The sequence below is a fragment of the Mesoplodon densirostris genome, chromosome 1, assembly GCF_025265405.1.
Source record: "Mesoplodon densirostris isolate mMesDen1 chromosome 1, mMesDen1 primary haplotype, whole genome shotgun sequence".
In the NCBI taxonomy this organism is placed as follows: domain Eukaryota; kingdom Metazoa; phylum Chordata; class Mammalia; order Artiodactyla; family Ziphiidae; genus Mesoplodon; species Mesoplodon densirostris.
Genome location: NC_082661.1, coordinates 199,368,249 through 200,521,681, shown reverse-complemented (window position 1 = coordinate 200,521,681; position 1,153,433 = coordinate 199,368,249). Strand labels below are relative to the sequence as shown.

At 36.9% G+C, this 1,153,433-nt stretch overlaps 2 protein-coding genes and 7 pseudogenes across 13 annotated transcripts; 2 read left to right on the top strand and 7 right to left on the bottom strand.

Moving 5' to 3' along the window:
* The first annotated feature begins 26,727 nt into the window (after window positions 1-26,727).
* MAPK10 (mitogen-activated protein kinase 10) lies at window positions 26,728-216,299 on the top strand. 3 transcript variants are annotated; one of them, XM_060093479.1, is made up of 13 exons: window positions 26,728-26,790; window positions 41,855-41,926; window positions 67,197-67,366; window positions 128,255-128,384; window positions 132,502-132,560; window positions 133,632-133,770; window positions 134,471-134,636; window positions 147,680-147,751; window positions 166,007-166,189; window positions 172,335-172,459; window positions 201,952-202,015; window positions 203,722-203,799; window positions 216,157-216,299. In XM_060093479.1, exons 2-13 carry the CDS (start codon window positions 41,861-41,863, stop codon window positions 216,297-216,299), a joined length of 1,395 nt encoding a protein of 464 aa, XP_059949462.1. In that variant the 5' UTR covers window positions 26,728-26,790; window positions 41,855-41,860. The 3 variants fall into 3 exon arrangements, with proteins under 3 accessions (XP_059949462.1, XP_059949444.1, XP_059949453.1); XM_060093461.1 differs by lacking the exons at window positions 26,728-26,790; window positions 147,680-147,751 and adding an exon at window positions 137,075-137,146 and having other exon boundaries at window positions 41,861-41,926; XM_060093470.1 differs by lacking the exons at window positions 26,728-26,790; window positions 41,855-41,926; window positions 147,680-147,751 and having other exon boundaries at window positions 67,245-67,366; window positions 166,163-166,189.
* On the bottom strand, window positions 110,695-111,468 carry LOC132499649 (cytochrome c oxidase subunit 3-like; annotated as a pseudogene).
* Window positions 111,468-112,178, bottom strand: LOC132499665 (ATP synthase subunit a-like; annotated as a pseudogene).
* On the bottom strand, window positions 112,378-113,061 carry LOC132499633 (cytochrome c oxidase subunit 2-like; annotated as a pseudogene).
* Window positions 216,300-231,058: 14,759 nt separating the features above from the next.
* On the bottom strand, window positions 231,059-724,027 carry ARHGAP24 (Rho GTPase activating protein 24). 10 transcript variants are annotated; one of them, XM_060114272.1, is made up of 11 exons: window positions 723,638-723,734; window positions 637,780-637,979; window positions 499,502-499,589; window positions 302,130-302,252; window positions 283,049-283,256; window positions 254,437-254,569; window positions 253,756-253,829; window positions 253,029-253,145; window positions 250,640-250,761; window positions 237,401-238,475; window positions 231,059-232,546 (listed from the first exon to the last, which is right to left on the bottom strand). In XM_060114272.1, exons 2-11 carry the CDS (start codon window positions 637,957-637,959, stop codon window positions 232,303-232,305), a joined length of 2,364 nt encoding a protein of 787 aa, XP_059970255.1. In that variant the 5' UTR covers window positions 637,960-637,979; window positions 723,638-723,734; the 3' UTR covers window positions 231,059-232,302. The 10 variants fall into 10 exon arrangements, with proteins under 10 accessions (XP_059970255.1, XP_059970196.1, XP_059970208.1 ...); XM_060114213.1 differs by lacking the exon at window positions 637,780-637,979 and having other exon boundaries at window positions 723,638-724,027; XM_060114225.1 differs by lacking the exon at window positions 253,029-253,145 and having other exon boundaries at window positions 723,638-723,720.
* Window positions 367,706-368,297, bottom strand: LOC132499617 (large ribosomal subunit protein eL22-like; annotated as a pseudogene).
* Window positions 645,913-646,004, bottom strand: LOC132501553 (U6 spliceosomal RNA; annotated as a pseudogene).
* Window positions 724,028-1,126,054: 402,027 nt separating the features above from the next.
* LOC132488893 (large ribosomal subunit protein mL49-like) lies at window positions 1,126,055-1,126,511 on the bottom strand (annotated as a pseudogene).
* A 58-nt stretch (window positions 1,126,512-1,126,569) lies between these two features.
* On the top strand, window positions 1,126,570-1,139,065 carry LOC132488890 (tumor suppressor candidate 2-like; annotated as a pseudogene).
* The last annotated feature ends 14,368 nt before the right edge of the window (window positions 1,139,066-1,153,433 follow it).

The window sequence follows — 1,153,433 nt, the reverse complement described above, 5'->3', positions numbered from 1 at the left end:
AATTTAGTTAAATTTTCAATTTTTGCTTTCTCTCAAAAAGCAAATTTAGAGATCTTGTAGAGCTATAATAGAATGTTACTATGTTTAGAACTATGGATAGTCTTGTTTCTTAATAAAATGAGTATAGTTGAAACATGGACTTAGCCTGTACTATGTAGTCATTGTTATTCATGAAGGACTCAAATTAAGACATAAAGCTAGGTTGACTGAAACCATACCTTATCTGGGAGTCGGTATTCATTCATTCAGCAGATATCTATTGTATGCCTACCATTGTGGCTGGTACTGTGTAAGTGCTGGGGATATAAACATGAGTAAGAGGTATTCCCTTCTTCAATAACTCCATTGTTACAGTGGGTAACAGGCGTTTGTAATTGTAAGGTAAAGAGAGTGGCAGAAATATGCCTATAGTATCTTGGGAGCATACTGGAGCAGCAGTTTTCCTAGTCTGGATCTGGCAGGAGTGGTCTGATGAGGCTTCTAAGATGAATTTATATCTTAAGTGAAACAAAGCATTAATATAAAAATAGGTTAAAAAGTAGAAGTATCTGGGAAAAGGATTTTAGGTAGAAGAAATTGCATGAGGAAAGGAGAAGGGAGAGAGAACATAGTATTGTGGGATATCATAAGCAATTTAAGATTGTTAAAACAAAATGTGAGGTAAGGATGGGAAGGCAGTAAGGCTAGAGAGGCAGACAGCAGTCAGATGAGGGTCAGAGATGCTTGCTCTTAGGTAAGGTGGGAAGATCCATATCAATATTGTTTTATGCTTCTTTTTTTTCCCCTCCTGTGTGAGAATAACATTCTTTGAGAATCCCTGAAGATTTTTAGTCTAGCCATACACAATCTCCAAAGCTGTTCTAAATGTCTTTTAGGGCAAACCTTACCTTGTAATTAATTTTGCTGACAGATGGGAAAATAATTTTAAAGACCTGAGAATAATACTATCTATATAACTTTTTAAAAAAGTTTTTAATATTATGCAAAGAAGATATTTACATTTTGCCACCCCCAGGAGAAATAATATGTGAGGAACAGTGTGATAAAGCCTCCTTCTCATTTCTGGTTCATCGTGGGTTTTATGTTATCACGACTGATAAGACAAATTGTGACATTCACAATGTGTTAATATTGGACATAAAATGCTTTTTTCAAAAATCAGGTAAAGTAATCCATCAAATCCATCGAAAACATGCTACCAAGTAAAGCCAGGTAAATTGGATTTACCATGCCTTGCCTTGGGAGTGTATATTTCTCACATGCAGGACCTATAATAATTTGACATGATATTGGTAAATGTTCAGGGACAGCCATATCAGACTCTTAAGGAATTCATTCTCACTATGGAAATGGTCTTCAGTTATACTCATAATACAGAATACAGAATTCTTCAGTATGCTGTCCTAACATGGAATGGAAAATTAAACTCCCGACACATCTGTCATTTCTTATTTTCTGGAACTACCTTTGAAATTCTTGAGGAGAAATTAAAGTGATGGTTTCCTCCTGGATTCTTATAAGGCAGCTCATTTAGAAACTGACTGAAATAATGTGCAATTCCCAGTGTTGAATTAAAATCTTAGAAGGAAAATGTGTTCAAGATTTGATGCTCTTTTCTAACTTGGGTCCTATAAAGAAATTTCAAAATATCTTAAAATTCTGGCATAATGTATTATAATGATAGGCACTGAAACAGAAAACTACTAGAGCTAATCAATGAATTTGGTAAAGGAGCAGGATATAAAATTAATGCACAGAAATCTCTGACATTCCTATACACTAATAATGAGAAATCTGAAATTAAGAAAACACTCCCATTTACCATTGCAACAAAAGGAATAAAATATCTAGGAATAAACCTGCCTAAGGAGGCAAAATACTTGTACTCAGAAAATTATAAGACACTGATGAAAGAAATTAAAGATGATACAAATATATGGAGAGATATACCACGTTCTTGGATTGGAAGAATCAACATTGTGAAAATGACTCTACTACCCAAAGCAATCTACAGGTTCAATGCAATCCCTATCAAACTACCACTGGCCTTTTTCACAGAACTAGAACAAAAATTTTCACAATTTATATGGAAACACAAAAGACCCCAAATAGCCAAAACAATCTTGAGAATGAAAAATGGAGCTGGAGGAATCAGGCTCCCTGTCTTCAGACTATACTACAAAGCTGCAGTAATCAAGACAGTATGGTACTGGCATAAACAGAAATATAGATCAATGGAACAGGATAAAAAGCCCAGAGATAACCCCACGCACATATGGTCACCTTATCTTTGATAAAAGAGGCAAGAATATATCAGTGGAGAAAAGACAGCCTCTTCAATAAGTGGTGCTGGGAAAACTGGACAGGGACATGTAAAAGTATGAGATTAGAACACTCCCTAACACCATACACAAAAATAAGCTCAAAATGGATTAAAGATCTAAATGTAAGACCAGAAACTATCAAACTCTTAGAGGAAAACATAGGCAGAACACTCTATGACATGAAACACAGCAAGATCCTTTTTGACCCACCTCCTAGAGAAATGGAAATAAAAACAAAAATAAACAAATGGGACTTAATGAAACTTCAAAGCTTTTGCACAGCAAAGGAAACCATAAACAAGATGAAAAGACAACCCTCAGAATGGGAGAAAGTATTCGCAAATGAAACAACTGACAAAGGATTAATCTCCAAAATTTATAAGCAGCTCATGCAGCTCAATAACAAAAAAAAAAACAAAAAACCAATCCAAAAATGGGCAGAAGACCTAAATAGACATTTCTCCAAAGAAGATATACAGATTGCCAACAAACACATGAAAGAATGCTCAACATCATTAATAATTAGAGAAATGCAAATCAAAACTACAAGGAGATATCATCTCACACCAGTCAGAATGGCCATCATCCAAAAATCTAGAAAGAATAAATGCTGGAGAGGGTGTGGAGAAAAGGGAACCCTCTTGCACTGTTGGTAGGAATGTAAATTGGTACAGCCACTATGGAAAACAGTATGGAAGTTCCTTAAAAAACTACAAATAGAACTACCATATGACCTAGCAATCCCACTACTGGGCATATACCCTGAGAAAACCATAATTCAAAAAGAGTCATGTACCAAAATGTTCATTGCAGCTCTATTTACAATATCCAGGAGTTGGAAGCAACCTAAGTGTCCATCAACAGATGGATGGATAAAGAAGATGTGGCCCATATATACAATGGAATATTACTCAGCCATGAAAAGAAATGAAATTGAGTTATTTGCAGTGAGGTGGATGGACCTAGAGTCTGTCATACAGAGTGAAGTAAGTCAGAAAGAGAAAAACAAATACCGTATGCTAACACATATATATGGAATCTAAGGGAAAAAAAAAAGGTCATGAAGAACCTAGGGGTAAGATGGAAATAAGACACCGACCTACTAGAGAATGGACTTGAGGATATGGGGAGGGGAAAGGGTAAGCTGTGACAAAGTGAGAGAGTGGCATGGACATATATACACTAACAAACGTAAGGTAGATAGCTAGTGGGAAGCAGCTGCATAGCACAGGGAGATCAGCTTGGTGCTCTGTGAACACCTAGAGGGAGTGGGATAGGGAGGGTGGGAGGGAGAGAGATGCAAGAGGGAAGCGATATGGGAACATATGTATATGTATAACTGATTCACTTTGTTATAAAGCAGAAACTAACACACCATTGTAAAGCAATTATACTCCAATAAAGATGTTAAAAAAATCTTAAAATTCTAGCATAATGGATTATAATGATAGGCACTGAAACAATAATCTTTTTTAAATTTTATTTATTTATTTGTTTGTTTTTGGCTGTGTTGGGTCTTCGTTTCTGTGCGAGGGCTTTCTCTAGCTGCGGGAAGTGGGGGGCACTCTTCATCGCGTTGCGTGGGCCTCTCACTATCGCAGCCTCTCTTGTTGCGGAGCACAGGCTCCAGATGCGCAGGCTCAGTAGTTGTGGCTCACGGGCCTATTTGCTCCACGGCATGTGTGATCCTCCCAGACCAGGGCTCGAACCCGTGTCCCCTGCATTGGCAGGCAGACTCTCAACCACTGCGACACCAGGGAAGCTCATGAAACAATAATCTTTTAACCCTTTGCTAATAATATGTTGCTTTTCTTCTATTTTAAGAGTTAATTACATTTCTCCCCATTATATGTAGCACCATCTAAGGATTCTAAAATGCACTATGATCTTGAAATATAACTGCTCACGCAAGTCTGGTAGAGTCTGGCTTTAAATGGAGAGTAAACATTGAATAAGACATGCAAGTGATAATTTCAGAAACTTGCCTGCTAGGTATCGTGTGAACCCTTACAGACTTAGATTCTTTTTTTCATAAAACCATGCCTGCCAAACTCATCTCAATGAGAATCAAATGTGTGAGCACATGCTGGAAGCCAGAAAGCCCTATGTAATGAGAAATATTTTTGTTTTAAAAAATAAAATTCCGTATTTAATTAGTGTGTACAAGGACCACTTGCATTATGCTGTCATAATCAAAAAGTTTTTCTTGCTCTACTGTCAGAGAAATCTGCTGTTAGAACTCTGTCTGTATTCCTTCTCTTTTGAAATGTATATGCATATGTATGTCTATGTCCCATCTAGATTTATATTTGTGTGTATCTATATCTATATCTATATGTATCTATCTATCTATATATAACAGGGTGTATATACTTGGAAAAATTTATAGAGAATATATAGGAGAAAAACTTAGCAATGAAGCTTGAATCAGTGGGCACCAGGAATACAATATCTTCTGGAAACATTCCTTAATTACTTTTAAATATGACTAGGCAAATGATATGTGTTAATATTTTATTAATAATTATTAAGTATAAGAATTTAAAAATAGGAATAAATGATATATTCATTATTTCCTATTATTTTACTGATAAAATATGAAAAGCATGTCAGGGTCACCAAGACTATCGCCAGGTTTGGAGATTGACTAGGAAGACTCACAGGACTCAGAATACAGTCATACTCACAGCTAGGAGTTATTACAGTGAAAGGATGCAAAGCACAGTCAGCAAAGGAGCAGGCACATGGGGTGAAGTCTGAAGGGAATCAGACCCAAGCTTCTTGGAGTCTTCTCCCAGCGAAGTCTCAGAGGACATGCCTAATTCCTCCAGCAGCAAATTGTGACAACATGGCTACTGGGGAAGCTTGCTGGAGACTCATTGCCCAAGATTTTTTTTGGAGTCTCATATAGTGATGCCTGCCTGGCATGTACCAAAATTTGAGAGTCTCAGAAGGAAAGCAGGTGTTCAGCATAAACCACATAGTTTGTGCAAACAGTTCTGGAGGTCTTATCGATTTTGGCAATGATGCGAACATGCCTCAAATCCAAGTATCCATACTCCAGCCAATGGCCAAACTTTCAAGCAGGGCTTTTTTTTTTTTTTTTTTTTTTTTTTGCAGTACGCGGGTCTCTCACTGTTGTGGCCTCTCCCGTTGTGGAGCATAGGCTCCAGACGCTCAGGCTCAGCGGCCATGGCTCACAGGCCCAGCCGCTCCACAGCACGTGGGATCCTCCCGGACCTGGGCACGAACCTGCGTCCCCTGCATCAGCAGGCAGACTCTCAACCACTGCACCACCAGGGAAGCCCCAAGCAGGGCTTTTTAAGGATAGCAGTCTCAGGCCTGCTATTGACTCTTTTCTGCACAGAAACCAAATATATTAAACTATTCAGATTCTTGTGTGAGTATTGAAATTTTTTCCCCCTTCTAGGGTATTAATATACTTTAGCAGTTGAATTTCCAAACTAATTGGGAACAGTCAAGTTCAAGGTTTCTTTAGACCAACTAAACATCTGCTGTCTATAAATTTTCGATTACTGCAAAATAAATGAGGTTTAATTTTCATTGCAGTAAAGAATTGTACTTAAGGTATCATTTCTATAAATGGTGAATCTCGTTAATTTTGAGTAATTTTTTTTAACTTCCATTTCAGAAGATGAGGTTCTCTGAACTTATTTCCTAAACCTGGGAGAAAACACAAACTGAGGTATATACAGTCCTATGAAGTGACTATGTCTTCCTAAATTTGGAGGGTAAAGAAAGGGAAGAAATACATATGTTCATAATTTTAATCAATAGTCCTGATATTTGGTTATTGACACTTGATCTTCAACCACTCAACCTTCTTCAATTCATATTGACCCAGAGAGATCATTTTAAAACATAAATCTGCTAATGTCACGCTTACCCTGAAACCCTTCGATGGTATTGATTGCTCTGACTTTTCAGTCCCTCACATTTCTGTTGCTCCTTCTGTCCTATGTTAGTCCTTCCTGGAATTTTCTTCGCTTCCCTTTCTATCGAGTTCACTTCTACTCATTCTTCAGCTTTCAGCTCAGATATTGATTCCTTAATCTTCCTCACTGTCTAGGATGTGTCTAGGTCCACACAACATAATAGACTTTTCTTCCCTGGAACTTGTTACAGTTGAAAATTGGCACTTCCTGAAATGGTTTTGATAAATATCTGTCTTTCCTGTTAGATTGGAAGCTCCACTGTGTCCTTGGTGTGTAGCAGAATTCCAGACCTATAGTATGTATTCAACAAATGTTTGTTACGTGAACACTTTGGAAAAGTGTCATTTGTGTATGTTCTCAGATCATCAGAACTGAGGTAGGGCTCTAACTCCTGCATATGGAATTTTGGGTATTACAAAATGGTAACTAAACCATAGCTCAAAAACGATTTAAAATAAAAACTGTGGCGTGTTTAACTCATTAATGTAGAGGGGTGTTGTGCTTAGCTTGCAGAGGGAAGATGGACACCCACCCCAAATGTGGTTTGTATGTTGAGACTAATGATGCCACTCATGCACCAAGAGGGTATGAAAAGGCTTATTGCTCATATAATGGAGATTTCTGGGGGAGAGCAGGACATGTTCCTAAGCAGGTCCAAAATTGGCATGAGAAAGCAGGGAAGAGAGACTGGCTTAGGCTTTTATTATGGTTAGGGGGTAAGGCTGGGGTGAGAATTTCTATCTGCATGGTCCAGAGCTTGTGTGATTTGAATGTCCTGCTGGTGCCAAATCAGAGAGCGTCTGGGGCTTTCTTATCAGCTTACCTAGAAGCAGGGAAGAAGTGGAAATGGGGTGAGGTTGAAATAGGGGAGGCCACTTCCTCCTGCAGATAGGATTTGCCAGGGGCCGGGGTCTGACTCTGTTCTGTAGCAAGGAGGCCTCAGTGGCCGTGCTGATTTTGCAGGGTGTGTTTACATGACCCAAGGCAGCTGAGTGTGGAGGATCTTGGACTCAGGTCCTGTGAGAGCTTCTCTTTTCAGGAGAGCACAGAATATATCCAGAAAATGCCATTCTGATGGAATGTAACTGAGTAGGGCAGTTTCTTGCACCACAGTCCATGGGTAATTTATGTCCATAATGGGTGGTCCAGAGATTCCAGGAAACATGAGAGAAAGTTTTTGAAGTCTTTACAGTGAAGAAGTCTCAGGAAAGCAGGGGGCAGTAGTAGAAGTGCCTTCTGTATTGCATTTTGGACAGATTCTAGAGCTTTCTGTTGTAGGAGTTTCCATTTATGATCGGCTGAATTGTAAGTAACAGTGTAAATGGGCTTTAGTAAAATTTGTGAGGAATATGGTGCCTCCTGCATCCAGAAAGGCATAAAATACGTTGGGCTTATTTTAACACTGAGTGTTGAGGGTTAACAACTGTTTCTTGACAGTGTCGGGGATGGAGTGACTCTTGGCTTACCGAATAATTTTCAGGAATTTGACTGAGGTGGTGGGGCCTTGTACTATGTGTGGGGCAATGCCCATCCCTTTTTTGTGAACTCATTTGTGAATGTTTGTATATCTTGACTAAGAGTGTAAACTGAATCTCCTTGGAGGAGCATGTCAGTGTGATGTAATAGTTGCTCCTAGAGAAAGTTGGATGAAGTTTAGATCTTGCTGCAAAGATTGTGTGTCATGGCAGGGTTGTTGAATTACTCAACCATGGGTAGCCAGGTAAGGGTATATAGTGTCCCTTCAAAGGTGAAGACAAACTGTAAACTGTGACTGAGAGGCTGTTGAAATAGGCACTGAAGAGAACATATTGACCAAATCTATAAAAGCAAAATATACACCAATGGCTGATTAGATGGAATCAATAATTTTAATGATATTGGGTGTGGGGACCTTAATGGGTGAGACCAAAATGTTAAGGTTACAGTAATCCACTGTGAAGTGCCATTCATTCTTCTAGGCTTTGAAAAAGGCCAAATTTGGCTGTTGATGGAGGAACAATGGCCATTATCACCCTTTTTCTAAATTGGTCTTATAATTGGTCCTTGAAGGGGAAGGAGTCTATGGAGTTCCTTTCTATCAAGCCAATTGCAAGTGCCAAAGACTTAATTTAATTTTAATTTATTACTTTTTGGGTCAGAGTATCCACGACCACTATAAGGTATTATGGGCAATGGACATCATGGCTATGGGAAATTTAGGCAAGGCAATAGTTCTGGTGGTTAAGGTGAGGCATAGATATTTACCTCTATTTTATATTTTGTAACTCTCCTATGACTATAGAAAGTACTTTGTTTAAATTTAGTAGGATCCCCTAGTTTAACTGTAATTTGAGTCCCCAAATTGACTGAGGTCATGAAAGTCTGGCAATTGGTGCATTTCAATATATGTTAAAGTTGATTCAGAACCTACATTGTAGAGGCATAAAAACCAATCAGTTCTCTTTTATTTCTTTGTTGTATAAATTCTTTTAGTAAAATTTGAATTTCAAATTAGTCAAAGTGTGTACCTCTGTTTCAGTTTTTTTGTTTCCATCTCCTGTATCAGTTTTCAGTTTGTTTTTGTTACCCTTGGGTATACCTCAGTGGGAAGGAGGTCTTCTGTGTGTTGCTCATATTTATGTTTCTTCTTTCAGAAGCCTCAAATCAGTTTCTTAAAGATTAGGGTTCTCTTCCATGTCAGTGGTTGCTTTATAGAATTTAAGGAACCCAGGTTTATGTTGGGTTTGGATTAACCCCTTGGCTGTGTCATGGGGGGGCCATGGGTGTTTTTCTCTATAATCCTAAGGGTAAAGAGCTTGTTGTTGACAGAGGTATAGGCAGCAGCTTTAGCAAAGGCAGTTGATAGTGTCCTAGTTTCAGCCATCTACTTTTAGGAGTGTGACCTCAGCATGCCACATAGTAACTGCTTTTTCTCCACACAAGAGATCACCCAGTGGGCTCGCCTGTTGTACAAGATATTGGTCTTTCTCCTGAGGACTCTATAGAAAGGGCCAATTCCTCATTGAAACACACACCCTGAGCTTAGTGTCTGACTGTATGTGCTGGAATCAAGATACATGACTCACAGCTATGCCCAGGTCAAGACATGTGATCCACAGCCACTTTAAGGAAGGCCCCAATTCCATACTCCTGTCCTAAATGCCAAATAGTGAAACTTCTGATGTAGGTCAGTTGAATCCATAGCAGAAGCTTGAGAGAGGACCCAGCAAATGCAGCCCAAAAAGTAGCACAACTCAAAGTACAAGATAGTCAGCAGGCAGCAGAGCTGGTTAGCAAGCCAAAGCAAGAGAAGAAAGACCCCTCCCCCCACCCCCACCAGCGGTACTGTTTATCATCTAGACATGCTTGCTGTGTCAATTGTTATGGTCATCCTGAAGAGGAGAGATGGAAACCCCACCCAAAATTTACTTCAGATGTCAAGATGGTATCATACTTCCTCCAAAAAGGTATGAAAAGGCTTATCACTCAAATAAAGTGGCTATCTGGGGGGAGCAGATAGGTTCCTAAGCAGGTCCAAAAATGGGTTGAGAGAGCAGGGAAAGGAGACTGGGTTGGGGTTTTATTGTGGTTAGGAGTCGGGCTGGGATGAGAGATCCTGTGTGTATGGGTCAGGGCTTGAGTGTTTTGAACTTCCTGACGTCACCAAGAGAGGGAGCATCTAAGCTTCCTTATCAGTTTTCCCAGATGTGGGGCAGGAGGGGAGGGGGAAAGGGGAAAACTGGAAAAGTGTCAGCAATCAAGCATGGAAAATGGAATCAGACTCTGTGTTACAATGGTGGGAAAGAGCTACATGTATAGGGTGGCCTATTTTGGTATTTGAGGTATATCTGTTTATAAGGAAATGTTGGGTGTCTCATTTTTATGTAAATGCTACTTTTACTTGTGTTAAAAACCATGCAGAGATAACCTTTCTTGCTCTTTTTTAATCCTCAAATTTTGTATTATCTGATATAGAAATTTAATAATACTGATTTACTAGGTCTATTACTAGCATTGGCAGACTTTAATTGCTATTCTATAAGTCCAGCTTAAAATCATGAATTCCATCTGAATTTTATTATGTTCTCATACAGAATTCATCTGGGAAATCAGTCAACTAGAATGGGCATAAGCAAATAAGCTTCTCATTTTGGATAATCGTTATAATTTATGACTTATCTGTGACCACAACATGTAAATAGTTCTTTAAAAGTTCAAATGTAAAACTCAACCAGTGGGCCCATTTAGTGAGAGTTCTCATAAGTGTTTTCTTTCGTGATTATGTGGATGAACTTGGTCAGCTCTGGCCTTGCAGTTTGAATTTGTGGTTTGGCATCATTCGCCTAGAAGCTGCCTATTGGCATGGGTCTCGTACTATACCACATTTAATTTATTTTTTTATATTGTACAAATAGAATATAAATTCAATGAAGGCAGGAATTCCTTTTTTTTTTTTTTGGTTCATTGCTATATCCTCAGTGCCTAGAGCAGTGCAATAATAGCTACTAAAAAAAATTTGTAATTGAGTTCCTTGGCAAGTACTTTTTACCTCTTTGATAATTAAAAACAGTTAATTGTAATTTTGATAATTATAAGCCTAATTTCAAGTTAAAAATCATGGTGTCCCTCAAACAAAGAGTAATGTGGTGACTTTTTTAAAACAATAACTTATGGAAAGTACTTTTTTTCTTTTGTGATTCTTTAAATTTGAATATATTAAGACAGGTTAGAAGGAATCATAGGTAAAGCAATTTGTTAAGCATATAGAAGTGCACATATTAATTATGTTTATTTGACACATTTGATTTTAAGAATATGGAAATTTTATATGAGCCCAAGGATAGGATGTATATTGTAGTCAGTCTTCAGGGGAACTAGATATATAAGATTCTTACTTTAGATTCTCTTTCTTTTTCAGCAAAGGACATGATCTTCTTTTCTTATGGTTTCTTAGTTTCCATTTTCTCATATCACTGGAAGTATTGTACTGTGGATAAGAATAAGGAATATGGATTCAAATTGTCAGAGGTTGAATTCTGGATTTACACAAATATTTGACTTTGGACAAGTTACTTACCTTCTCTGTGACTCAGTTTCCTAATCTGTAAAATGTGGCTAAAAAGAGTATGTATCTCATAAGGTTATTTTAAAGATTAAATGAGATCAGGCATGTAAAGTATTTAGCATAGTTTTGGGCACATAGCATAAGCACTCAATAAGTTTGATCAATTACTAAATTTTAATGATAACTGAAATGTATTGTTATAGTAGCATGTGCTTTCTTTTTACACTTCCATAGCCTCATTTTAAAACACAACTTATTCCTTCATTTAACTTACACAGTCTCTTAATTTTCCAATTCCAAATTTTCAAGAAAAACTGTGGTTGACCCAGATTACAATTTTGAGCCAGAACACAAGAGACTTTTTGTAGCTCTCTGTCCTAGGTCAGCCCAGTCCAATCAGCTGTGATGGTGGGGAGTGGCTCACAAAGTACAAAATATAGCTGCTTAGACAGTAGGGGCTATGGACCTAAGGACCAACATCTGCAGTTTAGTAACACATATGCAATTATACAGATCTACAAATACTCAGGTATATATACTGCTTGTTTATAAATAATTGCCTGGATCTACAATCAAATACTACATAATATCAATTAAACCATTCTGTTAACGAAAACTATCTTATGATCAGTCAATGATGTAAAATCTATTTATATAATTGGTTTACTTAAAGAATTATATTTTTCCCACATTTGGGAATACTTAATCCATTTGATTTTTAAAGTATTTCAAAATTGAGATAATATTTATACTAGTAGAGGTTATTTGAAACTTAATTGGAAATATTTTTATTTTACAGAACAGATTCATTGACATCCAGATTTTAACAAATAAAAAGCAAAATTGAAAAGGGATTAAATGTGCCTTAAGATAAAAAGGCTGTGAATATATTAGATTTGCTTTGCTAAGTCAGGCTAGTATTGTCTTTAACTCTTGGGTCTGTGATGAAATGCATTTCTAGGGCAGTTTTATTCTCTTTGCACTTTGCAGCTGAATATTTCCATGTATTTGTAGCTTAGTCTAATAGTCCTGAGTACCAGGACTATCTACTTTGTATTGAATTAAAATTTTCTCAGGGCAAGTAAAGAATATCTTCTCTTGTACTTTTCTAGTTTTATTTATCTGGACAACAAATTATTGATTTTAATTATCCAATCCAGATATCTATATGTGAAAAAAAAAACTAGAAGTCTTTAACTCAGGATGTTATGAAAATGATGACAAAATTTGTCAAGTGTCAAACTAATTTTCCTAATGAGATCAACATACAATTGAATATGGAAGTAATGTGTTCCATAAATAATCTCCAGTTACTCCCCATTAAAGAGTTAGTGATAATCTTTAACCATTGACTGAAGAAAGCCTTTGTATTGCATCTAATTTCACCTTTCCTGGGCACCATGTAGCTTTTGTTCTGTAAAATCTCTCCTCTGCAAAGATCTGTCTTTCTTGCTCTTGTTAGGTTAGGCAGAAAGGAATTTAGTAAAAGGTCATTAGGTGGCTCATAAATCTTCTGGATGACTGGAGGATCAACGGTGATGAGCATAGACAAAAACCCAAAGAAAGAAATGATTCTGGACTCTGGTGTTTCTGGACACCTGCTACCACTGCCCACTCCCGTTATCCAATGCTGCCAAGCGATATTCTCCATCTGACCTACAGCTTTGAATTACTTCCTCAAGATGAAGAAATTTTGGGCAGTCACTTCTGACTGTGCTTAGGTCATTGACCACATTATGTCCTAAAGGAGGCAGGGAAAAGAAATATTTTTCCACTTTCCACTTCAGTAGGAAAAGGCTGGACCCTGATTCCCACCTATTTTGGGATTCCTCACAAAGTGAAGGGTTTTTCTTACTGGTCTGCCAAAGCTACAAATGTGAGCTGTACCATATTATGAAGCCTTAGTCTTTGCTTAGGTAGCAGGCAAAGGCAGATACTTTGCTTGATTAAAGCATGGGGTTTTTGTTTGTTTGATTTTTAACATCTTTATTGGAGTATAATTGCTTTACAATGGTGTGTTAGTTTCTGCTTTATAACAAACTAAATCAATTATACATATACATATGTTCCCATATCTCTTCCCTCTGCATCTCCCTCCCTCCCACCCTCCCTATCCCACCCCTCTAGGTGGTCACAAACCACCGAGCTAATCTCCCTGTGCTATGCGGTTGCTTCCCACTAGCTATCTATTTTATGTTTGGTAGTGTATATATGTCCATGCCACTCTTTCACTTTGTCACAGTAAAGCATGGTTTTTGAGTGCTGAATTTTCCTTGTTAATTCACCCTTGTAATGGCTTTTTAATCCTGTAGTTAAACCCATTAAACCTGGAAGTTGTATTTGGTCTTTTAAGAACAGTGATGAAGAATATCTTTGGTGGGAAAAACATTCTTTCTCCTTGGAATGTACATAAAAATCATGGAAACTGATTTTAAATAGAGTAAAAATAAACTCACGCATTTATATACTATATATTTTTGCATTTCTTGGTGTGAGGAATCAATGGCAAATTGAATCTTACTGAAGAAGAGCCATCCTTCAACTTACAGAATTCAAGAACTGAAAACTGATAAGAAGTTAAGTTAAAGTACTTTTTAGAGGGTATTGCAACCATAAAATCATTATATCTTTATTTTTCCTTAAAAGTAGTTTCATTAATAAGGTAGATTCTTAAAGATTGGCTTGCATTAGGCCTAGAACTCTACGAAGTACACAGTCATGTTAGACTTGATTAACTGCTCATCCTCAGTGCCCAGCACAAGGTTTGGCACAGAGATAGTGCCCAATAAATATTTGTTGATTGAATAGTGAATGAAAATTTCCAATACACAAATTGCCATATGAATATTAAACTGAGCTACTGAAATACAGCTTTCTAGAAAAAACAATACAAGCATTCATATGGAAACACAAAGACTGGATAGATAACGCAATCTAGAGAAAGAACAACAAAGCTGGAGGCATCATACTTACTGATTTCAAACTATATTATAAACTTATTGTAATCAAAAAAGTATTATTATGGCATAAAAGTTGACACATAGACCAATGGAACAGAATCAAGAGCTCAGAAATAAACTTGTACATATACAGTCAACTAATATTTGACAAGAAAGCCAAGAGCATTCAATGGGGAAAAGACAGTCTCTTTAATAAATAGCTCTGGGAAAACAATAATCACATGCAAAAGAATGAAATTGGACTTCTATGTTATGCCACTCACAAAAATTTACTCGAAATGGATTAAAGATTTAAACAGAAGACCTGAAACTATAAAACTTCTAGAAGAAAATATAGGGAAAAAGCTCCTTGACATTTGTCTTGGTGGTGATATTTTACATATGACAAGCAACAGAAGCAAAAGCAACAAAATCCCAGCAAAAGAAAAATCACAAGCAACAAATCATAATCAAAATCATAAAGCAACAAAAGCAAATATAAACAATTGGGACTATATTAAATTAAACAGCTTCTGTACAGCAAAAGAAATGATCAAGCAAATGAAAAGGTCACCTATGGAATGGGAGAAAATATTTGCAAACCATATATCAGATTAATATCCAAAATATATAAAGAATTCATACAACTTGATAGTATAAACTCCACATAATCTGATTAAAAAATGGAAAAAGGACCTGAATAGAAATGTTTCCAAAGAAGATACACAAATGGTCAACAGATGCATGAAAAGGTGCTCAACATCTCTAATCATCAGGAAAATGCAAATCAAACCACAATGAGCTATCACCTCACACCTGTTAGAATGGCTATTATCGAAGTATAAGAGATAACAAGTGCTGGTGAGGATGCAAAGAAAAGGGAACACTTGCATACTGTTGGTGGGAATGTAAATTGGTGCAGTCATTATGGAAAACATTATGGATGTTCCGCAAAAAATTAAAAATAGAACTACCATATGATCCAGCAATCCCATTTCTGGATATACATCCAAAGGAAATCAAATTACTATCTCAAAGAGATATATGTACCCCCATGTTTATTGAAGCCTTATTTAAAATAGCCAAGACATGTAAACAGCCTAGGTGTCCATCAACAGATAAATGGATAAAGAAGACATGGTATATATGTATAATAATATTCTATTGCTTATACACAATGGAATATTACTCAGCCATAAAAGAAGGAAATCCTGGCATTTGTGACAACATGGATGAATACTGAAGGTATTATGTTAAGTGAAATGTCAGACAGAAAGGCAAACACTATATGATCAAATCACACAGTATTTTGTGTAGAATCAAAGAAAACCAAACAGGTAGAAATAGAGTACAATGATGGTTGCTAGGGGCTGGGTGTGGGGGAAATGGGTTATGGTGATCAAAGGGTACAAACTTCCAGTTCTCAGCTGAATAAGTTCTGGAGATCTAATGTACAGCACAGTGACTATAGTTAAGAATATACTTGAAAACTGATGAGAAAGTAGATCTCAAATGTTCTCCCCATGCACAAAAAAGGTAACTATATAAGGTGGTAGATGTGTTAACTAAACTTATAGTGGTAATCATTTATATATTTCCATATATATATATATATATATAGTTATATGACACAATGTTATATGACAATTATATCTCAATAAAGCTGGAAAAAAGAGATGGAATGGAATGCACATTTCTTCATTCTGTTTGTGCACAAGACATTAGATTAAGTATCCTAAATCATGTTTTACAGAATGTAAATTGACTAGTATTTCTCAAACCAGGATCTCTGAAAATCTAGAGGTTTGCAAGTATATGTATTTTTGTGATCTGAAAGTTCCCTCTTAGTAAAACAGAAGTTATAGATAGAAATTTCCTTCTGAAAATTTCTTCATAATGTAGTACAACCTTCATTCTTTAACATAGTCTTGCATTTTTCTAAGATGTCAGCAAAGCAAGCAGAAAAAAAGGCTTTCAATAAAAGCCTTCAATGACGTGAAAATTATTGAACTGATACCCTCTCTTGCTCTTCATTTTTTTGCAATAACCAACTTCATGAACTCAGAGAAGCAAGTATATTAAGATGCTCCCAGCATTTTAGACTTAGGTAATGACCATCATTATTTTTCCTTCCATTGTTTTTGAACCTAAAGGGAGTTCTCATTTTTGTGGTTCTCTGTTTAACTAGTGATTGTAAAAATTGGAACTATCTTAATCTTAAAGAATGGGACCTGAGGAACTCTTATTGCCTCTTATTCTTCTGGTCTGTTCTCAAGAAACGTAACCAATCAAATTCATTCATTCAAAAATAATTACATATGATGTGCTAACTATCCTTCTAGATGCTGGGGATACTTCCTGGTGGTAAGGCAATGAATAATTAAACAAATTAATAATATAATCTCATTTAGCTATTAGCACAAGAACGTATATAAGGGTTAGGTGGAAGTGAGTTTTGGGGGGTGGAGTTGGGTCTTCTTGAAGCAAAGATCTGAATAATGAGAAAGAGGGAATTATATGAAGACCTATAGGAAGAGAGTTCCGGGAAGAGGGAAGAGCAAGTGCAAAAAGTTAAATGATAGGGGAGATTTTTCTCATGGCTCATCTCTTGTCATGCCACTTTTTTTTTTTTTACAACTTTATTGGAGTATAATTGCTTTACAATGGTGTGTTAGTTTCTGCTTTATAACAAAGTGAATCAGTTATACATATACATATGTTCCCATATCTCTTCCCTCTTGCATATCCCTCCCTCCCACACTCCCTATCCCACCCCTCTAGGTAGTCGCAAAGCACCGAGCTGATCTCCCTGTGCCATGCAGCTACTTCCCACTAGCTATCTATTTTACATTTGGTAGTGTATATATGTAAGTGCTACTCTCTCACTTCGTCCCAGCTTACGCTTCCCCCTCCCCATGTCCACGGGGACATCTGCATCTTTATTCCTGTCCTGTCCCTAGGTTCTTCATAACCATTTTTTTTTTTAGATTCCATATATATGTGTTAGCCTAAGGTATTTGTTTTTCTCTTTCTGACTTACTTCACTCTGTATGTCTTGTCAGGTCACTTTTGAAGGAAATTCTTTGTAACTGATTAACAGGGTGACACTACATCAGCTTCATTGGCTATTTTGGTTATTAAGACCCCTGATCCTAATGGATAATATTAGGGAGGCATATTAGTTTAGAAATCCCAGTTCTGAAAAGTGTAAATCTTATGCTAAAGTTTACAGATAAGCATAAGTGAACAGAGTATCAGGTTTTTACTTGTAATACCCAAATTTTCTGAATGGGTGTGGTTAAGACAAGCCTTGAAGTATGTCCCATTGAGTTATTTACAAGCACAGACTCACATAGTTGAATTTGGACTGGTATATTATGTGGTAAGAAACTTGGCAAGTCAATTTGTCTAAATTCCTCTACTAATTTTTTCTACCCTGTCTTGGCTCATGGGATAGTTCAGATAAAGTGACTATCTACAAATTCTTTAAATTTATCTGAAATAAATGCAAATCCTTTGTGAGAAACAATAGTGTCTCATTAGCCACTTGTAAGAATGGACTGTCATCAATGTTCTAGACTTTTCCTTGGAGTTTGAACCCTGACTCTTGTAGCCAGTTAGCATTTCCTAATCCCCTTTTTCTCAGTGGTCTCTATTGCAGCTGAGCTAGCCAAAGTCTGTTTTTAAAACAGGGAAAGGGAGAACTTCCCCAAACATGTTCATTGGAGAGGAAAGTGATACAAAAAATAAAAGTGCTAATCCTCAGGCATACTCAAGTTGTTCCTTTAAAATTCCCTTATGCTGTGAGAAATTTAAGACACAACTGAATCTACTGAAAATATTTAAAGGTTATAGAGAGCCTAGAGATTGAGACAGAAATAAATTAGGTAAAGTAAACAAAAAGAGAGATCTTTACCCTGAACATAAAAATGCTAGATAGAAATGTCATAACAAATACAGTATAATACAGTACTCCTTTGTACTGAAAACGTTACTAGAAGAAACATAAAATATTGTTTATTATTAAGAAATAGTTGTACATTTTTGAACTTGCTTTTCTAACTCTAAACGCAGATGGAGTTCAATATATACACATACATTTCCTTCTAACTACCAGCCAGTTAATTATATGATTGATGTATGTAAGGGAAGAAAAGAAAATATTCCTCTGTCACTTTTCATATGTTAATACTGAATGGAAGTTAAGGAAGACTCGTGACATCACTGCTTCTTCTTTCCTACCTCCACTAAGTCCACTTATCAAGATGTAAAATCTTTGTTATTATTTTCTAAAAGAGAGTGGACATGGGCTTCCCTGGTGGTGCAGTGGTTGAGAGTCCGCCTGCCCATGCAGGGGACACGGGTTCGTGCTCCCATCCGGGAAGTCCCACATGCCGTGGAGTGGCTGGGCCCGTGGGCCATGGCCGCTGAGCCTGCACATCTGGAGCCTGTGGTCCACAACGGGAGAGGCCACAACAGTGAGAGGCCCGTGTACCACAAAAAAAAAAAAAAAAAAAAGAGTGGACATGATTCATGATTCTTATATTCTTTTGAAATCATATTACTCCTATAATGACCTTATATTTTTCCACATTACCCATTATTCAATTAAAAAACATAGAGGTTCAAAATGTTAGTATATTGTTGACCTTGGCTTTTTGTTCTTTTTTTTTTTTTTAATGGTGAATGAAGCATTTGGCATTAGTAACTCTTATAAGTGATGGCTAAATACAGGTCAGCTTTCTAATAGCTTTTTTTGAACTTTATTTTTTGTTGTTGTGACATTTCAACTAATCATGAAATATCATAGATGAAATTAAACCAAACTAAATTTATATGGCATAAAATTTTATTTTGTCATGAGTCATATTAAAATGGCTTTTGATTTGATTACACATTTTTTAAAGTAATTTTGTTGACATTTATGTAGCACATATTTGAAAACAGTTTTTTTAATGCCACTTAGTATATCATAATTTACTCAGATTGGATACAATTTCTAAACATATGCTTTGCAAAAGTGTGTGCAGTTTTATGTTGTAGGATTAGGTGATATATTGTTATTCATATATATATATTTCTGAAAAAATATTAAAGCAATTAATTTATTATAAAAAACACTTAAGAGAGAGACTTGTCTACAGATAACTTTCAATAGATGTTTGTTCCCTTCTCTTTATTTCATTTCATAATCTTTAATTTGCTTTGGTTTACACCTGCAGGTAATTAATACAGTTTGAATGCAAGAGTATTAATATTCTACTTGAAGAATATAAAAGATTTTTTCTGTAAAATAATTACCTAAAGATAAAAACCTTCAGATTGTCTACTAATTTAGTTATTATTAAAGAAAAGACCTTCCTCTAAAAGGTTAAGGTTACTAACCAAGGTAACCTTTGTTAAACTTGCTGCAATATTTTTAATAACCACAAAATGATAATACTGTATATTTCTATATTTCCTAAAATAATAGACATATTCTTATAAGAAATATTCTTTTGAAATATCCACTGCAACTAGGCTAAAGAATATGGGGAGGGGGAAGGGTAAGCTGTGACAAAGCGAGAGAGAGACATGGACATATATACACTACCAAACGTAAGGTAGATAGATAGTGGGAAGCAACCGCATAGCATAGGGAGATCAGATCGGTGCTTTGTGACTGCCTGGAGGGGTGGGATAGGGAGGGTGGGAGGGAAGGAGATGCAAGAGGGAAGAGATATGGGAACATATGTATATGTATAACTGATTCACTTTGTTATAAAGTAGAAACTAACACACCATTGTAAAGCAATTATACTCCAATTAAGATGTAAAAAAAAAAATTAACTAGACTTAAAAGTGATTTGTGCACTACCATTACAGTATTGGATTTTTTTTTTTTTTTTTTTTTTTTGCATTACGCGGGCCTCTCACTGTTGTGGCCTCTCCCGCTGCAGAGCACAGGCTCTGGACGCACAGGCTCAGTGACCATGGCTCACGGGCCCAGCCGCTCCGCGGCATGTGGTATCTTCCCAGACTGGGGCACGAACCTGCATCCCCTGCATCGGCAGGCAGACTCTCAACCACTGCGCCACCAGGGAAGCCCTTGGATTGATTTTTATTTGTCTATATACTTACCAGTAAAAATTATACTTTCTTAAAAAAAAAAAAAGAAGGAATAAATTGAGGGAACGTTTGACCTTATGTGAATTTATGGTTCATTCTGCTGGAAGCATTGGATTGTGATACGAGTTTGTGTTGGCAATATCCCAAATATCCTCCTTTTCTTTCTTCACTCTATGAAGTGTTGATTATACAAAGAAACCTTAACGTCACTAAATGAAATGAGTACCTGTTTACATTTTTGATTCCTTAAGTTTGTGCTTTACATTAGAATTTTAAAAGATTTGGCTGTGCAAAATAGGATGTGTGCTAATTATGCATGCAGTAAGGGGCTAGTCAGAGAAATCTGTCTTGCAAAGCAGGAGATGGAAAGAAGCTGTGAAGAAGACAATGAGAACGGCTCTGGTTTTGCATGTGTTCTTATGAAATACAGCAGCAGGAAGATGAAAGTGGAGGGGACAGATTTGCATGGATAAAAAGAAAGGGTGGTAAAACTTGTATCTGGGCTTTTGGATGGTGATAAATATGTTCCTACAAGAAGAGTTGGCTTGAAGCCTTGGAAAAGCTGCTTCCATTTCCGTCCTCCTTTGTACTTATCTCTACTTCAGAGTTTATGGTTAATTATTTTTACAAATCATTTCCCTCTTGCCCTCCTCACTCCAATTCAGTTGCTAAGTGACTGGAAGATAAAGTGACCTCTGAATTTATTCTTCTCATTATATTGTTAGATTTTTCTGCATCACTCAAGGGATGGATTTGTTTGTTGTAAGTTCAACACCTCTCCAGCATTCAAGTTGACATTTTACTAATTAATAGCCCCTATTGGCCTAGTTATTTTGGGGATGCATAATTAAGGTAATAATGCTACTTGTTCAGTGGGATTAAGATTTCATTTTGCCTTTTAAATTAATTGCCCAAAGGTTTATTGCTTTTTCTGGCTATAGGCATATTATTATGCCCATCTGTGTTAAAATAAGCATATTTTTAAAGTCCACCCTTAGAAAAATTAAACAGTTACTGTAGGGCTTCCCTGGTGGCACAGTGGTTGAGAGTCCGCCTGCCGATGCAGAGGACACGGGTTCGTGCCCCAGTCCGGGTGGATCCCACATGCTGCAGAGCGGCTGGGCCCGTGAGTCATGGCCGCTGAGCCTGTGCATCCGGAGCCTGTGCTCCGCAACGGGAGAGGCCACAACAGTGAGAGGCCCACGTACCGCAAAAAAAAAAAAAAAAAAAAAAAAAAAAAAAAAAAAAAAAAAAAAGTTACTGTAATAGAAAATTTTGAACTTTGAGGATTTAAAAATAAACCCATATATATGTACAGTATTTTAATTTACTTAAAATTAAAAGGGAATTCCTTAAAGGCACTAATTTTGACCTTTTATCTTTGAATTGTTCACTTTTGTACTTGGAGTCCCCTCTATAACACCTGACGCAGAATGGATACTGGATATATACATACATTTTTCACTGACTTCATGTGATGGGAATTTGAATTTTCTTTTTAAAATGAAGTTAATATAAAAATGGTTATACATAAGTAATTCTGAGTAAAAATCAACACAAATACAAACACTATTTCTATTTTTACTCTTTGGCACTTGTAGTCTGAATGTATTTATTTTCTGTGATGTGAAATGTTAATGACTTATCTATCAAATTGTATACATGAAAACACATAGCACTTACTATATAAAAGGCACTATACTCTATGCTTTACAAAGATTATTAATATGGAATCACTAAGGGAAAAAATAGCATACTTTCCCTCAGGTAACTATTTAGAAAAAAAGACCACGTGTAATTCACATGTGTACACACACAAACCTAGAAATGCTCGCAGGTGTGGAGCACGCAGATGTTAGGTTCTGAGTGTTCTGTGTATAGAATGATGGCTGTGGTGGTGGGAGATACATTGGGTTTCCTACAGTAACTGAGGAGCTGAGTTTTATACCTTTTGATATTTAGATGGAAAAATGTCATGACAAATGTTGAAGAAAAATATATAACCAGGCAAAAAAATAGTGGTTTAGATCCCTCACCTGGGCAAAATACCTTTTGTGATAGATAATGAGATTTGAACTGGTGGTGTCTGTTAAACCCACTAGAACCAATTCAAGAAATATTTTATTTGTTTTATAAACTATAAGGATGATGAAAAAATCCTGTTTCTCTATGTTAATGTAATTGTATACAGGCTACTTTAGAAAAATAAGTAAAACACTTGTGTCTAGGTGCAGGCCCCATATACATGAATTTTAGGAGAATTTAGAAGAGAAAAAAATCAGTTCCCGGGAGGCCACTGATAATATATTTAACATGTTTGCTGGCCAAGATTTTGAGAAATCTAATCTGTGTTTACTGCATAGCATTTTGGACATTTGGATTACAGTCCTATTGCCTCGCTGATGAGATATGTGAATTTGGAAGATTTCCTAACTATTTACCATTAGGCCTCAAGTTTCTCATCTGTGAAATGAAGTTGCTTAGATGCTTGCTATGTTTTCTTTCAGTTCAAAAGCTTTGCATCTGTTATCTTACCATATGCCGTAATAACATTTTTCCTTATTAAAAGATGTAGTCTTCATTGTAAAAAGTAGAAAATATGTAAAAGCACAAAGTGATAAATATGGACACAGTTCTATCTCTGTAAAACTATTTTCATATCTACTCAGTTTTTAAAAGATTGGGGACATATTGTGGTATTTTTAAAATGTTTTTCCACTTTACAGTATATTGTGAATGTTTATCCATCTTATGATTTTTAAATGCTTAAATGGAATTATGTTATATGCTTTTATGATAATTATTTTATTAATCCATTTTTATGGAGCATTTAGTTTTCCAATTATTTTACTATAAATAATGCTGTGGTGAACATTTTTATAGATTAATCTTTGTACAGATACTTGATTATATATCTTTAGCATAAATTCTTAGGTATGGAATTATTTGTCTTAAATACATTTTTAAGCAATTGAATACATTGTTGTCAAGCTACCCCCAGTACTGAACGGATATTTATTTGCAACATCTATTGATTCATTCAATAAATATTTATTTAGTGCTTATTTTATATTGTGTAAACATGAATGAATTATTGAGAGAAATGGATGTCTGGGAGGAGGAGAACAGGTAGGTCTGTTTCTCTGCATTGAATATATTAATTATCAAAAAACTTCCACAATTTGATGAGTAAAATACTGTCTTATTTTTTATTTCTTTGCTATTAAGATAAAACCCTTTTAAAAAATTACTTTGATAGCCATTTTGTATTGGGACTATTTTGTTGTACTGACTATCTTGCTTGGTGTCTGTGTCTCTCTTTGGTGAAGGAGGAAGGTGACCTCTAATGTTAATTAGTTCTCTTTCAACTGGTTGCCAATTGTACTATGTTTTTGTCATCAAAATTAGAATTTTTCTTATCAAAATTAGAGCACTTTACTTTCCATTATATGTTGGTGATAAAATGACCTTTTTTTGTTTGTATGTTCCATTGTTCTCATTATATTGGTTCTATACTGTGTTTTAAATTGACTTATTTCTAAAGCACCGTTTTTTCTACCTTAATACTTTATTGTATGCCCATCAGTTTTCCTTCAGTCCAATTATTCTTTTCTGAGGATTCTGACTCCTATCTCTAGTTATTTTTAAGATTTTATCACTGTTTGGCTCTTCTATAGTTACTTGTAATATTTCTAGGCATGGATTTATTCTTATCTATCCTGCTAAGGACTTCATTATGTTTTTCAGCTTTTTAGGAGAATTAACGGTCATTATTACTTCAGATATTGTTCCTTGCCCTTTCTATTTATTTGCTTTGTTCCTTCTGGAACTCCAATTATATTTATTTTGGACCTTGTTAATGTATATGTCTCTCAGTCTTTCATATTTTCCATCTCTTTATTATTCTATCATAAATTCCTGTGAATTACCTTCCAGTTCATTAGCTCAACTGTTTCCATTTAATCTGTTTAATCTATTAGACTTTTAATTTAAAAGCTACTTTTCCCACAACTTCTATTTAATTCATTTTCAAATCTATCCATTTTTCCTCTAATCATAGTGATATCTTATTTCTTATGGCATTTATTCTGACTCTTTAATTATTTTATTCATTCCTATATATGGTCTTTCCAATTGTTTTTCATCATGTCTAAAGTTCTTGTGGTGGTAATACTTCTTTTATAGTATCTGATAATGCTCACTTGTGGTGTTTGGTTTCCTTGTGATACTTATGGAAAATATGTGATTCATCTTTCAGTGTTTTTTTTTTCTTCTTCTTCATTTCTTGTACCTGGTAACTTCCAGTGGTTTGTTAGTAAATGTTTAATTATTAGTTCTCTGAGAAAAAGTGCTCGGGTTTGTAGCATATCCCCAGCACAGCCAATTTTAAACTACTGAAGTGGTGTCATCAAGCATGGAGGTGGGAAGGGATGTGCACACCAGGTTTTGTAAGCTGGTTGTAGGAGCCAACTTCAGAACACCACTGGCAATTTTCCTTTTATAATACAAATTCAGCTGTGTTAATTTTTGTTATAGTTTACCCAGTGCATGTAGAGTTTTGTGACATGAGTTTCCATTAGCTAACTCTTCCAGGACCAGAAGCAATGCTATATGTTCAAAATTAAGAAAGCTTAAAAATGTTTGTATGGTATAATTCTTGGATTGGTGAATCTCACCATTTCTACATCTTTTATATGTCCTATCTCTTAATACTCCACACTTTTTCTTGTGCATTTGCCTCATTCTGCCATCTCTTACATTCTGGTCTCTATTGCTTTACTCCTGCTAAATAAGCTTATCAAAGGATTTCTGTGGAAGGAATCATCTTGTTACATAAACACTATTTTAAGAGATATTTAGCTTTTAGATGTAGACAAGCACAGACTCCTTAGAAGGAGCTAGCATATCTCCTGAAGCTAATGATGTACTCCTAGATATTTGTGGGTAGAGTGTGCTAAATCAGAGGCAAACTTTTTCTGTAAATGGTGAGATAGTAAATAATTTAGACTTTGCAGGCCATACAGTCCCTCTCCCAAATACTCAACTCTGCCATTATAGTGTGAAAGCAGCCATAGATAATATGTAAACTAATAGATGGCTGTGTTCCAATAAAACTTTATTTATAAGAAGGTAATGAGTTGAATTTGGTGCATGGGCTACAGCTTACTGAGCCCTGCTCTAAATGATAGTCCATGGATGTAAAGATTTAATAATATTTTAAAGTGAGCATATGCACAATTGTTAATAGAAAATTAAATTTAATTTCATTTTCTATATCAGCACTTGAAAAGATAATTACTAGTTTTTAGATATAATTACTTTTTTTTGCACATGGTTAGGAGAACCATTTTGGGCATAGAAGAGACAGTGTTTTTTGTAATTAACAGTGACTGTGTATTTTAATATTGTATATGTGTTTGCAGGCTAGTAAGAGAGTCATTTATACTAAATCTGGTATGTGTTAAATACAAAAATTATTTATAGACAATGTGTTTGTGGTATACAAACTCAACTTGGAAACTGCTGGACCTTAGACTGTTGTTTGGAATCAGTAGTTCATTTGGTTTGCCCGTGTGTATATTGCATTTCAGTGACAAACCATGGGAGCCTGTAGCTGCCCAGAACAATTTGATTTTTTCATCTGTGAAGATTCTCAAACCTCCTGTGGTTTAGTTGGCACATCTCACATGCAAAAGAATTTAAGTATTGATCTAAGCTATTAAAACACATCATAGTTACATTCTTTTATAGCAACTGCTGTGCACCAGTTCAACCTAATGAATTCTCAAGTGTATCTCATTTTTACAACTTGGCCTACTGCTTTGCTCAGAGTAGCCATTAACTCCTATAGGCATGTAATGAGGAGAAACTCAGTAGAGTACATAGCAGGAAATGAACATATGAGGGTTTTCCCAAAAGACCAACCAGTAATTGAAAGCACTAAACTCCCCAAATTATCATCCCCTCCCTTTTCAAGCTACTTATAGGTCCCATATTGTACCAAAATGTTGTCACGAATTCCACTTTAGCCTAATATGAAGATAGTGCCCTGGCCATTTGTGTTGTTCCTATGCAGTGGTGCCAAATGTTCTCTGCCAGGCTACTAGGAAATATAATTACCAAACTAGGTTTCTGTAATTCACTAAGATTATCATACTGAACATTCTCTTTCCTTTAATGTCCCTTTGAGGAACAAGAAGATTCTGCCTTGACTTAGTGACTTAGTCATAGAGCTACATTTGGAATCTTTATAATTCAAACCAGTAAAGGTCAAGATGCTTGCTTTTCATAGCAAGATTATTCATTCATTAAAAATTAAAATACATTGTTCATTTCAAGTGGGGGGCTGGATCTTATTATTTCCCACATGCCCAGTTCAGCAGTACAGAACGAAAACTGCCCTGCATGGTAACATTTTTGCAGGTATCTTTGCTGGACTCTTTCATACTTTCACTACTTCAAACGTCTCATTCCTAATTTGTTCTCATCAAATTTATTGAAAATTCATAGGTCTCAATATGAAAAGATAATGAAAATAGTTAGATTTGTGGTAGAGAAGGAAAGAAGCTTTTTTCCTTTGATTCACTTTTTATTCAATAAATATTTACTCAACATTAGCTCTACACTAAGAAGAGCGCTGGCCCTGGGGTTGTGAACATGAATAAAACATAATCACTTTCCCCAAGAAGGTCATAATGTAGTATGGAACAGACATATGAACAAACAGTTACAATATTATAAGATACTCATAATAAAACTATGAACAAAATGCTGTGAGAAAACTAAGGAAAGTCTGAAGAGTGGCTGGGAGAACATTTCTCCATTTAACATGTGCTACAACATAGTGAAACAACAATGGAACCACGTATTTTAAATGCTGGAAATGAGAATTTGGAAAATGGAAATAAAATAAAAATGCCATTTATAATATGAAAACATAAATGCTTAAGAATAAACTTAAATGTATGAAAGGACTGTACACATAAAATACATGATTAAATATAAAATACTTTTCTTTGTAAATTCTTAAAATCTTAAAATAGAATGGCTTATGAAAAGAAAAAAATCATGGCAATATGTTGTAGAGTTTATAAAATATGTATAATTAAAATATATGACAACAATAGCTCAAAGGAAAATTGAAGCATACTATTGTAAGTTTCTTAAGCTATATGTGTGAAGTAGGATACTATTATTTGAACCTAGTTTACTAAAAATAAATGCATGTTGCACACTCTAGAACAACCATTAAAAAAAGAAAAAGAAATATAACAATTTATTGCATAAAATAAAATGGGAAACAAAAAGATACACAGTTCTTCCAAAAAAAGCTCAGAAGGAAGAAAAATGCAATAAAGAATAGAGGGATAGAGGAGCTTCAAGATGGAGGAAGAGTAAGACGTGGAGATCACCTTCCTCCCCACAAATACATAAGAAATACATCTACATGTGGAACAGCTCCTACAGAACACCTACTGAACGCTGGCAGAAGACCTCAGACCTCTCAAAAGGCAAGAAACTCCCCAAGTACTTGGGTAGGGCAAAAGAAAAAAGAAAAAACAGAGACAAAATAAGGACGGGACCTGCACCAGTGGGAGGGAGCTGTGAAGGAGGAAAAGTTTCCACACACTAGAAGCCCCTTTGTGGGCGGAGACTGCGGGTGGCAGAAGGGGGAAGCTTTGGAGCCGCAGAGGAGAGCGCAGCCACCGGGGTGCAGAGGGCAAAGTGGAGAGATTCCCGCACAGAGGATCGGTGCCGACCGGCACTCACCAGCCCGAGAGGCTTTTCTGCTCACCCGCACGGGCGGATGGGGGCTGGGAGCTGAGGCTCGGGCTTCGGTCGGATTCAATTGCAGGTAGAGAACTGGCGGCGAGAACGCAGCCTGAAGGGGTTAGTGCGCCACAGCTAGCCGGGAGGGAGTCCGGGAAAAATTCTGGAGCTGCCGAAGAAAAGAGACTTTTTCTTGCCTCTTTGTTTTCTGGTGCGCGAGGAGAGGGGATTAAGAGCGCTGCTTAAAGGAGCTCCAGGGACGGGCTCAAGCCGCGGCTATCAGCGCGGACCCCAGAGATGGGCATGAGATGCTAAGGCTGCTGCTGCCGCCACCAAGAAGCCTGTGTGCAAGCACAGGTCACTATCCACACCTTCCTTCCCGGGGGCCTGTGCAGCCCGCCACTGCCAGGGTCCCGTGATCCAGGGGAAACTTCCCAGGGAGAATACACAGCACGCCTCAGGCTGGTGCAACATCATGCTGGCCTCTGCTGCCGCAGGCTCGCCCCGCACTTCGTACCCCTCCCTCCCCCCGGCCGGAGTGAGCCAGAGCCTCCGAATCAGTTGCTTTCTTTAACCCCGTACTGTCTGAGCGAAGAACAAGTGCCCTCAGGTGACCTACACAAAGAGACGGGTCCAAATCCAAAGCTGAACCCTGGGAGTTGTGCGAAGAAAGAAGAGAAAGGGAAATTTCTCCCAGCAGCCCCAGGAGCAGTGGATTAAATTTCCACAATCAACTTGATGTACCTGCATCCCTGCATCTGTGGAATACCTGAATGGACAATGAATCATCCCAAATTGAGGAGGTGGACTTTGGGAGCAACGATACATTTTTTCCCCCTTTATCTCTTTTTCTGAGTGTTTATGTGTATGCTTCTGTGTGTGATTTTGTCTGTATAGCTTTGATTTTACCATTTGCCCTAGGGTTCTGTTTGTCCATTTTGTTTTGTTTTGTTTTCTTATTACAAACATTTTTTTTCTTAATAATTATTTTTTATTTTAATAACTTTATTTTATTTTATCTTCTTCTTTCTTTCTTTCTTTTCTCCCTTTTATTCTGAGCTGTGTGGAGGACAGGCTCTTGGTGCTCCAGACAGGCGTCGGGGCTGTACCACTGAGGTGGGAGAGTCAAGTTCAGGACACTGGTCCACAAGAGATCTCCCAGCTCCAGGTAATATCAAATGGTGAAAATCTCCCAGAGATCTCCATCTCAACACCAACACCCAGCTTCACTCAACAACCAGCAAGCTACAGTGTAGGACACCCTATGTCAAACAACTAGCAAGACAGGAACACAACTCCATCCATTAGCACAGAGGTTGCCTAAAATCATAATAAGGCTACAGACACCTCAAAACACACCACCATCCATGGACCTGACCATCAGAAAGACAAGATCTAGCTGCATCCACCAGAACACAGGCACTAGTCCCCTCCAACAGGAACCCTACACAACCCATTGAACTAACCTTAGCCACTGGAGACAAACACCAGAAACTACGAACCTGCAGCCTGCAAAAAGGAGACACAAAACACAGTAAGTTAAGCAAAATGAGAAGACAGAGAAACACACAGGAGATGGAGGGGCAAGGCAAAACCCCACCAGACCTAACAAATGAAGAGGAAATAAGCAGTCTACCAGAAAAAGAATTCAGAATAATGATAGTAAAGATGACCCAAAATCTTGGAAGTAGAATGGAGAAAATACAAGAAACATTTAACAAGGACCTAGAAGAAGTAAAGAGCAAACAAACAGAGATGAACAACACAATAAATGAAATTAAAAATTCTCTAGAAGGGATTGGACTTCCCTGGTGGTGCAGTGGTTGAGAGTCTGCCTGCCGATTCAGGGGACATGGGTTCATGCCCCAGTCTGGGAAGATCTCACATGCCACGGAGTGGCTGAGCCCGTGAGCCATGGCTGCTGAGCCTGCGCATCTGGAGCTCTGCAACGGAAGAGGCCACAACAGTGAGAGGACTGCAAAAATTCTCTAGAAGGGATCAATAGCAGAATAATGGAAACAGAAGAACGGATAAGTGACCTGGAAGATAAAATAGTGGAAATAACTACTGCAGAGATGAATAAAGAAAAAAGAATGTAAAAAATTGAGGAGAGACTCAGAGAACTCTGGGACAACATTAAACGCACCAGCATTGGAATTATAGGGGTCCCAGAAGAAGAAGAGAAAAAGAAAGGGACTGAGAAAATATTTGAAGAGATTATAGTTGAAAACTTCCTTAATATGGGAAAGGAAATAGTTATTCAAGTCCAGGAAGCACAGAGAGTCCCATATAGGATAAATCCAAGGAGAAACATGCCAAGACACATATTAATCAAACTATCAAAAATTAAATACAAAGAACAAATATTAAAAGCAGCAAGGGAAAAACAACAAGTAACAAATAAGGGAATCCCCATAAGGTTAACAGCTGATCTTTCAGCAGAAACTCTGCAAGCCAGAAGGCAGTGGCAGGACATATTTAAAGTGATGAAAGAGAAAAACCTACAACCAAGATTACTCTACCCAGCAAAGATCTCATTCAGATTTGATGGATAAATTAAAAGCTTTACAGACAAGAAAAGATAAGACAACTGAGCACCACCAAACCAGTTTTACAACAAATGCTAAAGGAACTTCTCTGGGCAGGAAACACAAGAGAAGGAAAACACCTACAATAATAAAGCCAAAACAATTAAGAAAATGGTAATAGGAACATACATATTAATAATTACCTTAAATGTAAATGAATTAAATGCTCCCACCAAAAGACATAGACTGGCTGAATGGATACAAAAACAAGACCCATATATATGCTGTCTAAAAGAGACCCACTTCAGACCTAGGTACACATACAGACTGAATGTGAAGGGATGGAAAAAATATCCCATGCAAATGGAAATCAAAAGAAAGCTGTAGTAGCAATTCTCATATCAGACAAAATAGACTTTAAAACAAAGATTATCAGAAGAGACAAAGAAGTACACTACATAATGATCAACGGATTGATCCAAGAAGAAGATATAACAATTGTAAATATTTATACACCCAACCTAGGAGCACCTCAATACATAAGGCAAATACTAACAGCCATAAAAGGGGAATTAGACATTAACACAATCATAGTAGGGGACTTTAACACCCCACTTTCACCAATGGACAGATCATCCAAAATGAAAATAAATAAGGAAACACAAGCTTTAAATGATACATTAAACAAGATGGACTTAATTGATATTTATAGGACATTCCATTCTAAAACAACAGAATACACATTCTTCTCAAGTGCTCATGGAACATTCTCCAGGATAGATCATATCTTGGGTCACAAATCAAGCCTTGAAAATTTAAGAAAATTGAAATCGTATCAAGTATCTTTTCCAACCACAATGCTATGAGACTAGACATCAATTACAGGAAAAAATCTGTAAGAAATACAAACACATGGAGGCTAAACAATACATTACTTAATAACCAAGAGATCACTGAAGAAATCAAAGAGGAAATGAAAAAATACCTAGAAACAAATGACAGTGAAAACACAACAACCCAAAACCTGTGGGATGCAGCAAAAGTAGTTCTAAGAGGGAAGATTATAGCTATACAAGCCAACCTTAAGAAACAAGAAACATCTCAAATAAACAAAGTAAACTTACACCTAAAGCAATTAGAGAAAGAACAAAATAACGCCAAAGTTAGCAGAAGGAAAGAAATCATAAAGATCAGATCAGAAATAAATGAAAAAGAAATGAAGGAAACGATAGCAAAGATCAATAAAATTAAAGCTGATTCTTTGAGAAGATAAACAAAATTGATAAACCATTAGTCAGACACATCAAGAAAAAAAGGGAGAAGACTCAAATCAATAGAATTAGAAATGAAAAAGGAGAGGTAACAACTGATACTGCAGCAATACAAAGGATCATGAGAGATTACTAGAAGCAACTATATGCCAATGAAATGGACAACCTGGAAGAAATGTTCAAATTCTTAGAAATGTACAACCTGCCGAGACTTAACCAGGAAGAAATAGAAAATATAAACAGACCAATCACAAGCACTGAAAATGAAACTGTGATTAAAAATCTTCCAACAAACAAAAGCCCAGGACCAGATGGCTTCACAGGCGAATTCTATCAAACATTTAGAGAAGAGCTAACACCTATCCTTCTCAAACTCTTCCAAAATATAGCAGAGGGAGGAACACTCCCAAACTCATTCAACGAGGCCACCATCACTCTGATACCAAAACCAGACAAGGATGTCACAAAGAAAGAAAACTACAGGCCAATATCACTGAAGAACATATATGCAAAAATCCTTAACAAAATACTAGCAAACAGAATCCAACAGCACATTAAAAGGAACATACACCATGATCAAGTGGTGTTTATCCCAGGAATGCAAGGATTCTTCAATATAAGCAAATCATTCAACGTGATACACCATATTAACAAATTGAAGGAGAAAAACCATATGATCATCTCAATAGATGCAAAGGAAACTTTCGACAAACTTCAACACACATTTATTACAAAAACCCTCCAGAAAGTAGGCATAGAGGGAACTTTCCTCAACATAATAACAGCCATATATGACTAGCTCACAGCCGACATCGTCCTCAATGGTGAAAACCTGAAACCATTTCCACTAAGATCAGGAACAAGACAAGGTTGCCCACTCTCACCACTATTATTTAACATAGTTTTGGAAGTTTTAGCCACAGCAATCAGAGAAGAAAAGGAAATAAAAGGAATCCAAATTGGAAAAGAAGAAGTAAAGCTGTCACTGTTTGCAGGTGACATGATACTATACATAAAGAATTCTAAGATGCTACCAGAAAAATTATTAGAGCTAATCGATGAATCTGGTAAAGTAGCAGGATACAAAATTAAAGCACAGAAATCTCTTGCAATCCTATACACTAATGATGAAATATCTGAAAGTGAAATTAAGAAAACACTCCCATTTACCAATGCAATAAAAAGAATAAAATATCTAGGTATAAATCTACCTAAAGTGATAAAAAACCTGTATGCAGATAATTATAAGACACTGATGAAAGAAATTAAAGATACTACAAATATATGAAGAGATATACTATGTTCTTGGATTGGAAGAATCAACATTGTGAAAATGACTCTACTACCCAAAGCAATCTACAGACTCAAAGCAATCCCTATCAAACTACCACTGGCATTTTTCACAGAAGTAGAACAAAGAATTTCACTCTTTGTATGGAAAGACAAAAGACCCCAAGTAGCCAAAGCAATCTTGAGAACGAAAAATGGAGCTTGAGGAATCAGGCTCCCTGACTTCAGACAATGCTACAAAGCTACAGTAATCAAGACAGTATGGTACTGGCACAAAAACAGAAATATAGATCAATGGAACAGGATAGAAAGCCCAGAGATAAACGCACACACATATGGTCACCTTACCTTTGATAAAGGAGGCAAGAATATACAGTGGAGAAAAGAAAGCCTCTTCAATAAGTGGTGCTGGCAAAACTGGACATATAAAGACATATAAAAGAATGAAATTAGAACACTCCCTAACACCATACACAAAAATAAACTCAAAATGGATTAAAGACCTAAATGTAAGTCCAGACACCATCAAACTCTTAGAGGAAAGCATAGGCAGAACACTCTATGACATAAATCACAGCAAGATCCTTTTTGACCCACCTCCTAGAGAAATGGAAATAAAAACAAAAATAAACACATGGGACCTAATGAAACTTAAAACTTTTGCACAGCAAAGGAAACCATAAACAAGACAGAAAGACAACCCTCAGAATGCGAGAAAATATTTGCAAATGAAGCAACTGGCAAAGTATTAATCTCCAAAACATACAAGCAACTCATGCAGCTCAATATTAAAAAACAAACAACCCAATCCAAAAATGGGCAGAAGACCTAAATAGACCTTTCTCCAATGAAGATATACAGATTGCCAACAAACACATGAAAGAATGCTCAATCTCGTTAACCATTAGAGAAATGCAAATCAAAACTACAATGAGATATCATCTCACACTGGTCAGAATGGCCATCATCAAAAAATTACAAATAATAAATGCTGGAAAGTGTGTGGAAAAAAGTGAACCCTCTTGCACTGTTGGAGGGAATATAAATTGATACAGCCACTATGGAGAAGAGTATAGAGATTCCTTAAAAAACTAAAAATAGAATTACCATATGACCGAGCAATCCCACTACTAGGCATATACCCTGAGAAAACCATAATTTTAAAATAGTCATGTACCAAAATGTTCATTGCAGCTCTATTTACAATAGCCAGGCCATGGAAGCAACCTAAGTGTCCATCAACAGATGAATGGATAAAGAAGATGTGGCACATATATACAATGGAATATTACTCAGCCATAAAAAGAAGCAAAACTGAGTTATTTGTAGTGAGGTGGAGACTGTCATACAGAGTGAAGTAAGTCAGAACGAGAAAAACAAATACCATATGCTAACACACATATATGGAATCTAAAAAAGAAAAAAAAAGAAAAATGGTCAGAAGAATCTAGGGACAAGACAGGAATAAAGATGCAGACCTACTAGAGAATGGACTTGAGGATACGGGGAGGGGGAAGGATAAGCTGGGACAAAGTGAGAGAGTGGCATGGACATATATACACTACCAAACGTAAGGTAGATAGCTAGTGGGGAGTAGCAGCATAGCACAGGGAGATCAGCTCGGGGCTTTGTGACCACCTAGAGTGCTGGGATAGGGATGGTGGGAGGGAGGGAGATGCAAGAGGGAAGAGATATGGGGACATATGTATATGTATAACTGATTCACTTTGTTATAAAGCAGAAATGGACACACCATTGTAAAGCAATTATACTCTAATATAGATGTTAAAAAAAAGAAATTGAAAATATAACTACCATAAGATCCAGAAATGCCATTTTTGGATATATATCCAAGGAAAATAAACCATTATCTCAGAGAGATATCTGTACTCCCATGTTCACTGCAGCATTATTCACAGTAGCCAAGGTATAGAAACCAGAGAGTAGATAAGTGATTGCCATTGGCTTGGTGTGGTTGGAGGAATAGGGTAGGGAGAGGTTGGTAATAAGGCACAGACTATCATTATAAGTTGAGTAAGATCCATAAGAGGATCTAATGTATAACATGGTGACTATAGTTCATAGCACTGTATTATATAATCAAAACTTCCTAGAGAGTAGAACTTAAATGTTCTCGCCAATAAAGGGGGCAGGGAATATGTGGGGTGATTGATGTGTGAATTAACTAGATGGGGGAAGTCCTTTCAAAACGTATGCATATATCACGTCATCATATTGAATACTTTAAATGTCTTAAGCAATTTATTTGTCAGTTATACTTCAATAAAGCTAAAAAAAGAAAAAAAGAATATAGGGATAAAATACAAAACTAATTGTATGATGGTAGACTTAAACTCAATAACATCCATAATTACTTTAAATGAAAATGGATCAGTGTATCCGTTAAAAGGCAGAGATGGGCTTCCGTGGTGGCACAGTGGTTAAGAATACACCTGCCGATGCAGGGGACACGGGTTCGTGCCCCACTCCCGGAAGATCCCACATGCCGTGCAGCGGCTGGTCCCATGAGCCATGGCCACTAAGCCTGCGCGTCCGGAGCCTGTGCTCCGCAACAGGAGAGGCCTTAGCAGTGAGAGGCCCTCATACCGCAAAAAAAAAAAAAAAAAAAAAAAAGGCAGAGATTATCGACAAGTCATCACTCCTCTTCAATATTGTACTGGAGGCAGGACAATTAGGCAAGAAAAGTCAGATTGGAAAGGAAGAAGCAAAAACTGTCTTCACTTGCAGATGACATTTCTGTGTATAAAGAAAATCCTAAACCATCAACAAAATATTTACTAGATTAAATAAGTGAATTTAATAGAGTTTTAGATACAAGGTCACTTACAAAAATCAACTTTATTTTTAGAAATAAGCATTTAGGAAATGGAAATGAAAACATGCCATTTACAATAGCATCAAAAAATATAAATGCTAAAGAATAAACTTAAAAAATATAAGGTCTATCTATGTACTGTAAACTACAAAAGATTCCTGAGATAAATTAGAACTGAAGTAAATGGACAAATATACTATGATTGTGGATAAAACACCCGATATTAAGATATCTATTCTTTCCCAGGTGATCTATAGTTCTGATGCAATCCCAATCAAAATTCTAGAAGGATTTAAAAAAATTTTGAAATGTTAGGCTGATTTTAAAATTAATGTGGAAATGCAGAGGCCTAGAATAATCCCAAAAATAAAATAAAAGAAAAATCTGGGGACTTCCCTAATTTTAAGACTATTATAAAGCTACAGTTATCAAGACAAGATGGTATTAGGGTGAAGATATACAACAGATAAATGGAATAGAATAGAATCCTGAAATAGACTTGCATTGGTACAATCAACTGATTTTTTAACCAAGGCAGCAAGGCAACTCAATATGGAAAGGAAAGTCTTTTCACTAAGAATGCTTGAACAACTGTGTATCATTAAGAAATAAATGTGAACCTCAGCTTATACATCACACCATGAATTAAAATTAATTGGAGAAGTATCATAGACCTAAAAGTAAAATCAACAATGTAAAATTTCATGAAGAAAATGTGGAAGAATATCCTCATGAACTTGGATTGGGAAAGGTCCCTTGAGAAAATGAAGAAAGCACTAATAATAAAAGGAAAATAAATCATAAAATATATTTCATAAAAATTAAATATTACTCACTAAAAGAAAGCATCAATAAGCTGAGTATGCAAGCTACAGACTGAAAGAAAATATTCATAATACATGTAACTGACAGTAAACTTTAATCTGAAATAGAGAATTTCTATAAAAAGACAAATAACTCGCTTCTGCCACCCACAGCCCCACCAAATGGGCAAAGTATTATACTTGAAAAGTCACTCTACCGAGTAAGATAAATAAATGGCCAATAAACTCATGAGAAACATTGTCAACACTATTAGTCATCAGGGAAATAAAAAATAAAACCATAATGAAATACTACTAAACACTCACTAGAATGATTAAAATTTAGAAAACTGATAACACAAAATGTTGGCAAGGATGTGAAGCAACTGAATTTTTATGCATTGCTACAGGGGATAGACAATTTTTAATAAGTTAAATATATTCCTATCCCACGGTCCAACAATTCCTTCTTTAGGTACTTTTCCCAAAAGAAATGAAAACATATTTGTGCAAAAATACATGTATATAAATGTTCGTGCCGCATTATTGATATCCAAAAAATAGAAACACCTAAAATATCTAAAAGCAGAATAGAGAATAGATAAACTGATACACCTTACTCAGCAAAAAAAAAAAAAAGAACAACTACTGATACTTTTGCCAACATGGATGAATTCTAAAAGAAGCCCAATGAAAAAGAATATATACTGTATGATTTCATTTATATGCGTTCTAGGACAAGAAAAACTAATCTATATAGAGAAAGAAGTTAGAACATTGTTGCATGGGGGGTGGGGACTATTGTCAAGAAAAAGGTACAGGGATTTTCAGACTTTACCTTTATCACAATGTGAGTTACATGGATATAGGCATTTGTCAAAACTCATCAATCTGCACATTTTAGAACTGTTCATTTTGCTGTGTGTAAATTATACCTGGGCAAACTAAATTTTTAAAAAATTAAAAATAAGAAATGGAGGTAGCTATCTGGCAAAAATTATACATGAATCTCATGGAAATGTAATAAAATAATCTCACAGATTGAAATTTGAGGAGTAACTTGTTTCTTTTGTTGTTTTGTTTTACTTTTTACTTATTTTATGACTGTATTTTAGTAGTTTTTTTCCTGTAACGGATTTAGTTTCTCATATAACAGAAAATCTAGAATTAGAAAAATCCAGAATTTCTTTCTTTTTTTTTTTTTTTCTTTTTGCGGTATGTGGGCCTCTCACTGTTGTGGCCTCTCCCGTTGCGGAGCACAGGCTCCGGATGCGCAGGCCCAGTGGCCATGGCTCACGGGCCCAGCCACTCCGCGGCATATGGGATCCTCCCAGACCGGGGCACGAACCCGTATCCCCTGCATCGGCAGGCGGACTCTTAACCACTGCGCCACCAGGGAGGCCCCAGAATTTCTTAATTCAGTAGTTTAATGATATCATCAAGCACAGAGTTCTTTCTATTGTTCTGCTTTACACTGTTCAACATTTCTTCTCAAGATCATTTCCTATTAGTGGCTTTACAAGAGTTTTGGTTCCAGACATCCATGAAGAGATAACAATGCCTAGCAAGAGAATGAAGGACCTTGTTCCTTGTGTCACTTGAACCTTTTTCTATTATAAAATATCAGACATATCAAATAGCATACATTTTATACCTGTAGGGTTTAAAGAATAATAATGAAATAATGTTGCATGACATCACTACTCAGCTCAAAGTAGTCATAATGAAAACCCCTGCATGCCCCTCTCTAGGGGTGTTCTTCCCCTCCCTAGGAGATAGCCAATCTCTTGAATTTTGCATTTTTTATTCTTTTGCTTTTCTTTATAGTTTTATCATAGTAAAAAAATATTCTTAAATAATATATTGTTTAGTTGTGTATATTTTGTAACGTTCGTAAGTGAAGTTACCCATAACTTCTTTTCATTCATTTACCATGTTTATATTTGGCATGTTGATATTTGTTTCTTTATACAACCATTTCACTACCATATGGTGTTCAACTAAATGAATGTACCATAGTTTACTTATTCATTGGTCTTTCTGCGATTATTTTTTTCCAGTATTAATTTTTATTATTTATTTATTTTGCTATTACAAAAGTATTCTAATGAACTGCCTTTTATATATATCTTTGTAGCAAAACACAAGAGTTTCCTCTGGAAATATGTGTAGAAGTAGAATTGGTGGGTGTTAGGCTATGCAGAAATTTACTGTATAATGCTATTTTCCCCCTAAATTTGGTTGTTCCAACTGCCAAAATTATCAACAGTGTATAAATATTCCCATCTGATCAAGCGCTTTGCAAAAACAATATTATCATACTTTTCAGTTTTTATTAATATGATAGGTACAAAATAGTATCTCAATGTGGCTTTAAATTACATATATATTTATGAGCCTTTTTGTATTTTTTTTTTATAAAATGTATTCCATATTGTTTGCCCATTCTTCTGTTGGGTTCTTTGTCTTTTTCCTCTTATATTTTAGGAGCTGTCTATAGATTCTGGATAAATCTTCCTCTGGTTATATGTGTTTTAAATATTTTTTCTAAATTTATGGTCTACTTCTTTATCACATTTTTTCATAAACAGAAATGATTCATTTTAAATAGTCTATTTTATCAGTAGTTTCCTTTTTAACTTAGCATATTTACATATTATTTATGATGTATTCCTCAGACATTCAACTACATTTCCTTCTATATTATTTAAACTTCGGCCTTTCCTGAAAATTTTAATCCATCTGCAATTGTGTTTTGTATGCAACATGAGGTAGGGGTTGTCAAGACCTTTGAAGAGTTTTAGATGTTACCCTATCAGCAAGCTAACAAGGTAGCTTGCCACAGTTTCATGAATGCTGGCTAAGATAAGCGATTCCTGGGTCAGATCAAAGTTCTTTACTACTCATGTTAATAACAGGAGCTAGAGTGTCAGAATCCATGCCAATTTCTTAGGCTCATTTCCCACAGGGTGACTCAAAGAAGGTCAGGTGATTACTGCACATACAGTGAGTGGTGTTATTGAAGAGGAACCCCAAGCTTAGGGAACCCAAATCTCTTAAGGTGGGTGGTTAGCATGCCTGACTTTTGCCCCAGAGGGACACCTTATCTGTATTATACTGGAGAACAATCAAACCTGCCTTATGCTCCAGAGGGAGATACGTTTGCTCTATAACCATCCTTGAGAAGATAGTCTGGAATAAAGGCAGCCAGTGCCTCTGCCTGTAAGACATGCAGAAGTATGAGAAGCCCATAGAGAATTGTCTTTAACAAGGAAACTTCCTCCCTCCCCTTGCCCCAATATTTATGACCAATTGTCTCAGCTTGGTTTAACGCATAGTCTCTCCTTTCCCCAGATATCTTTAATATAGTCAGGTTTAAATGTCTATATTAACATAATTTAGCATAACCAGTTTCCATATACGTACGTGTCTGTTTCTGGGCTCTCTATTGTATTAATCAGTAGTCTTATCTCTGTATCCACCTTGCATACCTTACTTACTACAACTTTAAAATAAATCCTGATCTCTGGTAGAGAAACTCCCTCCCCAACCTCCACCAATAGCCACCTTATTCTTCTTCAGAAATGTCTCATATATTCTAGTCCTTTCATTCTTCCTTGTATTTAAAAAATCTACACAGGTTCCAATGTAACATATTTTTTCTTGCAATTCAGACCTTCCTTCTGGGATTGTTTTGCTTGCTCCAGAATTTTGTTTGAAACTTTCTATAGTAAACTTTATGCAGGTGTCTCCATTGTAACTTCCCACCGTAGATAGCTTCCAAGCTTTGGTTCCTGTACTCTGCATGCTGCCCTTTAAAAGCTAAATTTCTGATCTTCAGACATCAGCAGATGGTCTGAGGACAAGTGACAGTTTCAGCTCATTTACTTCTATGCATGGATCCTTTCACATTGTTTTCAGCCTCTCAGAATTTTTATTGCCTTTTTTTGGGCAGCCCAGCTATTCATTTTAAAAGATTATTTTGTCTATTTCACCTAACCTTTCTGGAAGTTTTGCACTGAAAGTGTTTTTCAGGATATCTAATCATTCATATTGCCAGAAACAGAAGTCTTGTGTCAATAGTGGTTTTAAAATTGTTTAACCTCACAGAATTGTATCTTGCACACAATACATATTCAACAAAGTGTGTTTAATTGAACTGAATAAGATTTTGGTTGAGTTTTTCTGATGCTGCCTCATCATTCCCAAATAACCCAGTACCTAATTTGGCATTTCCACTGTTAGATTATTATCCTCTCCTTAAAACTTTACACCATTAAAAAATATTTTAAACATACAGAAAGCAATGTACTTGAAATCTTTGTACTTACCACCAAGATTAAATACATGTTAATATAGTGTCCTATTTTCTTTAATCTATGGTTATATGGTTAGATAACAAAGCAATGTATATTATTTTGTGTACTTTAAAATTTTACATTAATAATACAGTGATATTCAGACTTTTTTGAAAGCTGCTTTTCCCCCCACTCATCATGTTTGAAATATTTTACATGCGATACCCTAAGCTTTGATTCAATTATTCCAAGTCCTGTCTGTAATTTTATTATAAATTAAATTTTATTTAATAGTCCCTTTATTCTACAACAAATATTCTTATTATATATATATCCTCTTGAGCATGTATTTGAGAATTTTTAAAAATTAGTTGCCTAGAACTGAAAGTGCTCTATAATAGGATGTACTTAACTTTAACATATTAGGTATATCCAGTTTCTTATATCTGGTCTTTATGATTGTGATGACATTGATCATTATAGAAGATAGGACATTTTTTAACCTTATTTTATTATTTAATATTTACAATTTGTGAAAAGTACCTAGTACTGGTCTGGACAAGTATTATGCTGAATATATGCAGTGCCTGAAACATTGTGTATAATTCAAATTATACTAAAGTTTATACTATTCAATAATGAATAATTAGGTGATTTGGAAATTCATGCCCCCATTTTTTTCTATAGGTATTTATGAGCCTCCATTTATTGTACTACTGCAGTGAACCAACCTTGGATGTGAAACTTGCCTTTTGTCAGGTGTGTGTTCCTTACAGGTAAAACAAGGTACAGTATATTCGCTTGTATTTCCATTTTGCCATCCCATCTAGCAAATGTTTCACACTAAAGTTAATGTTTATGTAATGTTAAAAGTAGCTTAGGAAGTAGAAGCTGGTACCTAGATGCTTTTTTCCCCCCAGTTCATTTATGTTAGAATAGGAATGAAGAGAATTCTTTTTAATGTTTATAAATATAGTACTTGATCACTGTATAAAGTTATTTCTTACTAGATTTAACATCATTCATATGTCTTTTTCAAATCCTTAAATGTGGTTTTATTCTCAAACTAGCTAAAGTCTATGATATTATTTTTCATCTAAGAACTGATGAGCCCCAAGTAGAGTATCTCTAGTACTGAAATATAATAATATGTAAGTAGTGCTCAGTTTGTTTTCTGATGTTCAGTTCTAACCAGTAGTTGATAACAAATATAAAACAAAAATAATGACTAATAAATGTATCTTTAACCTACAGTGAACACTAGTGAGAAGGTGTTGTGCATGGACCAGATAAGAATCTGCACTTCTGTGTTCATACAAGTGATATTCTTAAGAAAGAGCCCAGCTGGGGCACCTGTACCTACTCTAAGTATGTTTAGGTAGTTCTAACTTAAGCCTGTTGTCATGACATAATTAATAGTGCTAAGTTTTACTCTCAGGAATTTTTATATGGCCCGTAAAATTCATGGTAACTCTATTCATACCCCAAGCAGAGAGCGTTTCTGTTTTTTTTCTGTAATGATTTTCATTGCATGTTCTCATCAAGATGGGCTGTAAACAGAGAATGACATGCATCCCTTGAAACGAGGTTTAAAGAAAAACTCTGCAGCCTCTATTATTTTAGTACAATATTTTCTGATTCTAGAAGTAACATGTACTGATTATAGAAAATATATAAAAATACAAAGGGAAACAAAACATTGGTAAATCTATTCTCCCTGAGCGTAGTTAGAATTTCTATGGAAAAGTAAAATTTGTCACGTGCCATGAATGGGATTTACTGTCTGTTTCATCTCCCTGACCTGTAAATTCTTGCAGTGCCAAAAGCCTTAGACTTTCAGATAACTTCTCTTCTCTAACTAGAACTCTGGATCTGGACAGCTTGGTTTAGAAATTCCAAATCTGTCACTGATTAGCCATTTACTTGTGAGCTTGGGCAAGTTAGTTAACCTTGCTGTGCTTCGGTTTATTTGTAAAGAGGGAAAAAAGTAATAGTACCTACTTTCTAGGTTTATGAGAATTAAGTGAGCTAATACTTGCCTAGCACTGAGTACAGTGCTGGAAGATATTTTTGTTAAATAGCTAACTAAATCTTAAATAAATTTAGATTCACTCTTCTGGTTCTTCCATTGAGTCCTAGTGTTTTAAATATTATCAGTATCTTGAATACTCCCCAGTTATATCTCCAACACAAACCTCTCCCTGAAACCAGACTCATAAACCCAATTGCTTGTTCTATATTCAGCTCAGATGGCTAATAGGCATAGCAAATGATAATATACCAAACCAAACCCTTGAGCTTTCCTCCAAAATTGCTCTGCTCTAATTCAGTAAATGCTAAATCCATCTTTCCAATTGCTTAGAGCAAAATCTTCAGAATCATCTTTTGGACAATAATTTGCATCCAGTCTGTCAGCAATTTCTGTTGGCTCTACTTTAAAAATATATCTGGAATCTCACTACTTCTCACCGTTTTCTCCACCACCATTCTGATCCAAACCTGGATTATTTCAAGAGCTTCCACTTTTGCTCACCCCCAAATGGTTTATTCTCAAAACATCAGCAAGAGTGACATTTGAAAAATATAAGTGAGATCATGTCACTCCTTGGTTAAAAACAAAAAAAAAGCAAAACAAAAAAACCTTCCAGTCAAGTGAGATGTCGTCCCATCTCACTTATGGTAAAAATTCTTAAAATAAATACACAAGCCTTTGCCATGTAGCCACCGAGACACCCCTCCTTCAAATGCTCTTCCTTTATTATCCACTTGGCTCACGCCTTCACCACCTTCAGGACTTGGCTCAAATGTCATTTTTAAGGGAGTCTTTCCTGCCTATCCTATTTAAAATTGCCCCTTCCTAATCTACACTGCCTACCCCACACCGACTACCCAACTTCCCTGTCTTTCTATTTTTTTCCCTCCATAACACTTTTTGGTATCTGATACACTATATATGTAACTAGCACGTTGCTTCTCTCTCTCTGCTAGAATGCATTTTTCAGTTGGGCAGGTACTCTTTTTCAGTGGTGTGCTGTGAGCTCACATAGGCTCACAAGAGTTGATTGTGCACATCCCTTCTCAGCTTTAAGTTCAATGATGTCAAGTTGGTAGATTGAACTTTGTCATGATAGGAATATGTACATTGTGTAAATAAACAATTACAGCAGATAAGTTCTCTCCTCTCTCTCACCCAAAGCCATTTGTTGAACAATTAACAACACATCGTTGGGATTTTGTCTCTTTTGCACACTGCTGTACTGTAGCACTAAGAATAGTATCTGGCAGAGTGTGGGCTCGCACCAAATATTTGCTTAATGAATGAATGATATCTGTTTGGTTAATGCAATCAATTGCAACTGTGATAGAACCCTGGTGAAAAATGAGCAGACCTGAATTTCTGGTTAAAATATCTGGGCCTACCGTTTGCAAGCTGTATGACTGTGAGCCATTTCCTTATTGTCCATGATCCTCGACATTTACCATGGGCATTAGTACTTAAGAAGCAAACCACAAACAAACAAAAAACTTTATTTTTTACATATTTCAAGATTAAGTTTGAATTTCAAAAATGATCAATAAAAAGTCTTAAAACTTCAGCTATTACTTTTAATCCAAACAGTTTTTATGTAGGTTGAAGTTATTTTTAAATCAGCTCCCAAAATTTGGGTACAGATGCAGAATGTCTATTTCTAGGAAGAGTTCTTTTAAAGCAAAGGAATAAAGAGAAGTGAAGTCATTTCTTAATGACTCTGATTTTTTTGCTTACTATGAGCATTTGATATCTAGAAAATATACATGCATATTCTATAACTTAAAAACATCATAGCAAGCAGAATATTTCTAGTTGTGACTCAGAGTGCTTTATTTACTTTCCGGGTAGATTTTTTTTTTTTTTTTTTTTTTTTCGGTACGCGGATCTCTCACTGTTGTGGCCTCTCCCGTTGTGGAGCACAGGCTCCGGACGCACAGGCTCAGCGGCCATGGCTCACGGGCCCAGCCGCTCCGCGGCATGTGGGATCTTCCCGGACCGGGGCACAAACCCGCGTCCCTTGCATTGGCAGGTAGACTCCCAACCACTGCGCCACCAGGGAAGCCCAGGGTAGAATTTTTATTTGATGATAATGTTTATTTTTTTCTTTCCTGTAGCTGTGAGCCTCATTTAGTATTCTAGAAATTTAAAGAAAATACTGTATTTATTTTTAGAGGCAGGATTATCTACTTGGGTTTACTTTCAAGCTATGTGCTTTGGAAGCTTCTCATTTCATGAGTTATCTCATGGATTCTTGGTATGCAGTGGTGTTTAACACCATCTCCAGCAGGGTTAGGTTGCTCCCAACTTCTTGCCACACAGACAATACGCAAAGACCTTTAAGTAACTTGTCAACACTTAGTGATCAAGTGTATCCAGAATTCAGGTCTCTTGAGTCTTAATCTGTGGCTTTAAAAAATTATATCATATTTATAATTTTTTCACTGTTATCAGTAAGAAATCTCAGAAAATATAGAAAATAAAATTGCCTGGGTAGTTATTTATCAACAGTAAATATGTACATTATCTGTAGTAGTATTAACTTTTTTTCTTAGTTGAATTATTTGAAGAACATGAGATTCATTGAGCTATTCCTATTAATTTCGTTGCTTTTTTCTTTAAAAAACATCAAGCAGCTTTTGCAGGCAAGAGGTTTCTTGTAATATTCTGGAGAGAAATTTGTCTTAGATGATGAAAAAATAATCTTTAGTTTGCACTTGTATGAATCCTTTACAAAAATATAGACTGACAGGGAATTGAAAGTGCAAAAGCTCTTGATCCTCCTGAGAAATAGGTAAGCCTTCTTAGCCTGCTTTTCTCAATTAAATAAAGAAGGACAGAACTATTAAATTTCACTCTATGATTTTTTAAAAGAATCTGTGAAAAGTGCTATTTTTGGAACTCTGCTGTACTGAATAGTACAGGGCTTTATACACATGAAATATAAGAAATATATACACAGAGAGATAATGTGTGTTGGGAAACCTAATGCACACCCACTGGTGTCTACAGCATTTACCACATCCTGATTTGTGTTATCATTGGTTGTACAGGTTTGTGTTTTCCCCACTCAATGGTGGCTGCCTCTGGGGCAGGGCCAGGGCATCTTCATCCTTGTCTTTCAAGCCTGGAATTCTATCTTAATTCAGTAAATGTTCAACAAATGCTTTTGGGTAAAAGAGGGTAAATAAAAACTCAGAAAAACACTGTGTTCTGAGTGGAAATTTGCTTGCCTTTCAAAATCAAGTCAACTTCTCAACATCTTACAATCTTGTAAGTGTATATTAATATATTTAATTGCATTTTGGTTAATTTGCTAATCATAAATCAGTGTTAGTCTAACATTTATCTGTAAAGTTATTAACTTATTGTCCTCTCTATATGTTTACTGATGCATGAGTTGGTTATGAATCATTTAAAATAATTTCTTGATTTTCAGAAAGCCTGAAGGATAGAAGGTTCAAATCAGTGAATCAACAATTATGAGTCTAAGTAACACTACAAATAAAGGGACTGAGCTCAGTGGGCTTCTTTCTGTTAGGACACAGAAACTCTTCATGCCTTCTTACATTGTCTATGCAAGGAGACATCTACACATCGACTGATTATTGATTGGTTCCATCATTCATTTATTCAACACATCTTTACTCAGTGCCTATAACATGTATCTGTAACTTGTAGAAATTAAGGATACAGGGTGAGTATGGTTACTCTCCTCAAAGAACACACTGTCTAGTCTAAAGCACAGTAGAGAGTGGCTAGGCTTATAAACATAAAGAAAACCTATTCCGCTTTGAGTTAAAAACCTCAGTTGTAATTATGGGCTAAACAATAATGAATGAGAAAAGAAAACACCCCAATACTTACCAAATGCTTACTATGTATGATGACTTCACTAAGATTTTATTTCATTTAATCTTTAGAGTGCCATCAATTACCAAGATAGAATTCAATTATGTTTTATTCTGGGATTGGAAACCTCAGCCATTATACTAGAAGGTCTTTCTCTAGTCCCATTATGAACTTTTTGAAATCTTCTATCGGTTATACAGTGTTTTGACTGAAGTGAGTAGCAACAAAATATAACTAAGAAAAAAATACTATGATTAAATGCAAAGAAGATTATGATTCTATTGGTCACCAGTAGGAAAAAAAGAAGACTTTTATATATATTCCAAAGGACAGTTGTGATATATAAGGTCTAAAATATTACCGGGGATATGACAGAAATAGCAGTCTCTTTGTAGAGTTCTTACTAACAAAATTGTTCTTCAGTGTCTTTTGAGGTCTTAGTGTTTTTTGGTATAGCACCTTGTTAGATATGATAGCCAAGACTGAGCATGTTGAATATTTTCTAGTTAAAGCAATGCTTTTCTTATAATAGATATAAAATATTACTAGATGAGTTAACTAGTTAACTAAATGTTATTTTGCTACTCTAATGTCTGGATAACAAAAGCACTATGTGTGTATATGTAATAATTTTCCTAGCCACAGATGATGGCTGTTCTAAATAAATAAAAACTTAACTCTTCAGCAAATTTCAAAAGAGTAAATTTAGTGTTACATTTGTGTCTTCTACCTTGGGCAGTTTTTTTCTTAAGATTTATTATCTTATTCCAGTTAATAAGTAGATTCAGTTATGTTACTAAATCTATCTAACAAAAAATGTACAGGTCCTACTTAAGATTCGGTTCTGTACCGATGAACTTCTCTGTATTAGTTTATGTGAGTATGTGTTTGGTTTGCTTGAAGCACATAAAGTTCGGACTTGACTTCTTGAATGATCTTGACTTGAATGTAAATATAGCTTAATACTATGAGTTTAATTATGGTTGAGGTAGTAATCAGTTTAAATGAAGTTATTGCTTATATCTGTCAAAATAGTTATGCTGTAAAATATCCCAGAATTATCTGTGGTTTTTCAGTGTATAGTTAATAATGCTCTGTCAGAAAAGCACCAAATTGTGGATTTCATTTTAATCTATATAAGTGTTCCTAAGAAATCAACTAATTCCTTAAATACACTACTTTAATTTATTACCCTTTGGATGTTAAGACTTTAGAAAATATATTAAGTGATGATTTTGCTTTTCTGCACAGGTATTTTCTGAGGTTGTGGTGTGTGATAAGCAAAGGCTGAATTTTTCAGTAGGTTAAGAAAAATAATGTCCACTTTTGTTCTGAGTTCTAAAACCAGTACTAATCAGGAATGTGTCATTCAACTCTTCTATTGTTCACCTCTCTAAAGGTGAATATTTATTTGGCTGTTTACTAGATACATCTCTAGCTCATTCTAAAAAAAGGCAAGGTAGTTACAAAATACATATTTAAGAGAAGAAAACCAAGATGTTGGAGAATGTGTAATTACTAAAATTAGGTATAAATTAGATCTTTTTATAATTGTGCAATGAGAGAACAAAAATAATATCATATAGGATTTAAGAATAATATTCTTTATTGTATAAATGAAAATAAGACTTTAATGTTCTATATTTTTCTAAAAGAATGTATATTTTAGTTCCACTTTGATTCAGAGATTTTTTTTTTAACATCTTTACTGGAGTATAATTGCTTTACAATGTTGTGTTAGTTTCTGCTGTATAACAAAGTGAATCAGCTATATGTATACATATATCCCCATATCCCCTCCCTCTTGTACCTCCCTCCCGCCCTCCCATCCCACTCCTCTAGGTGGTCACAAAGCACCGAGCTGATCTCCTGTGCTATGCAGCTGCTTCCCACTAAGTATCTATTTAACATTTGGTAGTGTATATATAACAATGCTACTCTTTCACCCTGTCCCAGCTTACCCTTCCCCCACCCCGTGTCCACAAGTCCATTCACTACCTCTGTGTCTTTAATCCTGCCCTGCCCCTAGGTTCATCAAAACCTTTTTTTTTTTTTTTTTTAGAGTCCATATATATGTGTTAGCATACGGTATTTGTTTTTCTCTTTCTGAATTACTACACTCTGTATGACAGTCTCTATGTCCATCCACCTCATTTCAAATAACTCAGTTTTGTTCCTTTTAATGGCTGAGTAATATCCATTCATCTGTTGATAGACACTTAGATTGCTTCCATGTCCTGGCTATTGGAAACAGAGCTTCAGTGAACATTTTGGTACATGACTCTTTTTGAATTATGGTTTTCTCAGGGTATATGCCCAGTAGTGGGATTGCTGGGTCGTATGGTAGTTTTATTTTTAGTTTTTTAAGGAACCTCCATACTGTTCTCCATAGTGGCTGTACCAATTTACATTCCCACCAACAATGCAAGAGGGTTCCCTTTTTTCCACACCCTCTCCAGCATTTATTGTTTGTAGATTTTTTGTTGATGGTCATTCACAGTGGTGTAAGGTGATACCAAAATGTGGTTTTGATTTGCATTTCTCTAATGATTAGTGATGCTGAGCATCTTTTCATGTCTTTATTGCCAATCTGTATATCTTCTTTGGAAAAATGTCCATTGAGATCTTCCACCCATTTTTGGATTAGGTTGTTTGTTTCTTTGATATTGAGCTGCATGAGCTGCTTGTAAATTTTGGAGATTAATCCTATGTCAGTTGCTTCATTTGCAAATATTTTCTCCCATACTGAGGGCTGTCTTTTCGTTTTGTTTATGGTTTCCTTTGCTGTGCAAAAGCTTTTAAGTTTCAGTAGGTCCCATTTGTTTATTTTTGTTTTTATTTCCATTTCTTAAGAAGTGGGTCAAAAAGGATCTTGCTGTGATTTATGTCATAGAGTGTTCTGCCTATGTTTTCCTCTAAGAGTTTGATAGTGTCTGGGCTTACATTGAGGTCTTTAATCCATTTTGAGTTTCTTTTTGTCTATGGAGTTAGGGAGTGTTCTAATTTCATTCTTTTATATATAGCTGTCCAGTTTTCCCAGCACCACTTATTGAAAAGGCTGTCTTTTCTCCATTGTATATTCTTGCCTCCTTTATCAAAAATAAGGCGACCATATGTACATGGGTTTTCTCTGGGATTTCTTTCCTGTTCCATTGATCTATATTTCTGTTTTTGTACCAATACCATACTGTCTTGATTACTGTAGCTTTGTAGTATACTCTGGAGTCAGGGAGCCTGATTCCTCCCACCCTGTTTTCCTTTCTCAAGATTGCTTTGTCTATTTGGGGTCTTTTGTGTTTCCATACAAATTGTGAAAGTTTTTGTTCTAGTTCTGTGAAAAATGCCAGTGGGAGTTTGATAGGGATTGCACTGAATCTGTAGATTGCTTTGGGTAGTAGAGTATTTTCACAATGTGGATCCTTCCAAGCCAAGATCATGGTATATCTCTCCATCTTTTTGTATCATCTTTAATTTCTTTCATCAGTGTCTTATAGTTTTCTGCATACAGGTATTTTGTCTCCCTAGGTAGGTTTATTCCTAGGTATTTTATTCTTTTTCTTGCAATGATAAATGGCAGTGTTCCCTTAATTTCACTTTCAGATATTTCATCATTCGTGTTTAGGAATGCAAGGGATTTCTGTTCATTAATTTTGTATCTTACAACTTTATGAAATTCATTGATTAGCTCTATTAGATTTCTGGTGGCATTTTTAGGATTCTCTATGTATAGTATCATGTCATCTGCAAACAGTGACAGCTTTACTTCTTCTTTTCTGGTTTGCATTCCTTTTATTTTGTTTTCTTCTCTGATTGCTGTGGCTAAAACTTCCAAAACTATGTTGAATAATAGTGGTGAGAGTGGGCAACCTTGCCTTGTTCCTGATCTTAGTGGAAATGGTTTCAGTTTTTCACCATTGAGGACGATGTTGGCTCCGGGTCTGTCATATATGGCCTTTATTATGTTGAGGTAAGTTCCCTCTGTGCCTACTTTCTGGAGGGTTTTTTATCATAAATCAGTGTTGATTTTTGTCAAAAGTTTTTTCTGCATCGATTGAAATGATCATATGGTTTTTATTCTTCAATTTGTTACTATGGTGTATCACACTGATTGATTTGAGTATATTGAAGAATCCTTGCATCCCTGGAATAAACCCCACTTGATCATGGTGTATGATCCTTTCAATGTACTGTTGGATTCTGTTTGCTAGTATTTTATTGAGGATTTTTGCGTATATGTTCATCAGTGTTATTGGCCTGTAGTTTTCTTTCTTTGTGACATCTTTGTCTGGTTTTGGTATCAGGGTGATGGTGGCCTTGTAGATTGAATTTTGGAGTGTTCTTCCCTCTGCTATATTTTGGAAGAGTTTGAGAAGGATAGGTGTTAGCTCTTCTCTAAATGTTTGATAGAATTCGCCTGTGAAGCCATCTGGTCCTGGGCTTTTTTTTATTGGAAGGTTTTTAATCACAGTTTCAATTGTAATGCTTGTGGTTGGCCTGTTTATATGTTCTATTTCTTCCTGGTTCAATCACAGAAGGTTGTGCTTTTCTAAGAATTTTTCCATTTCTTTGTCCATTTTATTGGCATATAGTTGCTTGTAGTAATCTCTCATGATCCTTTGTATTTCTGCAGTGTCAGTTTTTTCTTCTCCTTTTTCATGTGTAATCTATTGATTTGAGTCTTCTCCCTTTTTTTCTTGATGTGTCTGGCTAATGGTTTATCAATTTTCTTTATCTTCTCAATGAACCAGCTTTTAGTTTTATTGATCTTTGCTATTGTTTCCTTCATTTCTTTTTCATTTATTTCTGATCTGATTTTTATGATTTCTTTCCTTCTGCTAGCTTTTTTTTCCTTCTCTCTCTTATTGTTTTAGGTGTAAAGTTAGGTTGTTTATTTGAGATTTTTCTTGTTTATTGAGGTAAGATTGTATTGCTGTAAACTTCCCTCTTAGAGCTGCTTTTGCTGCATCCCATAGGTTTTGGCTTGCCGTGTTTTCATTGTCATTTTTTTCTAGGCATTTTTTGATTTCCTCTTAAATTTCTTCAGTGATCTTTTGGTTATTTATTAGCATATTGTTTAGCCTCCATGTTTCTGTGCTTTTTACAGATTTTTTCCTGTAATTGACATCCAGCCTCATAGCTTTGTGGTCAGAAAAGATATTTGATATGATTTCAATTTTCTTAAATTTACCAAGGCTTGATTTATGACCAAAGATATGATCTATCCTGGAGAAGGTTCCACAAGCACTTGAGAAGAAAGTGTATTCTGTTGTTTTTGGATGGAATGTCCTACAAATATCAATTAAGTCTGTGTGTTCTAATGTGTCTTTTAAGACTTGTGTTTCCTTATGTATTTTCATTTTGGATGATCTGTCTTTGGTGAAAGTGGGGTGTTAAAATCCTCTACTATGATTGTGTTACTGTCGATTTCCCCTTTTATGGCTGTTAGCAGTGGCCTTGTGTATTGAGGTGCTCCTTTGTTGGGTGCATAAATATTTACAATTGTTATATCTTCTTCTTGGATTGATCCCTTGATCATTATGTAGTGTCCTTCTTTGTCTCTTGTAATAGTCTTTATTTTAAAGTGTATTTTATCTGATTTCAGAATTGCTACTCCAGCTTTTTTTTTATTTCCATTTGCATGGAATATCTTTTTCCATCCCCTCACTTTCAGTCTGTATGTGTTCCTAGGTCTGAAGTGGGTCTCTTGTAGACAGCATATATATGGGTCTTGTTTTTGTATCCATTCAGCCATTCTATGTCTTTTGTTTGGAGCATTTAATTCATTTACATTTAAGGTAATTATCAATATGTATGTTCCTATTACCCTTTTCTTAATTGTTATGGGTTTGCTATGGTAGGTCTTTTCCTTCGCTTGTGTTTCCTGCCTAGAGAAATACCTTTAGGATTTGTTGTAAAGCTGGTTTCGTGGTGCTGAATTCTCTTAACTTTTTTTGTTTGTAAAGATTTTAATTTCTCTGTTGAATCTTAGTGAGATCCTTTCTGGTTAGAGTAATCTTGGTTGTAGGTTTTTCTCTTTCATCACTTTAAATATGTCCTGCCACTCCTTTCTTGCTTGTAGAGTTTCTGCTGAAAGATCAGCTGTTAACCTTATGGAGATTCCCTTGTATAGTATTTGTTGCTCTTCCCTTGCTGCTTTTAATATTTTTTTGTATTTAAGTTTTGATAGTTTGATTAATATGTGTCTTGGTGTTTTTTTCCTTGAATTTATCCTTTATGGGACTCTCTGAGCTTCCTGCACTTGATTGACTATTTCCTTTTCCATGTTAGGGATGTTTTCAACTATAATTTCTTCAAATATTTTCTCAGACCCTTTCTTTTTCTCTTCTTCTTCTGGGACCCCTATACTTCAAATGTTGGCGCATTTAATGTTGTCCCAGATGTCTCTGAGACTGTCTTCAATTCTTTTCATTCTTTTTACTTTATTCTGCTCTCTGGCAGTTATTTCCAGTATTTTATCTTCCAGGTCACTTATCCGTTCTTCTACTCAGTTATTCTGCTATGGATTCCTTCTAGAGTATTCTTAATTTCATTTATTGTGTTGTTCATCACTTTTTGTTTGCTGTTTAGTTCTTCTAGATTCTTGTTAAATGTTTCTTGTATTTTCTCCATTCTATTTCTGAGATTTTGAATCATCTTTACTATCATTACTCTGAATTCTTTTTCATGTAGACTGCCTATTTCTTCTTCATTTGTTTGGTCTGGTGGGTTTTTACCTTGCTCCTCATCCCCTGCATATTTCTCTGGTTTCTCATTCTTTTTAACTTACTGTGTTTGTGGGCTCCATTTCACAGGCTGCAGCTTTGTAGTTTCCATTGTTTTTGGTGTCTGCCCCCAGTGGATGATGTTGGTTAAGTGGGTTATGTAGGCTTCCTGGTGGGGGGTACTGGTGCCTGTGTTCTGGTGGGTGGGGTGTATCTTGTCCTTCTGGTGGGCATGGCTGCATCCGGTGGTGTGTTTTGCAGTGTCTGGGAACTTAGTATGACTTTAGGCAGCCTCTCTGCTAATGGTTGGGGTTGTGTTCCTATCTTACTAGTTGTTTGACATGAGGCATTGAACACTGGAGCTTGCTGGCCATTGGATGGAGCTGGTTCTTCGTGCTGAGAAGATCTCTGAGAGCTCTGAGAGCTCTTTCCAATTGATGTTATGTGGGGCCGGGAATTTTCTTGTGGTCTAATGTCCTGGACTTGGCCTTCCCACCTCAAAGACTCAGGCCTGACCCCTGGCTGGAGCCCTGGCTGCCAGCCACATGGCTCAGAAGAAAAGGAAGAGAGGAAAACAAAGAAACAAAACAGACAGAACCATAGTATAATTGGTAAAAGCAAACCAGTACAGACAAAATCACACAAAGAAGCATACACATACACAATCAGAAAAAGAGAAAAAGGAAAAATATATATATATTATAAAAAAGGAAGAGAGCAATGAAACCAATAAGCAAATCCACCAATGATAATAAACACTAAATACTATACTAAGATAAAAATAAAACCAGAAACAAATTAGATGCAGTATGCAAACCCCAAGTCTACAGGTGCTCCCAAAGTCCACTGCCTCAATTTTGCAAACATTCATTGTCTATTCAGGTATTCTTCAGTTTCAGGGTTTATCAAGTTGACTGTGGGTATTTAATTTGTTGCTCCTAAGGCTGCTGGGAGAAATATCCCTTTCTCTTCTTTGTTTGCACAGCTCCTGGGGTTCAGCTTTGGTTTTGGCCCCACCTCTGCAAGTAGGTCTCCCTCAGGTGTCTGTTCCCTGCCCAGACAGGAGGGCGTTAAAGCAGCAGCTGATTAGGGATCTCTTGCTCACTCAGGCTGAGGGGAGGGAGGAGTATGGTAGTCATAATTGGAATGTGGGGTGAGCCTGTGGCAGCAGAGGCCGGCATGATGTTGCAACAACCTGAGGTGCACCATGTGTTCTTCCAGGGAAGTTGTCCCTGGATCTTTTGACCCTTGCAGTGGTGTGCTGCAAATGCTCCAGGGTGGTATGGATAGTGACCTGCTCTTGCACACAGGACTCTTGCTGGCAGCAGCCACAGTGTTAGCAGTTCATGCCCATCTCTGCGGTCTGAACTGATAGCTGCAGCTCACGCCTGTCTCTGGAGCCTGCTTAGGCAGTGCTCTGCTTTCTGTGGGCACACTGGGAAGGAATCCCCTCTCCTCACACACTCCAAAACAAAGGTCTCTTGCCTCTCTGACAGGTACAGACTTTTCCTGGACTCTTTCCCAGCTAGCTGAGGTGCTCTATCTCCCTTCACTCTGTCTTCATACAGACAACTCCAGTCCTCTCCCTGGGGTCTGACTTCTAAAGCCTGAGCCTCAGCTCCCAGCCCCAACCTGCCCTGGTGGGTGAGCAGACAAGCATCTCAGGCTGGTAAGTGCTGGTCACCACCGATCTTCTTTGTGGGAATCTCTCTGCTTTGCCCTCTGCACCCCTGTTGCTGCACTCTCCTCCATGGCTTCAAAACTTCCCCCACACACACCCACCATCTCTGCCAGTGAAAGGCCTTCCTAATGTATGGAAACTTTTCCCCCTTCACAGCTCCCACCCAGAGGTACAGGTCCTATCCCTATTCTTTTGTCTCTCTCTTTTCTTTTGCCCTACCCAGGTACATGGAGATTTTCTTGCCTTTTGGGAAGTCTGAGATCTTATGCCAGCATTCAGTAGGTGTTCTGTAGGAGTTGTTCCACATGTAGATGTATTTTTGATGTATTCGTAGGGAGGAAGGTGATATCCACGTCTTACTCCACCACCATCTTGAAGGTCCGATGTTCCATATTCTTAAATGTAGCATTTCAATTTTCCCTTCCAAAAAAACAAAAGCATATTTTAGAGATAAGTCAGTGAAATCCAGATAACTCACTTTAAACATTTTGATTCTTAAATGAATTTTTATTCTCCTTATGATGAAACAACCTTTTCCTCCTACCCTGAGAAAGTATTTTTAAAAAATTAACCATTGGGCTTCCCTGGTGGCGCAGTGGTTAAGAGTCTGCCTGCCGATGCAGGGGACGCGGGTTCATGCCCCGGTCCGGGGGGATCTCGCGTGCCGCGGAGCAGCTGGTCCCTTGAGCCATGGTGGCTGGGCCCATGAGCCATGGCCTCTGGGCCTGTGCGTCCAGAGCCTGTGCTCCGCAACGGGAGAGGCCACAGCAGTGAGAGGCCCGTGTACTGAAAAAATAAATAAATAAATAAAATTGACCATTATTTATTAACCTTGAAATTTTGTCCCATCTTGATTATATAATACCTCTTATTATTGCCTATTTTATACTTCATTTTTTTTATTAAAGACAAATTGCAGATATGCAGATCAAAAGTGTACATAGAATTCAAGGTGATTAACTTAGTAGTTAGATCATTGTGATAATGAAGCCAGCATTCTACTTTGATCCTGTAAGGGACAATTTAGTATTAAGCTCCATGAGGACAGAAGCTTTATGTTCTCAGTGCTTAGAACATTGCTTGGCACCTTGTAAGGCCAAAAATATATTTATTGAGTGAAAAACATACTGCAATAGTGGATAGACCTCAAATCTCAGTAACTTATTAAGACAAAAGTTTATTTCCTGTTATACAAAGTCTAGAACAGGTTGGTAAGGACCCTCCTCTATCTGGTGACTTAGGAGTTTTGTCTTCTATCATCTTGTGACTCAGGAACTGCCATCTTGTGATGTCCAGTTAAGGCATCACAGTGTGGAAAGACGTGGATTGTAGAGGCACACCTCTTAAATGCCTCTGCATTTAGATGATACCTGCCACTTCTTCTTGTAGTCCACTGGCCAGATACAGCAACTTGGCCCCAACAGAACTGCAAGGGAGCTGGGAAATGTAGTAGAGCATGTGGGTAACCACAAAGCAACTGTCTTCACCACAAATGAAAACACAGAAAAGTAATTTATTACCTGACCATTCTAAACCCTGTTGGTTATACATTGATTTTATAGTAGTATCATAGTGCCTTGGGATGGCACTATGTTATCTAACTTCTCAAAAATAATGATAACTGTAGTAGTAGTATTAGTAATAATAATAACAACAAACAACTTTAAAAAAAATAAATTTATTTTATTTATTTATTTTTGTCTGCGTTGGGTCTTCATTGTTGTGCGCGGGCTTTCTCTAGTTGAGGTGAACAGGGGCTACTCTTTGTTGTAGTGCATGAGCTTCTCATTGCTGTGGCTTCTCTTGTTGGGGATCACAAGCTCTAGGCACGCGGGCTTCAGTAGTTGTGGCTCATGGGCTCTAGAGTGCAGGCTCAGTAGTTGTGGCACACAGGCTTAGTTGCTCCACAGCATGTGGGATCTTCCTGGATCAGGGCTCGAACCCATGTCCCCTGCATTGTTAGGTGGATTCTTAACCACTGTGCCACCAGGGAAGCCCAACAACAAACAGCTTTGTTGAGAGTTTCCTATAAGCTTATACCATGCTAAGAGCTTTACATAGATTATCATATTTAACTTTCCCACTAATCAAAAGAAATAGATTACAGGCATACCTTGTTGCATTGTGCTTCACTTTATAGTACTTCACAGGTACTATTTTTTTACAAATTGAAGTTTTGTGGCCACCCTGCATTGAGCAACTCTATTAGTGCCATTTTTCTAACAGCATTTGCTCACTTTGAGTCTCCGTGTCACATTTTGGTAATTCCCACAGTATTTCAAACTTTTAAACTATTATTATATTTGTTATTATATTCTGTGATGGTGATATTTGATATTACTATTGTAATTATTTTGGGGGGCACAATGAACTGGGCCCATTTAAAATGAGGACCTTAATTGATAAATGTTGTGTGTTCTGACTGCTCCACCAGCAGGCTGTTCTCCTGTCTCTCTCCCTCTCCTTGTGCCTCCCTATTCCCTGAGACACAAGAATATTGAAATTAGACCAATTAATAATCTTACAATGCCTTCTAAGGATTCAAGTGAAAGGAAGTGTTGTATATCTCTCACTTTGAATTGAAAGCTAGAAATGATTAAGCTTAGTGAGGAAGGCATTGAAAGCTGATATAGGCCAAAACCTAGGCCTCTTGTGCCAAATAGTTAGCCAAGTTTTGAATACAAAGGAAAAGTTCTTGAAGGAAATTAAAATCACTACTCCAGTGAACACACAAATGATAAGAAAATGAAACATCCTTATTGCTGATATGGAGAAAGTTTTAGTGGTCTAGACAGAAGATCAAACCAGTTACAACATTCCCTTAAGCCAAAACCTAATCCAGAGAAAGGCCCTAACTCCCTTCAATTCTATGAAGGCTGAGAGAAATGAGGAAGCTACAGGAGAAAAGTTTGAAGCTAGCAGAGGTTGGTTCATGAGATTTACGAAAAGAAGATATCTTCTTAACATAAAAGTGCAAGGTGAAGCAGCAAGTGCTGATGTAGAAGCTGCAGCAAGTTATCCAGAAGATCTAGCTAAGATAATTAATGAAGGTGGTGATACTGAACAACAGATTGTCAACATAGACAAAACAGCCGTCTATTAGAAGAGGATGCCATTTAGGACTTTCATAGCTATAGAGGAGAAGTCAATGCCTGACTTCAAAACTTCAAAGGACAGGCTGACTTTCTTGTTAGGGGTTAATATACCTGGTAACTTTAAGTTGAAGCCAATGCTCATTTGCCACTGAAAAAGTTCTAGGGCCCTTAAGAATGATGCTAAATCTACTCTACTTGTGCTCTAAAATGGAACAAGCCCTAGATAACAGCACATCTGTTTACAATATGGTTTACTGAATAATTTAATCCCACAGTTGAGACCTACTGTTCAGAAAAAAGATTCCTTTTGAAATATTACTGCTCATTGACAATGCACCTGGTCACCCAAGAGCTCTGATGGAGATGAAATTAATGTTGTTTTCATGCCTGTTAACACAACATCCATTCTGTAGTCCATGGATCAAGGAATAATATCCAGTTTCAAGTCTTATTATTTAAGACATATTGTAAGGACATAGCTGCCATAGACAGTGATTCCTTGATGGATCTGGGCAAAGTAGATTGAAAACCTTCTGGAAAGGATTCACCATTCTAGATGTCATTAAGAATACTTGTGATTCAAGGGAAGAAGTCAAAATATCAATTTAACAGGAGTTTAGAAGAAGTTGATTTTAACCCTCATGGATAACTTTGAAGGGTTCAAGACTTCAGTTGAGGAAGTAACTGCAGATATGGTGGAAATAGCAAGAGAACTAGAATTAGAAGTGGAGCTTGAAGATGTGATTGAATTGCTGCAGTCTCATGATAAAACTTTAACAGATAGGGAGCTGCTTCTTATGGACGAACAAAGAAAGTAGTTTCTTGAGAAGGAAACTACTCCTGGTGATTATGCTGTGAAGATTGTTGAAATGGCAACAAAGGATTTAGAATATAACATAAACTTAGTTGATAAAGCAGCAGCAAGATTTGAGAGGATTGACTCCAACTTTGAAAGAAGTTTTACTGTGGGTAAAATGCCATCAAACTGCTTTGCATGCTACAGAAAAATCATTCATAAAAGGAAGTCAATCGATGTGGCAAACTTTACTGTTATCTTATTTTGAGAAATTTCCACAGCCTCACCAGGCTTCAGCAACCACCACCCTATCAGTCAGCAGCATCAACATTGAGGCAAGAGCTTCCACCAGCTAAAACATTATGACTCGCTGAAGGCTCATTATGGTTAGCATTTTTCAGCAATAAAATATTTAAAAGTTAAGGTATGTATTTTTTTATACTTAACAGACAACAGTATAGTGTAAACCTAACTTTATTTTATTTTATTTTATTTATTTATTTTTGTGGTATGCGGGCCTCTCACTGCTGCGGCCTCTCCCATCGCGGAGCACAGGCTCCGGATGTGCAGGCTCAGCGGCCATGGCCCACAGGCCCAGCCGCTCCGCGGCATGTGGGATCCTCCCGGACCGGGGCACGAACCCGTGTCCCCTGCATCAGCAGGCGGACTCTCAACCACTGTGCCACCAGGGAAGCCCTGAAGCCTAACTTGTATATGCCCTGGGAAACCAAAAAATTCGTGTGACTCACTTTATTGTGGTGATCTGGAACAAAACTCACAATTTCTCCAAGATATGCATGTACTGCCCTCATTCCGTAAATAAGGACACTAGGGCTAAGATTGTGAAAAGCTTGCCCAGGCCCTCACACTAAGGATTCTTAGATAAAAGCTGAATTTTTACCCTTTGCTGAAATCCTTACTCTAGGATTTCTCAAGTGCAAAATGAAAATACTAAATCTTACATGAAATGATTTATTAGATACTTAGCACAGCATCTGGTCCTAATACTAGCTTGGTGCTTAGTAGATATTCAAACAGTACTAGCTGTCTTCCTTTATATATAAAGAACAGGCAGGCAGAAGCCATGCCTGCCTGCTCTACTATTGATTATTCTTATGTGCTTTTTCACATAATTGAAAATTGTGATTAAACATAATGTAAGTCTTAGAGTTTTTACTGCATTACTGATTTATAATAAGCCATTGATTCCACAGAGTAACCATCTCTGGGCCAATCAACATAACAGTGATGTAGATTCCACACTGTAATCCTCCTTGAAGAGTAACACTTCAAGAAGTTGAATGGGGAAAATATACTCAGGACAAAACAAAATCTAATCCTTAATGTCTTTAAGGATTGTCTCAAATATCCCTCTTTAAAACTAATATGTAGATAATTTGATTCGGATTTTAAATGGATTGAACACATGCCTTTCTGCCATAACAAACAGAGTAGCAGGCATTGTTTCTGCTGACTTTATATAACAATCTTGGAGGGGCAAGAGCAACTCAACATGCTGGCCATAACTGTAAGACTGAAGAGCTCAATATCATTTGTGTCAAAAGCAGAATCACCACTTTTGTCAGATACTTTTCAGTATCCAAACGACAAAATAATACCCAACAGATTGACCAGTTCATTTTCTGGAGAGGCATTTTGTAGCGAATTCGTGTTGGCTATCCTGTTGAGCTAGATCAATGTTACATCCAGAGCTAGATCAATGTTACATCCATAGCATCTTCAATAGTCCCTGGCATATAGTAGGTGCTCAATAGACATTTAACAAATTCTAGGCAGCTCTGAAAATCCAGCTTTCCATCAACAACACAAGATTGTCCACTTCAACCCTGAATTGTTTAGTGTTATGTTCAAACTCCAGGCTGGGACAATTGATAAATGAAAGAGAAGGATATGTTATTCACTCATCTCTCTCAAGCTCTATTCCTACAGCTCACCTTATCATAAGAAAACCACATCACTGTTCTAAGTTATTTTAGCTGAACTAGTGAATGGTTTAGTAAAAGAAGAACACATGTTTTGGAGTTGGACAAACTTTAATTCATATTAATTGGTGCCACTAATCAATGGTTCCAAGACTTTGAGCCAATTAACAGCTCTGTATGCCACTTTCCTCATCTGCTGTTAGTGTTAAATATAGTATTTAACAGAATACAAAGTTCACCTTTACTAGGTAAGTGACTAATGCTGGTTCACCTTTCTTTCTCCCCTTGTCTTATTGAGAGTTGATATCATATAAGTCATATGAAGCATATTTCTATGTCTTTGATGAAAAAATACTGTATCTACTGCCTGTTGTTTGATTCCAGGGTTATTATATAAAGAACTACTGAATATTTTTTCCCGGGGTTGAGCGCTAGAGAAATTTTACCTTTCCTATGAACTACTGTATGGTATACTTTATGAAATTAATGAATCAAAACTTGCCACTCACTGTGGTCTTGTTGTTGTCATGTTTTTCCTTTGGCTTGCTGGAAGCATGACACTAACGTTTGTGCTCAAGACAGTAGATGTTCAAAACTTAAGTCTTCTGGTAAAACAGTCATCTCTCAGCCTGCTTTATTTGACATTTATTCTTAAAACTGGATTTAATGGTTTTGTTGTTTCTATATCTTTTATGGTGAGCTGCACAAATCCTTTTTGTAACCACACAGAATACAAATAATAAATGAATGAAGGAATAAAATGACTTGGTTTCATAGGTGTTAAGTGCAGAACTAATCCAGACTTGGTGCTCTTTTCAGCTGAAACTGAAAGTTTTATTCAAGAGAAACTAAGGAAACTTAACATCTAAAAATTCTTAAACCTTAATGTTTCCTGCTCAGGAACTGACTAGCAGTAACACAGGCCAGTCATGCACAGGTGAAAATGGGGAGGGAGTGAAATACAGGTTATTATGTCCGAGAAAAATGCAATCAAAGCTTTGGACACCTGCAGGATAAGATCAGTAATGTGGGACATTTTTCTTTTCAAACTCCATAGCTATGGGCTAGCACCTGAACTGATGATAGGAATCATGACACAAGCCCTTTCTTATAGGTCTGTGTAATATGCTGTCTTTTCACAGAACAGATTATATTCAGATTTCCTCTCTGCCTATCAAACTGCCAGCAGCAATAAAGTCTTCTTTGAATTTAGCTTAAAATTTTTGGGGGAGATGAGGGGCAGGGAGGAAATGAGTTTGCTTTGAATGTTTTCAAAGAAAATTTTATTATGTCAATATAAAATAAATCATTGAGTCATTTAAATATAAGATTAATATTCAGTGGGGGAATGAGTTACTTTTAAAATTAATTTGAATCAATGGTAGAGTAGACTATTCTAAATCTGTAGTTATTTTGAGCCGTATTGATCTCCAAAAGTCACCACTGTGATGTTTTTCATTTTTAATATAACATTTCTGATTTATAATTAATTTAATCAACATCTTAATTTTTTCTCTGGAAAAACACTTTTCATTTTGACGAGCATTTATGAATACTTGTGAGTTTCATACATTCCTCCCATATGTTTTAGTATAAATTTAATATAACTAGATGATGGAATGTTTATTTTCATGAGATAATTGAGAGAAAATTGACTGGACACTTTATTGTAATTGTGAGATAGGAAAACACATCCCAGGGAAAATGACATCTGGGCCTGCTTATAGAGGTGCTGATACTAAGGAAAGTCATCATGGCACTATTTTTAACTTCCACATCCTTTGTTTACTTGGTTTGACCTGCATTTCCTCCAGTTTTTGCCTCTCCAACTAGCCTTTTTTGAATGGTGACATCTCTTGCATCTACTGTTCTTTAAAATAGTGGTTCTTGAAGTGTGGAACTTGTTAGAAATACAAACTCTTGGCCTTATCTTAGTCCCACTGAATCAGAAACTTTTCAGTGGGACTCAACAATCTATGTTTTACAAGCTCCTCAGGTAGTTCTGAATCATATTAAAACTTCAGAATCCCTGCCTTAAACTATTGTCCAGTCATGCCTTCCCAATACGAATTTCTGATCCTTCCTGTCTTGGGTTCAAATCATCAGTTCTGTGATCTGAATAGGAATATACTAAAACATATAACGGGTGAAAAATCTCTTCAGCATTGATAATATTTTTCCATAGTGTGCTTAATGGCATATTTTCATAGGCTTATTTTTAGAGAAAAGTTTATATTTGAACTTTATAATCATGATAAGACTGCATGGAAATTGAGGAAGGAAATTTGTGGTGTGTGTGTGTGTGTGTGAATTCACAGATTTTACAATGATGATTTTTAATCTTATTCTGAGAAATTATATGCTTTCAAATGGATAAAAAAATCACTGAGTAGCTTTTATTTTAGAAAATGTGTCAGGGCATTAGATAATTCATTTGAATAGCTTTTATTTGTTTCTTTTTGACTGGGAATACTTTTGTAGCTAAAATTTTGCTCTTGGTCTAAGCTCTATGACTGTTTTAACCATTTTACCAAACTACCACCAAGTCTGTATATAACTTCCCCATTACATGAAAAGTCCTGCTCCAGGTATGCACTGGGAAAAATTACAGGGTACTTCTCAGGTGTGTGAACAATTGCTGTGATGAAATGATATACTCCATTATAGCACTTGGCCAGCTGGTGACCTGTCCTGAGTACCAAGACTTCGTTAGTTCTTGAGTCTGGAGCAGCAGATGTCTTTCAAATACTTGAATCTGAGATGTAGAGTAATCCTTGTCCTAACTAGGACTCTGGTTTCCAGTTTGTGTTTGCCATGAACAATGGAATTTGGCAATACGTAAAGACACCAAGTGTGTGTTCCCTGATGCAGAAGCAGAAATATTATTTCTGCTTCATAATAAGTGTTTTACTTTCCAAATATCTCAGGCAGAGATATGTGATCTGTTTCACAGGCTTCAGGCGGTCCTTCCACTCCAGTGTGTTACTCTCAATATGCATCAGAATACTTCGAAGCCTTATTAAAACAGAATGTTGGACCCGAGTTCCTGATTTAATAGGTGTCGGGTGGGAGTGAGCAGCCTCATTTCTAACAAGTCTACAGGTGATGCTGATACTGATGCTCCAGGGAGCACACTGTGAGAATGATTTTCTAATGCTGCCTTTCTCAAAGTCAGATCCTCAGATCCTCAAATCAGAATCACCTGGACTGCCTAGTAATCTCCAGATCCTCAGGACCTATGCTGAAGACCTGAATCCAAATCTCCAAGGTTTTGTCAGTGATTTGTATTTTATCAAGCTCCCCATGTAGTTCAAATGTGCACTCACATCTGAGAACAAGTTAGAGGGGAGGACTGGGCATATGGTTAGCCAGAGAAAACACAAATCAAGTCTCTTTCCAACATTACCAATTTTATACCATGACTTGGCATTCATGGTTGTTTTATACATAGTAGTTGGATGCATTAATGATAATGAATGACTGCAGGCAATTAGTTGCTACTCCCTGTTTGCTCCTAGCATCTTTTCTTTATTCTGTTATAAAATATATTTTCCATATTTTAACTACTTGCTTATTTTACTGCCTCCATCTAGATGGGGGAACTTATCTTTTTTTGTATCTCCAGTGCCAGAAGTCTAGAACATCAAGGTCATTACATATGATTACTACATACATGCAAAGCAGTTGGAATAGCAACATTTCAGAGGTGAAGAGAATATGTGGGGAAAGGGAAATAGATTACTTAGGTTCGATGAGACTAGTGTGTGCTAAGAATTTTGTGGGTGGTCAGAAACTAGAGTAGTACAGGATGTGAAGGGTCAGAACATGACAAATGGCAAGTCGGGCACTTTGTACCAAATTAACCTTGACAGATGAAGTTCCTTTTTTAGTCTAGCTCCAGTTGCTTTTTTACCTTTCCTTGCCAAGGGAAAAAAATGACTTTAGTAGGGTTAGTTTACTGATACATTCAAAAAGTCTAGCTTAGAAATGGACAATGGTGTAGAGGACAGTTCCTGATACTGTAGTTGAAATAAAGGATCGTTATAATGTTCTTGTTTCTGCTATTGTCCACACCCATTGTCTAAATTCTAAACCCTGTTTAGTCTCCATGAATGGGCTCACAATGCCTTGATTCTTAATAGCGTTGTTTAATTTCCTATTCTGTACTTTATAGGCTGCCTCCTGGAGTTCAGACCTCTCATGATTGTATTTGTGAATTACCTGAATTTTCAGTCTCTGTCCAAACAACCTAGATTCCTAATTTATAGTCCACTCTGTTCTTTGAGGTCTGTGTGCATTTGTACTGGATTGTTGCTAGCATATGTCTCCTAGTCATAGGCTGGTGCCTGTCACGACTGTTCTGCTCTCAAGCCCATCTGGGGTCTTAAGGTTCTTGTACTAGATTTGTAGGTTTTGCCACCCTTGTCCACAAAGTCCCCATTGTATTCTCCTCATTACTAATGCTGCCTGTCCCTCATCCAAGAGCATACAGGGCAAATTAGTTTGTACTCCCATTTCAATTTTTAAATTAGAAATGAAATGCCGAAAATGTCTAAGGAAATGGCTTTATTACCAACTACAGGTCCAGAGCCTAATGAGGTTTAAATCTTCTTTCAGATTATGTGAGAATTAGATTTTCAGAGGTCAGTATATATTAAAACCATACAAAGACCTTTAGTTTAGATTCTGGGCTCAGAACATTAAAGCCAGTTTTGTTTTGTTTTTTACTAATTAAAGCTTTGACCTACTCAAAAGATGTAAGTATGTAATTATTCATTGTGGGACTTCATTGGGGAATGTCCCACTCATTGCAGGACAACCAGCATTGGTTGATAAGCCACATCTTCTATTATTGTGGCACACCAAAACATGCCCACAGATCTCCCAAATGCCTGCTAAGGGTTAGTGTCACCTCTAAAGAGGACCACTGGTTTAGACTATTCAATTTTCAAGTGCTGGAACTGGGAAAGAACCCACAGAGCATGTGAGTGCTCAAAACCTGAACAAAATCAGCAAGAAAGAGATGAATGACTATTGGGTAAACATCTGCCAGTGTGTGCCACAAGGAAAAGGCTAGATAGTATTCTGTAAGGTTCCTTCTCACTACAGAATCCAAACTATTTAATGTCATAAAAAGCAATGTAAGATCATTTATGGGTAAATAATCATCATGGATAATGGATATTTACATTATATATATTCATAAATCATGATTCAAAATAGCAATTTCTTCAATTGCTAAATATAATTAATAGAACTTCTCTTATTGATAAACAAAAGATATAGCAATTGAGATACTTAAAATCTAAGCTGGAAATAAATAAAAAAGCTGTCATGTGGCATTTTAGAACAGTGTTAGTGACTAAAATTTTTCAATGTTTAATGCAGTAGCATTTTTGGTATCATTGAGAGCAAATGAAGTCAACACTATTTAATTCAAATTTGCCTAATTAAAACTATGCATTATTTTATATTTCAGTTCTTTCTGAGAAAAGGGTGTAGATACATTCTTTCATTCTTCCTCATATGGCTTTTATAACAGATGATCAGGGATCACCTCTGAAGTACCTAACATAGTCTCTGGGACCAGTATATGTTCAGTAGGTGTTTGCTGCATAAATAAATGGTTTTAATGAAACATTTCAGAAAAGACAATGCAGATCTAAGAATATTTTTATCATAAATAGTTTTAATATTGAAAACAAATTTTTCTTTGCTGTTTTTCTGAGATATTTTACTCCAGGTTATCTTACATGGACTAATATATATATTTTTTCTGTGTTAAATGCAGGTTTATATAATGATTACAGATGACAAAGTATTAGTAATCATTGAAAGAACAGGCTTTTCTGTATCTCATTGTCATCCTGGTTTTTCTCTTATCTCAAGTTGTTGTTGTTCTTTTTCACAGGGATTCGATAAACAAGTGGATGTGTCATATATTGCCAAACATTACAACATGAGCAAAAGCAAAGTTGACAACCAGTTCTACAGCGTGGAAGTGGGAGACTCAACTTTCACAGTTCTCAAGCGTTACCAGAATCTAAAGCCCATTGGCTCTGGGGCTCAGGGAATAGTTTGGTAAGTGGGATGGATTTAACTTCTATTTTTAGAAGGAACATGCTGTATGTGTTGACTACATACACAACACAAATACACAAACACAAATAAATAGCATGACTTGAGGGGGAAAAATCCATTCTACCAAAGAAAAATAAATCTATGAGCCTTATTAGCAATTTACTACCCATTGGCTAACAATATGTACATCTTTGCTTGTGACTAGTTTTTCTAGTCACAGAAAAATCCATTATGCAACAACCATAGAGAAACCAAGAAAACCAGAGGTTTTCTAGCTGTTGCTAAAGCATTTAGAAAATTTTATTTGGATGTTTTCACAGCAAGAAATGAGGAAATATGTGTTCAGATAACCAGCAAGTAAAATTCCCTACAGTCTGAAGAAGTATAAATGAGATCTCAAATGTTCCAGTGACTTTTAAAGTTCAGTGTTTAAAATTCAGTTGCCTATTAGAAAAAGTGGCATTTAAAAAAAAAGTTTGTTGAATATTTCCAAAATGGAAAGATTTTGAGCTCCTTAGTAACTACTCTTTTATGACATTTTGAGTGGCAAATTGAAATGATGAAAAATCAGGATATGACTTACCTGTTATAAAACTCTTGCAAAAGTGATGATAGATTGATAAGGATTTTTTTTAGGTAGTTTTAACTTGCAGTTTAGCAACCAAATGTATTTAGTATGAACTTATTAGTATAATAATTTACAGTTTGGTGGCTCACAACTATAAGTAAAAATTTAGGGCATGAACTATAAATATACATGTATATTTATATTTATTTATAAAGGATATTTACTTATAACAATATATTATGTGAATTACTATTAAATTAATAATATCCATTTAAAAACAAAAACATCCCTTTTAAGAGAGGAGATGAAGTTGAAATAAACATTATTTTTAAATAGATTTTGTTTTAAAACTCCCTTTTTCCACTCATTTGATTTTTCTTTCTTTTTTTTAGTGAAAGAAATCTAACAGGGTACAATTATTTTTCAAACCTTCATTTTATATTTCATAAGATGATTCTAAAATCTGGTTCACTTCATTTTTAAACATTTTTTTTGTTTTCTTAAGACTAGTTTTTAGAGCAGTTTTAGGATCACAGCAAATGGATAGGAAGGTACAGAGATTTCCCATATATCCCCTGCCCACCCACATACATAGTCTCCCCCAGTATCAACATCCCCCACAAGAGTGGTACATTTATTACAACTGATGAACCTACACTCACACATCATAATCAACAGAACCCATAGTTTACATTAGGGTTCACTCTTGGTGTTTTACATTCTATAGGTTTGGACAAATGTAGAGTGACATGTATCCATTATTATGGTATCATACAGAGTATTTCCACTGCCCTAAAAATCCTATATACTCCACCTATTCATCCTTCTCCCTACCCCCAACCCCTGGCAACCATTGATCTTTTTACTGTTTCCATAGTTTGCCTTTTTCAGAATGCTGTGTAGTTGGAATCAAACAGAATATAGTCTTTTCAGATTGGCTTCTTTCACTTAGTAATATGCACTTAAGTTCCCTTCATATCTTTTCATGGATTAAAAGTTCACTGAGGGCTTCCCTGGTGGCACAGTGGTTGAGAGTCCGCCTGCCGATGCAGGGGACACGGGTTTGTGCCCCGGTCTGGAAAGATCCCACATGCCGCAGAGCGGCTAGGCCCGTAAGCCATGGCCGCTGAGTCTGCACGTCTGGAGCCTGTGGTCCACAACAGGAGAGGCCACGGCAGTGAGAGGCCCGCGTACCACACACACAAAAAAAAGTTCACTGAATAATATTCCATTTTCTGGGTGTACCTTAGTTTATTTATCCATTCATCTACTTAGGACATCTTGGTTGCTTCTGAGTTTTGGCAATTATAAGCAAAGCTGCTTTAAACATTTGTGTGCAGATTTCATGTGGACATAAATTTTAACGATTCACTTCATATTGACAACTCATTTTAAGTTCACTCTCAGTGCTTAGTCAGTGCAAATGGCAGAAGTGCCTGGTTGGTGCACTACTAAATAATTTACTAGCACTTAAACCTCATTTATCAAATATACCAATGCTTTTATTGAAATTCACCGAGTAAATTCCAATCTTTCCTAATGTCAATCAGTAGTTGTTTCTGCAATTTGAAGATGGAACATTTTAATATTTTAGAATAATGGGCCAAGCCTTTTATTTTGTAGATAAACAGCTAAGTAAATTTTTATTTTCAATGTTTATTTATTTATTATGGTGCAAGGATGCAGGTGAACCTCTTTGTGACACAAAATAATTTCAAGGTGTGGTAGGCAAAATAATGGTCCCTCAAAGATGCCCAGACCATAATTTCCAGAATTCTTGATATGTTATCTTATATGGCAAAACTTTTGACATATAACTTTAAGATTAAAGGCCTTAAAATGGGGCAATTATCCTGGAATATCCAGGTGGGACCTATCTAAACATATGAGTTCTTAAAAGTGGGAAGAAAGACAGAAGAATGGGTCAGAGAGATGCAATGAGAGAGAAGGAATAAGAGATTCAAAACATGAGAGGGACTTGCCTTATTGTTGCTGGTTTTGAAGATAGAGGAAAAGTGTCATGAGACAAGGAATGGGGTGGCTTCTAGAAGCTGGGAATGGCCCTCAGCTGCCAATTAGCAAGCAAATGGAGACCACAGTCATACAACCATGAGGAATTGAAATTTGCCAGCAAACCCAAATGAGCAAGGAAACATATTTTCCTCTAGCACCTCCAGAAGGAACTCAGCCTGCTGATATCTTGACTTTAGCCCCGTGAGACTCATGTAGGACTTCTGACCTAAAGAGCTGCAAGATAATAAATTTATGTTGTTTGAGCAGCTAAGCTTGTGGTGATTTGTTGTGGCATTAATACTAATACACATAGTATAGTAAAGATTCTACTATTAAGATGATTGCTATTCTTCAAAAAGCTGGCACACTGAACTATAGTGTTGTCAAAGGAAGGAGTTCAAGGTGCCTCTGTCAACCCTCCCCAAACTGTGAAATTCCCTTTTTCCTTCCAAGTTGCATCTTTTACCCTAGGTTATATGTGACCAATGCTAGGAGGACAAAGTGTGTTTGGGAGAGACCAATAATAATTATTAGTAAGGTTCAATTTATTTTCTAGATTACAAGATATGTTTATATTTTCTTCTGCATTCTACTGGATGGCTTGGATGCCACTTAGAGAGTGGGAACCCTGTTTAAGAGGTCACTGCATTCATGAAGAACTTTCAAAGAGAAATAGAAGATAAAACAAACCCAAAAATTCTTATGAAGGAGGAGAGATAGGAGATGGAGAAAACAGTGATTCCTAGCTACCTTTTTTAAATGGAAAATTGTAGAACATGAGAAAGTTTTTCTAAGATCCTCAGTTTGGATGCTCAAATATTCATTGGAATTGTTTCATTTTCTTTCAAATAAAACTGCCACGAAAATGAGAACTACTAATAAAAGGAAGATTTATTTAATGATTCAAAAATAAGCCCAAAGCAACATTTTGCTTAAAAAGTTAACAGATTGTCCTGGAAAGATTTGAAAATCTACTAGTACTAATAATTTTGTATGTTTTATAGGGCATATTGGGCTTCTATTTCTCCTTGTACAGGATGGATATCTCATACAAGGTCTTAGGTATAATAACTGAAATAAACTCCAGTAAATAAAATGTCCTTGAGCAAAATTTTACTCCAGGCTTACAATAAATTTATCAGCAAATTTGTCAGTAAAAGGACACCTGAATTCCAAAATGTTAGCCTTGGAGTTTCCTGAGATTATTATTAATCTTTTAGTCAGTAGCTGAAGGAAATAAAACTAGCAAAGATGAAGTTGAAGGGGCAGAAATGGGATGGCATGTTCCTCAACCTCATCTTCAGTCTGCCACTCTACCATGGGCACAGATGCCACAATTCCAGCACATTCCTTTCTGGACATGAATATAGTTGTCTCTTCCTCAACCTAACTTTGAGTTATCTTTGTTTACTTATTATAACCTGGGTTTGTAATGTACTATTTTTCTTGAAGATCTATTTTTGTAGTAATTTGTCCTCTCTATCAACCTGCCTTATATTTAATTTCCTTCCTATTGTCTTTTGTCAATGGGGAGTTCATCCATTTCTCTCACACTGAACACGCATCCATCCCCCAGCATGCTTGTAAAATCCACACCTTTCCTCTGTTCATGAAAACTCAGATTTGCATATTTTGAACGTCCCACACAACCCTGAGTATAGTAATTGGGAGAAATGGAAACTCAGTATCTGGGGCACTCAGAAGGAGGTGGAGGGCAGACAGTGTGAAACAGATGATTTATTTATTTTACTTTATTTTCTTTAGAGCAGGAATAAGACATGGACGAAGCAAATCCAAAAGAGATGCTCATCAGCAATTCTTTTATTTTGGCGTATATTACTATAAAATTCTGTGTGTGTGTATTAGAAGGATTTTTACTTTCAGGTATAATTGTTGATATATTGGTACTTATGTCACAGAATCTCCATCCTCCTAACTTGTTTGAAATGGATTCTCATTTCTCCTGCTCCAGTTGCCTTAAACTTGTTATTGGTTTCTTACACTTTGTCTCCTCTCTTTGGATGACTTCACTGCTTACTGTTTATCACGAAAGCAAATAGGCAGTACTAAAATATCTTCAAAAAGAATTCACCATTATCAAGCTATTTTTTCATTCACCATGGATGATAGACCAACTATATCAGTATTAAGAATCATTAAATAAAATCTAATATGAAATCTTTTGGAATAAGTAAAAAATTTATTTCTACCACGAAGGAAAAAATGAACGTTATCTATTGAAACAAAAAGAAACAATGATTATTCTCCTTCTCCATGTGAGCAAAGAAGTCCTCTATAGTTTCCTAGGTGGGGAATTGTAAAGTGATCTAAAAAATGTGTTTTTAACAACAGTAGTCAGGAGCCAGATGAACAAATCATTTCAGAGCATTTTTCTTTCTGATCATCAAAAGAGGATTGCATTAGCATTGTTTCTACTACAAGCTCCAGAACAAAAAAAGAATGTAGGAAGGAATCAACAGCAGGGAGTTCATTATCTTCTCTTACTTCTGTCCTGCTGCTGCTTGCCAAGCCAAGAAACATTTCTATTTTCTCAATTCTTTCTCCAAAGATGATTTAAACTGACAGTGAAAGTGGCGGCAAAATTCAACGACCAACTATAGCATAGAAAACTTGCAAAATTTGGTCTGCCCCTTAACTGAAAAGAGCTGATTGCACAGTTTTAAATGACAAGACGTAAAACCATATTCTTTCTTTCTTGGGCTTGTTCTCTTTGTCATCTACATGTAATTAACTTGTAAGCAGTCCCAGTCCAATTTTGCAAGGTGATCTTTTACAAGATATTTATGTCAAAGATGTAAGCTTAATACTGAAAAAGCATAGATTTATAGTGGCTTATTGTAAAAAATCTGTACCTCGAAAATTAAGTATTTAGAAACAAATGCTATATACTGTATATTAACTAAACTTTCCTAAAATTCCAGTTAGAGCAGGATGATATAGAATAGAAATAATTGTAGTCATAAGATGCCCTGGAAATAATGCAGTGGATTGATCTATCTTAAATTATATATATATTCATATGTTTATATACAAAATGAATATATAACAAATACATAATTTATAATATATTACATATGTATATATAATTTATATACATACTAACCCAATGAATTAGTTTATCTTAATTGAATTTATATGCTATATATTTTACACACATGTATTTTATGTATATAGGATATGAATTATTTTGTTTTTCACAAAAATTAAAAAAAATCATTTCCAGTGAATGTCCTTCAGCCAGTGGTCTGTAGCAACAAGCTCCTATGCAGATAAACAATCTAAGATTTAAATTGCCAGTCATGTTCAGCAGAACCTTGGGTGTTCACATATTCTTATTCCATCACCCTCCTTTGATAAGTGGATATTGGTGAGTATGGTGAGCCTGCCTAGCAAAGTCCTATCAGCCCAGTCAAGTTAAGTGTTAGATAGACTGAAGAGAAGTCTTGAGTTCCTGTACCTGTGGCTTTTTTTTTTTTTCTATTTACTATGGGTGTGATCTACCTTGAAGGAGGACAGGGATAGAAAACATTCTGTAAGAAACATTGTGATCCAGGAAACTTAGTTACAGCATTTTATCTAGTGGGCCCTCCTTGGCTCAGCATCTGAAACTGCAGCTATATTATCTTTGTACATATGTATACACATGTGTTTGAATCTTGTTTACTCCCAAATAGGATTTAAAGTGATGGAAAAAGATAGATGTGACTTAGTATCCACCTAACATAAGGGATTTGAGGGAAGATGGTAACCCTATCCCTCGGAGTAGAGTCTCCTTAAGGGTAATGATATGTGATAAGGAATATAGTCTAAGTTGTTGACTGAGGGGGTAGAAGGAAAGGGGTTTTCTTTGTGGTTTGTTTTGCTTTTGTTTTTTAAAATGTGGAACATAGTTTGAATATTTGCCTTCCTATTTCCACATAGTACTAGTAAGTAGAAATACTCTGGGTGAGGCAGAGTGCTCATCAAAAACCAAACCAAACACAACAATCTAACAGAACCAAGACCCAACCCCCCAAAATCTCTGAATTTGTTCAAATACTCAAAATAATTACTGATAATAGTGCCAAGTCAAGAGACGTTAGTAGAACAATCACCATCCGTGGAATCTTCTTCAAATAATAGCTTCTATATGCTTTAAAAAATGGTTTATGGAAAGTCCCTCTTTTTTAATGTGCTCATTTTCATTAAAAAAAAGACATTATTGACTCATTGATGCTTTTAGCAGCTTTTCTCATCTTGGTGATGAGCTGGAGCTATTCTATCTAGACTCTGATTTAATCACCCTTGAAATAATGGCACACATTTACAAAATGACTGACAAAGGTTAGGAGATATCTGTAGATATACACCAAAACAAAAGAGTTTGAACCTTGACCATGTTAGGGTATATGATGGAAAGCTAGTCAATATCTATTTATTGCTGATTAAGATTGGGAGGGAAATTAATTAAGTAAATTATCTGAATTCTGTAAAATATTTGCACATTTAAATATTGATTCAATTACAGATACTTGAAGATACCTTATATTATCATGTTCAGTCATTATATTTATAGATATACTTACACCTTAGAATAATTGAATTTCCCATTGTGCTTTATCAATGATAGTATTTAACATTCAGTCTTTCAGAACCTTGGTTTACTCATCTGTAAAATGGAGATATCAGTATCTTGCAGTACTCAAAAAGTATAAAACAAACTAGATATATGAAATGCCTTATAAATCTGGTATTGTCATGAATTTTAGTAGATTCAAGGAAGGTAGATTTAATGTTACTCTTTTATATCAATGGAAAATTGCAAAAGGTCAACATGTGTAACCCAAGAAGATGACTGATTGTAACAGTTGCTTAATCTTCAGACTGTGCATATTGTTTGCATATTGTAGTTGAGAATATGAGTTTTAAAAAATGACTTACCTAATGCTCCATGATTGAGTCAAGAAAAGAAGCATCTGAACCTTTTCATTCCTATCTTTCAGTCTGAGTTTCAGTTAAACTAGGATATTTATAATATTTATACAAGTTTTAAATATTAGTTTTTAAATTTGCAACATGGCTACACACACACAACTAACTATCTTTAAGCACAGAATTTGGATAGAAGAGTTTTATGGTAATGAGTTTAATGGTACAAAGAGAGATGGTGAAATCATCCAGAGGGTGATCAGACTTCCTGAATAACACAAGAGACCTGATCAGTGGGTCCTGAGTGATGATTTTATTTTGTTTCTGGAAACTGCCATGACCCTGTGGTGCATTTCTCTTCTTAGAGTTCCTAACGAGCCATTACGCTAAATGATGCAGCTTTACTCACACGTTTCCATTTAGCCTCTGACCAGGGGCCATGATTACCATCTGATCCACATCTGGAATATCAGCACATTTTGTATCCTTGTTATTTTCCATTAATTTTATAATTTAGACCCTTTATTACAAACGTATTTTTTATTTTTTTAATTAAAAAATTTTCAATTATGGTTTACTACAAGATATTGAATATAGTTCCTTGTGTGTGTATGTTTTTAATTGGAACCTTCTTGATATAGGGAGCGTTGGGCTTTAAGTATTGCCTTTTGTATTGGTAAGACAGTTGAGGCTGTAATGGTCCAATGTAATAGGACAGAATAAGACACTGTATTCTCCTTCCATATTTCACTGTTATTCTTGGCCCTGTTGCATAGCACAAGCCCCAGATATTTACTTACTGTATTGCTTGATTGGTGATTAAGACTTGTAAATATCACCTTTTTTCCTTCACAGAGAAAATGTGGCTCTGAGTAACCATGGGCAGGATTTAGCAGCAGTATGTTTACAGGGAAAAAATTATATAAATTCCATACTTCTGTTTGTTAACCATAAAGTATGTATGTTCTCATCAGTGCAATAACTGATGCTGAAAGTGTTGGTCGTATATAATATTAAAAACTATATTTGGTTTTGCAGTGTATTATGGACATTTATTCTGAATTCTGTCTTTCATAAATTTGTAATCAATTTATATCATTGTAGTTAAAATTGACAGCAAGAGTTTGTAACCCAGAAGCATTTTTGTTGGCAGAAGGGAAAAATAGTCATTTAAATTCCATAGATAATTATTCACTTATAGATGACTGAGTCTTCTCTGTAAATCACTTATTGATATAAATGCTAATGTCCTTATCAGGAGAAATAATTAGTAAATCAATTCCATTTTTTCAGTTTCTACTTCAACCCCAAAGATAAAAAGTTTGTGACACTAATTCTTATTTCTTGTAGGACCTGTCTTCTAGGGAAGCGGTCCCCAACCATTTTGGCACCAGGGACCGGTTTCCTGGAAGACAGTTTTTCCACGGACAGTGTCGGGGTGGGGGCGTCGGGGGAGAGGGCGTGGTTCCGGAGTTAATGCCAGCGACGGGGAGCAGCAGATGACGTTTCGCTCGCTCGCTGGCCGCTCACCTCTTGCTGTGCAGCCCAGTTCCTAACAGGCCTCGGACTGGTACTTGGACCCCTGTTCTAGGGCATCAATAGGTAGTTTAATTGCAAAAATAAAATTAGTTTATGCTTCATGAACTCTTTTGCCAGATGCATACATTCTGATTGTTAGGATTAAAGTACATTCATGGTTATAATTTTTTAAAGAAACCTGAAACCCAAGCATGAATACCTAAAGGCTTAATCCTGCACTATCCTGCATTTTGGGAAATATAGCATTCCTCACAGAAAGGAGGCAATGTCTTCAGTTAAATTAAATTATGCTAAATAACAGATGGCAATTGCTGCTCCTCGGATTCCAGAAATCATTCTCATTTACTACTCTGGGACCTGTCCATTCTATCTGTAGATTAAGAGGATTTTTAAAAAAATAAACAAAAGGAGAGGAGGTAGGTGTTATGAATAGTGTAACTAAAAATACTAAGGCTTTCAGGAGCTTTTTATAAAGCTCAGAGGAAAGGTACTTGGTCCCTCTCTTCTACAGAGTCGTGCTTCTGGCCCGTTACAGCATCATGTTCTGTTTATAGAGTCTGAGCTGTCTTGCTAATCATGGATTTGAACATAGAAGCTGAGGACAAAGGAAGACATCTTTTAGAAGTTGGAGTGACAGCCCTATCATCCTCTGGTTCTGCTCTTTATTCCTGGATTTGTTAAATTTATTTAAAATATTTGACCTTGTCAAGTGAATTTCACTTTACATGTCCAACGTTCTGAATCCAGCATTGAACCATTGCATTTAAGCTTTTTTGTATGATGGGGTTGTCAATCACCAACAGAGAGGGAATTTAGCCACTTCGTTTAACATGGGGTTTCTTTTCTTTAAAGACATGAACTTAAGAGACCTCTTAGCTGTGCTCTTCTTCATCTATATTCACCTTTATTTTTTATCATTAAAAATGTTTTCCACAGAAGATTTTAATATATCTATTCATAAAGTCAAGATTTTATTTCCAATCCAGGGACATACAATGCCAAATATATTTAAAAATTTTTTCTTTGGGCTCATCTGGGACCAGAAAATATGGCTGGGGAAGGTGTGCCCTGCACCAGGACACATGGATGGGGGAGTGTGTAGGGGCTGAAACCCACCTGCCCTTCACCTGCACAGCAGCGTGCCTGGGTCGGGGTGTTCCCTTTATCCTGAGGAGGTACGTTTTCCTAATTCACACATCACACCTGAGCTGCTATTGAATGAATGAACTTTAGATTTCAGGTGACCGAGGAGAGAAACTCAATTTATCTAGCAAAAATACTAGTTGGAGAGTAACTAGTATGCAGTGGAAATCTAATAAGTTTAGGATGTTAAATAATTCACTGCCACGGGAGTGTAAGAAAATGGAAGGGAATAGGGAGCAGAGGAAAATTAAAAGCCAAATTGTCACACATTAACGCTGTTCCTTCTCTCACCTCCTTTCTGTCCCTGTATCTCCTTAAAGATGTCAGTCTTTCAAGGCATCCCTATTCTCTGAGTCTGTCATTCTCCTGCAGGATCAACATATTTCCTATTTAGCCTAAAACCATGAAAATAATTTCACAGTCTCAGAGGCTTTCTATTTTCTTACCACTCTATCTTCTGCAGCTCTCTGTTTTTTCCAAACCTTCATCCAGGGCAGCCCAACTGGTTGTTTTCTCTGCTCCTGCTGGAGCCTGAGCCCAGCTGGAGAAATCACATAATTATGCTGACTTCCTCCATTATAAGTTTATGAGCTTCATCCTCAGCCGGGCCCTTGTTCCTGCTTAGCAATCCTTTTACTTATGTGTCTCATCAGCCCCCTACCTCATTTCCCATGATAGCTGTTACAATCCTTTTATAACTTTAATAGCAAGCTCCCAGTTCCACTTCACCCACCCTCTTCTTTGTGGAAAGCTTGCTTCCTACTTCCTGGAGAAAACAGGTGGCCTCAGTCAGGCATGTGAGCTCTCAATTTCCTCTTCCACCTCCTAACTCTGTCTGCAGTCTTCCCTACCTGGTTAGCTCCTCCACGAGGGGCTCTGGAGGCGGGCACCCACCAGTGTTCTTAATTCCATCCCCTGCCCCTGGGGTCTGTCAGTAGTTCTCTGTCTCACTTCAACTGTCTCTTCTCCAGTAGCTTCTTCTGCCCTGCTGGTAGAAGATCTTCCACCCAATTCTTATGTAAAAAAAAGTTACTTAGCATGTGCTTGCCCCTCAAGTTTACCCCTCTTTGACTCTCTTTCCTTCATCATCAAACTTCTGGATAAAGTAGTCTGAATTTACTGCTTCTGCATACTATTTAAATTCTCATTTCACAGACAGTCCCAGTTCTATTACCATCATCCCTCTGATGGAGTAGGTTGCTATGGAGAAGGCTATCATTGACCCCTAAATGGCTAATAATCGACTGACTTCTTTTTCAGCTACCATTTATTTACTTTTCTGTAATGTTTGGGAATATTAAGTATTCATTGACTTCTCGAATGTCATCTTCCTTTGATTTTCAAGCTAGGAATTTTCAAAATCTGTCCTTTGTTTGGAATTGGATGAATTGGCCAGCACATGAAGGGCAGCATAACATAGTGGTTCAGAATGCAGACTCTGGAGCCAGACTACCAGGTTAGGATCTTGGCTTACTCTTACCTGTGAGTGTCCTCAGTTACTTCATCTGAAGATGGGGCTAATAGAGATATGTATGTATAGAATTGTTGTTAAAACAAACTAAATTAGTAATACAGTGCTTAGCTTTAGTAAGTAGCCAATACATGTTAGTTTTCATTAGTGTTAGCTGGCCTGGGTCATGGCCATTTTCTGAGATTGGCTAGATAGAGAACTGTCTTTGATAGTTCAATACTCAGCAAGATAATAAAAGAATTCAAAGCTCCTGAAGGCAAGATTGGAATCAGGAGCCAGAGCAAAAATGAGCTAGGAAGGTGAGTACTAATTCTAACTCCTAACGAGAGGGAGATTCTAAATGAGAGATGGAGGCAAACGCCAAGTACCAGTAGAGAACTAGATCAAAGTGGGAGAAATTTGGGAACAATGGAATGAAACTAGGACAAGTGTCATGAATATTATTGGCTGGTGGGTGAGTGGTAGTGATGTTAAACTGGGTTGAAGCCGGCTGTTTCCTGGTTCCTTCCTACTTCTATAACCAAGAATTATCTGTCTCTTTTATTGGTCATCTTTCTCTACTCTTCAAATATTTGTATGTTTTAAACGTTCTTCCGCCTTTGGCTTTTCATTTCCCTTCACAGTTCAACGCCTAATGTCTTCCACGTTTATATCACTCTGGCTTCACCTTATCTCTTTTATTTTTATTGACATAATGGATATTTCAATGATCCACTTCAAGTATATGTTTTTATTGAGGTATAATTGCCATATAGCAGTATATTAGTTTCAGGTGTACAGCATAGTGATTCTATATTTGTGTATATTGTGAAATGATCGTCACAGTAAGTCTAGTTAACATCTGTCACCATACATAGTTACAAAAATTTTTTTTCTTGCAAGGTGAATTTTAAGATCTACTCTCTTAACAACTTTCAAATATGCAATACAGTATTATTAACTATGGTTACAAATGTAGGTCATCTATTCAGCGATCTGAGGAGCCAGGCTGATGAAGGCTCTGCCATATTCACCTTGTGGCATCTAAGGTCTCCAAACAGCAGAAGGGGGTAAAATCAGGGAGGAACTCTTCTTGGACAGACCCAGAAGCGGTGTGCTTTCCTCTGTTTACAGTCCACTGGCCAGAGCTGTTACACGGCCACCCCTAACTGTTGAAGAGGCTGGAAATGTCATCTAGTTGAGTGCCCAAGAAGAGGAAGGGGACTAGGATTTGCAGTCCCTATTTTAAATGTCTATCACCCCTCTGAATCCAATGTCAGTACCTCTCTGATATGCTTCCACATCACCCTGTATTTTCTTTATCAGCCATCATCACACTATTTTTATATTGTTTCTTTATAGTATCTCATTTCCCACTAGACTATAAGCTCTTACAGGCAGAGACTGCCAAGCTTGCTCCCAATTGTGTCTCTAAAGCTTAGCACAGTGCTGGCTTAGAGCAGGCACTTAATAAGTATTTTCTTCTGTTAAACTTCCTGTTTTCTCTTCTTCATCTCCTTTTCACTCCCCAGCTCACTGGAGTCCGCTTCTGTGCACCCTGCTCGGTGGAAACTGCTTTCACTAAGTTCCCAGTAACCAATTTCAAAGACATCAAGCACCCTTGAATCTCAGTCCTCTTCGGTTTGGCACTTGCCACTTCATTTTAGTACTCTCCTCTTGAAGGTTTACCTCTGAGTTTTTCAACTCTACCTTCTCAAATCTTATGTGGACTCCTTTTCCCTAAAATTGGCTTGCATGGGTGGCTCTTAAGTGTTATGGGTCTGCGACCTTACAAATAAAGGAAAGAGTATATTTTCAAAAACAGGAAAGTCCGTGTACCCCATCAGAGAGGAAAGGCTGGATGCTGGAGGTTGGGTGTGCGGAGAGGAAGAGTGAGAGAGAGAGAAAGAGGTCTAGAGAAGCAAGAGAAGAGGATAGAGACAGAGATGTAGAAACAGAAATAGTGAGGGAGAAATGGGTGACAGATGCACAAAAGGAAGGGGAAGAGTGGAGATGGAGAGACATAGGGACACAAAGAGGCCATTGAGAGACACCCAGAGAAGGACAGAGACAGAGAGACTGAAGATACCAGAAAATGAAAGCATATTTGTTAGAGAAAAATTTCTGAGGAAGCAGGAAGATACTAATGGGATTAGCTTTAAACAGAGGCAATAATTCTTCATGAAAGAGCAAAATTGAGAAAAATGCTTTTTCTTTCTTTTGTTTACAGAGAACTGTGTTTGATATATTGTGTAACATTTCTTCACTAACGTTGCTTTACTCTCAAATAGAGGTAGAGATTTGAATGGACAAAGAAGTCTTTTGACCATGCAGCTACATATGAAAAGGCAATTGAAAGGAAAAGTAGGACAAAAGAGAATACCATTAGTCACAGAGCAATTCTTATAAAATTGACACTTCACTGTTTCTTTGCACTTTGAGGAGGATGAAACTTATTGGTTGAAGTGCCTTATTATTAATACCTTCTCTTTTGGTAATAGGTAGGGAATAGAAACATAGAGTCAGCTACCATGTCCATAGCAGACAACTTATCTAATGGTGTTCATAGATCTCTGCTGCTTTTATAGCTCATTATAAGTTTTTAACATCTATATTACTTGTTTTGTCCTGAAAGCAAACATGAAGTTTCTAGATCAGAGGCAGAGTATTGTTACTTACAACAACAACTGCATCAGTTACCTGTGTCCCCTTCTCCCCTTTCAGGGCTATGCTATAAAAGCCAAATGTTATCCTGTACATGCAAAGGGGTTTTTATACTACCAAGAAGAAGAAATTATGAACCTCAGAGTTTGTATAGGAAATGTTACACAACTGCAGTCTCCTCCTTCTGAGAAGGAGGGAGGGAGGGAGGGGGAGAGAGAGAGAGAGATCTAATATCCCCTGAAGCAACAAATTTTCTCCAGGAACAAAAAGGAAAAGTCCCTATTTTACAGTCCATTGGAATGTAAAAGGATGGCTCTGGGTTTCACTTGCTTTGAAATATAAACATATTTTTCTCTGGAGGTCTCTATTTATTCACTCTAATTTCCAGAATTTGTGCTTTAACCAGGTTCCAGTTTTCTTTGCTCAGAAAGCCCTAATAATGCAGAAACATTAAAATACCTCTATGAAGTACATACTATTATTTACATTGATAATATGAAAGTCCAGCCTTATAAAGAAATAACATTTCTGGAATCAAATAACTTTGTAAAATGGCTATTTAAAAATAAGTGTTTTGTCATTAAAAAGATGCTTGTTTTAAACAATCCTCATTTAACTAGAATGCAAGATATTTTACTACTTTAATTAAATTAATTTATAAATGCACATGATGTGGCTATATATATAAACTTATTGTTTTGTGTGCATAAATAAAAATAACCCCTTTAAACACACCAGAAGAAAAGAGACCAGTGATTTGGTCCCTCTTTACAGGTATATTGCTAACTCCTGTCATATGAACTCAAAAATATTTATTAGTGATTTAGTTTGGGACACAATAATAGCACAAACCATGCAGTTGAGATTCAAAGTTATTTTCATCCAATTTAACATGCTTAGCACCTGATAACTCTTTTCCTTGGTTATCAAAAAGCATGTCAGAGGAGCTTAAACTTTTGCCAATATAAGAATTTTTAAAATATGAAATATACCTTTGAGAATTGGAAGAATGTGCATTAATATGATTGAAAGGGAAAGCAATTCTTTACTTTTGTTTCCATGTCTATTTCCTCATAGTGTGATGATTTGCCTCAACGTCAGGCCCCTCATGTATTTCATTGAATTCACTTATTTATTTATCACTATTATGTTCCAGGCACCATGCTACATGCTGGGCCCACTGTCATAAGGAAAAGTGGGTATTTCCAAATTGTTGTCTAGTACATAGGATCCAGTTCTATATATCTGTGTTAGATAGGATATACCTAAAGATATCCTAACAAAGATACATTAAGTATAGTGGCTTAAACACTGCTTTCTTCCATAAAAGTCTGAGCTGCTAAATGGTTCCAGGGGGTAGGGCAATTCTGTATCACAAGGTGATCCTGAGATCCTGATGAATCTTAACAATGTTGTTCTTGCCCACATGGCCAAAGCCACTAGGGTCACATTCCAGTTTGTGGGAAGAGATGAAAAGCAAGTGGAAAGCAAGCGACCGATGTACAAGGATACAACCCAGAAATTGTGTTTCACTCTGTTCCCATCCATCATCCTAATCACAAGTTACATCTGGCTGCAAGGGAAGCTGGAAAGTATGTTTTTTGCTGAATACCATGTGCTTATCTAAAGTAGGGAGGTTCTTATAACTATGAGAGGAAAAGGATGGATTTTAGGAGAACATTACTCTCTGAAATAATCAGTCTTCAGTTTCCGGATCTGATGACTGATATCCAGTTCCTCTTCTTGTTCATCTGACTTTGACTTGTGGGCCCTGCTTCAAATCAGTGTGGGTTTTAGTTCTTGATCCCTCTAAGCTGTGTTCTAGCCAGCTGTATTATATGGATTAGGGCCAACTGATTCTCAAGGATGCCACAACGTAACATAAATTACATGATAAATAAATGGATTGGTATCCCGCTAGTCTGATGCAATCACCCTGTCTCTTTCACCCTGTTTTCCTAAAATCTTCCACACTGCTTGGAACACAAGAGGCACTGAATGAATAAAGAACAAATAAATGGCATGTAGTATAGTAGTGGCTCAACTTATGGTCCTATTATTTCTTATTTTATTTTTGTTCAACTCTGTGAATCACATTATTGGGGACAGGAAGAGAACCAGACATAGGGCTTTGAATGTTTAGGGTAAGAGTTATTGCTTGTATTTTTTTAAAGCTTCTGTTCTATATTAAGTATCCAAGATATTTGAGGACAATCATATACTTAAAACATGTGAAATTATAGAAAAGAAACATATCATCTAACTGCCTATTTTACAGATAGAAAGCTGGGGCCTAGATAGAGAAATATTTGCCAGTTGTCATATGTTATTCATATTAGAGCCTTTTGACTTTCAATTCCTTGTTTTTAATATCACATCGATCCATTGATTCTGAACTTTTAAGTGCCTGATAACTGGCAGGCACACAAAGGCTCATACTCTGAGGCTCATACTCAAATCAGCTGCCTCTAAACCAAGTGCACCTTCTTCGTCCTTAGCAGTTCTCAAAGTGTGGTCCCTTGGCCTGCAATATCAGCATCCAACCTCCTGGGAACTTGTTTGAAATGCAAATTCTTGTGTTTCACCCCAGACCCAGGAACTCAGAAACTCTGAGACCCCAGCCCAGCAAAGTGAGTTTTAACAAGCCCTCCAGGTGATTCTGATGATCACTCAAGTTTCAGAGCCACTATCCTGCTATGACAGGACAGCACACAGCATATATTAAGACGTTATATGGTATAGACACCCAACACCAAAACTACCAATTATTGAGTGCCTATGACATGCCATTCTCTGTGTAGATACTCTATGTATCTAGTCTCATTTAATCGTCACAATAGACTGGCAAAATTGTTAATATCATCAGTATTTCATAAATGAGGAACTAAGGCTTAGTGAGGTTAAGTTGCCTCCTAAACCACACACCCAAAATCAGACAGTGGAAGGGATTTCTTTTTTTTGTTTTTTTCCACATAATTTTATTTTTTTGGACAAGTTTTTTTCTTTTTTTAAACATTTATTTATTTTTGGCTGCTTTGGGTCTTTGTTGCTGTACGCAGGCTTTCTCTAGTAGTGGTGAGCTCTTATTGTCTAACTCCAACGACCATGTGTCTTCTAAAGCACTGTTTTAAAATATATATATATATATATATATATATATATATATATATATATGAATAATTTACTCATTGTACATTATGGAAAATAAGAATATTTGATATTTGAAACACCAAGTTTTCAGGACCATGAACTGCTTTCAAGTTTCCTCTAGTTATAATGTGTTCTTTAAGATGATGCTTCGAATTTTAACAGCCTTCTTTTGGTATTGCTGGTATATGCAAAATAATATTTTGCCACAAAAAATTGTCAGCTTAAGCAATTTGTCTCCTCTGTTTTTGCTGTTTGTAGAACTTGGTGAGTGGTCTGGTAGAGACAGGTGTGGAACCTTCACAGTTGATGTTTCTCCCAGAAGGCACTGCTTGAGAATTGCCTCATGACACTTAAGAAATGGGCTTCATCCTGAGTATGTTCAAGAGTCTACATGGCCAGAAATATCCTAGTTTGTCCAAATAAAGGGAGACTTGACTCTGAAATAAATTAAATACTCTTTATCCTGTAGTTCATCATCCCCAAATGACTGGGGGACCAATTGACCGGTCTCTTCTCAAACAGTTATTGATACACAGAGATACCTGAGTGTGTACAGTATAGATGGTGAAACCTTAATACACTTTCTTACTTGACTTTTTACTTTTGGAGAGAGTGAGTCCTGAATAAACATCACCCCTTAATAATTTGCCTAAAGTGAGTGGCTCTGGTTAGTACTAAGAGGAAACTCTGGAGACTGTTTTTGTAGAGAAGTAGGATTTTTCCAGAGAAGCAGGATATATGTATATCTGCTACACCTATATATACATGTATGTATATATATATTAGAGTGTGTCTGAAATTTTGTAACTAATTCTATTCTTTTAACATTGTGTAGGCAAAAACCTATATTTTGGGGCTGGTTATATTCATTACATGTTTACTTTGCATTTTTTGTAAACTTTTGGTGGTGAACATTTAAAAAAATCATTCCCCTCAGTATTACATATTTCTTTAGCATCACAATTTGGGTTAATTTTATCACCCACCTGAAGTTCCCTTCTTTTTGAATGGCAGTTTGTAGATTTAAAAAAAAAAACTTAAAAAAACAAACACCAGGGCTTCCCTGGTGGCGCAGTGGTTGAGAGTCCGTCTGCCGATGCAGGGGACATGGGTTCATGCGTGCCCCGGTCCGGGAAGATCCCACATGCCATGGAGTGGCTGGGCCCGTGAGCCATGGGCACTGAGGCTGTGTGTCTGGAGCCTGTGCTCCGTAACGGGAGAGGCCACAACAGTGAGAGGCCCGCATACTGCAAAAAAAAACAAAACAAACAAAACAAAACAAAACAAAAAAACACCAAATGGATCTGGATTTAAAATGTTTGGGTTTGCACAATGCCATTACCATGTATATTAGCTGAGTGACATAGGTAGGTTACTTACAATCTCTGATCCTCATTTTCGATGTCCCTAAGGGAGCATAAAAGCCCAGCACAGTCTTTGGATATATAGTAGATATTTAATTCCCATAATTCCCTCCTTCACTATGGCAGAAAATTATGACAAAGAAAATGGATTTCCTCCAGAAAACTAAAGGAACTAGCAATATTTTCATTTTTTTCTCCCAGAAAAATAAAAATCCTACAGATAGTTTTGAGGAAACAATGCTATTCAATGAAATAACTATAAAAATAATAACACATATGTCATTTATTATGTTAATTGATCTTTGCGGTTGGAATCTTTAACATTTTTGTTAACTGAAATGGAAGGAGAAATAAAACTTCCCATAGTATATTTTAGGATTGACCTATCCTTGGGCTCCAAAAGGGCAGGATTGGATACAGACTCTCTGTAAGCAACTGAATTGCTAAATTTGGGCAGTTTGTATTGATATTTGGGTCCACCTATTGATGCTTCAAAATAGTGACTTAATTGGGAGTCCTAAAACAAAGGAGCAAAGCAGATAATCTAGCTAAATTATCTGGGTCATCAAAAGGATGAAATTCGTATTACTTTCTTGGTAGTTTGCTTGTAATCCCTTCATAACTGAGTTTTGTTTTTTCCCATGGGACAATTAAAATCGAGATGGTTAGCTTCCCTTTGTCCTTGTTCCATGTCACAAATTCCAATTGATTTAGACTGAAGTAAAAACTCGTCGATGAGCAAGGAGACCTGGATGACTAAATTCACTGCTAAAACTTTTTGACTGAGTCTGTCTTGGTCAACTGAGGCTGCTGTAACAAAATACCATAAACTGAGTGGCTTATAAACAACAGAATTTTATTTCTCATAGTTCTGGAGGCTAGAAGTCCAAGATCAAGTTGTCTGAGTTGGTCAGGGTTCAGAGTCTTGTGAAAGCCTGTTTCCTAGTTCATAGATGGCTGTCTGCTCACTGTGTTATCACATGGTGAAGGAGGAAGCAAGCTCCCTCAGGACTCTTGTAAGGACACTAATCCCGTTTATGAGGGCTCTATCCTTGTGATCTCATCTAACCCTCATTACCTCCCAAAGATCCCACTTCTTAATACCATCATGTTAGGGGGTAGGGTTTCAACTTTAATTTGGGAGGGGGTACATAAACATTCAGTCCATAGCAGGTCTGTGGTGGATACACACTAAGGTAACCCCCAATGAGTCAAACCCTTGTATAGCCCCTCCTTTTGGGTGCAGATGGAACCTGTGTCTTACCTCTAGTCAGTAAGTATGGAACAGGTGATCAGAAGGGTAATCACTTCCTTGATTAGGTTATAAGACTCCATCTTATGAGACTGAGTGAGAGATTCTGCTGCCGGCTTTGAAGGAGTGAGCCCATGTGGTAAGTGGGCCATGAGCTGATGACCTGGAGGTGGCCTTCAAAAGCTGATAGGAGCCTCGCACTGATGGCTAGCAAGAAAATACAGCCCTCCATCATACACCCACAAGGGACTGAATTCTTCCAAAAACTATGTAAACTCAGAAAAGAATCTTGAGCTCCAGAAATCTTGAGCTCTTTAGCTTGCAGACACCTTGACTGCACCTTGATTGTGAGACCCTGAGCAAAGGATCCAGCAAGGCTATGCATGCATGGACTTTGGACCCACAAAAACCCTGAGATAATAAATGTTTGTTATTTTAAACCATTAAGTTTGGGATAATTTGTTATGCAGCCTGGAAAACGAATGCAAGGTCATCTCATTTTCCCTCTCAGGCTTCTTCAGATAATCCTCATAAGTAGATGAGATTCTTGGAAGGATGGTGCTTTGGAAATGTGTCAAACATACCTACATTCCCATGTCTGGAGGATTTTAGACAAGTTTATGTTTAATGGCTATTGAGTCATTAACTTGTTAGCACTAGAAGTAGGTTTTGCATTGTTAAACTTTGCTGCAATCAAGGAATTCAACACCTATTTTACTTAAATATACACCTTATGAGTTAAGGGAGGGGGGTCACTCCTTAACACAGAGCATGCTGAAACACAAATAAGCCTTCTCAGACAGAGTTTTTCAAAGAATACTGTGTACCTGTTTTTGTCCTTCCTCTAACTACCAGGAAGTTCTGCTCAGTGAAGATATTTAGAGGTAACTGTATCTGGACAGTTTGATGGGGGAGTACTCTGATGATTGTATAGAATTAAATGAGAATGACTGAATCCATACTGTGAAAAAATAAAAAGATAAATACTTCAGAATATAATTAAGTGACAAATCATAATGAATACACAATGAGGCTTTGACCAAACATCATGTTTCTCCTCATCCGTTGAATTATCATAGACTTTAACATTCAACATACATAGATTTCAGCCTAGCCTCTGCCATTTATTAGCAATATGACCTAAAGCCCCTAGAGCTTTTCTCCTTATTTGCAAAATGAGTATAATAATACCTACACCATAGGATTATGTGAGGTTGTGTAAGGATTAAATTTTATAATATAAGTAAAATACAACATGCAGTGTGTGACACATATTAGATGCTCAACAAATTCTGGTTCTGTCTCTTCACCCCTAGGCACAAAACACACACACACATGTACACACACTCACAAATATGTGTGCATACCCACACCCACAGACACATAAAAGAACTCGTGAAAATTCTTTGGTCTGGATTAAAGATTATTTTCTATTCTGATCTGGTCTTGATATTTCTTTTTGTCTTACTAAATGTGAGTTATGCTTGTCTTTTTTATTGCATCAATATTATATCAAAAGATTATTTTCTTTAGGGTTATCCTATTACATTGCTCAAAGTGCATTTAAAAAAGTCTAATCTGTATTGGTAAATTCTACAAAGCTTTGTTTTGTTTATATTGAGCACAGGATCCTCCCTCCCCCTTACCCCCAACAAAGATATGGACCTCATGTTGCAATTTCCTCAGTTCAGGGATTGATTTCTCCTTTGTCACTACAGCTGAGGCGTATACTGTACCTTTTAGTATCTTGTTCAGTGGTCAAGTATCTCATATTCACCAAGGAATTATAATTTTTTATAAGATACTCGTATCATTTTTTGTAAACAATATCCTTTTTGTAAGATAGTTTCATGATTCCTTCATATAAATCTTGGTCATTAACCATGCTGAGCTTGACCTGTATGTTATAGTACAGCTGAACTCTAGAACATAGGACAGTCTTGTAAAACCTGGGTCTCAAATAAGCTATATGGCTTTGGGTAAGTCAGTAGTCTTCCTTAGCCTCAATTTCCTCTTGTATAACTAAAATTAACATATTGGTTCAATGATTAGAAGTCTTTCTAGCTAAAAATTCAGAGTCTTGATATGTAGCTCATTTGCTATTTATGGAAATGCACAATATGCTTTTTCTTTTTTGAAAATTACTGCTGACAAGCACAGTACTTTCAGCACTTAACAAAGCATTTATTGCACATCTGTTAGGAAGCATGGCTTGGGAGCCTGGGAAGTAATTACCAAGTCTCAAGTCTCTGCAGCCAATAGTTTGTGTGTCTGTGAGGGTTTGTATGTGAGTGTATACCTTTCTGCTCACAAGCATTCCCACATGTATGTTTAAATTGCAGCCAGTTGCAAACTGAATTTGTACATACATTTTTTTTTCATTTGAATGATGAGGAGAATATATAATGTGTACTTCCAAAGGTAATACGTTTTCCATTTTCCTGGCTTCTGTTTCTTTGGAAAATCTGAAACACCTGATGTTATTATCAGTTTACAGATCAAATAGAAGTAATAGACTGGAAAAAGTGTGTGTGTGTGTGTGTGTGTGTGGTGGCAATGGGATAGAGGGAATGGAGTGGACTAATGTTGTTTTGCAAGATTGAATTATTAATTACTGTTAACTAAAGTTTAAGTTTGAGTTACCTCAAACTTTAAAATTTATCTGACAATAGACCTTTTCCTTTCAGTGGCATGAATATATGACTCTGTAGCTAGATAAATTAGTGGTCTATGAATTCACAATTATACTTGACAATATTCATAGGAAGGGGATGGTTATTGAATCTAGAGCTAGAGATACTTAATTTGGAGAGCAGTTGACTTTTCAGGGAGATGGAAGATATCTTCAAATATCTGAAGACACCTGTGTCGATAAATGAGTAAACTTACTCAATTTGGCTCCAGAGGGCATACATAGGATTAATAGGAGTTGGATTTGGTTTGATTTAAGAGAGAACTTTATCAGAGTCAGAGCTATTCATCAATGAGTTGTCTTCCCTGTGAAGCTGTGAGCAATTGATTACTGAAAGTTTTTAAGCAAAAGCTGGCAGGATGAATCTCTCTCTTTTTTTGAAGTATAGTTAATTTATAATATTATATTAGTTTCAGGTGTACAATATAGTGATTCAATAGTTTTATAGATTATACTTCATTTAAAGTTATTATAAAATAATGGGTATATTTCCCTGTGATGTACAATACATCCTTGTAGCTTATTTATTTTATACATAGTAGTTTGTGTCTCTTAATCCCATACCACTGTCTCACCCCTCCCTGCCTCCCCTTTCCCTACTGGTAACCACTGGTTTGTTCTACATATCTGTAAGTCTGCTTCTTTTTTGTTACATTCACTAGTTTTTGTATTCTTTAGATTCCACATATAAAATGCTATCATACAGTATTTGTCTTTCTCTGTCTGACTTATTTCACTAAGCATAATACTCTCTAAGTCTGTCCATGTTGTTGCAAATGGCAAAATTTCATTATTTTTTAGCTGAGTAGTATTCCATTTTATATATGTACCACATCTTCTTTATCCATTCATCTGTTGATGTGCACTTAGGTTGATTCCATATCTTGGCTATTGTAAATAACACTGCCATGTGCATTGGGGTGCATGTTTCTTCTGAGTTACTGTTTTCACTTTCTTCTGATATATACCCAGCAGTGGAATTGCTGGATCATATGATAGTTCTAGTTTTAGTTTTCTGAGAAACACCCATTCTGTTTTCCATAGTGGCTATACCAGTTTACATTTCCAACAACAATGTACCTAGGGTTCCCCTTTCTCCACATCCTCACCAACACTTGTTTCTTTTTCTTTTTTTTTTTATAATAGCTATTCTGACAAGTGTGAGGTGATAGCTCATTTTGATTTTGATTTGCATTTCTCTGATGATTAATTATGTTGAACATTTTTTCATGTGCCTGTTGGCCATCTGTATGTCTTTTTTTGGAAAAATGTATATTCAGGTCTTCTGCCCATTTTTAATTGGGTTGTTTGTTTTTTTGATATTGAGTTATATGATGTTTATATATTTGGGGTATTAACCCCTTATAGGTCATATCATTTGCAAATATTTTATCCCATTCAGTAGTTTGTCTTTTTGCTTTGTCAATGGTGTCCTTTGCTGTGCAAAAGTTTTTAAGTTTAATTAGGTCCCATTTGCTTATTTTTGCCTTTACTTCTTTTGCCTTAGGAGACAGATTAAAAAAATTGCTACGACTTATGTTAAAGAGTGCTCTGCCTATGTTCTCTTCTAGGAGTTTTATGGTTTCAGGCTTACAGTTGGTCTTTAATCCATTTTGAATTCATTTTTGTATATGGTGTGAAGAAATGTTCTAATCTTATTCTTTTACATGTAGTTGTCCAATTTTCCCAGCACCACTTATTGAAGAGATTGTCTTTTCTCCACTGTATATTCTTGCCTCCTTTGTTGTAGATTAATTGACCATAAGTGCCCGGTTTCATTTCAGGGCTCTCTATTCTGTTCTTGATCTATGTGTCTGTTTTTGTGCCAGTACCATGCCGCTTGTATGAATATCTCTTAATAATATTATATTCTACATAGAATTTCTTCTTTTGGTGGAATATTGGATTAAATGAACTAGTTGGATTACATGGATTAGTTTTTCTCCCCATTCTAAGTTTTTTGCTACCATAGAGACATTATTTGTAAGTTATCAGTGCGTTTAAGCAGATAATCTACTGCTAGAAGGTGGTTAACGTTGTGTTATGTTTAGATTTGGAATGGGATATCAATATTACATTGTTAGTCATGTCTAAATGTTAGATTGAGTCACAGTGAAGATATCTGACTCTACACCCAAAGTCGGAACCTAAAATTCTGTCTAGTTATGGTAGATTCATATGTGCTAACATCCACAAAAAGAGTTTTTTAAAATTCAGACTTTTCTCTAAACACAAAACTATAGACACATGTTTTAGTCTGTTCCAGCTGGTATAACAAAATACCATAAACTCGGTGGCTTATAAACAACAGAAATTTATTTCTCACAGTTCTGGGAAGTTCAAAATTAAGGTGTCAGAAGATTTGGTGTCTGGTGAGGGTCTGCTTTCTGGTTCATAAAATGGTGCCTTCTAGCTACAACCTCACATGGCAGAAAGGCAAAGGGATCTCTCTGAGGCCACCAATCCAATGTATGATGCTCTGCCTTCAGGACCTGATCACCTCCCAAAGGCCATCCAAATATCATCATATTGGGCATTAAGACCTCAACATATGAATTTTGGGGGGACATAAACATTCAGATCATAGGAACACATTTATTTGAGAAAGGTGAAATAATTTGTTCTAGCTATTGGTTGTACCTGTAGACTAGTTTAGCTATGGGTATATGAAATTTTATATTATAAACAGGGCACACCTAGGATTTGCTGGGCCTTAAGCTTATAAAATTTTGAGGTGAGCTTCTCTAAGAAAAACCACAAACACAAAATTAAGAATGAAAGCAAATTATTTATTTAGAATAAAAATAAAAGGATGAATAGGTGGAGCACAGAAGATTTTTAGGACAGTGAAACTGTTCTGTATGGTACCACATGATAGACACATGTCATCATATATTTGTCCAAACCCATAGAATGTACAAACAATGGAATGTAATATAAACTATGAATTTTAGGAGAAAATGATGTGTCAATATAGTATCAATTGTAACAAATATACCACTCTAGTGGAGGATGCTGATAATGAGGGAGGCTATGTATGTGTGGGGACAGGGTGTATATGAGAAATCTCTATTACTGCTCCTCAATTTAGCTGTGAACCTAAAGCTTCTCTAAGAAGGTAAAATTTTAAGAAAAAGTAAATAAGTCAATTTTTTAAAAAATTACAAAAAAATGCTAATTAGAGAAAAACTGACAAATACCACAGAATCATAAATTAGAAAAGTAATATTTTTATTAATTAACTGATATAATGCACTTTTAATATATTTTTGGATGCATATTCTTTGTACATGTCTTCATATGACAATAATTTTTAAAGTATTATTACCTATAGAGAAGATAGAAAGAAAATTCAGTTTCTCTCCTATCATGGTTGGTCAAAACTTATCTTTATTTCCCCCAAGATTCTAATTTTAATTAATTAATTAATTAAATTTTAATTAAAGTATAATTGACTAACAATGTTATATTAGTTTCAGGTGTACAACATAGTGATTAGATATTCTTATACACTACAAAATAATCATCAAGATAAGTCTAGTAGTTACCCACTGTCACCACACAAAGTTATTACAATATTATAGACTATATGTCCTATGCTGTATATTACATCCCTGGGACTTCTTTATTTTATAAATGAAAGTTTGAACCTCTTAATCTCTGTCACCTATTTCACTCATCCCCCCAATCTCCCTCTCCTCTGGCAACCATTAGTTTTTTTCTCTGTATTTATGAGTCTGGTTTCTGTTTTCTTATGTTTGTTTGTTTGTTTTTTTAAGATTCCACATATAAATGAAATCATATGGTATTTGTCTTTCTCTGTCTGACTTAGTTCACTTAGCATACTACCCTCTAGGTCTATCCATGTTGTCACAATTTACAAGATTTAATTCTTTTTTTATGGCTGAGTAATCTTCTGTTGTACATATATACCACATCTTCTTTATTCAGCCATCTATCGATGTACACTTAGGTTGCTTCCATATCTTGGCTACTGTGAATAATGCCCTGATGAACATAGGGGTGCATATATCTTTTTGAATTAGTGCTTTTTTTTGTTTTCTTTGGGAAAATATCCAGAAGTGGAATTGCTAGATCCTATGGTAGTTCTATTTTTAATTTTTTGAGGAACATCCATACTGTTTTCCATACTTGCTGCACCAATTTACATTCTCATCAGCAGTGCACGAATGTTCCCTTTTCTCCACATCCTCACCAACACTTGTTATTTGTTGTCTTTTTTTGTAATAGTTATTTTGATAGGTGTGAGTTGATATCTCCTTGCGGTTGGGTTTTTTTTTTTTGATTTTTTAAAAGCATCTTTATTGGAGTAAAATTGCTTTACAATGGTGTGTCAGTTTATGCTTTAAAACAAAGTGAATCAGTTATACATATACATATGTTCCCATACCTCTTCCTTCTCGCATGTCCCTCCCTCCCACCCTCCCTATCCCACCCCTCTAGGTGGTCACAAAGCACCGAGCTGATCTCCCTGTGCTATGCAGCTGCTTCCCACTAGCTATCTATTTTACGTTTGGTAGTGTATATATGTCCATTCCAATCTCTCACTTTGTCCCAGCTTACCCTTCCACCTCCCATATCCTCAAGTCCATTCTCTAGTAGGTCTGTGTCTTTATTCCCATCTTGCCCCTAAGTTCTTCATGACCATTTTTTTTCTTAGATTCCATATATATGTATTAGCATCTGGTATTTGTTTTTCTCTTTCGAACTTCACTCTGTACGACAGACTCTAGGTCCATCCACCAAACTACAAAGAAATCAGTTTCATTTTGTTTTATGGCTGAGTAATATTCCATTGTATATACGTGCCACATCTTCTTTATCCATTCATCTCTTGATGGACACTTAGTTTGCTTCCATGTCCTGGCTATTGTAAATAGAGCTGCAATGAACATTGTGATACATGACTCTTTTTGAATTATGGTTTTCTCAGGGTATGTGCCCAGTACTGAGATTTCTGGATCGTATGGTAGTTCTATTTTTAGATTTTTTAGGAAACTCCATACTGTTCTCTATAGTGGCTGTATCAATTTACATTCCCACCAACATTGCAAGAGAGTTCCCTTTTCTCCACACTCTTTCCAGCATTTATTGTTTGTAGATTTTGTGATTATAGCCATTCTGACCAGAGTGAGATGAAATCTCACTGTAGTTTTGATTTGCATTTCTCAAATGATTAATGATGTTGACCATTCGTTCATGTGTTTGTGGGCAATCTGTATATCTTCTTTAGAGAAATGTATATTTATATCTTCTGCCCATTTTTGGATTGGGTTATTTTCTTTCTTGATATTGAGCTGCATGAGCTGATTGTAAGGAGGTTAATCCTTTGTCAGTTGCTTCATTTACAAATATTTTCTCCCATTCTGAGAGTTTGTTTGTTTATGGTTTCCTTTGCTGTTCAAAAGCTTTTAAGTTTCATTAGGTCCCATTTGTTTATTTTTGTTTTTATTTCCATTTCTCTAGGAGGTGGGTCAAAAAGGATCTTGCTGTGATTTATGGCATAGAGTGTTCTGCCTATGTTTCCCTCTAAGAGTTTGATAGTGTCTGGCCTTACATTGAGGTGTTTAATCCATTTTGAGTTTATTTTTGTGTGTGGTGTTATGGAGTGTTCTAATTTCATACTTTTACATGTATCTGTCAAGTTTTCCCAGCACCACTTACTGAAGAGGCTGTCTTTTCTCCACTGTATATTCTTGCTTCTTTTATCAAAGATAAGGTGACCATATGTGCATGGGTTTATTTCTGGGCTTTCTATCCTGTTCCATTGATCTATATTTCTGTTTTTGTGCCAGTACCATACTGTCTTGATTACTGTAGCTTTGTAGTATAGTCTGAAGTCAGGAAGCCTGATTCCTCTCGTTTGGTCTCCATACAAATTGTGAAATTTTTTGTTCTAGTTTGGTGAAAAATGCAAGTGGTAGTTTGAGAGGAATTGCATTGAATCTGTAGATTGCTTTGGGTAGTAGAGTCATTTTCAAAATGTTGATTCTTCCAATCCAAGAACATGTTATATCTCACCATCTATTTGTGTCATCTTTAATTTCTTTCATCAGTGTCTTATAATTTTCTGCATACAGGTCTTTTGTCTCCTTAGGTAGGTTTATTCCTAGATATTTTATTCTTTTTGTTGAAATCGTAAATGGGAGTGTTTTCTTAATTTCACTTTCAGATTTTTCATCATTAGTGTATAGGAATGCTAGAGATTTCTGTTCATTAATTTTGTATCCTGCTACTTTACCACATTCATTGATTAGCTCTAGTAGTTTTCTGGTAGCATCTTTAGGATTCTCTATGTATAGTATCATGTCATCTGCAAACAGTGACAGCTTCACTTCTTCTTTTCTGATTTGGATTCGTTTTATTTCTTTTTCTTCTCTGATTGGCTGTGGCTAAAACTTCCAAAACAATGTTGAATAATAATGGTGAGAGTGGGCAACCTTGTCTTGTTCCTGATCTTAGTGGAAATGGTTTCAGTTTTTCACCATTGAGGATCATGTTGGCTGTGGGTTTGTCATATATGGCCTTTATTATGTTGAGGTAAGTTCCCTGTGTGCCTACTTTCTGGAAGGTTTTTATCATAAATGAGTGTTGAATTTTGTCAAAAGCTTTTTCTGCATCAATTGAAATGATCATAGGGTTTTTATTCTTCAGTTTGTTAATATGGTGTAACACATTGATTGATTTGAGTATATTGAAGAATCCTTGCATCTCTGGGGTAAACCTCACTTGATCATGGTGTATGATCCTTTTAATGTGTTGATGGATTCTGTTTGCTAGTATTTTGTTGAGGATTTTTGCATCTATGTTCATCAGTGATATTGGCCTAGAGTTTTCTTTATTCGTGGCATCTTTGTCTGGTTTTGGTATCAGGGTGATGGTGGCCTCATAAAATGAGTTTGGGAGTGTTCCTTCCACTGTTATATTTTGTAAGAGTTTGAGAAGGATAGGTGTTAGCTCTTCTCTAAATGTTTGATAGAATTTGCCTGTGAAGCCATCTGGTCCTGGGCTTTTGTTTGTTGGAAGATTTTTAATCACAGTTTCAATTTCAGTGCTTGTGATTGGTCTGTTCAGATTTTCTATTTCTTCCTGGTTCAGTCTCCGAAGGTTGTGCATTTCTAAGAATTTGTCCATTTCTTCCAGGTCGTCCATTATACTGGCATAGAGTTGCTTGTAGTAATCTCTCACGATCCTTTGTGTTTCTGCAGTGTCAGTTATTACTTCTCCTTTTTCATTTCTAATTCTATTGATTTGAGTTTTCTCTCTTTTTTTTCTTGATGAGTCTGGCTAATGGTTTATCAATTTTGTTTATTTTCTCAAAGAACAAGCTTTCAGTTTTATTTGCTATCATTTCCTTCATTTCTTTTTCATTTATTTGTGATCTGATCTTTATGATTTCTGTCCTTCTGTTAACTTTAGGGTTTTATTTTTCTTCTTTCTCTAATCGCTTTAGGTGTAAGGTTATGTGTTTATTTGAAATGTTTCTTGTTTCTGAAGGTAGGATTGTATTGCTATAACCTTCTCTATTTGAAATGTTTTTGCTGCATCCCATAGGTTTTGGGTCATCATGTTTTCATTGTCATTTGTTTCTAGATGTTTTTTGATTTCCTCTTTGATTTCTTCAGTGATCTCTTGGTTATTAAGTAATGTATTGTTTAGCCTCCATGTGTTTCTCTTTTTTACAGATTTTTTCCTGTAATTGGTATGTAATCTCATAGCATTGTGGTTGGAAAAGATACTTGATATGATTTCAATTTTCTTAAGTTTACCAAGGCTTGATTTGTGACCCAAGATATGATCTATCCTGGAGAATGTTCCATCAGCACTTGAGAAGAATGTGTATTCTGTTGTTTTGGGATGGAATGTACTATAAATATCAATTAAGTCCATCTTGTTTAATGTATCATTTAAAGTTTGTGTTTCCTTATTTATTTTCATTTTGGATGACCTGTCCATTGGTGAAAGTGAGGTGTTAAAGCCTCCTACTATGATTGTGTTACTGTCAATTTCTCCTTTTATGGCTGTTAGTATTTGCCTTATGTATTGAGGTACCCCTATGTTGGGTGCAAAAGTATTTACAATTGTTATATCTTCTTCTTGGATTGATCCCTTGATCATTATGTAGTGTCCTTCTTTGTCTCTTGTAATAGTCTTTGTTTTAAAGTCTATTTTGTCAGCTATGAGAATTGCTACTCCAGCTTTCTTTTGATTTCCATTGGCATGGAATATCTTTTCCCATCCCCTCAGTTTCAGTCTGTATGTGTCCCTAGGTCTGAAGTGGTCTCTTGTAGATTGCATATATATGGGTCTTGTTTTTGTATCCATTCAGCCATTCTATGTCTTTTGGTTTGAGCATTTAATCCATTTATATTTAAGGTAATTATCGATATGTATGTTCCTATTACCATTTTCTTAATTGTTTTGGGTTTGTTATTGTAGGTCTTTTCCTTCTCTTGTGTTTCCTGCCTAGAGAAGTTCCTTTAGCATTTTTTGTAAAGCTGGTTTGGTGGTGCTGAATTCTCTTAGCTTTTGCTTGTCTTTAAAGGTTTTAATTTCTCCATCAAATCTGAGTAAGATCCTTGCTGGGTAGAGTAATATTGTTTGTAGGTTTTTCTCCTTCATCACTTTAAATATATCCTGCCACTCCCTTCTGGCTTGCAGAGTTTCTGTTGAAAGTTCAGCTGTTAACCTTATGGGGATTCCCTTGTGTGTTATTTGTCATTCTTCCCTTGTTGCTTTTAATATTTTTTCTTTGTATTTAATTTTTGAGTTTGATTAATATGTGTCTTGGAATGTTTCTCCTTGCATTTATCCTGTATGGGTCTCTCTGTGCTTCCTGTCCTTGATAAACTATTTCCTTTCCCATAGTAGGAAAGTTTTCAACTATAATTTCCTCAAATATTTTCTCATTCCCTTTCTTTTTCTCTTCTTCTTCTGGGACCCCTATAATTCGAATGTTGTTGCATTTAGTGTTGTCCCAGAGGTCTCTGAGACTGTCCTCAGTTCTTTTCATTCTTTTTTTTTCTTTATTCGGCTCTGCAGTAGTTATTTCTACTATTTTATCTTCCAGTTCACTTATCCTTTCTTCTGCCTCAGTTATTCTTCTATTGATCTCTTCTAGAGAATATTTAACTTCATTTATTGTGTTGTTTATCATTGCTTGTTTGCTCTTTAGTTCTTATAGGTCCTTGTTAAATTTTTTTGTAATTTATTATATTTCCAAGATTTTGCATCATCTTTATTATCATTTTTCTGAATTCTTTTTTAAGTAGACTGCATATTTCCTCTTCATTTGTTAGGTCTGGTGGGTTTTTGCCTTGCTCCTTCATCTGCTGTGTGTTTTTCTGTCTTCTCATTTTGCTTAACTTACTATGTTTGGGGTCTCCTTTTTGCAGACTGCAGGTTTGTATTTCCCATTGCTTTTGGTGTCTGTCCCCAGTGGCTAAGGTTGCTTTAGTGGGTTGTGTAGGCTTCCTGGTGGAGGGGACTAATGCCTGTGTTCTGGTGGATGAGGCTGGATCTTGTCTTTCTGGTGGGCAGGTCCACGTTTGGTGGTGTGTTTTGGGGTGTCTGTGACTTTATTATGATTTTAGGCAGCCTCTCTGCTAATGGGTGGGGTTGTGTTCCTGTTTTGCTAGTTGTCTGGCATAGTTTGTCCAGCACTGTAACTTACTGGTTGTTGAGTGAAGCTGGGTCTTGGCACTGAGACTGAGATCTCTGGGAGATTTTCGCCGTTTGATATTACGTGGAACTGGGAGGTCTCTGGTGGACCAGTGTCCTGAACTTGGCTCTCCCATCTCAGAGGCACTGCCCTGATGCCTAGCTGGAGCACCAAGAGCCTTTCATCCACATGGCTCAGAATAAAAGGGGGAAAAAATGGAAAGAAAGAAAGAAAGAAGATAAAGTACAATAAAATAAAATAAAAAAGTTATTAAAATAAAAAAAATAATTTGAAGAAAAAAATTTAAAAATTAAAATAAAACAGGATAGAAAAAAACCTAGGACAAATGGTAAAAGCAAAGCTCAAAGCTATACAGACAAAATCACAGACAGAAGCATACACATACACACTCACAGAAAAGATAAAAGGGGGAAATATATATATATATATATATATATATATATATATATATATATATATATATATATAATTTCTTTGCTCCCAAAGTCCACCTCCTCAACTTGGGATGATTTGTTGTCTATTCAGGTATTCCACAGATGCAGGGTACATCAACTTGATTGTGGAGATTTAATCCGCTGTTTCTGAGGCTGCTGGGAGAGATTTCCCTTTCTCTTCTTTGTTCCCACAGCTCCCGGAGTTCAGCTTTGGATTTGGCCCCGCCTCTGCATGTAGGTCGCCTGAGGGCGTCTGTTTTTCGCTCATTTAGGATGGAGTTAAAGGAGCAGCTGATTCGGGGGCTCTGGCTCCCTCAGGCCGCGGGGAGGGAGGGGTACAGATGCGGGGCGAGCCTGCGGAGGCAGAGGTCAGCGTGATATTGCACCAGATATAGGCGCGCTGTGCGTTCTTCCGGGGAAGTTGTCCCTGGATCCAGGGACCCTGGCAGTGGCGGGCTGCACAGGCTCCCGGGAGGGGAGGTGTGGAGAGTGACCTGTGCTTGCACACCGGCTTCTTGGTGGCGGCAGCAGCAGCCTTATCATATCATGCCCGTCTCTCTGGTCCACGCTGGTAACCGCGGCTCGCGCCCGTCTCTGAAGCTCCTTTAAGCAGCGCTCTTAATCCCCTCTCTTTGCGCACCAGGAAACAAAGAGGGGAGAAAAAGTCTCTTGCCTCTTTGGCAGGTCCAGACTTTTTCCCAGACTCCCCCCTGGCCAGCCGTGGTGCACTAACCCCTTCAGGCTGTGTTCACACCGCCAACACCAGTCCTCTCCCTGGGATCTGACCTCCGAAGCCCGAGCCTCACCTCCCAGCCTGGCCCGCCCCGGCAGGTGAGCAGACAAGCCTCTTGGGCTGGTGAGTGCTGGTCGGCACCAGTACTCTGTGCGGGAATCTCTCCGCTTTGCCCTCCGCACCCCTGTTGCTGCGCTGTCCTCCGTGGCTCCAAAGCTTCCCCCTCCGCCACCCGCAGTCTCCGTCCACGAAGGGGCTTCTAGTGTGTGGAAACATTTCCTCCTTCACAGCTCCCTCCCACTGGTGCAGGTCCCGTCCCTATTCTTTTGTATCTGTTTCTTCTTTTTCCTTTTGCCCTACCCAGGTACGTGGGGGAGTTTCTTGCCTTTTGGGAGGTCTGAGGTCTTCTGCCAGCGTTCAGTAGGTGTTCTGTAGGAGTTGTTCCACTTGTAGATGTATTTCTGATGTATCTGTGGGGAGGAAGGTGATCTCCGTGTCTTACTCTTCCACCATCTTGAAGATCCTCCTCATCATTGTGGTTTTGACTTGCTTTCCCTGATGATTAGTGATGTTGAACATCTTCCATGTGTCTGTTTCCCATCTGTACGCCTTCTTTGGAAAAATGTGTATTCAGGTTCTCTGCCCACTTTTTTTTTTTTTTTTTTTTCCCTGCGGTACACGGGCCTCTCACTGTTGTGGCCTCTCCCGTTGCAGAGCACAGGTTCCGGATGCGCAGGCTTAGCGGCCATGGCTCACGGGCCCAACCGCTCCGCGGCATGTGGGATCCTCCCGGACCGGGGCACGAACCCGTGTCCCCTGCATCGGCAGGCGGACTCTCAACCACTGTGCCACCAGGGAAGCCCTCTGCCCATCTTTTAATCGAGTTGTTTGTGGTATTTTTTGGTTTTGTTTGTTTTTTTGTTTTTGATGTTGAGTTGTATGGATTCTTTGTATATTTTGAATATGAACCTTTTATCAGATATATCATTTCAAATTTCTTCAAAACTTTCCTTTCAATATTGGGAGTTTAGAAAGTGTTTTTCAGCTTCACAATTCATATACATGTTTAGAATTGTCAAGTTTGGGAAGAACTCTAGTTTCTTTTACATATGGGCTGTAATGGTTAAAAAATTTGTTTACCGACTATCTTCTGGCTTCATATATTTCAAATATTGTTTCTCCACCACCATCTACATACCTGCATACTTCCAGTGTCAGGCAGTATTCATGTTGTGATATAATTTCTGGTCCTGCCACTTCCTGTTACAACATTGGGCACCAGGTGAATGTGCCCAGAGGTTGCAATATTCTTAGCATACATATCTAATCCCTGAAAATTGCAATAATTTAAATATATAAATGACTGTGAAGCCTATAGTAACCCACTGAACCAAAATAAATTTATTCTTAACTTAATTTCCCCTTAGTCAGGTCCCCAAAATGTCTGCAGCCACTCTGATTCTACCTTTTACAAGGGGAAGCTGATGGAAGAGAAGGTGGAGAAAAAAGAGACAGTAGTCTTAACTCTTGAAAATTTAAGTATAAAAAGCATGTGACTTGCTCTTTTAAAACATAATATTTGTAAGTTAAAGGAACTGGAGTTGAGATTGAGATCAGAAATATTAGAAGCAAATTTTTGTTGAACTATATGACAAAATTTATCAGGTTGACTTCATAGTCTTGAACATGTATTTTTTATGACTATCACAGTCAATCTATAGTTTCAAAAGTCATGTTAGCTGTGAATCTTCAGTAAGATAAATATGTTTGCCTAGATGCATTTCCCAATACAAAAAATGTGTTCTGTTTGAGTTTTCTTTTCAACAGTCAACAAAGGGCAATATAAAATCATTGCAAGAATAACTTCTATACTATTCAATACTTTAACTCAACATGCAATGGCAATAAAATTACAGAAGAACTGTATCCAAGTTTTATCTAAGTATGAAGGATTAAATAAATTGCTTATTAACTCATTATTGAGACCTATGGATTAGAACAGTATCTTATCATCTGACTAAAGGCAGAACAAAAATGAGGTGACCACTGGAATTAAGTTCTAGGTTGGTATTTCATTGAGTTCATATTTGGTAACCCCTTTCTAATCTGGTACACTTCAGTTTATTTCACTACTCTTATTAAATATTGTTGACTGTGTTTTCCAAGTCAGTATTTCAAATTCCTATTTTACAATTTAAATATGGTATTTTGATAGTCAATGTCAGCATTCATGTAAAATGCTATTTGCATTGTCTCATAAATAACACGATTTAAAAATATTTTGTGGCAAACAGAACATTTTTTAACATTAACATTTTACAGCAGTTACTGACTTATAAACAGGGTTTACGCTGAAACAATTGACTCATTGCATTTCTGGCACAACATGCTGCCAGTAATCTGATCATAAACTCGTGGGACCTCTTTTTTATTTTTTTTCCTTTCTCATTTCTACCTTGAAACCACAATACAGCTATAGTTTATGATATAAACTGGGGGAAATTATAGTTCCTGTTTTAAAAATACAACAATTAGTACAGATGCTAAGTCCCTAGCTAAGTACGTATTTCCCTAACTGTCCTTTTCAAAACTGATATATTAGTTTTGACATGCAATTTGGGTTTTATTAAATCCTCAAATTCAATGCCACATTCTGCAGTGATAATTCTCCATGTTTATTTTTTTCTATATTTCTCCTTGACTTTTAAACTTTCTGTATGCCTGTTAGCTAGATAATAAAAACAAAACAAGCAAAACTACCCACAAGATCTAGTTTCTATGTGTTTTCAATGATCATAATGAAGCTAAATTAACTACCTCAACTGAAATTTTTGTTTCTAGAATGAGTGATACATTTGATACTAGCACCCTCTTTCCAATTCCACAAGGACCTACAATCTACAATCTATCATTTCTCTGTTCTTGACCACCCTCATGTACTCATTTTCCTCCTTACACAGCCTAGATTTTGTGTCTCTTATTATAATCTATCCCATACATAAACTCTCAGCTATCTTCTCCTCTCTTTCTGCCTGGCAAAACTCAAATGCTGGTTAAATCTAACTCCTCTCCTCTAAGACAGATGAACGTGGCTGGAGAAAAACACTTAGTCATGTTGACTGTGTGCTCCTAAATTCAAGACCAAAAGACTAAGTGGGCCTTTATTACTGCCCAGAAACTCTAGTCCCTTACATTTCTACTATCCTTGGTGACAATCTTATCCCTTCACTCTGCCCTCAAAACTCTAAAAGCGGGCCTCCCTGGTGGCGCAGTGGTTGAGAGTCCACCTGCCGATGCAGGGGACACGGGTTCGTGCCCCGATCCCGGAGGATCCCACGTGCCGCGGAGCGGCTGGGCCCGCGAGCCATGGCCGCGGGGCCTGTGTGTCCGGAGCCTGTGCTCCGCAACGGGAGAGGCCACAGCAGTGAGAGGCCCGCGTACAGCAAAAAAAAAAAAAAACAAAAAAAAAAACTCTAAAAGCCTTTCCCCCATCCTTTCTCTCAGCTGATGATCTTGCTTCCCATTTCACTGCAAAACTAAAAGCCAACAGAAATGAACAAATTCTTCACCACCACCATCTCTACCTATGTACTGGCATCTGAACCCATTTAGACTACTTTTCTGGCTGATGTTGTGCAGTGTTTTATCCTGTATAAACTGATCCCTACACTTGCAACTATATCCCACACTATTTTATCATGTCTAGCAATTATCCTCTTTGCCATCCTCAATATTTCCTTAAAACTAGACTTTTCCATTAGTGTCTAGTATTCCCTTTCTCTTTTTTGAGCTAATATTTTCAGTTCATATTTTATTCCTGTATTAGGTAGTCCTCCAGTATGTCACAGGTCTTTGAGTACAAGAAACTAAACTTGTTCTTTTTTGTATATATCACAATACATATTAGCAAGTTTTTGCTTAATTATGTGACATGATCTAGTAAAATTTAACCTTCTTCTATGAAGTTTTTTACTTTACCCAAATAAATATATTCAGTAAGTAAAAATAGAGACATGATAAAAGACCAGTGAGTTTTTGTTTAGTGAAAAAAGAGATAGCCATGAAACAGTCTTAAATGAACTTGATTTTCAGAACTGAGTATTAGTTCAAATTAAAAAGAAATGTTAAAATGGAATTCCATTTCCTTATAGTGTTTAGCCAAAGGACAAAGAGAGGGAATATTTTTTATCCTAGAGGACATAGAATTTGTGTTCACATGGTTTCATCTATATATTAATTATGGTGCCCCAGAATAGATGATTAATAAAAATACGTATGCATGTGTGCGTTTGTGCATACACACATATGCACACATGCATACATACATACACAATGCTTAAATCTTTACCAGTGACACAGAAAGAACCTTTGTGAGAAGAGAATTTTTGTTATTATTGTTATTTTGTTTTGTTATTGAATTTTTGTTATTGAGTCTTGTGCATTCTGACCTTTCTCTAAACTCAGACTGAATCACAGAAGAGTACATAAATAAATCTCTTTTCCATTTTGGTGCTTATGAGTGTTGGGTGCCTTGAGTTCCTAAATTGAGCACACATAAAACCACAAAAGCAGGATGCAGTGGAAGGGCTGTTAATACCAGCTTGTCAGGAAACTCATTTGGGGGTCAGTAAACAGGTTGTTAATGATACCAACAAACAGGGAGAAGGTGGAGAGCACAAAAGGCAGGCATGCATTTAGGAGTAAAATCAATACTTGTATTTGATAGGTGTGGTTCTTTTTAGGTAGTTGTGCAAAGAAATTCCAATGTATAGTCTCAAAATGCCAATTTTCTATCACTGTTTAAAATTCTTAGGGAGACAGCTTTTGTGAGAAGGATACTATATAGACTAAACCTTTGCTGAACAATCATCATGTTAGTTTAAAACAAACAAAAAACACCTAACACCTGCAGAATTTACCAGCCATTTATCTGGTTTTACCATGTTTCTCAAAGAAATTATCTAACAAAAAAAATTTGTGATTTTTTTTAATGCTTTAATCTATTTCCTGGAAGCTCAATTTTTGTTTCTTTTATAAATACAAGGAGTAAAACTTTAACTGGAGAGCATTCTATCTCCAGATCACTCATGTACTAATTGTCTCATGAGCAAGTTATTTAACCACTCTGCGCCTCAGTTTTCCTTAGCTCTACTAGTTCGCCAATTTTCTGTAAAAATACAACGAGATAGCTAATATCTGTCCAGACAATAAGTGCAAAATTTAGTTATTATCATGAAGTGATTTTTCTATTTTCAGTTCTTTCAATTTTGTAAATAAATATTATTTAACTATTTGTTGAATGTATAAGTGAATGAAGAAGAATTAACTGTGAAATAAGAATCAGAAAGCTGCCATCTTAGCGGAATGGCTTGCAAATATTTGTAGTTTTGTATTTAATAATAGGAATAATAAAGAAAATGTAAACAATTCTAAGAATAAAAACTGGAGGAAAATTAGGAGATTTCACACTGTCCCAGTCATATGATATCAGTTACATTTTAATTTTTCAGGTGTGTGCTATACTCCTATATATTTATAATAAAGATGTCAAACTTTTATTTTGAAATAATTTTAAACTTGTGGAAAAGTTGCAAGAATAGTAAAAATAACTATAACAAGATCATAATGATACTTATTTCATATGATTTTAGTGAGGATCAAATGAATTAGTATATGGAAAGTATTAAGAACTTTAGAAGCAAATGAATTCGGAGAAAAAAACTGCTGGAGATAATAAATACTGGTTATTATTAAGCTTCAGTTTTTTTTTTTTAGCATCTTTATTGGAGTATAATTGCTCTACATTGGTGTGTTAGCCTCTGCTTTATAACAAAGTGAATCAGTTATACACATACATATATCCCCATATCCCCTCCCTCTTGTGTCTCCCTCCCACCCTCCCTATCCCACCCGTCTAGGTGGTCACAGAGCACTGAGCTTATCTCCCTATGCTATGCGGCTGCTTCCCACTAGCTATCTATTTTACGTTTGGTAGTGTATATTTGTCCATGCCACTCTCTCACTTTGTCACATAAGCTTCAGTTTTGTCACCTGAACAATGATGTTACTAAGAATGCCTATCTTATAAGATTATTGCATGCATAAAACTTAGCAACCCGGGGATTTTCCTGCCTAAGTTAATGACAACCTGTGCTATACAAATCATAAAACTTGTTGGAAGAAAACCAATCCCAGTTTCTATGATTACTTGAATAATACTACAATAAAATCAAAATTGCCTATGCATAATCTTTTTTTTGACTTAGAGTTAACAATTATATCAAGTCTTCACATTTTGGGTTTACCTAGGCTTCACATCAGTAGCTATCAATATGAGGATGAATCTAGCTGATCTTTCCTAAAGCGAATCTGGTAAATTATTTGCTATTAGGAAAATATTTACTGGTGGATGAAGCTACAGTCATATTATTGTTGTCTAGATATGCTAATAAAATTTTGGTGAAAAGAAAACAGCCTATTTGTTATCTCCCACTTTTCAAACTGGAGGCTTTGTGCCTCAGGGTAAGGGCGGGGCAGGGAAGAGTGCTGGTGCAGCATGCCAGGGACACTCAAAGCCCCATGATAAATATGGCAGGTGTGCCTGGAACTCAAATTTCGTGTGAAGACTGAAGTATTGATGGGGAAATGAAATTTTATATTAAAACAAATATAGATATATATGGGATTAAAATAAAAATTTTACATGAATTTTAAAGGTAAAGCATATGACTTCAACAATATGCGATTTGACTCATGTTTGTACAAATCTTAGACCTATAATTCACTTTGATCTACCATTAGGAGTATTACGATCACTGATTAGTTTACTTATTTAAAAAATACTTATTTAGGGTCAACCATACGCCAGACACTGTACTACACTCTCAATGTAAGCAAAGGTGAGTGAGTCTCATTGCAGCATTATTTACAACAGCTAAGACATGAAGACAACCTCAGTGCCCATCGATTTTATAAAATATTCCATTTTATATAATGGAATTTTATTCAGCACTAAAAAAGAAGGGAATCCTGCCATTTGTGTCAAGATGTATGGACCTTGAGGGCATTATGTTAAATGAAATAAGTCAGAGAAAGACAAATACTGTATAATCACACTTATACGTGAAATCTAAAAAAAACATTGAATTCATAAATACAGAAACAGATTGGTGATTGCCAGAGATGGGGCTAGGAGTGGGAGGAGGGATAGGTGAAGGTGGTCAAAAGGTATAAACTTCCAGTCATAAGATAAATAAGTCCTGGGGATGTGATGCACAGCATGGTGACTATAGATAACAATACTGTGTTGTATATTTGAAAGTTGCTAAAAGAACTTCTCATTATAAGAAAAATTTGTAACTAAGTGAAGTGATGAAATGAATGTTAGCTAAACTTGTTGTGGTAATGATTTTGCAATATATACATATATCATATAATTTTGTTGTGCACTTTAGACTAATACAATGTTATATGTCAGTTATATCTCAATAAAACTGGGGGAACAATGGTGATCAGGACTCAGGCGGCTTCTGCCCTCATTGAACTTACAATCAAGCAGTGTGGCAGGTTTTTTTAAGTTAAGCTAACTTAATTTTTGTAACAATTTACGAGGTTCTATTAGTTATTTTATTAACACTGTGTTACTTCAAGACATTTTCTTGATAGGTGCTTAAAATGAGCAGCATTCTCAGACACAAAATAATGTGCCAAGGATAGCCCAATTTAGATATAATTAGACTCTATGAGGATGGTGAGGTGCAGATTGTCGAGAAGCAAGAGTTAATGTTAGGAGGCCATTTAAGGAAGAGTCTCTGCAGTACCTGTAGCTTATGGTAGTGGAAATGGAGTTAGAGTTAAGTGGATTAATTTGAAAATTTACATGGGAAGTAAATGCAGACCTTCACGAATTGGATATGGGGAGGAGATGAAAAGAGAAGATCAAGATGACTTCTATACCTGAGCAAATGATGTTTAAGAGAGAAACAGGTTGAGAGAGAAATCAGAGGTTTATTCAGTTATGGACATATTAATTTTCAGATAATTCTGAGACAGCCAATTAGGGGTGGTCAGTAGATAGCTGTATATGTGAGTCAGGAGCTTTGAGAAAGACATCTTAGCCAGATAATATCTTGGCATCTCGAGGAACACAGCATTAAGTTAAAATATGCTGCTTCGTTTATTCGAATTTTGTCCTTAACTTATATAATGCCATTTTCCTAACATATTTAAAGCTCTGGACATAAACATCAAGCAATAGCAAATATAATTCCATGCAACAAACATGTAGGGGATACAGAGCTAAATCCTTCAGGATTTTGACCATTAAGGATCACATCAACTTTGAAGATAGCAAAAAAGGTAATAAAATACAATACATAATAAGTATACCATAATGATCGTATGAATAAACTATTGCAGGTATAGAATTAAATTTCAAAAATATCAGCCCAAATATCAGAGTAAGGGAAGTGAATTTAAAAAAAAAAGATAAATAGTAGACAAAGAGGAACATAGCAGTAACAAAGGAAAGAAGCCCAGGGACTGTAAATAATAGCTAATACACATTTTCAGAGGCAAGAGACATTGGGGGCCATCCATTGTTAGCAGTGCTTCCCCAGTTGTCAGACTAAGGGAGGGCAATCATAAATCCAGAAATGCTGTGCTGGGGCAGGAGCGGAGGAAGAGAGAGCAGGCCCATGGGCTGGGAAATGAAGCTTATTCCTGTCATAATTATATGTCCTGTGTGCAGGAACCATTTGAGATTCCTGTGCGTCACTTAATGGATCTCATTAATTTGGCAGGTGTCAAGAAACAGTACCAACCTCTGAGCCAAAGGAACATCTTACTGTCTTTAGTTCCATTAATTTTTGACATAGCACATTTTTACTACATGGCCAATTTGAGAGTTGTCATTTCAGAGTAGAGTTACTTGTACTTGTACAAACAAAGATGATGTGCTCAATAAACTTCCACTCCATAGCTAAGTCTGACATCATCCAGGTTCTGATACTCACCTAACCTATATGCAGATTTATTAGGAAAATTGTAATAAGATGAAACTATTAAATAGAAATCAGACTTTGAATTTTTTGCCAGGAAATGACCAAAGGTAAGAAAGTAGCAATAACCCTGGAAGAGCAGTTCCTTGCTTCTGACTCTTCCATCTTGTGGAAACAATGTGCAAAAACCTCTTGAACAAGTAAAGCACAGTGACATCAGTAGCAGGGGACCATATCATTTTTCTCTAAGTTGGGAAAATTTGACAGTGAAAGGGCACACTAAAATACAATGGTGGATGTCAAAATAGTGCTATTGAAATTTGATTAAATTAATTAAAAGAATACAAATACAAGTAAAATTTTTAAATGTATTTATATAGATTACCTAAATATTAAAAATATAACATGAGACAAATGACTATTCTTCATATATCTTCATGTATTTTAATCAACTGAAACTTCCTTGTCCTATCTGTTTGTAATACAATTTCACTGGTATTTTTCTGAAGAAGACTTTTTTCAACATGATTTTATTGTTTGATTTGTTCAGTTCCTTTCTTGCTTCACAAATATAGCTAGGGCTATATTTGTTAATAGTGTTAGTAGAAGGTTTATTGTTCTTTTTCGGGGTATACCGAAACTAACTGATTGGAAGTCAGTTGTACTTGTTAATACTAAAAGGACTATGAACCTCATCAATAGATAGATACGTAGAGAAATAGTCATACGACATCTATGAAATGTCAGTATCAGGCAGCGGCTTCAAAGCCGAAATGATGACTTGATGTAAAGTGGAATTTTATTTGGCGTAGGAAGCAGACAATAAGGAAAGTAGACCCAATAATAACATGTAGTCCGTGAAAGCCGGTAGCTACAAAGAATGTGGATCCATAGATTCCATCTGAGATTGTAAAGGGGGCTTCGTAATATTCTGATGCTTGCAGTAGGGTGAAATAGATGCCAAGTATAATTGTAATGAAGAGGGCTTGGAGTATGTGTTTACGGTTTCCTTCTATGAGGCTATGATGAGTTCAAGTGATAGATACGCCGGAGGCTAGTAGGACAGAAGTATTGAGGAGGGAGACTTCTAAGGGGTTTAGGGGGTAGATTCCTGTTGGAGGCCAACATCCGCCTAGTTCAGGGGTAGGGGCGAGGCTTGAGTGGTAGAAGGCTCAGAAAAAGCCTGTAAAGAATAGAACTTCAGATAGGATGAATAGGATCATGCCATATCGAAGTCCTTTTTGGACTGTTGGTGTATGATGGCCTTGAAAGGTGCTTTCTCGGATAACATCTCATCATCATTGGGAGACTGTTAAGATAATTGTTAGTAGGCCTAAAGCAAGTAGGAGAATTGAGTTAAAGTGGAATCATATGATTAGTCCTGATGTTATTAGAAGTGCTGAGAGAGCTCCTGTAAGGGGTCAAGGGCTAGGGTTTACTATATGGTAAGAGTGAGTTTGGTGGGTCATTATGTATTGTCGTGCAAGTATAGGCTTACTAGGAGAGTAAATACATAAGCTTGGATTAAAGCGACAGCGAACTCAAGAATAGTTAGTAGGACGAGGATTGTAAATGTAATGAAGGCTACAGATAGGTTAATGCTTATTAGAACAAGGGTTGTTTTTCCAATTAGATGTATTAATAGGTGTCCTGCTGTGATGTTGGCGGTTAGTCGTACGGCTAGTGCTACTGGCTGGATGAATAGGCTGATAGTTTCGATAATTACTAGCATAGGAATAAGGAAAGTAGGTGTGCCTTGTGGTAGGAGATGGGCTAAGGATATTTTTGTTTTGTTGCGGAAACCTGTAATGACTGTGCCAGCTCATAGGGGAATAGCTATTCCAATATTTATTGAGAGTTGTGTAGTGGGTGTAAATGAGTGGGGTAATATTCCAAGAAGGTTTGTAGAGGCAATAAATAAGAGAAGTGAAATGAGTATTAGGGATCAAGTTTGGCCTTTAGGGCTGTGTGTATTTATTAATTGTTTTGATGTGAGTTTAGTTAATCATTGTTGGAGGGAAATTGTGCGGTTATTAACTAGTCGGTTTGGTGTAGGGAATAGAATAGTGGGAAATATAATGATTAAAGTGACGATAGGGATACCTAATATTATTGGGACTGTGAAAGGGGCAAATAGATTTTCGTTCATGTAGTATTTCAAGGGGTTTGTTGGTTTTGTGATTTAGTGGTTGTCTTAGGGTTAGGGTAATAAAAGTGTTTTGAGATTTTTAGTTGAAGTAGTGTGAAGAGGGCTAGGAGTATTGATAAGATAACGAGAAGTCATGTTGATGTATCTAGTTGTGGCATACCATTAAGGAAAGTTTAGGCTTTCAATCTTTAACTTAAAAGGTTAATGCTGGTTTAGCTTCTTAATGAAATTATAGTATAGATGTAGACCATTTTTCAAAGTTTTCTAAGGGTACTATTTCGAGGACAATTGGTATGAAACTGTGGTTGGAACCACAGATTTCCGAACATTGTCCGTAGAATAGACCTGGTCGTGTTGATATTAGAGTTGTTTGGTTTAGGCGTCCAGGGATAGCGTCCGTTTTTAATCCTAGAGAGGGTACGGCTCATGAGTGTAGTACATCTTCGGAAGATACTAGTACTCGGATTGTTATTTCTATAGGTAATACTATTCGGTTATCTACTTCTAGTAGTCGTAGATCTCCGGGTTTTAGATCTGATGTTGGAATCATATATGAATCGAAGTTTAGGTCTTCATAATCGGTATATTCGTAGCTTCAGTACCATTGGTGACCTATAGTTTTAACTGTGAGGGAGGGGTTATTGATCTCATCTATTATGTAGAGAATTCGTAGTGAAGGGAGGGCGATTATGATTAGAATAATAGCTGGGAGAATAGTTCAAATGGTCTCTACTTCTTGGGCGTCTATTGTGCTAGTATGTGTTAGTTTGGTTGTGAGTATTAGGGTAATAATATATAGAACTAAAGAGCTAATTAGGAAGACAATTATTAGTGTATGGTCATGGAAATGTAAGAGTTCTTCTATGATGGGTGATGTTGTGTCTTGGAAGCCTAGTTGGAGAGGATATGCCATAGAGATATACAGGATTTTCACTTGTGACTTAACTTTGACAAAGTTATGTAAGACTTTACTAATATCTCATTTATAAAGAAAGACATAATGGTTATGGTGTTGGCTTGAAACCGATTATAGGGGGTTCGATTCCTTCCTTTCTTGATCATTTTGGATTAACGAATGCTGGTTCTTCAAATGTGTGGTATGGTAGAGGACACCCATTTAGTCATTCAAGGTTAGTAGAGGTCAGGCCTACTGTTAGTACTTCTCGTTTGGATGCGAATGCTTCTCAGATGATAAAAATTATTAGCCTAACTGCTGTTAGTGAGATGAATGAGCCTATTGATGAGATAGTATTTCATGTTGTGTAAGCATCTGGGTAATCTGAGTATCGTCGGGGTATACCGGATAAGCCTAGGAAGTGTTGGGGGAAAAATGTTAGGTTTACGCCCACAAATATAATTACGAAATGAATTTTTGCTCATGTTGAGTTAAGTGTATACCCTGAGAATAGGGGGAATCAGTGGACGAATCCTCCTATGATGGCAAAGACAGCCCCTATTGAGAGTACATAGTGGAAGTGAGCAACTACGTAATAAGTATCATGGAGTACGATGTCTAAAGATGAGTTGGCCAGGACAATACCGGTCAGGCCGCCTACAGTAAAGAGGAAAATAAAGCCCAGGGCTCATATTAAAGTGGGAGATCATTTAATGTTTCCTCCATGAAGCGTTGCCAGTCAGCTGAAAACTTTGACTCCTGTAGGAATAGCAATAATTATAGTGGCTGATGTAAAATGTGCTCGTGTGTCGACGTCTATTCCGACTGTGACTATATGGTGGGCCCATACGATAAAGCCTAGGAATCCAATAGAAACTATAGCTCAAACTATCCCTATATACCCGAAAGGCTCTTTTTTTCCTGAGTAGTAGGTTACGATATGTGAGATTATTCCGAAGCCGGGTAGAATTAGAATATATACTTCGGGATGGCCAAAGAATCAGAAAAGATGTTGATATAAGATTGGGTCTCCTCCTCCTGCAGGGTCAAAGAAGGTTGTGTTTAGATTTCGGTCTGTTAATAGTATAGTAATTCCAGCTGCTAGAACAGGTAGTGATAGTAGAAGTAGCACTGCTGTGACTAGGACTGATCATACGAATAAAGGTGTTTGGTATTGAGTTATAGCAGGAGGTTTTATGTTAATAATAGTTGTAATAAAGTTGATAGCCCCTAGGATTGAGGATGTACCTGCTAAGTGTAAGGAAAAAATGGTAAGATCGACGGAGGCTCCTGCATGTGCTAGGTTTCCAGCTAAAGGGGAATATACAGTTCAGCCTGTGCCTGCGCCAGCTTCAATTATTGAGGATGCTATTAGTAGTAGGAAGGAGGGGGGAAGTAGTCAGAAGCTTATGTTGTTTATACGAGGGAAGGCTATATCGGGTGATCCAATTATTAAAGGAACTAATCAGTTTCCAAATCCGCCAATTATGATGGGCATAACTATGAAAAAGATTATTACGAAGGCGTGGGCTGTTACTAGTACATTATAAACTTGGTCGTCTCCGATTAGTGTGCCAGGTTGACCTAGTTCAGCACGAATTAATAAGCTTAGGCCAGTGCCCACTATTCCTGCTCAGGCACCAAACAGTAGATATAAAGTGCCAATGTCTTTGTGGTTAGTTGAGAATAGTCAGCGATTTATGAACATAGGTAAAATGGCCGAGTAGGCATTAGACTGTAAATCTAAAGACAGAGGTAGAGTCCTCTTTTTGCCAAGTCCTGTAGTGAATAGTCATTTTGAATTGCAAATTCAAAGAAGCAGCTTCAATCCTGCCGGGACTTCTCCCGCCTTTTTTTTCTCGCGGCGGGAGAAGTAGATTGAAGCCAGTTGACTAGGGTATTTAGCTGTTAACTAAAAATTCGTGGGAAATGTATCCCTCCAATCTAGTGAGGACTTAGCTTAATGAAAGTGTTTGATTTGCGTTCAATTGATGTGAGATATGATCTTGCAGTCCTTATGGGCAGAAGTTAAGTGGATTATACTTACTTAGGGCTTTGAAGGCCCTTGGTCTGATTTAACCTAAACTTCTATAGTAGGATGGAGATTATTGGTGTGAGGGGTAGGAGTATTGTAGATATTACAATTGCTGTTGGTAGAAGAGTTATTCGCTTTGTGGAGTGGAATTGTCATTTTATTTTTATGTTGTTTATGGAGGGGAATTGGGTTAGTGCTGTGGAATAGGTGAGGCATATGTAGAAATATAAATTGAGTAGTGCTGTGATGGCTATAAGTGTTGCTAGGATAAGAGTATCGTTTTTTGTTAGTTCTTGGATGATTATTCATTTGGGTATAAATCCTGAGAGTGGAGGGAGTCCTCCTATTGAGAGTAGGGTAAGTATGGTAAGGGTTGTGGTGACAGGTATTTTGTTTCATTTTTGGGATAATGATAGTGTGGTGGTGGTAGAGTTTTGTATGAGTAATATAAATATTGTGAAGGTTATTATAATATAGATTAATAGGTTTAGTAGGGTTAGAGTTGGATTATATAGTAAAATAGTTGTTATTCATCCTATGTGGGCGACTGATGAATAAGCTATGATTTTTCGGAGTTGTGTTTGATTTAGTCCGCCTCAGCCTCCGATTAGGATGGAGAGTATGGATATGGTTAATATTAAGTTTAAGTTAATTGATGGTGAAATTTGGTAAAGGATTGATAGTGGTGCGAGTTTTTGTCATGTGAGTAGGATTAGACCTGTGGCTAGGGGAATGCCTTGTGTTACTTCGGGTACTCAGAAGTGGAATGGGGATAGTCCTAGTTTGATGGCTAGGGCTATTGTTATTAGTATTGATGCTGTTGGATTAAACAGGTTTGTAATAGTTCATTGACCGGAGTATATTGAGTTAATAATGACGGCTATTATAAGTAGTGTGGATGCAGTGGCTTGTGTTAGAAAATACTTAGTGGAGGCTTCTGTAGCTCGGGGGTTAGGGTTTTTTATTATAATGGGGATGATAGCTATTATATTTATTTCAAATCCGATTCAGGTGAATAGTCAGTGGGAGCTAGTTATTACGATTGTTGTGCCTAGAATAAGGGTTGCTAGGATAATGATGGAGATGAGTGGGTTTATTAGTATGGGAAGGATATAAACCAACATTTTCGGGGTATGGGCCCAATAGCTTATTTAGCTGACCTTACTATAGATTGTAGTATAACATGGTAGCACGGAGAACTTTGAATTCTTAAGAGTAGGTTCGATTCCTATTATTCTAGAAATAAGAGGGCTTAAACCTCTATTATTTACTCTATCAAAGTAATTCTTTTGTCAGACATATTTCTTTTACTGTATTTGGGGAGGAATGCTCGCTGTTATAATGGGTAATGATACGTGTCATATACAGAGGGCTAGTGTTAGGGGAAGAAAATTTTTTCAGAGTAAGTGCATTAATTGGTCGTATCGGAAGCGTGGATAAGATGCTCGGATTCATAGGAATGATATTGTGAGTAGCAGTGTTTTAAGGATGAGGTTTGTTGTGTATAGTTCTGGTGTGTAAGGGTCGTGGAATGCCCCTAAGAAGAGGATAGTTGTAAATATATTTATTATGATAATGTTGGCATATTCTGCTAAGAAGAATAGAGCGAAAGGTCCTGCTGCATATTCTACATTAAAGCCAGATACGAGTTCTGATTCTCCTTCTGTTAGGTCAAAAGGAGCTCGGTTAGTTTCTGCTAGTGTAGAGATAAATCATATTATGGCTAATGGTCAAGAAGGGAATAGTAATCATAGTCGTTCTTGTGTTGTAGTTAGTGTAGATAGAGTGAAGGAGCCGTTTATTAAAAGTACTGATAGGAGGATAATGGCTAGTGTTACTTCATATGAAATTGTTTGTGCTACTGCTCGGAGGGCCCCGATTAGTGCGTATTTTGAATTGGAAGCTCAGCCTGATCATAGGATAGAGTAGACGGCTAGGCTGGATATTGCTAGTATAAATAGTACCCCTAGGTTTATGTTGATGAGGGGATGTGGTATGGGTAGGGGACATCATATTGTGAGGGCTAGGGTTAGAGCAAGAATTGGTGCAATGATGAATATAGTGGTAGAGGATGTAGCTGGTCGTAGGGGTTCTTTGGTGAATAGTTTAATTGCATCAGCAAAGGGTTGAAGTAGGCCATGTGGGCCTACGATGTTTGGTCCTTTCCGGAGTTGTATATAACCTAGGATTTTACGTTCTACTAATGTTAAGAATGCTACGGCTAGGAGAATAGGGAGTATGAGTATTAGGATATTAATTATAAACATTTTGTTGAGGAGAGGATTTGAACCTCTGGGCGTAAAAGTTTAAGTTTTATGCAATTGCCGGACTCTGCCACCTCAACAAAGCCCTGGTCTTGGGCAGATGTAGTTTACGCTTATTTATTAAGTTGAGATTAAATCATTAATTATTTGAAGGCGCTTTTTTAAAGTTGGCCTTATTTCTCTTGTCCTTTCGTACTGGGAGAAATGCGTAATAGATAGAAACCGACCTGGATTACTCCGGTCTGAACTCAGATCACGTAGGACTTTAATCGTTGAACAAACAAACCCTTAATAGCGGCTACACCATTAGGATGTCCTGATCCAACATCGAGGTCGTAAACCCTATTGTCGATATGGACTCTAGAATAGGATTGCGCTGTTATCCCTAGGGTAACTTGTTCCGTTGATCAAAAAATTTTGGATCAATAAGTGATGTAACACTTTGGCTGGTAGGCCTAGGTTTTAATCACTCGGAGGTTTTTTTGTACTCCGAGGTCACCCCAACCGAAATTGTCAACCCATATAAAGTTTTGTTATTCCTTGGTGGTTAGGATTTATGATTTTTTGGGTTGGTTAATTAAAGCTCCATAGGGTCTTCTCATCTTATTTTATTATCCCCGCCTTTTCACGGGGAGGTCAATTTCACTGATTAAAAGTAAGAGACAGTAAAACCCTCGTGTGGCCATTCATACAAGTCCTTATTTAAAGAACAAATGATTATGCTACCTTTGCACGGTCAGGATACCGCGGCCGTTTAACGATTGTCACTGGGCAGGCAGTGCCTCTAATACTGGTTATGCTAGAGGTGATGTTTTTGGTAAACAGGCGGGGTTTATGTTTGCCGAGTTCCTTTTACTTTTTAAAATCTTTCCTTAATGCACACCTGTGTTGGGTTAACAGTACTTTTAATAAATAATTTAGTATTGGGTTTTATTTATTAGTTGTTAACTATCAGTATACTATCAGTCACTGATATAAGCTTGTGCGAGGAGAAAAATTTCTTGTTACTCATATTAACAGTATTGCTTCTATGTTTATATAGATTAGTCCAATAGTCAAGCTAGGAGTTAATTTATTTATTATTGGGGTTAAACATTATTTTAGTGTTGAGCTTGAACGCTTTCTTAATTGGTGGCTGCTTTTAGGCCAACTATGGTTATAATGTTTATTTTACTCTCTAGTCAAGGTTGTATCCATTTCTAAAAAGCTGTACCTTTTTAGACTAACAATTAAATATACGTTAAGACTTAGGGTGTTTGTTAGTATTATTTAATGTTGAACTGAAATTCCTTTCTTGGACAACCAGCTATTACCAGGCTCGTTAGGCTTTTCACCTCTACTCATAGATCTTCCCACTATTTTGCCACATAGATGGGTTTGTTCTATTTACTGTCCATAAGTAGCTCGTCTGGTTTCGGGTAGTTTAACTTAAGGTCTCTTTGCTAAGTTATTACTAGTTAAATCATTATGCAAAAGGTACAAGGGGTAAGCTTTGCTTTTTTTTACTTTTAATACATTCTTTCATCTTTCCCTTATGGTACTTTCTCTATAGCGCCAATAGTAGGTTAAATTTCTATCTCCTATACTTTAGATGTATGGTGAATGTTTTATTTAGTTGAAATTTGATAATATTAAGGTGGGTTAAGTTGGGCTAGAATTGGTTCAAGATATACACGGACTGTGGAATCTTCTAGGTGTAAACTAGATGCTTTATTTAAGCTATATCTTGTTTTGTCCAAGCACACCTTCCAGTATGCTTACCTTGTTACGACTTATCTCCTCTCACAAAGTTACTTGGCATGTGTTAGCTAGCTGAGCTTAGTGATAATGCTTGAGGAGGGTGACGGGCGGTGTGTGCGTACTTCATGGCCTTATTCAACTAAGCACTCTATTCTTAGTTTACTGCTAAATCCTCCTTTAGTTTTTAGGTTTCATAAAAACCTTCGTATAAAGTGTAAGGATGTTCTTAATATAGAAAATGTAGCCCATTTCTTCCCACCCCATAGGTTACACCTTGACCTAACGTTTTTATGTAAGATAGTTATGCTTACTCTCATTCCCTTTTAGGGTTTGCTGAAGATGGCGGTATATAGACTGGAGTAGCAAGGGTTGGTGAGGTTGATCGGGGTTTATCGATTACAGAACAGGCTCCTCTAGAGGGATGTGAAGCATCGCCAAGTCCCTTGAGTTTTAGGCTATTGCTAGTAGTACTCTGGCGAATAGTCTTGTTTTGAGACTATTTAGGTTTACGACTAAGCATAGTGGGGTATCTAATCCCAGTTTGGATCTTAGTTATCGTGTAGTCAGATTGTATTAAAGTCACTTTCGTGGTTTAGTTTAGTTTTAATTATGGCTTTCTACAGCTTAATTAAGGTTTAACTTTATTTTATGCCATTCTTTAACACTCTTTACGCCGTATTTCTATTAATTTGGGTCAATCGTATGACTGCGGTGGCTGGCACGAAGTTTACCAACCCTAGTTAACATGACTTAGTCAAACTTTCGTTCATTGCTTAATTTTTATCACTGCTGTATCCCGTGGGGGTGTGGCTGAGCAAGGTGTTATGAGCTGCTGATATAGTGTGCTTGATACCTGCTCCTTTTAATCTTTGTGATTTAGAGGGCATTTTCACTGGGATGTGGATGCTTGCATGTGTAAGTCTGTTAAGGACTAATAGAAAGGCTGGGACCAAACCTTTATGTTGATGGGGTGGTGTGTGCCCATCTAGACATTTTCAGTGTCTTGCTTTAGTAAAAATTTAAGCTACATTAACCCGTGGAGTACAAAAATATTCATATAAATATATTATGGGGCTTGTGTCAGATTTAGTATTGATTTATGAAAAATTTGGCCTTTAAATCTAGGGGGCAAGATGTCAAGGGGTGTGGTGAATATCTAAGCAGAAGGTTAGTTTTGTAAGTGGTAAGGGGGGTTTGGACCCCTATGGGATACAGTTTTTTGACTCCGGGGGGAATAGTGGAGTACTATGTCCTGTGACCATTAATTTAACTGCACATGTTGGTTGTGCTAGTCCAATCAAAAATACACACAGGTCCAGCTACAATTTGCTTGACTGTGACAGGGCCTTCCTAAGGCCATAGCTGAGTCGGTGCAGGCCCACATTTCAGTGTGCATTTATTTGCAAGTATTATTTGTTTATAATAATAGCTATTCCCTAAAATTTCAACAGTTGAAATATTGGGATGCTCCACTTACTGAATACTATGGTTAAAGATTTCTAAGTGATTTTGGGGGAAAAAAAGCATCTGAAATTTAGGACTTATTTATAAAAAGTTATTCCTCAATCAGAATTATAAGGGGTGCCAAGAAGTGTTAACTGCCTTGCTGAAGCATCTTTATTTTTTGATTCAGCATAAGCTTTGTCTCCAAAATTTTGTGATAAAATTATTCCAACCATGTATATATTCTATTTGAAAATCTTGGCACATACACATTCTATTTTGATTTGTAGAATATTGCAGTTTGCTTGGTCTCAGTGTGAATTATTTTTGCATCACAACCACTATACTATAGAAAATCAAACTATACTATAGTTTAGTATAGTTTCTACTATACTACAGAAAATCAAACTTTTACTGAAAAGTTCTGATTTTATATTTGAAGCATTTGATATAAAGCAGGTAAAATGATTTGGTAAAATGATATAAAGCAGACATAATTTAAATGCTTTCAAAATTATTTTTCTGCTAATGGAGGCAACACATTAACAAGCTGTTGCTTAACTTTTTGTGCATATCCAAAAAAAAAAAAAACCCTTGGGACAGAAAATAAGCAAAATTAATTTAGAAGAACAGTCATTTGTTCTAAATGAAAAGTCATGGTTTAAATGCATTTTTTGTAGGTTCATGTGTTAAATTATCGTCCTTGGAAACAGTTTTCTTAAAATAATTACTAATTTTGAAATAGATACTGATGTTCCTTTAGGAGAATTATTTTCTGGTTTTCATTAGTCATGCCCAAGAAAACATGAGAAATAGTATAGCACACTATTACTATTATATATATCCTATATATACCATATTACTATAGTATACTATACTATATATACTATATATACACTATATTACTATATATATACTATATCTATATAACATATAGTATTTTAATTAAATATGCAGTCTCAATTTTATTTATTTTTGTCAAAAGGGTTTATTGCAAAGTTAAAAAAAAACTTTAATAAACACTAAAAAGTAAATAATTATAGATTTATGCCACACAAATGGCAAAATCAGTGTAGCAAGAATATTCTGACTACTCTCTATATCCTCACTATATGCTTTATAGCGGGCTGACCAGCCTCTGTACCCTCACATATTTCATATCAAGCTAAACTCTAATTTCCCAAGTTTACTACTTAGCCTATCAAATAGCAGCCTGGGAGCTTTGTGGATTTTGTAGTTTAAATCATGAGCTGGGTCATACATGGGTGGTGCTCTGAATGGTCACTAAGGGCAGCAGGGTGACCATGAGACAACTTGTCACAAAGATAAAAGAAGATCAAGAGAGGCAGCACTTGCATGTCCCCTATCACTCCATCTCACTGAGATGAAGAAGTACCTCTTTGGGAGACTTCAATTCTTCACTAATGCCATCAATCTGATTTCCAAGAATATGGTTGCCTTATGCTTAGGGTAACTATCTTCTTTACTTTCATCTATTTTCTGTGGTGATGAGTTTGTTTAACTAGTCCCACATTCATTATCCACGTGGTAAACCTTTGTGTGATCTCCCCCGTCACTAGTTTGCTGAAGGGCTGTAAAGTGCTAATTCAATTTCTAGTATTTGGAAGAGCTGCTGCTTTTGGTGCTATCTTTCAGGGCTTTGCTCCTGAGCCCCTTGCTACCCCTGCTTCAACTCTGTTGTCCATAAAGTGCGAAGTGGTGTTGATTAGAATCTATATAACTAGGCTTGGTCATCTAGCTTAGTTTGTTGCATAGGTGAAATGGCTTTCTTGGTGTTGAGCTCTGAGCCCAGCCACCTTCGTCCACAATGGGACCCTGCCTTTTGCTTAGAAAAAGATTCAGGTGGACTCCACAGCTTATTGCTGTATTTGGTCATGAGTTACTGCTTGTCAAATATTGCATTCCCCAGAAAATACACTTTGAGATGGTATCGTATGCAGATTTATTAGGGAGTGTTTGGGGGTTTACAGCTGTGGAAAGGAAGCAAAGTCAGAAGTTCAGCTGCAATGAAATCTCAGTGGATGGCTCAGCTGGCCCTTTTGGGAGTTTTGAAGAGAGAATGAGCCTTCCTAGCTGTCCTGAGTTGGGGTGAGGTGGCCAGACTTTCACAATCCCAGATTTCTTAGTCGCTGATTGAAGGCTGCCCAAGAAGAGAGTGTAACTTCAGTTAGGCAGCTCTTTTCAGCTAAGGTTATAACCATAGGGGACTAAGAGCTGAGAGGCTGTGTGCCAGCAGCATTCCCAGCAGATGGGATAAAAAGTCCTTTATTCCTGAAGGGGAATCTTAGCAGTGCATCACAGCACCTACACTTCTCTTTGATGCACTAATGGATTTCTGTTATTGGCTGTTTTTTCAACATGCTTAGAAACAATTTGCAGAAAATCGGAAGCCAAAAGTGCCTAGGGCCCATGAGAGTTATAACGTATTCCTGAAACTGGGATATGCCTACTTCTAGACTTTCCATTGTATGATATAATGAAGATCTTTAATAGTTAAGCCACTATTAGTCATAATTCTATTACTTGTAATCAAAAGTATCTCTAACAAAATATAACCAAATTGATATAGCCAAGCAATTCAATGACAAATTAGTCAAAAAAATCAGCTGTTGACTTTTGATATGGGGATTAGGGAAGGCCTCTACTGAGGAGATGATATTTAGGCTGAAACCTGAATTACAAGATGGAGTCAGGCAAGTGAGGACGTGGGAAGAGCATTCCTGGCAGAAGGAACAATGCAAAAGCCTTGAGGCAGAGGTGATTTTGCGGGTTGGCCAACATGTTTCTCTGTGGTGGAATCAGTGTCTTGATAGCATGTCTAGGGACTATAATGTTTGGGCATGAAAGTGAGATATTTGAGGGCATGAGGTAGAGATTTTTTGATAGTTTTCAATTAAAGTCCAGGCCTTTGGTAAAGGTCAAAGTGAGAATATGGAAACATGGGAAAAGAACAGTGAAGGGTGCAGCGTATATTCCAGGACAGAATTTGGCTTGCCCAGCTATGGCTTAAGATGTTTAAGATGCTCCAATGATAAGGTTTTCTAATTTTTATTTTTTAAGACATAAAGTTCTTCTCACAATGCCTAGGGATTTTTTAGTTAATTTTTAAATTTTTTGCCCACAAACATGTTAATATTGATCAAGAACATTTTAAATGTGATAGGGAAGGGGAACAAGAGAAATTATCAAATAACTAATTATGACTTAGGAAGAAGAAAACTTTGCAACAGGTTGTCTGCAATTTCCAGAAGGAAAAAACAATCAAAACAACTGATTTTATGTTGAGAGTAAGACTTGCCTACAGGGATGTGTGTGTGTGTGTGTTTATATAAATACATTCAAGGAGGTAAACATAGCTTTATTGCATCATAAAACTGGATTAAATGACAGGAGCATAACAAAAGAAGGCTGTATCTTTCTTTCATGAATAAACCTGGTAGACGTGGAAGTGAGTATATTAAGAAACTGCTAGAAAATTTTCAGCAGAATTGCTGGAAAGTTGCTAGAAGTTGCTGAAAAACCTTCATAAAGATTTATCTCTTTTTTTACCAGCATGAAGGGAAAAAAAAGAAAAGCCACTGAAAGAAATAAAGTAAAATTCTATAGTCCAAGATTCAAAGAAAGAAGGACTTCAGAGTAACAAAAAACTTTCAGACATTAATTTGTGACTATGCAGCAACCAGTGATTCCAATTTGCAGATGTATTTGCTAAACTGCTGCCAGTAATCACTGAGGAATTACAGAAAATGGGAAAGATTGTAGTGTCAGCCAGGGTTCATGGCAGGAGGCAGAAACATTGTAAGTAGGCAAAGATTTAATACAGTAAATTGGGTGCTTACAAATCACTGGAAGGCCTGGAGAAGTGAACTCTAGTCTGGGCTTCCTGGAAGGACTCCCAGACATGAGAGAGATGAATCACCATGGGAGCCCCAACCTCTGAGAGTATCCTAAAAAAAGTGAACTTCTGGAATACATGATTGTAACCGAGATTTGAAAATCACAGAGCTGGAACTGTGCACTCATTATTACCGTCATCACTACTCCATCATGCTGGTGACTGGGCTCTGGAGACCACTGTTGCCTCTGCTTCAAACCATCTTCTCTCCCAGGATTCTGGAAAATGACATGAATCACTGCTTCAGAAGAAAATTTCACATCTTCCTGAGACTGTGCTTGCTAACTAAGAAATGTTAGAAGATGACCACCCTCACTTTTGCCTTGCAAATCTCCCACGGTTGCATCTGCTTGGCAGGACCATATTGGAATCCAGAGTACTAGCTGAAAAAGCATCTAGGAATTGCATGTGTGTCTCTCAAGTCTCTTCAGTACAGGAAGGCGTGATACAAGGGAGTAAATGGAAGTTCAATGGGCCAAACCACCATATTCCATACAACTGTAGATAGGTGAACGTTATTTCTTTAGAAGGAAGAAGGAGGTTATAAGAGACACCTACTGAACTTGATATTGGTCTTAGTATTGGTTAGAAAAAATACCCTGAGAGTCATTAAGAAAGGATGTAGTGATGACTGGGAATAGGGGTTTCATTAAAAACAAATCACACCAAGTAGCTTATTAAAGTGGTAGGTAATAGAACTGTGTGGCTCTATGTGTCTGGATTTTAACAAGGCTTTTGTCCCAGACTTTTATAACATAGGATAAACTTGTGAAATATGCTCAGGACAGTGGTATAGTTGAATGGATCTGTAATTAGTAGAAAGATTTAAAACTGCTGATTAGTAGATACATGTCCAATTATAGCAGATAAATATCAAAAAATTATATATATATCTTATCCTGCCCTGCATTACACAATGACTCCAGCAAGGACATTGACTTTAAAAATAGTAATAGTCATTATTTATTGAGTGCACACTCTAGGCAAGGGGCTGTAGATACATTACTACCTCATTTACTTCTTATAACAATCTGGTCAGGTTGTTATTACCTCCATTTTTAAGCATGTGGAAACTGATTCCAGAAAGTGTAAGTGGCTTGCTCATAGCTTCACATCTAGTAAGCAGTAGTGTTGAGATTCAGGCCTAGAATTTCTTTAAGAAAGAGGTACCAGAGGGAGAAAGAACATCACAAAATTTCTAGGAGAGACTGGCCAGAACCTGCCAAGATCCCCAGAGGGCAGCATTTTCTCAGTCATCCCACATGGGCCTACTGTCTCCAGGATCTGTTCAGTATTTCAGGGACTCAAACTCACATCGACAAGCCTCACTGAAAGCTCACACACGAAACCAGATTCCGATTTATTAAATTATGAGACATGCAGTAGTCAAGCTAACCAAATATGGGCATAATTCTTATATGCAGCATTCTGAAGGAGAGCCTCATGAGTAGAATTTTGACTGCAGAGGATAGAATCAGACTAAAGAGACACAGATCAGATTGCTAACTGGCTGTAGCCTCTGACAGTCACAGTAGGGATGTCCACCTGGCTGACTGGATCCCTGGACCTACCTGAGAGCACACTTTCTTATTTCACCAGGCAGTACCAGAATTTACCTCTCTGACTCCTTCCTAGGCCCACATGACTAATTGCTATTCTTTCTTTAGATATTTTAATGACTTCACCTAAGTTGTTTTGGCTTAAAATTTAGTCTTCCTCTTTAAGGTGACTGTTCTGAGCACTTTCCTGCTGACACAATTTCTCAGCTTTCAGAAAGCAAGTTTAATTCCTGTATTTCCAAATTCACTGTTGCCCTTGTACACTACCTATAAGATGTATGCCCATTTGACTCTTTACTTGTGCTGACATTGATAACAAGAACAGAACAAACAAAAGAAAAGAAGTACCAGTGCTAAAATACAGAGTTGAATAGCAGCACAAGTTTTTAAAAAGACAGTATTTCTAATTAGCTTAGGTTCACTGTGAATCAATAGTGTGTGATGCATTTATCAAGGAAACCAGGACAGACTTAGCTGTATTAACTGTGTCAACAGAATGAATAAATGAAGCAAGTGAATAAATGAAGGAGTTGGTAGCCTTTCCCTAGTCTTCACTGACACTCCATGCTTAGAGTAACAATAGCATTTTCAGAGGACATCAACAGACTGTAATATATTCAGAGGAAGCTGACAAGGTGGTACTAGGACTTGAAATCGCACTCTGACAAATGGTAGTAGGACCATTTAGCTTAAGAAAGAAAAGACCTAGAGGGGGAATAAGAAAAGCGAAGAGTTATTGAGTGCTTACTGAGTGCTTATAGAGTAGGCCAGACGTTGTGCAAGGTCCTTTAATAGATTTCAAACATTATGGGCTTGTCATGATGTAAAGGGAATACTTTATTTTGAGTTGCCCTGGAAGGCAGGGCTGACAGTAGTTAGTAGAAATCACAGAGAGACAACTCTGTTGATTAGAATGATGACATTTCTAACTCTAAGAGCTTTCCAAAAACAGAATGAGCTGCCTTTATGTAAAGGGATCCATGTTTTTGAAGATACTCAAGCAGAAACTGGTCAAAATTTGATGGAGGTGTTTTGGAGAGGAATAAGTATTAAATGCAGGCATGGACCAGATGAACTCTAAGACTTTGTCCAAACTTCTCTTGTGAGTCTATTTGCAATACAGCAAACCTCTTATTTATCTTTTACTTTAGTGGCATGAGCTCTAAATGGTTAATGTCACTTCCAATTCAACAGATCAATAGGATATTGGTTGCTCCCTTCTTTCCTAGCAACGAAGACAAAGTCCAGGACAACCCAAATTTGCGGAGATGGACAAAACTTTGTGAGAGGGTTCATTAGGTATAATATTTAGCAAAAAGAGATTCACTTCCTCATTTGATCCCTAAACCCATGTATTCTGAGTATGGCAGAAACATAAAGCATAGTAAATTCTTCTCAAATGGCTTGAAAGCTTCAAATGTTAGTAGCATTCATTTCTGTCTTTGTATTTAAATGTAATGATTTATGCTTCTGAAACCCTCTCTGACTGCCTTCCTTATTCCAAGGTTTGTTATTGTTAATGAGTGCACTTTGAGCATCAGCCCACCTGTGCATTCATGGCAATTAATGTCACACCTTAAAAACTGGTCCTGTGGGGGCTTCCCTGGTGGTGCAGTGGTTGAGAGTCCGCCTGCCGATGCAGGGGACGCGGGTTCATGCCCCGGTCCGGGAGGATCCCACATGCCGCGGAGCGGCTAGGCCCGTGAGCCATGGCCACTGAGCCTGTGCGTCCGGAGCCTGTGCTCCGCAGCGGGAGAGGCCACAACAGTGAGAGCCCGCGTACCACAAAACAACAACAACAACAACAACAACAACAACAAAAACAAAAACTGGTCCTGTGAGTGGGGAAAGAATGAATGTCCACTGAAAACGATCAAAGAACAATAAAGTTTTACAGCTAAATATCACATGTTAGTGAATGAGAAATTCAAGCCCAGAGAGATTAAATGACTTGCCACAGTCGCATGGTCAGTGGGAAAGTTGAGCACTTTTCTTTCTTTTGTCCCCGACTCACTGATGCAATTACATGCTGTTTTCTGGGCAAGATACTCTTTTTCTTTTCCTAGCAAGTAGAATGTTTCTATACTAGTCACTCTTACGTCTTTATTTACAGCCTGATTGACATGTGGCTTGAGAAGCAGGTATTTGAGTAGTATTCCAAACGTATTTTCCTTATCTGTATCTTTAGTTTGGTAGGCGGGAATTCTAAGGGCTCCTTTGTTCTTAATTCTGGATTGGTCTTGGGTCTCTGCAGTGCTGCGTATGATGCTGTTCTTGACAGAAATGTGGCCATTAAGAAGCTCAGCAGACCCTTTCAGAACCAAACGCATGCCAAGAGAGCTTACCGGGAGCTGGTCCTCATGAAGTGTGTGAACCATAAAAACGTGAGTGCTTATTTTAAAGCTCTGTGGTAGGAGGTGGTGAGATTGGGAAAAAAAGATCAGTATGCCAACTTGAGTAGGAAAAGCTTTCTTTACTTTGCAATTTTTGCCCCTTAAGATTGTTTATCCTGCCCATATGCTACATTTGCTTTCATTGTGCTCATGGTAGCTTTCTTCTTAAAAATCATCTGAAAATCATATGGCATGGAGGGGCTGAATCTGATAGATATTTCCCTGTTAAGAAATTAACCGTATTTGGTTATCCTGCTCCAAATTAACCAGAGAACTTCATACATTTCCAAAATAAATTAAAAAAATACCCACCCAAACAAACCAAAACCAAACCAAAAATATCTTAAAGAACAATATGCTACGTTTCTTTATAAAAAATTTAAATTTAATTATTAACAGGTGAAGATTTTTATCTCCTTTTACTTTTAGCTATAGTCTGGCAGTGTCCTCCAACTCTTCAGTGTACACACTGTGCTTTGGCATCTTGCTTTTTGTAGGGTTGGGCAAACATGCAGGGACCTATCTGTAGTGTACTTCAGAACAGGCTTGTCAAGAACATTTCACATTGGAACTAAGTAGGGAACACCATTACAGGGCTTTCTTCACTCCAGAGTGTAATCTTCAAACACCGGCAAAGGCCTCTAGAATTCTTTCTGTGCTCCTGTTCTTCTTAGTAAGGATAAATGGGAGATAATTCTTATTTTAATAAAGACAATTAATAAATAAATTCTAATAAATATTTTATATATAATTTATTACATATAAACATATAATAAAAATAAATTATTATAAAACTATAATAATAACTCATAAAGTTTTTCTTGAGTATGAAAATCACAGAATACATGAAATTATCAGTGCAGTTTTATAAACAGCTGAATTTGTCATAAGGTACTAAGTAGAAGCAAATGTATGAGTGTTTAGTTGAAAGATATTTAAAATACAAATATGTGGATTTAGGCCCAATGACAGTGTTTCTTTTTCCCCCGATTACTCTACTCCAATGACTTTTTAGTTCAGTCATTTGACAGTTAAATGAATACAGTGTTCCAGGTATAGATCTAGATGCTCTAGATGCTAAACATACAGCAGTGAAGACAAGAGAGACAAATCCCTGCCCATGCAATGCTCATGTTCTACTGGGAAGAGAAAGGCAGTCTACAAAATAGGTAGGTCAATGTTTAGAATGTCAGATAGTAATAAGTGCTACCAAGGAAAACAAAACCAAGAAGAAAGATAAAAAAATACTGGTCAGTGCAGAGTGGGTAGGGTTACTCTTTTAAATAGGTTTAGCAGGAAAGGCCTCACTCAGAAAGAGAAATTTTATGAAGAATGTACCCATGTCTGATTTGGCCAGGCAAGGAACATGATACTTCTAGAAAGGAATCTAGAAATGTTAGAAATGATGATTACTAAGAAAGATCATCTGCTAAAGCAATTTGTTCTTTCAGTATGTGAAATAAAGGCAGGAACAAGATTAACCACATGAGCAATGCAATCTATTTTTATGATAGCAAAGAGGATGAGAAGTACCACAGGCAATGGAAGATGGATGGACACAAGCAATGAAACAACTGCATGGGAAGTTTCAATAGTTTTTTGTTTTCATATATTGAATATTTATATTTCCCTAATCCTCCCTCCAGTCCCTATAATGCAATAAATACATTGCGGAAAAATTCCTACTTACTTTGCCAATTTGAGGGAATCCTACTCCCCATTCTTGACTGGGATATGGGGGTTCACATTTATGTTACCTAAAAAGGATTTCCAAATTGAAATAATAATTTGTAAATGGCATCCTACCTGCTATGTGTGTATGTGCATATGTTTGTGTATGTACATATATTTGTATGCATGTATGTATATAAATCTAGGGAAATAAATTTCTGGAACTTGTTAACAGAAAGGAAGTTCACTGACAACCAAATGCAAATTCCACATTATTGCTTGTAATACTAACTACAAGTAGTCAGAATGAAGAACGCTGGAAATGCTGAGGAAAATAATGTAAAATAGTGAAGCAACCCCAATTAAGTTTTCAATAATAAAGAAGACAATCCATTTAGAAAATGAACACAATTCTAGGAAGTGATAGCTGGTATGATTGTGGGGCCATGACAGACGTTGATTCACATCTGTGCATTTTAATGTGTTGGAATAAAAAAAGGAACTGCATCAGATTCCTGCCTGAAAACGTTTGAACTAAATGGAAATACCTGTGATGGTCTGTTTCTAAAGATAAGATTTTTAATTGGTTATTAATAGGAGTTAGGATTTATAAGGGATCAAAGAAAGAACAGAGGAGGAATACTCAGAGGAAAATCAAAGACAATGAAGGTGTTAAAACAAGAGCATAGAAAAGGGGAATACAAGAATATATAGTGGGGAATTTACCTTTTAAAATAATAAACCTTGATTTATTTAACATTGTAATGCTATTTTCTAGATTAATTTAGATTACCTAGATTATTTATTCACCAGATAATATGGATTAGCATTTTTTCATCTTTAAGGGTTGTTTGTACGTGTTGTGTGTGTGTGTCCCACACACAGTCTCTGATGTTTTTGTTTGAACAAATATCAAAATGAATTACTTTCTAAGATTAAGTACTATAAACACAGGCTCACAGTTCCAACGAGAGCTGTAGACATTTTTCAATACACACCATAACTAAGTATACAGAATAGCAAAGCACTTTAATCACAAGTTTTAAAAATATTTTGAGGGAATTCCCTGGTTGTCCAGTGGTTAAGGCTCCATGCTCCCCGAGTAGGGAGCCTGGGTTTGATCCCTTGTCAGGGAACTAGATCCCACATGCTGCAACTAAGACCTGGCACAGCCAAATAAGTAAATAAATATTTTTTAAAAATATTTTGAAACAGTTTTATTTCCATATGCATATTCCATGCTGCAAGGTTGCTTCAGAAGAGATAATCTTGCGTTTTTTGATATGTTATAACGATTACCCTGTATATATATATATATATATATATATATATATATATATATGAAAGTATTGGATGGGTGTTGTGATTTTTTTCTCAGTAATTCCTCAATAATTGAAAACTACTGAAGGCCTAAAGCATTCCTTAGATTGACTGCATTTCTCCGATGTTGAAAATCATTTTGTTTTGTTTATTACTTTGTGTTTCTATACCACTTATGAACCCTATTGAAATTCATTACTTCATGTTTTAAAGATGTGCAAATCTTAAATTTGTTTTTGTGAAATGGTTGCATCCATCCTATGAGTAGAGGTCTGTTATCTATATTTTTTATTTTTATTTCCCACTGGCACTTTAGTACAGAATATTTAGCTGAAAGACAATTTTGAGTTATTTATGTATGTAATCTATTTGCATAAAACAAAGTTTTTTTTCCTTTTAACATTTACTTATGCTAGAAGGTAAACTTCTTTACTACCTAATATATAAAATAACTAAAGCAGGAAACAAAAAATTTAAAAAATCATTTTTATAACTTAAAATACATTTGTCATTAAATTCATCATTGATATCATCCAGGATATACCTTTCCCCACACATACCATTGGAGCATTAGTTTAAATAATATTTGAGTGTGAAATAGAAGCAAAAAAACTAAAGTAACAACACAAAAAACTCTTGACTTATAATACCTCCTTAACGTAGAACATCTCCTTGACTTAAACACCACCTTTTCATTTAGAGGAAGACATAGCCTTGCTAAGTCTTGCTGGTTATTTCACTGCTGCCTTACTTTTCTTACATGGCTTTTCCTCTTTTTTGTTTAGTTACATTACAACCCTATATTTACTAAGGAGAATCACACTCTAAAGCAATATCACAGTCATATATCTTCTATGACTATTTTCTCTGCCTAAGAATTTGAGCTTTTTAATTGCATTTTAACCTGAAGACAGATTACATGTCCTTTCTGAATACGTTTTTGAATGTTCTGTGAGACAGTTCTAGAAAATTTTGCCGACTTTTCTATATCCACCATAGCACTAATATGTGACTTTGAGTTGGAATAAGTGCTTGTTCAAATATGCTTTTTAAATAATTCATTTTCTCCCCTTTTCTTTCTCTCCTTCTTCTCTCCCTTCCACTGTCTCTTCTCCAGATTATTAGTTTATTAAATGTCTTCACACCCCAGAAAACGCTGGAGGAGTTCCAAGATGTGTAAGTAACAAAACTCATGAAGGAAGGGGGAGCATAACATTCAAATAACTCAAGTGATATTGACAAAAATCAGATGAGTGAAATCCCTTGTAGAGATCAAAGGGAGGTAAGAACTGGCGGCAAATGAAAGGGATCCAGTGACAGGAGAGAAGGTTCTGTTTCTGCCGCTTCTTCCTGGAAAGACACTTCTGCTACTTTCTGGCCTTATGGCTCTTTGTGATTTGTTGCCCCATATTCTTAGTTCACTCAGAATCAGGGAAGCCTTACTATTTATTCTATATTTTTACTTTATTTATTTATCTATTTATTTTTTTGCGGTACGCGGGCCTCTCATTGTTGTGGCCTCTCCCGTTGCGGAGCACAGGCTCCGGACGTGCAGGCTCAGTAGCCACGGCTCACGGGCCCAGCTGCTCCGCGGCATGTGGGATCTTCCCGGACTGGGGCACGAACCCAGGTCCCCTGCATCGGCAGGCGGTCTCTCAGCCACTGCGCCACCAGGGAAGCCCTATTTTCACTTATTTTTAATTTATTCTGTGAACTTTCTAGAATGAGTCAATTCACTTTGAGAAATATTAATGACGGACACGATAAAAAATCATCCTTAATCTTTCTTTCTATTTTTGTGGTGCCTTTGATTTTGTGTAAAAAAACCTTCCAGATGTATAATGACAATAAGCAGAGGAGAGGAAGTGAATCCTAGCACGTTGTCTTATTTAACACAGATACCTTGCATTTAATGGAAGATGCTATTCTGAATTTTTTTTCTTATTTGTAATCATAATACACGGGAAAGAGTTCAGGGAATTCAGGGTAAAATGAGAACAAGATGAAGGTACAAAATATATGGACAGGAACCACACACTAATAAATGTTATTTCTATTAACATCTTTGTGGTAGAGTTACCATAGCTAACGTACATGCAATACTTGGAGGTTTTTCATATACTTAATCCAGTCAAAATTTGAGCTGGGAAGTTCAGAAACTTATAGATTTAGGAGAGAATCCTGACTTTTTTGAAGGACTTCACATGTCTTGTGATTTGGAACTTACAATGTGGACTTACCTTGCAGTTACTTAGTAATGGAACTGATGGATGCCAACTTGTGTCAGGTGATTCAGATGGAGTTAGACCATGAGCGAATGTCTTACCTGCTATACCAAATGTTGTGTGGCATCAAGCACCTTCACTCTGCTGGAATTATTCACAGGGTAAGAATACTTAGTCCAGAATTATAATGAAGATGCTTGTGGAGAAGAGAAAGAGCAACTGTAGATTATTTTCTTTATGTAGGGGAGCTTGGTTAAATATAATGTACTTCATTTATTTTACTATAGACTTAGCACATAGTTCACTAATGTGTAGGAAGAGACTTTAGCACACTGTAGTTGGTTTTGTTTAACATTTTGTTTCAGCTCATTGAGAGTCAGCTTCCAAGGCTTCTCAGAAATTCTGATTGGCAGAGTCATATGTGCAGCTGAAACAAGACAGTTCATTTCCACTGTTTCTGGTCACATAAAGACAGCAGCCCTGATCTGCTCTTCTGTCTGGCCTAGAAATGAAGTATAAACTAAAAGGTTTATGTTGCCATAAGGAGAAACCTAACAGATGACAATAAATGATGTTTTTTTTTCTAAAACCCTCTTCCCAAGATGAGCCTAAATTATAAAAATGATACAATTCTCTTCTGGGTTTAAAGAAGTTTCTGAGGATGTTAAAACAAAGAAATCCCAAAACTAATTGTAAATTTCTTTTGGGAAGTACTCTTTTGCTTTACATAGGGCTCTATAGTCAATGGCAGGCAGGCACCCATCAGTGCTATTGCAAGACTGCCATGTTGATTGAGTAGATGGAAATCACATGTTCCATTCGATGCTAGCTTTTAATATCTTCTCTTGTTCCTATTGTCAGGACTTGAAACCAAGTAACATTGTAGTCAAGTCTGATTGTACATTGAAAATCCTAGACTTTGGACTGGCCAGGACAGCAGGCACAAGCTTCATGATGACTCCTTATGTGGTGACACGTTATTACAGGGCCCCCGAGGTTATTCTGGGAATGGGCTACAAGGAGAACGGTAAGGATGCTTCTGAGTACCAGCCAAAGAAACTGTGAAGAAAATGAGTACGTGTTTTAGAGAGCCAATAATAATGTTCTCTCTCATGTATATGAACTTTTAAAGAATAAGGCTGCCAGCTTTCACATTCAGAGGTTTTTAAAAAAATGTTACTATGAAGAATCACTCATTAAACATGTAAAGGATGTTTCTGAGAAGTAAGCTTGGTTAGAAGAACACTGAAATATCATAGCTAAAAAGAATTGTAAATGGAGTCTGATTAAACAGTCAAGTGGATACTGATTAACATACATGCTATAGATATTGAGAAAAATTACTATTTAGGTGGCAGCTCAGCTCAAAGTGAGTATAAACAGGAAGAAATCTATCTACTGCATTTAGCCATTTGGCTTTATGTCACTTCTTAAATTGATGGCTCTAGTCTTAGGAAAAGACAAACAAAAAGATACCACAAATCCTTGGAGCAAGAATATTCACAAATGCTCAATGCACAGTCAATTTAGAATAATCCAAATTGTTCAAGTTGGATAAGAATTTCTTTAATACTTTAAAGTGTTCCATAAGTAATAGTTAAGGTAGCAATTGCCTAGTAAGTTTTTATAAATTCTAAAACCATAGAGAGAGAAAAGTATTAAATTTTATGCTATTGATTTTATGAAGAAAATCTGGTACTCATTAACACTTTAAAAGAAAAGGTAGAAAGAATCTTCAAAATGTATTTCAATTTGATTTTATTAAAATGAAGCATTTATAAAAATACTTATTAGAAAGCATTGCAATATATTATTTTGAAAAGAATATCTCTAATAAGTAATGAGGTGTATTAAGAAACACATCCACTATATTTAGGAATTAAACTTGTCTTAAATTAGAATTGTATATATGCACTCAGTGTACCTTTCATACTCATTTTGATATTCTATTCTATTTAGTTCCTGGCAATCTATAAGTTTTATAGAAATAATTATCATTGTATTTTTATGTGTAGGTGCTACAGAGTACTTTTATGAAAATTCCCTGACCACCAAAGTTTTAAAAAATTTCTTTGTGCCCTTCCAGATTAGAAGAGAGCCAATACTTTTGTGCATTTGTGCAGAGGAAGGGAAAAAGTTCTTAGGAAGGTCAAGTTTACTTTGTTGGTCAATGGCAGAATTCTAATCCATTTTGACTTGGAAGAGGAAAATCTAGTCCTCTTCCCAAGGCAATACCACACCTAACTTATTTGGAAAAGAAGATAGTTGTATACATTCTTCATAAGTTATTTTTAAAAAATCAAAATGGGAACAAATTAAAAAATTCAAGAAATCAGGAATCTACAAGAATCTGGGGGGAGGGTGTTCTGAATTTGCTATTATGGATTTTCAGACCTTTGCTGTACAGATGGCATGTGATCTCATCCCTTGTTCTTCCCTCATTAGAAAGGATTGCAAGTTGCTGCCTTAGTTTTTTGGCTTCTCCTGATCCATGCAGAAAGCACACCTAGCACCCTTGTGCTGCTCTCACCTCCATATGGGATAAAGGTTATCATGCAGAAAAACCTGCTTGCTCTGACAACAGGCATGCCCAGCTACCCTGTGCACCGAACCCTGCCTTCCTTCCCCAAGGAACATTTTAGCCTAATGTTTCTGCCCCAGAGTTCCCTTTGTCCTTACTAAAAAGCAAGTTGGAAGAGGGTAAAGATTAGTAAGAGAAGGTGAAGCCTGTTTTGTTAACAAGTATGACAATTGAGGAACATATGTGTGTAACAACTTTTTAACACCTTTAATACTTTATTTATGTCATGATTCCTTTATACATGTGCAAATTATTTATGCATCTTTTTTCTTGAAATATTTCAAACAGAAACAAAAACTGGTATTTATTTACAAGAATAACTTCTGAAGGAAAAACTAAGTCTTGAATACCAGGGATTCCAATATTTCTGCCTAAACCATGGTTCCAGCCATTTCCTAGTTTCTTGGATTTGGTTGCATGCACCTTATTTTGGACCAAGAAAAAGGAGGTCTCTAGTTGCCCTATTCCGTGTAATTGAATAGAATAGAAAATGGAAACAGCCGCCCCTAAGGGTCTATTCAGATTACTTTCTCTGCATCCAGCAAATGACATCGAAAACCCTTTGGTGGCTTTTAGCTGTCACGTGGCATGGAGATAGTTTTGGTTAAACTGCTGCTTTTCCATGCTACTATTTTATGGCACTAAAGGGCAATCTAAAGCACTCATAAAGTAACTTTAAAAAATTAATTTGAGTTCTTATACTAGATATTGTTTATGTGATATTATATTGTTGGTTTTAACTCACCTTTTAGGCCAACTTTTGGTGGGAGACAAAATTTGTACCTTCTAATCAAACTGTTCTTTTTCCTCCTCCTTCAGAGATCAATTATCTTAGTTAACTTTACTTTCCTCCCTTTTCTTCACTTCCCTCTCTCTTATTCTAGTGGATATATGGTCTGTGGGATGCATTATGGGAGAAATGGTTCGCCACAAAATCCTCTTTCCAGGAAGGGACTGTATCCTTGTACCTTTTTGCTGCAGCCTTACCTGTTTTGTTCTCTCTCCCTTTAAACACATAATGATTTTGCCAGGAGAGTAAAGATAGAAGCAAAGAGTTGGGTAAGTGGTATAACTGTGACTAAAAAAAAAGTGATTATTTCTCTAATCTGACCAGTACTGAAGACTACGTACCTCAATGGTTTGTTTTAATTAAATTTTCAATGGGTTTTTTTCTTCTTAAATTTTCTTATCTGTAACTCAAAATAGCAGTAACTATTTGCAAATATTATCCATCTCCCTTCTAAAACCATTTTATGCTGCAACAAATTTAGGCATAATTATTTCTCTACTTGCTGACATCTTAAGCTTCTGTCCACGCCTTTATTAATTTGAATTACCCTTGACACTATATCCAGTCTTAAATAATTTAATATAGCACATCTTCCTTCAAACAAGAACTTCCACATTTAAAGATCATAATTATTATTCAAATTGCTGGAGGTCAGGTGGGTTTAAAATAGGCTTTCCTCATCTGACTTGGAGATGTGACTTAGACATGCTTTTCCAATGGAATTTAGAATTAAAGAAATGAAATATACAATGTGAGGAGTATAGTCAATTAAAAAAAAAAAGCAGAGTTGATTTGTGTTCTACCACTTAGTCTTCTACTAGATTCCATCAGAAATTTCTGAACAGGTATCTCTGATTTGGAATTGTTAAAAGAGCTGGTATATTTCTGAAAGGATCAAAAGTTCACTCTTTAACGAAGGCACATATATGTGTTTGTAATATATCAATAAGAAAGCTTACATATTAATAGAAAATATATTTTTATAAATACAGAAATAGCCTGTTAACAAACAATTGTGCAAATCTAAGTACAACAACTGAGAACTTTAACAACAATAATGCAAGAGTGAGTTCAATATATTTTGGAAATTTTTTATTGGAAGTGTTTTAGAAATCGGCAGTAAACATGTGATCCATAACTGTTAAGTATTGTATTTGATTAATAAGAAAGCTCTATTAAGAACTCTTATAATGTAAGAAAGATTATTATTATTATTTAGTAGGAATAGAAGAAAAGGCCAATGATAAAAAAAATCTGACAATAAAAAGTTGATGCCACAATGACCATGCATTTAATGTAGGCATTTATTTATTCTACTGTATATTAATAAGATATTCTCTAAATTCCAATAGTAATATAATAGTAATGACATTTTCTACAACTATACTATCCAATAGGTAGCCACTAGCCACATTAGCTCTTGAAATATGGTTAGTCTGAATTCAGAGGTGTTAGATGTGCAAAATGCCTACTGGGTTTTGAAGATATAAAAAGAAAACATGTAAAATATCTCAATTTTTATTTTGATTATATAGTTAAATGATAATATTTCATTTTACTTTAAATTAGTTATTGAATTTATTTTGAGGATCAATTTCATACAAATCATGTAGTTGGTTTGGACAATATTGTAATTCACATTCATATGTATTGATTTCATACAAAAGTAGGAATTTGTGTGTGTGTGTGTGCGTGTGTGTGTGATTTTATCTTTGGGGTACAGTACATTTCAGATTGAAGAAACCCAGAACTTCTCAATCAATTCCCAAAGACAAAATGTTACAAAATATCTCATTCCCGTGTGACATTGTTGTTACAGTCGCTTGATTCCCATGTAGCATGGTTCTCTGAGATCTAATTTAGCAATTCAGGCATTTATCAGGGTTCTTTTTCTCTTATTTTAGCAGTATTAAATTTAAAAGCCAATAAAATTAGGAAAAATTAAAACAGTTTTGAACCCAAAATACCCTACAGATAAACAAGCAAAGATAATAGCACCATACTGATAATTCTACATTCTTCCAGAAATTGTTCTCTTGGAGGTCAGTTTTTCCTTTTATCCTAGTTTATTTTTTAGAAAAATGTTTAGAACTGTAAGTAAATTGTGCAAATATCAATACATAAAATATATATCCTTGATAAATATGGTCCTAGAAATTAAATAAACACCAATACACAAAATGTAGATTGTGATAAGGGTTTGTATTCTGTATTCATTTATCTCCTGTGATGATTATATAAAATACTGGTATCCGATAGCCTAGTGCCATATATTGCTGGCCTATAAGTCAGTGGGGAAGTTACATAAAGTCATTATAGTGGAAAATATCTTGCTTAAGTTAATTTTACTTAAATATGGGTAAATAACTTTCAGATGAAATGCATTGGAATTCATTTTGCCTACAATTAAAATTATAATTTAATGTCTTAGTCATGACTATATTTAAAAATTAAACTAAACCATAGAAATCCCTATTAAACAATGGATCACATGTACTATATGTTTTTGAGTGGAATTGTTTCATTAATTTTTATATGAAGTTATTATCGTTTTGTGATTAGAGCTTACTACCAATAATAAAGGGATCAGAGCACTGAAGTGACTTCACTAGGCCATGATGATCAGACACAAGTCTGATGGAGCTAATTTATAGGGAGAAGAATCATACAAATATTTTAACATATTGAAATGATTCCAGCATTTACTGGAAGTAATATCAAATTTTAGTATATGCTAATTTATACCTTGACTACTTCCAAGATTCTTCAGACTTAAAAAATCAAAGTGAATAATTCACTTAGAATTATTCAGAGTAATTTCTGTTGAATTTCTCTGAGGCTGAAAAATGATGTTATAATACTCTATCATCATAATCAACATTATTCCTCTCTCTGAACAGAACTTTTTAGTGCTCCTTTTAAAAAATCTTGACCCTAAGTAAAAGTAGTAAAACACCTTGAAAAATGGGGAAAATCTTATGAAATTATCATTGACGACCGAAGTTTTAGCTATTTTCCTCTGTTAAAATTGTATTAAACATTTTGCATTTTGAGAAACATTGTGTGGGGTTCTTGACTATTGATACGATCCAGATGGTATCACAAGGTAGTATCTTGATGACTAAAAGTGTTGGCAACTTACATACATACATATTTACTTTTCGATTTATTAGTTTGCTAGCTTTTTTAATATCCAAAGGAACATTTATAAAGTGTTTGTTTTTCTTGTGTAAAGAGTTTCTTAATTATATAAACATACACTATTATACACTCAATTTTCATTATGGTTTTATGATTAAAACCTATTTCATAGCATATATGCTGACAAAATATATAGTATCACTAGTAATTCTTGGTCCCATGATGAATTTCAAGCCAGAGAACAATAAATATGCCAGGTCCATTATTTTATTTACATAGTCCAATGATCATATAAGAGGCATCAGTGACTTTATATTTCATTAAGATTTTGGTTTTTTTAATAATAACTTATAGTAAAGCAGTTTTATGATACTTCCTTAGAAGTTTTTTTGTTTTTTGTTTTTTTAAAGGACTATCTAGTTCCTGACTCCTTCCATCTACCCCACAACCCAACCAGGGCATGCTGTTTTCTTGATTACTGAAGTCTCATTATAATACCAGTATAGTTTTCATATAATACCAGTTCTTTCCCTAATCCTGCTTCTTTTAAATATATTTTTCTACCTTATGTTTTCCATTCTACTTCAAATGGTAGCACCTTTTTTGAGCAATGTCTGTGATATTCCTTCATTTTGAGTTCTGGCCAAAGTTCTCTGGACCTGGGAAATGTTAAAAATAGGCACACCATATTCATTTGAAACTTCTGGACCTCAAGCATATTATCTCCAATTAAAACTGACAGATTGCTAAAACACTGCCTCTTGCCTTTCCCTCTGAGGACATGAGAAATTTCAGTTAGAAAGAAAAGGATGTACATATAACCTTTCCAAGAAGCCAGGTTATTAAGGAACAGAGAATGATTTGCCAAAAATATATTTGCAGAAATGAAGAAAACATCCTCAGATTAACTATCATATCTTTTCTAAACTTGAACAAATGAAAATTGGGAATAATCAAAGTAAGGTGAACAAAAATTGGAGGTTGTGGATTATTATATCCATCTAGTCCAGATAGATATTCTTAATCCTTCTTCCCTCTTTGAAATAACTCTGCTTACTTCCTAATAAACTTTTGCAACTAATACATTGCTATATTCTGCATCTTCTATCTAATATTATGGTAGTACAACATTAACTCAAATAATACATAATTTATGACTTTAAATAAAATTGGGATGTAAAAATTAGTCATTCTTTCACACCCATAAACAAATTGCCAATAATCACAAATGTTTGAAAAAATAAGACTTAATTATTTTTCTTTGTATTTGCTTAAAAGAATATGTTTTCACCATGAATTTGTGAATACTCTTCTCTATGATTATTACTTTGAGAAAATTAGAGTAAGGCGGGAATCACTAGAATGGGAGCTGGAGATTCTGAGGTGATCTGAACAGATGGGAGGAGGACAGCGTTATAAGAGCAAAATCCCTCTCCCAAGAAATTTAGAGTAGGCCAGAATGTAACAGAGGGCAGGATAAGGCATGAAGGTGATAAAAGGAGTTGAGAGAGATACACAGAAAGGGGGCAGAAAGTGAGGGAAGACACAGAGAACAGACTTTGGGGGTGGAACAGAAGGAAGAAATTGAGGAGATGGACCTTGACTCCTTGATGCCTTGGAGAGGAGCTATTAAGTGACCATGGTCAAAGCTCCACTAGGACTGCTGGGTCCCCCAGGAGTCCCCTGTCTCCCGGGAATGGATATAGAAAGGTTTAAAAGCATATTATTTTTCCTTATCCCTCTACAGTTCTGTAGGCAGAGTACTGAAAGATCTTCAAAAATAAAGTGAACTACTTGAGGGGGTAAAACTGCAAACAACAAAACACATTCCTTAATCACTAGTTGTTCTATTCCATTTAAACTGCCCTTGGCCTGAATGGCCCTTAGGACAAAGTTTGTGAACAGTGATACCTATTATGGGACTCTTTCTCCCTTCAGCAGTCAAATGAGTCTCCAGAGCATAAGGGCTCCAAGAACTTACTCTGGTCCTCTTAGCTTTAGTTATGTGACATCTCCGACCAACTTCAATTTACTTTATAAAATACCTCCTTTGCCTGCCTTACAGGATTGCTGTGATGATATCATTTAATATATATAAAACATTAGATGTTTACAAACATACACATACCTGTAAATACCTTTAAAAGATAAGGAACTGGGCTTCCCTGGTGGCGCAGTGGTTGAGAGTCCGCCTGCCGATGCAGGGGACACGGATTCGTGCCCTGGTCCGGGAAGATCCTACATGCCGCGGAGAGGCTGGGCCTGTGAGCCATGGCCGCTGAGCCTGCGCGTCCGGAGCCTGTGCTCCACAACGGGAGAGGCCACAACAGTGAGAGGCCCGCGTACCGCAAAGGAAAAAAAAAAGATGAGGAACTTCAGTTTTTATGGTATGAAGTTAGTTTGGAGGCACTCTGGCCCAAATAACCTTCAAATTGAATTAGGTAAACCATAAAAAATAGAAATAACAAAAAGACCACCTAGAATAAAAAAATTCTTAAGTGATGAGAAACCAAAATTATCCGTGAATTCGACAGTGAAAGGAAAGAAAATGAATAGTTTGTCACTTACTAAAGCACTTCTTCAAGTTGATGTGCAGAATGAAGTGAGGATAATTACTCAAATCTTCAGGGAGCTTGTAATTAATTTGGTGATAATGTGAGACATTCAGAGCCAGTATTTACTATTTGTTCATCAGAACATGAAAAGTTTAAAGAAAAAAAATTTTTTTTCAACATCAGGATTTCTTTAAATTCCTTATTTGTGTATACTGCAGAATTACACGATTTTAAAGATGACAATTTAAAATATTTTGTTGCAGTAAAAAATTGTTTGTCTTTTTTTTTTTTTTTTTCTTTTGCGGTACGAGGGCCTCTCACTGTTGTGGCCTCTCCCGCTGCGGAGCACAGGCTCCGGACGCGCAGGCTCAGCGGCCACGGCTCACGGGCCCAGCCGCTCTGCGGCATGTGCGATCTTCCCAGACCGGGGCACGAACCCGTGTCCCTTGCATCAGCAGGCGGACTCTCAACCATTGTGCCACCAGGGAAGCCCTGTTTGTCTTTTTATGAAAGAATATTTTGAAAATTCAATAGTCTACAGTTTTATTTATAATTTAACATAAAGCTAAAGATTTTCTCCTCTGTTGTAAGTTTAAATGGATTTTCTTCTGTTTTGTTAAAAAAGCAAATCAATGATATGACATTTATAAAATAAAGGTTAGCCATTAATATGATGCCATAGAAGTCATAAAGAAGGAAAAGCAAGTTAAACAGGTAGTCTCAAGGAGAAAATCTTCCTCTGTTTCCTGGAATTAGAATATTTAGCATTGTGTTCTGTGAATTTTTTTTTTATTATTATTTTTTTACTGAGACTCACAAGTGCAAAGTAGGTACATTCACTGTTTATTTATACATATCAGTAGCCTTTTATAATTCCATCTTTGCGCTGAAGTTTAAAACAATGTGCTTTTGTAAAATATCTAATTAAATATTAACTTTTAAAACAAACTTTTCAAAGAAATGATGTTCAGATTTTAGAAAACCATATTAAATCTTCTTCCTATTGTACTTTGAAGTATTCGTTGAAAGAAAATTTATCAAAGCCCATTGTCTGAATCCTATGCTAAATAAAGATATAATTAAGTTAAGGAGAAAAGCAGTGTAGTCTCACAATTGCGTTACCAGAGCTGCATAATCTCCTAGATAGGAAACATCTGCCAGGTTGCTGGTTAGAAGCTCACATCGTCCAAAAAGTATTCCATCATAGATCACAGTCCAAGCCACTGGGGTGTGGAAGTAGCAATAAAGTGCGTTCTTTATTTAGATGTAAACTGCCACGACCTATATTATATCATTTCTATCACTTGGCTAGAGTAGAAAAAAGATAATTTAGTATAGTCTAATGCCTGACAAATAATACACTTGAGATTTTCTCACCTAGAAAACTTATAACCATATTTTAGTAACACCAAAACTTACTTAACATTCCTTCTAAGGAAAGTGACTCAGTTTCTGCCTGTCACAGTTGCAAATGAATCTGCTCTCTGCCTCTGGGAATACTGATGATGAGAGGGGAAATGTAATGAATCAGAACCATAAAAGCAACCAGAATTCTACCTCGACAGCATTAGTGTACAAAACTCTTATGGAGACCCAAATACCACATCAGACTGTCTCAGAAAGCATCAAAATCCAGTTTCCAACTGTGATTGAATTTGCCAATTTCTTCTAAGGTCTATTCACAGTCAGTATTCATTGGAATATCTTGAAATTTTCATAGAATAATCCAGTTTCACCCTGATAAGCAGATATGCATATTAGATGAGGGAAGGCTTACTACTACCCCTGGTCCCAACAAGATTTAGTATCAAATTCTTTTATTGCCTATTTCCTGTTTTAGTTGTGATGACTAATTAATAAAATTTGGTGCAATGACTTTCGCTTGAGAAATCATCCTGTCTTGAGTAATAAAAATCTATATAAATTCACGTGCATATACTCTACTTTTGTAATTTATAATAATAGAGCTTATCATTTCCAGGCACAAGACTTAGCATTTCCATGGCATAAGCATGGATAGTCTGTAGGAATAGTGAATCGTGAGGGAAGTTAAATGGAATTTGGAAATTGGAGAGATTTCCAGGGCATTATTACTCAGAAAAGATACATTAAATAAAGAAAACGGAATTCAATATATTCATCAGTAGTTCACATCTTGAGTTTATATCTCTCTGCATTATTTTTATGTGAAAGCTTTGTGATCTATTGTCTATTTTAGCTTCTGACATGAAGATAAATTTCCAAAACTGTTCTCCTTTTACTTTGAAATATCTGTATCCAGCAGAGCCACACAAATGAGAACTGGGAGATATAGCAGTTATTAAACCAACAACAGTCTAGAGCCAACTGAGATTGAAGCAATACCAGGACTGAGGTTCCATGTAGATCATCTGTTGTTATTGTTGTTGCTGTTGTTTAAAGGCATAGGTGAGGGAGAGTGAAAATCAAGGGATTTTAGTCTGAAAGATGAAAATTTTCCAGTTTTAGAAGAGTGGTTGGAGATCATAGATTATATTCACATATTTTAAGATTATTATTTGGATTAGGGAACAGAGTAATTCCTGTTTAGATAATGGAGAGAAGTTCCAGAGAGTCAGCTGTGATGTGGAATGCCTTTCTAAGTGGTTTCAGCAGTGAAAAGGATTGCCCAGTGAGTAAGCTTCCCTCATTGGAAAAAATTTCTTAATTATATATATAAATACAAGATACAATATAATATTATGTAAATATAAAAAAAGAGCTTTCCCTATATATATTTAATTCCAATATATAATTTATATATGCATATATGTATATAATTTATATATGTATATATTTATACACATACTTATATATGTATATGAATATAATTTATATATGTATATACATATATAATACATGATGATACATAACTAACATTTATTGAGAACTTACTATGTACCAGGCAATGTGGAAGGCTCTTTACCAGGCCTAATCCTTTTACATCTTAAAAAAATTTTACATGATAAATACTGTCTATCATCCACATTTTAGAGGATGAAAAGAAAGATGGAGTAACTTGGCCAAGGTTATACAATTAGAAAGCAATGGAGTTGGTTCTGTAGCAGAAAAAAATGAGTTTCTGGACTTCCCTGGTGGCGCAGGTTGAGAGTCCACCTGCCGATGCAGGGGACCCGGGTTCGTGCCCCTGTCCAGGAAGATCCCACATGCCGCAGAGCGGCTGGGCCCGTGAGCCATGGCCACTGTGCCTGCGTGTCCGGAGCCTGTGCTCCGCAACGGGAGAGGCCACAACAGTGAGAAGCCCTCGTACCTCAAAAAAAAAAAAAAAAAAAAAAAAAAAAAAAAGAGTTTCTGCCAGAGATAACATAGAAGAGATTTTTTTTTGCATTAAATAAAAAATAGAAATAGAAGTTTTCTAACTAGCAGATAGGTTTGTGGCAGAAATAGCCTTTTCCAAATGTTTGAATGGATGCAGGCAAGAGAAAACTTGCTTACTGAGTTTATAGCTGTATAGTTTTTACCTATCTCTCCCACAATATCTATAAAAAATAGATACATGGTAAATAACAACTTAGACTGGCCACTTTGGTCAGTATGATAAGAATATTTGCAATTCAAAAGCAAATACCATTTCAGAGATTTTTTCCCCCCTTTAATCAAGTTACTCACAATACCAACCTCCTGTGAAACAGATATTATCTGGAATTACAAATGCATTAATAATAAAGGGATGCACAACTGTTTGCTCTATCTTTCCCTGATATTTTTGCATGTCACTTGCTTTCCTAAAATGGAAGCAAAACTAATTTGCTTCTCTGGGTATGCTATCACGTTCAAAGCTGTAACCATTTCTTTGCAGTGATCACTCTGTTTAGATGTTAATTCAAACTTTGGAAACTTTGAGTTTAACCTGACTGAGATTTTCACACTGGAAAGAATCTTATGAGGAATTCTGTAAGGTTACTGCCAAATTACAAGATGTAATTTGAAGAGTAACTGGAGCAAAATTATAGTGTGCTGCTGCTATCCTAATGCCTTTCCCTATTTGTTCCCCGTCAACTTCCCTTATTCTTCTAGGTTATTTTCCCCCATAAGAATGACCTATGTTTCTTTCTGAGTTTTAATAGGAACACGTGAGTAACCGAGTATAGTTAAAGAGAGATTTCACTTTCTTGCTTCCCCATTTTGCCCCTCCCTGAGTATCCTCTGCCCTAGCTTCCTGGTTTTAAGTTCTGGATCATAACTGGCAATAGCAGAGAGACCACTGTAATTGCACCTTGAATTCCAGGTTTCTTTTGATTCACAGTCTCAGAAGAAGTGTCACCTCTTTAAGTCATATTGTTCATTTCATGTCAAACCACCTTGTTTTGAAAGCCAGCATTTCTTACCATTATAAAGCAACTGCACTTATGAGGATAAGACAAGGTTTCCAGTTTAGAAGCATGCTCCTTTGATGGGAGTCAATGAAAGTGAACCAGCATATTCCAAACACTCATTCTTGGACTGGCATTTCACTTCTGGAAATTTATTCATATTTATAAATAAGAGTGAGTGTGTTTTATAAAAGAAACCCTTTCTTCTGAGGCTGCTGGCAGCTCAGCTTTTCTTGTTTTTTCTCCAAGTATAGTATACAAAAGAATGAAAGAAAAGCCAATTTGCATGTTTCCCATATTAACACAATCTAAAATAATTTACAATACAAATCAGTAGGATTCTAGCAGATGAATGCAAATGAGACCTTTTAAATCAGAAACTAAATTAATCATTGAATTATAATTGCAAAATAATATTATCATACATTAGGTGGTATTGAGTGGCATTGTTAGTTCAGTTACATAGCAGAGAGGGTCCTGACATTCTTGTGTTCTTCCCATCCACTGTTTTAAAGCACTGTAAGACTGGCCTCTTCTCCCGTCAGCAAAAGGTCAGAGTGTTGCTCCATGGCATGGGTAGGCAAGTATTTTCGTTTATTTGCTGTTCTATTCCTGTCGTCTTGTTTATCTTCATTTCATTTTTGTTTTCAGTTGACATGTGGTCAGTAGGGTGCATCATGGGAGAAATGATAAAAGGTGCAGTGCTGTTTCCTGGCACTGATCGTATCCTTCTTAGCAGCCAGTGGTCTCTATGGGTATCATTCTCAATCAATTCATTTTGGTGTCCAATACAATACGATGATGGTATATTCTCACTGCCCTTAGAGGGGTTCTGGAGACTCCAACGTCAAATGTTTACCAGCTGGCATTATGGTAGGATAACCTTGTCTCCTAGCAAGATCTTATGTGGATAATACAGTATCAAATATGGAACATTCAACATGCTATCAAAAGGTCTGCCTTAATTCAGTCCTATGAAATTAATGACAGTGATATACTCTTTACTTTTTATTGTAGATTTTTAAAAATTAAGTTATATTCATAGCTAGATAATAAATGACAAAATCTTTTAGTTTAAGACTAAATATTTATGCTTTTATATCATAAGAATATTCACTTGGCATGGAAATCTTTTATCAGTTAGAGTTATGTGTACTCACAAATGTAATAGGTTTATTATTAACACATAATCAGAGAGCATTCATATGAATTTCATTTTTAAATTGATCTTCTAAAATTATTTTTCTCATTTACTTAATTTCTAGGAATCATAGCTCCATTCCTGCTCTTATTTTCTCCACATTATTAACAAGTACAATAATTAAAACCTCATTAATAGTAATGATTATATGAAATATCTGAAGAGACCAAATTTACATCACTTGAATAAGTAAAAGTGATCCTCTCTTAAGCAGCTAATAATTAACAATTAAAGATTCTAGAGGTTCTGCAGTATTAAAAAGATATGGATAATGTGATTTAGTATACGGGTTTATAATAACTTATTTTCTTTAGTTAGTTAAATATCCTCCTACATGTAGTCATTTATGAAAATATTATATCCTCACCATACTAAAGATAAAATGATCATTACTTAAATGATAATTCAAAAACAAAATCAAGCATATAGTAATGGTGTTTTAAAGTATAATTAAAGTAAATCTAATTACTAATATTATAGCCTAATCATATTATAATTAGCCATTTGCTCTGAGGATTAATATATCACATATATATAGTTGCATACATATATTCTCTGTATGTATTAAAGGACCAGTTTACAAAATGACCAAGTTAGGCACTCAGTTTTTGTAGAATAAAAAACTTAACCTGAAATGTTTTGTTTAGTTAAAAATAAAGCTGCACTACTTTTAATTCTATTCTTACTAAAAACTTTTGTCTAGTTTTATATATGACACACATTTATTTCTAAAAAAAATATGTCTATATTGCAGTATTGTCTCCTACATATGCATTTTACTAAGTAGCATCTATAAATTTGCCACATTCATGTTTATGTTAATGCTCTTTAAAAGTATGTTGGTGTGAAAAAAACTAAATTCCTTCAGATTTTAAACAAACAGGATTTCTTTGATTCCCAACGAATTATAAACTTGAGTTTGGCCTTTGAACATGAACATGAAACAGTTATTAAGTTTTGGCTAATATTAGACATTTGATAAAAATAGACTCAATCTGTTAACTCTGTACTCTTTGATTTTTCAGAAGTTCATTGTGCTTGAATAATTGATGACTGAAATGAATTATTTGCCACCTGTAAATTAAAATGATTGATTTTCATTATTTTTCCTAAATTTTCTATTAAAGAAAATCAAATCAGATTTCCACAACTGAGTTACTAAGTGTGGATTAACATTTCTTAGAATCCATTTTTTGGAAGCAGTTGCTTGGTTATCATTTCTTAACTTGGGTGTCAAAATCCCTTATAAGTAAGGCTTTGGGTTGCTGCTAACGTTAAAAAGTCTCATATTAGATGTCTTTTCAATACTTGAGCTTGATATTTTTATATTGGGTCATTTCTGGAGCATTTGTGTAAGGATACATTTGTAAATTTTTTGAAGGGCAAATGGGAATTATTTTCGAAAGCATCTTCTCTCATTGTAAGATGTGGTCTTTTCACGATTTCAAACATGTAGGTAAGTTTAAATCAGTACTTTTCAAGCAAACAAATTATGAACACTGAGTATCATAACATTAAGCTTTTAAAATGAACGACATTACTTATTTTTTTTTAAATTCCCTATTATTAAATATGACTTTTCTGGAAGTGGCAATAAAATCATATCTATATCTATTAGATATATAATATGTATAGTATACATCTATACAATATACCATAGGGGGTCATATTATTTTTAATCAACATATCCTTATTTATATGAAGACATTCCCAAAGTAAATGATTGATAAAAGTCCTTGCAATATGAGCTATGCATATATTCTTAATATATAAAATAACTCAACAGCAAAGCTTAAAATATTAATAAGGTCTTATGCCCTTTATCTTTTATGCCTAAACAAAGTCAACACAGTATTTTTAGCATTGAGAAATTGATACCCCAAAACATTTCATTTATATGCTACTTTATTAATAGATGTATTTTAAGATACATACTAATTGAATTTTATTCAAATTAAATGTGCTTAACTTTCTGCAGAAGAGTCAGAATTCAACTATTGAGATACTTTTCTATTGGGGTATCTCCTAATGAATTTCACCCTGGCAGACAATTTTACTTTAAAAATTACAAAATATTTTATATTACACAAGTGAATTAATGTTAAATTCACAGCTTTTGAAGAAGATCAATAAAATGAACGAACATATACTACCACTCAGGTTAAAAAGTAGAACATTACCAATACCTTTGAATTTTTTTGTGTGCTCCTCCTCAATTATATCCTTTCTCTTCCTCAGAGGACACCACAGTCCTAAAGATATGTTTTTACAATCTCCTTGACTTTCCTTACATTTTTACCACATTCATACTTAACCCTAAGCAACATATTATTTAGTTTTATCTGTTTTACATATTGTACTATCATTATTTTGTGACTTGCTTTTTTTGTTAATATTATATTTTTAAGATTTATCCATGTTGATGAATCAGAAATAGTTCATTCATTTTCATTACTGTATACTATTCCAGTCTATGAGTATTCTACAATAAATCCATTCTCCTATAAATAGACTTTGGAATAGATTGAGTTTTTGTTTTTGCTTTCATAAACAATGAATATATGTCTCCTGGAGCACATGGACAATGTTCTTTATGATAAATGCATGGCCTCATAGGTGTGCACATATTAAACTTGACTATGTAACATCAGATTGATTTCTAGAGTAAAAGTATATAAATGTAAGTGTCTACTCAACATCCTCACCAACTCTTGATATTGTCAGATTTGTTTTTAAATTTGTTAGCAATCTCTTGGATATAAAATCCTATTTCATTGGATCTTTTATTTACATTCACTTTACAAGCATCTTGTCCTGTTTATTGGCCATTAGTATTTCCCCCTTGGTAATATGTTTAAAAGTTTTTTTTAAACAATTTTTTTCTATTGTATTTTAAAAAACAGATTAGTAGGAGTTCTTTATTTATTCCAGTACCTAATCTTTGTCCATTTTATGTGTTGCAAATATCTTCTCCCTATATTTAGATTATTTTCCCATTTTATTGTATAGTGATTTTAGAATTTGGCAAACTGTTTTTATTTTATTTTTTATATTTCATGTATTTTTATGTCTTGTTTAAGAATTCTTTGATGCCTTTATATTCTCTTGTAATTCTGCTGTGAATGTTTTAAAGTTTAATCTCTTATATTTAAGCCTTTAGTTCACTTGGAAATGATTTTTGTGTATGATGTGAAAGAGGGATGTCAGTTCCATTTACTGACTAACTTATTATTTCTTCATTGACCTATAAGTTTTCACATTTAGCGGGAAAGAGTATTAGATTCTGGGCTCTATATTCTGTTCCACTGGCTTGTATGTCTATCTCTATACCACGACTACCCTTTCTTTTTTTTTTTTTTTCCAACGTCTTTATTGGAGTATAATTGCTTTACAGTAGTGTGATAGTTTCTGCTTTATAACAAAGTGAATCAGTTATACATATACATATGTCCCCATATCTTTTCCCTCTTGCATCTCCCTCTCTCCCACCCTCCCTATCCTACCCCTCTAGGTAATCACAAAGCACCAAGCTGATCTCCCTGTGCTATGCAGCTGCTTCCCACTAGCTATCTATTTTACATTTGGTAGTGTATATATGTCCATGCTGCTCTCTCACTTTGTCCCAGCTTAACCTTCCTCCTCCCCATATCCTCAAGTCCATTTTCAAGTAGGTCTGTGTCTTTATTCCAGTCTTGCCCCTAGGTTCTTCATGACCATTTTTTTTTTAGATTCCATATATGTGTGTTAGCATACAGTATTTATTTTTCTCTATCTGACTTACTTCACTCTGTATGACAGTCTATTGGTCCATCCGCCTCACTACAAATAACTCAAATTTCATTTCCTTTTATGGCTGAGTAATATTCAATTATATGGGTCAATATATGGGCCACATCTTCTTTATCCATTCATCTGATGATGGACACTTAGGTTGCTTCCATGTCCTGGCTACTGCAAATAGAGCTGCAAAGAACATTGTGATACATGACTCTTTTTGAATTATGGTTTTCTCAGGGTATATGCCCAGTAGTGGGATTGCTGGGTCGTATGGTAGTTCTATTTTTAGTTTTTTAAGGAACCTCCATACTGTTCTCCATAGCGGCTGTATCAATTTACATTTCCACCAACAGTGCAAAAGGGTTCCCTTTTCTCCACACCCTCTCCATCATTTATGGTTTGTGGATTTTTTGATGATGGCCATTCTGACTGGTGTGAGATGGTATCTCATTGTAGTTTTGATTTGCATTTCTCTAATGATTAATGATGTTAGGCATCCTTTCATGTGTTTGTTGGCAATATGTATATCTTTGGAGAAATGTCTATTTAGGTCCTCTGCATATTTTTGGATTGGGTTTTTGTTTTTTTTGACAGTGAGCTGCATGAGCTGCTTGTAAATTTTGGAGATTAATCCTTTGTCAGTTGCTTCATTTGCAAATATTTTCTCACATTCTGAGGGTTGTCTTTTCATCTTGTTTATGGTTTCCTTGGCTGTGCAAAAGCGTTGAAGTTTCATTAGGTCCCATTTGTTTATTTTTGTTTTTATTTCCATTTCTCTAGGAGGTGGGTCAAAAAGGATCTTGCTGTGATTTATGTCATAGAGTGTTCTGCCTATGTTTTCCTCCAGGAGTTTGATAGTTTCTGGTCTGACATTTAGGTCTTTAATCCATATTGAGTTTATTTTTTTCTATGGAGTTAGGTAATGTTGTAGTTTCATTCTTTTACATGTAGCTGTCCAGTTTTCCCAGCACCACTTATTGAAAAGGCTGTCCTTTCTCCACTGCATATTCTTGCCTCCTTTATCAAACATAAGGTGACCATATGTGCATGGGTTTCTCTCCAGGTTTTCTACCCTATTCCATTGATCTATATTTCTGTTTTTGTGCCAGTACCAGGCTGTCTTGATAACTGTAGCTTTGTAGTATAGTCTGAAGTAAGGGAGCCTGATTCCTCCCACTCTGTTTTTCTTTCTCAAGATTGCATTCTCTATTTGGAGTCTTTTGTGTTTCCTTTCAAATTGTGAAATCTTTTGTTCTAGTTCTGTGAAAACTGCCAGTGGTAGTTTGACAGGGATTGCATTGAACCTGTAGATTGCTTTGGGTAGTATAGTCATTTTCACAATGTTGATTCTTCCAATCCAAAAACATGGTATATCTCTCCATATATTTGTAGTATCTTTAATTTCTTTCATCAGTGTCTTATAATTTCTGCATACAGTTCTTTTGTCTCCTTAGGTAAGTTTATTCTTAGATATTTTAATCTTTTTGTTGCAGTGGTAAATGGGAGTGTTTTCTTAAATCTCACTCTCAGATTTTCCATTGTTAGTGTATAGGAATGCGAGAGATTCCTGTGCATTAATTTTGTATCCTGCTACTTTACCAAATTCATTGATTAGCTCTCTTAGTTTTCTGGTAGCATCTTTAGAATTCTCTATGTATATCACCATGTCATCTGCAAAGAGTGACAGCTTTACTTCTTCTTTTCCAATCTGGATTCCTTTTATTTCTTTTTCTTCTCTGATTGCCTTGGCTAAAACTTCCAAATCCATGTTGAATAATAGTGGTGAGAGTGGGCCACCTTGTTTTGTTCCTGATCTTAGTGGAAATGGTTTCAGTTTTTTGCCATTGAGGATGATGTTGGCTGTGAGTTTGTAATATGTGGCCTTTATTGTATTGAGGAAAGTTCCCTCTGTGCCTACTTTCTGGTGGTTTTTTTTTTTTTTTTTTTTTTTTTTTTTTGCTGTACGCGGGCCTCTCACTGCTGCGGCCTCTCCCGTTGAGGAGCACAGGCTCTGGACACACAGGGTCCGCGGCCATGGCTCGTGGGCCCAGCCGCTCCGCGGCATGTGGGATCCTCCGGGATCGGGGCACGAACCCGTGTCCCCTGCATCGGCAGGTGGACTCTCAACCACTGCGCCACCAGGGAAGCCCGTGGTTTTTTATCTTAAATGGGTGTTGAATTTTGTCAAAAGCTTTCTCTGCATCTATTGAGATGATCATGAGGTTTTTCTCCTTCGATTTGTTAATATGGTGTATCACATTGATTGATTTGCGTATATTGAAGAATCCTTGCATTCCCAGGATAAACCCCACTTGATCATGGTGTATGATCCTTTTAATGTGCTGTTGGATTCTATTTGCTAGTATTTTGTTGAGGATTTTTGCATCTATGTTCATCACTGATATTGGCCTGTAGTTTTCTTTTTTTGTGGCATCTTTGTCTGATTTTGGTATCAGGGTGATGGTGGCCTCATAGAATGTGTTTGGGAGTGTTCCTCCCTCTTCTATATTTTGTAAGAGTTTGAGAAGGATAGGTGTTAGCTCTTCTCTAAATGTTTGATAGAATTTGCCTGTGAAGCCATCTGGTCCTGAGCTTTTGTTTGTTGGCAGATTTTTAATCACAGTTTCAATTTCAGTGCTTGTGATTGGTCTGTTCAGATTTTCTATTTCTTCCTGGTTCAGTCTCAGAAGTTTGTGCTTTTCTAAGAATTTGTCCATTTCTTCCAAGTTGTCCATTTTATTGGCCTAGGGTTGCTTGTAGGAATCTCTCATGATCCTTTGTATTTCTGCAGTGTCAGTTGTTACTTCTTTTTCATTTCTAATTCTATTGATTTGAGTCTTCTCCCTTTTCTTCTTGATGAGTCTGACTAATGGTTTATCAATTTTGTTTATTTTCTCAAAGGACCAGCTTTTAATATTATTGATCTTTGCTATCATTTCCTCCATTTCCTTTTCATTTACTTCTGATCTTATCTTTATTATTTCTTTCCTTCTGCTAACTTTGGGGTTTTTTGGTTCTTCTTTCTCTAATTGCTTTAGGTATAAGATTATGTCGTTTATTTGAGATGTTTTTTCCTAAGGTAGGATTGTATTGCTATAAACTTCCCTCTCAAAACTGCTTTTGCTGCATCCCACAGGTTTTGGGTCATCATGTTTTCATTGTCCTTTTTCTAGGTATTTTTTGAGTCCCTCTTTGATTTCTTCAGTGATCTCTTGGTTATAAAGTAGTGTATGGTTTAGCCTCCATGTGTTTGTATTTTTACAGATTTTTTCCTGTAATTGATATCTAGTCTCATAGCATAGCTTTCAGAAAAGATACTTGATATGATTTCAATTTTCTTAAATTTACCAAGGCTTGATTTGTGACCCAAGATATTATCTATCCTGGAGACTATTCCATGAGCACTTGAGAAAAATGTGTATTCTGTTGTTTTAGGATAGAATGTCCTATAAATATCCATTAGGTCCTTTTTGTTTAATTTATCATTTAAACTTTGTGTTTCCTTATTTATTTTCATTTTGGATGACCTGTCCTTTGGTGAAAGTGGGGTGTTACTATGATTGTGTTACTGTTGATTTCCCCTTTTATGGCTGTTAGCATTTGTCGTATGTATTGAGGTACTCCTCTGTTGGGTTCATAAATATTTACAACTGTTATATCTTCTTCTTGGATTGATTCCTTGATCATTATGTAGTGTCCTATCTTTGTCTCTTGTAATAATCTTTGTTTAAAGTCTATTTTGTCTCATATGAGAATTGCTACTCCAGCTTTCTTTTGATTTCCATTTGCAAAGAATATCTTTTTCCATCTCCTTTCAGTCTGTATGTGTTCCTAGGTCTGAAGTGGGTCTCTTGTAGACAGCCTATGTACAGGTCTTGTTTTTATATCCATTCAGCTAGTCTATATTTAATCCATTTATATTTTAAGTAATTATCGATATGTACATACCTATTACCATTTTCTTAATTGTTTTGTGTTTGTTATTGTAGGTCTTTTCCTTCTCTTGTGTTTCCTGCCTAGAGAAGTTCCTTTAGCATTTGTTGTAAAGCTGGTTTGCTGGTGCTGAATTCTCTCAGCTTTTGCTTATCTGTAAAGGTTTTAATTTCTCCATCAAATCTGAATGAGATCCTTGCTGGGTAGAGTAATCTTGGTTATAGGTTTTTCTCCTTCATCACTTTAAATATGTCCTGCAACTCCCTTCTGGCTTGCAGAATTTCTGCAGAAAGATCAGCTGTTAACCTGATGGGGATTCCCTTGTGTGTTATTTGTTGTTTTTCCCTTTCTGCTTTTAATATTTGTTCTTTGGATTGAATTTTTGATAGTTTGATTAATATGTGTCTTGGCATGTTTCTCCTTGGATTTATCCTATATGGGACTCTCTGTGCTTCCTGGACTTGATTAACTATTTCCTTTCCCATAGTAGGGAAGTTTTCAACTATAATCTCTTCAAATATTTTCTCAGTCCCTTTCTTTTTCTCTTCTTCTTCTGGGACCCCTATAATTCTAATGTTGGTGTGTTTAATGTTGTCCCAGAGGTCTCTGAGACTGTCCTCAATTCTTTTCATTCTTTTTTCTTTATTCTTCTCTGCAGTAGTTATTTGCACTATTTTATCTTCTAGGTCACTTATCCATTCTTCTGTTATTGATCCCTTCTAGAGAATTTTAAATTTCATTTATTTTGTTGTTCATCACTGCTTGTTTGCTCTTTGGTTCTTCTTGGTCCTTGTTAAATGTTTCTTGTATTTTCTCCATTCTATTTCTAAGATTTTGGATCATCTTTACTATCATTATTTTGAATTCTTTTTCAGGTAGACTGCCTATTTCCTCCTCATTTGTTAGGTCTGGTGGGGTTTTGCCTTGCTCCTTCATCTGCTGTGTGTTTTTTTGTCTTCTCATTTTGCTTAACTTACTGTGTTTTGGGTCTCCTTTTCATAGGTTGCAGGTTCGTAGTTCCCATTGTTTTTGGTGTCTGTCTGCAGTGGCTAAGGTTGGTTCAGTGGGTTGTGTAGGCTTCCTTGTGGAGGGGACAAGTGCCTGTTTTCTGGTGGATGAATCTCGATCTTGTCTCTCTGGTGGGCAGGTCCACATCTGGTAGTGTGTTTTGGGTTGTCTGTGGCCTTCTTATGATTTTAGGCAGCCTCTCTCCTAATGGATGGGGTTGTGTTCCTGTCTTGCTAGTTGTGTGGCATAGGGTGTCCAGCAGTGTAGCTTGCTGGTCGTTGAGTGGAGCTGTGTCTTTGCGTTGAGATGGAGATCTCTGGGAGAATTTGCTGTTTGATATTACGTGGAGCTGGGATGTCTCTTGTGGACCAGTGTCCTGAACTTGGCTCTCCCACCTCAGAGGCAGAGCCCTGACACCTGGCTGGAGCACCAAGAGCCTGTCATCCATGCGGATCAGAATAAATGGGAGAAAAAAAAAGAAAGAAGGGAAGAAGAAGATAAAATAAAATAGTTATTAAAATAAAAGAGAATTATTTAAAAAAATTTAAGTAATTAAAAAAAGAAGAAAGAAAGAAGAGAGCAACCAAACTAAAAAACAAATCCACCAAAGATAACAAGTGCTAAAAATTATACTAAAAAAAAAAAAACTGATGACAGAACCCTAGGACAAATGGTAAAAGCAAAACTATACAGACAAAATCACACACAGAAGCATACACATACACACTCACAAAAAGGGAAAAAGGGAAAAAAATATATATATATCATTGCTTCCAAAGTCCACCTCCTAAACTTAGGATGATACATTGTCTATTCAGGTATTCCACAGATGCAAGGCACATCAACTTGATTGTGGAGATTTAATCCGCTGCTCCTGAGGCTGCTGGGAGAAATTTCCCTTTCTCTTCTTTGTTTGCACAACTCCTGGGGTTCAGCTTTGGATTTGGACCTGCCTCTGCCTGTAGGTCGCCTGAGGGCTTCTCTTCTCTGCTCAGACAAGACGGGGTTAAAGGAGCAGCTGATTTGGGGTCTCTGGTTCACTCAGGCCTGGAGGGAGGGAGGGTTACAGATGTGGGGCGAGCCTGCAGCGGCAGAGCCTTGGGTGATGTTGCACCAGCCTGAGGCGCGCTGTGCATTCTCCCGGGGAAGTTGTCTCTGGATCCTGGGACCCTGGCAGTGGCGGGCTGCACAGGCTCCCCAGAAGGGAGGTGTGGAGAGTGACCTGTGCTCGCACACAGGCTTCTTATTGGCAGCAGCAGCAGCCTTAGTGTCTCATGCTCGTCTCTGTGGTCCACGCTGATAGCCGCCCCTCGCGCCCTTCTCTGGAGCTCCTTTAAGCAGCGCTCTTAATCCCCTCTCCTCGCGCACCAGGAAACAAAGAGGGAAGAAAAAGTCTCTTGCCTCTTCGGCAGCTCCAGACTTTTCCCCGGACTCCCTCCTGGCTAGCCGTGGTGCACTAACCCCTGCAGGCTGTGTTCACGCCGCCAACACCAGTCCTCTCCCTGCGCTCCGACGGAAGCCCGAGCCTCAGTTCCCAGCCCCACCCGCCCTGGCGGGCGAGCAGACAAACCTCTCGGGCTGGTGAGTGCCGGTCGGCACCGATCCTCTGTGCGGGAATCTCTCCACTTTGCCCTCCGCACCCCTGTTGCTGCGCTGTCCTCCGTGGCTCCGAAGCTTCCCCCCTCCGCCACCTGCAGTCTCTGCCCACGAAGGGGCTTCTAGTGTGTGGAAACCTTTCCTCCTTCACAGCTCCCTCCCACTGGTGCAGGTCCCGTCCCTATTCTTTTGTCTCTGTTTATTCTTTTTTCTTTTGCCCTACTCAGGTACGTGGGGAGTTTCTTGCCTTTTGGGAGGTCTGAGGTCTTCTGTCAGCGTTCAGTAGGTGTTCTGTAGGAGCTGTTCCACATGTAGATGTATTTCTGATGTATTTGTGGAGAGGAATGTGATCTCCGCGTCTTACTCTTCCGCCATCTTGAAGCTCCTCCTACCCTTTCTTAATGAATACAGATGTACACTATACACGTATAAGGTAGGGTAAATATCCAACTTCTTTGTTATCTTCAGAAGTAGCTTAGTGTTTAATGAACTGTTTCTCTTCCTCAAATATTTTAGATTGGCTTGCTAACTTCTGTAAAATGATCCCTATTGGTATTTATATTGGAATTGTATTGAACGTGTAGTTCAATTTGTGGAGAATTGCTGTTTTAATTCAGACAATTTTTATCCTTCTCCTGAATGCAGAAGAATCTTAGCACATGTTCATAATTTAGATCATTACTATACCAATTTACATATACTCTCTATGCCCAGTATTTTAATTCTCTTCTTTTAGCCTCATAAATTGACAATATTATCATTGGATTGCATACAGGTAGAGTTTCTTTAGATTAATCCTTCTGATTATCATTTTCTTGGTTTATCATTATTTCTTGCAATTTGGTCCTTTACTTTGAGATTATTTTCTTTCCTTCTGAAGTACATCCTTTAATGGGAGTCTTTGACAATAAAACTCTGTTTTTTGATTAGTGTTCCCTTACTTGAAAGAGAGCTTTGTTGAATTTTAGATTGACAGCTATTTCTTTCAGCATTTTAGAAGTGTTATTCCACTGGCTTTTTGTTTTCAATATTACTGGTGAATAATTAACTGTCAGTGTGATAGTCATCTTTGGGCATAGTCTGTCCTTTTTCTTGGTCTTTGGTTATCTGCTGTTTCTCTCCTATGTGACTAGGTTTGTATTCCTTTTTATTTATCTCTTGGGATTCACTGTGTTGCCTGAATTCCAGCCTATCTCCAATTCCTGGAATTTCTCAGCTTTTATTTCTTTGAATACCTTCTCTCCACTATTCTTCACATTATCTCCATGAAAAAACTGTAATTGGACATAAAGTAGACATTCAATTATTCATCAAATATTTTTGAGCACTTACTATGTGCTTATATCTACAGATATGTAAGTAAACAAACTGATGAAAATCCTTGTCATCATGAAATTTAAAATAGAAGCACAATATATTAGAAGGTGATAACAGCTAAAGGATAAGAGGGATCAAAGTGCTAGGATGGGGAGGGGTTGGGGTTGTCTTCTTCCTTTTTGAGTTGAAACATAAAAAATTTTATCAAGTATGCCTCATATAGCATTTTCTTTTTACCTCATATAAACTTCATTGTCCCTTCTTAACTTTTTCTTATACAGTGTTATACCCAGAAATGGATGTAATCTTTTAGGAAGGGTCTCATAGAGCAGAGTACAGAGTCACCAAAACTCCTGTTAAATAGCATTCTGTATTTCTTTTAGTGTTTGGAGCTGTTTGTATGAGCTCTTTTGTTTAAAGTCATTTTACATACCAATTTTAAAAGACCTTGACATTTTTCAGCTACAAAATACAGAGGTCAGTTTAAATGATCTCCAAGACCTCTTCCAGTTTCAAAATACAGGTAGAGTCAGATCTAGCTTTTGTGAGGCCAGAATATCATGCAGTTGGAGGTGGATGTTATGTAAAAAAAAAATTAATATTACAAATACAAAACTAGGCACATAGTTTTGCAAGGGACCTGTACAAATGAGTGGCCCCAAAGATTAACCTTCAATAGCTTAATGAAAATTCTACATTGTGACACATATTAATGTATATTAGATTTGCTTATATGTGAAATATCTCTCCATTTTTTGCTTTTAAGTAAATATAGATTACAATAATAAATAGATTTATAAGATGAAATAGGTTATACTGAGATGCATATACATCATGCTTCAAATATCAGCCTTTGGATATTTCATGTCCCACAGTACTCCATGAGCAATCTGCTGCCAGTGAACAAAAGCCTTTAACTCAAATTGTCAACTTTGAGTTTTTCAATGTGTTTTGGCTTGTAATATTTCCTCTTCCTGTGCTCATTTATAATGAAAACAGACATTAGTTACAATTGTGCATTAAGTTATCTATTCATATTTCATATTACTAGAATTTGAGGGAGACTTTTGAGAGGAAAATGACATTTTCAAATGAAAAAAGAGTAAAAATATTTTTAAAGTAACAAAACAACTCAAGACATAACCATGAAAATCTGAATCCAGACCTATGTCTTATGAATATATATATATTTCTATCCTGATTTTTACAATGTCCTCGGAATTGAGAGTTCTTTTGAGAACAAAGTTTATTATAGAGCAATATGGAGTAACTACTGGAAAATAAATTGGCAAATATTTTGAACTTTATATTGAATAGCTTTTATACTTCACATGAGTAGTACCCCATATAATATGATATTATATCACCCCATATACATCTATGATAGCAACATATAAATTTGATCTTTCCCTAGATGTTTATGGGTAGAACTCCTCTTTCTCTGCATGGAGCCTACTTGTCATAATTTCCCATGGTCTTTTCAGGAAAGTGACGTGGGGAAAAGGAACATATATTAGGATTTTTCTTTCCCTGAAATATTTCCAAGTTGACAACCCCTAAGTTTTCCATAGCAAATAGGTCTGGAATAATCTTTTGGTGAAATTGACCCTATTCTAATTTGTGCCATAAAACTGAAACAGGTTAGTACTTTATTCTTAAATCTGGGCTTAGTAATTCACAAGAGATTGTTAGTATTTCTCAAATAGAGTCCAGGGGCCATCTGGATTGCAATTACTATTGGTGTTTCTTAATGATATCATCTCAGGTGTATACACTCAGAATCTTGTAGATCAGTGGGTAGAGGAGAGTGATCTGTATTTTTATAAGTTCCCTATGTTATGAATATTCAGTTTGGGAACCACAGTTTTATATCATTATGCCTAACACATGACATGCATACCTCCACTTCCTTATTGCAGACATAAGTGCAGGGCTAACATAAAGCCACACAATAATACACAATGCAGTGCCAAAGGCAGCAGTTTGGCTTGCAAAATTAAGTAGCCTCTCCTGGAAATTTTCTATACAGACAATGCTCTTAAACAATATTATCTTTAAAAACATAGTTAAGAATTGGGGGCCAAACACTGATATTCTTTAAGTTGCAAATAGATGTCAGAAAATTTTTGCATAGAATATTGAATATAAGACTTAGGGCAGAGTAGACAGCAAGTCTGAATTCATGATGCTGTCAACTCTGGAAACCATATTCACCATAACAAAAAGTAATCAATGAAGAAAAAAACATGAAAAGAAGATACAGTAATTCAAAGGGCATAGTAGAATGAGGTCATTAAACAACACTTTATGATTCCACTTAGTAGCTTCTGAAAGCTTAATGTGCATTGTGTAAATTATGATCCCCAATACCCAGAAAATAATAAGAAAATAATGTATGAGTAATTTCATACATTAGGTTCAAGGCAGTTTGTTACATATTTTAGAAATTTCCTCAACCAAGGAAGTTAACGTAAAAGGAGGACATTAAATGTAAATTCTTGGCTAACTGAAAAGAATTAGCTGGAATAATTTTTATTAAATTTTATTTATTTTTAAATTTATTTTATTTTTGGCTGCATTGGGTCTTCGTTGCTGTGCATGGGCCCTTCTCTGGCTGCGGTGAGCAAGGCCCACTGCAGTGCGTGGGCCTCCACTGAGGTGGCCTCTCCCATTGCGGAGCACGGGCCCCAGTAGTTGTGACACGCAGGCTCAGCAGCTGCGGCTGGCAGGCTCCAGAGCACAGGCTCAGCAGCTGTGGCACACGGGCCCAGTTTCTCCGTGGCATGTGGAATCTTCCCAGACCAGGGCTCAAACCCATGTCCCTTGCACTGACAGGCAGACTCCCAACCACTGCACCACCAGGGAAGTCCTGGAATAATTTTTAATCTTAGCATTTCATATAATCATTTTTACAATCCATACTTATTTTGATTCGTTCTTCTATTACAATACTATTTATTGAAGACATTAATAATAGACAATATTTGCACATTATCTTATCATTATACTCTATAAAATCAAACTTTTTATAATATGACTATTTTTTATGTAGTGAATTTAGAACTAGAGGAAATTGTCAAATGATTCCTATTAAATGACATTTTTCAATTTTTATTAAATACCTTTGATAATTAAGTTGTATGATAATTTCCAAAATAGTAGATCAAAATATTTAAAAATATATTAAAGTATATTAAAATGTATATTTATTGCTTTTTTGATAACTGCACAGGCTGGAATCTATAAGGAATCACATCCTTACTCATATAATAGAAAAATGATGACTTATTAGTGTTCTAAAACAAATAAATCCTTTTGCAAAAATAATTTTGGCCATTCTTTTAAAAAAATTTACTATGCTAACATTAGCACATAATCATAAAAATCTAGTTAATATTTTATGTATTTTTAAAAATAAAATCATTGTGGAAATCTGATGATTAAAAATTTCTTTCAAAAATGCATCACCTTATTTTCTATTTAAATATTAATAAAATGAATTGTTTTATGTGGATATGTTGACCTAATAGACTAGGTAAGCAGTTTCAGAGGCATTCTTTAAGAGGAATTGCCTGTGACAAACATACCATCAATTTTATGGCCAGATTAAAGCAATTTTTAACACATCAGTTCCAAACTTGTTCTTTTTCTTACTGGAATCCTTGGAACAAGCACTGGATTTGGAGCCAGGAGACATTACTTCCAGTCATGGCTTATATTTGGTTAATTATGATTATAAAGGAAAATCATGTGGTTAACTAAAGATAGTGGGCGAAGTTGTTTGCAATCCTGAGAACATCTGGAAAACAAATACTTACTACCTAAGTATACTAGTCATGTTTGTGGGAAGAAAGAACCTGAAATGGATTGGTTAAAATAGAGGCACACAATTTTAAAGATGACTCTAACACATATTTTCAGTTAGAACATTCCGTTATTTCATTGTCAGTAATAAAGATTCTCCCCTCCCTTCTTTTTTGTAAACCATTACATCAAGGACCACATAGTGTTTCATCTAAAAAACAATTTAAGGTAGGAAAATGTGCTGAGTGCTTCTATAGACTTTAATTATAACTTGTAATAAGAAACATTTTAATAGTTCTTGTTTAATTAATTCCAGAATATTTGAGTCTCCTTAAACTTTACTGTAAAAATAACATGTAATTGTTTTGGGAATGTTACTTTAAAAGCAATCACTTTTTAACTAAATAACTGTATACTGCTAGTTAAATGTCACTATAGTAGTGTGTTGGGAGTATTTTGCCACCTTTGTTAAAAGACTCCTTTACAGAAAATCTGACAGCTTCTTTGCCCTTATTTTTATTTTGACATCAAATCTTCAGAATCCTAAAGAAGCTTGACCAATGATTAAATGATGGCTTGTTAGGACATGATAATTGAACTGTATTAAAGAGTAGATCTCTTTTCATAATTTACAATGTAAGCACTGAGATTTATTTAACTGTATTAATGTTTTCTATTTAAATATATCTAAGTCATTCTAGCTTACCTATATCCATAGTACTAACGTAAGTTTTTGTCTAAGAGTAACTTTTAACTCTAATCTTTTGTAAGTTTTTAAGTTTATTTCTAATGATTTGAACTTACTACTATATTCTCAGGCACATGGTAATTTAGATTAAGTTTTATTGAAATATATTCTTGTTTAATTATTCCTATCATCTTGTAAAGGAATATTCTTCAGTTTTTCCCACTTTTACTTCATTTCTTGATATTACACAATCATGTATTTTTTTCATCACCATACTTGAGAGACTATGTAATAATTTAAACTTTATTCAGCTAGATTATAAGGGAAATAGAAGAGAATTTGCAAATCAGCTTGATTTTATCTTTGTTCAATCACCTATCTACATTGTTTGCATTATATATTTATTTTGGCTGAATATAGTTAATTTTGTCTTCTGTCAGGACTGCCCATCTTTTTTAGTCCAACCCTATAGAATAGCTGGGGTAAAGATTTTATGAATCTCAATTAAGTAATATTATGGTAAAGTTACCTGAACTGTCACAAATTACATTAGCAAAAATGAATTAATTAACTTTACACTAAAGATAGAGTAGTAGAATAAACAACATAGGAGAGTACACTGCCTGGGGTATTGGATTTAAGAATTTCTAAAGCCTCCATCATTCACTGACACATGGCAAGGAAATCTGTTTGAAATCAACTTCTTCCAGTTGGCTCTTCAGAGTTTTCATAGGTATTTATCATTCTCAAGGCTCTGACATATCAAATATCAATGATAGATGAAAAAGAAAATCCCAATCAGTGGGTATGTCGGTGAGAGACACCCCAGTTTTGTAAAGTATTAACTTTCATAGAGAGGTAATATTTATTTTTCTTGCAGTATTCCCTATGTTTAACATACTTTTGAAACACATGCACTTGGTTGAAATCTGTTTTAAATTGAACATCCTATGTTTACCCTCATATCTCCAATATTCAGGGATACAGGGCACTATCATCAGAAGTAAGAAAATAGGTATGAAACTGTGACTACTTTGATAAAGAGAATTTTATTTAAGTCTTTGGTGAAGAATTAGTGAGTTACTATCAAAAATTAGATTGATCCTATTTGTAATGCATATGAGTGGAAAACATTAACAGATAATGAAATTTCCCATTTGATAGAGAACAGAAGAAAAAAACCTTAAAAAGGACTTAAGAAAAATATAAACAAATCTTATAAAATATTTGTGCATTTGTCATTTTTAGAAAATAAATGATTGAAGTAATTTCATGATAATATTATTATATGTCTTTATATTTTTTTTCTCTTCCAAATCACATGGTTATACAGAAGTTTAGCTCAAGAGGAGAAATTCTTCTTGTGTTATTTAAATACCTTTTCATCTTTATAACCCAAAGACTATTTCATGATATCCTATTTTAAGTAATGCTAATTCCCCAAAAGTGTATATGTTCCAAAAGTGAATTTAAAATTCCAAGGGGATTCACTGCCTGACAATCTGATTTTATATTTCTGTCCTTTATTGTTTATTAAAACTCCATTTGTGTTGATGACTGCTTGGGATTCTGAGAAGCAGTTAGTCTCCCAACTAGGGAAAGGCAGGCGCTAGTGGCCTACACTTGTTTTTGCCCTTAACTATTCAATTCTCAGATATTGACCAGTGGAACAAGGTAATTGAGCAACTAGGAACACCATGCCCAGAATTCATGAAGAAACTGCAACCCACAGTAAGAAACTATGTGGAGAATCGGCCCAAGTATGCAGGACTCACCTTCCCCAAGCTCTTTCCAGATTCCCTCTTCCCAGCGGACTCCGAGCACAATAAACTCAAAGGTAAGCCCTTCAGAGACAATTTCAGAACCACTATGTGGGTGATGGGCAAGCTATAGAGACATCTTTCTTTAACTTGAAATACCTCAATTTAAAGAGAGGTATTTTTAAAAGATTTTCTTTACAAAGGGGGAGAAGCCAAGGATTTTAAAATTGCCTGGATATTCAGAGAGAAGGTTAGTAATAAAGTGTGTAACAGTGGTGTGGGTTAAACTATTTCATGGGGCTTATTTAGAACCTTAAAATTATTTTGCAGTGCTAACTCTAAAAGACCAATGTAGTATACATTGAAATAATTGTTTCAGTTCTTTTTATTACCTGGAAACACTTTCAACACAAGTTTTTAGTTGCCAAATCTTAGAGCTATAGATGTTTGAGTTTTCTTTGCATTTTATGGAATGCTTAACCACCATTTTTTCATTTTAGAGTGATAAATGAGGTTTTTTACCTACACATTTTGTATTCAGTGTAAACACTTTCATTAATAAGTAATTTTTCTACTACTATGTCTGCAGTTATGAACTTTAGTAACAAATATTAATTTCTTCACCAACAAAACTGGGATTATAATGCTTGGTTATAGGACTGAATAAACTTGGTAATGTATAAAGTGTAATATAAATAATATTCTAATTCTTACTTTAACTTAGGACATTTCAGAGAATGTGATTTTGAAGCAAATTTGATTTTTTCCCCTGCCGGAGCTGAAATCCTACCCCTTAAAATCTGTGTGAATTTAGGCCAGTTATCTCATCTTTCTGTACCTCCTTTAACAAATGAAAGTAGAAAGTGCTTACAGGGTCATTGGGAAGATTAGCTGACTAATTTGTCAAGCACTTAGAACAGTGCCTGGCTCACAGTAAGTGCCCAGTAACTATTAGATATAAAAATACTAATAAATATTTATTAAAAATAAAATAATTATTATTTTAGGTGGATCTATACATTATCCTGGAAAAAGACACATGCTTGTGAAATTTTACACCAAATGTTCAGTGGACAATTAATTAGCTACAGATTTAAATTTCAGACTTAATTTATAGCTAATATAGACATAAATGAGATGGAGAAACTGAAATGCGGTGCTATGACTTCCCAGGGTCTTATTATTTCCTCCAGACTTTTATCTGACGGGTTTTAAGTTCACAGCGTTGTTTCTGTGTTTGTGACACTTTTGTTGCACAGTTGGGTTTCTTCTTTTAACTACCTCTACCGGCTCTCTGAATGACAACAGACTAAATTATTACTAAATCTACTGCCTTTTTTTTTTTTTAGCATCTTTATTGGAGTATAATTGCTTTACAATGGTGTGTTAGTTTCTGCTTTATAACAAAGTGAATCAGTTATACATATACATATGTCCCCATATCTCTTCCCTCTTGAAACTCCCTCCCTCCCACCCTCCCTATCCCACCCTGCTAGGTGGTCACAAACCACCGAACTGATCTCCCTGTGCTATGCAGCTGCTTTCCACTAGCTATCTAATTTACTTTTAGTAGTGTATATCTGTCCATGCCACTCTCTCACTTTGTCACAGCTATCCTTTCCCTTTCCCCATATCCTCAAGTCAATTCTCTAGTAAGTCTGTGTCTTTATTCCTGTCTTACCCCTGCGTTCTTCATGACCTTTTTCTTTTCTTTTTTTTTTTTAGATTCCATATATATGTGTTAGCATATGGTATTTGTTTTTCTCTAACTTACTTCACTCTGTATGACAGACTCTAAGTCCATCCACCTCACTACAAATAACTCAATTTCATTTCTTTTTATAGCTGAGTAATATTCCATTGTATATATGTGCCACATCTTCTTTATCCATTCATCTGTTGATGGACACTTAGGTTGCTTCCATGTCCTGGCTATTGTAAATAGAGCTGCAATGAACATTTTGGTACCTGACTCTTTGAATTATTGTTTTCTCAGGGTATATGCCCAGTAGTGGGATTGCTGGGTCGTATGGTAATTCTATTTTTAGTTTTTTAAGGAACCTCCATACTGTTCTCCATAGTAGCTGTATCAATTAACATTCCCACCAACAGTGCAAGAGGGTTCCCTTTTCTCCACACCCTCTCCATCATTTATTGTTTGTGGATTTTTTGATGATGGCCACTCTGACCGGTGTGAGATGATATCTCATTGTAGTTTTGATTTGCATTTCTCTAATGATTAATGATGTTGAGCATTCTTTCATGTGTTTGTTGGCAATCTGTATATCTTCTTTGGAGAAATATCTATTTAGGTCTTCTGCCCATTTTTTGGATTGGGTTGTTTGTTTTTTTGATATTGAGCTGCATGAGCTGCTTGTAAATTTTGGAGATTAATCCTTTGTCAGTTGCTTCATTTGCAAATGTTTTCTCCCATTCTGAAGGTTGTCTTTTCATCTTGTTTATGGTTTCCTTTGCTGTGCAAAAGCGTTGAAGTTTCATTAGGTCCCATTTGTTTATTTTTGTTTTTATTTCCATTTCTCTAGGAGGTGGGTCAAAAAGGATCTTGCTGTGATTTATGTCATAGAGTGTTCTGCCTATGTTTTCCTCCAAGAGTTTGATAGTGTCTGGCCTTACATTTAAGTCTTTAATCCATTTTGAGTTTATCTTTGTGTATGGTGTTAGGGAGTGTTCTAATTTCATACTTTTACATGTAGCTGTCCAGTTTTCCCAGCACCACTTATTGAAGAGGCTGTCTTTTCTCCACTGTATATTCTTGCCTCCTTTATCAAAGATAAGGTGACCATATGTGTATGGGTTTATCTCTGGGCTTTCTATCCTGTTCCATTTATCTATATTTCTGTTTTTGTGCCAGTACCATACTGTCTTGATAAATCTACTGCTTTTAAGAGCAACATCAACTATACGTAGAATGAAGAAGTGCTAATACCCCAGGTAGAGATTTTGAAGAATGTATGTCTTTATGATGCTAATTGACATGTCAGGCAAAAGTAATCCCTTCCTATTAAGTCACTTATAGTATAACAATACAGACGCCACAAAACCTTGATTAAAGATATAATGCAAGCACTTGGAGAGAAACTATTCAGTAAAATGCCATGCTTCATGATATAATTCCAACCTCCTTGAGTTTATTTTTTGGCTTTTTAATTCAGTTTGAACCACTACAATTATATTACTTTTGCAAATAATAAACTAGAAGATGTGATACACACACACACGCACATACACACACAATAGAATACTACTCAGCCATAAAAAAGAATGAAATTTTGCCATTTGCAGCAACATGGATGGACTTGGAGAACATTATGCTAAGTGAAATAAGTCAGACAGAGAAAGGCAGATACTGTATGATATCACTTAAAAGTGGAATCTAAAAAAATACAACAAACTAGTGAATATAACAAAAAAGAAGCAGACTTACAGCTATAGAGAAGAAACTAGTGGTTACCAGTGACGGGTGTGTGTGTGTGTGTGTGTGTGTGGAAATATAGGGGAGGAAGTGGGAGGTACAAACTATTGGGTGTAAGATAGGCTGAAGGATGTATTGTACAACATGGGGAATATAGCCAATATTTTGTAATAACTATAAATGGAAAGTAACTTTTAAAAATTGTAAAAAAAGTTTAAAAACATTAAAAAAACTAGTTTACATATTTATAATTATTAAATTATAATTGTAATATAAATCAGCAAGTTATAAAGAATTACACAAAGAATCAAAGGGATGAATTTATTCTACTGTTATTAAAGAGTGTAAGACATTTACTTGCAAATGAAAGAATGAAAGATGAAGAATTAAATGCTTTTCTTCTTCCCCATTTTGTTCCCTACAAGAGTATTGATCCTTGTTTCTTAGTAAGATGATTTGGTATTACTGTCATTCATGTCTCTATTGATTAGGAGACCACCCCAACCCCCCTGTCCCTTTCTAAGAGCAGAAACATAGGTGGGTTTGATGGGAGAACTTGTGGGACTGTGTGAGTCTGGGTATAAAATCAGTTACAAATCAAAGAGATCTTTGAACCAATGACAAAAACCAATACAGCCCCGTTAGATCATGACAGGGTTATTAACAATGAGAAAGATTAATTATTGAAAATTAAAGTATATTTCTGTACTTTTGTTACTCTTGTGAACTTCACAGTATCAGTTTGGAATTAGCAGAAATTAAATTTTTAGAATTGAGATCCCCAGAAAAATGACTAGTAGAAATAAAAAAAATCTTCCAGTCTAATTTAACTAGCGATTTTTATAAATATGTAATTAGTATAAATAAATATATAAAAAGTATGTTATCGGGGCTTCCCTGGTGGCGCAGTGGTTGAGAATCTGCCTGCTAATGCAAGGGACTCAAGTTCGAGCCCTGGTCTGGGAAGATCCCACATGCCGTGGAGCAACTAGGCCCATGAGACACAACTACTGAGCCTGCGCGTCTGGAGCCTGTGCTCCGCAACAAGAGAGGCCGCGATAGTGAGAGGCCCGTGCACCGCGATGAAGAGTGGCCCCCGCTTGCCACGACTAGAGAAAGCCCTCACACAGAAATGAAGACCCAACGCAGCAAAAATAAATAAATTAATTAATAAACTCCTACCCCCAACATCTTCTTTAAAAAGAAAAAAAGTATGTTATTAAAATGTAACAACACCAGAGATACTAATGTCATAGATTGCTACATTTTAACTGTAGTACAATCAAAGTTATGAAAAAACACGTAAAACTAGAAGAGAATACATTAATAATGAGAGTGATTGCCTGTGGGGAAGGTGGGTTTTTCTGGATTTTATGTTTTATGTGATTTCCGAATTTTTTATAATTAACCCATATTTCCTTAATAATCAGAAAAAATTGATAATTAAAAGTTGATACATATTAATGGATTCACACACATTGCCTTTTTCCTAATTTAGCAAACCAATTTAGATTTTGCTTTCTTTAATTTGAAGTTTTACCATATGTTTGGAATAAACTGAATATTTTCACCATAAAAACTTCCAAACCAGTTTGTATCTGTATTTTCTTGAAAATTTTATGTATTTTCAGAGATTTTTAAAGTGTCCTTAGCTATGTTATTAAATAAATGCATTTAATGATTATCACCATGTAATTTTTTATATCTCTAGCATCTCACACTGTACCTGGCACACAGTGGACAATATGTATTTTATAAACTGAACATCTCCCACATCAATTTGGTTACTAAGTCTTGTGGATTTTTTTCTCTCAAATCTGTCCCCTCCTCTCAATTCTTGAAGCTTCTGGTCCTGTTAAAGTCCTCATCATTTCTCCCATTTTCAAAAAGTCACCCCTGACCTCCTTGTCTCCCTCTAGACAGTGCTTTATCCTTTTTCACAGCTCAGAAAAGTTTTAAAATGAGCGGTGTACACTCACTTTGTTTCCATTTTTAAAACTTCATTCTTTTGAATTTATTTTTAACTATGCAAGCAATACATGTATATATTTTCTTCTCCTCAGAGTTAAGTATGATTTTCAGTTTGTTGATTATCCCCACAGACCTTTCTATGCATTTATATACATAAATAGAGAGAGAGGGAAGTGTTTGTTGTGTTATTGGGAAGGGACAGATTTATACAATGGCATCAGGATCTATGGTTCATCCTGCAAATTTTTTTTTCACTTAAGACTATGTCCATGTGAGTCCATATAGATCCACCTTATTCTTTTAAACTGCCAAATATAATTGGTACAGTTGTACCATAGCTCATTTAGTTGCTCTATAGGTGGACATTTAGATTGTTTAAAATGTTTGAATCTTTGACCAGTGCTGCAGTGAACATCCTTTCTATATGCTTTTCATGAACATGTTAATTGTTTCTCTAGACTGTATACCTAAAAGTGGAACTGTTGGGCTATAAGGTATTCACATTTAAAATTTTAATAGGTACTGCCAAAATTGCCCTCTAAAAAATGTTTATCAATTAACACTGCCACCAACATGAATGAAATGACCTGGAGTTAGTGGATATTATGCCATCTCTTGTTTCTGCAAATTTGATGGATAAAAAAATATTTTCATTGTTTCATTTTGCATTTCCCTAATCACTTGGTGAACTTACCTGACATTTCGATGGAAGGTGCTAATTGATCTTTGTTTTTTGTTTTTAAAATTTTTTCTCCCTCCAAAAAATTTCCTTGCCAAAATCAAAACATTACTATTTTTCTTCTCATTCATCGTTTCAGCCAGCCAAGCCAGGGACTTGTTGTCAAAGATGCTAGTGATTGACCCAGCAAAAAGGATATCAGTGGACGATGCCTTACAGCATCCATACATCAATGTGTGGTATGATCCTGCCGAAGTGGAGGCGGTAAGTCTTCAGCTTATTTTATTTTCTTTCTGCAAACAAATCATAGTAACTGGGTGCTCCATGGTGTGAACTGAAGGAGAATTAGAATCCAAAACAATACTCAAAGGACCTTCATAAAATTCTTAAGTCACAAAGCTATTACCTTCCCTTCTAAAAGTTATTTTCTTCAGCCTGTGTTTTGAGTTGTGTTTCTTTTTCAGGATTTCCTATGAGAGATGGTGATTTAGTCCAATAAACCTCGGCTGTCCATGAAACACTTCCATTAGTTTTTGTTAAATTGTTAACACCACTGGTGTTTCCTCCTTTATGTTTAATTATCAGCCTCTCTTATTGCAAACTAAGTAACAGAAAACGTAAATAAGTCTCTTTGCCTCTATTACGATAAGATGCCTGTCTTTAGTAAAGTGTGGTACTAAGAACATTTAGATTATAAAGCCTTTACTAGGCCGTTGGTGCCTTTGTGAAGCCTTGCATAAATCAGATGGGAAAAATCGGGTATTCCAATAAGGACACTATTTCAGGTTGGTTCTAAATTACAGGTTGGTTCTTACAATAGTCAGATATATCTCCATATTTTCAATCCAGATATAGTTTAAGAATCTTCTCAGAAGCATAAGTCTTTTCAATTTTTAAATTATTTTTCCATCATTTACTGTCTTCTCTTCAATCACTTTCTTATCTCTCTGCCTTTCTCCTTTTCTCTGTATGGAGCCAGGGCTGCTCAGGGCACAGGGCTATTGTTTTGCCCATGTGTGTCCTGTAGGACTCCCAACAGGAATGTCCTCTTGTCCTTCTTTTTGTTTGTTTGTTTTCTTGTGAACTTCTTTGTACCCCAAGATATTCTTGGCCTGGACAATTTTTGCATTGTTTTGACTTCTTTTCCTCTGCTTCATTGTGTGCTTGCTCATGTTAGAGATGCTAAATTCAAGGCTGACATTAATTCTCATCCTTTCACCCTCCACTGGATAAGTGAGAGCTGACAGATGGGAGTGAGGATCAGGTAGAATCAAACTTTATAGACATAATATTCAAAAAGCGACCTTTCGTAGTAACCAGCTCTTAAACATTCAAAAATTTCAGAGAAAACACTTCAGTGATAAATGACTCTTCCTGCATGGAAACTGAGGTATAACAGTCTCTTATAACATTTTCTTAAGATCTGTTCTCTCAAGCAGTTTTACAATGATGCTGAAATTTTAATTTGATTTAAATGAATTTTTAGTCGCTTAATTTGATTTTTACAAAATAAAATCCCCCAAATTATTTGAGTTTACTTCTAATGCTCTTAAAACTAAAAATACTAATGTTCTTACAGCTAAAAACTAGAATCTCTTCCAGTCTCTCATTCTTGGGAAATAATTCAAAGAGGTTCCTGGGGTAGAATGAAATAATGAAATAAGTAAGAGAAAGTATGATGTATATGTATGAAAAAAATAAGCATAAGAATTTTTTCTCTGATGATTTTTGAGGTTATGCTGATAAAAATTTTAGGCAAACATAAATTATTTGAAATTATTGCTCTTCACTTATTTTGATAGTTTGAATCATGTGGCATATGTATTTTTCCTCACATCTAATGTAATGTGTATAATCTGTTTTTAATGGATAGTGACCTAGAGTTTAATTGGAGTCATAATGTCTGCATTTGTAATTCACTTGTAATCATATTGCCTGGAAAAAAAAACAATTGCTTAGAATCTGTATCAATATATTAATGAGTAGTATCAATGGATTTTTAACTTAATTTTAACTTTTTATGAAAAATTCCTTTGAAGGATAGAAAGATAAAACTTAGAGTACCTTACATGGCTAGAATCTTTTTGTCAGCCATTTCAATATTGTCAAAATAAGTTTCTTTGGAAGAAAATAGAGTCAAGTAGAGTGATAAAGGAAAAACTGCAAGAGAATGTGATGTCTTCAGAAAAAAATAAAGAATAGAGAAATGCTATGTGTCTTAATCTGTTAACCATACTACAAGCTATCTTATCACATGTATCCAAAAGTGCCAAAGTACCAAAATGAAAAGAGGAGAGCATATGAATGCTGTCATAACTGTAAGAGAGAAAATTATTCATGGAACAATGAAGTTGAAAATGTCAAAAGTTGAATGTCAAGGTTAATATTCATCTATTTGTGTAATATTACATCAATTCTGAAGTTAGAACTGCTCAAATTATTAGCAAGTTCTTATTCAGATAATGTTCAGAGCAACAGAAGTATGTACCCTGAACACAAAGGCCACATTTCATGTCAATGCTTTTTCATAAAACAATTGGGAGGTATTCTAATTCTGTTTCAGTATTCATCAGGGGGAGTACAATAGCATACACAAATGCAATTTATTGAGTTGCATGCAATGCCGCAGATATGGAAAGACGGGTTAGGTTAAAATTTCTGTTCTTCCACTTACTAGCTGACCTAGGTCAAGTTTCTTAACCTTCCCTCACTCAGTTTTCTTAACTAAGAATAGGAAACAATCATACATAGTACATAGTGTTCTGAGAATTTAAAGAGGTAATGTACATAAAGTACTTCATACAGTACTTGACAGCCAGTAGAAATCATAAATTACTATTCTCATAATCATTACTATTACTGTTATGACTTTTACTTGCAAGCCTTTACTACCCTTTGATGTTAGGAAAGATAGATATATTTGGTGAAAAAGGACCAGCTGGCCAAGAAACTATAGAAATACTCATATTTTAAAAAATCACTAAAATTTATCTAGTTTCTTCAAGATTTTAAGATGTTCTTTTTTGGCTGATGTATACCCACAACTACCTTGCCAAGTATAAAAGAATCCAGTGCCATTAATTTAAACCAAAATAAAGACAAATTACATTGTTCACAAATTCTCATTATAATTTATCTTTATTAAACTAGGGTATAGTCAGGGCTATTTGAGAGAATAAACTTGAACATATTCTCTGTGCTCTGTTGGAGGAAAATACAGAAACAGTGAGGATCAGTTGCCTTGTTTCTTACCAGATTCTTGAGTTTAGAGACACTGCTAGGATACAGGGTGGCTATCACCCTGCAAACCCTGAGAATAGGGATATGAACACACTTTAGGAGGACTTTTGTGAACTGCAAGCTAAGGAGGAGTTGATTAACTATGTTTCAGGGAATATAAAACAGGAACTTAAGGAGAATATGAAATATGACCACTTTTTAAAACATAGTTTTATGTTTTTCAAAAACTTCTGAGCACTCTATGAAAGCTCCTGAGTGCAGGAGCCTTACTAAGGGCTTCTGTAGTTGTTCTGCATTGCTAGGGGTGGGAGAGCACTATGGAGAGGGAGGGAGAGAGGAGGGGGAGGAGATGTGCTCAATCACCAAACCAAAGATATCAAAACTCAAAGTAATCATCATAAGGAAGCCAACTGAAAACCTACGGGGTTAGAGAAGGACATATCTTTACTTCTCAATTCATGATAAGAAGGAAGGCTCCAGACCTGACACTGGAACCATTGTCTAAGGTGGGACTGGTGCTGGGGTCCTGGCTCATGGCCAGTAGTGATCAGGTCCACTGTTGGAAGGCTCTGTCTCAGAGAGGCCCAGATCCAGTCCTAAATGATCAAAACATTACTCTGGGAATCTGGACAAAGGAGCAGGTTGAACCAGTCAGGCAGCTGCTATCTGAGAATTCTGTCCTCCAGTTGGCAAACCCCAGGTATAATACTTGAGAGTGCAGAGGAGGGGTGGCAGGCAACTTACGACCTTCTGTATAGTGACTGAGTCAAAGTCACAGGAAGAATGCTAGAAGAGAGGCTTGGAACATGGGCCATAGCTGAGGATGAACTGGAGAGAGAGGCTGGGAATGTTCTGTTAGGAATACAAGCACACATGCCATCCACATAGAGACCAAGGGGAAATGGTATGACTAACCAAGTCAGTTTGGGTGGAGTGCGATGAGGGAAGCAAGGCCAGTGCTGAGTTTGTTTATTATTTCTTACCCAATTCAAGATTAATTTGGGAATTGGGACAAGGCTGGGTGGGAATTTAATCTACCCATATAGACCTCGAGTTAAACAATCTGGTCTTTAGCTCCACAGTGAGAGAATAACCTGGGAAACAGAATAACACTTACATGTATTAGTGCTGAAGTTCAATTAAAATAAGCACTTAGAAAATGTAAGCCAAGAATAGTCAGTACTGTTACACATTTACTGTCTGTTTACAACATAAGATAATTAATAGAGCCTTAAATGTTTTATTGTTATTAATATATACTATTTCATTGCTTTAGGGATTATGTTATTTTTTGCTGACAGTGAAATAATTTATAGAAAAAAGCTAAGCTGACTATTATAAGCTCTTTTATTGCAAGGCCATCATAGATTTTATGCCCTTTGAGCAGAGTTACCCTCTGACATTATTTTAGTTACCTTTTTGTCTGCCTTTGTATCTTATTGGTCATTACCAAAGTGAGCACATGGAAGGGAAGACCAACCATCCAGGAAATATGCACTATTTTCAATTTTCTTGTGACATAGATATGTAAATTTTACTGTTGTGTATGTCTGGAAATATGTTCAAGGTAAATCTTAAATGAGAGCTTAAAGATCATTGTAGAATGGTTTCGTGCTACAGTTCAGCCAATATCAACATTCAGAATATAAGCTCTACAACTGTGAACAGTGACAGGGACACAGGTTCATAAGCTATGATGAGGAGAGTAGAATAGGGCTAGGCATGGGATCAGAAAGCATTGAGACGAGAATCAGAAGTCTGTGGTCAAAGTAGCAAATGTTCCAGAGCTTGGCCTGAGCAATCCAGAGTGAGGGCTGGCTCTGTGAGATGTGGACAAATTACATAGGGCAGGCAGATAAGACCAGTTCAGGAGAGACATGTAGTCTAAAGTCTGAGGTCTGAGCAGATACCACCCTAGACGGCATTTAAACAGTGGCAAAGCTAAGAATATTTTCTGATTTCAATGCAAAAGTCAAGAGCAGATACTCTTGGAACAACCCAGAGATTAGCGACAGTAGGAAGCCTAAGAGAGGAGATGGTTTATTGGAGCCCAGGGCTGGGTAGTGATGGCCTGTCCAGTGGGAGCTGGGTAATAGACACAGAGGAGAGGCAGGTGTGTCTGGCAAGAGAAATGGGGAGAAATGGCCTGGCTTCTCCCCACTGCCCCCATCTTCTAGTGGTGTCTCCCTTTTCTTGGCTGAGACCAGCCCTAAACCAGCCAATAGGTGAGCCTTGGAAATGCAGCCTGCAGGGGCCAGCCTCTGAGACACAGAGCAAATAAAGGAAAGGTGAAGACTGTATCTGTGGGCAAATAGGCCCAAGGCAGGCACTCACCTATTCATTCTTTCCTCATTTGCAGCTCTAAAACCCCTAAGTAAAATTAAAGTAACCGATGGTTAGGCTCACTTAATCTGGAGAGAAGAAGACTGGAGGTTGGAAGAGGTAGGTGCTCAGGGGCCACACTGGGTAATAGTGAAGTAAACATTATCCCCTTAGAAACTCCTAATATTTCATTTCCTCAAGTATCTTGTAGAAATCACAAGTACTATGCCAACCCGATAATCTGGGCATGAGAGCATTTCTCATTGGGTTTGCAATTGAATGTGTGTAGTTCTCCTTTTGTATGTTGGTGTCACTTTTTCAGTTGTTTGTTATGCTGTTGATGATGGCCTGTGGAGCCAATGCTGGACAACATGTGCATGGGGGAATGAGAGATTCAGCGATCTGTTTTCCTTTAGGTTGCTTTCATTCCACTCTTCTGCTGCCAAGTAGGTAAAACACACCAAAAAAGACCTCTGACATTCTTTCTTCTCACTCACCTCTTTGTTATTTCTTCCTTCTTTGTCTTTCTTTCTCTCGTTAGCCCTTTTTCTTTATCCAGCTCCTACAGAGCTAGTCACATATGTTTCGATTATTTATTAACGGTTTGGTGTTTTTCACTCTGTAAATATTTTATTAAACCCAAACTGTGTGTCCCACACTGACCTAGGTGATGGTGATTCAGCAGTGAATTTAAAACAATAAACAAGGTTCCTGCTTTTACTGATCTTCTAATTCTCTTGAATATATTTATTCAGTTAATAGCCAATGGAAATTTTTATTGATTGGGAATTTTATAGCTTATTATCTCTGGACATAAATTCCTACAAATGTGGGTTATCTATCTTACTTGACAATTTAACCTGTTTAGTATATAGGATTCTGAACGTAAGAAAAATCTGTAATAATTGTCCCTCTTAAGGTTAATCAGTTATAAATTGCAATGACTGTTTCCTAATCCTTATCCAGATTGCATCAATAGCTTTGAATTATATTTAACAAATTATGATAATCTATCTCTAGCTATGATATTTTAAAAAAACTAGTCAGCTTTGAATATAAATAATTGTCCTGACCACATTTTAGTAACTGAAATGCGTAGATTATTATTGAATAATCAAAGAATCCTGAAGTTGGCATACTAAGACTTTGTATGTAGTTTAAAGATTCATCTATAAGTATTGACTATCTGGGGCCTTCAAACAAAATTCAAGTGATTGAGGGTGATGGTGGGAAATTATTCTCATTTTCTACTTCTAATTCTCCTGAATATATTTTTTATAGTGAAAGCTAATATTATTTGATTATGATTATCATGTGTTAACTTACTCTGTTATCTACTTCATGAGTGAGTTATTGTTTGTATTATCTTTATCTTCACTAACTATGGTTTAACCAATTATCTTCTACTGAATTCTCTTAAGTCCATAAGTTCCTAAAACAATGTGGTAAAGAATAGGCTTATAAATATATTAAATTATAAATGTATTAAGTACATTCTGCTATACTCAGAATGAATATAAATTTAGGAATGAGAAAAAATACGAGCCGCCATGAATATGAACTTGATGCATCTAATGCTCAATCAGTCCCTCAGTAGTTTTATGTTTTTATGATAAACCACTGAATAAAAGGTATATGTGCTTGCTTCAAATATTTTATAATCTCTTTATTAAGTCAGTGAGTCTAACACCATTAAACATGAATTATCTAGAAGAAATGATTTAAATGAGTTATAAAAGAAAACAACTCTCTGTATAGGCTATATCTCTCCCATTGAGAGAAAAGGGGATTAAAGTCTTTGTAATTGACATTTCCCTTTGGTGAGTAATATTAAAAGGTTAGGCCATGTCCTCAAGATAACTTCTGAATAAGTAATCAATCTGAAATTCAGAAACTTCTGTTTTTGTTCCCTGATTTCCCCCAGGGGATATAGACACATGCTTAAAGGGCTAATAGATGTTATTTTTGTTTGCCTTTAGTGAGCCTGAGAAGGAAGCCAGTTTGGAAATGAAGTTTATTAAATAAAATTTAATAGAAATTCTCAAACTGTAAAAAAAAGACCTTTTAAATATTTTTTAAAACATAACCTGCAACATTTACATTATTTAAGAATTTTTTTTGGAGTAATCTAAAAGTTTTATTGGGGAAGAAAAAGTCTATCTCACCAAAATAATAAGAAAACTAGTTTCTCTTAACATTTAATGGGTAAAAAGCCTCCATTGCTTTTCATTAAAGCCAAAAAGACTGCATGGTGCTATGTCTCTGAGTATGACCTGGGATTTTACTAGGGATTGTATTACTAGTTCGGTACTAGTAATAAGATGCTTATTGATGTTAAGTACACTCACTTTCAGTAAGAAAAAAAAAACTCCATTTACTTTTCTTTAGATCATTTCAATGATGCTTTTTTCCCTTCGATTAAAATTTGGAAAACTTATAAAGGGTTTTTTCTTTTCATATTTACAACTAGATATATCACTATATGTGATAAAACACATAAATTGAATTTTTCTGAAAGTCCTATATGGAGCTTGTATAAAGGAAATTATTCTCAAAAAATATTTCTCAGATTATGTCTAGCATTTTAAGAGTATCAAAAATTATAAGTAAGTTCTCTTAAATATTTTCACAAATAGGACAAGCTATCCCATTTCAGAGCAAGGAAAAGAATAATTAACAATGGTACCTCAAATATTTAATATCATGGATTTCACTTCCACAGTATGTTATAGTATTCATTAAGTGTTTTAAATTTGACAATCAGTCTAAATGTTTCCCAAGTGTTCATCACTAGCTTGGTCTATAATTGGGGTGCTGGTCACTGGTGACCTTTTTCTATTGGGGTTGGAAAGTCTAAGAGGTTACTGAGTGATGTTTTAAGGTGAAACATTATTATTCTACTCTCTCCATTCTAAAATTGCCATCATTTAAATTCCTTTTCAGACTAAGTGTTCCTCTGAATTCTTTCAACTATGATTTATTCTACTCACAGGGAGTTAATAAATTGGCTGAATCCCTCTCTCAGCTGTTCTCTCCATCTGTCCTGACACACGGACTACCTCTTTGAGTCTTATGATTTCTTATTATTGCAGCATGCATCATGCTGAGAAAAAGCTAGTGCGACTCCCTGGCAGGCTTAATTTGAGAAATAGTTTAGTGCCATCTATCTGTCACAGAAGACCCATTTAGTGCGGAGTTGAACTCTAAGTAGGTTTATTATACTCAGAATGTGTATAAATTTAGAAATAAGTAGAAAGAAACATGAGCTACAATGGATATGAATTTGATGCACTCCAATTATGTGTTTAATTATAGAAAGAGAAATTTGTATTTTTTGATTCTCATTTGCTTGCTTAAAGTTAAATCGATGTCTCTAATTCCTAATATCTGCTGTTTGTGGAATTCTAAATTTCCATCTGTTTGTACTGATGTATCCTTTTCAGCAGCAAAATGTGAGCAGTTTACTAACTGCCTTCTAGAGAAAAATATAACTTACATTACAGTTCATATGCCCAGTACCTCAACTGTTAAAGTGAAAATATCTTCTGAATCACATTGGGATTGTTTTGATGCCATGTTGTTGTGAGCTTGTCAAAATGCTTGTTATAGATGGCTTTAGCCACCTGCTTTTAGTGGTCCCTCTCGTTACATGACTTACAAGAAGAACATATACTTTGCTCAAACATTAATTCATTTGTCTTTAATTTTAGCAAATTGTTCTACTGAAGAAAAACCTCCTTGCTTTCAAATCATTGGGATGTTCAGAATTCACAGAACACCTATGGTTCTCAAGTATCAAAACTGGAGTAGTTGAATAGTTCATTCTCAGGAGGTACCTGGTTTGCTGACTGGTAGAGCCTATGATCAGGTTTTTCTTTTCATATATTACCTTGAGCCCTTTAAGCAGTGAATATTGTTAATTTCTTGAATAGAGCACTGAAGGAGAATTCTTTTACGTGGGAAGGGATCATAAATTGTTTTTTTAGAACATTCCACAGCTGGTGATCTCTGAAATCCGGAGTTATAATGTCCTGTCAGGTTCTCCCAAATCTATGATTTTTTTTTCTTTTTTCCTAGATGACTTCTAGTTATTATGAGATCCACCCACTTAAGTCAAGGGAGCAGGTATTTGTGAGAGTGTGTTTTATTTTCTTAATATTTTCATCATGGAAAGAAAGAGATTACTCATTGTGGCATCTGTCTAAGGTGCCACAAAGTACTATAATCCACAAACTGTAAGAGAAAAAAAAAAGAAAACAAGTAATGTTTTTCCCTGTCAGAGCCACTCCTAAGAGATAAGCAAAGAAGTCAATATCAGAACTTGTAAGGTTTTCTGTCAATGAAAACTTATCAAATTTTATAGTAAGAGGAAGACTAAAGAGGAGGAAAGAAAGGTCGGACAGAAGAGAGAATCTGTGTTGGACAGCTTTGCCTTGAGATAAGTAGAAGTCATAAAAATGGCTAATCTCTAGGAAACATAACTTACTTGGTAATTTGTGTTCCTGCCTTGTTTGTCTAAATGTTGCTAAATATTTCCTGCAATGTTGCTAAAATAATCAAACTAGACTGTTCCTTCTCCACAATTTTTTGTCTGTCCTAAAAGAATCTCCTCTAAAGTACTGTGTATATAAGTTCAAGTGTAGTTCTAAGGCATTCCTGTCCACCCTTGTATCCTTATGAGTGTTTTCAATATAGAACCTTTATTGATAAAGAAACTGATACTGCTCTGCAGAGGTGGTGATATTTTCTGAAAGGCCCATATGTTGTTATATATAAACTTTGTAATTTAAAGGCCACCTCTGTTCTATTCCCAGCAGTAATGTTTATTTGGTGGGTAGCCCTGTTCAAGTTTCTAAATCTGCTCTGGTTTGCTACTTAAAATGTTTTTCTGTCCCATCTTTACCAGATTCAATGAGGTTTAACTGTGTGATGAGCTTTTAAAAAGTACATTCTCCTTTTTAAAAAATCCCCCAATGGGCCTCCCTGGTGGCGCAGGTGGTTGAGAGTCCGCCTGCCGATGCAGGGGATACGGGTTCGTGACCCGGTCTGGGAGGATCCCATATGCCGCGGAGCGGCTGGGCCCGTGAGCCATGGCCGCTGAGCCTGCGCGTCCGGAGCCTGCGCGTCCGGAGCCTGTGCTCCGCAACGGGGGAGGCCACAGCAGTGAGAGGCCCGCATACCGCAAAAAAAAAAAAAAAAAAAAAAAATCCCCCAATACACACATGCCCATCATGCACAGTTCAACATAACAAATTCTTATTTTTTTCGTGTGATATGTTGAGCACTGTTCCAGAGTTAAAGATGCACAAATGAGGGAAACACTTCCCTACCCTGCTGAGCTCACGATCTAGCACTAAGCTTTCTTATTCTGTCATTCATTTACCCTAGAGGTTCCTTGGATGGGACCCTGAGGGCTGGTGAAAAACATACTGAAATTATATGCCTATAATTATGTGTGTATATCTTTCTAGGGATATAGTTCATGGGCTTTATGAGATTTTTAGAGTTTTTACCTCCAATTTTAATTCTTAATATTTTAAAAAACGCTAGTCTGATACAGAAAGTTTTGGATGAGGGAGCTACAAAAATATGTATAATTGACGGTTAGAGTTGGCTATCAGTCATAGACATAACCAAAAGACTTAATGCACTTCTTAGAAAATCTCAGGTTATTCCCTTGAGGTAATTTTTTATTTGTATAGAAAGACCCTTTCATTTATAAAGGTTCTCCTTTTTTTAGGTAAGGGATATAAGGAGAAGGGACAGGTAAATACCAAGCACTATGCTTCCAATTTTCATTACGATTTTTAAAATTTATTGAAAATATGAAAAAGTTTTCTGTGATTCTAGGCAAGTTAAAATGGCATTTCTTCAAGCAACAGAAATTAATACCAGTGTCTACTTTTCAAGTAGCTAGCTCTTTTCTTGTGCTATGAAACTTTCAAGTCTTTAGTTGGCAGGCGGCTTTATAGCTTTATGATGACATTGTTTTGCATGAAGATCAGACTTCATGAGAATGACAGGTCCAACTTTCCTCATATCTTGCTTCCATTTTGTTTCTCTTAGTTAAGGACTTACTTCCTTTGCACTACCCATTTTACTCTGCTGTATTTGTCTCCAAAGATTTTTGTTTCTTTATCTGTTGTTTATTGCAACATAAAAATGAAACAAACAAATGAACAGCAAAAACACATAAAAAGTCCTAATTTTTTCGCTATGCAGGGGGGATCATAGGGTCAAGTTAATCAACCATCTTGTTTCAGAAGTCATGCTTAGAGTTGGTTATGCTATCAAGGTTAGGAGGTAAATTGAGAAATTTCACATTCTAGGATAGAAGGGAAATAATAAGAAATTACAATCCTTAATGATGCTGAAAATGAATGTGTGGTCATGTGAAAACAAACAGTTATTAAACCTGAAAGATGTTTATTTTGACTTTTAAATTAAAACTATAGACATGAAATCAGCATGTCATCAGAACTGTCCTAAGATCAAAAATCTATGGACTGGACGTTTGAGGAGCTGCAGAATCAGAAAAAATAGAAGCCAGGAAGTGTTCTTGAGTGCTAAATCATGGTAACCTTCAGATTCAGGGAAAAGGTTGGATGTGAACATTTTCTTCCCAAGTGTGGAACCATTGCTTAGGCCCTGGGGCATCCATTATGTGTGAGGAGAGGGCAGAATGGATTCATGCAATGATGAGACAGAATATTGAAAAGGTTACACTCCCTTTTTATAAGTCTATTAAAAGTTTATGGTCTTTCACAGAGTATATGCTGTAATAAAATTATTATGTTCTTTTGAATGGCAGGACAGTTGTAAGAATGATAAAAACCACTTCTATAACTTGCTACAGGTTTAATTTGGGACTCACAGGGTCATTTGTGGAATATTGGCCCACAATATCTTGTGAAAGAATGGAATTTGTTGCTTATGAAAAATGCTTTTAATTGATAACCAAAAGAAATTCCCCAAAGTTTCTAATTCCAGGGAGGATCTGATTTCCATCTTTATGTGCTTTTCAAAAAATGAATTCTTTTCATGTTCCTCTGAAAGAAGAGAGGGTTAAAATAGCTATGCTTCAGGCACTTTTAATGAAAATTTCTTATCTAAGATGTTTGTCATTTTGGACTAAGTCCAGCAGAAAGCATTTTTGGTGACTTCGTTTCATGACATATACACCAGAATGCTGTCATCATGGTACAGCAATCTGTCACCACTTCTTTTTCTGAAGTAGGCTTGCTCACATTCTCTGTTCCATTGCCTTGTGAATCCCATTTAATCACAAAGAAAAGTTTATTCCTAGCCAGAATTCTTGCACATACACTCACAGAGAAGTTCTTAAGTAATGAGTAGCTCCCCCATGAATAGAAGGCTTAGCAACAAAGAAAATATTTGACTTACAATGAGTTAATTTATAATATTGTGGCAAACACCCTAGCTTCCTCAGACCAAGGGGTTCTAGGCAATGGGTGAAGACAAAGAGCTACAGAGTGTGGAGACCAAAATCGTCATATAGGGGTACAGTAGAGCACAATGGAAACCACTCAGGATCCACAATTAGACAGGGACTCAAGGCCTCATCCTACCTTGGATGGGTTCACTTCTTTCATTCCCTAAATTTTTATTGAGCTTCAATTACATATAGCCATTGAGGATTCATTAATTATAATAAGAAAAGACCTAGTTCCTATTATTTAGTTGCTTATAATATAGTAAGTTTGATAGACAAGTAAATGAGAAGTTTTAACCACTCTGGTAAATTCTATGAAAAGGAGGCACAAGGTACTATAGATGCCAAAAGAATAACGCATTACCCATCTTTTAGTAGACAAATGAGACTTTCAGGAGGAAGAAAAGTATTAACTGGGATGAAAAGGATGGGCAAGAGTTAGCCAAATGAAATGGGGGTTGCAGAGTAGGATCTTCTGAACAAAGGAGGCAACGTGTTCCAAGGCCAGGAGAGAAGAGACATCTTCTTGCAGTTAATATGAGGAACTGTGTGAGGTAATTCAACATGACCAAGGAAGAGACCAGGTCAGGAAGCACAGAGGAGTGACTGTAGGAATATTAACCAAAGATGTCTGTTTTAGGTAGACCACTCTTTCTGACTGGTTGGGGTGATGACAGAAGAAAGACCAGTTAAGAAGCTGGTGAAGTAGTTGAGATAAAAGATGATAAAATGAATTTCAATGGCAGTGAAGATGAAAAAAAGAATGACAGATTCCAAGATGTTTTTGGTGGTATAGTTGTCACAAGTAATCTTCATCTATGAAATGCCCTAACAGGGTTTTAAGAGATAGGATATTATATGTGAAAATGCTCAAATAAACTTTAAAAACACATCATGTTACTAAAGAGGGACTTTTTAGTTTGTGAGTATAATTGAAATAGGTTCGACCTAATGGTTGTAATCTATATGACATAAAAGATTCTCTTTCTTTTTTTAAATTTAATTTTCATTTTATATTATAGTTGATTTACAATGTTGTATTAGTTTCAGATGTACAACAAAATGATTCAGTTATACATATACATATATCCATTCTTTTTCAGATTCTTTCCCATATAGGTTATTACAGAATATTGAGTTCCCTGTGCTGTGCATTAGATCCTCGTTGATTATCTATTTTACATATAGTAGTGAGTATATGTTAATCCCAAACTCCTAATTTATCCCTCCCCCCACTTTTCCCCTTTGGTAACCATAAATTTGTTTTTGAAGTCTGCGAGTCTGTTTCATAAGAGATGATTCTTAATGGGATTTGTGGGATATGTTAGAATCTTGTGAGCAAATTATTAATTAGAAATAAACTTTCATCCTCAGGTGATTCTGTTCCTTACACAATCACTGTCCCACCCCCTCAGCAGTCTGTCCCCACCACAGATAACCTTAGAAATTATTACTCTAAGAACAACTTGAGGACGAGGGTTTTGTCTCATTCATCTGCATCATCTGTGTAACTACTTGTTCCTAGCACACTGCAGGTTTTCAAAAGAATTAATTGAATTAAGGAAATGTTTTAATCACCTTTGTATTGACTATTTTATTTAACCTTCCCATCCATGTTCCTATTCTGCATTACCCCAGCCAAAAGAACCCCTACCACTACTTCGGGGTACTGTTATTCCTATTGTACAAAATTTTAAAGTGACTTTTTCACTGTCCAGAGCCAAAATCTTTGGTTCTAAGCCAGTGCTCATTGAACTATGTCTCAGTAACCTTTAAAAAGTTCTATTATTCTTTACAAAGGGGGTCTTTTAATAATTTATGTAATCATGATTTTTAGAATAGAAATGAATTTACAATAATATTTGCTACTTTTTTTTTTCTGGTTAACATCTTGTGTATAAAAGTGGTACATAGGGCTTCCCTGGTGGCACAGTGGCTGCGAGTCCGCCTGCCGATGCAGGGGACACGGGTTCATGCCCTGGTCCAGGAAGATCCCACATGCCACGGAGCGGCTGGGCCCGTGAGCCATGGCCGCTAAGCCTGTGTGTCCAGAGCCTGTGCTCCGCAACGGGAGAGGCCACAACAGTGAGAGGCCCGCATACCACACACACACAAAAAAGGGGTACATGAACATTTACTTATATAATGTGCCAAGCGTATGGAATGTAGGTAGGTAGAAGGGGCAGTAATTACTAGATTAGCAGAGCACTTTATACCTGATTGAAAAATTGCATTGATCCAAAGTCTTTATGTCATGTTCTAAGATTTTCAGAGAGATCAGTGCTAGGAGAGAAAAAAAGTAGAAACTCTTAATTTAAAAAGTGTATATTTTTACACTAATGATGAAAATTCTGAAAGAGAAATTAAGGAAACACTCCCATTTACCATTGCAACAAAAAGAATAAAATACCTAGGAATAAACCTACCTAGGGAGATGAAAGAACTGTATGCAGAAACTATAAGACACTGATGAAAGAAATTAAAGGTGATACAAACAGTTGGAGAGATATGTACAATGTTCTTGGATTGGAAGAATCAACATTGTGAAAATGACTATACTACCCAAAGCAATCTACAGATTCAATGCAATCCCTGTCAAGTTTTTTTACAGAACTAGAACAAAAAATCTTAAAATTTGTGTGGAGACACAAAAGACCCCGAAGAGCCAAACCCTCTTTCACTGTTGGTGGGAATGTAAAATGATACAGCCACTATAGAGAACAGTACAGAGGTTCCCTAAAAATCTAAAAATAGAATTACCATATGACCCAGCAATCCCACTACTGGGCATATACCCAGAGAAAACCATAATTCAAAAAGACACATGCACCCCAATGTTCATTGCAGCACTATTTACAATAGCCAGGACATGGAAGCAACCTAAATGCCCATTGACAGACAAATGGATAAAGAAGATGTGGTACATGTATACAATGGAATATTACTCAGCCATAAAAAGAAAGGAAATTGGGCTTCCCTGGTGGCGCAGTGGTTGAGAGTCCACCTGCCGATGCAGGGCACACGAGTTCATGCCCCGGTCTGGGAAGATCCCACATGCTGTGGAGAGGCTAGGCCTGTGAGCCATGGCCACTGAGCCTGTGCATCCGGAGCCTGTACTCTGCAACGGGAGAGGCCACAATAGTGAGAGGTCCACGTATCACAAAAAAAAAAAAAAAAAAGAAGGAAATTGGGTCATTTGTAGAGACGTGGATGGATCTAGAGACTGTCATACAGAGTGAAGTAAGTCAGAAAGAGAAAAACAAATATCGTATATTAACGCATATATGTGGAGCCTAGAAAAATGGTACAGATGAACTGGTTTGCAGGGCAGAAATAGAGACACAGAGAACAAATGTATGGACACCAAGGGGGGAAAGTGGTGGGGGTGTGTGTGTGTGTGATGAATTGGGAGATTGGGATTGACATGTATATGTTAATATATATATAATGGATGAGTAATAAGAACCTGCTGTATACAAAAATAAATAAAATGTAATTCAAAAATTCAAAAAAATGTATATTTTTAAATAAAATATTTTGGACTAGAAAAAATACTAAATTTTATGTTAAAATACAATAGTATTCCTATAATGGCAGTAAAGAATAGGTAAATCAGTTTTCCTTGGTAGAGTTTCTAATTCTGTAACTATGTTTCTTTATTCATTGTGGATTCTTATCCTGGGGCTACTCTACTCATTTACATTAACAAGAGGAGTATGATCTCCTCTGGTTAATGTCTCTAGGGTGAATTGTTATTGAGTCATGTAATTGATATAGGAGTGCTGAAGGTCTTTTTATACCCCTGCTCCTTTTGCTTCAGCTTTGTGACTGTAGGGCAGAGGTGCAAATGGCACATGGTCTTAACAGGCTGACTCAGCAATATTTGTGTTAGCTGTGTTGACTTTTCACTCAGAACGTTTTTCTAGCTCTTTTATAGCTTATTTTTGTCCTATAATGTATGACTGAGGCTAATATGGCCTTTTGCCATGGAAAGTCTTGCAGTAAAATCTGTTGCTTCTCAGAGTTTTAGGTTAACATTTTTTCTTTAGAACCTTCCACATGCCATCATCATATCACACATTATGCTGAAATAATCCATTTTTAGCTCTATCTCCCTGACTCCACTGCTCTAATGTACCTTGAGAGCAGAAATTCCGCTTTACCTACTGAGTGCATCTGTTTGGTATCTTTGTCGTAAACTAATTGATCGCAAGTCAACTTTGCCGCAAAAGATAAAATAAGTGGTTGACAGTTTGGTTGAGAATTTGGTTTCAATGCCAGTAACAGATAATATAAAATAGGTGGCTAGTAATTCACAACAGTCTTAGAGAGCATTAATTACTGATTCTTTAAGTAATTCAAATAAAACAACTTGTTCTCTAACGCTATCTTTACCAAATTTATTGCACAATATTTGAAGTTGGAAGCAAAAGAAGAATCAAGATCCTTCCATCTCCCTCCAACCCAAAATGGTTACCTGATTCATGATGATTATGTTTCCTAAAATGGTGAAATTTTGTTGTTGTTTGATAGTGGAGAATGAGATGTAGACAGAATTTTGGTATTTGACACAGAATCTGACTTAGATGATTTGGTGAAATATAAGTACTGGGTATGTAACGGAACATTTAAATTGTAGTCCAGATGTGTACTACCAGTTATACATGTATTGATAAGAAATAGCAGCATCCCTTGTCTGTTTGTTTTATTTCCAGGGAAATCTGAAGAGACTTACAGCAGATTTTTTTTTAAATCATAAAGATATAAATCCACATTGTTCCCTCCTTTATTTCATTTAAGTCTTTGTTCAGATGTTATCTTCTCAAAGAAGGCTTGTTGAATATTTATTGTATGCTATGTACAGTGCTAGGCTCTGGTGAATGAAGATACAATCTTTGTCCTCAAGACTTTGTCCCCACAATCTTGTGAGAAGTAAAACCAGTAAATGTTGAGTGAAAGTCGTCCAAATTTTAAGCTTATTGATGCACATAGAGAAAACTCAACTCAGTAATGTTAATTAGAGAAGGCCCCTTGGAGGGATTAATATCTAAAAAGAAACATGAAGGATACAGCAGGAATTATCCAAATGAAGAAAAGAAGGCAGAAGAAAGGGTTGTGCAAAAAACTCAGAGTTGGGCTTCCTGGTGGCACAGTGGTTAAGGATCCACCTGCCAATGCAGGGGACACAGATTCGAGGCCTGGTCCGGGAGATCCCACATGCCATGGAACAACTAAGCCCGTGAGCCACAACTACTGAGCCTGCACTCTAGAGCCTGCGAGCCACAACTCCTGAAGCCCGGGTGTCTAGAGCCCATGCTCTGCAACAGGAGAAGCCACTGCAATGAGAAGCCCGCAACGAAGAGTAGCCCCCACTCACCGCAAATAGAGAAAGCCCACGTGCAACAACAAAGACCCAATGCAACCAAAAATAAATAAGTAAAATAAATTTTTTAAAAAAGAGAGAGAGCTAAAAAACTCAGAGTCAAGAGAAGGTTGGGAGAGCTGCAGATCTTTGGGGGTTACTCAATGGAGAAGGGTTAAGGAGAAATTGGGACTGGCAAACAGGGACCAGGTAAGGAAGGAAAACATGATGGAGCATGCACTCTATCCTAAAGGTGAAAGGAAGCCATTCAAAACTACTATATATACAATAAATAATATAAGGATATATTGTACAGCACAGGGAATATAGCCAATATTTTATAATAACTCTAAATGAAGTATAATCTATAAAAATTATGAATCACTATGTTGTACACCTGAAACTAATATCATATTGTAAATCAACTATACTTCAATTAAAAATTAAAAAAACTTAACAAGCAGAACAACAGCATTATCTGATTTGAATTTCTGAAAGATCACTCTATATGCAAAGTGAGACTGGAGTACAGAAAAGGAAGATGGAAGTCAGGGGGATAAATCTGTAGTAACATAGGTTAGAACTGATGGTGGCCTGAGAATAGACATGGGCAAAAGATTTAAGAGACTTTTAGAAGCTAGCAATCAACATGACTAATAAATGATCAGATTTAAAGTGTAGGGTGGTAGGATTCAAGGATTACATAGCATATAGTAGTTGGTTAATAAATATATGTTAAATAAATGAATAAAATAAAGATTTATGACTTGGACACTGGGTGATTGATGGTGCAATTACTCAGCCTTTTCAACTAAAGAACCATAGAAAAATTTAACTTCCAAAGAACAGTAAAGAGAATTTGCATTTTCAAGATATGATTAAACTTTTTGATAGCATAAAGCTAATAAATTTGTGACCTAATATCTGAGAAAGCTGTAGAATAGAAGAGAAAAATAGAGAATTTAACTTCCTTGTTAAGCTATTGGAACATTATTAAATTAAGTTTTTAAATTACATTCAGTTCACATTATAATTACAATTTGCATTACTAGCTTTTAAAATTTCCTCTGGTCACTTAGTTCTGTGGTGTCTCCAAACAACATTAGTGCTTTCCAAATGTAACAAAGTATAGTACAATGTTTTGCACATTGCAAGTTCTCAAGAGAGGTGTGTTGAATTACCTGTTGTACATTTGAAATTAGTTTCCTCTGGAATAAAGCAGCATATGAAACTTTTTCCATATAATTAAGACTCATTGCAAATTAAGTGACTTGCCCAAGGTCACTTGTCTTCCTAGTATCAGAGTCAAGGGTGCTTTGAGTTTTGTGCTCTTTCCATTGTTCCTGTAAGGAGTTCTGTGACTTATTCAAGAAACTCCGAGTTCTCCTCTCTTTTGACAAAGGCTGAATCTGATTAAGAGATACAAATCTGGTGTCCACTTTGATTATAATCCACAAATCTCTCTGTTCCTGTTCTTCAAAACCATAGCACATGATGATTTCTGTTCACAAAACATTTTTTTTTCTCCCAAGAAGTAGATATCATTGAAGACTGAGAGGAAATCATTTACTTTCTCTTGAATATTTTCTCTTTCATCTATACACATGAAGTATACTTAGGCAAATGACAAAACTTGCTTTGATTACTGTATAGGAGTTAGAACAGAGGTCTTAATCTTGGCTGCACATTAGAATTCCCTGGGGAGTTTTAAAATATCCTGATGCCCAGATCTCACTCCAGGCCGAGTAAATAAAAATCTCTGGGGTTGGGATTCAGGCATCAGCATTTTTAAAACTTCCAGATGATTTCAACATGCAACCAAAGTAGAGAAACCGTGAGTGAGAGCAATTTGATTTAAATGATAAACTCATACTTAATGTTTGTTTTTTTCCAACCACAAGGTGGCAGCATCACAATACAGTGCACACACTGGCCCTTCTATTGAGTGGACTTTGAAATTTATATCCGTAATACTAATTAATAGCATTGTGAGGGTTCCTCCAGCTAGAGGCAGCATTGACTTTTTTCCCTGTTGTTCTCTGTTGCTTTGGTTGGTTAAGAAGACTTTTAAATGTACTTATTTCAACAGGTTAAATTACCATGAACTATATTATAAGCTATAGTTGGGTAGAAAAATGCAAAAAACATGGATTTTACATTCAGATAGATTTGGGTTTAAATGTTGTCTGTGCCACTTACTGATAGGTTGTTTCATTTCTTTGTACTTTAGTTGTATGCCTAGAAGAGGAGGGTTGTTATATGGACTAAATTAGATAATATATGAAAATCAACTTTGTATGTATGGTACTAAGATGTTGAAGACGTCGAGGATGAAAGTGATAAAGCTGTAATAGAGTCAGTTACACAAAGTCCAGAAAAACCCAGGATACAGTTGCTTTTCACATATGGTCTTTCTTTTCTGCGTGTGGGTCTCTTTTTTTCCTGTGTGTGTCCTATCTTTTGGTTTCCACTGGTGATTATACAGATAAACATGCTCTAGCTGCCTTCATTTTAAAGAAGAATCAAAGTCATTATTTTTTTTAATACATTATTAGCAGTGGAAGTACCTTCCACCTTTATAGCCAGATTTCTGTAAAGAATTAGACTTTGTTTACTCACAATTACTCTAGTTCATTTCTCAAACCTTGAAATTGCTTTCTCTAAGATCACCAGTGCCCTCCTAAGGCCCAGTCCAAAGAATATTGGCATCTTGTGCATCTTTGCCATTTGAATAGGCTGAAAATGTCCTCCTTTCTGATACATTCCCCATTGATTACTGTGGTGACAACATTCCTATTCTCCAGTCACCATTGCTGTTTGAGTTGTTTTCTCCTCCCTTAGAATCGGGGATCCCAAGAGTCCTCTCCTATAGCCCTATTTTCTTTTTTCCATGGGAATTTTTGGTATCTTTGACCAACCCTTAATTTTAATTACTACAAATGACTTTCAGATCGATGCATTGTTACATATGGCCGTCCTGAGTTCCAGATCTATAAATCTAACAATAACTAGCATTTAGATTGGTATCTCAAAATTAACATGTTGAATTTTGAACTGGACACATATCCCCTGTCACCCAAAACCGACTTCTTCTCCTCCCCCCATCACACTTTTTTTTTTTTTTTTGCGGTATGTGGGCCTCTCACTGTTGTGACCTCTCCCGTTGCGGAGCACAGGCTCCGGACGCTCAGACTCAGCGGCCATGGCTCACGGGCCCAGCTGCTCCACGGCATGTGGGATCTTCCCGGACCCGGGCATGAACCCATGTCCCCTGCATTGGCAGGCGGGCTCTCAACCACTGCGCCACCAGGGAAGACCCTATCCCAACACACCTTTGAATACATGGCATTACTTTCCACCCAGGTGATTGAAACAAATCCCTAGGAGTCATTCTACGTGCCTCCCTCAGTCCCCTTCAAATCCAAATTGCCAAAGCTTCTCAGTTCTTCACCACCCCCTGAAAAATACTTCTCAGTGGTGTTACCCAGTCTCATAAGTAGTCCTAAGTCTCATAAGTTGTCATTAAGTCATATTTCTTACCTCACACTTCCTCTTTCACACAGATCAGTCTGACTTCTGCACCGAAACAGTTCTCGTTAAGGTCATTAATTGTAGTGTCATTCATGTTTCCCTGTCCGTCCTCCTTCCCTCGCTTACAGGATGCCCCCAAGAGCACTTCTTCGAATGATCACCTGCACATGAATCCCCTTCTTGGGCCCTCCTTGGGGACCCAATGCAAGATAACTTAAGAAAAGAAGAAGAATTAATCAGATTAGTTTCCAGAGACAGATTTTATTAACCTTTTATCCCCCTATTGTGGAGTACTTTCAACTCATCAGACTTTTAAAGGGCATTTGCTTCATCTGTAGTATTAGGTAGTTTAATTTCTATTCAAGAGCACAGACATACTTCCTAAAACCTGTGTAAGCAATTTTTAAAAATCAACTGATGTGTATTACAATTTTCTCTTTGTCTACTTTTAGAGGAAATTAAATTTTTGGTGATTGGAAACCAAGTCATTGTTGACTGCATAGTAAGGTCACAAAATAGAGAAACATTGTAACTCTGAAAAATAACTATTTTTAGTCAATTATTTTGATGATTGTGTGTATTGCTATTATACTTTTATTAACTTGGGAGATTGTTGGTAAGACTGTTAAGTGAACATTGAACCTCATTGTGGATAACGAACTGTTCTTGGTACTACAGAGAATATAAAGTTTTAGAAAAAAATAGAATGTACTAAATGGTGTCATTAGCCAAATAAAGAGAGAAAGAAAGAAAGAGGCAAACAAACATATTTAGTGTTATATAAAAAATTATTCTATATAAATGTTTATTTTCCAATCAGGAGGTTAAAATTTTAAGACGTTCTATTCATCAGAAATTTTAAATACCTTTGGAAAACTTATTCTATATATGTAGGGTCAGGGAAATTTAAAATTGAATTTTGCACGTTTCCTTAAACAGATTTTGTGATTTAACTTCGTACTAAAATTCAGTCTTCTCACTTGAAGCCTTGGTTGAATCACGCATCTTTTGGCAATCCTCAAATTGCAAAGGTTAATAAGAAAAAACAAAGCGTGTTTCAATAAGACATAGTATCATTTTCTTTGATCCAGCTGCTGAATTAATAGAGAATGTACAAACAGAAAGACAATGCTATTTAAAGCTTTCATTGGCATTTTCAACAAGACTGCAAACACACACAGAGAAAAAGTAGAACAAAACCATATTGTATACTTAATTAGGATAAAAGAAGCAGAAAACAAAGACCAACATCTTGATGATTATCATATGGTCAGAACATGACTGATATGGAAAAAATGTTAATTCAGGGCTCAAAGATGAATAAAAGGAACAACTATGTACAATTTAGATTTTTCATATCTGGTTCTCATCTCTTTCATATGGGTAGAGGTCCTGATGTTGTCCAAGGTACTTTAACAAAAAGCATTTCAGAATATGTGTTGACTGCTTGGATGATAATTGCCAAGTCTAGCTACATGTGTAGACTGACAGAAAATTGGAGCAGAAATCAGAGTGGTAGGCTCAAATTTGTCATTAATGAAAATCTTTTGTGAGTGTTGAACTATTCAGTTTAGCACGTCTTTAACCCTAAGAATTCCTTCATTCCATCGTTTCTTATAAGAAATCATACATTTTATCCCTAAGTCTGCCACTAATTAACTCTATGACCATGGACAAATCACTTATGATCTCTGAGTTTTCATATTCTCATTTGCAAATTGAACAAGGGTGGCACTAGATAATTTCTCAACTCTTTTCCACCACTAACATTCTATGATGCTGTTGAAAACAGGATTATCTTGAAGATTAAGGAAAGAATAAATTCATACATTTTACTGAGTAAAGAAGTATCACTTAAATATATGATATAAAATGATATCACAAGAGAGAGCAACTTCCACCTTGGGAGAATCCATTAGGAATTTGAATAGATACTGATTAAAAAGATCTTTTCATCAAGAAATCAAGTCCAGCAGTAAGAACTCAAGAGAATACCCCCCAAATCCATATTCCTCAATCCCAATTTTCTTATGTAGAACTGTACTCTTTTTTTTTTTTTTTTCTTTTTGCGGTATGTGGGCCTCTCACTGTTGTGGCCTCTCCCGTTGCGAAGCACAGGCTCCGGATGCGCAGGCCCAGCAGCCATGGCTCACGGGCCCAGCCGCTCCGCGGCATATGGGATCCTCCCAGACCGGGGCACGAACCCGTATCCCCTGCATCGGTAGGCGGACTCTTAACCACTGCGCCACCAGGGAGGCCCAGAACTGTACTCTTTTATGTATTTTTTGGCAAGAGCCATATTTTTTATCTGAGTTTTACATTCCTAAAAGTGGAGAAAATGGAAGTAAATGCTAACATGATGTCTTAGAGCAGGAAAGGATACAGCTGCAATTATTGAGACTTCAGTGGTAGAAAAATGCTGCAATTCAGGTGTTTTCTCCATCCTCCCATTGCCCTATAACTTAGATCCCTAATATGCATGTTTCAACATTACCATATAGGATGCTCACATAATTATCATCCCAACACTTATAAGAGTGAAGGAGTTGAGGGCTATTAATAACTGCAAGGACAGCAAGTACAAACTGGGACTGTTTTGGGCAAATTTAGACATACAGTCACCCTATTTGCTTATTTTTCTATTTCTTGTTTTATAAAGATTTTGATTTAAATATTGTTTAGATACTGTTTCATTATCCCTTACTTTAGATTCAACTCAATTACTATTTGCTCTGAATTATTCTTTAAATTCTTTAAATTAAATTAAACTTTTAGTCAAATTTCTATCATTAATTAGCTATGTGACTTCAAGATATATTTTTTTTTAATTTCTTTGAATCTTAGTTTCCTGACCTGAGGATTATAAGGATATATATAAAGAGCCTAGCGTATAGTATCTTCTCTAAAAAATAGTGGGCTTGGGCTTCCCGGTGGCACAGTGGTTGAGAATCTGCCTGCCAATGCAGGGGACATGAGTTCGAGCCCTGGTCTGGGAAGATCCCACATGCCGTGGAGCAACTGGGCCCATGAGCCACAACTACTGAGCCTGCGCATCTGGAGCCTGTGCTCCTCAACAAGAGAGGCCGTGACAGTGAGAGGCCCGCGCACCGCGATGAAGAGTGACCCCCCGCTTGCCACAACTAGAGAAAGCCCTCACACAGAAATGAAGACCCAACACAGCAATAAATAAATAAATTTATTTAAAAAAAAATAGTGGGCTCCCTTAATTGGAGAAGAGTTTTCTTCATTTATCAAGCCTTCAAAGATAGTTGGGAGAGCAGATCTAAGAGCATATAACTACCTTTCTTTCATTTTTTTCAGTGTCACAATCTGTCTTGCAGTTCCTTTTTGTTTATTTTTTTATTCATATCCCATATCCATGTTAGCATTGAAGATATTTCTTCTATATTGTTCCAGTGTTTTAGGTGCTAGCTCATATTGATGTTCCCGACCAAAAGCCGACCTGGATCTTTCTGAGTGTGGTGGCAATTCTGAGGTTTGGAAACCTTTGTGGATTTCAGAAGCATGTTTTCTATCATGCCTTTCTGGTGTCTTGAAAGCCAAAAGCTTTATTTCTTTCAGTTCCAAGAAATTTCCAGTTCCTCTTTTTGAAACTCTCTGATCACTTCTATAACATTGTAATATTCTCATTCTCCATGATTTCTATAAATGTTCCTTTCTCCACCCCCTCATCCTCCTTCTTTGACTTATCTTCCTCTGGTCAACCTTTAAACTCTGGTGTCTGTTAGGGGTTCACTTCGGCCCTATACTCTTCCTACCTGCATACTCTCCATGGGTGACTTCATCCACTGCCATGATTTCAGCAAACACCTCTTGCTGATAGTCTCAAATCTATACATCTCTAGCCAACATCATTCCTGTGAACATCAGATCATATATTTGATTATCAAATAGACATCTCTGCCAACATAGCACTTAGGCTCATTTCCCTTTTTTCCATTCTATATTTTTAGTTGGCTCCACTAGTATTGCCATTGTCCAGCTATTCAGCTTAGAAATCTGGGAGTCATTCTTATTTCCCATGATCACATTCAATCAAAAACAAAATTCTACCAATTTTATTTATTAATATTTATTAAGTATTCTTGAATCCATATTTTCTACCCATTTTTACCTTCCTTACCCCAGTCAGACCTTTTCAATTTTTTTCTATATCATCCGGCAGCTCCCTGACTCTTCTTTCTGAATTCAGTTTGTGTTTTTCTTCAATCCGGCTGTAAATTTGGCTATACCATTCTATTGCATTCTTCAGTGGTTTCTCCCCCATTAGGAAGAAGTCTTCATTCCAATCATGATAACCAAATCCATCCTTGATCCAGCCTTTCCCTGACCCATCTACTTCTCTATTCACGGCTCTTATCTTTTGTCACTTCTGACCACATAAGATATTTCATAATAACAGAACTGCTTCCAGTTCTCTTTGCATGCACATGCACTGGAGCAGAGAAGCACACCTCCCACCAATACCACCACCAACCTCACCACCACCACAACTACTACCACCACCACCATTCTGTTCTCTAGCTTCTGTGGTCTAGAGTCATCTTTTTCTCTTTCGCTTTTTATCTCATCAATATCCAAGACATCTTTTGCTCACTGAACTAGTACAGGTGTCACCTACTCCTAAAAGAAAAAGGTTTTGCTACAGTTTTGTTACAGTTTCTTCACTCTGCTCCCATATACCACCTACATATTTCTTTTATTTATCATGTTGTATATTAATTATCTGTTTTGCATAAGTCTTACCCCACTAAATTGTGAGCTCCTTGAGGTCAGCAGTCACATTATTCAGTTTTGAAATCTCAATTTCTAATATAGCTTAGCATATACTAGGTGCCCCAAACCTTAATTGAATGAATGAATTTAATAAGTAAATAAATTAATTCTAATATTTACTAACTCATAGTGACTCATATTTGGCCATGTGTTTATCTTATTTAATTGAAACAAATAGTATATGTATATATAGTGCCATCAATATAAAGCACATCTAATCCATTATTGTTTATGCAATCCATATAAATTCCTCTAAGAATTTAAATCAGGGAAGTAGAGCCCAAATCTTCCAAAATAGTAGAAAGGGAATCTCCAGTCTCGAAGAATATTCAAAAGCATGCAAATCATAAGCTCTAATAACTCTCCATAAATTATTCTTAATTTCTTCTCACCCTTAATTTTCTCACATCTCAAATTGTTCTAATCTACTAAACTCTCCTAAAATACTCTCTGGGGTCCTTCTCATGATACCTACTCCTCATTTCTTTTTTATTTAGACTGTTACCTAGGAAGAGAGAATCCTTCCTGTTTAATAAAGTGGGGAAAAGGAACAACAGAGCAGTAGACCACTAGCTTCTCTTTAGCAGGGAGGGGCAGAGAGTGTTATAGACCACAGCACGCTGACAATTGCTGTCTGAGCACATATATATATGTGTTTGAATATGACATTACTCTTTGGCTTATTGGTCAATTACTATTTTATATTGTTATGTAGAAGACATCTTTATGTGAAGTACTCTTCCACCGCAGGTGATTGAATCCTCTCTTAAAACAAAAACAAAAACAAAAACAAACCCTGAACATGTAGCCCTTTCAACCATAACTATAATGCAAGTGTGTTTAAAGCAGCCCATTGGTTTATTGAAAGGAGAAATCTTGGACTCAGTACTCTGCTTTCTTTCTTTGTAGCTTGTGGTTAGAGTCTATTACTTCGTGCTTTCTACATCAGCAACAGCTGTATGCTGAAGCTCTCTCTCAAATAGTTCTGTTGCAAAGAGAAAATAACATTTACAAACTTTGACAGGAAATATACCCTTGAGCCATGTTTAATTTTGAAACTTGAATGGAAAAGTCCACTGCATGGAGAAGCCAGCCACACAGGATCCTGAGCTGAGTCTATTGTTAGAAGAGGCACTAACAATGCACAGAGCTCTGGGTGGGGCATGAGCTCTGAGAGCTGTACACACTGGCCTGCGGGGGACCTGGACAAGGCCCACTTAGACGACGACCTCACCACAGATTTATACAAGCTCAGGAAGAGGCAAAGCAGAAAACCTACCACTTGGTGAAGCATCTTTACATAACCAGAGTTTGGCTTTGCATTAGCTTACTTAGATGACAGTTTCACAGATTTTCAAAAATAACTTCATTTTAGTCATTCACTCATTAAATCATCATATTCCTATAATTGGGAAGTTCTTCATAGTTTGGGATAGAAAGTCCTCTCTCAGTCAGGTCCCGGGGGCAGTGCCTGATCATCCCAGTGCCCTTAACTTTACATAATCAGTGTTTCTGTGTCCTCACTAGTGTCATGGGGGTAGGGTGAGGTCTTGTTTTGTTTAGCTCTTTCAGTAAAGGCTACACAGTCAGCCACATCTGAATGCCAGTAGCTGGTTTAAAGCCTTCTGTCCCAGTAGTGATCACAGATTTTAAAGGAATGTCTGGCCTCATCAGTAGATGTTTCTCAGTAACTCAGTATTGTGTTAAATTGCCCTACCACGACTAATCAAAGTCTTATTTTCATGTCCAACTACTTCTGTAGTTTGTGAGGTTGCCCCAGCATATTAGGGCTAGGATGAGTATTCATGTCTGTTGTGATTCAGGCTACCAGAGATTCTGCATTCAGTAAAGAACAACAATTATGGTATTAGGGTACTGCTCCCAGGCCAAAGAACTTCCCACAGAAGTCAGAAGCTGTCTCTGAAGATATTGTTCGAAGTGTTCCTAGGACAGCCATTTTTGAGGGATTCTGTCCTAATAGGCCTGAGTCACTTTATTGAGTAACTGTTAGTTTCTTACAAAAAATGGCTGCTTTTGGAGTGTTGGACAGCATGAATTTTGGGACCCCATCTCATGACACCAGACATTTTGTAGCTCTTCTTTGCCCTGAAGCCATTATTAGCCAATATACCTCCTCAACTTCTTCTCTCTCACCTCTATTTTTCCAAGAGATTTTTTTCTTTCCATGTTACTTGAGCTGAGTTAGAGCTACGCTATGTCACCGTGATAGATTTCCCTAGGTCCAAACATTGGGAGGAAGAGGTAAGGGAATCTATCTGAGACCTTCCTTCCTGGAAGGCACCTAGATTTGTGAAAATTTCTCTTTTTCCACATCCAAATTCCTCATAGCAAGAGGAATGCTGATTCAATGTTAGACTAAAGGTCCTGTCACATCATTTCTCCTAGAGAGGGTTAACTCAGGGGCCACTCAGGGGTTCAAGGTGACCCATCTCTCTAGACAGCTGGCAGCTGCTTCTGTCTGAGGGGGGAAAATATCTTAAACCATTTAAATATATGGCACACAGCTATGTATAAAGATGTTTTATGATGCTCCACACACAAAAAAATTGATTAGATCTAAATATTTCTTTACGCTGGGGACTAGTACTACGATCTGTTGAGAGGTATTAAAGAGTCTTTTTCACAGGGGTCTAAAATGGAACAAAATCTTATCAGTCTGGGATAGTTTTAGTAGGGTTCTATTATAGGGCTAGTGAATGGAGGAAATAGCCTCTGGGTCCTTGTAATCAAGTGTCTTGTTTGCTTTTTAAAGACTGAATATTAATTGCTTACACTTGAATTCTAAATCAGAAGGTTTTGGGAAGTGAGCTCTCAGGATTTGGATTCTGTTGGCTTATTTGGCGTATAAATGAATCCTTCATACGTTTGTGGGGAAATTTTAACTTCTGTACCACTGTAATTACTCCACAATTTATATGAGATCCTGATCACCACTAAAATCAATGAATAGCAAAATATTCTCATGCCTAATAAGAGTTTAGTTATTTTTAGTTTATTATGGAAGGTTTATTGTCTGTTTTTATTCTGCAGCCCCCACCCCAGATATACGACAAACAGCTGGATGAAAGAGAACACACCATTGAAGAATGGAAAGGTGACCCTACTGCTTAAATAAGTGTACCTTTTGCTTTATTGAAACTCAGAAAACATCTTTAAGGCTTTTCCTTTTAAAACAATTTAGTAACAGATGATTTTCTAAGTGCTATCCTCTTAGACCATTTTCAAAGCTCCTAAAACTTCATCTGTCTTTTCATACTAATAACAGTATTGCACTTACTCAAGAATGAAAGGAATTAATTACTGACACTTTATAAAAAATAGTACTGATTGTCAAAATATTTGTCATGGTGGAGGACAAACTTTAATTCAAAATTTTAGAATTAAACATTCCATGTTTGTACATAAAATTATCACATAAAATGGATAAAATTATGCCTGAGATGGTTTTAGTCATCATAGAATAAAAGATAGTGAATATATGAATTCATTCACTTGATTTATAGGACTTGAGAATTTAAATGAAAATTCATGTATCTGAGTGGCTTATTATCCTTTAAAGTAAGAAAAGAGTGAATGAATACATTAATTAACTTTTGTTTCAAGAAAACTTTTTCAAACACATACTGCATGATCAAGGTCATAGTCAGGGTAAGACAAGGTAGAGAAGAATTGTTCCACTAACAAGTGACCACAGAGTAGAATAAATATGATAAAGCCAAATGCAGATTATAACACATGATTAGGTCATTATGAGGAGGAACATAAAGGGGAGATCTGAAGGGAAGAACATTTGAGCTACTTGAAAGAATTAATAATTATAAGTTTGGAAAAGAAAAAAAAATTGAGGAAAATACCAGAATGAAGATACAAGAGGAAACCAAAGGGTAAGAATGAGCAAAAAGTGTTATAAAGTTAGTAAAGAGAATCCCCTGTTCAAGAGATCATGTTGGAGAGTATGGAAAAATAAGCACATATAAACAGTAGATCAAGTAAAAAAAAAAAAAAGATGAGGATGATAGACAGAAAAAGACTTGATTTGATCTAAATAAGGACCAGAAGGCACTCAGGGGTTCATGATTAGGTGAGTGATAGGGTATAAATATCACTTGAGGAGGATGGACACAGACTAAATTCTGAAAAACTGAAGAAATACCTGTAAAGGATGATGATTATATAAATTGTAAACCATTGCAAAGCACGAATGAATGGCACAGAATAATTTGTAGCTAAAAGCTATAAAGTAAAAAGTAATGAAGATATACATATTTTTAATTCTAGTAATGAAAAAGCCAGAAATGAATGCAAGTTTGGGAATAAATATAATAATTTTTTAATGTTGGATTTTATGCAAGTTTAGTTTTACAAATCCAAGATTTGAATCTAACAAAAAGATGAATAAGAGTTGGAAAACTGATAGAAAGTAACAATTTAAAGCCACAAGAAGTATATGTGTATCTCTTAGGAAGTGAACATAAAAGAAAAATGGAGGTTCAAAACTGAGCCATTAAAATCCATAAGAGATAAAATTAGAATGCATCAGAAATCTCCCAAAGAATTCAGAAAACAAGTAATGTGTACTCTTCATACATTTTCTTGGTTAAATGCTTTATTGAGCACCTACTTTTGCCAGGCTCTGTGTTATTTCAAGAAAATGTAGAAATAGAAGAGTAAAGAAATTCCACTTGGTTTGTAATTTACTCAGCCCCATCAACATGTTATTACTTGTCATTAACTAATGAATTTCCTCTTTGGGTTAAGGAGAAAATTGATTTTTATAACACTGATAACTGTTTCTTACAGAACTTATTTACAAGGAAGTCATGAATTCGGAAGAAAAGACTAAGAATGGAGTTGTGAAAGGACAGCCTTCTCCTTCAGGTACCCACTCTCAGTGAATAACCAATAAACCAACACTTGTGTATTTTTCTTGGCCTTAAGGAGAGATTGCAGTCAATAACATTGCCAATAGAGCACATGAACTAATATCACATGACTGTTTTTCCCTCAAATGATTTTAGTTTTATTCCTTTTGATATTTAGTGTGGCATTCATTCTGATTATTCTGATTATAATGACCTAGCACAAGAGTTCTTTCAGAACTTATTTTAAGATAATAAGGAATCTTAAAGAAATGTTAACATGGGCTAGTTAAAGGGTAACTGTGCCTCATCAAAATTCAGAACCATAATGCCCTCTTGACCACCGAGTCAATGTAGAGTTCAGGAATCCCTCCAGCCAAAACCTTTTCCTTCATTCACTCTAATGTTTGCACTCTTCGCAAGGTTGATGTAACCGTAGTTGAAGCCTTAACCAAGATGAGATTCAATTAAAGTCAGCATAGAAAATCTTTCAGTTTGCAATCTACAGAATCTAACACACGTTTGTACATATACATATTTTACTGATCTTACTAATGTGCTTTAGAATTATTTGAGGTAATTTACTTACACTTATTAATGCTAGTATATTTTTCCTAAGACTTATGCTTTGAATAGAAAGAGAATCTCTTTAGATTTAAACAACACTCAGATCATGCTGGCAAAAATGTAGGCTGCAAATTATTAGTTTAGAGGAAAGTAGACCTGGTGTAGACCTTTGATGTATAATTTTTTTCCCATGCACTTTATTTTTTCATTTCCATCTTTATTTATTTTTTAATACTTTTTATTGGAGTATAGTTGATTTACAATGTTGTGTTAGTTTCAGGTGCATAGCAAAGTGAATCAGTTATACATATACATATATCCATCCTTTTTAAGATTCTTTTCCCATATTGGTTATTATAGAGGTTTGAGTAGAGTTCCCTGTGTTATACAGTAGGTCCTTGTTAGTTATCCATTTTACGTACAGTAGTGTGTATATATATCAATCCCAATCTCCCAATTTATCCCTCCCTTCCCTTTCCCTCCTGGTAACCATAAGTTTGTTTTCTACATTTGTGACTCTATTTCTGTTTTGTAAATAAGTTCATTTGCACCATTTTTTTTAGATTCCACATATAAGTGATATCATGTGATATTTGTCTTTCTCTGACTGACTTCACTCAGTATGACAATCTCTAGGTGCATGTTGCTGCAGATGGCATTATTTTGTTCCTTTTTATGGCTGAGTAATATTCCATTGTATATATGTACTACATCTTCTTTATTCATTCATCTGTCAATGGGCATTTAGCTTGCTTCCCTGTCCTGGCTATTGTGAATAGTGCTGCAATGAACATTGGGGTGCATGTGCCTTTTTGAATTATGGTTTTCTCAGGGTCTATGCCCAGGAGTGGGATTGCTGGGTCATATGGTAGTTCCATATTTAGTTTTTTAGGGAACTTCCATAGTCTTCTCCATAGTGGTATGGAGGTTCCCATGCACTTTAACTTGTTTCAGGAAACAGGTAGGATGAATTAATCAGTTCTTCACACTGATAACTGCTCTTTAGTTTGTACCCACAGCCACTCTGATGCCCAAACAGATGCAATTCTCGTATGACCTGCGTTTCTCACCTCTAGATTTGAAGAAATGTCAATTCAATCTCAAGTCTTCCCTTTCCTCAAAGAGGGTTAAGGGAATCATTGGGGTTGGTAGTCTACCCACCCTATTTATTCAGCCTAGCATCCATATCGATACAGGTCTGTAGAAGCTGCTTCTAACTTACCTGCATGTTCCAACTGCTGCTGATTAAAAACCCAAAGCCTGAATCCTACAGCCTCAAGATACCACCTGCTAAAGCAGAAAGACTCCTTACCTTAAGAATTCCCATAATGGCCAGAACATATTTTCTTATAATCATTAAGAAGACGAAATACCAGGATCCAGTGAAGGGTGACCTAGAATCTCAGGCTGGGACTGGACAAGTTTAGCAGACTGTCATCTTTATTTCAAATTATCATGAATTCATCTTTTTTTCCTTTTTACAAAGAGCTCAGAATCATGCCACCCACTCCAGAACACCCTATCTTCTGCTCGTCTCCTCCTCCACTTTCCCCTTGGCCCCAACCAGGTCTCCACAGAAACTAATCTGTGATGACATAAAAATTCATAATTCTCTTTTCAATACTTTCACAACACTTCTACAAAAGTCTTCTTATTCCCATGATTCATTTCATGCAAACTGTACAGCTCAGAGTGGGAAAAATGGGATTAGAAATGGCACAAGTGAGATCAATTAATCATTAATTAATGAATGGTCTGCCATATGAAGAAATGTTTAAGTATTTGGTAAAGGAACAAAGTTTGTATGTTATTAAGGCCAAATTCTTTAATCATTAAAACCATAATTCTTATGCAAAAATAAAGTGATTGCATGAAGAAGTTTCTTTTAACTCATTAATGAGGGAAATGGCAGAATAACAGTTCCATGAAGATATGAGAAATTAGGATTTACATAGTCTTTGGAAAAAAGAACACTGAAATAAGATTACTAAATTAAATCAAAACTTGTAAATGTCCTACAGGGCAACCAGACCTATCTTTGTGGTTATCTTTTCTACCAAGCAGAAAGATAAAACAGAGTTTCACTTTATCAGCTTTCTACGAGTTTACGGTGTTGTAAAACGTCTGGCCCCTAATCAATTGAGAATATTAAGTCCAAAAAGTTATGTTCCACAAAACAGTCAGATGACCCTTAGGAGGGCTTGTTAAAAAATGCTCAAGTATGATATTAAAAAGTTACATGCTCATTTTTTGCACTAATCCCAAGTGTTGGATAATTTTCCTTAACAGTGTCTAAGGCTATTGACATAAATAATTTCTACATGCTCTGAATAGATGAACCTGAGTCCTGACCGAGTAAATCCTTTTTAAGTTTGCAAGAAATACATTTAAGGTGAATAAAGCGGACGACTAGTTTACAGAGCAGTTTGTTATTTCTGGAATGACTGGAAAATAAATGCATTCCACTATAATATTTAATGATGAATATAACTAGTCATAGAGAAATTAAAATATTGGCCAGAATGCATGAGATTGCTGCCAATTCAGATTCAATTTGTTTAAAATCAAACATATCCTCTCTATTTAGATTCACCCACTCAGCAGTAAATTTTTTCTCAACTTTCCCATTTCTATTAATGGCAGCTCTATCTTCTTAGCCTCCCAGCCTGAAACCCCTGATTGATCTTTTACTCCATACTCACCTTATGACTGAGTCATTTTCTACATCCTAAAAATTTTGTTTGCTGGATGTCTTACATCTAATTACCATGCCTTTCCTTTAACAGCATTATGATTGAAGTTTTCCTGAAATAATTTTCCAAACTTCAGTCTCTACCTAAGTTGATCTTTCAAAACTATAGGTTTGAGCAATAATTCCACTGATTAATGCCTCCAGTGGCTTTGCATCACTTATAATTTAAACCTAGTAACCTCTCCCTGACATGGATAGCTCTCTGTAATCCACGTTTTTCCACCTTTCATACTACACCAATTCTAGGGTCCTGTATTGCCATTGTCTTACTTGACTGGATCCCTACCTTTTGGAATGCTGCCCATTCATAAGTATTCTCTTATTGAATACCACCTTATTCCAAAATATTTTTTATATCTGTTCCAAAAGACTTTTCATATCTTCCCAAAGAATAGGATCTTTTCTTCATATGGGTCCTACTAGTACCTGTATTTTAAACATAGTCTTATTACCCTTATTGACTGAAATTCACTGAGAAGAAAGATGGTATGTATTCACCTTTGTGTATCATGCAGTGCCTGAGTGTTGTGCCTTGCACATAATACTAGCTTGATAAATATTTGAAAATTGCTGCTTAGGTTCTCCCTCAGCATGTTTCTTGGTGCTATTCCAAAGACAGAATTCAGGACAGGATTATAACTTTAATATAGTATGCAATTCAGTATGTTCCTATGCCAGTAAATATTTATTCACCCTATTAGTCACCATGAAGATAAATGAACCAAATATCAGTACATAAATTGTTGCTGTTGGCATTTGCTCATGCTTCATATATAAAGGTTTGTGGCTTTCAGGTGGTTGTTTGATTTATTCATTTTTAGAAATGCATATTCCTGAATTTCTTTTGCACGCCTGTTTAGTTTAATATGTTAATGATTAATTATAAAATATGCCACATAGGCTCTATGTGCATGTGAGAAGACCAAACTATTTTTTAACCATTCCAACTACCTGTAACAATACTAAATTATCTACCTTCTACACATGCTCTTAACTATAGTTGACTGGCTTAAACAATTTATAGTTAAAATGATTATGGATTCAGTCTTTCATGACATGATTTTAAAGGAAAATATTCCTGGCTTAATTTTGAGAAATCATATGTATAATATATATTATATGACATATTTGTGTCTGATGTATTTGTGTGCATCATGTGGAGACATAGAATAGTCATGTGCTGGAGTTGACTCTTGCAGCTCATGAGAGGCACTTGTATACATCCAACTATGGTTTTTTTGACCTCATAGTGTAGCTTGAAATCTACCATGTAGGATTTAAGACATAGAAATTGGCCAACTCTACAAATCAATTCATTCCTCCCCCCGGAGAACCAATTGTTAAATTTTTATTGGAACACTAGTGTGTGTGTGTGTGTGTGTGTGTGTACATGGTGTATGTATGTGTGTGTATATATATATATATATATATATATATATATATATATATATATATATATATATACACACACATATGCAGTAACCTAGGCTGGGAAGAAAAAGCAATTATCAAGAAAATTTGTGAAAAGTCAGCTTTTTTTGCATTCTTCATTATATTCACCTTTTCTCATTAATGTTGCATATCACATTTTATTTTGTAAATAGTTAGGATGAAGTAATATTACAACATTAAGACTTTATTACAACATTGTTGTAATAATGTTGTAATATTACAACATTAATATTACAACATTAAGACTCCCTTAATATTCAGTCACAGCAATGCTGGGAGCCCCACAGCAAGGGAATAAGTTAATGCAGTTTCTCAGTGACAAAATTGTTCTAATACCCAAACTCATGTTTTAGTGATGCTTTTTAAAAATGTAAATAAAAAGTTAAATGCACATTTGCCTAATAATACACAGGTTTGAAATTTATTGATGGAATTGTATATCAATAAGAAATAAATCTAAACCTCAGATACATTTCTAAATAAATAATTGTACTCCCTTCTGCTATCTGATTTCACTTGAATAGTGATTTATTTTCAAGAATAACATGGCTTCTTGCTTTCTGAATTGATTTGTAAAGATTGCTGAGGGAATAGCACTCCGTGAATATAAATAAATTTTCATCTGAAAGTATTTGTTATAGAATGTTAGAGCTAGAACAGACTAGGAGGTCATCTAACTCTCAGTCTGTTCACCACCTCATTGTGCCTGAGAAGTAAACCTCCCACAAGTAACAATGACTCACCAAGATAGGGATGCTTAACATCAGGATGGGTAGAGATTTTTTTAGAAACTCTACACGGAAGATAAAGCTTTTCAGGTGATTTTAACATATAGCCCTTCCCCCTCCATATTCTGCACCCCATGGGAGTGTGTCCCTCCCAATTAATCACAGATCTAGTCCAGTAATTTTTTAACTTAAAAACCTCAGCCCCGGGCTTCCCTGGTGGCGCAGTGGTTGAGAGCCCGCCTGCCGATGCAGGGGACATGGGTTCGTGCCCTGGTCCGGGAAGATCCCACATGCTGTGGAGCAGCTGGGCCCGTGAGCCATGGTCTCTAGGCCTGCACTTCCGGAGCCTGTGCTCTGCAACGGGAGAGGCCACAGCAGTGAGAGGCCCGCGTACCGCAAAAAAGAAAAAACAAAAAAACAGACTTGAGAGGATCATCCAGTAAAGCCAGAGGTGGCTACAGTCAAGAGGCATATATTATGGTGCAATAGAAAAAGTAATACAGAAGTAAAAGTTTTTTTTATATTATAGTGGGAGGCAATTTTTAACAACCATCTCTTTTTTTAAAAAACGAATGATTATAGCATTTACTAATTTCTATGCTGTAAATATTCTCACTATGATCAATTTCAAGATACTGGTGTGACGTCAATGAGGGCAGAGTTGGAAAGAAATGCTAATAACTGACTCTCAAAAGCCTCTAATAGCCACTCTAGCACACCACTAGATAATACACATGATTCTCCCACCATAGCACTGTGTAAAGAGGAATGCTTCTCATACAACCCTTCTCATGGGAATGAAATGGGGATTTTATAGAGGAAGCATTAGAAGAGAGGATGAGAACCTCTTTTAATGCATTTGTGCTATAAGAAATCAGGAACAATAATCTACGGAACCCTAGAAATACAGCTGATAAAGATTCTGAACTTTGAGTAATTGAATACCAACTATAATTTGCATTCAACTTTGATAAAATAGATGGCAGGGCCATTCCAACACAGAAGATAGAAATTACAGAAAGCCAGCTGACGAACAAAAGGAGAAGAAAGACAACTGCAACAAAGTGATTTCCCTTAGCCAAAACTAGGTCAGCAGTTTCATCCATTTCATAGCAGGGAGAAATTTGCTTTCCCTCACAGAATCTCTCTAGAAGAGTACACACAAAAGATACTCAGCGTTTTGTTAAACTGAGTACTTATTCTGTGCTCAAGAGTTGGGATAGAGGAAGATAGAAGAAATTAAGAAATATAATGAAAGAAATCAAAAGAAGCAAGGGAAACATAAACATGAAGTAATCATGTGACAAAACTATATATAATGGGCTGACCCATATAGTATAACACTTAGAATGGTAAGTACATTGAAAATATGCTGATTATAAAATAGGTGCAGTAGGAATGTGATCCCCTGTATATGAAGAATTTATTTTATTTTGTTTTTTTAAAGAAGATGTTGGGGGTAGGAGTTTATTAATTAATTTATTTATTTTTGCTGTGTCGGGTCCTCGCTTCTGTGCGAGGGCTTCCCCCAGTTGTGGCAAGCGGGGACCACTCTTCATCGTGGCACGTGGGCCTCCCACCATTGAGGCCCCTCTTGTTGCGGAGCACAAGCTACAGACGTGCAGGCTCAGTAGTTGTGGCCCATGGGCCTAGTTGCTCCGTGACATGTGGGATCCTCCCAGACCAGGGCTCGAACCCACGTCTCCTGCATTGGCAGGCAGATTCTCAATCACTGCACCACCAGGGAAGCTCTGAAGAATTTATTAAAAGCTGCCCTGACTTTTGTTGCCTTCATTCAGAATTATTTATAGATAAAAATTTGTGTTTTACTGGGGAAATTTCCTCAATATTTTTGTATAATTTCTCTAGCTGCCATTGTTGTGGGTTTGTGTTTATTTGTAAATATCAGTCTTATAAGGGAGCCTAATCTCAGCTAAGTCTTATCTCACCCTGCTTGAATCAGTACTCAGCTTTAACTGTGACCTTTGGAACATGTCCACATAATCAATTTCAACCAGGAAAGGAGAAAAAGCTTATCTCAAAAGGATACCAGGTCTATTTTGTTGAGATACTTTAAAATACTTTTTGGTTTGCATTAAGCCAAGGGACACAGAATAGCTAAAACAATCTTGAAAAAGAACACAGTTGGAGGATTCACACTTCCTTATTTCAAAACTTACCATAAACCTGTAATAGTCAAGACAGTGTGGTATTTGCATGAATATACACATACAGATCATTGAAATGAAATTGAGAGTGCAGAAATAAAGCCTCATATTTATGGTCAATTGATTTTTAACAAGGATTTCAAGACAATTCCATGGGCAAAGAATAGTCTTTTCAGTAACTGGAGCTGGGATAAATAGATCTCCACATGCAAAAGAATGAAGGTGAATCTCTACCTCATCATATGCAAAAATGAAACACAAAATGGATCATAGTCTTAAATGTAAGAGGTAAAATTATAAAACTTAGGAGTAAATCTTCATGATCTTTGGTTAGGAAATGATTTCTTAGATATGATACTAAAAGCACAAATGACAAAAAACATAGTTAAATCCAACTTAATATTAAAGAAGTGTGCTTCAAAAGACACCATCAAGAAAGTGAAAAGAGGGCTTCCCTGGTGGCGCAGTGGTTGAGAGTCTGCCTGCCGATGCAGGGGACGTGGGTTCGTGCCCCAGTCCGGGAAGATACCACATGCTGCAGAGTGGCTAGGCCCGTGAACCATGGCCGCTGAGCCTAGGTGTCCGGAGCCTGTGCTCCGCAATGGAAGAGGCCACAACAGTGAGAGGCCCGTGTACTGCAAAAAAAAGAAAAAAGAAAAGAAAGTGAAAAGACAATCCATAGAATAGGAGAAAAACATCAGCAAATCTTACATGATAAGGGACTTGTATCCATAATATATAAAGAACACTTACAATCCACTAATAAAAAGAACATAACACAATTTAAAAAATAGCCAAAGTATCTGAACAGACATTTCTCCAAAGAAGATATACAAGCGTTTAACAAGCACATGAAAAGATGCTCAACATAATTAGCCATCAGGAAAATGCAAATAAATCACAATGAGATACCATTTCACATATATTAGGATGGCTATCATCAAAAAGATAGATAATAAGTGTTGGAGAGGATAGGGAAAATTGGAGCCCTCATACACTGCTGGTAGGAATGTAAACTGATGCAGCCACTTTGAAAAACAGTTTGGCTGTTCCTCAAATATTAAACATAGAGTTATTCTATGACCCAGCAATTCTCCTCTTAAGTATTTACCCAAGAGAAATAAAACCTTGTACATTAATGCTCATAACAACATTATTTATAATAGCCAAAAAGTAGAAACAACCTAAATGTCCATCAAATGACCAGTGACTAATAAATAGTTAAACAAAAGTGATGTATTCATACAGTAGAATGTTATTCAGCCATAAAAAGGAATGAAGTAGTAATTTAAATGAACCTTGAAAATATTATGCTGTGTGAAAGAAACCAGTCACAAAAGATCACATATTGTGATTTAACATATTCCATTTAACTGATATGTCCAGAATAGACAATTTTATAGAGACAGAAAGTAAGTTAGTCATTGCCTCGGGTTGGTAAGAAACAGAGTGTAGGGTTTCCTTTTGGGGTGATGAAAACACTATAAAATTGATTCTTTTGGTGGTTGCACAACTTTGTGACTATCCTAAAAAAAACATTGAATTGTACAAATTAGATTTGTGAATTTTGTCTCAATGAAGCTGTTTTAAAAAGTTACATGGGCAATATTTTTTATTTCAAGTCAAAACTAAATCTAAACTCTAGTACTGTGATTTGAAAGCCATCTGTAATATAGGGATATATCATCTAGGAGATAAATGGACAGTAATCTCACTCTGTTGGCCCACAATTGATCAAGTCTTTATTAGAATCCTATAGCTAGTTTTAATCACTACCCTTTAATAATGATGTGGAAAAACTGAATATGATTCTGAGAAGCCCATCACAGTGATGCTCAATTATTACAGGCAAAAGCTGATAAAAGAACATGAGGATGTTGGTATAATTTAATCTAGAATCAAGGAGAAAAAGCAGAGCTGGGTATTTGGGCTATGTAATCAAGGGTTGTTTGCTGCCATAGGAAATCTACTAGTATATGTCACGAGAGGAAATGAACTAGCTCTGCACCATATCTATAAAGGATATAATTAAGTAAAGTTGGAATAAATTGAAACCAGATAACTTCACATTATATATTTTTCTGATAATGGGAGTAAAATTATTTACAGGAAGATGTTAACAAGACAGAATTAAAAATCTAGAGACACTTAAGATTAGGAAGTACAGATACTTTTAAGAGTTTAAAGAACATGAAAAATGTATAAGCCTTTGTGTATGAAAATACAGGATACAAATGGTTATATTAAATGATTACAGTTAAAGAAACTTCCTAGCAAAAAGACTAGAAAGAAATATACCAGAAGTTTAACCATTCTTATCATTAATTTGAGGATGAGTGCATATTGTTACCTTTTTTCCTATATTTTTTATATTTCTCATAATTTACATAAATATATTTATAATCAACAAACAAAAATTTAAAAAGCATATAGGGTACATATAATCTGTTTTAGTTTATGTGTGTGCGTCCTCTCCATATACTGTCTCATTTAAAAAAAAAAAAATTTGTTGGGCTTCCCTGGTGGCGCGGTGGCTGAGAGTCCGCCTGCCGATGCAGGGGACGCAGGTTCGTGTCCCAGTCCGGGAGGATCGCACATGCCGCGGAGCGGCTGGGCCCGTGAGCCGTGGCCACTGGGCCTGCATGTCCAGAGTCTGTGCTCCGCAACGGGAGAGGCCACAACAGTGAGAGGTCCGCGTACCACAAAAAAAAAAAAAAAAAAAAAAAAAAATTATGTATGTATGTATGTATGTATGTATTTATGGCTGCATTGGGTCTCTGTTGCTGCACACGGGCTTTCTCTAGTTGTGGTGAGCGGGGGCTACTCTTCGTTGCGGTGCACAGTCTTCTCATTGCGGTGTCTTCTCTTGTTGTGGAGCATGGGCTTTAGGTGCATGGGCTTCAGTAGTCGTGGCATGCGGGCTCAGTAGTTGTGGCTCATGGGCTCTGGAGCTAAGGCTGAGTAGTTGTGGTGCACGAGCTCAGTTGCTCCCTGCATGTGGAATCTTCCTGGATCAGGGCTGGAACCCGTGTCCCCTGCATTGGCAGGTGGATTCTTAACCACTGCGCCACCAGGGAAGTCCAATTGTCACATTTTAATCACATTCTTTCCTCAAGCAAGAAATGTCTACACCAGGAACAAAGAGATTGTGTTAACCTCTCCACTTCATTAGATTTTTTTTCTGAATTATTAGATCTATCTGATAACACTATCTTATTTGGGATTTATGATTTTCACCAAATATATCTTATACACTATATTTGCTCAAATAAAATACAATGTAGCGAGAATTCCTCATCTCTTATTTTATATGCTTATACTTTAGATATTTTTAATAGCGAACTATTTCACAAAACATACATTTTACCACCCATATTGCTTGAGTATAAAGAATCTATAAAGAGAAAAAGTAATTGGACTCTTTCCAGCGTGCTCTGGTTTAATTCGATTTTACAATGCCACTGGCTCATCTTTCCTTTGTGGTTCTCAAAGCTGTTGTAGCTCAGCAAGTATTTACTGAGTGATTACCATGAGAAAGTTTCTTCTCAGAGTTTCAAAATCTTTATATTCCCACATAGCAGATAAATTTTTAAAATTTTGCAAATTAATCTAAGTTAGTAATTCAGAGTTCTTATTTGGAGATTCCCAGGTAAGCAAGCCTGCTGGAAACTAAACACACAATCAACAGGTGTGCTCCAGCTTCTATTCTTTTTTTGGTCTATGGTAACTTTCATCCACAGTCCTAGTTGGCTTTTCTATATGAACCTTTAAGTTTGATGTCAAATTAATGACTACATAATCATATTTACTTAATATACGTTCATTTCTCTAGAGCTGTAGCCTCCAAGTAATTCTGATTTCTGGGCTTCCCCTCAGCCCATATTTCTGGGGTAGGCATCTTATGTGTATTTGTTTTAGTAGCTCACTGAATTTGAAAGCATCCAGGCTCAGATGATTACATTAAAGGATTTTGCTCATTTGCCTTCTCCATAGAACAGTGGTCTTCAGCCCTTGACACCACAGTCTCTGGGGAGCTTTTTTTTGTTGTTGTTGTTTCTTCATTCTTTTTTTTTTATTTTACAAATTTAATCAGTTATACATATACATATGTTCCCATATCCCCTCCCTTTTGCGTCTCCCTCCCACCCTCCCTATCCCACCCCTCCAGGCAGTCACAAAGAACCGGGCTGATCTCCCTGTGCTATGCGGCTGCTTCCCACTAGCTATCTACCTTACGTTTGGTAGTGTATATATGTCCATGCCGCTCTTTCACTTTGTCACAGCTTACCCTTCCCCCTCCCCATATCCTCAAGTCCATGCTCTTTTAAAACATGCAAATGCCTTGACTTCACCCAAGGCCAACTGTATTACAATATTGGAGGTACAAGGGGTGATTGGGGTTTTTAGTGGTGTTTTTTTGTTTATTTTTTGTTTTCCTTTAAGAGCATTACAGGTGATTTCTAAGGTAGAGTGAGATTTGACAATTACTGCATTAGCCTGTGAATAACTTGTGACCAGGGATGCTGTGTTGTTATCTTGATTTTCACCATCTAATACAGTGCTCAGTATTCGTTGTTCTATGAAAGTTTGTCAAATGAGTGATGGACCAGACATCCCCTATCATATTTGCCCGTGCCTGCAACCTGAGTGACATTCAGCTAAGTCCAGTTCCAGGTTTAGTCATGTTGGTCTTCATTTTCTTAGCACAGGTGCAGCAGTGAACAGCAGTGAGAGTCTCCCTCCATCCTCGTCTGTCAACGATATCTCCTCCATGTCCACCGACCAGACCCTGGCATCTGACACTGACAGCAGCCTGGAAGCCTCGGCAGGACCCCTGGGTTGTTGCAGGTGACTAGCCGCCTGCCTGCGAAACCCAGCGTTCTTCAGGAGATGATCTGATGGAACACACACACGCAGACACTCACGCACACACACAAACACAGACACGCAACGACAAGAAAACAGCAAGGGAGAGAATCCGAGCCTAAAATTGAAACAAATCTTTCAGCCTGCTTCTTCTCCAGAGTTCTGTATTGCAGCTAAGCCAAATGTATATTTAACTTCTAGTTGCTCTTGCTTTGGTCTTCTTCTAACGATGCTTACTACAGAAAGCAAATCAAACACAATTAGAGAAGCCTTTTCCATAAAGTGTAATTTTAATGGCTGCAGAACCAGCGACCTGTAACTGCCCTTTCAAATGGCATGACAAGGTGTGCAGTGGCCCCATCCAGCATGTGTGTGTCTCTATCTTGCATCTACCTGCTCCTTTTGGCCTAGTCAGATGGATGTAGATACAGATCCGCATGTGTCTGTATTCAAACAGCATACTTACTTAGAGATGCTACTGTCAGTGTCCTCAGGGCTCTACCAAGACATCACGCACTGGGGTACCACATGGTCCATTTCATGTGATTTATTACTCTGACATAAACCCATCTGTAATATATTGCCAGTATATAAGCTATTTAGTTTGTTAATTGATTAAGCTGTATGTCTTACAAGAAAACATGTAAAGGGGGGAACATGGGGGAAGTGAGCTCTCTTGGACCCTTGAGGATGTAGCTTCCAAATTTGAACTGATTAAATGGCACCTGTATACCAATTTCTAGAAAGAACATATGTGATGCTTATGTACAGTGTGGGGTGGGAGGGGGTAACAGTTTCCAGGTGCTAAATGTGTTTTGACCTTTAGATGGAAGGCAGGAATAAAGGCTGAGGGTCTTTTCTCTGATAGAGAGTGGTGGGGCAGTGCGGAGGAAGGCCTGAAGGAGATTATTAGCCGGATATTAGGAGACACCGACATTCATATGTTAGAAAGGAGACCCCATTTGCTGTTTACAAATTATGTGTCACAACTGGCCGGTGAAGAGGCAGGGTTAGTGTGTACATATATGATGGTAAGACCCCCTCCCTGAAACAGAGTGGAATTGCTTCCATATGGTATCCCTAACAGAAAATGAGCCTACCTAGGCTATTTTCAGATTGTAGCTTGTGTTTTCCATGAGTGTGCTACTTTCCAGGTTTATACCTTGCCAAGGTCTTATTCAGAGAAGAAATATTACTGCCCTCTTCTAGAATTAAAAAAAAGAAATTACTTAAAAAATACCCAAAGCCCAGGGGGATCCTCAGGTTAGCCTTTGAAAACATTTCCACAGACATTCCTCAGGGGTTTCCGCGACTCCTTAATATGGCTGATGTTTCATGTTTATTTGTTTATTTCATACATTTCAACAATCCAAGAAGGGCTGATCATCTGAGTTTTGTACCGCAGGTGACGTGACAGCAATAACTCTGCCCATAAGTTACTGCTGCTAAATAGCTTTAGCAATAGAGTGTCTTAAAAGCCATGAAGCATTTATGTCAATGTTTAGCAAAATCTCCTGAATTTAGCTCAAATTAAATGAAAGTGCTTTCCTGGGCACTTAAGGAGGCACTGTGAAACATCCTGGTTCTATAACAAGGCGATACCAGGGTGACTTCTCAGCAATAATAGGGACCAGGTCGAGGCTTCTCTTCTTATTCACCTTGGTGAAGTATTCATCACAGCTCTTTGCACTCTGACCATTTTGGTGCTCACCAGTGCGGTGGTATTTCACCTGAAGAAGAAGTGAAACGCATGGGATGGGTGGTTGATATGTGTGAGATGACTGGCAAATGGAATCCCTTTGAAAACAGAGCAGACAAGAATGCCAGTGCTCTGAACACTGCCTTAAACACAACAGTAGGAAAGCTGTGTCTCTTTTCCAGCAATAGAGTGAACCCTGACCATTGCCGTGGGAGCAATGCTGCCATTTATGGTATTGCTTCACACAATAGGATTCATGACAAGAGACCACTTATTTCAAATGGAGAGAAAAAATGTTAGACTGTGCTGCTTGTCTTCTGGAATAGCATGGGCCCAGTTTCTCTATCTCGCTGCCAGAGTTTTTGGTTAATATTGCAGACAGCCTGATTTTAAAAATGCTTCCCCAATCACATGAGTTTTCTCACTTTTCTTTCTGTCACACTCCCCCAACCCCCTCCCCCTTTTGTTAAGCTTCTCTTCTCTGTATTCCTTTTTCTTTGCTTATCTTCTTTCTCCATGCTCTTCTCTTGCTATACCTGTGGCCTTTCCACTCCCGGCTCTTTAACCACACAGGATTGAGTGCAGAGAGCAGGCAGCTGTTGAAAGAGAGTCACAAGGGAAATTTCATCAGCCACAAAGTGACATCAGAAGACAGAAGAAAATCTCCAGCTAGCATCTTAGAACTGCTTGACAGTTAGACTCTCTTTCATGTCTGCGGAAATGATTTTTTTTTTCAATCAGATGAAACCAGGCAAGAACTAGCCAATACCCCTCCCCTGCTATTGCCACCTTCCCTAAACTCTACTAGTCTGATCTCTCCTGTTGTATGGCTCTTGGGGGCTGATTCCCTTTAGCCAGGCCTCCCTACAGACAAGAAAAAAATGAAACAAATCCTTCATAGTGAAATACCATGTACAAATAGAGCTAAGGGTTAGCTTCTTGACTGCTTATAGAATTAATTTTCCTAGGTTGTCAAAGCAAGACAGGTGATGGGCCAACAAAGAGAATAATCATTTCAAAAGCCCTCTGGTCCTTCACAATCTTGGGTCCATTTTATTATAGTATCTTCAGGAGGTGATTATGTTATTACCAAATTCACAGAATATACTATATTCTGCACTGGGTCTTCTTTTCTTAAAAAACCAAATGTTTCCTGTATAGTCACCTGTTACTTCCAAAGGACCCTCTTGCTTTTCAGGCAGGGAAGTGTCAAGTCACCTGTTCTTATTCTCGGAAAAAGTGAAGGTACTGCCTGTAGTTGGGGGCTTCGTTTCAGAATGTGAAGTTGGCACTCTGAGAGGGCTAACCTATCACTTCCTATAGGGCAAGTAGCTTCACAGCAATCCTTAAAGAAGTGTTTTATAGTATTTTGTAGGAGGGATGGCTGTATGCCTATGTGCAGGAGGAACTAGATTGTTGAGAGATCTTGGCAAACCACCACTACCACTTTGATATTTTTATATGTATTTTGTGGGCCAATGTGTAAAAAAGAGATGATACATTGACCTTACAACCAAATTTCTTCTTGTGGATTAAAAACTGATAATAATCTTGCATCTTCAAGAATCTGATGACTGAGCTTTGAGGGAATGTACCCCACAGGTGGACCAGAGTCTGGTCAGTTCCCTCCAATTGGAGTAAACTATTTAATTGAGGGCCAAGGAGCTGGATAGTTTTTTCTCAATCTTTTATCATTATCAGAAAATTATTACCTGTGGATACTGATAGCAGCTGACTGATAAATCTGAAAATAGGCCTTGACAAATGGAATAAGTAGAATAGGTGAGATTACATAAATCCTTTTATGACCTGCCAGGGGGAAAAAAAAAAAACAATAAGCAAAACAGACTTTTAAATTTTAACTAGTCACTGCAAAATCTAAATTCTGCAAAGTTTATTTCTATTTGATTCTCTTAACACATGACAATCTAAATCTTAAAAGCATTATGCTCTGCACAGAACGCGATCATCAGCTTTGCTGAAAAAGTTATCTTCTATAGCTCAGAGAAAGGGATCAAGTTGCCCCAGGAATCTTTGAGCCCACCCACCTTGGGAGTGAGGAGGAATCCTACCCCCACCCTACTCACAACACCCCACATGCATTTTAATTGTGAAAGACAGACATTTTCCACAGATACCATTGAACCAAGAATGGAAACTCTTTTCTCTAAGAACAACAATCAAGTTATAATGTAAATAGTTATATTAATTATTTTCCATGCGATTAAAATATAAGATTTTATTTCTTTTAGCACTTGGGCAGTTTTTTCACTGTCTGTAATGGCTCACATTGACCCATTTCCTTGGTCAGCAAGCTGAAATGGAAGGCCTCTGTATATGGACTCCTGTACATCTAACTTTTGATTATGTGGGACCAATGGCCAGTATATTCTAATGGACACAGATCTCCCACCCCTAGTTAGCATTAAGCTGTTCACCTTGCCATGTCTATCTTGCAACAAGACCTGACTTGAACCTGCCTGTTATTCTGCATGATTGGACTCCAAAGACTACTACAAATGATGAGAATTGTCCTGTGTCCGTGTTCATAAAACGGACTTAAAACCCACACCCATGTTCATACACATCTCACCTCTACAGTTCTAGATCAATCCTGGAAGGCAAAACTATGTAAATCCAGTTTCTCTGCAAGGTCTTAGTGGTAAGAACTGAAAGTCAGCCTGATGGATCAAATGCACTTCAGTGATGTTTAATAAGGATTTGAAATTATTTAAATCATTTCTGTGTTCTTTCTCTCTTTTTAAATTTTTTTTCCTTTATTTTCAAAATGTTAGTGGAACAAGAGGGCGAACGAGGGGAGAACTTTGGCTTTTTTGAACTCTTTGTAGGTGGATACTATGTCAATACATTATGATTTCTGTTTCTTATGAACTATTAAAAACTAGAGCAAATCTGCTTCCAGTAACATAAAACCAAATCCAAATCCAGACTTTGTTGGAGTTTGCCTTGTTGCCAGTGGTTGTTGTCCTGCTCACTGTCTTGGGTTTCATGTCCTGACAGTAACTCTGAAGCATCTCACATGATTTCATCATGTGGTCTGATTGTGCCAGGGAATAAATAAGAAATGAGGAATGACCTACTTTTTCACGGTAGGTAATGAGTGTGTAATATGTATGTGACCATGCAGAAGGCTGTGCTTTCATTTGAGATTGGTTTCTTCTAAAAATGACCTTCTTTTCTGTCTAGGGATATTGGTTGTACATCTGTAATTCAGTAAGTTTCCTTTAAAGTATAAGATTGATGGAGAGGAAAAAATAATTTTCTGGAAGTATTAGGTGACTAAAACAGGGTTAAATATCTTAGGTTAATGTATTAGAATTTCTAATCAGTTTAATTATTACTCGAGAGAGGGTAAAAGATTTTTTTTTGTCTACATGGTAGCCAACCCTAATATCTCAAACTCCTTGGTGAATTTTTTAAAATATGATTTTGTGTCTTGATAAGGTCACCAAACCCATGTTAATTAAGCTGGAAATGTCTGACAGTGTTGAGGAATGACCCTTCTATTTCTGTAACTAAAACATTTTGTTTAACCAGTTAACTATTAGAAGAAAATCTGGAAGATAAACATACCTATTCTTTTGCGTTAACACAATTTATCCTTTTATTTATAAGAAAAATAGAAACCCAAAGCCTTTTGTTATCTCTGGCATAGATTTTATTCTAATTTAAACCACAGATCTTTACTCTCTTAGTAAAATAATTTAAAAGTGACCAAATATAGGTACCTGAAAATACCCACAATATTAAGATGAGAAGTTAAATTCCACAAGATTGCTTATGGAGAGTAAGGGTCAGAAGGAATTATTGATGCATACCAGGTACCATAAAATGTTACCAAATATTTGGGTGTTTGTTTGACCCAGTTTGCAGTAAAAAGAAAGGTGTCTTGAAAACTACCTTTCTGGCAGCTACTTATGCAGCAACCACTCTAGAAGGAGGATTCTGTTTGCTCAATAGTTGAAGTGGGTTTTACCCAAGATAGAGATTTTTTGACCTTACTGATTTATCAGAATGGTATTTTTTACTTGTTGCGTGCCTTTCTTCCCAGCTTTTTGAAAGGCCTGCCTGGAAGACATTTGCAACTAGTGAAACACACTGAAAATCCCACTGTCTCAGATCAGTTCATGTCAGGGACCAGTGAACGTGGCAAGTCATGTCCCTCAGGTCCAGATTGAATTCCATCTGCTCATCCTTTTAGATCAGTGTGTTCTGTTTTAGTTACTGAAACAAGCTGTAGAAATGCACAGTTCTTGAGCACATGAAATGTGATGGCACATACAAAAATAAGAGTTAAATGCCCCTTTGAAATTTCCCATCCTCTCTATGTCACATATTTCTTGCTTTAAAGATATGCTTATCCTAGTATAGAACCCAATGTAAAATAAGTCTGAAATGCAATTTAGAGGATTTAAGCTTTACTCCATGGAGTGAGTGACTTCACTTCCTTGTCACTGAACTTCTGATACTGTCTTTCCCTGAATTCTTGTCTGGAATCCTGTTTACCCAGCAGTCCACATTGTCTGCAACTCAAAAGCAGGTGCAAAATGTTATTCATCTTAAAAACTCTTCCACACTCTGCCTAGAAAAGTGTATCACTCATAGTTTGCCTTCCATTGACACTTTTATATTCACATTTGTGAAAATATTGTCTGTGAACAGTTATACACAAAATCAATTTTTATAACCCAAATAATATTTTACATGGACTAAGGAAATTAGTAATTTTAAAGTACTTCTTTTATGAAAGGAAGACTTTCAAAAAGCAATTGCTTCTTCCTTAATGTTAACATTTTGCAAACTTGGATTTGGTGAAAATCAAGCTTTAAGAAGATCACTCTAAATTTCTAGTTTAATTTCTGAGGTACGTTCTTAAGTGGTACATTCATTCACTCCAAAAACATTTATTGAACATCTATTTATGTGTCCTAGGTAGGAGACAAATACAGCATAGTCCTTATCCTCACAACTTCAGAGTAAATTAATCTTTCAGTTTAAAAATAAGTGGTTAGGGCTTCCCTGGTGGCGCAGTGGTTGAGAGTCTGTCTGCCGATGCAGGGGACACGGGTTCATGCCCCGGTCTGGGAAGATCCCATGTGCCGCGGAGTGGTTGGGCCCGGGAGCCATGGCCACTGAGCCTGTGCGTCCGGAGCCTGTGCTCCGCAACAGGAGAGGCCACAACAGTGAGAGGCCCACGTACTGCAAAAAAAATAAAAATAAAAATAAAAAAATAAGTGGTTAAAACAAAAAAATATTTAACCCATTTATTTACTTTCTTTTAAAATAATAATATATTGAAATTAGTGGTGTGACTTGAATGATTCAATTTTTATTATTCTCTTAAAGCAATGAAACAAGAAATCTGCTTCTTTCAATATAATCATTTTGTCTAATTGCATGTAAGTACACTTAATGAATCAGCATAAGAAAACTTTGGATATTTTCCATGACATTATAGGAGATGAAAACATTTTTTTACAATTTATTTAAAAAATAGCATAGAGATGAAAGATACAAGTAAGCCTGCACTAACTCAAAGAGGAAATATATGTATCTTTACTCTCACTCTTTTAATCAAAAGATTTACTGCTATCTTTTGGTAGGTCTTAAACAAATTGTCAGTCACCAGATAAAGGGAGAAATATGATGACATTTTGAGATGTTGTCAATAACTTATGATATTTGTATCATGGAAAAAATAGATTAAAATTTCAGAGGTTAAAAAACAACAACAAAATAGAATGGATGCTTTTTTCTACATTATATAAAGTTATTTTGATACACGTTTCCTCTGAGAGCTATTAGGCCTGGATGCTGAGCTTGAGGCTCATATTTCTGGCATCAAAATCTCCAGATCAGCAAATGATATCACAACGTGTACTGGAGTCTCTCTGCAGTGATGCTCTCATACGAAGCCAAATCTCTGAAATTTGTTAGTCTGTAAGTGATGAATGGAGCCCTAAAATAACTTAGGGTAGAATTTAGTCATTTAATATTTTTTATTAGAAACTCCAACTCAGAACATCCCTGAATATATGAACCAGAAATTTGGCATTGAACTCTGAATATTCACTCATTAACTCATGCCACAAATATTGCTTGATCACTTCAGTTTTCCGAGGACTATTTTATGTACACATAGTTGTGATCAGTTCAGGCAACCTTTCTGCCTTCATGTAGTCTACATTCTAATGGAGAAGTAAGGTCGTGGCTAGCACTAAGAAGACAGACAAAGCAGGATAAAAGAATAAGGAATGAAAAAGGGTGCCATTTAGAGGAGGTGGTCAGGGCAGGTCTCTCAGAGAGGTGATATTTGAGCAGAGACCTGAATAAAGTGAGGGAATGAGCCATATCAGTATCTGAGGAAAAAGCAAGTGTAAAGGACCTGGAGTAAGAGCTTGCTTGTATATATAAGGAGTGGCAAAGAGTCTTGTGGATGAAACAGAATGGACAAGATTAGTGTGATAATAAATGAAATTGGAGAGGTAAGCAGGGTTAGAGCATAGCAAGATCTTGGGATTTTATTCTAAACATGGGAAGATGATGGATAGATCTAAGCATGGAAATAATATAATCTAATTTTTCTTTTTGAAAGGATCCCTCTGGCTGAGTAGAGAGAGGAGGTTAAGAAGAAAGAGAAGAAAGAGAAGAATGGAAATGAAGAGTCCATTGTAGGGTGTAACAGTAGTCCAGAAAGACATGATGGGGCTTGAACTAGAAAGTGCTGATGCTGAGAAGAGGTTGGATTCAGGATCTAATTAAGGATACATTGTGAAGGTGGAGTTGACAAGATTTGCTGATGGATTGATATGTGATATGAAAGAAAGAGATCAAGGAATGACTCTGGATTTTTAAGAAATCTAAACCACAAGGTAAATGATAGTGCAGTTGACTGTGAATGATGGGTTAGGAGCATATTTGGGAAGAAAATCATATTTGTTGTTGGAAATGTCAGTTGATGATTAGATATTCAAGTGAAGTAGCTGGAGTATCTACGAGGCTGGAGTTAAGGGAAGAAATTGAACTGAAACATAAATCTGAGAGTAGTCAGCTTATAAGTGTTCATTGAAACCAGATTATATGAGACCATTAAGAAACTGAGTATAGATAAAGAAGAAGAAGAGTCTAAAGATGGACGCACCTCTTATTCCAACATATAGAACTCAGGAACAGGAGAGTATTTTAAGGAATGTTCAGTGAAGTAGAGGGAAAACCAGGAGCTGGCGCTGTCCTGGAAGCCAAATACAGGTGTTTCAAAAATGAGGGAGTGGGCACCAGGGACAATGCCACTGAGTGGCTGAGTAAGATGGGGACTGAAGATTGACAATTGGACTTGATTTTGTGAAGGTCATGGCTGACCTTAACTACAGTGGTTTCTCTGCAATTTTGAGCAAGAAAGCACGACTCCCGTGAATTTAAGAGAACATTGAAGGTGAGAAGTTAGGAACAAGTATAGAAAATTGAAGAATTTTTTTCTAAAAGGTTAAGTAGAAGAATGATATAGAAATTAGTCATACATAGGATATGAGGAGAGGATTTTTAAAAAGTTATTACAGCATAGGTATATGTTGGTGGGACTAACATTTAAGAGCAAAATGTGTAATGCAAGAGAGAAAGAGTATTTATCTGAAGGAGCAATGCTCTTGAAAAGGCCAAAGGGGTGGGTGCTCCAAGAGGAACGGTCGGCCTGGTTGGAGCAGACAGCACAGTCATTAGAGCAGGAACTAAAGTGATGTATACAGGACAGGTGTAGGTTGTTTGCTAGATATGATGATGAAACATAAAAACATAGACTTCTGATTTCTTTTCTCAGTAAAAACAGGAAATCAGTAGGTAAGCTTATATAAGTAAGGTTGTCAGCTGAAAATGAGTATGGGAAGAGTTCATGGAGGCTTAAGAAGTATGAGATAGACCTTAGAAAGTATGAAGATAAGTTACTGAACAATGATGAGGTCCATGTGAGCCATATTTATATAAATATAAGATAGACAAGTCAATTGGTGGTCTTCTGCTCTTCAGTCATGTTTAGTTTCTTAGGTGCAGGTTAGGAGGAAGCAGAAATTGGATTTAGCCAAAGTTGGGGTTTTTTTTTTGTTTTTATTTTATTTTTTTGTTTTTCTTTCTTCTCAGATGAGTGGTGTGGTGGAAGAGAAGATGAAGGGATTTGAGAATGGAGACAAGAGAATAAATATGATGAGGAACCACAGAAGCCAAGTTGGTCAAGGAGGGAAGCAATGACATGAGAGGATGATGGTCTTTGAAAATTTTAGGAAGTCTGTGGCTCAGAGATACTCTGGGAGTAGGCAAGCATTGTTGGAGTGATGGTGCCAGTGTTTCAGTGACCTAGAAAGAGAAGAGGTGATGATCAGAGAGTAGAGGCTTGGAATGGATATTTTGGTGATGGTGCAGGTGTTGGTAACGACACAGTGTGAGATCAACCTTGGGCACAGGTGGCTGATGTTCAGGCAAAGGGAGAACAAGATTTTTCAGAAGTGAGCAGGTCAAGGAGCTGTATGGCCAGGTTGGTGGATGGCACATGAGTACGGGTGGGGGAAAAACAGTTGATTAGGTGCTGAAATATTCTTTCATGTGACATGTGCTTCCAAGGAGGTTCTTAGGGAGGACAGAGGAACAAAGCTCTGAAAGTAGCAGCAAAGAGGCAAGCAAGACCTACCTTTGCTTCAGCCTAATGATACGTTGGTTGTGGGAAGGAAAAATAGCCATCCCTGAGAGGGCTGCTGGGGAGCTGTGTCTTCAGGAGGTAGCTATTCTTCAGAGATGTAAGGGAGGTTCCTGATAGCTTTTAGATGTAGAAGGTGTAATGGAAAGTTTGGGGAAGGGGAGGGGGGATCAGAGTTTGAAGCAAATGGGGGAAAGTGCTGAGCAATGTGGCGATGAGCTCACAGGGGGAGGCAAGTGACATGGAGTGTGAAATACTTTGGTGAAAAATAATGGAGGGTGAGGTGTGATGGCCCAACCCTGGGATGACTTTTGTGTGGGGTACATAATCAATTCTAATGAATCATAAGGAGGCGGGGAACGTGTGTGTTGGGAGGAGAGGGCTGAGATGGACATGGTGTTTTCACCAATTCTTTCACCAGTTCCCTCAGAGCTAAGAGACAACTTTGCTCAAAGCAGGTAGTCCAATCTGACTCATCATTCAAACAATTCAGTAATATCCTGTTATCCATACTGTCTACTTAAGAAAGGGACCCCTACCTGTGTGGGCTGGTCTCACCTGGGCTTGGCCCTGGAGGGGCCATAATGGTAGCAGCTACATGTAGTCCAGAAATAAAGTGTTGTTCAGCCCTGGACCTGAGCCACAAGCTGTGAGTTAAAAAACACACTTTTCATCAGCTAAACTTTCTATTTGAAGCTCTACAGTAGGTTCAGTAAATTTCAGCTGCCTGGGGAACTGTTAGTGTTCCAAGTCACTTTGCAAAAGAGGCCCTTCAGCTGGGCAGTGCTAACGTTCAGCTCATTCCTCACTGGTGTTGTTAAGAAGACTATAAAGAGAATAATGAAATAGAACTTTGGGAGCCACAAATCCAGCACTCTTTCCCTGTAGTTTATGAATTCAAATAAGGTAAAATTGTCCAGCTCTGGCTGTTTTCTTGGAATAAAGAGTGGAAGGCACCCGGGTCCTAAGTGTGTTTTCAGGTCTTGCAGGGTGTGGGTAGGATGTTACACACAAGGCCACCTCAACGGCACAGGCTGGGTAGGTCTTTTTATATCATTGAAAAGACTCCCTAGACTCTGCACCACAGGCACCTTTGCATGTGCTGTTCCACACATGCTCCAGAGAGGTCTCTGCCCCAAACCACCTCCCTGTCTGCTAACTTATGACTCATCCTTCAGGGCTTACATCATAGTCATGGCTCGTGCCCAGCCTCACCTCTGTGAACCCTTATGTCCACAGTACATCATCTCATGTGGTAATTATTGTGAACTAGGTATCCCTGGGCACCTAGCACAGTGCTGGCCTGGCTTGTGGAGGCCTTCAATAAATACTCGCTAACGGTGATGCTGATGTAAGTGTAGGTATGTTCACTGGCCCATATCCTTAGGCACTTTCATTGTATTTTACCCAATACCTTTAATGTCCAATGTCTTCCTCAGTGTCCACATAGACAGAGTTGATACAAGACAGTTACAGGTGGTTCTTTAGACATTATTCCCAGATCACAGATGTAATTGTATTAACTCAGAATAGAAAGGATGCTTTGGGTTGCCTCTTCCTTGTCATCAGTCCCTGGCAGAATATCTGAGAAAAGATGAAATTAGAGTACTTGGGAAGGGGACACAATTATATCCTCTGCTGCTGTGCATGCTAGTGTTTCATTGCCGGCCTGTTTCCTGAGGTCAGAATCTTGTTATGTTCTCTAGAAGCTGTGGCACCCTTTCAATAGAAGTAATCTGAGGGCTGACAACTACTATTTATTGAGCACTTACTATACTCCAGGTACTGTGCTAATCATTTAACTTAATCATTTCTTGAAAAAGTTTAGTGAGGAAGAGGTACTATTATTATCCTTATTTGATAGAAAGGCAAATTTAGGCTTACAAACATTATGTAACTTTTCTTAAGTTTGTGCATCTAACAAATGGCAGAGTTGGGATTTTGATCCAGGTCCCTGAATCCAAAAGTTCATGCGTATTCTTTTCTAGGATGTTACTCTAAGCAGAACACAGATCTGCAATGTAAGGAACACTGGGGTTTGTGGTTGGCTTCCCAGTCTTTAATCCTCTCCTGAATCTCCAAGGGGAGATAATTATATATCAGTGATTTAAACTATCCTACCTGGGAATAACCTACTTTTTTTTAAAAGGAGCCCTCCTCAGCTTGTGAATAAATAGGAACAACATTATTTAAATTCCACTTGGAGTTTTTCATCAGTTCATAATAAAGTTACATGTAAAATCTACATTTCAGTTGGCTTCATGTCCTAGGCACTTCTATTTTAAATGTTCTCTAAAGGATACCCAGCCATATAGTTTGATGAGTAAAACCAATACTATAGACTCAAGCAAAGATTTGGAAGCAAATCTTTTCTCCTGAGCTCATAATTTAAGAATCATTGTAATTGCCTAAAGAGTTTTAAAGAAGTGTATACAGGATGTGGCAAATGAACCCTTGATACTACCTACTTATTTCCAACTTATTCTTATGTCAATTTGCAGTTGATTATTTTCTAGGCTTTCAGGAGAATTAATATAAGAACAAGTAGAAACCCAGATGGACAAGCTGTTCATAGTATCCACTGATTGGAGATTATCATCACTGAGATTTATAGCTAAAATTAATCACAATATCCCTCATAAATCAAAGGCCAAATTTATTGCTAACTCTCCATGTTGGCACTCTGTGGCATAATAATGCTGGAGGTGGAGAGATTTAAGATCAATGAGATATTATTCTCATGCCTTAAGAAGCTCCATTTATCAATACAGCTATCAATGGAGCTAAGTGGCAGGCACTGAGATAAGCACAGTACATATCACCTTTAAGTATTACAACATCCTTGCTTTGTAGGAGTTATCTCCACTTTACAGATGAAAAAAACTGAGGTTCAGAGAGGTTAAGTGACTTATTGCCTTGCATCTTGCCTAAGGCGTGTTGAGATGCATATCTTAGTCTGTCTGGCTCTCAGTTTCCTGCAATTATCGTTCATTCCCCCTTGATGCTTCTTAACTTGGTGAAGAAAATAATCAGACATGGGAAAGGCTAAAAGAGATATATCCAAATTGTGAGCACAAAAGGTAACTCACTCTGCATTGAGATCCTAGGAAGCGTCATAGAGGAGCTAACATTTTATTTGGCAAAAAATAAAAAATAAAAAAAAATGGTAGGACTGTGCTAGATAGAAGGAAGACAGTCAAGATGGGCACAACAATAGGAGGTAGAAAGTTCCAGAGGCATGAAATAGCATGGCAGGTGTGGGGGGAAGTGGTAGGAGGTGAGAATGAAACTCAGGTTAGAGTCGTATACACTGTGTGAAGGGCATTTGAATGTTATTAGCAAGGCTACGATACGATCAGAAGAGTGACTTAGAAAGGGCAGTCTGCAAATGAAAGTAGAGGAGAGATATTGGAACACAAGTGGCTGGGTGCGATGCTTTCTTTGAGAGATGGGGAGAAACTGATCAAAGAGAGGAGATGAAAAAGATGAGGATGGGTGGACTAAACAGTACTTCGTGAGTGAATTTGAAAGTGAAGAAGAGGGCAGAGTAGAGAAAAATCAGAGTTAACATTTATGGAGTCCATCCTGTATACCAGGTGCCGTTCTCGGCCTAATACAAGCTACCTCATTGAAACCACATAACAAGTCTGTGAGAGCAGTACTTTTATTATTCCCATTCTACAGATGTAAGAAAGGATGCATCAAAAATTCAGCAACAGCTGGCAAATTGGAGAAAATGTGAACACAGGCAGTTTGACTGCATAGCCTTTGATTTTTACTATTGTATCTTACAGCTCCCTGGATGAGTCTGAGGTTTTTGTCAACTAAGACAGGGACTGGGAAAAGATGAAAAGGTAGAGAGAGCTATTGAGATCATTTTTACACATTTTGAGCTTGAATTTCCTTTAGGATATCCAGGTGGGAGTATCTTGTTAAAGAATTGGAAAGAGAGAGAAAAGGGAACTAAAGATAAAGAAGGTATTGCTACATAGACAGTGGTTGATACCAAAGGACCACGTAAGCTTGCTCTGTGTAAGGATATAAACAAAAGCAGCACAGTTACAAGAATGAACTCTGTAAGTCTACTGTCCCCTTGAAAATAAATACAAACATAGAACCTTCAAACAACATGAATCCCATAAACTCAAGTAGTATTTATTTCCAATTTTACCTTTTGTGACTTTTTGTTCTAGCGTGAGAAAGATTTATTTCAATCATTGCCTCATCAAACTGTGAATTGTTCTCAGTCTCTGGCAGATTATCTGAGAAAAGATGAAATTAGAAGCCTTGGGATTCTCCGGAAAGTTATCATTACTGATGTTCACAAATTTATCAAAACTGGACCTTTAAAGATTCACATTTTAAATTTATTGTGAATAAATGTTTTTGACAGGGGAGAATACTGTACAAATTAGAAGCAAAATAGTTAGTTTCTTCCAATCTTGTCTCCTCCTCCTTCTGGTCCCCTTCCCCTGCATCAGCTCCCACTTGCTGCAAACTGCCTTTACCCTCTGTTGTGCAGAAAGAATCCTAGACGACAACAGAGCAGCAGGCCTGAGTGAAAGCAGAATATATGGCACACACTCTAGCAGTTTAACTGAGAGAGACACGGTAATACTATTTCACTGTTTGCGTTGTGGGTGGGGAAGTGAGGGGTGCGGGGTTGGAATAGAGGACATGTGCTCAATGTAGGCACTGGTTAGCCAGCATTGTTCTTCAACTTCCCAATGGCAGGAAGAATCTCCCTCATAACCATCCAGTAGAAGGACAGAGTAATTCAAGGCATGACTGCTTAAATGCTCTTTTAAAAAATAACCATACTTCTCATCTAAGGTGCATCCTGCATAGGGGACATACATCTGTGGAATGGGCAAGGCAGACCAGGGGGCTTGAGAAGGGGACTTTTTTACTGGTCCAAAATCTCCTGTGTCAAAACATCTCACCAAGAAAATTGAGCAGTGTCAAGGGCAGAATTTACAGAGTAATTCAAAGGTTCCTGGTGATTCTACCGTATTTTATAAAATTATTTACATTTCTCTTTTTGGTCATGGCAAAGTCCATTGGCACAAACAGCACAGCCACAAAGTATTCTTTTTGATTTTAATAACTCATCTTATATATATTTATATATATTTATATATCTGCTTATTTTCATTTCCTCAGCAAAAGGGGAAATAAAAATATTGATCTATAAAATAAGCTGATGATAACACAATGCCAAAAATAGCTTAAGTGCAAGGGGTGAAGCTTGAAAGCAAGCTAAACTGCAATGACATACTGATTTAACATTTTAAATACAAGACTTGCAATAAAATAATTATTGAGATATGTTTTTCATTTTTAGTTTACTTTTTAAAAACTACTCTATATACACATATCCAGTTGTAACACTTGACAGTAGCATTATGGGGCATGATACAACTTTGGTACACACTGCAGATATGGATGGGCAATGTCTGTAAATGATATGTCTTCCCCAGTTAGAGCTCTGTACAGCCAGGTGACCAGCCACCTGATCCTATATAATATTCCCACGAGAACCCCCAGAGTCTTCCCCAGAGCCACTGGAGACAGTGGGAGAAATCAGCCTCACTGGATCCATATTGTGTTTCCTCTCTCGGTTCTCCTGGGTTCCACTGTCAGCTCCCCAAATGTGGAAAAAAACTGCTCCATTTCTTTCTGAAGCATGTCATTTCTCTTCTCTGCATCTTCTTTTGCTCGCTCGGCATTTCGCATTTTGATTTCTATCATTGTGAACTTTTTCCTTTCTTGATCCAGTTCATCGTGGAGGCTCATCATTTCTGTTTCCAAAGTCAAGTTTCGCTGTTCTAAGCTACAAAGGGTGGGGGAAGGAATAAAAGATAAAGCAATTTTATTAATTTGAAATGCAAAAGGGCTAAAAAATATTTCCTAAACTGTCTCTGCAATGTTTAGGAAATTGGATTGAGCCTTTCAAATCAATGAAGAAAGGTCCACAGATTAAAAGGTGTATATATATATTCTTTTTTAAATTAATTCCTAAGATGATTTACTATCATTTTGCTGAGACCCCAAAAACTCTCTTGGATGCACTTCATTGTCATTTGATAGCAAATTAATGAATTTCGGCAAAAAGAAGTCAGAGACCAATGTCATGGAGCACAGAATGGCAGAAGTAGGAGGCAACCTAAACCACAAACCTTCCTGAATCATTATGTAAATCTGGGTTTACTAAAAGAAAGCGGGGGGGAGTCTGATAAAGTTGGAGGAAAAACAGAACAATTATTTTTGCTTTCTATGAAAAAGAATGATGGTGAAAATGTCATTGTTAGAAAGATTAAGTCGACTGCTAAGAATCTACTTCTCTGGGACATATAGAGTCCCATCATATAAAAGTGGTATTAAGAGCAGTCACCTTATAGTAACAAGAGAGGATGCCTCATGTAATGAAATGTAATCTAGAGATTACATTTGTTGAATAAGTAATTCATCTGACATTCTGTGACAATGGAGTCCACCTAAGTAGCCTACTATCTAAAATTCTCACTGCCTTCCAAGTTAATATATCTTAAGATCTCTAGAGTTATATCTTTATAGGTTGATAGCTATATTCTTTTGGATAACTGTATAATTTTAGATAATTTCCTATAAACAGAGTTTTTCCAATAATCACTAAGTTCCAAAACATAATTTATTATTGCTGTTGTTCAAGGAGGAATAGTAAGCACTTGATTATTAGATGATGTGTCTCGGTAATGGCTGACATTTTAATTTCTTCTATTCTGAGCTAAAGTCCCAGGAGTATGTTTGAATTTGACATACTACTGAAATATGAAAGGCTAATGCACAGGTAGCTCTCAGAAATCTGATTATTTTAATAATTTTCAAATTAAAATCTCAATAATTTTTCTGTTTTGAAATAATGAGTCCCATATGTTGATATTTCATCCAGATAATCATAAGAACACTTAAAGATGAATCTGCTCTCCCTTTGTAAGAAACTAGAATCTTTTTTAAAAAGTCACATTCTATAATCAGTTTAGAAGGCCATTTTGACCACATGATCACAGTTTTTACATAAAAACCTGGTAGTGTGCTGGTTGTCACCCAGAATTATTTTACAATATATTCTCTTTTCTTTCTAAAGCTGTTTATCTTAGAACTAAAAAAGTTGGAAGAAACTCAAGCTTAAATACCAAGGAAGACACCCTTTAAAAAATATACTAATGCATTTGTACATAACAGGCACTCATATGAAACTTCCAGGAACCTAATAGACTGAGTTGAAAACAGAAGAAACCCCTTCCACTGTAAGCACAGATCAATGCTGGAAAAATATATAAGAAAAATATTTTTAAAATACATAGCAAGGTTAAAAGAAATAAAAGAGCATCTTCAGGTTATCAGAACCAAGGAAAAAACTCAAATTTAGAACAGTAAATGGAAGCACATGAGGGGTTGTTCCTGGATAGAAGCCCTGGAATCTGTGAGTAGGTTTCTATTTTTCTCATGGCGAGGAGGAGATCTCCAGTATAAGAGAGGCAGAAGGCTGAAAGTGATTCAACTGAGAGCTTGGAACATCAATTGTCTTTATGCCAAAGAGACTACAAAAACTCTACTCATGGGCTGAGTGAAGTGACAGAATTAATCAGAAGAGAAAATAAATAAATGAGAAAACAGCTCTGAGGAAAAATTACCCAGAATGCCTCACATAATGAAAAAAGATGAAAATGTACTATAAGAAAGAGAAGCTAACAGAGATGGAGAATGGATTAAGAAGGTCCAACATACTCTAATAAGGTTTGGAGAGACAGAAAATTGAGAAAATGGGGAGATGAAATAAACAAAAATGGTGATGGATAAAAATACTCCAGAATTGAAAAAATATGTCTTCAAATAATGAAACATAAAGTTTGAAAGTTAATGGAAGTATATAGCAGGGCATTATTAATCAAAATAAAAATTATATAGCAATATTAATATGAGAAAAATATTTTTGGGTAAAATGCATTATTACCATTACTTTATGATAAAATGATCAATTCATCAGGGAGGTATAAACAATTCTGAACTTTTATTCATCTAGTTGTATAGCCTCAAGTTATTCAATATAAAATATAACAAAATTATAGATAGATAAATCCACAAAAATTAGGAAATTTTAAGATAACTTTCTTAGAAATTATAGCTCTATCTGATGAAAATCAGAAGAAATGTAAAAGATTTGAACAGCTTGATTAACAGATTTGATCTATTGGTCATATATACAATCCCAAACCAATAATAAGTTAATAAATACTTCTTACAAGACCAAATAATTGATATCATACAAATGAATTTTTCTGACCACAATATGATAAAGGGAGAAGGTGAGGGGGTGGAATAACATCAAACTCACATGTTTAAAAACTAAAAATCATACATATCAATGATAGATAAAGTATGGTATGTATTTCTCTATCATCTGTCTATCTATCTAGGGATGTATGTATGTATGTGTGTATGTATGTATGTATCTATCACCTATCTGTATCATCTATCTATCTATCTATCATCTATCATCTATCTATCTATCTATCTATCATCTATCATCTATCCTTAATACTTGTAGGGTAGAGTTAAAAAGGAATCGAAAGACAAATGTATAATTCTAGACAGGAATGATCAAGAATTAACTAGAACAGTTACTTCTTATATTTCTGTGGCTTGGTCATGTGGCAGCTCCTCTGCCCTCCCTTTGCTTGTCACATGGGTAAAAATACTACAGTGAAAGAGGCCAATGAATGACATTCTGTTGGAACCTTCTATTATTTTATCAATGTCTCTAAAATGCACCATAGACTCAGAACATAAATGTATCACCAATGTTCTCATAAATGAACGTGTACATCTACAACCAATCAGAATAATGTATTCCTATCCTAAGGCAAGTCTCAGGTGTTACCTCTTGCTTCCCAGTGCTAAGTGCTAATTTAGCATCATGCCTTGGCAGCAATTCAGAGATTTGGTAGCCCGTGGTTCCAAACACTACATTCAGAATGAAGAGTAGCCTTATAAGATGATGACTCAATTTTTCTTCTTATTTAAACCTCCTGTCACTTAGCATTATATAGGAAAATTCAAACCAAGTTTCTGTTTCCAAGAAAGTAATTTTTTCAATCTAATATATAAGAAGTATTTTTTAAATATTTACTTTACCATAGCTCTTAAAAATACGTATCTTTTGGCTTGATAATTGATAAATGGATGGGAAACATTAAAATACATTAAGGTCAACTTTATATATAAAAAAGAAACCACATGGGGTTTGGAGCCATAGAAGCAGTTGAAGCAGGACAAGACTGAGGTTCACAAACTATGAGGACCCTAAACAGGAAGGGGTCTACCAAGGCACAGTCTGGGACTGAGACTGAGGCCACTAGAGGGGCTACATCAGGCTAAACTGAGCCTCAGGCCTTCTCTTGAGAGTGCAGTGTCCTTCCCTTATACTACACTGAAAGGAGAACATAAAAACAATCAGCTTTGTAATTCTGTGACCCTGGTAAAATCATGGGATGTGGTGATGTTCAGGTTTCCAGCACAAGGTTGTATTTGTGAATCCTGGGCTCCATTCTCTGTATTCCTGCCTTTCAAGATGATGGAGCATCTGGCAGTCAGGGGTACTGTCAACACAGGATACTCAGCCAATACCCCATGTCTTGCCCAGGTTGCTTTCCTGAAGTTGCTAAGCCATCGCTACCTTGGTCAACTTATGAGAAGATGTCAACTGCTATCAATTAGGTTTCAGCACAACTGCTTCCTTATAATTCATATTTTTTGCTCCCCACTTAGGCTACAATTTCCATTGTCCATATGAATACACTTCATGCCATCACTTTTCTCAGAAACCTCCCTGGATTCCAATCCCAGAGTAAAAGCCAAAGACTTAAGATGATCCTGAAGGCTCTAAGGTACCTCTCTGAGCTCCTCACTGATTCCAGCTCATGGCATTTCCACTCCTCCCGGGCATCTTCATTGCTGCCTCTTTTACCTCCTATAAGGCCCTACACTTAGAATTACTCCTCACCAACACTTCTTACCCCTCTTCCCTGCTTTAGTCTTCTACTTAGCACGAGACCTATTTTACTTATTTATCTGTCTCCTCCAGTGGAATGGAAGCATGCTCCAAGAGGGCTGAGTTTTTGTCTGTCTTATCCACTGCTGAATCCTCGGGGTCTGGGTCTGAGCTTGGGAGAGAACAGACACTCTCCCAGCATTCAGCAATGGAAAAAATGAACAATAAAGATCTGTTTACTTCTCCAACTTCTCTTTATCCTCATTTCATCCTCTTCCTGTGAGAACAGACTCCTTGTTCTGCATTCATCCCCTTTCACTCCTCTCCCCAGCCCTTGAACACAAATCCACACATTTATTAACAAGAGATAGTATTACTGAGCAACTGCTCTGTGCCAGGGACAATGTGCAATGATTTCTTACATGCTTTTGCAGTAGATACTGCTAGAATTTAAAATGTTCACATTAGGGAGCTGAGATTCACAGAGATAAAGTGAGCTTTCCCAAAGTCCCACAGCTTACAAATGGTGAAACTAGGACTTGAACCCAGGTCTCTGACTTTGGAGTCAGCATATTTACCCTCTTGGTGAGCCTGTCTCATATTAGGAGGCTATTGCACCCTCTCTGGTCAATTGGGGATCCAGAGTTTCCTCACCTCTTTATCCTGGACTCATACTCTATCTTCTGTTTGGTCATTTCCTGCTTCAGGCTGGACACTAAACTATGCAGTGCGCTGTGGTTGCTGGTCTGGCCAACAAAGGTCTCACTGTTGTCGCTGCTGCTGGTGGCACGACTACTTCGACCGCCCACACTCCTCCGGTCACTTTTGTTTTCATAGTCCCCAGGGTGGGAAAGGTCATCCTGCGGGGGCCCATCCAAAACGGGGTCCTCAAAGTTCCCACCGTAAAAGTCTTGTTCCGGGCAGGTGGTGGTGGAGGAGCGGCAGGAGTTGGAGTTCTCAGGGAGGGAGATTTCACAGGAGGAAGTGGACCAGGTGGCACTGTCGATGCTCTGCTTGTCATCAAGGCTCATCACAGAGAACTGTTGGTGGACGTTGTCATAGGTGGAGAGTCTGTTGTGCTGGCCCGACTCTCCAGCTTGCTCTTTCTGTTTGTTATCCCTCAGGGTCACGTAGCCATTGGGCAGCCAGCTCATGCTGCGACCATTCACGGGGTTCCCGAGGGTATCTGAGTTCAAAATGCCCATCCGCACCGTTCCATTCTGTACACTGTGGGTGCCCATTTTGGTACCAGACCCCTTCAGGGAAGAGGTCCTTCTGGCCTGTAAGCTCCCATTGGGAGTGGTTTGGGCTTTCTCAAGTCCTTCTGCATTACTGCTGCTGAAGGACCCATTGGTGACTATCCCACTGCCCTTATTGAAGGCGGGATTCTTTTTGACCATGAGAGGGGGGCTCCTAGAGACATCCAGCTTGTGAACGCTGTTCCTTGGGCTGTTGGTTTTGCTGCCTGATAGAGCTGTGGGGGATCCGTTATCCATGCTGCTTCTCTGGGGAGACTCAGACTTGTCCCAAGAGCACCGCCTTCCAGGACTGTCCTTGGTATTATTGTTCTCCTTGTTCTGTAACTGACCCACGGTGGCTTTCTTCTGAAGGTCGCTGTTGTTGTTGCTCACTCCATCCTGGGGCTTGCTTTGCAACTCTGCATCTTTGGGGAAGAGGCGATCGTGTTTGCTAATCATCATTGACATCAACTGTTGGACCACCACAGTGCCTGGAATTGCATAGAAAACAAAATAGTATGAGTGAAACAGTTTTATTTCTTATTTTGAATGTGACTCTTAAAGAAAGAGTTCAGGTGAACATTCAGCATTATTACTAGCAGTGCCAAACTATATTCTTAATGATGATAATAGCAATATTATCTATAGCAATATTAACTGCTAAAATTTCTTGAGCATTTAACATGAACTATACCAAGCACTTTACTTTTGTTAGTGTAGTTGGATTAAAAAAAATCTATGAATAGATACTGTTCTATCTAACTATCACTGTCTTATGAAAGTTAAGTAACTTAATCAGCATCCCAAGGCTATTAAGGAGAAAATGCAGGGCTTGAACCCAGAATTAATTAGTTCCAAAGACCAGCCTCTTCATTGTCACACATTTCTTGCATGTTTGACATTTAATTATGAAAAATCTTTCTTTGAGGAAGTCACTGTTATCTCTCATCTGACAATTGCCTCAAACTATCAAGACATTTGTAGTGGAATCTCAAAGTGGAACTCTATAAAATCTCTAGTGGATATATGATCTGTCTTTATAATATAGCAAGACAATGAAGTTCCATACAACTTTTGCTCAGCATTCAAAACCTTCAGGGCATTTTAAGTGACATTAGCCAAAATGGTGTAATAAAGACCTACAAGAATCCTCTCCTCCATAAAAGCAAATGATAAAAATATTCTGAATCATCATTTTCAGAACTTTGGAAATTAAATAAAGGCTTGTTGTAATCTGGAGAGTGTTTATTAAAAAAAAAAATCATTGAATCTCGGTAAAGAACAGCAAGCACTGTGGTATTTTAACTCATCCTTTTCCTATCCTCCTCTCTGCAGTGGCCTTGAAAACCAACTGCCCACAATCACAGTGGGAACAAGCAGTCTGACAGCCACTGGAATGGGAAAAGCAGGGTTGGAAATCCTTCAAAGTCCCATTCCCAAAGAATTGTCATTATTTTACTTGTTTGGTGGTTCCCTGGAAGACATCACTCAAGAGGCTTGTCTTCATTTTATCTAACTAAGAATTTGACCAGAGTAAGCAACACTTTTCTCAAGGCCATTTGTCAAAAACAATTAGGGGCTCTTTCATTTAAAATCATGTTTTGCCTGAAGCATGTGGACAACAGTTGAAGACAAACAATAGGCTAAACAAAAAGCTTAGAAGGAAAATCTGAGGAAAGAGATTTCCATAGGAGGTGTTGAAAAGCTCTGCTTTATTCCTGAGAATTTAGAAGATTACATGCATGCTTAGGGTTCTGTGCATGCCTAGGGCTATATGAATGCTCAGGAAAGAACTGAGAAGTCCCCAAGCTCTCACCTCTGACTGATCTTGAGGCTCCGCACAAAAAGGATCTGAATGCTAAAGCAGAGCCTGGCTGAGTGTTGAAAGTTTGCCCCAACATGCACACAGAGTGTCTTGGTAAAGACTTGGAGACTTATTAGCTATAGTTTTTTAATCTTTGTTCAATCTTTAGCTGACAACTAAGTAAGCCAAGCAGAGACTTCAGTGGCCAAGGATGACAAATAATATAAACTTTAGAGAATTAGTTCAGAAAACTCACTAAAAAACCAAACAACAAACAGCAACAACAACAAAGGGAGGGTAAGAATCTGATATCCAGATTTCCCATATTATTATATTATTTAAAAAATGTACAGTTTTCAAAAAAAATAATGCTACATGCAAAAAATAAACAAAGCATGGCCCATATACAAGGAAAAAAAAAAAAACAGACTCTGAGGAAACACAGACACTGTACTCACTGGTCAAAGACTTTAAATTTGCTATTTTAAATGTTTTCTAATAAATGAAGGAACCAAAGGAAAGTGAGAATAATGTTTCACCAAATATCAATAAAGAGCTTGAAAGTATAGGAAAGAATCAAATAGATATTCTGGAGTTGAACGGTACAATAACTGAAATGAAAAGAATCAGTAGAGGGGATCAACAGCAGACTTGAACAGGCAGAAGAAAGAATCAGCATACCTGAAGACAACTGTGGTTACCCAGTCTTAGGAACAGAAGGAAGAGAAATAAAGACAAATGAGCAGAGTCTCAGAGACCTGTGGGACACCATCAAGCATACCAGCATAGGCATAATGGTATCCCAGGAGGAGAGTAGAAAGTGCAGAAAGAACATTTGAAGAAATAGTTGCTGGAATTTGATGAAATTTGATGAAAAATATGAGTCTACACATTCAAGAAGCTCATCAAATTCCAAGCAAGCTAAATGCAAAAGGATCCAGACCTAGACCCATCATATCTTAAACCAAAGACAAAGAGAGAAGCTTGAGAACAGCAAGAGATAACCAACTCATGTATAATGGATTCTCAATAAGATTATCAGCTGATTTTTCATCATTCTCATTGCCAGAATTATATTATCCAGCAAACAAATGTTTCAAAAATGAGGGACAAATAAGACATTCCTAGCTAAACAAAAACTGAAAGAATTTGCCATTAGCAAATCTGCTCTACAAGAAATATCAACGCTTCAGGGCATTTTAAACAAAGAGACCTTCAAGAAAGAAAATAATTCTCTTACACAAATGAAAATGCTAAGGTTCTCATTTGATCCTCATATTTCTATTATTCACTATAAAGTATGATTAGAAATACCTTACAAGTTTCAGATAGTAAAAACAACTCAGACAACAGTGGATAGAAAGGCTAATCTATCATAAAAAGCAGTAATATTCTTTTTAAAAATTGGTGGATTTATCAGGTTTTATGGCATATTAGCTGAAATCTCAAAATATATTTTCACATATTCCTCACTGACTTACATGCTGGGCTGCTCCCACCCCTTAAAATAGGCCACAACCACTAACTAGGCTTCTAAATTAGTTTCACAACTTTAGGTGTCCCAACCCCTAAGAAATCTTTGTAAAAATTTTATTCATATACCCACAATGAAGCAGTGCAGGCTAATGAAAGCATTAATCATCTTTGCTTTGGCTGGAACTATATTATTGTAGTGTGTTAATTGTGTTTCTTTTATCATGTTGATAAAAGCTCCTAAGAGTAGTCTCTGATAAATAAATACAGGGAAACAAATTTTAGTTAGTAAAGGTAATATTATTTAAAATACTTAAATAAATTCGGTGAAGAAAATGATAAGTGCTTTTGACAATGAAGATATCTACTGAAATAGCTGCTAGTAGCTGTCAGAGAGTAGAAGCCTGACTTGGGATGAGGCCACTCATTAGCTTAAAGCAACACCTGGGCAAGATTTGGCTCTGAATATAATTCAAAGTCAAATTCTGAATAGGAAAATATGTGTTATATTCATCTATATCCTGCACACTTCTGTAATGATTCAAAACTTCTAACATATTTAGATTAGGAATCTGCAGTGTGTTAGGTCTCATGCTGGCCAGTGCTGCTCAAACATTAATGTTCATACAAAATTATCTGGAGATTCCGTTAAAATGTAAATACTGAGTGGGGCATGAGATTTTACATTTCTAACCAGCCCCCAGATGACACCAACAATAACAGAATAGTAACACTGGCAGAGCATAGAGGACCCACCACAGACAGACGTTCTGAATCAGAATTTCAGCAATATTCCCAGATGATTCCTGTGTGTGTTAGAGTTTGTGAAACTGTGTTAGGTGGAAATGTTTCACTTACATCTTCTAAATTTTCTCAGAAGGCTGTGAGATAGGACTTAACATTTTTCAGATGAGAAAATTGAGATTCAGAGAGGTTACAGTTCTGCCCAGGGTCACACAGATGATAAGTGACCAGGGTGAAATATGATACTTCATCTTCTCACTCCAAATCATGTACTTGTCCAACTATATTTCAGCTGTTGGATTTATTTAATTACTTATTTATTTATTTACTTATTTATTTATTATTGGAGTAAAATTGCTTTACAATGTTGTTAGTTCCTGCCGTACAATGAAGAGAATCAGCTATATGTATACCCTCCCTTTTAGACCTCCCCCCCACTCCCACCATTCCACCCATCTAGGTCATCACAGAGCACCAAACTGAGCTCCCTGTGCTATACAGCAGGTTCCCACTAGCTATTTATTTTATGTAGTGTATTTATCTCAAACCTAATTTCCCAATTCGTCCCACCCTCCCCTTCCCCCCTGTGTCCATATGTCCATTCTCTATGTCTGTGTCTCTATTCTTGCCCTACAAATAGGTTCATCTGTACCATTTTTCTAGATTCCACATATATGCATTAATATATGATTTTCGTTTTTCTCTTTCTGGCTTACTTCACTCTGTATGACAGACTTTAGGTCCATCCACAGCTCTCCAAATGACCCAATTTCGTTACTTTTTATGGCTGAGTAATATTCCATTGTTTATATGTACCACATTTTCTTTTTCCATTCATCTACTGTTGGATATTTAGGTTGTTTCCATGTCCTGGCTACTGTAAATAGTGCTGCAGTGAACACTGAGGTAAATGTGTCCTTTTGAATTATGGTTTTCTCACAGTATATACCCAGTAGTGGGATTGCTGGGTCACATGCTAGCTCTCTTTTTAGTTTTTTAAGGAACCTCCATACTGTTCTCCAAATTTGCTCTATCAATTTACATTCCCACCAACAGTGCAAAAGGGTTCCCTTTTCTCCACACCTTCTCCAGCATTTATTGTTTGTAGATTTTTGGATGATGGCCATTCTGACCAGTGTGAGGTGATACCTCATGGTAGTTTTTATTTGCTGCACTAATAATTATTTGCATCACTAATAATTAGTGATGTTGAGCAGCTTTTCATGTGCCTCTTGGCCATCTGTATGTCTTCTTTGATGAAATGTCTATTTAGGTCTTCTGCCCCTTTTTTAATTGGGTTTTTTGTTTTTCTGATATTGAGCTCCATGAACTGTTTATATATTTTGGAGATTAATCCTTTGTCCATTGCTTCATTTGCAAATATTTTCTCCCATTCTGAGGGTTATCTTTTCATCTTGTTTATGGTTTTCTTTGCTGTGCTAAAACTTTTAAGTTTAATTAGGTCCTATTTGTTAATTTTTGTATTTATTTTCATTACTCTAGGAGTTGGGTCAAAAAAGATGTTGCTGTGGTTTATTTCAAAGAGTGCTTTTCTTATGTTTTCCTCTAAGTGTTATAGTGTCCATCTTAAATTTAGGTCTGTAATCCATTTGGAGTTTATTTTTATGTATGATGTTAGATATCACAAAAACAGAAAATTACAGATCAATATAACTGATGAAAATAGATGCAAAAATCCTCAACAAAAAACCAGCAAACAGAGTCCAACAACAAATTAAAAGGATCATACACCATGATCAAATGGAATTTACACCAGGAGTGCAAGGATTCTTCAATATATGCAAAGCAATCAATGTGATACACCATATTAACAAATTAGGGAATAAAAACCATATGATCATCTCAATAGATGCATAAAAAGATTTTGACAAAATTCAACACCCAAAAGCACAGGGAGGTCAACTTGATGCTTTGTGACCACCAAGAGGGGAGGTTGAGAGGAAGACACAAGAGGGAGGGTATATGGGGATATATGTATATATATAGCTGATTCACTTTGTTATACAGCAGAAACTAACACAATATTGTAAAGCAATTATACTCCAATAAAGATGTTTAAAAAACAGACTCCACAGAAAATGAGCATAGAGGGAACTTACCTCTACATAATAAAAGCCATATATGACAAACCCAGAGCAAATACTCAATGGTGAAAAATGAAAGCATTTCCACTAAGATCATGAACAAGACAAGGATGTCCACTCTCACCCCTCTTATTCAACATAGTTTTGGAAGTCCTAGCCATGGCAATCAGAGAAGAAAAAGAAATAAAAGGGAATTCAGCACCACCGAACCAGCTTTACAACAAATGCTAAAGGAACTTTTCTAGGCAGGAAACACAAGAGAAGGAAAAGAACTATAATAACAAGCACAAAACCAATAAGAAAATGGTAATAGGAACATACATATTGATAATTACCTTAAATGTAAATGGATTAAATGCCCCAACCAAAAGACATAGAATGGCTGAATGGATACACAACCAAGACCTGTATATATGCTGTCTACAAGAGATCACTTCAGACTTAGGGACACATACAGACTGAAAGTGAGGGGATGGAAAGAGATATTCCATGCAAATGGAAATCAAAAGAAAGCTGGAGTAGCAATTCTCATATCAGACAAAATAGACTTTAAAATAAAGGCTATTAAAAGAGATAAAGAAGGACACTAAATAATGATCAAGGGATCAATGCAAGAAGAAGATATAACAATTGTAAATATTTATGCACCCAACAGAGGAGCACCTCAATACATAAGGCAAATACTAACAGCCATAAAAGAGGAAATTGACAGTAACACAGTCACAGAAGGGGACATTAACACCCCACTTTAACCAAAGGACAGATCATCCAAAATGAAAATAAATAAGGAAACACAAGCTTTAAATGATACATTAAACAAGATGGACTTAATTGATATTTATAGGACATTCCATCCAAAAACAACAGAATAAACTTTCTTCTCAAGTGCTCATGGAACATTCTCCAGGATAGATCATATCTTGGTTCACAAATCAAGCCTTGGTAAATTTAAGAAAATTGAAATCATATCAAGTATCTTTTCCAACCACAGTGCTATGAGAGTAGATATCAATTACAGGAAAAAGTCTGTAAAAAATACAGACACATGGAGGCTAAACAATACATTACTTAATAACCAAGAAATCACTGAAGAAATCAAAGAGAAAATCAAAAAATACCTAGAAACAAATGACAATGGAGACATGATGACCCAAAACCTATGGGATGCAGCAAAAGCATTTCTAAGAGGGAAGTTTATAGCAATAAAATCCTACCTTCAGAAACAGGAAACATCTCAAATAAACAACCTAACCTTGCACCTAAAGTAATTAGAGAAAGAAGAAGTAGAACAACAACAAAAAACCCCAAAGATAGCAGAAGGAAAGAAATCATAAAGATCAGATCAAAAATAAATGAAAAAGAAATGAAGGAAATGATAGCAAAGATCAATAAAACTAAAAGCTGGTTCATTGAGAAGATAAACAAAATTGATGAACCATTAGCCAGACTCATCAAGAAAAAAAGGGAGAAGACTCAAATCAATAGAATTAGAAATGAAAAAGGAGAAGTAACAACTGACACTGCAGAAATACAAAGGATCATGAGAGATTACTACAAGCAACTCTATGCCAATAAAATGGACAACTTGGAAGAAATGGACAAATTCTTATAAATGCTCAACCTGCTGAGAGTGAACCAGGAGAAATAGAAAATCTGAACAGACCAATCAGAAGCACTGAAATTGAAACTATTAAAAATCTTCCAACAAACAAAAGCCCAGAACCAGATGGCTTCACAGGCGAATTCTATCAAACATTTAGAGAAGAGCTAACACCTATCCTTCTCAAACTCTTTCAAAATATAGCAGAGGGAGGAACACTCCCTAACTCATTCTATGAGGCCACCATCACCCTGATACCAAAACCAACAAAGATGTCACAAAGAAAGAAAACTACAGGCCAATATCACTGATGAACATAGATGCAAAAATCCTCAACTCAGTATTAGCAAATGGAATCCAACAGCACATTAAAAGGATCATACATCATGATCAAGTGGGGTTAATCCCAAGAATGCAAGGATTCTTCAATATATGCAAATCAATCAATGTGATACACCATATTAACAAATTGAAGGAGAAAAACCATATGATCACCTCAATCGATGCAGAGAAAGCTTTCGACAAAATTCAACACCCATTTATGATAAAAAGCCTCCAGAAAGTATGCATAGAGGAAATTTTCCTCAACATAATAAAGGCCATATATGACAAACCCCACAGCCAACATGGTCCTCAATGGTGAAAAACTGAAACCATTTCCACTAAGATCAGGAACAAGACAAGGTTGCCCACTCTCACCACTCTTATTCAACCTAGTTTTGGAAGTTTTAGCCACAGCAATCAGAGAAGAAAAAGAAATAAAAGGAATCCAAATAGGAAAAGAAGAAGTAAAGCTGTCACTGTTTGCAGATGACATGATACTATACATAGAGAATCCTAAAGATGCTACCAGAAAACTGCTAGAGCTAATCAATGAATTTGGTAAAGTAGCAGGATACAAAATTAATGCACAGAAATCTCTGGCATTCCTATACACTAATGATGAAAAATCTGAAAGAGAAATTAAGGAAACACTCCCATTTACAACTGCAGCAAAAAAGAATAAAATACCTAGGAATAAACCTACCTAACGAGACAAAAGACCTGTATGCAGAAAACTATAAGATACTGATGAAAGAAATTAAAGATGATACAAACTGATAGAGAGATATACCATGTTCTTGGATTGGAAGAATCAACATTGTGAAAATGATTATACTACCTACAGCAATCTACAGATTCCATGAAATCCCTATCAAACTACCTCTGGCATTCTTCACAGAATTAGAACAAAAAAATTTACAATTTGTATGGAAACATAAAAGGCCCCGAGGAGCCAAAGCAATCTTGAGAAAGAAAAATAGAGCTGGAGGAATCAGGCTACCTGACTTCAAGCTATACTATGGTATAGTTTGGTATCTGTATAAAAACAGGAATATAGATCAATGGTATGGGATAGAAAGCCTAGAGATAAACTCACACACACGTCGTCACCTAATTTATGACAAAGGAGCCAAGAATATACAATGGAGAGAGAGACAGCCTCTTCAATAAATGGTGCTGGGATAACTGGCCAGCTACATGTAAAAGAATGAAATTAGAACAGCTGCTGGATTTAAGACTTTAGTAATAATAAGAAAGTCGGTGTTGTTCTAAATAAGAAACTAAATAAAAGACAGCTCTCTACTGAATCATCAATTATGATGGAGTTGTCGAAGAAAAAAGACTGAATGAAATTAATGGTATTATATATCTATCTTTTCTCTTTTAGTAACTTCTGAATTTGTCATCCTATTTTTAATGTATGTAGCAGTGAATCTGAAGAAGACATTTTAGCATCTTTAAAATGACTGTCAACACTGACACCATCATGTACTGTGTTTGAAGACGACTGTTTCACTATTTGCCCATATGACAGATATACTTTCAAACGTTAGCAGCCTCTGTTATATACGGCTCTGTCTAGTATTTTGGGGAAATAGAGCTTTCCCCATCACTGGAATATTAACATTTGAAATATCACTGCTTTTTTTTTACATATTAATATAAACAATGTATTTATTTTTTAAACAATCAAAGTAGGGAGAAGAGGTGCACTGTTCACATTTTTGCAAATACTTTTAATATTTTTAAGACTGACTTATGGAAGATAACTGGATTTAATATTTTTAAGACTGGCTTGTAGAAGATAACTGGATTCTCATATCAGTTATGTAGCAATTTAGAAACATCACAGCTTTTTATCACAGTTGTGAACTGTGTGGGGCATTTAATTAATTGAAGGGCTTCCCTGGTGGCGCAGAGGTTGAGAGTCCGCCTGCCGATGCAGGGGACACAGGTTCGTGCCCCGGTCCGGGAAGATCCCACGTGCTGCGAAGTTGGGCCTGTGAACCATGGCCGCTGAGCTTGCGCGTCCGGAGCCTGTGGTCCGCAACGGGAGAGGCCACAACAGTGAGAGGCCCACGTACCAGGAAAAAAAAAAATGGCAGCATTTTTCAGCTCAGGTACTCTAAGGCTCCGAGCAACACCAGGGAGATGCTGTACTTTAATTAATTGAAAAGAGATATCCTCAAGGTCTCCATGATGAAATATGTGAACAACTATGCCAGTGCATACCTGCCATGATTATAGAGTGAGTGTCAGATCCCTAGAGATGTAGAAATATATTTCTATTACCTTGGAAGGCTTTGCTTTCATCTAGTTTCCAGAATAGTAAATGGCAATCATTTCTTGCAAAGTGACTTCCTTTCAATTTTTATAACCATTTAGGACAGACTGGCCTGGTGGTAATAATGATGTATGTGTCATCTTATGCACTATCTTTTTTTCCTTTTTATTCTACCCTCTCTGTCATTCTCTTCCTTAGAATGCTAATAAAAAATATGAAGCCTAAATAAATGAGGTCAGAGTAGTTATAATCACCTGTCCATTCTGAAGAGTCCAAGCAGATTTGGGAGTCCCACTGGACTACATGTTCCAACAATTCCCCAGGCTCATATAATTTTATACAGGTTGAATTTAAATACCATATTATGGGGCACTTTTTTTCATAAGTACTGGATAAGAATTCAATTTTCCTTTGAAGGTGCCTAGGCACTTTAAAATACATATGTATGGCAGCATTCTATTGAAATGTAGATTCAGTTTGTATTTTTTGCAATACATTACCTTGTACATGTCTCATTTTGCACATGTACAAGATATCTGTGAGGTATATGATAAATTTGGACAAATGACAGTCCTTTAATCACCACCTAATCATTATATAGATAATTCCCTTGTGCCCCTTTGTAGCCAATCCCCTATCCATGGCAACCACTCATTTGCTTTCTGTCACTACAGTTTTTTCTTTTCTAGAATTTCATATAAATGTAATTATACAGTATGAAGTCTTTTGTGTCTAGGCATTATTCACTTAGCATAATGCTTTTGTCATTTATCCATATTGTTATCCATATATCAGTAGTTCATTCTTTTTATTGCTGAGTAGAATTCCATTTCATGGATGTATCAAAACTTGTTTATCTATTCAGTAATTGAAGGACAATTGATCAGTCTTTAGATTGGAGTTATTATGAATAAAGTTGACATAAACATTGACTATAAGTCTTAGGGGAACATATGTTTTCTTTTTTATCACACTGCTTTATTTAATTTGGAAAAAAATATCTTTAAATTGTGTTGGACTTTTTTTGCTATACAGTTAGGGGTTTGAAGATAAGTTGGATTTTTTTTACACTTATAGGCTTTATTTTGATCCATGTCCTTTTGAATTGCATAGTTTCTAATGCGAAACCTTTAGAGCAGTTTTAGGTTTTTAACAGTTTTAGATTCCATTGATGAACCAATATTGACACATTATTATTATTAACTAAAGTCCACAGTTTATATTAGAAATCACTCGTTGTGAGATCTGGGTTTTGACAAATGCATAATATCATGTATCCACCATTACAGTATCATATAGAATAATGTTTCATGGCCCTAAAAATCCTTTGTGCTCCAACTATTCCTCCTTCTTTTCTTCCCCAAACCTCTATTGAATCATTAGGATTTCTTTTAAATACTTTATATAGAGATTGTAACTTTTAACATTATCACCAAAGTAATACCTTTCTGAGGGCTCGATACAATGTCTCAATGTCAGGGTTTTCTACTCTGGTTGTGGGAAACACAATTATTTCAAGCTTGGTGTAAGGCCCAGGAATGGCTCAGAGTACTGATTTCTGGTACTCTCCCCCAGAAAGTAGCGTAGAGTCCTCTCGTGCAAGCATAAATCAATTCTTAGGCAATGACTTGAGGGATACCCTCTGCAGATCTCTGAACAATCTCTATGTCTAGTTCTCTCTTTTCTGCTGCTTAATGAGTTTTCCATCCTCTAATCTCACTCTTTTAGCTCAACAAGACCTGCACATCAACAGTACTATTGATGGCCACAGGTAAGAAAAGTACTCAAGGAGTGAGGCCTGCTGGAAATAAACAGAAGTAACAGTTCATTGTGGAAAAGAATTTGAGGCATTTTGTAATACAGAAAACAAGAATTTCTTCATGTTTCAACCCAAGGTAAATAAGCAGTATTATCTTACAGAGGCCCATATTTTCTGCCTCTTGAAATTCATCAAATAAAACCAGAATTAATAAAAATACATTAACTTAAAATAGTAACTATTTGAATTTTCTGAAAATTGCATTGGACTCAAAAAGTGAATTAGAATTTTTTCCCATTTTTATGTGATACTTTGCAGATGACTTATGGAAGTTCCATTTATTCTTATAAAACTCCTAAGGATTCATTTGGTAAGTTATGCTTAGTAAACTCCAGATAAAATGCCTGACTCCCAAAGAGGAGTTTTTGTATTTGAAGAACTTGAGTCCATGAATGGAGTTACCATGGATTCACTTATTTCCCAGTTTCCTCACAGGAGAATAGGTTCAGGACAACAAAGGGACAGTTCTATTGATGAGGGTGTAAGATAATAATTTACTTACCCTCCATAATGGTCAAAGGATCTTCCACTTTGGGGCGCAGGATATTAGGGCCAAAGACAGTGGCCAAGTTCTGCACACTCATTTTGTTAATTCCTGAATAGGACTGTACTTCATCCAAGAACCTGTTGGGTGCAAGAGTATGAACAAAACACAATGGGATCAAACTTGTTAGTGGAAGAAAATGGGTTATCAGGAAATTTATGAAGTGGAGTACATTCAAAGATGATTATGGACACAAAATTCTTTAGGAATTCAAACATCTTTCTTTCAAATGTGCAGAATGTAGATTGCAAATTATTAAGGATCAAACTCATAAAGGATCATATCAAATATCTGCTCTGGCCTGGCTTGGCTTGGTTTCCCTGTCAGTCACAGGAATAAAAGAGTGTTTGGATAATGCTAATGTGGACTTGAGATTCAAGAATATGAATTTTTTTCCAATCCTTAAATAAAATATTAAATATATATACATATATTTAATTTAAGAACTATAAATAAGATTGTCTGGTACAATCTCTTATTTCAGAGAGGAGGAATCAACTCTCTTTGTGGAGTAATTTGTGAGCTTCAAATTTATAGTCTATTAAAAAATTAGATCAAACATGGTTTAAAATAAAACCTCAGTTCTATTGATATGGAAAATTGCAAGCAAAAATTGTTTTAACTTGTTACATGCTAAAGAATTAGAGGCATGAAATAGCCCTTTTCCCAAATGATTTTTTTAAACATCTTTATTGGAGTATAATTGCTTTACAATGGTGTGTTAGTTTCTGCTTTATAACAACGTGAATCAGTTACACATATACATATATCCCCATATCTCTTCCTTCTTGTCTCTCTCCCTTCCACCCTCCCTATCCCACCCCTCTAGGTGGTCACATAGCACTGAGCTGATCTCCCTGTGCTATGTGGCTGCTTCCCTCTATCCTCAAATGATTTTAATAGCAGAGATTGTTTTTGTAATTTTTCAGCTTTTCTTCATTTCCCATCCCCTCTTTGTTTCTACAAGAACTTCTATTAATTCATGGCTTACTAATTGTACTAATGAGATAAAGAAGTGATGAAAAAAATTTAACCTATTCTATGTGTTATTTAAAATAATATATTTTATTATGTGTCAGTCGTGCTAACTTATTAAACTCTCAAAGCATCTCTGTGAGGTAAATACCATTATCTCCGTTTTACAGGTTAGACACATGAGGCACCAGAGAGGTAAGAATCTTCTCCAAGGACACAGAGTTTGCAGAGCTGAGATCTGAATCCAGGTGATCTGACGCTAGAGTCTGAAATCTTGATTACTATACCATGAGTTTTAAAAAAGGTGCCGTTTGGGAATTCCTTGGTGGTCCAGTTGTTAGGACTCCATGCTTTCACTGCCGTTAAGATACCACAAGCGTGGCCAAAAATAAAAATAAAAAAGTGCCTATTTCCACATGTTCACTACTGTTATACAGTCTAATTATAGCAAAACTGAAGGGCAAAAAGTCAAACTACTATTTCTTATTTGAAATAGCTGAAATTAAAAGTCTGCTTTAAATGTGTTAAGAGAAGTTAAGGTTTTCTATTGTGGAGATAAAGACTTGCAATACTGTTCTCCAAAAAGCCTTTCTTTCCCTTTTACGTAAGAGACTGTCACCCTTTTTTCATCCACTACAATAGCTTGAATTAGTTCAAAAACTTGGGATGGGACCCTTCTATGTTAATGTCTATCTTATCAGTGAAACTATTTCTTGCTTTTTCAAACTCTGAAAACTAAGGTCTTGTTTGTTTCCTGAATGCTAAACATCACCAGAAAAATTATGGCAGGAGGTTCTGGAATTCCTACTCAATTACAGCTGACAATGAACTCCACAGTGTTTGGCATTAGTCTTAAACTCCATAATTCCCAGTCAGCTGTACATTTATCTAATCATGATGCAAAAAACACATGTAAATGATGCACTGTACTGAATTAAAAATTTTAATTTTATTTAAAAATGGACTGGGAAACTATCGTTTATAATACTTTACAATGACCTGTAGTGCCAATCATTAATCTCTTTATTTAAATTTAATATGTTTCATTTAAATCAACTATACTCCAATAAAATTAAAAAAGATAAATTTAATATGTTTCAATAGTACATACTTGATTTCTTAAATAGGGGCACAGACATGGTACATAGCATCCCTGACATTAAACATGGTCATTGAGAGAGAGCTTTATGAAGCACAATTATTGTTCTAGCAGAATTGAGTTACAATGCTTTTTTCAATAAGTCTTGAGAGAAATGGAAAAAATTAATATTAACATTCACTATATGTATAAATGTATAGGTATATAAAATTTAAAATATACTTTAATTTTTAAAACAGCTGTGTGAAATATGTGTTTTCACTACCCTTTTACCTATTAGGATCTTTAGTCTCAAAGAGGATAAGAAAATTGCATAAAGACACGTAAGTAGTCAGTGGTAGAATCTGGACTCCCGGGCAGATCTTTCTCATGCCAGGATACATGCTCCTTCTGTTAAACAATGGTACATGGTACATGTATAAACAACCTTGATGGAAGTTCAAAGCAACATATCTTTAATATGTAGAGGTCAGAGAGACTTCAGAAACAGCAAATTACAAAATCAAACAATTTTAGTGCTCAGAGAAACTTTTGAAAACACCTTGTCAAGGGCGTCCCTGGTGACGCAGTGGTTAAGAATCCCCCTGCCAATGCGGGGGACACGGGTTCAAGCCCTGGTCTGGGAAGGTCCCACATGCCACGGAGCAACTAAGCCCATGTGCCACAACTACTGAAGCCTGTGCACCCTAGATCCCGTGCTCCACAAAAAGAGAAGCCACCTTGATGAGAAGCCTACGCACCACAACGAAGAGTAGCCCCCACTAGCCTCAGCTAGAGAAAGGCCATAGCAGCAACGAAGACCCAACGCAGCCAAAAATAAATAATAAATAAATAAATTTATTTAAAAAAAAAGAAATCACCTTGTCAAACCTCAGTTTTATAGAGGCCAACACTGGAGCTCAGAGCAGTTAAGTGATTTTTATTCACTGTCAAAAGTAAATTAGTGTCAGGCTAAATACAGTCTTCTTAAATTTAGTTTTGTCGTTAGGACAATTCTTACCTGCAAATATACTTGAGAAGGTTGTAATTGACCACTGGCAAACTCTTCACCTGCTTTGCTAATCCTTTAACACCCTGAATATAAAGAAGAGAATAAATGTTATCTAAGTGTTGGCCTTGGAATTAAAGCACATGGAAAATAGGCATACAGCCTTTTTTTTTTAGTTAGTTTCACATATTACTAGTGAAGGATACTGTCTTGAAAACTTGCCACTATCACAGAAAACATTTCAGAAATATTTTCAAAAGATGTGAAAGCATTTCAAATATCTCTGTAAGCACTATTTGTGGAGAAACATGTTTAAGTGAAGCTCTTTTAACATTTTTAACATTTGTTCACAATTGACTGAAAAGGGAAGATTGCCTTATTTGTAATAAGGTTGTTTGAGGGAAAAAGTAGCTTTAATATAGTGAGAGTCCTTCCGACTTTTAGCATTTGGGGGCAAAGTGGCAAAGAGTGCTGATTTCACTTATTCATCTGTACTTTTCTTTTTGATCAGAGAGATGATTAAAAATGGGACCTGCGTTGTGTGTGTAAAATCTAAATATGTGTGATGTCAATACTTAGAATAGTGGAAAACAATCCAAGCATGGGGCAAAGGAAACTTTACAGATTAAAGACTAAGAACACTGACCAAAAACCCAAACAAAAGCTTTTTAAGAAATAAATGCATGGACTTACAGCTTCCTCTTCCTTGCTGAGCAGTTTGGCACAAGACAAAAAATCCTCATACTGGGCATAAGGAATAACCGGTTCTGGGAGTTCTCGGAGATACAGTTTAAGAAGTGATGCCACTGTGTGTACATCTGTGTTGCTGTGGAGGTAGAAGTGTAAAGAGTTTCTACGGAGTGAACTTCATCCCGTTAGGTTAATTTTTTCATCAAGTATACATCTAAGAGTCAGACTTCTAAATGAGTTGACAATTGAATTAGTCAATCCAGCTTTCAAGAAACACATGCTTGGGTAACACCTATTAGACGCTACCACAGGTGGAAAAGAGAGGGACCCAGAGAGACACTTGGAATCCTCAGTGTGGTTTGAAAATATTCAAAAGTGCAAGCATTTTTCTTTTGTGTGTATTTGATGTTAAGCAAAAGTGTTACTTTTCTAAAACAATGAGAATATATATACCAGATTTAAAATAAAATATAATACAATGCACCAAAAAACACCCAATCTACATATGTGTGTCTCTATGTATTTAATGTCAAACTTAATTACTTATAGATCCTAACTTCATTTCTTATTCTTTAGAAGACATTGGTGATTGGTTATAGACACCTGAAGTTTAGTATGTTTTAACTGTTTAAGAAAAACTCACTTTGAAGATGATTGATCTCAGAATGATTGCTTGTCTGATATTCTAAGATAGTTGGTGACCCTTCGAGTCTTCTAGAAAGAAAAGGGAAGTGCTACAAAAATAAACACTGAAAACTTAACGTGCCCTTTGTGTAAAATTTATTTTTATTCTCTGCTGAATACCAGAGTGATAGGATAATTTACTGAAATATTAATTTATATTTTGTTCTCTGTATCTCTCTGTTAATCCATGAAGATGGCTGACAGTAGAGGCAGGAGGAGGCAGTTGGTTTGGGTTTGTTCTGTTTTCCTTTGCTTTGTTTTTGGGGTGAGGAACAAGAGCGTGGGAAGGAGAGTGGTGGTCAGGGAGTGAAAGGTCAATTGATTCCCAAGAAGTGGGAAGAGTTGTGGTGAGCAAAGTCAGGGATTCTGTAAGTGGTGGGAACAAACACTCCAATCCCAGACTCTGCTGCAGGAAGTGACAAGTCGTTGAGGGGTATTCCTTCAGAAGCTGGGATACAGGCACCAGGATTTCCTGCCTCAGTGACAATTCTCTTGCCCCAAGGGTGACATAAAAGCAGAGCTGACTTCACAAATCTACATGGGCTGGGACAATGGGCATCTCAGTTCTCAATTTTGGACTCTTAGGTTGATTTCCTCAACTGTCTCCTACATAACCTCTCTGTAACAGGCCTTATAGAAAACACAGTGGCTAGGACCCTAAGGGGTTATAAAAAGGAATATTCTAGGCTGCTCATAATTTATAATCTAGTGGGAGTAGGAGACAGAAAGTAGATAATAGCACAAATATATAATTACAAAGTGTGGTGAGTAGTAATAAGGAAATATTTGGGGTGTCATCTAAAAACAAGAAAGGACTAATCCAGGGGTTGGAGGGCTTCTCTGAAGAAATGATGTTCAGGGTAAGATCTGAGGGGGTGTATGAATGAACTAAATGAGAGCCAAGAATAAAAGAAGTCATTCCGATTAAAGCAAGGCACGTAAACAGAGCCCAAAGTGGGAGGGAGTGTCCTGTCCTTGAGGAGCTGACAAAAGGCTAAGGGAGAAAGAGCTCAGAGGATGAGGTCTGAGCAGATGGGAGCATCCTCATGGACCATAGGACTTCATCTACCTTGGAATCAGGGCAAGGGCTGAGGTTTTCCATTTTAACATCAGAGTCAGTCAGAGCTGGTATATTGTCCACCCTTTTTTAGATGCTAAAATGATGGAGGTGATTTGATAGGGCCTGTCTCTAATCAATTTTATTCTTTTCATAATTACAGAAATAAATTTTTTTCTCTTAAATTTCTGAACTGATAGACAACACAGAGGCCATCTTAAAGGCTAGTAAAGAACATAAAAATCATGTCTCTGGGACATCTTGAAAACTATTCAAGTTCATTCATTCCTAAAAATACTTTCCTAAATTCTTTTTAAAGATATATAAAATAATCTCAATGGTAAAGAAAAAAAGACCCTAGTTTTTTTCTTTTATTGTAAATTGCTATATTTCATGCAATCCAAAACCCTTCTGTGTTTCTCTTGGTATGTCATGAAGCACCTGACCCTTGAAGGCACAGTCATCAGCAGTAGCAAAACCACAACCTGAGGCAGGATATGCAATGCAATCAAATATTACAATAAACGATTTCCATCTTTTTATTCCACTCTATCCAATCCACTCTAATCAAACCCAATCCATGACTGGGTCGTTGGGTTGTGTTGCCTTCAAATTCAATGACTATTTTGTTAAAGTTATAGAAAGACACAGAAAGGAATACAAAAATAAAATATAAAATAAGTAGAATTTCAATATATGGTGTATGTTATGTATAATTTGTATGACTATATAAATAGAATATACAAAAATATTTATGAATTAAATGCAATAAATTAATGAAACAATAATGATAAAAAAGAAATATTTATTTAACAAGAAATCTGTTTTAGTGTCTCAATGCTGGACTATTCATTACAATGCCTGTCCCCAAGCACAGTGTTTTTCATGTAACTTGCCTGATACTGTATTATTTTGCTTCTAATGAAGTTGAGCTGTAGTACTGAGGACGTTTGAGCACTAGATGGCATGATTGCAAAGTAAAACTAATTGAGATGGTGTGAAAATTGTGAAGGATGAAAGGCTGCAGAATCATTTTTCATCCACAGCAATTTTCTTAGCACCAAAGCTGCAGTAATGCTCCAAGAATAGATATATTTGCGCTATGAATCAAGGTAAGAGATGTGGACTATGATGATTATTTTATTCCTTCTCTAAAGTGATACATTACATTAGTTTCTAACATTATAAGTATATACCCATACACTGTTGGTTATATAAAAATGGTAAGGAAAAAATAACCGAATATATTTTCTTTTTTATTTCAATTAACAAAGGTTATTACATTTTTGGCTTAAAGGTAACAACTTAAAATTTTTTGACTGTTTCTGAGGGGCTTTACTAAACTTAGGTTATTTTGTAAAAATGGAGACTTTTCCATTTTCCTAGCGTTCTCATTTTTGGCTTTGTCCTTTCCCACCGAATGGAAGAAATCAATCATTTCTGGGAAGACTTGAACACATTTGCCAGTTCCAGTTCACCTCAAGAGGCTCACAGTCCATCCGCCCCAATTGCCAGCATGCTACTCACTGAAAGGGGAAATCTGATGTTTCTCTGAAAATTTTCTTTGTATATCTATTCTACAAAATAACAACCTTCTGCATCTACCTCTGCAGACTTGTATCTCTTACTGAAAACCCACTACTTTGCCTGATTAATATTTGCTTTAGTATGTACAGCCAGTTAAGTAGATATCAATGTGATGTGTTAATTGCCCAAAGTACCTAGTGGGATGTGCTGTCTTCGCCTCAGAGAAATACATCATGTTCTTCAGCAAAGTGAAGTGAAGTGACTATATTGTAGCAAAAGTTGATGCACAATGGAGAATTAAAATCCCTAAACTGGTTAATAATAATAATAATAATGACAACAACAGTAGCAGCAGCACACATCTACACACATCTCTCCTTGTCTCAGGCCCTCACAGCTGTCCAGTGAGTAGGTCCTGTTATTAACTCCATTTAGGTACACGAACAGGAAACTGCACTGACAGAACATGCCTTGGGGCTAATTGCTGAGATATGAGAGGTTTTAAAGTCACACTAGTTTGGGGCTTCCCTGGTGGCGCATTGGTTGAGAATCCGCCTGCCAATCCAGGGGACACAGGTTCGTGCCCCAGCCTGGGAGGATCCTGCATGCCGCAGAGCGGCTGGGCCCATGAGCCATGGCCACTGAGCCTGCACGCCCGGAGCCTGTGCTCCGCAACGGGAGAGGCCACAACAGTGAGAGGCCCGCGTACCGCAAAAAAAAAAAAAAAAAAAAAGTCACACTCATTTGGTAGAAATTCAAAACTACTTGCTAATATAAATTCATTATCTAGACCTCAGGTCTCCTTCACCCACCTGGTGGTAGAATCTGTTTTCAGAAATTAAGATATATAATCATGCACATCCTATCCAATGATAGCAAAGAGGCAGAGACAGGCCCAGGAATCCTGAGTAAAAGAGCTATCAGGCCAGAAGATATTCTGTAGTATATGTCCCTTAATTGATCAACATATAGGGTTTGTTTTCACCTTAAATTTGTACTTGGACTTTACTTCTGGATCCTGTAGTGCTTTTTAATCAAACGTGAATTCCATGAGACTTTCTATAATTGACTTAGTTTTATATTCTTGAGGGTCTTCCTTTGGTCATTCTTGGATTGTTCTATCATTCACTCACCAAATAGTTGCCGAACACCTACAGTGTTACCACCTCATGCCACATGCTAAGTGAGACAGAGACGAACAACATAGATCTTTTTTGTCCCCCTTGGGCTTATATCTCTAACCCATCACCATCAACACGTTTCCATCCCATGCCTCATTTGTTTTACTCCTTAAACATTTTCTGTATTTTTTATCTGCTAAGTCCCTGACAGGTGTGAGATCTTAAGAATCTTTTTATACTTCTCAGAAATTGCTTGCCTATTTATAATCTATGTACAATATTGGCCCCTTACTAATCCTAACAGGGATAAAAGAGTGTGACAACAATCTTGCTCATCCTCTAACCCCACCCCTGCCTTCCCTGATAAACAGACTCACACACACAGATAAGTAGAATGCCACAGTAATTCCAAGTATAATACTACACAGACAAAAAACTTAGAACTTTTAAGCCTCAAAATTAGAAATGGGGGACTTCCCTGGTGGCACAGCAGTTGAGAATCCGCCTGCCAATGCAGGGTACATGGGTTCAATCCCTGGTCCGGGAAGATCCCACATGCCACGGAGCAAATGAGCCCGTGTGCTACAACTACTGAGCCTGCGCTGTAGAGCCCACATGCCACAATTACTGAAGCCCGCGTGCCTAGAGCCTGCGCACCACAGCAAAGAGTAGCCCCACTGACAGCAACTAGAGAGAGCCCAACGAAGCCAAAAACAAATAAATAAATAAATAAAAATTAAAAAAAATTAGAAATGGGAATTTTTCACTCTGGATACTCTGCACAGGACACAACATAATCCATTGATTGAAGTGAATAGAATGAATTTCCAAGCACCCCAAAGGGAGTTATTAAAGATATTGTGAAGTTCTTTGAAACACACACAATGAGATGACCTAAAATTTGCTTGGAACTAAGAAAAAATAATGTCATATCTGTCAAACTCCGGGAAGAACATATATGAGACTGAAAACATTCAGCAGCATTACCAAGATGAAGCCTGCCACCAAACTGTCTTAAACAACATGCAGTTCTGTGCACCAAATTCACCAAGACATAGAAAAGCAAATCCAAAGGCAGTAGGCAGTTCCAAACTAAACTAAACATTTACAAGAAAAGTCTGGTTCTGTTCTAACTTATTTTTTATATATCTGTCAAAAATGGTACACTTTTTGGCAGTAAAATTTGAATCTGGTTAAACTGTCATGGCTCACTGTAGTTATGTAAGTGTCACTGCTGAATTATATACAACACAAAAGGGCAGTTTTATCTGTCTGGACTACACTGAATTAGTGCTTGTCTCAAAGAAACCTCCTGGTTTAAAAGCAATGATGGCAGAGAGCAGCAAGACAACCCTTACTATGGAATGAATTGTTGTCTCCCCCAAATTCGTATGTTGAAGGCTCAGCCTCTGATGTGATGTGATGGTATTTGGAGATGAAACCTTTGGGAGGTAATTAGGGTTAGATGAAGTCATCAGGGTGGGACTCTGGTTTGATGGGATTAGTGTCCTTACAATAAAAGACGCCAGTAAGCTTGCTCCCTACCGCCTTACTCCCATGCACATGCAGGAGGAAAGGCCATGTGAGCACAGGGTAAGAAGGCAGCCATCTACAAGTCAAGAAGAGAGCCTTTACCAGAACCCAACCATGCTGGCACGCTGGTGTCAGGCTTTCAGCGTCCAGAGCTGTGAGAAAAGTAAATTTCTGTTGTTTAAGCCACCCAGTCTGTGGTGTTTTGTTATAGCAGATGCACCAAATCTGCATCTTGTGAACTTACCTATAAAACCATGCCAGAGTACTAGGTAATGAGATGTCATCAGAAAGATAGAAATATGCTTTCAGATAATGTAGATTTGTGGAAATATTGTCAGATTGACCAATGTGACATAGAAGAAATTGATTCTCAACCTTGGTTGCACACAGGAGTCACCTGGAAAGTTTTTCAAAATACTGATGATTGGGTCCTGTATATTCTGATATAATTGGTCTGGGTGAAGCCTGGACATTGAGATTTTTAAAAGCTCCTCAGTTTTCATATGTTGCCAAGGTCAAGGGATATTAACATAGAACATGTATTTGAGGTTGAAAACTTCCAAATAAGGAGGCACTTCTAATGTGTCATGGTCACAAGTTTAAATCTGGCTACTCCATTGGCACTGACTAGTTACATACTTATCTCTCCAGTGTTCATGATGGAAGAGGTGGGAGGAATGCTGGTGGGGAGATGTTGTTCATGCTTAAACCAAACTGTTACATTGACATTTTCTTTCCTACTTCTAGGATTACTTGTATGTATGTAATTACTTATGTGTATATAGACTCCCCCTTTAAAATGCTAGCTAATCACATAAAAAGAATATTTGACAGTTTTATATACAATATAACATACCATACACACACACATACCCCTATACGCATATAAGATACTCAAAGTAACAAATAAATTGCCCTGTTGTGTAGCTGAAGGAAGAAATTCCTGTGAGCAGTCTGACTTTGGTGATTCTACATCATAGATCCCTCAAATAGAAAGTAACTACAGCCCCAAACTGAAAAAAAAATTCATGGATATTCATCCATTTGCTATTTCTGACAAATATTTCCCCCAGGCAAGTCTCTCATTTCATTGTTTTTTTGTCACCTCACTCACCTTCTCCTAGTCAGCTCCCAAGCTTTTCTTCCTCTGCTGGCCTCTAAGTATTATTCTCCTTGACTCTGTGTACATACCCTGGCTAAATCCCTAAGTTCGACAATCACTTTTCTACAATGACTACAAAGTATACATCTCCAAACCAGACCTTTCCACTGAATTCTTAGACGTTCCATACACACTCTGAACTCCATATAAACAACGCTGGACAACAACAAAAACCTTGCAATAAAATTATTCCTCCTTTACCATTTTCTCAACCATGAATGGCATCACCATTTACAGAAACAAACAAGAAACTTAGAAGTAAACCTAAATTTTTCTTTTTCTGAGATTCTAAATCTAACAGTGACTAGTGATTCTCAGACTAAGCTGCACATTGGAATCACCTGGAAAGTTTGTAAAATACAAATGACTGGATCCTATATATTCTAATGTTATACCTCATGAATCTGTTCCCTCCTCAGCAGTCTCGTTGACACTGCTCAAGTTCAAGTTATCACTTATCTCCATTAATATAACAGCATATTCATTGGTCTTTCTGCTACAAGCCTGTCTTCCCACCCTAGACCCCTGAACATACACATCCAAGTGGTAATCACTTGTACCAAATAAATATAAATGACAAGTAAAATGCCTTGTATAGCTTTTGAATACTACATATGAATACAAAAGGCAAATGTTTAAGCATATACAGATAAATATACATTACAAAGAAACATATATACTTATTGTATAGATTAGTCATTAGAGGTGACGTCATTTAGTTAGTTTGGATTAGTGTTTGAGAGCATTGATTCACTTTATAAATAGCCACACTCTAATATCTCTAAGTAAATTAAAAATGTAGGGCTTCCCTGGTGGCACAGTGGTTGAGAATCTGCCTGCTAATGCAAGGGACACGGGTTCGAGCTCTAGTCTGGGAAGATCCCACATGCTGCAGAGTAACTAGGCCCGGGAGCTACAACTACTGAGCCTGAACGTCTGGAGTTTGTGCTGCGTAACAAGAGAGGCTGTGACAGTGAGAGGCCCGCGCACCACAATGAAGAGTGGCCCCCGCTCACCGCAACTAGAGAAAGCCCTCACACAGAAACAAAGACCCAACACAGCCAAAAATTAATTAATTAATTAATTTAAAAAATTTAGACTGAAGAATAAAAATAAAATCTGACTTTTTCCATCATAGAACCAAGGTGAGTTCACCGGAGTGGAAAGGCTAATGCGATTGAGGTGTTTAAAAGGCTTGAAGTAAAACATTCAGACAAGTTTCCTTACAGTAACATTACATCAGTATAACTATTTTAACAGACTGCCTTGTACATACATAAGCATTCAATTCCAACGACAACAACACAAAAAACCTAACTAAAACCTTTAGATGCAAATAGTAGATAAGTTCTGGAGATCTAACACACAGCATAGTGAATACAGTCAACAATACTGTATTATAAATGTCAAATTTGCTAAGAGACTAGACCTTAATTGTTCTCACTACAGAAAAGAAATTATAATTATGTGACCTGATAGAGGTGCTAGGCAACATGCCAATCATATTGCAACATATAAACGTATTGAACCAACACACTGTACACCTTAAACTTACACAGTGTTATATGTCAATTATATCTCAAAAAGTTAAATTAATTAATTACAGAAATATGTTGTCAGTTACAAAGTGAATGAACATGACTATTAAAATGAGTTCACAATAGCCCTGGTGACTTGATATTCAAGGTTCAATGTTATATCCAAATTCAACTTAGAAGTAACATTCAAACACACATGTTGCATTCTTCTACTATAAATGACATTAATACTGTCCAAGCTCCTAAGACCCATGTTATGAAAAAAATTTTTTCACATAGAAAATAAATCTGAGGTCAAGGAGCCACAAAGATTTTCTTATTAAACTAAGACCCTATTCATATCGATAATGTATATAATTGCTTAGAATATGTATTGATCTAAGGAATTACTTGAAAGTCACGAATGATAAAGAGGTTAGAGATAGCCTGTTTGCAAACTGGAGAGACTCTATTATAAGTGTGCTTGTATCCACATACTATATATACATATATACACATACTACACACACACAGACACACACAGGTACTACACACACACACACACACACACACACACACACACACACACACACACATATATATATATATATATATATATATAATTCTTTGTAGAATTTTTGTAAACATATCCAGTTGGTTTCATGGTATGAAGAAAAAGAATCAAGCCTCTCCTTGATTGACTGTGCATGTTGGACTTTGTTCTCTCTCAGTGCCAGTAGAACTTTACTGAATTTATTCATAATTGTCTCAAGAGAAAGCTCAAGCCTTTGAGATTCCAGAGAGTATCTATAGCTGTTAATGGAAGAAGTAGTTAATTTGCTCATGATTTTTAAAAAACATAGGCATTCCTAATCTAGGTTGGGAGTCACGATGGAATAATATCCATTGCATTAACACTTTCTCTGGCTGTTCTGTGAAACATAATTTCCTAAATTCCCGAAGTGTAAAATATATGCCAGGAATTGTATAAATGATTAAAAAACTTAGAAGATTGTTGTCAATTCAGGTGACCTATTTTCAGGTGGATATAAAGAAACTACTCATAGTAAGAGACACAAGAAAACTCATTTACAGAAAATTTTAAGTTACAGTGAACAAATAGCACTTACTATTCATTACATTATGTGACTCTAGTTTGAGAGAGGTGGATTAGGACACTTCTTGCCCATCTCACGTTTCCCCCAGAAATGTCTCAGAAATAAAGACAACTGGAAGGAATAATATACATTCTCTAAGTATACTGTGATTATGCAATTATCTAATGAAATGTAAATGGTGATCTTCCACATTTCTTGCTTAAATGGGATATGCTATCTTTCCTAATATTTTACTCCTGATGTACAGATGCAAAGGATTCTTTCACAGAGAAACCTCTGTGGCTCTATTAGTTTTCATGTCTTTACATTGGTAATTGTATGTACCAGAGACTTTATCACATAACCCTTGCTTGTTTCAATTGTACCCTGAACTTAAAACGTTATGGGTTGTAATTTCAGTTTCATATGATCTTCAAAATCTTGGCAAACAATGAAATTGGCTTAGCTAAAATAGAGAAGTTACAGCTGTATTCAGTTACTTTACAATTTTATGTTGTCTGCCTACATATTTTTCCTTTTACTAAACTCTGCAGATGGATTTTCAGGAGAAACAAAGGAAATGTCATCATCATAATACATTCAACAATTAATTTTTTTTCCTGAGAGATTTCAGATTATGCAACCAAGAATGTCCCAGAGAACCATTACTGATGTTCTGATGCTGACAGGGTATATTTATGGAAAAAATATATTTTAAAATTTCCCCAACAGCATTTAAAATCCATGAACATAATTTAATATTTCCATTTTTAAATAAAAATAAAACAGAGCTAAATATCACCAGTAATTTTTCTAGTTAATGAAAACTAAATAGCAAAATTTCCTTAATCTAACTTTTTTTTCTTATTAATGTGTCTTTAACGCTGACTCTTTTGCATGTTGTTTATTTCCTTTTGTAACCATCACAAGACTGGAAAATTTTGATTATCTGATTCTAGGATAAACAATAAAGGATGCAAACAGTCTTTTCCAGAATACTTATTTTCTTCTAATAAAGTCAATAAGGTAGGAAACGAAACCTTTGTGCCTTATAAAGCAGCGGTCCCTAACTTTTTTGGCACCAGGGACCCGTTTTGCGGAAGACAATTTTTCCACGGACGGGGGCGGGGGCGGGGGAATGGTTCAAGCGGTAATGCAAGGCTCTAGGGAGCAATGGGGGGGGGCAGCAGATGAAGCTTCGCTCTGCCGCTGCTCACCTCCTGCTGTGCGGCCCGGTTCCTAACAGGCTGCGGACCCGTACAGGTCCACGGCCCGGGAGCTGGGGACCCCTGTTATAAAGGAGATGAATAAAGAAATGCCTAATTTTACACTGTTGAATCTGTAACTCATGGTGTTAGAGGGAACTTAAAAGGGTTTTCTGGCATATCCAGGTGAATATACAAAATCAACACCCAAACTGTTCAAGTCCACGCAGAACATGTTACTACTCTGAACACTTCAATAGTCTTTTATTACAACACAAAAGCATTCTCCACATAAGAGCTAAAATGATACCTTTCCAGTTTATTAATTTGTGTGTATATATACGTATTGGGGGAAAGACTAAAAAGCTTTAAAAGGATCCAATTATGTATTTATTGTGACTCTCCTAATAAATGCTGTCATGCTCTTTGTTGGAAAGGATACTTTGCTACCACATATACAGATATGTATTATATTAGTGCTGTTATCTACTAGGACTATATTTAAGAGAGGTCAGTGTAAGCGGGAAGAAGAGAGACAAACAAATTGTATTGAGCAGAAGTTAGGGGGTTTGTTTTTATTTTTTCGTTGTTGTTTTGTTATAAATCAAAATCTAGTTCCCTTTGGAAGTATAATGCATCCATATTCATGGAGCATTTCTGGAATACAAAACAAACAAAGGTACTGGTTTTAATTTAGATCTGTGGCTTTTATGAAATTGTGTTCCCATTCATAAGATTATGACTCCACATTAACATCGGCAGGCATTTTGCTTGAGTTGACAAAAATGAGATTTTAACAGAATTTTAGAAGTTGTTTTGAAACATGACAATTTTCAAATTTCCTGAATTCTAATCTATGAAAATAAGAACATGAGTTGTCTACTTATTGAGATATCAGAAATATTTGCACTCTTTTACCCAACAAATATATTCAAAATATACTCCTTGCATCCATTTATTCAGCAAAGGTTTATTGAATGCCTACATTGTGTGAGACACTGTTCTAGGTGCTAGGGATAAAAAAGGTGATCACGAGTCAAAATCCTCTACTTTCTTTGAGTTCATATTATAGTCATACATGTAGAATTTTACTTTATAAATACAGAGTTTTCAATGAATATCCACAGTGAGATCCTCATGAGTATGCATAGGCATACTCTCATGATATCACAGATGTTTATCTCAATTCCCAGAACACTATTTTGATTGTTTAGCAATTTTTCAACCATTTCCTTATAATAAATTATCAAGATAACCAGAAAAATCAAACATTTAAAAACCATATACCTTCTAAAGTGTATGCATGAATGGCTCATAAGCACATAAAAAAATACACAACATCAGTAGTCATTAAGGAAATGCAAACTAAAACAACAATGAGATACCATTTCACATTCACCAGAATGGCTAGGATAAAAAATTGGAACACTCAGACACTGCTGGTTGAATATAAAATGTTGCAGCCACTTTGGGAAACAGTTTGGCAATTCCCCAAATGTTAAATGTAGATCTAGCAATTCTACTTCTAGGTATACACCCAAGAGAAATGAAAACATGTCCACACAAAAACTTGTACATGCATGTTCACAGCAGCATTCTTCATAAAAGCCACAAAACAGAAACTAGTGAAATATCGACCAACTGATGAATGAATAAACAAACTGTAGTATATCTACAAAATAAAATTCTATTAATCGGGGCTTCCCTGGTGGCACAGTTGTTGAGAATCTGCCTGCTTCCCTGGTCTGGGAAGATACCACATGCCACGGAGCAACTAGGCCCGTGAGCCACAACTACTGAGCCTGTGCGTCTGGAGCCTGTTCTCCACAACAAGAGAGGCCACGATAGTGAGAGGCCCGCACACCGCGATGAAGAGTGGGCTCCACTCGCCGCAACTAGAGAAAGCCCTCACACAGAAACGAAGACCCAACACAGCCAAAAAAAAAAAAAAATTATATTCATCAATGCAAAGCAACAAACTATTGATACATGCTATAACATGGACAAATATCAAAAGCATTATGCTAAGAGAAAAAAGCTGGATGCAAAAGACCATGTATTGAATAATTCTATTTATACAAAATGTCCAGAAAAGGGAAAATCTATAGTGACAGGAAGTAAGTACATTAGTGGTTGCCTGGGGAGGAAGTGCTGCTGGGAATAACAGTAAATGGTATAAAAGGCGCTATTTGGGTGATGAAAATGTGCTAAACCCAATATATGGTAATGGTTGCATAACTAGGTAAATTTGTTAAAAATCATTGAATTGTATCCTTGAAATTGGTGAATTGCATGATATGTAAAATATGACTCAATAAATTTATTTCAGAAAATATATACCTTTAAGGGATGTACTTTCACCAAACTCATACAAGAATATTTACAATCTGACTTACAAGATACACAAAAACACACTTTCAGAACATAAAATATTATAGGTATCTTATTTCTTTCAGTAGGAATTGCTATGGAGATTTCAAAACAGAAATGAAGATATTCTGGATTAAAAACACTTAAGAGTTTATGGTTAAGCAATGGTTTATGTATTTATGGGTTCAGGATATTACTTTTCCTTGTCATACAAAATGTTAAAACCATCATCACCAACATCATGATACTTACAATGACAATAAATGTGCTAAGTGTCTTCTTCACACTGTACCACTTACTCCTGGTGTTTTTGTTCTATTTTGTTTTATTTTTAAATTCATGAATACAACAATTCTGAGGGGGTTAAGTGTTATTTCTATTTTACATATGAGGAAACTGGGAATTTGGAGAAGTTAAGTAACTAGTCTCAGATTGTTAACATAGGTAGTAAATGGTACCTGCTTCTCATCAAAGCCTGAACTCTTATTCCTACACTGCTTCCTTGCAAATAAGTACACAAATGCCAATTGATAGATACGCCAAATACTGGGAAACTTCTTGGTTAATTGGTTATTTTTCTTCATCACTCAATCAGGTTTCATTGGAAGTGAACTTAAATTTATTCAAAGCTAAATTGAAAGGAAGGTGTAATTCAGTTCCCCCACTTCACGTGTACTAGCTTTTTAGATACATCCTTAACAGAGTAAGCACAATGGAACATGACAGATTTCTAGCTAACAACCTGTCTTATGTAAAATATTTAGTAAGTATCCATTCGGGTGAGTATTTTCCACATATGGAATATTTTCCCTTAAAGCTCAGTAATTTTTCAGACCTTGGTATGTTTACAAGGGGGTTTCATGGAACCCTTACAAGTTACACCCATGGTTCAAATTAGATAAGAAGCCAAGAATTCAGGGAAGTCAGCCTGTCAGTGCTAGCAAAGAGCAATCTGACTGTACTTCCCAAAGCGCGGGCTATTCCAAGTCAGGTGCCACACGGACAGGACACTAAGATACATTAAATTACACAGTAGGAACATTAGCCCATTCTCGATTGCCTTTCAGTTCTCCTGATTATAACAAGTAGGAAGTATCAGTTGGGGATGAGAGACGTGTTCAAGTGGTCCTAGCATGTGCCAATCTCCACTTTCATCAAATAAACAGAGGTCCAAAGGGTCAGAGTCTTCCCAAAGCATCTGTATTCAGATGGCATTTAATATCCTCTTTGTGGCTATTGCATTTGTGCTATATTAAACTTTTATTTATAGCAAGTGCTGATTTTCAACTAAAAAATGATATCAAGTTCCTTTTACAACAAAATTGATTTAAAAAACAGTGAATAAACTTAAAGAAAAAGTTCAGTAACCAAGTACAGGTGTTATATGAATATGGCTAAAGTCAGGATGGTCCTATGTGAATGACAGACATTTGAGAAGTACTCTAAGACAATGGTTATCAATCTTGTCAAGCCATCATAATATCTAAGAACTGCATTGAAATATAGAAACATTAGGAGTTACCACAGCTAAACAGATGCCTAGGACTTTGGAGGGCTGGTCTTTTTCTGAACTTTGGAGAATCATTTTGGTTGCTGAAAACAGGTAGCCAGTTTGCCATCTACAAGTTCAGGGCTTGCCTTAGGCAAACTCCTGGGAGCCTGTTCTTTGCTTTTCCAACCCTTTACCTATCCACATGTCCTCAAGCTAGTATTTTCTTTCTTCACTTTCTTCCATCAGACCTAACCAGTAGATCTTTATTCACACTATGATACAAAGGCTCTATACCTGTAGTGCATTACCGAACTCCCCAGTGTTTGAGTTTTCACATGGATCAAAGCATAGGTGCAAGGATGTACTTTTCAGGCTGTTCTAAACTTTCAGACCTATTTTAGCAGATAGGAAATTTTATATTTTACACATAAACTGTACACCCCAGAAAGTAATTCATCTTTCAAAGTAGGGTAAGACTTGCTTAGCTTAGTCAGAAATAATATGTTGCTTTCATTAGTGCCATGAGGTTAAACTTTTTTCTCAATTTCATATATGAGAAAACTGAGGCACATCACTTCAAATGATCAGTTTCACTTTAACCTACACTCTTGCAGCCCATAGTCTGGCTACTATTTCACAAGTTGTGGTTAGAGTACCATGTATATAAGAATTACCTAAGGTCAGAGAGCCTCATACCCCAGAGGGCAGACAGTAGAAGCAAGAAGAAATACAATCCTGCAGCCTGTGGAATGAAAACCACATTCACAGAAAGATAAACAAAATGAAAAGGCAGAGGACTATGTACCAGATGAAGGAACAGGATAAAACCCCAGAAAAACAACTAAATGAAGTGGAAATAGGCAACCTTCCAGAAAAAGAATTCAGAATAATGATAGTGAAGATAATCCAGGACCTCAGGAAAAGAATGGAGGCAAAGATCCAGAAGATGCAAGAAATGTTTAACAAAGACCTAGAAGAATTAAAAAACAAACAACTAGAAGAATTAAAGACAAACAAACAGAGTGAACAACATAATAACTGAAATGAAAAATACACTAGAAGGAATCAAGCAGACTAACTGAGGCAGAAGAACGGATAAGTGACCTAGAAGACAGAATGGTGGAATTCACTGCCATGGAAAAGAATAAAGAAAAAAGAATGAAAAGAATTGAAGACAGCCTAAGAGACTTCTGGGACAACATTAAATGTACCAACATTTGAATTACAGGGGTTCCAGAAGGAGAGAGAGAATGGACCCAAGATAATATTTGAAGAGATTATAGTCGAATAATTCCCTAACATGGGAAAGGAAATAACCACCTAAGTCCAGGAAGTGCAGAGAGTCCCAGGCGGGATAAACCCAAGGAGAGACACACAAAGACACATCACTGAGACACATAATAATCAAACTGACAAAAATTAAAGGCAAAGAAAAATTATTAAAGGCAACAAGGGAAAAATGACAAATAACATACAAGGGAACTCCCATAAGGTTAACAGCTGATTTCTCAGCAGAAGTTCTACAAGCCAGAAGCGAGTGGCACGATATATTTAAAGTGATGAAAGGGAAGAACCTACAACCAAGATTACTCTACCCAGCAAGGATCTCATTCAGATTCGAAAGAGATATCAAAAGCTTTACAGACAAGAAAAAGCTAAGAGAATTCAGCACCACCAGCTGTACAACAAAAGGAACTTCTCTAAGTGGGAACCACAAGAGAAGAAAAAGACCTACAAAAACAAACCGATAACAATTAAGAATATGGTAATAGGAACATATATGCTGATAATTACCTTAAACATGAATGGATTAAATGCTCCAACCAAAAGACACAAGCTTGCTGAATGGTTACAAAAACAAGACCCATATATGTGTTGTCTACAAGAAACTCACTTCAGACTTAGGGACACATACAAACTGAAAGTGAGGGGATGGAAAAAAAATATTCCATGCAAATGGAAATCAAAAGAAAGCTAGAGTAACAACACTCATATGAGATAAATTAGACTTTAAAATAAAGACTGTTACAAGAGACAAGGAAGGACACTACATAATGATAAAGGGATCAATCCAAGAAGAAGATATAATGTTATAAATATATATGCACCCAACATAGGAGCACCTTAGTACATAAGGCAACTGCTAACTACTATAAAAGAGAAAACTGACAGCAACACAATAACAGTGGGAGACTTTAACACCTCATTATACCAATGGACAGATCATATAGACAGAAAATTAATAAGGAAACACAAGCTTCAAGTGACACAATAGATGAGAGAGATTTAATTGATATTTATAGGACATTCCATCTGAAAACAGCAGATTACACTTTCTTCTCAAGTGCACATGTAATATTCTCCAGGATAGATCACATCTTGGGTCACAAATCAAACCTTGGTAAATTTAACAAAATTGAAATCATATCAAGCATCTTTTCTGATGGCAATGTTATGAGATTAGAAATCAATTACAGGGAAAAAAACAGTAAAAAGCACAAACACGTGGAGGCTAAATAATACATTACTAAATAACAAAGAGATCACTGAAGAAATCAATGAGGAAATCAAAAAGTACCTAGAGACAAATGACAACAAAAGCACAATGACCCAAAAGCTATGGGATGCAGCAAAAGCAGTTCTAACAGGGAAGTTTATAACAATACAATCCTACCTCAAAAAACAAGAAAAATCTCAAATAAACAATCTAACCTTACACCTAAAGGAACCAGAGAAAGAACAAACAAAACCCAAAGGTAGTAGAGGGAAAGAGTCATAAAGATCAGAGCAGAAATAAATGAAATAGAAACAAAGAAAACAAGAGCAAAGATCAATAGAACTAAAAGCTGGTTCTTTGAGAAGATAAACAAAATCAATAAACCATTAGCCAGACTCATCAAGAAAAAGAGGGAGAGGACTCAAATCAATAAGATTAGAAAAGAAAAAGAAGTTACAACAGACACCGCAGAAATACAAGTATCATAAGAGACTACTACAGCAACTCTATGCCATTAATATGGACAACCTGGAAGTAATGGACAAATTCTTAGAAAGATATAACTTTCCAAAACTGAAACAGAAAGAAATAGAAAGTATGAACAGACCAATCACGAGCACTGAAATGGAAACTGTGATTAAAATATTTCAACAAACAAAAACCCAGGACCAGATGGCTTCACAGGTGAATTCTACCAAACATTTAGAGAAGAGCTAACACCCATCCTTCTCAACATCTTCCAAAAAATTGCAGAGGAAGAAACACTCCCAAACTCATTCTACAAGGCCACTATCACCCTGATACCAAAACCAGACAAAGATACTACAAAAAAAGAAAATTACAGACCAATATCACTGATGAATATAGATGCAAAAATCCTCAACAAAATACTAGCAAACAGAATCCAACAACACATTAAAAGGATCATACATGATGACAAGTGGGATTTATCCCAGGGATGCAAGGATTCTCCAATATATGCAAATTGATCAATGTGATACACCATATTAACAAATTAAGGAATAAAATCCATATGATCATCTCAGTAGATGCAGAAAAGCTTTTGACAAAATTCAACACCCACTTATCATAAAAGATCTCCAGAAAGTAGGCATAGAGGGAACTACCTCAACATAATAAAGGCCATGTATGACAAACCCACATCAAACATCATTCTCAATGGTGAAAAACTGAAAGCATCTCCTCTAAGTTCAGGAACAAGACAAGGATGTCCACTCTCACCACTGTTATTCAACATAGCTTTTGAAGTCCTAGCCATGGCAATCAGAGAAGAAAAAGAAATAAAAGGAATACAAATTTGAAAAGAAAAGGCAAAACTCTCCCTGTTTTCAGATGACATGATACTCTACATAGAGAATCCTAAAGATGCTACCAGAAAACTACTAGAACTAATAAATGAATTTGGTAAAATTGCAGGATACAAAATTAATGCACAGAAATCTCTTGCATTCCTATATACTAACAATGAAAGATCAGAAAGAGAAATTAAGGAAACAATCCCATTCACCATTGCAATGAAAAGAATAAAATACCTAGGAATAAACCTACCTAAGGAGGTAAAAAACCTGTACTCAGAAAACTATAAGACACTGATGAAAGAAATCAAAGATGACACAAACATACGGAGAGATAGACCATGTTATTGGATTGGAAGAATCAACATTATGAAAATGACTGGCTATACTACCCAGAGCAATCTACAGATTCAATGCAATCCCTATCAAATTACCAATGGCATTTTTCACAGAACTAGAACAAAAAATCTTAAAATTTTTATGGAGACACAAAAGACCCCGAATAGCCAAAGCATTCTTGAGGGAAAAAAACAGAGCTGGAGGAATCAGACTCCCTGACTTCAGACTATACTACAAAGCTACAGTAATCAAGACAGTATGGTACTGGCACAAAAACAGAAATACAGATCAATGGAAGAAGAAAGAAAGCCCAGAGATAAACCCACGCACCTATGGTCACCTTATTTTTGATAAAGGAGGCAAGAATATACAATGGAGAAAAGACAGCCTCTTCAATAAGTGGTGCTGGGAAAACTGGACAGCTACATGTAAAAGAATGAAGTTAGAACACCCCCTAACACCATACACAAAAATAAAGTCAAAATGGATTAAAGACCTAAATGTAAGACCTATAAAACTTAATACTATAGTTTTAAGTTTAAGACACTATAAAACTCTTAGAGGAAAACATAAGAAAAACACTATTTGACATAAATCACAGCAAGATCTTTTCTGACCCACCTCTTAGAGTAATGAAAATAAAAACAAAAATAAACAAATGGGACCTAATGAAACTTCAAAGCTGTTGCACAGGAAAGGAAACCATAAACAAGATGAAAAGACTACCCTCAGAATGGGACAAAATATTTGCAAATTAATCATTGGACAAAGGATTAATCTCCAAAATATATAAACAGCTCATGCAGCTCAATATTAAAAATACAACCCAATCAAAAAATGGACAGAAGACTTAAGTAGATATTTCTCCCCAAAAGACATACAGGTAGTCAAGAGGCACCTGAAAAGCTGCTCAACATCACTAATTATTAGAGAAATGCAAATCAAAACTACAATGAGGTATCACCTCACACCAGTTAGATTGGGCACCATCAAAAAATCTACAAACAACAAATGCTGGAGAGGGTGTGGAGAAAAGGGAACATTCTTGCACTGTTGGTGGGAATGTAAATTGATACAGCCACTATGGAGAACAGTATGGAGGTTCCTTAAAATACTAAAAATAAAATTACCATATGATCCAACAATCCCACTACTGGGCATATACCCAGAGAAAACCATAGTTCAAAAAGACACATGCACCCCAATGTTCATTGCAGCACTATTTACAATACAATAGCCAGGTCATGGAAGCAACCTAAATGCCCTTGGACAGATGAGTGGATAAAGAAGATGTGGTACATATATACAATGGAATAGTACCCAGCCATAAAAGAGAATGAAATTGGGTCTTTTGTAGAGACGTGGAATGGACCTAAAGACAGTCATACAAAGTGAAGTAAGTCAGAAAGAGAAAAACGAATATCATATATTAATGCATATATGTGGAATCTAGAAAAATGGTGCAAGGCAGAAATAGAGACACAGGTGTAAAGAACAATAATATGGACACCAAAGGGGGAAAGTGGGGGGTTGGGAGGCGTGGCAGCAGTGGTGGAGGTGGTTGTGGTGGGATGAATTGGGAGATTGGGATTGACATATATACACTAATATGTATAAAATAGATTAATAAGAACCTGCGACATAAAAAAATAATAAAATAATTTATATAACTAATTACCTGGGGCTTTGTTTGAAATGAAGATTCCTAGGTATCCTCAAACCTTTTAACTCAGAATGAGAGCCAGTGGGGTCTGGGCATCTGAATCTTGAGTTCTCTCTCTTGGTCATTCTTATACAAAATAATGTTTGAGGATCTCTTCTGTGTCTATAGTGCTCTCCCTTTCAAGTTCACTTTTTATAACTCAGGTCAGTAATGCTCAAAGCTATATTGCTACCCAGAGGATAAAATTAAAATGTGTCTGGGTTTTCTGCCTCTAAATTTTAGGCTTTTTTTTTCATCTTATCTCTGTAGACTTGCAGTTTGTTTTGTAATCCTGTCAGTCACCAAAACAAACAAAAAATAAACACAGGAGAAGAGGAGGAGGGACAAGGACAGAATGAGCTCAGTGTAAGGGAGGGCAGCTGGGGTACCTCGGACAGCAGCTGTTTTATGGGATTCTTGGACAGTGTGTAAAATCACTGGCTTCTCCAGGCTTCTGTCCTTGCTCTTGAATGCTTTGTTGTAAGTGCATAGTTATTTTGTTGCTGAGCAGTTAATGCTACGATGGTGACACCCACATGGCCATTTTTGACCCTACCTTCCCAGCTCTTCGAAACTGTGTATTCTTTAACAGCTGATACCATCCGGAGAGCTTTGGAAATGAAAAAAACACTTTGCTTCTAATCTGATTTTGCACATTCTGCATTTCATTTTTGTCCCTTCAAAGTGGGGAAGTTTAATATAAAATGTTATACTTTAATTTTTTTCACTTCTAAACGGAAATAATGAAGAAAAGAAAGTTTAGGAACTCCAACATCTGTTGTTTTTTACAGTTGACATAAACTGATTAAATATAAATTCTTTCAGGTCAATGAGAGTGTCCTTTGTCTCAGAATTCACTTTGGTCAAGGAGTCTATGGGAATACATCATCTAACTGGTAAGTTATGCATACATAAAAGTCTCAAACTTGAACCTCAGAACTGGGAAAATAGCATTTGATATAATTAAAGAAGATCAGAAAGTGCATGGTTTCATAAAAACTGGCACATGCACTTGCAATCTCCCTAAGTTCAAGTAGTGTATGTTTTAATTTCTTTTTCTCAAACCATCTTTCTCTTCTCCCATAACACAAACCAATATAATGATATGATGAATTACTATACTGTCCCTGAAATCATGTTTGTGAAAAATACTTAGTGACATGAAAGTTGTTTATGATAACAAGAAAAGCAAGATGTAAAAACTGTGTGATTCCAGTAATTGTGTGTGTGTGTGTGTGTGTGTGTGTGTGTGTGTGTGTATATATATATATCTGTATTTAGATATATCTCTATATTTAAGTCTCTATATCTACTTATTTATATATATAGCAAGAGCTCTCTGGGTTGTTTAATTTTGAAATAGTCATCTTTCTTTCCTATATTCTTCTATATTCTAAATTGTATACAAAATGTTATAATTTAAAATATGATTTTAATAATATTTACATTAAATTTTAATAACACTATACTTTTATAATTTTAAAATGGTATTTAAAAAGTTTGTTTTAAAATTCAAATTTTAGAGCTTAATGTTAAAGCTACAATAATAATAGGCCTTAATATTAAAATTAGAGATCATCTTTGCAGAATTCCTGTGGGAATTTCTTTCCAGGTTTTAATAAATGTAAACATGAAAACTAAATCCAGTTGACCCTTTAGTGAGATATAAGCTTTATTAGAATAAGAGAAAATACTTATTCATTGTCATTTTTAACATATTTCACAAAGAAAAATTTCTGTACTTTGCTTTATATACTAATAACTACTCAAAACATTATGCACAATCTGCATTTTTTAACTTACAGTCTTTTTTAGATCATTTTGATGGTGAATACTGGTGAGTTTAACCTGAACTAGAAAATGTTCCCAGGCAGTTTGTCTTCACATCCCCAAAACTGAAACCTGAACTGGGACTTGGTCATGAGAAATTTTAAACTCAGTCAAGTAACTAAAAAAGCAGATGGGGCAGAATACTCGGACACATTTCCAAAAATAATATACTCTCCTTGGGAAATTATGGATTATTTATTCCCTAAGAATGTAGTTTACAATTACATTTGGCCACAAATACGTTACTCTTTTCTTTTTATTTCACTGTCCATGGATCTGGAAATCCTTTTTTGAAAATCAGCAGAATCCAGTAATTTGTATTTCTGCCTCCCTACTACTGAAAAACTCGAGCTTAACAATTTATTTGTCAAAACAAGCATATTCAGATTGCCAGAGTGTGATGCCATGATATATTTTGGTTTTCATCCCTAGCTCCTGGTCAGAGCTCCTAAAACTCTTGTAATTTCCTAAATTATAAGAGTAATAGAAGCGTCTTTTGTTATAATATTTGTTTTTTATCTCCAGTTCCTAAACTAATTCTGGAGTGAAGAAGGTGAAAGGAAAGTCTTTGTTATTCATACCAAGCCCTTTTCAACCATGCCTGAATTTATGTTAAGGCATCCTTGAGAAAGCCTATAAGGATGATGGAGGGTGGGGTGAGTGAAGGGTGGTTGCCAGAGAAACCAATCAGGTAATTAGAAGGTTGGAACTTTAGCCCAAGGGTTTAATCAATCATGCCTATATAATGAAGCCTTCATAAAAATATCCTCACTGAAGAGGTTTGGAAAGCTTCTAGGTTAGTGAACACATCGTAGTGCCAGGAGGGTGGTACGTCTGGCGAGGGCATGGAAGCTCTGAGCCCCTACCCCATTCCTCCCTATGCATCTCTTTCATCTGTGTTCCTCAGTTGTATCCTTTCATAATAAATCAGTAATCTAGTAACTGAACTGTTTTCCTGAGTTCTGTGAGCTATTATAGCAAATGATTGATCTTGAGGAACCTCAGGTTTATGGCTAGTTGGTCAGAAGAATAGGTGGCAACCTGGGACTTGTAATTGGTCCCTGAAGTAGGAGGGGGGGCAGACTTGTGGAAATGAGCCCTTAACCTGTGGGGTCTGCACTAACTCTGGGCAGTTAGTGCCAGAATTGATTAAATCGTAGGACACTCAGTGGGTGTCTACCAAGAATTGGAGAATTGCTTCTTATGGAAAACCCACACATTTGGTGTCAGAAGTGTTCTGTGGGTGGAGTAGTAGAAAATATTAGTTTTTCCTCAGAGAGTGACCTTTTCTTTTTAACATGTAAATAAAATTATTCCATTTGCTTGTTAAATATCTTTCAATGGATTTCCATATCTCTTTGAATAAAAACTAAATTTCTTATTATAACCTACTGGGCTATTCAGGATCAACCTCTTTCACCTCACCTCCAAGCATGTCACTGGTAAATTTTACTCAAGATTTATGGAGGAAATAATACAAATTACATACAATTTTTCTGAAAATAGAGGTTGAGGGAATGTTTTCTGGCTTACTTTTGAGGCCAGAATTTCTTTCATAACAAAACTAGTCAAATGCATTCCAAGAAAAGAAATTGCTAGGTCAAAAGCCCTGATGAATACAGGTCCAAAAATCCTCAACAAGTTATTTCCAAGTCAGATACGTCAATATATTAAAAGAGTAATACAGGGCTTCCCTGGTGGCGCAGTGGTTGAGAGTCCGCCTGCCGATGCCGGGGACACGAGTTCGTGCCCCGGTCTGGGAAGATCCCACATGCCGCGGAGCGGCTAAGCCCGTGAGCCATGACCACTGAGCCTGCGCGTCCGGAGCCTGTGCTCCGCAACGGGAGAGGCCACAACAGTGAGAGGCCCGCGTAACACACACACACACACACACAAAAGAGTAATACATAACAACCAAAAGTGGTTTATCCTAGGAATGCAAAGTTGGTTTAATATTTGAAATTCACCTCATTAACATAATAAAACAGACAAACCAGATAATTTCTGCAATTAATGCAGAAAAAGTGGATTTGATCAAATTCAATTGTCTGTCATTATTAAAATTGTCAGCAAACTAGAAATATAAGAACATTTTCAGGGCCTCCCTGGTGGCGCAAGTGGTTGAGAGTCCGCCTGCCGATGCAGGGGATACGGGTTCGTGCCCCGGTCTGGGAGGATCCCATATGCCGCGGAGCGGCTGGGCCCGTGAGCCATGGCCGCTGAGCCTGCGCGTCCGGAGCCTGCGCGTCCGGAGCCTGTGCTCCGCAACGGGGGAGGCCACAACAGTGAGAGGCCCGCATACCGCAAAAAAAAAAAAAAAAAAAAAAAAGAACATTTTCAAACTTGATAAAGGGCATCTACACAAAACTTATAGCTACCACCATGAGTAATAGCAAAAGACTAAAAACTTCCCTCTACATATACAAAAAGTATATCCACTCACTACTATTGTAGAATAGTTCTTAGCAAATACAGAAAGTCAAGAAGGAGGAATGCAAAGCTTATTGAAAAGGAAGAAATAATGCTCTCATTATATACAGTCAACAAGATCATGCATAGAGAAAATCCTAAGGGATCTAGAAGGACCCTCTAGCATTTATAAATAAATTTGCCAAGTTTATAGGAAAAATCTCTCTATAAAAAATCATATAAAAATCATAATCTAGCAGTAAGCAATTAGAAAATTAAACATAAAAAACAATAGTATTTACAGGTGCATTTATAAACATTAAATAGATAAGGATAAATTTAACAAAATGGAGAAAGATCTTACAATGAAAATTACAATACAATTTTGTATTGCTGAAATACAAAAAGTCCTAATGACATGTAGAGATGGGCTATGTTCAAGGATTAGAAGATTTCATATTTTTAAGTTGTCACTTTTCTAGATCGATAGATTTCTAGATTCAATGAAGTTTCTATCAAAACCATAATAGGATTTTTTGTAGAAACTGACAAACTTATACTAAATTTTTTACAGATATGCAAATGACCTAGAATATACAAAATAATCTTGAAAAAGAACAAAGCTAGGGAATTTATTCTACTTGATTTCTAGTCTTTAAAGCTATAGTGATTTTCTCCTAAAATAGACTTTAAAGCTATAGTGATTTTCTCCTAAAATAGTGTCTCACAAATTTTTCCTTCTCTGTATGTGCTTGCCACTTCTTTCCATTAAGTTCTGGAGTTTATTTCCTTTCCCCCAAATCTAGGCTGGCCCTATTTTGTGACTTGCTTTGAGCAATGCAATGCTTACAAGCTTCCAGCTTTACTCTCTTAGAACGCTGAGCCTTAATGTTGCTTGATCTGACTAATCTGCTAGAGATAAAAGTTGCATGAAGAGACACACTATTGGATGTGAGACTACAGAGAGAGAGACAGAGACAGACAGACAGAGAGAGACAGAGAGAGAGAGAGAGAGGGATGTAAAGGACCATGCAGTCTTCAGCTACCTTAGTCACCTCGGACAATGCTATGGACATGTGAGTGAAGCCATATCTTAGATCCTTCAGACCTAACTGATCTACATGAACCAACACTATGTATTGGAGAAATGAGCACATCCTTGCAAGGTCTGCCTAAATTGCTGATTTATAAACAAATGATTGGTTGTTATTGCTTATGCCACACAGTTTTGGGGTGGTTTAATATACACCAGTGTAGAAACCTGAACCAGTGAATGACTGAGGAAACGAATGACACATCTTTTTCTCAAAGCATACTAGCAATATTACCATATTGTTGATGCTGAAATACTCTCTGTAACTCTCTTTTACAGATTTTCTAGTAAATGGGGAGTTTCTGTAGTTACACTTCAGAAATTATCAAAAGATAAGAAATTTTTGTGCAGCATGAAATTAATTAAAGATCTTTCTGATTAAATTTCTGATTATAAAAGTAACGTATAGTTACTGAATTTACAGTATAAAAAAGGGGAGAAGGTCATTCATTATTCCACAAAATTAATGTTTATCTTTTGTTATATTTTCTTTAGTCTCTATGAACTGATACATTTTTATACAAAAAAATACATTTTTCTTAACTGGGATCACATTTTATATAAAGTTCATTGTCGGCCTATAGTTACAGAGAAATAATTTTGCTTACAGGGCACATCTTTTACAAGTATCCTTAAATATATAAAGTATCCCCCTAAAGTGCACATATTAGCAAAGAGCTGTTAAAAGAACCAGATTTTAAATGCCTGTGTCAAAAGAATTTTTAATAGATAAACTTTGCTATTAAGGTCATCTGCATATATTTAGGCCATACATAATGTAAAGAAAAAGACAGCTGAATTTTATCAATGTCACATGAGTTCATTGTATAAGATGTTGTTTATCCCATAATCTGATATTTTATTTTGAGGATCCCACTGACAAACTTTTTTCTAATTTTGGAACAAAAAATTACATTTCTCCTAGATAAACCATTGTTTATATCTTGCAGACAGGCCTGAACTATGGAGCTGCTGATCTTTTTTTTTTTTTTTTTCAAAGTATAGAATAAGACATGTGACTCCCCCACCAAAAATATATCTGCATTTTTGAAATCTGTTCTCTGACCCTAGTTTTGAATTCATTTCTTTACCACCACATTTAATTTTTCTCTCTCAGAGGGAATTTATGAATCTTTATAAACTGTGACACTTTTTGTAAAAAAGTGGCATTTTGATCAATTAATTTATCTTGTCTAATTTTTCCACTTATTATGTAAGCAGCAGTTTCCCAAAATTTTAATAAGTAAATAACATTTTATTATATTATATTAACCACAGTCTATTGCTAGAGATAATAGATTGGAGTTCATTCTTCACTATTATGGAAATTGTAATAAACAACTTTGTGCTTCAGTTTTTTCCACATATCTGATTGTTTTCTAGGACTGGGCTTTCCTGCTTAAAGGGTCTTGAAATACATTACCAAATTTCTTTAGAAAGACTATGATGATCTGTACTCTCACCATCAGGGCACCTACCTCAACACACCTTGCCAGCATGATTGTATCACTGTTTGGGGTTTTGTTAATGTGACCAGTAAAAGGGCATCAAATGAGTTACCATGAATTTTTTGGATTGGAACAAGCCCATGCTCTCATGATGCTTCCTTTATCTTATATCATGTATTCAAGAGTCTTTTTGTCTATCTGTCCTGTAGATCTGTCTATCCACACGATAATTCTATACTTTCAAAGAGAAATACTACTTAAGTAGGCAATTTTCAAGTATCAAAACTATTCTTATCACAAGTCCAATGCTGAGAATCTCTCCTGAAAAAAATAATCCAAAAATAGAAAATATTTATATCAATGTGTACTCACTACAACATTACTTGTAATAGTAATAAAGTCACGACTTAAATATCCAAATTTATTGAAGCAATTATGAACAATATACCTATAGAGTGAAATAGTTATTAAAAATTATGGTTACAGAGGTTGCCAATGATCAGATGTTAAGTTAGAATATGCTGGAATTAAAGGCCATGTTTCAACTCTTGATATGAAAAAAACTGTGCCACAAATGTTGAGTTAATAATATTAGGATAAATGACTATTTTTTTCTACTGAATTAAAAAAATTGAACCGGAGGAGGTAATTTACAAAATATTATCGGTGTTCAACTCAGTTAGTGGAGTTATGGATGTTTTATGCATTCTTCTCTGCAACTTCCATTATTTCCTGAATTTCACCATACTATATACTTCTCCTTGTTTCCTTGCAAATCTATTTTAGATTAAGATGGAGCTATAACTTTAAAAATATAATGCTTTTAATTATATTTCCAATATCCCAATCTCTGTTTATCAACACTTTTAATATCCCTTAGCTGAAAGAATTCAAAGAAACATCAAACAAGAGAAGACTCCTATTCTGAAAATTTACTTTTCCGATGTGAAAGTCTAATACAGTTTTAATTTAGGGCCAAAGGAAAAGAATAAATAATAATGTTTTAAGGTGGTGGGGGGAGTATTGCAGAGAAAGACATCTAAAATATCAAATTTTTGACTCTAACTTAAAAACAATCCATCTTTGTGAGGCCATATAATCCATCTTCTAAACTGTTACAACATCAATTAAGATTATGTCCTCTCAGTTTACTGCAACCTTTTGGTTGAGTTTGAGTGTCTCAGTGAAGGATGGTTAGTGAAAACTTGAAATCTACCTGTCAAAGGATGGCTTCTCTCCACAGTCAAAGGCATCCTGCAGTTCCTTGACAAGGTTAGCCTGGCCTGGCAGTCGGAAGAGACCCTCTTCCTTCAGCCCCCTTTGTCGGATAAAGTCCACACACTGCTCCACCAACATTGGAGCCAGACGGTGTCCGTATCTCTTCTCATAACGGACAGTATCTTCCAGTTTCTGTCCAAAAATGCCTGGAGAAATAAAGGATCACAATGAATTTGAGAAATTCATCTTTTCTCACTTTTTTTGCTTTCTTTTAAAACTCAATGTAAAGGAAAAACAAAGATTGGAATGCTAGCAAGCATTTCATATCTGGTACTTAACATTATTACAGAATTAAATTCATTATGTACAATTCTTCAAATGAAAAGGGTTTACCTTGTGCTGCCCTTTCCCCCTGTATTCCATATTTAGCCCAAAACTGAAATGGAAATATGGAGTTTGAGATATCCACTTTGAAATAAGAAATATTGCAATAAACATAATTTCAGTTTGGGGTTTTCTTTTATGTTTTCCTTTTGGGAAAAAAAACGTATTCAAAAACTTAAAAACAGAAATATTCTGTAGATAATAGTCAAATTCTACTACTGTTACAAGTGTAACTTTATGTCCAATTTTCATTTAGTTTAAATAATATTCATATCTCTGTTCACCTTTTGTTTTCAACCAAGAGATGATGCTATGATTATAATCAAAGGGATAAAACCATGAAAAGAAATGCAGAATTCTCATCCGTATAAAATATTTCAGACAGTGTTGGCTATTTAAAATCTTAAACTATTAATTTATTGGAAAAAGAAGTATTTGAAATTCGAAGCAGTGCATACTAAAAGTGAGGAGACAGGGTCATGGTGGTTTGTCCTAACAGGGAGGCATAAATGATTACACATTGCCTAGAATTGTCAGCACATGGGGTAATAAAAATCAAAACAATTTTGACCAGTTTTATCAATGTTTTTTTTTTTTTTTTTTTTTTTTGCGGTACGCGGGCCTCTCACTGTTGTGGCCTCTCCCGTTGCGGACCACAGGCTCTGGACGCGCAGGCTCAGCAGCCATGTCTCACGGGCCCAGCTGCTCCGTGGCCTGTGGGATCTTCCCAGAGTGGGGCACGAACCTGTGTCCCCTGCATGGGCAGGCGGACTCTCAACCACTGCGCCACGAGAGAAGCCCCATCAATGATTTTTAATGATTTTTAATTACCTACAAATGATGCATTTCTTGGTGCATGCATTTGGTACCCCACTGATTAAGAAACAATGCCTCGGGGCTTCCCTGGTGGCGCAGTGGTTGAGAGTCCACCTGCCCATGCAGGGAACACGGGTTCGTGCCCTAGTCCGGGAAGATCCCACATGCCGCAGAGCGGCTAGACCCGTGAGCCATGGCCGCTGAGCCTGCACGTCTGGAGCCTGTGGTCCGCAACGGGAGAGGCCACAACAGTGAGAGGCCCGTGTACCGCAAAAAAAAAAAAAAAAAGAAAAAAAAAGAAAAAGAAAAAGAAAAAGAAACAATGCCTCTAAAATATATCATTATCAGTTGGTAGTTTGGAAAAATGATCAACCAATAAGAAAAGAGGGAGAAAAAGAGCCAAAGCAAATGTGATTCCACTGTTTCCAGATGGGATGGCTTTAATGATCTAATGATTTTCATAAAAGGGGAAGAAAAATGAGTGTCGCATGCTGAAACTATGTAAGATTCCAGAATGTTTGGGGAATATTTCAAAAACATCAGGTTCAGATCTTAACAGTAAGAACATATGCTTTACCTCCCTATCTGTAAAATAACTTATGTATGGATTCAGTAATGCAAAACCATCACATTCCAAGCAATAAACACTTGCTACCAAAGAGAATATTCTTAGCCTATGTAGAAACAATAACACAACAACAAACAAAACTATTGTACACCTGGTATCAAATCTGGCACTAATGGTATCCATATATTCCTTCTAGGAAAAAAGATGGAGTTACCTGTTATTAATATTCAAATGCATATAAAACAGAATTAGAAATTAGCTTAGTTTGTAGACTTTGGAACAAGCAGTTTCTCGATAATGGTGTGTTAAACATTTTCCCCTAACTCAACAGATATTCACACCCCTATTTTCTCTTGTTATTTTTATTTTCATGGCTGGAAAATTAAATACTTCTCTCACTTCCCAAGAGTCTTCTGGAGTCTCTAGGAAGACTTGTTTATATTGATGAAAGAGAAAGATATAGCTGGAATTGCCAATCATGACTTTTTCTATCTTGAACTTGGACATGCTACCTGTGACTAAAAGTCATTTTTTGACCATTAGGCAACAGCCACGAGGGAAAGGCTGAAAGATTCACAGAGACAACGGGGCTGAAATCACTGAACCACTGACCCAATACCAGCAGCAACTCCTTGGAGATTTTTTTTCAATGTGAGAAAAATAAACCCCTGTATAAATCACCATTCACTGGGTTTTCTGTTATTTGCAACGATGCTCATTTCTGTATGAAGTGGTGATAATGATTTTGAAGCTTTTCTAGTATTTTAATAACAAAACTTGAAAATTGGTTATGAATGAAGAATACCATATCTTTTTCCCTGGAGTTCTTTGATGCTTATTTGCCTGGGATGTTTGGTTCTATCCTGCCAAAATTGAGGCTATAGCCTTTCAGAGGCAGTTATAAATTATATTAAAACATAATGTTGGGCTTCCCTGGTGGCGCAGTGGTTGAGAGTCCGCCTGCCGATGCAGGGGACACGGGTTCGTGCTCCGATCCGAGAAGATCCCACATGCCTTGGAGCGGCTGGGCCCGTGAGCCATGGCCGCTGAGCCTGCACGTCTAGAGTCTGTGCTCCACAACGGGAGAGGCCACAACAGTGAGGCTCGCGTACCGCAAAAAAAAAAAAAAAAAAAAAAAACAAAAAACAAAAAAACCCCATAATGTTAACATTTGGGAATAAATCTTACATATCTGATTTTTCACTTATTGTTTTGGACTGATACATTACATAAGGTTTCTCCTTAAATCCAGCAGAAAATCTACTAAAGATGTTCCAGTTCAACCTCTATGAGCGCTACAAATGAGAACCAAACTTCCAAGATTTGGTTTTATGCAGTAATGAAAAACAAACATTCTTTTCTTAAAACTCTCAGGATTTCTTTATTCCCCAAAACTCAGGGATGTGATACAGGACACAGTAATTTTTGCTTTAGATGGGCACTCCGTTTTTTTTTTTTCCTCCCCTTGTTACATATATGCTTGCCTATATGATAAAAAATTTCTTAAGAGGTATAGTAAGAAACTAAAAGCCAAAAGCCCTAACATCCTTTCATGTATTAGGTACCTAATATGCACTAAGTCCTTGACATATATTCTCGTTTCCATAATAAATATACAAGGTAGCTATTTTATACCTTAGGAAATTGGGCTCAGAGATATTAAATAAATCACTTAAGGTTAGTTACACAGCACCAAGTGGCAGAATGGAAGTCCATATCCAGATTTAGTCAGGCTTAAAAATCTTTGCTTGTTCCTGAATACCTGTCCTCTTCCACTTTATTTAATCCCAATTATTATGTGTCCTCGTTTCTTAGTAATTTAAAATATTAATACATTCTAAAAGTGAAGAACATTGCATATCTTTTCTGTGCTCTAAAAAATGGTAATAACTATGCTGTATTTATGTACGCCAGGCATGAGTACTAGAAGTTTACCTTCATTTCTCTCATTTAAAACTCTCAACATTCTATGAGGTGGGTACCACCATTTTACTGAGGACGAGATGGAAGCATAGAGCGATTAAGTAACTTGCTGAATGTCACAGGGATGGTAAAAGATGTTGCCAGGATTTGATCAAGGCTGTTGGATTTCAGAGTCTCTGCTTGTGTATTACACAATACTGCCTAGTGGGTATAATGGTTGAAAATTGAGTTACAGAGGAAGAAACATGTCTCTTACTAGTTTTCTGGCCTCAATTCCTGTCATCACACTAGGAGTGGTGATTTCTGTTGAGAAAGTGGCAAATTTGGAGGGAAGTCGGGAAAAAAAAGGAGAAGGAAAAAACTCAGCATCTTGTGCAACAAAATGATTTCCTTGATATAAAGAGCTATGCTTATTTAGCAACGGAATATGTAAAAGAGTTTTAAAAAATGTAGACAGCATGTACACATACTTAGAACTTCCTTTGGGAAAAATAGTAATTTTCTGCTGTTTATCTGGTCTTGCAAAGAATTAGGTAATGATTAGATGTATACTGCTCATTCTGTAGCATTGGAAATAGAATGTCCCAAACATCTCTGACTTACAAAGGTAGATGGTGAGTTAACTTCCTGTGTGAGAATGTTTTTTTGTACAGAAAGGTAGGGGGGAATTCTTTTTTAAAAGCTGCTTTAGTTAGAATTTTCTTTGAGGGAGCAGTGAAACTTCAAATTTTAAAATTAACTAAAAAGCACAAGGTCATGATCTATCCCCAGCTAGCAGCATGGAGAAAAGGACACGTTGATTAGTAGATTATTAACAAGAATATTCCCTGTGGTGTGAGTCTTGTAAACAGTTCCAGCTATGTCCATTTAAATTCTCAGAGAGGTTTCACATTCCCTAACAAAACCATCCTTGGAATTTCTGCATATTTCCCCTGGAAGTACATTGATGGTGTCATGAAGCATCACTCAGGACATGACTTTCCACTAGGCTGAGAAAGTAAATCACACAGGTAATTTTATTATATCTCTGGGAGGCTGTTTCAACTGGAGGGAGAGACAGGAGAGAGAAAAAAATATAAAGAAAATTTAAATATCTTCATGATTTGTGAGGTTTCTCCTTTATGTGTGATTTATATACTAAATAGCTAGAGGCAGCCTGTGACGTTATTGAGTGTGATCTAAAAAATATACTCAAATTCTACCCATCCTAAAAGATACATAAATACAAACTAAACATCTTTGGACTCTCTGTGCCTTGTATTTATTCACTCTGCTCCTTGATTCCCAGCTAAGTATAACTCTGGCTCCATTTCATCACTTTCTATCTTCTTGTCAACCTGTTACAATGTGGCCTCTGACATCGTCATTCCACTAAAAGAGCTTTTTCTATAATTACCAATAACTACCTAGTTGCCAAATCATTGACAGCCAAATTTATTTTTTGCCTCACTTTATGGCTCACTCCCTTTAAAACTATCAATCTCACTCTTCTTCCTGACACTTCTCATAGCTTACATAATTCTTTCCTTCAAGAATACTCTTTTCAATCTCGATCCTCAATATTTCTTAAGTGACTTTTATAGAGCTGGGTTCCCAAACCAAGCAAGTACTGCCACAGTGATCTTCATAATATTTAAATCAGATTATGCCTCTCTTTTGCTTCATTTCTTCCCATGGTGCCCCCTGGCCAACCAAACTCCTTTTCATGAAATACAAAGTCTCCACAATCTGATCTCTGCCTCTTCATCCACTATTCAAAGTACAAATGTTTAGGTACCACCCTTTCTATGCCCGGCACTGTGCCATACCCATGCTCATTACTGCTGCTTCCTCGCAAACAACATACTCAACAACTATACTGAACTATTTGTTGTTTCCTATATGTATTATGACTTATTACATCTTCACGTCTCCTTCTAGAAGGTACGTCCTGCTGTCATGAGCCAGCCTAGGAAAACTTATCTTGCAAGATTCATCTCACATCATCTCCTGTGTTAAGTCCTTACTAACATTCCCTCACCCCCATCCCAGACACAAAACTTGCTATTTTCTTCTTTGCTTTCTTAACATATTGCTTTGTAATTGTTTATTTAGATGCCTACCCATACTAGACTAGTCCCTCACCAGTCAAAAGAAGATTGTACTTTCACAATTATTATAATCAAATGATTATTTTACACTTATTATTATTGTTATAAATGATATTGGATAACAGTTTATACTATATATTTATCCTATAAACTTAAAGGAGGTTTAGGTAAATTTCTGAAAGTACTGCAGACATAAGGACCGAACTGGGAACATGAAAGACTCCAAGGCTCATACTCCGTCTACCATAGTGTCACGGTCTGAATGTTTGTGTCCTTTTCAAACTCCTATGTTGAAAATCTAATGCCTATGGTAATGGTTTTAGGAGATAGGGACTTTGAGAGGTGATTAGGTCATGAGGGCAGGGCCCTCATGAGTGGGATTAGTATCTTCATAAAAGGGACCCCAGAGAGCTCTCTCATTCCTTCCCTTTCAGCCTCTTGGGAATACAACAAGAAGTAGACAGTCTGTAACCCAGAAGAGGGCTTTCATCAGATCCCAACCATGCTGGCCTGATCTCAGTCTTTCAACCTCCAGAACCATGAGAAATAAATTCCTGTTGTTTAGAAGCTACTGAGTCTGTGGCATTTTGTTATAGCAGCCTGAATGGATTAAGACACATAGGTAAACTCTCTTGCTCCCTGGAACTTAACACCAAAGTTGGGTAAGGATTGAGTGTTCCATAAACATTTGTAGAATTAATGCATGCATTAAAATAAAATACTTCACCTCCTCAATTAGAGGAAATAAATGACTAACTCCAAGGTAAAATGAAACTTATCAAGACTTCTCAGGTTGTGGCCCTGATTCCTATAAAAATGTGAAAACAAAAAAGTCTTTGATTTGTTGATGAAAAAGGCAGAAGTTAGATAACTTCTCGGTTACTACTTAAATTTTCTATTATCAGTTATTTTTCAGAGTTCCCTGTCCCTTCCGTGCCATAGATTACATGCTAAGTCATATAGAGAATTTGCTTTTACTTATCCTTCTGCTTACTACAACCCTGCTAACAGAATAAGTCACGGTGTCACCAGGACTGTAATAATATTCAATTAAAAATGAACATTTGCCCAAGGTAAATGGACAAATAAAAATAAAAGACATCCAATTTAGTACGGAACTAAGAAACAAAGGCAGACAAAGCTTACTTCATTCTGTTACTAGCACTTTTTAAGCAGCCAACAAATCTTCTATGGATAGAAAACTTAATTCAAGAAGCTCAGAATCTATAATAACCAATGAATATATGGTAAAATTTTGACTCTTCTTGTAGTCAGACTGGGGAAGAATAAAGTCAGACTGGAGAAAAATAAAGGCTTGAAAAAAATAAGCAAGTGTAATAATGTGATAATAGTGACCCAATAGCATTGGTCTTAGACCAGCAGAGTAATTATACTCACCATTTACATCCAGGCACCAAGCCATGCAATTTACATGTATTTTCTTATTTGACACTCACAAATATTCTGCAAGGACATCTCCCTTCTACAAATAGACTCAGAGATGCTAGGTGACTTGAAGTCACATATCTAGAAAGTGGTAGATCTGGGGTATAAACACAGGTCTATATGACTCTAAAAGCCTTCCTTTTCCACTATGTTAAATTAATTCAATTCAGACATTTTTTTCCCATAGGGATGCTGACTACTCTTTTAGGATCATGTAAGAGAAAACGTCTTTCCATAAACTTCCAAAGACTAAATCTGATTTCATGTAGTTCAGATGAATCACTGCCTTTCCATGGTGAGTCTCTTATTCATAAACTCCTCAGACTTCATATATAATTTGTTGTAGTGCTTATTACAGATTAAGTAATTACTTATATTTTATATGTTTCTTTATCCTCAAGGAATCTGTGAACTCATAGATTCCAGGAAACTTGTTTTGTTTGCCTTCTCACCCCCAAAATCACTTGGTAGATGTTCTGTAAAACTTTGACATGTGAATTAATGAGCTACTCATTTATAGCACCATTTAAAATTATATGGATTTGGATAGTAGCATTCTGTTGGACAAATCAATTTTGATAAGTGTGACAACAACATATACAACATTAACTTTTTTATGCTTTAAGGTTAACCATCACTTAATGTATTAACATTTTTCACTTATAAACATACCATCTGCATATACAGGGAAAAATAGGTTCTGAGGATAGATCAGAATACTTTAAATTAACTTTAAAGAAAATGCTGGTGTTATCCACCACCTCTGTAAAGATATTCTATTTTAATTCACTACTGTCTATGAACTAGCAGAAAAAGATAGGTAATAATACTATACTTCCCCAGCCTGCAATAGATCTTGAATCCTGGATTGAATAGACCTATTGCCATTCTTAACTATGAGAAGAAATAAACAAATATAAATATATATTTCTTATCACAAGTGTGCATAAAAACACTTGAAAATAGCTATGAAGATAAGGTGGCCAGGTGGCAGCATATAAGAAATATAGGGGCTATAGAGTAAAGAGTATAACAGGTGAACAGAGAAGGCTTGATGAAGAAGTGAGAGCCAACAATGACAATGACAGTGTAGAGTGTGGACAGACTGCAGAGGAGAGAGAGCAGAGGGGGCACTGAACAGAGCAAAGAGGTGTTACAGGAGATGGGTTCAAGGGGGAAGAGGGGATAGTCTGGGGAATTGGAAATAGTTGGAATTACTTAGAAGCCCTTGACAGTTGCATGAAATGGGACATCCTCCTGGGAGCAATAGGGACTCACGAAAAATGTCTAAGCCGTGGAACATTGCTTGTTAGTACTGTTTCAGGAATACCAACTGGACGACACTTTACAAATGAACTGTGCTGCAGGAATTTGTGAATAATGTTGGGGGTGAAAAGAGGTGAGGATAAATGCTGTCTTGAAGAGCCACTTCTAAGGTCAAAGTACCTTGTGTTCATGAAGCCATAAAGGCACAGACAACTAAGGTGATGGAAATAGAAATGGAGCTGAAAGTATATAAAGAAGGAAGAAGCAATGGGGCATGACCACTAAGTTACTGTCTAGGGGGAAATAAAAAGCACTGGGGAATTAATGATGCTTTATCTCCAAGAAGAGCATGACTCAGGAAAGACAAGATAAAGTTAGGGTTTAAAATTTTACTTTAGTATGTTCTGTGATCACAACAATCTTAAACCATCCAGACCATTCTGACTAGAAATTAACACTGACATCAGGACCCAAAGTGTTCCAAGTAATCAAAAGTTTGGTTAGGCTCTGTATATTACATATTAGTCTTATGGAGGTAAAAAAATATATAGTTTCAAAATCAAAAGGGTAAAGAACACATTGTAATCTTTATCTCACCAGAACATAAATCCAAAGCACCACTCTCCCCAGCGTCCTGCCTAATAGATGGTTCACAGTGCCTAGATTTTTAAAACCGCTGAGAAAACATGTCTGGAGACCTTTATTAGTAGCTAAACAAAGAAACAGAGGGCAGTAAAGGACAGAAGAGGTCTGTAAGAGAAAGGAACTCAGAGCAGTGAGCTCCAACAGGCACAGCATGCAAGCTGCAATACCACCAGGTCTCTGGAAACTTTAACTGAGCTCCCCTCTTCATTCTGAGGGCCATTCTCAAGTGCTGAGCTGCCTCTTCTGTCAGCCGACCCATAACAGTAGTAAAAAATGTTTTAAATGTGGATCAGGAAAAGCAGACGCATTACCATTTTTCATTTCTGGGTGCTTTTCCATGCTTCCTGCACCCTCCCTTTTACTTTCATTGAAAGGACTTCAGTGGATGCTCTCCAACAGGCTTGGGAGAGGAACTCAGAAACCCCTGTCCACTTCTGGAACTCCTGGAGCACCCAGGGGATTAAACAAAGCACAAAACGACACTCTCTTCTTAAAGTAGCATGGTTTGAGAACCCGGGATTAAAAGAAAAGTTCATTCTTTTCAGTGCAGGACCTTGAATAAAGATCTAACACCCTGGGCTTCACACCACCACTGAAAAGAGCAGCTAGTGTGGCACAGAAACAGCCTCGCAGCCCAGCCTCAGCCCGGCGCCTTCCTTCCCAGAGCCTCACTGCCTAACTGTGGTTGAGCAGGGAGAGGGAACTTAACACAGCTGAATGCTCCCTGCACCTCCTCTCCTTTACGGTTCTGACAGTAACCAGAATGCAACTTTGTAAAATAAAAATCTGTTAATCCTTGACTCAAATGCTGAACATTCTTCAGATTACTAAGACTTTGCAGAGGCAAGGACAATACTTTAAAAATAGCCCACAGGAGATGATAGATGGAAGCTGTTCTCCACTCTCTGGTTGCCATTTGCCAGCCCATGGGAATTTTCTTCTTCTTTTTTTTTTTTTTTTTTTTTTTTTGCAGCACTGCCTTCTCTCATTGATACTTAAAGAGAGCGGGAAGCAGTGTTAGCCAGGGTTCTCGAAGACATGCTGTATTCCAATATGGGAGGAGAGAAGGTGGAAAACGTAAAAAACACTTTGGAAGCAGTGTTAGCCAGGGTTCTCGAAGACATGCTGTATTCCAATATGGGAGGAGAGAAGGTGGAAAACGTAAAAAACACTTTGCTCTGCATTTTGAAGATAAATTAATTGTCCCCAGAACATTTCATGTTATGAATGAGCAGTAATAACCTAGAAAAGTAGACCTTCTCTACATGTTTGGATAAACCCAATTTAGTTGCTGAGTGGTGGGAGAACCAGAAGAGGGGATGTCCTTTAAGCAATTAATCCCTAGCCTTTTTCAGTTTCTCTCATTGCCAATTTCTCTATCAATGATGCAATCTTACAGTAACCATGAAATCTCTAAAGATCTATAAAATATGAGACACGAAACTCCCATTTAATTATCTTTGTGGATGAGAGAGGAATATAAATTAACACCCGAATTCCTTGCTTATAATATATGATAATTCCTTGCTTATAATATATGATAACGATCATACCAGATATTAACTGCTCAAAGGAAAAGACTCAGAAAGAGCAAGGTTTAGTTTTAAAAAGTTCCCACTATATCTTGTTTTAAGTATACGGTTTTTCTTCTCTTCTATTTTTTGTTGATTACTAGATAGAGAATGCTGATTAATAGGTGGCAAATTAAAGAAAAAAGGGAGAAAGAACAACCTTAGATGGGACTCAAGTCAGCTCCTAATTAAATTATTAGGTTACAGTACGTGACTTTAAGATTATAATTACCTAGTTCCAATTTAAATAATCATTTGATTTAATTATTCCCATTTTAAAACAAAAGGCCATTTTAAAATATGTTGATACAGAAACATTTTATAGAAATATTTCATTTTACCTGTGTTGTACCCTTTAACTCCCCCTACACAAATCAATTCTGAAATACTTAGTTTCTTTTTCTTTTTTTTTTTTTTTTTTTTTTTTTTTTTTGCGGTACGCGGGCCTCTCACTGTTGTGGCCTCTCCCGTTGCGGACCACGGGCTCCGGATGCGCAGGCTCAGCGGCCATGGCTCACGGGCCCAGCCGCTCCACGGCATGTGGGATCTTCCTGGACCAGGGCACGAACCCGTGTCCCCTGCATCGGCAGGCGAACTCTCAAACCACAGCTCCACCAGGGAAGCCCTGAAATACTTAGTTTCTTTTATTGATCCTAAGCTTATATTTTCCCACCCCTTGTTCCTGATCCTTCATATCTTTGGCCTCTCCCAGTGCCACCTTATGATAATTTGGAAAGTCAAGGTGACTCCTATTTCTTATCAGTGTTAATCAATATGGTTCAAAGCCTCCTGAAAAGGGACCACTACAAATAATCCGATTATTACAATTTTCTCAGTAGGGGAGGGGAGGCAAGCGCAGGCAGCCAGAACCAAACCTATGTGATGGGAGCACAGAACGGGGACTTGAGAGGGACTCCGTTCAAGGCGGGAACAGCATGGCTGCTTGATTTGAGTCTGGGAACAGCCCAAGGTAGTCTCGGCCCCTCCCCTCGGCATGGTCCGGCCAGCTTGTTTGTTCTCCAGCAGTCAAGGTGATCCCTTTAGGACCACCGTTCTTTAAGCCCCGCCCCCCTGGCACATTCACAGACAGTAATAAACAGATCAATAGGAACCTCGAGAAATAAGTATAGACAAGCAAAACCACACATAAACCATTCTTGTACAGTTTTAAGCTCTTGGCTTCCAAACTCCCACTTTCTCTGAGCGTAAACTGACCTTAAAGCATCAGAAAGATATTTTAAAAGGACATGAACATATTATGTACCTACCTTTCCGAAAACTAAAACACCGTTTAATTCTTCTGTATGTAGTTTTAGGAATGAAAGGAGTAGACGCCAAGGCACCTGAGGGGCGCCCCCCAGTACTTCGGTCTTCAGGCATCATACAGCCCCCAAATTCTGAACGAGTTTCTGGCTCCCTTTAAAACCTGTCTCTGTGTGATATCGGGATCCCACAGCTACTCCTTCTCATGTTTGTTTATTTGTTGAAGTGCTGTTTCCTAGAACTTGAAGATTTTGATCATCCAGGTCCTGGATCAGGGATAAGTTACCATCTCTCATTTACTTCTTTTTGGCAAAAAAAGTTCCTTTTCTCTTGCCTAATCCCGGGAGTTTTTGAGGTTTTTTTAATTATTATTTTTTTTGTTTGTTTCTGCAGACATTCCAAAATGTCACAGCAAAAAGAACCACTGCAAGCAAGCGGCACCTCCCATTCCAACAGCAGACTTTTCTTTTTTACTTTTCTTTTTTTTTTTTTTTTTTTTTATTAGGAACTGTCTTCTCAGCTGGAACGGGGGGGACTGAGATTCTCTGGAAAGGTCAGCAAATAGCCGTGAGCAGGGGAAAGAGGAACAATGACCAAAAGGCCCCTGAGGGATATTTCAGTACTGTCCTTGCTGGCTCCTTTTATCTGAGCAAAAGGGGAGGCAGATAATGGCACCTTCTCCAGAAAGCATTTCGGTGCATGACAGATTCTTTTCAAAGAACTCCCCTGTTCCTTTTATAGCACCCCTCAGCCTTTGATGCTCTCTGCGGGCTTCTCCCTTCGGTCTTCAAACTCCCGGGGCTCCCGAGGGAATCGCCACGTCAGAACAGTGCAGTGCCCGTTCCCGGGAGAGGCTCCTCCTCGGATCCGTGTAGGAAGCAGCTCTGCAGGGAGCTTCTCCCCCGCTAGTCCTGTTCCTGCTCCCCTTTTCTCAAAGAGAGCTGGGCGGGAGCTGGCAGGGCTGCAGCTGCCTCGTCACCACGCTGTGGCTGTGGCTGCCTTCAGTGCCCGCCGGTCACATGCAGCAGGTGCAGTCACAACAGTGTGAGGGGAGCAGAGAGAGTGCCCCGCGGCCGCCTGAACCCCTTGTTTCTTCCTTTGCCTTTGCAGTGACTCCCCTGCCGGCTCTGGTCTTGTACATACCTTTACAGCTGGCTGCCTCAGTCCCTCCAGAAACCAAACAGCCCCAAACCAGCCCCGAGGGGGTCAACTTTTTGCCCCTTCCTTTCTGCATTTATTTTCTTCCTATACAAGATTATTTTTTCAGATACTTTGCAACTGAGTCTATTTGTGAGTGCTGATGTAAATGTGCATATCGTTAAAACATATGTGTGTGAAATAGAAAACTGTTCAAAATTTAGCAGCAAAGATTCTGCAGGTATAACCACAAAACAAGTTAACTCATATGTGTGTGTGTGTTTATACATTTTTATACGTATGTATTTGTCTGGCTATGGTTTTCAAACCAATCCTGCTTTCATCTTCTCCCCTGATCGTGCATGCACCCGCTGCACCCCAGCCCCTAAGTCTACCAACCCCCTTGGTCCCAGTCACTGAACAATTTACTCACTGGGTTAATCATTCATCCACCTGGCTGTTCCATGAGCACATTTGGAATGCTAGTGCTTTAACCCCAACTGACCCTTAAGGCTTCTGAGTACCTTCCTAGCTATTTAGCAGGAGCATTAAAAAAGCTGTGAAGTGTATTAAAAAGATACTCCCTTTAGAAACGTCATTACTCTGACTAGCATGGCCAGATAGGTAAAATTTTGTCACTGAGGGAATCATTATTATTTCTGCCCCATGGGTCGACCATTGTTTTTGCCTTCTGTGTCACAGCAGGCTGCTAGGAAAATAAGGAACTGTGAGGTATAACTCAGTCCCACCAAGACAGTGGCAGGGCTGGACGAGAGGCACCTTGGCCCACTGAAAACATCACTTCTCTGAACACTGGTATGGAGGGAACACATGTGATTGCAGGACTTTGGAGTTGGAATGAATCTTAGTTAAAAGAGTTTTGCCCAACGTTATTTCACAAGTGAGGAACCTAAAGGTGAGGGGGTAATATCACTTACCACAGATCACACAGTGGTCTGTGTCAGAGGCAAGACCACATAGCTTCTTAATTAACCACTGCTTGCCCATGTGCTAATTACTCATCATGAGGATTATTCACATTCAGTATTTTTGCTGCCTTGGTAAGTCTCTGACTCAACTCTTTTCATAAGAAGACAGAAATATACAGGAAGGACCTGATTTTGTTAGTAGCTAAAGTTAGGCTATGCCCTCAGATCTAATGAACAATTAATGAATTTTCACCCTCCCCAGATCCCAGGCTGGGTACTTCCATATACATTGCCTCAAAAACAATCGAACAGAAGCCCAGTGAAAAAGACAAGAATAACCAAAACCAAAAAAAAAAAAAAAACCAGAACCCTAAACTTTTCCAAAGTTAAATACATGTTTTGACATCCCAGCTTCTGGATTTGACTTTAAAGCAGAAACCATGTGCTTCTCAGCATCATTAATAGGGAAGCATCTGTTTACAGGGGGGTTAATCAGATAAAAGAAGGTTGAGGTATCTAGATTCAATACTGAACTAAGTTATCAGGCTTGGCTGTTAAGAGAGGGTGTCTGCATTTTGCATTTCCCCTGGTTCCCCTCCTTCATCTGAGTATTTGTAGTAACTTTGTTTTTTTTCATAAAAAGAAATATCAAAGCCTTATATTTTATGATTTCACTTAACAGTTTTTAATTTCTAAATATTGAAAAACTAAGCAAACTCCTCAGGTGTCACCTATGTTTTAATCAAATGTCTAATATTGAAATGGTAAAGAGGGAATATTTTACATGTATAAACAACCTGAATAAGCTTCAGTGCCTCCTGAAAAACTTTAACTATTTAGAAACACAGGTTGCAGAACTGCAGTATAGACAATGAAATGCCCTCTCTACAATAAACACATTTAAAATGTATCTGGAGGTGGTATACAGAACTTGATAAATCAGGATGAAAAGTCACCTTCTACATGTCTTTACAGATGCCATTTCATCAACAACCACAACAATCTTTGAGCAGTGGAAAGGAGGTTGGAAGCCAATAGGTTTTTATTTAGGATTAACTGCCTTGGATTCTATGACTAAGATAGGAAGGGGAAATGTATTCTCTAATGAAAAGCAATTATGACAATTCAGGAGTTTTTTAGCAGCTTTACTGAGATATAATTCACATACCATAGAATTCTCCTGTTTAAAGTGTACAATTCAGTAGTTTTTAATACACTCAGATATATGCAATGGTCATCACAGTTAATTTTAGAACACTTTATCACCTAAAAAAAGATCTCATATGTTTTGGCTACCAACCCACGGCAAACTCCTTATTTCCCCATCCCAGCCCTAAGCAATCACAAATCTACTTTCTGTCTCTATGGATTTCTCTGTTCTGTACTTTCTTATAAATAGAAAATTATATATATATATATGGTCTTTTCTGACGGGCTTCTTCCATCTAGCACAATGTTTTGAACGTTCATTCATGTTGTAGCATGCATCAATACCTCATTCTTTTTATGGCTGAACAATCCATTGTATGACTATACCACTTTCTGTGTATCTATTTGTCCTTTGAGGGACATTTGGGTGTTTCTACTTATTGGCATTTAAGAATAATGTTGCTATAAATATTGATGTGCAAGTTTCTGTGTGGACATACATTTTTCATTTCTCTTGAGTATATACCTAAAAGTGCAAATGTTGGGTCATATGGTAGCTCTATGTTTACTCATCTGAGGAACTGTCAGACTGTTTTCTAAAACAGCTACATTTTAAATTCCCATTAACAATACAGGGGGGGTTTCAATTTCTCCACATCCTTGCCAATACTTGTTATTATGGAACTTTTTGATTCTAGCAATCCTAGTGTGTCCGAAAGAAATGGTATCTCACTGTGCTTTTGATTTGTATTTCCCTGATGGCTAATAACACTGAGCATCTTTACATGTGGTTATTGGCCATTTGTATATTTTCCTTACAGAAATGTATATTCAGATTCTTTGCCCATTTTAAAATTGATTCTAATTGGGTCAAAATTTTGATTTGTCTTTATTTTTGAATTGTTAGAGTTATTTACATATTCTGGGTAGAAGTCCAAAATCAGACATATGATCTGGACATAACTTCCTCCCATTCTATGGGTTGTCTTTTCACTTTCTTGATGGTATTAATTCAGATATTTTTGAAGGACTCAACTATATTCATCCTACTTATCAACTTTTAAACACTTTTGTTTTTCATATACTGAAGAATATACTATCAATAAGGCATGGACTTGTAATTGTGGGTTTTTCACTACCACAGTAGAAGTAATAGATTAGCTATTGTGCAATAAAGCAGGAAGAAGCTCACAGTGAAAACACACGAGTTTTCTTCCTACTTATGTTACTCACAGTATGACACTTGGCAAGTCATTCATTCTCTCTGGGTCTTAATGACCTAATCTACAAAATGTGAGTCTGAACTAATAGAGTGGTTTTAAAATATTCTTGGGGAGGGCGAAGGGTAAGCTGGGACAAAGTGAGAGAGTGGCATGGACATATATACACTACCAAATGTAAAATCGATAGCTAGTGGGAAGCAGCCGCATAGCAGAGGGAGATCAGATCAGTGCTTTGTGCCCACCTAGAGAGGTGGGATAGGGAGGGTGGGAGAGAGGGAGTCGCAAGAGGGAGGAGATATGGAGATGTATGTATATGTATAACTGATTCACTTTGTTATACAGCAGAAACTAACACACCATTGTAAAGCAATGATACTCCAATAAAGATGTTAAAAAATCAATAAATAAAAATAAAGTAAAATATTCTTAAGTGGTGAAAAACTTATTTTCAATGAAATACTAAGTGGAACCCCAATACATAAGATAAATAAAATGTTTCTCAGTCATATAAATTTATTGTTTACAACTCAAATTTGTAACATTTCTTTAAAATTCAATCAGTAAGTATAGAGGGGCTATATTAATACAAACATTTGAAACATGAGATTGTGGGTGACGTTTGCAATTTCTGTCAGGGTCAGCATTCGGTTTGGTTGTGTATTCTCTAACAACTTTAGGAAATTCCGATGTTCAGATGAATCACAAAAGATTTCTTGCAAATTGAATGAGTACTTTAAGAGCTTGCCTTACAATCTCATTAACACTCTTCAATTAAAACAAAGAGGGAAGGAGAAGATTTATTCTTCAGAGTATTGTTTTTGTTGTAAGTGCTCTATGCTAAAATATATCTCTTTAAAAGTAAATTTGAACCAGGCATTTGCAAAATCCCTGAAGCACATTCTGCAGGATAAAGTATACAAACCAATCAGCTACTAGAGTATTCCTTCCAGGTTCATAAATTTGAAGATTAACACATAGATCTCACTAAGATCACTTGTGATACTCCTGGGCGGATAGGACCTCCTGTGGCCACTGATTTGGTGAAGTAAACTGGATCTCATTCATTTTTCTTGAGAAAAGGACAGATGGAAGAGGAGGAATGGGAGAAAATAATCCTTGATAGAAATAATCCTTCAACAAAAGTACCACTTTCAGCAGATATTAAGAATCTTCCTGAACTCAGGAGCCTCAGAAACCTGATAATGGAGGGGAAACAGGAAATTTGAAAAGACATATCCTTAGGCTTCCCCAGAAATCCTTGACCCTGAGAGTAGCAGAAGACGTCTCGCAGCTGAGTATGTATCTCTCATAAATAGTCATGAAGACCCCTCTGCTAAGGCACTGGGATGGGATCTCAGCCCACCGGCCTCTTCAAACATTTTAAAGTCACTTACTAGCCATTTTAGTATATGAATAGGGTGACCATACAAGTTGTCACCCAAAATAGAACACCGTGAGAGTGAGAGATAGCACTGTCAATAATTAGCCTGGGACAACAGTAGTAAATTACACTGTTACCAGGCAAACTGGGATGAATGGTCACCCTGGTTAGGAACCTGCCCCTCCCCCAAGAGGAGATCCTGATAAAGGACAGACAGTTTGCAGACGTGTACCACTACTCTTGTAAAATATCAACATGTCTTCCATGAATCTTTACTATTTTAAGTTTAACTTAACTTTTCAACTTTTTAAACTAAGCTTTTGAAGTTATTCTAAAATGTAAAGAGGTCAGTCAGCTTAAGAAGCATCTTATATGTTAAGGGAAAAAAAATCACTTCTGAATTCAAGGGGCTGACAATACACAAAAGAGAATATAAAATAAATATGAAAGTTCTAATTGCTTTAATAGATATGAATTTGATTTATATCATTTATTTTAACTACATCAACATAAAATAACTAGGCTTTACTTTCTTAGAAATACATGTTCGTTATAGATGAATATTGTGGGGTCCTTATCTATTTGGTTCCATTTATTGGACTTTTTCTTTAAATATGTTTTCTGTTTATATCACTCTATATTACTTGATAGAAAAGATCACATCTTTTATCCTTCCTTCTTCCTTTTAGCTCTATTCATAGCACCATGTAGCTTATTCTTCACATGATATGTTCTCTACACTGTATTAGCTTAGAATTTTAAAAGAAACTTATTATCAAATCCACAAATACTTTCCTGATTGCAAAGTTGCAAAGTTTTTTTTTTTTTTTTTTTTTTGTCCCTCTGATTACCAGCATATTTTCATCCAATGTTTTGCCACTCCTCTTTGATACCACTGAGCATCTGAGGGCTGAAATCTCTCCCAAAACTAATAGTCAAAATGTTTTTTTGCCCTGTATCTACAGGTTATTAACTAATCTACATTTATGATATGAGGCTCATAAGTATGTATTATTAGTAAAATGGAACATCCAAGATAAAAGAAAAATATTATCCCTTTTTATAATTCAAAATATTTGTGGAAGAAGGTTGGTTATTAATGATATTTGATCTAAATTGAACTTCTAGGAGTTACTTAGATATGTGTCTACAAATAAATTAGTAGTTTACTATTTACTTTAATATTCATCCATTTGAAAGTAGGTGCTGATAGTGACACAGGCTGGGGGAAAGGATGAACAGTTTTGGCCTACCTTTCTGTTTTTCCATGATTTTAAAATACACTCACCTCCTCCAAACGGTCCCCATATGACTCGGCGGATGGACTTGACCCAGTCTTCCATATCATTCTGGGTGCTCGCCATAAGGAGGTAGCTCTCATGATTTGCTGTCATCCGATCTCGATCGCCTCCTGTAAGAAGACAGGAACATTAACACATGAGTGTGTGCTCAAAAGAGGATTACCCATCAACAGCCTCCTAGTGAATCCCTGAAATATAAACTGTACCTAATGCAGCTAGCACTAGGTTCTACCCAATGAATCAGAAATATTTTACCATGGTTTCATCATGGGAAAAAAAAAATCTGCTTAGAAGGGAAAGGCTCTTATGTTTCCAAGAGAAAGCCAGCAAACAAATGTCATTCCCCAAACAAAGCCTAGCTTTTTGTCCTAGCAACAACCCATAGGCCTGTATTAGCTCATAATCCAATCTATTCACACCATACTGCTGAATAGGGAAAAATAGCAAAAGCAAAATGAAAGATGGAGAAGTGGTCCGCAGAGCCCGTGTTTTCATTCCAAGCAAGCACAGAACAGTCTGAGTCTGCTCAGCGCACACAGTGAGGCCACCGGGCACATCATGGTTGAGTATGAGTCCCAGGAAAGGGAAAAGAGCCACATGTGAGAATCTGTCCCAGAGTTCTTCCTCTGTGCTCTGTCCTGGAAGGGGAGCCTCTTCCCCCAAATCATACCTTCAAGGGGACACACAGAAGAAGACACAAGCCTGGCCAGTCTCAATGGCCAAACTAACATCCCAGATGGCCCTGCCACCTAAGGGTTAGCTTTAGGAAACCCCAGCAGTACCTCCTTGCTTGCTGGTTTCTCTTATCCGCCCCCTTCCCCGCCCCCCCCACTGGCCGAAAACAACTCGTACACTTTAAAACCTTTATAATCTCTAAAATCAACTTTGAAATGCTGGAGATCTATAAAGCATTTTTATACTTAAAGGAGCATTTCTGAAAACAAGTATCAGTGACTGCACTGCTTCATTCTCTTTGAAAAAACTAGTGTGGTTCACAGAAGGAATAATTAAGAAAATGGACCATTAAGTATTATTTAACTGAATTCTGATAATATTTCAGCATTAGACTGACTGCTAAGGTGCTCAAATAATCTATGAACAATTTAATTTTCACTAAGTGCTGTAAACTTGCAGCCTTGGGTTGGATTAATTCATATCTAAGTATTTTGTTTGTTTAAGACATTGTCATTGTTTGTTTTTAAGTGGATCAGAACAGATGCCAACTGTTCTAATTCACAACGCTTTAGTTCTGAGAGCCAGGTACAGCATGTTGCAACTGAAGGGGTTCAAAAACAATCTCCTTTGTGAGGAGTGTGCAGCCTCCAACAGGCCCCGCAATTCCTATTCTTTCACATCCAATTTCATTCACAAAGCTCTGAAAACTCCAGGCATTTGAGTTTGTGATCTCTGAATTTTATACAAATGTCCTAGGTTGAGAAATACAACTCTTCTAGCATTGATGCAAATTAACAGAACAGGTGCGGGGTCAGAGAAGTGAAATAACTTTAAGCCAACCAGCTGAACAGCCAGCATTGGTGTTTTACATTTCAATACAACTGAATTTGGGGGCGGCGTGGGTGAGGGATGCCATCAAATCAGTTCCCTAATGTTTACAGATCTCTTGAATAAACAAGATGAGCCTTCTCACTTTAAAGAGAACATATCACTATTTGGGAAACAATGACCTTCTTACACCTCTAGGTCTAGCCTAGGTCAATCATCACTTTAAGCAATTTATGTCTGAAAAAGCATAAGCTCAGGAAATCAGAGAAAACCCTGCTGAAATCGCAATTCTATATTATATTAGCTGTTTAACTTCTGGGAAAGCACATAACTTCTGGAAACTCAGTATCTTTAGTCATGCTTTAGAAATAATAATCCCTATCTAGTAAATTTTTGTGAGAATTAAATGAAATGAACTTAATATACTAGCACTATGTTAGGCTAAAAGAGAAATTCTGTAAATATTAATGCAGTCTCATTTAACTGCCTCCCATATCTACAAATGCAAAAAGGACATATCACATTTAATTTGACTTCAGAGACATACAATTAGTGTAGTATGCTAGTGAGTGCTTGAGAACAATTATTCAATAATACACATACACAGGAGTTTTTATAGAAGGCTGTCTTTCTTTGCTACATAACAATGCACATTAAAGTTGTATACTGTGCATGTAGGAAAATTTGTCACACATTAACATGCATATGCATGGCTGTATGACATATAAGTCACAGAAAGAAATAAACGACAAAAGAAAAAGATACTTTGCTTGGCATGGCACAGTACTAAAATTTATTCTGTTTTCTGATCCACCCGTAAAAAATTACAATTTTGAAATCAGAACATTTTAATTATTGTCTTTGCCTGGAGGATGCTTAGCAATTCAAACAGTTATATCCTGCTGTGTCACTCCCAGCCCCAGCAGAAACAGTCCTAGTAATGAGAGTGAGTGACAGCCCCTGGAATGTGTTTCTGCCTGAAAGCAGGGAAAAAAGAGAATTATAAGCACAACTGGCCATTATCCCCTTACTTTTCAGTTGATTCCCTATCTCTGCCAATGATGCTGTTTGTCTGACCCCTGGATCTCACTTCGACTGCTAATCACAGATATGAAATTCTCATCTGTGAATTTCATCCATGGATATAGATCTTGATTCCTCAGTGAATTAGCAAAAGACAGGGAGAAGATTTAGAAAAAATTTTTTCTATGAGTCTCAGTGGAAATAATAGACTCATCGCTAAGAATGTGATTAAAAAAATTGGAGACATTTATATAGATTGAACTAAATTCTCCGTACTAAGGTTACATGATTTCTAACTAGAGAAGCCATTTGTTCTAATTCATAATCCTTCAGTTCTGAGAGTCTGGTATTGAGCCTTGCAATTGAAGGGGCTCAAAAGCAATTTATTAAATGTATAATTTGATAAATGAATAAACTCAATATTGACTTTCAGCCACGTGGATCAAGTTTCACTCTGTTTGTTAATCCTTTACGGGGCTTAATGTTCCATTTACCTATTTGTGAATCTAAAATCCTTTCCAAAGGTGAAATTTAAAAAAGCAACCTTAAGATGTAATTATCACTGGAGTGAAAGTATCATAGTCATCTTCAATCCATATATATGTGTATATAAGTATGTATATATTCTAACCACTATACATTTTCCATTCTTAATTTCTGCTTGAACATAAATATCTATGCAGTGTTATTTTTAGTTTTTAATACTACTCTAGATGATGGTGGATTTGCATACATTTTAAAAGACACAATGTATCAGTAAATTGTATACACCTTCTAGATGTTAGCTCAGATTGGTAGCAATGCTTTGGTGCTAGGGTTAACACTTCAAGCGTCTGTGATTTTAAGTTAACCAAGTAGGTCACATCATTCAATTTTATTTGTTTATATGTAATTGAAAGTATTGTTATATGTATTGAAAGTGTACATTTCATTAGGATCTTCTATATATTTGCATTTGATATGAATTTTTTTCTTCCCAGAAATAAAATAAATTCTCTGAAATAAAATACCTGGCATGATTAACTTTTGCAAAAATTAAAAAGTAGATTAAGAAAAGCCTAGTGAACTTAATAAATTAAGAAAAAGTTTAATGTAAAATTAAGAATGGGTTAAAGAAATCTACATTAAAGTAGATGCACAGTTAATTCAAAAAAGAAATACAAATATTTAGCATATAAAAATTTCAACTCCTCTTGTAATTACAAAATAATAATTAAAAGATAATCATATTTTTGATGAAAAGCTTTGCAAAGATTTTTAAATATTTAGGAGAAATATTGGTAGTGGTATGCTAAGATATACATGCTCATTGCCTATAGGAGTATGGATAATATTCCTTATGATACAATCACTACAATAGGATTTTGAAGAATATTTATTAGTATGAGCTTTTATTATACACAAGGAAATATACAAATTTAATATATATGGTATCTCTATTTTCATATAGGTAAAAAGTCAGATAAATAAGATACTAGGTTGAAAAACACAATAATTTTAACAATGATTACTGTGAATGCTAGGATTGGAAATTATTTTGCTCTCCTTTGGTACTTTTCTGTATTTTCCAGATGTTCAACCATGTGTTGTTTTATAATGCATGCATTATTCCAGATGTTCTAACATGTGTTATTTTATCAGCAAAAAAAAAATTATTGAAAAGAACAAATGATAAGAACTGTATGGTCATGAAAGCACTAATCAATAAAAAGCCAAGGTGAGCTGGAAGATAATTATTGCTAACTCCACTCAGTGTTGCTTAAAATTGTTTGGTTTTGGATTCTCACTAATTTACCTACAACCTCTTCTCCCTCTTTCTCCAAATACATCTCTGAGTACATTCCCAAGGGAAGATTTGGGACAGGAGACCAGCGTTGCTCAAAGTACAGACTACGTCACGTAACTAGGACTTTCTCAGTGAAATAGACTGCTATTTTTCTTAACGAATGTATTTTTTAAAATATTTTACTGAATTTCTTGTGTGGAAATTTCTGAAAATAGTTACCTAAGTAGATTTTTTTCCTTGGAAAAAAATAATTGTAAATTGTCAAAATTATGAACTAAAAAGCAAAACAATTAATCAGAAGTGAAGTATTATATGTGTATCATATAAAGATGTGTATCATATTTTAAAGCTATACAGTGAATTACTTGTTTGTGCTAAACTTTAAAACAAGTTGCTCAAAGAAAACTGTGGTCACCGAAATTTAGGTTCAGTTTCCAAGCAAAATTCATGGTACAGACCTGAGGATATTTCAGTGAACACCTCTGATACTGTTAATAAATTCAAGGGCAAAATGTTTCCTTATTTCCAATTACAAATCAGGTCAAAACTAGCCCTAGTGTACTACCTATTTAATTAGAGCTTACAGAAAAATATTTAAATGTTCTCAGTAAGGTTATCAATTTTTACTCATACCATTGCAAGGTCTTAATTTTTTAAGCATTATTTCCTTCAAAACAGTTTGAGTCTTCATTAATAGTAGAGCTCTAATGATAAATTGAAAGATATAAAGTAAATTCTGAAGCATATCTGTGGAAAATTACTGAGATAGAAAAATATTTTTTCTCTTTTATGGAGAATGATACTTGGAAAACAACCAGTGTTATGTGAAGTACAAGCAAAAAAATTGTAGGTTTCTATGGATACTATCACCTCTTAATAAACAACAACAATAATAAAACAGCATATAATTTACAAAATAAAGCCAGAGAACAAATTGGCCTCACATTCAACATCGTATTTAATTTTTTCATATTGTCTTGTGCATTATAGAGACATTGTTCTCTGAAAATTAAGGGTTTGGCGATGCTCTGCTAATCAAATTTTTTCCAAGTATTTCTTCCTCAAAGATTAATTTCAAAAATATTAGAGTGGCAAAATTTCAATGCATTTTGTCAACAGAAAATTTGCATTAATCTTTAATGAGATTTTGAAAGTTTTAAAACCCTTAAACCAGAAAATGAGAATTAATTAAGGCCAGTGGCTGTAATCGTCATTCTGTTTGTAGTTTGCAGTCAGTACACAACAAACACATTACTAAACGTTGTCTTACATTATAATAAAATTAACGTTACATTTTAATTTCATGAATACTTTATAATACTGTTTTACATACTTCCTATACTCTTTTCTAGGTTATAATCTCTTTTTAAGAAGGAATCATCCAACAACATATAGCTACATTATGTTTAAGTTGAAAGTAACTATAAATGTACATTTATCAACCGATTATAGATTGATTGATATTTATTAATTATGGTAGATTTCTTTTTCCTTTTTTTAAATTAATTAATTTTTGGCTGCATTGGGTCTTTGTTGCTGCACGTGGGCTTTCCCTAGTTTCAGTGAGCAGGGACCACTCTTCATTGCAGTGCACAGGCTTCTCATTGTGGTGGTTTCTCTTGTTGCAGAGCATGGGCACTAGGAACATGGGCTTCAGTGGTTGCAGCACACGGACTCAATAGTTGTGGTGTGTGGGCTCTGGGGCATGTGGGATCCATAGTTGTGGCACACAGGCTTAGCTCCTCCACAGTATGTGGGACCTTCCTGGACCAGGGATTGAACCCATGTCCCCTGTGTTGGCAGGCATTCTTAACCATTGCACCACCAGGGAAGTCCCAATTATGGTAGATTTCTAATAATTAAATTTAGAAATGATTTATTGTGAGTCTGTCTACTTGGCTACAGATGTAGAAAGCACTGACCTAAAAATTCTATACCGTACAAATTATTTCTGATTGCCTTTCTACAAACTTCACTATAAGAAATGTCCAAATATGTGAATATTAGAGCAAAAGTGCTGCCTGGATCAAATTGCAAAACAAATACATGCTTATAAAGAAGTACTGAAAAATGGTTAAGAGTTAGGACAGTGAAAGCAGACTCCTCAAGTTCAAATTACTCATTGACTAGCTGGGAGATCCCTCAGCTTTAACTGAGGGTGATGAGTGCCTGCTTCACAGTATTATTGTGAATTAGTCTGATGAATAATACCATAAAATATCTTGTATAGTGCTTGGGACATACAATGCTCTGCTGTCGTTGTTATTGCCATGTATAATAATTTTGATCCTAAATATTTGGATAAATTAAATATTTATAATTTGAATCTTTGAAAATGCAGGAAAGTAGTTTACTTTTGGAAATATATATATTCTGACTATATTTGTCAAGAAAAGTCCTTTCTTAGGAAAGTAACAATTTATCTTTCAAGTAAATATTGATTTTCATATTGGTCATGTTTTAAAAGTACAATTGTGATACATTTAAATGATTAATGAAAAATGTAAAACCTTAAATAAGCATAGTTTATATTTCCACTAATTTTTCACATTTCTTGGACTCATTCTATCAAAAAACCTACTATTTGTGCTGAGTACATTAACTATAAAAATGATACAATTTATTACATTTTAGGCAGTTGTTTCCCAGATTGTACTGAGCAGTAAATAGGATCTCTGTTTAAATCCAACAATATATTTTGACTTTCAATTATGTCAGAGTCTCAGAATATAGTTACTTTCTTCTCAGCATCTAATTAAATTCTTCTGATCAAAGCTTCTGAGAAATAAAAGTAGAACATTTCCTTGAAAGAGCCCGAGTATCTAGAATTAAGTCTTCTAATTTAGGTTGGCTTTTTAGGGAAACCAATGAATTCAAAATTTTATCTGATTGATATAGAAGACAGGCAGCTAGAATAAATGACGTGTATATTCAGATCAATGCTACTCCAACAGTGATGACAGAGATGGAAGTCACAAATGAAAGGAAGTCTTAATGAAATAATCTACAACTTGTAGCAAATGGAATGCCATTCAGAGTTAAAGAAGGAAGGCAGAGAGTTTGTTGCCTTGAATGAATCTAAAATTGAAAGTTTTTCAATAAGGAGATCCCTTAATAGTATAAATGATGACTTTAATATTGGGGAATATTGGAAAATTTTGGAGAAATGTTTTGGAGCTATACTGAACTTTATATTTCACGTGAACATAGCAATAAACCTTTTATTGCAGTGTTTCTCAAAGTGTAATGAAATCTCATCTATGTCCAAGAAGATAGGAAGCAACTGAGAACTTGTTAGAAATGCGCATGCTTGGGGCCAAGCCCAACTGAATCAGAAACTGTGATGGTGGGACCCAGTAATCTGTGCTTTAAGATGCCTGCCAGAAGATTCTGATGCACCATAAAGTTTAAGACTCAATACTCTTGTAGAAGAATTTGCTATAACAGACAGAGGCTATAATTTTAGAATTGGTGTATTTCAACCATACTCATCCTATTAGCTTGTATCCATGTCTTATTCTGTCATTGACAGCCATTCAACTGGAAAGTATTAAGCTTTAAAACTATGAATCATATAACTTATCTAATTGCTTATTTACATTGTAAATGATTAACACTCTGCAACTAGTTTTGCAAGGACATGTCATTCAAGTTGGGATTACTGACTAGCAAATTTGTGGGCCTCATGATTTAAAGACACCATACTTTTATCAGAGTAAACATTAGAGCATTTATTTTGGGCCTCCCTGGTGGCGCAAGTGGTTGAGAGTCCGCCTGCCGATGCAGGGGATACGGGTTCGTGCCCCGGTCTGGGAGGATCCCATATGCCGCGGAGCGGCTGGGCCCGTGAGCCACGGCCGCTGAGCCTGCGCGTCCGGAGCCTGCGCGTCCGGAGCCTGTGCTCCGCGACGGGGGAGGCCACAACAGTGAGAGGCCCGCATACCGCAAAAAAAAAAAAATAATAAAAATAAAAATAAAAATAGAGCATTTATTTTTACACTTGAATACAGATTCATTATACCTCTTTCCTTGGTGTTCAGAGTTTGACGAATGAAAGAGAACATTGAATTTGAGGAGACATGCCATTTTCTTTTTTTCTTTTCTTTTTTTTTTTTTTTTTTTTGCAGTACGCGGGCCTCTCCCTGTTGCGGTCTCTCCCGTTGCAGAGCACAGGCTCCGGACGTGCAGGTTCAGCGGTCATGGCTCTCGGGCCCAGCCGCTCCGCGGCACGTGGGATCTTCCCGGACCGGGGCACGAACCCGTGTCCCCTGCATCGGCAGGCGGACTCTCAACCACTGCGCCACCAGGGAAGCCTGAGACATGCCATTTTTGACGATCTAGATTAGAATGTTGAAATACGTTTAAAAAATCCTCTCATTCAAAATGATAAATCATTTTTGAATGGTGAAAAACTGCAGGATGAATAATAATATCAGTTGCCAATTGCAGGGTGAATTACTTTCATATCTCTTGATTTATTTGGTTTCTACAACACCCCTGGGAGGCAAAGCAGAACATTCATTCATTTATTCAATAAATATTGATTGAGCACCAGTATTGTTCCAGTCACTCTACCAAGTTCTGAGGATACAGCAGGGAACAGAACAAAGGTCTGGACTCACCCCTGAGCTAGATATAGATTTGGAAGTCATCAGTGTGATAGTATAAAAAGACAGAACTGGATGAGGTCCCCAGGGAATACTGTAGCTAGAATAGAGCAAAAGGAGTTCAAGTGAGTGCCAGCTTTTAGAGACTGAGAGAAGGAAGAGGAATCAGCAAAGAAGACTGAGAAGGTAGGAAGAGAAACAAGAGATGTTAAGTAAAGAAAGTGATCAGGTGAGTCAAATGCTGTTGAGGGGGTTAAAGAAAATGAGGACTAAGTACAGACCACTAAATTAGAGGAAGCATGGATCAGGGATTAGACAATATAGATATTACTGGTAACCTTGAAAGATCAACCAGGCCAGCACAAATAAAATCATCATTGGAATGTGTTCATAAGATTATGGAAGAGATTGACATGTACAAACTGCTATATTTAAAATAAATAACCAGGGAATTCCCTGGTGCTCCAGTGGTTAGGACTCCATGCTTTCACTGCCGAGGGCGCAGGTTCAATTCCTGGTCAGGGAAGTAAGATCCCAGAAGCCTCACAGGGCAGCCAAAAATAAATAAATAAATAAAAATAAAATAAAATAGAAAACCAACAAGGACCTACTGTACAGCAGCACAGGGAACTCTGCTCAATATTCTGTAATAACCTAAATGGGAAAATAATCTGAAAAAGAATAGATACATGTATATGTATAACTGAATCACTCTGCTGTACACCTGAAACTAATACAACATTGTTAATCAACTATACTCCAATATAAAATAAAAATAAAAAGATTATGGAAGAGAGAAACAGCCAGTATAAACAAGTCTTCTAGGCACTTTAATGTATAGATGAGCAGAGAAATAGGGGCAGTGATGGGTGGGTAGGGAAGTTGTGAGGACAAAGGGATTTAAGATGAGAAACATTACAAAATGTTATATTCTTATGGGAATTATTCACTGGAGAGGGAAAAATTGATGATGTATCAGAGAAGAGGTTTAAAGACTCATCCATATTTCTTTAAAGCTGTGCTCAAAATTTCTCACTCTCCTTAGAATCTTTAATAAGGTCTGACAAATAATATAATTGATTTTCCCTCAAATTTTATTACTCTCAAAATATGTAGAACATGTAGAAGAGAATCATTGAAAGAAAAAATTCATATAGAGCAGCTGTTTCTTCACAGCTCTGCCTGGGGGCGACGTAAGGAGGGACTAAGGTTAAATTGATAAATCATTTTTTAAAGTTAAATTTTACTATTTTTATTTGAACACAATTTTTAGTTATTTGCTCAATAGGAAATTTCTGGCAACTTAATTGGGACAATTTTCTTTATACCTGATTAATTTTAACTGCCACAGTTACTAATTAACCAATTTTACATAGCAGCAGTTACATAAAATGTATTTTGGTATATAAAAAGAATTGATATTTTAAAATAAAATGCTATGATACATAGCTCAAAATTAAATTATTCCTCTCAACAAATGGCAACTAATAATCATTGTGATAGTATAAAATTAAGAATAACTCTTTGATTTAGGTTTAAATTCTGTTCTCTTAAGCAGCTCAAATTAACTTTGCAATCAGAACAGCTCAACTGTACACTGTGCTTTGTCTCCCATAGTTTATGAATTTTCTGAGTTTCATGAGCTTTCATGTATATATGTTTGGGAGGGTAAGGTGTAAAATTTGTCTTAAGGATCTGGAATTTGAACCTAGCCTTTCAGGTAAAGGCACACTACTTCACAGAGCACACATTTATATAATACGTCAAAAACCTAAACTGACAAGATCATTGGTATTTCAGAACTATTATCATTTCCACTGATAAGGATACTTGGGAATATTTTCCTAACTTGCTTGATAGAAATATATTACACATTAACTCTATGATTTCCTTAAGTTTAACCTGTTTCCACAATGAATGTTGAAAAGAGTCTCTACGTTCACTCAGTTAATTCCTCACCTTATGTCTGGGGTTAGGAGTGTCACGTAATTGTCCCATTCTAATTATATATAATTCCAAGACCCTACAGAAGGAGTAGGCTCAGGAGGGCACATGTTGCTCCCAAATTGACTACAGACATAGAAGTTCGTATAAGGAATACTATTCCATATCTACTTCTTAATCCAAATTTAGAATGGTTAACACTGCTAGAAGGGCTACAAAACACAGATTTTCTCTTTTTAGTTCTCATATTGGTGATATGAACACATTTTAGGATGATTTCTTTTAAAATAAACACATATGAATACACATACATAACTGCACTGAGGTTGATTATAGATCATTTGATCTATTCCTTAAAACATGACTCCTTGTAGGCAAGACTTCTTAATTCAGTCTCACACATTTCAAAAAGCTGAATTTCCTTTCAAAGTCTCTGGAATTAAAAATTTTCACTACTTATGATAGGTTAATCCATCATTTGTCAATACCATCAATATAATGACCATACACTCAGGATTAATAAGTCAGATAGGAAATTTTATTATTAAAGGAAGGTGTAGGATCACTTCAAAGTAAATCAGTTGATGAAGAGATGGTTTAAAACCAAGTAACATATGTATTGGCAGAATTCAACTAATACAAGTGAATATTTGAATTTTTGAAAGAAAAATATTTATGGAACCTAAATGCTTGAACATAATAGGTTGGCAAGTATTCATTACCTACTTGGAAAGATATTGGTAGATCTCTATGTCTGCCTTGGAAGGTGTCAGAAATACTTATGAGAATTAAATATACTGTATAGTTTAAGGTGATTCCGTGATTTCAATTAGTGTATAGACAGTGTTTAAATATTTAGAGAAATCTAGTTTGTCAAATTCATGTTTATTGAGCTTTAACCAAAAACAAATAAAAGTTATATTTAAATCATAACATACAATTTATTAGATTTATATGTAAAATAAGAAAAACTGGAACTATGATTGAAGGCTCGGAAAACTCTAGGGTTCTACATCTTTAATTAATGGAATGTTAATTTAAATACAAGTAGTATTGAAGAATATTTGCCTAACAAAAGGCACCCCTCTTAAACAATTTTTTAAAAAATCCTTGATGGACACAAATTAATTTTAATGCTCAGAAATATATCAAATGCATCTTACTAAAAGACTAAACTTCTTTCTTTTTACTCCAAATTGGATTCAATCTGGCTAATTATATCAGAATTATTATAGAAAGATTTTTCTTGGGCTTTTTAAAAAGTTAATTTTATAATTTTAGGTAATATTAAGTAAGCAAATGGATGAAAATCTGAAATTCTACCTTAAAACTCCATAACCATTTGCAGGCAGAAAACATAAATATGGAATCATGTCTAAAAATCACTTATAACAAATGAGAACCATATTAAGAGAACCATAATAAAGCGAAAAAAAGCTTAGAATATTTCAAGAATTCCTTCCTACTTCTCAAAATAATCTGCAACTACTTCCAAAACCTTATAAAATAGTGATTGTCCTTAGCAAAGAGAAGTATAATGTCCACTCAGGACAACAGAATGTTTCAAGTTCTCATAATTATCCACTTATCCACAAAAATGTTATAAATTTAAAAAGCCACCTAGCTTTTATATGAATTTGGATAACTCCAAATGAGAACTTAAAGAGTAACAGAGGCAAGGAAAAACCCCTAGAAAATGCTCTCAGGCCTTTCACATTGTTTCCGTTTTTCTGTTATGTATTATCTTTCATATCTAGTACAAATATCTACTTCTTTGAATTCCTAAAGCTCTACAATTTTCTAGACACATGCAATAAATCAAAATTTGATCCTGCCTGCTGATAGATTGATGCTGTGCATCTCATAATTTTAAATTGAAGAGCAATCAGCCAGAATCCACAAGTCAATTCAACTCAGCACACCGTTATTAATTAACATTTAATGAATACCTACGGGTGTCCGCAGTAGCATTAGAAGTCAGTAAACCACTTGCTGTTTGGGGGCATGTAGTCTAATTCATATATAATTACCAATCTAAATCTGACTAAACTCTGAATACAGATTGGCAGATCAATGGACATATTGTTAAGCTAGAGGCAAGATTCCTAAAAAAAAAAAAAAAAAAAAAAACCTAATGAGAAACAATAGAATACTTTTTCAAATATAATGGAAGAAAGTCACCAAACAGGTAGTAGATATATGTATGTTATCTTTCCTGATCTTTGTGTGGTGGGTGGGACATGGGGTCAAGGGCATAAAATGAATGGATTGACACACATATGTTTATATATATATCAAGATAGAAAAAGAAAAGGGATATAAAGTCAGTTATTTACTGAAGAAGAATGTTTTATAGTAGAAAGCAAGATTAAATCAAGGTCACTGAGTTTCTCTTCAGTAGAGTCCAAAAACATCTCAAAGTTAGCAAACTCAATATTTTAGATAATGGAAAAACCTGACCCTTTTCAGAAGATGTGAAGAAAGCAAGCCTGAACTAGCTGTGATAGCTGTTGTAAGATCTTTCTTGAATAACTTAATAGAGGATTAAAGGATTATATGACTCCATTCACTGAACATTATTATGTATTGCTCTTTAATATGCATACAAGTTTGACCTCAAGCATATTGAAACCCATGAGGAAGACCTCTTGATGGTTTACAACATATTAAAAAGAAAGAAGTGAGCAAAAACAGGGAAAACATTCAGTACCAAAACTAGATGCCAGCAGTGAACAACCGTAAATGGGAAATAGTGGGATTGCTTACCAACTATTACAAGTCTTCCACCACCCAAGACAAAAGTTACCATATGAATCCAAGTTAGAAACTTAATTTGTTAATGATTTGTTTGTTTGCCCTTTTAAAAATATTGAACTGGTTGATTTACAATATTGTGTTAGTTTCAGGTGTACAGATTCTGATTCTTTTCCATTATAGTTTATTTTAAGATATTGAATATAGTTCTCTGTGCTATACAGTAAACTCTTGTTGTTTATCTGATTGTTTGCCTTTTAATCTATAGTTTCTCAGCCTAATAACAGGTTATTATTTTGTAATCTAGAATAAGAATTTGGAAATAATAGTCTCTGTGTCTAAAGAAAGTACTTGTAAGAACTGGACATAATTATTGGTACTTTTTATACATTGTCTCATTTAATCAATAAAAGTAACCTGTGAGGTAAGAATTACTGTGCCTGTTTTACAGATGATAAAACTGAGCATTAGGCCCACGTAACACAAAACAAACAAACAAACAAAAACAGCATCAGAGAAGTTTTGTTCATTTCTCAACATCACAGAGTTAATACGTGGAAGAGCTGGTGTTTGAACAGGTTTCAATTTGACCCCAAAGGCCAATTTTCTTTTCCCATCATTATTGGTTTCTTCAGAATATGCTTGCTCTATGCCGTTTGCTCTTTCAGGAATCACCCTGTGCTCTCTGTATAGCATTTCCTTCTTCCTTTCTTCATTAGAACCTTTAGAGATCTCACCCCAGGGAGAAACCCTGCTGACTTTCCAAGTAAAATTGGTCCCTCCCTCCCTGACTTCCATAGCATTTTGCATGTATCTCTGGGATAGCACATGTAACATTACTTGGTAATTAAAGTGGAGTGGCATCATATAGGCATTTGACTTACTGAATTCAAAAATCTGTGTTCATTATAAATTTTTAATTTTTAATTTTTTTAATTTTTTATTTTTTTGCGGTACGTGGGCCTCTCACTGCCGTGGCCTCTCCCGTTGCGGAGCACAGGCTCTGGACGCGCAGGCTCAGCGGCCATGGCTCACGGGCCCAGCCGCTCCGCGGCATGTGGGATCCTCCCGGACCAGGGCACGAAGCATAGGCAGGCGGACTCCCAACCACTGCACCACCAGGGAAGCCCCATTATTAATTTTTTAAAAGAAAGTACTACCCTTAGTGGTATAAATTTCCAAGTATCAGGGCAGGCTCCATTAAGAGAGAATGTGCCAGATATCTTCCATGTGCCCCTTCAAATACACGCGGCACTTTTCCACCCAGCTTCCTCCCAGGGAGACTTACTTGTATGGATGATACTACTGGATTCCCATCCTTATAGCTTTCCACTGTTTTGGGCCAATAGGCAGCCATGGCAGGGATAGGAGGGAGGAAGTAGTGTGAGATCAGGGTATTTATTTCCCTGGCTCCCTAGCTCTGAGGTTACCTTGAGTCAGCTCTGTATTCTGACCAAAAATCACTACTGGACCCTAGAAGACTTTACTATGGCACTCTTTTTCAGAGTTCCACTAAGACCTCTCTGCCATTGCCCCTTAGACAGCAGACTGGAAAAGCTCCTTCACTCTTATCAGACCCAGGTTATTTCATTATTATTTATAATCCCGCACAGCCTATCCACACATTTTAAGTAATACCTTTGTATAGAAACCTTCTTCAAATTATGCTAATTTGAGCTTGTTACCTTTTTCAATTGGGACTCTGATTAAAACAGTTAAGTTTAAGTAAGTGATGCATTTTGCATCTTTTAAATCACAACATTCTCCTCATTTCTAAAGCCTAGATATGTAGCAACTTCAGTGCAAAGAAAAAATGATAAACTTACAATTAATTTAATGCCACACCTATTTAAATTTTATATACTTTCGGGATTGTCAAGACACCATGAGGAGTACAGAACGCATTTATGATATGCTCTCTCCACCAGGACATTATAATCTTATTAAGGAGACAATGCATGACACGGAAGAAAATTATAAAGAAAGCATGAATTGAACATAGTCAGATGCAATCATTTATGATACAGAGAATAAGAGGTATCATTTGTTAAGAAAGTAAGAAATAAATGCTGATTTATGTAATCAGGAAGGATGTTCTGAAAGCAGGGGAACTTGAAAAGTGTTTTGATAAACAATCTCAATGTCCAGGGGGTGCTGTAGTCGGGGAGGGAATGTAAGTGCATGTAGGGCTCGGCAGGTTTGAAGACCTGGCTCAGATGTCCCTTCTGCAGTAAAGGTGCTTCAGACTGAGTTGGCTTTCCCATGCTCTGGACTTCTTCCAGCTTTTGCCTAAGCTCTGAGAGGCTCTGCAGCCCCCACAAGAGGCTTCTCTTTGGTCCTGTGTCCCCTGAGTCTTCCTTAGTTCTTCCTGTATATTGCCATCTTTTTCCAGGCTCACTGTTTGCAAATAACTGCTTCATTATGAGAAGATTCCTGAGACAGAGAGAGTAGCAACAAGGCATCACTTTCTGGATGAGTTCATCCTCAGCAACAGGACATGACAGGTACCAAACTAATGAAGAACTATTGATACAAAGATGATTAAGTCACAATTCTTGTTCATAAGTAGTGTGCCATCTAGTAGAGGAAATTAAGAAGTATATGAATCTCCACTTTCTATCCCCAATAAAAGCAGGGGCATCGTGGGCAAAGGCAGTGGTTACACATATACAAATGTATACATACACTCATATATACACTTGCTCACACACAACACTTTTGCTGGGAACGAGGTATCAGACAGAAATTCATTTGCACATAAGCTAATAAAAAAGAGAATATATAATGTTGAAATTATTCATGAAGTCAATTTCAAAGAGTTTGAAGTGCAAGATTCTTGATAAATATCAAGATAATGCTTCTTTGAATTGAATTCGTCGTGATGGATCTACTTAGGTTTCATAAAGGGATTCAGGTGAGAAAAATATATTGAACATTTAAATACATGTATAATTGTAAATAAAATAAACCAGATTTGTTTTGCTATCCATTTTTAAGTTGGCAGCTATAGGAATACCAAATGATAAGTTAGCCACAGGGGAGCTTTCTTTTTTTCTTAGAACCTGGGAACATGTTAACACTAAGAATATATTAACAACTACAAAGAAACAATGTGGTAATTTGAAAATTCAATACAGGGGCTCAGGGTTTGGTCAAGGCTGAGCTATTATTCCACAGTAAGATGTCTGAGCTAGCAAGATTTCTCACAAATCATAGTTAATTTTCTTTTCATTTTTCATCTACAATGAAAATTTAAAAAAAATTAATCAGTTCCTTGAATATTCAGTCTCCCTTTTCACCAATACGTGCTCTCTTGCCAGGAAGTTAACCTTCTCCTTCATTTAAAATATAAATAATAGGGCTTCCCTGGTGGTGTAGTTGTTGAGAGTCCGCTTGCCGATGCAGGGGACACGGGTTTGTGCCCCAGTCCCGGAAGATCCCACATGCCGCGGAGCGGCTGGGCCCGTGAGCCATGGCCACTGAGCCTGTGCGTCTAGAGCCTGTGCTCCGCAACGGGAGAGACTGCAACAGTGAGAGGCCCGTGTAACGCAATAAATAAATAAATAAATAAATAAATAAATAAATAATAAAAATATCTCTCTGATTCATAAGGAATAGTGTGGACTGGTGGGTGAGGGGAACCTGCCTTGACTAAGACCCCTGTTTAAATACAGGAGATCACAAATTTTGTGTAGCTCAGCCACATCTCCTTTATCCCATTCCTCATGAAATTTTGGCTGTGAATCAACCTATCATTGACTTTCAACAATGCTGGAAACTTTACTGTTCAATATTATGCACTAAAAAATCTCAAACGCTAATAATGATGAAACTTTGATATCTATTATTTACTATATGAAATATGGGGTCAGTATGATGATTTTTTTCCTATGATTTTCCATAAACCTTTTGAGTTTTCAGCTTATTTTAGTTTGTAGAACAAAGATTAGAATGGTACAAAATTTAAGGAGCACCAAAATACTTAGTAATCAAGATAAATGATATTCTAATAACATATTTAACTGAAACAAATTAACATAAAAAGTCCAACATGGGGGTTTCCCTGGTGGCGCAGTGGTTGAGAGTCCACCTGCAGATGCAGGGGACACGGGTTCATGCCCTGGTCCAGGAAGATCCCACATGCCGTGGAGTGGCTGGGCCCGTGAACCATGGCCGCTGAGCCTGTGCGTCCGGAGCCTGTGCTCCACAACGGGAGAGGCCACAACAGTGAGAGGCCCGCGTACCACAAAAAAAAAAAAAAAAAAAAAAAAGTCCATCATGAACAAAATATCAAAATAAAGGCAAGATCACTATTTCTGATTCTTCCTTTTGCCTTAGGTTCCAATATCACTATTACTGATCCTGTCCCTGTTAGTTTGAATATTATCAACCCCAAGTAGTACCTTCTTTCTAAACCCCCTTTTCTGCCAAGTGAGGATACTCCCTGTCTTCCCAATGATATGGTCGTCACCATTTATTTGACTCTGAGAAACAGCAGAGAGTGATACAAGCAACTTCCTCACATAAATGATGGGTTTTAGTATGCTGGAAAAATCTATAATGTACACTTTGTATGCTGGTAGTGGTTACCATAATTCTGAAATGTTTGTGATGGGTTTTCACTATCTTTCTTTTGTGAGAAGACTGAAGAAGAAGAACAGTGCCTGCACAGTCTCTCTTTATTTTAAAGCTCCTGCATATAATACAGCTCCTGGACTAAACAATGTGTCTGGCCTCTAGCACCAGGTTAAATACAGCTTAGCAGTGACCTTGTGCCAAGATGAAATGAGCCGATGACCTTATTTCAGGCTCCTTCTTGGCAGATGTCCAGTGTACTAATTGGCACTGAGGTGACAGCATCATGAAACCAACCAAGGTGAATTAAATGTGAAAAGTAACCCATGGACACAATTTCAGATAATCTATGTACTTGAAACCAGGCATATGAAGTTTTATTTTTCTTTGCTTCACTAAATGTGAGGGGGAAATTAACTGCTTTTGACAGTCCTGCTATCATTATAAAGTAGAATGTTCTTTATATGTATTTAAGAATGAGGTACAACAATGAGCTTATATTCCAGGTAAGACTGATGTTCAATGGAAACCAAACACAAGGGAAGCTTCTCCTCATACAAAACTCATGGAAGCAGGGATCTTCGGCTACTTGCTTAACATTTTCAATTAAATTCACTGGGTAAAAAGCACAGAGTCATTTTCTAAAAGGGAAGAAAGAATTGGAATAACAGATGATGGGGCAGATGAAGGAAGAATGGAAAAAGGAAGTGTACAGTGTGAATATAGATACAGTACGTAAGTCCATTACCACAACTTGTTTTTAAAACTCTAAACAACAGATTATGTTTTCTGAAGATATAAGAGGATTAAAAAAAAATTTCTTCTACTTAAATGAGATAATGTACACAATGTGCTTAGCTTAATGACTGGCCCATGTGACCTGAAGAGATGCTGATTAACAAATCACCCTCTTTTCTCCCCTTTTCTGGAGAGTAAAACTAATGATTCATTGTCCTCCTTGTTTGATAACATCTTTCAATGTTATGGAAATGCTTCCTTTCTTAGAATTGTGACTGTATCTATACCTCCAAACCCAAAACTTCTTTAATACTTTTTCCTAATGGAAGACAAGCACACATTAAATATAATTCAAACTTCTTCTGAGCATATTACACTAAATTAAAATACTCAAGTAACTAATTTTGACAAATTCTCTGTCACCTGAGCCCTGACCATAATTTTAGATCTGATCCTCCAATTAAAACCAAGAGTTAAGCATTTGTAATTTGTTTTTTAATAGTCTATTTGTAAAGTCTTGTGATGTGACAAGGAGCACTCACCAACAGCATGTGTTTGCTTCCAAACTTCAGTTCAGCAGATATTTAATAATATGGTGACAAGAGCACTTTTTTAGTAGTTTAGCTTCACAGAACCATTATTCTGTTCAAGGGATGGCCACCTAAGCCACTGAAACAAACCACTTATATGTACTTATTTATTTATTTGCTTTCTTTTTGATCATTTCATGCAATCAGAAAATAAATCATACAAAAATAGAGTGACTCTTTAGTATTTAATTTTTAGATGTCATTTAGGCAATAGAAACATTCCATTCATAGGTCTAAACAACGGTAAAATAATTCTCAATAGCTTTGAATATTGCACACTCAAAGACATCATAATCATATTGCATTAAAAGGCAGTACTGATGTAAATAACAATTTGGATCTTGTCAAATTTTACTTAGTAGCATTTCTCAAAGGACATTCTGGAGAAAATAGGTTTAACCATTTAGCTCTATACTCAATATTTTGTAATAACCTATAAGGGAAAAGAATCTTAAAAAATATATATGTATATATTTATAACTGCATCACTTTGCTGTACACCTGAAACTAACACAACATTGTAAATCAACTATACTTTAATTAAAAAAATAAAATAAAAACACCACTGACGGAAAAAATAAGTTATCCAGGATCAAATCCATCTGAGAAGCTACAGATTACACTAAATTAAATAGATTTAATTTCTGCAGAACTTTTCAGTCTCAATATTTTAAAAAGGTCTACAAAAACTCCAAGAAAGGATAATATGCAGGGGATCCCTTACATACTTGCCTATAGAAATTTTTCTTTGCAAGTCATCTCAAGGTATTTGTGTTTTATGGCATATACCTTAGAAAACATTGCTTTTTATGGAGTCATTATACTGTACTGATGACTAGAGTACATATAAAAATCATCTGGGGAGGGTTTCAAACAACCGGGGTAACTGGGTCTAATCCAGATCAAGTGAATCAGAATCTTTGAGGATGAGACCAGAAATTTGTATTTTTAAAAAAGCTCCCAGGGTAGTTTTGATGTTTTAAACACCCTGGGTTTTTTGTTTGTTTGTTTGTTTTGGTTTGGTTTGGGTTTGGTTTTTAAAGAATGCTTCAAACTGTAAGCAGTTTTAAATCTTGAAGTTGTACATTGCAGTAGCTTCACATTACTAACAGTGGAAGTTTTCAAATATATCTCTTTATAGAGTTAACTTAATAAAATTTTTATACTTACTGTACTATATTCTGAAAAGAATACACCAAAATATTATGGCTATACAATATGAGTCCTAAGGTGAACAAATTACAAGATTTTTAATAAGAACAAAAACTAAAAGCTCACTTTTAAGTTACAATAACCTGACTGCAGTAAAATCAAATGTAGTATATACCAGTGCTCTTAGCATTACCATAGGTCCAGCATATATCAGAAGATTTTTAGATTTTAGATGCTTTTGACCAAAGATCAAAATGTTCAGTTAATTAGAAAAATTCTTTGACCTTGTTCCCCTCTATCACATGGAGTGTAGAAGTATACAAATTTCTCATTTAAGAAAAAGTTAAACAGTGTTTTTGATCTTTTCAATAAATCAGAAGAACTATTTCCCAATAAACCCTCTGTTACATCCTCAGATGATTATTCTTAAAGCATGCATGAAAATAATCTACTTACTAGAGAAAAAATCAACAAACTGAGATATGGCACAGAACAATTAAACCTTTCACCAAAGCCCAGGCCAATTTCAACTAGAAAATATTAAGTTTTCATCAAATTATAAAACTCTGGTCACATCTGATTGACATTCTGTTCCAGAGAGTACTGATTGGCTTTTTAAAGCAAATTTGTGACTCAGCCCAAAGGGAACATGTTACAAATAAGGGCCACCCATGATTATCAGACAGTGGAGGTTTTATTTTCTTCTGTCAGTCAACCTTATAAATGAGTAGCTAGTTAAAAGCTGGAAGGTTATTTGAGACAGGGAACTACGATGTTGTATCAGCCTACATTGGAAGGTACAAGTGTAAAGGCACTAGATCCACTCAGTGGATCTTCTTCCTGGGAAAGAAAATATCATAATCTCTAAATTAGACCAGTAGGCTTCAGTTGTTATCTGTGTGTGCTGTCTGAGTTGATAGAGACTTGAAATCAGGAGTCTCTACCACGATGGAAGTACTATATATTAAATACACCCTGAAGAGTAGGATTCAGTCAGTATAACCCAAATGCCATTTATAGTTTGGTAAATCTGTGGCCAACAGAATGAACCATCTCTTCTGGTCCGTAAGGCTACAATGAATATTTACTTTCTGTTTGGCAAACAAATGACTCCTTGGCTGCAAGCTGGACTTCTTGAAGGAGCAGTAGTATAACAAAGTTGTTAAAGCAACTGGTAGGTTATTTGGCTTAATTACTTTCCCATGTATCTTTTCAACTTCCTTGCTGAGTAAATAAAATGCACCTTTCAAGAAGTCAAACTATCACTTAACAAACATGATTGATCCTATAATATAACATATTACATTATGGTTAGGATTCTAAAACACCAAGTTAAAATCTGTTCACCCATTAAATGGTCTACCATGTCTACTATGTCTAGTCTACTATGAGACAGGTAGTTGAAATGTAAGGAAGGAGAGTTCTTACAGTTTCAAGGTTCTTGTCAGTTATTTTTTTGCTCCTTGGTTTCCCATAATGGATCCTGACAAGAAACAAATCACTATAACTTTCTTACTACTCCTTTGTCAATATGAAGGAGTAAAGTTAAAATGAAGCAGATCTCCACAACATAAATAACTGCCTTTGATTGATGTGCAACTCAGATTGGTAAATCATTTATTTTTCTTACTTTTTTATGATATATTTCTAGTACCAAAAACAAATTAGAAAGTATGACTGCCCTAGAAGAAGTTAAGTAATTGTCCCTGAAAAGATTTCTTTTACCAGAAGAAAACAAGGCGACTGCACTTAGTGAGTTAAGAGAGTGTAAATATTAAAAGGTTAACTTTGCCTTTAAGAATGCAGGCCACTGTTGGAACTGTGAGGGCATACGGTAAATGTAAACAAAAGAGAAAAGTAATATTTACCGTATGCCTACTATATGCCTGCCAAGCACTATGCTTGGCATTTTCACACATTTTACTTTATTCAATTCTCAGAATAATCCTACAGTGGAGGTTTTATAGTGTCTATTATACAGATGAGATAACCGAGGAGTAGAAACATTGAATACTTCTTTGACATCCAAGAGTCACTTGTTCCTGGGCAAAGTACTGATATTCACTGGGCTCCTTTTTGTCCATGACTGAGAATTAGACTATTCTTCATGCCTACCTTGTTTTAAATTAAGTGGCAAGTTTTATGGAGAGGTCCACATAATCTTGGTTTTGTTCATAGTCATGGTAATAATTAATAAGAACACATTTCAAAGAAGGTAGCAGCAACTTAATTTTGTTCAGACCCAATTTTCCTTTGGTTTCTCCAACTCAAACATTCTGAATACCATAAAGTCTTCCCTTACAACTTTTGCCCCATTCTTGACTTTTCCTTCTTCCTTCTCTCTAGCAAAAGTATAATTTGATGCCAGTTCAGGCACTTCCACTCATAACTGCTCTCTCCTTAGCCAGTTGCTTGGATGCTTTAAATTTTTCTTATTCCTAAAAATGTAGTAGGTAATCCAGGAAAAAAAAAGAGTTGAAGATAAAGTAAATTTGGGAAATGTATAACACCATACTGACCATAAGAGATGCTCAATGTATATCAGCATATTAAAATCTCTGAAAAGTAATTCACTCAACCAACTTGAATACCTTGGTATACGCTAGCATTTTCTAAACTTAATTGATCTAAAAACATTTGCTCCCCTTTAAACATGGACAAATGATCTGAGGAACTCAGTTTTATAAATTAATATTTTGTATTGTACACATATAAAGAGTTCAAATCTGCTGACACAAAATAGTCTTATCTAACAGTCAGACCATAATATACACTTGCTTAAATGTCAACACCAAAACTATCCTTAGATGACTTGGTAAGGAGGTGCGTGTTTAAGTAATTCATTTATCATATTTCTGTATCAGCATAACATGCTGCTGTGTAGAAAGCTGAGAATAATGTAGGAACTACCCTTGCTCTTCTTGGGAGCTAAATTTACTGTATTTTCTCTAGAAGATTAGCAACATCTTTACCCTGAGTACTCCCAAGAAGATAAACAACATCTCTAAGGCCAGAAGGCTTAATCATGAAAATTAAAAATGTAGTTATAGACAAAGCTTTGCCAAATGTGGTGAAAAAAAGAATAAAAGAGAAAGAAAAGAAACAGAAAAATAGAGAGAGATAAAAGAGACAGATGGGACCTTGAGGAAGGTTGTATGTCATCCAGGAAAGAGTGATTCTGGAGTATTTACTCTGCAGTTTATGGATGGGGACAATTATATATACTTCAACACATATACCTATAGGACACAATTTTTTCAGGCTTGACATAGTTAAAACTAATATATAAGAGAGTTTCTTCACTAGCTTTTATCTCCTCAGTGCCTTCGGTAACTAGTGTTTTCCATTTCCCTCTATAAAACAGGTTTGTTTGTTACTCACAGGACCCTAAGTTTTGTGGCTAGTTCCTTTTTTGTATGCCTGCTTATTTCTGCTCCCACCAGCTGGGTAAATTGTGTTTGTTGCCAAACGTAGTATGTTAAGTCAGACTTCTTGCAAATGCCATGAAAAAGTTATTCAGTCAAGAAACTTGCATAACTTACTATACACTAGCATTTCCTAAACTTATTTGATCTGAAAACATTTACTCCACTCCAATACCTATAGACAAATGGTCTGAGGAACTCAGTTTCATAAATATTATTTTGTAGTGTATATAATACGAAGTGTTCAAATATGGAGGCAAAAAACAAAGAGAGGTGTTCTATGAAAACTAGTTTAAGGATTTGCTGTACAGGACGGACATAAAATAACGTTACTATTAAATTAGATGTGAGCAAGACCAAAGAAATTATTGGTTTTAAAAAACTCATACCTCAGTATACTTATGTGACTTTAAAAACAAATCATAGGAATCTGGAAAGGTTCTGAGCTCACATTACTTTTCAAATGTATTTGTAAAGAAACTGAATATGAAAATTACAAGTGATAAAATTATAGGAGCAACTTCTGCAAAAAAGACAAGAAGAAAACCAATCATTAGACTCCTACTCAAAGAAAAGAGTTTGGCCTCATATCAAAATTGACAAATGCATATACATTTAAATGTTTTAAATTGGGACAGTTCCCTGCTTTAACCAAAACTTTTAGTGGAGTAGTTAATTGAACATCTGGTAGTCCAAATGTGGTGGTGAAGACAGTTTCATATGTATGGCCATGATACTATGCAAAAGTATCTTATGGGTACCTACTCTTCTTTCTAAGAGGAGCTGTCATTTTCTGCTATTGCAAGAGGAAAAATCAACAGGGTAGAGTTCAAACATGAGTGGAATTTGGAAGACTAATTTTGTTCAATACAAAGGCATCAGGTCTGGAAGCCCTGGCTCAGCATTTCTGGGCCCTAGGAGAATCTCATGACTTTGCAGAGCCAGGAACACTCTTTCTTCTGTATGAAGAAATTTTGGTATTAAAAATGATCTTCAGGACAAAACAACTTTAAATTCCTCACATTACTTAGTTTTGCATGTAAATGAATGTTAATTGTGCTTGCTGCATACTCTATTCCTTCTCAAACTCAGTCAAAATGATCAGCCAATCCATCCTGAATAGTTAAGAGAAGAAAAAATACTGGTAGAAAGGAAGATATTTGATATTAAGAATACGTAAATATATAGATGAGCAGGTGGACATTGTCAAACAGCTGTTATAGACCACTAGAGTAAGTTCTCTATTCAGTAATTTCTGTGGCTTTGCACCACAGGTTGGAAGCATAAGCATTTTAATGCACACATCTTTTTTGTTCTTCTGACTTCTTTGTTATGTTAGCCATTTTAATGTTGCAGAACTTGGTAGATATTGCTGCATTAATATTTATTGTTATTACCTTAATTATTCTGTGAATATCTTTATCATGTGAGGCTCGTCACATTTTAAAAATATTATCTTGCTTGATATGGATTACTTTAAATAGTATTATATATTACAGATGGAGATAATGAAGTTCAAAGATATTTTGGGATTTTGGAGAGTATAGGAAAGAAGTTAGACTTTTAATTTACTGTTTTGTTTAAATTTAATTTTACCTGGGAGTTGAGTAGATGATATCTCAAAGTATATTTTGTTTCCAGAACTTAAATGATTTTTTCCACATAATATCAGCCTTATTTCTTTATCACTGGATACTATCTTACTACCTTTTCACCTTTAAAGAATAATTTCTCCGTCTTCTTTTTCCTTGTTGACTCTATTTCTACATAATGGAAATGGTCAAACAAAAAGTAAAGAAATAGTGAGCTCTGAAAGTGTGCAGATGAAGTGAAGATAGGAACTGAAATGTGCTACTGAACAGCACTTGTAACACAGCCAAAGTCATTTACTGATTAACTGACTTTGTTCCAAATGCAAGGGAGGAAAAATTCTATTTTGGTTACCAATATAGTTTTGTTCTCTTCTTATTTGCATTTGATAAATAAATTTCAAGCAATCTATCTAGTATGAAAATTTTTATTCCCTCCAAAGATTTTTTTCTTCACAATATAGGGATTTCCCAAAATGAAGCAAAGAGTACTTTTAACTTTAAACACATTTACTAATAAGCCAGTGCTTTAAAAATTTCCAGAAAAGTTATCTGATTACTTTGTTTTTAATGCAGGATTCAACACAGTTATACCTTAAGCCATTAAAAAACTTATAGACATATTAAATCCCTATAAGACTGATTGGAATAACTCTTTTACATCTTTCTGGATATTTGTATTTTCTTAAGAAAAGTAGTGAACCAACAAGAACCAAATTCTGCTAGCTGGTCAACTATCCTGGTTCGATGTTTTTGAAAATGCATCAGTCTTTATGCAAGTTCACATCCTGACATTCTTCTTTTTAAATGATTTACCAAGTGCATTTTTTGATCTTACATGTATCCTAGACCAACTCTACTCAGAAAGGTATCTCATCAGCTTCAGCCTGAGGCAGTCATCTTGTTCTTTAATCAATGAAAAGGGTGCGACCATGTGGATACAAATACATACCTAAGAGGGTATGTGTATGCATGTTTAGGCAAGGAGCTGCCAGTGATCTATGCAAAGAGCCTAGGAATAAAACACTATTGTCAATTCAAGCAAATCATGCTGAAGTTTTATCAGATAGTCCTGTGTCCAGCAGTCAGGTACTACTGGGGAAGTTGCTGAAACTCTTTGAGCCTACCTTCTTCATGTGTAAGATGGAGATGACTTTTGTCTATTGACAGTTCTTCAAACAAGAGTATAATAATTGGCTTAATAATAAGAACAACAATGACAATAATAATAATAGTTAAAAAGAAGGCATTTCAAGATAGAGACAAACAGTTCACTATTTTGGGACCCAATTTCATTTGGAGACCTTTCTTAAAACCAAAACAAACAAAGCAAAAAAAACCCCAACCCTTCCCACTAAAAAAATCCCCCAAACAACAAACCAAAAACCTAACCAAAAAAAAAAAAAAAAAAAAGAGAGAGCAGTAAATTGCTACATGGGAAAAATGTTGTATACCTGCTCCATCTTCGCCCCTGCCTCAACCCACAGTGGACACACATACACACACACAAAACTTTATCTTCCCCCTGCTCCGAGCATTTCTTTCCCTCCATCACTTGTCTCACTCTGCCTGTCAGTTTGACTGCTCTTCAAGTTGCAAAAAGAAAGGAAGAAAACTGGAAAGCCATCGAAAGAAGAATAAATGATGAGAAAATATCGTAAATAAAGAATGAAGAAGATAAATGAGAAAGAACAAATATAAGAATGGTGGGAGGAAGCTAAAGGAATAAGAAAGGTAGTAAGATGAGAGCCACAAGGAGAGAGAAGTGGAAAGCTGTTATCTTCACTGTTAATACTGATGATAACATTATTTTGTGTATTGGGACACCAAATGGAGGTCTCTCCAGGGGCCTGGCCCAGGTCACAAACCAAAATGAAGTCAGCCTGCACTTATGAGAAATACCTCACTGTCACAGAAATCTAACACCAATCACAATCATCCAACTCAGCTTACCCTAGAAAACAGGGCCTGCCAGTTTATAAGGAAATCCTTGACCTCCTAGCCAAACATGCCCTGCTTCAGCACTGCAGTTTCTCCAGCTCTATAAACACACAACTAAATAAGCAAAAAAAAAAAAAAAAAAAATCTACTTACATTAAGTGTATAGAATGGTTTCCCTCACACCTGTCTTTTGAATGAATATTGACTTGAAGTGGGTGGTGCTTTTGCTTGAAAACTGATCAGTGTTCTCACTAGCATTCACACTGAGAGTATGATGGAGTGGGGATTGACTTGGTGTGTCGCTTTGGATCCTTTCAAGAAAGAACTCAACCTGTGGGAAGAAGGATTGAGACCTCCACATCTGTCCCATGATAGTGGGTAACTGCTGAAGAGGAGAAAGGATCATGTGATGTAGTGCCCAGTGCCTGTTAATCATATCATCCTCAGTATGGTACATAAGCAATGTCTAAGGTGGAAGGGTTTCAATAAAGACAATAAAATCTACAAGAGGTGTTTAAACCAAACCCCATGAAAGATTTTGAGAGTTCAAAGAAGTGTACTTTATAGTGCTTTATAGAAGAACATCCAGCACTTTATACCCCATAAGCACTCATAGGGTATGAAGTATTCACTTCAATATTGGAACGTGATAGGTCATGCAGAGAAGATAATGTCTTGAGTAGCAATCCAGAAAATTCTATATTTGAATAGAGGACCGAGATAGTACATTGCAATTAAGTGACATTCAAAAGAGATACCCAGAGCAGGAGCAGACAATGACAGTTGCAACATTGGGATCTGAAAGGACAATTGAGAGAGCAAGCATGAAACACTGCCAAGGCCTCTGAGCATATGTAGAATAAGGAGATAGTAAGGGGCAAAATATATTGGGATAGAGGAACTTTAACTCCATGACCCCCCAATAAAAAAACAAACAAATAAATAAACACACTGTGCTTGCTATGCAAATGAAACTTCAAGAAGAGGAATCTGTCACCCACTTCTAAACACATTCTAGCCATGAGCCACTTCTACAAAGAAATTCTAGTGGGGAGAACGCTAGTGGGGAGACTTCAGGAGGCTAGAATTCCCAGCATGGGGTTGGGAAAGAAGGGTTCAAACAAGAGAAATATTGTTTTCTTGGTAGAAGATGACCACAAGAGAAATAGATGGATGTTTCTTTGAGATTGGGGGAGAAAATTCTTTTAAAGAGAACAATAATAAGAAAGTGATTAAGAACTGGTAGGAAATCTAAAAGAAAGGTAATATTAACCTGACAATTGCCAAATGATGTTGATTACCTAATGTCAATAAAATAAACTACAGCAAATATTCCTGTTACATTTCTGTCACTTCATTAAAACATAGAAATTTGGTTTAACTATCCCACCAAATATTCTATTTATTTAGCTATACCTGATTTCAAGGGGCACATGCTTACTTAGGAGTGGTAGCTCTTTGTGTTCTTATGTTTTTGTTTCAATAAGGTAATTATTCTTATGAATTTAGTCACAGAAGCCATTAATTTTACATTAAAGTACTCTCTACCATGGAATTAAGGTAATTGATCACTATAGACCATGATGTGAGATCTATATACAACCACTAGAAGAGAGAAATGACCTATAAATCTTTCAGACAGGTTTTGGGAACTATCATTAAATTTCCATATTATCAGGCAGGCAGCCTAGAAACAATATCAAAATACTAAGAAATAAGATGTGAATGATCTAGCACTTAAGTTTTTTAAAGCTTGTTTGTTGATCATTCGTCCTCCATAAGCCTGTTAAGCAAAATTCCCATATAATACTCTTCATTCATACATTGTATCATTTGTCTTGACTTCAAAAATTGAACAGACAGAAGTCAGGCTGGATACATATTAAGGAATTAGGAATTAAAAATATGAATTCTGCCATAAAATATCGATGCAGAACATCCCATATCAATAGTTGCAAAAACTAAAAAAAAAAAAAAGATCTCCCCTGCAAAGAGTTTTTCTCAGGAAACAAACACAAAAGATGGAAAGCCCAGATGCTCAGAGGGCATGGGACAAATTCCATGTCACTTATATGTGTGCCTTTCATGAGTGTCTTGCTGGCTGGATCCCAGTTGACCTTCTTTGTGACGAATGCCTTTAACATGAGAAACTGGTCATAGCACAGACAAATTTCCACAGGCTGTGCCAGTCCTGGTTCTAAGCTCACTGGTGTAAACTTCTCCATGGCAAGCTACAGAAGCTGGCATCAGTAAATAAGTAGATTATATCTTTCATTTTGATTCCTTTACCAGTGCTCTGTTTTGTCTCCTGCCTGTTAAATACTGTAAAGAATAACGTGGGGTTTAGTCATCCACTGTCATTAAATTCCTAAGTTATTCAACTTTGCCTAGAGTTGACAAAGGAAGATGAACAAAATTTCCGCCACCAATCATGTTGTCTGATGTGGAAGTGAAACACAGCAGGGCCCTATGGTCCTTGCCCCCCATGTCCTCAGCCTGCCTTTTGCCTGTGGAAAAAATTTAGCCAAAGAATAATTTTAATCAGAGAAGTGAGAAAATGCAAAGAAAGGAAAACAGTCCAACAAGACTAAATAATGATAGTTTAGTCATTAAGCATAGTCAACGACATTCAGTTCCTCTTCAAGGGCTATAGATAATATTCTGAGCCATATCTTTTTAGCTGTATATAGAGCTAAATATAGAGACCACAACTCCCATTAGGTGGAAGAAGTTTACGTGACAACCAGATCATAGCCATGATGTAAGGTGCCACATTTCCAAGAACTGGTGTCAAAGAAATGGGAACAAACAGACCCTGAAACTGAAGATTAACTGTACTTAAAACAATCAAGATGATGCTGATCAGACCACTGCATGACCAATTTCAAGATGATTGTCAGAGCTGACCGTGCTGTTTCTGCATGTAGCCCCCTCCCTTAACCTATGAAAACTCTTGCCCACTGATTGTTGGGGCGGTGGGGGAGTAGGCCTTTGGACAGGAGTCTGCCCTCCTCCACCCACGTTGCTGGCCTTGGAAATAAAACTATCCTTTCCACCAACCTTGCCTCTTTATTGGCTTACCAGACCCCCACTTTCAGTAACAGATGAGCCTATTGTGTCTTCAAAGACCACCAGAAGAATGTTAGTCATAGAGGAGGAGAAGAGGAGAGAGTGGACTATCTGCACTTTTCTTGGAACCTCTCCCTTACATTTCTGGTTGTTTCTCCTCCTCCTCTCCTTTTGGATAACTTTATCTTCCCCATAAATAGTGACCTTCTGGTGTGAGGTTCTTTCTGAGGAGTCTCATTTGCTTCCGCAAGCTTGGCTATTAACCCTGATGTGATGGCTCTTAATTTTACATCTCCATCTCTTATGTAGATGAAAAATGTACTATCCTGAGTTCAAACATAAAGTATCCCCAAATAAGAATCATCAATGTCACCCCCAAATCTGCATTTTCTCTTGCCTTTCTTATCTTGTTTGGAAGTTACTCTAGTCCTACTGTACAACTCTTTAGTCTCCCCATGGTTGTCCCAGACCTTATCATTCTCTTAGCCTTGTCAATACCACTTCCAAAGTCGTTGCACCTCTCCAGTTTACACCTCTCACCAACTGACGCCCCCTTCCCTAGTTCAGGTTGTCATTATCTCTCACCTAAACTACTACACTGTCTCCTCACTGTACCCCTATCTCTGATGCCTTCCATTAGCAATTCCACTGCTACATTGACCCCATGCAACCTTTAGGATAGACATTTGTTAAGTGTGTACTTACTGATGCCTGCCGACTCTGTTCAGGGATTTAGAAATGTTTGAAACAAAGTTCCTGTCCTAATGGATTTTGCATGCTACTGTCATAGATTTAATTTGATGATTCCTCTGATTCAAAATCTTTGATAGCAATCCATCATCAGAGAACAAGGTCTCCAGTTCTAGAGGCACACAAAGCCCTTAACAATCTTGCTTCAAAAATATTTCCAGTCCTCTTTTCAATTGCAATCTTACTCTTCTCACTTTTTTTAATTTTTTGTTTATTCTAGCTTCCATTGCCTGGACATGTTTTTATTTATGTATTCCCCCCCTCTCTCTTTATTTATTTGCAAAATTTCTATTAAAGACCTAGCTAGAAAATTTCACTTTCAGTGAAGTTATCCTCTCTATTCCAGCCAAACTTAATTGGTGCCTCCTTTGTGTCTGTTTGTTCATGCCTCTACCACTGCCTGTATTCATAGAACATTACAATTCTGTGCTTGCATCTGTGTCTCCCCCACCAGGCTATCAGTTCCTTAATTGCAAAAGTGATGTAGTCATCTTTGAATCTTGAGTCCCTAGCAAAGCAAAACTTCTGCCATGATAAGAACTCAGTAAGGATTTGTCTAATGACCAAAAACAAAACAGGGGACAAAAAGGAAGGGGAAAAGAGTGAACAGAAAGTTGGGGGCAGGGAAGTCTTCAGGGATGAAAGTATTGGTAATAAAATTGTTAATGACCTTTATTTTACACTCAGTAAATGCTAAGGATTAGGTGTCATTGTTAACTGACAGCTAAGAGGAAAAACTCTGTCCCCAACAGAACTTTCATCAGTCTAATGATTCATTTGCTTCAGTTAGCTTTTCATAACAGGGAAGCTTTGTTTTCCTACAACACTGACACAGTAATGGGGAAGAAACTATATAGACATCATTCACAAGAAAATGAAAATTATAACCCCCTTTTCAGCTCATAGATTCAAGAAATAAAAAAAGAAGAAGAAGAAAGAAGAGACAATCAAAAAATGAATGAAACAGCAATAAAAGTTTTGGAGGGTCAATACAAGATTCTGCCAGGACTCAGATGATTTATGTATGGTTGAGACATTTGGGGGGATTAAGGAATATTGTGCTGAGGCTGCTCTTGCTACTATAAGCTGTAAATGATAGAAATACTGGGAAGTATGGCATTATTTATAGAAGAGGCCATTTCAATTGCTGTGTAAACTTCGGGAGATTGAATGTGCACTACCTTAACCAATCAGATACTTGGTGTTTTCTCTTGCCTTTCCAATCATTTTGCTCTGTAAACACCAGTAGACAAGCAGCCAAACAGTCACTGAAAAAAGATGTGTGGTTATCAAAGTTCTCTGACATTTCAACTACAGAACTACCTTGTACACTATTTTAATATGCAACTAAGCCTAGCAGACAACAGAATAAACTGTGTTTTATTTTCATTCTAATTTCATGAGGTTTTATAGTGAAAAGGAAACAATGACCCCTGGTATTTATTGAGATTTCTCCCTAAGTATTTATTTTATCTAGAAATGCTAACATTAATTACAATTTTGCTAAGTAGGAAGGCTTATAAATATGTAGTTTATCTGCATTTAGCACAAACAGGTGACACATTCAATAAATGTGAGAATTCTGCCTCTCTTTCCACCTTGCAGGTGACTACCAGTGTAAACAGTTTCTCAGTAGGAATGAGAAACTAAGCTCCTGTTACAGTATTACTCTATGTCCAGATAGGATTTACATTTTGTTTAATTAAAACTCTGCCATCTTCTGGAAGAATTGTATAGTATATCCATCTTCTTGAAAAAGTTACCTAATACAGTTTAACAGAGCTTTAATTTTTTTGACTGCTGTAACAATTGCTGTTCAGAACAAATAATGCAATAAAAATACATCTGAAGCTATAAACATCACTAGTAAATAGTAAAAATAGAACTTTCTTAAATCCAGATCACTGAAACATACCAAAATTTTCAAATGAGGGCCTCAGAAGTAAAAGATCACAAAAGGGTGAGATTTGTTTTATTATATTCAGGGAGATTAATTTTTAAAAATACAGTATATGCCTTTTTTTTTTTTTTCTGTACGCGGGCCTCTCACTGCTGTGGCCTCTCCCATTGCAGAGCGCAGGCTCAGCAACTATGGCTCACGGGACCAGCCACTCCATGGCATGTGGGATCCTCCCAGACTGGGGCATGAACCCACGTCCCCTGCATCCGCAGGCGGACTCCCAACCACTGCGCCACCAGGGAAGCCCCTATATGCCAATTTTTAAATGAAAAATGAGATACATAGTTTTTCAAAAAATATATGAAACAATAAAACACAGACTATCTTGTGCCCATATAAAGAGGGGAAGGGAAGGTGAAAATTAAGGAGAAAGAAGATAGAGAACAGAAAAAAAAGCAGTTGGTTTACATGAAGAAAGCTGGGGGGATAGTACTTCCTCTAGGTCCCAGATAAAACTGACTGTAGAAAAAGAGACAATATTTATCATAGAGCACCATTCAGGCTTGTCAATATCAATATGTATTTTGTGATGCAAGGAAAATTATTATTCATATATGATCCAGGATGTTCTCTAGTTGCAAGAGAAAAGGTCAGCAGCTTATATATAGTAAAACCTGTTATTGTCTCTGTGATGACCATTAATAAACTCTATGCATACAATAGATATACAGCCCATGAGTCACCCTTGTTTAACATTATCTTATATCAAAACACGTATCAACTATTGTCTTCGTATCTGAGTGTATGGGGTTAATTTCACCCATTTTATTTATATTTTTTAGGGAAAAATGCATGTGATCTAGCCTCAACATTTCGGCTGCTTTATGACATGATTTCAACTTATAATGTATTAGTCTATTTGGAAGCAGAAAAGCTATTCCATTAATACTTTCAATGCTCTATGAATACATATCAATTTTAAAAAGCTATTCAGAAAATAAACATCAAATGATTGTTTATCATTCCTTCTCTCTCAATCAGTTTGAGTAGCATATACTCAAGACTCTATTTTAGCAGTGACTTTAGAAGAGACACACAATCTTGGTCTATGATGATAAGGCTTAATACTTGCAGGACCATCTTCAGGTGCAATGATTGTTCATCTATAAAGTGTTCACATTTACACCTCATGAGAATGTTGATCTTGAGTCAGGATGAAAACTAAAAATGGAAAATATACTCTGTCCATGGTGCACTTCACTGTTGTATATGAATCTTTTTAAGCAACTCAAGCTATAATTTCTATTTCACTTAGTAAATATGTTTTATGATTGTTCTGTGAAGTTTAGCATATTATAATAAGTAAATCATGTTGTCAGATAATGGGCATTGACAATCTTTAAACTTTTGCTAAAAACATGGTTTGCTAAAGTGTATCTTCGGCCCTCAAACAATGAATGACTTCTGAGTCCAGCCACTGCTAAATTAAAGATAAATCTGAATATAACCCCCAAAAGTGTTTTGAAATAGCATAAGATGGTTCAAAATTCTCTACAGAACTAGAATAGTGATAGTGTGACTGTGATTAATATTTATCTTTAATTTATTGAACAAGTCCAACAATGAAATTGATTATGACACTCCATTTCAAATTTCTCTAAGTGAGGGATTCTAATTCTAGGCAGTGCTTTAATTATCCAGAATTTTGCCCTCTGAGACATAAAAGACAATCGATGAAATATCAACCAACATAATTTACCCTCTCTAACTCTAGCTTTAGACAATTAAGGAGTGCAGATGTTAAGAGAAATGACACCTCTACTAACCATAACAACCCACTGTTTTAATTTGCCATATGGTTTCACACATGAGAGATTATCAAATGTTTGGAAGCATATGGAAGACCTAAGAAGAACTACTGTCGCTCTACTTTATTAGAGAAAACTCAAAAAGATGTTAATAGGTATTAAAAATTTATAGTATTGCCTATTATTTTATAATTTAAACCATATAGTGCATGATCAAACAGTGCTTTTGTTATATTAAAAGTTCTTCTATTTCAGAGACACTGAATAACTGTCCCAAAAAACCTTGAAAATTCTAAAAATGCATTATTGAATTCTCTGAGAAAGCTAATACAACCCTCAAACTGGGTAGGAGTAATTAGTTATTTACAGATTTCTATAGAAGATGTACTATGAATTATGAATTTGTAAAAATGGTCTTTACTTGAAGAGCCCATTTAAAAAGGAGTACAAATAAAAACATGTACTTAAAAATCTATACATAGACACTAAGTTTCCGGAGAAAATATAAGCCTAAATTAGGCTATCCGTGTGGATTGCAAAACTAAAAGCCTAGGAGAGTTACATAACCCTTAAAACACTATAATCAAGGCCACATACAAAAACATTAAACTCTACAAAAGGAATCATAATGAATCTAATATGTACTATAAAGACACCAAATCCTAAAAATGCATTGGTTAATAATGAATAAATCTGAAGAAAGTCTATTTGCCTTAAGTAAGAAAAATACTCTTAAGCCTCACTTTTTTCCCTGTTTGTTTCTACCTGGTGACTTCTGGCCACTCTTAAAGTTTCTTTGAATTTCCTGACAGACATAAAGAACCTATGGAATTAAAAAATTTCCGAGCCCATTTTCACATAGAAAGTAGGAAATTGAGATTATATTTATACACACAATTTATATGTGAAGGCAACAGATAATAAACTGAAATAATAAACCTTTAAAATAACAATTTTAGTTGACACAATGATGTCTCTCTTGCCCTCAGAACCCCCCACCTCCACCCTCAAGATTTCTTTATCATAGCTTCCAAATATTTCTAAAAAAGAAAAAAAAAAACAATGATTTTACCTTCCATATTTTCTAGAAGAAAGTCCAACATTCCATAACTTGACAGTTTCAAATTCAATCTTCCTTCATGTGGAAAGTGGGTTCATTTCTAGACTTCCAGAGGAAAGCTAACCCAGACTGGAGGTTTGCTGACTTGACACTCATCTCTCCTTTTATCAGCTAAGGGTGAGAGACCAGTGACCACATATAATACTTCTGTAACTCCCCCTTAACAAATGTTTACAAAGCTTGTCTTGACAGAAACTGATTACAGGGATAAAAATCACACCCCCTCGTCCCCTCACAACAAAGAGCTCAACAATGAGAAGATTAAAAGACAGGCTTTGAAGTGGCTTACTGTCCCCGTGGTCTTTAAAGTCAAAACAGGCACGAAGTTTTTCCCCTCATTAACTTTTCAGCATCTTCTGATTTGAATGAACTGAAACCTTCTAAGATCAGATAGTACCTAAAAGGGAATTGCTTGAGAAAGCTTGAGCAAAACGTCTTTGAAAAATAGGTTATAGAAAACAAATTGGAATTTCCAATTCCCTAAGTAATGATTAGGTAAGTTGAGAGTGTTAAAGAAATGAATACTAAGTTGTGTATTATTATTGATTACAACTTAACCTACAGGCTCTTGCTCAAGATTTAACCACTTTTTGGGTGTTTTTCACTAAACATGCATGAAAAACTATAGCTCAACATGCAATAAAACTGTAACAAGCACTTTTAGTGACCTTAGTAATCATATAAGACCAAAATGCAGGAAAACTAGATTGCATGCATTCTCAATTTGTGTTACATTTTCCTGACTTCTGTCTATTTGTGTGTTTGGATTTTCATGACATAGCCATATTTCTCCAAAAACTCTCACCATTCTTGGCTCCCAGAACTTGTACACTCTTGGTCCCTTCATTTCTCCTAGTTTAGCTAATTTCTCAAGGTTTTGTCATTGGCCCGCTTTGTTTGTGTAATTGTATTATTTTCCTCCCCCCAGTGAAACACCCCAGCACATGCCACTGAAACTAGATGACTCTGGTCCCCAAATAAGCTCTGTTCTTTGTCTTTGGGTCTTTGCTCGTGGCATTCCCACTAGTTGGAACAGTCTCCTATCACAGTGTTTCTTCAGCCTTGGATGCATATTAGAATCACCAAGAAAGGGGAGGAACCATACCATATTTACAGGCCAATCCAGGTGATCCAGCTGATTCCAATAGTCAGCCAAGGTTGAAAACCACAAAAACCTATCAAAATTCTCCCCATCTCTTCAAACCTTGCTTATAAACCTTACAGCCACATGCGTACCTTCCATCTTTTGAAGTCCCTTTTCTTGCAAATTTCCAATGATCCTTGCCAAATTCTTCTTTGTATGCAGACTTCTCTGAGCCCTCCTACTCAGTGATAAGCTTAGGAAGGGGACAAGTGACAGTACCCCTCACTGCTCCATCGTTTCATCCCTTTGTTCCCTAGAAGTGTTCCTGCTGATTTGCTTGAACCAGACCATTCAAACACAGGGAAGGGAGTATTTAAATATCCTCAATATCTTTCCTCACCAGTCTAGGTCAGTCCAGCAAGGTCTTTCTTCATCTCCCAGATGGCAGCTGCAGTGCAGGGCATTCTGTGCTGTGGAGTCCTGAGTTGTGTTTTGCCCAGCACTCTGGTCTCCTGTCTGCTCTGAGCAAATCCTGCTTTGGTTCCTGTTTGACTCTCATTGGAGACTCTAGTTTTACTCCAGGACCTCATTCCAGTCACTGGGGTTTGGATAATCATACGCTAATTCTGGCCTGCATTGTCCCTTTACATTCTCTGTAGCTACATTCTAGCCATCTATTAGGAACCCCTTATATCCTCTCAGAAAACCTTTGCAGAATGCTTCCTGAAGCCCTTGGCCATATAGACACTGCACCTTGATTGACTCACTAAGTTGGTGGTCAGCTGGACCTGCCTTGTGTGGGTCCAACTATAGGAATTATGTCAGGTCCCAGATCTGTCTTCACCTATCCAATGTGTTTTTGACTCTTAGAAACTGTCAGGCATTACACTTGAGCCCTCGTGTAGATAAGAGCTGTGTCTTACTTATCTTTGCTGTTACATTTCACAAAGTGCCTGGCTCACACCAAGTGCTCAAACTGTTTTGAACATAAGCTTAATTTTTAAAAAAATAAATTTTACTTACTTAAATTTTCTATCCTTCTCATCTTTGCTCATTTCACTCAAATATTTCAACATATAGAATTAAAAAAAATAGAATTCAGAAGAACCACAAAGATTACTGTGTTCATATTTTTCACTTTACAGATCAGAAACAGGGAAACAAAAGGGCTTTATGAATAGAACAAGGTCGTGCAACTAGTTAGTAGCAGAGTGGGAGTTAGATTTCCTAACTTCTAATGATGTCTTCTTAATTATCAGGAGGGTCTAAAGATGAACATAGAGTCATGGAATAAAAAATGGGAGAAAAAGACTACTGATTAAGCACTTACTAGAGACTAAATCTTTGTCCTCTAATTCTCACAATAACCCTATGATGCTGATAATATTTGCACACTTTAAAGAAGAGGAAACTGAGATTCAACAAACTTAAAATTTTTCCTAGACTCATACAACTAACAAATGTTAGACACAGATCTGGAATCCAAATCTATCTAGCTCCAGAGCCTATGATTTTTCCATTGCTAATCTGACCAGAAGGTTGGAAAGACAATCTAATATAAATTCTTGATTTAAGAAATTCATTGAATAAAATCCCTAAAATGTGATTTTCTGATTTTTAAATCTCCCATCAAATTACAAAATAAAAAGTATTTCTTAAGGCATTTCCCATTACCGAGGGATCAACATGACTAAGGAATATAAAAATACAACAAACGTAGGTAATAATATCACTAGGTGAGTCTCTGGGAGCCATTGTCTATGTTAATTACTCTCTGTGCATAGCATCCAACTTATTTTATTCAAAGCACAGTCAATAATTGTTATTTAAGCATTAGTAATTACATTTCTGTTTCCCTTCTTAGACTATAAAATCCATCAGAGCAAGGACCAAGTTTTTTTTGTTCATGACTATAATCCCTGTATTCATAGTAGATTCTTAGGTTATATTTGTTGAATAAGTGAATAAATCAGTTTATTAATTGCCACAATGGTATAATGCAGAATTTTTGAAAATGTATGCCTACATCTTCATCAAACACATTGGCCCATGGTTATATTTTGTTAACGCCTCTTTCAATCCTTATGTAATTGTCCAGAGTTTCTATATTTTATTGTCTTTCTAAGATTCCTTACCTTCACTTTTATCAACCTAGGTCATTAATTTTGAGTCATGAATTTTCCTTCTTTTGTAGTTCCCATTTCAACGTAGTTCAAACTCATACTTCCCCCTTATTCACAGTATCCAGTGGTGACTTCAAGAACCAAGGAAAACTTCCAAGATAATTTAGAGCTCATTAGGAAGTGTGCACTGGGAATCATCATTTCAACTTTTCATCAAACTTTTATATATCTTTAGAAAATTAGCAAAGTAAATTTTCATTTACATATCATTTAGATCATCACTTACATACTACTCAGAAGCTATATGATATCTTGAAGGACTTAAAGTTTTTACATAAATATAATTGTATAATTCCTTTGATTTAGGCCTAAAAGCTAAACTAAAATTGCCAAAATTAACCATTCTGAATTATGTTTAAGGGGAAAGAAGTGAGCACTAAATTTTGTAACAATTTATTCAACACTACAGGCCTTAAAACATGTAGCCTTGTTTATTCATCCAAGTCTACAATCTTTCATGTTTTCTATGACTGAAAATTCACCAAAGTGTTTATGATGTTGATTATATTTAGCAGAATTTAATTCCCCACTCATGACATTAATGTGTGCTTTGGAGGCAGGTGATCACTGTTGCAGAAGACCACTACATTTATGTGTTTTGTGCTGTTTCCCACCAGCGAGGTCTGATTCTCACAGAATTAAACTGCTCAGAAAATCAGTTACATAGGAGAGATTAATTTAGCAGAATGTATTGTACATGGTCATAGACAGTTAAAAAGAAACTATCTTGTCAACAAGTCCTCCTTGGTAAAAATATAGTGTTTTGGTGAGTGATGTTGGTGATGTAAGCTATGCTATGCTATGGGAGGAGCAAATGGGAATCTCCACCTTCATCTTAAGTTTTTTTGTAAATCTAAAACTACTCTAAAAAATAAAGTCTTAAAAAATATATATTTATTGACACGTAGAAAAAAAGAAAGCAAACAACCAGAAATTGGAGAAATGAATCCTCTATACCAGCTTATCACATACTGTGCTATACAGTGATCACAATCCTGACAGTGCAGCTTCTAGTAGAGAAATGGAATCCAGAGCTGGCAGAGAAGCTCAGGGCACTTAGGACTTTGAGAACTGTGGGTTTGTTTTCCCAGGTAGTAAATATACGCTCAGCGAGTTGAAGGTACAACAAGCATCACTGATTTGCATGGTTAGATCTGACCAAATAGACAATTCTTTGAAATCACAATCTGACTGCGAAATAATGTAGACTTGAGGGGATGAAAGAAAAATTACCCCAGAGATCAGCATAAATCATGTAAAAAACCCTGGACAAGCTGTTCTTCCTCTACTTGTTTTTAAAAAATGAACACAGAGCATGGCAAGGTTAACAATTACAAAATAAATAAAACATACAAAACTGCTGCCCTCCCAAATCATTTAATTTTATCACGTTCTTTTGCTAATTTGGTTACTATCCTTACCACAAATACTATTTATGTTATTTTTTCAATTTTTATTATAATAGTAATTAATATTCATATTTTAAAAACATGTTCTTTTTATTTTCGATGGCTCATAGCTTCACTAGATGGAAAACATAATTTAATCTAAGGAATGACACTAACATCTTTAAGAGGATAAAAGCAAACCAAAAAAATTACTGAGCTGTTTATATTTTATTTTTGCTATTGGAACTAAATGATAATTTCCCTACTTATCTGTAAATTTACATTTTTCTCAGTCACTATCATTCTTTGCATTTATATAACTATATAACAGCTAAATAGTGATCATAGCAAATCTCCACAACACATAAATGTAGGCAATGTGTTGGTCAGAAATAAATTGTATCTTATTGCAATGCAAAAAAAGAAATTTCTGAAGCGTAATTTTCAGAATAAACATAATACAACTGATATGTACATGGAACACAATTTTACTGATTGTGTTGTCTTAGAGAAAATGCATAGAATAAGATCATGATGTTGACATTTATGAAAAAAAGCCAAATAAAATACTTTCCTCATTACTAGACATAGTTACTATGTTCCTATAAAATATATGCAAGTGTTCTATTTCTTAGGGTTTTAAAGATAAAATTCCATTGTCTTTATTCAGCAGCTAGCATTTGTAATATTTCACAAGCACTGAAACATTTGGTACTGTACTCGGTTGAATTGCTTAGCGGAGATTGAGTGCCTAGTCAATTTTTCATTCCAAGTTTTTACACAGTTTCTTCAATGCTTTCATAAAGGTGATATCTTGTATCATAAAGCTTGGCGAAAAGAGAAAAATGCAAGGTTGTAGAGAAAATGGGCATAATGTAAGAGCAATGTTATACTGGAGATAAGGGGGAAAAACTTAAAAAATTGCTTTTTTATTAACCTCTTAAGGGATATAACTGGAGGAGTCTTAACATAGTAAGAAGTTCTGTGATAACAAATGCTTTGGACTTTTACAATGAAACAATTGGATTATGCAAGATCAAAAATGACAAGGCTTGCAATATTTTATTCCAGGATAAGGTGTAAAAAACATGAATATAGGATTTTTAAAATATGTATATACAGTTAAATGCCGCTTCAAAATTGACTGAAAATATCATCTGGGTCTGGCTTAACTTGCATCTATTAGTGAACATTGATTACTATTGTTTATTAATAGGGGTCTTAATGTAGATTTTTTCTCCTCAATCTTAAAAGATGAGGGAACCAAGAGCAATTTATATTAATTGTAACTTTAAAAAATTAACTATCTCTTCTATAGTATACATAGATGTGGGCTATACAATTGTTGTTGCTTCCTGTTTTTAAATAACTGAACACTTAGTCTTCCTGAAATCTTTATCAAGGGGTTATTTCATCCTTATTGCACACTGCATTCCACTTTCAACTAACAAAGGTGCACGTTGGTCTTTTTAAAGAATTTACAGCATCAAAAGCACATATGTACACATATCTGTCTATATATGTCCATGCTTGAAAATTAAAGGGATAAGATAAGCTCTTTTGAGTACTTGCCATCAATTGAAATAACAGGCTTGATAGATACAGGAATAAATTAGCTAGATATTGCAAAGATATTTTCTCTTTCATGTATTCCATTTTCCATTTTAATTAGCTACAAAAAATAGGGTTACTTCCTATAAGCATTTTAACATCAAATAAAGAGTATAAAACTCTGAGGTGTGCATGAAGCTAATATTTAATTAAATAACTATCAATTACTATAACTGTATATTCTATATATTAGCTTGTTTTCACAATCATGGACCAAACTTTTCTTTCACTAGTAAACATAAATGCATTCAGCTGGGCACATTTAATAAGTTTTGCATAAATGCATATTGTTTGGGCACATTTAATAAGTTTTCTTAAATAATTTATGAAACACCTAATTAAGTCTTTATCAAACATAAAACATTTTGAATAGTTTGCCCCTACTTAATTTCATTATATTTTAGATAGGATAAAATGTGTCCTTTGTTCTTAAATTTTTATTTCAAAACAGATATCTACACTCATTACTCATTTTTGCTTTTTCTATACCACTTTGTGTTAAATAATAAATACACATGGGAATGAAACATACAAAACAACAACAAGAATCTACCTCAGACTAACAGACTACAAATATTTAAAACATTTTTTTAATGAGCTACCATATTTTGTAACAGTCATGAGAAAACAAAAAGAGATGATAGATAAATATAGAGAGATAGAGCTGGAATAGAGAAATAACATCTTAACCAAAGATTTACATGAAAACTGAATCTAATAATAATGTAGTAGTTAACAAAGTACATCAAATTCAAACTCAGGCAACCTTACTTAGTCTGTAATCTTTTTATAGAGAAAAGTTCAATGAAGAATGGTAGAATTAGACTGACTGCAAACTAACAAAGAATCTCCTTTTTGACCAAACTTTAGTCAGCCTCCTCTGAGCTCTCTTTTCAAATACATCCTGACTTTTGAATTTCTGTGTTTGTCTCTGCATTGTCCAATTTTTGCAGGAATCCTGCTAAGTCAGTTTAGCCAGAATTTTCACCCTTGATATCTGATGGGGTTCTTCATTCTCCACTATCCCCCATGATGTCTGATCACCCTGGCCTGCCTTTAGCAAGAATCCTGTTAGGTCGGTTTAGCCGCAATTCCCCCTCACCCCGATGTTTCCTCTTAGTAATTTTCTATTCACCGACCCCCTCACCCTCTTTCTTGACTATAAATTCCCACTTTTCCTTGTTGTATTCAGAGTTGAGTCCAATCTCTCTCCTCCACTTGCAAAACTCCACTGAAGTGGTCCCTATATCTATTGAGACAGTCTCCCAGAATAAAATCTGCCTTACTAGTCTTTAACACATTATCGTGAATAATATTTTTAACAAAAAAGCACACAGCTATTGTCCTAAGTAATGCCAGAAGAACTTCTCTAACCCATGTGTATCATGCAATGGTAAAACAAGGACACTAATTGGGAGGCTTTACAGGATGGTCAAGTACCTGTGAGGTTATATACGCTCCATCATGCTTAGAGTTGATGGTCAGAGGGGCTGAGCATGCTAATCCACTGGGTGCTGGAAGAAAATCTTACAACTTGATTTTATATTATTTTCATAGAAGAAAATAAAGAGATCCAATATTAGTAATATTTAACATGTGATTGAGACTTTCACTTAGGTCACTTTCACTTAGGTCAGAGGGTCAGTTTGCTTACTGAAGAAGGAGACTCTCGAGGGAAGAGGAGGAGTTTCACAAGGCAAAGGAATGGAGAGCAGAAATCTTACAATTGTATTTGAGCTTTGAGGTTATTGAATATATTGTAGTTTACAGGCATGTGGTTCAGTGAAGTAATGGATTACAGCACCAATTTTAAGAAACTAGTCCTCATGAAATGAACATATGGCTTAAAAAGATTCTTTCCAAGAAACCAAGGATTAAAGACAATGCCGATAATTCAAGCACAAGCCAATTCTATCAGGTAAATTACAAGAGGAGACAATCTAATTGAGTCTGACGAGCAGCAGTCCAAAAGCTGTGAAAAATAACATGATTATTTCAAACACATGTATACCTGCTATTTTTGTTGAAAGACCTTGCCCTGGGTGTATGCTGATTGTGCAGCATGTATATTCTGCTTTTGTGAGATAATTTATCTCAGTTATAATGGTTAGCAAAATGATTGCTTTTATAAAGATTGAGAAAAATGCCATATATTAAAGGTATCTTTCATATAAATTAAAGATATTTTTGTATTACTCATAAAGTTATTATTTTTAAAATACAATCTCTTCTGCTCTATGTTTCTTTGATATGAACTTCCTCACATGTGATTGTAAAGAAAGGAGGGATATCAGTAGGATACAATAATAGTTTTGGTTCATACATGACTTTTTACTAGAATGTTAATGTGTTGAAGAAATCAGGTACAAGCTTTCTCACAATCAAAGAGAGAGCCTTAGCAATATTTGAAAACCTTAAGGATGGAGCTGAAAATTTTACAGAGGGACGTTCCTCCAATAGTGGCTTATTTAGGAATTTTAAGAACTTCTCAGATTTTCAATAGGTTAAGATGCAAGTGCAGTTGTAGGAACTGCCCAAGACATATCCCCTCACTTAAAACAGTGGATTAATGAGAAAGCCCACACCTGGGATAAGATTTTCTATTTTGATGAAAATGTTCTCTATTAGAAGCAAGTACCCTTCCATACCTACATCTTAAAGGAATAAGTCAAGCCCAGGATTCCAGACTGCAAAGCCTTAACTGACAGTGAAGTTAGGTGCCAAGTTCTATGGAGATTTCACGGTACTAATATTTGTATGAAGATATTTCTCATTCTTATTTGTGCTCTGTTTTCAAATTGCTCTAGGTTTCGAGTGATCTCTTCCTAATTCTATGGAATAACTCAAGCCTTAACATTTTGATTAAGCAATTTTGCAAGACAGAATTTTTTATGAACTCATATGGAGCTTAACAGCAGAGTGCCTAATTTAATCATCCAAGTTTTTTCTGCATGTTTTATAAATTAAAAATACATTAATAAAAATGTATAACATATAAGCAAATAAATACCATATTTACATTGGACTGAATGTTCTATTTATTTATTTTTTAATTGAGAGAGCACAGTCAAAAATGTTTTGAGGGTACTAGTCCAATTTTTATTACCCTGCATGGAAAAAAGTAGATAAAAGCAGACATCAGCTTCAGTGTGGAGAATGGAAGTGATGAACTCTTAATGAATGGGTCAGGTAACAGAAACACAAGACGGATATACTGAAATAGAAAGGCATGAAACGATGTCGCATGAAATGAATGCTTAGAAATAAAAGCAATACAGAGCTTGGTCATACAGCAGACAAGAATGGGATCTCTCATTCAGAACATTCTGAACACTCCGTGGCAACATTTATCACATTACACTCTGGTTAGCTTTTACTGTCCCCACTCCTTCATGAACTCCTGGGACAGGGCACCATGTCTTATTCAGTTTTGCAAGCCCTCTGCACCTGGCAAAAGCCCTTGTATATAGTAGATGATCTCAATCATTTGCTAAGTGAACAAAGTGATTTACAAATAAAGATGTGTGTTCACTTGGAGAGGAAATAGGGTGAAAAGCAAGAAAAGGAAGAAGAGAATTAACATTTATCAAGTGGCCATATGTGTCAGAAGGAGAGTCAGGTACTTTATTACCCTAAATTATTCTTACAGCTCACCTATTCCCATTTACAGAGTGGAAGCTGAAGATCAGAAACTAATTTGTTTGCCCAATATTGACATAGCTAGTTAATAGCTGGGCCAGGGTCTGAAATATGATCTGACCTGGAAGTTGATACTCTGGGCTTCCTTATGCTGCCAGTAAGGGGTAGGGTCTCTGTTGAAGGTAGCTACCATCATAAACCACAGCTTTTTTATGCATAAGTAACACCAATACCGGCCTCAGGATTCTTTAAAGTCCAGAGTATCAGCAATATTATAGCTAACTATGACTTCTCAGCCAGGGAAGAAAAATCGGCCATTAATAATTTAGCCTTTCTTTATAGTTCAATTCCAATGGGATTTGTTTTTGTTTGTCTAAGATATGTCTTAAGATGTAGAGTGATTTCTATATTAATGTGTTGATTATGTCTCCTAATGTAAAATATAAGGCTTAGGAAATTCAAATGTTCTTGTGAAAGGTAAATGCTTCCTAAGTTCAAGGTCACCAGTCTATAATCAAAACATAACCTATTAGATAAAAACAAACACTCATTCGGCCTGTTTGAAGTATGTGAGTAAATAATTCATGTATATTTTCACAGTTCTTCCTGGGAGTACATTGGTAATTTAGACTTAATATGTGGTGCATACTAGACCTTGGTTAAATGTCTAGTTCAAAGAGCAAATAAACTTTTAAAACTAGTGGCTATAATCATTTTTTTTAATGAAAACAATTTCTTCTTACCCTTATCTTAACATAATAATATCATCCAATAATTAGGAGTCTTCAAGAGAGTAAACCACATGAATAATATAATGCATCTCTTTGTTGGTGAAAGGAAGGGTCAATTTGCTCTCACTACTTCATCCCTCAAGAAGAGGGGAATTAATTATGGAACAAGTGAAGCTTAAGATTCAAGGCTCTTCAACTGCACAGCCCTCTTCCAAGGTCCTGCAGGGGCTTTGTCAATGTGCTCACATGGTCATATATTTTTATATATATTTTTATAAAATTCACAAAATTAAGATGCTTTAGCCACAGTCTAGTAAAGCCCCTCTTTCCATTTCAATTTACCAACCATCATACTTTCTCTTGGATCAGTTAACACTGGAGTGGCCACCAGCAATTTTGGTATCCAGGTAAGGAGATGTACTGGGGATACATTTAGCTTAGGTTTAGTGGAATATATGCATGTGGTTCAAGGAAAGGTTGAATTATCTTTTCACTCTTTCTGTAGAAAGTGATATTACAAAATAGTTGTCAAAAGGTAATCAAAGAGTACTCCGTCAATTAAGGTAGGGTAGAATGTACATTCGGCATTTTGTAAGTAACAATCCTGTTATTTTTCTGGATTTGTGGTGCTTGTGGGTATTTGTCGGCCGTCATAAATTTGGAATTTCTTGTGAATTCTTTTCCTTTCTAAAACAATAGTTGATTTCTTATTCATAATTTTGTATTATTTCTCCTAAATACGACTCCCAGATGGTATAAGCTTTAGATCCCTCAAAAATTACCTTGGAGAGTAATCTGAAACATTTATGGAGACATTTATACACTTTATACACATTTATACACTTCATAGACTTCCTTTGGAATAGATGAGAAAGTCAATACCTTTCTTCCAACCAGGAATTATTTAGGAGGTCTTTATTCAAAAGAAAGAATAAATGGGAATAAAAGTCTAGTCTCATATCTACTTTATAATTCCTCCCCTTATTTCAACATTACCATGGTGAGCAAATAGAAATACAATCATACCATTTAGTAGGTACTATTCAGTACAAAGAAACTTGAAGTAAACTCATGAAACAGTAAACAATAAAACAGAGTAAACTGCCGCCTTTAAAACAAAGGAGATATTATTCCTTCCTTGCCTCCCCCAATCTCTGTTTTTGATACGTCTGAAAAATGTTTCCTCTATAAACACTTACTATCAAAGGAAAGGGCCCTAAAACCCTCATTAAATAATTAAATGTTATTATACAATGTAAGTGGCTTTTTTTTTTTTTTTTTTTTTTTTTGCAGTACACGGGCCTCTCACTGTTGTGGCCTCTCCCGTTGCAGAGCACAGGCTCCGGACGCGCAGGCTCAGCGGCCATGGCTCACGGGCCCAGCCGCTCCACGGCATGTGGGATCTTCCTGGGCCGGGGCACGAACCCATGTCCCCTGCATCAGCAGGAGGACTCTCAACCACTGCGCCTCCAGGGAAGCCCTGTAAGTGGCTTTTAAGTGTGCAGAGCACAAAGTAAACCCATGGAGACATCTGTCCCAATGCACAAAACACCTGCAATCTCCAAGAACCCCTATGTTCATATCACCCATAAATATGTGAGTTCATGAAAAAGGAAAGTCTCTAATAATTAGTGGACTTTACTTCTAAAAAAGTTAACCCATAAGTATTGGGGCAATATGGATAATAAGCTACCATACACAGACAGAGAAGGTCAGCAAAGTACACTCGGTTTACATTACTTCCTGAAAAGCAAAAGCGACAATTGAGGTCAATCTTCTTTATAGCCATATCTAATGAATGAGTTCTATTGTTTAAATTTCATCTTTGATAGAAATTATAGACATATACATATAAAATCCTTAACAATACAGGGAGGATGTAGTTTCATATTTCTAGACATAGTTGGTTGCTAACATTTAAGGCTGGGGAAAGAGAGAAAAAAGCTCAATTATGTATAGTATATGATACTATAAATAATGAAGGCACTTTTATTGCTCTCCTGTAATACTGACATTACTGATAATGATAATAATAACAGCTAACATTTATTAAGTGCCAGGCACTGTTGTAAGAGCTCCACATGCATTAACTCAATTAATCCACACAGCATTTCAGGTAGATACTATTATTATCATTCCCATTTTTCAGATGATTAAATTAAGGTGCAAAAATATTGAGACACTAGTCAAAGGCACAAAGCCATAGTACTGGCAGAGCAGGGATTCAAATCTAGGCAGTGTGGATGCATAGCCGAAGCTTTTCACTTTTATGTCATATGTATAATCAGCTGACCTCCAGCTCTCTTCTGAAGAATTCTAATTTCAAATATTCTATGCTGAATCCTTAATAAAATTCTCCTGTTTCTCTGGTATATGCCTCAACTTCAGTTTCAGAAAACAGTTCCCACAAATTCAATATAATCAGCTCCTTTAACAAGATGCTTCTGTTAATCAATAAAAGAAAAACCAAATTGATTATGGAAATGTATGGAAAAAGAAAAGCTTTTCCTTTTCTACAAGTTGCTGTAATAAAATGTGCTCCCTTACTCTGTTCACCAAATAGGTGTCAAACTGGTGAGCTGAAAGTTTCTAAGCTTTGTGTTTTGTTTTGTTTTGTTTCCCCCAGAGCAGGACTATAACAACTAGAGTTAGATGATCATAGAAGGCACCAGTCAAATGCAGTTGGAAGCATCATCTCATAACAATGCCTGGGAATTGGAGGTAATGCAAGTTAAATACCAGAGTCCCCTGCAAGGAATGATAGAAATAGAAGAGAAGCATGATCTTTTTGGAACAACAGACACTGAGGACTGGATGTATCAACAACCATTCCCAACCCCTGACTTCCTTGTTGAGTTTTTGGACAGACTGAAATTCAATCATTTATTTGTAATATGTAATAACTCATTTATTTTATTTGGATTACAATCCAATAATTAATTAATTTATTTATTTATTTATTTATTTATTTATTTATTTATTTATTTTTGGCTGTGTTGGGTCTTCATTTCTGTGCGAGGGCTTTCTCTAGTTGTGGCGAGCAGGGGCCACTCTTCATCGCGGTGCGCGGGCCTCTCACTGACGCGGCCTCTCTTGTTGCGGAGCACAAGCTCCAGAAGCGCAGGCTCTGTAGTTATGGCTCATGGTCCTAGTTGCTCCGCAGCATGTGGGATCCTCCCAGCCTCCCAGGGCTCAAACCCCTGTCCCCTGCATTGGCTGCAGACTCTCAACCACTGCGCCACCAGGGAAGCCCTACAATCCAATATTTTATTTTGTTACATTGTTCCAGTTTTATCTACTGGGAGCTCTTTCAGTTGGTTATTTTGTCCCTTTGATATATCCCTATAATCATGTCTTTGTTTTTAAATAGCACATCCTTATCTTCTGGCACTACAAAATGCTGCAGGCTCATCTTGTGTATTTCATATCCCAGTCCTAGAATCAGACATTTTTCCAAGGAGCCCTCGTTCTTTGTTGGAGAATAGCCTTAGAAACCAAGATCTGGGTGCTGGGTATATGATTGACTTTTAAAAAAATATTAGGTAGAATTTTTCATTAAATTTCTTAAAATTAAATGTGAGTGTTATTCAGTTTTGCACAGTTCATATCCTTCCCCTATATCTTACTCCCTTTCCTTCTTCCTTAATATCCATCCCAGTTTCACAATATTCCTATATGGCCACTGTATTCTTCCTTCACCATAGTCAAAGGGGGAAATGTAGATGCCCTACAGTTCAAGTTTTCCAATTACAGGGCTAGCAAGATTAAAACAAAATCACAACATAAAGAAAATTTCATCCTACCCATCTGAATGTTAATCACCATTTCCATGCTCATGTTCAGTAAGTGTATGCTCTTGGTTGACTATGACCTCTGGAGAGGGGTTATCTTTTGCTGCTATATATCATAATATCAGCTATCTATAGCTCTTAAGGAATTAAATATAGAACTTTTAGATCACCTAGATCACTATTGCCTGATAATAATAGCACTGAGGGTTAAGAACTGAATATAAAAATAGGATTCTAAGAAAAGAGAGAGCTGAAACTTCCAGGCACTGCTATGTTTTCATTTTTTTCCCCTCAAAATGAAAGCACAGAGTAATTTATTGGGTAAGCTAAATGATCTGTGCTATTTTGAGGAAAAGAGGATGCCCCAGCAAAAAATAAAAATAAAAAAGGAAATCATATGTTTGTTATTGCTTATTCCCCCATCAACTATAGTTCTGTCACCATCTCCCATCCCTGGCTAGCTGGAAAGCCAAATATTTTCAACCTTAGCAGTTTGGTTAATGAACATAGGTCTGATGTTCTTTTAATTCTCACATCAGTTGTAAATTCAGTAGAATCCATGACAATGAGGCCCAAATTATACTTAGATGTGTTAAAGACTGAGCACACAGCATATAAATAGCCATGACATTTTAGAAGAAAATAGAGCACTTCAATCAGCATTACAATTTTTTTTTTAAATGAAAATGACTGCTATGGGCCAGGTGCTTTACATAAACATAAATTATTTCATTTAGTCCTCCGGTTTAGTCCTCCTGAATCAAGGGCTTTAAATTTCATTTAAAAAATAAAGGTTAAGTGATTTGTCCAAACATCCATGAAGCATGCAGAAGAGTACAGATTGGAAGACATTTTTTTCTGACTAAAATTCACATAGTGTAGAGAGCCACTCACATGCTGTGTCTATCAGGATTCCAGCAGGAAACAGCCCAGACAGATTAAGGTAATCCATGGAGGGATTAATAAAAAGACTATTACCAAAGGCATAGGCAGGAAATAAGGAAACCACAAAAGGAATCCCCCAGGCTGGGCACTGTAGAGTTGTACCATCCCCTAGGATACAGCCAGTCAGAGGCAACCCACAGTGCTGGAGTCAGGGAAACAGACACTGTCCTTATTCTCCTCCCTCCACCCGATGCCTTTATTGGGTCCTCTGTAGGCCAACTGCAACTGAAAGGCATAGGACAAGGGAGGGATGGGGTGGCCCTCATCATTCTGTCTACTAGAACAGAGAGCAGTATGGGAGTGGCAGGCCATGCCTGAGGAGAGGCAAGCAGAAGAGCACAGCAAATGGTGACATTTCTCTAACCATTGGCTTGAGCATAGAAACAACATGGGATTCACATTCATTTAAATATGCTAAGTATTTATTCCCTTGAAAATAAACTTGAGGGGCTTCTCTGGTGGCACAGTGGTTAAGAATCTGCCTGCCAATGCAGGGGACGCAGGTTTGAGCCCTGGTCTGGGAAGGTCACACATGCCATGGAGCAACTAAACCTGTGCACCACAACTACAGAGCCTGCGCTCTAGAGCCCGTGTACCACATCTATTGAAGCCCACACACCTAGAGTCCGTGCTCTGCAACAAGAGAAGCCATGACAATGAGAAGCTCCTGCACTGCAACGAAGAGTAGTCCCCCTCACCACAACTAGAGAAAACCCGCGTACAGCAATGAAGACCCAATGCAGCCAAAAATATAAATAAATAAAATAAATAAATTTAAAAAAAAAAGAAAGAAAAGAAACTTGAAAACCAGCAACAAAACACCTCTGCATTGACTCTATCTAAACGTATAAGAATCACAGGCGAGTTTGTTCAAGTGAGAAAAAATAATCCATAGAAAAACCATAGAAACCATGGCAAAGGCTCAAGTAAAGACTTTGCTGGTTGACAAGGAAAGCCAAAGCAATGCCCTGAAGCCTTTAAGTTTTGTTTTGTTTTGTTTTGAAGTCAGAACTCTCCAGGCATCCTTTATTGCTTGGTGAAGCAATTCTGAATCATGAGAAGTTGTTCCAGAAGTTATTACTGAAGAACTGTGGCTCTAGCTCTGTCATCGAGTGGTTGAATGTGCTTAGAGAAGTGATTTCATAGCATTGTTGTGCCTCAGTTACTTTTTCTATCTTTACTACAATACCTAATACCTACCGTTATATATGTAATTATTTACCAAATTAATATTGCATCAGGTCACCATAGAGTGAAGCACATTGCAAAAGATGTTTCCAGCAACTAAATCCATTTCTCTGCTCATTTTAACTGATTTTTGTTGTTTTTCTTTTCATTGTCTTGTTTTCCAGTCTAACTTGTCTAAAATATTTAGAAATATACAAGGAATAGCTTCTCAATAAATAAAAATAATAAAGATTTAAGCTAACTTTTAAAATTCACTAACCCAATAATTTTTTGAATGTATTACAGATGTCTTTTATAGAAGAACCCAGTTGGAATTCTTTTTGCATATGTTATCTTAATTGAAATGAATAATCCCTCTTATTTGTATATTTTGATTTCAATATTCCAGACTTACTTCTAAAATAAATTACACAATCAGTTCTGAAAAACAGAAATAAAATATAATATGTTCCCTGATCAGAGCTGGTGATTTATTTAAAGTGAATAAGTGATTTCACCTCATCGACCGACCCGTGAAATTTTAAGATTTAATTTGGCTACAGTAATTATTAACCTGGAAAATCAAGAAGTAGCTTAAAAAGCTTCTTATTCACAAAATGAAGTTGAATAGCACTGCAAATAAGAATTCTGAAACTCATCAACAGGAAAGCCTACAAGGAAAATTGTTCTCTAAGAGGACCCAGCAAAACTTATCTAGTCATTTCTTTGTCTACAGCCCAGGAAATCTGACTTGCCTCTTACTGAGGCAAGTGGACGGGAAATTGGAGCCACAACACCGCATGAAGGAAGGAGATGGATGTAGCACATGGAATTTATTCTTTCAGAGTGACAGAGTTTATTCATTTCAAATGTATGCACATTCTCAAGATGCTATTATAAATGATTTATTTTGAAGACATTTGAGTAAAAAACTTCAGCCAGAGCTCCTCTATTCCTCTAACACACATAAAAAGAAAAATCAAACAAAGGAGAAATTGCAAGTTCCCCCTACCTAAATGGTGTACATTTCTGTGCACTTCTTACTGCTCTTATTCATTGACAGTGGGCCTGACTCATGGGGGCACCTCTGAAGGACTCTTCCTTCCTTCTCATCCTAACATTTACATTTATGCCCCCCACCCAAGCTTATATTTGGGGTCTGTTCAACAACAACAACAAAACCCCCTAATTTTCTTCCTTTTCAGAAAATTACCTATCATAAGTTTAGTCACAAGGTTTTTGTATAGATGTTTTGCCAAGCCAGAGGAGAATAATTTTGTTTTTCTTAGGATATACTGAATTCAAGATAAATCTGTATCAAACTTTACATGGGTAATTCAAGCCTCTTACACGACTGTACTGTTTTCTTTGGCAGGGCTCTCCTAAAAGTCACACTCAAAGTTCCCTAACGTCATTCAGATTTTTATTCAAGGAGTAACGAGCTGATTCCTAACAAATGTACCCTCCCACCACACCCCGTACACTTAATTTGACATTTCAAACTTCCTATTTCATAAACATTAACAATTAAAATTTTATTGAAGTCCAGGTACATGTAGGGTACTTTTTTAGACACTGGGGAAGTAAACATTATAAGGAAAATCCTGCAACGATTATAAGTAATAGCACTAAGGAGTGGAAAACAACCTGTGCCCAAAAAGTAGTGTTCTTTCATTTAACTAATGCTTACTGAACATCTATCGTTGCTAGGCACAGTGGTAAGTGTTAGAAATACAAAGATAAACAAGCAGACCTAGTCCTTGACTTCATTGAGCTTACTTGCATTCCAGTGTTGGTGAGACATGATTTTTTTAAAAAGGCTGCAATATCAAGTAAATAAATAAATGTCTAAATAAGTAGAGATTGTAGTAAGTGCTACGAAGAAAGCAAATAGTGTTTTGTGATAGAAAATAATGGGGTGGTAGCCTATACTATTTAGGGTGGGTAATAAATGCCTCTTTGAAGTTTAAGCTGAGACCTGAAAGAGCAGCCAGCCAGCCAAGGGAAACAGGCCTCTGGAAGGAAAGGTGGATCTAAGTATAGGGCACCTACATTTTAAAAAACCCTGGTGGTGTATGTAGAAGTCACTGGGAGGCCAAAGTGGCTAGAACATATGTCATGGGGACAGTGGCCCAAGATGAGGTTAGAGATGGACCTTGTCATGTTGAGTCTACAGGTCATGGTAGGGAATGTGGACCATTCCAAGCAGGGGAGGGACAGGATCTGTTCCCAGCAGGAATCTCTGTTGGATACTTGTTCTAAGCAGGGAAGAGGGACCAAACAGTATCTGTCTGTTTAAACAACAGTTTTGTGGAGAATGTGTTTGAGTGGAAAAGAGATATTTTAGGAGACCCTTGCAGTACTTCAAGTGATGGTGGCTTGTGCCATAGTGAGAGCAATAAACATAAAGATAGGTCAAAAGATGTGAAACGTATTTTAGGAGTAGAACTTATGATAAGACTGCACATGAATTGAATGTGAAAAATGAGGAAAATTATAGACAAATATTAGATGAATGGTGTTGCCACTTACTGAGCTAGGAAAGGATAAAAAAGGAAGTGGTGGTGGCAGAGGAGTGCATATAGAGTTGCATTTTGGAGAGTTTAAGTCTGAGACACATAGTAACCATGAGTAGGTTATCTGAGTCCATATATCAAGGGAGAGGGCTGGGGCAGGAATTCAGAAGAGGTTAGCCCTGGTGGAAGAGCTGAAACTCTAGCTGGGAATTTAAGGAGCAGTTGGACTTCGAGAATTAATAAAGAGGAAGCCAAAGGTACTTAGAACTACGTGTTGGTCTAATTGTGGAATAATAAAATGCTGAGCTGCAGTAGAGATTTCTTGTAAGAACGTACTGAAAGAAAAAAATGTTGGAGAAATAAGTAGGAGCCAGATTAAGAGACCTTTTAAATTCAAGCTATGATTTTTTTTTTTTTTTGCCTAATTTTACGGAGCCATCAAGGGTAACTGAGATGTGGAGTGGGAGGTGTTGTGTGAGTGAAGGTTATCATTAAAACAACGATGATTATTCGCGTATAATTTGGGGAGTAGAGGAAACCTCAGGCTGATGTGGAGATCTCTCGGGACAGCATTTCAATAATTGTAGTGTTAATGGATGAATGTGTGGGCTAAGTTGATGGGCACAGAACCAGAAAGGAAGAGAAGGGTAAAGTAACATAAAAAAATATTTGGTGCCTGAAACATCGGGGCGGGGGAGGGTAAATAGAGGAAATAATCTGGTAAATACCATTCATGCTTTCTTCCTTCCTTAACTAACCAGTATACATTGGCAATGTGCCTAAGCTGTGCACACCACATATGCCTTGCTTCACACTTAGCTTCCTCTGGAATGGCTGGCACGGATCTACAAAGCAAGAGTGGGAGACATCAGGACAAAACTGGTGATTGCTGGGCCAGAGAAGTTCCAGTATAGAAATAAGGAATGCTGAAGGATAAGAGTAACATCTTCAAAATCTCTATCTTGAGTAAAGAAACTTGCACAATGATGTGGGTTATATAGCCCCAACAGCATAGCATCTAATCTTTTCCTGTCCTACTTCACATAAGACCTTTTCTTTTACGGGGAAGGGGATAATCACCAAAATGTAAATCTTGCAAAAGTACACCAAATAAATGATGGGAAAAATATTGTCACCAGCAGAATGACAAGACAGATTCATGGTCGTTTTTATGTTTAATTTTGACATTTTTATTTTTGTTAGGTTGTTAAAACAGTATCTGGCCCGAGGCAATTCTTTCCCTTTTTGTGCTCTGGGTTTACCATCTACAAAAGGAAATCACCTAATCTAGTGAAGTGGGAAAGAGTTGTGTTTGAGTGCATGTGTGCACATGCAGAATGACATGTATTCTTATTGGACCTAGGGTACAATATTAAATCCACTCCTAATGATTAATCACTTTATGGTTGTCCAGTCCTCAGGAACTCCAGTTATGTTTGATGTTTACTTTCCTATAGTAACTGGTGCTTCCTTCAAAGTGAAGTCATCTGTTCTAAGCCAGCCTTGGGTTTTGCAGAGACACATGAAATAAAAGCCCCCAGGGCTTCCCTGGTGGCGCAGTGGTTGAGAACCTGCCTGCTAATGCAGAGGACACGGGTTTGAGCCCTGGTGTGGGAAGATCCCACATGCCGCGGAGCACCTAGGCCCGTGAGCCACAACTACTGAGCCTGCGCTCTGCAACAAGAGAGGTCGCGATAGTGAGAGGCCTGTGCACTGCAATGAAGAGTGGTCCCTGCTCGCCGCAACTAGAGAAAGCCCTCACATGGAAACAAAGACCCAACACAGCCATAAATAAATAAATAAATTTATAAAAGCCTCCAGTCCATTCAGACTATTATGCTGGTGATTCAACCATAATGGATCCTGCAATAAATGGTTGAAGAGCCGTCCCTGGCTAAGGGGGCTGACAAGTTTAACATTAAACCATAATGAAGAGATGTCACAAAAATATCATGTGTACTTAATAGCTGGTTTTTGGAGAGACCATCTCTGTAAATTGCAGTTCCCTTATGGCATCTTCCATGTTTTCTCTGGATCATATGTCAATGTGCCCTAACAGGGCACCATATTTCAACAAGTCACCCTGCTTCCCCCTACCTCTCTACACACTTGCTTTTTTTTTTTTTAATTTTATTTATTTATTTATGGCTGTGTTGGCTCTTTGTTTCTGTGCAAGGGCTTTCTCTAGTTGCGGCAACTGGGGGCCACTCTTCATTGCGGTGTGCGGACCTCTCACTATCGCAGCTTCTCTTGTTGTGGAGCACAAGCACCAGATGCGCAGGCTCTGTAATTGTGGCTCATGGGGCTAGTTGCTCCGCGGCATGTGGGATCTTCCCAGACCAGGGCTCGAACCCGTGTGCCCTGCATTGGCAGGCGGATTCTCAACCACTGCGCCACCAGGGAAGCCCAACACTTGCTTTTTATATTCTCCCAAATTAGCACCTTGTCCTGTAATTCATCTTCCACGCCTCATTCATTCTAAATCTCGACTTCTTGGCCCTGTTTCTGCCATATTAAAATACTTCCCATGGCAAGCTCATGTTTAAAAAGAAAATCAATTGTTCTGATTCATCTGACATGAGCTTCTGGGTGTTTTTATAATTTATTGTTTACTCTCAGGTCAATACCTCTATGATACCATCATTGAATATTAAAGGCTGCTTAAGGGCACTATGCTTATCAGAAAGCTTTGCCCAGTTAATATCAGGCAGAATGACACTCTCCCTCTAGGGAGAATGCTTGAATTTTTTAAAACCGCAAGCTCTGAAACTTGGGTTTACCACTTTGATATGGTGGTAAAGAGGCTAAAAGGTAACTAGGGGAGTTCAAAAGGAGGGCTGTCCTCCTTGCTCCCTCTTTCTGTCTGCTGCAAAAATGGCCTCGTTAGTAAGCCAAGACTCTTAAATGAAATGGAAAGCTAGAACTCCAGGGTACAGTAAGCTGGGAGAATGTCAGTTAAAATAGTCCATGTATCAATTTATATGAACCTGCCTGCCTTCTGTAATGGTTAGACATATGTAGTGCTGGCCCAGAAACTTCACTCACCACAACGCTAGCTCTTAGCATGGGTCTGTGGAGAATGCTAAGACCTAAATCTCACATTAAATATCTGGAGAGAAAAAATCCACATGGAACTACACTTCCTAGCTATAAAGAGAGAATATTTCAGCAGTTAGACTGTAAAGTTCATCATGAATTTAAACAATTTACTCTTATTTCTAAAATATCCTGGCACTTATCAAGGACTTTTTATCTGCCAAGATTATCTATTGTTCTATGACCATTTTCCATCTCTGTCCCTAAGTGAACATTCTTTAAGTAAATCTCTTTAAGGTTCTGATGTCAAAAGTTTATGAAATAACTCTCAAGGGATGTCTGAGGGAATGTCCAGTCTTTCAGAGCTCATGGCTGAGGAACTGACCAAAGACCAAGACCAAGCTGTTCTCAATTAGAGCATAAAGCACAAGGGGATCATGTGTGAGTGCATGTGTATGCATGTGTGCATGTGTGTATGTGTGTGTGTGTGTTTGCAAGTGCACGATGAGGTAGGTGTCAGATCTCCACCCCTGATTTTTTTTCCCAATGGCAGGAGGTCAAACTATGTTTTCATGACCACAAAGGCCTGCAGTAACATATGAAAGAAAGAAAAAGCTTTCCCTAAGACCTCAAAGTGAGTGGTAGCTGAGGCTATGAATTTATGGATTGCTTGTATGACTTGAGACTCATTCTTTTTGGTGTGAAAGACTCTTTAATATCTGGTATCTATACATTTCTCTAGATTCATTCATTTTTTATTTTCACCAGCTGCACCCCTTTCACTCTCTCCAGGTAAAAGAAACTCTTCCAGGTCCCTTCAGACCTGCAAGGCACTATGCCAACTACTGTTTCTACAAAAGTCTCCCTTCTGCCTAGAATGCCGGCTTTTCCCATTCCTGGTTAATTCCTTCTTTTCCATGACATTGTTTCTTGGAATCACCCTGTCTACAGAGGCAAAACCAACCGGGGATCCGTAACAGACCAGATATCATTTTACTTTCATGCTTTTGCATGAATTGCTCTGTGTTAAGTTTTTGAACTCCCTCTTCATGAACACTGCTTAGCTGCACAAAGCATTTACTCATTTTCAGGCAAATGCTACTGCAGCAAAGGGTCAGAAGAAGAAAATATTGATCTGATTACCACCAGGCACCATTTACTGGTATCCTGGTATTGAAAAAGTGAGGAATTTCAAAACGAAGTGGTAGAAAACATCATTATGAATAATAAACTGGCTTAAATAAATAGTAAAGGAATATCAATTGAGTAAAATACCATATGCAGGCATTGGTCATCTAATATGAGTTCAGGGGTCTGAAGACCAACTAATGTACCCCTGTTGCCTTGCTCTTGTTTCATAAACGTTAGAGTTGTCTCTCTTGCTCCCCAAAGCTTAGTCAGTGCTTTGTGCATCAGGCATTTAATAATATTTCTTGAATGTTATATGAATGAATGTCTAATTGAAGAGGGACATGTTTCTATGTGTCTGTTCTGTTTATTCTATATTTCTCACAACTCTTGTTGTAAGGAGGAACTTATTTTGTGGTAGGTGCTGAATAAAAAGTTAAAAAGTAATATTGGTTCCACTTAAAGCTCTTAATTTCAAGCAAAGGAGATTTTTTAAAATGACTAATTTAATCCAAAGGATAATTATTAGAATATGTTATGAGCTCAGAATCAAAGGGAGGCTAAGGATCAGGCTTCAGAGCTTCAGAGGGCTAGAAAATTAATTAAATAAAAATAAAAAGCAGAGATCCAGAGTCATAGTACTCAGCATACCACAGTAGCCAACTTCTATGGCGTCCTCTGCAATCACTGTTCAAATGCGAACTTTCCAACTGTTTCTCTCTATCCTGTGTATCTTACAACTGAGAGAAAGCACCAAAATAAATAAATAATATGGTCAAAAGAAATCTATGTGCCTACTCTCTGTCTCTACTGGACTGAGGCAATAAGGATCTAATGCCTTTTGCTTCTTTAAGGAAAGGTGTAGGGCTTCCCTGGTGGTGCAGTGGTTGAGAGTCTGCCTGCCGATGCAGGGGACACGGGTTCGTGCCCCGGTCTGGGAGGATCACAGCTGGGCCCATGAGGCATGGCCGCTGAGCCTGCGCGTCCAGAGCCTGTGCTCTGCAACGGGAGAGGCCATAACAGTGAGAGGCCCGCGTAACGCAAAAAAAAAAAAAAAAAAAAAAGTGTAAACCTAAAATTTTCCTACCACTAAAACTGCACAGAGGTAATTCCTGAATAGGAAATGAGGCATTACGAGGGAGAGTAAATGGATTCTAGGAAATATATATACATATATAATAACATATATATGTAATAACTGATCATGATGATAAATTTGAATTTATAACCCATACTTTTCTTATTCTTAAATGAACATACAGTGAGAAATGGAGTACATTCAATGCATTCCAATGTTTCCAGAGAGGGAGTATTCTATTCCAATACTCATTCTGGTAATCTCACTTGTTACATTATGCATTTACTTTGTATTCATGACAGGCTTTTTTTTTTTTTCTTGTAGTTTGTGAAATGGAAGTAAATATTTATGAAATCACCTTTTTTCTGCTTTCCTCACAGCCTTGAAATATCAAGGAAGTTTGTTCTTGCTAATGGCTTTTGCTCATTACCCTGTACTAGTAAATTCCTGAAGAGCAGAAAGTTTGCTCTGCTCACTACTACATCCTCAGTGTCTAGAACAGAGACCAGCACAAATGCTCAATAAATACCTGTTGAATGCTGATTTCTTAAACATGTTCATTCCAGAATGTTAATTGAGCCATTGCTTATAATAGCACAACAGAAATGGGAACAATCTATGTATCCAGCAAAGGGGGAATAATAAACAGTTTTTAATGTATCTAAATCTATGAGATGTGCATGAAATGTTAAATTTTAAAAAGTAAATTGCCAAAAAATGTACAGTATAATCATATTTTTTGAAAATTATGAGTATACATAAAAGCAGTCCTAGAAAAATGTACTAAAATGTTAAGAGAGCTTAGTATTAAGAGAAGGTTTGGAAGGGAAGAACGAGAAAGATACTTTCACTTCTTATTTTACATAATTTCTTAAAAAAAACCTTTTATTATTACAAAAGCAGGACACATGCATTGTAAAAAGTAAGTGCTGATAAGCAAGACTAACAAAATTAAAACATCAGATCTTTATCTCTGTATATCTATCTATATCTATCTACATAAGGTTGTTTTTTTAACCAAAATGAGATCATTCTATATGTACGGCTTTTCTAGTAAATAATACCTTTATTTTCATTTCAGTAAATTTTCTAATACATAGACATATTTGTAAATTAGAACTCATCAAAATTAAACTTGTTCTTAGAAAGACATGGTTAAGTAAACAAAAAGGCAGGCTCCATATTGAGAGAAAATATTCACAATACATACATCTATCTGAAAAAAGACTTTCCATAATATATAAAGAATTTGTACAACACATTAATGAGGAGATAATAAGCTCCTTCAAATAAATTAGGAAAATATGTGAACAGTAAACAAAAGAAGATATGTGAAAGGCCAGAAAGTTCATAAACAGACACTTAATGTTATTAGTCATCAGAGAAAATCAGATTAAAACCACAATGAGATTCCATTAAGTACCCACTAGAATAACCAAAATTTTTTTTAAAAAACTGACATTACCAAGTGGTAGCAAAGATGTGAAGCAACTGGAACTCTCATATATACTAGTGAGAATATAAAATGGTGCAAATCATTTGGAAAACAGTTGCTCAATTTCTCACACAGTTAAAAATACACTTTGCAAATTACTCAGCCATTCCACTCCTAGGTTTCACTCAAGACAAACCTAAACACATGTCCACAAGAGAATTGTGCATGAATAGCACATCACTTCTAGAGGCCAACTTCAAAGCCCGACTGAGGGAATGAGGAACTTCTCAGCATCCTACTTTTCTACACAGAGTGTAAATATCATGTGAATCTCAGATTCTTCATGTAGGCTATTAGACTCTGTCTAATTAACCTGATCCTATATTTGATCGCTCTCACTCAAATATAGGATCAGTATGTCTAGGCTTAATTTCACAGAGCCTTTTTCCTGTGTACCCTAGTCAAGTTTGGTTCCAACATTTCAGGTTTAGATTTTCTGTGGTTTAGAGAAGAGCAGATTTAGAGTCTGAAGAACTTAGTTGGTCTTTGGCTCAGCCTCTCACTTTCTTACATACACACATGTATACACACATAATGTTTGATCACATTGGGCTTATAATTTAATACAAACAAACTCACAGAGCTACTATGAATATTACATGAGATGGAACATAGAAAATTGTTTCAAAATGGAAAGAGGTCCACCAATATTAGATATTAGTTGCAATCCTCAGAAGTGATAGTGGTGGGCTTCACACAAAGGAGATGACACCTGGTCATCTGGTACTACTGTTATAAGAACAAAACAAAGTTAACATAAAGCTAGGACCTTGAAAAGCATAATGTCCAGTAAATAGTCTCTTGTTCTTAGGGCAACCCCAGAGGTTTAAAGGTACGAAGTGTTGTTGTTGTTTTTCTCTTAGAAATGCTGCCTGTTAGGTTCTGGATCTAATGATGAGCATGGCTGAGTATCTGTTTCCTATATTGTGAAGTCATCCCTGAAAATACCATTTCAAGTGGCAGAACTCCAGGGACCAAGTGCATATGAGATGTCTGAGCTCACTCACTGGCTCAGCATAAACACCAGTTCCACTTTGGATCTGGTGGAAGAAACCCGGTCACTGAACTACAAGTCTTCTGGGCTTTGTAGGCTAAAGGAAAAGAGAGAAATAAAGGAGCAAGAAATGAATGGATTTATGTAATTTTGGAACTTTCCACAGGGAACCTTGAAGACTTAGAGATAATGTTTTATAACACCTTCATTTTATAAGTAAAGTGGGAAAGTTGGGAAAATGGAAGAAATAATTTCCCCAAGACAAAGCTGACCAATATGTTACTCTTAGAACTTTCCTCCTTATCATAATTTTTTTTTTTTTGCTGAATTTACACCAGCTAACAACACACCAGAGCCATTATCTACAAAGGCCCTTGAGTTTAAATAGTGTTTATAAGTCTTTAGTCCATAGGAATGTAATTTTTTAGTTTTTCAATTTTGTAAATTCAAAATGCCATTTGTCAAGTGTGTTGAAAATGCTGACCATTATATGTTGCCTGTGAGATTTCAGTTCATGTACACAGGATTTCTGTAGCAGTCATCATTTCATGTCATTGTCTTCCTGTATATAAATATACAATTTGGATATTTTATATCTCATATGAACAAACTGACAAATGGGAGACATTTCATTGGTCAGCCCACGTTTTTCTGATTTGGGGTACAGAACTGGACATAGCGGATTTGCCTCACTGCAGAGACAGTGTGGTGAACTGGGAGAAAAGTTATAGAACATAGATGAGGCTACCAGCTCTGCCATTTATTATGTAATCATGTATAACATACCTAGATTCACTTATTGTGAGATGTCTTCATCTGAAAAAAAAAACATAATTCTTCTGCAGCATTGAGATACATTAAACTACTAAACCTGAAACTTGAGGGATGGGTGATTGGGTCCTTGGCAGTGTGACCCACCAAATGCCACCATATCCTGAACCCTAAGCTCTAATGCTGTGAATAAACAGATCATCACTTCCTTAGCCAATGAGGACGCTACGTGTGCCCTAATCTTTGACCTCATCTGCCCCCTAAACAGGTTTCCTTGCAGTTCCTCCAACAGGCCAAGTACAGTCTCACATCTGAACTTATCCATCTGCCATTTCCTCTGTTTGGACAGCTCATTACACAGCAACCTCCCTTAGGCTTTGGCTCAGAGAGGTGTATCGTGATAAGGCATCAGGGTCTCTTCTCAAAGTCACTCTTGAAATTCTGTCAACAACAATCACATTTTACAATCTCATTGATGACCTTTCACAGATCTCTAGCCTCTACACATATGGCAGCAGAACCCCCAATATCGTGGGAACCCCTTTCAGATTGGCCCTGCTTAACGTGTCAGTTTGTAGAATGGCTTTTAAGCCCAGCCGTGGCCTAAATGGTGTGAAAGAGACTACTCCCTGGGCATCTCAACACTTCTCTTCAGCCTGAGCTGTCACCCAGGCCCCTCTCCTTCACACCTGCCCCCGTGGTAAGACTCCAGAACTCTGGGATTCTGATCCTGACCCCAGGGAACCTCACCGACACCCACCTTTGGAAGCTCCACTATTCCTCATCTCCAGCTCCCCCTGGTGGGGTTCAAAGTGACAGTTTGGTGCAAAGACTTGTAGAAACAATGATTGTTTACAAATTCATATTTTGTAGACCTTTCCTTAATTGAACACCTGTGACTTTTACAGTCGCTCTCCAGACCCTTTCCTGAGGGGTAGTAGAATAGGCAGTGACACAAAAGTACCACGTTTTATTTCTACAGGAAGAAAAAGGATTAACATACATAGTAAATGTGTACATCAAGAGTAATTTGTAATCAGAAACTGAAAAGACAAATGCCCCAGTAGCCTGCATTTTATCGACATTGCCACTTTCCCAAAAAGAAACCGCATAAACAAGTCACTGGATCTGCTTTCAGTGAATTAGGTGTTCCCACATTTGTATTCCTCAATCTTTGAGAAAAGTATCAGATGAAACTGACTCACTCCATTTTGTGTAAAATAGTGACTGAACTCACATCTCCACACCCTCATCCACCTTCTCAATGTCAAACAGTAGTCAGTTCCCTTGAAGGAGTCTTATCCTTCTATTTTCGTATTTCTACCACAAGAAATGAAATTTTCAAGCAGAAAAAAGTTTAATTACAAATAAGTGAGTGGCAGCCCAAGTGAAGCCCTTTCACTGTGATTTCCAATTTTCTGTTCAATCCACACTGCAGAGATACAAGGAAAACCACCATTTTGTTTGCTAAATTTTATTTAAGAATTCATACAGGGCTTCCCTGGTGGCGCAGTGGTTGAGAGTACACCTGCCGATGCAGGGGACACAGGTTCGTGCCCCAGTCCGGGAAGATCCCACATGCCGCGGAGTGGCTGGGCCCGTGAGCCATGGCCACTGAGCCTGCGCGTCCGGAGCCTGTGCTCCACAACGGGAGAGGCCACAACAGTGAGAGGCCCATGTAATAATAATAAAAAAAAAAGAATTCATACAAAATACTCCAGATAACTGATTTTCAATCCTCATCTTCTTCCTCTTCTTCATCTTGATTAATCTGGAAGTAACGTAATTCGTAACTTTCTTTGCTGTTAGCAACTACGTGTAACCAATCACGGATATTATTCTTCTTCAAATATTTTTTGTGAGATATTTCAAATACCTTTTGGCAAAAGGCACCTCGGAAGTTACAGTGATCTTGCTTCTGCTTCTTTCAGTTGTTACAACACCTCCTCCGAGATTCCCAGCTTTTCCATTCACTTTGATTCTTTCCTTAAGAAAATGCTCAAAATTGGCAGCATCCATGATTCCATCTACTACAGGATGGATAGAGTCAAGAGTAAACTTCATGGGCTTCCCTGGTGGCGTAGTGGTTGAGAGTCTGCCTGCCGATGCAGGGAGCACGGGTTCGTGCCCCGGTCCAGCAAGATCCCACATGCCGTGGAGCGGCTGGGCCCATGAGCCATGGCTGTTGAGCCTACACGTCTGGAGCCTGCGCTCCGCAACGGGAGAGGCCACAACAGTGAAAGGCCTGCGTACCACAAAGTAAGCTTCACGACCTGCTTCTTTTTTTTGCCCCCCTTCACCACAAGCTTTTTCACTGGTGCCATTGCCGCCCTTTGGTTTAAATTTGATTATTTTATTAGCTAAGAAATTGCAAGTTATTCAGAGAATGATTAAAAACCACCATCTGCCTTCTGATATACAATGGATGAGTAAAAAGACTTCAAGTCCAAATTTATGAATCTACTATCAAATTTTTCTTATCATGAGTCCCCTTTGGATCTTCTGTTATTTGCATCTTGAATTTGGATATTAGCTCTGCCACTTACTAGCTATGTAACTTTTCCTTACCTATAAATCACAGATAATAATAGAACGTAGAACTAGAATGCAGGTTTCCTGACAAATGATGCAGTTTTAATTCTGTTCATCTTCTTTTATGTTACGAGACAGACAGAGAAAATAAAAGAGCTATCTAACTAATCTAGCATTTTAATGGCAGTATTAACCTAAATAGAAAATTTTACTGTACCATCAATCTAATATTCTAAAAACTTAATGGGAGTCACAAAAATCCTAATAGTAACTTGCATATTTGACTCAATAATGACAAATTTATCACTTTGTCCATGAATTGATTTCTTATGGATACTTACAAGAAAAAAGTCTAGTATACTTTTAACCCTATGTATTTTAATTTTTTCACACATTTAAAATTTCTTACTTTGGTACATAATATTCAGCCCTTCCACAATTTTCCATTTTTATCTTAGTAATAAGGAAGAAATATGAAAAATTATAAAGGACAAGAACAAAAAGGGAAATGAAAGACATCAGAAGCTTTTGAGTCAATTATGGATGAGGAAAAAATAGAGGTCATTTATAAATAAATATTTGTTGATTATACAATTTTGAAATATCTTAATGTGAAATGTGGTATTTCTTAATGTGAATTTTTTTTTATTTTTACTGCTAACTCCAATTGGTCAACAATGAGTATATTTAGCATTATCAAGAGCAGTCAATGGCCACAGAAAACAAATTTACGGTTACCAAAGGGGAAAGAAGGGAGAAGGGATAAATTAGTAGATTGGGATTAGCAGATACAAACTACTACATATAAAATAGATAAACAACAAGGTCCTACTGTTTAGCACAGGGAACTATAGTCAATAACTTGTAATATGGGGCTTCCCTGGTGGCACAGTGGTTGAGAGTCCACCTGCCGATGCAGGGGACACAGGTTCGTGCCCCGGTCCGGGAGGATCCCACATGACGCGGAGCGGCTGGACCCGTGGGCCATGGCCGCTGAGCCTGTGCGTCCAGAGCCTGTGCTCCGCAGTGGGAGAGGCCACAACAGTGAGAAGCCCGAGTACCGCAAAAAAAAAAAAAAAAAAAACTTGTAATAAATCATAATGGAAATAACATGAAAAAGAGTATATATGTATAACAATCACTTTTCTGTACACCAGAAACTAACACAACATTGTAAATCAACTATACCTCAATTAAAAAAAAAAAAGTACTCAGTGGCATGACCTGACTAAATTTGGAGTTAGAATCCCATTTACTACCTGTAGGTTTTTGGCTGGGTTATTTGACCTCCCTAAGTCTGTATTTCATGTGTACATCAGGGGTATTGATACCACCCTACCAACGAGCTGTGAGGACCAAATGAGACAAGTTACACAATACACTTGGCACAGACACTCGCTCAATCAACATGAGCTCCCTTCCTCTTCCCCTAATGCCAGCTGGCTGGCAGACCACATTAAACAAAAAAGGAAGCTATGTTCTCCTTTTTCCAGACAGCTGGTAATCCAGACATCACAGGCCTTTTACAAACAATGTTGACTTATTTTTGCCACAGCTGATGTGTATATAACGTGCCTTGCCAGTTCTCCTCATGAGTTGAATTCATGACCGTGGAATAATTGACTTGGTTTTCTTTATTGCTTCTCATTTTATGGGACCCGATTGAGGTAAAGTGGCAGGTTCATTATGTTTTGTACATTTCAAAGACCAGGAGGACTTATTCATTGTCTTGTAATAACCACATAAAAATGTTTTACATTGTTTACCATAGCCCTCTGATGTATCTAATGTTAATCCTTCCAATGTGTAGATGCAGGCAGTGAGAAAAACAGGTTAAGTAACTTGCCTAGCATCACCTGGGTAACAGGGACAGAGTCAGGATTTGAAAAGAGAGGTCCTGACTCCAGAGCCTACGCTCTAAACTCATAGAAATTAGAGAGCTTGAAGCACACATAGAGTGAACACAGGCCTTAAAACTCCCATCTATTTTCCACTGCACTCAACTGTGGGGTCAGGGTTGGGGGACAAAACACATCACAGAATACCTGAATGATGTTAATTATGCATTTATTGCAAAAGAGAAACTCTGAAATTCCTCTTGAGGGGTACATATGCATCTTCTCTTAATCACTCAAGTACAGGACCTATGGGACATACGTTCAACAGGTAACACATTTTTTATTATGCCTAAAATATTCAGTAGTTTCAGAGACATATTCCTGCTCTCTCTGGTCTCTTTTACCTATGGGGAAAGGGCCACATAAACAGGCTTGGTGTAAATGCTTAGAATAGTGCCTGGTACACAGTGAGAATATATGTTATTATTATTATTTACAATCCAGAGGCTGCATAGCATAGTGTTTAAGAGCCCAGATTTGGGAGGCAGACTGCCTGAGTTCTGATTCCAAATGCACTCTTTACTAGCCAAGACCTTGGAGAAGTCATTATTTAACCTCTTTAGTTTCCTCATCTATGAAATGAGAATAATAGAACTTATCTTATTGGGTAACAATAAGAATTACCTGGAATAGTTTCTGGCTTATATAAGCCCCATACAGGTATTACATTTTACTACTGTTATCACCATGAATTTTATTTTACTATAGCAAAAGTTTTATTTGTTCATTTTTGTTTGTTTTTATTAGAATTTTTTTTCTTCTAGTGAAACTGGACACAAAAGTCCAGTATACATACAGCAGATTTTATATTGTATGGCAATATACATAAAGCCAACATTGGTTAAATGGTGTTGAGCATTTCTTCCTCTGGCCTCACCCTAGCACACCTATGTATAAAACACATTCAGGGAACATATTTCATTCAGCAGTGTTAAACAGGCCTAGGCACCAGCAGGACGCCCCTTGGCAGGCTATAAAATTGAATTGAGGAGGGTTGATTAAGCAAGAACTTAAGAGCTCCTGGCCTCTTTTGGTCTCAAGGCCAATTGAGTTTGGACCCAGACTCTGCTATTTGATAGTTGGGGAAGTAATTCAATCCCTCTAACACTCAGTTGTTTCCTTTGCTGTGAGAAGGAAATGACACTATGACCACTTCATGGGGTTGTATTTGGGTAAATAAAAGTCTAGTGTAATTATTTTTATCATCTCAATGACGCACAAGCCCCAAATTATTGGTGTTCAAAGAATCTAAAGAGAGAAGTCTTCCATCACCACTTTCTCCTTGAAAAACTTGTCTTGAAAAATGTGAAATTATATGAAATGATTGTTAAAGATAAAAATAACATCCTCTACTTTTATACCCATCTGGAGAAATAGGAAAGTTTGTAATGAAGTATATTTGTTTAAAATAGGATGCATCAGTAGTTGAGTTCAGAGTTTAAAAATCTACCCATACTTCCCATTTTAGTAAATGACATAATTTGGATATGTCAAAATTTGTACTGAAAAGCACACAGGCATGCATTTTGAAATCTACAAATTTTAACCAAATTTATACCAATGTTGAAAAACATGTGTACTTATTCCAACAGAGCTTAAAATGAGAATTTTTAAATATTTAAAATTGTTTCCCATTCATATTAACCAAATATCAGTTGTCTTAAAGCTGACATGAAATTAAATAGACAGTTTTGCAATACATTTTCTCTCAAGAATATGAAGCAATATGAAATAAAAAGACATGTGCTAGAATGACTGAATTCACTAGGAAAAAGAAGGGCATTGCAAGATCCCTTCTTCCTGTCACATTTGAAAATCATTTTAGTAACATTTTATAAGTTGAAAAGAAAGTTCCTCTTCACACATTTCATACGACAACTTTCAATCACTAGCCTTGATATATAAACTTGAATTAGAATAGAATAATGAATGAAAGCTTTCTTGCCTGACAATTTGACCTGAAAGTCTGCCCAATAAGTAAACAAAATATAAGAATAAAAAGAGACTAAGGAAAAGTATCAGTGTGGCCAATACAAACAAAGAGCTGCAACCTAAGTGTCCATCATCGGATGAATGGATAAAGAAGATGTGGCACATATATACAATGGAATATTACTCAGCCATAAAAAGAAACGAAATTGAGATATTTGTAGTGAGGTGGATGGACCTAGAGTCTGTCATACAGAGTGAAGTAAGTCAGAAAGAGAAAAACAAATACCGTGTGCTAACACATATATATGGAATCTAAGAAAAAAAAAAAAAAAGGTCATGAAGAACCTAGGGGTAAGACAGGAACAAAGACACAGACCTACTAGAGAATGGACTTGAGGATATGGGGAGAGGGAAGGGTAAGCTGTGACAAAGTGAGAGAGTGGCATGGACATATATACACTACCAAACGTAAAATAGATAGCTAATGGGAAGCAGCTGCATAGCACAAGGAGATCAGCTTGGTGGTTTGTGACCACCTAGAGGGGTGGGATAGGGAGGGTGGGAGGGAGGGAGACACAAGAGGGAAGAGATATGGGAACATATGTATATGTATAACTGATTCACGTTGTTATAAAGCAGAAACTAACACACCACTGTAAACCAATTATACTCCAATAAAGATGTTAAAAAAAAAAGAGTTGTGCCAAGTTATATAGCTCCATCCTATTCGATGTTCAGTGACTCTTTTCTCACTGTTTAAAAAAAAAGAAAAAAGAAAAAGAAAAAACCGCAGAGGATCTGCCCTCTCTGTTAGAAGCTGTATTAATAGAGACTCAACCTAACCCATTTCAAGAGTAAGGATTTATGAGTTGCAGGAAACTACAGTGTACTTTGTTTCTCTTTTTTTCAATTACTAGAAACATCATTTGTGGGAGAAGTTTCCTCTTTTCTCTGGTCTTTGACCACAAATTATCTGCTAAAAATGTGCAAATATGTAGACATTCAAATGAATTGATAGAGACTATTATTCTACAGCCACAGTGTCAGGAGAATGTTTTCATCAAGAAACATTGTAAATTTTTAATAGACAGACTCTACTGAACATACAGGAATATGCTCTATTGAATGAAGATATTCTACTGAACAATCATTCTAGATTACATTTGAAAACTAGTAACAGGTAAGTCTAAAATGGAACTTTGGTGAATAAAACAAAACAACATCCTCTGGGATTCTCTATAGATGTTAAGGTAGCTACTTTAATGTCTTCATTTAGAACATCTTTGTAATATTTGAGAGACCAAATCCAAAAAAAGAAGAGACAAAAATCAAATAAGGCACCTAAAATGATCAGCAGTTTCATGTTGGATAAATTGATATATGTTGTCTAATTACATAATTAATGTATCTCTCTGTCTACTTCTACCCTTAATTTATGGGACTTTGTAATATGGGTAATCTCCTTTTGATCAAGTGACATGACGGCTTTAAGACTGGTAAGGGCCATTACCAACAAACTGTGTCTCAATACAAAATCAAATTAATACCTGAACTTTCATTTATAGAGGCTGTATTTCAATAATATTGGTCCATCACAGGTAGGATGTTTATCTCTTAAAAATGTCACACTTTATGGGCTTCTTTTCAATTTGCAAAGCCAAAGTCATAGCCATCAGGTACAATCCTGCTAAATATTCAAAGCCTTGTATACACAACAGTTATGAATGAGAAGCAAATCATATGATATATAATACAGGATGAGTCTTGGCACCTGTGGAGCAGGACAGGCCAATTACAATGCTTTGTACATGGGGCCACTCTGTTCATCACAACTTGCATAACTGCTGGGCCCTGTGTCCACTCTGAAACTTATCTTTTCTTCATGGCTTTCAATTACACAAGCTCACTGCTTAAAGGCAAGACTTAAAATACAATTCAGGAAAAAATAATTCTCATCTACCTTAAGTAATTCTGAACTTGGCCCTAGTTTTCTTTTTTTATCAAAGTTTACTTAAGTTTATTCTGTCATGTGTTTTTTGTTTTGTTCTGTTTTCTCCAGCCAGATACAGGTCACTGAGTTTCTTAAGAAGGGTACTTTATACCTTTTAACTTAACTCCAGTTAAAATTAGCATTTATTTTGCATCTACTTGGTCAACAGAGTGAAATTATTTTATTCTCAAAAATGTTGGAATTATAATCAGGCAAATGCAGGTTGAATGTTTTATCTGCAGTGATAAAGAAGTTCTATGTGAACATAAACACTGTTATCAGGGATTCAAATTTGAGTAAATAATATTGATAAAAGGTATGGACCACTAGAAAGTCTCTATCCTCTGATATCCAAACTCTAATCAATATAGACACATTCCTCTTTGAGAAAGGTACTTGGAAGCAAGGACTATGTCAAATAATACATTTATAAATTGCTGTTTTTCATATTTAAAGACAATCTGTGCAATTATTTCTACTGGGTCTATCCTGTTTCATTATGATTTCCCAGAGCAATGGGAGTAGCTACCATTTTTAGTTCATTGCTATTGCTGTGTTTCCCCTTCCCTCTGGAATTAAGCATGCATCAAACATTTATTATATATCATCTAAGGTAATTAGTTGTTCATGAGAATGCCATGGACAATGCCCATGTTGTGGCAACTGACCTATGCTTTTTATTAGAACTGCATATAGACCAGAACAACAGCAATAAATAAAAGTGAGGAACTCAGTTCAGCCAGAGGCAGAAGCAAGGAGAGGAAAAGCAGAAACATCCAAAGTGCATCCTCCTGTGAATAAAGAAGACAACAGGTACACAGAGACAGCAGGTAAAGGGAGGGGGTGTGGAGTTAGTGATGTAGGGTGGGTATGAAAAGCATTTTATTTGGTGTATAGTTGAAAGGAAATGTGCCTAAAATAGATCACTTGAGGAAGGACACAATCCCCCCACCCAAAGAGAGGGCACATCTGCAGTAATAATTGCCTGTGCAATAAAAGAGATTTTAAAAACACATTTTAAAGTAGTTATTTTGTCACTTTAATGAGACATTCAGAATAATTACTTGTCTCTCTTGAGAGGCAGTATCCACAGTGGTTATGCACATGGGATCTGGCATCAGATCTGGAATTCTGACTCTGACACTAATTGACATGGCCACTTATTTAACCTCTTTCTGCCTCAATTTCCTTATCTACACAGTTTTCCTCATCTGCACAATTTTCTCATCTGTAATTTATGACATCGTTGTAAGAATTACAAGTGTTTAAGTATATAAAGCACTTAGGAAAGTGGCTGGCACATAGTAGCAATACATGTTCACCATTCTTTCTTGACATTTTTCAAATCCAATAAAGAATGTTAACAGAAAAGATGATGAAGACAATTAAATGATGCCACTAGCACATTCTCGAAGTATGGTTTTACTACTTAATATATAGATAAAGCTAACAGATTCAAAATATTAACACTTATCTAGGGACCTAAGCCAAATATAAATCTCAAGAGAAGATGGTACAAATGTTATCAAGAGTTGTCTAATTTCCAGTTAAAAAGGTTGATCCCCATGTAGGGAAATTTACCAGCAATATTATCCCCAGCATGGCAGTTTCAATGGAATCAGAATATGGTTCATGTTGCATACTTGATGACATCCTGGATTTTAGGGGAGCAGATTCCACCTGAGCATATTTTAATCCTGCAGACAATCATATTTCACTTAAAGTACCCAACTCCATGAGAACCGTGCCCTCAGAGTTCATCTCAGAAAGCTGTGTTTGTTCCCCTGCTGTTATAAGCATTTGCCTAAGCTGACTCCATGACAAGTTTAATTATGCCTCTTTTATTTTCAAGTTTTATGTTTCTATTTGTCTTCATGTAACATAGACACAACTTCTGGGTGAATTACATTTTTAGGGGAGCACAAAGACTATGGGACAGAAAAGGCAGAAGTAAGCGAACAAGAGCTCACATGCTTTTAATCACTTAGAAGACGGTGTTATAAACTCAAGTGCCTTTTCCCCTATACTAGGGGACATTTTTTTTTCCCCTCAACGGACCTTATTTCAGGATTAAGTTCTATGACTCAGCTAGCTGAGTCAACTAAAATTGTAGGCCAGGTTGGCAGAAAAGAAGCAATTTACACAAGCAAAGTAAGTGTAGGAGAAATAATTTGAGCATTCTCTATATATGATGATCTTCTGAGTTCACTCCCAAGGGATAATCTATAATAAAGGAAATTAATGATAATTGAAACTTAACTCCTAAAATTATTTCCAGAGATCAATATTCCCTTTATAGATAACTGTGCCATAGCTGTGCTGGAATAATGGCCTATACTTGCTAAGTGCACATATTAATGAGGCCTCTGCATATAAACACTGTTTGTTTTTATTCTCCTTCTTGGTATTTGAGAATGGGGCTTTTATTCTATGAGCTAGAATAGCTCTTCTCAAACCTTAATGTATAAATGAAACATCTGGGGATCTAGGTAAATATGCAGATTCTGATTCCATAGGCCTAGGACAGGGATGGATGATCTGCATTCCTAACCAGCTCTGAGGTGATACTGATACTGCTGATCCACTGACCACACCTTGAATAGTGTGAAGGTAATAAGACAGCCAGTCCTGTACTCTGAATTTTCCTTATCATCACCTTACCTGATCCAAAGTTATGGGTTGAATTGTGTCCCCCCGCTAAAAGATGTGATGAAGTTCTAACCCCCTGTACCTCACAATGTAAACTTATTTGGAAATAGAAAGGGTCTTTACAGAGATAATTAAGTTAAAGTCAATAGGGTAGGCCATAATCTAATATGACTCGTAATCCTTATAAAAAGGGGAAATTTGGACACAGAGACAACCATTCACAGAAGGAAGATGATGTAAAGACACGGCTATGTACAAGCTAAGGAGAGAGGCCTGGAACAAATCCGTTCCCAGGCCTTCAAAGGAAACATAGACCTGCCAACACCTTGATTTTAGACTTCTGGCCTCCAGAATTGTGAGGCAGTACATTTCTGTGGTTTAAGCCATCCAGTTTGTCGAATTCTGTTACAGAAGCCTTAGAAAAGAAATACAGATATAGTATTAACAACTCTTCCCTGACACCTCTTCTTTCTTCTCCTCTCTGACATATACGGAACATTTCAGCGCACCACTAAACTTAGTACAATGTGAAGAATGTGAGGGCGACATTCCACACACAGATAAGGTAACACAAAGGGGTAGGTCATGTTTCTCAGGTTTGCCTAAGACAAAAGCTTGGATTGGTCCTACAGTCATTGCAGGTGTTAATCATGAAACAGGTTAAATCTACTGTAGATTTAGTTGTTGTTCTGTTGTTAGTTCCCCTTAGGAATCAACAAACTTGATGCTTAACACTCAAAGGACATATGCCCAGATTTTTGTGAAACTCTATATTCCCAAATGTTTCTATAGCATATAATTTCCTTCAGAAAATGAAAACTTGGAGTGGCCCCTTAATAATCCTATAAACATAGACCTAAAATAAATTATAAAGGTATTAAAACAATTTCACAAATCACTTTTTTTGTTGTTGTTGCTGTTGCTTTATAGCACATTTGGTGGACTCATTTTGACATAGATCATCAGTACTGCCAAATTTGAATTTCATAATTTATTCAAAACTGCTTTTGTCTATGAATTCCCATTTATTTCTACCTCTTCACATCCTTTGTGCTTCATTAGAAGCCCTGCAAATAGCTTTTCTTTTTCTACAATGAAACAAAGCTGTTCTGTTTTTGTTTTTAAATCACATTATGAGAGTTATTAAGTTTCCAATGAATACAAGTAGAAAAAACAACCCACATAGATTTTTAGAAGATGTAGAAAAGAATGAAGTAAACTAGCTAAATGACGGGTCCATACAAATCAGTCTCACTCTAAACATTCCTCAGCAAAATGACAAATTACTCAAGACTTTTGCTTTCATTTTAAGAGCGTTAAAACACAAGCTTCCAAGATCCATGAAAGTCAAGGGTGTGAAGCTCTTCATTATGATACTTAGCCTTTACACTTCTGAATATAGTTCATCCTATTTTTTATACTCTCCATCAGGGTGGTACCACTCCCTGGAGGGATGTTTGGAAAAGCATAGGAGTGTTTGAGTTTTCACAATAAATGAATGGAGTTATTGGCATTTAATGGGCAAGGCATTGGGAAACTAAATAAAGCAAAGCAAGAGATGATAAATCTTTGCCTCTCAACAAATGCCAACAGCTCCTCTATGTTGAGGGCCTCCTCCCATTTTGACATTTCTTTAAGATTAATGGTCTTTCCAGTTTAGGCTCTGGGTTCACCTCTTGACTTCTACCAGAAACCATGCTGACTTCATATGTCTCTCTCTCTCTCTCTCTCTGATTTAACAGGTGTGTCATTCCCTTTCTGTGTTCAAAGATCACTGGTTTCGTTTCTCACCCCCTCCACTTTATGGACTGTGATAAAAACATACCATGTAATTAACATATCTGTTCTTCTTGATTTGTTGTTTTATTTTTTTATCATTGTAGATAAATCTAACACAGTGTACTTCAGATAGGACATCCTGGAGATTCTTTTGTACAACCATCCAGTTCCCTCCACCATTATGGTTATGGTCTCACTCCTTCCTTTTCTTTATTCATTCTTCAAACATAAATAAGCACCTGCTATAAGATATGGTGTTAAGCCTCATGGAAGGAGGGTACGTACAATGATGATCAGATCTCTCTTCTGGGATAGTCAGATTTACCTTCTTTCCTTTCTCATTATTTTCTTCCTTCTGCTCCCTGATAACTTTTCCCAACTTTGAGCTTTTGCCAGATCTAGAAAAAACTCACTCCTCCACAAAATTGTGACAATTCTATTTGCTAAACTACCTCCCTACACATCTATGTTGATTAGCTTTTTGATTATTCCTTATACTAAAACCAGGTCCACATACATATTTTATCATTTTAACCTTAATATATGTGATTTATGCTAATATTAGAGATTTACAAACTGAAGGTTAAATAACTTTTGCACAAACAACTTGTTCATGGATTTTAAAACAGGTCTAGCTGACCCTAGTGCCTGAGTTCTTAATGAATATAAAGTATTCCTGATAATTAGAATCACCTTCCTGTGACCGCCAGTGAACTTTATATGCCCTACTTTTAAATCTTAGCATAGATACAGTTGGCCTTCCTTCTCAGTGCCATGATTAAATTCATCACGACTGTTTTAGAAACCTGGTTATACCTTCCAAGTTTCCATTGAAAATAAATCAAAAAAAGTTTAAAAACTTTTCTGGGTTTCTTAGCTAATACAAATCCACAAAGTAGAAGTTCCAAATATAACTAGGTAGTCCTCTGTTATTTTTCAATGCCTGCAGGCTTTTAAAGTGCTGTGAATGTGCCTTAATCTGTTGCTAGGAACACTGCACATTGCTCCAAACAGCCTGCCAGTCTGAGAAATCTAGCGTGAATGACATGTGTTTCTTTCATCCAAGTCAGAGGATGGCGTGCAGCAGTATGGGAGGTGATGGGAGGGGAGGAATTCAGGATAAAGAAATTAACTAGGGGCTTCCCTGGTGGCGCAGTGGTTGAGAATCTGCCTGCCAATGCAGGGGACACGGGTTCGAGCCCTGGTCTGGGAAGATCCCACATGCCGCGGAGCAACTGGGCCCGTGAGCCACAGCTACTGAGCCTGCGCGTCTGGAGCGTGTGCTCCACAACGAGAGGCCACGATAGTGAGAAGTCCGCGCACCGCAATGAAGAGTGGCCCCCGCTTGCCTCAAGTAGACAAAGCCCTCGCACAGAAATGAAGACCCAACACAGCCAAAAATAAATAAATAAATTATTTTTTTAAAAAAGAAATTAACTAGAGGAAAAGGAAGTGACAAAGAAGAAAGAACCCACAGACCCTAAAGGAAAAACTTTCCATCTGAAGCTCCCCTGCTCCCCACCAAGCACACATCCTTTGAGAGCTTTTGGAATTGGTTCAGTCTAGTCTGACAACAACTCAGAAGGGTGAGGGCACAGCTGAGAGTGTCTCATTCCCTTGTCACACCAATGGAAGTCACAGATCTGAAACCTGCAGATACCAGAGACAGTGAGGCCACTTTGAAACCTCAATCCCGTTTCAGATTTGGGAATCAGGAGAGTTAAGAGCAAGAAATCAGTCTGTAATCTTTTCCCGATACTTGTCTGGCCCCAGGGTAAAATATAAAGCACCAGCTTTAGAATTAAAAAAGAAATTAGTGATTTACATTTATACCTTCTTTGCTTTCCTTCATCTCAGAAGCTTTGGTGCCTGAAAAGCATAGAGCACGATGGGGCAGATGGTGCAGAGGAAGGATTTCTTTTGACACCTCCCTTCTGCTATAACTGCAGCAATTTCCACAAAGCCTAGGCACCTCTCAAGCAGCAGGACATCATTTCTACCCCTGTTTGTGGCTGCTTAGTGACACAGTGGATGAAGCATCTCCTCTGTTCAAGTCAGTACACCAAAGCTTTCTTCTAGCATGCATGTAGCTTTATATTTTACATCTAAATCTTTGACTCATCTAGAATTTATTTTGGTGTAGAGGATAAACCTTTTTTTTTTTTCCCAAATGGCTATCTAAATGTACCAATACCTGTTGTCCACTCAATCATCCTTCCCCCACTATTTTGAAGTCCCACATTTATTACACAATAAATTCCTGTGGGAAATTCCAGTAACTGGAATGGGGAAACTAAACATGGACAGTAAGAAAATTCCATTTCCACTGAAACACCATATGCATGATTTCTCCTTTCCTTAATGTTTAAAAATGAAAAGGAGAAATATTACAAGGGAAAGATGCCACATTTCTAAGGTGTCGCTTTCCTTGATTACAGGTTATTTTTAGCACATGTTGATCTATTCTAATTTGATAAGTTAATGATCCTATTCATCTGCTAAATGTTCTTTGATCCCTCTGTGCATTGCTGCTGACTCAAGGAGTAGGACATTATGAAGGCCAGTTTTGCCAGTTCAGCTGAAACTGAATTGTTATGCAATTTATATATGTTCCTTGCCACATTTTATGTGTGCTTCTAAGGGCATGTCTGGTTATGGCTATTTTTAAGTGACAGGAGATTTAGCTTTTGTTTGAGCAAAATAATCAACATATTTTACTCCTCTGAATTTCCTTATTCTGAAAATCATATTGAAACCAGTGTAAAAGGCTCTTAGGGAAACTGAAGAAAATTCTGCCAACGAGTTCAGGTGACTTAATCATTTATTTATTCATTTAACAATTATTTCTTAACTTTTGTATGTCAGAAGATGATTCCAACCAAAGGTGGATGGTGAATGTACAAAGTTAAAATTTCTTTAATAATTCTAGCCTAATTAAGGATTCTATCAGAACCCTAATGTGGACACATTTATTGTTAGACTCTAAATCAAATAATATATAGCTGTGTAGGACAAGTAAAATATACTTAGTCATTCGGTAGAAGGGATTCAGTTATTTTCAACCCTTTTGCTGTTTTAAAGTATTGAATTTAAAAAACAAAAACAAATGGAAAAAAACCTTTCTGGAGTTTGCTGGCAGAAGTCCTGGAATTGATGGAAAGGTACATTTCATGTCAAGAGATTGTTGTTCATAGTGGACTAACCATGTGAACACCAAATTTAGCAAAATGATAATAAGTAATCTGTCTATTCCTGATTGGGTGTATTAGTTTGTATTAGTCATGCCTTTTAATTTTCTGTATTTCTAATGCTTTGGCATCTCGGCTTTGCTGACCCTGAAGAGACTGCCCCTTCCAGGGCCAGCCAATTCCTAGAGATAGGAAAGACTAACCCTGAGCATGCCTTTCTTATGCAAATAAACCAATCCTGAGCCCAAACCCCAACCAGATCCTCACAAGGCTCTCACATCCTGGGTCACTATCTATCTGCCCTAAACACCTCAGGGCCAGGTACCCAGACAACTAGAGTCAGTCTCTATGCCCCAGAGCCAGCTGAAATTATTCAAACTAGCCAGTCCAAAACTTACATACCCTACTTTGCATGTTCTTTCCCAAGGAAACCACAATAAAGCCTCTTGCCCATGTTCCTCCCTTTCTCTCTCTGCCTCCTGACCAACCCAGGTGCTTCTCTATGTGGTCCTTCAAGGCATGATGTGTCCCTCCTTTTGAAACTGAGTAGCAAACTATCTTTTCAATGGCAATCATCTCCTGATCTGTTGTTCCCACTATACCTAAATAATAATAAAACCTACATTTTAAAGCAGAGTTCTTAACTTATAAAGAAAAGGAGATACTTCTTTGTAGCTACAAAATAATTCCTTTTAACACAATGATGTGTTCTGATAAGAGTTATCAGTCAAGTGAAACTCCATGCTATAAGAGGACAGGAGTGAGAGAAGGGAAAGCCTCCAGTGTGTTTTATACTTTATCATCAAAATATTCAAAAACAGGCTGATCTTGAAAATATTCTATCAGAAAAGAGCATACAGAAGTCTGTTTTTATTGATTTTGATATGTTGCATTAAATTCTTGAACATTCCCTTAAGATCCAATATGCCTGTAACAGGAAACTTTGCCATCATTTTCTGTTGATGGCTTCTTGGTCATTAGAAATATTTGGAAGTTGCAATTGCCTTCTCTTGAAGTGATTACTCGAATTATACATTGATGAAAATTGTTTGGCTACTAAAATGTAAAGAGGTTAATTGGCTATTAGTATTTCTTGAAAATTATTTGTTTTGTGTGGTAGAGGATGGCTGTTAGAGGGAACTGGATTGACACTGGGATCAGGTTTGAAGCCTGCCCTAGTAAAAATAATTTAAAAGTTTAAAAAACAGAACTTGTATTGCTTGTAAAAAATATGTAGAATATGGAGATGCACTTCCTTGGAGGTCTGTCACAATCTGGGTGCAACTTCTAGCAACCAGACTCTACCCGTCCTGTTTCCTTAGAAGACACACTGGATTCAAGACAAATGAGGCCGGCCTCTTGAGTAGACTTGTAGAAAAGGATTTTCATCTCTGTCTCCAAAGAAGAAGTGCCTGCTGCCACCTGCTCTTATTCAAGCTGCCAAATTCTTGCAGCCCAGCGGTCCACTAAGGAGCCCAGAGATTGTCTGGACACTCTGTAGCCTCAGAGGGACATCTAGCAGAAAAAAACACTCATATCATACAAACTGCCTTCCATGTTTCTTGTCCACAAACCATCCAGGCCTACTTTAGGGAATCTGGAAGTAATAGTTAAAAGTTGTGTGAAGGGTAAGATGGCGGAAGAGTAAGACGCGGAGATCACCTTCCTCCCCACAGATACACCAGAAATACAGCTACACGTGGAACAACTCCTACAGAACACCTACTGAACGCTGGCAGAAGACCCCAGACCTCCCAAAAGGCAAGAAACTCCCCACATACCTGGGTAGGGCAAAGCAGAGAGATTCCCGCACGGAGGAGCGGTGCCGAGCGGCACTCACCAGCCCGAGAGGCTTGTCTGCTCCCCCGCCGGGGCGGGCGGCGCTGGAGCTGAGGCTCGGGCTTCGGTCAGAGCGCAGGGAGAGGACTGGGGCTGGCGGCGAGAACTCAGCCTGAAGGGGGCTAATGTGCCACAGCTAGCCGGGAGGGAGTCCGGGAAAACTCTGGAGCTGCCAAAGAGGCAGGAGACATTTTCTTCCCTCTTGGTTTCCTGGTGCGCGAGGAGAGGGGATTAAGAGCGCCGCGTAAAGCAGCTCCAGAGACGGGCGCGAGTCGCGGCTGAAAGCGCGGAGCCCAGAGATGGGCGTGGGACGCTGGGGCTGCTGCTGCCTCCGCCAAGAAGCCTGTGTGTGAGCGCAGGTCACTGCCCACACCGCCCTTCCGGGAGCCTGTGCAGCCCGCAACTGCCGGGGTCCCGGGATACAGGGGCGGCTTCCCTGGGAGAACGCACGGCGCGCCTCGGGCTGGTGCAACGTCACGCCGACCTCTGCCGCTGCAGGCTCGCCCCGCACTCCGTGCCCCTCCCTCCCGCCCGGCCTGAGTGAGCCAGAGTCCCCGAAGAGGCTGCTCCTTTAACCCTGTCCTGTCTGAGCGAAGAACAGACGCCCTCCGGCGACCTACACGCAGAGGCGGGGCCAAATCCAAAGCTGAGACCCAGGAGCTGTGAGAACAAAGAAGAGAAAGGGAAACCTCTCCCAGCAGCCTCAGAAGCAGCGGATTAAAGCTCCACAATCAACTTGATGTACCCTGCATCTGTGGAATACATGAATAGACAACAAATCATCCCAAATTGAGGAGCCAGGAGTCAGTGCTGTGCCTCTGAGGTGGGAGAGCCAACTTCAGGACACTGGTCCACAAGAGACCTCCCAGCTCCACATAATATCAAACGGCGAAAATCTTCCAGAGATCTCCATCTCAACACCAGCACCCAGCTTCACTCAACGACCAGCAAGCTACAGTGCTGGACACCCTATGCCAAACAACTAGCAAGACAGGAACACAACGCCACCCATTAGCAGAGAGGCTGCCTCAAATCATAAAAAGTCCGCAAACACCCCAAAACACACCACCAGACGTGGACCTGCCCACCAGAAAGACAAGATCCAGCCTCATCCACCAGAACACAGGCAGTAGTCCCCTCCACCAAGAAGCCTACACAACCCACTAAACCAACCTTAGCCACTGGGGACAGACACCAAAAACAACGGGAACTACGAACCTGCAGCCTGCAAAAAGGAGACCCCAAAAACAGTAACATAAGCAAAATGAGAAGACAGAAAAACACACAGCAGGAGAAGGAGCAAGATAAAAACCCACCAGACCTAACAAATGAAGAGGTAATAGGCAGTCTATCTGAAAAAGAATTCAGAATAATGATGGTAAAGATGATCCAAAATCTTGGAAATAGAATAGACAAAATGCAAGAAACAGTTAACAAGGACCTAGAAGAACTAAAGACGAATCAAGCATCGATTAAAAACACAATAAATGAAATAAAAAATACTCTAGATGGGATCAATAGCAGAATAACTGAGGCAGAAGAACGGATAAGTGAGGTGGAAGATAAAATAGTGGAAATAACTGCTGCACAGCAAAATAAAGAAAAAAGAATGAAAAGAACAGAGGACAGTCTCAGAGACCTCTGGGACAACATTAAACGCACCAACATTCGAATTATAGGGGTTCCAGAAGAAGAAGAGAAAAAGAAAGGGACTGAGAAAATATTTGAAGAGATTATAGTTGAAAACTTCCCTAATATGGGAACGGAAATAGTTAATCAAGTCCAGGAGGCACAGAGAGTCCCATACAGAATAAATCCAAGGAGAAATACACCAAGACACATATTAATCAAACTGTCAAAAATTAAACACAAAGAAATCATATTAAAAGCAGCAAGGCAAAAACAACAAATAACACACAAGGGAATCCCCATCAGGATAACAGCTGATCTCTCAGCAGAAACTCTACAAGCCAGAAGGGAGTGGCAGGACATAATTAAAGTGATGAAGGAGAAAAACCTGCAACCAAGATTACTCTACCCAGCAAGGATCTCATTCAGATTTGATGGAGAAATTAAAACGTTTACAGACAAGCAAAAGCTGAGAGAGTTCAGCACCACCAAACCAGCTTTACAACAAATGCTAAAGGAACTTCTCTAGGCAAGAAACACAACAGAAGGAAAAGAACTACAATAACGAACCCAAAACAATTAAGAAAATGGGAATAGGAACATACATATCAATAATTACCTTAAATGTAAATGGACTAAATGCTCCCACCAAAAGACACAGATTGGCTGAATGGATACAAAAACAAGACCCATATATATGCTGTCTACAAGAGACCCACTTCAGACCTAGAGACACATACAGACTGAAAGTAAGGGGATGGAAAAAGATATTCCATGCAAATGGAAACCAAAAGAAAGCTGGAGTAGCAATTCTCATATCAGACAAAATAGACTTTAAAATAAAGACTACTAGAAGAGACAAAGAAGGACACTACATAATGATCAAGGGATCAATCCAAGAAGAAGATATAACAATTGTAAATATTTATGCACCAAACATAGGAGCACCTCAATACATAAGGGAAATATTAACAGCCATAAAAGGAGAAATCTACAGTAACACAATCATAGTAGGGGACTTTAACACCCCACTTTCACCAATGGACAGGTCATCCAAAATGAAAATAAATAAGGAAACACAAGCTTTAAATGATACATTAAGCAAGATGGACTTAATTGATATTTATAGGACATTCCATCCAAAAACAACAGAATACACATTTTTCTCAAGTGCTCATGGAACATTCTCCAGGATAGATCATATCTTGGGTCACAAATCAAGCCTTGGTAAATTTAAAAAAATTGAAATTGTATCAAGTATCTTTTCCGACCACAATGCTATGAGACTAGATATCAATTACAGGAAAAGAGCTGTAAAAAATACAAACACATGGAGGCTAAACAATACACTACTTAATAACGAAGTGATCACTGAAGAAATCAAAGAGGAAATTAAAAAATACCTAGAAACAAATGACAATGGAGACACGATGACCCAAAACCTATGGGATGCAGCAAAAGCAGTTCTAAGAGGGAAGTTTATGGCAATACAATCCCACCTTAAGAAACAGGAAATATCTCGAATAAACAACCTAACCTTGCACCTAAAGCAATTAGAGAAAGAAGAACAAAAACATCCCAAAGTTAGCAGAAAGAAAGAAATCATAAAAATCAGATCAGAAATAAATGAAAAAGAAATGAAGGAAACGATAGCAAAGATCAATAAAACTAAAAGCTGGTTCTTTGAGAAGATAAACAAAATTGATAAACCAAGAGCCAGACTCATCAAGAAAAAAAGGGAGAAGACTCAAATCAATAGAATTAGAAATGAAAAAGGAGAAGTAACAACTGACACTGCAGAAATACAAAAGATCATGAGAGATTACTATAAGCAACTCTATGCCAATAAAATGGACAACCTGGAAGAAATGGACAAATTCTTAGAAATGCACAACCTGCCAAGACTGAATCAGGAAGAAATAGAAAATATGAACAGACCAATCACAAGCACTGAAATTGAAACTGTGATTAAAAATCTTCCAACAAACAAAAGCCCAGGACCAGATGGCTTCACAGGCGAATTCTATCAAGCATTTAGAGAAGAGCTAACACCTATCCTTCTCAAACTCTTCCAAAATATAGCACAGGGAGGAACACTCCCAAACTCATTCTACGAGGCCACCATCACCTTGATACCAAAACCAGACAAGGATGTCACAAAGAAAGAAAACTACAGGCCAATATCACTGATGAACATAGATGCAAAAATCCTCAACAAAATACTAGCAAACAGAATCCAACAGCACATTAAAAGGATCATACACCATGATCAAGTGGGGTTTATTCCAGGAATGCAAGGATTCTTCAATATATGCAAATCAATCAATGTGATACACCATATTAACAAACTGAAGGAGAAAAACCATATGATCATCTCAATAGATGCAGAGAAAGCTTTTGACAAAATTCAACACCCATTTATGATAAAAACCCTGCAGAAAGTAGGCATAGAGGGAACTTTCCTCAACATAATAAAGGCCATATATGACAAACCCACAGCCAGCATCGTCCTCAATGGTGAAAAACTGAAACCATTTCCACTAAGATCAGGAACAAGACAAGGTTGCCCACTCTCACCACTCTTATTCAACATAGTTTTGGAAGTTTTAGCCACAGCAATCAGAGAAGAAAAGGAAATAAAAGGAATCCAAATGGGAAAAGAAGAAGTAAAGCTGTCACTGTTTGCAGATGACATGATACTATACATAGAGAATCCTAAAAATGCTACCAGAAAACTACTAGAGCTAATCAATGAATTTGGTAAAGTTACAGGATACAAAATTAATGCACAGAAATCTCTGGCATTCCTATATACTAATGATGAAAAATCTGAAAGTGAAATCAAGGAAACACTCCCATTTACCACTGCAACAAAAAGAATAAAATATCTAGGAATAAACCTACCTAAGGAGACAAAAGACCTGTATGCAGAAAATTATAAGACACTGATGAAAGAAATTAAAGATGATACAAATAGATGGAGAGATGTACCATGTTCTTGGATTGGAAGAATCAACATTGGGAAAATGACTCTACTACCCAAAGCAATCTACAGATTCAATGCAATACCTATCAAACTACCAATGGCATTTTTCACAGAACTAGAACAAAAAATTTCACAATTTGTATGGAAATACAAAAGACCCCGAATAGCCAAAGCAATCTTGAGAACGAAAAACGGAGCTGGAGGAATCAGGCTCCCTGACTTCAGACTATACTACAAAGCTACAGTAATCAAGACAGTATGGTACTGGCACAAAAACAGAAAGATAGATCAATGGAACAGGATAGAAAGCCCAGAGATAAACCCACGGACATATGGTCACCTTATCTTTGATAAAGGAGGCAGGAATGTACAGTGGAGAAAGCACAGTCTCTTCAATAAATGGTGCTGGGAAAACTGGACAGGGACATGTAAAAGTATGAGATTAGATCACTCCCTAACACCATACACAAAAATTAGCTCAAAATGGATTAAAGACCTAAATGTAAGGCCAGACACTATCAAACTCTTAGAGGAAAACATAGGCAGAACACTCTATGACATAAATCACAGCAAGATCCTTTTTGACACACCTCCTAGAGAAATGGAAATAAAGACAAAAATAAACACATGGGACCTAATGAAACTTCAAAGCTTTTGCACAGCAAAGGAAACCATAAACAAGACGAAAAGACAACCCTCAGAATGGGAGAAAATATTTGCAAATGAAGCAACTGACAAAGGATTAATCTCCAAAATTTATAAGCAGCTCATGCAGCTCAATAGCAAAAAAACAAACAACCCAATCCAAAAATGGGCAGAAGACCTAAATAGACATTTCTCCACAGAAGATATACAGACAGCCAAGAAACACATGAAAGGATGCTCAACATCTTTACTCATTAGAGAAATGCAAATCAAAACTACAATGAGATATCATCTCACACCAGTCAGAATGGCCATCATCAAAAAATCTAGAAACAATAAATGCTGGAGAGGGTGTGGAAAAAAGGGAACACTCTTGCACTGCTGGTGGGAATGTGAATTGGTACAGCCACTATGGAGAACGGTATGGAGGTTCCTTAAAAAACTACAAATAGAACTACCATATGACCCAGCAATCCCACTACTGGGCATATACCCTGAGAAAACCATAATTCAAAAAGAGACATGCACCAAAATGTTCATAGCAGCCCTATTTACAATAGCCCAGAGATGGAAACAACCTAAGTGTCCATCATCGGATGAATGGATAAAGAAGATGTGGCACATATATACAATGGAATATTACTCAGCCATAAAAAGAAATGAAATTGAGCTATTTGTAATGAGGTGGATGGACCTAGAGTCTGTCATACAGAGTGAAGTAAGTCAGAAAGAGAAAGACAAATACTGTATGCTGACACATATATATGGAATTTAAGAAAAAAATGTCATCAAGAACATAGGGGTAAGACAGGAATAAAGACACAGACCTACTAGAGCATGGACTTGAGGATATGGGGAGGGGGAAGGGTAAGCTGTGACAAAGTGAAAGAGTGGCATGGACATATATACACTACCAAACGTAAGGTAGATAGCTAGTGGGAAGCAGCCGCATAGCACAGGGAGATCAGCTTGGTTCTTTGTGACCGCCTGGAGGGGTGGGATAGGGAGGGTGGGAGGGAGACGCAAAAGGGAGGGGATATGGGAACATATGTATATGTATAACTGATTAAATTTGTAAAAAAAAAAAAAAAAAAAAAAAAAAGTTGTGTGAATATTCAGTACTTCACCTGAATCTGCATTACTTCAGGAGGAGTCATTAGGCAAAATAGAACTTAATTACCTTAATGCTAAGGTAAAAAGACATTAAAAACTATGGATACCACTTTAAGCCAAATCCATACACTACAAATCATATATAATCTCAATTTACCTAAAGTCTTTGTGAAAGTGTAACTATGTTGCTATGTGCAAACATTTCTTGATAAAGGTTTCCAAGCCTAGTAACAGACTAGATGGATAAGAGAGCATGAATAGCAGAAACGCTGGGCAAGATAGACGCAGTCATTGCCTTCCTGGTAGCTATTTATCAATCCATTCTTTCCCACTAATCACACCCCATTTCCTGCTCACAGAGTGGGCAGTGATCTCTTGATCTCAGGGGAGGTGGGTCTTCCCCTAGCCCCAGGAGATAAATCATAATTGCTTTCTTACCCAAGAATAAGAGATTGAGTGTAGGTCAAAGGAAATCAGGTTCGGTAAATTAAGGATTTAGCAAGTTTAAAGTCTAGGGTAAAGTATAAAGCTGAAAGAAGAGAGGGAGCGAGAACACAATGTGCTTAAGAAACAAGCTTTTTTAAAAAGTAAGAGAAACTTATCAAATATATAAATGAAGCCTAATCATTTCCTTTAACCAGGAGCCCTTAATTGCACAGAAGTAAATGTGTTTGCACATACTGGCCTGTGCTTTGAGGTCAGTACCTATAATCTCTAAACCCTTTTAAACCTCTTTGTATGCCACAGTAAGCTAGTTATCTAAAGAATAAATGAGGACACTATTCAAGGCTTTTCTTGGCTGTTACACTGATTGTGGTTCATCAAAGTTTCTAGTCTTTCTGCATGGAAAGTGACCATGGGTACAGATGGACACACCACATTTGAACACATTGGACTGCACTCATCATAGAGACAGGGATACTCTTGTGTTTATAAAACACTGATAAGAGGCCCTCCACCACCTCTTTTCAGTCCTGGTGATAAAGTCACATTACACCCTTTTAAAGAAGCAGCCAAATTTTAGATCAAGGCAGCAGAAAAGCCAAGGTAGTACAGGTTCCTATAGGGAAAGGCCAACAAATCATGAATTCTTTGTACACCTCAAGTTCCATATCTGTCGAATGAAACTATTTCTGTACTAAACTCACATAGAAAGCATGACAATGTAAGAGTTAAGTGTTTTCTGCTCACCGTTCCACAGTGCTGTAACATAGTCTGAAAGCAAGAAACCATGAAGACTGTATCCGGACCTTAGCAGCCCAAGCGTATGTAGCAACAGTTGACATTCTACTTTAGAGGATTGGACTCTTTCTAAACTGACATAATTCAAAAGTGGGACAAAGTTTTCATATCGTATGTTACTTGTTAAGTGTTTGAATAATTTTAATGTTCATTACATTTTAATACATCTTATGTTTATTAGTTTTCAAAGTCTACCCAAATGAAGACCAATTTTAAATAAAATTTTAAAATTTATATTTAAAAGAAATTCTAATTTATCTATCTAGGCAACAGAACTCAAGACAAATAAGTACATTCCACAGGTTGAAAACATGTTTTATTAAGCATTTTTGCTCTTGGCTTCATTTCTGCAGACGCTGAATTTCCTTAAATATTCTATTGTTCTTTCATTAGACTTAAAAATTTGAGCAGTTGAAGTACTTTTCATATTCCATCTCAATTATTCCTCATTTTAACGTATTGTTTTTCCCCTCGTAAAATTTGACAGCTTTTCAAAATTTTGCTCATCCTATTTTTACAGTATGAAATTCCCACGTTTTCCTTTTTTAGAGCATGTATTTCATGAATACAAATCTCTAGTGTATTTATTTAGATATAATAATACACTGTATCTCCTTTATATTTTGAATAGTTTCATTAAGTAGCTAACATACAAAACTGGTGCAGTATTAAGGCCTGTCAGCTTAACCAAGAACACATTTTGGATTCCTGTTTTATTCCTAGTAAGCACATACTACATGTCCCCACATGCCTTCACAAGTGCACACTGTAGTTGTATTGTCCTTGTGTACACAAAATGAGAAGTTCCAAAACTCAAATATGCTGGTAACAAAAGCTTTAGGAGTTGATTAAATTAATGATAAGTATATCAAAATATAGCAAAGTATTATTTGCTTTTCTTTTGTTCCTCAGTTTTTTTAAACACACACACACACACACACACACACACACACACACCCCACTCACCAAGCATAAGTTTTCATTTTGACAAGCAAAAACACGGAAAACTCCCATGTTACTTTTATCACCAGATTAGGCCCTAAGGCACTCTGCTCTCTCCAAAGTTTCAACCACTAAAATATGTGAAGCAAAGAGAGAAGCAAAGAATACACCACAGCAAGTACTCCAAAAAATAGCTATTCAGATTTATATCTGAAGCTGTTTTCACATGCTTTCAAATCAGCACTGGAATCCTTTATATGAACAGCTCCATCATTTGGCAGCAGCAATCAATGAAAGAATCCAAGAAAATTATACCAAACTGATCACATTTCAGTGTAAGAACAGCAGTACATCTAATCTGTTGCCATAATTTGGACACCGTGCAGCGCTGAATAATGGATCATGACAAAAAACAAGGGTATAAATAAAACCACACACTGTCTAGGTCCTGAATTTGTGGTGATATAAACACCCCCAAATTATCAAAAACAATCAACAGCAATACCTGGTAATTTGTCTCCAAATTAACAAAAAAGTACCCAGCTCTCACCTTGCACAAACACACACTTCAGTGGTCAGTGAGAAATGTAGGCTGCACTTGCAGGCTGGGAGAGCGAGCAGCTGCTCTGTCCTGAGCCGCTTAAAGCACAGTCCAGCCTGGCTCACCCGCTCAGGTCCTACTCTCGGTTCGCTGCGGTTTCTCCCATGACTCCATCACCCAGGAATGGAAACTGCTGCCCTCGTCCCAGCACTAGTGGGCTCCCGGCTACTGAGCTCAGGTAAAAATGCTGAGTCCTGCAAGGTCACTACAAGGTGAACAGCAGCAAAAGGAGTGAATGGGGAAGAGGAGGGGCCATCAAGGGAAGGCTCTAAACTTCAGACACCTTGCCTTTCACAAGATTCTGAAATCCATAAATCAGAGCTGCAGCAATAGTCAGAGAAGCAGTAAATCTGAGAATCCTCAAATGGCTCGGAGCCAACCTGCTAACCCAGAGGCCCTCTTGAAGCAATAATCTCTCTCTCTCTCTCTCTTTTTCTTTCTCTCTCTCTCTCTCTCTCTTTCTCATACACACACACACACACACATACACACAGGCACAAACAGACTTCAGTGTGGCTATTCTAATTGCTCAGACCTCCTTTTCAAGCCAAAAAGTTTCTGAAAACCCTTTCCAGGTAACACTGCTTAGAGAAAGCTCTTAGAAAATTAAAGTATTTGCCAAAATCAAATAATTCTTTTAAGAATAAAATCATTTCTGCTCCATAAACTAATTCATATTAATGAAGTCTTGCTTTTTGGGCACATACTTCAATTATGCAACCCCCCCATATTAAAAAGACAGTAAAGATGTATTTATTTCAGAGACGACTGGCAAAATCAATTAAGATTTCTCATAAAAATTCCTACCGTCTTTTTCAAGATTAGTCTTGACTGATGCATATTTTAATTTGGAGAGGTTTCAAGAAGGCCTTTCTTGTCTAAAATATAATCATTCTGCATGTAGATGTTCTAGACAGATACAAACATGTTTATAAATGTTTCCCTGTAAAGTCTCTCTAGGTTTTTGTTTCTCATATTTTGGTTTTCCTATCAGAAGTGGAGAAGAAACAATGCTTAAGCTTACCAGAACATTATGAAACATTATTTCTCTTTGTTGTGTATTTTTTTCTTACAGGTAAATAATTATGCCCTGAAGTTTAGATTGATTGCATTAACAGGAAATTATTCTTACTCTTTAGCCACTTTCCTTTCCCCTCCTTCTCCAACCATGTAAAATGAGCAACTTATCTAACCTCCTAGGCATCAGTTTTGTAATCTATAAAATGGGGATTTGTTGCCAACATCTGCTTTGGGGCTCCTTCCTGGGTCCATATGAGGATGAAATGGGACAATGTGTAGCAGCAGATGCTTTGTAAACTATAGAGGGCTGGAAAAAAAATGTACTTACTGCATTTTCCGCCCTTCGATTGCCCTAGTTTGGTGCTGGGACTAGTGAATTACTTTCTGTGTTCTCAAGGAGGACTCCTCAGGTTTCATGGGAGAGTGTTTCAAGTGGGCTATAAATAGAGTTCAAGATTTTATTGAACTGCTGTCCTCCTGGTGGCAGATCTTGATGGCAGCGACCACATGGCCAGAGTCAGTTAATTGTGAAAAACATAAGCTCTGTCTGGTCTTTGAGGCAGAACAAAACCAGCTGAAAGCCTGGTAGAAGATGCTCACGTGCCTGGCTGGTTTCACAGTTCCTGGTGTCCTGGGTGTACTCCTGTGTTGGAGGGGTTGCCCAAGGGGATTAATGAAGGGGAAAGGTTTGGGATGGAATGCCAAGTTCACCGCTGAGTTAATTCAGTAACAAATGCATTAAGGCATTCATGCTAATGTTCGTACCATTATGTATGCATTATTTAGAGATTAGGTTGAGGGAGTGTAAGGAAGGATACCAGCGGGGAACAGGAAAGGAACTAAGTATATGAACACCTGTCTTGTGAGACACAGGGCTGGGAGCTTCATGAATGTTATCTCAGTTAATCCTCATAGTAACGCTATGAGGTAGTTGTTGTTTTTCCCATTTATCAATGAGACTAATTTGCCTGCGCACTGTTACTGGTGAGTGGTGGAACTGGAATTACAATCAAGGTCTGCATGGCCTAGAGACCCGTATTTGGAGGAAATCTGTTGATTTATAACTTTCTCAGAAGAAGAAAAGAAAGTTTGGTTTTTCAATAGCAGGGGTAGGGAAGGTAAGAATGCAAATTACCACAAAACCTTGAGAGTACTTGCTAGGCAAGTTAACTTTTATAAAGAGCAGAGAAATGTTTAGAAAAACAAGTTTTGATTTTTTTTAACAATGAAGTCATTGTAGAATACAGAGAAAAAATACAATTTGTGTTAATATGTGCCTATAATTCCTTTTTCTTAATTGTGTCTTGCCTGTCTTTAAGCTGAAGATGTGAATTTAGAGGTCTTTCTGTAGAGTAGAATACCACTTGATTTTATTTTATTTTTTGAATTTTATTTATTTTTTATACAGCAGGTTCTTACTAGTTATCTATTTTATACATATTAGTGTATATATGTCAATCCCAATCTCCCAATTCATCCAACCCACCCCTACCCCGCCACTCTCCCCGCTTGGTGTCCATATGTTTGTTCTCTACATCTGTGTCTCAATTTCTGCCCTGCAAACCGCTTCATCTGTATCGTTTTAATTTGCTTAAATTAACAGATCCTTAGGAATGCCCACAAGGAAGCAAGGCGATCTCTTACTATTAAATGCAGAAAAGCCATTTTTTTTCAACTACAGTTTGGAGTACTGTAGTGGAGTCATAATTTTCAGTTCCCTGAGTCTGAGGATGTTAATAAAATGCCAGGTCCTTTCTACGAGTTTTACTGGAAAGCTAGAAGCAGAGTTTAAACTGCAGCCCTACATGGTATATGTTTCTGTTCTCCCCTCTTTAAGTGGCATTGCCCACTAAATGAGAAACCTTGAAATTGTATCTGTGAGCCAGCAGGGCAATTCATACCAAATCCTTCATGTAGGGTTATTGTTCCTGCCTTCAATCTCCCTTTTCCATATTTTTACAATCTTCTCTGAGAATGCCTCTGGCTGATTATACCTCGACTCTGCTTTTAGCACTCCCATCTGCAAAGTGCACCATCCAAAAGCACTTCATAAAACGAGCCTTCTCATCCTCCCTAAATTTAGCCTTAAAAAGAAAACTATAAATTTCAAAGTCTTGCAGCTAGAATCACTTTGTTTCAGATATTTTCATTAGAGAGAGAACTATAACTGGGCCACTGACTAAATGAGTAATAAGTCAAAATAAATAGCAGAGAAAAAGAATAAAAGCTGGAACTTTAAGCACAATTTTTCAAGTTAAATTCCGAATAAAAAACAAAAGCACTAATATCATCCTAAACAGCCAATCAACCCACATAAAAGAAGGTAAGGGGCCTTCAGCTACTGAGCATTCATTTCATTGCTACCTTTGCTTAGAATATGCATTTTGACACTCACTACAACACCCTTGTTCTATGGCATCATATTTAACTAAAGAGCAAGTATAAAAAAAAAAAAGAGTTACTCTATTGGGAAGCCTATGATGTCAGATGTAACATATAGCAAAGTGAAAAGCTGTTTTTTCTCATTCCCAAACCCATTTTATTTCTGAAGAAAGGATGAAAACACAATCACAGACAGAATTACTATTATTTTTTTAAATTTAGAAACTATTGTAGTGATCTTTCAACGAAACAAAAATCTACTGACAAAGTTTTCAATTATCTTTCAAGTCAAAAATAATGATAAAGAAAACATAGTTTTGGGCACTTTCTTCCAATTGTTATACTGTCCCATTAAAGCATTTTGTTTTTCAAACACTTCAGCTAGTATTTGCCTGAGTGTAATGCCACAGCAGAAAAACATATTGCATTCTCCCTTTCTTTGTCTCGGAAACTTCATTTTGAGATCCTGATTTCAAATCATGTATTGAAAAGAAATCTGTATTAAAGTTTAAATGTATGAGGAAAGCATTTCGAAGCATGGGCCAATATTTGCAATGGTTGAAGAAAGGAAATAAGATGGTCTGGTTTTCTATTTGGTTCTTGCTCCGTTGCCCAATGACGATATCTTCCTGATGTGTCCTAGTGGCAGTGTTTAACTTTACACAGATATGGGTCTGGCCTGAAAACCTTAGAATCTCCATTTAGGGTGGAACCGGGCTCATAGATGTGTAGGATGGAGTCGTTTCTAGTTTTTAATATAATGAGAAAAAATATTTTTCTAACACATTTTCCCCTGCTGCTCCCTTCGATTTACTTCTTTTTCTTAGGCCTTAGAAAGAACTCCACATATTAATAACTATTAGCCACGGAGAGCAAATACTGTTAAAATATTGAAGGTCATTTAGGGAAACATGTAAAGTAATCTGAAATGTGTGAGCTTTTAGCATTTCAATTATTTTGTGTGGATGCTGAAAGATATGTATGTCAAGTCTCTTAATCTGTATACAATCAAACACATGAAATCGAACACTTCCTGAGCAGTAAAAATTTACTGTATTTTAATTTATTTTTATTTTTTTGCTGTACACGGGCCTCTCACTGTTGTGGCCTCTCCCGTTGCGGAGCACAGGCTCCGGACACGCAGGCTCAGCGGACATGGCTCTCGAGCCCAGCTGCTCTGCGGCATGTGGGATCTTCCCGGACCGGGGCACGAACCTGTGTCCCCTGCATCGGCAGGCGGACTCTCAACCACTGCGCCACCAGGGAAGCCCTACTGTATTTTTAAATATAATTTTGTTTTGTACTGAATGACAATTTTTTTCCCTGGAGGCAAAAGGATGTTGTTATTAATGCCTTTTCTACCCTATGATGTGAAAAACCACTGTCCTGACTTTACTGAAAGCTTTCTTAAATACATTCAAGTGGATTTAGAAAGAAAAAAAAAAATACTTAGGAGTATGAATAAAGAGGGAAAAATTCTGAAGATTATCCTTTTGTGAACACAGGGAAAATAATTTCTGGGCATTTAAAGTCACTTTAAAATGTACCATCAGGATCATTGGAGGCATCTGGAATTTTTGTAAAAAATACAGTCTTGCAGTATAATCGTCACCCCCTTACAGTGTGACAGGACATTATAGTCAGGTAGTCTGAGGAAGAGCTTTCAGCCACCTGGCAGGCTGGGCTGGTGATTACAGCCTCAGCTGCTGTTCCACCAGAGTCCTTCAGTAAGGGCTCTTCTTGCAAGCCTGGGACCCTCTGGAACACGGGCGCTCGTGTTTCCCACCAGTGGGTTCTTGACGGTAAAACCTTCAAAACATCAGTGTCAATGCCTCTTAATGTATCTTAAGTAAATTAAGAAACATTAATATGCCATGGTACAATAATGACTGAAATTCAGAACACTAGGTTAGAATTTTTAAGATATTACTTTATGATACATTTATAGAGTAAAGCATATTAGAAAATAGTGTGTGCAAAGTCATCTGAATTTGTAATAAATATTTAATATTATAGAAAATCTGAAAAATATGCATTACTATTTAATAGTTTTTATCTCTTGGTATCATAAAAATTTTATTTTTGATAGTTTTTCTATTTTCTAAATATTCTGCAATGGCCATTACTACCATGTAGTAAAAAGAAAGAAAGGAAGAAGGAAAAAAGAAAAAAAAGAAACCAGTAACTCTAGTTCTTAATGTTTGGGAATCATTTTTAAAAAAAACATTTCAAAACTAACTCACCCATGCTTATAACCTCTGCAAGTGGAAACATTCAGTCTTTAGAGCTGTTGTTACCATTTCTCTCACCATCTGCATTAAAAATCTTCATGGGTATAGATAAAAAAAAGTAGATGCTGCACTACTATAATATATGGAAAATATAGAGTTGTTGGTTTCACTGGTTTTTAGAATAGAAAAAAGGGAGATAGAAAAATGCCAGATGTTTATCTGTGTGTACATACTGAGAGAATGGACATGGTACAAATCTAAGTACCATGATATACACTCATGAATACATGATAATAGTTTTGGAATCACTACTTATTCCTAAAAGGGGAATGATGAACTAACAGTATATACAATCAAGAAAATCTACTGTCTTCTAAAAAATGATCTTGCTTTAGGGCATATTTACAGAGATCTCTACTATAAGGGCAATACAAATTTCTTTGTGGGTAAGCAGGATCCATAGGGAAGAGACTGCATTGCAGAAGTTACTTGGGCCTTACTTGCACTTTTGTTTGTGTTCTGTATATCTTTCTGATCTAACTAGGAATCAGCTGGTAGAGAACTCAGGTTTACAAGAAAATAAACAAACATCAGTCTGTTCATTAAATGGCAGACTCGGGTCCTCAATGTATGTACTTCTTGGGAACAGCAGTGTTGAGAACAAAGGTCTTGAGGCCAGTCAGGAATATTTGGGCTCAGGCTAAGATTCATTCACCTACTAATGTTGTATTTGTTTGCTGAAGTAACATTTCAGGAACTGGACAAATAGCAAGACCAAATTCACGTACATTGCGTATTTTCCTTTTCAGCGGTTAAGTCATAGCCATATGTTTCCCTGTTTAAATTGAAATAAAAATTTCTAACATGCTCATGAGGAGAAACAGGTTCAGCTGAGCAGGGCTATATTTCAAGGGGATGGGTTTTGCTCTTTAAATAAAAAGTCAACACAAATAAAATTGGTAGCACACTAAGCTCTTCAGATATTACTGAGCTAGAGGCTCAAAAATATAAAAGTGTGATATTTTCAAAACAACAATCCCCAATAGACTTTAAGGAAAACAGTAAATTCTTTTACTTATTTATATCTTTGTTTGGACTGTCAGTAAACAAATGTATGTGTTTGCATTATTCCTACTCTTTACTCAGGCTACTATTAGAATTCCAGGGTTATTTTTGGAAGCTGAGTAAAGTTTGAATACACTTAAATTATGTATTTATGGAATGAACTAATATCATGGACTAAATTTCATCTTGGTTGAGTAAAATATTGAAAAACTCATAATTTATGCATTCATATGGAAATTATAGTCAAAGATCTGTTTCATGGATTCTATTCTATCATGAAAAAAGACAATATTCTTTATTTTAATCTATTCAAGAGGAATAATCACATCTTGTCTTCTGTTTAAAATTTAGGACAAGTTTTTGTTTAAATTAAATATCTTAATATTAAAGAAAATGATATCTACAGCCCCCTCAACTATATACTGTATGTGTGCATCTATCTATCTATTATCTATCTACATACATGTACACAGGTATATATGTATTCCACTCTTTATCCATCTGTAGAGTTTTATGTGGTTGTCATAGTTTATATATAATTTTTTAAATTTATTATTTCACTTTGAATATTTTATAAGCATTTTCCTTATATCAAGAATCACCAAATAAGATACTGTAAAAACAAAGCGAAACACTTTTTAAATTGTAAAATATATAAATAAAATCACTATTTTATCTGTTATTTTCAATGTTTGAATAATATTCTTTTTAATGGTATGATCTAACTTCTTTGTATATTACTCTATTTGGGGGGACAAACTTGGTTTTCAGGGATTTTTTAGTAAATTATACTACTCTATTAGTAGGAATATTTTTGTTTTTCTGTAGATTTCTTTTTTCAGTCAGAACAAATTTGTAGAAAAAAGGATCACTATGTCAAAAAGTCTACTCTGATTGGGAGGTTTTTTTGGTGGCAAAAAACTAATGTATATTAATTTTAAAGCACTTCTTTTTTTGGGATGGCAGGTGAGTGAATAAATGCATTTACAAGTATTTGTAATAAGTTATTTTGGATACTTTAATCCAGATACCAATTTTCTGTGTTCTTTTGGTTCAAGTTGTTTGTGCAAATTTTGTAGCCATGCTTATTTTTATCCCTAGAATAAGGACAAACATTTACCCCAATAAAACATTAGATATAAGTTGATGTTGATCTCCTAAGTTTCATTTATACATAATAAGTTCTAAGTGACTTCTTACACATTCTGTTTACCATATATCTACGTCACCCAAAGACCCCAATGTAATTTTTATTTGATAAATTCCATGTGTGGATTCTTTGAAGGTTTCAAAGCACATTGTGTAACATGAAAAAAAATCATTAAAACAAATGATGGAAGAGAACATCCATTGTTTCCATGTTGCAGTTCATAAATCACTTATTCACTGCAAGAGGCATGTTTAAATTTATTCACATTTTACATTTTATCATTTTAACAGTTACTTTAAAATTGGTATTTTGGGGACTTAGCTGGTGGCACAGTGGTTAAGAATCCTCCTGCCAATGCAGGGTACACGGGTTCGACCCCTGGTCCGGGAAGATCCCACGTGCTGTGGAGCAACTAAGCCCGTGCACCACAACTACTGAAGCCCGGGTGCCTAGAGCCCGTGCTCCACAACAGGAGAAGCCACCGCAGTGAGAAGCCTGAGCGCCGCAACGAAGAGTAGCCCCCGCTCGCCGCAACTAGAGAAAGCCCACACGCAGCAATGAAGGCCCAACACAGCCTAAATAAATAAAAATAAACTACTCATGTTTCTTTTAAAAAAAAATTGGTATTTTGATACTCATTCAATATGTTCACTTAATTTCCACATTATTTAATCTAGAAAAAATAGAGTGCATTATAACAGTGAAAACAAATTTGTCAGTCATATGTAAACTTGCTTTCTTAAATTGAGCTTATTCAGCTATGTCAACAGAGCACTTTTAAGGAATTATACTTAAACTTGAGGCTGGCTTTTCATTCTATAAGTCTACAATAAAACATATCAGAAGGGGCTTCCCTGGTGGTGCAGTGGTTGAGAGTCTGCCTGCCGATGCAGGGGATGTGGTTTCGTGCCCCGGTCCGGGAAGAACCCACATGCCACAGAGCGGCTAGGCCCGTGAGCCATGGCTGCTGAGCCTGCGCATCCGGAGCCTGTGCTCCGCAACAGGAGAGGCCATAACAGTGAGAGGCCTGCATACCGCAAAACAAAAAACATATCAGAAGGATATAAAATCTGCATATGCAGAATAATTAACACTGGCATAATTTTGCATTAATATATTTTTCTTATTCACTTTTCTTTTCTCCACCATTGCAAATTTTGACAAGCGAAACTAGAGGAATAAGAAAAATCTTAGCAGCACCAAGAATCAGCAGCAAATGGAGAGGTATCCTTGTCTGGTTCAAGGAAAACTAGAACAGGAGGCAGGGGTAATTTGCCACTTGTTGATGGACAACTTGGATACCTCACTTTCCCTCCCCAGGTCTCAGTTTCCTTACTTGTCAAATGACATTCCAATCAGATATTAGATGCTGAGATGACATGTAAACTGCGAATCTAAGGAGTTGTCATTAGATGATAATCTGCACTTAATTTTATGAATTTGGTGTTGATTTTTGTTGATTTTCAAATGAGCTCCATGGTTTTTTCTGCTAGGCAAGTATAAATAATAACACAATATAAAGGCCTATTACCATCGGCTCATACCAATAATTATTCATAAAGCAAAAGATAAAGGAATGGTGCAGATAAACTGAATTCATAAGCCTTTCCATTCAGCTTTTCAAACTGACTAAATAGTGGTTGTCAAAATATTTCTTCTGGTAACTACTTCCCTCCACAAGTCCCATGACATTTCGCACTAAAACAACAACAACAGGGCTTCCCCGGTGGCGCAGTGGTTGAGAGTCCGCCTGCCGATGCAGAGGACATGGGTTCGTGCCTCAGTCTGGGAAGATCCCACATGCCTCGGAGCGGCCGGGCCCGTGAGCCATGGCCGCTGAACCTGCGCGTCCGGAGCCTGTGCTCCGCAACGGGAGAGGCCACAACAGTGAGAGGCCACAAAACCACAAAACAAAGAAACAGAAACAACAACAACAACAAATCTCTATAGTGGCATACAATCTGTCGTGAAGAGGGCCATTGTGACATCTTGAGAGAGAGGAGAAGACTAGGATGAACAAGTGGGCACAGGCAAGAGTAGAGGTAATAAACATCTCTGCCTCAACAGGGGATCAATAAATGTTTTTAACTTGCTGGAGAGAAGAAAACAACCAGAAGAAAGATTTCACTGAGGAGGAAGAGGACCCACTGTAGGGAAAGAAAGCTAAAAGGGGAGTCCTATTTCTCTCTAATGAAAAGTTATATTACCTAAAACTAGGTTTCGCTTTCTCACTAAAGTTTCAAATGTTATGGTCAGTAATATTAGAAGGAGGGAGGGATCTGCTGACACCTAATTGAGGCCCTTTTGATGACAAAACCAATCACCCCCTGATGTGGTCTTGAATGTTTCTTTCCTGATTTACATAGCCCCAAATTAGGCTAAAATGACAAGAGAATGAAAAGAGCCCATGTGACACCAGAAGTTTATGCTTTGCCTCCTTCACCGTGTTTCTGAGAAAAAAGAAACTAATTATGGAGCAATGACTTAATGAGTGTAATCATTTTCATTTTACAGATAAGGAAAATTCAGTTTAGGAAATCAATACCACTCTATCATAATATCAATATCATTCAGTAAGTGGTCAATAATTCAACATGTTCTTAGATCTGATTCAAGGAGGAATAGGCACATGGATTTTAATAGCCAAGATAATGGGAATATCAGACTCAGATCATACTAAGAATTTAATTAAAACAAGGTAATTAGCCAGCTGGGACAGATCTCAACCCAGAACCAGGATCTGGGGTACAGAGCCATGATTCTATATTAAATACCTCAGAAAAGTCTTTACATTAAAAGGATTATCTTCGCTGTACTATTTATACTTGGTTTTAATCATACAATAGTATATGAAACTCCTAATCCTAATAAAGTGAATTATGTGGGAAAACTGTCACTTTTTACCTATGATTTATCAAATAGATGATTCAATAAATTTTAAGACTTACATTTTATGATGTCTTATAATTTGAATCCACCTCCTTTTCACTTAAGGATATAATGGACACCTATCAAGCAAAATTTGTTTAATTATTTAGGTACCTTTCACTTTAAAGAATTAGACCATCAATCATAGATATGAAAAAGACTATAGGAATTTTACAACTGAGGACACTGACACCCTCAGAGTTAAAAAATCCTTGCTCAAAGTCACACAGATATTGAGCATTTGACTCTGGCGTAGAAAACAATGGGATTCTTCATTTGGTTGTTATTTCTACTTTACTACAACGTTTTGTCTCATGATTTCTACTCAGGTAGTTAGGTCACTTTTCCCTATTGCTATAGATCCATTGCTCCCTGTGGTCAAAGCAAGGCAGTTTATGGAGAAATCCAAACAAACAGCTTCCCTGTTTGCTCCTGTGCTCACCTCCTATGTGAATGTTGGGTTCACCGAGGTGTACTGAGGTGATTACTATTCTGTCATAACCTTTTCAATAGAGAGAGTGACTATTTCCGATTTAGTTCATTCTGGAATGAGGTAGTTGTATTAAAAAGAAAATAAACCCAGTGGAAGGCTCTCTAGGAGTAGAAGAAGAAGCTAGTTTCTGGCTATCGACTTAGGTCTAAGCTGTGAGGAACACGGATGTCTCGGAAGTCAGCTGAGTGACAGGTCGTAGGATGGAGCCACCTACTTTGAGGCAGATAAGGGGCCATGATGCAACTGAAGCCTGCAGAACACGTGGTGTTTCATGGCACAGTGGTTTAGTTGCTAGTTATTTTCCTTTGTTTTCCCTGGGACCTTTATGAGAATCCAGCCTTGCATCAGGTGTTCTATTGGCTATAATAGTGCAGGCTGTATTGATAAATTATGAAAGCAAGAGGCCTTACGAGGTCATCATGGGATGACTGCAAAGCTAATGGAAACGTATCTCCTGAAGGGAAGAAAACATTCAAGGAACTCAGGGAACGAGAATAGGAGTTATGCGTCCCCATGTGAGACTCTCTTTGATAACTTAGAGATTGTGGGTTATTATTGCTAGGTCTGGGAGTAGATTTCTTAAAGCAAGGGAAGACTTTTTTTGTTGGGGGAAATAGTCAGTTTCAAGTTCCAGATTTTCCGTTAGATTTATCTAGATTCTGAAGGGAGTATCAGTTAGTTTTTTAGGAATTAAATTGATATTATAAAAAATAATCTTAAACTCAAGATATTGCTTTCAAACTTAAAACCCCCATGAACCTACATTTGATAGAAACAGCCAAGTTTATTTTAATTAGCTATTATTATCCAATAATTATGTCATGAAGAAGCACAAAAATGATTTTTTGGAAAGGTGAAAATTCTCACTTACTTGGAGCTCGATCCTTATTACTGAAAAATACATTTACTATAAAAAAATACTAATTATGTCACCAGCTTTTATTTCTCTCTACATATATATTTTGCTCAGAAGTGATATGAACATATTTGAAAAAGATGCTAAAATCAATTTTGCATGTAATACATGTATTGATTTTTCTCTAGATATTCCTAATGATTTTGAACTTATCCACATGATAATAAAATGTGAAGTTTTTTTTTTTTATCTTGCTCTTAAACTGGGGTTAAATCCTCATCATTAAATTTTTCTATTTTTACTATAATTATCAGTGGGATAAAATGATAAATGTTTAGGGAATGGCATAAGAAAAGCAAAATTTTAGGGTAAAACCAACCTAGAAATTTTTTTGTGTAGGTCAAGTAGCATGAATATAAGAGGGAGTGGAGATGGTAGGTAATAGTGTGCCCTCCTTGCTTGCCAGGTCTCTCTGGACTGGGAATTTCATTGCCTTTGACTAGGACTCTGTATGCATCATCCACATGCACCAGCATCCAGATCTCACATTCTGGGGTGAACTCACTCCTAGGATGAGGAATAACGGGGAAACATCTGCTAAAGGAAAGGGAACTTTGAAAATTTACATAATTTTAAAAGTTTTGTTAAAAATATTTTATAGCATTTACAATTCAGCATTTTGAGACAAAGTCTTTTTAATCCATACTAGTTACATCTCTAGACATCATTTCAAGTGCTGCCATTTTTAATAACCAATAAAGTTTCAAGGAACACATAAATATCATAGGACCTCAGTATTAGAAAAGATGTCAGTGGCCCTGTAGTTCAAATTCCTATCTTCCTGTTAAGTTTAAAATATGGGTTGAGGGACTTTCCTGGCAGTCCAGTGGTTAAGACTTTGCCTTCCAATGCAGGGGGTGCGGGTTCGATCCCTGGTCAGGGAGCTAAGATCCCACATGCCTTGTGGCCAAAAAACCAAAACATAAAGCAGAAGCAATATTGTAACAAATTCAATAAAGACTTAAAAATATATATATGGATTGAATGATATTTTTCCTGTTCACTATAACAGACCCTTAATACTAGAAATGTTCTAAACCCTTCATGAATATGGAAATGTTTATAAGGTACTGTATGTCATGAACCTTCAGATTCACTCATGAAAAGTAAAACCCACCAAGTAAATATTGAGGAGGTATGGATTAATAAATATAGTACCTTCATAATCTCTTCCCTGTGTTAATAATTTTAATAATATTTAATTTCTTTTGACAATATCTCAAATTTGTAGTGAATATTTGTTATAATTTTATAGCTCTATAACTAAAAGAGATATGACTTTCTAGAAACATTTTTGTTTGATTGGGGTGAGTGAATGAAGTGTTGGTGTTTTGCCAGCTTGTGGTAAAACAATGTAATATTTTCATTGGAACTATTTATTACATTTGGAAAGCAGAGCACCACTAGGATAGGTGAGGTAATAGAGGTTTGAGGACAAAAGATTTTCTCTGTATCATGGGAAGATTAAGTTGTGCAAAGAAAGCCCAAAAAAAGAAGAAATGGAGGCATAAAACAGCTACCTGACTTGCCCAAGACATTCAGGTACATTACAAGGAGGAACCATGAGTAGTAACGCAGGTCATGTGACACTACAGTCCATACTGCTGATGCCAGAGCTGAATTGCATTATGCATTTTGCAACATATTGATGCATATGCCTCTACTTTGCTTTAATTATGATCAAGAACAAAACGGATAGCAGGCTATTAGCACCATGGCTTTGCAGAACTTGAACATTACTCAGGATATTATCCCTGTTATTTCATGTGTGAAGAAACTGAATCATACAAAGGTTAAGGACATTTCTCAAAGTCACAAAGCTATTTTGTGCTGAAAGTTAAAGATGAAGAAGATATTGTCTAACAAAGTTGGTAATTTACTTATATGAAAGGGAAGGCTGAAATTTTAAAAGACTACGTTTCAGCCATAATGTCTGCCATTTACTGAGGGTTGGTTATGTTCCAAGGACTCTACATACATTTTTATTATCTTCCCAGCAACCCTGAAAGGTAGACTCTCATTTTATTTCATCATATAATCCTCGTGTTACAGATGAGGATATTGAGTCCCAAAAATTTAAGTAGCTTGACCCAACTTATGTACCTAGTGGGTGATGAATCAGGATTTGACTCTGAAGACCACACACTTTCAAATATACCTTTGGGGGACCCCAGTTGATATTTCAACACTGGGGGTTGACTACAGAAAGAAATCCCATAGCTGGGCACACCCATTCCTTACCATCTGTCTCCCCTCACCTCATTTTGCTGAGCCTGTTCTACCACTCATCACTCCTATGGTCTGGAAAACCCCATCCTTGCCATTCCACTAAAAGCTTCCTTTATATTCTAAACTTGCCTCATCAGACTATTCTGTGGGCCAGAAACTTTACACGGCAATAAAGGATGTTAGAACTAAGTCCTGAGGGTGCTGAAGTAGATTCTACACCTGAAGAAAAAGGGAGGGGTGTTAAAGAAAGTTAAATAAACTTTTGCACGTATAAATATATTCAGTTGCATTGTAACATTTTGGAAATGACTAAGCCTTGAATGGAATAAGGTAATTCTAGGTCTTACCTGGGATACTTATCGGATGAATCATATGAATAACTCATTTATTGGCTCTGTCGCTAATACTTTGATATGAATCTCTCTATAACTAGCTAGATATGATTGTTTCTTTTCTCTTTACTCTCACCTCTATTCAAATGGAAAGGCTTACTTGTTTTTTCCTTTCATTACCTAATAGTGAAACCCCCAAATTGTTAATGATGTTGACAGTGGTGGCTAGATATATGTCAAGAAATGTTTATAGGGATGACCAAAGAAACTGTCTTTGATCCTGTTTGTAAAGATATTATGGAATGTCCTTCTGTCCTTAACCAGTTAACCCTGGGGCTGTCATTCCCCATTGTGTACCCAAAACTTCCAACAAGGTGTCAGTAATGATTTTCTACCCAAGGCTCATGACAGCTACTCACCTTAAATCTGATAAAAGGCAGGAAGAGTTGTGTGAATAATTCTGCAATCACCCTTTCTATGATTTCCAGGAAAACATAGCCTTCACTTCATATGTAACAAAGTGCTTGTTTTCTGTCCATAGATTAATCTTCCAAATCACCTATCTTGTCTCCTCATAGAAATATATATATTTGCTTTACTTAACTGCTTTTTCTTTTGGGTCTTTTTCTCTCATAATTAAAGCAGATAATTACTACCTCATGGACATTTAGATTGCAGAACAGGAATGAAAACTATCATTCAAAATCTCAAAACAAGACTGAGAAAGAGCTGCTACCTGAGGGCCAACTTTCATTCTAGACTTAAAGTTCACACTCTCTAGATGATTTCTCTTGAGCTTCCTCCACTCTGATGACTTTTAGGAATGAAATATGAACAGAGGCAGAGGGGAGTTGGAATGGAGGTAATACCTTAGAATGTCTAGAAATCTAGTTTCAGACCACCCCTCCCTGGAGCAGGCTAAGAAATGCTGGCTACCAACAACATAATTATTTTTTACCTGAAGAAACTCAAACAAAATATCCACCTGAGGCAACTGAAGGAGCATCACAGAGAAAAAGGTGTAGGTGACTGATGGGTTCACATTAAACCAAAAAAGGTTGATGGGGAAGAGCAGTTAAAACAGCTGAAAGGAAGCTGACTTTTACAGAGTAATGCTGCTCGGTGGTGAAGACTCTTTGCCTGCCTAGATACCGCCTTAGAATGGCAGGGTCTGAAAATGCCCACAGTCATCCCTAGGACTTAACAGTGAGAATCTTGCTTTATATTGATGCCTGCCAAATAATTTTCCCAAAAAGAGCACACTGAAATAAAAAGCATAATTTTGGAACTGTGGGAAAAAATACAAGAATGCTGGCACATCCGGTAGCTTTCATTATAAGAAGAAACAAACAGCTATATAACACTGTCAACAATTAAATAAAAATATATATTAGGGTTGGTTAGGAAAAACTCTTCTGCTCCAAAGAAGGATCAACATTGTGTTTATAAAGGCCCATGGAGGGGAAAATTGTTTGGGGCACAGAGAGGGGAAGAGGGGAAGGGGTGGTATGGAGAGACATAGAGATAAAGAGAAGGGCTTAGAGGCATAGAGACCAAAGTGGCTGACCTCAGGGTAAGGAAAAGTCGCTGGAATAGTGGGGTTTGAAATGCCCCAGGGCAATAACAGGACCAGGAGGAGAATGGCGATATGGCACAGCTCTGGCTCCCAGGCTGGACAAAGGCTCAAAGCCACCAGTGATGTTGGCACAGAAGCAACAGAACCATCCATTATCAGGAGATTATGTGGCTTGGGCATTGATCATTTCAGCCTGGTGTGGGTTAAAGACCTGACAGTACTTTCTATGAAATTTTAACACAGCCCCTATTTGGGGGGGGGGGGGTGAGAAAGATGAGATAAGGAGGGACAATAATGGCTAAGATTGAATTTTTATTTCTTCACTATCCTGGTGACTTGAATTTCAGAGTTTGATTTAAGATGGTTAGAAAAACAATGAACTGTTTGGCACTGAATCAGTAGTGGTGTAAAAATTATACTATGACAAGTATTTATACAATTTTACAAAATACAAAAGCCTTTCTAGGTTGAAGATACTGGCGTTAGTTGGAAAAATCTTTCTGACGCTGGGACTCTTTGATTTGGTTAAAAACGTAAATATAGCTGTTCTAGAACAGGATAATATAGGTCTTTTGTTAAATTAAAAAGTGTATCACATATGTTTTTCTCTACCACCTGAAAAATGCTTTATTCAGATTGATGTAAAGATAATTAGAATTGGGAAAAGCCACATGTAGCAAAAGCTACTTATTTTGAGATAGTCATAAGCTTTCTCTTAATTACCTAATTCTTGAATTACATTGTATTCCCATTTTACAGATGGAAAATTACAACTAAAGATTATCCAAGTAAATTTATGAAAATAATGATAATTTAATGAGATAGCTGGTGAAAAATCTTTATTTCTTAACTCCTATTTTTGTGCCTGTCTTATCAGATCTCAAGGTGTTATGTAGCAACCTTCTTTGAATTCTGATCAGCCCCCAATTTAAAAAGTTACTTCCATAGGGAACAGGTGTTAGAAAATTGAGTACGCCATTTGCCTTGGGCATGTTAGGATTATTTCCTAAAGCCTTCTTTCAAATGTACTGAGAAGCAGAATGCAAAATTTTAGACCATGCATTTCATGATTGTCTAACGCTACTGGCAAATACAAAATGTTTTCAATAATGACCCTGCTATACAAACTAAGCTGCAATGAACTTTAACTTTATTGGCAGAAAGCATTGCTTGTTGAGAAGCAAGTGATAGCTACAGGTAAAAGAATGAAATTAGAACACTCGCTAATACCATACACAAAAATAAACTCAAAATGGATTAAAGACCTAAATGTAAGGCAGGACATTATAAAACTCTTAGAGGAAAATCTAGGCAGAATACTCTTTGACATAAATCACAGCAAGATCTTTTTTGATCCACCTCCTAGAGTAATGAAAATAAAAACAAAAATAAACAAATGGGACCTAATGAAACTTAAAAGCTTTTGCAGAACAAAGAAAACTGTAAACAAAACAAAAAGACAACCCTCAGAATAGGAGAAAATATTTGCAAACAAAGCAACTGACAAGGGATTAATCTCCAAAACATACAAATAGCTCATGGAGCTCAATATCAAAAAGAAAACAAGGGCTTCCCTGGTGGCGCAGTGGTTGAGAGTCTGCCTGCCATTGCAGGGGATGAGGGTTCGTGCCCTGGTCCGGGAAGATCCCACATGCCGTGGAGCGGCTGGGTCCGTGAGCCATGGCCGCTGAGCCTGCGCGACTGGAGCCTGTGCTCCGCAATGGGAGAGGCCACAACAGTGAGAGGCCCGCGTACCACAAAATAAACAAAACAAAACAAACAAAAAAGAAAACAAATAACCCAATCAAAAACTGGGGGGGGGGGAATACCTAAATAGACATTTCTCCAAAGAAGACATACAGATGGCCAACAAACCCATGAAAATATGCTCAACATCACTAATTATTAGAGAAATATAAATCAAAACTACAGTGAGGTATCACCTCACACCGGTTAGAATGGCCATCAGGAAAAAATCTACAAACAATAAATGCAGGAGAGGGTGTGGAGAAAAGGGAACCCTCTTGTACTGTTGGTGGGAATGTAAGTTGATACTGCCACTATGGAGAACAGTATGGAGGTTCCTTAAAAAACTAAAAATAGAACTACCATACAACCCAGCAATCCCACTACTGGACATATACCCTGAGAAAACCATAATTCCAAAAGAGTCACGTATCACAATGTTCATTGCAGCTCTATTTACAATAGCCAGGACATGGAAGCAACCTAAGTGTCCATCAACAGATGAATGGATAAAGAAGATGTGGTCCATATATACAATGGAATATCACTCAGCCATAAAAAGGAACAAAATAGTTCCACTTGCAGAGACATGGATGGACTTAGAGATTGTCATACAGAGTGTAAGACAGAAAGAGAAAAACAAATATCGTATAATGCCGGTTATATGTGGAATCTAGAAATATGGTACAGATGAACTTATTGGCAAAGCAGAAATAGAGTCACAGATGTAGAGAACAAAATTATGGTTACCCAGGGAGGAATTGGGGGGGGGCGTGGATGAACTGGGAGATTGGGATTGACATATATACACTACTATACATAAAATAGGTAGCTGATGAGAACCTACTGTTTAACACAGGGAACCCTACTCACCACAGTGATCTGTGGTGACCTAAATGGGAAGGAAATATAAAACAAGAGTGGATATATGTACACATATAGTAACTGATTCACTTTGCTATACAGTAGAAACTAACACAACATTGTAAAGCAACTATACTCCAATAAAAATTAATTTAAAAACAAAAACAAACAAAAAAGAAGCAAGTGACAAGAGTCCCCGAGATGTATCTTTTCTTCGAATCTACTTCAAGCTTTTCCCAGACTCCCCACCTTAGATCTGTGGAAGCCAAGACTAATGTCTTGCAACTGAATCTAATTTATCATTTTTTCCAGTCAGTAGTGAAACTTATTCAGTTGGGAGCCATTAAACTGAACCAAATTGGAACCAGTTTAATTTCTATTTTATTTTATTGCCACACTTCATGGCTTGTGGGATCTTAGTTCCCTGACCAGGGATGGAACACGGGCCCCCTGCAGTGGAAGCACGGAGTCCTAACCACTGGAACGTCAGGGAATTCCCTGGAACCAGTTTAGTTTCTAAATCCAAAGTTCATGTTTGCTGTAGAACCTTAAAAATCTGGTCAAATAAAGCAGTTAAATGAGGTAGGCAGCTGGAATGAAATGGATGCAATGTTGCATGTACAAGAGACGGTAAGAGTGTGTCTGATGAACAGATATATAATCTGGGATCCACGGATTTAGTATGAATGACCTTCAAAGAGTCTACGATGTCTCCCCTGAAATCGTATCCAAAGGTCTATGATTATGTGCATAAGTTAATTTTTCTAGGGAGATTATCCTGACTTTAAATTTTCAGATAAGTTTGTTAAGAACAGCTGTCAAGGGTTTGACACTGCTGGTTCTGGCTGACCTCTTCTTGAAGCTCAAAGTTGATCAACCTGATTCCTTGTGGAGTGTGCAAAATTAAAGAGTACTAATGGGGCATTAACAAAAGGCCAAAGGAAAAATCTCAAACTCAGTAAATTTACATTTTAATGCTGTGGCATACCTGAGCAAAGTATCTCAAATCATAAAGTCTTTGCCATTAACCCTACACAGCAGGGGAATCATTTGTGATCAAGACAAATTTTAATATAATACCTAATCAACACAGCAGCAGAGAGAATTTTACATCTCTCTATACCAGATGGTGCCATCTTATCAGAGTTTCACTCCTTGGTATGCTCAGTTAATTAAAGTCCTCACTATTTGTTAATGGCAGATTTGTGCAGCAAAAATGACTCTGGAACAGATGTCGGTAAATTTGTCAAAGTGGCTGGATAATTATGCTGACTGCTCTGAAGGATTATTCCATTTCACCCACGCTGAGCTCTTGCAGGAGCCAAATTTCACCTTTGTCTTTACTGCTTTTAAAAGGGAGGCAATGGGACTTCCCTGGTGGTCCAGTGGTTAAGATTTGCCTTCCAATGCAGGGAGCGTGGTTCGATCTCTGGTCACGGAACTAAGATCCCACATATCTCATGGTCAAAAAGCCAAAACATAAAACAGAAGCAATATTGTAACAAATTCAATAGTTTAAAAAAATACATTAAAAAAAAAAGGGAGGCAAGGGGAAGGGGTGGAGGTGGGAAGGGTAAGAACAACAGCCAGATCCTTGGTCAGTTCACTTTGCAAGGAATAATCAGTAACAAAGGCATTCCAGTAGACAGTTTCAAATGCAATAGTATCAAGATGATATATTTTTATGAGACTCTGCCTATAAGCCTCACCACAGGCTCCCTAATCAACTTGCATTCATGCTTGCTATAAACTTGCAGCTCAAATAAACTTTTATCTCATATCTTTGTTCTTGTTTGGTCAGCATATGTCTGCAACTAAAATGGCAGCCTATTATAACCAGAGATTAAAGGAAAAGGAAATAATGAGAAGCCATTTATTAACACAAAAAGCAACCAAAGCTATGACCCGAAACTTGTCTCACATCCAAAGCTCTATGGATCTTTGAACTCAAAATTGCAGAAAGGAGAGTTTTGAATATTGGCTGTGTTTTGGCAATTTCAGAGCATTGTATATAGTGAATACCTTCAATAGGAAAACCCAAGAAAGGGTTATAATAGAGAGCTTTCATTAGAATAAGATACAACATATATATATAAAGCCCTGTACAGATGTCACATATTTTAAAAAAATTAATTAATTTTGGTCTCTCTGAAATCCATCAATTTGTAATATAATATATAATGAAGAAAAAAATCTTTATCTGGCCTAGTAATTTGATTTGTATTTCTGAGCTGCCTACCCCAAGTGCACTCTCATGTGTGTGCATGTGTGTGTGTGTTTTAAACAAATCGAATTCACTTATGTACTGTTTGGTAGTATTACCTAGGTTTTTTTTTTAAAGAAAAGACAAACTATCTCCTTTTTGTTAAATTATAATATGTTTTTGGTGATCCATAAAAATCTTGTTTTACACAGAATTTTATATCTAAATTTTGCATAGAATATTGTATTTCAGTATATATTTATTGCAGTTACTGATGGAAGTACAGGAAGGATGTAATAGGATAAGACCTATTGTAAAGATGAGGAAGAGCTGCTGTAAAGAAACACTAAATCACTTGTCAAAGCTATTGGGGCTGAACAAAAACCAGGGCTTGAGTGGCCTCCATATCAAGCTTTTTTTTTTTTTTTCCAGTACGTGGGCCTCTCACTGCTGTGGCTTCTCCGGTTGCGGAGCACAGGCTCCGGATGTGCAGGCTCAGGGGCCATGGCTCACGGGCCCAGCCGCTCCGCAGCATGTGGGATCTTCCCAGACCGGGGCACAAACCCATGTCCCCTGCATTGGCAGGCGGACTCTCAACCACTGCGCCACCAGGGAAGCCCCATATCAAGCTTTTTTAATTTATAAAGCTCATCATAACAAACTCTACAAAACTTTAAAGATTTTCCTAAATCTAATAGTATATGTAGTCCCATTCCATAAAATCCTATTTAAGGAATTTGTCTACTTATAAAATTAGTTTCTTCCTGGGATTGGAGGTAGAGCATTTACACTGATTATAAATGAAAATGTATGGAACCAGTAGGAGCCTCTTACTCCAGTAAAAACATGCAAAGAGCCATGGCACACTGTTTTCAAAGTCACTTTATGGGACCCTCTCAGTAGGAGGCACAGTATATCACACAGAAAAGAGGTGTGAGCTGCCTTTTAAATAACCAGCCTGGGCAAATGGCACAGAGATATTATGGCTGTAAATTTTAGAAACAGAAGAATCTCTTAACATTTAAAAAGGTTTGGGGACAAATTAAGCTTCAAGCCCATGAAACATAAGTAAATGTATGCAAACACAAAGAGTAAAAGGGAAAAAGGCAAATTGAGCATCGTAAAAAGATATACAAATTGTTCCAAGGCGTAGGTGTGAAAGTGGTAGCCTAGTTCCTTGGAGATCTAGTGAAAATTTCCTTCCTTTCTTCCTCTTCACGCCAACAATGTGGAGGAGGCCCTGGAAGGGATCCATCATAGACAGCAAACAAACTAAGTCTATCTGAGTTAGGAAAATATTACTAGCAGTTAAGCACACTTTTCTATAGCTCTAGTATTTTCTAGTATTTAGAAAACTCTGCTCATGGAACGCTCAGTCAGTAGAAAAGTTGATCATCGATATCCATGGATATAAGCCTCAGTCAAGCACAGACACCAGACACAGACGTTTCATCTTAGTATTCTGAAGTTTACATGAACATACCTACAAAGTGCAGTGCTAAGGACTGCATGTTCCCACTGGGCAGCAGTTTGCTCACCTTAACATATTATTTGTTTTTATCTTCACCAAGTAATTTTTATAATTATTGCTGTTTTGCCAATGTAGAAGTAGAAATTCATGAGTGTTAAGTAACTTCCAGGAGCTGTGCTAAAGAGTTGGGAATTCTAAAGCAAGTCAGTCAAACTCAGACTCCCTGATCTTTTTCATTTCAATGTGCTGCCTATTGAAACTATCTTGATTTGCCATAAAAATTATTTTTCAAATTGGACATTAGTTACTTTAAATCTGATTGTCTTGGTTTTTTCCATTTAAAACTAATATGTTGTTATTCTTTATGCACCATTTATAAATAAGTCAAGAATCATGAAGTTTGACTGTTTCTCTGGATATTTGCATGTTCAACTCTTAAACTGAACTCTTAAGTTTTCTGTTGCTTGGAGATAAGTAACTGAAAAGTCATTCCTAACTTGAAAACTCTTTCTAGCTTTAAAATTGATATAGGCAGTGGACTAAGGGGAAACTATCTTCTTTGAGAAGCTTTTACATAGGTGGTACGTATTAATATTACTTAATTGCTCTTTACAACAACCTTTAAGAAAAAGTATTAGGAGGTTCTGAGAAGTTAAGTAATTTGTTTAGGTAGCTACTGGTGAAAACCCTTGGAAGCCATGAAGCCAATGCTATCAGTTCTCATCTAAACACTGTCTGCTGAGTTTCCCTGGTGGCACAGTGGTTGGGAGCCCGTCTGCCAATGCAGGAGACGCGGGTTCGAGCCCTGGTCTGGGACGATCCCACATGCCGCAGAGCAGCTAAGCCCGTGCGCCACCGCTGCTGAGCTTGCGCTCTAGAGCCCGCAAACCACGGCTACTGAAGCCCGTGCGCCTGGAACTGGTGCTGTACTCCGCGGAGAGGGAGGCCACCACAATGAGAAGCCCGTGCACCGCAGGGAGGAGTGGCCCCCGCTCTCCGCAGCTGGAGAGAGCCGCGCGCAACGGCAGCAAGGACCCAGCGCAGACAAAAATAAAATAAATTAATTAATTAAAAAACAAAACAAAACATTGTTCATGAAAAGGCCCTAGTTAATGGATTTAATTTATTTCAATCTACCACCAAGTTCATCCCTATTGTGAATGGCTTAGTTTAATTATTAGACTTGTTACACAGAATGCCCATTCTTCAGATTTCAAGCCCACTTAGTCACCTTCCAAAAGTCACCTAGCTTTCTCATATATCTTAATTGAATGGAACAAAGACAATGATTCTACTGATGAGAGGAATCCAGCTCAACTAAAAGTGGGGTTGGAGTTCTGGTCTTCTCTATCATTCTCTTGAGCTTGGTTAATGTGAATAATCTATGATACATAAATACACTAATAACGAACTCCCAGAATCTGTCTAATGTATTGCTAAGGTAAGGAATACCTTCTTGAGATAGGTGGCTCATTTCTAGCTGTTGCCTATGCAAGCACATGGTTTATTCCACAGGGAACAATTATATAATTTTCAAAGGATTTCTAAAAGGTTACTCCTATTTTATTTAGAAGATTTCACAAGATACCATCTTTTCATATGCTTGAAGGAAGACGCTGTAAATATATTTCAATTTTTACCTGGAAACAAAATCCTTACAGCAGAACAACTCATTTTTCACATGGAAGAGAAGCCTTACATCATATTTTAACTATATGGAAAATCTTATATAATGTTTAATTAATTACAGCTAGACTTGATAACTTTTCCCAGGCTTTTACTTAGTGTACAATTAGACCAAACTCAAAATATAGTGACCAAAATAAAAGAATATTTCTGGGGCACAGACTCTCTTACTAATCAGGAGGGAATATAATAGGAATATATGAGTAGAGAGTAGAATACAGGATTAGAAATTTATCACTCAATTAGATTGTTACTTTTATGCATTTTAAATTTGCTGTCCTTGAAGAACAAAAAAAAAGAAAGAAGAAAAGTGGAAGCCTATAAAACTGTGGATAGTTGAAAATGACTGACCAGCAATGACTGAGACATAACCATCCTTACTTCATCAGTCCTTAACTATGTTCATCTTAAAGCTGTATGTCCTTTAGAAAGTTATGTGTTATTTATGAATTTAACAAAGAAAAAAGGATACTTGATTTGAATAATTTCTTAATGTGAATTGCCTTTATTACTTACTGAAAATTTTCAGTTGGAAATATTAAGCAAACTGGATATATTCACCTTGTGAATGTCTAGGGAATAATCTACCTGTGCTATAGTTTTCTTGAATAATATAAGGCAAACTTTAAAATTCTTTTTAATTCCTAACATTGAGAGAAATTAAGAGGACCACATGGTTATAAGCATTGTTCCCATAGAGCCTGGTTCAGTTGCTATGCACTGATAATTGTTCCAACCTTTTGATGTTGTTTCATAAAATAAATAAAATTTATATTCTAACAGCTAAGCTTCATCATTCAAACACAGTTTCTGTTTGAGCATTTTTTTTCTTCTTTTTCTCCTCTTCCTCCTTCTCCTTCTTCTGATTCAAACCTTTGTCCTACAGTGGTTTGGGATGTTATTATTTTACCATTTGGAGCCTACTTCAGCCTGGGATCCATCTTCTGCTTGCCTCTACCTGAGCAAATCTACTCTCCTCCAAGAGCAAAGAGCTAGTAGGAACTCAGTCATCAGTCACTAGCACAGTACTAATCCAGTACCTTAGAGTTCATTCTAACTTTCCTTTTTCCTCATTTGTATGTTTTGAAATTGTTTTTGTTGCTTTTTCCCCTGATATTATTAAAATGTTTGTGATTTTTGGAATAAATAATATAAGCACCCATTTGTGTTTTTTTCTTATGTATCCAAATGAATTATTAATAATTAATTTTGTTCACTGTGAAGATATAAAAAATTGAAAGAGAACTGATTTTCAATTTCCTGATTCACTATCAGAAATCCAGCCTCAATTTACTGTTACTTTTAACCATTATTTTGAAAGAATTTTACCCTTGTGTTGGAAGTTGCAAAAAATCATGGAAATTTCCCATGTACTCTCTACCCAGCTTCCTCTAAAGATAAACATCTTTGAAAACCATAGTACAGTGATCAAAACCAGAAAATTAACACTTGTACAATACCATTAATAAAAATACAGATCTTATTCGTGGTTTGCCAGTTTTTGCATGCATTCATTTTTGTGCATGTGTGTGGGGGGGTGGTGTTGGTATAGTATAGTTAGTTCCATGAAATTTATCCCATGTATTGATTTGTTGAACCACCTTGGTAATCAGGATACAGAACTGTCCAATCACCCAAAAGAAACTCCTTCATGCTACCCCTTTATAGTCAACCCTTTATAGTCAACCCTCTCTCAAACTTCAAGTGCTGGCAATCACATCTCAGTTCTCTGTCAGTATAATTTTGTGACACATTTCAATAATATTTTATAAAATTGAATCACATTGTAGGCAGCCTTTTGAAATTGGTTTTTTTCAGCATAATGCCTTTAAAATCCACCCCAATTTTTGTGTATATCAGTAGTTCCTTCCTTTTTTTTGCTGAGATGTATTAGATGGCACATATGCACTGCTATTGTTGCGATAATGTTTAGTTAAGTAAATACATCCTCTCGTCTTTGAAAAAAAGTTACATTTAAGTTTTTTATTCTGTTTTAAGAAAAATCCTGGATTCAAGACTTAATTCAGACACTAGTATTTTGTCTTTGTAGTTTTTCTTCTTGGTGTAAACTCAAGGGACTTGATTAAGCTAGATGGTCTTAATTTTACTCAAGCTCTAGAATCTTATAAAAATGATTTAAGAAAATGAAGAAGCTCAAAAGGGCATAAGGTACATCTTTAAGGCATGCAAGAAATTCTGAAGTTTTACTCTTCAGCTAGTGCCCCTATTTATCCAAAATTGTTTTGGCCTACCCAGTACAACCTGCCTTGGTCTGGTAACATCAGTCTGATGAGGGTAAGGTTAAAGGAAGCAGAAACATAATGCCAGATGAGGGAAAACCACACACACACACACACACACACACACACACACACACACACACACAACCCAGCCACACTGATTTGGGGATGGCATGTGGATAAAGTCAGACAAATCTGAATCAACAATAATAATAGGATTTTTGATACAACTGCTTTGATACAACTTAGCTGCTAAGTTCCTGAATTCATCGTACCACAATATGGAGGCAGCCAGCCTAGAATGAAGCCACCCAGAGGAAAGAAAGACTAAGAAACAGTATTTAGCAAATCCTGCTGACATCATTTGAGTCTTGGGATCTCACCACGTTTGCTCTAAATCCATCCTTTCTGAATGCTCTGTGAAAATAGATATGTCCCTCTGAAAATGTTTCCTTTGCCAGTTGGCACCATGTTAAAATTCTGTCAGTAGAGGGCGTGAGAGAGACAGTGCAGAAGAAAGCGGGTGTTGCTTCCTGTTTCCTAAGTGTTGGCTCTGCAGGTTCCTACAGCACTTGCCCCTCCTCCAGCTCCCAGCCCTTCCAGTGTACAAAGGCCTCAGTGCCCAGCAACTGCATCTCTGGCAGCTTCTTCTGCATCAAACACAAGCAGTACACACCAGCCCTAATATTCAGTGGCCAGCAGTTTTCCCCATACCTCCTCTGGCCCTTTTGTAGCAGAGTACCTCCAGTGAGACACCTCTCCATGGATTTTCTGGCACTCTGGAGGGCACATTTCAGGCAAGTTCCAAAGGGAGGACTTTCAGGAAGTTCTGCCAGTGCCACACCAGAGTGATGCTCAACCATCTAGTGAGCCAAGGCCATGCCCTCTCCAAAGAAGTCTGGATCTCAGCAGGGGATGGGGGTTTGGGAGGGGTGGATGTTTCCTTGGGCAATCAATCACACCTCTCAGGGTCCTGGCTGCTCTTTATAACTGCTATACATACATACATATATATATATATATATATATATATATATTTTTTTTTTTTTTTTTTTTTGCAGTACGCGGGCCTCTCACTGTTGTGGCCTCTCCCGTTGTGGAGCACAGGCTCCGGACATGCAGGCTCAATGGCCATGGCTCATGGGTCCAGCCACTCCACGGCATGTGGGATCTTCCCGGACCGGGGCACGAACCCATGTCCCCTGCATCGGCAGGTGGACTCTCAACCACTGCTGCGCCACCAGGAAAGCCCTATACCTATATTCTTGAGAGCTCTTTTTACTTTTTACAAACCAATCACTTGATACACTAACCCTCTGTTACAGTTAATAATTCTTTACATTAAACTTTCCCTGTTCAAATTACTATGTGGTTTCTCTCTCCTAATTAGACCCAAATTGATATACCATGCCTGAAGCCTGAGCTATCCTTGGATTTCTCAATTTTGTGATCTAATAAATTCCTTCTTTTTTTTTTTTTTTTTTTTTTTTTGCTGACGTTGGCTATAATTATAGCTGAAACTGGAAAAGTTCTGATATAAGTAAGAACCATAAAATTAATAAAAAGGTTGCTACAGAGAAAATGATCTTAGAAAGTCCCATACATATATTTTTAAAAAGTAGACTAGATATTCAAACTTAATTAACACAGATTACAGTTCTAGAAAACTTCTCAGCTACACAGGAATGACATTATAGTGATACTTTGGAATATGCTCTAAATTATTTTTTTAAAAACCCCATGAGTAAACTTCACATCTTTGATTCAGGATGTTAGTATAAGGGACCAGTTGCATGCTACATGCCTCGCCACATGCCCTAGGGAACCCTTTTCTCAGGGAATTGATACTAATCACTCTCTGGTGGTGAATCAGTGCAACCAAGTAAACATTAAGTAGTTAATGCATTAAGTAGTTAATGTGTGAATGGATGAAAGCAGATTTAATGTTAGACATAGATACAGTAAGCTGAGTGTCCTTAAGCAAAGAAATACTACAAGTTATTTTTAGTTTTGATTTTGGACTTTTAAATTATTTTATGTGTGTACAGAAGTTGATTCTTCACTAATTTTTTCCACCATGCCTTATTAATTGGAAACATCTCTCCTATTTTTGGAATAGATATAAATTGTGTAGTCAAATTACAGTAAATGCAAAATTAACAAAATCCGGACAGTTCCTAAAAGATACCTTCTGAGTTGAGAAAATAGCATACAAATAAATAGCCTTGTTTCAGATTCTGACTGCCAAAAACCAGGAAAGACGGCAATGATTTGGATATGAATGTTTAATGATTGTTGCCTATCTACAAATTTCCCATTAACTAAGATACAACAAGTAGAAATGTTCTAGATAGAGTCTACCACAACAAACATTTCAAAGCTCAAAGCAAAATTGACTAAAACCTAAACAAGCAGAATATCAAACTTTGGTTCACAAGCCTCCACTGTCTGATGTCAACAACGCATGGGTAGGAGGAGTTGCCAGATTTTAAGGTTCTCAGCCCAAACTGTTCCTATGAATGCTATAAAAGGGATAAAGACCCTTATACAGCCAAGAGTTAATAATCCTTCACTTCCTTTTCTCAGCCTGTCATCTCCTTCAAAACTGGATAAGGGACCAAGAGATTCTAAATTATTTGGACTAGAGGGCTTGTTACTGAAGTTTGAGGTAGGTTAGGGGTTGGAATATTACAGACATCTGATGTTTTCCTGACTAATGTGGTATTTTTAAGTAGTGACTTGACTGGATTCTGCCATTAATATGTCTGTATTTTATAGATATTGAGAAAGAATTCCCGCATTTTTATCTTACAAATTGTTTTTGATGTTTTTCAAGGAAAGGTTAAATTGATATTTAAACTGAAATTTTGGATACTTAAAACCCGGCTTTTATTACTTAGAAACAAATGAACTGGAAATAGTTTTCTTTTTCATTGAGTTGGGAATGTATTAACTTGGTCTTATATCACTACATGTGGAAGAATAATCTTTTTGTTTCTGTCTCTGTTATTGTATTGTTTGTTTTTCCATTGAAGTCTACTTTAACAATAACAAAATGAGGGTTATATGAGGGAAGGTGGGAAAATAAAACAAGGAGTTCCAGCGAATTGGAGCCTGGTAGACATCCCAAGCACTGGAAAAGGGACCCAATTATTATTTACTACGTTTGTTTTCTACTACAAACTTTGTGCTATTTCATTAGACTTCACAACAGTTTGTGATAATGGCCTTATTACTCTCCCACGGAGAAAAAAAAAATGAAGATCAAAATAGTTCACAATTAGGACTCTCATTCAAACCCTAATTTGTTGGAATCCACTGCCGATGGTCTCTCTAATAAACCACGTTGCCTTTCAATGGGAGAAAAACGAAGAGAATAGAAAATAGAGCCGAGACAGAGAATGAGGAAGAAAAGGTCATTAGTTTATTGTCATATTTTTTTTAACATTGGGTAACATTGACTCCTTTGTATGAACTTTGCATGAATTTCTATATCAATGTACACATCAATTCTGAGACAAATTCCAATTTCAATATGTTAAAGTGTGAAAAACTGTAATGTGGAATGAAGGAAATATGATAGTGAGAAGTGATATTTTTCTGTTTATTTGGTGACGCTTCCTTGCCCCTGGATGTTGACAACTACCCATGAAAATGCCCATGGGGTAATTAATTAATATTTATTTGTAACAGTCCTTATACCTCTCAGGCTGCTTTTTGAGGAGAGTAACCCAGTAGGTGCATGAGGGCAGATTTTTATTTTATCAGTTGCAGAACAACATTAGACTAAGCCACTGATGAGATGAAACAGAGGGACAAACCTGGTTATGGGCTCAGTGTTACTCATTTGAAAGGTCACATAATCAAAATTTTCTGAGATGCTCAAGATAATGTTTAAGTAAAAAAAAATCTGCAATGACACTTTGAAGATAGTGTATTTTTAAAGCATCATATGCTATGATTATATTTGAGTATTATTTTTTCTCCTTTTGTACTTTATTAGTTATGCCACTGGCTTCATAACTAATGTTACAAAAAGGATACTGAAAACATCAGCAGAATAATCTTCAGTGACATATGGCATCTCTTTGTCATTCCACCACTTTATTATTTCAATGGAATTCAGATATCCTCCTGACAGACGTAAATTGCGTTATGAAAGTCTCACACAGCCACCTTCAACAGACTCAGATAACTGTAGAAACAATAGAAATGGTCATAGAAAATAGATACTTCCTTTGAAAATAAAGGTAAAAATGTTTTTTCCTCAAAGTTCCAGAATGTATGATTTTATCCCTTCTCTATGATATCCATTTAGGTTGTCTCATTAAGTTACTAAACTTGTCTTTCCCCCTCAGCATAAGGAATACTATTCCCTAAAGAAAATGTCAAGAGCTCTACAGTAGCTCTTAATCATTACTTCATGCTGTTAAATAAATCACAACATTTTCTTCTCAGGTGAAACCTCAATAAATTTCCTTTGAAATCTTCTTATTTATACCCCTATCATTTTGCTATTCCTTTTCTTGTATGACACGTGCTGACAATGAATCATAAATTTGCAAAAAGAAGGTACTGCTTCATGTGTGTTTATGTGCGTGTGTGTGTGCACGTGTGTGTTTTGGGCAACATCTAGTGTGTTGTATAGTGGATTAATATTAAAGAAAACTTTGGGGACTATTAATTTCTTCTTTTCAAAGAATACACAAGAGCATTCTATTTTTTTTTTTTGTGACAGGGAATAGCCTAATCTCATTCTGTCACATATTTTATCTAAGGTTAAAAAAGAGTATATACAAACTGAGGGTCATAATTCTAAAGCTTTGAAGACTTGTCTAAAAATAGAATATGATGGAAAAGAGTTTGCCAGGTACCATAAACAGAATTAAAAGAGGAAGGACTATCCTATCTTTTGATTATTCTGTGGGAAATATGTTTTAAAATTTCTACTAACCTTATCTTCATTTATTTGGGCTATGTTTTGTAAGCTTCGTATCCATCCAGACCCTGTATTTTAAAACCATGTCCCCAAATCAAAGCAGATCTCTCTAAGAAGCCATCCTCTTAAGGTTTAGAGACATAACACATACTTAACTTTGTTTCCTTAAGGACTCCTCTTTAAAGAAACTTACTGTAAATGAATAATTAGAATTGTTGCCAGCAGTTTCTTTTTTTTTTCATAATGGCAGTTTCTTGAAGTATACATTTTTGAGATAGTTCATACTCAACTAAGTGCACCAAACTTATTATCTAGACAAAGTTAAAGCTCATATATTCTGTACTCCTTCTTGTTCATAGATGTAGAGGGTAGTGAATAGTGTAGGCTGAAACATTTATGACCTCCAGCTAAGACAAAATTTCATTCTTTAATAATTTATTGGTGTTATATAACTGGGAGCTAACTTTGCTTCTTGTATATCTGTCAACTCTCTATTTATCTTACTGTCTCTAATTTATGGGGCCAGGAAAAAATATTCCTCCATTTCAACAAGAATTTCTTAAGTACAGAAAAACAGTGAGTTCTTTGCCTACAGTGACATTTTTGAGCCTAATTAAATAATGACAGGGAGTTAAACAAGTCCAAATATTAGTTGATGGGTGCAATTTGTTGATGTACTTCAGTGGTGCAGGACAATGAGGTCTGACAGAGCTTCAAACTGTACTATCATAAATTAGCTTTATGATTTGGATTTCTGAAATAGGAAATATAGTAGCTCTTCAAGATCAGATATTTCCTATGAAAATAAAGCCAAACAGAGATGATGCTGGGAGGAAAGACATACCGGAAATGTTTTGAGTGATTAGCATTTTGGAACATTATCCATAAATTGTCATAATACCTTTCAAAATACCATTAAGGTGTGTTCTCCATAGCGGGCTGGGCTGGAGCATATAGTTCATCCTTTTATTAGTTCCACCTCCTTTTAGGGGAAAACCACAATATCTGTATTTAAAAGAGGCTTATCTCTATAGAAATAACCAGTGGGCTGCTCCCAGGATAAGGAAAGACTAGTTCCTTGAAAGTTTAACCCTCATAACTACATCAAACATAGGGACAAAAACAAAAGGGAAATGTATAGTATAATTTTTTCATATATTATTTCTTCTTGATTGCTACAGAGCATTTCTGTCTTTGACTCTTGGCCTTTTTCCCTCCAAAGAATATTCAGTCTCTCTGCTTCATTCTTGGCTTCAGTTTTATAGAATTTGGGTAATGGGTAGAGAAAGCTGAGAAGATCAAGGAAAGAAACTGCTTGAAGCAGGAAGAGGGGATTTTAAAAGGATAAAAGAAAAAGGAGGGGATATGGGCTGGATTTCAGGAAAAAAATTCTGAGGGTTCAGATAGACTTTGGGGAAAACTGCAAGAAATGAGAGAATTTTAAAAGATAATGCAATGAATCAAGAATTGGAACAGACTCTAACATACTTAGACTTTACTGGAATTAAAAATTATATCTACAGTTAATGAGCAAGTTTCTTCAAAGCAATCTATGCTATGAGTAGACCATATGTGCCTTGGTTTTTATACAGGTATATTATGGTACTACATTTCCTTCTAAATCATCGATTTTGGATGCTTTTTCAGGACAAGCATATTCTGAATTTTCTTAATCCTGATCACCATGTTTTATCTAAAACACAGTTTTAAAAATTATTAAAGCTTTAGATTTTTATTGGGGAATGGCAGTAAATTTTCCCATATTTGTACTTTTAAATATAAAATTGTTTCAAGCTCTTTCAAAGAAAAGTTTGAATTCTTGAAAGAAAAAGTAGAATCTCTATCCCATTCACTTCAATTCTTAATTTTCAAATATCATCATTGTTGACAGTTTTATTGTATGTTACTTCTCATTAATATATATATCAATGAACATGAATCTTTTTTAATATCATTTTTAGTTCCTTAAAATTCAGACCTGACTCCAAAATTGAACAAGCACAATTCTTTCCATCAGGCTGGCTCTAGAGCTCTCTTAAGGGACCTACAATGCACAATTGTACATTATTGCCAACCTGTTTCTTTACTTGGGAAATCCCATTTTCTATACAAACACTTGAAGAGAGATTTTTGTTTGGTTGGTTTTGGTTTTGGGGTTTTATGTTTTATTTTTATTTTACTTTTTATTTTTTTTTGCCTCCATGTCTATATTTTTACTAGTCAGGATAGGCTAAGTGATGCTGCGCAAACAACCAGTTCCATAACAAAAATTATTTCTGACTTACACTATTATCCATTGTGGGTCAGCAGGAGCCTTAGCTCATCATACTCATTCAAGGACCCTAATATGTGTTCCCACAATCCCAGAGCAGTAGGAAGGGCACATGGTGATCTGGACAGTGGCACCTAAAACTTTTACATGGAAGTGAGACACATCACTTCTGCTCAGTTTTCATTGGCCAAACAAAGTTACATGGCCATGATTCACTTCAAAAATGGGGAGAAGTATAATTCTGTTTTGTGACCAGAGAACAGAGAGCTGAAAATTTTTGGTAAACACAATTTGTGATAGTATTTTGACACCTATATTTTTTTTTTCTGGGGTCACCTCTCAAATCCTAACCATTTTTGGAAGAAAACAATATTTTACATTATTGGTTCCTATCTTTACCCCCAGATATGTCTATATGATTTACCTGAATATGCTACAGCAGCAGCATTTAAAACACTGAAAATTCTGGTAAGGTGATTATCAAAACATTTTTAAGAAGATTGCATAAATTCCCAAAATATGAGCATTTAGTTCCAATTCTATCTACTTTCTTTTTTTTTTTTTTTTTGACAATTTACTTCATACATTATTTTATGCAATTCCTTCCTTTCTGTGATTCCTTCCCTCCTTTTTGGGTTAAAAAAGGTAAACACAGAACAGATTTTTGACCAGCACTGGACTCTTAGTAGGTGGCATGCTCTTTGGATCTTACAGACCCTAGTTATAGCAAATGTTTACTGATTAGTGGTTAAGTGCCTGGTATATTTATTTTTAGACCAGGTTTTCATTTTTTCCAATCCAGCTCATGAAGAACAGAATCATACATGAAACAGTCACAATAAACGTGGCCAAAAACAAAGGGCTATGACTACAGTGCCTGGAAGAATGTTTATTCATTACTCCCTAGACTAGCATATTTCTCAGTAGAGACAAGACATATACTGCAGCCATGGAAAATCTGGGGAACTGGAGCTCTTGAAAATACCATTTATGCTACATCAAACTTGAGCCCACTCAGGCAATGTAAATATTTCCCATATGTGATGACTGCTAGTTGCCCAGCTTCCAATTCTGAAAGAGACACTGAAAATATCCCAAATACTCCTTTTTAGTTTATACCAAGAGTCTGCAGCTGTCTTTATGCTTGCAGTTGAAAGAACAATTCTCTAATAAACTAGAAAGAGAGATATCTCACTCTGGGAAGACTAAAAGATATAATCTTATATTTCAGGTATAAATTGAAAAATTTTCATATCCCAGAATAGATCTAAATTTCAATAAAAATAAATTGCCCCTTAAGTTATAGATAACAATAAAATTAAAGACAGACAAAATGCAATCTATCTTGAATTTTGAATTATACCCTAAAACTCTCAATGTTTTGGCCCAGGATACTGCTTTGGGGACCATCTTCATCACCCCAAATCAAGATATATGGTGTGATAAGGAATGACTTGTGCTGCTACAAGGGGAGCAACAAGCAGTCTGAGATCTACACTACAGCTAATGACATGTCAAAATTCCCAAGATATTTTGGTAACTTAAAGCAGTGCTTTTCAAAGTGTGGTCCATGGACCACCCGCATCATTATCACCTGGGGTTTTTGTTAAAATACATATTTCAGTGCCCTATACCAGAGTAACTGAAGCAGACAATGTGGGCAGAGGACCAGAAATCTGCTTTCTAAGTTCTTCAGGTAACTTTTGCACCTGCTACAAATATCTAACACTCAGGGAGTTATTGAAAGAAAACAAGAGAAAGGAATATTTAAAATCAGGGCATTGGAAGACAGGCCAGAAACTCAGACAAGGAAACATCCTTACTTAGATCTTAAAGCAAGGGTATATAATAATCTAGTAGTCTTGGAAGAGAAAGCATCATATGGATGGCACTTTAATAGGACTTCTCAAGGGGATTTTGAAGACTCCTTAACATTGCATTTCAGGAAGAGGGCTATCGTAATCTCCAGCAACAGTTGAAATGGCTGGCACTAATGTCCCCATCCCCTAAGTCCTTCTGGTAGTCTACCCTGAATATCAGAAGTCTGGAATAGGCATAACCCTGCAGAATATCTGGTTTTCTGGGATTACCAATACCTGTAATTTACTTCTCTCTACTACCATTTGACTCACTGATAGCTCAGCCCTACCCCACAGATTTGGGATCTCCTATTGTAACCTGAGTTCTTGCTTTTTTTGGTGTGTTAATTCCTATCTAGTGTCTAGTACTCAGGTGCTCAATGAGCCTGCATCTTGCTTTCCATTTCACTCTTAAGGAGAGTCCTATCTGTGAACTCCAGCCAATCTGCTGACTAATTTCCCTGAAAACAAAAGCCTGCTTGACCTGTTTAGTATATCTGTTCTTTGACTGCCTGCTATCTTGCTCTCTCTGATGGACTGGACCTCATTTGCCACACCCTTGTATCCGTGATGCTGACTGCTTCCCCAAATTATACCCCAGTGTTGTTAAACCTGGCAGATGCCATGTCTGACCTTGCAGAAAATATTTTTGTTCATAGCCTGCATCTGCACTTACATGGAGTGACAATCTCTGGTCCCACCCATGCACGGAAGTCTACTTCTACATATTACCCCCTCTCTGTCTACACACTAAGCAGTAGGAAACTGGGCCATACATAGGCGGTTACCAAGTTTTGGCCAAGAAATTCCGTAGATGTCCCAGAGGACCAGTGAAAACCTAAATAGGCTATGAGTTGGAAAATTCTCTCATCATTAAGTTAAGAACTCCTCAGGACTTAGATCTTCATAGGGGAAGTTCGTGCAAGTGCAAATTCAGTATTTATTCTTTGAGTAAACTGTAAACTCCTCAGAAAGTCAGTAAGTGATTTTTTTCTTTCCTTTCTGTATGGAGCCCTTAGACTTGGAGCAGATATTACATTTTGGGCAGCTTAGCTGTGCTTTAAGAACTTGGGTAAGGATCACTCATTTACCAGTATGGGCTCAGTTTATAAGGCACTTCTAGACAGGCAACAATCCTGAGCAAATCACCAAAATTTCAGCATTTGCTCCGTATCACTTAAGAGAACATCAGTGAGGAATAGAAAGATAACAGATGTTTCTGGTCCTTAGAGATCAGAATTTGGATGAAATGGAAACTAAAATATGAAGCTCTATTAAGCTGTCTCATGCAGAGATTCTCCTATAAGATTATTCTTTTCATTCCCTAATCCTCTCACTTCTACGCTCAAGCTCGACACAGGTCAAATCCTACACTTTGTCTTTCTGGCCTTGATATGTCTCCCACTTGAAAGAAAAACAAGAATAGCTTAATAAGATTACAAACCATTACTTCCACACTAGCATTTTCTATAGCAACACAGACAAAACAGTAATTGGTTTAAGTTAAAAAAAAATGATCTCTATAGAAGGAAGTAATGGATGTTGGTTTACAAAGTCAGGTGTATAAAGTGTAACTTCTTATTCTTTTATACGATCAAGTGACTGAAGCTTAATCTTGGTTAATCCAGGACCCTCACTTTCTCGGGAGTGAACATCTAGGGTTCCATGTCTGGGATGGGGGAGAGTGGCAAAGTGGTCTGTGGTCATCATCCTCTGCACACATGGACATCTCTGAGATGCTGATTTCCACCTTCCTTGTCTGTTCCTGGACTTCAGTCCACAGGCCCAGGGACTAAGTCCTCTTTGTCCTGGCTCCTGGCTTCTGCAGGTTTGACTCTCATGTTGCTCCTTCTCTTCTCCTCCTGGCTGCATTGAGGGCATGGGGATAAGCTGGGAGGCTGTTTTGGATATGTCTGCCTAGATACTCATGTCTAATGACCTGGCACCACACAGAGCAGCACTAAAAAATGATTCATTTTATAACCTCCACGCACTTCATACAGGAAGTGATTCACAGATTCCTCTGCTCTTACGTTCCCCCAGTCTGATCCAGTTTTTCAGGTCTGTCTCCCATGTATCTGGCTCAGGGAGTGGGAGAGAAGGTGGCAGAACATGGAGCCCTTACTTGGAAACCACCATCATCCAAGCATCTAATGTCCCTTTTCTTCCCTCTGACGTTTCCCTTTGGTCCCACTACCATGAGAATCATTATCTGATCTTGGGGATGGAATAAAGGATCTGTTTTATTTTGTTGTTGTTGTTATAATTTAAACTGGATCCTGAGGATTTAAGGAGTTAGCTCTTTGAAACTCAAAAGCTGTTGCAAACAAAAATATCCAAACCATTTCTTTCTGAATTATCCCTTTCCTGAGGCAATATTTGTAATAAAAACAAATGGAATTTGAGCGAATATAAGGGGATAGACCATGAATGAATATCTCAAACTACTTCTTGAATGTCAGCACTGAGTCTAAGCCTCCATCATATAAAGGGATTGCTGAAACTCTCACAAATGGTGAAGATGCTAAAATAAACAAATTTTAATAAAACTAACCCTAACCCTAACCTGAATGGCAAAATGAGTGAAGGTGGCAAAACAAAAAAAGCTCATCTGCTTTATCATGAAATCTGAGTAAATATGAAATAAAATATATAGAGAGCAAAAACCTGGAATATTTTACCCAAAGGGAAAAAGAAGCAAGCTCATATTCTCTTGCCTGTGTCTTTTTACTTTCCAGTTGACTAACCAGATGTCTAGTGAGACAGGTTGGCCCATCCTTTAACATATCATTATATGGGAAAACCTTGCACATGATTTATGTGCCTTTGTAACAACAAGACGAAAGTAATACCGGGCCACTAAATTTGGTGTCTGCCTGTCAGGCACTGTGTTGTACACTGGTCAAAACACCTGTAAGACAAAGCCCCTGACCTCCAAGAGCTCGGAGTATAACAGAGCTAGGGAAGTAGACCAGTAAGTAAGAATTTAAAGTGCAAAGCGATGGAAGCCATAGCAGAGTTCTGTGGGATTAAAGGGTACAGATGGAATCAGGGAGAGCATCTCAGAAGAGGTAGTGATTTCTAGAAAGACAAGACTGAGGAACTATGGTCTAGGCTGAAAGACCACTTATGTGAGGCAAATAACACAAAGAGGAGGCTGCAGAGATGCTGACTCCAGGTGTTCATATGAGAAGATGGCAGAGATGGGGACAAACCTTACAGGAGTGAGGGAAACATTCACTCTTATCAAGTTAGTTATCCCGAGCCATTTCCTCCAATCTCTGTGTGTGTTCATAAGCAATACGGGTTTTCATATAATAAAACTGCCATATTGTAATGTTCATACTTTTTTTTGAAATGTACAAGTATATGTCTGACACAGAGCTTTACTGCAGAGAGCACTGTGGAGCATTGGAAGTTGCACTTTGGGGATAATTCATAAATATTTCATTATTCTAGTTGGTATGCATGTCCCTAATTCTCATTTCAGGAGTTAAAGAAGTTTAAAGTCAAGTGTTTGGAAGGCTTTCTCTACCAAAAAGCAGTTCCTGTGAATGGATCTCTAATATACATACTAGAGTGAACGATTCCTGCTGACACAGAAAGATAGAGGGAGGAGAGGAGAGAAGACTCAGGCTTATTCTATGTAATGTTGAGACTGTTCAATGCAATTAATATTCCAAGAAGTTGCCAGCATAACTGTAAGGTAGATGTTCTTATAGAGGAAACATGTTCTAGATTTGCTTTATGATCATAGATAAGTCACATAGCCTACTTTGGACTGTTTTGGTCATTTGTCATATGGGGGGGCTCAATTACAAGATCTTTAAGATCCCATCCAACTTCCCTATTATATGATTTAGGCAACTTCCATTTATAAGTAATTAATGAGCTGATTAAGGACATGAAATAAGCCACAGAACCCTTTGATGCTAAGAAAGAGTCTAAGTCCTCTGACAGAAATAACTTAGCAGTCTCTGGGGGAAAGCACTAAAGAGACACTAGCATAGCTTTTAAAAAACCCATATTGGGGCTTCCCTGGTGGCGCAGTGGTTGAGAGTCCGCCTGCCGATGCAGGGGACACGGGTTCGTGCCCCGATCCCGGAAGATCCCACATGCCGCGGAGCGGCTGGGCCCGCGAGCCATGGCCGCGGAGCCTGTGTGTCCGGAGCCTGTGCTCCGCAACGGGAGAGGCCACAGCAGTGAGAGGCCCGCGTACAGCAAAAAAAAAAAAAAAAAAAAAAAAAACCATATTGGATACAAGGGCAAATGGTCAGTTTATCTATCCAAAGTGACAGGCTGTATCGATTTGGAAAACCTAAATTAACCCATTGCTTGAGGTTAAAACTATAGTGAAATAATATTCACGGCATACATCTGAAAACCCTTAATCATTACTTTGGAGTATTTCTGCTTAAATTTGACGATGTCACTGCATGGATTCTTAACTTCAAAGAAAGAGAAGCAGTATGCAAATGAGGCAGGGAGCTTATTATCAAAAAACCTAGGATAGACTTCTGGCTACTCCACTTGTTTGCTTTGTGACTATAAGGTTGAGTCGTAAAGAATAAATAAAGAAAACCACATAGAAATATAAAAGAAAAGTGTTTATTTGCATAATGTAGTTTGTAGTTATTAAAAAAGAAAAAAAAACACTTCATTTAACTTTTCTTGCTCTCCTTTCTTAAAAGAAAATAATGGGACAGGAGATGCCTTTGTCTCAAAATGAAATGCACACCCACTTACCTTTGTTTTACCATCACTTGCAATTGGGCTAAGATCAATGGTATTATCTGGGTTTAACTTTAGTGTGGGTTTCTTCAAAAAACCAAATTGAACTCATGAAGAATAAACCAGTTTCTTTAAGATTAATTGGAGTTCACTTTTTAAGAATGTTTAGTGTAAATATAATAAGATTTGCTCTTTTGAGTATTGAAGGAAGAAAGGAATGTGCGGGAAGCGTACAGAGCACTAGCTAGAACATATGCACGTTAGCCATTTTTGAAGCCCTTATTTTATGTGAGAAAATGAAAGCTTAGAAATATTAAGTAACTTGCATAGGATGATACCTGTAAATTGTGCCAGGGCTGGGCCTCAAGTCCTGAAATTCAACTCCATATCCCTTGCTCTTAACCCTCTACTAAGAACTCACTGAAAAATTGAGGGAGAATATACATATATATCTCTTTTAAATTGCCAGCAGTGTGGAAGATGGACTGGAGTGGTAAAGGATTAGGGAGATAATTAAATTCTGAGCAAGATGGTGGCCATGAGAATGAAGAGAAAAAAAATGCTGGGAATACATATTTTTTAATTCTATAATCACCATCACCTGACTGTATAGGAAGTGAGGAAGGAGATAAAGATGAAGGGCTGGTTTGAGCTGGGGTAAGATAAGGAGTTTGAAGCACTGCAATACCTGAGACAGCATTGTATAGGAGGCTCTGACTAGCAGGGCAACTACGTAAGGTTGTACAGTCAAGTTGGGGCTGAGATACAGCCCAGCTCCCTGTCAAGTCAAAGCATTGTGCATCCAGAGGAAGGGGACCTTTATTATAACTTGTATAAAGTATGGATTAGAAGAAGTCTAGTTGACCAGATCTCTAGATTGGGTTTTAAGTTGAAGCCGTGAGACTGGATGCAATCTTCTGAGGAAGAAAGTGTAATGGAGGGAAATAAAACAAACACACAAGGAGGTGGGAAGAAGACATGAGCCCTCTGAAGAGAGTTAAGAAAAAAGAGGTGGAAGTACAGGCCAGTACAAGATCCCTAACATCTCACGACAGAAATATTTCAAGAAGAGGAAGACAGTAAATAGTATAAATGGTAGAAAAAGCAGAGGTGGGCACAAGGGTAAGAAGCTGTTTGATTTAACCATTAATTAACCATCCTTAGCAACCTCTGAGAGAGATTTTCAGTATTGTGATAGAAATAAATGCCAAACTGCAAAGAGTTATAGAGTCAGAGGGAGGCGAGGAAGCACGGGCAGAAAATGCAAATTTTTCTTGGCACCAAGAAGAGAAAGCTTGGTTGAGAAGGTTGAGTGTGTATTTGTTTAGTGTAGCAGAGGCTTGAACATTGGCTGTGCCCTGAGGAAAAGCAAAGGTGCAGGTAAAAAGATATAATTTATGAAGCAAGGCCTGGTTTCATCTTCATAAATATTTTTTTAAAAAGTTCTATAAACACCAGTGACCCAGGAAATTCTTTAGCAAATACTCATTAATGAAATGACAGCTATTTAAAAATGTTCCCATAGCTATTATATATCTATCTTCCCTTGTGTAATAAAGACTTCTTTGGAATTTTGAGTTCTTTCTTTAGTATGAGAACTCTTCTGTTCCCTGAGGATTTTCAGAGAATAGGATACATGGTTGACCTCTTACTCAGACAGAAGGAAATTATGCTTTCACCTCTTGCCCCTGAATACATTTATCGCCCAGTCATTACTTCTTCTGGATGAATATAGAAATTAGACTGAAAGCTGGAAGCCTGGATTCTAAGATGAGTAATATTTCCGGACTTAGTTCTCCTACTCTGTAAAACAAGAGATTTGGACTTGCTAATTTCTAAGTCATTACAGCTCTAAAATAATCAAATGAACAAAAAATCATATGTAAATGAATGCTTATCCTTATTTTGTTTATCGAAGAACAAATTGAAACAACATGGGTTCCCAAAGATGGGGGCGCATATTCTATTATGTATGGTATAGTCATAGAATAGAATATTATACACTTGTCAATTATCTATTTTCCAAAGTGTTCTGAATGATATAGAAAAAGTTGCCAATAAAATGTTATATGAAATAGGTGGAAATCAAATGTTCAGTGTTAAGCCAATTTTGTAAAAATAAGATGAAACAAAATGTTGGTACCATATTATGTACATAGATACAGAAAGAAGTCTCACAATAGGAATTAATCTTCTAGAGAGTGGAATTGGTGACAATAATTTAGTCACTCTCTTTATAACCATTATAATTGTTAACTCCCTTGTGAGTTGGGAAAGACATTTTACATTTGAGGTTTACAGGAAGGTTGTTTTCATTTCCATTGTGTTCAACTCTACTTATAATGTTTTCATGTGTGGAGAAGGAGGACCTATAAGTGCCGTCTTCCCTGCTGGACTAGCACCATGTTGCAGAGGACCACAAAAGACACGCTTGATATTAAACATATTCAAAACAAGCAAGTTGGAGATAGAAGCTACAGAAACATGAAAATTGCTCCTTAGAATTACTATTATTTTTTGTTAGTTTGGAAAGATGTCAGTGTTTGCCTAGATCTTTCTAACTTATATAATCTTTAAAGGTTTTTTAAAATTTTAAGATCACCAAAATACCCACACAAAAAATATATAAAATATTAATACAGTCAAATGCTAGCAACATCTGCTGTAGCAAATGTATTATAAATCCCACAGTACCTTCAGCAAAATAAACCAAACAAAAAAAGGGTAAAGGAAAAGGGCTGACACCTCCATGTCCTCCAACTCTGCTTTTTAAATTATTTTTGACAATAGGCACCTGATGCTTTTTCTTCATAGAAATGTACAGTTCCAAATTACTGTGGGCTAATAGCAATTTCATAATTTGTTAAATGGCATTATCTAATGAAGTTTTCATGTTTTAGCATGACCCAGCAGTAAACTAAATAACAAATACTCCAATAATAAAATATGAAGTAAAATGTATGGTTTTAGTATCACCTTATTTGTTAATACCGTTTTAAGTTATATTCATTCAACAAACACTTATTGCATGACTAAGATGTACCAAAAGAATCTTAGTCTTTGACCACATCACTTTTTAAATTGTCTAGAAGTACCAAGTTAGTACATTAAACAAAGGCCAATATATAAGGATGTAGTTCAGTCAGTTTGAGCATCTCTTCTTTCCTGAGAGGTTGTAATTTAAAATAAACTAAGTGCAGATTTTTATGGGAACAAATCAATTATCTCTCTGTTCAACAATTTAGGAAATATCAACAGCTTCTCTCCCCAGCTCACAACCTACAGCATTAAGCTTGACAGCCCCTTGGAACACATACATCTTGCTCACTGAATTCTAGTTCATGAGGGGCTAGCTTCTGAGACTTCTAGAGAATCCTCACGAGGTTATGTTAAAAAGGATCCTTACAAGGCATTATCAGTGAACCCTGTCATGTGTTAATTTATTTTAGCTTTTTCTTCCTTTGCTAGTTTGAAAAAGCATTTTCTAAATAGAAGTCTTCCCAAGTGTGTATTCCTAATGGCATTGAGTTTTCAGGGATTTTAAGTTTAGATGTTGTGGTAATATAGTTCTCATCTAAAATATGCATCATATATAAAATTTCCTAATTAGGTATGACTGTGAAAATTAAATTCTGATTAACCTGAAATAGTCAAGTAAGGGAAGCCTTTATCACATTGACTTAAAATAACAATAGTATACTTTCAAATTTAAAGAGTTATGTTTCAATTAGAATACCATTTTATTTTAAAGTAAGTCATGTCATTTAACTGAAAGAAGGAGGGGGGAAATAAGCAAAATCTCTATCTTTTAGACAATGTTTCTAAATTCATGTAGACCCTAAATTCACTGTTGCAGACAAAAGGCAGTCCTTAATTCATTGTTTCAAACAGAAAGACTTTGTCATATACACCACAAGATGCTTTAACACCTAGAACAATTTCTACGGTGACTAGGAGAAACCTCTATTTTAAAAAACAGCTTAAGTTTAAAAAGGGCCTCCAATACAAAAGGCCTCACAATGTAATTCTATACAAAGCTCTATGATCAAGTAATTAGCAGTGGATTCTAATTAAATTTGGAATGTAGAATTGCCCTGGACTCAGCTTATAGCTTCATGTATCTGTCTAATATACCCAGTTTTAATATTTTTCTTGTGTAGAATAGGATTAACTATCAAGATCATTGAGAAACCAGTGATTCATTTTGCTCTGAAATACACAACATAAAAAATATTGGAAGATAAGAAAATATATATTCAGCTACTAAATTCAATGCTTTACAGTATTTTCAGCTTAAAAAAAGCTGCAAGAGGAGATGCAGTTAAAGAAACCAAGATATCATTGAGACAATTAGCCTTGCATTTCTCTTTTTTTCCCTAAAGTATCATCACCACACAGAAGAATTGCATAGAGTAGATGATGATGATTTTTTTCCTTTTCTCTCTTTCCTACAAAGCAGTATTATGCTATTTCCCAGCCATACATGCATGTGAATAGCATATGAGTGAATGGGACTAAAATAGAATACATAGTACTTGATTAATATTAATTAATATTATAGGCCCCTTGGGATTTGACTAGTCACTGATTCCTTGACACATGTCTCCAGTAACTGTATAAAAAGCAGAACAAACAGCACTTTCTGTATTTGATGCAGGAATGAGGTAGTTATCCCAGAGCCACTTCCATGACAACACAACTAAGAACTTGGACATAAATCAAAAGTGTCCTAAGCACCTAAAATAGATGTCATTGTGTCTATGCACTTTGGTTCTACACTTTCCTCATAAAAGATTCTCTTGGGGTCTTCAGATAAAGTTATTGTCTCATTCCTTCCATAAGTTTTTATAAACTTATTTGTTTTATGGTTTCCTTGTGCACAGCACAAATGAAATAATAATTACAAAGGGGTGGTTGAGGCTGAAGAGAGTTGTTAGAGAATGCAAACTGTCCACATCAGTAGGTAAAGAAATCCCATTTCCATATGGATGATGGACACACACACAAAATGTCCTATAAGAATAATACAACAATTTTTAAAAGCATAGTAATTATGTGACCTTTTGAAATAAGAATAGTCTTACACAGCACAGAATAGAGCCCCCAAGTATTATTATATTATAGAATAATTCTATTATGTGTATTCATGATGAGAATACTGAGCAATTCAGAAAACATTAAATTGAATTTAGTCACCTCCAGAGAGATAGCAAAATATATAGTGGATTTCAGAAAGATGACTCTCCAAAAATGGCTAAATTCTTTCTAAAACTTTTGGAGTTTTCAGTGGTAGACTTGTAAAATTTCTTTCTGGAAAGTCCACAGATAGAGAACTCCTAGTTGCCTTTATTACCTGTTTATTGACCAGCAGCAAATACTATATCTTAGTTAACCAGGCCTCTGGTGAAAGAGTGACATCTCAGATGACAGTGGTACATGGGGTCTTTCCTGTCCACTCCACTGCTACATGGGCTATTCCTCTTCTTCTGCTCTGAAAGCCCCTCCATAGCTTAGTGATTTAAAACCTTATGGCAAACATCACTCTTAGAAATGTTGTCCCTTTAAGGTGGATGAGCTTAACAAGATAAATTTCATTAAAAAAAAGAAAGGCTTAGCAGAAGGCTTACCAGATTTTTTAAAGATAAATGGGGGTAAAGGGAAGGAAGGGTTAAAATTAACAAGTATAGAAGCAAACTAAAGATAAAACCCCAATTCAAAAACTTGTGTTTTCCAGGTCAGACCCACCAAGCTGTGATGAGGTCAGGGAGCCTCGACTGAGCCAAAGTGCCTGCAGCTGCCCTGTGCTGGTCCTCTTATCTGATTGGCTATATAGGTTTTATACTTGAAGTTGATGAGGCATTAACCAATCTCTGCCCCCCTCCCCCCAGGTCAAGAGCATTCTGTACATTCTGTAATGTTAAAGCATATCCGTCTTTATTCGATATGAACAATAAAGCATAAAAACCACCCATGACAAGAGGAAACAAAGGACAAAGTTCAACCAAGCTTCAAAATAAAATAACAACAACAATTATTAGGTTCCTGAAAACAAAACAAAACAAAACAAAATCTTAGCAGGTTCAACCAACAACAGCTACAAAACAATACTAAAGAGCTAAAGAGCTAAGATATTTTAGAGTGTGTTTTCTCTCAGAATAGAGGCAAAGTGGGAGAAAAAGGTCAAATGACCACAGAATACTTGTGCCCGAAGCAAATGAACCCTGAAGGAGATTTCAGTGAGTAAAAAACAGTACCTTATAAGTAACTGGTCTTGTCTACTCACAGCTGTTTCCAGTGCCGACTCTTGTTTAACTGCCTACTGACTTCAGTTTAAAGTTAATTCTGTTGGCAAAAAAGTACAGAGCTTGTCTGGAAAATGCTGTTTGGACATAAACCATTCCTTTCAAAGCGGTGGTAGCTGTATTTAAGTTTTCTTGTAGAGGGGGATATAAACCCTTCCTGTAGCTAATTTTATTCCTCCTCCTTCCCCTCAGACTTAGTCAGTATCCTCCTATCCCATATATTGAAGAAAGAGACTGAGAGGGAAGAAAAAAAAAAAAAAACTGCCAGGAAATATACCTTAAATAACGTAGTATTTGAGCATTCAGAAAAAAGACAAAAAAATTTAACAAAAAAGAAGGAGAATTAAAAATGAGAACCGTAGAAAGCACAACAAGATGTTAAATACAATTTAACCCAAAGCCCTCATTTTATAAATAATGAAACTGATGCCCAGAGAAAACATGATTTGTGCAAGGTCACTCACATAGCTCATTCGTGCCAGCTAAGAATAGTTACCAGGTTTCACAATTCCCAATTCAATGCTTTTTCTACTACGCTAGTGTACCTGAGGGGAAATGGTTTAGCTTTTTCCTCTGTATCCTTGTATAATACCCAAATGAGCTGGCGGGAGGAGTAACACAATTACAATGTGAGAACAATCTGTTCTCAGAAAAAGAAATTTCCCTCCACTTTAAAATCCTTAAGAGTGAAAGTCTCTCTATAATGCCTAATTTCTTTTATACTTAGGAAATAATCTTTCCACTGATGATTTTCCAGAATATTTTTATGACTCGGTAGTTGCCATTTTTCAGGGGATGTGAACATCCATTAGTACTTACAGAGAACTACTTCTGAAAGGGATGGACCTGTGACAGGTGTTCAATATTTCTACCCAGTATCAGTGGTATTGTTACATGGCTCTCGAACCGGAACCACATACTATTACCAAAAATCTCCACTTCCAATTTGTCAGAAAAATTTTTACCACACATACAAGTTTATTCTTGACTATTATTTATTATATGTGACCAAATAATTATAAAAGTATACTTTTTAAAATGAAAATTGGATTAGATTTTTTGAAACATGTTTTCCAAAATGTTGAGTAATTAATGCATACCGTATCATTTTTACAACCCTGACGAATAAGCAATTGATATTCAGAACACGTAAATGCTGAGAGAGAAATCTTGTAAAACCACAGTGCTTCTTGACACAGTGGCACGATCCTATTCTCCTATTACTCTGAATTGTATGATTGTGCTCTATGCAAAGGGAAATGCCACAGACATTAACATCTAAACTACATTTATACGTAACACTAATATGTCAAATATGACAAGAGTTTGACACACTGATATGTATTTCTTGGGCTTACTAAAAGTTTTCCATATTTTCCTTTTATTTCTTTTTTGATTTGAACATTTTGCCTGTTGTCTGTTAGAAGAGGTAGAAAGGAAGTGTGAGTAAAACTTTGAAAGAGAAATAGGCTGTGAGGAGACACACAGAGATTTAGATGGATTCAGGGTTGTTGAGCGGACTCAGGAAAAAAGGTGTAGAGAGAAGTCACGTACCAGCAGGTTGTTTAGAACAGAAGTGGGCTGAGCCACAGAAAATAGATTATAAGTATTGACTTCAGGAACCAAAGTCTCTCAAAATAGTAAGCAAAGAAAGAACCAGCAATTTTGGTGACCAGTGCAAGCACCAGGAAATTGGCCCTTAAACTTACTTTGTAATTCATGACATGGTTCCTTTCTATGAATTGGGAGGGAACCAAGTGCTGTCAATATGTGAAATTCAGCAGGATCTAAAATAGCACAGTGAAATACAACCATTGAAAATTTTTTTGTCCCTTTATATTTAGGACCCTTGGACATACTCCAGGTTGCCCTACTCTGGGCAAGGTCTGAATTTCAGAATACTAAGGTAGTTTAGAGAGGAAGAGTTACTGTGTTATGAAGACGGAATCTGTGGAGTTGAATTCCACTGATGGGAGAAGTACTTACAGCAGAGGTGAACTCCAGGGCAGACTGTATTAACACAGACAAGGCAGTCGGAATTCTCTAACTCTTGATCTCCTCCTCTTTTTCAGGTTTACAGTAAGGTAAGAAGAGGGCTTGTACTAAAGAATCCCAGAGAGCAGTTTTGTGATAACAGTGAAGGGAAGTGAATGCATGAACAGCTATTAGATTATTCTATGCTTGGGAGAAGTTTTCATACATGGAAGTTTTTAACAGTCCCAGGGGACTGATGCACATAAAAAATCTCAAGCATCAACTCTCTTAAACCAATTCCAGCACATGCTTACTTGGTTGCCCATTTCCTCTCACAATCCAGTCTCCTAGCAGCAGCCAGAGTAATTATCCCCCTCTTCCTCTCCTCTGCTGGTTTCTATCATTCCCTGCTACATATCATCCAATAGTTTTCCATCATTACTCTCCTTCATCCCTTCCAATGGTTTCCCATTATCCCCTGGTTCATAGTGTCCAATAGTTTCCCATCATTCCCTGTTTCATCCCTATAAGTTTTCCACTGTCCTTGGTATAAATCCAAATGCCTAACCATAGCCTCCTAGGCTCTTCATCATTTCGCCCCTGTTTATCTTTCCTGCTGCTTTCCTAACCTGCTGTTCCATCTGTCTAGAATGTTCCTCCCTCATATCTTCACAGAACTATCCCCCTTCTCAGCACTCAAAGCTCATCTGAAATGCTTCCTCCCCAGAAAAAGAATTTCCTGACCACTCTGGCTCACCATCCTCCCCACCACATACACTTACTCTGTCTACCTCATTTCCCTATTTTGGTTTTTCTTCATAGCACTTACCACTATCCAAAATTGTCTTTGGTTCGTTTCTACTTATTCATTCATTTCATTAGTTAGTTTAAATATGTTTACTGTATGTCCTCTAGAATAAGTTTTATACCATCAGAAATGTATCACAAGTTATAAATAAGATCAGAAACATAAGATTTAGGCTTTTTAAACCTCATTATTCTCAGTGTTCAGAACAGTATCAACTATAAAATAGGTCTTTGATAAATATTTCTTGAATTTATTATTTATATTCCTACCTGGGTTACTACTCTTTAGTCAACAGTCATCTAACCCAAGTCCATAAGCACGAGGGCAAAGACTAATCCACCTTTACAACTGACAGAACCCTGCAAATCTCCTTGTGGCTCAGCAGCTAGGCATCCCGGAAATAAAGAAAGAGCCCCTGTTGGGCTCTAGGCATGTAGTTGTATCTACACAAGGGGCCTCTAAACCCTTGAATTTTCTTAACACAAAAGCCAGAATATCTCCTTGACTTGCCAGAATATCCTTCATGGATATATGCACCTAACTAGGTATGGGTTTTTTTTTTGCTGGAAGGTCCTAAGAGCTTCCAGATATCTCCTTTGTTTCCTGAACTCTACAGTAATTGCACTTATTAGAATAGCAGATATCCTAATTCTATCCTTTTCAGGAGGTTTCAAGAAACTGCTCTCAGCTGCCAACTCTTCAGGAGCAGAAGCTAAATCCTTGCATTTAGAACATATGTTTTTTAAATGAAAAGGGGGAAGACTAAATAATTTTAGAGAGGTGAGCTCACAGATAATTTCATCTCCCATCTCAGTTCTCCTCCACACTGATTCAGAGCTCTCCAGTGAGCTGTAAATTAGATTTCCTCTCCTGTCTCATGTCCTACTGCTTCCTAATTACCTGTTTTAGTGAGTCAGCCTTTCTGGGTCCTGGGACTCAGATGTATTGTGGGTGATGTGACTGGCTCAACACACTCTGGGTCCAGTCACATCAGAAGGGTGTTTTGTGATGGCAGGCAAAGAGAGGGCGATCCTTTGTTTGCAAGAGAATGATTCTTCCCAGGCACCACAGCATCTGTCCCCCTAGGACACCCTCTGGTGGAGGAAATTTCTTCCTTGAACACTGTTACCACTCAGTGGCAAATAACATCATTTTAAACTGTTATGGAAAAAAGTGCCCTTTTCTTATGGTACTGACTAAATATTAATCTAAGTACATAGCTGTCATTTATTTAGTCAATAAATCAAAGCTGCAAATAGTTTTTGATTGCCTTCTATAGACAGGGCCTTGTGCTCGGTCATGAGAGCTGTATAATTAAGTATTCCTTGCTGTATCATGGGATAATAGTATTTCTTTATCCAGAATACAAAATTCCCTAGGAATATAAGGTGTAAGTTTCTTCTTTCATCCCCTCCTTTCTTCCTCTCTTCCCTTCTTTCCTTCCTTCAATTTATTGAAGCCCACATTTATTGAGTTCATATAATGTGCAATGTTTGAGTATAAAGAAAAATATGAAATCCAGCATGGGGAGAGACTTACCTTTTGGAGGTGGAAGAAGTCTATACACTTGGGAAATCAGCATAAAATTATAGGAGAGCACATTAGAGTAGCATGGAATCAAGAAGGGAAGTGACCGAAGAAGGCTTCCTTGGGGAGATGAAACCAAAGCACATTTTGAATGCACAAGGAAAGGAAAAGGACTAACATTCCAGGCAGGAGACAGGACATACTTGGGCCACTTCAAGTAGTTCTACAGAGCTGGAATGTAGAATGAACGACAGACTAATAGATAAAATATGCAGGAAGAAATATAGGCAAAAGCCAGAGTCAGGAATTGGGGTTTTATCCTGAAGGCAATGGGTAGCTACTGAAGGATTTTAAACATGGGATATTTTGTTTTTAGAATGTTAAGTGGAGAAAGAATTTAGGAACAAGTGATCTAAAGGACTACTTAAGAGGATCTTTCTTTATCCAGTTAAGACATTGTGATGGTCTGGATGTAGGCAGTAGGGACAGAAAGACAGAGATGGCCTCAAAAGATACTTAAATTGTTCCATAGATAGGAAGATGTAAGAAAGGCAAACTTACTTCCAAAATTTCCATAAAATCATTACAGAAAAATGTATACAGTATTAGAATTGCATGAAAATGTAGTAAATCCTCATTACATAAAAGACATTTTTCATAAGTTCTCTCCATTTACAGAATAGGAAGCTGAGGCACACAGCTTGAAAGGGTGATAGCAGAATTTGAAGTCATGTCCATGTGGCCACAAAGCCCATATTCTTTACACTAAATTTTCTGCCTCTTTTAGGAGATCATAGATTTTTAAACTTGGGTGATTAGGCTTTAAGAGATTGGAATATAATTTGGCAGGATCTTAAAAGATTCCCTAGGCAGAACTGTTTAGGTTTTTCTAGGTATAAGCATGTTCAGATTTGAGACCCAACACACAAACAATTGTATTAGCATTGTTTCTACAGAACTATATGTTTTTCTCCCTGCAAAGCACAAACCCTTCATCAAATTCCTCTTGATAATCTAATCATTTAAGCCTAAAAGATTTATTCACACTCTATACAAGGATAGTCAGTTGAAACCAAAACGAAAGTGGACTTGGCAGATATCCTAGTTTAATCAAGTCAAACATTGAGTTTTGAGTAGAATGGAGTTTGAAAGACAAATCAGTTTCAATGAATCTAGGAAGGGAAGAGGTAAAACTCTCAAGACATTGAAAACAGAAAGGGGCAGACAGCTCAAACAGGAAAAAAAAATGCTGAGATTTGCTTTAAATTTGGAGTAGGAAAATTTCTGCTCTAGCATATTTTACATCCACTGTAGGTAGGCTAACCATATATTTCACTATCCAAAACTTGACTCTTTGAGAATAAAAGGAGGCACTCATTAATTACAATGGGATAGCAGATAAAAACTAGGACTCTTATAGACAAACCTGGACATACACCACCCTACCTAAAGGTTGGCATTAAACCTGGTTTTCAGATGATGATAGTATCAAAACTGAGCTCAGAGGTTTTAGAGCAGCTGGCTTCTAAAGTGAGGCAAGATTTTAAAAAAGTGAAGGATTTTTACACAACTTGGACAAGGAGTACAATATATATAAAACAGCCAGATCAACGGAACCATTTGGGGTATATTAATCATTTCAGTTCCATAGTTTATTTTATTAAAATTTATATGGGGCTTCCCTGGTGGCACAGTAGATGAGAGTCCGCCTGCCGATGTAGGGTACACGGGTTCGTGCCCCGGTCCGGGAAGATCCCACATGCCGCAGAGTGACTGGGCCCGTGAGCCATGGCCGCTTTGCTTGCGCGTCCGGAGGCTGTGCTCCTCAACGGGAGAGGCCACAACAATGAGAGGCCCGCGTACCGCAAAAAAAAAAAAAAAGAAAAAAAAGAAAAAACAATTATATGGAACAATGAAAAGTGACACCTCATTATAAGAGAGTCACAGACAACAAGTATATAGTGTCTAGTCTCCCATATAAAGCAATGAATTCACATAAACATTTTGGCGATAAAATATAAAGGTCTTAGTTTAGATGAGTGCCCCTAGATATTTTGATTATTTAATAAGCACAGGCTTATCTTTTAATGCATTAACCATCAGTGAGTCAATATGAATAAACACCAAACTCAGTCAAATCTCAATCCACTCCCTGCCCCTCTCCTGGATTTTTTTCTTAGATGAAGATATCCTTCCTTATATGGCAAAGTTCCTTACTAAGCTGAACAATAGGAAGAATGGGCATAGCTTGGGAAGCTAACATTCCCAGGTACAGACAGGAGATATCAGTCACAACCAATTAGGTTTCCAACCTTGGTTCTGTCAGCAATTAGCTGTGTGACCTTGGACAAAACACTTCACTGGGGCTTAGTTTTTGCCTATACAAAATGAGAGGATTTAGTTAGAGTACCTTGGAGGTTCTTTCAGATATGAAGTTCAACTATTCTCTGAGGTAATTATCTCCCATATGTTTTAAATATGTTTAAGGTTTATTTATCTATGAGGACTGGGAAGATATCTGTTGTATCATAAGGAAATTAAAACAGCAAGTTATTGAAAAAACAACTGCAATGGTAACACCAATGTTGAGTTTTTTTTAAGATTCCCAAGAATAAAAATGTAGGCAGTGGGGAGACATTTTAGTTTTCAGTGTATAATAGGAGGACTGTTAGAATTTTCTTATGGGAAAAGTCATCAGATATATTGCCAAACCACATTGTGCTTAATAATTTTTAAATATTAAACTTCTTTGGGATCCCCAAACACACTGAGGATCAAGCTTCCTGAGTTTACACAGAAAAAAGATTTCCCTTAGAAGTGTAGAGCTGCTTCCTGACTCTGTCATTTCTCACAAGGAAAGAATGGATCCACATTTACAAGACAGAGTGTTGAAAATGAATAGAGGAGGCGCCTCCCTGGGCTGTAGTCTTTGACAAGTTCCTAGATACATAAGCATGGTTCAAAAAATAATAAAAACAAAGTGCCCATCAATCCTGTGCTATTGGATCTCAAGCTTCAATGTCACCAAATACAAAGAAGTCAGACTTTTTCCTCGTATTATTTGGATTCCTTTTCAATGCAGAAGTAACATATTTCCTTATAAACAATACAAACGGTAATGAAGATGAATATAATGTAAAATTTAAGGTTCCTACCACCTCAATTCTATCCTGTTCTTAAGGATTTACCATTGTCAACAGTTTGTTGTGCATCCACCCAGATTATCTGTCCATCCATCCATCTACATCTGTTCACATACACGTATATTCGCACACATACATACATGTGTATATCCACAAATCTGTTTTTCAAAAAGAAAACATTATCTTTATTTACCCCAATTTTTGGAAGTTACAAATTTGTTTAACTTTAGAGACAAACAAGTAAGCATAATAACAAATGTGTCTTCTTTTGTCATCATAAAATCTCTCTCCTCTATTCTTAATACCTTGGACTTATCTACACAACTTCTCAGGTGGTTAAGAAAAATAAATGCAATATTTTACTGGCAGTCAAAAGCTTAACAAAATGACTACCTAATAAATGTTTACTGATTTGAATGAATGAATGGATCACACCAAGGACTCTAATCTCATCAGTGTGGCAGAAGCTTCCAGGAAATAGTCACATGTGAATTGACTTCCCTAGTATCCATTCCTCTTTTTATCAAGTGTTCAAGAATTGCTTATTTGAATATCTCTTAAGGATTGCTTTTGTGTGAAGATGTTTCTGTTTCAAATCTGAGTACTGTATGTTTCTTCATCACTATATGGCCACTAATCAATAAAAAGTCTTACTTGAATAGATCCATCTCCTTCATCAAAAATTGGCCCTTGCAGTGTTTCCTTCATCATTTTAATCAACATACTCTTGGGTCTATAAATTCTAGCATTTGAGATTAAGAGATGTCAATGCATGTTTCCCACAGTTCTAGGGGAAAAAAGCACTCCCATAGGCCAGTTTAGCCAGCAGCAGTTATTGAACTGGTAAGATAATTACTAACAGTTTTAGCTTATCCAGAAAATAATTTTATTTTTCTTTGAAATTTTAGTCAGTATATTCTTTATGTTTTCATCCTGGAAACTTTCAAGTCCCTGGGTCTTGCAATAAACTTCAACATTGATTTCTTTCTTGATATTATTCAATGAGTCTATCATCATCTATGTTAGTAATACTTTCCTATGAGAGAATATATATTTCAGGAGATATCATTGGACTTTGTTGGCAAAATGTTAAAGTGTTTTTATTCTTCAAACTCCATTTGTTATTGACAAGTAGATGACATGTAAAGATATAAGAGTAGATGAGATAGTCAGAAGAGTGAGTGCAGTTAGAAAAGATGAACAAGGATGGAGACGTGTGGCACTCCACTAAAGTGTTAGAAGTATTGGTAGTGTGTGTGTGTGTGTGTGTAGTTTATAAACACATGACCAAGACATACATGCACTGGGATACACCATTCAGTGAAAAACTTTGGAGATGCCTGTTTCTACTCGGAGAGATGTGGTACAGAAATAGTTGTGCAAAGGTGGAAGGGCTTTAATAGAGATGAATCATCATTAGATGTTTGTAACTTTTTATTTTGACATAATTGCAAACTTACAGAAAGATTCTAAGAATACTACAAACAAAACCCAAACACCCTCTACCAAGATTTACCAATTTCCTTCTATCAATCTATGTAGAGGTATATCATTTTTTTTCTGAATCACTGAGAGTAAGTTGGAGACAATGTATACCTTTAGTAGTACACAGTGTGTACTTCCTAAGAGCAAGGATATTTTGTTGCATTGCTACAGTATAATTCTTAAAATTATGAAATTTAACATTGATAAAATATTATTATCTAATCCACAGTCCATATTCAAATTTGTAAATTATCCCACTAATGTCCTTTAGAGCTATTATTTCTCCATTTCAGGATCTAGTCCATCGTCACGCATTGCATTTAGTGCTCTTTTTCTATAGACTCCTTTAATCTGGAATATTTCCTCAATCTTTCTTTGTCTTTATTGATCTTGACTTTTTTTTTTTTTTTTTTTTTGCGGTACACGGGCCCCTCACTGCTGTGGCCTCTCCCGTTGCGGAGCACAGGCTCCAGACACGCAGGCTCAGCGGCCATGGCTCACGGGCCCAGCTGCTCTGCGGCATGTGGGATCTTCCCGGACCGGGGCACGAACCCGTGTCCCCTGCATCGGCAGGCAGACTCTCAACCACTGCGCCACCAGGGAAGCCCAATCTTGACATTTTTAAGGGTACAGCAAATTATTTTATAGACTGTCTCTCAGTTTGGATTTGCCTAATATTTCCTCAGGATTAGATTCAGGTTATACATTTTTAGCAGAAATGCCAGGAAAGTGATGTTGGGTCTTTCTCATTGAATTATATCAAGAGGCATGTGACATCAGATTGCCCTGAAATTGATGAACTTAACTTTGATACATTTTCTTATCATATTCTCACCCAGCAGTTTTTAGCATCCATTGATTACTTGTATATTTATTAGCTGTCATTTTATTGTATAATAAAAAAGAGCTTTCCCGTCACACCCATTTTTATTTATTTATTTATATTAAAAGAAACTCATGGGTTTTTATTTTATTCAATTGGTTAAAACCAATTATTTTATTATCTACTTTAATACTGAAATTATTTCAAATTTGGCCAGTGAGAGCCCCTTCAGTCTTGTTCCTGTGTCCTTTTGTTATGTCACTATCATTCTTTGAGCACATTCTTATGTCTGGGGCAGCAAGATGTTTCAGGCTTTGCTATACTTTCCCTGTCCCAGACTAAAATCAGTCTTCTCACCTTGATTTATCTTAATGGAGAACGGTGCTTAGGAACCACGTGCTGAACACTCATACATTCCTTCTAGACCCTCTCACCAGACAGAGCTAGGAAAAAAATTTAAAGATATATATGCACACACACAGAATATATCTTTTATTTTTTTAATCATATATTTCAAGTTCTCACAATATAATTGGATGCTCAGATTTAAAAATATGGGCGATTATTACTTATACTTTCTTCCATCTCCTCCCCCACCTTTCCCTACATTTTAATTATACATAAATATTCCCAAAATAATAAGAATGATATAATAATATCTGCTTTCTGTTCTATAACCCTATTTTTACCAGGTGTTTAATCTTAGTCCTATAGTTAAATTAAGTCAGCGTTACTGTGAGAATCTTATCACACATTCCTATTCTTGAGTTTTTGATTTTGATTTATTCTTGATTTCACGAAGTTTACATTTGAGTCATCTTTTCAGGAAGGTATAGATAGGTATTGTATCACTGAGAATATGTTCCTAAGCAGCTTGCTACATATATTTTCATTGGTAAATGATACCAATGAAAATTATTATCCTCCAGTGTCTTCTGGCACTCAAAATTGCTGTGAAGAAGTCTGAGGTAAGCCTGTTTTGTTTTGTTTTGTTTGTTTTTCCCTTTCTATGCAACTTGATTTTATCATCTGGGTGTTAGTGGAATTTTTCTTTTCCTTGATGCTAGATAAGAGGATATGTCCACTTATCCTGTTTTATGTCAGTTTGATGGGCCCATTTAATTTGCAGATCCAGGTATGCTTTTAATTTTACTTTTTTCTTTCATTGTGTCTTTAAATATTTTTCCTTTCCATTTAATGGCTTTTGCCTTTCAGAGATACCCATTCTTGTCTATCATTTTTTTTGCTAATTATTCTAATTTCTGTCTCCCATCTGCTTTCACTACAATTATTTCAAGTATTTCTTTCATGCCGGTGATCTCATCGCGGTTCTTTCTTGATGCTAATTTGCTTGTTAGATTTATAAAAGTCTTTTTTTAAGTTCTCAATTTGCCTCCTCAGCTCTGAAGAAAATAAATACTTTCTCTGGTTTTATCACTCTGTCTTTGAGCTCACATCTATGGATTTCCTGGTCTTTAGATAATGCATTTTTAAAAATAATGCATAGCATTGGGTACTTGTGGAAGACTGTGGATTTCTATCTCATTTTTGTCCTAGGTATTTTTTCAGTCTGTATTTGACAGGCTATTCTCATTTGTTTTCTGCTTTCTTTGTTTTTAATTATTTTATTTTTTATTGTTATTCTTTTTCTACAATATGTTTGCAGGTCGTCATGCCAATTCATTTCACTTTTCTCATGGTTAACAAAGCAGCCACATCTAAACAGTCTCTTTTCTCTGGGACTGTGAGTGTGAATCTCTTTGACACCCTTCCCATCTTTCAAGAACACTGTTTATCTTTCCTTTAAAGCAAAGACATCGGCATGTTTTTTTAGAAGTCAGTATGTTTTTTTGGCAGTACCCTCAGAACTTCTTAGGATTTTCAAGTTTAGAGCAATTCCCTTCCTCAACAGTCACTTCCAAAGGCCAAGTTATAAACAAAAGTTGATAATGTAAGCATTGTAGCATTATATATACAAACATGTACTGTATTCTCCAGTTCACAAATCAGAGGATCATTTGCCAAACAAAAACAAAAAAAAGGGATAATAGTAATTTAATTCCTACCAAGAATGTCATAGTTTGGGAAGAGCCTTTTTTTCTCTCCACAATCATATTAGACATTTGTTAACATCAGCTAGAAGTAAGTTACTACTGTCATGACTAAAATATAATACTGAAATTTGAAAACATGTTTTCTTTCTTCTTTAATAACTTGCCCCTCTTTGTAGTCTATTGGCTGAAGAGCAGATGCCATTTTTCTTCTCTCAGGTACTCTGGTTGGTTTTGTTGTTGTTGAGATGCTCTAAGTCTCCAGTGCTTTTGGCATATACAGATAAGTCTTCTTCCTCTTCTACAGAAAGGCAGAAACTGCTGTAGTCTCACAGCATTTAATGAAGATGATGAAGCATTCACATGGTGTGTTTATGTATCACGTGTGTTTACATATCCTGGTCACATAATATATACTACAAACACACATAAAAATTCTAAAAATCACATATCTACATGGAAATAGACAGTTGGAAGCAGTGCAACCTAGAGAAATAGTTAAATTCATTCAAAACCAAAACATTAAAGCATTACTACCTGAGGCTTGAGCTGGTAAGGATAAACACACCATTTAAAACTATTTATTAAACATCAAAGTTGTAAGAAAGTTTTTGTTTGATGTTGAGAAACAGAGAAAAGCAAGTCCACCCCTTACAGTTTGTTTTTCTCAAGTTAGAGCTAATGAATGACTTTAGTGATGTCTTGTTTAGTGGGAAGCACTTAGCACTTAGATTTTATATTTCCTCTTATTTATGCTTTCCTCCTGGAATATTTTTCTTCTGCTTTTTACACGTTGTGCTTATTTGTTTGTGGTCCCTGGTCACTCAGGGACAAGTGCACACTCTGCCAGTAGACACAGGGCCGTGTGCAGCTGAACTTATTCTTAACAACATATGACCACTTGGGGATCGACCTAAAAACGCAGATTCTGATTCTAGCCTGAGGGAGCTGGTGGAGACATGAGAAGCTGATATTCTTACAAGTTCCCATTTGATACTGCTGGCCAGAGAGTTACACTTTGAGTGGCAAGAATCTGCACACCACTGATTTAAAAAGAATAACTCTGTTTTAAGAACCTAGAGGTACTGCAGGGGCCAAGAAACAAGGAGTTCTTTCAGTGTGTTAAATTGCACCCCAGACGTTTAAGTGAGCACAATCGATTTCAAAATCGTCTTCCAATATTTTTATTATTCTCTCCTTACCCATCTTTTCTTTCTTTCTTTCTTTTCCTCCCTCCTCCCTTTCTTCCTTCCTTCCTTCCTTCCTTCCTTCCTTCCTTCCTTCCTTCCTTCCTTCCTTCCGTCTTTATTTACTTCTCCGATTCCCAGCCCCCAGACTCTTCTCCACTTCCTTCTTCTATATATAAAAGGATGGATGAATCACAGTATTCAGAATTAGGAAGTGGGGACATTATTTTGATGGATTTTCCCTCCAGGGCTTTAAGTATTTTGATTTTGCATTACCATTGTTGATGTTATTTTAGGCTGAAAACAGATTACAAAGAACAAAACATCTGACTCAACAGTAAAGTGCAGCAAATCAACATTTTTATGTTTGCACAAACTGTAATCCGTAATTCATAAGGGTAGGAAAAAACTAAGTTTATACTGATAGAGAAAAAGTCAACTCCAAACTAAAAACAACTCCATGGTATTGACTGTAAATTTATTTCTGCTCTGTTCTCAACTTTTCATCACCAAAGGGCTACACGTGGTACATGAGATTTCATGTTTTAAAAGAGAGTTTCCGCTGATTTTTTAAAAATGTACTGTCCATTTGAAAAAGTTGGTCTCTGTCTTTGACACCTAGAATTAGATAAATTTTCAGTTTTCATGATAAGCAACCATATCCATTCTTACTACCCCTTCCCACAATCTTTCATAGTTATTTTACTAAGTTTTGTCCCCCTGAAACTACAAATACATAATAATTATTAAACTTAATATATTTTCTTAATATATCAGAAGCTTGCTAATAAAAAAAAACAGTAGATGCCCACAGTGCTTTATTTAAATTACTATTGTGTTTGGGGACCTAAGGGAATATGAAAACACTCTTACCCTTAAGAATTTTTCTATTCCTCCCTCAAATATCTTTGTACCTTAGTAAATCTTTTTTTTTCTTTCTGTTTTTTAATCCATTAATTTATTTTTTGGCCACGTTGGGTCTTTGTTGCTGTGCGCGGGCTTTCTCTAGTTGCGGCGAGCGGGGGTTACTCTTCATTGCGGTACTCGGGCTTCTCATTGCGGTGACTTCTCTTGTTGCGGAGGACAGGCTCTAGGCACGGGGTCTTCAGTAGTTGTGGCACGCGGGCTCAATAGTTGTGGTTTGCGGGCTCTAGAGCACAGGCTCCGTAGTTGTGGCGCATGGGCTTAGTTGCTCCGCGGCACGTGGGATCTTCCCAGACCAGGGCTCAAACCCTTGTCCCCTGCCTTGGCAGGCGTATTCTTAACCACTGCGCCACCAGGGAAGTCCCCTTAGTAAATCTTTTGATTCATTTTTTTCTAGTGCTTATTTGCTAAACATTAATTATTCATTCTGAATCCATAGATCACACTTACATGCTATGAACTTAGTCTACAAATCAATCAAACTTCATAATTCCACTCAAATGCATGTTCTAATATTCCAGGCACTACACAATCCAATTCATATACCATAAAAATAATTATTCTCAAATTGGTCTCACCAAATTAAGTTAAAAAGTGCTAAACTTCTCTTTTTCTAGAATGTATAGTGTATTCAACTTAAAAGTTGACTTTCATTTAAACATTAGCTCAGGAATGAAAACTTAATGTTTGATTCCTACATGCATTGATTAAAAGTCCAAACAAATACTCTATTTTTATGGTATGCAAGCAGATGCAGATTAAACCTTTCAAAGATAATCAGCCATTTGGGCCAAAAGGCAAAAATCTCTAGGTCTTCCCCATGGTAACATATGCCTTTCCCAGGGCAACAATTAAGTGTACCTGGTTTGTTTAAATGTAAACACATGTAGGGGTAGTGTAGGCTTTCTGAATTGAAAAGTACTAACAAGGAGCAAATGAGTGATCCTTGAGAATAAAATAACAGAAAAGAGGATGCACTTATGCCACACCAGAATTTCTAATACAAAAGCCTCCATCCTTATAGCATACAGAAAGTGCTCTTTCACTTAAACAGCTTTCTGTGTATATAGCAAAATAACAGAAATAAGAAAATGTCCTTGCTTTCTCCTCTGTTAGCTGATGGTAAAAAACAATTACTTCGGGGGTTGGAGAAAAGGAGAGGAATTTACCTCTTAACAAAATCTCAGATCTTGCTTCTCAGTCAATACCAAGCTCTGTGCTTAAAAGAGCGGCATCAAACCAGGGTTTCATCTGGTTAATGATATCAGTAAAGGTTATCTCTATACAGAATGAAAAGGTCACTAATCAAATTGCAGTGCCTCCCTCACATTATTGTTGCTTGGGAATGTGTTTCATTGATTGTTTAAATATCCCTGCATAGCATCTCCTCCCTTTTAATGCATTGATTATTGCAGGGGAGAGCAAATATAAAATGTTGCCTCGTAAATCCCTCACATCATAGTAAATAAAAAAGTGGATTTCTTCAGCATACCTATGATAATGCTCTAAAATAAAGTGTGAGGAGGTACAAATTAAAGGAAAGCTGGAGAAAAGAATATTTGGCTTAGAGTTTCTTGGCAGGGGAAAAAAAACCCAAAAAAACATCATTAAAATTTTCAAGAAACCCTCAGTGCTGTGAACTCCATGGCATTCAGCATTTCATTCAATGCTGAATTCTATACTTTCTGAAAATTTGCAAATCTATTTCCTCACAGACCTTAACATTTATTAGAAGAGACAGAAAATGAACATTAAAAAAAATGAAGTGAGTGTGATATATACTCTGATAAGGAAAATATAGAATGCTGACTTCTGGAGTTTACATGCAATGTTAGTGTAAGTATCAATCCTGTTTATTTCTGCTTTTGCATTTTGTAAAAAGGCCTTTCATGTGGAAGATGCTTTCTCAATCCTGGTAAGAGAGCATGCTTGTGATAGCTCAGATGATATGTATGTCATAGACTTCTGAAAATTTAGAGACTGTAATAATTCAGGAGGGTAAAGAGAAGTATTTAACACATATTCTCCCTTTAAAATAAAGAAATCAATGAACAGACAGACAAACCAAGAATAAATGACTAAGTAATCCTGGACTCCTCCCTCTGACACTTGAACGCTCTGGGCTCCTCTCCTTTCTTCCCAGCTGGTAGGTGGTTAGACACTGACCCTCTCTCCCAGGCCTCTTCCTTGGTTCCTACCCTCTACCTCTTGTTGTTGATAGATGTACCCTGCCAAAGGGGCATCAGTTATTCCAGTGGCACTGAGATGGATCTATGGTTTTTCTATAAATTGCCAAACTAATAGGTTTTATCACCTGGAAAATACAAGAAACAGCAGTTTATGCAAATGCCCTAGGCACCTTAGTTATCATTCTTGCAAATAATATGACATGGGCTATAATTCTGGTTTGCTGCACTCAGTGTTTTTCTTAATATAAGAAAATAATGGTCTGGCCACCATAGCAGAATGTCAGTGATTTATCACAAGCCAGTGCTATACTGCGTGCTTTTTCAGAACAAAATAACTACACCAAATCATTCCACTTGGAATACTGACTTCCTGCAATTATAAAATACCAGAAGGTGGCAATGGATATATACTCAAAATACTGATACAATGTTTGCAAGGTGAAAAATTTATACTTTAAAAAATATTTTATTTTAGATATTAATAGGAAAATCTGTCATTTAAAAGAAGACAAGCTATTATGTCATTAAATTTTAAACATGTGCTTAAAAAATCATAGCTACTCCAAGTTTTATGCCACGTCATCTTGGTTTTCCTTTCTTAAAAAAAAAAAGCATTTCTGAACTCGTTGATCTTCACAGTTATGCTAATTAAACCAATGGTGTAGAGTAAATCCTTTTATTTTAGGCACACAGGAATTCTTTGCATAAGTGTAACAGGAAATTGCTTCCCTTTCTTTTGGTGGGCCTGCTGTTGGAGGAGTTTTTGGCTGTAAGGGAAGGAAGCAGACCTTAAATACTAAAGTGTGGGTCAGACAGACCTGGACCAATCCCAGCTCATTCCCTCATGGGCTACATGATGTCAGGTATTTGTTTTTTAACCTTTTGGTTCCCCTCACTTTCCTAATTTGTAAAATAGAAAATAATAATCTATCTCACAGAATTGTCTGAAGGAATAATTCAGATAAAATATTAGATAAAGTAATTAGATTGCCACCTTTAAAGGAACCATAGTTTTATTAATAACAATACCTGCTACTTTATATTAATTAGGTTTGGTACAGAGAAGTTTAGAAAAGTAGAAGGCTGGCAGTAGGTCATCACATTTTCTCTCTCAGAGCCATCTTTGACAACCTTCTTTCCTTCTCATTCTCTTAGAAAATGTACCCTACGATCTTCTGGACATGAGACAAATGCTCAAAGTCAAATACTTTCCTTAAATGTAATTTCATGCTATAGTTTTTATACAAAAATAGAAGCAAATTACTTAATGATACCAATAATCATTCCATAATGTAGCTTCGTATTTGGACACTATTTTGAGCAAATCATTTTTTCTTAAATACTGTTCTCTATTCACCTATAACTATATGACATTTCAAATGGAAAGCTGAGTTTAAGCAGAATACTGAAAGATGCATCCACTAATGGGATGTATTCATATTCACTAGCAACGAAAATTTTACTATGGCCACTGGCCAACTGCCTCAGTTCTCGAAAAGACAACACAAAGTCTGTGAGACATAAACAAAGAAACAAAGTCGCACTGTTGATCATAATATAGCAGTTACTATGGACTCAGTCTTTCCTCTTTACAAACACTTTCGATCCATTTGTTGGTACACTGAACATTATGCTCTGCCCAAGAAAGGCAGAGCAGCATCCAGAAGGTTAAGACTTCTGTAATGCCGAGGTGGAAAGAGGTCATCTCTGCTGTCTGCTTCTTGGGGTGTTATCTGCTTCTGAAATTCTCAATGTCATTCCATCCCACAGAGAGAATGCATCACATATTTTAGGCATATATTTTGCTTCATCTGAAACTCCACCCCTTTCTCATACCATATTCATTTTTAATTTGACCCATGCATCAGGGCTTTATTTTCTGTTCCTTTAAAAATATCCTCTTTCAGTGTACTCAGGTTTCTAAATATAATTTCCATTGGTTTCCCTTTAAGTCCTTTCTCTCAGTTCTGTGATTCATCTTCTTTTGATTACAACTTCCAGCTTCGAGGAAATAACGTGAGAATTCACTCATATAAACAAAAGACCAATGAAGACCCAAGTGTTCCCAGCAGGGCTCTTTTAGGGTGGGATGCAGGTGACCGCTGAGGAGTTCTGTTGAGGAGAGCATTCTCAGCTATTCAGAGGTGTCAGCACATGCTGAGACTAAAGAGAAATCATCCCCAGGCTTGGAGAAAAAAACTCTAGAACTATCTTGAGTGCACTGGTAAGATTTGGGTGCACATTTCTCTAACTTTGATAAAGCACAGAATAACAAGAGAGAATCAAATTACGAAGAACTTCAGCACTCTCCAAGCTGTTGTGACCTGAAGCCCTGGGGGGAGGTAATTACAGCTTCTACACTACCACGAAAGCATGAGAATGTATCCCTCCTAAAATAATCAGACTAATGTTTTCCTCATTACCATGTCTTCATTTTCCCTGCTGACAGTGCAATGCCTACAGAGATCTCATTGCTCCATATTTTTGTTTTAAATTATTGATAAGCTGTTAGCAATACTGATCCATGACTGAAAACAGGCAGAGGCAGGCAGCTAAGAAATATATTTTAGAGAACAATTGGAACACAACAAGTACGCATCTTTCAAAACTGGAAAGCAGAAAATGTACATAAGATATAGTTGGACTGCTCAATTTGTGAACTGCTTGGGGCAAGTCAGGTCTCTTCTGAGTACAATTTGTAAGAATCACTAATGTGATGGGCCTTGAACTCTTCCAAGTTCTGTCCTTTTTGGCTGTAGGGCCTTCTGTTCTTCCTGCATCTCACTGCGATAGCAATTATAGTCCAAACAAAATCATATGGATATGATTTAATTGGCTTCAAATCTTGCTCCAAAGGTAATTGTCACAGGCATTTGGTTCTATTCCTTGTTTTTCCTGTTTGGAAGCAGATTACTCAAATAGCAGAAAGAAAATGTCATTTCTGTTGGCATATGGGAAGCTCCATGCTACAGTCAAGAAAAGTTCAAATAGGAAATTCTAAGTTTCTTAGACCTGCCTGTAAGATTCCATCACAATATAAAAGAATGGTATTTCCTAGGATTGAAAAATTTACTAAATAAGAAGTATAAAAGCAAAATTCAGGTTACTGAGCTCATTGTGACTGCTGAATACTATTCTAGCAGTACTACTGAATTTTAAAATAATGCAATCCTGAACCACGTAAATTAGACTTGACTTCAATTATCTCAAAGTTCAAATTTTGTTTATTATTATTTGGGGTTAAAATTAGATATCTCCTCATTGAAATAACCTTGTGATATTTAATTTACCAAGTACATTGAATTAAAACATGCTAACATGTAATTCAGTAAACCCAAACTGAGGAAGTAAGAAAGAAAATTTTATCTTCATTTGACTAAATGAAGCCCCATCTATCTGCAACACTTTGAAGCATTCAGTTAACAAGACATATTTTCCTCTTGTCGTTAGCTCTTCATTGTCTCCCTCTCTGAGTCAATTGCGGAACCTTGAAGATAGAGTTGGATTGTCTTTGGCCACATCCCAACTGATCCGCAGTTGCAACACACAAAGTTTTAGAAGACAAAGCTCCTCCCGCATTCCAAGAATTGATGAAGCACATTTTTAAAATTTCAGGTTAAACAACCAACATCTTCCCTCCTTAATGCCTGTTTTGTTCATTCCCTTCTTCCATTCCCACAGCCATAGCTCTACTTCACAGAGCCATTTCCTCAGACCTGGACAATCTCTTCTACTTCCTAACATGGCTTTGCCTTCAGTCTTTGCCCCAGCCCTACAGAAAGTGAAGCTGTCCTCAAGTGCCATTCTGATCACGTAGCTCTGTGCAGACACCTGCTGAAGTGACCACAGACTACATTTCAAACTTCTTAGCACTCTGCACAAGGCCTTTTACAAGCTGGGTTCAAATTCTGTGCCAATATTTCAGTCATCAATCTCTCTTCACTAGCCAAGCAGGTATAGAACAAGTATCTGTTCCTTTTTGCGAGAATGTTATTCCCACTACTTTCCTTGTAAAGAAATCTTACCTATGTTTTGAGAATCTTTTAAAATGCCATTTTTCCCATTAAATCTTCCCAGAGTCTTCTGGCAGAAAGCAATTTCCCCCTTCTTTATGTTCCCTTGACATTTGGTTATATCTTTCTTTTATAGTCCTTAATAAATTCTTCCTCCTAAAATTATTAATGTATAAGAATCAATTCATACTGTATGATTCTAATGCAAAGGGTTCCCAGTTGACACAGAGAAAAATAGAGATTGGGATTAATATTTTCCCAGTTATATTCAAATTAGAAACAAAATTGTACACTGGTATGTTATATTTATCCGCAATGAACCTCTGAGAGTGAAATGTGGGGATGAAAGTGCAATTATTTCTGTTAATTGAGAACTAAGTTGTCCAGTTCATGCCATCCTATAGGATGCACTGGAAGGAGTGTGGTAACAATAAAAAGGATAAGAAAAATAATTTTTATATTCAAGTCTCACTAGCAAGATTATAGAACCTTCTGTACCTTAATCCTCTCCTTTGCTTAGAAGGGTCCTGGCGTGGCTCATGCGTCATATTCCTTGACAGCCTTTACTGTTCTCTTCCACAGACTGTGGTCTCTGTGCTTCACACTCACTGCACAGTGCACAATGACTCATATCCTTCTTCTCTTTTGTCTCCCCCTCGTCCTTGCCACCTTCCACAAAGTTAGTTGTTCCCCCTCATGACGTCTCATAAAGTCATTCCTTTGTCGACCTGCTCACTTCCCTCCTTCTAATGTGCCATGTGTGCAGAGTGGCTGGGTTCCTCTTTCACAGCATAAAACTGCAAAATGAGATGTCCACATTCCTTTCCCAAATTTCCTCAGGGGGCTGCATCAGAAAATAGTGTGAGTGATATTCCTTCCTGCAAACACACCACCTGGATAGCGCTGGAGGATATGGTTCATTACTGAATGGAGGGAACACCTCTTCACCTGCCACCCCTTTTCCCCCTGTCACCCCAGCTTATTGGAGAGGTCCAGTCATTTTCCCTCATTTCTCACTCCTGGACTTTATGTCTTCTCCCTCACAATCTACTCAACTGTGGCTTGATTCCTATCATGGACACAGAGACCAGTCATTCGGGGACCCACACTCTCATAGGTGTAGCTGATGAATGCCTTGAAATTGACAAACTTCTTGCATTAAAATATCTAGGTTATATGTGTCTTTTATTCCAGGTTTTTGTGAAACAAAGACACCCACATGAATAGATTCTTGATGCCACTGCATTTTGTAATGAAAGTAGCAGTGAATAAACTTTTAAAAACTGTTAGGCGTTTTTTCAAAGTACATAATACAGTCTAGCACATTCCTAAAGAATTGTTTCCACTGACCCCCTGCTGCCCTCTAGTGAGTGTCTGGTATATCCCCCTAGGGTTACAATCAGGAAGAAACTAGTCCTGGGAGAAAGAGAGAGGTAGCCTGACTCAAATGTTCTGTGACTGATTCATTCTAGGCTCAGAAATGTCATCTGACCTCAGAGAAGTGCCTGATTGCAGGGACCTTCAGACAACTGTTCTGGTCAGAAGACAAACAAGAGAACACACAAAAATAACCTTGGAACATAGTTAAGATTTCTCAGGGCCCCAGTAATACCCTGAAATGAATTTATTCCTTCATCATTGCTATAGAATTAGAGCCAGTGCAGCCACTGAAGGATCCCTCCTATTCCAGTCTTAACTCCAACCCCCGTGTTCAACAAGGGCTTTGGGATTATACTGCCGTTCAGTAAACAGATCTTGAGTCCTGGAGGTCAACAAAATACAGCCAACTTCAGGAAATAAAATGCCTTCCATAGCAAGCCACGAATGAACAATAGGTGGCAAAGGGGTTGGCCCTGCCTTACGTGTGATTTATGAGACTTTTCCTCTGTAAACAGTATAAACACCTTCTTTACTCAAAAGTTATTTGTCTTTGAAAAATTTCAAGTCATTGAAAAAATAAAAGATACTAAGAAAAGAGCTTATTCAGTGCCTTGAAATATTTGTTCAAAACACTTCCCCTCTTTTTTTTTACTGTGAGACTCTGATTCTTATAATTTTTGGAAAGAGGAACTAGGCTCTGTAAGTTCTTTTCCAATAAAAATGAGGGAATATTTATAATACCCTAAAGTTGTAGTATAGTTAAAAAGTTTTGAGATTGGAATTTCAACATTTGAAGTCAGATATGAAATGTTAAGCCTCTAATTTTTAGAAGGTGAGTTAAGTGTGGGTCACAATGTTCAATCCTTAAAAATGCATCTTATTGATTAAATGTATAGAATAGCTTAAATACTTGCAATCATTTCAGTTTAATCAGTTCATCTATTAACTATTAAAAAAGAATTTGATGGGTATGGATATATTGTATCATCTGTTGGCTCTTGCAGTCTCAAACATCATTGCATTTCTTTGCATTTTATCTTTTGCTAGAAGGGGCCATGAACAATACTCAACTCAGTGTTACCAGTCATAATTGATATAAAATAATGGAAGCTTCCCAGAGCACTAACTTTTTCCCCATAGGTCAGTAGCTGAAGCAGTGGTACCCCATGAAGGAATACGTTTGCTTTCTAATAAAATTAAACATGTTATTTAATCGATGAAGAGTTCAGGGTTATTCCATGTGTTGTAACACTCAGTACCATACAAGCTTTGACATGTCTGCATTCTGATCTTTGACATCAGATACACTTAGAAATACAATGCCCTGAGATTAGGAATGGACTTCTCCACAAGAAATGTTCACTTGCTAAGTTTAAAGGCTCTTACCAGGTAAGCGAGTTAGTTCAAATAAAGGGAGAATTTCCCCCATAAGTACGCTGAGATGGTAAACAAAAAATGTTACACTTTGTGATTCTGGAAAAAATGTAAAATAAACAACCTCACAGAAAATTGCAGAGGGGGAATCACCTCCCTTCATTCACTTGTTCAGGACAATATAGTGCTCATGACTCAAAGATACAATCTTTGTCCTCAAAAAGCTTACATAACTTAAACTAGAGACAACCTATACCAAAGACTTACATCTGAGGAAGAGCACTGTATAGCTACAAAGCTCTTTCACATGCATCTTCTAATCTGATTCTTGTGACAACCATAGGAGGTGAACAGGACAGGAATAATCATCCCAATTTTACAGACTTGTAAACAGAGGAACCGAAAATTTAAGTGGGTTGCTCAGTGTCGCATGATTCGCAAATGTTTGAGCCAGGACTAAATACAGTTCTCAGTTCAGTGCACTTTCTCGTATTTTCTGGCTGCTTTCAGTATCTGGCAGACATTAAAGTCTCTTACAAATTAATCTTCCTTATGTTTATAATATTTCAATAGGCAAACCTAGACATTACTTGCTCATGAGAACTTAGAATTCAATGTCTACCCAAATAAGTAGTATTAATTTCTTCATGAATTCACTGAATTTTAAGTTGGACTTTTAAAGTTGTGTTGTCTACCATATATCTCCTTAGAGGACTATTCCAATCTGAGCCTTTCTAGGGAATATGATAAGAACCTAAACATCACTGAAGTTATTCTAATAAGGATAATACATGAGAAAAATCTGCTGTTTACTGTCAATGGAGGTTATAATTTGAAAGTTAAAATGAAGTGAAAGATAATGTTTAATCAGAAAGATATCGGTAAATAGGCATATTTCCAGGAGAACTGTTGTTTATTCAGAAGGATGATGCTAATCTGAAAATAAGCCAGAAAAAGGAACATTCCTCTTTTCAAAACCAAGTTAACAGTCAAGTATTTGAAACAGCCATCAGCTGGTGCATAAAGGCTTATGTGTGTGGCCCACAAATTGCTTTATAGAAATGTTGACTTCTAAACACTATTCTGAAACATGCACAGATTCAAAGGCTAGGATGATACCCTGGCATTAAGAGAAAGGTTTCTTAGCAATTGAAGCAAAGGCAGGGCTTATTACAGTCTGATGTGTGCATGAGGCTTTGAAGTAAAGGTCCCACAGAATGATTACCTTACTATCTGCGAACTATAAGTATATCTCTAAGTCCCCTCCCCTTCCTAGGTTTAACCCCTATGGAAAGTGGTAACATTTCTAATCACACCAAGTCCACTATGACAATAAGACAGAATAAGAAGAAAAAAGAGGAAAAAAAAAAAGCAACCTGCCAATTATCATAATGTACTCCTACCATTTGGAACATCTCTATATAACTCAAATCTGTGGTCGTCATTATGTAAGGGGCTTTGTAATCAGTACAACAATTGCTTCAAAAAGACACATTCTTTCTCTTCTTCTACACCAGTGATAAGGAGGTGTCAGAAGATACCTTATTTGCTCATTCTCTCATCCTCTTATACCCATTTAAAAATTTTCCCAGAATAAACATCAACCAGATAACTGAAAGAACTTCATATTCTTGAAAAAAATATTTTAATCAATGCTGCCAAAGTTTACATTGCCTTATTCCTGGCAACACAAATCCTCTACGGTCCTGAAATTCTGGCAGTGATTATAGAGGCAAGTATCTCTAGTGGCAGATCAATAGAGAGTATCATAAGTCAAGGTGAACCTTTATTTAGGGCTTCCTTTTGCTGTGCAAGGTGTCAGGTACTTAACATACATTTTCTCAACTAATACATGAGAAACACAACCCAGCAATTTTAATGAGAGTTATTAACCCATTTTACAGGAAATGAAACTGATGCTCAGAAATGTAGAGCAGTTTGCTCACAGAATAAAGATACTAAGTGCCAGTGTCAGGTTTGGAACTCAGGTCTGTCCCTTTCCAACTCCCATGGAAATCCCTCCACGATTTCAAAACATAAGCACAATGTCTCTCTTTTCTCATTTGTAAAAAAGTGATGGGCCCTCATATTTAATACCAAGTGATTAACACTGAATGAGGGACTTCCCTGGTAGTGCAGTGGTTAAGAATCCACCTGCCAATGCAGGGGACACAGGTTCGATCCCTGGTCCAGGAAGATCCCACATGCCGTGGAGCAACTGAGCCCGTGAGCCACAACTACTGAAGCTCACGCACCTAGAGCCTGTGCTCTGCAACAAGAGAAGCCACCGCAATGAGGAGCCCGCACACTGCAATGAAAAGTAGCCCCTGCTTGCCACAACTAGAGAAAGCCTGTGTGCAGCAACAAAGACCCAATGCAGCCAAAAATAAATAAAATTAAAAACAAACAAACAAAAAAAACTGAATGAGAGCCAAGTCAGAGTCTGGAACAGTATCTGAGTTTCTTGAGTTATTGAAGAGAATAAAGCCTGTTGCCATTTTTGTCTTTTATGAAATTTTTGTTACCAAGAAAGGCAGGATTACATTTTTTTCCTTCCAGACTGAGTTGGTGGGATATATTCTTGGTTATCAAAATGCTCATAGCTTTGGGACTTTGAATTGGTAAATATTCATGATGTGTGAAAAAGCATAATACATAACTGTATGATCTTAATTACATAAAAATGGATGCTTAGTTGTGTAGATACAAAAAGGAGAACTAGAAGGACACATCAAATGGTAAACTGCTTGTGATTATGGATGACTTTGTTTTTGCTTTTTGGTTTCCTATTATGCACATGTTAACTTTTAGGAAATAAATATTATTGTAAAAACCTTAAAAAAAGAGAGAATAAACACAAAAGCAGTTCACCAGACACAAATGACACTGAAGTAGAAATCTGTGCTTCTCGGAGTTGAAGTTGAGTGGGGCTCTGAGAGAAGCCTGTGGAACAGGGGAGTGATGCTTCTTGGTGAGCACAGTGTTTTGCAAGCGATGGATAGTAATATGGAAGAAGTTGTGTTTATCCACTGAGTTCCCCACTAACTGCACACATAGATTGGGCCTCAATTAGGATGTATCCAGACCCTGTGGTGCCAGGCTTTGTGTGCTGTGCCCAGGCCATTGACCTATAAGATAGCAGTGAGCATCTATCGGAAGACTGAAGTAGCTCAGTGCCTATCTCTGGGGCAGAAATGGCTTCCAAATGCCTGTCGATGCTTGTGTGGCTATGTGGCCCAGAGAGGCCCTCTCTTCCTTGACATCTCCCTGTAGTTTGGAGATTCAGAGCATAGATATGAAGGAGAGAGAAAGGGAAGGAGAGAAGGGGGAAGGGAAGGAGGAAGGAAGATGTGATTTATTAAGCAAGAATTTAGGGTCAAATACTGTGCTAGGGAGTGCTGTAGGAATTATTTTATTTATTTTTAAGGTAGATATTCTCTGTATTTATTACTGGAATCAAGCTAGAAATGTTAATGATTTACCAAATGTCATTCTAGAGCCAACCTGGTCCATATTTTCTCCTTTCCACTATTCAGCTAGCTGATTCCTACTATAAAGGACTCCCTCTGGCACTAGAGGACAGGAAGGCAGTCTCCTGGGAACATTCCCGAATGGAAATGTAGGTCTAGTTAATAGGAAACTATGATTTTGTAGTGATAACAATCCATATAGTTTTTTCACTTGATCCAACAGAGCTTAGCCTCTAAGATATTGCCTCTCTGTTTCAACAGCTGTTAGAAATTAAAAACGAACAAAGTTGGGCTTAGAGCCTTGGAGAGGAATTTTATAATTAGGTTAAACCACATAAAATTGCCAATATTTGACCATTTTTTTACTTATAGACTCCAGAATTTATTTTGTTAACCTAATATATAAATAAATTTAATACATAAACACTCACACACACAGAGCATTTGACATAGCTAGTATGCCTATATATATATATATATATATATATATATATATATATATATATATACACACACACACACATATATATATTTATTGGAGTATAGTTGATTTACAATATTGTGTTAGTTTCACATGTACAGCACAGTGATTCAGTTATATATATATAATTTTTTAAAGACTATTTTCCATTATAGGTTATTATAAGATATTAAATATATTTCCCAATGCTGTACAGTAAATCCTTGTTGCTTATCTATATTATGTACAGTACTTTGTATCTGTTAATCCCATACTCCTAATTTATACCTCCCACACTCCCTTTCCCTTTGATAACCATTAGTTTGTTTTCTATGTCTGTGGGTCTGTTTCTGTTTTGTATGTAGATTCATATGTATTATTTTTTTTAGATTTCACATAAAGTGATACCATATAATATTTGCCAAGACATACACGAAAAGATGCTCAACATTGGTAATTATCAGAGAAATGCAAATCAAAACTACAGTGAGGTATCACCTCACACCAGTCACAGTGACCATTATCAAAAAGTCCACAATAATAAATGCTGGAGAGGGTGTGGAAAAAAGGAACCCTCCTACACTGTTGGTGAGAATACAAGTTCATGCAGCCACTTTGGAGAACAGTATGGAGGTTCCTTAAAAACTAAAAATAGAACTACCATATGACCTAGCAATTCCATTCCTGGGCATATATCTGGAAAAGATGAAAATTCTGATTCGAAAAGATACATGAACCCCGATGTTCACAGTGGCACTATTTACAATAGCTAAGACCTGGAAACAACCTAAGTGTCCACTGACAGATGAATGGATAAAGAAGATGTATATATATATACACACAACTGACCATTACTCAGCCATAATAAAGAATAAAATAATGCCATTTGTAGCAACATGGATGGACCTAGAGATTATCATACTAAGTGAAGTAAGTCAGACAAAGACAAATATATGATATCACTTATATATGGAATCTAAAATATGATACAAGAGAACTTATTTACAAAGCAGAAACAGACTCACAGACATAGAGAACAAACTTATGGTTACCAAAGGGGAAAAAGGAGGGGGGCAGGGATAAATTAGGAATTTGGGATTAGCAGATACAAACTACTATATATAAAATAAACAACAAGGTCCTACTGTGTAGCACAGGAAACTATATTCAATATCTTGTAATAACATACAATGGAAAAGAATATGAAAAAGAATATATATATATTTGAATCATTTTGCTGTACACTAGAAAACAATACAACATTGTAAGTCAACTATACTTCAATAAAAAAATTTTTTTGCCAAGACATAAGTTATGAGACTGCAGTTTTGTTTACAACAGGAAACACTGTAACAACCTAAATATCTATCAAGAGCTAAATGAAAATTTTAATTATTTTGCATCTGTACAATGAAATACTATGCAGCTATTAAAAAGAACAAAGTAAATCTATGTGTGCTAATATAAAAAGATATCTAAAATGAATTATTAAGTTAAAAAAAGATACAGAACAAGAGAGAACACTACATCCAATAAGTTCATAAGTGAATATATGTATTGAATTATTTTATTTACAAATAAACACATACATATATTACTTACATACACATTCATGTTTATAAATCTAGGCAGGGAGATTGATGATTTGAAATCCATAATTCAGGAAAACATGTTCATGGAGTACTTTAAAAATGATTATAGGGGCTTCTCTGGTGGCACAGTGGTTGAGATTCCGCCTGCTGATGCCGGGGACACAGATTCGTGCCCCAGTCCGGGAAGATCCCACATACCGTGGAGCGGCTGGGTCCGTGAGCCATGGCCACTGAGCCTGTGCATCCAGAGCCTGTGCTCTGCAACGGGAGAGGCCACAACAGTGAGAGGCCCGCGTACCACAAAAAAAAAAAAAAAAAAAAAAAAAAAAAAAAGATTATAAAAAGGGAAAGAAAACATACTTTGAAAACCACAACAAAACTGTATAGAAGGGAGGAGAGTTCTCTGAGATTTCGGCTCTGCCATAGAACAGGGAAGGGGGAAATCTTTGAATGGAAAAAAGAAGGAAGAGATAGTACAGAGCCAAGTTAATTCCCTGGGCTCTAGAAAGAGGGTGAGCAAGAGCAATTTTGGTATTAAGTACGTCTGATGGGGCAAGGTAACAAGGCTGTCCTGGCCTTCTCAGTCTCCTGGATCCCTCACCCTTCTGTTGGATGCCCCTGTCCTAGCTCTAGAACCACAGATGCTAAATTAAAGTTTAGGAATCTCTGATCTCATTGCCCAGTTAAAGAGACTTCCCAATCACTCCATATCACAATTCCCTGATTTACTTTATTTTTCTTAGAAACCATAGTACTTATAATTACCTGATACTTATACATTAACTGATACTTTATTGTTTATACATTTGCTTATTTGTTTGTTTTATCCTACCAAAAAACAAGTTCCAGAAGAGATGACACTTTGGCTTTAATACTGTCTCCCTAAGTGTCTACAATAGTGCCAGGCACATATATGGATGGATGGATGGATATAAGAGGGGGTTATAGATTCAGCTGCCAATACCACGGAGAGGAGCTCTGAACTCATTTATTTTATTTTATTTTATTTTTTTGTGGTACAGTGGCCATGGCTCACAGGCCCAGCCACTCCGTGACATGTGGGATCTTCCCGGACCAGGGCAGGAACCCGTGTCCCCTGCATCGGCAGGCGGACTCTCAACCACTGCACCACCAGGGAAGGCCTTTTTTTTTTTTTAAACTAACACGATACACTATGGTTAAAGCTACATTCTTAAGAACATGGTGGGACCATGTTTCCAAACAACAATAGAATGGAATGCATAGTTTAATAATCTGACAAAATCGTATGAAAATAGAATACTCTTAAAAAATCTTTAGTGTGTGATTCCTATGGAAATTAGTAATAATTTTTTAGACACATAGTGAGTTAAGCAATTTTTTATTTGCAACTTTTTCTTTGGGGGAGAGATGGAGTGAGATTCTCCTAAGGCTGTAACAATGCTGTATAACAGAGTTGACAAAGGAAATTATTTTGGAATTCCAAACAACAACCAGCAGGCAATCATTTAAATGTAAAGGTTGGTGAACTGGAGATTGCTTATACAGCACGAATTAAAGGAATCTCTTAAAGTCTACATTTAGAAAATGACATAAAGACAACATGTTAGCTCTATATTTCTCCTGATGGCCATAGCTGGTTAGTCACAATTGAGCATTTCATCCATGTTGAGTTAGAGTCCTGTTCTTAGGAATTTGGGATTGGAGCTAAGAAAAAAGTCATTCAGTATCTTAGTGTGACTAGAAGTGTGACAGCATCTTTAGAGCTGTGACTGGCCGTATTCTGACATGTTGAAGGAGAGGCAGTCTGACGAGAGAGAGGAATAATGCAGACGTAACAGAATATACAAGGACAAGCAAGAAGAGAGAAAAATACTGCTTGCCAGACTTTGAAGTTAAGTGTTTTTGTTTATCCTGAGACTTGGTGGTGATATTTCCTTGAGCTCTGGAAAATAATCCATGAATTCTTACAATATTACCCCCTCTGTTTAATTTAAACTAATATGAGTTGCATTCTGCTACTTACAACTAACATCCTAAAGAAGGCAGAGGTTGAGCCCTCAATCTCCCCACAACCTACATATGCTCATAAGCAAATTTATACAAATACTTAACTCTGAAAATAGTAATCTATTAGCAGCAAATATTATATAGTACTTATATAGTTACCATTTAACTTCACAAGTGAGTCACAGAGAGTTTTAGCAACATGCCAAAGCTCATACAGTATGTAACAACACTGAGATTTGAATTCATTCTGATTTTGCAATTATGTACCAGGAAATACTGCCTTTCTGAAACATATTGGGGGGATAAAACATATTTCTTCCTTTAGACAATTTTATTTTCATGTCTTTTTGCAAAGCTTTTATATATTATATCATGTGACTACTAGTTTCTTATGTTCTCTCATTTGCACCTATAATTAAAAGGATACCTACACCTCATTTAAACACCAAAATTTTTGGTACTGAAGCTAGTTTGGATTACATATTCTTTCTACTTTTTACTTTTATTTTTATTTATTTATTTTTTTTTGCAGTACGCGGGCCTCTTACTGTTGTGGCCTCTCCCGTTATGGAGCACAGGCTCCGGACGCGCAGGCTCAGCGGCCGTGGCTCACGGGCCCAGCCGCTCCGCGGCATGTGGGATCTTCTCTGATCGGGGCACGAACCCACGTCCCCTGCATCGGCAGGCGGACTCCCAACCACTGCGCCACCAGGGAAGCCCCTTTTCTACTTTTTACTTTTAATTACTGAGGACAACTGAGTTTAATCTACTAACTTTCCTCTGCTACAAATAAAAAATGTGACTGTAAGGCAGTATCATTATTTTTAATCTTACACACTTCCCACAGATTTTATATATTCCACTGTCTTTCTGGCATATCAGACTACTTACCTAATTCCAGTATGGCATATGTATGAGAAAAGGGGGTATGTATTGCCAATTGTACCACAGAGTGAAAAGCTTTTAAGAACTGTGGATATCGTATATTCATAGAAATAAGACGGATCATGTAACTATTTTAGAGGATTTGACTTCTCTAAGTGTTCATCATGCAAAGAGATGGGGGATGGCCCCAGCTGCTTACTGCTAAGACTAACACCAGAGCTAAACACGCCAGAAATCATCCATGTACGTTAGGTTCATTTAAAACTAGGCATTTACACCCTTGAAGACAAGTGACTGTCTTACAGGGGAACTGTAGAGGGCAGTATTGCTGTGTATTTTGTACATATTTATTAAGAAACTATAACTACAGAGCCAAACAACCCAGGCACGAACAAAAATAGGCCTGTTAGGTTAAAATTCTAATCAGCTTTTTTTAAAAAAATGTACATGGTTTATTACTCTTATTTTAAAATCACTCACAAAATTTTAAAGCATTAGAAGTCTACCCTCCCACCTACACTCAAATCCTCTTAATTTATTTACAACACAATTTTTATTGACTGCTCTGTTCTAATGATTATATTTTTAAAAAATTAAAAATTATTCTGTTTCAGACTCTAAATATAAAAGATGATCACATTTTGACTATTTTAATGTCGTGTTGTAGTTGGTTTTCATTTTTGTTTGTTTCACGCTCGGTGCTTCTTTTTGCACAATAGAAGTTCAAAGATTACCTCCCAAACAAGACTTTTTCAAAAGCTGTACTGGATCTTTTATATTTTGGAAATATTTTAATATTGTCACATTTAAAAAACATAACCAAAACCCAAACTGATGTGAAAAGATCAAAAGCAAAAAATGGAAGAGCTTATATTTTAAAAAAGCTATGCTCATGTTGCTTCAAGCATTTACTTAAAAGTGGAAAAAACTGTTCTCTCTAATGCTGTTCATAATGATTTTACGTGACAGAAAGAAGCAGCTATACTCAATACGTATTGGTACTGACTGGCAATGGGGTCCAAGCCATTGCTGCATCACACACAAAGAAGGACCCTGGCGTCCTGTGTGCTAGCCACTCAAGCAACCCAAGTGCCTCTCCTAACCAGTCATGTGGCTAAGGGATACACAGAGACAAAAAATATAGCCTCTGCCCCAAGGAATTCACTCTTTATTATGAAAGGTCAGGGTAGGAGAAAATGTTTAAAAAATTGAAATTATAGTGAGGAAAAAATAACAATCAAATATAAGAAATATCACATGAAAAAAATGTATCTTTCATGATCTAGTAGTTTAGTGGTTCCGGATTGGTCATTGTGAGGTTTATTAGAAGAAGACCTGAGAGAACATGTAGAATTTGAAAACATACAAATTCCATTCTCCAATGTAGTGCAACTGATGGGAACTCTTCCCTCAGTGGACTCCTCCAGTACTTTGTCTTGCACAGAAAACATTCTTCCATGCAATACACATTTTTTGATGGGGGAGGGGTGGGTACTCTGCAGCCAGTTAGATTAAAAATATCTTGAGTTTATGTCATCAACTTTTATACATTTTTTATGTCTTCCATACTGCGTAATGTGTGAGTAGGTACACGATAAGTACTTGTTGAATTTAGAAGATTTTCCTCTTTTCACCTTTTTCTGGCACCAATTTACCCATATCTGATAATGACAACTGCTTTGAAGATAAAAGCACCTTGCTTTAACCTCACATCCATATTTAAACATTGTTTAGAATGAATAATAGAGAGTATTGAGACTAGATTTAAGGTCCAGGAGGCTTCTGAAAATAGAGGGCATATTTCGACTTGTCTGGCTGTGTATGGAGCCTTGCATATGATACTCTGTACCACGTGGCTAATTTCCTCTAGTGACTGGAATACCTATTAAGAATTCTCTGAAATATGGGCTTAATGAAGAACATTATGGAGATAGATATATTTTTAAAAGACTCAAGAACCATTAAAATATGCTAATAGATATATATGGAATCTAAAAAAAAAAGGTTCTGAAGAACCTAGGGGCAGGACAGGAATAAAGACACAGATGTAGAGAACGGACTTGAGGACACGAGGAGGGGGAAGGGTAAGCTGGGACAAAGTGAGAGAGTAGCATTGACATATATACACTACCAAACGTAAAATAGATAGCTAGTGGGAAGCAGCCGCATAGCACAGGGAGATCAGCTCGGTGCTTTGTGACCACCTAGAGGGGTGGGATAGGGAGGGTGGGACGGAGAAGCGAGAGGGAGGAGATATGGGGATATATGTATATGTATAGCTGATTCACTTTGTTATACAGCAGCAACTAACACAACAATGCAAAGCAATTTCACTCCAATAAAGATGTTAAAAAATAAATAAATGAAAAATATAAATAAAAGCAGCTTTACCTAGGAAAATATCCCTGAACTAATATGAAAGATGAATCAACACAGGCATGCCCCTTGTGTTACGAGTTGTTCTGGAGTCCTGTTAGTCAGGAATGCCATAGCTATAAGCAACTGCCTCGTTTGCCTCTAACTACATGGGGAGCATTTACTAGAAATTTTGGTCAATCTCAGTCTCAAGCAATCTATCTCTCTCACCCTCTCTTTCTCTTCTTAAAAAATGGAGTAGCATTTAATAATCAAAATGCCAAAGGTGCATTCTTATTACATTCTCACTCAGAGGACTAATTTTCATTCTCATTTAAGAAATTCTACTCAGTCATTCAGCGATTTGGGCCTTATATCTTTCTCACACATACCGAGTAAGGATGTGACTGAGATTAAAAGCAGAATTCTAAAAATTCATAGATTCAGGGGCCATGGGATTTGAAATCAAGCAAATAAGCATTCCAGGGAATGGAAGCCATGTCCCCTCCCACTCTAGGGTTGAAGCTTAATGCCAAACAAGTTTGAATTGTCATATTACCAGTAAAGGACTCTGGGTTCTTACAAAATGAAAAGCATTTTTTGAGTAGAAAATGGCTTCCATTTTTTTAAATGAATATTTGGAAAAAGCTGAATTCCTGTGTGATAATCGAAACAAACACAGCAGAACCACTGGAAATAGATACTTTTACAAATAGATGGATTCCTTAAAAGAGTTGCTTTTTTTTCAAAGATCCTGAGGATAAAAATCACCTACTGAACAATTCAATAGTTCTTAGTAATATCATCAGTAAATCGTGGGATTTGAGATCTAGAAAGTGCCTAGAAGTTAAATACTCAAGTAGTTTTCAGGCTCGATGTCATGCTGCTGTGCTATGAGCTACGTTGCAATCTAGGAGTAGCTAATGACAATTAAAATAGAGACATTGGCAAGAGATTTGCTTATTTATAATTAAAGTTGACTTAAGGTTACTTTCTCTTGAGTTTCAGGTGCTTTCTTGAGAAGGAGAGCAAGGGGTAGAATTAGAGTCACTGCACTCTTGTGCTAACCTGCAGTGAGTCTCAGCTGGCCTGGGGGTCTCAGTGGAATGATTGGGAACTGCCCCTTCAGGGTGACACCAATGTTTCTCTTTGTGTGTTTGGTTTCTTTGATTCTTTCAAGCACTTGACATCCCTTAGTCTTCTTCTCCATTTCTCCTCCAAGGTCCCAGACATCTTTTTTTCTCCTAAATATCTAATGACAGTGATGTATTTTAGCTTCCTTGAATTTTTTTTTCTCCTTTTCCAGCCAGGTAACTGTATACAGTAATTTAACAACATGGTTTTCCTTTGGCTTTCAATTTCTTCCTGGTGAATCTGAATTTCAGAATCATTCATTATTGCTCAGAGATTCAGATTCTCTCACTTTAACTGATATCCAGGGGTCCTGTTAACGCATGGAGACTTCACATAAGCTGCAATTTTCTAAGACTTCAGTCTCTAGGTCTCATGTAAACCATGAGGTTTACAAAACTTTAAAGTACTCTGTATGAAATTTCAAATATATTTTACCATAAAATATCTACATTCTAACAAGTTTAAACAGTATGCTAAAGGTCATAAAAATGATTGTTGCCTATAAACTATGTGCAAAATGGCACTGAGATATAACAAAAGTAGCACAATGTTTTGGCCCCCTGAGAAACCTATACGCTAGCTAGTGATATTAAAAACACTTGAAACCATTAATAATGGAGAATATATAAACACGAGATAACTGCACATACTTTAGAATCATACAAACCAGAGACTAAACCTTGTCACAAACCTCAGTTTCCACATTTGTAAATTGGACTCAAAGAACCTACCTTAATGGCATCATTGTGAAATTTACATAATATGTCTTTGCCTGGTATAGAGTAAGCATCAATGAATTAATTCAACATGCATTTATATCTATATCTATCTATATCTACATATATTTATATGTACACAAACTCCTACACTTTTCATCCTCATCTTTTCTCCTACACTTGTAATTTGGTAATTCTGTTATTTATTCAATTCAGGAATGCAGGTTAGACTTTCCTGGTGGGGCAGTGGTTAAGAATCTGCCTGCCAATGCAGGGGACACGGGTTCGAGCCCTGGTCCAGGAAGATCCCACATGTCGCAGAGCAACTAAGCCCATGTGTCACAACTACTGAAGCCCACGTGCCTAGAGCCCGTGCTCTGTCACAAGAGAAGCCACCGCAATGAGAAGCCTGCACACTGCAATGAAGAGTAGCCCCCGCTCCCTGCAACTAGAGAAAGCCCTCACGCAGCAACGAGGACCCAACGCAGCCAAAAATAAAATAAAATAAAATAAAATAATTTAAAAAAAGGAATGCAGCTTTCCTGTTCTATTAGTGAGCAAAATCAATCTCAAGCTAAGCTGAATAGACATGAAGAGTTAATCAGTATTCTTTTTCTTTATTTTCCTCCTACTTCCACTCTCTTGGGCCCACCTTCATTTTCTCCCAGTTTCCAGGTTTCACGATAGGAGAGAGACACCATCAGTATCTCAGCTCAATGACTATCTATCTCTCTAGGAGAAAGCAGACTATTGGGTCAGCTGCCAGCTTCTGCTTCCAAAGCCCGGGACAGTTGTCCACTCTGTGCCCTGGTGACCAAATCCTACCAACTGGTGGCAGCTGGCATCTTCCCCAAAGGCCCTCTAGGAGTCACATGGCAACTGGCCTGTTTACTTCACCCAACTTTTCCACTCCCTCCTCCACTTTGGCAAATAGAACATAGACTTTTAAACACAGTCATGTTTTCCATAATCCCCTCAGTGGAAATGAGAGTTTTTAAAGAGCAGATCTTTTTAGTTGGTTTGGTCTTTGAACTACATAATCATACCACGTGAGGTGGTGTCTGCTGCCCTTGTAACATTTGACTACCACATAAAACATGAAGGAAAAACACGAGGGCCTGCAAAAGAAGTTATGTCCTTGGGACACATCTTTCCTCTCTGACACTCATGGAATAGTGCTGTGAGTTCGTAAAACCACACACCAAAATGTCACTAGGCACTGCAACAAATCCAGTTTCACTCTCAACTTTTAGTCAGTTTCTCTATCACGGCTCTTCTTCCAGTTCCAAGGGAGGAAAATGGCCCACATCCAGGTAACAGAGACAGTTCCTTGCCACAGTCCTTGCAACCATTTACCAGGTATTGGGCATCCCTGCCTGTCTCTGAGCCATGCACATGCCCGACTGAACCAAACTGAATCTAAAAATAAATAAGTAACATTCAGACAGCAAGAAGTTTCACACGTTTAATGACACCACCCTCAAACTATTTGCATGCAGAGATATTTCTGAAAATGAAAACAAAAACCTGTTTTTTTAAAAACGTTCCTTTTTCTTTACTTCTGAGTCATTTAACAAGATATCACCATAGACATTCTCCAAGAAGACCCCATCTTTTTCCTAATAACAAAAGCCATTCGAGCACCATCTTCCCTCTGATCCCAATATTGTTTTCTATAGTGTATTTTCCCTCTTGCGTAGAGGGAGGCACATATCTACCTGTCTGATGCTGAAGGGAGAAAAACCTCCTGTTAATGTCTAGCCTCCTCGGGTCTTTCTGAGAGAATCGCAAAATGGTTAATGAAAGGGACCCTGCATCTGCCATTTTACCTGTAGGTGACCTTGGACAAGTGACTTCACCTTGAGCTTTCTCTTCTTGGTAAAATCATGATAAAAATAGCAGCTACCTTACAGCATTGTTAAGTTAAACAAGAATCCAAACATAATGAACAGAATAAATGTTCAAAAAAGTTAGCTGTTACTCTTGCTCTTTTTTGCCCCAGGGATCTGTGTTTCTGGGAGAGTGTGGGGTTGGTGAGGCGAAGACACAGGTGGTATTATATTTGAAAATATCTGGTGGTGAGGGGGGGCTTATCTCATGATAAAGACATCAGCTAAAATATACAAAGAATGACATCTTCTTCCACTCACTTGACATGAAGGAAATAGGAGCAAGAGGAAGGAAGAAAGACAGTGATAAGAAAGTATCCTTATATTTGATTATTTATTGTCTGCCAACCATAAGCTGAACACTGAATACAATGGTGAATAAAACAGATTAAAAAAGTTAACAAGTCATTAAATTCAGAATGTAAAGCCTTGTGACAGATATGAACAAGATGACTAATAAAGAATACTATTATGGGAGAAAATATTTGCAAATGATGTGACTGATAAAGGGTTAATAGCCAACATAGATAAACAGCTCATACAACTCAACATCAAAAAAAAAAGACCCAATTAAAAATGGATAGAAGAACTGAACAGACATTCTAGCAATTCCACTCCTGGGTACATATTCAAAGAAAACCAAAACACAAATTCAAAAAGATACATGCACCCCAGTGTTCATAGCAGTATTATTTCTAATTATCAAGGTATGGAAGCAACCTAAGTGTCCACTAACAGATGAATGGATAAAGAAGATGAGGTATATGCACACACACACACACAGGAATATTACTCAGCCATAAAAAAGAACAAAATTTTGCCATTTGAAGCAACATGGATGGACTTAGAGGACATTATGTTAAGTGAAATAAGTCAAACAGAGAAAGACAAATACTATATGATGTCACTTATATATGGAATCTAAAAAAATACAAGAAACAAATATAACAGACTCACAGATACAGAGAACAAACTAGTGGTTACCAACAGGGAGAGGGAGGAGGGACGATCAGTATAGGGGTAGAGAATTATGAGGTACAAACTACTAGGTATAAGACAAGCTACAAGGATACATTGTACAACATGGGGAATATAGTCAACATTTTCTAATAACTATAAATGGAGTATAGTCTTTAAAAATTGTGAATAACTATATTGTAACCTGTAACTTATATAATATTGTACAGCAACTATACTTCAATATAAAAAAAAGAATATTAGATTGGAGGTAGTTACTTTCACTAGGAAGTCTCCTCTGAGGAGAAGACATTTAAATTGAGATTCAAATGATAAGAAATAGAGACAAACAAACAAAAAACTGAGGCAAGAGCATTATAAGGAGAGTGTCCAACATGCACAAAAGGCTTTACATTTGAAAAGTCTGGGGGCTCTCATGAACTCTAAGGCAAGCCAGTGTGGCTGGAGCTTGGTGAGCAAAGGGTGACAGGTGGAGGTCCAATCCTGCTGGGCTGTGAACAGTACCTGGAGTTTGGATGATATACTAAGGGCGCTGAGAAGCTGTTGAAGCCTTCATACAGCCAGTGACTTGGTTTAGCTTATTTTAAAATGATCTCTCTGGAATTTTGGAGGAAAATAGAGTTTAGAAACCTAGGAGAGAGATGATATGGCCTAGATAAGAATGAGAAAGAGGTGATGGAGAGAAGAGGACAGAGTGGAGATACATTTTGGAAGTTTAGTCAGCATCTCTGACTGATGAACTGGATGTCAAGGGTGAGGAAGACAGAGGATTTAAGGATCATACCCCGAGTGATGGAAAAGTCCTGAGTTTTTCATTCAGTGAAATGCATATTGGCAACCTGGGGAAGAACATATGAGGAGAAGTCCAGGCAGACTCAAACTATCAAGACGTAGGGTGATGGCAAGGCAGGAGGGAAGGAGGCAGGCAAGAGGGGAGCCAGGCGGGGAGACCAGGCAGTTCCTCCAGCCTGAAGCTAGAAAAGGGCCAGTGGCCCCATTAAGAGAAGAGGTCAACAAAGCAAGCTAGGTGAGGCATAGTCTCTAAATGCTCCTTTTATTTTCAAGGTTTTGATAACAACACAAGGCAATCCATGGTGATCCCACACTAGAAGTCGAGCATCCTCCCTGGGGCTAAAGTAGATGGCAAGTGGCAGACAAGACAATTATTGGAAATTAAAGAATGAGGCTTTTTAAAAAACCATGCCTGGAATTGTGCTCTCTGCAGCTGACTCAACCAGAGGGAGAAAACCTCAAAACTTAAAAAATAAAAAAGAGTGCCAAGACAATCCAGTGGAGAAAAATGCCCCTTTCAACACATGGTGCTAGAAAAATAGGATATCCACATGCAAAAAAAAGGTTAGGCCTCTTACACCTTACACACAAAAAAATTAACTCGAAATGAATCTTAGACTTAAATGTAAGAGTAAACTATAATAAACTCTTAGAAGAATAAAACTTCATGACCTTGATTTAGGCAAAGTCTTCTTTGATATGATACCAAGTGACCAAAAACAAAAATAGAGAAATTGGACTTCATAAAAATTAAAAACTCTTGTACTTCAAGAACACTATCAAGAAAGTAAAAGGACAACCAATGGAATGGGAGAAAATATTTGCAAATCATATATCCGATAAGAAACTTGTATCCAGACTACGTAAAAAGCACTTACAACTCGACAATGACAAAATCAAAACAAATAACTCCATTGAAAATAGGCAAAAGGTTTGAACAGATATTTCTCCAAAGAAGATATACAAACAGCCAAAAGCACATGAACTGATGTTCAACATCATTAGCCATTAGGGAAGTGTGAATCACCCACAACAAGATACCATTTCATACCCACTAGGATGGCTATAACCTAAAAAGTGGTGAGGATATGGAGAAATTGAAACCCTCAAATGTTGCTGGTAGGAATGTAAAAATCATGCAGTCACTTTGGAAAACTGTTTGGCAATCCCTCAAAATGTTAAACATAGAGTTATAATGTGACTTAGCAATTCCACTCCTAGGTATATACCCAAAAGAACTGAAAATATATGTCCACACAAAAACTTGTACATGAATGCCCATAGTAGCATTATTCAAAATAGCCAAAATGTGGAAGAAAAGCAAAATATTCACCAACAGATTAAAGGATAAATAAAAGTGTGTTATGTCCATACAATGAAATATTATTCATCAATACAATGGAATAGATGCTATAATATGGATAAACCTTGAAAATGTGCTAAGTGAAAGAAGGCAGTTATAAAGACCACATATTGTATAACTTCATTCATATGAAATATCCCAAATAGGGAAATCTATACAGACAGAAAATCGATTAATGGTTGCCTGATGTTTGAAGCTTGGGTGAAATGGAAGTGAGGTAATGAGTATGAGATTTCTTTCTTGGGGCAATGAACATGTTCTAAAATTGTTTGTGGTGATGGCTGCACACCTCTCTGAATATACGAAGAACTATTGAATTGTACACTTTAAAGGGGTGAATTGTATGGTACATGAATTCTATCTGAGTAAAGTTGTTAAGATCAAACTTTTTCTGATAGAACAGTTATGAAACTAGAAGTTAATATGTTTGCCCACACAGAACTTAATATCAAATAATATACTGCCTTTAAACAAGCCCTAAATTTTGTCAATTTATACTGATTTGCTTACTTTCAAGGTAAATATTGAAGAAACATTGTCCTCCACACTGAAATTTTCCTGATGATAGCTGGCATAACAAGATGGTTCAGCATCACATGGTTGGATAAATGCATTCTCTTCATCTTCCCTCCATCCATATGGCATTTTAATGACTTTTGGTTAGTTTCTTGAGTTAATTTTCCATGAAATTATTTACCGTCTTATTTTTAATACATTTATGTATGTGGCCTTAACAAACTACTGAAAAGACTACAAAGTTTTCCCATCCCTCCATACCTTGCCTCCCCATTGACACTGAACAGCACTCTGACAATATATGTATACAGGGCAGGTTACGGGAAGGAAGGCTTCCAAATTCTCTGTCTTGAGACACAGGTATAACCACTACAGTACTAGCCACTTGACAGGTGTGCAGGGGTGAGGCCACCATCCTTCACAGAAGATGCACAACAGATAAGAGTAACAGACAAACCGACTCAAATCCTGCTGTTTAGAGGAAACATCTCTTCAAAATCGAGCCCAATTATCAAATACTAATTAAGCCAGGAGAAATTTTGTTGTCAAATATGCCAACAGTTTCCTATTAACATGATATACAAAATATAATAGAAATTTTCATCAATAAAATATATTGATAGTTAACTACAGACACCATGCTCTAGAGATCTAATAAAATCTCACAATATTTTGACTAGAGGACAAAATTTTAATTTCTCAGATAATTTTCTATTTCTCATCCTAAGTAAACCAACTTAGAAAAGAAAACTTGGATCCAAACTCTGTGTCACAAACTTAGTTCTGTGATCTTGGAAAGCTCCTTAATCTTTTGAACCTAACTTCATCATATGAGAAAACACTATTTAACTCATAATAATGGCAAAAAAATAAATTAAATAATGCATAAAAAGGGCCTAACACTATACTTAGCACTTAAAGTACATCAAATAGTAGCTATTATGATCACTATATTGTCATCACTGTAATACTAGAATCAAGCAGACTAGGAGTAGTCTTGCTACTTAAACTTGAGAAACTAAGGAACTTTAATATTAATACAATCAAACAGAATGTGGAAGAGTAGAAAGACTACTCAACTGAGAACATGGGCATTTATACAAGGTTGGCCACAATAACCTCTCTGGGAACCATAATCCTCACTGCAAAATGAACACAACAATCTTTGAGGTTCCTTATAACTTCCATAAAATAAGAGATTTATTAAATTTCATTTTCCGTACAATATTCTTTCTGTCTTAATTTCAGACTCAAACTGATTTCTTTAAAAGCCAATTCATGCTTGGAATAGAAGGATGGAAACAATAATAGCAAATCTCACAAACACTAGTGAACATTGTCTTTTAATGGATTTAAATCTATAATCTTGGGAATATAAAAAAGCCACAACCACTCATCCCTTGGTTACAAGAAACACTTGAAAACTGTCTGGAGTTTACATGAATGAACAAACTTGTAAAGCCTTAAAAAGCAAGACATCTTATCTGATCCAGATTCCATATTTCTCAAAAATGGAAATAAATGTGTTAGTCTTCCTATTGCTGTTCTAGCCACATCTAAGTATATAGATACTCATCCCTCACTGAGGAGATGTATCTTTATAATTTCTGCTATGTGAGATTGTTTCTGTCTAATGTATGTGACAGGTACTGAGAAATGTCAAGAAGCTACTTCTTTACTGTTATTTTTTTAATAGAAAAATATTAACTCTAATTTGGAACACATTTTTTAGTTCAAACAATCCTTTCAAAAATAGTATATGTCATGCATATTGTAAGGACACATTTATTTTAAATCTTGTTGAGATTCTAAAACAAAATTATATTCCCCCATTTGATTTTGGGTTTTTCTTTTCTTTTTGCAAAGATAAAATCTAATGTTATTAGGTGAATCTTAGGTCTTATTTAAAAGTAATTTTCAATATTAATTTGGCCAAGGAATCCTAAAGATTCAAGATTTGCTGGAAGGGTGGGACTCATTAGTTGCTTCAAAAATAAAGCAAATTTCATGAAAGTGAGAGAATGTAAAAGCTTCAAATTTAAAATATTTTTAAATGAGAACTCCAATTAGTTTGAAGAGCAAGGAGATAGTAATACTGTGCTTTGAATAGGGTAGTGTTTTCAGCCACTATTAACATACTAAGCCATTGTGCCTGGATCTTTCTGCATAATTCAGTCAGTAACCAATCAACTGAGCATACCACCCATTTCCTATGCATGATCAGTCTCATCACTAGTACTCCCATCAGTAGTATCATTTATGCCCTTGAGGCTTTGTGTTTCAGAAAACTAATGAATAGGCACCCTTAGTTCCCAGGAAGTGCAGGAGGAAACATTCATCTCAAAAGAAGCAGCAGTCAAATCTACTGGGGTCCACAGGTTAACAGCAATGGACTGAGCAGAATGGGTGGATTTAACGTTCTGTTGTCGATTCATATTGACTGAGGACAGGAGTCATTTATGGCTCACATCTGGATTTTCAGCATTTTGAGAGGGAAGGCAACACAACCACATAAAAGAAATCTATTTTTTTACACAGGCACATGGATCATCCCATTCTTTTTCCACTGAGTCCTTTCACACAATTTGATTTTTACACATCACACCAACTAGGGGAGAAAATGATGGAGAATGATGTTACTAAGACTTATCACTGGATTCCAACACATTAGAAATAATGAGGTGCCCCTAAAGAGAGGAGAGTTGAGGACAAGTTAGACACGCATATGATGGTAGACTAATGGGACTAAATTATGCTCATTTGGGTGACACCGCTTTGCAGACATTGACATACACAGTCTCATCTGGTAATTCTATGATGTAATGTCTGTTTCGCTGATGAGGAAATGGATACCACAGGGATTAGAGGACTTGCCTAAGAGATACAGCAGGAGCAGCAGTCCCATTTCACCGACAGGCTGCTTCTGTGATGCTAGACTGATTCCTAAATGGATTTAATCTGCGTTTTTCAGAGGGTTCTGTGGAACTCTACCTCTAAGCGATGTTCTCTGGGATGACAAACCATAGCTGCCTGAGAATAAGAACTTGGTACATAATATCTGGATCATAGATGATTCTTACTAATGTTTGTTGAACTAACCAAACCTTGAATGGGAATTGAGTAACAGAATTAGTGTTACACTCAAGGCTCCTGATTATCAACCCCAGAATCTACCCATTTCTAGATTACACTGACTTCCTTTACACTGATTTCCTATGTCTCCCTCCTCCCTTCTTTTTCACCCTTCCTTCCAAGTTCCTCCCTCTCTCCCTTCCACAAATATTAATTAAATATCCATGACATGTTGGGTAGTTGGCTATATGTTATAAGTAAGATAATGAGAAAAAAACAGAGATCTAATTCTCATGGAACTTAGGTTTTTGTGAGGGAGAGATACATTATTTATACAAGAAAATGGGTCATGGGCCTTCAATAGTGGGTTAAGACAGACTGGGAGGGAGAATCACGTGCAGGTTTCACTGAAGAAGTAACAAATGAGGTACTATCTGAGAAATGAGTAGGAGTTATCTTATGAATCTTGGAATGATGAGGAGGACCAATTTTTTAAAAAGGGAACAGTGTATGTACAGGTTCTGTGGCTACAGTGAAGCGTGACACATTTGAGAAACTGAAGGAAAGCCAGTGTGGTTAGAGAGCAAAGAGGGAAGATGAAACACACTGGATAGTCTATGTGGGGGCCTGTGGGCTGTGATAAGGTTATTTAAAAAAAATAGGAGATGACTTGATTGGATTTGATATCAAAAACATCACTCTGTATAAGGAAACTCTCTGTACTTTCTGCACAATTTTTTTAATAAATCTAAAACTTCTCTAAAGAATAAACTCTATTAAAAACTATCACTCTGGCTACAGTGTATGGGATAAAACAGAGTGACGGGATGAGTAGAGTCTATACATGAGCTAGGAGAATATACTACAGATCTCTGGGACAAAGATGACCAGACACAGAGCCCAAGTTCCCTCCAACATGAGGAGGTTAAGGAGACAAGGAGGAAGAAGCAGTGCTGACTGAGAAGACATGGGCAGGGAAGTAGGAAGAAAACCAGGCAAGTACAGTGTCCTTGAAGCCAAGTGAAGAATGTGTGTCAAGAAAGAGGCAGTGGGGACTTCCCTGGTGGCGCAGTGGTTAAGAATCCACCTGCCAGTGCAGGGGACACAGGTTCGATCCCTGGTCCGGGAAGATTCCACATGCTGCAGAGCAACTAAGCCTGTGCACCACAACTACTGAGCCTGCGCTCTAGAGCCCTCGATCCACAACTACTGAAGCCTGCATGCCTAGAGCCCGTGCTCCACAACAAGGGAAGCCACCACAATGAGAAGCCTGTGCACTGCAATGAAGAGTAGCCCCTGCTCGACAAAACTAGAGAAAGCCCACAGGCAGCAATGAAGACCCAATGTAACCCAAAATAAATAAAGTAAATAATTTTAAAAAGAGAGAAAGAGGGCAGTGATGGACTGTGTCAAATGGTCTTATTGGCAATTATTATTATGACAGCTGAAAAGTAATTGTTGCATTTGGGAAAATTAGAGGCCATTGAAGGCAATAATAAGAAAAAGTCAAGTGGAGTGTGGTGGGCGACGAATGGATTGAGCCAAAGAAAGGAACTGGAGAGAGTGTAGTATAGAGCATAGAGCAGTTTTATTGCAAAAAGAAACAAAACACAAAACACGGGAGGTGAGGGATAGTGGGAGGAGAGTGGCCAAGAGATCATTTTTTTAAAATCAGAGGAATAATAGCATGTTGTACGCTCATAGTTTTAAAACTTTAGTATACATGAGATTGTTACTTTTTTGCATAAAAATTCCAGTTCCCAGGCTGCCCCTGTGAGCCTATGGGGATAATCCAATATAGAAAACAAAGCTACATAACCAGGTGGAAACAGCACAATCAGTAGATTATGGCTGGCTTCTGAAAAGGTGGGAATGCATGGAATTCCACGACAGATGCAAGATTGGATTTAGGGAGGAAAAGGGACCACTGCTCTGTTGTAATAGAGGGAAAGAGGACCAAATGGCAGATGTAAGCAGTTTTGTATATTTGGTATCAGGCATTTGAGGTAATTTCCATAAAATTAAGTCGGCAGTAAGGTTATCTGTGGGAAAGAAAGGCTGAACAAAAATTAAAAAAACAAAATAAATCAACTATTTAAATGAGAATTGATTTGCATCAGTTATATCCATATCGGAATGAGTTATCTTTCAATCAAAGAACACGTTATGACAAATCACAGCCCCTACATTAGAGCCAAACAGTCTCCAAGCACAGATATGTCATTATCTCCCCTGTGATTCCTGTAAGCAAGTGACACATCAGAAATAGTGAGTCATGAGAAAGACAGTGTGATTGGTGCTGGAGAAATGAACCCCACAACATGTCATGCCCCTGCACTAATCGTTTTCCAGAAGCATTAATTGCCTGTCTTGATACTGTGCTCCTCCACACACAGAATGACAAGTTGGTAATTCACTACGGAAGGCCTGGGCAACTGGATGAGATCTATCAAGGGTTCCGTTTGGCTTTCTCCCCCTGACTAGACACATGACAGTATTATTTAAGGCATTAATGTACCACTTTTGGAAAGGAGTTTGTTCCCAAATAAAATTTAGCCTGGACTTAAAAAAAAAAAAAAAAAAAGCCCAAAGACACTAACTTCTAACAATGACACAAGGCTAGATGTCTAATCTATTTCCTTTAGGCAAAGTGATAAAAACAAAGAATAATAACAACAAAAAAAAAACCCTAGGAACAAAATTAAGGAGAATTTTAAATCCAAGGACAATTTGCAGGAAAGAGTCGTTAAATGTAAAATATCTGGTCTTTCTCTGGGCAGCCTCCATTTCTATTTCACATGTTTTTTAGTTAATTCTTTGGTTGGTTAATCACTCAGGCTTTCCAACATTTATGAAAAAAATGAGCGGAATTCTGGATTGTGGCTTGGTGTACATACAGCAAGGAAGGTGTACATACCTTCCTTGAAGAGTAGGATAGGGCTCAAGTAGTAAGTAGTAAACATGAGGAAGAGTTTGCTGCATAAAAAGAGAAGCCTCTGGAAGGACCGTGATGTCTCATCTTTTTTACTCTGTTATGGTCTGTATTGTGTTCTTCCAAAATACATTTGTTGACAAAGTAACCCTTTGCACCTCAGAAGCTGACCCTATTTGGAAATAGGGTTTAAAAGAGTATTTAAGTTAAAATGAGATCATCAGGGTAGGTCCTATTCCAATATTACTGGTGTCCTTATAGAGAGAAAAAATAGGACACAGACACACACGGAAGGAAGATCATGTGAAGACACAGGGAGAAGGCAGCAATCTACAAGGCAAAGAAAGAGCTCTCAGAAGAAACTAATCTTGCTAACACCTTGATCTTGGACTTCTAGCCTCCAGACTGTGAGAAAATGAATTTCTGTTGTTAAAGCCTTCCAGTCTGTGGTACTTTGTAATGGCAGCCCTAGCAGACTAATAAGCACTCTTTTTACTCATACCTATTTCTTGTCACAGGCACACAAAAGTTTAGTTTAGAAATACTGCTGGTCAAGTTAAAAGTTCATGGGAAAACCTTCCATGTGGGACCAGCAGATCCTTAAACCAATGTCACTGCATCATGACAATCTAGTGACAGTCCTCTAAAGTTGGGGAGGCCTATTATACCCAGAGCTGGTTGATGCAATTTGAATGTACTAAGTTTGAATTTTGTTTTTCTACTCTAATATTTGAAATATAAGCATTTGATTAGCATTTATCTTATTGTATTTTCACAGAATTAGCTGATTGCCTATGTGAGGGCAGCCTGGTGTCTGAACGCTACCAAGTTCCCTAAGAATCAGGGCTCTTCCAAGTTGGCCCTATAGAAGGAACAGCCAAATGACCGCCTCTCCAGGACTGTGTAGAACAGCAGGACACACATGAATCACACTACATGTCTTTGGTACATCCCCCCTTCTTAATCCATTAGTATTCCTTTCTGGTTTCAGAACTTTCTCCGTGCTTCATCAATATTAAAAAAAAAAATTCTTAACACTATAGTCATCTAATCAAAATCCTGTAGTTTCTTTACATTCCAGTGGCAGATTCACTGCCTCTGGGAAGTCTTCCTTGATTACTCCAGCCCACAATGACCTATGTCTTCCAAAATTTCCAGTGCATCTATAATGCCATCTAAGACTGTTCAATATCCAGGCCAGTGCTTATTTATACATGGTACTATATGGACAATAGTTCCAAGTCTTGCTATTTTTCAGTAAGCCATTCTCTGGGCCAGGCAGAGTGTTGACCGCTCCCCATACCATTATCTCCTTCCATCCTCACCACAACCTTACAAGGGAGGCATTCTTACTTCACATTCACTAAGAGGACACTGTGATTTAGTGAGACTAAGCAACTAGCTCCAGTGGTAGAGCTGGGATTTGATTCTAGTACTGTCTGACAGAGAGGTCTGATACCTCTCTCCTCTTCCTACACTGGTCTCCAGGGCGGGCTTTGTGGCTTCCCTTCCTCACCATCAATACCTAGTTTTTCCCCCTTAGGCATCTCTCCTCCTAGGTCCTAGGTCTTTTTCTACTCTTGTATACCTAAAGCAAAGAGTTTTATAGTTAACAAAGTACTTAACAAATCACCCAGAATAAATTAGGGTTTTGTAAACCTTAGGTGGCTTTATCTCAAGTTGCCAGTTATGTTTTTTTTTAATAAATTTATTTATTTAATTTATTTATTTTTGGCTGCACTGGGTCTTTGTTCCTGTGCGCGGGCTTTCTCTAGTTGCAGTGAGCAGGGGCTACTCTTTGTTGCGGTGCGCGGGCTTCTCATTGTGGTGGCTTCTCTTGTTGTGGAGCACAGGCTCTAGGCCCATGGGCTTCAGTAGTTGTGGCACATGTGCTCAGTAGTTGTGGCTCACAGGCTCTAGAGCGGAGGCTTATTAACTGTGGCACACGGGCTTAGTTGCTCCACAGCATGTAGGATCTTCCTGGACCAGGGCTCGAACCGGTATCCCCTGCATTGGCAGGCAGATTCTTAACCACTGAACCACCAGGGAAGCCCAAGTCACCAGTTTTCTTAATTGGGGTGTAGGGATTTTAGCAGGTAGGACCATACATTTCTGCCAAATCAGGACCTCTCAGGACTTCAATTTGGGCCTTTCTAGGCCTGATGTCACAGGGCTGTGGAGATGGACAGTTCTCAAGAAAGGCAGCATTTGAAAAACCAACACAGGGCAAATGAACCCACAGATCAATAGACAAAGATAACCATCGTTTTAAAGTCAGGATGTCCAGCAGGCCCAAGGATGCATTATTGGGTTGCAGATGGTCCTTGAGGTTTCACTTTTGGAAACATTCAGGACCAGTTCAGCTCAGTTTTATATTAAAAATGAAAAGAAAAAAAGAAAAATGAGAAAGGCTACCCTGGTTCCCTAAGAGTTAGCACAGGACTTGGTGACATGCTGGTTTCATCCTTACTGCGAGTCTGTTTCCTACAACCTAATTACCAACAGCTGCTCTGCAGCACACTCATCCTCCTTCTTCTGATATATTGCGTTTCCTGTGAAGTATGTTTTCTCTTTCTCACTCCCATATCACTTCTAACCTATGGTTGCTCTCCTCACTGGCTGTTGCCTCATTCAGACACACTCCTTCCCTGGCTCAGATACAGCTCAAAGAAGCCCTGCCACAGAAAAAGAACTGCCTGGAGAAATACTCTTCCTAGTAACAGCCACTGACAGTTGTTTAGCACTGTACTGTCTGTTTTCTGAGCTTGATTGGATTGCAAAGTCCTTTTCAACTACTGGATAAAAAAGGTGAATGCAAACAGCCCATGAGTACATAATTAGAACCAGGCCACAGAGGACAATGAGGGGGAGGGGATCACATTTATTCCAGCAGATAATTTGTTAGTAAACAGCTTCTATCATCAAAGTACTAAATAACACAATTGGTGTTAGTGGTAATGAAGAAGTGAACGATGAGGCAATGCAGACTGCTTTTTAAAGAGCATAGAGTCTGTGAAGTTAATGAACTTCTCCAGTCTCTTAAGGCACTGAGACAAAGAGCTGTGATCAAATTAAATAGCTCAGAGATGCAAGGCTCTTTTCATTTTGGCTAATCCAATACAATCATTCCCTGGATGATAAAAATGAGGTCTAGTCTATTCATTAATTCAGCGAATGTGCATTGAGCATATACTACATGATAGTCACTCTGCTAGGTACTAGGGATGGAAGGTATCATTTCTGTTCTCAAGTGCATCAAATCTGATGGAGAAGGAAGAGAATACAGACAACATAAGAAATGCGAGTCTTGCAGAGAGAAGAAGGAAATGCAGAGTATGCTAACTTTAAGTTTTAATTTTTTTGTTTTTTGAAGTATAGTTGATTTACAATGTTGTGCCCATCTCTGTTGTACAGCAAAGTGACTCAGTTATACACATATAGACATTCTTTTTTATATTCTTTTCCATTATGGTTTATCACAGGATATTGACTATAGTTCCCTGTGCTCTATACATTAGGACCTTGTTGTGTATGCATTCTAAATGTAATAATTTGCATCTACCAACCCCCAAACTCCCAGTCCATCCCTCTCCCTTCCCCCTCCCCCTTGGGAGCCACAAGTCTGTTCTCTATGGAGTACACTAACTTTTAAATCCATAACCTCATTTCTTCATTTGTTGTCCTTATTTTTCTTAACTCTTGGATATTTGGCCTCTGTGGGATCTAGGAAATTAACCTATCCATATTCTCATTGGTATAAGGAAGCTGCAGCATGTGGTGGTTTTGTGGGCTCAGATGAGTGTGAAGCCTGGTTTTAGCATTTATTAGGAATGTGAATTTTATCACTGTTGATGAGTGAGAGGAATGGCATCTATCACAAGTTTATCATATTAAATGAACTGTTGTATTTAAAATCTGACATTCATTAGTACAGGACTCACACAGTTCAGTGAACGTTAGCTCCAAAAATTATGGAAGTGTTTCTCATACTGATGTTAAAGGAAAACTGGTGGGTTAGGAGTAGAGATATGTTCATAAATGAGTGGTGGGGGGAATAAACTACTCCTCTGAGAAAATAAGTTTGTTAGTTTTACGAGCAAACAAAGTATTGACATTTGGTGTGAGATACTTAGAGCTTTAAGACGTTAATGTACATTGTAAAAAGGAGAGTTCAGAAGAAACTTCAAGCTTACTTGATCTTGCAAGGGATGCTTCCATCTCAGAATACTTATGAATATCTCCCTGAACTTGTGTGGACTGAACAAAGTATGGGAAATGTTTCTCATGCTAGGCACACCCAATCTCCTATTAATGGTATTCATTGCTTTAAAAGTCACATCACAGATTTCAGCTCTGGTCAGATTCTAGAGTTCTAAATGAGCTAAGACAAAATTTAAAGTGATGGTTTCGGTTTGGTCACTAAAACATTTTAGATTCATCGTGACTGGGGGAAAAAAAGAGATATTATTCAGAGATGGAACTTCTAAATAAAAATGTTGGCAAACAGGTCCTGAATCATGATGTTGAGGCAGTGGGTAATGTCATGGTCTGGGGAGACACTCTGTCTCAGAATTCTAATTTTGTCTCTGGTGGCACCAGTGGGGATTAGTGATTTATAATAGTATCTTCAGACTCCTTTTCATAGGTTTGCTTTTTTTAATCTAGCACAAGCATTGGCTAGCTATGGCACATGGGCCAAATCTGGCTTACTATCTAGTTTTTACATTTTTGAATGATTGGAAAAAAATCAAAAGAAGAATAATATTTCTTGATATTTGAAAATAATATAATACCCAGATTTCGGTATTCATTAATAAAGTTTTATTGGAACACAGCCATACCCACTTGTTTTATGCTATGACAGCAGAGTTCAGCAGTTGTAGCAGATACTTTATGGCCAGCAAAGCCTACAGTATTTGCCCTCTTGTTCTTTCTGGAAAATGTTTTCTGACCCCTGATCTAGGATATAGAATGAATGATAGAAATGAATATGAGTAGGTCAACATGTCTACAAATATTGTAAGAGAGCCCTTCTCATATGGACACTTATCAAAATTGGGATCTTATGATTGGTATATAAATGCTCCAAATGCCTTTTGGTTGACATGGCAGTAGTCGGAATTTTAAGAGATTACAAACATTTTTAAATGCTCTTTGTGACATTTTAATAGCCTTTTTTAAATGTATATTTTAAGGCATTTTAAGTAGGAAGGGAATTTTGAAGGAAACATCTCAAATACTTTTTTTTATATAGAAGAATACAAGTAGCTAAAGCATGCTGATTTTCAATGCATTTATTTAAGTCATGTTCAGAACTACTTGTGTATACAGAATTATGTTTTCATACCATAACAATTCCTACTCACATTCTCTAAATGGTTTGCACACATTAACTAAGCAAAGAAAAAAAATACAAGCTTCAGGGCTGCCTACAGACATAGGCAGACAAAAAAAGAGATTGTCCTATTTGCCTTTGGGTAACAAATATAAATACATGGCTTTCAACTTACAGTACTAACACAAAAGGGAAAAATTAAGATAAAGAGTGTGTTGTAAAATTAAATGCCCTAGCAACATATTTAACCAGTGATCAAGAAAATGACCAACTTCTATGCTAAAACACTATTAAAATATCCCCAAATTTTCCTATAAAGTAGATAACAAATTTAAATGACAGCAAATTAATTTATCCAATAACATTATTTGATCACCCTAGAAGGAGTTGCAAACTTGGATGATAAACTTTCATTGCTGATGTCACATAATTATCTCAAAAGCTCAAAAACTGGCTACATGCCTTTCCTTCTCAGAGACACCATGAATATCTCTCAGATGGCCTCATATAGCACAGCTGCACTGACCATCTGAGTAGGTTCAAGTTTTGGTAAATTAAAAATTTTGTAGCCTCCAGAGCCATGAAATGATCTCCAGAAAGTTTTTTGTAAGTGCATAAAATAGGTCTGTAGAGTTACATAATCATAGAACCAGTGGGGGGGAAAAACACAACTGAATCAGGGCAGTAAAATTCAAAAACTGATTACTAGTACCACATAGTTACAGATAATAAAAAAAAATTGTCATGTTTATGCACATATGTATATAGATGAAATAGATGATGTGCAGGAACACAGAGATGAATAGCTAAATATAGAGATGGAGATAGAAAGATAGAGACTAATAATGTCTCTTGTCCCTAAATTTAAATTACAGTTCTAAAGCTGGAGTCCACAGTTGGGTTTCAGGGAATCTCTGAAGCCCCCATAAGTGTCTGCAATTTTGGTAGGTAAATGCTTTTTTTTTTTTTTTTTTTTAGCAAAAAGATCCATAATGCATTTATTGGATTCTCTCGGCACCCATGTTTTCTAACTTTTCAATCACCCCTGAAAATTCTTCTGGAAAATAGTTAGAATGGAAACATTTTTTATTAAAATTTACATATGTAATTGTCTAAGGATATTATTAATAATTAGTATATTCCTGGCTAAAGTTGGGATAAATGACACCTTCTCCTTTGTTGGAGGGTTTACTTTCATTTCCAGGCAGATGAAAATCACTTTAAATTACCTTTCAAATTTTCTCTTTTTTTTTTCTTTGTTACCATAGCTGCCTCTTCATCTCTCATCCCCCTTTTTCCCCTGTGTTCACCTCTTCTATTCTGTTTCTGGGGGAAGGAAGAGAAAAAGAAAACCTCCACTTTCTAGTTATTATTGATTTGGGACACTGGGCTGAGATGGGGCTTTGGGAGTCTGAGATATTGGTAATTGCCCTTAAAACTCACAATGGGTCTCTGCTTGAATAATACCTGTGCAGGTCACTGGACTGATTCCCAATAAAGGAACAGTATGAGGTGTGCTTGTTGGTGGCTAGACAGTGGTGATAACTTGGCTAGTGTGCAGAGGAAGTTAGTGAAGAAGTGAGGCCAATTTCAGCAGTGTGAGTTCTGCCATGAAGAGAACTGAACTCCAGCGTGTAATAATTTTCTATAAGAAAAAATTACAGGTGCAGATTCTTCCTTTCACATAACTATTCACATATAAGAAAGTCCACTGCAGACAAGTGTGGTTTTCTCCCCACCTTTTCATGACAGTATAGTTGTGGCCTTATAACTCTTAAGTGAACATCTTTAGCCAGTGCATATCTTTATGATAGGCTTACACATATAAATAACTGCATGTAAATGAAAATGCCTATTCTCACTTCAAATGCCCAAAGTGTCATCCTTAATGGATGAGCTAAGAAGAGATACAAGTCTATCCACTTCAATTACTACTAATAAAAACTGTTCACAAGTTCATATTTCAAAAACTAGGCTCCATCCTCTAATACTCTGATATCTCATATTTTAAGCCAGAATACATACATATATAAAGTCAGTGATAAGTAATATATATATTTATATTTACACATGCATTTACTAGCTAGTGTTAGCTGTTTGACCTTGATCAAACTACTTTTCTGTGCCTCAGTTTCTTTATCTGGAAATGGATATAGTAATAGAGGTGAGGATTAAATAATAATGTGGTAAGGATTAAATTAAATGATACATTGAAAAAGTCTGAAACATTGTCTGTAATACAGAAAGCTAGATACAGATAAAGCTATAAATACTCTAATGGATACTGTGATGCTCTGTCTAAATCCCAGAGGCCAGTATATTGGCTGATGGCTCATAGAGGCCCTCATGGAAACCGTTCTCCATTGCAACCTAGAGCTGCTTCACATGAGTTTACTTGTCTCACCTCCCCCCAGTCAATGACTAGACTAGCTGATGCCACGAAACAAAGGCTTGGTCCCTCAGGTTAGAGCAACTCTAGGAAGCATCCAAGCTCCAGAGCTTCCCATAGCATCAGCTGAGATATTAACTGAAATGGTGTTTTGAACCAGCTTCTCCTTCTGCCTGATCCTGCTTTCCTCAATTCCTTAGAGATGAAGTATCTCCAGAGAGCACTCCCCAGTAAATGTTCTAACATAACTCTCCATCAGAGTGTGTTTCCTTGGACTCCAATCTAAGATTATAGATATAGACAAAAAGTCATTTTTCCATTATCCTGAAATTGTTAGGATCTGAATCTGAAGAGAGAAGTTACTCACACTCTAAGTTTAAAAAAAAAAAAGAAGGTTGTTCCTGGCCACTTCCCTATAGAGCTTATGGAGAATACACATTTCAGAGAAGGAACCAAAATGTCATCCCTCTGCCCCTGGCTATTACAAGAGGAAGACTAGAAAAGAGGAAGTGCCACTTGGATATAACAGTTTTCAAGATGAACACTATTTTTTGAGGAGAAAGAAGAAAATTCTCTGAACCATCAGAACAAGTCAGGGGAGCACAAGAGAGCTGCTCATCAATTCTGAAGCTAGAGCTGTCACCTAGCCCTTCTCCAAGTTGCAGACTCACATGATGTGTGAAACCACTGAACTGCTGGGTGTGAAGCTCATGCTTCATGGAGAAGGGGGCAAGATGGCAGGGTTGAGGGGGGCAGTGACAGTGAAACAGCCTGTATATCCCCTACTTGGCAGACCAGGGTCCATGAGTTTCCACATAGCTGAATAAGCACAAAGCAAGCAGCTGGCCTCTGAGCCATTTTGTTGGTAGCCCATCTACCTTAACCATGCCCAAGGTAGAGACTCCTATCACATGACATGCATTTCCAATTCTAGGGACATTATAAAATCTTCAAAGACACCTCATGAGAGAGTCAGCATTTGAAGGGGTGTGTAATAACCAGTCAGTGTTAAGGTGCTACACCCCAGTGGAAGTTTCTCTGCAGGAAGATCTCTACCTCCTTCCATCTTTCTCTTGGTATCATTACCAGAGAGGAAGGCAGAGGAGTAAGAAAGAGGATGTGAGGAGTTTCCCTCCACTTGAACCACTAGAGCAGCAGAAAGGTCTTTGCTGTACCATGAGGCGGAAAGATCCTACACAGGAGGGAATAAGCCTTCAACATAGCCAAGTCGGGAGTAGTTACTGCCAACAATAAACCCATTTCACATGGTTGACTTTCCTCCATAAACCTGGTAAATATATACACTTCAATAAGTACTCGGCACCTTGCATTATATTGTACTAGATGTTACGGATATAGTAATGAGAAGATAGATGTTGTTCCTAACTATATGAAGTGCATACATCCTCATCTCTTTTTACCTGTCTCTGTCTCTGAATCACTACTTCTTCTCCCTCTGGCAGGTTATTCTTCTAAGAAAGCTAAGACATCAGCATTCCATTAATTACTCTATTTTGTTTTAACATCACAAGGGAAACATGCACAGAAAACATTTTGAGAAGCAAAGAAACCGACTGCATTTTCCCTCTTCGAAGACTATGCATTAAAGGTCTGCCAACATTTCTCCCTCAACCACATTTCCCCAAAGCTTAGTACTTGGCCATAAAAGCTCACTCCAGTCTAAAATTTGGCATGTCTGACAGCAAAGTCTGCAAATTTACCAATTTAGATCACATCTCCTTTTTGAATAACAAGCAGATAAATTGGAAAAAATTGGAGTGAAATGCTATAAATCATGACATTATTCAGAGAGACAATTCCTTTCATGGGATAGTACTCTATAAGAAATTAACCCTAAATTATGGTAATTTGTTTCAGATAGATTTTTACAAAAGGCTAAAATCTGCAGAGAAATGTTATACAAAAACAAATGTAATTAAGTGCTATACAAAGACCTGAAACCCTGAATTCTATTGGAAAATCTTGAGTTTTCTTTCAAATTTACACATGATTATTACTTAATTTCATAGAACATTTCAAACTAAAGCAAAACCAAAAATGGAACAAAACAAAGTAGCATACATGGAAAAATTATAAAGATATATAGGTGCTAAAGCTATATACATATAATGTGTATATAAATATACATTATATATTTTGTTATATATATATACACACACACAAGTCTACACACTCATACACAAATGTGTGGGTATGTATATACTGCTAGGACATTTGGCAAAGAGCTTTCTGAAGGTATTTGCCATTTTTGCTAGAAATCATTATAGGCACATATGATTAAAGAATTTAATCCTATTCATCATTTTTCATTGGTTATACCTTGGGTAGTTGGGCTTGAGGTATTTGTCCATAAAGACAGAATCATGTTGGATATGTAAATATCATTTGCAGGATGGGATTTCAGAAGTTGTGATCGACAGAATTCCACAGAGAAAGTTAGTGTAAAATAAGTATGTGTTACAAGGATCTGCAGACAGGCAGTCCTGCAGAAGGTTCTATACAAGGCATTGACCACATTTCTCCAATCCTTCCTGTTTCCTGCATTTTCTGACAAGTGAAAACACTCTTGGACTTTCCAGATTCTCTATGTCAAACTATCACACAATTGGAATAATTAGAAAATATTATCTTGTCATTCTCATTTGCAAAGATAAATCAAGTGTCATGCTATCCCTAAGTAATCTTTTTTTTAACATCTTTATAGGAGTATAATTGCTTTACGACGTTGTGTTGATTTCTGCTATATAACAAAGTGAATCAGCTATATGTATACATATATCCACATACCCCCTCCCTTTTGCGTCTCCCTCCCACCCTGCCTATCTCACCCCTCTAGGTGGTTACAACTCACTGAGATGATCCTCCTGTGAGATGGAACTGCTTCCCACTAGCTATTTTACATTTGGTCCAGTGTCTTGAACTTGGCTCTCCCACTTCAGAGGCTAAGGCCTGACACCAGGTCAGAGCACCAAGACACTGTCAGTCACATGGCTGGTGCTTCTGGAAGGATGAGTGTTTCTTTCTAGTTCTGCTGCACAACACGGGTTCACCCATGTATACAGGTGAAGCAGGGCCAGGAATGAAAAGTCCTATTTTCCTTTGTACTTAGATTAGCTTCACTTGCTCAGAGGGTGCCACATGCAGATGCCTTGCCCCAGCCTTTCCGACCAGAGTTTCTGGTGCAAAAAGCCCTAAGTAATCTTGATTTTGCAAAAATTGGTTAAAATCATATGATACTAATCCTCACATCCTCATACAAATACAGAAACATTTGCCTGGAAATTCCATCCTAATGTTAGGGACACACCAAAAACCCCGATGACCAAGATTCATGGCTCAAACACTGCACTCTCAATGCAGTCATTGTGTTTTTCCAATTCTCTCTTTAAAGAAGCATTTGGCACAGTTCTCTTGTCACTCCATAAGATGATTCAGAATTATAAAACCTAATTTAGAAGGTACTACATATTGTATTAATGACTCAGAAAGCATCTTTTCAAATGAGCTATGGGCTTAGTATTGATATGTTTATTTTCATAATTACTGCAGCCAACCTGAACTTCCTTGAGAAAAAAGAAATTATTTTTGGAATGACAATCTTCAGATTCTACAGCACACAGTCATAAACCCCTTAAACTTTGCTCATTAAAAGCCATTATATCATATGCATTTCACTCAAAACACATACCCAAGAACTGAAACCTTGGAGGGGAGGTTTTGTGATTTCATGGGCTTGAAGACACAGCTCTTCTGAGAACAGTCTTGACAATATCTACCTACAATATATCAGAACATCTTCCCCCAAAAGTGAAATCTCTACACATTTAGTAGACTGCATGGGAAAGTAGACCTTTAGTGTTATTGAAGATACAGAATCAAAGCTGTCAGTTTAATACCATGCTCATTTCAAAGCCCACAGGTCTAATGTCTGAGAATAAACGGTGAAAGAAATTTCCTCTACTGATACTTCAAAGACTTTGCAACATCTGGAATTTGGTTCCATATAGAGTATTCCACTAAGAAGTAAGTATAAAAAGATTTTAATAGAACAAACAGGATTCAGGTTTCCTACAATATGTTATCCCTGGGGGGAAACAACACAATGCATCCGACTAAGCTTTCTGCACTTCAGCTGCATTAATTAACATTTAGTCATGGATTCCATTGTGAGCCAGATGAACCCAGAGCTACAGCTGTTTTCATTGAGGGGAAAAAATATGCTTTCACATTTTAGATTCTTAGCATTTATAAATCTGGGGAAAATGTTTTATTGACTGCCTTTGTACTGGCATTATTGATATGCATTACATATTAGTCACCCAAATAAATTCACACTCACCCTAGGCTGTGATTATGTCAATGTTAATATCACATTAACTGGGTCAGTCAGAGCCAAAGCTATGAAAACCACATTCCTAACTCCCTTTTTCTTACACCAAGTGTTAAAGAAGGGCTAATGAACTGATCAAAGAAGTAGATCACAGCCTTGAAAAGAGTGTTGCTGGGTGAGTCAAAGACTTAAGTGGAGATCAGGTATTGTGAGAGGGGTGGATGCAGATGACTAAAAAAAAAAAGAACAGATGTTGAAGAAATGTAACTGCATGATCTGATGACTTGGCAGAGACATCCTCAAAGCTACCATCCAAACATGTGGAAGTGGTTGGTTGTGAATGAAGATGAGGTACAGAACTGCAATCCTTGGTCAGTCATTGAAGGAGCATTTTTGTTTTGTTTTGTTTTTATAGCAAAGGCTCCTTAAAGATGCAGTTTTGTAAGAAAATATGACAGTGAATCAGCTGGACAAGGCATTCTACATGGAACACCTGGTCAAATTTCATACCATAAGAGCACTGTAAAATCACCTTTGTCTCCAATAGTCCCTAACAAGTGCTGTGTCATGACTTCTGGTCGGCTCTGGAGTCTCATGGACAAATGGAAATCCAATAGTCATGTGGCCACATGTATGTGTGTACATGTGTTCATTTGTACCAGTGTACAAACCTGGAATCATTATCTGTGTAAATACTAACCAATGTTGACCCTTGCCTCATCAAATTAATGTTCTTAGCCATGACTCAAGAAAAATAAAGGCTGTCTGACCTGTCTTCACCTTTACCAACATGGAATGGCAATAGTTGAATCAAACCAGAAAAATATCTTACCTGGAACTACTTCAAAAAGGAATTTTCCTGGGCTCTCTTCATTGCAGGGATGTTCAAGGACTTTATTTCCAGGCAGAAAAATAGTACCCTGTGAACACAAATGCCCCAAACATCATTATCAGATGGCAAATATTGAATATCATCATCATCAGTGAATATCCAAGGTGCATCTGTAACCCAGGATACAGTAATATGCATCAGACTCATTTATATTCCCATCTAGTCCAAAATCATGTAACAGCGTCATATTCATTCAACATTTAACAAATATTTGTTGAGCACCTAATATATACAAAACACTGTTAGATGCTGAGTTCATTTTAAGCACCAATTTATTAACTGTATTCTGTGTGCTGAAAATTTTTACTGAGCATTCAACCAATATAATATTACTGTTAGAATAATATTATAAGGCAGGCATTATTTTTCCCCATTTTATAGCTGTGAAAACCAAGGCAGAGACATTCAATAACTTAGCCAATGCTGCCATAGTCTTCTCTTGATTATCCTCTCTCTTTTCTGTTGGATTTTCTTCTCTTTAGTGCATCATTATCATCAGCACAGAGACATATTTAAAACTCGATCCTATTTAAAAAGTTACTTTGACTCCACCTCCCACTCCAGTTCTCGTTTCATTTTTTTTCCTTCCCTAGCAAAGAGTTGTCTACACTGAATCTATTTCCTCATATACATCCACTGCAGCTTGGTTTGTGCACTCATAATTCCAATTACATGACTCTCACAAGCTGTTTGCTTGAAAATTTTCAGTCCTCAATGAAATTGGCTTCTCAGGAGCATCCAGCACTATTAACTACACTTTCTTGAAGTGCCTTCTTTCCTTGGTGTCTCAGTGTTTTCCAGGTTTTCCTCTTACTTTTCTGTTGGTTGAGTCACATTTGCTGGCTCTAATTGACCTTTAAATATTGGAGTTTTTCAGAGATTTATTCAATGTTTCCTTCTCTTCTGACTGTATACCTTCTTTCTCCAAGCTATCTCATCCATGACTGTGATTTTATTAAACCATAAGGCAAAGAATATCAGATTAATAGTTCAAACCCAGGACTCTCAAAAGCATCTTAAACTAAACTTAGTCAAATTAAAATGCAATTAATTCTGGTCCTATTTATGTGTTCCCTAACTCAGCACCATCTTGCAATCAGTTGCAAAAGCCAGAAACCTAGCAGTCATTATCTCTATTCTACTGTATCTTTACCACCACCACGCCCTAGTCCAAGAGACTGTTGTCTCCTTATCTGGAATGTTTCAAATACCCATTCATTAAATTCCCCTCAATACTGGAACATCTTTTAATCCATTCTTTTTCCTTAAGGTGGTCAGAGTGATCTTTAGAAACAGAAATTAGATCTTGCAACTTTCCTGCTTAAAAATCTCCAATGGCTTTTTTTTGTCTTAGAATAAAGCTCTGGGAGGACTGGCTCCACCTACACCTCTAAACTAATTTTTCCACTCTTACACTTTCAATGCTTTCTATGATCTAGTCAATTGTCCTATAAATGGCATCATGCTCTCATTTACCTTAGAACTACATTCTTTCTCTGGTTGTTTTATACCAATTTTTCAGATTGACTACATCTAAAATATACTTGCATAGCTTCCTGAATTTTCCTTAGACTGATTAACCAGTGTATGCAATTATGTTATTTGTAAGATTTCATAATTAATGTTTATCTCTATCATTAAACTATAAAAGAGCAAATATAATGCGTGGTTTTACCCTAAGCTACCGCCAAAGCCTAACACTTCACATGGCATAAGGTTAATGTTTAAAAAAAGGGTATTGCTGAAGTGAATGCATACTGTTAGTACAGTAAACCCAGTATTCAAAACCAAGCACACTGGATTCAAAAGCCTGTACTCTTGTCTACTATATTATATTGTCCATTTTCTCAACTTGAAGCAATATTTAGCTCAAATAATATTTTACACAACTTCCATTCTGCCTGGCTTGGCAGAGAATATTATCCTCATTATATTTGTCCCTCCTTCTGGGCTTAGAGTGATAAAGCAGAGCACTCCCTAACTAAAACCTAAGGAATTAAAGGTTAGAAGGGTACCTCCCCATCTGTCTGCACCTTACAAGGTAAGGTGTTGGAGGTACTGCCTCTGTTTTACTCCTCCAGGAAGTAAAATTTCCTACTTCTCATCATATCTAGTGTCCTCTTGCCTATGGATTCCATTCTACTTACTGGTATTTTTTTAAATAATTTAAAAGATTACTAAGTCTTTGAAAATATTCATTATAATTAAGACCATTTATAGAGAGGTTTATATAGAGTAATAAAATCAGTTGTTTCAATTACTAGTTTACCTTACTTCCTGAAATGCTTTTGGGAAATAATTAAATGTGTGATTTAGCTCAGTTTTAGAACATACCACCTAACCTTCTAGATAGACACAACATTCATTTCTGCATGCATGTATGTTTGTATGCATACACGTATGACATATTTAATTCTGTCTTCAGGCTCTATTTAGGATCTTAAACTGAACATATGTCCTATAATTTGAATTCAAGCCACTCTTCTACATAAACTATTCTCCTCTATGAAATCCCAATCAACGTCACTTGATAATTAAAAGACAGAGTAATGCTATCCTTTGTTGTCTTTTTTGTAGATGAGAAATAGCTACTTCTGGCTGAAATTTTCATTTTCATTTTCAAATTTGACATTATATTTATATTTTGACAGTTTTCCAAACAAATTGTGATGTAAAAATAATAGTTTATTTATCAGTAGGCAAAGTTTAGGGCAGGGTATACTGCAATTGCCAAAACTTTTCTGTGGTTAGTTCATTAAGTCATTCAGTAAGTAAAATAAAGTCATTTAATTGAAACAACTAACTTGATCACCTTGTATAGAAACAAAGCAGTTAATATCTATAACCAAGAGAAGGGTGTTAATTGTGATATTTATCTTCTAAGTATTTTGCAGTGTATATATTGTCAGAAAATGCACATAAACAAACAAACAAAAATCTATAATTTACCCACCACTATAGATAACCAATATTAACACCATATACAACTATCCATATTGGTATGTATTTATGTATATGTGTGTATTAATATATACAGAAATTTTTACAAAAATAGTAGTCAAAATATTTATTATCTGCTTCAAAACTTGTCATATATTGTTATTATGTCAATTTAATAATCTACATCATTTAAAAAAGCTGAATAGCATAGTACATTACTTGCTCGAAGATGCATACTATCACATCCTTTATTATTGTAAAGTGTTTATGATTTTTTGTAACTGTTATTACATATAACATTTCCATGAACATCCGTGAAGTTAAACCTTTGAGCTTCTCCTTAACTTATTCTTTAGGACAAATACCTACAAGAGAAATTAGTAGTCAAAAAGTATGCACTGTTTGTGTGGGTTTGGTTAATTCTTCCAGAGTTGCCCTAAACTAACTAACTAAACAAACAACTAATAAACAAATATAATTCAAGTTCCTCATCTGATTAAAACATAATGTATTGAGACACTACCATATGTCAGATAATATTTCTAGAACTATCTCAGGTGATGTGAGGTATTTGAAAGAAATAAACTCTATTCTCAATAGAAGAATAACAGTATATAACTATTGAAAAAGTGAGTGTCAAAGTATGTTGAAAAATATATATATATATATATATAATAAAAGTTTAAGAAGAGGGTGCCATAAGGGCAGTCTGATTAGTTAGAAAGATAATATGAAGGAAATGTTTTTTAAAGGAGGTTAAGGTTTTAAGATTTAGTGAGCTAGGGATAATCTTCCCAAATGGAGGACGTAGTATCAGCAAAACAGTAATTAGAACCATATGTGCAGAGCACGTTAGACTAAGGAGAAGATTCATGTGGAGGAATAATTAGGAAGTAAGGCTTCTTGGTGATGTTGAGGACATGCTATGGGAAGTTGAACCCTAGGCAGAGGACGTTGCACTTGTCCATGACAGCTGAGAACCAGAGTAGGTTCTTGAGCAAAGCAGGAGATTTAAAAATACCACCTCTTAGAAGTTTGTTACCACAAAGCAATTAATGTGACATAAGAGAACAAAGTCAAGACATAAAGGTGTCAGCAGTAGAAATGGCATAAATTTGCATTAAAGATCTATTTTGAGGAAATATGAAAGAAACTGGTCATATCTTTAACTCAGGGAATGAAGAAGGAAGAGTCAAGATGACTTCAGTTTTTCTCTTCTGTATATCTGAAAGAAAGGTGATGCCTCTTGTTAGAAATGGGAAATTAGGAAGATTCAAGCTCCATGAGGCCCATGCTCTTGAGCCCAAACTCAATTCTTTAATTTTCTATTAGTAGCTATGCTGGGTATTCCCTATTTGCCCTCCAGATCTTCTATCCACCGATCACTCTATTCTGTACCCTAGGAGACTAATCTCTACAAATTGCATAAACCAGGCTCTCTTGACCTCTGGCTTCAGGTTGGTTTCGAGGCCACAGCAGGAAGTCAGAAAGCCACCAGTGTCAAGCCAAGATAACTCTCCCTCCATGCTAGGCAGCAATTTGACCCTAGTTGCATTGACTATCTTAGTCCACAACTCCTAGACCTTCAGGCTTCTGCAGGTTCCAGTAGACCAGAGTGGTAATGGGTTCCTCCCTGTTTTTAGGCCCAGAGCTTTTTCACTATCCTTTTGGTTTCCAGTAACCTTTCCAACAAATTGTAAATAATTTCTTTACCACACACTCTTCAATTACACCTTTTGAGGTAGAGCCATCAATTTCTTGCTGGGGATCATTAGTGGCAAAATATCCAGGGTGCAAATATTCTTGAGTTTTTTAAGAAAGGGCATATTAACCCATGATGTTCAATATACCTCACTGCAAATTTTGGATGATCAGAGAGAAGAGGCTCAAGTACAAGAAAGGGGATGTACTCTTTTTGACAGGAGTTCACTACCTATGGCAATAATTATATGACAATAGTTAATCAGCATATTCAGAATGGAATTACACTTATTTTTCTCCCCTATAGGGAATATCCCTTTTATAAAGCATCTTTAAAACTTCAAAATGGAATAATATGCTAAAGTCTTTTATAGTTGACAACTAAGAGTTGACAAAAGAAACATAGTTCAGAACCATACTAGTATTTTGCTTTCAGCTAAAATTGCTATTAGAAAAGCAGCTCATCTCTAGTTAATATCAGATCATTGAGCCAAAACCACAAGATATTGGGGTAAGACTAGATGCTGTTGAAAGGAAGCATGGTGATCTTATTCTCTGGGATTTGGATTGGAAAAATGTATGCATATGCAGTAGCTTTGTTAGTTTCATAAGCACAATAATGAGATTTTTTTTCCAACATGAACAATGATCATGAGCATCACAAGGAACAAGGCAAAGTCTCAGCTTGATAATATATGTGTATTTTTAATGTGACTAGACAGAGGTTTGAAAATGATATCAAGGTGAAATAAATATTACTCAACAATATTTAGTAGAGTAAAATAGATTAGGTTTTAATAGCGTAGATCGGTGTGATTTTCTTCTTTGTAGCAAGTAACTTCATTAATTCATTCAACAAATAGTTATTAAATAACACCTAGCATGTGCCAGGCCCTGTCTTAGGCACAGAGAATGTAATGGTTAGAAAGTCCAATAATGTCCTTGTACTCCTGGATCTGAGAATCACTCAGGGTAGGCAGAAAATTGAAAACAAACAAACAAAAAACCCAACCTATTACAGATAAGCCCCTGTTATGAAAAGGAAACAGGACACTGTATGCTTATAAAGGACATAAAATTGTATCCACTAGTGCTCCAGCCATATCCCAATCTACAAATGACAATGAAGTCTGTGGTTAAGTAAATTTATTCTGGAGTCAAACTGCCTAGGTTCAGATATCCACTCTCCCACCGATTAACCAAGTGACTTCAGGCAAGATATTTTTCCTTTCTATTCTTCATGTTCATCCTTAAAATGGGATAAAAATAGAACTTACTTCATAACTGTGAACTAATATATGTGTAATTTGTAGAAAAATGCTGGGTACATAGTATTTTTAGTTGCTTTTAATATTTTAAAAAGCCTTTCTTATATCCCAGAAGTCTGCAAGATATTTTGGGTCCATATTTTGCTAATCCCCAAATAATGGGATGATTCTAGTAAAGGTTAAAAGTACATCTGTTAGTATTATCATCTAGTTGAGTCAACAGGGAAATAAACTAATTAGAAAATTTGAAGTCAGTTTTTACTATCATGTCTGTAAGACTAGAATAAAACAAATAAACCTCTAATTAGCAATCATTATAACAAACAGCAAAGCAAAATGATATTGATAATGATGATTGCTAACATTTCTTGACCATATATTACTTTGCTAAGCAAATGCGTATTCTACTTATACAGTATCATTAATTTGTCTTATGACTCTGTGTCATGTCTCTCATTTTATACATGAGGGAAATAAAGCTCAGGAAGCACTTAGCAAAGAGACTGGCACAGTAGATTCCAAATACTTATTTATATTAATTATTAACCCAATTCATGTTCTTATTTCTAATCAATTACCGTTACTTAAAGCAGTTTGAAGAATGTTTATAAATAGTTATCGAGTTTCTGCTTAGCCCCCAAAATAGTTATACTGATTTCTGGGGTGCTTCTAGGGAGATACGAGAAGGGGAGACTTGCAAATTGGTTCATATTTAGGATCTATCAAAATAATTCTGCAGTGCAAACTGCTTGGGGAACACTGACCTAAGCAGTGTTATGAGTTATAGAAAAAGTGGCATAATATTAATGAAGTGTGCACTCTGTAAAATGTACTATTTTTTTAGCTAATGAAACACATCAGAGCAAGTAATACATGTAATGTTTCCAAACTATTATTCAAATTAACAATGATAAACATAATAGCATAATTGTTTTATAAGTACTGAATAAATAGAAATAAATTCTCTATATTGATGTCTCATCTTGATGCTTTATATTCTAAACTGCATATTAAGAACTTGAGAAGCATTGTCATTCTGGGTTCACTCTAATTTTAAAACAGCATTTGCATAACATTATTACATATGTTCAGATCCTAGGAGCTAACAGGATAGCAATAATTGTGATAGAAAAAAAATATGTGCAGTGTTTTGATGTAATTTATTTAAAAGCTTTTAAATCTTTCTTTTCAGACACAAGGATCCCTTGCCCCATGTGAACTCCCCCTCTGGACAGAACAGAGGAAGTTCTTGAATTTCTTCTCTGATGGGGTCCTTCTAAGTGAACATTCTCCCTGGAAACACAGACATTATCATCCTAGCTACATGTTTTAAATTAATTGGATAATGGAGAAATTCCTTGGCTACAGGGGAAAAAACAGATTGAAAATGTGGAAAAAGGAAGACATTATTTTAAAACCAAAATTCTATAATTACACTCTCAAAATTGGTAGAGACCTTAGAAATTACTTTTTTCACGCTTATCTAATACATGAATCCCTTTGCGATACCACAGGCACCCAGAATTTTCCCACAACATCTATCTCACAACCTTTCTTAAGGTGCCCCATGCCATTTTTGAAAGATTGTAATTGGAAGAAAAAAAAATCCACCTGTTGACACAAGCTCTATCCCCCAACAACTTCTAATCCAAATTCTTCCCTTCAGAGTGAAATCCCCCTTTTCCATCTTGAATCATTACAGCTAACCATCTGCTGAGACTTACTGTGTGCCAGCACTCTGATGTACGTTTTAATCTTCTAGAATACCATGTGTGGAGGTACAATTATCACTGTCCACTTTACAGAAGGAAGGTTGAAGCATAAATAAGTTGAGTAGCATGCAGCTGATGAAGTGCAGAGATGCAATTTGACCTTCTGTAAATCCAAGCTCCACTTCCTCAGCTAGTATTTTTTATATGATTGAAAGCTGTAACATGATTTATTCATTCATTCACTTACTTGTTTATTCATCAAACATATATTTAGTATGTACTATGTGTTGAGAATGCCAAAATGTTTAGAAAAAATGGAATGTTAGTATAGATTATCTTCGGATAGCCAGGTCATAAATAATTTTTATTTTGCTGTTTTTGTTTTTTAAAAAAGTTAAAATAATGAGCATGTATTACTGTGTACTAAGGAAAAATATACACTTTTTTTTTCTTTTCCTTTTTTGTGGTATGCGGGCCTCTCACTGTTGTGGCCTCTCCCGTTGTGGAGCACAGGCTCCGGACCCGCAGGCTCAGTGGCCATGGCTCACGGGCCCAGCCGCTCCGCGGCATGTGGGATCTTCCCGGACCAGATCACGAACCCGTGTCCCCTGCATCGGCAGGTGGACTCTCAACCACTGCACCACCAGGGAAGACCCAAACATATTTTTAATGCAAAGAAAAATGACAGTAGAAGGCAGGGTTGAATAGAAGCATTTTGGAGTCTCAAAGTTATACTGCCTTGCGGTAAGGACTGTGGAAGATAGTTCTAAAACATATCTAAATATAGTACAATACTCTGAATATTGGCCACTAGAAGATATCAGGTCTTAATCCCTGGAACCTGGGAATGTTATTCTATTGGGAAAACGGTCTCTGCAGATATGATTAAGTTAAGGATCCTAACAGAGAATTATCCTGAATTATCTGTGTGGACCTTAAGTACAATGCCAAGTGCCTTTACAAGAGCTCGACACAGGGAGATCTTTTGCACACACAGAGGAGAGGGTGATGAGAAAAGGGAGGCAGAGATTGGAATGACACAGTCACAAACCAAGAAATGCTGTCACCAGAAGCTGGAAAGTTCCATCTTAGAGCCTCTGAAGGGAGTTTGGCCCTGCCTACACCTTGAGTTTGGACTTTCTGGACTCCAGAACTGTGAGAGAATAAATTTCTGTTGTTTTAAGCCAACAAGTTTGTGGTAATTTGTTACAGCAGCCAAAGGAAACAAATACATATAAAGAATTTGAAACAAGCTTTCTAATGACCCCTAGGGAGGAGTTTATAAACAGCTGACATTTTGAAAGGAGTCCACTGCTAATTCTCAAGTGCGGGTAAGTGGTGCCTAAATTTTAACTAACCAGTGATTTGAGAGGAGAATCCACAGTGTGCAAGACATTCAAATAGGTGGTAGCTAAAGAAAATCCCTCCTCATTCAACCCTCTGCCCTCAGTAGGAGGAACTGATTAAACCAGTGTCACTTCATGTCCTGGGATTCCAGAACAGAATATCTGTGGCAACATTAAGTAAGAGTCCTTATTCAGAAATGACTGAGTTCAACAGCTAACCCCTCTCAACTGGTTACTAGGACCTTGACCTTTTATTTCATTTCTAACAGTATATGCTATTTTACCACATTTATTATTATTTCTCAATTAGAAAAATAAATGTAAGCTGCTCAGGGGGTGATAAATGCCAAAAGTTTGAAACAAAGTCTATAGGAGGAGAAGAGAATAGAAAAAAAAAAAAACATGTTTTTGAATTTATGTATCATTATGAAAGAAATATAAAGAGCAAAAACAGTGATAGCTATACAATGTTTATTATGGGAAAATCAGGAACCCTAAAGAGAAAGCTCCAATAAGCCGTTATCAACGGACCAGAAAGTTGTTAATAATTAAAACTTTCATTTAACCCTTTATCTTAATCAACTAATAAACCCTTTGTGTGTTTAAAAAGTAAAGCGGAAAAAACCTAGGTTTAACCTTGGAAGAAACGGTATAATAGCTAAATTTATAATACCAAAATAATCTGAGATGCTGAATTAAGTGCTCATGCTAATTTTTTAACAACCAAGTAAAATTATTTTATAGTTGGTTTAATAACTTTCCATATATATGAATCTTAAAGCTGAGAAGTACAACTAAGAGGAAAAAAGTCATTAACAGGAAAAAGGCAAAGTAGGACTTAATCACACAGTTGCTTTTTACATTTTGAACTTTAAAATGAAAAATCTCCTTTGGCTTATTGGACACCTATTTTTATTGGCACGCTTCTACTTCTTTGACCTACAATTAATTATGTTCTATGTAATCCTTAAAATACAGTGCTGAAATTGTAAATACAGTGTGATATTTATTTCTGTAAAGATAATATGATTTTGCAAAATTACAAAAGTTTGACAACATAGTCTGTTGCTAAAGAAAACATTACTCTCATCCACTGGTTGTAGGAGGGCAAAATGGTAAAATTTATACAGAGGGCACACTGGTACTATTTATCACACTCACACACATAAGAAATGGCTTTTTTGCAAGGTCACTTGTTTTACAAACAGCATTGTTTGTAATAACAGGATTTGAAACAACTCAAGTGTCCATCAATGAAAAATTGGTTAAATAAATGATGATATATCTGGATAATGGAATACTATGCAGCTAAAAAAATAAAATAAGCTATATCTATTAAAGAATATATATAAGAATACATATATTAATTGTTCTCTATGGGATGTATTATAAAGAGAAAGAAGGATAGCTCAATTTAGAAATAAGCATTCAGTATGCTATATTTTAAATAATAAAGAAATAATAACAAGAACATATATATGTATTTGTCTTTATTCACATAAAAAATCATGGGAAGAATATACATGATATTAATCAAAGTAGTTATCTGTGTATATGCACCCCAGTGTTCACAGCATCATTATTTACAATAGTCAAGATATGGAAGCAACCTAAGTGCCCATCAGCAGATGAATGGATAAAAAAGATGTTGCATATATACACAGACACACAGACACACACAAACAATGGAGTACTACTCAGCCATAGAAAAGAATGAAATTTTGCCATTTGCAACAACATGGATGGACCTGGAGGGTAATGCTTAGTGAAATAAATGAGACAGAGAAAGACAAATACTGCATGTTATCACTTATATGTGGAATCCAAAAAATAAAACACATGAATGAATATAACAAAACAGAAGCAGACTCATAGATACAGATAACAAATTAGTGGCTATCAGTGGGGAGAGGGCAAGGGAGAGGAGCAGCACAGGGGTAGGGGACTAAGTGGTATGAACTACTATGTATAAAATAAATAAGCTATGAAGATATATTGTACAGCACAGGAAACATAGCCAATATTTATAATAACTTTAAATGGAGTATAATCTATAAAAATAATGAATCACCATGCTATACACTGGAAACTAATATAATATTGTAAATCAACTATAGTTCAGTTACAAAAAGTAGTTATCTATAGGGAGAGTGTGTGTGTGGAGTGGAGAATAAGGATGGATGGGAAGTAAGACTTTCAATGTAAACATTTAATACAGTTTTGATTTTGAAAGCAAATGAATGTTTTATCTACTCAGAAATTAAATTTAAAATGAAAATAATATGCAAAGAAAATGTTTCACCAAAATACTAACACTATATACAGTTAAAACTTTAAATATTCTTTATACTGTTTTTCTCTAGAATTTCTACATTGCAAGTATATTACTTTTTTGATATAAAAATAAACCTTTTTATGTTTGAGTTTGAGTTAATTCACTCAAAGTGTTAAAGATATATCTGGTGGGCTCTACATGTTATTCTAGATGTGCTAAGACAACCTGGAACTAAGAACCTGAAGGAAGTATGAGCATAGGCACAATTTAAAAACATTTTTGTTTCATATCCAAATTTCTTTGATAATGTGTGTGTGAATATTTTTAATTTAATTTTGTCCTTCCTTGGAAAACAACTACTCTTCTTGCCTAGCAAAATAATCTCAAGGGAAAATATTAGTGACTAAACTTTTGGATTTAATAGTCTAATTTTTTTTTTTTTTTTTTCGGCCATGGCTCGCGGGCCCAGCCGCTCCGCGGCATGTGGGATCTTCCGGGATCGGGGCACGAACCCGTGTCCCCTGCATCGGCAGGCGGACTCTCAACCACTGCGCCACCAGGGAAGCCCAATAGTCTAATATTTTTAATCTCAGAAGTTCTATTGATTTCATAGTTGTTCTCACACAATATCATACAATGTGTTTTCCTGACTCCTGCCCCAAGCTATTCAAATGTCACTGATTTCTTTCTCTATCTTAAAAATTTTGCCTTGGCTTTATGATTAAGAAGCAAAGTGCTTCAATTTTAAGTATTCATTTTCACCATGCTTCTGTCAGATCGACTAGAGACAAAGTAGTAATCCAATTAAAATCTAATTTACTTTGCAATAGTTAAAATTAATATAACAGCCTTTCTACTTCTAAAATACATTAAGTAGAAATTGGTTTTTTTTTTTTTTTTGATAGCTATTTTAACATGCATTGATTTCCTACACAAAGAAAGCACGGTAACAAACACAAGTATGCAGCAAGCCAGATAGCTTGACAATGATACAATCATAATGCAACATGAATTGTTGTTGCATTTCCTCTCTAGGTCAGATGATGTTTTGCATGCTGAAGATACAGCAGCATTGAAAGTAGACAATGTCCCTCTTCTCATGAAGCTTAGATTTTAATGAAGGAAGAAATACATACATCCACCCATACATAAATACATTTTAAATAACAAGGGAATTATTAAATGATGTAAAGTACTGTGTAGTTATTTAAAATAGGGTGTTACCTGTGAAAGTGCCTGGGTGGCACTTTGGAATGACTGTTCAGAGAAGACCTCTTTGAGCAAGTGACATTTTAGCTGAGATCTAAATGCTAAGATCATTTGCCTTCCTACAATATTAAATTCTGAAATATTAATAGAGGTTTTACAGGGTTAAGACTTCCAATTCAAAAGATGTAGACCTACTAGAGAATAGACTTGAGGATACGGGGAGGGGGAAGGGTAAGCTGGGACAAAGTGAAAGAGTGGCATGGACATATATACACTACCAAACGTAAAATAGATAGCTAGTGGGAAGCAGCCGCATAGCACAGGGAGATCAGCTCGGTACTTTGTGACCACCTAGAGGGGTGGGATAGGGAGGGTGGGAGGGAGGGAGACACAAGAGGGAAGAGATATGGGAACATATGTATATGTATAACTGATTCACTTTGTTATAAAGCAGAAACTAACACACCATTGTAAAGCAATTATACTCTAATAAAGATGTTAAAAAAAAAAGATTTCCAAATCATAAGCATGTTATATCCCACCTTTAATATAGGTTTTTTTCAGTCTTTCCACAAATGATTATCATCTGTATACTTTTGTATCTGTATGTATATATATAAATCTGATTTTGTATATATACAGTTGTATATTATTATATACAGTATAATATTTATATTAGTATATATTTTGATCTACCTTGTATGTTTTGATGCTCTTCAAATGGCACCTAAAATATGTTTTGAACTGCTTACTGCTAGTTTATGAAAATATATATTGATTTTTTATACATCAACCTTGGTAAATTATCTGTGAGATATTTGGGAGTTTCAAGACATGGATATTGTCTGTAACTAATGGCAGCTGTGTATCTTCTTCTCCAATCCTTAAACATTTTCTTTTATCCTACTGTGTGCTGACAAGGACCGACTAATAAACTGGTGAATTGATGTGATAATAGCAAATATTCTTAACTTAGTTCTGGTGTTAAAGGGAATGCTTTCAATGTGTCATCATTAGCTATGATGACAGCTAGAGATTTTTAATAAGCTATTCTTCATCAGTTTTCATGGACTTCTCTTTTATTCCTAATTTGCTAAGAAATGTTTTGTTTTTTAAAATCATGATTGGGTGTTAAATTTTATTAAACCCTTTTTTGTATTTATAGATATAATCATATGATTTCTTCCCTGTAACCTATTAGAATATTAATAACTAGTTTTTAAATCTTAAGTGAAACAGAGCCGGTACTATAGTTACACAACCATTCCATTTCCTTCCTGAGCACACTGTAAGATTTCATTTCCCAGTCACTCCTGTGTCTAGGTGAGATCATGTGACTAAGTTCTGACCAAAGGGCAAAAGTGATGCACTTCCAAACTTGGCTGTAAAACATCCTGTGTGATCTTCCTCTCTGTCTCTTCCCACTTGTATGCTGAAAAAAAGATGTCCTTAAATTGCAGAGCCACAAACTGATAAGTGCTTAATTCCAGAAATAATTTTGTGTAGTGAATATGCATACACACACATATATATGTATGCATGTATGTATATGTATATATGTGTATATGTGTGTGTAGTAATCTCCTAGGACACTCTTCCTACAAATGTTTGGAGAATACCATCATTTTATGAGTGCTTTGAAACTTTTAGGAAATCATAATATCACAATGGGTACTATTTGAATTTTTCTGGTGATGACAATTCAGTACTAAGAAAGGAAGCAGAGTAGCTACACTGAAGAAATCTGAGTCCCTAAAATGTCATGGTCTCTAAAGACCTCAAGAGTAGAGCTATATATTATTTATTTCTCTATCCCCAATAGTTTAGAAGGTAACAGGCATATAGAAGGTACAAATAAAAATTTATTGAATGGCTGAATACATGAAGCCACCGAATCTTTTGGTGAGTTCCATTATCTATAAAGTAGGGATAATTATAATATAGTACATACGTGAACTAACACAGAGGATGATTTGGAGATTAAAATCAAATCAGGCATGTGGCATTTTTAAATTGTGACACACTTTGGAAAAGATGATTTTTTTCTTTTATTCTCCCAAGATAACTCATTTTGTCTAATAATATTAGATACTCAAGGATAAAACTGGTTTTCTTAGGTGAATTGAGCTCCCTTTTATCAGAGGAATTCAAACGTGGCCTGAGAAATCACATGGTGGAGTTGATAGGAAGAATGTGTGCCCTTTGACTTCCTGACTTTTAGCCTCCTTTCCAATGAAGACACCATGATGTAAGGAAGCAGAAAGGTAGGGAACATACACAATCACTAGGATTATTTTAAGTAGAGAAAGACAGTAAAGTAAGAGCACAGGCTTGGGATTCTGACAAACTGGTTTTAAATTCTGACTTTCTCATCCTAGACATATGACTTGGAGAAAATTATTATTAACATTTGTACTTCTGTTTCCTCATTAGCAAAATGGATCTAAAAAAGAGCTTTCTATAGAGGATTGCTTACAGGTTTAAATAAAATTATGCATGTGAAGTGTTTAGCATAGTAACTGATATATGGTTAGACATCAGTAAATAGTAGCCATTATTAAGACTGTTTTTCATCTAAGTCTAATTTTGTAATTCTCTGGGTACAGGACAGAGTTTTAGCTCAATGAATGTTACCTATTATTATTTATATTTATAGTCTAGTAGAACAATACATGTTGAAAAGTGATCACAACACATACATATATAATGTTACTCAAAATGACAAATGTTGAAGAATAAATGAGGCCTGAGCAAGATACTGCTTGATATATCTGTGAGTTTTCAGGTTCATCTTCCAAGGAGTTCCTCTTTGACAAATTAGGAAATGAAAACCAGCAAGCTTCTGTCGTGGAACTAGTCAGAGTCCTAAACAATAATTTCCTCAGCTCATTCAGACCATTATGCCACATACTAAAAACAGGCAGGTGGAGATTAGGAAAAAAAATGACTATTTCCTTTTTTTTTCTAAAAATATATAAAATTAACAATTAATTTAGACATAAATCAGATACTCAGAACTCAGGATGCAATAGTCATGCTGGTCTCCTTTTCATTCCAGTTTGAGTTAATACACTTTCATTCTTGTACCAGAGGCATTGGTGACCTAATTTTTGGATGAGACAATAAACTATCCAACTTTACTAATGTCCTTTAGATTTTCCTGTTTTTCAAGAAAATATAGCTTGTGTCCTACACATATGTTCAAAGGGTAGAAAATATTTTTCAACGATTTCTATTTTTAATGAAAAATAAAAACCTGTAGGGGATCAGTTTGGGATTACTTATGTGTTCATCAAGTACTTTCTGAGAATCTAAAATCTGAATTTAAATCTAGTTGTATTTTATGATTATTATAACCATTGATGTATTAAGAATCTCAGTGGAAATATTTTTCTAGACATAGTGAAAATAAAAGTTAAAGAGATAACAGTTATCTCTTAGAGAGTCAAAATAAAACACTAATTCAGGAAGCATAAGGAAGGGTTCCAAATTTCTCTGGTGAGGAAAATAAAAAAGTCCAAACAAATCATTTGTATTTCTGCATTCTCCTTAACCACAAACTCTGCTAATAATATTTACTTGCATGGATTATAGTAGTGGTATTAAGAAAGAAATTTGAATTTTAAAAATATAAACAATAATAGGTACTCCTAATATATCTCAAAAAGACATCTTTTTGAAGAACACATGCTTCAGTGAAACATATGTTTCATGTCTAATGGAAATCTTTTTTTACTAGATTTTTTAAAATAAATTAATGCTTGTTAGTCATAGAAAAATATTAAATTAAAAGTAGACTCTATACTAAAGTTCTTCACTATGACAGGTGAATTTTAGTAAGCAAGGTGAAATTTTACGTTAGCATTTATTCTTAACTAGAAAATTTCACAGTATATTCAGCCATTTTTATTTAGTAATCAAGAAAATACATTTTATTAAATTGTCATTAAAATATACCCAGTGATTCAACAGATGCAGTATTTGACAGATTTGGCATCCATCAGGGAAAAACAAAAAATTAATGGGAATTTGAGAGGTAATCTGCCCCTAAACTGATTTTATATCTACATATCACATAATATTAGAGCTGGAAAGTACTTTAAAGTTACTCAGCTCATTCCTCTACAAAATACCTCAATTCTGTCTTCATCCATCTTCTGTTGAACACTCCAATGAAAAAACACTTACTGCCTCTTGAGGAAGTTCATTCCACAATGGTAGCCACTGGTCTTTTCTAAGATTTACATGATAGCCAACTAAAATCTGACCCTTGAGAATCTCTGCTGCCCCTGCCAAACATTTGATTGATAATGCTCTCTGGCTCTTGACATCTTTGAAGACAGCTACTATGCCCACACTAAGTCTTATATTTTGTTCATCCATTCAGAAAAATTAGTGTCCAAGCCCTCATCATCCATACAGACAGATCTGAAACCAAGCTTGTTTGTCATTAACTGTTCAAGCATGGTGCCCAAACCCAGTGCTCCACATGAAGAGCCACTGAATAGAAGTTAAGAACTTAAGTTGTGGAGTCAGACTGACTTTGTTTACAGCTAAGCTCTGCTCCTTGTTAGAAAAATCTTGGGCAAGTTCCTGACCCTCTCTGTGCCTCCGTCTCTCCATCTATAATACTAGCAATTGACTTATAGAACTGTTAACAGCTTAACACGATGCCTGCACATGGTAAGTAGACAAAAAAAATGTTAATTTTTAAAAATACTGGACTATAATCTTTTATACCTGGACAATGTAATTCAATTAAAAGGGTCTAAAATTTTGCTAACCCTGCAGGTGGTCTGATCACATTGTTGTTGCTTCCAGAGAGTATATGGTCACTTTTCACATGAACTTCTATATACACACAAGTAATAATTTTATATTCATTCAAGTAATGATTTACCCTAAATGTATATATGTCTTTTTGTGTATTATATGTATATTCATACATTTTCTTTGCTAAATTTTTGTGTTAATTTGGGTTAAGACACTAAATTTGGGGGTAAAATATAATATCTATCATTTATATAAATTTTTATAGCTTACAAGAGATTTTTAAATATATCATCTTACATAAACTTGGCAAAAATTTTATATTTACTTAATTTTATAATTAGAAATTTTTGCATTTAACGTCTTTTAACTGGGATAACTTTTATAGAAAATGGAAGATTATAATTTATGTTACAGTCTTTAATTCTACTTAGTGATACACAAACTAATTGTACATTTTATATCTGATGTGGTCTCATATTAATTGAAATATGGTTTACATGTGAAGAATAGGTACATTCATCATAAGAAGCAACAAAATCTAAAGAAAACTCTTTAGCAAACTTCTCCACTTTCTTATTTAGTAACTATTTGAGAAATATTTAATAACTATTTAGGAACTATTTAATAGTAGTCTATTTAATGCTGCACACACACTCCAAACTTTTAATACTTATTGGTCACCCCCATTGTCAATCAATCAAATTAAATTATGATGTCTTCTTAGTTCCTTATAATGTTTTATCTCCTTGTTTATACTTTCAAAAATATATGCTAAGTTCCACTATATGCCAGATATTTTTCTAGGTGTTGAAAATACAGTGCTTAAAAACAAACATAAAGAAAATACAAAATAACAAAACAAAAAGCACATCTTGTCTGTAGAGTTTACTTTGTAATGAGGGAGAGACATAAATATATGTGTAATGTAGTGTCAGGTACTAATTAAAGTTTAAAAAATATTTTTAAATAACGGAGGATAAAGAACTGAGTATCACATTTTTAATCCATCCACACATCACAGCACATTTCCTTATGCACAGTACATGGACAGTACATTCAGCATTTTGTGATGACCCATTTGGCAAAAGTTACTTTTGAATACTGTCAACTTCCCCTGTCACTGCCTTATTTTCTTTTATTTTTCTTATGGCTTCCATTCCATAGGTATCTTATAAAACATTTTCTCACTGCCATTAATAAAGTTTAACTCATAAATAAGGGGTTTGATAATACTAATTTAATCCATTCACATATGCATTTTTAAAAACCTGAACTTGAAGAAGAAATGGTTTTATTGACTGAAAGGCTAGAAGCTAAACCAGTGGGAAGAAAATATATTAAAGTGTATTATTAAAAACCTGTATGCAAATGTATATAGTGGATTTACTCATAATCACCCCCAAACTGGAAATAACCCAAATGTCCTTCAGCAGGTAAATGGATAAACAAACTATGGTATATCCATGTAATTGAATATTACTCAGCAGTAAGAAGGAGGGAGCTGCTGAAAACAGAACAGCATGGATGAATTTCAAATGCATTATGTTTAATGAAAGAGGCCAGGCTCATAGGCTACATGCTGTAGATTGCATTTATATTTGGAAAAGTTAAGACTATAGGAACAGAAAAAATATCATTTGTTACCAGGGCCTGAGGTTGAGGGAGGGAAAGATTATGAAGGGGCATGCGGGAAATTTTTGTGCCATGATGTAACAATCCTATATCTGGATTGTGGTGATGATTACATAACTGTATGTAAACCCCAATAAGCTTGACTTTTAAAACATTCAGTGTCACTGATGCTCTGGGGGCTTGGAGGGCTTCCCACTGCTGCCAGCCCAGTCAACCAAAAGCACTACTTCATCTTTATCCTGGTGTTCAGGCTCACCTACAATCTCACCCCACTGACCCTGAGCTCCTTGTTCTGTGGCATCCTCTCCACACATTACTCCAGGCAGATTGATCTACCCCATCCCCATGCAATAATCCTATGAATTTCTCCTAACAAGAATGCCCAATTCTTCTTTTACTCTTTATCCTCATCTACATAACATGCTCAAAGATCTGAGTTATGAGCATGATGCATTTTTGCAAGCTTCTCCACAATATCTATCACACTCCATGCAGAGAGAATAGTAGTATCTTTAAGATATAAGTACTCAAAACTATTTGTAGAATGAGTAAATGAATAAATAAATAAGCATGTGAATTAATTCCTTATATAACGAAGGCTCCTGGTGAGCAGGCAACTTTCATTTTAATTATTCAAATAGAATAATGCCTTGATAGGATCTGTTTTTAACATAAACAAAAGATTAAATTTCCTTCTTCACAGCTTCATTTTTGTCAACAATGACCTGATTGTCTCAGTTATAATCTTGGTTGGATCTTTATTTTTTATTCATTTTTCTCTCTCGTCCTGTAAATATGCAGATTTTTCTATTCTTTCCCACATGTGACCTTTCCTTTCACATGGGTCTCTGTGATGCTCTTACTGGCAGCTTCTGACCCATGTTTCTGTCCATCCACAACCAAATCAAGCTTACACAGAGCAAAGAATGTTCTTCTTCATCACACTGAACACATACACTTTTCAGACCCAAAGTGTAAATTTTGCTTATGCTTACTCACAGGCTGTTAATGAAGGTGGGTGGGTGTGGGATTGGAGATACCTGAATTTCAATACACAAATACACAAACTAAAGTCACATTAAAGTAAGCATCGTCTACATTTTCACAATAATGAAAGCTGAGTTTAAATGTTTAAAACTGTATACAAATGATGCTGTAAATTAAACATGAACTTAATCTTGACAATCTAGTCATGTATGCTGAAGACAATCTCAATTACAGTACATTAAAACTCACAAACCCCCAAGGGAAACAAAACAAAACAAAAAGCAAACATTTGGTTTTTTGCTTTTTGTATTACACTGAATAACTCATTGACAATTTGTGTAGGGTAAAAAATATAAAATTGAAAGGGACGAGTTATTTTTATTGTGTCTTAAAAATATATCTTTTCCTATAATAATTTAAAATTTATAAAACACTAATATGTGAATGAATATTGAAGCATTTCAGCTAAAATACATTGAAGAAATATATATTAGTAAACAGATATCAATAAATTATTAATTATTAATAAGATTGACATCTATTTACTATGGTGCTAGGAAGCAACCCAAAATAATCATTTTAATGTATGCATTATTCTAATTTTAAGAAAACTGCATTTGTGCAAATGTAATGTACATCTGTTCCTCTTAGCCAAGAAAAAGAGAAGTACATGTTAAAAACTTGTTTCACTTCTCTGTTTCATTCTGCCTTTTCACCAAATTATAAAAGTACACTTCCTTTTTTAAGTTCCTCCTCAACCTTCATCTTATCTATATCCTCATGTATAACAGAGTCATAAAGAGAGAAGCCTTATTACACATGGGTGTGTATATTTTACACACACCTGTGTTATAACCAGAGAGAGAAAGAGAAAAAAGAGAGAGACACAGGCCGACTGGAGTTGAGTAGAGATGAAATAACCTTTTAGAAGGAGAAATATGCACCATGGGACTGATGGACTTTTGAATGGCCTTCTTTAGACTGAGGAACTAGATCCAAATCTTGGTTATTTTGTCCGCTCAGATGAGACATGAAGGAAGTGTGATCTTACCACATTGCAGATGGTTTGGATGATCAGCTTTCAAAACAGAATTTTATTAAATCCACTTACTACATGATTTCAGGCAGCTGGAGTCCTCATTTTATTATACCCGTACATATAGTACACATCTGTGTGTACATGTCTCTATATGGATCTTGATGTCACTAACTATAGTTTGTGCTAATGTGAGAGTTTACAAGGTTCCTGAACATCTGTCAGAACCACCCGAGAAATTCTCAATCTTAAAAAGAGAATATTGCAATCAACTAAAATCTGACCAGATAAGATTTGAAATATAAGGATAGACTTTTCCTTTTATGACAGCTGTTTTAAATCCAATAAATTTATTGATGTTATTTATTTTATAGTAGGATGCAGCCAGGCAGAAAGTACAACTTTTTTGAAAGATGCAAACAAAGACAACAAAAAAATAGCTGGTGATTATTAGGTAATGAACACAACAGATAGATACTGTGGTCATGAAGTAAAACAGGGTTTCAAGTCTAGTGTGGAAGTATATAAGAAGAAATATAAGTAGTGATGGAGGCAGAGATAACAGAAGTGGTTATTGCCTTAGCACCTCTTTCTACAAAACTTTTGTTTAATATGCCTGCAATTATAGTGACAGACTAATAAAATACCCCAAAGATTTTCACTTTATTTCTTACAATGAAATATTTCTTCCTCTTGAAGATCAACTTAATTAATTAATTTCCAGGAAAAAAAGCTCTCAAGAAATAAATATTGTTAATTATATCTGCATAAAAATAGAACAGTTTGGAACAATTAAGGGAAAATATTTTATTTTTCTTTTGCTGGCTGGAAGAGAGAATATAAAAGGGGAATGCTCATATAGGGTGCATTTCAAAAACAATGAGAATGATTTTCCATTTTTTTCCCCAGTGGTATCTTAAAATGAGCACAGATGCATAATTACAGATATCAAACTCAACAATAATACAAGTATTTTTTAATGGAATCCATATAAATTTGCATAAGTGTTAAGAATAGAAGCTCAGACTTTTATCCTTCATTTGATATTCACATATTCAAGTACTTACTCTATCTCCACCTGAATGTCTGACTAATAGACATCTTAAACTCAACACTTCTAGGACTGAGCTCCTCAGCTCATCCCCCAACCATCATCACCACCATCAATAAACCTGCTCTCCCTATTATCCTTCCTATCTTAGTTGATGTCAAATTTGTCCTTCAGGTTGTTCAGCCAAAATTCTTGAAGTTACCCTTGACTTCCCTCTTTTATATCCACACCTAGTGCATGAGCAACTCCTGTTGGCTCTATCTTCAAAATACATCCAAAATCGGTCCACTTCTTATTACTTCAACCATATGACCTCTTCAGGAAAGTAAAGATCGTTGCTAGGTCTGAGTTTTGAAATCTTAATTTAGTTTGTACAACATAGTGTTGTTTCTTAAAATTATCAATGGTCAATAGATAATATATCCTTTTCATCTAGTTAACTTAGTGGTTGTCCATTTATTCAATCAGTAATATAATATATTGCCTACTAAAGGCCAGGCTCTGTCCTCGGTACTTTGGATAGATCAGTGAGTAAAATAAAGATCTCTCTGTCCTAGTGAATTTTCCATTTAATGATGGGAGACAGAATAAACAATACATAAAATAAGAACAGTATGTAGTATCTTAGAAGATGATAATGACTATGAAGACAAATAGACAGCAGAATAAGTAGAGATCAGGAGTTGTGGGGAGGTGAGGAAGGTGTCAGGTTACAGTATTAATTAGGATGGTCAGGATATACCTCTTGGAAAAGTAAAATTTGTAATAAAAACTTGTCAATTTGATTCCCTTTTATATATCTAGACAGAGAATTAACAAGAAAGTGCCCACAATGGGATGGCATATCCTGCCCTAGTCTCTGATTCAAACCTTTCTCTATACCAACCAAAGGGTCAGTTAGAAAGGAAAAAAAAAAAACGAAGAATAGATGGAATGGGAATAGAGGAGGCAACCAAAAAATATCCTCTTGTTATGGGCAGGATATTTGTGTCCCCCCTAAATTCATACTTGAAGCCCTAAGCCCCAGTGGGAAAGTATTTGGAGATGAGGCCTTTGAGAGATAATTAAGTTATGAGGGTGGGGTCCTGGTCTGATGGAATTAGTGCCAGAAAAGATACCACAGTGGAACATCACCATGTTGGCACCCTGATCTCAGACTTCCATCCTCCAGAACTGTCAGAGAATAAATGTCTGTTGTTTAGGCCACCCAGTTGATAGTATTATGTTATGGCAGTCCCAGCAGACTAAGACACCTCTATATTGTTAAATGTTGAAACTTTGAGCCTATGACATCAGAAAGAATAGTATTACATAGAGAAGTGTCATGTTCCAGTACAGTTTATAGCACCTCACAAATGTTGAGACATTTAATGTTCAATTAATTCCACAAAATCTTGTTAATTCTCTCTTGGAAAAATTTCTGGCTTCTGCCTACTTTTCTGTCTTCTACAGCTATGCCCCTATAATAGCCTCCTACGTGGTCTCCCAGCTGCCCCTCCTGTGTCCTCAGGCAGTCAGTCACAGAAGCCCTACTATCCCTCTCCACGGCCATCAGTTCACCAAAGGTGAAACACGAAGATTCCCTGGTAAGAATCCTAGTTCCAAATGGACAAATGTTTGAAGCATCTGTATACCTGAAATAATGGAGTTTTATTAAAACTGTCACAATGGGCAGAACCATAAGGAAGTTTTAGTGAGAGCTTGTTTATGTAGACACTGCTGGCTGGCTTCCCTTCCCATTTTTCCGTTCCTTACCCATACTCCCCTTAAACACACACCTCTTGCTTAATCATGCTTTGTAAATAATAATATATGTGTGACTAAGAAAATACATTAAGATGTAAACATTAAAAATAAAACATAAAAAAGGACAACATTTGTATCAAGTTTCGTACTTTTTTCAACTTGGACTCTCTGAACTTTGATTTTAATTTCTCTTCAGTATCTACTATTATCTCTGGTCAAGGCATCCATCCTTTTCCTGCTAGTCTCCACTTTCTCCACCCCCCTACCTAGAACATTTTCATGTCTACCTTCTGTGCTTTACTCATGCTCTTCTCTCAACCTGAGATACCCTTCCTCTCATCTTTTATTGTCAACATTTGACCCAATCTTAAAGCTCAAACTTTAGCTTCTTCACCATTCCTTTCCTCAGAAACTAAGCCCAGATGGTTCCCATTTTACCTAATTTGTTAACCTCTCTTCTAGAAAATTTGAACATATTTATACTGTCTCATCTTCTATCTATTGTACGACTGAGCTTATTGCCATAGCAGTGTGTTATGTTATCTAAGGAATGTTCACTGGTTTCATTCATGTTTTTTTTTTCTGCACACAGCTAGATATTTAAGATCCTTGAATACAGACACAGGGGGACATTTTTCTTCATAACTTTTTAGAGAGTAGCTCAATGCTAAGGACAAAGTAATTCTCTGTATACAATAGTCAATAAATGTTTGTTAATAATGCAAATGCATGATGGCTGATTACCTGATTTGGAAAACAACATAAAACTGTAAGACCCTTTCCTCACTAGTTGATCTTGACTTATCTTCCAATGACCTTCTATGGCTCAAAGGGGCCTTTTCTTATGCTTTCAACTGTAGTACATTCATTATCCATTGAAAATATCATCCTAGACTACATCCAAACTGCACTCCAAATACATCCTACTAGGAAAGTTCTTCTGTCATTACCCATCCCTCTCACTGCTGAGGACAAGGAGGTCCTCAACAACTTGATAAATGCGCTGTTTGTGTCATCATTTCTGCACAGTATCCTTTTATATAAGTCAACAAGGGACTCAGGCAGCTTCTGCTTCTGCCCAGCTGACAGAGCAGCCCCTGCCTTAGTCATGAAGATGACTGGTTGAGTAATTTTATTCACAATGAGTACAATCCAGTTGTGAATTCAGTTGAAAAAAATTGCTTGAGAAATAAAGAGCTTGCACATGTGATGTCAGTGAACCCTTTCCAACAAACTAAGTTGCCATTTAATGCAAACTTTAAAAATGTATAAAAGGATACCTAACTTAAAATAACACAAAACCATTATAGGCATTAAAAGTGGAGATGAAAATGTGTTAGCAAAGGAATGGAAACAAACCATGAATCTGAAATGATTCAGATAAATCATTCAGCTTATTGGGTTCTGAATAGGGTTGATATTTCTTGAGTATACATCTGCTTTTTCCTTATTCAATTGGTAAAAATATTGTGTAAATGTATTTCTTCCTATTAAGTTACCAAACTGCATGCTAGACTCTAGTAAAAGCTGATGATGGAGTAGAAAAAAAGCAAATCTATTCAGTATGCATTCTCTTTTAGGAACTTTAAAATAAGGCACTTTAGCACTCATGTTCAATAAAAGTAAGAAGATGCTGGGCCCCAAATGAGATCCATCACTCTCAACTTAATTCATGTATTCTGAAATATTAAAATCATCCTAATATCTGGCAATTCTAGTTTTTCTCCAAAATGCTACATCATCCTTTATCTGTATATGTCTAAACATAGAAGAAAAGGAAACTGTCCATTCTTCTGGTTGACAAACTATTTGTAACTTTGTTAGTATATTTCCTTCAGGAAGATAAATTCAAGTTATACTCTATCAATATATTTCCTCTATAGAACTGTATTTGCTTTTGAGTACCACATATGTTGGAGATGGGCGGTAGGGAGTAGCAAACACTGCGTTATATATTATACCAATTAATTTACTCCCTTTCAAATAAAACTAAGAGAAAATTAAATGGATTTACTCTAATGAATATTAAGTTATATCAGTTAATTTGAAAACATTCATCTCTAATTTATTTGACTTCCTGCTGTTACACACCATCAAATGACTTAGGTGTGATTTACTTAGCTTCAGAATTTTAATATATTAATTTCAATATTTCAGGGTCAGTGATAATCAAAGAGATCACAAATCCTTCATTAATTTCCACACTTGCTATTGCAATAAGGTTTTAGCTCAAAATAGAAGGTTGCCAGTTTATAAAGAGATACTTCAGACAAGAACTTGATTTTTTTTCATCCATGGTACAAATAAGATAAGTTTACCTGATTACACTAAGGTATGTTTCAGTTTTTAACCTTTCTCAAGTGGATAAATGAACCTGAAGTAGCTAAATTCTTTCCATGCCCATGTTATAGACAAACATCTTAGGTGAACACAAACCCTGTCTTTACTAGGCATCTCCCATGGCCTAGGAGAATATGAGCCATGGTCTTTTGAGGGAGGCAGATAAATAGCACAGTCTTGTATCAGCATCATTTCACCTTTTATGTAGAGATGGATAAATGCAGAACCAAAATATTATTTTGCTTTACTTTTCACTGTGGGAAGTACAAAATAAGCCAGAAAATGTATATATAATATTAAGAGCTTACAGTGGAGATGATGTCTGGTGGTTTGGGTTCTCTGCTAAAATCCCAAATAAAAACCTATAGGTTTGGTTTAAAATACATCTTGGGGTATTAGGCAATCATTTTACCTTCACAGTAATTGTTGTTTTCCTTACTGAGCTAAACACTGGCTTTGTATTTAGTTACCTACCTTTAATACCTTGTAAAAAACCTGACCACTCAGTGTATAATGTGTGGGGCTACTTCACTACTTGAGGAGATTTATTTAAGACAAGAATCATAGCTGAATATCAATACTGAGATAAAGATGCATCTATGTAATTAGGAAAGGGAAGAAAATTCTCTAATATTTACATATACTTGTCTAACATAGTCTTTCTTTGAAGCCTGAAAGAGAAACTGAAAAAATGCATAGTTATATATATGTAAATGTATTTATGCATGTATACATTTAGTATGTAAAACACATACACACATGTGCACACACAGTAGGAGCAGGAGAAAGAGAAAGGCAGAGACAGATATAGTTTTTCTTTAAGGCTAAGGAGGAGCCTTTTCACCATGTATCCAAACAGTACATTTTCTAGTCCTTTACAGATTACAGAAATCAGTAACAGCAGTACTACAATCTTCAATCACAATATGAAAACCTAAATTCAAAAAGCAGTTGCACTGCTCTAGCCACCTGGCACACCACTGGTGAAAAAGATGAATAGAACTCCTGTTCCACTGAGCTTATGTTCGGCAGAATCGGTGGGTTCTGACTTGTGTTCCTGACAGCCTTGATTCCTGGTGCCCTGTTCTTCCAGCACCACCTTGTTGATCTTTAAGTCCCTCCTGCAATAACAGCTGATGAGTGTCTCCTATTTGAGCAATCCTGTAATTTCCCAGAACTTAAAGAAAAGCAAAAGCCATGTATAAATAAACAAATGAGCCAGGTAGTGCACCAACCTGTTTCCCAAACTAAGTAACTTCTCTGCAAAATTTCAAACTTCTTCCTACTGATTTCTCCCTAAACAAAAATTTTCATTAAAATTATCAATCTCTCTCTCTGTCTATCCACCAATCATCTATCTATCTAATTAGAATTTGGGAAATTGTTCTAGAAGTTGATAAATGTATGGTCTTTTCCCCCAGTCCCATCTCTACACTGACAAGGAGCAACACCTGGCGAGAATGCGAAGAGGTTAGTGGAAAAATTTCTACATTGGGCAAGGGCTCCTTCACCTACTTCCTAGTAAAAAATCTTTCTGAAAAAAATCGCAATGCCCATATCTGGTGGCCAAATGTCTGAAGCAGAGAAGACTAATTGACTGATACAATAACTCTGGTCAAAATTGCTATCCTCTTCTTTTAAAGCATCCCCCACACTCCCTGCTGGGTGTAGCCTTATAATTTAACATACTAGAGAATAAAAGTGTGCTCCAATTTCACAAGTATATTTGGATTTCAAAGTTAGGCTCTCTTTTTCAATAAGCAACCAGGCTTAAGGACTTGTTTAATGTATGCAGAGGATTCTTCACAAAGCGAAGAATGAGAGGGCAGCTCACACACACACATAGCTCTCTAGCCTGTCAGTATTGTTTGTTGCAAGATATTCTGAGTAACCTTTCCAGTACTATATACCTCCCTAGAAGTTAATATGGGAGCTTTCATTAAAGGTCACATCAATATAAGCAGTCACCAGGGGCTCAGTTTTCTTGTTAAACACTTCTTTGTCATGACCTGCTCTGGAAAACTACAAGTTCCTAAGCTTATATGTATTTGTTGCCTCAGGGAAGTTTGATAATAGAGCATGTTCACTTCACACACTGAATTTAATAAATTTTTAGATTATAATCTAATAGTACCTTTTTCTCTAGTAAATATTTGCTCCATTTTCTTTATCCCTTACTGACTCATTATTATTTCTTATACCATCATTTGGTGTGATAAATATGGGTACAAATTCTTTAACACTCTTCCCATCAAGAGATGAAGTGTTTGGCTTTTCCCTTAAATATAGGTGGGCTCTATGGCTGCTTTGAATCTGTGAAAAGATCATCTATTGGGACCCTCTCTGGGAGCCCTGATCCTCTATAAAAACCTACCAGGTATCCTGAGACAGCTATGCTACAGAGCTCACGCCAGGTGCTCCAATCAACAGACATGACTGAGCCCAGCTGTCTGCACCTAGGTGTCAGACATGTGAATGAAGCTGTCTCGAACCGTCCAGACCATCCCATCCACCAATGAATACCACCAAGTGACTTTGGTTGCTGTCAATGGGGGCAAAAGAATTGTTCAGCCAAACTGTCCAAATTTCTGACCCAGGAAAACATGGGATATAGTAAAATGGTTATTGTCTTGAGCTTCAGAATTCTGGGATAGTTTGCAGTGATACATAACAGAAGCATAAAGTGGTATCTGGAATTCAATGGCTATTGTAACAAAAACCTAATATATGTAGCATTGACTTTGGCAGAAGCCAGAAGGGCTTCAAAGAGACTTCTGTTGGGGGCTGGGGGCATGAAAGACTGAGGAAATTGGAAGGTGGAGAAAAGATAACCCTAGTTATGCAGTGGCAGAGTATTTGGCAACACTGTACCACTGATAAGGCATAAAAAAAATACATACCTAATGAACTGGTGGATTTCACTAAGATTTTCAGACACAATGTTGAAAGTGCCAACTGTTTTCTTTTATCTACATATGATAATGTATGGCTAGAAAAAGATAAGCTAAAAAAACTACTATAAAGAAGACTTAGAGAGAATATAAAGAAGGCAAGACCTACTAGTAAAACTGTTTTTGTAATCCCCAGTTTCTCTAGGCAACAAAAGCTCACAAAGTAAGAAATAGCCTCAGGGCAAACAGCAAATCCAGAACACCACCAGTCAAGTAGTAAACATCTCAAAAGTGTGGTCGAAAGACCCTTCGTTGAGACCTCAGAAGTATTCAAGGGTGTGCGGTAGAGCATCTGAGAAATCTCAGGGACATGACACTCAGACACTTTTTTTCTAGTTAAGAGAGCCTCTAAGAATCTTAAGGCTTTACCTTGTAGACCATCAACTAAACAAAAAGTCTTCTAAGATGCTTAGAGCCTTGTCCGTCAGCACTTTGATTCTCCATCCAAGGTATAGAAGGGCCTAGCTCAGAAAGAAATGTGGATGTAGCTTTTGTCTAATCAAATGAATTATAACATGATACACTGAAGGCCCACAACGTTTTAGAAGAAATTATAGCAGCTTGGACAGACAGGGAGAAGCTACAGCATGAAATAAAATGGTACCTGTGATTCTCAACTTTCTACAGCATAGGAAGCAGGCTTGAAGGCCATTTCAAGGAGCACAGACCATTTCGCACGTCAAAGAATGAATGACATTGGAGAGTAGAGATATATAGATACAGGATTTGTTCTCTGGATGTAATTACAATTTTTAAAAATTAAAATGTAATGTTTTATCACTAATCATCAGGGAAATGCAAATCAAAACCACAATGAGCTATCATCTCACACGTGTTAGGATAGCCATTATTAAAAAACAAAAAACAAACAAAAAAAGTATTGGTGAGGAAGTGGAGAAATTAGAACCCTTGTGCACTTGTACTGTTGGTAAAATGGAAAATGGTATAGTCACTGTGGAAACAGTACAAAGATTTCTCAACAATTAAAAAGAGAGCTACCGTATGATCCAACAACTCCAATTCTGGGTATTTATTCAAAAGAATTGAAAAGAGTATCTCAAAGAGATACTTGTACTCCCATGTTTATTTCAGCATTATTTACAATAGCCAGAGGTGGAAATAACCTAAATGTCCATCAATGGCTAAATGGATAAAGAAATATGATATATATGTACAATGGAATATTACTCAGCCTTAGGAAATAGAAAATTTATATATATGCTTCAACATGAATGAACTTTGAGGACATTATGCTAAGTGGAATAAGCCAATCACAGAAGAACAAGCACTGCATGATTCCACTTATATGAGGTATGTAAAGTAGTCAAACTTATAGAAGCAGAAAGTAGAATGGTGGTTGCCAGTGGCTGGGAAGAGGGGGAATTGGGGAGTTGCTGTTTAATGGGTGTAGTGCTTCAGTTACACAAGAGGAGAAAGTTCAAGAAATCTACTGTGTAATATTGTGCATAGAGTGAACAATACTGTCCTGCACACTTCAAAATTTATTGAGAGTAGCTCTCATCTTATGTGTTTTTATCACAATAAAAAGTATTTAAAAAGGTAATATGTTCGAATATTACTAAGTGTGACAACCTTAAAAGATTTTGTAATGATCCAGGGCCCCTATTCTAACAGAGGTCATGTTTTAATAGAAAATTACCTCAAATATTTTTTTTTGAATAAGTGGATGAGTAAAGAGTTAAATGAGCAAACAATTGGAAGATCATGGTCTAGACCTGCATATAAAATGAGGTTTTTAAGAGCATATTTTTTACCTTCCTGGACAAGGACAGAATTGCATAATTTCACATCATTACAATTGTGAGAGAATTTATGTAAGCATGTACTGACAGACAGGAAGTTTTCTAATGGACATAATATAGATTTCCTCCCCTGTCGTCCTCCTTAACATACCCCAAGTTATATCTATATGAACTGCCATTTTTTATTATCAAGACTCATTGCTTCCTATTTACCCCAGCCTCTGTCCCTGTCTCTGTCCCTGTCTCTGTCTCTGTCTGTCTTTCTCTATTTGCCCTTTACACACAAACACACACACAGTTGAGGGAGGTGAGAATTGGTAACAAAGTCAAGGGAAGTGAGGGGTAGTGGGCTTAGCTTGTCTAAGCTCTGAACCCCAATTTGTGGATCAGCATAGTTACAGAAACCTGTAATTCCCTCATTTCTTGGAATGTAGCAGGCAGAGAAGGGAGAGAGATTTTTCTGGTAATGGGAGATTCATGAGCAAATACATATTATGTGTCTTTAAAATGCTTAACATATTAGATAAGCATGAGATCCACTGGCTACATTGGTGAGAAGCACGAGCAATACTACTTCTTGAAGGTGTAGTTGTTGAAGGAAGAGTTCTCTCTACCTTGCCTCCTTTGCCCAAAGTCCAATACTGTTAAGGTAATCGATGTAGTTTTCATAGTGCCTGCTTCTGAAGGTCTATCTAGAGGAGGTGAATGTGCTATGCAAGCAAGGTTCAAAGAACCACATAAAGTGGCAGGAATATTTTTCTCTCGACTATTCAACTCCAACCCTGAACATTTGCAGTCCTTGAAGGCAATGTTTTGAGTTCTGTTTCTGGAGGCTAAACTGATGATTGTGCATTTCCATCACACCTCTAACATCTATCTTCTTTCTGGTTCCCAAAACAATGCAGTTTGGTCTGCATCGTGGCCATGTGAGAAGTCCACTAGAGCTGGAAAAGTCAGAATGGCTGCTTTTGATTTCCCTCATCTTATTCTATAGGGTTCACAGGATGAAGCCTTGTTGCCTCTGTTTTGTAAAAATGCATAAGTCTGAGGCAATGCAAAAAACTGCTATTCCCATTCAGGTAACATACTAAGGCTTTCTGGTAATATGGTAAACTAGCATATATTTTCAAATGAGAGCACTCTGTTGAATTAACTGTAAAGTCACACAATATAAGTAATCAGGGACTTTGTGGCTGTTCCATTTCTGTACATTGTTGATTTTAATGTAGTGACAGTTGACCATTGATACTGGTACTTAGAGGACACTGTCCTACTCAGCTTGGTGAATGCTTCCTGAAAAAGATCCTCTTTTAAGGTAGAGTGAAACATTGTGGTTAAGAGCCCAGACTTGAATCAGACAGACTTATTTTTAGGCTCTATAGCAGTTCCTGACCCTGAGCAAGTCTCTTAACTTTGCCCTCATTTCTCATGTATAAAATGAGAATCACAGTAGAACCTACAATCTACAGGTATTTTAAGTATTAAAATATATACTCCGTATAAATTCTTTTGAACAGCACCCAACCTATAGTAAGTGCTCAATAAATCTTAGCTACAATATTTCATTTATTTTTCCCTATTCTTCTACAAGAAAGCTTTTGGTTATTGAATTGAAAGTACCATTAAGATGGAAATAAAGGCATGAATAGTAAACACATACCAACAAGGCTGATCTATAACTTCTCCCCAACTTGGAGTGTTCAATTTTCTCCATGAAGATCATGTAGGAGCTGTTACTTGTTGTTACTTTGCATATGGGATCTGAACACACAGATTTTAAAAAAATTATTACATATAGGTTTCATACATACAAATTCCTTGGCCCCCTTCCTACCTTCCTAGAAAAGGTGGGCACTGTCTGGGGTGAGCTTGTCATTTCCAGATGCATTCAGAGAGCTCAGTGAAGCTGTTATCTCCTACTGAGCAGCCATGTCTGGCTCCAATGTTCCAAACAGGAAAAAGGCCTTGGAGGGAAGTGGAGAACTGAATGTCACATGAGTTAGTGAAGGCTTTCTTGCACTTACATCATATTTAATTGTATCAAGTGCTGTTCATTATGTGGTTGGGTTTGTGGTACTTTCTGGAGGAAGGAACATGGAAGAAACTTACTGGCATCTGAAACAAAACCAGAAATCTCTGTTCAGTGAGAACCTCAAATTAGACTTGAGTCACAGGATTGTCAGCTGCTCAGGCTGCTTAGAGCACAATACACATACTCGCATTCCATCTCATTGTCTAATACAAAAGGGGAAAGGCACTCTCAGAAAGCAAGATTTGGGAAGAGTTAGGACATCATTTTAGTTTCAAGTTTTAAAATTATCATGGAGGTTCTTCTCTATATTTGAAGGCTGTCTGTTGAGTTTAGAGAAAATTCTATGGTAAGTCTTACATAAAAGTTCTGGTGTATTCATGCAAGACACACTCCTGGATGCCAGCACCATCCTTTAAACAAGATGTGATCTGAGAGTCCTCCCTAGAGTATTTATGTTTCACTTTATCTTTAGGAAAGCATCAGGAAAATATAAAGAGGAACGCTTATCACTGAGATTTTTTTCATGGCTGTTAGAGGCGACTGTTAAACTGTGGGGAGCTTACGAGACTCAAGATATACATCCTAACTCATGATATATGCAATGTTATAGCCATCCAAACAATGAGGAAGAGAGAGCTATCCATGCACACAGGTTCAAAATCCTTCAATTTTATTTCACCCCTGCCACGTGACTACCTGTGTGACTCTGAGTTGGTCACTTAACCCCTCTGAATCTCAATTTACCCTGAAACATGTCAAAACAACACTTATCTCACAAATTTCAAATACTGTGCAAGTACATACTAGGAGTAGGATGCTATGTGTTGGGGTGAAGAAGCCATAGTCCCTATCCCCAGGAACTCACAGTCTAGGACCATCAAAAGTTGAATGAGAGAAGATACATGAGACTTCTTTAGCACATTTTTGGCTCTCAGTATTAATTCATTTCAATTTAGTGATAAAATTCCAAATCTGTAGTTTACTTTGGCAGTATGGTATTCAATTAAATGTTGACTATGCATTGGGTGGTAGGTGGGGCTTTTTAAAAATCATTTTTAACTGCCTTTCAGTTTCAGCTAATTAGTGTTGGGCCATGGATAGGCATGGAGGAAAAAAAGGAGCATCCACAGGGAAGGACAGAAAGGGAAAATATTGGATGTCAGTAGTTTCTTGTCAATGGGAGTGTTTAAACAGAGGCCAGACAGTCATCTGCCACTGCTCATGTCAACGAGATTCATAGTATTGGAGATCACTGTGTCTGGATGTTATAGATGTTGATGATGCACTTTTCCTGAGCTCCCTCATTTGGGCCACCCGAAGGACTCTTTCATCTCCTTGGAGGGGAGTAGAATCAGAGAGAGAAAACTTCACATGAGTAGCAAAGCTTAAAAGCTTCAGGCCAAGAATATGATAGAAAGTTCAATTAGGCAGAATCAATACATTTCCTCTTATCTACTCCCTATTTCCACTTTCAGCTAGATTAAAAAGAATACAAACTTGGACCTGTAATGGGAGAAAAGAACCGAAGGAAAAACAAGAGAGATAGATAATGGTAAGACTCTCAGAGAAAGGACCCTGTGTTCTGACATCCTTGAGCTTAGGCTCAAGGTCAGTTTGTCTGGAAAGCAAGTGGTAGGGTTTCTCACCCCATCCCAACATGGTGCAGTGTCTGCAGAGGGTGGGATTCAGGGAGCATGGAGCAATATGCTCTTCGCATGTCTCAAAGGAAGGCACTTGAGTTAGCTAAGAGTGAAGAGGGTTTGAAATGTGGGTGAGAAAGATAGAAAATTCATGGACTGAGGACCAGAGACCAGGAAGACACAGGACATTATCACAGCAGATACAAGTATGCAGAGGTGATTTCTCTGAAGGAATGATTCCCATTGCGGTGGATGCCAACAGGGTCTGGGCACCTCTCTAGATGCTAGGGTGCCATGTACATGAAAATCCTGTCTCAGTTGACTGTAAATCTAAAAATAGCTAAGAATTGTGTGATTCGTGCCTTGACTATCAGTCAGAATAGGAATTTGAAATTTAGATTAATATGAATTATATAAAAATGTAGTTACATTTTATTTAACACTGCGTTTGTAGTCTGAGTAATTGGTACTACCCAATTTCACAGTCCTTTGCAACCCAGAGTATCTACAGTTACAGACTAACTAAGCCTAAGCTTTCAGGTATTAATTGTACTCCTCCAACTGCCTTTATTATTTGCCTCTTGCTTCAACGTTTTGTTTGTACTTTTTATTATATGACTCTTTTAAATTCTTTTTGTAACTATTATCAATAAAAACAAATTCGGGCACTGGCCCTAGATCTCTTGCTGATTAAGCTGAACTCTGATACTGCTTTTCACATGAAAATAACCCCTTCAAAATCATTTAGTGAAAAATAGCCTACAAAATTGAAAAATAATACATAAAATCAACACATGGATGTCTCATGTTTGTTTTCCTGACAGTCGATAAAAAGTGTCTCCCTGACTTAAACAGACTAGGTGTACCCGTGGCATCACTTGTTGGCTAGTGAACCTGGGCTTTATTCCTTTGGAGGGATCTCTATTGAAATGAGAAGATCAAAGGGATTTTACCCTTGAAATGTTATCAGAGGACTCACAACAGTTCCTGGTTAAAAACTCACTTCACCATCAACAGCAGCAGCAGGAATGCATACATCCTTAACGGCCTGCCAGGACCGAAGGCTAGCTGGAATATATATTCTGAATGTGAAATAGGCTAATTAAGCCCATTGTTCCCTGGCTGTCACCCCAAGGAACAGCAGGGAGGTATAGCCTGCGTGCCTAACTAGGTTGAGTGGCAAACTTGAATCCCCTCTGCCCCACAAGTGTGCATATAAAACACGGACTGTCTGCCAAGGTCAGGGGGACGAGGTAAATCTCTGTGTATAAACATGCTAACATAAAAATGGAGGATTAAAAGCTCATTAAGATGTTGTGAGGAGGATAAAGAGAAAAGACCAGAGGAGAAGGAAAAGCAATGACCCACACATGTGTCTTTTGCTAATGCCCTTTATTTAATCAAAGCTCTGGATTCAGAGGTTATCCATGCTGCTCAGCAGCAAAATTGCTTGGTGTAAAAAGCCTGCACAAAGTCACCATTTCTGCACAGTGTGGGTGCTCTGCTATGCCCCAGGAAGAGTCCTTCCACCTGTGTGGCTGAGCCTCCCTTCTTCGAGCCCCCAAGAGGCAGAGTTTCTGTTTGCTTCTTTCACGTGCTGCCTTTTCGCAGAGTGCTGGCACCTGTGCCATTTCAGGACCCTGGGATAGGAAATATGGGAATCCTTCCCTTAACATGCTATTATACTTCAAAACAACTACTTCAACTGACAGAATTAAAGGGCAGTACCTATAGGGAACACGATGGCACCGCTGTGTTTGCTTTGGTAAGACTTTCACAGATGAAGAGGCAAGCGTGGCCCCCTCTGGCACGACGCTGTCTGGTCTTCCCCATAACTCTGACCCCCACTCTCGCCAACTCCAGACCTAGGCCATGCACTGCCCATGCCAACAGTGGATCCTCGGGAGCCAAAACTTCACCAGCTAACCACCAGCTAACAGTAGGAAAACCAAGACAAACGCTTAGGTTTCTTGGCCCCTTGTCCAGTGCTCTTTTTCCACTTTCCTGGAGTTCTAACTCTCCACTCACTCAACACTCTTAACTTTGCCCGTGACCCCCCAGGTCCCAATCGAACTGCAGATGTAAACACGAATCTGGGGGAGCTGGCTTAACAGTGGTTGCTGAATTCTAATGAAAAAATCAGTCCCCCATTTAGAGGATTTTGCAAAAGGATCTCTCAGGGTTCTGGGAATATGAAAGGCAGGAGAAAAGCAAAATGTCAGCACTAATTTGATACGCTTTTTGTTGAATGCAGAAGCATTCATTAAAACCTTAAACAGGTGGCAGGTTTGGCAGCTCACTGTGTGCATGCTCTGGACAGATTTATTATGCCTTTCATTTAAAAATGTTTATGCAAAAACAGACTCGGTGAGATAAATGATCTTGTTCACAAGAGCATTCTGTTCAAGGCTGCTATGATAACTACCATATCAATCAAATTATGCAATGAAAATTTACCATCAATTTTATAATCATCATCAATTATTTGTAACTTAGGAAACTCTTCATTACTTCTCCATTTTAATTTTGCAGTCTTCCAGGCAGCTTTTACCTAACAGTGGGAGACAGGGTCACAAAATGGGGACTATATGCAGGATATCACCCCAGTTGCTGAGGTTCAGAGTGGGAGTCAGATATGTATTTCAAAGCAAACATAATTCCATGTGAATAGTATTGGCTAACTATCTTGTGTAATGACTGAAGGTAGGAAGGAACATGTAAACATTAGGGGCATGTTCAAACATTAAGGCAGCTTCGCTTCATCAAATGAGGTGAGCCACAGGCCAAGTGAAGCTCAACATAATATCAAGTGAGGCAAAGTACACACTTCAGAGTCACTAGCGAGTCCTTAAATAATTGCAATTCCCCCTTAGCCTCACTGTCATCACCTTTCCAGGAGCTGGTAGTTTGTACTGGTGGCTTCTGCCATTTGCGGAAGGTTGGTCTCATCAACTTTAAATCTTACAGGAAACCCTTCTGCTAGAAGGATATCCAGAAATGATTCCCCACAAACCAGACTTTCACAGAACTTTCCAGATTCTTTTGGCCAGTTCACTGTCTGGAATTTCACACGCATTGACCAATGCGACATACTGCCAGCTACTTTCTAGTCATGTTGATCTGCTAATGTCACTTCTCACAACTGCAGGATACATGCCAATTCTCCCTATAAACACACTTTCCTATAGAAAATATTCAGAGAGGACTAGGAAGTCGGTGGGGGGAGGGTGTGATACAATTTGCATTTCTTATTTGAATTTTTGACTCACTTCCATTAGGAAAGCCCTGATTATACTCACTGTTTTAGCTGAGCATCTCAGGGACAGGTGCATCTTGGTTTTTCAGCTGTCTTCTAAGATACAATTGCATCTTTTGGTCTTCACTCCTGCCAAGGAAGGAGGCTTACCAACTTTTACTTTCTTTTTTCTCACCAGAAATGCTCTTTCTTCCTCTATGGCAAACCATATCACGTTATCTTCTTTTCAAAATACTGCTCAAGAATAACCTCCATGCAGATTTTTCAGCCTTAACTCTCTGATTGCAAATTGTTACAGCTCCCCTCTTAGCACTTGTGAATAGGTCTGTACAACTAATTGGCTAGATGCCGATTTACTTGTGGCTATTTTTGGCTTATTTTTGTCCCCATCATCTATTAGGAATTCTCAAACAGTAACAAAAAGCCTACTTCAAGGCAGATCCTTCAGGTTAAGCCAAGAGTCTTGAAATGTTAATAATTAGTTCAAGGTTCACAGCGTTAATAGGCATATATCCTGCAGAGCCAATATTATGCAAACTGATGCATCTTTTATGACAATGAAGGGTGTCATTAGCTCATCAGTTTTCACTATTAGGCTGTCATAAGAATGTCAGAAAAACTGAATTCAAATCCCTGCCATCTCTGCACTTACTAGCTTTGTGATTTCAAGTCACATATAGTCGTAGACGAGGTACAGCTTTTTAATCTACAGAATGTGCAAAATAACATTTACTATGGCAACTTTTAAAGGGAGGTTGACTTAGATAAGGTATATATGCATTTATTTAGTAAAGTATAAAGGAAAATATAATATTGTTACAACCACATACCGAAGAGATTTTGCTTATTCTGGGATAGGTGATAAAATGGCACAATTGAAATAATAGTCTTAAAAGGATGAGTACACCTTTGACAGTGGATGATGATAAATAATCTTAGTTTAATATTGAGAGAGGTTGTTCAGCAAGACGAGTTGAATTTGCCTGCTTAATCCTTTATAATTAGTCTGGTGATAACAGAAATAAAACCTGCTACTTCTGCTAGAGCAGTGGTTCTTAAAGCATGACCACTGGTCCTGCAGCACCAACAACATCTAGGAACCATATTAGAAATGCAAATTATCGGGCTCTACCCCAGACCTACTGAATCCGGTTTCCAGCAGATGAATGCTGAAGATGAGAACCACTGTCCCAATCTGTAGACTTGGGTTTTACTTCAGATGCTGCTAAATTATTGGGTAAACTTGGAGGCCAGGCTATGACAGGACCTCATGAGATTCTGGGCATTAACATCAACTCACTTTTTCAGATTTTCAATCAATGCAGATTTCTTGCGCTATTATTTCCATTAAATATAAGCTGCGAAACACAATGTGACTTTGTCAACCTCCATAAGTCTTTTTTGTACAAGTAAGTTCACATATTTTTTTTTTTAAAGTATGGCCAGATCAGGGAACCAGATTTAAGGGTTCTAAAAGTATGGCTCCTGCAGTTACAAGGGAAAAGTCTCTGACTTTAGGTGACTAAGTGCACGAGACCAAGTTTAGCCAACTGTAGAGTAACTCAAGACACTGCTTAGATGCCCCTGCTTGTAAAGTGAAATGGTTGTAATAAAATGTTCTCTAAGCATTTTTTCAGCTCTCCCTGTTTGAACTGAAGCCTTCTTTCTAATTTCTTTCTCTTTCACCCACATCCTGAAAATTGTACTCAGAATAGAACAGAAGGCATAAAAGAAAGGCCAGAGAGAGAAACACTGAGAAATTTCACTTCCCACACCATGAAGTAACTGAAATAAAATCATAAAAAGTAATTAAAATTCAGCTGTGAAATAAATGTGAAACAGTACCAAATTTTAAGAATTATATGATAAATTATGTCTGTCCTTTAAAAGGAAGCTGCACATAGGTGAGTGCAGATGCCTTGCAGGCTTTCTGTATCCTTATAAAGGGGGAGGAAGAACTGTCCCAAATAAGGACAGTACAAGTGCAGGTGTACAGCAGAGAATCTTCCAATCCAGGACACCAAAGGGAGGAAGAACTTAAGCAAAAGGAAGGGCAGAGGTCACCACAGCTGCTACAGACTGAACATGTTTCGTGTAAAAGCACATCTTTATCTTATTAAAGGAAAATATCTTCTCCAGCTTCCTCTATCAAAAACACACTACAGGGGCTTCCCTGGTGGCGCAGTGGTTGAGAGTCTGCCTGCCGATGCAGGGGAAGCGGGTTCGTGCCCCGGTCCAGGAGGATCCCACATGCCACGGAGCGGCTGGACCCGTGAGCCATGTCCGCTAAGTCTGCGCGTCCAGAGCCTGTGCTCCGCAACGGGAGAGGCCATAACAGTGAGAGGCCCGCGTACCATAAACAAACAAACAAACAAACAAAACAAAACAAAACAAAACAAAAAACACTACAGGCCGTTGGCAAGTTTTGCAAAGGTGAAACTCACACTCCTCTGAGTCCAGAAAGGAGAAATGAACTAAATGTCTACAAAAAAAATCCAGTGCCCTTAGAGAAAAGATGACATAAATTCAATGTATTACTAAAATAGCATGCTATTACACCATTATGGCTGCAGAATATCAAACTATCAGACATGAAGAAAATAAGCACTCAGTAGGGGAGATATTTAATTACACAAAGAGACACAGCTGTCCTCTGAATTCTCGAATTCAGTATTTTCCATTTCCACTTTCCAAGTGTCTTCTAAATAAAGTTTTCCACCAATCCTCATCCTGATTGAGACTCAGCAGCAAATGCTTCCTTGCCATGGAGATAGCCACACAGCCAGCTACTTCCTGGAATTCTTTGCATTTGTTCAGTGATATGTGCAGCACATTCTGCCTTTCAGTAGAGACCTCAGCAGGTATTAATTTTTACAGGCAATGCTAGTCTTCAAATAATTCCCCAAACTCAGAAGTCAGCATCAGAAAAGTTTTACAGAAAGGTCTACTTTCAACCACATAAACATACTGCAGCATGGAAAAAGTGTTTTCCAGAAGAAAAAGAAGTGTCTTCTTAACAGAAATAGATGCCCTGTACTCACAGATCCACCATAAAAGGCTGTAGCAAAACCTCTGTTTATATATAGCTCCCAGCTTCCTCATCCACAGGCTTTGTTGGATCATTTCTATTCATTCACATATTCATTAGCTTACTCATATTTTCATTTGACAAATATTTATTTCACTGCCTACTTGGAGCCAAGTTATTGGAATACAGAAATGTAGTATCATTTTTGATGTCTTGGAAAGAAAGAAAGAAGCAAATATAATATGATAATTTTTATAATGGATCTGTGGACAAAATACAGAGGGAATACAGAAAACAGACCATTTAATTTTGCTGGGAGGGGCAGAAAGGCTTAGGGAAAGCAAAGCTTAGAAAGATAGGTAGGACCATTCAAGGAAAAGACAGTCTAGTCAGAGGGAATGTCAGTGCAAAGGCACTAAGATAGAAAAGAAAAAATGTATTCCCCAAACTAAAAGGAATTCACTATTGATGAAGCAAAAATATAAAGTGGCATCTGAGATGTCCGAGGCAGGGGACAAATAATGAAGGGCTCTGTATGTCATGCAAAGAAATTTAGGTTTTATTTTGTAGGACAGTTGTTCTTAACTGGGTATGTCCTAGAGTTCATTTTCCAAACACATGCCTGGGCCCTAACTCCAGAGATTCCAGTTTCATAGGTCTTGGGTGAAGTTTTTCATCTGTATTTTCTTAAACATTCACAAATCATGTGCATGTCCCTCTTTTAGAACTGCTTTAGGTCCTAGGAAGCACTAAACGATTGTGAACATGGGAAAGCCATGATCTGCTTGAGTGTTTGTAACTCCCTTTGTGGGGAACGTGGAGGAAATTTTGCAAGTGATACAAAGAGATTCCAGGAGAGGAATGGTTTGAGAGGCCATGCAAACTTTCAGGCAAGAATGAAATAAGCCCTGAGTTAGGATGTAGCAGGAGGTAAGGCAAGTGGATTTGAAAGAAATGATGGGAATTAGATCAGTAGGAATTGATGATCTAAAATTACATTTGCTTCCTACTTTATGCTTTGGTGACACCACTCTCCAAGAAAGGAGACATAGGGTAGAAGAGAGGAGGAGGAAGTGAGTTTAAGTTCTCATCTGCTTTGTTGATTGGGTTCAGAATGTAAATTATATAAGAGATGGAGAAGGTATTAATTTAATATTCCCTGGCACTTTCTCCTCTGTTTGCAGTGCTGGTGATTTGGGAGTGGTTTTATTTGAGTTGGCTAACACAGCACTTATTAAGATTTCACAATTCCAAACACCATGGGCAAGTGGGCAATTCTAACAATTTATGGCAAGTAAATGTCAAATAGAATCACTCTATCTCCCTGTAAAAGTTGGGAGGATACTAGGTAGGCAACCTCAGAGAATTTTCCCCACCTCCCAATCTTCTCTCCCTCTGCTGGAACAATGAGGCACCCTTGTCCATGTTCAGCTTCTTTATGCATCCAAACAAACTTAACAGTTTATTGGATAAAAAGTGGCTGAGTTACATAACATTCAAGTAGGAGAAATTATTCTTGGGATAGAATCAGATTTGCAGTCACCTCATCCGAACCCAGACAACCATTAGTTTCCACAGCTTCTCATTCCTTCTCTCCTCCTTCTAATTTTCCTGGCTCCCTTCTAAGAGGCAGTGCTCTGGGGATCCATACTGCAGCCCCAATAAAGGGTGCTGACATATTTTCCTACACAAGTGAAGAACCTAGCTTGCCAACATCCTGGGTTTATTTTTTCTGAATTACTGAAAAGATCTACTTATTTGATTGTGTTTTTTGTTATAATTTTGTGTGCAGGAGTAGATGCATTAAAATTTTTTTTCTGTCACTATCTTCTGTGGAAAGTTCAGTCCACTAAAATATATGATTAGATTGAAATGTCTGATATAACACATAAAACCTATGTTCGGTATGTTTGAAAGTACAGAGTCAATGCAGTCTACCTTTTTACTTTTTAATCCAGATATACGTATATATATGTATATATGTATGTGTGTGTATATATATACACACACACACACACACACACACACACATATCTTTGCAGTGTCAGTGACTTGGGAGTGTTTTTATTTGAATTGGCTAAGATTGGGACTTCCCTGGAGGTCCAGTGGTTAAGACTCTGCACTTCCACTGCAAGGGGCGTGGGTTCGATCCCTGGTAGGGTAATGAAGATCCTGCATACATGCCCCACAGCATGGACAAAAAAAAGCCACATAATTTATCAGAATTGTCTAAGATAGAACTTATTAAGATTTCATAATTCCACACATCATGGACAAGTTGCAATTCTAACAAGTTATAGCAAGTAAATTAAACACACACACACACACATATATCATGTTACATATATATAAATATTTTTATTGGTAGTCATTTCTTCTTCTTTTTCTAATGGCACTTCCTGCTATCAAACACTGTCACTGCACTTCTCTAACTTCCTCTTCTCATACGATGTCTAGCAAAACATAAAGTGTGACTGTCCTGGAGAGATTAGGATGGGCCTATTTACCTGCTACCATAACCCATTCTCCAAATAATGTGTTATGAATTTGTAACTATATGTGTTGCCACAATATATTGACAGTATGGCCCTGAAATCTGAATCAGGTGAAACATCAGATTAGGGTCAGACTTCCTCAATTAAATAATATCATGTTGTTTCTCTAGGTACTTTGCCTTGAAGTGAAGATTGAGTTTTGAGGCACTTCTCCCTGGATGCCAGTATAACAGGTGGATTTTGAAGGCTCAACGTTCCTGAATTTTTTTCACCCAGTTGTGAACTGGGAGCATGGTCACTGAGCCAGAAGCTATGACCACCAAACTGTCCAAAGCAAATCCTGTCACTTGGTGATGAAATGGCTGTTAAGAGAACCATAGGAAAGGCATGATACAAATGGCAATGCTAGAAATTCTAACACAACGTAAAATTTAGATCTATCCACTTTCAGCCCTCACCTTGGTTCAGACCATGACATCTCTCTCCTTGGTTACTTCACAGCCTCCTAACTGATGGCCTTTACTTTTGTCTTCCCTCCTCCCATCTCTTCTCCAAAACCAGAGCCAAAGTAATTCTTCTGAAATGTATACCCAACAGTTTAGTTTACAGCTTAAAACCCCACATTGTTTTCCGGATCAGTTTCCAGTTCTTTAATGTGGTTTAGATCACAAGGCCCATCGTGAAGGACCATTTTCCCTATACCCATAGTATCATTTCCTGAGGCTTCCCTCCCTTAAACTCAGACAAAACAAGATATGCAAAATCTCAGGCTCTTTGCAAGGACAATCACATCTTCTCTCTTTCTAGCTAACTCTCACTCATCTTTTGATCTCAGATTAGAGGTTATTCTTCTAGGAAGATGCCTTTAGTCCCTTCCATGTGCTTCTATCGTAATCTGTATTTGTCTGTATTTATATAGCATTTTGCAAATGCACTATAATTGTCTATCAACTTCCCTGCTCTCTTTCATTTTCCCCATCAGCTCTTGTGGGTCTTACTCTCCTAGTAGCCCCTGTGGCTAGCTCAGTACCTGCACATAGTAAGTTCTTAGTTAACAGCTGTGGCATAGATGAATGAATGGAGTAAAACTGTACACTGTTTTCTGTTTTGTTTTAATCATCTTTGATCTGACAACAGAGAAAATTACAAATTGCAAGTCTGGTGAAAGTCTATGAACAAAGGATTAGGGTAAGCCAACTAAAACACTGAGGAGAAAATGGGCCAAGTGTGCTTTAATGAGACACTATACTCTGAATTCTGTTTCTTTTTACTATCGGGCTATCAAGGAGTACTACAAAAAGGGCACTTCGAGAGATCATGCCAACTAGCAACTAAATAAGCCTCCAGATGCATAAATTTTCCACATTTAAAAGATCTTTAGGGTATTTTACTTAATCACTTAAGGAAAGCTTTATATTTGTTTATCCTTACTACAAATACTTTTTTGGTGTTTCCAGACTGTAACTTCAATTTAAGTGTTTTCCTTTTCTTTGTTTCTAGACACAGATGAGAAAAAAAACAGTAGTTACACAATTGTTGTAAACCTCAAGAAATCAGACAACAGGGGCTTCCCTGGTGGCGCAGTGGTTGAGAGTCCGCCTGCTAATGCAAGGGACGTGGGTTCGAACCCTGGTCTGGGAGGGTCCCACATGCCGCGGAGCGGCTGGGCCCGTGAGCCACAACTACTGAGCCTGCGTGTCTGGAGCCTCTGCTCTGCAACGAGAGGCCACAATAGTGAGAGGCCCGTGCACTGCGATGAAGAGTGGCCCCCGCTTGCCACAGCTGGAGAAAGCCCTCGTGTGGAGACGAAGACCCAACACAGCAAAAATAAATAAATTAAATAATAAAAAAATAAAACTCCTACCCCTAACATCTTAAAAAAAAAAATCAGACAACAAGCCAATAAGTGATTTAAGAAATTCTTTTCTAAAATTCTAAAAATCTAGTCGATTTTTATTCATCTTTTGTGGTAACCTTTGGTTCTTTAGGACACTGGACACAGAAAAACACAAATATTAACTTACTCATACAGAATTTGGTAATATAATTTATGGATGTTAGGAGAAGAACATAAAATAAATGCAAAGTTAAACAGAACCTGTATATTAGATAAATTAAACTTTCATGTAACTTGTAGTTTCTGAAAGTCTACAAGTCTAGAGAAACAAAGTAAAAGAAGACCACATGATGATTTGATTAGCAAGGTGTAGTAGATTAGAGCCTATGGGCTATTTCCTTTTGACCACCAAAGAAAAAGTTAAACCAGAAGAGTCTGGAAATTGTGTTGCCCTGCTCCTTCCCTGGTTCTTTAGAAAGATCCATTCCCCAATTACTCAATTTTAGTTAATTGTACTACCATCCCTCCTTGCTGATTATTGACCAGTCACAATCTGTATTTCATATTTTTGACATTATCTATTCATTACATTCAATTTCAGGAAGATGCACCCACACATCAATTTTGTTATAAAGCATATTTACAGCAAAATCTGTGCATGTTCCTAATGAATATTCTAGGTTTGTAACATGCATCAATCATCCTTGTAATGTTTCTGATCAAATGTCTGTATTTAGATATCTTAGTAAGAAATAAGAAAATAGAAGCCACATGCATCACAGCATTTGTCTATGACTGTTTCTATTTCTGAAGTCTTAATAAAGGTGTTGTAAGTGAAGATGAATCAAAACTCTCAAAATACCAAATGGACTAGAAATTGAAACTCTAAAAATAACAGAGAAAGTTATGCCAAACAACAGCTTTCTAAAGAATCCCCATGTACAGATTTTCTTTTAAATTAATTCAGTGAAGTCCCCTCCCCTTGCTGAGTTTCACCATTTCACTCCTTGCAACCCTGGACATCTGAGTTATAAAAACCAGTAGCTGTGAACTAATTATTCTGGCTGCTTTGCTATATTTACATGCAAGATGCATTTTAAAGATACTTTAACAGTATTTGAAGAGAAAAATTGACATTTTGGAAACAAAAAAAAGAGAAATATTGAGCAGCATTAACTAAAGTGTGAGAATTAATTCAATCACTAGCATCTACATTTTCTCTGCTTCATGGCTGGTGGGCAGGTCTAAGGTATTCACTGATTGGCTTCTTCCTCTAGAGAAAGGAATGCATGTAGGGAGAGGATGAGAGGAATAGAAACACAACTAAGTTAATTACAAAATTCAATTTTAGGCACTCAACTGCAAAGTTAAAAGACTTTAAAATCTTAGGCTAAGCAGATTCCATTTTTCCACATAATCCATCAAGGCTGGCTGAGAAGTAATAAGGCAAACTTCCCCACAAGTCAGACTGCCCTTGTAGCTGCTTGTTCAGCTGTGAGCATTCTGAACTTAGGGGGAAAAGGAAGATATTTTGAAGGACTAATAGGTGAAAAGAAAGCAATTTTTCTTAGGGATGGCCTAAAAATATAAGAATATCTTCTAAGCTATCAGAAATGCTTCTCAGAGAAGTGTGTGGTACTATGGATCCAAAATAGGGAAAGAATGTAAATGGGAAAGATCCCTTTTCTAAATTCCTAAATTCTATAGGAATTTAATCTCTAAAGAAACCATTTAAAAATAATTTAAAATCAGATAAACTTTTTTCATTTTTACTTTATGACATTGTAATATTTGAAATTGGTCTCTTGGAAATCTAATAGGCACCTCAAAAAGACAGAATTCCTGGTTTCACTTCCCCAGACCACTCCACTAGCAGCATCCTCCTTGTGTTACTGGAAACTCCATCCATCCAGTTGCTCAGGCCAAAAACCTTAGTCCAGAGTTTCTCAACTTCAGCATCATTGACATTTGGGGCTGGACCATTCTTTTTTGGATAGAGCTGTTCTGTACATCATAGGATGTTTAGCAGCATCTCTGAACCCTGTTCACTAGACACATAAAGCATACTCCCCAATTGTGATACCCAATATTTCACCAGACATTTTGCCAAATGTTCCCTGGGGGGCAAAATTATCCACAGTTAAGAACCACTACCTTAGAGTCATGACTGACTTCGTTATGTCTCACATCCTATATAAATCTCCTAGGAAATCCTATTGGCTCTGCTTCAGAACATACTGAAAATACAAACATTCCTCACACCTCCACTGCTCCTGCCTTGATCCCGGCTGCCATCATCCAAATCCTGGATGACTCCAAGGGCCTCCTAATCTGTCTGTTTGCTTCCACCATTGTCAACTTTTATTCCCAACACACCAGTCAGACAGACACTATTAAATTGTTATAAACTTCTCTGCACAAAATCTTCCAATCGTTTTTCTCTCTCACAAAAAGTAAAGCCAAAGTTCTTAAAATGGCTTTTCTGATGTTGTCTCATTCTATTCCAATCATACTGGCCTTCTTGCTCTTTCTGGCATGTTTCAGGCAGGCTGCTGCCTCAGGTACCCACTGTTTCCTCTGCCTGGCAAGCTTATCCCCTCAAGTGTTTGCTCAAATGTCACCCCCCTCAGTGAGGCCATCCCTGACAACCAGATTTGAAAAGGCACTTCTCTCTGCCCCTATTCTCTATCTGTTTTCTTGGTTATTTTCCTCCAAAGTCCTTATCATCTTACTGTATCATTCACTTATTTTGTTCATTATCTGTTTTATCCACTAGGCTGTATGCTTCATGATGATAGGATTTTCTACTTTTTTCACTAATTTATCCTCAGGGCCAAGAAGAGCTCCCAGCACATTATTGACAGGCTCTGAATCAAAGTGAATTGAATGAATGGCCTCTCTAGGATTACTATTAGAGACTCTCAAAGGGATTTTGGGGGATTTTCAAAACCATTTATTTACACTTGGTTATTCAATTTAGAGAATGAAAATGTGAATATTTTGTTTGTGATAGTTTCAAAATTTTGAAACTATTTTCAGGTCTCAGAATAACTTTTCTTATAGTCCCCTTGAATTTGATAAACAAGGTGATACAAATTTTTGCCCTCACACTTACAGAACTTCAAGGAAATATTTTCAGATTTTCTTATGCTTATTAGTTAAAACTTCACAAATTTTTAGCAAAAACCCCTTACTCAAAATTGAATCAATATTTTTAATGCAACCTAGAGCCACAGATTTCTTCATTACTTCATTCAACCAACATCAATTTTTAAATCTCAACTATGTGTAAAATATAATGCTTGATTTTACCAAATAATTCATCTTACAATGGAAGAATATTCAACTTGAGGGAACTGTACTCAGTATCTTGTAATAACTTATAATGGAAAAGAATCTGAAAAAGAATATATATATATATATAAACACAACTGAATCACTTTCCTGTACACTTGAAATGAACATAACATTGTAAATAAACTATAATTCAATTAAAAAAGAAAGAAAAAAAGAAAATTCAACTTCATTTTCTATTAGGAAGTTTTTTCCCTTGCTTTGTCTTGGATGACTTCAGCTGATAGCAATGCTATTGTCTACCTTGGGACCATTCTTCCCCTGTTAATTCTTTTTCTAAATCAAAATATCCTCAATTGCTTGAATGTTTAAAGCACTTGGGAACAGTTTAATTTTTCATGTGGTTTGTTTATGAGGGAATTTATTTAATTTTGATTACTTTTATTCTTAATTTTCTTTTGTGTTGAATATGAGAGGCTGGAGGGCTTGACTTTCTCTGCTTACCTCACTGGCTGGGTGAGCTGGTCTTTCCCACGTGTGTTTGCCAACACCATATTCACAGAGCCAGTTAAAAGGAGCTCTAAGACTTGGCCAACCACAGAGAAGAAAAAATGTCTTCAAAGATTCCCCATGGCCCATAGTTACGACTAAAATATGTGAGAACATGCTAATATTACTATGAAGATGGTCCTGGGAAAGTTAGTCTACATGTTATGATGCTGAACCAAATTCAGAACCAAATTTAGTCTCACGTAATGGGATACATTTACATTCAGAAAACCAATGCAAAGCAAATAGTTTTTGAGTGCTTATTGTGTGCTTAATTCTATATTGGAGTGGCATTTCACTATAATAACTTGGGATTCAAATAATATTTATAAAAATGTATCTATTTTGTCCAAAAAACAACAGATTGGCAATAGCAGTTTTCACTAGAATAATTTTCTACCAAAAGGTTAAAAAAAATTTTCTGAGAAGCTCTTTTAATTGGTTTTTATGGCAAGAACCCTATGAGTGCTGAACTTGGTCTCAGGGTCTCAGATAATAAATTTCAAAGAAAGATCAGCTACATATTCCTTCAAATTTAATAATTTTGCTTTGCTTACTGATGAAAAAGGGATTAGTATATCCCAAAGTCCCAATATTGATAGCTTGAAGTTCTTTATAATTATTTAAAATATACTCTATAGACACTTTATGCAAGAGCAATGGAAAGGAAAAGAATTTGCTCCTTCTTTTGTCAGTGGCAAAAAGAAAGTCTTGACAAATTGGCCAGTGAGAATGTAATTGTAAATGAAGAATAATTAGAGCTGTGACATTTTGTAAAATTTGTATTTTGTAGTTATTATCTACCCCTGAAGTATTTGAACTTTGCCAACCAAATGAGAATATTATTCCCTTGTGAAAGTGCCTGGAGTCATTAATTTCTCTAATACCCTGTCCCCGCGGGAGAGCAGGCAGACATGAAGTATTCGAAAGATTACTCTGTTTTGACCATTTTCCGTCCCAGATTTCTTGAGTTACTTATGGAGAGTTTCATTGCTGGCTAGATGTTAAAGATTCACTGTTAATTTCAGCACACAAGTTCTGAGAAGGAAAGGTTAAAAGAGAAGAAGGTATTTCTCCTTTTCTAGCAGAGTTCCTTCTTACATCTTATGGAACTCTAAAGGAAGAACAAAAGTAAGCCATTTAGAACACATTACTGGGACTTCCCTGGTGGCACAGTGGTTACGAATCCACCTGCCAACACAGGGGACACGGGTTTGATCCCTGGTCCAGGATGATCTCACATGCCACAGAGCAACTAAGCTTGTGCACCACAACTACTGAACCTGCACTCTAGGGCCCACAAGCCACAACTACTGAGTCCGTGTGCCACAACTACTGAAGCCCACGTGCCTAGAACCCATGCTCCACAACAAAGGGAAGCCAGCACAATGAGAAGCCCGCACACTGCAACTAGGAGTAACCCCCCCTTGCCACAACTAGAGAAAGCCCGCGTGCAGAATCAAAGACCCAACGCAGCCAAAAAATAAATTAATTACTTAAACAAAAAAACTGCATTACCTTTCCTCCAAAGGTTTCAGTGTGCCTGACAGCAATTTATTAAAACACAATCATGAGTAGGTTCTAAGAAAATATTTTTCCAAGTATACAGTTACTTAAGTTGAGGCTTGGAAAGATGGAGAAATTTAGCCATGGACAAAAAAAAAATGAAAAGGTTAAGGAGCAAACAAAATACAGCCAAACTCATGTCAAAAAACAATGAGGATAAAATAAAAACAAGACAATAATTCTCTCCTTTTATTCAGCAGAAAATTGTTCTAAAACACCATTAAAGTGTTAGATTTGTATTACTTATATCCTTTTCGATATTGACCTTATTTTGCACTACTCTACATAAGTTGCTGTAAACTTTTTTACCAACCTCTACTTTGGCCAAGAATAAGTCTCAATGAACTATGAAAGGAGCAAGGTTTATTCAATACTAGGACTATTAGCTAGGTCACTATTGTGTGAAACTCACATGACAGCTGTGGTTAAAAATGGCCACAGGTCATGATTATCATGCTTGCGTTTTTAAAAAGCTGATTACTTAACATTAAGATTAATAAATCATTCATATGAGAGAAACTAATTGATTATAAAATATTGTTATCTTTCTTTTGTTTTATGTGGTGAAGTATTTTTATGCTTAAAATATTTTAAGCAAAAGTAACAATTCTCACTTTCTTAAAGTGTCATTAATTTTTTAAATTATAATTTCAAATTCAGTGGTTGCACAGAGTGGTTTTTTTTTTCTCATGTTATAACAGACAGTGTTTTAGAATACATTTCAGAGTTGCCTCTAAAGAATATTAAGTAGTCTTGGGTTTACGGTTACCACCTTTTCTTACTAAAAGTAAATAATTCACAAAATATGCTTTGACCCAAGAATATAGGATTATAAGTGTCCATGCAGGATGCAATAGCTGTAGGTAAATTTAAAACTGCAATTTGCAATTTGAATTTATCCAGCAGTTAAGGAAACAGCATATTTACTCTATTGGGAAGCAACTAAATAAGAGGAGACTTCTCATCAGCTACTGAGTGAAATTGTTTTATTTTATTCTGATAAAAATTTAAAATATTTTCTTCAAGTGTACAGTACACTTATTCTTTCAAGGCACAGTCTAACGAAACGTCATTTTAAAGCTTCAGTGTTTGTGATCAAGAGTTATGCATAAAATTTCCTCTGGCAGTTAAATTGAGTAAGTTATTAAAATGAATATGAATTAAAATTTCCTATTCAGCTCATTTTATACGAAACTTATTTTACAGTAACATGTCCCTACAGGACATTACTCAATAACGCTACTAAAATCATACAATTGTATAATAAACCTGGTGAAATGTCCATCAGATGCAAGAGTATTTATGGAAAACAGTACCTAATTGTGAGGCTATTTATCACCCTACACCCCTGAACATAGATAGCTCTTACAATCTAACTGTAAGTAACCTAGACTGAATACTGTGTTCTAGCAAAGAATGGTCATATCTCCATTTAGGTCTAAAAAAATCTGCCAAAAAAAGTTCCATGCTATTAATGAAAAGTATCTAAAATAAAAGAAATATTTTAAGAATAAGCATTCTTAATTGAGTGACAAACTCTTTTGTGCCAGGAAGTGGGAGAAAAAACTTTAAAACAGAGTATCTTATAAAATATAGCTAATTTTCTATATATTCAATTTATTACTGACCCTATATGAATTATAATGTATGTCGATTTTCTTATATTCAGAACTATGTCTTCTGGTCTTCAGTTATTATTTCTAAGGTAACATAAGAAGTACACATGTATACATGTACAGGTTTACATAATGTTATATAATATCAATTCTCATGAATCTGACTCTATATTAATATAATTTTTTAGATTAAGTAATTTATTTTTGGCTGTGTTGGGCCTTTGTTGCTGCACGCGGGCTTTCTCTAGTTGCAGTGAGCAGGGGCTATTCTTAGTTGCGGTGCACGGGCTTCTCATTGCAGTGGCTTCTCTTGTTGCCGAGCACAGGCTCTAGGCACATGGGCTTCAGTAGTTGTGATGCGTGGGCTCTAGAGCTCAGGCTCAGTAGTTGCGGCACATGGGCCTAGTTGCTCCCTGGAACGTGGGATCAAGACCAGGGATGGAATCTGTGTCCCCTGCATTGGCAGGTGGATTCTTAACCACTGCACTACCAGGGAAGTCCCTAATATAAATTTTTTAAGCAACAGTAATTAGGATAGGATCTGTTGGCCAAGTACCTCTCAATACTTCTCTTGTTCTGTAGAATATAGTTTTCCATCAGTTATATAAATACCTCAGATTTTCTGTTTGCAAAATGTGGATAAATGCATTTATTTTTATTCATGAATCCATTTATAATAAAATGTATGCATAAGAAAGATCATGGTATACAGCATGAGAGAGGCCTGGATTTGAAACCTATCTCTATCAACCACTAACTTTTCCATCATGGTCATGGTTTCCTCATGTGTAAAATAGAGTAATAAGAGTGACGCTGTAGGATTGTTTTAACCATCCATAAAATATATACATTAAAACGCACATTTTCTGATATATACTCTAGTACCAAAATGTTACTTCTACTTCTATTATAATTATAATTATTATTAATAATAAAATAAAAGATGAGGGGACGTGTATAATTTGCACCTAGAGCATCAGTGTCCAATAGAATGTTCTGCCATGATGGAAATATTCTATAATCTGTGTTATCCAATATGGTAGTCACTAGGCATATGTGGCTACTGAGCATTCAAACTGCAGAGAGTGCAACTGGGAAACTGAATTCTTAATTTAAATTAACATGTTTAAATAACCACATGTGGCCAGTGGTTACTGTATTGGACAGCACAAATCTAAAGTGCTTACATCTACCCAAGTAACTTTCATCTTGTTTAGATTTTTCTAAGCTTTTCTACCACATAATACATAGAGAGATTTCTCAAAGCCCTTTCACCAAATTACATAATTAGTATAGAAAATCCTCCAATGACTCTGTCATTATTCATACGCAGAAAATATTGGGGTGGCCAAAATGTTCGTTCGGGTTTTGCATAAGAAGTTATGGAAAAACCCGAATGAACTGTTTGGCCAACCAAATATAAAATGACTTCTCTGTCTACAACAGTAATGTATTCCTGTTTAATCCAGTTCTGTGTAATCAAAGGTCACATATTTAATGTTTCATTGCATATTATTATTGGGGGTTGTAAATTTTACCAGACTCTCCCTTGACTTTTGGACATAACAGCCTTGTCTTGAAGTCACGGGTTCATCATTATGAGTATGAGTATTTTAGGGGAAAAATATATGTTACTATCGTAAGTTTATAATACGTCTCAAGAGCTCTTAGCATCTTGAGGTAAAATTAAAATTCAAACAAAATCAATACAAAAAAAAGTACAAAGAAAGCAAACTTATGCCCAACTATAAAATAAAAAACAAACCAAAAAATCCTTAATTACAATTATCACATAAATATATAAGTTTTTTCAAAGTTCCTCCTTTGGTGCTTTTTCAAAGTACCAACCAATCAGGACACCAACTGTGCAACAATTGCCTCATGTAATGGAAGAGCACCAAGCACACCACCTCCACTTGGCCTTGCTAAGATCTACAGTTTCTGCATCCCTCAAACAGTGGTGTATCTTCTCTTTCCCTTGTATTACATTATTGATTGTGGGAAATAATTATCCCTCATATCTACAAGAATTGGTGCTAGAATCACTCAGGAAGTTCTTACTACAAAGCTTGAAATTTCTCCTTCATTTTCACCATTAAATACTGCAGGTATGAGAATTTTTGCCATGATTTAAAAAAATGTTTGCCTTAATAAAAATTCTAGGCACAAGAAACACATATGCTAATATTAATGGGAATGCTAATATTAATGTCCTTGAAAACCCTAACTTGTATCCTAATGATGGATCAACTTCTCATGGATTTCTTCAATAAATAGAATTTTATCTGCTGAATTATATCACAGGCTGAGTCAGTAAAGTAATATTGTGAGACAGTAAGATAGCACAACTATTACTGATTAGTAACTCTCTTTCCTGATGTGGAGTACTCTCTCTGTCCCTTTTGATTAAGTGACATTTCAGTAAAGGTATCAAAAAGTAAACAAGTTGAAATCATGGAATCACTCATTATCTCAATATGAAATAACAAATAAATGTAGAACACTTTTTAAATGTCTAATATGAACATTGGTCATTAATTTTTTATTATAATATATCATGAATCATAAAGCCATGTTTTGCTCTACCACTGAAAAACACTTGTTGAGGTTGATATGAGCAAGCAAAACAATAGACTAGTTTCACCAGCATTTTAAAATTCTCAGACTATAAGCTGTGCTAAGAAATGAGTTTTTTGTGAAAGACATTAAATTTTTCACTATCAGATTTTTCTGAATGGTTTTCATACCTCTAAGTCCACCTGTTAATATTATGTCTAATTTTGAAAAATCAAAAACATCCTTTTAAAAATCAGATCTGGTTTAGTCAATGATATTTTTCACTGATCTTATGAAATAACTAATAATGGAAAATGGTTAATTTAATTAAAAATATGACTTGGAGGGAATATGTATGCATGCACTCATCAAAATTATTAAATTATATAAAGATGCAAAATAATGTAAGACCACTTATGAACTTATGAAGTGAAAACAGAAAAAAATTCAACATGTGTACTATGTTTACAGTTATTAAAACTATATATGTTTGGATAAAGGCTGGGAACAAATATTTAAAAATGAAACATTGGCAATCATGAGGAATTTTTAAAATTACATTTTAAGTCTAAATATTATTTCTATAATTATTGAAAACTGGATCACAAATTGCATGTTGTTTCCATTTAGGTGAGTATAGGAAACAACAAACTGGGGAAAAACCTAAGTTTTCCTGATTCCTCTGTGACCCTTGCATCTCATATCCAATTCAAACCATCAGCAAGTTCTGTCATTTCTATTACAAAACCTTCACAAATCCATCCACATTTTCCACACCTGAACTTCTCCTAAGGTGACACTGAGTGTAGCTCAAAGGATGAGGATTCAGAACCTCTGAGGAAGAACCCTCACACTGCAACCACCACCAATGATTATCTCCTGACTGGCCGTTGCTCAGTAGATGATTAATGGCTCAAAATTGCAAGTCCTGAACAGAGTGAAATATTTGTTCCTAGAAGTCTTTAATAAGTTGCAAAAGCAGTTCCTTTCATAATATCTCAGCCCCAGAAACAAAAATTTGGATTATAAAGCATTTTGAATAGTGCACTGCCATATGTCCTGTGAGTAAAGAATTACCATTCTTTGTATGCAGGCATGCTGCATGGAATTGACACAAGGGAACAGTATTTGCATTTGTACTGTCTTAGAATATTATTTAGGTTTTATATTGTTTGTAAATCTGTGGACAAAAGAGGGTTTCCTTACTCCTTTTAATCTCTGGGTTCATGACAGGGAAGAGGGCACTCCACCTGCTTCTACTCCTTTCTATTGCTGTAACCCAGTCTGCTAGGAGCATCAGCTTAATCTGTCGCTTAGAGCAAGCAAAACCCAGTGCAAGATTCTCGTACAGCTCTAAGGTTTGCTTTTTTGTGTGCCACGGTGTCCATTTTGAAATGCCTAATTTTGTTCTTTTTTATGGCTGAGCAATATTCCATTGTACATATGTACCACATCTTCTTGAAATTGGGTCATTTGTAGAGACGTGGATGGATCTAGAGACTGTCATAGAGTGAAGTAAGTCAGAAAGAGAAAAACAAATATCGTATATGTGGAACTTAGAAAAATGGTACAGATGAACTGGTTTGCAGGGCAGAAATAGAGACACAGATGTAGAGAGCAAATGTATGGACACCAAGTGGGGAAAGTGGCCGGGGTGGTGGTGGTAGGATGAATTGGGAGATTGGGATTGACATATATACACTAATATGTATAAAATGGATAGCTAATAAGAAACTGTTATATAAAAAATAAATAAAATAAAATTCAAAAAAGAAAAAAAGAAAATGCCTATACAGTCTCAGTGACCATTCTCCCAGTATAAAGTTCAAATAGGATCAACTAGGTTTTATAATTGTCATTCCTCATGGTCAAACAGCAGTTCAAATAGAAGAGGATGGTTATTGAGCAAAAAGAAAACAACACTCTTATACCTACACCCTAAGGTTTCCCTATCCCCCAAGTCTTCTCTACTCAACAGCAGGCTACTCTTTTGCTTAAAATCTTTTAATATATTTTCCTTTACTTTTAGAGAAGACCCAAATTCTTTCCAGAAACATCCAAGAAACTGTATGTTCCCACGCCTGTCTATCTCTCCATATTCCTCTCCTGTCACTTTCCCTCTTGCTCACTAAGCTCCAAGTTCACTAAATTTTTTCACCTCAGGGCCTTTGTATATTCTCTTCCCTCCACCTAGAACATTCTCTGCACATAGATGCTCCTACAAGGGTAGTTTCTGCTTAACCTTCAAGTGGTTAATGGTCACACTACCTAAAGCCAGTCCAGAGAACCATGTTATCTAGAAATTTAGAATTCTTATTTATATTCTCTGAGGGAATTCTTAACTTCACGGGCTAATTGTAAATGCTCAGTTTGCACTTGACAAAGGAGCTTGACCTAGGAATATGTATTATTATTAGAAAAGGCCCCCTTAAGGATCAACCCTTTCATAGTATTCATCTTCTCGGTTGGAAACTTTTCTCCTTCCTGTAGTCCTCTCTGACATATGATGGACTCCTTCACCTGATTATCATTATACAGCTTGTGGGAACTACTTCTTATTCATTGTTGTATTTCCATAATTCACTGTGTATAGTATTAACAATAATGATTATTATATTACAATAATATAATCATAGCAAGTGCTTATATAAGGTTTACTACAGGAGCCAGGCACTGTTCTAAGTACTTGACATATATTAACTCATTGATTGATGTGAGGATTGGCCACATCAACCCAGTAAGGTGGGCACTCCTATTATCCCCATGGTACAGATGAGAAAACTAGAAGCTCAGAAATTGTTGACCAAGTTTTCATTCAGCTAGTGATGAAACTGGGACTCAAACCCAAGGAGTCTGCTATTAGCAACATACTAAATACATATTCAATACTGAAAGAACAAAATAATGAAATAATTGATCATTTCTTTGAGGGAATTCTATTGTTTTCTGATGATTTTGCATGAAAATTGTTGGACTGATTTTTCTAAGGCTTTGTCTAAGTCTGTCCTAGATTCCTTCGGTGACACTAAATAACCTATAAATTGTGTTGATTATTCTGCTAAATGGTTCATTTCTAAAATCCATCATCTTTTGCTTCATGGGTAAAAACTTCTCTTATGGCACAACCTTCCAAGGGAAAGTGTGAATTATTTTACCCCAAATCTGGATAGCATTATGGAAAAACTGTATACTTCTTTTATTTACACTATATAGTTGAGTATAACGTCTCTGATTGATAAGTAAGAAACATGGGAGTTAGTGTAGTGGAAAGACTATAAGATTTGGAGCCAAAAAGTCTGGATTTTTCTGTCTTTTTTCCTCCATTGCTAGCCACATGACCTTCAATGACTGCTTTGATATCTTTACACTTCAATTTTCTCAGACGTAAAGAGAGGAAAACAATGCGTAACATTTAAGGCATTATGAAGTGTAATGACTATCAAAGAAATACAAAGAAAACATTTTCTTTGTCAAGGCTACTGAAAGTCAGTCCAGAGAACCATGTTATCTAGAAACTTAGAATTTTTATTCAGATTCTCTGAGGGAATTCTTAACTTCACACAGCAAGACATCACACAGTGCTGGAAGATAGTCCACATGTACTTTATTTCTTGTCCAGTGAATGATGGAGGAAGAAAGATGAATAGACTATCAGAAAATTTGTTCTGGTTTTTTTGAACTGGTCTTGTTTCACAATTAGAATATATCAAAGTCTGAGAATAAGTCTCAAGTTCTATGGATAAAGCATGTCTATGACAGACCACTATGAGTCAATAATTTCTTAACTATGAATTAAAGCAAATGGATACCAAGTGACAAAAGAATACTTTACAATTATATTAAAGAATGCCAAGTCATTAAGGAAGGGGGATGTGCTGTAGTAGAATAAGCTGTAGTCTTAGAATTGGAATGCCTGGGTTTGAATTCTTGTTGTGTGATTAATAGCTGTGAGAATTTCATCTAAAAATTGAACACCTCTGAAACTGTTTCCTTCACTCTAACATGGTCATATTTACCCACAAGACTGTTATGACTATTAAATATGATAGTGAATTTAAAAACACAATACCTGTTTAATATGCTAAATGATTCAGCCAAGATTAGGGGAATTGGTTGCTGAATTGAAGCCATTTTATGACTAAGGAATTGGATTGTTCTCATAAAATGTAGAATGCCAGTCATGGCTTAGATGTTTAGTAAATACCATGGAATTAAAGTGTCCCACACAGAAAGTCACTTCCATGATATCTGCCAATTACCTAGTTCATTTGTAGCCATTTTTAGCATTTTAATTTCAGAAATAGAATATAAACTTATAATAATTTTCATAATCCAGTGTTCTGAATGCACATATGTGACATAGTTGTAAACTCCTTTTAGGAAGATTAACTTCTATTGGTATTTTTTAAAAACAAATAATTTTAATATGTTCTATTTTAGGACATTGTAACTGGGTGTACTGTTAAAAACCAACATGCCTAAAAGAAGGAAACTGAGTGACAGGTATTGGGAAGCTCCCCCAAGGACACAATAATTAAGTTCTGGGAGGCAAGGGTGACTACATTTCCAGCAAGAAAAATAAAACTAATTTTTTGAAAATAATTAAAATATATCAAACCAGCAGGAATTTTGCAAGCTGAGACATAATTATTTTTCTAGTTCATAAATCACAAGCTATATCCTTCTTATTAAAATCTCAGAGGACAAAAATAACAGTTTTCACTTCCATAACGTATTTGGTTTTAAGATTTATGATAGTAAATGCAATGTTACATCTTTGGTCTTGATTGCTTTAAAGTTGTCCATTCTTTCATTGGTTTTGAATCTAATGTATCTATTTACAAAACTCCAATGTAAAACACATATTTAGATATTCCCGTCATCTGTGTTCTCAAAGGACATGCAGTGCAATTCATTTTACCTGTGTGAATCTTTTCATTTGTTCCTAAGCTAGTTTTAAGCGACTAATGTGCCCATGTACCTCAAACTCAGTGCAAAATATATTAAACTAATTTTAAACTATAACTGAGTGGCTGAGAATAACATGCACTATACAATAAGAAGTCAGAGTGACAGAGGGAAAGGTACCTTGTTCAGGACTTTTCAGGGACCTCTGTAAGACACAACCGACAAAAGTTTACCTATACTTCTTCTACATGGCATGGGATCAGGAGTTTCTACCTTTAGAATAGCTAGCTTAAAGTTCTGTTTCTGGAGATAATCTGTGAATGCATACATATTGCCTAGTATAGGTACTAACAAATCAGCATAAAGCATATTTAGCTGATGTTCCTAAGGGAATTTAGGCATTCATACTATCAAAAAATATTCAAACATCAGTCACTTTTCTATGCATTAATGATACAACAGTGAACAAAGTACAGTTACATCCCTTCCCTCTTAGAGCTTACATTCCAGTTGGGGAAAACATATGAAATAAATAAGTAAAATGTATAGTATAACAGATGGCAATAAGTTCCATGGACAAAAATAAAGCAGAAATGGAAGAAGTGTAGTTGTAGGAAGAGGACTGCAATTTTTTAAAAGGTTGGTCTGATCAGGTTCACTGAGAATATGACATTTGATCAAAGATCTCTGACATTTGACATCTGAGTATTCACTGCATCATCATCGTACCAACCACTGCCACTATGGCAGGTAACATCTTCATTATCAGCTTTTGTATAGTCATTACAAATAATACACATTTTTATAACTAATATTGGATTTGTTCTTTGAGTTATTCTTTCCTATTAATTTTATATGTGAAATAATGAAGTGACAAGTATTTAAATGACCTGTTCAATGTCACTCTCTTGTGAGAGGTTAGTTAGGATTGGACTTCAGGTCATTTGACCTTCAAACTTGCACAGTTATTACTATACCATGGTGAATATGGTGGTGTGTCACCACAGCCGAATGTGGGTATTAGGTGTCAAACTCAGCTAAGGGACACCAAAAGGAAAAGCAAAAGAATGTTGGGTAATTTTGCCCAACTTGCTATTTTGCTATGATTTGGTTGTATTTGACTTCATGAATATCTCAATAATTCAGTAGAGATTACACAAAGTACACTTTATAAAATGCTTATTACAATAATTAAATCCAATTTCACAGTTATTTCTTACCCTGTTTACCCAACCTTGTGACCTTGGACCTAACTAGACTGCCTGTCTCCTCCCACCCCGCCCCTACTTCATTTTTAAGGGAAACGTCCTTCAAATGTAAACGTCTAGCTCTAATCCCACTATCATGAAATTTCTTCCCAATTCCTCAGTTTCAGTTAGAATTTATTTCTCCCACCCTTATACTCTCAACCCAGTTGCTTAACTTAATCAGATTTTAATGTATGTCTATCTCTTCCATTGAGTTATGAATATTTATATGGCAGGTTCAATTATTTTTCATCTTTGTATGCTATATAGATATGCATTAAAAGCTTTACTAATAATGGTATATTTTAAACAAATGTTGGTTGAATTGAAATCCAATCACAGCTATACAAAACAACCTCATTTCACCACATAGACTCTAAACTGCATAGCAGTATGACCAGATCACTGTCTGTTTGTTTCTCGTATATTTTTGCAGCAACTAACTAGCATACAAACAGGATGAAAATCTCAGAGATTACCCAAAAATCATGATATTTAAAATTATCAACTAGTCAAATAGTGGCATTTGCAGATAGCTTATACAATGAAGGTTTATGAATTTATAATTATTTAATCCTAAAATGATGCATCTTTGAAAAATGACTCTTGAAGTAAAGAGAAATAAAGACTGTAGCTCTAAGTTGAACTAGTATAAGAAATAATGCTACAGACATTTTCCAAATTCATATCATCAAAAAGAAGCGAAAACTGAACAAAAGGTACGAATTAGTGATACATCATTTTTCTACAACTTAATGACTTTGCATCAATTAAATGGAAATCTTTGAAAATCTATGTGTTAGAATAGAATTAACATCTATTAATAGAATAGAATTAACATCTATGAAATAAAATTAACACCTATGGTTTAATATATTATATAAACAATCAAACATTAACACTCCCTTATAACACAGATTCATAATATATTTAGAAATCTCCATAGAACTAGCCTGAAAATTTCAAAGCCATTTAAAATGTGTCTTCATTCTCAATGGTGAAAAGCTAAAAAGATTTCCTCTGAGACCAGGAACAAGACAAGGGTGACCATTCTCACTAATATTACTCAACATAGCTTTGGAAGTTTTAGCCAGAGCAATCAGAGAAGAAAAAGAAATAAAAGGAATCCAAATTGGAAAAGAAGATGTAAGCCTGTCACTGTTTGCATATGACATGATATTATAAATAGAAAATCCTAAAGATGCCACCAGAAAACTACTAGAGCTAATCAATGAATTTGGTACTGTAGCAGGATACAAATTTAATGCACAGAAATCTCTTGCATTCCTATACACTAACAATGGAAAATAAAAAAGACAAATTAAGGAAACACTCCCATTTACCACTGCAACAAAAAGAATAAGATACCTAGGAATAAACCTACCTAAGGAGACAAAAGACCTGTATGCAGAAAATTATAAGATACTGATGAAAGAAATTAAAGATGATACAAACAGATGGAAAGATATACCATACTCTTGTATTGGAAGAATCAACATTGTGAAAATGACTCTACTACCCAAAGCAATCTACACATTCAATTCAATCCCTATCAAATTATCAATGGCATTTTTCACAAAACTAGAACAAAAAATCTTAAAATTTGTATGGAAACACAAAAGACCCCAAATAGCCAAAGCAATCTTGAGAAAGAAAAACATAAGTGGAGGAATCAGGCTCCCTGACTTCAGACTATACTACAAAGCTACAGTAATCAAGACAGTATGGTACTGGCACTAAAACAGAAATATAGATCAATGGAACAGGATAGAAAGCTCAGAGATATACCCACGCATATACGGTTACCTTATCTCTGACAAAGGAGGCAAGAATATACAGTGGAGAAAAGACAGCCTCTTCAATAAGTGGTGCTGGGAAAACTGGGAAGCTACGTGTAAAAGAATGAAATTAGAACACTTCCTAACACCATACACAAAAATAAACTCAAAATGGATTAAAGACCTAAATGTAAGGCCAGAAACTATCAAACTCTTAGAGGAAAATATAGGCAGAACACTCTATGACGTAAATCACAGCAAGATCCTTTTTGACCCACCTCCTAGAGAAATGGAAATAAAAACAAAAATAAAAAAACGGGACTCAATGAAACAAAAGATTTTGCACAGCAAAGGAAACCATAAACAAGATGAAAAGACAACTCTCAGAATGGGAGAAAGTACTTGCAAATGAAGCAACTGACAAAGGATTAATCTCCAAAATATACAAGCAGCACATGCAGCTCAATATCAAAAAAACAAACAGCCCAATTCAAAAATGGGCAGAAGACCTAAATAGACATTTCTCCAAAGAAGACATACAGATTGCCAAGAAACACATGAAAATATGTTCAACATCACTAATCATTACAGAAATGCAAATCAAGGGCCTCCCTGGTGGCGCAGTGGTTGAGAGTCCGCCTGCCGATGCAGGGGATACGGGTTCGTGCCCCGGTCTGGGAGGATCCCATATGCTGCGGAGCGGCTGGGCCCGTGAGCCATGGCCGCTGGGCCTGCGCATCCGGAGCCTGTGCTCCGCAACGGGAGAGGCCACAACAGTGAGAGGCCCACATAACGCAAAAAGGAAAAAAAAAAAAAAAGAAATGCAAATCAAAACCACAATGAGGTATCACCTCACACTGGTCAGAATGGTCATCACCAAAATATCTACAAACAATAAATGCTGGAGAGGGTGGGGAGAAAAGGGAACCCTCCTGCACTGTTGGTGGGAATGTAAATTGATACAGCCATTATAGATAACAGTATGGAGTTTCCTTAAAAAACTAAAAATAGAACTACCGTATGACCCAGCAATCCCACTACTGGGCATATACCCTGAGAAAATCATAACTCAAAAAGATACATGTACCATAATGTTCATTACAGCACTATTTATAATAGCCAGGACATGGAAGCAACCTAAATGTCCATTGACAGATGAATGGATAAAGAAGATGTGGCACATATATACAATGGAATATTACTCAGCCATAAAATGGAATGAACCTGAGTTTTTTGAAATGAGGTGGATGGACCTCCAGTCTGTCATACAGAGTGAAGTAAGTCAGAAAGAGAAAAATAAATAGCATATGCTAACGCATATACATGGAATCTAAATAAAACAGTACTGATGAACCTAGTGGCAGGGCAGGAATAAAAACGTAGACATAGAGAACGGACTTGAGGACACAGTGGGGGAAGGGGAAGCTGGGACATAGGGAGAGAGTAGCACTGGCATATATACACTACAAAATGTGAAATAGTTAGCTAGTGGGAAGCAGCCACATAGCACATGGAGGTCAGCTCGGTGCTTTGTGACCACCTAGAGGGCTGGGATAGGGAGGATGGGAGTGAGGTGCAAGAGGGAGGGGATATGTGGATATATGTATACATAAGGCTGTTTCACTTTGTTGTACAGCAGAAACATGTTAAAGCAATTATATTCCAATAAAGATGTTAAAAAAAAAAAAAAGAGAGAGAGACCATTGGGAGCCTCTAGAAGCTGTACGAGGCCAGCCTTGCTGATACCTTGATTTTAGCTCTTTAATACTCATTTTGGACTTCTGACCTCCAGAACTGTAAGAAAATAAATTCGTGTTGTTTTAAACCAAAATAAGTAAATAAATAAAATTTGTCTTGTACAGATTCTTAAAAAATCTCTCAGTGGGATTATCAGTTTCTTCTCGTGGGCCTCAAAATCCTGCTATTTTAAAAAAAAAAAAGTTTGTATGAGAAATACGGACAGTCAACAGGTGTTCTCCAACATGTGCTTTTTTTCAGTTAAAATGAAAATTACTACGTAAGGATATTTAGCACACAGTTTTGATGTCCATTTCCCAGTGCCAACAGCATAGGTACCTTTTTTTTTTTTTTTTTTTTTGGCGTTACGCGGGTCTCTCACTGTTGTGGCCTCTCCCGTTGCGGAGCGCAGGCTCCGGACGTGCAGGCCCAGCGGCCATGGCTCACGGGCCCAGCCGCTCCGCGGCATGTGGGATCTTCCCGGACCGGGGCACGAACCCGTGTTCCCTGCATTGGCAGGCAGACTCTCAACCACTGCACCACCAGGGAAGCCCGGTACCTGTTTTTTAGAAGTCAGTCTACCTTAGAAAAAGACTACTTTCATACAGAAAGGATTTTCTAGTATTAAGGTAAACCTTCATATATTCCTATCTATGGTATAATTTCTTTATAACCAAAACCTTCCCTTCACTATTCCTTTTGATTATCATGCAGACTCCCTCATTCTTACCCATAGAGCAATGATATAAATATTGCATGCAATCAAGACTTAAAAAAAAAATCAGAGCCTAAAGAAAGTGCTTCAGGACCAAATTCTATTACTAAAACCACAATGATTCTGTCCTATTTATCCTGGAAGTTTATTTTATGAAAAAGTGTTTAAATTAAATGTGCCAACAACCAGAGCATGAAAATAATTTCGTTATATGGAAATTTTGATTAAGTCATTCATTTTAAATGATAGACTTACTCTTTATTATTAAACTGTCTGGAATTTTAATCTTGAGCTACAAAGAAAACAAACACTAAAGTATAAAAATGAGCAGATGTCCACTGACCATAGCTAGAATTTATCCAAGAGAGACCTGTATAAATATAATGTTATTATCTAGGTTATTTTCACTTCTAATGATATATTTTTTTTTTTTTTCAGTATGCGGGCCTCTCACTGTTGTGGCCTCTCCCGTTGCGGACCACTGGCTCCGGATGCGCAGGCTCAGTGGCCATGGCTCACGGACCTAGCTGCTCCGCAGCATGTGGGATTTTCCCGGACTGGGTCACGAACCCGTGTCCCCTGCATTGGCAGGAGGACTCTGAACCACTGCACCACCAGGGAAGCCCAAATGGTAAATTGTTTTTAAATAACAGATCACTTTCATGACTGTCATTATGAGACCTGATCTTTACAAAAAGTGTAGGAAATGAGTTTCTCACTCCTTTTGCCATCGTCTAGTTTGGTACCTCATGAGTACCTATTTATCAAACGGAACTATGACAATTTAATGAGATTTTGCCAGATCCTGCAAAATCCATATATAATTGTCATATAGAGTAAAACGAATGCTACACACAGGCCTGCAGTATTCCTTCAAAGAAAAGTTAACTACAAAAGAGCAAGAGTAGGTGCTTATGTATATTACTGAAAAGCTTACATCGTTTATCTGTGAAATGCCATATGTACATGTCATCATCATTACTTACTATTTCTTGAAGTCCCATATTGCCTTAGCAATGCCAAAAGTTATTTTAATAGCAAAAAAATATTAAGATAATAAATTCTATTGGTTTAGTCATCTCTAATTTATCTAGAGAATAAATTTCCTGCAGAAATAAGTTACTCATTTGATAAATAACTCTAAGGAACTATGCCATTATCATCATTATCAGAGAATTACAGCTGTTAGAGCCAAAATAGGTACTAGATGCAATCTGGTACTGTTTTTTGTTTCCAAATACAGGCAGAGTCATTAAAAGACTTGCTTAACCCATGCAACTAGTTAGCTATGAAGTCAAACTTAGATCTCTCATTTAATCTCACAATAACTTATCAGATAAGTACTCTGAGTTTCGCTATTCTATAGATGAGAAAATTCAGACAGCAAAGTTTCAGTCACTCACCCTTCACATAACTAGTAAGACATTAAGCTGTTTTGGTTCCAGCCCTTGTTCTAAATCATGCTATAGTATTGCAGGTACTTTACAAATAGACACCTTTCTCCTTATGGACTGTATCAAGAGTGAAGTCAAAAGTTTCATCTTTAACTTAGACTAACTTCTAATCTGAGATGAATAATAACATACCTAAAGATAATTAAAGCAACCTTCAAGCTAATCTTTCCTGGACTTGGGAGATTTAACCCCACAGCTCTCAGTGACATTTTGCATATACTCCTACAAATAATAATGTGAGTTCACATTCATTAATTCATTCACTTGTCCATTCCTTCAACAAATATTTACCAAGAACCTACTATCAACCAGACACTCTTCTAAGCAATAAAAGAAAATATTTTGCCCTCATAAACTCACACTCTTGTGGAGGAAATAGACAACAAAGAACAAACATAATAAAAGTACATTTTATAGTATATTAGAAGTTGGTAAATACTGTGAACAACAATAAATAAATAAAAGGAAAAAAAGAAAAAGGAAAGCAGAAGCAGGTTGGGTAGTATTTGAAGTGTGGAGGGGATGGCAATTTGTGATTTTAAGTAGTGTGATCCAGATAAGCCACCTTGAGAAGTAACTTTTTTTTTTTTTTTTTTGCGGTATGCGGGCCTCTCACTGTTGTGGCCTCTGCCGTTGCGGAGCACAGGCTCCGGACGCGCAGGCTCAGCAGCCATGGCTCACGGGCCCAGCCACTCTGCGGCACATGGGATCTTCCCAGAGCGGGGCACGAACCTGTGTCCCCTGCATCGGCAGGCGGACTCTCAACCACTGTGTCATGAGGGAAGCCCCGAGAAGTAACATTTGAACAAGACTTAATGAAGAAAAGAGAGTTAGCCATGGAGCTGTTTGAAAAGGCATTTTAAGATGAGGGAAGAGGTACTGCAAAGGCCACAAGTGAGATTACGACTGGAGTTTTGATCCCAGGTTAGGGAGAGTGATCAACGAAGAGAGAAGTGAGAAACATAGAAAGATACCGAGGGGCCAGATGGTTAAGGGTCTTGAAGACCATTACAAGTGCCCTGGAGTTTGTTCTAAGCACCTCAGGGAGCATTGCAGGGTTCTAAGCAAAGGAATGATGTGATCTCACTTAAGTTCTAGAAGAATCACTCTGGCAGTTACGTTGAAAATGGACTGTCATTAGACAAAAATAGAAACAGGGAGACAAGCAAAAAGGGATTGGGAGTAAATTAGGTAAGAAGTAACAGTGGCTCAGACCACCGTGATAGCAGTAGAGGTGTAAAAAGTGGTAAAGAAGTAAACACTGAGAAAACCAAGAGCCTGTGTGACCTGAATACCAAGTGAAGAAAATTTATCAATTGTCTCAAATTATGCTCAAAGTTCTAGTAAGATAAGGAATGAAAATTGACCACTGGACTTAGCATCATGGAAGCATGGGTCACCTTGACCATTAGTGGAATGGCAATAGGGAGAAGGGAAAAAAGCTGGATTCTAGTATGAACTATCTTATTCTAGTTATTGTCATTATTAATTTCTTTTATATTCTTCCTCATCAGTTTTTGGGCTTATGGAGGAAGAGGTCATATGTTATTTATCTTGATATTCTGCAGACTTGATAGTTTCTGATCAATATCAAGTGTTCAAGAATTTTTTTTCTGTTCAGTGAATGAATACAAATATTTATATGTAGGACATAGTTTTATCATTAGTGTAACTTAACTATATAGTTGGAGAAACAAAAGTCTGGTTAAGACCAAAACTATTGTAGCTGTTCAGAGGAAGAAGCGCTCACTGAGGGCTGGGTGACCAATTAGAAAAATAGTGGGGTTTCAGATGGACTTTGGAGAAGTGTGTGCACAAGCTCTATAACTCTCAAAGACACTCTGCACTGTCACTTTGCTTGATGGTAATAACATTTCTCTCTTAAAAGAAGAAGGAGGAGGAGCTGAATTGTGTACCCCCACCACCACCAAATTCATGTTGTAGTCCTAAACCTTGATACCTCAGAATCTCACTGCATTTGAAGATGGGATCTTCAAAAAGAGTACTGCATTAAAACAAGGTCATTAGGGTGGGCCCTAAGCCAGCATGACTGGTGTCCTTATAAGAAGAGGACATTTGGACACCAGACACATACAGAGGGAAGAGCATGTGAAGAGAGGGAAAAGATGGTCATCTACAAGCCAAAGAGAGAGGCATGGAATAGATTCCCCCTCACCCACCTGAGAAGGAAACAACCCTGCTAGCACCTTGATCTCAGACTTCTAGGCTTCAGAACAGTGAGAAAATAAATTTCTGTAGTTTAAGCTGAACAATCTGTGGTACTTTGTTAGGTAGCCCCAGAAAACTAATATAGAATATAAAGTTAAAATGGCTCATCTTTTATACTCTATCTGCAAAAGGAAAGGAAGATTCCCCAAGAGCATGGAAGGTAAACAAGGAAGTTATCCAATTTCTTCTGAGTTCGCAGTGACATCTATATGTTTGAGTGCTGCATTCTTGATTGACACTGTGTCCAACTATAGAAGCAAAAATTGTTCCTATAATTCAATCAATATAAATAATTTTTATATTATTTTTAAATTATCTCTCAATTGACATATGTGACTCTATGGCCCTTTGTTTGTGCTAGATAATCAAATCCTGACTATATTTATGCAAATGCAAAGAGATAAATACATTAAAAGACAGTGAATATAAAACCAGGTGATAATTACATTTTAAATAATCATTGCACTTTTATTTCACTGAGGAAAGAATTAGTCACAACTAAGTTATAAATACTCTGAGGGATAGGACTATGTCTTATTGATCTTGAACAGGAGTATGAAATCTAGGACAGGCTTAGACTTAGTAGGGGCTCAATAAATATTTGTTAAATAAACATAAAAGTGTATCATGAAAATTCTTACAGTCCACATTAAAACACTGACATAGGATTGAGGAATTGGATAACCCAGAGAGAGGCTGTCATTTCAGGATCAGCAAGGCCCTGGATGTCAAAGCATCAGAATATAGAAAATAAAAAGACATGGCTAATACAAAGGAATTGCTTTATTTCCTAGTAATTTGACATTTTATTAGTAATTAACAAACTGAGCAATATTTCTGACTTTTTTCAACTTCTCACCATAACATATTAGTCTTGTCTTCAATTTGGCATTGATGCTGATAACATGGCTGCACTAAAATCTGTATGAGTTGAATCTTAGTAAATCATTCATAATTTTATAACTACATAGGGAAAACAATGGCCAATTTTTCCTTTATTGGAAATTGCTTACTCTAATAAATAGATACATGAATTTAACATGACTTGTTTTAAAATGCAGTATTTTTGTGCACAAAATATGTACTAAAGGACATCATAGGGCTTCCCTGGTGGCGAAGTGGTTAAGAATCTATCTGCCAATGCAGGGGACATGGGTTTGAGCCCTGGTCGGGAAGATCCCACATGCTGCGGAGCAACTAAGCCCGTGTGCCACAACTACTAAGCCTGCGCTCTAGAGCCCGCGAGCCACAGCTACTGAGCCCGTGTACCACAACTACTGAAGCCTGCATTCCTAGAGCCTATGATCTGCAACAAGAGAAGCCACCACAATGAGAAGCCCGCGCACTGCAATGAAGAGTAGCCCCTGCTCACCGCAACTAGAGAAAGCCCGCAAGCAGCAAAAAGACCCAACGTAGCCCAAAATAAACAAATAAAATAAATAAATTTATTAAGAAAAAAAGACATCACAGAGGACTTCCTTGGTGGTCCAGTGGTTAAGATTTTACGCTTCCACTGCAGGGGGCGTGGGTTCGATCCTGGTCAGGAAAGTTCTGCATGCCGCGAGGTGCGGCCAAAGAGGAAAAAAAAAGACATCACAGAAAGTCTTTTTAAGGTTATTTAGTCATCACTGACTCAAAGGACACCGTAGCAATTATTTTCCTGAATTATACTATGTAAGTGTCTTGGAGTCAATTTTGAGAGTTCATTATTTATTTAGGTTTATTGAACACTGGACAGGTATAAAGAATCTTATTCTCCTTCCTGTCTTTGACTGAGATTTAGGTCAGGTGCCTTTGCTCCTATAGCCTCTGGGTAACTTTTTTTTCAGTGTAATACTCAAGTTAACACTAGCCAGGTGGACATAGGCTCTTCAAACACACTGAGATTCTAGACTTTCCTGAAATAGAAAATAGTATTTAATTCTTGGTAGTCAATCTGTCCTAAAGCTGCTGAGTAAGAAATAGATTATATCTAAGACTATGATTAAAGATAATAGCTATCATGTCTGATTCTCAGTTCCATGGGCTCCATTCTCCTCTTCTGAGTGACCCTGGGACAAGCTGAGAAATAATCAACAAGAATAGAAATTTACAGTATTGAATCATAAAACTATTGTCATTTCATTAGATATATATTAGAAGCAACTCTCTAAAAATTATTATAATAGCATGGCAATGACTAAAGTCAAGGCCTAATGAAGTGAACCAAAAGCATTAGGTTCTTGTCTTTAATTTACTCGTGTTTTTATCATTAAGTTTCTCTTAAGGGAATTATTTATCTTTATAATTTCAATTTAAAGAAGAGGGTTTTCAGCAGAAAATATAAAATGGGCAGAGGATATCCATCTCATAACTGTCTATGATAATATATTCTAGTAATTAAATGCAAAATGTAATTTAAGTTCAAAAAAAGCTTCAGGAGACTCCTTGTTATCACTAATCCAGTTTACAAGTTGCCCCACACATCGTGGGAGCACACACACATACACACACACAAAGAAAATTAAAATTCATGTTAATAATAGAGGGAAATAAAAAGGAGGAAAAACACAGGTCTGTATTGTTAAATTAACACATGGAGTTTTCTTCAGGTTTAAGAAAAGCTGGTGTCACTTACAGAATTTATCTTCCTATAACCATTAGAGAGTCTGAAGAAGTCACTTGTCAGTTGATGAATGCATTCCTTTAGTTTTTCAAGTGGTGCCAAAAGGTGTTAGGAAAGAAGAATGTTATATTGCACCAGGCTCTTCTCTAAATTCGTTGGAACAGCTAAATTAAAATCATTAAGTCAAGCAGACTCTTACTCAGAAGATGTTGTATCACATTACATGTATGAGTCTAATAAATATCATTAAATGTGATATTTGGATCTAAAATAAAATATCAGAAGTACAAAATTATTTCTCTAGCTAAGTCACTGCTGAAGCTCTTCTTAAATTAGGATTAAGCTAGAGTTATGAACATTCAAAATTGTCCCGATTGGTGAGAAGCAGGTGGAGATGAGACACGTTATTACAAAGCAATGCCACATTCCTGACCTGCCCTGGTGCTGGTTACTAAGGATATAGATGGGGACAAGAGTGTGGTGTGACTGAGATGGTGTGTGGTGTAGAAGAAGCTTCTGCTCAGGAGCTGAGGCAAAGGGAGTGTAGTCTTGGGAAAAAGCCTCATAAGAATGCAGACCACAGTCCTAGTTCTTGGCAATAGTCATCTGTGTTAATACATGTTCCTATTTTAAAGAGCAACCTCAAATATCTCTTTGATCTAGACCAGTGCTGTCCGATAGAAATACATGAGTCAGATACTTAATTTAACATTATCTAGTACCTACATCAATAACAGTAAAAAGAAACAGGTGAAATTAATGTTAATTATACATTTAATATAAGTTAATAGATCCCAACATTCTCAATTCAACATGATTTTATGTTGAAAATATTAATGAGATATTTCATTCTTTTTTTCAACACAAAATTTTTGAAATTGAATGTCTTTTACACTTCGAGTACATCTCAATTCAGATTAGTCATGTTTCAAGTGCTCAGTAGCCACATGTGTTTAGTAGTTACTATGTGTGACTATTGACAATAGATACTGGAATTTATTATTAAGGAATACCTAGAAGGTGAATGCATGTTTTAAAGGAAAAAAAAAACAGTGAAGCTGAATGAATGCCTAGCAGTATGTCAATTAGCCTAAAACGTCTACTCTTCCACATCCCTCCCACTTATCTCTTGCCAAAATTTGGGGTTGTAGAGACCAGGACGTTTATGTGAAAGATCTTTGGACTATAACCTTGACTCAGTTCAGTTTCTTTGTTAGTGGATCTGAACTATGATTAGGCCTTAAGGATGAGTAAGGTGTGGGTGAATCATAAGAAAAGAGAATATCTTTTTCAAGGAAAGTAGACAAGAGTCAAAAGGTAGTAATAATTCTGAGTATCTGAAGTGTTTGCCATTGAAAAGTCTTGTGGCTCATGAACTCAAGCCTGAGACACAGGACAAAGGCAGTCAAGAAAAAAAATAAAACTGGAAGGAATTGGCATTGGTAGTTTCACTGAGGATGGGAGTATCTTAGGAATACAGGTCAAGTCCAAAACAACTGGATATTGGTAGTGATACTGATGCTTAAGCAAGTATGAACAACACGGCCTTTTGTGGGCCTCTGAAAGAATCAGATGTAGGAGATGAAGCAATGATGAACATGAGAGGAAGAAACTGACAAAACTGATTTGGAAGCCAAAGGGAATACCACAGTAGACATCTTCTGAGAACAGACACTAGTCTTTAGATATATTTGAAGATGCTTAAGTTCCTGAAAAGTAAGAAAAAGAAAACTAACCAGGGCTCCCCTGGTGCCACAGTGGTTGAGAGTCCGCCTGCCAATGCAGGGGACACAGGTTCGTGCCCTGGGCCTGGAAAATCCCACATGCCACGGAGTGGCTAGACCCATGAGCCATGGCCGCTGGGCCTGTGTTTCTGTAGCCTGTGCTCCGCAACGGGAGAGGCCACAACAGTGAGAGGCCCACATACTGAAAAAAAAAAAGAAAAAGAAAAAAGAAAACTAACCAGAGAAATCCTATATTTGACCATTTTCATGATCTTAATTTGCCTCTAGGCTGAAATTAAAAATAGAGTAATTGAGGAATATTGGTGATAATTAGAGGCAGAACAAATTTATTGAACTAACAATTTAGAATATTTAGAATATAGTGCTCATAAGTTATTGAAACAAAACTGCTAATACTGAGACAAGGTATCTTTTAATCTCTCCATTGCATCTTAAATATATCAAAATACAATATTAACTCACTGACTAAAAGGGGGCCAAACCATTTGTGAAATTTTTTCATTCCTTAGTTAAATAAGACTGCTAATTACGACATGCAAAACATCAGTTGCATAATTACATGCAAGTGTCATGTCATTTAAGTAGAAGAAATGATAAAACAGTAATGAGCATCTTCAGAAGGGAGAGTGTTCCTGCAGAATGTAGCTGGGGAAACAATTAAGGACCTATCTATGACAAATACCAAAGTAACATTTACTAGGCAAAAGAAAATTGCAGAACCAGAGGCATCTGGTTGCTGAGCCAATCTAAAACTCAGAGCTTTGCTTTAGAGTGGAGGAAACAAGCTCCCAAAATATTTTAGGAAGTATATAACAATCACACCTATTCTAAAACTATCTCGTTGGAACTATTGATTTATAATTGTTCATTAAAAGGGAATAAAAAATAAGGTCTTAATCTAAAATTGCTTTCTAGTTTCCTGAATCTTGTTGCCTAAGGTAAAAAGGTAAGATAGTCACTGGTCATAAATATCACTCTGCTAGAAGAACTTCTTGGCAAGAAACTGTGTATTTTACATAAGGCAAAATAAATTGAGAGGTCAGTTCAAGGAGCAATCCGCATTAAGATTTTAGGAACTTGCAGATGCCTAGAGTTATAAGAAATTGCCTAATTTAAACACATGGTAGCATAGTTCTATACTCATAGAAGATAATGAATAAATACGTGTTAAGGAAGGACTAGACTACATGTTAATTTGTAAAAATCATTTATATTGGGTAACTTTCTAAGCATTCCTATATAATCCAAGGAAGGGTAAACCATCATACAAAACATATGCATTCCCTATCTGTGTAATTTATAATTAGATTGACAGATAACAAAAAAAATACACATCAATAGGAAAAGAGACTAGAGAGACAGCCAAAGAAATGCCAGACACTGAGAAAAGCAAAGGAAAACACAGCCAGCCATTCAGATGAACTGTTAATAAAAGAGATGCCAAGATTTCCATATAGGCAGTGTCGTAACACTATATGTAGACATATACTAAGAATTTTAATAGCCAGGTTTCACCAGGAGCTGAAAACTGTAGGTGTTAGACAGCAGTGTGCTCATTATTATTTTTCCCTTGAGCCAAACACACATATAAAAGAAAAAAATGTTATCCATTGGAACAAAACCAAAAGGAAATTTTTTTACTGAGGCTAATATATACTAAGTAAATGGTACTCTTCCTAGGGTAATTAGTGTCCTAGAACATCTGTTATCTTGCCAGGGAAAACAAAACCTAATTTTAACCCCTGATATTCTAAAACATTCAAAAACCTGCAAATGACACACTCATGCGGTGAAGAAATACACAGCACAAGGTAATTGCAACTCCAAGGCTAAATGGAGCTTGGAGAGGCAAGCATTTTATCAGACATTGCTATTAGACATTAATTTGCTATTAATTATTGCGGATTTGGCAGCTGGGCTACATACCTGTTAACAGAAAATGGAATCCTAAATCCTCATTGTATAAATGTGGTATAAAAGGTATAAAAACGCACTGAGACCACAAGAATGTTTCATTTTGTATTTCCTTTAACAACTTGTATAACCTACCTTAGGTTCTGTTATTACATAAAATCTAGTGAGATGGAGTTCTGAGGACTTGCACCAGGAGAATACAAGAAAATACCTCCCGACCCAACCATCTTTCTCCTTTTACTAATAAAAGAGTGGTAGTTCTTTAGGCAATACGTGTGTCAGTTATGTGACACATAGCTTAGAACAAGAAAAAAATTTCTCTATAGGAGGTCAATCATTACTTGCGGCAGAAACTGCTAACTTCCTCCCAATGTGTATTTGCTAATTGTTTTAAATAGGAATATAAGCCAAAATTTTTATATGGGCACAGGGCTATATAAGAGATCAGAGAACACGTGGTGAGAAAACAAAAATAGATGAATCGCAGGCTGTTAAACTTCAGGAAAGGAGTGGGAAAAAATAAAAACATCAGAGAAATAAAGACAAAATTGGAGCAGACTAAATTATAAAACACAGGTGCACTGGAAAGTATAAAAGAAAAAAAATTTAGAGTTAAATGGGTTTCATAAAATGATATATATGGAAATCAGACAAAGGAACACACAAAGTATTAAAATATAAATTACAAGGACATCTTCCAGAAATTAAGGAAGAATCAGATCTAAGGATACAGAAGACACTTCATATAGCAGGACCATTTCACACTGAGATGTATCCTAGTTACATTATTGTATTTGTCAGCTAACAAAAAAAATTCTTTGGGTGGCCAGGCATGATCAAATCATTGTTAAACAGCTAAAACTCAGTCTGATCTCAGTTTTATCCACCACAATATTCAAGATTAAAAAAAAGAAAAAAATAGTGACAAAGGCTGCAAAGACACAAAATGTGATCTAATAATTTTCCACTCATATTTTTGAACAAGCAAAACCAAGGAATATTGCTATGAGCTCATTTTGAAGAAGTGACTTGAGTAATAATTTTTGCCAAACAGGAAAGAATGGGAAAAATATAACAAAATGATTTGAAGGGAACATTGAATCTATTTAACTAAAACATGTGGGGAGCAGGATTATCGAACTTTCATAAATGTTATACATCCTAACAGTATCATAATCTAACAAAATGGGCAAGAGAAGAAAGAGAAAATTTTGGAATTCTTTAAATGTACTTTTAAGTTACTTTTCTCTTAAAGCTAGGTGAAAAACTCTATCACTTAAAACTGATCAGTTGGAGAAGTTTCAGTTTACTTAACAACATATAGGTATTCATTAAGACATACAACATTGTCACCTAAACTGGGTGTGAAGAAGAAAAGCTAGTGAGAGAAATATGCCAACATAATCATTGCTCCTTCTAGGGAGTAAACAGATATTCATGTAAAATATAGAGAGTTAAGGATTTTATATAAATTGCTAGTTTAAAGGTATCTCCTCATGTAAAAGTAAAATTTTCCATATTATTGGAAGAAACACATGCAAATCAAAGGATACAAAGTCCAAAAAAACAAATGTTGAAAAAAATAAATATCCTATACAAACTAAATGCATAATGTAAAAAAACATGAATTATCATATTAATCATAACAACATATTACAAATGTACTAAAATGAGCTATTATATATAAAAGAAACTAACAAATTGGAAAACCAGGTGAAACCCAATTACATGTTGATACTGAGAGATGAACTAGAAAAAAATAAGCCTAAAAACTAAAATCAACTGCAGGAAACCCTCAATATATTCCAAAAAGTAGACTCAGCACAGATAGTATTTTCTGATATCCATTTAATAAAATTAGGAATTAACAAAAACAAGAAAAAAGAGCTAAGAAATCAGCAATTTTTCAAAATTAAATTAACTTTCTCTTCAAAAACATGAGTCAATGATGAAATCAAAACTAAGATTTTAGAATATGGATACAAATATCAGTATTAAAATAATTTTCTAGCAAAATTTATGGAAGAGACCTAACAGAGTTTAGGAGAATATTCCTACTTTAAATATTCATATTAAGCTAACAAAATTAAAATAAACAACTATATACAAAGAACTCTGAAAAAGAGCAATACAAAAGTTCAAGGAGGGCCAATTGAGGAATTAATAAAAATACAAGTTAAAATAAATGAAATAGCAGAACAAGAAAAATTGATAAAATTATTAGAAATCATTGTTGGAAATAGTAATAAAATAATAAACTATTAGCTAAGTAAAGTTAAAAATAGATTCACAAGAAATTACTTAGCTCAACTTTATGAAAATACATTTTAAAACCTGGATGAAGTGATTGATATTCTAGATAATATAATTGATTAAATGTCAGAAAAAGCAGGAAATCTTAACCACTCAATTTACACAGATGTTTGGAGACATTTTTTTTATTGCAGTGATCATATGAGAGGGTGCTAATGGCATCTGGTAGGTAGAGGCCAGAGATGCTGCTAAACATTTTTTTTTGTTGTTTTTTTAGTATCAATAAGGATGCACAGGTCAGTGCTGCAACAAATAACTGTCCATAAATGTTAATAGTGTTGAAGTTCTAGGTGTTGCTAATCCTCCTGGTCTCTAGACTCTACTTTGAGTAGCACTGTTCTAGAGCAAAAGTCAGCAAGCTTCTTCTCTAAAGAGTCAGATAGCAAATATTTTAGGCTTTGTGGGCCACACACAGTCTCTGTTGTACATTCAGTGTAATCTACACAACCCTTTAAAAATATAAAAAACTATTCTTAGCTCATAGGCCTTACCAAAATAGACCCTTTCATAAATAATAGGAATATAAATGTGTTGTGTAGTACAAATACAAAGAATATAAATTCTTCCCCAACATGATAAAATACATCTTTCTTAGTCTTAAAACTAATCATCAAGATTAATGACAAATCTAGCAGGTCATTAATATCAGGGACAATAAAAGGATCTTCATTATCACCACTATTATTTCACACTCTCTAGCAATGACAGTCAATATAACTATACAAAAGAAATAAATTATTCTTCTAAAGGTTGTCAAGCAGAAGTATAGTAGAAACTAGCTGGATGGCCACCCACGATAACTATTTTTTTACTTTTCTTGGGTACATATATAAACTAAATTTCCCAATAGGCAAGGCCATATATGAATTCTACAAGTAGAACAAAATCAGAAGTGAGGTATGCTAATTCCAAGTCTGCCTAATAAAAGCATTCCATGTGATCCTGGTTCTCTCTTCCCACATCTGCCAGCTGGATACAGAAAATCCAATGTAGAAATGTGAAGCCCAAGAACAGGGGTTGGCAAACCAGCTCATGGGCCAAAGCTGGCCCACTGCCTGTTGTGGTAACTTATGTTTTATTGCACAGCCATGTTTATTCACTTACGTATTGTCTGTGCCTGCTTTCAAGCCACAATAGCAGCTGAGCAGTTGTGAGAGAGACTCTATGGTCAGCAAAGCATAAAATACTCATGGTCTGGCCCTGTACAGAAAAATATTTTGACAATCCCTGCCTTAAGATGATGGAAATATAAGATAAAAGAAGCCTATGTCCCTGAATCACTCCTTGGGTAGAGCCGCCCCTCCCCATTATACTGCATTCAGCTGCATCGTAAAATAAAACTTTATTTGGTTAAACCATTGAGACTTAGTGCTTGTTTCAGAAGCTAGCTAGGGCTGACACATTGGGAAGGTAAAAGTAGAGCACATATGATTGATTACCTTTAATATCCAAGGAAACCAACTGAAAATTTGTGAAGAATGAGAAGAGAACATACAAAAGCAGCTGGGTTCAAAATTAAAAGAATTAATAGTATCTATCTATCTATCTATAAACAATCACCAGTAATGGTTTAAAAAAAAAAACCTTCTCCATAAAATTGTAACAAAAATAAGAAATACTTACATTAAGTTTAACCTGAAATGTGGAAGATCTATTTCAGTAAAACTTTAAAACCTTACTTGGACGTACCAAAGGACCTAAACATATCATACCTTGATTAAACTACTTAAATTATACAGATGTCAATTTTCACCAAATTGATACAGAATTTTAACTTCTTTATAATAAAAGGAGTCATAAGATTTTTTTCCTCAAGTAGACAAATTATTATATACTTTATACAGAAATGTCAAGGAGAGGGTATGAATAAAAAGATACTCATACCTTGCTACTGGTGGTGTAAATTGGTAAAATTCCCATAAGGGACAATTTGCAGATATCTACCATAATTAAAAATTACTTTCCACTTTTAGGAATTAATCCTATTGATATACCGTACATGTTCAGAATGTTGCAGGAGTATCATTTGTGATAGTAGAAGATTAGGAACACCCAAAATGTTCATAACAGAGGGCTGATTACATAAACTGGAGTATATCTATATAATAGAATACTATGTAGCAGCTACAAAAATGATAAAGAAGGTCATTACAAACTCAAAGACATAATTTTTTCTTTTTTTTTTCCCTCAAAGACACAATTTTATGAGAAATAAAAACAAGGTAAAGAATAAAATCTTTTTATTGTTGTTGCTACATCTTTATAGAAAAGAGTAAAAATACATGTGTATGTCTGTGTGTGCACTGAATGCCTCTGGAAAGATACTTAAGAAAGTTGTAACTGGGGCTGTGTCAGAGAGGGCAAATTGGTGACGGAGGAACAGAAGTAGGAGGGAGATATTTCACTGCATGCTCTTTTGAATATTGAAAAATTTACTTTAAATGTTAAATATAACTATATATCCATATTGTGGATATATAGATTATTCAACATTTAGATATGTTTAACACAGAGCTATACAAATAATATATGAAAATATATACAACTTGGTATATTTAATATAGATACATTAGATACATGAAAAACTGTTATGCTTTCCTACAACTCATTGGTATGTAAGTACAAGCAAATGTTTGCTTCTCATACTCTGGAATTTAGAGAAAAATACTTTATTTCTAAAAAAGAGGAAAAGGACAAATAAGCAAAAAAAGAAAGGCTTTGTAAAACTGGGGATAAAAAGACAAAGATACAAAAAAGGTAATCTGATGCCTTCTATAATATCTATTTTTTCTAGGCGCATAATTCACACAAAGTCATGACCAACAAGAGAACTGGAGCCGATGATCAGAGCCTCTAAACGTTAGAAATATCTAAAATATTATAAATGAAAGAGTCATAATAAGAAATCATCACAAACTGTTAAGATTAAGGATTTTTCAAAGGTCAGACATTACAAAAACAAAAAAAAATATTTCAGTAAAGCTAGAATCCACAAATTCTTTGCAACACATAGACTAGGCTTTACATAACTGCCTGTCAGCTGATGAAAATATTAACTGCTTGGAAATTTCAGGAAAGCTGTTGCTAAGATATCTTCAAATACTTTATTTTAAATATGCCTCTCAGCTGCTGGGTTAATATAGTTTTGTGACTTTGGTTTTCAGGCTGGAAAATGAGATGAAAAACTCAATGATGCAGAAAAGACATAAAAGTTTCTCTTCCTTTAAAGGTAGCAGTTTGTGATTATCAAAACTCTGAGTTCTCCTTGAGTCTGATCTGCTTTAAGGCAATTAATTCAAATACACATCCTTTCAGCATCAGAGAAAAGCAAATACACTAAATTTTTTCCAAAACCAGCCAAAGATGCTGTTTTGAAATAGACACCCTAAAAATTATTTTTCCAAGAGAAATAATGTATACAATACTCTGAAAGACCACATATTTTTCACATTTACATGAATTAAAAACTCTTATTGACTAATAAAATAGTCCCTTTCAACTAAGAGTTTCACTCATTCCTTATGAGAGGGATCTCCACATTAACTATTACTGAGCAATTAATACTAGAAGCTGTGTAATCACTGGTCTGCTCTCTACAAGTTTATATTTGCTTAAAATTTTCACAATTACAACATAATTAATTCTACACCATGAACTTATTCAAGATTAATATTGTTATCAAAAATAACATCTAGCAATTTAAAAGATGGATGTGAGCATGATACATGTCTTAAGTCAACTGAGAACTGGAGAAAAGATTCTGGTACCCAGGATATGCAGACCAGACAAGCAGGAACATTTGCAAAACAGTGCCCTGAAGAGCTTTATTTACTCCTGCTCAGATGAGCTGCATATTAAATTACTGAGGATCAAGGAAATTAATCTCTCAGTGACTATTATTTTTTCCACTAATCAGTCACAAAATTATTTTTTATCTTTCTTTGTTTTGAGAAGGGTTTTAACTGAGACATGTTTTACAAATAAAAGTATAGCAAAGTAAAATAAATGAAAGCAATAAAGCTGAGGTGAAAGGAAAATGAGGGAAGGAAAACAAAGTGAAGTATGGAAGGAGATTAGTATGTAAATTGCTATTGCATGCCCTAAATCCTGTGTAAGCAACCCGAATCAAGGTATCAATGTTTTAGAAAATTGACAGTTGTTTATAAAGCACATATACACCTGGTGTAAAGGAAAAGCACACCCTTTTCTCTTAATGAAACTGAATTTCTTCGGTGGATTATTTTGGGAATAACACTGCAATGTGATAGACAATGTCCTTACAATACAGTGACAAGTTAGTTTTCACAGGCCTTTTTCTTATAATGCTTCTAAGTATAGGCCTGTGATATCAAGTCAAATTACATTTCAATAAGAACAATGCTGTGATGGGGGAGGAGGACCATCTATTAGTAAGTATCTATGTGACTCTGATGTCTTAGTTTAATCACAGGATCTATGAGCAATTTTTAATAATGACAGGATTATACAGGATGATTAATATCCTAATATATGATGTTATCAAAAGGAGTTAATGTGACATTTAAGTGCTTTAAAGGCATGGAAAATTCACCCTGGGGCATTACATAATGGAGAGCAATGGTTCAAATGTGGATAATTTGGTGCCTTGGCTCAGAATCAGTCCACATGCATTCTGGCTCCTGGCTGGCCCAGAATGGATGGTCCTATACAAATTAGGACTCTGCTGGAGCCAGTACAAAGCAGCCTCCTAGGGTTGATCAGAATAATGCCGGTCAACATGGAGCCAGGGTTTACAGAACATGATATAGATGGCAGGACTTTGGAACACTACTTATCCTGAAAAGTCCTCTGTAGTAGCTTGTCAATGGTTATTTGCCTTCTTCTTATATAAGGCTATTTGTCCTCTTTTTTGTTAAATTTTAAACATCTTTAATGAGATATAATTCATCTAAGGTATACATTTCAGTGGTTTTTAGTATATTCAGTCATGCAACTTTCTCTGTGATATAACTAGAATACTTTCCCCTCGCCTCAAAGAAACTCCGTACTCCAAACTCCTTACCCACAGCAATCATGCCCATTCCCATCCTTCCCCCTCTTACCAGCCCTAATATATTTTCAGCCTTTATAGGTTTGCCTATTCTGAGTAATCCATGTAAATGGAATTATACAATATGTGCTCTTTTCTGACTGGCTTATTTCACTTAGTGTAATTCTCTTTTTTTTTAATATTGGAGTATAGTTGATTAACAATGTGTTAGTTTCAGGTGTACAGCAAAGTGGTTTAGTTATACGTATGCATCTACCTATTCTTATTTAGATTCTTTCCCATATAAGTTATTACAGAGTATGGAGTAGAGTTCCCTGTGCTATACAGTAGGTCCTTGTTTATCTATTTTTATATATAGTAGTGTGTATATGTTAATCCCAACCTCCTGATTTATCCCTCCCCGCCCCCCCCCCCCAACCTTTCCTCTTTGGTAACTATAAGTCTGTTTCCTAAGTCTGTGGGTCTATTTGTCCTCTTTTTAAAGTGACAGAATGAAGTATGTTCAGCTTCTTCACATCTCAGATAATAACAAACTCAGTTAAGTTTGGATGTCATTTTTTCAAGGAAAAGACAGATATACAGGTATCTATTTGGTAGTCTGCTAGTTTACATAGGATTCATACTGTCAGTTCTGCAGCACATGAAATCAATCTCAAAGATCTCTAGGTATTATGATACTTTAAATGACTTCCTCCACCAGAATAAGTGCAGCCAACATGGTATACAGTTGACCCTTGAACAACAGGTTTGAACCACTTGGGTCCACTTATACACAGATTTTTTTTCGAATGATAAATAATACGGTACTGCACGAACTGCGGTTGGTTGAATCTGTGGATACAGAACTGCAGATATGGAGGGCTGACTATAAATTATATGCAGGTTTTCAACTGCAGGAGGCAGATGGTTGGCACCCCTAACCCCTGCCTTGTTCAAGGGTCAACTATACTTAGTTAATCTAATCAGATCTCTCTGATTAGTTGTCTATAAATACTCAGTGCTTCATTTTCATAAGCATGCCTTGTTCTTTCCTGTTTACAGCATATCACTAATCATTGTCTTTCCTATCAAAGAAGACATTTTGAGGCCCAAGATTTTTTTCTGTTTTTTTCCTGAAGACTCTTTCATGAACAAAGACGAGAGTTCTCTATCTACCGCTTCACCTCAGTTCATCAATATAATCTAATTACACATTTTTCCACTGAAGTTTTGAAAAAGAGGGGCATGCTTAAAAACATAAGAAAATGAAAATCCACACTTCTCATTCTGACTGCAAGCTTGGTCTATTTGTCTTTTCTGTCTTCATTTTCTTTTTGTCTCAGATGGATAATGATGCTTATCTACTCTGATTCTTACAAGAAAAGTAGTGAGGATAAACTGGTTCTGAAGGACACATATACGACATACTGATTAGTACTATTGTTTATTTAAAATTCTATGGCTATATGTGTCTAATTTTTACGTTAAAATTTTGGAAAATTAAAATTGAAGTTGTATGGTTTTTCAAAGAAAGAGCATATATCTAGAGACCTAAAGATCTGGATTCAGTTCCTGGCTTTGCTACTGCTAAAGCTGATTAGTTAGCTCTTCTGAGTCTTAGCTTTCTCATTTGTAAAGTGGAGATAACAATACATATCTCATGATGGAGATATGAGAATTAGGTGAGATTATGTATGTAGAACACCTATAACAGTGTCTGGCACATAAGAGGCAATCAATAAAAATAATACATTCTTATTTCTAGTGGGAAATTACATTATTTTTCTTAATTCTTTATTCCTCTCTCTGTACATTTTTTTTTGCCATAGGTCTCTGAGTACCCTTCCCTGCCCTGTTGACCTTAGACTTTAACCAATGGGATATTAGCAGACATGACACAAATGGAGGCTTGCGGTACTCTTGTGTTACTGAGTTTTCCCTCTTGGGCCTCTGTGATTACCAAGACAAAGTCAAGCTCCAAGTATCCCATGGTCCAAGGAAGTGAAAAGGCGTGTGGGGCAGACGTGGACTCAACATGCAGCTTATAATTCAGTTCAGCCAAGCCCAGCCTTGATCGGCCAGTCTGCAGCTGTGAGAATCTAATGTGAAAGCAAAAATGTTGATGGTTGTTATAAGACACTGAGTATCTGATGGTTTGTTAGGAATTATTTTGGCAAAAGATAAATGATATAGAATTTGGTACCTAGAACTAAGGTTCTACTGTGCCAAAACCCAATATACGTAGTGTTGGCTTTCAGATCAGGTGGTGAATGCCAATAAACTATTATAGGAGGCTAGAAAAATAGGGAACCATTTCATGTAGTGGTAAAATACATGGTAAAAATGTTGTCTGTATTAACTTGGAGACAGAACATGTATCTAATAAACTTGTGAACTTAGGCAAGCAGGTTTTCAACTAGAATATTAGAAGCATGAGCATGCTTCTGACAGGCATATCTGCCAAAGTGCTACAAGAAATAAGCTCAGCAAAGAACTGACTGGTTTGCAAACAGAATTGAGAGGACATATAGTGAGCTCAGAAATGCTGGGTTTTGCTGGACAAGAAAATAAAAGTTTCTCATTTCTAACTTAGTCAGTAAAACTTCATCAAATTAAGGTTTAACCTGGGGTCAAAAATCATACACTATATATATATATATATATATATATATATATATATATATATATATATATATATATATATATATATATATATATATATGTATCATAATGTCTGACACTTGGAGGCATTCAATAAATTTGTCTCATAACAGGACTGGTTTCATGCAGTGGAATTTATAAAGCAGTTAAAATTAATGAACTAGATACTAAATGTATCAATATGGATAAAATTTTAAAATATAATGCTGAGTGATAAAAGCAAACTACAAAAAGAAATTAAAGATTATGATGAGATTTATTAAACTTTTAAAACATGCACTTAGTGTATGTTGGTTATAGATACACGTGTATGTAAAAATGTGCAAAAGCATGCATGGACATTAAACACACCAACTTCAGGAGTAGTTAACTTTAACACAAAGGGGAGGGAGAAGGATAGGGCTTTCCCTATACCTGCAACATTTTATTCCTTTACAAAAATGTTATCTGAAAAAATATGGCAAAAGGTTAATTCTGTTAAATGTGTGTGGTGAATACATGATTAACTCTTAAATCAGTTCATAATTAAAACTAAAAATAATACTAAATGGAAACAGAATAGAAAGCATTTCTTTGAGTACACAGCTTCAGACCAGTTCTTCATAGATGAAAAAAATAAGATAATATTTAAATATTAAAGTATGCATTTTGCTACTTGGATCATTTTAGTCTTATAACACAATATTCACAACCTGAGAAGAAGGTCTAGAAATTGACATATTGCCCCTTGCATCATGCATGTGTGTGTATGGGCATGAATGCAATGAGAAAGAACCCAATTTATCCATATAGTTGCCTGGCTAGCCACCAGAGAAGAAATATAAACCTAACTATTTGCACCAGTTATTTTTTAAGGGTTCCTTGTCAGTATATGCAATCAATTACAAAAAACCCACTGGTACTAACTATAACAGAACCTGGAGAAAAGTACAGGTCAAGAAAGGGATTATCATTAAATACGTGAACGTAGAAAGAAATTGTGTGCTTAACCGCATAAAGCCAGGAGAGATTTTGAAAACAAGCCAGTTGCTATGCTCACATTTTTCCTGCATACACCATCAAGCTTCAGCAAGTAGGTAGTACAGATTTTCATTGGACTTCTGCCACTGACTCAAAGAATAATCATAATCTCCAGTCGTATTCTGCATTATCTGAGAGAGACCCATGTGCCTGAACTGTTTTCCTTAGGAAAGAGCATCGTGAGAAGAAGGGATCAGGTCATGGAAGGAGGAGGAGGGAGAGGGGTCGGGTACCACCAATGAACAGCTCAGGTAGTGAGTTACTGATTTTTGCAGTGCTAATGAATAAACCCAAATGTTTTCATAAACAACAGTTTTTCAAAGAGGAAGAGCTAAACACAATTTCTAAAGTCCGAAAAACACAGACACTTTAAATCTATCTTTTTCCTTAGGTGGATAATTGTCTTGGGATCCAGTGGAGATGCATGCTTATTATTACACACTGTCTTTCACTTATCTAACACAATGGCAAATGTGTTTCAGGCATATTAGTTTACCCACCCCATAACTTTAGGTGAGTTCTTTTTATTTAAAAAATTATTGTTCACATACCTACATTTACAAGGTCACATTGAGCAGCAAAGGCTTTGACAATACAAAATGTTCACTTATAACTAACCTATAAGATTAGTCCCCATTCAAACATTCTTCCCGGCTCATCCCATAGCCATAGCACATAGTTGCAATCATACTTGTTTTATATAAGATGAAATACATTTATTTGCATAACTATTTCAAGACAAAATCCTAATAAATCTTATTTACTGTTTATTATGAAACTAGGTCCTCCTTTTAAATGGATTCACTTTTTTTCTATTTCCAATTTTCTTTAATAATGAACATCCCCTGTTCCACTCTTACAACAATTTTTAGATGAATATATTGATGCAAAAAGACAGACTGTCTCAATTTCTTTCACATCCATAGAATGCCACACCAAGAGCCTGGACAAATCCAGGTCTAACTTATGTCAAAGTTCATGCTTTCACCCATTATGCAGTCTAACTCTCCAAGAGAAAATAATAAGAGCCACCATAATTGAGGTATGGCTGTAAGGGGTCACAGAGAGAGTGAAAGAAACATTAGAAGATTCTTGATAAATGTGAGTGGAAACCTTGGGAGCTACTAACACACACAAGACCTTTGAAACTGGGAACACCTGTTCACCATGGGAGCAAGAATCACTGCACATGAGAAACAGGCATGCCACTTTTTTTTCCCTCAGGGGCAGAAAACTAATTTGAGAGACTGATTTCTGATATGCTCCAGTGCACCTTCACCCATTTCAGAGCCTTTGCATCTGATCTATTTCTGTTGATGATATTGAGCCAAATCCATTAAAATGTATCAGTTTGGTTCCAAAACCCTTGAATGCTCTCTAAGGAAAACATGTCTGAGATCATAGCATTCTATGTCACCCCTTCAATTCAAATCACCAGTGCAATCCTCTGCTAGATCTGAGCAGTGATAAATTGATTCAGATTTGGTCCACGCTCCCAGGGTGCTCACCCAGATAAACAATACTCATTAAATTGTCCTATGCTCCAATAACTAGGTGGTCTAAAACTATCCATTGCCAAGTGGCTAAAAATAAGTAAGCTCCTGCAGATAAGGTGCAGTTTGATGGCATTTAAAAGTGCCATAGTGCTAAGTAATGAAGGATCTCTTCTTCAATTCATAATCTAATCAAAACTTCATCATCCTCCGCAAAGGGTATGCATTGGGTTGCCCTCCTCATTGTTGTAATGAAAGCAACAGAGAAGGCACAATAAAACAAAGAAACACTCATGGTAGAAAACAAGTGAAAGCATTCTCAGGTTAGTTTAAAAAAGTAAGGGCATGTATTTTGCAGAACATGCTAAAGGAAAATAAAGTTGTCTTAGGAATTGATAAACATTGAACTGACAGTGAACTTGGAGCATTTGCAGAAGAAGTGACCAAAAATTAGTCTTGAAACAAAGTTAACACTCCTATCCCAGAAGAGTGTGGGGCACACAGAGAAGGATCAGTTGTATAAGGACAACACATGTCCTAGATGAAAACAGAAATAATGCCATTGTTTCTGCTTGCTAATGATGTCCACTAATTTTTCAATGATGAGAAAATTCAGTTATAGCAGCACCAAGTGTATACTATTAATATCATTCAGCTTACATTTAACAAAACAGATAATTGTATAGGATTTCATCTCAGAGTGTGGACTTAATTCCTAACTAAAAGATAACAAGGGTTATTCTAGCACATACTATATGCTAACACTTTTCTAAGTATTTTATACACATGATTTATTTAATCATCACAATAATTCATTGCCATAGGGGATATTATTATTCTCCATTTACAGATGGAAAATATGAGCCACAGAAAGGTCCAGTAATAAGTTGAAGATCCCACAGGTAGTAAGTGGAAGAGCCAGGTTCAAACTAAGCAGCCTGGCTCCAGAATTCATCTCAGCACTGTGCTGCCTCTCCAAAGAAGATCCTCAGATTTGATTACATTAACAAATTCATAGCAAAGCCTATCTATTCAGTACTGTCAATCATACGCTATATTGACCATATGGTTACAGAGATGAATACTACTGCAAGTGTGTTTATATGTAAATAATAAACACAAAAGTTTTCATAGAGGCTAGGTTATATACATGACTTTAGTGGAGGGCATAAAGGAAGTAGTGGTCAGCATTTTATAAGCCATTTGACTATTCGCCCTACTATAGCACTCATTTTTTGTTGCCTCTACTGACAAAAACAGGGAAGAATTAAGTAATTAGTATCCTTTAAAAATTCCATATTAATATGTCAAATGTCCTAAAGTGTGACATATTACAACAGCCTCCTTTCCCTCCTCCCCTGTTCTCTCTCTCCCTTCCTTTCTCCTTCTTCTTTCTTTCCTTCCTTCCTTCTGAAATTCCATTCACATTTTTATGAGCATATACTAGAACAAGACGCTTTCTGCAATAGAATCTGTTAAAGGCAAAAGAGGATCTTAAATAGAAGACATCTTTAAGTAGAGTTTAGAAATTTTCATTTCATTCTTAGTTCCCTTCCCACTGACACATTTTATAGCTTCCTTTTTATAACTGCAGACCCACAGACAGTAAGAGGCACACCTGCATCAACACCTAGTGCCAGAGCTTTGAGCTGGTCTGCAGCCAGCACCAGGCCTCGTGTACTCTCATATTCCATCTCGCTTGAGCCCCATCAACACCTGAGGAAAAATACAAGACCTGGGGACTCAACCCTGAGAAACCTGGTGCAGTGTGACCACTGCTCCAACACCTGTGCTGAATGAGGAAGTATCAAAGTTAATGTGTGACAACACGAAGAAACTTTTCCTTCCTTATGACTTAAAACTCATCCCAGAGTGGCTGTGTTATGTGTGACAATAGAAAAATCCACAGAGAAATATCTAGGAGAGATTAAAATGAATTGAATTTATCAAAGATATTAGGGAAGGGGTACAGAGACAACTGATACGTGACATTTCTTAGTGATATTGTGTGACCTGATTGATACAGTGAACTGTTAGATTGTATGGCATTTTTTTGGTGTGTGTTTTTGTTTTGCCAACTGTAACTTTTTTGGAGAACCTTTGTGGTTAAAATAAAATGGGTTTGATGCAGAGTGCAAAGCTCTCTATAGGGAATGCTGTAATCTATATTTCATTAGCTCATTTAAGCAGAATGGCAAATGTCTGTCCATTCTGACCCTGAGAGAGATTCCATTTTTTCTCATTCCAATTATTTATAATGTCTACTCCAGTTCCAAAGGAAGAACACCCCTATGTAGACAGAAGTAAAGTCAGGCCCTTCTTACCAAAGGCAATGGAACTTCACAGAACTCTAGCTACATGATATTGAAGATACCTTCTACATCCGCAAAGCCTGTTCACATAGCTCTAACAGTCCAGTGAAGGAAGTAAGGCATTTATTATTATTGTCCCTCATATTCTTCAAGATTTTTTTCAAATGACATCTTATCAATCTTTCTTTGTCAATTCCTTATAAAATAGCAAACATTTTCCACCCTGCCCTCCAGCCCTTCCTATCCCCTTGCTAGCTTAAGTTTTCACCAAAATGTTTAACCCTATCTGGCATATTATGTATTTATGTATTTATATATTGTCAGTTTCAATCTAGTATCATGAAAAGAATGACTTTGTTTTGTTCACTGGTCTACCCTGGAGCTTGGAAGAGTGCCTGTCAGATTTAGTCAATATTTATTGAAAGAATAAATAATGAATAAAGGAATGAGCATAAGGGCTCAGAAGAATGTGACTTGCTCAATTTATAAAGCTAACTGGTGGTAGACTCTAGACTCAAACTTTGACTGTGCAAATCTATATCTTTTGTTCTTTCTATAGAAATTTTAAATGCCCCTTTGAGTCCTGAAACTCAAAGAGTGAAGCTATTTCCTAAGGTGTTTGGCACATAGTAGGTTCTCAATAAATTTTTTTGCATCTAAATCTGAATAACTGAATATACTACCCACCACGTAAATGTTATGATTTTCCACATACCTGAAAGGCTTTGAAAGTGCTGTAGTGGGAGAAAACGAGGAGCAGACAGTTCCTGAGATTTCAAGGAGAATAAGCAAAAGAGGTCAGCTACTGTATGTAAACTATAATTCTTGAAGGAATCCATTGCAATCCCCATAAACACTTTGGTTACTGCACACATCCTCAACCCTTTTCTTCCCACTTATCTCTTCAGCATGAAATACATATATATATATTGGTTTGTTTGTTTGTTTGTTTCGTGTTGAATTTAATGCATGCTTTTTGTAATGGGTTGGCCAAAATGTTCTTTTGGATATTTCCGTAAGATGGCTCTAGTAGCACTTAGTTGTCTTTAACTTCATTTGGAACAATTTTGTTAGATTGTATGTGACAGCAGTCATATCAGGTGGCATTTAAAAAAGACTTATCAAAATTGGTGAATTTTTGTGTAGCCATTTTAATATTGAAGATGGAAGAAAAAAGCAACATTTTTGGCACATTATGCTTTATTATTGCAAGAAAGGTAAAAATGCAACTGAAACACACACAATAAAGATTTGTGCAGTGTATGGAGAAGGTGCTGTGACTGATTGAACATGTCAAAAGTGGTTTGCGAAGTTTTGTGCTGGAGATTTCTCACTGAACGATGCTCCATGGTCAGGTAGACCAGTTGAAGTTGATAGGGATCAAATCGAGACATTAACTGAGAACAATCAACGTTATACCACACAAGAGATAGCCAACATACTCAAAATATCCAAATCAAGTGTTGAAAATCATTTGCACCAGCCTGGTTATGTTAATCGCTTTGATGTTTGGGTCCCACATAAGTTAAGTGAAAAAAACCTCTTGACTGTATTTCCGCATGTGATTCTCTACCTAAATGTAATGAAAACGTTCCATTTTTTTAAACAAATTGTGACGGGTGATGAAAAGTGGATACTGTACGATAATGTGAAACAGATGAGATCATGGGGCAAGTGAAATAAACCACCACCAACCACACCAAAGGCAGGTCTTCATCCAAAGAAGGTGATGCTGTATATATGGTGGGATTGGAAGGGAGTCCCCTATTATGAGCTCCTTCTGTAAAAGCAAATGATTAATTCTCAGTTAGGCCAACTGAAAGCAGCACTCGATGAAAAGCATCCAGAATTAGTCAACAGAAAACGCATAATCTTCCATCAGCATAATGCAAGACTGCAGGTTTCTTTGATGACCAGGCAAAAACTGTTACAGCTTGGCTGGGAACTTCTGATTCATCTGCCGTATTCACCAGACATTGCACCTTCAGATTTCCATTTACTTAAGTCTTTACAAAATTCTCTTAATGGAAAAAATGTCAATTCCCTGGAAAACTGTAAAAGGCACCTGGAACAGTTCTTTGCTCAAAAAGATATAAAGTTTTGGGAAGATAGAATTAGGAAGTTGTCTGAAAAATGGCAGAAGGTAGTGGAACAAAAGGGTGAATACACTGTTCAATAAAGTTCTTGGTGAAAATGAAAAATGTGTTTTTTATTTTTACTTAAAAACCAAAGGCACTTTTTGGCCAACCCAATAGAAATTTAGAAATGCACAGAAAAACACATAGAAGAAAACATAAATCTCCTGTGTGTCATTTCACTGTTCAGAAAAATAATTATAACATGTCTCTGTATATCTTTTCATTTCCACCACATGCATGTATATGTTGTATTGTAAATAGTTGAAATTTTAATGTATGTACTATTTCATACCTGCTCTTTAACAAGTTAAATATGAATCATAAGCATTTCCCATTTCATTGAGTATTCTTAAAACATGAGTTTAAATGACTTTTGTGTGAATGCAATATAATTTGTTTAACCATTCCCATATTTGTAGATATTTTATTGATCCTAATTATTTACTATTATAAACAAAGACATGAAAAAAATCATGTAAATGAGTATTTATAAACTTTTCTGATTATTTCCTTAGAATAAATACCTTTTTTTGTGGAATTGCTAGGCCACAAAGTATAGACACTTTATATTTTGAGGTATGCTGTAGGTCATACTAAACTCTCTTAGATTATATCTGGGTAGGCTATATTAGATTAAACTCTCTTAGCAATATATTTCTCTGAAGTTTTGTCAACATTTTATGATTAAAAATATATTTTTCTAATTTGATAGACAAATTGGATCTCTCATTTTCTATAACTTTATGACAAAAATGAATATATGTTCATTACAGAAAATATGCAAAATATAGACATGAAACAGAATAAAATAAAAATTACCCATATTCTAATACATGCAAAACTCTTAAAACTTTGGTGTAAGTGCTTTCAGCTTTGGTTCTTTGTGTGTATTATGAGTGGCCATAGCAATATACCTAAAAACAATAAAAATTTTAAAAAGTAGGATGAAACACACATTTTTTAACTAAAACATGAATGTTTTCTCCTTTTTAGTAGGTATTCATCTGTATGAACATTTTAATGGCTGCTTAGTCTTCCAACATATGAATAAAATTTATCTCAAGTCCCCTATTGCTGGTTACAAAGGTTAATTCCAATAATATTATTTCAAGACTATTTAATAAAGGGATTTTTCATATGTTTATTATCCATGGGTAATTCTTTCATGATTTGTCTCATAGATCTTTTATTCAAAAGATATAGTCATAGTTTTCTTCCCAGTATTGTACAGCTGGAGATTTCTACAGCAGGCAAGTTAAGCAACAGGCCAAGGAAGTGCTTCTCACTTCAACATGCTGAGGAGAACATCTCTGTAGCCACCCCATTTCAAAGCATCTCATTCAAGCCTAATGAGTCATCTAAGCCTGTTACTGGAAAACAGGAAATCTCAAGTTCCAGTCCTGTTTCAACATCATCTGCTTTTGCAGTCTAAGGCACCATCTCATTCTACAGGCTGCATTCTGTCTGTGCATGTGATATTTACTGAGTTGCCTTACAAGGATTTGCAAAGATGTGTACCACATTTTAAGCAATTCTAAAAGTACTGAGAAGGCTGAATGTGTCTCCTTTCTGGTCGGAATATTACCAGGCAGCAACCTGGGTAATAATAAGCAATGTTATTGTCCAAATGAAAGTTTTGACCTTGAAGATGAAAATTATATGGACACAATTGATTCAGAGCGCCTACCCCATCATCCACTAGTAACCTAACTAATTACCTGATTTTGAAAAACGGAAAAACTGGTCCTTATGCATGTCCTGTTTCTCAGAGTGTAGGATCATAAATCATTTGGTCACACCAGCTACAAACCTCCCCTCCGAAATCCCCTACCTAATCCATCCTCAGGTACTGTTGACTTTCTTTCATACTTTGCATGATCTGGAGTCAATCTACTTCTTTTCACCTCAACTCACCTCTTTGGCTTGTCACCTTCCACATTTCTAGGCCTCTGAAATCTTCCTGAATCTTCTCTAGCCTCCTTGTAGGCCCTTCTCCATATGCAGACAGTGTAAATTTTCAAATATGGAAATCTTACACTTTATCATGAGAGCTTCACATTGTTATCTCAGCCCTTGAAACGCATCTCACATTATTCTATTCTTGCTTTTAGTGAGTAACTATCTTACCACAGGGTTTCTCACATACTGTTCCTTCTACCTGAACAGTCCACCACCACTACCATCCTCCTGCTGCCCCATCATCACAAGCACATCTTATTCATTAAGACCTAAACTCAAATATAATTTCCTCAATGAACACAGTCTTGACTTCTCACTTTAGGTCAGAATCCCTGATCAAGTATTCTCATAGGCTCAGGACTTTTCCTAGCACAGCTACGTTTTTAATTATCTCTGCCTACAACACCAAACTGTAAGCCCCAGGTGTGCAGGCACATTAATGAGTCATTAGCATTGTCCCACAAATGTCTCCCCAACACCTAGCACAGTGCCAGACACACATGAGGAAATCAAAATTTAAACATGAAATGAAAGAGTGAAAGAGTGAATGAGTGGGGAGGAGCAAGATGGCGGAAGAGTAAGACGCGGAGATCACCTTCCTCCCCACAAATACATCAGAAATACATCTACGTGTGGAACAACTCCTACAGAACACCTACTGAACGCTGACAGAAGACCTCAGACCTCCCAAAAGGCAAGGAACTCCCCACGTACCTGGGTAGGGCAAAAAAAAAAAAAAAGAATAAACAGATGCAAAAGGATAGGGACGGGACCTGCACCAGTGGGAGGGAGCCATGAAGAAGGAAAGGTTTCCACACACTAGGAAGCCCCTTCACGGGCGGAGACTGCGGGTGGTGGAGGGGGGAGCTTCGGAGCCACGGAGGAGAACACAGCAACAGGGGTGCGGAGAGCAAAGAGGAGAGTTTCCTGCACAGAGGATCGGTGCCGACTGGCACTCACCAGCCCCAGAGGCTTGTCTGCTCACCCGCTGGGGCGGGCGGGGCTGGGAGCTGAGGCTTGGGCTTCGGTTGGAGCGCAGGGAGAGGACTGGCAGCGTGAACACAGCCTGAAGGGGTTAGTGCACCACGGCTAGCCGGGAGGGAGTCCGGGAAAAAGTCTGGACCTGCCGAAGAGTCAAGAGACTTTCTCTTCCCTCTTTGTTTCCTGGTGCGCAAGGAGAGGGGATTAAGAGCGCTGCTTAAAGGAACTCCAGAGACGGGCGCGAGCCACGGCTATCACCGCGGACCCCAAAGACGGCATGAGACGCTCAGGCTGCTGCTGCCGCCACTAAGAAGCCTGTGTGCGAGCACAGGTCACTATCCACACCGCCCCTCCCGGGAGCCTGTGCAGCCCACCACTGCCAGGGTCCCGTGATCCAGGGACAACTTCCCTGGGAGAACACACGGCACGCCTCAGGCTGGTGCAACGTCATGCCAGCCTCTGCAGCCGCAGGCTCACCCCGCATCCGTACCCCTCCATCCCCCTGGCCTGAGTGAGCCAGAGCAGAAGCAGCTGCTCCTTTAACCCCATCCTGTCTGAGCGAAGAACGGACACCCTCAGGTGACCTACACACAGAGGCGGGGCCAAATCCAAAGCTGAACCCCGGGAGCTGTGCGAACAAAGAAGAGAAAGGGAAATCTCTCCCAGCAGCCTCAGAAGCAGCGGATTAAATCTCCACAATCAACTTGGTACACCCTGCATCTGTGGAATACATGAATAGTCAACAAATCATCCCAAATTGAGGAGGTGGACTTTGGGAGCAACGATATGTATATATATATATTTTCCCCTTTTTCTCTTTTTGTGAGTGTGTGTGTGTATGCTTCTGTGTTTGATTTTGTCTGTATACCTTTGCTTTTACAATTTGTCCTAGGGTTCGGTCTGTCCATCTTTTTTTCTTTTCTTTTAGTACAGTTTTTAGTGCTTGTTATCATTGGTGGATTTGTTTTTTGGTTTGGTTGCTCTCTTCTTTCTTTCTTTTTTTATTTATTTAAAATGTTTTTTAACAATTTTTTTTTTTTTGGTGGTATGTGGGCCTCTCACTGTTGTGGCCTCTCCCGTTGCAGAGCACAGTCTCCGGACACGCAGGCTCAGCGGCCATGGCTCACGGGCCTAGCCGCACCATGGGATCTTTCCAGACCGGGGCACAAACCCATGTCCCCTGCATCGGCAGGTGGACTCTCAACCACTGCGCCACCAGGGAAGCCCTAACAATTATCTTTTACTTTAATAACTTTTTAATTTCATTTTATCTTTTCTTTCTTTTTCTCTCTTTTATTCAGAGCCATGTGGATGACAGGCTCTTGGTGCTCCAGCCAGGCTTCAGGGCTGTGCCTCTGAGGTGGGAGAGCCAAGTTCAGGACATTGTTAATGCACAGAAATCTCTTGCATTCCTATATAGTAATGATGAAAAATCTGAAAGTGAAATTAAGAAAGCACTCCCATTTACTATTGCAACAAAAAGAATAAAATATCTAAGAATAAACCTACCTAAGGAGACAAAAGACCTGTATGCAGAAAACTATAAGACACTGATGAAAGAAATTAAAGATGATACAAATAGATGGAGAGATAAACCATGTTCTTGGATTGGAAGAATCAACATTGTGAATATGACTATACTACCCAAAGCAATCTATAGATTCAGTGCAATCCCTATCAAACTACCACCAGCATTTTTCACAGAACTAGAACAAACAATTCACAAATTGTATGGAAACACAAAAGACCCCTAATAGCCAAAGCAAACTTGAGAAAGAAAAACGGAGCTGGAGGAATCAGGCTCCCGGTCTTCAGACTATACTACAAAGTTACAGTATACAAGACAGTATGTTACTGGCACAAAAACAGAAATATAGATCAATAGAACAGAATAGAAAGCCCAGAGATAAACCCACGCACATATGGTCACCTTGTCTTTGATCAAGGAGGCAAGAATATACAATGGAGAAAAGATAGCCTCTTCAATAAGTGGTGCTGGGAAAACTGGACAGCTACATATAAAATAATGAATTAGAACACTCCATAACAACATACAGAAAAATAAACTCAAAATGGATTAAAGACCTAAATGTAAGGCCAGACACTATAAAAGTTTTAGAGGAAAGCAAGATTCTTTTTGACCCATGTCCTAGAGAAATGGAAATAAAAACAAAAATAAACAAATGGGACCTAATGAAACTTAAAAGCTTTGTACAACAAAGGTAACCATAAACAAAACGAAAAGACAACCCTCAGAATGGGAGAAAATATTTGCAAATGAAGCAACTGACAAAGGATTAATCTCCAAAATTTACAAGCAGCTCATGCAGCTCAATATCAAAAAAACAAACAACCCAATCCAAAAATGGGCAGAAGACCTAAATAAATATTTCTCCAAAGAAGGTGTACAGATTGCCAGCAAACACATGAAAGAATGTTCAACATCATTAATCATTAGAGAAATACAAATCAAAACTACAGTGAGATATCATCTCACACCGGTCAGAATGGCCATCATTAAAAAATCTACAAAAAAACAAATGCTGGAGAGGGTGTGGAGAAAAGGGAACACTCTTTCACTGTTGATGGGAATATAAATTTATACAGCCACTATGGATAACAGTATGGAGGTTCCTTAAAAAACTAAAAATAGAACTACCATATGACCCAGCAATCCCACTACTGTGCATATACCCTGAGAAAACCATAATTCAAAAGGAGTCATGTACCACAATGTTCATTGCATCTCTGTTTATAATAGCCAGGACATGGAAGCAACCTAAGTGTCCATCAACAGATGAATGGATAAAGAAGATGTGGCACATATGTATAATGGAATATTACTCAGCCATATAAAGAAACGAAATTGAGGTGTTTGTAGTGAGGTGGATGGACCTAGAGTCTGTCATACAGAGTGAAGTCAGTCAGAAAGAGAAAAAGAAATACCATGTGCTAACACATGTATATGGAATCTAAAAAACAAAGAAAAAAATGGTCATGAAGAACCTAGGGGATGATGGGAGTAAAGATGCAGACCTACTAGAGAATGGTCTTGAGGATATGGGGAGGGGGAAGGGTAAGCTGTGACAAAGTGAGAGAGTGGCATGGACATATATACACTACCAAACATAAAGTAGATAGCTAGTGGGAAGCAGCCGCATAGCACAGGGAGATCAGCTCGGTGGTTTGTGACCACCTAGAGGGGTGGGATAGGGAGGGTGGGAGGGAGGGAGAGGCAAGAGGGGAGAGATATGGGTATATATGTATATGTATAACTGATTCACTTTGTTATAAAGCAGAAAGTAACACACTATTGTAAAGCAGTTATACTCCAATAAAGATTAAAAAAAAAAGAGTCAATGAGTGAATATGTCTTCTTCTTCCTTTACTTATACCATACTATAATACTGGTGACTATTTTGGTTTTAATTTGACTATCAGCTGAGAAGTGAGAAAACTAATGATATTCTGATGATCTTAAAGGCTTTAACTGATTTCCTTGTTCTTACTGAGAAAAAGCCATAATGTCTATGTACTGGAAATAAAGATATTCAGTATTCAAATGATCTTTATAAGGGTTCTTTGAAACACACAGGAAACTTTTCATACCTAAAATATTATTAAAGGATAAAATTAATAAGCTACTGTATGGGGGAAGGTGCCAAGGATGATAAGTGACAGGTACCAAACCTGCAATGATTGGCTCCAGACAAGAGCCTGAAGGAAGAACAGTCCCTATACAGATGCATTTCCAAGGTGGTCAGTCACCTCCACAGGGTCTTAAATATTCAGCACTTCAAATAAGTGACCTTATTAAAGACAATGCATTATGTGCATTTTCTTATCTCCCAAATTAATGGGGAACAAAAAGCCATGTTAATTAAGTAAAAATTTAACTTTAGTTTCTTCTGAAAATGAAAAATATTAGTTTGCCTACAACGATCAAGCAGTTTATTTCCTCACAGTGCCATGAGGTGTAAAAAAATAAATGAGCTGGTGCATTTAAGAAAGCAGCATCTTGGGCTTCCCTGGTGGCGCAGTGGTTGAGAGTCCGCCTGCGGATGCAGGGGACACGGGTTCGTGCCCCAGTCTGGAAGGATCCCACATGCCGCGGAGCAGCTGGGCCCGTGAGCCATGGCCACTGAGCCTGCGTGTCTGGAGCCCGTGTTCCGCAACGGGAGAGGTCACAACAGTGAGAGGCCCGCGTACCGCAAAAAAAAAAGAAAGAAAGCAGCATCTTTGCTCATAAATGTCACTAAAGGTAGGTTTTTATGAGCTTGAAATATAAAATAATCCCTAACATATTAGACATTAAAATAGTGAAGCTTGATCCAGGAAGGTGGTAATGATTAATCAAAGGTAATTTTCTGTGTCATCACAAAACACACACTGCAAGATTTCTCTCTAAAATTTAATAATGTTGGACCTAAGATGAAAGTTCCTTTTATCAAGGAGTGAGGAATTTAAAATGGAACATCCAGAGAAAAACATTCAGAACTTGCCATGGCAGGAAGAGAGAGGCCACTCTTTGATTTGCCAAATCAGTTGAAGTAAAAACCCCACCGAGAATTTAATATAAGACAGTCCATTACACAATTTTGGACTTGTTTGTGCACCACTGTTCTATTTGCTTCCATTCATAATCTCTTAATTTGGAATCAGATTAGTAACATATTTTGAATATCCATGTATGTAATGTGCTAAATACATGAGTTTAAAAGATGGTATAATGATGAGCAGGGAGGGGTGTAGTACTATCATTAAATTTTTTGATAAAATCGGTCCTTTGAGTACCAGTGACATATCTACTGCTTCCTTCTCAAGTAGGATTATGCCTTCTTGTTTTATCATATTAGCAAACTTGTCTATGTAAAACAAAACTGTTGGTGGAGGAATGATTAATCATGCTGTCGCTTTGAAGACATTTCCTCTCTACTGTCACCCAAATCTTCCCTTAAAATTTTGTGTTTCTTCAGAAAAGCGGAGCCTCATTATAAACTGGCTACACGGTCATTTGCTTTAAATAGTACCTCTTGCCTTGGAAATTATGTGGGATATGATATATTTTTTCCTTCAATGCTGCTTCCTTTTTCATGTTCAATGCAGAGTTTTATCTGTACCATGGTTTAGCTTTAATAAATAAAAAAGACAAAATTCTGGAAATAGTAATATAATATAAACATCTCACTAAATTCTCTATCACACAGAAATATTCTGGCTATCTTGCCATACTCAGAACAGCCCTGATTCCCAACTTGACTTCTAGATTCAATACAATCTCATTCAAAATCCCAGCAAGTTATTTTCTGAGTATCTACAAACTGATTCTAAAATTTATATGGGAGGCAAAGGAACCAGAATTGCCAACACATTACTGAAAGAGAAGAACGAAGTCAAGAACTGACACTACCCAACTTCAAGACTTACTATAAAGCTACAGTAATCATGACAGTGTGGTATAGAGATCAGTGGAGCAGAGAGCCCAGAAGTAGACCCACATAAATATACTCAAATATGTCTCTTCAACAAATGGTGCTGGAACAACTGGACACCCACATGTGGAAAAAAAAAAGAATCTAGAACAGACCTTACATCTCTCACAAAAATTAACCAAAATATATCATAGACCTAAAGATAAAATGCAAAACTGTAAAACTCCTAGAAGATAACATAGAAGAAAACCTAGACGGCTTTGGGTAAGATGATACCTTTTTAGATACAGCTGATAATGGACTGTTTTCCAAAATATACAAAGAACTCTTAAAACTTGTTGGTAAGAAAACAATTTGATTAAAAAAAGGGCCGAAGACCTTAACAAATACCTTATCAAAAAGATATACAGATGGTGAATAATCATATGAAAAGATGCTCCACATCATATGTCATCAGGGAAATTAAAACAACAAGATACCACTATACACATATTAGAATAGCCAAAATCTGGAGCACCAAATGCCAGTGAGGATCTGGAGCATCTGGAACTCTCAATTATTGCTTATGGGAATGCAAAATGGTAGTCACTCTGGAAGACAGTTTGGCAGTTTCTTATAAAAGTAAACATAACTCTTCTTTTTTATTTAACCCAGCAATCATGCTCTTAGGTATTTACCCCAAAGGATGAAAACTTATGTCCACACAACAACCTGCACACAGAGGTTTATAACATCTTTATTCATAATTGCTAAAACTTGGAAGAAACCAAAATACCCTTTAGTAGATGAATGGTTAATTAAACTGTGGTACATCCAGACAATGGAATATTATTCAGCACTAAAAGGAAATGAGCTATCAAGCCATGAAAAGACATGGAGGAAACTTAAATGCATGTTACTAAGTGAAAGAAGCCACTCTGAGAAGGCTACATGCTGTATGACTCCAAATGTATGACATTTTAGAAGAGACAAAACTATGGAGACAGTAAAAAAAATCTGTGGTGGGAGGGAAGAGGGATGAATAGGCAAAACACAAAAGATTTTTAGGACATTGAAAATATTCTGTACGAAATTATAATGATAGATACATATCATTAAATATTTGTCCTAACCCATGGAGTATATGATACCAAGAGTGAACCCTAAGGTAAACTATGGACATTGGATGATAGTGATGTGTCAATGTAGGCTTATCCTTGGTAACAAAAGTACCATCTGGTGAGTGATGTTGATAATGGGGGAGATTATGAATTTGTAGTGGCAGAGGATATATGGGAAACCTCTGTACATTCCTCTCAATTTTGTTGTGAACCTAAAACTTCTCTAAAAATTTGTTGAGAGAGAGAAAGAGAAAGAGAGAAGAAGAAGAGGAGGAGGAGGAAGGGGAGGGGAAAAAGCAGAGGAGGGGGAGGAGGGAGGGAGGGAGGGAGGGGGGAAAACCCTGAGCCTTTGTGCGATGTCTTCTGTTCTCTTTCCTTCTTCCCATGCAGGTAATAATTCTGTCTAATCACTACAGAACCAATTTTGCTACCTAGGTACTTCCTATGTTCTCATTTTGGGAAACTGGGTTCATATGATCATATTTTGTTTCCAGTAAATGAATATCTTACTGAAAGTGTGTGTTCTTTGTGAATCTCTAAAAATTAACAGCTTTAAAGAATCTGTGACTCCTTGAAATAGCTTTTCCACATGGACAAAAGGAAAAGATTGTATCCATTTCTGTTTACCTTTATAAAATATTCTATAAAATTTTTAAATAAAACATTCCACATAGAAAATACCAAAATTCAGCATTCACTACTTCAAAACCTAAGCAGTTTCAACATTGTTATTTGTATACTGTGAAAAGAAATTTTTATTGGTTCTCAACTGGGGGCATTTGGCAATATCTGCAGACAATTTGGGTTATCACAACTTGGGGAGGGGGTGTTACTGGCATCTAGTGAGTAGAGGCCAGGGATGTTGTCAAACACCCTACAATTCACAAGACATACACACAACAAAGAATTGTCCAGCCTCTAATATCAATAGAGCTGACATTGAAACACCCTGCTCTAATATAAAGTGAGTTAAAGGAGAGGTTCAAATAAAAGAGGTTGCTATATATAACACTGGGCAAATAGTTATTTCTCAAATGGGCTTTGATTAGTAGAAATACCAAAGTTTATTTCCAAGTGTTCATTCAGTCATTCATTTATCTAACAAATATTTATTAAGCACCGATTTTGTGCTAAGAACTATATGAATTCCTCGGGATACAGCCTTGAATAGAAGAGAATACAATTTCACTTCCACAGCAGTTACATTTCAGTTGAGAAATAGATAACAAAACAATAAATATAAGAATATAGAATGTGATGAATGGCATAAAGGAAAGAAACAAAAGGGGCTCTTATAGAATGTTGAGAATTAATCGAACATGAATAAAATAAAAATGTGTCACATGTCATAACATTACTGCAGTGTTTAGACAAAATGAATATATTATTTTGTGCTGTAAAAGCCACCCTAAGAGCATATTCAAATTTTATCCATCACTTACCAATGATCTTACTGAGGAAGAACGTTTGATTTGAGCATTTATTTCTTACATTCTTTTGTAAAAGATGCCAAGAATGCAAAACTAAAACGTCTTTTCAAGGCATGCCTCAATTTGAATATATTGCCCTGGGACTGTTTAAACAAAAAGTTTATGTGGGAGTTGCTAACAGAGTTGAATAACTATAGCATATTACATATGCCTAGCATGAAAAGCATATTGATGGAAACCACATCATGAAGGAGAAGCAGCACAAGTTCTTCAAGTGAGTAGCTCAGCACAGAAATGCCTGAACTTTGGGGCTTCCCTGGTGGCGCAGTGGTTGAGAGTCCGCCTGCCGATGCAGGGGACACGGGTTCGTGCCCCTATCCCGGAAGATCCCACATGCCGCGGAGCGGCTGGGCCCGCGAGCCATGGCCGCGGAGCCTGTGTGTCCGGAGCCTGTGCTCCGCAACGGGAGAGGCCACAGCAGTGAGAGGCCCGCGTACAGCAAAGAAATGCCTGAACTTTGAAGATACTTTACCATATGTAATCTAAAATATCCTGTGGAGTTTTAGCCTTCCAAAGGAAGATAAGTGAATTCTCTAAGCCACTGTAATGAGAAGCTTATTCTATAGCAAAATACACATCTGAATGTGCTGTGCCTTCTAGATCTTTTTCTCTGATAGATGAAGGTCCCATCTCCTCTTTCCTCACCTGAAGTACACAAAGTCCTAACTTTCTTGCTCTTCTGAAATCCATTCTCCACATAGTAGCCACAGTGATGTGAATTTTTTTAACATAGATCGGATCATATCACTCCCCCTCTTAAGACTCTTCAATAAATACATTTTTCCACCACATGCTAGGAAAAAAATATTCTTAATGTCCTCAACAAAGTCCTGGATTATCTGGTCCCTGCCTATAGCTCCAGACTCTTCTGTCCCCTCTCACTGCATGACTCTGCCTCAGTCACAATGCCTTCTTTTCTGTGTCTATAACACACCCAGCTCTTTTCCACTCCAGGGCTTTTGCTCCTGTCGTTCCCTTCTCCCACTCTAGACTTCTCTACCACGAAGAAATCTGCCACCCCATCCCCTAATTCTCTATTTCAGCACACTGGTTTCTTTTTTCTCTATACAGCACTTCTCATGATTTATAACTATATATTCTTTTTAGTTACATATTTATTGCCTGTGTTCCCAAATAAAATGTTAGCTCCGTGAAGCTGAAACCATGGTAGGTTACCCTCAATTTTAGTCTCAGCATCTAACAGGTTGTTGTGTATAGAGTAAGGGTTAAATACATATTAACTGAATGAACAAATAAACAAAGTAAAATGAATTCATTTTGTTTAAAAAAAGTGTTATCTTTGCAGACCACAATTTACAAAACATCTACAATTACTGCAAGTATAGAGTTCATTTAAGGTCATAATATAAAATGCAAAATGTAAATAGTAGAGTCATTTCCACTTATATTTGAATTTTACTTGTAGGACTCGTGATACATATAGTACAAAATTAAAATTTAATACATCAGTTTTAATAGCAATTCACATCTATTTCTTAGGGTAAAATGTTTTCTTTCAATAAAATCATGAGGTGCAATATTATTACATCAACATCACCAAAGTATGGTTATTAATACAACAAATCTATTATGAGGAGGTCACCTGAGTAAACAAATCCAATGGAAATTTTCCATCCAATAAGCATGCATCTTTCACCTAAGGTAAGGAGACTTCTGCTCTCTGGACCTTTTATATACAAAGATGATTTTCTGGCTTTATTTACTGATCCCTTATTCCCTGAGAAGACACACAATATAGTGGGAAAAGGAGAGAAAGTTTAAGAGGCACTGAGCTCTGTTTCTAGCTCAACCACTTCTCTAGGTCCAGGCTCTTAAGCAAGCTTCTCAGCATCACTGGGGCTCCAACATCCCCATTTGTGAAATGAGATGTTTACCTTCATATGTTGTAATACCCTATGCCAGCACCCTCTCCTGAGCATCTCTCCAGAGTAAAATAAGCTAATCACCTCCTCTCTCTAATTCCTCATCTCCCGCACTGCAAGCAGCATGGCAGAACATTCAGACCTGTGTTGTCCAGTATGGTAGTCACTAGCTACACATGGTTACTAAAAACTTGAAATATGGCTAGTTGAATTAAGGTGTGCTTTAAGTGTAAAATACACATAGATTTTGAAGACAGTGCATAAAAATGTAAAATATCTCAATGATTTTTACATTCACTTCATGTTGAAATATTTTTGATATATTTGGTTAAGTAAAATATATTAATAAAATTAATTTCACCTGTTAATTTAATTCATTTTAATTACACTCCTGGAAAATTTTACATTACTTATGTGGCTTCCATTTGTGACCTGCATTATATTTCTACTGAATAGCATGACTTAGATTTTTTCAGTTTACAATTACTTGTTTGCCTTGGGAAATGTTGTAAAAAATTATTACTAAAATTCCTTCAAACTTGAATATCCAAGTTCCTATAAGTCTATAGTCATATAGCCAAATGAGATTATTATTATAGGTCACTATTAATATGATATGAGATCCAGCACTACAATTCAACCCCTTGATTGATCTTATTCATCTCACTCTTTTCAAATAACAGTTTCAATGCCAAAAATCTAAAGGAATCATCATTCATTAGTATACTGATGAGCTACTGAGAAACATAAAATTGTAGCTTTGCCAGGATGTTAAAAAAAAGTTACATACACACACATACATAAACACACACAGTCTCAGCTCTGCCACTAAATATCTGTGGGATTTGGAACAAGACATTCACCCTTCTGAGCCTCAGTTTCCTTATAAATGGACGGATGGAGGAGTGTTAGGAAGAATGAAAATTAGCTATCATAATTCTGATATGCCTAAATATAATACGAGTAGTTAGAATAGGCCATAGCTGTAGAATGTGAGAATAGCTACATTTGAGCCTAATGAATTCAGACTCTTTCAATAACTACAGATCCTGTATCCATTCATTAATCATACAGAACATAGCTAAATTTTCACCTCATTTAAAAAAGAAAATAAATGAGTTTCAAAAATAAAAAGATGAATTGATATCAAATTTATCTTTTGAGAAGTCATGAAGTTTCTACTTTTTTGCTTTATAATGTGGCTGCATAAAGAATAAGGATTCTTAGGACATAGTAAACGTTAACATATCTATCCCTTAGGATAAGCTTGAAATCATCCTCCAAATTAAAATGAAAGATGAAAGTTGCACTTGATAATCTCCCAAGTGCCATCTCAGTTGTCACAATACCGTCGTCTGTCATAATTATGGACTCACAAGGCTTCAGATATCTTCACTCACATTTTAATTGGGAAATTTGTTTGCTTAATTTCATGTTATATCCAATTTACTGTAGGCTCAACTGATAGAATATTCTGAAAGTAAAATTGTACTTATTAAGATTCTCTACTTATTAATCTGTTAAGGCAACCATTCCAGATGGAAATTATCAACGTGTTTATGATAACAGCTATATGTTAAAATCCACCTCTCTCTCTCTCTCTCTGTCTCTCTGTCTCTGTCTCTGTCTCTCTCTCTCTATATATATATACATATATATGTATATATGTATATATATATACATATATATGTATATATATAAAATATATTACATATATAATATATATAATAACCTCATTAAGCACACATTTATTTAATGCCTCCCATACATCAGTGTCTACACTGAGAAAGACATAGTCACTGCCCAAAAGGAGCATAAAGTTTACATTGTCAAAGAGATTTTATGCAAAATTTCTTATAAGATCTTTGTGGTAGCCATATGACTAAAGGTAAACAACCAAAGCACTGACAAAATTGGGGAATAGGTAATATTTTTCTTTACTTCTTACTCCTGTAGGCAATTCCTACCCTCCCCCACAACTCCTTTTACTCCCTCTAGGAACCAGTTTACTCTCCTCCAATAAGGGATTGATTTTCTCAAGAAACTTGGTTTTCTGAAGTAATTTCTCCTTATCCTCAACCAATATTAATTAAGTGCTAACTATGTGCTAGGCAACAGAATCATATGAATAAGACTTTGCAGCTTTCCTTACAAAATACATACTCTAATTAATAACTATATTTAAAGCAAGGAACTCTTAAACATCAAAAAAGTAAGTATTGAGTTGTGGGCTTTTGGGCACAGTAGAAGGTGTTGGCTATTTGACTGAAAGAATAATTTGTTGACTTCCCTCTAAATGAAGAAAAGAAAATCATAACTCTTTTTTTATTACCAATTCATACCAATGATACCTTACATATTAAGATAGAGTGAAAAATATCTTTTAAACATTATTTCTAATATGCAATTTATTCATGGAAGTAACATGTCTACAGAAGATATATATGTAAGTACTGAGGGTTACAATGAAAAGTGAAATCCTTGCTTAAAAAAGAAAAAAAAAACTATTTTTCAGTGACAGGCTGAGTGCTTTGCATGAATCTGCTAGTCATTGTTCCTCTAACGTGAACTCTTTTTCTTTTACAAATGATGACTTCATATATTTTTAAAATTTTATTTTATTTAAATTATACTTGGACTTAAAATATTATGATATCTAGTTAAAGAAGAGTCTAGCAATGGACATTTTGAATGCTGTTGACAAACACTAAAGTAAACTTGAAATTAGATTCCATGCTCTTCATTATAGTAAAAAAAATCTAACCTTTAAGCCATATAACTTTTATCTTTTTTGTTTCTTTAGAACACCTAGGGCAAATGCTAGGTATTGTGTTGAACTGGTTTATGTATAAATTTCACACCATTTGTATTTCAGAAGAATATCCCAGATTTCAGTCCCTTGGATTGGTCATTTTCTATTTTAGAAAAGCTGGTCTTAAAACTGAGAGACAACTAAGATTACAGGATGAAAGTGAATGCAGGATTTTAACTGCTTTCCTCATAACCACAGCGTCTCCAACTAAACAAGAAAAGAATTCCTTGAGCCCCTGAAAAGGTTCCATCTTCCTTATTTTCTCTTAACTCATTCAGAATTTGTCTGAACATCACTGGGACAATAATATTTTCTATGGAAGATAAAGAAAAACTGGAAAATGCCCACTCAAAAGTTGTTGTTAAATAACTTTATTATGAGCCTCAGGACCTTGACTCCTAATATTTCTGGCTTCCCACTCTCTATTTAATATTTGACCTTCAACACTGGCACAATCTTGGCTCCATTCCCAAAAGCACAAAAGACTGCATGCATGTAAGAATTAGAATTCTTAAGATAAAACTGGATTCATAAGCACGTATCACAGTGTTCGTTATAGAAAATGAAAGTACATTTCCAGGAATTATTTGGTTGCTACTTGTCAGATCCCATTCTGCCTAAGATTTTACATAGCCACCAATGGTGATACTGGTTTGGTCAGAAAAGCTAAGTTTTCATGAGCAAAATTATATATTTTTTGCATACATGCATGTTTATTATTACATTGGTAAATATGAAAGCAATAAAAATAATGAATCACAGAGTATATTAGTTCCTTTGGAGAAACTAGTAACCTAGTTATTGTTGAGTAAGAAAAGCAGGATGGAGAAAAGTAGGTTTGATATGATATAATATTTGTATAAAGGACATGCCTTCCTATATTGTATATATTACAAGTAATGGTAAGCATGAATATTCATGTATATGTGTACTTCATGTAATTATATGCATATGAAAAAATATAGAAGGAAATGTACTAGGTTGTTAACGTGGGGCGTTTCTTCTTTGGGGAGAAGATGAAAAGGAAAAGAGGGAGAAAGAAGTGCCCAAAAAACTGTTGTACTTCAACAGCCAACAACATATTCCCAAGTGTTGGGAAATGAACATGGAGGGAGCTACTAGGTGATGATAGGTGTCCGGTAATGGTGGAATGAGGAAGATTCCATTTATATAATTATGTAAAATTATGTACACATGCATATTTATAGAATTTTTAATGTGATAAAATATAATGAATTTGGTCATTCTGTAAAATATTTCAGCAGTGTCTTCATTGAACTACCAGTGATTTCATACCCGTGAGTCATTTCAGGCTCATTAATCCATCCTTCTCCTTTATTGAGATCTTTATTTCTTTATGCAACCTCAAGTTACTGTCTAGTGTCCTATCATTTCACCCTGCAGGATTCCCTTGAGCATTTCTTGCAAGGCAGGTCAGGTGGTAACAAACTCCCTCAGCTTTTTTTCTTTCTGGGAATGCCTTAATTTCTCCCTGTCTTTTGAAAGATAGTTTTGCTAGATGCAGAATTCTTGGTTGACAGGTGTTTTCTTTTAGCACTTTGGATATTTTGAACCACTGCCTCTGGCCTCTACAGTTTCTGATAAGAAATCTGCTGAAAATCTTATTGTGGATCTCTTGTATGTGACAAGTCATTTATGTTTTGCTCTTTTCAAAATTATCTTTGTCTTTGTCTTTTGATAGTTTGATTACAATGTGTCTTGGTGTGGTTGTTTTTGCATTCATCTTACTTCATCACTGAGTTTCTTGGGTGTATATATTCATGTCTTTCATCCAAGTTGGGAAGTTTTTAGCCATTATTTCTTCAAATATTCTCTCTTCTCCTTTCTCTCTCTCCTCTCCTTCTGGGATTCCCACGATGCGTATGTTGGTCCACTTGATAGTGTCCCACAGGTCCCTTAGGCTCCATTCACTTTTCTGTAATCTTTTTCCTTTGTTCTTCAGACTCAATAATTTCCATTACCTTATCTTTAAGCTCACTGATTATTTCTTCTGTCTGCTCAGATCTGCCTTTGAATCACTCTGGTGTATTTTTTATTCATTTTATTTTTCAGCTCCCAAATTTCTTGTTGGCTTCTTTTCAGGTTTTCTATCTCTTTACTGATAGCTCCATTTTGTTCATATATCATTTTCTTGACTATCTCCACATCTTCCTTTAGTTCTAGTTCTTTGGGCATCTTTAAGACAGTTGTTTTAAAGTGTTTTTCTAGTAGATCTGCCATTTGTTCCTTTTTAGGGACAGTTTCTGTTGATTTATTTTTTTTTTCTTTTAAATGGTCCATACTTTCCTGTTTCATTATATGTCTTATGGTTTTTTTTTGTTTTTGTTGCAAACTGAACATTTGAATCTGTTAATGTGGTAACTCTGGAAATAAAATTCTCCCCCTTCCCCAGAGCTTGTTGTTTTTTGTTTGTCTGTCTGTTTTGATAGTTGTAGGCTGTCTCTGTGCCAAGGATCACCCTGAGTTGTAAACATGAGGTCTTCACACATCTTTTCTGAGCCTGCACTTTTTCCTGGGCATGTGCAGTCACTTTCTAAATTTCTCTATATATGCAGTTGCTTTTGAATGTTCTAGTCTTTAATGTCTGGCTTTCAAAAAGGAATAAGCAAAATTAAGGGGGAGGGTGGAGACAAAAGTGTGCAGGCCCTTTAAATACCCAGGAAGTCACTTCAGCTGAGGGGCTTGCAGCAATGGTGGGAGATGAAACAACATGGATGGCTGCTTCTTTGCACTTCTCTAATCAGAAGCAGCATCAGTGATCAGAGCACAGATACCCAAAATTTGGAGGACAGGGTCCTTTTTGCCCATCCTGGTTCCCATTGCTGTGTGCAAGCTGCTCCTAGAACATATTTACAGCTGCCTGCCATGTGGCTAGGGGTGGGCAACAGGTAGCTGCTACTCTGCTAAGAGCTAAAACTGACCAAAATTAAATGTATTGTACTGGCCATGCCTTCCTCTGGAAGTTACAAGCCTTCAATAGACTTTAGAGTTTCAAAATAGTTACATCAGACAGATTCTGCCAGCACAATTTCTATCTAGGTAGGGAGACAAATTTCTAGTGCTTCCTCCTCCATTATCTTCCCAGAATCCTCCAAAATGATATTGATTTTTAACTAAAAGGAAAGTGTGATCAGTTCTCTGATGGGAGTAGTTATATACATGCTAGGCACTGGCATTCAGGAAGGAGTTAGAGATTGGGACAGAGTCAGTTCTTAATGGTAAATCAGACCAAGGCATCTTTTATGCTATTTGGTCAGAGCATCATTACTAGGTCAACCTTAACATTTTCTTAATTATTTTAGTATGACCAATCGAATTGAGCCAGTCACACTGTGATGCCTACACCTAGCATTATTAGACCTCTTGGGAAGTGAATATAGTTTATAGAAGTCATATAATTCACAAGGTACACTTGTCTTTGTAATGTTTCCTTTTCAGTTATTTCAGTCTCTGAAACCATTTTCTGAGTCTTGTTTTCATTTTCTCCTTTTGTTTTATACTTCTTTCATAGCACTTATTTGCATTTCTCTATCCAACCATTTATTTAACAGGAGCTTTCCATTAGGCTCCCCAAAGTCTTGTTACATAAACCACACAGGAAAAGAAGGTACCAATTTTCTAATTCAGCAGAGTAATTTGCATTTATGAGCAAATGCTACACAATAAAATTCAGTGAGAAAATTAAACCATGAATCTCAACCTAAGCAAGTATGGTTTAGTTCTTTAAAGGAACTTTGCCACTTTGCCTTATGCCTACCAGATAACTATAAATACCATCTGATTTGTTAGGTGCTTTATGTTATCACTTTCTAGGTACAAAATGAACTGTGTAAAATAAACAATGTACCCATGTTTGGCCAAGAGATACTCATTTCTAGTGAGATCTTCAAATAATGGATGTCTGAATGGACAGGAGCTTCCTATTGCCTGATATGCTCCATCAACCTGAGAAGACCGTTATTCCTTTGTTGTGTTTGGGTTAAGTTCAATGTATACCACTTGTTGGAGTAAAGTTTTCATGTTCTGCAAAGCCTATTCAGTACACAAGGTACCTTATTTGTCCAAGTCTGAGAGAAAAGGGGGAGTGGGTTGTGGTGAGAATGGACGAATTTTGAAGATTGGGATGAAAAGAAGAGAGCAAAAGCAGAACAAGCCTGTAGTAAAAATGAAAGTAAGTAGGACAGCAGTGTTTGTCAGCTGAGTCTCTTCTATTTAAACTCACTTTTCTGTGTTGATTGCATAACTCTCTCTCATATGAATGAATTGAAGAATGGATTTTGTGTTCCACCTAGTCCCCCCTTTTTTTTTTAAACTTTCATTTTATTAATTAATTTATTTATTTTTGGCTGTGTTGGGTCTTCGTTTCTGTGCGAGGGCTTTCTCTAGTTGCAGCAAGCGGGGGCCACTCTTCATCGTGGTGTGTGGGCCTCTCACTATCACGGCCTCTCCTGTTGCAGAGCACAGGCTCCAGACGTGCAGGCTCAGTAGCTGTGGCACACGGTCCCAGTTGCTCCATGGCATGTGGGATCCTCCAAGACCAGGGCTCGAACCCATGTCCCCTGCATCGGCAGGCAGACTCTCAACCACTGCGCCACCAGGGAAGCCCCACCTAGTCCCCTTTTTATATCTGTATAATAGCTAAGTAAATTTTAAGTAATGTTTTCACATTGTTTTGTTTTATTTTTAACTTAGGGGATAGAGAAAATATAGGTGACTTTTGTGGGGTTACAAAAGACTTGTTTGCCATATATTTTAGAGAGAACAAGCCACTATTGAAATCCAATGAGTTATTGGTGTTTTATGCTTGTATTTAGAAGAGATGGAAGTTATTTTAGTAAGTACCCTGATGTGGAAAATGAGATTGCTTTCCTTATATATGGATTAGAGGGCCAATTCAATGGCTACTGAATCTAAGGTAAGGCTGGCAGATAGATTTCATCTCTCATGATAACTCTGAACAACTTTTTGTGTCTGGCTGGAATGCCATATTAAGAAAGATTTCAATGTATTTGCCAACCTAGTGGGAAAGGAGTGCTGGGATGGAGTAGACAAGTCTGCCTTGGGGAGGGAAAAGAAGAACAGGAACACATCTGACCAAACTTTCCTAAGATTACTGTATGCTAGATTGTATGTTAGGCCAGAGGTTTTTAAACTTATTTTTGCTTCTGCCATGATACAAGTAATTGGCAGTAAAGCTAATAACATGTGTTTGCTGTGTTGGTGGTGGTTAGTTGTTCGTGGTCTAGTAATACAATTAATTAACATATACTGAGTATTTTCTACATGCCAGGTACCAAGCTAGGTACCTTACAGGTAGCAGCTCACAACTGCTATTTAATGCTCACAACAATCCTTTGACATAATTATGTTTATGGCCAATTCTTGGAGCTTTATCTGCAATTCCATTCTTTTCTCTTTCCATGAAGAAATGTCAGAGTGCAAATATTATAGGGATGATCTTGAATGTACTGAAATTTTTTTAAAAAGTGATATTTTCTCAAGCTTTAATATTTTGATTAATGACTTGTGACATGCCTCCTAGCTTATTGACACAGTATCATAGTGACACTAAAGTTGAGCTCTAGTTTTACACTTGCCATTATGGTTTTCCAGACTTACTCCCTAATTCCAAGCTGAATGTCACAGAAATATGTGTGATTTTGATTAAATTGGAAAGCAGATGAGAATTGGTAGAGGTGTGATTACCAATCCCCCAAAAGTGCTAGCAAATCAGTTACAACTGTAGATAATACAGGTTAGCAGTGCTGCATGGGAAGGGCATTTTAATATATTTTAGTTAACCCTTTCATTTTACAAAAGTGAAAACTAAGACCAATGATTTTTATTTATATTTGATTACTCCTTAACTTTTTCCTACACACATTTCAAGAATTATGGCAAATATATTGAAAAAAGTGAGGGTATTTATGCTAAATTTTAGATATTTACTTAGGTCTATGTTAAAGTGCACTAATAATTTTGATAAAGGTGGTAAGGAGTTTCCAGCAGTAAAACTCGGTCTACTATAAAGTATGTTCTTTTGGAGGGCAACTATGCCAGATAGCAGGTACTCAATGAATGTTATTTTAATTCAAGAAAAAAGGCAAGAAGGAAAGAAGAATGAGCAAGAAAGAAGGAAAAGAGAAAGAAAGGGAGAAAATAAGGAAGTTTTCCCATTCTAAATGAATTAAAATCTCATTTACATTAGTCATTTTCTAAACATTAACATCTCTGTGCTACTAATTCATTATCTAGCACTCACATATTAAGCACTGCTATCAGAGGGAATTCTCTTTCCCTTCTGAAAAAGGGAATAATCAAAACGAACACGCAAAAAAAAAAAAACAGTACTATAGTAACTGGTACACAAATATGGCATGGTATGGAAATTTGCAAACCGGCTTTGAAAAATATTAAATCTAACTTCCAGACTTACAATTAAGAGGAAAACATTTGTAAAATGAAAATCACATTCTATATTTTAACTCTTGAATCTAATTTAAAAGCATTCTTTAACATACAGGATTAGTATGCACTGTATATTTCTATCAAAGTATTTTGATGGTGGATGTCTCAAACTAAAAAAGGCACAAAAAACACAACATGTAAAATTTCTCTCAAAATTCACACAGTATACTTTACTTTTGTCATATAGGATGAGGTTCTTTTGTGATAAATTTAACAAAGAAAACCTGTTGAGTTGGCTTCCCTGAAGCAGAGCAGGTCTCCACTCTAAACAACTCGATGTAAAGATATGTCTCTAGCTACATTCAAAGAGGAATTATAAGGCTCAAAATAATATCAGACATGAGAATAGCTTGATATTGGAAATGAAAGTTGTATACATCTCTAGCTAATGGGCTAGCCAGAGGTGTAGAAGGTGTTAATAAGAACCAGATTCATTATCTAGTAAGGTTTCAGACATGCCTCCAAACTGGTCATTATCATACTTACATGAGAAAAAGAGCTTGTTCAAATATTAAACATGAGAAATAAAAACTTCTTTTCCCTAGTCAAGCTTACTAGTGCTACAATGTCCTGTCCTCTGGTTTTTGGTGTTTTTTTTTTTTGCATCACAAGGTTAAAAGAATTCAAGGAACATTAATAAAAGGTTTATTTTCAAGAGTTGTCAAGATTTCAAACAAAAAAGTGTTAGAAGTCCTCCAGTGCAATCTTCTGTTTTATGTTTGTTTTGTTTTCTTGTTGAGATGAGCAAATGAGTGTCCAGATTCATTAATTGTTCAGGTTTTCAGTGGTAGAGTTAAGAATAAATCCAGCTCCTCTGATCCCTGCTAGACCTCAATACAACTTGTTATCAAACGTAATTCACCCCCACGCAAATGTCCACAGAAGGTTTACTCTGCATGGCTCTAAAGCCCAATTAAATTTTTTTTTTTTCAGTACGCGGACCTCTCACTTTTGTGGCCTCTCCCATTGCAGAGAACAGGCTCCGGACACGCAGGCTCAGCGACCATGGCTCAACGGGCCTAGCCGCTCCGCGGCACGTGGGATCTTCCCAGACCGGGGCACGAATCCGTGTCCCCCACATTGGCAGGCAGACTCTCAACCACTGCACCACCAGGGAAGCCCCCAATGCAATTTCTTTTACAAAGTTGTCTTCCCCTGTAAACTTTACCTCCCAGGTTATTTACCTCTGAGAATATCACCTGATGGTCTTTAGAGAGGAGACAACCTCTCATGCTTCTCCATTTTAAATCAGCTCAACATTAAATTAGAAACTTTATGGGTCAGAGAGAAAGGCTAAGTATCCAGGGCACAAATACTTCAGCAATCACTGCCTTTATAACTCCCTCCCATGCATCAGTTAGAAACTTTGCCTTGACAATAAAATATAAGGCTAACGTTTCTGTAACCTTAGGGAAAAAATAGAGATTTAGTTTATTTTAAACCCCATTACTGATTTAAAACAATCTCAGGTGTAAGTAAGAGTAGAGTGCCATCACCTTGAAAAATGTGTACTCCTCCGTAATGATTTTTTATAACCATATACTTTGCAGAGTTAGATATTCATGTTGAACATGAGTTTATGATACTGATAGGGACAGAGTGAAGGGACAAATTAAGTGATTAAGTAGTTAATCCCACTAGGGAATTGTAAGTAAAGAAGAAAGTATGGGAGACCCCTGTAAGTTAATGAGCACTCAAGAAAGCAGGTTTGCTTAATCACAAAACCAAGCAGGTTTACTTAGCAACAAAACCATGTAACAGAAGCATGAGACATGCCCCAAAACAATAAAACAATGGTAGTATGAGACCTACATCCTGCCCAGTGAACTCAGTAAGTTAATGACTCCTAGGACATGCTCCTCTGTGTACACTAAAAACAGAAATATAAAGAAAAGTTGATGTTATACTGAAATCTGAGATGTTTTAGCATATGCTATTGCCTTTTTGCTCACTTCCATTGCGCCATGACAGTCTTGGCTTGACTATGTAGGGACAAGAAAACTCCCCCACCTGATGTGGAAGAGGAATTGATGATGGAAGTGTGACGTCTACTCAAGAATGAGGAAGAAGGTGGTCTTTTCCCCCTCCCCACTTTTCCTTTGATTATAAAACTGTAGACCACTAAGTTCTTGGGGCGTGGCGCCCTCTTGCTCGCCCACTTCTAAGCTTCACAAGCAACCTATTCTAATAAATCACTTCTTATCTATCACTTTGCCTTTTGCTGAATTCTTTAGGCACTGAGACATAAAGAACGGGAGCTCCTTGGAGCCCCCTGAAATGCATTTCATCGGTTTTAATACTGCTCAGTCAATAGATGTAAATTGAGTACATGTTGTGTTGCTGGACACTGTATTACATGAGAAAGCCTTTGGACTCAAGAAGTCACATGCAGTTAGGTAGGAGAGTTAAAAGCAATCCTGTATGACAAGTGTTATCATACAGAGATTCACAGAACTCTGTGGGAACTCACAAGTGGAAGCTACTAATTTCTACCCCCCCCCAGGCTAGGCAGAGAATGTAGAAGGGAATCATGGAAAGTCAATGACATGGTACATGTTTTTATTGTCTCTTAAGCAAACAAACCAAAGCTATTACACTAAAGGACAGCACAGGGCATTTAGCAAGCAGAAAGCATCATCATTATAGGATAAAAAGCACCAGAGGTCTTTTGTGGAGAGTCCAATCATGTGCATGCAAACCTTCAGTGACTGGATGATGGAGAAGAATGACCCTGCTTGTTGGTTGGGCTGAAACCATTCTCAAGATAAAGGCAGGGATGATCAGAAACCCCTTAACAAAGAGGTCACCAGCACACAGGCTTGTTTTCCCTGTGCATGCTATTGCTTCAGCCCAGAATATCCTTCCCTCCCCTCCTTGCATGACTGAGTCTTCATCATTCTGCAGCATCCCCACCTTCCTCCACTACTGCATCATTATTGTCTGTCTAGGTACATATTCATTTCCTTCATAGCACTTTACTATGTTACTACTATGCGTTACATGGCTGTCTCCCTTATTATAACTTATTATCATTATAAAGTATCAACATAATGTGATCTCCTAGATGATTTTTTTTAATTAATTATCACTGACTACATGAATTAGGTACTGATTACTCTTGCACAGGGAACATGTGATGTCTCAACTTGCCTACCACTTATCTCCATCCTAATGACTTCGAAACTTTTATTAGACAGTATCATATCGTATGACATCACTTGGCCTTCACTTTAAGGGAATGTAGCCTTTTCTGTATGAAATGTACCTCTATCCTTTTGTTGGGTCAATTAAGGATTACTGCTTGAGGCCAATGTGATTATAAATAAAACACTGCTATTGAAAACATGAGACAGCCCTTGATTATATAATAATTACACAGATTTTTTAAATTACTATGAATACTTTTAAAATTCTGATAGAGAATTCATCAACCTCCTGTTCTGAGAAGCAGGCACATCCTGGATTATGACATATTCTCTAGTTTCAGTGCTTACAGCAGAAGACCTAGATTTTGAAACTCTGCTCAAACATGAACTGTGTGAATATAAGCAATTCTCAACTTTATCAAGCATGAGAGTCCCTGGAACCAAACACTGAGAAGACAGAATGGAGGAAGAGAAAAAAAAAAAAGCAAGACAGAGAGATGCAGAGACACAAAAAGAAACTCAGAGAGATTCAGGGAGTCATAAATTGTTCCTCCAATGAGGTATCAGGATCAAGTCTTTTATATATTGGGCCAAGAACAAACTAGATACAGAGGATAAAGAGATAATTGGCTCTTTTCCCTTCTAGGTATTAGTGCCTGGGGGATGAAAGGGGGGATGGCAATTAATGTCTGCACACACTCCGGATTGGTCTTTTTAACCCATTGCTGTGAACCACCACTAGCACAATGACCAGTGAAAATGCCCTCAACAGGCAACGGTTTTGATAGGCTAGTACATGTTCTCCCCAGTTCCATGTCACATGCCTAAGAAGTCAGTCTCTGGTACATTTCCTGATTATCTATTTCCATTTTACAGATAGTAATTTAGTATACAGTCATCAGCCCCTGCTATGTATCACTTTTGTCTTGTGTCAGAAACAGAACACATCACATCTGTTGTCCATGAATCCTCTTCATTGTATGAGTTTGTAAAGAAAGCCAGAAATAAAACTCAGGTTTATATCAGGTGGTGTTAATGGATCAGAGTGGTGTAATATAAAACAGCTAGAAGTGGGGACCACCTGCAAATGACTACACAGTTAACAGAGGTTCATTTCATGAATGACTGCAAAAACTGAGTATTAGATGTAGGCAGGTGGGTTTTAGCAGGGTCTGTAACCCATCTTGAATACCTACTCTGAGGATACCTCCCAAACTGCCAAGTATCCTCTACAGAAGGCCAACAGCCCCTATCCCAGGACCTCTCAGCAAAAAATGTGAGTTATTAACCTAATTCCTAGAACCCGAGGATGCCTCTAAATTGTCATCATTATTTCAAATGATGGGTTCTTCATCAGGGCTCTATGCAAGCTACACTCTTATTTATCCATTTCCTCTTTTTTACTGTCTTATTTAATGAATGAATCTACTCAAAAACATCTCAACTCTAGTTTAGACTCAGCTCACCTCCTCAGAACATTCTTTTTTTTCTTCTTGGACTTCTTCTTATATTATTTATTTCACTGTTCTGTTTGATTTTGCCATTTGTTATCTCTGGAACATAGATTACCCTAACCCTAACCCTAACCCTTAAGAAGCTCAGTCTTCCCATAGATAAAAAACTCTGCATATAGTGTTACTCTGAGAATTAGTGAGATAATAATGTAAATAGGATACTGAGCACAGAACATGACACATAACAGTTCACAATAAATGTTTATCCTCTTTCATCTCCCTGGAAAGCTACAGTAGAGTCAGATTACCTGTTAAAATGTATTTTTAATTTTTATTAGTTGGAATTATTTTTAATTGACACTTTAATAAAATATTTGAAATCAAGGAACAGCTTGACTTAGTTACACTCTAACATAGGAAAACTTATTACTATATTAGTTTCTGAGAACTCAGCAAAATTGCTAATATAATTCATAAGAGAAAATCTGATTTTTTAAGTGACATCAAAACAAAAGGTTAGAAAGGCATCAACTACATGGAATGCCACAAAATAAAAGCCCTCAGGGATAGCATCATATGAATCCTATTCCCCAGTCTAGAATGCAAGAGGAGAGAAGAGGGCATAAACAAAAATGTAATTTCTATTGAAGTGGCTGACTAGGGAGGTGTAAATTTGGAAAGACAACAAATATAGTTTCTGCCAATAATTATTTCTATGATCAAAACAAATTATGTGATTCAAAATATTTTAATTAAAATATGTTGAAACTTTCAATTCAGACTATTACCCCTGATCTGTAAGTATTATAAGTTTCTTTCCCTAGTAATACTATGATGTGTTACAAGATTTAAAAATGAATACCTGATATTTAATTGACACCACTGTAAATGTTTTGAACAGTGACACAAAGAATGTCGCAGTATCTCCCTGGAAAAGGAATTTATTGATAGAATCTCAAACAGTAAACAACAGTCTTATGAATGATTTATGCATGTTTATAAAACCCAGCCAAGTTTTCTATTTCATGAGTTTTGTATCTCATAATTTTGGAAGGAAAGGGCTTCAGAGGGAGCAAAATCATTGTTTGTATCTCTAAAATATTCTTAAGCATTTTTAAAGAGTTAAAAGGAGAAACAACATCTTAAATAACCACTGTCTTCTTATCACAATTGCATGTGAAATGATGACATTTTAAAGAGGAAGTTTTGAAAATAGTAAGTATTTTAGATGAGCAATTATGTCACTATCTGTGATAATGAGTAAAACTGCCTTCACCAAAGATTTTTGCTTAAATATTTGAAATGCAAACTAACACAGAAGATTTAGAATATTTATGAAATCTTTGTCTAGTTTGAAAATGGAATGACTGTTCATTTTCCCCCAGTATGGTCAAAAGGTAAAGTGTCCCGTTTTCAAAATATCTGTGGATATTCCATGCACATTTTATAGGCAAATGCAATGATCTGGGAAATAATCAAATGTATTAGTTCACTGGAAGAATTATGAAAGTTTAATTTTTAGAAAGCAGCAGCATTTGTGGGGCTAAGCAAAACTTCTAGAAACCAAGGATCAAAGAGCAACTCCGAAACCATCAATTTCATCACCTCATTTAACAGAGGAAGTACTAAGAGAATTGGTTAACACAAGGTGATATCTTTCATTAATGACAGAATAAAGTCCATAACCCAGGAAAACCCTTGGCTCCTGCACCACCATGTGTACCGTAAAAAACAGAAATTGGCAGGATGTCAATTTTCTCTTTAAAATCTAGAGAAAAAATATAAGGAATAGGTCTAGTCATTAAAAAAAATTAAAACAACGAGGAAAAAGTTCAAAATAGACACAGGAATTTGGCATTGCAAAGCTGTCTGAAAATGTTTTAGAGTCTTACTGCTGATGTTTCCGGCTTTCCCTGGAGAAGGTTCTAAATGTTAAATAACACAGTCAAGTTAGGGTTATGTTGGTTTATTCAAATAATCAGTGCCCACTCTAAGAAAAGTCAGGACTATTGCATATTAAACCCACATCTAGGTCAGTGAGCTCACATCTACAGATTCAGTTCTTTATTCTAGTCATCCCTCTGACAATTTTCAAGATTAGCCAAAAGATAGACCAAGTAGAAGACGTGCATCTACTTATCCAAACTAAATTTTTTTAAGTTTAGTGAGGGATAACACATTATTTAACCATATGTGATCCCATACCTAGAAAAATATATTTAAGTAGGAATCCAGGTTTGCAAAGATGAACTGAGGGTTCTGCTAAGACTTTGAATTGATTCTGTTAATCTCTTCTATGACTATGACACAAACAGGAAAAATGAATGAGAAAAGAAAAAAATAATTAAGCATATTTAAAATATACGCAGTACTTACTATATGGTGAGTATCTAGCTCATAAATGGAACAGAATATTGTTCCAAGGTAATAATCATGGGAAATCAGACACATGAAGGATTTTGACAATCTCTAGAATTGGTGGTTAATGAGAGAATATTAGTCCCACTTATCTGGGAGAAGAAAGTATGTACATTTGATTCATGAGCTGTAATTGAAAAATGTAATATTATGACACAAGGTTTTATAATAAGGTGTTGAGTAGGAATTATCCTATTGTCCCAAAATGACTTCTAGAATCTAAAACCAGAAATAAAAAGATGTTAAATTTGGAAAGACAACAAATGCCATCAGCTACTCCTTCTTGCTAAGGAAAGAAGTCTGGGGGAAAGCCAAAACCCTCTCTAGTCAAGGGAGAACAAACTCCAGGAGAATTTCTGGCAACTAGAGAGACTGGTAGTTTAATGCTTAGACTGCTCTTCACCTATCCTTGAATAATGGACAAAAGAACTGCAGGGCAGGGAAAATTCTGTGGCAGTGTGGAGGAGCCTACAATACCACATTTGTCATGGTGACCATGTATGTATTTCCAGGAGCTCAAGTTTAACCAGGGAAGGTGGGTGGCCTTGTAATGACCTCCTAGAAGCAAGAAGCTGTGGGTGTACTGCTCATTTTGAGAGCTGAAGGGTGAACAAAGAGGACAAGATACAGCCCCATCTCCAACATCCGGGTAGTAAGGATGGTCATAAACAGCCACAAGTTAGCCAGAGATACAGGAGCAATCAAGATGGCCCTATAGTCTCCTTACAATAATAGGCTCTTAGGCAGATATGTATTTGTTCTTGCTCTTCTCTTCCCCACTGCCAGTGCAGAGACCTCAAAGAGAAGGAAAGGGTATCCAGTCCATGGGCCTCTCAAACATGCAGACAGACAATCAAACACACAGACACACACAAACACACACACACAGTGCCAAGGGTAGAGGGGAGGAGAAAAAGTGCACCTGAGCCTCCTCCCTTGTGTGTGCCCTGTCAAAGCTGGAAAGCACTGGGATACAGTGTGGAGCAACATAAATGAGATTTAAACCAAGTGTGAGGAGTTTCAGATCTTCAAGATGGCAGAGAAGTAAGACGTGGAGATCACCTTCCTCCCCAAAAATACATCACAAATACATCTACATGTGGAACAACTCCTACAGAAAACCTACTGAATGCTGGCAGAAAACCTCAGACTTCCCAAAAGGCAGGAAATGCCCCACGTACCTGGGTAGGGCAAAAGAAAAAACAGAGAGGAAAGAATAGGGACAGGACCTGCACCTCTGGGAGGGAGCCGTGAAGAAGGAAAGGTTTCCACACACAAGGAAGCACCTTCACTGGCAGAGATGGGCAGTGGTGGAGGGGAAGCTTCGGAGCCACAGAGGAAAGAGCAGCAACAGGGGTGCAGAGGGCAAAGCAGAGAGATTCCAGCACAGAGGATCAGTGTCGACCAGCACTCACAAGCCTGAGAGGTTTCTCTGCTTACCCACCGGGGCAGGTGGGGGCTCGGAGCTGAGGCTCAGGCTTTGGAGGTCAGATCTCAGGGAGAAGAGAGAAGACTGGGAATGGCTGCATGAACACAGCCTGAAGGGGAATAGTGCACCACAGCGAGCCGGGTAGGCTAGCTCACCCAGTAGGGGCAGACACCAAAAACAATGGGAACTACGAACTTGCAGCCTGCTAAAAGGAGACCCCCAAACACAGTAAGTTAAGAAAAATGAGAAGACAGAGGAAAACACAGCAGATGAAGGAGCAAGGTAAAAACATACCAGACCAAACAAATGAAGAGGAAATAGGCAGTCTACCTGAAAAAGAATTCAGAGAAATGATAGTAAAGATGATACAAAATCTTGGAAATAGAACAGAGAAAATACAAGAAACATTTAACAAGGACTGAGAAGAGCAAACAAAAAATGATGAACAACACAATAAATGAAATTAAAAATTCTCTAGAAGAAATCAATAGCAGAATAACTGAGACAGAAGATGGTTAAGGGCCTGGAAGATAAAATAGTGGAAATAACTACTGCAGAGCAGAATAAAGAAAAAAAGAAAGAAAAGAATTGAGGACAGTCTCAGAGACTCCTGGAACAACATTAAACACACCAACATTTGAATTATAGGGCTCCCAGAAGAAGAAGAGAAAAAGAAAGGGACTGAGAAAATATTTGAAGAGATTATAGTTGAAAATGTCTTTAATATGGGAAAGGAAATAGTCAGGTCCAGGAAGTGCAACGAGTCCCATACAGGATAAATCCAAGGAGAAACATGCCAAAACACATATTAATCAAAGTATAAAAAATTAAATACAAAGAAAAAATATTAAAAACAGCAAGGGAAAAGCAACAAATAATATACAAGGGAATCCCCATAAGGTTAACAGCTGAACTTTCAGCAGAAACTCTGTAAGACAGAAGGGAGTGGCAAGACATATTTAAAGTGATTAAAGGGAAAAACCTACAACCAAGGTTACTCTACCCAGCAAGGATCTCATTCAGATTCTATGGAGAAATAAAAACCTTTACAGACAAGCAAAAGCTAAGAGAGTTCAGCACCACCAAACCAGCTTTACAGCAAATGCTAAAGGAACTTCTCTAGGCAGGAAATGCAAGAGAAGGAAAAGACCTGCAAGAACAAGCACAAAACAATTAAGAAAATTGTTAGAGGGAAGTACATATTGATAACTACCTTAAATGTAAATGGATTAAATGCTCCAACCAAAAGACATAGAGTGGCTGAATGGATATGAAAACAAGACCCGTATATTTGCTATCTACAAGAGACCAGCTTCAGACCTAGGGCCACATACAGACTGACAGTGAGAGGATGGGAAAAGATATTCCATGCAAAGGGAAATCAAAAAAAAGCTAGCATAGCAATTCTCATATCAGACAAAATATACTTTAAAATAAAGACTATTACAAGAGACAAAGAAGGACACTACATAATGATCAAGAGATCAATGCAAGAAGAAGATATAACAACTGAAAATATTTATGCATCCAACATTATGCACTTCAATACATAAGGTAAATACTAACAGCCATAAAAGGGGAAATCAACAGTAACACAATCACAGTAGGGGAATTTAACACCACACTTTCACCAATGGACAGATCATCCAAAATGAAAACAAATAAGGAAACACGAGCTTTAAATGATACATTAAACAAGATGGACTTAATCGATATTTATAGGACATTCCATCCCAAAACAACAGAATACAGTTTCTTCTCAAGTGCTCTTAGAACATTCTCCAGGATAGATCATACCTTGGGTCACAGATCAAGCCTTGGTAAATTTAAGAAAATTGTAATTGTATCAAGTATCTTTTCCGACCACAACGCTTTGAGTCTAGATATCAACTACAGGAAAAAGTCTGTAAAAAATACAAACACATGGAGGCTAAACACTACACTACTAAATAACCAAGAGATCACTGAAGAAATCAAAGAGGAAATCAAAAAATGCCTAGAAACAAATGACAATGAAAACACGATGACCCAAAACCTATGAGATGCAGCAAAAGCATTTCTAAGAGGGAAGTTTATAGCAATACAATCCTACCTCAAGAAACAAGATACATCTCAAATAAACAGCCTAACCTTACACTTAAAGCAATTAGAGAAAGAAGAACAAAAACCCACGAAAGTTAACAGAAGGAAAGAAATCATAAAGATCAGGTCAGAAATAAATGAAAAAGAAATGAAGGAAACAATAGCAAATATCAATAAAACTAAAAGGTGGTTCTTTCAGAAGCTAAACAAAACTCATTAACCATTAGCCAGACTCATCAAGAAAAAAAGGGAGAAGACTCAAATCAATAGAATTAGAAATGAAAAAGGAGAAGTAACAGCTGACACTGCAGAAATACAAAGGGTCACGAGCAATTACTATAAGCAACTATATGCCAATAAAATGGACAACTTGGAAGAAATGGAAAAATTCTTAGAAAAACACAACCTTCTGAAACTGAACCAGGAAGAAATAGGAAACCTGAACAGACCAATCACAAGCACTGAAATTGAAACTGTGATTAAAAACCTTCCAACAAACAAAAGCCCAGGACCAGAAGGCTTCACAGCCAAATTCTTTTAAACATTTAGAGAAGAGCTAACACCTATCATTCTCAAACTCATCCAAAATATAACAGAGGGAGGAAGACTCACAAACTCATTCTACGAGGCCACCATCACCCTGATACCAAAACCAGACAAAGATGACACAAAGAAAGAAAACAACAGGCCAATATCACTGATGAACATAGATGCAAAAATCTGCAACAAAATACTAGCAAACAGAATCCAAGAGCACATTAAAAGGATAATTCACCATGATCAAGTGGGGTTTATCCCAGGAATGCAAGGATTCTTCATTATATGCAAATCAATCAATGTGATACACCATATTAACAAACTGAAGGAGAAAAAACATATGATAATCTCAATAGAGACAGAGAAAGCTTTTGACAAAATTCAACACCCATTTATGATAAAACCCTCCAGAAATTAGACATAGAGGGAACTTACCTCAACATAATAAGGGCCGTACATGACAAACCCACAGCCAGCATCATTCTCAATGGTGAAAAATTGAAACCGTTTCCACTAAGATCAATAAACAAGACAAGGTTGCCCACTCTCACCACTATTATTTAACATAGTTTTGGAAGTTTTAGCCACAGAAATCAGAGAAGAAAAAGAAATAAAAGGAATCCAAATCAGAAAAGAAGAAGTAAAGCAGTCATTGTTTGCAGATGACATGATACTATACATAGAGAATCCTAAAGATGCTACCAGAAAGCTACTAGAGTTAATCAATGAATTTGGTAAAGTATCAGGATACAAAATTAATGCACAGAAATCTCTGGCATTCCTATATACTAATGATGAAAAATCTGAAAGTGAAATTAAGAAAACTCTTCCATTTACCATTGCAACAAGAAGAATAAAATATCTAGGAATAAACCTACTTAAGGAGGCAAAAATCTGTATGCAGAAAACTAGAAGATACTGATGAAAGAAATGAAAGATGACACAAGCAGATGGAGAGATATACCATGTTCTTGGATTAGAAGAATCAACATTGTGAAAATAACTATACTACCCAAAGGAATCTACAGATTCAATGCAATCCCTATTAAACTGTCAATGGCATTTTTCACAGAACTGAACAAAAAAATTCACAATTTGTATGGAAGCACCAAAGATCCCAAATAGCCAAAGCAATCTTGAGAAAGCAAAATGGAGCTGGAGGAATCAGGCTCCCTGACTTCAGAGTATACTACAAAGCCACAGTAATCAAGACAGTATGGTACTGGCACAAAAACAGAAATATACATCAATGGAACAGGATAAAAAGCCCAGAGGTAAACCCATGCACATATATTCAGCTTATCTTTGATAGAGGAGGCAAGAATATATAATGGAGAAAAGACAGCCTCTTCAATAAGTGGTGCTGGGAAAACAGGACAGCTACATTTAAAAGAATGAAACTAGAACTCTTCCTAACACCATACACAAAAATAAATTCAAAATGGATTAAAGACCTAAATGTAAGGCCAGACACTATCAAACTCTTAGAGGAAAACACAGGCAGAACATCTATGACATAAATTACAGCAAGATCCTTTCTGACCCACCTCCTAGATAAATGGAAATAAAAACAAAAATAAACAAATGGGACCTAATGAAACTTAAAAGCTTTTGCACAACAAAGGAAACCATAAACAAGATGAAAAGACAACCCTCAGAATGGGAGAAAATACTTGCAAATGAAGCAACTGACAAAGGATTAATCTCCAAAATTTACAAGCAGCTCATGCAGCTCAATATCAAAAAACAAACAGCCCAATCCAAAAATGGGCAGAAGGCCTAAATAGACATTTCTCCACAGAAGATATATAGACTGCCAACAAACACATGAAAGAATGCTCAACATCATTAATCATTAGAGAAATGCAAATCAAAACTACAATGAGGTATCACCTCACACCAGTCAGAATGGCCATAATCAAAAAATCCTCAAACAATAAATGCTGGAGAGGGTGTGGAGAAAAGGGAACCCTCTTGCACTGTTGGTGGGAATGTAAATTGATACAGCCACTATGGAGAACAGTATGGAGCTTCCTTACAAAACTGAAAATAGAACTACCATATGACTCAGCAATCCCACTACTGGGCATATACCCTGAGAAAACCATAACTCAAAAAGAGTCATGTACCACAATATTCATTGCAGCTCTATTTACAGTAGCCAGGACATGGAAGCAACGTAAGTGTCCATCAACAGATGAATGGATAAAGAAGATGAGGCACATATATACAATGAAATATTACTCAGCATTAAAAAGAAATGAAAATGAGGTGTTTGTAGTGAGGTGGATGGACCTAGAGTGTGTCATACAGAGTGAAGGAAGTCAGAAAGAATAAAACAAATACCGTATGCTAACACATACATATGGAATCTAAAAAAGTAAAAATAAATAAATAAATAAGTTTCTGATGAACCTAGGGACAGGACAGGAATACAGATGCAGACATAGAGAATGGACTTGAGGACATGAGGAGGGGAAAGGATAAACTGCGACGAAGTGAGAACGTGGCATGGACATATATACACTACCAAATATGAAATATATAGCTAGTTGGAAGCAGCTGCATAGCACAGGGAGATCAGCTCAGTGCTTTTTGACCACCTAGAGGCATGGGATAGGGAGGATGGGTGGGAGACTCAAGAGGGAGGAGACATAGGGATATATGTATTTGTATAGCTGATTCACTTTGTTATAAAGCAGAAACTAGCACACCATTGTAAAGCAATTATACCCCAATAAAGGTGTTTAAAAAAATGAATAAATAAACCAGCGTGAGGCTTGAGTGTTAAATCAGATTGGAATTTAATAATTAAAAATGGCTGGCATATTTCCTCAAAAGGTTAAACATAGAGTTGCTGTATATCCCATCAATTCCACTTCTATGTATATAACCAAGAGAAATGGAAACATATGTCTATACAAAAACTTGTACTCAAATGCTCATAGCAGCATTATTCATAATAGCCCCAGAGTGGGAAACAACCGAAATATTTGTCAGCTAGAGAATGGATATATATAAAATGTGGCATATCAAGACAAGTGAATATTATTAGGCCATATAAGGAAATAAACTACTAATACATGCTACAATATGGATGAACCCTGAAAATATGCTAAGGGAAAGAAGCCAAAATTTGGAAAGTAAGATTAACAATTCATGTATCTAGGGTTGCTTCCTTTTACACAACAAGCGATCAAAACATTTTGTAAATTATAATTTATGTAGTTTACAATTGATAAACAGTTGCTGAGTGAATGAACATATGGTAATAACACTAGAAAACAGAGAGCATCTGGATTCATGCAGGATAAAGCTAAAGAAGAATGGCCAGAAAGACTGAATGCTCAAAAGAAACCTGAAAGTAAATGAATAACAAATAGCTGTGAAATACTTCATACACCAGGGGAAGAAAATGTAGCCATTTAAAATATATTACTCTAAGCACTAAAAATATAAATATTCAAATTATATTTTCAATCATTAAATTTTTTTCCCTACATTCTCTTCTCCAGTAGTTGGGATAATGGAAACAGACCTAAACTTATGTTAATGAGACAGCATATGAATTATCTGGTTCTGTCTATTGAATTGCATCACAAATACAAAAGCCTTCAGTCAATATGAGTAAACGTTAGAAGCAGAACTCAAGGGATTCAACTCCAGTAGATCTGTCTCCAAATTGTTGTTGAGGAAAAAGTGCTGTGTGTGAGATGAGAAAACTAGGGCTGCCTCTCTGGGATGGTCCAGAAATAATCCTTCAAGACTCCTTGGATGTCCTCATAATCATTTTGATAAGCTCTGAAGGGGCCCCAAAAGTAATTTAAACAAAGAGAAAAGACATACTGCAAAGGTTAGCTTTTTTTTTTTTTTTTTTTGAGGATCTTTCCATTTGAGTTCACTGTATTGGCAGCATAGATCACAAGTGAAAACAAATTATCTTCTGCTCTGAAGTTAGCATTACTTACATGGGCTGATCATCTACCATTCCCTTTGTTACACAATTAATAATGTATATATTATAGATCCTGATTTCTAAAGTGCTGTGTCAGGGTATCCTGATGGTAAAAGATGGTAAAGATGTTGACGATGATGATGATGATGATGATGATCGTAGTGGTGGTGGTGGTAACAACAGTCAATATTTACTGAGTGCTTAATATGTGGCCACAAATTGTAAAAGTATTCTAGAAACATCATTTCATGTATGCTAACAACTACTTATTAGATAAGTATTATTATTACTCACATTTTACATATGTGTAAGTAAATCAAGTAAACAACAAGTAACTCATCCAAAGCCTATCGCTTGTGATCGAGTCTAGGCTAAACACAGGGAGTCTGATCCTAGAACCTGTATACAGAACAACTGGGCTGGGACTTCCCTGGTGGCACAGTGACTAAGAATCCGCCTGCCAATGCAGGGGACACAGGTTCAATCCCTGGTCTGGGAAGATCCCACATGCCGCGGAGCAACTAAGCCCGGTGCCACAACTACTGAAGCCCGCTCACATAGAGCACATGCTCGGCAACAAGAGAAGCCACCACAGTGAGATGTCTGCGCACCATAAGGAAAAGTAGCCCCCGCTCACCACAGCTAGAGAGAGCTGGGGGGCAGCAACGAAGACCCAGTGCAGCCAAAAAAATAACCAAACAACAAAAAAAACCTGGGTTCAACTCCTTTCCAGAGAAATGACCACGCTGGACAGAGTCAACTCTAGAGGAAATTATGATGATGAAATATTCTCTCACACTGATCCCTCTGACCACCATGCCCATCCATCAGTTTCCCTTCATCCAAGACATACTTTGCTGCTCTTCCATACCAAGTACCCTCTTCAGCAGCAACAGATTTTCTCAGCTCTTCCTCCTACAGTCAAAAGTGACTGATTACCATGATTCATGGTAAGGTAATAATGGATGACAGAAGACCAAGTGTTTGTGGCATAGTTGCCTTTCAAAAATTTTTCCAGAAATTATTGCACAATACAAAATAATGAACAATAGGAACATCATACAGAGTTGCAGAACTGTCAGAGGAGGCCTTTTTGGATAGGTGAGCATTTTGGATTCCTTCACAGTGAGCTATACATAGAATAAGCCCTATTTTCACTGTTTAGCTCTAAATCCAGTAAACCAAGAAAAATAGGCACATAAAAGCAAGGGAAGAATCACTGCTTGTCTTCTTTCTTAGGTGTTGAAATACTCAGCCATTATCACTTCTCCAACAATCTACCGAAGGACCATGACCTACACCTTTAATTCTGCCACATATACGGTAACTATACGGTAACTGCAATTGTCTATAACAGCCACTGGAATTGAGCACCACCTTCATGGATATTTAGCATTATTTGCCTCTGTGGCAGAGACTGTTAACTCTTTTTTCATGCCCACATTCTTCTCTGCTCCCAGGATAAATCTAGGCTGCATGCCCAGCCTCCTGTGCAGTTAGGGATGATCATGTGACTCAGTTCTATCTAACAGAATGTGAATAGAAGTGATAAGAGCCACTATTAGTCCACCTAATCCTTCTATGCAGTACTCTATTTTATACTGCCTTCTAGGTGACTGGGAAGGAAATGACCCCATGATGAATTTTGAAGCCAAAAGTTAAAATGGCAAAATCACTGGCAGCTTAAGTTTCTAAATACTTTTTTGAAGCAGACCTCCTCACTTACCTAGAATCATTTTGGACTTTCACCTGAGAAAGAAATCAGCTTCTTCCTTTTAAATCTTTTTCTTTTTTTTTTTTTTTTGCGTCGGGGGGGTGGGGAGTCTATCTTTTTATACCATCAGTTATAGCATCTTTTTGTTTCTTAGAATCTAGCATAATAACTACAGGTACACTTGAAATCTATAAATACGTGTTAAAAATGAAATGAATGAATGATTAGGGTGAACATCTCAAGAAATAAACTATTTTTGTCAAACTAATATTATAAAAATAACTAACATTTATTTTATGCTTACTATATGCTACTGCTTTCTAAGATTCTTTCCATAAATTATCTCCTTTAAACCTCTTAACAATGTTATGAGGTAGGTGCTACTATTATCCCATTGCATAGATTAATAAATTGAAGCTTAAACCGGCTTAATCACTACCTAGTATATCATAGATGAATCAAGATTCAACACAAATAATGTAACTCAAAAGCCTATGTTTTTAACCACACTGAAATAAATAAATGCCATGCCCAGGTGACTTCCATAAGCAATAAAAAATTATTCAACAAATAGCAGAATTAAATATTTTATATTAATAACACTATCTGGGCTTCCCTGGTGGCGCAGTGGTTGAGAGTCCGCCTGCCGATGCAGGGGACACGGTTTCGTGCCCCGGTCCCGGAAGATCCCACATGCCGCGGAGCGGCTGGGCCCACGAGCCATGGCCGCGGAGCCTGTGTGTCCGGAGCCTGTGCTCCACAACGGGAGAGGCCGCAGCAGTGAGAGGCCCGCGTACAGCAAAAAAAAAAAAAAAAAAAAAAAAAAAATAACACTATCTTTTGATATAATTTCTAGGAAAGAGCTAAGAGTTCCTAAAAATTTATGATGACACACAATACCTTCTTATGTGTTTTTTTAAATGCCAAAAGACTTAGATTCTACATGGAAAGTCAGTTATAGATTTGAAGCTGAAATTCAAGTTTCAAATTTTCTAGTATTATTATTATTTTTTGGCTGTGCTGTGTGACATGCGGGATCACTGACCAAGGATCGAACCCTTGCCTGCTGCATTGGGAGCACAGAATCTTAACCACTGGACCACCAGGGAAGTCTCTCCAGTATTATTTTAAACATACAATCAGGGTTTTGGCTGCTTCTGGCTCATATACTTTATATTTTTAATATTTATTTATTTTATTTTGCTGCGCTGGGTCTTACTTGCGGCACACGGAATCTTCATCGCAGCATGAGGGATCCTTAGTTGCAGCGTGAGGGATCTTTTTTAGTTGTAGCATGTGTACTTCTTAGTTGCGGCATGTGCACTTCTCAGTTGTGGCATGCATGTGGGATCTAGTTCCCCAAACAGGGATCGAACCCAGACCACTTGCATTGGGAGTGTGGAGTCTTACCCACTAGACCATCAGGGAAGTCCCCTGGCTCATATACTTTAACAGAGAACAGCAATTGTCTTAGAGATCTCTAGATTTCATTAACTCACAAGTTTCATTAAATATATAAAATTAGAGCTTACTCTTAAATCGGTAATCAATTTTTGCACATTTAGAGGTCAGACCTCAGGTTATAATTCACTGAAAATCACTTTGTTCTCTAAGTTAAGAAAATCCATTGTGATCTAATACAGTGTCATCTTCATCATGTCCAGAAAAACCCTCCCTACACAAGTGGATCAATATCTGTTGTAGAAAGTCTAGACTAGATTAATTGGGTTAGTGCCTGTTTGGATTTTAGTCATTTTATCAGGAGTGCCAGACTGGCTTCTAAAAATCAATGCTTTCCAGTGTCAAGTTCTAGTACCCAGGGTATATCAGAGACATTCACTAGTATGGCCAAACTTGAGACTTGGTTATTATTTAAGTAATAATATACTTCAGGATAGAAGTAAAACAAATGGTTCCAAAAAAGTACTAGGAATTTATCACTAAATTCATTTAACAAAATCTATATAACTGTCTTATTTTTAGGATAGCTATAATAAGCATACTTTATCTATAACTCAGCTGCTTACTCCATGTTATAATATCTGTAACTAAAGTCATAGTCATTTGTCATGATTATTAATGAAAAATAGGCAAACAATATTGTCACAAACTTAGTTTAAATCTGCTTTAAAACATTTTTCATAGCTACCCAAAAGTCTTAGGGGTATGCAGGTTAGATGGAAGACTTTTTTTTTTTTTTTTTTTTTTTTTTTGCGGTATGCGGGCCTCTCACTGTTGTGGCCTCCCCCGTTGCGGAGCACAGGCTCCGGACGCGCAGGCTCCGGACGCGCAGGCTCAGCGGCCATGGCTCACGGGCCCAGCCGCTCCGCGGCATATGGGATCCTCCCAGACCGGGGCACGAACCCGTATCCCCTGCATCGGCAGGCGGACTCTCAACCACTTGCGCCACCAGGGAGGCCCTGGAAGACTTTTTAAAAAATAAATTCTTCTGTACAGTATAATTTTAAACTTTTTTCTGTGTGTAAATAGAACTTTATTTTAAAGATTAAAATAGAAAAAACATTAAACAAAAATTGAAAAAATACAGTACTATAGAATGTTTACAGTAGTGTTTTATGAGTAACAGAAATAAAGGATGCATTAGTGTATGTTCAAAATTGGCTACATACATCACTTTTCTGTGTTTGTTTTTTCAGAAGCAACGAAAATCAACTTTATTTTTAAATCTGTTCTAAATAAACTCTGTATCCATGTAATTGCAAACACTGTAGAAAATGGTTTCTGGAGAGAGTTTCAGCCTAGATGAACTAAAGTTTCATTTTTAAAAGTATAGGATACTAAAGATTTTAGTTTGATGTATATTAAATATAAAGCAGTTATATTTTGAGATAGACCTCCAATATATTGCCAGGAGAACCCTGGCTACAGGCTGGAAAATCTTGTTTACAAACCAAGTACTGTCCCCAGAGAAAGGAGAACCTAGAGGTGCTTTTGCCTTTTGCTAAAGAAGAAAATACAAGTGTCAGTTTAGAGACTAAGTTCCCAAACTTGCACAGGTTGTGGAATATTTGGGAAGCAAGGTGAAATTTGAATAAGAAAATGAAACATCAATATTAGGTTCAAATAATTAAGTGTAAAATGCACTAAATCACATATATTAGGTTCTAGTAGACATGAAGATAGACAGTACAGATGGAAGAAAACCTTAACTGAGAAAATAATATTTATTAACATAGGTTTTCAACATAGTAGGTATTATGGATTGAATTGGGCCCCCCCAATTCACATTAAAGACCTAACCCCCCCTGTGACTGTATTTGGGGACTTTAAGGTTAAATGATGCCATAATGATGGGGCTATCTGATAGGACTCATGTCCTTTTAAGAAGAAGAGACACCAGTGCTCTCTCACTCTCCTGTGTACAAAGCAAAGGCCATGTGAGGACACAGAGGGAAGGCAGTTGTCTACAAGCCAGGAAGAGAGGCTTCACCTGAAACCAACCCTGGAAGCATCTTGATCTTGGACTTCCATCCTCTAGAACTCTGAGAAAATTAATTTCTGTTGTTTAAGCGCCCCTGTCTATGTTATTCTATTACGGCAGCCAGAGGAGACATCAGGAAACAGCCAACATTATTCCTTTCTAACAGGGTAGTGTGGTTTTGCATCTTGAGTAGCTCAGGTGTTCTGGAAAGAGCTTTCCATTACCTACCTGAGAATCTAGCCTCTTTGTGTGACATACACATCCATTTTTGCTGTGGTCCCACCAATCTAATCTCTCTAAGCCCATTTCTTGTCATTTTGCTGCCCTCACTATATGCAGCTATTTATAGATATCTATTCTACAACTCCATATGTTTCCTCTGCTCTGAATTCCTTCCCCCAGTTTATGTACCTGGAAAACTCCCACCAACCTTCAGCACCCCAGGTAAGGGTCACCTCTTGCTTTGCACAACCTCCCCCAACTCCTCTAGCCAGTCACCACTCACTCTCTGGCACTAATTGTATCTGTGTTTTCTGAGCACTCAGTGCTTACATGGTAGCCTATCACAATTATAATTATGTTTACATGTTTCTCCCAACAGATGTGCAGTTTTTAATAACAAGGATAATGATGGAGTTTGACTCTCTTTATTGAGTTGAGAAACTCAGAGAAAGTTTCACTAAAATAAATTGAGAGCCTCTTTCTAGGACAGGAGGGACACACATTTCAAGGGTTTTAATACTTTCATTTTAGAAATACTATTAAGAGAGAGGAAACCCAATCCAGATTAAGTTTATTGAACATTTTCAGCTGGTTAGGAATGCTTAGAAGAGTGAAGTTTTTTTTTTTCCTTTCATTAGTGATGTTTCCTCCAGTATTATTGAAATAACCCTCATCAAAATATATGAAGGTCAAGGACATTCTTATGCTTGTAAGTGCCAATACTGAAAACAGTACTTCTGACTGGAAGTAAATCTAAAAAAAAAAGTTGAGGATTTGTGAGCAGGCAAAAGCCTAAACTGAAGGAACACTGGATTAGGAGCAAGGAAATCTGATTTTTCAGTTCATCATCTGCTATTCATTAACAGTAGCCCTTGGTTGATACACACACACACACACACACACACACACACACACACACACCCTTTATCAATAAAATGAGGGGTTTTATAACAAATAAATTTTTTCCCGTTTTAACATTTTTCAGGATGTTCAATTGTTCTTCATCGAATTCTTAGGGTTATTCTATAATATATCACTACAGGATTTATTTAATGTGATTTAAACTTCATTATTTTAAATAAAGGTTATGATTTTGATACATGAAGCTGAGGATAGTCAGTACTACTGACAGCACATGGTCCTGGCCCAACCCTGCTTGGCTAGAGATATATTTTACTGAATCACTCACCAACTCGTCCAAAAATGTGCTGCAGCACTTACAATGTGTCAGGCATCTATGCTCACTTAGAGAACTCACTTTAAGGTAAGAAATTAATCCATTCATGGGCAAATACATGGTCCTTTCAAATTCCAAAGTGTCCTCTGATATAGGAATTGCTGGGTTTTCATCTGATTCTGTGCTCACATGTCTAAACATCAGTGTAAAAGATTAAAATTTAAAAGTACTATGTCAAAATTCCTGGTGCTTCTACTGTCATAAAAGATGATCAAAAAAAGAATAATAATTCAAAGTTATTCACCCCAAACTATTACTGCTTTATTAACAGCAAATCTTTAACAAGTAATAAGTAGAAGAAAACTTAAGAAACCTTTTTTGGAGGTGGGGGGAATGATTGTAATCTATGTTTGGTTTGTATAAGAATTAGTATTTTCTTGTCAATATAACTATTTTGTTAATTTCAGTCATTATAAGTCTACAAATACTAGTAACATACTAATATCAAAATATTACTTATCTTAGAAATATTATGAATGAAAGTAATTTTCACTTTGAGGCAGAGTTTCATTTGAATTATTCAGAAGTTTTTGCATCTTCTTATTTATATTTCCAACTTTCTGTCAAAATAACTACACTGCACTGAATACTATTTGTGACTGTAGATCTTCTAAGAAATTCCACAGAGGACAGTGGCTAAGGCAATTTGATAATATCTTTTTTTAAACGTTTAGAGGGGTCATTTGCATATTCTCTGACATCTGCAATTTCTCAAATTTTGGAAATATTGAGCTCGAGCTTGACCCATTGTATTCTATCTTCATTACTAGAAGGTATGCTGAGCTCACCAAAAAATCAAAACGTTTGTTCAGTTTCCTTTCAATTCTCTAGCCACTCAGCCCCTGAAACCTCTGTTTGCTCCCCTAATCCCTTGTTTAGGTTCTAGATGAGACCTAATTAATCATTTGATTTGTACCCATTCTGTTTAACAACCCAGTCCACCCAAATCATGCCAGAACAAGAGTTCATAGGATAAAATATTGAATATTACTCATACTTCTGTTTTATTGAACACGGTCCTCCATATCACAGTTTCCATACTGGATCCCCCACGTTCTACATTTTTTCACATTAACCTCAGTTTGGTAAAAATGATTTTATGTTCAGGATAATACCTTACTGTATTACATAGTTTAAAACAAGGTATAAGAAAAGAACCTTAGAGTAAGGGTTAAGAAACAAAAGACTTTACTCCTTTGCCTCTGCTTCATGTCAGTAAGACACAATTTCTTCATCTATAATGATATCCCCCATATTCCTCACTGGTTTGCTGTGATGAAAACAATAGCAGGTATGGAAATGCACTGTAACTCTCATGATATCAATATGAGATACTTTTATTGATCTATTTATGAGATCTTTGGCTGAGGCTATATGAACTTGGACCTAACTAGAGGCAAAATATGGCAGCACTGTCTAAGTTTGGGTAATATGCATTACACCTAAACATTGATTTTGTCATACTTAAGTGAGGATAATCCTACCTCACAGGATTATTGTAAGCATTTCATAAGATAATGTATATATACAAATTCTTAGTCTAATGCTTGGCCCTGGTAAAAATATGCTAAAAAAATGGCAATTTCAAAAAATGAGTAGAATTTGTAATTTCATTGCTATCTTTATGTAATTTGATTATACTAATGAGAACTTTGTTAAATTATAATGTCTGAGGAATTTAAAATACTAAAGCAGAGCCTTGATCCAAATTCCTAATTCAATTCTTACATTTTAATACAAGAAAAATAGCCTTAAGAACATAATGTTAGGGATGTTTATGTAAACTGATCTAAAACATTTTTTCTCTTATTTATATATTTTATAGATGTAGATGAAGGAAGAACACAGAAGTGATACCTCAGTTCCTATCTCCTTTCATTAATTGATAAGCAATGATCACAGCTAAGAAAGCTTGTTTTACCTACAGGGAATGATGGAGATTTTTCCTTTCTCTAATTACAACCCAGAGATTTGTGGCTGAGAAAATAAGTAAACAAGAAAATAAAAAACCAGTAAGAAACCACAAAGAAACATAGAAAGTATTCCCAGGGGACCATACTGTGTATGCTGGTTGGATGTATCAACATTGTCTGGTTTAGCACTACATCCATATTTTATGTGAGTTAGAGTGGAGGGAAGCCCCCAGAGAGTTGATACTGAAGGTGTCTTAGAAATGACTTAAAATTGCATTTACAGTTTTCTTTCAAATCTTTCAACTTACTTCTGAGAAAAGGAAAGATGTTTTGGCTATAGAATATATCTTCTAGCAGATGTCCATTAACATTTCCATGTGAAGTAAGTTTGCCTGGGGGACTCAGACACTCTGTTACAGCTTCGTAAAAGTCAAAATTAATATTCGACAAGTGTAATTTGTCTCGGCCTCAATTAGCAAATTCATCATCTTGAACCAAAGTAAACAATGAGAAAGAGTGTGAAAGATGCCAACGAAATGAAGGAGACCAGGGAGATTGGGTTGACCCCAGTCTCCATCAGTTTCTAGCAAACCCCTCTACTTCTTAGACTACTAAGCACCACAATGCTTTAATTTTCTCCTACTTACCAAGGGCTTGGTTTCATCTTCGTCTTTGAAATAATAGAGTTGATCTCCTTTGAGCACAAACCAACGGGTATGCCAAGTCTTGACAAAGCCTCCCTGCTTCCTCAGCCACCCACACTTCATGGCATTGTTCCGCCCTTGGCCTTGTTGGGGGTTCTCCATGGAGTCATTGCTCTCCTCCATTACCAAGCTGATGGACTTTCCTATTTAGCAAACAGACAACAACAAAAATAAGGTGCTCTGATATATTCAATTCCCTTTTAAATTACCCCTGTCCCTTAAAAAAAAAAAAAAAAAGCTGGAGGTAGAGTGAAAAATGTAAATTAACTCACATACTAAATTTCTAGAAGCAAACCACAAACCTGACAACAATATTCCTGGAGAAAACTTGGACAGAGTCCCTTGCGTCTTCCCACTCAGCTGTGAGATAATATCCCTTTTTTCCTAAGTAGAATTAAAGAATGGGAAAGTTCTAGACATAATGGGTTAAGATGTAATTTGGGGAAGGCAGCTATGCTCACCACTACACCACCAACGCAAGAGGCAATTTCTGAAGACAAGCTAAAACCACCAACAAAAACATAACTCTCATGAAAATGGGCCTCTGTGTCTGGTGTGCACTGATTGGAACCTGCTTGTGCAGGCCTGTGATTATTTGAGCAAACTTAGCCTGACACATGTTACAGTTTAAAGGGACTATTTTAAAAACCTCAGTGGAAGACATTTGTTTTACATATGTAAAAATTTCTCAAGATGTCTCTTCTCCCCTTTCCCCCAAAGTATCCCCTTGAGAGTTTCTTTGGCTGGTTAAGAATTAGTGCAGCTGAAAAAGCTTAAGAAAAGAACAACAACAACAAAAAAAAAAAGAAAAAAAGTCCTGCTTGGCCAGTGCGTCTGTTTCACACTTCAGGAGTAAGTGGTGTGTTCCAGTCAACTGCATGATGAAGAAAATTTCAAGGTTATTGTGAAAGAATATAGGGTCATACACACTGTCCATAGCAAGCAAATTAATTTATCATAGAGGAAATATTAATCTACAGGTGAGAGGCTAAACCACCACAGTAAGAAGGTGGCTTTTGGGAGAGCCAGGGACAAGTGGTTAAGAACAAAAGACATCTTCCTGTCCTGAAGGCTTCCTGCAGGTTCTTGCCAATGTTTATTCCTAAGCACTTTTTCAGAAAGTGAAAACTACACTCTTACCCTTGTATCTTTCATGAGGATATAAGGATACAGATTAATTAATAAAACATAGATTACTCCTGTTCTGGTATATTCATGCACAAAACTTCTATTTTTTTCAGCAAGATTCCAGAAAACAAGGTGTCTTTCTATATAGTCTTTACTTTCACTACTAATTTTTCAATTAATTTATGTGTACACAGTCCTAGTTATAAATTCTATGAAGTTTCGACTGTCAGCCCTTGGCTGTTACATTTCTTCCTTGAAGGTACAGGGTTAAACCTTGGACTTCTGGTTTCTTTGAATTTAGTCCTGTCCTTCCAGTTACAGGGAAGAAGCAGAGCTAAATACTTCTTATTTTGAGCATTCCAACCATCCTCTCAGGAGTTTTGCCTCTTCCATTGGCATGCATTCTAATCTAGCTCCATCCTTGCTTTTATCACCATCTCTTCAACCTACTTTCAAGCTTCAAGTAAGTCACTTGACTGCCATCTATCTCATTCAATATCCACTTTTTCCTTTCTTATCCTGAAACATCCTTCTGATGAACAGGCTCTCATCTCTACAAAACATCTTGAAACTTCCTTCTCTCCATAGAGCATTCCTATGGCAATCACCACTCACTGCAGGAAACAGTCTCCCATCGTGTGTGTGCATGTGTGTGACCAGACTGGATCATGCCTGATGCTTCAAGTTTGTTATGCCCTTAGGGTAGGAACTTTCATCTCTTTTCTTTCACAGTATCTCACCTAGTATAAAAAGCCAAGTAAATCTCACTTCAAATGAATAATAAATGCTGTACCATAATTTAGATAATAAGTATGCTTATCTAGACCACTCTAAATAATATTTTTTGGTTTCCTGGTGTTTAAATTGTTCACATCTACAAAACTTGTTATCTTATCATTACCTTTTTATTCTTTAACCAAATATATTAACTTATAAAATTGAATAAGCCCTTAAAACAATCCAACATGCATCCACTTGCACACACACAAATCTAGAATTCATTGCACAACAACAAATTTTTTCTTTGCAGCCCTTCTTTTTTTCCCTCTCATATTAATGTTTTCCATTAAATTTGAAAAATCTCCTCTAAAAGGTTTCAAGGTAAATATCAACCTACCATCAATAATACAAAAAATACAAATGTCCAATTCCACATTTGTCTACTATCAATCCTTAGTAAAAAAATGTGTGCACATTTGAACATGGTTTATGATTCTTCTTGCATGTGTTGTTTATAAGCCTAGTGAAACCAATGACAGCATCACTCACTGAACTGCTGGCTATAATGCCCATATTTTCATGGCTTCAGAATGCAACAGAAAGTGTTTTAATAATACTAATTGTAACAATTCATTAAAACAGAAATGAAAACAGATTGTATGCTATCCCTAAGGGAAAATAACACCACAATTTTTGCTGGTTGTGTAAAGTTAAGTTTTACTAAGATAACCATAATTTTTATAGAGGAGTCTTGATATTTCTTCAAAAATCAAATGCTTCAAATTCTACCCTTCATCTTTAAAATAAGGATGTTGGACTGGATGATTTCCAACTATGGGCCCTTCTTGCACCCTGAAATCTACTATCTCTGTAATTCCATAAACATAAGGACACCAGATATCCTCAACACTTAGTACAATGTCTGGCATATGGTGAAGCTCAATCAATGTTTGATGAATTAATAAATTTTGCAATAGGTTTGTTGCTAGATATCTAAAAGTGAATATGATCTCCCTCTGAAACCTGATCTTGCCCAACAGCCAATCTTAGTAAAGGCTACCATGACATGCCCAGTTGGAAAAAAGAAAAAAAAGTGATCATTTTAGATTCTTGATTCCTCCTCACCCTGAATATCAAATGTACCTGTAAATTCAGAAGATACCTCCAAAAAATATTTCAAATCTATCCAGTTGATTCCATCTCCATCGCCACTCTGTTACCCAAGCCACCATTGTCTTTGACTGGATGATTCTGATAGCCCTCTAACTGGTCTCATTGCTTCCATTTTTAACCACAAACACAATGAAACATGCTCACACATGTTTCATTCTCCACAAAATAGCCAAAGTGAGCCTTTAAAAATTCTCTACTCTTAAATTTTTGATTGGTTTCCATTGTACTTATTTTAAAATCTAGAGTCTTAACCATGGCATACAAGGTTCTGAATCATCTGACACCCATTTAATGATCTAATCTAATCTCATACCATCACCTCCTCATTTCCTCCCATGCCACACACACACACACACACACACACACACACACACACACACACACACACTTAAAAGCTCTGATGCAGTAACACCAGGTTACTTTCAGTTCTGGAAACACCCAAGCTCCTTTATGCCTGGAGTTTTGATGCTTGCTGATCTCTGCCTAGGCTGCTCTGCCTCATGGTCTTTACATGGCCCACCTCTTCTCATCCTTTAAGTCTCAGCCTAAAGCCTACCTCCTCCAACCACCATTATGAACCACCTAATGAATTAGTTCCCCTCTTGTTATTCTCTATCACTGAATTCTGTCCTCTGTCTTCCTGATACTTCTCTAAATTGTTGTTTCTTTAGCTGTTTATTGCTGATCACCCCTGCAGGATCCCATATGCTACAACAGGTCAAGAACTTGCTTCTCCTCACTGCAGTATATCCAGTGCTTACTTGGTACTCAGCAAACAATTGTTGAATCAAGGAATGAAGCTATGTAACAGTCACAATAGAATTCTTACCAAGAATATTTTGGAAAGTTGTGAATTTTCATTTAATGCTTTAAAGAAGATGGTCTACCTTAAGAACTTGATTTTTTTCCTCCTTTGACATAGGACACTTCAATTAGCATGAAAACTGTTCTTAAACACAATGTTAAAATCATAAAACTTAAATGAACATGAAATTGTCCTTTCTGAAGAAATTCAAAACTGCACCTCTTAGCTTTGGCAGGAAATACATGTAATCACTTCTGGTTTTGCATGAAGGAAAGTATGGTTCACTCACTCAGATTCTCAGAGAATGTTTTAACTGAATCTCCACTGGGAAAGTACTTTCCCGTGGTCAGGCCGTGGCAGCTGGGTTGTATATGAGATGCCAGTAGGACCATCAACCTCAGTGTTTAGCAAAGCAACAAAACAGTAACATAAATAAATGGCTACTCTAAACTAAAACAAAAGCAGAATTAAGTTAACTTGTGTATTCACAGCCTTAATGATAGCTACTGTACCATGCCGGAGCTCAAAAAGATCCCATCATTTGATGGGCTAACAGATTTAAATTATTTTCCAGGGATGGAAACTGGTTTGTACATCTACTCGTATAGTACTTTTTTGCAACCAGATGAGCTAGGAACACATGCTGCGAGTATTACATGGTGCGATCAGAAATGAAATTCATGCTGTTAACAGAATTTTCTAGAAGTCCAACAGCCAGACGCATAGGTATTGATATTTGTAACTTCGTTTCAACAAAGAACCTATAAACAGGCACATAAACAAAGATGTATCTAAATAGAATTCCATATGCCATAGAGTTGCAATGTGTTCAAATTTACCTACGAGATGACCATGTTCAGCAAACACAAGAGAACTGCAAAGGAGGAGGAAGCTAGAGGGAAAGAGGAGGAGAGAGAACAGCTTAAACCGCACTCCACCACAATGCCACCTTAACTCTCAATGAACATGTGCTTCCACATATGTGGGACCAGTGGGAGGTGCATTTTTACAGCCAGCATCAGCTCTCTCAGCTCTGGTGGGGAGAGTATCACACCGCACACACGTGATCCGAGAGCTTCAGAGTACACACGATTTCACACCACATGGCTGCTCAACACAAATAAACTACTCCACTTGTTTAAAGAACAGTGATCTGTTCTGTTGCTAGGAGAGAAAACAAATACAAAACTGGCAGAGTTGGTAAAATACTGCAATTTGTGAGCAATTTGTGTAACTTTCAAGAGTCATTTTGTTCTCATCCAATTGTCACCTTTTGTGTTGACGGTGGAACCTAACTCCTTTGTAAAATGAATGTGATTGCACTGTACATGATGTATAACTACAGAGGGCCAATATTTATCTGAATTCTAACCCTTTTCTTATTAAAAAAAAAAACAACTGTTCTGAATCTGTTGCTAACATGCTGGTTTGACAAGCAGTAGTACATTTTATTGAGCTGTATGCCTAAATGCTAGCATATAGCCTTTCTATAGGTGATGGTTCACACCACAAAAACACACACAGGGAATTATATAGTATGTGTGCATATGTGTATGTATTCATTCATATGTGTGAATGCAAGCGTGTGTACACATATATGCATACATGTGTGTATGAACATGCATGTGTGTGTGTATGTGGGTATATACACATCGTGTGTGTCCTCTCCCTAGAGAAGAAAACCCTTAAAGGCAACATATTTGTTAAGATTATTTTCTCATTTTTTAAAATACTAAGTTCCACACCACTGGAAGACGTGTAAGGATATTCCTGCTGATCTGACATTCTTTGATGAAGCAAAGAACATAAAAGAGCTTTGCCATATGAGGTTCACCGAACAAACTGGTTGTGGTATACTACTGTCAACTTATGAAGTATATTGTTATTTTTATTATTTACCAGAACATTTCTTTAATAACTGCAATTATTTACCTGATTAGAACTTAAAACTCTTCTAAAATTCTAAATATTTAAATAATTTCAGGCCTGATTTCTCTGTCTCTCTCTCTCTTTCCCCAAGCAGGCACTAAGGAAAGACCATATGAACACACAGCATGAAGGTGGTCATCTGCAAGCCAGGAAGAAAGCTTTACCAGAACGTGGCCATGCTAGTACCTTAATCTCAGACTTCCAGCCTCCAGAACTGTGAGAAAATAAATTTCTGTTGTTTCAGCCATCTAGTCTATGATATTTTTTTATGGCAGCCAGAGCAGATGAAGACAATGTACATTTACAAAAAATGTGCACGAAAATATTTAAAGAATTACATCTTAGTAGCCTAAGTAACCGCTAACTAAAGAAAATTGATGAGTGAAAAACAGTGCACTTTGTTTACCTTACTCTCTACCACACCACCTCTCCACTGGAAGAATGAATCAAACTGTGATACCTACAAGGGAATCAGCACTCTAGATCCCATATTGCAGTGGATCTAGTGGAGATTGTTTTAGCTCCAAGATAAATTCCAGGAGGCCAAATATGTTTTCAGGAAACAATAGAATTTTTAAAAATACTTTGAAAGGCTTTTCGACACTTGGTTGTTCTCACTGTGTGATTAACTTCTATTCATCCTTCCGCTCCTCTATGAAGGCTTCCCTAGAGCCACTGCTGTCCCCAGTCTGTATGTTCCCCTTCCACAAGTTCCCATGTCACTCTGAACATAGCCTTTGTCACATGTGTCCATATGCTTATTACTGTTCAGTCTTCTATACCAAAACTCTTGGAGGATATGGGCTCCCTGGACCCCCACACAAGCATATACTAAATACTCAAAGTTTGTTGAATAAATGGAAGGGAATGGGGAATGAATGAAAAAGCAAATGCATCAGTCAGTCTTTGGGGCCTAAGAGAATGGACCTCAGAGACCTCAAGGCTCCCCAGAGTGCAGTGCAAAAATCCTAAACCATTTGATGTTATAGACACCAATGAAAGGACTTCAGTCCAAATTCTCCCATCTAAATACAACCCTTTAAGTTTTTAGTGACTTAAAGCTAAACCAAACTTCAGAAACTGTTGAGCAAAGAGAAATCCCATTTGTCTCACTGGGATTATAACTTGAGTTAAAAATAAAGAAATATTTCTTCCTAAAACTGAAGAGTTTAAGTGAGAAGAAAACAGGAGAACTGAATAATAATGTACAACACTCATGAATGCAAAGTTTAAAATAGTCACCAGAAGAGCATACCTGGGGGAAATTTAACAGTAATAATTTTGTAAATGTGCAGTTATTTTCCTGAAGAAACACTAAATATCTTGTTCCTTGATTCATTTGAAATTTTGTCCAAAACAACAGAGAATACACAATAATAGAAAATTATGTACCTGTTGTGATGGATCAGGAATGTCAATCTACATTTTAAATTTCAAGCTTCAATATTTCCATATTCATTTGGTAAGAAATCAAAATGACTTAGTGGGATGAACCATTTGAAAAAAAGTTTAAATATTTACTTTGTTTTTGTTGTATGTTTAATGCCTCAGACTTTGTAGAGAGAACCTGCTCCTTCTTAAGGAGGTTTTAATTCAACAGGGAGAAAAGTATTTTAATATATATTTAGATGTGTTCTCCCACCACCATATCAGTATCTGAGGGATTAGTAAAAAAAACAAAAAAAAGGAAAACCACTGGAATTCCCAAGGCTGATAACTTGAGTAGAAATAAAAATCAAATCAAAACAAATGTTTTACCATTGATGGAATTGAGAGAAAAGACAGATACGTGGCAAGTGTGCAGCTACTATTAAGCTCATGACAGCCATTATTAATTAATCACAGTTCTCCTTCCTGAGGGACCTAGATGCACCTCCAGATGGCTTCTCAATACAGCACTCCAGACAGTCACAACAAATCAATCATATATGAAAAGGAGAGAGAGACTCTTCATTACTTTGATTCTGTAAATAAACCAAGAACTGAAAATACCCCCCTAACAGAAAATAGAAACTCAGGTGCTCCCCGAGAGAGATTGCCATTTGAAATGAGAAAGAAAAGAAAATCAACTTATTTTTTTTCTTTTTAAATTGAGGTATAATTTACATAACATTATATTAGTTTCAGGTGTACAAAATAATTAATCAATATTTGTATATATTGCAATATAATCACCACAAGAAGTCAACTTAATATCAATCACCATATATAGTTACAAATTTATTTTCTTGTGATGAGAACTATCAAGATCCACTCTCCTGGTTACTATCAAACATGCAATACAGTATTAATAACTATAGTCACCATGCTGTACATCACACAAAAATATGAAACTCTTCTCGAATTTGCAGGAGCCATGCTTATCTTCTCTGTAGTATTCCAATTTTAGTAAACATGCTGCCGAAGCAAGCAAGAAAGTCCACTTCTTTTAATGGAAAAAAACTAATAGTTTGCTGAGAGCTCTAAGATGGCAACTATCATTGCATCATATGGCCACAAAGAACAAAGCAAATGGATCTGAAGCAGGGAAAAGGAAATAGGAGTTGAACGTCTCTTGTTCTATATTAATTAACCCCATCTATGACTAGACCCTTAAAAATAGGATCAGAAAGCAGATTTTATAAACATCTCAATTTTTAAGCTTTTGTGTGTCTTTCCCCTCCCTCCTAGTTCACTTTTCATTGGTAAAACTTTATTTTGAAAAGCTGTCTCAAGGAACAAACAAAAGAGACTTTCCACCTAAATCTGAAAATTAATGGGATTATAGTACCTAGAGGATGGGAGAGCAATGGAAGCCATGAAGGGGAGCTTTTGTACACAGTGGGCAGAGTGAAGAGAGCAAAACTGAAGCAAGTGGAATGTTGAGGAAGACAGTCAGGCTAAGGTGGGAAGAACTTTCCCAGCTGGGTCCTCCTCTCATAATAGGAAAATAACCTCTGGGCCTGTCATTTAAAGAGGTCCTCCATCTCTATCCCCTGATGGTCACATATTTATATTTAGACAAAAGCCTGTCTAAAATACTACTTTTGATGTCAGATTTCTTTAGTGAATCCAACCCAGAAAAGTCAGTTATGCTGTCGATTACATTATCATTTCAAGGCTCTCTATGGGGTCAGCTTTTTACTCAGCCACACTTCAAAGAAAATATTATATAAGTAGGTAACTTTGGCTGAGACAGTCATTTGTCTACAATGAACTCTCAAGTTTTCTCCTTCAAATGCAAGCCTTGAGGTGCTTAATGATTTCCAATAAGAACCACTTCTTTTATTTTCAATTAATCCTGTGGGTTGAACATCATCAGCCTTGCTTTAAAGCTCTGGAGAATTATGGGCACTCTAAGTAAATAAATTTTGTCCTAATCACTGAACCACGGTTACTCTCCCAATGATTTATTATATTGAGGTATTGACAATCTAATTTTTTCATTATAATTTGAGGAAAGTGGGGACAGGTCAAAATGAAAAAATCTGACTGCTCTTCCACTTCATTCAGCATCATTCACATTATGATGGACTTTGATGTGTTAAACTTTAATCATTTAGGAGGTACATTATTCTCATATAATTTGCATACATTTTAGTTCTTCAAAGTATCTAATTAATTCACACTTCAGTTTTAGATGAGCAGAATAGAAATCTAGCTTTACTGCACCTGAATATATTTATTTAAGAGTTCCATGAAAGATAAATAAATCCCATATATAAAAAGCCATTTTTTAATTTAATTTTTTATTTTATACATTGTAAAAAGCCATTTTTAAAAAAATAGGAATCTTGGTGGGACATATAATATTTGGAATGTCCAGAAGTCTATCCTTGGGAACCCTTTCTCCCTCATTCCATGTTGTTTCTGATGGTAGAACCATCCCACGGCCATAGGGTGGGCCTGGACTTGATTATGCCTAGGTTCTGAGCTCTCAAGCAACAGTGACCAGCCCAGGAAGAGGGCATGTGACTGAAGCAGTGCCAAGTAGAGTCCTTCCTTAGGACAACAATAGTGACGCTGGAAGAATGAGCATCTGTGATGAATGAGGCTGAGAGTATTCATCTCCCCTGGCCTGTAGAGGAAAGTGGTCTGCACAATGAAGTGATGCAGAGATAAGCAGATATGAGAAAGGACAAGAGAGAGCCCTGGAATATCTATCCTAGTTCTAGCTCCTGAAGTCCTGGCCTTTGTGTACCTCCCTTTGATCCTATGAGATATGCCTTACTATTCCCGTTAAAGTGAGCAAATAAATTCCCATTTGCTTAATCTAGCTTGAGTTGGTTTTAATCACTTGCTACCCCAAAAAGTTTTTCTTAATATCCAGGAAAAACACAATGAAACTATGGGTGGGGAAAATTTCTTTAAAATAATGAAAATCTAGGCTTACAACACATAGGCTTTAAAAATTTCTTTAAAATAATGAAAATCTAGGCTTCCCCTACCTTGCATCATACACAAAAATTAATTCAATATGGACATTAGACATAAATTTAAAAGCTAACACTTCCTGAAGAAAACATAGGAGAATAAATTCACAACCAGGGATGAAAAAGTTATTTTTCATAAATAACTGTGGTGGCCCTGCCAAAAATGCATAACCTAAACATAATCATGAGGAAACATCGCACAGACAAAAATTGAGGTACATTCAACAAAACAACTGTTCTTCATTCTTCAAAAATCTCAAGGTCAAAAAAGACAAAATGGTTAAGGAACTGTTCCAAATGAAATTACACTAAAGAAACATGATAACTCAACAGAATGCTTGACCCTGGCTTGCATCCTGAGCCAAAACAAAACAAAGAAAGGGGACATTATTGGGAAAATTGATAAAACTTAAATATAAACTGTGGATTAGATAATGTTTTATCAATGTTAAATTTTCTCATTTTGATTATTGATAATTATGTTATCAAGGCAGTTATGTGACTTGTTTTTAGGAAATACACATTCAAGTATTTAAAAGAGATAGATGTCTTCAATTAATTTTCAAACAATTCAGAAAAAAATCATAAATAAACATATATATATATATATATATATATATATATATATATATATATATATATATATATATATATATATACACATATATAAATGAAACAGAATGTAAATAATTGGGAATCTGGGTTAAGGGTGTTAGAAGTTCTTAGTACTATTCTTATAACTTTTCTTTAAATGTGAAAGTATATCAAAACAAAAAGATATACAACACATATGCTTCACAGTATGCTGGATCAAATGAGAAGCAAATTTTGTGTCTCATTTGGCCACCATGAGTAAGTCTCAAGTATGTTACTGTAATTGAAAAAGTACTACAGCAGGGCAAAAAACCTGTACTCAGAAAACTATAAGATACTGATGAAAGAAATCAAAGATGACACAAACAGATGGAGAGATATACCATGTTCTTGGACAGGAAGAGTCAATATTGTGAAAATGACTATTCTAACCAAAGCATTCTACAGTTCATTGCAATCCCTATCAAATTATCAATGGCATTTTTCACAGGATTAGAACAAAATAATCTTACAATTTGTATGAAAACATAAAAGACCCCGAATAGGAAAAGCAATCTTGAGAAAGAAGAGTGGAGTTGGAGGAATCAGGCTCCCAGACTTCAGACTATACTACAAAGCTACAGTAATCAAAACAGTATGGTACTGGCACAAAAACAGAAATATAGAGCAATGGAACAGGATTGAAAGCTCAGAGATAAACCCATGCACCTATGTTCATCTAATCTCAGTCTCTTCAATAAGTAGTGCTGGGAAAACTGGACAGCTACATGTAAAAGAATGACATTAGGACACTTCCTAACACCATACACAAAAATAAACACAAAATGCATTAAAGACCTACATGTAAAGCCAGACACTATAAAACTCTAAGAGTAAAACATAGGCAGAACACTCTTTGATATAAATTGCAGCAGGATCTTTTTTTGATCCACCTCCTAGAGTAATAAAAATAAAAACAAAAATGAACAAATGGGATCTAGTTAAACCTAAAAGCTTTTGCACAGCAGAGGAAATCATAAACAAAACAAAAAGACAACCCTCAGAATGGGAGAAAATATTTGTAAATGAAGCAACTGACAAAGGATTAATCTCCAAAATATACAAACAGCCCATACAGTTCAATATCAAAAAAACAAATAACCCAATCAAAAAATGGGGGGAAGATCTAAATAGACATTTCTCCAAAGAAGACATACAGATGGCCAAAAAGCACATGAAAAGATGCTCAACATCATTAATTATTAGAGAAATGTAAATCAAAACTACAATGGGTATCACCTCACACTGGTCAGAATGGCCATCATCAAAAAATCTATAAACAATAAACACTAGCGAGGGTGTGGAGAAAAGGGAACCCTCCTACACTGTTGGTGGGAATGTAAATTGGTACAGCCACTGTGGAGAACAGTATGAAGGTTCCTTAAAAACCAAAAATAGAACCATTATATGACCCAGCAATCCCACTCCTAGGTGTATACCTGGACAAAACCATAATTCAAAAAGATACATATACCTCAATGTTCATTGAAGCACTATTACAATAGCCAGGACACATAAATGTCCATCAACAGGGGAATGGATGAAGAAGATATGGCACATATACACAATGGAATATTACTCAGCCATAAAAAAGAACAAAATAATGCCATTTGGAGCAACATGGATGGACCAAGAGATTCTCATACTGAGTGAAGTAAGTCAGACACAGAAAGACAAATATCATATGATATCTCTTTATATGTGGAATCTAAAAAAAAGGGTACAGATGAACTTATTTACAAAACAGAAGTAGAGTCATGATGTAGAAAACAAACTTATGGTTACCAGGGGATGGGGGGGAGGGATAAACTGGGAGATTGGGATTGACATATACACACTACAATATATAAAATAGATAACTAATAAGAGCCTGTTGTATAGCATAGGGAAATCTACTCAATACTCTGTAATGGACTATATGGGAAAAGAATCTAAAAAAGAAAAGACTGGATATATGTATATGTATAACTGATTCACTTTGCTGTATACTTGAAACTAACACAACACTGTAAATCAACTCTATTCCAATAAAAATTAAAAGAAAAGAAAAGGTACAACACTAAAAGTTAGTAAACATGGTTTTGGAATTAAATAGCTACCTGACCTTAAGAAATGCCTTTGATTTTCTTGGTCTCAGTCCTCTGAGCCCCAAAATAAAGAGGTTGAATGAACTATTTGATATCTAAGATTTCTGTTAATTCTACAATGTTGTGATTCTTAGAAATGGTCTTTTAACAGCATTGTACCTCTAGAGGTAGCATGATTAGTAGGAAAATTTTTCTAGTTCAGTTACAGATAAGACTTCTAAAGGAAAAAGGACAGTAAATAGAGTAGAAGTTGTGTTCTATTCCCGGCCCTCTTTATTGAATTACTGTGCCATTTTAGCATCTTATCATTTTATTTTTTGTAAATGTCATGCCGTAATTTAGAAGACTATAAAAACAATTACCACTGAAAATCTGTATGACATTTTCTTTGCTTTTATATAGAAATATGATTTTACTTGTTTAATAAATAATATTGATATATAGTGTTTACTATACACTTATTATTCAAGCAATATATATGTGTACATATGTATTTGTGTATATGTGTTTGTGTGTGTATATATACTCATTTAATCCTCAAAACAATTCTATGAAGTATGATTATTATTTCCACTTTACAGATAGGGAAACTAAGGTATCAAAATGTACCTACAGTTCTACCATTAATAAGTGGCTCTTTGAAAACAACCCATGCATTCAAACATAGGCAGTGTGGCTGCAGAGACTGTGTCTTAATCACAATTCTACATTTCCTCTCAAATATTACACAGAAATAAACTCTAGCATAGAATAGCATACACATTTTAATAAGTCCATGAGTAAAAGTGATCTGAGTCATAAAACTATTTATGTCATAAGAATATATATATATATATATATATGTTTTATGTGTATATATACATATACACACACAAAGGAGAAGCAAATTCTGTTCTTCAAATATGTATACGTGTGTGTGTGTGTGTGTGTGTGTGTATGTATATATATATACACATACATGAGAAGGCTCATTTTCCAGATCTATCACTAATATATTCTTACCTTGATATTTATGCACATATATTTCATTTTGAGTTTTTACTTTTAAATTCTAATACTGGACAGACCCTTCCATGTGAAACTTTTGCCACATTGACTTGTTGCTCTTCCTTCAGCAGCTTGAAAGCAGTCAAGTGAAAAGCTCAGAAACTGCTGGTTGTCCGTTCTTTGCAGAGGGCAGCAAATAAAGCCCCACCGTGCTGCAGCACACTTGACACTCTTAACCCAGGGAAAAAAGAATGAGGCTTGTGTGCTTGGTACTTTATGAGAAAATTAGCGGTGAAAAGGACAAGTTCCGTTTTGCCTTAAAAAAAGAAACTATGGAGCACTGTGTCATTTCAGTTGGAAAAGTACAAAGTTGTAAGTCGTAAAAATTTTATTACAGCTTGATTAACACCTGTTCCCTCACTGCAGGTGCCAATATCTGTAGTCACCTGCTTAGCTCAGTAAGGCCTCCCTAGACTATGGAAAATTACTCATGCTAATCTCAAACTCACCTTTCATGAGATCTAGGTTGGGTGAAAAAACAAAGCTGAAAGACTTAAGCAAGTATACTTTTAAATGGCAATGGAATTATCTGAGAGAGAGAAAAGCCAGGAGTGACAAAAGTAAGAATTGGAACCCATAATGTTTTAACATGTCTGACATATTACCTTGCAAAAACTAATAATAATCACCAATATTTATATATAAGACTTCTCATAAATTTCATATAATCTGAATTCCATACATTTGTTATAATCCATATAATTCCTGACAGAACCCTTAAAAGCAGGACTGATGTCCCTGTTATATGTAGGATCCAAATGGCTAACGTGACTTGCTCAAACCATAAACCTAGCAAATATCTGAGCAGGTATTTTCTTAAGAGGATGCTTTTTTAAAAGAAGTTCTTTTTCCCTTTTTTTTTTCCCACCAAACTACACTGCTTCATACTTACAACATCACCTTACACAGACCACACTGTATACTTACTAGCATTCCCCAAAACTGAAGGGACAAACACTGTAATGATAGAACAAAGGGTGAGCACTTAAATATTTATTACATCAAAGCTTAATATTGTTATAAAAAATGTAGAAGACAAAATTAACAGACTATTGAGGAAATATTCTAACAGTATTTATTTTTCATAGAGCTGCTTTAGAATTTTAAGAATTTAAACAAAAAATGGAGATATTACATAAAGGGTCACTTATAAAAATTCAAGTATTAGCACAACTTCAATTACAATCTTAGAGTGAAAAAATAAAACATGTTTTAAGGGTTTCAGAAAAAGTCTTCTTTCCAACATGGTTGTGAAATGTAACACTCGGGTTAATTAAATACGAAGTCTAGTAATGTCTTTTATAGCATGAACAGATGGTCAATTTCCAATTAATTAGAATAATTATCATCAAAACTATAATAAACACAATTCAGTCTTGCTTTGCCATTCAGAATCTTGTAATACTCTAAAGGTCAGTTACCAGGATTTTTATCATTAACAGATCGCTAAATAATCCAGATTCAATCATCATTTTTCTGCTGCCCAGCTAAACCAACAGTTAATGATGGTATTCTTCCTGCTCCCACAGCTAAACTATTCTTTTTTTCCTATCCTCCCTCCCCATTCTCTCTATCCTAACTAGCTTTGTTCTACTCTCACCACCACCCCTTTACCTCACACCTATATGATGACTTCATTCTTTGATGTTTCTAAGGCCCCCTCTCTTAGTGCTACTGCCAGACTGATCATTCTTAAACATGTATTTTATACAGTCCAGAACCTTCAAAAGCTTCCAACTGTATAGCACATTATGTTTAAATTTAGCCTCATTTTCAAAGTGTCATAATCTAACCCAGTTTACCTTTCCAATTTATTGTTCATTACTCCCCCAATAAGCACCTATGAAGCAGTCGTCCAAATCTGTGTCTCAAGTTAACACAAACACACAGTGCTTATTCTTACCTCTTCCTTCATGGAACTTACTACAACTAAAATAATCACTCTTCTTCATCATCGTAATCATCATAATCATTATCACTATCATCAACAGCAAATGTGCATATTACTTAACACGCACCAGGCAATGTCATTAGTGCATTATACTTTTTATATAATCCTCACAATAACCTTGTGAAATAGATACTATTATAATCATCCTCATTTTACAGAAGGTCTAAAGCAGTCAAGTAACTCATGTAAGATCATGAAGGTAGTAAACTGTAGAGCCAGAATTCAAACCAGCAGTTTCATTCCAAATTTTACATTCAACCACTATCTATATACCTCTGTCAGTAACATAATTAGCTATTAATTATTTCACATATGCTACTCTTATCTCTTTAATTATAAAACTTATTTATAAGAATTTTATTTCTTCGAGGGGCTTCCTAATATAAGATATACAGTTAGCCTGAAACAAATGTTTCTAAGGGAAACCATTTTATTCAAAGAATAAATGCAAAGATCCAAGAATTATGATGAGTCAAAATACATAGAACTACATCTTCTGTCACCAACAAAGTCCTCTGAATCAGGGCTTGTCTGTGACAAGAGCACTGAGAGGATGGAAACTGGAGCATGGGCCAGGCAGTATCTGCTTAGGGGATTTCTACACTGGAGAGGCTGCATGACAGCTTTCTGCTTGTATGAAAGACCAGAGATTCAGAAAACTTGCTTTGAAGCTATAATTGCCAAACAAGGATACTTACTGAGATTGTAGGTTGTAAACCAATAAAAAGAGCAACAATTCCTAAAGATGCTCTTACTTATTCTCTGCATAATATTGGGAAAACATAAATAACCCATATTAGTTAAATTATTGTTAATTTATTAAGTATGGGGGAGGGTGGACAGCACCCCACTAACCCCTCAAAACTTTATAGTGTCACTAGTGACTGATCATGCTGATGAACTGAAGCATACAACTTTTGGAAATAAAATAGAAAATTCTGGGCCTCCCTGGTGGCGCAGTGGTTAAGAGTCCGCCTGCCGATGCAGGGGATACGGGTTCGTGCCCCGGTCTGGGAGGATCCCATATGCCGCGGAGCGGCTGGGTCCGTGAGCCATGGCCGCTGGGCCTGCGCATCCGGAGCCTGTGCTCCGCAACGGGAGAGGCCACAACAGTGAGAGGCCCGCATACCGCAAAAAGAAAAAAAAAAAAAAGAAAATTCTTATGCACAGATATACATATATAAAATGCATGCACATAAAGAAACTTGAGTAGAACTTTTTTTTTTTTTCTAATAGGTCAACAGGCCAGGCTTCTATACTCTCAAGAAGATTAGACTCATTCTTTAAGGTCCAGCTCAACTGTGAACCCATCTGTGAGGTTTTCTTTTGCATGATTAATTACCGTTTCTTCTGTACTCTAACAGCATTTTATAAATATCTCTATTGGATTACATGGTATAAAAACTACTACTTAGAAAATGTGCAGATCTTGACTTTTAGACTGTTACCAACTCAAATGTGCATCAACAAATGAACAGATAAACCAATTTGATATAATCGTGCAATTAGTACAACTCAGCAATGAAAAGGAACTAATTATTAATTTGTAAAACAACATGGATAATTATCAAAAGCATTAAGCTAAAGAAACCAGACACAAAAGAATAAATACTGGTGCCAAGAATTGCGAAGGATCTGAGATTTTATTCAATGTGTAAGCTTGTAAGTTTCATTCATGCTGGCAGAAGACACAGACTCTTGGGTCACAGACAAAGGACTTTGTTACTCACAGCAGTAGGATTAGCTAGAGTACCACACCTGCCCAAACAGTGGGTTATGTTACAGGAGAGGAACCTGGGAGCTTCAGGAGCCTGAATCCATCATAATGGGCAGTAAGCCCGCCTGACTTTACCCCAAAGAGACACATTATCTCTAATGCACTGAACAATAACAAACTTGCTCCTTTCTCAGGAAGAAGACATTATCTCTAGCTTCCAAGGTTGTTCACTATACAAACACCTTTGGAAAAATGTCAGTACCTCTGCTCACAAAAGACATGCAGAATCATGAAAGACTTATGGAGAAATATTTCCTAGTCACTATATGTGTTCATTCATATAACATTTCTGGAATAGACAAAACTAGTTTATGGTGGGGAAAAAAATTGGAACAGTCATTGTTTGGAGCCAGAGGTGACTATAAAGGATCACAAGGGAAATTTCTAGGGTGAAGGTAATATTATATATCTTACATGGGGTAATGGTTATAAGAGTAACATATATATTTGTTAAACTCATCAAACTACACATAAAAGTATATGTAAATTATATTTAAATTATATATGTACAGATTGGGTATGTAAATTATATCCAAATAAAGATGATGTAAAAAAATTTGCTGATCATAACTTTTAGACTGCTATCACCTCAAGGGCAAGGACCGTGTCTTATTCATCTATCTTATGATTACTGAGACGAAGTTAGCCAACTGAATACTCTTAGTAAGTTCTCATAAAGGCTGGTGGCACTGAATTATTAATAATGTTTAAAATGGGCCTCTAAGTATTCTATCTTGTCCTATGTTGATTTTAAATGCCATCACATTAGACTTTTTAAAGTTATTTGGTTGTGTTCATTTATAAATATTAATACATGTGAATATCAGTGAGCCATTAAAAATTTGTATTTTAAAAAATAAAATCTCTAGGGCTTCCCTGGTGGTGCAGTGATTGAGAGTCCGCCTGCCAATGCAGGGGACACGGGTTCGTGCCCCGGCCCGGGAGGATCCCACATGCCACGGAGCGGCTGGGCCCGTGAGCCATGGCCGCTGAACCTGCGTGTCCAGAGCCTGTGCTCCACAATGGGAGAGGCCACAACAGTGAGAGGCCCGTGTACCGCAAAAAAAAAAAAAAAAAAAAAAAAAAAAAAAAAAAAAAATCTCTAAATACTAAATTATTTTGATGCAGGATAGTTTTAATAATAGGATGATTTGCTTAAAAAGATGAAAATGTTTGCTAATCATAATTAGGTTATTTCCATATCATAAACCTAGTTGACTAACTCCTTTAGAAACACAATACTTTTCAAATAAATCTTCATAATGAAGACAGTAGAAATATATTTGAAATTTGAAAGTTGCAAAGATTTTTTCTGATTTTCCTTTCACTTAACCAATTTAAATTTAGTGGAAATACCTGCTGTCTATTAGGTGGTAACTTAGGCTAGCAAAACTTAAGAAACAAAAGTTACAGCCTTAGTTTCCATTTATAACATAATTTTCAAATCTCTTCTTCTCAATACATACTTTGGTGTGATTTTTATAATTTATTTTATAAATGATGACTATTTATTTTTTCAAAGAATATATTAATGTGAATTAAATAATTCCCTTAACTTATATTAAAGTATTCTTTGAAAACATTAAGACAGTGGTTCTAAATAAAGCTATAAAATTGTTTGCCATCTTAGTATATATTAAATTGTAAGTTAAAAAATTTTTCTTACTCTTCTGTTTTATCATGTTATCCTTCATTTTTTTCTAATTAAATATTGTAGCAAAGCATACTAGGTGATGTCAAGAGTTAATCACAATTCTAAAGAAAGTTTTCTGCAATTGTAGATGCCTACAGGTAAACATGGGCAAAAGAAGAGTTTTAAAACTCAAATAGGCAAAACTTTTTCTAGATACCAAAACCCAGCTTACTCTAGAGAATACATTCAAAATTTAGCAGGAAAAACATTATTTTTCCCTATAGGAATCTCTTGGCTCTATATGTATATTTATACTTGAATTGTTTTTTTGTCCACATTCTTTCAAACTAAAGTCCTATATTTGCATCGCTCAAAATAGACACTTTCTGCCCTGGACTAGAGTCAATAGTCAAAAGAGGAAAATAAAGAATGTTAAAGTATGAATGGCTGAGCATAAGAGGGGAGACCTTGCATCAATAGTCGATGTGTGTTTCTTTAATTATGTCTTAAGCCCGATCCTTATCTTACCAACCAGATGGAAAACTTCTCAAGGTCAGGGATTGTGTTTTGTAATCTCATGCATAGCCCAGAATTGAACGTGAAGTGGGTACTCAATACTGCTTGTCCATTGATTGAAATGCAAATGATAGAGAGACTATTTTAAAAAAAGATAGTTATATAGAGTATCTAAGATAGTAAAGATAATTTTCCTTCTCTGGATTACTTTTTCCTTGAATAAATTGGAAACAAATAAGGCTCTTTCCCCAAAACTGTGCTTGGGATATCATGGCCTCCCATATTGCATATAGTAGGAATGCAGTAAATTCTTGTGGCTTTGAATATTAATTTTTGATATAAAATTACCTAGGACCTGAAATGTTCATAAGATATATATATATTACTGAAAACATAAATAGTCACACATATTTTTTAAGTGAGTATGTATTTTTTGTCACAAAAAGGCACTATCCTTCAAATCACATCAGCCAAGTTAACACATTAATGGTAATTTTTCATTGACAGTTTTATGAAAAAGGAATTTTTCCTCACTCTTTCTCATATTTCTTCAAGATCTTTAGTTAATTTAAGTTCACAAGATGTATCCAAAATCTCCTGTTACAAAGAAATATTATTTGTCATAATTACGACCATTTATTTATTTGGCAAAATAGCTATAAATTTTGGAATCTGAACACTAAATCTCCTTTGTGATCAAAAGCCCCCATACCTTTTGCTTACCAGTTAAAGCACCAAATCAGCAATCTATTACAATTAGGTAGATATTTTGATCAGTTTCAATGAGTAATAAAAAAGGTGTTTGGAGCAGATTTGAAAACAAAATATAAGGGAGCATTCATGATATGAGTGGCAAAGATAGTACATTTTAATCACTATACAGTATATTTTCAGTGATATGTAATTATATCTAAAGAAAAAAGTACAATAATATATTTCCATCTATATTTGATATGTGTGTATGGCCCGACTCTCATGTTGAGGGTGCTAAACAATGATACAATGTAGCATATTATCTGATGTATCTTCATGTCCTAGACTAGGGATATAGTATAGAGATCCTATGTTAAAGATGGAAATATTGAAATCTCACCCATCTAGAGGTGATACTCCTGGTCACGTCAGCCATCAGGACATGGAAACTACACCCCCCAATAAGGCACAGGTCACCTGGCAAGAAAATAACATTTGGGTGATGGAGTGATCCTTGAGTCTTTATCCAAAGAACTGAAGGCTTCCTCAGGGAAGCATTTGCTGACCTCTCTGATAAAGTTTTAAGTGTTTATAGGGCCATATGCCTCTCCTCTGTGGCAGCTGCCACAAACATAATTTTATATTTATCTGTGTGTTTCTCACATTAATGTCTATTCACCTGAGTAGACCCTATGTTCTCTGAGAATACTATGTCTTTTTTGTGTGGGGACAGGATCATAATTGTATGACTTCAATGGAAACAGTGCCTAGCACATAAGAGAGTCAATAAATATTGTCAAATTTGTTGAATGAATTAAACACAGATGAACATTGAACACCAGAGATGTAACCTAAGTCAGGGTATATCTGTTACAATTAACGTCAAGAGACACAAGGGGTCACCAACTGGGAAGACTGAAAATAGAGCCCTTCATGTTTTCAATATTCAAGAGGCGAGCAATGGGAGAATGTACGGAAGAGATGGCTAAGGAACTGCCAGAACAGTCAGTGTTTAGGACAGGAGTATGAAGGAAGTCAAAGAGGAAAGAACTGTAAGAACGAATGATGTACAGAGAGAAGCATCAAGGTTAAGTAGGTGGGAAACTGCAGAAGGGCCACCAAGTTTGGGGATTGGAGGTGATTAGAGGGTTTAAGCAGAAAGACTTTCAGAGTGATAGAAATGGAATTAAAATGGAAATGGGAAAAAAATGGAGGTAGTGAGTATGGGCTAGCAAGTTTACTTTTCCAAGAAAATCAATAGTGAAGAAAATAGAGAAATAAAGCCATAATTTAGGGTCTTTTAAACTGCATGAGGAACTAAGAGACATATTCATAGACACACACACATACATCAAACTGCATCATAGAAGTTTTGTGTAAACTCTATCTTAGTCTTTTGGGGGGTGGAGTAGGGAGAAGAGAGTTTATGAAGAATTTAATGGGCATTAGGAAGGGCTATGTGATTCAGATGTGACAACATTCTGCTTTGGAACTGGTTATTCTCCATAACAAAATCACATCCCTTCTTGTAAGTTTTTATGGGTTCCTTTGTTTTAGTCATCACTAGGATTGTCAATGAGGTAATATGGAGACTCATTTCTGCCTTAAATCTCCTGAGCCCTTCCTAACCTACATTCAATTTGTGTGCTACCAATCACATGGTAATTGCCAGTTTCTACGTTGTTACGTATTTACCATATAGCTGACTCCCTCGTTTCAATTAGTAGTGTTATATTTATTGAATTGAATGCATGCTCTTCATACATAAGTTGGATACTTTGTGTCTGATTTGCAATAGTGAGGAATAATTCTGGATATAATGGCCATTTTTTCTTCAGCCTTTTATTTTTAACTTCTTACCATTTAACAAAATGGTGCAATTTATTTACCATCTATTAAAAAGTATGAAATAAATGAAGCTATACAAATAATGCATTTTTGTGCTTCTAAACATCGATGGAAAATCTATCAGTTAAATTTGAGGCATTTTATAATTATATTTTGCAGCTGAGCTCTAGGAAATAACACACTTGGACTTTGAGTTGGAGTGTGTGTGTTCTACATACTTCAACTCCTTGTCTTGGGAGACATTCAGACGCACTTAATTAAATACACAGCTTTAGGGAAGTTATTGTCTTTAACTTGTAAACACAGCCAGGAGCAGCCCAGCAGATCTTGGTTAAATGTGATTTGAACTAGAGGGAGAACAATCATGATCCCCTTGTTCAGTCACTTTTATCTACTGCCCTGAGGTCACTACTAGTGCCTTTGATTACGTTGGAAAAGTAGGGAAGTCTAAAGGTGTGATCCCACTGATGTCACATATGTCTGATTGGCAACTGGAGGCTTTGTACAAATAAACTTATGCATACTAAGCATTAACATAATATGGGGACTAGCTACTACACTCTCTATTTCACATAGCTGATCCTGTGTTTTCAGAAGTCACTAATTTTTCCTTACCATCCTTCTTTGAACCCTCACATATTTCCATCTCCCTTAATCTTCTCCAACTACCTTCTCTCCCAATAAACAGATCAATATATTCTACCTGTAACCAGGCAAATCTGTCAACACACTGGCGCCTTTTGTCATCCCCAACTATTATGCATCCTTTTGTTGGAGGATGTGACAAGAGAGAAGACCTTCGTGGTCTGACAGAGCCCAGCCCAACCACTTCCTAGTGCTGAAAACCTAAGGCAGTTATTGACAATAACCAATTAACAACTTAAAGATTGATATTAATTATTCATAACTTAAGGAACTTATTTACAAAAACCAAACTTGCTGATTATTGTGTGATTTGCATAAAACTGTGTGTATCCAGAGCCGAATGAAGAGAAGGCAGTCAATAATACTTTCTTCTTTTCCCTGGTGTCTTTTTCAAGTTACCCCAAATTTACCTTTCCTTACTGGTAACACTTTTCATTTCTATGTCTAATTTTTATATCTAATATATAAGATATATATATATATATATATATATATATATATATATATATACGCACACACACATCTGCTATAACCTCCATGCTTAGTGTTGGCTGCTTCACAGGCATCCCTAGACTAGTTTTGTTCACCTCAGATCATTCCACTCATTTATTCCCTTATCTAGGACTTGCAGACTTCTCATTCTCCAATTACTGAGTTCTCATGTGCATGTTGAGCAGGCTCATTGCTGTATAGGTAAAAGCATCTCAACTAAGGTTATAATGTCCTATATGTCCTCTGTATCCTGGGAAGAGAACAACTTAACATAAGCTAGTTATTTAGTTAAAATCTTTCTTAGATTTTTAAATTAGTGATTATCATAATATATTTAGAATATTAAATGGGATTTTATTGCATTTGAGTGTACACTAATTTTATAGTTATAATAATATTTATAATCACATAATAATCATATCTACAAAAAACACAAAATTTGTTAACATCTTTATGTTTGGCATTTGACAACTGAAACAGTGTTTGAGAGGTGTATTTCAGATTATATAAATAGCACCCTAGGATCCAAAGGTATATTCTACCCCCACTCATGAGGCAGGATACCCCTTTTTCTATGCAGTAAATCATGAAGAATTGTTTAGCCTATAAAGCTGATTAAGTGCTAAAAACTACATTCTCAAAGGTGTGGAACAGCAGAGAGTTCATTTTAGAGAATATTTTCATTTAGACTTTGCTGAATGCATATCAAATAAAATAGACAATTAAACAAAGCAACTTGACTGACAGAATAATATAAATTTTAGGTCTAAAGTAAAAATAATTAAAAGGAAAATGTAGGAAAAACATAGAATGCATTTCACTAAAGTACACTTACCTAGCTAGAAAACTAGGATTTTCCTTTATGGACAAAATTAACAATAACAACAAAAGTATAAAGATGAAGTCCCCTCCCTCAAGATGAGAATTAATATGGAGGTTTCTTGATTCATAGGAAACATTTCATTTGAGAATTAATACTATAAGCCCACTCACAAACATATCTAGTAGCTACATTTTTTAACTCTCTGCTAAATACTCCTGCTATATATTTTATCTCAGACTGTTAGAACACTTTTTAGGCTTTTATAAGCTCTCACATATAGAAAGCAAAACACAAAACCATGACCTTGAAGGTGATTTTGTTGCAGGTGTCACCCCATGGTCGTAGCAGAGAATTTTCCTCTCCCAAGTCAACACCTTTTGTTGACAGAACTGTCTTTGGTCTATTGAGAGTTGCCACTGATCAGTGACTAGAACGAACTCAGGAACTCAGAAGTTTTCCGTTACTGACAGAAAGCAGTGGACAATATAAAAATAGCATTATATACTAAGGATTTTTTTTTTTAATTTTTTTTGTGTGTGTGTGGTACGCAGGCCTCTCACTGTTGTGGCCTCTCCCGCTGCGGAGCACAGGTTCCGGACGCGCGGGCCCAGCGGCCATGGCTCACGGGCCCAGCCGCTCCGCGGCACGTGGGATCTTCCCGGACCGGGGCACGAACCCGCATCCCCTGCATTGGCAGGCGGACTCTCAACCACTGCACCACCAGGAAAGCCCTATACTAAGGATTTGTTGAGACTTCCTAGCGGTGACAGGATTAGAGTGGTCATAGCACAAAGTTTTTTTTTTTTTTTTTCATGCAGCAAGATCATGAAATGGCAGACATTCACGGAAAATAATATGCCACTAGGAATAACTGTTGTCAGATCTAACTGATATTCAAATGTTTATGGTGTGTTCACAGTATTTGTAGTTTCTCCTTTCAAAGACCACAAAACATTATATTTGGTGTTAAAGTCTTTCATGGAGAAACTAAATTCTGCAGGATCAAATTGTAGATAAAGATGTTTTTATAATTCCAAATGTATTCTCCAATTGAACCATATATTCTCTATTGGAAGAAAATTATGTAGACTGCCATGATTATGGATACAGATAGAGATAATGTTTCAAAAATTAATTATCCAATCCTCAGTATAAGTATTTGAGTTAATTATCCTCCATTTGTCAATTATTCTCCACAGCCCTCATTCCTGTAGGATCATTCTGTTTTTCTCTGTCTTGATAAGGAATTCTTTCCTTAAAATCTCTTCATTCACCCATATAGGGTGGATTTTATTTTCCGACAAGGACCCTAAGTGAAACACTATCACTCACAAAAACAAAATAGGAACCAATGAAATGTGCTACTACATACTTCTAAATTTTTAAATCCCAATTCATTTCACATTATGACTTTAAAATTGATTCCTGAAAAACAATGGTATCCATCATCTCCATTATCACTTACGTGGCCAAGTTGCTGCTATAACTTGATAAACGTTTGTGCTTTGCAATTTTACTCTATATCCAAATGGGCCTTGAAGGACTTAGGACTCTACAGTTAATAGATGCTCATTACAAAGAGAACCATAGAAACTGGTCACTGCTTCAGCATGATGTGGAAAGGAGATGGATTTTTGAAATAAGAAGGCTGTGGATGAAGCCAGTTCATACAACTCAGTTTACAAGCTTCACTTGTTAAATGGAGGAAATAAAAACTCATTTTGTAGGACTGCTGTGAGAACAAAAACAAACAACAAATATGAGTACTTAATGAAAAAGCAAAGTACTATACTCAGCAAAGGTATTTATCTTATATTTAAAGCAAAGAGAGTTGAAATACCTATATTAAGGATTTAATAAAACATAAGTTGCAAGGCCAGTAATAAAACACTAGGTATTGAGATGCTTCTCCTTTCCTACAATGATCGGCCTAAAATCAAAATGGTTTAGAGAAGCTGCAAATTAGTTAGATCTGGAAGGTCACTTATGAAGTATGTAGAAATTCGTTCCTCATCCCTCCAACACACCCACTCAATGTCAAAGTCCTATGCTTAAAGAACTTATGTTCTTCGATATCACTAATCTACTCATTCACTGAAAAAGTATTCATTGATAGTTTCCTATGCTCCAGATACTGTTCTAATTGTTGGGGACAAAGCAGTGAACAAAATATACCATCAGTGTATCTTGCCAACAGTAGTGTCATCTCCCAGAATTTGCTGTGCATTTCTTTCATTGAAATCTTCATTTTATTTTCTTCTCTTGGCCCTGTATTTTTTAACCTCTAGGTCTGGCCAGCTGCTGTACTCGTGGGCCTTGGTCAAAAAGTTGGTACACAAGATCCCATTGACTAATGCTTAACACATATACCCTAAGAAAGGAAAGATGGAATTTTACACAGAAAGGGAAACTAATCACCCCATCTGTGTAATTTGTGTTTCTAGAAAATTATAGAATACTACCAAACTGCATGAAACCTATTCTTAGAACCCCAAATACCTTGATTATGGAAAATAATCCCTGCACTTATGCAAATAAAAAAACCTAAGGCATAATACTCATTTACTCCTTAATTATTTCCTTGGACAAAATTTGCTAAGTGCCAACTCTCTTTAGAATGAATTTCCTAGAAATTCTTGAATAATTAAATACATAAAATAATACCATCCAAGAAGAGAATCCAGATTCACTGAATGATTTATGACTCTATTCTTATACTAGAGAATGTCAGATGTAATTTCTAATTACAGAGAGCTTACAGTCTATTTGGGGGGGGGTCAGATATTACATGGAACAATTAATAAAGCCAGTATTAAATATATCAGTGTTGTATTTCTCAATAAAGTGTTATTTTGGTACTTATTGGAAAATCACAATCCAGAAATGCATTCCAAGTACCTCTGTCCTGCAAAATGAGGGTGATAAAAATGTACAATAGGGAGAGCTGAGGTACTGTGTTCCTGGAGACTTGCAAAGTAACAAGCTCTCTGGACTAGTAAAGAAGGTAAAGAAAATAGTCTTCTGAAAGTTAAATAACACAGTGAAACAACAGAGCAAATATCTACATAGGAGAAGTTCTCATAAGGTAGTACTACACTGTGAAGGCAAAGAAACAACTTATCATGATTCTCATCCATTTGGAAAATGCAGTGTACATTTGTTAGAACTTCACTGGCTTCATACCTAATGATTTTTTTCCCTATTTTTATACCCACTAGACCCCTACTTTTTTGATAAAAATGAAAAGTAGCTCTGAAATATTCACCTATTAAGTAGGCCTGGAAGAGTACATGACCCTTCTTTTTTCTTTTTATTTTTTTTTAAATTAAGAAGAGGATCCCTTTTTTAAGTGAACTGAAAAGTAATTCTTTCACCATAAATACACATGAGACTGAGGTCCATTTTTTCATACATTCAAGCATTCAACAAATATTAGTTGAACGCCAATTTAGTACTTGGCATTGTTAATATAATATGAACAGATTTAAATTAGCTAATTCTCAAAAGAGCCAAAATGAAGTGGAAAGTTTTTTTTTTAAATAACACAACATTCATATGGCCAGATATAAAATTGAAGAAATTAGCTTTATAGTCAACCAGATGGTTTTGCTTGGCAGAAACCTCCTAAATGGGATAACTAAAATATTAATAAGCCAGTAAAATAACTTGGAAGGAAATACTTTTAACATATTTGGGGAAACCCGAGAGATAAACTTCTTGCCTGAAGAAGGTTAGTAAAAAACTGAAATTGCTTAGATGAACCCTGAGCAAATTGATATTCCAGCTGCATAACTCAGGAAAACTGCATCGTTTTAGTGTCTGTTAATCATTATTTAGAACAGTTGTTCTCAAGGGTGATCCCCACCCCAACTCTTCTGAAGACATTTGACAATATTGGGAGGTATTTTTGGTTGTTGAAACTAGAGGAAAGGGGTTCTCCTGGAATCTAGTGAGTAAAGGCCAGGGATTCTGCTAAACGTCCCACAGTACACAAGTCAGCCCCCTCATAACAAAAAATTATCTGACCAAGAATGTCAATAATTCTGAGCTTGAGAAATGGTGATGAAAAGCCAAGGAAAGGGTGATCCAAAAGATTTCAGGCCAATTGAACTTGAGTAAGTCCTCTGACAGGTTTCACCAGCATTTTATTCTTAATCAGCAATTACCTTACACTTAAAATCAGAAGATTAGATCAAGTCAAGTGTGTCTTTTCATAGTACAAAATTAAATAAAATTAGATTATAAAGAAACAGGTGCTTTATTTAATCACACATAGGAGCAGCATGCCACAGAATTATGCATCACAGTGTACTTTCCAAAATCTATAATTTGATTTAGGACTGGTTCATCTAGAACACTGTAGCTCACAGTCTCTTCTTGGAAATAAATTTGAGTTCCAATAGATTACTTGATGACAACAACAAAATCTTTTTATATTTATGTGCACATAACCTTTAAAATATCTGTGCCCCTGATATACTACAATTACTATTACATGATATGTACAAAGGGATTTTGCCATCACTGATGATAACCAGCTGAAGAGTAGTCAAGGTGTTATTATGTATTTGACTCAGAAGACCAAGATTTGTCTCTATCTTTCATGGTGTTAAATAGACAAGTATCAGTTGAATATTACTATAACTAAAATGAAGAGTTCTTTATTACTGCCTATGCAGAGAATGTGACATGAATACAGTTCATGTCCAGTTACAACAATCTGGGACTCATGCATATGCAAAAGACATACAAGCAATATTCATCTGTTTGAATTTTGTTTAACAAACACATAGTACTAGCAAGGCATTGTTATAAGAGCTTTGAAAATGTTAATTCATTTAATCCTCATTAAAATCCTATGAATTAGATGCTATTATAATCCTGACATTTACAGATGATGAAAGAGATATAAAGAGGTTAATTCTCAAGCCCATGTCATTAGAACATAATTACACTTTGCCTACATTATTGTTACAACTGCCAACTGACCTTCTACCCCTTGATCTTTCTCCCTCCAATCCCTATTTTAAACTGATGCCAGAGCCATTTTTCTGTAGCATATCTACTCCTTAATTTTGCTGCTTAAAAATCTCTAAGGATTCCGATATCTTCCTGGATTATTATGATTAAAAATAAGAAACTATTTTTAACACAGATAGCTCATACTTTTTTTCTTGCCTTCTGTGTATAAAGTCCTGATTGATCACTTCACATGTAATATCTTGTTTAAACCCAGCTGTCATGATATGGAATACAGGGTATGTCACAATCTGACCCAAATCTACACCTTTTTTCATGCTTTTATTCCTTTGCATGGACTGAATCCTTCTTTTAGCCACTTCCTCTCTCCTTTCTTTCTCACACAGTTCTACTCTTCAGTTTCCCCAGAGCTACATAATCTGTTCTTTGTGTTCATAAGGCACCTCACACACACACTGCTATTACAGCACTGACCATATCATATTGTAATCTATTGTTCATACACCTGTCTCTTTTATCAGTGTTTGAGAAACTCATTCCAGATTCGTTTATGTTCCTGGCACATAAAAGGTACTAAAGAAACTTATTGAATATATGTCTCAGGAAATCAGGGGAAGAAATGGGTGTTTGCTGTCAATGTTGAGCAGCAGAAAAATCCATATCCACTTCTTTGATCAAATCAAAAGATTTTGTGCATGAGATAAAATTCCAGGAATCATTTAAAAGAAGAAAAAAAATACTTGGCAGGTTTGTGAGAGAGTATTTCTGTTTTCAAAGTGACGCTCGGGAAGCAATATGAGAATGAGTGCACCTAAAAAGCATTAAGTTGTCCTACTTGTACAAGAAAAGAACAAGGTATGAAAGAAGCAATGAGGGAAACAGTTCAACACACTCAGGTAAAATTTTCCATATGTAAAATAAAGGTCTCTGAGTGGATGAGGTTGGCAATAGGAGACATTCAGAAGAAGAGAAGCTTCCTCAAGCTGCAAGTGGCTTTGCCATATCTGAATGTCCATAACACTTTTATGGAATCATTATGGCTCAAAACTTTTAATTTTGCCTTTTTATTATTAATATGCACCTCCTACCTTCCATAAAAAAATATGCCCTGTTCATCATAATACTCTGTACCCTAGTGCAACATTTGACACATAATGAATGCCCCAAATGGGTTTGCTAATTGCATAGAAATCACAAGTGAAGCTTATGAGGAGGTAGTGAAAATACGTTGGAGCTACACTGAATGGAAGAAATGCAAAATTACCTTGTATTCTAAATTATAATGAATTATTAATAAGAGACAGCCTCAGAAAAGACAGCAATGTCCCCTGAAACTGTTCCCACTTCAGCTTTCCCTACCATAATGTAACTGAACATTTCTACCATACCTTTCTCTGGTGCTCTGAATGCCTATACACACTCCATTGATCTATCCCACGTCTCCTGAGAGAAGCAAATGTGCAGGATGTTGCTGACCCACAATAGATGAAGCAGTAAGTGAACTTAAAATAAGATTCAAGAATAAAATTACTGCTTGAACTCCTAGGAAATAAGTTACATTACAAATGTACAGATCATGTGTAATAATCCTAAAAGTAAAATATTAGTACAACATAATAGAATTGCTCCATAAGCATGAGTCTAAATAAATAAACTGAGTACTATTTATCTTTAAAGATGATAGGAAGATTTTTTCCTCAATAATATATTTTATATAAGAAACTCATAAATATATTACTGACAGTTGTTCAACAGGAGTAATTAAAATAGTATTCACATTCAAAATTTCAGTAACTATCTAAAGCAACTTCCAGTAGAATTCAGAAATCAGAAAGTAAGCTTGTTAAATAGCAATAAACAGCAAAAACTATCCTATGAGTGGTCCTTCTCTCTTCAACAGGCAGGACCCCTGTGGTCTTCAGTAGCAGCTTCAAGGTAGGCCTCAAACCATTGGTATCCAATACTTAAAATCGTTAAGGTTTTCCCAGGTAACTACTTTTTATCTCATAATCTGATTTTAAGAAAGCTGTATTGAGGTGTGAAAAAAAAACCTTTAAAGCATATTTCATTCTCTGTCCAGTCCAAGTTAGTGTTCATCAATACAAGTTCATCAAAACAAATGTTTAATTCATTAGGTCCATAATCTCTATTTCAAAGGAAGGAAATGGAACAAAGTGATTAAACGCCTACACCTCTGAGAACAGGCACCATGGGGGAGTATAAAGGTTCCTACAAAAAACCTGCTTCTATTTTCCCAACATAAAGAATGAGAGTAAAATAAAAGGTTGACTCCCTAAGAAAACAGGAACACAGAGAACACCCACTACAACTCTCTAGGAAACCCAGGTGTGGATCCTTGTGTAGGTGACATTCATGGCCAATGCACAAATAGTAAAATATTTGGTGGGATGCTTTCTTCCAGGAATGGTGACAAGTCTGCCCTGAAGCAGCCACAGTATATCACCTATTCCCCTGGAAAGCAGTCTCCAAAAGACTGACTGTAGTGATTAAATTTAATGAGCTAAAAGCATGCAAAGAACCTAGGACAGGACATGACACACAGTAGGTGCTCAATAATTAGTATGGTTTATTTATAGAACATTCTTGGCTCAAATAGTAGTATGCTCTGAAGATTTAACCAAGGTTTTTTTTTATTTTTTATTTTTTTATTTTATTTTTTTTCTTTTTGCGGTATGTGGGCCTCTCACTGTTGTGGCCTCTCCCGTTGCGGAGCACAGGCTCCGGACGCGCAGGCCCAGCGGCCATGGCTCACGGGCCCAGCCGCTCCGTGGCATATGGGATCCTCCCAGACCGGGGCACGAACCCGTATCCCCTGCATCGGCAGGCGGACTCTTAACCACTTGCGCCACCAGGGAGGCCCTTAACCAAGGTTTTTATCTAAAAAATTAATGGCTTCCCATGCTTTTTTTTTTCTTTTAGAAAATTCATCAGAATTGTGTAAGCTGATTTTTTTAATGGAAAAGTTAAAAGCTTTCCTGGTTTTCTGAGATGAGTCCTACTGCAGAGAATAAAGAAAGCTCGACTCAAATATAGTAAGATATCTAAAAGGTAGACTAGAAGAGGTGTGAAAAGAGCATAAAAATGTATAGCATGAGCCAAAAGCATGAGCTATATTTTTAATGCTAATAATACATGGGCATGTGAAACTATTAACAAAAATACAGCCGTGGGAAAAAGTCCAATTAGATCTTAAATAGTTTATAAACATTACTGCATTTTGGTATCAAAAATGTAGTAATTTGTATATTAATAAAATAGTGGATAGAGTATAGATATAAATGAAACCATGTCAAAATATGTTGGGCTGGATCAAAAAGGTTAAGATCTCATATAAGTGGCTTCCATCACAATACAAGAATGTAAAGACACTCCATTTCACGAGAACCCCCAATGCAATCAAAATAAATCAACAGAGTCCGGCAATCAATAAGCCATCTCCTCACTTTCCCTGCTCTACACTCCTGTCACACTTCGGGATTTTAGTCTGCTAACATGTTTTGGGGTGTTTATAAGATATTAAATCTAAAGTACAGAGCCTTAGAATTGTCTCACTAAAAGCATCATCTAGGCCAGCACCTACAGTAATTCAAGTTGCTCATTGCACAAGGCAGCCTGATGGAGAGGGGAGAGGTGAAATCTACCTCATGCTAGGCTCTTGTGCTGTAGCATGAGCTGCATCTTTCTGAAGGATGAAGAGACCTTTTCTACTTTGTATAAAAGTGCCATGTGAACTAGCGGTGGCCCTGTGCATTGCTACAAATGCATAAATGAGCACTCTGCCATGGTGATTCCAGTACAGGCTTTGGACTAAACCACATTTGGATTGAATTCCTAGTGCCATCTCTTACTACAAGTAGCCCTTATCCTTAACCTCTGTAACCTGTCTCCCACATGTAAAATGGAAATAGTATCATCCACCATGCAGGGCAGTTGTGTGAACTGCAGGTCCTGAATGGTCATAGAACAGCATTTTTTGTTCATATGTTCAATATGTGATAGCTACTGATATGATTAACTCTACATATCTGTAATAGAAACTCTACTTAACTAAACTCCTATCCATTAAATGGTTAAACTATTATACAATGTGTTAAAATCTTATCCATTAAATGGTTAAAATCTTACACATCAAAGAAAAATGGTTATGACAAGAATTTGGTTATTAAATATTGAATGCTTAAGATGACCCAAGAATTTGGTAAAAATGTAGCCTCATCCTGAGATTCTAATTCAATGGTCTAAGATGGGCCAGAGAGGGGAGTGTCAGGATTCTGCAGCAAAATTCTCCAGGTAATTCTGGCGTAGATGAACCACACTTTGCCAACCTGTACTACATATAGAGAATATTGTTATCTTCAAATGAGCCTGTGAGTAATAACTGATAAATTATCCAATCTCCAAAAGACTAGCTACATATACAAATGTAAACCATGAGCAAAGAATTGGGTTGTTCACCACCTCTATATGAACATGACCAATATGTATGGAATTAATCCCATCACAGTACAACCATGTCAAGAATATAAGTTTTAAAGTCCACAAATATGCATTTATTAGTATGCTTGTTCCCTATTAAATTATAATTCTGATGTAAGAAATTCAATAGAATCAAATTCTTTAAGTACTTTATCTCATTTTTTTTTTTTTTTACCAAGAAACTTTCCTCCACAGAGGAGGAAAATAACCTTTCTTCCTGCCAACCCATCTATAAGGCATTTATTTATTTGTAAGCTAAGTGACCATAGTTGCTAACTATATTTACATGCTCTGGGTGATAATTCTACTTCAAAATTTACCATGCTCCTTAAACATGCTAAAAACCCCTAAAATAACATTTTCAACTTTATGCCTTCAAATTGTCTCAAATTACACAATTATCTTTGGCTGATTAAGTGTAAAATTTTGATAATTATGACATTTTCCCACTATTTACTCTTAAGGCAAGGAGAAAAGTGTTTCTGAGTTGTATTTTGTTTTTATAAAGTCATTTTGGAATCCTAAAAGATAAAGAAAGACAATCTGTTAGACTAAATAGATAGAAAATAATGATTCAATTTTGGCTTAGTTTGAAAATGTCACCACTTCAAAGGCAAATCATGCCAGGAGCATTTACCCACAGTCCTCACATAAGTTCTAAATCTGAATACTACTGTGACAGTGGCCAAGATAACGGTTCTTTGGAGAAACCATTCTTTATTCCCAATCTTCACTTTATTACTATATTGCATCGTAAGGAGAGGAACATCACATACATGGGCTCAGTGAATCCCACGAAGGGTATATATTGAGAACCCAAGCACTCAGTAGTTACATGATCAGAGTGAAGCATGGTTCCCCAAATTCCAATAATGCACACGATCTGGAAAGACCCTCAACACTGTCATGCAACAGCTACAGAGCAATTAGTGACTCAACTAGTAGTCTTGGCTTTAACTGCTTTATGAACTAAGAAAAGGAACGGAAAGGAATGACTGAAGTTTACTGTCATTAGGAAATGTCTCATTCACGTTAACGAGGTTGTCAATGGCACAAATAACAGACATTTATATTTGTTTAAGGGCTGCTACTCTAATCAGATTTTGATTAAGTCATGTCTAAAATTGATTTGGGTTCTTTGAGACCATAGAAATGGAATGGTAATGCTCTGGGGCATATATGTTTGCAAGCTATAATTGTAAGTTACTTTTTAAAATGGGAAATCTAGGAGACATGTACAGTACTTTAAGTACTTTAGTTCTCTTGAAATGAAAATGTGACTTAATACATTATTTTCATCTTAGAGTTAATGGTGAAATTAGATGACACAGGGAAAGTATTAGACATGTAATAAGGATCCTTATAGCAGAGGCCTTCCTTACTGTCTGAGAAAAGAATGTGATCTCCATTTATATATGGGCCTTTGTTCTCAGTACTGAATAGCTAACATTATCTGAATACATCAGATACCATTCTACCACGTCAGAGACTGGCAGAGCCACCTGGATGTGTGTCAGCCACCAAAGGGCCAAATGACCAGCCCATCTGGCATGTGGTCATGTGACAAGCAGGCTATTCACGTGTACACATCAGACAGAAAGATATAAAAGCAGCTAACTATTTGAATAAGCAGGGGAAAGGCTAGTCAAGACAAAGTGAGAGATGTACCTCTTCAGCTGGCCCCAAGGGAAAAAGAAAACCATGCGATTATACAACTCACTTACTTTATATCATGTGGATAAACTGAGAGGATCACATGACAGCACAATGTATTACAACAAAGCAAGAGTTTTAGAGATAGGGATTTGAGTTCAAATCCTGGCTCTACCAAGTCATAAGACCCTAGGTATGTTACCTAAACCCTTTGAGCTGCAGTGTCCACTTCTGCAAAGTTGGGATAGGACCATCTACCTAGTTAATTTTTTTGATGTTTACAAATAATCCTTATAAAATACCTAGAACAGTAGTTGTCCAAATGAGAATGCGAATAAACAGTGAGAGAGGAGTGAAGGGAGAGACAAAGAATAGTAATAACACATTGCCTGTATCTATCATCACCACGGCCTTCAGTTCTGCTGCTGTTAACGCTACTTCTATTACTACTACTAACACCACACCAACACTTATAATTATACAATATTATGGAGAGTATGTTGTGAAAAAATGATTTATAACAAGCTAAGTATTTGATATTTTGGTGTTTTATCACATGAGTTTATCACTTGAAACAAAAAACAAACAAAAAAACCCCCAAAAAAACTCTGAAATGTGTGATTGAGCTAGACTAAATTTATGCTTATTTTATTAATATGTCATTTAAAGTATATTAAATTAATAACATTTAGTAACATTAATCTTTACAATGCTCTTGAATAAATCAAATTCCATTAACTACCTTAATTTTTTTTTCCAGGCTTAGCCTATACACAGATACTAACAAAACAGATGCTCTAACATTTTTCTATTCATTTTATGAATTTTTATTGAATTCTTGTCAGAACAATTCACACGATGTGTATTTTGCTAGAAACCAAGCACAAACTGAATGGAAAACCATTAATATAACACATTAGTATAAACACTCTACTCTGTTTTCTTTAAACTTCTCAGAAAATTCTACAAAACAGATATCAAACATTTCAATCATTTAAAGAATGAGGGTTTAGGGCTTCCCTGGTGGTGCAGTGGTTGGGAGTCTGCCTGCCAGTGCAGGGGACATGGTTTCGAGCCCTGGTCTGGGAAGATCCCACATGCCGTGGAACAACTGAGCCCGTGGGCCACAACTACTGAGCCTGTGCGTCTGGAGCCTGTGCTCCACAACAGGAGAGGCCGCGACAGTGAGAGGCCGGCACACTGTGATGAAGAGTGGCCCCCGCTCACCACAACTGGAGAAAGCCCTTGCACAGAAACGAAGACCCAACACAGCCAAAAATAAATATAAATTAATAAATTAATAAAAACAAGAATGAGGGTTTAATAACTTGATAGCTTTAGCTTTTTTACTGACATCCTGATACAATTTCTTTCTAACACAGCAGCTTGCCATTAAATTTGGTTAGTGTCCTTGATTGTAACTAATAAATGATAACTATATTGGTCTTTTCAATGGGTTGTAGTAAGATAGTTCCTGTGGAGTTTCTTGTGAGACTCATGAAAAATATGGACTATGCTCCTAAGAGCATTTTAAACAGGTGAAAATCAGTTAAAATTAATATCAAGTACAGTTTTATTAACTGAATAAATAGTCCATTAGGATCAGCAGTAGGTAGAGATACTAAAAGAGGGAAAGGAGTGACCCAAAGGTTGGAAGTGTCACAAAGAAGAGCACCCGGTCTGAGGACAATGTGTGGCGAGAATGGTGAGATGCTGCAAGGCTCCCATGTGGAGGACTGCCTGTGTAGCCTTGGGACTGAGAATAGGAAGACGTGAACTAGAGGGTGGTGGTGCATGAGTTTGGTATGCCTGGATGGAGGTGGTAAAAAAGGGGGAACATTATATATAACATGCATATTAGCATTTCAAATTGTTCTTAAGACCATCTGGCAGTACCTTGCCCTCCATCCACCTGACACTGCTCTCAGTCACTGTGTAACTTTCAGTGCCTTATCTCAACAATATTAGGGGCCCCCAAAGGTTAGTACTGAGGTGGAGAATTGATGAAAAAAGCATCAGCCAAGAAAATGGAATCATAACATTGTTGTTTAGGAGTGCAACAGATTGTCATTTTGGGAGTCAATGTATTGAGGCCACGGTTAAAGAGCTTGGGAAAAAGACCACTGAAGTGGGCAAGTTATAACCAAATAATATCTAAACTATAATTTGGCATAGTTTTTTCTTAGCCACCTTTTCTTCCCTCAAATCCTCCTCTAATCATTTTCCCACTCCTCCAACATACTCTCTATTTGAGTAATTGTCATTTACCCGAGTGTTTTCTAAGTGCACCATACAGTCTTGCCAGTGTCATTGGTCAAATCATTAACCTTGCTTAATATTACCTTTTCCCCATATTTGCCCATCCAAGTCCAATCAATGATAATCATGTCTGCATCCTCAAGATTTCCTGCACCAAGCATTTTACATGTTCAACTGATTATCCTCTGAATCAACACTGGTAGAATTGGGCACTGCATGGATAAAGGTGGCCTGGGAATGGGGGAAGGGATAAATTGGAAGATTGGTATTGACCTATACACACTACTATATATAAACTAGATAACAATTAAGGACATACTGTATAGCACAGGGAACTCTACTCAATAATCTGTAATGGACTATATGGGAAAAGAACCTAAAAAAGAGTGGATAAATGTATATGTATAACTGATTCACGTTGCTGTACACATGAAACTAACACAACATTGTAAATCAACTATACTCCAATAAAAATTAAAAAAAAAAGATAAAGGTGACCTAGATGAGTTCAATACCTTATATCCAAGAGGAAAGACAAGGGGTATTTTAGCATAAATTAGAAGATGAAATGTGGAATATGTTTGCCTATATTTGCAAATATTTATTGCTGATTGAGAATCCATTGTGTTCTTGGTACTACATTAAACATTATTGCATGCTCTGTGACAGAACTGACATTCTCAGAGGGAACACTACTTATGCTCACCCTCTTTGTTAAGGTACCTCCTATATTAAATAAAATCAAAAGAGACAGATAATATAGCTAACTTTTGACATTTGCTGTATTCCCTAAGAAATGGTATTGTAATCTAAGAAATCCATCCATGCCTCTAGTGACATCTCCATCTCTTCTCCATCACCTGGGCACTCAGATTTATGGATCATTTGAAAAGTCCCTGACAACCTTTTCACCTTTTGCATCACAAAACTGCATAAATCTTATATGTTTTCCTACATTAAATGTGGATATTAACCCCCTCCCTTTTTTTTTTTGTGGTACGTGGGCCTCTCACTGTTGTGGCCTCTCCCATTGCGGAGCACAGGCTCCAGACGCGCAGGCTCAGTGGCCATGGCTCACGGGGCCCAGCCGCTCCGCGGCATGTGGGATCCTCCTGGAGCGGGGCACGAACCCGTGTCCCCTGCATCGGCAGGAGAACTCTGAACCACTGCGCCACCAGGGAAACCCCATAACCTCCTTTTTTTTTAACATACTATTTGTTTTGTTTGGCTGGTTTATGGTTAAGAAAGAAGGCCAAAGATGTTTTTGAAGCAATAATTCATCAAGTATAAAGGGAGGCTGTGCCAATGGTTTCATCTTACTAGGTAAGCATGTTTCTAAAGAAGACAACAGTTAAATGGATAGAAAAAATGTAAAAGTGACTTGAAAAAAACATCATCTCCACAAAAACATTTTTGCAAGATGGAATGTAGAAAATGATGTAGGAGAGAATTTGACAGCAACCCACAGACAGGGAGGACTTTGAAGACAAACAAAGGACATTCTTTCATTTCTTCATTTCTCTCTTATAATCAACAAGACTAAGAGATTGCCAGTCCCAGTGAAGAATTCAGTGAAGGGAAGGATGAAAGACCACCTAACATGTGACTATATACTGCCTTGATCCTAGAGTCAGCTGATGAGAATGGTATTCCTTCAAAGACAAGTACATTCAGAGCCTAGAAGAATCTAATTGCTTCTTTGGAAAGTCTTCTGGGCTAACTCAGTTGCTGTGAGAAAGGCAACTAAAATGATGGACTTTAAATTATAATTTTATTGAGGACTTGTTTCATGTGTATGTCCTGTTCCTCCAGCAAACTTAAACCATGTCACCCACTCCCAACCTTTCATTAATACTAATTAATAATTAAAATAATTTTCTGATTTACTTGGCAAACAGTAAACCGAGTCTAGGCATGCTACTGTGCCAGTTATCATGAGAAAGGGATTAGCCATGTAGGCAGAACCAGACAGTACTGGGTTCAAAATCAACTTTGGGAAGGAGCATAACCTCTCCAAGCCTCCATTTCCTCCCTCGGAAAGTGCGGGTGGGTTAAAAAAATAAGTATATAGAAAAATGGCCCTCAGCTGGCATTCAGTACCTATTAATATGTGTCATTAAAAGGGATTGAGGAATAAATCAAGATCATTATTCCCAATGTGTTTAGAATCTAGGAAGCCATATAAAACATGTGACAAATTATTTTTATAAAATGTCATCTAACTGGTACCCTTGGGAACAAGTCATTCTTCACAGCCAATTTTCCTGGTTGGCTAAGAATTTTTTGCCTAAGGACCTTTTAAAAACTTATTTGAACTAGAAATTCTCTAAAAACATCTTATATATTTCTTTGTTTTTTCCCCATGATATCCTGTACATCATTTAATATTTTCATAACTCTACATTGCTTTACGAACATCAGTTTAGGGCACTTTAAGGTCTATAAAAGTGCTTTACCTTCAATGGACTTAGATTGCTATAATTTTTAGGCTTTCTGTGTGATATTTTTAGAAAGTCTTTTGTCCTTTCATCAGATGTCACTTTTGAAAGCTGTCAGAGTTCTTGCCTCTAATATTGCTTCTGCCTTCTAATTTACTTCTTCAAACCTACAATTAGTCTGGGGAAGAAAATCACTAGGCAAGTTAAAATTGTTCTTATATTTTGGATAAACATAATGTATTCATTTAAAATTATAAATACATATCAGCCCTATGAATGAGAAATGATTTTAGAAATGACTAATGAAATAATACAAGCAAAGAGTCACAGTTTTTCAACCTAAAGTTTAAAATATCAGCCTGACAAAATACAAATAACATTAAACATTTAATAAACTGGGCAAGGCTTGCAGTATGATTGATGAAGGATTAGTATGTTTACATGCAAGTTCATATAAATCAATAAGAAAACACTGAAATAAAACACAAGATGGAAAGTAAGTCACAAAAGAGAAATAATAACTAGTGAATGAACATATGAGAAAATGTTTAACTTTTAACAATCTAATAAATGCAAATTAGCCTATAAAGTGATCATATTTGTTGTTAAAGCTGGAAGAAAAATCCTAGTTGTCCAAAAATAAGGCATAGGTGAAGGAAATTTGTTTTATTAAGTGAAATAATGGTAGATGAGCTAAACCTGCTAAATACACAGGCTAAAATATACTATGAAGCTTCTAGGTTTCAAACAGTGAAGTACTGCCTCATGCATAGACACACAGATGAAGAGAGCAGAGGAGAAAATTCAGAAACCGACCCAAGTACCACAGAAACTTGTTACATGATAAAAGCGTCATCTCAAATCACTGGAGAAAAGATGGACTTTTTCAAAACTGGGGTTTGGGAAACTGGATAACCATTTAGAAAGACATAAAAGTGGATTCCACCTCACACCATATACAAGAATAATCTCCAAGTGCATTAGATATCTAAATATCAAAACAAAACAAAAGACAACAAAAAAATCAAAACCATACAAATACTAGTAGAAGACATAGGTACAGAGAATGTCTGTCTAATTGTTACTTAAAATCCAGATCCAATCAAAGTTTGACAAATTAAATAAGATAAAATTAAGGGAAGAAACCTTCTACATGACTTTAAAAAAAAGCAAAATCAAAAGACTAATGACAGAGAAAATATTTGCAATGAGTATCACAAAGACTAAATAAATCCTTAATTTATCACTTTAATGTATAAAAATTCTTTAAAATTAAGGAATGAAATAACCCAAAATTCCAGCAGAAAAATAACATATAAAAATATGAAGTTTATCCAAAAATGATATATAAATTTCCTGGCTCACAAAAATAAGGAAAGATGGAATTCTCAAAATAAGAGAAATTCAAATTATAATTATGTATATTAGATAGACAAAAATGTTAATATTTGACAGCACACTCTGTTGGCAGTGCCATTCCGAAACAGACATTGTTAGGTACTGAGGTAGAAGTACAACATTGTATAGCCCTATGGATAAGAATATGGCAACATCTTTTAAAAGCTATACTGCATTTATCCTGTGACCAAGCAATATTACTTCTTGAATTTTACCTTAAAGATTCAGCTCTAAAATTATGAAACAACTTATGCTCATTGTTTACTGAGAAAGAGTAATAATCATAATAATTTTGAATGACAATTTTGTAAGATAAAATATAGAAATAGCCTAAATGTTACTGAAAAAACTTTTGATACCACAACACAATGAAATCATATGAAGCTGTAAAAACAAACAAACAAAAAAAAAAGAAAAGAAAAGAAAAATAACAACAGAAAAGAAAACAAGGAAGAGTACTGGAAACCTCTAATGGAGTGTTTTACAGAACATATTGCCAAGTAAAAAAAAAAAAAAAATACAAGATATAAAAGGGAGTATATACCATACCTTTTGTGCAATGAAAAAGTAAGAATATGTATATTTTAGTTTGTCCCTTTTTAAATAGTTTTTACTTTTAAACTATGTAAAAGGTTTGCCATTCAGAAAATAAAATTATTTCCAAAAGAATTTTTTTTAATGTGTCCTTCCACTTGGAGGAGTTCTCAGATGATAGTAGTATGCGTACCTTATGCATGCAGGCCAGGCTAAAAGTTCTGAAGTATAAAGCCCCAGCCTTCATCTTCCTAGATGAGTTAATTCTGAAAATATTCTACATGATCTCTGGATGCTCAGCAGTATTGGGCCCTAGCTGCCCAAAGCTGTCCCCTACTCCATGAGTGCCCTTCACTGACTTTTTTTTCTTCCTTGTCTGGTCTCTACTTCCTCAACACGTTTCCTTAGATAATCTTTCACTCAAATCTTTGTTTCAGGGTCTGCTCTTGGGAGCACCCAAACCAAGACAGATTGCTTTACTTTTACATACACATTTACAATAATTTCCACATATTTTATTAATGCAAAGACAACACATGTTCCAGTTGGTTGAGCCAATGTAAGTTTGTGGTCAATACGGTCACTGGACAAGAACTTTAGACAAGTTTAATCAAGGGCTTTCTGGGAAGTTGGGAATAAATGTGGCTTCTTTCCCCTCCACTGCTAACTCTTTTCTTTCTGCTGCTCCTGACTCAAATAGTTACTGGGTCTACAAGTGGCTGATCTGAGAAGTAATCCCTATGTGGCTTCTTCCCCTGTGAGCTGAGTGAGCTCCATGTGTAAACCTGTCCTCTCAGAGCCCCAAGAGCCCGAGGAGGGAAATGACTAGAAAGTCTGAGACCTCCAGGCCCTTGTATGTGGGAGACAAATAGGGAAAGAGAGCAGCGAAGCTTCTTCTAGGCACTGTAGCAGGAGAATGAAAGGCAATTATCTTCCTCCACATGAGAGGCTCTATGGAAGAATCCACTTTCTTGCCTTTTCTAGTTTCTAGAGGTTGCCTGCATTTCTTGGCCCATGGCCTTCTTCCATCTTGAAAGATAGCAAAGGGCAGGTAGAGTCTTTCTCATGTCACATCATTCTGACACTGACTTCTTCCCTCTCTCTTCCATACTTGAAGGACACTTGTAATGGCACTGCAACCATCTTGATAATCCAGGATAATCCCTTTATCCTAAACCTAATTCCATCTTCAAATTTAACTCCCCTTTGGCAACTAACCTAACATATTCACAGGTTTCAGAGTGAACACTATTTGGGGGGTAGGGGTCACTATTCTGTCTACCATAAATGGTGTATGTTTTTCATCTGACATTTTCTAGTTGGTTAATTGCTAATTTCCAGGAATGCTACATTTTATGTGTATTAATCTTGAACCTAGTGAACATGCCAAACTCATTTCTAAATTGCTCTAATGATATGCTTGATGCCTGTCTTGGATTTTCTATTTAGTCAGTTTCATTATTCATAAAACTTTCTTTTTCTTTTCCTTTTAAGTTCTTGCACAACTTATTTTTCTTGACTTTTAAAGTTGCCTATGACATCAAGTACAATCCTGAATAAAGGGGCTAATAACAAGAGTTCTTATCCTGTTGCTGACACGAATAGGAAAGATTATAAAGTTTTCCAAATAACTATAAAATTTGAAGGAAGTTTTTGATGTCTCTTATTCAAAGTAATGGAAAATTTTCTTTATCCTCCATAACTCTATATATACACAGTTTCAGAGTTTATATCACAATTGAGTGTTGAATTTTATTTAAGCTTTTTTTCTCCATATATTGAGAAAATCATATGAGGTTTTTCTCCTAATTTTATACATGTCTGATTATTGAACCATCCTTGCATCTTGGAATAATCATCTCTTGGCTAACGTAGTTATTTATACATGCTGAATATGTTTTGTTAGCATTACATTGTTTTTGTTTTTATCTTCATAAGGGAGAATACATTATAATGTTTCTTATTCTATCCTTGTGTTCACTTTTAACATCAAAGTTACACTAGCTGCATAAATTTGTTTGGTTAGATATCCTATTCTGAGTCTCTGCCTAGTTTGCCTAAGATAGGGATTTTCTGCATTTACAGTGTTTTTTTCTTTTAAACTATGCCTGGGCTTGATGTCATTTGGAGATGGGGGAGGCAAGACATTTACCATTAATTTGATTTCCTTCATGGTTACTGATTATTCATAATTTTTATTTTTCCTCAGCTAGGTTAATAGTATATATTTTGTTAGAAAATTATCCATATCATCTAAAATGCTAAGCTTATTGCTACAATACAGTCATACTACTCATCTGCGAAATTTAAAATCTCTTTTGTATCTGTACTTTGGATGCATTTTCATTCCCAGTGTTATCACAGATTTGTGCTGTCTCCTATTTTTTTCTTGTTCCCATCTCTAGATGGAAATTTCTCCTGCAGCTGCTTGCAAATGGCTTTGTGCCATGGATAAATCTTCCTGTGGAAAAGGAGATGAGAGGGTATTTGAAAGAGGAGGAAGTGGTCAAAGTATCTGAATGAGCCTACTCCTCCCAGTAGAGACAAAAGATATGAAATAACTTAGAAAAAATGAGAGAGTTTAGTAATTTGAATAAATACCTGCAGAACAGTCTATTAGAGTAACCCTCTATAAATTAGCCTCTACAAATAGGAAAAGAATACTATAGTACTTTTGTTACCCCTCTAACTCCATAATTTATCTTGCATTTTCATACTCATAAAGTGTTACTGACATGAGAATTTTAGACAATATAAATCTATATATGTAATAAATCAGTCACTTGTGACTGACACTTTGCATAAGCAAAGCAATAAATAAAATTATAGATGATATTTAGTGTGATGCTACAGAAGGCAATACAAATATACGTCTCATTCTTAAACTCATCAAGAAATAAATGGATTACCTATTGCAGCACTGCTGGGGATATTGTTAGTTACTGAATGTGGAAAAGGTGAGCAATGTGTCAAGGAACTAACACAAGAAAAAGAAAAGGTACACATTATGTGTACAGAATTATGCTGACAGGGGAGAATTTGAGCCATTATAGAATAAAATCTGCAGGGATTATATTAAAATAAACCATTTTACAAAGACTTTGAATAAGACTGATGAGGAGCTAATTTCCAGAAACAGAAAAAAGGAATGCAGATCTTTTATAAGAGAAAAATTTGAGGTAAAGGCAATGTACACACATTAGGAGACTGTCATGACAGTTCTCCAGGTAGAGCAAGTAAAGACACTGCAACTGCGACTTAGATCAAACCGCTTAGGTCAAACTCCGAAATTACAGACTAACCAGAATCAGGCAATCTGAAGAGTGGAGGAAAAAAATCCATCACAAAGGGGAAAAAATCATGGAAAAAATCAAAGCAGTAGACATGTGATAGTATCAGATACATTGGACATTTATTATTTTAGGACCCAAATATCATTTATTATTTAGGACCCTATTCCTTTGAGAACTTCCCCCTTAGACATATGGCTCTCATGTTGGCTGACTATGACTGAGTCCCACCCCAGTGGCTAAAATATACATACAGATTCTATACTGAGCTGAGCTAATCAGCTCAGCTATTGAGGAGACTGATCAAACTTGTGCTAGGAGAAGAGAACTCATTTCTTTTCTTGTTATCAAGCTGTAGGAATTTGAACGAGGTCTTCCCACAGAAGGTTCCCTCACTAGTGGAGAATATAACCTCAGAGAAAAAAAGCCATCATACACAGAGAAGAAAGATGAATGGAGAGAATCCTGACAGTGGTCAACCCCCAGCTCTAGTCAGTCCTAAAGTGAACTACATACTAACCCTCCCTAGAGTTGCTTATATGAGCCAATAAATTCCTCTTCGTGTTAAAACTATTTCACATTGGTCTTCTGTCTTTAGTAGACAAAGATTCATGACTGAGAGATCAAATACACATGTACAATCAGTTATTTTTAAAAATATAAAGAAAAAAAGTAATTCCAAACAGGGAGTGTTTAGGCAGCTAGAGAGGAGAATTGAAAATTGAACAAAAGCAAATGTTTCTGCTTAAATGTGGTATGCTATGATTTCCCACTTTTTTTTAAGTTGGATAAAAATTATGGTTAGCAAACAGGTAAGGGTATATTAGTAGTCCTGGGGGCCAAAAATGAACACTAAAGTAGGAATCCCCATGTGGTCAAACATGGTGGCAAGAGGAAAAAGATTCACACTTCCTCTAGTGGCTGATTGTGCTCAAGAATTCCTGTTTCCTCTCCACTCAAGGTGTCCACTGGAGGTGTGGAGGTCAGTTCTAACTGACAGTACTAAATAAACTCTTTCCCAACCTTCATTTGGAGTTAGATGGCAAATTCTCTATGAAATCTCCTCTTGATTGAGATGTTCTGGTAAATAAGTGAAGGTCCAGTAGCTATTATCCTCTGTTTGTACAACAGGAGTGATACATAAGAAATGCCCAAGAAGTGACACAAAGCAGAGACAAATTCAAAGTAATCTAAGAGGCAGGAAACATACCCCATGGTCAAGCATTTGTCAAGATGGTCCACGTATTTAACCTGGAGAACATACTCAAATTCTTTCTGGGGACTTTGTCCTCTGGAGTGTGAACAATTGATGGAGTACTTATTTTAATTAGCCTCTAATTCACTTGAACCTCTTTGGGCAAAGAATTGTTCCAGGAGTAATTTAACCTCTTTCAGCCTCTGTTTATTCTGTATCAAGGAGTGGCTCATCATTATCATATAATATCCATTATTCTTAGTTTTGTATTTGTTACCTATAAATCAAATAAGCTTTTTCTTAAAAATAAAAATGAAATCTTTTTGTGACAAGTTACAGAGAAATCTGACCAGGACTCAAGCTCTTAAAATTCAATTCAATTCACCAGTCATGACCCACAGTACAAAGTTATCCTGGAGATCCCCTAAATTTCAATACCAAAAAACATGGTAAATTAACCACTTAGCATCCAGTTGGCAAACCTTTAGTAAAATATAGTAACCTCAACTACTCCATAGGTGAATATTCTCTAACAGCATTTTCATCATCCACAGTACATTAATTATAATGGCCCAGAGTGACTGTAATTTAATTATAATGGCCCTGAGTGACAAATTTAACATTCAATGAGCAAATACCATAGTTCAGGTACTAAATTAGGATGTCTCTAACAACAAAAGTAATAAAAATAACAAGCTAAATAACTGCAAGAATAGTTAACATTTAGTTATATTGGGCTGGCCAAAAAGTGCCTTCAGAATTAAGTAAAAGTAAAAGACACACTTTTCACTTTCACCAAAAACTTTATTGAACAACATATTCGCCCTTTTATTCCACTACCTTCTGCCATGTTTCAGGCAACTTCATAATTCCGTCTTTCCAAAATTTTTTATTTTTTTGAGCAAAGAACTGTTCCAGGTGCCTTTTACAGTCTTCCAGGGAACTGAAATTTTTTTCCATTAAGAGAATTTTGTAGACTTAAGTAAATGGAAATCCAAAGGTGCAATGTCTGGTGAATAAAGAGGATGAATCAGAAGTTTCCAGACAAGCTGTAACAGTTTTTGCCTGGCCATCAAAGAAACACGTGGTCTTGGGTTATTCTGATGGAAGATTATGCGTTTTCTGTTGACTAATTCTGAACGCTTTTCATTGAGTGCTGCTTTCAGTTGGCCTAACTGGGAGCAGTACCTTTTGGAATTAATCGTTTGGTTTTCTGGAAGGAGCACATAATACAGGACTCCCTTCCAATCCCATCATATATACAACATCACCTTCTTTGGATGAAGATCTGCGTTTGATGTGGTTGGTGGTAGTTCATTTTGCTTGCCCCATGATCGCACCCAGCCCACATTATTGTACAGTATCCACTTTTCATCGCCCATCACAATTTGTTTTAAAAATGGAACATTTTCATTACGTTGAGGTAGAGAATCTCATGGGGAAATATGGTCAGTAAGGTTTTTTACACTTAAATTATGTGGAGCCCAAACATCAAAGCAATTAACATAACCAAGTTGGTGCAAATGTTTTTCAGTGCTTGATTTGGATACTTTGAGTATGTTGGCTATCTCCCATGTGGTATAATGTTGATGGTTCTCAATTAATGTCTCGATTTGATTGCTATCAACTTCAACTGGTCTGTCCAACCACAGAGCATTGTCCAGTGAGAAATATCCAGCACAAAACTTCGCAAACCACTTTTGACACATTCAATCAGTCACAGCACCTTCTCCATACACTGCACAAATCATTTTTTGCGTTTCAGTTGTGTTTTTACCTTTCTTGAAATAATAAAGCATAATATGCCAGAAATGTTGCCTTTTTCTTCCATCTTCAATATTAAAATGGTTACACAAAAATACAACAGTTGGGGGACCTTCAAGCTGGCAGAGGAGTAAGACATTGAGATCACCTTCCCCATGACAAATACATCAAAAATACATCTACATGTGGAACAACTCCTACAGAACACCTTCTGAAAGCTGGCAGAAGACCTCAGGCTTCCCAAAAGGCAAGAAAATCCCCACGTACCTGGGTAGAGCAAAAGTAAAAAGAAAAAACAGAGACAAAACAATAGGGATGGGATCTGCACCTCTGGGAGGGAGCTGTGAAGGGGGAAAAGTTTCCACACACTAAGAAGCCCCTTCACTGGTGGAGATGGGGGGTGGGTGGGTGGAGGAGAAGCTTTGGAGCCACGGAGGAGAGTACAGCAACAGTGGTGCAGAGGGCAAAGTGGAGAGATTCCCGCAGAGAGGATTGGTGCAGAACCAGCCCGAGAGGCTTGTCTGCTCACCCGCCAGAGTGGTTGGGGTCTGGGAGCTGAGGCTCAGGCTTTGGAGGTCAGATCCCAGGGAGAGGACTGGAGTTGGCTGTGTGAACACAGCCTTAGGGGGCTAGTAGACCACAGCTAGCCAGGAGGGAGTCTGAGAAAAAGTCTGGACCTGCTGAAGAGGAAAGAGACCATTGTTTCGGGATGCACGAGGAGAGCGGATTCCTCCCCCGTGTGCCAACAGAAGGCAGAGCACCATCTAAGCAAGCTCCACAGATGGGCGCAAGCTGCGGCTATCAGCTCCGATCACAGACACAGGCATGAAATACTAATGTTACTGCTGCAGCCACCAGGAATCCTGTGTGAAAGCACAGGTCATTATCCACACCTCCCCCTGCTGGGAGCTTGTGCAGTCCACCACTGCCAGGGTCCTGTGATCCAGGGACAGCTTTCCCAGGAGAACACACAACACACCTCAGGCTGTTGCAAAATCATGTCAGCCTCTGCCACTGCAGACTCACCCCACATTCCAATTATGACTACCATACCCCTCCCTCTCCCCGGCCTGAGTGAGACAGATGGCCCTAATCAGCCACTGCTTTAACTCCCTCCTGTCTGGGAGGGGAACAGATGCCTGAGGGTGACCTACACGCACAGGTGGGTCCAAAACCAAAGCTGAACACCAGGAGCTGTGCAAACGAAGAAGAGAAAGGGAAATTTCTCCATGCAGCCTCAGGAGCAAGAGATTAAATCCCCAGCATCAACTTGATGTACCCTGCATCTGTGGAATACCTGAATAGACAATGAATCGTCCCAGAATTGAGGTGGTAGATTTGGGAGCAACTATAGACTTGGGGTTTCCTGTCTGCAACTGATTTGTTTCTGATTTTTATGCTTATTTTAGTTTAGTTTTCAACGCTTGTTATCATTGGTGGATTTGTTTATTGGTATGGTTGCTCTCTTCTTTTTTATTATCATTATTAAATTTTAATACCTTTAAAATTTTTTTATTATTATTTTTCTCTTTTTTTTTTCTCCCTTTTCTTCTGAGCCATGTGGCTGACAGGGTCTTAGTGCTCCACTCTGGTGTCAGGGCTTAGCCTCTGAGGTGGGAGAGCTGAGTTCAGGACATTGGACCACCAGAGACATCCCAGCCCCACATAATATTAATTGGCGAGAGCTCTCCTAGAGATTTCCATCTCAATGCTAAGACCCAGGTCCACACAAGAGCCAGCAAGCTACAGTGCCAAACACCCCATGCCAAACAACTAACAAGACAAAGAACACAACCTCACCCATTAGCAGAGAGGGGGCCTAAAATCATACTAAGTTCACAGACACCCCAAAACACACCACAGGATGTGTCCATGCCCACCAGAAAGACAAGATCCAGCCCCACCCAGCAGAACACATGCAACATTCCCCTCCACCAGGAAGCCTACACAACCCACTGAGCCAACCTCACCCACTGGGGGCAGACACCAAAATCAATGGGAACTACGAACCCGCAGCCTGAGTAAAGCAGACCCCAAACACAGTAAGTTAAACAAAATGAGAAGACAGAGAAATATGCAGCAGATGAAGCGGGTAAAAACCCACCAGAATAACCAAATGAAGAGGAAATAGGCAGTCTACCTGAAAAAGAATTCAGAGTAATGATAGTAAAGATGATCCAAAATCTTGGAAATAGAATAGAGAAAATACAAGAAATGTTTAACAAGAACTTAGAAAAACTAAATAGCAAACAAACAATGATGAACAACACAATAAGTGACACTAAAAATTCTCTAGAAGGAATCAATAGGAGAATAACTGAAGCAGAAGAACGGATAAGTGACCTGGAAGATAAAATAATGGAAATCATTACCGCAGAGCAGAATAAAGAAAAAAGAATGAAAAGAATTGAGGACAGTCTCAGAGACCTCTGGGGCAACAGTAAACACACCAACATTCGAACTCTAGGGGTCCCACAAAAAGAAGAGAAAAAGAAAGGGTCTGAGAAAATATTTAAAAAGAGTATAGTTGAAAAGTTCCCTAATATGGGAAAGGAAATAGTCAATCAAGTCCAGGATGTGCAGAGAGTCCCATACAGGATAAATCCGAGGAGAAACATGCTAAGATACATATTAATCAAACTATCAAAAATTAAATACAAAGAAAAAATATTAAAAGTAGCAAGGGAGGACTTCCCTGGTGGCGCAGTGGTTGAGAGTCCACCTGCCGATGCAGGGTACATGGGTTCGTGTCCCGGTTCGGGAAGATCCCACATGCTGTGGAGCGGCTAGGCCCGTGAGCCATGGCTACTGAGTCTGCGCATCTGGAGCCTGTGCTCCGCAACAGGAGAGGCCACAAGAGTAAGAGGCCCACGTATCAAAAAAAAAAAAAAAAAAAAAGCAGCAAGGGAAAAGCAACAAATAACATACAAGGGAATACACATAAGGTTAACAGCTGATATTTCAGCAGAAACTCTGCAAGCCAGAAGTGCGTAGCAGGAAATATTTAAAGTGATGAAAGGGAAAAACCTACAATCAAGATTACTCTACCCAGCGAGGATCTCATTCAGATACAACGAGAAATCAAAAGCTTTACAGACAAGCAAAAGCTAAGAGAATTCAGCACCACCAAACCAGCTCTACAACAAATACTAAAGGAACTTCTGTAAGTGGGAAACACAAGAAAGAAAAGGACTTACAAAAGCAAACACAAAACAGTTAAGAAAAATGGTAATAGGAACATACATATCAATAATTACCTTAAATGTGAATGGATTAAATGCTCCAACCAAAAGACACGGGCTCACTGAATGGATACAAAAACAAAACCCATATATATGCTGTCTACAAGAGACTCACTTTAGACCTAGGGATACATACAGACTGAAAGGGAGGGGATGGAAAAAGCTATTCCATGCAAGTGGAAATCAAATGAAGGTTGGAGTAGCAATTCCCATGTCAGACAAAATAGACATTAAATTAAAGACTATTAGAAGAGACAATGAAGTACACTACATAATTATCAAAGGATCATTCCAGAGGAAGATATAACAATTGTAAATATTTATGCATCCAACACAGGAGCACCTCAATATATAAGGCAAATGCTAACAGCCATAAAAGGGGAAATCGACAGTAACACAATCATAGTACGGGATTTCAGCACCCCACTTTCACCAATGGACAGATCATCCAAAATGAAAATAAATAAGGAAACACAAGCTTTAAATGATACATTAAACAAGATGGACTTAATTGATATTTATAGGACATTCATCCAAAACAACAGAATACACTTTCTTCTCAACTGTTCATGGAACATTCTCTAGGATAGATCATATCTTGGGTCACAAATCAAGCCTTGGTAAATTTAAGAAAATTGAAATCGTATCCAGTCTCTTTTCCAAATACAACACTATGAGACTAGATATCAATTACAGGAAAAATCTAAAAAATAAAGAACACATGGAGGCTAAACAATACGCTACTAAATAACCAAGAGATCACTGAAGAAATCAAAGAGGAAATCAAAAATGCCTAGAAACAAATGAGAATGAAAACTCAATGACCAAAAACCTATGGGATGCAGCAAGAGCAGTCCTAAGAGGGAAGTTTATAGTAATACAATCCTACCTCAAGAAACAAGAAACATCTCAAATAAACAACCTAACCATACACCTAATGCAATTAGAGAAAGAAGAAGAACAACAACAACAAAAAAAAAAACCCAGAGTTAGCAGAAGGAAAGGAATCATAAAGATCAGATCAGAAATAATTGAGAGAGAATGAAGGAAACAACAGCAAAGACCAATAAAACTGAAAGCTGGTTCTTTGAGAAGATAAACAAAATTGATAAACCGTTATCCAGACTCATCAAGAAAAAAAGGGAGAATATTCAAATCAAAAGAATTAGAAATGAAAAAGGAGAAGTAACAAATGACACTGAAGAAATACAAAGGATCATGAGATCCCATGTCAATAAAATGGACAACCTGGAAGAAATGGACAAATTCTTAGAAAAGCGCAACCTTCCGAGACTGAACCAGGAAGAAACAGAAAATATAAACAGACCAATCACAAGCACTGAAATTGAAACTGTGATTAAAAATCTTCCAACAAACAAAAGCTCAGGAACAGGTGGTTTCTCAGGCAAATTCAATCAAACATTTAGAGAAGAGCTAACACCTATCCTTCTCAAACTCTTCCAAAATATAGCAGAGGGAAGAACACTCCCAGACTCATTCTACAAGGTCACGTTCACCCTGATACCAAAATCAGACAAAGATGTCACAAAAAAAACTACAGGACAATATCACTGATGAACATTCATGCAAAAATCCTCAACAAAATACTAGCAAACAGAATCCAATAGCACGTTAAAAGGATCATGAACCATGGTCAAGTGAGGTTTATCCCTGGAATGCAAGGATTCTTCAATATATGCAAATCAATCAATGTGATACACCATATTAACAAACTGAAGGATAAAATCCATATGATAATCTCAATAGATGCAGAGAAAGCTTTCAACAAAATTCAACACCCATTTATGACAAAAACTCTCCAGAAAGTAGGCATAGAGGGAACTTAACTCAACATAATAAAGGCCATATATGACAAACCCACAGCCAACGTCATTCTCAATGGTGAAAAACTGAACTAATTTCCTCTAAGATCAGGAACAAGACAAGGTTGTCCACTCCTACAACTGTTATTCAACATAGTTTTGGAAGTTTTAGCCTCGGAAATCAGAGAAGAATAATAAATAAAAAATCCAAATCGGAAAAGAATTTGTAAAGCTGTCACTGTTTGCAGATGACATGATACTATACATACAGAATTACAAAGATGTTATCAGAAAACTACTAGAGTTAATCAATGAATTTGGTAAAGTAGCAGGATACAAAATTATGCACAGAAATCTCTTGCATTCCTATACACTAACAATGGAAAATCAGAAAGACAAATTAAGAAAACCCTCTCATTTACCACAGCAACAAGAAGAATAAATACCTAGGAATAAAGCTACCTAAGGATGCAAAAACCTGTATGCAGAAAACTAGAAGATACTGATGAAAGAAATGAAAGGTGACACAAGCAGATGGATAAATATACCATGTTCTTGGATTGGAAGAATCAACATTGTGAAAATAACTATACTACCCAAAGCAATCTACAGATTCAATGCAATCCCTATTAAACTGTCAACGGCATTTTTCACAGAACTAGAACAAAAAAAAATTCACAATTTGTATGGAAACACCAAAGACCCCAAATAGCCAAAGCAATGTTGAGAAAGCAAAACGGAGCTGGAGGAATCCAGCTCCCTAACTTCAGAGTATACTACAAAGCCACAGTAATCAAGACAGTATGGTACTGGCACAAAAACAGAAATATACATCAATGGAACAGGATAAAAAGCCCAGAGATAAACCCATGCACATATAATCACCTTATCTTTGATAGAGGAGGCAAGAATATACAATGGAGAAAAGACAGCCTCTTCAATAAGTGGTGCTGGGAAAACTGGACAGCTACATGGAAAAGAATGAAATTAGAACTCTTCCTAACACCATACACAAAAATAAATTCAAAATTGATTAAAGACCTAAATATAAGGCCAGACATTATAAAAGTGTTAGAGGAAAACATAGGCAGAACATCTATGACATAAATTACAACAAGATCATTTCTGACCCACCTCCAAGAGAAATGGAAATAAAAACAAAAATAAACAAATGAGACCTAACGCAACTTAAAAGCTTTTGCACAGCAAAGGAAACCATAAACAAGATGAAATAACAACCCTCAGAATAGGAGAATATATTTGCAAATGAAGCAACTGACAAAGGATTAATCTCTAAAATTTACAAGCTGCTTATGCAACTCAATATGAAAAAACAAACAGCCCAATCCAAAAATGGGCAGAAGACCTAAATAGACATTTCTCCAAAGAAGATACACAGACGGCCAACAAACACATGAAATGTTGCTCAATATCACTAATCATTAGAAAAATGCAAATCAAAACTACAATGAGGTATCACCTTACACCAGTCAGAATGGCCATCATCAGAAAATCTACAAACAATAAATGCTGGAGAGGGTGTGGAGAAAAGGGACCCCTCTTGCACTGTTGGTGAGAATGTAAATTGATACAGCCATTATGGAGAATAGTATGGAGGTTCCTTAAAAAACTAAAAGTAGAACTACCATATATCCCAGCAATCCCACTACTGGGCATATACCCTGAGGAAAACATAATTCAAAAAGGGTCACGTACCACAATGTTCATTGCAGCACTATTTACAATAGCCAGGACATAGAAGCAACCTAAGGGTCCATCAACAGATGAATGGATAAAAAAGATGTGGCTCATATATACAATGGAATATTGCTCACCCATAAAAAGAAATGAAATTGAGTTATTTGTAGTGAGGTGGATGGACCTGGAGACTGTCATACAGAATGAAGTAAGTCAGAAAGAGAAAAGCAAATACCATATGCTAACACATATATATGGAATCTAAAAAAAAAAAAAAAAAGTTGTTCTGAAGAACCTAGAGGTAGGAAAGGAATAAAGACACAGATGTATAGAATGGACTTGAGAACACAGGGAGGAGGAAGGGTAAGCTGGGACGAAGTGAGAGAGTAGCACTGACATATATACACTACCAAATGTAAAATAGATAGCTAGTGGGAAGCAGCCGCATAGCACAGGGAGATCAGCTCAGTGCTTTGTGACCACCTAGAGGGGTGGAATAGGGAGGGTGGGAGGGAGATGGCAGAGGGAGGAGATATGAGGATATATGTATATGTATAGCTGATTCACTTTGTTATAAAGTAGAAACTAACACACCATTGTAAAGCAATTATACTCCAATAAAGATGTTTTAAAAAATAAAAATAAATAATTAAAAAAAAAGACATCCAAGTGCTACTAGAGACATCTTACAGAAAAATCCGAACGAACATTTTGGCCAGCCCATACCTAGTATGTGCCAGATATTTTGCCTAGCATTATCTCATTTAATTCGTACAGCACTATGCGGTAGGTACAATAATTATGTACGTGATACAGTTGAGGCTCAGTGAAGCTAAGTTATTTGCCAAAGATCACATGGTTAATTGGTGGAAGAATGAGACTCAAACCCCGACTTCTTGATATGGATTAAATTGTATTCCCCAAAAAAAGACATATTGATGTCCTAACCCCCACTACCTCAGAATATGACTTCATTTGGAAATACGGTTGATATGCTATAATCAGTTACGATGAAGTCATGCTGCGATAGTGTGATCCCTGACCCAATATGACTTTATAAGAAGTCATATGAATTTATGACTTCTTATAAAGTCATATATGTATATGTATAGCTGATTCACTTTATTATACAGCAGAAACTAACACACCACTGTAAAGCAATTATACTCCAATAAAGATTTTAAAAAATAATAATAAACTACCCAGTTTAAAACAGTACTTTGTACTGTTGTAACATTGCTTTGTTTCAGCAGGCCTAAAAACCTATGACCTGTGAGTCTGTTTCTGTTTTGTATAAGTTCATTTGTATCATTGTTTATTAGATTCCACATATAAGTGATAGCATATGATATTTGTCTTTCTCTGTCTGACTTACTTCACTTAGTATGATAATCTCTAGGTCCATCCATGTTGCTGTGAATGGCATTCTTTCGATCTTTTTTATGGCTGAGTAATATTCCATTGTATATATGTACCACATCTTCTTTATGATATCAAACTTATGGTTCCCAAAGGGGAAACATGGGGGGAAGTGATAAATTAGGAGATTGGGATGAACATATACACACTACTATACTATATATGAAATAGATAACTAATAAGAACCTACTGTATAGCACAGGAACTCTACCTAATACTCTATAATAACCTATGTGGAAAAGAATCTGAAAAAGAATGGATATATGTATATGTATAACCAATTCACTTTGCTGTATACCTGAAACTAACATAACATTGTATCTCAACGATACTCCCATATTTTTTTAAAAACTTAATATGATATCTATTATTATATTATACATAGTATATTTTGAGTTTGTATTTGTAACTCTAAAGCCTTAAGAGTGCCATGTTTTATTACCACGTCAGCTTGAAGTCTTTCCAGGATGATAAAAGAAACATTGAATTACATGTAAAATAGATATATTTTTTCAGTTTTATTAAATTCTAATTCCATGAAAATCCACCACACAGATCTTTCTTTTAATCAGAATTCCTATTCTCTGCATCAACTGTGGTAAAAATACTTTTTGTAGTTATTTTTAAATATTTTACAAAATAGCTTCACTCTACCCTTTTAAATTACTGGAATGGCCAACATCTAGCCTGAAGCAATTTTCATCCTCAAATAGGATTCTTTGTATTTTGTGGGTGGCTGTTAGACTTTTATTTGAAGTAACACACTCTAAGAACTCATCTAGAAGAAACAGACTTATACTAGGTCAAGAAAAGTTTATACAATACACAGATTTTATGCAGCCAACACTTTTCTGGAGAAAAGACATGGATTTTCCTTGTGAAAGAAAGAAATGATAGTGAGAATAGAGCCTGAAAGGATAGAGAGGAAGGATATAGTGAAGATATACTGTCATGGGCATGATAGAGAAAGAAGTGGACATAAGAGAAAAGCAGGGTGAGCTGAGCAGAGGAAAAAAATAAGCCTGAAGATAGTAGGGGAGGCATGATGTAGGAACCTAGGAACGAGCCGGGGAGAAAGAGAGAGAGAAAAGGTGGGTGGGAAGGACAGTGGAGGAAGGTAAAAGAGCTGAATACTGTGAAGGTCTAAACTCTCCTCTTTGTTCACTGATATGCATGGCAGACATTTTCTTCAGGGTCCTAGTGATAGCTTAAACAAAAAGGAATAGACACATTCCATGGCACTTTCTCATGATGATAAGTATCCACTCATAAATCCAAAGGAGGAAAATATTCTTGTAAAGTGTCATTTTAAAAAATATTTTGGCAAAGTCTTTTCTCTCAAACAAAAGAGCAGTGTACATTCCTATCACTTTACTTTGAAGAGGCCCTTTTAAGAGCCGCCACATCACATGTAATACTTGATCACCATCAAAGCCCAAGTTTTCTAGTGCCAAGAGCCAGTGTGTTGTGGTTTGATCTTTGAAAAATATTTCTGGATAGTCAAGATCAAGGGCCATAAATATGGAGCCACAGCTTGTCACCATTCTATCTTTGTGCTGTTAGAATATATTTATTGGGGATGGGGCTTTATCAGTAAATTGTGCCAGTAAAAGGTACAATTATAGCAGCTCATAATACAAAAGTAGCATTTCTAATGTATTATATTTAATTTACAAAAAATATATAATAATTAATATATTTCTTATATATTATAAATATATAATTTTAAATTTATGAAAATCTCAGGGTTCAAAGTAAAAAAAAATCATCTTTTAATATAATCAAACCTGAAAAAGTATCACGAAAAAGCAAAAAGCAAGTCAGCAGCCTTATAGTTACAGATTCCAAACCAGGTTTTTATTATGCTTTAAGAATAAACATGCTACCAGATTTGAGGAGATGAGCATTTCAAAATACAAGGATAAAGAAAGAGTTCCTCAAAGAGAAAGTATTCTTCAGGTACTGCTTCACTTTTCTGTGCTAAAACATGTGTCTCTATTTAATATATTCATGATTTTGTCCTCTTTTTATAACATACATTGTATATTTTTAAACGTGTGTGTGTGTGACTTTTTATAATCTAGACATTTTTCTTGCACCTTTTTTAAAATTCAATTAAGACTTCCAGTTAGGGCATATAGATGAACAATAATACCAGAAAGTCGAATTTTATAAATGATAAAATCAATTGTATAGCTAGAGTTCCCTAAAATTTCAGACAATGGAGTGATCACTCAGTGCCGGCACAGACTGGAGGGAGGTTTCACAGGAGAAGACTGGAGTTGAAAAGACCAGCCTGTGGGGAAGAACAGACAGAGAAATAAGGTTGACTGGGTCAATGAGGACTGGAACATCCCAACAAGAGGAGGCCAGTGTAGATTCTTGGACAGAGGAAAGACATGAAGACTGAACTGGCACCAAAGATGGATTTAATTGTAGCAAAGGCCAAAGATAAATAGGTTAAACAGTTGCACAAAACAGCAATAACCTAGGCATCAAAGGGAAGGGTGACAGCTGTGAGAATGGAAGGAAAGAATATTACACAAGATGAATTATCAGAGCTAGGAGACAGGGTGCTGGGGTTTTATCTTTACGATCTGCATTGTGTTTCTCTTTGGCTGGTGGTGACAAAACTTTTCTGTCATTTAGCCTTAGGTCAGATACTAAGGAATCAGGCAGAGAAACACTCTTTTATTCCCCCAGCTTTATTGAGGTGTAATTGACAAAACTGTAAGATATTGAAAGTGTACATCACAGAAAAACATTCTTTGAGAGCCGTAATTTAAGAAGGGAAGATCACTCCTGTAACCTTCAAAATAAACCACTCAATTTTGCATGTCTTTCTCTGAAGATGGTATTGTCCGTTTTTTAAAGTTAGCATTTTTAATGCACTATTTTCCTTAATAATGATCTTACCCTTATCACCTCCAAATTATTATATTTGGGTATATTTGATTCAGGATTCTGGAAAATATTTTTATGCCATCCCCAACTGCTTTACATATGAGGACTCGCATGAGCAATGTGAAGGTATATTTTAATTGAGATATGCTCTCTATACAATGGAAAAACTCAATCCTCAGGCCATATATCTAAAAACTTCAAAAATCTGAATCAATGACCATTACCTAAGAATAGTAAAAAAAACCCACAAATTAATAGTGCTAAAAAGGCAAAAGAGATGTGAAAACGTTAAAAAAAATTCATGGACTTATACACATCAATTTTCTTCATCAGCAAAGACTTCAAGCTTCTCCTCAAAGTTTAATCAGATTTGGACACTTTTCTAATTAGAGTGGCTATCTGCATTTTCAGGTAGATGGAACATAGAAATACAGAAGGTGGCAAGGGTAGGGACCTCCCATTCATTCTTTGATTCATTTATTAAACAATTGTTTATTGAATATTTCTATGCAATGATATAACTTCAAAGATGAATAAGAACCCTTCCCAAGCTGAGTACTAGTGAAATCTTGGATTTGTATAGTACGTTATGGTTTATCAAGTACTTTCACTTACTATGTGAACATCTCTAACAACCCTGGGAAACAGGAGCTATTTTTACTTCTTTAGGTCAGAAAATGGAACCATAAAAGGTCTGTTGCTACCAAAATCTCATAATGCTCATTCCCCTTACTGTTTCTTTGGTTATTTTCTTTCTTCTGAAGAGAATGCTCTCATTTATTCATTCAGCTATAGATATCCTTCATAAATATAACTGAATACCCACTATGTGCCAGGCACCAAAGGCTTTGGGATGGGGAAGGTGAAATAAATAGAATCGCTATCCTCAAGGAGATCACATCTTAGTGAGTAAAAAGGCAAATAAACAGTTTTAGAAAAGTGATCAATGACCCAAAAGAAAGCTCGATGTGTCAATGTACAGATCTTCAAGAGCTCCTTCCCCCAGACCATGCAAATCTGACCATTCAAGCTCAAGTCCCACCTTTACTGTATAGCTTTTACACAACCTCAGTTCACATTTGTTTGGTTGTCCCCTAAATTCCCAATTAGAATCTACCAAATTTAGTCCTTTATTATATATGTCATTTTATATTACCAGTTTTTAAAATATGCTTCTTACTTAGCTTACCAAATTTCTAAGTTCCACATGGGCAAGGACAAAGTCTTATAGGCTTTTGTATTTCATTCTGAGGCCATGAGCATTCTATATCCGAGTTGATTATTCATAAATATTTGTTTGATTTATGCATTATGTAATATATTTGGAACAATGTATTTCGCTTAGCTAATTTTGACTAAGATAAGTTTCTTTGAAAGTTGTGGGAAAGAAAAATGAAATAAGAAAAAGATTTTGGTAAACATTTATTCAGTCTTCCCTCTAAATATTCCTAGTTGTTTTTTCTGTTTGTTTGTTTTTACATCTTTATTGGAGTATAATTGCTTTTCCTAGTTGTTTTAATGAGTTGATACTTATATATTAGGTTGGCATTAACACCATTTGGTCAATAATCTGTATTCTGAGTCACAAAGTAGTCAAATTACTTTCTAAGGTCATAAAAGTATTTATTGTCATAACCCAATAATATATATTTAGTCCCTACTTGAGCTATGGGATTAAAATAAATGCCATGGAACACTGGAGTTTTCAGTACCCCATACTATGGACTTTTGGGGTTGTCATAAATATCTGTATCAGTGTTGTCTCACAGAAATATAATGGAAGCCACATATAAAATTTTCTACTATCTACATTAAAAAAAGTATTTTAACCCAATATAGCCAAAAATTTATCATTTCAACATATAAACGATATTTTAAAAATTATATTTTATTTTCTTTTTACTAGGTCCTAGAAATCCACTCTGTATTTTATACTTATAGCAATCTCAATTTGGAGGCTAAATTCTTATCAGAAATACTTGATTGGTATTAGGTCTCATAAAACTTACAATTTAAAAAATAGATTCCCAGGACCAAGTTATTCCAAAAAATACTTAATTTTTTCAATGATTCAAAAATACTTAACTTTTTAAATTTAAACATGTTAATAAAAATTAAATAAAATTAGAAGCAAATTAAAAACTCAGTAGTACTAGACCCATTATAAATGCTGAAGAGCTCTAACTACCATATGGAACAGCACAGACCTAGATCAATTTCTATCCACATTGCTTCTTCAGCAATAATATTTAAGCCATATATTTCTTTATTTTATTTCGGTTTGTCCCTTTTTGTTGAATGGAGTCCTCCTCTAAGAGATGATAATGGGAGACAGTCTTAGTAGCTAATGCAATGAATGAAAGGGCCATTCCTGGGTGGGAACTAGGTGGGAACTCTCTTCAGTTGGACCCCTTTAGAATGCTCCTTAATGTTTTAATGACTTCAGATATGTAGACCTTGAGTCATCATGACAGACAAGAAGAAAAGAGGGAGTGAAAGAGTAATAAAGGCTTTCTAGTCTTACAAGTGCTTCACTCCCACTTAAGACCATGTGAGTACGTGTTAATGAGAGTATCTGCTATCTTCTGAATGATTCTAAAGCAGAGCATTTCATTAATATTAAATTCAAATATAAGCTTGATTACAAGGCTATAGGCTTGAAAACCTAATAGGTACACTGAACGTTTAACTTACATTTGCATCCTATCTTTTTTTTTTTTTTTTTTTTTTTTTTTCTCTTTGCAGTATGTGGGCCTCTCACTGTTGTGGCCTCTCCTGTTGCGGAGCACAGGCTCCGGATGCGCAGGCCCAGCGGCCATGGCTCACGGGCCCAGCCGCTCCGCGGCATATGGGATCCTCCCAGACCGGGGCACGAACCCGTATCCCCTGCATCGGCAGGTGGACTCTTAACCACTTGCGCCACCAGGGAGGCCCATGCATCCTATCTTGATGGCTTTTTTAATCTAGTCAACTTAGAAGGCTATTGATTCATTTTAACAATGCTGTCCTTACCAAAATATATGTTGATATATTCTTCCAAATATTGGTGTTGGTATGTATTCTGACTCTAAAACAATAGATCTGATTTAACTTAGAAGTCATTCTGAGCAAGATCTACTAAGTAATAACACTATACTAAGAACAGTTAAACAAACAATAACAGGGTGATTATAAATAAGAATAAGCTGAGGAATAAGTGTGAGGAACTTAACTGCAAGGTTTCTACTCTGACCACATGAATGACACTAGTTAATCTAGTTAAATTCTAAGTTGCCTGAGGTAAATAAAAGAAAAAATAAATGTATCACAATATTTGAAAAGAATTACTTGTTAATGATTTGTTCCTTTGCTCTTAGAGATAGCTTTCATTTTCTTCGAAATGTGAATAAGTGCTTATTAGCTCTACATAGCTGCATTTTGGTTTTTATAGAAGGACCATAGTAGGGGGAAGAATTTTTAGTAAATACTCAACTTTGGTGTACAGTAGACTCACTTGAGGAATTTGTCAGAATGTAGATTTCAGGGTCTTTTTCCAAAGATTTTAATTCTTCTCTAGGTTTTGGAAGAGAAAGGCTCTTTTGCTCTCTTCACTCTCTTGTGCCCAGGATATCATATCAGGCCTGTGGATTTCCCTACTTCGGGGAGGGGTTCTCACCTTCTAAAAGCAGTTCATCAAGAGGTTCTGCCCAGAAATGAGGCACAGAATCACTCTGTTCGAGGGCTCTCTCCCTCTTCCCATTAATAAAACTGAAAATTTTACAATACCCAAGTAAACAGGTATTAAGAAAAATAATAACACAAGTCATTTGGGCTGCTTTCTGTCTAGTGTTGGGTTAAGAAGCAAGGTTGTTTCTGCAAAACTTGAGTGAGGACTGCCCAGCTCACTAGGGTACAAGCCACGTCAAAATTTGGTACTGAAAGCCAAGCCAGGTGTCAAAGATGGCCATTATTTTACTGTGTCCTCAGTTCCCCTGGAGTAGGTGTCTGGTTGAGATTCAAGATGTTAGTCACCTTTGACACATTAACACTGATTCTTTGCAACAAGTATTTTGTTTCCTCACAAAAATCTCCTTGTTCCTGTCACCAAAGAAAAGAAAATAAACTACTAGCCTGCCTCATGGTTTGTGCATTTATTTGACTTGGATGAAAGGACTGCACACTTTTCATTAACCGACTTAAAAGAAAAAGGAACTCAACCATAACTACCTCTTGTTTTATTTAGATTAGAAATTAAAAAGGTGGAGAAGGGAACCAAATGCTAGGGAGACCCAAGTGTGTGGCAAAACTGGTGTGTCTGGAGACTGCTACAACAGTACAAGTGGAAAATTAGGAATGCAGTGTCGCGTTTCTTAATTTAGTGTAGAGGAACTGATTTTCCAAACATACTGACAATCAGTAGCAGTGGGCAACAGGATAACAGTATATTTTGCATTTATACAGTCATTACTAAGTGACTTCTCTCCTCCAATTAGTCTTTGTAAAATCTCTAAGAAGTATTCTTCTTCAGAATTTAACATAAGTAGAAGTTATTTTCCCGAAGTGGCACATATGACTGACAGAGTTGAGACATGAAACCATATTTTTAGTCTTCACAAAAGCACATGATTTAATGCCCCGATTGAGCTATTCAGAAATGGATGGGGCAAAGTGAGACCTAGTTACTAATATCTGTGACTAATATGTTCAGTAGGTTTGGGTCTTTCCAACTCCCTTCTTACTAACCTCCTTCAGTTAATTAGTCACTACATTTAGTCATTTTAATCTTTTCATAATTCTTGACTCCATTCCTTCTTCTTTATCAGCAGTGTCCAAATTCATCCTAAAATGGACATTTACCAAACATCTCCTAATACTCTCATCACAATATTGTTTCTTTGTACATGTATTTCCCTCTGCCTGAAATGACTTCTTTCCTTCCTTGTCCACTTGTAAACTTCAGAAAATTCCTTCCTTCTTTCTTTATCCATAAAGTTCATACTCCTCCCTCAATATTCCTTTGGTAATATCTTCTCAGGAAGGATAGACTTTCACCAAAAATATTTGTGTGGTATCCATTTCCCAAAAGGTTCTCAATTTATAACCAAACTATGGAAGCTAATGTTTATAGCTAGGGATCTGCAAAACTCTCATGAAAATGTGACACAAATTATAAACCATGGAGCACCTAAGGCTGTGCTTTTTTAACCATTACAACTACATATACCCTGGAGCTTAAGGATGTTTGTCTTCACATTGTTGCATGGCCATTTTTTTATTAATAGGTTGTTGAACTTTATCCTTGTGATTCGAACCTGTCCAAAATGACATGACATACACTTGTGATCAAAAGATGATCAGTAAATCATGAAAAAGATTATAATTTTCTCAAAAGCCAGAGAGGAAATAGACTTCTTCAAGGAAGGAGTTCTTTACTTTAGGTTATGAAAAATAAACACATAAACATTCCCACCATACCAAGGATTCCCATGTTTAAATCAACAGTGACTGTAATGAACCTATTTCTGCTGCTGTTGGCCCTGCCACATGGTGATACTCTCAAGCTGTTACTGTTTTACAACTGCTAAACCAGAAAGGCACATGCAACAGAAAGCTTTCCTAGATCTCTGCAAAGGATGACAATAGCATATCAATGACTCTCTTACTAAACCTCAGTAAATAAACACCTTCCTTTTCATGGTTCCCAATAACTCTAATATTTTTTAATTAATTAATTAATTAATTGATTGATTGATTGATTTTATTTTTGGCTGCGTTGCATCTGCGTTGCTGTGCATGGACTTTCTCTAATTGTGGCGAGCAGGGGCTACTCTTTGTTGTGGTGCGCGGGCTTCAGTAGTTGTGGCTCGCAGGCTCTAGAGCGCAGGCTCAGTAGTTGTGGTGCACAGGATTAGTTGTTCTGCTGCATGTGGGATCTTCCCAGACCAGGGCTCTAACCCGTGTCCCTTGTATTGGCAGGCAGATTTTTAACCACTGCACCACCAGGGAAACCCCCCAGTAACTCTAAACATGCACTTTCATAAGCCAAGAAGTTACAAGAATGTCAGCATTTGTATAAAAGTAAACAGAACTTTGTAACCACTAAGTGTGACTAATGGTGCGAAATGCAGTCACTAAAAGAAAGAGCTCACTGTGCTATTTAAGATAAAAGATTAAAATCTCACACCAAGAATAATAGTAGTCTAACTACTTCAGTCATTCCCCAGGGTTTGGAATCTATATAATCAAAATGAGATGCAAACATATATACAATAAGTGGTAGTTTTGACAGATTAAAATTTTCTTTCTCTAACTGAGAAACATAATGCTGACACATATAACTTACAGCTAAGGAAAGAAACCCAAGCACTGGCTCACTATCATACCTCTCTCTAGGCGTCAGAAATGCTTGTAACACATATTATGTTATAGGGCACTAAATTCCAACACACTGTTAAAAATAGACATCCTAAAAGGAAGCACTTTGCCCTCATATATATTAATTGTTGATTAATAACAGTAAACATTTTCTGTACCTGTTACTTGATTTGGGCTAGTCTCCTCTTTTTAGCATTTCCTATCCTTCCCCCCACCCCTTCTAGCTCCCTTCCCTTTTCACTGAAACCCAGAAACAAAGCAGAAAAAGAGACTGCTACACTCTGTAGTTTGCAGATCTCGTCTTTCAGAAAGACAAAATCGTTCATCAGGTTGGAGTGTCTATTTTTGGCTTAGGTCACTCCTTATCTTGGGACTTTTCATGAAATTTTGTCTTATTGTACTCAATAAGACAGACTGTTTTCTGTTATTTTACTTCATATGTCAGAGACTAATCGCTATTAAAGAGATTAAGATGGTAAAAACATAGAGTATTATCATTTACTCTTTAATAGTCATTTCCTCTTTTGCTTCATCCTCACGTAATGTCGTCTTGACTCTCTGTAATGCAAAATAGCTATTTCTTCTCTTTATTGTACATAATATATATCTTAAATGCCCACATATCTACGCTTCTAGAAAATGCAGGTATGATGAGACCCAAAGAGAGGCAGGGTACACAAATAATAACAACAATAGCAATAACATTTATTGAGTGCTTGCTATGTGCCAGGAATGCTTCTAAGCACTGTAATCTCTTAGCTCATTTAAACTTGATGACCACATAAAGCCCTCTTTTTCGTTCTTATTTCCAAGAAGAAACTAAAGCCAATAGAGATTAAGTACCTTGATCAAGAACCACATAGGTGGTAGAGTAAGGATAAGAACATGAGTAATCAACCCAGAACCTGTGTGCTGTGAGCTGCTATAATATGCGGTTTCCAAAAAAAAAAAGAAGAGAATTTAAAGTGCAGATGATGAAAGTTCCACTCCATATGGAGGAAGTGTAAATGTGCCACATCCTCAAAGAAAACGGAACAAACATTTCTAAGAATACTAGAAAAGGAATATTATTTGTGTTGTAAATCCCACCTAAAGTTAAAAGGGCTTTTTTAAAAGGTGGGGGGCTGAGGGGGAGAAGCCTGAATAGTAGGTGTTAACTGGGATTCAGTGGTATCACAGCCATTTAAGGTTTGTCTAACTAACATATGACCAAATGCCCTGGACTTCTGTTGTTTCTTTGTTTGGGATTTTGTTTAGTTGCCTTCTTACTTTTCTAGCAAATGGAAGCTGTGATACATACCTATAATAACAAAAGGTCTGTGTGAAAGAAAAAGTTCTCCTTGTCTCTTTGAATATCTCTTACAAAGACTTGGTTAGGAAAGACATAATATTTTCAGTGATGTTAGAAATGGAGAGTGAGGTTATAAAATTGTACATAATCTCCACCTTTACAAGCAGAGGCTGAGTCAGTTCTTCATGAAAACTTAAAGAATCAGGGAATGTGGAGTTGAGAATATAATGAAAGAACCAGAACAATGAGAGTGAGAGTTAAAAAGGCTTGAAACAATACTATAAATAAACTACTATTTATACTAGTTCCTAACCAAATTCTAGCAAAAGCTTTAAAAATTAATTAAAATATTCCAATAGAATAAGATGCAGCTTCCATGGGTTTTTACATTTTCCTAATTGTAAGCAGCATGCTTATCCAAATTCCACAACAGCCTGAAAACATATCAGAAATATGAAGCTTCCTTATCATGTTGGTAACAAAGCAGGTATCAAATTAGTTTATGAAAAAAGCACATTGACCTGTAGGTCGCTTGCTTAAGTATGCAAATATTCAAATCAAGACAATATCTCCATAGTTTTCCTTGTAGGTCATAGTGTTTTGACTCTAAAGTTAAAGAAAATATAGTTTTACACAAGTATTATACTCTTGTTAGAAAATATGTTTCTCACAGAGATATGGATTAGCAATTCTGAAGTATTTTACATGTATTTATGGATTGAGGAAATAAGTAAATATATTGTAGGAGAAAGGAGATACATTATTTTGTCAATGAGCACATCTAACACTTAGATCTTGGTTTCTAAATACCATTTTTCAACAAAAGAAATCTAGGCTCCTTGAATGGCTGATCCAAGGGCTGGATCAGAAAAAAGTATAAGATGAACTTGAAGAATCTTGTGGTAGCAGAAAATAAGAAGTGTTCTAAAAATGATCATAATATGAAGAAAGGACACAGGAGCCAACTTGAAGATTGGCCAAATGGCCAAATCTGGACAATTTGAGCAACAAAATAAATGCAAGTTGTAATGGATTAAAACTCATAGATTGAAACAAATACCCATGAGTCCATATTAATTGAATAAGGTGTAGAAGAAATGTTAAAATAGAAAATCACCATTTGAAAAATACCACAGTGACAATTGTTTCAATAAGGAATTGTCAATGAATGCTAAAATTTGTGGTTGAAAGTAGGATGAAAAACTGGTCATTTATATAGTCTCAATGTATCTCCCCACAAGATGCATACTAATTACAGAAAAGGAAACTAGCAACTTAACAACAGAAAAACCTGGCAGACCTCAATTGAGAAATCAAAGTTAACATCATTAGTAATTAGACATCTTGACATCACATGATTCCTGATATGAAGAGCATAGCATCATTCTATGGTACTTTTGTCAAAAATGCATAATCTGAATTTAATCATGAGAAAACATCAGAAAACCCAAGGTGAGGGACTCCAAAATAACTGGTTACTACTCTTCAAAAGTGTCAGGATCATGTAGAGTAAAGAAAGATTGAGGAACTGTCCCAGATTGGAGGAGACTAATAGACATGACAACTAAATATATATGTGATTCCTGTTGTATTCTGGTCCAGAAAAAGGACATTGGTGGTGCAATACAGTGGTACATCTATAGGTTAGTTAATAGTATTATGTCAAAGTTAATTTCCTGGTTCTGATTTTTTAAGATGCTAATATCTAGAAAGAGGTTATATGGGCATTCGTTGTACTATTTTGCAAAACTTTATATGTCTGAAATTATGTCAAAGCTAACATTTGCACCATGAACTGCTTACAGCTATGTTCTTTCATTTGACCATTATCCCCTGTTTTACAAAATATTTGTAGTGACTTGCCACTGTTAGTGAATATCAGAACTGACTCTCAAATCCAGAGTGTTTTGAACCAAGAACCAATGTAATATTTGCCACATCAGCTGCTTATCTGGTTTTACATTTCTATGAAACCCTTTCTTGGTGTGGGAAGAGAAAGCAAGAGTTAATAATAATACGTATACAACAGTTTATTCAAGTATTTTGGGACAAAGTGAAATATTTGGAGTGGAATGCGTGGACTAATTCAAATTGAACAGAAGCAATGATCAATCCAGTACATCCCCCAAAATGTGTAACTGAAGAAGATAGGGGGCCAGATAAACACCATGAACAATAATGATGAGAAGAAATATGGGAAGAAAATAGGAAACTGATATGACAAATCTCTAGGGTAATAAAGAGATAAAGCAAAGAAAGAAACAAATTAAAGGGAATCCAAATGGAAGAAAGAGTAAAGAAAGAAAGAAGTGGTTAGAGAAAGGATAGAAGCAAAACACTGAACTTCAAAGAGGAAAGGGCCTGCCACTCTGAATTAGAATGGAAGTGACCCGGGTGTTGATGTGGTGGCTGACTCATAGCTGTCACCTGCTCAATACAGTTTCAAATCCATTAGAATTCATAACATGAAGCAGCTGAAACTGCTGCTAAGAGAACTTAAAGTTAAGTCTAAGATTACTTAAGGTTAATTCTTCTGAGATGGCATCACAGGCATCCAGAGGCACTGAAGCCATCATCATAGGACAAAGTCTGGGGTCTCCTGGTTGACGATGTACTCTAGCCAGCATCTTCCTTGAACCAAGAAGAAGCAAGTATAGATTCATGGCAAAAGTCTAGATGAAAAACACTGACTCCAAGACCCCAATAAGTACCTAATTCACTCTGAACCCCTCTCTGGACCTCTGCCCAGCATCACCACTCTCTTCAGTCTGGTTTTCACACAGCCACATGGGTGTGAACATACTCCAGGAGTCCTGGTGATTTCTAGATAACACTTGAGCTGAAATAGAGCCTAGCTGACTTAATACGGACAAGTGAAAAAGTCACAGAACAGTAAGTGGCAATTAGCAGAAGAGACTAGTTTCCATTACCTACTTTCATAGTCATAATTTCTGAGTCTGATATGTAAAGTCATACACAAAAATTAGCAGAAGAAATGAAAGAACAAAACAGCTCTTTTCTTAAAGGCTCACTTTATGGAAGAAATGTACTATACTATCCATCAATGAACTAAAAAATAAACAATTACAATCCAGAAATGGTCATTAATTATGAAAAAGTTATCAATTTAAAATTAGTCTAAGAAAGCATTATTTTTGGGTGATAAATTGCAAGACATTTAATATCTTGCCAGATTTAGTCATAACTTTGAAGAGAATAAAGAAGAAAATAAGATAATTGATCAACCCAGAATACCAAATTTTGTACTAACCCTTATAAATACCACTTATTTACATACTATTTATTATACCAAGTGAAAAAAAGCCATCCATCCTTGAATATCAGAAAAGTGTTAAACTAAACAGATCTATTAATAAGAGGGATATTGGAGTCTGAAGAAAGAAGCACTTGTGTTGGACTAAAAACAGAAAGATTAGAAAATCTGAGACTCAATATCATATCAGATGGTCTCTATGGGGAAAAATTCAGTAATAAATTATATAATAATGAAGGCTTTTATGATATCATGCCATTCAAGTTCTTTTCTGAAATTTTTTTTCAAAAAACCTATCAAATACTAGTTAATAACCACTTACTACCACAAGAAAACTGCTACCCTCATAGACCTCCGGAGGTAAATACATCAATGCATTCATCTAATAAGAGCTGAGCTGCCAAGTTAATAACTTTCCAAAAGCTGCCAAACAGACATTCTATGGCTAAATTGTTTACTACAGTTCTTAGTTGTCAAAAAAATAAAGGTACTTCTCTGCATCTGATTAAAATCAATAACAGCACCAAATTGGGCATCTCAGAAAGCAGGCAGGTAGACGGGTTCCTGTGTGAACTTAGTCTAGAGAGAATTCTCTGGGAACTTAACAACGGAATAACAGGAAATTGCAAGGTAAAGGAACTACCAACTCAAGAAAAAATCAGCTAATACCTTTGTTTCAAATCAAAGCTCAGATTTAAGATAAAAATTTAACCTGGTCCTTTGGAAATAACAAGTTACCAGAGACCTTTGCTGCCTGCCCTCAAGTCTGTAAACACAGTCCTAATTATTCTGGTTACAATTATGTCTCAATATTGGTATCAGGAATCAATCTCAAATCTCTTAAGCAGTCACAGGATCTGCTCCCTGACAGTATTCACCACCAGCAGCACCAGCTGTAACTCATCACATCCCACCGTCCTAGGAAATATCATCAGCAATTTCAGCACTTTCCACCTTAACTTCACACATGTATTTATTAATTCTCTCCCCTCTCCCTCCCTCTCTCTCTCTATCTCTTTCTCTCCACCTACCCTCCACCTCCACCCCCTCCAGGCTCATGGTAATATGACCTTTACATATTATTCTTTCTGAGTTATTTTAGCACTTCACATTAATAATAAAGCTCATAAATGATATCATACACAAATTGCTTGGCATTTCCATAAAACAGTTCAATGTAATTTTATTTCCTTAATGGCTCTTTCTAAGACATTAAGAAAATGTTTATTACCTCAAACAAACAGAAAACAGCAATAAAAAAATAGGCCACCATTATTATTGCTATGCATTTGCTCAGTGTGATTTGCTAAACAAATAAGAACTAACCCTCATAAAGCTACTAGTATCCTATTCTTGCTTGAAAATAAAAATATTAGAAGCCGAGTCCCAAAGTGACACCACTGAGCTGCCTGCAAACATCTGAAGGAAGACTAAGCATTTAGTATTTTCTCTTTTGTGACATCGAAGTAACCCCACTTTTCTGAGATAGCAGCATACACTTTTCAGAACTGCCTGCAAAGGTGCCCGGAGCCACGTGATCTGGCATCCCACAGCTCAGTGGCACAAAGGTCTCACCTTGTTCCCGAGGAGGAGTCCCTCTCAACCAGCTGAGCTATGTGTCGCATGGCACATGCTCTATTCGTCCCCCCCGTGTTTCCGAAAGGACTCCCTCAGAGCCTTCAAGCCCCAGTCCCAGGCTCATGTCAGGGAAGCTAAGGATACTCCTTGGAATGTTCCACAAATTAAACAGTAGAGGATGAGATCGCAAACAGAGAGAGAATAAAAGCACTGCACAGAAAGAACTCTCCCTGTTTCTCAGTGTTACACAGCAGTTACCATTAGCCAAAGCCTCTTTTTCCCCCTCCTCCATTCTCTCACTCACCTTCGATTATTTGGCCTGTCAAGGCAGTGCTTAAGGAGATTAACCTGTTTTTTTTTTTTAATTTTTGTTTTTGTTTTCTGCATGAAATCTCTTAGCTGGTAATATACCATCAGGCTTACTTGTTTCTTTGTTATTCAGGAATATGAAAACATAAAATAAGAGAACAGTGTACAATTATAATGTGGTTTGAAGACTGAACTGAATGAAAATCTACAGTGTATTGAGAATATTCACATTAACTGGATTCAGTATCATTAATATTATTACAAGCAATTAGGTTAAAAATGTAACCCAAAACAGAATGTATTACCAGTTACACCTTGATTTTAATATGGTAATTTTTCAGCTGCCTTTAGGGTTACTCTGGACTCAGTAAGAATTCTTTTTAAAACATTACAGATTCACTTGCTCTTTTCTCAGCCATAATTCCTCACCTAATCGATAGAACACAGAAAATCATGAGTGACTCTTTTCACAGTTTTGCCAGATGGTACTTAACTAGTACCCTTCTAGTTGCAGAGCAGAGGAGGTAATTCATTATTTGCAGTGGATGCCATAGGCTAGCATTTGTGTTTAATTGTCTCAGGGGACTCACAGGTGAGAAAGACCTCTGAAAAGTGAGACAGTGGGGTAGAAAAACAAGTCACCAAAAATCAAGAGTCTGGTTTGCCTTTTCCTGACTCGGTATTCTGGGGCAAATCACCTAGATCATTTGGACTCATTTCCCATATTAAAAGATTGAGATAAGATGGTTATAGCTATTTTCTAAGTGGGCTTTTGTCCCAATGTCCAATAAATTCATTCTAAGAGGAATGTAGCGTGTAGTTTATAATTTGTTAATTGTGGAGGCCCAGTATTAATTGTGGAGGCCCAGTATAGATAATTAACATGAAAGACTACCCAAAGAAATGGTTTCTTTTAATTCTGTAATTTCAACCCTATCTTGAAATCTAAAATTTTACCAAATTTATAGGAAAAGTTACACATTTCAATTTCACCTCCCTTTCCCCCTTCTCCTGCAGAGGTATTAAGGCCCAAATTCACCAAAGAAGGGAGAAGCAGGGGTTCCCTTTCACTCCTGGAAAATATCAAGTTGGCTTTGATTTGCTAGACAACAGTTTTACCCATACAACACCTTTTATCCTCACAGTATCTGAGAGCTGAATATAAGCAGTAGTTTAAAAATATACACATTAATAAACCAAGGACTTGACAAACACAAGAAGGAAGATGGAAGAGAGAAAAGCTTTTAAGAAAATGATCCTGTGATTTAAATGATTCCAAAGCAAAGTTTATGTCAAATTTGAAAACGTAACCAGGGTTCTTGAGAAGGCCCTGGATGAGTCACTCTTGCTGAATGAGCTCTATCCTTAATCTGACCCAGAATATACAAGGCCAACCCAAGTGCAGGAGGAGGCCAGAGGAGAAACAGGAAGTATTCATGTCACTCACCATCATGTATAAAGGTGTTAAGCAATTGATATTTCTTATCATACAGAATTAAATCTGTGTATCAAATGCCTTCATCATGGCATTATTTGAACACAAGAAATGTCTCGTTCCATTGAATGGCAACTTCTGTAAGTGATTTCATTAAAAATACGGTTGTCATTCTGAAACTAGTAATGTCATACTCAAAGGGACTATTCCTAGTATGCCTTCAAGTTATATTTGCACCCTGTACTAACAGAGCTGAGATTTTGCTGCCTTTCTTACTGCATAGTCAATAGATAGTGCAGAGAGCTGGAGGCTGTTCTCCCCCATGAACCATAAACACCAGTTGTCATCTAAGAATAGATAGTGTTTGAATTTGTGTTACTGAAACAGCAGAAAGTATATGATGACTTCATTACCATTTCCCAGATGACTTTATAAAATATGGAGTTAAAACTCAATCTTTTAACTTTATTTGCTGGTTTGCAATAGACATGTTTTTGGCATTTAGGGAAAGAAAATTTTTTGTAGTTAGGGACTGTCACACACATTGCAAGACATAGGACATTCTTGACCCCTGGGCACTGACTGCCTGCCAGTAGCTTCATCCAATCACTGTTATGACCAAAATACCCTCATGCATTTTCAAAAGCCTTTTAGTGAATGGCATCACCCATGACCCCAAACCCACAGCTGATGAAAACTAGCCCATTGGCACAAGGAAAGGTCAGGCTAAACTTTATCATGTAATCTACAGACTTCCAGATCCTCACTCCTCTATACAGTCAACATCCAAATTTCAGAGCCCTGTCAATTACACATATAACCACACTCCTATCAAAATTGTTCAAAAGGAACACTACCATTTAGCCACAGAGACTTTTCAAAGTTGGAACAATCTTAGAAAGTATTAACTCGAGCACCTTTATTTTATAGATAAGGAGACTAAAGTCCAGAAAAACGAAATGATTTGCCTGAGTTCACAGATGCTAATTAATACCAGAAGCAGGATCAGAGCCCACCTCCTAGTTCCTTTCCCTTCCACTCTCCCCGAACTACAGGTTACAAAGTAAAGAAGGATCTTTCAAAACATCTCTCCAGCCATTGTTTAAATATAAAATTTTGGGCTTCCCTGCTGGCGCAGTGGTTGAGAGTCCACCTGCCGATGCAGGGGACACGGGTTCGTGCCCTGGTCCGGGAAGATCCCACATGCCGCAGAGCGGCTGGGCCCGTGAGCCGTGGCTGCTGAGCCTGCACGTGCGGAGCCTGTGCTCCACAACGGGAGAGGCCACAACAGTGAGAGGCTCGCGTACCACAAAAAATACATATATAAAATATTACCTGTGGTGAACCAGAAGGTTGACTTTCTTACGCCTGAAACTCTTTTTTTTTGCTGACAATTCTGTCCTGAATAGTATTTTCACACACCACTAAGAACTTACTTTTAGAAAAGTTAATATGTACCTATTGAAAAGCTGTTTTTTTAAAAATCCAAGGTAATACTCTTTTTTTTTTTTTAAATGGAAACTTCCTCAAGTCTTTTCTAGTGAATCTGGATGCTGTATTTTCAAATAGAATTGTTTTAAGTCTTAAATACACCCTCCGACCAAAAACCAAATACAACAGTAAAACACAATAATGAACAAAGGCTAGTCAAAGCAATATTGCCTGCTCTCTCTTTAAAGTAATGGCATACAGTCCCTAAATATCTTAAATACATTCATTGTTTTCATTAATGGGAAAAAACAACCCAGTATAAAAATTTATGACTTCAGTTTTTCCCCCCAATTTTTTTTTGTTGTTTACCATCAGTATTATTGTTGCATTAACTATCAGTAGACTGCCAATCTCTTGTCTGCGTGTGCTTTTCAAAATAAATATCTCAATTAGTACAATACTGAATGCAGGTTTTTATGAGTTCTTAATTTAATTCCCAATTTTACAGCTGTTCAGGCATCTGGACTATTATCATTAAAATGTTTCAAATTGAACACAACTTAGATATTCAGGGCCCTGGGCTACTCACAAAGAATGTTAAACTTTTATCTTGTAGTTCTAGAAGAAAGTACAGGATCTAACTACTCAATGTCCTTCTACATATAAAGTAATTGACTTCTGTGGGATTCACGCACCTGCACCATGAGGCAGCACAGAAAAAATAGGAGAAAAGACTACACAAAACAAAAGTCACACAACACAAAACAGCATTTTGTGGAGAATTAACGTCTTTAGTCAATATAAGACAACATATACTTTAAGCCACTCAAGTCATTTAGATATACCCTTACCTAATTTTATCATGATTTCTGAGCGCCATTTTTGAATAGGTAATGGTCCTTAATTACCTGGAGGCCTTTTTAAAAACTCAAATGGCTGGGCCCAGGTGGGTCTCAGTAATTTGCATTTCTAACAAGTTCCCAGGTGAAATTGATGCTGCTGGTCTTGGGACCACACTCTGAACTGCTACGTTAAAGGATTTAAAAAATCCTTTATTTTGACAGTTATCAATAATAAGAAGCACATTTTCTGTTTTTACCCAGTGTGAGGTGCATACACGCACATTAAAAAAAAAAAAAAAGGAAGTTAAAACATGAAACAATTCTTACTTTTACTATATGTAATGAACACTGATTTCTTTCTATTCCATTCCACCCTGTTCTATCCCTTTTCATTTAAAAGGAAACACTGGTCATGAACCACTGATTTGATTTTATGACCACTGATAGAGCAAGACCTATAGTTTGAAAAATACTGCTCAGGAATCCTATGTTCATCATTTAATTTAATAATAACTGTTGACATGTATTGACATTTACCAGATGCTAGATAGCCTTCAAGTCTCTTTGCATGCTCACTTCATAAACTAAAAGCCCATAACAATACTATGGAGTAGGTATTATTAAATGCCCATTTTCACAGAGAGGAAATCTGTGGTTCAAGGAGGTTAATACAATTTGCCCCAGGTCACAGGGCTTATGTGTATCAGAGCCAGGTTGGAACATAGGTCTAATTCCTGAGTATAATGATAAAGTATGGCATAATATCTCACAGTAAGATATTTTACTTTTGAATCCCAGATCTACCACTTAGTGGCTGTGTGACTTCAGTAAGTTACTGACTCCCCAAGTTTCCATTTTCCCATCTATAAAAGAGAGATGATAATAGGTCCTACTGATGTGGGAGCTCGAGGATTAAAGGAGATAACCCAGGACAGGAGTTTGGCATAACTAGCATATAGTAAGGCTTCAATAATCATTACCTATTGTTAGACACAGAAACTGACTCTTATTTGTCACATCATACACTGCCTCGCTTCCCTTGCCTTCTAGTTTCCAGTACTATCTCCGAATTTGCCTTTTCTCCTGATTCCTTGGCTTCTGACACTTATTATCCTGTGACCTTGCTTCTCCCCTTCTCCCATCCATCCTCCTTCAGCAGCTCCATCTGTTGTGCGGGAGTTCTCAGGACTCCTCACCGAGATAATTCCTTGTAACCTCCACCTGTTTCTAGGCACCAAAATTCAAGCCTCCCCCACAGAACCTCTCAGCTTGAGCCTAACCCCATAGACACAGAAAAGTTATTCCATAATGAAGGTGTGAGTTGTTACCAAAGTATGAAATCTCTAATCGACAAATGACAAACGTGAGAGGGCTAGTCTTTCTGTATACCCATAAATGCCTTTGTATAAAATTGTTGACGCTGCCCTTGACCATTTCACAGTAACAATTAAACCATAATGGGATACAAAAACCAAAACGGAATTCTGAAGTTGGTACTCATGTGGCTAAATCCTAGTTTTATGCAATTAGGTGCAACAAGATAACATCAGGCTCCTTCTTTGACTCCCCTAGCTCATCTTTTCTTGCTAGAAGTTTCTTCATATAAGAAATTTTAAAACCAGATATTCACAACACAATAAAACAATCAAAGATGACACCTCAAGGAGGCTGGAGAACTTTTTTCTCTAGGTAACTTTACAGATGGGACTGAGATACACTCCAACAGTTCCTGTGATAAATGCTCCCTTCTTGAGAAAGATTAGCTTTGAAATTACTTTCCCTATTGCCCATTTCATTTCTGTGTGCCCAGTGAGTACTTCCACCACTAACTCCACTTTTCTCCCCTTCTCGGTTGCTACCCCCAGAGAAATAATCCTTTCCTTCTATATTTTACCTTTTTCTTTTCTTATTTTTTAATTGAGGTATAGTCAATTTATGATGTTATATTAGTTCAGGTTTACAACATAGTGAACTCAATATTTTCATAGATTATACTCCATTTAAAGTTATTATAAAATATTGGCTATATTCACCATGCTGTACATTGCATCCTCATATCTTATTTTATACCTAGTAGTTTGTAACTCTTAATCCTCTTCCCCTATCTGGCCCCACTTCTGCTCCCCCAATGGGAACCACTAGTTTGTTCTCTGTGAGTCTATTTCTGTTTTGTTATATTCTTTCATTTGTTTTATTTGTTTAGATTCCACATGTAAGTGAAAACATACAGTATTTGTCTTTCTCTGTCTGACTTACTTCAGTAAGCAAAATACCCTCCAGGTCTATCCATGTTGTTGCAAATGGCAAAATCTCATTCTTTATTAATGGTTATATAATATTCCATTGTGTATATACTCCACATCTTCTTTATCCATTCATCTGTTGATGGACACCTAGGTTGCTTCCATATCTTGACTATTGTAAATAGTGCTGCTATGAACACTGTGGTACATATACCTTTTCATATTAATGTTTTTGTTTTCTTCAAATACATACTCAGGTATATAAAGAACTCATAGAACTCAATATAAAAAATGATAAAGTGATTAAATGGGCAGAAGACCTAAATAGACATTTTTCAAAGAAGACATTCAGATGGCCAACAGGCACATGAAAAGATGCTCAACATCACCAATCACCAGAGAAATGCAACTCAAAACCATAATGAGATATCACCTCACATTGGTCAGAATGGCTATCATCAAAAAAATAAATAATAAATGTTGGTGAGGATATGGAGAAAAGGGAACCCTAGTACACTGTTGGTGGGAATGTAAGTTGGTAAAGCCACTATGGAAAACAGTATGGAGGTTCCTGGGGCGGGGGGAATTTATTTATTTATTTATTTATTTATTTATTTATTTATTTATTTATTTATTTATTTCAGCTTTTTGAGTTGGGTCTCTAGTCCTCAGCTCTAGGACAACCTGCCCCCTTCTCTCTCTGCCACCTCCAACTGTTGCTCACAGTGTTCCTGTGGCACACTTAATGGTGGATATAAACTTGGGTTACTGTAATACAGTGCACTTTTCATGAAAATAGAAGGGCTGCATCTTTATAGTCATCTTTTTACTATAATTTGATGCACTCAATATTAAAAGTACTGACATATAGAAAGTACTGACATATAAAACTTCTCATAAGCCGTTTTGCCTAATAAAAAGAAGCCCACCCCTTACCTGGGATTTCCTGGGATCGTTTCACAAATAAATTACTTGCCCTTGGGGCAAACATCTGGGAATTAGACAATAAGTATAGATCATTGTAATTTCATGGACCATATCTTTGCTGTTCACCTCTCACCAGAAATAAAGTCTGGTCAAACCAATCACTATAGATTGATTCAGTTACCAGCCTATAGTAGAGGGAGCTTCTTTTCTCATGAGAAAACCCTGATGGTGGTAATCCACCCCAGGGGACTCAACTTATTAGCACCAGAATGTCATCTAAAAGACCTTCAGGAGAACTTCAAGGCCAGTTCCTGGAGACCATATTGGGACCAGGGTCTATACTATATATCAGACTCATTGAAACACAGATTATCGTTCTAAAATTAATATTGAAGAGAAGAGCACTGAGAGGAGGTGACATATTAGAAATAACAGGGTATTTGGATTCAGATAGATTTGTTTTTCTGAACTCCATACACCTTACTACCTATAATGTCTTGAGTAAGTTTTACCTCTTTGAGCCTAAACTTCCTTATGCAGTGGGAATAATATGTCTGCATTAGATATAATATAGTTTACTTCTAGAACTATTAATTATTTCTAACTATTTCTAGAATTAGAAGTAGTGTGTGTTAAAAATTTTCATGGAGCGCTTGGTATGGGCTGGCCAAAAAGTTCATTTGGGTTTTTCCATAAGACATTACGGAAAAACCTGAACGAACTTTTTGGCCAGCCTAATACTCAGTAGGTACTTAATTCATTAGAGTGCTTATTATTATGAAAGTCTATGTGACTTAAAGAGAGAGAAAAACTCAGGACAAAATGAGAGTTATTTCCCCTCAGGAAATTTGAAAACTTACTTTCTTTTCTGAGGACTCAATTTGATAGGCAGAGTACAGCCCTAATTACAGATCCTAATCATGACTTTAGCCTCAATTTACTGATAGATTTTATTTGTACAAAAAAGAAAGTTTTCTCTTCTGCTTCTCTGAGATATTCCTGAGGGCACTCTTCTATACGTTTATGATATGCATATTGAAAAGAACTCACATGTTTGGTCTTAAGTACCTACTTTCAAAATTACTCAGATATGATTTTCTTTCTAAGGTTCAAGAAATGTAAATTTGAGGCAAGGCCATTTTATCTATCAGGGAGTATAAAATCAGTACCTAGAATGTTTCAAGGAACCACAAAAAATAACCTGGAAAAATTATTGGCTCTGAAATACTAAAGCTACAAAATAGAATTTTATAAGTATTTAACTACATGTCTTAAAAAAGGAAAAAAAAAATGGAGGTAATTCAGCCTATTTCCATAATGGATTTGAGTTAACTTTTAACTTAGTTAAAAGGTAGGGGTATGTTAAGTGCATTAAAGTAAGGCTAAAAGGATGCAAAACATGTCATTAGAAAATCTCAACAAGGGTACAACTGTGCATCAAATTTAGTTCTGAGTTTCTCGGGTGACAAGCCAAAATGAGAAACATGGTGATTTTTAGCCTCTTTTCTTCTTAGAAAAGAAACAACACTAGTTAATCAAAGAGACACACTTTTAAAGCAGTTAAAGGCAAAGATGAATTTATAGAGATCTTTATATAAGGCATATTGAAATACATAACAAAAAGTGCCAAGATGTTTTCCATGGAGTCCATCTCTTTTCTATTGACTCCCAGTAAAAAATAAAAAGTATTATATTAAAGCATAGTGAATGAAGACAATGTAACAAAAAGGAGTTATAATATGATTAGGATAGATAAATTTCCAGTCATATAATCCGATAAAAATAGAGAACATGGAAGATTTTGAAAGCTGAGTAGACTATTACTCTTAAATATCAACGGTTGCTCTTCCAGTCTTCTCAGACTGCTCTTCCAGTCTTCTCAGACATACTATATAAAGAGCAACTTGAGCAACTTGAACTATATATGGTCCCTGGATAGTGCCTGAAACACAAGTATTATGCATTCTTTATTGACAAATTATCCACATGCTATACGGCTGTTATGCAAGTGACAAAAGTATCACCGCCCTGAAAATGAAATAAGCCCATTTGTATTTTGGCTCAAAGGGAGTGTAACCCTCACCTCCTTTCTACAGGTTAGGCAGCAGCAATAACTGCAGACAAAAACAATTTTTTTTCAGGAAGCAACTTTGAGCGTAAATGCTCAAATGAGATGAAAACAAAACCAATATAGTAAAAAAAATCAGGGGCTTCCCTGGTGGTCCAGTGGTTGAGAGTCCGCCTGCCGATGCAGGGGACACGGGTTTGTGCCCCGGCCCGGGAGGATCCCACGTGGAGTGGAGCAGCTGGGCCCGTGAGCCATGGCTGCTGGGCCTGCGCGTCTGGAGCCTGTGCTCCGCAACAGGAGAGGCCACAACAGTGAGAGGACCGCGTACCACAAAAAAAAAAAAAAAAAAAAAAAAATCAGTAAAACGAAAGTAGGTGCCCTTCCGAATTTCCTCCTCTCCTTCCACCTCTACATTCCCCTTTAGTTAAATCTGATTCCCTCAAGCACTAGCACTCAAGATAATTATTAAATAGACAAAATTAGTATTTCTATTTTGTTTTATTAATTAAGATTATTGCCCATTCCACAGGCAACATAATCCATTATTAGTCCTCACAGCTAAATCCAGGACCTCCCACTGGGATCTGACAGATTACAGATTTTACAGTATAATATAAAAAACAATTGTGGAAGATGTATATCTATTCTAACTGTTTCTACTCTCTTTAAACTCAAGTGTATTTTGTAATTTCAAAAAGGAAAAATGGTTCCACACTAGATTTTGTTTTGTTTTGCTTTTATTTTAGAATAGCAAAAGCACAAAATTTCTTCTATTCTAGGAATTAAGTAGGCTTGTGTGGGCTGGTCTGGAAAGTGAATTATGTTTGGTAGCACTGCCACTTTTGGAAAGTGAACCCTGAGTCCAAATAGACATTTTTGAAATGAACTTTGGGGAAATAACTACCTGCATAAATTGGAGTCCACCGCTGCTTTTTTCATTCATGACTTTGCTTGCTCATTCACTTAGGAAACATTAACAGATGCCGACTATGTTTCAGACACTGTGCTAGGCACTAGATGCAGGTGGTTCCCTCACCACCAATACACTCATTAAGGAACTCACTGTAGTGGGTTGGGGGGTTGCATAAAAATTATTAAAATAATTATTCACAGTATGTTTAAAACATCATGGAAGCAGATAAGATGAAATGATTAATTCTTCCTGCACAGAATTGGGTAAGTCTTCCAAAGGAAGTTCCGCTTGAAGTGAACCACCAATAATCAAGAAGGGCTTTCCAGGCAGAGGGCATTCCAGGAGAATGAAACCCAGGAGCAAGAAGTCAGAAGTATGAAGAGTGAGAGGCCCTTGTGTAGGAAGACAAAACTAAAAAGGAAGGGCTTTGAAGAGCTTTTAGTTGCTATACTAAAGCATTTAAAGTTACTTTTATAGATCTTTGGAATCTATCAAAGGTTTTAGAACAAGGGACTTATACAATTAGATCTGCACTTTATAAAGATTAATTGTGGCAAAGCCACAGTAGAATGGAGATGCTGCTTAAAAGCACACATGTACATAGTAACCTCTGAAAACTGAACACTCTTTGAGTCTTCATCACAATAATCCCTTCACTTCCAAATGTGCTTTTACTTAGCTGCTGAAACCATCATAATCTTGTAAAGTTTGAGTTCATATAGCAAAGACAGATGGGTTACCATTGCAAGACTCAATATGAAGTTCCAACTCTTCACATGAAGAGCATTAACTTCATGACTAAGTTGCCTATTTATGACTTTAATTTTAAATATCTTTCTCCATCTGGGAGAAATATTAATCCTTTAACCACAAGTTTAAGTGTAAACAGGCATCTTTTTATTTTAAATCTCTTCTGCTTTTTTCCTCAGTAAAGTGTGATCAAGATAGAATGGATACCTCAGGTTCTCATTATCATCAAACTTCTCCACACTCATGTATGACCAATTGGGTGGCTGTCCCTCCTTACTGGACTCCAAGCTGGGGCTCTATCCACCTTCCCCATCTTATTTTTCCAAGGCATTCGGCTTTACCAAAAATTGAAACAAGGCAGAAAGAAGGAATCAGCATTACATAAGTTCAACTCATGGAAAAATAACCGTTCAACATTGGCCAGAAAAATCACAGGAGAATAAGCACAGGTAACAAAGACGGTCCTACAGCACTGCAAACGCTAAGAACAGTAACCAAATGCATGGCCTGGACTTTGCAGTGACACCACCTACTTTCAGCCTTGAGAAACCAACCTGGACACTGACAAGAGCCAGAGAGAAAACACACTTCAATGGGCCAGTAGGTCACAGCAAAACTATTCAGGGCACTGTTGGTAAACAACTAGGCTTTGACCAAGACAGCAAAATAAACAGACTCAAACTACTCAGTACCACCTGCTGCACATTCCTTGCCCTTCCTGCCCCACCACACCCCTGCTTCCCTTAACCCACACCCTCACCCTAGAGAACCCAAGATCATACAGTAAATAAAACCATGAGGATGAAAGTTCTCAGAGCTCTGGCCATTGCTATCCTGAGCAAAACATGAAAGGATTTCACTGAAAATTTCAGTCCAGAACACTTCCTTCCCACTTTTACACTTAAATCTATACTCTTGTCTGGAAGGGTGCATTGCTATTTGTTCTACAGTGATTATTTTTCTTGAGAACACAATTCTTCCCCTTACTCAAGTCTTTATTTTCAAAATGGTTCAGATTCACTGTATATACAGCCCAGAAGAACATAACTGAGAAACCATCCTCCTCTCAAAACAAGCCCCTGAGATTAAGTAATAAAACCAAATAACACAGTTGAAAGCCAAGGACAGACTGAGTTTCAACAGCCTTTTACATGTAGAAAGGATTACAGATTCTCCTTCCTTTTATCACTCTAGTTGTGTATTCCTTACATACACCTCAAACTAAATTCCAGATCTGCAAAAGTTCACAGGTTTTCCCTTATTCCCACTTAAAGGTCTTCCACCAAGAACATACCTCCTCTGAATGGAAGGAGGATTTTATTTATTTTAAGGTTTTGTCAATATCTCAGTCCTCCAAGATGTCTAAGGTGAATTCTCTGACAACTCAGTGATGGCTCTAAAGAGAACAGATTTCTCGACTTGCTACCTGAAGGTCAGGCACTCAGGAAAGACAAAAAGGGAATTGTATCATTGGGCTCTCTTAGAGGTTGAACTATCCCCAGAGAAGAGGAAGTATTAAGAAATTTAAAAGGGAGAGTGAGATCTTAACAAGTCTAACGTGGGTTTTATATTTGTTTTCTGGCTTTTTCTAATATATTAATTCTGTGTGTTTTATGTTTTATGATGCCCAGCTTAATACCAACATCCATTCTTGCCCTTAAGGGTTGGTTTTGAGTTCTAATTAGAATCAGGGGACAGCTTGTTTGTATTTAATCTGTCTGTCCATCTTCTCAGTAATTGAGTAAAGCTCTTACCTCTACTGTAAGTATCGCTGGGTTTCAATTGATTTGTCCTACTTAGCAGACACAGCAACACATATTGTTTTGCTTATGGATAAGCAGACCCTTTACAACTTTAATATTTCAAATACCCAGCATGATTTATTTTTTTCCTCATTTTAAAAAGAGGTGAAATAATAATGTCTTGCTAGGTTTAAAAAAAAAGAGTAGTATAAACTATGAGGGAACCAGAAGTAGCTTGGAAATTATATATATATATATATATATATATATATTTTTTTTTTTTTTTTTTTTTTTTTTGCCGTATGCGGGCCTTTCACTGTTGTGGCCTCTCCCATTGTGGAACACAGGCTCCGGACGCACAGGCCCAGCGGCCATGGCTCACGGGCCCAGCCGCTCCGCGTTATGTGGGATCTTCCTGGACCGGGGCACGAACCCTTGTCCCCTGCATCGGCAGGCGGACTCTCAACCACTGCGCCACCAGGGAAGCCCAGAAATGATATTTTAAATTAATTAATATATGCATAGACTACAAGGAAGTCTGGGCTCCCTATTACTAGCTGGTATTGAAAACTTAACATCTCTAAGGAATCCAGAGTAATATTCTCCCCCTTTATACTTGGGGACTTGTACAATAAACATTTTTTAAATGAGAAGTATTTTTTAAATTAGAACATATTACATATTCATTCTCAAAAGAGGTTGGATACCTCCTCGAAAAGTTACTCTTTAAAAAATCTAAACAAAATTTTTTGGGTGGCTTAAGATTCACCAAAGATTCCCTAACGCTTTGTTTACAATGAAAGTGTTATTATTAAAACATACCTCTGTATGCCTGTTATCTAGGAAACTTATAATACTGATATAAGACACCAGCAGAAACAAGCATCGGGGAAAGGGAGGATAGATACTAAGGGAAGTGAACTGCACAGAGTTTTCAATTCCCTCTATTTTTAAGCCTAGAAGCGCGAACCACCAGTTTGCGTTGTTTTTATCCATTTAAAAATAATAAAGGAGCATTGTTTCCCATCATCTATACACGCGCGTACACACACACACACACACACACGCACTGCACCAGCACGGGATTCCTGCGATCCCCCCTCGCCCCCTGCAGCCCCCGCCCCTGTCGCAGACAGCTGTGCCCGCAGCCCCCACGCGCAGGCGAGGCCGCGTCCCAGCCTCCCGCGGTGGCGCCGAAGCACACCTCCCCCCCACCCCCGCCCCGCGGCGTCACCTACCCTCCTCGGAGCGCACGACAGACGGGGGACGGCGACTGCTCCGAAGAAAAAGGCCCCCAGGACAAGCTGGGGGAAAAAAAGAAAAGAAAAAAGTGGAAGAGCAGCCTCCTTACTTCCCACAATAAGGGGAAATGTTGCGCCCCATGCACTTGGTAGCTCCGCAGCTGTAGTCTTGGAAGAAATAGGCGGCGGCAGAAGGAGCTGCGGCTGGGGTGGAAATTGTGGGTGTTTCCCCCCAGCCGCCTGCGCCTCGATCCTCCCCGGTCCCCGCTGCAGCCTTGACAGCTCCCCTGGCCTTCGAGACCCTCCGAAGCCCCGCCGGTTTCCACCCGGAGCTGGATTGAGTTGCCACATGCACTTGAGAAGTCCTAGCAGTTGCGCAAAGAAGAGTCCCAGAAGTTAGAAAGAGTGACTGTGTGTGAATGTGTAAATGTACAGTACAAGAGGCTGGAACAACTGAGCCGGGCCAACCCTCAGACGCAGCCCTGGGTTTCAGATTTCATTTGGCAACTGGCAGCTTCAGAAGATTCGAGCCGCACTACTAGGGAGGCCGGGAGGAGCCCTGTCCTCGCCCAGCGCCTCACTGCTCGTTATCTAAGAGCCTGAGTGACTGCCAGGCGCCCGGCTCCCCAGCGGCCAGGCAGAGCCCTGCCTCGGTCTCCCCGCAGCTGGCATCACTCGTTTTATTTCATGTACATCATAGACACACATTGATCACAGATCTGGGGCTGTGGGTGCGAAAAAGAATGGAGAAACCATGTCTTCTACCCCCCAGAAACTCTGCATTTCTTTGACCAACCCCCCCCCGCCCCCGCCACACACACACACAAGGTTTTACTTGCTTCCCTCAGCTATCTATGTAAAATCTTATTTCTCCAATCAGAATTACCTGGGTCATTAAACCTGTATTCCTAGAAATGTTTATTTAGATGGATGCCCTTTAGTTAGATCTTTAGAGGAATTCAAAGCATAATTACTTCCTTATCATGGTTTAAGAGCTCTCAAAATTACACAGTATGAAAGAAAGAGCACAGAGTTGTAAACATTTTGCTGATGCAGCCCCCCTCTCCTCCCACTATCAAAAATGTCCATTTCAAATCTAGATATTACAGTACTGGTTACCTGGAATGCCAACTCAATTATTCAAAAAATTTTATAAAGTTCTCTGCTTTAGATTACTTAAAAATCATCGTTAGGTTTCTTCAAGACACAAAATAAGAGTATTCTCACTAGGGGTCTCCAGTGATATGGATGAGCACACATTCAAATTTAGCAACACCAAAAATAAAAGTCTGTGTGGACACATGGGTTTTTTTTTTTCTCTTTTATCCTTCTTTCTCTGGTTTCTTGGAGTCTTTCTTTGGTGACCTGCCCCATCCAGGCCTGATGTCCCACTAGAAAACTGATTTTCTGGCAGAAGAATTCTCAGCCATTTAACAAATCAAATTCAGTTCTTCAGGGAAAAAATTGTTTGGGCATTTCCTTTATAAAATGTGTATGGAATTCCTAACCAGAATCAATGTAGCTTATTTTCTAATTGGTAGGAACAAATGTCCTTCATCAACTCATGTGGCTTTACACGTTCTACCTGCACCCTGGCAGGTAAATGCCAATGGGCAGTTTTAGATGAAAGCTGGAAAACAATGAAATTAACCAAAATGAAATCTGCACACACTTGATGGACTCAGGAGCCTCAGGAAGATAAGTGTCGATAGGTATGATTCAAGATTCTGACTTTTAAAAAAGACAAGGAACCTATCATGTCAGTAACCTACTCCAGGCTCTAACAATTATTACCGCAAGCAATTTAGACTCAGGACAATACAAAATTGAACTCAAGGTAGTTGCTGGATAGTCCCTAATCCAAAAGGTTAAGGCATGCCTCTGTGACACACCCTTGCAACCAAGATCTTTCCCTTCACATCTCCTGACTTCTGTCTCCACCCTTTCCACCTGACATCACTTCACTGAAGTGTATGATGTGTGTGATTATCTTAAGCTAGACAGTACAACTGAAGGATAGGAAGATTGTCACTTGAGGATTAAGCAGTGGGGGAGGTATATCTACCAAAGCCCCCTCTTCCCCTCCCACTTCTCTGCTGAAAAAGAAGGGCCACTGTATTTGTTTCCTAGAAGCTCCTTAGGGATTTAGCAAAGGTCTTTGTTACCAGAGAGTATAAACTGAACTAGAAAATGCTTGGTTGTTCACAGGACTCATACTATGTTACTTTTCTCTTACTTGTGGATTAATTGAGACTAGGAGACATCCCTTATACAGACCGTAGCAACTTTAAAGGAGAAATAAATTTGTAAAGAGGAGACTTGAAAGATTCTAACCAGCGGAGGATGCTAACGTGACTGATAGACTCCAGGGAGTGTGATGTCTGTCATTCAATTCCCAGGGTCTCTGGTGAGAACTTGCCCAGGACATCACTTAAAGCTGAATTTTACCAGTCAACTCAATTCTCAGTTAAAGGCATGTTTCAGATGAACTCTACAAAACCCACAGATGCTTCAAGGGTAAGGGCTAAGTTTCCAGAATTCCTAAATCATAGACATCCTCAGAAGGAGAGTCTATGAAAGGTCAGCATAAAAGGCAAGCAAGGGCTTCCCTGGTGGCACAGTGGTTGAGAGTCCGCCTGCTGATGCAGGGGATGCGAGCTCGTGCCCCGGTCTGGGAAGATCCCACATGCCGCGGAGCGGCTGGGCCCGTGAACCATGGCCGCTGAGCCTGTGCACCCGGAGCGTGTGCTCCAGAACGGGAGAGGCCACAACAGTGAGAGGCCCGCGTACTGCAAAAAAAAAAAAAAAAAAGGCAAGCAAGATTTGAAGGGCCTTAACAAGGAGATGTATAAGGAGGATGTGTAATACTTCCAAGACCAGAGGGACTTCAGGGACCTAGAAGAGAAATAGAAGGAGATAGAGGAGGAGAAGTGGGTGGAGGGGGAGAGAGAGGAAGAGGAGAGAAAGCTCATAATGGCCTTACTATACTTGGGCAAGTTGTTTGAGTATCAGTATTGCCAGAGTCGAGGGCAGAAAACTGTCCATAGACAAAGCCCCTTGGACACTTTCTGTCTTGCTACTTTGGTTAGAATTTAGTTGGAGGAACCTCAGCAAGAATGTGTACAATCACTTTGTCTAATATTTCAAGTATATGGGTCAAATGGTACTATTAAACAAGTATGGATTAAGAATGTGTTTTAGCAGGGCTTCCCTGGTGGTGCAGTGGTTGAGAGTCCATCTGCCAATGCAGGGGGCACGGGTTCATGCCCCGGTCCGGGAAGATCCCACATGCCGCGGAGCGGCTAGGCCCGTGAGCCGTGGCTGCTGAGCCTGCACGTCCGGAGCGTGTGCTCCGCAACGGGAGAGGCCACAACAGTGAGAGGCCCGCGTATCGCAAAAAAAAAAAAAAAAATGTGTTTTAGTGCAATTTACTAATTTAAAAAGTATAAAGTTTTCCACCAAATTCCTTGCCAGATTCTTTGAAGACCTTAGCATAGAGTAATGTATTGTCATGTTACCCACTTGTCCATTAATATTGGATACTGGGGCTCTTTAATTATATTTTCTTTGGGGAAAACATAAATTCTTAAGAGGGCAAAAAACACAGTAACAAAACTGAATAGTCAAAAATTGCCAAAATCCTAACATTTCCTTCGGGTTCTCACCAACAATGCAGAATTTGTGTGGGTACTGGAATATGCCAAGATCTGATTTCAGAATTAAGATAGAAGGCTGTGCTTTGATGCATGTCTGTTTCAAAACGTCTGTCTTTGGTTTCTCTTTTCATTTCCTGGTGGAAGTTTTAAATTTTTTTAGAAAGTCCAGTTTTGTCTTAGCTAAATAAAGTAGAGAGAGATTCAGGGAGTTTTGTGCCTACCACCTCCCAACACTTTGGATCACATGATTCAGAAAAAGGGGTAGCACTACTACGATTAAAATGTTGGGGCCAAAATATCCAACTGAATCCCTGTGAGTGAGAATAAAGTCGAGAAAATGCAAAAGGGAGAACAGCTCCTATGGAGGTGGATTCTTCCTGCCTCTATAATTCCATCATAGGTCTGCTGTCAGTCAAGGGCCTTAAAAATGAAGCACATGGGCCTCCCTGGTGGCGCAAGTGGTTGAGAGTCCGCCTGCCGATGCAGGGGATACGGGTTCGTGCCCCGGTCTGGGAGGATCCCATATGCCGCGGAGCGGCTGGGCCCGTGAGCCATGGCCGCTGAGCCTGTGCGTCCGGAGCCTGCGCGTCCGGAGCCTGTGCTCCGCAACGGGGGAGGCCACAACAGTGAGAGGCCCGCATAATGCAAAAAAAAAAAAAAAAAAAATGAAGCACAAGTATGTTATGTGCCTGTTTAGATCCTGAATGGAGTATAATAGCAACCATCGCTATATACTCTTCCTGAACTGATATATTTTTGGTGGCAGCCAGTGTCATACTCCATCGTCCCCTAGACCTTCAGATTAGATGGTACACACAAGAAAAATCCATGATTAAATTTAGTTTTAAAATAGTGTTTTTTTGCTTTTTGTCTATTTAGAAAATTAATGTGTTCGACTCATGAAATTAGGACGCTATAAAAAAGCATAAAAGAAGAAATAAAAAATTGCCATGATCTCACTATACAGAGATAAGTATTGCTAACATTCTGAGTATATCTAATTGTTTCTTCACCTCTGTATGTGTGTGTGTCTTAAATAATGGTTTGGCTCATATTACTAACCAAAGCAAGGTCCTCTTTGCCTGGGCTGCAAATTCAAACCTCAATTTCCAATTAAAATGGTTTTCTTTGTTTAGAGCTACACTGCAGAGTTTACTGGATTCTGTTAAAGAAATAAACTCTCCCTTCCAAGATATGCAGATTCCTCTCAGCTCCCAGAAAAATCTCCTGCTTTATACTTTCAGTGGCCATTTCTAAATCTCTCCCTTAGTAGTCTACAGTTTCCTTGAGCTTGTTGACTCAAAATTTCTCTAAGATAGTCTTTATGTTCCTTTCACTCACATCCCGGCTCTCTTTTCTCTACTCATTGATGAGTACAAGTGTGCACACATTCACACCCTGTTACACACACACCATATACATTCACATCCCATATGCACATCCATAGAGTGAAACATTCCTCCAGACATGAAACTTCCCACTTGTGGACTCAGCTCTCAATATTACAAAACTGGCATGGGAACTTAAATATTTAAAAATCTAATTCCATTTGAGTATCTGAGTAATAGCAAGATGGGCGTATTTTTAATATACTTGCCTTTTTGTAGGTTTCAAGCTCATTCTCATGTTGGAATCTCCTCATTAAGTCTGTGTTCTTTAGAAAATTAAACACTGCCATTGAGATAAAACAACCTGCTCCTAAGAATTATTTACTTGTTGACTACTTAAATTATGTGTGACTTAAAAATGGTTTCCATTTTTAAGCAGATAGAAAGTAAATTATCAGTAAGGTCTTTACATCTGTCTAATTGCAGCGTCGTTTATCCCAAGTCTTATCATTTGTCTAGAGTGCCCTTATTCCATCCTATTTTCATCATATTCCAAGTGCTTCCTCATTTCATTTTATTTTCACCATATTTCAAGCACTTTAAATAATGGATGTACTTTTTTGCCTCCTTTTCCATATTTTCTCCCCCTTGGCATTGCCTGCTTTATCTAGTTTCAGATAATTTAAAACTTAAAAAGAACCTTTAGAGTTCATTACGGATTCTTGTCCCAATGCTAGGAAATATAGTCTGGATACAAAGTTGAGCTATTAAGACAGCTACTGGCCTCGGATACTAAGTGCAATTGATTCCATGCTTGAGTAAATGTTATTTCCCTGGTTTGGGCTGTTAACTAGAGACTTGGGGCTCAGCATTACTTTAAGTCACTTAAAACCAATGAGGTTATCAAGCAGAATAAAATGTTTTCTTGTTATAGAGTGCAGACATAACCATCAACTTTTTAAACTATCTTCCATGAAAACTAAATAAGAAAGTGTCAATGGATCAAAATAATTCAATCAAACACATTACTAATGATAATAGTAATGATAATGATTGTAATTGCAAAGTTATAGGAATATCCCTTAGAGTTTTTGAAGTGTCTTCCTATATGTGATATCTTTTCACTCCAGCAGCCCTATGAAAAATCTGTTATTGCTTACACTTTACAGAAGAGAGAACAGAAAGAAACGTATATGCCTTGCTCAGGATCACATAAGCTAATGAAGGTTGGAGATAAGACTTGAATTCAGGCCATTTCAGTACAAACTGTGGATTCTTTTCATTCATGTGTCAGTAGCAACATCTCCCTATGCAAAAGACAGCACAATTTCTCTTTCACATATCACTTATACTGGTCAAGTGCTTGACGATAATTGTTATCATTACATTATTCTGTGAGACAGAAAAATTGTCATCTTCCTACAGACCAATTTTAAATCCTGTTTTAGGTATTAATTTTAGTGTCCTTTCTTACTAAACCTTTTATTCAAGTTTTCAAAAAATGGCAAAATTAACTGCTTTCCTTCTTTCTCTCTTGGTTCACCATTTGTCAGAGGTGCTAATGAACAATGAATTGGCCACAAATCAGGCAGAAATATCAGGAAGAACAGCAAGCAGTTTAGATAATCCACGAACTTGAAAATTAGTTCCTAAGAAATGAGTGTTGGTTTTTAGATCTTGAGGTGAAACTGAAAAAAATTTGAAATTAGAAGTTTGCTTCTTGAGACATAGAAAAGATAGAGGTTGATTATATAAGGAATAGAGTTGAGGATAACCAGTTCCTCCATATTTGAAAATTTACCAAACATAAACTTCCTGGGAAATCAATAAAAAATAATGTGATGTTTGAAAGATTTTCAAAATAATATTCTAAGAAGACAATAACCAAAGAGCAGTTCAAGATGTGGGCTATGAAGTAGACAAAACAAAACAAAAAACCCCACATATATACAAAAAACAAACAAATAACAAAACCACATAGGACTGAAAAATTATTATCATCTCCTTTTCTTTTACCAAATTTCTCAACTTTTTTCAAAGTTTAGAAAAGGTAGCAAGAAGGCTTTTTGAAGGCTTATTTTGCAAAAGTGGAGAGGTTATAGGCTGGGAGTAAGGAATGAACTGGGTTGAGGCTGTGGAGGACAAGTGTAGTTTCTAAATGCTGATCAATCTGTCTGTCCCAGATGACTTCAGGGGAAGACATTCTGTCCGGTGTGTTTTGCTCAAGAATGGACAGACTAGTGAAAGAGGCTTCTAAATGGCTCTTGTGGGGAAAAGTTCCAATGAGATAGAAATTGAAGCACCAAGGCTGCCGCCCAAGACACCAATGCATTTTTAAGGAAGAAAGATGCTTTTGGATGAACATCAGATGAGTCCATTCTAATGTCTTCTTAATCAAACTTGGAGAAAATGATTCCAAGTTCATAAAGCAAAGGGATTTCAAATACAAACAAACAAAAGACAGAAAATGAGACCACCTTTTGGGGAGCCCAATAAAATAATTTTAAGATCCACTTAGAGAAATCCTCTCCTATGTGGGCTGGGGGCTGAGGGTGCTCAGCATCTGTGGAAGCAATCAGCAGCAGCAGTATGGTCAAACCCAGCCATACCTTCCAGGTCCAATGCTGGGCAGCCTAGAGCTACCAGGTAAGAGAGTGGAGAGTAACAGGATAATATCAATAACTCCCAAGGAGAGGACATAAGGTGCTCCATACGCTGTGAGGGGTAGGTGGGAGGCTCAGGCGGATGAGGATTTCCATTGATCCTGCTGAGTAGAGACTCAAAACCTAAAGTCTAAAGCCTAGACTTCAACCAGTATGTAAACATTCACTACCAATGTAAATTTTACCCATATCCCCACCTAAGCCCCTTTAAACTTCTGTGGATACTCAAGTACTAACACAAAGAATTAGAAGTACAGTGTAATTAAGCCCAATACTGGTAATTTTATGAAGAAAAATAATATTGGGAGAAATGAGCAAATTCAAGGAAGTACCTAGTTGCTATGTACATGAGTGGTTCCTTCATATGGGTAAAAGCCTTAAACACCTCCCAAATGCGAGGTCTGTAAAGAATACAAAGTCAATTCAGATATTTGTGGTTTCCTGAAGTTCACATACAATCACTGAGAATGAGTGAACTAATAAGGTTTAGAGTAAATTTTCCCTTTTCCTCGTAGGTAATGCAGAAACGATGCTGTCATTTAGACATTTATTCTTGGCTCAGATCAAGCGTCTGAAAGTTGCTGGCATCATCTTTACAGGCAAACAAAAGGCTTACTCTTCCTATGGTAATGTTATATCATTATTTTAGACAGATGCTAACCTCCACTTTAACCAGTATATAAAGACATCTTGACATACTTTATATTTTTGCTCATTTGTTCTTTAAATTCTCAATGCATTGCTGTATAGAAGACAGTAAATGTAATGTGAAGATTGTCTAGGAACTTACCAGGCGGGTTTTTCTTAGCATGCATTGCACAAAATTTCTGGCTTTGAATTGACAATAATAGAAAAATCACTCACTATTTATACATAAATGACAGAAATTTAGGACAGTATCAAATCCTTGAAAATCAGTATACAAACATTAAAATATTTTCTGGCTTGAACACTACACGAGGAAAGCCTAAAACAACAATAAATTCCTTTTAATTGTTAGCTTTAATCACTTATCAAATTCTAAGGCGATATACATTTGGGTTGAAGCTTCCCATACTTATTTAAGCCAAAACTTGACAAAATTTAGAGAAACATAATCTGTAGGATTAAAAGTGTTTCAGAAGTTACATTTTTCCCCCCGTCTCTCTTTTCCTTTTGGAGGATCACTGTAAAAATGTCCATTTCTTTTTTTTTTTTTTTTTTTTTTTTTGCTGTACGCGGGCCTCTCACTGCTGTGGCCTCTCCCGTTGCGGAGCACAGGCTCCGGACACACAGGCTCCGCGGCCATGGCTCGCGGGCCCAGCCGCTCCGCGGCATGTGGGATCCTCCGGGATCGGGGCACGAACCCGTGTCCCCTGCATCGGCAGGCGGACTCTCAACCACTGCGCCACCAGGGAAGCCCCAAAAAAATGTCCATTTCTTTAGGCCTTTTATAAAATTAATATTATAAAACAAACGTTTAAGATTAAGCTACTTGCCATGTGTAAAATGACATTAATTCCTCATGATGTGCCATTGAGTTTTAAAAAATAGAATCAAATGGTTATTTTAAATAATTCATACATTTTTCACACAAAGATTATATTAATTTAAAATTTTCTAGACAAAGGATTTATGTTAATTTTCAATGAAAAGAAGATTAGAGAAATGTTGATCTTTAATTTTATTAATGAAAAAGACAACTTTAGAACTAAATGTGTGTCTAAGTTTAGACATTTCTACATTAAGTTCCTTTTAATAGATTATCACATTCACAGTTTATTTTGCAAGAAAAATAATTTCTAAACATAAAGTCCAATAGGCCAAAATTCAGTACTCTTTTGTGGATATGGTATTAATTGACCCAGGTTATACCCATGGTAACTTTTTAATTATTGCTTTTGTTTCTGAAATACTATATAATTTTGTATAATATATGTGGATAAACCTATTAATAATAAAAACTTTGCATTTGTACTTTATCGAGGTAAGATTAGTGAACTTATGATTGCATTTTTATTTAATAGCCACAGGAATCCCCCCGTAAAATTGCTGTTTCTGTAGAGAAGCACACTGTGCTCAAATGTAAATAGTCCAAGAACACACAGCTTTGTAATAACCTAGGACACCATGACAAATTTATATGATAAATAATAATAATAATTGTAATAAATAATAATAAATATAATAAAAACAGCTAATGAGCTTTAAGAAGTCAAACTATGGAATTTATCAGTAATCTGTGTGGTTTTAAAATTTTAAAATGAAGTATTTACTTAAAAGGCTGAAATAAGAAGATTAATAAGTTATCTACATTGAGTGATGTTTACTAGCATAATTGGTTATTCTTGAGCACAATAAAGTCAAGATTTATTTGCCTGTATAAAAAGCCTTTTAATTATTCATTACATAAAGTCTCAACGTTCACAGAATTAGGGACAAAGAATAAATATACAGCTTCATTCTTCCTTTAGCTAATATTTTGTTCCAATTTCAAATATATAAAATAGAGCTTTGTGATAAGTTAAAAGAAAAACATTCTCATAGAAAGAGCAAGTAGATGCCAGATGTATTGATATCTATGTAGTAACCCACTCTCTTTTTTCCCAACTTTCTGCTCAGATTGACATCCCAAGGAGATTTCCAATACCAATGGCCCTATACTCAGGAGAGAAGGAAAGGGAAGGACAAAAATACAGCAGCTTTGTCTGAGAACTAAAACATCATAGGCTCAAACAAAAATTCACTAATATTTCTTCCTTGTATGTAGAAGTTGTGACTAATAAAGTGTGAATTACTTCTGAAATCATAGAGCTTTGTGTCATTATTCCTTTTATTAATCAATAGGATACTAAAAATACAACTAGATTTATGTAAGGAGATTTTTAAATAGTTTGGTGTTTATAGAGTCTCCAGTTGTTGAGAAAAGACTGGGGACCTTTGCCTTATAATGTCCCCTCTTTTTTAGTGTTACCATTGTTCTTTGAAGGTGGAAAAGTTGTGCAGAGAGGGATAATGTACATTGATGGTAACTACTCTTCTCAAATAGCATGCACAGCATTAATTCATTGCACAATCACTACAGAACAGGCAGGGCCACAGGTATATCTAGAGTTCACAGTCTTAATATCCTGCTACTACAGTTTTACCAACAGGGATGCAAGAGAAATGTGCACAATAGGTTCCTTATGAAAATTATTGAGCTGGTTTCAAAATAGCTTAATTGTTATTGCTACATTTAATGGAACTCATTAAAATGGCTGTCATGAGTCTATCGAGATGGTTCCACTATAATTCAATTTTAATTAACTTGATCATTATTTTTAACAATACAAATAAATAGGCTATGCTACAACCTTATCTTAACCTTGGATCTTTCAGCATAGAATTTAGAGATTTAAACCTTTTTCTTTCTTTTTTTTTAAATTGTTATAGTGATACTGAACAAATTACATTATTAAAATTGACTAAGTCCTATTACCATCAATTAGTCTTACATTAGGAAATTTCAATATATTTATGTTTGAAGAAGATTTCAACTGTGCTCCTACCTGACAACTAGTTTTATATCACAGGACACAAGGGCTCTGGCAGGAACAGTGTATATACTGATGTTTGCATATTTTAAGTACAGAAGTTCAAACACTTTATAATATGCTCATGGACCTGTCAGGCATTTAAGATCCTTTGGAGGTAATGAGCATTGTTTAAAAATGAAAGTGCTCAAATCTCATAATTCAATGTACAATGCCACCTAGACTACTATTAATAATATGAGTCTGGGCTTCCATGGTGGCGCAGTGGTTGAGAGTCCGCCTGCCGATGCAGGGGACACGGGTTCGTGCCCCTATCCCAGAGGATCCCACATGCCGCGGAGCGGCTGGGCCCGCGAGCCATGGCCGTGGAGCCTGTGTGTCCGGAGCCTGTGCTCCGCAACGGGAGAGGCCACAGCAGTGAGAGGCCCGCGTACAGCAAAAAAAAAAAAATAATAATATGAGTCTATGAGATCTGGAAAACTATGCATACCAGAATCTGCATGGGTGTTTTATCCAATGGAATTGTAAAGGGCAGAGCCAAGAGCCTGGAATAAGATACTGCAAAAATGTCATCAGTGCTAAGTGACTTCCTAGAAACTCCCAACAGGAAGCTGACCCACCTATTCTACAAGAACCATGGATTCTCCCTGGAGATCCTTATTTTTTTGTTAGTCTTTGGCACCAGTTTCTTCAACAGTCTATTTGTCATTTGCTGGCTGACCTCCTGCCACTATATATATAATGTTCTAGTAATGGATTCACATCTTGTTTGGTCCTTGTTTACTGGCATTCTCCCAGAGATTTACTTGTGAGATGTCATCTCCTGTCCCCCATTTATCCCATAGGTGTGTCCTCTTCAGCTGGAAATCATTAGTGTCATGATGGTACCTCACAGAACATAAAATGTGAACATAAAGTGAACTACTACATATGAACCAAAAAGCACAGTGCCTGATGCAGGGAACACATTTAACAAATAAGGGCTCTTTTTATTCCTACCCTTCAGACTTGGTCATCTTCCAGTGAGCCTCTGCTATCTTAACCTACAGAAAACATCCATCTCATTCATTCCCCCAAAGCTCTCTGAGACCTTGACCTTCATGACTCCTGAAGATGTGACATTACAGAACCAAGGCAGCCATTTGTGGCAAATGCTGGAAAACACAAAGATTTCAGACACAAAAATCAGGAAGATGTTCTTTGGAAAGCTGACAAATTGAGTTAGGTATCATTTATATCTAATCAAAAAAAAAAACCATGAAGCTGTCCAACTTTCCAATTAGGTAGTTCCTAATATATATACAACCAACTTATGCAGAACTTTTTAATTTAAATAGCTGTCTAGCCAAATGGCTAACTGAATTTCCCATTCTATCCTTGGAAATCCTTTACTTTCTTTCTTTATCTTTTCTCCACCACTTATCTCTGTTTTACACACCAGTCCAAAATAACCCAGAGTAGGTTTACAGAGCCAGGGGAAGGATTGCTGAGGATAAAGAGGAAACAAGATGGCAGTTCTGTGTCCTATCTCTTCTCCTTCTTGAGCCTCTCTCAGAGCCTTCCCAGATTTACGTTGGAATGCTCATCCTAACTTCTGAGATAAAACATTTAGGATGGCTTTCCTCATAAAAACTGATTCTATCTTCTCTGTTAAATGAAGGTAAGTCTTAATTCAGCCTGTCATGTGCCTAAATGCTGGTGTGAGTGATGGGAGAGGATACAATCCCAACCCAATTGTCTAACTTCAGAGGTGGGTCCCACTGATGTAGGACTTGAGCACAGGCTGTTTCCTGAGAACAAGAGTGAGAGGACCAGAACTAGACCTGAAAAGGTGATTTTTCCTTGCCTGTTTTCCATTTTTGCTAAAAAACAGAAACAACAACTTATCTACTAACTTCAGAGACAAAGGATAAAGGCCAAAGTTGCAGAGAATTTGTTGTGTCACAGTCCACAGGGAAGAAGAGAAATCCTTGCTGAAAGGAAAGTCTTCTGGTAGCTACAGAGAAAAAGAAAAGATCAAGAGAGTGCAGGGGGCTTCCCTGGTGGCGTAGTGGTTGAGAGTCTGCCTGCCGATGCAGGAGACACAGGTTTGTGCCCCGGTCCTGGAAGATCCCACATGCCACAGAGCGGCTGGGCCTGTGAGCCATGGCTGCTGAGCCTGCCCATCCAGAGCCTGTGCTCTGCAATGGGAGAAGCCACAACAGTGAGAGGCCCACGTACCAAAAAAAAAAAAAAAAAGAGAGTGCAGGAAAGAAGGTAGGAAGCAAGCCCGAAATGGAGCAGTATCCTGGGTGATTTTGACATGACCCCAGGTTGCTCCAAATCCTCCTCTGCCCAGCTCACAGCTGGAAGAGCCCTCAGTTCAACTACTTAGTAGTCAGAGGTATAGGATGATGGCAAGCCATCTACCCTGGTGTCCTCTTACAGCAGCAGGTAATGTATTCCTAATAACTTTGATTGAACTTATGCTACATTTTTTCTTATAAATATTATTCACATGGTGGATAGGTCCTAGAACATTTCTGTGGGTTGGAATTACACTTATATGATGATATACTACCTCTGAAATACTAACCAAAGCATTTTCATTTCTAGTATTCCCTTCTTCCCTTTGCCTTCAATCTATCAGTTCATTTGTCTCCAGCAAGGGATAGCACAGGGAAAACAAATGAAAGCAGCAGCAACCAAAAAAATAGATTAAAATCCCATGACTTAGGGTCATGGTAAGACTAGTATAAATAGGCAGCAGACCTGGTGAGGATACACTTTGATTTAGAGATCGCTTCTTAACTCTTGTCTAGAAATAGTTCCCCCGTGTGGAGAAATAGAGCAGAGGAAGGAGATGTGGTGAGAGGGTGAGAGACAAAGGAATGAGACATAGAGCAACCCACAGACTTGGGCAAAGACATTCTCCTGAGACCTCCCAGCATGCACCTAAATGATCACATCTGCTACTCCCATCCGGGAGTTGCATGGGAACTGAGGCCATAGATGATCCAGTTTCCACCCCAGTGAACAAAGTATATTGTGCACTCAGAGAAGCTATGCTAATCTCTCCCTTTGATAGCCCATCAGCCTCTATCCTTTCAGCAGAAAAACTGACCACCTGTTCATGATTTTGCTCAGGGCTTATATTGCCTTATGTTACTTTCCACACGGATAACCTCCTTTCAACCCTACACTTGTCAATAGGCAATAAGGGCAACACTAAAAGGCAAAAGTGTTCTGGAAAACTGAAGAGGGGCAGTGGGTAAGAGGGAATGCCCTCCCAAACACGTGCACCATTATGCTTAGGTAACTTAATGGGTAAAGTCAGATACCATGGCCACGTTAAGAAGTTTTATCTTCATTCTATGAGTTATTACGTCATTCTAAGATATTGAAGCTTCTAAGCAAGAAAGCAACATGATCAAACTTGTGTACAGAGCAGCAGCCGTGTAAAGAACGGAGGGCCTGATGAGAGAGGAGGTGGGTTACTAACGTTTATTAAGGACTTATTTCAGTCTAAGAATCATGTTAGACCTTTTGTGTGTATTGTCTCACTTGATTCTTTAACCAAAGGTATGCAGTTGAGAGATGTAAGTGACATGTCTAAAGTTACCTAGGGAATAAGCAAACAGTTCTGGACTGAGAACCTAAGTCTGTCTAACATCTAGTGTTTTTTCCTTTAGTCCATGTTCCCTTCCAACTTCCTCAAACTTGATTTAGAAACAGGTGTTCATATCACAAAATTGGGATTTGGCTCTCAAGTATACCAACCACCCCATGCTTTCTTTCCAGTTCTGCATGAAACCCCTTAAACCCTATTCTTTGTTACCAACAATGACCCAATCAATAGTCAGTTCTTAAATGGTAATGTCTTCTTATATGCAAATCCAGCACTCCTCATTTCAAGATTTTGAAACAGATACACGAAAGAGAGAAATTCACATGATGAAGCTCCATAGAGAAAACTGAAACAAGGCAGATATAACCACAAGGAAAGACCAGGTTTTACAACGATCCTCTTGGAGAGGATACAAAAATTGCAGACAGACAATTCTGACATTTAATTGCCTGAAAAGCAACTTGCTGTCTATATTCATGAGTGGCAACAGATCAAGGATGAAGGCTTCAAGACCAGGAAGCCATCTCTGTGTGAACTGTGAACAAGAAAAGCAGGCAGCAGGTGAGTCTAAATTCAGGTAGGCAAACATCCAAGAGCAGAAGGTGGTAAGAAGCTCAAAGTGCACGCAAACAATAAGCACCCAGGAGATCCTTATGAGCTGAGTGAGCAGCTAGATGCACGAAGTCAAAGGGTCAGGAAAGGAAAGGGTATGTGGCATATTGTTGGAGGCAGGAATGAGCAGGTGGAAAAGATGCCCCGCTCCTGACATGGGGAAAATGTTTCAAGAGAGGGACGGGTGGCCATCTCCCCTTCACGCTGAAATTCTCCACGTAAGCCGAGAAACAGGCATCTGCAGATGGAGTCCTTGAGCGTAGAAGACCACTGTGGCTGAGATATTTTCACATCGGGAAGGAGACAGCAATCACACAGCATACAAGGGAAGACCGTTTAGTAGCCACTGATCTTGGAATGGCCAATAAAACATTGTCAGTGAAAGCTAATAGACTACCTGTCACAATATTCCAGCATTATTATCTGCATATGAAAAGTTCAATAAACAGACATTAACACTGCATATTGCATTTTTTTGTGGCTGATTCTAGACCGATCCCTGAACCTTCTCTTTTTTCTAAGTTATTTGGAGAGGCAAGACTGGAAACCTAATCCAGGAAAAGATAAAGTACAATTTCATGCTCACTGCCTATAAATCAGTTGTGAAGCAGGCAAGAGCTTCTGAGGAGAAATTTGAAGTGAATTTCCCTTTGTGTCTGGGACATACTGGGAGGCTTAAAATAAGAAGAGGCTTGACTTTATCAGTGGTTGTCTGTTCTTCAATGGAGGATGTTGTTCACGTTGATAGGTTCCAGAGTGCAGGGAAAAAAAGATGATCTCCAATAATCACATGGTCAAAAGACAGCTAAGGAATGAGAGGGAGAGAATAGTACAGGTAGTTTCCTAGAGACTAGCCCCAGGTTAGCTTTTGACAGTTCCCTAAGAACTTTTCTAGTTAACAATAGAAAAACTTTCATTTGCCTCCTAACAAATCCCCTCCCCCTTCCCTTGTGTTTCTTCCCAAGGTGCCTCAGCTCTTACTTCTAAGGACAATGCTACTCTCAGTGAGCCCAGCCTGAGGGAAAAAGCATGCGGAGCATACAACTCTTTTGGATTCTTTGTCAGAAACATAGAATCTGAATCTCTTGAAGGTTTTAAGATCATTTTTTCCTAAAATGATGTCCTAAAATGAAATTCTGTTATTAGTTTATTCCATGGCTGGGGATCCAACAGAAGACTTAAAAGATCATTATTTGAAATGCATAGCATGTCTTTTAAATCTTTAAAATGTTTAATTACAAGGTTGATTATCATGAAAAATACAGAAGCTTAGTTTCATCTCTTACTACAGTTCAAACCATAGTTATTTACTTTCCCTTTGTCTATTTCTTCTTTCTACATGTCACTCTCTGTTCAAGTATATTTCCTTTATTTTGAGAAACATACACTACTCTCTCTCTCTCTCTTTCTCTCTTATACTATTTGCATTACTCTGAACAAAGAATGTTGATGAATAAGGGGGAAAAAGCTGCAAAACATTTATTAAAACATTTAAAAACCTTGATAGAAAAGGTAATCTCTAAAATAAAATCTACGGGAAACAAAAAATAATACACAAAGTAGGATGATAAAGGATCATGGTTTATAATATATTTTTAAATAATCAAACAGCAGATACTATTTACAATATAGGAAGAAAATATCACATGAACTCACTCTCTACCCTACCAGTAATACTGATGATCGTGTAAAGCTATGAAGAGCAACGCCTAATGCAGGTTCTAGGTCCAGCTTTTCAGGGCCTCAAAGAACAAAATTTATCACATTAAAACAAATCAGAACCACATTTCTAAGTATATTATTGACAAAATATACCAGAGCAGATAAACAAGATCTAATAAATTAAATGCTAAACAGATAAAAATATCACATAAATTAATCAAAAGAGGAATTCTAGGTAAGCCTGAACTTCATAAAATTCAGTGTCAGTTGACAACATAAAAACATAAAACAGTGGCTTCCCTGGTGGTGCAGTGGTTGAGAGTCCACCTGCCGATGCAGGGGACACGGGTTCGTGTCCCGGTCTGGGAGGATCCCACATGCCGCGGAGCGGCTGGGCCCGTGAGCCATGGCCGCTGAGCCTGCGTGTCCGGAGCCTGTGCTCCGCAACGCGAGAGGCCACAACAGTGAGGGGCCCGCGTACAACAACAAAGAAACATAAAACATAAATATTTCTATATAAGGAAGAAGGAATATTTAAAACAATGATTCTCTTTTAGAAAAGCTAATATCAAAACAATATGACACTCTACTTTGAAATTATTGTTTTAGTATCTGCGTATACAGAGGAGTGGAACACACTGACTGATACACAGAAATTAGAGGTTTCCTAGAATCAGTTCTCTGTGATGGTTAGAATTCATGGAGTCAGGATGGCTCTGACTCTGAAACTGAGTTAGGATTATTGCCATTTATTTCCACTCACCCTTGTTAATAAGAAAAAATAGTGAGACAGCACAGTTGCTATTTTGAACTTTTGGAATTTCTGATACTAGTAGTCAATCACGCCTGGATCCACTGCAGTTCACATTTTCCTCCTTTTGACTTTGCTTTACAATCACTGTCTGGAAATGTTAGTATATATATAGTGAGAAACCAATATGTGAAAGAGATCACTGAAAGCATTTGCTCTGGTGGAATACCCTGACATTTGGAAAGAATAGTGCTTCATTACTCACAAAGAAAGATCTGCCTAGTGGCGTTCCTGTTCTGTCAACCATTCTCTAATATTTTCATTTACCTGCTCAGCAAAGGGAAAGCCTGGGAAGCCAGCATTCCTGACAAAGTGCGTCTTTCATCTCTTAGATCAAGAGCACAGGGCTTCTGAACACATCTCACACGATGGCTCTTAAATGAGTGTACCCTGTTCATTCCCTTCTAAATGGAGCAGTTTATTGGTCTAAGGAAAATCGTAGAACATAAGAAGCAATCCAGAATTATAAATTAAAATGTTTGAAAGAGTCGAATTTTAGTTTTCTCTCAGGCCTGTAAGTTGGAACACGAGCCTTTGGGGGATTTATTCAAAATGCATAGGTAGGAGACCCTCTTCAACAAAGTGTTACGGGTGAATACTCATGCCCTCTCAGTAGGTTTGGGTGAGAGAAATGCTCTCTTCTCCACTTCTGTGGCGATTCCAAGATCACCACCCAGATTTCAGAAATAAACAGAAAAGGGACGACTCCAGCATGAAAGCCTACCTTATGTCCATGATCACTCATTGAGAGGCTTAGTAAATATTACTTAACATACAGTATTGACCTGAATGTTTCTCAACCTACAGGAGATTAGAAGTGGCAAGCTAGAAGGTGCAATCAAAGCAGAAAGAAGTAGGGATAAGTGGATTCAGGAAAGGTTGAGGAAAGTTATTTGAGGAAGACAGAAAAAGAAGCAATAACTTGGGCCTTATTTTATTGCTATAATTAGACAAATAAAATTATATTAAACAGTATTACTGCACCAGATTATAATTTATGTTTGTGATGTTACAAACATAGACATCAAAAAAAATCCAGTATTTTCCTTTAAGAAGTCAGAAAGCTTTCTTCATAATGCATAAAATGGGCACAGGGTGGGAGAGAAATAAGCCCCAAGTATTTGGAACATGATCTGATGTTAAGTGTCTGAACACTGGGTGAATGTCACTAAATCTCACAGGGCACTATTCCCTCTGCTACGCACTGCTTGCTATTTGTGAGCCTGGACAAGCAAACTCTCTGCACCTTGGCTTCCTCACCCTAAAATTAGGGAGTTAGAATACTCAGGTTCCTCTTCTAAAACTTTTCAGTGGCATGATTTTATTTTTGATAAGCAATTTAGTTATAAAATTACTCCTTAATGCACTGCCCGTTTGAGTAGAAAAGATCAGACACAGTCTAGAAAAAAATCCCCATTTGAGCCCTGGTCTAACACCATAGCTCTGTGGAAGAATCCTGACTAACAGTTTCAGCTGAAGTCTCTGGTCTTTGACTTTAGTTCTTTATCTGCCACGGAATATATGTAAACCGCCTAAAAACAGCTCACAAGACAGATGTAACATTGTCAGTGAAAGGAAATGAAAAGGAAAATTAAAAGACAGCTTTTATACAAGCCTGAAAAACATTGAAATGGTGAGCTAGCAGAAAGCAAAAGCCATTTAAAGAGGGAAAGAGAAAGATGAAGACTTACAGTGGTAAGTTATTCCTTGGAATCCCATTGGTTCTTTTTTCTCAGGGGAAGGGAGAAGGACTGGCTTTATTTTTCTGATAAATAAAGTTGATGCAGGTTGTTATGTAGTTCTTAGCAAAAATAAAGTTCTGTGGCAGAGCCTGCTGCCCTTGCATGCTACTGTGACCCGGAAATATTAACAAAGATTCTTCTTAAGAATGAGGGTTTGCCCCCATCTAGCAGGCTAGGGCTTAGAACTTTAAAACAGTGAGGAAAAAACTGCCCAAGAAAAATGCCAGTAGAGAAATTAAAAACAAGGTCAGTAAAGTGAGACCAGTTCAAATGAAGTAAGAATAATTTTACAAACATGAATGACGTAGGTTGGATCTGAATGACAAGCACATATTTTCTCTAAAAGTCAGTGAAGACTTGGAAGTTGTATAATAAAGGGAACTTTACTTGACAAGGAAAACCGAAACAAAGACAAGGAATTTTAAAACACATTCAAGTGATGAGGTTCTGTAGACAGGCAAGAAAGTAGAAGGAAAGTTACACAATTGAGGGTACCCAGAAACCCAATGTACCATTGGAGAATTGATGCAGGTATCAAGTATTAACAAAGATATTTTGGATAGGTGAATCTGAAGACAGAAGAGATATAAGAAGAAAATGTGATCTGAGAATCTAAAAATATCATAAATGGAAGAGCAGGGCCGATATAGGAAAATTTGAGTCAAGACAATTGATAGAGCTCACTTTCAAAAATATTAAGATGAGGCTCTTGCTTGAGAAGCCAATTATGAAGAGATATTATTAAAAGAAGTCAGGCTGTAAAGGGGAATTGGAAAAGAGGAGAAAAGCCCTCTGTCTGAATATAATACTGAGTGTCTGTTATGATTGCCTGAATAACAAAAAGTTGGTCTGGAAGATATTATGGTTTTACAGCTCTGTTCCCAACTCCTTCTGAAAACAATTTTCTGTCTATACAGCTATTAACCCATCTCCTCTCTTTAGGAATAGAAATGAGATGGAATACAGCCGTACAAGGTATTAGGTCCTTCCAAGAACACGTGTGGGAGAGGAAGACTGGAATCTCTTCTCTAACAGATGATGATCAGAGCATCACAAGATCACCCACCTGGAGGTGTGTGATTTCCTATAAAACCAAGATACATACCCCTGTGATGTTTATGGCAAAAATCTGTTCCTACTGAGACCAGGAAAACCCTCACAATTGACTGCCATTGCACTGTTTGTTATATGTCCCTTTTCTGAATGCTGACAGTCACAGCCCCCAGCCTACTGCAGCTTAGAATTTTACTCAATGGAATAGGTGTGTCACCATAAGAAAGACTAATCCAAAGATAGTAAACAGTCAAGCTCCAGGTTATGCCAGTTTTTATCATGATGGATGATGAAATAAAAACAACCATCTTGAGAAATAGCAATATATTTATTTGAGAAGGGGAATAACTGCAACCTGGAGTGATTTTCACTGCAGGAATAAACATTTCAGGCATGATAAAAATTTAATATGATGATGTTGACAGATAAAAGAATGTTAGAGGACTCAAGATAATCAAGTTTTAAGAATTTCATCTGCTCCATATTTCAGAATTCCCAGGCCCTTTGCTCAGCTCTCTGCAGCCACCGTCCAAAGGGCAGTTGTTCAACTATCTGTCAGGGCTCACCCTAAAAAGACACTGGGAGAAATGAAAACATGAGCAGAGGGTTTTGTGTAGCACTTTTTTTTTTTTTTTAGGTAGATTAGTGAGGGAAAGGGTTTGCTGATTTAGCATTCTCTGGGATTCTAAGAATATCTCCTCGATTCTGGAGACCACATTCGCTGGTTTTGGAATTTACCTAACAAGAAAGCAAATTTTCTTTTCTAAAATAGGCCCAACCAGCAGGCCCATATATTCATCAATCCATGGACATTGTCACTCCAGGGAACTTCCTTAGATCCTTGTTAAATTTCCATATATGACTCCCTGTCCTTCTCTAAAGCCATCTCTGACCATCCCTGCTTGAATCTTGGTCAGTAAGACATTCCACTTACTTGTCCAAAGTATAATAAACACATCTCAAAATCAACTTTCTCCTGTAAACCTACCTGCTGTTTTTTATTAATACTGGAGTGTCTGCACTTTATTCCCCTAGGTGTTTTCCCAGAAGAATCCTCAGTCCCTCGGGCAAATAGATGCAGCAGAGGTAGCCTTTACTAGTCTCTTGGACATGCTGAGACATAACCTAAATCCCAGGGCAAACAACACAGTTTAGTCTCCAGCTGGAGCTTCTGCTGAACTTGCATTTTAGTAACTTTTATGTTTTAATTATATAGCATCAAGTACATCACTACTTGAAGTCTTGGCCTCAATAAAAATAGGCTATAGTCCAGCTTTGATTGGGCTATACCTCCCAGTGACTACAATTATCTTCCAGAATGATGGTAATCTTGCAAAAAATTTAAAAGTTAATTTTAGCTTAATTGACTTTTAAAATAAATTATATGTTAGACACCAATTTAAGAAAAAACAGAACTCATTTTAAAACAAAGTTTTCTTTTTCTCTTAGTGATTAACAAATATTTAGTGCATACAATGGGCCAGGCGCTAGCCTGAGCATTTTACAAAATTTTGTCATATGACCCAGACAATAAACCCTATGAGACAAGTACCATGATTATCCCCATTTTGCAGTTGAGCAAACTGAGGTTCAACATAGTTAAGCAACAAGGTCATGGTTATTCATTGTAGAAAACTTAGAAACTCTCACAGGGCAAAAGAAAAACTAGAATTCACCCCAAATTCTACCTCCCAAACTCAATTTCTATGAACATTTTGATGTACTTATATATCTAAAAAATACATTTATAGGATCAACTTGTTACATTATGTTTTTCCCTCAACAATGTATTTGAATGGGTCACGTCATTTTTACTTACTGGCATTGCATTCTGGAGGTATGCTATAATGTATTTACAGTATCCTCTGTAAACATTTAGGATAGTCATAGAATTTTAAAAGCCCCAAAGAGGAGGAGACAGTGTTTTAGTTCTAGATGTAGCAAAACCTGTGGTATAATTGAAAATACATGGCTTCAACAGAAGGGTTCTCTGTATAACTTTATGCGACAGCTTGGTCAAGTCTTTTAACCATTAGAAATCTGTCTCCTCATATGTAAAAGGAGATTATTACTTACTGTTCTTAATTATTGAAAAGATTAGAGATAATCCCTGACCAAGTGTATGATGGAGCCTGTGTTCACCATGCTGCCCTCATCACTAACACTATGTGCGTTTCCACTGACCTCACCTCTCCAGGTCTACAAGAGGGTTTTATTATCTGATCTCTAAGGACTAATTACCTGATTATTGGAGAAATAAGGCTCTCTGATTTTAAGTTTCTGTTCAGAGACTTTAGAAATCATCTAATCTAGTCTTAAAATATTGAAGTAAAACTTGGAAAGATTTATTCATGGTGCACAGGTAATTGGGTCTTCTAACCACTCCTTAGTCATGCCCCTGTTGCTATCACACTTCCCCTTGTGGCTGTACCTAGCAATCAGGGGTGAACTGTTGACCACTTTTGTGAGTGGCCTGTTGATGTACTGCTTTGAGCATCTGCAGTGCGATAATGTATTGCTGTATATGTCACAGGTCATGTGGTACTCATAATAGTTAAAGGAGCAACATTTTCAAAGGAATCGTGAATAGTAAGTAATACAGTGGATTCAAAGTATCCATCTTGTTATGATTTCCAATCTTCTATTCCATTGTGATATGCTTCTTTTGGGAGAAAGAGGTGGAGTTAAACTGTGCCCTGGAGTTATAGCTGCTCTGCCAGGACTCTGCTTCACCTAGATATCCAACCTGTGGGATACTCCTCGGCATATTAAATCCTTCACTCACATGGGTCAGGAAAGAGAAAAGGTAGAGATCTAGGAGGTGACAGTACTGGATGGAGGCAAACCTTGTGTTTAATACCAAATAGCTTTATTTTGTTACCTGACCAGAGGCTGGGCTAATCCAAGCAGTTCTGGCTCTGTCAGGAGAGCACCACAGTGACTATGGAGAGGCTATAAACAAATTAGTGTAAATTTATTACCCATAAAAGAGGAATTCTAAGGAGCCTATGGCTTATCACAGTACTTTGCTCTTAGATGAAAGCCAGCATATTTATATCTGTATTTCTGACCCTAAAATATATTTAGCTGGTTGCCATTTTACTAATTTTAAATAAAACACTTGCTTTTAAGTTGGTGTTTTGAATGGAAAATACTGCAAACTTCAAATGGTTGGGTAGGCACACAGGAGAAGATCATGGTTTTCAGACAGCTGCAAGATGATAGAAATGAGGAAGTGAATGCATGACTGTTTATTTTTGCAAATTTTGATCTTTCTGGTACTGATGTTTAAGGATAAAAAATGATCAAAAACCAGTATTCTCAGGATACAAATCAACCATTTTTATTGGTAAAGGGACTTGTTGATGACAGGAAAGAGGTGAATTTTCTGAAGCCTCCTTTGATTAGACAGCAGAGTGGAGTTTATAAGGATGGCAGTACAGTGTAGGGGAGTGAAAAAAAAAAAACCTAACTCACACCTGCAGTTTGTTTTGTGTAACCCCAGAAGAAACTTCCAGCACAATTTAATGAAATCATGTTCCATGCCAGAAGAATGTGTTTGCAAAGTTGATGAAAATCTGATGGGCATTCTGCCTGGAAGATTGTAAGGAAATGAACAAATGTTTTCCACTGTGATTTCAAATCAACAAAGCTCTAACCATGGTTCACAAAGGAGGAATCTACAGAATATTGACACAGTTGGTAATTTGTAGGGTATTGCATTAATCAAGCATATTTTAGGATAAATACCTCAGAATAATACTAGACTTTCAATTTAAAAAAATCATGGAAGAGAAATTCTGTCTTTATGCAGCACCAGTGCAATTTTCATATAGGTTTCTGTGTTTTGTTAAGTCTAAATCTAATCCCTATCTTTTGGGTTTCTTTTTTTCCCCTAACTCTGGGGAAAATTGTGAGCAGACAAAATTCTGCTAGTAGATTTTCTCCGTCATCATTCTGTTTCCTAGTGCCATTTATTTATTGATGTGTTTAGCATAGATTTCCTGAATAATTTTTATGTTGCACTGGAAATACACAAAGATACTAACATTTGGTGCATGTCCTCAAAGAGTTTAGTCTTATCTCCCTTGAAATTACTCCTTTTCTTTAAATATCTTTCTTAGGCATATTTTGATCTCAGACCATCAAGCACTTCTCATTAAAGTATCCCTTGAATTATGTAAGAAAATTTTTGTGAATGAAGATAGCATGTCACAGTGATTAAAACCTAGTAGGTGCTCAATAAATATCTGTCTCCTCCCCCTTGATAGCTAAGGTATCAACCTAAAGTATGACCAATACAAAGGATATTTTCATCTTACCAAAGACTCTTAAATACCCAAGAGAATGAAACTATTAACATGAAATGGCAGATGGGGGGATAATATTTGGAGCAGGGGATAAAATGCTGTGGGTATTCTTTCCAGGACTCATTTATCAGCCAATATACACATTCCAGCTGTAGTGAGTCTGACTGCTATGGTGCACAGCTGTCTCTCTTCTCCAGAGAATTGTCTTCGTTCAAAATCTGTCACTGGGGTACAAAATGCTGTTCCCCTTGCCCCAGGTGGGACAAACTCTGTGGTGCTATGGATGCTCTCGAGCTCCCTATGGAGCTGACTAAAGATAGAGTTCTCCTGAGAGGACATCATTGTTTAGCTGCTTCTTTTGTCCAAGCTGACCTACCTCACTCCCTTTCTCCTGGGAGCACTCCCTCACTGAATCATACATAACCAAATCCCTAGCTCAGGCTCTGCTGCTGGGGAACCTGACCCAAAGCACCTCCTCAAATGATCCTATGTAGCCAGTAACCTACAGGGTATATTCTTCTTGCTCTAGTATCAACAAAAACAATAATTAAAAATAATAATGCATGAGTCTTGAGCAAGATTATCAAAGTGCTTAAGAAATCCAAGTCATTCATTATAAAAATGTTTACATGGTGACCAAAGTGTCAACCTCATAATAATGTTAAAGTAGTTTCTGATTTTAAAATGTTCTAATAAATAATAAAAATAATCTTTCTTATGTTAGCAATATTATAAAATTATGCTCATCATTTATTCTATGAGAAATCATAAATAAGCCAGAAATTTACAAACAGGTGAAGGAACAAAACAGTAATAATGATAACAATAAACCTTTGCTCTATAATGATAACAATAAACATTTGCTCTTTAGATATTTTGAAGTGGCTTTCCTCGTTGAAACATAGGCAATGCTGACCAAGGGGTACAGAAATCTTCTGTCAGGTTGCCTCATCATCATTAATTTTATAGTGTTTTATGTTTTAAATGTTAAAGTACATTATTTCCATCAATTTTCATAATAACCTCAGGATATAAAATATTTAAGTACTTTTCTGTTTAACCACATGGAAGTATTGAAACCCAAATAATCTATCAACTCTGATAGCCCACTAGAATCATCAAAGGGAGCTTTCAAAAAATATGGAGGCCTACAAGACATGGAAGCAATCAAAATGTCCACCAACAGATGAATGGATAAAGAATATGTGGTATATGTATATATGTGTGTGTGTGTGTCTGTGTGTGTGTGTATATACACAATGAATATTACTCAGCCCTAAAAAAGAAATGCTGTCATTTGCAGTGGCATGGATGGACCTAGAAATTATCATACAAGTGAAGTCAGACAGAGCAAGACAAATATTATATGATATGACTTATATGTGAAATATATAACAATAATACAAATAAACATATTTACAAAACAGAAATAGACTCACAGACATAGAAAACAAACTTATGGTTACCAAAGGGGGAAGGGGAGAGAGAGGGATAAATTAGGAGTAATGGATTAACACATATACACCACTATATGTAAAATATATGGACAACAAGGATTTACTGTATAGCACAGGGAACTATATTCAATATGTTGTAATAACCTATAATGGAAAGGAATCTGAATCTATACACCTGAAACGTTTACAATATTATAAATCAACTATAGCTAAATAGTTTTTCAAAGACATAAAAAATATGGAGGCCTAGACTTCATGCCAAACTATTTAAACCCAAACCTGGGGTAATGATATTTTATGGGTACCTGGGTAATCATATTTTAAAGTTTTTGGGTGTTTTTCGTTTGTCACCAAGTTGATAAACACCAGGTGAAAGAATGTGGCCAAATCTCTCCAAAACACAACTGGTGAGTTCTAGAATTGTATCTGAACCCAGGTTTCCTCGGCCCCATAGGACTTCCTTTCAGTGATTCCACTTCACTGGAAATTCTGAATTTTACTGGAATTAAAGAATGTGAAGTAGGACTGCTTGCAATCTATTGGAAGGCAAAAGATATAAAAAAATATCAAAACAGACTTGACTTTGAATGAATTTTTACAAACCAGTTTTAGATGGGTAAACCATTTAGAGATGTATAAATTAAATTTCATTTTCAAACATAAATGGATTTATAAATGACAGAAACTACTCAGCATAGCATAAACAAAGTTTGGTTGTTCCCCAAGTGTTTATAAAACACAGTAGTTGAGTTTCTTTTGCCTAAAATATGTCCCCATCAACACAATTCATGGCGATAGCATTAAATTCTCAGAAGACAACAGGACAATAGAGAAGAATGTCTAAAACTGACAAAGAACTATCTCACTGGTAGCATCGCCAATTAGACATTTGACCATTTTTCCTATAAAATAATGGTGAATCTGTATTTATATCAAGCTTAGTTTATAGAGACATTATGTTAACCATTTAGAAGTCAATGGTGAGAAATTCAGTGTGTAAAACAAGGTTTTTAAAGCTCTTTGTGGAGTTGAGTGTATTCGACTAGCCACAGTGAATGTGCATGTTGATCAGGGAGACAGGGAATGAAAAGGTGTTAAATTGAACTCTGGGGACCTGAGAACATACTGAATTCCAGGGTCCTATTGGACTCTTACAGGGCTGGTTTCCTGATAGATGTAGAATCCAGCTCTCATCTCAAGCCTGGTTGAATGGAGTGCTGAGCCCCAGCCAATACCTACTAGTCCCCAACACTCTAGATCAGGGTTTCTCAAACATTTTGTGCTGTGGATTCCTTGGCAGTCTGGTAAAGCCTGTGGGCTCCTCAGATCTCTAAGAATTGTAAAGAAAACCAATTATATTGAAAAACTTTCCAACGCAAGGTTCACACTATGAAAAATCACCTCTAAAAATATAACCTTGGTGTTCATTTGGCCTTGAAAACCACTACATTCTAGAAGTCCTTTCTTTGATGTATGATGCTTTGAACTCTTAATTTGAACTGCTGGAGCTACAAAGATGGAAGGAAGTCTTCTGTTCGGTTCAGATATTTCCTGCTCCCAGCCTCCAGAGAACTGCAAATTCTGAGCATATTCCCAGAGCTGAGTCCACGGAGCTTATGATGTAGCTGACCATCAGAGGCTGTATTGGGTCATACTGTGATCTGCTCTATAGAAAGTTGATCAAGTTAGAGATTTGTTTACTTCAAAGGTGCTGCCTATGTGATGAAGAGGAAGAGTAGGACTCTTTAATTTTTTTAAATTACATTTAAGAACTTGATACTTCATATTTCCTTTCTCTTATGGATATAGATATCACTGTTTTAGTGGCTTCCATCACCATGAAAAAAAATCACACAACTGATTTGGGTCCCCATTATTTAAATCTATATTTGGGATCACTAATTTATATTAATAGACTATGTACTATTTTTTTCATTGTGTACCTTCCCCAGAAGTTACTCTCAACTAATGTTGCAAACTGTGAAGCAGATTTCTTAAATCATTTTGGGAAAGAGTGGCAAAAGAGAAAGCATTTTTTTTATTTTTTTAGGGTAGAAAGTATGAGCTTTCTCATCTCACTGATATTCACTGAATATTTAACAATCATCTATTGCATTGATAATATTTCTGCACCATTTATTCAAACACTCTGTTTTAAAATATTTATTGAGCAAACACTTTTTGGCCAGGAGCAGAAATAGACATAATTTTATAGAAAGAGAAGGTACAAGTCTGTAAAAAATTTAAGGAAGCAACTTCTCAAATTACTTGCCAATTAGTCACTGCCTGTAAGTTCTCCCCAGCCAACACAAGGCCGAAATCACCAGAATTATGCTGCTAAAACCCACCTTGTACCAACTGAGATAAGATAAATATAACATTTTCAATAATGGAAAGGCTATGTGCTTTGGAACCACAGTTTATTGTTTATAGCACATTTTAGATCTTCAAGATTTGGGGAAGAAAATTTAGTCTGTCAAATAATTCAATAAGTACCTTCATTTCCCCTTTGTTAACTGTAAATTAACCTTAACCTTAATGCTTTTTTCCATTATAATTGCTTCTGCTTTGTAAGTTTCTCTTGGATAGATAGGAGTCATGCCTCTCAGAGAAAGACAAAGAACAAGAGAAAGCCTGGTCATCCTTGTTCTGACTTTAATTATGTACTAGTTATGGCAAAGTTGGAGTTCCTATAACAAATAGACCCCAGTTCCAAGCCTTAAATCAGAGTGATATTAAGTCTCTTCCATGAAACAGTCCAGGAATGTGGGGCAGCTCCACTCCAGAAGGCTTTCCAGAAACCCAGAATGAAGAAGCAACCTTGCTATCTTAACATGTAGCTTCCAAATATGGTTCTGTGGTCACCATGCTTCAGAGGGAAGAGGGAGGGAGCCAGAAGGGGTGCAGGTGCAGTGCTTTGAGTACAAGACTTGAAAGGGGCACACTCACTTCTGCTCATATTCCACTGGTAGGAACATTGTCATATGGCCATGCCAAGGGACAATGCGGAATGAAAATTCTAGCTGGGCAGCTGTGTATCCAGCCCTAACTCTGTAAATAAGGCAAACAGAGAGAATGAATTTGTGAAACATTGTCAGTCTACCACCAGCTGGATCTGCATTCCTGTTTATATTTTCTGTTTTCAATTTACAAAAAAATGCACAATTAACCTTTATCAAATATGGTAACTCATCCTGGCAATAGGTTGCACAACCTTTCCAGGTGGGCATTGAGGTGGGCATTGTATATAAATTATTTATTTAAGTGTGTAGACCCTTTGAAAAATCTTCTAATATGACAATTTATATGCAAAATATAGGGAGAATTTTAGATTTAGATTTTTGCCATGTGTTCAGAAATGTCCCACATTTTCAAATTTACATTTTCAATAATTATAGAGTTATGGGTAGATTGAACTCCCTAGAACATGTATAAAATGTTTTAAATTATAAAAAATATATTAACCACAACCATCTATGAAGTTCTAGTGTTTGAGTTAGGTTCATTACATACATTATTATACCTCAAAAACTATACCTTAAAAAGCAGTCACAATTCACCCAATTTTTGCTGATCAGAACACTTAGGTGCAGAGAGCTGAGATAACTTGGCCAAGTTCCTAAGCAGTAAAGCAGGGATTTGAAAACAGAGCTGTCTGATTCTGATGCATTTTCTACTCATCATCTCACTGAATCCTCATAACAATTCTTTGAAGTGGTCAGTTGGTCTTTGCCCCATTTAATACAGTAGAAAGTAAAGATCAAAAAGGTTAAATGACTTGCCAATAAACACAGTCAGTAAGTAACAAGCTGAAAGTTTTTGAATCAAGAAATCTATGAAAGTTTTTGAATCAACAAATATTTGAATAACTGTTGTTGAATTAAAGTCGCACTGTATTTACAGTCAACAAGCCCATTCAATCAACAGGTATCATCTTCTATTTGGGTGATGTTCAGCAAGCTACTAAATTTCCCAGTATTCCAAGAATAATAATACGTATCTCAAAGTGCCATCATAGGAGTTAAATACATTTCTATAAAGTGCATACAAGGAACTTGATGACAGTATGTGCTCACTCTATAATCTTCAGAACTTTCTCTCTGAATATGAATTAGGTGTGGCTTTAGAGAGACTGTAGAGCCAAATTTAGAAACAGAAATATAGAATAGAAAATGGAGCTCTCCAAAGTAATATTAACTGATAGACCTTAGGGTTCTGTTAAAGTATAAAGATTAAGAGTATTGAAAGGAACTATTTGAAGCCAATACAGGAAAGCATTTTTTTTTACATACTTTTAGTAGGTACAAAATAAAACTGTCATTTACTTGTACCTCAAGGGGAAAATTGGGGACAAATTAAATGTTCTTGTCTTTCCCAAAGAGTCACATACCATCATTTTCTCACCTAATTGATCTTTTGACCCCTTTATGATTAAACCTTATATTTAATAAAACTCAGAGATTTAGGAAATTTCCTCTCTACATCCTCCCTATTCAGTAGTGTTCTTAATATACTAGATTTCCTTCTGTTTGTCTCTGAATTTATTTTCTTTATGCTGTTGAGTCTTGGGATTTCAGGGGAAGAGTCACTCTTATGTCATACAACATGAGTGATAAAGCTAATAATAATGATTAGTAGTCACAGTAGTAACTATTATTTATTTAATAGTTTTCTAGGTGCACTTTGTCTAATAATTATTTTAATGTATAAGAACCCTATTAGGTATGTACCATTGTTATCTCTGTTTTGCATTGGAAAAAATGAAGCACAGAGAGATTAAGAAGTTTATCCATGGTCCTATGACTGGTAAGAAACGAGGTGAGGTTTTAGACCCTGAAATCCAGCACCAATCTATCCCGCTAACCGCCACACAATCCTGCCTCTCCATGAGCTAAAGTGGTCTTGCTTGTTAAGGAAAAATAAACTTCAATGGCTTCTAGTACTCTTTTTAAAGTATTCCTTTCTGGTAGAGAATTAATATCACTATATTCTTTTAAAAAATTCTTTTATTGAAGAGTCAAATTAATTTATTTATAAACTTCTTCAAGATGTAAAAAAATCTGACATAACTATTTTCAAGACTGTATACATTTAACTCTCTTTTATAATGCAACACAGTTAACATCAAACTTCATTTTTCTTTGGTATTGCCAAATTATGACCATTAAGAATGGGATCTCCCATTTGTTATAATAAGTGGGCCTGGCTTGACAATGCCGAGTCTATGAATTCTGACAGTTTTAGAAAGCAAATGTTAATTATTATACAAATAGTTCCCTGTAACTGATCCACTATAGAATAATTTCATTTTAATAATGCATAAACATAGAGAGTGAAAACACAAAGAAAAGAAAACTTCAACTCAAAGTGTTTTTCTTACTCCACCTCCTGTTCTATCAAAGACTTGATAGTAGAAACCATCTCAGAATCACTCGTTTAGTTTTTGGTTGACTTGCCTCAGTCCTTATGGCCATCCCATCATGTCTCAGCTGGGCAGCACATCTAAATCTCAGCCCATAAGTGATGGGAAAGACTAATGTAGGATCGTGCTTGGTATTCCAGGCTGGTATACCTGGTATACCTTGCTAGGATGGACTTGGCTCCCCAGTGGAGATGAAAGTGCCCTTTCTCTCCCTGCTAGTCTGCCGAGCTTAGTAAATACCACTTTCTCTCTTGTAACCCAAGCCCTTTAAAAGCCCCCGCAGCTTAGCTCCTAAATCCAGATAAACAACTCTGCTCTCAGTTGCACCCAAGTTGTTTCATCCAAAGTCATTTTCACTTTTATATAAAAGATAGTGGGAAGACTAGATTAAAAAACTTCACCTGTACTCTAACACATTTTTGGTCCTTCTGTCACTTGGATTTCGAAAATGGTATCTTAGAAAATATGATTACATGTTTCCCATAACTTCTCAAATGTGGGTCTGAGGCAAGTTTTAAAGTTTTTTCTTGCTATGAGACTATACCTTGTCGGGCTCTAATGCCTTCACTGATTGTACCTGCATAAGAAGTTTCTTTAACTAATACTATAGAGTTTGATATATATATTGGTTTGAGAGTCAAGAGAAGGCCAAAATAGTTGTTTTAGAGTACTAATGTACTTATCTCCCACCTTAGTTTGCTTTATTTTTCTTCACAGCACGATCACCTGAAATTATGGCAAGTAGTAAGTTATTTGTATTATTGTCTACCTCACCTACTGGAAGGTAAGTTCCATAAGGGCAAGGACTTCATCTGCTTCGCTCACTTCTGTGTTCCCAGGGCCTATGTTTATGCTTGGTAGATCCCTGGTTAAAATAAATGAATGCATGTGTTATGCATTTGTGAGTGTGCACAGCATCTGCCACAGAAATGGTTATTCAAAATTCAGGCTTAATAGGCATGAGTTGCAAAAGCAAACAAGAGTAGTTAAAAAAAGTAGAGTCCATAAAGCCACTGGGACATTGAAAGTTGCAACAGTGAATGGTGAGAGTTTTGGTTGTGATGGCAGCACCTTCAGTGTCCTCAATATTAAACATCAGGGAATTAGGTGGGAATGTTGGCTTCCTTGACCTCGGGCATTGGCAGCTCCAGAAGAACAGTAATGCCTCCAGTCAGCATCAATGTTATATCTGCCACTTTTGGCATCAGTAGTAAGTGGGCATTACCATAAAGACCGAGAGCAAGCGAAGTGGAAAAGGAAAGGCATTGATTCTAGACTCCCAACTCTGACTATCTTAAATTTCTCCTAGGACAATCTGGAAGGAAAAGAGAGAACACAGAATTCCTTCAGAATGTGGGGACCAGAGTCATAGAAATACTATTTGCTTTTTTATGATTATAATTGTAACTCTTTTCTTATAAACAGATTGCCTGAGACCACAATAATAGTATGTTTTTTAAGTGGGGTGAAGAGAGAGATATTAAAGGGCCGAGCAGGCAGAAATTACTCTGGGGGAAAAAGGACCACACGGGACCAAGGAATAATTTTTCTTTGGAGATACAGGTAGAGCAACCCAACAAAAGTGAGAAAGACAAGAGGGAAGATGGGAACCTTCAGGAAATTGGCACCAGGAGACACAGCCTGGGTGTCTGTGAGCTTGAGCACAACACATGAGAATGGGAATGACCCATGATATATTCTCAGGAGGGCATCCAAGTGCAAAATCTAGCTGCTGCCTCAAGATCACCAAAATCAGGAGGAAGAGAAGGAGTTTCCTACTAGAATAAAGAAAATAGTCGATGAGATCAGAGAGAGGTTTGAGTTAGGGATGCAGATCACATAGGTCCAGGGATCTGAGGGCAATAATAAAAATCGGGGATTTTATTGTGTGTGAGTGGGAAGCTCTGGGGAATTTCAAGGAGAGGAGTGACTGTTAAAAGAATCACTAACATTTTAAAGAATCACTCAGACTACCAAGGAGGGGCAAGGGTGTAAGCAGAGAGCCTGCAATAATTAGGCAAGCAATCATCTTTGACCAGAGTACTGTAGTAGCAGTCAGGAGAAGAAAGGAATTAGATTTCTGGAAGCCTTTTGAAGACAGAGAAAACAAAACTTGCTGATGGTTTAGATGCATAGTGAAAAAGAAATAGTAGAGAGGATGACACCAAAGTGGGTTTTTTTTTTTTTTTGGCCTGAGTAACTGAAAGGATGGAGCTGCCATTTGCTGTGATGGGAAAGGGACAATAAGAGAAACTTGGGGCATAAAAATTATCAGTTCTGGGCTTCCCTGGTGGCGCAGTGGTTGAGAGTCCTCCTGCCAATGCAGGGGACACGGTTTTGTGCCCCGGTCCAGGAAGATCCCACATGCCACGGAGAGGCTGGTCCCGTGAGCCATGGCTGCTGAGCCTGCGCATCTGGAGACTGTGCTCCTCAATGGGAGAGGCCACAACAGTGAGAGGCCCATGTACCACACACACACAAAAAATGATCAGTTCCTTTTTGGCATGCCTACTTGACATCCAAGCAGAAATGCCAAATAGTACTTGGATACATGTGTCTGAAATTCAAGGTGGTTTAACCTAGAGTAATCACTGTATAGGTGGAATTTAAAGCCATGAGCCGAGATGAAACCACCATGGAAGTGAGCATAGATGAAGATGTCTGATGACTGAGTCATGAGAACACTAATATCTAGAGTCAAAAAGATGAGGAAGATCCAGAAGAGAAGACTAAAAAGAATCAGCCAGAGTGTAACTATGTGCAAATAAGAAGATAGAAGATGTACGAGAGGAAGAAAGGAAGAAGGAAAGAAAGAGAAGGGAAGGAAAGAAGGAAAGAAGGCAGGCAAATGAGGAAAGAAGAAGAAATGAAGAAAATTAAGAAGGCAACAGCAGTTCTCTAGGTAGTAGGACTGTAGGCATTTCATTTTCTTCTCTGTGCTCTTCTGATTTATCTTTCTTTTTGTTTTGTTTTTCAAACTTCCCATGGAGAATGTTTTTTGGAAATAAGAATTTGTATTATTATTTAAAATGCTATAACAGATGAAAATTGGGACTTCTGAGGACTAGATGGTGACTATCTTAAACATGTTGAAGTATATATTACATTCCTGAAAAAAACATAAGTGAAGATACTGTGGGCCCTGCTACTGGGGGCGGAACTCTTAAGCTGGGCTGTAAGAGCTGAGCAGGCTATAAAGAGCTTCACCAGCGTCTTAGAAAGAAAGGCAGGCTGGAAGCCAGAAAGAAAAGATAAAAAGAGAGAGAATATAAAGTGATCTCTAGAGTAGAAGACGCTGAGAGAAACTCCATTGAAAGGATTTAGACTCAAAGAGAATAGACAGGATTTACAGAGTGAAAAAGAAAGAGGTAAGGGCAGCAATACTGATTGAGCACCTACTGTATTGCCACTAAGTTTGAGACAAGAAATAAGAGCCTGAAACCCCCAGGGAGCTTAGAAAAAAGCCTACACAGCACAATACAAACTCCCAAGAAAAACCACATTCTGACAGCACCATTAGAGCTCCAGGATCAAGCCATGACTGAGGTTGTCCCCGGATTTTTCAGCTATCAGCTAATAAGCTTCTTTTTTTGAGTTTAGAAAGTTTGAATTGGGTTTTCTATCATTTGCTAACACAAAAATCCTGCTGACAGGATAATGACATTAAAATCTAAGCTGATATCTTCTAGCAATAAACTTAAAGAAACCTTAAGTTTTGAAGTAAGACATAAAGGTGAAGTTATAATGTAGATAAAGTTAATTTACATTTATTTGACACTATATGACAGACTTGGTTCCAAGTACTTTACAGATTTTATCTCATTTAATCTTCCTAACAATCCCAATAAGGAAGGTGCTATTATTATTATTAATTTCACTTCACAAGTGAGAAACCTGAGAGAGGTGAAGAAGCTTGCTCAGCTCCATACCAAGTAAATGAGTGATGATCAACAATGGAAATTCTCTGCAAGTTCAAAGAAGAGTTTATTCTTGAGTGGCAGTTTTTAACTTCTCAGTCTTTGGTTTATCCTCAGGATAATAATCCCTCTAGGTCATGTGACATTATATTTGAGACAATAAATATTAATCTCCAGGCAACTTAGCTGTCTTCCTAAAACATTACATTTTATTTAGATTTTAGTAAAATGGGAAGAAAAAAGAACCTCTCACATTTCATCCATTCCAGCCAGACCCTGCAGTAAAAGTTCAAATTATGACATAAAGGAATTTTCCTTTTTGATTTCTCAAAACCATGTGCTTTGAAGCTGACACCAAAATTAGGATGTTTTCTTCGAGTTTATAATGGGAAATTCATAGAAGCCATGACTCTTTCTTTCACAAATGGTTTTGTGAAAGCAGGAAGGCAGAAATCATTCTCTGTGGAAACACCAAAAGAACTTTCCAGATGGACAAGGCGTGATTTTCACTCCTTCCATTTAAATCCATTTTCTCTTCTCAGCTTTCTTACAAACTTGAACTAAGGTTCAGTTTCAACAAAATTGTGGAAAAACTTTGCTTGGCTCTTACTTTATGTTTCACCGGAGATTCTACAAGGTCAATATGATGAGGTGTTCAGCCTGAACTATGGATCAGAGTTAATTAAAGTCTGTGTGTTTTTATTAGCCTGGCTAAAAATGGCTTTTGTGTTTATGAATTTATTTGCAAAGGCTCGGAAACTGTGCCCTTTTCTGTAAGTTGCCTCAGGGCAGAGATACACATAAAACTTCAGTAATTAAAATAGTAAACCACCAAGGTCACAAATAAAGAGCTGGTAGTTATACTGATTATTAAATATAGGCAGCTAAGAAATCAGGGTCTCCAAGCTGAGTTGGTCAGGAGGGAAGTATAAATTTTTTTAACGTTTTACTGAAGCTTCCCAAAGAAAATGTTGGAAATGTTTGAAAAGGTAGAGAGAGATAGGATTGTATTGTATATAACCAGAGTTTCAAGCCATTTCCAGACTGAAATCTGTAGATTAACATGCACTCTGTAGACAATAGATGCAGTCAGGGTTTTCTTGAGGCTGCAAATCTCTGAATTGCTGCAGCCTCTGGATAATATGGGATATAAGTCTGGGGTCTGGTTGAGGGTGCAGACTGTACATAGAAATTTGAGAGTTATTAGCATATAGATAGCATGTGGAACTGGATATTACCTATAAAGTCAGTAAGAGAGAAAAGGAGCCTAGAAGAGAGGAGAGGGGAAAGGAAAAGTTAGGAGAGAGGAGTGGAGAGGGCAAAGGGACAAACCTTGGAGTTAGACAACCAATGGAATTATCACAGCAGAGATTCAGATCCTGTCTGTTCATATTAAATAAACTCCAAAAAAATTATTCAGGTTCTCTAAAGCAACCTCTTTATTTCCAAAATGGTGGTACTGAGTATAATGGTTTTTAAAAATAATGTGCAGTTTAACTAAATTTCACTATTCTTTAAATCAGTTTGAATGTATTGATGACCATGCTAATGTTCACAGCAGGCAAAAGCTTTGAAACATTCAAGAAATATCTTCTGTTCAATTCCGAATAAACAACACTAATTGCTGAATTTATTTGCCTCACAAACTGGTCCTGGAATGCAGCAGAGTTGGTGTTAATTATATATTTTTTTTCCATTTAGCAAATAAGCTTGAATCCCATCAGCCCTATTTTTCACACCAGAGATCCAAACTCAGTCACTGCTCCCATCTGAGGTTAATAACTAACATTTAATCCTTTGAATTAAAGCACAAAGAGGAGAATAAGAAATAAATTCTTAAATGTTTTTCATTTTTACTATTTCATAAGTCATCAGTCAAAACTTTGTGTCTTATTTTTACAGTGTTGACAAAACTGAAATCTGCATCTAAAAACCATACTGGTTGATTTTGTTTTCTTAATGCTATTTGGAAATTTATTTCCATGTCTATTTCTCTTTTTTCTTCCACTGGCATTCAATGGCTTACAAATTATTGTCAGTTTTAGATTCAAAATAGCTCTTGATCCTTTGCCTTTTTATTCCCACTACTACTTCTGCATTTTTCAATATACTTTAATCTTAATTGATGTATAATTCATAAACAATAAAATATTCAGCTCCTAAGTGTACAGTTTGGTGAGTTGATCTATGTAAACTGAGTAATCTCCACCCCAATCAAGGTACAGAATATTCCCATCATCCAGGCATGGGGGGTGATGGGATGATTTGGGAGATTGGGATTGACATATACACACTAATTTGTATAAAATAGATAACTAATAAGAACCTGCAGTACAAAAAAAATTAAATTATGTTAAATTAACAAAAAATTTTAAAAAAGAATAGTCCCATCATCCCATGTAGTTCCTTCATACCCATTTCCAGATAATCTCATTCTTGGTCTCATTCTTGAGGCAACCACTGTTCTGATCTTCCTCAACATAGATTAGCTTCTGCATTATTCTAGAACTTCAAACAAATCAAATCATATAGTATTATTTTTTTCTGTTTGATTTCTTTCATTTGGCATGCTGTTTTGAAATCCATTCATGCTCTGCTAGTATTATAAATTTGTTCCTTTGTATTGCTAAACAGTGCTCCGTTATGAATATACCACAGATTGTTTATCCAACCTCCTATTGGTGGACCCTTAGGTTGTTTTTAGTTTAGAGCTGATAAATAAGCTGCCAAAAGTACTTTCGTAGACGTGTGCTTTTACTTCTCTTGGGTGAATATCTAGGAGTGAGGTTGCTTGGTCATGACCTCATTTTAAGTCCTCATCATCACTAACCTGGATTAGAGAAACAGTTGCCTAAATGATGTTTCTATTTCATTCTTCTCCTCCCACCCTGGGATAGACAATAAGGCCCCTTAAATATGTCCATACCCAAATCTCGGGAACCTATGAATGTGTTACCTTATATAGCAAAAAGGACTTTGCAGATATAATATAGTGAAGGCTCTTGAAATGGGGAGATTATCCTGGAGTATCCAGGTGGACTCAATGTGCTCACAAGCATCCTTAAAAAAAGGGAAAGGTGCATGTGTGTGTGTGTGTATGTGTGTGTGTGTGAGAGAGAGAGATATTGAGATTTGATGACACTATGAAGATGCTACTCTGCTGGCTTTGAACAAAGATGGAGGAAGGCTCCACGAGTCAAGGGATGCAGGCAGCCTCTAGAAGCTGGCAAAGGCAAAGAAACCGATTCTCCCATTAAGCCTCCAGAAGGAGCACAGTCCAGCTAACATTTTGATTTTAGGGCCTCTGACCTTCAGAACTGTAAGGTAATGTGTTTGTGATGTTTTAAACCACAAAACTTTGTGGCAATCTGTTACAGCAGCAATAGGAATAGGAAATTCATACTCCCCAGACCCTTCCTATTCATTCTCTCTGCCAACAGAAAGATCATTTTGATTTGAAAATTGGATTTTCTTAGTATCTCGCTTGATTTTTTTCTCCAGGATTAAATAAAAACACTGGCATATTACATAAAGTTCCATAATCTCAGCCCCTACCTGTCTATACAGATTTATCAGCCACCACTCTGCCTAAAAGGACTCTGTTCCTTATTTGGCATGACTTTCTTGATTCCCCGACATTCCATACTCTTTCTAAAATCTGTGACTTCTGCCTCAAGGGTTCTTCCCCTAATTATTTAGCAAGCAAATGTCTATTCATTTTTAATGCTTAAAATGTTCTGCAAAGCCCTTCCTTACTTTTTCAGCCAGGGTACAGACCTTCTCTTTGAAGATCATAAAACCTGTATTGTGACATTTGTCATATTACAATTGTTCCTTTGTTCCTTTGTAGTTGGATCTGCCTGCAACTAGTGTATGAGCTTCTTGAAGGCAAGGATCATATCACCCTTTCCGTGACTCCCACTACCCAGTATAGTAAATGCTCAGAGTTATTGAATGAATGAGTATATATAACATTTGTATAATCATAATGCAAATAGAATTTCCTAGGTAACACATATACATTATTAAATCTTGTCAATATTATCATTTTGTGCTTCTTTAATGTATTCTTACATGTTTAAAAGCAATTATTATTGTTTCAATAATCAATAAATGCCAACAAAAGAGATTTCTCTCTTTATGAAAAAAGTATGCTTTGCAACATAAGTCGAAAGGAAAAACAGCTCTCTTAAATGAAAACTACACCAATATATAATTGTTTTTATAGTACTCTTACACACATTTTGTGCCATGGTGTACAAGCTTCTGAAGTTTACTCTATAATCATGAATGTTCATTTAACATTTTTGGGAGGTTGCATTGGGTGAGAGGGACTCTAACAATAATTCTGATTCCAAGAATGATTCTTTGCTCAGTCAGTAAAATCCATACAGTTCCAAATTTGACATAATGCAACTCTTCTGCCTTGGAAGAAGTTCAGAGACAAGCCCCCTCCTGGAGGTTGGATTAAGTGCCATCTCTGAGGGGTGGGGACCTGTATCTCTTGTTGATTGTACACATAGCACCAAAACACAGTGCCTGAAACTCAAATATTTGTCGATTTAATAAATGAAAGAATTCAATATGATGCCTTGGAGTTAGGTTGGGGAGAGAGAATTCTAAGGTTATTATCTGAACTAAAATTCACAGTGAGCACAATAGCTAAAATGATCATTTTTAGGTCTTTATTACCTCATAAACCTTTCTAAGTGGGGTTTTCTCTCTGGCAGTCACTTCTATTATTTCTCTATTTCCTTCTTTATATGAAAATCCCAATGAAGTTCATTATTTTCATCCACGGTGGGTAGCCTCTTTCTATTTTTGCCTGCAAGTACTACAGAGCTGGTTACTTTCTGCTTATTTTAAAGTAAGGATTACGGAAAAATTTTGAAAGAAAGGAAAATGGATCGAGGAGACTAAAAAAGGAAAATATGTGTTCATCTTTTGCCAATCCCAGTCCCGTGCCATTTGCGCCAGAAAAAGGCTTATTCTATCTCCAGTTGCATGCTCTCATCTCCCATGGACCGAGGCAGCATAAAGAGGCTCCAGCTGTTCCAAAGTTCTCTCCCCTCCATCTGCAGATCTCAACTGTGTGCTACATAAATGCTCTCTACGATTTCTCCCAGAGTAATTCCTACTCACTCTACTGTGTGCATTGCCTGCTTATGCTAATGGTTTTCTCTCTCCCTCATGAAAGTCCTGATATTTCTCTATCCACAGTTGGGCTTCCTCCAAGAATGCTGAGAGAAGCTGGGAGGACAACAGGAAATTAGACCCCATAACTCCTCTGTCACAGAAAGCAGAGTCCTCCCAGTGGCACTTGAAGACAGAGACCTACAGAGAGTGTGTAGAACTACAGGTTCCTATGCTGGCATGCCATTTGACCCCCTCAACTCCAAATATCTGAAATGCCCACACATGGAGTTTGTTTGTTTGTTTTTAATAACCCCATGCTAAATATCTCAATGCAGATTTCCTTATATTCTGTTCTCTTTTTGGCACATACAAAACAATACAATCCTTTTAAAACAGTAAATTCTTTTAAAATAGTTTTCATTGGTTATTAAGGGATGCACTTGGAAGGTATTTAAGAAATAATTTATCAAAGTGTGTAACCGAAAAAAAAAATACATGGTTTATAAATTTTAATTAGCATCCAAATGAACACCTGCTTGTGGCTGAGACTCTGCCAAGTCACCGGTTCCAGGCCACGCCTTGCCTGTTGAGCAGGTTCAGATATCTTAATAGCAGAAGGTACCGGTGGTATTAGTTTACCCTCAGTTTCCACAGTGCAGTAATATCTGAATATCACAACACAGTGCAGAGTACCATGTGTATTCCCTCACTGATAAACTGCTTTACCTGCAGGCATTTTAATAAGCCATACGGGATGAAGATGGTGATGATTAAAGCTTATTAAACAAATCCAGATGTTGTCCAGAGCTCCAGCATTGACTGAACATCCCCACGGGCCTGGGGATGCACTGGGCACCTCAGAACACACAGGAGATACTGCTGCCAGTCCTCCAAGATTGCTGCCTAGAATGAGACATAAAGGGTTCTCTATACCTTTTTCATGGGGCCAGGGTTTTGTGGATATTAACAAAGCAAGACAAAATATGCTTCCTCCTTTCTGTGTTACAAAAAAAAATAGTTCTTAAAATAAATTTCCTAGGCCCACTTTCTTATTTAAACTCTCCCAGTCCATAAAACTTTTGAGTAACAGACTCCAAAAATTATGTGCCTCTGCATTTGGCTACTTCTAGGTGGCCACAAGTTTATCAGCTTCTCAGATCCTGGAATCTTCTTCACTTGCATGACCCAATTCTTCATTTACCCTCTTTGGAATTTAGGCCAAAATCAGACACAGAGCCAGATCTTGCTATAAAGACTTACCTTGTCTAAAAATCTGGAAAAGACTCACCAGTGAAGAATGTGTTCACAGAGGAAACAACTGCCCCCTGCTCAGGCCCCTTCCATCCCCCCACTGCCCACCTCACTCCAAGCCTTCTCTCCTGACCAAGTCTACAAGCAACCAGGGGGAATGAGCCCCAGACCACCCCAAGCAGATTCCTCACCCCCCAGATCCATAACCTACCCAGCTGGCCTCCCTCATAAATCCAACTATCACACTTCTTGCTTTCTGAAGTTTAAAAATACATGCTTTTTTGGGATGGATCCATCTCTTTTCTTACAACTTCTCCCAGAAATGACCCTCTTAAAATATAAATCAAATCTTTTTTTTTTTTTGCTTAAAACCAATAGCTTTTAAGTGTACCTAGAATAAAATTCAAATTCTTTCTCACAGACTGTATGAAAAGGCTCTCTCCCCTCTCTACCTATCCAACCCCTGCCTCCTCACTAGCTTATGTGCACACAGACACACACACACACATACACACACACACACACACCCCTTACATGCCTGACTTCTTTCATCTTCCAGGTCTTAGTTCCTCAACATCACTACTCAGAGAAAACTGTGGTAGACAGAATAATGACCCTCCAAAGATGCCTACATCTTAGTCCCTGGAACCTGTAAGCATGTTAGGTTACATGGCAAAGGAGAATTATGACTGCAGATGGATTAAGGTTGTTAATTAGCTGACTTAAAATAAGGAGATTTTCCTGGATTATCCTGGTGTTCCCAACGTAATCACAAGAGTCTGTAAAAGTGGAAAATGAAGATAGGACTATGAAAGAGAGAACCCAAGAGATGGAATGTGAGAAGGGCTCAGCGTCTTTGAAGATGGAAGAAAAGGGCTGTAAGCCAGTGAATGGAGTTGCCTGGAAGCTAAAAAAGGTCAAGGAAAGTGATTCTCCCCTGAAGTCTCCAGAAGGGATGCAGCCTCCTGACACCTTGATTTTAGCTGAGTGAGACCCATTTTGCACTTCTGAACAATCAAACTGTAAGATAATAAGTTTGTGTTTTTAATTAAGCCATTAGGTTTATGGTAGATTGTTACAGCAGCAGTAAGAAACTGATACATGCATCTTCTCTGATTATCCTGCTAATACAACCCCCTCCTGTTATATGGCAGATTTATTCAACCAAGATTTTATTGTTGTAGGCTCTGGGTGTCAAATGCTGTTTTTGCTCCTGAAGAGAGTGAACAAAATAGATGGGAATCCCTTCCCTCATTTTGCTTACAGTCTAATACATGAGCCCCATATTTGTTTGTTTGTTTGTTTTTCATCACAACCTGGACTTTTAAAAAATGTACTATTTTGCATTCTGTTTTTTGTTTGTTTGTTTTTGTTTGTTTGTTTGTTTTTGCAGTACACGGGCCTCTCACTGTTGTGGCCTCTCCCGTTGCAGAGCACAGGCTCTGGACATGCAGGCTCAGCGGCCATGGCTCACAGGCCCAGCTGCTCCGCGGCATGTGGGATCTTCCCAGACCAGGGCATGAACCCGTGTCCCCTGCAATGGCAGGCGGATTCTCAACCACTGCGCCAGCAGGGAAGCCACTGTTTGGGTTTTTGTTTCGGGATTTTTTTTAACTTGACTCTCCCATGAGAGATACTATTTCTACCTAGTTTATCACTATGCAAACCCAATAGTGTCTGACACATAACATGTTCAGTAAGTATTTAATTAATCAATGACTCAGATAATGAAAAATCTTCTGATAACGCATATTCCCCAGAAATTCCTCTTCTCATTACTTATTTTCTTGGATTCCTTTTGCTCCTGTACATTATTAATCAAAGACCCATGGATCAGCTACATGTAAAGGACCTATGGTCCAAAGGAATCCTAGCAGTAAGGCTGTTTTAGACAGTTAGGGCTGCTATATCAAGAATATCATAGACTGGGTGACTTAAACAATAGAAATTTATTTCTCACAGTTCTGGAGGTAAGAAAGTCCAAGATCAAGACGCCAGCAGATTCAATATCTGGCGAGAGCCCTCTTTCTGGTTTGCAGATGGTCATTTTCTCACTGCATTCTCATATAGTAGAGAAAGAGAGAGATGATTTCTGCCCTGTCTCTTCTCATAAAGGCACTATGCCATTCATGAGGCCTTCACCCTCATTACTCAATTAACTTCCCAAACTCCCCAACTCCAAATACCATCACATGGGGGATTTAAGCTTCAGAATATGAATTGTGAGGAGTTATACACATTCAGTCCAAAGTTCATAGGCAATTTGGTGTGTTTAATCCCAAATGGCTGTGATAGATGCTGTTTCTTTCCTTGATCAAGTCTTTTGTTTCCCTAGACTAATGTCTCCAAATGGAAGAAACCACGACTTCTTACTTAATTGTCTTAAAATCCCACCACTTGTTGTTGTGCCTGGAACACTCAATGTCTGATTGTTGAATTAAGGAATAAACAATGCAATACATTGGAACTTCAGTTTGAGATAGGCTGGGAACTGGGACCTGGGACCCTTTGCTGCAGTGCTTGCACCTGGACAAACGTCTCTTCAAGCAACAAAATACAAAGAAATTATAAAGCACTAAAAATAACTGCATGCTTGTGCAGTTGGAGCAAATTATGGACAACAAGATACAAAAAGACCAAAAAAACCCAACTGCCAATTCTTAAAAGCCAGGAACAAAAACAGGTTGTCAGGAGCAAAAGTAGGGTCCTGCACATGCCCCCTACACTCAACACCACCAAAGTGTGGGCAAACCACCTAAGCCAGCTGTCCCCAACCTTTTTGGCACCAGGGACTGGTTTTGTGGAAGACAATTTTTCCACGGATCGGGGAGAGAGGATGTTTTGGGGATGATTCAAGTGCATTACATTTATTGTGCACTTTATTTCTATTATTAATAATAGAAATATAATAATATAATATATTATAAGTATACAGCTCACCATAATGCAGAATCAGTGGGAGCCCTGAGCTTGTTTTCACTTGCCACTCACTGGTAGGGTTTTGATATGAGTCTGCTAGCAGTTGATTTATTATGGTCTCTGTGCAGTCAAACCTCTCGGCTAATGATAATCTGTATTTGCAGCCGCTCCCCAGCACTGGCATCACTGCCTCAGCTCCACCTCAGATCATCAGGCATTAGATTCTCATAAGGAGCGCGCAACCTAGATCCCTCACATGTGCAGTTCACAGTAGGGTTCGCGCTCTCATGAGAATCTAATACCGCAGCTGATCTGACAGGAGGCGGAGCTCAGGCGGTAATGAGAGCCATGGGGAGCGGCTGTAAATAGAGATGAAGCTTCCCTCGCTCGCCATCCACTCACTTCCTGCTCTGCAGCTCAGTTGGGGACCCCTGACTCAAGCCATACCTCCAGCCTGACCCTTACACACACCCTTATTCTCACCCATATGAGGAACCAGCTCGCCCCGCCCTTGAGGAGCAAACAAGAGAATCTGCTACCCTTTTGCTTGTTTTCACTCCCCCCAGATTCAGCATTCTTGGTCTTCCCCAATAAAGCCTTGCCTGAATTTCGTGTATGGGCTCTAGTCAATTTTTATTGATTGGGGAAGTCCAGGAAGCCTGGTCATTATCAAGATTACAAATGTTTATAAATTGGGACTTCATATGAAAATCATTTTGGTTTCTCTCCACTCAGTGGATGAACAGCAAAATATTGACTTGCTACAATTAGCAGCATTATCCAAGAAAGTAAATCGACTCTTGCTCAGTGGTGTTTGGCTTTTATTTGGAAGACAGGAGGTGGTGAGTGCATGGAGTACCTTTCCATATTTATGTAAAGGAACAGTAATTTGAGTCAAGTATTTACTGAGCAGTTAATTAATGTCTCGCCATCTTCAGGTGGAAATATCCTGCTGTCTATGGAAATGCTCTTTATTAAGTTGATATCCTAGGAAAATTTTCAATCTGGCCTGTAGAATATCCCAACCCTGGTGCCAAGGATACTTAGGTAGAAAAAGGGACTAAAGGACAGTCATGGTGGAAGATGGGGGTAGGGGACCAAAGGCACAGAGAAGACATTAGCAAAAGAAAGTGATGAGACAAAGATTATAATGTCTCATAGTTTAAAAATCCCCCAAAGTGATCAAAAATGGATTCCTTCTTATAAATGCATGTCATATAAGGATATATTCAAGAATGATTTCTTTAAAATGAAAATCAGTTGTTTTCACATATGGGAAATATATTTTTAGTCTCTCCAAACCTATTAAATATTTACTTTTCATTTTAAAGACTGGAATAATATAAACATGATTGTAAAGGAAACAGTATTTAGTGGGCTATTGTTTCCTTTTATGAAACTTCCTCAGTTCATTCCTATTTTTAGAATACTATTCTTTTAACTTCTCCATTCATCTGGGTTCAAAAACACCTTCAATTTTTAATAATTTTTCTGTTCTCTTTTACAAAATAATAAACTGTCTCAAACATTAACACAGGCATACTAATTATAATAAAAATCTCAAATTTGAAAGTTTTTCAGTCTCTCCCTAGAACTTGAATTTTCATACTACAATCTGATGATTATATTAGGATTGCAATGTCTGTGTTAGGTTAAAGGTACACATCAGAATCCTTAACTAAAGCAAATAAAAATTAAGATGCAAAGGAAATTTAATTTACTAAGAATCAAGATTATTCTTAATCTTGTGAGATCATGAATTATATACTGGATTCAAGAAGCATGGCTTTTATTTAGCAGAATCAGTGGTGTTTTGTCTCAGTGCTATTTAAGAGATACTGCTTGATGTCTAAAGACACTTATATCCCAAGATGATGAACCATAAGGACACCAATTTTTCTCTTACATCGTACCACCTCATTGGAACTCTTGATTTTCAACACACTTTGAGCAATAGTTTGGGGATAAAAGTAGCTTCAGGATTCTCTATTAAGAAAAATGTCATTGCTAAATAGTGTGGCAGTGAATAGTGGTGATTACAGAGAACAAAGGGAATGACTACTCAGTAAAACAGGTCCTGTTAGTGCTCACATCTTTGAGTGGTAAAGAAGTACTTTGACAAAGGAGAATGATAAAGATCCTGTGTAATCTAGTCACGGATGCCTCAGGTTCATGCTTCCTATAGAATGAATTGATCCAAAGCCCTTCTTGTGTAAGAAAGCCCCTCTCCTCAGCTGCAAGATACATTTCTAAATTATTATTGCTTTGCTAACTAGACGTGCTTTTACAGGAGCATATGCTATTAAAATATTACATTTACATATGTGTAAAAATATTAAATATACATCTTTAATATTTATTTTAAGAATATTAAAACTATATGATTTTTGGTATTTGAGTTTTCAGAGTCTAATTATTAGTAGGAAGGAATACTAGAATCTGGAAGCTGATGACTGTACAAATCAAAGAGTTAATGTGGGAAATAATGAGTTTATAGTGAACTAGAGCTCAGTTGACTAACGCTTGGCATTACTGATGCCAAGGTCACTGGCCCTACCCCCAAAGAGGAAGAGGTTGTTAATTAAGGACCCGTTGGCCCTTATATTGAAATGTCTGCTGTTGGTCACAAATGGGACAGCATGAACATTTTAATGGGTCCCATAATCCCACTGGAAAAACAATTCAAGTGCATTATTGAAAATAAATAGCATTATTTTTTCTGATAGTATACAAAGGAAAAGGAGCTGCCTTAAACAGAAAACATAAACAGGCTAACCAAGCTCACCATACGAGCCAGTAATGGATTTAAACACAAAATTCTTAAGAGTGTGGCTTTGAATCTGTTATGACACTTATTAGCTAGGTATCATTGGACAAGGTATTGAAATTTTCTGTCTTAATTTTAACCATATAGTACCCTCTTCCCACAACACACACACTCACACACACACACACACACAGAGGTATTGTCAGGTCTAAATATGCTCTGTGTGAAAGTACTTAGCATATAGCAGTATTCAATTAAAGGGAGCATGTTCCCTTAATGTGTTGTTTACTTTCCACTGGACAGAGGTCCATGAGCACAGGGACCTTTTAATCACTCTTATTTGCCAGCACCAGGCAACGCAATTCAGTTTAAATCATCACATGTTTATTGTGTCCTTACTCTAAGGCAAGTGTAGTATTATATGCTAAGGATACAAAGTCATACAACAAAAAACAGGGGTCAGGCCTCAGGGAGTTCAAACTACTAAAAGATTCACAGACAATTCATAGTGAATACTCTGTAAACACTGGCTGAATTAATAGATGAATAATGGTAAATGGACAATGAATGACTGCTGTTACATCATTTCTGCCTGTCTAAAGTTTCTACCTTTCTATATTGAAACACAAAGCCACAACATATTTACACTCTTTGTCATTGATACTTCTAGCCATTACTGCTAAATTAATCAGCTGGTGAATGCTATTAATGATTTAAGGTGCATATAAGTTATCTTCATGTGTTTCAGTCACTCCAAAATAACTGTAATGACAAATTCATAAACTTGGTTTTTGCAGGAAGACCAAGGCAGGTATTTACAGTGAAGGGAATTAAATTTGCCCAAAGAATATCGAATAGTCTTTCTTACCCTCTGTTCCCAGCAGCAAGCTAAAGAAAGAGTCAACATATACTTTAAATTATTGATCTCAAAAACACACTGAGTAAAGTTACTTTCTGTGATAGATACTATTTTAATACCTGCATGTGGATCTAATTTTTAATACATCACTTCATGATAAAAATAAACAGCAAGAGTTTTGTAAAATCTAGAAAAGTGAAAATAAAACATAATCACTAAAATATTTGTTAATTTTTATCTTTGTACTTTTTTCCATATTCAGATATATTTTCTATAGTTTAAATACAGTTGTATTTAAAACATGGATTCTTCCTTTTTTTAAACTCACAGTTGTTTTAGATGCACTGCTTTCTTCTGACCACATACTATATATGATCTATCCTACCCCAATTAACCCTTCCACATGGTCATTGCAAAAACAGTGGTCTTCTCTTGACCCTGCTTCAAAGGCATGATTGACTGATCCAGAAGATGGCATCAGAGTTGGATCAATGAGGGTCTTAATAGGAATCTGAATTTGATACCAAAAGTGAAAATCAGACTAGCTTCTTTCCATTGGCTAGAGCTATACATTGTTAAAAACCAATCTGGAAAGAATCTAGTGTGTGTGTGTGTGTGTGTGTGTGTGTGTGTGTGTGTGTGTAGATTGATATATACACACATATATAATCTGTTTTCACAATCAAGATGAGATATCCTCAGACAAGTTTCACTTGTTTCCCAGGCTCATTCTTGTTCCTGTCTTTGGGCTCCATGAATTATCACTGTACCCTTAAGGTAAATTAAGTGATTTGTTTAAATTGATTCAGTTTGGGTTTCTGTCACTTACAATCAAACAAGTTCTAATACAACATTATATAAGTGTTTTTCCAGTTAAAACATAGACAGATCAAATTTAAGTTAAAAAATATAAAGATTCACTCTTAGAACAGAAGAAAGACTAAATTAAAAAATAAATGTCAAAGCAATGAAGATGTCCTTCAATAGGTGAATGGATAAATAAAATGTGTTACATCCATACAACAGAATATTATTCAGCAATAAAAAGAAATGAGCTATCAAACCATGAAAAGACTTGGAGAAAACTTAAATACATATTACTAAGTGAAAGAAGCTAATTTGAAAAGTCTATACATTGTATGATTCCAACTATATGACTTTGTAGAAAAGGCAAAACTATGGAGACAGTAAAAAGATCAGTGGTTGCCAGGGGATGGGGGAAGGAGGGATGAATAGGCAGAGCACAGAGAATTTTTAGGGCAGGGAAACTACTCTGTATGATAGTATAATGGTGCATACTTGCCATTATACATTTGTCAAAACCCATAGAATGTGTAAAACATAAAGTGAACCTTAAGGGACTCTATAGTTCATTATAATATAACAACACTGGCTCATCAATTGTAACAAATACACTGCACTAATGCAAGAAGTTAATAATAGGGGAAATTGGGGGATTAAGTGAGGGGATTTAATAGGGGAAATTGGGGGACTGAGTGAGGGGATTTATGGGAACTCTATGTACTTTCACTCAATTTTTCTGTAAATTGCTCAAAAAATATTTTCACTTTCTAATCTATCTCTGCCCATCTGGAAGCAAATTTTCAAAGACCACTTAATATGTTTCCAATAACAAAAAAATTTATATTTATATTTTTCTATTATACATTGTCAGCCACTTGAGGACAGGATTAGTGTCTTGCAAAGCTTCATAATTTTCTTGTAATTTAAGGCAGAGTGATTATGTGTGGGAGGTACACAGTAAATATTTGATAAATAGCAGAAGTACAAACAAATATTCTGTCAACAAGCTGATGTGTAACCTTCAATGATTAATATCGAAATAACATTTTCAATTAACTCTTGGTTTCTTTTTTCTTCATCTATAAACCATACACGTGGCAAGTATAATATTTCTCATGTGTCTAAAATATAACTCAATTTAAGTTGAGTTTCAAGTTACAATTTTATTTAAGAATAAAAAACAAACAAACATAATGTTTCCAATTTGAGAGAACTCTGTTTACCTTTAATTTAGAATTCAGTCTCCTAGGGCAAATACTCACTAAATTCAGAGTTCCCCTTTTATTCCTTTGTTTCTTAAGATAATTTAAATTACTAAAATGTTTACATGTCATCCTCTGAAGAAAACTGTGGTCTGGGCCCTGACCTTTCCCTTCCCTGGACCACAATGAGGCTTAGGTACCCTCACCTCCAACCATGGCTGCAAGACTCTGTCCCCTCTGACTCTGCACCACTATCCTCAGCAGGACCTCTGATTGGTAGGCATATACCTCTATGGTCTCTTATTTTCAACCTCCAGCTCTCTTCTGGCCCACCAGCCCACTGCCAGCTTACCTTGCCTTTCGGGGATATGTGGGCACTTCAGATGATTTTCTGTGATACTTGCAGGTGCCCTGGGCCCTGTGATGTTGTCTGTAGTTTTATTTTCCAACCACTGAAAGCCTTAGACCTAAGACATTTGCACTGGCTCTTCTCTCTGTCTGGAGTACACCCCCCCAAGATATCCATGTGGCTCACCTGGTCCTTTGTTAAAATGTTGCCTTCTTAATGAGCCAATTCCAATCACACTTTAAATTTTAACATACTCCTGCACTCTTGATTCCCCTTGCTATTTATTCATACTAATTTTCTCATAGTAATTATCACCTTTTAAGCTATTTTCACATTTTTATTATGTTAATTGTTTATGGTCTGTTTCCATCCCCCATTCCCAATGTAAACTTTTTAATAACACATACTTTTAATCTTTTTTTTTGCTGAAAAATCCCAAGTGCATAGAACAGAGCCTGGAATATAGTAAATGCTTAATAAATATATTTTGAATCAATATATCTCTGGCCTTTTAAATAAAACTTGTCCTCCATGCAATACAGAACAAGTTTACCCATACAAGCCGTATGGAACAATGCTTATGCCTGTTGTTCACACACATTCTACACCCTCCACCCCATCCTACCTCCCTGCTTGCCTATTCTCTCCCTTCTTATTTATCCCTACCTCTCTGATCTCAGGCTCTATTCTCGTATGTTCAAGATTTTTCTTTGGTCTTCCTCTTTCACTGGATGACCCTTTAGCTTATTCACCTTGCTTCCCCCTTAAATTATGACTCTGTAAACTGTCTTAGGTAAGGCATAATTTTTCGACCAGTCCTCATAATGCAACTAGAACTTGTACTCCCCCCCACTCTGCTTCGGACAGTACAGCTGGCAACTAACACCATGGGAGTGAACACAACTGTTTAGAGAGAGGATAGAGTGAGACAAGTTCTGAGTATAGACTCCTGGGAAGAACTACTATGTAAGGGATGAGAAAAGTAGAATAAGTGACAGGAAGCTAAAAAAATAAAAATTAAAGAAGTAAAGAACTCTTGGAAGCCAATGGGGAAAAAAATATTTCACCAAGATAGTGGCCATCATTAGTACCAATGCTGAAGGACAGTCAAGTAAGATTAGACCTGAAATCCTCCGTCGGTTTGAATAATTAAGCAGGTCGTTATGTTCTTAGTAGGATCAGTTTCTGTGGAACTGGGGAAATGTGGAGCCTAGACACCAGACAATAGTGAGTTGAGCCTTAAGTGATGTCATTCCCCCAGCCCAGCACAAGGCAGGGAGCTCAGCTAAGACCAGAGAACTGCTCAGCCAAACCCAACCTAGATCACCCACCTAAGGCTCATGTGCTAAATAAATGGTGCTGTTTTTAAGTCACTGAATTATGGGTGGATTTTTTTGTGCAGCAAAATTGATATATGAGCAAACCTGCATCATGTAAAAAAAAAATGGATGAGAAGTTGCTTAGGAAGAGAAAGAGTCTGAGGATTTGGAAAAGAGATAATAAAGCAAATCACATAAGGGGGTGTGAAAGAGTGGAATTCCAAGCAAATGTGGAGGAAGAGTTGTAGATAGAATGAGCTTATAGGTGAGGAGATAGGAGACTGAGTGAGAGAACTCACAGCCTGAAGACTCAGATTCATGATGTAGAGATGAGTCGGAGGCTTGAAGAGAATGGCAAAGCTCTCTCACCCCTCTTTCACCACTACACTCCTCCCTCTCCAACCATTTCTGAATTACCTAGCAATAAATACCACACATAATTTACATCACTGTTTCCTCGGTAATTTTGCTATGCAATGATAATCCAGTTGTAATAATTCTGGAAATTCTTCAAAATAAGTAAGCAGGAGAGTACATCCATCATTGGAAATTCAAATGATTAGCATCTCCTTAGCAGTATCCTGAAGAATTAAAGATAAAACTACATCACATGACCATTATTTGAAGTTGAAGCAAAACCCTTCAAAATAAACCTGATTTAATCAAATACAAAAAAATAAAAATTATTTTTATTTGGAAAATGGGTGTATGGGCTGAATTGTGCTTCTCACAATTCATATGTTGAAGCCCTAACCCCTGCACCTCAGAATGTGACTGTTTGGCGATAGGACCTTTAAAGAGGCAATTAAGTTAAAACAAAGTCAATAGGGTAGGTCCTAATTTAATATGACTATAAGTGTCCTCATAAGAATGGGAAATGAGAACACAGACAACACAGACAGAGGGACAAATGTGTGAGGACACAACAATAAGGGGGCCATTTGCAAACAAGGAAGAGAGACCTCAGAAGAAACCAACCATACCAACACCTTGATCTTAAACTTCTAGCCTCCAGAACTGTGAGAAAATAAGTTTCTTCTGTTTAAGTCTCTCCATTTGTGTTACTTTGTTATGGTAGCCCTAGCAAAGTAATACATGAGGGGATTTTTTTATTAAAAGTAGATCAAGGAAACTAAAGTCATATTTTATAAACATGCATCAAGAGGAATGCCAGCAATACGGATTGGTGAGTGAGAGAATGAAGCTGGAACCTAGAGGAAACAGACTAGGTGTGGCACTAGTAATAACCAAGCCTGGTGAAGGACTGACATCTCACTGTAGCAATCAGTAATCCACATAAGATATCTAATGTGTGACCAAGAGACTCACTTCAAGAATGAAGAGGTCCAGTCTGAAATGTAGGGAACCTCAGCGTATGAACAGGCACAATCACAGGGTGATGCTAAGAGTCAGGCACATGGGATCCTATTTATGTTGCTAGATCTAGAGTGGACTTCGTCGATCTGTAGGTATGGAAAAAAGTCCAGTTCCCAGGAAGAAGAGAATTTGAAAAGCCAGAGAGGATAACAAAGTTCCAACCAAGCTGACCGGTGTCACAGTAGGTAGTCAAATCCCATATGGAAACCATATGGAATTTGCCACACAAACAGCTTGAGCACTGTGCCAGCAGAGTTGAGCCAGCTGAATGGTGGTTGTGGGAAAACAGTCATTTGGTAGCAAATGCAGGCTGATTGACCTTGCTGGGACAGGACTAACTCTATAGCCCCGCCTGCTGGTCAAAGCATGAGGTTGTAAACGTACGGCCTATATTGCCAGGGCTGTCCCAGGAGCTGCACTGAGCCAAGTCGGCCAGAGGCAGGAAGTGTCAATGTCTTTGGCTAAAAAGATTAACAATGTCTACTGGAGGAATACAGACATGGCATAGAAGCAGCAAGGTATTCTAAAATGAGAAATCTCATTATACTGATCAAATTGTCCTTTATACATCCCGAAAAAGAATTTAAAATGTTAGCCACATTTCTGCATTTTTTAGTGCCCCCGTATCTAAAGTAACAAATCTTAGACTGGATTTCTAAATCAATATATCAGGCACTACCCTGATACTGAAAATACTATTAAAAAATGTTGTATGTGTGAGGATGAAGAAAAATCGTTCAAATAAGCTCTCTTGCTTTTTCTGTAAAGCTCATCTCAATACAAGGACACTTCCAAAAAAGCACAAACCCTACCTCCAAAAACTTTTATTAAGACCTTGAAGAGGTAACCTCACCACATGTCTTTAGATATGTCCATTATTATTTATAAACCTCATAGAAAAATTAGTTCAGAAAGGAAAATGATGTCCTAGATATATTAGCCATAGTTCTGCTATGAAAATATTAACTAAATCATAACCCCAAAAACCTCAGTGGCTAACAAAAACAGACATTTATTTTTCTCTTGTTCGTCGTCAAATTGGCTAGGATAGGTCTGCTTCAAGCTGTGGTTCGAGTTCAGTTTCAGGTCTGCTCCACATGCCTCTCATTCTGGGACCATCTAGATGGCAGAAGAACAAGAAACCACACCTAACCATGCAAACACATTTGGAACTTCAGTTCATATAACATCTGCTAACATTTCATCAGCCAAAAAGTCACATCACCAAACCTGAAGACAGTGGGGTGGGGATGTACACCCCTCCTACTCTAAGGGGAGGTACTGCAAAGGCTGTGAGTAATCTGATCCAACAGAATAGTTTGTCAGTAGTTGTAGCTACAGAATCTTCAAGAGTACTGGAGATTTAGTGGTGAATTTCCCGCCTTGTCACTCCAGTTTCTAGGAACATGCAGCAATACGTGACTTCTACAAATATGGATTTGTACCTGCTGGCCAATTCTGTCTTTGTAACAAGGAATATGATTCATCAAAGGCAACATGTCTACATCCTTTGTCTTTTAGGTGGCTGAACTATAATATAGAATGATTCCTTTGACTTTTATTCAGAGTTTTTATTGAGTTAATAAAAGTAATCATGTATATCAGCAGGGCAGTTAAAATATCACCAACTGGCCAATGTAACATAATAGAAATTCACAAAACTATCTTTGGGGGCCATTACCATATGTTACATCACAGTTTAATTTGCTTTGACCAGTGATCTGTAAGAAAGAGATCTCAGATATAGAATTAATGGCACAGCAAAGAATCTAAGGCTTAGACAGGAAAAAAAAAAAGCCTTCAAGTACTGATACAGTGTTGTGCCCTGCTTGGTTTTTAAACCAGGCTCTGAGCTCCATCAAAATGAACATCTCCCACTAGTTTAAGCAGAAGTGACCACTGAGATTTGCAGTCTTTTGTGAAAAAGTAGAAGACAGAACACTGTATCTACTCACTTATCTTCTCTGGTCGATATTCTTTGCTTAACTAGTCACCTAGTCTAGTTGTTTTCTGATGTGTTAGCAACCTTGACCCATCTCTGGACTCAGTCATTTTCACTGTCAGTCTTCACACCAATTCCCTAACCCATGTCATTTGAAAGAAGGAGGCTTTTCATCAAGAGATTAATGAAAATTAATGTATCAGAATATATTAGAAAAAATAAGAAAAATAAAAACTAAAATCTACCAGAAGCTACTTAAGACTCTAGAAATTGGGAGTTTGCAATTTGCACACTTGGATTATGAACATCAGTATCAGTAACAGGGCAAGAATAGAGACACCTGCACATTACAGGAATATGGGTTCTTCAGTAACCCACTTTCTGATATTGTATAAATGTCAGCTCAGTATTACTGATCTTACTTCTTCTGAGAACTTGTTACCATTTTTATTTCTTTGTAGTTCTTACAGTTGTATAATGCAGAGACTCTGATTGGGATATTCCAAGGAGTTTTGGAACAATAAAATTTTTGCCTCATTGAAGGCCCCTTAATTAACAGACTTGTCCTTCACCATGCACATTCAGACAAAAATAAGGAATTCAAAATACTTGTCTTTACTATGATCCCTGAGAGTCCTGACTTAAAAACAGCTTAGGGAGGGGCCTCCCTGGTGGCGCACTGGTTGGGAGTCCACCTGCCGATGCAGGGGACACAGGTTCGTGCCCCGGTCCGGGAAGATCCCACATACCGCAGAGTGGCTGGACCCGTGAGCCATGGCCGCTGAGCCTGCGCGTCCGGAGCCTGTGCTCCGCAACCAGAAAGGCCCGCGTACCACAAAAAACAAACAAACAAACAAACAAACAAACAACCTAGGCAAGTGGGAGTTGAAATGTGAACATCGTTAGGATGCCTGGAGAGTGACTTCTGGGAATACTAGATTCCATCATGATGGATAAAATTCTGTAGACTTACTACATTTACAGAGTCAGAGACGGAGAAAAGAACCTCCATTTTTCACTCTGTATAAATACAGCAGGAACCGCCTAGCAGAAGGAGGGAACTCTTGGCACAGAGGGGCCCCAGTGCCGGTTCTGGGTGAGCCAACGGTGCGGGACAAGGGAACGCCTCATCCTCCCCTTAGATTATTTTCTCCTTTCCCTCGGCATCAATGCCTCCACCCTCAACTTCCCTGTGTCTTTCCTCAAGCAATCTCCAACTATCTACTTAAACCTTCTTGTTTCTTCCACTTTTCCTCTAACAGCAAGTGTCTGACTTGCTGAGATTGTGCAAAACGAAGGAAAGTAATCCACCATGAGAGTCTTTCCTCCTAAGATCGACACCTCCACTGACCAACAGAAGAGCTACAGTGCTTATTCACCACCTCTCCTCCCACTGTTGGCTTGTTTTATCTTGTATTTTCCTTCCTCTCGTTGATCTGCTCTTGCCTTTGCTTTCTTTCTTGTCTCTCTGATCTCCATACTTCCCTTTGCTTTCAGATTCTCTCATTCCCTTTATTTTCCTTATTTCCATTCTACTCTCCCATGTGCCTGGATATTACTTCTATTCAAATCATCAAATTATGGTCGTGAAGGAACCTTAGAGACCATGCAGTTGGAAGCATTCATTCTACACATGAGGAAGCTGAGGTCCAGAAGACTGCAAGCCTCTCGACATCACCTTGCTTGTATCTGAACTCAGTTTAGGAAGGCAGAAGCACAGACACCAGCTCATATCCTCTTCCCACAATGGCTAGCAGAATTGTCAGCACCTGAGTGACAGCTTTCGTCCATTATTCTCACAACAGCACCTATTTATTGACAGCCAACAATGTGATACTGGTCACATTTGAACATGAGGCAAGTCCAGATTTCGGCCAGCTCCAAATCAGAATCAAACAACATCTTAAGCCATCAGAAATTCATCCCACTGATGCCCTTCTTCCACCAGTCCCATACATTTCAGTGTCTAATCTCAGAGACATTGTTCATGTGCTTTCCTAGGTGACAGGACTACCCCTTCCCATGCTCTGAGTACAGGAAATAGAATCATGGTGTGAAAATGGGCAAGGCAGACATAGTGACATACCTCGAACCATATATTTCAGAAATACAGGATGTCCTGCAGTGGGCAAAGCCTTCCACTATTAGAGATTCTAGCTCCCAGCTGGATGGACTGTGGTCTGTCTAGCCTTTAAGCTTTCAAATAACTTGTTGTTTCTGCTGCTGCTTTTTGTTTGTTTGCTTGCTTGCCTGCTTGTTTACTTGGTCATTTCTTTAATTTCAGAGACTGATGGGGGCAAATTTTCTAAAATAAAATTAGAACTAAAAATATTTCTCAAGTTTCCTTCCATTACATGAGTTGCACTTTCATATTTTCTAATTCTAATAATTAAAAGCAAGAACAATGATGACTAATATTTACTGAGGGCTTATTCTGAGGCACTGTGCTTATTCTTTACATGGACTACCTCATCCCATCGTCACAGAAGTTCCATAAATCAGGCACTATTATTAGTCTGCATTGCAGATAAGTTAGCAATTAGAGGTAGCCCAGATTGGAATCCAGGCAGTAGACTTGGGAGCTGGCACTCCGGATGTATTTCCATAAGGAAGGGGCTACAGCCACTGCAGCTGTTTCCGGTTCAGTTCACCCTTTGCCACAAGGAGTTCATCTGCTGAAACACTTTGAGTCTGAGTCCTTGGGCTGTAGCAAAGCAGTGGATCTCTTTTCTGACATCCAGCACCCACTACCAAGCTACACTTGAACCCTAGTAATGCCTTATAAATTATAATTAACAACAACAAAGGACAGCAAAGGATTGTCCTTTCTGCCGTTAGCATTATTAATCTGATCCTGAATTGGCCCAACAAGTGTACTCAGATTCTGCTTAGCCATTTCTTCTACTGGCAAAGAACAGAGGACTTACCCCTGCACTCATCATGTCCTCATTTGCATTTCATCTCATACAGATGATCTATTTAAACAAGTCATTTGTAACTTATCCTTGTCAAACAGATTAAATGTAGCTGGTCTCACACAAATGCATAAATTGCTCTCAAAATTTTCTGAATTTCAACAACCAACAAAGAGCTAACGTTTTGGCAATGTAACATGTCCTCATCTCATACAGAAACCAGGAGCCTTTCCATAGAGGTTTTATTGTCATGCACAGAATTTAAAAACTAATACATAAATTCACAAGCCAGCTTTTGTTTTTTAAATGGTACAGCATCTCCTTCTGCAGATTAGGGCCGTGTCCTTTCTAAAAGGAAATCCATAATTTAGAAATAGAACCTTTGAAAATAGTGCCAGCCTAAAACCTAAGACAAATAGCAGGTGTTGATGGATGATGCTGAATAGTCCCTAATTGCAAGTGGCACGTGCAGGAGAATGAATCAATTTAACTCAAGCCATTCCAAGCTTAAAACACATAAATAAAATGGAGGAATTTATGCACTACACTTCTGCTAGAATTTTCATTTACTTTCAAAAGACTTTGCTTTCTTCCATTGATAATTTTTATTCAGAAAAGGAAAGGTCACCTCAAAAATTCCTTTGCAAAGATAATCCTCCTAACTGGGAACTTTATCACATTCCTCTGAGACCGGACTCCTTCAAGTAAGTATTTCATTATCTTCTGTAATATCTCTCTCTACTAGCTCCCATTTTTTTCAACTAATTTGAACATATCCATATTTCTTCTTTTGTGTAAAAAAATAAAACCACTTTTAACAATGCTTCCTTTCATATTTATTAGAAAAACAGTCTATTCTTGGGGCCTTCACTTCTCCTATTCATTCTTTAATCTATTCATGCATTCATCCATTCATCCATCTGTTCATTAATTCAACAAATTCTTATTAAGCATCTACTATACATAAAGCATTGTATTAAGTGCTGTTGGGAAAAATACATAAATAATCACATTCTGTGTTTATCCCATCATCTATTTGCCACAAAGGTATATACATTAAAACTAAATCATTAAAATTTTCAGTAATCAATGGCACGCATTTTGTTTCCAGAAATTTTCATGTTTAAAGTTTACTCAAAGCTATGCTTTAACTTCTAATGGTGGAATTTTAGGCACCAGGAAAGAATGTGTTTTGAAAGGGACCTCCATTTCTGTCTGTGTTAGGGGTTAAATGTGAGGCTAGATGAGAGGCTAAACAATAGGAGGTAATTAGATGGAGGTGATTGAAAAGGGGGAGACAGAAAGAGATACAACAGATTAAAGCAGGATTTCAACCAGGGGTGATTTCGCTTCTCAGGAGACATTTGGCAATGTCTGGAGACATTTCTGGCTATCAAACAGAATGGCATCTAGTAGGTAGAGGGCAAGGATGTTAAACATTCTTCGATGCATGGGATGGTCTGCATAACAAAGACTTATCCAACTTCATATGTCAATACTGCCAAGATTGAGAAACCCATACCACAGCAGTGATGACCCGATAGCAACTTGTAATTGACTAGGGTGGGCCAACTTAAGTGTATAAGACAAGTCTTGAAAACATTTTGTTAATGTTCAGGAAACAGTGCAATTATTTCCATACAAGGGAGGTGGCATTAGAACTAGCGGGAAGGGGACCAAGCAGCTGTGCTGCTAGGGAGAGAGCCCTGAGCTGCTCCTCAGAATTCCTAGGTTTGAATCCAGGCTCATGTATATAAGAGTCTGTGACTTGGTCAAGTCACTGAAACGTCACTAAGTTAGTTTCCTGATCTGTGAAAACAACGTGACAGGGTGGTTAAAGGACTAGAAGAGATAATGCCCGAGAATGTACTTAACACATACTAACAATTACTCGGCTTATATTTCAGGAGCTCTTATTATCTGTCTGGTGTTCTAAGCACTTTTTGTATTAACTCAGTTAATCCTCATAGCCAAATTCCAGGTAGGTAGCAGTGTCATCTCTATTTTATCAGATAAGGATTTTTAGGCTAAGAAAGGTTAAGCAACTTGCTCAAGGTTGAACAACTGGTAAATGGTGGAAGCAGACAGCCTCCAGAACCTACATGCTGTCGCCCTAAGCTTGTCTGAAATGTTGGTGAATCAGTTGCCTCAGACATTGGAGATAATGAAGTATGAGGTAGGATATTCAGTTAACAAATAATTCTTCTGTCTATAGTGCCACTTAATAGAGACGGAGTGGTGAGCAAAACAGAAATCACGCCTGCCCACATGGAACTCACATCAGCCAGTGTGCACAAAAGAAAAGCCTGTCAAAGATATGGATTCCCAGGTTCATTCCCGAGAATCCAGTTTGGTTGATCTGAGACGGGGGTCAGAATTCTGCATTTCCAATAAACACGCCAAGTACCTGATACTAATGGTCTGGTGACAACCCTTTGCAGAATATTTGGTCAGCCATTGGTTTTGTAATGTGTGCCGCTGGGTTGAAATGGGAGCACATGAGTTCATTACAATTCAATACCACCTATTGGGAAAGCAATTCAAAATATATGCCACATGCTATATACAAAGTCAACTCACTGAGGGCAGAAAGAGTGTCAGGGCAGCATTTAAGGAAAAGAGGTTGTCTGATGGGCACTAATTCCTAACAAGAGACCAGTTAGAAGTCAAGGATGTTCAAAGCCTCTTTCCAAAGGGCAGGCCTTTTGCTATTTACATAAAAGGTATCCTCTAGTTAATTCCTCTCAAGGCCATGCAGGGCAGTGACTCACTGTAGAGTAGGCTGAGAATCAAGGAAGTCTGACTACAGTGATAAACAAAGAAGCCAAAATTCTAGTTCTCAAGAGCAGCTCCCCAATTCATTCCTCTTACTGAGCCTCTGCCTGTTCCTTCTTTGCATGCATACTAAGAGTGAATGATTTTCCATATATAATTATCTAAACAATACAATTTTAATATGTTCAAAACTGTTATATAGTTACAATAATAATCCTTAAGCAGCCCAACATGTAACTGTCTAACAGAAATATTAAAAATTAATGCCCTACACTACTAATTGCATACCGGTTTTGAGAATAGATCACATCCAGAAGAATCAAAAGACCTGGGTTCTAGACCTAGACCTACCTAGCCATAGAGATTGTGAGATTCACATAGTTGCTAGGGCTATCCAATTCCTCTATAGAATGAAAGGCGGGTCAAGGTGATCTAAAATAATACTTTACAATTTCTGTTCATAACCACATATGGAATATAAAACTCATTTAGTGAGTCAAAGATAGAATAGGAAATAAGTGCTTCCCTATGGTAAATGTAACTATTATTATTTCTGTGTCTGTGTCTGTGTATGTGCATGAAACTTTTGTTTCAGACATACCTATGTAGATACTGAATCATGATGTAAAATGTATTTCTTATTGCAGGTTTTAGTCAACACAGCTGGAAAGCCACTGATTTAAAAAAATCCCTTCTAGCTCCAAAGTTCTCTAAGATTTCACCTCACCTGTTATTAACCCTGAAAATTACCACATGATGCTAACTAATTCAAATTTGTTCCTGCTTTGCTACAGCTTCAAGCACCAAATGTGTTCATTATCAGCATATTCTGAAAAATATTTATGCTTCTAAAAGGTCACTGCCCAATCTCCTGTGGCCTCTTCTCTTGTGAGCTGATCCTGGTATTTTTCACTGACCAATTTAGCTAAGGTAAAACTGGATTATATATATAGCTACAGCTATATTCTCTAAAACATTAGAAGAAAAATTTAAGAGGTTAAAAAATCATCACACCAACTACTCCTATAGAGTGAGAAAAGTATAAAAGCCCACCTGAGAAATGATCTCAGAAAATTGACAGGTGTATAATTAAAGCATGATGCTTGGAGGGGCCAGAATAGAGAACACAATAAAACTAGGAAAAACTAAAACCCTGGAGAAACTATAAGCAGAGGTTTCCCAGGCTCTTACTTCTCAAATCTCTCACACTCATTCTGAGAATTCCATTGTACCAACTCTAACCCCAGCCTGAGTAATTAAGTTAGGCACATTACTTTATAAATTACTTTAAACTTGAGATTTATAATATATCTTTTTAGTGACAGTGATTTTTTTGGCATAGATACAGAGGAGACACACTTTCCCCAATACCCACACATCCCCTTTACTTCCACTCTCTCTGATTTCACAGAAAAGTGTATCAGAATCACATGAGGAATCTTTTCAATTATACCTGTCCACCCACAGATTCGAACAATCAAAGAGTATAAATGTTCACTTTTTCACATATAAAGGTCATTCCAGCTGAATTGTGTAAACTGGAATTTTTGAGCTATATGACACCTTTGTATCATTTCTCCCCGACCCCATATCTTGCTGTGTCATCTGATTTACACAAGTGCTGAGGAATTCCCAAACTATAATTGTATATAAACATATCTAGAAAACTGAGGATTAGGCAAACAGAAATCCAATATCAAGCAGGGTCAGAAGGGGTTTGAGAGAGAATTTATCACAAAGAAAAAATATGAAAAGGTTGAGGAGAATTTGCACAGAGTTTGAGGGTCAGAGAGGAGGTGTGGTTCCAGATACACAGCTAATACTGGAACCTCTCCCCAACAGATTCTGGGTTGGTTTGCATACACCTGGAAGAGAAATGGGTCAATTTTGCTAACTAAAGGAAGTTTTTCACTAAACTCTTAACATCTTGAGGTCCTTGCTAAGGAATCCCTATAATCAGTTATATTCTAGAGGAAGGAGGCCATTCCCATGTTCACTCTGTGGTGGAAGAACTGGGAGTGGAACGGATGAAAGCACTGGTGACCTGAGCCATCAGCCTGGCTGCTCACACTGGCAATGGGTCCTGTTCAGTGCAGGTGAGGGTTACAGCACTGCCCAGCAACATCAACAGTGGATGTACACCCCCAGTTCAGATAGCACCAGTGATTGCAGATCCCTGGCCTTGGCAATAGAAGCAAGGGCTTTATTTATTAAATCCTAAATCAATGGCATGGAGGGTGTGTGGCTGTGTCTACAGACCAGCCACAGAAAGCCGTCAGCAGCAAGCCATCAACAAGCAGGTCTAATTTTGGTGGACATGGAAAAGTCCTTTGAAAAGCCTTTGGTGTATTTGGGAAGAACTTGGCAGGCTTGGAGTGCCTGGTACACAGCGTAAACTTTTAGTCAGTAAAATTTGAATTCAACTGCTATCAAGACTTTATCACAAATTAGTGATGGGTATAGGTGTTTGCATTGCATACGAAAGGGAGTAACTTCATCTTAACCCTGAACAGAAAACACAAGAGCATTGAACATTTATGGTCTTATTTGTAGGCAGAATAATTACAAAGAAACATTACCCTTAGTCACAGGACCAATAATTAAGAATGATAACAATGGGGTGCCCCACCAGTTAGGTGATATTTATCCATCACTTACAGGGTACACTGCACCATGCAAAGTATGGGAGGGGAGCAGAAATTCACCCATTAGGCTTTATATGCTCATTAATATCTCCTGGTCTATCTGACTTAAATTCCTCTAAGAGTAAAAAACATAGCTGTTCATAGTGAATTCAGTGAGGATCAGAATTTTCTCTAAACTTAAGAGGGCTGGAAATAATCAATTATCTCAACAAGCTTTTTGAAGTGCTTTTTAAAATAAGTAAAATTAACATTGATTAATCTTGAAACACATTTACTTTGTGAACCTCAAAAGGAATTTAATTTCTCAGTTTTTGTAAAATATCAACTCCAGACTTAGTCCTTCATTTAATGAGAATGTATTGAATCCGGTACTGTGGCTTTGGGGCACTGCATTAAGCATTGCTCTGGATAATACAGATCTGGAAAGGCACCAACTAGTTTTTTGAGAATCTAAAGTCTGGCTGAGAAGGTAAATTATACAAAAATGAAACAAATCAATATTATAATTTCCAGAATATTCCTTTGCTTTTTCTGTGGAAGCTCTATGAAATCCCATAAATGCTTCATTCTCACACAATATTATGTGACTGTTCTTGAAAGAAATATTTGATATACTCAGGAACATAGAAAAGATGAATACATGATTGATACAAACAGTGTCTCTGATTGAGAGAGACTACTTTTTGGATAAATGACTTCAGAGTTGGTTGATTTTTGTAGTTCAAAATCAATAATCTGGGATTCCCTGGTGGCACAGTGGTTGAGAGTCTGCCTGCCGATGCAGGGGACACGGGTTTGTGCCCTGGTCCAGGAAGATCCCACATGCCGCAGAATGACTGGGCCCGTGAGCCACTGCCGCTGAGCCTGTGCGTCCAGAGCCTGTGCTCTGCAACGGGAGAGGCCAAAGCAGTGAGAGGCCCGCGTACCGCAAAAAAAAAAAAAAAAAAAAAAAAAAATCAATAATCTGCTCATGATCTTGTTGAAGACTGCATATGATAAAAAAAATAAAGATAGTAAAACTTATTCATAGAAAAGACAGTTAGAGAAAGGAAGTGGGAAATTAGGTAACAATTATTAAAATAAGCCCAAATAAAGCTGTTATCTTTTGGGTAACAAAGAACTGGTGAATAACGTCAGCTTTATATAGAGAGTTATAGGCAAGATATTATAAAAGACAATCCGAGTGCTGCAGAAGATGGTGGAAGAGTAAGACGCAGAGATCACCTTCCTCCCCACAGATACATCAGAAATTCATCTACACGTGGAACAACTCCTACAGAACACCTACTGAACGCTGACAGAAGACCTCAGACCCCCCAAAAGGCAAGAAACTCCCCCACGTACCTGGGTAGGGCAAAAGAAACAAGAATAAACAGAGACAAAAGGATAGGGAAGGGACCTGCACCAGTGGGAGGGATTCGTGAAGGAGGAAAAGTTTCCACACACTAGAAGTCCCTTCACAGGTGGAGACTGCGGGTGGTGGAGGGGGAAAGCTTCGGAGCCACGGGGGAGAGCACAGCAACAGGGGTGCGGAGGGCAAAGTGGAGAGATTCCTGCACAGAGGACCGGTGCCGACCGGCACTCACCAGCCCCAGAGGCTTGTCTGCTCACCCGCCGGGAAGGGCGGGGCTGGGAGGTGAGGCTCGGGCTTCGGAGGTAGGATCCCAGGGAGAGGACTGGGGTTGGCGGCGTGAACACAGCCTGAAGGGGTTAGTGCACCACGGTTAGCCGGGAGGGAGTCCGGGGAAAAGTCTGGAGCTGCCGAAGAGGCAAGAGACTTTTTCTTCCCTCTTTGTTTCCTGGTGCACGAGGAGAGGGGATTAAGAGCACCACTTAAAGGAGCTCCAGAGACGGGCGCAAGCCACGGCTATCAGCACGGACCCCAGAGACGGGCGTGGGATGCTGGGCCTGCTGCTTCTGCTGCCAAGAGGCCTGTGTGCAAGCGCAGGTCACTGTCCACGACCCCTTTCCAGGGAGGCTGTGCAGCCCGCCACTGCTGGGGTCCCGGGATCCAGGGACAGCTTCCCCGGGAGAGCGCCCGGCACGCCTCAGGCTGGAGCAACGTCACGCCGGCCTCTGCCGCTGCAGGCTCACCCCGCATCCATACCCCTCCCTCCCCCCGGCCTGAGTGAGCCACAGCCCCCAGATCAGCTGCTCCTTTAGCCCCGTCCTGTCTGAGGGAAGAACAGACGCCCTCCGGCGACCTACACGCAGAGGCGGGGCCAAATCCAAAGCTGAGCCCCGGGAGCTGTGAGAACAAAGAAGAGAAAGGGAAATCTCTCCCAGCAGCCTCAGAAGCAGTGGATTAAATCTCCACAATCAACTTGATGTACCCTGCTTCTGTGGAATACCTGAACAGACAACGAACCATCACAAATAGAGGAGGTGGACTTTGGGAACAAGATATATAATTTTTTCCCCTTCTCCTCTTTTTGTAAGTGTCTATGTGTATGCTTCTGTGTGAGATTTTGTCTGTATAGCTTTGCTTTCACCATTTGTCCTAGGATTCTGTCCATCCGTTCTTTTTTTATTTTCTTATTTTTTTATTTTTTTACATTAAAAAAATTCGTCATAATAATTATTTTTTATTTAATAACTTTATTTTTATCCTATTTTATTTTATTTTACCCTCTTTCTATCTTTCTTTCTATTTTTTTCTCCCTTTTATTCTGAGCCGTGTGGATGAAAGGCTCTTCGTGCTCCAGACAGGCATCAGGGCTGTGCCTCTGAGGTGGGAGAGCCAAGCTCAGGACCCTGGTCCACAAGAGACCTCCCAGCTTGACGTAATGTCAAACGGCAAAAATCTCCCAGAGATCTCCATCTCAACAACAACACCCAGCTTCACTCAACGTCCAGCAAGCTACAGTGCTATACATCCAATGACAAACAACTAGCAAGACAGGAACACAGCCCCATCCATTAGCAGAGAGGATGCCTAAAATCATAATAAGGCCACAGACACCCCAAAACACACCACCAGACGTGGACATGCCCACCAGAAAGACAAGATCCAGCCTCATGCACCAGAACACAGGCACTAGGCCCCTCCACCAGGAAGCCTACACAACCCACTGAACCAACCTTAGCCACTGGGGACAAACACCAAAAACAATAGGAACTACAAACGTGCAGCCTGCAAAAAGGAGACTCCAAACACAGTAAGATGAACAAAATGAGAAGACAGAAAAACACACAGCAGATGAAGGAGCAAGGTAAAAACCCACCAGACCTAACAAATGAAGTGGAAATAGGCAGTCTACCTGAAAAAGAATTCAGAATAATGATAGTAAAGATGATCCAAAATCTTGGAAATAGAATAGAGAAAATGCAAGAAACATTTAACAAGGACCTAGAAGAACTAAAGAGGAAACAAGCAATGATGAACAACACAATAAATGAAATTAAAAAACTCTACAAGGGATCAATAGCAGAATAACTGAGGCAGAAGAACGGATAAGTGACCTGGAAGATAAAATAGTGGAAATAAGTACTGCAGAGCAGAATAAAGAAAAAAGAATGAAAAGAACTGAGGACAGTCTCAGAGACCTCTGGGACAACATTAAATGCACCAATATTCGAATTATAGGGGTCCCAGAAGAAGAAGAAGACAAAAACAAAAAGACTGAGAAAATATTTGAAGAGATTATAGTAGAAAATTTCCCTAAAATGGGAAACGAAATAGTTAATCAAGTCCAGGAAGCACAGAGAGTCACATGCAGGATAAATCCAAGGAGAAATACGCCAAGACACATATTATTCAAACTATCAAAAATTAAATACAAAGAAAACATATTAAAAGCAGCAAGAGAAAAACAACAAATAACACACAAGGGAATCACCATAAGGTTAACAGCTGACCTTTCAGCACTAACTCTGCAAACCTGAAGGGAGTGGCAGGACATATTTAAAGTGATGAAAGAGAAAAACCTACAACCAAGACTACTCTACCCAGCAAGGATCTCATTCAGATTTGGTGGAGAAATTAAAACGTTTACAGGCAAGCAAAAGCTGAGAGAGTTGAGCACCACAAAACCAACTTTACAACAAATGCTAAAGGAACTTCTCTAGGCAAGAAACACAACAGAAGGAAAAGACCTACAATAAGAAACGCAACACAATTAAGAAAATGTGAGTAGGAACATACATATTGATAATTACCTTAAATGTAAATGGATTAAATGCTCCAACCAAAAGACACAGACTGGCTGAATGTTTACAAAAACAAGACCTGTATATATGCTGTCTATAAGAGACCCACTTCAGACCTAAAGACACATACAGACTGAAAGGGAGGGGATGGAAAAAGATATTCCATGCAAATGGAAATCAAAAGAAAGATGCAGTAGCAATTCTCATATCAGACAAAATAGACTTTAAAATAAAGACTATTACAAGAGATAAAGAAGGACACTACATAATGATCAAGGGATCAATCCAAGAAGAAGATATAACAACTGTAAATATTTATGCACCCAACATAGGAGCACCTCAGTACATAAGGCAAATACTAACAGTGATATAAGGGGAAATCAACAGTAGCACAATCATAGTAGGGGACTTTAACACCCCACTTACACCAATGCACAGATCATCCAAAATGATAATAAATAAGGAAACACAAGCCGTTAATGATACATTAAACAAGATGGACTTAATTGATATTTATAGGACATTCCATCCAAAAGCAACAGAATACACATTTTTCTCAAGTGCTCATGGAACATTCTCCAGGATAGATCATATCTTGGGTCACAAATCAAGCCTTGGTAAATTTAACAAAATTGAAATTGTATCAAGTATCTTTTCTGACCACAATGCTATGAGACTAGATATCAATTACAGGAAAAGACTGTAAAAAATACAAACACATGGAGGCTAAACAATACACTACTTAATAACCAAGAGATCACTGAAGAAATCTAAGAGGAAATCAAAAAATACCTAGAAACAAATGACAACGAAAACACAACAACCCCAAACCTAAGGGATGCAGCAAAAGCAGTTCTAAGAGAGTATGTTATAGCAATAAAACCTTACCTTAAGAAACAGGAAACATCTCGAATAAACAACCTAACCTTGCACCTAAAGCAATTAGAAAAAGAAGAACAAAAAATCCCCAAAGTTAGCAGGAGGAAAGAAATCATAAAGGTCAGATCAGAAATAAATGAAAAAGAAATGAAGGAAATGATAGCAAAGATCAATAAAACGAAAAGCTGGTTCTTTGAGAAGATAAACAAAATAGACAAACCATTAGCCAGATTCATCAAGAAAAAAGGGAGAAGTCTCAAATCAATAGAATTAGAAATGAAAAAGGAGAAGTAACAACTGACACTGCAGAAATACAAAAGATCATGAGAGATTCCTAAAAGCAACTCTATGCCAATAAAATGGACAACCTGGAAGAAATGGACAAATTCTTAGAAATGCACAACCTGCCGAGACTGAACCAGGAAGAATTAGAAAATATGAACAGAATAATCACAAGTAATAAAATTGAAGCTGTGATTAAAAATCTTCCAACAAACAAAAGCCCAGGACCAGATGGCTTCACAGGCGAATTCTATCAAACATTTTGAGAAAAGCTAACACCTATCCTTCTCAAACTCTTCCAAAATATAACAGAGGGAGGAACACTCCCAATCTCATTCTACGAGGCCAACATCACCCTGATACCAAAACCAGACAAAGATGTCACAAAGATAGAAAACTACAGGCCAATATCACTGATGAACATAGATGCAAAAATCCTCAACAAAATACTAGCAAACAGAATCCAACAGCACATTAAAAGGATCATACACCATGATCAAGTGGGGTTTATTCCAGGAATGCAAGGATTCTTCAATATATGCAAATCAATCAATGTGATACACCATATTAACAAGTTGAAGGAGAAAAACCATACGATCATCTCAATAGATGCAGAGAAAGCTTTCAACAAAATTCAACACCCATCTCTGATAAAAACCCTGCAGAAAGTAGGCATAGAGGGAACTTACCTCAACATAATAAAGGCCATATATGACAAACCCACAGCCAACATCATCCTCAATGGTGAAAAACTGAAAGCATTTCCACTAAGATCAGGAACAAGACAAGGTTGCCCACTCTCACCACTCTTATTCAACATAGTTTTGGAAGTTTTAGCCACAGCAATCAGAGAAGAAAAGGAAATAAAAGGAATCCAAATTGGAAAAGAAGAAATAAAGCTGTCACTGTTTGCAGATGACATGATACTATACATAGAGAATCCTAAAGATGCTACCAGAAAACTACTAGAGCTAACCAATGAATTTGGTAAAGTAGCAGCATACAAAAATAATGCACAGTAATCTCTGGCATTCCTATACACTGATGATGAAAAATCTGAAAGTGAAATTAAGAAAACACTCCCATTTATGATTGCAATAAAAAGAATAAAATATCTAGGAATAAACCTATCTAAGGAGACAAAAGACCTTCATGCAGATAATAAGACACTGATGAAAGAAATTAAAGATGATACAAATAGATGGAGAGATATACCATGTTCTTGTATTGGAAGAATCAACATTGTGAAATGACTCTACTACCCAGAGCAATCTACAGATTCAATGCAATCCCTATCAAACTACCACTGGCATTTTTCACAGAACTACAACAAAAATTTTCACAATTTGTATGGAAATACAAAAGACACCGAATAGCCAAAGCAATCTTGAGAGCAAAAAATGGAGCTGAAGGAATCAGGCTCCCTGACTTCTGACTATACTACAAAGGTACAGTAATCAAGGCAGTATGGTTCTGGCACAAAAACAGAAATATGGATCAATGGAACAGGATAGAAAGCCCAGAGATAAACCCACGCACATATGGACACCTTATCTTTGATAAAGGAGGCAAGAATATACAGTGGAGAAAAGACAGCCTCTTCAATAAGTGGTGCTGGGAAAACTGGACAGGTACATATAAATGTATGAAATTAGAACACTCCCTAACACCATACACAAAAATAAATTCAAAATTGATTAAAGACCTAAATTTAATGCCAGACACTATCAAACTCTTAGAGGAACTCTGAGGCAGAACATTCTATTACATAAATCACAGCAAGATCCTTTTTGACCCACCTCCTAGAGAAATGGAAATAAAAACAAAAATAAACATATGGGACCTAATGAAACTGCAAAGCTTTTGCACAGCAAAGGAAACCATCAACAAGACGAAAAGACAACCCTCAGAATGGGAGAAAATATTTGCAAATGAAGCAACTGATAAAGGATTAATCTTCAAAATTTACAAGCAGCTCATGCAGCTCAATAACAAAAATACAAAGAACCCAATCCAAAAATGGGCAGAAGATCTAAATAGACATTTCTCCAAGGAAGATATAAAGATTGCCAACAAACAGATGAAAGAATTCTCAACATCATTAATCATTAGAGAAATGCAAATCAAAACTACAATAAGATATCATCTCACACCAGTCAGAATGGCCATCATCAGAAAATCTACAAACAATAAATGCTGGAGAGGGTGTGGAGAAAAGGGAACCCTCTTGCACTGCTGGTGGGAATGCAAATTGATACAGCCACTATGGAGAACAGTATGGATGTTCCTTAAAAAACTAAAAATAGAATTACCATATGATCCAGCAATCCCACTACTGTGCATATACCCTGAGAAAACCATAATTCAAAAAGAGTCATGTACCAAAATGTTCATTGCAGCTCTATTTACAATAGCCAGGACATGGAAGCAACCTAAGTGTCCATCATTAGATGAATGGATAAAGAAGATGTGGCACCTGTATACAATGGAATATTACTCAGCCATAAAAAGAAACAAAATTGAGGTATTTGTAGTGAGGTGGATGGACCTAGAGTCTGTCATACAGAGTGAGGTAAGTCAGAAAGAGAAAAACAAATACCGTATGCTAACACATATATATGCAATCTAAGAAAAAAAAATTGTTTTAAATGTTATGAAGAACGTAGGGATAAGATGGGAATAAAGACACAGACCTACTAGAGAATGGACTTGAGGATATGGGGAAGGGGAAGGGTAAGCTGGGACAAAGTGAGAGAGTGGCATGGACATATATAACCTACCATACATAAAATAGATAGCTAGTGGGAAGCAGCCACATAGCAAGGGGAGATCAGCTCGGTGGTTTGTGACCACCCAGAAGGGTGGGATAGGGAGGGAGGGAAGGAGGGAGACGCAAGAGGGAAGAGATATGGCAACATATGTATAGGTATAACTGATTCACTTTGTTATAAAGCGGAAACCAGCACATCACTGTAAAGCAATTATACTCCAATAAAGATGTTAAAAAAAAAACACAGTCAGTTGTTAAATTGAAAAAATAAAACTCCTTTTTCCATATAACTAGTTTGCATCTCAAGAAATCATAAATTATTAAAACCTCTGGATTAGGGGAACAATGTATCTGATAAAGAGTTCAAAGTAATGGTAATAAAGATGCTCATTAAACATGGGAGAAGGATAAATGACACAGTGAGAGATTTCACAGAGATAGAAAATATAAGAAAATACAAAACAGAAGTTATAATTGAACTGAAAAATACACTTGCATGGGTCAATAGACTGAGTGAGATAGAAAAATTAATCAGTAGGATGCCAGATAAAGGAAAGGAACTTAGAGAGAACAGCAAAATGAAAAAAAATTTTTTAAGTGAAGATAGCTTATGAAATTTTAAGAATCATCAAGCAGAATAACATTCACATTATAAGGGTCCCAGAAGGAGAAAAGACAGGGAAATGGCCAGAAAATTTTTTGAAGAAATAGTGGCTGAAAACATCTCTAATCTGGGGAAAGAAACAGATATCAAGGTCCAGAAAGTCCAGAGAGTTCCAAGTAAGAAGAACTCAAAGGGACACACTTGAAGACATTATAATTAACATGGTAAAGGTTAAGGATAAAGAGAGAATTCTAAACGCAGCAATAGAAAAACAATTTGTTATGTACAAGGGAAACTTCATAAGGCATCAGGAGATTTTCAGCAGAAACTTTATCAGCCAAAAGGGAGTGGTATGACATATTTAAAATGCTGAAAGAAAAAACCTTCCAAGCAAGAATTCTTTAACCAGTAAGGTTATCATTCAGATTGTAGAAAAGATCAAGAGTTTCCTAGATGAGCAAAAGCTAAACGAGTTAATCACCACTAAACCAACTGAACAAGAAATGTTAAAGTGACTTCTTTAACTGAAATGGGTGAATTAATAATAAGAAAACATATGAAAGTAAAAATTACACTGGAAAAGGTAAATATATAATAAAGGTAGTGCATCAATCACATAAAGCAAGCATGAAGGTTAAAGACAAAAGTAGTAAAGTTTCCTAAAATTGCAGTAATTAGTTAAGGGATGCATAAAATAAAAAGATGCAACATGTATCATCAAAGGTATGAAACATGGATGGTGTAGGATTAAAAAGTTAAAGATTTAAAATATGTTCCAGTTTAAATTGCTCCCAACTTAAAACAGGCTACTATTTACATAGGATGTTATATGTGAACCTCATGGTAACCACAAGGAAAAAACTTATAGTGAACACACAAAATAAAATAAGAAAAGAACTAAACATCACACTAAAGAAAACCACCAAAATACAAGAAGAAAGAAAAGAAGAAAGGACAGAGAGGAACTGCAAAAACAGCCCAAAACTTTTAAAATGGCAACGTGTATATACCTGTCAATAATTTCTTTAAATGTAAATGGACTATATTTGCCAATCAAAAGGCACAGAGTGACTAAATGGATATAAAAACAAGACCCATCTATATGCTGCTTATAAGAAAGTCACTTCAGAAGAAAGGACACACACAGATTAAAAGTGAAAGGATGGAAAAGATATTCCATGAAAATGGAAACAATAAGAAAGCTGAAGTAGCTATATTCATATCAGACAAAATAGACTTTAAAACAAAGATTATAATAAAAGACAAAAAGAACATTACATACTAATAAAGGTGTCAAGCCAGCAGGAAAATATAATATTTATAAATGTATATGCACCCAATATAGGTGCACCAAGATATATAAAGCACATATTAACTTGCTTTATAAATGGAGAAATTGACAGGAATACAATAATAGTAGGGGACTTTAATACCCCACTTACAACAGCGGATAGATAATCCAGACAGAAAATCAATAAGGAAATAGTGGACTTAAATGACACATTAAACCAGATGGATTAATAGATATATAAGAACATTCCTCCATTAGCAGCAGAATACACATTCTTCTCAAGTGCATATGGAACATTCTCTAGGATAACTCACATGTTAGATCACAAAACAAATCTAAATAAATTCAAGAAGATAAAAATTGTATCAAACATCGTCTCTAACCACAATGGTATGAAACTAGAAATCAATCAGATAAAGGGAGGAAAACACAAAAACATGGACGTTAAACAACATGCTACTGAACAACCAATGGATCATGTAAGAATTTAAAGGAGAAATGAAAAAATGCCTACAGACAAAAGAAAATAGAAGCACCACATACCAAAATCTATGGGACGCAGCAAAAGTGTTTGTAAGAGAAATATAGGCCAACTTCCAGAAACAAGAAAAATCCCAAGTAAACAATCTAACTAGAAAAAGAAGAACAAACAAACCCAAATTAATAGAAGGAAGGAATTAAAGATCAGAGTGGAAATAAATGAAAGAGACTAAAAAAAGTTTTTAGAGACTAAAAAAACAATAGAAAAAATCAATGAAACTAAGAGCTGGTTCTTTGAAAAGATAAACAAAACTGGCAAACCTTTAACTAGACTAACCAAGAAAAAGAGAACTCAAATAAATAAAATAAGAAATGAAAGAAGAGAAATTGCAAATGATACCACAGAAATACAAAGGATCATATGATGCTACGATGAACAATTATACACCAACAGATTGGACAACCTAGAAGAAATGGATAAATTCCTAGATTTTACATGCAATCTTCCAAGACTGAATCATGAAGAAATAGAAATAAAACTCATGAACAACAACAAAAAAAACTTGATTGAAAAATGGGCAAAGAATCTAAATAGACAATTTCCCAACAGAGACATACAGGTGGCCAACAGGCACATGAAAAGATGTTTAACATCCGTAATTTATTAGGGAAATGTAAATCAAAACCACAATGAGAAATCACCTTATATTGTTAGAATGGCTAATATCAAAAAGACAAGAAATAACAAATGTTGGTGAGAACAGGGAGAAAAGTGAATCCTTGTGCACTGTTCGTGGGACTCTAAATTGGCACAGCTATTATGGAAAACAATATGGAAATTCTCAAAAAAATTAAGACCAGAGCTACCATATGATCCAGCTATTCCACTTCTTGGTGTGTATCCAAAGAACACAAAAACACTAATTTGAAAAGATATATTCACCCCTGTGTTCCTTGCAGCATTATTTACAATAGCCAAGATATGGAAACAACCTAAGTGTCCATTTATGGATGAATGGATAAAGAAGATGTGGCATATATATATATATATATATATATATATATATATATATATATATATATGATGGAATACTACCTGGTATTCCATTGAAAAGAATGAAATCCTGTCATTTGTGGCATGTATGGACGTTGCAGGTATTACACTAGGTGAAATAAGTCAGAGGGAGAAAGACAAATATCATATGGTTCATTCATATGTTGAATCTAAAAAAACAAAACCAACCAACAAACAAAATAAAACAAAAACAAACTAATAGATACAGAGAACAGATTAATGGGGAAAGAGGGTTGGGGTGAGCAAAACGGGTGAAGGAGGTCAATGGTATGGTGATGAATGGTAACTAGCCTAGATGTGGTGATCACTTTATAGTTTATAAAGATGTCAAATTATAATGCTGTACACCTGCAATTTATATAATAAAAAATATTTTAAAATATAAGTATTGCCCATTATTCCAGTGACATTTAATTTATGATAGTGTTTACTATCATAAAGCCTATATATTGTTATTCCTCTTCCAACAGCATCACTAAACGATACTCCTTATAAACATAGACAGGCTGGTTTTTCCCTATGTCATCCTTAATATATGAATTTTAAAAGATTTCTAGGCATAAAGAATATTGTTTAAAATTCAAACTAAGTACTACTGTGAAATTAAAATTATTACAACATTTTTAGATTTGACTAGGGTCTCAGACCCCAGGTACAGTAGGGGACAGCAGAGTTACTTCAGGGACTCATGTCCAGATGAGCTAGAGTAGCACAAGGGTACCAATCTCTGGGATACAGGATTGCAGCCAGATGCTGGGAACCCAGAAACACTGGCCCATGACTTACTGCTTTGATAGAAGATCAAACTAATATCAGGATGGCTGAGGTCAGCTGAGGAGTAGAAAGCTAAAATGAAGAGTAGATCAAAGCACAGATTGGGTATGTAAGCAGAAATAAAAGCCCTGTTTTAAACAGAGCTTAAGATAAGAAGAAAGCTCCTCCAACTGTAATGTAAGCTCCATGAGGGCAAGGACTATTCCTATATATGCATAATCATTAGGACCTATCAGAGTGGTTATTCAATTAGTGCTTGACAAAGAATGAATGATTTGCACTAATGGCATACTTGAGAAAGCATACCTCAAACTCCAGTGTTCTTCCACTTGACTTTATTTTTACTCTATTTTAATTTTACATTTTTAAATTGAGACATACTTCACATATAGATCTCAAGGGTTCAGTTCAATGACTTGACAAATGCATACATCTGTATAACTAGAGCCAGACTCTTATGTGTGTGACCTGTGCAGTCACACAGGGACCCGTGCTAGAAGAGCTCTGTGCTTAGCTTAATGCTCTGCTTTGGCCAAAAGTATTAATAACTTTTCAACAAGGAGCCCATGTTTTCTTTTTGTGCTGGGCCCTGCAAATTATGTAACAAAACTGTGTGTAACCCACACCTCTATTTAGATAGAGATCATTTTAATCACCCTAGAAGGCTCCCTCATGCCCTTTCACCATAGATTATTTTCACCTACTCTAGAACTTCCAGAACAAATCGTGCACTTTCTTTTTTTAAGGGGCTTCACCTACAAAGAATCCGCAGCAGAGGAAGTCTTAACATATGGTTTCTATATAATAGATTAATGAACAATCTTTGGTAATATATTTTCATAATCTCTGGTCTCCCTGGCATATAATGGGAGCTTAGTAACTTTGTGTGGCTAAGTAAATGAATAAATGATCTTTAGTGTTTTCCCAGACTCTAAACCTACATCTTCAAGGTCAGTGCTCTTTCTCTGGAAATCTGGTTGGTTCTGAATCATTCCTCTTTTAAGGATACAAACTCTAGGGCACAAATCAGAAAAATATATAACTTGTCCCTTCATGTATTAAATTACTCTAAATAAGTAAATGTGTGACATCTTTGAAAATTTCAGAATAATTACAGTTTTAAAAGAACAATTACCATACGTTTTACTTTAATAGGAGCCTGTAATATCATCACATATATAAAATCAAACTAGTCACATTTGCTGTATTCCAAAGGCACTCTATTTGCCTGTTATTCTTAGGGTAAAATTTAACAAGTAATATTAACAATAATACTAATAACAAATACTTTCAGCATCTAGCATTTGTCAAGCACTTATTATCAAGCAGTATGCCTAGGGTTTACATGTGTTAGTGTAAGTGTAACCTTGAGCAATTGATTAAACTCCTGTATTTGAAAATTAGAATAATAAATGTATCTCCCTAGGTTTATTATAAGAATTATTGAGTTAATGCACAATCTAATGCCTGGCATAAAATAAGAGTTTGGCAAACATTAGCTTCTATTTATAATTTAACTAAAATAATACCTACAAAGACTGATGAACTTGCCAGGAAGGTACTGCCATGTAAGTGAGGAAAACAGGACTCTAACCCAAGTTTCTCTGACTCTAAATTCTCAAGCTTATTCTGAAATACTGCCTGCCCCCGCCCCCGGAATGGCAAATAAGTACTTTAGTGTTCAAAACAGAAACTCCATGCATAATATCTCTAAATAGATGAATGAATTGTTCTTTATCAAAATATTTGCCTGGAACTTCAAGCCTGCTCATTGTATTTTGTCTTCTAATGCCATGATTTACTCTGAAGTCTAGTCAAGCAACTTTTTTCATACTTTTCAGCAATCACTGAACCAAAGATAGCAATATTTTCTGATCTTTTTGCTGAGAAGTACTCGCATGAAACATAACTTGACACTAATTTTGCTGCATGCATTAACCAAGTTGATCAACAGCTTTATTTGATTCAAAATCTACCAAAAGACATCCTTACTGTATTACATGGCAATACAGAGCTGTATTACATGGCAAGGATGAGCAACACTGCACTGATCCATCCAAATATTTCTGTTCTTTAAGTTCTGGAGAGATCTCTTTGCTTGTTTACTTATTACACAAATTTCACAGATTATTTGCCTTTAACTTAGGAAGTTTCTACTTGATAGTAGGGGAGATGATGTCGAGAGTCTTCTCTTTTCCCTCACAGCCCTCCCCCCTCCCCTTCTCTATCCTGGGCCACTGACCTGCACATTTTGCCCTGGGAGCTATCTTGCCCTCCAGCTTACAGTGAGGCAGCCACTGGCATACAGAGGAGGCAACAGCAGATACAAAGGAAGGGAAGATAGGGAGGTCAGGTGTTTATGTCTCAGGTTGGCTGCATCTTTCTCCCAGAGGCCACCTCTTGCCTTACAGCTGTCTGTCTCTGCAGTTTCAGCATCCAGGGAACAGTAATGGCTCTCTGCTGTCACTGTCCAGGTTCCTCACTCACCTTTGTTCCTTTACCTAAGTTGAGTCCACACCTTTGCAAACAGTCCCTTTATTAAAGTCTCCTTATATTACCTAATTCTGATTGATACAGGTGACTCCAGAATGCACCTGTGTCTGGTCTAGAGTGACTATAGCAGCATTTCCCAAAGGTTGTTCTTGAAACAGAAATAAAAAGTTTTCAATGTTAAATTATTTTGACAGAGGGGATTTATCAAAATTAAATGACATTCTTACTTTAGACTCTGACATGTTTTTTGGGTGTAAATAAATGTTCAGTCAGAATCACTAAGAGGGGAAAGTTATGATCAGCATTTCCTACATTTTATTTTCCCCCTGGAGCAGCTTCTAAGACGACAAGGACAGAATCAAGACAAGGCTGTAGTAGAGTAATAAAGGAGGTGGTGATGCAGAAGGATTTGCTGGGAATTGAAGTAGTCAGGTGATCACAGGCTCCTGTCCTGTGCTGGTTGGAGTGCCTGGAATGGAATACTGTGACAGAGCCAGGAGGGGCTGAGCTATGCTCACCAGCACAGTGAGTGATCTCTGGCTGCTGGATTCAGCAAATTGGTATTTCTTCTGCCTCCCCTAGTGAGGATTTCTGATACTGGCTGTCACTTCTACTCACAGTTCCTCATGACTCTTCATTGTTTTCTTCTCTCTTCTAGCCACATGGCATTTGCAAAGAGACTAGCCAGTTGTCTGCGACAAACTTGTATGCGGATATTTCCAAATCCTCTTTCATCAGTCTCTTCACTGTTTACTCTGTTATTTCTCCAGGGCTTCTGGGCTTTGGTGCCAATGAGAAATGAGTTTTATTGCAATTATTAGTTGAAGAAATAATGCTTTTCCTTTTAGCCATTCAATGTTCTGAAATATGTTATGGGCTATTTTTACTGTTTCAGATTATTAGCCTTTTTGCTTATTTTCATGTTCATGGTTGTTTTGGAAAGTTAATAGTGCCAGACATCTGAAAGTCAGATGGCCACTCAACTGTACATGCTGTTTTTATTTTGTTTATTCTGTTTGACTCAGTTCAATTCATTTTATTAATATATAGCTCTCTTTTGAAATATTTTGACATTCTAGTTAGTTTTGAATGGCACTAACTGCTGTCTGCATTCAGTAGTGTATTTTATCAATACCATTCTTACATGGATATATCTATTTACAAAGGACATAGATCTTTACAACTTGAAACCTAGACATGGCAATGACCACCCCCAACAGTCCTTGACTTCTTGTCCCTATAGCCCTTCATCCCTCCCACAGCTAGTGAGTCTTAACCTCAAAAAACTGGATTCAGTCTGGGCCTATGATGCAGGACCAGTCCTAGACTAAAGCACCAGTTATTCAGCAGCGTGACAGCTTGCTTCTGATGCCACACTAATCCTGAAAAACAGTTGTGATCATTTTATTCTTGCCTTATGCCTCCTTAGAGGTCACCTGACTCCTCCTCAGATTATGATGACTAAGCCTCTGCCCTGCAGAGGAGCATATGGCAGTGTCTGACCTTGGCCATGTGACTTGTAGTGTGTAGTGTTACCAGTGAGGGCTTTAGAGTCCAACTGCTTGGGTTTAAGTCTCTGTTCCCCCAATTGCTAGATGTCTGTGTCCCAGTTTCTTTATTTGTCTAGTGGAGCCACTAACAGTTTCCAACTCCTAGGTTTGCTGTGAGGTTTAAACCAACACACAGTAATGGCTTAATAAATGCTGATTATTATCTTAGGTCCTTTGAGACTAGGGTCCCATTTTTTTTCTCCAGTTCTATCAGTCAGAATCTCAGTCGGGAATAGAAACCAACTCAAAATATTTAAGAGACCTGAATGAAGTTCAACTTAAGAGAATTGCCAAGGGATTTTGAGGTACCTGAAGACAAACAGCAGTGGGAAGCCTAGTCCTGAAACACTGGAATCCAGTGAGAACCAGAGCTGTGGAAGAAGGGCTGCCTGAAAGGAGCTGGAGCTGCACTTATGGAAGGTCTGAGTCACTTCCAGAAACATGGCCCAAGAAGGGCCTAGGAAAAAAATTCCCCTACCTTTCCCTCTTCCCCACTTTCAATCACACTACTCGTGCCTCCCAGTGGAAGCCAGTTGGCAAGGGCTTCTGGGTAATGCAGTGCCTAGACACAGGCTTCTTATAGCAGACAGAATGGTCACAAGGATGGAAAATGGGTGTAGGAGCAAAGGCAAGAAGAAGATAACTAGGAAGCCAGTTCTTAAGACATTTTTTTTCTAATCCAGTGCCCTAGATTAGTTATAGCTGTCTCACTTGCCAATCCTCAGCTAACTCTTCTGACTCAGTGTTTGTTCTAGAACTGGGCCCTGAGGTCTCAGATCCTGATTATCCTAGTCAGGCTTTACCCTAGTCAGGTTTTACTCATCACCTTCAAGCCTTGGTTCTGAGGGAAAACCTTTTCTAGTAGAAGTCTCTTATTATGACAGTTATTTTTGACCAATGTCTGTACAAATGATGAGATCAGCTATAAAATGCATCCAAATTGACTATTTAACTAACACATTGAACATTTACCTCTCTGTTGGTTTTGGTCATAAATTCAAGGTGGTAGTATGGCATGGGTATTGGAAAGGAAAAAAATAGATACCAAGAAAAGGAAAGCAGAGAAATAAACTGTTGAGAGATAATCCTGCACGAGTCTCTTGCATTTCTGCATGTCTTAAAAGCAAAGGCACTGATTGTCCTTTGTGGCAGACTATATTTTCAAGGATAATTGTATATTAAGCAGCCTTGGAAGATAGAGATAATGTTTTCCTCCAAAACAGAGGACAGGTTTGCTTTCTGTTCATTGTAAGTGGTTCCTGGTTCCTAAATTCTGCATTCTTCTTCTGTAACTCACTGCACTGTGTGTGGGGGTATTAGTGGCCTCTCTGCATCATCTTGTGGGAATTGGAGCTCAGGGAACAGCACAAAAATGCTGATTATCTGGCTGAAGGTATTGGTTGTGAGTAATAAACTGTGCTATGTCTCTAACCCAGGATGCTATCTCTACCATCTATGAAACTGGGGGGATTAATGAGTTATGTTGCAACTAAGGTAAAGTCTCAAACTTTTCACAGTTTTTGACAAGCCCTTATACTTAGGTTAACAATATAGACTCTTTTAGATAATGACTTGTGTGTGTACCATGCCAAGTGAGGGTTCTGTCTCTTTTAATAAGGAAATTTTGTTGGCTATTTCCAAATTTTTGTCAGTTCTCACTCTAAGATATAAATTCAAACTTGTAAAAAGATATAAAATATTTCTACTTAAATGGTATAGAAGCCTATAGGAAGACTAGAGATTGTTTCACCATTGAGAAATAATATATCAGTTTTACACATTGCAACATTTCTGTTAAGCTAAGGAAGAGTCACACCCATTCCTGAAACACACACACATACACATAGGTGCATATATACACACATATACCCAGAAGTATGCATCACATAAACACACATAGTCTATAGGGCTAGAATGAATTCTGAGTTTAGTTATCCAAAGATATACAATCTGTTTAAAAAACAAGGTAGCCTCAAATGGTAGCAACAGATGTGGCATATCTCAGCAAAATCCCCCCACTGTAAGAAATCATAATAAGAAACACAAGCCAAAAGTCATATTCATGCAAAGAATGGTCCCATTGCATCCAGAAGACTTAATTCTTACTCTGCTACAACTCTTATTTTTCTAACTCACATCACCATTTCAGAAGAACTTGCAGCATAAACTAATACTCTATACTATGAAAGGAATATTCACAAGCACAGGGCTTTCTGGATCTTGAACCACAGTGGGGTTCAGCAAAGCATCATCCTGACCTGGGGGGCAGTGGGTTGTGTGGGTGTGGCAAGGAAGGAGACCTGCCTAGCTTCAACTTTCCCAATAAACTCATTCCTCCACAGTCAACTTTGTGTGGAGGAAATTAGCCAAAAGACAACACTTAGAGGGTTTCAGGAAAGTCTCCAGTTCTCCTAAAACCTGAACCAACAGTGGAAATTCTGTAATTTATGATTCATTCATTTGTAGTAAGTATTGCCTACTGCCTATATACTTTTTATAAAATTGTCATAAGTCTTTCCAACTCCAAGAAAAATAGCCTAATAACTTTACACATGGGAAGGCCTAGAGCAGCATGAGAGAACTGGATACCTGTGGTAGAAGGGAGGGAGATTAAAAAGACATGAATGTAAAATGAAGAAAAGAAACCACAGTGTACTGAAGACATTATCTATGAAATCAAAATGGTTCCTGCCTCCCTATTGTTCCTAGGGAGATACTAGTCAAGAGAGCAGCATGATGTAATGAAAACAGTGAAGGCTTTGGATCTGGAGTTAGGCTACACAGGCTTCCAATCCTAGTTTCCCTCTATTATCTATGTGACCTTAAAAAAGATATTTAATTTATCTAGGCTCTAGTTTCCCAATCCATAAAAAATTAGTTGTTAAAAAATATGTGCTATACCACCAAACCAGCTTTACAAAAAATGCTAAAGGAACTTCTCTAGGCAGGAAACACAAGAGAAGAAAAGGACCTACAAAAACAAACACAAAACAATTAAGAAAATGGTAATAGGAACATACATATCCATAATTACCTTAAATGTAAATGCTCCAACCAAAAGACATAGACTGGCTGAATGAATACAAAAACAAGACCCATATTTATGCTGTCTACAAGAGACCCACTTCAGACCTAGGAACACATACAGACTGAAAGCGAGGGGATGGAGAAAGATATTCCATGAAAATGGAAATCAAAAGAAAGCTGGAGTAACAATACACATATCAGATAAAATAGACTTTAAATAAAGAATGTTACAAGACACAAAGAAGGACACTACATAATGATCAAGGGACCAATCCAAAAAGAAGATATAACAATTGTAAATATTTATTCACCCAACTTAGGAGCACCTCAATACATAAGGCAAATACTAACACCTATAAAAAGGAATCGACAGTAACTCAATAATAATGGGGGACTTTTAACACCTCACTTATACCAATGGACAGATCATCCAAACAGAAAATTAATAAGGAAACAGAAGCTTTAAATGACACAATGGGCCAGATAGATTAAATTGATATTTATAGGACATTCCATCCAAAAACAGCAGATTACTCTTTCTTCTCAAGTGCACATGGGACATTCTCCAGGATAGATCACATCTTGGGTCACAAATCAAACCTCAGTAAATTTAAGAAAATTGAAATTATATCAAGCATCTTTTCTGACCACAACATTATGAGATGAGAAATCAATTACAGGGTGGGCTTCTCTGGTGGCGCAGTGGTTGAGAGTCCACCTGCCGATGCAGGGGACACGGGTTTGTCCCCCGGTCTGGGAAGATCCCACATGCCGTGGAGCGGCTGGGACTGTGAGGCATGGCCACTGAGCCTGTGTGTCCAGAGCCTGTGTTCCACAACGGGAAAGGCCACAACAGTGAGAGGCCCACGTACCCAAAAAAAAAAAGGAAAAAAAAAGAAATCAATTACAGGGAAAAAAACGTAAAAAATTACAAACACGTAGAGGTCAAACAATACGTTAGTAAATAACCAAGAGATCACTGAAGAAATCAAAGAGTAAAATAAAAAAATACCTAGAGACAAATGACAATGAATACACGATGATCCAAAACCTATGGGATGCAGCAAAAGCAGTTCTAGAGGGAAATTTAAAGCAATACAAGCCTACCTCAAGAAACAAGAAAAATCTCAAATAAACAATTTAACATTACACCTAAGAACTAGAGAAAGAAGAACAAACAAAACCCAAAGTTAGTAGAAGGAAAGAAATCATAAATATCAGTGCAGAAATAAATGAAATAGAAACAAAGTACACAATAGCAAAGATCAATAAAACTAAAAGCTGGTTCTTTGAGAAGATAAACAAAATCGATAAACCATTAGTCAGACTCATCAAGAAAAAAAGGGAGAAGACTCAAATCAGTAGAATTAGTAGTGAAAAAGGAGAAGTTACAACAGACACGGCAGAAATACAAAGCATCCTAAGAGGCTACTACAAGCAACTCTATGTCAATAAAATGGACAACCTGGAAGAAATGGACAAATTCTTAGAAAGATATAACCTTCAAAGACTGAACCAGGAAGAAATAGAAAATATGAACAGACTAATCACAAGTAATTAAGCTGAAACTGTGATTAAAAATTTTCCAACAAACAAAAGCCCAGGACCAGATAGCTTCACAGGGAAATTATATCAAACATTTTGAGAAGACCTAACACCTATCCTTCTCAAACTCTTCCAAAATATAGCAGAGGGAGGAACACTCCCAAACTCATTGTATAAGGCCACCATCACCCTGATACCATAGCCAGACAAAGATGTCACAAAGAAAGAAAACTACAGGCCAATATCAATGATGAACATAGATGCAAAAGTCCTAAACAAAATACTAGCAAACAGAATCGAACAGCACATTAAATGGATCATACACCATGATCAAGTAGGGTTTATCCCAGGAATGCAAGGATTCTTATATGTACACAACTCAATCAGTGTGATAAACCATATTAACAAACTGAAGAATAAAAACCATATGATCATCTCAATAGATATAGAAGGGCTTCCCTGGTGGTGTGGTGGTTGAGAGTCTGCCTGTCGATGCAGGGGACACGGGTTTGTGCCCCGGTCCGGGAAGATCCCACATGCCGTGGAGCGGCTAGGCCCGTGAGCCATGGCCACTGAGCCTGTGCGTCTGGAGCCTGAGCTCCACAATGGGAGAGGCCACAACAGTGAGAGGCCCACGTACTGCAATAAAATAAAATAAAATAAAATAAATATGTATTCTAATTCACAGAAGAACAAAAAAATTTTAAAAAATAGATATAGAAAAAGCTTTCAACAAAATTCAACACCCATTTATATAAAAACCCTGCAGAAAGTTAGCATAGAGGGAACTTTCCTCAACATAATAAAGGCCATATATGACAAACCCACAGCCAACATCGTACCCTATGGTGAAAAACTGAAACCATTTCCACTAAGATCAGGAACAAGACAAGGTTGCCCACTCTCACCACTAATATGAAATATTGTTTTGGTAGTTTTAGACACAGCAATCAGAGAAGAAAAAGGAAAAAAAAGGAGCCCAAATCGGAAAAGAAGAAGTAAAGATGTCACTGTTTGCAGCTGACCTGATACTCTACTTAGAGAATCCTAAAGATGCCACCAGAAAACTACTGGAGCTAATCAATGAATTAGGTGAAGTAGCAGGATACAAAATTAATGCACAGAAATCTCTTGCATTCCCATACACTAATGATGAAAAATCTGAAAGTGAAAATAAGGAAACACTACCATTTACCATTGCAACAAAAAGAATAAAATATCTAGGAATAAACCTACCTAGGGAGACAAAAGACCTGTATACAGAAAACTATGACATTGATGAAAGAAATTATAGATGATACAAATAGGTGGAGAGATATACCATGTTCCTGGATTGGAAGAATCAATATTGTGAAAATGACTATACTACCCAAAGCAATATACAGATTCAATGCAATCCCTATCAAACTACCACTGGCATTTTTCACAGAACTAAAACAAAAAATTTCACAATTTGTATGGAGACACAAAAGATCCCAAATAGCCAAAGCAATCTTGAGAAAGCAAAACAAAGCCAGAGGAATCAGGCAACCTGACTTCAAACTATACTACAAACCTACAGTAATCGAGACAGTATGGTACTGGCACAAAAAAACAGAAATATAGATCAGTGGAATAGGATAGACAGCCCAGAGATAAACCCACACACATATGTTCACCTTTGTTTTGAGAAAGGAGGCAAGAATATACAATGGAGAAAAGACAGCCTCTTCAATAAGTGGTGCTGGGAAAACTGGATAGCTACATTTAAAGGAATGAAATTAGAACACTCCCTAACACTATACACAAAAATAAACTCAAAATGGACTAAAGACCTAAATGTAAGGCCAGACACTATAAAAATCTTAAAGGAAAACATAGGCAGAACACTCTATGACATCAATCACAGCAAGTTAGTTTTTGACCCACCTCCTAGAGAAATGGAAATAAAAACCAAAATAAACAAATGGGACCTAATGAAACTTAAAAGCTTTTGCACAGCAAAGGAAGCCATAAACAAGACAAAAAGACAGCCCTCAGAATGGGAGAAAATATTTGCAAATGAAGCAACTGACAAAGGATTAATCTCCAAAATACACAAGAAGCTCATGCAGTTCAATATCAAAAAAACCAAACAACCCAATCCAAAAATGGGCATAAGACCTAAGTAGACATCTCTCCAAAGAACATATACATATACATTGCCAACAAACACATGAAAGGATGCTCAACATCACTAATCATTAGAGAAATGCAAATCAAAACTACAGTGAGGTATCACCTCACAAAAGTCAGAATGGCCATCATTAAAAAATCTAGAAACAATAAATGCTGGAGAGGGTGTTGAGAAAAGGGAACCCTCTTGCACTGTTGATGGGAATGTAAATTGATACAGCTACTATGGAAAACAGTATGGAGGTTCCTTGAAACACTAAAAATAGAACTACCAAATGACCTAGCATTCTCACTACAGTGCATACCCTAAGAAAACCATAATTCAAAAAGTGTCATGTACCACAATGTTCATTGTAGCTCTATTTACAGTGGCCAGGACACAGAAGCAACCTAAGTGTCCAACAACAGATGAATGGATAAAGAATATGTGGCACATATATACAATGGAATATTACTCAGCCATAAAAAGAAACGAAACTGAGTTATTTGTAGTGAGGTGGATGGACCTGGAGACTGTCATACAGAGTGAAGTAAGTCATAAAGAGTAAAAGAAATACCATATGCTAACATATGTATGTTAATATATATATATATATATATATATATATATATATATATATATGCAATCTAAAAAAAAAAAGAAATGGTTCTGAAGAAGCTAGGAGCAGGACAGGAATAAAGACGCAGACGTAGAGAATGGACATGAGGACACAGGGAGGGGGAAGGGTAAGCTGGGACGAAGTGAGAGAGTGGCATTGACATACATACACTACCAAATGTAAAATAGATAGCTAGTGGGAAGCAGCCACATAGCACAGGGAGATCAGCTTGGTGCTTTGTATCCTCCTAGAGGGGTGGGATTGGGAGGGTGGGAGGGAGAAGCAAGAGGGAGGAGATATGGGGATATATGTATATGTATAGCTGATTCACTTTGTTATACAGCAGTAACTAAGACATCATTGTAAAGCAATTATACTCCAATAAAGATGTTTAAAAAAAATACATGCTATAAGAGATTACTGAAAACATAGAATGACGGAATACATCAGCAACTGGAACTTGTTAGCATTCTCTAAATGTCAGCTTATATCATTATTATTTTTTAATTATTATCACGAAACATTATACTATATTGTCCAGAACACAATTAATAGGTGTCAGTTTACCCAAATTAAATCAGATTTAAGTGATGTGTTTGACTACATAAACAGACAGATCCTTTACAGTTGGATGTTGATTCTCAAATAATTAGAGTGAAGCAATAGTGAAGGAAGTTTCTCAGTGTGTATATAAATATCAGAGAGGAAAAGAACATGTATATTTTTACAAAAATATGATTAATATACCTACTCTATTTACAACACAAACATTAGAAATTAAAATATAACAAAATTATCCTGCAGGTTGACAGTTTGAAGAAGATAAAGGTAATACTGGAATAGCATGGGCTAAAAATGGTGGCTTAGAGGACAAATATGAGCCCTACTGATAAAGATGCAATTCCCCCTTTTTTTCCTGTGCTAAATTTCCTTCTTTAACCCAAACAACTAGTTCAGGTTATCCACTCATCAAACTTAAAGGAACATACACATTTCTTAGGTCCAAGATCACGTACAATTTCCCCATGGAGAGGTCACCTCCAGGCCCAGCCCCACCAGGAAATTTTGTCTCATGTCCTTCCACATGGATCCATTTCCCAGCCTACTTCACGTACATTGCCTGGACCTGACCAAAGGACTTCAATTTCTTTCTTGCCACTAATAAACTTGAGAGACTCTACAAGTTAATGAAAGACCATTGCTATAGATGTGAGAAATGGTGGTTGATTTCTAAGCCAGGCTCTTCTAGCTGATTCACAGGTTGTACGCCATTAAGTATCTCAGCAAGGGGTTTCTTCGGAGAGAAGTTTCTGTTTGTTCTTCTTTATATAGTCTAAATGTTAGTATTCATAAAACAGATGTTTTCAAAGCAGTGTCAGTTAGCTTAAACACAAATATGAAATTAGTCATTTGTAAAGCAGATTCACATATTTCTATAATGGGCTGCAAGACCCTGATTTTGAATACTAATTTATGTTTTAATACACTACTAGTTGCTCTTGAATTAGCTTTTCAGCCAAGCATCAGGACTATTTTGGGCTCATTGGACTATTAATTCTAAGTACAAAACAAAACCCTATGGGAGACTGAGTGAAAAAATTTGTCCTTTAAGTTACACAAAGAAGCAAAAATTCCCTCCAGGAAATTAATACTCTAATTATAAACTTTCTGGTTGAGAAAGTCTTGAAAAGCTTTGTCTCTTTTATGAAGTCAGAAGTCTTTGGTTTGGCTTCATTTAACTTTTCCCATTCAGAACATATGGGAATATTCCCAAAACATCAGAGCAGCTGGTCCTTTTGAAATCAGAAAAACTTTTTCTTTCTAATGCTACTTACATTATAGAAAAAGGAATCCACACTGCTGGCAAAACAGCTGTTCTTATTTCTGAAGGATATAGCAATGGCTAAGGCAACATGTTTTCCTGCTTAAATTACAGTTTTGGAAAAGAGAAGGATCAATCATTGTTTAGAAATTGAGTTGTAATAATATCAGTTCCCTTCTTTCAACTTATCCCATTTAGAATGTTTCCAAATATGGGGAGAATTATCACACAGCCCAAATGTTTGCACTTTTGACTGAGTTTCTCAGTTTACATTGAATAGTTGACATCTTATACTAAATACAGCTTTTCTGAAAGTTATGACACTGAACTGCATTTTCTCCTAATATTTACAGTGTTACCTGCAAAACATCAAGAAATTAGATAAAGGAAAGAGGCAATCTAACAAATCAAAAAGTATGTTTAGAGTTTAAACAATAGCCTAAGTCATATACGCCCTCAGTAACAAAATATAATTTAATAATCTGGTCTGTGCTATCTTGGTCCAGTGGACACAAGATTATATCAAACCTAAAATATTGTTTTAATAACTCTCAGCTTTCTTGCACAAAAGGGAAAAACTTACTGTGTAAATTGTTCACAATTCAAAACTGAATCTACAGAAGTATTTGCCCACCATTTTTTGGATAGAAATTTATACTTCTTAGCAGAAATGAGTAAAGGTTGAAAGAAAAGTTATTTTCCTGGATTTAAAAAGGTGTATTAGAACAGAAGCTTGACAAATGTTTGATTAAAAAGAAATTTAAATATTCAAGACCAGAACAATCTCTTAATTGATATGATGTGTAGGGTAAAAAAAAATGTTTGCTACTGATCAGTAAATTCCTAGATCAGGTTTCCTAGTTATTGGTTTAGCAACAAAATGGAGGCTATTTTCCTTGTAGAACAACTTAATTCATGTCATCTTTCAGGGAAAATAACCAACTACTTTTAAGTTCCAACTATATGCCAGAAATGAAGCTCAGTGCTTTACTGACATGGTTTACTTTAATCCTTGCATTATGAATGTGGTGTTGGTAAAATTAATCCATTTTACAGAAGGTCAAATCAACTTAGGGAGTTTTATATTATGTCTCATTTATCTTAAAATTCTTTGGATTGGACAATGTGACATATGGCTTTGATATATTTTTATTTTATTCCCTACAGTGACTAGTAAACATCTGAAGTACCTAACTGGGAAAACACTGCAGGGTTACTCAGCACTTTGCAAGACTGATCAAAAGCCATAATCTAAAGGCTGATACTCTAAATTCTTCATCTATCTTTGAAAAAAATAAACAGAGCTTTTGTTAATTAGCTTTATGGAGGATATAAACACTTACCAAAGAATTGCAAGTTACCAAATTGATTTAATTCAGTTCACAGAACTGATTACATAACTTGCTCAAAATGGTATAGCTAGTATTTGAACACAAGTTCTACTGACTCAAAGACCCTTGCTTTGAACCATAATGTGTAATGCCCTCTGACCTTATGTTCCCTCAACATAGAACAGTATATTAGTTTGGATGAACCCTTGATTTTTAAGTGAACAACATACAAGAAAAGTAAGGACAGAAGGGGAAAGGCAAGAGTCCTCCTCCCAAGACTCACACAAGTGACCCCACCACATAACTCTTATCTTGGTGAATCAAGGTTCTAGTCACTTCTCCACTCTCTTATATTGGGCATCTGTTTTAGACTGATAGGGTTCCATAACAAAATATCACAGACTGGGAGGATTAAACAACAGAAATTTATTTTCTCATAGTTCTGGAAACTGAAAGTCCAAGATCAAGGTGTCAGTAGAGTTTGCTTCTCTTGAGGGACCCTCCTTGGTTTGCAGATGGCTGCCTTCTCTCTGTGTGCTCACGTGGCATTTTCTCTGTGTGTTTGCATCTTTGGTGTCTCTCATGTGTCCTAATCTCCTCTTCTTATTGGGACACCAGTCAGATTGGATTAGGACCCATCATAATTGCCCCCATTTTAACTTATCTCTTTAAAGATCCTATCTCCGTATAGAGTCACATTCTGAGGTACTGGGGGTTAGGGCTTCAACATTTAAATTTTGAGAGGAACACAGTTCAGTCCATAATAGTGTCTTTTTTTAATTAATTGATTGATTGGTTTATTATTGGCTGCATTAGTTCTTCTTTGCTGCTCACGGGCTTTCTCTAGTTGCGGTGAGTGGGGGCTACTCTTCGTTGTGGTGCACAGGCTTCTCACTACAGTGGCTTCCCTTGTTGCAGAGCACAGGCTGTAGGCATGTGGGCTTCAGTAGTTGTGGCATGTGGGCTCAGTAATTGTGGCTTGTGGGCTCTAGAGCGCAAGCTCAGTAGTTGTGGTGCATGGGTTTAGCTCCTCCATGGCATGTGGGATCTTCCCATACCTAGGGTTGAACCTGAGTCCCCTGCATTAGCAGGTGGATTTTTAACCACTTGGCCACCAGGGAAGTCCCCATGATAATGTCAATCTCCCAGTCCAGGATATTCTGCTGTCCGTTCCTCTCCACTGGCAATTTTGCTCCCTCGGTTTAGGTCCTCAACACGTTTCACCCACCCCATATAGTCTCCCCACATCCTGTCAAACCCACATCCAAGGTGTTCTTTATACCAGTGCCATGCTAACTTTTGATCAAGCCTCTCCTTTGAGAATCTATCCTTGATATATAGATATATTTATATACCTATAAAATATTTTTAGGATCTTCATCTATGTACTAAATATTTCTATATCATAATTTAATTCTTGGTTTAACAGGGATAATAAGTGTAATTCTCTTTATTTATTCTCAGCTCCAAATGTTGAGAACCACTGCAAAAGGAAACCCATACCTAAATCCCACAGAAAGTTGATAAATCACTTATAAGAATGTGATGAGATAGTAAAACCTATTCTTCAAGAATTAGAGATCACTCACCTCCAGCTACAGAAAGGCTGGAATTCATTTGGAGTTTGGAGAGTGCTGTGAGCTCCCGCTACCTTTCAAGTAGGTTTTTCTCTCTCTTCCAAGCAAATCAAGGGATGCTTTAAGGATATCACTCAGATAGCTAAGCAGGTATTTAGGAATTTAGAAAGATTAAGAACTACGATTATATACTGAAGTCATATCAACTCAAGACAGAAGAAGAGAGATGGAGAAAGAATTTGTGTGTGTGTGTGTGTGTGTGTGTGTGTGTGTGTGTGTGTGTGTGTGTGTGTGAAAGAGAGAAACAGAGACACAGAGAGATAAAGAGAAAGAGTGAGCTGGAGAGAGAGAATTGCCCTAGGGGTGACCTGCATTTTCGCTTATGATGGGAATGAAAGTGCACAGACATATGAATCAGATGGGAGAAAGCTGGCCTGGAAATACCTTGAAACGGTCTCTGCCCTAAAGAGGAAAGTAACCCTGAAAAGGGGTGAATTTCTAGGAACCTGAAGGACTAAGGAAAGGTGTAGCAAGTGGCCTGCTGAAGGAAGAAACAGAAGTATTCTCATGTGGTAGGAATTGCAGACAAAGGTTCTGAGAGGATGAATCCCCAAGAAAACCTCAAGAGCACCGCATGACTTGAGTCTACGTGGCCCCAGAGGGTCCCAAAGCCAGATCACAAGCATACTCTTCACACATCCATCTTGGTCCACCCCAACCCTGGTGCATGGAGAGGCAGAGAAGAAGAAAATGAAGAACAAGGACAGAATAGAAAAGAAGATTCTGCCCTCCAGCCTCCTATCCCAAAGAAGACCCAACGTACAGGAGAAGAAAGCTTTAATTTCACATGAAGGTATCACTTTGATTATTGCAGGGACTTGGTATTTTACCTCCTAAAATGATACTCTACTTGTCCCTAAAAGTGATCAGAAAAGCAATGAGACCTGCACAAAATTTCATCCAATGGCAGGAAAGGAGCCAGCCTACAGAGTGGGTTAAAAGTTAGAGGAACAGTAAAGTTTCTTTCTAGTGCATCCCATCAAACTGAGCACAATCTAACAGTTTTATTATTTTTAAGATACATAGTAAGCGAAAACATAAGCTTTAGCACTTCCTTCTCAATGGACCCTACCTCCATCAGGGACCACTGCTCCACTGACTAAGAGGTTGATTTTCTAGGCTGCACTGATCAAGTTACTGCCCAACTTAAAATCCTGGATGCATTCCCATTGCCTGTGCTTGAAATTTAACTTTACGGTAGGCACATGTAAGCTTTGCATGCTTTTCTGGCCTCCTTTGCCTATCCATTTACACTTGGGATTTACTCAATGCATGCAGTTCCCTGCACATGACATGAAAGACACCATTCTACATCTCAGCTCATGTCATTCCACTGAACTTCTCTTCTTTTTCCCATTCCACACTCAGTTTTTATTTCTATTTAAAACTTAGCTCAGATGTTTCTCTCTCCAGCCTCTTGGCTTGCCCTTTGCCCATCTACCTCACTTCAACAGAGTGGGATTTGCTCCCGTTACTCTCATGGTTCTCCAACATTCTTCTTTAATAACAGTTGTCTTACAGTTATGACTCTTCATTTATCTACCTTTCCCACCAGATTGTGAATTCCTGGCAACAGGATTTATTCTTGTTCATTGCCATGTCCCCAGCATCATTACAGAACCTGGCTCTAGTAGGACCTTAATAGATAACCATTAACTGAATGAAAGTTACAAGGATAAAATGAGGACTATAATCATTTCTCCTTATATTACAGCTTCTACAAAATTCTTCGGCTTCTACCACAAAGATAAGTAGTATGGATTTGGGACTTGTCTGTTTGTTTTTTGTCATTTTATCATTTTTCAAGAGACTGAATAAAGTATTAATTTTTTTTTTTTGGAGCTCAATACATGCATGATGATTGCCCTGAGTCTGGGCTGACAGAATTTGATGCCTGAAATATACCAAGGAATTTTTCATATGATCTAGAAGATCCAATAAAGCTGTTCTTGAACTCCTAAATCTAGGCATGTTACACATAAGTAATTAAAATTCACAAAGGGTTTCTTCTTTGTCTTTTTTTTAGTTATTTTTTTAAACTCCTGAGTTAAAAAAATAATAATAATAAGGCTCCCTTTTGCACTGAATGGTCAGCGCCTTTTAAGACAAATTTTTACCCAGCAAGATGGTCTTGAGGACAAAGCCTTGTTTTGAGACATACTGCCTGTGAGATTGTTTATTTTAAGCCATGATATTATGATATTAGCAGATTTTTATTCATAGAGGCATTGATTAATATGCTTTTATTCCTGACAGCAACAAAGCACCGGCCCGCTCATTTCTCCCCACCTCCTATCTCAGCGTCATTTCACATACGAGTCCTTGACACATCGCATATTATAAAGACCTAATGCAGTGTTCTTTCAGTCTCTGTAAGGTTGTACTGAGCACAGGCCTTTTTTATTCAGTGAATGGATGACATGTCACTTTAAAATATTTGTAGATCGTTTTAGGAATTTATCTAGAAGGAAGAGAAGCTCTACAGGCTATCAGTGATAAAAGTGAATTTTATTAGCAGAGTTGATAAAGTCCAATGTCTCATAGGGCATAAGAGCAGGTTGAAGTGAATGACTTCGAGATGCTCGACTTTTCCTCTCTAAAGAGAGAGGCTCTAGTGTATTTCCCATAAGAAGCACATTTCTTTTCCATCAAGCAAATACTCATCACTCAACTGTTAGCATTCAAAAATTAATAAATTTTATTCAATCTTACTACCATACAAGTAACAAAAAGAAAGCAAATACAATAATTTTATGAAATGAGCAATATTTTTGGTTAACTGCAATGCCTAATGGTAGTCAAGATACAATGAGGTGATTCCTTTAAAACACAGCTTTTCAAAGTAGGAATTTTTAAACATATAGTATCCAGAAACTTAAGACTAACATTCTCTGACCAAGGTTTGCACATATAGTGTCTGGCCTAATGGGAAAAAATATTTATTTATAACTGTCTTCATTGCAGTAGTATTTATAATATTTTAAAGAATAGAGAATGATTAGTTAAGGTACATACATAGAATATAATATCCAGTTACTAATGTTTTGAAGAGTAATAAACGAGAACTAAATGGCTACTCTATGCTGAATACCACTTTAAGGGCTTTGTATCTATGGACCTAGTCAATCTTTATAACAAACCTATTAGGTCTGAAGCATCATCGTTCCCCATTTTATAGCTAGTAAACTGAGACACTGAAAGGTTAGTATGTACAATGGCACAGCTTGTCAGAGGCAAAGCTGGGTTTAAGACCCAGACCTCCTAGCTCTATTGTCCATGTACTTTACCACCACACCATATGTATTAGTTTGCTAGAGGTGCCATAATAAACCACCACAAACTGGATGGCTTAATAGAAATTTATGGTCTCAGAGTGCTTGAGGCAAAATCATAGTGGTGGCAGAATTGGTTCCTTCTGAGGGTTGTGAGGGAGAATCTGTTCCATGCCTCTCCTCTAGTTTCTGGTGGTTTGCTGGCAATCTTTGGTGTTCCTTGTATTGTAGAAGCTTAAGCCCAAACTCTGTCTTCATCTTCCATGGAATTTTCCCTGTGTTCATATCTGCATCTAATTTCCCCCCCCCCTTTTTTTTATAAGGACACCAGTAATATTGGACTAAGGACCCATCCTACTCCAGTATGACTTCATCTTAACCATATACCTGAAAGAACCCTATTTCCAAATAAGGTCACATTCCGAGGTACTGGGGGTTAAGACTTAAAGATATCAATTTTGGTGGGACTTTATTCAGCGTATAACACCATAGTTTCCAATCATATTATTCACACAATAAAATGCTAAGTGAAAAAAAGCAGAACATAAAAATGTACACTGTGATTCCAATTTAAAAATATACACTCTGGGTGGGGGACGTGGGGAGGTGGGAGAAATATATCAAGTAATAGCATCATAGGTCTTACATTTTTGTTTATCCTTGTTGTATTCTACAATAAGTACTTGATACTATTTTAATCATTTTTAAATGCAATAATGTCATAATTGCATCCAAAAAGAAGTAGAAATATTTTTCCAAATTTATTAAGTTTATTCATATTTTGTGACCCTAAAGAGCTATGTTAGTACTTTATGTGCTCAGGCCAGTGCTACATCCTGGACCAGAATTCTAACTTCAGTGTCCATCCTCCCTACTCTACATCCTCCAAATACTATGTTTTGCTCCCATGTCCTTTCTCTTACTCTATTTCCTCAGCTCTTCAAAGAATAAAAACATGCTGCTCGGTGGCCTTGAATATTGTCTAAGACTCTTAAGATATGGCTCAAACAATTAAACAGATACATCTTGAAATTAAAAAAGTCTCTCCCCAGTGGTCTCCAAAGTAGGGTGAATGTTCTTCAGGTGTTGTATAAGATGATGCATCTACTTCGGGTGTGAGAATAATACAAAGGCTCCTCTTAATATTGAGATATTGATATTTAATTCATGGATTTGTACTCTTACTTCACTCAATTTACAGTCAGGTGTGTGTGCATGAGTCAGGTATAGTATTTACGTTTCCTCTGGAAAGAGTGAGACAGTCACAGGGCAGAGGAGTGGACAATGGAACGTGTATTTGTTTCCTAGGGCTGTCATAACAATTTGCCACAAAGTTGGCAGTTTAAAGCAACAGAAATTTATTCTTTCACAGTTCTGGAGTCCAAAATCAAGATGTTAATGTGTCTGTAGGTGAGGACCCTTCATTGCTTCTTCCACCTTCTGGTGGCTACTGGCAATTTTTGACATTCCTTGGCTTGTAGAAAAGTCACTCCAATCTTTGCTTCTGACTTCCCATGGACTTCTTCCCTGTGTCTTCTTCTTTTCAGTCTCTTATAAGATAACCATTATTGGATTTAGGGCCCACCTAATCCAAGATGATCTCATCTTTAGATCCTTATCTCAATAACATCTACAAAGACCCAATTCTGAAGTTCTGGGTTGACACACATTTTGGGGGCCACCATTTAACCCACTATATGACCCTAAAGTGTTATTTTGTTTTCAGAGTAATGAAGCACATTTCAGAATGCATGTGGTTAGGTGGATTTATAGATCATATTATCTAGTTTTAAACAAGCTAATCTTCACAAATTGACCAGTGGATCAAACTTTTTCAGGTAAAATAAACCAACAGATTGAGTGTGATAAGAATCATGCAAGCCCACGAAAAACATCAAGAAAATAGAAAGGCTGAAACTTCTTCTATCCTTTGTATGCAGCCTTAGAAAACTGCCATAACACAATCATACCTAACACGACCAAAATAGACCAAAAATTTCAAAATTATCAGGAAGTTAATGGATTGACATCTGCTACCATTAACAACAAATCTTTGAGATTTTCTTCAGTGATGGTATGAAGTCATCACAATGAGTAACTCATATTAAAATTACATACTCAGAACATGAAGACACAGCTCCATAATTTTTCAGTCATGTTTAAAGTCATCTTAATTTTACAATATGATTAAATTGCATGGTAGACATAATATCACCTCTAGAAGTTTCTCACTATGAGAAAAAAATTTTAAAAGCCACATATTATCTAGGAAACCCTTGTTCTTTTTCTTGGTAAAAATTAGCAAAAGACACACACACATACACACACACACACATACAATACAGAGACAAGATAATATGCCTTTCTATGAGTAAATCATTTTGGAAGATGTATAGAACACATAACAGAAGACTGGAAGAAACAAGAACTAGAACAACAATCTACACATTGTGATATGTTTTCTCTACAGTTGGAGGAAAATACCAATATTTCTGATATAACTTAGTATATCAGTATATAACAGCTAAATTCTGTTTCAAAAATAAGATACATCAAAACTAACTTTTTGTGTACCATGAAATTAAAAATGTATCATAAAAGACATATTTTTGACAGAAAGTGAGCTCTTTAATTTAAAAAAAATAGTGTTTTTTCCTGACAAAATTTACATTACAACATTAATGGAGTAACTATTTTGGCCAGACTAAAGAAAAGATTATAAGGAAAAATTACAGGGATAGGACCACACATTTAATCCATTCACTTCATCATTCACAGGCAAGCTATTGCAGCAAAATAAAAGATAGAAGTACACAGAGTACTGCAGGAAATCATTGACGCAATTCACCTTTTAAAGACCTTTAAGATACAAGAGAGTTCAGTAGAAACTAACACAAATTGTAAAGCAACTATACTCCAATAAAAATTAATTTAAAAAATGCAATAGAGTTCTTACAAAACCTCAGTAATGAGGTGGGGAGTGAGCAAGAGAATCTGCTGCCCAGCCCAGACATGTATTTGTTATCTTGCATCAAAATCTTTTAAAAGTTGTTGAACTGAAGATGAGTGGTGCATTTTTCTGTTAAAAGAAGACAAGTTGTTCTAAATCTGTTGACCTGTTCTATGGAAAATGTAGCACTTGGTAGTTTGCCCCTAGCAGAAAATTTCAAAAAATAGTGATAACTGTGTATAATCTGCCCACTCAATATAAAGGTGAGCTTTTAATAATGAAAAATAAAAAGGTGCTTTTTAAGAGTGATGAGTTGTTTAAAATGACTGTTTTTAAATGTTTCTATATCTATATGCATTTGTTACAAAAAGCAATATGATTTGTACCATCTATAAAAACTCATATCTGCACACTTAAAAAATTTGGGAACATTCTGTAACTGACCAGTACTCCTCAAATCTGTCAAGGTCACCAAAAACAAGGAAAGTCTGAGAAAACAGGGAAAGTTAACTGTCACAGTCTGGAGAGCCTAAGGAGTCATGTTCTACCCTGGAACAAAAAAGAGACATTAGGTAAAGACGAAGGAAATCTGAAAGAAGTATGGACTATAGTTAATAGTAATATATTAACATTGGTTCATTAGTTTTGACTAATGTACTGTATAGTGTAAGATGATAACAGTAGGGAAACTAGGGGTGGGCCTCATGGGAACTCAATGTACTCTCTGCAACATTTCTGTAATTCAAAACTATTCTAAAATTAAAGTTTATTTTTTAAAAAACTTGTAATCAGAATTTTCTAACCTGTTTATAAGTCTTCCAAACAAAAGATTGCAGTGAGCTTTGGACTCATATACTAAATATATAAAAATGTAACATCCTTCAAATAATTTGAAACAAAATTTAATAATAAATATTGGGAAATTTACTAGCCATACTTTAATAAAACATTTGCATGATTAATGTCTGGGATGAAAATGAAAGTCGTGATTTAGTAAGTATAACTACACTCTACTCCCTCCAATTGTATCTGGTTATCTTGGTAAGATTTCTCTAACCTACAATAGAAATTAAAAACAAATATTCAAATAAAAAGGAACCACATCTCCAAATCCCTGTATGAAAAATTGAAAGCCAAAAGTTTTTAAATAATGGGATATTCAATCACATTGCTCACACTAAATTATTATTATATTAGTGAGAGTAAGGAGCTCTCTATAATCACTCCATTAATAAATTACAAATAAAAAGTTGTTTATAGTCATTATATTTGACTTCATCACATCCATTTTCATTTCTATTTTTATATACGTTTTAGAATACATATACAATTAATTGAATTTATTGGTGGCTTATGCTCAAAAAATTTTAAAGATAGAGTATTCAACCACAAGATTTGGAGACCACTATAGCTTATGGATGGCTAGCTGAGACATCATACTTTCCTACAGTGGTATCTTCATCATCAGGACCATGTTCATCTCTAGTCCTTACCTTGGCTCCTTATTCACTTTGAGCTCCTCCAAAAACATACATTTAAAAAGCAGAAAGTTTATTTGTGTGCATAGATTATATATTCAGTCTTAATTATTTTTAAATAAAAACTAAAATTATTTAATTCTAAGAAAGGCAAAGCACAGGTGAAAAGGTATATTTACTCTAAAAGGACCCACTTTAGAACACAACACAAACAGTTGTTTGATGGTGTGCTAGACTCTGTTCTCTAGCCTTTCCCAGTGTTCCTTCTACACATCCACAACCATCTCCTCCTGTGTGACCTATGAGAAGGGCAACATGTGTTTTCATCCAAACCGAAACACTTCAGAGAGTGAAAGTGAACTCTATTAATAATTACACCTAGACAACAAGTGTAAACTGAGATTGTCTCATGCAAACACTGAATTTATAAGCATGAAATTCATAAGAGAGGCTCTGAATATATAAGTATGAAATTCATAAGAGGGGTTCAAGCTTAAATTATAAATGTGAGAGAAAGCTGCAAATATAATGTGCCTAAAATCATACAACTGGATGAGCTTACCAAGGGGGGAGAGCATAGACAAAGAAAAGAAAACCCATTACTGCTTCCTAAAGTACCCCAACATGGAGGAGTGAGGGAAATGGGGAGGAAATCACAAAAAGCCTGAGAAGTTGTGGTCAAAAAGGTAGAATGAAAACCAGATATGTGTAGTGTTCTGAATGGCAAGTGGGGAAATTATTTCCAGGATGTTGATAGGTCAAGGAAGATGAGAACTGAGAATTGACTATTGGCTTAACAAAAATGAGGTCATTGAGATCTTGATACGATTCAGGAGGAATGAGAAGAGAGAATATAGTGATAGCATGCATAAGCGGCTCTTTCAAAGATGAGAAATATAAATAGAAGAATATCATGAGGGTTAATGAGTACAAGGGGGTTTTGTGTTGTGTTTTATTTTGTTTTGTTTTTTAAGATAGGAAAAATAACATATTGGCATGCCTGTGGGAATAATCTAGTACAGAGTAGAAACTGACAATGTAGAAGTGAGTTAAGAGTTGCTGGGGCAATAAATTTGAGTAGGTGTAGGCAATACTATCTAGTAGACAAATGGAGGGGTCAGCCCCAAGTGGGATTATGGAAAGTTAATACAAAGGGAGGTGGCATATATGGCTACAAATGCAGGTAGGTGGGTAGGTAGGAACTTATCTTCTGATTGTTTTGATTTTTTTATTGAAATGGGAAGCATGATCATCAACAGAGGGTAAGGATATGAGAAGAAGTATTGGAGGCTTAAGGGAGTGGAGAAGGCATTAAATACTCATTTGTGGGAATGGAAAAGTAATTGAATGAGAAACTGTAGCACTGGATAGCTGTTGGATAGGTGATATTAATGTAAAAACATTCATTGTCCCTTCCGACTAGTTCCTCCTTACCATGCTTAGCCCTGCAGGAGGATTATAATTCTCACCCCACTGACATTAAGCTTAGCCAGATGACTTCCTTTGACCAATGAAATAGAAGTGGAAGTGGCATGTACCACTTCAGAAGAGAAGCTCTAAGAAACATCATATGCTTCTACTATCTCTTCTTTCCTTCTGCCATGAGTACAGCAGCACCCCCAGGAAGGAGCAGTTCCATTAGCCTAGTTTCCAGAGTCAAGAGTCCAAGGTGACTCACAGTGTACATTTAAATGAGAAGCAAAGCTTTACTGCATTCCCTTTGAGACCCTGAGATTATTTGGTATCACAGCACAACTAGGCAAAATTGGCTGTCATGGGCAGAATTAAAGGCCTATTTGAAGTTACCATCGTGAATATACACTAAGAAGTATTGGCATGGCTACGGGTTTATTCCCAGCCACATTCATCTGCATGGAGGCAGGCACGGCATGTGTGTAGAGTTGGATTTAAACAGGGTTGTGAGTCATTAAATTGTGTATAAGAAGTAAGAAATTGGCAAGGGGTTTCGAGTATTGCAAAGAAGTGTTTATCATAATTAACCATGAAAGTTAAGAGAGAAATAAGGTATTGAGGGCACTGAGGAAGAGTGAAAAGGTGTTAGGGAAACAGATTGAAAGTCTTGGTTGGGAGTCAAAGGATTTTTGGAGTTGAATTACTGGAGAGAATAAAGCGAAAAGATAAGAGGTTGTGATCAGAGCATGGGATGTTACCTCTGTGGAAGAATGGCTGTTTGTGATGACAAGATCTAGAGCAGTGCTGCTCAAAGCAGTATCAAAGACAATCCTTGAGCCTCATATGGGTCCACAATGAGACAAATTGCAGAAATTGGGAATAAAAAGAAAATTTGACAAAAATTTGACAGTGTCATGATACCCAAGCATTTGATCATGGGTTTGCATCTACATTTTTTTTAACCAATTTATTTTTATTTCATTTTCCAAAAGCATTTTTTATTTATGATGAATTAGATGTTACAAAACAGCAACAATATAGAAAGGGGGTTTCATCTTCCTAGACAGTTTGAGAAATTTGGTCAGCACAGTACTTGTCAACTTTTTGATTTCTGGACCCCTTTACACTAAAAAATTATTGATGGCAAAAAATATTTTATATAGATTACATCTATTAATATTTACTATATTAGAAATTAAAACAGGAGTTTTAAAAATATTTATTTAATTCAATTAAAATATAATAAACCCATTAAATGTTAACATGACTATTTTTATTAAAAATATATGTTTTCCAAAACAAAAAAAAATTAATGAGAAGAGTGACATTATTTTACATTTATGAAAATCTCTCTAATGTCTGCCTGAATAGAAGACAGCTGGATTTTGAATCTGCTTCTATATTCAACCTATTTTGATATTACAGGTCATGTAGTCTCTGGAAGACATTGTATATTCATGAGAAAATGGGAGTGAAAAAGGTAAGTAGGGCTTCCCTGGTGGCGCAGTGGTTGAGAGTCCGCCTGCCGATGCAGGGGACACGGGTTCGTGCCCCGATCCCGGAAGATCCCACATGCCGCGGAGCGGCTGGGCCCGCGAGCCATGGCCGCGGAGCCTGTGTGTCCGGAGCCTGTGCTCCGCAGCGGGAGAGGCCACAGCAGTGAGAGGCCCGCGTACAGCAAAAAAAAAAAAAAAAAAAAAAAGGTAAGTAACATCTCAGCAATATGATGAAAATCGTTCTTAACTCATTGGCCCCCAGAAAGTGTCTTGGGACCTCAGGGTACATTGGACCACACTTTGAGAGCTGCTGATCTAGAGTAAAGACAATGGAATGTGTCTAAGGCAGGATGTAAGGCAAAATCATTGGAGGACAGAAGTTGAAAAAACTGAGAGACTAGAGTATTGGGAATGACCAAATCATAGCAGGAATTGTGTTAAAGAGAATGGCAGTGTGTAGAAGAGCTAAAAATATACAAGACACAGGTGGGAGTAAAGCAGAGAAGGGGCAAGATTTCCTGGATGACAGCACACATGAGTAATAACTTGGAGAGTCTTCCTTTGGACGTTACAAAATATGAAGAAAACTGTTAAGAGAAAGTGTCCAGCTTAATAAAAATCAGGAAAACTAGTTAATTCAACTCTTTGCAGAGCATTAAATATGATAACACCAAAAGGGATCTAGGGATTAAAATGCTTTTGTTTCTCTCCTTGGTGTGATTGCTGCTCATTTATATTTGATAGTTATTAATTGCAATGATTTTATTACCAGCAGTCTGGATGATGCTAGCTAGCCATGGTTTTTATTTTTTGGCAGTCTATAAATCTCCTCCTATGGTACAACAGGCCAATAAAATAAGCATTACAATCCTTCAAGAAATAGTCAATAGTTTATAAAATCTAGACAGTGACTGACATGTCTGGATTTACTCTCTGCCAGCTATTAGTAGCAAAGGTCAAAAAAGAACAATAAGTCAACTGAAACTTCAAATGAGCTTACATCTCTCTTTTTCTGACAAATGAGATCCATGCTCCCAGGAATGTGCAGCTCAGAAATCAAAATGACATCTTTGGCTGAGCTACAGGAGTAGAGAATTGAGAATTTCAAGTAGACTTAAATGCTACATTTGGGAAGGTTTTAAAATAAATCACATCTAAATACCAGACCTAAATTAAAAGGTTATTACTCTTGTTGAGTTTTGGCATTTCTAAAAAGATTTTAGGGCAGAGGAAGGAGGAATGAATAGGGGACTAAGACAAGAGAACAGAGTTCAGGGACCTCCTAGGCTCACCAATGAAAACATTATTGAACAGAATAGGAATGATTTGCCAAGGAGACATTCACATTCCCAGTGTAATTAATTTACATTCCCATCATTGAGCATGAAAAATTAGGAAGTACATGAAGCAGAGAATTATAAATGTTCCCGGGTGAAAAATAAGAAGCCCTTGACAATATTGGTGTTATTTAACACTCACTGAGCACCAGAAATGGGCCAGGCATCATCCTGAGCAAGGCAGTAACATACCATAAAGTCCTGTGAACAGCTGTGATGAGCCGAAGCCCTTATGTTTCATCAGTAGTACTATCTGTCAATCTGGATTAAGTAGCAATTTAAATTCTGGCCATTGTTTAGTAATGCTTTGTTATACTTCTTCTAGAACTACACCACTGACATAAAGCAAATTCAGCAATTGCTTGATTGACTATGTACCTGTTCAGGATATCTTCACTTCTATTCATGATACCTGCATTCTGTGTACCGGAAGAAGTAGAAGAGCTCAAGTCACAGTTTACAAATTTACAATCCAGTTTACCACCTCTTCCCATCTGCCCAACCTGCAGTATTTTGAAGAAGTGTAAAAAAGGTGTTTCTTTTATTAAAAGAAGTAGCAGAAAAGAAAGCAGATGCATAAATGTTTGTGAGTGAAGAACTCAAAGGACATTAACCTTTTTGTGTGTATATATACTTCAGATGTTACTATCCTTACTTTTTATGTTTTTATTGAAGTACAGGTGATTTACAATGTTGTGTTAATTTCAGGTGTACAGCAAAGTGATTCAGATATTGTTTTTTAAGATTCTTTTCCATTATAGGTTATTATAAGATAGTGAATATAGTTCCCTGTGCTATATAATAGATCCTTGTTGTTTATCTAGTTAATATATAGTAGTGTGTATCTGTTAATCCCAAACTCTTAATTTATCCTACCCCTGCCCTTTCCCCTTTGGTAACTGTTTGTTATCTATGAAAAGACATTTACCCTTATTCAATTCCCATTCCTTACATACTCATCTGTACCCCAAATATGCCATGTAATGTTGACTCTTCTTTCCCTGGCAAAATCAAGAGGGCACTTAAAGCATCAGAGGTTCTTTCTTTCTCTCTACATCAGAATTCAGCCAATGTGAGAATGGCAAGGCACAATTTAGAGAGCTTAGCACAAGGAGGATCAAATAATAGAATACTAAAACCTTAAAGGAAATCATGGATTTAAGCATAACCATAGCTAGTATCACAGTCTTAATGAAGGAAAAAAAAGAGAGTAATGATATATGCTTAAGATTCCTTTCTAGAAATCCAGAGAAACACAGAGAATGTCAGATGTGTCATTTCTGTGTGATCATGGAATGATCAAAAAGGAGCTGGGGAGTTTTCTTTCACTTGTGTTACCTCTTCCCCCAAAACTAACATTTTTTTTCTACAGCATAGCTATATGACACCCTGACACGATCTAAACAGGCATGCCCCTTTTTAAACCGTGTTTCAAAAGGAGCAAACAAAAACCTTTCTATCCATTATGTTCTTCTCAGTCTGTAATACATTATTTTTTAAGTGTATAATCCTAATAGCTTTTTCCAGTTTATCCCTCTCAACGCTTAAGATGAAGTTTTGCAACTGGATTGCCGACTAAAGATTCATTCTAAAAAGTTTTCATGCTGTTTTGGTAAGCGGTCAACTGTTGATAATAAGTTTACATTAAGCCCCATTCACATTACTTTTAGCACTTCTTTGGTAGGGGTCTAGCTATGGAAACATTTTCATATGTACATAGATTTTTTATAATGTTTCATCCCATTTAATGTGCTTATATCTGTTAATGATTGTGCATGCCCAAGGTCAACATGTTTATTTCATTTATGTCACGTTCAAAATGATACAGATTTAGTTCAGACTCTGATCATAAGTTTTAGGTGATGCTACTAATTTAGGTATTTTAGATGATGCTACTAATTCAAAAACTAGCCCAACTTTAAATTAATGTTTTCAGGAATGTAGATAATATATACGCAACTTGGACCCCTAAGAAAAGTGATGACAAGGGAACTAATAGAGTATAAGAACAAATGAATACCAAAGGCAAGCACTTCAAGCAAATTCTCTCATCTAGATAACCTATCCTATGTTTAAACAAGTGACATATTTTTTTAAATGAACTGCTTGATGTTACAGTTAAGCAAGGGGATAAAGTAGAGTAATTCAGCCCTATGGTCAGCAGAACGCTTTTGTGCTTAGAAAGCTCTCAATGTGGCAGAAATAATGAGTTTTGTGGCTTTTGAATTATTTTCAAAGAACATTCAATATCTATTATTTCATTCTCATTACCATCTTAGAAAGTTAGTACAACAGATACTTTTATCACATTTGATAGAAGAAAATGAAGCAAAGATTTGTCCAGAGTCAAAGTTAAGTGAACAATCAAAAGTAAGAACTTAGTTCTCCTGGTCCCTTGATTTGAGAAGTTGAGATAAGGTAATTTCCTGACCCCTAGCAATGTGGGGAACAAGATGCTTGGTAGTGTTCCAGGGGCTGTCTGTCAGCCTCAACACTACTGACACCTTGAACAGGATTATTCTTTGTTGTGGGTGGGGCAGGCGGGACTGTAGGCTGTACACCCTGTACATTGTAGGATGCTTAGTAGTATCCCTGTCCTCTACCCACTAGATAGGAGTGAATCCTCCCTCCTAGTCGTGACAACCAAAAATGATTCCAGACATTGCCAAATGTCCTCTGAGGGGCAAAATTTCCCCAGTTTAGAACCACTGATCTTGAGGTGACTTCAAAGAAGTCACATAACTCCCCTGCTCTCAGTAGCCAAGGAAGATAACTGGTTTGGAGAGTTTTACCATCTAGAGCTATAAGAGAGGGTCTGCAAGAGATTGCTTTCAGCAGAGATTGCTTTCAGCATAATGTAGACTTTTTGGAGCAGTAATATTTCTTTCACTCTTTTTCCCTCATGTCAGAAGCAAGGAATTCAACATCACTTACTCTAAGGTTGTTGGTACACTAACAGTCCTCACCCAATGTGACCTTGTTGGTGAGAGAAATCAGTTTGTATCTTGAGAGTGCTGAGCCACAGGGCTAGCAAAATGAGCACCAAAACTCAGGACTTCCTTTTGTAGCATAAAGGCCATGCACTGCACAAGAACACCTAGATGAGATTACAAACAAGGACTGAAATAAGGATTGAAATACAAGAACTGAAATACAAACCATGTTCCAAAGTCAAGCTGCGAGATCTGGCACAGTCATACATCTCTGTATACATAGATGAAAGAGATACATAGTTTTATTTTTTCCAACTCAATTGGAAAAATTTTTTTTCCCAATTCATTTGGAAAACTTTTTTTTTTTTCTAATTCAATTGGAAAATTTTTTTTTCCAATTCACTAAAAAGCACCATTTGGGCTAATAGTTCTACTGGGACATGGTAAAAGGATGAGGAAAGAGAGGGAGTGAGAAATGGGGAATCCAAGAAGATGTCAACACTATCTTCAGTTGGCATGAATAATGCTGTGGATTCAATGGTCTCTTGGCAAAGTCAACTTCAGGTACAACTGGTATATGGGTCAATTGCTAGGCATTGGGACTCCTGCAGCAAGAGGCTATGTGGTGAACTGACTGGGGTAAAGGGATATAAATGAAAGGGGTCTAGTATAAATTGAAGAGAATTATGAGTAAACTCCCCACCTTGACCTACTTGAAGAACTAACAAATGTTAGGCAGAGATGCATCACTAGCAGACAAAAATGAAGTAGCAACTTTACCATCACTGACAGCCAAACTACCATACAGTCTTTTAGGAAATGTCTTCTTCTATCTCCTCCCTGCCCCCAAACTAAAGATTACACATACAGGGCCATGCGGCTGCCGAGGCTGCCGCTGCTGCTGGCGTGACAAGGGGCGACGGAGCCGCCGCGCTCGGGGTCCCCGGCTGCCTGCATGGATGTCTTCAGCTTTGTGAAGATTGCAAAGCTCTCGAGGGACCCTGGGAAGATGGCGGAAGAGTAAGACGCAGAGAGCACCTTCCTCCCCACAGATACATCAGAAATTCATCTACACGTGGAACAACTCCTACAGAACACCTACTGAACGCTGACAGAAGACCTCAGACCCCCCCAAAAGGCAAGAAACTCCCCACATACCTGGGTAGGGCAAAAGAAAAAAGAATAAACAGAGACAAAAGGATAGGGACGGGACCTGCTCCAGTGGGAGGGAGCCGTGAAGGAGGAAAGGTTTCCACACACTACAAGCCCCTTCGCGGGCGGAGACTGCGGGTGGTGGAGGGGGAAAGCTTCGGAGTAGCGGAGGAGAGCACAGCAACAGGGGTGCGGAGGGCAAAGCGGAGAGATTCCGGCACAGAGGATCGGTGCCCTCAGGCACACACCAGCCCGAGAGGCTTCTCTGCTCACCCGCCGGGGCGGGCGGGGCTGGGAGCTGAGGCTCAGGTATCGGCTTTCAGTCGGAGCGCAGGGAGAGGACTGGGGCTGGCGGCAGGAAGAGAGCCTGAAGGGGTTAGTGCACCACGGCTAGCCCGGAGGGAGTCCGGGGAAAGGGTCTGGAGCTGCCGAAGAGGCAAGAGGCTATTTCTTCCCTTTTGTTTCCTGGTGCGTGAGGAGAGGGCATTAAGAGGGCTGCTTTGGGAAGCGCCGGAGACGGGCGCGAGCCACGGCTAAAGGCGCGGACCCCGGAGACGGGCGTGGGACGCTGGGGCTGCTGCTGCTGCCGCCGCCGCAGGGCCTGTGTGCGAGCGCGGGTCACTGTCCGCCCCGCCTTCCGGGGAGCCTGTGCACCCTGCCACTGCCGCGGTCCCGGAACCCGGGGACGGCTTTCCCGGGAAAGGGCACGGAGAGCCTCGGTCTGGTGCAACGTCACGCCAGCCTCTGCCACCACAGGCCCGCCCCACACTGCGCGCCCCTCCCTCCCCTCTGCCTGAGTGAGCCAGAGCCCCCGAATCAGCGGCTCCTTTAAACCCGTCCTGTCTGAGCGAAGAACGGACGCTCTCCGGCGACCTACGCGCAGCGGCGGGGCCAGGTCCAAGGCTGAGACCCAGGAGCTGTGGGAGCAGAGAAGAGACAGGGAAATCTCTCTGTGCAGCCTCGGAGGCAGTGGATAAAAGCTCCACGGTCCACTTGATGTGCCCTGCGTCTGTGGAGTGCATGAATAGACAGCGAATCATCCCAAATTGAGGAAGTGGACTTTGAGGACAAGATTTAAGACTTTCCCCCCTTTTCCTCTTTTTACAACGAATTATCCCAAATTAAGGAGGTGGACTTAGCAAGATTTCAGACTTCTCGCCCTTTTCCTCTTTTTACAACTAAGTAACCCAAATTGAGAAGGTGGACTTGGAGAGCAAGATTTTTGATTTTTCCCCCTGCTCTCTTTTTGTGAATGTGTATGTGTATTCTTCTGTGTAAGATTCTCTCTGTATAGCTTTGCTTCCACCATATGTCCCAGGGTTCTATCAGTCCGTTTTTTTTTTTTTTCAATAATTACTTTTAAATTTTAATAACGCTACTATATTTCATACTTTATTCTATTTTACTTTACCTGCTCTTTCTTTTTTTCCTACCTTCCCTTCCTCCCTCCCTCCCTCCGCCCCTCCTTTCCTTCTTTCTCTCTTTCTTTCCTTCCTCCCTCCCTCCCTTCTTCCTTTCACTCTTTTTCTCTCCTTCCTCCCTCCTGTCTTTCTTTCTTTCTTTCCTTCCTCCCTCCCTTCCTCCCTTCTTCCATTCACTCTTCCTTTTTCTTCATTCCTCCCTCTCTCCCTCCTTTCTTTCTTTCTTTCTTTCCATCCTTCCTCCCTCCCTCCCTCCTTTCTCTCTTCCTTCCTTCCTTCCTTCCTTTCTTTCCTTCTTCCTTTCTTTCTCTCTCTCTTTCTTTCTTCTACTAATTCTTTCTTTCTACTTTTTCTCCCTTTTATTCTGAGCCGGGTACATGAAAGGCTCTTGGTGCTGCAGCCAGGAGTCAGTGCTGTGCCTCTGAAGTGGGAGAGCCAACTTCAGGACATGGATCCACAAGAGACCTCCCAGCTCCACATAATATCAAGCAGCAAAAATCTCCCAGAGTTCTCCATCTCAACACCAGCACCCAGCTTCAGTCGACGACAAGCAAACTACACTGCTGGTCACCCTATGCCAAGCAACTAGCAAGGCAGGAACACAACACCACCCATTAACAGAGAGGCTGCCTTAAAACATAATAAGGCCACAGGCACCGCAAAACACACCACCAGACGTGGACCTGTCCACCAGAAAGACAAGATCGAGCCTCAACCACCAGAACACAGGCACTAGTCCCCCCCACCAGGAAGCCTACAAAACCTACTGAAACAACCTTGGCCACTGGGGACAGACACCAAAAACAACAGGAACTACGAATCTGCAGCCTGCAAAAAGGAGACCCCAAACACAGTAACATAAGCAAAATGAGAAGACAGAAAAACACACAGCAGGAGAAGGAGCAAGATAAAAACCCACCAGACCTAACAAATGAAGAGGTAATAGGCAGTCTACCTGAAAAAGAATTCAGAATAATGATAGTAAAGATGATCCAAGATTCTATTTCCAAGATCCAAAATCTTGGAAATAGAATAGACAAAATGCAAGAAACAGTTAACAAGGACCTAGAAGAACTAAAGATGAATCAAGCATCAATTAAAAACACAATAAATGAAATGAAAAATACTCTAGATGGGATCAATAGCAGAATAACTGAGGCAGAAGAACAGATCAGTGAGGTGGAAGATAAAATAGTGGAAATAACTGATGCAGAGCAAAATAAAGAAAAAAGAATGAAAAGAACAGAGGACAGTCTCAGAGACCTCTGGGACAACATTAAATGCACCAACATTCGAATTATAGGGATTCCAGAAGAAGAAGAGAAAAAGAAAGGGACTGAGAAAATATTTGAAGAGATTATAGTTGAAAACTTCCCTAATATGGGAAAGGAAACAGTTAATCAAGTCCAGGAGGCACAGAGAGTCCCATACAGAATAAATCCACGGAGAAATACGCCAAGACACATATTAATCAAACTGTCAAAAATTAAACACAAAGAAATCATATTAAAAGCAGCAAGGCAAAAACAACAAATAACACAAGGGAATCCCCATCAGGTTAACAGCTGATCTCTCAATAGAAACTCTACAAGCCAGAAGGGAGTGGCAGGACATAATTAAAGTGATGAAGGAGAGAAACCTGCAACCAAGATTACTCTACCCAGCAAGGATCTCATTCAGATTTGATGGAGAAATTAAAACCTTTACAGACAAGCAAAAGCTGAGAGAGTTCAGCACCACCAAACCAGCTTTACAACAAATGCTAAAGGAACTTCTCTAGGCAAGAAACACAACAGAAGGAATATACCTACAATAATGAACCCAAAGCAATTAAGGAAATGGGAATAGGAACATACATATCAATAATTACCTTAAATGTAAATGGACTAAATGCTCCCACCAAAAGACACAGATTGGCTGAATGGATACAAAAACAAGACCCATATATATGCTGTCTACAAGAGACCCACCTCAGACCTAGAGACACATACAGATTGAAAGTAAGGGGATGGAAAAAGATATTCCATGCAAATGGAAATCAAAAGAAAGCTGGAGTAGCAATTCTTATATCAGACAAAATAGACTTTAAAATAAAGACTATTACAAGAGACAAAGAAGGACACTACATAATGATCAAGGGATCAATCGAAGAAGAAGAAATAACAACTGTAAATTTTATGCACCCAACATAGGAGCACCTCAATACATAAGGCAAATACTAACAGCCATAAAAGGGGAAATCGACAGTAACACAATCATAGTAGGGGACTTTAACACCCCACTTTCACCAATGGACAGATCGTCCAAAATGAAAATAAATAAGGAAACACAAGCTTTAAATGATACATTAAAAAAGATGGACTTAATTGATATTTATAGGACATTCCATCCAAAAACAACAGAATACACATTTTTCTCAAGTGCTCATGGAACATTCTCCAGGATAGATCATATCTTGGGTCACAAATCAAGCCTTGGTAAATTTAAGAAAATTGAAATTGTATCAAGTATCTTTTCTGACCACAATGCTATGAGACTGGACATCAATTACAGGAAAAGATCTGTAAAAACATACAAACACATGGAGGCTAAACAATACACTACTCAATAACGAAGTGATCACTGAAGAAATCAAAGAGGAAATTTAAAAATACCTAGAAACAAATGACAATGGAGACACGACGACCCAAAACCTATGGGACGCAGCAAAAGCAGTTCTAAGGGGGAAGTTTATAGCAATACAATCCCACCTTAAGAAACAGGAAACATCTCGAGCAAACAACCTGACCCTGCACGTAAAGCAATTGGAGAAAGAAGAACAAAAACAACCCAAAGCTAGCAGAAGGAAAGAAATCATAAAGATCAGATCAGAAATAAATGAAAAAGAAATGAAGGAAACGATAGCAAAGATCAATAAAACTAAAAGCTGGTTCTTTGAGAAGATAAACAAAATTGATAAACCATTAGCCAGACTCATCAAGAAAAAAAGGGAGAAGACTCAAATCAATAGAATTAGAAATGAAAAAGGAGAAGTAACAACTGACACTGCAGAAATACAAAAGATCATGAGAGATTACTACAAGCAACTCTATGCCAATAAAATGGACAACCTGGAAGAAATGGACAAATTCTTAGAAATGCACAACCTGCCAAGACTGAATCAGGAAGAAATAGAAAATATGAATAGACCAATCACAATCACTGAAATTGAAACTGTGATTAAAAATCTTCCAACAAACAAAAGCCCAGGACCAGATGGCTTCACAGGCGAATTCTATCAAACATTTAGAGAAGACCTAACACCCATCCTTCTCAAACTCTTCCAAACAATTTCAGAGGAAGGAACACTCCCAAACTCATTCTATGAGGCGACCATCACCTTGATACCAAAACCAGGCAAGGATGTCACAAAGAAAGAAAACTACAGGCCAATATCACTGATGAACATAGATGCAAAAATCCTCAACAAAATACTAGCAAACAGAATCCAACAGCACATTAAAACGATCATACACCATGATCAAGTGGGGTTTATTCCAGGAATGCAAGGATTCTTCAATATTCGCAAATCAATCAACGTGATACACCATATTAACAAGTTGAAGGAGAAAAACCATATGATCATCTCAATAGATGCAGAGAAAGCTTTCAACAAAATTCAACACCCATTTATGTTAAAAACCCTGCAGAAAGTAGGCATAGAGGGAACTTTCCTCAACATAATAAAGGCCATATATGACAAACCCACAGCCAACATTGTCCTCAATGGTGAAAAACTGAAACCATTTCAACGAAGATCAGGAACAAGACAAGGCTGCCCACTCTCACCACTCTTATTCAACTTAGTTTTGGAAGTTTTAGCCACAGCAATCAGAGAAGAAAAGGAAATAAAAGGAATCCAAATTGGAAAAGAAGAAGTAAAGCTGTCACTGTTTGCAGATGACATGATACTATACATAGAGAATCCTAAAGATGCTACCAGAAAACTACCAGAGCTAATCAATGAATTTTGTAAGGTAGCAGGATACAAAATTAATGCACAGAAATCTTTGGCATTCCTGTACACTAATGATGAAAAATCTGAAAATGAAATCAAGAAAACACTCCCATTTACCATTGCAACAAAAAGAATAAAATATCTAGGAATGAACCTACCTAAGGAGACAAAAGACCTGTATGCAGAAAATTATAAGACACTGATGAAAGAAATTAAAGATGATACAAATAGATGGAGAGATATACCATGCTCCTGGATTGGAAGAATCAATATTGTGAAAATGACTCTACTACCCAAAGCAATCTACAGATTCATTGCAATCCCTATCAAACTACCACTGGCATTCTTCACAGAACTAGAACAAAAAATTTCAAAATTTGTTTGGAGAAACAAAAGACCCCGAATAGCCATAGCAATCTTGAGAACGAAAAACGGAGCTGGAGGAATCAGGCTCCCTGACTTCAGACTCTACTACAAAGCTACAGTAATCAAGACAGTGTGGTACTGGCACAAAAACAGAAAAATAGATTAATGGAACAGGATAGAAAGCCCAGAGATAAACCCACGCACATATGGTCAACTTATCTTTGATAAAGGAGGCAGGAATGTACAGTGGAGAAAAGACAGCCTCTTCAATAAGTGGTGCTGGGAAAACTGGACAGGGACATGTAAAAGTATGAGATTAGATCATTCCCTAACACCATACACAAAAATAAGCTCAAAATGGATTACAGACCTAAATGTAAGGCCAGAAACTATCAAACTCTTAGAGGAAAACATAGGCAGAACACTCTATGACATAAATCACAGCAAGATCCTTTTTGACCCACCTCCTAGAGAAATGGAAATAAAAACAAAGATAAACAAATGGGACCTAATGAAACTTCAAAGCTTTGCACAGCAAAGGAAACCATAAACAAGACCAAAAGACAACCCTCAGAATGGGAGAAAATATTTGCAAATGAAGCAACTGACAAAGGATTAATCTCCAAAATTTATAAACAGCTCATGCAGCTCAATAGCAAAAAAACCAAACAACCCAATCCAAAAATGGGCAGAAGACTTAAATAGGCATTTCTCCAAAGAAGATATACAGACTGCCAACAAACACATGAAAGAATGCTCAACATCATTAATCATTAGAGAAATGCAAATCAAAACTACAATGAGATATCATCTCACACCAGTCAGAATGGCCATCATCAAGAAATCTAGAAACAATAAATGCTGGAGAGGGTGTGGAGAAAAGGGAACACTCTTGCACTGCTGGTGGGAATGTGAATTGGTACAGCCACTATGGAGAACAGTATGGAGGTTCCTTAAAAAACTAAAAATAGAACTACCATATGATCCAGCAATCCCACTACTGGGCATATACCCTGAGAAAACCATAATTGAAAAAGAGACATGTACCAAAATGTTCATTGCAGCTCTATTCACAATAGCCCGGAGCTGGAAACAACCTAAGTGTCCATCATCGGATGAATGGATAAAGAAGATGTGGCACATATATACAATGGAATATTACTCAGCCATAAAAAGAAACGAAACTGAGCTATTTGTAATGAAGTGGATAGACCTAGAGTCTGTCATACAGAGTGAAGTAAGTCAGAAAGAGAAAGACAAATACCGTATGCTAACACATATATATGGAATTTAAAAAAAAATTGTCATGAAGAACCTAGAGGTAAAACGGGAATAAAGACACAGACCTACTTGAGAATGGAGTTGAGGATATGAGGAGGGGGAAGGGTAAGCTGTGACAAAGCAAAAGAGAGGCATGGACATATATACACTACCAAACGTAAGGTAGATAGATAGTGGGAAGCAGCCGCAGGGCACACGGAGATCAGTTCAGTGCTTTGTGACCGCCTGGAGGGGTGGGATGGAGAGGGTGGGAGGTAGGGAGATGCATGAGGGAAGGGATGTGGGAACAGATGTATATGTATGACTGATTCACTTTGTTATAAAGCAGAAACTAATAAAAAAATAAAAATAAAAAATAAAAAATAAAAAAAAAGGATTACACATACAGAGAATAAGAAGAGGGGTGTGAGAAGGCCCCTCTACTCCAATGCTAGATGCAGAAGTCTACCTGTGCTTGGGCCAAAAAGCATTTTGAATTAAATATAAGATAGGAGTTTGTAAATAAGCAGCACTACATTTCAAAACTAGGATAAGACTGGTTTAATAGTTAAATGTAACCCAAAATAGTAGAGTTAGAATAAGATGCCACTGGGGAGGCTGCTACCCAGAAGAAAAGAGGGTTTGATAGAACATTGTTCTTAAGTCTTTTGGGAAAAATAAAATCTTTTCGTGTGAGTCTCTGAAACCAACCAGTGGCAATGGTTAGCTAATTCTTAAACACATAATCATTTATTTCTTCTAAAAAACTAATCCTTCTATTCCCACTTTTATCCTGAAGGACAGTTAGTCAGAATCACCTAAATAGGCACAGGGCTTTTAATTGTCACTGAGAGGCTGTGTGTTCTCATAGAGATTTTCAGTAGTTAACATTTATTATTTCAGAATTTGGTGAAGGGGGGATAACAATTTATTATTAGGATAAGATACCCAACACTTTAAAAGATAAATATTACTAAAATTAAAACTATATTCAAGCTTAATTTAAGGATAATGACAGTTACATGTTCTTTAAAAATCACCTTCATGTTTTAGACCTGTGCATTGTATTCTGTACTGTAGGTAGAAACCCAGATATTTTTACACATAGGCAATCAAGCCATATTTAAAGTTTTCTTTCCAAAGGGCTCCGCCATAGCCCACAAACAAGATATGAGCTCACATAAGACGCATAGTTCCTATTTTTTAACAAGGCAAGGCCTTAGCAACCACCGACAGAGAAATTCATTCCTTAAGCACCTCTAGCCTCTCTTCAATTCCCTGTAATACTATCCCATAAAGTAACCCCTAACAACCAGCATTGCAACTCTCAGGATTTTACTCACCCTTCCTTTCCCTGCCATCCCCACCATGGAAGGTATTTGCCATAGAGACATAAAGGTTCTTCCAATTTCAAGAAAAATTTTGACATATTCCTAAAAATTTTAAGATAGAATTTAAGAAGTTTTATGTTCTTCTACCTCTCAGCTTATTTACTTATGTGCAGATGTCCAGAGATAAAGGTATTTACTAACCTGAATGAAAGAAAACAGACAGGAGGAGCTTAGGGGTCCAATCAAAGACTTTGAGGGTATAAATAAAACAGTGGTCTCTGTATTGTCCCCAGAAACACAATCAGTCTGCAAATTTCTCCCTTCTCATCCAGGGCTCCCAAATGCAAGTTTCTCTATAACCCATCCTCCTTCCACTATTCTTTTCTTTGCAAAATCCCAGCTCTGGACAAATCTAAACATTCAACTTCTCTCTTTCATATCCATGTTCTTAAGCACTAGTGAGACCAAAATTCTATGATGATAAAAAAGTGATGAACCAATCTTCGAAGCAGGTGTTTTTGCCTAGTTGCCTTCTTCTAGTGGCAGTAAAACAGATTTTATTAACTCTTGCATTCCAATTCTAATCATTATTAAGTTTATTTGACATCTCTACTGAGATTGCCATTGCATATTTAATCTTCATCTAATCTTCTAGGCTTTAGGAGTCAGTGTAGTCTCCTCACCTCCAAGAAGTTTCGCTTGACTTCTTCAGCCATGTTAGGTTACTTGCCTCTAGGTTCTTATGCAGACTTTGAATACATTTATCACAACACTTTCCCTACTGTTCTATAATTGATGATTTACATTTCTAACTTCCACAAAAGAAAGTAAAACACTTAAAGAGAATGATTTTGTATTACTAATACCTAGCACCATGTCTAACAAATACATATTCAATAAACAGCATTTAAAAAGAGATGGAAAGGCCCTCCCTGGTGGCACAGTGGTTGAGAGTCCGCCTGCTGATGCAGGGGACACGTGTTGTGCCCTGGTCCGGGAAGATCCCACATGCCGTGCAGGAGCGGCTGGGCCCGTGAGCCATGGCCACTGAGCCTGCGCGTCCGGAGCCTGTGCTCCGCAACGGGAGGGGCCACAGCAGTGAGAGGCCCGCATACTGAAAAAAAAAAAAAGAGAGATGGAAAGATGAAAGGAAGGAATAAGGGAAGGAGGGAAGGGAGGGAGGGAGGGAGGAAGGAAGGAAAGAATGCAAAAAAACATTATGAAGGCACCTAAAATTTTTCTCAGAAGATAGATTCAGGCATCCATTTTTTAAGCTTTCCCAAACACAATCCTCTACTTCTCAATTTGCTACTGACCTTTTTATCCGTACAAGCTCCTCCTGTCACATTGCTTTAGTACCAGTTTCTCCTTTGTTATGCTCTAAAGAACAATTGCAGAAGGATGTGAATGTGTATGAAATATATAAAGCCTAGAAGCCTTGTGTTTTCTATTTCTAACATGCCCTTAATGATACACCACTTTCATTTGACTCTTTAGTGTGCCTCACCATGCCTTTCTCTAGGATTCTGTCACTGATTCCCTGGGACAGAGCCAGAGGTTAATTTTAGTAATGCCTCATTGTTATGTCTAAAATTATCTCTTCTCATTGATCCCCAACCAGAACAGCCCCAAAAGCTAGAATGAGCTAACTCTTTATGTCCAGATAGGCATAACACTGTTAGAGATAATAAGGGGCAGCTCCTGTGATCTGATCACTTAAGAGTCTTACTGTTGGGTCACCAGAGGCAACAACTGTCAGGCTCCAATGTGTCCAGTCTTCCTCTTTCACACAATCTTCTGAACACAGTCAAATAGAACTCCAGATAACTAGGTCATCAGCTCCTCCAATAAGCTAGGACATGGGTGTTTTCAAGTTTAGACCCTTGCCTTGTACCTCATTCTATCAAGAACCTGGAAGAGGCTGAAGCTGATAAACACTTTTGTAAAGGTTTCCCTGGTGAAGAGGTGCTTGAAGTTTTTATGTCAGAATAAAAGGTAAAGGTTAAAAAATGTAAAATAGATAGCTAGTGGGAAGCAGCCGCATAGCACAAGGAGATCAGCTCAGTGCTTTATGACCACCTAGAGGAGTAGGATAGGGAGGGTGGGAGGGAGGGAGATGCAAGAAGGAAGAGATATGGGGATATATGTATATGTATAACTGATTCACTTTGTTATAAAGCAGAAACTAACACACCATTGTAAAGCAATTATACTCCGATAAGGATGTTTTTTTTAAAAAAAGTAAAGGTTAAAAACCTTCAAATTGCTGTAGCTACAACTCTTCTCAGAGTTTATAGTTCATTGTTAATTTATTTATGTGAAAGAGACACAAAAACAAATTCATTTTGACTCAAACTCAGTTGGCATGCATTTTCTTTTAGGAAAAGAAATTATTGATAGAAACAATATAAGCTAATGATGAGAATTAGTTTGGTGGTTGTTCAATTAATAGTTATCTTACTATAGAAAACTTAACTTTAATCATAAGTTAACGTCTTTTTGTTATGCTATTAACCATAACTTTATATTGCCTCCTAGTTGAGCTTAAAATGATGTGGACATCCAAGTGAAAATGTCCTATAAATAACTGGAATAAAAAACTAGAATATAGTTAAGAGCCCACGACCAGAGAAATGGATTTAGAAATTATTCATAGAGGTGATAATTGAGTAAAAGTATTGATTATAGAGAATAAGAGGACAAGGCCTTGAAAAGATTGCTGTTGATAAACAAGAAAAAAAGAATGAAAAGCCATGAAAAGAGAAATTCATCATAAGGAAGATTTCGGGAGAACAAGGTAACTCACTGTCATTGAGGCAAAAAAGTCTCTGTCATCTTTTCCAAGAAGTGGAAACTTAGTGCCTGACACTGAGTTCTATGTAAATATGGTGTGTATGTGTCTGTGTGTGTGTGTGTGTGTGTAATAAGTTCTCTGTAAATATTTGATGTCTGAATAAGTAACAGGGTGATAAATCAGATACTAAAGTTGAAGTATATTCCAAATTTAAGTGCTAACTACAGATAAAATTAAGTTAAAAGTTATAATGTTCAAACACAGTAGAAGTTTACTTCTCTCTTACTTAAAATCTAAACTGTGTATTCCTGATCAGTTTTTCTCTTCTAAGCGCTAATTTAAGAACTCGAACTCTTTGCATCTCATGGCTCTGCCATCTTCAACACCTGGTTTCCAATATGGGGATACCTGGCTGTGCTCATCTGCAGAAAGCTGCCAAAATAAGAAATGGGCAGATTTCATTCCCGCTCATATTCCATTGGCAAGTACCACTTTCCTGAACCCACTTAGATATAAGAGGGCTGAGAAATATAGCCCTTGGCTGGGCATTTCTCTCAGACAACAACAATATAAGAGAAAGTACAACTTTTTTGTAGGATGATTAATCACCTCTGAAGTGAGTTAGGAGATTTGTTTTGTTTTGTTTGTTTGTACAATCATTCAGTTTAGAAGAATTAACTTGATTTAAAGTGTTGTCAGAAGAGATGAAAGAAAAGATAGTATAGATTCAAATGAAGTCTTAAAGGATAACTACATTCTGGGACAAGCCATACCAATTAAATGGCATAAAATCAAACAATTCCTTAGTCTTGAGTGGCGTAAAACTTCTGTGTCTTGACCCGTATACTACTAATAAAAGTAAAATAAATGTTCATCTTCTGAAGTAGAATTAGCAATTTCAGTTCATTGCAGCTATTAAGCTGCTAAAAGTGGTTATTCTCTTCAAATTGGGTGGGGATGTTTGTCCCGAGTGGAGTAGAGTAGGGTGAGGAAGAGGTAGTTACAGGCCTATAATTAAAATGCTTTGTTGTTCAGACAGAAAGAAGTTGGGAGTGAAAAATGGAGTACTGTAGTGTAAGTGCCTGGCATTAAGCTGTTCATTGCCAAGTCATTCAATTCAAAAGACAATCATATGAATAAACATATTTCCAGTGAAATGACACAGCTACTAACAAACTAACTGGATAAAGAGCTAGGCTGCCCACACCCGTAAAGTTGCCCTTTCAGAAAGCCCTGGGAAACCTAGATAAGTGACTGAGTGACCCTGCCTCCACTCTCTTGTACCCAATAGCCAATAATGAATGACCCTGCAAAACCCTAGACAACCCACCCTCACACCCTCATAAAGGCAGAGCCCCAAGTCCTCTCTCTCTCTCTCTATACCTGTGACATTATTGCATGGCCCCTGAGTGTGCCTTGTACCCTCCAGGACATGAGTATTTAATCTTGTTCCTCAAAGTTCTCTGATGGTTCTTTGCTGAAGTGTACCCTGAGATCATAATTAGAAACTATTTAAAATTTTTTTCTAATAATAGGGCTTCCCTGGTGGCGCAGTGGTTGAGAGTCCGCCTGCCGATGCAGGGGACACGGGCTCTTGTCCCGGTCCAGGAAGATCCCACATGCCATGGAGCGGCTGGGCCCATAAGCCACAGCCGCTGAGCCTGCGTGTCCAGAGCCTGTGCTCCGCAACGGGAGAGGCTGCAAGGGTGAGAGACCCACGTGCCGCAAAAAAAAAAAAAAAAAAAAAAAAAAAAAAATCTAAAAATAAAGTAAACCTTATATAACATGAACAAATAAAACTTCATTATTTTTTTCTGTTCAGATTAAATTTTGCTATAACATCCATTGGAGATTACTGATCAATCTAAAAAAAATTCAATACTTACATATTAATGAGTATTTTGTCCCGAAATCAAGGGAGAAAAGAAACCTCTGGAACATAAGGTACTGTGTTCTAGGGGCCAATAAGATAAACTAAGGAAAAAAAAAAGACAATTATTCAACTAAATACAACAGAGAGAGAATTATATTTGGACTTTTTTAATAAAATGAGAAGCAAGATAGCAGAAGGGTTCTTTTTTTAGTTTTAATGATTTTATTGACATTTAGTGAAAATTTTAAAATAAAATTTAGAAATTTTAGAAATTTAGAAATTAAATTTAGAAAAATTAAATGAAATTTAGAGTTAAATACTCCTTTCATCCTATGCTGGGAAACAAATTTCCATTTAAAAGAAAATTTGGTGGAACAGTATATGTAGGAAGATGGAAGTAGCCTTTAATGAATAATACAGTGTTTACTCTGGGGAGAAAATTCTCTACTTGGTCATCAAAACCGTGGGGTGGTGATGATGATGATGATGATGATGGCAGGGATGATGAAATACTAGGAGAGGAACGACACACATGCCTGGTTAGAAACTCATTTCTGTAGTAAAGCAGTTTTTTATCTTTCAGTCTACTGTTTTTCTCTCTTCAAATTAGGTCCTCCCTAATACTGAGATTGTCATACTGAGTAAAGTAAGCCAGACAGAGAAAGACAAATATCACATGATATCACTTATATGTGGAATCTAAAAATAAAATGGTACAAATGAACTTATTTACAAAACAAAATACAGTCAAAGATGCAGAAAACAAATTTATGGTTACCAGGGGGGTAAGGGAGCAGGGATAAATTGGGAGATTGGGATTGATATATACACACTACTATGTATTAAACAAATAACTAATAAGGACCTGCTGTATAACACAGGGAACTCTACTCAATATTCTGTAATGAACTATATGGGAAAAGAAACTAAAATTTAGTGAAAATTTTAATTTTTTTTGTTTAAAAATCAGTTGAAAGAACAAGCAAATCAAAAATAAATAAAATTTGTACCCTTTGTTTTATTGTATCTTAGAAAGGTAATAATGGCCACAAATCTGCCATTCTATGTGATGGTTGTATAATTGTCATCAACCACCAACTCAACAGGTTCAGTATTTTCAGCCAGCAGTCAAAGAACTTGGCTCCACCACTCACTGCCATTCTGGACAATTATTTAACCTCTTCTATGCCTCAGTTTACACATCTGTAAAATGGTGATAATAATAATAGTAGTAGTCATCTCACAGAGTCTTTAAAAGGTTTACATGAAGTGAAATATATAATGCACTTAGTGTCTTGCAAATACAGTAGTACAGAGTATACAGAGTATAGTTATTTGCCCCTACTGTTACATTCATTGAGATTTAGGCACTGTACTTCATAAATCTCAAGCTACCTAAAAGCATCACCTGGTATTAGTCATTATAAGGACAAAAAGTATAAAGCCAAATAATTACTCACTTAGCTCTGAGGGATATTTCCTGCCTGAGATGCAACTTGGTCTAAGATGATACAATTATTATACTCACCGAACTAAGGAGGCTTAACTGAACAATATATTGGTGAATGATTTATCAATAGTGAGTTGCTTTACTTGAGAAATAAGGCACGAAATTAATTGTCACCTGGATATGTAGGATAACCTATAACAAACACAACAACAGAAAAATAAGTAAAGAGCTTTTACCTGGGACTTTGAAGTTCAGAATCACAGGACTGTGCTAAGTGGAAAACCATAGATTCTTTGGCTCTTAGTCATGTCCAGTGAGCATATCCGGGTCTGTCACACTAGGGAAATAATAAGAAGTCACCACACACAGGTTGATGTGTAACACAGTAAGTGAATCAAAAGCAACATAGAGATGACAGAATTCTCAGTAAATGTTATGCCCTCAACACATGCTGACTGATGAGTCAATGATGACAGAGAAATACCTGAATCTATCAGTTAATTACTGTGAGGAGAGTGATGTCAGCATCATGGTGGTTTGAGTCGTTCCTTTTTTCTCTCCTCTTTGCTTCACAACTAATCAGACAGCCACAAACAGAGGTGGGGGTTAAAGGGGGAAGAAACCGCACAACACACTAGGACACCCAAGAGATGGATATTCATCTGTCTGAAAATGGGGGATTGTATGATGGAGGAAGTGGAGCCTGCAACAACAGAGGCTGTGATAGCAGAGAAGGCAGTACAAACTTTCTGGCAGAGGAAGCAGAAGGTGAAGGTGGTGAGGGAGGGTTTGCCTGGCCACATGTGCTACAGATGGAGGGACCAGTTTTCTCTCTCAAAAGGGAGACTGGAGTGACTGGGGGAAGGGAAAGAAGAGGGAAGTATGCAGACACAGAGAGCTGATAGAAAGTGTCTCCTGCTGTCTGTCTCCTGGAGGCAACAGGACTGCCCACAATCCTCTGGGACCTCCTCACTTGAGGATTCCCCTACCAGGACATGGGTACATCCAAAGCCATAAGTGCTAAGTACACACCTCCTCACACCTCCTCCCCCCCCCCTGCTGCCACCCTTAGTTTTGTTTTGTTGTTTTTTTTATGTTCAGGATCCCAACCTTAGTCAGCACCTATAAGAGAAACCAAAAACTTGTGCTATATCACCACCTTCTGGAAAACAAAAGGCAGCTAACTATCAACCTAATGAATTACTTGAATCAAAGTAAACAAAGCTTTGCCTAAATAAGAAAGGTGTTTACTACTTCAGATGTGGTGGCAGAGGCACTTTTTATCAAACACCATTAAAATATCACAATAATAAGTTATAACAAAAGAAAATGACAATTTTCTAGCAGTAGAATCCAAAGACATGGAATATTGTGATCTAACTGATAAGGAATTTAAAAGTGCCTATTATGAAGAAATTCAATGAGCTATAAGAAACTCAAGAAAGGCAATCTTAGGAGTAAAATTAATGAACAGAAGGAGTAATTAACCAAAGAAATTGGAATCCTAAAAAAAAAAAACCAAACAGAAATTCTGCCACTGAAGAACTCAAAAAATGAGATGAAGAATGCATTAGGATGCATTGGAAATAAAGCAGGTCATATGGAAGAGAGAATTAGTGAGCTCAAGGATAGGCATATAGAAATAGTACAGGTGGAAGAGGAGAGAGAACTAAGGTTTCTTTTTTTTAAGTGAAGAAACCCTATGAAAACTATCTGATTCTATTAGGTAAGGCAACAGAAGAATAATCAGTATCCCAGAAGGAGAAGATAGGAAGAGAGATGAGAGCTTATTTAAAGACATAATAGCTGAGAACTTCCCAAAGCTGGGGAAGGAACTGGATATACAAGTCCATGAGGATACTAGAACACCGTATTATCTCAAGGCAAAAGGACCTTCTCCAAGACATATTATATTAAAACTGTCAAAGGTCAGTAACAATAATAATAAAAAAAAGAATTTTAAAGCAGCCAGGGGAAAAAAACAGTAACCTACAAAGATACTACCATTAGGATCTCAGAGATTTCTCAGCAAAAACTCTACAAGACAGGAGAGAATGGAATAACATACTCAAAATATTGAAAGATAAAAACTGCCCACTAAGAATACTCTATCCAGCAGAGTTACCTTTCAGATATGAAGGAGAAATAAAGGCTTTCCCAGACAAACAAAAGCTGAGTGAGTTCACCAACGCTAGACCAGCCTTATAAGAAATGTTAAAAGGAGTTCTTCAACTACAACTACTATAGCTACTACAACTTGGTAATGAAATCACAGTATAAAAAAATAATTTGTGACATCAAAACTATAAAAGGGTAGTGTATATATGTCCATGCCACTCTCTCACTTTGTCACAGCTTACCCTTCCCCCTCTCCATATCCTCAAGTCCATGCTCTAGTAGGTCTGTGTCTTTATTCCTGTCTTACCCCTAAGTATTTTATGACCTTTTTTTTTTCTTAAATTCCATATATATGTGTTTAGCATACGGTATTTGTTTTTCTCTTTCTGACTTACTTCACTCTGCATATATACACTACCAAATGTAAAATAGATAGCTAGTGGGAAGCAGCCGCATAGCACAGGGAGATCAGCTCGGTGCTTTGTGACCACCTAGAGTGGTGGGATAGGGAGGGTGGGAGGGAGGGAGATGTAAGAGGGAAGAGATATGGGAACATATGTATATGTATAACTGATTCACTTTGTTATGAAGCAGAAATTAACACACCGTTGTAAAGCAATTATACTCCAATAAAGATGTTTTTAAAAAAAGTCAAAAAAAATATAAAAGGGGAAGAGCAAAAGGGTAAAACCTGTACAGATGAATAAAAATATATTGCTATCAGCAGGAAAAGTGCTATTTTATCTATGAGATATTTTATGTAAACTTCATAGCAACCACAAAGCAAAAATCTAGAGCAGAGACACGAAACATAGAAAAGAAAAGGTGATTTTTCATCATAGAAAACCACCAACTTACAAAGGTAAACAGAAACAGAAGGAAAAAGAAAACAATGAAGAGACAAGATAACTAGAACACAAAAGAGAAAATGACAGTAGTAAATCCTTACCTATCAATAATCACCCTAAATATAAATAGATAGAACTCACCAATCAAAGACATCATGACTGGACAGATTAAAAAACAAACAAACAAACAAACAAAAAAACAAGGTCCAACTATATGCTGCCTACAGGAGACTCATTTCAGCTCTAAAGAAACACACAGGCTCAAAGTGAAAAGATGAAAGAAGATATTCTCAGCAAACAGAAATAAAAAGAAGGTGAGCATAGCCATGCATATATCAGACAAAATAGACTTCAACCAAAAAGGCTAACAGGAGACAAAGAAGGTCATTACATAATGATAAAAGAGTCAATACATTAAGAAGGTATAACAATCATAAATATATATGTTCCCAACACCCAGGCACTGAAATATATCAAGCAACTAGTAATAAATCGTTAGGGACAAGTAGAAAACAATACAATAATTGTAAGGAATTTCAATACCCTACTATCAGCAACGGACAGATAATCCAGACAGAAAAGGAGCAAGGAAACATTGGAATTGGACTACATGTTAGAACAAATAAATATAATAGACAAATACAGAACACTCCATCCAATAGAAGCAGAACACACATTCTTCTCAAGTGAACTTGGAATATTCTCCAGGATAACTCATATGACAGGCCATGAAACAAATATTAACAAATTTAAGAAAACTGGAATCATACTAACTATCTTCTCTGACCACAATGGTGTGAAACTAGAAATCAGCAAGAGGAAAATGAGATGATTTACAAATATTCAGAAACTAAACAACACACTTCTAAAGAACCATTGGTTCAAAGAAGAAATCAAAAGGGAAATAAAAAATTATCTTGATACAAATGAAAATGAAAATACATCATGTCAAATATTGTGGAATGCAGTAGAAACAGTTCTGAGAGGAAAGTTTATAGCAATAATGCATATATTAAGAAATTAGAAAGATTTAAAATAACCTAACTTTATAACTCAAGGAACTAGAAAAAGAAGACCTAATTAAGCCCAAAGTTGGTAAAAGGAAGGAAATAATAAGAATCAAAACAGAAATAAATGAATGAGGCTGGAAAAACAGTACAAAGGATCAAAAATCTAAGAGCTAGTTATTCAAAAAGAGAAGCAGAATTGATAAACCTTTAGCTAGATTAAGAAAAAAAGAAGAAAAAGCATTTGGCAAAACACAACATTCTTTCATGATAAAAACCCTTAACAGGCTGGGTATAAAAGGAACATACTCCAACATAATAAAAGCCATATATGACAAACTCACAGATAACATTATACTCAGTGGAGAAAAATTGAAAATGTCTCCTCTAAGATCGGGAAAAGGCAAAAATACCCACTCTCAACCACACCCATTCAAATAATATAGTACTAGCTAGAGCAGTTAGACAAGACAAAGAAATAAAGGCATCCAAATTGAAAATGAAGACCTAAAATTGTAATTTGCTGATGATATGATCCTTTATATAGAAAAACCCAAAGAATAAGTTTTTAAACTTTGGAAGTAGTCAACAATATCAGTAAAGTGGCATGTTACAAAATCAACAGACAAAAATCAACTTCATTCCTTAACACTAATGATGAAGCATCTAACAAAGAAATAACGAAAACAATCTAATTTATAATTGCACCAAAAACAAATATTTAGGAAAAAATTTAACCAAGGGTGTGAAATATATGTACAATGAAAACCACTAAACTTTGCTGAAAGAAGTTGAAGAAGACACAAACAAATGTAAATGCATCCATGTTCATCGATAGGAAGAATTAACATTGTTAAATTGGCCATGCTAGCCAAAGCAATCTACAGATTCAATGCAATCCCTATCAAAATACCAAAGGCATTCTTCATAGAAATAAGAGAAACGAGCCTAAAATTTATGCGGAACCACAAGAGATCCTGAATAGTCAAAGAAATCTAGAGGAAAAAGAACAAAGTTGGAGGTATCACTAGTCAACTAATATTCAACAAGGGAGCCAAGAATATCTAATTGGGAAAAGATAGTCTCTTTAACTCATAATGCTGGGGAAACTGGAAAAACACATGTAGAACAATTAAATTGGACCCTTATCTCATACTACTTACAAAAATTAACTTGAAATGGATCAGACTTAAACATAAAACCTGAACCCATAAAACTCCTAGAAGAAAATGTCAAGAAGAAGCTCATCAATATTGGTCTTGGCAATAATTTTGGGGGCATAACAACAAAAGCAGAAACAACAAAAGAAAAAAATCAACAAATAAGATTACATCAAACTCATAAGCTTCTGCACAGCAAAAGAAACAATTAACAAAATGAAAAAACTTGCATAATGGTAAAATTTTGCAAACCATATATTGGTAAGTGATTGATATCCAAAATATAGAGAACTCAGTCAACTCAATAACAAAAAAACAAACAATTCAATTTAAAAAAATGGCATAAGAACTGAACAGACACTTTTCCAAAGAGGACATCAAAGTGACCAACAGATGCATGAAAAATACTCAACTTTAATTATTAGCGAAATGCAAAACCACAATGAGAAATCACCTCACACCTGTTAGAATGGCTATTATCAAGATGACAAGAGACAACAAGTGCTGATAAGGATGTGGTAAATAGGGAAATTTTATACATTGTTGATGGGAATATAAATTGGTCCAACCACTATGGAAAAAATATGGAGTTTCCTCAAAAAAGTTAAAAATACGTGTACCATACAATCCAGCAATTCCACTCTGAGTATATATCCAAAGCAAATAAAAATAGGATTCGAGGAGAATACACACTCCCATGTTGATGGCAGCATTATTCACGATAACCAAGATATGGAAACCCAAATGCCCATCAACAGGTGAATGGACAAAAAAGATGTGATATATACACTCAGTGGAATATTAGTCAGTAATGAGAAAGGAATATATCTTCCCATTTGTGACAATGTGGATGGACCTTGAGCACATTATGCTAAGTGAGATGAGTCAGACAGAGAAAGACAAGTACTGTATAATATCATTTACATGTGGAATCTAAAAAAGTTAAACGTGTAAAAAACAGAGAGTAAAATGGTGGTTACCAGAGCATGGGATGGTGGGGGTAAGACTGATGGTGTTAAAGGTACACACATAACAAGTAGTAAATAAGTCATCAAGATCTATGCACAGTACAATGAATATAGGAAATCACATTGTACTATAATTATATAATGTGATAAATATTGCTACCTCAGCCATTATATTACAATATATAAATGTATCAAACTAAAAAGAAAAAAAACTATTGTCATAAATCCCTCCCCAGATTTCACCTCCCCTAGGTAAATTTCTCAATCAATTTCTCTAAATAGAGTTATCCATGGCCACTTATCTCTATTTTTATATAAACAAAGTATAAAATATGATCTAATTTACCTGCCATCTTATTTTCTACCTGACAGTGACCAATGTTGCTGGTCAATATTTGACATTCTAATACTTATAGAATATCTTACTTGCTTACTCTGTGCTAAGAAAAGAACAGAGTAGCTGCTGATTTTAGAATTTGCCCTAATTATTTTTTTCAGCTACTGTAACAGGTGAGTTAAAATGCTGTTGAATCCTTTTAATCTTTTTATTCATTTGTCCTAGTATAGGATAGGATAATAATTTCCTAACTTTCAGATTTCATAGAACCCTAAAGTTTTTCCCCATAAATTTGGGAAACCAACATTTTTTCCATTTTCCTTTGGAACAGTGGAAACCTTGTTAAGACAGGCACTGTCTTTAAACCAGTACTTGGGAGCCACTGTTCCAGTGAATACTACTAAAACTACAACCATCCTGAGCATGTGATGAACTTGAAATCATTCCAGGAATAAGGTCTTGGTCTCACTGATACCAAGAGAAAAAATCCCAAACTGCATGTGAGCCCAGAGACCAAAATGTCTATACCTTTCTGAGCATTTGATCTCAAAAGACAGCTAACATTAACCAATTGACAAATTACAAATTCTTAGTGGTACTCATAACTTGTACCATCCTCTCAGTAGGCCAGCCTCATCCTTCCATTCCTAGGAAGCCCCAGACATTGATAAAATAGAAAAGTGTCTAATATGGTTTGGGAAGACATATATTCTGGGACATTTGGAAGCCACATGCAGAGATATTTTTAAGAGACATTCAGGCATTGACTCCATTTTCCACCTCTAGTTGCTAACTCTGAATTTGGTTAATGAACCAGAAGAACCTGATGTATTTAAACAATCCCTTAAACAGAAGCATATAGATTACTTTTGTCAATAATGAGATTTAAACTTAAGTAGAAAAGAGCAAGGAAGTAGCAAATTCAGCCTCTTTCCCAAACCTAGCAGGATCCCAAAAGTCCAAGAATGTCAGAAGCATAAAGAGTCCAGGGGCAAGAGGAAAATCTTACTAAAAATATTGCACTTGTTTTTGCTCTATGTAGGTACCTCATTTCCTTCAGGGTCCATATCCTTGGCAGGGATTAGAGACACAGAAGGAGACAGGGAGATAGAGAGGTAGAGAGATAGAGAAGTTCTCTCCTTATTGATCCATAACCCAATCTGAACATAATACCTATTTAGCTATAAACTGATAGTTACATTTCTTGGCAAGTCACCAAATCTTGTGACCATTCTTCAAAACACATAGTATACATGGTTTTATCATTTAAGGATACAGGTGTTCAGAATGAAGGTAGACCCTTATTTCCAGCAGCAAATTTGATAATGTGGAATTACATCATCCAATTAATAGTAATCTGATCTCAACACATTTTATTAATTCCATATGTGCATAACTCCTCACCTCCACTTTAGCCTGAGGCCTAGGAAGAAGTAAAACAAACACTAGAACAGTTGAGCTCAGGTTTCTCTGCCCAGACAGTGTAATGATAAGAGCCATGTGGCTAAATTACCCTGTATCTAAATCCCCATACACTACACAGTGCATTTTGAACTGAAAATAGCCAACAAAATATAATGACCATATTCAAAGATGATAAGAAAATATAATGTCCTTAACACAAAGTCTCTAGTACACACAACCATTTTAACTATTCTACTCATGAGAAAGTTTATTGTACTTGGGGTTTAAGATCGAGCTTGTGAAATGTGAATATTTGAATCTGTGGCAGTTAAATTAAAGACTCTTGGTTTTGTGGTTCCTTTCGGAAGCACTTATTTTAAATGAGCCTTTCTGAATTTTCAACATAATAGGGATTAGAAAGGTGTCATACAAAGAAATAATGGAATAGGAAGACTCTATGTGGAACAAAATTTTCCATAAGAGAAACTTGCTGAGTCAAAGGAGATGAAAGGCAATGATGAACAGGAAGGAAATAGAGTTAAATAACATTGTTGAGCTATGCACCAGGTACTTAACTTGGTGCCTTCTAAGTTATTTAATTTAATCCTCAAAAATACTAATATTTGGTTATTATCATCCACATTGTCACAGAAGAGGAAATGGATTCAAAGAGCCGAGGTCACTCATCCAAGTTCACAAGTTGGTAAGTGGTAGAGTGAGGTTTTGAACCCAAACTTTTACATACTTTTTTATGCATACTTGGCTTATTCCAGTATACTTGGGAATTTGAGGGCTACTCACAATATCAGAAAATTCCCTCCTTTATTTTCTCCATCTCTCCAAATTGTTTTTATGGTGTACCTGAAGAATTACATTTTTGATGAACATTTCTTCATGTTTTCTCTTCCCAACCTCCAGTTTTCTCTTCCTCGTGTGAAATTCTGTAACATTCATTTACTCCACACTTATACATCCTACATCATATACTATCTAGTTTACTAGTCAACTTCTACACATGATTTACATTTTTGATTATTCAGTTGAAGGCAGAGACCATATCTTAAAGATCTTTGGGTTCCTCTTTGTACAGAGCTGCAAAATAAATTTCTTCTATCCTACCAACTATGAGCAATTAATAATTGCTGCCTAGAGTGCCATGTTGAAAAACTTGTACAGCCTGTTTCCTGTCTCAGTAAAAAAAACAAGACAAAACAATTTTTTTGACTAATTAATGATGGTATGGTGGGTGTGATTGGGGAATTAAAGGAACAGAGGGTAGAGGAGGAGCAGAAGATGATAGCACTCATGCATGTATGTGCTGAACCTGCCATAGTACTTCAAATAGAACTTTGTACATTTTAGATTTCCATTTTCAATGAAACTAATTCAGATAAATGAAAATAATGTGTGTAAAATTTACATCAACATTACAAGCCATTAGTTAAAGTTATTTTTAAATTCAGGTTAAACATGCAGAGGAAATGAAGCTTTTTGATTTTGTTTTAACAAATTCCTATCCACAAATAATCTCTGTGGTTGACTCCCTAGTGAGGGCAAAAATGATTAACTCACCAATTCTGGTTAAAGCTACAGATTAAGGATTAAATTGTATTGGGTTCATTTTCTCTGGATAAAAATTCTCAGGGTCTCTAATACTTTATTCCTCCCCCTAACTTCTTCTCTAAGGAATCTGCATGAGTAGAGGAGGGTAGAGTGTAGAGCACAGGTGTCCTTGGGAGTATTGTGGTCCCCCTGGAATTGATAGAAATAACTACATGCTAATCCTCTGATATGTACTCCCTGCTGTCCGCTGTCCTAAAGAGCTATAACCTTTGTTCACTTTGCCACTATGAGCCCCGCTGGTCTCCTTTGTTGCAGTTTAGAGTCAGTAATTCATGACTCAGTGTTTCAGCTCTAGCAGCACTCATAGGGAGCATCAGCCATCTGTTACCAACTCAATCTGTTTTTAGCCCTTGATGGCTGCAACTTCTGAGTCTAAAGCTCCACCTCCACCAGCCCCAGGCTGAGATATCCACTCCATCCTGTGCTGTTGGGATCACCTTGCCTCCTGAAATAGTCCTGATTCTCAGCCCAGGATTTATAAACTTCAAAGTATCCATCCAATCAATAGTATTCTCCAACTTTAATGAATGTAGCCTCATTTCAGAGACCCATACAAGTACGAGGTCAAGAGCCCTAACTTTCTTGAGCCCCCTAAACTTAGTGAGCCTGTGAGCTTAACCACAACCAAAGCCCCAAAAGGAAATTGGGGCAAACACATCTAAATGCCTTGGTATCTTCTTTTCTTTCCAACCTTCATCATGCAAATACCTAGACCAGCCTTGAGGGGAAAGAGCTTTCTTCTGTTTCCCTTATGTCACATCTTCCTTCTATCAGAGAAGGCCTGTCAAGAAGGAAGGAGTGTATTCTTTAGACTGTTAGAGAAAACTGTGAACAGAGTCCTTCAAACTTAGTCTATGGTAAGATCTGAAAGGCTAACATGTAGCATAATTTTATTTTGCATATCAGAAGGTGAATATTAACTAGGTCTTTCTCTTTGTATTCTACACCATCAGTTCCTAATATAGTCCCAGGCAATGTCTACCCCTGGGGAACTAGGGCAAAGGTCTTATATTCAAAAAGGTGAAAGAAGAAAGCACATTAATAATTTTCAAACTACATTCTCATTATACCTCAATGTCATTAATACATAAAATAACTAGTGGTTTGTATACTCTGTTGATCAGAGGCCAAAGTCAACTGTCTGACTCCCTAAAAGGCCAGGTTGCTTCAGGAGTCTAGGGTTAAGGGCTAAACTCTAACTTCAAGCTATCATTCTATAACTGCTTATTACTAGTCATGAAAGGGAACAGAAAAACTGGTATGGATAAATAGTACACATTTTCATCATAATTCAAAATCATGATTGAAAAATGTATGCCCTCATGATGTTAATCTTTAGTTTCATCTTTATAATATTTCATTGAATCAATTGAAATGTTGATACTCTGATCCCATAAAATAATGTGGCAGTGTTTCTCTTTCAGAGCATACTGATCTCAGTTCTTCTCTCCACTCCCAGCTTAAGCCTACGGTTAAAATTATATAAAATCATGTTGCATAAATCCAAATAGATTAAGGGTGTTCCTGTTTTTTATTCATGTACTATTTCTGAAGGTGGAAAAAATAGTGTTCAAATAAAGTTAACTAGATTTTTAAAATATATGTGAGCCAAAAACTCTTCCATTATTTTGTGAAAAAAAAAATCTGGATCTTTAAATAAATAGTCAGTTCTTAAGGGATCTCAGTCATGTCTCTAAGCCTCGTCATTTGACCAAACTGGTTTTGGATTCAGTGAATGTCCAGTTGATGAATGGATGCCTATTTATGGCCTCTTTCAAATAAGAAGGCACATATTCCGTCTCAGTTTGAAAAAATACCCAGTGCTTTATTCATTCATTCAGTGTTTCATTCACTGCATCCAAAGAGTGCAGGATCAGACACTGTGCTTAACTCAATTGGTTTTAAACAACAACAAAAAGTAGGGCACTGGATTTCTGCCTCTGAGCATGATAGAGTAAAGGGAAATGGACTTTCCCCCTCACAAGTAAACAACTAGAAAACTGGACAAAATACATTCAAAAGTGTGTTCAGACATTAGATGACAGGCAGTATAGGATGTTGATCCCTGAAGAAAGGGAAACAAATGGGGTGGTCCCTACAACTTTCCCAGCTTTCTACCTGGAGACACTATCCAGGCCATGGTGCAGGGAGGGGGATCCTAAGCAAAACATAGACATGTCACTGAGTTAAGAAGACAGAGATCTGAGTGCAGTGAGATGGGTGCCTGGAATTTGAAGGGCAGAGTTTTAAGAGATGTAAGCACTACAGAGCTAGAGCTCCAGAAATACACACAGAGGGCTCCTTCACTCTTGCCGAATACAAAGTCATGATGCATAGTTTAGAAACCCACAAGTCAGGACAAAAAGCAACTTGGGGGGTGAGTTCTGAACAAGAGCTCATATGGGTCTGGGAGATATTTGAGTTCAAACTAGCTAAAGAGTAGAGTCCTTCTTAAATACCTGGGCATTCAACAGAAACTCTGGAAGGAAAATGCCTTAGTATTAGGTTTAACCTAGGCATCGATTAAAAGCTGTTCTAAACTCAAAAGCCAGTATTACTATGATAACAAAATCAGAAGACATTATACGAAAAGAAAACTTCAGATTATTAGTTTTCATAAACATAGATGAACAAATCTTTTAAAAATATATGCAAATAAAATTATAATAATTAAAAAGGATAAAATCATTACTAAATGGGGTTAATCCCAGGAATGTACCTGTGGGTTAATATTGGAAAATCAATGGATGTAGTTCAGTATATTAGCAGGAGGACATATATATATATATATATATATATATATATATATATATATATATATATACACACATATATATGTGTATATATATATACATATATATATATATATATATATATACATATATAAAGACAAACTACCTAACTGAAAAGCAGGCAAATATAAATGACCAGTAAGCATTTAAAAACATACTCAATATTATTTGCCTTCAGAGAAATGCAAATTTAAAAATACAATATCACTGCATAGTAGAATAACTAACATTAAAAATATTGAGAATGGCAAATATTGTGAAGGATGTGGAGCAACTGGAACTCTCACACATTTCTGGCAGCATAAAATGGTACAATTACTTTAGAAAATAATTTGGTGGTTTTTCACAAAATTAAACAAACACCAGATGATACAGCAATTCCACTACTAGGTATTCACTCAAAACAAATGAAACCTTGTGCCCACACAAAGAATTATACATGCATGTTCATAGAGGATTTATTTGTAATGGTAAACTTGAAGTAACCCAAATATCTATTAAGAAGTGAATAGGTAAACATATTTTTGTATATCCATAAAGTTGAATACTACCCAGCAATAAATAGGAAGAAGCTATTGATTCACACGTGGATGAATCTCAAAAATAGACCAAGTAAAAGAAGCTGGACTCAAAAGAGCATGCATCCTATGGTTCCATTTAAAGGGAATTCTAGAAAAGGTAAATTTAATCTATAGTGATTAGTTATAGTAGCTGACTAGAACTGAAAGTAGACATGTAAGTGAAAAGACGCATGAAAGAATGCCTTGAGGTGAGGTAAATATTCTCTAGGTTGATTCTAGTGGTGCTTATACAAGCATATGCATTTTTCAACTCATCTAACCATGAACTTAAAATTAGTGAATTTTATTGTGTATGTAAATTATATCTTGAAAAAGTTGATTAAAAATTTTTCAGGGGAAAAAGTAATTCACTAATTACCTTTTCTTTTGCATTTTTTTCTGAGTCATATTGCGCATTCATATAATGAGATGTTTGCTTAACCTTGAATATGATATCCTGATAGTCTATAATTAACAGAAATCTACATATAGCACTACTATTCCTTTAAATCATTGTCCTGTGAACTCTAGATAGTCAGGTGATATCTTCTAATAGGATCACCAGCTTCTAGATTGCTTTGGAACTGCCTTAGAATGATGACATAAGCACCATCAAATGAGAGCCATTGGCAGATCAGAAAAAGACTTGAACTTAGCTATGAGCTCAATTGCACAGTTATGGAGAATTACTTAGGATATAATAAAGGATACAATAAGGGACTTATGATTTGCCATAAGTAAAACTCAGGAAAATGGAGACAGGATGAAAACATAGGTCTAACTCCCTACCTACTTACTCCTGAAATGAATCAAAACTTATAATTTCATCTTGGCAAAGAAGTTTGTAGGATTCTTATTAACCACGTATTGCTAAAACCAAATGATGCAAGAAGAAATGTCAGGATATTAGTACAACAGTCAGTAGGAAGGAGATGAATTATCATTTTTCTTGTCTTAGAGTTCTAAGAGATTTGGCAAAGATAGATAAACAATATTTTCTTCTTCTAGAAAATAAAGCAAATGTTTTAATAAGTAAAGAAAAAGTTCCTTGAATATATTGAACTTATTTATAACGTACCTTTTTAAATTAGAAAATTTTAGAAAACTACCAACATAATTTTTCTTAGTATTTTTTAATAAATTTATTTATTTATTTATTTATTTATTTATTTATTTTTGGCTGTGTTGGGTCTTCACCCCTGGGAGCTGGTTTTCTCCAGTTGCAGAGAGCAGGGGCTACTCTTGGTTGTGGTGCATGGGCTTCTTATTGTGGTGGCTTCTCTTGTTGCAGAGCACGGGCTCTAGGCACACAGACTTCAGTAGTTGTGGCACACAGGCTCAGTAGTTTTGGCTCACAGGCTCCAGAGTGCAGACTCCAGAGTGCAGGCTCAGTAGTTGTGGCACATGGGCTTAGTTACTCTGCAGCATGTGAGATCTTCCCAGACCAGGGCTCAAACCGATGTCTCCTGCATTGGCAGGCAGATTCTTAACCACTGTGCTGCCAGGGAAGTCCCATTTTTCTTAGTATTGAGCAGAGAAAAAAAATCTATATTTACACATGTGTAAAATTATCTTAAATGATCTTTTCAAATACAGCCTGCAAAAAATACCCTATTATGCTCTTTGACAGTTTAAGTATGAAAAATATTATTTTGAAACAAGCATGGCCACCTTAAAAGTCTGAGAGGCATTATAGGGAAAATACCAGTTAATTCTCTACAACTTGAACTTTCTTTCTACCACATAATTATGTGATAAGAAACTTCTATGACCTTCCCACTGCCTCTAGGATAACTTTTAAATTTTTTAGTATGGTAATACATAACCATTTATACTTTACCCCCATCCTACCTTACCAGCCACATATTCCATTACCCTCCCAGCCTCTGCCTTCCTTAAAAACTGAGCCAGTCCTAATTCACATATATCCAGTACTCTTTGCATCTCTATCCTGTGTACACATGCTTCCCTTTTTCTACCTATTCCTGATATACGTCATCTTATAAGGTCCAGCTCAAACACTTCCTCCCCTGTAAAGCCTAGCTTGTTTCTCTGTGGTTATCCTGGTCCCTGGTATGTAGCTTTATTGCAGAATGTATCACAAGGCACTCTTAATTTTGCATGCCAGCCTCCTTGACTACATTAGAAGATTTTTTCTTTTTTCAGGGCCAGGACTATATTCTACTTATTCTTATTAGTTTGCTTCTTAATTATCATATATCCCATTCTTTGTATGGTCATTGTGAAGAGTAGAAACACAAAGTCTAATGAATCTGATTTTATTGGTCTCTTATTTGTGTTTGTTTTGTTTTTGGTATAAGCGTAGTTATTTTGTTGTGTTTCTTTTTTCTTTTTTTTTTTACCCCCTCTCTGACCTCCCTCATTTCTCTTGAGTGTAGTGTTTTTCAAGGCTGATGAAGCATGTTTAATTTAAAAAGTGAGGCTCTGTAGACCTTATAAGAACGAAAAAATTCCTTACTTGCAAAGTAAAAAGAGTCTTAGATCATCACTACTATGGACCACTCCTCAAAGTACATGTACCTTTGAGAGAAGGTCAATATAATTTAAAGGCAATGTTTTATGTAGAAAATGCTAAGTATACAAGATCTTCAATAGCTTTTCCTCATGCCTCAGGCTTGCAGCACACATTTCCCCCTGCTTTCTATCCATATCTTTCTAAAAGGTTGTATTTATATTTTTATTGCAGATCTAAATAATTATAAATTACAAAACCTTGAAATGGAAACCACTACTCTAGATATTCAAGACAGAATTTGATTTTAAAATTTTTATATCGGGCTTCCCTGGTGGCACAGTGGTTGAGAGTCTGCCTGCCGATGAAGAGGACACGGGTTCGTACCCTGGTCCGGGAAGATCCCACATGCTGCGGAGCGGCTGGGCCCGTGAGCCATGGCCGCTGAGCCTGCGCATCCAGAGCCTGTGCTCCGCAACGGGAGAGGCCACAACAGTGAGAGACCCGCATACCGCCAAAAAAAAAAAAAATGAGACCAAGAGAAGAACTTTTTCCCAGTGGCTATAACTCAGTGGGAGAGATTTAAGTTATAATACAAAATCGCACTTGCCAACTTAAACACAAAACTAGAGAAAACGTCTTTATGATATCATATGGAAACAACAGGTCATCACACTCACGGCTTTTTCAGACAAAAAGTTTCTCATTTTATTTTATTTTGTAAATGTCTATATAGCACTAACTACAGGCAATATTGTAAGTAATTTACAAACATCAACCCATCAACTTCACATAACAAAACCCTGTGAGATAGGGACTATTATTAGTACTATTTTTAAATGAATGTGAGGCTAAGTTAGGTGTCCAAAGACTTGCAACTAATGTGTAACTGAACCAGTGTTTGAATCCAGTCTGGCTCCATGATCTGTGGTCTTAACTTCTTTTCAACGCAGCCTCTCCCATGACTGCCAGACTTCTAGGAGCAGGACCAAGATATCTTGAGGACTACCTTCACAGTTCCCACAAGTGAAGAGAATTAGCTTACCACTAAAAACCATACATGCAAGAGTCAGTAAGGAAGTTGCCATTGGTGCTACAAGGTTGCCACTGATACATCCTTACATAAGTGTCCTTTTCTTCTTTTAAGTTGGAATACATATTCAGCCTTCTCAATATTTTGTACATAGAGTAACTTATAAGATTACAGTAGAGTGATAACTGCAATCACATAAAATTGACCCAAACACCTTGATTCTCTAAACTCCATTTCTCAAAATGTAAATATGTCTTCTCTTTGTAATTTCTTAATAATTTTTAAATTCACTGGTGTTAGAGCCATCACTGACCTCTACTTCTGATGCAAATGAGCTCTTCCTTTTAATATTTCTACATAAATTATTCAAAAACAATCTCTGTGCCTTACATGTATTATTTAACTTCAAAAAGGTGTTAGGAGCTAAAATTTCCTTCAAAAACTACCTGTCTTAAAGATCCGCACCAGTTGCAGTCTTATGAAATCCAGAGATGTCTGAAAATTGTGAATGAGTTTAGTACAGGAAAATGGGAGCACTGGGTAGGGGAGAGGAGAGTTGATCCCTACTTGATAGGGCTGGGCCTCCCAGAAACCTTAATTATTACCTGAGTCTCTGGGAACTGAATTGCCCTCATATGAAGAAGGATTTACAAAGAAGCATGTCTTGCATTATATCTCTATGCTCGGTATTCAGGCATTTCTAAAAATAAGTAAACCCAACAGAGGTGATAATGGTGTTGGATCCTGCCAGTTCTCAAATACCAGAAGAGGACCTCATGAGTCAAAACCCCTGTCAGGACTGAGGAGGAGGGTTAACAGTTTGGTTTCCAGGGGCCATCAGAGAAAAAGGGCCTTTTGGAGAATTTCTATTCCAGATTCTTATAACTACACCTTGACTCTCAGCAATGGGTGGAAACATGTAAATACATCTATGTTCTCCTAACTACTGAGAAGGGCCAAAAGAGAAAAGGGAAGATTTGACCAAGGCTTAAAAATTATTTCCAAGAATACTTACTTAAAAATGATATCATTTGGCTAAAAGCATGCAGTACTGAGAGTGTATACCAATATACATGACACATTTTATATGTATGTGTACATGATATTGCAATAAATATGTGAATGCAAATGTGAATGGACAACACTAGACACTCTTGGAAATAATGATGGCTATTCTAATAGATGAAGGGCTATTATTGGGAGATGAACTAGACAAATCCCATGGAGCTCCAAAAAGCAGATATAGGATCAAGAGTGAAAATTAAAGGGAAACTAATCTCATTCCTGTGAAGAGAAGAACCTTCTAACATTTTGAGCATAATTCCCTTTCTTATATTTTTTCTCTGAGAACTTTCCATCATCTCTACTATAGTTTTCCTTATTATGGAACTTCTATTCACCTCCTTGTTATTCCCTGATGCTTGAACTTCCTAGAAATTAATTTGCATTGCAAAAAAATTTTTTTTCAGGTTCTACAGCTAATGTAAATGTATCTTAAATAAGTAAGAAGTATGGCTGGTTAAAACAAAGATCTGATTAATTTTATGGTGTTTTTTATAATGAGTATAATATTAAATTATTTAGTGAATAATCATCTTTTCCTTTGAGGAAGTATAAAATAATATGAGTCACAAGTATTCAATAGGTTTTTTCAGTAAATAATTATGTCCTTCATCTCTTGGCAGCCACCATGAATGTAAATTTTTTTGTAAATAACCAAGAACAATGCCTCCACCTGGTCCCCTGAGGAAAGAAATAAGAATATCATAGCTTCCAACAGCCACCTTTTCTAACCATAGAACTATAATAGAGACCTAAGTATGCTCACATCAAAATATGTACAACTGCATCATTTCAGAGAAACAAAAAGAGGTAAAAATATTACTAAATGACAAAAAAACTTCTCTAATTAACAGACGGCACACTTGACTTTCTCTCCTATCTGCATAGAATGAAAATCCCTTCTATTATGAGGGAAAACATAATTGTGAAACCACTGATTAATATCTGTTTTACTTTAGGTGGAGTTGTGGTTCTTTCCTAGTTAATACGTGAAAAGGAATATGAAGAAAACACCCTGAGAATCTCTGTATCTCAACAAAAGCCCCCAGGCCTTTGGAATTGGGGCCAGTTAATCTCAGTAGGCCACATTCCTTTCTGTGAAACGAAAGGGTTACAGGAGCCTTCACACACATTTATCTTCACCCCATGTCTCTGTCCACACAAGATGAGGCAGAGAGCATTAAAACTTTTGTTTGTCATCAGACTTTCTATAGACTCTGAAAAAGATTCCATATTTGAAAGGCAGAATTGCCAGGCCCGTGGCACAGTTGTTTGCTGGTACTAAACCAGAGAATCTGATTGTTTCAGATCCATGTAATTCACTGATGCTCATTTGGGGCTGGTATTAGCCATGGGTGAGTAGTTTGGTGGAGAAAATGTAAAGAGCAGTGAAAACAGTATTCATGCATTATTTGAGCATAAGCCATTTTTGCCCTCAGCACATGCTTTAACACTTCACAGAGCTAATATTTCATGAAAAACAGTTTCAGAAACACTGACTGTCATTACATGTACACATACATCCACATTCAGGCACATGCACACACATATCTCTAAATAGTACCAATGAACTGCCTAATATATGGAAGTCTAATGACATTTTAGGGGCATACAAATCTTTCTAATAATAAATGCTAAATCATAGGACAAGTTAGAAAGTTGAAATGAATGTCTGTCAAGCCTGAATAATAAATATTTGCCAGAATGGCTTAAAATATTTATACTCCTTGAACCAGTAAGTCCAAAATCTGCCTCCAGGAAAAATTCAGGCAAATATTTATGTCCCCCAATTTTTTATTGCAATGTTATTTATAATAACAAAAAACTAGAAGTAATATAAATATCCAACAATAAGGGAATCAAATACATTTATGATACCTCCAGTTATTCACAATATTCCTCAGTGATTAAAAATTATGTTTCCTAAAAACATGTAATGTGGGAAGACATTTCTGATATAATGTTTGGTGGAAAATCCAACAGAATTCAAAATTGTACAGACAGTATACTCTCAATGTAAAAGACATATGCACATACAAAAAGGCTGAGCAGAAACATATCAAAATGATAAAGTATTTCTAAAGAGTGAGATAATGCATAAGTGTTCTTTTCTTCTTTGTACATTCTGGTATTGACAAATTTTTCCACAACTGACAAAATATTGTTTTTATTGGCAGGAAAAAATAAATTTCTCTTCCTTATAAAGCTGCCAATAACTGTTTCCTGGAGAAGTCACTCTCTAGGCTTTTTATCCAGCAATGTTGCTTCTCTAGTGACATTTTCCCAACATTTAATTAGTAATTGTGGAAATGAGAGAAAAGAAAGCTAGACTGAAGAATATGATCTCCTCAAGCAACTTCTTTTAAGGGAGTTTTGATTGTCATGACAACTCAGGAGTAACTTGACCATTCAGGAGGAGAAATTTTCCTGCCAGAGCAGTGAAAGACAATCGCAGTCTTTACCTCTTGGGATCTTTGGCTTCCTCTCACTTCCTTCAAGATGTCAATCAAGTTCCTGATGGTCTCTGAATCTAAAGCAGACCATTATTAGTTTGTCTTGCCAGCTCTGAGAATGTTAGGCTCTCTGGGAGTTAAGAGCAATGTGGTTGCTAGGCGCTGCTGGTCTCAGATGTGTGACTTCATTAACTACAAGTTACACAAGACTAGAAATCAAGCCCTGGGAGGGGGGACTAGGCATCCAAGTCACAATCTCTCTTCAGTCAGTATGAAAGATTTCTTCCTAAACTGAATGGAGGAAAAGAAGCCTCCTCGCAGCAACTTGGAGAAATATGCATTTATAAATGGTGTAACAATTAGAAAATACGTTGACATCTCCCCCAACTGCCACTATTTCTTCCATCCAACCCTCCTGTGAGCCATGATACAACTGTTGTGCGATTGTGTGTGTATGTTTGAAATTAATGGTTAAGAGCAATGTAAGTAATATCTAATCTTCTTTGGCCTTATCAGTTTCCAAAAAATGTTTATTTCATAAAGCATTTGAAGGTCTTTTAGGTAGACAACACTGCACTGTAGGTGAAACCAAGGAGACAGAAAAGAGATCAATGAGCCATGAGTCACACTCACAGTCAGGGCAACAACTTCCCCTTTTGGTCAAAGAACAGTACAACAAAAGGCTCACTTCTAAATTCATGTGTCTCTCCAGCAGCCTCTTCCTCCATACCTTACTCCATTATTTTTTCAGCAGATAACTGGTCTCATCAAAAATGAGTAATAAACAGAAATGAATTCTTCTAGGATTTATACACAAAAGCTACAAAAATGACTAAGAGAAAGAGATGAAAAATCCATATAGAAATGAAGAGTTTAGACAAATCATTCAATATTTTTTTTAAAAAATTCTAAAATAAAGCATGATATTTTAAGATGAAAAACTGAGCTGATGGTGCTCAAAAAATAGGGGGTAAAAGCTAGGGACAAAAACCTAAGCATACAAATCACACAAAATAAAATAAAAATTATAAAGAAGATGACAGATAGGAAAGGAGATAAAGTTCTCTGATATACACCTAGTGTTCATAATGCAGAGAACAGAACAAGTGGAACAGGGGAAAACATTCAAATATATCATAGAGGAAAACAATACTGAGACAAAAATTAAAACTGAAGGTCGAAATGGCTCACTATGTACCAAGGGAAAAAAGTAGATGGTTGTCAAAATTAAGATGAGTCCTTGGGAAATTTGACAAAAATATTTTTATGCAAAATGAGCAACATCAAGATATAATTAGAGGAAGTTATACAGTTACAAGGATTACAAAACAAATCCTAGGGATTCAGGAAGAAAAGGCAAGGTACTGTAAGCCAAGCAAGGAAGTAGGAGAAATTGTCTAAAGTGGAAACATGTAATTAAATATAAATAAACAAAGAAAGAAATGAGTGCTCTAACTTTTTTTTTCTTTAGCTTTAGGGAGATTTTTAAAGACCAAATCAATCTTTCTTGTGGTAGAGAAACATTTATCTGACGTCTTTTGCTTCAGATAATTTCACAATTCCTTTTATTTCAGAGGATTGTACTTTTGTTAAATGTAATTAGAATTAAATTTAATGCTTAAAAATTGAATATAGTCTACTGTCATCCATTATTTTTCTAAAATTACCTTTTAAAAAATCTTCTCTACATATGGATAGAAAGATGTTTGCAATGATATTATCAAATTTGGTTATTTCTTGGTTGTGAAATTTGAGAATGTTGTTTTTAACTTTACTTTCTTCTTTATACTTTTCTACATTGCTTAAATTTGTAAATAGAATATTTTTAGGAAAACAGCACTTATGTATTAACAAATACAATAATTTGAAATGCTTTCTCTAGGAAAAATAATTTGTTTAATGTGTCCATCAATGTCTGCTGATAGGTGTCATGATTGCAGGCAATAACTAAATTGAGGGCTCTATACAAAACGCATCACTCTAAGAATCACATCAGATGAGGCAACACAGGAAATTCATGTGTCAACTGTCTACACCTGTCAAAGCAAGGATTAAAAATATTTGCTACATCAATGCTTCTTAGTCACCCCCTTATACAGTACTCTGAAGTACACTGGATCATTTTTCTTTCTTTAGCTACTTTTATTAAGGCAACCGAAGCTGCCATAGAAATAGTCACGCTTTAATATTAATCTATACGTACAACAAAAGACTGAGAGCATAGGTTAAAAAATCACAATGAATTGTGTGAGTTGATTTTTATGAGTGCCATTATCCTATAGTTACATTGTGGATGCCCAAATAGGCATACTTTTCTTAATCTTTTAGCAATTTTATTGGTTGAGACCCTCACAATTCTAACTAACATTGGGGGAATGCTCCTAAATGACTTTCCTGCTTTTCATCTCTGTTCTCTTCCCCCAAACCCCATCCCCATTCATCCTCTATAGTGTATGCCATTCAGAATGATCTTTCTAAAAGTCAAATCTGTTTTTCTTACCTCTATACTTAAAAATTCTTTAATAAATTCCCAATGCCTTTCTTATAAAATCAAACCCTGTTATGTCATAGAAGGTCTGTTATATCCTCCTTTTATAAATAAATTTTAGAAGAGAAGAATGTCTCCCCAACAGGAATTATTTTTTTCTTTTCCATCATGACTTATCACAGGATACTGAATATAGTTCCTTGTGCTATAGAGTTTGTTGTTTATCCATTCTATATATAATAGCTTGCATCTCCTAATTCCAAACGCCCAATCCTTCCCTCCCCCCACAGGAATTGACAAGCAGTTTACTTTGTGACACGCCTGTCACAAACAATGGCTCTACTTGAAGTATTCAACATTGTAAGAGCTGAGCATTGCATTTTTTGTGGTTTTTGTCATTACATGACCTAATTTCCATGGCATGAATTTTCAGTGAGGACAGATTGTTCTTAACCACAGGCCTGGCCACTCTCTACCTTTGATACAATCCACCCTGAGGAGATGGAGATAGATCTGTTTGGTAAATTTGGGTAAAACAAACGGGAGTATGCAACGGTGAGTGTCGTCCTTCCTCTAGGAAGTAAGCTGCTCACGGGGAACATGGTTTCTGCTCCTCTTCTGAGTCTCTGTGTCTCTGTCTGCCCTGGTCCTTTGATTGGATAAAGAAATCCAATCCATCTGAACTTCAGAATTATTGAACTGATTTGGTTACCAAAACTAAAGTCACATGCTCAAGCTAGCCACTATCAGTAAAAAAAGAGATATTAAGCTTCTTTGCTACTTTTCTTCCCTCAACTTTTTCAGAATCCTGGTGAGGGTGAAGGGTACTGTTTACTGAATGCTTCCCCAGAGACCCCAGTAAAATCTCATTTAGGTATTGAAGAAAAGTTCATTGAAGCATCACACTTTGCCAAATATTGCTGATGAGTGCTGTGATATGGGTGATGTCATTTGGTCATACAGCTCTCCACCTGTCCACAGACTCCGTCACTCAGGCTTTGGCTCCTGAAACCCTTTCACCACCCCACATCCTCAACCTCCATGTGACTCCACTGAGCTTGGTAAGAAAGGGAAGAGTCCCTGGTCCAATTTGTAAAATAATAATGAGATGGTAATTTCAGGATAATCAAAAGATAAAACTGGTAAAGTGTTTTCCATATGCTGACTTTCTTATGAAATGGAGCATTCAAACAATACTGAGTTTTCACACATACACACTGTTATAAATTTTCTTCCTAAACATGGGAAACATTAGTGATGCAAATGGTTCTGAGCCCTGAAGCTGATGCTTCTAGCTTGGTGATTAAGGATAGATGACAGAGAGGGGATTTCCTGACTATAGCTGAGCTACTCTGGGGAACTTTTTTTTTTTTTTGTGGTACGCGGGCCTCTCACTGCTGTGGCCTCTCCCGTTGCGGAGCACAGGCTCCGGATGTGCAGGCTCAGCGGCCATGGCTCACGGGCCCAGCCGCTCCGCAGTATGTGGGATCCTCCTGGACTGGGGCACGAACCCGTGTCCCCTGCATCGGCAGGCAGACTCTCAACCACTGCGCCACCAGGGAAGCCCCTCTGGGGAATTTTAAACCAATAGTTCCTGCTTAGGAACAAAAGAATAAGTTGAATCTTTTATTTTCCCTGGTATATGATTTAGGGGCCTTGTTAAAAATTAATTACATACTCCACCATGAAAATATCCCACTAGAACTTGACCCATGGAAGACTAACATCACATTTTTCTTTTGAACTATTTTTGAAAAGGACCTAATCTCTCCCTAAACAAATTAGAGGAACATACTTATCAAAAGAGTAAACCAGTGGGATTGTTTGAAAAGGAGCTTCATTATTTACAATAGCCAGGACATGGAAGCAACCTAAGTGTCCATCGACAGATGAATGGATAAAGAAGATGTGGCACATATATACAATGGAATATTACTCAGCCATAAAAAGAAAAAAAGTTGAGTTATTTGTAGTGAGGTGTATGTACCTAGAGTCTGTCATACAGAGTGAAGTAAACCAGAAAGAGAAAAACAAATACCATAAACTAACACATATATATGGAATCTAAAAAAAAAAAAAAAAAAAAAGAGGTTCTGAAGAACCTAGGGGCAGGACAGGAATAAAGACGCATGCAGACGTAGAGAATGGACATGAGGACACGGGGAGGGGGAAGGGTAAGCTGGGACGAAGTGAGAAAGTGGCATGGACGTATATACACTACCAAACGTAAAATAGATAGCTAGTAGGAAGCAGCCGCATAGCACAGGGAGATCAGCTCAGTGCTTTGTGACCACCTAGAGGGGTGGGATAAGGAGGGTGGGAGGGAGATGTAAGAGGGAGGAGATATGGGGATATATGTATACGTATAACTGATTCACTTTGTTATAAAGCAGAAACTAATACACCATTGTAAACCAATTATACTCCAATAAAGATGGTAAAAAAAAAAGAAGTTTCATAAAAGGATTTCTTATCCCTTAATGTATATTTGGAGACATATCATTGGAAAGGAAGGAGTTATGTTGGCCTACTTTGCTTAAGAATAATTGTCCCATATTTTTATCCTTTGTTTCCATGAAAAGAAGTGTCACTGAATCATTATATAGTCAGTGTCTGAAGTTTCAGTCCATGGCAAGAGTTCTCCAAAATCTAATATAATACCATATTGGTATCTTTTCTGATTCTTAGTCTCACTTTTCTTTTTTAGGTTCTATTTCTGATATAGAATTAGTGCCAAAAATTGACTCTTATTAGCCCTTAGAAATCAATAATGCCATTACTTAATATATTTATAAAGCAATAAACATAAAGTCAAGTAAGAATAAAGATAAATTTTTTTTTTTGCATTTTTCACATTTTGGAGCAATATTGAGTATTAAGATCAATGATAATGTAATAAAAAATAAGGCAAGAATAAGAGGAAGATGACATATACATATTTTCAAAATAAAATATTAAAAATTTAATTGCATTAATATTAAAAAAATTTAGATATGTGTCAGTTTTTTCATTTTCTTGTTTACAGTAGTAAAAACCTCAAATAAAATATATATTTATTGTTTTGTTTTGTTTTGTTTTGTTTTTGCGGTACGCGGGCCTCTCACTGTTGTGGCCTCTCCCGTTGCGGAGCACAGGCTCCAGACGCACAGGCCCAGCGGCCATGGCTCACGGGCTCAGGCGCTCCACGGCATGTGGTATCTTCCCGGACCAGGGCACGAACCCGTGTCCCCTGCATCGGCAGGCGGACTCTCAACAACTGTGCCACCAGGGAAGCCCAAAGACATATTTAATGACTCTATTAAAGTGTATCACAAACTTGAAACTTAACAACATTCTTATTTGATTAATTTTTCTGAAACATTAGAAAGGAAATTGATAGGTGTAGCAGCCAGACAAATAACTTCTAATTTGTGATAAATGAGATAAATCTCTTCCAAGGAAATATAGTTTCCAAATCAAATCAATATCCCATTTTAGTTAAATTTGTTTCCATTAAAAGTGAAATTAGTAGTGAGTGTCAGCCAGCATGCCAATATTTCAACTTTATCTGAAACTGGTACTTTCTGAAAGTATAATGTCTGCCAGTAGAATGGACTGGGAATTTTCTATTAGGTTAGCCATCAAGTCAGGGATTGAAGAGATCGTTCATTTCTTCCAGAAGAAATTATAGTTCTCTAGTGAGAACACAATTTATCAACAAGCATCTAACAAAAGTAATCAGATACATATTTCTTGGCTTTAGTCAAATTTCTGTGAAGTTAAATATGTAAAACCTAAATTTAGTGCTTAAATATATGTACACAACCATGTTTTTACAGAAATGTGCTTCTATACTAGACAATAATAATAGGTCTGAGACGTGACCAAACCCATTACCTAAGTCACCTCAATAGAGGCAGCAGCAAATACGAAATCGCAGAGCTATCAGTCTCCATATGGCTGAATAAGCGTCAAATAGACCACGCTCCAAACTCAGCAAATCCATGACATTTAGATCAGTGCTCTACTCAGTGACTGTGCAAAGTATTTGATGATGATTATGCCAACTTTTAACCTATTTGGTATGAACTATAATTTGTATAAAATAATGTATGATATTGTGTTGATAACAACACATCTACATAGTGAATCTAAATTTCTGGGGTTAGACCAAAAAAATTGAGGTTTCTTTTCATTCTTGTTATTGATCTGTCAGCCCTCCAAGTTACAGGTTTATTTTCTGCCAATATGCTGCCAAACACTGGGCAGGTTAGGAAGATGATATTTTTCAAACATTGAGCTTCATAGAGGAAAGGGGCCTATAAAATTCCCAAGTAACAGTATTACTATTCATAATGTATCATAACAGAAGAGAAATAATAATCACTGAAATTAAAAGGAGATTGTCTAAATTTGATAGCAGAAAATGATTTTCAATGGATCAACTAATAAACCCCGAATGTTTCTGAGCATATTGTAGCAAATGCTCCATAAACAATACCAAAAATTAAAAGATAATAATTTACTCTTACAAGTAATGATTTATTTTATTTTACTTGGTTTTGTAGGTTGTGAACTTATGTTTAGCTTTTTACTCTCATGGATTTGGAAGGAAAAGAGCTACTGATTGCCCTTTCCTCACTCTTTCTGCCTCCATTTTCTAGTTTGAATAAGAAACCCTTCTGCTTAAGAGTTAGATACAAGTATTTGTATTTTTATGATATGCTATCAAAATGTTTTAATTCACTAATATATTCACTCAAAAAAACAATTTTTTTATTGGACACCTGTTCTGTGTCAGGAATGTCCTGTTATCTATAAAGTGTGTATTAGAAGATGCCAAATGATCAGGTCCAGTACATAATTTGTGGGTGCAGTGCAAATTGAAAAATGTGAGGACCTTTGTACAAAATTTATTTAGAATTTTAGAAGAACTAACCAAGGGTAGGGAACCAGTTCAGACTGCATGCTCATGAAGCCAGGCCCACATATGACTTTAGCACTGAAACTTCATTACTCTTTTCAGTGTGAAAAAAAATGATTAATGTGCATTTAGAATGCTTTTGAACTATGAAATTAATAGAATAAGGCAACCAAACCCTTCACTGGCAGTATGAGTGTTTGTATTTTTTTGCACATTTCTTTATTTATTTAATTCTGAAGCACACGTTTCTAGGGAGAGCCAGTAATGCATTTTTATAATGTTGTTACCCAAATACCTTATTTTTCTGCTTACAGAACTGAATACTTCAGAGATTAAGAAGCACAAGCGGTAGCCTCTGTAATATGATTCTAGAGCCCGTTTCGTGTTAAGAATAACAACTTCCTCTGATATGGGTAAACAGCTAATGAAACAGGCTGCCTACAAGATCTGTAGTGTCAAGTACCGAAGTACTGTCAGCTATAAGCACAGTAGGGGAAGGACTTCATCGCTAGAAAACAAATCAGAGCCAGAATAAAATTAATATAAACCGCATTTGATTAGTTCACCAAATATTTAATTGAACACCTCCAATGTATCGTGTACTCTTCCATGGGTCAGGTGTACATCTGTGACCAAAACAGACAAAGGTCTTCACCCTCATGGAGCTCACATCTTAATAATTGATAACACATCAGAAAGTTGACACCCACACGTGAAAATGTAATCTTTCTTTGCAACTTATTTCAAAAGAATTTTCTCTTGATAGGCAAACACCTTTAGTTTTTATTTGTTTATTTGTTTATTCATTTGACAAAAGTTTACTGAAATAGTCTTTAAGATCCAGGCACTATGCTAGGATTTAGAGTTGAATCTATAACTAAACAGTTGTAGTTGTAAATTATGTCATTATTATAAGAAAAGTAAGTTTGACTGCATCTGGGCTTATCTCAAGATTCTCCATTATCTGTGCCTTCAAAAGGCTTAATTGTCTTACCCAGTGATTTCAAATACATGGCATCTGTACCACTATTCTCTCTTTTGCCCAAGACAAAAATCACTCGTGAATTTGGGCTCTTTTTTCCACTGAACTTAAATGAAGCCTCAAAATTCTGCTAAGGTTAACCCTTCAGCTTTCCACAGTCAATCCTATAATTGTCTAATGAGGTGAAACCACTTACTGCTTTTGCCTAAGCCTGGACTTCAAAACCTACAGTTAATTTCTGAATAGTAAGCATACTATTTAGGAAGATTGGTATATATATTTAGCAAGCTGTATTGCTCAAGGTAAGCTAACTACTATAAAAAACAGTTCAAAAATCTCTTTGGCTTAATACCATAAAATTAATTTTTCATTCTCTTTACAGTCCTAAGCAGAGGGGGTCTAGGGCTCCACCCCATGCAGTTATTCAAGGAATCAGTTTTTTTCAGTCTAGTGTCTCAACCGTTTCCTGCAGCCTTGAAGTCATCTACTGAATCCTCCTTCAACAGCCACTTGAATGGGGAAAGAAAGAGTGTGATGGATAAGAGAACTTTATGTATCAGGCCTATAAGTAGCATATTTTATTTTTGCCCACATTCCATTGGTCAGAACTCAGTGATACGACCATGCTCCCCAGCTGCAAGGGAGGCTGGGAAGTGTAGTCTACCTATGTGCCTAAGAGAGAAATAAAATGACGTGTGGGGAACACTGGCATACCTCAGAGATATTCAGCCCCAGACCACCACAATAAAGCAAATATAGCAATAAAACAAATTACGTGAATTTTTGGTTTCCTAGTGCATATAAAAGTTATGTTAACACTATACTGAAGTCTAGTATTATGTCTAAAAAAAACAATAAAAATACCTTAATTTAAAAATACTTACCAGGGGTAAGTGTGGGGGAAGGGATAGTTAAGGAGTTTGGGATTGACATGTACACACTGCTATATTTAAAATGGATAACCAACAAGGACCTACTGTATAGTATAAGGAACACTGCTCAATATTATATAACAATCTAAATGAGAAAATAATTTTAAAAAAGAATAGATACATGTATATGTATAACTGAATCACTTTGCTGTACACCTGAAACTGTCACAACATTGTTAATCAACTATACTCCAATATAAAATAAAAAGTTAAAAAAAAATAAAAATATTGCTAAAACATGCTAACCATCATCTGAGCCTTCAGCAAGTTCTAGTGGTAACATCAAAGATCATCGTGGTGATCAGAGATCATCATAACAAATATAATAATTATTGAAAAAGCTTGAAATATTGTGAGACTTACCAAAATGTGACTCAGAGACATGAAGTGAGAAAATGATGTTGGAAAATTGAGCAATCAACTTGCTCAGTGCAGAGTTGTCACAAACCATCAATTTATATATTAAAAAAAACACAATAAATTAGAATGCAATAAAATGAGGTACACCTGTAAATAACGTGTCTGTACCACATCAGTCTCAGGCAGGGTGAGATGGTGATTCATTTTGAAAATGTGAACTTAATTGACTGCCAATAAATAATTCTCAGCTTATAGAACTCAGACAATTAAAAATACTTTGAATTTGGTGTCAGTGACCAGTACCTCTAAATACTGCTTAATCTGTGTAAGACTGTCCATTGCCATGAAAATACTGTTATTGTTTGGACCAATAGTTACTGTTAGAAATGTTTTGTTTGTAGTTTTATTATAGTTATAAAATTTGTGTACTTTTTTTTCTTTTTTTTCCTATATGAACCCATTGAAGCCCTATTTAAATGTAAGTCTAAATCTAAGGAAGCTGCATCCTTTTTAGATCAACTTGGGTCTCCAAATTCAATTAGGACTGGGAGTCTGGTTTGATATTCTATTTCTGGGGCTAGTTAGGCCTGTCAATGAGTAATAGACTTCTTGGAAGTCCTGAAATAATATTTCCCAATTTTCTCAAAAATGATAGAATTTTTCAGAACCATTAAGACAATACCCAATGAGAGTGAATTTGATTCCCACAGGTTTATTTCACAGGATTTTGGTGGAAATAAAGGGCCTACATCTAAAGAACAAAACAACAATAAAAACCCTGTCTCTGGTATTTCATAATGAAATAAGATATTTTCAAGCTGGAAGGAATCCTAGAGATGATAAAGTGTGTTGATGTGCATTCTGGAAACCACAGACGACATTTGTCCCTTCTAACTCTCTGGTGTGGCTCAGGAATGAGGCTTGGACAGTGCCAAATTCTGCTTACTGTTTTCCAGACCTTAGAAATCAGTTGTTGATCAATGTTCTGCATCTCTACTCATTGGGTCTGACTATCAGGGAAGAATAAGTTGATTGAAATCACTGAGCAAAACATGTAAAAAATGATCTTCTCAGTGTAGTATACAGGAGGAAAAAGCAGGTGGCAGTGTGTGTGTGACAGGCTGTTTTCTAAATAAAACACAAACTACATCTGTGGACACTGCCAAGAGGAGAAAGTGGCTGTTGAAAATTATCTACTCCAACAAAAAAGGCCCAGGGAACAATGTTTTTGAGATTAAAAACATCACTGATTTTCTTTTTCCGTTTGAAACTGGAAAATCTTGTTTTGAAGAATACAATATTGAGAGTCCCTATGTGATAAACCACATTTTCAATTAAATTGATTAGAAGGCTGGAAAGGAGGCAAAGTATACCAATTTCAAACACAAATTTTAATTTAGTCTCGACATTCCATCATGATAGTGCTTTATTGCATTTTCTGAAATTTAATTCAAAAAGGAAACTCTTTATTCACAGAGAAAGAATAAAAGAAATCTTACACAAATATTGTATTTTCTGATAAAAATACATAACTAACAAAATTTCTATTTTATTTGTGTCAAAGGATAATTTTTCCCATATTAATATTCATGCAAAATAGCAAGCCTACCACTGATCCAATCCAATGCCCCCACCATAAAGGCAAGAAAACAGGTATCTGAAAAGTAACACAGCAGGGCCCGATGGGGCCTTCCCAGCACAGACCCCTCCCCCATATCCTCTCCAGTAGCTCCTCTCTGAACTACCTAGATAATAGTATCTGATGCACACTTCCTGGGTTGTTTTATAGATGCTAAAACCCCCATCAAATGGAAGAAATTAGCTACTTGACGACCATGAGCACATAGCCCCCAGGCCTACTGGTGCCTAAGGATTGATCATGTTAACCTCTGTGGCACTGCCCTGTGACCTCACCATCAACCAATCAGAGAACTGTGCACTAGCTGATCACATACCCTGAGATACCCTCCCTCACCTTGCCTTTAAAAATGCTTTGCTAGTGCTTCCCTGGTGGTGCAGTGGTTGAGAGTCCGCCTGCCGATGCAGGGGATATGGGTTTGTGCCCCGGTTCGGGAAGATCCTACATGCCGCGGAGCGGCTGGGCCCATGAGCCATGGCCACTGAGCCTGCTCGTCCGGAGCCTGTGCTCCGCAACGGGAGAGGCCACAATGGTGAGAGACCCGTGTACTGAAAAAAAAAAAAAAAAATGCTTTGCTAAAATTCATGGGGGAGTTTGGGCTTTGTGAGCACTAGCTGTCCCAAACTCCTTGCTTCACCCTGTGATAAACACTACACTTTCCTTCACCACAACCCAGTGTCAGTAGGTGGGCTTTACTGTGTGCAAGCAGACACAGTTTGGTTCAGAAACAAGAGGAGTTAAATATTTTCTCAAAGCCACAAAATGAACTTATACAACTGAAATTAGTAAGTGAGTTTCCAGAATGTGAATCAATAATTCTTACTACTGAAATTAATAAGCAAGATTTTTTTTGAGTGTTGCTTTGTGTCTGTAGCCAGCAGATGATGGCTACTCATTATAATTTTCATATATTCTAATTTGTACATTTTTTACATTAAATTACATTTTAGATATGAACTGTAAGTCCAGGTATACAAGATAAAATGAATACCAGCTCATTAAATCTTCTCCAGTAGTGTTTTAAATAACACCTCTGGAAATATGGAATAGATGTTTTTAACACAAGAAAAGTGTGATGATCCTGGTATCTAACAGTAAAGAATGAGATAGGTTACCCACTTCTCAAAATTCAGATGTATGATTCTAAGAGGCTTGCCCAATGAGACAATATGCTATAATCAAGGTTAAAGGGGAAAAATCAAAATACTAGTTCCTAAAATTAGGGAAACTAATATTAACCTTATAAAACAAGTCATCTCTGTAGCACAGAAGTGAATTATTATATTAGTCCAGTACACAATTTTCAGGGATAAAAGTGTGCAGAATGCATGAATAGAATAGAGCCTCCTCTAGCATAGTAGCAGCTACTGAGAAATGGAAAGGATTGACCATTTATCTTGAGTAAACCTGTATGGCACTCAAATCCATTCCCTTTGTTTGTAAAAACATACTCCTTACCCGCGAGGATTAATTCCTTGTGGCATTCATGGTCTAGCTGGGGAGACAGATATATTTGAAATAATAACATACTTTCCCCCTTTCCCAGTATTTCTGGCTCTCCCCTCTATTTGCACAATAATCTGATCTTGTAGCATACAAGCTTCAAGGAAGACTGATTACCATAGAAAATATAAGTATGTTTTAGTTTCAAAACTCTACCCTCTGACAGGACTCGGGGCAAGGAAAAAACCCAGTGAGTTAGAATTAAATTTCCTGCCCTCAAGACAGACAGAATAAAAGTTCCCCAGCATAGAAGGAGGAGAAATCAGACAAACAAGAAGGGAGGAAGTTGGCTATGGAGAGTTGATACCTTGGTAAAGCCTAAGATAGTGTAACCAGACCTCAAGAGATCCTGCTGCAATGAGAAAAATTAGTAGGCAGAGGCCACTCTGCTTTCAGCTGAGTTCCAATTTAAATCATCTTATTCTGTAATCTACCTGGTAGCACCAAAGGGCAGCTGCATGCCCTTCTGATGGTTGTAAACTCCACAGTTCTAGGGGGTTACTACTCACATAGATACTGATAAGAATGGCACCCTCTGGGGTTTTGTCTCCATATGCAACAACTCTAGAAACCTCATGGACCCAAGGTAGCCCTTGAAGACTGCCGAGTCCCCATCATGGTACAATCCCTGTGCTGTGAAGTCATGATATTGTATATGTCCTTCCTCCTGGTATCTGGTAAGCTTCTTCTCTGATGGTTGTCAGCAGCACCTCATCCACTGACCATCAAGCAGGATGTCTGTACCCTAAAACTTTACTTGGTCCACCATCCAACCTACCTTCCATTCATTATTCAAGGACACATACAGTTACAAAATTCTATTATAGAAGGAAGAACAAAGAGGATGGAAATGCCTATGTTCATGATGAAGGATCAGGAAAGTTTTTAAGAATTGTAATCTGAGTTTTCTATCTTGAGGAAGTTTTGTAGCTTGTCAACAGTTTACTACAACAACAACCATGAACATTTTTTGTATCCTTTTACCCACCAAGCATTTTTCTAAATGCTTTAGAAAAGATTATTATACACCATATATAGTGGTACACCATTTAAACTAAGAATACAAGTGTTGATTAAAAGTGAAGTCTCTGGGGGCTTCCCTCTTGGCGCAGTGGTTGAGAGTCCGCCTGCCGATGCAGGGGACACAGGTTCGTGCCCCAGTCCGGGAGGACCCCACATGCTGTGGAGCGGCTGGGCCCGTGGGCCATGGCAGCTGAGCCTGCGCGTCTGGAGCCTGTGCTCCACAACGGGAGAGGCCACAGCAGTGAGAGGTCCATGTACCGAAAAAAAAAAAAAAAAAAAAGTGAAGTCTGTGGGATCAGGCTGCCTGGATTTGTATCCTGACACCCACTTCTTTTTTTTTTTTTTTTTTTTTTTTTTTTTTTGCTGTACGCGGGCCTCTCACTGTTGTGGCCTCTCCCGTTGCGGAGCACAGGCTCCGGATGCGCAGGCTCAGCGGCCATGGCTCACGGGCCCAGCCGCTCCGTGGCATATGGGATCCTCCCAGACCGGGGCACGAACCCGTATCCCCTGCATCGGCAGGTGGACTCTCAACCACTGCGCCACCAGGGAGGCCCTGGCACCCACTTCTTAATAGCTCTGAAATCTCTGGCAAATTTCTTATCTTCTGTGTGTTTCAGTTTTCTCATCTCTAAAATGTAGTGGCATGAGAGATATTAAAAAGATACAAATCAAACTTCTAGTGATGAAAACACTATATCTAGGGTAAAAAAATACACTAGTATGGGGCAAACAATGAATTGGAATTACAAAATAAAAGGTTAGTGAACTTGAAGACATAGCAATAGAAAACCATCAAAAGTGAATCAGAGAGAAAAAGAGACTAAAAACAAATTCACAGAGCATCAGTGAGCTGTAAGACAACTTATGAAGTATATACATGTAACTGTAATTAGAGTCCTTGAAGAAGAAGGATGGGGTGAGAAAAACTATTTGATGAACTAATGACTCAAAAATATCCAAATTTGATGAAAATTATAAGCCCATAAATCCAAGGAGCTCTAATAATCCCAAACACAAGAAACAAAGAAAATTACTAGTGAGGCACATCAAAATCAAATTGCTTAAAATAGTGATAAAGAAAAATCTTAAAAGCAGTCAGAGAAAAAAGACAAAATATGTACAGAAAAACAAATATAAAAATGACTATAGGTTAGATACAAGGCAAGTCAGAAGACAGTGGAATGACATGTTTAAAGTACTGTCAAACTAGAATGCAAGTACTTTTAGAGCTGAAAGTGAAATAAAATGAATTCTTTTCTCCTCAGACCAGAAGCAGGCAAGCATGACTGCTCTCAGCACTTCAATTGAAATTTGTATTAGAGGTTCTAGGCTGTTTAGGAAGTCAAGAAAAATAAATAAAAGGTATACAGATTTTAAAAGGAAGAAGTAAACTATCCTTATTTGCAGATGATATAATGACTATGTAGAAAACCCTATGAATCTAAAAGAAAACTACTAGTAAGGCTGAAGGATGCAAGAAATATACAAATATCAATTACATTTCTATATACAATCAGTTATTGAATTTTAATGCCATTTACAATAACACTAAAAATAAGGAGTGCTTAGGGGTAAATTTTAAAAGATGTAAAAGACCTGTACATTGAAAACTAGAAAACACTGCTGAGAGAAATTAAAGAAGACCTAAGCAAATGGGGGAATTTACTATGTTCATGGAATGAAAGATGTCAATTCCTCCAAGCTGATTTATAGTTTCAATGTAATCCCAATCAAAATCATAGCATGCTTTGATATAGAGATTGAGAAACTGATTCTGATGTTTGTGTACAAATGTAAAGGACCCTAAATTAGCTAAAACAAGTTTGAAAAAGAAAAAGTTGGCTTAGATTTGGGGTTTCAATAATTGTTATAAAGCCACAGTAATCAAGACAGGGTAGTACTGGGGGCAAAATGATAAACTTTGCTCAATACCTCACCCCACGTATAAAAATTAACTCAAAATGTATTATAGAACTAAATGTAAATCCTAAAATTATAAAACTTCTAGAAGAAAACATCAGAGGTAATATTTGTGACCTTGAATTAGGCAGAGTTCTAAGATATGACATGAGCAGTACAATCCATAACATTTTTTTAAATTGATAAATTGCACTTCATCAAAATTAAGAATGTTTGGTTTTCAGAATACATTATTAAAAAAATGAAAACATAACTACAGAATGAAACTATATTTGCCCAGAGAAAATATTTGTTAATCACAGATCTGATTAAAGACTTATATCTGGAATATCTAAAGACCTCTCAAAGCCTAATAATAAAAAAAACTGAATTAATTAATTAAAGTGATAGTTTGAACAGACACTTCGCCAAGGAAGAAATACAAATGGCAAACAAGTACATGAAAGGGTGTTCAACATCAAATCTCATTAGAGAAATGCAAATTTTTAAAAAATCAGATATTACTAGTATACACCTACTAAAAGTACTAAAAATAAAACACTGACAATACCAAAGACTGGCAAGCTGTTGTGCTACTAGAACTCTTATACACTGTTGGTGGGGATGTAAAAAGGTACAATCACTTTGAAAAACATTTTGGCAGTCTCTTAAAAAAATAAAATACACACCTATCGTATAATTCATTCATCCTACTCCTTGGTATTTACCCAAGAGAAATGAAAGTACATCCATACACAGACTTAAATATGAATGTTCACAGAAGCTTTATTTTTAGGAGCTAAAAACTGGAACAAACTCAAATGTCCCTAAACAAATGAATGGGTAAACAAACTGTAGTGCATCTATACATCGGATTACTGTGCAGCAAGAAAAAGATATGAACTACTGATCCATGCAGCAACATAGGTGAATCTCAGAATAATTATGTTGAGTGAAAGAAGCCAGATGGAAAATAATATATAGTATGATTCCATTTATGTATCATTCTTTAAAAAGGCAGCTAATTTACAGTGCTAGAAAACAGATTAGTGATTAGGTACAGGCTGGGGAAGGCAGGAGTGAGGGACTACAAGAAGCATTAGAAAACTTTTGGGGGTGACAGATATGTTCATTATCTTGATTGTGGTGATGGTTTCATTGTTTATATTTATGTTAAAACTTATCAAATTGTGCAGTTTACATATGTGGACTTTATTGCCTGTCAATTACACCTCAGTAAGGTTGTTTAAGAAAATAAGAATTTATAGTACCACCAAGATGACTTAGAAAGGCACAGGGAGACAGACCTGCTTCCCAGGGAACCTAAATACAAGATTTTTTTCTCCATTCATGAAATAAAGGCCCTCAATCATACGTGACAACTATGTAAGGAGACCCAAAAACACAACATTTTCTTTCTGAAACACCTAGCTGCCAGAAAGGTAATACAATGCTGGGATAAGAAAATTGAGCCTTTACTAAGTACAAAAATTTATTCTTTTTCTCATGTTAGCTCACTGAAAGTTAATTAAACACCCGCTACTTGATCTGGCCTGTCATTCATTCCACTGCTAGTATGGGAGGTCCCAGGCAGCTGAGGCCACATAGGGCAGAGATGCTAACAATTTACATATCATATTAAGCATGTGATGACAGAATTGCTGGGCAAGTTTAATTTGTCATTCCACATGTATTCCAAAGGTGCAGGATAGAACAGGAAAGTGCATTTAATATGCTCCGTGGGGAAATATACTTTACAGAGCACGGAGAAATTCCCTTATTTAAAATAAACACATAATCTGGGGAGAGACTCAAAATCTGTAATGGTGTTGCCTCTGGGGAATAGAAACAAGAGAATAGGAGGAAGGTTTACTTTGGAATATGGCTTTTTATATCCTTGGAAGTTGTTGTGAACAATTTACATTTTCAAGAGAAAAATAAGTAATAAAAAATTTTAAATGAAGTATAGCTCTGCCACTGGGATTACTGTTGCTGGATCAATCCTGAAGAATGGGTCTAGTACTAGGTCAACCCTCTTCAGATCAAAAGAGTTTCATTTAAATTTTTATTTTTTTTAAATTTACTACTCCTTCTACAAATCCTATTTGACATATTCAATTGGTGTACCACTTGCAGGGATAATTGAGGGATGGTGGCTGGTAACCTTGTAATTGCCAATCGGGGTGAGATGTAAATTATTAATGCTTAGAGTGACTCCCTCCCCTGTGGCTTTAATAGCTGTGGAAACATGGGTTAATCCAACAGATTGTTTTCCATCTATAACTTGAGGACTACCTTTACCCTTTTATGTTGTCGTAGCTAATTTACATTCACTTAGCATCTTTTGAAAATATTCATTATATACAGCATTAATGTTAACTGCTCTCCATAGAGAAACAAAATGTGCACTGTTATCCATCCTCAGACATTTCGTTGAAAGATATTTTTCCCTATCATTTAGTAACTTTACATCCTATTAGAAAAGCTTCCAAAATGTTAGCAGGAATACATTATCTGATCAAATACCTCTTACTTTCAATTTTTCTTATGTATCAAGTGAAGAATGGTATAAATGTTCTTTGTATATTATCTCATGATAAATTTTACTGGAGGAATAAAACTTATATTCAAAAAAACCTAATTAGATACTTCAATCTATCCACATACAAACACCAACAAAAAAAGCAGTATTTGTGCTTAACTTAGCCTTTTACTTTAGAAAACATAAAGAAAAAAGAATTTAAAAAACATGAAAGAAATATGTTAAATTATTCTTTACAGGCCTTCACAAACCCAGGTTATACATAATAATGGTACAATCTCCCTTACAGTACTTGTGAACTCTTTTAACAATAATGTATTACTTTTCTTTACAAGATCATCAAAAGGAATTTTAGTATATAAGTTAAACTGATCAGTGGCTAAAGTTCCAAGAGCAATTATTGTACCAAATCTATTACCAATTATTCTCAGACATATCTGGTTTCAAAATCAGACTATATCACTGACTAAATCTGCAACTTTGAACAAGAAATGTAACCTTTATGATGCTCAATTTTCTCAACTATAAAATGGGGACAGTAATCGATGCATCATAGGTTTATTGTAAGATTTAAATTAGATGATATACGTAAGATGCTTGATGTGGTAAGTATTCAACTAATGTTCTTATCTTACCCTTCAGTGTTATAAGCAGCAGTCCCAGCTCAGCCAGTATTTTTTTAAATGAAAGAATTAAAACTTCCCTTTCTGTTAATGGTTTAATCTTACCAAACGAGTTTAGCTTAATGGGTCATTACTAGATCACAAACATATTTATATAGTTTTTGTATTCTGTAACTTGGGTCTTATACATTATATTATTGGAAACACATAGTTTCAGGACATCAACCTTATAAACATATATACTATTTCCTGAGGAGTAGTAGTTCCATATTAACTACATAGTATGATTTTATATGTTTAAAACAGTTTTTCGGTTATAAATTATCACCTCAATACCATAAAACTTCTAAGACCCAAGAAACCATTCACAATCATTTGAGTACACAGACACTATGGGAATAATTTTACAGAGTTTGGCTGAGAAGTGGCAACCTCTTAACCTGAAGAATTTAGTATCTTGGTGAAAAAAGACCCAAAATGATTAACTGGCAACCAGAAAAACTCCTTTATAAGGTTTTTTTCCAATCAACTCTACTAACACACCCAATAATCAGAAACATACTTTATAAATATTCTACACAAAAAAGGCATAGATACTAAACAGGCTTAAAGAATTGTAATCACACTATTCTTTAGTCAATAAACTTTTATTAAATGCTTATCAGGTACCAAACTTTGGAGACCCTAGATTAGAAAGACATACCATTGTCACTCCAGAATCTACTTTCCAGTAGCCAAAGCTATCGAACATGTAAACAGGTAATTGTGGCATGTGTAACAAATGCTATGATGAGGCAGACAGTAGAAAATGGTGTAAGAGAGACACCTGGCCCTGAGCATAGGCTTGGAGAAGTCTTTAAGGACAAGACAATGCCTGAATTGCATCCTAAAGGATGAGAAGTTAGCAAGTCCAGATGCATGGAAAAAGCCACGTATACAGACACCTCTAGTACTCTATCTAAATAAATAGCTAGCTTCAGGATGCAATACTAATGAACTATTTGAAAATCTTCCTTGTTGATATTAGTAAGAAAGCCTTAAAATGAAGCACAATCTCTTTGGAGTCTGACAGACTATTCCCTTACTATCTTAAAACTGTAAACATGAGCTGCTATAATATGACTGAAAGTGCCACCACACTCAATTCAACCTTTATTAATCCAAAATTGTCAGGTAGCATATTTCAAGAATCTGTATTAGCACCACCAACAACCAATATAGACAAGCAGAATTAGAAGATTTACTTCACAAAGAGAAAGCTAGGAGTGTGTTAACTAAAGAAAGAGTATGCATCTAAATGAACTCATTAACAAGAACCTAGCAGCTGCCAGAGTACTATTAAGAAATGAAGAGTCTATTGAAATATAAACCACAGGAGAAGAAAATTGGAAAAGTGGTAAGAAGCACAAGAATATTGTGCTAAGAGTTTTACACTGTCCGGCTTTCCATTTAGGTCTTCAATCCATTTTGAGCTTATTTTTGTGTATGGTGTTAGGGAAAGTTCTAATTTCATTCTCTTACATGTAGCTGTCTAGTTTTCCCAGCACCACTTATTGAAGAGGCTGTCTTTTCTCCATTGTATACTCTTACCTCCTTTATCAAAGATAAGGTGACCCTATGTACATGGGTTTATCTCTGCATTTTATTTCCAGGTCCATTGCTCTATATTTCTCTTTTTGCATCAGTACCATACTGTCTTGATTACTGTAGCTTTGTAGTATACTCTGAAGTCTGGGAGCCTAATTCCTCCAGCTCCGTTTTTATTTCTCAAGATTGCTTTGGCTATTCAGGGTCTCTTGTGTTTCCATACAAACTGTGAAACATTTTGTTCTAGTTCTGTGAAAAATGACATTGGTAGTTTGGTAGGGATTGCATTGAATCTGTAGACTGCTTTGGGTAGTATAGTCATTTTCACAATGTTGATTCTTCCAATCCAAGAACATGGTATATCTCTCCATCTGTTTGTATCATCTTTAATTTCTTTCATCAGTGTCTTATAGTTTTCTGCATACAGGTTTTTTGTCTCCTTAGGTAGGTTTATTCCTAGGTATTTTATTCTTTTTGTTGCAATGGTAAATGGGAGTGTTTCCTTAATTTCTCTTTCAGATTTTTCACTGTGAGTGTACAGGAATGCAAGGGATTTCTGTGTGCTAATTTTGTATCCTGTTACTTTACCAGATTCATTGATTAGCTCTAGTAGGTTTCTGGTAGCATCTTTAGGATTCTCTATGTAGAGTATCATGTCACCTGCAAAACACTGACAGTTTTACTGCTTTTCTGATTTGGATTCCATTCATTTCTTTTTCATCTCTATGGCTAAAACTTCCAAAACTATGTTGAATAATAGTGGTGAGAGTGGGCAACCTTGTCTTGTTCCTGATCTTAGAGGAAATGGTTTCAGTTTTTCACCATTGAGAATGATGTTGGCTGTGAGGTTCTCATATATGGCCTTTATTATGTAAAGTTACCTTTAAGCCTATGTTCTGGAGGGTTTTTATAATAAATGGGTATTGAATTTTGTCAAAAGCTTTTTCTACATCTATTGAGATGATCATATGGTTTTTATCCTTCAATTTGTTAATATGGTGTATCACATCAATTGATTTGCATATATTGAAGAATCCTTGCATTCCTGGGATAAACCCCACTTGATCATGGTGTATGATCCTCTTAATGTGCTGCTGGATTCTGTTTGCAAGTGTTTTGTTGAAGATTTTTGCATCTATGTTCATCAGTGATATTGGCCTGTAGTTATTTTGTGTGTGTGTGACATCTTTGTCTGGTTTTGGTATCAGGGTGATGGTGGCCTCGTAGAATGAGTTTGGGAAGGTTCCTCCCTCTGCTATATTTTGGAAGAGGTTGAGAAGGATATTTGTTAGCTCTTCTCTAAATGTTTGATAGAATTTGCCTGTGAAGCAATCTGGACCTGGACTTTTGTTTGTTGCAAGATTTTTAATCACAGTCTCAATTTCAGTGCTTGTGATTGGTCTGTTTATATTTTCTAATTCTTCCTGGTTCAGTCTTGGAAGGTTCTGCTTTTCTAAGAGTTTGTCCATTTCTTCCAGGTTGTCCATTTTATTAGCATAGAGTTGCTTCTAGTAATCACTCATGATCCTTTGCATTGCTGCAGTGTCAGTCATTACTTCTCCTTTTTCATTTCTATTTCTGTTGATTCGAGTCTTCTCCCTTTTTTTCTTGATGAGTCTGGCTAATGGTTTATCAATTTTGTTTATATTCTCAAAGAACCAGCTTTTAGTTTTATTGATCTTTGCTATTGTTTCCTTCATTCCTTTTTCATTTATTTCTGATCTGATCTTTATGATTTCTTTCCTTCTGCTAACTTTGGGGTGGGTTTTTTGTTCTTCTTTCTCTAATTGCTTTAGGTATAAGGTTAGGTTTTTTATTTGAGATGTTTCTTGTTTCTTAAGGTAGGATTGTATTGCTATAAACATCCCTCTTAAAACTGCTTTTGCTGCATCCCATAGGTTTAGGGTCATCGTGTTTACATTGTCATTTGTATCTAGGTGTTTTTTGATTTCCTCTTTGATTTCTTCAGTGATCTCTTGGTTATTAAGTTGTGCACTGTTTAGCCTCCATGTGTTCACATTTTTTACAGATTTTTTTCCTGTAATTGCTATCTAGTCTCATAGCGTTGTGGTCAGAAGATACTTGATACAATTTCAATTTTCTTAAATTTACCAAGACTTGATTTGTGACCCAAGATATGATCTATCCTGGAAAATGTTCCATGAGCACTTGAGAAGAATGTGTATTCTGTTGTTTTTGGATGGAATGTCCTATAAATATCAATTAAGTCCATCTTGTTTAATGTATCATTTAAAGCTTGTGTTTCCTTATTTAATTTCATTTTGAATGATCTGTCCATTGGTGAAAGTGGGGTGTTAAAGTCCCCTACTATGATTGTGTTACTGTCAATTTCCCCTTTTATGGCTGTTAGTATTTGCCTTATGTATTGAGGTGCTCCTATGTTGGCTGCATAATTATTTACAATTATTATATCTTCTTCTTGGATTGATTCCTTGATCATTATGTAGTGTCCTTCTTTGTCTCTTGTAATAGTCTCTGTTTTAAAGTATATTTTGTCTGATATGAGAATTGCTACTCCAGCTTTCTTTTGATTTCCATTTGCATGGAATATCTTTTTCCATCCCCTCACATTCAGTCTGTATGTGTCCCTAGGTCTGAAGTGAGTAGCTTGTAGACAGTATATATATGGGTCTTATTTTTGTATCCATTCAGCCAGTCTATGTCTTTTGGTTGGAGCATTTAATCCATTTACATTTAAGGTAATTATTGATATGTATGTTCCTATTACCATTTTCTTAATTGTTTTGGGTTTGTTATTTTAGGTCTTTTCCTTCTCTTTTGTTTCCTGCCTAGAGAAGTTCCTTTAGCATTTGTTGTATACCTGGTTTGGTTGTGCTGAATTCTCTTAGCTTTTGCTTGTCTGTAAAGGTTTTAATTTCTCCATCAAACCTGAATGATATCCTTGCTGGGTAGAGTAATCTTGGTTGTAGGTTTATCTCCTTCATCACTTTAACTATGTCCTGCCACTCCCTTCTGGTTTGCTGATTTTCTGCTGAAAGACCAGCTGTTAACCTTATGGGTTTCACTTGTATGTTATGTAGCTCACTTATCTTTTCTTCTGCCTCAGTTATTCTGCTATTGATTCATTCTAGAGAATTTTTAATTTCATTTATTGTGCTGTTCATCATTGTTTGTTTGCTCTTTAGTTCTTCTACGTCCTTGTTAAACGTTTCTTGTATTTTCTCCTTTCTATTTCCAAGATTTTGGATCATCTTTACTATCATTACTCTGAATTCTTTTTCAGGTAGACTGCCTATTTTCTCTTCAGTTGTTTGGTCTGGTGGGTTTTTACCTTTCTCCTTCATCTGCTGTGTATTTCTCTGTTTTCTCATTTTGCTTATTTACTGTGTTTGAAGTCTCCTTTTTGCAGGCTGCAGGTTCGTAGTTCCCATTATTTTTGGTGTCTGCCCCCAGTGTGGAAGGTTATTTCAGTGGCTTGTGTAGGCTTCCTTGTGGAGGGCACTGGTGCTTGTGTTCTGGTGGGTGGGGCTGAATCTTGTCTTTCTGGTGGGCAGGACAGCATCTGGTGGTGAGTATTGGGGTGTCTGTGAACTTATTATGATTTTAGGCAGCCTCTCTGCTAATGGGTGGGGTTGTGTTCCTATCTTGCTAGTTGTTTGGCATAGGGTGTCCAGCACTGGAGCATGCTTGTTGTTGAGTGTAGCTGGGTCTTAGCATTGAGATGGAGGTCTCTGGAAGAACTCTCACCAATTGATATTACGTGGCATCGGGAGGTCTCTGGTGGTCTTATGTCCTGAACTTGGCTCTCTCGCCTGGGAGGCTCAGGCCTGACACCCGGCAAGAACACCAAGACCCTGTCAGCCAAATGGCTCAGAAGAAAAAGAAGAAAGAAAGAAAGAAAGAAAGAAAGAAAGAAAGAAAGAAAGAAAGAAAGAAAGAAAAAACGAAGAAGGAAAGAAAGAGAAAGGAAGGGGGCCGGGAGGAAGGAAGGGAGGAAAGAAGGGAGAAAGGAAGAATAAAATAAAGTTATTGGGGCTTCCTTGGTGGTGCAGTGCTTGAGAGTCCGCCTGCTGATGCAGGGGACACGAGTTCATGCCCCGGTCCAGGAAGATCCCACATGCTGTGGAGCAGCTAGGCCCATGAGCCATGGCCGCTGATCCTGTATGTCTAGAGCCTGTGCTCCACAATGGGAGAGGCCACAACAGTGATAGGTCCATGTACCACAAAAAAAAAAGTGTTAAAATAAAGTTATTAAAATAAAAAAATTTTTAATAAAGTATTAGGATTAAAAAGTAATAAAAAGAAGAGAGCAACCAAACCAATAAACAAATCCACCAATGTTAACAAGCACTAAAAACTAAACTCAGATAAACATATAAATCAGAAACTAGTCAGTTGCATGCAGCAAACCCCAAGTTTACAGTTGTTCCCAAAGTCCACTGCCTCCATTTTGGGATGATTCATTGTCTATTCAGGTATTCCACAGATGCAGGGTACATCAAGTTGATTGTGGAGATTTAATCTGCTGCTCCTGAGGCTTCATGGAGAAATTTCCCTTTCTCTTCTTTGTTCGCACAGCTCCATGGATTCAGCTTTGGATTGGCCCCTCCTCTGCATGTAGGTTGCCCTCTGGCATCTGTTCTTCACCCATACAGGAGGGGGTTAAAGGAGCAGCTGATTAGGGGGCTCTGGCTCATCAGGCTCGGGGGAGGGAGGGGTACAGATGTGGGGCGAGCCTGCAGCAGCAGAGGCCAGGATGACACTGCAATAGCCTGAGGCCTGACATGTGTTCTCCCAGGGAAGTTGACCCTGGATCACGAAACCCTGGTAGTGGCAGGCTGCACAGGCTCCCAGGAGGGGAGGCGTGGATAGTGACCTGTGCTTGCAACAGGATTCTTCGTGGCTGCAGCAGCAGCCTTAGCATTTCATGCCCGTCTCTGGTGTCCACGCTGATAGCCGTGGCTTGCGCCTGTCTCTGGAGCTCCTTTAGGTGGTGCTCTGAATCCCCTCTCCTCACGCCCCCCCGAAAGAGTGGTCTCTTGCCTCTTAGGCAGGTCCAGACTTTTTCCTGGACTCCCTTCCAGCTAGCTGTGATGCACTAGCCCCCTTCAGGCTGTGTTCACGCAGCCAACCCCAGTCCTCTCCCTGGGATCTGATCTCCGAAGCCCGAGCCTCAGCTCCCAGCCTCTGCCTGCCCCAGCGGGTGAGCAGACAAGCCTCCCGGGCTGGTTAGTGCTGGTCAGCACCGATCCTCTGTGCAGGAATCTTTCAACTTTGCCCTCTGCACCGCAGCTGCTGCACTCTCCTCCATGGCTCCAAAGCTTCCCCCCCACGCCCACACCCTGTCTCCACCAGTAAAGGGGCTTCCTAGTGTGTGGAAACCTTTCCTCCTTCACAGCTCCCTTCCAGAGGTGCAGGTCACGTCCTTATTCTTGTGTCTGTTTTTTCCTTTTTTCTTTTGCCCTACCCAGGTACGTGGAAATTTTCTTGCCTTTTGGGAAGTCTGAGGTCTTCTGCTAGCATTCAGTAGGTGTTCTGTAGGAGTTCCACATGTAGATGTATTTCTGATGTATTTTGGGGGAGGAAGGTGGTCTCCATATCTTCCTCCTCTGCCATCTTTAGGACCGAGCCTCCTCATTATGTTTTACAATGCATATTCTGAACACAAAAACACCAGACTGAAAAGTATATGGACAATAGGTGAAGGGGACCCACTTACTAATTCTGAAGTGTCTGCTGTAGAGGCAGGAACCAGTTGGGGTGCACCCTAGGGACTGAGTCACTGACAGGAGCAATTTTTGTGATCTTAGGCAACCTTGTTAATACCAATGTTGGCAGGCACGATTCTGGAATTCTCCACATTACCTATTAGTGGCATAGAGCAGGTCCCACTGAAAAAACCACCACCCCTGAACCTAGGTTAGGCTCACAGCTGGCCAAGCAATAGCCCACACCACTAGCACCCTATGGCAGCAGCCACCAAGTCCCACATCCAGTCCAGGGGCCAGTACTGCCCATCAGTGCCCCATCACAGCCTCAACGCCACCACAACAAAAGAGTGTACACAATCCACATAGGGGACACCTCTTGAGCATCTGGCTAGGCTGGCAGGATTGTGCTTCTAAGCCCCACAGGACATCTTCTAAATAAGGCCAGTCCTTCAAGACTGGTAGAGATAGATAGCTAATAGTACATAGAAACAGAGAGAAATAGGCAAAACGAGGAGATAGAGGAATATGTTCCAGTGAAAAGAACAAAGCAAAACCTAAAAAAAAGAACTAAATAGAATGGTTTACCTTATAAAGAGTTCCAAATAATGGTCATAAAGGTGCTCACTGAACACACAAAAAGAATGGATGAATACAGTTAGAACTGCAACAAAAAGAAAATATAAGAAACTACCAAACAGACACCATAACTAAACTGAAAAATACACTAGAGGGGTTAACCAGATGAATGGATGAAGCAGAAGAACAAATCGTCAGCCAGAAGACAAAACAATGGAACTTGTCCAGACCAGCAAAAGGAAAAAGAATTTTAAAGAATGAAGATACTTTAACGGACCTTTGGAACAACATTAAGCGGAATAACATTCACATTATAGGGGTCACAGAGAGAAAAGAGAGAGAAATGTCCAGAAAAATTATCTGAAGAAATAGTCACTGAAAGTTTCCCTAATCTGAAGAAGGAAGCAAACATCCAGGTCCAGGAAGCCCGAAGTTCCAAATAAGATAAACCCAAAGAGACACAGAGCAGGACACATTATAATTAAAACGGTAAAAATTAAGAATAAAGAGAGACTCCTAAAAGCAGCAAGAGGAAAATAATTTGTTATGTGCAAGGAAAACCCATTAGGCTAAAGGCACATTTTTCAACAAAAATTACCTGCCAGAAGAGAGTGGTATGACATATTCAAGGTGCTGAAAGGAAAAAACTTGCAACCAGGAATTGTCTAACCAGTAAGTTTATCATTCAGATTGAAGAAGAAAGGAGGGATCAGGGGTTTCCCAGATAAGCCAAGGCTAAAGAACTTCATCACCACTAAACCAGCCCTACAAGAAATGTTAAAGGAACTTTTTTAAGCTGAAAAGAAATGGCACTAATTAATAAGAAGAAAACAACTGTTTTGTTTTAAGCTAGTCATCCTTGAATGACCTGTTTTGAAGTATTTGTGATTTGGGAATTTCAGACAAATCTTAGGGTATCTCCTGCTTCATTTATTGTCACCCTCTTCTAAGCCTCACCCACAACTACTACAACACATGCACAGAACTTATTCTCAGTCATACATTCCAAATTAGAGACTTCAACCTTTCTCCACGCCCTCATGGCTACATTCTTTTATAATAGTCATTTGAAAGGTTTAAACAGAGAAGTAGCATGAACAGAACTATGTTTCATAAAGGGCACTCTGAAAAGTTAGTTTCTAATTAGGCTTAATGAAGTGCCTCTCTTCTATGCTCTCATTGTTCCATGAGCATATTTGCCAAAAATTTCAGTGACAACAAAACCCACATCTTCTCCCTCCAAATCTTCAGCTCTTTTTCTATTTAGCCTCTCCAAGATGCTTTACCCAAAATTGCATGACTCTAGTATTTTCAATAACATCATTAGAAAATTCCTTTTCCAGGAAAGATGGGAATAAATTTATCTTTTTTCTGAAAAAAATAAAAAACTTTAAATGGACAAAATATATAACATGACAATTCTCAAGACATTAGACATCAGACAAATGAAAAAAAAACACAGTCATTTCTAAGAGACAAGAAATAAAGTGAACCCTACAACTGCCTCAACTTAGTGCCTAGAGAGTTTTGTAGATGAGTCAGGAAGGGAGAACTTAGGCCGGCTAGACTCATAAGATAAGACACTGGGAGTTCAGGGAATCCAAGGCAGCGAGAGTTCATAGAGAGGAAAAAAAGAGGAGACAGCTGCAAAAAGAGAGGACCAAAACCTGAGGACCCCCTCAACATGTCTTCAGCTGATCACTAAGTGTGAGGTATACAACCAAGGTCAAGGAAAGAAACATCCAAAAAGATTAGAGGGAAACTGAAAACCTCATAAATCACAGGACATTGCCTATAATATTCAGAAGGATTTTACCTTAATAGAGGGGAAAACCAGCCCTAGAATAAGTATAGTTCTAGTTCTACCTAACAAAGCTTAAGAGCAAGACTCAAAAAGATCAAATGGTTTCCAAGTAACTTAACTGTGTCCCAGAATAAAACTCAACAGTAATTTTAGGAATACAAAATATTCAGCATCCAACAAGGTAAAATTCACAATGTATGGCATCCAATTAAAAAATCAGTAATCATGTAAAAAGAAACAAGCAAATTTCATCCATAATGAGAAGGAAAAAAGGCAATCATTTGAAACTGAACTAGAAATTACAGACATGATAGAAATGGTAGACAAGGACAATTAAATTATAACTGTATTCTTTATGTTCAAGAAGTTGGAAGAAGTGAGCATGATAATACAGCAAATGGAAGATATAAAAATATATTCAAATCAAACTTCTAAAGATGAAAATTACTTTGCTTGCAAAGAAAAATACAGAAACCAAAGTAAAAAGATCAAAAGAAATTCCAAAGTAAAAAGAGCAAAAGAAATTAAGGCATTCATCTTTTTTAAAAAATAAATTTATTTATTTACTTATTTATTTATTTGTTTGTTTATTTATTTTTGACTGTGTTGGGTCTTCGTTTCTGTGTGAGGGCTTTCTCTAGTTGCAGCGAGCGGGGGCCACTCTTCATCGTGGTGTGTGGGCCTCTCACTGTCACGGCCTTCTCATGTTGCGGACCACAGGCTCCAGATGCACAGGCTCAGTAGCTGTGGCGCACGGGCTTAGTTGCTCCACGGCATGTGGGATCTTCCCAGATGAGGGCTCGAACCCGTGTCCCCTGCATTGGCAGGCAGATTCTCAACCACTGTGCCACCAGGGAAGCCCCATTCATCATTTTTATAACTGTTTTTGCTTTGATCAATAAATCATTTCTTAAAAAGTACGTAGCTCTTCAAAATTTCACAGAATAGTAAGTTTTTGCTTCTCCTATTTCTCATTTGTTTTTCAGTGTTTCAAAAACAATAAAATAACGGAGGCAAACTCATCACCTCATAATCTCAGTTTTCTTTGTAGATTAGCAAATTAGGCATCTGTTCACATCCTATGGAAACTTTTAATAAAAGAATTCAATGGAACTAGGAAACCTAATATCTATTCAGGAGTACACCTTGCACAACATTTTGGTAGATGCTTTGTGAGCTAAATATACACAAGTGAATCAATTTCCCTTTATTATTCATAAACATTGTATAAAACTAGACATTTCGCTGTTTACCAATCTTGATTTATAATTTTTATGCAAAGTATATGGATTTATATAACCCTGAACTACTCAATTATAAAATGTTAAGTAGGCAAAAATATTAAATGTCATTGTAAGGAAAAATATAATTAACAGTAATCTCTCCAACAAATAATATTCAAGCTTATAACAAAGATGTTGTAAGAAAAGAGTATTCTATTTTATCAAATAATGATTTACAAAGATCTAGGATGACAGATAGACATAGTACTATAATTTGTAAGTATGACTATAATTATATACACATTCTAGGGTATTTTTAAATTTGTTTCTTTAGACAGTTTTTCTCTAAACAAAATGCTTTGTAGAACATGATTAAATAATATTTTTTCAGTACAATCAACATAGTTTTGAAATGATTGGAAACTTTTCATATTAGAGGATCTAAGGTACCAAAAGACTAAGAACTCTGTCCCAAGGTCCCATGAAGAGTCAGTTAATTCATTTGTTTGTTCATTTATTCACTCATTCACTCATTCAAATATTTATTAAAACCTACCACATACAAGGCATTCTGCTAAGAACTAGAGCAACATAAAATAAAAAAGACCTTCTCGGACTTCCGGGGAAGATGGCGGAAGAGTAAGACGTGGAGATCACCTTCCTCCCCACAGATACACCAGAAATACAGCTACACGTGGAACAACTCCTACAGAACACCTACTGAACGCTGGCAGAAGACCCCAGACCTCCCAAAAGGCAAGAAACTACCCACGTACCTGGGTAGGGCAAAGTGGAGAGATTCCCGCACAGAGGATCGGTGCCAAGCGGCACTCACCAGCCTGAGAGGCTTGTCTGCTTGCTCGCCGGGGTGGGCGGCGCTGGAAGCTGAGGCTCGGGCTTCGGTCAGAGCGCAGGGAGAGGACTGGGGTTGGCGGCGAGAACTCAGCCTGAAGGGGGCTAATGTGCCACAGCTACCCGGGAAGGAGTCAGGGAAAACTCTGGAGCTGCTGAAGAGGCAAGAGACTTTTTCTTCCCTCTTGGTTTCCTGGTGCACGAGGAGAGGGGATTAAGAGCACTGCTTAAAGGGGCTCCACAGACGGGCGCGAGTCGCGGCTGAAAGTGCGGAGCCCAGAGACGGGCGTGGGATGCTGGGGCTGCTGCTGCCGCCGCCGCGAAGCCTGTGTGCGAGCGCAGGTCACTGTCCACACCGCCCTTCCGGGAGCCTGTGCAGCCCGCCACTGCCGGGGTCCCGGGAACCAGGGGCGGCTTCCCTGGGAGAAAGCACGGCGCACCTCGGGCTAGTACAACGTCACGCCGGCCTCTGCCGCTACAGGCTCGCCCCGCACTCCGTGCCCCTCCCTCCCCCCAGGCCTGAGTGAGCCAGAGTCCCCGAAGAGGCTGCTCCTTTAACCCTGTCCTGTCTGAGCGAAGAACAGATGCCCTCCGGCGACCTACATGCAGAGGCGGGGCCAAATGCAAAGCTGAGACCCAGGAGCTGTGAGAACAAAGAAGAGAAAGGGAAACCTCTCCCAGCAGCCTCAGAAGCAGCGGATTAAAGCTCCACAGTCAACTTGATGTACCCTGCATCTGTGGAATACATGAATAGACAACAAATCATCCCAAATTGAGGAGCCAGGAGTCAGTGCTGTGCCTCTGAGGTGGGAGAGCCAACTTCAGGACACTGGTCCACAAGAGACAACCCATCTCCACATAGTATCAAACGGCGAAAATCTTCCAGAGATCTCCATCTCAACACCAGCACCCAGCTTCACTCAACGACCAGCAAGCTACAGTGCTGGACACCCTATGCCATACAACTAGCAAGACAGGAACACAACGCCACCCATTAGCAGAGAGGCTGCCTAAAATCATAAAAAGTCCGCAGACACCCCAAAACACACCACCAGACGTGGACCTGCCCACCAGAAAGACAAGATCCAGCCTCATCCACCAGAACACAGGCACTAGTCTCCTCCACCAGGAAGCCTACACAACCCACTAAACCAACCTTAGCCACTGGGGACAGACACCAAAAACAATGGGAACTACGAACCTGCAGCCTGCAAAAAGGAGACCCCAAACACAGTAACATAAGCAAAATGAGAAGACAGAAAAACACACAGCAGGAGAAGGAGCAAGATAAAAACCCACCAAACCTAACAAATGAAGAGGTAATAGGCAGTCTACCTGAAAAAGAATTCAGAATAATGATAGTAAAGATGATCAAAGATTCTATTTCCAAGATCCAAAATCTTGGAAATAGAATAGACAAAATGCAAGAAACAGTTAACAAGGACCTAGAAGAATGAAAGATGAATCAAGCATCGATTAAAAACACAATACATGAAATAAAAAAATACTCTAGATGGGATCAATAGCAGAATAACTGAGGCAGAAGAACGGATAAGTGAGGTGGAAGATAAAATAGTGGAAATAACTATGCAGAGCAAAATAAAGAAAAAAGAATGAAAAGAACAGAGGACAGTCTCAGAGACCTCTGGGACAACATTAAATGCACCAACATTCGAATTATAGGGGTTCCAGAAGAAGAAGAGAAAAAGAAAGGGACTGAGAAAATATTTGAAGAGATTATAGTTGAAAACTTCCCTAATATGGGAAAGGAAATACTTAATCAAGTCCAGGAGGCACAGAGAGTCCCATACAGAATAAATCCAAGGAGAAATACGCCAAGACACATATTAATCAAACTGTCAAAAATTAAACAAAAAGAAATCATATTAAAAGCAGCAAAGCAAAAACAACAAATAACACAGAAAGGGAATCCCCATCAGGATAACAGCTGATCTCTCAGCAGAAACTCTACAAGCCAGAAGGGAGTGGCAAGACATAATTAAAGTGATAAAGGAGAAAAACCTGCAACCAAGATTACTCTACCCAGCAAGGATCTCATTCAGATTTGATGGAGAAATTAAAACCTTTACAGACAAGCAAAAGCTGAGAGAGTTCAACACCACCAAACCAGCTTTACAACAAATGCTAAAGGAACTTCTCAAGGCAAGAAACACAACAGAAGGAAAAGACCTACAATAACGAACCCAAAACAATTAAGGAAATGGGAATAGGAACATACATATCGATAATTACCTTAAATGTAAATGGATTAAATACTCCCACCAAAAGACACAGAGTGGCTAAATGGATACAAAAACAAGACCCATATATATGCTGTCTACAAGAGACCCACTTCAGACCTAGACACACATACAGACTGAAAGTAAGGGGATGGAAAAAGATATTCCATGCAAATGGAAACCAAAAGAAAGCTGGAGTAGCAATTCTCATATCAGACAAAATAGACTTTAAAATAAAGACTACTAGAAGAGACAAAGAAGGACACTACGTAATGATCAAGGGATCGATCCAAGAAGAAGATATAACAATGGTAAATATTTATGCACCCAACATAGGAGCACCTCAATACATAAGGCAAATACTAACAGCCATAAAAGGAGAAATCGATAGTAACACAATCATAGTAGGGGACTTTAACACCCCACTTTCACCAATGGACAGATCATCCAAAATGAAAATAAATAAGGAAACACAAGCTTTAAATGATACATTAAACAAGATGGACTTAATTGATATTTAGAGGACAATCCATCCAAAAACAACAGAATACACATTTTTCTCAAATGCTCATGGAACATTCTCCAGGATAGATCATATCTTGGGTTACAAATCAAGCCTTCATAAATTTAAGAAAATTGAAATTGTATCAAGTATCTTTTCCAACCACAATGCTATGAAACTAGATATCAATTACAGGAAAAGAGCTGTAAAACATACAAACACATGGAGGCTAAACAATACACTACTTAATAACGAAGTGATCACTGAAGAAACCAAAGAGGAAATTTAAAAATACTTAGAAACAAATGACAATGGAGACACGACGACCCAAAACCTATGGGATGCAGCAAAAGCAGTTCTAAGAGGGAAGTTTATAGCAATACAATCCCACCTGAAGAAACAAGAAACATCTCGAATAAACAACCTAACCTTGCACCTAAAGCAATGAGAGAAAGAAGAACAAAAACATCCCAAAGTTAGCAGAAGGAAAGAAATCATAAACATCAGCTCAGAAATAAATGAAAAAGAAATGAAGGAAACGATAGCAAAGATCAATAAAACTAAAAGCTGGTTCTTTGAGAAGATAAACAAAATTGATAAACCATTAGCCAGACTCATCAAGAAAAAAAAGGGAGAAGACTCAAATCAATAGCATTAGAAATGAAAAAGGAGAAGTAACAACTGACACTGCAGAAATACAAAACATCATGAGAGATTACTACAAGCAACTCTATGCCAATAAAATGGACAACCTGGAAGAAATGGACAAATTCTTAGAAATGCACAACCTGCCAAGACTGAATCAGGAAGAAATAGAAAATATGAATAGACCAATCACAAGCACTGAAATTGAAACTGTGATTAAAAATCTTCCATCAAACAAAAGCCCAGGACCAGATGGCTTCACAGGCGAATTCTATCAAGCATTTAGAGAAGAGCTAACACCTATCCTTCTCAAACTCTTCCAAAATATAGCAGAGGGAGGAGCACTCCCAAACTCATTCTACGAGGCCACCATCACCTTGATACCAAAACCAGACAAGGATGTCACAAAGAAAGAAAACTACAGGCCAATATCACTGATGAACATAGATGCAAAAATCCTCAACAAAATACTAGCAAACAGAATCCAACAGCACATTAAAAGGATCATACACCATGATCAAGTGGGGTTTATTACAGGAATGCAAGGATTCTCAATATATGCAAATCAATCAACGTGATACACCATATTAACAAATTGAAGGAGAAAAACCATATGATAATCTCAATAGATGCAGAGAAAGCTTTCGACAAAATTCAACACCCATTTATGATAAAAACCCTGCAGAAAGTAGGTATAGAGGGAACTTTCCTCAACATAATAAAGGCCATATATGACAGACCCACAGCCAGCATCGTCCTCAATGGTGAAAAACTGAAACCATTTCCACGAAGATCAGGAACAAGACAAGGTTGCCCACTCTCACCACTCTTATTCAACATAGTTTTGGAAGTTTTAGCCACAGCAATCAGAGAAGAAAAGGAAATAAAAGGAATCCAAATTGGAAAAGAACAAGTAAATCTGTCACTGTTTGCAGATGACATGATACTATACATAGAGAATCCTAAAGATGCTACCAGAAAACTACGAGAGCTAATCAATGAATTTGGTAAAGTTGCAGGATACAAAATTAATGCACAGAAATCTCTGGCATTCCTAAATACTAATGATGAAAAATCTGAAAGTGAAATCAAGGAAACACTCCCATTTACCATTGCAACAGAAAGAATAAAATATCTAGGAATAAACCTACCTAAGGAGACAAAAGACCTGTATGCAGAAAATTATAAGACACTGATGAAAGAAATTAAAGATGATACAAATAGATAGAGAGATGTACCACGTTCTTGGATTGGAAGAATCAACATTGTGAAAATGACTCTACTACCCAAAGCAATCTACAGATTCAATGCAATCCCTATCAAACTACCACTGGCATTTTTCACAGAACTAGAGCAAAAAATTTCACAATTTGTATGGAAACACAAAAGACCCCGAATTGCCAAAGCAATCTTGAGAACGAAAAATGGAGCTGGAGGAATCAGGCTCCCTGACTTCAGATTATACTACAAAGCTACAGTAATCAAGACAGTATGGTACTGGCACAAAAACAGAAAGATAGATCAATGGAACAGGATAGAAAGCCCAGAGATAAACCCACAGACATATGGTTACCTTACCTTTGATAAAGGAGGCAGGAATGTACAGTGGAGAAAGGACAGTCTCTTCAATAAGTGGTGCTGGGAAAACTGGACAGGGACATGTAAAAGTATGAGATTAGATCATTCCCTAACACCATACATAAAAATAAGCTCAAAATGGATTAAAGACCTAAATATAAAGCCAGACACTTTAAAACTCTTAGAGGAAACCATAGGCAGAACACTCTATGACATAAATCACAGCAAGATCCTTTTTGACCCACCTCCTAGAGAAATGGAAATAAAGACAAAAATAAACAAATGGGACCTAATGAAACTTAAAAGCTTTTGCACAGCAAAGGAAACCATAAGCAAGACCAAAAGACAACCCTCAGAATGGGAGAAAATATTTGCAAATGAAGCAACTGACAAAGGATTAATCTCCAAAATTTATAAGCAGCTCATGCAGCTCAATAACAAAAAAACAAACAACCCAATCCAAAAATGGGCAGAAGACCTAAATAGACATTTCTCCACAGAAGATATACAGACTGCCAACAAACACATGAAAGGATGCTCAACATCTTTACTCATTAGAGAAATGCAAATCAAAACTACAATGAGATATCTCACACCAGTCAGAATGGCCATCATCAAAAAATCTAGAAACAATAAATGCTGGAGAGGGTGTGGAGAAAAGGGAACACTCTTGCACTGCTGGTGGGAATGTGAATTGGTACAGCTACTATGGAGAACGGTATGGAGGTTCCTTAAAAAACTACAAATAGAACTACCATATGACCCAGCAATCCCACTACTGGGCATATACCCTGAGAAAACCATAATTCAAAAAGAGACATGTACCAAAATGTTCATAGCAGCCCTATTTACAATAGCCCAGAGATGGAAACAACCTAAGTGTCCATCATCGGATGAATGGGTAAAGAAGATGTGGCACATATATACAATGGAATATTTCTCAGCCATAAAAAGAAACGAAATTGAGCTATTTGTAATGAGGTGGATAGACCTAGAGTCTGTCATACAGAGTGAAGTAAGTCAGAAAGAGAAAGACAAATACTGTATGCTGACACATATATATGGAATTTAAGGAAAAAAATGTCATGAAGAACATAGGGGTAAAACAGGAATAAGGACACAGACCTACTAGAGAATGGACTTGAGGATATGGGGAGCGGGAAGGGTAAGCTGTGACAAAGTGAAAGAGTGGCATGGACATATATACACTACCAAACGTAAGGTAGATAGCTAGTGGGAAGCAACCGCATAGCACAGGGAGATCAGCTTGGTGCTTTGTGACCGCCTGGAGGGGTGGGATAGGGAGGGTGGGAGGGAGACGCAAAAGGGAGGGGATATGGGAACATATGTATATGTATAACTGATTAAATTTGTTATAAAGAAAAAAAAAGACCTTCTCATCAGTCATTTGACATCTGCTATGGATTGAATGTTTGTGTCTCCCAAAATTTATATTTTGAAACCTTAATCTTCAATGTGATGGTATCTGAAGATGGGGCCCTTGGCGGGACAGGTAATAGTTCATGAGGGCGAAGTCCTTATGATGAGATTAGTGCCCTTATAAGAAGAAACTCAAGAGAGCTTCTTCCTCTTTCTGCTCTCCATGTGAGGATGCAATGAAAAGAGGGTCATCTACAAACCAGGAAGAGTGTCCTCACCAAATCTGTTGGTACCTTGATCTTGGATTTCCCAGTCTCCAGAACTGTGAGAAATATATGTTTATTGTTTAAGCCACCCAGTCTATAGCAATTTGTTATAGCTGACCGAACTGACTAAGACAACATCCCACTGGTTATATTAGATGTAAATAAAAATTAAATATCATAGATTTTATATTTTGGTCTTGTGTTTATCATCCTAATTGATATACCCTTGAAAAAAGCTTATAATCTTATTTTCTCCCCTGGTATTCATTATAATTTTGATTAAAAGATCTATATAGAATAAAATATCCAATAAGAGGTAAAATACCAGTAATTATTATTGCTGTTATCATTTTAACTATATTAGTTAGAGTGGACTGTTCTATTCTAAAAAGACCATAAATTTGTATTGGCTCAAACACAATAGTAGTGCATTTCTTGATCATGAGATAGTATTAGATGAGTGAATGAGTAGGTAACACAATCTTATTCTACAGTCATTCATAGATGCATGATGACAGAGGTTCTGCTATTTTGGTGGCTTCCAAGGTCACCTTAGACATTATATCTATGCTTGACAGCTAAAGGAAAACAATAGATGGAAGATACTGATAGGAGGATTTTAGAGACCAGACAAATTCATACTACTTCTTACAATCCATTGACTGGAACTCAATTACATGATTACTCCTAATCACAAAGGAGGCTGCGAAGTATCATCTAGTACACACAGGAAGAAGAGAACACACATTTGGGTGAGCATCTGGGAGCCTCTGCCACATCAATCAAGAGGTTAATTTCCATTAAGTAAAAATTATATTGTGAATTCGAGCAGTCTTGAGTAAAGTCAATTTTATTAATAAGTTATTTTCCCTTCTGAAAATAAATTGGAATATTTCACAATAATAATAATTTCATATGCAAACATTTAGAATTACTAATCACATGCTGTTACTTTGTTTCTAAACATTTCCAATAGCATATTAATTTCATAGTTTATCACACATTTCCTAAACATGCCCCACCCCTCAATTTCTTTCCTTTTTCAATGAAGTTTCAGGGGCAGTGGGTTTTTACTAAGACCAATGGAAAGTTAAACCCCCTTTTATTTTTCCACTATCCTGCACTGTCTTTGGGCAAAATATTTAACTTTTTGAGACTTGATTTACTGATCTTTTTCCTCATGATAAAACATTTACCAAATGTAATTATTAAATTGAATGGGTTGTATGTATGTAAAGTAGTATGAAAAGTATGAAGCTACTGGCGTTCATAATAAATGTTCCAGAAATAATGGCTCTTATTTTTAGATCTCTCATTTCATGTCTTTGTTTAGTTTTTTAACTGTGGTAAAATACACATAAGATTTAGCATTTTAACCATATTTAAGTGTAAAATTCAGTGGCATTAAAGACATTCAGATTGTTGTGCAACCATCACCACTATCTATCTCCAGAACGTTTTCATAATCCCAAATTGAAACTCCATACCATTAAATAATATTAATATAACCCCCTTTTCCCCTCCTTGTAACCACTATTCTATCTCTGTCTCTATGGATTTGACTGTTTTCTGTATTTAATATAAGTGAAATCATGACACCTTTTGATTCCCTTCTCATTTCCTTTTGTGTACATCCCTTATATATTTTCTTAGTGGTTACAGTGAGGATTATAATATCCTAAAGTAGCATTCTATTTGAATGGTTATGAACTTAACTTCAATTGCACACAAAGACTCTACTCTTACATAGCTCCACCCCAACTTTAGATCACTGATGCACAGATTACATCTTCATACATTGTGTACTCATTAACAAAGATTAATAATTGCTTTAATGCATTTGTCTTTTAAATCCTCTAGAAAATAAATAGTGGGGTTATAAACCAAAATTACAATAACACTGGTTTTTACTTTGATTCATACAGTTAACTTTTATTGGAAATCTTTGTATCTCATATGGCTTTGAGATACTGCATGGTATTCTTTAGCATTTATTGTAAGGCAGATCTAGTGGTAATAAACTACCCTTAGCTTTGTTTATCTGGCAATGTCTTAATTTTCCCCTCATTTTTGAAGGAAAGTTTTGCCAGATATAGAATTCTTGATTGAAATTATTTTCTTTCAGCACCTTTCGTATATCATCTCACTGTTTTCTGTCCTTCAAGACTTCTAAGAAATTTGCTGATAACCTTATTGAGGATTTTTTATAAGTGACAAGTTGCTTTTTTCCTTCTGCTTACAACATTCTCTCTTTGTTTTGGATTTTGACAGTTTGATTACAATGTGTCTCAATGTGGGTCTCTGTAAGTTGTCCTACTTGGTGTTCATTTAACTTTTTGGATTTGTAGATTCATGTCCTTCCCCAATTTGGGGAAATTTTCAGCCATTATTTTTCAAATAACCTCTCTGCCCTTTTCTCTCTTTTCCTTGATTCACTTGATGGTATCTCACAAATCCCTTAGACTCTGTTTACTTTTCTTCAATCTCTTTTCTTTCTGTTCTTCAGACTCAATAATTTCAATTGTTCTGTTTTCAAATTGTCTACTTCTTTCTTCTGCCTACTCAAATTTCCTGCTGTCCCCCTATAATGAATTATTAAATTCAATTATACTATTTTTATTTATACCTTTGTTTTTTGGATTCCTATAAGGTTAGTTCAGCCAATTTCTAGTTGTTTATTGATGTTTCCATGGAGGAACAAGGACTAGGAGTTTCCTAGCCTGTCATTTTGTTGACATCCAGCCTCAAATATTTTTAAATAATACTTTATTTAGTCACCACTATTACTGTATGTAGATAAATCAAAAGATATTCTCTAAATTAAATATTCATAATAAGCAAGATACACTTGCTTATTAATAAGCAAGATGCAGTAGCTATCAAATACATCATCTCACTCTTCTAGAAGAGAATTATTTACTATTACTAAATTAAACTCTTATAATAAGGTTTGTCATTTTAAAATCACTTTTTTAATAAATTCAATTATAAAATCACCTCAGAGACATATGCCTAAAAATAGAATCAATATACAACAAGAAACACTCTTTTCTTTCTCTTCATTCTACTGCCTATGAAAGCTTTCTGATTTTCTCTCAAAGGTTTATAATTAGCCTCTACCAGCAGAATCCCTCTGCTTATTTTCTTGCCTTTATGTCACCCACTGGCATTGCAATTTGAGCTTAATTTTAATTAAATACTACATGTTTTCTAAATTATGATGTAATTCAGCTTGAAATATAGAGATTATTACATAGACTCATAAAAATATTTGTACTGATCATGGCTTTAGAGATCATGGCTTTAGAGATTATTCCTTCATGACCCAGATGTGGACATGATAGAGCAGATTAATGTTATTCAGCTGGTTAGTTCTAAAGTCATAACATAACAAACCCCTTTACTAATAGTCTCATGCTTTTTTTATTATTTCATACTTTCTTTTATCTGTTTCCCAATTATTCTGATAAAAACTAAATTGAACTATATAATATGATCATTTCCAGGGTGATGTTATAAGTGTTTAACAACAAGAATGGCTGAAGCAGAGTTCTGGAGGAGAGTCTTACGGTTTCAGATGCTAACCCTTTGGAAGTAGAGGGCAGAGGTTAGTTCAGAAGAAGGAATGAGTTGGTTGGGGATGGGAAACACCTATCTGAATCAGAGCAGTTGCTATTTACCAACCAGTATGCGTGTATTTCAATCATGTAATAGCAGAACTAGGGCAAACTGGCTTATTGTAAGATCAGGTAATACCCTGGCTTTTTCTTTGTTTTCCTGATGCTTCCAGGATAATTTTCCAAACCTAGAATATGCTTGGATAAGTCTAACCTTTTCTGAAAAAACTGTAAAGCGATTTACCTAGCAACCCCTCCTGTTTTATGAAGCTGATGGGCAAAATTGTTGCTAGGCAACAACTAATTTCTTGTAGCAACAGCAGAAATAAACAGGTCACCTTTCTCCAGAAAAAAAAAAAAAAAAAAAGCTGTAGGTTTGTAGAGAACTGACCAAAACCAGGTCTGAAGGCTGTCGTTGGGGTCTCTTATGAATACTGACCATAATTAAATAACTAAGACTCAGTTGTATTCAAGGATACAAAAGAGAAACTGCAGGAGAGCTTGTCACATCACAAATGATGAAAGAACATTCAGGCAAAACTACAAGGGATAGACAATTAAAATCACCTTCTTTTCCAATACTTTGCTTTACAATAGCTATATGTTAGAAATACTATACCATTCAAACTGAGATACAGAGACATATGTCAGGGATTATGTTGCCACAGGATAAATAAAGCATATCTTTCTTGAGCTTCCATTATAATTAGTGGTAGAAAAATTCTTAAATTTATTTCTGGGTCAAAATAAACATATTATTGAACAGAATTCAAAATCACATAAATTTTTGCAGAAACATGAGACAAAGAAGTTTTACAACTATGGAGGAGCAATTTGGATTTTGTCTCAGTCTTAGACTCCCTGGAGGTGGGAGCCATACTCCTTGATTGTTCTCTGCCCTAGATTATTTCCATTATCTATTGCTGTATAAAAACCACCCCAAATCTTGGCAGTTTAAAATAACAAAGCTTTATTACTTCTCACAATTATATGGGTTGTCAAATTGAGTAGTGCTTTTAGTCTCATTTGGGATCTCTCACATAGCTGCAGTCATCTGATGGCTCAACTGGGGCTGGAGAGCCCAAGATGGTCTCATTCACATGTGGCAGATGGTGCTGGCTATCTATTTGGTTTTCTGGCATTTGATTTCTCATTCTCAATAGGCTGGTCTTATTTCTTTGCAGGATGGCTCCAATAAGTAAGAATAAAAGCTACAAGACATTTTAAAGCTTAAGCTCCAGAACTTGCACTGTCACTTGTGCCACAGTCTATCAATCAAAGTAAATCACAAGGCCAGCCCAGACTTAAAGTGTGTAGAAACAGATTTCACTTCTTACTTAAAAGAGCAACCAAGTCACAATGCAAAGATGTATGGATGCTGAGAGTTGTGATTCACTGTGTTTATAATTGTAACAAGCTACAACGGGGTATTTCAGTGAATTGAGCGGACTCTAGTGAACTGAGTGTCTTTCACTTCACAAGTCTTTAAGAATGCAAATCCTTCACTTAAGCGAAAAGAACACTAGTTATTTGGCATGTAATATACTCTAAAGCCTGATTTTGTTTTCTGTTTTGGAGGGAAAGCCAACACAGGAAAGGTTTGCATTACCAAAGATATTGTCTTTTTTTTTTTTTTTTTCTTTTTGCGGTATGCGGGCCTCTCACTGTTGTGGCCTCTCCCGTTGCGGAGCACAGGCTCCGGATGCGCAGGCCCAGCGGCCATGGCTCACGGGCCCAGCCGCTCCACGGCATATGGGATCCTCCCAGACCGGGGCACGAACCCGTATCCCCTGCATCGGCAGGCGGACTCTCAACCACTGCGCCACCAGGGAGGCCCAAGATATTGTCTTTAATAAAGGCAAAGTCAGAAAGAATGTAGGTGGTTGCTAAGCTCTCTAAAGAGAATATAAATAGAAGCCAAAAGCCCCACATCTAATGAATACTAAACCAGAAGGGACTAACACTGTGACTGATAGAATTCTCAAAGATTATGAAACATGTAAATTATTCAATATGCTATTTTGTTATCCTTTATTCTCCAAATTTATCTCTGGTGTACCTCGATGGGAGAATAAAAGTGGGTGTGGGCGGCAGGATAGATCTTTACTCACTAATAATCACACTTATTATTATCTTCCGCTCTGGTGCTATCTCTTATCATTCTTCTTTCTCATAACTCTGAGGTGAGAAAAGAGAACAGCATGAACAGATGGCCTATGCCTTAGATGGGAGCTTAGGGAAAAACCTTTAGTAAGGAGTCTGTGTCAACTAAAACTTACCAACCCTAGTTTTCATGGCTTTTCTCACCACCTCTTCTTTCTTGCACCCTCAGAGCAAAGCTACATCACCATGAAAACATGACCTTAAGCATTTTGAAAACTAGACAGGTAACTTTTATAACTTCATTATGGGCTGATTGAATCCAAATTATATTAGCTTAAACACATATACATACATAGAGGATAAGTTATGCCCATTGAAAAGGACCAGAGAGAAAGCTTTAAATAGGAAAATTCATGAGGTAAAAAACATAATTTAACAATATGAGTGTCAGTGGGAATCATTAACACAAGAATGACATATTTTCCTTACCCCAAGTTCTTACAAGGCTTCATTCCATATACAGTTTAAGAATTTTCACATTACAGCATTGGAATCAATAAATTTAAAAATCAGTAGAAGTTCATTTGCTTCCAGCATTACTCAAGGCAATTTTGGGTATTACTGTGTCAGTAATACTCCTTGTGTCTGAGAAACTGCATTTTCCTACTCTTCTTCCCATGTAATATGATAAAAGGAGATGGAGCAAGAAAAGGTGATAAACTTTAAAGTAAAACTTGTTAGAACCTTCTCTTTTGACACTGTGGTTTTATTTATTAATATTTAAGTAACTTGCATAAATATTTTATTATAATAGCCATCAAAATGATAAGTGAGAATTAACTGACACAACTAAGTTATACATTTATCATGAAACCTTTGTGATGAGTCAGCTGTAAAGAATACCGTTCTCCCCTCACTGTACATTATAAAAGTCTGAGTCTGCTTTTATAGGAAAATGTAAGCCTGGAAAGTATATCTTATGAGGGGATACATAAAAAGAGGTGTGCATATACAAAATACTATACAGAATGTCTTGGTAGTGGAGTGAAAACTGTTAAAAAAGAAACAGGAAGGGAAGTTTTGGTCCTTCTTAAATAACACTGGATAATGAGTTGCGAAATGGAAAAACCACTTAACATGGGAATTGCCTATATACATACAAGAAACTAAAGCTAAAACTCTTGACAATCCTGAGTAGCTGCCAAACTCAAACTGTTCCTAACCTCCGCATCCATTCTCCTCTTCCCAGGATGGATCACTTCATTCTCCCTTATAGAATCAATTCCATCTCCAGCGTCTAAAAATAATTAAAGTCGGAGTCATAGTTTTATGGCTTGGGAGTGAGCATCAGGTCACTTTAATGAAATACACTGAGGTGGTCATAAGGATGCACTGCTTAGTCCTCCAACTACAGACAGAGTAATTGATCAAGAGCTCTAAAATCCATTGCCACACTGGCACCAGGGCCATGCTTTCCTCCAGGCTCCTCTAAACCAATGACTGAGCATGGTAGGCATAGTGGGGCAGGCCCACTCTTATGAGAAATAAGAGGTTTCTTATTGTTGACACTGACTTGATGATTCTCAAACAGCCTTGCAAAACCTTTATTATGTTGCATGGTAGTTTAAGGCACTTCTACCCAACCTTTTCTCCCTTTCCCCTTCAGAGTCAGATCTGTATCTAATCTAATGGCTATGCCATGCTCCCTGTTTCTCTCACACAGCCGTTTCTAATAAAATTCTTGAACTTTTAGTTTTGCCTTGATGTCTGTCTCATAGAAGTCCTGAACTAGCACATGATCTATAAATGTGAAAAATGAATTCCTGCCTTTTCTCATTTCCTAACCTCCTCTCATCTATAGCCCCATAAACTTCAGTTCTAATACTTGAACTTCTTCTATCTTAGTCCTTCCTTGTGAGCTCCCAGGTGATAACCTACAATGTGCCAGTAATAACTAGGGATTTTATGTCCAAGTACAGACTTTCAAACCCAACTGATTGCTAAATTCATCTTCAATCTAAGTATAGCTACCTTTCCACAGAACTCCATCTGATTGAACTGGATCTTCTTGTTACAACAATACACCATTTCCCCACTGCCAATTGGATTGTGACAGAGATTGCTGAAACCCTTGGATATTCTGCCTGATCACCAAATTGATCCTCCTAACCAATGACCTCTGTAGGTTATCAACTACCTCGGTGCTTGTCCGACTTCAGTGAGTAGATCCAATAGTTCTAAATCCTGCTCTATCCACATGTCTCACCAAATCCCAGGATATGACCATAGGTATTCAGTTAAAATTCTTAAATAAGATATCCATTGGCTAAATATAAAGCACTTATCTAAGAAGGAAAAAGTAATAGCACAGATGTGAGTGAATATACCTCTTAGAAGGAAACTTGTGCAAGGAGGAAATCAAAGTTATTGGACATGTGTGTTCATTGAATTGAAAATAAAATGGTTCAAGGGTCCTGAAATATACTGTATTTGAAAACATGATTTCTTAGGTTTCTTCGTATCAGTTTGTTTGTGTAAATGTAAAGTTTAGATGTATGTATCATAGAACAATTATTAAGTTAAAATACAGTAGGAGTTTACATATTATAAAATTAGCTGGCATTACACTCTTATTACTCAGTTATTGCTAAATTGAACTGAACCTTACTCTGAACCACATGTGAACAAAACACGACCTATTGACTGATTCTGACTCAGAACTTTGCTTTATCCAGTCCTTAGTCTCATTAAAGAAATCAGTGGTGCCTTTGTCTGAGGAAACTGCCATCTTATCACCAATGTAGTGTTTCTGAATCAATGACTGGTTTTCATGTTAATAATAATGTTGCTCATCTGCAACAGGGTGGGGTGGAGGAAGGAAACTAACTGCTTGCTGTTCAACTTCATGAAAAAAGTCACATATCTTTGGAAACTGTAGTTTGAGAAATAATAGTGGTGATGTTCTTAACCTTAGATATCCTTAAAGGTTCAATAAAAACATCCTCATGAAAGAAAGACAATCACTCGTTCAAGTTCCCCATCTAGCATATCATGTGTAGGCTGTGATGACTGGCTTATAATATGCCAAATACAAGCCAAAATACAGAGGAGCCTATTGAAGCCATTTGTGAAAATACCATAGCTCTATGTATAAATATCCCCACATGTCCTCTTAATGTTTTACTAACTGGAGTCAGGCAGTATCTGAGCAGATCTCTGGACAATTTCAAACTGATTGACACCAACCTTTCATTTGGGAATGGGAATTTATCTCCACACTCAAATTCATTTTGACAGCTCTTTACAATACTTTTTTGTTCACTATTTTTTGGGGTAGACTTTAACAATTGTCAATTTTTTTTTTCAGGAGACAGCTGCACACTATGAAATAGTGGGAAGCTGCCTTCTTTTTAAAGAGAAATTCTTTTGGTCCACAACTTTAAACAGAAGGCAGCTTCCCACTATTTCGTAGTGTGCAAATTATTAAACATTACTGAGTGGGGAGGAGAATTTGCATGGCTGAGAATGAAATAATGAAGACACCAAAAAAATAAATAACTAAAACAAAAAAAAACAAACTACATTGATCTGAGTGCGTGCAAAGGAATTTGGATCTAATAAGGAGAGATAAAGGTTTAAAAATCAAAAACAAAGAAAAAACTTCTTTGAATATTTGGTAAATAAAAACCTTGTAGGCCAACTAAATATAGTACATAATAAATTCCATTAGAGAGTCAAGAGTATGAAAAACAGTCACAGATCAAAGAAGGTTAAGGAAACATAATGACTAAGTATAATGTGGTATCCTTGAATGGATCCTGGAAAAGAAAAAGGATATTAGTGGAAAAACTGGAACTTCCAAATAAACTCTGCAGTTTAGTTATAATAATGCACCAATGTTAATCTCCTAGTCTTGACAAATGTATCATAGTTATATAAAATATTAACATTAGAGGAAGCTGGGTGAAAGATATACTGGAACTCTCTATTTATTTTTGTAACTTCTCTGTAAATATAAAACTATCCCAAAATAAAAAGCTTGTAAACAAGAACATAAGACTGTCAACAATTTTATTTTTACACAGGAGACAGAGGACACTTTTAAACCTCAAGTTAGATGATGTATAGGGGATGATCATGTGCTTAGGAGTTATAATTCATATATTTTGAAGCAGACCTTTTGTTTCCATTATCACTTTTTAAAGCAGTATTTCCTAATTTTAAGCTTAGAGTTAAATTTATAAAGATGGCCACTGTTTCAGAGCCCTAATGAAAGAGGCAGGTGTATAAGGAGATTAAGCTTCGGGATTCTTACCACACTACTTTAAATTGAATAAAGAAATGTAATTTTCCAAAATGTTTGTTTTATATTAATATGCCGTCCCTCTTTATTAATAAAAGGAGGCAAGGCAGAAAATGTCTTAGTAAGAGTGTAAGACTATAGAAAAATGCAGAAGTTCCCTGAAGAGAAGGAATTCTTTTTTATTTTTATATCTCCATTCATGTTCCAAAATAATATGGGAACAGAGCATCCCATCCATTACTGTATGGCAATAGTCTCCCCAATCAATGTCTAATGAACCACAATTACACTTTATCTGAAATAGGCTTCAATGAAAGGATGGCTTTTCTTCAAAATAATATATCACATTATCATTATACCATTTTCTTAGATCCATCTACATTTTTAACATGGAATAGTGATTTTGAGAAATAATTTTTGGAAAACCATCTGCCCATGAGCATCTGAGTAAGGAATCAAGGGAGAAAACCAGTGCCCACAGAATAACTCACATTCAAAGTCACTGCCCCTGCTTCTGGGAGGCTAAGACAAATAAAAGCTCTCTAGAACATTGGTTTTCAATGTTCTATGGCCTCAGAATACTCTCCTTAACATTTACACAAGTTCGTACTAAGTATGCATTTTCCCATTTTTCTTATGTACAACCTAATCAACTAAATATGTGATAAGATATTCCCAAAATTCATACAATTGGAGCTTGTGATCCATATGAGATCATTTGTGTTACCACAAAGAATTAATATATCTCTAGTCAAAAATAAATTATGCTTTAGTTGGCCTGTACAGTCTTATAATAAGAAAGTGTGCTGCTTCAGATAAACATTTTGAATTATAAATAGCTATTCTGTGCACAATGTTATTTTTAGGGTTACCTATAGACCCAAGACTCAAGTTTTGGAATCAGTGCTTTAGGGACAGGCACTAATAGGTTTCCAGTAGTTGCTCTATTAATAGGAGTCGGTTGACTCATTTATGTCAACTAGATATCTTTGGTTTCAGGTCTGGATACCTGCACCATGCAATCAAATGCTCTACTCCTGAGATATACCCCCTGGATACCTGCACCATGAATGAAGCAAGACTGGCTTATGGTATAGAAAAGAAAAAGGATAAAAAGATGGAGAAAGAAAGATTGGTGAGGGAAACACAGAGCGTATCAAAGAAGTTGGGCTCCTACATTGGGAATGATAGTCACAGATGTCCTATCTCTAGATGAGAAGCAATAATTAATTTGGGAATGAGAGGGGGCTGAGAAAGGGGGTGCTAAGAACCATTCTAGTACCAAATGAAAAACTCTTGGTTGTTCAAATAGGGTTCACTTGGGCTTCCCTGGTGGCACAGTGGTTGAGAGTGCGCCTGCCGATGCAGGGGACACGGGTTTGTGCCCCGGTCCGGGAAGATCCCACATGCCACGGAGCGGCTAGGCCCGTGAGCCATGGCCACTGAGCCTGCGCGTCCAGTGGCTGTGCTCCGCAACGGGAGAGGCCACAACAGTGAGAGGCCCGAGTACCGAAAAAAAAAAAAAAAAAAAAAAGGTTCACTTGGCAAATTTTCACATTAATTTACTCTATTTCCTAAATATCTTTCTCCAACATGTGAAGGAAATAAGGAACTGAAATAGTGATATTTGCAAAGCAATATTTTTCTTTACAGTGGTTCTTGAATTCTCAAAAGATCTTGCAGTCAGTATTAATTTTGATTAGATTATGTAACTCTACCTACAACAGATATATCACCATGAAGTAAAATCAATGTTAACACGCTTGCCTATCCAAACAGCCTTCTTTTCCATATTCAATTTCACCTTGTCCTTTAAAATAACAAAGGGCACAAAAATTTAGCTACAGGAGTGAAACCATTCTAAGGAGAAATTTGGGGAGTAAAATGATTAATATCGTGAGGAAGTAATACCATGCACAGTAACAGATGGCATACATAATTGTTGACTGCGTTCATGAAGGCTACTCAACACTACATTTTTATAGTAAAAAGTTAGATTTTATTATTTCTATTTGTAATGATCTTTTCACCCCAAATCTCACAGAGTTTTGCTACAGGGGACTCAATAGCACCCTCAAAAATGGTTTAAACACAACTAGGATTTTCTAACACCTGAGTCTCTGTGATCAGGGCTAATGAAATGGTGGCTGGATGCAAGAAAACTAGACATCTGTGTAAGACCTGTAAGATGAAGCAATGCTTACCAGGGCTGGCAGAATCAAGGGTACAAGATAAGGTCATAATAAATCCCTTTCATGTGCAACCTGGCATGTTCCTGACCAAGAAGTCTTAGGATCTAAGGTGGAACATTCCTAACAGATATATCCTCACAGTGACAGCAATTGTCACACCTTCCTCAGCCCCATATAACCATTGCTTTATAGCACTTGGATACAACGTGACTTAATAGAAGAAGCAATGTGTTTTTAAAAATCTCTAACTATAGAACAGTCCATTTAATTAGGAGGAATGAACAATTAACTCTTTCAGAGTAGTTTTCTTGATAAGGTTCATTAGAGGGTCTGATTATATATATATATATATATATATATATATATATATATATATGCCTTATAAATTCAAATGCCTAGGGTGAGCATGGCACTGGGATTTTTCTGAGGTTTTTGTTTGTTCTTACTGAAATAAATTATGTGCTTCCTTTATGTTTAAAATGGATAAGAAGTCCCCAGATAACCTGCATTCCTGTATCTCCACTAGATATTATGGCTTGACTCAGGTAGTACCAGGAATCCATCACTTGAGGACCTACAGATTCAAAAGGGAGTTAGTTGTCACAGCTTTTACATGACCTCTAGGACAACAATCATTCTGGACTTGAGTACAGAATTACCACATCAGAAATATACACATTAACAGCCCACTGCTCATTTTTATAACATTTCAATTTCCATTGATGCATCCTAGTCTAATGCTTACTGATATATTGCTAACTCATATTTTTTCTGACAGTTTCATACTGACCTTTTTATTCAAATCTGCCATATTACTACGCTAAATGTGATGTATAGTGCTTAATGACATGGCAAAAACGCCCTGAAATCTGTATTTCCTCAGGTTCAATTCTCTTGTATATGTATATCACATCTTCTTTATCCATTCACCTAACAATGGACATTTAGGTTGCTTCTATATCTTGGCTATTGTAAATAGCCTACAATGAACATTGCTACAATGAACATTGGAGTGAATATATCTTTCCCAGTTAGTGTTTTCTATTTCTTCAGGTAAATGCCCAGAAGTGAAATTGCTGGGTTGTATAGCAGTTCAATTATTAATCTTTTGAGGAAACTCTACACAGTTTTCCATAGTGGCTGCACCAATTTACATTCTCACCAACAGTGCACAAGGGTTAACATGTCCATACCACCCAAAGTAATCTACAGATTCAATAAAATCCATATCAAAATACCCATGGCATTTTCCACAGAACTAGAACAAATAATCTTAAAATTTGTATGGAAACATGAAAGACCACGAATAGCCAAAACAATCTTAAGAAAGAAGAAAAAAGCTGGAGATATCATACGTCCTGAATTAAAACTGTACTACAAAGCTATAATAATCCAAACAGTATGGTGTTGACATAATAAAGCACACTTAGGTCAATAGAATAGAATAGAGACCCCAAAAGTAACATATAAATAAACATATTTATATGTTCAATTAATCTACAACAATTGAGGCAAGAATATATAATGGGAAAATGATAGCCTCTTCAATAAGTGATGTTGGGAAAACTGGACAACTACATGCAAAAAAATGAAACTATACCACTTTTTTACACCTATACAAAAATAAACACAAAATAGATTAAAGACTTAAATGTAAGACATGAAACCATAAAACTCCTAGAAAAAAACATAGGCAGTATGCTTTTTGACATCTTGTGACTAGTTGTGTGATATTTTTACTAAAACTTTGGAAACTATTTCAAAAATGTCAGGGATAGAATGTATAATTTCAAAATATATATTTCTTTAGGCACAGAATTTTATGATTTTTATAAAGTAATGCATGCAGAGGAGAAAGTAACATTATAATGGCTTACAAGTCTAGTCTCCCCATCTAAATCCCTTTTTGAGTCCCATGCTTTAGAAGTTCTCATTTCAGTTTTTAGATCTTCTGGTGGTATTACCATAAGTCTAAAGGATATATAAATACCTATATTTCTTGGGGTATTGGTTGGGGTTCCTGAGAGGAACCAATAGACTGGATGGATAGAAAGATAGATAGATGGAGCTTTATTGTAAGGAATTAGCTCACATGATTATGGAGGTTGACAAGACCCAAGATCTGCAGGGCGAGTCAACAAGTGATGGTTTAGTTTCAGTCTAAAGGTTAGCAGGGGGACTTCTCTGGTGGTCCAGTGGCAAGGAATCCATCTTACAATGCAAGGGACTTGGGTTCAATCCTTGGTCAGGTAACTAAGATCCCACATGCCGCAGGGCACCTAAGCATGCGTGCCATAACTACTGAGCTCACGTGCCTCAGCTAGAGAGCCTGCGTGCCACGAACTACAGAGCCCACGCACTTTGGAGCCTGCACACCACAGCTACAGAGCCCATGCGCCCTGGAGCCTGCATGCCACAACCAGAAAGGAGAAAACCCTCATGCCACAACTAGAGAGAAGCCTGTGCACTGCAATGCAAGATCCCGCATGCCTCAACGAAGATCCCGCGTGCCGCATCTAAGATCCGATGCAGCCAAAAATGAATAAATAAAGGCAGGCACAAGACCAGGATGAGCTGATGTCTCAGTTGGGTACAAGGCAAAAAGAAAAAAAAAAAAGCCAACGTCTTATTTCAAGCAGCCAGGCAGAAGTAATTCTCTCTTACTCAGGGAACCATCAGCCTTTTTGTTCTATTCAGGCCTTCAACTAATAGGATGAGGCACACCTACATTAGAGAAGGCAATCTTCTTTACTCCATCTACCAAGTTAAGTGTTAATCTCATCCCAAAACACCCTCACAGAAGCACCCAGAAAAAAGTTTGGACAAATATCTGAACACTCCATGGACAGTCAAGTTGACACATAAAATTAGCTATCCACTTGAATTATCAACTTTATCCATGTACTTTCTTTATGGATTGGGTATGGAACCAATTGCCTCTACTAAGAACTAGCTCCCATATATCACTCCTCTTTTTCTCCTCCCCCCCCGCCCCCTCCTCATTATCTAGATGTATTGGTTATATTTTTAATTTTTAGTTTTTCCACTGACTAGTCCTATAAAGTTACACACTTAAATTATTTTCTTGCTCTTTTAACCTTAGATACTGTTTCTTAAACATCTTTCTAAGTACCATTAATCCTCTCTCTCCATCTCCTGACATCTGTCAGCTTTACCATCACATGCATATTGTCAAGGTTTACAACTTTATATCCCATTCTGTAAGCATAATTAAAATTTCAGTGCTTCATTTGTAAAAATTAGAACCTAAGAAAAAGTATTTACTACATGATAATTATGTAATTACTATTAATTCTAAAACTAATTAATTGAATAGACCCCTAGAAAAAGGAAAATGCACTAAACCCCTGCTGTTATTAGAATATTACACACATCAAGATCAAATAAATTCTCTTTCCTTTTACTTCTCCAAATGCTCAAAATCACTCAGTTTTTATTTGCATTGCATTTGGGCCATGACCTTCTTGTATATTTGTTTCTTTTATTTTAATTTCAATTTGCTCTTCTCTTTCACAATAGATATTTCTATTCACTATATTATTAAGAGCTTCCAGTTTTTCATCATATTATCCATAGAGCAAATTGTATCCTATTCTTCTAAAAGATAGTCTTAAAGGAGCCTTCTGACCTCCTCTTCTAATTTGGACTGATTGCTTTCTATAACTAGGTTTGTTACCCTGGGATTTCTTTTTATTATTCTCTTGAATAGTTTTTGTTTCCTGGACATACTCTTCTTTTTTCCTGTTTTTTTTTTTTTTTTTTTTTTAAGTTTCCTTCTCCTGGAATAACATGCAAGTAGTTCCTCTCTTACCCACCCCTGAGAAAAGATTAGTGGTGGAAAGAGTATCTGAATCCTTCCAGATCATAGAATGGAATTCTATGTGTAAAATCACTTTCCAACAGAACTCTCAGTACATTAGCTATTGAAGAGAAAGAAATCTGCTGTGAATCTGATTATCATTACTTTGTACATATTTTTTTAATTTCTGAAAGTTATGAGGAATTTTTATTGATCCCTGTTGAGAAATTTCACAGAAATATGTGTAAGTGTGTTCCTTAAAATATATTCAATTTGATTAACTTCAGTAGACACTTTCAAACTGAAGACACATGTCTTTCTTCAGATCCAAGATATGCTCTCATATTTCTTATTTTTATGTCTCTTTCTCCTTTTAGATGAATATTAGACTTTCTAGAGTAATACTTCTTGTCCCTTAAATCTGCCATCATATTTTCTATTTATTCTTTACTTTCTGAAAAATTCATTCATTTTATTTTTTAAGATTTTCTATTGATTTTTTTAATTTTGGCAATCATATATATATATATTTTTTTTTCTTTTTGCGGTATGCGGGCCTCTCACTGTTGTGGCCTCTCCCGTTGCGGAGCACAGGCTCCGGATGCGCAGGCCCAGCGGCCATGGCTCACGGGCCCAGCCGCTCCGCGGCATATGGGATCCTCCCAGACCGGGGCACGAACCCGTATCCCCTGCATCGGCAGGCGGACTCTTAACCACTGCGCCACCAGGGAGGCCCCGGCAATCATATTTTTTTAAATTTCCAAGAACATCTGTTAGTCTCTAATGATCATTTTTCATGAAAGCTAGTTTTGCTTTATGGATGTACTGCCTTCACAGTTTTATCTAAGGATATAAATTACAATTCATGAAGTGTTCATTTGGTTGGTTGATTGGTTGTTTGTTGGTTGGTTGGTTTTCAGCTCCCTATATTACCTCTCTTTCTTTCTGTTTTCATTTTTCTGTTTTTTCATCTTGGTCATTCACTTTTGTGTTGTTTGTATTTCTTAACTATTTAGTGAAACAGGTATTGGTTCAAATTTTAAATTGGTTTAATAATAGGCAGATAGCCTAGGTTCCTTCTATTGATATTTTGGGGAAATTTATTTTTCCAAACATACTTCCCCCACCAATGGAAAGTTGACTATATACTCGAATTTGTGAGCTGTCAACTGGAGAATTCACTCCATGGTCTAAGATTTGGGAGCAGATGTAGTGACGAGGGCTCACCAAAAATGTGAAAATAGAGAAGATTTTACTCTGCTGACAGCAACTTCAACACTTGGAGCCCTGGCTCCACCAAGGCAGATCACTGGATCTCTTTTGAAAGCAGTGCTTTGGGGGAGTAAACTTTATTTCTCTCAACCTCATACTTTGCTAAACTAAAGCATATAATATTTGGCATCTATGAGCCTCCTATTCATTTAGAGTATTTATGTTGTTATGATTCCAAATAAGTCTTTCTTTCTCATTTAAAGGGTGTCCCTTCTTTGGATATACACACAAAGCCCACAAATTATAACTGGTACCTGCACATACAATGACACAAAGGGCTTTAACAGTCAGTTCAAAAGAATGTAATATCGTAATCTCATTTCCCACTAACTTACACCTGCCAAGAATGCAATCCTTAACTTGTATGCTATTCAACTATTCAAAAGAATCCCAAGGCCTAAATCTTCAAAAACCCTTAGCAAAGTAAGCAATAAATACACATGTGTGTGTACATACACATATACACAAACAGGATGTAAAGGAGCTTGAGAAAAAATATAAAACCAAATTATGAAAAAATTATACAATCTAGTCCATAATTTTGTCTTATACCTAGAACACTATCAAAAAATTGCTTACCCACTGACATGAAAACAGTAATTTGTTTAGTCACTTTATTAGTTTTCATTATTGTTGTGATTACTTTTGGCTATAATCTTCTCTCCATTCCACTTAATTTACCTGTCATTATAGATATTGCTGTTGAGATACAAAGCTGGCTAAAATCAGCAAGAGTTTCAAGCATTTTTATTATGAAACCTGACAAATTGACACTATCCATCTTGCCAGAGAACTACTCAGTATTACTAAAATGAGCAGGTGCAGCTTGACTGCAGGAGCAACAAGGACAAGCGCTATCTGCAATGTGCATGGGCCTGCCATGGGACTCCTTTGAAGATGACTTTGGAAGTCACCTGACACTTCCCTAATAGCCCTCAGCGAACTTTCCAGAACAGCCTGTCACAATCTGCCTCAGTCTTAGCATATAAGAAGTACAAAAGAAATGATATTCCAAGGATGGATTTTTCCTATCTGGTGCTTGAAAGATGAGGCATAGAACAATTTTACTCAGCCCTGAAAGTCTGTGTATTTATATTGAAAAGCTCTAGGTCAAAACGAAGTATTTGTTAACTGGAAAAAAAAAAAAAGAGTAAAGGAAAGAAGACTAATGAATAAAACAATTCCATGCTCTACACAATAAACTTCTTCAAATCTGAGCCAATCATAATCGGTTCTATTCATTCATTAGACATTTACTTAACACCTATTTTTTAACACCTTTATTGTAGTATAATTGCTTTACAATGGTGTGTTAGTTTCTGCTTTATAACAAACTGAATCAGCTATACATATACATATATCCTCATATCTCCTCCTTGTTGCGTCTCCCTCCCATCCTCCCTATCCCACCCCTCTAGGTGGTCTCAAAGCACCGAGCTGATCTCCCTGTGCTATGTGGCTGCTTCCCACTAGCTATCTATTTTACATTTGTTAGTATATATAAGTCCATGCCACTCTATCACTTCGTCCCAGCTTACCCTTCCCCCTCCCCGTGTCCTCAGGTCCATTCTCTACATCTGCGTCTTTATTCCTGTCCTGCCCCTAGGTTCTTCAGAACCTTTTTTTTTTCTTTAGATTTCATATATATGTGTTAGCATACAGTACTTATTTTTCTCTTTCTGACTTACTTCACTCTATATGACAGACTCTAGGTCCATCCACCTCACTACAAATAACTAAATTTCATTTCCTTTTATGGCGGAGTAATATTCCATTGTATATATGTGCCACATCTTCTTCATCCATTCATCTGTTGATGGACACTTAGGTTGCTTCCATGTCCTGGCTACTGTAAATAGAGCTGCAATGAACATTTTGGTACATGACTCTTTTTGAATTATGGTTTTCTCAGGGTATATGCCCAGTAGCGGGATTGCTGGGTGGTATGGTAGTACTATTTTTAGTTTTTTAAGGAACCTCCATACTGTTCTCCATAGTGGCTGTACCAATTCACATTCCCACCAGCAGTGCAAGAGTGTTCCCTTTTCTCCACACCCTCTCCAGCATTTATTGTTTGTAGATTTTTGATGATGGCCATTCTGACTGGTGTGAGGTGATACCTCATTGTAGTTTTGATTTGCATTACTCTAATGATTAGTGATGTTGAGCATCCTTTCATGTGTTTGCTGGCAATCTGTATATCTTCTTTGAAGAGATGTCTATTTAAGTCTTCTGCCCATTTTTGGATTGGATTGTTTCTTTCTTTGATATTGAGCTGCTTAGCTGCTTGTAAATTTTGGAGATTAATCCTTTGTCAGTTACTTCATTTGCAAATCTTTTCTCCCATTCTGAGGGTTGTCTTTTGGTCTTGTTTATGGTTTCCTTTGCTGTGCAAAAGCTTTTAAGCTCATTAGGTCCTATTTGTTCATTTTTGTTTTTATTTCCATCTCTCTAGGAGGTGGGTCAAAAAGGATCTTGCTGTGATTTATGTCACAGAGTGTTCTGCCTAAGTTGTCCTCTAAGAGTTTGATAGTGTCTGGCATTACATTTAAGTCTTTAATCCATTTTGAGTTTATTTTTGTGTATGGTGTTAGGGAGTGTTCTAATTTCATTCTTTTACATGTAGCTGTACAGTTTTCCCAGGACCACTTATTGAAGAGGCTGTCTTTTCTCCATTGTATATTCTTGCCTCTTTTATCAAAACTAAGGTGACCCTATGTGTGTGGGTTTATCTCTGGGCTTTCTATCCTCTTCCATTAATCTATATTTCTGTTTTTGTGCCAGTACCATAATGTCTTGATTACTGTAACTTTGTAGTATAGTCTGAAGTCTGGGAGCCTGATTTTTCCAGCTTCGTTTTCTTTTCTCAAGATTGCTTTGGCTATTCAGGGTCTTTTGTGTTTCCATACAAATTGTGAAATTTTTTGTTCTAGTTCTGTATTTAACACATTATTTGCAAAGCACTAAGGAGGATACTTTGGAAAATAAAGGTATTTAATATACTGTCCCTATCTTCAAAGAATTTATAATAAATAAGAGTTATAAAAAAGACATTACTATCCATAAATAGGGATTGAATATGATAAATATCAGGTACATGAAAAGTACAACATGTAAAGATTGCTTATTCCCAAACCTTTGGTATAGAATTTCTACTTGAATGGGAATAATGGGATTAAAGAAGTAGATGAGGCCTGGAGAGAGGAAAAGTCTAGTTCTATTGAGGAGTAATTAGTGGAAGGAGAGGAAAGATAAACCTCTGGGACAAAATTAGGTAGCCCAAGGACAAGAAAAAACAAGTAACAGTATTAAAGATTCAGCTAAATGCTAGGGGTTGTGTGCACTACTCCTTTAGACAGAAATTCTAACTGATGAAGTCAATAGAGGTTCAAAAATAGGAGGCACTTGCTATTACTAATTACTGACCCAGCAGTTTGGTCTAAATGGGAATAGAAAGAACAGGGGGAAAAAGATAGTCTCACTTAAGGTGAGACCAGAAAGAAACCTAGGGAGCTGTTGAGAGAATAGTTGATAGGACACCAGGGGAGCAACAGATGAAATTAGATGTAGACAGAGAAAGCTCTAGACAATACACTGGCAGTCATCACAGAATAATGTCTGGGAAGTACGTGGCCTCTCCACCCTTAAGCAAAGGGCAGTCTATTTTTATTTCTACTTCAGGATAAAGGCTCTAGAAGTATTCTTCTGTTACCCTCTAATTTGTTGGAAGAATAGAAAAGAGTCTGCAGACAACTTAGGTGACATTCAGAATAGCTAGGATGGGGATAGGTTGGGGAGAAGATAAGGCCTGACTGTGAGAGTACAGAGAAAGGAAAATTTACTTCCAATTGTTAGGATCAGTGAAGGCTGTGGATTCAGGGGGCATATGAGCTGGGCTTCCAATCCTGAGCTGGATTTCAGCAGACAGGGAGAAAACTGGCAGCAGCTAAACACAGGGCATATTTAGGGAATAATGAGGAGTCTGGTTTGACTTCTGCAGAGACTATATTTGGGAGCTTTGTATGATTGTGCCCATTTTGCAAAAGTGCAAACTGAATCTCAGAAAGACTTGGTAACTTGCCCCAGGTTATCCATCTAGTAAGGACTCAGCTCAAAAACAAAATCAAAGAAAGAAACAAATCAAGGAAAAGAGTTTGAAATTTTTGCAACCATCCAAGAAAGAGATCATTAAGGAGGGCTTGAATTAATACTGCAGAGATGCAAATATGAAAGGTTTGTCTGGGAGACTTGGCAGAGGTAAAATGGATAGGGCTTGCTGACTTATTAAATGAAGGAATTAAGAAGGGCAGCAAGGAAGATAAAGGAAAAATGATAACTAAACAAGACCAGTATTATCAAATAATACTGTACTGTGTGTGTGTTTATACACACATACAACACATGATTCTGCAAATAAACATAACCTAGAGAGTGCCAATTAATAAGGAAACAGTGGAGCCTAGTCTTTATAGAAAAACTCTTTAGTCTATGGATACAGCTTTACCATGTATTGTCTCTGGAAATAAATACATATATTGAAAGTGTCACTTTGTAACATACATGGAATTTCTGCCCCCACCACTAACAATATTGTTAACCAAATTCCCACCAACCTAAGCAGTATAATATATACTGACAAATAAGAAATTGTTTCTTAAAGAAATCTACAGACTAACAGTTTTCTTCTGTGGTTTTATTTGTGTTTGCTTCCATAAAATGGAAAGTAAATGAAATGAAGTATTATAGCTATGATCTTAGTCAATGTAGTCTGATGGACTGGACAGGGGCATAAAAGGAGGATGACAACCACCATCTATTTGCCATGCAAATCCAATACCAAAGAGGTTTGTGAGTTTGAAATTTTGGAGAGCTACGAGATACACATAAAATATTTGTGAAATTAGGGCTTCCCTGGTGGCACAGTGGTTGAGAGTCCACCTGCTGATGCAGGGGACACAGGTTCATGCCCGGTCCGGGAAGATCCCACATGCCGCAGAGCGGCTGCGCCCATGAGCCATGGCTGCTGAGCCTGCGCTCTGCAATGGGAGAGGCCACAACAGTGAGAGGCCCGAAAAAAAAAATTGTGAAATGAACTAACACACAAATTAGCAACTGAAGAACTTTGACCAAATGGTCATTGACATCCAAATGTACCAGGTTTTATGGCAGTTATCTGAAACTCCAAACTAAGAACACGGTAACAATACACACATATGTATGAAGTGAAGATGGTGTTTATCCATATAGTTATCTGTGTTTTATAAGCAGAGTAGCAACTATTAAAATGTTATGATTTGCTGGATCCTGGAAAGTCAAGTGATTCAAACGGCTCCTCTACTGGCCTGCTAACCGTGAATAAATTTCTTCCTTAAATGCTGTTTTGTTTATTTGTATCCTATTTAATGACAAACTCATTTAAAGAAACAATTTAAATAAAGTGATTGTTATTGTGCTAGAAGTCCTGAAGGAAATAACCAAGGCACTGTGATAGGGTGTAGAAACACTTTAGTTGTAATATTGATACCATGAGACTGTCTCTCTGAAAGAAAACTTTCTGATCCAAGATCTAAAAAATAAGATGGTGGCTGCCATACAATAGGATGAGGGGAAAGCGTCCTAGGCAAAAGGAACATCAGGCTTAACATTTGGAGGAACAAAAGAAGGCCTTGAACACAGAGTGTTTAGAGTAGGTCATGGAGCCAAGAATGGAAAAATAACTTGGGAACATATCATGGAGGGCCTACATGGCCAATTATTACTCGTTTTGCCTTTTGCCTGGCTTGAACTTCAACACACAGCCATGTCTTTAAGTCATAACATTTCCCCAAGTATTTTTGCTTGCTTTCAGACTCTTACTGTTGACTCCAATACATCTTCTCAACCTCTGAGTCTTACCAGATCTCCCAGTATGAGCCAACACCTCATGCCTGTGCTGACTTACTTAAGGTCAACTCAGTATCAGCATCCTCCTCTTTTAAATATTTTTTAATTTCAGCAGGATAAGTTTCCCAGAATCCTCTTCCTTCTATGTTTCCCAATTAGACCTTGTCACTCACTGAAACTTGGAGAAAAGAGAGGCCATTATTCTGCAAAGGCAGATTTTGCCAGATGTGATTCACATGTGGGTTCCTGGTAAACTCTTGAGATGTATTCACATTCATGCTGCGTGCCAAGATTGTCAGTGGCAGCTTCCCTGACTTTGCTCCCCTGCTCTTCCAAAAGTTGTAGGATCCTCAGGTTCCTTATCCTAAAACCCTTCAAATCTGGGCCATAGAGAGTGGCTTTTATATTTGATACCAGAAAACAGAACTTCAAAAGATAGGAATGTGGAATCAGATCTATAGGCTGATTAGATTTGAAGGAAGTAATAACCTCACTGCCAGTAAAAAATGGAATAATGACAGTTCATGGCATGCAGTGGCAAAAGTCACTGCACATATCAAGTCTCATTGTATGGAATCAAGTGTTTTGAAATGTCAGCATTTTGGGAAAACAAATATATTGATATGAGCCCCTACATAAATAATTCTGGAGTCAATGTTTTAGCTTGAGTGGCTAGAAGTGTTTCTACCAGTTCACTTAGTTTATTAGAATATAGACTCAACATTGGCCTACATTAAATGAAATTAAGGTACTAAAACTTCTTTGTATAGTATAGAGGAAGAAATCCAATGGCTTAAGGGATCTTGCAGGGAATTTATTACCTATGACCTCACCACCCTCTAAATATGTCACAGTGAGGACCTAAGGGATATTTCCTTCACTAAGGTGTTGATTGATCCAGTTAAGCCACCCCTTTCTTCTCAAACTCTACTCTTTTGACCACTATGACACTATATTCTCCTGATAATTCCTTCACAGTATTCCATGCTTATTCCTCTTCCTCCCCTGAGTCATAATAATGGTGTTCCCCAGGGTCTATTTTGGTTCCCTTTATTTTCTCATTCTATACCTACAGTGTCCTCTACAAACCATGCCCTATTGATTCCCAAAAAATGCCTCTGCCTCATATCTCTCTCCTGGTTCCAGACCCATAAATACTTTTGCTGTTAAATTTATCTAGCTCAGTGGTTCTCAAATATTTTCATCCCAGGAACTGAACACTTTACACTCTCAAAGATTATTAAGAATCCCAAAGAGCTATTGTTTACATGTGTTGTGGCTATAGACATTTACCATATTAAAGATTAAAAAATGAGAAAATTTTATGAAATATATATTATTTTAAAATATTAATTTATTTTACTATATATTAAATAAAATATCAATTCATTTGAAAATAGTAATAATAATCTATTGTATGCTAGCATAAATAGTGTTTTCATTTTTTAAAACTATATTTTTCAGAATAAAAATAGTGAGAAGAGTGGCACAAAAAAGTTTTACTTTTTTGTACATTCTTTAATGTCTAGGTTAATAGAAGACAGCTGTATTCTCATATCTGCTTCATTCAATTTGCTGCATATATTTGGTTGTTTTGGTTAAAGTACATGAAGAAATTCAGCCCACACAGATTAGTTGGAAAAGGGAAGAATATTTAAACTGTTATCTCAGATAATTGTGAATATTATTCTCCAATACTACACCAAAACTCAACAAGTAGTAGGTTCTTAAAGATAAATTGCAATCTGAAATCATACTAATAAATTTTCATAATTTGAATTTTCATTAAAATCCATTGGCCTGAGAATGTAGAAAGCTGGAGAGAAAGCCACTCTCATCTTAACAATGAGACACTAAGATAAGTACAAAATCAGAACTTTTTTTGATCCCATTAAGTAGATAAGTTCACAGGCAACAAACTAACCTGAATTCTAAGTAGAAACTAGTTTCTCTAAGACAGAATACACAAAGTGTCTTATCTGTGGCAGAGCATAGCAAGAAGTGGCCACTAAATAAATGGATAAGAAGAAATCAACTATAATTTTAATTAATTATTAAGGGTCAAGTGTGGACTGGCATATCAATCTGAAATAGTTGGAGGCCTCAGACACAAGGGGAGTTTGCACTCACTTGCAAGCTCTTTTTCTCAGACTCCCTTTAAGTGCTCACATGAAATAATGGGGCAAGGCAGGAAACCAAAAAGAACAAACATCAATGGTGCCGGACTGCTGGGGGTGTCAGCTGCTGCTGGGGGGAAAAACATGAATTCTTGCTTGTTTCAGCAGACTCTTCTTTCATAAGAAGTGAAAGCCTTAAGCTTCTGGAGATGGGGCAGCAATCACTGTAGCTCCCAGAGCACAGGCAATGATCTATTGCATCTAGGGGATGGGTAAAAGAAAAAGCTCTCTCCCCTGGAGAAGGGAAAGAAACCACTCTGGTTCCAGGAACCAGGTACTGTAGGTTTGATATCGCTGGGGTTAGGAGACAAACTCCTATGCAAGACAAGCCACAGACACAGGACTGAATTTAACTGTTTTGGGGAGGAGAGGCAAGAATGCTAAGAATGCCCCATCTCTGAGTTCTAGGTATACAATCCCTTCATAAGATCGAGGCTGGACTAGAACAACAAATAACTCATCACCACCACTATAAGCCTAACACTGAGTAACCAGCAAGAGCATGGAGAGATCCCTTCTGTGGTGCATGCAGAGACATCTGAAAGCTGAAGGTAAAACACAAACACAGAAAAATCTGCTGGCACCACAGACCCCACACTAAGCTGAAGGCAAAAGCAGCCCAATACCAAAGAAATTTGATGACTGTGGTGCACTGACAATAATAAGAGCAACGGCAAACATCAAATCCAGATCAACTCCTTACTAAATTGAGTCAAGTCCCCAGGGTCCTGGGGAAAAAAATGACATGCTTATCTTCTGGCAAAAATACTGTTTATCTCAGTCTCTACTGTTCTATACATAATGTCCATAATGTCATTCATTTTCAAAACTTAAAATAATTAACAGAAACAGAATCTGATGACCCAGATAGTGGAACTATCAGACTTTCAAATAACTGGTTGGGCTTCCCTGGTGGCGCAGTGGTTGAGAGTCCTCCTGCCGATGCAGGGGACACGGGTTCGTGCCCCGGTCCGGGAAGATCCCACATGCCGTGGAGCGGCTGGGCCCGTGAGCCATGGACGCTGAGCTTGTGCGTCTGGAGCCTGTGCTCCGCAACGGGAGAGGCCACAGCAGTGAGAGGCCTGCGTACCGCAAAAAAACAAAAAGAAAAAAACTCAACTCAAAGGCAGCCTACTTCTGAAATCATAGCATTTATCCCACAGGACTATAATACAAGCACACACTTCATTATATTGCATTTCTCAGCTATTACAATTTTTTTTATAAATTGAAGGTTTCTGGCAACCCTGCATCTAGAAAGTTTATCAGCACCATTTTTCCAACAACATGTGCTCACTTCGTGTCTCTGGGTCATATTTTGGTAATTCTCACAATATTTCAAACGTTTTCATTATTGTTATATTTGTTATGGTGATTTGTGATCAGTGATCTTTGATGTTACTATTGTCATTGCTTTGGAACACCATGAACCCTGCCCATATAAGATGGAGAGATTAATCAATAAATACTGTACTTGTCCTGATTGCCCCACTGACTAGCTGTTCCCTTAAGTCTCTCCCTCTCCTCAGGTGTCTCTATTTCCTGAGACACAACAATATTGAAATTAGGCCAACTGATAACCCTACTTCAAATGAAAGGCAGAGTCACATGTCTCTCACTTTAAATCAAGAGCTAAAAATTATTAAACTTAGTGAGGAAGGCACGTCCAAAGCCAAGTTACGCCAAACGCTAGATCTCTTGCGCCAAACAGTTAGCCAAATGTGAATGCAAAGGACATGTTCTTGAAAGAAATTTAAAATGCTACTTCAGTGAACACACGAATGATAAGAAAGTGAAACAGCCTTATTGCTGATATGAAGAAAGTTTTAGTGGTCTAGATAGAAGATCAAACCAGCCTCAACGTGCCTGTAAGCCAAAGCCTAATGCAGAACAAGGCCCTAACTCTCTTCAACTCTATGAAGGCTGAGAGACGTGAAGAAACTGCAGAAGAAAAGTTTGAAGGTAACAGAGGTTTTTTTATGAGGTTTAAAGAAAGAAGGCCCCTCCATAACATAAAAGTGCAAGATGAAGCAACAAGTGCTGTGTAGAAGCTGCAGCAAGTTATCCAGAAGATAGAGCTAAAATAATGAATAAAGGTAGTTACACTAAACAATAGATTTTCAATGCAGACAACAGTTTCCTATTGGAGAAAGATGCCATTTAGGACTTTCATAGCTATAGAGGAGAAGTTAATGCCTGACAAAAGCTTCAAAGGACAGGCTGACTCTCTTGGTAGGGGCTAATGCAACTAGTGACTTTCAGTTGAAACCAATGCTCATTTACCATTCTGAAAATCCTATGGCCCCTGAGAATTATTCTAAATCTACATGTGCTTTCCAAATGGAACAACAAAGCCTGGATGACAGCACATTTGTTTACAACATGGTTTTCTGAATATTTTATGCCCTCTGTTGAGACCTACTGCTCAGAAAAAAAAAAAAAAAAAGAGAGAGATTCCTTTCAAAATATTACTGCTCATTGACAATGCACCTAGTCAAACAAGAGCTCCAATGAAGATGTACAATGAGATTCATGTTTTCATGCCTGCTAACACAACATCCATTCTGCACCCCATGGATCAAGGAATAATTTCCACTTTCAAGTTTTATTATTTAAGAAACACATTTCATAAATGTGATTCCCTTGGGAATCTTGTTAAAATGCACATTCTGGGGCCTCCCTGGTGGCGCAGTGGTTGAGAGTCCGCCTGCCGATGCAGGGGATACGGGTTCGTGCCCCGGTCTGGGAGGATCCCATATGCCGTGGAGTGGCTGGGCCCGTGAGCCATGGCCGCTGGGCCTGCGCATCCGGAGCCTGTGCTCCGCAACGGGGGAGGCCACAACAGTGAGAGGCCCGCATACCGCAAAAAGAAAAAAAAAAAAAAAAAATGCACATTCTGAATCAGTAGATCTGGGGTGGGGCATGAGATTTTGCATTTCTATCAGGAGCACATGCTGCTGCTGTTCTTTATCGGCAAGACCTTTGAGCTGTAAGACCTAGATACAACCAGATTATCTACTCTTAAATCCTTCTAAGTATTACATTTGAAGTCACAACAAAAAACGAAATCAGAACTTCAAGTAATTATATGTTGCATATCGGACATTTCTAAATGACAATGACAGAGAGGAGAATTATAATTTAGTCAATCATTATAACAAAATAAATAGTTACTGTTTTTATATGGAAATCACCAAAGTATAAAAATAGATTATTCTTGTCTTCAATAGATTTTTTTGTTGAAATAAAGAAACACATTTCATAAGGTTATAGCTGCCATAAATAGTGATTCCTCTTATGGATCTGGGCAAACTGAACTAAAAACCTCTAGAAAGGATTTACAATTCTAGATGCCATTAAGAACATTCATGATTCATGGAAAGAGGTCAAAATATCAACATTAACAGGAGTTTGGAAGAAGCTGATTACTACAAACTTCATGGAGGACTCTGAGGGGTTCAAAACTTCAGTGGGGGAAGTAACGAGATATGGGGGAAATAGGAAGAGAACTAGAATTAGAAGCAGAGCCTGAAGACAGGAATTTACTGTTGCTATCTCATGATAAAACTTTCATGGATGAGAAGTTGGCTTTTATGGAGGAACAAAGAAAGTGGTTTCTTGAGATGGAATCTACTCCTGGTGAAGATGCTGTGAAGACTGTTAAAATAACAACAAAGAATGTAGAATATTACATAAACTTAGTTGACACAGCAGCAGCAGGGTTTGAGAGAATTGACTCCGATTTTGAAAGAAGATCTACTGAGCAGCGTAAAGTGCTATCAAACAGCCTTGCATGCTACAGAGAAATCCTTCATGAAAGAAGAGACCATTGATGTTGCAGACCTCCTTGCTGTCTTATTCAAGAGACTGCCTCAGCCACCCACCTTTAGCAACCACCACCCTGATCAGTCAGCAGCATCAACACTGAGGCAAGAACTTTCACCAGCAAAAAGATTATGATTTGTTGAAGGCTCAGATGATGGTTAACATGTTTTAGTAATACAGTATTTTTTAATTAAGGTATGTATTTTGTTTTTTAGACAAAATACTATTTCACACTTAATAGACTACAGTATAGTGTGAACATAACTTTTATAGGCACTAGGAAACCAAAATATTTGTGTGACTTGATTTATTGTAATATTCACCTAATTGCAGTGGTCTGGAACCAAACTCACAATATCTCCAACATATGCCTGTAGCTGACTCACAAATCTGTCTCCCCCATTAGACTGTAAACTCCTTCAGGCCTCGACCATATCTGTCTCACTTATCTTACAAGTGTCTAGAACAGTGCCTGGAAAATGTATTCTTCAATACAGAGCTGGTGAATGAATTGTTGAAAGAAGGGATATAATGCATGTGCCACCTTTGGCAAAATTCTTAGACTTTACAAGGCATTCTCCACACCAGGCAAACATTCATGAAAAATGTATGCGACAGTTTAGGCCAAGTTTCTTCCTCCTAAGAAGATAACATTTAAGGGATACGAGAAGAATCTTTATGAAGATTTTAGAAAGGGTAGAGAAAGAAAGAAAATTTTAATTTATACATATGAAGTCCAGAAATTTTAATATAATAGCTCAAAAGGGGAAAATGAGTACAAAAAAATAATAAGGCAGAACATTTTTTAAAATAATCTTTATGTATATTCCACCCCTCAGCCACAGAAACACAATATAACACTCAAGAGAATTAGAAGCTTCAAGGAGAAAAGTATGAAAAATGCAAATCACTACTTTATTAGATTAAAAAAAACTGTTCCCTAGAGAAAACTCATCATCCCATGCATTATAAAATGGTGGAGTGGAAGTTTCTGAGCTCTCAGAGCAAGCTTTAGAACTCACCAAGTCCCTGACATTTACTTCCTAGTGATAAGTGGAACCTCTAGGACATCTTCAGAAAAATCATCAGCCCAAGTACATTTTACAGTAGCAGAGCTGGTTCTCTATCTACCTTTATTTAGGTAGATAAAGCAGCATCAAAATTATAGTCACTACTTCAACAGTGGTCCAGACAACAGGTACCTTCCACAATAGCAAAGTCATAGTATTCCCTTTCATTGAATACCTGATTATTTTAATTGATGTGTAACAATGTAAAGACAACTAAATTACTTTCACTTTAAAATATTCACTCACCAAATGGATAAAGGGATTGCATATGAATGAAGCCATTTCTATGTAAATTGTAAGTGCATCATTTCAATCCAAAATAGCATTTTAATTTACCAAATAATAAACATTGAACAGAAAGAGAATACTGTTATGCTGAAGTCATTCTATGTCCTAGAAGTTAATGATTATCCCCAGTGATCACTAGTAAGTTAAGTTCAAGAGTACTAAAATCCAACAGAGAAGTGAATTTCACTATAATTAGGTGGCAGGAACAGGAATCAATACTTCACATTAAAAGTTAACCATACAGGGGTATATTATATAGGAAGTCTGTACCTTCTGCTCAGTTTTGCTTTGAACTTAAAACTGGTCTAAAATATAAAGCCTATTTAAGAAAAGTTAACTATCAAGTTTTTATTTTATCACATTGCTATTTTGTGGTGTGAATAAAATGTTATTCAACAATGCAAACAAATCCACAGGATGGTTAAACTATTTATTATAATTCAATCTTATCTCTCCCATTTGAGGTCTTCAGATGCTTACATTCTACTTTAAGCTATAAAGGAACACAAAACCTTCCAAAACTGCCTCTTCTGAGAATATTTCCTATTAATAGATCAATACACCTTCATTTCCAAACAAGCATGCCACAAAATCAACAAAACAAACAAATGGCTGGGCCACAGAGCCGGCACATACATAGATTTCTTCCAGTGCTGCTCACTATTTAAAACATATGGCAACTATATATCAGAATGAAAAATGGACACGTTGCCCACAGTGGTAAAGTTTCCCAAAGCCTTTCTTGTTGAATCCTGTTGTGGCATGAAAATCTCAGGTAATCTGCTTACCACCTTATGGGTAGACTCATACTGTTCCTCTTTGATAGAGAAATGTGTATATATGCATATGTGTCTGTATGTGTGTGAGTGTGTGTCTGGAAGAAAGGGTACAAGTACCTACTACATAATCAAAATAAATTCACACTGATGGGGAAACTTGAAGTATCTACTCTGGATCATTTTGTGGGACTTGGAATGTAATGGGTGACGATGAACTCTCCTGGGTGTTATCCTTTTCCAAGTAACTGAGACAAGGGAAATAAACTTCTGGTGTGAAATCAGTCCCTATGGTTAGGAGAGGAGGTTACTACAAAGGTGTTCAGAAAAAAAGCACTCTCACTTAGAAAGAACTTAATACACAGGAGCAATAGAGAAGGGCATCCTCTGAAAGCCTGAATGGCTATGATGGTCCTCTCTTGACTATGGAAAAGTCCTGTCTATAAAATAGTTTCCATTGCCCATCATCTACACTGGAATTCAGCATAGGTCCCCAAATCTTTGATTAAAATCTTATAAGCTCAGGGCTTCCCTGGTGGCGCAGTGGTTGAGAGTCCGCCTGCCGATGCAGGGGACACGGGTTCGTGCCCCGGGCCGGGAAGATCCCACATGCCACAGAGCGGCTGAGCCCGTGAGCCATGGCCGCTGAGCCTGCACGTCTGGAGCCTGTGCTTCGCAACGGGAGAGGCCACAACAGTGAGAGGCCCGCATACCGCAAAAAAAAAAAAAAAAAAAAAAATCTTATAAGCTCATAGAGCTTTATGTGATGCTGATGTAGAGTATCAAGAGCTTGTCTTTCTAAGGGACCCTTCACTGAGGCGGCAGCAACTACTGAAGGGACTGTGCCCAGATGTGCCAGAATGGGACCAGTAGGGAAGGAAGAGGTGGCCAACCTAGGAATCGGAAGCAGCATGGGAGGGCACCTGACACAAATGAGCAACAGTGTGCTACCACTTCAGGTCACAGTGAGACGCGCCACTTACTCATCCTTTGGCCACAGGAAGTATTAAAATACTGCAAAGCCAAGGTGCAATTTTCAGCTCAGATTCTGACAAGAAAGAGATTATTTGAATGGAAAGAGAGCAGAATGAAGTCCTGCTGTTTGTCCCTGCCCTCCAGGGAGAACACAGCTGGCTCTGAGAACACAGATATAAGACAGAGCATTGAGGTTAGAAAGAGAGCAGCAGGGCCAGGTAGGCCAACCAAAACTACTCCTCTGAGAACAAGCAAAGCAGTCAGCCAGGATTTTCAGAGCAGATTAGAGAGAAATGTGGCATTTTGTGGAAATCAATAAGTAAAGATTTTGTATTTAAGGAGACATGGAGTAAAATAAGGGACAAAGTAGTAAACAGTAAACCTGATACAAGCATACAGCCATGGTAGAGACTGTATTTTCCAGTTGCCACCAATCTCCTTTTTTGTACAGACTAGAACCCCAGTTTTAGCTAAAAGACAGCATTTCCTAGCCTCTGTTAGAGCAAGCAGTTGCCATGTGACTACTTCTGAAAAATAAGATGTAAACAGAAACGTTGAGTGGTACTCCAGGAAAGCCTGACTAAGGGTAGCTGCCTCCTTTGGAAGGAAATTCCCTGTTATCATTCCTTTTCTCCCATCTTCTTCCTGTGGTCTGTAACTGGGACACAATGACGAGAGCATCAAAAACCTTTAGACTATGAGGTGACCTTGAAGTTGGAGGCACATGCTAGACACAGGGAGAAGCAGAAATTAAGAAAAAAGCCTGAGTCCCTAGTGACTATGGGAACATCAAATCCACCCTGTACTATCTACCTCTGGATTCACTTTCATTAAAAACAATAATAAACAACTATGTCATTTAAGTAACTGTTAGTTTAGGTGTTCTGTACTATTCAGCTATACCTAATCCTGAACTATATCACAACAATCCCAGCACAGAACCTGTATGACATTAATGCCAGAAGTGAACACCATTGGAAATAGTTGAGGAAAAGAAGAGCACAGACAAGAAAAAAAGATGTTAACTTGGGTATATATTGTGGTCGGTGAGAAATACCTAAATATAGAATTCAGAGGCATTGTAATTTATACGTAAGATAAATGTATACAGTTTTAATTTCAGAACATTGGTTCAGTCGTTCTCAACAAATCCTTTTGTCATCTTCATAAAGTTTAGAGAGAAACTCCCCAGTATTTAAAGGAACTGGGACTCTGCCTGTCTAACACTATCAAGTGTGTAGTACCCATTACAAGAAAAACAGACCAGCAGCCTTCCTTACACTACACTGATGCTGACAGACTTATTCCTAAGTGTGATACAAGTTACTCAAGGGCCATAGGAAACATTACAACATATAAAGCATGATCTCTTCCCTTAACCTGCTTGCTTATATTTCACAATGATATATTGGGCATATACTATTCAGGATCCTATATTAGACACAAGAGACAGAGAGGGTAATAAGACAGGTGCCCTGCCCTCAAGGAACTTACAGTTTAGAATGGGACAAAGAACAAGGAAACAGTGTCATAAAGGGAAGGGTCTTAGCTTTCACAGGAAGGAAATGGATTCAACCAGAAGAGTAGGAAAACACTTCCCATAAAGCATTAGAAAAGTGCACTTTAGAAAAATGTACTTTAGCTCTCCAGGCAAAGATAAGTAGAGGTACTGTGGAGAATACCCAGGCAGGGAAAGTCATGTGTAAATGTGGGAAGATTTGAGAGAGCAAGGTACATTGAGGGTGTAACGGGTTTGTTGAATGTGCTGCTTTTGACGGAACACAAACAGGAAACTTTTATCGTTCTTCTATCACTGAGTTTAATTCACTTCTTTGGATTTTTTTTTCTCAAATGCCAGCCCCTTAATACCACCCTGGGCCAACCTGATAGCTTTCCAGTCACTTTCAGCTCTAAAAATAGTTTTACTTTCAGGTATTAAAAATTCCAGAGCCATATAAATCAAAACTTCTGTCTCATCTAAATGATATCCACACACTGACTGTGTCAACATTTCTCTCTCTAACCCAAACTTCTCCCTTGCAACTGCCTGCTGTGACATCTGCACTTGGATGTCTCAAAGCAGCCTGCTCCCAGCCTATTCCTCCTATAGCAGAACCCTTCCCAGTTAATGAGAGTTTCATCCTTTAGTTGCTCACACCAAAAATCATGCTAGTCTGCCCTGTCTCTCATACCCCACATCCAATCCTCAGCAAATGTGGTTGTCTTGGTTGGTTAGCAAACATTTCTCATCTCTTCCACTCTTAACCCTCTCCCCTTCCCAATATGTCCTCTCACCTTTTCTACTTTTTTTTTTCTGTAGCGCATATGACCTTCTACACATTTAACTTATTTTTACTGTTTTAATTTGATCATTTCTCTTCCTCTATTAGGTTATAAGGCCCATAAAGACAAAGATCATTCTTTTTTTGTTCTCTGCTGTATTCCCTGTGCCTAGGAAAGTGGCAGGTACACAATAAATTCTCAATAAATGTTTATTGAAGGAATCACTTAAGCATACTTTCTCTTCTCTCCCCAGCTTAAGCCCCCCAGGCCTGTGGTGGGTAGGGAGCTTGGTCCTTTTCTCCACACTTCCTGCTCTATCTCCTTTCCATCCCTCCAAGCTTCCCCAGCATAGGGAATAAGGGGAGAAAGGATTAGAAGACAGATGGCAGAGGTTTTCATATTTGGCAGGTATGCTTGTAGTTCTCTCTTGGCTGACCCCAGCTGGATATCAGGCCCTGCATTATGGAGAGCGTTCAAATGCTGGTTGCTTCATGAGATGCTTGGATGTTCGCTAGAGACCATCCCTGGCCTCTGCAGGGTCCTGTGCACTGCATTTGTTCCAAACAGACACACACTCCACAGATCTTTGGCAAACCCTCCAAACTCCTGCTGCTGGAGGTACACTTTCATGCAGAACATATAGCAGGCTTCTCCTCACCCCTGCAGGAGTTCGGTGCTCCCTCTATAACATCCACTTGGCCTATGGGAAACTCCCATATTCTTGCTCTGACAGATGCTTCTTCTACCAGTTGTTGCCTTGTCTTCTTCACATTGGAACTCCAGTCAGCTTCCTGCCTTCAAATTCACCAGGGGAATGCAATCACAAGGCTCCCTGTTCATAAGTTTCAAATCCCTAGGGGAGAATTCTTCCAAGAATTCTCTCAACTCTCTGCTCCAGTACATACCAGAGTCCAAGCTAGCAATACACAGTACAGTAAACATACAACAAGAGATATGAATTCCCCTCTTTCAGACAACTCCAGCCTCTGTAAGTGACACTTCTGATGACTCCTCACATGTTTTGGGGAAGTGGATGAAGTCCCTCAGATTTCCATGGTGAGAGGAAGGGAAATACCATAGCACCATCACCACTAGTAACTCTCCTACTTTCCAATAAACTGTCTTTTGCATTTCTAATTTTCTTTTGTATAGGTTGGATGTGGGTGATAGAAAATGATAAGTCACAAACTTACATTATTATGTTTTAGGCAGTTCTATAGAAATGTCTAGCAGCTGTCTTTAGAAGTTGTAAATACTTATTGCCTACTGTCCTTAACTTTGAGGCTTTAGCAGAAATTCTAAGACAAAAGGAAAAGTCCCATTCCACATTCATCAACATAGACAGTATCTGTGTTCATCTCAGTACGGGAGGAAATTAGAGTGGACAGTGGAAAGAGTTCCCAGATATAAAGCTAGATAACTAAGTAAGTGTTAGATCATAAAATATTTTGTATGCCATGGTAGGAAATCTGGACTTTAAAAGTATTTCAGAACCATTGAAAAATTTTAAGCAGGAAAGTGATAAGGTCATATTTGCATTTTAGCAAATATCTTTTGGGCTGCCTGAGGGAGAATGGATTAAATGTGAACAATGCTGGAATCCAACCAGCTGTGGAAAGTTGTAGCAGTAATCCAGGCAAGAGGTGATCAAACCTTGAGCTAAGGAAAGACGTCAAAAAGTGGCAGAGAACAGAGATATTGAGATGGCACAGAACTTCATATTTACTGTTGAGGAAGCAGATGGGAGAGTCACACATGGTGTCCAGTTTGTGCTTAAACACCTCTTTGGATGGTGTTCTATCACTCACCATGATAGAAATCCTGGATGAGGAACAGATTTGGTGTGAAACATGATGAATTCAAACTATGAATGCTAAGAACATTAGCAATTAGCAAGGTAGTAAATGACATAGCAAAGAAATGGCATAGTCCCCAGTGCCATAGAAGTTCAGAGGAAAGGAGAACTGGTTCAATGTCAGGGGGAAATGTTTGGTGATAAATGGGCATCTCTCTCTCTCTCTCTCTTTTCTTTTTAGTATTGAGCACCTTTTCTGTTACAGGTGATTAACATACATTCATTTAATTTAGTCCATTCAAGAACTGTATGAAAGATAGTTTGTTATCTGCCACTAGTGTGATGAGAAATCTGAATGTTGAAGACCAGGAGAAAACCTCTGGCTGAATCTGGGTAGGATCACATTGACTTTATAAATCAAATAGAACTTTTAGGGAAAAGTAATATTTAAAAATCATTTGTAAATCTGAAATTATGACCTATAAAATCTCTGAAATGTTTTTACCAGAGAATGGTACAAAGAAGGCAATGTTACTTCTTCTCCAAAATCAGTCTGATTCTTTTTGACTTCCATATAAAGCACATTAACTTATAAAGCATTAACTTTTTAAAATTACAACCAATATAAAAATCAGAATATGGCCCTATGAGCAGAGATATTTTATTCCCTTTTCCCTGTGAAGTTTTCATAAATTCAACTAATAATAAAAATGAAAAGAACTCCTGTTGGCTATATCCAGTGCCTTATAATGAATGCTTTTTCACATTGCCGAACAATGCTTTCAATGGCAATCCAGATTATCCCATGGAAATGGAATAATGAGGAAGGCAGCGGAAGTCTATTACTTGTATCTTAAAAAAAAAGAAGTATCAGGTATGATACTGATACAGTAACTCCAGTAAATCCAACTGCTTGAGACAATCAATTTCTAAATTGGCTACCAGACTCAGCTAGGATTAAGAATTTGTAGACAATACAAGTTTTTAATGTTTTTTTATCTAAATTTCCCTGCAGGGTATTCTTGCTAATGGAGCTAATCAAACTTGTTAGGCCACAATGACAACTACGTTTAGACAGCGCTGTGTTTTGCTTGCAGCCTCCATTTTACGTAAGCTGAGTGAAAATATAAAGTTAGGGGAAGACCAGTTGGACAAATACCACAATATATTCAGTATATCTGCTTTCATTTTTTTATAGATTGATTTTCTTGCTAAATAAACTTAGCCAATGCACTCACTTCACCACATCTTTCCAATTGGAAAGATATAGGTAATTAGTGCTAGTATGTGATATTTCACAAGAATTAAAAATTCTGTTTAAAATATTCCAAAACAGCTAGAAGGAACTTTTATCAAGACAACATATATCAGTAGAAAGAAAGAAAGTCACATGTCTTCCAATTGCTGTTAAAGACAATTGCTGTTAAAGAACAGGTCTTATATGACGGTTCAAAATGTATTCAAATCCAAATATAATAAAAACAACAACAAAGTAATGAAAACAATGGGAGGTGATTATTCTATTACAGAAGGTAAATAAGCATATTAGATAGAGCTTCATCTTCCTTGTTTTTGTGCCTTATAGAAAGGTCTCTCCTAAGCTAAGCTACTTTCAAGGAATAAGGCTATCACCCAAAGTCTAAAGTTGGTATTGAAAAATACTTGTAGCTCTGAGAAGAGAATTATTTATACAGTCGAGCATCCAAAATGAAGTTATATCCAGCCTCTCTGCTCTGTATTTCTTTTCTCTGAGCTAATGTACACGTATAGATGTATATGCTACTTCTTTTTACTTTTATGATGCTGTTAACATAAAGCCATCTATTGTTTTAAATGAGTTTATACACTATATCCCTTTGTCATTTTCTGGGATGTCAAAAAGTGGACTTGGGACTGACCCTATATGGAAAGTGAGAGAAGAAGAAACAAGTTTTTTATCTAAACAAGTCCCCTGACTGAAATGGGGAAAACCAAGGGAAGAACAGTTTTGTTGGTGACATGAGAAATCTATTGATGGAGATTTATATTATTTTGATTTCCCACTGTTAATGACAATATTCAATTAATATGCATATTGTATATATTATACATATGTGTGTGGGGGTTTTTCTGGTTATATAGAATAAATTTCTATAAATAAATTGTAGGTTCACAGTGCATTAGAAATATATTAAGCATTTTGTGACATCATGCCAAGTTGACTTCTAGAAATAATATAATTACAGTTCCACCAAAGATGTATAAGAATGTCTATTTTCTTGTATCAGCACTCCTGGAATAAATCAGAGGTATTGAGATATTCTTTCTTCAATGAAATTTTTAAAAAAAGAACATCCATTTTCTAAAACCATGCACCCCTACTTATTATGATTTTAAATCTTTATCAATTCATGGATTCAAAATGAAATTTTATTGTTTACTTGGTGTTTCTTTGATCACTATAGAGACTGAATATTTTACCCATGTTTTTAATCAAATTGTAATTTTTTTGTGTTTGTACATACATGAATTATTTGTTCATATCTTTAGCATTTTTATAGTGATATGGTATTGTTCTCTGTTAAGTTATATGCTATCTTCATATACTTAAGATAATAATGATTTATTCACCTCCACCCCCACAAGAAAAACCAAGGTGAGATGATTATATGTGGGTATACCCATGTCTGAAAAGATACATACTAAGTTCTTCTTTCCATATATTCATCTTTTATGTAAGTATCTTCTAAGCTACTTCTAATCAATAAAAATATTTTCCAAGGAACAAATTCCATGTAAAGAACTTCTTAAAGTGCTGAAGAGGTAACCTCATAGATATTGACACAAATATTTACAAATGAGGAAACATGAAAAGCTATTAATATCTTTAAAATCACACAGCTAGTGAGTAACAGAGCCTATGCTTTTATCATTATTGGAAACAAAGAAGAAATCCTTGGAAATTATAATTCATCTAAAGAGAGTGAACATTCCCAATTTTCCTACAGAACTGAAATAAGTTATTCGCTCTAATATCTCACCTAGAGAAGTTCACATTGTTTAAATCTGACATCCACGCTTGTTAAAAGCAGCCCCTAAAGAGGTATTAATTTGTGAGTTTTTAGAACAAGAGGCTACATGTGTAAATGATTTAAATATGGGAACGATTTTCAACCTGGCATCCATTTTTGAAATTACAGTATAAGGAAGCATATGTGCCAACTGTTCCTGTTAAAACAAGAGAACATAAAATAGGAATGTATCCTTTAAATGCTGAGAAATCTGGCAAAGATTCCTAGTGAGTCATAGACAATTGGGTGTGAATATTGCCAGTGATTCATAAATTGTAAAGGCTTGGGAGTATACTGCCAGATGGACAAAATAAGTAAAAAGAAGCAAAACTGGCAAGACTGTAAGTGATAACTACATTCAGGAGACGGAATCCTGTCCCAGAATTAAGGATTGCTATAGAGTACTCATACATTTTGGAGGAATCATCCCTCAAGATATGTACCATAGGAGAAATTACATCAGTTAGAATTTGGGAGTAGGCACTAAAACACATGGAATAACTAAAGGTTAAAAAGAAAATTCTCACAAAAGAAAGAATGTGTAAGAATATCTCTCAAGAAAATATTTTTCACTGTACAAGGCAATGGTGCCCAAGCACTTTCTTCAAAAAGAAACAAACAACCAAAAAAAAAAAAAAAAAGGATTCATAAGCTACTGCTGTTTTAGAAGCACAACATAAACATAAGAGCATTGGGTTTATTTTATTTTATTTATTTATTTATTTATTTATTTATTTATTTATTTTGCGGTATGCGGGCCTCTCACTGTTGCGGCCTCCCCCGTTGCGGAGCACAGGCTCCGGACACGCAGGCTCCGGACGCGCAGGCTCAGCGGCCATGGCTCACGGGCCCAGCCGCTCCGCGGCATATGGGATCCTCCCAGACCGGGGCACGAACCCGTATCCCCTGCATCGGCAGGCGGACTCTCAACCACTTGCACCACCAGGGAGGCCCCATTGGTTTTATTTTAATGAGCTACTTTTATGTACTGGGCAATTGAGTTAAATGGATACCAGTGGAAAAACTTGAAACTAAGGGCCCAACTTTCAATATAACAACTTGTAGTGGTTCTAAGATCAAACATAACTTACTAAAAGAAGCCAAGAAATGCAAAAGGTTTTTCAAGGACAATATCCAACGCCATAAATGATTTTCAATCTAAAGAATACATCACAGAAATCAACAGCTAGCCTCTCAATTCTGGTTTTTTAATGTATCAGAGAATAGATAAGGAAATAGTAATTTTTTTAAACTTTGGGGAAGAAATTATTATTCTCAATATTATCCTGAGGGACAAAATAAATTTATGGAATAATAAATTTTCTTATTTTTGTATATACTATCACAAACTGCTAGATTTAAGGGCATTTTCGTAACAAACAAAATGTCCAGTTAAAAAAAAACATATGGGGCTTCCATGGTGGCGCAGTGGTTGAAAGTCCGCCTGCCGATGCAGGGGACGCGGGTTCATGCCCCGGTCCGGGAAGATCCCACATGCCGCAAAGCGGCTGGGCCCGTGAGCCATGGCCGCTGAGCCTGTGCGTCCAGAGCCTGTGCTCCGCAACGGGAGAGGCCATAACAGTGAGAGGCCCACGTACCGCAAAATATATATATATATATATATATGCTTTCACATCTTTACATTAGAAAATTAGTTCCTTGAAGACAGAGGTTCTTTTCGCCTCTGCATTCCCATGTAGCTAGGACAGTTTCTTACACAGGTGGCACTCACTTACTGTTTATTAAATAGGTAATTGAATCCTTTCCAATAAAGGGAATGATTTTATACCATCTAGAAAGATATTCTGATAGTTACACTAGCTCAATTTCATAAAGCATTTTCATAAACACAGTTCAGTTTTCACTAAAATATGACATATCACTCAAAATTCATCTCTAATACAGGATTTTATTTAGTGGTAACATCTAGTAAGGACTTCCTTGTACCAAGCATTCTTGTAGGTTCTGGGAAATTAGAAATGAAAATGAAATTAGAAATAAAAAACTTAGAGGGAGTTTAGGCAGTTCCTGCTTCCCAAGCTCACATTACAGTGTGGACAATAAAAATAGTAATAACAAGAAGAAGAAAAAAGGAAAAGAAAGAGAAGATGGAGGAGGAGGAAGAAGAGAAACATTTACTGTTCCAAACAATGCTCTCATTGTGTTAACTCATTTAACCTTTGAAATAATCCCATGAGATAGGTTACCATGATAATTCCATTTTACAGATGAACAAACTGAGCAGCAGAATTTAAGCAACTCACCCAATAGTTAATATAGTAAAATTAAATCCAAAGTTGTCTACTTCCAGAGGCCAAGTGCTTAACTATTCTGCTATGTCGCTTCACAAACAGCTGAACAGAGAATTATAAGAGTATAGTAAGTGCAAAGAGGAATTGGATACTAAAAGCATGAAAACAGTACCCTAATCTTAACTGAAGCATCAAGGAAGGTCTCCTAGGAAACAAGATATTTGTGCTTAGCTTTGAAAAGTGCATCAGGTTTGCCAGACAGAGGATGGGGAAAGAGGGATGCAGGTTGTGATACATAATAGAAAAGGCAAGGCTTCAGCTAGTTTATTAAAGAGAAAATGAAGACAACTTCTCTCTTTTGCCTTACCATCCACAAATACATACAAATATCATATTCCCTCTAATTCAGGCACTATAAATTGTAAAGTCCATCTAGCTTTTTCACTATAAAATGTGGAAAAGATGTGTATCTTTGCATCAATGACACACACACAACATGAAGGCCTCTGTTGACAATGAAACTTCACAGAAATATTGGAGCCTCCTGCCCTTGCAATCTAGCTGTTGGGTTCCAGCTTCATGAACACAAAGAAATATTTTAATGGAAAGCTTATTGTGTTTCATTTGTATGTTTTGCTTACTTAACTGTATTCACCCTTGCTTAAAACTGATGTAAATTTATAAAAGTATCTGCCATATAAGATTTTTTAATAGAAAGAAAGATAAAGATAGAATGAAGAACTGTTAAAGGTAGAAAACAAATTTGGATCTGAGATTGTTAACCCTTGATCCACTAAGAGAAACCCAATTTGTTACTCAAAAGACAGTTTTCCTTACATGAAAACAAACAGTAATTGTGAAGAAGCAAAATTATTTCTCCCCTACTAGGCCCTGGGAAGAGTTTCTCCCCTGAATTCTCCCCTGAATGTTTAAAGAATACATTTCAATGGAAAGAAAATTCTGAATGTTACTTCTCAAAACATCTTTCAGTGCAGACTAATGGTATACTACCAACTGCACTTTAGTTAAAGCAATTCAAGAAAGGGATAAAACAATTCACTCTAAAATACAGATCTCTCTGAAATCTAATTCAAGGATAAACTTTTATATTTTTAATTTTTTTATTGAAGTATAGTTGACTTACAATGTTGTGTTAGTCTGAGGTGTACAGCGAAGTGATTCAGTTATACAAACATATATATTTCTTTTCAGATTCTTTCCCTTTATAGATTATTACAAAATACTGAGTATAGTTCACTGTGCTATAAAGTAGGTCCTCGTTGGTTATCTATTTTATATATAGTAGTGTGTATATGTTAATCCCAAACTCCTAATTTATTCCTCCTCCTCACCTTTCCCCCATGGTAACCATACATTTGTTTTCTATGTCCATGGGTCTATTTCTGTTTTGTATATAAGTTCATTTGTAACATTTTTTTTTAGTTTCCACATAAAAGCGATACCATGTATTTGTCTTTCTCTGTCTGGTTTACTTCAAATAGTATGACAATTTCTAGGGATAAATTTTCATGTCTAAAATGGGGAATGGATGGATTGCATATCACTCATGTAATCCTTAGGCTAGGAAGATGGCTAATATCAACTTCCAAAAAGGATTGCATGGCATTAAAATCAAGGTAATATTCTCTGACAAACACTTGGGCTGCAGCTACTATATTTTTCCAATCAGCTCAACTAGCTGAAAGCTTAATACAATTCCATGAATATGGAGAAGCTTAATCACAATGTATATATAAGTAAGGGTGCTCTTAGAAATATTTAACCACTAATAATATAGCATAAGACACCAAGAGTGTGGAATATGTCGCAGTAGCCCCCCTACTAAGCCAAATCTTTTTTTTAACTGAAGTATAATTGACTTATATTAGTTTCAGGTGTACAACATACTAACTTGATATTCTTATAGATTATACACCATACAAATTTTATTCCCTGTGCTGCACATTACATTTTTGTAACTTATCTATTTTATACCTGGTAATTTGTACGTCTTAATCTCCTTCACCTATTTGACCCTCCCTCAATCCCTCTCCCCTTTGGTAACCACTAGTATGTTCTCTGTATCTGTATCTATTTCTGTTTTTTTAAATATTTATTCATGTTTTATTTTTTAGATCTTGCATATAAGTGAAAGCATACAGTATTTATCTTTCTCTACCTGACTTATTTCACTGAGCATAATAGTTTCCAAGTCCATCCATGTTGTAGCAAATGGCAAATTTTCATTCTTTTTATGGCTAAGTAATATTCCATTGTATATATATACCACATCTTCTTTATTCACCTCTTGGTGGACACATAGGTTGCTTTCATATCTTGGCTATTTCAAATAATGTTGCTATGAACATTGGGTGTATATATCTTTTTAAGATCGAATTTTTGTTTTCTTCTGATAAATACCCAGGAGTGGAATGGCTGGATCGAATGGTAGTTCTGTTTTTCATTTTTTGAAGAACCTCCGTAGTGTTTTCTATAGTGGCTGTACCAATTTATATTCCCACCAACAGTGCACAAGTGTTCCCTTTTCTCTACATCCTTGCCAACACCTGTTGTTTCTTTGTTGTTGTTGTTAATAGACATTCTGACTGGTATGAGGTGGTACCTCATTGTGGTTTTGATTTTCATTTACCTGATGATTAGTGATGTTCAGCATCTTTTCACATGCTTATCGGCCATCTGTATGTCTTCTTTGGAGAAATGCCTATTCTGCCCATTTTTAAATTGTGTTGTTTGTTTTTTTGATATTAAGTATGAGATCTTTATATATTTTTGATATTAACCCTTATCAGACCTATAATTTACAAATATTTTCTCTCATTCAATAGGTTGTCTTTTTATCTTGTTGATGGTTTCCTTCACTGTGCAAAAGTTTTTTAGTTTGATGTAGTCCCATTTATTTATCTTTGCTTTTGTTTCCCTTGCCTAAGGAGACAGATTCAAAAATATATTACTAAGACCAATGTCAAAAGTGTTCTACCTATGTTTTCTTCTAGGAGTTTTGTGATTTCAGGTCTTACATTTAAGTCTTTAATCCATTTTGATTTTATGTTTGTATATGGTGTGAGAAAATGTTCTAGTTTTATTCTTTTACAAGTAGCATTCCAATTTCCCAACACCATTTATTGAAGAGACTGTCATTTCCCCATTGTATATCCTTGTTTTCTTTGTTGTAGATTAATTGACCATAAGTGTGTGGGTTTATTTCTGGACTGTCCATTCTGTTCCATTGATCTGTGTGTCTGCTTTTGTGCCTATACCATGCTGTTTTGACTACTGTAACTTTGTACTATAGTCTGAAATCAGGGAGCATGACACCTCCGGCTTTGTTATTTTTTCTCAAGATTGCTTTGAATATTCAGAGTCTTTTGTGATTACACACAAATTTTAGGATTGTTTTTCTCATTCTGTGAAAAATGTCTAAATCTTAACCCTTAAATTCATGGATTATGGGTAGTTATAGAGACTCCTGAGATGAGGGGCTGTGGTGACTGGGGCAGCTGGGGCAGCAGCAGGCATTCAGAGGGCTTGGAGGCAGCAGCTATATTCTGTCATATACAGAAGCTATCAGTGTTTTAACAACTACCACAGTTGTACCAGCATATGCTGCTGAATTTCAGTAACCAGTATTAGTAAATTCCACTTTTGAAGGAATTGAGTTCAGATAACAAAAAAATTATAACAATCACAAACAATGGATTAAAATTGTTTTCTTTTCACTACAGTATTTCCTGCAGCAATTCCAATCATTTTGTGACTCCTCTGCTTCTCCCTATTTATGTAAGATTATTCTGATACTCCTTATTCTATCTCTTGCTTACCCTTAAAATAATATTCCAAAGGATATTAAAAAGAAATCATTTAAGACTATGTTGTACCCAGAAAAGGAGATACAGGCAAGGGCATAGTCATCTTGAGATTTAGCTGTTTTTTAAGCTATGGATAGTCAGGTTTAGCAGAGGCTCAGAAGAGAAGTGCTAGTGAGGTGTTTCAAGCTCAATTGATAATCTGGAGGACACACAGAAGTGGAAGATATTAGAAAACCAAGGAAAAAAATTAAACACTGACTCAGTGATCTGTGGAAAAATAATCAAGCAGATTAATATACATGTAATTTTACTTTCAGAAAGAGAAAATAGGTCAAAATAAATAAATGATGATGCAATTGATTGATATGGTTGGGTTTAAATCCATTATCTTGATATTCCTTTTCTATTTCTTCTTTCTGTTTTGTTTCTTTTTCTTTTTTTTTTTTTTTTTTTTTTTTTTTTTTTGCGATATGTGGGCCTCTCCCTGTTGTGGCCTCTCCCGTTGTGGAGCACAGGCCCCAGACGTACAGGCTCAGTGGCCATGGCTCACGGGCCCAGCCACTCCGCGGCATGTGGAATCTTCCCGGACCAGGGCACAAACCCATGTCCCCTGCATCGGCAGGCAGACTCTCAACCACTGTGCCACCAGGGAAGCCCCCGTTTTGTTTCTTTTTCCTCCGTTTCCTCTTTTCTTTTGGATGAAGAAAGTATAGTTTATTATTCCATTTTATCTCCTCTCTTGGTTTTTTTAGCTTTACTTTTTTGTTATTTAATTGATTGCTTTAGAGATTACAATATTAATTTTTAACTTATCACAACCTTGTACCTCTTCCTGTGAAATGAAAGAAAACTTCAATGATAAATTTCCATTTACCCCAGTTAAATATGAGCAAAAGATTTGTACAGTCACCTCACAAAACAAGTTATATTAATAGACACTAGAGACATGAGTATATGTTCAGCAGTATTAATTATAGGGAAATGCAAATTAAAAGCACAGTGAGACATCACCACACGCCCACTAGAATGGGGAGAAAAATTAAAAACTGAGAGTGTCAAATGTTGACCAGGATGTGGAGCACCCAGAACTCTCATACATTGCTTGTGGATATATAAATATTAAATGGACAATAATTTTGGAAAACAGTTTAGCAGTTTCTTGTAAAGTTAAATATATTCCCAAGCTATGACCCAGTAATTCCATTTCTAAGTATTTACCAGTAGAATAAAAACATATGTCCACAAAAAGACTTGTACAAGACTGCTTTCAGCAGTTTTGTTTATAATTGTACAAACCTAAAATGGTCTTTATCTTGATAAAAGTGTTGTTACAGTGGAGTATGCACTTATCAAATTCATTGAATTTATAATGTGCATTTCAATGAAAGTAAGCTCATATTTTATTTTAAAAATAAAAATATTAACAGATAAAAAGAACAATAACTTTAAAAGTTCAGTACATTTATTCCTCCCACTTAGAAGTAAGTGAGTCATGCTAAACTCCAGAACAAATATTTATTAAATGCTATAATTATATCATTTTTTGATATGGAGATTCTTTGTGTATCCCAGAGTTCAACTACATTTACTTTTTCTGATCCAAATCACTAAGTGGTATCTCTGTTCTGAATTATATGAATGAATTCAAACATAGTCAAAACTCTCAAGTCAATCTGTAATTACACCAAAAAACTACAGCATGAGAATCTATATAACTGAACATGAACTGAATATTAAACTAGAGAAGTGGTCTTCATAACTCATTGCAAATAAAAATAATACTCAATCCTGAATTCCTATGAGGAAATAAATTGTCTCTTAGTCATTATTTATTTAATTTGCAATGTGAAAAAATAAAATCATGACAGCAATCTTAACAATGTTTTTACACTTGAGCAATAATTAAATAATAACCTTTGATGTCCACTAAGATAATGTGTCACCTTGCATATTCTCTAATTACAAAACCCTGTATAAGGCAAGAGGCATTAATGGTCTCCTCTGTCACTGCTGCCAATTCTCCCAGCACCACCAGGGCTCTGGGATTCTGTTGTGGGCATCTTGGCAAATGTGATTAGTAAGAACAGTAACATAATCTTTCTACTTTGATAATGCAATCATGATCAGGAGCAGTGGTTTCCTGCTAATAGTGATACTTTCCTAGCCTGGACATCTTGCTAGCACATTTATTTGTCCTGGCTTGTTGATATCGCTACCACATCTTTAACATAAAGTAATGATGAAAGATGTATTTTCTTTTAATAAGCAGAGGAATAACAAATAGGCTGTATTACAACTTTTTAAATCCTTAAGCTATTTATGTTGTAAAAAGTAGCCTCGAGCCACCTCTGCATGGTCCTGTTGCAAGAGCATAATTGATTCTACTTAGGAAATACTTTATGTCTGATGAACACAAAACGAAAATATCCCTTGTAATCATAAACCCTATGTCTTTAAAAATAACAAAAGGTCTCCAAAAAGCTAATATTAATAGAAAGTATCGCACATTCTCAGAAGATGTCAGTGAAATGGAATGTCACCTAAGAAGACCAGCAACTCCCAAAAGAGACTCCCAAGCTGGTTGTTATCCACTGTAAGTTCATTGTAGGCGTAAACTGTGCAGGAGAGATACCTAAATTCATGAACACAAATGAGAATAATAAAGTTCTCAGGAGTAGACAATATTAACTAAACTCTCAGATACTAGAATGACAATTTGACCAAATCAGAAGCTTTTTCCCTATAAACAAGCTACATAAGAATACAAATAATCATAAATTTGCATAGATTCAGAACAAGGCGAGTTAGTTGATAAGATACAGCACTCAATGAAAAGACAGACTTGCCACCATTATTTCTTCACAACTTCATTTAACATGTATTTATTGGGTGACTACTGTGTGCCAGTAAACAAGAAATGCAGTGTTCCTGCTCTCATGGAGTTTATCTTGAGAGACACATATCTACTTGGCCAAGCCATTCTCACCACTGGATAGTGCTTAGATGGACACTGTCAACATTGACTCTTCTGAGTATTCCACATCAGTGCCTCCAAGGCCCATCACTGTCACACATTCTCCAAACTGACCATGAAATCACAGGTGATGTTTCCTCTCCCCAAATGCAATCTCATTCCCCTACTTTCTCCTATAAATGACTCCGTCCAGTTCACCTTTGTTGATGTTTCAGTTTCTCCCTTACTTGATGGCCACATATTTACTCTTACAGATAATAACATCTATTATATTTGGACTTGATTAGTTTAACTCTCAGTAGACAATCTAAATTTTCGAGTTCTTGGAAGATATTCTGTTGGGTTCCCCTATCCTGACACCAGGAATAAAGTTCAGTTTTCTACACTATATAAATTAACCATATACTTGTGCTTTGTCATCATCTCTATCAATGTTCACAAATATTAGACTACAGTTTCCATTTTATTAAAAACAAAAGAGCAGGGATTGTCTTTTCAGGGATTAAACTACATACCACCTGCCACAGTTTGGTTACAAAACTACATACCACCTTCATTTCTTGGATGATAGCTGCATTCTGAATTTTTTCTCTGTGTGCCTGTGAGTTCACAGCAGGAGGCTGAATATCACTGAATCTGAAAACAGTTTCCATGTAAGGGGCCTATAGCATGCATGGAGAGTCTTGAAGTCATCTCTTCTTGAATAATATTACTTGGTTATGGCTGGAAAGTTTCATGTGCTACTTACAAAATTGTGTTCATATGGGCAGGCATTTATATTGTGTACCCTAATCACTACTGCTGGTTTGATGGCTCAGCTGACAGAGGTAATATACCTATAACCAAAGCCTGATTGAACTACCCCTCACTGCCTTCACAGCAGCTCTCTGCACCGATTCATCATTTCCCCTTCAAAAGAGGGTATTTGCTACTTGTTTTGATATGATCTTGAAAGTCTGGCTATTTTCTAAGAGATCAGCAGTAGAGATTGGAATTATCCTTTTGATAGTAAATGACAGAACCAGTCTTAACAATATGAAAGAGATTTTCTGCTGAAAGAAATTGTCCTTTATCTCCATGTTTGAAAAATTAATGTTTCTTACTCCAAGTCTGGTTCTTAAGCTATATATTCAAGGAATTGACACAGGAAAGTAAGATGGTACAGGGCAGTTGTTTTCATCTGTGATCGGAAATATTTTAGGGGGGCTCTTAGAGTCTTCCTAGCAGTGGGAAAGGAGGAATGAGTGGATTTCATGGGGTCTGGCTCCAGCCCCCAATCCCACCTATGTCCCCACTCTAACCAGAGCAGCATTGCCTTCAATAGCACGTTTATCTTGAACAGAATGAAGCTAAGCTTCAAGGACCCTCACTTGCACAGACCTTTCCAAGTCCCCTAGCGATGTGTTCACATGGTTGAATGTTTTGTAAAACTTGCAAAAGTAAAGAACAAACAGATACAATTAGTTAAGGCCACTATCTCTTTTCATTCTAATTTCCCTTGATATTATATGACACTGGAGTGGTCACAGGCATTTTGGGGGATGAAGTTAAAGAGAAATTTGAAGACAGATTTTGTTTAGGTAGAGCGGGATATATTATGAGCGTCACAGTCATGCCTGTGTATGGCTGAGTTATTGCTAGCTACCCCAGTGCAGGGTTGGCTTCCAGGATCCTCCCATCATTCGCTGTGCCAACTCACTTAGCATTGTGACACAAAGGTGTAGGACCAGAGGTAGTATAGTGATGTGAACATGTCTTATGGAAGGCACCAAGGTTTGAAATGTAAGAAGCCAGAAGTTAGTTTGTATAAAATTTCTTCAATCATCAGACATATAAAAGCACAGGTAAACTTTTCAGTTCTCATGTATGCTTAGTCTATAGTACAAGTTTTACACTTGTAGAGACAGGGAGGAGAAAGACCATAGATAGATAGATAGATAGATAGATAGATAGATAGATAGATAGATGATAGATAGATACAAAATCAGATATGGATACTTCTCTATAAAATAAAGCATGAAAGGACAATAGGGTTGAACTTTTAAATAGGATGGTCAGGAAAATGAGGTACCAATCAATCCACTATTTCAAAAACATAATATGGAGTATGCCAAGTGTCAGTATTTACTAAGTGCCTACTATGGGTTAGGCAGTACTGATGCAGTTGTGAACTACATACAAATAATCCTTGCTCTAATGGAGCTTCCAGAATAGAGGATTATACAGCCAGGAAATAAGAAATTGCAACATGGTGTGTCCTGTACTATGATGGCGGGACAATTTAAGGAGCCCCTTACCTGACTTAGAGGGTGGTGAAATTCTTCCTTATAAAAAAAATTCTTTTATGCCAAAATCTAAAAGATAGGTAGGAGTTCAAAAGTGAGGTGAAGGGGAGGGAGGAGACTGCTCCAAGTATGAAGAACAAGATGCAAATGGCCAGAGGCTGGAGAGAATATATCTTGTGCAGGGAATTTAAAATGGTTTAGTAAAAAGCATAAGACAAAAAAATGTTTCTAAAACAATAGAAAGAAAAGTTGATTCCATTCATCAAAGATTCCTTAACCATAGAAAAGATTTTGGGTTTCTAAAGGATATTCAGCAGGGATAGAAAAAGCTATATTCATAAGTATTTCCTTTTTTAAAAAAAATACTCTATCTATCATGTGGAAGAAAGAGTACAAGAATGCAATATTGGGGGGAAAGAAATCAGCAAGGAAATTATTGCTATTATCCAGGGGGAAAAATAATGATGGCCAATAGTTGGGAAGTGGCAGTGAAATTCTTAGAATTGAATAAATTTGAAAGATATTTAGGAAATAGAATCAATGGAGACTACTTGAAGCAAGAGGGTAAATAGGGAGTAGTAAAGCACAATGTCCAGATTTCTAGCTTGAGTAAATAGTTGATACCTGTTGTGGCCGGAAGTGTGTTCCCCTCCCCCAAAATTTATATGTTGAAGTTCTAACCCCTAGTACCTCAGAAAGTGCTGTATTTAGAGATAAGGCCTTCAAAGAGGTAATTAAGTCAAAATGAGGTCATTAGTGTGAGCCCTAATCCAATATGGCAGGTGTCCTCATAAGAAGAAGAGATTAGGACACAGTCACACAGAAGGAAGACTATGTGAAGACAAAGGGAGGAGAAGGCCACCTACAAACCAATGTGAGGCCTCAGATGAACCAACCCTGCTGACACCTTGACCTCCAACTCCATAATTGTAAGAAAATAAAGTTTTGTGGCTTAATACACCCAGTCTGTGGTGCTTTGTTACGAGCAGCCCTAGCAAACTAATACAGTCTCCTTCATTGAGAAAGGGAATACACAACAGGAGAAGCAAGTTTGGGGTAGATGAAATGATGTAGTCTTTGTGGAGAAATTGAATTTCAAGAATCTGTGAGACGTCAGTGTGAACTTGTCTACAATGCTATTGGCACCTCTACAGAGACAAAATTGAAACAACTGATGACATACTTCCATTGTGCAGAATATTCTTGATTCTAATGAAAAACAGCTTCTTGTGAAGACTAGCTCACAAGATTACAAACCACATAAGAAAATAAGTCTCTTTGAAGTAGTCGCCTAAAGCAATGGTGGAATGTGCATTCCAAAACTGAATATAGTAATTTATAAAAGAGAAAAGTAGAAGCCATGAGGTAACAACAGAAAGGTAGGGAAAAAATAGATTTGAAAAACACTTTTTATGCTAGAAGCAAAAATTAGTCATCGAACTAAATAGTTCAATGGATAGGTTGAAGAGTTGACCAGAAATAGCTGGAAAAAAATTAATGAATTGGAATGGATTTAAAGTAATTACACAAAATACAAAACAGAAGTAAAACAGATGGGAAATATGACAGACTATTTGAGTGGCATGGATGATAGAATGAGTAGCTCCAAGATATGTATGACAGAAATTTCCAATGAAGTGAGGATAAAGAATATATGTATAACAAAATCACTTTGCTGTATACCTGAAACATTGTACATCAACTACACTTCAATAAAAATTAAAATTAAAAATAGAGGATAAATAATGGCAAAAATATATATTTAAAAAAACTGAAAATTTTCCTGAATTAAATAAATACATGAGTTATTCTCAGACTGAAGAAGCACAACAAGTTCCAAACAGGATAAACAAATATAGATCTCCATCTAGTGGAATGCAAACTATCAAAACAAAGAGAACATTTTACAAAGTATCTGAGAGAAAATACAAATTACCTACAAAAGCACAACTATATTGATAGCAAACCATAAACACTAATACTTGCCAGAAGACAATTTCAAAGTGCTGAGGAAAAATTACTGTTAACCTATATTCAGCTAAACAATCATTCACAGGTAACAGTGAAATTAAAACATTTTCCTGCACAATAAGTCTTAAATATTTGTCACTCACAGACCTTTGCTGAAATAACTATCAAGTAAGTAACTCAGCAATAAGAAAATTGAACCAAGAAGGCAGGCTTGGGATGCAAGAACAAAGACCAAATAAAGATATTACTTAATCTGATGGAGATTTAAATAAATATTAATTGTTAAAATAATAATAATTATCACTGGTTATGGTGGGTCAGAGAACAAGATGCAACTAAAATACACAACAACAATAGCACTGAAGCTGAAAGATGGAAGTTCAAAGTTAAAGCAGTTAATTTCTTTATATTGTTTGGAAGAAGGGTAGAGCTCTTGACTCAATTTTAATTTGTTACATGTAAATGTTATAAAGTAATAATCACTAAAATAAAATAAATTGAATGTATAAATTTCCAAACCAGTTAAGTCAGGAAAAAGTTTTCATCTATAGAAGATGTAAGTAGCCTCTAACCTGGGTTCTACAGCTAACTTAGGCCAGTTCCCTCTGATATTGTCCATTGTACAGCCCCAAGAAACAGCCCTAGACTGTTGCATTCAACCAACAACCTCAAATCTTATTTTAATCCATGTTTTTTGGTAACCTACACAAAAACAGGTAAAGATAAAATGAGAAAAAATGTTTTTACGTTCTATTTCTTTTCATTAATGACCACATTAATATAATCAATAACAAATGGCAATATAGTCAGAAGATGTGTAGTTTAGATTAAGTGAAAATGAAACAAAAGAACAGGAAAATTCCCCAATCCTGAAGGTAATGCCTTACTTAGACCAAGAATTGACTGGACTATTTATTTTCATTTCTTAGAAGCCACGGTAGGTATTATCTTTATTTTATAAATGACTCAACTGGGGGAAAACAAGATCACACTGTTTTCCTATAGCACAACCAGAAACTTCATAACCTTTAAATCAGATTTCATAACCTTTAAATTTATAATCCAGATTTCTATCTTGTTGCCTCAGTTATGAGATCCTAAAACACTGGTTTATTCTTTCATTTCTCTGAATTTTTAAAATTCAAATATTTCTTCTATTTCAAGTAATTTGATTACTTTCTAGGATTACGAATTTTTTTTGTTATGTGCTTGTTTTGCTGTTAGGTATCTGGCTTATCTTTTTACATGGAGCCCTGGAGTTAACCTAAAAAAAACTTTACCTATTTTAAAGAAAACAAAACAAGCTGGTCCTTGACTTACTCATCTATTCTTTTCTTTCTTTAAATTGTGAACCTAGATTGGCTATGTAATTACTAGAAAGCATAAGGAATTTTCAACACTCCATTTTAATTTTCTTTATACTCCTGAAAAGTACAAAAGGAAAACTATTAAAACTAGCTAAAACCAATATCCTAAAAAAATACAAAAACCCTCTACCACATTACAAAACAAATGTCCTTATTCTGACCTCTTCACAAATAGCCAAATACAGCTCTTGAGCAGAACTCACTTAATCAAAGACAGACATGTAATCCTATTAAAAATGAAATAAGTTTACCTTACAAACTTTGACTTTAATTTTTTAGAGTCAAAAATTGTTCTTTGCCATCCAATACATGCATGGGTATGGATATGATTTGGGTCAAACATTAAGAAACTATGAGACATCCTTAAAAATGTTTTTAAAAACCTTAATAAGATATTACAACATATTTTAATTGCCTACTTTCTTGTCTTCATCTCTTAAGTTCCAAGTTTCTCACCATTATATACCAAAGACTTACAGTGTCTGGCATATAGATGTTTAACAAATTAATTGCTTGTGCTAAACATAGTCTAGTGGTAGCTTATAAATTAGTGAGGAGTTTTATTTTTGCATTTATTTATGAGCTTAAAATTTTGTTTAGAAACTGTTATAATTCAACAAGCCTTTGTAGGAACAACAAAAATAACCAAACATTAAGTAGACATGCTTAATGTGTTGAGAAATAATAAAGAAATGTGGCTGAAACTTGGCAAATATGAAGTGCTATGCCTATTGAAAGCAACTGAATATTCCATTCTGCTAGAAATAGTCAACCATTAAATATTTAAATGAAGTATCACAGCAAGTATCTGCTGAAAATAAAGGGAACCCAATGGCTCCTAGGAGATGCCAGTGAAAAAATCTTCAAAATATTTTCATTCACTTTTTTTTCCTGAACTCAGAAGTTGGCTTGACTTTTCAACAGAAATATTCAAGGTAAATATTATACTTAAATGGTTTAATTCTCTAGATTGATTGATACTTTTCCTGATATTTTATTATTCACAAATTTTATACAACACATAAGTGGAAGGATATGACACAAAATCTGGAATCCAAACTATGAAATTATATAGGCTTGTTCTATTTTTTGCAAAATTTGACTCCAAATAAAGGTCAATGCATATCACATCCTTCATTTATAACTTTTTTCAGCCCTTCACATTCAAAGTTCATACTCCATCTCTCTTGAAATAGGAATGAATTATTTATAATTCTATAAAGTCAAAAGAGAAACCTCCTATTCTATGGCTCTGGTATTTTTCTATTAAATTATTTAAATGTTTTAAGTATATATAATGATAAAAATCCTAGCAAATAAAAAAAATTTTTAATAAATGATTAAGTCTAGAAATTTCGTCTTCCACAGGAAACCAAAATAATAGTAAACCTGATTATATTTCATCTGAAGTTTCTTACTAGAAGTTTACATTCATAAAATATTTACAGAATACCTAATCTATCAAAATACTTATTCATAACTAAACTATAATCTATTGATAAAAATTTTAATCAAAAGTATACATGAAATTATTAAAGAAAAACTGTCAAAGGTATAATTATCATGAATTTATTTCAAATAAATAATATATTAATCATAAATTGTGTACATCAGAGTTGGCGGTGGTTAGACTTATGCTGTTACATTATACATGTCCCACCACCATTGTTACTTAAATATTTGAAGAATATTGTGATTAACTAATCATTTTCTCTGATAATCACAAAAATATACAGTAGAGATTAAACCATAAGGCAAGGAACTTATCTTTGGTTTTCTTCAAAATGTTGCAAAAGCTTTTCTTTAAAATTCAATGGTGTCTATATGTCCCACAATGTCTTCTTTGCTATAATTTTCCCAAGCAGCCTAGTGGGGTCTCATGCAAACACAGCTCATATAGTTTATAATTTACTGATGTGCATGTGTCTGTGTGTGTATCTGTGGTGTGCGTCTATCCAGACATTCCTGCAGTAGATGTACTAAGCTCTTTTCACATTAAACTAATAGGAAAAAGTGATGAACATAAGCAAAGATTAATTATAGACCAAACAGCATGATAAAAATCAGAATTTTCCATTAAAAATAAAAATTATTCAGTAGATGTTGTTGGAAAAACTAGATATCCAAGTGCCAAAATAATAATAATAATAAAGTTGAATGCTGACCTTACACCTTATACAAAAATTAACTCAAAATGAATCAAGGACCTAAAAGTAATAAATAAAATTATAAAACTCTAAGAGGAAAATCAAGGGGAAAACCTTCATAGCGATACATATAATAATGCTTTCTTGCAGATAACGTCAAAGGCACAGGTAACAAAAGAAAAAATAGATAAATGGACTACATCAAAATTATAAATGGGACTTTCCTGGTGACGCAGTGGTTAAGGATCCGCCTGCCAACGCAGGGGACACTGGTTCGATCCCTCTTCCGGGAACATCCCACATGCCGCAGAACAACTAAGTCCATGCACCACAACTACTGAGCCTGCACTCTAGAGCTCACAAGCCACAACTACTGAGCCCACATGCCACAACTACTGAAGCCCGTGCGACTAGAGCCCGTGCTCCAGCACAAGAGAAGCCACTGCAATGAGAAGGCTGTGTGCAGTAACAAAGACCCAATGCAGCCAAAAATAAATAAATAAATTATATATATATATATATATATATATATATATATATATATATATATATATTTAAAAGTTACCATTAAAAAAATAATTATAAACTTTTGTGCACCAAAAGACACTATCAACAAAGTGAACAGGCAGCCAACAGAATTGGAGAAAATATTTGCAAATCAGATAGCTGATAAGGGATTAGTATCCAAAATATATGAAGAATTCCTACAACTTAACAACAAAAGACAAATGATTCAAAAATAGGCAAAGGACTTAAATATTTTTCCAAAGAAGATATGCAAATGGACAATAAATACATGAAAAAAATGTTTAACATCACTAATTTTTAGGGAAATGCAAATCAAAACCAAAATGAGGTATCATACCCATTTGGATAGCCATTAACAAAAAAAAAAAGAAAGAAAGGAAAGTGGGAGGAAGAAAAAGAAATAAAAGCAAGTGTTGGCAAGAATGTGCAGAAGTTGGAAACTTTTGCATTTCTGGTAGGAATGTAAAATGGTAGAGCCACTGTGGCAAATGATATGGTTATTCCTCAAAAAGTTGAAAATAGAACTATGGTATGATCCAGCAATTCACTTCTGGGTATATACCAAAAGAACTGAAAGCATAAACTCAAATAGATATGTGTACACCCATGTTCATAGCAGAATTATTCAGAATAGCCAAAAGATGGAAGCAATCCTAGTGTTCATGGAAAGATAAATGGATAAACAAAATGTGGTATATACATACAATAGAATACTATTCAGCCTTAAGAAGGAAGGAAATTCTGACACATGTTATAATATGCATGAACCTTGAGGACGTTATGCAAAATTAAATAAGCCACTCATAAAAGGACAAATATTTTATGATTCCACTTATATGAGGTACCCAAAATAGTCAAATCCATAAAGACAGAAAGTAAAATGGTGGTTGTCAGGAGCTGAAGGGAGGCAGAAATAGAGAGTTATTGTATAATGGGTACAGAGTTTCAGTTGGGAAAGATGAAAAAGTTAGGGAAATAGATGGTGGCAATGTATATATATATATATATATACGTATATATATATACATATATATACGTATATATAAATGTATATATATGTATATATATATATTCTATTGGTCTCTTTTTCCCAAAATTGAACAATCTCATCTCTATTGGATAAAGAATTCTCCTTCTTCTAAAAAATTACCTTATCAGCAGTTGCAGCCTCTCTCTTCATTTTGATGTTGTGCAGATTCAAATGGGTCTGGAACCTGTAGAACTAGACATAGCTCTCACCAATAATCTCATTAACCTCATTTTCACCATGCTTGGATTTTAGTTCTTCCAAAAAATTCCTAGACATCTTCTGAATTCACATTATGCTAGTAAACGTTCAACTTTGATCCTCTAGATTCTCAATCAAAGATTTTCAATTTTGTCAATCAGTTTTCCTATTATCATTGCACAGCCCCACCCAGCACTTTTCTCAAAAATAGATGACCAATTCTTGTTCTTTCTGTTTCTGCTGTGAAATAATTCATCCTATATGCTATATTTATATGCAATGTTTATCTTTTATTTTTGCCACTTTCAATTTTACCATTTATCCCTCATCTTATGAGCACATACACAGCCAATATGACAAACTTAAATGCCATTAAATGACAACTAAGTACAGACATTTAAAATGAATAGGCTACATATAAAAGGGTTTACTGGGGTTTACAGCAAAATTGAAAAGTGCTTGTTCACCTAAAACACACAAACTGAACAAAAAATAAAAGCACTGAGTTGGCAAAATAAAACGGTTTGCTGTCCAAGGGACACCAACTTATGACTAACACCTTACAATAACCAACAACACATAGCCAACACTAAAAAGACTATAGAACGCTATTAAATACTGTGTGTTGATGGAGAGCAGAACTAAAACAATTTGCTCTGGAAAACAGCTGCGTACATATCTGTGAAAGTTCTAAACTGACTATAAGTAAAGGATCATTGGAATAGCATTAATACCACAAGGAAAACAAAATTTTTAAATATATTGTTTGGGCTTCCCTGGTGGCACAGTGGTTGAGAGCCCGCCTGCTGATGCAGGGGGCACGGGTTTGTGCCCCAGTCCAGGAAGATCCCACATGCCATGGAGCGGCTGGGCCTGTGAGCCATGGCCGCTGAGCCTGCGCGTCCGGAGCCTGTGCTCCGCAACGGGAGAGGCCACAACAGTGAGAGGCCCGCGTACTGAAAAAAAAAAAAAAATATATATATATATATATATATATATAGTTGGTAACTGCAGGAAGGTGGTGAAGACTTTTTAGACTCAGCAATATTTTTATATTTCTTAGCCTAACTTTATTCTAAATTAGATAACATATTTGTATTTGTCTAGACATGTATTTTCTCATGATCTTTGACTTTAGAGAAGAAAACAAATTTGGCTCATTTAAGGGCTAGAATTCCTTGGAGATTTACGTTTTATACAACATTACATGGAAAATAAGAAATTTATATATTGCAGTTGCAAGCAACCACTAAGTTGAAATCCTTCACAATGTTCCAGGTTAAAATTATGAAATCTACTTCTAAAGGGAAAATAATTAAAAGTGGGTTAACACTTCATTGTAGTTAAGAGGGTCTCCATGCTGTTTCACTAATAAAATGAAAGCATTGACTTGATACCAAAAAAAAAAAAAAAAAAACTGCTTTCCAGAGTGTAGATAATGCAAATTTGCCATCTGCCTTGCAGAGTTGGTGAGCAATAGGTTGAGCACATTTGAGAAAATGTTGTTTTAAAAGGTACATAAGGTGATCTTGTAAATGAGGAAGCAGTGCAGCAGAGGTAGGCATCTGTAAGAGGATCGGCCTGGGATTTGGAGTTTGGAAAGCTGATGACTATACATTCTGAGTTAAATTTTTCCTGATGCTTGTTTTGTTTTTGTTGTTTGTGTGTGGGTGCTTGTTTTTTTCCATTTTTTCATTTCAATAACACGTAAGTTGCATAAGATTTGTATAATGCCTAGTTACCGCTCATAAATCCCAAATGATCAGTGTGCTTTTTTCTCTTCATGAAAATGTTCATGTTCCCTAGACTAACTCAGAGTTTGCAACACAATACGAATTCAAGGAATGTGCCTGAATTTATAAATAAGTGAATGTTTAAAAACCCAGGAACATGTACAAATAATAACGGACTATTCCAAATTTTTAAATGATTCAGATTATTTAAAAATTGCCAGTGTACTAATGAATATTACACAAAATTGAGGGTCTAATTGTAAAGCGTAACCTATCTTACATGGATTTCTACTTGTAATATATTTACCACACATATTAAACTGCAAAAAAAAAAACAAATTAAACAAACATGTCATCAATTTAACACTTTTCATTATGTTTTAATCTCAGGATTGTGCACTTAATTGTTGCAATAAAAATCTAGTATAACAAACATGTTCCTCTATCATGTATAGACTGAACCCTATGAAAATGTAGGCAGCTATTCACAGAGTATGATGTCAGGAAAGCCACATGGAATCACCAACCTGTATATCTTCCTCAACACTTGAAATTCCTATGTTACAATTACTCCCTGGGCTTAAATTTTGCTTCCCAAATATGACTTGTAAAATACATATAATACAGAAGAATCATAGGAAGGCTTGTGTATACATACCCTTTGATCACATAGTTGGCTGCCATTTTGGATAATGAGGAAAGCAACCAGTTGACATAGGGCAGGGGCCGGTAGCTTTTGATGATGAGAGTGTGGGTGCAAGAACTGAAACCACCCAGAGCTTGGGCACACCAGGAGACCAAGAGTCCTGGTAACCAAGAGATAACACAGTAAGACAGGACCATAGACACAGCTTTAACACATCACAACTTTTCTTCTCCTGCACATAGTTATCAGGGGAGGGCAGCTGTAACACACAGCCCCTTCTCCCCACCACCAATAAGCACCGTTTTTAACTCAAGACAGGCACTCAATAAAAATGTGTGGGTGTTTTTACTAAAGGCTTAATATGTAAAGTACAAAATGAATCATTATATTGACTCACTCACGTTACATTTTTAAAAACCCAAACACCTTTCAGTCAAATCTAAGCTGACTAGAAAAGTCACTATGTTAATATAAGAAATTTAAAGCCAAATTAACTTTACCTTTTTGCTAAACTGAAGTATAGTTGATTTACAATGTTGTGTTAGTTTTAAACATACAGCAGTGATTCCGTTATTCATATATATGTATATATCTATATTCCTTTTTATTCGTTTCCATTATAGTATAAGATATTGAATATAATTCCCTGTGCTGTACAGTAAATCCTTGTTGTTTAACTATTTTATATATGGTAATGTGCATCTGTTAATCCCATACTCCCAATTTATCCCTCCCCCCTTCCCCTTTGGTAACCATAAGTTTATTTTCTATGTCTGTGAGTCTGTTTCTATTTTGTAAATAAGTTCATCTGTATTATTTTATTAGATTCCACATATAAGTGATATCATATGATATCTGTCTTTCTCTGTCTGACTTACTTCACTTAATATGAAAATCTCTAGGTCCATCCATGTTGCTGCAAATGGCATTATTTCATTGGTTTTATGGCTGAGTAATATTAACTTCACCTTTAAGAATTTGGTTTTTCCACTTGTCAAAAATTACTTTATACTATAAATTGTTAATTTAGTATTATAAATTACAGGGTATCCAAAGACACATTTCTCTCTCCCTACTATGCAACTGTAGGGGAAATAAAACTAAGCATTGATTTTGGGAGCATAGAAGATAATTATTTGTTTTATGAGATGTGACACTACTGTCCCATATGACTAGTACATATTCATTTTCAGTTCTTTTTCTGAAAGTGGTAACAAATTTGTGTACAGTTATCTGTACACTCTCAGCTGGACTGTCTTCTAGCCAATAGTTTATATCTACACCAGCCAAGTAATTTAAAATAAGAGAAGCAGTCTGTGATTATGCACCCTGGGAAATAAAATCAATACCATTTGATGTATTTACTAGTGTCTGTCAGCACTCAGAGAAGCTGTGGCTATTTGTGTGGTCTTTTCTAACTGCAATAGTTGAGACAAAAAATACTGACATCTATCAGAGATGGACAAGACTAAGAAGTGAAGGCTTCTAAACTTACTAAGAAAGATTGAGAGGATGAATTAATGACAAACTGAAAAGCGATGTTACGTTACTTTTTAAGACTTTCTCTTCTTTCCAAATGGATTGGTTTTTATTAAAGGACATAAAGCAGATTGTATTATTAAATTTGTTTCTTTTTAAATACAGTAGCTGTCGTATATATCTCCTTGTCAGGTGGACATGTAAAAGGGACCTAGGTACAAATGAGTGTCATCTGTCTGTCTGTCTAGAGAGAGTGAAAGAGAGTAATCCACATGACTCCTGTTCCTTGTGTGGGCATTTACCACAAGAGTAAACAATATCACACTAGCAAACATTAGGAGGCAGGGTGTGAAATTCCTTGGCTGAAAAGTAATTTAACTTGTAGATACCAAAGGTAAAAATGAATCCCTCGTAAATTTTTATGTCTTCTATCAATCCAATCCAAACATGGTTTCCATCTTGCCTATTTACAAAATGGCTTAAGCTTTTTAAAGAAAAACATTAGAAAATAGTTCTTCAAAAAAACTGGTTTCAAAAAATATTGACTAAGTTCCTGAAAAAGAAAAGAGTCATTCTTTAGGAAAGAGATGAAGAAGATCTGAATAGAAGGCAGGGCTCCAGAATGCTTTCACACATAGAATATTATCCTTGTACATTCATTGAGCATAGTTCAGATAGTGATCCCACAGAAGAAGATGAGAGTTGAATGTATCGGGGGAAGTTCAGGCTTCTGGCTTCAGATAGAGGGTGAAATATCTTTAGTGCCTCTCCTTCTCTCTGGAGGTCACCTGATTTATGGTTCATGAGGATTAACTATTCTAACCCATCAGAGGCCTATCTAGAAAGAGTGATGGGCTGGTTGATGTCTAACAACCATATGACCAACATTCAAAGCTTATTATAGAACTGGCATTTTGTATTTAAAAAAGGAGAAAAGGGCCCCCTGTATCTACAGGCATTTTACATAAGACATAGAAGGGGGACAGAAAGCAATGCCTAGAAAATAAATCACCTATTTTTTTCCAAAGCTATATATTTTCCTTTACAATCTTTATATTTATCTTTATAACCATTACTATCTGTAAGAGGTTAATTTAATTCCAGCGTAATGAGTATTAAGGAACAATCAGAAGAGGACTGAGGGTCAAAGAACAGAGACCCAAAAATAGACACATGTAAATATACCCAATTAATTTTTGACAAAGGTGAGAATGAAACTCAATGGAGAACATACTGCCATTCTAATAAATGATACTACTGCATTTAGATGTTTATAAACAGACTACAGTTCCTTGTTCCTTCAATGATTTCTGCTCTTATTTTTTTCTGCTTGTTTTGGGTTTATTTTGCTCTTCTTTTTCTAGGTTCTTGAGAGGAGATCTTAAAATTATTGATTTAAGAATTTTCCCCTTGTCTAATGCATGCATTTATTGCCATAAATTTCCCTTTTAGCACTGATTTAGCTGTGTCCCACAATTTTTATTTATTTATTTATTTTTTTTGCGGTACGCGGGCCTCTCACTGTTGTGGCCTCTCCCGTTGCGGGGCACAGGCTCCGGACGCACAGGCTCAGCGGCCATGGCTCACGGGCCCAGCCGCTCCACGGCATGTGGGATCTTCCCGGACCGGGGCACGAACCCGCGTCCCCTGCATCGGCAGGCGGACTCTCAACCACTGCGCCACCAGGGAAGCCCCACAATTTTTGATATACTATTTTTTCACTGTCATTAACTTCAATGTATTTTTTATCTCCCTTGAGACTTCCTCTTTGACCCATGGATTATTTAGAACTGTATTATTTAGTTTCCAAGTGTTGGGAGATTTTCCTGCTATCTTTCTGTTACTGATTTCTAGTTTGGCTTCATTGTAGTTAGAGAACACATTCTCCATGATTTCAATTGTTTTAAATTTGTTGAAGTTTATTTTATGGCCCAAGATATGGTCTATCTTAGTATATGTTCCATAAGCACTTGAAAAGAATGTGTATTCTGCTGCTGTTGAATGGAATGTTCTAGAAATGTCAGTTAGATCCTGTTAGGTGATGGTGTTGTTGAGTTCTTCTATACCTTTGCTGATTTTGTCTTGTCTTATCTATCAGTTAATGAAGTCACCAGCTATAATAGTGATGTTGTCTATTTCTCAGTTCTATGAGTTTTTGTTCCATATGCAGCTCTACTGTTTGGTACATTCACATTTAGCATTTCTGGGTCTTTTATTAGATTGACACTCTGTTTCTAATAGTTTTCTTTCTCTCAAGTCTATTTTAACTTATATTAATGCAGTCACTCCAACTTTACTTTGTCTAATGTTTCCAAGATGTATCTTTTTCCATCCTTTTACTTTCAACTTTCTTATATCATATATTTGGAGTGAGTTTCTTATTGATAGCATATAGTTTTGTCATTTTTTAACCCATTCTACCAACCTCTGTCTTTTAATTGGTTTATTTAGCATATTTACATTTAATATAATTATTGATATCTTAGGGATTAGCTCTACTGTTTTATTTTTGTTGCCTGTTCTCCCTGTTTTTAATTTGTATCATTTTACATAGATTTCTGTTGGTTATTTCAACATTTTTTTAGAATTCTATTCTGATTTATCCATAGTGTTTTTAAGTGTATCTTTTTTTATATGGCTTTTGTACTGGTTGCTCTAGATATTATGTTACTTATGCATAACTTTTCACAGTCTGTTGGTGTTGTCATTTTATAATTCCAAGTACAGAGAGACCTTACGTACCTTTACATTCCTTTCTTCCCCCTTCTTATACTATAATTATTTTAAATATTTCCTCTACATACATTTAAAATCACATCAGACATATATATTAGGGTTTTTGCTTCAATCATAAAATTTAGAAAACTCAAAAGGAGAAGGAAAGGTTATTTTACTTAGCAATATTCTTGATTATCATGTTCTTTATGATCTTCCATATCTCCTTTTATTGTTATCTCCTTTTATTGTTTCCTTTCTCTTTAGAGAACTTCCTTAAGCCAAGGTAGGTCTGCTGGTGATGAATTCTCTTTATTCAGGATTTTTGTTGTTGTTGTTGTTTTTTGGCTGGGTATAAAATGCTGGGTTGAAATTTCTTTTCTTTCACAACTTGAAAAATATTATGCCTTGTCCATTTGGCCTCCATGGTTTGTGATCAAAAATCTACTATCATTTTTGTTTGCTTATTTTCCTATAGATAGATATCATTTTACTTTGGCTACTTTCAGGACTCTTTATTGCCTTGGTTTTCAGAATTTTAACTATGATGTGTCTAGCTTTTTTTTTTTTTTTTTGGTTTTATCCTTTTGGGGATTCACTCAACTTCTTGAATCCATAGGTTTATGTATCTTGCCAAATTTGGAAAGTTTTAGCTATTATTTCTTAGAGTACTCTTTCAACCCCATCCTCTTCCTTCTTTCCTTTGGGGATTCTAAAGATATGAATGTCAGAACTATTGTTAGAGTCTCACAGATATTTAGGCTTTGTTAGTTGGTTGGTTGTTTGGTTTTGCCCAGTCTATTTTCTCTCTGTCATTCATATTAGGTTTGTTTCTATTCTTCTATTAATATCTTGCAGTTCACTGATTCTTTTCCCTTTTCCCTCCGTTCTGATATTGAGCCCAAGCAGTGAGTTTTCATTTCAGATATTATGCTTTTCAGTTCTAAAATTTCCACCTGCTTTTTTATTATACCTTCTCTTTCTTTGCTGATGTCTTCTGTTTTTTCATTTGTTTCAAGTGTATTTATAATTGCTTGCTGAAGCATTCTTCTTAGAGGGGTTTTTTCAGATAATTCTAACATCACTGTCATATTGATATTATAGATTTTGATTGCTTCCTTTCATTTAGTTTGAGGTCTTCTTGGTTCTTAATATTATGAGTATTTTTCTTACTGGAAAGCTGCATATTTTCATAATATGTTATGAAACTCTAGATCTTATTTAAACCTTCTGTTTTAGTTAGCTTTCTATGACACCACTCTATTGGGAGGAGAGGGGAGGCACTGCCTTGTTACTGCCAGGTAGAGGCAGAAGTCCAGGTTATCACTTAGGCTTCATTGACATTAAAGGGGAGGAGGACAGCTCTTCATTATTGCTAGGCAGGATGGGAGTTACAGCACCCTATATGGTCTACACTGACACTGCAATGGAGGTGGCCTCATTACCACTGGGCACTGGTGAAAGTCTTGACTCTTCACTAGGCCTTCTCTGATACCACCCCAGAAAGGAGGGAGCGGCATCTCTTTGCTATCACATGGGATATTATTTTTAAAAATTATTGTTGCATTCATTGTTACTCAAGTTCACTGTTTTTTAGGATAATCTTTACTGTATAAAAGTTGAAGCACGAATACAAAGAATCAGTTTAAACCAATATCATAATTAAGTCCCCCAAATTTGTATAAATCTGTCATGTTATTTTCCTTCATGAAACCCTTTAATAGCTTCCAATCTCTAATGGAATTTTTAACTTCAGCAATGACATGCAGCCATTCCAATGATCTGGCCCCCACCTACCACTAAGGTTTCATACCCTACCATTTTTCTGCATATTCTCCACACAGTCTCAAGGGCATTTATCAGAATTATTCCCAGAGTTTTGGTTTTCACTAGATCTCAGATGCCCTCAATTATAAGACACTGCATTATTTTCTGCAAACAACTAAGAAAGAAAAATGCTGACCGTTACTTTTATAGTGCTTCAATTTTAAGATGCATCTCAGTTTAAGAAATATTAAAACATGAAAAAATATTGGCTTAAAAATTTACGAAATATGGTGATCATTGAGTAGATACAAAACAATATTTATAAAATATGTGTAAGATATGAAGAATAACAACAAGGTGAATTGAACTTTACAGTGACATCTACCTATATACTTTTATCATATTTTATTCCTGTGTTCTCCCTTTAGAAGAAACACTATTTTGAATTTTTTAAAGAATCATCCCTTGCTTTTATATATTTTACTACATATCTTTTATCTCTAACCAATATGTTATTTTAGCATATTTTGAACTTTATACAAATGTGTTCTTTATGTATTCTGAAATGTGTAATTTTTACTCGGTATAATCTTCCTGATGTTCACCCATTTTGGCACTATAACTCATTGATTTTTACTGCCAGTAGTGTTCCATTATGTACATTTACCACAATGTTTCTATCTACTCTGCTGTTACTGATGATGTGCTGATGATGAACCTTTGGGTGCTTGCTCTTTGCGTGTGTGCCATTACAAACATGCTGCCATGAGCACTCTTTCTACCTGTCTCCTGCAGCACATATTCAAGAGCTTCTCTAAGGAATATATCCAGGAGTGAAATTTTTGTGTTTAAACTAGGATTAAGCCAAAGCAATTTTACAAAACAATAGCAAACTCTTTTCCAATGTGTTTACAACAATTTACCCTCCCAGAAGCAGCATGCACATAATCCAGCTATGCCCTCGGATTCCTATTTCCACTTAGTTTTAAGGTATCTTATCTCCCCATACTGTCAAAACCATCTCTTCAAGAAAGTATATATAACATGGAAGTTAAAGGTGAAGATTTTGGAGCCAGAATATTCTAAATTGCTATGAAGATTAGATTAGTTAATACACATAACATGTTTAGACTGGTACTTTGGACATAATAAGCACAAAATAATTTTTAGGTATCATTGTTGTTGTTGTGTTGAATTGCTTACAGAACCCTGAAAAACAGATAGTAGTGTATTGTATCTTGGTATACTAACATATATTGCTTTCTTATGTGCAAATATTCTTCCCTCCATCTGAATTACATTCTTCAATATACATGCAAAGTTGATCATGCTTACTTAGGGATACCACTGCCCCTAATATATGACCCATCACATTGCATTCAATCATTTGGTTACGTCCTGTCTGCCTCACTACAGTCTCAGTTATTTTGCAGACATTACTTTTTGAATTTATTCCTTATTTCCTAATAGCACCTTAGTAGATGTTTAATAAATGAATGGATGAACAGATGAATGAATAATTATGAACAATTGCAATATCAGCAGTACCCAACCACAAACAATTATTTATTTAGATTTGCAAATTCAACTGGAATACAAAGACTTAAAATGTATATACCACTGTGTTCCCCTAACAGACTCTTCTTAAAGGAATTCTATGTTTTTTTAATATCCTAGGACAGAAGAATCTTTAAATGTGACCTTTTTATCTGTATGCAACCATTACAGCATCTCTCCAACCAATCTTGTAAATTAAGATTCTTTTTATTTTCCTCTTCTATGATAATGTCACCTCACAGAACTGACAAAAAAATGCCCAGAGAATTGGATCACAAAGTCATTTTATAGATCTACTTCCTCCTGTTTTAGTCTTTAGGTTGATTTTTTAAAATATTGAACACTTTGTTTCTTTTTCTTTAGATTTAGAGTAGACAGTGGGCTGCTAAGCTGTTAATGCATAGCTTTAAACTTCATGCAACAATAAATAAAGTCTACTGCCTGTTAGCAGCAGTGCCTTCTACTACTTCTCCTTCATCCATCTGTGGTGTGAACAGCTCTCATTCACACCAGGTAACTCCAGGTATTAGACTGTTACATCTGATAATGTGTCAAATCTTCTTGCCTAGTATTTCTACCTAAATGGCCTCAGTTTTGACTTTGACATTGGGTAGACAAGCCAAACACTGCAAAGCAATTTTTCTCCTAATTCTGATTAGGTCCTTTAGTGCTCATTCGCATAACAGAAATAAGCTCATCTCACTGACTAGTCCTTAAAATGTAGCACCTGGAATTGAACGCAATACCCTGGATGTGATCTGAGAAGTTCACAATGGATTACCATTTATACATCTTTTATTTTACAAGCATGTACTATACCCCTTGTTTTATTGTACATTTATATTAATATAGCTTAAGAATATATTTGATTTTGGAGGGTAGCCATTTCATACGCTAACAGACACCAAGTTTTTTTCACACAAAATTACTTTTATTAAGTTTCATCTCTTTAAGTTTGTACCATCATTGCCAATTCATAATATGAATTTTAAATTCATATTATTTCTTCTAGCAGAATTGTTATTCCACCTGTATTTGAGTCACTTGAAAATCTGTTGACAAACAGTTCTTTAATGAGATGCCTGACAGACAATATTATTTCTGTGCTCAGAGCTTACAACAATGTGTGGTAATAATAGGTATTCAATATAAATGGAATGTATTAATTCTTGAAATAATAGACATTTCTTAATATTAAAGCCAGTTAAAAATCAAGCTCATCTACTTTCCTTGAACATCTTTCTTTATTACTATTTCTCTGACTCATAAAATAACATAGTAATTCTTTCATACTCTCAATATTCTAAACCTTGGGATCATTTTCTATTGTAGCTATTTTTCTCCCTCAATATCCAAACATTCACCAACTCTCCATCCACAATGTTGATTGCATCACTCTTACCCTTTCTATTCTAATGAAGGATGCTATTTTAATTCTTCATTAAGAACAGTGGCTTTAATAGCTATTATTGCTGAGACACTTATGATATTATAGAATCCTCATTATAAGTTTTGTCTGGCAGTATGCTGTTTGTAGGTATTCCCTTTTCCAGGTAAACTATCACATCAGTGAGTACATTTGCTCCAACAGCTGCACATAGCAGCAGGAATCACACATGCCATCACAGCAGTGAACTCCCAACAATCTACTGATAGTTTTCCATGTTCAAAGAAGAAATCAAGAGAGAAGCAATTAAATACCCAAAATGTTTATGCCTGCTTACTTATGTACATGCCAAATGTCAGGTCTGTTTGACTACCATTAATTGAAAGTCAACTGGGCCAACCACTGTGCTGTTCACAAAGATGAATGACTTATAATTCCTGCCTTCAAGTTCACAGTCTTGAAAGAAAGACATATATATTTTTTAATCCAACATGAGGTATCTGTTGTGGTGCAAACAGGTATAAAGCATAGGAAATGTTGTCCAAGTTCTGGGACCTTCGGTAATAACATTTTAGAAAAAGGTACAGGAATGGAATTAATATTCATCATGTTCCTTGTCTATGTTAGGCTCTCTGCTAAAAGTTTGTTCATATTGCTTTATATATAACAGGAAAAGTATGAATAACTGATGCTGAAGGTTTCTTGGTAACTATAAAAGTAATGCTGATGTCTTTCAGTAAGAAAAACTGCAAAGAGAAGTGTGGCAAAGATGGCAGAGTAAGAAGACCTGAGCTCATCTCCTCCTACAGGCACACCAAAATTACACCTATTTACAGGGCAACTATTGATGAGAATAACCTGAAGACTAACAGAAAATATTTTCCACAACTAAAGATACAAAAAAGGAACCACAACAAGAAAGGTAGGAGGGGAGGAACACAGTGTAATCAAGACTCACACCCCACAGGAGGCAACCCACAAAAAAAGAGGATGATCCCAATTGCAGAAGTTTTCCTCAAGAAGCAAGGAGTCTGAGCTCCACATCAGGATCCCCATCCTGGGGGCCCTGTCCTGAGAAGATGAATCTTCAGAATATCTGGCATTCAAGTCCACCAGGTCTTATGTACTAGAAAGCCAGAAGACTGTAGGAAACAGAGACTTCACTCTTAAAGACACATGCAAAATCTCACATGCTCCAAGACCCAGAACAGAGGCAGTACTGAAAGGAGCCTGAGTCAGGTCCACTTGCTGATCTTGGAGCATATCCTGGGGAAATAAGAGGCAAATGGGACTCCCTCTGGAGACACAGACACTGGCAGCAGCCATTTGTGGCAGCTCCTTCTACCATGAGAACACTGTTGCTGGCAAGCTCCATTTTGGAGTCCTCCACTTAGCCTATTAGTACAACAGGCTTATCCACACAACTGCAGGCCAACACCAGTCCCAGGATGCCCCAGGACAAGACCCCACCCACCAGTAGGCAGCACCTGCCCAGGCCCCCATAACAAGCTGGGCCAGGCTAGTGGCCACCACAACACAATGCAGGGTCTGGGATCCAATCAGGCCAGGGACCAGCATGCCCACAGTAGTTGGCCCGCCAAAAGAGAAGGGTGCATGCATCCCAATAGGGAGCACCACAAGAGCATACAGCTCTCATGACCAGAGGGGAGTCTGATGCTGGATCCCATAGGATATCTCCTCATAAGTCCACTTCTCCAAGATCAAGAAACATAACTGATATACCTACTACATAGAAATAAACACAGAGAATTAGGCAAAATGAGGAGGCAGAAGAATATGTCCAAAACGTAGAAACAATACAAAACCCCAGAAGAAGAACTAAGCAAAGTGAAGATAAGCAGTCTACCAGATAAAGAATTCAGGTAATGATCACAAATATGCTTAATGAACTTGGGAGAAGAATGGAGGAACACACTGAGGAGCTTAACAGAGAGTTGGAAAATATAAAGAAGAACCAAACACAGCTGAAGAATACAAGAACTGAAATTTTAAAAATACACTAGAAGGAAACAAGAGTAGATTAGATGATACAGAGGAACAGATCAGCAAACTGCAAGACACAGTAGTGGAAATCACCCAAGATGAACAGAAAAAAGAAAAAAGAATTTTTAAAAATGAAGACTGTTTAAGAGACCTCTGGGACAACATCAAACATGGTAATATTTGCATTATAGGGATCCCAGAAGGAGGACAGAAAGAGAAAGGGACAGAAAACTTATTTAAAGAAATAATAACTGAAAATTTCCCTAATCTGGGGAAGGAAACAGACATCTAGTTCCAGGAAAAACAGAGAGTGTTAAACAAGATCAACCCAAAGAGGTCCACTCCAAGACATGTTGTAATTAAAATGGCAAAAATTAAAGATAAAGAAAGAATATGAAAAACACCAAGAGAAAAGCAATGAGTTACATACAAGGAAACTTTCATAAGACAATCAGCTTCAGCAGAAACTTTGCAGGTCAGAAGGGAGTGACACAATATATTCAAAATGATAAAAAGAAAAAACCTATGACCAAGAATACTCTACCTGGAAAGGCTATCATTCAGATTCGAAGAAGAGATCAAGAGTTTTACAGACAAGCAAAAGCTAAAAGAGTTCAGCACCACTAAACCAGCTCTACTAGAGATGTTAAAGGGGCTTCTCTAAGTGGAAAAGAAAAGGCCACAACTAGACATATGTAAATTACAAAAGGAAAATCTCATTGATAAAGGCAAGTACATAGTAAAAGCATGATCAATCAGATCAACCACTTATAAAGCTAGTAGGTGGTTTATATAGGCAGTATATATCCAAAATAAGTAGTTAAGGAATATACAAAACAAAAAGATGCAAAGTACGATGTCAAAAACAGTAAACTCAGGGGGTACAGTAAAAAAGCAAGGTTGTTAGAATGCACTCAAATTTAAGACATCATCAACTTAAAATAATCATATATATCATATATATGTTGTTATATATGAACCTCATGGTAACCACTAACCAAAAATCTATAACAGATACACACAGAAAAAGAGAAAGAAATCTAAACATAACACTAATGATAGTCATCAAATCACAAAAGAAGAGAGCAAAGAAATAAGGAACCAAAACTAGCTACAAAAAGAACTCCAAAACAATTAACAAAATGGCAATAAGTACATACCTATCAATAATTACTTTAGAATATTACTCACCCATAAAAAGAAATGAAATTGAGTTATTTGTAATGAGGTGGATGTACCTAGAGTCTGTCATACAGAGTGAAGTCAGAAAGAGAAAAACAAATACCATATGCTAACACATATATATGGAATGTAAAAAGAAAAAAATGGTTCTGAAGAACCTAGGGCAGGACAGGAATAAAGACGCAGATGTAGAGAATGGACTTGAGAACATGGGGAGGGGGAAGGGTAAGGTGGGACGAAGTGAGAGAGTGGCATGGACACATATACACTACCAAATGTAAAATAAATAGTTAGTGGGAAGCAGCCGCATAGCACAGGGACATCAGTTCCGTGCTTCGTGACCACCTAGAGGGGAGGGATAGGGAGGAGGGAGGGAGACACAAAAGGGAGGGAATATGGGGATATATGTTTATGTATAGCTGATTCACTTTGTTATACAGCAGAAACTAACACACCATTGTAAAGCAATTATACCCCAATACACATGTTAAAAAATAATAATTATTATTATTTTAAATGTAAATGCTCCAATCAAACAACATAGAGCAGCTGAATAGAATTTTTTTTTAAAGACCCATCTATATGCTGCCTACAAGAGACTCACTTCACCCCTAAAGGCATACAGAGACTGAAAGTGAAAAAGGTATTCCATGAAAATGGAAATCAAAAGAAAGCCAGGGTAACAATACTTATATCAGACAAAATAGACTTTAACAAAGACTCTAACAAGAGACAAAGAAGGACATTACATAATGTTGCAGGGATCAATCCAAGAAGAAGATATAACAATCATAAATATATATGCACCCAACATAGGAACACTTAAATATTTAAAGAAAATTTTAGCAGACATAAAGGGAAAAACTGACAATAATACAATACAATAATAGTAGGGGACTTTAACACCCCACTTACATCAATGGAGAAATCATCCAGATAGAAAATCAATAAGGAGGCACTGGCCTTAAATGATACATTAGAACAGATGGACTTAATAGGTGTATTTAGAAAATTCCATCCAAAAACACCAGAATATACATTCTTTTCAAGTGCACATGTAACATTCTCCAGGCTGGATCACATGCTAGGCCACAAAACAAGTCAGTAAATTTAAGAAAATTGAAATCATATCAAGCATCTTTTCCAACCACAGTGCTATGAGACTAGAAATCAACGGCAATTTAAAAAATTGCAAAAGCACACAAACATGTAGAGGCTAAATAATATGCTACTAAACAACCAATTGATCACTAGTCATAAAAAAGAGGAAGTAAAAAAATGCCTGTAGAAAAATAAGCAAAAAACAATGATCCAAAATCTATGGGATGCAACAAAAGCAGTTCTAAGAAGGAAGATTATAGTGCTACAAGCCTACCACAGAAAACAAGAAAAATATCAAACAACTTAATCTTACACCTAAAGGAACTAGAAAAAAAAGAACAAAGCCCAAAATCAGTAGAAGGAAAGAAATCATAAAATTTAGAGAAGAAATAAATGAAGTAGAGGCTTGAAAAAATAGAAAAGATCAATGAAACTGAGAGCTACTTTTCTGCAAAGACAAACAAAATTTATAAACCTTAGCCAGACTCATCAAGAAAAAAAGATAGAGGGCCCAAATCAATAAAGTTGGAAATGAAAGAGAAGTTACAACCAACACCACAGAAATACAAAGGATCCTAAGAGATTACTAGGAACAAATAAAACTCAAATAAAATGGACAACATTGAAGAAATTGATAAATTCCTAGAAACATGCAATCTCCCAAGACTTAATCAGGATGAAATGGAAAATATGATCAAGCAGATTACCAGTAATGAAATTGAATCGGTAATCAAAAAGCTCCCAACAAACAAAAGTCCAGGACCTCACAGGTGAATTCTACAAAACATTTAAAGAAAAATTAACACCTATCTTCTCAAACTATTTCAAAAATTGCAGAGGAAGGAATGCTTCTGAATTCACCCTGTGAGGCCTGCCTCACCCTGATATCAAAATGAGATGAAGACACTACAAAAAAAGAAAATTACAAGCCAATATCACTGATAAACATAGATGCCAAAATCCTCAACAACATATTAGCAAACCAAATTCAACAATACATATACACCATAGGATTTATTCTGAGGATGCATGAATAGTTCAACATCCACAAATCAATCAGTGTGATACACCACATTGATCATTTATTTTTTGGCCACTCCTCGTGGCTTGCAGGATCTTAGTTCCCCAACCAAGGCTTGAACCCAGGCCCCTAAGAGTGAAAGCACCAAGTCCCAACCACTGGACCTCCAGTGAAGTCCCCACATTAATAAACTGAAGAATAAAAATCATAATCATATGATTGTCTCAATAGATGTAGAAATATCATTTGACAAAATTCAACATCCATTTATGATAAAAACTCTCAACAAAGTGGGTATAGAGGGAACATACCTCAACATAATAAAGGCCATCTATGACAAACCTACAGCCAACATTATACTCAATCGTGAAAAGCTAAAAAAATTGTTTTAAGATCAGGAACAAGACAAGGATGCCTGCTTTTGCCACTTTTATTCAATATAGTATTGGAAGGCCTAGCCACAGTAATCAAACCAGAAAGAGAAAGAAAAATAATCAAAGTTGGAAAGGAAAAAATAAAAATGTCACCGTTTGCAGATAATGTGATACTATATATAGAAAATCCTAGAGATGCCACAAAAAAAAACTGTCAGAATAAATGAACTCAGTAGTTTCAGGATACAAAATTAATATACAGAAGTCTGTTACATTTCTATACACTAATAATGAACTAGCAAGAAGAGAAATTAAGAAAACAATCCAGTTTACAATTAAATCTAAAAGAATAAAATACCTAGGAATAAACCTAACCATGGAGGTAAAAGACCTGTACTCAGAAAACTATAAGACGTTGAGGAAAGCAGCTGAAGACAACACATACAGCAGAGATTGGCACAACATAGTAAATCAACTGTACTTCAACTTAAATAAATAAATAGAAGACAACACAAATAAATGGAAAGATATTCCATATTCATGGATTGGAAGAATTAATATTGTTAAAATGACCATACTACCCAAGGCAATCTACAGATTCAATGTAATCTCTATCAAAATACCCATGACATTCTACACAAAACTAGAACAAAAAATCCTAAAATTTGTATGGAACCACCAAAGACCCCAAAGAGTCAAAGCAAACTTAAGAAAGAAGAACAAAGCTGGTGGTATCACACAACCTGATTTCAAACTACACTACAAAGCAATAGTAATCTAAACAGTATTGTACTGGCCCCAAAACACATATATCCACAAAACAGAATAGAGGCTCAGAAAAAAACCCCACACTTATATAATCAATTAGTCTTCTTTGGAGAAGCCAAAAACCTTCAAACATATGCAAGTAAAAAGCACTCACTGTGCACACCCTTATCTCCTCCCCCGCTAATCCTCATTGATAACAGGCAGGCGATGCTATGGTCCCAAGCATGTACCACAGAGAATTATGTGTGTGAGAGTGGTGGATGGGAAAGAGTTAAACACTTGTGTAGTAAAGCTTTATCCAACGGGAGATGGAAGCCAACAGATAAATTCTTCCTTTTTTTTCCATGGTTTGGGAAGTTGTTTATATAGCCTCTCAGAAGACAGTTTTATGAGATGGTCTATCAGTCATGCTTAATACCTTGAACTGGTTTTTCCTTCTTCTATGTCTCATTCCTCTTTCCCTTAATTTTTTTCCATGGGATTTTACTACCAATAGTTTGCCTTTGCCCAAGGCTATGCATTCTTGGGAGGCCGAGTCAAAATAGAGATGGATTGGATTACTTTTAATGGTGTCTTAAAGATTGACTTGAGCTATAAAAGTACTACAAAAAAGTATACTGTTTCCTTTAGTGTTTGTCAACAAGAAATAATTCTTGAAATCATACTAAATTTTTACAAAAATAAACTAGAGGGGAATATCTTCAACTAAAACATATGACTTTAGGACTCAAATACCTATAACACATTCCTGTATCATTAACATTATCAGGAGTAAACACCAGCCTGGATTTTGCGATTATCATTGTCATATGTGATGGAGGTCACTGTCTGCTTCCAAATCTAAGCCTAGTAGACAGTGGCTTTAGCTCTGTTACCTACTATGCATCTCAAGTCCATAGAAATTACATCAGACACCTGTTAGGCATTTCAGACAATTCAGATCCTCTTGGCGTAACTTGCCTTTGGGGGTTTTGGCCACTCATTTTAGCCACACACACTTTTGCACCTCATTCTGTTTGGAACCAGGAGTACAGGGGAAATAACTCCGCCAATCTTATACTTCTTTTACTTCCATATTTTAATAGCCTAAATCTATGGAGACCTTTTTTTCCTTTCACCTTCAAAATGCACCTCAAAAAGAGGTTGTCAGCTTTGCTTACCCACTAAAGAGCAATTAAATGTTTGAACATTTCTGCTGAACAGAACTCATAGTATACAGTGACCATTTAATCTGAGCAATCTCCTTTGGACCGCCCAAATTAGATTACTTTTCTCAATAGAATACTCATCACACTTCCCTTAGGGTTGGATAAATCAATCTCACTGATTTCTTCAGGCTTTCTCAGCTAATCTTTGACCAGGTCTGTGACAGGATTACTTTAGCCCTCTTTGACAATACAGGAAAGCCAGAACTGTACATATAATTAATGACTTCGTTCTACTTTTCTAGGAGACATTTCCTGCCCAAGGAGACTGGATGTTAAGAGCAAGCAAAGAAGGAGGTAGGAATGGAGAAAAGGGGAAAACTGACACAATGAAGGAAAAAATACAAGGCCCATTAAGTGACTTTCAAGCTCTTTGAAAAAGCAGTTGAGCAGTGCCATACCTGGATTATTTGGCACTGAGAGCAGAGCATTTCTCAGTGCTATCCTACTCTACACAGCAAAGTTATTTTCAGTAATAATATGAAATAGAATGAGTAATAGCCAGAAGAGATCTGAAGATAGTGACTTTTTCCTTTTATTAAATTTTGTGTATATATAATCATGCCAGTTTTTTAAGTGAATTTTAATAAAACCAAAATGGCTAAACCTACTAAATCATACGGATGCAATGTTTTACTCTCTTGTAGTTCTTTAGTTTTAAAGCAATTAACATATATAAAAAGAAGAGTTCAGTAAAATAGTTCATGTAAGCACTAAAATTTGCACTTACCAAACAAAAATATTACATCTCTCAGTCTGCATTATTTCACTGTTTAAACTTTAAATACATATGAAAACTCCAACTAGTCACAAAGAAAGACAAAATTGAAGTAACTCACGTTCTAGTTCATCATCTTTACACATTCTGTGTCACTATTGTTATTTTTAATCTATTGTTTAAATGCCGGACTATATGTTGTCAAAAGGTTGGAGACAAGTTATGCCTTAAGCAAGCCAGAAGGAGGCCAAACCTTTACAAATAAGCTCTGAAAGCAAGGTATGTAACTGATTTCACATGTCAGAGGTCAATTATAGAAATGGGAATATTCCATGGAGAATACAATGTATATTTTAAAATAAGTTTTTAAAAAGTGTTGATTTGAAATTTAGAACTTAGACCAAGAAAATATATTATTTTTAGGGAGGAGTATTTTTATCACTGACATCATTTTAAAGTTGCCAATTCATGATGATAATTTTAAAAATCAACTTTAAGTTAGTTTTATTACTGTTTTTTTTTTTTTTTTTTTTTTTGCGATATGCGGGCCTCTCACTGTTGTGGCCTCTCCCGTTGCGGAGCACAGGCTCCGGATGCGCAGGCCCAGCGGCCATGGCTCACGGGCCCAGCCGCTCCGCGGCATATGGGATCCTCCCAGATCGGGGCACGAACCCGTATCCCCTGCATCGGCAGGCGGACTCTCAACCACTGCGCCACCAGGGAGGCCCTTTATTACTGTTTTTAACTTTTCTACAGACCATGCCTCCCCTTATTGCCTGTTTCTGGTAGTTTCCACTGCTCCAACTCTACTCTTGATCTGCCACTCAGATGAATAGATATACGGTGGGACGGTTTGTTTGTTTGCTTTTTGTTTTTTCTTGATAACAGAGAAAAATTAATCCCACAGTGGAGGTCAGGTACCAACAGCTATACCTTGATCAATTCATCCTAATCTAACAAGTAGAGCTCACTGGAGGCAAATATACTGACCAACTTGGATTTCTGAACAAATAACTAATATTAGTATTAAACATATTATTTTCATCTGTCTTCATTGTCTTTTTCCAGAGTTTTACAATGAACATATTACTTTCACTGATATTCATTTAACATAAAAATAAGAGTATAAATAAAACACACCCAATCTGAACTCTCCATTTGGTCCATTTTAGCTCTCTTCCTGTTTTCCTTTCAAATTTTGAGAAATTGTGGCAATGTCTTTCCCATGTTAAGACAAAAAGGCTTCTCTCTACCTCTACCTCCAGAATTCCTTAGAGTTCTGAGCACTTTGAAAGCTACACTGCTGAGTGTAGCCAGAGAACCAGGATTCCTTCTTGTTATGATTTGTATCATACTTTTGTATAAAAATATACAGATGTGCTCAAGTTATAGTATGGTGAAAACAGAAATGCGAATGCAAGTATAACTTAAGGATAGGAAAATTTTGTATAGGATTACTGTCACAAAGACTAAAAAAAAATTTAAGCTTAATGGCCTCTAGGAACATTCTTGGACTAATTAGGTAAATCTCTGGGGTGGATATGAGTGGAACTGGTAGAGAGACTGAGTATTTAGAAGTATGTTCAAAGATATAGCTATTCTTTTACCTCAGGCAAATATTCTTTACAACAGTAACTCTCAACCTTGAATACACACTGAAATCACCTGCAAACATTTAAAAAATACTGATCGCTAGACTCTACCCTGAGAGATTCAATTTAATTGGCTGGAGGTGCAGACTGGCCATAGGAAATGTTAATCATCCCCTCACCCTGATTCTAATGTGCTGCCAACATTAGAACCTTTGCTCTAGAAAACTGCTTCTCTGTTCTTGGCTCTTCAGTGGCAGCTACAAAATTTTAGGAGGGACTTGGATGAAACAAGCTGTTAAAAGCTAGGAGACTGAGAAACATATGCTGAAGCTCATCTTACCGACAAATTTTACTTAGGTTATATTATTTAGAGGTGAGTGAGGGTGTTATTTTGCTTGGTGGGAAACGACCCCTGCCACTAACCCTGTGTGCTATCCATGTAGAGAAGAACTTTGTACTCAGGCATGTCTCTTCTTGAGTTATGACTGTGGGTGGCCATAGAGGTGCACTGCTCAGATCTTTCAGGAGAATCTGCTCATGGGATCACAGCTGACTGGCAGCCTCCTGCTGTCCACACCTTTGGATCCAACATAGAGCTTAGAGAGTCCATGCTTCCCTTGGGCTATTCCCAACCAATGACTGATATGGCAGGAGTACTAGAAATGGGCCATTTCTCCCCAGTGCAGGACTCCTCTAATGGACATCTTTTGTTCAGGGATTCCCTGAGGCACTGGCCTGGCTGAGACTTTCTCAGGACTCCATTCAATTTGTGGCTTTTCCTTCCTTTTCTCTCCTTTCCTGGGTTTCAGACCTGCATCATCATCTGAAGACTCTCCTGCTCCCTCCTTTATCTTTCACAGGCAGTTCCCTCAATAAATCTCTTACAAATCTAATCTCATCTTTGTGTTCACTTATCAGGGGACCCAAAAGGACACACGACTCTAACACCACTTGATATTAGGACAACTAATGACCTTGCATGATCTTTAGTTTCTTCATCTGTTAAAATGGAGAGTAAAAACTATATGGGATATTGTGAAGATTTAATGAGATATATTATCAGTGAACAAGGTAGCCAACTTCCTGGAACATAGAAGGAAGTTAATAAATATTAATATCTCTTTTCAGCTTTTATGAACAAGTACATTTCCTTCACATCATTGAACTTCTGGTCTAAAACTTATGTTTTATGCACTGTGGCTGTGCATAGGGTACATCACATGATGAACGGGAGAGGGAGTATAGAAAAGCAAAGGCGTTTCTAAGAAAAAAAAGATAAATATGTGATGTGATTGATGTGTTAATTAACTAGATGGGAGGAAGCCTTTTATAATGTATACATACATCAAATTATCACGATGTACACTTTAAATATGTTACAATTTTACTTGTCAATTATACCTTGATAAAGTTTAAAAAAGAAAAGAAAAAGGGGCTTCTAAAGACAAATACAACAATAAATATCAGAGTAGAGTAGATGCATACACCATATGGGTGATAGTACTCATGTAGCATGTAGCATGAGACAAATGCACAAAATAAAAATAAAATGCTGCAAAAGTGTTTTTCCTTATGTATATCTCATACATATATTTATTAAATATCATATATGGAAGTTTTTGACAGCCAAAGTTTTTCTCAATCTCAGAGCATGAAAAAACAAGAATGCATTTTGTCAATATCTCTGAGCCTAAAGACAGACTCCTGCATGTTTCTGCCTGGTTTCAAACATGTATATTTGCACAAAATTGTTCACAGTGCATGCAAATGAAGACATGCTTGCTTCCCACAGAAATTAGCCTGCAGACACTTTGCAGGGATCTTGCAATAAACTAACAGCACTACCAAAAAAGTTGGGCAGAGGGAAGAAGAGGAATAGATAATTGTATTACTTGTTGTTCCAAAATATAAATAAAAGTGAAAAACTTAATTTAAAATCCAGTCAGTTCTGCTAGAACTCAACATCTGCATTCCTCAAAATTACCATGCTTTGCAAAAGCACACAATAAAAACCACAGAGCTTACGAGAAAATGGATTTGGGGACACAACACTTAGAAATCTCATCAGTAACATTTTTTTTTAAAAGGTAGGATCCTAATAAAAATGGTAGCACAGTTTTACACATGTGAAATAGTTACAAAGTACATAAATATTACAATAAGCATGGCAATTTACCTTGAAAAAGACCTGAAGTTTACAGAAGGGTTGTACCTTGTAAGTCATTGTAAAATGATGGAAGGAGGGTTACCTGAAATGGGTCTGAAAGTTCTAACACCAGATGTGGGTGGGCGAGGCTTATAATACATGGGGTGAAAGGAGATACCTGGTCGAATTTGAGATGCATGCATGTGTGTTATGCAAATTCCTATGCAGCTGGGTTCAGCTGGCTGCAGGTCACTGCATTCATCTAGAGTTTCTTATAAACAAAACTGTGCAGAGGTAAAGACAAAATTTGTGTCATGCTCAAAGTTCCCTAAAATATCAGTTGTGTTGGAACAATTTCACGTTTTCAAAACATGCATTATAGCAGAATTTACTGTACATTGTAAGATCCATAAGGAGTTTTTGTTCATTGAAAGGGAATATTTCATTAAGACATAAAAGAATACATCACTGAACTAATCATTTAAATAAAATGCAAAATAACAAGTCCTCTGGATAAAATCTTTATGTACACTAAACTTATGTAGAAGTAGGACATAGATTGGGGTCTTTGTAATACTGTTTTACTATTTTTTAAAGAAACTACTACTGATCACATAATTTCCTGACATTATAAAAAAAAAGGAAAACAAAGGGAATTAATTCCTGTTAGGTTCCAAAATATACATATCTCTTTTCCTTCGTATTTAGAGTTGATGTTACCAACAGTATTTATGGTCAAGTTTTCATCTTTGTCGACATCTCATGCCCTGGCAGCTTGCATTTCACACTAATCTAGGCAAACACCAGCTCTGGCGCCAATCATTAAGAGAACCAAATGGTCTTCTGGTCCCATTTGGCCATTCATTAAATGGGTGGCCATGACCATAGACTCTAAGGCTTAGAGAAATTGACCACTTCAAGGCCTCTGTTTCTTTAAGAGAGAGTGGAACTTGATTTTAAAGTTCCTACCAAAATTCTTACCATAGGAACTGTGGACTTCAAATTGCAATCCATTTGCACAGAATGTAACAGCTAAAATTTTACCTTCATATGGTATTTTACAAGTTTGCCAAGTGCTTTCACAACTATTACCTCATTTAACTTAATGTAATTACATCTCCCTGTATCAATGGGCACTGTGAATCATTTTCCTATTCATTCCATTTTTTTCCCATTTGTGTTATTTGAAATCTTTCCAACCTACTTTTGAAAAACGAGACTTAACCAAGCATTTCCAGAAATGTGTTACATTGAGTGTTTGAAGAGATCAGTTACAGCTAACATATGTAAAACACATGGGAAAACCTGCAGCAGAATTGAAATTGATGATGCATCAGTTGAGACATTCAGCTCTTGAGCTGCTCAATTACTTAGAAGACCTAAGTCTTTTGTACTTATTTGTTCAGTTTGGATTTTTTATTCTGGAGAGTGGAACTGGTTTCAAGAACAAGTTATCAAAGGAGGCCACAGGGGGAACATCCAATCAAGTTCTGTTAAGGGGGAAAGAACTTCTCTAGTCCTCTGTTTTCTATGAGGAGAAATGCCCTGAATGTTCTAAATACCACCAGCTACTTGTGCACAAAGAAGAGTGAGTTACCTGACTAGTGAATTTTAGAAAAAAACTGGACATGAGTATCCCAGCTCCTTCTGCCTTCCCCTCCCTTGTGATCCAGCTCACTACGGAGTGTAGGCATTCAGTTGTGTTATTCCAAATTCCATGTTTTACAGGGCAGATTCTGCCTCTGCCCAAGATCTGGAAGTTCAATTCAAGGGATTGTTAGGATATGGTGCCTTGAACCAGGAATATTGAGAAATAGACATGGAGTGGAATTTGGAGAGCAAAAATAATATTGAATCATGAGGCACTGGATGAAGTCAGGCTCTGCCTGTGGTTGACTTTGGTGGTCTGCAGGGGCTTATATTGTATCTTGCAACTGGCGTTCACAGTTTTGTGGTGTGTTTACAATCAGTGCAGCCTAAGTAGCATCTTTAGATCTTGTACTTTAAAGGAATAGGTCACTATAGGATTTTGCCTTTGGTGGAGGACTGCAGCTTACAGTGGCTTGTCCGCAGATGTGTGTCTATTTTTATAGAGCAAGAGGCTGTTTTTACACAAGCAGGGCTTCCCACACCTTAACTAATGTCATATGGGGCACAGAGACCTTCAGAACTAGGCTGCTACAACATGACCTTAAACTATCTATTGTGTGTGGACAATAGGTGAATCAATTTTTATTTTACTATGTTTCTCAACCATGTATGTAGGCATTGTCTTTAATTGCATGCCTAAGTTCTATGAGTGCTTTCAGAGCACACATGGGTGAGGTCCTAGTTTAAAATTTTTGTGCCAGGTAACATTTTCTTGAAGGACACAGGGAGATACCTGTTCTCACGAAACCCTTCTAAGGCTACAAGCTTTAAGAAATATCAATGACAGGGCTTCCCTGGTGGCACAGTGGTTGAGAGTCCGCCTGCCAATGCAGGGGACACGGGTTCGTGCCCCGGTCCCGGAAGATCCCACATGCCGCGGAGCAGCTGGGCCCGTGAGCCATTGCCGCTAAGCCTGCGCGTCTGGAGCCTGTGCTCCGCAACGGGAGAGGCCACAGCAGTGAGAGGCCCGTGTAACGCAAAAAAAAAAAAAAAAAAGAAAGAAAGAAATATCAATGACATTGTGAGTTCAGGAATCTGCTGAAGATATAACCCCAGCTGGAGGAAGGATGAAGAAGAGAAAGAAAGTTTCTCTAGGATATTTCATTTCATTTCTAGCAATTTTATAGCCAGAGTAATGGAACCAACCACCACGGAAAAAGAGTGGGGGACTTGTCACTAGACAGAATCCACACTAAATCACCATCAAGATGCCTCCCAAAAAGGCCCAAAAGCATGCCAAATAAGAATGTAGAAACCTTGACAAAGTCCTAAGCTTGCCCAGCACGTCTCAAATGTCCCTTTCTTGGAGAAGAGATTGTGTTCATAAATTCATTTTCTCTCAAGATCTGGTAATTCCCCAGGGCCAAAGGTAATGTATTTATAGGTGATTTCTCCCAGTTGAATTCAAGTTCCCAAATCACTGATTCTGAAAGTCTCACATCCTGGTCAGACTAAAATCAAGACTGTCCACCCTGTTCTCAGATCTCAGTAAGTCTCTTCTAGAATTTTTAACGTCACTAAAAACTGAGTTTGAGGAACATAAAAACTACTCTAGGAACTAAGTATTATTAATTTTTTTTCTAAATTTGGTGAGAATGGGGTCAGTGCTATAATAATCTTGTGAACACTTTTCTAAAAAATTAGGTACATCAGAAACTTGGCAATGAATTAATGCTATTTCTGAAAGTTGTGAAGAAATTACACCTATTTCCATGAAAAATAAGCCACGCTGCAGCTGCTGAGGGAAACTCATCCTCTCCAGCCACTAAGAAGTCTCTGTTGAGGCTGATTAGACTAAGAAATTGGCAAGGATGACTTTTTTTCACTAATTTCTTTGAAATCACAAAGGTAAGATAATTTGATTCTGGGCTCTAATTCATTTGAACTGTAAAATTCAAGGGAGTTTAAATTTGTACTTTAATTTTTGTTGAGGAATTTAATAGTGGACAGAGATTTATATTTATATTTGGAACATCTAGTTTTTCGACATATTATTATTGGAATACCTCCATGTGGTCACTGGATATTATTGCAAAACCTCTAATAAACTTGGACAATGTAGCTAGATAGTAATTTGGGTTGGGAACAGAAAGAGGAGTTTTCAGCTGTAGTACAGACTGACCCTTTTGGACACTTCTAGGGGAATAAGGTGTCTCTCTCACTGGTTTCCCAGGCAGATCCACAACAGGTCAGAGATCAGTGGTTGGACAACAACCTCACGGTGGTAGGGGCAGGCTGTCTTGACAGACTGCAGAGTTTCTCCACTAAGACAACAGCAGTAATCTTGCTTTTCATCCACTTAATGGTTAAGCTCCCTAAAGTAAGAAAACAAAGCCCTGGAGAATATTTTGAGGGGTAGTGGGGTTGGGACATTCTTTCCTCCCCTCAGGTTTCTGTAATGAGGCATTTCCAAGGTTTCTCACCTCAGAAAGTCAGCGAGCTGATTGATGAGTTTTGGGGAGAAGAACTAGGTAGACCCAGCTCAGTCTCTATTCCCTACATCCTGGAGGGAGCTAGCTGCCCTGAGAGAGTATACACACTCTACCTGCCTTTAGGTGGAACAAGGGCAGACTTCCACCCACTATCTTCCCAGCTGCCTGCCTCTGGCTGAGCTTGGAGTTTGGTATTAAGATGACATTATTGCCAATTCTCCAAATCACAGTCTCCAATATTAGTTTTATCAATCATAAAGGATAATGGTGATATTTTGATCTCTTTGATCTCCATCTGTCTTACCCAATCCTTATGGGTAATATTGACATATATACATATAGGTATGTGTGTTATTAACTTAAGCAGGGAAACCAAGACTTTCACTTATTTTTTACTTAAACAAGGTTTGTTTAGGGATGTAGAAAGTGAAAGAAGAGGACTCCCTCACAAAATTCAGTCCATTGAGGGACTGAAGGGAAGTCTCAATCTAGGGTTTGAGAATCATGGAGCCATACCAAAGAAAGCTACTGAAAAAACTTGCTCCCCTCAAGTTTCCAAATGAGAAAATTGAGAAAAAAAAAATTTCAAGTACACTATTTCAAATTTCACATCCACTCAGGTTTTAAGTCAGTAAAGGGGATTCCATGGAATTATTTGAACATCTACACTTAAAAGGACAAGAGTACAATATGCCTTAAAGCAGGAACTGGGTCATAGAAAAGTTACACAAAATCAAAAGCAAAAGCACAGCTGTTGGCAGTGACACTGTATTACATGAGAAGATAAACTACCTTTTCTACTTCCCTCATCATTAAACCTTTAACATCTGCTCTCAGGCTGAACCATTCAATATAGTCATTTGCAAGATAGCAGTATATAGAATGAGAAATTGGAATGCTAAAGAAAATCAAGGAATGGGAAAACAAACAGGGTATTTTCTTAATAGTGTTCAATTAATCTAGTAAAGCCTAATTTTGACCATATTGTCATAGACCATGACAACATTTCTATTGGCCTTTATCGTTTGAGGTCACTTTTCTGTCACAAACCAAATAGACACTATTCTTTCTTACCAAAAAAAAAAAAAAAAAGATTTTAATTTAAAAATGAAACTAAAGCATAGTCATGTTCATGGTTTAAGATAAACCCACTTGCCACAACTAAGAATAGCAGATCAGAAGCAAAGGGCTTAAAACTGATATCTCCCTTCTAGTTCCATATTATTTTCTGTAATCCATGCTTTCACACAGCTGGCAAATTAGAGGTAAAATTCTCAGTAAAAATTCAGCCCTTTCTGATCAGAGAAGGGTGAATTAGAGTTTCCTTACACCACTAACATGGACAATGGGATAACCCCATTCCATTTCATCACTATTCTCCAGTGCACTTACAAAAAGAAACACATGATCGACACTAATGAAAAAGAGAGATGAAAAATAGTTTTTTCATATCCTAGTGCCACCCAAGTGTTCCCAGTCTCAAATTCTCTGGAAAAGATTTGAAGGTGGATTTAAAACACCTCAACAGTGAATAATAATCAGAGCCTCCTGACCCCTCGCAGCTCCCACCGCGGGGATGGGTCAGCTGTTCCAAAAGAGAAACAAGCTAAAGAAGCTGGATTAACATGAAAAATTAGAGTAGGGTAAGACTGAGCTCTTGACTGACATGACCTCTTAGAGTTGTGATAAAGTGTATGTGTGTGTATGGAGTGCACACACACACACACCATGAGCCAGTAACCTGAATATATTCTGTTCAATCATCAAGTCCAATCCGGACTAATGAACAGTTACTTTGGTTCTGGGGAATCTCGGAAGACTTGAGGAGCTAGACTCTTCCAGATAATTTTCTCTGAGACTTTTTAGTGCTTCCTTTTATTAATGCAAGTCAAACCAAAACCCTTTCCCCCCACTCATATTTCAGAAGTAATATGTATTAGGAAAAAATCCCTCAGGAAGCTAACTCCTCTATCAGGGATCAAAAATGTGCACACTGAGAACACCCAGTTTTTGTGCAGTTCACTTCTACTGAAGAATTAGGATTTTTTTAGGTTTCCCCATTTATTTCTTCCTCTCCTCCAACTACTGACAATCTTTCTCCATCTCTATCATTACTTCACGGTTGGCTGAAAAGACAAAAGTTAATCTGCAGAAATCTTTTTACTAAACCCATGTTGACTGTGTTTCATCCTTAGGTAATTGGCTTCATAAAGATGCTTTTGCCACTGAATAAGAACTACAGACTAAAGGCTTTTATTCATTATTGAGGCTGACACTTCATACAATCTCTCATCAGCATAACATTCACTTTAATCTCAGAGTTACGAAAACGAAGGTCATATATTTAGTTTATCTGCAGCTCACCCACCTGAACATATCTGTGACCTTTGGATCACTGAAATATTATTTTTCAGAGGGCAAAAATAATACAGGATCTTCATTTTCACCAGTCTTTATGATAAAAACTACCAAAGACAGAAGAAAATCATTACACCAAACTTAGAGCAACAGATATCTAGTCAAAACACAACGCACATAATTAAAGCCGGCTTATCTCCCATAAGAAAGTCATATAGCCTCAGAATTTCGTTTGGTAAGAAATATTCACAGCTTTTGCATAAAAGAATTGGTATAAATATTTACTCAAAGAAAAAACTAGGATTTTATCTGTATCAACTTTTGTGGCTTGCCTAAATGATTGATATTTACTTCCGACATAAACGATAAATGAATAAATTGTATCAGGATACTCACAGCAGAGAGCTCAGTTCTGTCCCCTAACATCAGATGTCCCCGCTGCAGACTGAACACTACTGATGGGAGGTGCTTTTATTTTCCTAACAAAGTAGCACCCTCTAGTGGCTTTTCAAAATTATTAAGAAGTACATGCCAAGCATGTGACATATTGTTTACTATACAATTACGCAATGTCAGAATACTCAGGTGAGAACAAAAGTTTGGTCTGGGCATTATAGAACGTATATTCCAACTTCATTCCATGTTTTTCTCTAGGAATGATGGCTTTTAAAGGAAAATATTTTTAAACATCATTCTTATTTCACATATATAGTGTACTTCTGAGAAAGATATACCTTTCCATGGTAATAGTTTGTTATTATTCTATTATTATTATTTATGATATTACTAATATCATCACTGCTATTAATATTAATAGAAAAGTTGCCATTTACTGAGTATTTACTATATTACAGAAAATGTATTCATTGTTTTATGTTTTACACCTCATTTAAAACTCACTATAAATATATAACCTAGATTTATCTTCATCCTGTTGTTGGATGAAAATATTGAGGCCCATATATGTAATGTAAGTTGCCCAAAGTCAAGTACCTAGGAAGAGGTAAAGAAAAATTGAGGGGCAAACCCATCTTCATATGTCTGCAAAGACTTACAAAACTGATTTTGACTAGCAGAAATTACCAGTAGCTTTCACATGTATCCAGAATCATGAAAGTGTAAACCCAAATGACTTATTCAGTAACATAATAAAAAACTGAAAATTTTTGTAAAGTTTTTAAATTTTATGTTAGAAATACAAGCATTTTCCATAGTAAATAAAAGTCAGATACCAATTCTTCACTGACAAAGTCCCTAGAGAGCCAGTTTAGTTCTCATATTTTACCATATGCCTTACAGAAGGGTATAACACTTGCTGTCATGATATTTTATTGAATCAAAAGAGGTATATTTACTCAGTTAGGCATTCAACAAACATTTATTGAATGCCTCTAGCTTTACTTCTAGTTCTGACAGGCAATGAACCAAGATACTTTCACTAAGCACGTTGCTTTATGAATATCAAGAATTATCAGGCAAATAAAAAGAAATGAAATTGTGTTATTTGTAGTGAGGTGGATGGACTTAGAGTCTGTCATACAGAGTGAAGTAAGTCAGAAAGAGAAAAACAAATACCATATGCTAACACATATATATGGAATCTAAAAAAAAAAAAAAAATGAAGGTTCTGAAGAACCTAGGGGCAGGACAGGAATAAAGATGCAGATGTAGAGAATGGACCTGAGGACACGGGGAAGGGGAAAAGGAATCTGGGGTGAAGTGAGAGAGTGGCATAGACTTATATATACTACCAAATGTAAAATAGATAGCTAGTGGGAAGCAGCTCGCATAGCACAGGGAGATCAGCTCGGTGCTTTGTGACCATATAGAGGGGTGAGATAGGGAAGGTGGGAGAGAGATGCAAGAGGGAGGGGATATGGGGATATATGTATATGTATAGCTGATTCACTTTGTTATCAAGCAGAAACTAACACACCATTGTAAAGCAATTATACTCCAATAAAGATGTTTTAAAAATAGAATTATCAGGCAAGAAAAACTCCTGAACTAATCATTTTTTCATGGCTGCAAGATTTATATATTCCGTCTTAAAGCCGTGTGTTTGATTCCCAGTAGATAAAATTTTTTAATGGTTACATAAGTCTTGAAGAAACCTAGAGAAAGCAAACAGGAAAAAATGTTTATTAAGCATCTACTAGGTTCTTGTAGGTAGTCTTGCCCTTAACATATATCACTGTGGCAGAGACTGCTAACTGTTCATTAAATCTATTTCCTTTTCTTCTTAAGCACATAGCTGACTACATTTCCAGCTTAGATTGTACTTGGGTGTGACCATGTAACTGGGTTCTAACCATTGGAAAATGAGCAGAAGCAATGTGCTAGCACTTCCACACCTGGTCTATGGAAACCTCCCTCTTGAGATTCTCCATGTTCCTTTGCCATTTCTGGATGACAGGAATGGAGCTAGTTCCCAAGCAACCTTGGTCACCGTGTTTTGCAGATAGCAGAGCCACAAAATGGAAGGAAGGAGCCAAGTCCTTGAATCATTGCTTGGAGAGAAAACATCGGACAATCAGGATCACGAATTTTGCAGTTTAAGTGAGTTAGAAACAAACTTCTATACACCCTGAGTCATTATGCAGTTTTGCATTCGATGGTTAGTTACAGCAGTAAGCATTACCTTAAATGCAGTTATTTAATCTTCACAGCAAAGTTGTAAGTTTATGTGGGTTGATCCCATTTTAGAAGTGAAAATACTGAAGTTCAAATAGTTCAATAGTTCAAATAACTATTCCAAGTATTCACAACTAATTATATTCAAACCTGGGTTAAACCCGAAACTCTCAAACTCCAAAACATATGTTCAGTCCTCTGTGTTACATTAACAGTTCATCCCCCTACTTCTTAATAGTAATAAAACTACCATGTTCCTTTGTGTTAATCAGCTTAGTTATATACTGCAGTAACAAATGACCCTGAAAATCTGAGCTTTTTAATAATAACATCATTTATATCTGTGTTAGCCTCAGTTCCTGCTGAATGCCTTCTTCATCCTGGGGCCCAAGCTGAAGGAGCAGCCCTTATTTTGATGTCATAGCAGAAGGAAAAGAATACAGGTATACCTCAGAGATATTGTGGATTCAGTTCCAGACCACCGTGATAAAGCAAATATCTCAATAAAGCGAGTCACACAAATTTACTGGTTTCCCAGTGCATATAAAAGTTATGTTTATACTATCCTGTAGCCTATTAAGTGTGAAATAGCATTATGTCTAAAAAACAATGTACATACCTTAATTTAAAAATGCTTTATTGCTAAAAAATGCTAACCATCATCTGAGACTTCAGTGAGTCATAATAGTAAACATCAAACATCACTGATCACAGATCTCCAAAACAAATGTAATAATAATGAAAAAGTTTGAAATATTGCAAGAATTACCAAAATGTGACACAGATACAAAATGAGCAAATGCTGTTAGAAAAACGGTGCTGATAGCCTTTCTCAACACAGGGTTGCCACACTCTTCAATTTGTAAGAAGTGCAATGAAGTGAAGCACAATAAACTGAGGTATGCCTATAATGGTAGAACTACATGATGGCTCTTAACTGTTACTTCCACTTGCATTCCATTGGCCCAGGAAGTCAACTGAACAAATCTGATATCAGTGGGGTCAGAAAGTATAACCCTCAAACAGAAAAGGGGAAAAAAATAATTGAGAAAAATAATATATTTGACTACCTCACTCTTGGAAACTAAATGTTAAGAGAAAGTTATGACAAAGTTAAAAGGAAATAAATTGTAGCCAAATCATGGAAAAGAGTAAAAGAACCAAAATATCGATGAGATTATATACTCTCCTTGATCACCACCAAAAAATGTAATAAAGCTAAGAATTCAATGAAAAGATGTGACCTGAATCCAATTAGCAAACATGAATAGAAATTAGATTTCTGAATCATCTCAATGAATATCTTAAACCCACATACACACATGCACACACACATTTAGATATTTTAAACCACAGGTTGTAGAATAACTCATATCAACACGGAGAATATATTACTGAGTGCACAGAACAAGCTAGCCAAAGATATGCTTGCCAATTAATAAAAATTTTTTAAATGGAAATGAGGTGAGGGTGGGGACAATGAGGAAAAGACTGCACAACTTTGCTTATAAAGGGACAGACAGGAAGTCATGGTTCAGTTCTGGCAGGTGACATTCCCTATTCACTTCCTTATCTCATAGTCCTACCTATATTTTAAAGGAAATTATTTTTTAAAGTATGGTCAATCTATCTCAAGTTATTAGTGCCTTACTAGTGTGTTAAATCAGACATATTGATCCAAATCTTTCATCTCAAATATTTGATTCAATTTGCAGGCAGAAATGGCCAGTCAAACACAGAAGAGGCATTGTCTAATTCTGATTAACTCATTTCTGTTGCCTTATAAAACAATTTGGTCTGAGCAACTCTATCTTCTCTGTAATCATTCTGCATATTTTAGTCTCATTGAATATTTGATAAATGGATGAATGCATGAATGAAATGGAAATTCCCTGCTTCCCTACATAATACTTACATATTTAATACTTAGGAAGTTCTACAGTAAGACTTAGTAGTATACTAATCTTTGGAACCCAGTAAAGAAAACCAAGATGACACCTGCACTGTGAAAATAGCAGTGAACCAGAATTAAACATCAACTTCTAATAATTGGGAAGACATAGAAATAAATCACCAATAGAATAGACAAAATAGTCAAATTCAGTAATCATCTGCAGAACATTTATGGAATAAATGCAATTATATTTCGATGTTGGTATTCCAACATCATAGAACCATTAGATGGAGTTCTATGAGAGCAAGACCCATATCTGCTTTAGTTGGCATATCCTTGGAACTTAGCACAGTGGCTACTACAAAAAGAGCTCACCAAGGACTCATCAGATCAGAATGTAAGAATGGTCCTTTGATTGATAATTTCTTATAAATTATCATTGTTAATCTTCAGAACACCCCTGGAGTTGGATTTATTGATCTCAATTTTACTAATGAGGAAACTTAGTCTAGAGGGATGAGTTGCTCAAGTTCTCATAACTAATAAGAAGCAGAATCAAAGTGAAAAACATAGTAGGTAAATACATAAGTATTCTGTCAGAAATAAGTGCTTGATAACTCAATAAAAGTAGTATCACTGGATGGGTTAAGTTGAAAAGTGAGATAAAAAACACAAAATAGGAAATTTATTTCTATAAAATGGAGCCAGATATTCAGTGGATGTTTCTATAATAAACAACAGAAGATGACAGGAAACAGAATGAGCAGCAAAGGGGATTACAAATATATTTATCAGAACTAAGAATGCATGTATCAATAAAGGCAGCAGACAGAGGTCCTGATAATGCCAGAAATTATGAGAATGAAAGAATTAAATTTCTTTGTAGAAACATGAACTTCATAATTAAAGATATTTCTTTAGCCTACAGAGGAACTGCATATATCAGAAATGTCACACATACAAACCAACCTCAACACACCATACGATAGCAAGATAAGCGTCCTTAGTTCTCATATGTCTCTACCCCTGGTTTTCCCATTGTATTATGCCACTTCTCTGGTTTGAGTGTACCTTCTTATAATGTATTAGGATGAGGGCTTAATAATTTCCTCAAAGTTATAATGAGGTAAATAAGTAAAATGAAAAAAGAAAGAAGATAAAAAATCAAATAGTTGCCTTGCCTTTGCTATACAAACTTTTCTAGATTTTAGAATGATTTTATGGATAAATTCTAGGTAATAAATACAGATAGGATGATAGGATTAGAGTATAACCCTTTTGGAACTCTAATGAAATAATGAATCTAGACAATAATCATCAGTGGTTACTGAAACAATTAGATGAAGGGCTATTTTGGAAATTATAATGGTAGATCAGCTGACAGCATCTGAACCCACCGATCAATCTTATCACAAGAGATAACCAAGACATTATGAGTTTTCTGATGTGATTCAATAAGAAATACATAGTACCAGTAATGAAGTGTTCTTGCTACGAAAGGAAATGTGAATCTGATCAAGATTCTAGACCTACCCACTCTTTCACGGAAAGTCCAGGGGATGAGAGGAACATGGTAAATGACACATACTGGAATTCAATCAACTAAAACCAGGATGTAGGAAATTCTAAACACGAGTGATGTGTTTTATTCAACAAGTAAATGGCAAGGGAAAAAAATAAATAGGAAGAACTGTTATTAAAGAGTCTTAATTTGCACTTTATATGCTTTATATATGCTCTTAATGTGGACCTTGTTTGGGACTCGATTCAAATAATACCAACCATAAACAGAAATTTATGAGATAATCAGGGAAATTTGGATATTGAATGGATATTTAGTGACATTAAGAAATATTTAGTGACATTAAGAAATGTTGGGCTTCCCTGGTGGCTCAGTAGTTAAGAATCTGCCAGCCAATGCAGGGGACACGGGTTCAAGCCCTAGTCCAGTAAGATGCCGCGGAGCAACTAAGCCCACGTGCCACAACTACTGAGCCTGCGCTCTGGAGCCTGCAAGCTGGAACTACTGAGCCGGTGTACTGCAACTACTGAACGCCACACGCCTAGAGCCTGTGCTCCACAAGAGAAGCCACAGAATGAGAAGCCCGTGCACCACAATGAAGAGTAGCCCCCACTCCCTGCAACTAGAGAAAGCCCGCGCACAGCAACAAAGACCAATGTAGCCAAAAATAAATAAAATAAAATAAAATAAATATAACATATATAAATAATATATATATTATATATATATTATATTTATTTATATAAATATAAATAAATAAAATTTAAAAAGAAATGACTGTTAATTATGAGGGGTGTGATGATGTTATAAACAGTCCTTATTTTTTTACAATACATACTGAATTTTAGCAGGTAAAATAACAGGCTAGCTGAGGTTTGCTTCAACATAATCCATGGGGAGAGGGGAGCAAGTTGGAGAATATAAAGATTATAGTTGAAATAAAGTTGGCCATATGTTGGCAATTGTTGAAGCTGTTTGATAGTTCTTTATATTCTCTCTTCTGTTTTTATTGTAAATTTTCCATAATGAATGATAAAGCAGATTACCTAATAAAGTTTATAGAAAATGATATCTATGTAACATAAAATGAATTTTCTAGGCATTGTGAGGAGTGAGGAGTAGCATTGCAATAACCAGCTGCATCCCCATCTCTAGAGATCTAGACAGGCTCATGCATGATATGGCTGGAAGAGCAAAACAAATTTCTTTCTGGGGTAATGCTATTAAAGTTCCTCTTGTCTCTGATACACTGGCTGATTCTGTTCACATGAAAATCTTCTTCACTTTAATTTGTTAAGTCTCAGTTTGATCTCCACATTTCATATACTTCTATCTCTTGGCTATCATACTGGTCTCCCTTTTGGCAAGAATATTTGGAATATCTATGTCACAGAATCTGTGCCTCAGGTCACATTGCCACATTTGGATAATCATTGTCTAGACCTACCTAACCTGCCTAAATATTGCTTACCACTGAGACCCTCCAAATTTAACCTGCCTACCTAGAGTCAGGATTGCTTAGTTTTTTTTTTTCCTCCTGCTATTTGCCTAGTTCTGTAATCTTGCCTGCTAATCTTTATCCCTAATGATTTTTAGTGGTCATCTTTTTTCTCAGGTCTATTAACTACACATTCTCTCACCTAAATGACCTTTTTGAAATATTGAGCAGAACCACAGACAGCTTCTACCTTTCAGAACAAAAAGCAAATAAAAAGGCAAGACTTTATGATCACCTTTCTCACTTGCCTCACAGCTGAAAGCCTGCCACTTGTGCTGAGGTTGGGAGTGGAGAGGCAGCCACTCTTCCTGCCACAAGCCCGTGACCTGCTGTCACCCATAACCCTGCATAACAGTATGAAACTAAAACACAGTTCCCATAACAACCACCCTGGTGCCATCCAGACTTGTGGAAAGCTCTAGGAAACATTTGTTGGTGGTGGTTATGATAACTCACTACAAACTTGGCAGCGTTTCACCACTGCCCACCCTCACTCAATTCTTCTGCACATAGTTTCCAGTGACTTCGAGGGGATCAATACAAAGAAGAAGATACTCCCCGATAATTTGGCCTTTGTTTTTTCAAGAATGTTTATTTTAGTGTAACCAGTGATGTACTTTAGTTGAAAAGTCTTTTTTTTTTTTCCTTTGGGGAAAGGCAACCGTGCACCTGTTCACATTCTCCATCTGCATTAGAAAGTATCAGGGAGAAATGGTCAGCCAGTTTGGCAGCTATGGCTAAGCAGGGCTTCCTTTTGTGCAATCCTCAGATGGAAACACTTTTTTTACGTGGCAAATACTTGGATGCTGTATATAGCTCCAAACAGCCTTTGGGAGACTAGTTACCCAGATATCAGAGGTTAGGTTATATGGTATGCAGTACCATTAAAAAGGAAATTATAGAAAATTGGTTGTTTTGAATAGAGCATTATGAAAATCTGGAGAACATCTGCCACTTTTAAGAATTCTTAGTCTGAGAATCAAATGGAGATGAAGCTGAAGAGGTTACAAAGAAAAAACCTAAAACATATTCCAATGGTTATATATCGAGTGGTGTTTTTTCTGGGTAGGAACACTTACAAATTAGGATTCATGAGTTATTTTAGGAGAAATGTTATATGACATTCTATATATTACAATTATAAGCACATATTACATTTAGGTTTTTCAAAGTCAAAATAATAAAAATACAATCAAAAATCTAAATATATTTCTACTTGCTCTTATTATATACCTTTAAAAAGATATTAAACCACATTAGGAACTGCCTTTTAAAAATTAAAACTGTCTTCTAAGACCCACTTAGAAATTGAGATTTGCTGTCAAACCTTAGAATCTCCAATTGGCTTGATTCCGGAAGAATAATATCTCATGAAAGCTTAGCCAGAAAATTAGGAAGCAACCTGAGATGAGTTCTATACTGATAGTCAAGGGACTGGGTCTCTAGCCCTTGTTCAACTGTAAATTAACAGTAGACTAGACCAGCCAATTAGCATTTCTGAGCCTCAGTTTTATTGCTATAAGATGAGGGATTTGTGCTTTCTGCTTCCAAAATGATTTGCATGACTATAAATTTAAAATATTGTAAAACTGGAGAATTCTAGTTTAAAAAAATTCAAAGTCAAAGGTTGACCATCTAAAAAGATAAATGGGATTAGCTGTTACAGGATTTCTGAAAGAAACTAATTGCTAGATTGGGACACTGTATTTGATAAAAAGTTTCATGGTGAGAATATTTATTTTAAGAGAAAAACAAATGCATCAGCAAAAACAAACTTATTCCTGGAAACAAATAGGAACTAATTCATCTCTGTACTATAATAGTCTGGCTAACACTGTAAAAATGTGTCATTTAATCAATTACAGCTTTATAAATGGCATAGAAATGACACTCACATGCAGGTTTCAATTATAAACCCTCTCAATAAAGACAGCAAAACTTAAAAGGATACTAGGATGAGATACTGTGGCCTAGAAATGCTGTTGCTTGATGATTTCACCAAAGAATGGAATGAACTCTTTCTCAAACATCAGATGTCTTAAGGGAACTTTATGCAAAGCAGCTTTCTGGTCAGTATAAATTGCTTTCTCTAATTGCATTTGTATTGTATCTAGGCTGTAATGTCAGCTGAGATTCAAGATATGTGCTTTAGATATCAGAGATAAAGTCGGTAAACTATTCGTTATGTTGTGAAAAATGTACCAGCATGCCTGGTATTTTGCCTAGACAGGAAGCTAACCTCCTCTGTATGTACAGAGATAGACAGCTCCTCCCCAAACTGAGCTAATTAAACAAGGACTTGAAAACTTTCTAAGCATCCGTACATGTTAACTGTATAGTGCATAAGAGCACTTCCACATGTAACAATTTATAGGAATCTTTTTATATTGGGAATATAACCCTTGATCTGTGAATTCCATTATTGTTTTTTCACACTACCGTTTGTGTTTTGACTTCGTTTCTGGTGTCTTTTGTCATATTAACTTATATTTATTTTTCTATGATGAATTACATTTGCCTTTCCCTTTATGCTCTTAAGTTTCCTATCTTGTTTTCTGCCATGTTTCCTGTTTTCTTTAATATTTCCTTTTTTTTAAATTTTGGTCCATCTGGAATTTGATACACGTTGTGAGGAAGGGATCTAACTTTGTTTTCTTCCACACAGATTGCCAATTAGGACAGCATCTTTATTAAATAAACTTGGACTGGGATTTTATTTTAACTGTAAAAAAAGACATACACTACTGGAAATTTTTAAATTTTCATGTAATTGGTGTTTTTCTCCCTAGGAGAATTACTGGCTGATAGATCTAGGTGCTTCTTGAAACTTATCCTACTTACAAAATAAAATTATGTCACAGGCTTAAATGATGATACTTATCTTTAAGCTTATTATAATCTAAGATACTTAAAGACAGAAATCATACTTTATTCATTCTATATCCCACTATAATTCATGGATTACTTTTCATATATTAGGTATTCATTAATACTTACTTAAATTAACACTATGGAAGTAGAGCATGTATCTAACTTATACAAGAGAATTGAGACTATTTTGAAAAGAAACTCAAACACAACTGTATATATTCCCATAGAAGACTCATTTTGCATGTGTGATAACATGGCTTCTTACAGTTGAACGCTTTGTAACTGCTATACACCATGCAATGAACAAGAGCACAGATTATGAATCAAATCCTAGCTTTACCACGTACTATTTTTTATATTGAGATTCAAATAAACTTCTAGCTAGTTTCTGCTAACTGGTTTTGTTCTACGCAATTAAAACTAATCCCAACTGAGTCAATTAATCAATGAAACAGATAGTTACAAGCAAAAAAAAAAGGATGCAGAGATATATTAAACATTGTATACTTGTTTAGAAATAGAATTGTACAATTTTTCAACAATCTGTAAAATGAGGACCAAAGGACTTTTCCTTGATTATGGAATCACTTACTGGAGTTCAAATCAATATTGTGTGCGACCATATAATTTATCATCCAAATTAGGACTCTTGAGAGTGAAAGAGGTCACTAAAGTAATTAAAGTTGTATAATTTTTTGAAATATTTACTTATTGACAGACAAATAGCTTTCTAAAAATTTATTTCTTGCTAAAAAATAATGTATGTATACAAGTATTAAGACAAATGTTTAAAAATCTTCATATGAATTATCTGAATATTTAAAAATACAATAAGCAGAATAATTTAGTAGTCTTGATAAGCATTCACATGCTTTAATCAGTTTCTTAGCCATATCTGTCTAATACTTGGTCACTGGTATTTTCCTAACTGATGTAATTTTTCTAAAATGCTTTTAATGATTTGTTTGTTTTCTTGGTTTTTTCCCACAAAATTGCCTACAATCATCTTCAAGATTGCATTTTATAGTCAATGAACTTTAAAATATTGACACTTTCGGGCCTCCCTGGTGGCGCAGTGGTTGAGAGTCCGCCTGCCGATGCAGGGGATACGGGTTTGTGCCTCGATCTGGGAGGATCCCACATGCCGCGGAGCGGCTGGGCCCGTGAGCCATGGCCGCTGGGCCTGCGCGTCCGGAGCCTGTGCTCCGCAACGGGAGAGGCCACGACAGTGAGAGGCCCGCATACCGCAAAAAGAAAAAAAAAAAAATATTGACACTTTCAATGAACTTTTCTGTGAAGGCATAATATTGTTTAAATTAAAAAATATTTACTCCCTACAGACAGTAATTTTTCACTTAGAAATCTGTAAATACTTCAACACAATATTTTCAGAGTATTGCTTTTTTACCTACATTCAGGGTGCCTTTCTTCAGTAAGTATTTACATAAGACAAAACTTGTTCAACAAGTCATCTCTGTTTACTGCACATGCATCTCACACACCAGTAAAAAGGCCATGGCAGAAGCTTCCAATACAAAACAGAGGTCTAACCCACCCTGGCTTACTTCAATGCAAATATTAATGATAATACTTTGTTTCAGTAAAAATGCTGAATTAAATAGGATGCTGGATCACCCACCATAAAACAAACGGTTCCAGACAAGACAGAATGTGTAGTGGTCCTATCTATAATATGATGTCTGAGATTTTCAATTTGAGGGATTTTTAACAGAGTAAAAAGTTAAATACTTGCTAAGTAATCTGAATTCATAATTTTTTCACAATTCATGAATTATAAATTCATTTTACAGTTTTCTTCTCAGTCTTTTATGCAGCTCAATCTTTTACCTGAATCAGCAAATTACATTTAGCAAGTCTTTCCACAGTATTAAGTTCAGTCTTCATAAGAACAACTACTGTTTCAATACACTCAGATAGATTTTTATAATATTTAATTAAAGTATAGAATTTAAAAGCACAAGTTTAACCAGCATAAACAGAATTGGGAACAGATACAATTACTCTTGGTCATCATCATGGAATCAGAGTAGCATAAACCACCTAATTGAGATAGAAAATATGAAATCAGGAGAGGAACCAAGATGGCGGAGTAGAAGGATGTGCTCCCACTCACTCTTGCAAGAACACCAGAATCACAACTAGCTGCTGGACAATCATCGACAGGAAGACACTGGGACTCACCAAAAAGATACCACACAGCCAAAGACAAAGGAGAAGCCACAATGAGATGGTGGGAGGGGCACAATCACAGTAAAATCAAATCCCATAACTACTGGGTGGGTGACTCACAGACTGGAGAACACGTATACCAGAGAAGTCCACCCACTGGAGTGAAGGTTCTGAGCACCACGTCAGGCTTCCCAACCTGGTGGTCCAGCAATGGGAGGAGGAATTCCTAGAGAATCAGACTTTGAAGCCTAGTGGGAATTGATTGCAAGACTTCGACAGGACTGGGGGAAACAGAGGCTCCACTCTTGGAGGGCACACACAAAGTAGTGTGCACATCGGGACCCAGGGGAAGGAGCAGTGACCCCAGGGGAGACTGAACCAGACGTACCTGCTAGTGTTGGAAAGACTCCTGCAGAGGAGGGAGGTGGCTCTGTTTCACCATGGGGACAAGGACACTGGCAGCAGAAGTTCTGTGAAGTACTCCTTAGTGTGAGCCCTTCTGGAGTCTGTCATTAGCCCCACCAAAGAGCCCAGGTAGGCTCCAGTGTTGGGTTGCCTCAGGCCAAACAACCAACAGGGAGGGAACACAGACCCACCCATCAACAGTCAAGTGGATTAAAGTTTTACTGAGCTCTGCCCACTAGAGCAACACCCAGCTCTACCCACCACCAGTCACTCCCATCAAGCCTCTTAGACAGCCTCATCCACCAGAAGGCAGACAGCAGAAGCAAGAACTACAATACTGCAGCCTGTGGAACAAAAAACACATTCACAGAAAGATAGACAAGATGAAAAGGCAGAGGGCTATGTACCAGATGAAGGAACAAGATAAAACCCCAGAAAAACAACTAAATGAAGTGGAGATAGGCAACCTTCCAAAAAAAGAATTCAGAATAATGATAGTGAAGATGATCCAAGACCTCAGAAAAAGAATGGAGGCAATGATTGAGAATATGCAAGAAATGTTTTAAAAAGACCTAGAAGAATTAAAGAACAAACAAACAGAGATGAATAATACAATAACTGAAATGAAAACTACACTAGAAGGAATCAATAGCAGAATAACTGAGGCAGAAGAACGGATAAGTGACCTGGAAGACAGAATGCTGGAATTCTCTGCTGTGGAACAGAATAAACAAGAAAGAATGAAAAGAAATGAAGACAGTCTAAGAGACCTCTGGGACAACATTAAACACAACAACATTCGCGTTATAGGGATCCCAGAAGGAGAAGAGAGAGAGAAAGTATTTGAAGAGATTATAGTCGAAAACTTCCCTAACATGGGAAAGGAAAGAGCCACCCAAGTCGAGGAAGTGGAGTGAGTCCCATACACGATAAACCCAAAGAGAAACACGCCGAGACACATAGTAATCAAACTGGCAAAAATTAAAGACAAAGAAAAATTATTGAAAGCAGCAAGGGAAAAATGACAAATAACATACAAGGGAACTCCCATAAGGTTAACAGCTGATTTCTCAGAAGAAACTCTACAAGCCAGAAGGGAGTGGCATGATATACTTAAAGTGACAAAAGGGAAGAACCTACAACCAAGATTACTCTACCTGGCAAGGATCTCATTCAGATTTGATGGAGAAATCAAAAGTTTTACAGAAAACTAAAAGCTAAGAGAATTCAGCACCACCAAACCAGCTTTACAACAAATGATAAAGGAACTTCTTTAAGTGGGAAACACAAGAGAAGAAAAGGACCTGCAAAAACAAACACAAAACAATTAAGAAAATGGTCACAGGAACATACATATCAATAATTACCTTAAACATGAATGGATTAAATGCTCCAACCAAAAGACACAGGCTGGCTGAATGGATACAAAAACAAGACCCAACTATATGCTGTCTACAAGAGACCCACTTCAGACATAGGGACACACAGACTGAAACTGAGGGGGTGGGAAAAGATATTCCATACAAACGGAAATCAAAAGAAAGCTGGAGTAGCAATACTCATATCGGATAAAATAGACTTTAAAATAAAGAATGTTACAAGAGACAAGGAAGGACACTACATACTGATCAAGGGATCAATCCAAGAAGAAGATATAACCATTGTAAATATATATGTACCCAACATAGGAGCACCCCAATACATAAGGCAGCTGCTAACAGCTATAAAAGAGGAAATGGACAGTAACACAAAAATAGTGGGGGCCTTTAACACCTCACTTACACCAATGGACAGATCATCCAAAATGAAAATAAATAAGGAAACCGTAGCTTTAAATAACAGAATATACCAGATACATTTAATTGATATTTATAGGACATTCCATCCAAAAACAGCAGATTACACTTTCTTCTCAAGTGCACACGGAACATTCTCCAATATAGATCACATCTTGGGTCACAAATCAAGCCTCAGTAAATTTAAGAAAATTGAAATCATATCAAGCATCTTTTCTGACCACAGTGCTATGAGATTAGAAATGAATTACAGGCAAAAAAAAAAAAGTAAAAAACACAAGCACCTGGAGGCTAAACAATACATTACTAAATAACCAAGTGATCACTGAATAAATCAAAGAGGAAATCAAAAAATACCTAGAGACAAATGACAATGAAAACACGATGAACCAAAACCTATGGGATGCAGCAAAAGCAGTTCTGAGACAGAAGTTTATAGCAATACAAGCCTACCTCAACAAACAAGAAAAATCTCAAGTAAACAATCTAAACTTACACCTAAAGGAACTGGAGAAAGAAGAACAAACAAAACCCAAAGTTACCAGAAGGAAAGAAATCATAAAGATCAGAGCAAAAATAAATGAAATAGAAACAAAGAAAACAAGAGTAAAGATCAATAAAACTAAAACCTGGTTATTTGAGAAGATAAACAAAATTGATAAAACATTAGCCAGAATCATCAAGAAAAAGAGGGAGAGGACTCAAATCAATAAAATTAGAAATGAAAAAGGAGAAGTTACAACAGACACTGCAGAAATACAAAGCATTTTAAGAGACTGCTACAAGCAACTCTATGCCAATAAAATGGACAACATGGAAGAAATGGACAAATTCTTAGAAAGGGATAACCTTCCAAGACTGGACCAGGAAGAAACAGAAAATATGAACAAACCAATCACAAGTATTGAAATTGAAACTGTGATTAAAAATCTTCCACACAGAAATACAGCTACACGTGGAACAACTCCTACAGAACACCTACTGAACGCTGGCAGAAGACCCCAGACCTCCCAAAAGGCAAGAAACTCCCCACATACCTGGGTAGGGCAAAGCGGAGAGATTCCCGCACACAGGATTGGTGCCGAGCGGCACTCACCAGCCCGAGAGGCTTGTCTGCTCGTCCCGGCGGCGCTGGAAGCTGAGGCTCGGGCTTCAGTCAGAGCGCAGGGAGAGGACTGGGGCTGGCGGCGAGAACTCAGCCGGAAGGGGGCTAATGAGCCACAGCTAGCCGGCAAGGAGTCCGGGAAAACTCTGGAGCTGCCGAAGAGGCAAGAGACTTTTTCTTCCCTCTTGGTTTCCTGGTGCACGAGGAGAGGGGATTAAGAGCACTGCTTAAAGGGGCTCCACAGATGGGCGCGAGTCACGACTGAAAGCGCGGAGCCCAGTGACGGGCGTGGGACGCTGGGGCTGCTGCTGCCGCCGCCAAGAAACCTGTGTGCGAGCGCAGGTCACTGTCCACACCGCCCTTTCGGGAGCCTGTGCAGCCCGCCACTGCCGGGGTCCCGGGATCCAGGGGCGGCTTCCCTGGGAGAACGCACGGCGCGCCTCGGGCTGGTGCAACGTCACGCCGACCTCTGCCGCTGCAGGCTCGCCCCGCACTCCGTGCCCCTCCCTCCCGCCCGGCCTGAGTGAGCCAGAGTCCCGGAAGAGGCTGCTCCTTTAACCCTGTCCTGTCTGAGCGAAGAACAGATGCCCTCCAGCGACCTACACGCAGAGGCGGGGCCAAATCCAAAGCTGAGACCCAGGAGCTGTGAGAACAAAGAAGAGAAAGGGAAACCTCTCCCAGCAGCCTCAGAAGCAGCGGATTAAAGCTCCACAATCAACTTGATGTACCCTGCATCTGTGGAATACATGAATGGACAACAAATCATCCCAAATTGAGGAGCCAGGAGTCAAGGCTGTGCCTCTGAGGTGGGAGAGGCAACTTCAGGACACTGGTCCACAAGAGACCTCCCAGCTCCACATAATATCAAACGGCGAAAATCTTCCAGAGATCTCCATCTCAACACCAGCACCCAGCTTCACTCAACAACCGGCAAGCTACAGTGCTGGACACCCTATGCCAAACAGCGAGCAAGACAGGAACACAACGCCACCCATTAGCAGAGAGGCTGCCTAAAATCATAAAAAGTCCGCAGACACCCCAAAACACACCACCAGACGTGGACCTGCCCACCAGAAAGACAAGATCCAGCCTCATCCACCAGAACACAGGCACTAGTCTCCTCCACCAGGAAGCCTACACAACCCACTAAACCAAACTTAGCCACTGGGGACAGACACCAAAAACAACGGGAACTACGAACCTGCAGCCTGCAAAATGGAGACCCCAAACACAGTAACATAAGCAAAATGAGAAGACAGAAAAACACACAGCAGGAGAAGGAGCAAGATAAAAACGCACCAGACCTAACAAATGAAGAGGTAATAGGCAGTCTACCTGAAAAAGAATTCAGGATAATGATGGTAAAGATGATCCAAGATTCTATTTCCCAGATCCAAAATCTTGGAAATAGAATAGACAAAATGCAAGAAACAGTTAACAAGGACCTAGAAGAACTAAAGATGAATCAAGCATCGATTAAAAACACAATAAATGAAATAAAAAATACTCTAGATGGGATCAATAGCAGAATAACTGAGGCAGAAGAACGGATAAGTGAGGTGGAAGATAAAATAGTGGAAATAACTGATGCAGAGCCAAATAAAGAAAAAAGAATGAAAAGAACAGAGGACAGTCTCAGAGACCTCTGGGACAACATTAAACGCACCAACATTCGAATTATAGGGGTTCCAGAAGAAGAAGAGAAAAAGAAAGGGACTGAGAAAATATTTGAAGAGATTATAGTTGAAAACTTCCCTAATATGGGAAAGGAATTACTTAAGTCCAGGAGGCACAGAGAGTCCCATACAGAATAAATCCAAGGAGAAATACGCCAAGACATATTAATCAAACTGTCAAAAATTAAACACAAAGAAATCATATTAAAAGCAGCAAGGCAAAAACAACAAATAACACACAAGGGAATCCCCATCAGGATAACAGCTGATCTCTCAGCAGAAACTCTACAAGCCAGAAGGGAGTGGCAGGACATACTTAAAGTGATGAAGGAGAAAAACCTGCAACCAAGATTACTCTACCCAGCAAGGATCTCATTCAGATTTGATGGAGAAATTAAAACCTTTACAGACAAGCAAAAGCTGAGAGAGTTCAGCACCACCAAACCAGCTTTACAACAAATGCTAAAGGAACTTCTCTAGGCAAGAAACACAACAGAAGGAAAAGAACTACAATAACGAACCCAAAACAATTAAGAAAATGGGAATAGGAACATACATATCAATAATTACCTTAAATGTAAATGGACTAAATGCTCCCACCAAAAGACACAGACTGGCTGAATGGGTACAAAAACAAGACCCATATATATGCTGTCTACAAGAGACCCACTTCAGACCTAGAGACACATACAGACTGAAAGTAAGGGGATGGAAAAAGATATTCCATGAAAATGGAAACCAAAAGAAAGCTGGAGTAGCAATTCTCATATCAGACAAAATAGACTTTAAAATAAAGACTACTAGAAGAGACTAAGAAGGACACTACATAATGATCAAGGGATCAATCCAAGAAAAAGATATAACAATTTTAAATATTTATGCACCAAACATAGGAGCACCTCAATACATAAGGCAAATACTAACAGCCATAAAAGGAGAAACTGACAGTAACACAATCATAGTAGGGGACTTTAACACCCCACTTTCACCAATGGACAGATCATCCCAAATGAAAATAAATAAGGAAACACAAGCTTTAAATGATACATTAAACAAGATGGACTTAATTGATATTTATAGGACATTCCATCCAAAAACAACAGAATACACATTTTTCTCAAGTGCTCATGGAACATTCTCCAGGATAGATCATATCTTGGGTCACAAATCAAGCCTTGGTAAATTTAAGAAAATTGAAATTGTATCAAGTATCTTTTCCGACCACAATGCTATGAGACTAGATATGAATTACAAGAAAAGAGCTGTAAAAAATACTAACACATGGAGGCTAAACAATACACTACTTAATAACGAAGTGATCACTGAAGAAATCAAAGGGGAAATTAAAAAATACCTAGAAACAAATGACAATGAAGACACGACCACCCAAAACCTATGGGATGCAGCAAAAGCAGTTCTAAGGGGGAAGTTTATAGCAATACAACCCCACCTTAAGAAACAGGAAACATCTCGAATAAACAACCTAACCTTGCACCTAAAGCAATTAGAGAAAGAAGAACAAAAACATCCCAAAGTTAGCAGAAGGAAAGAAATCATAAAAATCAGATCAGAAATAAATGAAAAATAAATGAAGGAAATGATAGCAAAGATCAATAAAACTAAAAGCTGGTTCTTTGAGAAGATAAACAAAATTGATAAACCATTAGTCAGACACATCAAGAAAAAAAGGGAGAAGACTCAAATCAATAGAATTAGAAATGAAAAAGGAGAAGTAACAACTGACACTGCAGAAATACAAAAGATCATGAGAGATTACTACAAGCAACTCTATGCCAATAAAATGGACAACCTGGAAGAAATGGACAAATTCTTAGAAACGCACAACCTGCCAAGACTGAATCAGGAAGAAATAGAAAATATGAACAGACCAATCACAAGCACTGAAATTGAAACTGTGATAAAAAATCTTCCAACAAACAAAAGCCCAGGACCAGATGGCTTCACAGGTGAATTCTATCAAGCATTTAGAGAAGAGCTAACACCTATCCTTCTCAAACTCTTCCAAAATATAGCAGAGGGAGGAGCACTCCCAAACTCATTCTATGAGGGCACCATCACCTTCATACCAAAACCAGACAAGGATGTCACAAAGAAAGAAAACTACAGGCCAATATCACTGATGAACATAGATGCAAAAATCCTCAACAAAATACTAGCAAACAGAATCCAACAGCCCATTAAAAGGATCATACACCATGATCAAGTGGGGTTTATTCCAGGAATGCAAGGATTCTTCAATATACGCAAATCAATCAACGTGATACACCATATTAACAAATTGAAGGAGAAAAACCATATGATCATCTCAATAGATGCAGAGAAAGCTTTCGACAAAATTCAACACCCATTTATGATAGAAACCCTGCAGAAAGTAGGCATAGAGGGAACTTTCCTCAACATAATAAAGGCCATATATGACAAACCCACAGCCAGCATCGTCCTCAATGGTGAAAAACTGAAACCATTTCCACAAAGATCAGGAACAAGACAAGGTTGCCCACTCTCACCACTCTTATTCAACATAGTTTTGGAAGTTTTAGCCACAGCAATCAGAGAAGAAAAGGAAATAAAAGGAATCCAAATGGGAAAAGAAGAAGTAAAGCTCTCACTGTTTGCAGATGACATGATACTATACATAGAGAATCCTAAAGATGCTACCAGAAAACTACTAGAGCTAATCAATGAATTTGGTAAAGTTGCAGGATACAAAATTAATGCACAGAAATCTCTGGCATTCCTATATACTAATGATGAAAAATCTGAAAGTGAAATCAAAAAAACACTCCCATTTACCATTGCAACAAAAAGAATAAAATATCTAGGAATAAACCTACCTAAGGAGACAAAAGACCTGTATGCAGAAAATTATAAGACACTGATGAAAGAAATTAAAGATGATACAAATAGATGGAGAGATGTACCATGTTCTTGGATTGGAAGAATCAACATTGTGAAAATGACTCTACTACCCAGAGCAATCTACAGATTCAATGCAATCCCTATCAAACTACCACTGGCATTTTTCACAGAACTACAGCAAAAAATTACACAATTTGTATGGAAACACAAAAGGCCCCGAATAGCCAAAGCAATCTTGAGAACGAAAAATGGAGCTGGAGGAATCAGGCTCTCTGACTTCAGACTATACTACAAAGCTACAGTAATCAAGACAGTATGGTACTGGCACAAAAACAGAAAGATAAATCAATGGAACAGGATAGAAAGCCCAGAGATAAACCCACAGACATATGGTCACCTTATCTTTGGTAAAGGAGGCAGGAATGTACAGTGGAGAAAGGACAGTCTCTTCAATAAGTGGTGCTGGGAAAACTGGATAGGGACATGTAAAAGTATGAGATTAGATCACTCCCTAACACCATACACAAAAATAAGCTCAAAATGGATTAAAGACCTAAATGTAAGGCCAGACACTATCAAACTCATAGAGGAAAACATAGGCAGAACACTCTATGACATAAATCACAGCAAGATCTTTTTTGACTCACCTCCTAGAGAAATGGAAATAAAGACAAAAATAAACACATGGGACCTAATGAAACTTCAAAGCTTTTGCACAGCAAAGGAAACCATAAACAAGACCAAAAGACAACCCTCAGAATGGGAGAAAATATTTGTAAATGAAGCAACTGACAAAGGATTAATCTTCAAAATTTATAAGCAGCTCTTGCAGCTCAATAACAAAAAAAAACAAACAACCCAATCCAAAAATGGGCAGAAGACATAAATAGACATTTCTCCACAGAAGATATACAGACTGCCAACAAACACATGAAAGGATTCTCAACATGTTTGCTCATTAGAGAAATGCAAATCAAAACTGCAATGAGATATCATCTCACACCAGTCAGAATGGCCATCATCAAAAAACCTAGAAACAATAAATGCTGGAGAGGGTGTGGAAAAAAAGGAACACTCTTGCACTGCTGGTGGGAATGTGAATTGGTACAGCCACTATGGAGAACGGTATGGAGGTTCCTTAAAAAACTACAAATAGAACTACCATATGACCCAGCAATCCCACTACTGGGCATATACCCTGAGAAAACCATAATTCAAAAAGAGACATGTACCAAAATGTTCATAGCAGCCCTATTTACAATAGCCCGGAGATGGAAACAACCTAAGTGTCCATCATCAGATGAATGGGTAAAGAAGATGTGGCACATATGTACAATGGAATATTACTCAGCCATAAAAAGAAATGAAATTGAGCTATTTGTAATGAGGTGGATGGACCTAGAGTCTGTCATACAGAGTGAAGTAAGTCAGAAAGAGAAAGACAAATACTGTATGCTGACACTTATATATGGAATTTAAGAAAAAAAATGTCATGAAGAACATAGGGGTAAGACAGGAATAAAGACACAGACCTACTAGAGAATGGACTTGAGGATATGGGGAGGGGGAAGGGTAAGCTGTGACAAAGTGAAAGAGCGGCATGGACATATATACACTACCAAACGTAAGGTAGATAGCTAGTGGGAAGCAGCCGCATAGCACAGGGAGATCAGCTCGGTGCTTTGTGACCACCTGGAGGGGTGGGATAGGGAGGGTGGAGGGAAACGCAAAAGGGAGGGGATATGGGAACATATGTATATGTATAACTGATTAAATTTGTTATAAAGCAAAAAATAAATAAATAAAATTAAATTATAAACATTGAAAAAAAAATCTTCCACAAACAAAAGTCCAGGACCAGATGGCTTCACAGGTGAATTCTATCAAACATTTACAGAAGAGCTAACACCCATCCTTCTCAAACTCTTCCAAAAAATTGCAGAGAAAAAAAACTCCCAAACTCATTCGATGAGGCCACCATCACCCTGATACCAAAACCAGATGAAGATATTATAAAAAAAGAAAATTATAGACCAATATCACTGATGAATATAGATGAAAAAATCCTCAACAAAATACTAGTAAACAGAATCCAACAACACAATAAAAGGATCATACACCACGATCAAGTGGGATTTATCCCATGGAGGCAAGGATTCTTCAATATACGCAAATCAATCAATGTGATACACCATATTAACAAATTGAAGAACAAAAACCATATGATCATCTCAATAGATGCAGAAAAAGCTTTTGACAAAATTCAACACTGATTTATGACATAAACTCTCCAGAAAATGGGCATAGAGGGAACCTACCTCAACATAATAAAGGCCATATACAACAAACCCACAGCAAACATCATTCTCAATGGTGGAAAACCTGAAAGCATTTCCTCTAAGATCAGGAATGAGACAAGGATGTCCACTCTCACCACTATTATTCAACATAGTTTTGGAAGTCCTAGCTACAGCAATCAGAGAAGAAAAAGAAATAAAAGGAATACAAATTGGAAAAGAAGAAGTAAAACTGTCACTGTTTGCAGATGACATGATACTATACATAGAGAATCCTAGAAATGCCACCAGAAAACTACTAGAGTTAATCAATGAATTTGGTAAAGTAGCAGGATATAAAATTAATGCACACAAGTCTCTTGCATTCCTATACACTAATGATGAAAAATCTGAAAGAGAAATTATGGAGACACTCCCAGTTAACATTGCAACAAAAAGAATAAAATACCTAGGAATAAACCTACCTAGGGAGACAAAAGACCTGTATGCAGAAAACTATAAGACACTGATAAAAGAAATTAAAGATAATACCAATAGATGGAGAGATATACAATGTTTTTGGATTGGAAGAATCAATATTGTAAAAATGACTATACTACCTAAAGCAATCTACTGATTCAATGCAATCCCTATCAAATTACCAATGGCATTTTTTACAGAACTGGAACAAATCATCTTAAAATTTGTATGGAGACACAAAAGACCCCAAATAGCCAATGCCATCTTGAGGGAAAAAAACGGAGCTGGAGGAATCAGACTCCCTGACTTCAGACTATACTACAAAGCTACAGTAATCTAGACAATATGGTACTGGCACAAAAACAGAAACATAGATCAATGGAACAAGATAGAAAGCCCAGAGATAAACCCACACACCTCTGACCAACTAATCTATGACAAAGGAGGCAAAGATGTACAATGGAGAAAAGACAGTCTCTTCAATAAGTGGTGCTGGGAAAACTGGACAGCTCCACGTAAAAGAATGAAATTAGAACACTCCATAACACCATACACAAAAGTAAACTCAAAATGGATTCGAGACCTAAATGTAAGACTGGACAGTGTAAAACTCTTAGAGGAAAACATAGGAAAAACACTCTTTGACATAAATTACAGCAAGATCTTTTTTGATCCACCTCCTAGAGTAATGGAAATAAAAACAAAAATAAACAAATGGGATCTAATGAAACTTCAAAGCTTTTCCAGAGCAAAGGAAACCATAAACAAAACAAAAAGACAACCCTCAGAATGGGAGAAAATATTTGCAAATGAATCAACGGACAAAGGATTAATCTCCAAAATATATAAACAGCTCATTCAGCTCAATATTAAAGAAACAAACAACCCAATCCAAAAATAGGCAGAAGACCTAAATAGACATTTCTCCAAAGAAGACATACCAATGGCCAAGAAGCACATGAAAAGCTGCTCAACATCACTAATTATTAGAGAAATGCAAATCAAAATACAATGAGGTATCACCTCACACAAGTTAGAATGGGCATCATCAGAAAATCTACAAACAACACATGCTGGAGAGGGTGTGGAGAAAAGGGAACCCTCTTGCACTGTTGGTGGGAATGTAATTTGATACAGCCACTATGTAGAGCAGTATGGAGGTTCCTTAAAAAACTAAAGCTAGAATTACCGTATGGTCCAACAATCCCACTACTGGGCATATACCCAGAGAATATCATAATTCAAAAAGACACATGCACCCCAATGTTCACTGCAGCACTATTTACAATAACCAGGTCATGGAAGCAACCTAAAAGCCCATCGACAGACGAATGGATAAAGAAGATGTGGTACATATATACAATGGAATATTACTCAGCCATAAAAAGGAACGAAACTGAGTCATTTGTTGAGACGTGGATGGATCTAGAGGCTGTCATATGAGAGAAGTAACTCAGAAAGAGAAAAACAAATATCGTACATTAATGCATGTATGTGGAACCTAGAAAAATGGTACAGATGAGCTGGTTTTCAGGGCAGAAATTGAGACACAGATGTAGAGAACAAATGTATGGACACCAAGGGGGGAAAATGGTGGTGGGGTGGGGATGGTGGTGTGCTGAATTGGGTGATTGGGATTGACATGTATCCACTGATGTGTATAAAATTGATGACTAATAAGAACCTGCAGTATAAACAAACACACAAACAAAAAGCAACTAATACTAAACTTTCTTTGGGTTATTTGTGTGGAAATTTGTTAATATAAATGTTTCAGACATTACATGAAATTTCTAAAAATCTTATATGTTCTGGTATAATGTTATAAGTCATAATTCTAGTTATTACTTTAAAATGTATATCTCAGAAATAACTAAATTTCCTTGTCAATTGCCTTATTATGAACTTTCATCAAATCTTTAACCATGGTCATTTTTAAGTCTTTTGTCATTTACAGACAGTTCTGGTTGTACTCTGAGGCTTTTACAAAAATGTTCCTATAAAAGGGTTTCATCTTCAAGGAATTCATGGAAAGGACTCTGACAGGTACAGATTTCTGGTAACTGACTATACTGCTGAACTGAATGAATAAGCATTTCCAGAACTCTAATGGAAAACTGATGAGTTCATAAAACTGCTAACAAAAGATCAAGATAAAAAAATTAATTACATGGGACTGAGTGAACTGATGAGGATGATTATAATTTTTGTGACTTTCTGTTTGAATAAAAAAAATATATCCCCCAAGGACTCAGAGGCAAAAAATATACAAAGCAATTTTCACTGCAAAGTAAAGGAGCTGTTACAGTGGAGGATTCCTGGACTGAATGTCAATATTATGACATAGTATGAGTGTGTTTCATGTTTGGTAATTGCAATCATTGTTGTTTTTGTTGTGGTCATCCATTTACAATGCTTGGTGTCAGTTTATTTATCTCTTGTAAAAATAAAATACAGTGTGTGTGTGTGAAAAAAATATGAAATCAGAACTATAAGTCTCCCCTTTAAGAAGAGAATTAACTTGAAAGAGAAATTATGAAGCAATTACTAGATTTTTGTTTCAGGAGTAGTGAAGCAAATTGCCCTTTCTTTGAAATGTCTACTGTACCTGGTGATATACAAAATTTCTTACTGTCTTTGTTAAGATAACATCAAAGATTCTGACACAAATTACATGTGTTATATTCTGTTGTCTTATGCTCCCAATATTTTCTGACAGTGAATGTCTAAGAAGATGAGTCCTCAGAAGTATTTTATTTTAAAACACAAATCCTAACTCCCTACATATACTTTAAGTTTTGTAAAGTTGTGAAAATTACCTACACACATCTGCCTGGCTGGTAGAGAAAAAAGAGAATATTTCTGAACTTTTGCTCATTAGTACTTAAAGAGAGAATTTCTCACTTGCAGTGAGACTACTAGGTATTTCTTAATTTCTTCTTTCCTGCTCTACCCTGGGTCTTCTATTTCACAATAATGTAAAAATTCAATATAATATGTATGAGTACCAGTATGAATAAGACTGAAACGATTGAATAAATAAATGAATGGGGGAAATTAGATACATCTCCCATGCAGAAAAACTCCAAATAATTTACATAGATACTCTGCCTTTGAGGCAATGGAGGCTAACTGTCCATTCCTCAAGTGTGGGATGCACATAGTGACTTTTTTCAAAGAGTACCATATGGAAAGGGGGATGAAGAAAGAGCAACTTTACAGGGTAGAAACCTGACAAATACTCCCTTAGACATGCAGTCAAGGCCCATGTCAACAGTAATAAGTCATGCTGATAGTAGGTACCCCTGATATTATGTGATGAAAATGGCACATCACCTCTGTGGTCTTCCTCCAAAATACCCATCACCCCAATCTAATCTTCCTGTGTAAAGTAGTTTGGAAAAGTTTCAATTTTCAAAGAAAATAAAAATAGCTCAATAATAATACATCTGATCAAATATTTGCATGAACATTCAATAGACAGATCAGTTTATAATTTAGGACACAGATGTATGATTTAGACCATCTTTTCTGAAGTATAAGGTTTTTTTCTTCAGGATTGGAGCCAATTATTCAGGGCAGTTTCTAAACATTGTCTGTAGCAGGAGAGGTTCTCAGGGGCACAAGTTCAACTTGAAATGACAGACCAAGAAGATTGTAGGGGTGTGTGTGTGTGTTTGTGTGTGTGTGGTGAATACCTTCTACTAGCTTTTAGATAGGAAGGTCCTTGAGATAAATAAAATAAGGAGAGACAATTCTAGTAAAGATATCTACTTCTCTTAACTTTCTCAGTCCATGTTACAAGAGGTCCCGAAAGCTGAGCCTAAAGTTTTTTTTGGGATCTGTTATAAACCACTTGGGGTTTTGCTATGGTGTTAGGTTTTTCCTTGGGAAAGAATGGTAAAAATGAACAGTGCTTTCCCAGGCAGGGGTAGTGGTGGTGGTGGTGGTGTTAAGGATGCATGATGATGATAATAGACCACAACATCAATCTAGTAGGAATACAATTTAGTAAAAGACTACTCTGTCCCAAGCACTACACTAGGAACTTTACATTTAGTATCCCATTTAACACAAAAAACTTGTGAGGAGAACATTTTCCCATCTTAAATACGTAAAAACTGAAGTACAAGGTAATTGTTAAAAACCATACTAACAATAAGTGATTTGAAAGCCTGGGCCTTTTCTACTGTATGGTACTGCCTCTGAAAAATATCAGCTTATTTCTGACATATGAGTGATCCATGTCAATGAGTAGCATACATGCATTAAAATGCATTGACCTTACTGGTACTGGAGCAAAGTTGGGGGAAATGTATTCTTTTTATACAGGTCAGGTGGCACAGTTGCTAATTCTTGGATAATAACTAAAAATATAGTTGCTAAGCCACTCTCACCTCCTCAAAAGTTTTTACTGGAAGTCATGGAGAAAACATGAACTGAAATCCCAAACATGAGAAATCTTCTTGTGTCAACTATATTGCAAAAGTCAGACAAGAACATTGATGATCAGGATCTTTGTCTGTGTTCCTCAATCCTGGTGATGTTATTACAGGCACTGTCAGACTTCAGGAGGATACTGTCACTGAAATTTCAGTTACCAAAGAATAAGCATGGCTAGAATTAGTTAAATCTAGGACAGTAGTCACTGCAGCAACAGTGATAAGCATCTTTATTTCAAGAGAGCTAAAGAGATTACTAGAATCAATGATTGAGTACAACCAAGTGATACAAAATGAGGGTCAGCCTGAGAAAAAAGTACCACAAACTAAAAGAAAAAAAAAAACTTGAAAGAAAATTATACAAATACAGATAGATAAGATTCCAAATTACATGTATGTTCATAGAGCATTGGGCTAAGAGATATAATAACTGGAAACAGTGGGTGTCAAGTATCATCAAAGTTGTGTATGGGGGCTTCCCTGGTGGCACAGTGGTTGAGAGTCTGCCTGCCGATTCAGGGGACACAGGTTCGTGCCCCGGTCCGGGAGGATCCCACATGCCGTGGAGTGGCTGGGCCCGTGAGCCATGGCCGCTGAGCCTGTGTGTCTGGAGCCTGTGCTCTGCAACAGGAGAGGCCACAACAGTGAGAGGTCCAAGTACCGCAAAAAAAAAAAAAAAAAAAAAGTTGTGCATGAAAAACATTCTATATTTCTCAGTATTTTTCAAGTACTTTCACACACATTGAAATTAGAATTCTCTTTAGTCTTATAAAAATATGTAAAGAATTTAAGAAAAACTTAAAACTGCAGACCTCAGGAAATTCCTTCATAGAATTTCAATGCATCTTTGGACAGAATATGCTGCAGTCTTTGTAATTTTATGGAACTCAAAAAGGAGCTCTGAAATGTAAATTGTGCCTTGTTTGTCACAGCAGATTTGTATTCACTTTTACTATATTATGCCCAATGGTAGCATGACAGTCGCCATCCTAAGAGCTTGTGAATGTTGCCAAAAACAAAAACCTGCAGCTTTGTGTTCTCATTAAGAGAAGGGAATTGAAAGACAGCAACTCTAAGATTCCTGTTCTGATAACAAGTGGAACATTTATTAAAGCCATTCTAGAAGTAAACTGGTTCTAAAAAAAAAAAAAATCAATAACGTATGAAAATAATCCACCCCAGCCTAACCTCTGAGAGAGAATTGAGATTACCTGTTGTATCTTTATGTTAATTTTTGAAAAATAACTGAGGATTCTAAAAGATTATATTAAGTAGCACTACTGATTTTAATAATTATAGTACAGTAGAAAACATTTATTTTGCTTAACACACCTAGGGTAAGTAACTTTCTCATGATCTCACAGCTGTTAATTAGCAGAATCAAGATTCAACCCCAAGTAGTCAGGTCCCAGAGCCTGTGTCCTTAAACAATATGTTGTTTTTTTACAGAACAGAGTAACTCTGAATTTCAGGAAATGAAAGTGTTTCAGAACATCCCTTGACGTATTCTGGGGCTGGATTCCTATTTTCCTTTAAGGAAACCCTACTGATTTTAAGTGTGGAGCTGTCAATATTCCCTGAAATACTCAGAATGATTCTGAGGATCTCATAGGAAGGACAGGAGTGAAGAGAATACATAGTCACCCTTCATGGGAACAAGCATTATCTACTGGACTGTTCACTCTTACTTTTGGTACTTCATTAAAAGGAAGAAGCAGGACTTCCCTGCTGGCGCAGTGGTTAAGAATCCACCTGCCAATGCAGGGGACATGGGTTTGAGCCCTGGTCCAGGAAGATCTCACATGCTGTGGAGCAATTAAGCTCATGTGCCACAACTACTGAGCCTGTGCTCTAGAGCCCGTGAGCCACAACTACTGAGCCTGCATGCCACAACTACTGAAGCCCACGCTCCTAGAGCCTGTGCTCCATAACAAAAGAAGCCACCTCAATGAGAAGCCCGCACATTGCAAGGAAGAGTAGCCCCCACTCGTCATAACTAGACAAAGTCCGCGCTCAACAACGAAGACCCAATGCAGCCAAAAATAAATAAATAAAAATTTTTTTAAAAGAAGGAAGAAGCAAATTAATGTAAAGTAGATGTAAAAAACAAATAAGTAGAATTTGGATGGATAACAGCTGGTCCAGTGGTCCAATGGCCTAATATCTAAGGCTAAACTCTATTTAGCCCATATTTCAGGCACACCTGAGAAGTTCATTCTGTATTTCTTGGGCAATACAAAAGGTAAAATATTTCATAATGGACCAAGTCACACAGTGGACTAAGATGAGGTCCAGAGGACTAAAGCATTGGGCATGGAGCCCTTAAGCTCTTGCCTATTTTTCCTTCATGTGCTAACAACTCTTTGGAATTTTCCTCTAAGGTGAGTAATGGCAGGTAAAGCTAGACAGAAGGCAATAAATAAAATGGCTGTAGGTCAAGTCACAATTACTCAAATGTATCATCTCTTCCCTTCTCAAACTTAGGTACCCAGCACTTGTATATCTTATCTTCAACCACATGTAGTCTAAAGACCTTAGAGTGATGATATTCTGAGCCTGTGTGGTAAGAAAGCAGTGATGACATAAAGAAAAGAAAAAGTCCCCTTGAGCAATTTTTTGATAAATGAAATTAATGTGATAAATTATTTTCAAAGCTATAGCTAATGCAAATATATTTCTCATTCAAAAATAAAATCTGTGTATATTTATAAATATATTAGAGAATCCTTTCCCTTTGAGAAATTAGCTTAAGGTATAGTTTCAGTTTATATGAGTTATATGCCTTCTATAAGTCAACACTTTTCAACAGTTCTTGGAGAAACTCAGGTGAAGAGATTGCCTAGAATCACACCTTCAACACACTTTATGCAGGCAGGTAACTTGGGAGCCCTGAAGACACATTTCTTTGCTAGTTGATTCTCTATCCTTCTGCTTTCACAATAACATTTTTAAAGTGACTAACTGAATCAAATGCAAACTATTACACATAGGATGGATAAACAAAAAGGTCCTACTGTATATCACAGAGAACTATAAATATGCAATATCCTGTGATAAACCATAATGGAAAAGAGTATGAAAAAGAATATATATATATTTATAACTGAGTCACTTTGCTGTACAGCAGAAATTAACAGAACACTGTAAATCAACTATACTTCAATTTTTTTAAGTGACTAGTTGAAATTTGTGCCTGCCCCCTTCAAAATCTTCCAACAGAAGTATCTAAACACTACCAAGTTAAAACGTTAAAGCTTTATTATTTTCATGAAGAAACATATCACCATGTAGATGAAGAAACCTATATGTCCCTGACAGGAGGTCGTCTCTGATAGAAAAGTCATCCATTCTGCTGGACTGAAAGATGCACAGTTCAAGTTAAAGGGCCAGTGCAGAGGACAGGAGCACAGACATGCACCTAGCCTCACAGGTTGGATAAGAGAGCCAAAAGTGTTGTCAAAGGCAAGTTTTAGATAAAACAAAGAAACGAAAGTCTCCCTCACTTTATGTTCTAGTGGCAGAGTCCAACATGTCTTTATCATTCATTTTTCCTCAACACAGAATACTGTATTCACTAAGCTATGGACTTGAAGCTATTCTATCACCATCAAAAACCCAAATACAAGATTGGTGGGTTAGCAAAGGTGGTGTCAAATCTCAGAATTTCCAGAAGAGTTCAATGTAAAGACCACCTAAGAAAACTGTCACAAGAGGGGATGAGAGGAGACCTACCCTAAAACTGAATTTATTTCTTTGTTTGTTTGTTGGGGAAGGAGCATCATAGAAAATGTTAATAGAATCTTAGAATGTAAATGTGTGCAACAACTACAGCAGGATCATCTTTCCACTTAACTTGGTCCTTTGGTTCCTCTGAATCACCAAGCAGGGAAGAAACTGGCTATGAATTGCCTATAAATTCACAAACATAAAAATGCAAAGTCTTTAAAGTCTACTTCTGGTCATAGCATCTTTATTTTCAGTAGCCACTAGACAAGTGGTTGGGCCTTCTATTAAAATATAACTTAATTTTTTTTCAAAAATAAAATACCTTTTTCATTAAGGATCCTAATGACTTACAGGTAGATGATGCTCTTATCAGATAATGAAGTAATGAGATGTAAGATATAAAAATGGTGACACGTAGGGAAAGAAAGCACTAATATGAAGTTCTCTTCCTTTCAATTCAGATGGAAAAATTAAGATCACTTCCAATTCAGATTTCTAAACATGAAATCCAGGTATGTCCTGTCATGATCTCGCTTCCCTGATTTAGGATGAACTTGGCAGCCAATGGAAAGAATCCACACTCTGCTGGAACAGCAAACCACAACATGGTTGTCCCCGTGAAAAAGCCAGTAACTTTGCATTTGATTTTTCCACCTTGGTTTATTCCCAGCTGTTCAGGATTTGGATTCCTAAAGTCTTCTTCAGCAATTAGCTAACTCTTTGTTGGTTGAAGGGACTGAGACTGTTTCTTTACACATAAACTGATCTTTGTCATAAATCATGGTTATAAAGAGAGCACAACTCAGATACATTACCACACCTGCCCCATTCTCCAAATTGTCATCAATGATGGAGATGTCATCCCCACACAGGTGAGGATAGTAATAAATCTCTGAGTCCTCATCATGTTGGAAGTCTTCAATCTCTACCTTGACATGAAACACCAGGCCAACAAAGGGCTGTCACTGCCTCTACTACTCAGTAGTGTGTAGTCACTGAGTGTCAATGACACTACTCAGTTGGTCTAACCTCCCCATCAGGGGCCAAGCCTGACATAGTCACCATGCCCTGGCACAAGAACTCTAAAGCATAAATTTAAATAGAGTTATGAAATACTGAATAGACGTGGAGGCTATGAATTAGTCAATCATCCTCTTACTATTTAATTTTTTAAAAAATTGTTTGCTAGCCTGTAAATATTACAAGAAAAATTTCACTTTATCAACAAACATATATAAGGTAAACTACATCTGGCTTTCCATGTTTCTGGCTCCAAAGCCAAAACAACTAAGCTAAGAACAACTAAGATAACATCATGGTTTAAAATTATGTATATTCATAGATAGCAAAGTCACATCTTCCTGAAATTGAAATCTCATATTAATAATTTAGTCAGAACCAGTCATCCTTACTCCTTTTCTCTTATAATGTTGCTAAACCATGCTTTCTCCACCTTTTATTTCAGCTAGTTAATCTTCTGGACACCAGTTTGACCTTAAAATTAAATTTTATTTAATTTAGTTAACGAATTAAATTTAATTTTGTTTGATTTGGCCCATCATTCTAGCCTGCCCTCATACTTTGCAGTGCTGGGTCTGCCGTCCAACTGAGCTAAGTTCTCCCCCTTATCTTTGGACCACCCATAGGCAGGCTATGCAAATTCTGACAGGGTACATTTAACCTATGCACTAGGATTGGGTTCCTTGGAACAGTGGAAACAAATGCAGATGTTATAAAAACAGAACCTTACAAAGTGTGACTATAAAGTAAGGTTTTGAGTACTAGCAATGGAATTAGGATATCTGTATAACTTCTCAAGATTTGTGCTATTATTTTTTTCTCCTATCTTTATTGAGATACTATTGAAAGATAAGTTTGTGTAAATTTAGAGTGTACAACATGATGATTTGATGTATAAATATATTGTTAAATGATTATCCCAATAAGATTAGTTAACACAAGATTTGTGCTTTTGAATACATTTATTCTGGCAGGTTTGCTTTAAAGTTATTTAAATTAACAACATATTTGCCTCATTTATTGATATGCCAGTCAACTAATGTGTCATTAAAAGGCAATCTACTTAGTATGGTATACTAACTCTGAAGTCTAAATCTGGGCAAGTAAAAAATTAATAAATAAAAGACAATTACTTGTTAGAGTCCAGCCTCAGTGGTAACAAAGGCTGTTAACATTTGGATTCAACTCAAGAAGTAAAACCAGACCAGTGGCTGTGAGCTCACAGCCATCAGGGATGGGACACTGTACCTTCAACGAGGAGGTGGGCTTGGGGAGACACAGCTAATGCAGGATTTAAGAGAAGGTCATTACAAGAAAGTCTTAACTAAAGAGATGAAAGCAGAAATATGAAGTCAGACAGGAATTAGAGCTGAAGACTGGGCAGGATGATCAAAGGAAAAACCAGAGAGAATGTGTGAAACATCCTGAATTCCCGTGATATAAACAACCAGTTGTTAGGGAACATAATCCACCACAACTAATTAGGAAGAACAGCAGAGTATTTTCAGGCTGCTAGCCCTTTAGTACCACACATGTTTAATAACTCACCTGAAACGTGAGGACTTGACCTTTAGCTGTATATGACCTTACAGGAGCCCTTGGAGGATGGGGAATACTATAGGCTTTCAAAGTCCTAGCATGTGTCAGCTGAAGGTAGGCAGCATGCTTACCTGGCTCAAGCATACCCACTAAGGTCATACCTTCAACTGAGTGGCTCCTGACACATATATAATTATTAATTTTAAAAAGGTGATATTAATTTTAATATTTTATTTAACTTTATATATCCAAAATGTGTCATTTAAACATATGATCAATATTAGGGACTTCCCCAGCCATCCAGAGGTCAAGACTCCAAGCTTCCACAACCTTGGGTGAGAGTTCAATCCCTGGGGTGGGGGGAACTAAGATCTTGCATGCCACACGGTGTGGCCAAAAATAAATAAATAAAAATTTTAAAAAACATATAATCAACATTTAAAAATTAATAAGACATTTTACATTTTCATACTGCCATAAAATCTTGTGTGTATTTACACTTATAGCCCCTGTCAATTTGGACTAGTCACATTTCAAGCACTGAATAGCCACATGTGGCTAGTAGCTACCATACTGGACAGTGCAGAGCTGAACCATCACTCAAATATGGCTGTTATATCCTTCAATCAATATATGAGAAAACAAAAATAATGACAACTAACTTCTGTAAATCACATTACAGTCTAAGAATTGTAATCCCCTAGGATCCAAAACAATAATTTATGGTGTTGGTATGACAAATATTACCTCTAGCTGACAGGTTAAAGAACATAATAACATAAAATCTTCATAAGTTAGGATCACAGTCCTAGTAACAAACTTGAACACAAATTTTCTTCTATCCAGGAATTAGGCTGCCTCAGAGAAATTAAATGAATTGCCAAAGGCTAGCCAGCATGTCAACTGCAGAATATAAGTGAAAATCTGGGCGATTTTGCTCCCAAACCAATGCTCTTACTACTATAACAATAGTGCAGAGGCCCTCAGACTTATACATACAAGTATCTTAAGGCTCTCTTCCCCTGCAATTGGTCCGAAAGTTGATACTAATCACATTACTAAAGTTTGGGTTCTTCTTCGTTGACCAAGGGCTATTCAGAAGTGTAATATAATTCTTCAGCCCTCTCTTCTCACTGATGTGACACAACAGTCACAGGAGTGTTTAAATGGGTTCTTATTTTTTTTAATGGCAAGAATAGGCACCGGTAATTTGTAGAGGAAGGATTTGAGACAAATTGCTACAAGTATTTTTTTATATAGTAAAATACACATGACTAAGCATAATGTGATGCCATTTTGTAAAACAATCCATGACAAAGTGTTCCTCTATAATTAAATAATTGAATAAATATAACACATATGTAGCACATGCTTTTATAATTATAATAGCATGCAGAAGATAACACAGCAGATTATTACTTTGGGGCTGGGAAAACTATGTGGTAGAGGGTGAGGTACAAGTAGGGAAGAGAAAGGCAAATGAAAAATAAGAAAGGAAAAAAACTGCATCTATAATATGACCTTGTTTATGTAAAATATAAGCTTGTATGTGCATACAGATGTATACATATTTTTGTGTGTGTACATATATAGATGTATATATATTTTTGTGTGTGTACATATATACATATACTATATATACACAAATGTATATATTTTTAAATAATCCCTTTATAGTCATGTCATATGAATAGTTTATAGCTGAAAGCTAGGTACCAGAATGATTGATTACCCTTTTAAAATTGGAAGCAGAGACTTAATAATTTGATTGTTTGGATTTTAGGAATACAAATTTTTAATAAATCTCATATAGTTTAATAATTACTCTGAAAGACAAATTCCACAGACTGAGATATCAGTCACTAGAAAATATTTATTGGCCCCTACTGTGTGCCAGTTACTGGTGCTAGGGACTCAACAGTGATCAAGACAAAGTCCCTGCCCTTGAAGAGTTTATATTCTAATGTGGGGGAGAAGACAGTAAACACAGAAAATTTAATTACAAAAATTTCAGGATCTTTTAAGTGTGCATAGTACCAATTTGTTTTAGGTTTGCAACACTGAAAATGATGAGATGTGGTCAGATTCAGAATACAACTCAGAAATACAGGCAACTGGACTTGCTGGTGGATTCAATGTGGGCAGTGAGGGAAAGAGAAGATTTTAAAATAATTTCCATGTTTTTGGCCTGAACAACTAAGTGCTGGTTGGATGATGGTACCATTTACTAATATTTGGAAGGATTGAGAGAGGATAGATTTTTTTTTCTTTTTGAGAAAACTAACAGTTATGTCTTGACCATGTTAGGTTAAAGAAGCCTAGAAGAAACCCAAGTAAAAATGTTGAGTAAGCAGTCAGATGTATTTTTCTGATGCTCAAGACAGAGTTCAGGGTGGAGTTGAAAATTTGGGAGCATTTAGATGGTATTTAAAGCCATGGGACTAAACAGGCTATCCTGAGAAATGTGTAGCTGAGAAGATTGGACGTCTTAAAAAATAAACTCTGGGGCACTGTAATATTTAGAGATGTGCTAAAGAAATGGAGATGACAAACCTAAGACCAATTTGAGAAAGCAAACTGATCAAGAATACAAGCCAAGAGCAATAGAGGAGGAAGGCAGAGTATGTGGATATAAAGAGAGGCAGGTAGTAGAAAAAATAGGTAATTCTTGTTGATCACATTATTTTCTCTAGGAAAGATAAGGCCAAGTCATCAGTTGAGAGTAAGAAAGAATAAGCAGCATTTTGAGGTTGGAGGGGAGAAGAGAAGGTGTCAAATAGTCACCTAAGGAGGATGAAGGTGAATTTACTAGAAAAGGAAAACAGGATTTTCTGACAGTGTTCAGTGTTTTGAGATCTGGGGTCATAACTTTGCAGCGAGGCTAACCAGCATTGTAGTGTGATTGTTAGCCAGCACTGTTCAGCTGCTCCAGTATAGGGCCAGGATGCACAGATAACCAGGCTTAAGGAGGGCTGAAATTTGGTCAGGTGCATACAATGGAGGGATTAGGGAAGTCAGGAGAATTAAAGATTTTAGCAGAATGGTTATGGTGTCAAAATATGGAATCTAAGTTGGGTAAAAAGGGGAGGGAGGACATTAAGGGGTTATGAATAACAAAAATGTGGAGGATCAGTTGATAAGAAATCTTTAAGGGGTAGAATTACCAAATTGGAAGTACAGGAGTTGGGAGTTAGTAGGCTGGGAGGTAAAGTCAGAGGGGAAAATGGGATGTTGGAGGTGGTACAGTCAGTAGTGATACCCGGTGTGCATATAACTGTATGCATGAGTCAGGAAGTTGGAGAGGAAGGAGAGATTCCTGGAGCTAAGAAAGTCAAAAGCAACTGAGCATAGCCACAAGAGAAGTGGAAGAGAGAAAGGAGTGAGACATGGTTAGGTTCATCCAGGAGTGAGAGGAAGCAGCTGCAAGGAGGGCTATGGTAAAATCTGAAGCCATGAGCTAAAAAGGAAATGAGAAAGAGAGGAAGGTTTGCAGGCAGTGATGAAGAATAAGAGGCCATATACTCACCGCCAGACCCTAAAGTTCACACTGAGTATGAGAGAAAACACAGTTGCCCCTGAAGTGATTGCAGAGGAAGTACAAGCTGTTGTCACTTGAACAGGAATGTGATAGGAACAATCAGACAAGGGCTGGAGGATGTTGAACAGTTTCCAGATGATAGACCCTGGATTCCTGAGGGAAGAGTGGGAGGGTTTGGATGGACAGGGAAAGGCAGGGTATGTCCTGAGGAAGAAGAGGAGAATTGTTTTGAAATGATGGATAATCTGGGAGGCCTCATCTTTTAATGGTAAAGCTGAAGGTAAGCAGAGATGTAAGGCTTGTTGGAACTAGTTCTGGCACTCCTGGAGCCTTCAGCTCATGCCCATGGGAAGAGACGTTGGCTTCCAGGAGCTCTCAGTGGTTCCCTCACACAGCTGGAGAGGTCGAAGTAATGCCTTCAGGTCTGGCTGTCCTTTTATAGATAAATGCTATCTTCCCCTCATCAAAACAGTCAAGGACTAGGCTGAAAACTAAACAAGACAATAACCTAGGGCCTGAGAGGCTAAAATAGAAGTAAGGAAATACTAAGGAACAAGTTCTAGGACACTATTGTTTTCTAAATGTACAAATTGATGTAATTTGCAATTTAACGAAAAAAGAAGAAGAAAAGAACAAGACCTCCTAAAGACTGTTCTTCTTGATAGTAAGTCTGGGAGGAACTTGGGCTAGAAGGTGAATAAATCATGTTCTCTCTCCAACCTATACCCATTAAAACCCATTTACTGCTAATTTCCTGGACATTATTACTGCTTATATCTGGAATCTTTAAAATCTCAAATGCAAAAATAAGTATCAAAAATGTATTAAACTTGGGAAGGAGGAGGCAAAAAAATAGAATGAGTGACTGAAAGAAAAGAGAGAAAGACATGTTATACATATTTTGATTAAGTAAACAATTTCCTTTTATAAGAGACTAGAGACTGTCATACAGGGTGAAGTAAGTCAGAAAGAGAAAAACAAATATAGTATATTAACACATATATGTGGAACCTACAAAAATGGTACAGATGAACCAGTTTGCAGGGCAGAAATTGAGACACAGATGTAGAGAACAAACATATGGACACCAAGGGGGGAAAGCGGTGGGGTGTGTGTGTGTGTGTGTGTGATGAGTTGGGAGATTGGGATTGACATGTACACACTGATGTGTATAAAATGGATAACTAATAATAACCTGTTGTATAAAATAATAAATAAAATAAAATTCAAAAATAAATTTTAACAGTAGTCTCAGAATACTCAGGGGAATTGATTGATTAAAGTTACAAACCAAAAAAAAAAAATTAAATCGACCATTAATTCTATGTATTTTAAGTGGCATGATGAGAGCTCCTATATTTATGTCAAACAAATTACTTTTCCAAATGTAATGGTCACTTATTTCAATAGTTGAATTTTCTGACTTTTTCCACTTATAAGAGCAATGTATGTGGAAAATAAATAATAAAGTCCCATTATGGTAATGTTATAGCATATTACAGGAAAAGCCAGAAAAAAGTCTCCTGGGAAAGTCAAATAGGCAGCCTAATTAAATGATATTACATTTGTGTTACTGTCTAGGCAATTTTTTTTTAATTTGGAAATGCAAAAACTAGCTCTAAAGACAGTTTATTTTCTAAATATGATTTTACTCAACAATTGCCAAATAATTATATCTACAATGATACATACTTACCCAAATGTTCTTTAAGCTGGAGAAGCCCACCATCTGCCGTACACACCATCTGGAATCAGAATGGCTATTTGGGAATCATAATGACCAAAGGCTTCTGGCTATTCACTGCCAGGCTCACCTCCTCACTCCTGCTGTTGAAAGGCAGGCTGATGACCTCAGAACTGATTCCTCCTTGAGTCACAAAGGACCTGATATCCTTAATATAGTTAATAGTTTGGGTCAGAGGATGCTCACATTGTAACACACACACACACCCCCCCACACACACACCCTTAGTTTTTCCTATAAATAAAACTTTAAAGGGGATTTATTGAAAACATGCCAGTAGTTAGTGCTAGGAATATTGTTCCCTTATGAGAAAACATGTTCTCATAAGCTAAGTTTACTACAGCTCAGGCAATGCCCAATTTCAAAAAGCAATTACCCCCCAATTATATGAAACAATTCAAGAACTTCACAATCGTCCAAAGGAGACAGATAAAACCCAAGTAATTATGAAATTGTGTGATTGCAATTAACTGGGCATTCTCTAAACATATATTAACTGGTCTGCAGGTGAGTCAGCCTTATTGCTGGGATAGAAAAATTGAATGGAATAATGAATGTGAATTGACTGTTGAAAGGACAGATCCCACTCAAGCTATGGGGATTGGAGGGTATTTTAAGTTTACATCCTCAAAGTATCTAAGTAGGTCAGGATTCCTATGAATAAGAACTGGACTTGAAAAGCCAGTCACTATCACACACTCCATCAGGCAGCAGTCACACAAGCATTAGCTTAGTCTTTCCTTCTTTCTTCTGCTCCCTCCATCTCCATGACTACATGTGGCCAACAAGGCAACAAGTCCCAAGTTTACATATCTCCTGGGTCCAGTGCCTACCACTGTCTATTTGAATCAAGCTCTGTTTCTCAACTCCAAATTCCAGGCTCAGTCTAGGTCAGAGATCCATCTATGGTCCAATCAGTCACAGCATAGAGAATTAAGTCATGTGGTACAGAAGGCTACCCTTTCCAGGGATTAAAGGAAGGCAGATTCCCTAAGGAAGGGGTGTGTGTAGGGAAAGGATGATTGGCATCTCCACCATAAAGGCATTCATTCCTCATGTCCCACATGTTCCAGTCTTTGCACTTGGACAGGTCTCAGCACACCAAGCATGTGCCAATGATTAACTCAGGGGTGAACACAAAGTGGTAACAATCAGCCTTGGCATGGCCTTGGAAGTGTAAGTAATAAAACACCTCCATCATACGACTGTGTGTTAATTAACATGTGTGAGGTCACAGAAGACTCTCTTTTGGACTCTCGGTAAAATTCTTGCCACATCCTCTATAATTATCTCAATGGGAAGCAAATATCCCACATTCATAAGTCAGGCTGCCTAAAAGCACACAAGGGAAAATAAATAACTTTACTACAAAAAGAAAGAACCATACACAGTTACCTGTATGCAGAATAAAAACAAATGGGTGTGTGTTGGTTAATGAGTGATTTCCTATATTCTTTGATTCTGCTCAGCCACCTGAGGTCAGTTTCACTTCTTATCATTCTGAAGTCCACAGTCTCTCAAAACCCAAAATATTTCTACATCTGATCCAGGTTGACTTTCCCTTTCCTTGTCCCTCTTGGACAACTCTAGCTAATGTCTTTTTTGATTTCCAGATCCTCATACAGATCCCCAAGTTCTCTTTGAGCCATTTCTCAGGGTCCAGAACCATCTGTCTCCCCTACATAAACCAATCAGTTTATTCCCTTATTCACTACCAGCTCCTATTCTTATTGGTTATATATATTCCTATTGGTATATATACCAATATATACCAACAATAATGCTGGGAGTAATTAAACACCTGATTTTCCTGGTCTGGATAGTAATTACAATGGGAAAAATTCATATTTTGTCCTTAATTTATTGGTACTAGCTGTTCTCAGGTCAAGATCATCATAAATGGCTCTGAAAGTATTTTGTTATAACAAATATGAGCATCATATTCTACTCCTCCTCCTGAAGAGTCAAGCAACAAAATCCTTTAAACTATTGGACCAAATGAGAGAATAAAAAAAAAAAAGATCTTTTTTTTCCTAAACAGAGATAAAAAAAATCTGAGAATAAGTATAGATGTGATATCAAAAAATGGCAACGAAGGAAATAAGTTACTTTCATACATTTCAAAGCAATGCTATTTATTCAGCACTTCAAAAAATTATGACTTAAAGTAGAGCAGAGTCCATGTATTCATAAACACCATTCATAAATGCCTACCTTATGCAGATGTTATGCAGGGCAAATTAAAAATTAAAATTCTATGCCTTCGGAACCGTAGAGTCTAATTGAGGCTGGGAATGCATACTAAAGAGAAATGATCACTCTCAACTTTCAGGGATCCTGAACACATTCTATCACATTTTAACCAGCTAAAAGCACTATGCCTTTTTTCTACCCATTTGATGCATAGCTTAGCTGAACATAGAATTCCAAATTGGAAATCATTTCAGTCAGAATTTTGAATATGTCACTCCATTACCTCTTAGCATCTAAGTGTTGCTCATGAGAAGTGTGCAATTTTGAATCCTGGTCAACTTTTTTTCCTCCATGGAAGGTTTTGGGAGTTTCTCTTTATTCCTGGTTTTCTGAAATTTCATGATGATGTACCATAATGTGGATCTTTGCCTCAACCTTTGTTCTGTGGTCTCTTGGTGGTCCCTAACAATCTGGCAATTCATATCCTTCAGATATATTTTCCTGATATATTTCCCCAATTGTTTATTCCCCTCTGTCTTCTCTGTTCTGTTTATTCTATTATCTGGATAGGGAACCCCTTGGACTTACTTTTTAATTTTCTTATACTTTATCAACTATTTCTCACCTCTTTGTTTTACTCATAAAATTTCCTCAAATATACCTCTTAATCATTCTATTGAATTTTTAATTTCTAATTCCATAGTTTTTATTTCTAAGAATTCTAGTTTGTCTACTCAATGTCTCTTTTTGTTTCATGTATGGAATATATTTTGTCATGTATTTAAAGATTTTTTTTTTTTATTTGGCAGTGCTGGGTCTTAGTTGCGGCATGTGGGATCTAGTTCCCTGACCAGGGATCAAACCCAGGCTCCCTGCATTGGGAGCACAGAGTCTCAGCCACTGGACCACCAGGGAAGACCCCTATTTGGAGATATTAATTACAGTTTTCTTACCTTTCTTCTTTACATTTTTTATTTACCCTATATTCTTTATTTCTGCTTATTTGGTTTGGCCTCTGCATGTTAAGAGCTGCCTTAAATGTCTATCAATCCTTGATTGCCTGCTCATGTTAAGAGTGAGGCACTAAAAGCTGAGTAGACACTGTGTGTGTAGATGGGACTTGTTGACTGCTTCATTGGTGTGGATCTGATGGTGCCATTTCACTGGGCCTCCAACCGTCAATATCTGTAGACATTTTCTCTTGGACTGGTAAATTTCAGCAGAGAGGAACTTCCAGTTCACTGTATTTGTTTTCTGTATGCTTCCCCTGCTTTAAGTTGTGCCCAAGTCCAGAGTCTGTTTGGTTCAACCTCTCTAGAAATTAAACCTCTAGTCTTCTATCAGCATGGAGAAGGGGCTCAGCAAACTGTGAGAGGGGATCAGGGGATCCAACTGTTTTTATATGGACTTTCAACCAATCCTTATATTTTCGACCCTACCTGTACCCTTTTCCTCTTTTCAGAAGTACCTGAAATACCTAAACCTTTCTAGGGCTCTGTGGCAGACTCAGCTGACCCTGTGTTTCCATCACTGCTACACTGGGTTTCAGATTCCTCTTGTCTCCTAAGTCTGTTATTATTCATATATCTAGGTAATAGATTAAAGATGGTCATAAAGTTTTGCCACATTGTTCTATTGAGACTACTACTTCGACTAACAAAATATGGCAGAAGTGGAGCTGTGCCACTTGTCAAACACAGGCTTTAACAGTGTGAAACCTCCATATCCTATCTCTTGGAAACCTATTGTAGGTGCCCTGAGCTGCCAGGTGAACAATCCAACCACCCTGCAGGAGAGGCAACGTGCAAGGCCCTGACTGAGACTTCACGGAGAGGGGAAGAGATCCAGCTGAGCCCAGCCTCCCAGCTGCCTCTGCTAAGGTGCATGAGTAAAGTATCTTGGATAGACCTGATCAGCCCTGCTGCCAGATAAATAGCCCTGAGTTATCACAGTCATGCTGTATGAAATGGAAGAATCACCCAACTTAACTCTGCCCAAATTTCTGACCATAGAAACCTGTGAAGTACAAGATAGTTGTTGTTTTAATCCATTAACTTTTGAGATAGTTAATTTTGCAGCCATAGATAACCAGAACCATCTGCTTCTTGCTTCCAAACTATGTTATACTTGTCCCTTCTCTTAGTTTTTTGTCCTTAGGATTATAACATTTTTTTAATCTCTACAAAGTTTTCAGTGGAGGTGGTAGTGAATGCATATATGCTATCTAACATGCTTAATGAGAAGTTACCTCATTTATTCTTCAATCTCTTTTATATTCTGAAGTATGATCTATTTTTGGCATATTTCATTGTTAGGTTTTTCTTAGATTTTTAAAACCTATATGGGAAATTCTGATGGTATAAACTATCCCTTCCATTAATTATACTTCCAGAAACCAAAGTTATTCTGATAAAACAATTACATTCCTTCTGGTCTACCAACACATTTGTGATATTAAGATTGAGCTATATTTCTAATACAGTTTAGCATTCCTTATTCTTCCCAGAAAACCCAATGACAGATAACAGCCATGAATTTAATGCCACATGTCAACTGATTTTACAGAATTAAAGAGAGTGTCCTTTTTTAAAATCTAGTTAAAGAAATGTCTAATCTCATCTTTTAGCCCTATTCCTGACAGGATCCATCAGCACGTGGTAAAAACTGGATCAAATTCATGCTTTCTGGCATGCATTAGCAGCCAGCAAGGTCATTCATTAGTGTGTGAAATACACAAAGCATTTCAAATAGACAGAGGTGCCACTTGAGAAGGGAACACACTACTACTTCATCCCAATCACTCCTGCACCCCAACCCAAGTTGTAACACATGATCCTCTTCAGGAGTATGTCATTCAGTGGGAGTATAACCAATAACAGGTACTCCAACTGCTATTTCCCTAGAAGTAGGCATGCCACAGACATATGGCTACACAGCAATTATAGTGATTTAGGGGTTTACTTGAGTCAGTGACTCCTGCTACCATAAGCCTGATGATAATAGAGAATCAGCGTGTGGGGGAAGAGAAAAGAAGGATAACCCTAGATATATCTGTATTTCTAGATCAGTACTCAATAGACATTAGTTCCTCCTGCCCCATTCTTTTGTGCCCTGTGGAACTATCTGATGAACATCATATATGGAGCCAATTCAGAAGAAGGGAAACAATGATGATTCTGGAGAGTGTGCTGTAGTCCAGAGCTTCTCAAATATAATGTGCACACAAATCACCTAGGACCTGGTTAAAATGCAGATTGTTTCAGTAGGTCTCATTGGTGCTGAGGTTCTCCATTTCTAATGGATCCAAAGTTATGACAAGGCTGCAGGTCCACAGAACATACTTTGAGAGATAAAACCATAATCAGTTGTTTATGTATCTCTCTTCCCTCGTTAAATTTCACAACTTATCCTCCCAATGTACCAACAAAATTCAAAAAAGGTTTTGCTGAAGGTTTAGGGCAAAATGCCACAGCATAGCAACTTAAAAACTAAACATGTATGTATCCTTAAATATCTCATTATTTTGTTATACTTTTTGAGCTTTATAAAAAATGTTATTATCTAGTATATAATCTTCTGAGACTTGCTTTTTTAGTTCATATTTCTAAAATGTATCCATACAGTTGCCGCTTCAACAATAATGATAATGTACTGATTCTTAGGCAGGGGGTGATAGGTCCACAAGTGTTCCTTTTATTATTACCTTTCAAAAATTAAACTATATATCACTGTATATTCTTTTATATGTATCAAGTATTACTTTCTTAAAACATTTTAACTAAATATTTGGCACCCCCATTCTTAAAGTTCCTACAGACATTAACACCTCCAACAATATATTTTTTTTAATATTTATTTATTTATTTGGCTGTGTTGGGTCTTAGTTGCCGCACATGGGATCTACGTTGCCGACTGCAGGATCTTTTAGTTGCAGAATGCATGCGGGATCTAGCTCCCTGATCAGGGATCGAACCTGGGCCCCCTGCAGTGGGAGTGCAGAGTCTCAAATGCTGGACCAGCAGAGAAGTCCCTGCAATGTCTTATTTCTGATCATCCCTTCCATGGAGCCCAATTGAAGATCACCTTATTTGGTTCCAATCTCCCTCCCTCTCTCCTCTCATTTGCTTTCCTCTAATTCCAGCTCTTTTTTTTGTTTTAATCTTTTGGCCATACTGCACGGCATGTGGGATCTTAGTTCCCTGACCAGGGATCAAACCCTGGCACCCTGCATTAGAAGCATGGAGTCTTAACCACTGGACTGCCAGGGAAGTCCTTAATTTCAGCTCTTAAGCTTTCAATCTCTATCACTGATTTTTCTACTGTATTATTCAACATTAACTTGTGACAGACAACCCCAGTGTCTCAGCAGCTTTATGCAACAATACAATATTCTTGCTCTTATAAAATACAGAGCTAAAGTTCCTGGCCAGGAGATCTCCTGGGCGGCTCCTTTAAGCAGTCAACTCAGGATTCAGGATATTTCTATTGTGTGTTCCACCATCTCAAAAGCATCCTTTTCCTACTATATGGTTGGGGGGGAAATCAAGGCAGATTTCATAGGGACTTTTTATGTTCAGGCCTGGAAGTGACACATCATTTCCACTCACCTTCCACTGGAAGAGCTCGGTGACACCGTCCCTAGACTCAAGAAAATAAAGGGAAATATGTCATCCTGTGTGCCCAGGGTAAATATAAAATAATTTCATGAACTAAAAAAAAAAAAATTACCCATGCTACCTGCCACTATGCATAACAGTACTTAAAAGCTAAATTCTCAGCAATATTCATGAAATGAATTGGCATGGGTAGTTATCCATGAACAGGAAAATAATCTGACTTCATACACCTGGCTACTAAGTAATTGCAAAATATTTAGAAACTCCATTTTGTTTCATTGGTTTAAAAAAATGTGCCATATATCAATATATATATCAATATCATACCTCTTAGCTATTGCAGGTTCAGTTCCAGATTACTGCAATAAGACAAATGTCACAATAAAATGAGTCACATAAATGCTTTGGTTTCCGAGTGCATATATGTTACACTATAATGTAGTTTATTAAGTGTGCAAATAGTATCATGTCTAAAAAAATAATATAGGTACCTTAATTTAAACATACTTTATTGCTAAGAAATGTTAATCATCATCTGAGCCTTCAACAAGTCATAATCTTTTTCCTGGTGGAGGGTGTGAAATATTGCAAGAATTACCAATATGTGACACAGAGACATGAAGTGAGCAAATGCTGTTGGAAAGATGGCACCGATAGACTTGCTCAATGCAAGGTTTGTTGGCACAAACCTTCAATTTGTAAAGCACGCAATATCTGTGAAGTGCAATAAAGCAAAGCACAATAAAATGAGGTATGTCTATAACTGAAACTCAATAAAATATTCACTGAGCACTATATTAGCACCTTTGGGCAATACAAAAAGGAAATCATAGTCCCTGCTCTCTGAAGGCTTATGATCCAGTTAGGAAGAAAATATACTAGCTGTGCAACAATATCAATACATAATCTAAATATCAATTTTAAAATAACATAAGACCAATTGCCAAATAATTGTTGCAGATTTATGGAATATGAGTTTTGATAAGGAAATAGTAAATTATGGCTAGGGAAATCTCAACGAGTTTGAAAAGATAGATAGATAGACAGATAGATAGATAGATAGATGATAGATACATAGGTAGATAGATAGAAAGAAAAAAATAAGAGAATCTTTTCTCCAAGAAATACAAGACACACTTGTACAGAAGAGTACAAATAGACAGAACTTAACATCTTTTTATTTTATTAGCTTGACCTATGCTGCAATAGACCCATTTACCCTGTAGCTCATCTCCAAGTATAGTTTATGCCCCAGTACAAATAATATACTAAAATGTTCTTCTCTAACTGTTATGCTTCCATTTTATATTTAAAATTCCCTTCGTAATAAGAAAACAGGGAGGTTCATTTATTCTGCAGGGCCTCTAAATTCAGTAGACAACATCCTGTTTTCCCTTTAAAATTTCAGGCACATCTCAGAGTGCCTCAAAATGAACTTTAGCAAATAGTGCAACTGTGATAAAAATTTTCATATCAGATTTTACAGTGTATTCAAAGCTTCTATTTCCCCCATCTCAGCACTTCTCTTCTAAATGAGATTGTACATATCTGGTAAGAGCAAAGGTAAAGTGCACAGCAAGAAATGTCAGCCTTAGTAAAAGGAACATATATGTGACTTTCTGTCATACTCTAGGATCACAGTAACAGTGTTTAAGCAGATGGTGAAGCCGCAGTTAGATTCACAGTTGCTGTTTGGGGCAGGACACACAGGATATCTACCAAGATCAGATTTTCTCTTACTGGCAGTATCTTCAACAGGATGATGGAGCATTTAGAACTATTGAAGGGAAAATTTGTGACTAATATTAATCAAAATCAATATTATCCCAAATTCTAAGACATCGGGACTAGGCTAAGAAAAAATCCAAAGGGAATCCACCCTAAACTTTCAATGACCTCTCCCACCCCCATGACAAACTCTTCTGTCCTGCCCCTCATTACAAGCACCTAATGGCCTCCAGCTCTCTTTCTCTATCAAAATGTTCTCTTAGAAAGAGATCTGCTACCAGCAAGTTGTCTATCTGTACTTTTCAAGGAAGAACGTGGAGCAGCTGCTGGGTAACAATGTAGCTATGGGTAGAGAAAGTCTCAGAGTAAAACTCATGCCATGCATTGAGAAAGTCAACTTGATTCAAAGTAGAAGACTTTGCTATTAAAATAAACACAAAAGCAGAGTATCTACTTTAAAATTAATTCTAGAGATAAACTCTCAGCTCAGGGCAGATTGACTTCCTGATCCATACCACTGCTACCTCCAGGTCAGGTCCAGATGTGTGTGTGTGTGTGTGTGTGTATATATATATATATATATATATTTTTTTTTTTTTTTTTTTTTTTCGGTACACGGGCCTCTCACTGTTGTGGCCTCTCCCGTTGCGGAGCACAGCCTCCAGATGCGCAGGCTCAGCGGCCATGGCTCACGGGCCCAGCTGCTCCGCGGCATGTGGGATCCTCACGGACCGGGGCACAAACCCGCATCCCCTGCATCGGCAGGCGGACTCTCAACCACTGTGCCACCAGGGAAGCCCCGATGTATATATTTACCTTCCTCTGCCCTGATGGATGCTTAGGAGGAAAACTTTGAGAAGCACTATCTCCATACTTGTACTATTTGGGGATGAATTTAATTTTCAGTCCAGTCCTATTACTTTCCAATGAGTCAAGAAACAGAACTGTATAGGAAGCTCTCATTTCCATAGGGCAATGGTTCTTACCTTTTTTCTGCATGAATACACCTGGGGATGACACTCTTCCATAAGTAACACTTACAGAGAGTGATTCTCAGCGGGATGTCAGAATCTTGGCAAAAAGCTGACTGATCATTCTCTCAGGAGGGGGGAGGGAGTGTCTCTATTATCTCGTTCCATTCTTCTACCTATTCATTTAGCCAATCAACATTTATTTTTTAATTGAAGTATAATTGATTTACAATGTATTAATTTCTGGTGTATAGCAAAGTGATTCAGTTATGCATATATATATACATATTCTTTTCCATTATGGTTTACTATAGGATATTGAATATAGTTTTTTCTGCTATACAGTAGGACCTTGTTGTTTATCTATTTTATATATAGTAGTGTGTTCTGCTAATCCCAAACTCCTGATTTATCCCTCCGCCACCCCCTTTCCCTTTTGGTAACCATAGTTTGTTTTCTATGTCTGTGAGTCTGTTTCTGTTCTGTAAATAAGATCATTTGTGTCATATTTTAGATTCCACATACAAGTGAGATCATGTGGTATTTGTCTTTCTCTTTCTGATTTACTTCACTTAGTATGATAATCTCTAGGTCCATCCATGTTGTTGCAAATAGCATTATTTCATTCTTTTTTATGGCTGAGTAGTATTCCATTGTATATATGTACCATATCTGCTTTATCTATTCAACTGTCAATGGACATTTAGGTTGCTTCCATGTCTCAGCCAATCAAAGTCTGTTCTTTATAAGTGAAGTGCTGTGCAATCATTAAGAAACATATTTTTTAGGTTGGGGATAAAGAAGACAGAGAATAGTCCATTGTAACATAATGCAACAATAAAAATGTATATATCTTTGGAAAAAAAATAAAATGTGTCTGAAAAACAAGAGAATAGAAAACACAATCAGAGCAGACCCAGGGATGATTCAGATACTGGAATTAGCAGAAATGTTCCCTTATAGTCTTCAGCCATCACCTCCCCTTGTCTCAACCCAGCCATAAATGAGTCCTATGGGAGACTAGAAAACAGCCTATAGGGTTCAGACCCCACCTTACAACACAGACCAGGTATGAACGAGAAGGAATCTGAGGACAGATAGTCCCTGGACCAGCACAGAAATTATATAGAAAAGGACTATAGAGAGAGCATTAGGTTTGGCAACTATGAAGTCAATGATGACTAATCTTGAGATAACTAAGAAGTACTTAGAGTTTGTGGGAAGAAGGCAGAGAGTAAAGCATACAGTCCTGGAGCAGATAGAGAAAGTGGACTTAAGAACATAAATTAAAGGATTAACCTTGGGTGATAAGGGTCAAAATTTGCACCCTCCCACTCAATTGCACAAAAAAATTTAATGTAAATTTATTTTTATAACTAACTTTATTCTGTTTTGATCCCCCATTCCTATACAGTAGCCAAACAAAACAAAACAAAAACTTTCATTTGACCACTTAAGTTATCTCAGCCTTTAAAATAACTCAGGCTCTTTCAGATTAGTCTTCAGGGGTGTCATCTCAGGGGTCACTTGTTTAGGTCCTCCCTTTTCTGCTTGATCTAAATCTTGTGACCTTACTTATTATTGTGGCACCAGTACAGGGATGTCTGACATACTCTTGTCTCTGCTTTTCAGATCTTTCTCACCTCCTCGAAAAATGTCCTTCATTTCACATGATATGCTACATCTGCTGCACTGGTATCTGATAAAATATGACTTTTTCTATAGCATCCCTAGCATCTCTAGGCTCCACACTGCATCCTCTTTGCCTCAACCACAGGGCTCTTCTAGGCTACAGCAGACTTCCTTATCCCCCATAGGAAGCCTGATAACATCAGGCTTCTCTCTTAGTATCACACTGAGTATGTTCCATCCTTAGCCCCCAATACCCTCTTCAACCAGCTCTAATCTCCTACTATGACAGTGCCATGTCATTTTGGTACCACACAGAATGCGAGAGGGGGCTTGAGAGTTTCCTAGCATACACCCTGTAAAGGAAGAAACAAGACACTCTTGTTTTACCCCTTGCTCTCTCTTCTTCTCCCTCTCAACCCATAACAAAGGGTTTTCCACTTTCCTTTTTTATTTGACAGGAACTGCAGACAAGTTTAAAAGTGAACAGATCCTCTTTCCCTTATTGGTAAATAAAGGAGGAAAGTTACAACAACATAGACTCAATTACTAAAAAATAAATGAGACTGTGAAATAGAAATTTTATTAAATATTATTCTTTAACACTTGGAAATCTTATGTGGCAGGTCATGTCCAGGTCTGCTAGAGGCCCAAAACACAACAAAAAATAAAACACAGACATATGTGACCGAGGCACAGGTAAGAATGTCTTTAGCAGCAGTAAGTGGACCACTTATGTTTTGTGTCCCCCCACCCAGACTGTTTAAAAGTCACAGAAAGGCCTGAGGTTTCTCATCTCCTCTAAACTGGTGGATTTCAAATTCCCCATAGGCAGCACTGATCACAGGATCTAGGTGGCAGATCCTTAAGTAACAAGGGAGGTATCAGGAGATTGCATACATTCATTTGTGTACTTTTCTGGTGGACATAATTTACATAGTTCATCTAGGCAATCAAAGTGAAAGTAACCTTGAGCCATTTCCTTCATGGTTCTGGTGGGTCTTTAACTAACACCAACTTTCATAACCTTGCCTAGCTCAGCTTTTCCCTCCACTGATCCTCTGTTAGTCTTTTTTTGTGTTTCTCTTCCATCTTCACCTTGCCCTTTAGGTTTCTTCCTCCTTAAGACTTTGACTTGTCATAAAGAACTCTTCACCTGAACTGCATCTTGAAAGTTCCTTCTTGGCTTGTCCTGATCCCTGCCATGCCAACTTTTCCCTTGGATAGCATCCCATAGGCTCTCCTCTCACTGGTTTTCCTGGACTCAGACGTGGAGCAGACCACCTTTTTAAAGATATCTGTACCAAAAGGGAAATAACTGTGCAATCAACCAACTAACTTAAGCTGAATTTCAGGAATTTCTGGCTTCAACATGTTTCAAATCAGACTATGCTTGCAATATTCCATCACTCTACCTGTGTGTAAGACGATTATAGTTTTCTATGGTTGCTGTAACCATAAACTTGATAACTTAAAACAACATAAATTTATTCTCTGACAGTGTTGGAGACCAGAAGTCTGAAATCAGTTTCACATGGCTAAAGTCAAGGTGTTGGCAGGGCTGATTCCTTCTAGAGGCCCTGGGGAGAATTCATTTTCTTGTTTTTTCCTAGCTCCTAGAGGCCATCTGCATTCCTTGGCTCATGACTTGTTCCTTGAATCACTTCAATCCCTTGCTTCCATCATTGCATTTACTTTTTCACAAAACCCTCTCCACCTTCTTTTTCTGAGGTCTCTTGTGATTACATACCCACATAACCCAGAATAATCTTCCCATCTGGAGATCCTTGACTTAATCACACCTACAGGGTCCCTTTTGCCATATAGGGTGACAGTCACAGGGTCCAGGGATTAGGACATGGATATCTTTGGTCGGGAATTATTTGGCCTACCACAGCCCCTAGTATATAATAACAGAAAAATGCCATATGTCAATACCACCATGAAAGTGAAAGAAACTGCTATAGTCACAATAAGAAGGTAATAAAAACAGTCATTAAGAGTTATTTTTTAAGAAAATAACAATATTTTCAATACAATTTATTGACTACATTTAAAGAGTTTCATAAATTTTTCTTTAAACACCCAAGTGGGGAGGGGTCCATGAAAAGTCACTTTTCTTTTCACTATTAAAAAAAAATCTGGGCTTCCCTGGTGGCACAGTGGTTGAGAGTCTGCCTGCCGATGTAGGGGACACGGGTTCGTGTCCCGGTCCAGGAAGATCCCACATGCCGCGAGCGGCTGGGCCGTGAGCCATGACCGCTGAGCCTGAGCATCCGGAGCCTGTGCTCCGCAACAGGAGAGGCCGCAACAGTGAGAGGCCTGCGTACCACAAAAAAAAAAAAAAAAAAAAAAAAAAAAAAAAAACTAACCTCACTTACAAAAAGATTAATGTAACAATATCTATGTATACAAGGCATAATTTAAATAAAGCCATGGAGTAATCACAGTAGGGCAACACACTGCATAGAGTCCCAGAGATGATAACCTTTTTTTCATGTCTTTTGATTATAATTAGTATAAATATGGGTGGATATTATCAAAGTAAAGGTCATCAAATAGCAAGGGAAAGTAAACAAAGTTTTTAAAACATCATTCAAAGGTGGCTTTCAGAAAATTATTCAGGTAGTCACATTTTGTTTTTAAAATACATCCTCATTCTTATGGTAGGTCAGCTTGTTAGCAAAATATAGGTGCAAACTTTCATAATAGCATTAAAAGATAGTTTTCATGAGAAATATCACCTGGGATCCTACAAGGTATAAATATGTACCCTCTGTAAGAACTTGTCAAACACTGTGAATAACCATCTTATCTCCAGAATCATAGGGCATATTCTGACTTAAGAGCAGTATAACTTTTATCTCCTCTGTGCTTCAGTTTCTTCATCTATAATAGTACCTACAGCTTAGTGTTGTTGTGCAACTTAAATAATACCAAAAAAATTACTTAGAGTAGTTCCTGGCAAATAATACACTATCAGTAAATTTTAGTTATTTTCATTTTCTCAGCTTTTGGATTCACCAGTTTAGTTTTTAAATACATGAAAAACCTGGAATGACCAGAGTGAATTCATTTAAAGTGCATGCACTCATCACTCATCTAATTTAAGATGACAAAAATAGACTACTTTAGTAATAAACACATAGATCAATGAAACAAAACAGAGGACCTAAAAATGCTCCCACATAAATATGCTTAACTGATTTTTGACAAAGCTACAAAGGCAATTCAGTGGATAGCCTTTTCAACAAATGATTATGCAGCAATTGGACATCCACAGGCAAAGAAAAATAAGCCTTGATTTAAATTTATACCTTATACAAAAATTAACCCAAAGTAGATCATAGTATACAAAAATTAACTCTAACTAGATCATAGACTTAAATATAATACCTGAAATTGTAAAACATTTACGAAAAAATATACAGAAATTCTTTGGAATCTAGAGGTAGGCTTAGAATTGGTGCCAAAAGCACAATCCCTAAAAAGAAAAACTGATAAATAGGACCTCATCAAAATTTAAAATTTTTCTCTATGAAAGCCCATGAGAAGAGAATAAGCAGACAGCAAATAGGCACATGAAAAGTTGTTCAACATCATCAGCTATTAGGAAAATACAAATTTAAATTATGAGTTTGGGGTTAACAGATACACACTACTATATATAAAATAGATAAACAACAAGGACGTACTATATAGCACAGGGAACTATATTCAATATCTTGTAATAACCGATGACCTATAATGGTTAAAGAATAGATATGTTCTTTTTCGGATTCTTTTTCAGATTCTTTTTGCAATCACTTTTGCTGTACACCTGAAACTAACACAACATTGTAAATCAACTATTCTTCAATTTAAAAAACAGAAGCGAGGAGAAGGCAGGAAGATGGCGGAAGAGTAAGACACGGAGATCATCTTCCTCCCCACAGATACATCAGAAATTCATCTATACATGGAACAACTCCTACAGAACACCTACTGAACACTGACAGAAGACCTCAGACCCCCCAAAAGGCAAGAAACTCCCCACATACCTGGGTAGGGCAAAAGAAAAAAGGAAAAACAGAGACAAAAGGATAGGGACAGGACCTGCACCAGTGGGAGGGAGCCGTGAAGGAGGAAAGGTCTCCACACACTAGAAGCCCCTTCGCGGGTGGAGACTGCGGGTGGTAGAGGGGGAAAGCCTCAGAGTAGCGGAGGAGAGCACAGCAACAGGAGTGTGGAGGGCAAAGCGGAGAGATTCCCGCACAGAGGATCGGTGCCCTCAGGCACACACCAGCCCGAGAGGCTTGTCTGCTTGGCCACCGGGGCGGGCGGGGCTGGGAGCTGAGGCTCGGGCTTCGGTCGGAGCGCAGGGAGAGGACTGGGGTTGGCGGCGTGAACACAGCCTGAAGGGGGCTAGTGCGCCACGGCTGGCCCAGAGGGAGTCCGGGGAAAAAGTCTGGAGCTGCCGAAGAGGCAACAGACTTTTTCTTCCCCTTTGCTTCCTGGTGCGCAAGGAGAGAGCATTAAGAGCGCTGCTTAAAGGAGCTCCAGAGATGGATGTGAGCCGCGGCTAAAGGCGCGGACCCCGGAGACGGGCGTGGGACGCTGGGGCTGCTGCTGCCGCCGCCAAAAGGCCTGTGTGCGAGCGCAGGTCACTGTCCAACCCCCTTCCGGGGAGCCTGTGCAGCCCGCCACTGCCGGGGTCCCGGGATCCAGGCACGGCTTCCCCGGGAAAGCGCACAGAGCGCCTCGGGCTGGTGCAACGTCACGCTGGCCTCTGCCGCCGCAGGCCCGCCCAGCACTGCGTGCCCCTCCCTCCCCTCAGCCTGAGTGAGCCAGAGCCCCCGAATCAGCAGCTCCTTTAAACCCTTCCTGTCTGAGCGAAGAACGGACGCCCTCCAGCAACCTACGTGCAGAGGTGGGGCCAGGTCCAAGGCTGAGACACGGGAGCTGTGAGAGCAGAGAAGAGACAGGGAAATCTCTCTGTGCAGCCTCAGAGGCAGCGGATTAAAGCTCCATGGTCCGCTTGATGTGCCCTGCGTCTGTGGAGTGCATGAATGGACAGCGAATCATCCCAAATTGAGGAGGTGGACTTTGAGGACAAGATTTAATATTTTTTCCCTTTTCTTCTTTTTACAACGAATTATCCCAAATTAAGGAGGTGGACTTTGAGAGAAAGATTTTCGATTTTTGTCCCCCTGTTCTCTTTTTGTGAATGTGTATGTGTATGCTTCTGCGTAAGATTTTCTCTGTATGGCTTTGCTTCCACCATAGGTCCAAGGGTTCTATCGGTCCATGTTTTTTTTTTTTTTTTCAATAATTACTTTTTTATTTTTAATAACGCTACTATATTTTATACTTTATTCTATTTTACTTTATCTTCTCTCTTTCTATTTTTCCTACCTTACCTTCCTCCCTTCCTCCCTCCACCCCTTTTTCTTTCTTTCTTTCCTTCCTCCCTCCCTCCTTTCTGTCTTTCTTTCCATCCTTCCACCCTCCCTCCCTCCTGTCTTTCTTTCTTTCTTTCTTTCTTTCCTTCCTCCCTCGCTCCCCCTTCTTCATTTCACTCTTTCTTTTTCTTTCCTTCCTCCCTCCCTCCCTCCTGTCTGTCTTTCTTTCCTTCCTCCCTCCCTTCTTCCTTTCACTTTCTTTTTCTTTCCTTCCTCCCTCCCTCCCTCCTTTCTTTCTTTCTTTCTTTCCATCCTTCCTCCCCCCTCCATCCTTTCTTTCTTTCTTCCTTCCTTCCTTTCTTTCCTTCTTCCTTTCTTTCTCTCTCTCTTTCTTTCTTCTACTAATTCATTCTTTAAACTTTTTCTCCCTTTTATTCTGAGCCGGGTAGATGAAAGGCTCTTGGTGCTGCAGCCAGGAGTCAGTGCTGTGCCTCTGAAGTGGGAGAGCCAACTTCAGGACATGGATCCACAAGAGACCTCCCAGCTCCACATAATATCAAGCGGCGAAAATCTCCCAGAGATCTACATCTCAACACCAGCACCCAGCTTCAGTCAACGACCAGCAAGCTACAGTGCGGGTCACCCTATGCCAAGCAACTAGCAAGACAGGAACACAACCCCACCCATTAGCGGAGAGGCTGCCTAAAAACATAATACGGCCACAGACACCACAAAACACACCACCAGACGTGGACCTGTCCACCAGAGAGACAAGATCGAGCCTCAACCAGGAGAACACAGGCACTAGTCCCCTAGAACAGGAAGCCTACACAAGCTACTGAAACAACCTTAGCCACTGGGGACAAACACCAAAAACAACGGGAACTACGAATCTGCAGCCTGCAAAAAAGGAGACCCCAAACACAGTAAGATAAGCAAAATGAGAAGACAGAAAAACAAATAGCAGGTGAAGGAGCAAGATAAAAACCTACCAGAACTAACAAATGAAGAGGAAATAGGCAGTCTACCTGAAAAAGAATTCAGAATAATGATAGTAAAGATGATCCAAGATTCTATTTCCAAGATCCAAAATCTTGGAAATAGAATAGACAAAATACAAGAAACAGTTAACAAGGACCTAGAAGAACTACAGATGAATCAAGCATCAATTAAAAACACAATCAATGAAATGAAAAATACTCTAGATGAGATCAATAACAGAATAACTGAGGCAGAAGAACGGATAAGTGACATGGAAGATAAAATAGTGGAAATAACAGATGCAGAGCAAAATAAAGAAAAAAGAATGAAAAGAACAGAGGACAGTCTCAGAGACCTCTGGGACAACATTAAACGCACCAACATTCGAATTATAGGGGTTCCAGAAGAAGAAGAGAAAAAGAAAGGGACTGAGAAAATATTTGAAGAGATTATAGTTGAAAACTTCCCTAATATGGGAAAGGAATTACTTAAGTCCAGGAGGCACAGAGAGTCCCATACAGAATAAATCCAAGGAGAAATACGCCAAGACATATTAATCAAACTGTCAAAAATTAAACACAAAGAAATCATATTAAAAGCAGCAAGGCAAAAACAACAAATAACACACAAGGGAATCCCCATCAGGATAACAGCTGATCTCTCAGCAGAAACTCTACAAGCCAGAAGGGAGTGGCAGGACATACTTAAAGTGATGAAGGAGAAAAACCTGCAACCAAGATTACTCTACCCAGCAAGGATCTCATTCAGATTTGATGGAGAAATTAAAACCTTTACAGACAAGCAAAAGCTGAGAGAGTTCAGCACCACCAAACCAGCTTTACAACAAATGCTAAAGGAACTTCTCTAGGCAAGAAACACAACAGAAGGAAAAGACCTACAATAACGAACCCAAAACAATTAAGGAAATGGGAATAGGAACATACATATCAATAATTACCTTAAAAGTAAATGGACTAAATGCTCCCACCAAAAGACACAGATTGGCTGAATGGATACAAAAACAAGACCCATATATATGCTGTCTACAAGAGACCCACTTCATACCTAGACACACATACAGACTGAAAGTAAGGGGATGGAAAAAGATATTCCATGCAAATGGAAACCAAAAGAAAGCTGGAGTAGCAATTCTCATATCAGACAAAATAGACTTTAAAATAAAGACTACTAGAAGAGACAAAGAAGGACACTACATAATGATCAAGGGATCGATCCAAGAAGAAGATATAACAATGGTAAATATTTATGCACCCAACATAGGAGCACCTCAATACATAAGGCAAATACTAACAGCCATAAAAGGAGAAATTGACAGTAACACAATCATAGTAGGGGACTTTAACACCCCACTTTCACCAATGGACAGATCATCCCAAATGAAAATAAATAAGGAAACACAAGCTTTAAATGATACATTAAACAAGATGGACTTAATTGATATTTAGAGGACATTCCATCCAAAAACAACAGAATACACATTTTTCTCAAGTGCTCATGGAACATTTTCCAGGATAGATCATATCTTGGGTCACAAATCAAGCCTTGGTAAATTTAAGAAAATTGAAATTGTATCAAGTATCTTCTCCAACCACAATGCTATGAGACTAGACATCAATTCCAGGAAAAGATCTGTAAAAAATACAAACACATGGAGGCTGAACAATACACTACTCAATAACAAAGTGATCACTGAAGAAATCAAAGAGGAAATAAAAAAATACCTGGAAACAAATGACAATGGAGACACAACGGCCCAAAACCTATGGGACGCAGCAAAAGCAGTTCTAAGAGGGAAGTTTATAGCAATACAATCCCACTTTAAGAAACAGGAAACATCTCAAGTAAACAACCTGACCCTGCACCTAAAGCAATTAGAGAAAGAAGAACAAAAAAAAACCCCAAAGTTAGCAGAAGGAAAGAAATCGTAAAGATCAGATCAGAAATAAATGAAAAAAAATGAAGGAAACGATAGCAAAGATCAATAAAACTAAAAGCTGGTTCTTTGAGAAGATAAACAAAATGGATAAACCATTAGCCAGACTCATCAAGAAAAAAAGTGAGAAGACACAAATCAATAGAATTAGAAATGAAAAAGGAGAAGTAACAACTGACACTGAAGATATACAAAAGATCATCAGAGATTACTACAAGAAACTCTATGCCAATAAAATGGACAACTTGGAAGAAATGGACAAATTCTTAGAAATGCACAACCTGCCAAGACTGAATGAGGAAGAAATAGAAAATATGGATAGACCAATCACAAGTACTGAAATTGGAACTGTGATTTAAAATCTTACAACAAACAAAAGCCCAGGACCAGATGGCTTCACAGGTGAATTCTATCAAACATTTAGAGAAGAGTTATGACCTATCCTTCTCAAACTCTTCCAAAATATAGCAGAGGGAGGAACACTCCCAAACTCATTCTAGGAGGCCACCATCACCTTGATACCAAAACCAGGCAAGGATGTCACAAAGAAAGAAAACTACAGGCCAATATCACTGATGGACATAGATGCAAAAATCCTCAACAAAATACTAGTAAACAGAATCCAACAGCACATTAAAAGGATCATACACTATGATCAAGTGGGATTTATTCCAGGAATGCAAGGATTCTTCAATATACGTAAATCAATCAATGTGATACACCATATTAACAAATTGAAGAAGAAAAACCATATGATCATCTCAATAGATGCAGAGAAAGCTTTCGACAAAATTCAACACCCATTTATGATAAAAACCCTGCAGAAAGTAGGCATAGAGGGAACTTTCCTCAACATAATAAAGGCCATATATGACAAACCCACAGCCAACATCATCCTCAAAGGTGAAAAACTGAAACCATTTCCACTAAGATCAGGAACAAGACAAGGTTGCCCACTCTCACCACTCTTATTCAACTTAGTTTTGGAAGTTTTAGCCACAGCAATCAGAGAAGAAAATGAAATAAAAGGAATCCAAATTGGAAAAGAAGAAGTAAAGCTGTCCCTGTTTGCCGATGACATGATACTATACATAGAGAATCCTAAAGATGCTACCAGAAAACTACTAGAGCTAATCAATGAATTTGGTAAAGTAGCAGGATACAAAATTAATGCACAGAAATCTCTGGCATTCCTGTACACTAATGATGAAAAATCTGAAAATGAAATCAAGAAAACACTCCCATTTACCATTGCAACAAAAAGAATAAAATATCTAGGAATAAACCTACCTAAGGAGACAAAAGACCTGTATGCAGAAAATTATAAGACACTGATGAAAGAAATTAAAGATGATACAAATAGATGGAGAGATATACCATGCTCCTGGTTTGGAAGAATCAATAATGTGAAAATGACTATACTACCCAAAGCAATCTATAGATTCAATACAATCCCTATCAAACTACCACTGGCATTTTTCACAGAACTAGAACAAAAAATTTCAAAATTTGTATGGAAAAACAAAAGACCCCGAATAGCCAAAGCAATCTTGAGAACGAAAAATGGAGCTGGAGGAATCAGGCTCCAAGACAGACTATACTACAAAGTTACAGTAATCAAGACAGTGTGGTACTGGCACAAAAACAGAAAGATAGATCAATGGAACAGAATAGAAAGCCCAGAGATAAACCCACGCACATATGGTCAACTTATCTTTGATAAAGGAGGCAGGAATGTACAGTGGAGAAAGGACAGTCTCTTCAATAAGTGGTGCTGGGAAAACTGGACAGGGACATGTAAAAGTATGAGATTAGATCACTCCCTAACACCATACACAAAAATAAGCTCAAAATGGATTAAAGACCTTAATGTAAGGCCAGAAACTGTCAAACTCTTAGAGGAAAACATAGGCAGAACACTCTATGACATAAATCACAGCAAGATCCTTTTTGACCCACCTCCTAGAGAAATGGAAATAAAAACAAAGATAAACAAATGGGACCTAATGAAACTTCAAAGCTTTTGCACAGCAAAGGAAACCATAAACAAGACCAAAAGACAATCCTCAGAATGGGAGTAAATTCTTGCAAATGAAGCAACTGACAAAGGATTAATCTCCAAAATTTATAAGCAGTTCATGCAGCTCAATAGCAAAAAAACAAACAACCCAATCCAAAAATGGGCAGAAGACATAAATAGGCATTTCTCCAAAGAAGATACACAGACTGCCAACAAACACATGAAAGAATGCTCAACATCATTAATCATTAGAGAAATGCAAATCAAAACTACAATGAGATATCATCTCACACCAGTCAGAATGGCCATCATCAAGAAATCTAGAAACAATAAATGCTGGAGAGGGTGTGGAGAAAAGGGAACACTCTTGCACTGCTGGTGGGAATGTGAATTGGTACAGCCACTATGGAGAACAGTATGGAGGTTCCTTAAAAAACTACAAATAGAACTACCATATGACCCAGCAATCCCACTACTGGGCATACACCCTGTGAAAACCATAATTCAAAAAGAGACACGTACCAAAATATTCATTGCAGCTCTATTCACAATAGCCTGGAGATGGAAACAACCTAAGTGTCCATCATCGGATGAATGGATAAAGAAGATGTGGCACACATATACAATGGAATATTATTCAGCCATAAAAAGAAACGAAATTGAGCTATTTGTAATGAGGTGGATAGACCTAGAGTCTGTCATACAGAGTGAAGTAAGTCAGAAAGAGAAAGACAAATACCGTATGCTAACACATATATATGGAATATAAGAAAAAAAAATGTCATGAAGAACCTAGGGGTAAAACAGGAATAAAGACACAGACCTGGGCCTCCCTGGTGGCGCAAGTGGTTGAGAGTCCGCCTGCCGATGCAGGGGATACGGGTTCGTGCCCCGGTCTGGGAGGATCCCATATGCCGCGGAGCGGCTGGGCCCGTGAGCCATGGCCGCTGAGCCTGCGCGTCCGGAGCCTGCGCGTCCGGAGCCTGTGCTCCGCAACGGGGGAGGCCACAACAGTGAGAGGCCCGCATACCGCAAAAAAAAAAAAAAAAAAAAAAAAAAAAAAAAAAAAAAAAAAAAAAAGACACAGACCTACTTGAGAATGGACTTGAGGAAAAGGGGGGGGGGAGCGTAAGCTGTGATAAAGCGAAAGAGAGGCATGGACATACATACACTACCAAACGTAAGGTAGATAGATAGTGGGAAGCAGCCGCATAGCACAAGGAGATCAGCTCCGTGCTCTGTGACCGCCTGGAGGGGTGGGATGGGGAGGGTGGGAGGGAGGGAGACACAGGAGAGAAGGGATATGGGAACAGATGTATACGTATGACTGATTCACTTTGTTATAAAGCAGAAACTACTTTTAAAAAAAACCAGAAGCATCCAAAAAAAAATACAATACTACAATGTAATTTCACTACACATCTGACACAATGGCTAAAATTTTAAAATGACAACACCAAAGGCTAGCAAAGCTGTGTTCAGAAACTGGATCATTCATACATAGCTGGTGGGATTACAATCATACATTTTGGAAAACAGTTTGGCAGTTTCTTGTAAAACTAAACACTAAACTATCATACAATCCAATAATTGTGCTCCTAAGCTTTTATCCCAGAGAAAGGAAAACTTACAGTCGCATAAAAACCTGTGCATGAACATACCTAGCTGCTTTATTCACAGCAGCCAATAAACAGCATCAGCCCAGATGTCCTTCAGCAGATGAGTGGTAAAATAAATTGTGGGATACTACAAGCAATTAAAAAAAAAGAGGGCTTCCCTTGTGGCGCAGTGGTTGAGAGTCCGCCTGCCGATGCAGGGGACACGGGTTCATGCCCTGGGCCAGGAAGATCCCGCATGCCGCGGAGTGGCTGGGCCCGTGACCCATGGCCGCTGAGCCTGTGCTCCGCAACGGGAGAAGCCGCAACAGTGAGAGGCCCGCGTACCACAAAAAAAAAAAAAAGGAAACTATGCATACATGCAACAACCTGGATGACTCTCTTTCACTGTGTGAAGAAAAAAGCCAACTACAAAATCCAACTATGATATGTATGATTCCAACTATATAACGTTCTGGAAAAGGCATAACTGTAGAGACAGTAAAAAGATCCATGTTTACAGGAACTGGGGAAAGGAAGGGATGAATAGGCAGAGCACAGAGGAGTTTTAGGGCAGTGAAACTATTTTGTGTGGTACTATAATAATAGACATATGTCAGTATACATTTGTCCAAATCCATAGAATATACACTACCAAAAGTGAATGCTATGTAAAATATAAAAACTATGGACTTATATATAAACCACGGACTTTGGGTGATAATATGTCAGTGTAGGTTCATCGACTGTAATATATGTGTCACTCTGGTGAGGGATGTTGGTAATGCGAGAGGCTGTGCATGTGGGAGAGCAGGGGGTATATGGAAGCTCTCTGTGTTTTCTGTTCCATTTTGCTGTGAGCCTAAAACTGTTCTAAAAAAATAAAGTCTATTTCTTTTAAAGGCTACCTAGTGTATGATTCCATTTGTATAACATTATTTAAATGACAAAATATAGAAATAAGGAAGAGATTAGTGGTTAAGGGGGACGTGGGGGCAGGAGGGAGGTGGATGTTGTAATAAAAGGACAACACGAGGGATATTTGTGGTGTTGGAACTGTTCAGTGTCTTGACTGTGGTGGTGGATACCAGATGATAAAACTACATAGGACTTAATATGCATGCATTCATTCAATACTAGGGCATGCTGTGTGCAAGTATAAGTAAAACTGGGGAAATCTAAGATTGTCAAATTGTACCCATGTCAATGTCCTGGTTGTTATTCCACTATCGTTTTCCACTGGGGGAAAATAGGCAAAGTGTGCAAGAGATCACTCTGTATTATTTACTGCAACTACATGTGAATTATAATTATCTCAGTTTTAAAACCGGACTACCTTAAATTCTCCAACAGGTTTTACTAACGCCATAGAAACCTGCCATCACCCTCTTAATTTTGCTGTTTACAGTCAATGTTGACTCTGCAGCTAAGGTCATCAGCAAACGAATGGGACATGCTTCTACTCTTTGAGAACAGAAAGTTATTCTGGCCTTAGAAATTGCCTGTGTCCCAGTATTGGAGGCTTGCATGCAACCTTGCCTGCAAGGTTGTGGAGCCCTACCTTCCAGAGATCAAAAGAATCAAAGTCTACATGGCATGTCCTGCCAGTGTTCCATGGCTCACAGCTTTATTGATGTCACTGAAACATCTGTGAAAACGATCTGCTTGACTGGGTTGAAACGGCGACTTACATTCCAAGGAAAAAAATTTTTATGCCATGGAAAATTAAAAAGATGCAGCCAGCCACCAACAAAAATATTCTGGCATAAAGCAGGGGGTAATGAGAATTGGAAAGAGCTGTAAAGAGAATTTCTCTTCAGTAACCAAAGGGGTGCACTTCTGGCATTCTCTCAGAAATAAAAAGAGAATCAAGCTAGATGCTGGTAAGGTAGCCAGTGCTTAAAACTGAATTTCATTTGAACCATGAAATTGCATCTATTATCTAAAGTGTAAAATGTAAAGATTTTTGGTGGGATCTAACTGATTCTATCTGACAAGAAATATCAGATTTTAATATCAATAGAAGGGAAATGTTGAATATTAAACTAAGAAACATCAGAGTCAGAGTATTAATGAAAGATCAAGTATTGAAAAACGGAGTATCTTCACCTTCTTATTTTTTTTCTTTTTCGCCCTTTTCTCCTTCTCCATCTACTTCTCTACCTCTTCTCTTCCTTATTGTTTCTTGTGTGTTTGTTTTTTGTTTTGTTCATTCAACCCCATCTCCCAGCTCTTCCCTGAATGGTTCATTTCTAGGCTGCAGGCATGACTAAAGGTTCTGACAGATGGGGAAATGGGTGAGGGAGAGAAATATAGAAATCCATTTACATTCAGGACTGAGAAGCAAGCGTCTGGGGTAGGAATATGTTCAAAAAACATAAATGATTTGGTCCAATAAGAAAACATTAGTCACCAACAAAGAGAAAGCAAAGTGTATACCATAAGCCATCTGCCCTGATCCATTGACTCAGTCCCAGTTATGTTTACATTAATGTGTAATCTTTTCACTAAAACCTGTAAGGCACCTAGACCAAGGCAGCACCAGTTTGACAGCCACATGACGAAACAAACCCAACTTGGAAAAGAGACGCTCTCCTACTTTGGCAGGGGGAAGCTGAGTGTGGATGAGGGCCCTACATTTCACTGAGGTCTCACATAGCATGGTGTTGTTTTAGGACATCCCAGGGCAGCAGTGGTACCTGGTGGTGGTGCCCAGTGGCAGTGCCGAGTAGGAGGCCATGGGCACCAGAAACAACTAGCTAAATACCTTACATAAGTAGCACTGCTTAAAAGAAATAACTGAAATAATTGTGAGGTCACAGGAGACACCCCCTGTTGATGTACATATATACCCTGGATACATATAGAAAAGATATGAGGGGTTATGTAAATAATGGAATAGTAAATAGTAAAATTTACTATTTACAGAAAAAAGCATAATTTACTGTAATGAACATAAGTACATTTATACCCTTAAGCTGGATTAACTCAGGGAAAGACAAGATTCATGTACATACAGTATTACTGAATTGGAAAAAATTGACCTTGGTCTCCTCCTATATCTACCTGAGTAGCCCCTATGTATGTCTTCCTATTAATTATATTGTTAGTAAGCTAAAGCTTTCTCCACTGACAGGTTTCTTTTTATACCAGCATATAAATATGCTTGTAAATAAAAACTTTAAAATGTAATTTCATATTACAATAATTGATTGCATTGAATTAAATGCAGCACGTAACATACTACCTGCTGCCCAATAGACATGATCTTTTACCTCTGAGCAAACTATAAGCTATACTCCAAAATATAAAATAAAAATTCTGAGAGACCTTCAAGATGGCGGAGGAGTAAGACGTGGAGATCACCTTCGGCCCCACAAATAAATCAGAAATACATCTACATGTAGAACAACTCCTACAAAACACCTACTGAATGCTGGCCGAATTCCTCAGATTTCCCAAAAGGCAAGAAACTCCCCAGTACCTGGACGGGGTCTTGGTGCTCCAGTGTGGTGTCAGGCCTGAGCCTCTGAGGTGGGAGAGCTAAGTTCAGGAAATTGGTCCACCAGAGACCTCGCAGCACCAACTAATATCAAATGGTGAAAGCTCTTCCAGAGATATCCATCTCAACACTAAGACCCAGCTCTACTCAATGACCAGGAAGCTACAGTGCTGGACACCCTATGCCAAACAACTAGCAAGACTGAAACACAACCTCACCCATTAACAGAGAGGCTGCCTAAAATCATAATAAGGTCACAAACAGCACAAAACACACCACTGGATGTGGTCCTGCCCACCAAAAAGGCAAGATCCAGTCTCATCCACCAGAACAAAGGCACTAGTCCCCTCTACCAGGAAGCCTACAAAACACAGTGAATCAACCTTAGCCACTGGGGGTAAACATCAAAACCAACGGGAGCTATGAACCTGCATCCTACGAAAAGGAGACCCCAAACACAGTAAGTTAAGTAAAATGAGAAGATAGAGAAACACACAGCAGATGAAGGAGCAAGGTAAAAACTCACCAGACCAAACAAATGAAGAGGAAATAGGCAATCTACCTGAAAAAGAATTCAGAGTAATGATAGTAAAGATGATCCAAAATCTTGGAAATAGAATGTAGAAAATACAAGAAACATTTAACAAGGACCTAGAAGAACTAAAGAGCAAACAAACAATGATGAAAAACACAATAAATGAAATTAAAAATTCTCTAGAAAGAATCAATAGCAGAATAACTAAGGCAGAAGAACAGATAAGTGACTGGGAAGATAAAATAGTGAAATAAATACTGCAGAGCAGAATAAAGAAAAAAGAATGAAAAGAATTGAGGACAGTATTAGAGACCTCTGGGACAACATTAAATGCACTAACATTCTAATTATAGGGGTCCCAGAAGAAGAAGAGAAAAAGAAAGGGACTGAAAAAATATTTGAAGAGATTATAGATGAAAACTTCCCTAATATGGAAAAGGAAATAGTCAATCAAGTCCAGGAGGCACAGAGAGTCCATACAGGATAAATCCAAGGAGAAACATGCCAAGACATATATTAATCAAACTAACAAAAATTAAATTCAAAGAAAAAAATATTAAAAGTAACAAGGGAAAAACAACAAATAACATACAAGGGAATCTCCATAAGGTTAACAGCATATCTTTCAGCAGAAACTCTGTAAGCCAGAAGGGATTAGCAGGACATATTTAAAGTGATGAAAGGGAAAAACCTACAACCAATATTACTCTACCTAGCAAGAATCTCATTCAGATTCGACAGAGAAATTAAAATGTTTACAGACAAGCAAAAGCTAAGAGACTTCAGCACCACCACACCAACTTTAAAACAAATGCTAAAGGAACTTCTCTATGCAGGAAACACAAGAAGAGGAAAAGACCTACAATAACAAACCCAAAACATTTAAGAAAATGGTAATAGGAATATACATATAGATAATTACCTTAAATGTAAATGGATTAAATGCCTCCACCAAAAGACACGGACTGACTGAATGGATATGAAAACAAGACCTGTATATGCTATCTACAAGAGACCAGCTTCAGACCTAGGGACACATACAGACTGAAAGTGAGCGGATGGAAAAAGTTATTCCATGCAAATGGAAATCAAAAGAAAGTTGGAGTAGAATTCTCATATCAGAAAAAATAGACTTTCAAATAAAGACTATTAAAAGAGACAAAGGAGAACACTATATAATGATCAAGGGATCAATCCTAGAAGAAGATATAACAATTGTAAATATTTATGCAAATAACATAGGAGCACCTCAATATATAAGACAAATGCTAACAGCCATAAAAGGGGAAATCAACAGTAACACAATCACAGTAGGGGATGTTAACACCTCACTTTCACCAATGAACAGATCATCCAAAATGAAAGTAAATAAGGAAACACAACCTTTAAATGATACATTAAACAAGATGTACTTAATTGATATTTATAGGACATTCTATGTGAAAACAACAGAATACACTTTCTTCTCAAGTGCTCATGGTACATTCTCCAAGATAGATCATATCCTGGGCCACAAATCAAGTCTTGGTAAATTTAAGAAAATTGAAATCATTTCATGTATCTTTTCCAACCACAATGCTATGGGACTGGATATCAAGTACAGGAAAAAATCTCTAAAAAATACAAACACATGGAGGCTAAACAATACATTACTTAATAGCCAAGAGATCACTGAAGAAATCAAAGAGGAAATCAAAGAAATACCTAGAAACAAATGACAATGAAAACACGACGACCCAAAAGCTATGGGATGCAGCAAAAGCAGTCTAAGAGGGAAGTTCATAGCAATAAAATCCTACCTTAAGAAACAGGAAACATCTCAAATAAACAACCTAACCTTGCACCTAAAGCAATTAGAGAAGGAAGAACAAAAAATCCCCAAGGTTAGCAGAAGGAAAGAAATCATAAAGATCAGATCAGAAATAAATGAAAAAGACATGAAGGAAATGATAACAAAGATCAATAAAACTAAAAGCTTGTTCTTTGAGAACATAAACAAACTTGATAAACCATGAGCCAGACTCATCAAGAAAAAAGAGGGAGAAGACTCAAATCAATAGAATTAGAAATGAAAAGGGAGAAGTAACAACTGACACTGAAGAAATACAAAGGATAATGACAGATTACTACAAACAACTATATGCCAATAAAATGGACAACCTGGAAGAAATGGACAAATTCTTAGAAAATCACAACCTTCTGAGACTGAATCAGGAAGAAATAGAAAATATGAATAGACCACTCACAAGCACTGAAATTCAGACTGTGATTTAAAACCTTCCAACAAACAAAACCCCAGGACCAGTTGGATTCACAGGTGAATTCTACCAAACATTTAGAGAAGAGCTACCACCTATCCTTCTCAAACTCTTCCAACATATAGCAGAGGGAGGAACACTCCCAAAATCATTCTACGAGGCCACCATCACCCTGATATCTAAACCAGAAAAAGATATCACAAAGAAAGAAAACTACAGGCCAATATCACTGATGAACATAGATGCAAAAATCCTCAACAAAATACTAGCAAACAGAATCCAACAGCACATTAAAAGTATCATATACCATGATCAAGTGGGGTTTATCTGAGGAATGCAAGGATTCTTCAATATATGTAAATAAATCAATGTGATACACCATATTTAAAAATTGAAGGAGAAAAACGATATGATCATCTCAATAGATGCAGAAAAAGCTTTTGACAAAACTCAACACCGATTTATGATAAAAACCCTCCAGAAAGTAGGCATAGAGGGAACTTTCCTCAACATAATAAAGGCCATATATGACAAGCCCACAGCGAACAGCATTCTCAAGGGTGAAAAACTGAAACCATTTCCACTAAGATGAGGAGCAAGACAAGATTGCCCACTCTCACCATTATTATTCAGCATAGTTTGGAAGTTTTAGCCACAGCAATCAGAGAAGAGAAAGAAATAAAAGGAATCCAAATTGGAAAAGAAGAAGGGAAGCTGTCACTGTTTTCAGATGACATGATACTCTACTTAAAGAATCCTAAAGATGCCACCAGAAAACTACTGGAGCTAATCAATGAATTTGGTAAAGTTGCAGGATAAAAAATTAATGCACTTGCATTAATTTACACTATATTCCTATACACTAATGATGTTATAGGAATTCCTTACACTTGTATTCCTATACACTAATGATGAAAAATCTGAAAGAGGAATTAAAGAAATACTCACATTTACCACTGCAACAAAAAGAATAAAATACTTAGGAATAAACCTACCTAAGGAGGCAAAAGACCTGTATGCAGAAAACTATGACACTGATCAAGGAAATTAAAGATGATACAAACAGATGGAGAGATATAGCATGTTCTTGGATTGGCAGAATCAACACTGTGAAAATGACTATACCACCAAAAGCAATCTACAGATTCAATGCAATCCCCATCAAACTACCAATGGCATTTTTCACAGAACTAGAACAAAAAATTTCACAATTTGTATGGAAACACAAAAGACCCCGAATAGCCAATGCAATCTTGAGAAAGAAAAATGGAGCTGGAGGAATCAGGCTCCCAGACTTCTGACTATGCTACAAAGCTACAGTAATCAAGACAATATGATGTATATGTATAACTGATTAAATTTGTTATAAAGCAAAAAATAAAAAAATTTAAAAAATTAAAAAATAAAAAAAATTAGAAAAAAAAGACAATATGGTACTGGCACAAAAACAGAAATATAGATCAATGGAACAGAATAGAAAACCCAAAGATAAACCCATGCACATATGGTCACCTTAGTTTTGATAAAGGAGGCAAGAATATACAATGGAGAAAAGACAGCCTCTTCAATAAGTGGTGCTGGGAAAACTGGACAGCTACATGGAAAAGAATGAAATTAGAACACTCCCTAACACCATACACAAAAATAAACTCAAAATGGATTAAAGACCTAAATGGAAGGCCAGACACTATCAAACTCTTAGAGGAAAACATAGGCAGAACACTCTATGACATAAATCACAGCAAGATCCTTTCTGACCCACCTCCTAGAGAAATGGTAATAAAAACAAAAATAAACAAATGGGACCTAATGAAACCTCAAAGCTTTTGTACTTCAAAGGAAGCCATAAACAAGGTGAAAAGACAACCCTCAGAATGGGAGAAAATACTTGCAAATGAAGCAACTGACAAAGGATTAATCTCCAAAATTTATAAGCAGCTCATGCAGCTCAATATCAAAAAAACAAACAACCCAATCCAAAAATGGGCAGAAGGCCATAATAGACATTGCTCCAAAGAAGATATACAGATTGCCAACAAACACATAGAAGGATGCTTAACATCACTACTCATCAGAGAAATGCAAATCAAAACTACGAGGTATCACCTCACACCAGTCAGAATGGCCATCATCAAAAAATCTAGAAAGAATAAATGCTGGAAAGGGTGTGGAGAAAAGGGAACACTCTTGCACTGCTGGTGGGAATGTGAATTGGTACAGCCACTATGGAGAACAGTATGGAGGTTCATTAAAAAACTAAAAATAGAACTACCATATGACCCAGCAATCCCACTACTGGGCATACACCCTGAGAAAACCATAATTCAAAAAGGGTCATGTACCACAATGTTCATTGAAGCTCTATTTACAATACCCAGGACATGGAACCAACCTAAGTGTCCATCGACAGATGAATGGATAAAGAAGATGTGGCACATATATACAATGAAATATTACTCAGCCATAAAAAGAAACAAATTTGAGTTATTTGTAGTGAGGTGGATGGAAGTGAAGTAAGTCAGAAAGAGAAAAACAAATACCATATGGTAACACATATATGTGGAACCTTAAAAAAAAAATGGTTCTGAAGAACCTAGGGGCAGGACAGAAATAAAGACGCAGACATAGAAAATGGACTTGAGGACACGGGGAGGGGGAAGGGTAAGCTGGGACAAAGTGAGAGACTGGCATGGACTTATATATACTAACAAATGTAAAATAGATAGCTAGTGGAAAGCAGCTGCATAGCACAAGGAGATCAGCTCGGTGCTTTTTGACCACTTAGAGGGGTGGGATAGGGAGTGTGGGAGGGAGACACAAGAGGGAGGAGATATGGGAATATATGTATATGTATAGCTGATTCACTTTGTTATAAAGCAGAAACCAATACACCATTGTAAAACAATTATACTCCAGTAAAGAGGTTAAAAAAATAAAAAATAAAAATTCTTCACGAAAGAACATCCATGTCATACTTGCAACACCCTCCAATTTGTTCCATGATATTACCTATGTAATAAATTCCTTCTCCCCAAATGGTAAATTCCAGGTCCTTTGGCCATTATTTCCACATATGAACTGCACTCTCTTAATAACATTCTTTAAACATCAGTCCCTTGTATTCTATTTCATGCCCTCTTGCTTTTGAACTATTATATCCTTGAAGAGTTTCCTTTTATATGCTTTTTTTATACAAGAAACTTTATCTGCATTAGTCATGTTCACCTTTCATTTCCTTCTCAAAAATGAACACTGACCTCATTTTTTTAGTCTCCACAAGGAGCTATGACCTAGAGATCCTTTATCATCATGGCGGTCTTTATTGATGCTTCGTTACCATACCTATCATATAAGGTTGGGAATCATGTACAAAGCTCCAAGTGGGATAGCTTCCCAGCCCTTTAAAAGGCTTTTATAATGATGTGTACCTGAGTTCCATTCACTGTCCTTATTATTAAGATGCTACTGATCTCTTTTTCTTTCATCTCACCTATAAATCTTGTTACTAATATCCCCTAAAGAACTGCTATTTTAATATATATTTCTTTGAAAGTCTTGGCCTAATTCTTCATTTTTCTAGAAGTTTTCTACATGGTTTCTAATATGACATGTAACAAACACAATGATAAAAACATTTTCTTTAGTACAAAAATCAATAAATTAATTATGTTCTAATTAAATCAATTTACATAAATGTTTTATCTCACCAGAATACCACGTAAATGGTCTTCTACATGGTATTTGTCACAAAGGGGAAGGGAGCCAGGAGAAAGGAAACAATGGAAAGAGTAGTATAGAACTATCCCCCGCTTGGAGAGGAACCCAAGAAACTATATTACCAATAATGGACTAGTAGAGCTAGCTCTATATAAAGAGTATATTGTGTGGATTTTTCTGCAAGTATTTACATGACTTGAAAGTGTTCACAAAGCAATATAAAAATATAGAATTTGCAACTAAACAATAACTTAAAAACTCAGAGAAACTGTACTTAATTATCAACTTTGGTTTTTGATACGTTGATTGAATTCCATTTTGGTGTTGCTTTTATTTTACAGTTCTGAGAATTAGGTAGTGAAAAATCCCCAAGCACAAATTGTTCAAGGTCACATACAAGTTGATTACTCAACTGGAATGAGAAGTCATAGCAGTCACACTCACATTGCAGATAATCTTTTGCCTTAGTACCTCATAATACTTTGCAATTTTGCTTTCCCTGTTTCACATTCCAGGAAAAATGACAATTAGTGAACTCTGAAATGTGTCATCTTTTTCCTTCCTCACTAACATGGAAGGAAACTAACATGCTCAGAATTACCTATCACATCCATATCTTATCTGCAATGTTCAAAGCAGAGGAAAAAAATCCTTGGGTACTGTCTCAGAAACCTAGAAATAGGCCACTAGTATAGGTAAAATAGGAACAAGTCAATCAGTGGTCATAACAATCCATCTTCTTGCTTGCTTCTTTTTATTTGTTTGTTTATTTTATATATATTTACCTTTTTCTCTTACACTTCCCACCCCAAACTGTACTTATCTAAGAAAGTTCCTACAGAGATGTACCTCTGTTCACTGAAACCCTTTTCTGCCATTCTGGAGAAATTTCTGCTAGATTCTAGAAGTGAGAATTGAAAGAGGAAGGGCATATCTTATTCATATTTTAACCTCAGGATGTAGCAAAATGCTTGCCACATAATTGGTACTCAAAAGTGTTGATGAGTAGAATATAATGTGGGGCTTCTCTGATGGCAGTGGTTAAGAATCCACCTGCCAATGCAGGGGACACAGGTTCAAGCCCTGGTCCGGGAAGATCCCACATGCCACGGAGCAACTAAGTCCGTGCCACAACTGCTGAGCCTGTGCTCTAGAGCCCGTGAGCCACAACTACTGAGCCCATGTGCCACAACTACTGAAGCCCACGCACCTAGAGCCCGTGCTCTGCAACAAGAGAAGCCACCGGAATGAGAAGCCCGCTCACCACAACGAAGAGTAATCCCCGCTCGCCGCAACTAGAGAAAGCCCTCACACAGCAACAAAGACCCAACGCAGGCAAAAAATAAATAAATATATATATACATTTATTAAAAAAATAAAATAAAATATAATGTTGGTATGTTATGGTCCACTTCCAAATCATGCTTACATTTGACATCTCACTGCAAAATTATTGTAAATCATGTCAAATATAAGTAGTGAAATAACTTTAGATGATTTTTTATTTCTCTCTTTAGAGTTTACTATCATGTTTTATCATTAAAACTTCTATCACCTGTGAGAGACAACAAACTCCATAGAAACATGAGCTGAATTTTGCATAGTACTGTGGTTAAAAGTGCTGACTCTGGAGCCAGACTGTCTGGATTCAAATCCCTGCTTCACCACTTGCCAGCTGTTGATGTGAGGCAACCTAACTAATTACTCCACATCTTAGTTAATTCGTTTGTTTTAACAGTACCTACTTCACCAAGTTGTATGAGTATTAAATGAGCTAATATTTATAAACCATTTAAAATAGTGTCTGGCACATGCTAAGGATTATATAATTTTTTAAGTTGTTTTCTGAGATACTACCATCAATTAGTCAACCAAGAAGAATTTACTAAATATTTGTTATAGAAAAAAGTCATGGTAGGCTACTAAGGCTACAAATATTTCTATGAAAATATTTAATGCTAGATGTAATATTTTAATTCATAGAGCCTATAGAGACCTAAGAATAACTGATTGCATGATGATGGGGATAAGTCATAAAATTAAACTTCTCTTTTCCTTCCTCCTCTCCCTATTCATATTCACACAAAAATTTTTGAGCAATATTTCATCTTAAAATCTGGAAATACTCTTTAAAGCAGGTTTTGTTTCTTCTTGCCAAATGAAGGAGGCTTTGGCCTCTGGCAATATGGAGAACAAGATATCCTGAGAAATCCTTCCAGACGAAACACCAATGCAAGATGACTTGCACTAAAGTTTCTTTTAAATACATAGCTAAAAATCCAAAAAGTAAGCAGAAATACAGTGTGATAAATTGGTACTCAAATGATTTCTGTCCTGAGGATACGTGCTGACCCCTGGAACCTAGAACCTTACGTGTTAAGGCTACATTGGATGGATTAGAAAGAAATTTGCCACAAGACAGTAACTTTTATTATATAGCTAGATAAATATGACTGTTTAGTAATGCTGCAGGTATAGATAAATAGATTATCAATAGAACAGAAAAGAGTGTCCAAAAATTAACACACACATATATAAATGACAGAGGCATTATTAAAAATTGAGGGAGAGGTTATTACCAATTGAGGGAAATGGGTCATATGACAGAGGTGTTTTACAAATTATAAATAAAGAGTCTGGGTACTGGTAACTGGCTACCTTCATTTTAAAAAGCTCTGCCTCCTGCCACAGACTAATGTCACCTCACAGTAAGTTAGAGACCTATGAGGAAAACAAACTAGAAAGTTTTCAGAAGATAATATAGGAAAATATCTTCAAGATTTCAGGAGAGGGAAAGACATCTAAAGATACAAAAATTACTAACTATAAAAAAAAGAATGATACATTTAACGACATTAACACTAAAAACTCTTCATTAAAAGACATGATAGAAAGAGAAGTAGATGAGCAAAAAAGTGGAAAAAGACATTTGCAACACATATAATTGACAAAGGACTAGTATAACGAAGACATAAAGAACTGCCACTAATCTATGTGAAAGAAACAAACTACCTAATAGAAAAAATGGGCTAAAGATATAAGCATTTTAGAAAAGAAGGATCTTAATGGTTACTAAATATATGAAAAGATAATCTGCCTCACTAGCAATCAGATAAATGCAAATTAAAGCACCTTGAAATACCATTTCATACCTCCCAGATTACCAAAAATAAAGGAAGCTGAATGAGAATGGAAAGTGCTGGTGAGAATGGAAAGCAAAGAAAATTCTCATGTGCTGCTGGTGAGAATATAATTGGTAAAGTCATTTTGGAAAACAGTTTGGCATCAGCTAGGAAAGTAATGATGCACATACTCTGGTTGAAAGGAAAGTGGAATTTTTTAAATCTTGATCTATTCAAAAGAAGGTAGGAAAAGAGAAAAGAATCATACAAAAAGGACAAATAAAAACTATAAAATAACATGGAGGAATTAAATCCAAATATGTCATAAATTACATTAAGTATAAAATTCAAATATAAATATTTAAGTTTACCAACAAAGAAAGATTGTCGTTAGGTTTAAAAAAATTGTTCAGCTAGATGTTGTTTACAAGACATATATATATATGATCAACATAAAGATATAGCTTTTTTAATAATAAAGAACATGTTCCAGATAAAAATCACTCAAAGGAAATCTAGTAAGGCTATATTAATATCAGACAAAGAGAGATCTTAAGGTAAAAAGAACAATCAGGATTCACTACATAATAAGTTTTTTTATTATAAAGGAGCATCCAATATTTCCAAATATGTATCCTCCCAATAACACTGTTCCTATGGCAGACAAGCCAGCTATTCACCAAATGTTGGACTACAGTCTGACTATATTTTCCAGCCTTCCCTATGTTAAGTGAGGCCATTTGACTAGATCTCACCAATAGAATATAGTGTTTCATTTCCATGACAAGGGGATGGTTCTATAACACATATAATCATTTATTTAGTAATTCACATTTATTGAATGCTGATTATGAATATTAGAGATACTTAGAGATTAAGACAAAGTCTTAACTCTCAAAGAGTGTCAGGATTTTGAGAAGACATATATAGAAATAAGCAAGTATAATGCAATAGTAGTTGCTATAACATATTGGAAATATGTACAGAGCACTACAAGAACCAAGAGAAAGAAACAAATTCAGTCACGGCCTCATATCACAGAGGAACTGACGCTTATCCCAGAAGAATTGAGCTAATTAATGAAAGCAGATAAAAAGATTGAGAGGCCAACACAAAGGCATGAGAGACTATGGCCAGTCTGGAGAAGAGCAAGTAATTCAGAATGACCAGAGCACAGGACCCATGTGGGGAAATGATGATCTGACCTACGGGCAGTGGCAAAGAGTAGAGAGAGGAAAGACTGTTCCAGCAGTACTGAAGAAGTCAAGGGAAATTAGTGACTTACTGAAAAGTAAGGAAGGAGGTGGCATGCAGGATTACTCACAGGTAGATTGTAGTGGCATTATCTGAAAAGGAGATTAGAAAGTAGGTTATGAAGCAGTTGTGCTTGAATCTGAGGAGAATGTTTTAACTAAGGATCATTTGTGTATATTTGGTAGCTGGGGAAATGGGCTTACGTAAATTTGCCTGGAGAATTTTTAAAGTAAAAGAATAAGAGTGCCAAGGATGACCTAGTTTTACCTCAGATGCTTAGCAACCTGGAGATAAGTACCAGGAGAATCTAAGGGTCTAAGTCAGAGGGTGACCAAAATCCTAATCATTTGTACAGTTTCTCCTCAGTAAACTAGCAAGCAGTCTGAGGTGGTACAGCATTTTTAAATCTTTGCTACCAGATTCTCTGGGGACATTCTAATCTTTTCTCATAGAAAAACAATCTGGGCCAGGGAAAAAAGAACAAGAAAATTCACTTTGTGCTTTAATTATTTTTATTTAAGACCCAGCAGAGCAGAACTGTCTATTGTATGCAGAATATTGAACTGTGCTTGGGCTCAATCCTTTGTGGAATCTTCCAAATCAATCCTGGGTGATATCCCAGGCAAATTCCTCCCTGCTTCAGTCCCTCTCATGGCCCGTGTTATTTCCTCACTGTAAAAGTGCCAGGACTGTTTTGCATGGAGAGAAAAAAGAATTAACCTATCAGGGGGCTCAAACTACAACTCAGCCACCTGAGCAAGCTTGAATTAGCACAGTAGAAATTGCCTGTATTGATATATATGTACATATATAAGTAAAACATATTCTGGCCTAAAGGTTTCTTACTTTAGAAAAAGTTTGGGGCATATTGTATAAAAACTGGAATTGTAAAATCTTTGTGGTAAAAAAAATACATGCTTATATTAGTATTCCCAAGACTAGTTTTTAGAAGATGGGAGTATATGGCAGTATGTTCTTTGATATACTAAGAAACACTAATGAAGGTGGAAGAAAGCACTTCCAAAAAGATCTCTTTTGGGAATCAAATATCCTGATAAATTATCTAGTTGTTTGTTGATGTATAAAGACAATCATGAATAAATAGATATTAGTTATGTGATATTTAGCAAGTATAGTTCACGACTAAAAAAAGGTATATTTGTGGAACTTGAGTAATACATTAAGGCCCCATTTGCTAACAAGCTGATTAGTTGAAATTCCCAACCTGGAGACCCTATCTAGAAAAAGAAGTACTGTTTTCAGAAGTCCCCTGTGCTGGATGCTTTCATTTGCCCCTCCACAATCACTTTCCAAGCTCTCTGCCCCATTCTGCGACCTGAGACGTTGACCTCTATGTACCACATTCACAGGCTCCCTTGACTTCTGTCTTCTGGTTAAGATCTCCCCAGTGGGAAGCAACATCAGGAAACTAGACTATGAAAGAAAAGAAAAACCCGAATATTTAATCCTGACCCTCCCCCCACACACACCAGCAGCAGCAGCCTGGAGCCTCGAGTTTATAGTGACTGTCTTCTTTTATTTATGTCCACAGCTCCTTGTGGGATGCTCCTAGTCCATGGCAAAGGGAATAGTAATAGTTTCATCACTGTCAGTAGTCCCAGGGTGGGTCCCTACCACTACTTGATGTTCTCTCCACTTACCCTATTGAGTATGCCTTCTGTTTCCTGTTCAAATCTTGACCACTAGAACCTCTATGAAAATACACTTTATCTAAGAGAAGAGAATGAAACAAAGCTGAGCCAGCTCTCTCATTAAAACCTAATCCCCGTTCATACATGGGCATGGGTTTGTTTCTTGATTAGCAAATATACGGAGAGAACTCAAAGTTCTGACTCTAAGAGGAAGAGACATAGAATAGGCATGTTTTGATAAATGTACAAGTAAAATGAGTTTGCTGAGTGCCCACAGTGGTGAGCATGGAGCAGCTGGGACAGCAAGAAGAGCAGCAGCTGGGAGAAGGGACTTTCCAAAAGCGAATGGGGAAAATAGAGAACTATCTATTTTGGTCCTACAGGATACAGAGAGAGGGATTAATCCACCACTCTGCAGCTTTGCCTGGGGATAACTTTACTTGGTGCTCCCTCATTTTTTAACTCAATAGTGAATGACTTTGATTAATAAAAACTATAGCTCTTTTATTCTTTAATTGTTCTTAAACTAAGAGCTTAATACCTGTTTTCTATTTTATTATATGTAGTTCATAAGTGAACATCCAAACAAAATGTATATTCTCCCTGGTGAGAGTTTCCAAGATTAATATACCTACACACAAAGATAAGCTAGGGTGCAGGTAAATATCAGCTATTATACTTCATATCTGGTAACACTACGGCTTTTCAATTTGCAACTCATGCCACCTAGTGATATAATTTGGTCTTACAGCTTGACAATACCAAGAATAATGATTTCAGCTCTGAAAAAGACAACTTGAAATTCTTAGTTTCCTACCTAAATTAATGATTCTAAGGAAATTTCTCACATTATGCCATCATATGGTAAAAGTCTTCCACAGAATGGTACTGGATAAAGGCCTTATTTTTTAGAATTAAAGCGAATTGAAAATAAATATTAAAACAAAAACATTTTGTTTTATGAATCTAACTACCTCCTTTCTTCCCTTAAGGTAAGTCCAAGAACCATTCAAGTAAATTGAAAGCAAACCTGTCTGAAAATCTACATTAAGAATTGACCCTCTCTATCACAGTTTTCTTATAATAGTGATGAATTCTCCATGTTTCCAGTCAAATTGTTAGCATCCCCCTTTCACGTCACATATTGCAAAAAAAATTTTTTTTTAATATTCTTCAATTCCAAGATACAGAGTGAAAGAGATAGGCTACATTTTATTTTTCCATGTACAACATTCTTTCAAATTCAATAAATATTTATCATTTTGTGCAAGGTACTGTTGTTCTAGGTTAATGAATTAATGGGAAAAAAACAGACAAAATCTCTGCCTTTACTTAAATTATTAATTATATTCTTGAATACTCTTAGAATTATAGACTTGTATGTTGAGAAGACATCAATACATGTATAGTTGGGAAGATAGAGATTAGTTCATTCAACCTAGTTGTTTCATTTGTAATTCATTATTTACAAAAAGGAAAATACAAATGCAAATGGTAGGAACAGAAGTACTCAAAAACCTATCTTTGAGCATTCACAATATTTTGGGTTTATAGCAAAGTTTTATTTCCAACCACACCTGGTACTTGTTATACAAGAATTAAGACCTGGGTGTAGCCTCCAAGCCACTGCTTTTCCAATTCCCATCTCCACCTTGTACAGGTCCCATCCATATTAGACTCCTGCTTGCCACCATCCTATGCTCTTCCCAGTGAATCTATATACTTTGCTAGTCTGCCTCAGCACTAGGGTCTAATACTGAAAACCAAACTACTAGAGTAGGGCCCTGAAGCCCCATCTGGTTACTGCCAGACTTCCCTCAGCTGCAGGGTCAGATCCTGCTTCATACCTGCCTTGGGTGGGCTTCCTGATGAGACTGGAAAGAAGTCCTCCAAGTCTACCTGGATTTGAGTAATACTTACCTACTCAGTTATTTAATTCATTTGCCAGATCCAGGTAGCAATACTTTACAAACCAGGCATGAACGTGGCATTCACTTTGGACACTGTGCCTTTAGTTTTCTTCATCAGGACCAGCCATTGCATTTAGAGCAGTAACTCCAGCTTCATTTAATTTTCCAATGGCTTTACAGGAAAGGCTTATTTGTATTATGAGATTTGCAAGGTATCAGCATAAAGATAACAGAAGTTGTAACAGTGGACATGATAGCACAGGGACACAATGTAAAGAATAGGAAGAGAAGATGATCAGTATTTCTCTCTCCCACTCTTACGCCATGTGCTTCAGGCAGAAATATGACAAAAATCCCAATTACAGGCGTTTGTGATCTAGGCCTGGTAATTCCAGTCGTTCCTTTCCTTGACTGTGGCGATTGATTCAGGGATGATCCCAGAACCCATGCTGGGCCAGTAAGTATCAAATCTTAGATATATAAAAAGTTATCAGAAAAGGGACATTCTCTTTTCACCAGAATTGTTAACTATAAGAATACTGTAGGGCTTCCCTGGTGGCGCAGTGGTTGAGAGTCCGCCTGCCGATGCGGGGGACATGGGTTCGTGCCCCAGTCTGGGAAGATCCCACATGCCACGGAGCGGCTGGGCCCGTGAGTCATGGCCGCTGAGCCTGTGCGTCTGGAGCCTGTGCTCCGCAACAGGAGAGGACACAACGGTGAGAAGCCCGCGAACCGCAAAAAAAAAAAAAAAAAGAATACTGTAAGTTAGAGTTGTCAGTGGTCAACTTTGCCACCATGTGGAGCCCACAGAATGGAGGAATACAGAGTAGAGAGAGTCTAACGACAATATTAGAGCCCGTAGTCAGGCCCAAATCTACACAATCTGTTATTGCTTAGACTGGTCGGAGTTGGGTTTTTATCACTAATATCTGAGTATATAACCTCAGGTAGCACCCATTTTTTGTTGTATATGAAAAACAGGAACCAGTGAAATAAATTACATATGATAGCCAAATATGTGTGAAGAGAAACAATGAAGCTAAAGAAAGTTACAAAATGAGATGGGATTGTGAGATATAGGTTGGATCAAAAAAGTCAAATGTAGGGGCTTCCCTGGTGGCGCAGTGGTTGAGAGTCCACCTGCCGATGCAGGGGACACGGGTTCGTGCCCCGGTCTGGGAGGATCCCACATGCCGCGGAGCGGCTGGGCCCGTGAGCCATGGCTGCTGGGCCTGCATGTCCGGAGACTGTGCTCCGCAACGGGAGAGGCCACAGCAGTGAGAAGCCCACGTAATGCAAAAAAAAAAAAAAAAAAAAAAAAAAAAAAAAAGTCAAATGTCAAAGAAAGGTCATATGACATGAAGATGAAGAAGAAATGATTAAATTTGATAATTAGAAGATAACAGTTGACTTTGAGATAAAAGTTGTGGATATAAGAAAACAGTATAAATGTCACACTAAGTGAAGTAAGTCAGAAAGAGAAAGACAAATACCATATGATATCACTTATATGTGGAATCTAAAATATGACACAAATGAACCTATCTATGAAAGAGAAACAGAATCAGGGACATAAGAACAGACTGGTGGTTGCCAAGGGGGAGGCAGGTGGGAGAGGATTGGATTGGGAGTTTGGATTAGTGGACACAAACTGGTATATATAGAATGGATAAATGAAAAGTTCCTACTGTACAGCACAGGGAATTATATTCAATATCTTATGATAAAATAATATGGGTATGAGGAAGGTAAGCTACGGCAGTGGCTTAAAAGAAAACAGACAAGAGTTGGTACAAAGAAGTTTGGTAAACATATTTGAGCTCAAGGGAAAGAGCTGTGGAGATGAGATGGCAGGAAAGAGAGTTAAAAAAAGAATTAAGAAAGCTTAAACTTAGAAAAAGGCTCGGAGCCCTCTTTCTCTGATATAAGAGGAAAAGAAGAAAGTTTAAATAAGGAGTAAATACAATTTGAGGTTTAAACGAACAGAGAACATGAGGGAATTCATACATAAGAGCACCTATATTCTCATTGGATACATGAGAAAATATTCTAAGAAGTGTGTTGGATGGGTTAAAGAATCCACAAATATAAAAGTAGGAAGTATTGATCATGGGTAATGAAAGAGGGGATGAAAGAGCAAGTCATTAGAGATAACTATAAGAATATCAAAATTGCATGCCATTAAATTCCAGAGAAATATTCCAATGAACCAAAACCCATTGCTGCAAAATCTAACTACTTGTTGTAAGAATAAAAAGGGAGAGCAGAAGACAGAACAGTTGAGCATAAAAGCATGGAACTAATCAACATTCAAACAATAGCACAAAATTTATCCATATTCATTCATTCAACCAGTTGGTATAAAGAGCCTTCTACGTTCTAAGCACTGTTTTCGGTAACTGAGGATTCAGTTGAAAACAAACTGGAAACGTCTCTGCTCTCATGTAGCTTACATTCTACTGGGGGAGTCAGATAAACACAAAGTAACATATAATATAATGTCAGGTAGTGAGGGGAAGAGGATAGAAAGTGACAGGGGTTGCTCTTTTAGAGAAGATTGCCAGGGAATGACAAATGAGCAACGTGACAAATGAGCTGATACCTGAATAAGTGAGGTAAGGGGCCATGTACAGTTCTGGCAAATGAGCACAAAACAAACAGCAAATACAAAAGTCCAGGAACAGGGATGGACTTAGTGTGTTTGAGAAATAGCTAGTCATGTGGCTGGAGTAGGTCGAGAGTAAGGAAAAATGACAGGAAAGGAAGTTGAAAAGGTAGCCAGGGTTCAGGTCATGAAGAGCCTTGTAGGTGAGAAGTGTGGCTTTTAATCTATATATGATATGGGGGATTCCAAACAGGAAAATAAATACATGGAAAATGTCTGTAACTTCTGCTCAATTTTGCTATGATCCTAAAACTTCTTTAATAAATAAAGTCTATTTTTAAAAAAACTAAAAAAGAATTGAACTGGCAACAGTGTGGAGCAAGGACACCAGTTAGGAGGTTGCTACAGAAATTGAGGTAGAGATTTAATACAGGGGTATCAGTTCAAGGGAGAGGCAGGAATAGGATATATAAGTTATTACCATATGTATGATATTTAAAACCATGGGACTGGATGAGAAAGTGAAGATGGAAAAGAGGTGCAAAGACTGGGTCTGTATACATAGCTAGTCAGAAGCAGCCACATAGCACAGGGAGATCTGCTCGGTGCTTTGTGACCAGTTAGAGGGGTGGGATAGGGAGGGTGGGAGGGAGACGCAAGAGGGAGGGGATATGGGGATATATGTATACGTATAGCTGATTCACTTTGTTATGCAGCAGAAACTAACACAACATTGTAAAGCAATTATACTCCAATAAAGATAAAAAAAAAAAAGACTGGGTCTGGAGTATTCCATCATGTCAAAAGGACCCCTATAAGAAAAATATACTTGAGTATAATACGGGATTAAACAAAGATGAGAGAGAGACAGAGAGAGAAGCATAAAGAATGCAAATAACCTAGTCTTTCATTTCCAGTTAATGTCTCCAAAGAAAACTAGCAGAAAAGAACTATGATTACTATAATGTATAAGTGACTTTATACATTAATCATATTATCATTGACAGAAAACCATTGGGAGCTTGTCTATGACAACAGTTACAAAAGTTCAAATGAATTATAACACAAGAACTGATGTATAATTGATTTATGTCAATTATGCCAATAAATACAATCTTTGCAGTTTCTTCTCTATATTTGTTTTAAAAGTCCTCTTTCACACCTCCAACTATTTAGTCATCATAGTATTGACAGGCATTTATTATACATCGTTATCACTGACATGAAAACTTAAAATAATCTACTGCCCTTAGAAATAGCATACTCTCCAAAATCATCTCATGGAATAAATAGATAAATAATCCCCTTTACATTCAGCATTATTCGCAATAGCCAAAAGGTGGAAGCAACCCAAATGTCCTTTGAGAGATGAATGGATAAAGAAAATGTGGTGTACACATGTAATGGAATATTATGCAGCCTTTAAAGAGAAAGAAATCCTGTCACATACTACAATGTGGATAAATCTTGAGGACATTATGTTAAAAAAAAAAAAAGACAGTCACAAAAGGACAAATGTTGTATGATTCCACTCTTATGAAATACCTAAAGTAGTCAAAATCATAGGAACAGAAAATAGAAAGATGGTTTTCAAGGGCTTGTGGGGGGAGGAAAAACTAGTGTTTAATAGGTATAGAGTTTCAGTTTTGCAAGATGAAAAAATTATAGAGATTTTTTGCACAGCAATGTGAACATACTTAACACTGTTAAACTGTACACTTAAAAATGGTGGGCTTCCCTGGTGGTGCAGTGGTTGAGAGTCTGCCTGCCGATGCAGGGGACACGGGTTCATGCCCCAGTCCGGGAAGATCCCACATGCCGCGGAGCGGCTGGGCCCATGAGCCATGGCCACTGAGCCTGCACGTCCAGAGCTTGTGCTCCGCAACGGGAGAGGCCACAACAGTGAGAGGCCCGTGTACCGCAAAAAAAAAAAAAAAAAAATGGTTAAGTTGGTAAGTTTAATACTATGTGTTTTTTACCACAATAAAAATAATAATAATCCCTTTTAAACTGGCATTGGTTCTTAGAATAAACAAGATTATAGATTTCCTTGTTTTCAACCTTCACGGGTAAATATTTTATCTATTTGGCCCCTGTATTAGTCAGATAGGGCTGCTATAATCAAACACCACAAACTGGGTGACTTAAACAGCAAAAATTTATTTCTAGAGGCTAGGAAGTCAGAGATCAAGGTAGCTGGGGATTTGGTTACCAGTGAGAGCTCTCTTCCTGTTGCTGGTTTGCAAAGCAACTTTTTACTGTGTCCTCACATGTCAAAAGAGAAAGAGTGATCTCTCTCGTGTCTCCTCATATAAGGACACTAATCCAATTGAATCAGGGACCCACCTTTAAAACCTCATTTCACCTTAGTTACTTCTTTATTCCAAATACAATCACGTTAGAGGTTAGGACTTCAACATATGAATCTGGGAGAACAAAATTCAGTCCATAGCATTCAGCCCTAGCCCTCAAAAATCCATGTCCCTATCATATGCAAAATACGTTCATTTTATCCCAACAACCCTAAAGGGCTTAACTCATTCTTGCATTAACTCTATAAAGTCTAAAATCCAAAGCCTTATCAAATATCATCTAAATCAGGTATGAAAGAGACTTGAGATGCTATTCATCCTGAGGCAAAATTCATCTCCAGCTATGAACTTGTGAAACCAGAAAAGTTATGTGCTTCCAAATACCATGGTGGGACAGGCATAGGATAGACATCTCCAAACTAAAAGAGAAAAATAGGAGAGAAAGAAGGGATGACAGGTCCCAAGTAAGTTCAAAACCTAGCAAATCACATTCCATTAAATCTGAAGGTTTGAGAATAACCCTATTTGGCTCAAAGCCTGCCTTCCAGTCCTGCTGGGTGACAGCACCACCTCTACAGCTTACTGAGGTGGCCCCACCCCTTTGACTCGGAAGGGCCCCCCCACCTATACAGTTTTGCCAGGGCCTTGCCCTCTGAAACTGAAGAGGAAAGCCTCCCCTGGGCCTGTGATGGGAGTGGCAGCCCTGATGACTTCCAAATTGTCTTCAGAATCATTTTTCCCTTTTTTTGAAGAATAGTGCACATTCACACCCAAATAGCTCCATAATCTTGTCCTGTAGAATTCAAGAAGTTTGACAGCCTTTCTTCACTGTACCCCTCTGTCTCCTTCTCAAACTGGCAGTGTTTCTGTTTGCATAATCCTATGAGCTATTCATTGAGTGATAATCCAGCTACAACCTTGTTGTTCTTTAGAACATACTTTCTCATTTTTTATAATACAGACAGGCTGAGAATTTTCCAAATCGTTAACTTCTGCTCCCTTTTTGCTAGCACATGTTTCTTCAATTCACCTCTCTCTTCTCACATTTTACTACAAGCAGGCAGGAGGAATCATGCCCCTCTTTCAACACTTTTCTTAGAAATCTACTCAGCTAAATATCCACTTTCATCAGTTGCAGGTCTACCTTCCACAAAACACTACAGCAGAGTTCAGCCAAGTTCTTTGCCACTATATAAGAATCACCTTTCCTCCAGTTTCCAATATGTTCCTCATTTCCACCTGATATTTCACCAGAATGATCTTTACCATGCATATTGCTACCAACATTCTGTTCATGATTATTTACATATTCTCTAAAAAGATGGAGGCTTTCTCTGAAGTTCTCTTCTTTCTGCACCCTCACCAGAATGCCTTTCGTATCCACATTCCTACCAGCAGTCCCTTCACAGCAATCCAGGTTTTTTCTAGCATGCACCTCAGAACTTCTCCAAACTCTACCCATTACCCCATTCCAGAGCTGCTTCCACATCTCTGGTATTTGTTACAGCAGCACCCCCACTTCTCACTATCAAAATCTGTATTAGCCAGCTAGGGCTGCCGTAACAAAATACAATAGACTGAGTGCCTTAAACAACAGAAATTTATTCTCACAGTGCTAGAGGTTAGTAAATCCAAGATCAAGATGTTAGCAGATTTAATTTCTTGTGAGATCTCTCCTCCTGGTTTACAAACAGCCATCTTTTCACTGTGTCCTCACATGGCAGAGAGAGAAAAAGCAAGCTCTTTGGTGTCTCCTTTTACAAAGACACTAATTCTATTGGATCCAGTCCCCACCCCATGACCTCATTTAACTTTAATTGCTTCCTTATTCTAAACACAGTCTCACTGGAGATTAAGGTTGCAACATAAGAACTTTGTGAGGACACGAGTCAGTCCATAACAGCCCCACTGATTGATATATAAAATTTTTTTACAGATGTGCACCCATGTAGTTGTAGATATATAGTTGTAGAAGGAATATAATTCATGCAGCTTGAGTTTTAAGTTTACTGGTACAAACACCAACAGAATTTATCATGCTATCATAGATGCACTAACTCATGACAGTAATTTTAATGTAATAAAAAGTAGAAAATGCACCTGTTTGACTCTTTAAAACAATGAAGTTCAGATCAGCTACAACAGGTGACAAGAAAGCACAGATAAGTAACATAATAAAGGAGCAAAAAATTATTTCATTCAATAATTTTGTATTGTCTCCCCAATGGATTTCTATATCACTTTAATGAAAACGGCTAATCTTTCCACTAAAAGTGTAAAAAAAAAAGTTATAAGGAATATTACTTTAGTCACACTTTGAGAGTCCTCTGGTCCACCCACTTCAATAAACAACAAAATCAACAGTGTTTAAAGAAAAAAGAAATGACATGACACAGACACAGACACGACACCATAAATCTCCTAGAACATAGGCAAAACATTCTCTAACATAAATCATAGCAGTGTTTTCTTAGGTCAGTCTCCCAGGGCAATAGAAATAAAAGCAAAAATAAACAAATGGAACCTAATCAAACGTATAAGTTTCTTCATAGCAAAGCAAACCATAAACAAAATGGAAAGAAAACCTAGAGACTGGGAGAAAATATTGGCAAATGATGAGACTGACAAGGGCTTAATTTTCAAAATACACAAACATCTCATACAGCTTAATATCAAGCAAACAAACAACCCAATCAAAAAATGGGCAGAAGACCTCAATAGACATTTCTCTAAAGACATATAGATGGCCAATAGGCACATGAGAAGATGCTCAACATCACTAATTATTAGAGAAATGCAAATCAAAACTATAATGAGGTGTCACCTCACACTGGTCAGAATGGCCATCACTACAAAGTCTACAAGTAATAAATGCTGGAGAGGGTATGAAGAAAAGGAAACCCTCCTGCATTGTTGGTAGGAATGTAAATCTGTGCAGCCACTGTGGAAAACAGTATGGAGGTTCCTTAAAAACCTAAAAATAGAGTTGCCATATGATCCAGCAATCCCACTCCTGAACATATATCCAGAGAAAACTGTAATTCGAAAAGATACATGCACCTCAATGTTCACAGCAGCATAATTTACAATAGCCAAGACATGGAAGCAACCTAAATGTCCATTGACCGATGAATGGATAAAGAAGATGTGGTATATATATACAGTGGAATATTACTCAGCAAGAAAAAAGGATAAAATAATGTCATTTGCAGCAACATGGATGGACCTAGAAATTATCATACTAAGTGAAGTAAGTCAGAAAGAAAAAGACAAACACCACACGATCTCACTTATATGTGGAATTTAAAATATGATACAAATGAACTTTTTTACAAAGCAGAAACAAAGACATAGAAAACAAACTTATGTTTTCCAAAGGGGAAATGGGGTGGGGGAGGGGTAAATTAGGAGTTTGGGATTAGCAGATACAAACAACAAGGTTCTACTGTATAGCACAGGGAACTATATTCAATATGCTGTAATAAACCAGAATGTAAAAGAATATGAAAAAGAATATATATACATGTATGTATAACTGAATCACTTTGCTGTATACCAGAAACTATTACAACATTGTAAATTAACTATACTTAAATTTTAAAAATGTTTAATTAAAAAAGAAAAAGAAAAGGAAATCCACTAAACTTTACTGTACAGTCCTTGAGAGAAAGATAAGTTTTCATTACTAATGTGATGTTTCCATGTCTAGCACCATACCTGGACTCTATCCCTCTCTATACACACATACATACATACAAACATGCATGTATTCATTACATCAATTGAGGATTGAAAGAATGAAGACACTGATAACTGATTCATACTGATAACTCACTAATTAGATAAAGCACCTCTGACTATTCAAAATTCACAGTTGTAGTAACATATTTTATGAAGGTTATATCAGATGACTCTCATTTATTTCTATATTATTATTGACTGTTCTAAAATTTGCACATGACATACCAAAGATGAACAGAGTAGTTTGGAGTTGAGAAACTTCAGGGGATGGGAGGTTATTTACAAACTCTGGCAGAGTTTCCCAGTGGTTCCAAGTGTTGAAATGTCCTATGTTCCTGGGAAACTGATAGCATCACAAGAATTAAAGCACTGATTCTATGACATTTGGCCCTTAATGACTAGTTCATCAATGCCAATATATGTCATAATGCTTTATTGAGCCCATAATGTTCAGAGAAAACAATAGATTCTTCCCGGCCCAGGTGCTCCATGGAAAATAAGTAATCTGGAGAAAAAAGCTCTGTGTCAAATATGTTTGGAAAACCTAAGCTAATCTCCTTTGGAGTTTTACAATGCCTATTAGCATAGTTAAGACTTTAAGAAATCCCAAATTAATTATTTTAATTGTGTTTAATTTTGTTAACCCTTGTTCTTCATATTATCTGTTAGCAACTCAGCACCGTTCCCCACTCTCCTACACAACAGGGGCTGAAGGCCAGGGAAAAATATTTCCCAGAATCCCTTGCTGGAATGGTTCTGGGTTATAATCTACCAGGGAGAGATGCTCTCATGAGATTTAGAAGGCAAAAGAAAAACAGAAGCAACTGTTTCACTCTATTATTTATGTGGGCAGATACATGAGCATTGAAAGACATGAATCCCTTAGAGTTTGTCTGCAAATTACCCACTTCTTAAGGAGCTGATCAAGTAGTAAAAAGAGACATAATAATAATTTAAAACATTTATGAAGTCTTTACTCTGCACCATCATTTTCTGAAGGTTTTATGTGTATTAACTCATTTAATCCTTACAATAACTCTGTGGGGTAGGTCCTACTATTTAGGTGATAGCTATTGATATTTATTATATAGGAAATTAAAACTGAGAATTTTATAAAATTTTCATTAAAAAAAATTTAATTCATTTTTAAAATAATAGACTTCCGGGGAAGATGGTGGAAGAGTAAGACGCGGAGATCACCTTCCTCCCCACAGATACACCAGAAATACATCTACACGTGGAACAACTCCTACAGAACACCTACTGTACACTGGCAGAAGATCTCAGACCTCCCAAAAGGCAAGAAACTCCCCACGCACCTGGGTAGGGCAAAAGAAAAAAGAATAAACAGAGACAAAAGTATAGGGACGGGACCTGCACCAGTGGGAGGGAGCACTGAAGGAGGAAAGGTTTCCACACACTAGGAAGCCCCTTCGCGGGCGAAGACTGCAGGTGGCAGAGGGGGGAAGCTTCCGTATAGTGAAGGAGAGCACAACAACAGGGGTGCGGAGGGCAAAGTGCAGAGATTCCCGCACAGAGGATCGGTGCCGACCGTCACTCACCAGTCCGAGAGGCTTGTCTGCTCACCCGCCGGGGCAGGCAGGGCTGGGAGCTGGGGCTTTGGCTTCGGCTTCGGTCGGAGCGCAGGGAGAGGACTGGGGCTGGTGGCATGAACACAGCCTGAAGGGGTTAGTGCGCCACGGCTAGCTGGGAGGGAGTCCGGGAAAAAGTCTGGAGCTGCTGAAGAGGCAAGAGACTTATTCTTCCCTCTCTGTTTCCTGGTGCGCAAGGAGAGGGGATTAAGAGCGCTGCTTAAAGGAGCTCCAGAGACGGGCGCGAGCCGCGGCTAAAAATGCGGACCCCAGAGACGGGCGTGGGATGCTGGGGCTGCCGCTGCTGCTGCCAAGAGGCCTGTGTGTGAGCTCAGGTCACTGTCCACGCCCCCTTCCGGGGAGCCTGTGCAGCCCACCACTGCCGGGGTCCCGGGATCCAGGGACGGCTTCCCTGGGAGAGCGCATGGCACGCCTCAGGCTGGTGCAACATCACGCCGGCCTCTGCCACCGCAGGCTTGCCCCGCACTCCGTGCCCCTCCCTCCCCCTGCGGCCTGAGTGAGCCAGAGTCCCCTAAGCCGCTTCTCCTTTAACCCCGTCCTGTCTGAGCGAAGAACAGATGCCCTCCGGCGACCTACATGCAGAGGCGGAGCCAAATCCAAAGCTGAGACCCGGGAGCTGTGAGAACAAAGAAGAGAAAGGGAAATATCTCCCAGCATCCTCAGGAGCAGCGGATTAAAGCTCCACAATCAACTTGATGTACCCTGCATCTGTGGAATACATGAATAGACAACGAATCATCCCAAATTGAGGAGGTGGACTTTGAGAGCAATATTTATGATTTTTCCCCTTTTCCTCTTTTTGTGAGTGTGTATGTGTATGCTTCTGTGTGAGATTTTCTCTGTATAGCTTTGCTTCCACCATTTGTCCTATGGTTCTATCCATCCGTTTTTTGGTTTGTTTTTTGTTTTTTAATTTTTTTCCTTAATAAATATTTTTAATAACTTTATTTTATTTTATTCTACTTTGTCTTCTTTCTTTCCTTCCTTCCCTCCTTTAGACAATGAATCATCCCAAATTGAGGACGTGGAATTTCACAGCAAGATTTATGATTTTTTCCCCTTTTCCTCTTTTTGTGAGTGTGTATGTGTATGCTTCTGTGTGACATTTTCTCTGCATAGCTTTGCTTCCACCATTTGTCCCAGAGTTCTATCCGTCTGCTTTTTTTGTTTGTTTGTTTGTTTGGTTTTCTTTTTCTTAATAATTATTTTTTATTTTAATAACTTTATTTTATTTTATCATATTTTATTTTACTTTATCTTCTTTCTTTCTTTTTTCCTTCCTTCCCTCCTTCTTCCCCTCCTCCCTCCCTCCCTTCTTTCTTTCCTTCTTTCTTTCCTTCTTTCTTTCTTTCTTTCTTTCTACTTCTACTACTTCTTTCTTTCTACTTTTTTTCTTTTTTATTCTGAGCCGTGTGAATGAAAGTCTCTTGGTGCTGCAGCCAGGAGTCAGTGCTGTGCCTCTGAGGTGGGACAGCCAACTTCAGGACACTGGTCCACAAGAGACCTCCCAGCTCCACATAATATCAAATGGCAAAAATCTCCAAGAGATCTCCATCTCAACACCAGCACCCAACTTCACTCAACGACCAGCAAGCTACAGTGCTGGACACCCTATGCCAAACAACTAGCAAGAGAGGAACAGGACCACACCCATTAGCAGAGAGGCTGTCTAAAGTCATAATAAGTCCACAGACACCCAGAAACACACCACTAGATGTGGACCTGCCCACCAGAGAGACAAGATCCAGCCTCATCCACCAGAACACAGGCACTAGTCCCCTCCACCAGGAAACCTACACAACCCACTGAACCAACTTTAGCCACTGGGGACAGACACCAAAAACAACAGGAACTACGAACCTGACAGCCTGCAAAAAGGAGACCCCAAACACACTAAGATAAGCAAAATGAGAAGACAGAAAAACACACAGCAGGTGAGGGAGCAAGATTAAAAAACCCACCAGACCTAACAAATGAAGAGGAAATAGGCAGTCTACCTGAAAAAGAATTCAGAATAATGATAGTAAAGATCCAAAATCTTGGAAATAGAATAGACAAAATGCAAGAAACATTTAATAAGGACCTAAAAGAATTAAAGATGAAACAAGCAACAATGAACAACACAATAAATGAAATTAAAAATGCTCTAGATGGGATCAATAGCAGAATAACTGAGGCAGAAGAACGGATAAGTGACATGGAAGATAAAATAGTGGAAATAACTACTGCAGAGCAGAAGAAAGATAAAACAATGAAAAGAACTGAGGACAGGCTCAGAGACCTCTGGGACAACATTAAATGCACCAACATTTGAATTATAGGGGTTCCAGAAGAAGAAGAGAAAAAGAAAGAGACAGAGAAAATATTTGAAGAGATTATACTTGAAAACTTCCCTAATATGAGAAAGGAAAGAGTTAATCAAGTCCAGGAGGCACAGAGAGTCCCATACAGAATAAATCCAAGGAGAAATATGCCAGGAAACGTATTAATCAAACTGTCAAAAGTTAAATACAAAGAAAACATATTAAAAGCAGCAAAGGAAAAACAACAAATAACACACAAGGGAATCCCCATCAGGTTAACAGCTGTTCTTTCAGCAGAAACTCTGCAAGCCAGAAGGGACTGGCAGGACATATTTAAAGTGATGAAGAAGAAAAACCTGCAACCAAGATTACTCTACCCAGGAAGGATCTCATTCAGATTTGATGGAGAAATTAAAATGTTTACAGACAAGCAAAAGCTGAGAGAGTTCAGCACCACCAAACCAGCTTTACAACAAATGCTAAAGGAACTTCTCTAGGCAAGAAACACAACAGAAGAAAAAGACCTACAATAACGAACCCAAAACAATTAAGAAAATGGGAATAGGAACAAACATATCAATAATTACCTTTAATGTAAATGGGCTAAATGCTCCCACCAAATGACACAGATAGGCTGAATGGACACAAAAACAAGACCCATATATATGCTGTCTACAAGAGACCCACTTCAGACCTAGAGACACATACAAACTGAAAGTAAAGGGATGGAAAAAGATATTACATGCAAATGGAAACCAAAAGAAAGCTGGAGTAGCAATTCTCATATCAGACAAAGTAGCCTTTAAAATAAAGACTATTAGAAGACACAAAGAAGGACACTACATAATGATCAAGGGATCGATCGAAGAAGATATAACAATTGTAAATATTTATGCACCCAACATAGGAGCACCTCAATACATAGGGAAAATATTAACAGCCATCAAAGGGGAAATCGACAGTAACACATTCATAGTAGGGGGCTTTAACACCCCACTTTCACCAATGGACAGATCATCCAAAATGAAAATAAAAAAGGAAACACAAGCTTTAAATGATACATTAAACAAGATGGACTTAATTGATATTTATAGGACATTTTATCCTAAAACAAAAGAATACACATTTTTCTCAAGTGCTCATGGAACATTCTCCAGGATAGATCATATCTAGGGTCACAAATCAAGCCTTGGTAAATTTAAGAAAATTGAAATTGTATCAAGTATCTTCTCTGACCACAATGCTCTGAGACTAGATATCAATTACATGAAAAGAGCTGTAAAAAATACAAACACATGGAGGCTGAACAATACACTACTTAATAATGAAGTGATCACTGAAGGAATCAAAGAGGAAATAAAAAAAAAACCTAGAAACAAATGACAATGGAGACAAGACGGACCGAAACCTGTGGGATGCAGCCAAAGCAGTTATAAAAGGGAAGTTTATAGCAATACAATCCCACCTTAAGAAACAGGAGACATCTCGAATAAACAAACTGACCTTGCACCTAAAGCAATTAGAGAAAGAAGAACAAAAACATCCCAAAGTTAGCAGAAGGAAAGAAATCATAAAAATCAGATCAGAAATAATTGAAAAAGAAATGAAGGAAATGATAGCAAAGATCAATAAAACTAAAAGCTGGTTCTTTGAGAAGATAAACAAAATTGTTAAACCATTAGCCAGACATCAAGAAAAAAAATGGAGAAGGCTCAAATCAATAGAATTAGAAATGAAAAAGGAGGAGTAACAACTGACACTGCAGAAATACAAAAGATCATGAGAGATTACTACAAGCAAGTCTATGCCAATAAAATGGACAACTTGGAAGAAATGGACAAATTCTTAGAAATGCACAACCTGCCAAGACTGAATCAGGAGGAAATAGAAAATATGAATAGACCAATCACAAGCACTGAAATTGAAGCTATGATTAAAAATCTTCCAACAAACAAAAGCCCAGGACCAGATGGCTTCACAGGTAAATTCTATCAAATATTTAAAGAAGAGCTAACACCTATCCTTCTCAAAATCTTCCAAAATATAGTGGAGGGAGGAACACTCCCAAACTCATTCTACGAGTCCACCATCACCTTGATACCAAAACCAGACAAGGATGTCACAAAGAAAGAAAACTACAAGCAAATATCACATAGATGCAAAAATCCTCAACAAAATACTAGCAAACAGAATCCAACAGCACATTAAAAGGATCATACACCATGATCAAGTGGGGTTTATTCCAGGAATGCAAGGATTCTTCAATATACACAAATCAATCAATGTGATACACCATATTAACAAGTTGAAGGAGAAAAACCATATGATCATCTCAATAGATGCAGAGTAAGCTTTCGACAAAATTCAACACCCATTTATGATAAAAACCCTGCAGAAAGTAGGCATAGAGGGAACTTTCCTCAACATAATAAAGGCCATATATGACAAACCCACAGCCAACATTGTCCTCAATGGTGAAAAACTGAAACCATTTCCACGAAGATCAGGAACAAGACAAGGCTGCCCACTCTCACCACTCTTATTCAACTTAGTTTTGGAAGTTTTAGCCACAGCAATCAGAGAAGAAAAGGAAATAAAAGGAATCCAAATTGGAAAAGAAGAAGTAAAGCTGTCACTGTTTGCAGATGACATGATACTATACATAGAGAATCCTAAAGATGCTACCAGAAAACTACCAGAGCTAATCAATGAATTTGGTAAGGTAGCAGGATACAAAATTAATGCACAGAAATCTCTGGCATTCCTGTACACTAATGATGAAAAATCTGAAAATGAAATCAAGAAAACACTCCCATTTACCACTGCAACAAAAAGAATAAAATATCTAGGAATAAACCTACCTAAGGAGACAAAAGACCTGTATGCAGAAAATTATAAGACACTGATGAAAGAAATTAAAGATGATACAAATAGATGGAGAGATATACCATGCTCCTGGATTGGAAGAATCAATATTGTGAAAATGACTCTACTACCCAAAGCAATCTACAGATTCAATGCAATCCCTATCAAACTACCACTGGCATTTTTCACAGAACTAGAACAAAAAGTTTCACAATTTGTATGGAAACACAAAAGACCCCTAATAGCCAAAACAATCTTGTGAACAAAAAATGGAGCTGGAGGAATCAGGCTCCCTGACTTCAGACTATACTACAAAGCTACAGTAATCAAGCCAGTATGGTACTGTCACTAAAACAGAAATATAGATCAATGGAACAGGAAGGAAAGCCCAGAGATAAACCTACATACATATGGTCACCTTATCTGTGATAAAGGAGGCAGGAATGTACAGTGGAGAAAGGACAGCCTCTTCAATAAGTGGTTCTGGGAAAACTGAACAGCTACATGGAAAAGAATGAAATTAGAACACTCCCTAACACCATACACAGAAATAAGCTCAAAAATGGATTAAAGACCTAAATGGAAGGCCAGACACAACCAAACTCTTAGAGGAAAACATAGGCAGAACACTCTATGACATAAATCACAGCAAGATCCTTTTTACCCACCTCCTAGAGAAATGGAAATAAAAACAAAAATAAACAAATGGGACATAATGAAACTTCAAAGCTTTTGCACAGCAAAGGAAACCATAAAGAAGATCAAAAGACAACCCTTAGAATGGGAGAAAATACTTGCAAATGAAGCAACTGACAAAGGATTAATCTCCAAAATATATAAGCAGCTCATGCAGTTCAATAACAAAAGAACAAACAACCCAATCCAAAAATGGGCAGAAGGGCTTCCCTGGTGGTGCAGTGGTTGAGAGTCCGCCTGCCGATGCAGGGGACACGGGTTCTTGCCCCGGTCCGGGAAGATCCCATATGCCGCAGAGCGGCCAGGCCCGTGAGCCATGGCCACTGTGCCTGTGCATCTGGAGCCTGTGCTCCGCAACGGGAGAGGCCACAACAGTGAGATGCCCGCGTACTGCAAAAAAAAAAATGGGCAGAAGACCTAAATAGACATTTCTCCAAAGAAGATATACAGACTGCCAACAAACACATGAAAGAATGCTCAACATCATTAATCATTAGAGAAATGCAAATCAAAATTAAAATGAGATATCATCTCACACCAGTCAGAATGGCCATCATCAAAAAATCTAGAACCAATAAATGCTGGAGAGGGTGTGGAGAAAAGGGAACCCTCTTGCACTGTTGGTGGGAATGTGAATTGGTACAGTCACTATGGAGAACAGTATGGAGGTTCCTTAAAAAACCACAAATAGAACTACCATATGACCCAGCAATCCCACTACTAGGCATATACCCTGAGAAAACCATAATTCAAAAAGAGTCATGTACCAAAATGTTCATTGCAGCTCTATTCACAATAGCCCAGAGATGGAAACCACCTAAGTGTCCATCATCGGATGAATGGATAAAGAAGATGTGGCACATATATACAATGGAATATTACTCAGCCATAAAAAGAAACGAAATTGAGCTATTTGTAATGAGGTGGATAGACCTAGAGTCTGTCATACAGAGTGAAGTAAATCAGAAAGAGAAAGACAAATACTGTATGCTAACACATATATATGGAATTTAAGAGAGAAAAAAATGTCGTGAAGAACCTAGGGGTAAAACAGGAATAAAGACACAGACCTACTTGAGAATGGACTTGAGGATATGGGGAGGGGGAAGGGTAAGCTCTGAAAAAGCGAGAGAGAGGCATGGACATATATACACTACCAAACGTAAGGTAAATAGCTAGTGGGAAGCAGCTGCATAGCACAGGGTGATCAGATCGGTGCTTTGTGACTGCCTGGAGTGGTGCGATAGGGAGGGTGGGAGGGAGGGAGACGCAAGAGGGAAGGGATATGGGAACAGATGTATATGTATAACTGATTCACTTTGTTATAAAGCAGAAACTAACACACCATTGTAAAGCAATTATACTCCAATAATGTTGTAATAATAATAATAATAATAATAGATCTATTATATATAAACACAAATTATACTTTTATGAAAATAATTACATTTTCCAAGCAAAAAAAAAGTCTTAAGTGATACTGTTTTATATTTTTGCCAATCTCTATAGCGAATGACTTAGCAAAAGAGAGTTGTACACTTCCATCTACTTCTGCATTCAATCTGTTGCAATATGCTGTTGTGGTTGAATATACGAAGAAAATCCATCCTCACACAGATAAGCAGTTGAAAAAAGGAGGCAATTGTGGATACTACCTTAATACTACCAGCAAAATTCAAAACGTGGTAGTTTCCTAAAGGTTAGTTGCAATGTGGAATCTGAAATCATATCAATTTTTTAAACTTGAATACACTAAATTTCATTGGTTTGTCTTGAACTTTAAATGGATTCTTTTTACCCATGCATTATTTTGTAACAACATGCACTAGCCACTTGGAAAGTATTACTTCAATGAGTTATACAGATCTTCCAAATATTGACAATTTTCATTCTACATAATATAAATCACACTAGTTAATATCGATACTGATCTCAACAGAAATGTGTCTAAATATTGGGAAGCTGTTGATCTCAGTGTGGCAGACAAAGGTTTTCCAAAGTCTAATTTTCACCTGAAAGGTCAAATTCTGTTATTGGCAACAAATGTTCTCAGTTGTCTTCTTTGAAATGACAGGCTCACTCTGTTTTTCTGTTTGTTTTGATTAACCAATTTTACTTTATTTTTTCCAGCTTTATTGAGGTATGATTTACAAACAAATGTGATACGTAGCGGATGTTTTGAAGTACATATACATTGTGAAATGATTGTTCCAATCAAGCTAACTAACCTACCCATGCATTTTGTCTCTGAGAACATGTCTACCAAGTACCTCCTCTGAATGACCATAGGTTGCCTTTATCTCAAATGAAAATGATGTTTTATTTTTTTTTTTATGTGGCTAGGTCAGCTTACCTCAAAGCAAGTGCATTTTCTTAAGAATACCATCATATTTCAGTATGCAGCAGTGCTTTATGCATACTTTCCATTTTGTCACAAAGAACATAAAGATGCATAGTCAAGAGTGAGACAATAAAATTAATCATTTTTACAGCTTCGTCAGGGACATTCTTAAGCAAAACTGACACTGCAAGTGTGTGGTGACCAAGAATCTACTGACCGTTAGCACTATTTGGTGTCACTGCTTTGATTCATGCAAAGATGCCACCCACCACTGTCTTACCCATCACAGGTTTGTATTATCAGTGCAAATGTCAGCATAGTGAAAGAGGTAAACAAGATTTTAGTATTATCATGAACATAGATTTCACTTCACAGATCCCTAAAAAAAATCTGGGGGATGACCAGGGGTCTGTGGACCATACTTTGAAAACTGTTGCTTTAGTCTTCCTGTATCTTGCAATTAGGTTTTCCTATATGATTGCTTTCTTCCTGGTTGATTGTTCTCCATCACCTATATTACAGAGTTCCAACTGCTGAGCCAGCTTTTAAAGAAGATATCATTCTCTGACATCAATCTATCTTTCCAATGTTGACTGCCAGAAACTGTCTACAGTAACCAAACCCTATTCTATAAGTGGGTCTAATCTATTTCCTAGATTTCTACTTGCCCCCACTTTAATATTACACAAACTATTTGCTTGTAAGAAACGTCACACCCCTTCCTCAACGGCCATAAAATCACAAGCAGCTGAAGTTTACCTTCCTCAATAATGCCTTCCTGATTCCTCCTACCCACAGTAATTTGTCCATCCTGTACATTCAGGATTTATTGTCTAAATCATTCTTTTAGCACTTCCTACACTCTCTTTGTTGAAGATATCCTTTGTAGTTTTCTTTTTAACAAATTAGTCACACTTTTATGAACTGATACCTTGTCTTCCCAGTTCCCTAAGGGCTAAGACCATGTGTTACAAATCTTTGTACACAGTGCAATAGGGGATATATAGGCTCAAAATAATTTTTGAATAAAAGTTGTGATTGTCCCTGCTGGTCTGCTAAAGGCCAACTCCTGACAGATGTTAAGGAAAAGTTTGCTATCTAATCATTGATGAATATCTTTTATGAAATGTCAAAATGAAAAAAAAATAGGCCATAAATTTCAGCCACAATTATTTGTACTCCTCTAATCTGGTCCCTAGGACTACATTAAGACAAACATTTCTTAAAAACTATAAGCTTGACAAAGAACATGCACATGTTAATAAAATATCTGATGGCCGTTCTTGTTGATGATAATTCCTGTTGTCCCAGTGCAATGAAAAAAAAGACTAATTAGTGCTGGTTCTGGTTTGTGTGTTCATGATTAGAGATATTCTTACTCACCAGATGTCTAAAAACTGTGCTGCTTCTGGACATGTTCTGACAGCTTCAACTTGCTGCAGGTTTATCATAGAAGAAACAAACAAAAGGATGCTCCAGCCATTATAAGTGCTGAAAATGTCTTTTCATTCCTTCTCTAGGCAACAAGATTGCATCGTGTATTCAGCAAATTCTATCAGGAGGCCTTGAATTTCACAATACTTTGAGGTTCTCATCAAGGCTATAACACTTCAAAATGGAAGTGTATTTTTTAGTCATCCAAAAATGTTTTTAAAACTCTAATCTTTTAAGTGAGCAGTTATGAGAGGTAAACATTCTCCAGCCTGATTTTAGTTTTACAGAGTTAGCATTAGAAAATCACCATGTCGGTAGCTTGTCTTCTCCACCTCAGGTCTATTCTGAAGAATCAAGTGAGTGAGGAGGATTAAGGTAGACAGGATATAGGGGAAGTGGGCAGAAAGGTACTGAGACAAATTTGGAGATGAAAACTTTACATTTGTCTGAATATAATTTAATTTTCTTGATAGCATATGTACACATACCTATATCCTCCTCTGTATAGCTACTGTGAAAAAGAAAGGAGGAGGGGTATCACCAACACTTTATCTGCACTTTCAGTCTCATGTGTAAGAAACATCTTACACAAAATTGAGTCTGGCCCGTTTCTTAATGTCAGAATCAATTCTTGAGGATGGATTTTCCAACTTTAAAAAATATCCCATTTAGATATTTGCATTTACCTGTTCTTTTAAAGCCATACTTAAAGAGAATTCATATCATATAAATCTTACAGAAATTATAATAATCTGCAAATAAGCCTTAAAAGAGCTCAGAGATTATTTACTCAAAGCCATGTGATTTCATGGAGGGAAAAACAGAGGTTCAAAGAGGTTTCAATTTCTCCAGTCATAAGGTGATTATATGACTATATAATCAGAATGGCCACATGGTTGTGATCTAATTCCAAATGCAGCTTTCATGTCATTGAAATAAATAGAGCTATGACTAAATCCCATGTTCCTGATTCTTGGTCCAGGACTCCACTTCAGTGTACTCCCTGTTTCATATCACATTTGCATAATCAAGTATTCCCAGGCATGATGGTTATTACAAATGCTAATATTTATTATCCACGTTCTCAGTATTTCCTAAATGAATACAAATTTCAAAAATATGATTATTGTAAAATGGAGAAACAAGCTTTTCTCTTTAGCATAGTGATACATAAATTAAACTAAATTGGAAGAAATACTTGTCTGTATTAATAAAAGTCTGAATTACAAAGTGTCTTGCTTATAACATATCTCATTTCTCACAGAGTATTTGGGGCTCCTTATGGAGTGTAATTGCTAAATATGAATAAACATTATCAACAGAATCACTGAGAAAAGTTAGAAGAGACTATTAGAAACTGGTGGCATTAAGGGAGGGTGATGTGGAGAAATCAGAATACCTATGATGATCAAATTTATGACTATTTTTCAGTTGTCAATTTAATACAAAGCTACCTGAATGCCAAAATGGAAAAGGAAGCTTGGTAAGTTACACATTTAACATTATCCACTATGATAAAATAATTCTCCACGGGAAATAAACATTTCCTACATCTCATGCTAAAACTAATTTCTCACATGGGTCATATATCTCATCTACACCAATGAACAGCTAAGGTTGTCTATAAGTTTGTAATGTTAGTAGTAATTAGTAAAATTAGATTAAGTTTATAATATTAGTAAATGCCACATATATAAAATCTAAATACAAGTGTTTCTCAAAATATGATCGTGGTACCACCATCATCACAACCACCTGCTGCTTGTTAAAAATGCAGATTCTTAAGCACCTCTCTAAATCTAAAGAAACTGAATTTCTCCAGGTGAGGTCTGAATTTGACAAGTTCCAAAGTTGTTTCACATGTATTCTAAAGTTTAAGAACCACTGATGTAGACCATCTAGAGCTCTGGTGAGAAACTCATTCCATAGGGACCCATGGAGCCTCTCCATCATGACCACAGGGTTGTGATCTAATTCCAAATGCAACTTTCATGTCATTAAAAATGCAGCAATCTGAAATCAGCCATTGGTCAGAGTTTCCCCTTGGGAAAACAGCTGATCATTAGAGTAGTTTAAACAACCCTTCCATCAGTTGGAGTTTTGGCAAGTGTTAGACAGTAAACCATTTAGCTATAGAACAGAAGCTCATAAAAACAGCAGGTTTGCTTCATTTACTACTACAGCCTCCATTCCTAGAGCAGGGTTGGACCCAGAGAAGACACTCAGTTAATATTCATTCCCTCATGATTTGTCAAGGACAGGGAAAATAAGTATTCAATGTTATTGAATGTATATTTTAGCAATCAATTTCCTTTCAGAAAATTTTTGCTTTCCTTTTAGGAAATTCTATCACCATCATATGGAGATGGAATAGAATCCCTTAAGTGACAGTTGTTTTCATTTAAGAACATGAAGTGGAAAATTTTAAGTTAAATCCTAGAATTAATCGGCAGCTAACAATAATTAATGATGTTTTTAATTAGCATTTGAAGTCATCACCATAACAAGGAGATTTTTCTTATTTTATTATTATAATGTATATATTAAAACTGATTCTAAAATTATGTGTTGCCTTAGGTAAATATTCTTAGTATGATCTTATTTTACTCTAATATTTTATAGCTACCACAGAGGTCAAATTACAAGAGACCTCAGAGGTGAATAGTAAAACAAATCTATTGTATATAAATTATTGAGATTTCTTTCCTCATAATTTCCCTTTTATGTTACAACAAAATGTGCTAAATTAGATGGCTAGGGTTGGCCACTAAACTTTTACAAAAACAATGATGACTGTTGATACTAATGCTACTAATATTATTATCATTTTCTTGAAAAACATTTTGTTTTCCTGTGGAGATAACATTAAAACCTCTCAGTTAAAACAATGAAGTTAAAGGAATACATAAACCATGATACTACTTTACTACATTCTAAAAGTTTCAAGCAAATTCTAGAAGGTACCGCGGCCGTGTAAAAATGGCAACATTTCTTCTGCAACATCTGAACCTAACAACTAAAATACTCTGCATATCACATAATAAAGTAAAAAAAGAATTGTTCACATGAGCCATTCATATGGCTGTCAAGTATAAACCTGGGTGATTACTACCTCTATAAACTGATCACTGGACATAAGTACAGTTTACATCTTAAAATGCACTGGTTATAGCCTGACAGCAACACAAACAATTGCATGAGGCTAACAGACATATGTATGGCAGCAATCAAGAACACTAAAATCAGGACTTTCCTGGCAGTCCAGTGGTTAAAACTCCATGCTTCCACTGCAGGGGGTGAGGGTTCAATCCCTAGTCGGGGAATTAAGATCCCACATGCTGCACAGCATGGCTAAAAAAAATACACAAAAAAGCACATAAAACAAACAAACAAAAAAGCCCACTAAAATCACATCCAGAAAGAAAACATCAGCTACTCATGAAATCAAGTGAGATATAGTCACTGGTAAGGACCCAGGTAAACATGTAACATCAGGAAAAGCTCCATCTCAGTAACTGTGGACTTTACCAAGGACTATTTTGAAAATAGCTGTTACAAGATGTATTCAATACTAACGACTATAGAACTGACCAATGAATCTTGGCCAACATACTAAGAGTCCTGAGATTCAATAAAATAAATATGAAAAGCACTGTTCTAGGGCTTCCCTAGTGGCGCAGTGGTTGAGAGTCCGCCTGCCAATGCAGGGGACACCTGTTCGTGCCCCGGTCTGGGAAGATCTCACATGCCGCGGAGCGGCTGGGCTCGTGAGCCATGACCGCTGAGCCTGCGCATCCGGAGCCTGTGCTCCGCAACGGGAGAGGCCACAACAGTGAGAGGCCCGCATACCGCAAAAAAAAAAAAAAAAAAAAAAAAGAAAGAAAGAAAAGCACTGTTCTAGTTCTGCCACATAACATAACTATACCAAATGAAAAAGAATAATCTCTAAACTAGGTATGGAATTGAGTACTTATCATCTTTAAGGAAATAGTCAAAACTTTTAGACACCTGCATTTTCATCCAGAAATTTCTATCCCAAGAGATTATTGACATGTTATTAAGAATTAAAATAACCCACATTTACCTAATGAAAAATTTTGTAAGGCATTGTTATTGTTACTTTGTATGGATCTCTTCAAATCACTTTTGGATACATTATTAAATGTATCCTTTAAAGATGTCCATAGGAACTAGCTCAGAAATATATTATTTCTACTTCTTGACAAAAAGGCTAGGAGAAAGAAATTTTGCAAAAACTTTGAGTGAGTTTAAATCCAATTGGCATCAGAATGATAGATCTAACTCAGCCTAAAGATCAAAATCCTCTAATTTCCAGATTCTGTACTCATGTTTCTATAATCAAAGAAATTTGGAAGGTTATTACAATTTAAAGACAATACAAGCCATAGGTCATATTTACAAAACAGACAAAGAAACAAAAAGATTCAGTTAGGGGGTCTGTTCACTTACAAAAACAGTTCTTGGAGGATTCCTAGAAATAGCATTTTAAGAGGGAAAGGAAAGTACCCAAGCTAACTATGAACCAAGTAGGTTTTTAGGCACTTTTCATGTTTTTCCTGATTTTATTTTCCCATTAGTCTGAGAACCAGGTATTATTACACCATTTTACATAAACTAGCTCAGAAAGCTTCAGCAATGATGAAGTTCAGTGCTTTTTCCATTGGCCTGCAGTTTCTTAACCTCCACAGTGCCTCAGAGGGCAGAGGTAGAGAGAGGGTCCCAACCTACCTTTCCAGCCTTGTCTCTTGCTGCTCCACTGACATTAACACCCTTGTTGTACCCACACACAATTTGTTCATACACGTACAAGAGCACTGACGGCTCTCACTGTGGTTTATTTACTTCCCATCTACCACGTCACTAGCCTTTGAGCTCTCCAAAGGTGGCGACCTCTCTGATGCGTTCTGATATCTCTAGTGCTTAGCACGGTTCCTGGGACAAGATAGATTTTCAGTACGTAGTTGGTGAATGGACGTATCATTCATTTGTAGGTAAAGTAGAAAGCCTATAACCACTGGGCTGTTTGAATGCAAATATGCTTCCAAATTATTTCTGGGTAGAGAATGAGTGAACAGATAAAAAACAGTGTTGAAACATGACTTCTATGATCTTCTTTTCTCAATCCATTTACTCTACCATTGATTTAAGACCTGACTAGAAAAATTTCATCCAGCCTAAAATATGACAAATTACTAGTGAATGTCATCCAAATTAATGAGGTATGAGTGTTTCTAGGGGGAAAAGAGATACTAAGAACTGGGATGCCACAAAATACATAAGTAGTTGTTTTCTTTTAATAATCAGATTTAACTAATCTATTCCACATTTTTTATCCTGTTACCATGTAAATACATTTGAATAATCCGGCACAAACAAAAACCCTAATCCATGTAACTAATTTTTATAAAGAGTTTAAAAAGTAGATGTTTTTAAAATTCCAAACATCAGTGTATATCTTTTACAAAGCCTTAAAAAAGCATACCAAGTAAAACTTCTATTAAAAGAAAGAAAGAAGTAGGTATGATTGTCCTCTTGTTACTCATTCATCTCCTGCTAGCCTTAAGGAAATATGCATTTTCACGGAAATTACACACATTTTCAAAAACTACAAAGCAATGACAAGATAACAAGATAAAAAAAGCTGTTCTCCTTTACTGAAATCAAAAGGCAGTTGATTTCCTATACTTCAATGATTTTTTCTAGCTAAGATTGTTGCTCTAATAATTTCAACAGTAACAACATTAATAATATGTTACAAGAGGTGATATTCTTTATGGAGATTTGATTCATTATAGGGTTTCCCTACTCCAAGAGCAGCAAATGATCCCCCGACCACCCGAAAACAATGGCACTTTTTGAAACAGGCAACAAGTACCACAGAGGGCTCGAGTAGAATTGTCGGCCTTCCTTTGGCCTTCAGAGTCACTTTTACAACAGCAGATGTCGAAACATGAAGGAAAGAACCACCACCAAAACCATGAAGCCCACAGGAAAAGAAACACACTAGTCTGAGAAATACTTACTGATTTCTGAGTGTGTGTGGCTGAAAGCTATAGCCACCAGCCCTGGCAGAAGGGCTTCTTTGAGGGCAGAGTGAAGGGTCAACCTTTTGGGTATTAACTAGCAAAATCCAAAGAAGGGAAGAAAGGGAAAAAGCAGCCCCCTGAGGTTAACTGCAGTAGAAATAGCATCCAGTCTCCAGCCTATGAAACTGTTCCTGTAAACCCATCTGTTGATGCCCCTTCTTTCTCCTTTCATAGCATGTGAAAGCAGCCAATCAGAAGTAGTTGTAGGTGCCACCCATCCCACCACTGATGCCTTGTAGGTTGGCAATAGAAAGTGAACAGGAGCCACCCCCTCTCCTGCCTTTGCAGATAGGGTTAATACTGATAATCATTTGGTCACTAGCAAATTGCATTACAATTGCCTTCATGGTAACACCAAATTGGCTCAAAGCTTTGTTTTGCCTGACCTTGTATAGATGACATGCACTTCTTCATAATCAGTCACTACCTACCATCCATGTCATCCTTGAAGGGTGCCTGGGTAATATCCTTTTCTCCCAACAGATGTTCTAAAAATAATCAGGGTATTGGGTTTTTTTATAAGCATGAGCATTTATAATATATACATGCAAAATATGTACATATGCATATGTGTGTATACATATATGCATGCAAATTGATTATATGTGCCTTTCTTTATGAACTGTTTGGTTGCTGATCATTCGGCTTTAAATGTTTTTATAAACAGCATATTTTCATGTTGACTAAAGATGAGAATTTAAGCTCCATCTGTAAAGGAAGCACTCTTTTTTTTAAAAAAACATCTTTATTGGAGTATAATTGCTTTACATTGTTGTGTTAGTTTCTGCTGTATAACAAAGTGAATCAGCTATGCTATACGTATACATATATCCCCATATCCCCTCCCTCTTGCGTCTCCCTCCCACCCTCCCTATCCCACCTCTCTAGGTGGTCACAAACAGATAGCTAGTGGAAAGCAGCCGCATAGCACAGGGAGACCATCTGTAAAGGAAGCTCTTAAATTGCATCATCTTCATGTGGTGAGGCTCAGTAGCTGGGAAAGTCGAAGTGCGGGCTTCACTAACAAATGTGATTTGCCAAGTACTTTCATAATATTTGAGACACTAAATTAGGCAATTCCTGCAGCCAGGAAAAATGGCAGTCTTTTCCCTATTTGGTTTATATTCTAACAGATATCACCATCTGCTATTTATTCTCCTTATTTCGAACATGGCATCAAAGAGACACAATAAATTTAAATATATTTGTAAGATTTCATAGTTAGCTTATTCCAGCCAGGGAACTGGAAAATTTTTAGAGGAAGGAAATGAGGTGTTTTATTTTATTTTGTTTTTTTAAAAAACTCCAAGTGTTTTTATTTTTTTATTTTTTAAATTACTTATTGATTTATTTATTGGCTGTGTTGGGTCTTCATTGCTGCATGTGGGCTTTCTCTAGTTGCGGAGAGCGGGTGCTACTCTTCGTTGTGGTGCGTAGGCTTCTCAGAGCGCAGTCTCAGTAGTTGTGGCACACGGGCTTAGTTGCTCCATGGCATGTGGGATCCTCCAGTACCAGGGCTCAAACCCATGCCCCCTGCATTGGCAGGTGGGTTCTTAACCACTGCACCACCAGGGAAGTCCCAGAAATGAGGTCTTTTAAATACACTTTTATTGGAAGACATTCTCTCACTTACACTGGTGATTAAGAGCACAGACCATGAAAGCAGATTGTCTAAGTTTAAATGTTACCTAGTTCTGCCATTTGATGATTGTGGTAGCATCTTACTTAACTCTCAGTTTTTCTCATCCACAAAGTGAAAATGATATCTGTAGCTACTTCTCAGAGTTGTGGTTAAGGATTAAATGAGTGATTACATATCAGGATCCAGGTTCACAGTAAATACTGTGTCAGCATTAATCATTGCCCATGAGCTGGGAAGCTACCCAAAAGATACGTCCTATAAATTTAATGTTCAAGTCTACATATCCATTATTTCTATATATTTTAATACATTTTCAATTACAATCACAAGTCTAATTTAAACATGAGTACAACACATTTCCTGAGTGCCTACTGTGTGTGTCTTTACCTGTTCCAATATGGTTAGTTGCCTATCCAATATCCAATCTCCACTTTTTCCTTACCAACATGACCTTTTTTATTTTAAGACTAGCAATATGCCCAAGTAAAAGACAAAGAACACACTTCCCAGACTCCTTCCCAGATGGGCAAATGTGTGACACAGTTCTGGCCAATGAGTTATAAATGAAAGTTTTTGGTTGAGTCTTCTCAGAATCTCTTTAAAGGGAGGAGACTTAGTGTCATGTGGAGTTTGCTTTGTTCATCTCCTTTTTCCTGCCTAGAAAGCAGATGCAATAGCTGGAGCTCCAGCAACCACCACATGACCATTGTAAAAGGCACACACCAAGGCTGGCTAAAAGAAAAGGTAGAAAGAGCTTGGGTCTTGATTTCATAGTAGACCTGCCATGCAGCCTTGGACTACCTTTCTTCCAACTGACTTATTATTAGGTAATAAAAGATAAACCTTTATCTTATTTGAACTACTCTTATTTGGGTTTTCTATACATGCAGCCAAACTCAGATTCCTGACATAACCACTGATATAAGTGGGTAGCATTGTCCCCATTCACAGATAAGGTTAAGAAACATCCTGTAATGACACAGCTTGGAGATGACAAAACTGGATTTGGAAACTAGGCAGCCTGGTTCTTAATTATATGCTATATATCTCTTTAAAGATTACCAGTAGGATTAGATTCAGGAAACAAAAGTTTACTTCTTCTCCTATCTGTATGCTGCCTTTACTTGATCCACCATTCACTCCTTTGGACAACCAACAACCATTGAAGGTATTAAGTGCCAAGTACAATGTGCTAGGCACGGGAGATACCACACTGAACAAGCCAGACAATACCCCTGCCCTCGGAGAGCCTTCAGCTGTGCAGAGATAGAGATGAGAAAATAGACAATCACAATATTGTAAGCACAGTTATGTGGAGGATACAAAGCACCTTGGAGAAACAATGGAAGGGGCTTACCTTGGCCAGTTTTCTCTCCCTCCTCCAAAATATTCAGTTACTAATTGTCCTGAAGTGCAGGAAAAATTCCACAATAGTCAACTGGTATCCTTGAGTATCTCATAGATGATTTTTCTCCCCAAGGAAAGGAAAGCAGGCTGGATAATTTTCCCTTGCACCTCTTGGCTTGACCTGGGATTCCCAAGGCTTTTTCCACATGTACACTGCATTCCCTCTTTCTCCTACTGATAAGTATTTTTCCTCTTGATGTGCAGAGGTAAGAAATGGTTCCCTATGTTGTTACTCTGTTATAGGTTGGCCCTGCCCGTGTCTGTCTACAAGCTGTGTTCCTCTCCACACTTAGAAGCCACCCTTAAGTCTATTTTGTTTAGAGCTGTCACCACTCAGCTTGCCCTTGCTCATGCTTATCGCTCCTGGATGGGATGGCAATTGATATGGAACGATAAGGACATTCCTTTTAAATCTTCAGCATCAGATCTGAGTAAAATAATTCCCTTCTCCGGATCATAAAGCCAGACCTTTTCTTTTGACCCCACCTCAGGCTTCGTCTATGATTAACATACTTAATATGTAAAGACTTCCTTTTGTTAATCACTACATCAAGAAATTGAGTACAATGATAGACCATTCTCTTTTTTGTTGTTGTTTGTTTGTTTGTTTGTTTTTGCAGTACGTGGGCCTCTCACTGTTGTGGCCTCTCCCGTTGTGGAGCACAGGCTCTGGATGTGCAGGCTCAGCGGCCATGGCTCAGGGCCCAGCCGCTCCGTGGCATGTGGGATCTTCCCGGACCGGGGTACGAACCCGTGTCCCCTGCATCGGCAGGCAGACTCTCAACCACTGCGCCACCAGGGAAGCCCTAGACCATTCTACTTTGTTCTCACCCTCAACATCCTTCTCTCTCAGAAGAGCAATATATCTCATAAGATTCTAAAAAGGAAAGGCAGAATGAGATTGTCAAAACCTCTACTGGATTTTGATCTTATTTTATATTGCACTCACCATTTGCCCTTTGAGTAGGAAACATGGAAACATCAAACTTCATGGAAACATCAAGCTCTCTTCTATGGTTTCTACTAGTGAAAAGAGCCACTACTTTGTCAAGTAGAGTCACTTGACAAACCTAAAAGCAAGGACAGTATTCAGGGAATAGAGACAGCACAAATAGCAACAACAATGAAAAAAAAAGCAAATACATAACTTTACTTTACTTCCCCTTAGTGGCTTAAAAGCATGGCACAGACTATGTTTCTTGCATGAAAAATGGCACCTTTTGCCTTCCAGCTTTTTGCATCAATGGACTTCTATGCTTGTCTCACTTAACATTTTATCTCTGGTCACTCCATTTGTCACTGTAATTATGCGACTCAAAGGGCAATAATCTGGTGAAACAGGACTGTGAGTTCCATCCTGATTAAGCAAATAACTTCTCTTATGACCTTGTAGGAGTCATCCAAGCTCCATATTCTCATCTTTAGAATGGCAGTGACGATAACCTACCTCATAGGTTTACATGAAAACAGTAGAATTTTTAAATTATGATAAAAACACTTCATAGACAAAGGGCTTTGAAGCTGCATTATCATTCTCAGGCTGGTGCTGCATTTCCAGTTACAGAGTAAGTCAGTTACTGATTAATCATGACTAGAGCAGTAGTCCTTTCCCTTGAAGTGCAGCCATGGGGCAGAAGAGCGTCAAGATGAAATATGCATTGAAATAGTGCTCTCACAACTTTAGATATCAAAAGATGCCATCAGTTCTTTTCATTGTCACAAAAAACACCAGAGCTCTTTGCATCCTCACAGAAAACTGAACATGGGGAAGCTTAATAGAGAGGAGTCATGGATGAGAACACTGATTTCCATCGTTTATCCTTGCCACATTGGAGGAGAATCAGTAATAAACATGAAATTGGGGCTGCTATCTTCCAGTACACTCACCTGTGCTCACTGACTGGCAGTAGCAAAGCTTAGCAGGTTGGGCAGCAAATGCAGATTCAGATGACAAAATTGTGCTCATCTCAAGACCCTATTTTGCTGACCCTTTTCACCTTCCTTTCAGCATTCTTTGTTCATTCGGGAGTCTCTAACTAGATTTTTGTACACTCTGTTGTTCAGCTCCAGGGTTCTGGACCTTCTCCCTATTCCCAGAATTTCAGGGGAAATTGCCACTTGTGAAAGTTTTATTTGTGGTGAACATTTACATTTATTAGAGACAAAAGATGGTAACAGCCATTAAACTTAATCCTGCTGGAACCCTCTGAAATTTTGTGGTTTCTGCCTCAATGTTTCCTGCTTCTTCTGGCCCTCACCACATCTGTTAGATCCTTTCCCTTTGCCCTTGATCCATAATCCTTTCAGATTCTCAAGTGAGAGCTTCGGGTAACGTGAAAACATCAGGAGCGTGGAGGACAGTTGCCAAGCCCATGTGTCCTTGCTTCCAGGCTTGCCCCTCATCCCCCTTTCATGTTTTTCTCCACGAAGCCACCAGGGGAAGCTTTTGAAAATGTGAATCAGATCATCTCACTCGTTTACTTAAAACCCTTCAATGGCTCCCCATAACACTTAGAATGAAATGCAAAGTCCATTTCATGACCTATAAATGTCACCAGCAAAGCCCACAGGGATCCCCAGGAAAAATAAGATAATATCTAGGAAAAATAAGATAAAGTCTAATCTCTCCTTTTGTGCTTAGTCTGGTTTCACTTGCCTATAGGGAGCCCGGGTGCAGAAGCCTTGCACCTAACACATTGGATTAGAGTTCCCAATGCAGAACTGCTGCTGTGACATACCAAATCTGCTGGCTGTGTGCAGAAGTGCTGAGCGTGACACCTCAATTCAAGATGGCAGCAGGTGATGCGCAGAGACTCTGCTCCAATCCTGTGAGAACACCCCCCACTGCCCCACCCCCACGAGATCCCTATAAAGCAGCCCCACCCATGGCCTACGGAGGGAAGTGAGTGCTGTAGAGTGGGAGCCTGCACCTCTCCATTCTCTGATCAAAGAATAAGAATAAAGCATTCCTTTGCTTCTGAAAAAAATGTGAAGTAGTTATCTACAAAAATGAGAGACTGAATGGGCCAGAACAATTGCCTGGTAGCATTATGGTTTGTATATTTCATTTAAAGTGACACTATCATTATGGTTGCAAGTTTTTCTCCAGCAATACTCAGCTGCATGGCCCAGACAAGGAAGGATTTAACCCAAATGTAGTTTCATGAAGCAGTACAAAGAAGGGAGAAATGGGACAAGGAAGAGCAAGTGTGAGGGAGATTATTATGATTGCCTATGGATGAAACCAGGTAAGAGGGTAATGAAGATGTCACAAGGAGAGGGACAATTTAGGTTAATGAACTGTAGGTCCCAATGGAGGTCAAGGATGGCTGGATGTGAGCTGGGAGAGGTACTGGTTAGAGAGTGGGGTATAAGAATATTGAGATTGGACATATACACACTACCAAACGTAAAAGAGATAGCTAGTGGGAAGCAGCCACACAGCACAGGGAGATCAGCTCGGTGCTTTGTGACCACCTACAGGGGTGGGATAAGAGGGGTGGGATAGGGAGGGTGGGAGGGAAGGAGACACAAGAGGGAAGAGATATGGGGACATATGTATATGTATAACTGATTCACTTTGTTATAAAGCAGAAACTAACACACCACTGTAAAGCAATTATAGTCCAATAAAGATGTTAAAAAATATATATATATATATTGAGATTATGTAGGGTTTGCATTTATGGTAATCTCAAGGTCTAGGATATAACCAAGAGAGTGAGGGGCTGCACTAAGCTGGAGACAAGTTCTTTGAAGAAGAGTCCAAGGAAATAACAGATCAGGTTGTTGCAATGATTCCTTTAGTCTACATTAAATTAGCAAGAATTGTGAGTGTATTAGAGATAGCAAGAATGAGCCAGGAGTAAAACTGTAGAAGGTAAGAGGAAAAGGCTAGAGAATCAGTAGATGATGGCAACAATAAGGGGTAATGAATGACATAATATGATGGCATGAGATTCAATGTTAAAAAGTTGTAGGGAGGGGCTTCCCTGGTGGCGCAGTGGTTGAGAGTCCGCCTGCCGATGCAGGAGACACGGGTTCGTGCCCTGGTCCGGGAAGATCCCACATGCTGTGGAGAAGCTGGGCCCGTGAGCCATGGCCACTGAGCCTGTGCGTCCAGAGCCTGTGCTCCACAATGGGAGAGGCCACAGCAGAGAGAGGCCCGCGTACCGCAAAAAAAAAGTTGTAGGGAGGAAAAAGAGAGAATGGTGTGGAAGCGGCAATGAGGTACAAGGAGAACTTCTCCACTCTCAGGCCCAGAGGTGGGAGAGATGAATAAGAAAAACACCCATCACTTGAGACAGCTGTCAGGGAAGCAGAAACTTCAGGAGAGTTCCAGGTTTCTTTTTCTCTTTTTTTTGTTTTTTATTTATTTATTTATTTATTTATTGGCTGCATTGGGTCTTTGTTGCTGCGTGCGGGCTTTCTCTAGTTGCGGCAATGGGGGCTACTCTTCATTGTGGTGCACGGGCTTCTCATTGCAGTGGCTTCTCTTGTTGTGGAGCACAGGCTCTAGGCGTGTGGGCTTCAGCAGTTGTGGCACACAGGCTCAGTGGTTGTGGCTCACAGGCTCTAGAGCGCAGGCTCAGCAGTTGTGGCACACAGGCTTAGTCGCTCCGCGGCATGTGGGATCTTCCCGGACCATGGCTCGAACCTGTGTCCCCTGCAGGCGGATTCTTAATCACTGAGCCATCAGGGAAGCCCCCAGTTTTCTTTTACAGCAAGAAGATGAAAGGACTATTCAGAGAATAGGTTGAGGATACAGGAGATTTTAATTCTAATGGAACTGGGATTCCTGTGGGCATCATGGAAGAATTTTAGGGTAGGGAAAGAGACCACAATGGAAGTATATGGAACTCAATGGGGAGTAGAGTGTGGGTGAGAAGAGGTAACCTGGATGTCTAGGGATTCCTTTGGTGGCTGACATAAATAGACATAAATGGAATATTAGAGTACTCCCAGTAGCCACGGTGCGGATGCTGATAGGTTATGAGTATTGATGGGTAAGGAAAGACGGATTTCTAGGTCTTCTTAACAATGAGAATAGAAGGCTAGAGGTAAAATGATCACAATCTAATGTACCATTTCTCTCTTAGCCTCTGTTGGGGAAAGGGCAATTTTATTTTAAGCCTATATCATCATCTTAACCCCTACGGATGGGTTTTTGGAGTAGCCAGTTACCACACCAAGCTATGCTTGTTCTCCCTTTTCCCCTCCCTAACTTCATTAGCTCACCAAAGTAATGACTCAGATAAAGAGAATTTTGAGAAAATTAGAATGGAAAATGATGTCATGGCAGACAAGCAAGGATAAAAGTTTAGATCAAAGAGAGTTGCCTTGTGTACCCCTCAATCTATTGTGACTGTGCACTTAACTTTCTAGTAAGATGAACCCTGACTTATCCTGCTCTATGAAGTCTCTGGGATCTCTTGCATTTTTCTCCATACATATAAATTCCATGCTTCCTAATCTCTTCTTAAAATAACCATAGGAATGCAATTCTGAAATGTATCTAGCCCTTTAGAACATATGTATATTGTTAATTTCAGCAGAAGCAATAATAAAAACTTCCAGTTAAAATTTTCAATGTAAACAAAATTATTTTCTACTTTATGCATTGTAACAGCAAACACTGAAGGTACAAAAAGCTGATAGGAAATAACCTAAAATCTCCAAAAATAGAATTCACCTACTTATGAATGAAAAGTCTTCTAAATTAATGAATTACAGTCCACCCTCTATATCCACAGGTTCTGCATCTGTAGATACAGAGGACCAACTGTACTACATCATTTTATATATGAGACTTGAGCAACTGCAGATACCAAGGAACTACTGATTTTATCTAATTTTAAACAAGGCTAATAAGTTACTAAAAAAATATTTCCTATAATACTCAGTTTGAGCTAAACTAAATGTGCTGACATTCAGTTGATTAACTTTTTAAAGTAAATTACTAATATAGGCACTGACAAAATAGGTGAAAATGCAACATGTGCTGCAAAGCATAATCTTGGGTAACCTTATCCAAGCCTCAACTATTACCTATGTGCTGAGTCTGATTCACTTATATTCTCAAATAACAGGGAATTAAGCAGAAGTATGATCTCTTCTCAATGCAGATATTCACCTACCAAGAAAACAAATTGGGGATCTGTATCAGTCAGATTCTTCAAAAACATCAAATAGCACCCCCAAAATGGACACTGAAGAGAGCTTAATTCATACCTAATTTACAAAAGTGTGGTCAGTGATAAGGGGAATCCAGTACGGACTAATGAGTCTAGCAAAAGTGAGAGGCAACTATTATCCCTCTGTCTGAAGGGGCAAGAAGAATGAGCAGTTCCAAGAACCTACTTGTTACACCTTGTTAATACTTGTTAAGCCTCTCAAGAGCTATGACACTTTGTAAAGGAATTCAACCACTGCCCATACATGGCTCAGCAGGGAGGTTTCCATAGGAATAAATACATCAACTGTACCTTCTTCCCACATCCCAACAACCTGATGATGCCTCCCATTGTTCAAACCCAACTTCTGGAAGCCAGGAAACTTGTGCTGCCATCTGTAAAAACCACCCTCCTGGGGCATGCAGCAGGAAGAAGAAGGGTGGAAAGTGAATCTGCAGAGACAAATGGAGAATATCTAGCACAGGGGCCAACACATGATAGAGTTCAACAAAGTTATAGGAGACAGAAAATAGATGAGGGGTAGTGACTAATGAAGTAGCGAGGAATAAAAGGGCCAATTGAGTTTCAAGAAGAATGAGTGAAAAAGTACCCACACACAGTTATATCACCTCCCCCCTGCTTCATCAGAGATACATCATTATGAATGTTCACGAGACCAAGAATAAAAGGAAAATCCTAAAAGTTTATAGAAGTAGCCTTCTCGTGAGCAGTGCTGGGTGTCAGAAAATAATGGTGCAATGTCTTCAAAGTTCTCAAGAAAAAAAATATTTTAACCTGGTGTACTCAACCTAGCCAAATAAAATGTGGAGACAAAATATGGGCATTTTCAAACATGTGAGAACTCAAAATTTATCCACACTAAACTTTTTTTAGGAAGTTGTCTGAGGATATGGTCCAACAAAACAGGAAAGTAAACCATGACAAAAGAAGAAATTGAACCATTGGGAAAAAACAACAGTTAAGAGAATTTTCAAGTTGTTCAACAGGCATAGAAAATAAAGAACTTAAGTTGGAAAAGAAGAGTGGAAAGCTCTACCAGGAGATCTTTAAGGGAAAAAGGAATGGGGGAGAATTCAACATAATTGATAGTATGGATGAGGGCTTGAAAAAGCACAAGACTATGTGCATTATGCACATAGTGCGAGTAAATAAAGAATGAGAGATAAACCAGCAAACAGGAAGAAAAAAAAAGCTATAAAAGAAAGGCAGGGCTTCCCTGGTGGCACAGTGGTTGAGAGTCCACCTGCCGATGCAGGGGACACGGGTTCGTGCCCCAGTCTGGGAAGATCCCACATGCCACGGAGCAGCTGGCTCCGTGAGCCATGGCTGCTGAGCCTGCATGTCTGGAGCCTGTGCTCCGCAACGGGAGAGGCCACAACAGTGAGAAGCCCGTGTACCGCAAAAAAAAAAAAAAAAGAAAAGAAAAAGAAAGAAAGAAAGGCAGCTTAAGTTTAAAGGAAACTAAAACACAACATAAGTTTGAAGAAATGATAAAAAGAAATCTTTTGAACTTGATACTAGTTTTATTCTCTGGTAGGTAAAACTGGATCCTGACTTTGTAAACTTAGAGAAGGAAGTATCATCAGAGTGCATTACTTGCCTCACAGAGTAATATTTTTTTTAACAGCTGAAAGACTCAATGTTGTGTGTTGGCCTTCAATGTTAAGAATTTACCTATAATATGATTTCTTTCGTTTTTAATTTTTCCAAATTAAATTTTATCCATATTTTTTTTAATTTTAAGAAAATAAAAGCAGGGCTGATACATATATGGAGGTGAAAGGGAGACAAAGGTGGAGCAAAGGGAAAGAATGACAATGTTCTCACATTACAAGATTAGTAGGAAAAAACATATACTTTCCTTAGGTAAGAGAATAAGAAATGAGAATTAGGTACATAGTTTGACATTTTGCAGAGTGACCAGTGGAGGAATTGAGAAAGGTGATATTTGTATCGGGGGAGGAGGAAGGGGTATGGGAGAAAGGGAGAAAACGATGGAAGTGACAGAGGTGGGGGGTGATATGGAAATACACTAAAACCTCATTATCTTAGAATAGCCCATAAAACCATCAGGAAAGCTAAAATGAGAAATAGTAAAAAAAAATAATAATAAATAGTTTTAAAAATAGTAAAATGTTACTGCCTCTGGAGGGTGGCATTAGTTTTGTGAGAAGTAGAAAAGATGTATCAGTCAGGGTTCAGTAAGAAGAGAGAAACATCCCAGTAATCTGACGATGGAAAGTTAAATACAAAATGCTACTAACTATAACAGAACTGAAGTAACAAAAGATTGACTGGTAAGAACTGAAGAGGACTCTGAAGAATATAGGAATAGCATATAAAAAAAAGAGCAGGGCTTCCCTGGTGGCGCAGTGGTTGAGAGTCCACCTGCCAATGCAGGGGACGTGGGTTCGTGTTCCCGTCCAGGAGGATCCCACATGCTGTGGAGCGGCTGGGCCCATGAGCCATGGCCGCTGGGCCTGCGTGTCTGGAGCCTGTGCTCCGCGACGGGAGAGGCCACAGCGGTGAGAGGCCCGCGTACCGCAAAAAATAAATTAATTAATTAAATTAAATTTTAAAAAGAGCAGCCCCTGGGCTTCCCTGGTGGCGCAGTTGTTGAGAGTCCGCCTGCCAATGCAGGGGACACGGGTTCGTGCCCCAGTCCGGGAGGATCCCACATGCCGTGGAGCGGCTGGGCCCGTGAGCCATGGCCGCTGAGCCTGTGCGTCTGGAGCCTGTGCTCCACAACGGGAGAGGCCACAAGAGTGAGAGGCCCACATACCACAAAAAAAAAAAAAAGAGCAGCCCCTCCACCTAGGGCTGAGCTAGAGTGCTTAAGGAAAGTCTCTTCCTCAGAGCTGATATCCAGACCTTGCAGGAGAGGGCACAGCTGTGGCTCACTGGATGACAGAGGAGTTGCCATGGTGCCATGCCAGCAAAATTTTCTGGAAATCTGTCACCTGGAGGTGGCTGGAAATCCACCCTCTGAGGTGCCAGAGGAGGGCATTCATAGGTAAGCCCTTCACAGGGAGGTGCTACACCTAGGAACTTGCCACAAAGCTGCCAGAGGAGGGCATTCATAGGTAAGCCCTTTACAGGGAGGTGCTACACCTAGGAACTTGCCACAAAGCTGCCAGAGGAGGTGTCTGAGGAAGCTGCTGACCACTGTGTGCTGGAGAAGCTGTGCACGCTGCCAGGCCTAGAGCTGCAGAGGCCACTCAGGCTTTTGGTGCTGGATCCTACAGAAGCCACCCATGCTGCAGGAGCCGACTGAAGCAACATCAGGAATCAGTAAGAGAAATCCCTTCCTCTTCCAGTGTCTTTCCAGTGCCCTCTGCTGTGAAAGTGTAACACTGTAACACTGTACTTGTTGCAAAAGGGAAATGCTTCGAGGGTCCAGAGCTGACAAGGGCAGATGGATTTGGAGTTATGGATTTCCAATCCATAACTGCCACACTGTAATTAATCATGGTTTTTCTTTCTAAGCCATTACTGATAAACTGATGCTTTTAACCACATGTATGTTTTACTTTGATAAAATTTTAAGTAGAATTTTATTTTCTAAAATCCTGTTTATCTGTAATGTAATTCCCAGATTTTCAGGCCTACTTATTGAGTATTTCCTCTTATATTTCATACATCAATTAAATTTATGAATGAGCCATCCTCTTCCATCACTCCCCTCCAGAAATCCTGTTCCTGATTCTCCTCCTGTCTTTCTTATCTCACCTGGTAGTGAGACATAAAGACATAAAGATATAAGACATAAAGATAGCCATAAAGATAGACATTAAGACATAAAGATATAAGACATAAAGATACCCATTAAACTCCCTCTACACAGTTGCAAGTATTGCCACACACACACACACACACACACACACACACATACACACACACACATATACACACCTCTACGTCAAGTTTGTCACTAAGTAAAATCATTCAGTGCTTCTTATCTGTCTAAATTAGTCCCTCCTTTTCTTTCCTACTGCCTTACTTTAGGTCCTCATTATCCTAATAAATAGTCTCTCTCACCAACATCCAGCACACAATCTATATTTTACACTGCTGCCAGGGAGCTTTTTCTAAAGTCGAATCTTAGGCTCTCTCTCAACCCTCCCTGTAATTCATTAATCAATCTCCTGTGTTGCTTTCAGAATAAAATCCAAATTCCTTAGCAAGGCACACAAAGGCCTCCAGGATCTAGGTACTTGTCCAGGCTCACTTTTGAAAGTAACTACCCCCAGTTACATTTTGTGCTCCAGTTACACCAAACTGCAGGCTTATCTCCAACAGAACAAGCTTTTATAATGGGAATTAGATATAATGCAATCAACTAATTATGAAACCTACTTTGCATTGTGTAAACTACTATTGATTATAAGTCAGTCTCTATTAGGAATTAATAGCTCACTAGTGGGGGGTGGGAAATTCATGCAGACAATGCATGGAAACACATGACTGCCAGATGCTCTGCCAACATCTTTCCATGGACTTCTGTTCTAGGGCTGTTTTCTTTACCTTTGGCAGCTGCGATAAGCATTAGCAAGCACAATTGTGAGGTCAGGACTCAGCAAGAAAGGAACTGAGGCTGCATGGAGCAAAGAGTAAGTGAGAAACTGTTTAGTTTTGATTTTGCCCATTTTGATTTTTTTGTTGTTGCTGTTTATAATATAAAAATACTCTTATAACAGTAGAGATATCTTTATTACTGAAATTTCTGCAGGAGAAAAAATCCTTACTATTACAATTTTGAAGTTCTCTAGCATCTTACTTACCTTTTTTCATTGAAGAAGTTACAATGTGACTTTTAATAACAAGAGGTTTCTTAGGAATGCAGCCAAACTCTACTTCCTCTAATTTGCCTAATTTCTGCTCCTCCTTGAGGTAACAAAAAATATCATCACCTTTAGAAAGTTTTTTCTCTGATTCTCTTGACCTAAATCCAGTGTTCTTTATCCCTGCTACCATGGCACTCTGGACACATTTCTAAGTGTACTTAGCACTCTATGTTATAATTGTTAATTTAATGTTCTCTTTCTCCTGCCTGTTTAAAGTGGGAACTCAAGAACAGAAGCCCTCCTTTGTTTGTATATAGCCATGGCCTTAATTGGTATTTCATATACAATACATTCATGACACGTTTGTCAAAATGAAGTGATTGATTAATTGTACAATGGCTATTGATTGATTATATGATGGCTATTCTTGTTTATTTTGTGAATTTTAAAATGGTTCAGGTGCCCCTTCCTTCAAAATTTTCTCAGTGGCTCCAAATTTCTAAGTTACAAGAATTTGTTCCCAGGAATTGTTACTGTAACTCACATGCAAACTGGGATACCACACTGTGGGAAGTCATTCTATTCATTCACATTCAGGAAGCTGGATTACATTCAAACCATTATCCATCCTACTTGATAAAAAAAGAATAGCTGGCACGGTCCTCTAAGATCTGATTCTCTTGCTAAACTGGGAAGAAGACATTTAGAAATCAATAACTCATAAAACACGCTAATAGCATCAATTAGTGGAAGTCGCTGGATAACATGTTCTCTATCCATCCTCACCCACACACAACAAGCATTAAATCACCAACTGTGTATATTTACTTATTCATTTGTTTACTTAAGATTTATACTCTACCTTCCTTAACATAAATTTATAAGAGTGATTAGCTAGGAATACCATTAATATCGATGTTTCAGGGACTTTATGAGGCATATGTGTGTTGCAGTAGCTAATAACAGCTTGGTTCTAAATCAGTAGCTTAGTTTTATGTCTGCTTTCACTGGCCTTTGTATCAGCAATTTTTCAAGAATAGTTTTTGGATCAAGAATACTGTGATACCACACAGTTTGTGTGCAGAAAGTATGGAGGTACTCTGTGTGAGTCTGTGTGTATAGAAAACAAAGAGAACTTATTTAATGCGTTCCTGTATAACCAAATGATTGGTAAGTTTGTTTTTTTAATTAATAACTACAGCTGAAAATTCAAGAGATAAACATATATAGAGAGTAATTTTATTTTCTGAAAATCAATATCTATAGCAAACTGCACACTTAAAATGAATGCATTATCTTGTATGTAAACTATGCCTCAGTAATTTGCAAAAATCAATATCTGTAGTGACAGAAAGTAGATTGCTGTTTTCATAGGGCTAGGGAGGTTAGGATGATATAAAGCATCATAAAGGAGTTTTGGGGGGTTATAGAAATGTTTTATATCTTGATTGTGGCTGATGATTATTTAGGTGGATATATTTGTCAAAATTTATCACACTTGAAAGAGGGTTTATTTAATTTTATGTAAATTATACCTCAGTGAAATTGAGTAAAAATAAGTCAGTAGCTAAGCAATGCAAAATTCTTATTTTGTTCAAGCCCCATTAAATTGTTTTGAATATTTATAATAAATTAATGGTAAGTTCTATATCTTATGGTGACTTTTCTTTGCCAGATATGTCACAGACAAAAATAATGCACATAGATCTCATTAAATGAATAACATCATAAAATGTCTTTCTCTATGAAGAGAAATTATTGATGTTCAATAATGTAAGGTCACTGAGTTGCTCATGTATATTAAAATGTGTATAACATTCCATGTGTATAACAACTTACCATCCAGTTCTGAGGCCTTCTCTAAAAGAAAAGCAAATAGCTGATAAACTTGTGAATTCACAAATATAGTTCATCTAAATATGTTACATTTAGATGGAGAAATTGTCACTTCTAAATGGAGGACATTTAACAGTAACCTTTATTTTATGTTTTTTTAATAAATTTATTTATTTTACTTATTTATTTTTGGCTGCATTGGGTCTTTGTTGCTGAGTACGGGCTTTCTCTAGTTGCAGTGAGCAGGGGCTACTCTTGGTTGCGGTGCGCGGGCTTCTCATTGTGGTGGCTTCTCTTGTGGCGCAGCACGGGCTCTAAGCATGCGGGCTTCAGTAGTTGTGGCCCACGGGCTTATCTGCTCCACGGCATGTGGGATCTTCCCGGACCAGGGCTCGAACCCGTGTCCCCTGCGTTGGCAGGCAGGTTCTTAACCACTGTGCCACCAGGGAAGCCCTACAGTAATCTTTATCAATTATATGATATCTGGATAAGAAACTCTCACAGGTATTACTGAAATGCTGTAATTGGTAAGTGTGCATGGCCCATTATAGTGAAGACTTCTCACACATGGCCTCCCATCATCTTTTCAATAATATCCTCTATATTTTATGTTTCTTCATTGTGAGTTTTGCCCTCCCAAGATAAAATTCGGAAAATCTATTTTCCCACTATCCTAGGCATTTAGGATGCAAACAGATGACCTTGGTTCCACCAATCAGGGTCATCCACATGAGGTTTCAGTTCATAACAAGAGGATACAGGCTAAATGTTGGACATCTACTTTCCTAATGCCAGTGGCAGTTGAGTAGCTTGCTTTAAAGGATAAAGTAGAACCTGCAGTAAAGTTGACTACTTGGCATCTAAAGCAATTTTAGAGATATGTATAGCAATTTGAGAGAAGTTGAGTTCCTGGCATCTAAAGTGTGGGTTGTGGTAGCAATGACAGTGGCAGTTCCCACACTAGGCAAGTCCTGCACCGTGCTTCTGGGTCCACAGGCAGCTGCAACAATATGCTTATCCGGCCAGTATGTCGTGGTTCTGGACATGGTTGCTGGTATTTGACCTGGTGCCTACTTCTTCAGCCCTGCTGAGGATTCTGTGAGCTATCTGATGTTCTCTACTAAATTCTTTGTTAGGTTAAACAAGCTGGAATGGATTCCATTTGCTTCTTTGACCAGTATGGATGTCCTATACAGGGATTTGATCAGCTTCTTAGGAGGTTAAGAACATGTGGAGAAAATTCTAATCCAGTTTATTTAGAAAACTCAATTTGACTATAGTGGCCACAGAGTGGAAACTATTTCACAAACTCTTCCAGGGGGTATCTGCTTACCCCTAACTGGGCAGTCTTAGTGTTTACTCAGTAACTTAGCTTCTCTTTATTGGTAGCTTACCCCAGAACTCCGGGCACACACTGAACCCCATGCTATGTGTAATGGAAATTGTATCTTTCAAGACTTGTCTACTTCTACTCTCTCTTTCTCTCTGAGTGATTTCATAAAGCCCCAGGGTTTTAAATATTGGGTTGGTCAGAAAGTTCATTTTTGATGTTACAGAAAAAGCTAAATGAACTTTTTGGCCAACCCAATATTATCTGTACACTGATTGCTCCCTAATTTCTATCCAACTGATCTCTCCTCTAAAGTCCAGACTCACTTTCAACTGCCTATCTCCATTTGGTGTCTAATATGTTACTAAAATTTAACATAGCCATTTCTTAGATATGACACTGAGAGCAAAAATGACAAAAGAAAAAATATAAATTGGACTACATTAAAATGTAAAACTTTTATGCTGCAAACAATACCATCATAAAGTTGAAAATCCAACCCAAAGAAGGGGAGAAAGTATTTGCAAATCATATGTCTGACAAGGGGCTGGTATCCAGAATATATAATGAATTTGTACAACTCAACAATAAAAAAAAAACCAATTTTAAAATGCACAAAGGATTTCCATACATATTTCTCCAAAGAAGATATTCAGATGGCCAATACGCACATGCAAACGTGCTCAACATCATTAGTAATTAGGGAAATGCAAATCAAAATCACCATGACAGGGCTTCCCTGGTGGCACAGTTGTTGAGAGTCCACCTGCTGATGCAGGGGACACGGGTTCGTGCCCCGGTCCGGGAAGATCCCACATGCCGCGGAGCAGCTGGGCCCGTGAGCCATGGCCGCTGAGCCTGCAAGTCCGGAGCCTGTGCTCTGCAACAGGAGAGGCCACAACAGTGAGAGGTCCGTATACAGAAAAAAAAAAAAAAAAAGAAAGAAAATCACCATGACATACCACTTCACACCCACTAGGGCGGTTACAATAAAAAATACAGACAATGACAAGTGTTGGCAAGAATCTGGAGGAATTAAAACCCTTATTCATTGTTGAGGGGCATAAAAAATGGTGCAGCCACTTTAGAAAATAGTTTGGCAGTTTCCCAAAATATTAATCACAGAGTTACTACATAACCTAGTAATTCCACTCTTGATTATTTACTGAAGAGAAATGAAAACATATATCCAAACAAAAACTTGTATACAAACATTCATAGCAACATTATTCATAGCAGCCAAAAAGTAGAGACAACACAAATGTCCAACAGCTGAATGGATAAATAATAGGTAGTATATCTCTATGATAGAATATTATTCAGCAATAAAAAGGATTAAAGTACTGATTGATTGATACATGCTACAACATGGATGAGACTTGAAAACACTAAGTTAAATGAAAGAATCCAGTTACTAAAGCCTCACATATTGTAGCATTTCTTGATATGAAATGCCAAAATTGGAGAAATTTATAGAGACAGAAAGTAGGTTAGTGGTTGCCTAGGGGCAGGAGAATAGGTAAAGGGTTTTTTTTGAAGGGATAAAATATTCTAAACTTAGATTGTGATGATGATTCCATGACTCTGTGAATACACTGAAAAGTCCTTGAATTGCTTCAAATGTGTGAATTATATGGTATGTGAATTATATCTCAATACAGATATTAAAAAAAAAGACCTTAACGAGGTTAAAACTGAAATTTTAACTGCTGACTCCTTCAAACCCAAAGCTGGTTCTCTCCCAGTTTTCCCCTAGGTGTCCAGGCCAATAGCATAGAAGTCATCCTTGATTCTTCTTTATACTTTCCCACATCCAATCCATCCACAAATCCAATTGTCATTGCCTCAAAATATGTCCCAATTCTGACATCCTCACTCCTTCCCAGCACTAGTCCAAGTCACCATCATCTATATGTAGATGTAAATGCATTCTGACTGGTGTTTCAGCTTCTATATTTACCTCTATGGGTCTGTTTCCTCACTACAGTTAGCTGAGTTTTTAAAACCTGTAAATCAGACCATATCATCCACTGCTTAAAACTCTTCAATAAATTTCTATTGCACTTAAATGCAATTCACTCTCCTTTCTGCAACCCACCAGTCCCTACAGAATCTAGTGTCTGCCTTCCTCAACAAATTCACTGCATGTACTCTGTACGCTGCCTTCCCCCTTTTCCTTGGATAGGCCAAATCTGTTTGGGCCTCATGACCTTTGCACTTACTATTCCTTCTGATGCTCATGGCTGACACATGCCATCATTCAGGCCTCAGCTCAAAGTCACTCTCTCACAGGGGCTTTCTAAAGTAGCACTGCCTCTCAAGAACTCTCCTCTTATCCTGCTTTATTGTCTTAATAGTACTTATAATTAGCTGAGATTATCTCAATTATTTCTCTTTTTTATTGTGTTAAGAGATACAAAGCATAAAATGTACCATCTTAACCATTTTTAAGTACTCAGCACAGTTGTGTTAACTACACAAACATTGTACAAGACATCGACATTTTCACCTTGCAAAACTGAGACTCTAAATCCACTGAACAACAACTTCCTTTTTCCCCACCCCCTGCCCCTGGAAACCACCATTCTACTTTTTGTTTCTATGAATTTGACTCCTCCACGTAGCTCATATTAAGTGGAATCAGACAGTATTTATCTTTTTGTGATTAACATAATATCCTCAAGGTTCATCCACATTGCAACATATTGCAGAATTTCTTTACTTGTTAAGGCTGAATGATATTTCATTGTATGCATGGGTCACATTTTGTTAATTTCTCGGTCAATCTGGCTATCTGTTCCCCTGCTAGTATGTAAGCTTCCTGAGAACAGAGACATTTTCTACTTTGTTCATTGCTGTATCCCTTACACCTAGAACAATTAAAGGAAATTCCATAGATATGGCAAAACTGGAGTTGATACTAGGAGCATGTGATTAAATAGAGGAATTAGTATTCCCACCAACAAAGAACAGGAATGTTGGCATAGATGTTGAAATGAATATGACCTGTTTGTGGCATAAAGAGATTTGTGCAATTAAATAACAATTAGATATTAGTGGGAAATAATTTGATATAGGTAGTTAGAGCCAAACTTGCATGATCTTGACTATCAGTCTGAATTTCTAGATTTTATCCTGGAGACAACAAAATAATGAAAAGTTTTTAACAGGAAAACCTATCGTTTCTAATATCGTTTCTAAATATCGTTTCTAAGAATCTACTCTATACTACATACTCTTGCATACATTATTTCATTTAAAACTTACAACAGCCCTGTTGTTACCTTCATTTTCCTGAAGAATATTTTGGACAAGCAATTAATTAGTGAGGATAATTAGTCTACAGCAATAAGAGTAGATGTATTTAAATATCAAATTTTAATTTTTTAATATTTAATTTTTCAAAGAGAAAATTAGACTAGGTAATAAATTGTGAACAGAGAAAGAAAGATAAGGAAAAATTATTCCAAAATTCGTTAACAGGGTGTTGACTGGGACAGTTCAAAGCTGGTTGGAGGAAAAGTATAAAGTTTTAGCAGAACACCTGAATAGAAAAGTACAGGCTTCCCTGGTGGCTCAGTGGTTAAGAATCCGCCTGCCAGTGCAGGGGACAGGGGTTCAAGCCCTGGTCCAGGAAGATCCCACATGCCACGGAGCAACTAAGCCCGTGCACCACAACTACTGAGCCTGCGCTCTAGGGCCTGCAAGCCACAACTACTGAGCCCACACACCTAGAGCCCGTGCTCCACAACAGGAGAAGCCACCACAATGAGAAGCCCACGCACCACAAAAGAGTAGCCCTTGCTCGCCACGACTAGGGAAAATTCAGCACGCAGCAACGAAGACCCAATGCAGCCAAAAATAAATAAATTAGTTAAAAGAAAAAGAAGAAAAGTCCTATAGAGATGCAAAAGAAGTGGCACTGGAATATTCACAAAAGATCAAAGCTGGAGATAAAGAATTTCAGTATCCTCCCCACCAAATGTGGTGTTATTTTAAAGCTGAATTAATAACTTGGCAAAATTAAAATGTTGCCCTCTTTGTGTTTGATATTTCTAACAAAAGCAAACTCTAACATACTCCTAATGATTCTACAAAATTCTACCCACTTGAGGTTTAACGTTAGACTCAGCCTCTAAAGTTGACTGGCTTGAGACACTCACATAGGAGGGAATTCATATGGAGTGAGATCATATAAACATGGAGGAAGGAGGAAAAGGATGGTATGGTTTAAAATTATTGTTTTACAAAACCACACTTGCTCTGTAGACCCAAGATTACTTTTAATTTTCCCAAAACCAAACAAATAAAGCAGGAGTGTTCATGTGTCCCACAAGCCACTCTCTGTTACTGAAACCTTCAATGGTATTTCAAAGATGTTACAACCTGAAGTCTAAAAAGCATTTTCTTTTGTTGTTTTGATAATCATTACTTTCTTCTTCTTCAAGTCTTTTTCCTATCTGCTACCCCTGGGACATTGTTTCATGCTTGTATTCACAGCCAGTTAAATGCTAATTACTCTTCAACACCATCTTTCAGATTTTCTTTTCTAATAGTATTTCATTGGGGAACTTGAGATTTTAAGGAAGCTGTAAAAAGGCTTAACAGCAGTGGATAAAGATTTAAAAATAAGCTTTGTTAAATGTGTGCTCCCATTAGTTTTTTCCAAAGCTGAAATTTGAGTTTTATGTGAATATATTTGAATACGTTAAACTTTCATTTTTAAAGTCCAGTTACCATTTACTGGTATGATCTGTGAGCATGTGCACACACACAACACACACTGTACACTGTTAAATCATTCTTCATTAATTTAGTCAACATTTCTTGAGCCTCTCTCTGTGCAGTAGGTATTGCAGTCAATGTTATCCCAGAAACCTTGTTCTTCCTCATAGTATTATCTAATTTAAAGTTAGTCCTTCTCTAATATTCCATTATGTTTTCTTCCCAAAACTAGTTTTGCTACTAAAAATAAGAATATTAAACATTAATCCAGCTGTGATTCTTAATGATGTTCTATTAAAACTTTGTTGTATTGCCAGAGTTGGTTTCCCTTCAAGGGTTAATGGGCACCTACTATAAGCCAGGTATTGTGCCTAGTGCAGACTAATTCCAAACAGTGGGGTAGTCCAACAGCTAAAAGCAACACTATTCCAACAAGCTTTCATGTGGGCCATATTACAACTGGGCCCCAGTCTGCCTTTTTGACCACATCTTTATTTCTCTACACACTCATGGACTCTCTATTCCAGCCATATAGAACTATTTTCCAAATTGAGTACATGAAAGACTTTAAGCTTTAGATCTTGTAATCAAGCTCTTAAGATACAAGACCTTATATTCAAGATTGGCTCTATTTCTGATTCAAGTTAAATGAAATGTTAATATCTAAGAACTATCATGTACTCCAGAAAAAAATACAGGAAAATCACAGAATAATTGTTTTGTACAGACATTTAAGCAGGAAAACTGTAGAGATTTCTTCTCAGTAGGGGGAAAAAGGAATTTTAATTATTTTTCACAATAGTTTAGCATTCAAATAGTACCACACTTACAAAGAGTCCTAGTGAATAACATATAATTGGAATGCCAATATTTAGGAGGACATTGGCCCAGCATAGCAATAGTTTCATAAAAGAACCAAATATTTAAACTAGAAAAATTAAGCTATACTGATAGATGTATATAATAGAGATAGACTAGCATAGCAAATAGGAAGGCTGGCTCTTGAGTACACAGTACAGAGAAAGAATCGGGGGCTATCACTTAACTACTTGTTTGACCTCTGAAATATTAACATCTCAAAGCCCCACTTTCCTAATCTGTAAAGTTTAGCTAGTCACACAGTGGTGATGAAAGTTAAACAAGGGTGTAATAGAATAAATAGAACATAGAAAGTACTCAATAAATGTTATCAAATGTTTTGTTTCTATATCTTCTCTGAGCATATTTAAATTTAATTGTTATATATCCTTATCACCTCTACCCTTATCTATCCCCAGAGATTAGAGTCTGGGTTTACTGCTTGGTCCATTACTCTAAGCTTCTACTAAACACATATGCTTCCCCATTCCCTCTTTTTTCTCTGAAGAAGGCAAGTATGACTTTTGATTGAATTGAAACAGTGAGATTCAAGACTCTGGTTTGAGTTTGGGGGTGGAAATGGACCACGTGAGCTTAATTTGAGGCTCTGTTATTATACCAGGTATGATAGTCCATTAAAATGCTAGATTAAAGTATTAATTGATTGGATGCCATTAAGAAAAAATTAAGATCCATTATGGTGGTCTTTGCTAACACACACAAATACCCAAACCTTCTTTAACCTACCTCTCCCCACGATGTTGTAAAGGAGGTATATGAGCATATGATGAATCAAAACAAAGTCACTTTATTACTGCCTGGGTCCTGTCACAGACTCCAATGTTAAACCCCAATTTTCTAGATTAGACCAAGTACAAACCCCTTGTCTACTCTAGATAGGCCTAAGGAGCCCTGAATCAGAAGGTCTGCTTCATTTATTTCCACTCCAAAATCAAGTCCAAGTCTCAGATCTTATTTTGTCAATTTTATACAGAAAGCTGAGAAGAGGGAGGACATGAGCGTGCTGTCTTATTCATACCCTCCTGATTAAGCTTCACTCTAAAAATGTGGCCTGGATAATGTCTTGATGAATCCCATTCAGCTGGGGGATATAGAAAATATTCCCCAAAAGGTCAGCAAGAGGTTTTCTCATTAACTTTAAAGTGTTTAATAAAATAAAGCTATGAGGATCTACAAGCCTTCAGCTCATATGAATTAATTTTAAAGTGTTTATGATCACTGCATTTGCAGAAAAATATGGAAAGATAGATATCTCTATATAATCCTAAAAGAGATAGTGAAGCTCAGGGCTCCAGGAACACTGATGTTAAGGATCAATAAAAATGAAGTCAACCTACTAGATTAAAGAACTAACTAAAACCTTGCCATGTCCACAGTCATAATGATCTCATGACTTGTTAATGTACAATCCATAGTCCAGCATATTAGAAATGATTCGGCAGTTAATTGACAGCCTTTTCCAAAGCAAAGCATAGTATGGTTAGTGAGAAATGATGAATACAATGTATATCGTTAAAGAGGAGAGGGAAATCCAGTTCAGAAAGGGGCCTTATACCTGTCGTAGACATTTCTAGCTACTGTTATTTTTGCGACATAAAGGGCCTAGGCTCGGCAAGCATTGGCTGATCATACTTGAATTCCTTTTCCAAATACTATCACGTGCCTTTACAATATGATCCTCTCATGTCCAACACTTCATTTAAATACAAATATAAAGCATAATAAGGTTTTTCTTCTCATCCTATAACATTTTCTCAAAAATAATGTTCCAAAAATCTGATACTCTGATCGTTGATACGTTTTGAAGGAAATGACAGGAACCAATATACTTTGATTCATTCAACTAAAGAATTACAGATGGTAAAAACTAATCTCACTGACTGAAATGGGAGGATCAAGCAGGAAGATGTCAGTGAAAACCATACACTTTGGACATCAGCAGTTATAAACTTGTCTCTGAAGGGAGACTGGATCTTCAGCTTCATCAGTAAAATTGTATTAAAACAAAATTAGCTTTTGAAAAGGAGTGGGAACATGGCAAAAATAATAAGTGCCTAGGGAAAAGAACTAATACTCTCCACCTTGGAACAGGGGCAAGAATAATGAGCTGTGTGTAAAGCTGCTTTATAAAGTTCTAAATAGGTGTTAGCCACCAGTCACATTAGAAACACTTAATAAAAGTTTTTTGAAGGAATAATTGTCAGTTAACTAAATAATTAGTTAAAATTAATGCAAAGTGAACCAGGGACATGAAAGATACTGTACTGAAAGATGATTTGTGTGGCTCAGCCAATTTTCTCCATTCTTATGAAGGGTAAAACTATGATTCCCATTCTAACAGATTTTCAGCACAGCTCTCCTAACAACATTACTTTTATGTTCATAATATGACCTATGCAATTCAGTCAGAAGAGTCAAGAAGCAATATTGATATTTTACATTGATCAGAGGAAATGAAGTTAATTGACTCAATTATTTAACTCAGCATAGCAACATGTCCCCTTGAAGTATTTCTCACTTGAGGATCTCAAGGCATTTTATAAACCCTTAGTGATAAGTATCTCCTCTCCATTTTAATAGGAAGAAGCGGAGGCATACTTAATTTTAATAAAAATTTTCCAGTGGAGACTGATAGGTCTTCACTTTGAATTTAACACATTAGAATGCTGTTGCCCACAGTATTTCAAGTTAGTATTAAATAAAACATTGCAAATAATGAAAAATTCTCCTCTGTAAGGTCAACAAAATGTCTTTTCCCCCTTAAGAGTATACTTCAGAGGAGAGCAGAAAGAAACTTCCAAAAACGTCTTTGTGGAGCTTTGTGTTAGTTAAGGGCAAGGGCTATGAGCCAGGCAGACCTGGGTTTAAATTGTAGAACCAAGGCTTACAAACCGTGGCTTGGACAAGTTATTTAACTGTTAACAAGTCTCATTTTCCTTGTCTATACAATGATAATGATAGCAGTAATTCCCTCGTAGGGTTGATGTGAGGATTAAAAGGTGTACACTGAGTAGCACAGTGTCTGGCACATGCTAAGCACACAATATAGTGTACGCATCGTCATCATCGTCGTCATCATCATCATCACCAGCTCTAAGCACCTGTGATGAATAATTTTATGTGTTACCTAGGAGGGTGTTTTTCGATGGTACTAGCATTTAAATCAGTGAACTTTGAGTAAACAGATTGTCCTCCAATTAGACTACATCCAATCAGCTGAAGGTCTGCCTCCCCAGGCAACAGGGAATTCTCCAGATGATTGCCTTTGGACTTCATCTGCACTAACAGCTCTCCTGGGTCTCCATCCTGCCAGCCTTTGGACTGGAACTGGAACATCAGTTCTCCTGGGTCTCTGCCTGCTGGTCCACACTGCAGATTTGGACTTGCCAGCTTCCGTAATCCTGTGCACCAATTCCTTATAGTAAGTCTCTTTCTCTATGTATACACATCCTGTTGGTTCTGTTTCCTTGGAGAGCCTTGGTTAATACACCACCATATACAAGTTTGAGAACCTAAATCATAAAATAGATTTGATGGTATAAAATAGGGTACTAACATCACTTGGAATATAAGATTCTTGAGGGCAAGGATCAACCTTTAAGTATTGACCATGAAACACATATTCAGTAAATTCTTCAAGAATAAATTAATTGATCAGTATATTTTAGCATAACATGAAAATATAGTGTCATTTTTTAAAGCATATGTGAACTGATATCATACATTAGGCAGAGCCTTAGGATTATAAAGTTAAAAAGACATAGATGAAGAAAAGCTCAAATCACCAGCTATGCCAGAAGGCTGTTAGAGTGTATGAGCTGCCCCAAATGTCATCCGAGGGAACAGAATGTCCTAAAGGAAACAGAAAGCTAAGGAATGGATGAATCACATCTGCCATTGTCATGGATACTGTTCATCTTAACTATGTGAACTTGAAAACTGTAAGCTCTATAGAATAGAGTGACTGGCTAACTAATTGAAGCCTCATCTGTTTACTAAAAGACCTAGTCCAATAGAGAAACCCTTAATGTTTAATAAGCACTCAAAGTGTAGTTGGCCTTGGGCAAAATGTGCAAAATGTACAAACATAGTTTCTTTCCTATTGTCAAGTTGTTCTGTACTCTGGGTGCTCATTAGAATCACCTGGAGAACTTTTTTTTTTTTTTTGGAGAGTTTCAGATGATTATTTAATTTGTAAATATTGCACAAATTTTAATAGCTTAAATTGTATATACAGCCAAGTAAAAACTTGCATTAATGACTGGTGGAACTGGTGTGATAGGATCAGTGTGCCACGCTCCTTTTTCTTAATTCAGGCCATAGACTCGAGAGTGGCCTGGAATCTCCAGGAGTGAGGGTTTACTTATACAAACCAGCACTGTTCTTGGGCACGGTATTGAATATTAAGGTATTAGGAAGATATACTCATTTTACATATGAAGAAACTGAACCCCAGAAAGGTTAAGTACCCTGCCTTAGGTCAGAGCAAGTAGGGGAGCCAGGCTCTGAACCCTGTCTTAAGCCAGCTTGCTGATGAGTGGGGTGGGAACTCAGGCCTTTGGCCCTTGTGACTCCCAAGGATGGGGCAAGTGTGAAGGTTCCTTAGCTGGGGTGGGATAGGATGGCAGGGACAAAAGGTCAGCATCTTCCTGCCTGCAAACCCCCTGTCCAGCCTTGATACTACGTTAGCAACCTGGGAAGGATGGCTCTGTGCTGGGCTCCTAGGAGGTCTCAAGGAGCCCCTTGTGGGCAGAACAGCTAAAGCTAACCATTTAATTCCCTGTAGTTGGAAACCTGGTCAGGCCCAACTCTAATATGGAATGGAATAGAGGTGACTGGCCTTTTTACCTCTCCATGGGTAAAAGGAATGAGCCGAGGGGCTGACGTGCACGACATTTGGAACTGAAGACTTCCAGGATCCACGTCTGAGTCATGTTGTGTTCTCTGTAGCCTCTACCAAGTCAGGTCTGACCTAGAGCAAGGGCTCAGTGATGTTTTGCAGCAGTGAGGGTCTGCAGGCCAAGGAAGGAATGTGCCCAATGGGTCTGCCCTGTGTTACCCCCCTGTAAACTGGGCTGGGCTATTGCTTCCAACAGAGGGGCAGTCAACAACCTCTACAGCTTGAATACCTGAGTCCAAGGAGCTCCAATGAAGGGAAAGCAGGAACACGACAAAGTTGGGTCGGGGGGACTAACGCTCCCCCCTAGCTTTGCTGTTCCTGGTGGGTCTCCAATATTAGACAGCCCTCCCCCAGTTCTGGCACCTATACAGAGTCCCATTTCCTCCTTTATGCAAACAAGGCCTGCTCCAAGGTCCTCAGCCCCAGTCTCTGTATCCCTTTCTCCTAGCTGCTCCAACAGCCACTTCCCTCCTCCTGAGATCCCCGGGACTCCAGTCTCAGGGGGACGCTGGGCATGCAGGCTGCTCAGCTGGGCTTCAGAAGCCCTTCTCCAGGAGCCAGGCTTTGAGCTGCTGGTCAAAGTAGCCCTTGACCCGAAGGGTACCTGTCACCTCATTGACCTGGGTGATAGGTGTCTTCCCCAGCAGCGGGCTCAGAAAATCTTCCACCTCCTTCTGCAGGGCCCAAATGTCCCCCTCCACCTTCCGGATCACAGACTTCTGACGGTTTCCATGCGTGATGTCCTTGTAGACTGGATGTTGTGCATACAAGAGCACTGCACAAAGTAGGGCAGGTTGAGTGGGAGGCCTCTAGGAGTGGGATAATGTTCATGCTTTGGGGGCTTTGGGATGCTGGTGGGGGGTAACAGGTGCTCCATAAAATGGTATTCATCCACAGACTCCACGAAGCTGGGGTAATCAGGAGGCCCCTGGGTCTGGCTCAGGTGCCGTAGCCTGCAGCCCGGTGGGACACCGGTTCTCATCTGAAGATCTTTTAATGATTTGATGAAATCCCATCCCCAGATATTCTGACATGGTGCTATGGAGTAGGATCTGAGCCTGGATATTTTTAAAACCTCCCCAGGGACTTCCTTCGTGGCCCAGTGGTTAAGAATCTGCCTGCCAGTGTAGGGGACACAGGTTCAAGCCCTTGTCCGTGAAGATCCCACATGCCACAGAGCAACTAAGGCTGTGTGTCACAACTACTGAGCCTGCGCTCTAGAGCCCGCAAGCCACAACTACTGAAGCCCACGTGCCTAGAGCCCGTGCTCCACAGCAAGAGAAGCCACCACAATGAGAAGCCCGTGCACCACAACAAAGAGTAGCCCCCGCTCACTACAACTAAAGAAAGCCCATGCACAGCAATGAAGACCCAATGCAGCCAAAAATAAATTAATTAATTAACCAAAAAAAATAAAACCTCCCCAGGTGATGCTAATATTTGGCAGCTGGGGTCAAGATTTCTCTGAGCTCCGACAGTCTAAGTGATGCACAAAAACATGTGTAACATACACACACATTAAACCCCTTCACATATCAACACTCTTCATGATCGTTCACAATTCTAACTCAAATATTCAGGAAATGGTTAGCTATGACAATTTTCTGTCTTAATGGTAGAGATCCTTGCTATCTTCCAGTTATTTCAATGCTCTTCATTTCCCCTTTCAGAGAGTTTATGAAGGTAGCAATATAGGCACATGGGAGGTAGAGATTTTACTATTGATGAGACGTTAGATAAAATAGGAGCTTGAAGCTAATGGTTAAAATCAATGGCTCTGTTAACCTGTGAATCTTAGGACAATCACAAAAAAATCCAAAGATTAATACAAGTCAGAGACAAAATAAAGTGTGTCTTTTTAAGTGAAAAATTATCTAAAAGTAAACTCATTTGTGAAAATATATTTATAATATTATCAAACTCTGGAACATCTGTACTTGTAGGAATTCATAAACTTTTTTTATTTTTTATTTTTATTTTTTTTGCAGTACACGGGCCTCTCACTGTTGTGGCCTCTCCCATTGCGGAGCACAGGCTCTGGACGTGCAGGCTCAGTGGCCACGGCTCACGGGCCTAGCCGCTCTGCAGCACATGGGATCTTCCCAGACCGGGGCACGAACCCGTGTCTGCTGCATCAGCAGGCGGACTCTCAACCACTGCGCCACCAGGGAAGCCCCAGAATTCATAAACTTTTGAAGGGCTTTGGAAAAAGTTCTCTTGTTTTGACCATACCTATTGACTAAGAACTTTAATTTGTAGAACAAGGCACCATAATATCCCATAAAAACATCTAATTTGCCATACCTTGTCAAATTTTTTATCTAGAAAATTTATATTTGTATGTTTAGTGATTTGTTTGCTATGTATCCTATACTAAAGGAATTTCTTTCTTTTGACTGGTTTGGTTCACTCATAACAAGTAGAATGGTACTCCTTAGTTTAATTTATTTTCACTTTTCAGAAACAAATGGCAGTGAGCAATTCCACTTCTGACTATATATCCAAAGTAACTGAAAGCAGAGGCTCAAACAGATATTTATACATTCATGTTCATAGCAGCATTATTCACGATAACCGAAAGGTGAAAGCAACCCAAGTGTCTATCAACAGAAGAATGAATAAACAAAATGTGATATACATATATAATGGATTTTAATACAGCCTTGAAAACAAACGAAATTCTGACACATGCTACAGCATGGATGAACCTTGAGGACATTATGCTAAGTGAAATAAGCCAGTCACAAAAAGAAAAATACTGTGTGATTGCACTTATATGAGGTTCCTAAAAGAGTCAAATTAACAGAGACAGAAAGTAGAATGGTGGTTTTCAGCGCTGAGGGGAAAGAAGAATGGGGAGTTGTTGCTCAGTGGGTATAGAGTTTCAGTTTTGTACAATGAAAAGAGTTCTAGAGATGAATGGTGATTATGGCTGCACAACAACATGAATATATGTAATGACGTTGAGCTGTATACTTAAAAATGGTTAAGATGATAACTTACATGTTATGTGTATTTCACCACAATTAAAAATAATAAAAAGTAAAAATACAACATCAGTCATTTACTCTGCTCATGAACCCACAATCTGGGCAGAGCTGGTCGTGGATGGCTCTCTCCTGGTCCACGTGGTATCACTAGGGGCAGTTCAACTACACCTGGAGGATCCACTTCCATCATGGCTTACTCACATGCCTGGCAAACTGGTGCTGCTGTTGGCTGGGAGCTCACCCCAGGCTATTGATCAGGGGCCTTAGTTCTCTACATAGGCCTCTCCATGGGCCTTTTGGTGGCATAGCATGTTGCTTATTTCCCAGAGTAAGTATTCAAAGAAATGGGAATTGGAAGCTAACAATCTCTTGAGATTCCAAAGTGGCACAGGATCGCTCCCACTGTATTTTAAGCAGTGGTCAAGTGGTCAAAAAAAAAAGTCTACCTCACCTTTGACAAAGTGTCAAAGAATCTGCAACCATCTTTAATCTACTATACCAACTAGCCCAGTTCTTTTCTCTCTTTATTCTGGAACTTTTCTCCACCTGATAGCTTCTGCTTATAACTCAGATTGTCCTGATTTTTCATGGACCTAAATCTAATCCCTCATATATAGCTCCAAATCTATCTCAAGGGCTTCTCTCTATGCATCTTTGGCTTCAAACTCACTATTAACTGTCTGATTCTCTCTTTTCTCAGTCATGTAAGTGGGAGTAAGAATATGATTGGCCCAGATCATCATTTCATGCTAAGTCATGCATGTCATAGGTTACAGACAGATCTATGCACTGGCTTCCATTAGATCAAGTGCTCCTAATCCAATACCTGTAGCCAAGGGTTCTATTTTATATTATATGACTGTTTTGGCTTATCTTTTTCATGTATGCTGTGAGTATGGGGGTGAGGGAGACGGGTAGAGTTGTGCAAGGGTTGTGAATGCAGCAAGCACCGTAATTCATTTTCCTAGAATAAAGTGGAGCCTTTACTGGTTCTGAAAATACTTATCCACTGCTTCCTCGCTGATTAAGGTATTAAAGATATAACTGGTTTATTGTTTCTCCTTTTTATACCTCCTTCAAAAAAAAATGCATGTGGATTTCCTATAACATTTTCTTTTCCCCTTAAGATTGCCTTTAAGATCCACTTAATGCTATTGTCTCTGAATAAAATCATAGTGTGATCTTCTCTGGACCCTGCATTCTACACAAGATTAATATTTCGTATTCACAACAGCAGTAAAAAGGTAGCAGTAAGAAAATAAAAAAGGTAGCAGTATATATGTGATCACTTCTTCCTGTTGGACAAAAACTCTCTATTTGGCCAAACTTTAGTCAGGCTCTTCTAAGCCCTCTTCTCAATTAGGCTTTGACCTTGGGCTTCAGTGTCCATCCTGGCTGGGCCTGCACACCCAGTTCAGCAAGAATCCATTAAGTCAGTTTAGAGAGAATCCTCCACCCTCCATATCTGATCAAATTCCTCATTTCTCACCATCCTCCAGGTGATATCTGATAACCCTAGCCTGTCTTCAGCAAGAATCCTCTCAAGTCAGTTGAACCAGAATCCTTCCTTACGCCTGATGTTTCTTCTTAGTAATTTTCCATACACTGACCCCCACCTTGCCCCTTGGCTATAAAGCCCCACTTGTCCCTGTAGTTTTCTTCAAATAATTCCTGGCACCACTTTTGTTAGTTTGGGTCCTCCACAAAGAAAATGCCAAGAGGGGATTATATGTACAAAAGACTTATTGGGGGGAAACCTTGTGAAGGAGAAGGAGCTGGTGGAGGTAGGAAAAACCTTCAAATCGTGATGCACGTCTGCCCCTGCAAGAGAGGGGATGGAGGAGGATTGTATAGGCAGGGTCTCAGATGTGGCACAGCTCTAACGAAGTCTCCACCAGGCATAACTCAGGGGAGTCCTCTGGCCAAAGTCACCTATTCAAGGACTCCTGTAACTATAAGAATGGGCTCGCAGGGCCTCCCTGGTGGCGCAGTGGTTAAGAGTCCGCCTGCCGATGCAGGGGATACGGGTTCGTGCCCCGGTCTGGGAGGATCCCATATGCCGCGGAGCGGCTGGGCCCGTGAGCCATGGCCGCTGGGCCTGCGCGTCCGGAGCCTGTGCTCCGCAACGGGAGAGGCCACAACAGTGAGAGGCCCGCATACCGCAAAAAGAAAAAAAAAAAAAAAAAAAAAAAGAATGGGCTCGCATTAGAATGAATCCCCGTGCTACTCAGACTTTGGCTGAGAGAAGGCTTTGGGAAACATGGCCTTTACATGAACACAAGAGTGAATCCAGAAGGACAGCATCTGGGGCCATCAGTCAATTATGCTTCCTGCAGAAGGAAACATGAGTGCTGTATTTTTATGACCACAAATGAGTAGTAGCTACAAATGAGGCCACAAAGTAGGTAGGCAAGGGTCAGATGACAAAGTGCCTTGTATTCAAAGTTTATAATTTATCCTGTAGTCCTATAGTATAAGAAAGGGGTTGGGGGGGGCTTCCCTGGTGGCGCAGTGGTTGAGAGTCCACCTGCTGATGCAGGGGACACGGGTTCATGCCCTGGTCCAGGAAGATCCCACATGCCGCGGAGCGGCTGGGCCCGTGAGCCATGGCCTCTGAGCCTGCGCGTCCGGAGCCTGTGCTCCGCAACAGGAGAGGCCACAACAGTGAGAGGCCCACAGACTGCAAAAAAAAAAAAAAAAAAAAAAAAGAAAGAAAGGGGTTGGGGAAAAGAAAACAGAGTCAAGAGATAACAGTGAAGTGGTATTAACTGGGCATGATGGTAAATTAGACCAGACAAGAAGAGAGCCTTGACTCCCAGGTTTCTGTCTTGGGAGGTGAACTGAAATTCATCACATGTTACTGGGAGGAAAACTGCACCCAGGCTTAAAGCATTGGTATTATTGCTGACCCAATCCAACACTATTAAATACCAACATAAAGAATCCATCACCTCTGTGTTCCTTTAACACAATAATAATTGCACACTATTAAAAATAATAACATACTATAGTTAAAAGATAAACTAAGGTAGATTAAACTCTTGAAAAATTTCTTTGAGCATACAGTGATTCAAATCAGGCAGCACCAAATTGAAAATGATTAGGTGCCCTCCCCAACAAGAACCAGGAAAAGGCTTTTAGAGAGCAGATGAAGAAACAATGCAAGGAAATTATTTGATTGGCTGTAGCTTAAACCCTGCCTTATTTGGGAAAGCCTAGTTGGCTCTTTGTGATTGGTTATTCTCAGGTTTCCATTTCTTGACCTTGAGGCATCTGCAGAAATTGACTCTGGCTTAGGTTTTGGTTTGTTTACATAGGCAGCCCAGGCATTAGAGACACCTTGGTCTAATGGCTTCCTTGTTAATTACTTGAACACTACAACTTTATGAAGCTTAACATGAGTGTTGTATTAATGGGTGTGTATTAGTGTTGTATTAATATTCTTCACATTAGGAATAGATTGGTTTTTGGAAGAAAACTAAGATACGTAAAGTATATTTGTACTTAGGTAAATTCTGGAAGAAAAGAGCCTCAGTCGTTGGTGGAGAGCCTGAAACAAAGTCAGACATCCCCGAACTCACTGCAGCTCTGCAGAGCAGCCTCCCTCTTACCCCTTCAGACCAGGAGTCTCAAAGCAGAAGTAAGGCCCTTGACAGCTGAAATCTGCTACAGGGGAGCTGATAAGAGGCATGAAAAGCTCTGGGGCCAAGACCCCCTTAAGATTCTCCCGGCACATGGAGAGAGTTGGAGTCTCCCCAGGGAGTACTTGATGAGGGGACTGTGGGCAGGGGACAGTGAGAGGAGAGCAAATTGGGAATGAAGATGAGAATTGGTCAGAAAAAGGTTTCATCACTCTTCTGTGGACCATAGGAGAACAAACATTTAAAGTTAAAACTCCCATCTTCCAGTTTTATACTCTAGGATAAACATTTCAGCTTAAAACATGAAACAAAATAGAACAAAACTGTCTTACCATGTGTTGGTTCACAACCTCAGGACTTCTCCCGGATGAAATTCGAAACTGGCCCAGAACACAGAGGGCAAGGAGAGACAGAAGAATGAGACAGGGCTTCCCTGGTGGCTCAGTGGTTGAGAATCTGCCTGCCAATGCAGGGGACACGGGTTCGAGCCCTGGTCTAGGAAGATCCCACATACGCGGAGCAACTAGGCCAGTGAGCCACAACTACTGAGCCTGCGTGTCTGGAGCCTGAGCTCCGCAACAAGAGAGGCGGCGATAGTGAGAGGCCCGCGCATCGCGATGAAGGGTGGCCCTCGCTCGCCGCAACTAGAGAAAGCCCTCGCACAGAAACAAAGACCCAACACAGCAAAAAACAAATTAATTAATTAATAAATTCCTACTCCCAACAACAACAAAAAAAGAATGAGACAGACCCTTCCGTTGTTGGTTGGTACCCTCAGGAGCTTCCCAGGTGAAATCTGAAACTGGCCCCTGTTCACGGAGGTAGGGGAGAAACCCAAGAAAGCGGCAGCTGCGCCAGGTAGGTGGCGAGCTTAATAAGCTAGGGAGTTACATACGAGGCTTATCTTGGGCCACTGCTAGACCAGTACATCTTCGCACCTGCCCGCCAGAATCTTGAGTTTTTATAGAGGCCTTAACGGGGTTCAGTCACATATTCTGTCCAGAAGATCTGAGCAACACACTGCTCTCTCAAGGCTGCATCCTTGAAAACGGCTCCCACTGTGGGAACTGTAGTCAGAAGTTCATCCCAAGGACGGGGACGGGGCGAGGAGCCTTCCACTGCCCAAGTCCAGTTCACAGGTCAACCGGCAGTCACGTCCTCCCGCTGACCTCCTCCCACACCATGGAACACAATACAATAGTCAGAAGAGAGGTAGCATTCAAAAAGAGGGCAGCCTGACTCCCTGCTACCTGCCATCTGGTCATCAACAGCCTTGCCCTTTCACATTAGTAGGGTCATAGTTTCTGCAGAAGGTATTGAGGAATAGTCTCTGTACTTATACTACTATGTGACATGAGAGAATGACTGTCAATTTTGAATATTAAAGTGCAATGGTTATTGTAGAGGCTCAATTAAAATAACCAATCAAACGAGTTAGTGTTTTCCAAAGTTCATTTGAATTATAATTTTGATTTAATTTAAAAAGTTAATAAACTTTTTTTTATTCAACTGTCACACACTTTGTCTTAAAATATAATAAATAATTTATGATGCTTTTTCTAGAGACAAAAGAACATGCTTTTACATTATGATGAGAATAAATTCTCAACATTTACATTAAAATTACAGATCTAATGAACTAGAAAAATGTTGATGGATTATTTCTAAATTATTAGTCACTTACATTGTTTCTAGAAGTGTTAGTTACTTACATTTTAGCAATTTTTCTGTATTTATGTTACAAATGTAGAAAAATATCTTATCTTCTTATCCCTTCCCTTTCCTATCCAGCGCCCGGCAAATTGTAGACATTTAATAACACTGGAACAAATCAGAGATAATGCTGATATGTTAAGACTAAATAATAGAATAAGGAAAATGAAATTGACAAAAGAAAATATTAAAGAAAGATGATTTTAGACAAATTAGACTATCCAAAATTGAAAGCCTGAAAACAAATTACTATTTGTCAATTATAAATAATTATTCCCTAACAAAATATATTTTATACCTTAATAATGTCTTCTATTAGACAACATTGCTAATTTGTTCTGGTGATTCTCTAAATCTGCTTTTACAGAACTACAGTTGTGAGAGCTGAACCGAGGTATTATGCTGGTTAACATGGGATAATGGTGCTGATATTTTTATATGTTCTAAATTTGTAGTGCTGATAAAGAATTTATTGTGAAGGCTGAAAGTCTAATACATGATTTATATTGCCTCAGAGGCAGAATTGCTATTGAAATTGCGAAGTGTTAACAGCTATTTTTAAAATGGCTTTTCTATATCTTAATTAGTATTCTAATTGCTTTGTTTGGTTTTTTTTTTTTGTCTTGCTGTTTCTTTGCCAAAAATATAACATGCTATTTCAGTTGAGAGGCTCATATTATTACCACTGTGGGAGGTTTCATGCAGATTAGGCAAAACAATGTGGTTGTTTTGTGCATATGGTAATCAAGTTTGAAGCCTTCTCATGACAAGTCTCATTCTTTGAGAATTTTCCCCTCTGTATGTTAGAAAAATCAAAGCACAAATGCTACACTGATATATTTTTAATGCTGAATATTTTTTTAAAGATTTATTTATTTATTTATTTATTTAATTTATTTTTGGCTGCGTCAGGCCTTAGTTGTTGCATGCCAGATCTTCGTTGAGGCATACAGGATCTTTCATTGTGGCACATGGGCTTTTCGTTGTGGCACATGGGCTTTTCGTTGTGGCACGGGCTTCTCTCTTATTGTGGTGTGCAGGTTTTCTCTCTCTGGTTGTGGCGCACAGGCTCCAGGGTGCATGGGCTCTGTAGTTGTGGTGAGCAGGTTCCAGAGCACGTGGACTCTGTAGTTTGCGGCACTCAGGCTCTCTAGTTGAGGCACGCGAGCTCAGTAGTTGTGGTGTGCAGGCTTAATTGCCCCACAGCATGTGGGATCTTAGTTCCCTGACCAGGGATTGAACCTGTGTCCCCTGCATTGTAAGGTGGACTCTTTACCACTGGACCACCAGGAAAGTCCTGCTACATGGATATCTGATTTCAATACCAATCACACCTTCCTCCAAATCTCCTTATCCCTTAATCTCACATTAAGAATTACAAAAGCAAATTAGATTAAAATGTATAAATGGTCAATATGTTAATGTTTTCAATAAATCCATAAAATACAGAGCCTATAATTTTTCATATGGTAATTTATCTTCCTTTCTTTTTTTGAAGTATAGTTGATGTACAATATTATGTTACTTTCAGGTATACAACACAGTGATTCAACATAAATACAATACAAAGTGATCACCATAATGTCTAATAATCATCTGTCATCATATAAAATTATTACAGTATTATTGACTATATTCCTTATGCTATGTATTGCATCCCTGTGACTTATTTATTTTACAACTGTAAGTTTGTACCTCTTAATCCCCTTCACCCAAACCTGCACCCCCCTCCCCTCTGGCAACCACCAGTTTGCTCTCTGTATCTGTAACTCTGTTTCTGTTTTGTTTTGTTTGTTCATTTGCTTTATTGTTTACATTCCGTATATAAGTGAAACCATATGGTATTTGTCTTTCTCTGTCTGACTTATTTCACCTAGCATAATACATTCTAGGTCCATCCATGTTGTCCCAAATGGCAAGATTTCATTCTTTTTTATGGTTGAGGAATATTTGATTGTGTGTATATACATATACCATATCTCTTTTTTTTTTTTTTTTTTTTTTTTTTTTTTTTTTTGCAGTACGCAGGCCTCTCACTGCTGTGGCCTCTCCCATCGCAAAGCACAGGCCCCGGATGTGCAGGCTCAGCGGCCATGGCTCACGGGCCCAGCTGCTCTGTGGCATGTTATATACCATATCTCTTGATGGACACTTAGGTTACTTCCATATCTTGGCTATTGTAAGTAGTGCTGCAATGAATATAAAGGTGCATATATCTTTTCAAACTAGTATTTTTGTTTTCTTTGGGTAACTACACAGAACTGGAATTGCTAGATCATATGGTAGTTCTATTTTTAAATTTTTGAGGACCCTCACAAAATTTTCCATAGGGGCTGCTCCAATTTACATTCCCAGCAACAGTGCATGAGGGTTTCCTTTTCTCCACATTCTCGCCAACACTTGTTATTTGTTGTCTCTTTGATGATAGCCATTCTGACAGGTATGCAGCAATATCTCATTGTGGTTTTGAGTTGCATTTCCCTGATGATTAGTGATGTTGAACATCTTTTCATGTGTCTGCAGGACATTTGAATGTCTTCTTTGGAGAAATATCTATTCAGATTCTTGGCCCATTTTTTAACCAGATTGTTTGGGGTTTTGATATTGAGTTGTATGAGTTATTCATATAATTTGGATATTAATCCTTTATTGTCTATACCATTTGCCAATGTCTTCTCCCATTCAGTAGGTTGCCTTTTCATTTTGTTGATGGTTTCCTTCACTGTGCAAAAGCTTTTTAGTTTGATGTAGTCCTATTTGTTTATTTTTGCTTTCCATTTGTGGTTCCTCAGTTATGGAGTTCTACTTCCTGTCCCTTGTTCATTTTTCTATCATAGATGTTCAAGGACTTTTATAGAAAGTGTTGGAACTAGATAAAACCAAGTGAGCAAAATACTGATATCTGCTGAAGCTGGATGATGGCACAAGAGGGATTTCTTATGCTACTCTCTCAACTTTTAGGTATGTTTAAATTTTTCTATGATAAGAAGTTAGTTCTGTCTACTGAAAAGGTCTAAAATCAGTGACCACACCTAGTGTCAGGTTGTGAGCTCTAAATATCATTCACCAATAAAAAAAAAAAACTAGGGGTCCTTACAGAAATGGCCAGATTCAGGTTCAGTTCAGGAAATTTATAAGATGAGCCTTAGATATCTTGTGCCAAAAATCAAAGAAGCCACCAAACTATAATAGGGTTATGTCAAAAGGACATAAGAGCCAGCTTGGCCAAAGATGGAATAATCTGAGCATAAAAATAATCACTTCAATTCACTGAAAATAATTGTATAAAAATGTATGAGTCATAATGATGTTCCAAAATAGAGAACGAGAGAGCAAAAACAAAAAGTTAACAAGAACTCATCAGAAATCATTAGAGGTAGTTAGAGCACTGACTTTTTATTTTGAAAATGGCAATTATAGAGAAAGAAGGAAGCTTTTATCTCATCAATCCTGTGTAATTTATTTAAAATAGCCCTAGTTGATGAAGGAAAGTTACTTAGAGAAAAATTGCAGAAAGTAAATGTAAAAGAAATGGTAGAATGGGAAAAAGCCATTAAGAGAAAAAACTATCAGTTTTTTCTGACAGACCTTAACAATGGGAGGATCAATTTGCCACCACCAAAACCAATGGTCCAACTTAAGCATCACTAAAAGTTGGTCAGCCACTTACTATGAGCCTTTAAGTATGATGCAATATGGAGTAAACAGCATAAGTAGTCTTGTCAAAAAATTCAGTCTAAATCTAATTAAAGCTTTCAAACCAACTTCTAATTTAAGAAATATAGGAGATAGAGACAAGTTAAACAATACCACAAGGAAGCAATACCACAAGGAAATAAGCAGACAAATGCAGAATATTAATCATTCCTCAAGACCTGAGACAAATGACCCAGTTTCTCCAATAAATCAATGGCAAGGGGAAAAAAGGAGGTGAGACTGTTCTAGATTAAAATAGAGCAAATAATATAATAAGTGTGATAATAACTGTGAATCTCATGTGCTTCCTGAATCAAATAAATCATCCATGAAAAAAGACTTTTTTATGCAATTGGAGAAACTTAAATGTAGACTACATATTAAATGATATTAAGAAAATATGTTAATTGAATTTAATATGATGTTAGCAGTGTCTTTATGTCAGAAACAAATCCTTATTTTTTGGTGGTACATATTAAAGGATTTATGGATAAAGTTACCTGGTGGCTTACACAAAAAGTAGAACTCTTTTGTAGATTTAATTATTGAAATAGAACCTAGCAAATACCACAAGTTAAACTTCGGAGAAATATTGGTATTTTACTATATATCATGTCCTCCTTTACTGTGTAATTTGTTGTAACTTTTCTCATATCTTCAGCAATGTTCACTCTGCATCTTCTGATGATTCTTTATGTAAAAGGAGTGCCTGTTGGTTTGGTGGATTCTTTCAGGCATTTTACTGTAACAGAGTGAACAACTGCTTGTTGCCTTTGCAATTAAATAAGAAATGTTAAAGGAGGCTCTCAATGTTTTTATTAATTTTTAGCAAAGTTTTATAAAGTTCTGGATTGAGTATAACTTCAAACATTGCTGAAGAGTTATAGAATTTGTCTTCATGTTCTAGATACTTAGTGTTAAAATGGCTTGCTGATCATTAACCAGTGTATCAAGGGAAAATATACACCTTATGCGATGTTCATGAATAATGACAGTGGATGTAAATCTCTATTTTAAATATTATTCTTGATTGTTAAAAAAACTTTTGGGGAGCCTGAGGAAGGCAGGGGCTGTGGTGGCACCTGCGAGCGGAGGCCCTGTGAGAGCGAAGCTGCCGCGGGGCCCACCGTGCGTCGGCAGCCCTGACACGGGCGCGCGTGGCTCCAAAGCTCGGGGCCTGCGGCCCTTCGCCTTGGCGGCGGGGTGCGGCAGCCCAGAGGCTCTGTTGCTGAGCAAGCTTTGGTGTGACTGCAAGGCTGAGTCGTGCCCCCCTTCGTATTCACACGCCGCGGCTCCATGTTCTAGGACGAGGATGGGGATGTGGCTCACAAGTTCTCTGAGGAGACAGTTGTCACCAAGAATGGGCAGAAGCGGGCCAAGCCGAGGCGGGTGCATGACAACCTGATTCTTCGGGGCACTGTGAAGCTGGATCCACCACCCACCCCACCCCGCCCCGCATCCACATGGATTTCCCTGTGATCCTCTTTGAGGTGTGAGCCTGGGGGGTGGCAGGCATAAACACCCCCTGCCCCAGCAAGAAACACCCAGGCTCCAGGTGTGACTTCCATTGAGGAACCTAGGCTGGGGCCACAACATCAATAAACTCCCATGGCCCGGAACCTTCAGCTGTGAGCAGGGCCGTCCCTCAGTGCTGGTTGGGTGTTGCTTTGTATGTGGACAGGAGGTGGCCGGTGGCTGATGGCGGAGTTACCAGTCCCCCTTTCCCAGCTATCCCTCCAAGGAGCATGGCAGGGCATGCCCTGGTCAGGAATGCCTGGCTCCTGTGCCCTTGCCTGGCCTGCATTCTTGCAAGCTTGCCCAGGGCCCAGCCCTGCTGGAGGCTACAGCACTTTACAAGCAAGGTCTGCCTTCTTCCAGCCCCAGGGTGTAGGAGCTGTGCACAGGTGGGAACTTCCTTTCCTTCACTTCCTTTACCCTCTCGTTGGAACATTTCAGCCGTTTGCCACCTCGATTCCTCCTGTGTTGGACAGAAGCTGGGAGCAGACTCGCCAACCTGGGACACAGCAAAAAAAAAAAAAAAAAAACTAACCCAGCAGTTAAAAGGGCACCTTGAAATGCAGGAAGGAAATGCATTTACTAACCCTAAGTTTTCTGCCAAGTGGGCAGGGAGCTGCTGGAGCTCTCTCCAGGGTAAAAGGTGCCAGTGAGCACCATTGTTTGACTTCCCACCAGGACTGTTCCAGGCCCATGCCAGCACCAGCCATCCTGCCAATGTTGCCTCAGTGTGGCACTCCCCAGGGACTGCCCCCAAACCATACCTCTAGCTCCAATCAATCTGCCAAAGCAGTCTACATAGGGGACTCTTCCACGCAAGGCCACTTTTTCAAGACCAGTAGAAGTAAGTTTCACCTAATTCATGGAAACTAAATCCAAAGAAAAGGTCATAAGGATGTTCGACAAACTCAGGAGAAGAATGGAGGAACTCAGTGAGAATGTCAACAAAGACTTAGAAAATGTAAGAGAGAACCAATCAGAGTTGAAGAATACTGTGACTTAAATAAAAAATACACTACAGAGAATCAACAGCATTTTAGATCATACAGAAGAATGGACAAGCAATCTGGAAGATAGAATAGTGGAAATCACCCAATCAGAATAGCAAAAAGGAAGAATTTTTGTAAGTGAGGAGAGCTTAAGGGACCTCTGAGATGACATCAAGTATACTAACATTCATATTGTAAGGGTTCCAGTAGGAGAAGAGAAAGAGAAAAAGGCACAGAACTTATATGAAGAAATAAAACCTTCCCTCATTTGGAGGAAAAAATAATCAGACATCCAGGTCTAGGAAGTGCAGAGAGTACCAAACAAGATGGACCCAAAGATATCCACACCAAGACATATTATAATTACAATGGCAAAAGTTAAAGATAAAGAGAGACTCTTAGAGGCAGCGAGACAAAAACAACTAATCATATACAAAGGAAACCCCATAAGACTATCAGCTGATATCTCAGCAGAGACTTTACAGGCCAGAATGGAATGGCATGATATATTTAATGTGCTGAAAGGAAAAAACTTACAACCTATAATACACCATCTAGCAAGGTTACCATTCAGAATTGAAGGAGAGATAGAGAGTTTCCCAGATAAGCAAAAACTAAAGGAGTTAATCACCAGTAAACGAGCCTTACAAGAAATGTTAGAGTCTTTTTTTTTTTTTTTTTGGCTGCATTGGGTCTGCATTGCTGCATGTGGGCTTTCTTTAGTTGCAGTGATCAGGGGCTACTCTTTGTTGCGGTGCACAGGCTTCTCATTGCAGTGGCTTCTCTTGTTGCAGAGCACGGGCTCTAGGTGTTCAGGCTTCAGTAGCTGTGGCATGTGGGCTCAGTAGTTGTGGCTCATGGGCTCTAGAGCGCAGGCTCAGTAGTTGTGGCTCATGGGCTTAGTTGCTCTGCGGCATGTGGGATATTCCAAGACCAGGGCTCAAACCCGTGTCCCCTGCATTGGCAGGCGGCTTCTTAGAGAGTCTTCTTTAAGCAGAAAAGGAAAGGCCACAACTAGGAATAAGAAAACTATGAAAGAAAAGAATCTCACTGGCAAAGACAAATATAAGGGCAGGCAGTGAATCAATCACTTAGAAAGCTAGTATGAAAGTTAAAAGACAAAAGCAGTACAACAATCAATTATAACTACAATAAGTATTTAAAGTATATACAAAATGAAAATATGTAAAATATGACCACAAAAACATAAAATTGGGTGGAAGGAGTGAAAATGTAGTACTTTTAGAATGTATTTGAAATTACATGACTATCAGCTTAAAATAGATAGCTATATATGCAGGTTGATATATATGAACTTCATGGTAACCAAAAAACTCCAATGAACACCCAAAAAATAAAGAGAAAAGAATCTAAACAAAACACTAAAGGAACCCATCAGAACACAAGAGAAAAAAAAGAGAAGACAGAAACAGAGAAGTACAAAAAGAATCAGAAAACAATAAACAAAATCAACTATATGCCAATAAAAATTTTAATAAATAAAATTAAAAAAAAACAAAATGGCAATAGTACATACCTATCAATAATTACTTTAGGGCTTCCCTGGTGGCACAGTGGTTGAGAGTCTGCCTGCCGATGCAGGGGACATGGGTTCGTGCCCTGGTCTGGGAGGATCCCACATGCTGTGGAGTGGCTGGGCCCATGAGCCATGGCCTCTGAGCCTGCGCGTCCGGAGCCTGTGCTCCGCAACTGGAGAGGCCACAACAGTGAGAGGCCCGCGTACCACAAAAAAAAAAAAAAAAAAAATTAAAAAAATTAATTACTTTAAATGTATCAATAAATGGACTGAATGCTTCAATCAAAAAACATAGGATAATTGAATGGATTAAAAAATAAATAAGACCCATCTATACGTTGCATACAAGAGACTCACCTCAGATCTAAAGACACACATAGACTGAAAGTGAAAGGATGGAAAAATATATTCCATGCACATGGAAAAGAAAAGAAAGCTGAGTAGCAACATGCAGATCACACAAAATAGATGTTAAAACAAAGACTGTAACAAAAGACAAAGAAGGACATTACATAATGATAAAGGGGTCAATCCAACAAAAGGATATAACAATTGTAAACATTTGTGCACCCAACATAGGAGCACCTAAATGTGCAAAGCAAATAGTAACAGAAATAGGGGACTGCAACACAATAATGGTAGGGGATTTTTTTTTAATATTTAAAACTTCATATATATTAGTTCCTTTTTATAAATATTCGTTTATTTATTTATTTATTTTGGTTGCGCTGGCTGTTAGCTGCAACATGTGGGCTCTTTGGTTGCAGGAGACAGTCTCCTTCATTGTGGCATCTGAACTCTCAGTTGCAGCATGCATGTGGGATCTAGTTCCCTGACGAGGTATCAAACCCAGGCGCCCTGCATTGGGAGGCAGAGTCCTATCCACTGCACCACCAGGTAAGTCACAATAGTAGGGGATTTTAATGCCCCATTTACATCAATGGATAGATTACCCAGACAGAAAATCAATATGGAAACACTGGCTTTAAACAACACATTAGAGCTGGATAGATTTAATAGATATATACAGAACTCTCCACCTAAAAACAGCAGAATACACATTCTTCTCAAGTGCACATGGAACATTCTCTAGGACAGATCACATGTTAGACTACAAAACTAGTCTCAATAAATTTAAAAAGACTGAAATCATATCAAGCATCTTTTCCAACCACAATGGTATTAACCAGAAATCAACTACAAGAAGAAAACTGGAAATATACTGTGAAAAACACAGACATGTGGAGACTAAGCAACATGCTACTAATCAATCAATGTATTGTTATTGGGTTGATGAAGATATCAAAGAGGAAATTTAAAAATACCTGAGACTAATGAAAACGGAAACACAACTGTCCAAAAAATGTGGGAGGCAGCAAAAGCAGCTCTAAGAAGGAAATTCATAACAACAGAGGCCTACCTCAAGAAATAAGAAAAATCTAAAATAAACAATTACATATGCATTTAAAGGAATAAGAAAAAGGACAAACAAAGCTTCAGGTCTGGTTGAACCTGAAAGACGCTAAGCACAAAAGAGTTCCTCAGCCCTACGTAGTATGAGATAGCTGGGTAAGACCTCTCCCCAATGTCTAGGAGGCCCGAAGTGAGACAGACTCTCTGAATATCCTAAGAAGATGCCCTTTACATCCTAAGAAGGAATGAGAGAGCAGCCAAATGTTTTTCTTCCTTAGTAGTTTGAATGCTGTGAAGACTGGAGAGGTCTCATGGGTGAGAGAGGGAATTGAGCCGAAGACAGTACTAGAATTACGTGACAGGAAACCAGATAAGGCCAACCAGGACCCAGCAGATGACAATGAGAGACTGCTATAATTGGCAATTGAACCTCCCGGCAGAGGCCAAGCCAAGAGCTGGAGGCAGCTCACACCACCGTATTATGACTATACTTAAGCCCTTTGAAGGCAAATGCTGTGCCAAGGAGGGGAGAGGAAGGGGGAAAAGAACGAAGGGTATTATGTCTACCTGACAATGGTTATTTTTCCTCTGTAATAGCGGCCCTGAAGTAATGTGGTTATTTTCATTGTGGTTAAGTTAAACTACAGGTAAACAATGTGACATTTTCATTATACCTGATAATGTAGCTCAGAAATTTTATAAATGGCATGGTATAGAATTCTCTGTCCCTTGAGGGTTTGACAGTAGTGGTTTATTAAACTCAGTCTTATACTTTTTGGGGGAGCGGCTGTTTCTCGCCATGGCTATTGATACTATCAGGTTTCCAAATTCATTTTTGCATCCGTTTTGGACTATTATAGTTTCTCAGAAATATCTATTTCATTAAGGTTGACAAATTTAGTACCATCAAGGTACCATTGGTACCATGATGGAGCATTTGTCATCTCCTTTGCTCGGTGGTAGAATCACTAATTGCTAATGGCATACATTCAGTTTCCTAGTTTTTTTTTTTTTTTTCTCTATTAACTTTGATGAAAGTTCTAAATTTTTATTCATCTTTATAAAAGAAAGAACAGAAAACAAGTGTTGTACGTCACAGTTCGGAGTACAACTTCTAGAGTCAGAGACTAACTGTATTTGTATCCTGACTCAGCCCTTTACCATAAGACTTGGAGTAAGTTACTTGATCTCTATAGGCATTGTTCTTGCTTGTAAACTAGAGGTTAATAGTTGTACCAAACTTATAGGGATTTTGTGTTGATCATATCAATTAAGACATGTACAATGCCTAAAACAGTGCCTGATATTGCTGTTCCGGAAATATTAGCTATTGTGGTAGTTATATGTAACTGGTATGCAGCATCCATTCCAGCCTGTTCCAAACATCACATTCTACACCGTAGCATCTGAAAACCACATTTTCCAGATCTATTTGAGGGTTCTGGGTAAAAATTAGGTCCCATCTAATCTAGCTGCAGCTGCAGCCTGTCCCAATCATAGAGACATTGAGCTTTTCTTCAATAACAAAGCCCAGTGGTGAAGAGCAAAGAAGAAACAGCAGTGGTAGTAGGGGTAGCTTATGAACCAAGATTCCTGATTCTGGTATAAAATCTGCTATTGTCTTCTTGAATTCAGTCACTGCAGTTGTAGCCTCCTAAACCTCCATCTTCTTGAGATGCAAAGTTGACATTGGCAGTGCAGTTCAGCAATCTTTTTCATTAATCCCTGAATACCCAGACAAAAGACTGATTCTCCTGCCCTACCAATTATGTTGTAAGTACCAAATTTACTGTATTAAATTTCTATTGAAAGTAGAATGGTTTCTGTTTCCTAAACCTAATTATTTCTAATAGTCTTACTATTTTCTAACTTACTAATATCTGATTATCTTTATTCATTCCATTTCCCTATATAGTTGTCTATTGTTACTTTTCTTGGTTCTTAGATATATTTCATTTTTTCCTTCTTTCCTTTTTTACTTTCTTTCTTTCCTTTCTTCCTTCCTTCACTCCTTCCCTCTTTCCTTATTATCTTTCTTCCTTCCTTTATTTCTTTTCTTGTTTAAGAGTAAATACATCAAACACTATGCATTTTTCTCTGAGAACAGCTTTGGGTTCTATCCATATTTTGATATGGATAGTGTTGTTGTTACTATCTAACTAGTATATAACTGCAAGTTTCATTTCCTCTTTTAACCCATGATTCTTTATAAAATATTATTTACATGTGTATTATAATATGTTAGGTAAAAGCTATTTGAATAAAAGAAGAAATTGGCAGAAATATAAATGAGAAGATTTAATTTAGAGTAGACAAAAAAAGAATTTAAAACATACAAAATATTATAAGATTGATTTGTACCCTACAAACATATATTGTCATTTTTCAGTGCTGAAGAACATCTATAAAATTGGACTGTACATTAAGTGAAAAAAATTTATAAAAATTTCTGAAAGACAGAGGACCATATTCTCTGATCATAGTGCAATAAAGCTAGACAAATAAAAAGTAACAAAAAAAGAAAGAGGGACTATTAAATCCTTGTAAATATCATCTAATTCTTTTTTTCTTATTGATTTAACTTCACTTGTTCTATTTTCTTCCTCAGTTTCTATTTCTTCCTCCAATCTATTTTCTTCTTTATGCCTATATGGTATTTTCTTTTTTTCATACCAAATCTATTTGCTCTTATATTGCTATACTTTTTCATTTTGCATTATGTGATTTCTTGAGATTGTATATTCAGTCAGGTTTTAGTCTTTTCTTTACTGTATTTTTCTTTTCTTTTCTTTTCTTTTTTTTACCTCCTTAAGTAGGTTTATTCCTAGGTATTTTCTTCCTTTTGTTGCAATGGTGAATGACATTTCTTCCTTAATTTCTCTTTCTGATCTTTCATTGTTAGTATATAGGAATGCAAGTGATTTCTGTGCATTAATTTTGTATCCTGCAACTCTACCAGATTCACTGATTAGCTCTAGTAGTCTTCTGGTGGCATTTTTAGGATTCTCTATGTATAGTATCATGTCATCTGCAAACAGTGACAGTTTTACTTCTTCTTTTCCAATTTGTATTCCTTTTATTTCTTTTTCTTCTCTGATTGCCATGGCTAGGACTTCCAACACTATGTTGAATAAGAGTGGTGAGAATGGACATCCTTGTATTGTTCCTGATCTTAGAGGAAATGCTTTCAGTTTTTCACCATTGAGAATGATGTTTGCTGTGGGTTTGTCATATATGGCCTTTATTATGTTGAGGTAGGTTCCCTCTATGCCCACTTTCTGGAGAGTTTTTAATCATAAATCAGTGCTGAATTTTGTCAAAAGCTTTTTCTGCATCTATTGAGATGATCATATGGTTTTTATTCTTCAGTTTGTTAATATGGTGTATCACATTGATTGATTTGCATATATTGAAGAATTATTGCATCCCTGGGATAAATCCCACTTGATCGTAGTGTATGATCCTTTTAATGTGTTGTTGGATTCTGTTTGCTTGTATTTTGTTGTGGATTTTTGCATCTATATTCACCAGGGATATTGGTCTGTAATTTTCTTTTTTTGTAGTATCTTTGTCTGGTTTTGGTATCAGGGTGATGGTGGCCTCATTGAATGAGTTTGGGAGTGTTCCTTCCTCTGCAAATTTTTGGAAGAGTTTGAGAAGGATGGGTGTTAGTTATTCTCTAAATGTTTGATAGAATTCGTCTGTGAAGCCATCTGGTCCTGGACTTTTGTTTGTTGGAAGATTTTAAATCACAGTTTCAATTTCATTACTTGTGACTGGTCTGTTCATATTTTCTATTTCTTCCCGGTTCAGTCTTGGAAGGTTATACCTTTCTGAGAATTTGTCAGTTTCTTCCAGGTTGTCCATTTTATTGGCATAGTGTCACTTTGTAGTAGTCTCTTATGATGCTTTGTATTTCTGAAGTGTTCATTGTAACATCTCCTTTTTCATTTCTAATTTTACTGTTTGAGTTCTCTCCCTCTTTTTCTTGATGAGTCTGACTAAAGGTTTATCAATTTTGTTTATCTTCTCAAAGAACCAGCTTTTAGTTTTATTGATCTTTGCTATTGTTTTCTTTGCTTTTATTTCATTCATTTCTGCTCTGATCTTTATGATTTCTTTCCTTCTGCTAACTTTGGGTTTTGTTTGTTCTTCTTCCTCTAGTTCTTTTAGGTGTACAGTTAGATTGTTTATTTGAGATTTTTCTTGTTTCTTGAGGTAGGATTGTATTGCTATAAACTTCCCACTTAGAACTGCTTTTGCTGCATCCTATAGGTTTCGGGGGTTTTTTGGGTATTTTTTAAAATAAATTTGTTTATTTATTTATTCTTTTTTTTTCTTTTGGCTGCGTTGGGTCTTCGTTGCTGCGTGGTCTTTCTCTAGTTGCAGCAAGCGGGGGCTACTCTTTGCTGTGGTGCATGGGCTTCTCATTACGGTGGCTTCTCTTGTTTTGGCGCACGGGCTCTAGGCGTGCAGGCTTCAGTAGTTGTGGCACGTGGGCTCAGTAGTTGTGGCACATGGGCTTAGCTGCTCCGTGGCATGTGGGATCTTCCCAGATCAGGGCTCGAACCCATGTCCCCTGCATTGGCAGGAAGATTCTTAACCACTGCGCCACCAGGGAAGTCCCTCCTATAGGTTTTGGATCATCATGTTTTTGTCGTTATTTGTCTCTAGGTATTTTTTGATTTCCTCTTTGATTTCTTCAGTGATCTTTTGGTTATTTAGTAAAGTATTGTTTAGCCTCCATGTGTTTGTGTTTTTTATGGTTTTTAAATTTATTTGTAATCTCATAGCATTGTGGTCAGAAAAGATGCTTGATATGATTTCAGTTTTCTTAAGTTTACTGAGGCTTGACTTGTGACCCAAGATGTGATCTATCCTGGAGAATGTTCTGTGTGCACTTGAGAGGAAAGTGTAATCTGCTGTTTTTGGATAGAATGTCCTATAAATATCAATTAAATCTAGCTGGTCTGTGGTGTCATTTAAAGCTTGTGTTTCCTTATTAATTTTCTATCTGGATGATCTGTCCATTGGTGTAAGTGAGATGTGAAAGTCCCCTACTATTATTGTGTTACTGTCGATTTCCTCTTTTATAGCTGTTAGCAGTTGTCTTATGTATTGAGGTGCTCCTATGTTAGGTGCATATATATTTATAATTGTTATATCTTCTTCTTGGATTGATCCTTTGATCATTATGTAGTGTCCTTCCTTGCCTCTGGTAACATTCTTTATTTTAAAGTCTATTTTATCTGATATGAGTATTGCTACTCCAGCTTTCGATTTCCATTTGCATGGAATATCTTTTTCCCTCCCCTCATTTTCAATCCGTATGTGTCCCTTGGTCTGAAGTGGGTCTCTTGTAGACAGCATATATATGGGTCTTGTTTTTGTATCTATTCAGCAAGCCTGTCTTTTGGTTGAAACATTTAATCCATTCACATTTAAGGTAATTATCGACATGTATGTTCCTATTACCATTTTCTTAATTGTTTTGGGTTTTTTTTTCTAGGTCCTTTTCTTCTCTTGTTTTTCCCACTTAGAGAAGTTCCTTTAGCATTTGTTTTAAAGCTGGTTTGGTGGTGCTGAATTCTCTTAGCTTTTGCTTGTCTGTTAAGCTTTTTATTTCTCTGTCAAATCTGAATGAGATCCTTGCCAGGTAGAGTAATCTTGGTTGTAGGTTCTTCCCTTTCATCACGTTAAATATATCATGTCACTCCCTTCTGGCTTGTAGAGCTTCTGCTGAGAAATCAGCTGTTAACCTTATGGGAGTTCCCTTGTATGTTATTTGTCATTTTTTTCCCTTGTTGCTTTTAATAATTTTTCTTTGTCTTTAGTTTTTGTAAATTTGATTACTATGTGTCTTGGTGTGTTTCTCCTTGGGTTTATCCTGCCTGGGACTCTGTGCTTCTTAGACTTGGGTGGCTCTTTCCTTTCCCATGTTAGGGAAGTTTTCAACTATATTCTCTTCAAATATTTTCTTGGGTCCTTTCTCTTTTCACCCTCTGGAACCCTTATAATGCAAATGTTGGTGTGTTTAGTGTTGTCCCAGAGGTCTCTTAGGCTGTCTTCATTTCTTTTCATTCTTTTCTCTTTATTCTGTTCACCAGCAGTGAATTCCACCATTTTGTCTTCCAGGTCACTTATCCGTTCTTCTGCCTCAGTTATTCTGCTATTGATTCCTTCTAGTGTAGTTTTCATTTCAGTTATTGTATTGTTCATCTATGTTTGTTTGTTCTTTAATTCTTCTAAGTCTTTGTTAAACATTTCTTGTATCTTCTTTATTTTTGCCTCCATTCTTTTCCCAGGGTCCTGGATCATCTTCACTGTCATTATTCTGAAATCTTTTTCTGGAAGGTTGCCTATCTCCACTTCATTTCATTGTTTTTCTGGGGTTTTATCTTGTTCCTTCATCTGGTACATAGCCCTCTGCCTTTTCATTTTGTCTATCTTTCTGTGAATGTGGTTTTCATTCCACAGGATGCAGGATTATAGTTCTTCTTGCTTCTGCTGTCAGCCCTCTGGTCTGTGTTTGTCTAATGTAGTTTTTACCTATTTAGTTTATTTTCTGAGATCTTCCATCTCAATATTTCCTCCTCTCATGCATTAAATTATTATTTTGAACTCTTGATTCTCCAAGTTCTGCAGAGTGTTGTACTAGTTATCTATTGCTGCATAACAATATTACCAAAAACTTAGTGGCTTAAAGCAGCACATACTTGTTGTCTCTCAGTTTCTGTGCATCAGGTGTCTGAGCACAGCTTAGTTGGGTCCTGTGCTTGAAAGTCTCACAAGGCTGCAGTCATGGTGTCAGTTGGGGCTGCTGTCTCTTCTGAGGCTTGACCGGAAATGGATCTGCTTTCTAACTCAATTTGGTTGTTTACAGAATTTAGTACCTTGCAGGCTGCCAGACTGAGGGCCCCATTTTCTTGCTGTTGTACCCTCACCTCCTTGCTTTGTGGCTCTCTCCATATGGCATGAAGCTCACAACATGGTAGCTTACTTCTTCAAAGCCAGCAAGATAGAGTCTCCTAACAAGATGGATTACAATGTAATGTAATGTAATCACATATAATAATCATATACATCCTATCCATTTACTGAATTCAATTGGTTAGAAACAAATCATAAGTCCTACCTTCACTCAGTGAGAGAAACTAACACAAGGGTATAAACACCAAGAGGCAGAAATCATGAAGGCCACCCTAGAGTCTGTCTACCACACTCATGCTGTATGTAATTTCTTGGAGACTGTATTAGTTTCCTGGGGCTGCCGTAACAAAGTACCACAAACTGGATGGCTTGAAAAAACAGGAATTTATTGATTCATAGTTCAGAGGCTAAAAAGCTGAAAACAAGGTGGCAGCAGAGCTATGCTCTTTCTAAAGGATCTAGAAAAGGATCCTTCCTAGCCTCCTCCTACCTTCTGGTGGCTCCCTGAAATTCTTGGTATTCTTTGGCTTGTAGATAATCACTCCAGTCTCTGTCTCCACTAATACATGACCTTCCTTCCTATGTGTGTCTCTGCTTGTCCTCTTCCCTTATTATAAGGATATCAGCCATTTGATTTAGGGCCCATTCTAATCCAGCATGACATTGTCTTAACTAATTACATCTGCAGAGACTTATTCCCTAATAAGATCACATTCTGAAGTTCTGTGTAGACATGAATTTGGGGGTGACACTATTCAGCCCACTACAGATACCATGAGGAAATGCATATTTTAACTCTTGGTCTATTTATTAGGTAATTTATCTTGCACTGTATTCTCTCTCTCTCACAGTTCATTTATCTTCTCTTTCTCCTCTTTTCGGTTTTTTTTTTTTTATTTCTAGTTGCCATCCTGAATTTTTTTTTTTTTTTTGTAGTGGCAAAAATTGCAGACTTACTCACCTTCGCCATTGCCTGTCTGTACCACAGACACTGTAATAGTTGTATGTTTTCCCTGCCTTCCTTAGAGTTAGTGGCTGCCATGACACAGAGTACTCATCAATGAGTTATTGGCAAAAATCTGTTTCGGGGTGGGGAGTGATATGAGATTGCTGGCTCCTTTCTTCCCATCCTCATTCTGCTTTAGCTCTAGCAATCGCCAACAGGCTGGAGGCTGTGAAGATGGCATGGCAGCCTGGTGTCTTCCCTAGTTCCACTTCCCCATCAAACTAGATATTCCACTTTTCCTGAGGCTCCTCCAGGCCCAGATCTTGCTATTCAGATCACAGTTTTTCAGGACTGTTCCTCTTTCTTGGTGAGAAATCTGTGTCCTGCTCAAGGCTAGAGAAGGTATGCTTTGGTTCTCAGCACTCAGCCTCTTCACACATTTCACTTCATTGCTTGGTAAACCTGCTTCCTGTTTTGTAATTTAGGGTTGTATCATTTCCTTATTTCGTTGAAAATGAGAGATTTATTTTCCCCTTCTGTATTTTTTTTCAACTTTTTTTTTTAACAATTAGTAGGTATCAAGGAGGGGTATGAAATAAAAATGTCTTTATTTTTCCCTCTTTAACTACAAGCTTCTACTAAACTATCTTTAAGAATTTTAACATAATTATTTAACCTTACTTAATATTCAAAGTTCAGAGTAAAATGATATATTTCTAATTCTCTCTATTTGATACAGTGAATTTTGTAATTTTTCTCTTTTCCTTATCAGTTTTGCTAATACAATATGGATTTAGATCCAAAGTGTTAATATATGAATATTTTATATCTCCTTTTTAAGAATTATTTATGATATTTGCATTCAGTTTATAAGCAGATTTTCAACCCCTTTTTTCAGATATCACTCTTTTACATAGTTTCATTGGTTTCAGACAGTCATTTCAAACCCTCATTTCTCACTGACTCTCATATTTCAGTTGTTGGAGAAATATTTAAGGCATTCATTCTCAAAAATCATATAAAGATTGTCTGATAGGACTTGCATATCTGAGAACGTCTTTCTGTTGCCTTTGTACATTATTAATTACATGGATGATTGTAAAATTATTTGGTTAAAACTTCTCCAGTCCTAGATCAGTCAGTATAGGCTAGGATTTATTATGTTAACAAATGACGCCCAAATTTCAGTGACTATAATCTTCAGGTTTTATTTTCAGTCATGCCACTATGGTGTCACCTTCATGCCAGCACCAGAGCTGATGTAGCATCTAGAATATAGTTGATTGTCCTGGCATAGGGCAAAAAGAGCATGACAAAGTGTGTTCTGGCTCTTAAGTATATGCTGGGAAGTGACACAGTCATTATGCTTGTATTTTATTGGCCAGAGCAAGTCTCATGGTCAAATCTGCTGTCAATAAGGCAGGAAAGTATGACTGTCCCCCATGGATCAACAGCAAATATTTGTAAACAATAATGCAATTTATTACACCCTCCATATGTCACAGAGATTGCCCCACTATGCTGGCATTTTCATTCTAAAAAAAAAAAAGGTCAAATGAAGACTACTACAATTGAAATATAGGAAATAGGAATAGAAATAGGTTTAGGGGAAGATAATAATTTCAGTTTTAGGGATTGAGTACAAAGTATCTAACAAGTAATTGGATATGAGATTAAAAGTATGGGGAATGGTCTAGGTTGGGGACATCAAGTTATGTAATCAGCGTATAGAACTGAATTCATAAGAATTACTGACAGGACCAATGGAATGACAGTGTCACCTTGGAAAACAAATATCTGCAAGGATCAGGCAGAAGAAATGGATTTGGTAAAGGAAACAGAAAGAATAGGTAGAGAATTTGAGAGGAATCCAGAAGAAGCAATGTCACATAAACTAAAGAAGAAAGTATCAGGGAGAGAAAGTATTGGGTTGGTCAAAGGGTTCATTTGGTTTTTTCCATAAGATGGCTCTAATAGGATCTAGTTGTCTTTAACTTCATTTGAGACAATTTTGTTAGATTGTATGTGACAGCTGTCATAACAGGTGGCATTTAAAAAGAGACATCAAAATTGGTGAATTTTTGTGTAGCCATTTTAATATTGAAGATGGAAGAAAAAAGCAACATTTTCGGCATATTATGCTTTATTATTTCAAGAAAGGTAATAACACAACTGAAGGGCTTCCCTGGTGGCGCAGTGGTTGAGAGCGCCTGCCGATGCAGGGGACACGGGTTCGTGCCCCGGTCTGGGAAGATCCCACATGCCGCGGAGCAGCTAGGCCCGTGAGCTCATGGCTGCTGAGCCTGCACGTCCGGAGCCTGTGCTCCACAATGGGAGAGGCCACAACAGTGAGAGGCCTGCGTACTGCCAAAAAGAAAAAAAAAAAAAAAAGCCGCAGCTGAAACGCAAAAAAAGATTTGTACAGTGTATGGAGAAGGTGCTGTGACTGATCGAATGTGTCAAAAGTGGCTTGCAAAATTTCGTGTTGGAGATTTCTCACTGGATAATGCTCGACAGTCGGGTACACCAGTTGA

Bases quoted from the DNA above. Each gene is read 5' to 3' on its own strand.
- MAPK10 (XM_060093479.1), top strand. From the start codon at position 41,861: ATGAGCCTCCATTTATTGTACTACTGCAGTGAACCAACCTTGGATGTG. The intron at 134,637-147,679 runs GTAAGGATGCTT...TTTTGTTTTCAG, and splicing joins AATGGGCTACAAGGAGAACG to TTGACATGTGGTCAGTAGGG. The intron at 166,190-172,334 runs GTAAGCCCTTCA...TCATCGTTTCAG, and splicing joins CGAGCACAATAAACTCAAAG to CCAGCCAAGCCAGGGACTTG.
- ARHGAP24 (XM_060114213.1), bottom strand. From the start codon at position 723,991: ATGTGGCAACTCAATCCAGCTCCGGGTGGAAACCGGCGGGGCTTCGGA. The intron at 302,253-499,501 runs GTAAGATATTTT...GTCTTCTTACAG, and splicing joins CCTTTTTGAAGTAGTTCCAG to GAGGCGATCGAGATCGGATG. The intron at 283,257-302,129 runs GTGAGTGTATTT...TTATTTCTCCAG, and splicing joins ATGGGGACCGTTTGGAGGAG to GCATTTTTGGACAGAAACTG.